This window comes from Schistocerca piceifrons, chromosome 6, assembly GCF_021461385.2.
Source record: "Schistocerca piceifrons isolate TAMUIC-IGC-003096 chromosome 6, iqSchPice1.1, whole genome shotgun sequence".
Lineage (NCBI taxonomy): Eukaryota > Metazoa > Arthropoda > Insecta > Orthoptera > Acrididae > Schistocerca > Schistocerca piceifrons.
The window spans coordinates 312,630,505-313,783,937 of record NC_060143.1 but is presented as its reverse complement, the minus strand read 5'-3'; the positions used below and the strand labels follow the sequence as shown (position 1 = coordinate 313,783,937).

The window sequence follows — 1,153,433 nt, the reverse complement described above, 5'->3', positions numbered from 1 at the left end:
GAGTTGTTCAGTCGGCTTAAAGGGCTCTCGCTATGGAGCTAAGCATTTGCTGCTTTCGCTGTTACAAGTTTTGAGTGGCCACATTCGAGCAAAAACTCTACTCGAATACAAACACAAAGTAGTGTAACAGTGATCTGTATCATTTTCCTCCCGAACCGGTTTGGTAGCAAAACCCTCACAGAAACCTTTCACTCACACACTTAAAACCATGCGGCTCTGTTCTTAATTCTATCGTGATACTCCTTGCAAAATGAGTTCCATATTTCAGGCTATTTCTTCACCTCTTCATTGAACAAATTCCACGTTCAAATCGGCTGCATGCACGGTGGCTCAAGGCGTTGCGAACAAGTGTGCTATGTCGCAGTTGCTTACGACTGCTGATTCGCGGCAGTCGGCGGGTTCGCTGCAATGCAGCAGTTGCTGGCGGGCACAGTCGAACCACTGCCACAGAGTTCGCGGCACTATTGTTTCACATGGACTGCTGAAACCATGGATATGACAGAAGAAGGGAATTGTTATTACGCCAAATTTTAAGCTGACGTCCGCCGTCTTACACTCATGCTCATAAATTAACGATAATGCTGATATATGGTCAAACAAAGCCCCGGTGGGCGGTTTGCGGGTTTAAGTTACCTGGGGTATAACCATGCGGCGCATTTGACCTGCGGTCGTGGCACGGTGGTGCTGGCATCACTCCACATACGCAGAGGTGCGTTGGTGCATGTCAGAGTACGGTGCAGCGAGTAAGTGTGCAGACGTTTTCATATGTGCTAATAGTGACTGTGTGTTGAAAATGGCTCAGAGAACCCTTATTGATGACGTTATGAGGGGTAGAATACTAGGGCGACTGGAGGCTGGTCAAACACAGCAGGTCGTAGTACGGGCCCTCCGTGTGCCACCGAGCGAGGTGGCGCAGTGGTTAGCACACTGGACTCGCATTCAATAGGACGACGGTTCAATCCCGCGTCCGGCCATCCTGATTTAGGTTGTCCGTGATTTCCCTAAATCGCTCCAGACAAATGCTGGGATGGTTCCTTTGAAAGGGCACGGCCGACTTCCTTCCCCATCCTTCCCTAATCCGATGAGACCGATGACCTCGCTGTTTGGTCTCTTCCCCCAAACAATCCAATCCAATCCGTGTTCCACAAAGTGTGATCTCAAGATTATGGCAACGATTCCAGCAGAGAGGAAACGTGTCCAGGCGCTACAGTACGAGACGTCCACAGTGTCTTGTGACAGCCAGAGCGAGAGCACCAGCAGCAGCGAGTACTGTTTGTATAAAGCGTTTATTTTGCATTTTGTTTACGACCTTCCACTAAGGAAGGGATTCTATTTGTGTTTATCTGCTCTGCATAGTAACTAACAGTTCTTGATAAAACTTTACGTAGTTTTCGTGTTACATTTCTTAGTGTTTTCTTGATCGTTTAGAACAGAAAGCGCCCTAAAACAGTCTTTTGTTTGTTTCGCGGCCGTTAGCCACTAGTCACTTGAATCAGCAGTTGTCTTGTGACAGCCAGAGCGAGAGCACCAGCAGCAGCGAGTACTGTTTGTATAAAGCGTTTTTGTACTTATTTGCTGCACTTAGCTTTTAAATAGTTTTTCTGGGAAAACCTAGCGTAGTTTTCGCGTCTCGTATTTCAGTGAGTGTTTCTTGATTATCAGAGTAGCTCATCAGAAGATTATCTTGGGAATTTGTCACCGTATAGAGTAGGGTAAACATAGTCATGTGTAGGGACTGTGGTTGTTGTGAGCGGACGCAAGGAGAATTGGCCACTCTTCGGGGGCAGGTGGAGGCTTTGTCTGTTAGGCTCATCGAGCTCGAGGCGCAGGCGTCGGCTCGTAGTGGCGTTGGGGCAACTGTGGTGAGACCTATGTCTACTTCGGTGGCCTTAGAATCACATGGAACCCCTGATGTCGCTGCGTCTTCCGGCAGTGAGCATCTTACCGGTCAGCCATCACTCCAGGGTGAATGGCGGGCAGTGGTGGGCTCGCGCGTGCCTGGCCGAAAGGCGAAGGTGGGATCTGGCCGCGTGGCAGCTGCCTTACCCCTTTCCAACAGGTACGGGGTGCTTCCTAGTGGTGATGACATCGTTTCCGAGCCACCACAGGATGCCTCGCCTGTTGTGCCAGTGGCCGATTCTCCGGCAAGGTCCCGACAGTCACAGAGGGCGGGCCTATTACTTATAGGGAGCTCCAACGTTAGGCGGGTTATGGAACCCCTCAGGAAAATAGCGGGTAGGTCGGGGAAGAATGCCAGTGTGCACTCGGTGTGCTTGCCGGGGGTCTCGTCCGTAATGTGGAGGAGGCCCTTCCGGCAGCTATTGAACGCACTGGGTGTGACCGGCTGCAGATAGTAGCACATGTCGGAACGAATGACGCCTGCCGCTTGGGTTCTGAGGTCATCCTTGGTTCCTTCCGGCGGCTGGCTGATTTGGTGAAGACAACCAGCATCGCACGCGGAGTGCAAGCTGAGCTTAATATCTGCAGCATAGTGCCCAGAGTCGATCGCGGTCCTCTGGTTTGGAGCCGTGTGGAGGGTCTAAACCAGAGGCTCAGACGACTCTGCGACTATAATGGTTGCAAATTCATCGACCTCCGTTATTGGGTGGAGAACTGTAGGGCCCCCCTAGACAGGTCAGGCGTGCACTACACACCGGAAGCAGCTACTAGGGTAGCAGAGTACGTGTGGCGTGCACACGGGGGTTTTTTAGGTTAGAGGGACCCCCACTTGGGCGAAACGATAAAATACCTGACGGCTTACCAGAGAGGACATTATCATCGTTGATAAAGAACGTCCGTCCTCAGAGACCAAAAACAGGAAAAGTTAACGTAATATTGGTAAACTGCAGGAGTATCCAGGGCAAGGTTCCTGAATTAGTATCTCTTATTGAGGGAAATAGTGCGCATATAGTATTAGGAACGGAAAGTTGGTTAAAACCGGAAGTGAACAGTAACGAAATCCTAGACACAGAATGGAATATATACCGCAAGGATAGGATAAACGCCAATGGTGGAGGAGTATTTATAGCAGTAAAGAATTCAATAATATCCAGTGAAGTTATTAGCGAATGCGAATGTGAAATAATCTGGGTTAAGTATCAAAGGTGGGTCAGATATGATAGTCGGATGCTTCTATAGACCACCTGCATCAGCAACCGTAGTAGTTGAGCGCCTCAGAGAGAACCTGCAGAACGTCGTGAAGAAGTTTCGTGATCATACTATTGTAATAGGGGGAGACTTCAATCTACCAGGTATAGAATGGGATAGTCACACAATCAGAACTGGAGCCAGGGACAGAGACTCTTGTGACATTATCCTGACTGCCTTGTCCGAGAATTACTTCGAGCAGATAGTTAGAGAACCAACTCGTGAAGCTAACGTTTTAGACCTCATAGCAACAAATAGACCGGAACTTTTCGACTCCGTGAATGTAGAAGAGGGTATCAGTGATCATAAGTCAGTGGTTGCATCAATGACTACAAGTGTAATAAGAAATGCCGAGAAAGGAAGGAAAATATATTTGCTTAACAAGAGTGATAGGGCACAAATCGCAGAATATCTGAGTGACCACCATCAAACGCTCATTTCTGAGGAAGAGGATGTGGAACAAAAATGGAAAAAATTCAGAAACATCGTCCAGTACGCCTTAGATAAGTTCGTACCGACTAAGGTCCAAAGCGAGGGGAAAGATCCACCGTGGTATAACAATCATGTACGAAAGGTACTACGGAAACAAAGAAAGCTTCATCATAGGTTTAAGAGTAGTCGAATCATAGCTGATAAGGAAAAGCTGAACGAAGCGAAAAAGAGCGTAAAGAGAGCAATGAGAGAAGCATTCAACGAATTCGAACATAAAACATTGGCAAACAATCTAAACAAGAACCCTAAAAAGTTTTGGTCATATGTAAAATCGGTAAGCGGATCTAAATCCCCTATTCAGTCACTCGTTGACCACGATGGCACCGAAACAGAGGACGACCGAAGAAAGGCAGAAATACTGAATTCAGTGTTCCGAAACTGTTTCACTGCGGAAAATCGTAACACGGCCCCTGACTTCAGCCGTCGCACGGACGCCAAAATGGAAAATATTGAAATAAACGATATCGGAATTGAAAAACAACTGCTATCACTTAGTAGCGGAAAAGCATCCGGACCAGACGAGATACCCTTAAGATTCTACAGTGATTATGCTAAAGAACTTGCCCCCTTTCTATCAGCAATTTATCGTAGATCGCTGGAAGAACGTAAAGTACCTAGCGACTGGAAGAAAGCGCAGGTCGTTCCCATTTTCAAGAAGGGTCATAAATCAGATGCGAATAATTATAGGCCTATTTCGCTTACGTCAATCTGTTGTAGAATAATGGAACATGTTTTGTGTTCTCGTATTATGACGTTCTTAGATAATACAAATCTCCTTCATCATAACCAACATGGATTCCGCAAACAGAGATCATGTGAAACTCAGCTCGCCCTATTTGCCCAAGAAATTCACAGTGCCGTAGACACTGGCGAGCAGATTGATGCCGTATTCCTGGACTTCAGGAAGGCATTTGATACGGTTCCGCACTTACGTTTAGTGAAAAAAATACGAGCTTACGAAATATCGGACCAGGTTTGTGATTGGATTCAGGATTTCCTAGAAGAAAGAACACAACATGTCATTCTTAACGGTTCAAAATCTGCAGATGTAGAGGTAATTTCGGGAGTACCGCAGGGAAGCGTGATAGGACCTTTATTGTTTACAATATACATAAATGACTTAGTTGACAACATCGGTAGCTCCGTGAGGCTATTTGCAGATGACACGGTTGTCTACAAGAAAGTAGCAACATCAGAAGACTCGTACGTACTCCAGGAGGACCTGCAGAGGATTAATGCATGGTGCGACAGCTGGCAGCTTTCCCTAAACGTAGATAAATGTAATATAATGCGCATACATAGGGGCAGAAATCCATTCCAGTACGATTATGCCATAGGTGGTAAATCATTGGAAGCGGTAACGACCGTAAAATACTTAGGAGTTACTATCCGGAGCGATCTGAAGTGGAATGATCACATAAAACAAATAGTGGGAAAAGCAGGCGCCAGGTTGAGATTCATAGGAAGAATTCTAAGAAAATGTGACTCATCGACGAAAGAAGTAGCTTACAAAACGCTTGTTCGTCCGATTCTTGAGTATTGCTCATCAGTATGGGACCCTTACCAGGTTGGATTAATAGAAGAGATAGACATGATCCAGCGAAAAGCAGCGCGATTCGTCATGGGGACATTTAGTCAGCGCGAGAGCGTTACGGAGATGCTGAACAAGCTCCAGTGGCGGACACTTCAAGAAAGGCGTTACGCAATACGGAGAGGTTTATTATCGAAATTACGAGAGAGCACATTCCGGGAAGAGATGGGCAACATATTACTACCGCCCACATAAATCTCGCGTAATGATCACAACGAAAAGATCCGAGAAATTAGAGCAAATACGGAGACTTACAAGCAGTCGTTCTTCCCACGCACAATTCGTGAATGGAACAGGGAAGGGGGGATCAGATAGTGGTACAATAAGTACCCTCCGCCACACACCGTAAGGTGGCTCGCGGAGTATAGATGTAGATGTAGATAGATGTACAACACCACAAGAAGACAGATATCTCACCATGAGTGTTCGCAGACGGCCACGGAGTACTGCAGGTAGCCTTGCTCGGGACCTTACCGCAGCCACTCGAACAATTGTCTCCAGACACACAGTCTACAGATGACTGAACAGACATGGTTTATTCGCCCTGAAAGGTGCATCCCTTGACCCTTGGTCACAGGAGAGCCCGTAAAGCCTGGTGTCATGGTCATTGGAACAGTGGTCTTACGTTATGTTCACGGACGAGTCCACTTCCCACAAGCACAGTTGCCCTTTGCGTGTATTTATGAACTGAGTCACAAAGTGCTCCGTCCAGCAGAAATTCGCCATGATGACGTAGCGTACGTCTAAATGCGCTGGCGTGCAGATGCGGGACATTTAAGTCACGCCTCACCCGCACACCTGCCTTGCTATATGAAGTTGCTTTTGCACGAACATTCTTGAGAACGCTTCTGCGTTGCTCATCCTACATCGTGCGTGCGTGTGTGTGTGTGTGTGTGTGTGTGTGTGTGTGTGTATGTGTGTGTGTGTGTGTGTGTGTGTTTAGAGGGGGGAGGGAGGGGGTGCATAATTTACGGCGCCTTAAATTTCGCCTGCGCCTTGTGACATTCCTCAGGTGACAATATGCGCGGCCCTCCACAGAGAGGATCGGGAATGCGACGGCGCGTCATTCAAGGTCAACAGCTGACCTACGGCCCTCAGTCACCTCTGACCCTGGTCAGGCGACACACATTGCCCTCGGCTGTGGCTGCAAAGCGCGCGACCGGATTTCCAGGAAACAGAATACCGGCCGAAGCGCGAGATTATCGTGATAACGGCGTAGGCAACATAATTTGTCTCCATGACGCCACCTAGCGGTATAACCGTAAATAGCGCTTAAGAACAGCTGATGCAGGTGATAGCCAGAGTAGAAAAGTGTGAAACGAATAGCCCTCTTGATTTTCTTTCTCTTGTTCCTTTACTCGTCGTAATGTTTCTTTTACCCTCTCTTAGATGACTCATTCGCCTCCAGGAAGTACTTGTTTTTTGTAATGATCTGTTCTCGTTACAGTAAACACCACACTTTGCGCAGGCATGTTTCAATCTCTCAAAGTTCCCAATGTAGGACAGGTGCTGCGAACGTAATACAGTGTGTTTCACGTACGGCGCAAACGACGTTTTCGGCACGCGCGGAAACGACACATAAATCGCCGCGGATTTTTATTCAGACTGTGGTGAGTGGCGTATGGGTTTTAGCCTAACAAGACTTTTTATGAGCGTTCTTCTTTAGAAGTCTGAGAAAATGATTCCTCTGTTTAACACTTCAGACTGGGGTCCACGAAATCATAACTTCTGATAGATATGCGAACGATATACTGCAACCTTTTTCAGAGAGCTAACAAAGGTAATTTTATCATCAAAGCCCCATCACAGCACTATCGCACATGCATTGACGATGTGTGCTCCTGCGCCACCCTGCATGAAATAGTAGTTGGTCTATTCGTTAGTCATTTGTTCTCAGGTAAAAGTGTTGCACACCATTCTCTAGTTTTCACATCATACCGTGGCTTTCAATGCAGTTGATGAGGATTTTCAGAACTCCAGCGTCATTGTTCTGCAATTTCAAATACGCCGATAAATGCCGCCGTGCTACATCAGAAAAAAGATTATTTCACTATCAACTTCTCCATCATGTGTAGCCTGCAGAAGCCAGCTGCTGTAGTATTGTCAAGCAACGGCATCCGAATTAGTCAGTCGATGCACTGCCGTTATTTTGTAAAGTTTTGGTTTTCATTTTGTGCACAGCTTTGAGTGCAGAAGGTACTGATAAGTCTGCAGTTCCAAATAGTGCAATGATTTTTTAGGACTTTTTTCGAAGGTCGATACCTACTCCGCTGGTTGGGCTGAAACCGCTAGCCACCTGCCGAAGTCCAAAGAACGACCTGTAGCGTCTGTGCGGTTTGGAGCTACCCTCAGCCGTATTGATTCTCGTCCTGTGCCGAACTCAACGCTACGGCGTACGTGAAGCAACCTGTATTAAAAGCATTCTAATGCTTCTGTACAGAATATAAATGTTGTTTTAGAACATGGCTCAAGTACTCCACTCATGTTTATATCCTTTACTTAAGTCACATTTAGCAAAGTAACCAGTCATTAAAATTTTATCTGTCGCATTTATTCTTCTGCTGGTAACTACATACGACCCAAGTACATCGCTTAGCTTTTAACAAGTGCAAAGAAGCTTGATGGCGCAATGGTTGGCATACCGGTCTGTGTACGGGAGGACGACGGTTCAAACCCGCGTCCGGCCATCCAAATTTACGTTTTCCGAGATTACCCTAAATCGCTTCAGCAAATGCCGGTATGGTTCCTTTGAAAGGGCACGGCCAACTTTCTTCCCCCCATTCTTCCTTAATCCAATAGGACCGATGACCTCGCTGTCTGGTCCGCTCCCCAGATCAACCAACCAACAAGTGCCTTTTCCGAAAACAGGATCATGGTAACACGTCTGTTGTTTTATTTTGACCATCTCACGAATTTACGTATGTCGTCCACTAATTTACATTTATTTTGTGTGTAGCAAACTGGATTTTTCCCTTTTACTTGTAAGCACTTACGTCCATAACATTTTTCATTTTATCCCATCTGGCATTGTGGCAGCAAGTAATTTTCGCACACTGGGTGCGCATGCATTCACGTAATTTTTGACTTAACGTCAATCTGTTGTTCAGCTTTTATCGCTTTGGAACGCCCATCCTTTTAAATGCTGGTGTGCTCCTGAGTTGCTTTACGCCATTTTGGCGCTCTTCAAAGGTGCTGATCGCAATGTTTACTTACCACGAAAGCCAATTTGAAGCAGTTATTGCGGGAATACGCCAACCGATGGGAAAGTCCTCCCCAAATTATCTACACTCCCGCATCCGAGGCGACCGATATAGCGGTCAAGGCTGCAGTCTCTCTCTTCTTCAGCCTGCTGTTCGCATGGTTCCCTTCGCCGATCTGCGGAGTGTTTTATGTCGTCGTGTTGCTGTTTTATGGCACGCGCATTGGTCTACACTTCCCAATAATAAATTGCGGGACGTGAAAGCTCTTCCCTGTGCTTGGACCTCTTCCTCCCGAACTCGTCGTCGGGAGGAGGTAATTTTAACTAGACTCCGGATAGGGCACTGTCTTTTTAGTCATCGACATCTTTTAAGTGGCGAACCTCCCCCGCTTTGTCCCCATTGCTCTCAACTGTGGACGGTGAGACACCTTTACACCGTTACGCGCCCGTCTACAGCTGTCGCCTGATGGCATTTTAGCAGATGACACGCGCTCAGCCTATCGCGCTCTCGAGTTTATTAGTATCGGTGAGATGACGTCAGTAATTTGAAGCTCTTTTTGGGGACAAACAACCCCCCCCCCCTCCTTCTATAGTGGTTCTTTAAGCTTTCCTTCTGTTTTTTAGTTTCCCCACTTTTTTGAGTTTCCGTTATTTGACAGTAGCATATGCATCCAACACTCAAAGCTATTTTTTCAGTTTATAAAAATCTCTGTTCATCCTACAGTTTCGACCTCTGAGGTTCCCCTCAACTGCCACGGAAACTATTACTGCCTTATCATTCTGGTTCAAATGGCTCTGAGCACTATGGGACTTAACATCTGAGGTCATCAGTCCCCTAGACTTAGAACTACTTGTTGTTGTTGTTGTTGTGGTCTTCAGTCCGGAGACTGGTTTGATGCAGCTCTCCATGCTACTCTATCCTGTGCAATCTAGAACTACTTAAACCTGACTAACCTAAGGACATCACACACATCCATGCCCGAGGCAGGATTCGAACCTGCGACCGTAGCAGTCGTGCGGTGCCGCACTGAAGCGCCTAGAACCGCTTGGCCACCGCGGCCGGCCCTTATCATTTTGTTCCTTCTGATTGTCAGCTCATCCCCACATACTCGTTTCCCCGACGACTCCACAGAGAAACTCATTTATTATAGAATGGCGTAATGTATACTGAATAGAAGTGCATTCTGATCGAGTGCTGGAACAGTCGGCTTTGCTTGACGTGTCAGCCCTGTGTGTCGGACGCTAATGCCACTACGCAGAAGGCCGTGTGCGTCTCAAGTTCAGTGTTGCACGATGCCGGTCGCGGTCAGCATTTCGTGGTGCAGCTGCGGCTGTTGTATCGTGAGACGCGAGTATTCTGCGTGTGAAGCAGGAACTTCCCACCGCCTCTGTGGGAGCTACACACAGTACAGACGTTGGCAATATTATTGTGCCTAACTACTTCACACTGTGAGGGAACTTTGGCTGGGCGAGTTATTTCTGATCCAGTAAACTTTCGAATCCGTACTGAGTCTTACTTAGGCTTCCTATTCTTTCTCCTCCCTCTCGTCTTGCGGCGGGGCGGGGTAGGATTGTGGCTAAATTGTTTGATCACTCGTCTCTGGTCGTACTGTGCACTACACAAGTTCCACCTACCTCAGTACGGCGTCTGATCACCAGCCCGTTTCTCTGCATACGTAGATACTGTTCAGACGGCATTAAAAGCAACGTTGAAGAAAAACACCGCCAGTCCGCGTAAACTTTGGTAGCAAACTATCCAGCAATATAGCAATTTTCAGGTGGAGGACGATTGCTTCATCTCTTTAGATAAATGTCAAAATTCTGCAACAAATTCTTTTATCTCTTTAGGTCCAGAATAAAACTTGCCATCAGCTCGTATTTAATTAACGAATAGTATCACTGTCCTCAGGTCACAGTTCAGACAACCCAGTACACACACAAGGAAGCCAGGAATGTACTTAGTCCAACCCGAACTATCACGCGATTTACAGTCATTACTCTGCTACAGTGTAAGAGTTTCAGATTCGGTCTTTTTTCAGTGGATATCTAATAAAGAAATCGCTCGCCAAATATTCCATAGACGAATATAAAACATGCCACGCGGAATTTTACAAAGGCCGACAGTTCACACGCGGTTCTTTCCAACAAAACAATCCAAAAACTTCCAAACTTCACAAAACTGTCCGTAAATGCAACTGCTACTACGGCCACACAATCTGGACGCGAGAAGCCAATTATTTCTACATTTTACACATAATAAAGACGGAAGTGTTCAACATGACCTGCACGTCCGATAGCTGATTAGCGACTACCTAATGCCGTGCCTTCCAGAGTCTGTAACTACTTCCAATGCGCGGGAAATGCTTAACGCTGATTGGTTGTTCAAAATGACGAGCCAATCAATACCATCCTTAGAGACCATTTACGTGCTAAAACTGTCCTACGTCATTCATTATTCACAGATGCATTTACGTCACTTCATCATGCAAATATTAATAAAATGTTCAACAAAACTAAACGAAAAGAAAACTAATCTCGAAATAACTTTCGAAAAACTATTACTCTACAAACGACTATTCTGGCTGCTTTCTTACAGAAGCAAGTACCCTTGGACATACGTCATCAGCAAGGTGGGGAAAACACAGCTTTCCCATGACACAGTTACATCATATAATATTGAATCTTTACGTATGTCCCACATACACACTTCCACTCATTCTCATTTACTCACTCAACAGCATACTAACTAAATAATAATCTTTTCTGAATTTTATATTACGAAAAATGAAAAATAGTTAACGTTTTTAAATTACGAAAATCTAAATAAATTGTTCTGCCATTTTGTGAACTTCGGTAATGATTTAAAATGATACTGAGAGACAAACTGTTATAAATCCTAACTGACTTTAATCTTAAAAGTGTCGGTTTGGGGTGTTTCAGGTAATTTTCCCTAACTCTGAAAGTATGCCAGCTAGAAAGCTGAGATTTTTACACAATCTTCTTGTTAATAACAAAGGGCAGTATATTGACTTTTAACTAAATTGAATAATTAATGTTGTTCATTTAGATTCTTAGGGGCTTGAATATTCTGTCGCTCGAATTGACACAGGTACCGCTTCCCACGGCTAGGCTACCGACAGGTGCGAATGAGTCCTGCTAAGATACAAGCGGCTGTTTCTATCACCTCCAACGGATCCAAAGCTATGAGCCCTACTGCAAAGTAGTTCAATAAATGCTATTTCGTATTGATTTGCGACGTGAAAATCTCTTCGTTTGTTAGCCTTCCTCCTCTGACGTCTTCGTTACTCTCCTTCCTCCACCCTTCTTTCTTTTCCATCTTCATCTTCCTCATTCATCCTCATCTTCACTTATTTTTCCTTCGCACTAATTGGTGACGACAGTCGTGTTGTTGGGAGGCAGCGATAGTGAGAATAGACTTCAGAAGCAGATGATGTTCCATCGTCGTCTAGGGTGTGAGATTTGGAATGTTGTAGCTGCCATGTTTAATTAACGTTTCGCTACTGTCACAGGGCAGAACAGATTGTGCGCTGTTATCAAACCTCCAGACAGATGAAAACTGTGTGCTAATGTGTGTGACTGGCGCATTTGCAATCAATTCTCTCTCTCATTGCCCAGGACGTCTTTAATAGCATCTCATCGAAGAGCGACTGCAGTGGTTTGGGTTTCATAACCGGTAGCACTGACTCAAGTTTTGCTGTATTCTGCTGTATAAAGAGCACAAGCCTTGTCGGCTTTGATCTGGGCACAGAACAGGTCCAACCTGTAGTAACTGATCTCTCTTCACAGACACGCATGTTGACCAGAGGTTCGTGAAACAAAGGTAGTTTCCAAAACTTTGTTATTTGTTTGGGTACAGCCATAAATTCCACTTTTTAAACGGACCTATGTTACGTTTCTTTTTTCTAGAAGATAGATACGTAACAGATAAATTCAAGTAGGTGTGAGAGTAAAATACAATGAGTATGGAAAATTTTGTGGCGTTGTCACCGTCCGAATGGCAAGTCGCCCAGTAGTTTACACGACTGTCCATTAAGAGCAGTGCAAACATCACGTACTGCTCGCCTTGGAAGCGCGTGCAGAGTTGTTTAAATTTCCGGGTTGCACACCATTGAGACTGCTGCAACAGCAGGTCAAACATATTTTTACTCCACAGTTGCATGTTAGTCCCATAAAAGAGTTGTATCACTGAATTTCTGCAATACATGCCTGATGCTCTTACACAAAAATGCGATACTTCTATTTAAAAAGAAAGTTAATGCCTCTGTCTCGGTGGCTAATGAACTTCAGAAAACGGGTCGTTCTTGGTTTCAGGAAAAACTTGGCTTTATTGTTCTAGGTAAAGAGAGATTGTGAATTCTTGTACATGTCACAAGTTACGTACTCTGTATAATTAAAGATAAATTAAGAATAATAACAACAAAATCAACGCAACTTCCTTGTTGCAGTACTTTAATCCGGCTTGGGTCTTTGCGTTTTGGAGGCATCAGTCTTAGTTTACTCCTGGCAGGCGCAGTGCAGCAACTCCGTGCTTTGGACTCAACAAGTCTCGATTACAGTCCACAAATGTTCCATGGGATTCATGTCGGGAGATCAGGGTGGCCAAAACATTCGCTGGGCAAATCAGTAGCTCGAATTGTGCCGAACGTTCTTCAAACCAGTCGCGAACAACTTTGGTCCCTTAACATGGCGCATCATTGTCTGGTAACATCAAATCCATGAATGACCGCAAATGGTCTTCAAGTAGCCAAACTTGACCATTACCGGTCAGTGATCGGTTCAAGACCAGAAGACCCGGTCCATTCCATGTGAACACAGCCAGCACCATTTCGGAGGCGCCACACTTGGATCCTACCGTCAACTCTTACCAACCGAAATCGGAACATCTGACGAGACCATGGTTTTCCAGTCGTCTTAGGGTCCAACCGATATGGTCACGAGCCCGGGAGAGGCGCTGCGGGCGATGTCGTGCTGTTGGTCTGCTGTCATAATCCATTGACGCCAAATTTTGGCGCACTGGCCTCACAGATACGTTCGTCGTACGTCCCACTTTGATTTGTGTGGTCATTTCACGCAGTGTTGCTTGTCTGTTAGCACTGACGACTCCAAGCAAACGCCGCTGCTCTCGCTCGTTAAGTGAAGGCAGTCCGCCTGAAATTTGTTATTCTCGGCACACTCTTTACACTGTGGATCTCGGAATACTGAATTCCTTAACGATTTCCGAACTGGAATGTCTCGCACGTTTGCCTCCAACTGGCATTCCGCGTTCAAAGCCTGTTAATTCCCGTCGTGCGGCCATAATAACCTCGGAAACCTTTTCACACGAATCACCTGAGTACAAATGACAGTTCTGCCAATGCGCTACCCTTTTATACTTCATGAACGCGATACTATCGCAGTCTGTTTATGTGCATATCGCTATCCCATGACTTCTGTCACATTAGATGCCGTGTTTCTTGACTTCCGCAAGGCGTTCGATACAGTTCCCCACAGTCGTTTAATGAACAAAGTAAGAGCATATGGACTATCAGACCAATTGTGTGATTGGATTGAAAAGTTCCTAGATAACCGAATTCAGCATATCATTCTCAATGGAGAGAAGTCTTCCGAAGTAAGAGTGATTTCAGGTGTGCCGCAGGGGAGTGTCGTAGGACCGTTGCTATTCACAATATACATAAATGACGTTGTGGATGACATCGGAAGTTCACTGAGGCTTTTTGCAGATGATGCTGTGGTGTATCGAGAGGTTGTAACAATGGAAAATTGTACTGAAATGCAGGAGGATCTGCAGTGAATTGACGCATGGTGCAGGGAATGGCAATTGAATCTCAATGTAGACAAGTATAATGTGCTGCGAATACATAGAAAGATAGATCCCTTATCATTTAGTTACAAAATAGCAGGTCAGCTACTGGAAGCAGTTAATTCCATAAATTATCTGGGAGTAGGCATTAGGAGTGATTTAAAATGGAATGACCATATAAAATTAATCGTCGGTAAAGCAGATGCCAGACAGATCCATTGGAAGAATCCTAAGGAAATGCAATCCGAAAACAAAGGAAGTAGGTTACAGTACGCTTGTTCGCCCACTGCTTGAATACTGCTCAACAGTGTGGGATCCGTACCAGATAGGGTTGATAGAAGAGATAGAGAAGATCCAACGGAGAGCAGCGCGCTTCGTTACAGGATCATTTAGTAATCGCGAAAGCGTTACGGAGATGATAAATAAACTCCAGTGGAAGACTCTGCAGGAGAGACGCTCAGTAGCTCGGTATGGGCTTTTGTTGAAGTTTCGAGAAGATACCTTCACCGAAGTGTCAAGCCGTATATTGCTCCCTCCTACGTATATCTCGCGAAGAGACCATGAGGATAAAATCAGAGGGATTAGAGCCCACACAGAAGCATACCGACAATCCTTCTTTCCACGAACAATACGAGACTGGAATAGAAGGGCGAACCGATAGAGGTACTCAAGGTACCCTCCGCCACACACCGTCAGGTGGCTTGCGGAGTATGGATGTAGATGTAGATGTAGCTGTTAGTGTATTTATGCCATATGAATGCTTGTAATGAGGGAACGACTTCAGGGACACCCGATATTTACTATTTCTCTTGAAAAACACTTCTCGCTCCCTAGCTTATTGAGGAATGTAGACTAATTTCCCAAACTACAATCGCACGATTCCCGCAACGCGCGACGGACTAGTGTTGCCACGTTGTCCAGAAGTTCAGCTTCGGGGCACAGGTGTGCGCACTATTTTGATAATATCTATAAACGCAGACTTACAGCGGCGGCGACCTGGGGGAAGATCGGGAGAATGGTGGTAATCCCTGGAGGAAACGATTAATGACCGATTCGAGGCGAGCTCCCGCGTGCCTGTTGCAGGGAAGCGCTTTTCATTGGCCGCTCGTGTCGAGACGAGCCGCCCTGCCCTACATGGCGCTCCCCAATCACGGCCAGAATGGCGCCGCCACGTTGATTAATGTTGCCACCGACAGGTGGCCCCGCTGTGGGGAGCGAGCGCAGCTTCTGGCCGCGTCTGTATAGAGGGCGCTGGCCCTTTCTCGGAACTGCGATGGCGCCGTGCGATACCGCCAGCCGTGCAGATCCTTGTCGCGACCTCTCGATCAGCGTTCGGCCCCTGCTAGTAGATAGGAACAATAAAGGGGTCATCGGACTCGATTCCGAAGCCTTCACGAAAGGACTATTGTCAACCGTTTCAGCTTGGTAGCTGTTCGGCTTCAGTAGACTTTCTAAAGGGTGGCGAGAAAGTCCCTTGATACCTGAGCTAAGGGCGTATTTAAAAAGGCGTATTACAGTGTTAGATGGTAAAACATTAAAGACTTGAACCTCCCATCCTGATCATCGATACGATAACAGTTCTCCTAACGTGAATTGACACGTGATTTCCACGTGACTGCCAAGGGAGTGCGGTTCCCGCCCCCGGCTGCAGTGGGGCGCAGATCAAACCACCATTGCGGGCGAATGTTTAAAAGCTGTACATGCAGAGCGTCATAGTTGTGTACTGTCAGAATTATTACCCAAATTTTCGAGCGGGATCGGGTGCTGGGACTGATATCTTGCATGTGCGCTTTTTTCTCATTGGAGTAAGAAGTTACCACTGTTGGTGGTGGTCTCTTGTATTTTAGACGCCGGCCGGGGTGGCCGAGCGGTTGTAGGCGCTACAGTCTGGAACTGCGCGACCGCTACGGCCGCAGGATCGAATCCTACCTCGGGCATGGGTGTGTGTGATGTCCTTAGGTTACTTAGGTTTAAGTAGTTCTAAGTTCTAGGGGACTGATGACCTCAGAAGTTAAGCCACATAGTGCTCAGAGCCAGCCATAATTCAAATGAATAGCTGTCAGACTTCGGGAGTATTCTGATTTCAAGCAATTGCACAATAAATAATAAAACAGCAGAAGTAGTTCATATATTTCATAAAAAAAACTTGTAAGTATCCTACCCGTTTTGAATGCTACAGGACGAGGTCATAGGTTGCAAATCTCTCTCCCGTCACAATGCCTTGAAAGTAAAAACGTTGAGAATCAGAGGCGCCTTGTCGTGAAAAAGAAGAAAAAAAAGCAAGACTACAGTTACTATCAGATGCAGATTCACTGAAGATTGCTCTTACACACCGCTGGAACTTGGGTCTTTGCGACATGAAGACTACGCCTCTCCTCAGAAAAATCAGCTAATTTGCAACGAATACATTCTTGTATGCAGTGACTGAACACCGCCTTTTAAAGTGGTGATCTGTTTGTAAGCCTGTAAAAAGTAACTTGGTTCATGGGAGTGAGCTGTGATACTGCATCATTAGGCTTATACACTGATGCGCCAAAAGTCAGGGAAAACCACCTAATATCATGCCTGACCTCCTTTTGCCCTGTATAATGCAGCAATTCGACGTGGCATGGATTCAAGAAGCCGTTGGAAGTCCCTTGCAGAAATGTTGAGCCATGCTGCCTCTGTACCCGTACCCGTTGTCGGTGCAGGTTTTGGTCCAAGAATTGACCACTCGAGCATGTCCCATGAATATTCGTGGCCATATCACTCACTCGAATTGTCCAGAACGTTCTTCGGACCAATAACGAACCATTGTGATCCTGTTAGGGAAGATGAAGACCATGAATGGCTGCAAATGGTCTCAAAGTAGCTGAACGTAATCAAGAATCTGTTCAGTTAGTCCAGAGGAACCGGTCCATTCAATATAAACGCAGCCCACAGCAGTATCGAACCACCACCAGCTTGCACAGTGCCTTGTCGACAACTTGGATCCATGGCTGCGTGGTGTCAGATCCACACTCGAACCGTATCATCAGTTCTTAGAACTGAATTAGGGACTCATCTGACGTGACCACGGTTTGCCTGTCGTATACGGTACAGCCGATACGGTCACGAGCCCAGGAGAGGCGCTGCAGGTGATGTCGTGCTGTTAGCAAAGGCACCCAGGTCGGTCGCCTGCTGCCGTAGCCCGTTAACTCGAGATTTCTCCGCACTGTCCTAACGGATACGTTCATCGTCCGCCCCACACTGATCTCCGCAATTATTTCATGCAGTGTTGCATGTCTGTCAGCACTGACAATACGCAAACGCCGTTGCTCTCTGTCGTTAAGGGGAGTCTTTTTCTTTGAGAATTTTTTTTCTCGGGATGTGTTACAGATATCAGTGTAAAATGTGGTCAAAATGTTCCTCTACAAATTGGAATTTTTTTGACCGGGAATGTCGAAGAGCAAAGGCGGAAGTTCCGTCGGAACGAAACAAAATTTCGAAGTAGACCTCCTCGCGCGGTATGTCACAGGTCAGCCGGATAGTCTGAAATCAGAATTGTTGACGTTAACGAAGTATATAAGATCTTTAGGAGTTGTACCTAGCTGAAGTTATTTGGACCATAGTAAACAAAATGGCGGCCATTTGAAAAAAGGGTCTTTTCATTGATTTTTCGACTTCGTCGGCCAAGTAAAAACATTTGTAGTTGATGGATTGGAATAAAAGTTGTACAATTCCTAGACAATTTAGTTAGCTTCGTCGGAAACAAAGAATCGTGCCAATCGGCTCAGTAGATTTGAAGTTACCATATCGCGCGATAAAAAAAGTCATTTCGAGAAAAACGCGTTTGAAGTTTTGACTACATATCAATGCAATATTATGAAACTTACGTTCAGTCTGCTATTCCGGGTCCATAAAATAGTCCTTCGTCTTCCTCACAGAGGGCCTTCTGCTCGATCTGGGCCACCCTGCGCTGCTTCAGAGCCGCTCGTACGGCGGTTTTCGGCCGCTTGAATCCGGTGGTGGTCCGAATGCTTGGCGAACTACGTCGAGTAGAGTCCCAGGGTGACGTCCATCGTTGTATGGTCTTCAGAATTGCTGAATATCCTTCGTTGAAGCTGCCCACTGCCAGGAAAGTCGCAATCTCAACAGTCTTCGCACCAGAATGCAAATGCTTGGGGGCTAACTTCCAAACACACGCGTTCAAACGTCCATTTGAATTTTGTGTGTTTCCTCCCAAGCACCGGTACAATAAATCGTCCTCCGAAAGAAAAAAACTGGTGCGTGAAAAAGGCCGATTTCAGGCAGTTGCATTTTTTGATCAACCGCGAGTAACAAACATTCCCGTTCCGTATTCGAAAAACTTTTTCAGTGGTGGATTCTAAACACGTTTATGGACCCAAAACTGCAATTAAAAAAAAATCGAATTTTTTAACCAAAAGATTGTAAACCTCCCCGTACGTGAAGGCTGTCGGCCACTGCGCTGTCTGTGGTGAGAAGTAATACCTGAAATTTGGTATGCTGTCCCCAAAATCGCCTGTCGTACGAAAGTGTTAGGAGGAGTGAATGAAATGACAGTTCATAGAAACTGGTCGTTAGTTAATGTGACACCTGTGTTCCTGCAATCAGAGCGAGAACGCAGAGGAATACATTTCGCGCTGATCATTTTTAATAATACATAACAAAATAATGAGTGAAGTTGGCACACTCCTAAAAGTAAAAGCAGCGGCAGAATAGAAGTGTCCATAGTAGCCGAGTGAAGAGGAGTGGGGGGGGGTTTCAGGCTTTGCGCATGCGCAAGGCGAGGTGGTGTGTTGGCTACAGAACCTTGTCCAGTTCATTATTCGCTTTTGTGTGTTTGATGAAGGAAAATAGCAAATACCAGCGACTTTGAAAGAGAGCTTAGTGACAAGTGTGTGGGTCCATTAACGGAAGCACAAAAACGTAAGTACGACGCTGGTGATGGATAGGTTTCGTGAATGGTTCTGTAAGGAGCCACTAAATCGTCATACGGGAGAAGAACGCCTTTAATATCGGAAGTGTTCACGCCCTCGTAGGTTACAGGTTGAAGAAACTTGATTTGTGGACCACGTGCGTTCAGAAAGCAGGCATAAGATAAGATCGCCACAGACTGGCTTTGCGACTAGAGTGTCGCAATATCAGATCTGTTCACAATTTATGCGATAGAGGTAACTCGCGTGATAACATATGGCGTGAATTTGCGGGGTCAGTATTCTCGTTTGTCCGCTCATGCGACCAGCTGTGCCAATTTTTGCTGTCGGATTCCGTTTAACCGTGATATATGTAGCGTGGCGGTTGTAACCTACACTCGCGTTTGATGGAACTGGTTTCCTTCCTACTGCTTCGTTTTCGACTGCTTCCTAAGCTGTTCAAGGTTAGTACACCATTAAAGCCAGACTAAGATCGCAAATTTAATCTGTCCCATTCGTGATGTCTGGCCCACTTCCAGTCAAATCTGCTGTGCAGAGAGAACTTTTTTCTGACGATGTACTTCGATGCGCGATCCTTTTCGCACAGTATCCCCGTTTGTTGGTGGAGGAATGTAGGGTCTGCCAAGTAAGTCGATAGAAAGGAATTCTTGTTATTCAAATCAGGTACCATTCCATGCAGCACATTACTCTCAGTAATACATCATCTCATTAACGCCAAAGGTGGATATACCAGCTATTGTGTCGGTGGGCATAATAATATGGCTGATAAGTATATATTGGAGAACTCTCACATGAAAACTAAGCACCCAGTGAATCTGCATGTCTGTTATCGTGCCTTATGCGGAGATCTATGAATCTCCATGTCCTTAAGGACGTCTAGTGAAGATACATTTCGAATGACGTGCTCCACACTTTTTCGCAATTCCTCGTTAGTCTTGTACCGCTGTTGAGCTAGACTATACTTGATTATTCCTCGTGATGAGCTGTACGGCGTGATAAGGCCATGTCAGTGGGGCTGGAGGTGTTACTCAACAGCGCGCAATTTCAGAACCGTCTAAATAAAAAAAAATAAAAAAACTCACGCATGTGAATAGCAAGTTGTGCTGGAGCTCCGTGCTGCTGTAACCAAACATGTCCTATGATTCCGTCGTTTTCGAGCTGAACTGTTAACGACGTTTGCAACATGTCCCAATAATCATTTCCTTTCACGTACCTTTAAAATAATGTGGTCCGAACAGAATATCGCGATGACATCCTGGCCCATATCGTAACGTAAGGCGGGTTCATTTGCAATTCTTGCACTCGCAAACATTGGCATAAATCATATCAGTTTTTAAATCTTTTGAGAGTTCCATACATCAGTTTGTAGGAACGGAACCCTTAAGCCTGTAGGGTCACTTTGTTGTTAGTCTCTGTTGTCTGTCCTTCTGTTAAAAAGCCATTTCCTCGGGACTTAACGAGATAAAATGCATGTCACATACTAAAGTCTACCGTCCCATGATGGTGTAACAATTTTGAAGCTTCTAAGTCAATGCAATCAAAATATACGGCCATTTATGTCACCTCACTCTGCAAACCTCTTCAACTTTGTAGTCTTGTCGCCCTCAGTTGCGTCTAATATTACGGTATGTACATCATCCACGGAACCTTTACGAAGAACTTAAAATACTGCTGCGCCATAGAAAAGCCAATCACCAGAACTGTTTATAACCTATATATATACATTCCAGAATGAGATTTTCTGCAGCGGAGTGTGTGGTGATATGAAACTTCCTGGCAGATTAAATCTGTATGCCGGACCGAGACTCGAACTTGGGACCTTTGCCTTTCGCAGATGGCGAAATGCGTTTGGCACGAAAATTGTTTCGTTCAGTTGTAATTAGACGGTCCAAAAGTAAAAGTTATCAACATACCGTAATATATCTCTCAACAAAAGCTACAGAGTATTTTACCGTTGATCTAGAATCATGAAATTAGGTAAGAAGCAATGTTTCACAGTACAAGCAAAGGAAAAGACCCCAGAATTGTTAATTTCTAAGCATATTATACGAAAAATAATTTTTGGTCATTCTCGACAGTCTTGGAATTCCCGGGACCTATTTCTTTAAAGTACCCATAACAGGCAAAACTTGTACATATTGTCGATTCCCAGGATGGGTAAACTATCTGTACGCATAATTAAGTTCGGAAGGAAACCCCGATGCGCGAGTCCTACTCGCATTTACACGGTTTTCTTAAAAGTTGCGTTGTTGACTGCGATACTTGAAGTTCAGCTGCTCTTTTGCGAATCAATACCAATAAAACAGCAGTTCATTTCCCCTTTTTTTATGTCAACAGGGGTCCGGGGACTTATCGGAGTCTGTGTCTGAATACTGATCTGCTGTCAGCTAAAAAGTGCCCTCCCTGTTCTAACAGAAGATTTTTAATCATCAGATGTGTCCCATATGTAATAAGGTGCTGACTGCGTATATGTGCTCTAAACGCAAAAAAAAGCTAATTGGCCGATGCGAAATGAGTAAAATGTATTTGAGCGCTGCTTGAAGCGACTATGCATAGGGCACTATATGTAGCCACTGCTGTTGCAATGCTTTGCCATTTGTTAGTGGTTGCGCAAGTGAATGGCGAGCTCAATAAGAGTCCATCTCGAACTGCGAGAGGTGAAAGGCGCTGTTGACGATGCGGTGCGGCCTCTTCGGTAGTGAGCGTGTCGCTACTTAACCGTACGGTGAAGGGAGGTAGGAAAACTCAGGCCGCCTTCAAACAGGCCCTTCAGAGTTTGTATTGTCATCAGACGGTAGCAGGCAGCTAGCGATGCTGGTGCGGATCGAGAGTCCGGTTCTGTGGACGCCACAGGCTGTAGTGTCTTTCCATCATCATCATCAAAATTAAATCATGGCCGAATGCGCCGCTGAAAAGACGCACGCGGGAAACGAGTAGAATGTCATAAGATCGTTGGCACGAAAGTGTACCCTGTTCAACGACTTGTGGGTCAGTGCTGCCATTATGCCTCCCCACAACATTACACCTGAACCACCAAAACGATCATGTCCGACGAAGTTCCTGGATCTACTACGTGTTCCAGCTCTCACCATGTGAGGGTACGTCCAACACAGTCGAACATGATCGGCCTGGTGGTGCAGGCCTTACGACGATGTGCGGAGGCATAATGTTGCTTGGGCGTACTGGCCACCAAATGAATACGATACACTCAGTGGTCAATGTGATCGTGTCACTGCCCCTTACCCATGTGCATTTTTTCAGGGGTGCATTCTGTACTTACTTAATTTCGATGGACGATAATGCGCGGCCGCATCAAACAGCGTAGGTGGAAGACCTCTTGGAACGAGAACGTATTCGGCGAAAGGACATAGAGCTATCTTACTTCGCAGTGGCACTTCATGCGAAAGTTACTTTCGGCGTTAGGTTTTGCATATTAGTGTACATGTAAAATCGAGGCATACAGTATTAAGGCGTAGACCAGTATGACGCTCGAATTTGCAACCGATATTCGTGATTTTCTTTTCAATAAAAATAACAATCAAATTACAAAACTAACTGTACACCCTTGACCCTGCAGTGGTCGCGCTCTGAAAAGAAACGTAAGTGATGGCATGGTCGACGTATGTAAGCTATTTTCTCAACTAAAAAATAGGCCATCGAATTCTGAAATTTTTTTCGTTGCGTGTTTGATGTGTTGCCCATAGTAATGTTAATTAAAAACTATCAAGAAAAAGTAAACAATTACGTCGTATTTGAAAACGCAACAAACTTTTGATAAGAAGCCACAATTTTAACCAAGGTGACGTCATTGGCTTTGACTTAGTTTGAAGAAATACATACTCGTATAAATACGAATCTTACGTGGCTTTCGGAACTGAGGATCTTGGAATGATAGGACCAAATGAATTTATTACGGGCATTATACTTTTTTTACTTCTATTTCTTGATCATAACGCACAGTAAGAGGCCATCTTCTTGAATTTCTGTATACGACATACAGCATGCACACATCTTACCAACTTGATTTACACCGTTCTTTCTACGGTTCTAGTAATTTGTTATATCCGGTTCCTGTGGAGATCATGTACCGGCCTCCCTCTCGTTAAGAATCAGACAGATGGTCCTGCTCTTCCAGAACATAATATTTTTCGTTCGAACTTCAGCCACGCTAGAATTAGTTCCTTGCCTCTGATCCATAATCAATAATAAATGTTTTCAAACGTATTCCAACAAAGTGTAAAAATGTACTAACGAAAAAACTCTTTCGAAAATACTTATGTAATAGGTCCCACGGATTACAATGGTAGGTGGCAGACTTTGACGAGCCCATGTAACCGGCGCTCGCAGGGAGAGTCCATAGCGATCCATCTTAAAGTACAGAGGGGCTCTTAAGTGTTGTCACGATACAACTTTTTTCAAAATTTTCACATGTGGATCGTATATGTAATCCACGCGACCAGTGCTCGGTTAAGACTATAATACGTGAATTTCCACCCAGAGGACACTACACATGGACGAAAAGCCTGCGTGGAGTGCAAGGGCGGTTGGTGGGGGGGCTCTGAACGCCACAATTTTTAACCTGCAACAAAACTTCAAAAACTAGTTTGCAACTGATTATATTGTCTAACGTAGAACGTAGGAACATTTTTAAAGAATGATTTTTAATAAAATGACGGCACTCTGAAATAAGTCGCTTTCTTCGCTAAAAAAGTCGTGAAAACGTGCCCCATAAATAGAAACTAAAATATCGCAAAATACTACGTACTACAGTTGAAGAAAATCAGATTCAAAAGTTACAAAAAGGTATAGTGTACCTGCATGTATATTTCATGAATTCCAGCTCTGGCCAACTTGAAAAATGTTGTTTTGAAAAACCAATCATTTAAAGTTCAAACTTGTTTTTCAATATTCAAACCTTTAATCCACAATGCCAGCACCGTACATCACAGTACACTTTCATTTCGTCGAAAACAAATAGAATAGCTGGCACGCGTGCGAATGTAAGCGTTTTCTCCACGATTGTGATCACTTATCGAACCTTTTCCATCCATATTGATATGTTTGTCATTTTCAAGCAGTTACGTTTTGCTTCGTATGAGAAACAACCGAAATGACACGTTAGGCAGACTAGAGACAACCCCATGCCTTCAGACCGTTTACCGTCAAGGAATTGTTACGAAGGGAAATCTTGTCGAGAATAGTATTTCAGTTGATACTAAAGTCTCCTGTGATACTGCCCGAAACTAATAGGAAGTGTCCCGTCCATAACTATTACTGTACTATATCGGCTGCATACGAACGCTCGGATGCACACTTCATTAATACGAATCTCAAATAAAATACTCTAAGAAACATTTTAAACAAAAATATTAGGCTCAAAAATTTCTCCCCTGGTCTACCCCCTTCACAGGACATGGATGCACAGTATCTCGTTAAAAATTCCGGTGTACAAGAGTATCATGGACTAGTGCATTGTTTCGTTACGTAGGCTGCCTTAGCAAAATAAGCCGTGACCGTTAGGTGGCGTTAATGCAGACGTTCTATCGAATGTACACTGAAGCGCCAAAGAAACCTGTATAGGCATGCGTATTCAAATACAGAGATACGTAAACAGGCAGAACACGGCGTTGCGGTCCGCAACGCGTATATTAAACAAGTGTCTGGCGCTGTTGTTAGATCGTTTATTGCTGCTACAATGTCAAGTTATCAAGATGTAAGTGAATTTGAACGTGGAGTTTTAGAAGTCCCACGAGCGATGGGACACAGCATCTCCGAGGTAGCGATGAAGTGGCGATTTTCCCGTACGACCATTTCACGAGTGTACCGTGAATATCAGGAATCAGGTAAAACATCAAATCTCCGACATCACTACGGCTGGAAAAAGATCCTGCAAGAACGGGACGAACGACGGCTGAAGAGAATAGTTCAAGATGATAGAAGTGCAACCCTTCCGCTAATTGCCGCAGATTTCCGTGCTGGGCCATCTACAAGTGTCATCAAGCGAACCATTCAACGAAACGGCACCGATATGGGCTTTCGGAGCCGGAGGTCCACTCGTGTACCCTTGCTGACTGCATGACACAAAGCTTTACGCGTCGCCTGGGCCCGTCAACACAGACATTGGACTGTTAATGACTGGAAACATGTTGCCTGGTCGGAGGAGTCTCGTTTCAAACTGTATCGAGCGGATGGACGTGTACGGGTATGGAGACAACCTCATGACTCCACGGACCCTGAATGTCAGCAGGGTACTGTTCAAGCTGATGGAGGTACTGTAATTGTGTGGGGCGTGTACAGTTGGAGTGACATGGGACTCCTTTCAAGTCTAGATACGACTCTGATAGGTGACACGTACTTAAGCATTCTGTCTGATCACCTGCATCCATTCAAGTGTGTGTGTGTGTGTGTGTGTGTGTGTGTGTGTGTGTGTGTGTGTGTGTGTGTGTGTGAAATCTTATGGGACTTAACTGCTAAGGTCGTTAGTCCCAAAGTTCACACTACTTAACTTACATTATCCTAAGGGCAAACACACACACACACACACACACACACACACACACACACACACACACACACACACACACACCCGAGGGAGGACTCGAACCTCCGCCGTGACCAGCCGCACAGTCCATGACTGCAGCGCCTGAGACCGCTCGGCTAATCCCGCGCGGCTGCATCCATTCGTGTTCATTGTGTATTCCGACGGACTTGGGCAATTCCAGCAGGACAATGCGACACCCCACACGTCCAGAATTGGTACAGAGTAGCTATAGGAACACTATTGTGAGTTTAAACACTTCCGCTGGCCACCAAACTCCCCAAACATGAACATTATTGAACATATCTGGGATGCATTGCAACGTGCTGTTCAGAAGAGATTTCCACCGCCTCGTGCTCTTATGGATTTGTAGGCAGTCCTGCAGGATTCGTCATGTCAATTCCCTCCAGCACTACTTCAGATATTAGTCGAGTCCACGCCACGTAGTGTTGCGGCACTTCTGCGTGCTCGCGGGAGCCCTACACGATATTAGACAGGTGTACCAGTTTCTTTGGCTTTTCAGTGAGCACCTAAAAGTTTTAGTGTTATAATGACAGCCATTTTATCGGAAAGTAAATGAATTTTTTGCCATTTATCGAGGAAGTAAAACAGCAGAAGAAACTGGGCTTTCCTCTGGCGGTATGTCCTCATACTGTTGCTTTCGAAGTGGAGTACTGGTCTTCTCACGGTAAAATCATCAGTCGGACTGCCCACGAGGTTGCGTATCTTGGTTCTTTCGCCGAATGTAGTGACTTCGCTATGGTTTCGCGCTTCATCCAATATCTGCTGCAGGCTTACGCAATTAGCCGGTGTGGAGCTGGTGGCGGCGTTGCGTCGGAGAGGGCACTGACATTCGGGCAGGATCTCCGCGGGATGTGGGACAGCCTCCACTGCCCTCAAATCCCCGGGACCGGTTCTCCGGCCCAAACACTCACACATTCCTAGCGCTCATTCATTTTACGGTCCCTACCGTGCCCAAGGCATATTAAACACCGTATCACCAACACAGAATCTTTCTAGCCGAACGACTACTGTCGACGTTTAACATGCGGTCCTAAATACAAGTTATTTTATCCCTGAGCCCATACCTGTTAGAGCTGTGGACTTTCACACCTCCATCAGTGGCCTGGTCTGGCGTAAAATCACGGTAGGAATTCAGAGGAATGCTGTTGGGATCATGTACGAGCTACATTAGTTAGTGTGAGGGTGCTGCGAACTGCTCAAGGGATAGGAATCGTAGAACGAAAGACCATTTCCACCACGTGACTTGCTACTAGGTAAATTTTGCGTCTTATGGTAAGTACTCTGTTCGAACAGGCCTCGAAAGGCCCAACGGTACCGACCGACCGTCGTGTCATCCTCAGACGATAGGCATCACTGGATGCGAATATGGAGGGGCATGTGGTCAGCACACTGCTTTCGTGCCGTTGTCAGTTTTCGTGGCCAGAGCCGCTATTTCTAATTCAGGTAGCTCTTCAGTTGACCTCACAAGGGCTGAGTGCACTCCGCTTGCCAACAGCGAACGGTATAGCCAGACGGTTATCCATCCAAATACTAACAAAGTTCGACAGCGCTTAACTACAGTGATCTGACGGGAAGTGGTATTACCATTGCGACAAGGCCGTTGGCCACGATAAATACTCTTCTACTGTACCTATCGACCCACATTGGTACAGTACGAAGACAGACTCGGTTCATTAAAACTGGAGTGACGAATAAGAAATGTTCACCATATACTGAACATTGACTTAATGCAGTGTTCGGGATGGATATGAGCTTTATACCCACGAACTATTCGTGTGTACGGTGTTGTTAGTTGCCAAACAGCTTAAAAAGTTTTGCATCAACCTCATAATTTGTATAGCTTTCTTTAAATTTATTAGGTCATTCTTTCTTATGAGGAGCAGTTTCGAGCGGTGGGATCGCCGTTTTGAAACAATCTAGAGAAAATTGTTATATATCCGTAACTGGTCACAAAATGTAGGGAAGCAACTCACATGGTATTATTTGCTACGAATCCATATAGCCTCCACAGAAATGGTGATTTCACTCTCCTCAATATGTTTTATTCGCTTGAATTTTCATAATCGTTTTTGAAGATTCGAGGAACAATTCGTAGCAACATTTTATGGGGTTGTATTAATGCACATATAAAACAGATAGTGTTTAGCGCTACCGACGTTAGTCCGATCCGCAACGAGAGAAGTAAGACGACGTTCTCGAATGTGGCACTCGAATGCGCCACCTCTGTTTTCGAGGACGGAAAGTGATTGAGAATTATTGATTTACAATTAAATTTTCCTCGAGACAGTTCAGTCTCATCGCATTATCTGCGACAATGATGGAATCTGAAGAAATGAAGTAAAATTTGTGCTATGGCCGGTACTTGAGCCCCGGTCTTCTTGCTTAGAACTATTCTATCCTCGGACTGCTCACCACATAGCATTCCAAGGTTATTTTGCTGAATGTCACGACTTTGCTGTAGTTTCGCGATGCAAATTCGGATCATATTGACTGAGCAACAAATTGTCGCGCGATGGTGACGAACTTCATATTTTTCAGGTACCTCATTTTTACACTATTCTTTAAAAATTCTGCTGTGTGCTGTTTTATCTTTCCTCTCTCTAAGACAACAAGTAGCGCTTTAACGCTGACATGACTATAGACTGATAGAGCTTTGAAAATATGTAACTTGAGAATATGACTAAACAACGGAGCGTATGTTCCATAAATTAGTGAAATTTCTTTTGCTGACTTACAAGGGAAGGATAGACTTAAAGTTTCACTGATCTTGTTCGTATTTAGTACGTTTGTACGTACACTAATATAACAATTAATGCACATCTAGTATGAAGGCTCTTCGGCAAATTGAGGTTCGAAGTTTTACGAGTGTTGAATAGAGCGATAACATCAGCTGTATAGTAACGGAGTTAGCGAAACCGGCTAAGGTGGTAGATTAGAAGCGGCCTGTACTTCAGAGTTTTGTCATTCCCCCCTCCCCCCCGTCATCCATCAACCACTTTTCTCTCTACGACGAAGCGTGTTTCTTCGAAAACGAACAATAATAGCAATAATCGTAGTGTTACATCCGTGGCGAGATGCAATCTACGTTTAATAAGGAATTTTCATGAAATGAATTTATGGATACATTCATGGGCTTATCGCAAATGCAGCGTACGTTATTCAAAACGGATAAAAGTTTGGTTTGACTTCAATGCGATACAAGCATTAATGTGTCAATAAATAAGGTTTAATTTCACCACGATTTCTTATACTGTACGTAGATTAAATCCCGCCATGGATGTAACCCTATTATTATTATTATTATTATTATTATTATTATTCCTTTCCGAAGAATAATGATTCGTTTTAGCGGCACAAATGTGTGGCGAAATATTAGAAAAGAATATGATGGAACTCGAACCCATTACGCAAAGATTATGTCACAGTTGCCGTCGTGCCTTAATGCTAGCCTCATTCGCTGTCCGAGAGTTTGTTCCCGATAAATGTCGGCGTTCTGGCTGTTATAACCACAAAAGTAGCAGCGACGAGTTGCGCAGCAGAGAGAAAAGTTGGGGCCAACTGGCCAGCGACCTGTGAAAGCCGATGAACCACCTTGCGTAACACTTCTCTTGGCAGGTGAAGCAGACGCGGTTGGAATACAATTCGCTATGGCACACGCGGCCCATCCTCCATCTAGCTCGCTCACGGAAAGTGTGTACTCGGTCTTGACGGCAGCGTCGTGGCTTCAGGAGGAAGCTGTTAATGTTCTCAGGGCAAATATGAAATGGAATTGTAGTATTGAGTTTTTGCTGAACAATTTCTTCTTAAACCCCCTTTCACACGAGCGACTTTGCTTAAGTCGACTACTCGTAGCGAGTGAGCCAATTTAAACGCCGCTATCGTTTTATTGCTGTGGTGAGACTCGTTTGTTACGAGTGCAGTCTTGCTGAGGACTATGGCACCTGAATGGTGAATGTGAGGTTATTCTCTTGCGAAAATGCTAAAACATTAACAACAAAAAGGAATTAATAATGGTGGTAGTTTACTAACTTCAAAAGCACAATTCATAATGGACGTCTTTGACTAATGTCGCATGGTAAATTCTCTGCACTCCTAGGAACTGAAAGTGTAGGAAAAGAGACACACACACATTTTGAAACATCAGTGCTTATATACTCTTGAAAATATATGTGTATACACTTGAATACACTGTTGGGGAAAAATGCGACACCCTCAAGGACAAGTTCATTTTACTGGCAAGTGAGGTGATGGGTAGGAGTACATGATAACAAATTCAGACGAAAGGAAACATACGTCACATTAAAGGGGGTCCAAACTGTCGCATCAGTACACAGAGTCCTCTCACCTTGCAGCAACGCAGGCGTGTATTCGCGCATGCATGGCATCCTGCAATAGGTTGGCTCAATCATCTTGGCATCTTCTGTTGCAACTCAGTCCTGGAGATAGAGTAAGTTCCCACTTCATCGTGCCCCATAGCTGTTCATTTGACGAGAAACATGCTGAACTTGTAAGTCAGGACAGAATGCCACTAAGAGCACCTTGTGTTGCAGCAGCTATGTCTTGAAGTGCATTGTCCTGCTGAAAAAGCACATCGCCTTCCTGTCGAAGAAATGGCAGTAGCGGGGGGATATCTATTTGTACATCGTAGTGAGCACTGGTTACTTTACCCTACAGAAACACCAAATGTGACTGAGAGTTGTAACTGATGCCGCCCCCCCCCCCCAAACACACACACTATGAAGTGTGGCATGGGACCTGTGTGTGGTGAGTGAATCCATCCTGGAATAGGCAGATCACTGGGCCATGTCTATGCACATGTAGACAGAACATACTCTAATCACCGAAGACAACAGAGGACCATTCCCTGCTCCACTCAACTCTTTTACAACACCAGAGAAGCAATGTTTGTTGGTGTCATGGTGTCAGTGATACTCTGACCAGAGGCTCATGTGATATTAGTCCTGATGCAAGCAGACAGTTACCAATGGTCCCTGATGATACAGCAGATGCAACATATGCCCAGATTGCGACCGTGAATGATAGAGTTTACGTGATTTACAGATAAATGAGGTACACGGCATTCCTGTCACTAGATTAATGGTGTAATTTGATAAAATGTTCATTGGAAGTTTTTTTACTTCACCTTAGAAGACTTAAAAATAAATTGTTAATAGTGTACAGCAACCAGCCACAAATTGGTTTTAAGTTACTTTATTCAAAAAGTACCATCACCGGTTTCGAATTTTTTACAATTTGTCATCAAATCGTTTTTTCATGCTTTCATCAATACAGATTATACATTAATTTCTTGTTGCGAGTTGCCTTTCAGTAAAAAAATTTGTTTTTTTATACTATAAATCAAAACATGTGGTGCACATTGCAAATTCATTTTGTGGCCGAACAAAAGTGGTTTACAATGCAGTGCAGTGTTTGTGACTGAAATTACAAACGTTCTTGAGAATATGTTTCACTGCAAGAAAAGTGCTAACACAAATGTGCCAGATGGATATTTCACATAAGTTGGTTCCAACACAAAACCATTTTGGTTACATGTTTTTAGTTGGTAAATTATTGTTTATCCAACTCACAGGAAACCAATGTGTAATCTGTATTGATGAAAGCATGAAAAAACTGTCTGATCATGAACTGTAAAAAATTCAAAACTGGTGACAATACTTTTTTGAATAAAGTAACCCAAAACCAATTTGTGGCTGGTTGCCGTACACAATCAACAATTTATTTTATATCATGGCCACGGTCTCAAACCATGCTATATATGACAAAGTTGCCCAGACTTCAAATATTCTCAATAACCTAAGCAGAAGGTATTTTCAGACATATGTATAAATTCTGGATTGTTCATAAGTACCTGCAGGGTTTCAGAAGATGTGTGTGAAAATTAGAATATACATAGGAAATACATGTGTGTGCAATTCACTGAAGTCTCTTGACACAAACTGCCTGGGAAGGCAGGACAGCAGCTCACTTTTGGAAATCTGTTTGTCTTTTCTACATGTTATGACACATCTCCCCTCCATTGCAACTACACCACAGCAAGTATTATGAATCGAAACTTGGAAAAAATTCTGTGTCTGTGGGGATGAGTTGCATTTCCCTCTGTTATGTAGTTTTTGCACAGTCATTGTCTGATACCACAAAGATGCTTATCAATTACCTTCTACTGGACTTGCAAAATATTTGTCTTTAGTTTTTTTTTGTGCATGATTTAAATGCTTAAGAGTTCTTACTGCAAACTGACACAGCTGAGTAGGAATATGTACTTCAGTTCTTATCATCACTTGAAAATGAATCAAATCATTACTGCCTTCTCTTCTTCCTCATTGTTCTTATCTGTTTCATAGAGTTGGTCCTATACTGCAATTTGTAATGTAAATCATATATTTTTACCGAAACAATGCAATGTACAAAAACTTCCTTTCAGAGTACTGCCTTGAGTATTTTTATTTTAAACTATGTTACAGGACTTCATCTTGGAACACTATAGTGAAGATGGTTGTCAATATGAAGATGCCATTGCAGAATTTATGGACATTCGACAGGTGTGTATGACTTTCCGTTATTATATCTCTGACAAATTTACGTTTATGTTATAATTTTGAATTTTTTCTTTTTTTAATAAATTTTAAGTTGGGAATAAATCGACTGTTATTTTCCTGCAGGCAATGCGGACACCTCTCCGTGACAGCTCTGGTGTAGCTCTTTTATTCCAGTATTACAATCAGCTGTACTTTGTGGAGAGGCGATTCTTCCCACCAGATAGAAGTCTGGGTATATACTTCGAATGGTATAGCTCCCCTTTTATATTGCAATGTAATATACTTGTATTTAGAGAAGTAAGCCTTATTTTACAAATTTCTGTTACATTAACTACTAAAAATAATAAAAGGTGCAGCCATTGTAAGCAAGAATGTTAAATTATTGCCGTATAAACCACTAACGCCAATAGAGGTGGATAAAAAGTGCTATATATGAGGAGAGAAAAGGGTGGATGAATATCTATCTGACAGCAGTATAAAATGAACATTAAATTTGAGTCTTCAGAATCCAACATTTCTGTCATCATGCTAAATGGTGTAAGTATTAGACAGCCACAAAAACAAGAAATGGTATACAATTTTTCATTCAGGTAGTGTACTTCGTATTATTTGCAACACAGATTAGAAAATACGCATTTATATTGTATGTTGTCTTATGTTTGTGGGGTCTGCAGAATGAAATATCATATCCCAGTTCTTGTTTACGTGGCTACATATTATTGAATGCCTTTACTGCAAAGTGAGTTGTTACCTTTAACTCATTCCATTACTCATCCTCGATACAGTATTTTATTAATATTCCTAAGCTAGAATGGTGTCACTAAAAGCAGTGATTGATGCAATAATTATTTTTGTCCAATGAATAGTTGTTTGACTAGATTTTTTCCACATTATTATCTTTTTGAGAGCTACAGAAGACAGCCAGTGTTCAGTTTATTCTTTGAGTACTCTTCTCTGTTTTTAATGATGTAAACCACAGGAACATTTGCATTGGTTTACTTGCATGATAAGCACTGTAAACTGTTGCACATTTGGAACTACCATAGCATCTTTTCAAAATTTTAGAGTAGAGTTTTATCCTTGTAAATACTCACAATTATAGTTTCTAGTCAGACTTTGCTGTGTCATCAAAGTGAACAGTTTCAAGGCTAATTATGTTACACCTCAACTGTTGAGGCAGCATTCACATTTGGCACTCCCCTTTGGAGAGCATGAATATTAACCTTCACTCATTGGTGATACAATTTTTCTGAAGCTTATGTTTATATATTTTATATTAGACAAGCAGTTGTGGATGTTTGTGGTTGATTGTGCAGTAAGTTAATTACATGAATTCTCTGTATAAACACATATGTACTATAATTTAAATGTAACTTCTAATATGTTCACTTCAGGTACGATTCCTTGACGGGAGTGCCCAGCTGCCAGAGGACGGTGGCATTCGAGAAGGCATGTGTACTGTTCAACATTGGGGCTATATATACACAGATAGGTGCCAAGCAGGACAGGCTCACATCCAAAGGCTTAGACAGTGCCGTTGACAGCTTTTTGAGGGCAGCTGGTACATTCCGCTACATCCATGAGAATTTTACTAATGCTCCCAGCATGGATTTGGGTCCCGAAATGCTTGATATGTTGGTACAACTCATGCTGGTAAGTTGATATGTGTACTGTATGAACACTACCTTAGTCTATTTTCGGTATATCTAAACTGAAGTATGAAGTTAAAAGAGGAAAACTGCTGACTGATTACCAACCAATAGTGACCGTAATATAATACGTAGGAATACAGTCAGGCAAATATGTTTAATCTTGAACTCCTAGAATTTACAGTATCTTTCCAAAGCTATAAGAAGATTCAATAGAAATTTTGTCATAGAAACAATTGCAAACAAGAACAACAGGAACAAAACAGAACAGAAATTATATAGCATATAGATCATATTTCATCAGTTGGGTGACAAATGACACAGGAACCAACAACCGTGAGAAATTGTACAAGAATTTTGAAGATTTCTTTAAACATTTGTCTACTTTTGTAGATGAATCGGAAATTTAGATGTTGAGGATGAAAATTCGGACATTCCAGAAGTAATGCAAAGTAAGTTTTCAAAGTTAAGGGTGGATTTTGGGAACTGTCAAGTGGAAGACACAGTTATGGGTGCAGTGAAAATGAAATAGAGAGGGACAGGGCACATAGCCACTCAATGACACTGGAAGATCTGCAAGGGCAACATAATTGCATGTTACTGATTGCTGTAATTTATGGAGAAGAGTAGAGGAAGACTTTATCGAGAAGTGGAAATGAAATAGCTGATGAGGAGACATAACATTTATCTGATTTCTGAATAGTAATTTGAAACTTCCTGGCAGATGAAAACTGAGTCCCAGTCTGGAATACGGTTTTAATATACCAGCAAGTTTCAAATCAATGCACATTCCAAAGTGAAAATTCCTCTTGTAAATGTATTTTGAAGTGTGCATGTAGAAATAAAGAAACGTGTGAACAGCTTATTTTTGTATTGCCTATTTAGTACTAAAATTGCAAGACTTTACAGTGTGGAGCTTTAGTTTTTATGTAGAAAACTGATGTACCAAACAAAATCACGTAGTCTACTGAATATAATACAGTTCATTTTGCATTTAAGATAAGGAAATACCCTAATAGTACCTTATTTCTTTGCTGTTGTGCAATATGCAAGGAAAGTATTCTTGCTGCTAATGGATCAGTGTGCACTTTGTGAATGCATTTATAGTATTGAAATATTTTGTAAAAATAATAAAGTAATGTCATATATATTTATATAATGTAATTAATTTGCAGGCTCAGGCTCGTGAATGCTTATTTGAGAAGCTTGAGCTCCAGTCAAGAGATCGTAGAGATATAGATGTTTGCCTTGACCTCTCCCAAGAAGCAGCACAGGTAAGTTAAAACATGTTTCTAGGTAGGCTTTTATCTGTGACATGTTATCTTGTACAAAGTTATTACCAGGTGTGGATCCAAAGATAGTCATGACCCCCTTCAAAGAACAATTTATATTTTTACATGTATAAATTTCCAACCTTTATAGTAAACTGACGAAGAATAACATGAAAACTAACAGTCTTCAAAATGCAAAGGAAATATACATTCTAATTATTTGCTTGGAATTAGTTAGTGTGGATGGGATTACAGCCTGACCAGTTACAGAAAACATTCCAGCCAGCTGAATGCGCCTGTTCAGACTAACAATATGTGTTGTCTATAACAAATGTAACAGGGCCTTCCTTCCAAGAAACTTGAATAAGCAAAATAGAAAAGCAGAGACATTGTACTAATAAAGAAAAAACATGACAGAAATATGGAGTTGATGGAAACAAAAAGCATTCCACCAGTTACCCTTGTTATATCATGTAATTTAGGACATTTTCAGAGTTGTGAAAGTTTGTTGCTTTAAGAGATCTTAATCAGTTGCAGTGACACAAATATTTCTCAGATTTTGAGATGAATAGTTTCCAAATGATATATTTCTCGGGAATGCAGTTTATTTCAAGTTATGTTATAGCAATTTACTAAGCACTGATATAAGCAAATTAGTAATTTGCTAGTATTATATTAATATATTTTGTTGTTATTGGTACTGTTAAAGTCCTAGGCACTGGTAATACATTCAGATGGGAATAATGCTAAGTGGTATTAGGAGGTGTGGAGGTGGTGGCTGTCACCATTGACATGCATGATCTGCAGTGAAAGTAGCCTACGAAAGAAGAATAATCAAAAAACTGCGGAGTAGGTGTCCCCCCCCCCCCCCCCCCCCTCCAGCAAACATGCCAATAATAAAACTCATTTTGAAAATGGCCTTAAATCAAACTGTGCACATTCAAGAATTGAGCTCTGGATCTGCACCTGATTATCACATCTTTGTAAACATGATACAGTTGAAGTAATGTGTACCATGATTGTGCTCAGAGTTTGTTTATAAATTTTTGTTTTTATATTATTTATTGCTAATAGTATTTCTTGATTCAGTTTCTGTTTGTATCAAATTTGCTGTACTGCTTCCAACAACATACACAGCTTTTCAGTCAGATTCATTTCTTTATTGTACGTGGTCTACTATTAATACTAGATTTTTGTCATTTCAGGTGTCAGATGTCTATGGCAAAGTCCACTCACTGATATCGTGTCCACCTGTTAAGGACTATGTTCCGTACTCCTGGGTCTCACTAATTCTTGTGAAAAGAGAACACTATTGTGCTCTATCACATTTTCATGCAGCAAAAGGCGTCCTGAGCCAGAAACTTGACTCCATAGGTGCTCGCACACGCGAGACTCTCCAGTTTTTGCATGCAGAAGGTGACACGAGGACACAACTAGACATAAGACTTCCACAGGATGATGCAGAAAGAAAACTACTTGGTAAAGACTATTTTATAATCCAACTATTGTTATTGTTTCAATAATATTTGGCAGAAATATTGGGTTCATCAAAGAGGATCACGTTTTGTATTTTATGAAACATAAGTTTCATCCTGGTTTTTGTTGTACTGTTTGGAATGTTTGGTTTTACCATTTGATAAACTAAATAGTGTTCTGAACTGTTTGTTGCTGACGTAGTTTTCGCCTTCAAATGATTATGTAAAAATCAGCAGAGAAATGGCTGACCAATATTCACCTGCAGGAGGTGAAATACCTAGTTCTGAAGCTAGGATAACTGTTTTTTACCTTAAGCATTTCTGTCAGCAAAATTAGGTATTTCACACCCTAAAAGCAATTGGTAGGTAGCCATTCAGGCTCTCTGTTTCTTTAACATTCCTCTCAGTTAAACTTTCCAAATGATATAGTCTTAACAAAATTACATCTTCCATTAAAGCTTTTCAACTTGCCAGTGGTCATGTGATTTAACACTTTTTATTTCATCATAGTTGAACAGTTGCATGATTTTAGTAAGTTTTGAAGTAAATTAAATTTGACACTCAGAAATACTGCAGAAACACTTTCAGTATTGAGTTACACAGTGCTGCTTCTATTTGCCACTATTACCTATGCTTTGCCCCTTTTGCAGAAATGGAGCTTAGAATAATAAGATAAGCAAGTTACATATACATGCATATTCTGCAGATAACTTTGGAGTGTATGGCAGAAGGTAGTTTCCATTGTACCACTTGTGTGGGCTGCTTTCTGTTCCATTCATGTATGGGTTGTAAAGGAATGATTACTTAAATGTCTCTTTGTGTGTCATACTTAGTCTAATTTTTCTTCCTGTTAAGGAATATAAGTTATTGATTTTTCTCATGTTTGAAGCTAGATAATATTATCATAAAATTTGCAAACAGTTTCAACATTTTTATAAGCTGAAAACTGGACAACTCACTGATATTTTTACAGGTCGAGCTCATTTGCGTGAGGCATTACTTCTTCACGAGGAGAGTCAAAGGTTGTTCCGTATGTGCCGAGAGCTACGTGGGAAGGCAGCCCTTTCAGTTGTTCTAAAAATAAGTCACCAGAATGCACTTGAAGCGTACACTACTGCTGAAGAAGAAGATGATTTCCGGGAGCTTCTAGAACCACCTCACATTCTGCGTAAGTTATTGATTTTATGTTAGTGTTTTTCTGTGCACAGAGTAATTGTAATTATTATACTCCTGGAAATTGAAATAAGAACACCGTGAATTCATTGTCCCAGGAAGGGGAAACTTTATTGACACATTCCTGGGGTCAGATACATCACATGATCACACTGACAGAACCACAGGCACATAGACACAGGCAACAGAGCATGCACAATGTCGGCACTAGTACAGTGTATATCCACCTTTCGCAGCAATGCAGGCTGCTATTCTCCCATGGAGACGATCGTAGAGATGCTGGATGTAGTCCTGTGGAACGGCTTGCCATGCCATTTCCACCTGGCGCCTCAGTTGGACCAGCGTTCGTGCTGGACGTGCAGACCGCGTGAGACGACGCTTCATCCAGTCCCAAACATGCTCAATGGGGGACAGATCCGGAGATCTTGCTGGCCAGGGTAGTTGACTTATACCTTCTAGAGCACGTTGGGTGGCACGGGATACATGCGGACGTGCATTGTCCTGTTGGAACAGCAAGTTCCCTTGCCGGTCTAGGAATGGTAGAACGATGGGTTCGATGACGGTTTGGATGTACCGTGCACTATTCAGTGTCCCCTCGACGATCACCAGTGGTGTACGGCCAGTGTAGGAGATCGCTCCCCACACCATGATGCTGGGTGTTGGCCCTGTGTGCCTCGGTCGTATGCAGTCCTGATTGTGGCGCTCACCTGCACGGCGCCAAACACGCATACGACCATCATTGGCACCAAGGCAGAAGCGACTCTCATCGCTGAAGACGACACGTCTCCATTCGTCCCTCCATTCACGCCTGTCGCGACGCCACTGGAGGCGGGCTGCACGATGTTGGGGCGTGAGCGGAAGACGGCCTAACGGTGTGCGGGACCGTAGCCCAGCTTCATGGAGACGGTTGCGAATGGTCCTCGCCGATACCCCAGGAGCAACAGTGTCCCTAATTTGCTGGGAAGTGGTGGTGCGGTCCCCTACAGCACTGCGTAGGATCCTACGGTCTTGGCGTGCATCCGTGCGTCGCTGCGGTCCGGTCCCAGGTCGATGGGCACGTGCACCTTCCGCCGACCACTGGCGACAACATCGATGTACTGTGGAGACCTCACACCCCACGTGTTGAGCAATTCGGTGGTACGTCCACCCGGCCTCCCGCATGCCCACTATACGCCCTCGCTCAAAGTCCGTCAACTGCACATACGGTTCACGTCCACGGTGTCGCGGCATGCTACCAGTGTTAAAGACTGCGATGGAGCTCCGTATGCCACGGCAAACTGGCTGACACTGACGGCGGCGGTGCACAAATGCTGCGCAGCTAGCGCCATTCGACAGCCAACACCGCGGTTCCTGGTGTGTCCGCTGTGCCGTGCGTGTGATCATTGCTTGTACAGCCCTCTCGCAGTGTCCGGAGCAAGTATGGTGGGTCTGACACACCGGTGTCAATGTGTTCTTTTTTCCATTTCCAGGAGTGTATGTCTTGACCAAACAAAATTTTGGTGATGGGGAAATTAACTTTGTTGTAACACTAATTTCTGGTTCTAGCATCTACAAAGTTCCAACTATCCTTGACACCTCCAGACTTCTCGCAACACCGAGTGGAAGACCTGTTCCGTGGTTTGGGTCCTGTTGCCATTTTCTCTGCCAAACATCACTGGACAGCACCACGTTCTGTTCAGTTGCAGAGGCTTGGTGGTGAAGGTTTTGGCTTCAGTGTCAGAGGTGATGGACCAGTCATAATAGCTGGTGTTGACCAAGGCAGTCTAGCTGATGTAAGTGATTGTCATTAAATCTTCAAACTTATATTGCTATGCCTAATCTATGCCTAATGTTCATTCCATACTGTTGCAAAAGAATGAGATGGTTCCAGTTTCTCCAGTTTGTAGAAATTAAAGTATATTTCAGTAGTTTTAAGGATTGTTAATAAGAAACATGCAGAACAACATACTGTCAGTTCACTTTTGATGAAGACCTCAGTTTGCGTAAAACAGCATTGTCACGGCTATTATAAATGCTATGTTACATTACGTATTTCTTGGTGGTGAAATTAATTATGAGGTAGTCCATTGTAGGCAGTAATTATAACTCCTCTTTGGAAAGGCAAGACAACTATCACTACTTTTGTAGATAGTTGATGTGAAGCACAAAGCAGTCACTTAGTGACTGCACTGAGGAAGGCGGAGTTTCCCCCATACCATTTTTTTAAATTTTCAGTCATCTTCTTTCAGTTTCTGTGTGCGAGGCAAAACTTACTTCCTCCAAGCCCTGAGTCAGAATCTGTAAGCACTCAAGATAATGTGAGATCACAGCACTGACTTTTTAATGTAGCAGTAATTAAAAATGGAACCACAAATGTGCAGTGGAGAAAATAGTAGTATGTAGTCTGATGCATGTAGAAAGAAGAATCCTACTGTGGTGAAAAGTCGTGTGACTGGACATTACTGCACATCTTTCCTGATCATGAAATGCACAAGAGGATGAATGTAAATAGTTACAAACCAATATCCCTGATGTCCATCGGTTGAAGGATCTACAAGTTTATTCTAAGCTCGAACACTGTTGTTTTTAGAGTAACAGAAGCGTCTCTCAAAGAATCAACATGGGTTCAATAAAAATCTTTGTGTGAAACACAACTCACTTTTTTCAAATGCAATATCTTGGAAATACTGATGGAGGTGTATATGTAGAGTCAGTTTTCCACATTAGCATTTGAAGAAGAGTTAATGTCCAATAGAAGTAGAATGAAAATGTTCAAAAGAAACAAAAGTAACACTAGGAATAACATGCCAAGACTGACATTGTTCTCAATGTACGTAAAGTATTTATCTGATTAGATTGGTGGTGGTATCAGACTATTCACTGATCATAAGCTGTTGTCTACAGGAATGATTACTGCTGGGTGATGATGATGAATTGCAGTGTGTCTTGAAGAGAACTTTCACTTTTTTATGAAATATAATGAAGGGAAAGAAATGAATAGTATGAAACAACAAGATTAGTGGTAAACGTATAGCACCCCTCCAATCAGTTAAATATCAGGGATAACACTATGAAGCAACATAAAGTGAGATAGTCATGTGACACCTGCAGTAGGGAAGGGAAATGGAAGACATACTTGTTGTCCGTGTTCTGGGAATATGCAGTGCATCTGTAAAGGAAACCTGCATGCAGGATACTAGAATGACCAGTTCTTCTGTACTGCCCTGGGTCTGGGAGTCCTTATCAACTTGACCTGACAGCAGATACTGAATAAATTCAGAGATATTCTGCTAGGATCATACCAGGTTAGCACAGCCCCTAGGGATCTGTAATAGAGATATACAGGGAATTTAAAAGGAAATTATTAGAAGAAAGGTAACACTCCTCTCCAAAAATCCTGCTGGGTAAATTTAGGGAACTAGAATGCCAAGTAGTGCAGGAAAAATTCTGCTGCCTCCATCATGTACCTTCCATAGGGACAGTGAGAATTAGATACGAGTCTTTTCTCTCACTTCATATGGGAATGCATGATGATGATGATGATGATGATGTTTACAGAGAAAGGAAATTTCATACTACGAAGGTATCAATAATTAGTACAAAGGGTTTCTCACAATTCATATTACTGGCTTCTACATGTTGTAAAGGGGACTCAGCAGATAAAGTGGATATAAAATAAAATAAATCGGTCACTTTCAAATCTCCTGCTTCACACTATGCACACAGCAGAGACCTGTGTGCTCTACATGAGCCAATGGTATGGGCATTATTTTGGGTATTCGTTGTCAGGTTCTCTTCTAAGATGTCTTCTAAGGTGTCTTCTAAGTTGACAACACAGCTTGTCCATGGAGCACCACAGTCAACCCCCCTAATAGGGAATGTACCAGTTTATGACAGTGACTCCGATAGTTGAACGAAAATGGTATGTGACATCATAATTAAAACAGGGACTGATGACGGCAACCTTTTCTCATTTTTTGCATACTGTGAAGTGGGAGGTTTCAAAGTGATTTGATCTTGAAATTAATTTTATTATATGACTAATTCCGTTATGTTTAAATTTGTATACATACATACATACATACATACATACATACATACATATGTTGTTTACCAAAATTGTGTTGACATTATAGATACAAATAACATAAAGTAAAACATTTTGAAGACTTAATAATGCTAATAATATTGACTAGCTTCCATAGTGGTAGGTTAATTTACTGGTAATGCTGTTATTTGCTCTGTCCATGTTAACCTACCCTCAGGATAGAGATCCAAAAACTTTACACAAGGTACTTGCTCAAGTTTGTTCTCCTTTATTTTTATCACTATGTCACTGTTATTTTGGTAAGTTGTTTTTAAAGCTCATGATGTGTGGGTAATGGATTTAAAAAAAAATCAATATTGGCATATTACTTCTAAACCAGTTCTCTAGTCTCTAATGTCATACGTCATACACTTTCTTCGGCTGCATTTGTAGATGCTTCTAGATCCACCCCCTTAATTACAATATTTGTGTCATCTGCAAATAGTATGGATTTCTGTTGGATTTCATCAGCAAGGTCATCAGTATATACCAAGAACAGTACAGTGTATAAACTTTTAGATCACAGACCTCTCCCTAGTCCTGAATCGAAACGTCGGGAGGCTTCGGTAGGCACGCAGTTTCGACTGCTGCCAACATTATGTAGCTGACTGTGTTGTACAAGGTAGCCATTGTCGTCTGCTTCGTTATTGTTTTGCACTATACTGTTCTGTGAGTTTTTATTGTGCAGTTGTGCCAAACATTACCAAAATGAGTGAAGAGGCAGTTGCTGGCCCATCTCAGGTTTTTTTTTTTTTTACAAATACGCCCATGGTTTTATATACTTTTTTTAAACACGTTTGCGAAATGTGTTGCGAATAGTGTTAGTAGTGAAGAGATAATAGAACAAAAGTCATGCCTGACGCGGCACTTTTTCATGCATCTTGATGTTTACCACATCATATCTTCTGAATTATATGTCGTAAAGAGACATAAATTTGCCGGCGCATTTACTGATATATGTGGATACTGTATGTGAAATATGTTTCGGTTAGAGTTAATAGTAACGAAATAATACATTAAAACGTCATGCCTACTGCAGCAGATTTATGGTATGTACGGAGAAAATGTAGTAAGCGACAACCTTTTTTCCTTTCATTATTTTTTGGGGGGTGTAAGTGAGAAAAATTTTCGTAAAGGTTTGAAATTGTATGTAACGTTTGTTGCTAGTTGCTAAGTACTCTAATTCTCAAATAGTGGATGCGTAAATCTGGGTATTTTCGTGCGGTGGCATCTCATTGTTTATGACGTCATATCTCCTCAAGAATGTGTCTTATTTATCTTTTTTTTCGGCTAGGAACCTTCGTGGGCATACGGAGAACAAATCACCAAAATTTCATCGCAATCGGATGAATGGTTTGGGAACGCACAGAGGGCAGACATACATACATTCATTTTTATACATAGAGATTGACAGTTACGTTATACTTCATGACCTGTTAAAGTATCTTTAAATTTTATAATCCATAGTTTAACATTGTGGGGAATGAAATAAAATGAAAAAAATTTGCAAGCAGTGGGAATCGAACCCAGATCTGGTGCAGGACAAGCCTTTACCTAACCAATTGCGCTACGCATGCTATAGTGACCTAATTGTTGAAACATTGTCCATTACTCTTTTCGGGTGTTCAGAGAACAACTCACCAAAGTTTCATTGCAATCGGATGAATGGTTTGTGAGCGTATAGTAGACAAACATACATACATACATACATACATACATTCATTTTTATATATATAGATTTTAATGTACGTGACGATTTCAGTTTCGTTTACGAAAAACATTTCAAGTGAGTTTTACTTCCAAGCCTTTCGTCTGCTTTCGTGTAAGCATGACGTGCAATTTGTATTGCCAGCACTGCAACTGGTAGGCGTGCTCCCCCCCCCCCCCAACGGCTCCTCTCCCCTCGCCAGCCAATGCTTGCTTCCTCCTCTCCCTGCACTCCCCTCACAACTCTGCCGTCTTACAGTTAACACACTGTAGTAGCCTTAGGACACTTCCCTCAGGCACACAGTCCAGGATCTTCCCCATGTCTGAATAGTATTTATTACCCTGCTGCTCTGGCATTTCTACTTTTTGATATCTCATTCTAGTATAATACACCTAATTCCTAGTTCTTGATATTTCACCAGCAGTTTATCATAAATATTAGATATTGTGTTCCACTATTTATTGTTTCAGAGGTGCAGTGTATTCCTCTGTTTATAGCATGTTGTTTACTTTGAATTCCGTAGGGTGTACAATGTCTTCACTTCAAAGAATGAAAAAGGTTCGCCTTTGTATGATGTGACATATGGTGTAATGCATGTACTGGCAGTATTGCTAAGAATCCAGAAGTTCCATTTGAAATGAAATGTCTTCATGTAAGATACTCTTATACATAAGAGATCTTATGCTCTTTAACTGAAATCTGAGGATGATACTCAAATTATCAGTATGCAAATGTAGAGTCTTAACTGCTGAAAAGAATGATGGATATTATTGTACATCAGGTTAGGCAGTCGCTCAGTTGCTTCTTTTAAGACAGTGTTACAAATTAACCAAAACTATATTTATGAGAATTTTAATGTCACTTATATGATAACATTATTAGTATGTAATACACCAAAGAAAATGTTGCTCATAATTGTAGGTAGATTTGCATTGCTTGAATGTTTTAGCTTGTAGGTAAAGATTTGTGAATCAATGTGATACACAATGGCCGAAAAATTGTTAAACCATCTTGTGTGCTATGCTTTGACACTTATGACTACCTGCATAATTTAAGCTTACCTTCTATTTGATTTGCAGTTTGGTGGAATGAAGGAAGGTGACTTCATCGTGGCAATTGCTGATCAGGATGTTAAATGGTCCCCGCATGAAGAAGTGGTAAAACTCATAAAGCAGGCTGGTGATACTTTGAGCCTCAAGCTAGTCACACCAATGGACAGAAATTACTTAAAGGTATAATATAATTAATAATAAAAATGTCGCCCAGTCAGACACTTCTCTCCTTCGTATATGTTTTGTGTTGTTGATTGATTGTAAATGTTTGGCCAAAGATAGTCAGTTGTAAAAACATTCTCATCACTAGTTTTGACTAGGAAGGACTTACCAGTGATAGCATGACATTTCTGATCACCAGACCTCATGACAGTGTCATTGAATAAATTTCATAACTTTAGACAATGTCTCTACTACTGCTACTACTACTAGTAGTAGTAGTAGTAGTGGTGGTGGTGGTGGTGGTGGTGGTGGTTTCATGCTCTTCTCTAGCCCATCTCAATTATCAACAATGCAAACTAATTCTACATAGTGCACGGCTCATCAGTAGCACTATACAGTTACACAATTGATAGGGAGGATATAAAAGTTGCTGGTGTTGTGCTCAGTCGAATGGTTTATAGCAGACCACCAGAATTTTTTTGGCAAATGTAAAGAAGAGAGACACAATATGTTACACGTGTATTTACATACGAGGGCCGTTCAGAAAGTAACCTCCGGTTGATTTAAAAAAATACACCAAGTTAAATAAAAATATTTTAATATATACATCTTACAACTACATCTTTGCACTATTTTTCTACATAGTCTCCATAGCGATTGAGGCACTTATCATATCTCTTCACAAGCTTTGAAATTCCTTCTGCATAAAAATCACCCGCTTGTGCCTGGAGCCAGCCTGTGACCGCATCTTTGAGCTCTTCGTCGTCATTAAACCGCTGTGACCCGAGCCATTTCTTCAAATGCATGAAGAGGTGATAATCACTTGGCGCCAGGTCTGGGCTGTAAGGTGGATGGTTGATAACGTCCCACTTGAAGGACTCAAGAAGGGCCGTTGTTCTGCGAGCAGAGTGAGGACGGGCGTTATCGTGCAAAAAAACGATACCGGAAGTCAGCATACCACGGCATTTGTTCTGTATAGCCCGTCGTAACTTTTTTATTGTTTCACAGTACACGTCTTGATTAATGGTCGTACCACGTTCCATGAATTCAACCAACAACACCCCTTTGGCATCCCAAAATACCGTTGCCATCAGTTTTCTGGCAGAAAAATCTTGCGAGGCTTTTCTTGGGTTGGTAGACGAATTTGAATGTGCCCACATCTTTGATTGTTCTTTTGTCTCAGGGTTCACGTACTTAATCCAGGTTTCGTCACCGGTCACGATTCTGTTTAACAATGGTTCTCCTTCGTCCTCATAACGTGAGAGAAAGTCTAATGCAGAGGCCATTCTTTGAGTTTTGTGGTGGTTGGTAAGAATTTTGGGCACACATCGTGCACAGAACTTATGGTAACCCAATCTTGCTGTCACTATCTCGTACAAGAGAGTCTTAGAAATCTGTGGAAAACCAGTAGACAACTCCGACATTGAGAAACGTCGATTTTCACGAACTTTTGCATCAACTGTCTGAACGAGTTCGTCAGTCACCAATGATGGTCTACCACTCCTCTCTTTATCATGAACGTTTTCTCATCCACTTTTAAATAAACGTACCCATTCACGGACAACTCCTTCACTCATAACTCTTGGTCCGTACACGGCGTAAAGCTCACGATGAATAGCTGCTGCAGAATATCCTTTGGCTGTAAAAAACCTTATGACAGCACGCACTTCACATTTGGCGGGGTTTTCTATTGCAGCACACATTTCAAACTGCCACAAAAACTAAACTAGCGCAGGTACGACGTTCACTCGACCACGGCTTGATGCCGACTGACCTGTTGAGTGCGTGAACGCACAGATGGCGTCGCTACTCCCCCCACAACCCGCACTGTGACCAATCGGAGGTTACTTTCTGAATCGCCCTCGTATCTCAGAAATAGTTCATTTTCACATAGTCATATTCGAGTAAATATTTGTTAGTTGCCCTCTACATGCCCCAATGAAGGCAAATTTAATCACTCTAGTTCTCTGTCTCTGTGTGTTATATATATATATATATAATTTAAGGACACTTAATTAGCTACAGGAACAATGTTTTTTGCACCCCATGCCTGAATATTGTTGGCTAGATTAGATCATGGTACATTGCTGAATACTTTGGTGAATTGAGTTTGATTACTAACAATAGCTTGAAACAGGCGTTTTCAGCAGTATATTGTTATGACCAGTGTGGTCGTTTTTGTGTCTCTTGGTATTTCTCTGCCATAGTTGATGTTTTAGAGGACCTCATGCTCCCCGCAGACTTGCTACAATCAAGGCATCCATTTCTCATATGATGATGGAAGACATTTTACACTGCTGTGTCATCACTTTGTGCGTAAAAGTTTTTCTGCGTTTCCTGTGATCGATAATGTTTTTGCGTGTTTGTAACTTTCTCCTCAGGTGGTATCTCTGCTCATATATTATATGCATCTAACACTGGAAGAGGATCAGTTAAATGTCAATAATTTACAATTGTGGATTCTTCATGTTTATCTTTGTAGACTCTCTGAAGAAATGTTAACATTATGATATGAGACATTCTGGTATTTGCTTTCTGATTGCAGCAGCCAAAGGGTGGACCAAAAGGCTCAGTATCAAATAGCAGCTCAAGTTCTGGCGTATCTAGTGGGCAACCTAGTCCTGCAGGAACTGTTGCTGGACACTCTCATAAAAAACTCACGTGGAATCCTTTCAAGAGAGCTTCAGGTCACAGAGACTCAAAGGAGCAGGGTTATGAAGCCAATGTTATTCTCAGATGAATTTAATTACCATTTCAAGATGATCTGATAAATGTTGTAGGGAAGCGAGTAAAGCAAAATCAAGATCTTAAATATGGACATAAAGACACATGTTCAATGTGCTTCTTTTCAATTCTGTAATCCACTTACAAAAGAGAAGGAATGTCGCAGTGCCTATTTTTTAATTAGTTAATTAAACTGATTTTGTGTTTCATCCCTTTTTCTGCATCCTGAGAAAGTGTGTGTGGACTATTTTTGTTTTGTTTTGGGAAGTGCACATGTTGAAACTCTTGTAACCATGCAGGTATTGTGATTTAAATTGCTTACTCAGTTAGTGTAAACCTTCCCAAATTAGTGTAATGCACTCTCAAATATGCAACCTTGCGTAGGTGGTGCAACTTCCCAAAGTTACCGTTTTGAGCTAAGATATTCTAATTGAAAATCATTGTGTTGTTTATCATTGACTAAAGATATTTGTATCTTATAAATATTTAATTGATAAATACTTTTTTTCATTTCAGTGTGAGTAGAAACACTGAACAGTGAAACTCAAATACAAGAATATATTGTGCATGTACAGACTATTAGGACCCAGGCATATTGTAGTTGAAACACTGTTGCTGCAATTTAATGTTGTATATAAGACAACTGACGCAAAAGTCAGTGAATACAAAGACGTTACAGTTGTGAATATAGCTGATGGACTGTACTATAAACAATAATTTCAAGTTGTTGAGATTTTATTGAGTTGCATGTTGCAATACTGTTGTAATGATGTCATATAATTCGATGTTCTGTACATTGCAAGAAGAAGACTGAAGTTGTAAGGATTTACATGTAGAAAGGAAAGCACTGCTGTGCCAAGTGTAAAAATAAATTCTCCCACTTTATACTCTGTTGTATACATATATTTTTCATGTAGTTTTAAAATTCTTACTTGTACTGCTATCTGAAATGTAATTTAAAACTTTTATTAATTAATTTTATTGTTGACAGAAATCTATTATAAAAAATCCGAACATTTAGTGGCAGATATCTGTTGACATGTCAATATCAGTTTTATTTACTATGTATCAGTACAAAAGTTTCAAATTTGAAGATGTTTTATTACCTCTGTTAATGGTAAATACATATGTACAGATGTATTAAATGTGTGTTTTCTTTGTAACATCACAATACAGTGTGAACTATCCTGATTAATCATTCCAAAGTATCCTTTTTTCCTTTTTGACATAATAAGTGCTTCTGAAAAAAAGGACACGATAACATTATCATTATATTAAGTACAGCTCCTTGATGGCCTGTTGGTATGTGTAACTTTTTTCAACCAAATAAAACTGTTCTGTTTTTCTGGGCTGCATGTTCTGATGGTGAAGACTTTGGACAGTATAAGGAAAACACAGGGTTAAAATCACAGTCCTGTCATCCAGATTTAAGTTTCTTGTGGTTTCTCTAAATCACTTCAGATGAATGCCATGTCAGGTTTCCTTCTTTCTTTTTAAATATACTCCACAGCATGTTCTGTTCCCTAACTGTGTAATTGCTCATCTCATTTGAGAGTTCTATCAACAGAATATAACTGTAACCTTCCTTGCATTAATTTCATCCATTATAAATTAATTTTTTTCAAAAGCTTGTTATGAGAAATAGAATATTTTCAGTTTGAAACTCCTGCCACTCTCCCTCTCCCCCCCCCCTTTCCTGCCCGTACCTCTCCCTCCCCCCCCCCCCCCCCTTCCTTCCCTCTGTCCCTCACCCCCAGTTCATCTGACATGCTCTGCCCACCCCCCCACCACCTCTGGCTAGTACAGCTCTTTTTCACAGATTTTATTCTCATTTTCAAGTGCTATGGTAGTGCGTGTGTGTTCACTCAGTGGAATGCATGTTCAATTATAACTGTCTGAATTAAGCCACAAGCTCTATGGCACCTTGTGAAGTGAAGGAAGTGCTTATTAGGGATAATTAAGTTGGTGTCACATTGTTAAACTTGTTTCTTTGCTGCTTCTCACTTCATTCTTCTTCACCTGCTCCACCCAACACACATCCTCCCTCCAGACAATTACTTCTACACCTATTATTTTTAACTGACAGCAAAGTGCAAAATACCTTCATTCTCCGATCTCGTCCATGACAGTGTGACTGTCAGTAAATGTTATTCATTTCATTGTTTATTGGTCACTTGAAGCTAGTTCCCCATTGCTACAGGAGCTGACTGGAAGGTGAGTTTTTTTCCAAATTCATCATTCAGAAAATACAGAATGGTCTTACATTTGTGGATAAAGCTTTGGTTTCTGAGGTTGAGTTTTTTACATTGTATAATAGCTCCGTTTAGAGACACTGTTACATTCACAGATGAAGCTTTGGTAGTTGAGGTGACATCCAGATTTAATTTGACAATTTCAGAAGGTGGGAAGGGTTGCAGTGGCACCAACATGGCTGAGTGTGGGGAGGGTAAGGGCAAACGGGCAGCAAATTTTGTCATGCTGGCAACCATTGCAATGTATTCTGTGTACCTTGCTTGTGAACACCTGCCACTTTTAAACTGCAGTTTGCCTGAATCTGAATGCAATTGATCTGACTTTACGAATGGACAAATACTCAGCAATAGTATACATTTCTACTAGATACAGAAACAAGAGATTCAATAACGGCACTAGACTAGCTCCAGCTCAACAGCACTGTTGATTTTCAAGGTTGGCAACAAATTGTGAAGTACACTGTTAGCCCAAAGTCACACCATTTATGCCGCTTTAGCACTAATGGACCACAGTGAACTCTTGTGATTGATAATGGATGTAAATCACAGCCTTGACTCTGTTGAGAAATGTGGATTTAGAAATTTGCAGTTCACAATTGGTTCATGTGGTCAGTGTGAAACTAAAGTTAATGGTTATTCAGATGCAGAGGTCACAACTGTGCAGCAGGAAGAGTATTTCATGTCACAAAGCAAATGTTCGTAGGTGGTGTCAAATGAAAAATAAATTATTGATTGCCAGTTCTATACGCCAGACTTTCAGGGGACCAAGTATGGCAATGTTTTAGGATTTGACACAGGAGGTTGTTCAGTATGTGCGGCTGAACATGGAGATCAAGAGGGTGGACCTTACATTATGACACGTAACAACACTAGCTCAGTGATTCCCACAGCTTTTGATGAAAAACTACGTACATGAATATCTTTGTCATATGAGGTATTTAAGAAAACATGACTACTGACCATAATAGACATTGTCAACTTTTTAGGCAGATTTTAACATACTTTATATCAATAAAATAGTTTGTAAATTTGATTAGTCAGAATCTGTTAAAAGTAAGAATTTCTCAGCGAGACTGTTCAGAAAAACAGGTCATCTTATTGTCAGGTAAATAGAGTAATTTACTCCGAAGGAAAGTATTTGAGCTCAAACAAACACATTTACACTTAAGTCCCATGAGGGGTCATTTAAAGTTCCTTTAATCCACCAGTGATATTAATTTATCTGCAAACCTCTGCAGTTGGCGAAGAGAGGTAGTGGAATGTGCCATGCTGAATTCGACCTTTGATTCTGCTACATCCTTAAAGACCAGTAGAGATGTTAAAGTGTGTGTGTGAATTTATTCGTGTAGTGAAGTGTCGGATGGGTCAGCAATTCATAATCAACCCTGCTAATGTACTGTGACTGGTTAAGATGAAGTTTTGATTAACTTCTTTGTGAAAATGGTAATGGTGTAGAAGATGAATCATTCACATGTTTTCTGGTATCAATTATGGTGCAAAAATATTATCACTGGTTAGAAAGGCATACTGTTGTAACAAAAGCACATAATTGTGGTGGTGGTGGTGGTGGTGGTGGTGGTGGTGGTGGTGAACACCCCACTAAGCTGTAGTGATATGACAATTTCAAGGAGAGATGACAGAAGCAGTGAAAGTGAATTCCAACCTTCTCATGATAAGAAGTTTAAAGTCGAAAGTGTCTTCATGGTGTTTGATGCAACACACTAGAGGACATATTCAGCGATTATCATGTCAGAGGTTTCAACACATACAATGAACTCCTCAAAAGATACCCTAAAAAGAAGGCTAACAGCAACATTAAACTGCACTAGACTACGCGGCACAGGAAAGAGTAAGCAAAAGAAAATCATATGCTGCAGTTTAATATTATCACGCAGTGTGTAATGATAAAGCTTGACGAAGTGAAGTGCGAGAATACTGTTCTTCTGTTCATTATTGACATTTACAACATTGGACAGCAGACATAGCCAGAAGTGTCAGATGTACAAACTTTACACTATCAATGTGATCTGTTACTAATTTGAAAAAGGAGCTTAGAAAAACGTCATACTGTATATCTATTCTCCAAGTATAAAAAGATAAGGACAGCAAACAAAAGCTGATTCAAAGAGCTCAAACATCTGTTCCTGAAGTCAATGCACATATAATGACATAAAACAACCAAATGGGCTTTGTAAGGAACTGAGATTAGTCAGTTCAGCTATGAGCCTTCCATGAAAGGGGAGAAAAATACTGTCTCAATGTTGCATTCGGTTAACAGTGTAACGTACAGCTACTGTGTAGATGTTGCTATAATGGACGGATGATTAGCAGACACACTATACATACATCCAAGAACCAAATGGACAGTTTGGACCTTGTGTATCAAGGGAAACAGAAAAACTGTGCCCTCTGGTCTTTGTAAATGCAAGTGTTAGCAAGGAAATGATGAAAGAATATCTGAAGACTTTTTCTGTCAATTTTGAATCCACAATGGCCAACAAAATCACTAGCATTTTGTGACTCCTGGTTGGATGTATGTCTTCAGGCAGTATAAAATATATGCCAAGAGAACAACACATTATTAAACTACATTCCAAGAACACTCAAGCAAAAATGTATGATAGATTATTTATCGTGGCAGTACATTATCATTTACAATCAACTATCTGCAGAAGTACATACGCCAGTGCTTCATTACATGTGGCAGAATACTGGATGTCATACTGGTGAACCTGTGGACAACTTCAGGAGTGTCATGCACTGACATTATGCACTGAAGAGCCAAAGAAACTGGTACACCTGCCCAATATTGTGTAGGGCCCCAGCGAGCACGCAGAAGGGCCGCAACACAACGTGGCGTGGACTTGACTAATGTCTGAAGTAGAGGTGGAAAGAATTGACACCATGAATCCTGCAGGGCTGTCCATAAATCTGTAAGAGTATGAGACAGTGGAGATCTCTTCTGAACAGCACGTTGCAAGGCATCCCAGATATTCTCACTAATGTTCATGTCTGGGGGGGTAAGTGGCTAGTAGAAGTGTTTAAATTCAGAAGAGTGTTCCTGGAACTGCTCTGTAACAATTATGGGCATGTGGGGTGTCCTACTGTCCTGCTGGAATTGCCTAAGTCTATTGGAAAGCAGAGTGGATAAGAATACATGCATGTGATCAGACATTATGTACATGTCACCTGTCGGAGCCATACCTAGACATAGCAGGTGTCCCATATCACTCCAATTGCTCACGCCCCACCCATTACAGAGCCTCTACCAGCTTGAACAGTTCCCTGCTAACATGCAGTGTCCATGGATTCATGAGGCTGTCTCCATACCCATACACATCCATCTGCTTGATACAATTTGAAATGAGACTTGTCCGACCAGGCAACATGTTTCCAGTCATCAGCAGTCTAATGTCAGTGTTGAAGGCCTCAGTGAGGCATAAACCTCTGTATCGTGCAGTCACCAAGCTTATACAAATAGGCCTTTGGCTCCAAAAATACCGATATTTTGTTGAATGATCCGACACTTGATGGCCCAGCATTGAAATTTGCAGCAATTTGTGGAAGAGTTGCACTTCTGTCACACTGAACGATTCTCTTACGTTGTTTTCGGTCCCATTCTTGCAGGATCTTTTTCTGACCACATTGATATTGAAAATTTGATGTTTTACCAGATTCCTGATATTCATAGTACACCCATGAAATGGTTGTACGGGAAAATCCCCACTTCATCGCTAGCTCAGAGATGCTGTATCCCATCACTCGTGTGCTGACAATAACATAATGTTCAAACTCACTTAAATCTTAATAAGCTGCCATTGTAGTAGCAGTAACTAATCTAACAACTGTGCCAGACACTTGCTATCTTATATAGATGTTGCTGACCTCAGCGCCATATTGTGCCTGTTTACATATCTCCATATTGGAATACACTTGCCTGTACCAGTTTCTTTGGGGTTTCGGGTGGTGGTGGTGGTTGTTGGGATGTTTAAGGGGGACTAAACAGCTAAGGTCATCAGTCCCCCATTCCAAAAACAAGCGAGACAAAGTCGCAGAGCAGATAAAACCCCAAGGGGAAGGAGACTGCCCCCCCCCCCCACCCCAGGTGCTAAAGAACACAAATTAGGCAACGAACACTACAGAAAAGAAGAGTACAGACAAACACCAGACAGAAAGAAATAGAAGAAAAGAAGATGGCTGGAGACTGGTTGACTGACCACGACAACAAAAAAGGGAAAGAGTCAACCATCCGATGAGACACCAAAACAGCAACAAATATGGAGAGACGCGAGGACAAAAGACACAGAAACGGAAAAGTGCAGGACCCCCCTAAATGGATCCATAAAAAGGACTAGCACGGATAAAATGTAAAACATTGTCAGCCATGGAGGCATCGTCGCATAAAATCAAAGGCAAGGTGCCCGGGAAATTAAAAGACTGCCGAAGGGTGCGCAGTCGGGGACACTCCAATAAAATGTGGGCGACCGTCAGCCGGGACCCACACCGACACGGGGGGATCCTCCTGACGCAAAAGATGGCCGTGCGTCAGGTATGTATGGCCGATGCGGAGCCGACACAGGATAACAGAGTCCCTGCGAGAAGACCGCAGGGAGGAGCGCCACACATCGGTCGTCTCCTTGACAGCCCGCAGTTTATTAGGCATTGTCAAGCCTCGCCACTCAGCAGACCACATCCCAAGCACCTTACGGCGCAACACCAGCTGCTGATCGGGAGCCGTGAGGCCGATCTCCAAAGCAGGGGCGTCGAGCGCCCCTTTGGCCAGCCTGTCAACACGTTCGTTTCCCGGGATGCCAACATGACCTGGCGTCCAAACCAAGACCACCGAACGTCCAGAACGGGCAATGGCGGAAACAGACTCCTGAATAGAGGACACCAGAGGAGAAGAGGGATAGCAGCGGTCGATGGCCTGAAGGCTGCTCAGGGAGTCACTGCAGATGACGATGGACCTACCTGAGCAGAAACGCATATGCTCAAGAGCGCGCAAGATGGCCACCAGCTCTGCAGTAAAAATACTGCAGCCAGCCGGCAAGGAGCGTTGCTCAACATGGGCAGCGTGAGCAAAAGCGTAGGCAGTGCGACCATCAACCAGGGAACCATCAGTGTAGACAGGCTCACAGCCCGGAAATAATTCGAGGAGCGCAAGAAAACGGCGACGGAGGGCCACAGGTGGAACCGAGTCCTTAGGTCCCTGTGCCAAATCCAGACGGACGGACGGCCGGGACAAACACCAGGGAGGCGTAGGTGTACGGACCCGGAAGGGAGGCAGAAGAGGGAATGACCCCAGTTCTGACAGCAGGGACTGGACACGGACAGCTACGGAAAGCTCAGACCTAGGTCGCCGTTCGGGCAGATGGAGGACCATGGCAGGGAAAAGCAGGCGACGATTGGGATGGTCTGGCGAGCAATGCACGTGGACAGCATAGTCGGCGAGCAGTCGATGGCGGCGAATCCGCAGCGGGGGAACCCCGGCCTCCACCAGTAGACTATCTACGGGGCTGGTACGAAAAGCGTCAGTTGCAAGCCGAACCCCACAGTGGTGTATGGGGTCTAAGAACTTCAACACTGAGGGTGATGCAGACCCATAGGCCAGGCACCCATAATCAAGCCGGGACTGCACAAGGGCTCTGTACAATTGCAGCAGCGTGCAGCGATCTGCACCCCAAGACGTGTGGCTAAGGCAGCGGAGGGTGTTGAGGTGCCGCCAGCATTTTTGCTTCAGCTGAGTAACATGAGGAACCCATGTGAGCCGGGCATCAAACACGAGTCCCAAGAAGTGGCAAGTGTCCACCACTTCAAGCAGGTAAAGTTCAGGATGAGGGTGGACCGTCCGACGCCTGCAGAAGTGCATAACTCGAGTCTTGGCTGCAGAGAACTGAAAACCATGAGTCAGAGCCCATGATGCTGACTTGCGAACGGCGACTTGCAGCCTGCGGTCGGCGACTCCCGTAATCGTGGAGCTAAATGAGATGCAGAAGTCGTTGGCATACAAAGAAGGAGACACCGACGACCCCACTGCTGCAGCCAGACCATTAATGGCCACTAGAAATAAGGAGACGCTCAACACTGAGCCCTGCGGGACCCCATTTTCTTGTATATAAGATGAACTAGAGGTGGCACCGACTTGCACCCGGAAAGAGCGGCGCAATAAAAAGCTTTGAAGAAAAGCCGGGAGCCGACCACGAATACCCCACTCATGCAACATGGCGAGGATGTGATGCCGCCATGTGGTATCATACGCCTTCCGCAGATCGAAAAATACAGCAACGAGATGCTGACGTCGGGCAAAGGCCGTACGGACTGCAGATTCCAGCCGCACCAAATTGTCCGTGGCAGACCGGCCCCGACGGAAGCCACCCTGGGATCGAGCGAGGAGACCGCGCGACTCAAGGACCCAACACAAACGCCGCCCCACCATACGTTTGAGCAATTTGCACAAAACGTTGGTGAGGGTAATGGGACGATAGCTGTCCACCGCCAGTGAGTCCGCACCGGGCTTCAAGATGGGGACAATAACACCCTCTCGCCATTGCGACGGGAACACGCCTTCGCTCCAAATGCGATTAAATATCGCGAGAATGTGTCTCTGGCAGTCCCTGGAGAGATGCTTCAGCATCTGCGTGTGGATGCAGTCTGGGCCTGGTGCTGTATCAGGGCAATCGGCGAGGGCAGTGAGGAATTCCCTCTCGCTGAAAGGAGCATTGTATGTTTCAGAACGACGCGTGTGGAATGAGAACGGCGTCCGCTCGGCTCGCTCCTTTAGAGAGCGAAAGGCGGGGGGATAGGATGCAGTCGCAGAGCTCCGAGCAAAGTGCGCGGCAAGCCGTTCAGCAATGGCGGCAGCGTCCGTGCAGACAGCGCCGTCCAAGGGGAGCCCAGGGACACCCATAGGGGTCTGGTATCCGTAAATCCGCCGGATCCGTGACCACACGAGCGAGGGGGAGACATGGGAGCCCAAGGATGAGACATACCTCTCCCAGCACTCCTGCTTACGCCGTGCAATAAGACGATGGGCGAAGGCACGGAGCCTCTTAAAGGTGATGTGGGTCTCAAGAGACGGGTGCCGCCTATGACGCTGGAGAGCCCGCCGACGGTCGCGAATAGCCTCAGCAACCTCCGGCGACCACCAGGGTACTGCCCTCCTCCGAGGGTGGCCAGAAGAACGGGGGATGGCAGCCTCGGCCGCTGAAATGATGGACGTGGTTAAAACACGCACCACCTCGTCAATGTCACCCTGTGGGGGAGACTCAATGGTTGCAGCGGAAGTAAAAGCTGGCCAGTCAGCCCTGTGGAGAGCCCAGCGGGGCAAGCGCCCAGAAGAATGACACTGGGGCAGTGACAAATAGATGGGAAAATGGTCACTACCACACGTCAGGATGCACTCTCCAGTGGAGGGATGGGACAAGTCCAGGGCTGCAAATAGAGAGATTGATGGCCGAGAACGAGCCATGGGCCACACTGAAATGCGTGGGAGCACCGGTGTTCAAGAGGCTAAGGTCGAGCTGAGCCAACACATGCTCCACGGCCCGACTGCGGTCATCGGAGACAGTCCCACCCCATAGAGGGTTGTGGGCATTGAAATCGCCCAGCAGCAAAAAAGGTGGCGGCAGTTGGGCTATCAGAGCAGCCAGGACATGCTGCGCGACAGCACCATCAGGTGGAAGGTAAATACTGCAGACGGTAATAGCCTGTGGCGTCCACACCCGAACAGCGACAGCCTCTAAAGCTGTTTGTAGAGGTACAAACTCGCTGTGAAGAGAGTTAAGGACATATATGCAGACGCCACCAGACACCCTTTCATAAGCTGCCCCGTTCTTAAAATAACCCCGATAGCCACGGAGGGCGGGGGTTCGCATTGCTGGAAACCAAGTTTCCTGCAGAGCAATGCAAAGGAAAGGATGACGGCTGATAAGTTGGCGGAGCTCAGCTAGATGGTGGAAGAAACCGCTGCAGTTCCACTGGAGGATGGTATTAGCCATGGATGAGAAAGGCGTGAAGGGATTGGGGAGGCAGATTACGCCTCCGGGGCCCCTGCTGCTACTGAGTCACCACCTGGACAACAGCTATCTATTGCATCTGAGGGACTGGCGAGATCCATGTCCTCAGTGGACGCCAGAATCTCCACCTCATCCTCAGACGCAGAGCTTGTAGGAAGCGGTGGAATGGGTGCCACCGCAATGTCGGTAGCCTTGGGGAGTTTCTTCTTCTTCTGCTTCTCGCACTGCGCCTTGGGTGGTTCAGGCTGGGAGGGCGTCACTGGGTCAGTCTCAGGGACAGACGATGACCGTGTGTCCCGACGACCAGGGACTGGCGGTTGTTTGAGCCACTTGTGGCTGTCGGCTTTGGAACCGGTCGGAACGTGAGAAGGGAGGTCCCCAAGGGACCCCTTCCTTACGAGAGTAGCCGAAGAAGTCTTACGCTTCTCCGGCTGGGAAGGGGGGACTGATGTCCCTGATGGTTGGGGGGTGTTGCTCCTGAAGTAGATGGAGCAGGAGCAACAGGAGGTTTAGTGCCCCCCACCATCAAGGGGGCAGGTGTGGGACTTCGACTCTGAGAGCTGACTGGAGTGGATGGAATTGTAGAAGGAGTGACAGTTGCGGCATAAGAAGCTGTCATGCGCACTGGATGAAGCCGATCATATTTCCGCTTCGCCTCAGTTTATGTCAGGCGGTCGAGAGTCTTGATTTCCATGATCTTCCGCTCCTTCTGCAGAATCGGACAGTCTGGCGAGCAAGGCGGATGGTGCGCACCACAGTTCACACAGATTGGAGGCGGCGCACAGGGATGATCAGGATGGGAAGGTCGACCGCAATCGCGACAGACGAGGTCGGAAGCACAGCGTGAAGACATGTGGCCGAACTTCCAACACTTGAAGCACCGCATCGGGGGAGGGATATACGGCTTGACATCACAACGGTACACCATCACCTTGACCTTCTCAGGTAACGTGTCACCCTCGAAGGCCAAGATGAAGGCACCGGTGGCAACTTGACGATCCCTCGGACCCCGGTGGACGCGCCGGACGAAATGGACACCTCGGCGCTCCAAGTTGGCACGCAGCTCGTCATCGGACTGTAAAAGGAGATCGCGGTGAAAAATAATTCCCTGGACCATATTTAAGCTGTTATGTGGGGTGATAGTAACAGACACATCCCCCAACTTCGTACAAGCCAGCAAGGCTCGTGACTGGGCAGAGGATGCCGTTTTTATCAACACCGATCCAGACCGCATCTTGGACAAGCCCTCCACCTCCCCGAACTTGTCCTCTAAATGTTCGACAAAGAACTGAGGCTTCACAGACACAAACGAGTCCCCGTCAGCTCTGGTACAGACGAGATACCGGGGCGAGTATCTTTCGCTCTCATTCACAGCCTTTCGTTCCTCCCATGGTGTGGCCAGGGAGGGGAACGATTTGGGGTCATACACATTAGCCTTAAAGTGAGCTTTGGAACGCTTAGAGACTGCTGACGGCTGGCCGCCAGCGATAGATGATGTACCACGCTTCATTGCGGGTCATCCGCCCTGATGCCACCTACTCCGACCAAGGGCCCTCCCCACGGGCGCCACCCAGCCACAGCAAAGGCCACCTGGCAGGATGGCCATTGCCGGGAGTCCCGATGCCCCAGGGCGATGGGCATCTACTCCTTGGCATACGTGGGGAGTTAACGGCGCAGGCATCAGTAGAGCGATCCCTGTGTTGTCAGGGGGCTACAACCAAGAGGGTACATGGCAGCCCCACCACAACGGACTGGCTACCGTGCTGGATCTTAGGTGCAAAAATGGCCAAGGTCATCGTCGCAGTTAAAAGAAACACTGCAGAGTGCAGCGTGGTAATCGCCCAAGAGATCGAAAACGAGCGGGACACCATTGCAACGACGAGAAAGACGGCTAAAGGTCTAATTGCACGACGGATACAATGCACCATGTAAGGCGCCCTTCCCCAAGTGGCTCGCTCTTCGGAATAATTTAGAAAGATGGAGGTCAAACCCGAGAGGGGACCATCACATAAGGCCGAAACATGTGAGACTCCTTTTAGTTGCCTCTTACGACAGGCAGGAATACCGCGGGCCTATTCTAACCCCCGAACCCACAGGGGGCGGGGTTTCGGGTAGAATGTACAGTTATGACGTGTGATAAATGTGCTTTTCTTCACTGTACATTTTGTAGTCATTCATACTGCTTTGAACATTTTTTTGAAAGTCCTCACTTGCATTTATAGTTAAAATATCTGTATTGAGTTTGGCTTCTACAGTGCTGTCTTCAGTAACATCATTAGCAGTCTGCAGAGTCTTGCAGAAAAACAACACTCACCAGCACTCTAGAGGTACGTAACAGTGCTGTAACCAAAATTTCATATAAATATGTTCCTTTGAATGCAAATACTTTCCTTGTCAGTCATAGCATGTATCTGACCCTGAAATGCAGTTTTTCTCAGTCCAAAAGTTCTATTCAAGCCTATGTAACTATAAGGGGCTTTTGGTTTGAATAACCTACACTTTTTCTGTAAGTCTTACATGGGCTCCAGGTACCATCAAGCCAGTCATACAAATTGCAGCTGTAGCACTGAGGCTGTTTTAGAGAAAGCCATTTTGTACAGTGTGGTGACAAATATTTGTTATGAAATGCAATAGGGACTTGCAGATGTTCACCACTGCTGATTTTGGTTATAAATAAATGTAATGTAAATATGGTAATGGTCTTTGGAGAGATATAAGTAATTTAAAGCTTAAAGATAAGAACTTGCTTCATGAAACCTCCTGGCAGATTAAAACTGTGTGCCCAACCGAGACTCGAACTCGGGACCTTTGCCTTTCACGGGCAAGTGCTCTACCAACTGAGCTACCGAAGCACGACTCACGCCCAGTACTCACAGCTTTACTTCTGCCAGTACCTCGTCTCCTACCTTCCAAACTTTACAGAAGCTCTCCTGCGAATCTTGCAGAACTAGCACTCCCGAAAGAAAGGATACTGTGGAGACATGGCTTAGCCACAGACTGGGGGATGTTTCCAGAATGAGATTTTCACTCTGCAGCGGAGTGTGCGCTGATATGAAACTTCCTGGCAGATTAAAACTGTGTGCCCGACCGAGACTCGAACTCGGGACCTTTGCCTTTTGCACTTGCCCGCAAAGGCAAAGGTCCCGAGTTCGAGTCTTGGTCGGGCACACAGTTTTAATCTGCCAGGAAGTTTCATATCAGCGCACACTCCGCTGCAGAGTTAAAATCTCATTCTGGAAACTTGCTTCATGTCTGAATTACTGAGCTGAGATGTTGATAGGTAAATAAACAAGACTGACACTGATGTTAGCTTTCAGATGAAATCTTCTTCAGAGCTACTGAGTACTTGTTTGTGAATGAATATTCCTTAGGATTCTTACAATAAATTTGAATCTGTCATCTCCCTTCCCCACAGCTAAATCTATTGTGTTGTTCCAGTGTAACTCATTCTAGACATCGCCTGAGGACTGTTCAAGCACCCCGAAGCATAATATTCAGCCGTAGAAAGCACTAAACTGAAAGCCAAAGTTCGAAATATATCTGTTGATGCTGTGCATCTAGTACTGCAGAGTTTCTGGGTAAGGTTGTTTAAAGTGCTTAGTGTCCAAGATATTTTTTCTAGATTCTTCCTGAAAGACTGCATCCTATTGCATCATTCCAAGATAACGTGGATGACTCTCATATGAAAGCATTATGTTGTCCATATGGACGTCCAGTTTATAATCTGCTGCTTTGTTGTGTAAGTGGAATGCACATGGAATCAAATTCCATGAGAATCATTTCTGGTTGCATAAGAACTACTCACTTATCCTGGCTTCCAACACTCTACCCCATAGTTCCTCCTCTGCTAAGAAGACAAGAAACTATGCTGAAAAAATATTCCAGAATAGTGAATAATCTTCAACTTCCCACCCATGAAGATATTATTCCTCAGTTGAAAACAAATTAGCTTCATTCCAGAAATCCACCCATGTGGCTGGCCTAGCAGCTTGTTGATAGCAACTTCTCTTTAGACTGTAAATAGCGTGAAATCTCGACTACAAATGCTCCACATAAAATATGATATCTTATTGATCTGCCACAGAGATCCAAGGGCTTTGGACTCCCATGGGACAAGTTGAAGACTATAAATCACATCCAAATAGGACATGGAGTGTTTGCATACAACTTGCAAAGAGGGGGTAAGCAGCCCATCCTAAGCTGCAACTGTGGAGCATGGAACCAGAATGTACTGCACATAGGTGAGGAGCATAGAATGAGAGCTTACCTGGATGACCCAAATGACTTTTCCATGGCCACAGCATCAAGCCTTGACTGTATAAGGAGATTGGACATTAGAATATAACACCAGTATTACCTATATTTATCTCTCTTTATGTGTTTTTATGTATTCTTGACTGTGTCATGTATAGTGCGAAATACTATATAAATAACCTTTACTATGGGAAGACATCTTCCAAGCATTGTTGATAGATTTAATTCCATAAATATGCCTGGGGCTGGTTTAAGGCCCAAGCAACAAGCCATTGCTTGGGCTGACAGGCTGTGCAAAATTTGTGTACAGCTGTATCATAATTAGTAACGAAGACTGACAGGGGTGAAAGTAAATGAGGGTAGGGGGAGGCATCAAATGATATTTCGTCTGTGTGGAAAAATGTCTTGAGTATTTTGTTACAGCATTTGGACTGTTGGTTGTAGAAACTTTACAATTAGTCCCCTGACATATAATTATAGGTATAGAAGGTGCAATACAAACAAGGTACTTTACTCCCTCATCAAAAAAGTAAAAAGTATGAACTATGAACAAAAAATAAGAAACTGAAAGAAAGCGTATACGTAGCACAACTAATTTCTCCAATCATATTTATTTCTGTGACAGAACAATAACAGCATCATTTGGCTATTGAATTGGATGGATGGATGGATTTAAAATTGTTGCACATGTAGCAGTGAGGTGCCCTTTCTCAAGATTCTCTACTGTTTTAGAAGTAGCACTCTTGTTAAAACGAAAAGACAAAATAACTGTAGCCACAGTTACAAAAAAGTGACACACACATTCTCCAGTATATTAGTTCCTACCATTGTCATAAATTAATAGTATTAACAAAATAGTTGATGATTACAAGTAGGGTACAGTTCATAGTATAACTAATAGGATGAACCAGCCACCCGAAAACACACTAAAATCTCCATCCATCTGAATTTTCAGTCCAGCATATCACAATGTGTAATTGAGCAGTGTTTGATAATGTGGCGAGTCCCTTCTTTGGGTTTTGAAAGAAAGTATGCCCTGGTCAAACAGCTGGTTTGACTGACCATAGCCTGTGGTTGGCCACTTCCAGCCACTGTCTTCCCCATTTGGCCATCACCCATGACACAATAGCCAGTGCATTTACTTTAAGGGGAAGTGTGGTGTTTTCCTTGCAGGCTGCTTTAGCTGCTCAGGTAGCTTCCTCGTTCCCCATTGCTCTAGATTCTCAGGTGTCCACATACACAGCAGAAGGCCACTTCTTTTGTCTGGCTTTGTAGGAGGTGTGTAATGCCCTAGACCACCTGATCGGTCCAGTCTTTTGGGCATATTTTCTGAGTAGCCTGCAGAGCATTAAGAGAGTCCATGCAAACAAGAAAATTTCCTCCACCAAGAAACCTTATCTACTCCACATTTAACTATTGGAACTACCACCTGACCACCCGCAGCTCTGCATAGTACACTGAGAACTAGATTTAAGGGATGAGAGAAGATAACAGAGCACCCGACATTTCCCTTTGCTTAGATCCAGTGGTAAAAACCACCATGCGCTTATGGTACTTTAATGAAATGTGGTGAAAAACCACCTTTAAAGCTATAGGCAGAGTGGTGACGCAGCTGCACTCTGTCATGTCCAAGTCGTGTGTAGATTTGGCAATCATTCGAGGGGGGGGGGGGTTATTCACTTATTCACTCAATTCCTGTTTACGAACTGGTACACTAAGTTGCTCCAGATATTCCTTTGCATGGACATAAAAAGGCCTACAAGGGGAGGCCACTATGTGCGGATCATTGATTTCCTTCGAACTCTGTACACTGTACACATTAAGACAACGTATTGTACAAATAGCAAAGTGTACTACTTAGAAAACTTAGAGAAAATTGCAAGAGAAGTTTTATGTGTCGAATGTGTACCGGTACATTGCAACTCTGAGCACGAGGTGACAGCATTCAAGCGGTTAGCATTCAAGCTCCATAATCGGTGGCTCTCTGGACTGAATCACTCATATTTCATGTTTAGTTTTTCAAATGTACATTTTTTTCGATACTGATCATATTGTTTCATATATATGACATTTGAAAGGTAACATAATAAAAAATGTGTACATGAACTGTTATTGAATTTCCATTTTATTTTGGTGGTTTCCTAATTGTTACAGGAAGTATTATATTTATAACTAATAAGTATACAAAGATATGACTGAAGTTTTCATGAGCGTGTATGCCACTCATGATTTGCGAAATCCCTTATACCTGCAATCAGATAAGGTACCCGGAACTGCTTTGCATCTGGACTCTTTGATTTGCAGACACAGAGGCAAACACCATTCAGCAATTAACTTGTATAGCACTGAGACACTGACAATGTAATAAGAACAAATAGTGTACATATGAATTTTTGGAAACTCACAATCACAGAGTATAGTATAAAACTTCATGCAATTCTTTTTTCTTTAATTGTGTTACCTTTCAAATACCATATACAGTATGATTCTTATTAATGCATAAAAAATTCCAAAGCAATATAGATCATGGTGAGACAGGTACTTTAATATAAGACACATGGGGTCACAAGTGTTGGGAAATACCCCAAAGGTGGATGACAACTGCTGAACATGACGTCACAAGATGACATACCTCACTGCATGTGCAGCAGTGGAGCCTATCAGTCTGTCACACCTGATCATCCCGACTCAAGTCAAGTATTCACGTCGGTGTGGCTCCAAACCTACAAGCACAACTTTAGTGCATGGGCCTCTGGGTTCCAGTCTTGGATCTGGCGGACAGTGTCTTTTTGCACGATGTTAAACAATTGTGTGTTTCCATTGAGGTAAGATGTTTCATTTACTGTCTCTCAGTCACTGCAGGTTAATTTACAAAGTACAGTATAACAAGAACCTACTGTATTGTAAGTAAATAAGTATAAGTTTCCGAAATGGGTTGAGGACAATCAATAATTTTGTAACTTCTATGTTTATGATGGATCACATTTACAAAAAAGTTTTTGAAAACAGAGTAGCATAACAGAGTAATGTGTTGCACTGCCCCCTACCAGTGAGGATAAGATCGACAAGACCATTTGCTGCACGTGCGGTGAGGTATGTCATCCGGTTACGTCATGTGTTCAGCATTTGCTATCCATTTTTGGGGTATTTCCCAACATTTGTGACCCCATGTGTGTCATTGAATTACTTGTTTAGCATCATTTACATTGCTGTGGGAGTTTTTAAACATCAGTAAGCATCACCTTCTGCCATGAATCCAAACAATAGCCTTCATACCATATTTTGTTGAAGAGTTGTGGGAGGACTTTTTGTGCCTCCATGTTTAGGTGTCATAGCCTGCTGTATTGAATTCTCTTTGGCCATGGAACAGTATCACTGTTAGTGCAGACTGTAGTTCCCACATAGAGAAGGGGCAGTTATTTTGCCCTGAGTTATTAGACAAGAATCTTATTCTGTGTTTTTCTCCATGTGCTCCCTATGTTGGCAGAACTGATTTATGTAATAGATGAAGGTCAAAACACAAGCGCATGAACTTTTATTTCCTGATATCTTCTCAATTGATTCCCATACCTTTGTTGCTGGTGTGAAGCAGCTTACAGATGTTAAAAACTCTCTCCATGATCTCTGTTTTCTCCCCCTGATGATTCATCAAGTTTTAGCCCTTGCCTTCCGAAAGTCTATAGAGATTGGCTCCATTATGCTTGTTCCTGAACCTAAGTAATGCAGTTCACCTATTTCTAACTGCTAACTGACATTCCTTGTTCCACAAAGGTTTAGCTTTTCTTCTAGCTTGGTTAGAAGACGACCATAGTAAATGACATTTGTGGTGTGATCCACGCGGTCCTTGGTATGGACACAGGGTTGAGATTTTGTGTAACTGTGGAAAAAAAGTGCAGGAGCAAAAAAAATATCTAAATACAAACACAGTGCATTGAGGTGCAATAGACAAACATCTGTTTTAAGAATGCAGTCTATAAAAATGATCACAAGATAATAAAATTACTGAAAATCAATAATTATTTGTGTTATGTTGTTTTTTGAGAATGGGGACAAGCAAATAACCCCCCATTACAGATCCATACAGTTTTTCAAAAAGAAGGAACAATAGAATAGAGACAAATTTTTCTGCCAGTTACACTAGTTTGCAGTGGTTAAAATATAATCAGGACAAGAGTATATTTTAATAACAGTATTTCTCAAAGGCTACATGCAAAGTAAAGCTTCCAAAATGAATTTTTTACTGTGCAGCAGTATATACATTGTTGTGAATATTCCTGCTTGATTTAAATTGTGAGTCTAATTGGTACATGATAAGGAACCTTGCTTTTTCAGGGAAAAGGTTTCATGGGGCAAGGCTGTAGGTGAAGCCAAAAATGCATTCTTCCTAATATCTGAAAACACCGGGAGAGCAAATGTTGTATCAAAAGTGGATCCACTAGCTTAACTTAGGCAGGCATTGCATACTACACCACCAAACATCAGTTTTGGTAACTAATCTGCTAGAGAGATCATAATAATCGTTATGTTGCTGAAAAAATGACCATCTGGCTATGATGGAATTTCTACTGAAGCACAAAAATCCTGTGATGAATAGGTATTGTCCCAATGAGTTACCTGTGTAATCAGTCAATGAGTTAAGAAAGACAGAGACACTGGGTAGAACTACAGGCTCCGGCTGATAGTGATTGAGGGAACTTTGATAGCACAATGGTACAGAATGACCTCCTCAATGCCAACCAGCACGGATTTTGAAAACATCAGTCATTTGAAACCCAATTCACATTTTTCTCTCATGACATACTGAAAGCTTTGGATTTTCTGAAAAGCATTTGACTCATTACCACACCTACACTTACTGTCATACGATCATATGGGGTATCAAATGAAATTTGTGACTGGATTGAGGACTTTTTAGCAGGGAGGACGCAGAATGTTATGTTGGAATGGAGAGTTGTCATTAGATGAAGTAGTTACTTAAGGTATGCCATAGTGAAATGTGTTGGCACCCTTGCCATTCATGTTGTAAATTAATGACCTTGCAGGCAATATTAATAGTAAAATCAGGCTTTTTGCAGGTGATGCAGTTAACTATAATGAAACACAGGCTGAAAGAAGCTGCATAAATATTCATTCAGATCTTGATAAGATTTCAAAGTGGTACAAAGATTGGCAGTGTGCTTTAAATGTTCAGAAATGTAAAATTGTGCACTTCACAAAATGGAAAAAAAGGTTTCTTATGCCTGTAACATCAATGAATCACTGTTGGAATTGGCCAGCTCATACAGATACCTGGGTGTAACAATTTGTAGGGATGTTAGATGGAATGATTACATAGTTTCAGATGTGAGTAAAGCAGGTGGAAGACTTCAGTTTATTGGTAGAATTCTGAAGAAGTGCAATCAATTTGTGTGTGGACCTGTACCAGACAGGACTAGTGGGGGATATTGAATGTATACAGAGAAGGGCAGCAAGAATGGTCACAGGTTTGTTTCATCTTTGGGAGAGTGTCAGAGAGACACTGAAGGAACTGAACTGGAAGACCCTTGAAGGTAGACGTAAACTATCCCAAGAAAGTCTTTGAAGAATTGGCTTTAACTGATAACTCTAAGAATATACAACAACCCCCTGTGTATTGCTCACATAGGGCTCATGAGGATAAGATTACAATAATTACTGCATGCACAGAGGCATTCAAACAATCATTCTTCCCATGCACAATACGTGAATGGAACAGGAAGAAACCCTAATAACTGGTACAATGGGACATACCCTCTGCTATGCACCTCACCGAGATTTGCAGGGTATAGATGTAGATGTAGACATCACAGACATCCTGCATCCTCATGTATTACATCTCATGCGACAGCATCATGGTGCCACTTTTCAGCAGGACAATGTTCGTCCACACTGTCTTCGTGACGCTGAAGCATTCCCATGGCAAGATACCCATATCTGCACCCAGTAGAACAGATATCAGGATATCAACTCCATTCCAGTGCCAGTATTCATAATATCAAGAACCAGTTGGAGCATTAGTAGGCCACTTTACCTCAGGAAAGGATATGATGTTCTCGACACCCTTCCCAGCCAAAACAGGGCATGCATCCAGGGCAGAGGGAGTGCAACATCATACTGATAAGTGGGTACATACTACCAAGTTCATTGTAAATTGGATTCGATTTTGAAACCACTGCCATAGCTTTACATACTCTTTCACCCAATGAAGTTTTATTCCATTTTCTCCTCTCCTTCCAGGTGCTTCACTTATTTTTTAAGGCAGTATACACATAAATGTCTCCACTCACATTAATGTGACCACCTGTCAAAAGCTATAATAAACAGCTTTTGCAGTGTGGACCACTGCAGAATGTGCAGAAAGAGAGTAAATGAGGTTCTGGAAAGTACTGACCCCAGTGCCGTGGCCAGGTGCAGCTGCACTGGTTTTCTTGGTTGAGGATCCATGACATGAACAACCTAATCAAGGTGGTCCACAGATACTTCATTAGGTTTAAATCCAAGGAATGTGTGGACAGGGGAAAATAACAAACTTATCCTGGTGCTCTACAAACCAAACAAATGCACTGCTGGTAGATGCTATCGTGCCAAGTAAAATCAGACTGCATGTAGGGAGGGACATGGTTCCAAAGGATGGATGGATACTTATGTTGATCCACTGTGCCTTCCAGAATGACAAGACCACTCATGAATGCCACAAAAACATTCCCTCACCATAATACGACCTGTCACCTTGATCCTTCTGATGATGGTTGCAGTGTGTTTGGTTTTAGACTTTTCATGCCATACATGCAAATAGCCATCTGTCCAATGGCGCATAAAACATGATTCATCTGAAAAGGTCACCCCTCACCACTCAGTGGACACCCAGTTGTGGTACTGCCAAGCACATTCCAGTTTTCATCACTGATGGATAGCAGTCAGCATGGTTGCATGAACCAGGCATCTGCCATGGAGGCCAATATGCAGCAACATTTGCTGGATCTTCATTAAGGAGACATTGTTGGTAGCCCCTTGGTTCACCTAGGTTATTAGTTACTCAGTGGTTGCATGTCTATTCACCAGTACACATATCCACAGCCGTTGTTCACCTATTTGATCTATGGCCCCTGGTGCACCACAACTGCCTTGGTACCAGTTTCGGATAGTGCCATTTTGCCATGCATGGTGTACTTTAACCATAGCAGGACAGCCACTGACACTTTTACAAACTTAGCTGTTTTGGAAATGCTTCCACCACTGGCCCAAATGACAGTAATCATGCCCTTTTGGACATCAGATAAATTGCTCCTTTTCCGTGTTAAGGCAACAACTGTGCTTTTACTGCATCCTCCTGACATGCATTATATACCCTCCACTGCTAGTGCTACCACTTGCCATCTGTAAGTGGTTACTGCTCACCGACATAAAAAATAGGTGTGGTGGTCACATTTATGCGACAGGATTGTGTATATTCAGAAATTCTTCTACGGTATAGGAGGGGTTGTCAGGCAGGTATGATTTCAGTTTGTGCTTGAAGATGATTTTATCATCAATTAAATCCTTTAAATCAGTGAGTAGGTGGTAAAAGATTTTTATGGTGGAATAGCTTACTATCAACTGTCCATTCGCTGGCAAAGCCAAGTTCTATCGCATACAAGTATTAGTCATGTGGAATGTACATCCTTGAGCCAAAATATTCTAATAAATTGTAAGAGTGGCTAATGAAGCATCCTTTTACTTTGTTTTTGAATATTTAGGCCTTTTAAATTTTCTGGCTGATGCATACCAGCAATCTATAATAGACTTTTGGACCAGACTTTAAAACTCCATTCTAAACCGTTAAGGGGCATACATAATTTATGAGGGTGTGTTGAAAAGTAATGCCTCCAAACGTTTTATGTGAAAGTTTTAAAACTTTTTAAATAAAACAAATGTTGTTAACATTCTGCATTTATAGTCTTCATGTCTACATATTTTTTTCTGAACGTAATCGCCATGGTAACGAACACATTTATCTCGACGAGAAGCCTGTCTGTTGACATTGTCACTGTAGAATGATTAACTTTATTGAAAGAGCCACAACCTCACCTCTGCTTGCACGCTCCATCTGTATCAAAGTGAAGTCCTGGAAGGCGTTTTTTAAGGCTTAGGAACAGATGAAAATGAGATGGGGCCAAGTTGGGTCTATATGGAGGATGATCGATGACAGTGAACCCAAGGTGTCAGACTTTTGCAGATGTCACTGCACTCATGTGTGGTCTAGCATTGTCATGCTGAAAGAGAGGGATGCTCCATATGTAGAGAATCTCTTTGAATTCAAAATTTGATTACAGCACACTGTTTCTCTTGTAATGGCATAGTTACGTTATTCACCACCAGGTTACAGTTCGGAGCACTTTAGTGACAGAAGGCTGCAGATATGTACACATGCAGAATAAAAATGTAAAATGTTAATAATGTTTATTTTATTTTAAAAGCTTTGAGTTTTCACAAAAAAATTGGAGGCATTAGCACACCCTTGTGCATGAAAATTATTTTTCTTCTTATATTATTGTTATGAATTTCAAACTTCATTCTAAATTTATTAATCAACCATAAATCCCATTAGACAGTTTGTGTGTTGACAAGTAAGTGTAAGAATACCTAGGTCTCTCGAGGCTTCTGTAAAATGTTTTGTGTTTGGTTGTCAGTGTTACGCAATATTCTTATTACACATGTTGGTAGAATCAATACTTTTTTGGCTTTAGTTGTATTACCCAGTAGAGTATGCCAGGGAGGATACTGAATGGAAGTATGAAAAGTGCATAAAGTGCGTTAGCAATCCTATCTGCAGATTCACACAGTGAGAGAGATTTCTAAGCAGGCAGAACTGAGCTCTTTCTTTAGTTATCCATGTGCTGGTGCCACCTCCATTTATTATCAATCTACTTCATACAAGTAGCCTCATCCAGTCTGTCTCCTTGAAATTCTACATCTACACTCTCCAAGCTACAGTGAAGTGCTCAGCAGAGGGTACTTCCCATTGTACCACTCATTAGGCTTTTTCCTGTTCCATTTTCTTATGGAGCACAGGAAGACTGATTGCTTAAATGCCTCTGTGCACACTGTAATTGAGAACTGTTTTCACAGAAGTCAACACCTACAATAAATAACATTTTCAGGAAACAGATTTTATTGAATTACTTGAACAGTATACATTGCTGATGTCTTTCAAAATTATATTCTACAAATGAACTCTATGTTCATAATACACCGATTGAAACAAATTTCTATGAGATTGCAGATGCAAATATAAAACTTGCGAGAATGTCTACAGATTATTTATTTTGTAACAGTAATGATCTCTTTTATATTAACCTACTGAACAAACAATAATTTAATAAACTGTTACATTGAGATGATGTGTTTCATTATTTTCATTGTCACATTCATCGAAACACTCTAGGACCTTCCCATAGAACTCTCAGGCTTCTTCTGATTATGTATCAAAAAATCTCTTAGTTTCTTTGCATCACCAGTTTTTTTATACCTACATTGTTTCTGGGTTTTATTATAGCGGACTGAGAAATGTCCTTTGAAACTATACATACTGGCAGAAAATAAATTACAACACTAATTACCAGTTGTGCAACATGAACTGAAGCTGGTAGGCATGTTTCTACATCTGAAAAATAGTATCTATTAAAATTTCCTGCCAGTCACATAAGAGTGATACCAATAGCACCACTATGAGGATGCAAATCGGGCTTGCTTTAAACACATTCTGTAATAGTCATGAGCTTTAGTTATCTTTGAGATTGGACATGGTGAATTGATGTTAATCAAGGTGATGAAGATGCCTTTATCAGCACTTAAGTGTGTTTCAGTGACATTGTGCAATAGGGGTATGAGAAGCTGGATGCTCCTCCTGCAATAATGCAGAAAGACTTGGCAGGAATGTAGCCACTGTACACGACTGCTGACAGCGGGGGATCCCGAGAATGTATGCTCGCAAGAAGATCGGGCTGTGGACGGCCACGTGGCACTACTGAGAGGGAAGGTCATCATGTTTGATGTATGGCTCTGACACATTGTACTGCACCCGCAGCAGCAACTTGAGCAGCAGTTGGCACCACAGTGACACAACTAACTGTTACAAATCAGATGCCTCAAAGACAGCTCCTTGTCAGATACCCCCCACTGACCCCAAACCAGTGCCATTTGCAACTTCAGTAGTGTCAAACAATAGTTCACTGGAGGGTAGGGCAGTGGACTGTTGTGTTTTCTGATGGAAGCTGGTTCTGTCTTGGTGCCAGTGATGGCTGTGTGTTCCTTAGGAAGCCAGTTGAGGGCCCGCAACCAATCTGGCTGTGGGCTAGGCACACAGGACCTACATTTGGAGTTATGGTTTGGGATGTGACTTCATGTGACACCAGGAGCACTCTCATGGTTATCACACACACCCTCATTGCAAATTTGTATGTCGATCTGATGATTTGACCTGTTGTGCTGTCATTCATGAACAGCATTCCAGGCGGAATTTTCCAACACTAGCCCACATACTGCTGTCATAACCCAGCATGTTCTACAGAGTGTTGACATGTTGCCTGGGCCTGATTGATCACCAGATCTTCTACAATTGAGTGCATATGGGCCATCATTGGACAACAACTCCAGCATCATCCACAAACAGCATTAATTGCCCTGCATTGACCGACCAGGTGCAGCAGGCATAGAACTCCACCACGCAAACTAACATCCAGAACCTGTATAACACAATGAATGCACATTTGCATGCCTGCATTCAACATTCTGGCGGTTACATTGGTTATTAATGTACTAGCATTTCACAATTGGAATGGCATATCTCGCACTTACATTAACATGTAACCTTGTAATGTTAATCACTTACATATGTTAACTAGACAAATGTATCCCAGAATTTCATTACTCTGTATTAATTACTTTTTTGTGTTGTGATATTTTTCTGTCTGTGTATGTTGTTTTTACTCTCTTCATCGATGATCAAAGAGGAGAAGTATGGTGTTTCAACCTTGCAAATGGTGCTACATTCATTTTTTTAATTTTTTTTTAAATATAAATAAGAACTCTGGCTTCAGACATTTTGAATGGTAGCTTCTATTTTATTAAACTGTTAGATTTGGTATTGAACTTGTACACATTCCAACACTTTCCCAGAACCACACAGGTACCATAGTTGCTCGCAACACCACGATAGTTTGTTGGTAAGGTAATGGTTTCAATTTTTTGCAGTTCATTATTAATGGTATGAAGTACTCTATTGGGGCATGTAACTGTGCCCCTTGACTGGAAAGAACAGTATTGAGCTACTTTGTTGGAAAACTAATAATAAATGTCTACCACAAGCAGTAGTTGTACACATGAGGTTTTGTATGAGAGGCATTCAATAAGTAACACAACACACTTTTTTTTCTCTGCCAATTTCCATTGAAAAATGAAGTATTTGCTGTGGAATATTCCCACTTCAGTTCTATAGCTACACAAAGTTCCGATAGATGCTGCTGCTATAAGTAGCTCTCAAAATGGTGTCTGCAACAGGGGTGCATTCCAAGCAGAGAGCTGTCATCGATTTTCTTTTTTTGGAAAGCCAGAGCATCACATATTAGGTAGGCACTTGCAGAATATCTAGAGACCTGACAGTGAACAAAAGCACATTGAGTCATTGGGTAAGGTGTCTGTCATCATCGCTACAAGGTGGCACAAATCTGTCAATCTCCTGCATGCTGGCTGGCCATACACAGCTGCCTGCTGAAATGTTGGAACAAGCAGACTCTCTCATCCAAGGTGATCAATGGATTGCAATCAAACACCCTGCTGCACAACTGGATGTCTCTGTTGGTAGTGCTGACACACTTGTCTACTGGTTGGGGGGCCACTGCATTCCTCACCATCTAACAGAAGACAATAAAGAGCAACAAAGGACTGTCTGTACATAATTGCTTATATGTCATGAGGCTGATCATGACAATTTTTTATCAGACATCATCCCATGTGATGAAAAGTAAGTTCATCATATCAAACCAAAAATAAAGTGGCAGTCCTCACCACCTATCCTCGGAAGAAAAAGTTGAAACCTGCACCCTCAGCCAGTAAAGACATGGCAGCACTCCTCTGTGACCCTGAAGAGATTATTCTGTTTGATGTCCTCCCTTAAATTCATTTTTTCAAATTTTGCAGCTGTTGACATTTGTGAGGTTGGCCCGCATTTAGTCTCAATTTGTCCTTACAATCTCTATGGAAGTGATATGTACAGGTTGTAGTATACCAGATGTACAAGTATGGAATGCAGATTTCAGAGCATTAATGGACAGCATCAATTTTTTTGTTTTCGTTTGAAGAAAACTGTTGCTGGATCATACCGATTACTTCGAGAAGTTTATGGGGAACACGCTCCGTCACAAGATATTTGGGAACAATGGTTATGGCATTTGAAAAATGGTGACTGCGATCTTGCAGACAAGGAACGCGGAAATCTGCCAAAAGAATACAAATGTGAGGAATTGGAAGCATTGTTGAATGAAGATGATTCACAAACACATAAACAACTTGCCAAGCAATTGGGGGTTGCTCAACAAGCTGTTTCCAATTCGCTACAAGAGATGGGAAAGGTTGATGAGACTGGTAGATGGGTACCACATTAGTTGAACAACAGGCAAATGGAAAAGTGCAAAAACACGAGAAATTTTGCTCACTTGGTACAAAAGGAAGTCATTTTTGCATTGTATAGTTACAGAGGACGAACTGCTTTGGCAGAGAGATGATTCTCTGTGTTTGGTGGGACCAGAGAGGCATGGTCTATTATGAGCCATTAAAACCTGGGGAAACAGTTAATACGAAATGTTACCAACAACAATTGACAGATTTGAACTGTTTGCTGCTTTGGGGAAAAAAAAAAAAAAAAAAAAAAAAAAAAGGCAACACGCAGTCATTTTCTTCATGACGATACTCCTTTGTGACAGTTGGAAGTACTCAGCTGGGAATTTCTACACCATGCAGCTTACTCACTAGATGGGGTTCTTTATAGGTACCACTTGTTTACGTCAATGGGTCATGCACTTGGTGAGCAGTGCTGTGGTTCATACAGAAATGTGAACAATGGCTCAATGAGTGGTTTGCAACAAAAGGGGAAAATGTTTAATGGCATGGCATTCACAAATTGCCCAAAAGAAGGGGAAAAGGTATAACAAATGATGGAGCATACTTTGAATAAACCACTATTTATCATTCTCCTGAATTTAACATGTTTTTAGACAAAAGAAATCTACATTTCATACTAACAATGGAAACTTCTACATGGAATTTAACCTGTAGTGCACAGGTGTGTGAAACAGAAACATGTAGCAAATAATAGCATTCACACCAGCTTTCAAGCTCTTGCTCATTGTAATAAATGTGCACACATTCACACAGACAGCCAAATGTACAGTTCCACAAGCCACAGCCATGGCCATCTAATACCTATAAAATCATTTTTTATTTGGTCAGAATGAACAATATGATTAATTCATTTACACACAATTTTTTGTAAATCCCATCACAATGGAGAGATTTCAGGGATGCTTAATGAGTCGGATTCTATATTAAGAGGCAGAAGCAACCACTGCTCTTTCCTTCTGTTAAGCCTACTAACAAAAAGTCCTGAATGACACTAATCTAACCAAAGTGATAATTATCATAATTACTTCTATCTTGCTTTATATATCTAAGAGAAAAACAACTACTTCACAAAAGGCCAGTGCTCCTCCTCAACTCAGCTGCTGTTTTACTTTAAACAAAGTCAGGGGTGGCTCCTGTATAGGTTTGCAGGTTTGCGCTACCCCCAAGGAATAATTTTGTTCAACTGTGAGTTGCCTTCTGAGCGTTCTATACTAGTGGAGAAGCAGCGCGCCATTTATCTCTTTTTGAAATGCCCATGCTCCAAACGCCCAACGCAGCAGAGTTGGACGGAATGTGCCGAGGGCGACAATGTGTTGCACTGTGGCTGCAAACATGGACTTAGGTGTCTCAGAGGAGGTGCGGGGTGCGGGATGCAGTGGCAATGCTTGGCATCACTGTACTCGTGTGTGGGCCATGTGTGTATAAACACCTCACTTGGGGGGGCCTGAACTCTTCCGAAGGAAAATGGAACTATCGGATCTTCAAACAAAGTGGGATTTTCGTGCCATCTTACCAGTTCAGGTGTAGCTGCGAGCAAACTATTTCCTGTGCATTGTGTTAGTTATTTTAGCATGTGCTACAGTGAATTTTGAGGCTCAGGTGACAAGTGAATACGTGAAATAATGAATCGGGTAATTTTATTGCTCTCTGAACCCTTCAGTTCACGGAAGTTTGAAGAAAAATTAGAAATCAAGAGGCTAGGTAGGCTGACTCCTGCTTTAACAGTTTCACAGACCGTTAAAACAAAAAGTCACCAATTCAATAGGAAATTGAACTCTGAATTGTACAACAAGCATGAATGGCTGTGTGGCCGTGACATGAAAAATGCCTTATTTTGTTTTCCTTGTTTATTATTTGGAGGAGATCTTTCATGGTCTAAACATGGAGTCTGTGACATTCAACAGCTCCATGACAAAATTAGGAAACATGAACTTTCTTCAGTCCATGTAAATAACGTTTTGAATATATCAAGTCTAGGCAATGTACATACAGCTACCCAATAGGTCCGTGGCATTACACAACCAAAAAGTTACCAATAATAGATACATATTGAATCTAATTATTAACTGTATTTGTTTCTGTGGTGCGTTGGAACTTGCCCTTAGAGGACATAATGAGACTGAATCATCTTCCAAATCTGGTGTTTTTCGTTTCTTGATTAATTTTAGTGTAAAATTAGACTCGGTATTAAAATTGCATTTAGAGAAAGCTACAGTTTTCAAAGGAACCTCAAAAAACATACAGAATGAACTACTCTGGTGCATGCTTCAAGTCTGACAAGAGGAAATTAGAAAGGAAATTAAGGGTGCTGAGTTTTTGGCCGTAGTAGCTGACGAAAGCAGTGACGTAGCCTGTGTTTTCCAGATGGTTATTATAGGTACATCATTAATGGAAAACCAGTTGAAAGATTTTGGGACTTCATAGCACCAGAAAACCATGATGCCCAGTCTTTGGCAATGTCCATCATCGAACAGATAAATAATCATTTGGGGAATTGTCCACATAAGCTAATAGCACAAACATATGATGGTGCAGCAGTCATGAGTGGTTCGTCACGTGGGGTGCAGGCTCTTGTCAGGAAAAGTTTCCCAACGCTTCATACATTCATTGATATGCCCACGAGTTCAATCTCATTATGCTTAAAGCCGCTTCCATTAATAAAAATGTGCGAATATTCTTCACTAAACTTCAGGGACTTTCCAGCTTCTTTTCAGCATCTCCTCAAAGAACAGCAGTTCTCGACAAAATAGTATGAAAACGACTGCCACGTTCAGTGCCTACTTGTTGAAATTTTCAGTCAAGGAGCATCAATACCGTTTTCCAGTATAGGGAAGATATTATCAAGTGCATGAATAATATGAGCCGGAGGGAAAAACTGAAATGAGGACACGATCCTGCAAGCCTGTGGCTTAGTAACAATTTTGGGGGATGAAAAGTTCATTTTTTGGCTTTCATTTTTTCATAAACTCAGGATCCATGTGGATTTTTGTATAACCAGCTACAAAAAAAGGCATATTGACCCAACTTACACACAAAATCAGCTGACAGCTTTTGAGCGTGAAATTGCGAACATTAGGGAAGGAGTAACTGAAAATTCAACAGGTTTACATGAGTACCATAAAAGAGAGAGAACTGAAGATGGCGCAGCGATGTGTAATCTACTGTGGGAGGCAAAAGAAGTATGTGATGTCATAAGTTACGAGGCAAAAGAAAGATTCAAGTTCACTGGTTACCTAGTTGCAGCCTCTCTCTTTCTACAAGAGAAATTCGCTACTTACTCTTCCTGTCTTCCAGAAACTTATTTCCGAGCTGCTATTGAATGCTACGCTTTTTTGGAAGCAAAGAAACTTCGAACAGAACTCTCTGTTATTTATGGAAGAGAGGAGTTCAAAAGCATGTGTGGAGCTTTGAGCTTTCTGGATTACATAACAGACAATAGTCTTTGTGATACACTGAGCGAATCTGTGAAGCTCCTGAAAGGGATAATTGCAATTACAATGACCACATCAGAAGCAGAACGTTGTTTTTCTATGCTGAAATGCATCAAAACCTTCTTGCGGAATACTATGGACCAAGAAAGACTATCAGCACTCGCGATGCTCTCTATTGAATGAGACCTTGTTTTTGGAATTGCAGACTTCAGTTAAAGAGTGATTGAAAGATTTGCACTTATGAAGGGAAGAAGAATAGAGTTCCTGTACAAGTGATCACCACCACATCCAAATTTAGAGATATAATCGAACGGCGTTAACATCAGTCCTGCTGAAAAAGGTTAGTAAGGCATGCCTACCACTTTTTGAGAACATAGAGCTGCAGTTGATTTTAATTCCTTTTATTCTGCAAAAGTAATACTTTTTTCTGTGTACACCTTTTGGTTTTATTATGAGTAGATACAGGAGTGACACGAGTGAATGGTCTGTTTATATCATGTATTACAAAAACATTGAGCAGTGTACTGATTTTCTGTCTTTTGTTGATGTTTTCCTTCTTGAGTAAAGTGCACCACCATCTTCTTTGGTCACGAGCCGCCACTGAACAAAGTATTTCTGTAGTTTTACACAGACCATTATCAGTGGTCTATATCCTGGCAAAGTCAGGACGCATCTAATAAGAAATATTAAACAGTGGAAAGTCAAAGTTGGAATATCGGCAATATAAGGAAAGTGATAGATCGCTACTCACTGTAAAAATGACACATTGAGGTGCACACAGGCACAATGAGAGAGAAAGAGAGAAAACCATACACATTCATTCCCACAAACAAGCACACCTCACACATACAATGACAGCTGTCTCTGGCAGCTTGGACCAGACACAGCTGCTGGAGATGGTGATGACGTGTGTGGGAGGTTTGCTTGTGGCAGCATTATGTAATATGTGTACAGGGAATCCAGCTCCCACAACATTTTTATTTACTTCACTTTTCAGTTCCACAAACACATTGTTTGTACCAGTTCTTTGTACTCCTCCAAAATTAGTATTGGTACTGTCAGAACATAATGCTACACACTTACTTTTACCAATTTTATTATTACAAGGCAGCTTTATTTAGCAGGGAAGTTAATTTACATAATTTCACTTTAACACCAATTTTTGATGTAAAATACTGAATGATTAATAGGAATATTTTCTTGGTTTTGAGAATACTAGTGCCTGTAGCTATCCCAAAATAATGGGCTTTTGGAAGATCATGGCATATTTGTTTGACAATGCCAGGTGTTAACACTGATTTCATACTTTGTTCTGCCCAAAAGCACATTTCTTGCTGCTATGGAATCATTAAAAACTCTGGAGCTTAGCCTAGAAATACAGTCCACTGATTTCAAAGACTTATGATGTTTAACAGTATGATAGTACATTGCTATTTCTGCAACTGTTACTAATTTGCCCTGTTGAATAAATATAAAACAAAATAACTGGCCCTCCATTTTTTTAAGTGCTTGAAGAGTACGTGATTGATTTATGCATTACACTAGCTAAATGATCTTTAATATCTGCTCTTCCCTCATCTACAATGGAAACATAACACTTACAAACTCTACTTCATAGTCACTTCTGCCTCATTTGATGAAGAACCATTCTTCTGAATGTTTTTCTTGGAATGAACACTTCCTCTTTGGCATCTTGAGTTCACTTGAAATGATCACATAAGATTAGTGAAACTTAAGAGTTCAGATTTCTAGGTGTTCAGATAGATAGTAAACTGTCGTGGAAAGCCCACATTCAGGATCTTGTTCAAAGACTTAATTCTCCCATTTTTACTATTCAAATGGTATATAAAGTAAGTGATCATTTGACATGAAAATTAGTCTACTTTGCTTATTTTCATTCACTTTTGCCGTATAGTATTATATTTTGGGGTAACTCTCCCCATTCTCTAAGGGTATTTTTGACTCAGAAATGGACAGTTCGGGCAACAAATGCTGCATGTTCACTAACATCTTGTTGATCCCTATTCACATAGTCTGGGTATTCTGACATTGGGCTCTCAATATATATGTTACTGTAATAGTAAGATAATTGATAAATCCTAGAGTTAACTGGTGAAACCTAAGATTTACCATCACGGTGTGGTAAACCTCCAAAATTTCTCATTAGATACATATATTTCAAACTTTTACCAAGAAAATTTGGTAACTCTTAGGATTTACCAATGCAAACTGGTAAAAGCTGGATTGGAGACTCCCACCTCTGTCGTGCAGGGTTGGGCAAGTTTCATTGTTACTAATTTTGTCTTCAGAAAAGTTTCTTTGTTGGCACTTATGAGTTCTCAGTCTGCTCACCATTGCATAGTTTGTCAGCCTCAAGCATCTTGCATACCATCATCTGTAGCTTTGCATCAGAATGAGTGATGTTATGCATAACAGATTACATGAACTTTTAAGCGAAGCAGTGAATGAGAAGGACAACAGCTTTTATGTAACTGCTGAGCAATATAATGTTCTGTTAAGTGAAGTGAAAAATGCAAACATTGTTTTCAATAAAAAATCTGTTCACTACAGACGTTTGAAGTGATTTGATGTTCTCAACACTGGAGGTGAAGAGAAATTCATAGCACCGGTGTCTGTTGAAAAACAAGAAAGTCATTATTACATTTGTTTTGATGAACTGTTTAACGTACTACATGAGACCCACATTACTATAGGCCATGGCGACTGAACACGGATGGTTATGGAACTGAATCGTAAGTACAAGAATGTGACTGTTGAATCAGTCATTACTTATTTGAGATTACGTGAACCATGTCAGAAAAAGCAAAAAGCATGAAAAGGGGTGTTGTAGTTAAACTTATCATACACAGTGAAATTAATTCATGATGCCAAATTGACTTAATCAACATGCAGGCAAACACAAACAATAAGTAAAGGTTCATATTTGTATACCAAGATCATTTGACAAAATTTATTATCCTCCATGCACTAACTTCAAAAAGGGCTGAATAAGTAGCATATAATCTTTTGGATATTTTTACCACCTTTGGTGCCCTAAGTATCCTTTATTCTGATAATGGTAGAGAATTTTGCAACCAAGTCATTGGATAGAAACAAATGAAACTTCAAAATGGTCTGAAGGGCTGAGGTTTGTGCAAGCAATGAAAAATAGGGCTTATCATGAAAAGATCAGACGTTCTCCATATGAAGCCATGTTTGGGGTTCCAATGAAAATGGGCATTTCGACCTCAGTTGTTCCACGTGGTTTAATCAAAAATATAAACACTGAAGAAGACTTGGAAACAATCTTAAACACCACTTCCACTGACTCACAGGGAATTTAAAATGACAGCCAAGGAATTGATGCCAGTAAATCAAGTACTGGAACAGGAGGAACAGAGGTAGAAAGTGCAGCTGCAGCAGGCGAGGAAGCACCAGAGACACAGGACTTGATGATAGTTAACAACGAGACACCAGCACCAGCTGATCGTTGCGTCAAGGTGCTGACAACGTCCAACAGCGTTAACCCTAGGATGCCCAAGCCTTTTTTTCTAATTTGGATGCCTAAGGGGAGGGCGGGGGGGGGGGGGGGGGTTCGGCGAGCCCACAGGTATTAAATTAGTTTACTGATGAAAAATTACAACTTTCAAAATGGTTTATGTGTTTTAACTAAGGCATCGGTTCATAAATGTTGTTAATTGTTATAAATATTGGATTGAGTGAATAAAAAATTGACATATTAAACAATACAAAATACAGATGTGTTCATATACAATAGATTACTCTGAGTCCTCAACTTCAAGGCAAGAGACACACCTCACAATTTTTTTCTGAATGTGTATTACACACATGTTTATGGCACTGTCTACAATACTGTTTTGGTTTACTTAGATTGTTGTACTTCTGCTTCTTTGTTTTAGCTTCTCTTACACAAATATGGCACCGACCTTTCCCTGCAGGAGGCTGACGTGCTTCTGTTGTCATTTCTTTGATTTTCTTTTGTAGAATAGCCTCCATTGATTGAACAATTTGGTTAGATAACCCTCTTGCATTGGCACTTCTTTCTTCTACCTGCAATTTCACTAGTTCCATCCCAACTTGCAGAAGATAAAGGTTCCGTGTGTTGTGTTCCTTTTCATTCCATCTTGGATGTTGCTGGATGAATATGGTGGTTGCATTGATAGCACAAATGTTGATGAGAGAGTAAAATACAGATAGAGGCCATCTCTTTGTTCCCCTCTTGCAGGTGTACATATGCACCATTTGATCAATGGTATCAATTCCACCTTAAGTGGATTATAATATGCATTTACCTCGGTTTTATTCTTCTCTCCTCCAACAGTGCCTTTATCTTGATGCATTGTTGACAACATCAGTAAGTTTTTATTTGGTTTCATTTTTGCCAAGTAGGACACCAAAGTTACTGGAGGCCTGTTGATGGGTCTGTGAACAAGAACATTGATGAATATAGCTCTCGATTTGATGTGTTCTTCATTATGTCTGGAATATGCTTCCTGTTTGACTGGAGAGTTCCTACTGTAGTAACTTTGTAGTCTTGGTATAACTCTTCTGCCAAATCCACCGATGTGTAGTATCGGTCTGTAGTAATATTTTGACCAGTATTTTTCACAGGTGCTACCAGATGTTTGACGACAGCTGCTGAACCCCATTCTTCTTTAGTCAAATTCTGAACATTACCTGCATAGGGTTCCATATTCAAGACGTATCTGTCAACTGCATCTGACATCATGCATATAAGGATGCCATACTTGCCCGGTTTATCCTTCATAAATACTTTGAAGGGGCAGCGCCCTCTAAACAAGCTGAGCATCTCATCAATGGTGAGGTGGGCCCCTGGTTTATACAGTAGTGGAAACCTATCATTCATTTTGTTGAAAACATCACGGATTGCTGTGAACTTGTCTGCTTCCCTTCTTAACTGGCGGGTACTTTTGTCATCAAACCTTATGACTGCAATAAGTTCCTTGAAAGGTTCTCTTGCCATAATACCCCTGTAAACTGGCCGACCTATTAGGTCTGACCAAAGATCATGTACACTGACAGAATTGTCCTTATTTGCCCCCATAATTATCAGGATTCCTATAAAGGCATACAATTCTTTCTCATTAGTCAAAGTAACATTTCGCCTAACTACCTCTTCATTTGAATGTTTTACTATAACATCCATGATGTCAGGCGTAAGAAGTAACTTCAAGGCTTCTCCAGGTGAATGGCAAACACCAGCTGGAGTTACTCCTGCCTGCTCTCTTACTACATTAGCAACAGACCTCTGAGGAATTCTAGGCTGTGTGGTTACATACCTTCTTCCAGACTTGGCCACAATAACATACTGATGATCACTGCCTGAAGCTGCACTATCTTCATCTTCTCTAACATCCACATTACTTTCCCGATCTGGATCATACTCCATAACACCATTCTCATATTCACTTTCACTCCCCAAGTCAGAATGTTCATCTAAAATTTCATTCAGAACTCTTTCTAAAGACGAGTCACGTATTCTTTTAGTCATTTCTAAGTCTGGGTATGAACAGTAGGGAACTGCACCAACTCACTGCAAGTTTACAAGATAAATAATAGTTGACTGACACCAACAATCACTTCCTCTGAAAGTAAACCGATTGCTGTGAATATAAAGAATACCAGTCAACAAGAAACGTACTTGCATTGTTGTAGGGATGAGAAATACGAAATCCTACTAAGGGAAATTTTCTATAGCATGGAAGCCTAAGGGGGGGGGGGGGGGGGGGGGTTGTTAGCCCCATAAAAACTTTTTTTTTTATTTTTTCTTTCAAAGCAGGAATTTTCTATAAAACATATTGACACTAACATTTCATAAAATTTCATAAAATAGCCAACAAACAATAACTCAAAGGGAATATGTAGTATGAAAGTTACTTGGGCAAAAGCAGGGGACATAAAAAAATTGTGGGTTCAACGAACCCTCCCCTTAGGCGTCATAGGGTTAATGAAGTGAAAGGGATCCAAGAAGCTGCCAAAGAAGGTCTTCAATTGCAGGAAAAGAAAATGAGAGCAGCCTCATGTAAAGAAATTCCAAAACCTTCAGTTGGACAGAATGTGAGAAAATCCCGGATGTAGACAGGGCAAAAACTGATGCAAAATCTATAAAAGCAGTAGTGATAAATATTCATGATGATGAATTTTATCAATTTGGCACCAAAGCTGGTAAACCAAAGTAATTGTACACTAAGAAACAATTTACATAGCGCAAGGAAAATTTTATCTACGTCAAAGAAGTAGCAAGAGAAAAAAATAGTCTATGGGAAGGGGTTGCCAATCAATCTTTTCTTGGAGAATAAGTGGTCAAAAAGTGCAATTACTTACAAAAGTGTTCAACTAAGAAAATGCTTGTGTAAATTGTGTTCCATATTATGTAATTCGAAATGCCACAATAGTCAGCCTTGTTGTATCAAAAATTAACGTTCACAAGGTAACATTTTTTACAACATTTTTCACTAATACGGAATATTGCTCATTATAATCACATTGGAATGCAAGAATGTTTAAAATACATAAATATACAATAAATAAAAACTATTTCAGTAAATTGCTAAGCTAATTTTTTAAATGAATACAGCTTTACCAGTTGGTATGGGTACATCCTAAGATTTACCAATGTCTATTGGTAAAAGTTCAAAATCTATGCATACAATAAGAAATTTTGGACTTTTACCACACCATGATAGTAAGCCTTCGGTTTCACCAGTTAATTGTAGGTCATCTCACTTTTACAGTAAAATATATATTCTTTACTGTCATTTCTTGTTAAAAATATCAGCTTATTCCCAAGAATTAGCAGCTTTCACTCAGTTAATACTTGGCAGAAATCCAGTCTGCATTTGGATCGCACTTCCTTGGCTCTTCTGCAGAAAGGTGTGCAGTATACTGCTACCACAAGAGTTCAAAAATATTAGCAGTAATCGACATGCTTTCAAATCGAAACTGAAGAATTTCCTCATGGGTCACTCCTTCAATTCTACTGAGGAGTTACTTGAAAAATTAAGCTGATTACTGATATACTGTTGGTTGCATTTACTTAAACTTATGGCTGTTCTTTTCTTGGGGCATAAACATTTTATTTTATCTGGCTATTCTTTTCTTGGGTGTATAAACATTTTATTTTATCTGTTATTACTTTTATGTTGTAATTTCATGTACTGACACATTGCGTGGCCTTGGAGATTTACTCCTCAGTTTGGTCCTATGGAATGAGATGTGTAAAATAAAAAAATAAAACTTTAATAACAAATTAACTGTGATGTGACTCAGAAAGAGAAACAGAGAATCACATTGCTGCAAAATTTAAACTGAACTGATGTAAGGGACAATAACAGAAACTCAGCAGTGTTACCACACAGTAATGCTTGTTAATGGAGTAAGTCAGCTGTGATAAAAAACTTTCAGTTTTTAACTTGGCATCTGGAGTTGAAATATAAATCCACATAAGACTCCCGAGAAAAAAATAGATAGTATGAGAATATTTTCTCTGAAATCGGGGACAAATTGCCAAACTGCCATCCTGGAAACTGAGACACTTGGCAGTCCTGTGTGAGACTAATTTTTCTTTTTTGGTGGCTGTTTTTGAAAGTTAAAGTACAAATTTACTCATTCCACATAGCTGAAGGGTGTCCCTCATGACAGTCTTAATGGAACACAGCCTGTGAATGAATAATAAAATGATTCTACTCGTTTTGTCCTTTGAGTGTTTCATTTTGTGATACTCTGGACAAGAGAGTTTCACCTCTTCATTACATTCTGTCCTCTGAAGAAAGTTGAGCCAACGCTTCTGACCAGGTCATAGATTATGCTTTGTTTGCAACAAGTTTCTTTTATGATCTGTGCATTGATGGTCAGCATATTTTGTTGTAAAATGTGCAATGTTTAATGAGAACATTACTGTGGGAAATTATACTAATCTGCACATCAATGGATCTGTGAAAGTAGAAGGGGAAAAGGTACTTATCTGGTTCATTGTTAAAATCATTACTCAAAACATTCACAATTCCTGTAATTTCCAGCTGTGAACATTCACATAAAATTATCTTACGTACACACCAATAACTTTTGCCTGAAAAAGATCATTTTGAAGTTATAAAAATAGGATGATTGTGCACAGAATGCTGCTACCTTACTTCTCATTATTATGAAAATAAGAATAACAAAGATCTTGTGACCTAGACTCACTACAGGAGGGTCTTCTCATCCTGGAGTCTTGGAGTGAACTTCTCCAACTTTTTCTCCAGGGAAGAGACTAATAGGTCTGAAAGATAGAATAGCTAATAGTACTAAAATTTTTGTCTCTTGAAAGTAAGCAACTGTGTGTCATACCTTTATAGTTTTTTAAGTGCATTTTCCTTTCTATACAGTCTTGCATGGGTGGATAGTTTACACAGAAAAAGTAGTTTGGAGTGAAACAAATCAAGATGAAACAAGATTCTGGTTGCATTGTTCCTTCACATAGTTAATAAAGAACTTATAAAAATGACATAAAAAAGTGATTTAAGATTAATGATCAAGATAGACAAACCCAGGCTAGAGAATTTTCATAACTTCCCTCTCATCCTTTCCTGCTGTTATAGTCCTTGAATTTGGTACTTTATTGTCTTATTCTTAAAAAGTGCAAATTATTTCTTCTCTTTTAATTTGATGAAAAATTGGCAAACCTCATGACACCCGCCACTTTCTGCTATAAAATAAATAAACTAAATTTAGGTTGTAATGGCAAGTTAACTGCCTCCCCTCTCAATAAATTACTTTTCTGTAGCCACTAAAGTTGGAAGATTTTGAACTGCTAATATCTATCTGCCAATCTTAGCAATTAAACAGTATTGTGGGCAATAGTGTTGCTCTAGCCATTGTGAATACTGTGTTGTGCTGACTTTAGGGTTAAATGAATGATGAAAGAGGTTTGGGGTCATTGTGACTGGTACATATAACTGTTTCTTAGGAGGGAACTATCACTATCAATAGTTTTTTCCTTATGAAGCATGAAACACAGGCATAGCGACAGCACTATTTGAGGAAAGAGAGTTTGCTCTCTTGTATCTCTCCTCTACCCACAGCAGTCTAAACTTGGGATGGAACTTGCTTCTTCACTACCCATACCTCATTCTATTGGCAGCTGAAAAACTGTGTGCTTGATATGGTAACAATAATTTAGGGCAAAGCATGAGATAACTAAAGTGTGCAACAAATGTGCCCAGGTTTGACAGATGGCACAGTATGGCGAAAGTCTGGACACAGTCAGGCATAGTCGTCAACAGAATGCTGTTGGTAGGCCTTGCACCTCACTGGCCAGCAACCAACAATACATCTGAGGAAAGTGGTCATGTAACTCATTGAGGCCAGCCTTCCAGCAGGTAGATTCAATTCAGCCATGATCTTCTCAGCCACCAGATGCCATTCCAGGTGCCAATAGAGACTGGTGACACCAAGAACCTATCCTCTTCTGTGGGCCATGTGACAAAGTAGTGCCTGTGGTATCCTGGCACCCAGACTGCATTTAGGCCAGCAATCAAGGCACAATCAACAGTTCACCCTGAGTGGGCTTCCTGGGACAGGCAATGAAAGCAGTCACATTCCATCAATCAGGAACTCACTTTGGATCTACCACAATGATAATGCTGTGTTTCACATCAGAGATCAGCTAGTGGACTTGCTAGGTTGCTTGTCTTTTCTTCTGTCTCTGGACTTAACTGTGTTTCATCATAACAGAACTTTGAAACTGAATTGTCCTTCTGGGACTTTAACTCAAAATGTGTCCAAGTGTACAAAACATTAACTTTGGACTGCCCCATCAGGACTTGAACTCTGACTTGTGTAGTGTGTTGTGTATTTAGTAGTTAGTGATATTATCTAGCCTTGAGCCTGTCTGGCGACATGCCACCTCTGGTCTGTAGTGACTGGTGCTCTGTCCAAGGGCTGTTTTCTCATCTCAACTCCCATTTGTAATTCCTGCGCAGCCTCGATGTTGCCTCCATTGTGTTTTCAGAAGCTCAAGTGCTGGATTCTATGCAGTGCTGAGCTGGTATCTAGTGTTATTGTTGATGATATTATCCATGACTTAAATCTCAACAGATTCCTTGATGATGCTGTCCCAGTATCTCAGGACCTATGTCACAATCTTGGTGTCACTGTAGTTCATTGAGTGACTGAGTTTTCGACAGTGCTCCACTACTGCTGATTTGATTGCTTGTCTGTCTGGTATACCTCTGATGTTCATTACACATGATGTCTGCCATCCTGGTCACCTGGCCAATGACACTGGCATGGTATGTTGTGAATAACTGGCTTTCATAGCCCAACAGTGCCTCAAATTTGGGCAATCAGGGCACCAGTGACAAGAGAGGACAACTAGAGTTGCTCCTGGTGGTTGCAGATCATGGACAGAGTGCCTGACATGGTGCAGACCGTAAACGGAGCACCAGATACCAAGCATGACACCACCAGATAGCAAGCATGACACCAGAAGATGGCTAAGCTGGGTGGGGATGGCGGTTGGAGCACCAGTAGCAACAGAAGAAAACCACAGCCACCCATGGCATGGAGCACTTAGCACCAACCAGGCATAAATGCTGGACCTGATCCAGCCAAGGGCCAGTCTTGGGAAGCACCTGAAGAAGACAGCATGCCACAATGTCGAATTACTGTGCAGCAACAATGCAAACAACTGGCAGGAAACCCAGTTATTCCTCTGGCAGAAGGGTTGGAGGGAAAGGAAGAGGGGTGAAGGAAAAGGAGTGGAGAGGTTTATGAAAAGGGGCAGAGTTTGGAAAAGTTACTCAGAAGTCCGGGTCAGTTGAAACTTACTGGGTGGGGTGAGAAGGATTTTTATGTATGTGTTCTAGATTAGATTAGATTAGTTTTTCGTTCCATAGATCCATGTTGAGGAGATCCTCGTGGATGTGGAACATGTCACCTTTTCTTTTTTTTTTTCTTTTTTTTTTTTTTTTTTTTTTTAAAAAAAACTGAATAACAATACTAACAGTATGAATATATACAATACATCATTTGTTTCTATTAAAAAATTCGTCAATTGAGTAGAAGGAGTTGGCCACTAGTAAGTCTTTCAGGCTCCTTTTGAACTGATATTTATTTGTAACTAAATTTTTTATGTTTGCTGGCAAGTTATTGAAGATGAGTGTTCCTGAGTAGTGGACCCCTTTTTGAACTAAAGTAAGTGCTTTAAAGTCCTTGTGCAGATCATTTTTGTTCCTGGTATTGTATGTGTGAACTGAGCTGTTTGTTGGAAAAAGAGATATATTATTTACGACAAATTTCATTACGGAGTAAATATACTGAGAGGAAGTAGTTAGTATACCCAGTTCTTTGAAGAGGTTTCTACAGGACGTCAGTGAATTTACTCCACAAATAATACGTATTACATGCTTTTGGACTCTGAAAACTTTTGTTTGACTTGAAGAGTTACCCCAAAATATTATACCATATGACATTATGGAATGAAAGTAGGCAAAGTATGCAAGCTTTTTTATTTTTATGTCGCCTATGTCTGCTAACACTCGAATTGCAAATACAGATTTGTTAAGGCGTGTCTGCAGTTCTGTGGTGTGCTCCTCCCAACTGAATTTATTATCAAGTTGTAATCCCAGGAATTTAAGACTGTCAACCTCTTCTATCTGCTCTTCTTCATACTTTATGCATATGCTGGGTGGAAACCTCTTACAGGTTCTAAATTGCATATAGTGAGTCTTTTTGAAGTTTAATGTCAGTGAGTTGGCTTTAAACCATTTATTAATATCCATGAAAATATCATTAGCAGATCTTTCTAGAACTACACTCGACATACTATTTATTGCAATACTTGTGTCATCTGCAAATAAAACGAACTCTACTTCTGGCAGTGTAACTGATGAGACATCATTAATGTACACAAGAAAAAGCAATGGCCCTAAGATGGACCCTTGTGGGACACCACATGTAATTTCTTCCCATTCTGATGATGACTGATGACTTAATTCACTAGTCCCTTGCACTGAAACCTTTTGTTTCCTGTTAGCGAGGTATGACTTGAACCATTTTGCAGCACTGCCCGTGACATCATAGAATTCTAATTTATTTAAAAGGATGTTGTGGTTTACACAATCGAATGCCTTTGACAAATCACAGAAAATACCTGCTGCTTGTAACTTGTTATTTAATGAATTAAGTACATTTTCACTGCAGGTGTAAATAGCCTCTTCGATATCAGAACCCTTCGGAAATCCAAACTGTGTTCTTGATAATATGTTATTTGTGGTCAGATGGTTGAGAAACTGCCTGTACATTACTTTTTCTAAAATTTTTGAGAATGCTGGCAAAAGGGAAATCGGTCTGTAGTTTGATGGTATCTCTTTATCCCCTTTCTTGAATAGAGGTTTAACATCTGCATATTTTAGCCAGTCAGGAAATGTCCCAGTCATAATTGACTGGTTACTCAAGTAACTTAGAATTATACTAAACTCACTAGAACATGCCTTAATTAACTTTGTTGATATTTCATCGTAACCACTAGAATGCTTTGTTTTTAAAGATTTTATTATGGAAGTTATTTCTTTTGGTGAAATGAGTAACATATTCGTGTACCTGAAGCTATTTGTAAAGGCTAGTTTCAGATATTCAAGGGCATTATTTACTGATCCTGACAATCCCATTCTATCAGTAACGGATATAAAGTACTTGTTAAATAGATTTGCCACACTATGCCCATCGGTTACAAATGTGTCATCTACCCTCAGTGCTATTTGCTCCTGCCCCGCTTGGTGAGCAGATTTCTTTATGTATCCAATTGCACTATACTGACAAAAATTGATTATTTTACACCGTAATATTGATGTTTATTCATTCTTCCAAGAAGTGACTGATTTTGTTTAGGCATTTTTCCTCCTTAATAATATAACTGATACTTCACTGCTTGAGAAGGGACTTTCTTTACATTGTTACTGTCATATCAAATCAGCCAACACCTGAGATTCTGCTTTTGGCAGGAGGTTCCCACAATGAAGTAATCTAAGGCTGTCAGAAGTACAGCATGTAAACTGAATTGTTACTGTTATGTGTTTTTCCTCAGGTGAGTGGCTGTTGCAAGCATATGCATGATGTGAGTGCTCTGATATCATGGAAACTCGAAGGCCACAAACTATTTCTTATTGAAAGCCCACTGCATTACTTACATATCATTTGCAGGAAACAATTTATTCACAAGATTATACTTGAAATACACTGTATTTCAGATCACTCACTTTAAGTTCACTTTAGAGATATAATCATTTGAATCTCTGTTTTTTTCACTTTTTTCCTGAAGCCGATTTGCATATTCTGGAGAGTCAAAACATTGGTCTTTCATACTCTAACAACAGAGTAATGCATTTGAAGTCATCAGCATGCATGAATAACAGGTTCCTCAGTTGTCTCATCATCACTCCCTTCCCCTACCAAACACACTTTGTTTACTATATCCATACCACCTAGTATCTCAAATACTGTTTCTTAGGCAGTGTTATTTAACCATTCATGATTGTTTTTGCCATCTACTACTTCACAAGCATAAATTTGTATTCTAAATGAAATGGTTGTTCTAAGTTTAACAGGATATTTCAGGCTTCAATTTTCATTTCTCAAAAATCACAAAACTATGTATACATAAACTGCAAACTGGATAATATGCACCCAGATAATAGGGAGCTTGCTGTCTTTAAAACATGATTTCAATTTTTATTTTTCCTTTGTTACGTGCTGATAAATAGACTAGAAAAATCTCATTGTTACTGTGAATATTTAAATGTTTACTGGCAACTGCCTCGATCACAAACAGGAATGTAATCCTTTTCAGAGATTACTAAAACATAAATAAATCCGTCTAGAAACATAGGAATGTAAGAGAATATTAACAACAAATTATTACTTTGATGATTGCTATTAAAAGATATGTTACACTATATTTTCTGCTCAGTGACATTCAGTTCATTATATTCATTTTCTTAGTTGACTACATCCATAGGGCTTTGTTCTAACCACACACTGCACTTACATTAACAAGGAGACTTAGCACTCAGCATTGCACCAGCACAATACTGTGGGAACTGCACACATTTCAACAGGAAGTCTGTGAACGGCTGAAAAAGAGAGGATAAAGTTAGTATAGCTCTCAAGTGTTATACTGATTTGGTCTGCTTGTGGATTATAAGCACAATTGAATATTTATGGAAACATATGTATCTATATCTACAACCACTGTGAAAAACAAGGCAGAGCATGTTTCCCACTACCCAATGTATTAAAGTTTCTTCTTTTTCTATTCATGTATGGAGTGAGGGTAGAACGATTACTTAAATTACTTCATGTGCACTGTAATTAATCTAATCCTGTCTCTGTGGGAGCGATAAATGAGAGGCTTTAGTGTGCTCCTAGATTCCTCACTTGATACTGGTTCTTGAAAGTATGTAAGTAAGCTTTGTAGAATAGTTTGTGTCTATTCAGTCACAGTGTATCTGTTTAACTCAATGTTCGAAGCTCATGCATATTTTTTTTATTATTATTGTATGTACCCAAGTACATGAAAAGTAAAAAAAAAAGTATACTGTTTCAGTGCATATATAATTGTTTCTCAAATTTCAAGAAATAAGAGTTGCTTATTTTTCTGCAAGTGCCATGAAAATAAAATGTCTGTAGCTGCAAACCTATTGGTGCTAGAAAGTTAAAATTAATGTCTTTATGAAGGTCTTGGTTTAAGCTTTGTCTGACAAGTAACATAGTAATGCTATAACATCTGCTTGATTTTACTGCGAACTAAAATAATATATATTTTCAAAATATCTCAGACTCATCTCTTTTGTTTTTTTCTAAGAAGTTATATTTTTTATATTTGTAACTAAAAGCAATGATTTAAATTTCAAGATGGAAAAGCAACTGGCTTACAACATACAAAATGAAGGACACCGCAAGAACAGCAGTTTTCTTCAAAAGCCAAGCTGAGTGTTGGGCTTAGAAGAAACTGAATAACAATACATGTTTATTAATCATATAGTGTAAACTTTACAAGATATTTAAGTAACTAAAGTTACCTGAAATGGAATTAACAACTTGAGAATGGCTTTAATGAATATTGTCTGTATTTTTTTTATAAGGGGTTTAACCAGTCTTTTATTGACAGAGAATAATACTGAACAATATAAAGACGTGCGAAGCAATCACTTGAACAATGCATCTTGGGCTTAACCAATTATGGAATGCAATCAGCTAGGTGGCATGTCCAAGTTTTTAGAGTTTAGATAAGGATGAAAAATGAAGCAGAAGAAGAAGAACACTAACTCTGAATTCCATACACTGATGGTGCTATTCAAAAATGCAAGCAAGCTGAAATGAACTTTGGGAATTGGCACTGCTGGTTAAGGTGTTTGTAAGCAGTCCAGCTTCAGTGTGCTCAATCCTTCTGAGGAAGTATACTGTAGAGCTAAGGTTTGAAAACATGATGTACCATTTGAGGAGTATGGCTTAATTGTAATCTGAAATTAAGACACTGAAATGAGGAAAGGTAGCACGAGTCTCTTGGGAAACTTTCAGGTTACCAAATGCAGGCAATAACCATATTCCCCTGTTTTACATGATTCAAAATGGATGTTGGGAATGATTTCTTGAGCAAAATCATATAAATGCCTTTTGCTCTAGCAGCAAGTCTTGATAGTGCCAACAAATCTGTTGCAAGCTGTGGCAAAATAATTTCATTCTTCAATAATACTGTAACCAGCATTTGAAGCAATAGTTTGAGAATGTTTTTCCTGTTTTTATATTGCGCAGCGCTGCCATCAGAAAAGTAAAATGTCTTTTTTATGCCACTGTGTCTTGTTCTAAGTGGTCAGACATGAAGTTACAATTGAGTTGTCTGCATTATTCTTGTCATAGTACACAAGAAAAGGATGCAGTTTGGTTTGGCTGATGGTCCAGTAGTAGGACTGAATTTCATCTCAAAGCACAAAAGAGTAATTTTCAGCAATGTCACAGATAATGAGGAGATGCACCTGTTGTCAATTATTTTGTGTAAGCAAGAAACTGGTTTGCCTCATTTCATAGACCGAACATGAACTAAAAACAGAATGTGAAGTTGACTAATTTCAAAAGTAGCTTCAGTGATGACTAATTTAGTGTTTCCCATAAGAACCCAAATGAATTAACTCACATTTGAGAGGTTAATAATATCTATCCTACAATGAACATGCAATGAAATAACACTCATGCAATAGTAAAATAAAAAATACAATAGAAATCATGTAATTTGCAATTGTTTGACCATTCTTTGTTATATGTTTTGTGGCGGCGTTCGTAGCGACAAACAATTCGCTGTAGAAACGGCTTACGAAGTCACAGCCACACTTTTAATAGCGGGCCGACCGGTCCGCTGGAACAGTGAACAGAAAGATGAAAACCCAAACACTCTGATTAAATAAAGGTCGGTACTTATCTTTATTAACGAAGATACCGAAACACAGTAGTGAACTCCGTGTCTACAGAAATCTGCCTAGTTCGAGTCGGAGCGGCTAGGTCAACGTCGGCTGACGACAAACAACAACTCTGCTGCGATGAACACACAACTGACTAGCAAGTACACAATTCGGTGGCGAATATACAACTGAGCGGCGAATACAGAACTGTCCTAGCGCTCGCGACTCCAGCGCTTAAGAAACCAGAAGCCAGCGGTGGCGCGCGCAGACTTGCGGCGATTTCCTGTCTCGCTGGCGCTGCTTATGCGGACGGCGTCCGGACTTTGATGCTGCCAACCTTTTGGCAGCAGGCTTGGGTGGCATTACTGGCTAGGATATAACACTCCTCCCCCCCAAATCGCCGCACTGTCGTTGAATAATGACGTGGCGAGCGTCGACGGCGGGGGAGGGGTCTGGCCGCAGGCGTAGCAGAAGAGACCGGGGCGGAGACTGTTGTCGGTGACAGTCCCCGGTCCGCACCCCAGCATTGGCTGTGCGGGGCCTCGGGAAACACCGACCGAAAACCGAGGTCAGGGTGCATGCCTGTGACCACGGGCGCAGCTTCTGGTACTGGACGCGACGGGGCGTCGGGACCCACGAAGAGAGGCAGCGTCTCCTGACGTTGCTTCGACGGCTGCTGAGTGGGCGCCGGACAAGGCGCTGCGGTGTCAGACTCCTTGGGGGTGCCCAAGGAAAGCGGCTGCAGGACAGGCTGCACAGCCATCACTTGGGACGGCGGCCCGGCTGAGGGGTCGACGTCCATCAGCTCCGAAGGTGGTGGTGACTGAAGAGGGACCGCAGGCGCCGGAGTGACCACCTGGGGCACTCCCAGATGAAGCTGCGCGGGAGGCATCAACGGGACGGGCTGTCGGCGTGGTAGCGGCGACGGCTGCTGCTGCTGCCCTGGGGGCGGCAGCGAAGTCGGAAGGCGCGGCTGGAACCCACCGCGGACCAAATCTGTGGACAAAGAACGAGCGGCAGAATCCGGGCGGCCAGTGCGGCGCAACTGGTTCTGATGCCTCCTGTGCACCCCAGTAGCACCTTGAACAGTATAAAAACCGCAACCCTGGACACTTATCACGGTACCACGTTCCCAACGACGGCGACCGTGATAAACTCTGAAAAAAACGGCGTCGTTGCGCTGAAAACACGTGCGATGCTCAGAAGCGGCGGGTCGATCCGGGGGGTGCAACAACCGTAGTAGGGTGCGATGACGATGGCCATGGAGAAGCTCCGCAGGCGAAGGGCCGTCGCGTGGCGTGGTCCGGTACGACGACAGGAACGTGATGAGGGCCTGCTGACAAGAGTGCGTAGCACGAAGGCAGTCCATATGATCCTTGAATGTGCAGACAAAACGTTCCGCTGCACCATTCGATTGAGGGTGGAACGGCGGAGTAAGAACATGGCGAATGCCATTGGCAGAACAAAAACTTTCAAATTCAGCAGAGGTAAATTGTGGACCATTGCCAGACACTAAAAGTTCTGGAAGACCCTCAATACAAAAAATTGAAGTCAACACCTGTATAGTTTGTGCAGACGTTGTAGACTGCATGGGCACAACAAACGGAAAATTACTAAATGCATCTATCACGATGAGCCAATGAGAATTCCAATATGGACCAGCGAAATCAATATGTACTCGCTGCCAGGGACCGGCAGGGCGTGCCCACTCAAAATAGCGTTGAGGCGGAGCAGCTTGGTGTTCGGCACACATCGAACAATCTGTAGACATCTGCGTAATCTGCTTATCAATGCCGATCCATGTACAATGACGGCGGGCAAGCTGCTTGGTGCGGACCACTCCCCAATGACCTTGATGCAACAAGTCGAGGACCTTGGATTGGAGCACTTGGGGAACCACTACACGAAGCTGGTCATTCTCGGTGCGTAACAGAAGAACTCCGTGCGAAACAGACAACAGATGACATTGCGGATAATAGCGACGAACCACAGGATCCGATATGTCCTTTGCCTTGGACGGCCAACCACGTTGAACAAAACGTAATAGTAAACTCAGATGAGGATCCGTAGCTGTCTCACGTGCCACCTGACGATAATCAATCGGAAAATCCCGGAGGGATTGATGCTCATCGGCGTCAATCTGATGGCAAGAGTCGTCAGAGGAATCGAAGACATCATCCGCAGCAATCGGCAATCTAGAAAGCGCGTCAGCGTTTGCATGCTGAGCTGTAGGGCGATACAGTATCTCATACTGGTATTGTAATAACAAAAGAGCCCAACGTTGTAGTCTCTGAGCTGTCCGCTGAGGAACTGGTTTAGACGGATGAAACAGCGACGTCAGGGGCTTGTGATCTGTTACTAAATAGAATGGTCTACCATAGAGGTAGTGATGGAATTTTGTGACACCGAACACAATAGCCAACGCTTCCTTGTCCAATTGGCTATAATTACACTGAGCTTTGTTTAGCAATTTAGATGCGAACGCAATAGGACGTTCGGTGTTACCGACTCGGTGAGACAACACAGCACCGAGGCCGAAAGAAGAGGCATCACAAGCTAACACCAGAGGCTTGTTAAGGTCGTAATGGACCAGACAACGATCATTCAATAAAGCCTCTTTAAGCTGCTGAAAGGCTGATTGGCAATCAGCTGACCACACAAACGGAACATTCTTACGGCGGAGACGATGCAATGGTGCAGCAATCTGTGATGCATTAGGTATAAACCTAATATAATATGTCAATTTGCCAAGAACTGCTTGCAATTCCTGCAGATTGCGAGGGGCGGGCAAATCACGAATAGCTGCTAAATGTGACTGGGAGGGATGAATGCCTTGAGCATTAATAACATGTCCCAGATACTCTAACTCCGTAAGGAAAAATGAACATTTATCGATGTTGCAACGTAGGCCTGCCTGAGACAATACTGTAAACAAACACTCCAAATTACGGAAATGTTCAGCAGGCGTCCGACCGGACACAACAATATTGTCTAAATAGTTGCAACACGATGGCACATTAGCCAGAAGTTGTGACAAAAAACGCTGAAAAACAGCTGGAGCTGACGCACAACCAAAAGGCAAACGCAGAAAACGGAACAACCCCAACGATGTGTTTATGACAAAATACTGTTGTGATTGCTCGTCGAGGGGCAATTGCAAATATGCTTCACGGAGATCAATTTTGGAAAAGAAACGAGCTTCCCCTAACTTATCCATCAGCTCGTCCGGTCTAGGCAAAGGAAAAGAATCAATGACAGTCTGAGGATTAACTGTCGACTTAAAATCAGCACACAAACGTAACTTGCCAGACGGTTTCTTTATAATAACTATGGGAGAAGCCCACTGGCTCGCTGAAACGGGTTGAATAACACCGTTGTTTTGCCAACGACGAAGTTCATCTGCTACAGGTGCCCGGAGGGCGTGAGGCACCGGACGAGCACGAAAAAATCGAGGCTGAGCATTATCTTTTAACGTAATATGAGCGGCAAAGTTCGCAGCACAACCTAGTTCATCTTTAAATATGTCACTGTATTGTTTACACAAATCGGTTATGCTGTCTTGAGGAACAACAACAGAATTAATTTGCAACACATTGTCTTGGATAGACAGGCCAAACAAGTCAAAACAGTCTAATCCGAAAATGTTTACACTGTCTGTAGCGCAGAGCACTGTGAATGAAACTGTTTTTGTATTGCCACGGAATGTGGCTGGCACGCTACATACACCTAACACAGGAATTTGTTCTCCACTATAAGTAGCCAAAGAATGTTTTGCCGCTGAAAGTTTAGGGCGGCCGATAGCCGCATACGTAGCACTATTTATGAGAGTCACAGACGCACCAGTGTCTAATTGAAAATTGAAGGTCTTATCCTGGATGCGTAGCTTCACAAATAGTTTATTACACTGTCTCTGGATCGGTGCAGTAGAGGCGGAAGACACAAAATCAGCGCGTTTAGCGCGTGTTCGCTGCTTACGACAACTCGTGGGTTGGGCGGGTGGAACAACTCCCGCGTCACTTGCAGTCTGTACATTACGTTTTACAGCGTTTGAATTACGCTTGGGTCGCATAGCAGAGGGCTGGGTGGGTGGCTTATTGCGAACAAGTTTATTACCCACACGAACCGTGGAAGAGTCTTTAAACGCGACCTTCTGGGCGGGCTGGCTTTGAAGAACATGAATATCCATGGGCTGGGCAGCACTAGAATTGTTCTTGCGTTTACGCAAACAAACAGTCTGGATGTGTCCTTTCCTTTGACAAAAGTGACAAACCGCGTTTCTTAACGGGCAACGTTCACGAGGATGAGCACGAACACACTTAGGGCAAGACTTAACTCTATCATTTTGCACACGCGGCTGACGAATGTGTTTAACATGACGCGGCCGGCTAGTGTTTACAGTCTGACTCTGCCGGTGGGGCCGCGGGCGTGACATAACTTGCTTAGCACAGGCAATTTGAGAAATACATGGCTGATCTAACTCACACTCAGCATAGTCAAAAGTATCTTGGGCTTCAATGATGTTCATCACAGTCTCTAATGACGGGTCAGGCAACTTTAAGATAGCAGCACGAATACGAGAATCTGCAATGTTTTGAGTAATAGCGTCTCGTAACATGACATCACTGTAGGAAGCTCCACACACACAATTAAATCGGCACTGACGGGTGAGGCCCCGTAAATCTGTTAACCACTGTTTATTAGATTGATGTGGCAGTTTATTTAATCTGAAGAACTTGAATCTGGCTGCTGCCACATGAACTCGCGACTCGAAATACTCAGCAAGCTTGTTAACAAAAGCGTCATAGTCTAAAGCTTCTGGCTTGGATTCCAGGAACAACTTACAAAGTAGTCGATAGACTTCCACGCCTGCAGTGGAAATTAAATAAAGCTGCCGCTCAGTACCCGTGATTTTGTAGACTGTCATGTGCGCCTGCAACTGCGCGAAATATTCTCCCCATTCTTCTCTTGATGCATCAAAAGCACGGAAACGTGGTGCTGCCTGTGCTTGTTCCTTTTGTGTTGGAGGATTAGCCGCTTGTTTGGCAATTGCTTCCACCAAACTTTGTATTTGCTGACTCTGTAACAAGATCAACTGTTGTAATTCGGCAGACATAGTGAACACAAATTAAACCAGCCCTCAAAATTTTATCGCTATAATTAGTATAACCAGAAACAAGTTGAACCAGCCCTGCACACGAGTTCGGAAGCCCTCGTCGCCAGTTTTGTGGCGGCGTTCGTAGCGACAAACAATTCGCTGTAGAAACGGCTTACGAAGTCACCGCCACACTTTTAATAGCGGGCCGACCGGTCCGCTGGAACAGTGAACAGAAAGATGAAAACCCAAACACTCTGATTAAATAAAGGTCGGTACTTATCTTTATTAACGAAGATACCGAAACACAGTAGTGAACTCCGTGTCTACAGAAATCTGTCTAGTTCGAGTCGGAGCGGCTAGGTCAACGTCGGCTGACGACAAACAACAACTCTGCTGCGATGAACACACAACTGACTAGCAAGTACACAATTCGGTGGCGAGTATACAACTGAGAGGCGAATACAGAACTGTCCTAGCGCTCGCGACTCCAGCGCTTAAGAAACCAGAAGCCAGCGGTGGCGCGCGCAGACTTGCGGCGATTTCCTGTCTCGCTGGCGCTGCTTATGCGGACGGCGTCCGGACTTTGATGCTGCCAACCTTTTGGCAGCGGGCTCGGGTGGCATTACTGGCTAGGATATAACAATATGAATCGCCAAGAATAAACTGAATAATAAGCTTAAAATACTATGATTTGGAGCATGGACTGCCAGAAGTTTGAACATGGTAGAGAAGCTAGAAAATCTGAAAAGGGAAATGTGAAGATTAATTCTAGATACAGTGTGGGTCAGTGAAGTGAAATGGAAAGAAGGTAAGGGCTTTTGGCCAGACAAATATGCAGCAATGTCAACAGCTGCAGAAAGTGGTATAATGCAAGGAGGACTCATTATGATTAGGAAAATAGGGCAGAGAATGAGTTACTGCGAACAAGTGTGTGATAGCGTCATTCTCATCATAATTGACAGCGTACTAATGCTAACAATGGTAGCTGAGGTACACTTACCGGCATCACATGAAGAAGATGAAGAGAAAGCGAGAGTACATTGGTGTGCAAAACTTAAGGAGGAAAGGTAGTTTCATACAGTGTGTCACTGCCAAGTAACGTAGCTTGACGAAACTTGGACCATGCATAGAAAGAACTGCTATGGTGTGGTGCAGAAAATAAATGAGGGTAACACACAATAAGACAAACAGAAATGACACTTTTATTCAAAGACAATAATTATACTAAAGTCTTGGTGATTCATGATGGTCCCCTGGACATTACAAAAGGTGGGGCATGGTTCTCAACAGGCTGTGTGATCACCAAGGACAGCAATACATGCACTGCAACATACTTCCCTGCTGGCCACAATGTCGTTAAGGAGTTCTTGTGGTGGACATTCCTTTCCTCCAGCAGCACAGTTGACAACTGCTGGATGGTCTTTGGGGCATGTGGTCATGTTGCACAATGTCTCCCCCAGCATCCCACACATGCTTTATGTGATTTGAGTCAGGGGAATGGCCAGACCAGTCCATTTGCTGAATATCCCCTCATTCCAAGAGCTCCTTGATCACTAGTGTTTGATTTGATCTCAAATTGTCATTCATATAAATTAATGAATTCATGGGGAAGGTGTACAGTGTCATAATAATGACACCAGAGTGTATCATGTTCAATGATTTGGAGGTCATGCAACATAATGCCTCCCCATATCATAACACCTGGACCACCAAAATGATCAGATTCAACAATGTTCCTGTGTTCGTTATGTGTTTCCACTTCTTGCCATATGACTGTACATTCAGCAGTTGTCAACCAAGTCAGGAATGGAATGCCCTACCACAAGAACTCCTTACTATCCTTGTAGCCAGCATGGGAGCACACTGCAGAGCACGTATTGCCAGCTGACATAATCACTCGCGCTATGAAGAACATTACTGCCATCTCATTGCTTATTTCTTTCAATCACCTTCTGTACTATACTGCAGCAGTATATGGCCCAAGTTTCTTTGAGCTATATTACTTGGCTGTGACATACAATGTGAAAGTTACTTTCATCTGTAAGTTTTGCACACCAGGATATATGAGGATTTGAATGGGTAACTGAATGAGTAAAAGGAGATGATAATCTAATAATTATGAGGGATATGAGTGTGATAGTATGTGAAGGACTAGGAGAAAGTGTTTCAGGAAAATATGGGCTTGTAGTAGGAGTGAGAGAGGAGAAAGACTAAATGAGTTGTGCAATAAATTTCAGCTAGTAATAGTGAAAATCAGAAGAGAAGGAGCTATACTTGGAAAAGATCTGGGGATAAGGAAAGATTCCAGCTAGATTACATCATGGACAGAGAGAGATTCTGACATCAAATATAGGATTGTAGCCAGGAGTAGATATAGATTTGGATCACAATTTAGTAATTATGTAGAGTAGGTTAAAGTTTAAGAGAATTGTCTGGAAGAATCAATGAACAAAGTAATACCGAGGAAGGATGAGAGACATTTGAAGTTCTCAAAGGCTATAGATACCACAACAATGAATACCAGAGTAGGCAGTTTAGTTGAAAAGGAATCGACATCTCTAAAAAAGGCAATTAAAGAAGACAGACAAATATAAATACAAGGAAGTAACTATAAAGCTGCCTTGGGTAACAGAAAAATACTTCAAGTCATCGATGAAAGAAGTAAGTACAAAAGTGTTCATGGAAATTCAGGAATACAAAAACATGAGTTACTTAGGAATGAAATAAACAGGTAGTACAAGGAAGTCAGGCAAAATGGCTACAGAAAAAAATGTGAAGAAATAAAAAATGGAATGGTCATTGGAAGACCTGTTTCCGTACATGGAAAAGTCCAAACAACTTCAGTGAAATTAAAAAGAGAAAGGACATCAACATTAATAGTGCAGTGGGAATTCCAGTGCTATGCACTCAGGAAAGAGTGGGTAGGTGGAAAGGCTAGGCTATGTTGAAGGTGTCTGCAAGGGGGAGAATTTGTCTGGAAACATGACTTGGAGAGAAATGGGAGTCAATATGGAATATATAGGGGACCCAATAATCCTTATATTATTGAATCCAGTGTTAGAGTCACAGTTTAATAAGCTTTGGATGACCTGCTGTCAAATGAGACATTAGGGATAGATAACATTCCTTTGGAATGCAGGGAAAAACAGAGATTGGAATACTTTCAAGAAACAACTGGGGACACTGTGTGCAAGAGCTACTCTGAGATGGAGATGTTGGCAAAAGAGAGGAATTCATGATGGGCTGCAACCAGTCAGAAGACTAATGACTAAAAAAACAGTGTGGTTCGTCTTCAAATTTCATCACAGGAAAAGAGAAATATGTAAGAGACATATATTTTTCTGGGAAGAAATAAAAGGGATGTTTTTCAGATCTTTCAAAAGAATTATTTTTGCAAAATTAATTTCACAGTAGTGTTATGTTGCATATCTAATGACAGTGCTCTCCAAGAGTGTTAAAATGATATCAGAGCCATTTCTATAGCTTAAATAATTTTGAAGTTACACTCCAACTTAATCCTCAAAATTTTGTAACATCAGACAATTTTTCATATTTTGAAACCCAACAGCAAAAAAACTGCAACTTCAATACTGTTAGAATTTGCAGTTTCTGCCAAATATTAGAAAAATTAGAGAAATTTGGGACATGGTTCAAAAAGTAACCAAAATTGGTTTATCTGACGTGGACTGACCCATATTTAAGTATCAGACAGTTCAGGATTTTCAGCGTTTCCATGAGGGTCTGCTGTGGATCAAACAAACCTGAGAGCATTTGTGCTGTCCTCCTTTGCATATGCTCAGTACCTCCTTTTATATAAAATATTCTCAGAATTCTTGTGATATCAATTCTGTTTGAAACGCTGAGCTTTTGATGATTGCTACTATCACCTTCATGAGGAGCAGGTGAAGGTCTTGGCTGCTACAATAGTGACCATATATTACCCTTGGACAGCTTCTTCAGCAATTACATTATGTTGCCATAAATGATGTTAACTGTGCTGGACTCGCATTCGGAAGGACGACGGTTCAATCCCGCGTCCGGCCATCCTGATTTAGGTTTTCCGTGATTTCCCTAAATCACTCCTCTGAAAGGGCACGGCCGACTTCCTTCCCCAACCTTCCCTCATCCGATGAGACCGATGACCACGCTGTCTGGTCTCCTTCCCCAAAACCAACCAACCAACCAACCAACTGTGCTGGTGGTACCAGTACTTCAAAAGGAGTGTAAAAAATGTGGTGGCGAATTTCTCTGTTACTTCTCAGTGGCAAGAGTTTGCTTTTTCTCACCATTAAGATTATATCCACTGTTCCAGTTTGAAGTCAGTCTCACACTTTCTAATTTATACTGCCTTTTTAATAACAGAATTCTAGCATGTAGAAGCCTGGGACAAAACTTTTGTTTCATCAAACAATATTTTGTGTTTATTTGTGAGGCTATGTTCAGAAACTGATAACTTTTCAAGATCTCGATTTTTAATGTGCTGTTGGTATTCTGCAAAATGGTTGGAAACACTACAGATGGGCTGACTGATGTACAGGGTGATTATAATTAAAGTTCTAGTTTCAAAGCACTGTAAAAAAAGAACCACTGCTCAGAATGATGCTAAATATGAATGGGATATTACCAAAGAAGGGGCAAAAGTTATGAGAAGAAAAAAAAAAAGAATATTTTACCACTATATGGCACTGAAGAGGCAGATATCCAAAATAAAAGATGTGGGATACATGGCTGTTCCTTACATTGCCTCTGAGACACTCAGCAAGGCTGTGTAATATCACATGCTGCTGGTGAAGCTCTTGTACAAGAACAGTGACTGTGTGCCAGTAGCTCTGCAGAAATTCTGGACACTCAGTGGTATGAGAAAAGTTACTGGTCTAATGTCTGCAAGGGTCTGGAGAAAAGATTACGAAATTCAGAAAGAGAGCTTCTTTTGAAGTGCAACGTGGCAGAGGGAGGAAAGCACTTGATCTGGTGTCAGTAGAAGATTTGAACACAGATTGCAGGAGGTGTTGAAAGGTGGTGTGCAAACATTCAGTGCTTGGGAAACTGCCTGGACTTTGGACATGCCTGTGAGCATGGTGCATAAAATTCTAAAAAACATCCTGCATTGCTATCCACACAAAATTACCCATATCCAAGAGCTGCTTCATGCTGACCTGCCAGCAAGGCAAACATTTGCTCTAGAATATCTTGCTTGCATGATAGTGTAGCGTGAACAGCCATGGAACATTCTGAGGACAGACAAAGCCCATTTTCATCTTCAATGGTATGTCAATATGTAGAACTGCAGAATATTAGCAAAAGAAAATTCACTCACGCATAAACTGCCACTGCTTCATTCTGCAAAAGCAACTGTGTGATGTGGGCTGACAGTATCATTTATCGTAAGGCCATATTTTTTCGAGGGGATGGGTCCTGTGGATTTTGTTACCTGTACCATCACTGGTAAAAGGAATGAGAGTCTTCTGCGCACCAGTGTCTAGTGGTTGTGTGGGTAGGATCATTTTCGTGCAAGATGACACTCCTCCACACATTGCACAGCCAGTGAATCAGCTGTTGCAGAGACATTTTGCAAATGTTAGAATTATCAGCCACCATTTACGTACAGCCTGGCTGTCCAGATCACTGGCACTTAATCCATGTGACTTCTGGCTGTGGGGTTATCTGAAGGATGCCGTGCTCGCTGCTCTGATTCCAAACATAGCTGAACTCAAGGCATAGATTGTGCAACACATTCTGAACATGACCCCTGAGACACTCGTATCTGTTGTGGAACATGCTGTTTCTTGATTTCAACTTATGGCAGAAAATGGTGGACAGCATATTGAACATGTCTTGCACCAGTATCATGACAAAACTCATTTCATTGGTGCTTTTTATGCAGTGTTTGGACTCAGGAAAATTAAGAAATTATGTCAATGTTGATTTTTATGTGGTTTTTGGCCTCAGGACAATTAAATACCAATTTTTCCCATCCACATAGGACCTTGCCATGGTGGATGGGCTTGCACACATAACAGTGCCACAACTGTTGAATGCCAAACTTGTGTGGTCATGCACATTGCACACTATGGTTGGTTTAATGTGAAACCCACATCATAGCCATCACATTGCGATTCATCTGTCAGTTGTATATGAACCACTTATGATGTGATGCTTACTGTGGCATCTACTGGAGAAATTTTCACCTTTTTTGTCTCCATAACATTTCCGCCTTCTTTCATAACACTCCATTCAAATCTGATGTCATTCTGAGTGGTGGTTCTTTTTCTTTACAGCATTTTGAAACTGGAAGTTTGATTATAATCACCCTGTAGTTACTTCTGCACTCACAGGGAATGTTATAAATCCCAGGGACCCTGAGGGGACGACTATCCTCAACTGGGTGCAACATCTTTATCTTCATAGATGGTCAGTAAATAGGTCTTATTCCTTGCCTTCCCAGCACTCTTTCTATTTTCTTCGATGTAGCAGTGCAGAAAGAAAGGAACACAATCAGTGGCTCATCACTTGACTGTTCAGTATTTTCACATTTCCATTTCTTGGAGACCGCTGATTGTATACCACATGAAATGTAGCCCCTCTATTGGAACATGTACTTCAGATGATTAATTGTGAATCTATGTAGTCCTCAGGACCAATTCAGTTCCGAAATTAATCATCTGAAATACACCTTCCAAAACAATGGCTATGGTTCATGTGATATAAATTCAGAACTCTCCAAGAAACGTAAATATGAAAATATTGAACAATCATGAGGTGAGCCACTGAGTTTACTCATTACTTTCTGTGGTGCTACATTTAGCAAACTAAGCAGAGTCTTTGGAAGAAAAGGAATAAGATCTATTTTCCAACCTCCTTAGAAGATAAAGGAGATTGTGCATCTGCTTAGGAACAATCTTGGCCTTGGGATCAATAACATCCCCTGTAAGTCGGAAGCAACTACATCAGTCAGCCTGTCTGACTCGTTTCTGACTGCTATGCATAGCATCAGTGGCATATTAACAGTCGGGAACGTGAGAAATCAGCAGTTGCTGAGCAGAGCCTCACAAATAAACACAAAATACTGTTTGGTGAAACAAAAGTTTTGTCCCATCTTTCTACATACTGGGATTCCACTATTGAAGAGACTGTAGGAACAAGAATGTGTGAAAACAACTTCAGTGGGGACAGCAGATACAATCCTCATGGTGTGAGGAAGCAAGCTATTAACATTGAAAAGAAACAGATAAATTTTCCACGTAGCTGTCTATGGGCTGCATAAGTCTATCACAGCAGCTGCCAAGGCATTCACTTGCTTTTGATGAAGATGATGCTGGAAATCATCAAAAGCTTGAGATTTTAACAAAAACTGACACAGAAATCTAGTTGCTGGTTGTTAGATTTCAGTTTTGACACATACACGATTTTTTATAATATAATAACATTATACCTTCAAATCCTGATACCTCCAGAATTAATTAACTTTAAGTCAAAACAAATTTATCGCAATCCTCCTTGTTGGGTGCAGTAAATCTGTAACAATAAGAATGTGAGATCCTTTGAGATCTTTGTTAATGGATGAATAAAGAGACTGATTGATTGATTGACTGATTTACCAAATGTGGAATTTTATGAATTTTGTACACTTATAGTGCTTTCATGATTCTGTATTTGGGATAACAAGATAGTGAAGGTTATACGTGACGTGTTAATTGGTTGCATTATATGTGCTTTGTTTCAAAGTGGCTTACAAACTGCCAATTGCTGTCTGCAGAAATTTATTCAGGGGAGGGTAAGACTCTAAAATTGCCATTTTTTATATAAATGAGTTAATCAGGTTCTTGATAGGTCATGCCAAAAGAACTAAATTTTGTGTGTGAAACAAAAGATTTAATATATCCCAGAGAACTGGTGGTTATTCACTCATATATGAACAAAAACTGTGACTGCAGATTATAGATAGGGAGGCACGTGCCCCTCCCTTACCCCGCCTTGTGGTCACATGCGCAAGCCACCATATTTGCATACTGAATTTTACCTTTACAGAATGGGATCATATAACAAACATACTGACATTCATACTAACTCTAATATGCAAGGAAGCATGTTTAAGAACTAAGGATCCTGTTTGTACCAACTTATGCAGTCTCAGGCTTATGTGAAATTTATTTAGAAATATGGGAGACTGTATAGGCAATTGAAAGGATGGCAGCAGCAATATTCTCAATGTTCTGCTCTTCCTCTCCCAGTACATGGGAATTACATGAGTAAATCTGACCCTTCAACTTGCCGTGCAGATAAAAAGCTAGTGACTGCTCCCTCCTCTGTTTTAGTGTTTTGACACTATCAGATTCAATTCCCCCTAGCAAAGTACTGCATTTTTCATACTTTTCTGCAGGTTATATTTCACTTGAACTGTATTTTCTGGTGTGTTGGACCAAAGAAAGAGCACTATTTAATGTCCCGCCAAGTGCCTGTTTGCTTGCATATTCTACGTTATCCAATGTGTTATTACCTGTAAGCTGAATGTAGCCATTTGATAATGATGTTAGATTCAGGATGCTCCACAACATGGTTATATCTGCCTTTGCAGAGTATGAATGCATGCAAGTAGTCAGACAAACAGTCTTTGCTCATAATGAACATTCTTTAGTCAATGGACCATGAATACAATCCCGTATTAGAGATTTAAAAGACTGTATGGCAGTGACAACACAGACAACAGTTGCTTATCAAAATATTAAAACTGCAGAAAGAAGCATGCTTGGTTGTGTGCCTGTTCAAGCAGCCTTCATAACTCTTTAATAGCACTATTATATAATTATGTCATAGAAAATAAAATAAAATAAGGATTAGTTGAAAAAATGTTATAGCTTTTTCCCAGGTGCTTGCAGTAGGCTGACCACTAATAAAAAATGAGTAAATTACAAGTCACTGTGAGAACAAGCAAATGTTGATTAAAGGCTGATTTGCACTGAACATGAAGGGAATGGAAGGCCACATCACCATCAAATGGTTGTATTTGCACAATAGACTGAACATCAACAAACCTTTGTCTAGCCCATAAGTGAGCCATGAGAGAGAGGTTATGAGAAAACATGTATATAATATCAGAATATAATATCAGAGTTAAGGAGCTAGGAATGAAAGAATTTGTGGTGATTATTGACAGTTACACCACTGATAATCTCTGGAGCTTTCACCAAATATCTTTGACTGGATCCTAGTCAGCTCCATATTATTCTCATGTACTGTTGTTTTTGTCTCTCGTGTTTAATGAATCATGTAGCAAAACCTCAATCTTACAATCAAGTGGTGAATCATTCTATTCTCTAGTGAGTATATAACTTGATTTCCCGAAGTCATGATTCCAATTTTGCCACCTCACACATTTATTTTTACGCATGATCATGATAAATAATGCTGGACCATGGGTCAGTTTTCTGTGAGTGTTCCATTGCCATCTTTCACTCTGGACATCACCTGCATTTCACAGCCATGTTCATCTGTGCAATTCATCTGTGCAATTACCAACTCAGCATCATCAAGCCCTGTCACAACACAAGTTGGCACACGTGCATAACCTGAGGGGGACAATGCCACCATGGAAAATATTTAATTTTTTAAAATTAGTTGTTTTTATTTAATTTTTTGAAGTATAAATATTAACTTATTTATACTTAATATCTAATGGTACCTGTCATAGGTTATCCATAATGGAAGCTCCTCCCATCCATTACAAAGCTAGTTGTCTTACTGTGTGACCCCCTTGTTTGCACCATGCAACAACTCTTGGATGCATGTATCTTGCATCAATCTAATAGCAAATGGTCATCACCCATCCACCTGGTTCCTAAGAAAGATGGTACCTTTAGGTTGTGCAAAAACTGTTGCAAGCTCAAGCAATGCACGTACTGTTACAGACAAATACTGACTCCCTCACATTCAGGACTTTGCACAGCACCACCTTCACAGAGTGCAGTTCTTTAGTATTATTGACTGTCAAAAAACTTACCACCAGATACTAATGCGCAAGGACGATATTCCAGAAATTGCCATCATCACACCGTTCGGCTTGTTTGATTATTACATTTTGCTGCATAGTCTGAAGAACACTCTCCAAATGTGGCAACTTTTTATTGACTGTTTTCCTTACCTTTTTGCTGCAATTAACCTAAATGATATCCTCATCTTTTTTGTCTCTGCCAAAGTGTATGAGCAGCACTTATGTCAGGTGTTCAGAATTCTCTTAGACAACAGCATAGAGATCAACCACGATGAGTCATAACTTCCTCAACCACACCGTCACTCCAAAAGGAGTCTGTCCACATCCACCTGTATAGCTTTCATTAATGAAGTGTTTCTACCCAAAACCTATCGTGACCTCAGACGATTTCTTGGCATGTGAACTTTTATGGATATCATATTCCTCACTCTGCTTCTCTTCATTCCCCCTGACAGATGCCCTGGTGGGCATAAAAGCCTCTGGCACACATGGCATGCAATGGTTTGAAGGTATGACATGAACTTTGAATGACCTCAAGACAGCTCTTACAAATGCCATCACTCTCATCCACCCAATAGCTGACATTCTCATCTGCATTGCTACAGACTCGAGCAAGTCTTTCATTGGCACTGTTTTTCTACAATGTGTTGGTGACACCTCACAGCCACTATGCTTCTTTTCCAAAAAAAATTCTTCCTTACAACGCAAATGGTTAGCTTTTGAGAGAGAATTGTTAGTGGTCTACTAGGCTGTCCAGTACTTCTATAAGGACATAGAGAGGTGAAACGTCACGGTTTTCACCTATCACTGACCACTTGCAAATGTGGTCTGCAATCCTATGGCTGACCTTCACCCACGCCGATTTTGGCACATGAATCTTATCTGCCAATACACCAGGGATGTCTGCTACGTTAAAGGGTCCAACAATATTGTGGCTGACTATATGTCATCTGCGCATGCTACTTCCTCCCCATTCGACTTAAATGAAGTAGCTCACAAGACACCAATGCCCAAAACTGGTTACATGATACTTCTTCCATTTTGCCTGTACAACAGTGCACCCTCCCTGTTCTTCATTGGTGCTTTTATGCACCACATGTAGAGTTACACCTCAAACTGCAGTTCTCACATCTCTACAGCACAAGGTTTTTTTGGCCATACGTGAGCTTTTACAACCCGGCATCAAGGCTATCATGCACAATGTGACCAAATGTTTTTTCTGGCCAGGAATGAAAAGTGACTGTTGTGCTTAGGCTCATACATGATGTGTTGGCTAGCATGCCTATCCTCCTCTGGGACATTTTGAGATCCCTAAGGTTGGTTATGTCATGTACATCTCAACGTCATAGGCCCACTCCCCCTTCTGATGGTTTTAGATAGATTCTCTCCATGAACGACCGCACCAGCAGATGGGTGGGAACAGTGTCTCTGACTGACATTTCTGCTGACTTAGTTGGGCGAACTTTCATCAAACATGGGTTGTCTTCTTCGGCTGCCCCTCTTCCATGATGACTGACCAGAGTAGCCAATTTGAGTCCCTACACTTTTCAAAGCTGTGTGCCTTGTGCAGTGCCAACAAATTCCACACAATAGCATACCACCCTCAGGGCAATGGGTAGGTCGAGCCTTGGCACTACACTTTGAAAGCAGCCCTGATGTTTCATGGTGGTTCCTGGTCTGAAGCACTATCTTGCTGTTACTTGGTATTCACATTCTGCTTTCAGTGACGTTCTCAACTACTCACTGGTGAGCTCCTGCATAGTGAACCTCTTGTACTTCCAGTTGAGTCTGTCAAGGACACTGCTCCCCATTCTCTGTCTGAGCTCCCAACACTAGTTGAGTATGTCCACTCTTACATTGCCCACATATGCACCCCCCTACACACATTCATTATATACCTTAAGTGTTCCTCCACAATGAACTCGACCAGTGCAGTTTTGTTATGCTTCTTGATGACTCAGTTCAGGCAGCTTTGCAACCCTCTTACTCAGGACTGTGTAGAGTACTTCATCGTACAGACAGTACGATGGACATTTACTTCAATGGCAAGTGCCAACTGTGTCTCTCCACACAGTCAAACTGGCTTGGACAGTCAACAACATCCCCATCTCATCTCAGATTCAGACAACCTTGTTTCTAGTGCCTCCTCCTCTGAATGTCTCAGCCTTGCATCTCACCGAGTATGCCCTTGGATTTGAGTACTGCATGTGACATGTCACCCCTTAATGCTCTTTCTTCCAGATGTCACAGTCCAGATGTTCCCCAGACGCTACTGCCAAGTGTGCCCACAGATATGAGCTCTGCATGTAAAGCACCTTCTCCCCTGGTGCCTTCTTCAACATTGTCATCCCTCCATCCAATGTGTAAACCTTTTGCGTCGATGTTTCATCACACCTCACCCTCCAATTATGTGATGGCACACTCTGTGTATTCTATGTGGCCACCTTCCCAGCACCCCCCCCCCCCCCCCACCCCGTGCTCACTCAATGACCCAACCACCAGCTACATCATGCTCCTCTGTTCTTATCATCTTCCACCAGGTACTGACGATGAGAGCATTTCGGCTCTGATTGACACCAATGGCCACTTTACAGTCATTGTACCCCTCATCCTGTGCCTGCCCTCTACGGCATGTGGCCAAATGTTTCCACTCTTCCTCATGGGCCATCCCGTATATCCACTGTGCTGGCTACACGACTATGTTGTCTTGGCCTTCAGCATTGAATGGCCACCACACTCCATGAGAAATGGTCCAGTCATGTCTCAGTCATGTCTTTCCCCAAGGCCAGCCCCAACATGACTGGTCATGCATATGTTCTGGACTCTGACCAGTCATTGCCTCTCCCTGCCATCCACTGCACCGGTACTCCTTGTCCTTCACCATGCTCCACACTGCTGGGGGCTGGGGGTGTCGAGGGTGGGGGGGTCTGTCGTGCCTATCGATAGTTACACCACCAACAATCGGGCTGCATCTCGTTCTCATGTACTGTTGCTTATGTCACTTGCATTAGTGTGTTGTATAATAAAATCTTGATCTTACAATTAGTGGTGAACGATTCTGTTCTCCAGGCAGTATAGAACCCAATTTCCCACAAATTTGTTAATTGCTGTAACAAAATTTATAACAAATGTTCTTCACACAGCCTGTACGGTAAATTTTTCACACTGCTAAGAAGTGAAAGAATAAGAAAAATATCATACAAATATTTCAGAACATTGACATTTGCTCAGGGAAATAGGTACACTGAAACAAACAATATTTGGATGGCAACACATATAGCACCTCTACCTTACCCATTGTGTTTTCTTTTCCATGTAAGTACCAAATAACTTTGAAAACAACTGTATTTTGCTTGTTCAATAGATCTAACTTTTTCACTTTTAAAAACTGTTATTTAATGAATATTGTTTCCTCTATTTATGTACTTATTTATGCACTGTGCTGGATTTTTCTTTGTCTAGGTATTGTAAAACATAAATAATTTTTCATGTTTACATACAAGTATTTGGCAACTTCCTTTGAAAAACAACCGTTGGAAAAATATACAAGTTCTCATGGAACCTTTTCGAAGTGTCACAAAAACAACCATTAAAATGAAGGATAAGAAGAACTGAAAGCACGATATCCATTATTATAATTTGAGAGAGCATGGTGAGAATAAGTTGACTTCCAATGTTAGTTAAAATGACAGTCTCGTCCTCCTCTCATAATCCTCCCCCACCCCCCCACCCCACCCCGAACAAGGACAACATCAGATGTTTCTTCCCAAGTATCCTTGATATTGATGCCCCATTTCATTGATGATCCATGTGAAAGTTGCAATTTGAAATGAATTGTAGTATGTTTTGACATTCCATTCTGTGGGGTCTTGTGTGAACTGACCTAGAGAGACCTGCGCATAAAATAGCTTAAATAAAAGTATCAGTTACAATTTATGTACATGCAGATTAAACGAGAAAAGAACATGCAATCAAAATGGTGGAAAAACAATTTAGATAATTATGGCTGGTTTGATCATTGACTAAAAGTAACCAAGGTAAGTGACGGAAGGTTGGTGCCAGACACAAAACCTCAAAACCTTTCCCCCACTTGTAAAATTTAAACCTGCTTCATTCTTGGCAGAATATAAAACAAAATGAAGTAAAATGTCGTGCCTAAAGCATTTTACATTCATGGGTCCTCCCACCTGAGGAGGTCCTATGTATCAGATGACACTGTCCTGTTCTCAGTAACGTTAAAGCCACTTATTTCTACATCTCTATCCATAGTCTGCAAACCATTGTGAAGTGAATGGCAGTGGGTACATCCTTTTGTAGTAGTTATTAAGTATCCTTCCTGTGCATTCACATATGGAATACATGACGGATGGTTGCTTAAATGCCTCTGTACATTCTGTAAAATTAATGTTATCTTATTTTCAGGATCTCTACAAGAGTAATACTTATGTAGTTGTAGTATATTTCTAGATTCCTCACTTAAAGTTGGTACTGGAAACTTTGTATGTTGGATTTCTCTATATAGTTTGTGTCTGTCATCAAATGTTTGCCAGTACAGTTTCTTCAGCAGCTCCATGACACTCTACCATGCGTCAGTCCATACTGCCCTTCTTTGTATACATTCAATCTCCCCTGTTAGTTCAAAAATGGCTCTGAGCACTATGGGACTTAACTTATGAGGTCATCAGTCCCCTAGAACTTAGAACTACTTAAACCTAACTAACCTAAGGACATCACACACATCCATGCCCGAGGCATGATTCAAAGCTGCGACCTGAATGGTCGCGTGGTTCCGGACTGTAGCGCCTAGAACCGCTCGTCCACTCCCCTGTTACTCCTATGTGGTATGGGTCCAACACACTTGAGCAATATTCCAGGATGGACTGCATGAGTAATTTGTAAGCTATGTCCTTTGGAGAGTGACTGCATTTCCCTAGTATTCTAACAATGAAGTGAATGTGCTTTACCTTTGACTGAGCCTATGTGATTGTGCCATTTCATATCCCTATGAATTGTTACATCCAGTGTGACTGGGATAACGTTTATATAAAAAAACTGTTGACTTCATGAGCCTTAATTTGTTACTTTATACCTGAAGCTAGTCATTCTTCTACTGAAGCATATTGTCCTTTCCAACAGTGAGGTAATTGCACCAAAAGGGACAGCATCGGATTGCACATTATTTTCATTGCAATCAACCTTTGCTGCCCTATCAGCTTGCTCATTTCTTAGGATTTGCACATGGTACAGTATCCAGTGTAATGAAACTTCTTCCTTCCCTTACCATCACAATATGTGGTGGTTATCTGTGGGCATTTACAGAAATTTTTTGGGGGGGAGAGAGGGGGGGGGGGGGGGTGGAGTGTAAGATCTTAAAATTGTCATTTTTTATGTAAATGAAATGATCAGTTTAGAGATATGTCATACCAGAAGAACAAAATTTTATAGGTGACTCAAAAAAATTATCATACACTAGATAATTAACAGTCATCCACTCGGTATTTAAGTGCCACCTTTCGCTCCACCTGCCCCACTTGTGGATGCAGTATGTTAGTGTCTTGTATGTCTTTGCCTACTGGGTACATTTGCTGAAAAGTCCCGTAGGCACTTTTGGAATAAGAAAGATGAGAAAATTATTCAGTCAATTGCACCTCATCTGTTCCAATGCATTTGATTTGATTTTATATTTGGTCCTGTCCATTTCAGGGATATACTAATAAAATAGGAGATGTCAAGTCAAAGAATACAATGTTACACAGACAGCTTTTGACATGAGTATTTTAGACATCATATAGGAACTATTGTAGCTATTCCCTGCAATTTACTGGCATAAATTTATGTGAGTACTTATAAATAGGGAATAAATAAAACTACACTTTTTTAATCTTCATGACATAAGCAGAAGTTTATTCAGGCTTCCAAATGTTTAAGTAATAAAATGAAGAATAAATTGGATTTTTCATCAGCTGTGTTTGCCTGGTAATCTTCCTCCCATTGTTCCTTTTGTACAACACTTCCAAACAAACTAGAAGATTCAGTATTTATTATTTGAACACTTTTGACTTGGATGTGACCATGTAGTTTTAAGGTTATTATTTGGCCATCACAGTCAGACAGAGAATTTACTACAGCTTGTGTTTTTCCTTCCATGTAACAAGTTGGGTCAAGTAACAGAACAAACAGGCCAATGATGGAAAAACTTTTTTGCTGAAAATACTTTATTCTTATGTTTTTAGGGTGGTAAATCCAAATATGATACTTAAAAAACTCTATCGCCCACCATTTCTTCACATTTTACTATTAAATTTATTAAATTAAGTGATTTTTTAAAGAATTCAACAGCTTTTATATAGTTTAAATAACTTGAAAAGAAGGTGTAATGAATGTAGATAACGTTGGTAGCACTGCTGAAAAACATTTGCTGGCAAAAAAAGGCGATTATATTTTTGTGTTAACAGATGGTGTTTTGGTTACCGTCGACCTAATCTCACTTTCCTGTTTCTTGTACATGTTCTGAGTATGATGTCTAATCGTAGTTGTAAAAACATTGCTGTTATATTTGTGGTGAATCTGTGATTAAAAAATACCAAAGAAACATTGCAGACTTTGTGAAAAAGGTTTACCTATCATACTTCGGATCTAAACTTGGTGATCAAGATAAATCTTGGGCGCCGCATAAGATATGAGATCTGAGAAAATGGTCCAAAAAGGAGAAAAAAGCCTTTAGATTTGCTGTTCCTATAATATGGAGGGAGCCAAGAAATCATTCTGATGATTGCTACTTTTGCAGTGTTGATATTACTAGTCATAATTCGAAAAACAAGAAGGTAATAAGCTACCCTAACCAGTAGGGCATGGTGTAGATTTGCCAGTTCCTGAACTACCAGATGATTTAAATTCTATTCCAACAGAAGTATTTTCTGATGTACAATATGATTTAGATGAATCAGATGATGATGAATTCCACTGTAATACAGAAAGTCTAGAGCCCAAATTGTTTACTCAGACTGAGCTTAACGATTTGGTTAGGGATCTGGGCTTAACAAAAGAAAAAGCTGAATAGCTTGGCTCTAGATTAAAAGAAAAGAACTTTTGGCAGTTGGGAGCAGCATATACATGTATAGGAAGAGAGAGCAGCAAATTTGCAAGTTTTCCAACAAGAAGGTGATTTAGTGTACTGCCCAGACATTCCTGGTCTGATGAATGAGTTTGGTATTTAATACAAAAAAGAAGACTGGAGGCTGTTTGTTGATTCATTCAAAACTAATTTAAAGGCTGTTTTATTACACAACAGTAACATGTATGTATCTCTACCTGTTGGACATTCTGTACATTTGAAAGAAATCTATGAAAACCTAGAAATAGTGCTAAATAAAATAGGCTATTCTGCTCATGGTTGGATGATATGTGGCAATCTTTCATCAGAAAGGTGGCTTTACCAAATTTCCACGTTTCTTGTGTGAATGGGACAGTAGGACTAGGGATCAACACTGGTGCAGAAAGAAGTGGCCTGAAAGGGAGTGTTTAAAACCTGGTGAGTAGAACATTCTACGCAAAAACCTTGTAGATCCAAAAAACGTACTCCTACCACCTCTACATATAAAGTTAGGCCTAATGAAACAGTTTGTAAAGGCTTTGCCTGAAGATGGACCATGTTTTAAGTATCTCTGCCAAAAGTTTCCACACCTTTCAGAAGCTAAAGTGAAAGAAGGCATCTTTGTCGGACCTGACATTGGAAAATTGATGTTTGATGTTAACTTTGAATCCACAATGACCTTAAATGAGAAAGAAGCATGGGTATCATTCAAGCAAGTCATTACAAAGTTCTTAGGACATCAAAAAGACCAAGAATATGTTTCTATTATAGTTACAATGTTAAAGAGGTTTAAAACTTTAGGATGTTTAATGAGCCTGAAAGTTCAGTTTTTGAACAGTCACCTTGATTACTTCCCGGGACAATATGGGAGATGTTAGTGAGAAGCAAGGAGAGCGTTTTCACTGGGACATTAAAGTGATGGAAAACCCTACCAAGGCCGCTGGAACACCGACATGATGGAGGCTACTGTTGGTCATTCGCCGAGGAGTTCAGCAAGCAACTCATCATAGAAAAAGCTACACAAGAAGCTTCAAAGAGAAAAGAGAAAGAAAATGAAAACCAATTCCAGCTCACGAGTGAAACCTCTGTTAACACATATCATTGTTTTAAGTAGTTTACTGTGAATACAAACCGTGCTTATGTTGTAACAGTGTTTCATTAATTTCCCTGTTTACCGTATAGCATAGGGTTTTTATACTATATAATAAAAAGCATATTGCTCGAAAACTATGGGTGATACAAAAAAACCGAGGCTAGATTTGGATTCAGCTCATAAAAATTTATAAAGATCAGCTATTAAAGTAAAAAGAGCTTTTTAAAAAATTTTTTTCGTTGGCCTGTGTTATCAATAGTGGCCTTGCTGGGCCAATTTACTCTTTTTGAGAATGAGATAATGTGGAGTAAGTTGAAAGTGGACAATAATGTTTCCAGCTGCTTATGATTGTTATTTGGAAGAAATTAATGTTATAATTTCCATATACCTTAATCTTACTGTTGTTTTAATAAAGTTTGTAAAAGGAATGTTTGCCAATAGCTCCTCAGTTTTTAAACCAAGTATTATTTATTAAAAAGGATAACACCACTGAAATCATTGAAAAATCTAAAAAAATTACAGATACAGTATTTTAACAGTAAAATTTTGTGAGATGACCAAATAAAAAACTGACATAAAATATCCAATATAGCATGAAAAATACCTTAAAGAAACAAAAACCCCACTACTGTTATTGTTGGCATTTGTATGAATTCCTTATGTAGTAGTCTGTATAACCACCAAATTTCACACGAACGATACATAAAATAGCTGTTTTTTTCATAATGTTAGTAAGTGTTATTTTGCCCCGTCACACAGTTAAAAAATTTCGAAACTTCTGAACTTTAACATGCTATGAAATGAAAACAGGGTCAGATAAAATGCTACAATTAGATATGGTTATCTATATCTCTAAGACGGGCAAATAAACATGTGTCACCAAAATATGAGATGAGGTTAAAAAAAAATACGATCATTTGATGGGGATAATACATAAAATAAAGCAAATGCAATTGTGCACATGTAGCTGAATGATGTGCAGCACATAGAAACACTCAATAAAATATGGAATTTCCACTAACTTCTGAGCTCTTGCTTCTCCTCATGTGCCACACGCCAGTCAGCTATAGGTAAGAGGTTGCCTTTTCTTAATTTTACATATTATTCCATCGAAGAATTTTAATTGTTATACATTTTTGATTGACTTAAAATGAAATCAATATGACACCAGTAATCAACCACTGCAGTATTCTCAAACAAAGTCCCATGCTTTTGGTCCAGTTGTGAAAAGCAGTGTAGTTCACATAGTATCAGGCACAGAAAGCTGGTTCAAAATGACAGCAGTGAGATCTTCAGAGTAACTCTAAGTAAATACTGAAATGGTAGTCTAATAGGAAACGGAAATGGTGTATTTGTCACAGGAGACCAAAAAAAATTGTATGATATTGTTTGGACAACAAACAGTATAAATGGTGGGCGTCTGCTTGTTAATCGATCTTTCTGTCAGTTGCCAGACTCACCCCCAAATGCAACTGGCAAGTTTAGAGAAAATCTCAGTTCTCTAGCAGATGTGTGCCACAGTCATACTGTCATCACTGGTTGAGATTTCAATCATCCAACAGCTCATTCAGATAATTGCAGTTTTTTTAAGTTATGGGAGTGAGAAGACATCCTGAAAAACGCTACTCAATGCCTTCTCAGAAAACTACATAAGATAGTCCGGAAGGCCACTCGTGGTGGAAATATATTACACCTAGTGGCAACAAATAAACCTGAGAACTTTGAGGCTATTGATATTGTAACTGGTGTGAACAACAATAGGGTAGTTGTAACGATGATTATTTAAGTACAAACAAGAGCTAGAACAAGTAGGAAGATTTATATGTTCAGTAAGCTAAAAAAGAAGCATTCATGCCATACCTAAAAGATGAACTTAAAACATTTACCTATGGACAGGAGTACATAAAGAAACTATGTCTCAATTTAGAAGAATAATTGGCCATGCACTGGATAGATATGTAGCTAGTAAAACAGTTTATAATGTGAGGAACCCATCATCATATACAGTCACTGCCAAAAAACTTCTAAAGATACGTATACTATTGCATGAAAGATGTGAAACAAAGCATAAGGATAGAGAGATGTTGAAAGAAACGTGTTTGGCTGTCAAACGGGCAATGTGTGACGTCTTCAATGACCACTATAGCAGCATCTTATCAAAAGATATTCAGAAAATCAAAAGAAATGTGGATCACATGTAATGGCTGTCATGGCATCACAATTGGTATTCAGATGCTAACAGATGACGTAAGAACCGAAAGTGAGGGTAGTAAACATGGGTGACAGCAGAAATTTTCACAAGAGGGAGCAAGAAATTAAAATTACCATTTTTGTTGTAACTGAGTCAGTTAGTTTAAAATCGTGTCATCCTCCAAGAACTAAATCTGAGAAGAATTACATAAAACTTATTGTGTCTCAAGTGATTGATAGTTGTCCCCTTAGGAATCCAGGGTGTTCAACTCATCCCTTTCTGGAGCTCGGTAAGTCTGTCATGGCAGTAGTTGAGAGGAAAGATTGAGGACACTATTTCAACACAGTTTTGTAAAGGTCCACAACAGTTTTGACTGCAGAAGAATATCGAAACTTCTGGTGTACCAAGGATTTGGTTAAATTACCTGTAGTAAAAGAAAAAAAAGAAAGAAAGAGAGAGAGAGAGAGAGAGGAGACATACAATGGCTGCTAATGTCACTGCGTTGCCCATAACACTCAGCAATATTAAATCTAAGTATAGTTGCATTGTGAGAATTTTGTAACAAAATTAAAAAACCAAAAGCTATGCCTGGGTTCAAGGATAGGGGAAGTGATCCCTCTCATGCCGCCCCCCCCCCCCCCCTGCCAAAAAAAAAAAAAAAACGTGGATGCCTATGGTAGCAAAGCAGAATAAAAATTTTGAAGTCCATTTTCAAATGTTCCTTTACTAAGGAAAGTACAGAACTACTGCTCCAGTTTGCTCTTCACACCATTGCAAAGATGAGTGATATAGATGTTAGTGTCAATGTTGCTAACGATTTATAGCCATTTGAATCATGAAACAGATTTGCAAATTTATAAATACGGTACCGCCACAGCTCGAGAATTTACTGGAAACAAATGAAAATTTGTTCCAGACTGGGACCGAACCTAGATTTCCCACTTTATGCAAGCAATCGGTTTAACTGCTTCAGCTATCCGAGCACACTTTCCTGGCAGATCCACACTTCCATATGCTTCCTGCACAGGGACAGACTTACGAGGTGTTTTTTAAGTGAGTACTGTATCGTTTTGAAAAAAATAAAACAAGTAGACTTTTCTTAGCAATTTAATTTTTGAATGAAAGCCAGTACTTTAATGTATTTTTCTACATAATGCTGACCAGTATTAAGGCCCTTATCGTATCGGACTATCGGCTTTTGAATATCACCCTCGTAGAATCCTGCCGCCTGATTAGGCAACAATTGAATAAAGCACACTTCTTGACATTTGAGGAAACTCATTACACGACTCTCTTACCTTTTCATCAACTTTCTGCACCAAATCGTCAGTAATGACTTCGCTCCTCATCATGCATATTCAGGACCGGTTCCAGGACATTTTTTCAACACAAGTGACTTATCATTTGGCACCCCTCCTCTCCCCTTTTCCCTCGTACACTTTCACTTGTCAGTTTTCGCTATTAATCGTGATACGCACCGTATACAAATCATGAACTTGGTCTCTCCCGATGCCCCTCTCGGTGTTGCACCTGTAGCAGAGGCTTGTGTCGCTTGTGCCTTACATCGGCCCTGTGCACAATTGTACGGCAGGTTTAAAAACTTTCACCCATTTCTGTACCATACAATCGCCCATGATCTTGCCATACTGTCGCTCACAATCTTTGCACTGATCCGACGATGAATTTTAGCCACTTTCACGCCTTTAGCACTGAGAAAATGCAATCACAGAGCGTATTTCACAGTCGGTGGGATTCTCAGTCGGAGGAGGCATTTCAAATACTCAGAAACAAACGTAAACGCAGGGAATATTTATAGGAATTATGTAGAAAAGTAGATTAAAGTACAGATTTTAATGTAAAAATAAAATTGCTAAGTGAAGTTCGGTGCAGTGTTCCTATCTCGCCAATCAAAAAAGCCTGCGACTATTCGTGTTACCTTTCTCCTCTTGACAGGATTGGCAGACTGGATAATCATGTCTGATTCATTGTATAAAATATTTTCCAAAAATATTTTTAGCTTTCGAAAGCAACGGTCAGCTTTTGCGACAGCCGTGGGTTCTGATACAGCAGGAAGACTTCAAATAAAGTTTTTATCAACATTATCTATGATAGAAAAAGAGGAGAAATGTCCGGGGAAAATGTAACTGAAATGCTTAAGTATCTGTACCACGTTTCTACGATTTTCGTCGCAGGAGGTACATATGGAAAAAGGAAGGACGAAGATTTGGGTTTAATTTCCCGTCGACACTGAGCTCATTAGAGATGGAGCACAAGTTCGAATTGTTTCAAGGACGATCGGCCGTACCATTTCAAAGGAATCATCAAGGCATTTGCCTGGAGCGATTCAGGGGAATAATGGAAACCCTAAATCTGGATGGCTGGACGTGGACTTGGTCGCGTCCTCCCGAACGAGCTGCGCCACCTCGCTCGGTAGATATGAAAAGCTGTTATATTGCTCGTATGCATCTGTAACTTCATTCCTCAAAATTAGGTATTTATTGCGAATAACTGTTGTCAATCATTGGATGACGAAGTATTACTTAAACCCAGTTACAGGCTCCGTCCGCCTCTATCGCAAAGCTCATTGAAGTGATTCTCTACTGCTTCCCCCTCGTTTGTTAGGCAATTTACACTCAATGGTCCATCTTTCACAGATGCCGAATGTTTCGTCAAGCACTTTGACGCATGATGCTAGCTGTTCCTTAGAGAAGCCGAGCTCAAACATAATGAAGTATCTCGAACAGAATGATCTTCTCTATGCCAAATAACATGGATTCTGAGAACATCGATCATGCGAAACCCAACTCAAACGTTTCTCACATGACATACTAAAAGTGAAATTTGTGGCTGGATTGAGGATTTTTTGGTAGGGAGAACGCAGCTTGTTATCTTGGATGGAGAGTTATCGTTAGATGAAGAACTGCCTTCGGGAGTGCGGCAGGGATGGGTGTTGGGACCCTTGCTGTTCATGTTGTATACTGATGACCTTGCGAACAATATTAGTAGTAACCTAAGACATTTTGCTGGTGATGCAGTTATCTACAATGAAGCACTGTCTGAAGGAAGTAGCATACATATTAACTGTGATCTTGATAAGATTTCAAAGTGGTGCACAGATTGGCTACTTGTTTTTTAATGTTACGAAAGAAGCGTAATAGTCTATGATTATAATATCACAGAGTCACAGTTTGAATCGGCCAACTCATACAAATACCTGGGTGTAACTCTTTGTAGGGATATGAAATGGAATGATCACAAAGACTCAGCCGTGAAAAAAAACAGGTGGTAGACTTCGGTTGATTGGTAAGATACTAGGGAAATACATGAATCTACAAAGGATATTACTCAGAAATCACTCGTGAGACCCATTCTAGAATACTGCTCAAGTGTGTGAAACCCATACAGAGTGGGACTAGCGGGGGATATTGAACATTATGCAGAGAAGCGCAGCACGAGTATTATAGGTTTGCTTGACCCGTCGGAGAGTGTCACAGAGATGCTGAAGAAACTGAACTGAACTGGTAGACTGTTGAAGATAGACGTAAACTACACCGAGAAAGCATACTCAGAAAGTTTCAAGAACCGGCTTTAAATGATGACATTAAGAATATACTACAACTCCTTACGTATCGCTCTGATTATATTAATTACACCAAGCACAGTGGCACTGAAACGATCATTCTTCCCGCGCTCCACACATGAATGGCATGAAAGGAAACCAGAATAACTGGTGCAATGGGACGCACCCTCTGCCATGCACTTCACAGTAGTTTGCAGAGTGTAGACGTGAATGTAGATGTAGACGTAGATATGTCGCAGTGGTAAGACACTGGACTCGCATTCGGGAGGACGGTGATTCGAACCCCCTCAGCCTATAAAAATATAGATTTTGGATGATTTACTCACAAATCGCTTCAGGCATACTTCAGGCATAAGCCGGAATGATTCATTTTAAAAGGATACGACCGATTCCCTTATCTATCCTTCATCGCTCTGTCTCTAATGACCTCGTCATCGACGGGATTTTAAGCCCTAATCTCTCATCTTTCTTTTTGACAGTACCACTCCTAAAAGTCATATCCAGCTTCAACGTTCATACTCTCAGACTGCAAGGCCTTAAGGAATCTATAAGTGCATAGACTGATTTTTACCCGCTAGCCCAACGCTTTTAATTTTATACCATTAGCATTAGCTTGGAGGTGCTCACAGACTAAATTTTTAAATCAGACCACTGTAACGTGTTGTGGCCAAAACAATACGTAGATGTCCGGCGTACAGGACTGTTTCGTGATTAATATATTAGCTGCTACAGAACGTTTAAGAGTTTGTGACTTGATTCTTTTTTTCACGTAACTGTATACGCCTAGTCATAACAATCCTCCGTCATAATGTTGGTAGAAACAGTTGCTCAATCTAACTGATGTTCGTATCCTAATACAGAATGACCTTTGAGTGGTAAAGAAGGTATGCGATTTGCATATCTTTTCGTCAGAATGATTTCCAAAACAATCTTTCATCATTGGAAGACATCTCTTGACTGCTCGATTTTTCCAAATTTTCCTGTTTTCCTTACTATTTAAATTTCATCTCGTTGCTTCCTATTTTTTTTCAGAGGCACTTTGTGCTGGAGATATTGCCTCGGTTGTTCGAGCCTAGTTACACCCCTGCTATTATCGTTTTGGGTAGTTACCTTAAGGGGTTAGCGCGTACAGGTAATTTTTGTCATCGTGTCTGTTTCGCCACGCTGTGGACATACACGTCGGCGGCCGCATGTTACAACATGACAGCAGGGTGACACTTCTGTCAGCCGACACGTGAGCTACGCATAAAAACTATCTGCGCCGCTAGGTTTTGATAGCAGCGAGCGCACAGGTGTCAAAACTGCCACTCTCCGTGCATTCTCTGCTCCATATTTGATTTGCGATTGTCGACGCGGTGACACCCAAATACGTCATCAACGTCTCCGCACAACGTGACTGTGCACGAAGATGATATTGATGACGCTATTCTGTCCCGACGGACCTTGGATTTTTCAGTCTGCGTTTTAACCTAGCTGTCACCTCTCAACAATGTGAGCAGTCTCCAGACAGGGCACGTGGTTCGGCTTCTACGTTAAACTGTGGGTTCCTTTTCTTCGGTTGGAAAATGTGAGATATGTTAGGAGCACGAAAGTCACAGAAGTGGCGTCCATGTGTACCAGGCCAGCGAGGCACACGAAATTGTTATTACTAATTGAATAAGTGGAAGAAAGACCAGTGATTTCGACATAAATTTGAAGTATTATTTAGACATAAACATGAAAAATTAAAGAATAGGAAGAAATCTGTCGAATAATATTTTTAAATGCTTGGGACAACTTCCGTTCAGGAGGAAGAGGAGGAGATTAGTGTTTAACGTCCCGTCGATAACGAGGTCACTAGAGAAAGAGCACATGCTCGGATTAGGGAAGGATCGGGAACGAAATCGGCCGGGGCGCAGCCCCTAATCCTCCCGAAACCAGGTAGGTAAGTAGGTAACAGAACCGAATCCTCCCAAATTGATACATTCTGTGTTGTATTATAGACAATAATACAATTATCTCAGCCATGTTCCTTATCTCCTCCCCCTACCCCTTCCATGTTTTAAACAAAATGTATGATTCACTTGTGCACGCTTTGCGCGTGACCTTGAGCGGGGCTTAGTCGCTGCCGCTTTGCCGGCTGGACTTTACCTCAATAAGATAAAAGATAAAACTTTTGAACATACAATACAAGCGAAAATTTTTTACATCTTCTACTGTAAGTAGAACTGCTTGGAGTATTCATAACGTTTAGAACTGCTAGCTGCTTCAAACGGGAAGATTCGGTCCCATCGTTTTTCAGACCCTTGCGGGCTTGGGAGGATTGGTACCATTTGTCTGACCGCGAGAGGATTCGGGGCTTGCGCCCATCGGCTGTGCCCCTTCGAAGGAATCATCCCGGCATTTGCCTTAAGCGATATAGGAAAACACGAAAAACCTAAATCAGGATGGCTGGACGCGGGTTTGAACCGTAGTCCACCCGAATGCGAGCCCAGTGTGCTAACAACTGCGCCACCTCGCTCGGTAACTACTGTTCAGCTGAGACAGACAATCTCATGTGCAGATTTTTGAATGTTAATACGGGTAAAATGCGAAGAAATTTTTCAAAACTCTCAACACTCATTCGAAAATATTGAAAAAATTTCTTTTGATGTTGTCAAAGCTTATGAAACATTGTGTAAAACTTTCCTCTTGTTAGCCCTCAGAGGGGGTTTACGCACTACTATTTTTTATAATATTTTATTTTACGTCTCATGAGTTCGCTAATAATGACCGTCTTTTCAAAATCAGTGCTGACAAACGACACTTGGATTTCTAAAAAAGTTTAGTGTTATCTTTCGCGAGCGCTTTCCACTTTTATGATGTAACGTGACAGCGACGGAAACATTTTGTCACGGTGACAAAAATCAGGTCTAACTGTGAGGGATCATTTTTCGCATATAGTCATAGAGTAAACAACATTTTGCGACGTGCCGCAGTTCTCAACAATACAGGAGTTTCTGCAGCGACTCACGCCGTTGCCGAGGTAACAGGCGGGCAACATGTATGTATCTGCCCCCAGTCAGCTTAAGCTCAAGAAAACCGTGAAATGCAGAAAGACCACGGAGCAGCCATAGCGGTCAGAAGGTAAGCCTTCAATGAATATCTGGTCTCTGCCAATCCGTGGCACCCAAAACACAAACGTCAAATCGACTGCACCTTTATGCGGATAGTCATGTAAACAGGGTGAGTCAGGAGGAAAGCTGCATACTTTGACGGGTGATAGTGATCCTGAATAAAATACTTCGAATGGATATATGTCCTGTTTCGAATAGTTTTCCATACAGATCATGTATAACGTACATTAATATTTCTTTTCTGTATTACTCAAACATTGTCATTGTTTATAACGTACCACAGTAGTTTAGAGGAAGTTGAAAAGAACAATTTGATACAGGATACTTGTGGTCTATCAAGTCGGGAAACTACCTCAAATTGCCCTACAAAACTAGCTAAGCTACTGCGCATGCGCATCGCGCGAGATTTTTAATATTCTCGCGCTCTCTTCGCGCAAACTATTAGTCCCAGAGAAAAAACAAATATGACCTTTTTTGCAAGAAATTTGATGTAATTTAATTTTGTACTGCGACACATTTTCGGTTGAGGGTGCGAATTTCGAGTTATTCAAGAAAAACGTAGAAAAGTGATATTAAATGTGTTCTATCACGGAAACCATTCGGAACAGGGCGTTTTTTGTTTAGAATCACTAATAATGTCACCCGTCAAAGCATCAAAGGATGTGGCTTTCCTCTTGACTCACCTTGTAATTAATGAAAATGGAGATCTTCGACACTGTAGTTATAATTTCATTTTACCATCCAGTAATCCAGACTGTTGATCAAGTTTGTCTGAGGCAGTTTATGTTGAAGGAGTATGAATTTTACAAATTTTGTAATTACATGACGATCGGAATGTTACAAATTACAGATTCTCCTACAAAGTTTTCGTGCCATGTGATCTCTGTCTTCGCTCGTATAACCAATGTTCGACAAGTCAAGTGTGTCACTGTGGTGTTTTGAAAAAAATACATTTTCCGTGCAAATATCATAAGAAATAATACGTTTCTATAAGAATTTCTAGTGATTATAGAAGAATTTCAAACATTAAACTGTATTTTTTTCAGAAAACAAATTTTCCTTTTAAGTCATAGGTATCTTATAAACGAAATAAAATAAGATTTGGAACTATTGTTTCTGCTTATGCATAATTAAATAACGTGGGTGAGCGTCTGACATTCTACCAGTGCAGTTCGTATCCTCAACTCCAATACAGAACGCCCACATTTTCTTAGCTTTGCGTCTCCCTTGTCGTGAATTGCTTGAGGTCGCTGGAATTCGAGCAGCTAAAATATTGATTCTTATAGCTGCCAATTCTGGCTGTCAAATGACACCGCGCGCAGGTCTCACACTATCGTTGTCATACTTTAAGGTTGTGTTTTATTTTGGAAATAAGTAATTTGTAATAGTATCATTTGTACATGAACTCTTGCGCCATTGTGGACAGCCTTACGTAACACAACAGCTATTAATCGATCACTCTGATGACACTCTTGGAGCAGTGATTGGTGGGAGCTACTGTTTCGATAGAAATCGATAGCCTGTGTATAGGGCCTCACACCTGAGCGACGGATCGCAGCGATCTACCGCAAGCCATATCGTGTGCAATTGGTCGCTCGCTTCGACACACCACACGCGAGCGATTTGCCAAGCAATTTCAATCAGTATTATGAGCGTCATCGTGTCGACAAGTTCTGCTATGGAAAATAAATTGCTGTGTTTCACAAGAGCTGCAGTTAATTTCCCTTATCTCCATGAATTCTGCAAAACACGAATTTAAAATAAACGAGAATTATAATTTATTATACTTGTTTTAAACGCTTTTCTTGGGAATAGTAGATTACTTTACAGAATATTTTACATTTTTCACAGACGCCAAATCGGTTGTATTAGATTAGATTAATACTAGTTCCATGGATCATGAATACGATATTTCGTAATGATGTGGAACGAGTCGAATTTTCCAATACATGACATAAGTAGGTTAATTTAACACCATACTTAAGTTAATATAACAACTTTATTTTTTTGTGTTTTTTTGTTTTTCTTTATTTTTTATTTTTATTTTTATTTTATTTTTTAATATTTTTGTTTTGGTTTTTTTTCTTTTTTTTTCTTAATTTATATCTAAAAATTCCTCTATGGAGTAGAAGGAGTTGTCATTCAGAAATTCTTTTAATTTCTTCTTAAATACTTGTTGGTTATCTGTCAGACTTTTGATATTATTTGGTAAGTGACCAAAGACTTTAGTGCCAGTATAATTCACCCCTTTCTGTGCCAAAGTTAAATTTAATCTTGAATAGTGAAGATCGTCCTTTCTCCTAGTATTGTAGTTATGCACACTGCTATTACTTTTGAATTGGGTTTGGTTGTTAATAACAAATTTCATAAGAGAGTATATATACTGAGAAGCTACTGTGAATATCCCTAGATCCTTAAATAAATGTCTGCAGGATGATCTTGGGTGGACTCCAGCTATTATTCTGATTACACGCTTTTGTGCAGTAAATACTTTCTTCCTCAGTGATGAATTACCCCAAAATATGATGCCATATGAAAGCAATGAGTGAAAATAGGCGTAGTAAGCTAATTTACTAAGATGTTTATCACCAAAATTTGCAATGACCCTTATTGCATAAGTAGCTGAACTCAAACGTTTCAGCAGATAATCAATGTGTTTCTTCCAATTTAATCTCTCATCAATGGACATACCTAAAAATTTGGAATATTCTACCTTAGCTATATGCTTCTGATTAAGGTCTATATTTATTAATGGCGTCATACCATTCACTGTACGGAACTGTATGTACTGTGTCTTATCAAAATTCAGTGAGAGTCCGTTTACAAGGAACCACTTAGTAATTTTCTGAAAGACAGTATTGACAATTTCATCAGTTAATTCTTGTTTGTCAGGTGTGATTACTATACTTGTATCATCAGCAAAGAGAACTAGCTTTGCCTCTTCATGAATATAGAATGGCAAGTCATTAATATATAATAAGAACAACAAAGGACCCAAGACTGACCCTTGTGGAACCCCATTCTTGATAGTTCCCAGTTTGAGGAATGTGCTGATCTTTGCATGTTACGAGAACTACTTATTTCAACTTTCTGCACTCTTCCAGTTCGGTACGAATTAAACCATTTGTGCACTGTCCCACTCATGCCACAATACTTGAGCTTGTCTAGCAGAATTTCATGATTTACACAATCAAAAGCCTTTGAGAGATCACAAAAAATCCCAATGGGTGGTGTTCGGTTATTCAGATCATTCAAAATTTGACTGGTGAAAGCATATATGGCATTTTCTGTTGAAAAACCTTTCTGGAAACCAAACTAACATTTTGTTAGTACTTCATTTTTACAGATATGTGAAGCTACTCTTGAATACATTACTTTCTCAAAAATTTTGGATAAAGCTGTTAGAAGGGAGATTGGACGGTAATTGTTGACATCAGATCTATCCCCCTTTTTATGCAAAGGTATAACAATAGCATATTTCAGTCTATCAGGGAAAATGCCCTGTTCCAGAGAGCTATTACACAGGTGGCTGAGAATCTTACTTATCTGTTGAGAACAAGCTTTTAGTATTTTGCTGGAAATGCCATCAATTCCATGTGAGTTTTTACTTTTAAGCAAGTTTATTATTTTCCTAATTTCAGAGGGAGAAGTGGGTGAGATTTCAATTGTATCAAATTGCATAGGTATGGCCTCTTCCATTAACAGCCTAGCATCTTCTAATGAACACCTGGATCCTACTATATCCACAACATTTAGAAAATGATTATTAAAAATATTTTCAACTTCTGACTTTTTGTTCATAAAGTTCTCATTCAATTTGATGGTAATACTGTCTTCCTCTGCTCTTGGTTGACCTGTTTCTCTTTTAATAATATTCCAAATTGTTTTAATTTTATTATCAGATTTGCTGATTTCAGACATGATACACATACTCCTGGATTTTTTAATAACTTTTCTTAATATAACACAGTAGTTTTTATAATTTTTGATAGTTTCTGGGTCACTACTCTTTCTTGTTGTCAGATACATTTCCCTTTTCCGGTTACAAGATATTTTTATACCCTTAGTAAGCCATGGTTTGTTACAAGGTTTCTTACGAGTATATTTAACTATTTTCTTGGGGAAGCAGTTTTCAAATGCATTTACAAAAATGTCATCCCAGTCTAACTGCTGTAGGCTTTCCCTGAAATTTGCAATTGTTAAATCGTTGACTGAACGTACTACTTTGGAGGACTGTTTAGTATTGCTGAATGGAGCTATGTCATATATTGTAACTAGCTGTGCACCATGATCAGAAAGACCATTCTCAACAGGCTGAGCATTTATCTGGTTAAACTTATCTTGGTCTATAAAGAAGTTATCTATCAGTGAGCTGCTATCCTTTACCACTCGAGTAGGAAAATCAATAATGGTTGTCAAATTGAAAGAACCGAGTAATACTTCAAGGTCATTTTTCCTATTACCCTCTTTCAGAGAATCTACATTGAAGTCCCCACAAATCCCCTGTCTGACAGATAGCACAACAAGGAGTTCAAATTTTTCAGAAATAGATGAAAATTTCCTGATGGGGACCTATATACAGTTACAATTATAAATGTGCCTTTATTTAATTTAAGCTCACAGGCACATGCTTCTATATGTTTCTCTACACAAAACTTTTTTGTTTCTATACTTTTTGCACAATGATAACTTTTTGACATATATGGCAACTCCTCCTTTCTCCATATTTTCTCTCATTACATGTGCAGAGAGCTTATAACCACTTACATTTACCTTATCCAAATAAGTAACAATGTGATGCTCAGACAGGCATAGTATATCTATTTCATTCTCAGCTTCTAAATCTTCTAAACAAACCAGAAGCTCATCTACTTTATTCTTTAAACTCCCAATATTTTGATGAAATATACTTACATTATTTTTAATTATACTTTTATGAGAACCTTTCCTTATTCTAACATTTGCAGTACTCTCCTGTCTGAGTTTCTCATTGTGCTTAGGCCTAGTTCCTATACCAGTGGTTACATGGTGTTCAGAGAGGCAGATTATGTCAACTGGGTTGGGTGACTTTAATTCATCAATGCAATTACCTAGGACTGAGACACAACTTGGTGGAGATAAAATTTCTGGTGATTGAACTGTCCAGTGTAGCAATACAATTCGTTTCACTTTTATTAGTCTTCAATTCCTTTTTTATTCATTAATCCTACAGTTGAACTGCATAGTATTAATACGATTAATTCGATGTGTCTATACAAAGTTGCGAATAACAGCACAACTGATTACTGTAACTCTTGTTATAAATTGTATGAAGGAGGTTATCTGAAACGACAAAGACTTGAGTACAGCCATATAACAGATTTGCTCTGAGCATTTAAATTACAGTATTCTCTTAACATTACAGCAAGTACGAACGTCATTCTATTTAGCAGTTAAAAACTAATAATGTGTATAATTATTTCGTAAATAACTCAAAATCGTAAGATGGAACCCATTTTATCGTGGTTATTACTACGAACTTTCCACCAATTCTACTTCTATGGCACATGTTTAAAAATATCAGTGTGTTTTGTAATACTCCTTGATATAAAAAGCAACCCCGGTTTCCACATCACTTCTCACAAAGGAACCTCCTCATGATGGCACCCCTCCCGCCCCCCCATACACACACACAGATTTAATGGTAAGATGGCCCAGTAGATAGCCCGTCACAAACTGAATACAAATCAAGCATGAAAACAGGAAGAAAGTGAACTGAACTATGAAAAAAGAAGCCAAATAGAAACTGTGCAACATTGAGTTCAGAGTAATAGTCATGGTGTCGTGGTAAGTACGGTGTTCGAGTACTATGCGCGCGAGCCTGGTTGTAACCCCTCGTGCAGTTCATTTTTATTTTTTTCACAACTTTATGAATTGTCCGTTTATGAACTGTCATTGAAATGGTCTCTTTCTGTAGTCTTGGCAGTTGTCATAATATAAATTGGCTATAAAATATAAGTCATGTGGTAAGAATACATTACCGTCGCAAGTAAGTGTGATGAATAGTGAGAGCAGGCGAGATTCCACATAAGACGTCTCACAGAAATGAAAACAACAAATAAACGGGCGTGAATTATGTTAAAACAAAGGAATTCAAGAGTCAAAACTTCCAAAACGGTACGCAATTTCAAAAACGTTAAAAACATGTTTGACGGAGCGCAGAGAAACCGTGTGTCATTGTGGATCTGTTGCGTTCATTTGTTGCAACTTATATGAGAAGCTATTATGTTTTCATCATTTCCTTGGGAGTGATCATATTCACATTCATACGAACATCTAAATCGGGCAAGCAGGCATATCTCACTCACCAGGTGTACAAATTAGGTCCAACCATATGACTCACGTACTGTCACTAATGCCGTATATAACAGACCAGACTTGTTTTCCGGCGGAGGATTCGGTTGACTTGTCGCCTTGTCATCGAAGGTTTGCGGTTCCCCTTTCTTACACCTCTTTGTTGCAAACGGACGTTACGCCACAACACAAAGACATATAAAGGCACGAGGGAGTTTTCAATACTGTCCAATAGCGTGACTACATTGTCACGACGCCGCCGCATCTCGTCTTTGCTCAAAGTTGGACTAGTTCAGCTAGGACAGTTCACTGTTTCTATTTTGCGTTTTTTTTCACAGTTCACTACACCTTCTTCCTGTTTTCATGCTTGATTTGGGTTCGGTTTTTGTAGGGCTGTCCACTGAGTCCTCTTACCACAAAATCTGAGTGGGGTGCGATGTGTGTTTAAATGGTGTAGGGAGTTCAGCGAAAGCAGAGTAGTTCGTGGTCGCCGGCCGGCTGGACGAGCGGTTCTAGGCGCTACAGTCTGGAACCGCGCGATCGCTACGGTCGCAGGTTCGAATCCTGCCTCGGGTATGTATGTGTGTGATGTCCTTAGGTTAGTTAGGTTTAAGTAGTTCTAAGTTCTAGGGGACTGATGACCTCAGAAGTTAAGTCCCATAGTGCTCAGAGCTATTTGAACCAGTTCGTGGTCCCTAGATACCTATAAATTCTAACGTAAACTTATTACTCAATATGTGCAAAGCGAAACGAAACAAAACTTCACAACCATGCTTAATAAATACAGAAAAGAGTCGCAACCACACTATGTGCACGAATCGGATGCCAGCCGTCAGATCGCCAGGAATTTCCGTGCGACCGGCTCCTGAGATTTTCCCACACATGCGATCTACAAAGCGACCGGTCGCCCATTCGACGGATCGCTGAGATCCTTAGCTCTCAGAATTGTGTGCAATCAAGGACATAGCAATAAATTTAAAACATTCTAAATTCAGTTACATATAACATTTCTTTTTTTAACCTTGTGTGTAACGCCTGCTTTCGTTCGCGCGTCCATACGCTCCGAACACAGCATTGTCTGCTAGCTAAAGTTGACTGGATGATTCCATACCTTTACGTCAGAATGATTTCCAAGACCAACTTTCATTATTTTAATATCGGGAAAGACTTCACCTGACTGATCGATTTTAGTAATGTTTTCATTTTAATTTTTCCGCAGCTTTTAGTTTTTGTTTCTTCTTTTAAACTTTTTTTCAGCTCCTGGTGTCCCTCATCCTCGGTTGCCCCAGTGAATTATGCTTGTGCTAAAAACGCTCAAGTTTCTTTACAGAATTTCTTTACAGAATTTGCTGCTGACTTAACGCTGTGCCCAGTTGTTGGAAGACTACATACGTTACGCCCATGTACGAGGCATGTTCGGTAAGAAAGTGTACTGTGACCAGAGCGAACATCACAGTAACACGCGAGTACGTAAACTCAAGTTGTAGTGTCCAGTTGCGTGAAAGAAATCGGTAAGAAATACCGCCAAGTGCGAGCCACGTGTTTCCTACTCGCGAAACCAATAACACCTACCTAATTTTTTTGCGATCAAACCGGTTTACGGCCAAGGTGTTCTGAACAGAACGAGTGTGTTTAAATGGTGTAGGGAGTTCAGCGGAGGCAGAACAAATATTGGTGACGAACAGAGGAGTGGAAGACCTTCCACTTCGACTGAAATTAATGCAAAACATAGAAGAAACCATAAAGAAAGACCGTCGATTAACAGTGAATGAAATTTCTGCGATGTTTCTACAACTCTCCAGAACTCTCTTACACGAGACACTCACAGAAAAGCTGGGATACCGGAACCTGTGGGCAAGATGGATCTCAGAATAACTGACAGAGCAGCACGGAAAAAATCGGGTCAACAGCACCCGCGAGTTCTTGAGCAACTTGAAATGGTTGAGCAACTTGAAATGGAAGATGAGGATTTTTTGAGCTTTATTGTGACTGGAGATGAAACGTGACAGGCTCATTACATGCCGGAGACAAAAAGACAGTCGACACAGTGGCATCACACCAATTCCCCATCTGCCAGAAAATTCAAAACCACAATTTCGAGAGAAACAATCGTAGTCTCAGTGTTTCGGGACTAAAAAGGCATTATTTTGGTCGAATTTCTGCATCCGGGAGAGACCATCAGTATACAACGATGTAGTGAGACCCTTAAAAAGTTCAAAAGAAACATTCAAAACATAATAATGGGCGCTGCGCTTGTTGCACGAAGTCCATCCTCATACAACCTCAGCCTCCAACGCGGTCTTGGAATCACTAGATTGAGATGTTTTTAATCACCTCCAGAATTCCCCTGACTTGACGCCTTCAGATTATAGCCTCTTGCCTTCCTGAAGGCACACATGAGTGAAATTAAAAGTTCAACCCACGAGTAGCTGCAGAAAGAAGTTCTGAAGCGGGGAAGGATCTGGAACGAGAGTTCTTTGAGGAGGGCATAAAGAAGCTAGTTCCTCGGCTCACCACATGCATTGAAAGGAATGGCAATTATTTGGAAAAATAGTCAACAAGTGTGTCAACAATATCCTGTAATTCTTTTTCAAATACGCGTTTTTTTAAAAAAATTAAAAAAAATGTAGTACACTTACTTTTTGAACATGCCTCGTACAAGAAGGGTAACAGAAATCAACAAAACTATATTGCCCAGTGTCATTGACATCCATCTGTTGTAGTATTCTAAAACATACTGTAAGCTCAAAAGTAAAGCGGTATCGTGGACAACGTGACCTCCTCCATGGCAACTAGCGCGGATCTGGAAATATAGATCACGCGAAATCCACTGACGCTTCTCTCCCACGACAGCCTCAGAACGACGAAACAAGGTTATCAGGTAGACTTCTGAAAAGCACTTGTTAAAAAAAAGTACGATTATAGCGGGTGTCAAACAAAAATGAGTCTGGAACCGCGTGACCGCTACGGTCGCAGGTTCGAATCCTGCCTCGGGCATGGATGTGTGTGATGTCCTTAGGTTAGTTAGGTTTAACTAGTTCTAAGTTCTAGGGGACTAATGACCTCAGCAGTTGAGTCCCATAGTGCTCAGAGCCATTTGAACCAAGCCAAACAAAAATGAAGACCACGGCTGTAAGAAATGGTAAGGAATACTCTATGACAAACAGAGTTACTGCATATGAAACATGATAAATGATGTGCTTTATTCATATTAGTGGGTAGCTCCACGATGCACCGAGAAATGACAGCTCTATGTCTAGTCTCAGAATCTCACATTAGCAACTTTTGTCAGGATATGAGCATGTAGACAGTGGTGAGTGCCAAATAACATGGCTGCTGGTATTTGTAACGTGTGCCGTGGTCGCGCGAGAAAAATGCTTGTCAGGGACGATTTGTACAAATGTGGGGATGATGTGAATAACTGCGGCTCAGATAAAGATCCTGAATATGTTCCTGAACGCAAATGCGCTTCAAAAGTTGTTGCTGATCAGGTAAATGTGAATAACTCTTAAAAGAAAGTAAAGAATGTTCTGTCCATTACCACGGTTTACGTGAATTTACGTGACACTATGATGACAGAAATGTTACATCTTTAACAATGTGCTGAATCATAGATTAATTTTTTGATGTTGTTATATTTCATTATTTCAAAAACTGGAAACACAAATCTTAGTATCATAAACTGAAACAAGCGGACCTTTAAATTTGTGTGTTGAGAGTTTCACAATAATGCTTTCTTAACTCGTCCAGCAGGTAAACAGTGGAAAGTCAATAATTGATGTTAAGTGCACCGTTTACAAGTAAACCGTGTTAAGTAACCATTGACGATGTTTTAAAAATAAAATTATGGGTAGAATTTACGATCGTAAAATATGTCGTTACTCTAGAAATATTTGAAAACAATCACTTTTATGAATAAAGAAATCACAATGGAGGTACCTGAAGTATCTTATTTATCAGATTTCATTGAAACTTCCGTGTGTAATTTCTAAAATAAACCAAATCGTTCCTTAGCATTATTTACAACCAATTTTGGACTGGACTGAGGATTTCTTGGTAGTGTGGACGCAGCATATTATCTTGAAGTGTGTCATCGTTACAGGCGCAAGTAATTTCGAGAGTACAAAAGGTGAGTGTGTTGAGTTTGCATGCTACACGAAAGAATAGGAACGAAGAAAAATAAAGAAACAACGATGAAAAAGCGGAAATTACACAGATATTTTAAGAACGATTTTAGTACGAATGGGAGATGCCGCTTCTGCGTAACATTACGAAAGTCCTACAACCGAATTAATTCAGATCAAGATTGGACTACTCGGTAGTCAAAGTGGTTGGTTCCGATTACATGTATCCTGCCTCTGAAACTGTTAGTTTTAACACACAGCTTATTACAAATAGAAATCTGCAATGTGCAGCAAGCAAAAGACAAATTTCAATGACATCAGTTTGTTTTTCAGTGCTCGTTAAACAAGTAACTGTATTATGTAAGGTACATACCTTTATGCAATCACAACATGCCGTAAGCACATAGAAAAAGATGTAAAAAACGGCCGCAATGAATGCTATTTCGAAGGAAAGGCACACGAAAATGATCAACCAAAACAAAAACCATATTGGGTTCCATGCTTTTCCAGCTCCCATCGCGAACGAGAACAAACTAACGTTTTACTTTATTGCTACGTTCGTCGCTTGTTAGAATCGATCTTTGTCAGTTAGTTGGGGAAATGTCAGTTCATTTGTTTTTTGAGCTAATATCGGAGAATAATTTAACAGAGTAGGAAATTCACAGTCTTAACACAACAATCGCGACACTCCCTTTCATTTTTGTTACCCATAGCGACAGCAGCGCCCCAAGCGGCCAGAAAGCGACCCTTCTGAATGCGATATCGGATGAGTGCGAATATTAACGTTTATATTGATTTGTAACTTAGTTTTTACAGTAGGGAGCGTGTGCAGTGTCACAAAAGTCGACAATAACTAAAAATGACACCACATTTGTCGTTATTCAGTTCAGTAAGCACCCTGGGGCACGAAACGGTACATTAGACGTCAGTTTTTATGGTACTCTTGTAATGTACAGACATTTGCTGAGCAACGTCGTTTTCCTTTAATAATAACACATTATTAGTAAATACCAGAAGACCCGACTTTTTGTAGAAAGACGTCATATATTTACCAAACAAAGCAGAGTTTTGTTCGCTACACTTTCAGCCAAATCAGTGAGTATAGAACGAAGGATTCCGGTATGGAATGTAATACCTACGTTATTTTGGCCGGCCGAAGTGGCCGTGCGGTTAAAGGCGCTGCAGTCTGGAACCGCAAGACCGCTACGGTCGCAGGTTCGAATCCTGCCTCGGGCATGGATGTTTGTGATGTCCTTAGGTTAGTTAGGTTTAACTAGTTCTAAGTTCTAGGGGACTAATGACCTCAGCAGTTGAGTCCCATAGTGCTCAGAGCCATTTGAACCTACGTTATTTAACGTACCAAATAAGCCACTACAACTGTAGCTTAAGGGAAAACCACACAGCTGTCATAATAAGTGGTCAAAAGCAATAAAATTGTTTTCGAACACAGAAGAAACAAGTTCCACATTATTGTTGCTAAATCTGAGCCACAAACATCAAGAATCTTCAGCCGGCCGATGTGGCCGAGCAGTTCCGTTTCAGCCGCGCTCGCGAGTGGCAGCTGTTAACTACTGCGCTTAACTTCCGTGTTTACATCGCTGTACTTGGGCTTCGCCGGTCGCTGTCTTCCTTGTGATCTGATTGCTCTTTCTGGTCGTGCTGCTGCTAATTGGAATTTCGGCTGTTTAACCGCAATTGCGTCGCTGGATTAACCATGGCTACAAACCTCAGGAAGAATACTCTGGTATTTGCTTTTGACAAGGAATCCTGTCCTGTTCAGCCGACATCCCTGGAAATAGATGACTGGATTACACAGGTAATTGGTCTCAGTTCTGAAACCATCCATACCTGGCAACTGGATCAGGGAAAATAGTGTGTTTTTGTCAAGTTAATCAGTGCTGCGACTGTTGATAAAGTGTTACGAAAGTGGGGCTATGAAGTAGATTTTGTTCACAGAAATGGTTATAAAAGTAAGGTTTCCATCTATAGAGCGGACATTCATTACAAAACCGTTCGTGTCTTGAATCTTCCCATTGAAATTGAAAATGATAAGATTAAAGAAGCTCTTTCAAACTACGGGGACGTTAAATCAATTGCAAATTAAAGATGGTCGCCTCGCTTTTAAACTGCTGTGTTTCAACGGAGTCCTCTGTGTAGAGATGGACGTTAAGACGAATATTCCGTCTCACATAACTGTTTGTGGGTATAAGGCACAAATTGTTTATACAGATCAGGAAGCTACATGTCATATATTAACGAAACCGGCCACTTCAGACAGGAATGTCCGCGGCGAACTGTTGTTCTTAAAAGCAATTTGATACAGCGTCAGAAGCTAACCTTAAATGATCTGTTACCAAAGAATAGCCCGGATCAACTGGTTGAGGATGTTAACGCAGCGGGCCATGCTGATGTCTCCGTTCACGATAACAGTCAATTTCCGCCGTTAACAACAAAGGGAAACCCTGTTACCACTACTCGTGAAACTGAAATGCAACCGAAAAAACGACCTCTGGAGACAACTGATAGTCGTTCAGAGGACGAGCTGTCCTGTCCCACTCCCTCACTTCGCAAGAAAAAACAGTGCGATGAGGAGGCAGAGGAACCGGAAGGCGAATTGCGAATGGAAATTGATGAACAGAAAGATAATACACATACAGTACCAGAAAATGAAGGGGGTGTAATTAGCATTAATTTGCAAGAAACAACAGGTACAGTAGTCGATTGCAAAGAGCAGCAGCTATCTGTTAATAAACATATTCAGGGAGAGGTTGCAAAACTGCAGTCTCCATTTGTTTCCCTCCATCAGGAAGTAAGTGAAATTAATAAAGAACGAGCAAGTGGTGGCCAAATTGAAATCATGGTCAACACCTCAGGGCAGGCGCCGGCAACCGAAATTGGGAAAGCGTCTGCTGCTGCTCCAAGTAAGCCGCGAAGTAAAATACCGACGCAACCAAATGAGAATGTATCTCGAAACCAAGGGAAGGGAAAATCCGGTAGGGGCGACCCAAGCCCAAAGAATGCTCGGTCCGAAACGATCCTACACGAATCTCTGGAGGAAAAGTCAGAAAGGTCACCAGGAAATCAGTCCGCTTGTGGTACAAGAGAGAACATCAGAAGTAGAAAAAAACGGGACAGTAACTAATAAACTGATTGAAGTGTTATTCCATGTTTAGCCCTACGAGAAAACTGTTACAACTTCACCGAACCCTGAACCACAGGAAACTAAATTAGTTCATCAAAACAAGTGCATAGTGACAGCACAATGTCACAGTCTTATTCTGTACGAATCCGCGTCTGATATTGCCCTGTTACAAGAAGTTCTAATTTCGGATTTAGTAATTCCCGATCTTGTCAGTTACATAAATGTGTCTCCCGAAAGAAGTGTTGGAACAGCTGTTTTGTTGAGGGAAGGGAATACAGTAAGCGAGGTGGAACGACTGGAATCCGGAAGGGGAATAGTACTAAATATCTACGAGGGTCACTCCAAAAGAAATGCACACTAATTTTGCAAAAATTCAATTTTCATTCTGAATGTGTGAAAGTTTTAGAGTGTGTAGATACATCCTTCCCGCTTGTTTTCAAACTTAGTTAAACCTGATCCCGTGAGTGGTGCCGTCACAGCGTGTCTTCATGATGGCTGCTACACTTGACGTTCGTTACAAGCAACGTGCTGTCATAGAATTCCTGTGCTGTGAAAACGAGACAGTGGGGAACATCCACAAGAGGTTCAAAAAGGTGTATGGACATGCTGCTTTCGATCGCAGCACAATTAGTCGCTGGGCAATCAGGTTACGCGATAAAAGGGGGCACGGCAATATTGAGGATTGTCCTCGCAGCAGCAGGCCTCGTACTGCACACACTCCAGACAATGTGCAGAGAGTTAACGAATTGGTGACTGCTGACAGACGCATCACAGTGAAAGAATTGTCACGCTACGTTGGGATAGGGGTAGGAAGTGTTCGCAGAATACTGAAAGTGTTGGCGTTAAAAAAGGTTTGTGCCAGGTGAGTTCCCAGGATGTTGACAGTGGCTCACAAAGAAACAAGAAAAACAGTATGCAGCGAACTTTTGGAACAGTACAAGAATGGTGGAGATGAATTTCTTCGAAGAATTGTGACAGGTGATGAAACATGGCTCCATCATTTTTCACCACAGACGAAGAGGCAATCAATGGAGTGGCATCATGCAAATTCACCCAAGAACAAAAAATTCCAAACCACATCTTCTGCTGGAAAAGTTATGGCTACAGTGTTTCTCGATTCCGAAGGACTCTTGCTTGTGGACATCATGCCAAGTGGAACCACCATAAATTCTGATGCATATGTGATGACACTGAAGAAACTTCAAGCTCGACTGAATCGTGTTCGACCACATCGGCAAAAGCAGGATGTTTCGCTGTTGCACGACAATGCACGGCCACATGTCAGTCAAAAAATCATGGAAGCGATCACAAAACTCGGATGGACAACACTGAAACACCCACCTTACAGTCCTGACCTGGCTCCATGTGACTATCATCTCTTTGGGAAACTGAAAGACTCTCTTAGTGGAACAAGGTTTGAAGATGATGACTCCCTTGTGCACGCTGCCAAACAGTGGCTCCAACAGGTTGGTCCAGAATTTTACCGTGCGGGTATACAGGCGCTGGTTCCAAGATGGCCTAATGCAGTTGAGAGGTATGGAAATTATGTGGAGAAATGAAAATATTGATTCTAAAGGATGTATCTACACACTGTAAGACTTTCAAACATGTAGAATAAAAGATGGATTTTAAAAGAAATAGTGTGCATTTCTTTTGGAGTGACTCTCATATGATGTGACTACCATCAACTTGTACGCCCCTTCAAGAAGTTCTCACCAAGCTGACAGGGCACGATTCTTCTATGATGACCTGATATAAGTGTTAAGGAAAACTCCAAGACAGTTATTACTTGGAGGAGGTGATTTTAATTGCGTTTTAAGTCGAAAAGATCAGTTACCTAATTTTAATTTCTCACGTCAACTAAAACAACTAGATACTGGTTTAGAATTAAAGGATATATGGGAAATCAAATACCCCTCCATTGTTGAGTTCACTTATGCTGCGACAACATCACGTAGTAACATTGATAGATTGTATACTTCTAAAAATCTTGAAACTTCCGTGACGAAAGTAGAAACCATTCCTAAGTACTTTTTAGACAATTCAAGTGTCTTAGCTTGCATAAATCTAACAAGACAGCCGGTTCGCCGATTCAAGAATCAGTTGAATTTGAACACTTCCTTGTTAGTTAAAAAATGGTTCAAATGGCTCTGAGCACTATGGGACTTAACATCTATGGTCATCAGTCCCCTAGAACTTAGAGCTACTTAAACCTAACTAACCTAAGGACAGCATACAACACCCAGTCATCACGAGGCAGAGAAAATCCCTGACCCTGCTGGGAATCGCACCCGAGAACCTGGGCGCGCCTTGTTAGTAAATCATGATTTAGAAGACCTAATTAAAGAAACATAGGCAATATACCTGCGTGCTCGTAGTAGATGTGCCACTGCTATCGACTGGTGGGTTAAAATGGCAAAGCCAAAGTTGAGGAAGGTTCTTATTCGATACAGTGCCCAGGGCGCAAGAGAAATGAAATGCAGTATAGAATATTACTATTCCGTTTTGAGATGTCTATATGATCAAGTCTCAGCAGGTTCCTCACTTCGGATAGCAGACATAAAAAAAGTCAACGTTACTTAATATCAAGAGAAGTCAGATGGAAGGGTTGAAAATAAAATCGAAGGCAAATTCGGTGTCAGAAGATGAAACTACTTCCCTATACGAAAAAAGGGAGAAGGACTTTTATTGATGAAATTCGAACAAAACATGCTACAATTCTCAGAAGGTATCATGGACGAGATTTATCGCTATTATTGCGAGCTATATTCTGTACATCAGAGTAGTGGTGCTTCCTTGGAAGAATTCCTTGACATCCTAGCCCCACAGCTGACAGTAGATGACAACGAAAATTTTCTCGAGGTTGTCAGCGAAGAAGACGAGTATACGAGTGTGCGCCTCACCACCAAAAAAATCCCCAGTACTGGATGGTCTTCCAGCAGAGTTTTACATCCGTTACTGGCCAATAGTAGGTGCGAAAATCACAGACATTGCAAATGAGGTTATTCAGGGTAAAATGATTCCGGCTGAGTTTAAGGACAGTAAAATTGTTCTGGAGCCAAAAAATAATGGAAACAAAGATTTAAATAATTTTCGTCCAATTTCACTGCTGAATTCTGATTATAAATTGATAGTTAGAATAGTAAACAAGAGAATTTCATACCTTACAGATAAAATTATTAGTCAACATCAGAACTGCGCGCAAGACAGAACCATTTTTCAAACTCTGGCAGAATTCAGGGATATTTTAGTGCAATAACTTCTGTAGCAAACATAAAGTGTGCTATATTTTTTTTTTAGATTTTTGTAAAGCGTTCGATGTAGTAAATCATGAATAACTTCTACAGACACTGAAGAAAATAGGTTTCAACGATAGGGTCAGACATTTGATTAAGAACATGGCAACTGGAATAAATGCTAAAATAGCGGTGAATTGTCAACAATCCAGGCCGATGCAAATACAACGAAGTGTTCCTTGAGGAAGTCCTCTGTCCATATCGCTCTTCACCATTTCGCTGGAACCTTTCCTCGGATATGTCCATACCAGATTATAAGGCTTAACATTACCAAGAAATAAAACAGTTATAAGAGCCTATGCTGACGATATAGGGGTCATTATAAGGAATAATGACGAGGTAACCACGCTAGCAACAGTGATTGATTCGTACTGTAGAGCATCTGGAGCCAATGCAAAAAAAAAAAAAAAAAAAAAAAAAAAACAAAAACAGTAAGACGTTAAATCTCAGATGTTTTGATAATATCAGCATCGAGGGGGCAAAATTAGTCCGACAACATAAAACACTTGGGATCACCCTGACGACATGCCCCATGAAAATGACGGCTTTAAATTGGAAAGTTGCAGCAGATAAAGTGCAAGGAGCCATTATAGAGAATTTAACTCGATTTATGAACCAAGTTCAAAGAACAAAGTATATCAACTCATGCATCCTTGCTAAAGCTTATTATACTGCCCAGCTGTTTCCAATAGCGAAAATGATAGCGAGGAGAATAATGTCCAAAATCACCAACTTTTTGTGGAGAGGTGAAGTGTTCAGAGTACCTTCTAAAGTAGCCACTTTAGATCCTAAAAATGGTGGGCTAGGATTCACTGATATAACGGATAAGGCCTCTACACTATTTATCAAAAGGCAAGTTAATTTAATAAGAGACTCGTGAGAAAGCATAACCAGCCAACTTTTCGAGATCATTAAACCTCGAAGCCTGCTTCTCCCGATTGACTTGCAGAATATCAACAGTCGTTTAGAGCATGCAAGGATTTTCTATGTTGAGTTTAGTTATGTAAGTGACGAACTCTGGCAATCACGACACTTAACATCAAGAGCCATAATGCAGGAACGAAAGAAAAGCGAAGGAAGGAACAAAATAGAACGACAGCTTCAAAACATTGAGTGGACTGAGATTTGGAAAAACATTAGTTCTAATGTGCTCACGTCTAATATAAAAAAGTCATGGTACAAGACAATTAACAACATAGTTAGCTCCAATGAAAGACTGCACGCAATCGGACTCTCTGAAACAAATTTATGTAAACAATGCCAACTAGTTGACACAATAATTCATAGATATACTTGCAGTGGTCACATGAATAGTTGGAACTGGATCTTGGAGCAAATAGCTCTGATTACAAGAACATCCCATGAGTATATATCGCTGTCATTGATATACAGAAGCAAAAAGTAATGCTGTGTTCTAGTTTCTGGGAAATTTTGTTAATTACATCCTTAACAAATTAGGATCCGACAACACCATAGAGTTCAAAGTACACATGATGTGTGAATTCCACAAAATTAGAAGGTATTAGAATCACAAGAAAAAGTTTGGTAATATGTTAAAAATTGTATTTGAAAGAATGGGCATTGCTTAATATAAAAAAGAAGACTGTGTTGAAAGTGATGTATTGTAGTTACCGTAAGGATATTATTTAAAAATTTACTGTATATTTTTGGTGTGTGCTTTTTCTACTTCTGAGAGTAGTTTTTGAAATTTATAAGCTAATGTACAGAACTTCTGTGACAGCCAGAGTGTGTGTCTAATAGTGTCAAAACACAAAAAATTAAAGCTGCATTATTGGTTTGTGTTAGAAATCTGGAAATTGACAGTTTTTATCGAAATGTCCTTATCGATTGGTTAAAACCATAGGTGTCTATCTGATATAATGTAATATTAAATGGCTGGCACATTGCCATGTTCATTTTTGCACTGTGATGTGTAAGTCAATTTTGTAGTGAAAGACTTATTATATAGGTCTGGTCACTTCAGATACTTAACATTGAATTAGTGTCCAGAAAGTGTAGTTGGAAGGCTAGTCAACTTTATAATATCTCCTTTCCGCCATTCTCAAGTATTTCAGAAATTGTCTAATATGATTATTAGATTGTTTTATATTTAAAATTATTCCACCAACTTGCCGATATCCTTAATAAAGAGCTATTTATGCTTCTGTAAAGATTGGAGCACATGTAATTCGAAGTGCAGATTTTATTTCTTCATGTTGAAGTTTGAATGTCTTAAAAAAACTTTTCTTGATGTTTAACTTAATTCTTTCTGGTAATTTAGTCAGTAACACAATCTTCTGTTGTCTGTCTTTAACATCAGCATAATTGAAATGATCAAACTGTTTCTGTTTAAATCACTTCATGTATAATATGTTTATATGGTTAGTACATGAACTTAGTATGTTTTTGGAATGTGTAACATTGATTTTTTTAATAAATGTTTTTATAAAAAAAAGCAGTTCTTGGTGCTTCAGTCTGGAACCGCGCGACCGCTACGGTCGCAGGTTCGATCCTTCCTCAGGCATGGATGTGTGTGATGTCCTTAGGTTAGTTAGGTTTAAGCAGTTATAAGTTCTAGGGAACTGATGACCTCAGGTGTTAAGTCCCATATTGCTCAGAGCCATTTGAACCATTTGAAGAATCTTCAACTCATTCACTTTTGAAGCAAGACTGATTACACTTACTAAAATATTCGTGTGTTAGAAAACCAAGTGAATTGTAAGAATGGGCGAATAATTAGACTCCATAAAAATGTTTAAGAGTCAAGGAAAGTGCCTATCGAAATAATAGAAACAGAGAACAACAGGAATACATGCTTCTCATGCATGTAATATGTGTTTATATTCTCTTGCTCTCAATGGAATAAGCTGCAAATATACACGTATTAAAATTTTTTCTTCGTGAACAAGTAGCAGCTTATATCATTGAACCAATGTGATCCAGCTGTTTCTAAATGTATTTCACGACAATTCATGGCTCTTAGTAATTTACTAAAGAATAGAACGCAACAATATAGCAACTATTACATTACATAAGTATAAAATAATAAAAAACGAACATTATCTTTACGACACATGCGCCTGCTCTCTCGCCGCTTGGAGCGCTAGTGTTGCACCACCTGTCTAACAGTAACAATTTCACACCAGAGAGTCTGGTGACTGTATGTATTAGACTGTGGTTGGAATATCTAGAGAGTGAGCATTCAAATACGGAGAAGAGAATTTTTGTTGTCAACACAGCGTGGAACATTGTACACTCGTTTTGTAGGCACCTTAACAGTATGCATTCGACGTCAGGAATAAACTTGATTTAAAACTTCGAAGAGGTGAACGCAAGGGTGATTCCCTTGTTTGCAAGAAGCGGCTCAGATGTCTCTTGTTGTTGCTAGGTTTTGTACTGCAGGGTGGTACTGGATTTTATAGTTTTGCAGCATCTCTGTTTTACTAAGTCACGCTGCAGCAGCAGAAGCATTGAAAACTAGCTTCCTAGTGCATAAAAGTGAAAGTGGCTCCAAAAATTTCGAATGAAGGCGAAAGCTGGGTAAAGTGGCCACCCTAAGAAAAACGTTTTGTTTCATTTACCTTATTTGAGATATAAGCATGTAGAATGTATCTTATTAAGCTATGTACATTGTAGAACCATAAAAAAATTGTATTATTACTCAATACCTTGTTCTGTAGTAGAGAAGTGGGCTTAAATGAATGTCTGCAAAATGTCCACTTTACCCAGTAGGTAGGGCAAAGAGGCCACAGGTGGATAAGTTATGGACACTATGAACAGAAAGGAATTACGAAATGAAGAACGTAGCCTACACAGTTACACAATGAAATTTATTTAAATTTGAGAAAAAATATTCAAACTTATTAACAATTTACCAAATTACACAAAACGTTAATAATTTTACTTTCCAATTTACAGTGCATCATTTGTCATGAGATCAAAGTCAAATTAGGGTCATAAGTCACTTATCTCTACAATATTCACACACGAACACGTCGTCATCTTCATCATATCCGGCGCATTTTTCATGAGCCCACAGCTTGCAATCACAGCATCTTATCCAACCTTCACTGTCTTTAGATTTAGCGAAAGCCTCATTACAATAAAAACATTCAGTGTCCTCATCTTCCTCGCTGTATTCATCTTCATTGTATTCCCCAAAAAGCTGCTTTTTACATTTTACTCCCAGCTTTCCTATTTGCATTTTTGCTTTGTTATTAGGCCTTTTTATTTCAACAGCTGGTTTAGACGTGTTAGTCGCTTCTTCTTTTTCTACAGGGTTTGTTCTTCTTTTCTTGATCTGCTTTTTCTTCTTCGCCTTATCTTCTAACAGCTCGGTTTTTTAAGGGCTAGAGGTTATTATCGTTGCCTGACCCCTTCTTTGCCCTTTCTTTCTTTGTTGTTGCTTCTGGCCTAATTTTAATTTTGGTAAAGGTAGGCCTATAATTTCTTTTGGGCTTACTGCAAAAGATGTTGACTATGTTACCTTCTCATTTGTGTCAGCCATGAAAGTTCCCTCATTATTGTTATTGCCACTCACTTCTCCTTCCTGCACAGCTTCATTTTCATTAGTAGGACTATCAACTGCTTCTTCGCTATTTGCTGCTACAACATCAAATTCATCTTTTTCAATTTGCATAGGCCTCTTAACTACCTCTTTAAAACCTTCACAATTTGCATAGGCCTCTTAACTACCTCTTTAAAACCTTCAGTTCCTTTGTTTGTCTCATTTACTGTGTCCCTTCTATTATCATTTAAATTTTCTCCATAGATTATGCCTATGTCCGATATGCACACGTCTGCAGCAGCGAATTCTGCATCTGGAAATATAGACGGGTCCAAAAGGACAATCTTGCATTTACAAAATCCATTTATCACTATAGACGGTACTGCTGCCAGCAGCAATGCCTCTCCAAGAAGCTTACTGATTTGGAATTGTGTTATTACCCTTCCTGGGTTGTTTCGGAGAAACTTTTCACAAGCTCTGGCATAGAATGTTTTGAAAGGTGCCATGAATGATACATCTAGAGGTTGTAATTTGTGGCTAAAATATGGTGGCAAACACACTACGGTTGTACGATTTTCTCTGGCTCTTCTATGAAGTCCATATTTTTTGTGTGGGTGGCGTGTCCATCCAGAATAAGTAGGGCTGGATCGTCAACCGTAGGTTTTGTGTAATTCAAGAAATGATCAAACCATTTCATGAAAATATCCATCTGAATCCTTCCAGTGTGATGGCAGGCAAATGCGGTTCCTGGAGGAGCACCATCTTGAAGTTCTTCATTCTTTGTCTGGGAAATATCAGAAAGGGTGCAATAAATGTCGGCCGGCCGCGGTGGTCTAGCGGTTCTAGGCGCTCAGTCCGGAACCGCGCGACTGCTACGGTCGCAGGTTCGAATCCTGCCTCGGGCATGGATGTGTGTGATGTTCTTAGGTTAGGTAGGTTTAACTAGTTCTAAGTTCTAGGAGACTGATGACCACAGATGTTAAGTCCCATAGTGCTCAGAGCCATTTGAACCATTTTTGAATAAATGTCCCCCCTGCAGACAAGCGTATGGCTACTGTCGAAAGCAAAGCTTTTTCTGCTGAAGCAATAGCACCAAGTTGGCGTATGCCTTTACAAGAGAAAACTTTGAAATTTTTAGACTGAACTGTCGTTAGACCAGTTTCGTCAGCATTGTAGATTCTATGAGCTGGGTAAAAGTGTTTTTCTTGCACTTCCTGGAGAACGTTGAATAATCTTTGCACATTAGTTTTATTAAGCCCTGGCCATTGAAGTGGATTCTGGTTTCCTAAGGCTTATGTTTGGTTGTCTTTTTCCGAAACTGTGCCACCCAGTCCTTGCCTGCCATCTTTTTTTCTTGATTAAATAGGTGTGGTAGACTATTCCGCTTAGCAAGTTGACACGCCAAGTGTAGCAAATAAGTTACTGATATCCCATAATATCTTCGTTCCATGTCAAAAATATGGCTAACGAGTTCTTCTTCTTGGTTTTCGTTGAAAACACATCTAAAGTTTTCAAGAACCTTCTTATTTTCGATAGCATCACGGTTATTCTTCTGGAATCTTCGTTTAAGTGTGTTTCTTGTAACAATGAACTGTTTGGCTGCTGTTGCAAAGGGCATCTTTTCTTTTCCTACATCTTCCAGTGCCTGTTGCATAGCCTGGGAATCCAACGATTGTTGCAGTGATTTTCTCAAATAATTTGACGGCATCTTAACACATTCGTGTAATAATAGAATATACGTTTCAAAAATCGGTTAATATATTAATGCTATAGTATACCTTCGTATTTTCAGACAGACTATTTTCTTATTATCGATCGGTTGTTTTAAAATAGATAGTCTAAGCAAGTTATTGAGAGCATGTTCGGGCAAAGCGGCCAAGTGGCCGCTTTGCCCTGTCAGACGACTGGCCACTTCGTCCGACTGGACGAAATTACGCTGATTGTTGTCTGAAAACGATAATACGTAACTACCAAATACGTAAATATATAGTTCCCAAGGTTAAAATATAACGTTTTACCAGCACTACTGCAATTAAATGTCGCAGAACATACATTATAAATCCACCAGATGTATAAAAAGCACAAAATATGTCATTGCAGACGACTGCACCCGTCTGTCTCCAAGAGACGCGCTGGAAACACCTTAGAAGTCTCTTTGAATAGTTTTAAGTGTTCTACACTAGGCTGCAACACTCTCGAAGGGAATTAAAGCAAGTGGCTACTTTACCCGCCCTGGCCACTATAGCCGCCCATACCCTATAACTACGCCGTGCTGCGAATTAATTAACACTTGGAAACATTTTTCAGGGACGAAATTATTCCATAATTACTTTTTGGTGCAGCCTTTTTAATCTTCATTCATCTATACTCTCTAAACCACTGTGAAGTGCACGGCAGAGCCTACGTTCCATTGTACCAGTTAGGATTTCTTCCCGTGCCATTAGCGTATGGAGTGCGGGAAGAATAATTGCTGAAGTGCCCCAGTGCGTTCTTTATTTAATATTTAATCTAATCTTATCCTCACGACCCGCCCCCCCCCCTCTCCATGAACCATGGACCTAGCCGTTGGGGGGGGGGGAAGGGAGGGGGGGGGTTGCGTGACTCAGCGATACAGATAGCCGTACTGTACGTGCAACCACAACGGAGGGGTATCTGTTGAGGGGCAGCAGCCTTTTCAGTAGTTGCATGGGCAACAGTCTGGATGATTAACTGATCTGGGCTTGTAACATTAACCAAAATGGCCTTGCTGTGCTGGAACTGAGAACAGCTAAAAGCAGGAGGAAACTACAGCCGTAATTTTTTCCGAGGGCATACAGCTTTACTGTATGCTTAAATGATGATGACGTCCTCTTGGGTAAAATATTCCAGAAAGAAAACTGGCGTTCTATGGGTCGGAGCGTGGAATGTCACATCACTTAACCGGGCAGGTAGGTTAGAAAATTTAAGAAGGGAAATGGATAGGTTAAAGTTAGATATAGTCGGAATTAGTGAAGCTCGATGGCAGGAGGAACAAGACTTCTGGTCAGGTGAATACAGAGTTATAAATACAGAATCAAATAGGGATAATGTAGGAGTAGGTTTAATAATGAATAAAAAATTAGGAATGCGGGTAAGGTATTACAAACAGCATAGTGAACGCATTATTGTGGCCAAGATAGCTACGAAGCCCACGCCCACCACAGTAGTACAAGTTTATATGCCAACTAGCTCTGCAGATGACGAAGAGATTGATGAAATGTATGATGAGATAAAAGAAATTATTCAGATAGTGAGGAGAGACAAAAATTTAATAGTCATGGGTGACTGGAATTCGATACTAGGAAAAGGAAGAGAAGGAAAAGTGGTAAGTGAATATGGAATGGGGAGAAGGAATGAAAGGGGAAGCCGCCTGGTAGAATTTTGCGCAGAGCATAACTTAATCATAGCCAACACTTGGTTCCTGAATCATGAAAGAAAGTTGTATACATGGAAGAGGCCTCAAGACACTGGAAGGTATCAGATACATTATATAACCAGGAACTAGATTTTAAATTGTAAGTCATTTCCAGAGGCAGATGTGGACTCTGACCACAATCTATTGGTTATGAACTGTAGATTAAAACTGAAGAAAGTCCAAAAAGGTGGGAATTTAAGGAGATGGGACCTGGATAAACTGAAAGACCCAGAGGTTGTAAAGAGTTTCACAGAGAGCGTTAGTGAACAATTGATAAGGATGGTGAAAAGAAATACAATAGAAGAAGAATCGGTAACTCTGAGAGATAAAATAGTGAAGGCAGCAGAGGATCAAGTAGGTAAAAAGACGAGAGCTAGTAGCAATCCTTGGGTAACAGAAGAAATATTGAATTTAATTGATGAAAGGAGAAAATATAAAAATGCAGTAAATGTAGCAGGCAAAAAGGAATACAAACGTCTCAAAAATGAGATCGACAGGAAGTGCAAAATGGCTAAGCAGGGATGGCTAGAGGACAAATTTAAGGATGTAGAGGCATATATCGCTAGAGGTAAGATATATACTGCCTACAGGAAAATTAAAGAGGCCTATGGATATCAAGAGCTCAGATGGAAACCCAATTCTAAGCAAGGGAGGGAAAGCAGAAAGATGGAAGGAGTATATAGTGGGTCTATACAAGGGCGATGTACCTTAGGGCAATATTATGGAAATGGAAGAGGATGTAGATGAAGATGAAATGGAAGATATGATACTGCATCACGAGTTTGACAGAGCACTGAAAGACCTGAGTCGAAACAAGGCCCCCGGAGTAGACAACATTCAGTTAGAACTACTGATGGCCTTGGGAGAGCCAGCGCTGACAAAATTCTTCCATCTGGTGAGCAAGATGTATGAGACAGGCGAAGTACACCCAGACATCAAGAAAAATATAATAATTCCAACCCCAAAGAAAGCAAGTGTTGACAGATGTGAAAATTACCGAATTATCAGTTTAATAAGTCATGGCTGCAAAAACTAACACGAATTCTTTAGAGACGAATGAAAAAAACTGGTAGAAGCCGACCTCAGGGAAGATCAGTTTGGATTACATAGAAATGTTGGAACACGTGAGGCAATACTGACCCTACGACTTATCTTGCAGTGTGGGCAGGCCGCTGTCCGCCCTTTGCTGCCACCATCGGGCAGCTGCCTATAGGCGGCGGTCCTAGACAACACAAAAGGGATATTAAGTAGCATAACTCCGCCCAAATTACACAACCTGAGTGCCTCTCTCGCATTCAGCTTCTGTAAATAAACTGTGTTGCACCTGTGTTTTACAAATATTTCAGACCATCTTTCACGCCATTGGCACACATGTCGGAAAAAAACACATCCATTTCACGTTTGACAACAGGAAGTTATAATTCAAGAGAACGTGACTGTTTTGTACGCTATGACAGGGCCCCTTTTACCATTGCGATGCTGTATCATACTAGCATTTACGAAACAAATTGTGTGAGCCTGTCTCGTCCTGTGTAGGTGGGAGAGTGGAATTTCGTTAAAAGATATCGCCAAAACGAAAAAAAAGAAAGAAATACTCGTCAAGAATCATTCCGCGGTGCCCTAGCATCTCTTCCACCCACCAGGCAGCGTCTCGTTGATATCAGTTTGATAGTCTAATTAATTAAAGTGATCATGAAAGTCACTTTGCATGGTGTATAATTTTTTTTTTCAGCAGTCGGATTACACTCACCAGCTAGGGGGTTGGGTTGTTTGGGGAAGGAGACCAGACAGCGAGGTCATCGGTCTCATCGGATTAGGGAAGGATGAGGAAGGAAGTCGGCCGTGCTCTTTCAAGGGAACCATCCCGGCATTTGCCTGGAGCGCTTTAGGGAAATCACGGAAAACCTAAATCAAGATGGCCGGACGCGGGATTGAACCGTCGTCCTCCCGAGCGCGAGTCCAGTGTGCTAACCACTGCGCCACCTCGCTCGGTTCACCAGATAGGACAACTGAAAATCCATGGAGGGAATACTACGTTCCTTTCATGGAACACTATTGAGAAATGACATTTGAAGCTAACCACAGAGGGATTCTACATTCCACAACATGTATTTCGCATAAGAATTGCGCAATTAAAACACGATCGTAACGCCTATGTTACCATCACCCTGCATAAAAAGCGGTCTTGAGTCTACAGGCACACACACGAGTTGCTGATAGTGTTACGTTTTCAGGTAGAAATGCGGTCTGCTATTTGGAATCAAGTCTATCCATTCTACCATGCATGCAAGTTGTATCTTGTAGAGACGTCTTTTAATGGTTACAGCCACTAGTGAATCATATTCGTGCTACTCTAGTATCTCGAAACGAGTAACCTTGTTTTTTTCGAACCTATCTGCTAAGCATCCCGTACACCAAGAAATCTAGCGCTGTTTTTAGACAGTCCCTCTACATCTTGTAACTGCTTCTAGGTCTCTGCTCCGCCCTCCTTGCAGCTTAGTCCATATATCGTCCTAGTTTAAGTCTGATCTGTACGGAAGTCGGAGAGTGCTATACCTAAGACCTTCTGCATCCTGTGGGGAAACAGGACGATCTGAGTTAATGTGACAGGAGCTCGTTTTGACCGCTTGGTGGAAATGGGAACATGATGCTATAGCTCCGTCAACCGTGTACAGTGTGTAAGGCCAGCGCCAAACGAAGCTAACCCCTGCAACATGAGGTACTAGAAGAGATAGTATGAGCAGTTATGGCAGTGTTTCTTGTTGGGAAAATTAGGAGACTACACATCATACTTGGCATGGAGGAAAGACGAAGATTTTGCAACACATTTCCAAACTACATACATGTAGTCTGAAGGAGACCTGTGCCTCTCAGGGTGCATTCATGTCTATCACTTAAATATATTTGGTGATCCTATTAAGTATACAGATGTTTATCCATTGGAGCACGTGGTTCATGACCAATGTCGCTTCCACAGACCGGAGTAAAGTTTCATCACCTGTACTGTAGGATGACCATATTCAACAGACTATCAATCACACGGGAGGGTTCCTGTCTTGCTCCTCCATAAGCAGTTTAACACATTGTTTTTTTCGGTTGTAACACACCGAATCAGTGTACACAGCCATACACGTGTTTCCCCTCAGGAAACTAGACATTGCACGATGTAAATCACATTATGTGATAATCAACAGTGTACCTGGACTGTTGGGATGGAAAAGACACCATCGATGTACTGTAATAATAAGCTTCATAGTTGATACGGTGATCAGTTTTAGTAATTTTATCGTAATTTCAATACCGACCAATGACACAGCAGCAAGTGTACCAATTTCATATCATCGCTAAACAGCCCCCCCACTACTTTGTGAATACCACTGCGAATGTAAGTTGGTGACTGTGCTGTATGTTCATTCATTGTTAATTCTCGAACATATACACCAAAGTATACCAGACAGCGACCTCAATGTCTCTAGCACTTCGATCACAGTGCGTAACTTACGATCTTTCTCTATGCGGATGGGAATCATAGTACATTCTCTCATTCTTAGGATAAAGTTAGAGACCAAAAGATATCCTCACATTGTCTTTGACCAACGCCTCCTGCAGCTGACCAGAAGTAGACTGCTACATCCCACGTTTCGTGTAGGAACAGTGCGAACCGAGTCTGTAACTGATGTCCCGCACCCTTCCAAGAGCACAAGATATCTCCAGAAACGCGAATGTCGAGGAGGTTAGCACCCCTTATCGGTGTACAGTTGATATGAAGCTGTTGTGATGATATAGAAGACGGTTGAGAAGAAAAAAAGGGTGATTTTTATGCATGATGGAGCTAAAGATGGACGGAGTTGGCTGCACTTTACGTAAATCAACTGCGCTAGCAATTCTTAAGTATTGTTCAAGTGTCTGGGGTCATTACGAAGAAAGTATTGGTAAGAGAGGACAGAAACACCTGCACTCCTAAGGCTAAAATGTTCTGCACTTAAAACACGCTATAATGTTACATCGTTGCGATTTCCGACCTATTAGACGTACGGAATGTAACACTGTTACTATCCCAATGTAAGAAATACACTCCTGGAAATGGAAAAAAGAACACATTGACACCGGTGTGTCAGACCCACCATACTTGCTCCGGACACTGCGAGAGGGCTGTACAAGCAATGATCACACGCACGGCACAGCGGACACACCAGGAACCGCGGTGTTGGCCGTCGAATGGCGCTAGCTGCGCAGCATTTGTGCACCGCCGCCGTCAGTGTCAGCCAGTTTGCCGTGGCATACGGAGCTCCATCGCAGTCTTTAACACTGGTAGCATGCCGCGACAGCGTGGACGTGAACCGCATGTGCAGTTGACGGACTTTGAGCGAGGGCGTATAGTGGGCATGCGGGAGGCCGGGTGGACGTACCGCCGAATTGCTCAACACGTGGGGCGTGAGGTCTCCACAGTACATCGATGTTGTCGCCAGTGGTCGGCGGAAGATGCACGTGCCCGTCGACCTGGGACCGGACCGCAACGACGCACGGATGCACGCCAAGACCGTAGGATCCTACGCAGTGCCGTTGGGGACCGCACCGCCACTTCCCAGCAAATTAGGGACACTGTTGCTCCTGGGGTATCGGCGAGGACCATTCGCAACCGTCTCCATGAAGCTGGGCTACGGTCCCGCACACCGTTAGGCCGTCTTCCGCTCACGCCCCAACATCGTGCACCCCTCCTCCAGTGGTGTCGCGACAGGCGTGAATGGAGGGACGAATGGAGACGTGTCGTCTTCAGCGATGAGAGTCGCTTCTGCCTTGGTGCCAATGATGGTCGTATGCGTGTTTGGCGCCGTGCAGGTGAGCGCCACAATCAGGACTGCATACGACCGAGGCACATAGGGCCAACACCCGGCATCATGGTGTGGGGAGCGATCTCCTACACTGGCCGTACACCACTGGTGATCGTCGAGGGGACACTGGATAGTGCACGGTACATCCAAGCCGTCATCGAACCCATCGTTCTACCATTCCTAGACCGGCAAGGGAACTTGCTGTTCCATCAGGACAATGCACGTCCACATGTATCCCGTGCCACCCAACGTGCTCTAGAAGGTGTAAGTCAACTATCCTGGCCAGCAAGATCTCCGGATCTGTCCCCCATTGAGCATGTTTGGGACTGGATGAAGCGTCGTCTCACGCGGTCTGCACGTCCAGCACGAACGCTGGTCCAACTGAGGCGCCAGGTGGAAATGGCATGGCAAGCCGTTCCACAGGACTACATCCAGCATCTCTACGATCGTCTCCATGGGAGAATAGCAGCCTGCATTGCTGCGAAAGGTGGATATACACTGTACTAGTGCCGACATTGTGCATGCTCTGTTGCCTGTGTCTATGTGCCTGTGGTTCTGTCAGTGTGATCATGTGATGTATCTGACCCCAGGAATGTATCAATAAAGTTTCCCCTTCCTGGGACAATGAATTCACGGTGTTCTTATTTCAATTTCCAGGAGTGTATATTTCCAGCACATGAGATACATTCTCCTTGCAGGTTTCTATACCATAAACTATGGCGATAAACTGTAAAATGAAAAACTTCTTTCTTAAAACATCGATTCCTTGTTATACACGTACAATATAGCTTTCCAGAGGTGTATAACTCCACTATTCAAATCCGATTACGGTTCAGAAATTATACTATGCTCGCATCAGTCCTATATAAAATGATCGTTAGTAATGGGGAATGCCTCTTACAAAGAAAGGGACAAACGCAAAGCAGCGGTGTTTGACGTGTGAAATTACTTGTAATGCCAGCACTAACTCCGGAAACAGGACATCTGTCATGCAGATGTATACGTGAGGATTGTAGTACCTCACACACACCTGTCGCTAACTTAGAATCACCGTAGTTATGAAACTGGAGATTCGATTTTATGCACAAGATGCGGCAGGGGGATGAAGTGCCTTGCATACATCTTCGTTCGTCTAGAGGAATGTATCGAAACAGGATGGAAGTCCTTTGGTGACCGAGAGGTTTGCTGCTAACGATCGCAAGTAGACATTGCTCTAAGTCATACACAGAACACGCAGTTGTATGCGAGTCGAATGCAGGTTATGTCACACAACTGATGCATCCCGACAAAACAGAGGAATAGATGGTCAAATGACCTACAGCGACATCTCTCTCTCTCGACTGCATCAACAGTCTACCATTAAATCCTGCCTCGTTACAACTCCATCTCACCTTATCACTCCATCCACTCACTGTCATCCTTTTACGCATATGAAAGTAAGTTTAGAGGCAGAAGTTTCTCTTTTTTCCAGAAAAGTATCAAAGACAGCAGTCAACTCGCGCGCTACGCTATTACCTCAATAGGCATACAGTAGAAAGGTGCATTGGCGAAAAGTAAAAGACTTTATCGCCGGTCCCCGGTGCTTCCGTCTCGCCGCTTTCCCGCATACCTCTTGCTCTCGTATACCCGTTCGCATGTACAAGAATTTTTCTTCGCCAATCCGAAGACATGCGAATACTCCCTAAATTTCCCCGCATTTCGGCGTATTTTCCCTCAATTTATAAGTATTTTTCGCAATTCTATCGACTTTTTTAATGTCACTTCTACCCATGCGATCATGACATAACTTCGTTCCGTGTTCTAAAATTGCTTGTAAATGTAGTACATTTGCCAACACCTAGCGAAAACGCACTATTTTTCTGGTCGGGCGACATTTTATAGCACTGTACTCGAATGCAACCAGTCACCTCCAACCGCATACTCTAGAGTTGCAGTGCGTTTACTCTGTGTTCTGTATGTCTGGGAGCTATCCGCGACAGAAGCATGTACACAGACATATAGAAAACAGAGCAAACGCACTGCAAATGTGGAATATGTGGGTGGAGGCGACTAGATGCAATCGAGTACAGTGCTATACTAAGCCTCCCGATCAGAAAAATGGTGCATTTTCGTTAGGTATTGGGAGCTGTAATACATTTACACTCAATTTTCGAACACGGAACGAGAGGTTATGTCATGATCGCTTGGGTAGAAGTAGTGACGAAGCAAACTGGGATACTTTTTCTTCCCCACTTGTTTAGCCGTCTGCCTCCTTAAAATTCATTTTTGAACTAATTACCCTCAACATACGTGAGTATAATCTGCATTTTCATAGAAGAGAAAGGTTGGCCCTCAGTTTTAAAGAATATAACAGCAGATATAATTTTGCTCATAGTTTTAGGTATGTAATTGATTTTCTAATGTATTTTAACTATGCTTAGTTAGTATTTTTTGTTATAGTGTGAAATCAGTAAATGTTTCGTACCTTCAGTTCTATTGTTGACGTACAAACAAATATAAATTCTGTAATAATGATAAACGTTTGGATGACGAAACATTGGCATTCTTTAAGTATTTATCTGGCTCTATTTTAGATCATGTTAGCAAAGTTAGCCCTTAATTAATACCAAAGTAAATAACAGTTTTGTCAAAAGTATTGTTTGCGTAAAGATATTTGTTAATTTATTGATTCAAACAAATTATTTGGCTTAACCTTGTAGTAGAAGGAAATGTTAAAAATAACCAATTTTTCGATGTATTCAGTTAAATTAATGAGTTATGTTTTAGTTGTAATTTCTGTAAATTAAACTTCGAATAATGTGTTGTTTCAGCACCTATTATTGTGAGAATATATAAGGGCCCGATTTTTCGTCCTGAGTCAGTCAGTCCTCGGCCGAGTTTCAGACGAGAAGCCTGTGCTGGTTAGAGCAACAACAATGCTTCAACTTAATTGTGAAATAAGTTTTACACATTTAAGCCGTGTGTTAAAACAATGACAGTGTCTGCTCCATGCGTACCTTTTTATTCTTCAAGAACTGTGGACTTTGTGGTTAGGTTTTTACTGCATGTAGATATTCAATAGTAACCTATGGTAGCAGTAAGTGGAGGTTTGTCTGAAAACTATTAATGAGGCTTATCGAAAGTTAAACAATAGAGCACTGGCCATATAAATGTGTATTTATGGGGGGGGGGGGGGGGTCAACAGTGAAATTAAAATAATGTGAAATGCAACTGTGCACCTGTCGGCTACGTTATTTACAGTATTCAGCCAGTGTAGCAACGCAGTATGTCGACACTGAGGACAATCAATGAAGAAATCTAGAAGGCAAACCGTCACATATGATGCCCTGACATGAGAAATGTTGTATGTAGCCACAATAAACAAGGACTCGCGAATGTTGAGCAGTGAAATCAAGTGCGGTTTACAGTGCAGTGATGCAACAGCCAATCTGCGCTTGGGTTTCATGGCCACAGTATGGCAGCAGCCAATCAGTGAGCGGGTTGTAAGGAAGCAGCCATTGGGTACAGGAGCAGCCAATCAGCATGGAGGTGGACACAGCTGACCGAGAAATACAAGATGCCTCGCCGAGAGAATTAGAACTTGCAGCAGACGATGAGTCGAGATAACCACAGCAGAGGAGCAGCCGACGAGTGATTAAAAGCAAGGTAATTCATTGCAAAAGCTGTTTTGTATTAAGTGATACATAATGAGTGGCCTTAATGAAAAAGACAGTGTGACTGAGGACAAAGCTGTAGAGATTAAGTTGTTAAATGAAGAGAAGGATGTAAGTGAGACTGGTCCTGTAGATGATAGCGGTTATAAATCAGACATGAATGTTACTTGGAATGATGGGGACGAAAGTCCTATTGTACAGGGAATGATAAAAACGTCAAATGCATTGTAAGGTGATGTGAGCAAAATGGACGAAAACAGTACTGAAGTGGATGAGATCGTTAAGGTTAAGGAGAGGAACACAGTAGCGAAAATCTGCTAGGGAAAAAGTTGATGGCAAATGGAAGAGTGGAAGTGATATTAAGGCAAATTATGATGAGTTGTTTGAGTAATATGAATATGAAAGAAGATATTAATAGGGTGGAAAAAAAATCTGATAGCATGAGCACTGACATGGTTAACTAAAAGATGAACTGAAGAAAGAAATTAAAAAGGAAATTAAGGTAGTTAGCGATAATCTTTCAGAATTAAATAAGACATTTCATGTGGTAGTTAACAATAGTGATAATACCAATGAGAAATTCATATTGAGTCGTAAAAATGTGGAAGAGAGAAAGAAGTCCGTCTGGAGCTCCATCATGCATAAAAATCAACCTTCTCTTGTTCTTAACCGTCTACTATATCATCACAACAGTTTCATATCTACTGTACACTGATAAGGGGTGCTAACCTCTTCAACATTCTCGCATCTGGAGAAATCTTGTGCTCTTGGATGGGTGTGGGTCAGCAGTTACAGCCTCGGTTCGCACTGTTCCTACACGTGACGTGGAATGTAGCAGTCTACTTCTGGTCAGCTGCAGGGCGTGTTGGTCAAAGACAATGCGAGGAGATTTTTTGGCCTCTAACTTTATCTTAAGAATGCCAGAATGCACTGTGATTCCCATCCGCATAGAGGAGGATCGTAAGTTACGCACTATAATCGAAGTGCTAGAGATATCTAGGTCGCTGTCTGGTATACTTTGGTGTATATGTTCAAGAATTAACCACGACTGAGCATACTGCACAGTCATCTTCTTACACTCGGGATGGTATTCACAAAGTAGTGGAGGAGCTGTTTGGCGATGATACAGATACTGGTAAGCATGCTGCCCCCATCATTGGTCGGCGCTGAAAATACAATAAAATTGCTAAAACTGATCGCCCTATCAACTATGATGCTTATTATTGCAGTACGTAGTCTGTTCCATCCCAAGAGTCCAGGTACACTGTTGGTAACCACATAATGTGATATACCGTGCGATGTCTAGTTTCTTGAGGAGGGTCAATGGGCCAAACGTGTTAATGTCAGTTTAGAATCTGACACAGACGTCGAATGTACGGCAGTGTACAAAGCGTGTTACAGGAGAAAAAGCAGTGTATGAAACAAGGAAACAGGGTCCCTCTGCTGCGACTGATAACATGTGGGAGAAGGTTCTCTTACAGTATAGGCGATGAAACGTTACACCGGTCTGTGTAAGTGACGTCGATTTAATTGGATCACCACATATGCTCGATGCCGGCACGTAGGCGGTATTCGTTTTCGATACATCGGAAGAGAGGAATGTAAAAATCTATCAGATGAAATTAACGGAACTTTTATAGTTCGTAATTTTTCTCTGTGGGATGGTACAGAATAACAATGAGAGAATGTTTGGGTGATAGATGTAATGGATGCTGAAGGACGCGCATCTGCTTCGATGTTGAGTTTTCCTAATTTTCCCAGCAAGAGACGCCACCGTAGCTGTTCGTACTATCGTCGTGTTGCAGGAGCAGGCTTTATTTGACACTGAACTTACACATCGAACTCAGATGGCTGAGCTATGACAACATGTTCCTATTTCCACCGAGTGGTAAAAACACGCTCCTATAGCATTAACTCAGCTCACTCTGTTTCTACACAGGTTGCAGATTGTGATGGATATTGCTCTCTCCGGCTTCTGGGTAAAATTGCTAAAATTGATCTCTCAGTCAACAGCAGTGTGTCGTACAGTACATCTCTCCATATCAGTGGTATCTCTCCATTTCCGACCGTCCACTGGGTACGCTGTTTATTATCACGTAATTGTTGACTGACACCTTTCCACTGAGATGGAGGGAACCTTGACGGAACTCTGGATATCTGCTACTTGTCACTGTGGAACATGGTATTAAATGTAGAGGTCATCACCATAAAACAGTTGTTTGGATGCGTTCCTCATTGCTACAGACTCGTCCTATTTCCATATGCTGCAATACATTACACATTCTTTTTTAACTTTTTTTTCTCTCTGAAGACAACAGTACCTCTTCTTATTTGTGCTATCTTACGCGTGTTGCGAACAGCACCTTCTGGCGATGGTCAACACCGGAACCGTAATTGTGTGCATGAGTGCAAAATGAATTAACAATGCTTTTCGAAACGGAGCACTGAGACATCTGCTAACCTTTCGATGGGAAGATGAGATTAACTGTACAGGTAACCACATTCGAATAGTTGTTGGAAGCGCTCTACAATACCACAGTCCCTTCCAGTTTCCATGTGTTGCGATGTCTTCCACATTTTTGTCAACGAGAAACATTGTGTCTGTGTTTTATTTCTACCAGCCTGTGGTGTTGTAGCTGTATAGTTTATGCCATGCGATGTTCAGTTTTCTGTGAGAGCCAAGGGATCGAAACGTGTTAATGTCGGTTTAGCAGCAGCTGACACAGGTCAGCACTATCAATTATGATGACTGCAAAAAGGTGGGAATTTAAGGAGATGGGACCTGGATAAACTAAAAGAACCAGAGGTTGTACAGAGATTCAGGGAGAGCATAAGGGAGCAATTGACAGGAATGGGGGAAATAAATACAGTAGAAGAAGAATGGGTAGCTTTGAGGGATGAAGTAGTGAAGGCAGCAGAGGATCAAGTAGGTAAAAAGACTAGGGCTAGTAGAAATCCTTGGGTAACAGAAGAAATATTGAATTTAATTGATGAAAGGAGAAAATATAAAAATGCAGTAAGTGAAACAGACAAAAAGGAATACAAACGTCTCAAAAATGAGATCGACAGGAAGTGCAAAATGGCTAAGCAGGGATGGCTAGAGGACAAATGTAAGGATGTAGAGGCCTATCTCACTAGGGGTAAGATAGATACCGCCTACAGGAAAATTAAAGAGACCTTTGGAGATAAGAGAACGACTTGTATGAATATCAAGAGCTCAGATGGAAACCCAGTTCTAAGCAAAGAAGGGAAAGCAGAAAGGTGGAAGGAGTATATAGAGGGTCTATACAAGGGCGATGTACTTGAGGACAATACTATGGAAATGGAAGAGGATGTAGATGAAGATGAAATGGGAGATACGATACTGCGTGAAGAGTTTGACAGAGCACTGAAAGACCTGAGTCGAAACAAGGCCCCCGGAGTAGACAATATTCCATTGGAACTACTGACGGCCGTGGGAGAGCCAGTCCTGACAAAACTCTACCATCTGGTGAGCAAGATGTATGAAACAGGCGAAATACCCTCAGACTTCAAGAAGAATATAATAATTCCAATCCCAAAGAAAGCAGGTGTTGACAGATGTGAAAATTACCGAACTATCAGCTTAATAAGTCACAGCTGCAAAATACTAACACGAATTCTTTACAGACGAATGGAAAAACTAGTAGAAGCCAACCTCGGGGAAGATCAGTTTGGATTCCGTAGAAACACTGGAACACGTGAGGCAATACTGACCTTACGACTTATCTTAGAAGAAAGATTAAGGAAAGGCAAACCTACGTTTCTAGCATTTGTAGACTTAGAGAAAGCTTTTGACAATGTTGACTGGAATACTCTCTTTCAAATTCTAAAGGTGGCAGGGGTAAAATACAGGGAGCGAAAGGCTATTTACAATTTGTACAGAAACCAGATGGCAGTTATAAGAGTCGAGGGACATGAAAGGGAAGCAGTGGTTGGGAAGGGAGTAAGACAAGGTTGTAGCCTCTCCCCGATGTTGTTCAATCTGTATATTGAGCAAGCAGTAAAGGAAACAAAAGAAAAATTCGGAGTAGGTATTAAAATTCATGGAGAAGAAATAAAAACTTTGAAGTTCGCCGATGACATTGTAATTCTGTCAGAGACAGCAAAGGACTTGGAAGAGCAGTTGAATGGAATGGACAGTGTCTTGAAAGGTGGATATAAGATTAACATCAACAAAAGCAAAACAAGGATAATGGAATGTAGTCTAATTAAGTCGGGTGATGCTGAGGGAATTAGATTAGGAAATGAGGCACTTAAAGTAGTAAAGGAGTTTTGCTATTTGGGGAGCAAAATAACTGATGATGGTCCAAGTAGAGAGGATATAAAATGTAGGCTGGCAATGGCAAGGAAAGCGTTTCTGAAGAAGAGAAATTTGTTAACATCCAGTATTGATTTAAGTGTCAGGAAGTCATTTCTGAAAGTATTCGTATGGAGGGTAGCCATGTATGGAAGTGAAACATGGACGATAACTAGTTTGGACAAGAAGAGAATAGAAGCTTTGGAAATGTGGTGCTACAGAAGAATGTTGAAGATTAGATGGGTAGATCACATAACTAATGAGGAAGTATTGAATAGGATTGGGGAGAAGAGAAGTTTGTGGCACAACTTGACCAGAAGAAGGGATCGGTTGGTAGGACATGTTCTGAGGCATCAAGGGATCACCAATTTAGTATTGGAGGGCAGCGTGGAGGGTAAAAATCGTAGAGGGAGACCAAGAGATGAATACACTAAGCAGATTCAGAAGGATGTAGGTTGCAGTAGGTACTGGGAGATGAAAAAGCTTGCACAGGATAGAGTAGCATGGAGAGCTGCATCAAACCAGTCTCAGGACTGAAGACCACAACAACAACAACAATATTTTAGTACATCGATGGTGTCTTTTCCAACCCAACAGTCCAGGTACACTGTTGATTATCACATAATGTGATTTACACCGTGCGATATCTAGTTTCCTGGGGTGAAACAAGTGTATGGCAGTGTACACTGATTGGGTGTGTTACAACCGAAAAACCGATGTGTTAAACTGCTTATGGAGGAGCAAGACAGGAACCCTCTTATGTGATTGATACTCTGTTTGATATGGTCATCCTACAGTACATGTGATGAAATTTTACACCGGTCTGTGGAAGCGAATTTGGCCATGAACCACATGCTCCAATGGATAAATATCTGTATATTTAATAGGAGCGCCACATATGTTTGGGTGATAGACATGAATGCACCCTGAGAGACACAGATCTCATTCTGACTACCTGTATGGAGTTTGGAGATGTGTGGCAAATCATTCATCCTTCCTCCATGCAATGAATGATGTGTAGTCTTCCTAATTTTCCCAACAAGAAACACCACCGTAACTGCTCATACTATCTCTTCTAGTGCGTCGTGTTGCAGGGGAGTGCTTCGTTTGACGCTGGTCTTACACAGTGTTCATGGTTGGCGGAACTATGACACCATGTTCCCATTTCTACCAAGTGATCAAAACGCGATCCTGTCGCATTAACTTAGCTCGTCCCCACAGGATGGAGAAGGCCTTACATATATCGCTCTCTGTGTTCCGTACAGGTCAGACTTAAATTGGGACGACCACATGGACTAAGTTGCAAGGAGGGCGGGGCAGAGACCCAGAAGCAGTTACAAGACGCAGAGGGACTGTCTAAAAACAGTGCTGGAATTTTTGAGGTATGGAATCCTTAGCAGATAGGTTCGGAAAAAAAAGGTGACTCGTTTCGAGATACCAGAGTGACACGAACATGATTCGCCAGTGGCTGTAACGATTAAAAGGCATCTCTGCAAGATACAATAGTTTCAAATGTCATTTCTCAATAGTGTTCCTCGCAAGGAACATAGTGGTTCCTCCATGGATTCTCAGTTGTCCTAGCCAGTGAGTGTAAAGCGACTGCTGAAAAAAAAAATTATTCGCCATGCAAAGTGACTCTCATAATCAATTTAATTAATTAGATGACAAAAGTGCACATGCACTGTAGTTCAGAATATATCAGCAAATCGAAATGTACATACAATGAGTAGTAATCATGTTAGAAAATGACAAAAGTGCACAAGCACTGAAATTCAGAATACATCAGCAAATCACAAAATGTATATACAATAAGTAGAAATCATGTTAGAAAAATGAGAAAAGTGCACACGCACTGTAGTTCAGAATATATCAGCAAATCGAAATGTACATACAATGAGTAGTAATCATGTAAGAAAATGACAAAAGTGCACAAGCACTGAAATTCAGAATACATCAACAAATCACAAAATGTATTTACAATAAGTAGAAATCATGTTAGAAAAATGACAAAAGTGCACACGCACTGAAATTCAGAATATATCAGCAAATCGAAATGTACATACAATGAGTAGTAATCATGTTAGAAAAAAACAAAAGTGCACTCGCACTGTAGTTCGAAGAAAAATGTATAGGCCATGAATACAAATGATGTTAGCAAAAAATGATTTTCACTATGTTGCAAGAATTAGGATAGGAAAGGGAAGGATTGTATCATGGTTGTAGCAGTTTAGGTTGCACGCAGCTGCACTGAAAGTCCATATCTTTCCACAGAAGTACAACACCAAGTCAGACAATCTGAAGTTCTTTTCCCAGATGTATTTATCAGCGTACCCAAGACACTGAAATGTCGTAGTAATATTCCATGTTGTCATTTTGGCAGTACATCAGGTACACCAAACAGTGGGACCATAATAACGTCTCCATCGCTCACGGTGGTGGACAGCATGTCGTGTCAACACCACGCTCTTACAAGGCACACCAACGTAGAATTAGTGCAAAAACCAAATAGTGCTCCATGATCAAGAGGATATACAGGACAAATGGATACTACAGTAATTCAGGGTAGTTAGGTCAGAAAGTGAAGGACATTAAGTCACATACTAGTCTTCATTGGGAATTACATTAGTAGTTTGCGGCATTCATAGCCCAGTTATTGAACATTTCTGTACCATGTATGTAGTATTACAGAAAAATGTTCATTAATTGATTTACAGACAACATTGTCATTGGTCATTTCAATACCGTAATCAGTAGCGTTCATTTCCCAGTTAAAAAGCATAATCAGTAGCATTCATTTCCTAGTTACAAAGCATTATTAATCATTGGTCATTTCAATACAGTAATCAGTAGCATTCTTTTCCCAGTTACAAAGCATAATCAGTAGCATTCATGGTCATTTAAATACAGTAATCATCTCAATACAGTAATCAGTAGCATTCTTTTCCCAGTTACAAAGCATAATCAGTAGTATTCATTTCCTTGTTACAAAGCATTATTAGTAGCATTCATTTCCTAGTTACAAAGCATTATTAATCATTGGTCATTTAAATACAGTAATCATCTCAATACAGTAATCAGTAGCATTCTTTTCCCAGTTACAAAGCATAATCAGTAGCATTCATTTCCTTGTTACAAAGCATAATTAGTAGCTTTCATTTCCTAGTTACAAAGCATTATTAGTAGCATTCATTTCCTAGTTACAAAGCATAATCAGTAGCATTCATTTCCTAATTACAAAGCATAATTAGTAGCATTCATTTCCTAGTTACAAAGCATAATTAGTAGCATTCACTTCCTTGTTACAAAGCATTATTAGTAGCATTCATTTCCTAGTTACAAAGCATTATTAATCATTGGTCATTTAAATACAGTAATCATCTCAATACAGTAATCAGTAGCATTCTTTTCCCAGTTACAAAGCATAATTAGTAGCATTCAGTTCCTAGTTACAAAGCATTATTAATTAATCATTGTTCATTTAAATACAGTAATTATCTCAATACAGTAATCAGTAGCATTCTTTTCCCAGTTACAAAGCATAATCAGTAGCACTCATTATTCAAGTGACATATTATTCATAGCTGATCAGCATTACTCAGAACTCTCTTAACTGGTATCATTATTTGGGACTGGTAATACATTTTTTTGTTAGCAATGCATTGCTTTGGGTAATTATAGGGGAAAGCAAAAAAAAAATTGCTTCTGGGTTGTTGCTGTAAATGAGAATGTGTAACGTCATTCGTCATGAGTCCGCTGTTGCAAGATTATGAAACAAGTAGAGTATATGTAATCACATTCATAAATGACATAGATTTAATGAACAACTGCTTATAGCACATTAATTTCATAAATAATTTCTCCCGCAAAATATACAAAAAATGGATTATTAAGCTGAAAGAAGAAATGCATTTTATGCTGAAAAGTAGTGAACTTCGAATTAACAGGTAGTGAAATGTGTATAAAAATGTGTTCCATAGCTGTCCTTTCCAAAACCTTCAGTCATTATACTATGCAATATAACACCAGCTGTCAAAGCGAACTGCAACAAATACTTAAATAACTACATAGCATAAATACATAACTTCAACAATATCCTCATCTGTAAAGAAAAAACTTCATTATCCATCACTTCATTATCATAACTCCATTATTATCATCACCTGTAAAGAAAAACTTCATTATCCATAGTAGCATATTCTTCATCATTATTCATCAGCATTCATTATCATCTGCAAAAAAAAATCATTTCATTACTTATTTCATAACTATTCCTTATCTCTAGCATATTCCATCACTAAAACTAAGATGTGTAGTTCTGTCTGACAGCCTGCATCAATCGCCTTGTATTCTGAAAGAAAAAATTAGTTAAGACTGCTATTCTACGATGTGTATAGTATATTCTTGTTAATGCTTGTTAATCCTGTTCCATTTACTCTTCATCACGAGGTTTGCATCTTCTTTCGTTCATTCCGAAGGTGAAATTCCAATTTCTGTTTAATTTATTTCTTTTACGCATCATTTCTTTCTGAAATTGATGAACAAAGATTAATGTCTTGCATTTACATCATATACTCACTAAATAATGACTGGTTTATGATGACATAATTAAGCATACAGCATACCATGACAGAAAACGCCATATGAAAAAAAGATAGACAGTGTTCAAATGCAAAAATGTACACAGAATATCACAATGCAGCAGCAAAAAATGTAAAATAGTCACGATGTTGTGATATCATAGGGCAAAAATGTCAAAGTTAACTGGTGTGTGTTATATCTTAATTATTTCACAGTGCATATAAACAAAATATGAAAACAATCGTACATACATAAAAAAAATGATGACAAGAAATGTGACCTTCTTTGAGTTCACCTTGTATGTTGTGTAGTTAGTAGAGGCGAGAATTAAAGACTTTAATGGAGAGAGAATTTAATAAAATTAATATATCACTAGATAAAATTGCATAATTATTCATAAGATACGTAAGTTTCTCTGGAAAAAATGTGCACAGTCTGATAGGTAACGACAAGAAGAGCGACCTGCTAACCTTACCTTGCCGGGCACTTGCCAAGAAAAAATACGATAATCATCAATAAGTAGTCACATAAATATAATTGCAGAAATAGTCATAAATGTGTAAATTCATCTGGAAAAATATGCACGGTCTGATGTGTAACGACAAGAAGAGCGACCTGCTAACCTTACCTTGCCGGGCACTTGCCAAGAAAAAATACGATAATCATCAATAATTAGTCATGTGAATATAATTGCATAAGTGATCATAAAAATTAGTAAATGGCATCATAGTATGTTAAATCATAAAGTGTCTTCATTCAATAAAGGGTTTAATATTGGAGACATGGTGGTTGCCTTTACTTTTTCTGGTTCTCAGAGTTTCGACGTGTACAACATCGGGGTGAGGAATGCTGCGAATCCGATATGGACCTGCGTATAGAAGTTCAAATTTACTGCACTTACCTTTTATTCTGCTGGATAAATAGTGTGTACGTACTAATATCTTCTGTCCAATGTGAAAGTCACGGCGTATACAAACTTGTTTTTGCTGTCTTCTCCGGCGCTCTGCTGCACGTTTGATGTTGTTCAGCGCAATGTTAATTATTTCATGGTGTCATAGTCGACGAGATGTAGGAAAGTTTACTAATTCTGTAATTTTGTTAGGTGGTTCAACATTTTTCAGTATAACATACGGAGAGAGCATAGTGGATTCATTTGGTATGGAATTAATTACATCTTGGAATGAGAATATGTGTGTGTCCCAATCAATATGTCTTTGTGGCAGTATATTCTACACAGTTTACCAATTTCTTTCATTAATCGTTCACAAGGGTTCGAAGAAGCATGGTACCTGGATATATAGATCGGAGAAATGTTTCTAGTTCGTAACATACGTGTCCATAGAGCAGAACGAAATTGTGATCCATTGTCAGAAATTACTTTCAACACATGCCCTACATGAAATAGAAAATGCTTTACAAATGCTTTCGAAACGGTTTTAGCAGTAGCTTTGCGTAACGGAGTGAAAGTAACAAATTTTGAAGTGAGCTCAACAGCGACAAAGATGTAGCAAAAACCTCTATTAGTTCTCGGAATTGGACCAAAAATGTCTACAACGTCCATATGTCTCAATTTAACAGGTACAATGGGATATAATGGAGGAATATGTGAAGTTGTGTCTGACTTAGCTTTCTGGCAAATTTTACATGACGCTAAAACTCGTCGTATACGTTTCTCCATGTTCGTAAAATAACAGTTCTGTCTCAGTATAAGAAAACATTTTCTGGCTCCGTAATGTGCATAACTTACATGAGTATACCATATTAATTTGTTAACCAGTTCGTTAGGAATGCATAATAACCAATTGTTGCTGTCAGGATGAGAGCGGCGAAACAGAATGTCATTGTGTACAGTGTAATGGTTTCTAATCGTAACATTATTCTTATCTTTCCAAAGGTGTTTAATTTCTTTCCACACGTTGTCTTTATTCTGCTCTTGTGCTACGTCCTGTAATGACGACGAAATAAAATTTTCCAATGCAATTTGTTGAATGTACATGACGCTGAAATTTGCTTTGCAGAAGTTGGTTGCGATGTCTTGCTGATTGTTGCTGAGAGAACGAGATAGTGCGTCTGCTATAACATTTTTTGTGCTGGAACTGTGAACAATTGTAAAATTAAATTCCTGTAAATAAAGCTTCCATCTACTTAGTCTGTCGTGAGTAAATTTAACTGAAAGTAAAAATTGTATCGCTCTGTGATCTGTGTAAACGGTGGCATGTCTTCCATAAAGAAAGTGCCTAAATTTCGTAAAAGCCCAGACAACACATAACGTTTCCAGGTCTGTAACAGAATAATTTCGTTCAGCAGGTGACAGAATGCGACTTGCAAATGCGATGTTTTTGATTATTGTAGAACCATCTTCTTCAATTTAATGGAAAACATATACGCCTAAAGCGGCGTTAGAACTGTCGGTAGCAATGGAAAAATTTCTGGTAAGATCTGGGTGCGATAAAAGTGGTGCATTCAACAAAGCATGTTTCAAGTTCATAAATTCAGAATGTGCTTGCTAATCCAAGGCCAAATAGTGTCTTTACCCGCAATTGACATAATCTAGGTGTGTCTAAAGCAGAGTGATGAATAAATTTACGAAAAAAGTTAATTAAACCCAAAAACTGCATAGTTGCTTCTTCGTTGTAGGAACAGTAATGTCACGTAAAGCTTGAAGTTTTTCCGGATCAGGCGCAATGCCTTCTGCTGAAATTACATGTCCAAGAAATTTTATAGAAGTTTTACCAAAGTGCGAATTACTAAGATTAACTGTAAGTCCTTGTGCATGAAAAGTTTGTAACATTCGTTCAAGAATCACATTGTGTTCAGACCAGTTAGCTTCTGCAATAAGAATGTCGTCTACGTACGTCGTGATTCTGTCTTTCATGCAAACGTGTGTCGGATGGCGTCAAAACTAATAACATTTTCGTGAACAAGATTCTGAGGGTCAAAAGCATTGCTTGCGTTACTGGAATATGCAACCTGTACTGTATCTAGTCAAATTCTATCTGACGTGTTATTATTTTCAGGAGGATGCTGTGACATTTCGCCTATTTGAACTGTTCTATTATTTCTTCCACACGTATTACGTTCTGGATGATACCTACTGTCTGGTTCATTCACGAGAATATGTTGTTGCTGATCATTTTGTTGCTGGTAAGACCGACTGTTATTAAATGTATGTTGGTAATTATGCTCATTGTTTTTACATCTGTCGTGATAGTCATTCCTATACGGTGCATTGCGATAGGAATTGAAGTACTGTGTTTTCTGCACGTAGTTGTTCCTTTGCTGCCGTGCGTTACTATTTGTTGTACCAGGGACTATACGTCCACGCGGCGAAACATTAAAGATAGGTTGACCTTGCACATTACATTGTTGGTTAGGTATTCTAACCGGCTGGTTTTGATGTTGTTGCGGAGAAAAACGTCTATTGTTACTAAAATGTGGTTGTTCTTGCTGATAATTTTGTCGATACTGATAATCAAAATTTTGTCTGCTACTAAAGTTCTGGTGGTTGTCGTTCCTAAAGCGTCTGTTACCTTTGCTATTGAAATTACGTGGTTGACCGTAATTACTGTAAGTTTGTTGGCCTTGGTTGTTATATAAAAAATTTTTGTTTACGAAGGAATAATCTGATTGCTGCACTTCTAAAAGCTGCAGCAGATCCCTGAATGCCGAAAGATTTTCTTTTTGCTGACCCGTTAAAAGTGACACTCTTAATGATTGTGGTAATTTAGAGATACACAATTGAATAAGTGCAGATTCACTGTAAGGTTCACTTAGGTACTGGTTTCGTTGGACCATGTGCTCAAAAAATTGCGTGACAGTAGAAAAATTTGAGTTCTCATAATTTGGTAAACTAATTAATTGATCTTTAATTCCGCGCTGTGTCGTCGTCGACCAGTACGCTGACAGAAAAGCATTCTGAAATTCTTCTACCAAGTAGCATTGCCTCGCGATCGGTCTCATACGAGTTGCCGGTTCGCCTTCCAAAAAACTGCAAATAAATTCAAGTTTATGCGTTACAGGCCAAGTCGGTGGAAAAGCAAAGCTAAATTGTTGTATCCAATCCAGTGGGTGAATCTATGTTCTGTCATTTTTAAACACTTTAAATTTTCTCACTGACAGAAAATGTTTGTAATCAAAATTATCGTCTCTGTATGATGGAACAGGTTCATGATTGTAAGAGAATCTATTTGTTTGTGTCTCTCTAAGTCACGTACTCTCTGTAGATTACCTAAATTATACGCGCTGCGTGAGTCTGACAAATGTTCGCAAAGTGGCGTCTGCTGTGATGTGTTATTAACTGAAATATTTTTCATCACTGTTGCTTCTTGCTGTAAACATGACAATTTTCTACGTAATGTATTATTAGATGAATCGATCTCATTGATTGTCTGCTGTAAATTTTGGAATTCAGGTGTTTGGTTAAACGAAATCGGTGCAGTATCGTCTGATTTATTGTCATTATTACTTTCAATAACATCAATACGACTGGCCAATTCATCACATTTTTCAGTCAGTATTTTTACCTGATCATCGGTTTTAATGTCAGAGGCATTAATCTGTTTTTGCATTTTACGTGTGCTTTCGTTCAGTTTTTTAACGTCAGCTTTAATGTGATTGGAATCCTGTGTTAGTTCTAATTGTTCGAGTCTGTCGGTCACTGTTTGAAAAACTGTTGTGTATGTGTCTGTTTTCGATTTAAGATCGGAAATTTCGTCACGTAATTCTGTGTTCGACTGTTCGATGGTATTAATTTTGTCTGATACTGTAGCAATATTGTTGTCTACGTATGTTTTTGCCTTTGCAAACATTTTACGTTTATCTTCTTGTCTCTGTGCTGTGATTGTTTCCATTACTTGTCGTTTTACTTTATTTTGATCCTGTATAAATTTGCGGAAACGCGTATCACTGTTTTGTATGTGGTGATTAAAACGTTCGTCAATCTGAGTGTTCTGTTGGTCGAATTTCGCGTCTATCTTTGCGTCCGTTGTGCGCGAAAGTTCTGCTGTCATTAATTTAAATTCGTCGCGTAATTGTGTTGCTTTTTCAGAGCATTGTCTACCGACTGCGCTAATTTCCTCTCTAAGTGTTTCTGTTGTAGCTGTTTGCATATCCCTTAATTCTTGAGCAACAGATCTAATTTCTTCGCTACTTTTCTTTGAACAAGCCTCAATTTCCACCCGTAACTGTTCCTTAGTATCATGACACTGCGCGGCAATGTCTCTAATTTGTTCACTAAGCTGTCTGGAATTGTTGTCTAATTTTTCATTTAACTGTCTGGAACTGTTGTCTAATTTTTCATTAAAGTATTGTTTGAGTTTTTCATTATCTTGTTTGTTATCTTCACTCTGTTGTCTGACCTGTTCACTAAGTTGTTTGACATCTTCTTTGAATTGTTTGTTATCTTCATTAAGGTTGTCTAATTTTTCACTCTGTTGTTTGAAATCTTCCTTAAGTTGTTTGAAATTTTCACTAAATTGTTGTTGTAGCAATCTTGCCATAATTTGTTCAAAGTCAATATTACCGGCTCTATTCTCTGTACTGTTTGTTGGTGTATCTGCAATTGTCGCGTTTTGTATGACCATTTGGTCATTCTGTAATTTACAAAAAGGTTTACCAATTGGATGTACATTGTTACCCACTACACCGGAATTAAACAAATCTGTCGTGCTTTGAGTATTCTGTTCATTTTCATTAGAAAAATTTATCTGTTCGTCACGTAAATTTTCCAAACCGGGTGTGTTAAGCTGGGCAGCGCTCATTACAATAGAGCACCCTGCGTCATCAATTGTCGTCAAATTAACAAAGGAGACAATTGAGTTCGTTTGTTCATCATTAAGATAAAAATCATCATTAGTGGTTGGAACGCACTGATTGTCAGCGAACGCAGGATTGTCATCATTACATTGCGTGTCACAATTACTATCGGTCAAGTTGTTTAATTCGGTCATTTCACTCATTATACCTCGCGATACACCATTCACAGTCTTTCGCGGCATTTTTACAGTAGTCACAGTTATTCACAAATGAAATAAAAACAATGCAAAATCCAACAAATACAAATACTTTGCTATTTGCTACTAACTAGTTACTAACTTATACTTAGAATAGCTGCAATTGTATTGTATAAATGTATGAGATTTTGGCCCACTAATCAATTAAGGTAGTGGGCTACACTGTATAAATATAATGATATAGAAATAAAGTTCTTTTTTTTTTTTTTAAAAAAAAAAAAAGAATACAAATACAACAAAGAGCAACGAATTGCCGATGATCTGAGGAAAGAAAGTCACAAAATTAGTAAAAGCGTTGCGACAAATGCTAATTATATTTTAGTAAATAAGAGAAGATATCTGGCTAAGTTTCAGAAGATTCTCAAAGAAATACGATCCTGGACCGGATGTCGCCAAGTGTAACCTCCCCGCAGAAATAAATGAAAATATTTAAATGTGAATTGGACATCGTGCTAAGTGTAACCTCCCCGCAAAATTTAGAAAATGAAAATATTCAAATGGTATTGCAAATAGTGCCAAATGTTAGCTTCCCACAGTAATAAAAATCAATGATAATAAAAATGTGCAAAAATGTTAAGTCCCCACAAAACTAACGTTAAGATGAACCTGATAAATTTTATAAGGGCAGCTGCGCTGACCTTAGGCCCTGTGCAATAATTAACCTGATAAATTGATTCTGGGAGGAAAAGCATAGGAAATATTGTTTCAATTGGAATGATTCTTTTCTTAAAAAGGATTGCTTTGAAAACAAAATTATTATTGAGGTATTTCTTGAACAAATTAATTACAATTAACATACATTACATTATCAGATGTGCGCAATGCTGCTTCATTGCCTTATTTGACAATATACCTCGTCCCGAACCTTGACCAGAGACCCATGTCGACGCCCGCCGACTCCTCACACACAACTCCGACTCGCAACTTCCAACTCGCTACTACAACATCCTACTCGCAACTGAACTCTCGCGCAGTCAAGCGCAGACTAGCAACGATAAACAACTCTCTGGTCAGAAATTCTGTCATGCCTCGCCATCGCTGGTACATATGAGACGTACGTGTTTCAAGCTTATCAAACTCATATCAATGACGTGCCGCCTGGCGGTTGGAAGAGATGGCTAGGGCACTGTGGAATGATTCTTGACAAGCTTTTCTTTTTTTTCGTTTTTGCGATATCTTTTAACGAAATTTTAATGTCCCAACTACACAGGGCGAGACAGGTTCTCACGATTTGTTTCGTAAATGCTCGTATGACATAGCATCGCACTTGTAAAAGAGGCCCTGTCACAGTGTACGAAACAGCTACATTCTCTTGAATAATAGCTTCTTGTTGTGAAATGTATAATGATTTTTTTTTTCGATATGTGTGCCAATGGTGTGAAAGATTGTCTGAAATGCTTGTAACACACACTTGCATGACAGTTTATTTACAGAGAGAGACGCTCTCAGGTCGTGTTATTTTTTATACAAGCTGGAAGGATTTGCGTAATATAGAGGTTTTTTTCTTTGGAATTAAAATTCTCGCTTTTTCTTTACTCCGAGGATGGTTTCGAAATAACGAAGGCATTCTGTGGTGATCGGTAGTTCTCGCATCAAAATAGTCGAAGTTCTTTTTTTCCTGATTTTACGCAGGGTGGGCATGTCCTGCTGATTATTTGTGATCGGTGGCGATACACTTCGCTGGACGTCATAGAATAATGAGATGCGACTGCAGTGGAATGCAAAAACTATACCGATTTTGTTCATACAACTAAAATAAAACGGACTTTACGTATTTTCGTGGAAAGAGGGCATTTATTATGGTCGTAAATGTGTTGTGCCTTTTTTAATAGATGTTTGATCATAGCTGCGTTGACGTCAAATACAATTGTTCTCCATCACCGAACGGCGCGCTGCTGTGGGTGAGGGGGCGGTGGGGTGGGGGGGGGGGGGCGTGTCTGCTGTCGTGGTCGCCTCGGGGGGGGGGGGGGCATGTGGGGGCTCTGTTGGTATATTTTAGATGAACAAGTTACACTTGAGGCAGCCGTCCTTTTATCTCATATTGTTTAGTTTACTGTACATGCTACTGTGTTGAGCCGGTGGCCAGATGGTGCAAAACCCGAGTGCTGATCTGGACCGCTCTCCGGATGGGCGGGGTTATGCTACTTAATTTCGCTTTTGTGTTGTCTAAGACCGCCGCCGTAAGGCGGCTGCCCGATGGTGGCAGCAAAGGGCAGACAGCGGCCTCCCCACACCGTGATGAGGCAGTCGGCAGAGGAGCTGCCCGTTTGAAGGAGCATGTGTCCCCCCCCCCCCCTCCCCCCAAAGGTGGATGGCAGGAGGGAGGGGTGGAAGGATGGAGGAACGGGCCTCGATTTCCGGTAGTTTGTGGATACCTATCAAGGAGAACGCACATTCAACTACTGCCTCCTCTGTAGTCTTTTAGAATGACGATTTTCCTCATTACATGTGCAGCACTATGACCGGTTCATTACGAGTGCTGGTTTTTTCACGACAGTTTCGAATTAAAACTGTGACGCATTTTTTTCCCAGCAGTTGTGGTAGGGTGTATTGACTTCTATTACCTGGGCTGCAGGATGGTTTTTGAGCAGGCATCTGTAGCGGGCTCGGACGCAAACAGTGATAGATACTGTATGTTTACAGGTAATACACTTTTTAAACTCCTCTCTGCCCGACATCAGCATCTCGTCAGTTGAACGTATTTCCTACCAAAAAGAATAAAGATAATACCTTACACCCCAGCCTTTTCCCCACCTGGTTGCAGGTGTAGAGTAGAGTTTGAGTGTGTCTGTCTCTAGTTTCGAGTGGTACTGCGAAATTTTTTCGCAGCGGGATAACACCATTTGTGTGGTATCGTCAGTTTTTTAGCTGCATTGCAGTTTTTATGCCTTCCTTGTGTAACACTATGTATATGATTGTGTAATTAGGCCCAATCTTTATGATTAATTACATAATTAGGATCGATATTTGCGTAAGCTTCCCGACCAAAATAAATAAAGTGCCTTAACCTTCCTGTCCCGCATCTGGACAGTTTCCATGTGTTAGGGGGTGCACTTGAGCTTTCCATCCAGTAGAATCAGGGTTCAAGTCCCGGAAAGGGCACAGCCATTTTTAATTTCCCATCAGTTCCAGGTGCCTCTGGTGGTTTAATTGCTTTGGGGGTGGGGGTACAATTGGGCTTTCTGTCCAGGAGGACCAGGATACGAGTCCCAGAAAGGGCACCACCAGTTTTAATTTCCCATTAATTCCCGGGTGGGAGGTGCGGTGGGCTGGAATGTCAGCACAGCCCTGGGACAAACAAATTCCCGACAAAATTCGAAATTCCAGCCATAATTCGATATTCCTGCCAATAGGGTAGGTTGGTTGGGAGGGGGGAGGGGGGAGGGGGGAGGGGGAGGAGGGTGCTGGGGCGCACGTGCAGCTGAGAAAAACATATGACGTCATCCGGGCGTGGGAGGGGGGTGGGTGGGTGTGGTTGGGTACGGGAATGGTAAGAGGTGGGGATGATTAATTGATTAATTTAATTAATTTGCATATCAATTTGATATCAAAATTTCACCGAGACAGGGGCTTCATACTACTACTGATAACTGTGAAGAAAGAATGGGTAACAGAAGAAATAATTCAGTTGATCGACGAGAGAAGGAAATACATCTACATCTACATCTACATTTATACTCCGCAAGCCACCCAACAGTGTGTGGCGGAGGGCACTTTACGTGCCACTGTCATTACCTCCCTTTCCTGTTCCAGTCGCGTATGGTTCGCGGGAAGAACGACTGTCTGAAAGCCTCCGTGCGCGCTCTAATCTCTCTAATTTTACATTCGTGATCTCCTCGGGAGGTATAAGTAGGGGGAAGCAATATATTCGATACCTCATCCAGAAACGCACCCTCTGGAAACCTGGCGAGCAAGCTACACCGCGATGCAGAGCGCCTCTCTTGCAGAGTCTGCCACTTGAGTTTATTAAACATCTCCGTAACGCTATCACGGTTGCCAAATAACCCTGTGACGAAACGCGCCGCTCTTCTTTGGATCTTCTCTATCTCCTCCGTCAAACCGATCTGGTACGGATCCCACAATGATGAGCAATACTCAAGTATAGGTCGAACGAGAGTTTTGTAAGCCACCTCCTTTGTTGATGGACTACATTTTCTAAGCACTCTCCCAATGAATCTCAACCTGGTATATGATCATTCCACTTCAAATCGTTCCGCACGCATACTCCCAGATATTTTACAGAAGTAACTGCTACCAGTGTTTGTTCCGCTATCATATAATCATACAATAAAGGATCCTTCTTTCTATGTATTCGCAATACATTACATTTGTCTATGTTAAGGGACAGTTGCCACTCCCTGCACCAAGTGCCTATCCGCTGCAGATCTTCCTGCATTTCGCTACAATTTTCTAATGCTGCAACTTCTCTGTATACTACAGCATCATCCGCGAAAAGTCGCATGGAACTTCCGACACTATCTACTAGGTCATTTATATATATTGTGAAAAGCAATGGTCCCATAACACTCCCCTGTGGCACGCCAGAGGTTACTTTAACGTCTGTAGACGTCTCTCCATTGATAACAACATGCTGTGTTCTGTTTGCCAAAAACTCTTCAATCCAGCCACACAGCTGGTCTGATATTCCGTAGGCTCTTACTTTGTTTATCAGGCGACAGTGCGGAACTGTATCGAACGCCTTCCGGAAGTCAAGAAAAATAGCATCTACCTGGGAGCCTGTATCTAATATTTTCTGGGTCTCCTGAACAAATATAGCGAGTTGGGTCTCACACGATCGCTGTTTCCGGAATCCATGTTGATTCCTACATAGTAGATTATGGGTTTCCAAAAACGACATGATACTCGAGCAAAAAACATGTTCTAAAATTCTACAACAGATCGACGTCAGAGATATAGGTCTATAGTTTTGCGCATCTGCTCGACGACCCTTCTTGAAGACTGGGACTACCTGTGCTCTTTTCCAATCATTTGGAACCCTCCGTTCCTCTAGAGACTTGCGGTACACGGCTGTTAGAAGGGGGGCAAGTTCTTTCGCGTACTCTGTGTAGAATCGAATTGGTATCCCGTCAGGTCCAGTGGACTTTCCTCTATTGAGTGATTCCAGTTGCTTTTCTATTCCTTGGACACTTATTTCGATGTCAGCCATTTTTTCGTTTGTGCGAGGATTTAGAGAAGGAACTGCAGTGCGGTCTTCCTCTGTGAAACAGCTTTGGAAAAAGGTGTTTAGTATTTCAACTTTACGTGTGTCATCCTCTGTTTCAATGCCATCATCATCCCGGAGTGTCTGGATATGCTGTTTCGAGCCACTTACTGATTTAACGTAAGACCAGAACTTCCTAGGATTTTCTGTCAAGTCGGTACATAGAATTTTACTTTCGAATTCACTGAACGCTTCACGCATAGCCCTCCTTACGCTAACTTTGATATCGTTTAGCTTCTGTTTGTCTGAGAGGTTTTGGCTGCGTTTAAACTTGGCGTGAAGCTCTCTTTGCTTTCGCAGTAGTTTCCTAACTTTGTTGTTGTACCACGGTGGGTTTTTCCCGTCCCTCACAGTTTTACTCGGCACGTACCTGTCTAAGACGCATTTTACGATTGCCTTGAACTTTTTCCATAAACACTCAACATTGTCAGTGTCGGAACAGAAATTTTCGTTTTGATCTGTTAGGTAGTCTGAAATCTGCCTTCTATTACTCTTGCTAAACAGATAAACCTTCCTCCCTTTTTTTATATTCCTATTAACTTCCATATTCAGGGATGCTGCAACGGCCTTATGATCACTGATTCCCTGTTCTGCACTTAAAGAGTCGAAAAGTTCGGGTCTGTTTGTTATCAGTAGGTCCAAGATGTTATCTCCACGAGTCGGTTCTCTGTTTAATTGCTCGAGGTAATTTTCGGATAGTGCACTCAGTATAATGTCACTCGATGCTCTGTCCCTACCACCCGTCCTAAACATCTGAGTGTCCCAGTCTATATCTGGTAAATTGAAATCTCCACCTAAGACTATAACATGCTGAGAAAATTTATGTGAAATGTATTCCAAATTTTCTCTCATTTGTTCTGCCACTAATGCTGCTGAGTCGGGAGGTTGGTAAAAGGAGCCAATTATTAACCTAGCTCGGTTGTTGAGTGTAACCTCCACCCATAATAATTCACAGGAACTATCCACTTCTACTTCACTACAGGATAAACTACTACTAACAGCGACGAACACTCCACCACCGGTTGCATGCAATCTATCCTTTCTAAACACCGTCTGTACCTTTGTAAAAATTTCGGCAGAATTTATCTCTGGCTTAAGCCAGCTTTCTGTACCTATAACGATTTCAGCTTCGGTGCTTTCTATCAGCGCTTGAAGTTCTGGTACTTTACCAACGCAGCTTCGACAGTTGACAATTACAATACCGATTGCTGCTTGGTCCCCGCATGTCCTGACTTTGCCCCGCACCCGTTGAGGCTGTTGCCCTTTCTGTACTTGCCCAAGGCCATCTAACCTAAAAAACCGCCCAGCCCACGCCACACAACCCCTGCTACCCGTGTAGCCGCTTGTTGCGTTTAGTGGACTCCTGACCTATCCAGCGGAACCCGAAACCCCACCACCCTATGGCGCAAGTCGAGGAATCTGCAGCCCACACGGTCGCAGAACCGTCTCAGCCTCAGATTCAGACCCTCCACTCGGCTCTGTACCAAAGGTCCGCAGTCAGTCCTGTCGACGATGCTGCAGATGGTGAGCTCTGCTTTCATCCCGCTAGCGAGACTGGCAGTCTTCACCAAATCAGATAGCCGCCGGAAGCCAGAGAGGATTTCCTCCGATCCATAGCGACACACATCATTGGTGCCGACATGAGCGACCACCTGCAGATGGGTGCACCCTGTACCCTTCATGGCATCCGGAAGGACCCTTTCCACAGCTGGAATGACTCCCCCGGTATGCACACGGAGTGCACATTGGTTTTCTTCCCCTCTCTTGCTGCCATTTCCCTAAGGGGCCCCATTACGCGCCTGACGTTGGAGCTCCCAACTACCAGTAAGCCCACCCTCTGCGACCGCCCGGATCTTGCAGACTGAGGGGCAACCTCTGGAACAGGACAAGCAGCCATGTCAGGCCGAAGATCAGTATCAGCCTGAGACAGAGCCTGAAACCGGTTCGTCAGACAAACTGGAGAGGCCTTCCGTTCAGCCCTCCGGAATGTCTTTCGCCCCCTGCCACACCTTGAGACGACCTCACACTCTACCACAGGTGAGAGATCAGCCTTAATACGGGCAGTATCCCGGGCAACCACAGTCGTAGTCCGATCGGGGGATGCGTGAGACGAGCTGGCCGTCCCCGACAAACCCCCATCCGGACCCCCACAGTGATGCCCATTGGCAACAGCCTCAAGCTGTGTGACCGAAGCCAACACTGCCTGAAGCTGGGAGCGAAGGGATGCCAACTCAGCCTGCATCCGAACACAGCAGTTGCAGTCCCTATCCATGCTAAAAACTGTTGTGCAAAGAACGTCTGAACTAATCTACAGAGCGCGCAAACAAATCGACAGAATTTAAACGGTTATTAAAATACAAGATTGCCTAGTAAATGCAGTAATGCTGCTACTTGCGCACTGCTGACACTGCTCGGCGGCGGAAGGAGACTACGCGAATTTACACTATTCAGGTACTAAAACGCGATGCTACAACTCTCAAATACTATAATACGCCCGAAATTTATGAATTAGACAACGCAAATACCAAAAACACGCAAAGAAATTAAGAATTAAACTATGTAACAAATGAGTGAGCTAGGAGTATACGACTTGCTGCTGCAGCTGCTTATCCAACGGCGGCAGGGAGCACACTGACTGTGACCAACCGACACTGGCCGTTCAAAACAAAAACAGAAGACAAACGACTACGCGAATTTACACTATTCAGGTACTAAAACGCGATGCTACAACTCTCAAATACTATATTACGCCAGAAATTTATGAATTAAACAATGCAAGTACCAAAAACACGCAAAGAAATTAAGAATTAAACTCTGTAACAAATGAGTGAGCTAGGAGTATACGACTTGCTGCTGCAGCTGCTTATCCAACGGCGGCAGGGAGCACACTGACTGTGACGAACCGACACTGGCCGTTCAAAACAAAAACAGAAAAATACAAGAATGTTCAGGAAAATTCATGGATACGGAAATACAAGTCACTTAGAAATGAAATAAACAGGAAGTGCAGGGAAGCTAAGGCGAAATGGCTGCAGGAGAAATGTGAAGTAATCGAAAAAGAAATGATCGTCGGGAAGACTGACTCACCATGTTGAAAAGTCAAAACAAAATTAGATGAAATTAAAAGCAAGGGCGATAACATTAAGAGTGCAGTGGGAATTCCTCTGTTAAATGCAGAGGAGAGAACGGTTGGATGGAAATAGTACATTGAAGGTCTATACGAAGGGGAGGACTTGTGTGTTGATGACGTGATAGAGAAAGAAACAGGAGGCGACAGGGAAGAGATAGGGAATCCAGTATCAGAATCAGGATTTAAAATAGCTTTGGAAGACTTAACAACAAATAAGGCAGAGGGGATAGATAATATTCCATTGGAATATCTAAAATAATTGATGGCTGGCTTTGAGCACTATGGGACTTAACTGCTGCGGTCATCAGTCCCCTAGAACTTAGAACTACTTAAACCTAACTAACCTAAGGACATCACACACATCCATGCCCGAGGCAGGATTCGAACCTGCGACCGTAGCAGTCGCGCGGTTCCGGACTGAGCGCCTAGAACCGCGAGACCACCGCGGCCGGCATAATTGATGGAAGCGGCAACAAAACGACTATTCGTGTTGGTGTGTAGAATTTATAAGACTGGCGATATACCCTCAGCCTTTCGGAAAAGCATAATTCACACAGTTCCAAAGATAGCAAGACCCGACAAGTGCGAGAATTATCGCACAATCAGTTTAAGATCTCGTTCAACTAGGTTGCTGACAAGAATAATGTACAGAAGATGGAAAAGAAAATTGAGGCTGTTTTAGATGAAGATGAGCATGGCTTTAGGAAAGGTAAAGGCACTAGAGGGGTAGTTCTGACATTGCGTTTGATGATGGAAACAAGACTGAAGAAAAATCAAGGCACATTCATAGGCTTTGTCGATCTGAAAAAGGCGTTCGACAGTCACATAGTGGAAGTCGTTCGAAATTCTGGGAAAGACAGGTGTGAGCTATAGGGAAAGACGGATAATATACAATATGTACAAGAAACAATGGTGAACAATAAGAATGAGAGACCAAGTGCTCGGATTAAAAAGGGTGTAAGACAGGGATTTAGTCTTTCACTCCTACTGTACAATCTTTACATCGAAGAAGCAATAACAGATATAAAAGAAAGGTTTCGGTGCTGAATTAAAATTCAAGGTGAAAGGATATCAATGATACAATTCGCTGCTGACCTTGCTATCATGAGTGAAAGTGAAGAAGAATTACAGGATCTGTTGAATGGAACGAACAGTCTAATGCGTACAGAATATGCATTATGAGTAAATCGAAAAAAGTAATGAGAAGCAGCATACATGACAACATCTGAATTGGGAATCGTGAAGTAGACGAAGTTAAGCATTTCTGCTACCTAGGCAGCAAAATAACCCACGATGGATGGAGCAAGACGGATGTACTCATAAAAAAAGCAGACTAGAATTAGCAAAAAGGGCATTCCTGGCCAAGAGAACTCTGCTAGTTTTAAACATAGGCCTTAATTTGAGGAAGAAATTTCTGAGGATGTACGTTTGGAGTACAGCACTGTACAGTAGTGAAACGTGAACTGTGGAAAAACCTGAACAGAAGAGAACTGAAGCATTTGAGGCGTGGTGCTACAGAAGAATGTTAAAAATTAGGAGGACTAATGAGGTAAGTAATGAGGATGTTCTCCACAGAATCAGCGAGATAATGAATATATGGAAAACACTGACAAGAAGAAGTAATGGGACATGATGATTGGTGATAATTTCCATGGTAATAGAGGAAACTGTAGAGGGTAAAAGTTGTAGAGAAGACAGAGATTGTAATAAATCGAGCAAATAATTGTGGAAGTGGGTTGCAAGTGCTACTCTGAGACGAAAGGGTTGGCACAGGAGGAAATTCGTGGCAGGCCGCATCAAAGCAGTTAGAAGACTGATGACTAAAAAAGGAAAAGTAGACTCCCTCGGGATAGTTCACGTCCATCTTCAAGAATCTACCAGTTCAGTTTTTCAACATCTCAGTGACACTCTCCCGTGGATCAGACAAACCTGTAACCCATGCTACCAATCTCTGTGTACGTTCAATATCCCCTTTTTGTCCTATCTGGTATGGGTCCCACACACTTGAGCAATACTCTAGGATTGGTTGTACAAGTGATTTATAAGCAATCTCCTTTGTAGGCTGATTGCACTTCCCCAATATTCTATCAATAAACCGAAGTCTATCACCGCTTTACCCACGACTGCACCTACGCTATGTGATCAAAAGTATCCGGACACCCCCCCAAAACATACGTTTTTCATATTAGGTGCATTGTGCTGCCACCTACTGCCAGGTACTGAATGTCAGCGACCTAAGTAGTCATTAGACATCGTGAGTGAGCAGAATGGGGCGCTCCGCGGAACTCAGAGACTTCGAGCGTGGTCAGATGATTGAGTGCCACTTGTGTAATACGTCTGTACACGAGATTCCACACTCCTATACATCCCTGAGTCCACTGTTTCCGATGTGATAGCGAAGTGGAAACGTGAAGGGACACATACAGCACAAAAGCGTACAGGTCGACCTCGTCTGTTGACTGACAGAGACCGCCGGCAGTTGAAGAGGGTCGTAATGTGTAATAGGCACACATCTATCCAGATCATCACACAGGAATTCCAAACGAATCCACTGCAAATACTACGACAGTTAGGCGGGAGTTGAGAAAACTTGGATTTCATGGTCGAGCGGCTGTTCATAAATCATACATCACGCCGGTAAATGACAAACGACGCCTCGCTTGGCGTAAGGAGCGTAAGAGATTGGACGATTGAACAGTGGAAAAACGTTCTGTGGAGTGACGAATCACGGTACACAATGTGGCGATCCGATGGCAGGGTGTGGGTATGGCGAATGCCCAGTGAACGTCATCTGCCAGCGTGTGTAGTGCCAACAGTAGAATGTGGAAGCGATGGTGTTATGGTGTGGTCGTCTATTTCATGAAGGGGGCTTGCACCCCTCGTTGTTTTGCGAGGCACTATCACAGCAGAGGCCTACATTGATGTTTTAAGCAACTTCTTGCTTCCCACTGTTGAAGAGCAGTTCGGGGATGGCGATTGCATCTTTCAACATGATCGAACACCTGTTCATAGTGCACGGCCTATGGTCGAGAAGTTACACGACAATAACGTCCCTGTAATGGACTGGCCTGCACAGAGACCTGGCCTGAATGCTATAGAACACCTTTGTGATGTTTTGGAACGCCGACTTAGTGCCAGGTCTCACCGACCGAAATCGATACCTCTCCTCAGTGCAGCACTCCGTGAAGAATGGGCTACCAATCCCCAAGACACCTTCCAGCTCCTGATTGAACATATGACTGCGAGAGTGGAAACTGTCATCAAGGCTAAGGGCGGGGCAATACTACATTGAATACCGGCATTACCGATGGAGGGCGCCACGAACTTGTAGGTCATTTTCAGCTAGGTGTCCGGATACTTTTGATCACATAGTATGTGTGATCATTCCATTTCACATTCTTACGAAGTATATGAGTTGGCCGATCCAACTGTGACTCATTGATATTGTAGTCATAGGACACGGCATTGTTTTTCGTTTTGTGATGTGCACAGTTTTAAATTTCTGAACATTTAAAGCACGTTAGCAGTCTTTACACGACTTTGAAATCTTATCAATATCTGACAATATTTATACAGCTTCTTTTAAACTGTACTTCATTACACCATCTGCAACAGTTATGAGATTGCTATTAATACCGTCCGCAAGGTCATTAATATACGACATGAAGAGCAAGGTTCCCAACAGACTTCACTGGGACACACCCTATAGCTGGCGATAACTTTTTATCCAAGATAATATGCTGCGTGCTTCCTACCAAAAGATCCTGAAACCAGTCACAAATTTCGCTTGATATCCCAAATGATCGTACTTTTGACAATAAGCGTAGATGTGGTATTGAGTCAAATGTTTTTTCCGGAAATCAAGAAATACTGCATCTACATGATTGCCTTGATTCAAAGCTTTCAGTATGTCATGCGAGAAAATTTTGAGCTGGGTTTCGCATGATCGATGTTTTCGGAATCCATGCTGTTCAGCTTGGAGGAAGTCATTCTGTTCGAGATACCTCACTATGCTTGAGCTCTGAATATGTTCTAAGATTCTACAACAAATTAATGTCAAGGATACTGGACGGCAGTTTTGTGGATCACTTCTACTTTTCTATTTGTAAAGTGGCGTTACCTGTACTTTCTTTAAACTACTGTGCACGGTTTTCTGTTTGAGGGCTCTACGTTAGATTATAATTAAAAGAGAAGCTAGCTTAGTTGCAAATTCCGAATGGAATCTGCTAGGGATCCCATCGCATTCTGGAGCAATGTTCAATTTTAACCATTTCAGCTGTTTCTCAACACTACTGACACTAACACTTACCTGGCTCATGTTTTCAGTGGTGTAAGGATAAACTGGGGGGGTTCTCCTGGGTTTTTATTTGTAAAGGAAGATTCGAAAACAGAGTTATGCATTTCAACTTTTGCTTTACTAACCTTAATTTCAGTTTCTTTCTCATTCGCGAATGACTGGACACTAACTTTGGTGCCACTAACAGCCTTTACATACGACCAGCATTATTTTGGGTTTTGTGAAACATCATTTGACAATATTATGCTACGGTAATCATTGAAGGCTTCACGCATTGCTCTCTTGAGAGTCAACCCGGTCCAGTGAGCATCTATCTACAATCCTATACTTTGTTTTATACCTACTATGGAGGAGCCCCTGTTTCTTTAAATTTCTTGCGGGCCGGAGTTGCCGTGCGATTCTAGGTGCTACAGTATGGAACCGAACGACCGCTATGGTCGCAGGTTCGAATTCAACCTCAGGCATGGATGTGTGTGATGTCCTTAGGTTAGTTAGGTTTAATTAGTTCTAAGTTCTAGGCGACTGATGACCTCAGAAGTTAAGTCGCATAGTGCTCAGAGCCATTTGAACCATTTTTTAAATTTCTTTACAGTGACTGTATACATTGGAGGGTCCCTCCCATTATTAATTGTTCGATATTCCAATATTTCAAGTTCCTCATTGAGATTCTTAGGAAAGTAAAATACTAGTCACACACAACAAGGGAATTAAAATGCTAGTCACACATAACTGTTTTTTACATCAAGGGAGCTGTAGTAGCCCTTCTGTTGTGACTGCTTCAAAATAAAGATAATGGCTTGGAGATGTGCTACTGCTGATTACGAGCTTAAGAAGACTAAAAATCTAAGGAGACCAGTCTCCTATTTACCTCTAGACCAAAGTTCTATGTGCAAATGTGAGGGTTTTCTAAATGTTTGCGTATCGTGTATCTTAGGTGGGACGTAGTTACCTGCCCGGTATTCACATAGTGGGATGTGGAAACCGCCTAAAAACCACATCCAGGCTGACTGAAACACCGGTCCTCGTCGTTAATCTGCCGGGTGGATTCCAATTGGGTTCGGTATATCTCCCTGTCCCGAAAATGGATGCCTTAACGTTTACGGCTGTACAGGCGGGTGCTTGTTAATGTTTATAATCATTTGTCATATGGCTTGGAGATGTTTTTGATCTTCTGACACTTACAAATCTTATCGGCAAGTGAAAACTGCTCGAAATGTGTATACTTTCATCGGACAGACTGGCAGCACACTCCTGTTCTATCGAATTTATCTAGCACTTGTCTCGTATATACCTATGATGGTTTGGTAAGTCTGGTAAATTTCCATGAAAGAATGGAACATTTTTGTTGCGCCTTCATAGTTCATAAGCTTGGTTATTCCAAGGATCGTCTAAGGAATTTCAATAACGTTGTTGACAACCGTCTGAGTTAGTCAGTGTGCCGACTGTGACTGAAAATTGAGAAAACTGAGTTTTTTTGCTGTTATTAAACATTTTCATTTGAAGTGTTGTAGCCGGCCGATGTGGCCGATCGGTTCTAGGCGCTTCAGCCCGGAACCGCGCTGCTGCTACGGTCGTAGGTTCGAATCCTGCCTCGGACATGGATGTATGTGATGTCCTTGGGTCAGTTAAGTTTAAGTATTTCTAAGTCTAGGGGACTGATGATCACAGATGTTAAGACCCATAGTGCTTAGAGCCATTTGAACCATTTTTGAAGTGTTTTACTTCCACACAAATCAAAACAGGAGAGGATGAAGTTCACGTGGACACTGCCCCATCACTGAAGACCATTTACTTTTGGATTAATGGATTTAAACGTGGTCGGACAAGTACCGTAGACGAAGCACGCTCCGGCCGTCGAACTGAGGCTACCACAAACGAGACAACATCCATGATACGGTAATGCAAGACCACTGCCTGAAAATTCTTGAAACTACTGAGAGTGTAGGTATCTCAACTGAGTGACTGTATAGTATCCATCCGGGAGAACTGGCTATGAAGAAGCTGTCTGCGAGGTGGCAGCAGCGATTAGTAACAGTCGACCAAAAGTGCATCCGGCATAACATTTCATCACAATGTCTGGCGATCTTTAATCACAACCCGCAAGACTGTCTGCGCCGATTTGTGACTGTTGATGAAACCTGGGTACCTAACTACACACCAGAGTCAAAACGGCAATCAAAACAATGGACAAAGGCTGGTGGAAGTGGACCGAAGAAGGCAGAAACAATTTTCTCAGCTGTTAAGGTGATGGCCACTGTTTTTTGGGGAGGAATAATCCTCATAGATTACTTGGAATAGAGCAGAACCATGACTGGATACAGTTATACTCCATTGTCGGATAGTTTGACACTTGCGTTGGCTGAAAAATGAACAATATAGTCACACAAAAGGTGCAGTTTCACCAAGATAATGCACCATACCACGCATCAGCGCTAACAATGGCGAAAGGGCATGAAGTGCACTTTGAATTGATTCCTTTTCCACCCAACTCACCAGATTTAGCCCAAAGTCACATCTTTCTGTTCCCTAACTCGAAATGTGAGGCAATACTAACCTTACGACTTATCTTAGAAGAAAGATTAAGAAAAGGCAAACCTACGTTTCTAGCATTTGTAGACTTAGAGAAAGCTTTTGACAACGTTAACTGGAATACTCTCTTTCAAATTCTGAAGGTGGCAGGGGTAAAATACAGGGAGCGAAAGGCTATTTACAATTTGTACAAAAACCAGATGGCAGTTATAAGAGTCGAGGGACATGAAAGGGAAGCAGTGGTTGGGAAGGGAGTAAGACAGGGTTGTAGCCTGTCCCCGATGTTGTTCAATCTGTATATTGAGCAAGCAGTAAAGGAAACAAAAGAAAAATTCGGAGTAGGTATTAAAATTCATGGAGAAGAAGTAAAAACTTTGAGGTTCGCCGATGACATTGTAATTCTGTCAGAGACAGCAAAGGACTTGGAAGAGCAGTTGAACGGAATGGACAGTGTCTTGAAAGGAGGATATAAGATGAACATCAACAAAAGCAAAACGAGGATAATGGAATGTAGTCAAATTAAATCGGGTGATGCTGAGGGGATTAGATTAGGAAATGAGACACTTACAGTAGTAAAGGAGTTTTGCTATTTAGGGAGTAAAATAACTGATGATGGTCGAAGTAGAGAGGATATAAAATGTAGACTGGCAATGGCAAGGAAATCGTTTCTGAAGAAGAGAAATTGGTTAACATCGAGTATAGATTTAAGTGTCAGGAAGTCGTTTCTGAAAGTATTTGTATGGAGTGTAGCCATGTATGGAAGTGAAACATGGACGATAACCAGTATGGACAAGAAGAGAATAGAAGCTTTCGAAATGTGGTGCTACAGAAGAATGCTGAAGATAAGGTGGGTAGATCACGTAACTAATGTGGAGGTATTGAATAGGATTGGGGAGAAGAGAAGTTTGTGGCACAACTTGACTAGAAGAAGGGATCGGTTAGTAGGGCATGTTTTGAGGCATCAAGGGATCACAAATTTAGCATTGGAGGGCAGCGTGGAGGGTAAAAATCGTAGAGGGAGACCAAGAGATGAATACACTAAGCAGATTCAGAAGGATGTAGGTTGCAGTAGGTACTGGGAGATGAAGAAGCTTGCACAGGATAGAGTAGCATGGAGAGCTGCATCAAACCAGTCTCAGGACTGAAGACCACAACAACAACAACTCGAAATGTTGGCATTGTGGGAAGAAATTTTCATCAAATGAGGAAGTATTTTGTAGAGTTTGACAAAACCTATTTTTTCGATACGATGAAAAAGCTGGAGGATCGCTGGATGAAGTATATATCCCTCAAAGGAAGTACGCTGAACTTTTTACGAAATAAGCGTTTTCTCTTGCATTTTTACCAGACTTATCCAACCACCCTCGGATATGGCCATGTAGTCACGTAGATTAGTCCTGCAGTATTAACTCTTTATCATACCGTGTCTCGACATTGTTCAACGCATTTGGCGAGTCTTACTACCTGTAGTCGAGGTTTTCAGCTTGAAGACTGGTTTCATGTAGCTCTCCATCCTAGTCTATCCATTGCCAGCCCCTTCGTCTGTGAATAACTGTGCTGAAACCTACATCCATGTGAATCTTCTGACTATATTCATGCATTAATCTCCATTAATAACTTTTACCCCCCTCCACACTTCCTCTATTACCAAATTATTCCTTCGTGCCTCAGGAAGTGTCCTATCAACCAGTCGGTTCATTATTTTCTAATTGGATTCAGTACCACCTCACTAGTTATTCGAACTACCCACCTAATTTGCAACATTCTTCTACGGCACCATATTTCTACAGCTTCTGTTCTCTTCTTGTCTGGACTTCTTTACCGTCCACGTTTCACTGCCGTACAAGGCTACACTGCAGACAAAAACCTTCAGCATAGACCTCCTAACATTTAAATTAACATTAGATGTTAATAAATTCCTCTTTTCCACACAGCTTTTTTCCTACTGTCAGTCTCTATTTTATATCCTCTCTACTTTCACCATCACCAGTTAATTTACTGCCCAAAGAACAAAACTCATCTACTACGTTTAGTGTCTCATTTGCTAATCAGATTCATCCTATAACCTCTTTTCAAGACGTTATCCATTCCGCTCAACTGCTCTTCCAAGTCATTTACCATCTCTGCCGTACTACAGTGTGATTGGCAAACTTCAAAGTTTTTATTTCTTCTCGATGAACTTTGCAGATTTCTCCGTGGTTTCCTTTACTGATTTTTCAGTGTACAGACTACTGTATAACGGGCAAATAAATATAGGTTCGTCTCAAAAAATGTATTCCAAAAGACACATTCCCCCTTCGTCTTGTTCCAGCCTAAGGATCGAAAACTTCTTCAAGTGGTGCTGTGAATAGTTTTTGTGACATCTGCGTGACTGTAATGTACCTTTGTTGTCATACTTCTCATTTACTAGTATAAACTGTGTTTTTTTCTAGTATAGCTACTAATGTTTTCCACTATTCTTGTTATAGTTATCTGTTAAGTGTCAGTTAATTTATACTTTGTTAGTTTATATCACCGAGTAAGTGATCAAAAATTTTAGTTGCAGCGTAGTGCACGCCCTTTTGTGTTAAAGACAACCATAACGTGGAGTTCTGAATGTCAATGTTTCCTTTTGATTTTGTAATTATGCATGTAATTGTACCTTTTGAACTGCAGTGGATTACTTACAACAAACTTCATGAGGAAATAAACATACTGTGAAGCAGGAGTCAGAATGCGCAACTCCTTAAACTAGTGCCGACACAATGATCATGGGGAGCACCACATATTATTCTTACACGCTTTTTTGAGCAATGAAGATTTTCTTCTTTAAAGATGAGTTTCCGCAGAACATTATTCTATATGACATTACTGAATGAAAATATACAAGATACGTCGACACATCCTGATTTGTCTCTCCCCGAGATTTTCAATGGTTCTAAGCTGTATGTAGCTGATCTAAGAAGTTTTAGGAGTTCCAGAATGTGCTTTCCCAATTTAAGTCTTCATTAATGTGGGCACCTAAGAATTTTAAAGTTTCCACCCTATTTATTAATTCCTCACCATGTGTTACACTTATCGTTAGTGTAGTCCCTCTGGATGTGCAGAACTGAATATGTTGTGTCTTTTTAAAATTGGAGGGTGGGATCATTGACACATTGACGCTAATACTTTGAAGAACTTTGTTTACCATTTCTTCTGTTCCTGTATGTGCACTTGAATTGATTACAGTACTAGTGCCATTTGCAAAAAGAACTAATTCTGCTCGTTGTACATTAGACGAAAGAAGGTTTATATGTATGAGGAACAACAGTGGACCGAAGACTGAGCCACGGGGAATGCAATATGTAACTTCTCTCTAGTCAAAATTACATCCACGGACTACATTGTTTGAACTACTAACTACAACTTTCTGCTTTCTATTGGTTAGATATGACATTATCTATTGGTTGGCTGTACCACCAATCCCATAAAACTTCAATTTATCTAGGAGAATACTGTGATTCACGCGGTAAAATGCTTTAGATATATAACAACCGGCACTATTTTATTTGCTTGTAAAATCTGGTGGTGAACGTGTAAATGGCATTCTCAGTAAGACAACTTTCTGAAATCCAAACTGTGATTTCTCCCAGTTGTTTAGGTGACATACTATTCTGGAATACATCACCTTCTCAAAATTTCCTTAAACTGATGCCAGCAGTGAAGCAGGTCGACAGTTACTAACATTTTTCCTATCAGCTTTCTTGTTGAGGGATTTGACAATGCTATATATCAGTCTTCGTAAAAACGTCTTAAGTTAGTGATGCATTACATATTTCAGATAAGATTTGGCTTATAATTATATTTTAGTACTCTATTGGAAACAATATCAAAACCAGGTGAGCTTTTATTTTTGAGAGAATATGTAATTTTCTTAATTTCGGAAGGGAATAACAGGTACGCTCATATGGCTGAATTTCATGAGAGTTGCTTTTTCAAAAAACTGCTGTGATTTTTCTCTTGAACTTTACTTTCTACGCTTATATTTAAGAAATGATTATTAAATTACGTGTTCACTACCTGTGACTCATCATCTGTAGCTCTTCCATCTGATTCAATATTAATGTTATTCTGATTTGTGGCTGGTTTTCCTGTTCCTCGTTTCACTACATTCCATATGACCTTAATGTTGTTGTCAGAATTATTGATTTCTGACATTATGTGCGTATTCCTTGATTCTTAATAACTTTCCATAGTAATTTTTTTAGTTCAGTCCTATATTAAATGCAACCCTTTTATAATACCTGTGTCGTCGTGAACATAATGCAAAACATGTATAACAGCTGGTCATCATAAATATATCAATAAACAAAAAATATGGAAACTACAGTACTATTTCAACCAGATGACGTTTGACAGCTAGTGGAATGAGCTGTTCGCATCAGCAGTACACCAGTGGGAGCCATGTTTTCGGCTTCATCTGTGTTGTCACTTTCGATGTGCAAAGCACTGAGGCTGCCAATTCTCAAGCAGGAAACTTCACTGGAAGTGAAATCGTCGGCTATGTTAAAGCCCAGGCCTTAATTCAAATTAAGAACTATTTTTGACATGTTTAGTGACATTAAAAAGATCTACATCAGACCTGAATTTCAGAACTTTAAATTTCGTACTTTTTACGTGTTAAATGTTGACAAAATTGGGAAAGAAAGGGGTAACTGCGAGTAGGAGTCGCGCACCGAGGATTCCCTACATACTTAATAATGTACAGGATACATAAAAAAGAATCATCCGATTAAAAAAATCTTAATTATTATGTCATCTGAGATATGTGCGTGATCAACGTACTGTTGGAAAGATCAAACTCTCGAGTTTTACATGGTTCCCGCTAGGTAGTAGCAGTGTGCGGCTACTTCAGTTCTAGTAAAAATGATGTCAGGACAACAGAAAGCATTTTGTGTTCTACGTTTTGCGCAGTGCGGGTCACTAATAACTGTTCAGCGTGACTTTTGTACTAGGTATGGTGCGGATCCTCCTACAGTACGGAGCATTAGACGATGGCATGAACAATTCCGAGAAACAGGTTGTTTGTGTAAAGGCAAATCGCCGGGCCGTCCCTGAGTGTCTGACGCAGACGTCGAACGCATCCGCCATAGCTTCAGCCTTACATTACTGGCCTCCAAGGTCACCGGACCTGACTGTATGTGATTACTTCTTGTGGAGGTTTATAAAAGACCCTGTTTATGTGCCTCCATTACCAACAACAATGAATGAACTGAGGCATCGCATAAGAGCAGCCGTGGAAGCTGTAACTCAATACATGCTCGCAGCAGTGCGGGAAGAATTTGAATACCGCATTGATATATGCTGTGCATCTCAAGGGAGGCATAATGAACACCTATGAAAAGGCATGAAAAAAAAAGAAGTTATTGAGTTTCCCATTCATCAAGAAACATAATTCATTGTATAAGTTCATTAGTTTCAGAATTATAGGCGTGCCAAATCGGATGATTCTTTTTGATATACCCTGTATTATAGACAGCTCATCCATCCCGAGAATCAAGAATCTCGACGATTTTGGCATATAGTCGATATCGATACTGGCAAGATATCAAAGTATGCGACATAAATAGCCGCACCTTTTGCTTACACAATGACTTAGAAACTTTAATTTCAACTTTATACATTATCCGTTCCTGAGAAAACGGATCTTAAAACACGGACAGACAGTCGGATAACACAACAAAAATTTCTTTTCGTGTGATATAATTACAAATTAACAATTTTCGGAATTTTTGCTTTACTTTTATTGTAGAAACTTGCTTCTTGCCAGATTTCATGATTCTCTGTCAATGGGAAGTATACTTTGGGTTTTGACGAGTGAAAAAACGAGTGATAAAATATGTGACACAAATTGTACGTACTTAAATGTTTTACAGCACCAAGGGACCATGGACTTTAAGCATATATGACTATTTTTAACTTGATAAGTTTACCCGTTCCCGAGAAAAAGGTTCTTAACAGTCGGGTACACAGACATGGACAACAAACTAATTCTATATCGTTCCGTTTTTTTCGATTGATGCACGGAACATTAAAAAAGAATTGGCCAGGTACGAGTACGACTGGCACACTGAGTGTGTCGTACAAACTTGATTATGTGTACAGAGACTTCATCCATGCCGGAAATACAGAATCCCTACGATTTTTGCCTATTATCTATATTGATACTGGCAAGATATCAGTCACTTTCGAAATGATTTAATTTTAATTTTGAACTCGGGTAACAATGACAAAAGAAATATTTTTTCATGTCATGTAATCACAAATTAACAATTTTCTTATTTTAGTCCTTTACTTGCACTATGAAACCTTACTTTTTGCCAAGTTTCGTAATTCTAGGCCAACGGGAAGTACCCCATACGCTTTTATGAGTGAGTTAGCGAGTATCAAAATACGGGAAAGAAGTGGCCGTATTGCATTGACTTCGAAGCTTCAATGTTTTACACCGCCAAGGAACGCTAAACCTTAGTATGTGGCATAAATGTTAACTTAGTACGTCTATCCGTTCCCGAGAAAAAGCGGCGTTAACAGTCGGACAGACAGACGCACGGACAACAGAGTCATCCTATAACCGCTCCGTTTTTACCGATTGAGACACGGAACCCTAAAAATCGACGTTTTTTACACAGCAAATGCAATGCATACGAAACTTTGGGAAGATATGTTGCCGAGAAAGTATTTTTAAATAGTAAGGGAAAAATTCAATGAGTTTGGTAGTTTTCGAGATATGACGTGATGTGTTTGAAATTGCTTCCCGGCCAAGTAAAAATTTCATCCCTTTGAAAAAAAAAGAAAGAAACTTTATTCTGAACCAAAATTAAAATTTAAGAACAGATTTTTGACAAGCTTAGAGACACTACTGAGGTCTGTACCACACTTGAATTTCAGATATTTTATGTAATATTTGAAGGAGACAGAGTTTGTAGAGTGATTTTCTATCGCCGGAGAGAACAGTGACTTCTGGTGGCCGCCTAGCACTTGCGAAGACGAAACTTCGGACCTTAAACGTCAGATCGCAACTAATTTAAATTAAATTATAGTAGCAGGACACACCGAATAAATCCCATTCACTGTGGAGACAGGAGTGCCCTCTTTGCAATGCAGCTACTGTGTATGATGCAGTTGCTTGTGAGTATGTTAAGATGTTCGAGAGAACACTGCACAGCACTTTAAAATTTAACGCTTTTCATGTTTACTTTTTCAGTTAATATAACTGCACTGTGGAAAATTGTGCAGGATACCTCGTACTGTTTCTGGTACTAAATACTATATCTTGTAGTATGAACCCTAAAGTGAAGATATTCAGTTAGACTTCTCCAAAGAAATAACGCCTAGTCAACTATTTTCGTCTGCCTCTTTACAGAAACTTTAACGTGTGCCAAAATTTGAAGGCTAGGCTTAAAAAAACTGGTTATCTTGCTACCAGCATTGCCATAAGTTATTGTCAATATCGCAGCCAGTTTAAATATCTCAGCCAGTCTCATTGAATCGTGATTGTTATCGTCACACTAACCAACCAAACAAAAATTTCATTAGTTTTCTAAATACAGGTGATTTATTATTTGTACAACAGCAAATTTATATAGTCGAAAAGTAATTTTTGCTGCTGGAAAAACTAATGCTCAGTTATTTGAATAAAAAAAGGGGAACGTCTAGCAAATAACTTTTTTTTTCAATTGGTGTAAAATTTTACTGTGAACAGATGGTAGTGTTGTTAACAATGAATCAATGACTTTTAAGTGGGGCAAATCTTCATCACCGTCTTGTGGCCGTTGAGCAGAACGATAGATAGTTGCCCATATTGCATCAAGATGTCTCATACGTGCCTACAGGGTTCCTTTCGAAGACTTACTGATAGCGACGAATGGTGTGATAAAATACGTAAAAGACCTTGACATCTGTATATAACTGTTGTCGTTTATGTTATTTTATGCTGGAGAACTGTGTTTAAATTTTGACATGGAGTACCTTTGTAGTCTTTGTATATACATTGCCATACGATGAATAAATACATAAATAGTGGCTTTTTGAAGGGTTAATGAATGTGTTGACATGAATGGAGTCATTGACTGATTGATTTTAAGAGAACACAATATCAAAATTATAAACACCAACGGGTCTACGCTTATCAGTACGAATACCTTAAAAATTTAAAATAAAATAATATGTAACTTAATAATTAGTAAAAGCTTCTACTCACTTCCATACTGGAATTTAGTATAATGCTGCAGGTCTTGTACCTACTGCTTTGAACATAGATAGCAGCATCACTATCAGGTTGTACACTACAGACCATTAAAATTGCTACATCACGAAGATGACGTGCTACAGACGCGAAATTTAACCGACAGGAAGAAGATGCTGTGACATGCCAATGATTAGCTTTTCAGAACATTCACACAAGGTTGGCGCCGGTGGCGACACCTACAACGTGCTGACATGAGGAAAGTTTTCAACCGATTTCTCATACACAAACAGCAGTTGACCGGCGTTGCCTAGTGAAACGTTGTTGTGATGACTCGTCTAAGGAGGAGAAATGAGTACCATTACGTTTCCGACTTTGATAAAGGTCGGTTTGTAGCCTATCGCGATTGCGGTTTATCGTATCGCGACATTGCTGCTCGCGTTGGTCGAGATCTAATGACTGTTAGTAGGATATGGAATCGGTGGGTTCAGGAGGGTAATACGGAACGCCGTGCTGGATCCCAACGGCCTGGTATCACTAGCAGTCGAGATGACTGGCATCTTATCCGCGTGGCTGTAACGGATCGTGCAGCCACGTCTCGATCCCAGAGTCAACAGATGGGGACGTTTGCAAGACAACAACCATCTGCACGAACAGTTCGACGACGTTTGCAGCATCATGGACTATCAGCTCGGAGACCATGGCCGCGGTTACCCTTGACGCTGCATCACAGACAGGAGCGCCTGCGATGGTGTACTCAACGACGAACCTGGGCGCACGAATGGCAAAACATTTTTTCGGATGAGTCCAGGTTCTGTTTACAGCATCATGATGGTCGCATCCGTGTTTGGCGACAGCGCGGTGAATGCACATTGGAAGCGTGTATTCGTCATCGCCATACTGGCGTATCACCCGGCGTGATGGTATGGGGTGCCATTGGTTACACGTCTCGGTCACCTCTTGTTCGCATTGACGGCACTTTGAACAGTGGATGTTACATTTCAGATGTATTACGACTCGTGGCTCTACCTTTCATTCGATCCCTGCGAAACCCTACATTTCAGCAGGATAAAGCACGACCGCATGTTGCAGGTCCTGTACGGGCCTTTCTGGATACACAAAATGTTCGACTGCTGCCCTGGCCAGCAAATTCTCCAGATCTCTCACCAATTGAAAACGTTTGGTCAATGGCGGCCTAGCAACTGGCTCGTCACAATACTTGATGAACTGTGGTATCGTGTTGAAGCTGCATGGGCAGCTGTACCTGTACACTCCATCCAAGCTCTGTTTGACTCAATGCCCAGGCGTATCAAGGCCGTTATTACGGCCAGAGGTGGTTGTTCTGGGTACTGATTTCTCAGGATCTATGTACCCAAATTGCGTGAAAATGTAATCATGCATCAGTTCTGGTATAATATATTTGTCCAATAAATACCAGTTTATCATCTGCATTTCTTCTTGGTGTAGCAGTTTTAATGGCCAGTAGTGTAGCAAAGATAGTTCAGTCCAAAGAGTGAACACCTGAATATCTGTATTTGAAACTAGATAGTAGCATGCAACGTAAGATGAATCAGTGACCTGTTGACAACATGACTGCTCGTTTTCATAAATTTTACTGTGTGCCGTACGCAAGTTAGAAGTTAAAGAGTATGTATCTTTATTTTAAATATGATAAGGTGAACTTAACACGGTGCAAATTTAAGTGGAAGCAGAAAAATTACGGAGCTTGGTTGAATTGTGAGTTTTCTTTGGTTTATGTTGAGATGTTTTTGGAACGAAACTCAAGACTGTGCTGACAGTGTTGTTCATAACCAATACAACACTAGTAATATTCTGATCTCAGAAGCTTGACTGTTTACACAAGGAAACATGAAAGATGTGAAGTAAAACAGAGAGTAGTTAACAAAATTTATTTTCAGTTTTGTACACATATTGATACAAAAATGTATTATTATCTAAATCCTAATTACTACTCATGATACGTAAATTATAACAATCCTCTATCCACAATAATTACATTAATTCATATAAAGTATTGTCAAATCGTCCCACTCCTTTTCTTTCACTCTAGTTTCATATTTCTTAATTGAACCAGACTACATATTTGTAACATGCAACAACACAAATATTTATCAACTATGTTGTAGTACCTTAATGTACAATTTTCTGTGTTTTTTTTCAACATGTTTTCAAACTGGCTCGTTATATTTTTGAAGCGGAACAATGCATGACTTGACTGGGATAACGACAATAAATAGACTCCCCTGCTTATTCTCGTATTAAAAATACTTTTTCCTCTTTCGCAATATCTTTAATGTCGAAAATATCAGATTCTGATCGATGCAAGGATGTTCGTGTACATGCCGACTGAAGACAAGTGGTCGAAATATTTAGGGGGTATAACGAACTGGAATTTCATATTTTGTAAGAACGTAATTTTAAGAGTTTAGTTATTTAGCACACGAATAATTTAGAAAATCGTTTGAAACGTTGTATCATAATGTAGATAATAGCATTCTTTCGCTTTCCCTCTTTTTATGTGTTTGGCGTCAGAGACGGTACCCAAATGAAATAAACAGTGGGCAAGCAGAAGAGAAGTGCTACTGTGATATTAAGATCTGAAATATATTTTATAGCTCCAGAAGATCGGTTTATGTCAAAAATATCAAGATTGTAAAAAGCACATACTTTCATGCTTCTCCAAGAAGTCTTAAAAGTAATTTTGATGGATGTATAACAGCATTCCTTTCTCGACTCCGTTTCCTGCCTGTAGTGGCACATGAAACCATAGCACATCCTTTGGCAAGTATCTTGCGATAGTTGACACTAATACCATCTAGCAGCCAATAATGTCGTGTTTTATGCATTATCTCTTTTTCCTCCTATATCTCGGTCGCTAATTATCATCAGTTTGACGTTAACCTGTGAGAAACTATTTTTTGGTGCGCATTAATATTCTGATCAGTAATGGTCTTATTTCCTATAATGCTTCATATTTAAAGTTCGAGCCGCCAGATGGCACTGGTGACACTATCTGCACATTCAATAGGAATGGAAAGGAGACATCTAAACCTAATGGAGAAGGGTGGAAGATAAAGCATGAAAACCGACATAATAAGGGGGAGACATAAGCGCAACGACAGAGATTTGGTACACTGTGTATAGCTAATACAACACGAACGATCTGGTACGGTCATTGGATCAGATTACCGTTTGCTATTTAGTATTCACGACCATGGTTTACATACTGAATAAGGTAGAAAGAATAGTCCGATAACCAGTCGGCTGGTGTTTTAAAACGCATACTTGTAGCTGATTGTGTGATCTGTGGTCACTAAGTCTTTATTAGTATCAACAGACCAACTTTAGTCTCTCTGTGAAGTAAATAAAACTAAAAAAAAAAAAGATTATTTAAGCAACGCAGTAATGGTTTGTGACAGGAAAGACGTATTTCAACCTTATTCAGTTGTCATGGCAACATCCATCAATGAAATATAATGGCTTGAAAAGCGACATCGAAGCCCAATAACATCATGCTCTCTATGACATCCACTGTGTATGCTTCCAGTTCGTAAGCTGAATGTGGAGGGAGTACCATGCGCTGGTGACCCCGAATTTTGAAACTTACAGGAGGTATTAAATGAATGATCGATGGAAAGAGAGGACAGAGCATCCATTCTAGCATGGTCACAGGATGCCAAATGTAGACAGTATTCATGATCTAACTGAAATGCTAAGATTTATACTCGATCATTTTTTGTTTCCTACGGCTAAGACATATGTTTTACTAATTGGTAAATGAGGAGCAGCGCTTAGAAGAGTGTTGTCAATGAATCTATGTACAGCATGAGTCGAAATGGAGGAAAATTATTTCGAAGACTGCACCCAAGTCAAGAATCATTATCATTTTTCCCCTTATAGACTTGCTGCTCACAAAATAATGGAATAAGTAAACTATTTAATGAGACACTGAAGAGCGTTAAACTTCGGATATATTATTCTACCACAGATGTTTGACACAACACACCAAAGTCCAGATGTTACAAGATGATATTGGAAAGATATGGGAAAAACTCATTTAATTGTGGAGCGCGGGTGATCGTGTAAGAACTTGTGGACCCCATGTTCCGACAGTAAGAAGTGCGTACAGTCTTATGCCATGCGAAGTTGGAGCTATAAGGAGAAAAACCGAGCAAGAGCTGTAGGAAAAATACTGTCAACAGCGAGGGCAAATTTTGCAGTCCAGTTGGTCTTTCTTCCTGGCGCACGGGAACACTCACTTCTCGATTTTATTAAATCTGGTTGCATTGTCACTTAGTGATACAAGGAATTGGAGGACAAAACTTTTGCGTTTGTAACTGAATATGTGGCACTGTGTATGCTTCCAGTTCGTAAGCTGAATGTGGAGGGAGTACCATGCGCTGGTGACCCCGAATTTTGAAACTTACAGGAGGTATTAAATGAATGATCGATGGAAAGAGAGGACAGAGCATCCATTCTAGCATGGTCACTGGATGCCAAATGTAGACAATATTCATGATCTAACTGAAAAGCTAAGATTTATACTCGATCATTTTTTGTTTCCTACGGCTAAGACATATGTTGTACTAATTGGTAAATAAGGAGCAGCGCTTAGAAGAGTGTAACTGAATATGTGGCACTGTGAGCGAAATATTTTGCTCTCTCTGTGTATAAAATTAGATGTATATGTGTATGTTCCAGAACAGCTCTGGAATGCCTGCAGTAATTTTAGTCAAAACTGTTTCTAGATAGTATCGGGCGGTTTTAACTGAAATGGAGCTGCTCACGGAGGTACAGTGTAAGCTGTAATTGTCATATGCAGCGAAACTTGCCAGATATGCTCATATGTTAATGCGGAACCGATTTATGCTGTAAAAAAAATTAATTTCTGTTTTGGTCATCAGGTGCAAATCTGGCGCTGTACAACATTCGTTAATGTCTCTAGTGCTCATATTGAACACATTGTGTAAGTGGCAGTTACTAATAAAATCAACATTGTGCCTTTCTCTCGTTTCACCTTTTCTACCCGTGTCCCATTTCTAATCCATTATATATGAAAAGATTTTTATACGTCTTTCTTGCATTCATGGCGCCAGATTTGCACCTGGTGGACAAAACTGGAACTAATTTTTTCAGCGTAAATCGACTCCGCATCAACATGTTAGAATATCTACCAGACTGCCGTACAATGATTAAGCTTACACTGGACCTCCCGTGTCCCATTTCTAATCCATTACATGTGAAAGGATTTTTATCATCTTTCTTGCACTCATGGCGCCAGATTTGCACCTGGTGGACAAAACTGGAACTAATTTTTCCACGTAAATCGACTCCGCATCAACACGATAGAATATCTACCAAACTTCGCTGCCGTACAATGATTAAGCTTACACTGGACCTCTGTGGGTAGCTGCACTTTAGTTATAAGATTGGGAGAAATAAGTAAATGGGCAATGCGGGGTAGTTAGCGAGTGGACTCAGAGAGCTTGAGATGGAACTGGGCTCGGATGTGGCCTTTGCACAAAGTTTATTATTAATCTTATTCGAAATGTAAATTTAGCGTTATCTCACAAGAAACACAGACTGAATGACAACAACAGTGAAACGTTAGTGCTCTAAGACAAATACTAAATTTACAGAGAAAGGGGACGAAGAAAATTCGGCCCTGTGGTGCGACAGCTGGTTCGTTCACGTCCCTGAGGAAGAGGACATAGGGGAGGGTTAGGTGGAGGAGGAATGACGGTGCGAGAGAAATGACGGATCGCCGTCGTAGGCCTGTGGCGGCTGTGGCCGGCGGCTGGTGCCTTGGTGGCGCCTAGGCGCTGGTGGTGGTGGCAGGGGGCGCCAACACCGCCTCGTCGCTCTCCATCTGCTTCAGCTGCATCACCACCTGCGCGTGCTCCTCCAGCAGCCGTGCGAACTCGCTCTTGCGGCTCTCAGCTTCCACCTGCAACATCAAGACACCACTTTCAGCTTAGCTTTTTTCAATTCTCACAATTTTTACAGTGCTTCCACCCTCCCGCTTCCAGTTTGGTTCTATTCCATGTAAAAATTAACTGTGAAATTTGGGCTCGGAAACATAAAGGGGAGGAGTGGCACTCGGTAAGAATCAAGATTTGGGCTAGTTAGACAAAATGAACCGTTCGATACCACTTTCCGTTTTGATATTTTGACACGATTTTAGTTTTGAATAAAGGATACATGGATACATCGTTTCTGAGCAATCACTCGGTGCATTGGAGCCCTCTCAGCAGTAACATATTTCTTATTTGTTGGTAGTTAATCAGAACACTTTCGTAAGTCGCAACTCATAAAGATAATATTCCAGAGGTTTTTTTATATGTGTGGCGTCTGTTATATTGTACATGTCTGAAATATAAATAATGCGCCTTGACGGCAATTAATTGTCATTTAGTACAGATGCATTCTTTGTCCGCCCTAATGTGAGAATCAGCGGTAGGCTGCAAGCAATGAGGATAATCCAGAATGAGATTTTCACTCTGCAGCAGAGTGTGCGCTGATATGCAACTTCCTGGCAGATTAAAACTGTGTGCTGGGCCGAAACTCGAAATCGGGAACTTTGCCTTTCGCGGGCAAGTGCTCTACCAACTGAGCTACCCAAGCACGACTCACGCCCCGTCCTCACAGCTTTACTTCTGCCAGTATCTCGTCTCCTACCTTCCAAACTTTACAGAAGCTCTCCTGCGACAGGCTGAGAATTTGGGTAGGACGTGAAGTGTTCTTAGACAGCTGAAATGGTTAAGGTGACCTCTCGCATAATGTGGGAAATCTAAATTAGAATCTTGGTTTACTTGAATGCCATATTGCAGGCTAAGTCGGTATTTCAATTTCGCCACGTATACAATGTGATTCAGCTGCCCCTACCGATACGTTTCATGCAACCCACAATGCCTCCAAAAACAACATGCAAGATTTTCATATTTTCTTGCTAACAATACACAAACTGTTAGTCCTAAAAAAATATATATATATAAAATAAAAAGCATCTGGAAACTACGGTCTCTAGTCGAAACATGTCTCCATATAGAATTTAACTACGTTAAATTTCCTACAAAAAGGCCCTGTTCATAATTACTGTAGGACTAACAGTTTGCATGTAGCGAGTAATAGAATATGAAAACGTTGCACACAGTATTTGAAGGCACTGCGGGTTGCATAAAACCCAGCGGTACTAGCTGATGAATCACTGTGTGTATACAGCTGCAGGATCAAAGACAAATGGTGTCTGTTTCTTCTTTCAGTCATGTCCAAAATAAGAGGCACCACACCTATAAATGTATGCACCTTGGCAGCAATTAATCATCATTCAGTGGAGATGCTCTCTATGTCCGACATCTTGTGGGAATGAGCATGAGGCTGTAAGAATGAGGGTAATGGACATGGGTTGCTACTTATGTAGTGTACGACAAGTTGGGAACTTGGGCTGGACGTGAAGCGTGCTCTGATATTCGAAGCGGTTAAGATGACCACTCACGTAAAGAGGGATATCTGGTTAGGAGTCCAACTCTGGAACAAATTTTCGTTTGCCAACATTGAATTTATTTCCACGCCCAATTGTGGCTAATGTTGGAATTTAAATTTGTCATATTCCAGAGAGTTGGTCGTCCAATCAGTTTCACTCTACAGAGCTCACATAAAATAAACTTAGCTTATGCGGAGAAGCCATTCTCCTTCTCGGCCCTGGGCGAGAGCTCACCACTTTGTTCTGAAGGGATGGCCGCCGTTGTTCGATGTCGCTTGCTGTGCTGTGCGCTTCATCTGTCTCAGTCGCTAGTACGCTGATTTTATTATGCGTTCCTCTAGTTAGAGACTAATGATTTGTCGAATTATTGGTCATACTGGCATAAGCTGTCAATACGACCTTTTGCAGACTTGCTAGCTGTACCTTTAAAAGCTCTGCTTGCGACTTGGCTTCAGCTGTTGAACTGCACCTACCCTGCCGGGCGGAGATGCTCTCAGCGGATCTTCCACCACTGCTGTCGTCCCCTCCCCTACCACACCGTCTGTGCAGATACGACCCCAAATATTTTTGTGCGTACTCTATAATTGGTGAGGTCTACATCTACATCTACATCCATACTCCGAAAGCCACCTGACGGTGTGTGGCGGAGGGTACCTTGAGCACCGCTATCAGTTCTCCCTTCTATTACAGTCTCGTATTGTTCGTGGAAAGAAGGATTGTCGGTATGCCTCTGTGTTGGCTCTATCTCTCTGATTTTATCCTCATGGTCTCTTCGCGAGATATATGTAGGAGGGAGCAATATACTGCTTGACTCCTCGGTGAGGGTATGTTCTCGAAACTTTAACAAAAGCCCGTACCGAGCTACTGAGCGTCTCTCTTGCAGAGTCTTCCACTGGAGTTTATCTATCATCTCCGTAACGCTTTCGATTACTAAATGATCCTGTAACGAAGCGCGCTGCTCTCCGTTGGATATTCTCTATCTCTTCTATCAACCCTATCTGGTACGGATCCCACACTGCTGAGCAGTATTCAAGCAGTGAGCGAACCAGCGTACTGTAACCTACTTCCTTTGTTTTCGGATTGCATTTCCTTAGGATTCTTCCGATGAATCTCAGTCTGGCAACTGGTTTACCGACGATCAACTTTATATGATCATTCCATTTTAAATCACTCCTAATGCCTACTCCCAGATAATTTATGAAATTAACTGCTTCCAGTTGCTGACCTGCTATATTGTTGCTAAATGATAAGGGATCTATCTTTCTATGTATTCGCAGCACATTACACTTGTCTACATTGAGATTCAATTGCCATTCCCTGCACCATCGTCAATTTGTTGCAGACCCTCCTGCATTTCAGTACAATTTTCGATTGTTACAACCCCTCGATATACTACAGCATCATCCGCAAAGAGCCTCAGTGATCTTCCAATGTTATCAACAAGGTCATTTATATGTGTTGTGAATAGCAACGGTCCTACAACACTCCCCTGCGGCACACCTGAAATCACTTTTATTTCGGAAGACTTATCTTCATTGAGAATGACATGCTGCGTTCTGTTATCTAGGAACTCTTCAATCCAATCACACAATTGGTCTGATAGTCCATATGCTCTTACTTTGTTCATTAAACGACTGTGGGGAACTGTATCGAACGCCTTGCGGAAGTCGAGAAACACGGCATCTACCTGGTAACCCGTGTCTATGGCCCTCTGAGTCTCGTGGACGAATAGCGCGACCTGGGTTTCACACGATCGTCTTTTCCGAAACCCATGCTGATTCCTACAGAGTAGATTTCTAGTTTCCAGAAAAGTCATTATACTCGAACATAATACGTGTTCCAAAGCTCTGCAACTGATCGACGTTAGAGATAGAGGTCTATAGTTCTGCACATCTGTTCGACGTCCCTTCTTGAAAACGGGGATGACCTGTGCCCTTTTCCAATCCTTTGGAAGGCTACGCTCTTCTAGAGACCTACGGTACACCGCTGCAAGAAGGGGGGCAAGTTCCTTCGCGTGCTCTGCATTGGAACTACAAGGAGAGGCGTACACGTACGACTGAAGGAACGCAAAAGTCTTTGTCGACTGGAGAAAATGAAAAAATCAGTTGCAGCAGAGCATTTTCGTCAGTCATGAAACCATTAAGTAAAGTTTTCTGAAATCAAAATTTTATTTGCAATAACCAACTATTAAACACAATTACGTAGAGATGCCAAGGAAATAAACAAATATAGGGACAGTTTTACAGAAAAGAAGAAGCCACGAAACTTATTTGTTTTAACGTGAGGCAACAAAATATATCGAAAACAAAGCATTGCACAAAAAAAAGTTCTGAATGAAAAGATAATATTAGGAAAGGGGACATGTGTCAGCGCTACAGCTGGCCTCTTTCTAATCACTCCTCCTAGGTGGGTGGGGTCAACTTCTTATTTTAACCCAAAAAATATATACAGTTTACTTTAACCATTGTTTCCCAGTCGTGGTAGAAGGTGAGACCTAACACATTTGGTTCTACATTTCATTTACAATGTGAATGTGAACCTTAGTAGTCTAATGGCTGATACTGATGTTCAAAAGTTACTTAAGGGTTGCGAAAGTGACTGTACAATATAAATAATATGGCTAGAAATCGACATTTCTGACAAATAATGCATTTATATGGTAATTTAGTTTTCTGTTCTATGCGGGGTTAAACTGATAAGTCCCCAAACCATCGGAATGCTCGATTTCGGTGGCCACCCTTGAATCCCACCATCATCATTGCAATGAGGCCAAATGTCCATGAAGTGACAGCGACAGGTGCATCTGCCTTGGGTATTCACTAAAACGGAGCACCTCAGTGGTGAGAGGCATGTGGATGCACCGAAATGAAGCACCTCAATGGTGAGAGGCAAAGGGACTCGCCAAAATCAAGCACCTCGATGGCGAGAGGCAAGGAAACTCACAGAAATCAAGAACCTTAATGGTGACAGGCATGGGGATGCACCGAAATCAAGCACCTCAATGGTGAGAGGCAAGGGGACTCACTGAAATCAAGGATCTTAACGGTGAGAGGCAAGGGGACTCACTGAAATCAAGCATCTTAATGGTGAGAGGCAAGGGGACTCGCCAAAATGAAGCACCTCAATGGTGAGAGGCAAGGGGACTCACCAAAATCAAACACATCAATGGCGAGAGGGAAGGAAACTCACCAAAATGAAGGACCTTAATGGTGAGAGGCTTGGGGATGCACCGAAATCAAGCACCACAATGGTGAGAGGCAAAGGGACTCGCCAAAATCAAGCACCTCGATGGCGAGAGGCAAGGAAACTCACAGAAATCAAGGATCTTAATGGTGACAGGCATGGGGATGCACCGAAATCAAGCGCCTCAATGGTGAGCGGGAAAGGGAGTCACTGAAGTCAAGCATCTTAATGGTTAGAGGCAAGGGGACTCACTGAAATCAAGCATCTTAATGGTGAGAGGCAAGGGGACTCGCCAAAATGAAGCACCTCAATGGTGAGAGGCAAGGGGACTCACCAAAATCAAACACATCAATGGCGAGAGGGAAGGAAACTCACCAAAATGAAGGACCTTAATGGTGAGAGGCTTGGGGATGCACCGAAATCAAGCACCACAATGGTGAGAGGCAAAGGGACTCGCCAAAATCAAGCACCTCGATGGCGAGAGGCAAGGAAACTCACAGAAATCAAGAACCTTAATGGTGACAGGCATGGTGATGCACCGAAATCAAGCACCTCAATGGTGAGAGGGAAAGGGACTCACTGAAGTCAAGCATGTTAATGGTGAGAGACAAGGGGACTCACTGAAATCAAGCATCTTAATGGTGAGAGGCAAGGGGACTCGCCAAAATGAAGCACCTCAATGGTGAGAGGCAAGGGGACTTACCAAAATCAAACACATCAATGGCGAGAGGGAAGGAAACTCACCAAAATGAAGGACCTTAATGGTGAGAGGCTTGGGGATGCACCGAAATCAAGCATCTTAATGGTGAGAGGCAAGGGGACTCGCCAAAATGAAGCACCTCAATGGTGAGAGGCAAGGGGACTCACCAAAATCAAACACATCAATGGCGAGAGGGAAGGAAACTCACCAAAATGAAGGACCTTAATGGTGAGAGGCTTGGGGATGCACCGAAATCAAGCACCACAATGGTGAGAGGCAAAGGGACTCGCCAAAATCAAGCACCTCGATGGCGAGAGGCAAGGAAACTCACAGAAATCAAGAATCTTAATGGTGACAGGCATGGTGATGCACCGAAATCAAGCACCTCAATGGTGAGAGGAAAAGGGACTCACTGAAGTCAAGCAGTTCAATAGTGAGAGGCAAGGGATTCACTGAAATCAAGCATCTTAATGGTGAGAAGCAAGAGGACTTACCATTCTGGAAACATCCCCCAGGCTGTGGCTAAGCCATGTCTCCGCAATATCCTTTCCTTCAGGAGTGCTAGTTCTGCAAGGTTCGCAGGAGAGCTTCTATAAAGTTTCGAAGGTAGGAGGCGAGGTCCTGGCAGAAGTAAAGCTGTGAGGACGGGGCGTGAGTCGTGCTTGAGTAGCTTAGTCGGTAGAGCACTTGCCCGCGAAAGTGAAAGGTCCCGAGTTCGAGTCTCGGTCCGGCACACAGTTGTAATCTGCCAGGAAGTTTCACATCAGCGCACACCCCTCTGCAGAATGAAAATCTCATTCTGGATATAAGGCGGAATTGTTCTGCAAGAGGCAGGCAGGAGGTTGATAGGTACCTGTATCTGGCGGATGCGGGCGTCTGGCGGCTGCTCCTCCGGTGCGGGGGCGTCCTCGCCCTCGGGCGTCTTGGCGCGCGGCTGCGGCTGCGGCTCGAGGCGCTCCTCGGCCTCCAGCTGCAGCTGCTCGTGGCTGCCCGTGTCCACGTCGTCCACCACGACGCTGCAACACACGACACCGGCCGCGTCACAATCGCTGCACTACACTGCCTCCCAGTAAGCACATAAAATGTAACGAGACGTGTTCACGCGAGATATCTGAACAGCCACGGAAATCAATGCGCTGTATACGCCGATAAGTTAAAACATTATCAACTGCCCACCGCGGCGCTGGATGCCGCCTGTTGGCGTTGCGGTCACGTGGCTTGATAACAAAGGGCGCGGGCTGCAAATGGAGAAGTTTACTGAGATAAGCTACTTTGACGAAGGGCAGATCACTATTTCGCAGAGCTTGTGAACGAGTTCCTCGAAAACGGCGAAGCTGGCCTAATGTTCACGTGCTGCTGTCGTTAGCATCTACGGAAAGAGGTAGAAGGACAGTGAAACTATCACTAGGCGCTAGATGGCTGGACGTCCACGATTCTCCACATAACGTGGGGTTCAGAGGCTTGGCTGCTCTGTAAAGTAGGGTTGATGGCGATCTGTGGCGCCTCTGCCGAAATAGCATAATGCTGGTGCACGCACTAGTGTTCCGTAGCACGCCGTTCGTGGTACAGTGCCGAAAATGGAACTCCGCAGCAGAGCACAACTATACGTTCACTAGTTAACCTGTAAGTGGGCTGCTTCTGTGTTGGCAGCGCTGTGTAGCGCTTTGCATTAAATCTCTGACTGCACTTTGTAAGAAACTCTGTGGCTGGTCGGAGTCGTTGTTGGTAGTTAATCGCCAGTAATGCTGGCCAGTTGGAAGTACTGTTGGGCTCTTGGAAGTTAGTCGCCAGCAGTGATCGAAGTACTGTTGGGCAGTTGGAGGTGAACAGCCAGTAGTGGTGGATGTTAGATGTGAGAAGTTAGCATTGATGGAGGGTAGAGGTCTGAAGTGTTAGCGTAGGCTACCGATCTGTACATGTTTGACTTGGAGACTGAATATTATTCGTGATTATATACCTTTGTACTAGATGTCAATGACGATTTATATTCGTGTTTGAACTGGATGTCACATTATTAAGGTAAAAAATACATTATTTGGGTTTCAACAAAATCTTTCCTTTGCTAAACACATGCCTACTAATAGTTAGTGGCTTTAGTACCTAGAATCTTTTATTTAGCTGGCAGTATTGACGCTCGCTGTATTGCAATAGTTCGCGTAATGAAGATTTTTGTGAGGTAAGTGCTTAATGAAATGTATAGGTTATTGTCAGGATTGCTTATTATTCAGGGCCATTCTTTTGTATTAATTATTTCACCTCAGGTTGTAATTTTTTTGAGCAGTTTTATTGCGTTGCGCTAGAATTTTGTGGGTCAGTGTTGAGACGATAAGAAAAAGTAAAGAGAAAGTAGGTTCAGTACGTTCAGTTTTACTCAGCTGTTTCAGAATCAAGTAATGTAGAAGTTTCATCTTCTCAGTCATTCAGCAATTTAAGTACAGATTCACACATATAAATAAAGAAGTTTCAAACCCAACGACATCGTCAGTTACAATTTCAATATTTTGTCATGTAAACATTTTGTCTTTCATAGGTAATTTATAGGTTGCTACAGGCAATGTAATAAGTAGATTTTAATTTTGACCGTATATTCACCATAAAAGTGTCAGACCTATTATCTTTATATATTTCCCTTTAATAATTTTATATGGGTAACTGTATTCGTCTTTTACTGTGTCACATTTGGTTTCTATAACAGTTATCAATATTTAAAAGTCCGCTTCATGCATTTTACCTAACGTGTTTTTATAAGATTATGTTTCTCACGTAAATGATGACTACATCTAAGCCCACAGTAGCGACATCTATGAAGGAAGTAGGCAAACAGATTTCTGGTAGCTACTGAATTTCAGTGCAACGGCCTTGCCTCAGTGGCTACACAGGTTCCCGTGAGATCACCGAAGTTAAGTGCTGTCGGGCGTGGTCGGCGCTTGGATGGGTGACCATCCAGGCCGCCATGCGCTGTTGCCATTTTTCGGGGTGCACTCAGCCTCGTGATGCCAGCTGAGGAGCTACTCGACCGAACAGTAGCGGCTTCGGTCAAGAATACCATCATCACGACCGGGAGAGCGGTGTGCTGACCACACGCCCCTCCTATCCGCATCCTCCATGAGGATGATACGGCGGTCGGATGGCCTGTAGACGGAGTGTTTTTTTTTTTTTTTTTACGGAACTTCAGTAGTCAGTTGCAAAATGACTGTATGGACGATGTGGCCTATTTTACACCATATTTTACATCTAAGTGACGATGTTGTGCTGAGTATTTTTATATGTTTTGACGATCCATTACGTCCTTATCGCATTAGGACATGGTGTAAAACAGGTACGCTTTACCGTATTTTATCTGTACATTTCTCTGGTTATATAACAGTATATTGAAATATGTAATGCTGTATTGTGTTGAAAGACAGACTGCCCACTAGGTATATATATTTTTATATTGTAGATCTGAAGATGGTCATTACTGACTGAAACCGGTCATTGTCAAAGAAATGATATTGTGATCAAAGACTGGAATAAAAACATTTAAAAATTGCAGAAGGGGCAGGACAATCGGTATTCGACCGTCGATTAATGGAAACGTATCGGCTCTTCAGGTGAATCAAATTTTTGTTACGCTAGGTCGTTGGCCGTCTCCACAAATGCCGTCATCGAGTTGAAGGGCGGCTCGAAATGTGCAGCGCGCCACGGAGACGTGCTGGTGTGATCAGTATTGTGCTATGGGATACATTTTGCTTGGCTTGCATGGAACCTGTAGCAGTAATCGAAGACACGCTAACAGCTGCGAACCACGCGTATGCCTTCATGTTTGATGTCTTCCCCGCCGGCGACGTCATCTTTCAACAGTATAATTGTTCGTGTGTCGGAGCCAGAGCCATGCTCCAGTGTTTTGAGGAGCGTAATAGTGAACTCACGTTGATGTCTGGGCGACCAAATTCGCCTGACGTAAATCCTGTGGAACTCAACTGGGTCGCTATCGGGAGCCATCACCGCGTACGCAAATCAGAGGCCCTTTATTTACGCGAATTACACGACCTGTGCGTAGACATCTAACGACACACACCTCCACAAACCTACCAACAAATTGTCGGAGTCCTAATACGCGAAATCAGTGGTGCATTTCGTTTCAAAGACGGACAAACAAGCTATTTAGCAGGTGGTATAATGTTTTGCCTCATCAGTGTACAGGGTATTTGAAACAAAGTGTCACATATTGGTACAGAGACTCTTCAAAACTAGAAGAAAAGTTTCTGTAATTGTAAGAGGCTATCAGATGAGAATATGATCCGGGTAAGTGCGGGTAGAACTCACGCGCCGAGGGTTACGTACAAACTTAATTATGTGTATAGACAATTCATCCATCTGGAGAATTAAAAATTTCGATGATTTTTGCCTAGTATCGATATCGATGCTGGCAAGATATCAAAATGTGCGACATAAAAGCCCGTATCTTTTGATTCCATTGACGCAGAAGCTTAAATTTTTTATACCGCCTATGGACCATAGACTTCAGTATGAGACATAAATTTCAGCTTGATAAGTCTGTCCGCTCCTGAGAAAAAGGGGTCTGAAAGACAGACGGACAGTTGGATAAAACGACAAAAAAATATTTTTTTCTTGTGCTGTGAAACCTTGCTTCTTGCCAAATTTCGTGATTACTGGTCAACGAGAAGTACCATATGGGTTTTGATGAGTGAGTTTGCGAGCGCAAAAATATGTGACATACAAGGGCTATTCCCCCCCCCATGAACCATGGACCTTGCCGTTGGTGGGGAGGCTTGCGTGCCTCAGCGATACAGATAGCCGTACCGTAGGTGCAACCACAACGGAGGGGTATCTGTTGAGAGACCAGACAAACGTGTGGTTCCTGAAGAGGGGCAGCAGCCTTTTCAGTAGCTGCAAGGGCAACAGTCTGGATGATTGACTGATCTGGCCTTGTAACAATAACCAAAACGGCCTTGCTGTGCTGGTACTGCGAACGGCTGAAAGCAAGGGGAAACTACAGCCGTAATTTTTCCCGAGGGCATGCAGCTTTACTGTATGATTACATGATGATGGCGTCCTCTTGGGTAAAATATTCCGGAGGTAAAATAGTCCCCCATTCGGATCTCCGGGCGGGGACTACTCAAGAGGATGTCGTTATCCCTTAATCGGGCAGGTAGGTTAGAAAATTTAAAAAGGGAAATGGATAGGTTGAAGTTAGATATAGTGGGAATTAGTGAAGTTCGGTGGCAGGAGGAACAAGACTTCTGGTCAGGTGACTACAGGGTTATAAACACAAAATCAAATAGGGGTAATGCAGGAGTAGGTTTAATAATGAATAGGAAAATAGGAATGTGGGTAAGCTACTACAAACAGCATAGTGAACGCATTATTGTGGCCAAGATAGATACGAAGCCCACGCCTACTACAGTAGTACAAGTTTATATGCCAACTAGCTCTGCAGATGACGAAGAAATTGAAGAAATGTATGATGAAATAAAAGAAATTATTCAGATTGTGAAGGGAGACGAAAATTTAATAGTCATGGGTGACTGGAATTCGAGTGTAGGAAAAGGGAGAGAAGGAAACATAGTAGGTGACTATGGATTGGGGGACAGAAATGAAAGAGGAAGCCGCCTGGTCGAATTTTGCACAGAGCACAACATAATCATAACTAACACTTGGTTTAAGAATCATGAAAGAAGGTTGTATACATGGAAGAACCCTGGAGATACTAAAAGGTATCAGATAGATTATATAATGGTAAGACAGAGATTTAGGAACCAGGTTTTAAATTGTAAGACATTTCCAGGGGCAGATGTGGACTCTGACCACAATCTATTGGTTATGACCTGTAGATTAAAACTGAAAAAACTGCAAAAAGGTGGGAATTTAAGGAGATGGGACCTGGATAAACTAAAAGAACCAGAGGTTGTACAGAGATTCAGGGAGAGCATAAGGGAGCAATTGACAGGAATGGGGGAAATAAATACAGTAGAAGAAGAATGGGTAGCTTTGAGGAATGAAGTAGTGAAGGCAGCAGAGGATCAAGTAGGTAAAAAGACGAGAGCTAATAGAAATCCTTGGGTAACAGAAGAAATATTGAATTTAATTGATGAAAGGAGAAAATATAAAAATGCAGTAAGTGAAACAGGCAAAAAGGAATACAAACGTCTCAAAAATGAGATCGACAGGAAGTGCAAAATGGCTAAGCAGGGATGGCTAGAGGACAAATGTAAGGATGTAGAGGCCTATCTCACTAGGGGTAAGATAGATACCGCCTACAGGAAAATTAAAGAGACCTTTGGAGATAAGAGAACGTCTTGTATGAATATCAAGAGCTCAGATGGAAACCCAGTTCTAAGCAAAGAAGGGAAAGCAGCAAGGTGGAAGGAGTATATAGAGGGTCTATACAAGAGCAATGTACTTGAGGACAATATTATGGAAATGGAAGAGGATGTAGATGAAGATGAAATGGGAGATATGATACTGCGTGAAGAGTTTGACAGAGCACTGAAAGACCTGAGTCAAAACAAGGCCCCCGGAGTAGACAATATTCCATTGGAACTACTGACGGCCGTGGGAGAGCCAGTCCTGACAAAACTCTACCATCTGGTGAGCAAGATGTATGAAACAGGCGAAATACCCTCAGACTTCAAGAAGAATATAATAATTCCAATCCCAAAGAAAGCAGGTGTTGACAGATGTGAAAATTACCGAACTATCAGCTTTATAAGTCACAGCTGCAAAATACTAACACGAATTCTTTACAGACGAATGGAAAAACTAGTAGAAGCCAACCTCGGGGAAGATCAGTTTGGATTCCGTAGAAACACTGGAACACGTGAGGCAATACTGACCTTACGACTTATCTTAGAAGAAAGATTAAGGAAAGGCAAACCTACGTTTCTAGCATTTGTAGACTTAGAGAAAGCTTTTGACAATGTTGACTGGAATACTCTCTTTCACATTCTAAAGGTGGCAGGGGTAAAATACAGGGAGCGAAAGGCTATTTACAATTTGTACAGAAACCAGATGGCAGTTATAAGAGTCGAGGGACATGGAAGGGAAGCAGTGGTTGGGAAGGGAGTAAGACAGGGTTGTAGCCTCTCCCCGATGTTGTTCAATCTGTATATTGAGCAAGCAGTAAAGGAAACAAAAGAAAAATTCGGAGTAGGTATTAAAATTCATGGAGAAGAAATAAAAACTTTGAGGTTCGCCGATGACATTGTAATTCTGTCAGAGACAGCAAAGGACTTGGAAGAGCAGTTGAATGGAATGGACAGTGTCTTGAAAGGAGGATATAAGATGAACATCAACAAAAGCAGAACAAGGATAATGGAATGTAGTCTAATTAAGTCGGGTGATGCTGAGGGAATTAGATTAGGAAATGAGGCACTTAAAGTAGTAAAGGAGTTTTGCTATTTGGGGAGCAAAATAACTGATGATGGTCGAAGTAGAGAGGATATAAAATGTAGGCTGGCAATGGCAAGGAAAGCGTTTCTGAAGAAGAGAAATTTGTTAACATCCAGTATTGATTTAAGTGTCAGGAAGTCATTTCTGAAAGTATTCGTATGGAGTGTAGCCATGTATGGAAGTGAAACATGGACGATAAATAGTTTGGACAAGAAGAGAATAGAAGCTTTCGAAATGTGGTGCTACAGAAGAATGCTGAAGATTAGATGGGTAGATCACATAACTAATGAGGAAGTATTGAATAGGATTGGGGAGAAGAGAAGTTTGTGGCTCAACTTGACCAGAAGAAGGGATCGGTTGGTAGGACATGTTCTGAGGCATCAAGGGATCACCAATTTAGTATTAGAGGGCAGCGTGGAGGGTAAAAATCGTAGAGGGAGACCAAGAGATGAATACACTAAGCAGGTTCAGAAGGATGTAGGTTGCAGTAGGTACTGGGAGATGAAAAAGCTTGCACAGGATAGAGTAGCATGGAGAGCTGCATCAAACCAGTCTCAGGACTGAAGACCACAACGACAACAACGACAAGGGCTATTTAGAAAGTAAGGTCAGATCTAGCGCGAAATTGAGACCATAGTGAAAATCCGACGCAGTTTGTACAGACGTGTTGGGCAGTGTCTGTAGTAAGCCCGTCGATCGCGTCACGATGATGTTTTCAATTCTGAGAACACAGTGAGCATGTAAAGACGCCAAGAGAATAGTGTTTCCCAATTAGTATAGGTCCGCAGCTCGTGGTCTTGCGGTAGCGTTCTAGCTTCCCGCTCACGGGGTCTTGGGTTCGATTCCCGGCGGAGCCAGGGTTTTCCCTGTCTCGAGATGACAAGGTGGTGTTGTGTCGTCTTCTTCATCATCATCATTCATCCTCATTATGGTCGGAAGAAGACAATGGCAAACTACCTCCGCTAGGACCTTGCCTAGTACGTAGGTGCGGGTCTTCCGCATCGTCCCCTACGCTCCTCTGAGTATGGGACCTCATCGAACATCGATAAGTATAGGTGCCTGCCATGACATTTCATCTGATTCCATGCAACCCATATAGCTGTCAAACATTTCTTTCTTAATGATAAGTCTCGAGCGCTCACTGCAATGGCAACGAAGACGGTCCTGCAGTTTCTCATCGCCCACCATACAGAAAACCAGCAAATTCTGGTCGTATGCAAAAGCGCTAAGCGGGTCTAAGGATTCCGTTCAGTCCCTTGTTGACCAGTCTGGTGTGGCAGGTGAAGATAGCAAAACGAAAGCTGAAGTTTGAAATTTCACGTTCGAGAAATCGTTCAAACAGAAGAATCGTGTTATCACAATGTCATTTGACCATCGGACAGACTCCCGTATGGACGACATAGTAATAAGCATACCTGGCGTAGAGAAAAAACTGAAGAATTTGAAAGCAAATAAATAACCAGGTCCATATGGAATCTCAGTTCTATTTTACAAATAGTACTCTACGGCATTGGCCCCTTACTTAGCTAGCATTTATCGTGAATCTCTCGCCCAGTTCGAAGTACCAAGCGATTAGATAAAAGCTCAGGTGACACCAGTACATCAGAAAAGTAAAAGAACGGATCCGCAATATAGCAGACCAATATCCCTAACTTCTGTTTGCTGCAGAATCCTTCAACATATTCTCAGTTCGAATATACTAAACTTCCTTGAAACTGAGAAGCTTATGTGTACGAACAGCATGATTTTACAAAACATCGCTCATGCGGAACTCAGCTTGCCCTTCTCGCACATGATACAACGAGAACTATGAATGAAGGGCAACAGGCAGATTCCAAATTTCCAAATTTCCGGAAAGCAATTGATTAGGTGCCCCATTCGAAGCTATTAATGAAGGTACGAGCATATGGAATAAGTTCACAGATATGTGTCTCGAAGACTTCTTAAATAATAGAATAAATGTTGTTCTCGACGGCGAGTGTTCACCAGAGACAAGGGTATCGTCAGGAGTGCCCCAGGGAACTGTCATAGGACGCTATTGTTCTCTATATACGTAAATAATTTGGCTGATATGGTGGCAGAAATCTGCGGTTGCTTGCTGATGATGCCGTGGTGTACGGAAGGTGTCGAAACTGAGTGACTGTAGGGAGACACAAGACGACTTAGACAAAAATTCCAATTGGTTTGATGAATGGCAGCTAGCCCTAAATGTGGGAAAATGTGAGTTAATGCTGCTTGACATAGTAAAGTCGTTTAAATATCTAGGCATAACGTTGCAAAGCGGTATGAGATGGAACGAGCGTGTGAGAACTGTGGTAGGGAAGGCAAATGGCCGACTTCGGTATACTGGGATAATTTTAGGAAAGAGTGGTTCACCTGTAAAGGAGACCACATATTGGAAGCTGGTGCGACCTTTTCTTGAGTACTGTTCTAGTGTTTGGGATCCATACAAGGTCGGATTGAAGGAAGACATAAAAGCAAATCAGAGGCGGGCTGCTAGGTTTGTTACTGGTAGGTTCGAGCAACACATAAGTGTTACGGAGTTGCTACGGGAACTCAAATGGGAATTCCTGGAGGGAAGGCTACGTTCTTTTCGAGAAACACAGTTGAGAACATTTAGACAACCGGAATTTGAAGCTGACTGCGGAATGATTCTACTGCCGCCGACATTCATTGCGCGTAAGGACCACGAGGATGAGATACGAGAAATTGGGGCTCATACGGAGGCATACAGAGAGTCGTTTTTCCCTCGCTCTGTTTCCGAGTCGAACACGAAACGAATGAGAAGTAGTGGTACAGAGTATACTCCGCCACGCACCACACGGTAGTTTGCGGAGTATCGATGTAGATATAACCCAGACATGGCTGCCTCTTTGTTTTCATCTCTGCTCACATGAACGGCTGGCTATGAACCCAACATTTTGACACAGACAACGACCTGCAGACCAGCATAGGAAAGTGGCAAAAAGCACAGGCGGCTGCCTTTATGACGAGGGTATTGGAAAGTTGTCTAAATCGGAGTGGCCACTATGTAGAGAAGTGCTTGGAAGGTATAAGTAACTGTTGCACATAAAATAATTTTAGATTTCCGTTTCGCGACCGATCGGAATTTACCTTCCGAACAGCCCTCGTAAATAGCGGTTGCTTTTGATTTCATTGATGAAGAAGCTTAAATGTTTTACATCTCCTGGGACCATATACCATGGCCTGTGAAATAAATTTCAACTTGATACGTATTCCTGGTCCTGAGAAAAAGGGTTTCTAACGTTCGAACAGACAGACAGACACACGGACAACAAATTGATTCTGTAAGGGTTCCGTTTATACCAATTGGGATACGTAACCCTAAAAAAATGTAACTTATTAATTCCCGAATCAAATTTTCGCTCTGCAGCGGAGTGTGCGCTGATAGGAAACATCCTAGCAGATTAAAACTGTGTGGCCGCGCGGGATTAGCGGAGCGGTCTAAGGCGCGGCAGTCATGGACTGTGCGGCTGGTCCCGGCGGAGGTTCGAGTTCTCCCTCGGGCATGGGTGTATGTGTTTGTCCTTAGGATAATTTATGTTAAGTAGTGTGTAAGCTTAGGGACTGATGACCTTAGCAGTTAAGTCCCATAAGATTTCACACACATTTTTTTAAAACTGTGTGCCAGACCGAGACTCGAAGTCGGGACCTTTGCCTTTTGCGGGCCACTGCTCTACAGGCTGAGTCCCACAAGGACGACTCACGACCTGTCCTAACAGCTTTACTTCCGCCAGTTCCTCGTCTCCTACCTTCCGTTTTCAAAATATTTGCAGGTCAGTGATGCAGACATGCTGCCCTCAGTAGTCACAATGATAATTATGTTCGTGTCGCTTGTGTTAGTTCCATTATAATGTTGAGAGATTGGCAGGATGTTTCAGCCTTTTTCGGTCATGGTGTGATACGAACAAACAGAACAGAAATTCCATGAACGCTTTCCGATACCTATTTTAAACAAATTCATTCTGGTTTCCCTAAACAACTTCTACTTCTGTACCCATATAGGCGCTCCGTAAGCCAACATACTTTGCATGGTGGAGCGTTTCTTTCATGTACCTCCACTAGTCATTGTGATTCATGATCCACTCGCAAATGGAGCGAGGGAAAAAACGACTGTCTACATGCCTCCGTACGAGTTTCTCTTATATTGTCTTTTCGGGCATTACGGGAAATGTCAATTGCTTCGATGTCTTCCTTTAAAACAAAGTGGTGCGGATCTATAATTTAATTTGCAAGGTTTTCCTTTGTTGATTAGTAACCTGTCCCCCTCATAGCCAAATGCACTGGTAAATTAACGTTAGTTGTACTGGAAATATACTACTCGCCATTAAAATTGCTACACCAAGAAGAAATGCAGATGATAAACGGGTATTCATTGGACAAACATATTATACTAGAACTGACATGTGATTACATTTTCACGCAATTTGGGTGCATAGATCCTGAGAAATCAGTACCAAGAACAACCACCTCTGGCCGTAATAACGGCCTTGATACGCCTGGGCACTGAGTCAAACAGAGCTTGGATGGCGTGTACAGGTACAGCTACCCATGCTGCTTCAACACGATACCTCAGTTCATCAAGAGTAGTGACTGACGTATTGTGACGAGCCAGTTGCTCGCCCACCATTGACCAGACGTTTTCAGTTGGTGAGACATCTGGAGAATGTGCTGGCCAGGGCAGCAGTCGAACATTTTCTGTCTCCAGAAAGGCCCGTACAGGACCTGCAACATGCGGTCGTGCATTATCCTGATGAAACATAGGGTTTCGCAGGGATCGAATGAAGGGTAGAGCCACGGGTCGTAACACATCTGAAATGTAACGTCCACAGTTCAAAGTGCCGTCAATGCGAACAAGAGGCGACCGAGACGTGTAACCAATGGCACCCCATACCACCACGCCCGGTGATACGCCAGTATGGCGATGACGAATACACGCTTCCAATGTGCGTTCACCGCGATGTCGCCAAACAAGGATGCGACCATCATGATGCTGTAAATAGAACCTGGATTCATCCGAAAAAATGACTTTTGCCATTCGTGCACCCAGGTTCGTCACTGAGTACATCGTCGCAGGCGCTCCTGTCTGTGATGCAGCGTCAAGGGTAACCACAGCCGTAGTCTCCGAGCTGATAATCCATGCTGCTGCAAACGTCGCCGAACTGTTCGTGCAGGTGGTTGTTGTCTTGCAAACGTCCCCATCAGTTGACTCAGGGATCGAGACGTGGCTGCACTATCCGTTACAGCCATGCGGATAAGATGCCTGTCATCTCGACTGCTAGTGATACCAGGCCGTTGGGATCCAGCACGGCGTTCCGTATTACCCTCCTGAACCCACCGATTCCATATTCTGCTAGCAGTCATTGGACCTCGACCAACGCGAGCAGCAATGTCGCGATACGATGAACCGCAATCGCGATAGGCTACAATCCGACCTTTATCAAAGTCGTAAACGTGATGGTACGCATTTCTCCTCCTTAGACGAGGCATCACAACAACGTTTCACCAGGCAACGCCGGTCAACTGCTGTTTGTGTATGAGAAATCGGTTGGAAACTTTCCTGATGTCAGCACGCTGTAGGTGTCGCCACCGGCGTCAACCTTGTGTGAATGCTCTGAAAAGTTAATCATTTGCATATCACAGCATCTTCTTCCTTTCGGTTAAATTTCGCGTCTGTAGCACGTCAACTCCGTGATGTAGCAATTTTAATGGCCAGTAGTGTAATTCTATAGGTTATTACGACAAAGCATTCCGTGACAGAATGTAGGACCCACGCTTTATTCAAGTGAACTGCACGTGGTGCACTGGAAAGTTAACGTTAGTTCTACTGAAAATAATTCTATAGGATATTACGGAAAAAGAAAGTCAGTCGACGTCCCTAATGTGAAATGAACGGCAGAGATACATGACGTAGCAATTGCGACACTTATTACTTTTGGGCAGTAAGTCCGCAGCAGTGGAAATCTGCGACAAACAAGCCCACGCGCTTGATATTGACAGGCACGGAAAGCCGGCGTTGCTAAGGGGGGGATTTCCGTTCTGCGGTCAGCCGGCAGAACGCTTTGCGGTTGGCTGCCGCGTAATTGGATTGCGTCAGGCACATCGTTCGCCGATGGCAGGGAAACAAATGCGAAACTTTCAAGACCGGAAAACGTAATAGAAAAGACGCAGAAATAGTATGTGTATTCTGCCCATACTGAGGTGCATGTTTTCATCTAGAAACTACGCTTTACATGTACATACGTTTTTCGTTGTGCAGCGCTTTGAAGCATTTCTCGAATTTTTAGTCGGTTCTGACATTAAGACAGCCTTCCAGCAATCTTACGTTCGTTTCAGTGACGCTCTACATCTGTATTATCAAGATCACCCGGGCATCTACACTGGTGTCCAAAATTAAAGAAACAAACTCAAATTTTGCAAGGTTGCTTTTATTTTGACACAAAACAGTATAAACAGGTGGCAGTAAAGTAGAAACAATGCAAAGAATTCAGAAAGCAACTACTGTAACAAGCATAACGGTAGACAAATATATTCTTCGTTTTTTCCAACTTAACGGATCTGCACACTGGTTAATGTGCTCAGTGTGGGGTGTGAGCCCATCTGGCAACAATACAGAACTGACAACAATGGGGAATGCTGTGAATGATATAATGGGTTTCATGTTGAGGCAATAACGTAAATTCTTCCTGCAGAGCTGCTCGTAGTCTTGGAGAGTGGTTGGTGGATGTTGACGTGGAAAAAAAAACAAATAAAAATTAAAAAAAATAGAAAACTAAAAAAATGGCTCTGAGCACTATGGGACTTAACTTCTGAGACCATCAGTCCCCTAGAACTTAGAACTACTTAAACCTAACTAACCTAAGGACATCACACGAATCCGTGCCCAAGGCATGATTCGAACCTGCGACCGTAGCAGTCGCGCGGTTCCAGACTGTAGCGCCTAGTTCCGCTCGGCCACACCGGGTCGGCTGACATGGTGCAAGCCAGCTCTCTAGTGCATCCTGGCCATTCTCTATGGGACTGGAATCGGGAGAGCGAGCAAGCCTTACATACAATACCTTCCGTTTCCAAGAAAACATCAACCACCAGGTCGAGCATTATCGTCCAACAATACGAAGTCTGGGCCCACGGCACCTCGCAACAACCGCAAATGAGGTCCCAAGGTCTCGTCACGATACCTGACAGCAGTTAAACCTTGCCGATTCGCCCGTACAATTTCACGAATAGGGGTTCGAGTGGTAAACATAATCCCTGTCCTCAGCATTAGGGATCCTCCTCGATATCGGTCTCTTTCCACAATGTTTGGGTCCCGAAATCGTATTTCACGTTCCCTCCAGATGCGAATCCGTCGAGAATCACTCTCCGGACCAAATCGGGAAAACAACATTGGCTCACTGTTCGATCGCCCAGTTGACATGTTGATGATTCCAATTTAGACGTTCCCTTCTGTTATGACGCTTCAGAGGTAGACACACAACAGGTCTCCGACAATGAAGACCACTCTGTCGAAGACTTCTGCACACCGTTTGCCTCGATACAACACGTCCAGTGGACGCTACGATATTCTGAAACTGGAAAACACTTATATAAAAATGATTATTACAATTTCAACCTGAGCTTCAAGCAAACACATCGGGCATCTGAGGATTTGTCTCTTCCCACAGCCACTGTCTTTCACTGGTTCAATGTTGCCGTGCAATACTAAGGCGGTACTGTCGAATGACGGTCCTCTCTTCTGAAGTCACATGTGGTCGGTCCTGCCCTGGTCTTTGGGATACAGTTTCGATCTCCATCAACTGTCGCCACATCCGAAAAACAACAGGACGATTCACATTAAGCCATCGAACCAAATCAGTTTGCGACTTTCCTGCTTCCTTTCTTTCTACGGCCTTCCACCACAGAGAGTCTGGTAGGCGTCATCTATGTGCAAAAATTCACCGTCTGTGATTGTGTACACAGCGATTGCGCATGTGGGACTATCCAGCAAACACCATCTCGTCTCATATGTGCCCTGACGTCATCAAAAAATGGTTCAAATGGCTCTGAGCACTATGGGACTTAACTTCTTAGGTCATCAGTCCCCTAGAACTTAGAACTACATAAACCTAACTAACCTAAGGACATCACACACATCCACGCCCGAGGCAGGATTCGAACCTGCGACCGTAGCAGTCGCGCGGTTCCGGACTGAATCGCCTAGAACCGCTCGGCCAACCCCGGCCGTCCCCTGACGTCGTCGCTGGCACCGTTGTCCATTGCATGGAATGCCATCTTCAATGCAGAAAAAGATCATACGGACGTCTGGTTGACAGTTTGTATGATTACATCGTGAATTAGACACAGGATGGGGAAATAATGGTCTGTTGTTTTAATTTCGGACACCAATGTATTAATGGGCATTAATATGAAATGTATCCACCCTTCGACTTTATGACGGCTTGAACTCTGGTGGGGACACTTTTAGTGAGATTTCCGTGGAGGAATTGCAGCCCATTCTCGGTCAAGAGCCGGAACGAGAGAACGTTATTAGATGCTGGGGTCCGGACCGAAGTTGACGTTCTAAGTCAACCCAGATGTGTTCTGTAGGGCTCAGGTTGGGACTGCGAGCAGACCACTCTATTTCAGGAATGTAATGACCCATAAATCGCTGCTTCATGACTTGATACAATGTCATCGTCTTCGAACTATTCCTGTTCTCTGCACACTTCACAATTCTGTAAATTTTTCATATCCTTCCGTATTTAGCTTTTTCTTAAGCTCAATAAGGAGACACACTTTAACCACAGGAAACACCCCCATAGTGTGACACTATCTCCTCTTGCCTCATAGCAGGTAATGTTCTCCAGGCAATCGCCAGACCTAAACCCTTCCATTGGAATTCCACAGGGTACAGCGTGATTCGTCCTCCAAATCATTCGTGTCGAGGCATAGACTGTCCAGTTGCGCCACTCTTTGCGCCTCCCAAAGCGTCACTTCGCTTGACTACAGAAATGTATGACTTACTAAGAGCTGCTCTACCACTGTGCCATTCTTTTTAGGCACCTAAGTTCAGTAATTGTGCTAACTGGACTGCTGGTAGCACCTGGAAACTCACGAAGCAGTCCTCCCGCTGATTTCATGCGATTTTCAGAACCAGCCTCCACAATGGTCGGGGATCCCAGTTCATGAGGTCTCCCTGGGCTTGGTTTAACTGTGGTTATTACTTCACCTCTCCACTTCACAATCACGTTCCCAACAGTCGACCAGGGCGGCTTTAAAAGATCTGACATATCCCTGGTGTATTTTCTACTCGGGTAACATGCAATGGCTAGTCTACATTTGAAGTCACTGATCTCGCCTGACTGACGCTTTTATAAAGGCGCGTCCGTCTCTCGTGGCATCCAGTAGTCAGTTCCACATTACTTAGGGCTGTCTGGTTACTTTTGATCAGATAGTGTTTTTTTGCGAAAAATACATAGAATGACCCATCTAGTATTTATAAACAAATAACACTTTCATAAACAGAAGATTATTCGCTACTTCTCGGTAATGATATCACCCATAGCCTTCAGCCTATATCTACTAATCTACTGACCTCGTCTAGAAAATTATGTTCATTCAAAGCAAGCAATAAAATAAATATTAAGAAGACACAAGCACAAAATAAAATGCTATCGCACGAATGAGAATATGTTAATTTCCGATGTTAGCACGTAGCCAGACCCTACTGCCCCCAAAACCCATCTCCCTTAAGGTCGAAAGTTTCATTCCGAGAATCTTTGGGGTTGACGACTGGTTCCGATGACAGTTTGTGTGAATGCGGGCATTTGAAAAACAATGCGGGAAGTTTTGACTTCCGTTCTGTGTCGCCCAGCGTGGACAGACACGAAAACTCGTTCGTTCTGTAGCCTTGAATTAAACTAGACGCAGATCCAAGGGTGGAGGGTATTGGCTTCATGGAATTCGTGGACCCTTACTAAACAACGCTTTAGTAAAGGCATTTTTACTGCCGAGAACACTAATTTTCGCCGGCCGCAGTGGCCGAGCGGTTCTAGGCGCTACAGTCTGGAACCACGCGACCGCTGCTGCCGCAGGTTCGAGTCCTGCCTCAGGCATGGATGTGTGATGTCCTTAGCTTAGTTAGGTTTAATTAGTTCTAAGTTCTAGGCAACTGATGACCACGGCAGTTAAGTCCCATAGTGCTCAGAGCCATTTGAACCATTTTGAACCACTAATTTTCAAATTTTTCATCCAGCTGTTGGAGACTAAATTAGCGAGGGAACTTACGTGGCTTGAATGTAAGGTGTGACAAGTAAATAACGATAAAACGGTACTCATCGCAAACAAAGTTACAACTAACTTTGGTCTCCTTCAACACACTCCCCTCTCCTGTCTATGCACCGCTGCATAAGTGTCTTGCATTGCTCAAAGCAATGCTGTAGGCTATCCTTTGTCATCATCTTCAACAACTCTGTCGTTTTTGTTTTCATATTTTCAACAGACAGAAAATATGTTCCCTTCGATGCACTTTCCACTTTTGTTCAAAATGATTCAAATGACTCTAAGCACTATGGGACTTAACATCTGAGGTCATCAGCCCCCTAGAACTTAGAACTACTTAAACCTAACTAACCTAAGGACATCACACATTTCCATGCCCGAGGCAGGATTCGAACTTGCGACCGTGGCAGCAACGCGGTTCCGGACTGAAGCGGCCGGCTCCACTTTTGTGAATTGATAAAAGTCACAAGGAGCCACATGTGATTAATACAGAGGATTTTCGCGTACAGGAATGCGCTTAACCGCTAGAAACTGTTTCACAGACACGACACTGTGGGCTGGCAGTCATTCTTCCACAAATCCGGTCTTTTCTTCCTTATTCTTTCCCTCAGCTTGATGAGTACTTCGCCGGCCGGAGTGGCCGAGCGGTTCTAGGCGCCTCAGTCTGGAACCGCGCGACCGCTACGGTCGCAGGTTCGAATCCCGCCTCGGGCATGGATGTGTGTGATGCCCTTAGGTTAGTTAGATTTAAGTAGTTCTAAGTTCTAGGGGACTGATGACCTGAGCTGTTAGGTCCCATAGTGCTCAGAGCCATTTGAACCATTTGATGAGAGCTTCTCTGTAGAGTTTCTGTTTAACGATTTAATCCTCAGGCACCTATTCTGTCATAGTACCACCCCAGATATCGAAGAAAGCGATCAGCGTTTCCTTCAGTTTTGACTTGCTCAGTCGTAATTTTTTATTCTTGCCGTTGTGGGAGTCTTCTAGTGCATCGATTGAAGTTTTGTTTCTGGATTGTACTGGAATATTCTTCTTTCATCGCATGTGAAGACACTGTTGAGCAAGTCTGTTTCTTCGTTTCGTCGTTCCTTGACATCAGAGCAAATGAAAACGATGAGAACTTATGTTATTCCGATGGTCTTTTTGTTCCTGACAGACTTTTTCGGAGCCAATTTTGCACAAACTTTTGTCATGTTTAATCCATCATGCCGAATTTGTCCTACTGTCCCTTTGTTCTCGTTCACCATGTCTGCGATCATCCGAATGCTCAGACAACAATCGTTCCGCACAGTTTCATTGATTTTCTGAGCGTTTGGTTCAGTTCTTGAACTCACAGATATACCGGGATGTTCATCACATTCAACTTGTTCCCAACCTTCTGAAGCACAGTGCTCTGAAGGCTAGCTTCTGATTTAGTAGTCGCTATTGACGGAGAACTAGGACTGTTAACACAGTGTTAGTCATAGTGACGATAGCATAGACCACCAAAAGTCGGAAGAATAATTTATACACATGGTGCTGTCATATTAATGTGACCACCGCCTATGTTCGACGTCTACGCTAAATAGCTACTCACAGACGGTAGATAGCAGCATAGCAGTGGGAGGTATATAAAGCGTGTCGCAGGACGTGGAAAACAGCGCACTCCTTGTTGCAGTGCTGAAGCAGAGCGATTTATCTCATGTCCTAAAGGGCATGATCATTGGCTTTTTGGCCAAGGGTCAAAACATTTCCAAAACAGCGAAATCTATGAACTGCTCACGTGCTGCCGCGGTTACAGTGTACCGTGCATGGCAAAATGACTTTATCCCAAATCAGTGCTGAGGCAACTGTGGTACACCACGGGCCATAGATAACAGGGGTAAACAACACCTGTGGATATGTGTACTGGTGAATAATTGTGGAGCAGGCGTCTGGTTCAAGTTGACTGCTGCTCGCGGCGTCGAAGGCTGGGATTAGTACACCAATACAGCAACTGAACGCCGAGTTCGTGGCGTCAGCTGGCCTTTTCAGATGAATCACGTTTTGTGCTCCATCGGGCAGCTGACCTTTGGATCGTCGTAAGGGTCCGTGCCGAAGGAGGAAGTGTTATAGTCTGGGGAATGGTTTCGCGGGATTCCTTGGATGATCTCGTCGTTCTGGAAGGCACAACGGATCAAGACAAGTCAACAGCTATCCTTGGGAACCACGTCTACCCCTATACGCAGTTTAATTTCCAAGGTACGATGGCATCCACCAGCAGGACAATACAACGTGTCACACAGCTTGCAGGGTACGTGCGTGTTTTGAAGAGCACCAGGATGAGATTACCGTACCCCCTCGGCCACCAGACTCCCCGGATTTAAATCCCAATCGAGAATCTGTGGGATCGTCTCGACCGTGTTGTTCGTGCCATGGATCCCCAAACGAGAAATCTAATGCAGCTGGCCACTGCACTGTAGTCGACATGGCTCCACATTCTTGTCAGTGCCTTCCAGAAACTCACTGACATTCTTCCTGCATGTCCGCGCTGCAAAAAGTGGCTATTCAGGCTTTTGACGGGTGATCACCTTAATGTGACTAGACAGTGTACTGTATTTACGTGAAATCATTAAGGAAACTGGCCTTGAAAAGGCTGCTTAGGAAAATAGTTGGTACAAAATGGACACAGCTTTCAGGCTTACAAAAGACATCTGTAACAAACAACGCATTTCAAAATACACCAAACTGACACACTACAAAACAGTAAGCAAACCAAAGCGTATTTATGGGGACCAAACACTTATTTTAAACGGGAGGAGAGACACTGAATCTAAAAGAGAGAACGAAAAGCAATCAGGAATATTTTAGATCCAAATTATGCTGAAGAAGAAATATATGGAGTAAGAGCACATAAAGATATTCAAAAGTATTCCAACATTTATTCTAATATGGAAGAAACAGGCAAAAATTCTATGGATATCTTAAAAGAAATGAAAGAAACCCGTAATAAAGCTAAAATTGAAACACTAAAATGGACGGAAGGTACAAAAGTAGAGCTGACGGAAACAGGAATAACACAACTAGACACACTAGACAGAAATTTTTTTGGACAGAAAATGAACGTGTGTGCAGATGGCCTGGCAGAAAACCCAGGAAGAACGGAACAACTTGATCCGACGAGTGGAGAAGAGCTCATTGTGAGAGAATAAAAGTAATGTGGGCACAAAGGAAAGGTACAACAAAACCCCAAAAATTCGCCTTGTCGTATATCGCGTGGTCTAATAGCGCCCAAATGTGAATAATGATAATTATTATTACTAACTCGGCTATTATCGGTACCACGTTCGGGGCCCCATCTCGTCACAAGTAGTGGGGAAGGAGGACGGGGAGGTAACAGCCTCGTAAAAAGCCCAGGTCCCTCTGCCACCGGACAGTAGCACACAGTAAGTGCCCCTGCCCAGGCTTGCAGATGAAACGTGCCAAATGATCTCAAAGCCGGAAGAGGAACTCGAATTCCTAACAGTAGAGAAAACAGAAGAACCTACTGAAGTAAACAAAGAACAAAAGCCCAAATTTAGGACTAACAGTATGATCTTATCCTGGAATTCAATTTCTTAGTTTGTATTTGATACAGTGCACTGAGCCAAGTGGTAATACGAAAGAAAAATCCACCACTGCGTTATGCAGTGCATTGTGGCAAAAGATTCTGGGGCCGGCCGGTGTGGCCGTGCGGTTCTAGGCACTTCAGTCTGGAACCGCGTGACCACTACGGTCGCAGGTCGAATCCTGCCTTGGGCATGGATGTGTGTGATGTCCTTAGGTTGGTTAGGTTTAAGTAGTTCTAAGTTCTAGGGGACTGATGACCTCAGATGCTAAGTTCCATAGTGCTCAGGGCCATTTGAAAAGATTCTGGAGAGTCCCAGTAACGGCAATCTGATGTTTCAGTCGGAGCTACCCTGGCATCCTTCTAAAATACGGTTTACAAAGGCACTTTAAACGTGAATTCTTCCCTCAAGGCTGTTAAACAAAGAGAACTAGAAATAGTTTTAGAGAAAAATAAAACCATATTCTAGCAGTTCGAGAAACAAGATCATAGAATGAAGTGTACGAGATACTTGTAGCTACAGAAACTTCAAAGCAAACCACCGATCAGAATTATCTGTGGGATACCATTAGTGCGTATAGCTTTCTATTACCATAAAAATATAATAAGGAATGTAACAGAATTTAGTATGCATCCGGAAGAGTCTCTGTCCTATCAATTAAATGTATAAACAAAAATATACACGCTTGTTAATTGTTATAGATAAATGAAGACAACATGAAGAACCGGAAAAAACTGCAGAAGTTTAGAATCTTTTGATGCCGACATGTTCAAAATACCGAAGATGAACACCATATTGCTTTTACATATCTTCATTTCTCAAATATATAGAGAAAACAAACTTAGAAACATAGTAGGACATTACCCACCCCGCAGAAGAACCAGTGCAAATGTTATGGGACTGACCAGTCTATGCCAAAGTTTTAACCTGAAATTAATGTCGACCTCCTTCAGGAAGCTCCCAAGAAAAGCTAAAACATGAGTATCTCCAAACTCAATGTTGGGAGAATTTCAGTTGGTTCATGTAGCTCTTTCTCAAAAAAGTGAGAAGAAAATTATAAATGTGAAAGTAATAAGGAAAAGTAAATTTGATTCTGATCACAACCTCTCGAAATTTAAGGTTAAACTCCTGCCTAATAAAATAAAAAAAAATAAAGCTAATAAAATATAATACAGAGAGACTTACTACAACAAAAGAATAAATTCAAAAACATCAAGACGAAATGAAAATAGCTAAACGTGGCAGCTGGCCAGAATTATCTAAAGAAATTAATAACGTTGCGCAGAAAACATTTGGATTAATGAAAGTATAAAAACAAAAAGTGGAAATGCTCAAGAAGACTGAACACTACAGTCAATTTAAACAACAAAGAAAGGAAACAGCAAGGACAGTTAGAAGGAATAAAGGAGATCTTAAAGAGAGGATACTTTCAGGAATTTAGGAAAACTTTTCAAAACATAGTACCCATGGTTTTTATAAAGGTGTGTTTCATAAATGGATATGGAAAAGTTGGCCCGAGCAGCATTAGAAATTGCGTTTTACTTGCAAAACATTTTGATTAGCTTCTTAACTGTACAGAATCTATCTATAAGCAGGAATTCTCAAACACTCATGAAAATCTAGAAGGAGATTTACCTCTGACTATCATCGAAATCTAAGGAGTAATTAAATCCTTAAAAAATCAGTAAAGCTAGTGAAGAACTTTCGAAATAGTTTCTACTATAAGTAAAAAAATGAGCTAAAGTTAATCTTCGAGGGAAACTGTAAAAAATCCCAGGAGAGTGGAAGGTAGCTTTGATACATCCACTACATAAGAAAGGCAATAAACAAAACATTAACAACTACAGAGGAATTTGTTTCCTACCAGTTGCACATAAAATATTTTCCAGGATTTTAGCATACAGGGTAGAAACAACACCGGACACTCTTGTAGGTGAATGTGAACGTGGTTTTAGGGAGGGCGGATGATGTCCTCAACAAATATTTAATCTTAAATCATTCATTTGTCACAGATTATTGAATCGAAAATGTAGTGTATTAATGTTAGTTGATTTGAAAAAGGCCTTTGATTCCGCTGACAAACAAATTGTGGTTAAAATAATACGAGAATTTGACGTAAAGCCCAACTTCGCAAATCTAATTCACGAAACATTTACAGACACCGTATCTAAAGTAAAATTTTTGGGAGAAATATTTCGGTCGTTCGAATTAAACACAGGCGTACGGCAAAGTGATGATCCATCACTATTTTTTTTAATTTTGTCCTAGAGAAAATAGTGAGGATCTGGAATGAAAAAATGAATGAATGTAGGAATTCGCAGAATAAACAGAAGTATAGGAACAAACTGTCTCGTACTTGCAGATGACACTGCTATACTTTCTGAAAGTGCAACATCTGCTGCAACACAAGCTAATCTTTTAGAAGAAATAGCCAGTAGGACTGGCTTAAGAATTTTCTGCAGAGAAAACCAGATTTTTTTTTACAAAAATTAAAAATGCACCGCCATTTATGAAAGCAGATATAAGGTTAAAAGATTTGAATAACTGGGGCAGATAACATAAGAAAATGATTTGGAAAAGGTTCCTACAGAGGAAAAGGTACATATGGTATAATCAAAGACTTTCATAACAAAAAAATGCCTGTCAAAAAATGAAAAATTAAGGAATTACAATGCAGGAGTGAATTCAGAATGTTTATATGCAAGTGAATGTCTAGCATTAAGCTATAATCTAGATAAATTAGAAAAAAACTAGAAAAGTGTATCATTAGAACAATATTGGGCCACGAAAAACTATGGAGGTTGGAAATTACGTAGCAATGATGAAATTTATCGAAACACAGAAAACATATTAGAAGTAGTGAGAAAATAAAGGTTAGTATTTTTTGGACATTTAACCGAATGCAAGCCAGTAGATTTATCAAATAAATGTTCAAATATTTGTGGCATAAGAAGTCAACAAGAAGCTGGATTCATGAAGTAAAAACAGGATTTAGAAAAAAATAAAGGCGAAGAAACAACTGACAGAAGTGTTTAGTGAAAAAGTACTGAATACGGAAAGATTTCAAGGTAGAAGAGTGAAACAAACTGGTATGAAGTGTTCAGAAGACAAGAAGAAAAAACATAGTGAAGAGATGAAAGAGTGCTGGAAGAAAAGAAGGGAACAACGAATAAGGAATTGAATTTGACACGTGATCCTTAGCTGGTTCTTCTGAGAAGAAAATAATAATAATAATAATTATTATTATTATTAGTTAATAATAAATAAAAATAGTAATTATTATTATTATTATTATTATTATGACATTCTGACTGAAGAAGGTGAAAAGTGCCACTTACTTGGGAACTGTGATAGAGGAAAGTGGAAGAAATGAGAAAGAGATCACTGAACGTGGCAGACAGGCAAGTGCATACCTGTGAAGTGTTGGAGCCTGGTTTCGAACAACGACGTCCCACGAAAAGGCAGAAAAATAATATATAGAAGTTACTGCATCCTAGTATTGACCCGTGCATCTGAAACACGGTTAATGACGAAAAGAGGCGTGTTGGTATGAGGTGCCATTGGTTACAAGTCTAGGTCACTTCTTGTTCGCATTGACGGCACTTTGAACAGTGGACGTTACATTTCAGATGTGTTACGACCCGTGGCTCTACCCTTCATTCGATCCCTGCGAAACCCTATGTTTCAGCAGGATAATGCACGACCGCATGTTGCAGGTCCTGTACAGGTCTTTCTGGACACAGAAAATGTTCGACTGCTGCCCTGGCCAGCACATTCTCCAGATCTCTCACCAACTGAAAACGTCTGGTCAGTGGTGGCCGAGCAACTGGCTCGTCACAATACGCCAGTCACTACTCTTGATGAACTGTGATAACGTGTTGAAGCTGCATGGGCAGCTGTACCTGTACGCTCCATCCAAGCTCTGTTTGACTCAATGCCCAGACTTATCAAGGCCGTTATTACGGCCAGGGGTGGTTGCTCGGGGTACTGATTTGTCAGGATCTATGCACCCAAACTGCGTGAAAATGTAATCACATGTCAGTTCTAGTATAATATATTTGTCCAATGAATACCCGTTGATCAGCTGCATTTCTTCGCGGTGTAGCAATTTTAATGGCCAGTAGCGCAATTAAATTCGTAGGCATGTGTTGTACTCTAAAAGTGAGCGTGACGGTAAGTTACATTTTTTTTTGGTAGGGAGGGGTATTAGAAGGGAGAAGAAGGAGAAAGTAACAAGTGATGACCTCTGCCGCCCCTTCTCCCCCCCCCCCCCCCGCCCCCTCCATTGCCCCTCTAGAACTAAACCCTGGTCGCTCCTGAATTACACTTTGCGACGAGTGAGTCTACAGATTCAGAGGCCGAGTGTGGCGAAGTACCGCTAAGGTTTAACATCGCCTGCCTTGTACGTCATGGGGTCGGGCGGGTTAATACGGTGCTACGGATCCCGGCGCAGCTATTCAGTCTCGGCAAACTGGGGGTGACATTAGCTTATTAGTACTGCAGCGGTTGTGGCTGGCGCTACAGGGCTTCGCGAATCCCAGCGAATGGAGAGGTAGTCGGGGCAGGCGCGGAGATGTCTTTAATTAGGGGAGACGTAATCTCCACGCCGACGACAGGTATAAGCCAACGCCGGGCCGGCTGTGCGACCGACCGGCTGAAGACGCCTTGCAGAGCCGTCTGGCGCCTGCAGTCTGCCCTCCGACAACCGATAAGCTCCTTTGCGCCACAATGCGCTGTCCCTTCCATCCGACACCGACGGGAAATTTCTCGCCGCAGCGACGGGAGGGGGAACGTTTCCAGAAGTCACCGATTCGGAATCGATGAGGAGGGAAAGGTCAATCGTTTGTAGCTCTCGACTGAGATCCGATCAAATTTGACGTCGATGTTCAGACATGGCATGCGTGCATCCAATGGCCCACTGATTTTCCGCAGTTTCCGCACAATTTTAGTATATACCGTGTAGTTATAATTAAAGTGTGCCGGCCGCTGTGACGGAGCGGTTCTAGGCGCTTCAGTCCCGAACCGCGCTGTTACTACGGTCATAGGTTCGAACCCTGCCTCGGGCATGGATGTGTGTGATGTCCTTAGGTTAGTCAGGTTTAAGTAGTTCTAAGTATAGGGGACTGATGACCTCAAAGTCCTGTAGTGTTTAGAGCCATTTGAACCATGTGAATTAAACTGCAGCTGCTCTCGGAGATCCAGTGCGGGACATAATTACCGTATGACAACGAAACCTGGAAGATATGCTGATGCGTTAATGCGGAGCTGATTTATAATGAAAAAAAAATTAGTTCCAATTTTGGCCAACAGGTACAACTCTGGCGCTGTACAGCATCTAGTCGCCATATCCGGTGCTCATATTGAACAAATTGTGTAAGCAGCAGTTACTAATAAAATCAAAATTGTCTCTTTCTCACTTGTTTGTCCTTTTCTGCCCACGTCCCGTTCCTAATGCCTTACATATGGAAACATTTCTATACGTATTTCTTGGATCTTCGGCGTCTGATTTGCACCTGGTGGCCAAAAATGGAACTAATTTTTTTCCAACAAAAATCGACTTCACATTAACGCATTAGGATATCTACCAAGTTTCGTTGCCATACGATAATTATAGCCCACACTGGGCTGCACTTTAATTAGAACCACCCAGTACTTAGATCATGCTCAGATCCATAGGGGGGGGGGGGGGGGCGGTCTGGGGGGTCCTATTCTCCAACAACATGTTAAGAGAATTTCCTTTAAAACTCCACCTCATGCGAAACACAATGTATTTTTTTTCTACTTACGCAGACACATTTTGATGCCTATGTGCCTCCTTCCATGAGTCTCTATTTATTTCTCTAAAATACCATCCAAAGTTCGTGGTTGTTTTTCTGTTTGAAGCCTAAAAACAATAACATGTGCAGTTTTACGTTTGTACCTCAGTCAGTAGAAACGGAATACTTATAGAATCAGTTCGTTGTGAGTCTGTCTGTTAGAACTCATTTTCTCGGGAACGGGTTGACGTATTAAGCTGAAATTCATTTCACCTACTAAGGTCTATGGTCCCATGGCGCTGCAAAACAGTGACGCCTCTCAGTAAATGCAATCATAACATACGGCCATTTACGTCACATATTTTGATACATTCTCACTCATCAAAACCTATAGCTCACTTCTCTATTAACCTAGAGTCATGAACTGAAAATAAGTTTCACAGAAGAAGTAAAGAAAAAAAATCCGAAAATGGTTAATTTGTAATTATACAACAGGAAATACTGGAAAATTCTCTTTCAAATTCTGAAGGTGGCAGGGGTAAAATACAGGGAGCGAAAGGCTATTTACAATTTGTACAGAAGCCAGATGGCAGTTATAAGAGTCGAGGGGCCTGAAAGGGAAGCAGTGGTTGGGAAGGGAGTGAGACAGGGTTGTAGCCTATCCCCGATGTTATTCAATTTGTACATTGAGCAAGCAGTAAATGAAACAAAAGAAAAATTCGAAGTAGGAATTAAAATTCATGGAGAAGAAACAAAAACTTTGAGGTTCGCCGATGACATTGTAATTCTGTCAGAGACAGCAAAGGACTTGGAAGAGCAGTTGAACGGAATGGACAGTGTCTTGAAAGGAGGGTATAAGATGAACATCAACAAAAGCAAAACGAGGATAATGGAATGTAGTAGAATTAAGTCGGGTGATGCTGTGGGAATTAGATTAGGAAATGAGACACTTAAAGTAATAAAGGAGTTTTGTTATTTGGGGAGCAAAATAACTGATGATGGTCGAAGTAGAGAGGATATAAAATGTAGACTGGCTATGGCAAGGAAAGCGTTTCTAAAGAAGAGAACTTTTTTAGCATCGAGTATAGACTTAAGTGTCAGGAAGTCGTTTCTGAAAGTATTTGTATGGAGTGTAGCCATGTATGGAAGTGAAATGTGGATGAGAAATAGTTTAGACAAGAAGAGAATAGAAGCTTTCGAAATGTGGTGCTACAGAAGAATGCTGAAGGTTAAATGGGTACATCACATATCTAATGAGCAGGTATTGAATAGAATTGGAGAGAAGAGAAATTTGTGGCACAATCTGACTAGAAGAAGGAATCGGTTGGTAGGGTATATTCTGAGGCATCAAGGGATCACCAATTTAGTATTGGAGGGCAGCGTGGAGGGTAAAAATCGCAGAGAGAGGCCAAGAGATGAATACACTAAACAGATTCAGAAGGATGTAGGTTGTAGTAGGTACTGGGAGATGAAGAAGCTTACAGAGGATAGAGTAGCATGGAGAGCTGCATCAAACCAGTCTCTGGACTGAAGACCACAACAACAACAACAACAACAACAAAACATCAAACATCACAGCAAAAATATTTTTGTCATATTTTATCTATCTGTATGTCTGTCTGCCCGTCTGTTTTAAGACGCCTTTTTCCCAGGAACTGGGAGACATATCAAGTTCAAATTATCGTCATGTGCTAAGGTCTGTGGTCCCTTGGCTGCGTACAACACATAAACTTCTAATCGTCGCAAGAAAAATATACACCCATTTATATCGCATATTTTGAAGCTTGCGAACTCACTCTTGAAAACCTATAGAGTCCTTCTCTTGACCTAGAATCATGAAATTTGGGAGGAAGCGAGGTTTCACAGTACTAGTCAAAGGAAAAAAACCCGAAAATTGTTAATTTGTAATTATAATACACCCAAGGGATGGTAGAAGTCGGAAAAAAATTGTGAGCAGAATACAAAAGGCCAAAATTGCATTTAATCTGAGGAGGAACTCCAAGGGATGGTAGAAGTCGGAAAAAAATTGTGAGCAGAATACAAAAGGCCAAAATTGCATTTAGTCTGAGGAGGAACTTACTCACCAGTAAGAACATGTCTGAAAATAAGGAAACGTATCATGAAAGCTTTCGTCTGGTGTGTGGCCCTATACGGGTGTGAAACTCGGGCAATGGGAAGAGAAGAGAGAAGACGGCTAGAGGCCATGGAGATGTGGTGTTGTAGAAGGACGATGAAGAACAGCTAGAGAGACAGAGTAACAAATGAAGAGGTGCTTAGATGAGTACAGGAAACCAGATATCTGTGGAGGCACATCCAAACAAGAAGAGAGGAACTTGTAGGGTACATCCTAACACACAACAAAGTCATGGGAACAATAGCAGAAGGAGCTACTGAGGGAAGGAATCGGCGGGGGCGACCAAGGATATACATACAACAGATCATGAATGGTCTTGGATGTAACACGTACGTGGAAAACGAAGAGGAAGGCAGACAAAAGAGATGAAAAAGGTGCTCTGCTGCAAACCAGCCTCAGGGTTGAACACTAAAAGAAGAAGAAGAGATCACGTCCAAAAAATGTTTTTTTATCATTTGTAACCCGACTTCCTGTCTGTCTGTCCGTCTGTTAAGACCCATTTTTCTAATGAACGGATAGACTTACCGAGTTGAAATCGATGTGACATACTTAGATTTATGGTCCCTTTGTGGTATTAAAACAGTTAAGGTTCTGACTCAATGCAGTCAAAAGATACAGCCATTTCTATAACATATTTTGACACTCGCTGATTCACTCATTAAAGCCTATAGGGCACCTCCCGTTGACTTTGAATCGTGAAATCTGGCGAGAAGCAATTTTTCACAGTACAAGTAATGGAAAAAAATCATAAGATTGTTAATTTGTATTTATATCAGACTGAAATTATATTCATTTTGTCATTTGCTATCCAACTTCAAAATTAAAATATTTTTGAAAGTCTAGGAATTCCCGGAGCCGATATCTTGCCAGCTTTAGTGTCGACAACGTGCAAAAATCGTCCAGTTTCTGTATTGCGAGGATGAATGAACTGCCTATGTACATAATTAAGTTTGTGCCGAACCTTCAGAGAGCGAATCCTAACAGCCCCTGGCAAATTTTTTAATTTGTTTTGATAGCTCACCTACAATTACATTACTTGTGAAGATGAGTTGTTTTTATTCCTTTTTATCGTTTACACAACATGTCATGAGCAAAGTGGTCGTAAAATAATTTGTTTATTTTTGAAATACATCCGCGTGAGTAGTGGGTGCGTGTGTACCTGTGCCTATGTCTTTCGTCCAGTTGTGCACCTGTGGTGGGTTTTTTTCCCCACTGCTACTATATGGATTATCTCCACACCATATTTCTATTTTAGTAGAAGCTTTAGTACTTTTTCAGAAGTCAACTTATCATTTTCGAATCTAACTTTCAGAAAACATGGGAACATGAAAGCTAAGTGTCGTTTTAAATTTAGAAGAAATATTTTATTTTTCTAATCTCGCAGACAGCGCTGTGGAGGTAATGGTGGGTTCAAGTATGATTGGTACCGTCATTAACATACATTCAGACAACTTTAATATGCAAAAGGAAAAAACTCTCTTAAGCTAATGTTAGTAAAAACAAAAATAGCGTTAGTATTCGGGTGCCTTAATCCCGTTTTTAAGTTCAGATTTGTACTTCAATGCTGTGACTTCAGATCCATTAAACTGTTAGGGAGACAGATGTATATAAATACAGGACGATTCCATGATGATGCTACGAACTGTCAGAGATGGAGAAGAGTAAATGTATCAATATGAGCTAAGAGACTCTGATCCAGAAACGACCGAGTCGAAAGTTGTAAGTGAAAATCGTTCTGATACCTCGGAGAATGGAATACACGTACTGGTATTATTGTTGCTGAGATTGTGGGGTATGGAAGTTTCAGAAGTGCTAATATGGACCAAAACAAGAAAAAGATGTCCTAGTAAAAGTGGGCTTTAAATGCATGCTGTAAGAGCTCTGAGCACTTGGTCATCTCCGATACTGTGACACACGTCTTCTGTTACAAACTCTTTGGTTTCTATATTTTTAGAGGAGGCAGTATGCATCAAAACAAGGAAACAATGTGCAGTAAATATGGGCTCTAAAATGCCTGCCTTAAGAACTGCGAGCACTTATTCACAGCCGCGCGGGATTAGCCGAGCGGTCCCAGGCGCTACAGTCATGGACTGTGCGGCTGGTCCCGGCGGAGGTTCGAGTCCTCCCTCGGGCATGGATGTGTATGTGTTTGTCCTTAGGATAATTTAGGTTAAGTAGTGTGTAAGCTTAGGGACTGATGACCGTAGCAGTTAAGTCCCACAAGATTTCACACACGTTTTTGAACTTATTCACCTTTGCTGCTGTGAAATTCATTTCATCTATTGAAAAAAGTACCGATAGCTCTTAAGGTATGCATTTTATGAGGTGCATTCAAGTTCTAAGGCCTCCAATTTTTTTCCTAATTAACTACTCACCCGAAATCGATGAAACTGGCGTTACTTCTCGACGTAATCGCCCTGCAGGCATACACATTTTTCACAACGCTGACGCCATGATTCCATGGCAGCGGCGTAGGCTTCTTTAGGAGTCTGTTTTGACCACTGGAAAATCGCTGAGGCAATAGCAGCACGTCTGGTGAATGTGCGGCCACGGAGAGTGTCTTTCATTGTTGGAAAAAGCCAAAAGTCACTAGGAGCCAGGTCAGGTGAGTAGGGAGCATGAGGAATCACTTCAAAGTTGTTATCACGAAGAAACTGTTGCGTAACGTTAGCTCGATGTGCGGGTGCGTTGTCTCGGTGAAACAGCACACGCGCAGCCCTTCCCGGACGTTTTTGTTGCAGTGCAGGAAGGAATTTGTTCTTCAAAACATTTTCGTAGGATGCACCTGTTACCGTAGTGCCATTTGGAACGCAATGGGTAAGGATTACGCCCTCGCTGTCCCAGAACATGGACACCATCATTTTTTCAGCACTGGCGGTTACCCGAAATTTTTTTGGTGGCGGTGAATCTGTGTGCTTCCATTGAGCTGACTGGCGCTTTGTTTCTGGATTGAAAAATGGCATCCACGTCTCATCCATTCTCACAACCGACGAAAAGAAAGTCCCATTCGTGCTGTCGTTGTGTGTCAACATTGCTTGGCAACATGCCACACGGGCAGCCATGTGGTCGTCCGTCAGCATTCGTGGCACCCACCTGGATGACACTTTTCGCATTGTCAGGTCGTCATGCAGGACTGTGTGCACAGAACCCACAGAAATGCCAACTCTGGAGGCGGTCTGTTCAACAGTCATTCGGCGATCCCCCAAAACAATTCTCTCCACTTTCTCGATCGTGTCGTCAGACCGGCTCGTGTGAGCCCGAGGTTGTTTCGGTTTGTTGTCACACGATGTTCTGCCTTCATTAAACTGTTGCACCCACGAACGCACTTTCGACACATCCATAACTCCATCACCACATGTCTCCTTCAACTGTCGATGAATCCAATTGGGTTCACACCACGCAAATTCAGAAAACGAATGATTGTACGCTGTTCAAGTAAGGAAAACGTCGCCATTTTAAGTATTTAAAACAGTTCTCATTCTCGCCGCTGGCGGTAAAATTCCATCCGCCGTACGGTGCTGCCATCTCTTGGACGTATTGTCAATGAACGCGGCCTCATTTTAAAACAATGTGCATGTTTCTATCTCTTTCCAGTCCGGAGAAAAAAAATCGGAGGCCTTAGAACTTGAATGCACCTCGTAGAGCCCATATTATTAGATCGTTTATTCTGTTTTGCTCCGTACTACCACCTCTGAAAGTTATCTACCTTACAATGTTAGCAACAACAGTACTGGTACAAGTATTCCACTTTCAGAGGTATCACAACGATTTTCGGTTATAACTTTCGACTCGAACGTTCCCGGATCAGGGTCCCTTACCTTAAATACACCCCTGAAAGCTTGTAACATCATGACAGAATCACCACGTAAATCTTAGAGGGACGGCAAATGACAGGTCAGGGTGAACTGATGTTGTGGTAGGTCGTGTAGACCTGCAGCACTTTTATTTCTGTGAATTCCAGTTGCGACATTTTCTATGCTTGGGATCGATAAAAAAAATTGTATCCGGAGCCTCCACTCAGTGACGCCACAAATTCAACTTGTAGATTTCACCATCACACTTGCTACTGACCAAGAGGTTACACGCATTCTAGCCCAACCATCGCGCGACGACATTCGACATGCTAGCACAGCCGAAGTCTCCTGGGCTATAATGCATTCCGCTGCTAGGAAAGCCCCTGGTCGTGATGGTATTCAAAACCGTGTCCTCCAGGAGTTCACGGATAAAGCAACTGAGTACCTAACACACATAACGAATGCCATACTAAAACACCAACACTTCCCCGCCTTTTGGAAGACGGCCAAGGTCCTGATGTTCAGGAAGCCGGGGAAAGACCACAGCCTCCCACAAAATTACCGATCCATCAGCCTTCTGAGCTCGCTCAGTAAGATTGTTGAGAAGGTGATTCTCAAACGCATCACTAGGCACTGCATAACAAATGACATCCTGAGACCGGAGCAATTCGGCTTCAGGAATCACCACTCCACAACACAACAACTCCTACGGGTCGTTGAACATATAACACATGGCTTCAACATAAACAAAGCTACAGGGGCAGTGTTCCTGGACATCGAAAAGGCTTTCCACCGTCTATGGCACAACGGCCTCATCCGCAAACTCAGCGACGCGGGATTCCCCGACGGGCTGCTGCGTCTAATACACTCATACCTCACAGACAGGAGTTTCAACACTGACGTGCAGGGAAAACAATCAACACGACACGGTATACACGCGGGAGTACCCCAGGGAAGCATCCTAGGGCCCCTACTGTTTAACCTCTACATAAACGATCTCCCAACCACACACAACACAATGATGGCAATCTACGCGGATGACACAGCCATCCTTGCGCAAGATTGGAAACCATCAAACATTACGTCACGCCTACAGACTGCACTCAGAGTGGCCGAGCCTTGGTTGGAGAAATGGCGTGTTAGAGTAAACGTCGACAAGTGCGAAGCCGTTCTGTTCACTAGAAGACAGAAGCAGCTGCGCAAACACCGCTACTGCAGACCAATAACTCTACATGCACGTCCAATACGTTTCCGCGAGAAAGTCAAATACCTCGGTGTCTGGCTGGACCGGAAATTACTCTGGGGGGACCACATACAACACATGACCAACCGAGTTAGCGCGAGGCTCAAACAACTCTATCCTATGCTCAACAGGCGTAGCACACTGAACAGAAGGGTGTCGAGGTCCATGTACATGACACTTATCCGACCCCTGATGACGTACGCATCTCCTGTCTGCGGATACGCTGCGCCTACACGCCTGCGCCGTCTGCAGCTCATACAAAACAAAGTACTCAAAATCATAAGCAATGCTCCACGATACACACGCATCGCGGACCTTCACCGGGAATACCGACTTGAGACTCTCACGGAGGTAATCCACAAACTCACCACAAGACTATACAGAAACTCCAGACATTCGCAGAACCCGTTTATTCTGAATCTGGGGAACTACGACCACAACAATAGATGGAAACATAAAAGACCAAAAGACATACTTGTAAGGACATAACATCTATGGCCAAGCATACGCAAACATAACGGCACAGGCGAGCCCCTGTTAATCGAACGCCATTACTGTATATCCAGCTGAAATACACTGTCGAATAACTGGCACCACACAGGGAAGCCGTACCGTACACTGCATGCAAACAAGCTCCACACATCCCCCACACAGTGAGATGATCTATGGCCGATCTCCCACTACTGTATAACGATCTTGATTGTTCCAGGAATGTAGCAGCTGCAGCAACTGGGACACATCGCCATCTCTTGTCACGGTAATGATGCATGATACCTATACTAACAAATCCAACCTTGCATGAGCTATCGCAGCTAGTAAGCCACTACTGCTCTTACTACCCATCCCACTGTCGCAGAGGTTTTTTTCCCACGGCACGAGCCATGGCACTTTTTCCCTCTGCTCTTCAAATCGTTACCCTCACTCGCGTTTCGTCCACTACCTATCACCTGATGGACCGTGTTAATGCGTGGCCTTACCCAGACGCACGGACAACATCACAGCCCAGCATCCTGTGATCCACTTACTAGACAACTAACATGTTTACGGAGGTGACAGTAGAACTTTTGGTTTGGTCACCACGTTGGTGCGGGCGTGGAGGGGTCCCATCTCTTTTTTTACCAATGTCATGTGATGAATTAGACTGGTTGCAGTCAATTCCTGGTTTCTAGTCCCACAGCTCAATTGTGCTATGAGGTTTTTCTGTTTCCCGGAGAAACACACATAAGTCAAAATGGTTCAAATGGCTTTGAGCACTATGGGACTTAACATCTATGGTCATCAGTCCCCTAGAACTTAGAACTACTTAAACCTAACTAACCTAAGGACAGCACACAATACCCAGCCATCACGAGGCAGAGAAAATCCCTGACCCCGCCGGGAATCGAACCCGGGAACCCGGGCGTGGGAAGCGAGAACGCTACCGCACGACCACGAGATGCGGGCACATAAGTCAAACCATGTCTTCATAGCACAATATTTATTTCGTAAAGATAGTAAACAATAATTTCACAGGAACAAGAGATGTCGGACATGTTTTCTTACTGTTGCCCGCCAACGTTTGGACGGCATTCACAGAAAGAAAATTACTGTACGTCTATACGAGCTATCACACTTCAATTCACACTGAACTGTCGTTTGGTGTCTCTCTAAAACCTATTTATAGACATCCCTCTCCCCACCATTGAAAGGCATGTGATGTCACAAATACTGATGGTTATAACGAAAGTGTAGCTATTTACAGAGATTCAGGGTGGGCTGTAATTATCGTATGACAGCGAAACTTGGCAGGTATTCCAATACATTAATGAGGAAATGACTTGCACTGGAAAAACATTAGTTCCTACTTTGGCCATCAGATGCAAATCTGGCGCTGTGAATGCAAGGACGACGTATAGAAATTTGCTTATATGTAATGGGTTTGGAACTGGATATCGGCAGAAAAAGTCAAACAAGTGAGAAAGGCATAATGTTGATTTTGTTATTAACGACTAGATTGTTCAATATGAGCACCAGAGACGTCAACGAGATACTGCACAGCGCCAGATTTGCTCTTGGCCTCACTAAGACACTGAACTCATTGGAGGTGGTACAGGTACATTGCATTGTGGTGCATTATTCTCCAAACACTACTGTGGCTCACTCCAGGAATTTGTATGGCAAGTCCACTTGTCGAGATTCCTAGGAGTGTCCGATTGCTTCCAGCAGCAAATCTTCAAGCACAGGTGTAATTCGTGTAGGCCTACCCACTGCCGCAACATGTGCTAAGTTCCCAGTTTCTCGGAGACGCTGACGCACCCTTGTAAACGTTCAACTCTCGGTGTGCCTTCGGGCAAGGCATGTTACTTAGCACAAGCGTGCAGTCTCCCGTGCATTACCATTAGCCCTAGCATAAATGAAATGTCTATCCTCATACTTCTAGTTACTGTCATGTTCCAGGTTACCACCAACCCTCGTACAACAGAACTGACGTCCACAAACAACTGACGTGAGTGGCACTCTCATAGTGTACTGTACTGTCGTATCCATTTTACCACTCCACGTCTCGAAAATGTACACAAACACCACACGACGGACCGGCATGCAGTGTTTACACAGAATTACGTCAGTGGTAGCTTGTAACCACAAAGTCCCAAATAGTTCGTTTCGTGGACTTTCAACTGTACGCGTTCACGCCATTAATTATGATACACCCTGCATAATACTTTAGTGGATGTGGTATTTCATGACACATTTCCACAACTGTGTCTCAGATACTTGAGGTGAAACTGCACTTGTAAATTTCTAGTCTCCAAAAGTAGCAAGTTATCGTAGCGTAATAGATAAGCGCTGGCTTCGTGGAATTGCGTCTGATTGCACTGTTTTGTTTCTTGATCATGGTGACAACTTTTCCAGTAATGTATCAGGTGTTGGACCATTAACGTGTAAAAAGTTAAGGTAACCTTTCTTTTCGTTAAGCGTCAATTCTCTTGAACAAATTTTCGTGAGTGAAACATGCACGAATTTTACACCACGTTCTTCTTTCTTCGGCTTGTTACAAAGTAGAGCAGGTACCACAACGGGAGCGTTTTGATCTTCCAACAAACCGAGCCAGAGTAAATACTGCGCAGTATGAGCCATTTTGACTGAGAAATCTAGGGACAACATCACTAATATTGCAAAATATTACTGAACAATAATATTGACCGTCCAGGAGTCGCTTAACTTTCCATCACACACTCGTATCACTACAACAAAGTATGTTCCTATGGAAACGAATAATAATAATGATTATGGGACATTCATGATAATGTTTAGTAAGGAATCGTAATGAAATGAACATTAGTTTAGTTTTGCGACGCCCTCTACACTAGTTTGCCAAAGATGAACTCTGAAGCAGTGTATCTTGTTAAAATATCGTAAATTGCGGAGCACAACAAAACATGTCTTCCACATAAAGCGGTTAGCAATGAAACGACGTAAAATCGTCGAGTACAGATTTCTGCAGTTTCCTGAATCACTTGTCATACCTGCTGTTTTGAGCAATTAGCAGTGCACGGGGTACGTCTGACATTGGAAGTTTCGCGGGCATAAAACAACATTTTTGTACTTTTTCAATGAGATGCAATAGTACTTTGGATCACGCAGAAAGAGCAGAATAATAAAAGAAGTACTTTACAGCGGCAAATACTTAAAAAAGACTAAATTTTCGAAACAGCGCTGTCCTCGGAGGTATCGTGTTTTGTTAGGCTCGTTGTCCCTGAAAACTGGTGGTGGTGGAGTAGCGTCGCTTTCCGACGCAAAAATCAGTTTCAACTTCAGGATTTTTAACACGAAAATTCCTGTCACACACAGTTACATGGAAAGCTGACACATTAAAAATTCAGCTTTTTATTAGCTGTGAGAAATTTAATTTCGTGAGCTGTTCACAGAGCAGTCTGCGATATATTATTTTATAATGTATTATTTCATCGTCTTCTACGTTGTTAACACTTTTTTCTCTCTTTGTATACTGTTAGAACATAATTTTGGTTAAATATTAACACTGTACCAAAAAAGCAGAAAACTGAAGTCAGGATTAGGAATTCTCAATTTTTCAGTTGCTATTGTCAGTCATCTTCCCCCATGAACCATGGACCTTGCCGTTGGTGGGGAGGCTTGCGTGCCTCAGCGATACAGATGGCCGTACCGTAGGTGCAACCACAACACGGAGGGGTATCTGTTGAGAGGCCAGACAAACATGTGGTTCCTGAAGAGGGGCAGCAGCCTTTTCAGTAGTTGCAGGGGCAACAGTCTGGATGATTGACTGATCTGGCCTTGTAACATTAACCAAAACGGCCTTGCTGTGCTGGTACTGCGAACGGCTGAAAGCAAGGAGAAACTACAGCCGTAATTTTTCCCGAGGACATGCAGCTTTACTGTATGATTAAATGATGATGGCGTCCTCTTGGGTAAAATATTCCGGAGGTAAAATAGTCCCCCATTCGGATCTCCGGGCGGGGACTACTCAAGAGGATGTCGTTATCAGGAGAAAGAAAACTGGCATTCTACGGATCGGAGCGTGGAATGTCAGATCCCTTAATCGGGCAGGTCGGTTAGAAAATTTAAAAAGGGAAATGGATAGGTTAAAGTTAGATATAGTGGGAATTAGTGAAGTTCGGTGGCAGGAGGAACAAGACTTTTGGTCAGGTGATTACAGGGTTATAAATACAAAATCAAATAGGGGTAATGCAGGAGTAGATTTAATAATGAATAAAAAAATAGGAGTGCGGGTTAGCTACTACAAACAGCATAGTGAACGCATTATTGTGGCCAAGATAGACACAAAGCCCATGCCTACTACAGTAGTACAAGTTTATATGCCAACTAGCTCTGCAGATGATGAAGAAATTGATGAAATGTATGACGAGATAAAAGAAATTATTCAGGTAGTGAAGGGAGACGAAAATTTAATAGTCATGGGTGACTGGAATTCGTCAGTAGGAAAAGGGAGAGAAGGAAACATAGTAGGTGAATATGGATTGGGGGGAAGAAATGAAAGAGGAAGCCGCCTTGTAGAATTTTGCACAGAGAATAACTTAATCATAGCTAACACTTGGTTCAAGAATCATAAAAGAAGGTCGTATACCTGGAAGAATCCTGGAGATACTAATAGGTATCAGATAGATTATATAATGGTAAGACAGAGATTTAGGAACCAGGTTTTAAATTGTAAGACATTTCCAGGGGCAGATGTGGATTCTGACCACAATCTATTGGTTATGAACTGCAGATTGAAACTGAAGAAACTGCAAAAAGGTGGGAATTTAAGGAGATGGGACCTGGATAAACTGAAAGAACCAGAGGTTGTAGAGAGTTTCAGGGAGAGCATAAGGGAACAATTGACAGGAATGGGGGAAAGAAATACAGTAGAAGAAGAATGGGTAGCTCTGAGGGATGAAGTAGTGAAGGCAGCAGAGGATCAAGTAGGTAAAAAGACGAGGGCTAATAGAAATCCTTGGGTAACAGAAGAAATATTGAATTTAATTGATGAAAGGAGAAAATATAAAAATGCAGTAAATGAAGCAGGCAAAAGGGAATACAAACGTCTCAAAAATGAGATCGACAGAAAGTGCAAAATGGCTAAGCAGGGATGGCTAGAGGACAAATGTAAGGATGTAGAGGCTTGTCTCACTAGGGGTAAGATAGATACTGCCTACAGGAAAATTAAAGAGACCTTTGGAGAGAAGAGAACCACTTGTATGAATATCAAGAGCTCAGATGGCAACCCAGTTCTAAGCAAAGAAGGGAAGGCAGAAAGGTGGAAGGAGTATATAGAGGGTTTATACAAGGGCGATGTACTTGAGGACAATATTATGGAAATGGAAGAGGATGTAGATGAAGATGAAATGGGAGATACGATACTGCGTGAAGAGTTTGACAGAGCACTGAAAGACCTGAGTCGAAACAAGGCCCCGGGAGTAGACAACATTCCATTAGAACTACTGATGGCCTTGGGAGAGCCAGTCATGACAAAACTCTACCATCTGGTGAGCAAGATGTATGAGACAGGCGAAATACCCACAGACTTCAAGAAGAATATAATAATTCCAATACCAAAGAAAGCAGGTGTTGACAGATGTGAAAATTACCGAACTATCAGTTTAATAAGTCACAGCTGCAAAATACTAACGCGAATTCTTTATAGACGAATGGAAAAACTGGTAGAAGCGGACCTCGGGGAAGATCAGTTTGGATTCCGTAGAAATGTTGGAACACGTGAGGCAATACTAACCTTACGACTTATCTTAGAAGAAAGATTAAGAAAAGGCAAACCTACGTTTCTAGCATTTGTAGACTTAGAGAAAGCTTTTGACAACGTTAACTGGAATACTCTCTTTCAAATTGTGAAGGTGGCAGGGGTAAAATACAGGGAGCGAAAGGCTATTTACAATTTGTACAGAAGCCATATGGCAGTTATAAGAGTCGAGGAGCATGAAAGGGAAGCAGTGGTTGGGAAAGGAGTGAGACAGGGTTGTAGCCTCTCCCCGATGTTATTCAATCTGTATATTGAGCAAGCAGTAAAGGAAACAAAAGAAAAATTCGGAGTAGGTATTAAAATTCATGGAGAAGAAGTAAAAACTTTGAGGTTCGCCGATGACATTGTAATTCTGTCAGAGACAGCAAAGGACTTGGAAGAGCAGTTGAACGGAATGGACAGTGTCTTGAAAGGAGGATATAAGATGAACATCAACAAAAGCAAAACGAGGATAATGGAATGTAGTCAAATTAAATCGGGTGATGCTGAGGGGATTAGATTAGGAAATGAGACACTTAAAGTAGTAAAGGAGTTTTGCTATTTAGGGAGTAAAATAACTGATGATGGTCGAAGTAGAGAGGATATAAAATGTAGACTGGCAATGGCAAGGAAATCGTTTCTGATGCAGAGAAATTTGTTAACATCGAGTATAGATTTAAGTGTCAGGAAGTCGTTTCTGAAAGTATTTGTATGGAGTGTAGCCATGTATGGAAGTGAAACATGGACGATAACCAGTTTGGACAAGAAGAGAATAGAAGCTTTCGAAATGTGGTGCTACAGAAGAATGCTGAAGATAAGGTGGGTAGATCACGTAACTAATGAGGAGGTATTGAATAGGATTGGGGAGAAGTTTGTGGCACAACTTGACTAGAAGAAGGGATCGGTTGGTAGGACATGTTTTGAGGCATCAAGGGATCACAAATTTAGCATTGGAGGGCAGCGTGGAGGGTAAAAATCGTAGAGGGAGACCAAGAGATCAATACACTAAGCAGATTCAGAAGGATGTAGGTTGCAGTAGGTACTGGGAGATGAAGAAGCTTGCACAGGATAGAGTAGCATGGAGAGCTGCATCAAACCAGTCTCAGGACTGAAGACCACAACAACAACATTGTCAGTCATCGGAAGGAAGAGTGGAACTTGACAGTGTGAACCTCACGGCCGTTTTGGGTGCTGCAACATCATATGTTGGCAAAGAATAGGCCGCGACCTTGCAGAACCATTTCGAATTAGCCTCAACTGGCTTATTGGTTCACCTAACTGGGCATGGTCCTTATACGCGATCCAACGCGGACAGGCAGAAGCGACTGCAAAATGATACGTTCCTCACAAAACATTTTATTCCAATGTCTCTGGTCTGCATACACCAGAGATAACAGAAATAAGCCGATCAAACTGTTCAAGACCGAGAGTTGCGAGAGAGTGTGAAGAGAATGGCAGACACCATTTCCTCACGATTGAGCAAGGTGTACAACTTTGCTTCCGCCATTTTTCCCCAACATTTTAAGCTTTAATGAAACAAATTGGTTACACATGTATAATTCAAAGTATTTTCCATTGCTGGCCACTACTTTCTCCCATCTTCCGGGCTGTGTACGAATCCTGCGCCGAAAAAATTGTTCATCCTTTAAAGCGATTCACGAATCTATCCAATTTATGACTTCTCCATGAGATCGGAGGTGTTGGTCAGCCAGGCCATGCGCAATTGATCTAAACAGGTGATAGTCAGAGGGCGCAACGTCTGGAGAATACGGCGGGTGGGGTAGGACTTCCCATTTTAACGTTTTCAAGAACGTTTTGCAACGTGGGGTCGAGCGTTGTCCTGCTGCAAAATCACTTCATCGTGTCTCTCGCTGTATTGCGGCCGTTTGTCTTTTAATTCTCTGCTCAAACGCAATAATTGCGTCCGATAACGAGTACCTGTGATTGTTTCGCTTGGTTTTAACACCTCATAGTACACGACACCGAGCTGGTCCCATCAAATGCAGAGCATGATCTTGGAGCCGTGAATATTCGATTTGGCCGTCGACGTGGAAGCATGGCCGGGATATCCCCATGATTTTTTGCGTTTAGGGTTGTCGTAATGAACCCATTTTTCGTCCCCGGTCACAATGCGATGCAGAAATCCCTTCCGTTTTTGTCTGTGAAGAAACTGTTCACAAACACACAAACGCCGTTCAACGTCTCTTGGTTTCAACTCACATTGGACCCAAGTTCCTTCTTTCTGAATCATGCCCATAGCCTTGAGTCGTTTTGAAATGGCTTGCCGTGTCACTGCCATTAATCGTGCCAATTCTTCTTGAGTTTGACGCGAGTCTTCACTCAAAATGTCTCCAATTCTGCGTCTTCGAAAATATTTTTGTTCCACCACTATGCCGGTCTACAACGTTAAAATCGCCGTACTTGAAGGGTTGAAACCACTCACGACACGTTCTGTCACTAACAGCGTCCTTACCATACGTACTTGAGAGCATTCGATAAGACTCAGCCGCTGTTTTCTTCATATTGAAACAAAACAGTAACACCTCCTGCAGATGACGAGAATTAGGCTCGTAAACTGACATTTTCAAACAAGAACAACTCTATGATGCAGACACAAATCGACTGATGTTTGAATGAGGTTATGTTGACCGAGCTCCAAGCTAACTGCCTGACGTCTGCGATCTGTTTCTTTCGACCGCTACTTACCGTTGTCACCACCTATCGGCAAACGGCGGAAGTAAAGTTGTACACCTTTTACAAAGGATACTTCTGCACAAGACAGGGAAATCCACAAAATAGGCCCAGAGCATACAACGCGAACAGTGCAAATGTTATTGAAAGCGAAAGGGAACGTTGCGTGAGTGATGCCAGCTACAAAGCAATTAATCAAGCACTATGTGAGGCAGACAATACGAGGGGCGCTTCAATAAGTAATGCAATACTTTTTTCTGAAAGCAGGGCGGCTCTATTTAGGATTCCCCACGCTTTTTGCTGCAGAACCCTGTTTTTTAACGTAATCTCCGTTCAATGAGACCTGCTTACCCCGCCTTATTGGGAGGGTCTGTACGCCCGAATGGGCCCAGTCTATTGGTCGGAGCCAACGTCTCGCTGCACCAGTAACTTCCCCATCATACACGAACTGTGGCCGAGCGGTTCTAGGCGCTTCAGTCTGGAACCGCGCTGCTGCTACGGTCGCAGGTTCGAATGCTGCCTCGGGCATGGATGTGTGTGATGTCCTTAGGTTAGTTAGGTTTAAGTGGTTCTAAGCCTAGCGGACTGATGACCTCCCATAATGCTTAGGGCCATTTGAACCATCATCCACGTACTGCTCCTGCGGACTGTGTCCTTCATGGGGCCAGACAGGTGGAAGTCGGAAGGTGCGAGATCCGGGCTGTAGCGTGGACGAGGAAGAACAATGCAATGAAGTTTTGTGAGCTCCTCTCTGGTGCGTAGAGTAGTTTGAGGCCTTGCTTTGCCATGGAGGACGGGAAGTTCATTTACATTTTTTGTCGGAACCAACATGGCAATGTCGTTTCTTCGGTTTCGTAAGGGTAGCATAATAGACTTCAAAGCTGATCGTTGCACCGTGGAGGAGGATGTCAAACAGAATAACCCCTTCAGACTCGCAGCAGATCGTCGCCGTAACTTTGAGGTGCAGCTGATGGTGCGGCTTTGAACTTTTTCTTCGGAGGAGAGGTGGTGTGGCGCCGCTCTGTGGACTGCCGTTTTGTTTCTGGTTCGAGGTAATGAATCCAAGTTTCACCGCCTGTGACGATGTTCGAAAAAAAATTGTCACGATCAGCCTCGTAACGCTCAAGCAATTCCACACAGGTGGTCCTTCGTTGCTCTTAATAGCGAGTAAACCAATGGGCACACATTTGGATACCCCAACAGGTGGACTAGTGTGTCAGCACTAGAAACAGAGACGTCCAGTTGAGCAGTGAGGTGTTTGGCTGTGATCCGTCGGTCACCTCGAGTGAGAGTGTCCGCACGTTCCAACATTGCAGGAGTCGCAGCTGTGTGCAGCTGGCCGGCACGCGGGAAATCGGACTGCTCTGCGCGACCTTGTCGCGATGATGACAGACGCCTCGGCCAACGACTCACAGTGCTTTTGTTCACTGCCAGATCTCAGCACACATTCTGGAAACGCCTGTCAGCACAAGCGATGCTCTGGTTTTCCGCCAAAAGAAACTCAATGACAGCTCTCTGCTTGAAGATACCTCCGTTACAGCCACCGTTCTGAAGGCTACGTTTAGCACCGCGACCTATCGAAAATTCTTGAAACTATACCTGCTGAAGCAAGGGTATTCCACTATTTCCCACAACAAATCCCGCATTTTTAAGCGAAATTTGGTGAGAAACAATGTGTTGTATTACTTATTGAACGCCTCTCTTACACCGGAGCAGACTGCCATCTTTACCTGCGTCACCCACATTGTCGTGACCACCTCCTATGGACACTTAATTTGAACAGGTACAGCCACTGTAGCGGATGGCACATGTATGTCTACCCAAATGTTAAATAATGGTTAAGCAATAGTGTTTTTTAATGTACTAATACAGTGTAATATCGGCGAAGAGCATGTAGCGTTTAGAATCGTACTTTGCCTTAGAAACCATTCGGTAATGCTACCAGTTTTGTGGAATATACCGTTGACAGCAGTTGTTGTTCTGTTGCTTACACTAGCACTAGATTCCTACTGGCATGTGGGCAGGCCTCAGGTCTTTACCAATACATTCACATTACCAGCGGGATCGTGAGGGGAATCTATAGGTTAGAGTATTCTTATTTTGTTATTCATATGGTTCTTTTTTTAATCACGTTTGATTTTTAGTTTTTTATGTTTTGCTAGTAAGTTTTGTAAATAAGAAAAATGAAACAACTTGGAAGGCGACCATATCCTTGGAGACTTCAGATGCCACCTCTCATTCTGTTAATGCATGGACGATCACAATTCTCTATACGTAAATTATTATCTAAATTTGTTCCCGCATTTAGTGCTCTTCTTGATGCAGCTGTTTGATTATAAAAGTCCTGTAAAGAAAACAAGTTGTCCAGAAGAGTATTACCCTCCCCTGAAGATTATGTGAAAGGTGCATTTTTTGCTGCTGTCCATCACTGAGGGCCGTTCAAGTGGTTACAGAATGCGATACAGTTGTACATAAGAGGGGGAAGAGACGGCAAATGAGTGTAGGACTGTAGCAGCAAGAGTAAAGGGATCAACGACGGACAGAGTGAGTGTGTGCAGAAAAACATTGATAAAATTAACATTTGGGATGGAATATCAACAGTGCAACAGGGATGTGAACATGGCAAATAAAATAATGAAACCATTATGTAGAGGGGGATTAAGGTTCCCCTACCTATGGATTATATGCAACCCGTAATGCTTTAAAAAATCACGTACAAGATTTTCATATTCGCTCGCTCGTATGCACAAACTATTTGTCTTACAGAAGAAATGAACGGCACCTTTCTGTACGAAATATAATTAGTTAAATTTTCTATTGGGATATGTTTTCTCCAGAGGCCACGGTTTTCGAGTTATTGAATAAAAACGAGTTTGAAAGTCATTTTCCCTCTGGTGAAAACATATCCCACTACAAAATTTAACTACATTAAATTTCCTACGAAAAAGTCGTGTTAATTTCTTGTTTTGAACTAATAGTTTGCTTGTAGCGAGGAAGAAAATATGAAAATCTTCCTCGCGGTATTTGAAGGCATTGTGGGATGCATGAAATCCGTATTTTGGGGCGGCTGAACCAATATGTGTATATATAAGCGGGTCAGAATGCGACTTCTACATTTGAAATTATAGTTTCTCGAGCATGCAAATTAGGTGCTCTGTTGTACCTTCAAGATGGCGGGGAGTCCTGCTTGAGTGCGTCATTTCTTGCATGTGATATTTTGTGCGGTAACGAATAAATAGAAATCTAAACCCACAATTATTCTTTTCGAGTCGTAGATTGTAACGCTTCATTTTGTTTGTCAGCTTCAAGTATCAATATATTATATAATTAACATATATAATTGTGAGTTTATATAATTTACAACTACAAATGAATAATTTTGTGTTTATGCTTTCGTTTCCCCCACAAAATATCCCATGCGAGGAGTAACACACTCAATCAGAATTCACCGCCATCTTGAAAGTACAGCAGATCAAATAATTGGCATGCTCGGGAAACGATCATTTCAAGCGTAGAAAGCACAGCCTGACACACTTTTGGCGTAAAGTTTATGGCGATCAGTGGACAAATATCAATACAGCGTGTCTCAGTCTCTTTCACTAACATTTCATTTTGCAGGCAGAGTGGATCACACAAAACTAAAATGGCCGCAAAAAAGTAAAAATTAACATTTACAGAGTTGTAAACAATAATAGACAGTTCTTACATGACCAAACATACATTAAAACGGTGTAATTAAATAACTCTACAACAAGTGTCGATTACAAATGCATAAGATTCATGCAGTAATAATACACATGATTCACCATATCATCTAGCTACACAACAGTTGTATTACAAGCGTGTGATGTAAATTTTTCAGAAAAATTGTATAGATTGCAATCTGTTATTAGGTAACAATACAACGAGATTGATAAATTCAGCAATAAATGGATAAGATTCACATACATGGAAAATACAGTCACGCATTCTGAAGCACTTTCTCTACTGGCAAAATAACTTTGTTTATGACTTACGGTCACTACTCACGACTTCAGAAGCGTTAACACCTCCACCTCAGAGGGAAAACAACTTGCCTCCTACACCCAGGAGAACGGTAGGCTGACATGCCACTGTCGGGAGCTCCAAGCAGCTCCATGAAATTAACGTTTAAACCATTAATCCAGTTAGCTTTAGGAGCAGAATGCACGCGTTTTCAAAGGCCAGTCCCTGCTCCCACTAACGACACTTCTGTGGAAGGTGCTGCTCCCTATCAAGTTTATTTATTACCACCAGCTGCTGAAAAACACTTCCTATCATGGGAAAGTGGCTAATCCTTAAGACATCATAATAACCTTCAATAACAAACAACTTGAATGAATTTCGAAGAGACCAGTCTATCACCGCCAGGCTGGAGAAAGCCCACTACCAACGAATGCCGGAAATGGGATGTTACACCACAGTCACTTCAAAGAGAATTTGGTTTAACTTTAAACAGTTGAGAAGTTAATGGCTTCTACAGAGTATCAGAAAAGGAAGGTAAAAATAAATGTCTTTTCACAGTGGATATCGTTTTATTCTTAAGACTGCACTAGTGTGTAACATGAAATTTACATTAAAGCCACACAGGCGTTCGTCTATCCTTGAGGAACTAGATTTTCCTTGGCATGATGGCATCTACCAGCAGGACAACGTAACGTGTCACACAGCTCGCAGCGTATGTGCGTGTTTTGAATAGCAACAGGGTAAGTATAACGCGCACCCGTGGCCATCAAAGTCTCTGGAATTAATTCCGGTAGAGAATCTGTGGGACCACTTCGATCAGGCTGTTTGCCCAGGGATCCTCAGTTGAGAAACGTACTGCAGCTGACCACAGTACTGGAGTCAGCATGGCTTCACATCTCTGCTGGTATCTTCCAGAATCTCACCAACTCTATTCCTGCATATCTCGCACCAGTCTGCACTGCAAAAGGTGATTATTCAGATTTTTTACTGGTGCCCACACTAAGGTGAATGGTTAGTGTATTTGTCCTGTACCGCTCACGCTTGTATCTCATATTGAAGTTCGTTAATGAAAAAATTGCATAATTTCTATTTTTTGCCATGTATTCTACCCATATCCATTTCTTTTAAAGAAGAGCCTTCAATTTTGACATAAAAAGTACGTAACGATACTGTCGGTCTGATACTTTGCTTCCGATATTATCGAGGAGCTGATAATATTTTGTATATTGGTATCGATACCAGATATCGTATCGAATCTGATATCAGAACGCCCCCACGTAAAGCGCCACCTGCCGGCGGCGGAGCGCGGGACTTCCCCGAGCGCCTGCCGCCGCTGCGACTATCGATAGCAACAGGCATCGGCTGGCTGCGGTTTCGACCGGGCGTGACTAACGAAGGACGGCGAGCCGGGCGGGCGTGTGCAACCGCGCGTTACTCCGCCAACTCCGCCGGAACCGCAGCCAATAGCGAACGAGCCCCGTGCCCAACTGCCGCGCTCTGAAACTCGCAAGTTGGCTACGAACAGGGCCCGTAGGCTGGAGCGTGTTCTCTCAGACCGATCCAGAAGATGGGGGAGTATGTTTTCGCTGTAAGTCACTCACTCTCTAGCGGTGTGTGCGCTGTTTTGAAACTTCCTGGCGTATTAAAGCTGTCTGCGTGATTGGGGCTGAACCTTGCCTGGACAATGCTCTTACCGACTGTTTTTATTTCCGAATAGTTCAGCACATATTTTTTTTAAATTTTCGATGATGGATTTTATTGGGTTCCACCAAAGGAACTGATACACCGATGATACAAAATATTACGGATACGTGCTCATTATAGTGTAATGGTCCATCTTTGAAACGCTGTGCACCATGGCTTCGACAAGTCCTTGGTAGGTTTCATGAATAGGGACAGGAGAATTTTGCGAAAACCATTACACGAAAAACAACGCTAAAATAGCGGTTTTTAGCGAAATAACGCGAAATCGGCGTTTGTTTAGAAGCTACCTCGAAATTTGTAATTTTCCCGATAGCAATGTTATAATTCTGAGAATGACGGTTATTTAATATTCCTAGCTGACAGTCACTGAACATTGAAACTACATTTTAACTTCTTATCTCCTAAAGGCTGAGGTTCATAGAGGCTGTAATCTTAAAATGATAGGTTCTTTTCACATGTAGCGAACTTTGATGTGACGGCGGTAATAGCACCAAATTGGCCAACAAACAGCAACGAATTTGGCCAAAAAAACAGCTCCGAATTTGGAAAAAGAACGTTTAATTTGGCAAACACAACTGCGAATTTGGCAAAAGCAAGACCGAAGAATGGCAACAATCAAGGAACTTGAAAAAATGAAAACGTATTTGCAAAAGAAGTAACACCGAATCTGTCAAAAAGAATGTCGAATTAATCGAAAAAGGGCCTACGAATATGGCAACATCAACACATTTGGAAAATAACGCCGAATGAGTTAAAAAATAACACAGAATTTGGCAAAAAATAATACTGAATTCGCAAAAAACGATGACTTTGGCAACAACCGCGGAATTTGAAAAAAAACGAAATTTAGCAAAAAAACCAACACGGATTGTGACAAAAGCCCCAGAATTTGGTAAAAACAGCTCCGACTTTGCCAAAGACAGCACCCAATTTGGCAAAAACAGCATCGAACTGAGCAAATCTCGACACCGAATTTGACAAAAACAACACCAAATTTTACAAGAACAACACATTTGGCAAAAAACACATCGAATTTGCCAAAACCTAATAATTAAATTGGCAAAAAATAACATCGTAATTGGCAAAAAGATGGCACTGATGTTTGGCAAAAATAATATCATATTTAAAAAAAAACTGATATGGCAAGAATAGCAACTAACGTTCGCAAAAACTAACACTGCATATGATAAACCATAACAACAAGTTTGACAAAAAATAACACAGAATTTGGACATAAAATAAAACGATTTTTTTTCTAGTCGCTTTTCGTGAGGTATGTGGCACCAGATGTCAAAGCATATTGTCACCAGTTCTCGTAAATTACGGTGCAATGGTTTGAGGGTGCCGAGCTGGCGCCCCACAGCGTCCCAGAAGTGTTCCGTCGCCTTCAGATTAGGTGGCTTTGGTGACGAAGACATCAACGCGAGTTCACTAAAACGCCCATCAAACCACTGTAGCACAATTCTGGCCATGTGACACGGACAGTAATCCTGCTGGAAGATGTGACCGCTGTCGGAGAAGACATCAAGAGTATGAAGAGATGCTGGTGGTCCACAGCTACCATGCTGTCTTCGATTACTGCCATGGGTATCACGGAAGCTCAGGTGAACGCTCCCCATAGGAAATGAGATGGTGTCTATTGTAATTAAACTGTGTAATGCATGTAAAAACCTTTAGTACTTATCTGATTGTCATAGCATTGAATTCAGGTTTGTATCGTATTAATGCAAACTAATAGAGATCAGCCATTATCTATACCTGAATTTTAAATAACCTGTGATCCAATGATTCAGCACGAATTTGTTTAAGGAAAAAATAGGATTTTACAACCGATTGTTCCTAGTTTAACGAATATTTTATTTATTTGCAACCCCAAAATTGGAAGTTATCTGCAGTCACTCGAACAAAATGAAAATAAATTAGACATACGTAAAAAAAATCAGTGCCGAAAGAGAGAGGATATAAAATGTAGGCTGGCAATGGCAAGAAATGCATTCCTGAAGAAGAGAAATTTGTTGACATCGAATGTAGATTTAAGTGTTAAGAAGTCTTTTCTGAAGGTATTTGTATGGAGTGCAGCCATGTATGGAAGTCACACATAGACGCTAAATAGTTTAGACAAGAAAAGAATTGAAGCTATAGAAGAATGTTACAGAAAAATTTGGAGATTAGATGGGTCACCAGGATGTACGCATACCTGTGTTGATCCTTTGTGCCTTCCACAACGATAAGATCATCTTGCGAATACCACGAAAACATTCCCCAGGCCGTAATTCAGCTCCTCTGGCCTGGACCCTTAAGACGATTGTTGCAGGACCATACACGCCAACGGCCATCTGTCCGATGGAGCATAAAACGTCATTCATCCGAAAAGGGCACCTGTCGCCACTCGGTGAACGGCCAGTTGCAGTACTGGGTTGCAAATTCCAGCCGTCGTCGCCAATGGACAACATTCAGCTTGGATGTACGAAGCAGGTGCCTGTTGCAGAGCTCAATACACAGCTTTGTTCAATGAGCGGTCGTTGAGCAGACACTGTTGGTATCCTCTTGGTTCATCTGCGCCGTCAGCTGCTCCACAGTTACAGGTCTCTGTCTCGTAAACATCTCCGCAGCCGTCGTTCACCCATGTCATCTATGGCCCATGGAGCAACTCACTGCATCGGCGCCGTGTTCGGAAAGCGCCATTTAACCTTGCACGTTGTAGGCTACTTTAACCATGGCAGCACGCGAATACACTACTGACCATTAAAATTGCTACATCACGAAGATGACGTGCTACAGACGCGAAATTTAACCGACAGGAAGAAGATGCTGTGATATGCAAATGATTAGCTTTTCAGAGCATTCACACAAGGTTGGCGCCGGTGGCGACACCTACAATGTGCTGACATGAGGAAAGTTTTCAACGCGATTTCTCATACACAAACAGCAGTTGTCTGGCGTTGCCTGGTGAAACGTTGTTGTGATTCCTCGCGTAAGGAGGAGAAATGCGTACCATCACGTTTCCGACTTTGATAAAGGTCGGTTTGTAGCCTATCGTGATTGCGGTTTATCGTTTCGCGACATTGCTGCTCGCGTTGGTCGAGATCTAATGACTGTTAGTAGGATATGGAATCCGTGGGTTCAGGAGGGTAATACGGAACGCCGTGCTGGATCCCAACGGCCTCGTATCACTAGTAGTCGAGATGACAGGCATCTTATCCGCATGGCCATAACGGATCGTGCAGCCACGTCTCGATCCCTGAGTCAACAGATGGGGACGTTTGCAAGACAACAACCATCTGCACGAACAGTTCGGCGACGTTTGCAGCAGCATGGACTATCAGCTCGGAGACCATGGCTGCGGTTACCCTTGACGCTGCATCACAGACAGGAGCGCCTGCGATGGTGTACTCAACGACGAACCTGGGTGCACAAATGGCAAAACGTCATTTTTTCTGTTTGTTTACAGCATCATGATGGTCGCATCCGTGTTTGGCGACATCGCGGTGAACGTACATTGGAAGCGTGTATTCGCATTGACGGCGCTTTGAACAGTGGACGTTACATTTCAGATGTATTAAGACCCGTGGCTCTACCTCAATTCGATCCCTGCGAAACCCGACATTTCAGCAAGATAATGCACGACCGCATGTTGCAGGTCCTGTGCGGGCCTTTCTGGATACAGAAATTGTTCGACTGCTGCCCTCGCCAGTACATTCTCCAGGTCTCTCGCCAATTGGAAACGTCTGGCCAATGGTGGCCGAGCAACTGGCTCGTCACAATACGCGTCTCTACTCTTGATGAACTGTGGTATCGTGTTGAAGCTGCATGGGCAGCTGTACCTGTACACGCCATCGAAGCTCTGTTTGGCTCAATGCCCAGGCGTATCAAGGCTGTTATTACGGCCAGAGGTGGTTGTTCTGGGTACTGATTTCTCAGGATCTATGCACCGAAATTGGGTGATAATGTAATCACATGTCAGTTCTAGTATAATATATTTGTCCAATGAATACCCTTTTATCACCTGCATTTCTTCTTGGGGTAGCAATTTTAATGGCCAGTAGTTACAGACTTAGCCTTTTTCGGAAAAGCTTCCACCTTTGGCAGACTTTTCAGAAAAGCTTCCACCTTTGGCCCGAAAGCCAAGGATTATATCCTCTCGTACGTTAGATAAATCGCTCCGTTTCCAAATTACGACAACAATGGGACTGTTATTCGCGACTCCCGGAAATGCTTTATATATCAGCCACTGTAAGTGCTGTCTCTTGCTGTCTCTGGGTGGTTATTGCACGTTGACGTCGAATACAGGCGGTGGTCACATTAATGTGACTGGACAGTGAAATTAAGTATGCATGTTTATTATTCGAGATAGGGACTAAAATGAAGTAAAAATAGAAATTTCTTATCATCATCTTCTTCCAAAGACGGCGCCTTGTGTTCGAGCGGATCTAGGCGCTTCAGTCCAGAACTACGCGGCTGCTGCGGTCGCAGGTTCGAATCCTGCCTCGGGCATGGATGTGTGTGATGTCCTTATGTTAGTTAGGTTTAAGTAGTTCTAAGTCTAGATAACTGATCACCTCAGATGTTAAGTCCAATAGTGCTTAGAGCCGTATGAACGACTTGCACTGTGCCTTGTCGCTACAACCATTTTATGTTTTCCTTTTCATTACTTGATAATTTTTGCATTTTCAGTCGTAACGGACTTACGATTATTTTCTTTCTTGGATTACCCTTAGTTTTGTTTTCCAAAATTATTCCTTACCATATTTCTGTTAAAACCTCTATGTGTCTAAATAACGCTCGGAAAAGTGAGGTTTTTTTTTTTTTTTAATATAAGTTATCAGGTTTCTCTAATCGTTGATCTCTTTCAGAACATCTTTATTAGCTTTTCTATTTGTCCAGCTGGTCCTCATTAGCGTTCTCTAAGCAAGTCCGCCGTAGCTGGTTCCAAGCCCGGTTGCAGAAGAAGGAAGGGGAGGAGTAACACCTCGTAGGAAAAAAAAGTCAAGGTGATGGGTTACAGTACTCTATAACGTCTGCTGTCTACAGTTACGTATGAAGGGGACCAAGGCGAACGGAGATGACGATCGTAACATCACAGAAGAATGAAAAGTCCTTCTTGCTGATGGTGGAAGCAGCGCACCTAAGAATAATGCAAAAGGCACGGACTGTCATTCTGCGTTGTGACTGAATATTTACTGTCATGGTCAGGACGGCCTGAATGGCAGTAAAACTGTGATGTGGAAGACAGCCAGATACAGCAGCTTATTTTCTACAGAGGTTGGAAAAAAATAGGAAAAACAAAAAATACAACAGTTTACCGTGTCTAATTTGGTGTGGGAAAGCAGTTGGCAATCAAAAACAGCTTCCAGTCGTCTCGGAGTAGATAAATAAAGGTCCTGTATGGTTTTCAAGATAATATTACACTATTTTTCCGGCCACACTAGTGGACGTTCAGGTAATGATGGTAGAGGTGGATAGTGATTACGCACCTTTCTCTCCAAAGTAGGCCACAAAGCTTCAGTAGTATTGAGATCTGGTCTGCTGACTGTGGTGGTTGGGACAGATGCAATTCCTCCTCATGCTCCCAAATCAGAAAATGGTTCAAATGACTCTGAGCACTATGGGACTTAACATCTGAGGTCATCAATCCCCTAGAACTTAGAACTACTTAAACCTAACTAACCTAAGGGCATCACACGCATCCATGCCCGAGGCAGCATTCGAACCTGCGACCGTAGCGGTCGCGCGGTTCCAGACTGAAGCGCTGGCCCCAGATCAGACCCCCAAATCAGATCCGGACGAAGCGAGCTGTGTGACATGAGCCCTATCGACTTAAAAACTCAGCATCACTTTAAGGAACAAACATTGTGCCATGGAATGGACCTTACCAGACAGAGTGATCACGTAATCCATAGCTGTAATATGACAATGCAGAGAACCGTGGGATACCACGATGTGAGTGCTCATATAATCACCGAACCCCCGCCATGTTTCACTACTGGGATATAAACACAGAGGTTGGAAACAGTGTGAAACCTTGCTTATGGAACTCCATTCGTGTTGTTTTGGTTCAAAAATGGTTCAAATGGCTCTGAGCACTATGGGACTCAACTGCTGAGGTCATTAGTCCCCTAGAACTTAGAACTAGTTAAACATAACTAACCTAAGGACATCACACACATCCATGCCCGAGGCAGGATTCGAACCTGCGTTGTTTTTGGTGTTGAGAGAGTTCGCGAGTGCGGCATTCACTTCTGCAGCAAATTTTGCAGCTGTCGTCCTCTTATTTTTCAGTCTCGGTTCTTTTCAATGGCTCTGTTACGAGCACTCAAAACACACATTCGTCCTCAATGTGACTCAGCAGATAATGTTTTTCCACTTTCCTTGTACGAAGTCTGTTCAAAACATTCCGGAACATTCGTAATTTCGCCCCAATTTTGTGTTGGAGCGAAATGCGATTGGCATCCCTGCACACGGCTTTCTTCAATGTGTAACAGCCGGAAGTTTCATTGTTGTATGTCTTTTAGTTATTGTTCAGTACTGTATCGAGTAGAACGTTGTGTCGCACATTTTGCGAATTTCGCGATGGCAGAGGTAGAGAATAACGCGTCTGAATTAAATTTTGCGTGAAACCCGAGAAAACCTTTACAGAGACGCACCAAATGATTCAGGAAGCGTACGATGATGATTGCTTAATCCGTACTCGATGGTACGAATGGTTCATACTGTTTAGAAATGGCCGGACTGAATTTAAAGATGACCGTCATTCATAACGCCCTTCGTCGTCTATCGACGATGCTCATGTCAGGAACATCAACGAAATTGTGCGTGGCAATCGAAGACTGACAGTTCGAGAGATTGCAGAAGAATGTAACATTTCGCTTGGACCATGTCTTGAAATTCTGACACAGCATCTTGGAACGCATCGTGTTGAGGCCATCTTCGTCCCAAGGCTCAAGAGTCAAGGGCATATCCATCCCAGTTGATGCGTGACTATTGCACAAAAAACGAAACCACTTTTCTGCCTCATCCTTCGTACTCTCCAGACCTGCCCCCTGCGGACATTTTTTTATGTACAAGGTTGGAAACCCCGTCGAAAAGACGAAGATCTGCAAAGATAGTAGAAATAAAAAAATATCCAGCAAAAGCCCTACCAAGACTGCTTCGCCGGCCGGGGTGGCCGAGCGGTTCTAGGCGCTACAGTCTGGAACCGCGCGACCGCTACGGTCGCAGGTTCGAATCCTGCCTCGGGCATGGATGTATGTGATGTCCTTAGGTTAGTTAGGTTTAAGTAGTTCAAAGTTCTAGGGGACTGATGACATCAGAAGTTAAGTCCCATAGTGCTCAGAGCCATTTGAACCATTTGAAGACTGCTTCTGGAAATGGAAACAACGCTGGGAGCAGTGTATAAATTGTGGAGGAGAGTATTTCGAAAGAGACCACGCACAATAAGTAAAAGGGAAGCACAGAAAAATTTTGTGGACAAAGTTCCGGAATTTTATGAACAGACCTTGTATGCAGTACGAATACCAAAAGTTGTCATATGTCCGAATTCACTTAGCTCAGACATAATGCACTCATAGCTGTACAGAACACAGGTCTGACGACGGCTGACACTTGCAACGTATTGAGGACATTGCACAGGTGCCATTCGTGGTGAACGCCTCGGCTTTTTGGCTTGGCTAGCACCCTCATTTATGTTGAAGCATGCATTTCTCGCGGGGTTTCCACGTTGCTATCCAAACCGGTGTAAATACAGCTAGCATGGAGGGTAAATAAAATCTTTTATATGTCTATATCTGCTGTTATACCCGCAAGTCACCCTGCGGTGGGTAGCAGTGGTACGTGTGCTACCACCGTGTTTTACCCCTCCCTGTTCGCCCCGATAGCTGAGTGGTCAGCATGACGGATTGCCATCCTACGGGCCCGGGTTCGATTCCCGGCTGGGTCGAGGATTTTCTCCGCTCAGCGACTGGGTGTTGCGTTGTGTTCATCATTATTTCATCCCCGGACGGCGCGCAGGTCGCCCAATGCGGCGTCGAATGTAATAAGACCTGCACCAAGGCGGCCGGACCTGCCCGTAAGGGGCCTCCCGCCCAATGACACCAAACGCTCATTTCCATTTCCCCTCCCTTGTTCCATTCGCGAATTGCGCGCGGAAAGAATGATTGTCGACAGAACTCCGCATTAGCTCTAATTTCTCTGGTTTTCTCCTTGAGGTCATTTTGAGAGACGTTTATAGGCAGAGTCGGCCTCCATAGCTAACAAGGGAACATTCTCAGTTGTTAATAAACGATCTTAATGGAATTTGGCGGGTATCCAGAGGGGTCAAAATAATGTAATTAAATATGCCTGATACAACTCAAGAAGTTTAGAGGATCGCCCGCAATAATTCGAGACTCCAAGTGAATTTTGTTTTATATAGAGTTGCCCATCGTGGGCATTACGTGAAAAAATTGGTCCATTTTATACGCACGGTGTACAAAAGATGTGTTTGAAGCGTTTCTTTAGAGATGATCATTAGTGTAATGATTCTGTACTATAATAATCAGTTACTGATTTTTTCAGTTGACAAAATACACGTAAGTGGAACGAGAAAGGAATTTAATTTAAAACGTAAAATAACAATTTAAAACATAAAATAAAGTTAATATAGCAAATAATTGGAATAATAATGAACGTTTAGATACTTCAACTAGGTATGCTGAAAATTCTCCGATAGCACAATGTGTACAACTTGTTTTCCAAAAATGGTATTTCAGAAACCAGTTCAATTACACATGGGTACATGTGGCGTGAAAGCTTCTTTAATTTATATTGTAATAAAATTTATTATTTTTAAAAATTAATAGTGATGTAGGGTACCTTGCAAAATTTCGAATTATTACAAAAGATTATTCAGTTTACAAGAACTGCTTTGTTATGAAACACGTCTTTTATATATCACAATTTCTAAGATGTTCCCTCTAAAGCTAATATGCCAAATTACTTTTTGAGGTGTGTCATAACCCTTCAAAGTGAAAGTGAGCAAAAACGGAAAAATTCGTATTGCATTATTTTGACTCCTCTACATATCCGCTAAGTTTCATCAAGATCGTGTGTTTGCGCCTTGGAATGTTCCCCTGTGAGCGGTCAGCGTAGATTCACGACATGCTGAGGAGCTGGATTCAGTTCTCAGTACCGTCAGGGATTTTTCTTAGTGAGGGGACTAGAACGAGACCCAGTAAGGCCCGTGCTGCGAACTGACGAGCTACTTGAATGGTAAGTGGCAGCTGGAAGGCCTGCAAAAGCCGACAGCCACCGGGGGAGCGGTGTCCTGATCCCATGGTCCTCCATATGAATACCACTTCTTAATGGTGCCAGGCTGATGAAAAGTAGTCAAAAATGAATCGAACGAGTATTCTGTAAGCCGCTTATTTCGTGAATGAACTATATTTCCCTAAGATTCTTATCACGAATTACAGCCTGGAATCTGCTTTTCCTATGACTTGTTTCATGCGGGCATTCCACTTAAGGTGCGTGCTATCTATCTGAAGCGATTAAGGCGACCTCTCATGGCAAGCGAGAAATCTGGGTTCGAGTCACGGATCGGCAGAAATTTTCGTTTGTCACAAGTAGCTGACGCTAATAGATATTCACCAGATGTGAACCATGTCATGATTTCCACAGCAGCAAATCGTCAAAGACAATGTCTGTGCATGCATGCGTGTCTGAAGGACATTGTGTTGTAATAAATGCAGTTACCCATCAAACACAGACACTGTCGCCATTGCCGGCCTGGGTGGCCGAGCGGTTCTAGGCGCTACAGTCTGGAACCGCGCGACCGCTACGATCGCAGGTTCGAATCCTGCCTCGGGCATGGATGTGTGTGTGATGCCCTTAGGGTAGTTAGGTTTAAGTAGTTCTAAGTTCTAGGGGACTGATGACCTCAGATGTTAAGTCCCATAGTGCTCAGAGCCATTTGAACCATTTGAACTGTCGCCATTAATGGTAAATGAGAAGCGCTGTAACTTCCGGTATGAAGAGAGAGACCCAACAAATCTTTGCGCACCACGCAGCTGTGTGTGTCATGAAGTCTTTCTTCCAAACTACCTAACAGCTTACATAATAGCGTACATAAGAAATGCATCCATTAATTTATCGTCAAAACAGAGGAACAATTAAGTAGGGGTTTTCGCCACTCTACATGGCTCTTCCGATGCAGCTAGTTTCTTCTTCCACTTAGCTTGTCCATTGTTAGTGTTAGATAGCAAGTTTCAGTAAAAGTGGTAGGTTCGACAAGTGAAGATGGAACCGCATCAGAATCTCTATCATGCTCTGAAAGCTGCTGTCTCGCTTCCCTGTACACCCCTTAAGGTGAGACATATTGTCATGTGAAATTACAATGAAATTAAGACCTGTAGCTGCTTACAGGCGTTGATACTATCAACGGGGACTGTTGAAAATGTGTGCCCCTACCGGGTCTCGAATCCGGGATCTCCTGCTTACATGGCAGACGCTCTGTCTGTCTGAGCCACCGAGGACACAGAGGATAATGCGACTGCAGGGACTTATCTCTGGCACGCTCCCCGTGAGACCCACATTCCCAACTTACTGTCCACACACTACATTTGTAGTGCCGCTGCCCGCTATACTCGTTACTCGTTGCAGTCAATCTACCGATTCCCGTAAGAGTTCGGGCAATGTGAGTGCATCCGCACCAAAGAAGATCATTGGCCGTATAGCCTTATCTATATGAAGATGGTCCGAAAGAATAGATACCATCTTCAAACTGTCATGTCTTCGACGCACTATGGCAGAACTTCCTCGTCTTCGGGAAACTTGCATTCATTTTTTTTGTCTTTGTTTCGGAAAAGAATGATACAACGTTGGAGCTCCTGTGTGTACTATAAACATTTGTTGTAACGTGCAGCTGTCAACGCAACGATTAGAAGAATGTACTTTCGTCTCGAAACAAAGCACTGATTTGTCACGTATTCGTCCTCTCCTGTATAGTTCGCTGAAACGGAACAACACAGATAGGCACGTCTGCTAAAAACTTGCAGGATAGGAGAACAGTAATAGTGGGAATCCTTTTAGCTATGCTGTGTGACGCGGACCAGTAGGAAGGTAGTGGTTGTGGAGTTTACTTCCTTTCTTCCTGTCTGTGTCAAAGAGCAACAAAGAGAAACCGAGTAATACCCAACTGAAGAAAGAGGTTAAAAGTTTCGTGTTCATTGTCTTTCTCCGACATCTTTTATTCTTTAAAGGTATTGAAGTCCAGGAAATTGTTACAGTAAATGAGATGGAATACGCATCTGAAATAAAACCCTAAAGTTTAGAAAGACAAAAAATGTAAAATAATTAAAGAAGAGATGAAATTCTTTGCATGAACTTGTCAGCACGGACGGGAATTTCGTTCTTGTGAAAAACAACTAGCTCCTTATTCGCACGAAGTAATGAGTGCGGCGACAGGGAGCCTGAAATTGATTTCAGAAAGGGTTTCGATACCCTACCTAACAAGCGGTTTTAATAAAACTGCGTGCCTGTAGAGTACCGTATCAGTTGTGTAGCCGGATTCGTCGTGACTTTCTGTCAGAAAATTCGTAGTAACTGACGGAGAGTCATCGAGCGAAACAAAAGCGATACTTGGCGTTCCGCAGGAAATCTATGTAAACATAATCTGAGCACCCCTCTTACACTGCTTGGTCGGTTGGCTGTTTGAGGACCAAACAGCGAAGTCATCGGTCCCGTTGGACTACGAAAGGATGAGGAAGGAAGGCAGCCATGCCGCCCTGTCAAAGGAACCAACCCGACATTTGCCTGAAGCGATTTAGGAAAACCACAGAAAACCTAAATCAGGATGGCCAGACGCGATTTTGAACCGTCGTCCTCCCGAATGCGAGTCCAGTGTGCTAACCACTGCGCGACCTCGCTCGGTATTTGAAGATGATGCTTTCGTTTACCTCTAATAAGTCATCAGAAGATCAAAACGAATTGCATGGTACGAAAAGTGGCAATTGACTCTAAACAATAACAGGTTTGAAGCCCTCCACATGAGTCCAAAAGGAATCCGTTAAATTTCGCTAACACGGTAGGTCACGGAAATTTAAGTGTTGTCAGTTGCGAGCAACTTACACTGGAACCAAAACATAGGAAATGTAGGGAATGTGAACCGAAGACTACGTTTTCTTGACGGAGCACTTAGAAGTTGCAACAGATCTACTTCCTACACTACGCTTATCCGTCCTCTTCTGGAGTACTGCTGCGCGGAATGGGATCGTTACCAGACAGTGTTGACGGAGGACACAGGAAAAGATCAAAGACAGGCAGCTCCTTTTGTAATATCGTGAAATATGGGAGCGGGTGTCACGGATATGATATATCAGTTAAGGTGAGAATCATTAAAACAAAGGTGTTTTCGTAGCGGAGCGGTTTTTTCACGAAATATGAAGCACCAACTTTCTATTACGAATGCGAAAATGGTGTGCTGACGTTCATAAATGTAGGGAGAAATATCCACCATAGTAAAACAAGAGAAACCGGAGCTCGCATGGAAAGATTTGGGTGTTCCTTTGTCCCACATGGCATTCGAGACTGGAACGGAAGAGAAATAATCTGAAAGTGGTTCTACGAACACTCTGCCAAGTCCTTAAATGTTAATTGTGGCATAGTCATGTAGATGTAGATGGACAAAAATTCATTGTAGTTGAAGAATATAGTCGGAGCACGTTTAGCGCTAGTATACAGCAGACAGCCGCCAACTTTCTGTACAGAACACGTCGCAGTGTGAGTCATGTTTATACTTGAAGATGCTGCAGAACAGTTGAAGAAATTAGCTCACAGAGAAGTATGCGTCTTTGACTAGAACAAAAAATACCTTAGTGGCAAGAAACTGTCACCATGCTTTGTTACTCACTCGTCCACCTTTTTGAAGGAAGGGGGGAAGAACAGAGAAATCTCGTTCGACAGAGTCTGGAAATATTACCCGCAACGATTAACAGAGTGAACCGAGAAATTCCATTGCTGTGCAGCAAGCTTTGTCTCTGGTCCACTGAGTGGGCGCAACAGCGTCACACGCACGCTCATCCAATTCCGGTGGCAGGCGCTGCGGCAGAGGCTTCGTGCGTCACGGAGAAGATTACTATCAAACTTCCCAGAGAGAGAGCTCCAAGAACAGTCCAGGAACGTATTATTACTCCTTCTCAAGAATGGTGACGTTGGTAATATCAGAGGGATATGGAGCATTACCAGCAATGTTTCTCCCGTATGCAATTAGTGAACTGAAAAGCAAGGCTCACAAGGGAACCTCCCCATCGCACCCCCCTCAGATTTAGTTATAAGTTGCCACAGTGGATAGGCCTTGAAAAACTGAACACAGATCAATCAAGAAAACAGGAAGAAATTGCGTGGGACTATGAAAAAAATAAGCAAAATATACAAACTGTGTAGCCCGTGTGCAAGATAGGCAACATCAAGGAAAGTGTGAGCTCAGGCGTTCCGTGTTCCCGTGGCCAGCGTGAGCAGCTGCGAAACGAGAGGTCCTTGGTTCAAATCTTTCCTCGAGTGAAAAATTTATTTCCTTTATTTTCGCAAAGTTATGATCTGTCCGTTCATTCATTGACGTCTCTGTTCACTGTAATAAGTTTAGTGTCTGTGTTTTGCGACCGCACCGCAAAACGGTGCGATTAGTAGACGAAAGGACGTGCCTCTCCAATGGGAATCGAAAACATTTCATCGCAAGGTCGTAGGTCAACCGATCCCTCCGCAGGAAAAGACGTCTGATATATTCTATACGACACTGGTGACAGATAATAACTGTTTGAAAATAAAAAATTAAACTTTTCACTCGAGGGAAGACTTGAACCAAGGACCTCCCGTTCCACAGCTGCTCACGCTAACCACGGGACCACGGCGTTCCTGAGCTCACAGCTTCCTTGATGTTACCTATCTGGCACACGGACTACTCAGTTTGCATATTTTGCTTTTTTTTCATAGTTCCACACAACTTCTTCCTGTTTCCTCGATAGATCTGTGTTCAGTTTTTCAAGGCCTATCCACTGTGTCAACTTATAACTAAATCTGAGGGGGGTGCGGTGCGGAGGTTCCCTTGTCAGAATTGATAGTTCGAGGGTTGTCTTTTTAATTTTTACAAAAACAGCGGATGACAAATGTTTTTTGGTACCAATCTTTCTATAGTTTCTAAAAATTTTCCCTTTTAAAACCAATCTTTCTATAGTTTCTAAAAATTTTACCTTTTAAAATGATATATTTTTGCTGGCGAGAATTCTTCCGGGTTATTTGGCCGTGGTCCATGGAACTTTTCTAGCCCTGACGTTTCGTCGAAAACTAACTTGTCTGGTGTGTAGAAGACTCCGTGTACATGTGGCAGCGTCTACATTGGAGCTGTAAAGAGAAGTGTGAATACACGGTTGAAGGAACATAAAAGTCTTTGCCGACTAGGGAAAAGAGACAAGTCAGCCGTGGCGGAACATGCTCTGCCATCGGGTGATCACGTAGTGAAATTTTCGGAAACTGAAGTTTTATGTACCGTGACGAACTATTATCCACGGCTATATAGAGAAGCCATCGAAACATATAAACATGGGGATAATTTTAACAGAAAAGAAGAAGCTATGAAACTCAGCGATATATGGACAGTGGCGCTACAGAATCGGTGAGTATTTTTTAACTTTGATGGACTATGATCGATAGTTATATTTTATCCTTGAAAAGGTTTATCTCTGCTATCACGTGAAATCCAAACCACGCCCACTTTCCACGGTATTTAGGCCGTTCTTCGATGTCCGACTCGTCAGTCGGCAAGACTCAGCACAACCAGAAGCACCTCCGAAGATGTCCAACGTAGCTTTGGACGAATCGTCAGCGATAGAAGAGTTGCATGGACCACGGCCATACAACTCGGAAGAATTCTCGGCAGCTGAAACATCCGGTCGTGAAAGCCTTCATTGTATGATATATTTTTGCATGCGTTCTAATTAAGTCTGGGAACACCAGTAATCCCCACCACCACGATTGAATTATTTGAGTAGACGGAAGTCGGTAAATGTGATGCACATGTACAGACATGCAAATGATTGATATTTCAGAAAAATTGGATGATTTATTCAAGAGAAAGAACTTCCCAAACTGAGCTTGTCAGTAACGCTTGGCCTTGATTGATAGAGCTGTTGGATGTCCTCCTGAGAAATATAGTGGAAGATTCTGTTCAGCTGGCGCGTTAGATCGGCGAAATCCCGAGATGGCTGAAGGAAGGGCCCTCCCTGCCCATAATGTTCCAAAAGTTTTCTTTTACAAAGGGACCCAACGTCCTTGCTGGTCAAGGTAGGGTTTGGTAAGCACGAAGAAAAGCAATAGAAACTCTCGCGGTGTGCGGGCGGGCATTATCTTGCCGAAATGAAAGCCCAGGATGGCTTGCCACGAATGGCAACAAAACGGGGCGTGGAATATCGTCGATGTACCGCTGTGTTGTAAGAGTGCCTCCGATGACAAACAAAGGGCTCCTGCTGTGGAATTAAATGACACCCAAACCAGTAATCCCGGTTGTCGGGCCGGCCGTCGTGGCCGTGCGGTTCTAGGCACTTCAGTCCGGAACTGTTGTGATTTACCAACCTGACTGTCGCACGCCATTAGCACTGGCAACCACGAACAACCTCGGGTGCCATTTCATTTCAGAGCACGACGAAACATTTGCAAGTGGAACAGGAAAAGAGAGAAACAGTAGTAGTACACAAAGTACACTACGAACCCTTACCGGACACGAAAGCGGGTTAATATTGCTTTGTCATCCAGTTCTGAGCTATATTGAAAGGATTCAAGTCTGTAAATCATAGGGAAATTGTAGTGGTAAACAAAGTGCCGTCCGCCACACACCAGACAAGAAAAGGAGTTAACGTCGCATTGTCATCAGGTTCTGTGCTGTGTTGAAATTACATGTCTCCAGCTCATAGGGATGTTAGTTCAAAATCAACTGCAAAATTTGTACCCAACAAACAGACAAGAAAGCGATCTCATAAAAATATGTAACATTCGTGTATACTGTAGCATTGTGTTTGTGTTGTTAGTGATGAACGCAAGGGAAGGAGTGAAATATGGTGCAAGCACATAGCCTACTCATTTCGGGTAACACCAAGGGGAAAGACGAGCTTAAAGACACCATCCAACGGACGGAAAAACGTAAGTTAATGCGGATGAGTAGGGTGAACAAACCTGTAATGTTCGGATACAGTATTACCACATTCAAGCATCAGCGAAACTGATATAGGCATGCGTATTCAAATATAAGGATATATAAACAGGCAAAATACGGCGCTAACCTAAGGACAACCGCACAGTCCATGACTGCAGCGCCCAAGACTCGGCTAATCCAGCGCGGCTGTAACGCAGCACTTTGCCATGCTACTGAAAGACTACTATGTTTCATCGCTGATCTTAGTAGCAGTCGTAAAGAGAGAATCTGAATATATATTATATATAATAAATAATTTATATTAATATGTTACATTTAATTAAATTTAAATACCTATAATGTTATTTTATAATTATTAAATGATTATTTTAATACATTTATTTACCTAGGATTATAGCTACTTATGTTTTTAGCTTAAAATAGGTTATTATATTATAAATTATATAATAATATGTAAATTAATATTAAATATTATTATAATTGGATATAATAAATATAATTAATATTATTAAATATAAAATTTTATATTAATATAAATAATTATATTAATTATAATAATATAATTTATTAAATTATCTATAATTAGATTATTTAACTAATTAATATTTAAGTTAACTCAATATAAAGTTAATTTTATATTAGCTGCGAGCCCTGTTATTGTGACGCCTGGAAAGTCAAGGAAGAGATCGTGTCGCGTGACTGAAACAGGCAACTTTGACGGAAGTGCTATCAGGCAGCATATATGCGCCTACTACAGCAGGAAGGAGTATCCGGCACTTAAAAAGTTGATGGTATCACTGTCGGACAGTGATTTGATCACAGGCAGAACGACATGTCACTCCATAGGTTTTTTTTTTTTTTTTTTTTTTTTTTTTTTTTTTTTTTTTTTAATGGCTTCCGTTGGAAAAAGTTCTCAGGACGAAAGGTGTTAGTGGAACGCGGGGACATTGTAGCATGGAGATGTCGTTTCCTGCGCGAGCTGTTAGCAGTGAATCCGGAAAATGTAATATGGATTGACGAAACATGGGTCAACGTGCGCCATGCACGCGTTCCGTCGCATGGACAGACGACACGCGCCAAGGAACTATGAATGTACCAAGTGGTAAGGGAGGACGACTAGTTACATACAGTTCATGCTGGATCCGTGAACGGTTTTGTGCCCGGTGCTATGATAATGTTTCAGTAAAAAAAGAAAAAAAAAAGAAGAAAAGTCGACTACCACGAGGAGATGAATGCAAATACAATCAGAGACTGATTCGTTACTCGTTTGCTACCAAACGTAAGTTCTGGTAGTGTTTTTGTAATGAACTATTCAGTACCATTAAATAAGACACCAACGGCTGCTGCACGGAGAGACGAAATAGTCAGCTGGTTGAAAGATAATAAAATACGCTCTGAACAGAATATGTGGAAAGCGGAACTTTTGAAATTAGTGAAAAGATACAAGCCACAGAAGACGCTTTATGCGATTGATACATTATCAGAGAACCACGGCCACAACGTTATACGTCTTCCACTGTACCATAGCCATTACAACGTTATTGAACTCATCTGGGCATAAATAAAAGCAGATGTTGCGGAATGAGACAACACCTTTGAGTTGCTAGACACAGAGAGGCTGCCACACGAATAACGCTACAAAACTGGAAGAACGTCGTGAACCCCATCTACATTTTCATGGATACTCTGCAAATCACATTTAAGTGCCTGGCAGAGGGTTCACCGAACCACCTTCGCAGTTCTCTATTATTCCAATCTCGTCGAGCGCGCGGAAAGAACGAACACCTGTATCTTTCCCTTATTTTCTCGTGGCAATCGTTCCTCCCTATGTAGGTCGATGTCAGCAAAATATTTTCGCATTCGGAGGAGAAAGTTGGTGATTGGAATTTCGGGAGAAGACTCCGTCGCAACGAAAAACGCCTTTCTTTTAATGATGTCCGGCCCAAATCCTGTATCATTTCTGTGACACTCTCTCCCATATTTCGCGATAATTCAAAACGTGCTGCCCTTCTTTGAACTTTTTCGTTGTACTCCGTCAGTCCTATCTGGTAAGGATCCCACACCGCGCAACATTATTCTAAAAGCGGACGGACAAGCGTAATGTAGGCAGTCTCCTTAGTAGATCTGTTACATTTTCTAAGTGTCCTGCCAATAAAACGCAGTCTTTAGTTAGTCTTCCCCACAACGGTTACCGAGCGAGGTGGTGCAGTGGTTAGCACACTGGATTCGCATTCGGGAGGACGACGGTTCAATCCCGCGTCCGGCCATCCTGATTTAGGTTTTCCGTGATTTCCCTAAATCACTCCAGGCAAATGCCGGGATGGTTCCTTTGAAAGGGCACAGCCGACTTCCTTCCCCGTCCTTCCCTAATCCGATGAGACCGATGACCTCGCTGTTTGGTCTCTTCCCCCAAACAATCCAATCCAATCCCACAACGGTTTCTATGCGTCAATTCCAATTTAAGTTATTCGTAATTCTAATTCCTAAGTATTTAGTTGCATTTACGGCCTTTAGATTCGACTGATTTATCGTGTTACCGAAGTTTAAGAGTTTTAAATGGTTCAAATGGCTCTGAGCACAATGGGACTCAACATCTTAGGTCATAAGTCCCCTAGAACTTAGAACTACTTAAACCTAACTAACCTAAGGACATCACACACACCCATGCCCGAGGCAGGATTCGAACCTGCGACCGTAGCAGCGCCAGAACCGCACGGCCACCGCGGCCGGCTTAAGAGTTTTAGCACTCATGTGAATGACCTCACATTTTTCATTATTTAGGGTTAACTGCCAATTTCGCACCATTCAAATATCTTTTCTAAATCGTTTTGTAATTTGTTTTTTATCTTCCGATGACTTTATTAGTAGATAAACGACAGCGTCATCTGAAAAGAACCCAAGATGGCTGCTCAGATTGTCTCCCAAATCGTTTATATAGATAAGGAACAGCAGAGGGCCTATAACGCTATCCCCGGGAATGCCAGAAATCACTTCTGTTTTGCTCGATGACTTCCCGTTAATTACTATGACCTCTCTGACAGGAAGTCACAGATCCAGTCACATAACTTGGGCGATATTCCATAAGCACTCAATTTCACTATAAGCCGCTTGTGTGTACAGTGTCAAAAGCCTTCCGCAAATCCAGAAATCCGGAATCGATCTGAAATCCCTTGTCAATAGCAATTAACACTTCATGCGAATAAAGAGCTAGTTGTGTTTCACAAGGACGATGTTTTCTAAACCCATGTTGACTGAGTGTCAATTGACCGTTTTGTTCGAGGTGAGAGATTACAAGGTCTAACATAGAAGGTGTAGGAGAAGAATCCGTTCACAATATTGTAACTTGTTTATCGGACGATGTGGACAGCAGCAGCGAAGATACCGAAGACTAAGTGGTCGTGACGAGAGATGACCAATCAGATGACGATGATCTTGGAGTTTCCGTTCTCCAGCACGAAAAATAGAGGTAACGTCCTCAATCGATACTTTACACGTAATATTTGTGCACTTCGCTTTACCTTGTTAATGTTGAAACTCTGATTGTGTGTAATTTTTATTTTGGCTGGAACCATAGTCATGGTAATTTTATTAACGATATTACCGCCGTTTGACGGTAATAACTTTTATTTTATTGTTATATGATCCAGAGTTCGGCCACTTTCAAGTACAGTAACTTATTTATATGTCATAAGATATGAGACTGGTATGAAATACACCGAAATCTGAACCGTATAACAATACAATAAAAATTGTTGCAGTCACATGGCTGCAACATCATTAAAGAAAATATGTGTGTGTGTTTGTGTAAGGTGACAAACACTGCTAGTGCATCTGAAAAAAATATTCCATCAAGGAACACATCGGTCAGCAGAGTGCTGCCCCTACAGGAATGTTGCAATGAGTGACGCGGCATTGTTAGGTTCTGAAGGAGCCGAGTGTTGCAGCGGGCCGAAGGGCCCCGCCACCCCTGCCGCTGGCTCGCTGCCCGTACGTGTAGAATACTGGCAACTGCGCTGACAGCTGTCAGAGCTCTTCTCTCGACCTACGGAGTATAGTTTGGTTTTTTGAGAAATTCTATGTTTCGAGGTTCGAATTACGAGGGCGTGCTGAAAAACAATGCCTCCGAATTCTTTATCTGTTCAGAATATCGATCGATGAGTTACACGTCTTGCATATTACTCAGTCGACATTGCCGGTTCTACCTCCAGAGAGCTCTGAATTGTAGCGTGTAACATGACGGTGTGTAACGGGCAGTCACATGAAAGAACTAAAGAGGAATAACCCTTATGAGTCATACAGCCAAGAGTTTTGAAAGAATTTTATTAAATCGAATAAGTGAAAAGATAGAAAAGGAGCTGAGTGAAGAACAGCATGGGTTTAGGAAAGGAAGAAGCACGATCGACCTGATATTTTCTGTCCGCCAACTGATGGAAAAAAGTTGGGAGTATAACAAAACGGTGATAATGGTTTTTACAGACATAGAAAATGCATATGACTCAGTTGACAGGGAAAGACTCTGGGAAGAAATGAAGAAGATAGATATAGAAGATGGATACATTAATGTTATAAAGACACTGTACAGAGGACACAATTGTAGAATTAGAACACCATTGGGGAACTCTGAATACTTCGAAATAAGACAAGGACTTAAGCAAGGAAGTATTCTATCTCCTGCACTTTTTAATGTTGTGATGGAGGGAATGAATAGGATAGTTAAAGATACAGTAAAAGAAAAAGACAAAAAGATGATTTTTGCACATGATATGGTAATATGGGGTGATAAAGAGGTAGATGTACAGTTACAGCTTCATGCGTGGAAGGAAATAAAGATAATAGTGAAGTAATGGTATTTGGAAGAGAGAAAGGGATCAACGGAAATATTACCTTGAATGGAGAACCCCTCAAAGTGGTAGAAAGTTTCACTTATTTAGGGAGTGAAATATCTAGGGATGGAAGAATAACTAAAGAAATTAACAGAAGGTTACAGAAGGGAGGCAATTTCTACGAAACAATAAAACACCTGATTTGGAATAATGAAGTTTCAGAAAGAGCAAAACTCCTTATGTATAAGAATTATTACATCCCTATTGTCACCTATGGTGGAGAAACATGGACAATGACAGAAAGGGGCTGGAGCAGACTGCAAGCAGGGGAAATGAAATTTCTCAGAGCAGTTAAGGGAAAAACAAGAATGGACAGAGTAAGGAATGTATAGATTAGAAAGGACCTTAAACAAGAAAGTATGAGAGAAGAAATTGAAAAAAAAGAGATTAAGATGGTATGGGCATGTTAAGAGGATGCAGGCGCAGAGACTCCCCAAAATTATGGAAGAATTAAAGATGGATGGGAAAAGACCTAGAGGGCGCCCAAGAACACGGTGGAGAATGGGAGTGAGAATATCTGTAGAAAGGAGAGGTGTAACCTGGCAGCAAGTGGAGGAAGAAAAGTGGTGGGAGGACCGAGCCAAATGGAGAGGACTCGTCAACACACAGACCCGGCAGTAGCTGGAGCGGGATCCGGATATAGATAGATAGACATTGCCGGTTCTACCTCCAGACAGCTCTGAATTGTAGCGTGTAACATGGCGGTGTGTAACGCGCAGTCACATGAAAACCGAACACCCACCACGACGAGACCATGGAATGGTTCCATTCAAACGTAATCACTGCACGCGCTATGACACTTAGCTCGCTGCGAGACGAGACAATTCCTGTTTCGTGAACGCGGTGCGGGGGCGGGCATTATCGTGCAACAGGATGCTTCCTGTGCTCGCAGAGTCCTCGAGCGTGCAGCCACAATCGATGCTCAGCGCTATTCTGCAGAAACTGCGACGCGCTATAGTGCCAAAATGCCCAGAAATGCTGTCAGATGGAATCACCCTACTGCACATTAATACTCACTCCACTCCGCCAATCAGATGAACACTCCGCTTCAGTGATTTGGTTGGGAACAGTGAAACATTGTCCGTACATCCCAGATATTTCATGTGTAATGTTCTCATCTTTGGCGACCAGAAGAAAGACATGCCCGGACGTCGACATCAGCCGGACGAGGAAGTGCAAGAGTGCGCGAGGTTGTGGCCCTGACAGCGGCCGACCGCTTTCTAGCCGCGCGGAGTGGCCGCGCGGTTTGAGGCGCCATGTCACGGATTGCACGGCCACTCCCGCCGGAGGTTCGAATACTCCCTTGGGCATGGATGTATGTGTTGTTCTTAGCGTAAGTTTGTTTAAGTTAGTTGAAGTAGTCAAGGGGCCGATGACCACAGCAGTTTGGTCCCTTAGGAATTCACACACATTTGAACATTTGACCGCCTTCTTTGCAAGGGGAACTGATAGTCTCGTCTCCCAGTGGGATAAATGTCTTAAGCGTGTCGTGGTTACTTTTGAATGACGGGTGTTCGGTTTTCATTTTACTGGCCCTCATACGTCGATGCGTGAGAAACGGCGTGTCATAATAAAGTTTCTTATGCCAGAAAAGATTGAAGTCCCTCTCCTTCACCATGGCAATACCTTACCACACACAAGCGTTGCGATATCCGCAACAATCGGACGCCTTGAGTTCATTATTATCGATCATTCTCCATGCAATTTCTACTTGGCCCCATCCGATTTTCATTTGCTTCCAAAAGTTAAAGGATCTGTTTCCAAAAGTTAAAGAACACCTTGAGGACTTCACTCTGATAATGACGAAGCGGTACTAGCAGAGGTCAGGTTGTGGCTCCCTCAACAAAGACATTCTGCAGTGACGGTTTCAACAAGCGGGTCTCTCGTTGGGAGAAATGTGTTCGTCGAAAGGTTGACTATGCGAAAAATAAATATGTAGACATGAGCAATAAAGGTGTAGAATGTTAATTAAACTGCGGTGACAGAAGTCGTGTGATAGCTGTATGCGCATATGCAGATGGCGGTAGTATCGCGTACACAAGGTATAAGAAGGCAGTGCATTGACGAAGCTGTCATTTGTACTCAGGTGATTCGTGTGAAACACTTAATTATTTAGCATGATGGGAATTAACAGAGTTTAAACGCGGAGCTAGACGCATGAGACATTGTACTTCGGAAATCGTTAGGGAATTCAGTATTCTGGGATCAACAGCGTTAAGAGTGCGTCGAGAATACTAATTTTCAGGCAACGCAATGGATGACGGTCTTCACTTAACGACCGAGAGCACCGTCGTTTGCTTAGAGTTGTCAGTGCTAACAGACAAGCAACACTGCGTGGAATAACCTCAGAAATCAGTGTGTGACGCACGACGAACGTATTCGTTAGGACGGTGCGGCGAAATATAGCATTAATGGGCTATGGCACCAGACGACCGACGCGAGTGCCTTTGCTAACAGCACGACATCGCCTCTAGAGCCTCCCCTTGGCTGGTCACTATATCGATTGGATCGTAGACGACTGGAAAACCTGACCTGGTCAAATGAGTCCCGATTTCAGTTGCTAAGAGCTGATGGTAGGATTCGAGGGTGGCGCAAGCCTCACGAAGTCATGGACCCAAGTTGTCAAGAAGCCACAGTGCAAGCTGGTGGTGGATCTTTAATGGTGAGGGCTGTGTTTACACGGAATGGACTTGGCCCTCTGCTCCAACTGAACTGATCATGGACTGGAAATGGTTAGTTGGGCTACTTACAAACCATTGCAGCTATTCATGGACTTCATGATCCCAAACAATCATGGAATTTTTATGAATGACAATGCGCTATGTCACTGGGCCACTATTGTTCGCGACTGGTTTGAAGAACATTCTGGACTGTTCAAGAGAATGATTTGAGCGTCCAGGTCGCCCGACGTGAATCCCGTCGAACATTTATGGGTCAAAATGGTTCAAATGGCTCTAAGCACTATGAGAGTTAACATCTGAGGTCATCAGTCCCCTAGACTTAGAACTACTTAAACCTAACTAACCTAAGGACATCACACACGTCCATTCCCGAGGCAGGATTCGAACCTGCGGCCATAGCAGCAGCACGGTTCCGGACTGAAGCGCCTAGAACCGCTCGGCCACAGCGGCCAGCTATTTATGGGTCATAATCGGAAGATCAGTTCGTGTACAAAAACCTACACCGGCAATACTTTTGCAATTATGGACGTCTGTGGAGGCAATATGGCTCAATATTTCTGCGGGGGACTTACATCGACTTATTGTGTCCATGCCAGGTAGAGCTACGCACTACACCAGGTGGAAGGCGATCCGACACAATATTAGGACGTATTCCATTACTTTTGTCATTTGAGTGTAAGTTCGTTTCATTTAAAAAGCTGTAAGAGTTTTAATATAATAAATTCGGAGGGATACTTTTCAGCACGTTATCGTAGCAAGAATCGGCTGTACGCCCAGTATTCTTGCTTGTTTCATGTTAGGAGGTCTCTATCAATCTCGAAGGTCGTTTGCTTTGCTCGTGATGTGACCGACAAAAGCTCGCCCGTGGCAACGTCGCCGCAGCCGGCACGAGGGTGGGTGCGGTCTGGTGTGTTCCGGGCCCTCGGCCTGCGCCAGGGGATTAGATTTGCCGTGGCGCACCCCTCTTCCCCCTCACCCCCAACCTCGTACCCCACTGGGGAACTCGATTTGCTTTTTCCGAGTCGATAGCGCCGGTGGGACGAGGGCCTCGGCGGGCCCAATTGTGCCACTTGTCCGCTGAACTCCGCAATTGGGAGTGCGTCAGCGTGACGTCCGAGCGGCTCCCAGGTTAGGGCGTGCTCTGGCCTCAACTCGCGCGACCCACGCCGAGATTACCATATGTGAGCTACCACATTCGCCTCGTCTTGCTTACCCGTGTCTCATCTACGTCACGAGAACCTCACAGTCGTAGTCGAAGCACGAACAATACAAAAAGAGTGAGTCGGTGTGTGTGTGTGTGTGTGTGTGTGTGTGTGTGTGTGTGTGTGTGTGTGCGTCGTGTTTGCAAAAATCACATAACTATAGTCTGTTCACAATCACTTTAGGATTGACAGTTCGGCAGGAGCACGTGGGAAGCGCGGGGCAGAGTTGCAACGTCCCGCACGGAAGTCTCGCGTTATCTTACATTTCATTCAGCTGGCACAAACTTGCGAACTATTCAGTGTAAACGTATGGAATTAGCATGAATGTGTCCTGGAAGAGCTGCCCTATTCTTTCACGTTAGTTTTATTAGTGGCAACACGTTATTAAGACGGTTTACGGACAATTTACGAAAATGCATATTCTGACGAGGTTACTGAGCCGCCGACATGCGGGAAACTTCTTTGTTACTGAAATTAGAAGGACACATTGAGCGAATGAGACCTGAAGAATACATCAAAATTTCGTATACCCCAAACCGGAACTCTGTCAGAGTTTTTTTAACACGACATAATTTCAGTTAAGGGAGGACGTCCATGAAAAACAAAAACTATTTAAAAGATGCACCAATTTGGAAGGTACCATGCTTTACATAAAATTACTACGTTTAAGTTCCTTCGATTATACATATTTAACTTTAGTATGGAACTTAAAAATTTTGTGCCAGCCGGAGTGGCCGAGCGGTTCTAGACGCTACAGTCTGGAACCGCGCGATCGCTACGGTCGCAGGTTCGAATCCTGCCTCGGGCATGGATGTGTGTGATGTCCTTAGGTTAGTTAGGTTTAAGTAGTTCTAAGTTCTAGGGGACTGATGACCTCAGAAGTTAAGTCCCATAGTTCTTCTAGCCATCTGAACCACTTTTACAAATTTTGTACCTTTCGTTCAAAAACTAGTCACGAAATTTCTACAAAATTTTGTCCGATTGATCTCTTTGCGTATAGTAAGCTTCTCTCAGAAGATTTTTTGAATCTACTGAACAGGAGAATTTTAATTATAATTCTGTAAGTATAATATAAAATTCATGCAATATTCTAAGTACTTTGTCCCATATCTCAGCTTACACTCTGAACTTCAAAATTTACTCCTGAGACAACATTAATTGGGTTTATAGAAAAAAGTGCACAAAATTTCACAAGTCTAATTTTCAGAGATTCGGAAAAAAAGATACATAAACTTTAAAAAAATTCCAGGAAATGCAATTTAAGGTTCAGCCTAATGTTTTTTCTTACGTCACGTCTTCAGATGGACCCAGATTCGTTCTCAGGGTCCTCTTTCTCCCCAAGGCTTAGCTTCTGGGGTTTTCGTCTTCTGCCTTCTTTCCCTTACCATTTATTCAACTGACTTTTCAACTGCCGAGAGGCGCTGTAAATCTATTTTTTCTCAAGATGTCTTGAGTAAAAATTCGTATCTTAAGGCCAGTTCTGCGTAATACCTCCATCCTTCCAACGTTCTAGTTATTAAATACGAGAGCTGCCTGATGAGTTGCAATTTTGACAAATGTGGTTATCACTGTTAGCATTCAACCGCGATACTTATACATATTTTAACAACGCGTTTCGAGAGACAATGCTCTCATCATCAGGTTGTAAAGTCTATGTCATGAAATTAAACGGACTAAAAAGACAAAATACCATCACAAATAGTTGGGAAGTCCATAGAGTAAAACAGAATTAAAAGTATATTGGACTGTGGGTCCTCGTCTTACATTGAAGTTGTTGACACAAGTCAATGGCCGTCCCATAGCTACCAGATATGCTGTCGCACTGCGCCGGCTCGGGAGCTGCTGTGGACTGACGTGCCTAGGTGTTGTGGCGTGGTTGCAGCCGTGTGCTTGACGGTAACGCTATGCTATTGGGCGCCTGATTTCCTTATTGCATTGGTCTGCCATCGTTAGCCTCTCGCAACTCCGTCAGTGACATGCTACAAGTTTAAAGTCTCATACCTGCCCTAAAATAATTCTAAAAACCCGCTAAAAAATCTCATTTCTTTAAAATTATCTTGTGCATTTAGAATATTGCTTTGCTTCTTTTCATGGATAGCTATCTCGAATTCCTCTAGTAAATCAAGTTTCCTCCCTTTCTTTTCTACATGGAATATTTCTACGTTGTCTTCTATGCTATTAAGGGGATGGCCTGTTTCATATTATGGTTCGCAACAGCTGATTTGTCATAATTTCCTAACCTGAACGCATCTTTATGTTCTTTATACCGGATCGCGAATGATCTTCCTGTCTGCCCTATATATTTTGCATCACAAGCTCTGCACTGAATCTTATAAACTCCCGATCTTTCGAAGTTATTTCTCTTCTCGTCAATATCGTGCTTAAGGCTATACCTCACTAGGTTATTAGTCTGAAAAGCTATTTTGACATCCTATGGCTTAAAAATATTTGCTATCTTTTGTGAGACTTTTTCGTAGTATGGCATCGTGATAATTTTCACTTTCTCTCCATCAGGTTTATTCTTTTTGCGCTTATTACTTTTCCGTAACAGTTTTTTAACCATATCTATTCTGTAACCGTTATTCATCGCTGTCTTTTTCACTCATAGGTATATTGACTGCCCTATACACGAGAAAACAAACTACGACTGATGCCGTGATCCCGAATGATTCATGCCATCCGCAGGATTATAAAGAAGCTGCTTTCCGTGCATAGGGCAGTCAATATACCTATGAGTGAAAAAGATATGGAGACTGAAATTAATACCGTTAAGAGAATAGCGATGAATAACGGTTACAGAATAGATATGGTTAAAAAACTGTTACGGAAAAGTAATAAGCGCAAAAAGAATAAACCTGATGGAGAGAAAGTGAAAATTATCACGATGCCATACTACGGAAAAGTCTCACAAAAGATAGCAAATATTTTTAAGCCATAGGATGTCAAAATAGCTTTTCAGACTAATAACCTAGTGAGGTATAGCCTTAAGCACGATATTGACGAGAAGAGAAATAACTTCGAAAGATCGGGAGTTTATAAGATTCAGTGCAGAGCTTGTGATGCAAAATATATAGGGCAGACAGGAAGATCATTCGCGATCCGGTATAAAGAATATAAAGATGCGTTCAGGTTAGTAAATTATGACAAATCAGCTGTTGCGAACCATATATATGAAACAGGCCATCCCCTTAATAGCATAGAAGACAACGTAGAAATATTCCATGTAGAAAAGAAAGGGAGGAAACTTGATTTACTAGAGGAATTCGAGATAGCTATCCATGAAAAGAAGCAAAGCAATATTCTAAATGCACAAGATAATTTTAAAGAAATGAGATTTTTTAGCGGGTTTTTAGAATTATTTTAGGACAGGTATGAGACTTTAAACTTGTAGCATGTCACTGACGGAGTTGCGAGAGGCTAACGATGGCAGACCAATGCAATAAGGAAATCAGGCGCCCAATAGCATACATAGCGTTACCGTCAAGCACACGGCTGCAACCACGCCACAACACCTAGGCACGTCAGTCCACAACAGCTCCCGAGCCGGCGCAGTGCGACAGCATATCTGGTAGCTATGGGACGTCCGTTGACTTGTGTCAACAACTTCAATGTAAGACGAGGACCCACAGTCCAATATACTTTTAATTCTGTTTTACTCTATGGACTTCCCAACTATTTGTGATGGTATTTTGTCTTTTTAGTCCGTTTAATTTCATGACATAGACTTTACAACCTGATGATGAGAGCATTGTCTCTCGAAACGCGTTGTTAAAATATGTATAAGAATCGCGGTTGATGCTAACAGCGATAACCAGTATAACGTCAACTGCAACCTCGACTCCATAATGGATTATATTAAATTTGACAAATGTAGCACGTGAATATGTGGTTTGAGGGGATTGCTTCCTCATAAACAAAGCATCTGGTTTGTTGTTGTTTCTAAGATACGGAACATACTACAGATGATCGAAAAATCAAAACGTATATATCACAACCTTCTATATGTATCCCGTGCAAGTTTCCTCGAAACTAATCGACGGAATCGTTGTCTTCCAATATGGTATTGAAGTCTTGCTTCAAAAAGTGGGCGTGACACGAAGGTCACGTCACACATTCAATTATTTTTCAGGCACTTCAGATGCGATTTCATCATTAAAATTTTGGTAACTTATTGTCGATGAGTTATACTAATAAATAAAAAATAAATTGAAAATTGGCATTTTTGGCCAGTTACATGAACGTCACCTCTTAAGCATGAAGCATAATGCTCGCGCGTTAATTGAAGGGTTGCGGTCGTCCGTTGGATGTTACAGGCTCCTCATATACTGCAAGAAGTTCACACATATTTTGTGCAAAACGAGACACAGGTGCCTATACATAACAAATGCTAGGTATATGATGAAAATGTCTTCTCCAGTTTGTAAATGTTTCATGCAAAAGGTCATAAATTTCTTCATTACTCACTTTGAAACAGATGAATGAATTACTTGAAAGCATGACACAACAGTCACAAAATAAGAGCTACTGTCATGCTGTAAGCAGTATTATTATTATTATTATTATTATTGTTATTATAATGGCCACACACAAAGCATCAATACCCTGAAGTCACTCAGTTTCTGCCAGTGCAGAAGTAAAGAGACCAACAATCAAGTGACTTACAAACAATATAGTGAACACATTTTAATTGGTTGATTTTATATGGAACTGTAGGCCAGCAGTTGCCGCTAGGGAGAGGGGCAGTGCAGAGGAAGCATGTTTTGTAACAAGTGTCTACCCTCACTGTGGTTGATAGCTTTCTTATTCAAGAAGGAGTTATAGTAGCAGTCGCGATGCACCCCGAATTGCTTCACCAGTCATTGCACACACACACACACACACACACACACACACACACACACACGAAAAAGAAATGTGGCATTCCCGATTTATAGATGTGAAAGTAGAGCTTTGACTATGATATCAGTTCAAATAAAAACACGGGACTGAATGGATTTGGAACGTGGTTTATGATCTGTAGTGACTGAGATACACTCAAATATAAAAAAGGTTTTTAGACACAAGTAGTACCACTCGTCTCGTGACTCATTACTCGGTGGCTTAATAAAACGCAAAAGCAAACTATGGTTCAAATGGCTCTGAGCACTATGGAACTTAACGTCTGAGGTCATCAGTCCCCTAGAACTTAAAACTACTTAAACCTAACTAACCTAAGGACATCATACACATCCATGCCCGAGGCAGGATTCGAACCTGCGACCGTAGCGGTCGCGCGGTTCCAGACTGAAGCGCCTAGAACCGCAAAAGCCACTTTAGAAATGAAAGTGCTCAACGAAAATTCCTTTTCTTTCTAAAGTTTAGTTACGCGCTAAAACTGGTCATAAGGTGGAGGGGGGCGGGCGGGTAGTACCTAATATGTTATTGCACTCAGGGCAAATCGTCTATTAAAAGGCTGGGAACAATTGCTCTAATTTTCAACATTCTTCTGTAGCACGACATCTCAAAAGCTTCTGTTCTCTTCTTGTCTGAACTTTTTATCGTCCACGTTTCACTTCCAAGCAAGACAACATTCCATATTCATACTCTGAGACGGCCGAGCGGTTCTAGGAGCTTCAGTCTGCTACGGTCGCAAGTTCGAATCCTGCCTCGGGTATGGATGTGTGTGATGTCCTTAGGTTAGTTAGGTTTAAGTAGTTCTAAGTTCTAGGAGACTGCTGACTTCCGATGTTAAGTTCCATAGTGCTCTGAGCCATTTGAACCATTTTTTTCGTACTTAAATTATTCCAATATCTGACAAACCTGACGTTCACTGGGCATTTATTTTTCCAATTTTCTATAAGAAATGAAAACAAAAATGGAATGTGTTTGCAGTGTAATATCTCGGACAATTTCTGCACGCTGTCTCGTGTGTCTACAACGCAAATTTTAAAACATCTCTATGGCAACGCCTCTTCGTAGCTCTATAGAAGGCTGTCGTTTTCGCCTACAGCTGTTCGCTTCGCAGTTCAAAGCTGTCCAAAGAGCTGCTAGGTATCAGGTAAGTTGACGCGACAGTAAGAGTGTCCCAGTAGTAAAGAAAGAATGTATTAAAGCTTCATGTATCATGCGGCATTTTTTTTCTCGTATCTCAGTTCATGACTAATCTTGAACTGTGTGTCGTACAATGATATATTTGTGTAGGTGGGTCCACTGTTGTGTGCGAATACTATATGCAAAATGCGTTGCGAACGGAGTAACAGGCAAAGAAGTAATAAATTTAAATGTCCTGCACAATGCGGTAGTTTTTATGCAACTCAGTGTTTATGACCTCATATCTCTTGAACTATGTGTGGTACCATGATATAATTTTCTAGGAACATTTAGCGACGTATACGGGTACTGTCCGCGAAATTTATTGCGAATAGAGTTATCAGCACAGAAGAAACAAATTTAAACGTCACGCATGTTGCGCCAGTTTTTCACGCATCTCATTGTCGACGAAGTTATATCTCCTGGGCTAATATAAATAGGCGGATCTTACTCTGACAGCGACTGTTGTCGGACAGTAACGGATATGTGTACCAAGTTTAGCTGAAATCGGTCCAGTGGCTTAGGAGGAGATGTGGAACGAACACACACACACACACACACACACACACACACACACACACACAAATGAAAAAACTACAAAGAACGAAACTTGTCTAGCTTGAAGTGGGAAACCAGATGGCGCTATGGTTCACCCACTAGATGGCGCTGCCATAGGTCAAACGGATATCGACTGCGTTTTTTTAAATAGGAACCCCCATTTTTTATTACATATTAGTGTAGTACGTAAAGAAATATGAATGTTTTAGTTGGACCACTTTTTTCGCTTTGTGACAGATGGCGCTGTAATAGTCACAAACATATGGCTCACAATTTTAGACGAACAGTTGGTAACAGGTAGGTTTTTTAAATTAAAATACAGAACGTAGGTACGTTTGAACATTTTATTTCGGTTGCTCCAATGTGATACATGTACCTTTGTGAACTTATCATTTCTGAGAACGCATGGTGTTACAGCTTGATTACCTGTAAATACCACATTAATGCAATAACTGCTCAAAACGCTGTCCGTCAATCCGTCAACCTCAATCATCATCATCATCATCATCATCATCATCATCATCATTTAAGACTGATTATGCCTTTCAGCGTTCAGTCTGGAACATAGCTCCCCTTATAAAATTCCTCCATGATCCACTATTCAGTGCTAACATTGGTGCCTCTTCTGATGTTAAACCTATTACTTCAAAATCATTCTTAACCGAATCCAGGTACATTCTCCTTGGTCTGCCCCGACTCCTCCTACCCTCTACTGCTGAACCCATGAGTCTCTTGGGTAACCTTGCTTCTTCCATGCGTGTAACATGACCCCACCATCTAAGCCTGTTCGCCCAGACTGCTACATCTATAGAGTTCATTCCCAGTTTTTCTTTGATTTCCTCATTGTGGACACCCTCCTGCCATTGTTCCCATCTACTAGTACCTGCAATCATCCTATCTACTTTCATATCCGTAAACTCAACCTTGCTGATAAGGTAACCTGAATCCACACAGTTTTCACTCCCATACAACAAAGTTAGTCGAAAGATTGAACAGTGCACAGATAACTTAGACTTCGTACTGACTTCCTTCTTGCAGAAGAAAGTAGATCGTAGCTGAGGGCTCACTGCATTAGCTTTGCTGCACCTCGCTTCCAGTTCTTTCACTATGTTGCCATCCTGTGAGAATATGCATCCTAAGTACTTGAAACCGTCCACCTGTTCTAACTTTGTTCCTCCTATTTGGCACTCAATCCGTTTATATTTCTTTCCCACTGACATTACTTTCGTTTTGGAGATGCTAATCTTCATACCATTGTCCTTACATTTCTGATCTAGCTCTGAAATATTACTTTTCAAACTCTCAATCGAATCTGCTTTCACAACTAAGTCATCCGCATATGCAAGACTGCTTATTTTGTGTTCACATATCTTAATCTCACCCAGCCAGTCTATTGTTTTCAACATATGATCCCTAAATAATATGAACAACAGTGGAGACTGGTTGCAGCCTTATCTTAACCCTGAAACAACTCTGAACCATGAACTCAATTTACCGTCAACTCTAACTGCTGCCTGACTATCCATGTAAAGACCTTTAATTGCTTGCAAAAGTTTGCCTCCTATTCCATAATCTCGTAGAACAGACAATAACTTCCACGTAGGAACCCGGTCATATGCCTTTTCTAGATCTATAAAGCATAGATTTATTCCCTGTTCCACTCGTAACACTTCTCCATTATTTGCCGTAAGCTAAAGATCTGGTCCTGACAACCTCTAAGAGGCCTAAACCCACACTGATTTTCATCCAATTGGTCCTCAACTAATACTCGCACTTTCCTTTCAACAATACCTGAGAAGATTTTACCCACAACGCTGATTAAAGAGATACCTCTGTAGTTGTTACAGTCTTTTCTGTTTCCATGTTTAAAGATTGGTGTGATTACTGCTTTTGTCCAGTCTGATGGAACCTGTCCCGACTCCCTGGCCATTTCAATTATCCTGTGTAGCCATTTAAGACCTGACATTCCACTGTATTTGATGAGTTCCGACTTAATTTCATCCACCCCAGCTGCTTTATTGCACTGCAATCTATTGACCATTTTCTCCACTTCCTCAAATGTGATCCTATTTCCATCATCATTCCTATCCCATTCTACCTCGAAATCTGAAATATTACTGCTCGTATTTTCACCTACATTGAGCAACTCTTCAAAATATTCCCCCATCTGCCCAAGGCATCCACAGGATTCACCAGCAGTTTTCTTGACCTGTCCAAAATACTTGTGATTTCCTTCTTACCTCCCTTTCGAAGACTGCTAATTACACTCCAGAACGGTTTTACAGCAGCTTGACCCATAGTCTCCAATCTGTTCCCAAAGTCTTCCCAAGATTTCTTCTTGGATGCTGCAATTATCTGTTTGGCTTTGGTTCTTTCTTCAACATAACTTTCTCTGTCTACCTGAGTTCTAGTATGTAGCCATTTTTGATACGCCTTCTTTTTCCTTTTACAGGCTACCTTGACTGTGTCATTCCACCAACCTGTTTGCTTCATCCTACTTTTACACACTACTGTTCCAAGACATTCTTTAGCCACTTCTAGTACTGTGTCCCTGTACCTTGTCCATTCCTTTTCCAATGACTGTAATTGACTACATTCAACTAACTGGTACCTTTCTGAGATCGCTGTTATGTACTTGTGCCTGATTTCCTGATCCTGAAGTTTCTCCACTCTTATCCTCCTACATATGGACCTGACTTCCTGCACTTTCGGCCTCACAATTCCAATTTCACTGCAGATTAAATAATGATCAGTGTCATCAAAGAATCCCCTGAATACACGTGTGTCCCTCACAGCCTTTCTGAATTCCTGATCTGTTATTATATAGTCAATGACAGATCTGGTTCCCCTGCTTTCCCAAGTATACCGGTGAATGTTCTTATGTTTAAAAAAGGAGTTTGTGATTACTAAGCCCATACTGGCACAGAAATCCAAGAGTTGTTTCCCGTTCCTGTTGGCCTCCATATTCTCTCCAAATTTACCCATAACCTTTTCATACCCTTCTGTTCGATTTCCAATCCTGGCGTTAAAATCACCCATGAGCAGAACACTGTCCTTGTCCTTTACTCTAACAACTACATCACTGAGTGCCTCATAAAAACTATCCATCTTATCTTGATCTGTCCCTTCACAATGCGAATATACTGACACAATCCTAATTTTCTTGCTAGACACTGTCAAATCTATCCACATCAGTCGTTCGTTTACGTACCTTATTGCAACTACGCTGGGTTCCATTTCTTTCCTGATGTAAAGCCCTACACCCCATTGTGCTATTCCTGCTTTGACTCCTGACAGGTAGACCTTGTATTCTCCCACTTCCTCTTCTTTCTCACCCCTTACCCGAATGTCACTAACAGCTAAAACGTCCAGCCCCATCTTACTTGCAGCCTCTGCCAGCTCTACCTTCTTCCCAGAGTAGCCCCCATTGATATTAATAGCTCCTCATCTCATTACCATTTGTTTGCCAACCTCAATGCATTTGGCAATACGTGTAACGACATTCCTCTCAACAGCGAGTAGTTCGCCTTCCGTAACGTTAGCACATGCATTGGCAATGAGCTGACGCATGTTTTCAGGCGTTGTCGGTGGATCACGATAGCAAACATCCTTCAACTTTCCCCACATAAAGAAATCCGGGGACGTCAGATCCGGTGAACGTGCTTCGACGAACAATCGACCTGTCATGAAATATGCTATTCAGTACCGCTTCAACAGCACGCGAGCTATGTGCCGGACATCCGTCATGTTGGAAGTACATCGCCATTCTGTCATGCAGTGAAACATCTTGTAGTAACAGCGGTAGAACATTACGTAGGAAATCAGCATACATGGCACCATTTAATTTGCCATCGGTAAAACGGGGGCCAATTATCCTTCCTCCCATAATACCGCACCATACATTAACCCGCCAAGGGTGCTGATTTTCCACTTGTCGCAGCCATTGTGGATTTTCCGTTGCCCAATAGTGCATATTATACCGGTTTATGTTACCGCTGTTGGTGAATGAAGCTTCGTCGCTAAATAGAACGCGTGCAAAAAATCTGTCATCGTCTCGTAATTTCCCTTGTGCCCAGTGGCAAAACTGTACGCGACGTTCAAAGTCGTCGCCATGCAATTCCTGGTGCATAGAAATATGGAACGGGTGCAATCGATGTTGATGTAACATTCTCAACATCGACGTTTTTGAGATTCCCGATTCTCGCGCAATTTGTCTGCTGCTGATGTGCGGATTAGCCGCGACAGCAGCTAAAAAACCTACTTGGGCATCATCATTTGTTGCAGGTCGTGGTTGACATTTCACATGTGGCTGAACACTTCCTGTTTCCTTAAATAACGTAACTATCCGGCGAACGGTCCGGTCAGTTGGATGATGTCGTCCAGGATACCGAGCAGCATACACAGCACACGCCCGTTGGGCATTTTGGTCACAACAGCCATACATCAACACGATATCGACCTTTTCTGCAATTGGTAAACGGTCCATTTTAACACAGGTAATGTATCACGTAACAAATACCGTCTGCACTGGCGGAATGTTACGTGATACCACGTACTTATACATTTGTGAGTATCACAGCGCCATCTATCACAAAGCGAAAAATGTGGTCCAACTAAAACATTCATATTTCTTTACGTACTACACGAATATGTAATAAAAATGGGGGTTCCTATTTTAAAAAAACGCAGTTGATATCCGTTTGATCTATGGCAGCGCCATCTAGCGGACCAATCATAGCGCCATCTGGTTTCCCCCTTCAATCTAGAGGAGTTTTGTTCTTTGTAGTTTTTTCGTTTGATGCTTATTTCGTGAGATATTTGGCCCGGTCACTATCAATGGACCACCCTGTATATACATCAAATTCCTCTTTTTGTGTTTGAAATACGTTTTAATATCTGCCCCCTAACATTCATCGTGTAACGTCAGCACAATTCGGAATGTTTTGTGTAAACAATGTTCTGTTTACGACTGCTACCAACATTAGCGATCTAACGTAGTGGCTTTTAAGTAGCGCGGACATGTCTTGTGTTATGTGTGTCAACTAAGACGCAGAAACGTAAGAAGTGTGTTTGAAAATGGTAGTACTTTCATAGATCCGACTAATGTTAGATACGAAAAGAGAAGTATACATGTGATGTCATTGCTTTACTTTTATTATAAAAAATAATTTTGGAGGAATGCTATATAGACTTAAAAATAAGGCATAACATAACATTTAATCGAAAAATCGATTATTAGGATACAAATAATGACTATGATTAATATCCTCTCTACTTCGACCATAATCAGTTATTTTGCTGCCCGAATAGCAAAACACATCTAGTATCTTAGCGTCTCATTTCCTAATCTAATTCCCACAGAATATATTGATTTAATTCGATTACATTCCTTTATACTAGTTCAAGAGACTATCCATGTCGTTCAACTGCTCTTCCCAGCATTTTGCTATCTCCGACAGAATAAAAATGCCGTCGACAAACCTCAAAGTATTTGTTACTTCTCTCTTTCCAAATTTCTCCTTGATTTCCTTTCCTGCATGCTAAGTGTACAGAATTAATAAGATGGAGGAAAGGTTACAACCCTGTCTCACGCCATTCTTAATGCTGCTTCCCTTTCATGTCCTCCGACTTTTAAATCTGCAGTCTGGCACCTGAACTCATTCCAAATAGCCTTCCGCTCTCAGTGTTTTATCCTTAGTACCTCCACAGTTTCAAAGAATGTGTAGAAGTTGACACTGACTCCATGGTTTTGCTTTTCTAATTTCTAATGCGAAAGAAAACGAGCACGAAAGTTCGAAAACAATTTGTGTGCTAATTCAGTCCTTGTTACTTGTGAATGTTACAGTAACTATGTTTTCATTTCCTATGTTCAGCGTACCTAATGTACTAGTCTATGATGTGAGATCGAAAAAGATGCATATGTGTTCTGAAAAATTTTCCACGTACTTTTTCATGTAGACAATGCTAAGCTACAAACAGGGATCGTGATACAAGGAAACTATTTCCTACAACTTATCAACAAAATTTTTACCCATATGGCAGATAACGTAGCTAAAAATAAAAAGTTTTTAATATAACACGTTTTTAAAAGGTATAAAATAATTTCTCCGAGCCCCATACTGATTCCTAACCCCTTATAGATAATCCTGAAAATATGTGCTCGTGAATTTTTAATACCTACGAAAATACTTGTAGAATTTAAAACGAAAAACATGGGACGCACGTAAGAGATAATAGTAATGAGGTGAACTATTCATGAATTAATTATTTACTGCATGCACCACACGTGTTTCGTTTTAAATTCTACAAGTATTTTCATAGCTATTAAAAATTTGCAAGCGCAGACTTTAAGGACATCTGTATTTGGTTAAGAATCTGTATGGGGCAAGGAGAAATTATTTTACACTTTTAAGTCCGTTTTAAAAACGTTTTATCTTAAAAAGTCTTATTAAAAAATTACTTTCTACTTTTTCGTATTTTGTGTGTCAAATGTTTCAATCGATTTTAAACACTGCAATGAGATTACAACAGAGACATGTAGTAAGTTTCAATATTATTTCAATTTCTCTTCACTTGCGTCCACCACTTCATTGCTTCCTCCTACGACTATCTCACAAAAAGACCTCGCAGGTAAGAATTAGACAGAATAATGCTCACGCGAGGACTTAACCTTCAACCGTGCTTACGACGAAACATTTGCAAGTGGAACAGGAAAAGAGAGAAACAGTAGTAGTACACAAAGTACACTACGAACCCTTACCGGACACGAAAGCGGGTTAATATTGCTTTGTCATCCAGTTCTGAGCTATATTGAAAGGATTCAAGTCTGTAAATCATATGGAAATTGTAGTGGTAAACAAAGTGCCGTCCGCCACACACCAGACAAGAAAAGGAGTTAATGTCGCATTGGCATCAGGGTCCGTGCTGTGTTGAAAGTACATGTCTCTAGCTCATAGGGATGTTAGTTCAAAATCAACTGCAAAATTTGTACCCAACAAACAACAAGAAAGCGATCTCATAAAAACGTGTTAAAAATATGTAACATTCGTGTATACTGTAGTATTGTGTTTGTGTTGTTAGTGATGAACGCAAGGGAAGGAGTGAAATATGGTGCAAGCACATAGCCTACTCATTTCGGGTAACACCAAGGGGAAAGACGAGCTAAAAGACACCATCCAACGGACAGAAAAACGTAAGTCAATGCGGATGAGTAGGGTGAACAAACCTGTAATGTTCGGATACAGTATTACCACATTCAAGCATCAAAGAAACTGATATAGGCATGCGTATTCAAATATAAGGATATATAAACAGGCAAAATACGACGCTGCGGTCAGCAACGCCTACATACGACAACAAGTGCTTGGCACAGTTGTTAGATCGGTTATTGCTGCTACAATGGCTGGTTATCAAGATTTAAGGGAGTTTGAATGTTGTGTTATAGTCGGCGCACGAGCGATGGGACTCAGCATCTCCGAGGTAGCGGTGAAGTGGGGATTTTCCCGTAGAACCATTTCACGAGGTTACCGCGAATATCACGAATCCGGTAAAACATCAAATATCCGACATCGCCGCGGCTGGGAAAAGATCCTGGAAGAACAGGACCAACGACGACAGAAGAGAATTGTTCAACATGACAGAAGTGCAACCCTTCCGGAAACTGCTGCAGATTTCAATGCTGGGCCATCAACAAGTGTCAGCGTGTGACCATTCAACGAACATCATTGATATGGCCTTTCGGATGACTGCACGACACAAAGCTTTACGCCTCAAATGGTTGAAATGGCTCTGAGCACTATGGGACTTAACATCTAAGGTCATCAGTCCCCTTGAACTTAGAACTACTTAAACCTAACTAACCTAAGGACATCACACACATCCATGCCCGAGGCAGGATTCGAACCTGCGACCGTGGCGGTGACGCGGTTCCAGACTGAAGCGCCTAGAACCTTTCGGCCACTCCCGCCGGCCTTTACGCCTCGCCTTGGCTCGTCAACACGGACATTGGACTGTTGAGGACTGGAAACATGTTGCCTGGTCGGACCACGTTTCAAAGTGTATCGAGCGGATGGACGTGTAAGGGTATGGAGATAACCTCGGGAATCTATGGACCCAGCATGTCAGCAGGGGACTGTTAAGACTGTTGGAGGCTCTGTAATGGTGTGGACCGCGTCTAGTTGGAGTGATATGGGACCCCTGATACGTCTACATACGACTGTGACAAGTGACACGTACATAAGCATCCCGTCTGATCACATGCATCCATTCATGTTCATCATGCATTCGGACGGACTTGGGCAATTCCAGCAAGATAATGCGACACCCCATACGTCCTGAATTGGTACAAAGAGGCCCCAGGAACACTCTTCTGAGTTTATACACTTCCGCTGGCCACCAAATTCCCTAGGCATGAACATTATTGAGCATGTCTGAAATGCCTTGTAAAGTGCTGTTCAGAAAAGATGTCCACCCCCTCGTACGCTTACGGATTTAGGGACAGCCCTCCAGGATTCGTGGTGTCAATTCCCTCCAATACTACTTCAGATATTAGTCGAGTCCTCGCCACGTCGCGTTGCGGCGCTTTTGCGTTCTCGCGGAGGCCGTACACGATTTTACGCAGGTGTACCAGTTTCTTTGGCTCTTCAATGTAGTATCCAGCTTGACACAGTCAAGTCGTTTAACTATCTGGGAGTAACGTTGCGGATGAGTAAGAAGAACAAACCTGTAATGTGCGGATACAGTATTACTAATGTATTGTTCGTCACAGTCAAGTCGTTTAAGTATCTGGGCGTAACGTTGTAAAGCGATATGAAACTGAGCGAGCATGTAAGAACTGTAGTGGGGGAGGAAAATAGTTGACTTAAGGTTGTTGGGAGAATTTTAGGAAAGACTGGTTCACCTGTAAAGGAGACTGGTGCGACCTATTCTTGAGTCTTGCTGGAGTGCCTGGGACCCGTACCAGGTCGGATTGAAGGGAGACATCGAACCAGTTCAGAGACGGACGGCTAGATTTGTTACTGGTAGGTTCGAACAACAAGTGTTACGGATACGCTTCGAGAACTGAAATGGGAATCCCTAGAGGGAACGCGAAGTTCTTTTCGAGAAACACTATTGAGAAACTTTAGAGAACCGGCATTTGAAGCTGCCGCCAACATACTTTGCATGTAAGGACTACGAAGATGAGATACGAGAAATTAGGGCTCATACGGAGGCATATAGACGGTCGTTTTTCGCTCTCTCTATTTGCGAGTGGAACAGGAAAGGAAATGGCTGGTAGTGGTACATGGTAGCTGTCGCCGCGCACCGTATGGTGCCTTGCGGATTGTCCTTGTAGATGTTGATGTACGAGGATTGGAACTTTAATAGTGTCAACTATTTATTTACATCTCGTACAAAATAGATACGTGTTTCAAAGTTTTACTCAAAAATGGTTCAAATGGCTCTAAGCACTATGGGAGTTAACATCATCAGTCCCCTAGACTTAGAACTACTGAAACATAACTAACCTAAGGACATCACACACATCCATGCCCGAGGCAGGATTTGAACCTGCGACCGTAGCAGCAGCGCGGTTCCGGACTGAAGCACCTAGAACCGCTCGCCCACAGTGGCCGGCCAAAGTTTTACTGACCTTCAAAGCAGTCACCAGCATTGTGTATAACCCGTTGCCAGCGATGTGGAAGTCGTAGCATACTCTTAACAGTGCCAGTTGTGATGACGGTTCGAGCGGCGCGGTCTATTGCCCGACGAATTTGTAGCAGCTCTGAAGCGAATGCCGTGAAGTGTTTCCTCCAGTTTAGAAAGCGAGTTGAACTCACGAGGGGGTAAGTTAGGGGAGTGCAGTAGGTGGTACAGTACTTAGCAGCCCCATCAGTCAAACAAATCGGTAACAGCTTGCACTGGACGTGGTTGAGCATTGTGCTGCAAAATGATGGTCAGGTCCTGCAGAAAGTGTCATCACTTTTGTCTCTACGCTGTTTATTTTTGGAATACAACCTACGACCAGCTTAGAGACAGAAGTGGGACACTTTCTGCAGGGCCTGGCCATCATTTTACTAGGAAATCCTCAAGCACGTACAGTCCAATCTGTTACTGATGTGAAACTCCCTGGCAGATTAAAACTGTGTGCCGGATCGAGACTCGAACTCGGGACCCTTGCCTTTCGCGGGCAAGTGGTCATTCTCATTCTGGAAACATCCCCCAGGCTGTGGCTAAGCCATGTCTCCGCAATATCCTTTCTTTCAGGAGTGCTAGTTCTGCAAGGTTCGCAGGAGAGCTTCTGTAAAGTTTGGAAGGTAGGAGACGAGATACTGGCAGAAGTAAAGCTGTGAGGAGGGGGCGTGAGTCGTGCTTGGGTAGCTCAGTGGAGCCGGCACGGTAGCTCAGCGTGTTCGGTCAGAGGGTTAGGTGCCCTCTGTAATAAAAAAAAAACTGAGTGAATAGATCAACAACGAACTTAATTGGATGTCTTACAACGTCCGCCCCAAGCAGATGCACCGACCTAAAGCGAACAAAATGAGATTAAAAAAAAAAGTGGTAGAGCACTTGCCCGCGAAAGGCAAAGGTCCCTTGTTCGAGTCTCGGTCCGGCACACAGTTTTAATCTGCCAGGAAGTTTCATATCAGCGCACACTCCGCTGCAGAGTCAAAATCTCATTCTGGAAACATCCCCCAGGCTGTGGCTAAGCCATGTCTCCGCAATATCCTTTTTTCAGGAGTGCTAATTCTGCAAGGTTCGCAGGAGAGCTTCTGTAAAGTTTGGAAGGTAGGAGACGCGATACTGGCAGAAGTAAAGCTGTGACGACGGGGTGTGAGTCGTGCTTGGGTAGCTCGGATGGTAGAGCACTTGCCCGCGAAAGGCAAAGTTCCCGAGTTCGAGTCTCGATCCGGCTTACGGTTTTAATCTGCCAGGAAGTTTCATATCAGTGCAGACTCCGCTGCAGAGTGAAAATCTCATTCTGTTACTGATGTGTTTGACTGATGGGGCTGCTAAGTGCTATACCACCTACTGCACTCCCCTGACTTAAGCCCTCGTGAGTTCAACTCGATTTCTAAACTGAAGGAAACACTTCACGGCATTCGCTTCAGAGCTGCTACAAATTCGTCGGGCAATAGACCGCGCCCCTCGAACTGTCAACACAACTGGCACTGCTAAGAGTATCCTACGACTTCCACATCGCTGGCAACGGGATATACACAATGCTGGTGACTACTTTGAAGGTCAGTAAAACTTTGAAATACGTATTTATTTTCCATGAGTTGTTTCACAGGCCCTCGCTTCATGAGACATTACGAAGGGGTTGATATTTAATCCCGGAATTTGGGGCAAAGGCTGGTGATCAGAAACTTTACGCCGTCACCTCTCCTCTCCTCTCGGCTAGACACTGCGAGTGAAAATTTTATCTACTCCCAGGAGTCGAACAGGCTTAACTCCGAGTTGGGTGCCACAGCACTGATATGCGTTAGCGACCTCGGCTACGAAGGCGGGTTTTCCGATGTTGGTATACGTGTATAATAAATAGAACAGCTAATTCACCAACTAAGCCTAAAGCCACGTCAGCATACGACGTGGTCGTAGTATACCGGATTAATAGGGCGTCTCCAGATATGGACTACGGTGCGGAATTATTTACGACAGAACACGAATATAAACGCAGGGGACTAATGACCTTTAGGAAACGCAGTCGTCGCCAGAGACACAAAAGATCTCATATTGTTTTCAATAGAAGTGACAGAAATACTGACTGTGACAGCCCGTGCTGAAGGTCGCCCTCCATAAGTGATGAGGCCATTCCGGGGAAGCAAATTACAGAGCGCTCAGCCGCACGAATCAATCTCTCGGGCCAGACGTCACTCGCAATGCTCGGTTACATAAACGGGGGTCGATGCGGACACCGTGCCCTTGGCGTCGCCTCTCCAGGGCGGGGCGCTGCCTGCACTACAGAACAACACCGGGCGAGGACACACTATCTGGAGCTGGCCGAATCTGATAAACAACTGGAATAGTTACGGCAGGGTACGATGTCTGAACGTCGACGGTCGACAATAACTGACCGCAAAATGTCGATGTAAAATGATGAACGTTTAGCAGGGTGTAAAAAGCAGCATGCAAATACACTATTTGATCAAAAGTATCGGGACACCTATTAGTGAAGCTTAATATGGGATGCACCCACTTGTCGCCTGTATGACGATTTGAATTATACTGGGAACACTTTCAATGAAGTGTCGGAATGGGCCGGCCGGAGTGGCCGAGCGGTTCTAGGCGCTTCAGTCTGGAACCGCGTGACCACTACGGTCGCAGGTTCGAATCCTGCCTATGGCACGGATGTGTGTGTTGTCCTTAGGTTAGTTAGGTTTAAGTAGTTCTAAGTTCTAGGGGACTGGTGACCTCAGATATTAAGTCCCATAGTGCTCAGAGCCATTTGAACCATTTTTTGTCGGAATTGCTATGGAGGAATTGCAGCCCATTCTTCCTCAACAGGCGAAACAAGAGAAGGTGCTGATGTTGGACACTCGGGTATACAACAAAATTATAACTCATCCCAAAAGTGTTCCATTGGGTTCAGGTCGAAGCTTTGGGCGTGCTGGTCCATTTCAGGAATTTGTTGTCCACAACAAGTTGCCTCACAGATGCTGCTTAAGGGGGAACGTTGATGAAAAACACACACTATTTCAGAAATGCAGCCACAGTTTTGGAGATATCGCAATGAAATTTTGTTCCACACTTTACATGAAAGTTAAACATTTACATATAAAATCCTTTGATTATATATATTCAACTTTTTTTTAATGAAATTTGAAGTTTTATTTTCAGAAAATAATGTTCCTTTTTCTCTGAAAGTATTCAGCAGATTTCCACGAAAATGTCTCTGTTTCATCTCTCTATATGTTGTAAGCTTCTCTCATGAGGTTTTTGGTATAGGTTCAAAATGGTTCAAATGGCTCTGAGCACTATGGGACTTAACTTCTGAGGTCATCAGTCCCCTAGAACTTAGAACTACTTAAACCTAAGTAACCTAAGGACATCACACACTTCCATGCTCGGGGCAGGATTCTAACCTGCGACGGCAGCGGTCGCGCGGTTCCAGACTGTAGCGCCTAGAACCGCTCGGCCACTCCGGCTGGCAGGAATAGGTCAAATAGGAGAATTTTCATACTTTTCTAATTATAATTCCACATGTGCAAAATTCCAAAATGCGCGGGATTAGCCGAGCGGTGTAAGGCGCTGCAGTTATGGACTATGCAGCTGGTCCCGGCGGAGGTTCGAGTACTCCCTCGGGCATGGGTGTGTGTGTTTGTCCTTAGGATAATTTAGTTTAAGTAGTGTGTAAGTTTAGGGACTGATGACCTTAGCAGTTAAGTCCTATAAGATTTCACACACATTTGAACATTTTTTTGAAAATTCCAATCACTTTGCCCCATATCGCAGCTTGCAATCTGAATTTCAAAATTTTCCCTTGAGACAACGTTTATTAGGTTTACAGAAATATGTGTACAAAATTTCATAATTCTAGCATTCATATAATCTGAGGAAAAGGTACATAAACTTTCAAAAACAAACTTTTCAGGAAACGCAGTTTAAAGTTCAACCTAACTTTTTTCCTTATGTCACTTCTTCAGAAGGCACCACATTTGAACGCTGGGTCGTCTTCTCCTACAAGGCTTCTCTTCTGGTTTCTTGTTGTCTGTCTTATTTCCTTTACCAGGTCTTCAACTCACTTCTCAGCTGCAGAGGCGCGCGGTAAATGTATTTTTCTCAGGATGTCGTGAGTAAAATTGCCTATCTTTAAACCCATTCTTTCTAATACCTTCATCCTCCCGTCCTTCCCATCATTAAATACAATGACTGCATCATAAGCTGTAATTCTGACAACTGTAGCAGATGCAAATATGTTTTTAGGGCATCGTTTCCATATGAGTGAATTTAGAGACTCATTTGGATTTTGGGTTTTGCCATGAACACACTTTTTGGGAAGTGTAGTATCAGCCAAAGATGATCTATAAAACCAAAGAGTATGTATCACGGCCTTCTAAATGTATCCCGCACACGTTTGGTTGAAAGTAATACACAGAATCGTTGATCACTGGGCTGGTATTGAAACGCTGCTTCAAAACGTGGGCGTGGCAGGGAGGCCGCGTCACACTCTTAATTAATTTTCAGGCACTTCGGATGCGATTTCAACATTGAAACTTTGGGAACTCATTGTCCATGAGTTGTACTAACAAATAAAAAATAAATCGAAAATTGACATTTTTGGTCAATTTCATCAACGTCCACCCTCAATGACAGAGTGCTTTATTTGCCGATACAGTAATCAACGTCTCCGAACTTTACATCTGCTATACGTAGTAGACAATGCTGTAAAAGTGTTCATGTTCTCCCGAATTCAGCGTTTTCTTAAGCTCAATAAGGGGACCACACCCTAACCACACAAAAACACCCCCATGCCGTGGCACTACCTCCTCCGTATTTCACTCTTGCCACTGCACACGATGGCATGTAGCGTTCGTCATGCATTTACTAAACCCAAACACCTTCATCGGATTGCCACAGCCCATAGCGTAATTCATGACTCCAGATCACTCGTTTTCAGTCATCCATCCAGTGGCCTCGCTCTTTACACCACCTCGTGCGTCGCTTAGTGTTGACTATAGAAATGCGTGTGTTATGAGGGGCTGTTCGACTCTTGTAGCCTATCATTTTTAACTCCGTGGGCATCCTCGTTGTGCTACCTGGGCTGCTGAAAACGCGAGTGATTCCTGACCTTCAGAAGATGAGGACTGCCTGGTCCTGGTTTTAGCTGTAGTAGTTCACTCGGATTGCTACTTCACAATCACTTCACCATCACTCGACATGGGCAGCTTTGCAAGGGTTGAAATGTCCCTGATGGACTTGTTACTCAGGTGACAGCCAGTCTCTAGTCCACGTTCGATGTCAGTGAGTTCTCTTGAGCAACCCATTCCATTGATACTGCCTCCTCACTAACAACACAGGGGTATTGTCCTTCACAGAGATACAGAGACACTACACACACTAGTTCAATAACAACGAGTTTAATATTACCAGCTTTAAAAACGTCAATTTCTTCTTTTGAGCAGTAATATTATAATATGTGGGTATGTATACGTCTGTGTATATGCGTGTATATACAAGATGGTCAGAGAGAGCCTGAGAAGTTAGTAAGGGTGTTGCAGGGTAGGTTGTGCTGAGAAATAACTGCTGAGAATAAAATTCGATACGTAGTGCCGTTTCCGAGTTAAGGGTAAGGGGTTAGAACAGGATAGAAATTTGTTTTTGATCCTAATTTTTTTATCTGCTTACAATGTTCCTAATAGGGTCTGTTTTTAAGATACATTGATGTAAAGTGTGCCGTAAATGTTAAACTATATGCAAACCGCTACTTAATGCATGGGAGTCTGGCTCATACGAGTGCTTGAACGCAGCCTATGTAATACTATAATAATCGCATTCGGGAGGACGACGGTTCAATCCCGCGTCTGGCCATCCTGATTTAGGTTTTCCGTGATTTCCCTAAATCGCTCCAGGCAAATGCCGGTATGGTTCCTTTGAAAGGGCACGGCCGACTTCCTTCCCTAATCCGATGAGACCGATGACCTCGCTGTCTGGTCTCCTCCCCCCAAAAACAACCCAGCCCCAACTATAATAACCGAAGGAGTTACGACTCCTGTTAGTTTCGGTCAGTATCAGCTAAAATGCCATGCTCCACAGATTTCCCTTCGTAAGAAGATTCGTTTATGGTAAACAGTCTGAAGGCATGTGCTCGTCTCGCAGATTCCTAACTTGTAATTTCGCTTCTTTATCATAGGAAGTAAAACGTGACCGCTTGAAAATGACGAAATTATTTATACGGATAAAACAGGTTTGAAAACTGATTCCAGCCGTGAAAAAAACGTTTCAATTGGTAAGTGCAAGCCAGTTAATTGATAAAATTGCGTCAAAATGAGATTGTTTAGACATCGGCGAGAAAGAGGCCGACTGTACGGTGTTAGCATTGCCGGTTAAGGGTTTGTTCAGTTTCAATACTGAAAACACAAGTTGAAACTTAAAAAGCTTTTTTTTTTGTCTCAACAACATTTTTCAAGTTGGCGGGAACTGTAACTCATGACATAAACATACAATTATATTATATCTTTTTGTAACTTGTGAGTCGGTGTTTTTTCTAGTGTAATACGTCGGATTTTTGCTATATATTTTAATTTAAATTTTTGGTGCATGTTTTTATCACGACTTTTACGTCGAAAAATTGACTTTTATTCCAGAGTGCCGCCATTTTGTTAAAAATCATTTTTTAAATATCCCTACGTGCTGCTTTAGGCAATACCATTAGTATCATTACTCTTTGAAATTTTGTTCTAGACTGAAAATTATGGCGTTCCTAGGTTCCACCAACCGCCCTCGCACTCTGCGAAGGCCTTTCGTCGATGGCGTGTGGTTTGGGTTGGGTTGTTTGGGGGAAGAGACCAAACAGCGAGGTCATCGGTTTCATCGGACTTGGGAAGGACGGGGAAGGAAGTCGGCCGTCCCCTTTGAAAGGAACCATCCCGGCATTTGCCTGGAGCGATTTAGGGAAATCACGGAAAACCTAAATCAGGATGGCCGGACGCGGGACTGAACCGTCGTCCTCCCGAATGCGAGTCCACTGTGCTAACCACTGCGCCACCTCGCTCGGTGGGCGTGCAGTGTCCTCTGGGTGCAATTATTTTACTTAAAAATGTACACCATACAATCTTAAGGGTAAACAACAAAGGTCTAAAGTCAGTTTTGTAAGTTGTTTGCTATTTTATTGAAAAAATCATGAAGATCGGTTCCAAAATCGAGCGTCATCCTGGTCCACCCCCTTAATTAGCACCGTTTCGCGCGAATTCAAGCGACCCACCAGAGACGGTGTAGCGAAACGTATTCTTCGTTTGATTTCCTAGGACAGAATAAGACAGCGATACAAAAATTGGTCATTGGACGGTGGTATGGATCGAACTCGAGACAAAGCCTGAGACATATGGTATCTGGCGGGTCGCTTGAATCTGAGCGCCGAACGGCCTGATTGGCTAACTTCAGTGCTAATTAACAAGGAAACGCCACAGGGTATCAAATGTTTTTCTTAACAATTATTTGTTTGCACAACCTACCCTGCAACACCGTTACAAGCTTTTCAGACTGCTTCTGACCACACTTTGTTGTATGCATGTATTTGTATACAGACTCATTCTTATCTCAATGTAGATTACTCTGAGACAAGTAATTTAATATCAGACACATATTCTCGCAAATGTCGGGAAATACCCCAAAAGTAGATGACAAAATATGTTGAACAGGTAAATGGAAATGAGCGTTTGACGTCATTGGCCCGGAGGCTCCTTACGGGGCAGGTCTGGTCGCCTAGTTGCAGGTCTTATTACATTCGACGCCGCATTGGGCGACCTGTGCGCCGGATGGGGATGAAATGATGATGAAGACAACACAACACCCAGTCCCTTAGCGGAGAAAATCCCTGACCCAGCCGGGAATCGAACCCGGGGCCCATTAGGACGGCAGTCCGTCAAGCTGACCATTCAGCTATCGGGGCGGACTGTTGAACAGGTGACGTCACCAGATGACATTCCTCGCCACACGTTGAGCGGTTGAGCCTATCAGTCTGTCGCACATCATCCCAGCCCAAGTATTCACGTAGATGTGATTCTGAGTTCAGGTGCGCGATTTTCGCGTGTGGGGCTCACGGTTCGCATCTTGCGTCTGGCAGACAGTACTTTTTTGGATCGCTTTACACAATTATGTGTTTACATTGAGGTAAGATTTATTGTTTCGTTTACCGATCCCGTGGTCTTTGCCGGTTTATCGTTAAGTTCAGCACAACAGAAACCTACTGTATTGCGTCACAAGTAACTAAGTGTAAGCCCCCGATTTGCATTGTTACCAGTAAATGACCTACGTTTCCTTTTCCGAATAATTTTTACACAGAAAAAGAAGGAACAAATGGTAAGAAAAAGAAAAGAAGAAAAGAATAACAGATTTTACTGTGGGCAGTGAGAGCAAGAATTTTGTAACTTCTGCTTTTCAGTCAATCATCCCATCAAGCTAAAGCCCAACCGCTGCTTGTCGGCGAGATACGTCATCTGGGTGACGTCACATGTTCAACATTTCTCATCCATTTCACGACATATGCGATGCCATGTGTCTTTTATTAAATTACTTGTCTCGACGTCATCTGCGTCGCTCCGGGGGTTTTTAAACGTTAAGAAGAATCACCCCGTATATGTTTACACGTCTGTATATGTACGAAACTTTTAGGAAGGCTGTTGTTAATTTATTTTAATATTAAGTCCTGCACGTTACATTAGGGGAGAACGAGTTGACGAGTAGGACCGCTGCGCCACAGTTCTCAGACGTGGCATACGCGCGAAACTATGGCGGGAAAAGAGGAAACCGTTCTTACACAGCGGCGCCTTGATTTCCAATGTATGCAACCCTCAGCGTTCGAGTCGTACTCATTCCGTTTATGGTCTCTACTGACCACCAGATACAGAGGTGTTCTTGATTGGTCGGACACAGCTGCAACATTTCACCCATTGCTACACTTAGGCGCAGTCCTTGAGTATCTGGGTGTAGACGGTCGTGGAAGCCGAGCGGTTAAAGGCGCTATAGTCTGGAACCGCACTACCGCTACGGTCGCAGGTTCGAATCCTGCCTCGGGCATGGATGTGTGTGATGTCCTTAGGTTAGTTAGGTTTAATTAGTTCTAAGTTCTAGGCGACTCATGACCTCAGAAGTTAAGTCGCATAGTGCTCAGAGCAATTTGAACCATTTTTTTGAACCCACCGGGCACACACCTTTGAGTAACCCAAGACGTGGAAAAGTACGTCAGCACTACTAACAGAGATGTGCAGTAGAGGAGAGAGGTGTTTGTGATCCGTCGCTCGCTTCGAATCAGAATGTCCACTCTTTCAGTGCAGGAATGACAGCTGTGTGCGGCCGGGAGGGGGCGGGGAATTAGACAGATTAGCGCGACCTCGTTGTAATGATGACAGACGCCTCACCCAACAACTCACCGTGCTTTTGTTCACTGGTAGATCTCGGTAGCCAATGTGCAAGCGCCTATGAATTTCTGCGATGCACTGGTTTTGTGCCAGTGCTCCATTACAGATCCCACTTTGAAGGCTACTTATAGCATCCCAACTTATCGGAAGTTCATGAGACTATAGGGACTGACGCAGGAATGATCCACGATGTCCCGCAACGGATTACGCATTTCTCAATCGAAATTCGCCAGCAAAAGGAATGTGTTCCATTACTTATTGAACGCCCCTCGAAAATAGAGAATAAAAAATTTCGAAAATTACTTATAGCCGACTGCAGCTTTAAGGACCGCTTTAGAGGGATAGACTTCCCGCTGTTTTTTTTTTTTTTTTTTTTTTTTTTCATGAAGACGCATTTCACTGCTCTGTTCAAATTCTTTAGGAGCTGCAGGTGCGGCTCGGAACGTTTTATGGAATAAATGGCTCTCTTCATTCTATTTATTTCAGTGGTCAGATCTTTACCGAGTTGACGTTCATTAGCGTTACAAATTTTCACGCTGTGGCTCGCCTTAAAGCGTCTTCTCCTGTGATGTCGTGCGCGGCAATTGCTTTCGTGCGGGGACTTCATTGTGTATTCGCTTTGTGCGGCGGTGGAGATTTTAGAGGGGACATTTAGTGCTTTGCGTCGCTTCTTCAAAGGCTGCGCATTTCAGGAACAGTTGCAGCCCTTTTGACGGCTAATAAGCCCTCTGGCGTGGTAATGCAGCCTTTCATGTCTATCGCACTTCCGTCAGTGTCCCGGTCAGAAAGGGTTCCGGAAATATGCGTTCGGTTCGCATGCTGTCCCACGGGAAATCCAGCCGCATAGTCAGCACGTGTTAGCCCTTTTCTCCCTGTCGTTCTTCGGCTGTCACGACAAGCCATTCCTGGAAGGTCGGAGAAATAGAACAGCGCGTATCGCTTTTCAAAGAGAATAAAACGAAACATACAGTACATTTTGAAAAAGAAATCGTTCAGATGTTTTGTGAAATAATTTGTCTCGAAGTCAGAAATAAAATAGATCGGAGACGCGTTAGACGCGCCTTTGAATGGTGCTCGAAATAATGTAGAGCAAAGGAGATGAGCCAAATGTTTCTCTAATCTGTTTTGTTTCTTACTTTTAATCAAATCTTTTCAAAAGAATTTTATCGTTTTTTTTTCAAAATGCTTTTTATTTTACAGTTTCATTCAGAAAGGACGAAATATAATATGTTCAAATATCAGTAAGTACGAGGGCTATTCGGAAAGTAAGGAACGATAGGTCGCGAAATGGAAACCACAGTGAAAATCAAAACTGTTTTATTTGCAACAGTTATCTACAACTTCCAGCTCCTTATCTCCATAGTCGCCGATCCGAATTAGACGTTTGTCGTAGCGTTGTACCAACTTTCCAATACCCTCGTTATAGAAGGCAGCCGCCAGTGCTTTCCGCCATTTCTCTACGCCGGCCTACAGCTCGTTGTCTGTGCCAAAATGTTGTCTTCATAGACATCGGTTCATGTGAGAGATGAAACTCAGAGGGAGACAATGACGGGCTGTATTGTGGGTAATCAAACATTTACAATTGAAAATTATGCAGGAACATCTTCACTGCCCCTGAAGAATGCGGCTGAGAATTCTCTTGAAGAAGAAAACGCACGATAGTTATGTAATGTTGGATGCGAAGTTTCTCACCAAGCCCTCGTAGTTGGCGGGAGACATTATTGTTCTAGGTATCTTTATGTGCTCCCTGTGTGCTCAGAACTAAAAAGAACGACGTAACGCGATCGATGGGCATACAAGAGACACTGCCCAACACACCTGTGCAAAACATCATCTTATTTGCAGTGTGATTTCCATTTCGCGACCGATCGTTCCTTACTTTCCGAATAACCCTCGTATTATACACTATAAGACAAAAACGACACACCACGAAGGAGTTATGGGAATTGGGAAAAAAACGGTGCTCATACGGATGTCATCGGAAAATGCAAAATTGTAAACTTTGGCGGCTGATGGATGAATGTGTGACGCCGCAGGACTGTTTCATCTCGCACTGGCAAAGATAGTAAACAGATGAAATGTCGATAACACGGCGTAAAGTCAACGTGAATTTCATTCCCTGTACACAGTTGGACAGTGACTCTGCAGACAGGCGTGTGAACAATATACGCAGATGTTGAGATTTGAAAGAGGGCATTTTTTTTTGCTCAAAGAAACCGTTTGGAGTAATGGCGAATTGATCGACATCTTAATAGAAGTGATACCACAATTCGACTATGTCGGCATGCATGGGTGAACCATCGCCGAACACAGCGTCAACAACCAAGCAGTCGACCCAGAGAGACGACAAAAGGTGAGGACCAAGCAGTCATCAGTGAGGCACTCAGAGCTCCAAAGCCATCAGTATCATCGATCCAACGTGCAACTGGTGCTTCAGTGACCACAGTGACTATTAACAGGCGGAACACAACTGATATGCTCACGACGGCCCTTGCACCGACTGAGCCGGCGGCGGTGGCCGTGCGGTTCTAGGCGCTGCAGTCCGGAACCGCGGGACTGCTACGGTCGCAGGTTAGAATCCTGCCTCGGGCATGGATGTGTGTGATGTCCTTAGGTTGGTTAGGTTTAAGTAGTTCTAAGTTCTAGGGGACTGATGACCTAAGGTGTTAAGTCCCATAGTGCTGAGAGCCATTTTTTTTGCACCGACTGCTACTGACCTCTGTATACCAACAAGCCCGTATTCAGTGGTGACGGGCACATTCGGCCTGAACTCTCACTGACTGTAGTAGAAATGTCTTCAGTGATGAGTCCCGCTTCGAACTGAGCCCCGATGGCCGGACAAGAAGTGTCTGGAGTCGCTCCAGACAGCGGTCGTGTGTCAATCTGAACATCGCCCTCCGTAGGGCCTCACAACGGTGAGTGAAGGTCTGGGGCGCCATTTCTTTTCACAGTAGGACCTCTTTCATTGTCATTCGTGAAACACTTACAGCACAGCGGTTGTTCGACGATATTCTACACCCCGTTTTGTTGCCACCCTGAGCTTACATTTCAGCAAGATAATGCCCACCCGCAGACTACGATGGTTTTCGCTGCATGTCTTCGTGCTTGCCAAACCCTGCTTGGCCAACAAGGTCACCGGATCTACATCTACATCTACATGATTACTCTGCAATTCACATTTAAGTGCTTGGCAGATGGTTCATCGATCCACAATCATACTATCTCCCTACCATTCCACTCCCGAACAGCGCGCGGGAAAAAACGAACACCTAAACCTTTCTGTTCGAGCTCTGATTTATCTTATTTTATTTTGACGATCATTCCTACCTATGTAGGTTGGGCTCAACAAAATATTTTCGCATTCGGAAGAGAAAGTTGGTGATTGAAATTTCGTAAATAGATCTTGCAGCGACGAAAAACGTCTTTGCTTTAATGACTCCCATCCCAATTCGCGTATCATATCTGCCACACTCTCTCCCCTATTACGTGATAATACAAAACGAGCTGCCCTTTTTTGCATCTCCGTCAATCCCACCTGGTAAGGATCCCACACAGCGCAGCAATATTCTAACAGAGGACGAACGAGTGTAGTGTAAGCTGTCTCTTTAGTGGACTTGTTGCATCTTCTAAGTGTCCTGCCAATGAAACGCAACCTTTGGCTCGCCTTCCCCAAAATATTATCTATGTGGTATTTCCAACTGAAGTTGTTCGTAATTGTAACACCCAGGTACTTAGTTGAATTGACAGCCTTGAGAATTGTACTATTTATCGAGTAATCGAATTCCAACGGATTTCTTTTGGAACTCATGTGGATCACCTCACACTTTTCGTTATTTAGCGTCAACTGCCACCTGCCACACCATACAGCAATCTTTTCTAAATCGCTTTGCAACTGATACTGGTCTTCGCATGAGCTTACTAGACGGTAAATTACAGCATCATCTGCGAACAACCTAAGAGAACTGCTCAGATTGTCACCCAGGTCATTTATATAGATCAGGAACAGCAGAGGTCCCAGGACGCTTCCCTGGGGAACACCTGATATCACTTCAGTTTTACTCGATGATTTGCCGTCTATTACTACGAACTGCGACCTTCCTGACAGGAAATAACGAATCCAGTCGCACAACTGAGACGATACCCCGTAGGCCCGCAGCTTGATTAGAAGTCGCTTGTGAGGAACGGTGTCAAAGGCTTTCCGGAAATCTAGAAATACGGAATCAACTTGAGATCCCCTGTCCGTAGCAGCCATTACTTCGTGCGAATAAAGAGCTAGCTGCGTTGCACAAGAACGATGTTTTCTGAAATCATGCTGATTACGTATCAATAGATCGTTCCCCTCCAGGTGTCTCGTAATGTTTGAATACAGTATATGCTCCAAAACCCTATTGAAAACCGACGTCAATGATATAGGTCTGTAGTTCAATGGATTACTCCTACTATACTTCTTAAACACTGGTGCGACCTGCGTAATTTTCCAATCTGTAGGTACAGATCTATCGGTGAGCGAGCGGTTGTATATGATTGCTAAGTAGGGAGCTATTGTATCAGCGTAATCTGAAATGAACGACTGGAGCTTTATGGACATGGCCCTTCAACCATCTCCAGATTTTGACGATTTAGTGCGTCAATTGGACACAATTTGGCACGATATCCCTAAGTAGGACATCCAACAACTATTATTCAATGCCAAGCCGAGTAAAGGATTGCGTAAGGGCCAGAGGTCGACTAACGGGCTATTGACTTCAAATGGTGCAAATGGCCCTGAGCACTATGGTTGGCTCTGAGCGCTATGGGACATAACATCTGAGGTCATCAGTCCCCTATACTTAGAACTACTTAAACCTAACTAACCTAAGGACATCACACACATCCATTCCCGAGGCAGGATTCGAAACTGCGACCGTAGCAGTCCGGCCGTTCCGCTATTCATTTGCTCAATTTGTAAAGCTCTTTCTCTTGAACAAATCATACAATTTTTCTGAGTTTGTAGTCGTTTGTCTGTCTGTACATGTATATCACATTTACCAATTTCCGTCCGATTGGGATAATTCTTTCGACGTGCTTCTTTTTTTGTCTTAGAGTGTATTATTGTAAAGAGTATACAGGGTGAGTCACCTAAGTTACCGCTGGATGTATTTCGTAAACCACATCAAATACTGGCGGACCGATTCCACAGACCGAACGTGAGGAGAGGGGCTAGTGTAATTGTTTAATACAAACCATACAAAAATGCATGTTTTTTAACACAAACCTACGTTTTTTAAATGGAACCACTTTAATTTTGTTAGCACGTCTGAACATATAAACAAATACGTGATCAGTGCCGTTTGTTGCATTGTAAAATGTTAATTACATCCGGAGATATTGTAACCTAAAGTTGACGCTTGAAACCTCCGACGTTCAGTTGCGTGTTGTAACAAACACGGGCCACGGTCGGCGAGCAGCATCTGCAGGGACATGTTTACGATGACGACCGTGTTTACGAGTGTGGCTGTAGTGCACTGTTGTGATTTGGTCTAGCTGTCGCAGTGTCCGCATGTAGCGCTTGCTATTATGCATTCGTCTCCGCACGAAGACCAACTGTAGTACCCCATGTTACCAGACGTCTGTGATAGTGTAGTGTTGTAGGAACTGTGACCATGGTGTATTCGAACTCTGAAAAGGCGGAGATGATACTCATCTATGGCGAGTGTCGACGAAATGCAGCTGAAGCCTCCAGAGTGTATGCAGAACGGTACCCGGACAGAGAGCACCCAACGTGCCGCACATTGCAAAACATCTACCGCCAACTGTATGCAACAGGTATGGTCGTAGCACGCAAACGGGTCCGTAACAGGCCCGTCACAGGAGAAGCGGGTGCAGTTGGTGTGTTAGCTGCTGTTGCCATGAACCCACACATGAGTACACGGGACATTGCGAGAGCCGGTGGACTGAGTCAAAGTAGTCATGCGCATACTGCATCGTCACCGCTTTCACCCGTTTCATGTGTCGCTACATCAGCAATTACATGGTGATGACTTTAATCATCGAGTGCAATTCTGTCAATGGGCATTAACAGAGAATGCGTTGCAGTTCTGCCTGTTTACCGATGAAGCGGGGTTCACAACCACGGGGCAGTGAATCTACGGAATCTACGTGGACAATCCTCGCTGGCTCAGACAGGTAGAGCGACAGCGACCGTGGACTGTAAATGTATGGTGCGGAATCATTGGCGACCACCTCATTGGTCCTCACGTCATTGCAGGGGCCCAAACAGCTGCAACATACATCGCGTTTCTACAGAATGATCTGCCAACGTTGCTCGAAAATGTCCCACTGGAAACGCGTCGACGTATGTGGTACCAACATGATGGTGCACCTGCACATTCCGCAGTTAACACTAGGCTGACCCTTGACAGGATGTTCGACGGGCGTTTCATAGGACGTGGAGGACGCATAAATTGGCCAGCCCGTTCTCCTGATCTTACACCACTGGACTTCTTTCTGTGGGGTACGTTAATGGAGAATGTGTACCGTGATGTGCCTACAACCCCAGAGGATATGAAACAACGTATTGTGGCAGCCTGCGGCGACATTACACCAGATGTACTGCGGCGTGTACGACATTCATTACGCCAGAGATTGCAATTGTGTGCAGCAAATGATGGCCACCACATTGAACATCTATTGGCCTGACATATCGGGACACACTCTATTCCACTCCGTAATTGAAAAATTAAACCACGTGTGTACCTGTACCTCACCCCTCATGGTAATGTACATGTGCGTCAGTGAAACAGACCAATAAAAAGGTGTTAGCATGTGGACGTAATGTGCTGTTCCAGTCTCTTCTGTACCTAAGGTCCATCACCGTTCCCTTTGGATCCCTACGTAATTCGGTGCTCTCCGATACACAAGATCGAACAGCGGAGGAGTGGTACTCAAGCGTCAACTTTAGGTTGCAATATCTCCGGATGTAATTAACATTTTACAATGCAACAAACGGCACTGATTACGTATTTGTTTATATGTTCAGATGTGCTAACAAAACTAACGGGGTTCCATTTTAAAAAACTTAGGTTTGTGTTAAAAAACATACTTCCGTGCATTTTTGTATGGTTTGTATTAACCAATTACACTAGCCCCTCTCCTCACGTTCGGTCTGTGGAATCGATTCGTCAGTATTTGATGTTGTTTACGAAATATATCCAGTGGCAATGTTAGGTGACTCACCCTGTATACAGTGGATCAAGAGAAAACACAGTAATTTCAATATATGTCTCAGTTTGATATTTATGTGATTTTTCAAACATGAAAGAAGGAATTGCACAATCTTTACACAAATGCAACTTTTTATGCGCAATATAGCTAGGCCTTGAAGAGGAGAACTTTATCACACTTTATTTAAAGCAACAGCAGCAGTCCGTGAAATATTTCATATTTCGTGAAACAGATCACTAATTAAGTTTCTTTTAATTGACCTGATTACTATCAAGCAATTAAATTTCTTTCGATAAACTAGAGCTCACGTTGGTCAATTTTTACTCCATTCGTCCATTTCACAATCTTCATTTGGCTACGAGAATTCGGTGAAATATCTATTATTCTTTGCTCCGCTCAAATATTTGACCAAAAATGACATTGACGGCAGTGGAATCTGTTACATCATGAAGCACCCGTCTGATATTTACGGAATTTTGTGAAGATGTTCATCAAATAGTGAGTATTAAATGATTAAACTTTCGTTCCATTCTGAACTAATATCCATGATCAACATTTGTGTGTTCAACCCCCACAGGTACTAATGCACTATTGGATTGGTCCTGGCAAGCAAACAGCTTCCAGTATCATTCTGAGTGCTTTCTTATCATGCCTGACATACAAGCTGTATCAGTCCCTGAAGATTGTCAGCTGGAAATTGGTGTGATAGCCATCATCCAATCGCATCTCAGATATGTCCTATTGGCAACAAACCAGAGGATTTAATAGACGAGTCAGCGACCTGTACATTCCTCGTGGTGTTTGTGGAGAGAGCGGCAATGTGGGATCTTGCATTATCCTGCTGAAATACCCCACGTCTGCTTTTCGTGTACGGTATGGCAACAGTGCTTACCATTCTTGCCGCATACTAGTAAGCATTCAGCATCCCTGCAAAAATTACTAAATCAGAACCCTTGGCATATTTAATAGCTCCCACACCAAGATTCCAGGAGTTGCAGAATTACACGTTATAAAAATCGCTGTATCCTGTTACCATCCAAGAGATCGCCTACTGTTACGTTGGTGTCGATCTGACCTCCACAGATAAAAGCGGGACAGATCGGTGAACACCATAGAACGCCACTCAATGTCCTACTTGACTCTGGCTCCACACCAAACAAGTCTTTGTTGTGTGTGATAGAGAGTCAGCAGTAAACGACAAATGGCAACTCCCGATCCTCAGCTAGGTTCCAGTCATCTGTCTCCAACGATTAGTGGTGACACACTAACTGTAACCCCTGCTTCGATTTTAGCAGTGACATCCGTCTGTGCGTCAAAGCCATTCGAACAAGCCCATCATATTGTTGTCCCACCAGCTGAAAAGTCCCATGAACTTGTCCGCTCACTGTTCTTGCCACACAGTTGTCTCGAGTCCATCTCGTCACCAGATGTTCTGCATTCACTGCACTGATGTCAACCTTCTGTGGGATTTGTCGGTATGATGATCCCCTCTCCCTCAAGCCGATGATTCGATCCTTCTCACAGTCCGAAAGACGGCAATAAGACGTTCGTGCACTTTCTCCGGGCGAGCTGTGTTGCGATTTCCAGCTGAAAGATTCCAGTAAGTTAGACTTACCCAGAAGCTATCACGCACTCATACCGCTATATCTCTGTAGGAATGGATTATTTCTGTACTGAAAAATAATGAAAATAAGCACCGGCTCCACATGAAACAGTAGGTTCCTCTAAAACTGGCTGGGTAAGTCAGTTCAAAAGTCGGAGGAAGGTAAAGGCATACCACCTCCAACAGGACCATGCCTAGAACAGCACTGTAGTGTTCAAAATAATCTTCGGACTGATGGCTGCTTTCCTTTTTAAGATCACAAAACGATGAATTTTAATCAGCATATCCACACCATTTCGTTATTGTGTTCATAAAATAACAATTTTAAATAGTGTTTTCAAAATGATGGAGGACAGCAATCAGTCGTCCTTTCCTTTCAGGCTTTATTAAAGCAAATATAGATTTCGGCTAGTGCCTAGCCATTATCAGCGCACATTTCACAGCTTCAGTATATGTCTAGTACGTTAGGTCAAAATAGTTCAAATGGCTTTGAGCACTATGGGACCTAACATCTGAGGTCATCAGTCCCCTAGAACGTAGAACTACTTAAACCTAACTAACCTGAGGACCTCACACACATCCATGTCCGAGGCAGGATTCGAACCTGCGACCGTAGCGGTCGCGCGGTTCCGGACTGAAGCGCCTAGAACCGCTCGGCCACAGCGGCCGGCTAGTACGTTAGTTCCCTGTTGTTCGGGCTTCTGTCACAGTTCATTCAAGACTAGAAGTAGTGTCCGACCTCAGTTACTTTTAACTGTTTTATGTTATTATGATAATTTGTCAGTAAATAGGTTATTATTAAACATGTTCGTGTTGCACTTCAGTGCAACTACTGCCCTCGTGTTATGTGGGGATTAATAATAAACAGTAGAACATACGGTAATTTTGACTTGCAGTACATACGTATCTCACCTAGTCACAAAATTAATTTACCGTGTCACTATTCCAGTAGGGCCATAATATAGCGTTAATAAAAAATGCTTGTGTTACAAATTATAGTTTGCAGTCTTCATTGCGCATCTACATGTCGATTCAGGTTGAACACCTAAAAGCGCAGGCGGTGTGGTAGTACAAGCGTTGCTTTCGGAGTTCGTTCCCTCCATGCTCCAGTTGCTGCTCGCCTTCTACGGCAGAACCGCAGCTAACAACTCGAAACGCCGAATTACTCAGCGGTTAGCCAGCTGCCAGACCACCTCTAGGATTCACAATATAATATGTTAAACGTCTTTGTTGCTGGAAACACTGCCTTCTTGCACTAGTTGACATTAGCGCGCTTCCTGCATAAACATGACTCGTCGCTGTCCCGGTTTTAACGACAGTTTTAGTGTGTAGCCAACTCTCCGGCTAATCAGAGTCGCCGGCGGTAAAATTTTTGCCGGCATTTGTAACCCTGCCGGCCCGGCTCGTGAATATGCGCCGGCAGAGGTCGACCCTAATTGAAATTCCGCGTCAGGCTGTGGCGGCTGAACGCCGAGGGGCGTTGCCCTGAGCTTGGGTGTGGGGGGGCAGGGGGCGGGGGTAGAAGGGGGTCTAGACAGACAGTAGGGGAAAGGTGCGACAGGTGCTCAGTTTCCGGGCGCAAACTAGGGCACCGGCGTCGGAAACTCTCAGGCGGCGGTCCGGCGCCACATACACTACAGTTGCGAACTCCAGAGATCGCGTTACAGCGTCTCAGATACGACTGTGTCTCTGCCCTCAGTCCTAGAACAGGGACGCGGTTCCGGAGGAATGTACGAACGCACGAGACAATGCTGATCCTAGGAGTTATCTCGGAAGACAGAGTAACGAATGGCCAGGGCCGTTGCATGGTGTTTTGCCGCCCCAAGCGAGATTTGAAAAAATAACGCTCCATCTTTCTTACTACCATCGGTCTCCTCGATATTCCCCTTTCTCGGTCCTCCACCACCACGAACGGCACAACAATACAGGTTCACTATTATACTTTTAATCATTAAACTAAGGTGACCAGAGGCCCGCCCGGTTGGCCGTCTAACGCACACCTTTCCGGGCGGGAAGGAGCGCCTGGTCCCCGGTACGAAACCGCCCGGCGGATTTGTGTCGAGGTCCGGTGAACCGGTTTTTAGGCGGTTTTCCATCTGCCACGGTGAATGCGGGCTGGTTCCCCTTATTCCGCCTCAGTTACACTATGTCGGCGATTGCTGCGCAAACAAGTTCTCCACGTACGCGTACACCACCATTACTCTACCACGCAAACATAGGGATTACACTCGTCTGGTGTGAGACGTTCCCTGGGCGGTTCACCGGGGGCCTTACCGCACAATAACCCTGGGTTCGGTGTGGGACGGCGTAGGGGTGAAGTGGACTGCGGTAGTCGTCGTGGGGTTGTGGACCACTGCGGCTGCGGTGGAGACGGAGCCTCTCCGTCGTTTCTAGGTCCCCGGTTAACATCCAATACAATACAATGCAATACAAGGTGACCAGACGTTCATATTTTCTGGCGACCGTCCCCAATTCTCATGAATTGCCCTCAATTCCTTTCAAATTGATTGAGGACAACAAATGTCCTCAATTTCTTATTTTTTGTCCTCGATTTTTGAAACTTCCCAAAAAATTGAAATAGGAATAATGTGCCGAACACTCTAAACTATAACTCAGCTGAATATATTAGTGCAACCAAATTTGGCATCAATTACTTTAATTTATTTAATTGCATGAGAATGGGCTAGTAGAGGTGAGGAAATAGTTTCTGGCGTGAATAAATTTTTCCTTGAGTTTAGAAATTATGCTATACTAATGGGAGACATGCCGAAGCATCAAACTAGGTCTTTTGGATAATGGTGGTATCATTTCGTTTCTCCTCTAATTGAAATATTTTTTAGAATGAGGAATAAATCTCATCTTTTCAGCATCCACTATCGTCAAAGTAAGTAAAGACTTATTTAATGAATGTTCTGTATGCCTTTGAAAATAATTCGGTGGTTTTTTGAAAATAATTTTTTCTGCCCTTTGCCGCCTCTAAAATTTTGGCGTCCTAGGCGGCCGACTAGTCAAAAAAATGGTTCAAATGGCTCTAAGCGCTATGGGACTTAACTTCTGAGGTCATCAGTCTCCTAGAACTTAGAACTACTTAAACCTAACTAACCTAATGACATCACACACATCCATGCCCGAGGCAGGATTCGAACCTGCGACCGTAGCGGTCGCGCGGTTCTAGACTGTAGCGCCTAGAACCGCTCGGCCACTCCGGCCAGCCACCGACTAGTCTTGCCTAATGGTGGAAACGGCCCTGCCAAAGGCTACGTTTATTGAATTTCAATCGTTTATTTCAGAAACGCGTCAAATTACTTTTTTTCACATAATGGTGTTTTTATGGAATCTAGAACTCATACTGCAAACATACATTTTAGTGCAGAAACCCGTCAGCTCTTATTGCATCTTTTGTTATACAAACCAAAGATTACGTTTACCGCAGAAACTCACTGAGTGGTAAATCTTCTCAGGCTTGAGATCTACTACACGCAATTTAGTCCATTTAGATATCTACTGACATTAGAATTCATGCACGTTTAAACACAAAACAACACCACAGCCAAAACTAACCATTTTAATTACATAAAATGAATACAAATTGTAGATTTACAAGTATTTTTCAAGATATTACACATGTGGAAAAAATTAAAATATACACCATCACAAATGTTCAAAAAAGTTTGACGAGAGACTTAGTTTATCTCTCGCTGTTGTATGTACTATTGAGGTATTTTGATCGCAATTGTTTCCAAAATGAGTGATGAGGCAGTTACGTGACTTGTCGAAACAAACAGCAATCTGCGTTTCGATAACACGAAGTATTTAACTGACCACGTCGTCATACACATTGTTGTTTTGTGGAAGCTCGAAAACAGAGGTTTGTGTTGCCTACTGGAGGCTGAGCTTTTACCCTCGTGCACCGCACATCACACCTCATCTCGCAGCAAATCCTGAGCGCTATTCCCGCTCACCATAACCCCCACTCACAACGTGCCGAGTTCCAGTTCGCTAGTAGTACCCTCATCATGGGTGGGGTAAGGATGTTGCTTGACGCAAGCGTTAAAGGGGATGAAATACAGATGGAGACGAAAGAGCAGGAGACAGTGTTGTCAGCCTACAAATAACGTGCGAAACACTGTCAACAAACTGATACTTTACAGAAACAGCTCATTTGAACAGATTTCGGGCAAACGTTTTGAAAGATCGCCCCCTTAGAGTCATGTCGATCGACCGGTCGAACGCGATCGACGGGTTGAGCATCCCTGCCATAAAGCGTGTTCTTTGCGGTAAAGTTTGACTCCTGCCGTCAACACTGCACTGTTGACGACATTGGCTGTTTTTGTTTTCCCAGTTGCACGAACTGTGTCTTTTGTCGACATTTCTCAGCAACTGTAATTGAGTTGTTGTGTGCAGGTTTCACTGCTGCTGTCTAAATAGCTAGTGTAGTTCTAAATTTGTACTATTTCACAGTCTGTTTATAGTGTCTATTAGTAGCTGTGAAGATGAGCCTCAAACAAAAAGAAAACATGGTATTATTAATGAAGACAATTACAAACGAAATGTTATACGAAATGCAAGAGTCAACGGTGAAAGATACAAGAACTACTGAAGTAAAATTGTGGCAACGAAATCTGTTCCTGATGAAATTATGGGCCAATGTCCACGTAAATGTAGTTTATCCGTTGATGACGAAACAATAAATAAGACTTGGAATCATTTTTATGGATTAAATACTAAAAACGGACAAGATACATATTTTCAAATGTTAATAGAAGTGAAGGACGTACAGCGTAAAATTACAGCAGAAAAAGGCCAAAGTCATATTGATCCTGCTGCAAGTGAAACTTCACGCTCAGATAAAAGCAATAAGTCATGTCAGTACAATAGTGAAATCAATGCAGTCCTTACTCCACTATACAAAAACGTTTTTTACAAATCCATGGAGCACCTCGAGATCGGATCGGAAGACTGGCTAATACAGCAGTTAAAACACCTGTCGATATGAGAAACAAGGACTGCAATGGGAATGCTATTGCAAATACAATACGTGTTCTTGTACATGAACATATCTCTCAGTTTGACGTAAACGGAAGCCATCACGGGGGCAAACCAAGAAAATATCTCACAGCAATGTTAAACAATTCAAAAATGTATAATATGCTTTTAACCAAACACCTTAACATGAAAGGTAAAGTAAAACTTAATTTGTACTACATATAATTAAAAGACAATTTCAGTTTTTCTGTTGGGCAGCCACAAGTTGACGTTTGCAACCAATGTAAATGATTTAAGCGGAAAATTAAGAGACCCTCGTTTAACCGATAACGTCAAGTGTAGTGTCACTGCTGAACAAAGGGTCCACAGGTGCAGGGCTAAGAAGTTTTATTCCAAACATGAAATGAGTGAAGACAAGGATGATGACACAGACGCACTTTGTTTTGATGGTATGTAAAAAGCGGACCTTACCAAAATTAACTGTTCAAGAGGTATTCTACCAGGCGGAAAAATGATGCTGCCGGAGCACAAATAAGACGAATATATTCCTGTTTAAAAGACACTGACAGAAAAGTGGTAATATGGTGGAGGAGCAAATAAAAGTAGTCCGGATGAGTGGATACAACAGTCGTGAATCTGTCGCAGCATTGGCCGGTGTGGCCGAGTTGTTCTAGGAGCCTCAGTCTGGAACCACGAGACCGCTACGGTCGCAGGTTCGAATCCTGCCTCGGGAATTTATGTGTTTGATGTCCTTAGGTTAGTTAGGTTTAAGCAGTTCTAAGTTCTAGGGGACTGATGACCTCCGATGTTAAGTCCCATAGTGCTCAGAGCCATTTGAACTGTTTTTTTTGTGGCAGCATTAACGGAGGAGGAAAACACCTACATTTACTTCCAACAGGATGGAAGAACTGCCCATACAGCCGGCCGAACTTTGGAGCACATTTACACAGTCTTAACGCCTGACGGAGTTGTTAGTAGAGGTCAGTCTGGAAGCCGCCCTAGCTGGCCACCCTGATCTGACAGCGAGCGGTTACTTTGTGTGGGGAGTCCTCAAATCTAAGATGTGTTGCAACAACCCTCATAGTCTTCAAGAACAGCAGCAGTACATTTCGGATGAGACTGCAGCAAATCCAGCAGTCCAGCTTTGATCCGCCTGCAGCAAGTTGCTGACCAGGGCCCAAAAGCGCGAAGGGATGAATGGTGGTCACTTTGAACATATACTATAGTCAGGTTAGTGTTGTATTTACTTTCCTGTGCTGTGTTTTTTGTCTCCTGGAACTCTGTTCTCTCGGCCACGCTGTCTAATTAAGGAATAATTATTATAATTTACTTACAGGTAATATCTACTTCGAAAGCATGCTAAGCACTTCTCTAAATTTTTTGAAACCAAACAGTATACCATTATCAACAACAATATTTCCCTTGTTTTCTCGAAAGTTTCACAAAGTGCACTTAGCGGGTATCTGAAATAAACGATTCATTTGTACACAGCTGGTTAGTAAAACAGCAGCACGAGAAAGGATAGCAAATAACGAAATTTTACGTATTGTGCGTACAAGGTGCGTCTGAGAAATTCGGCGAGTTGTCTCAGAAAATAAAGGAAAAAAGAGTTACAAATAAAATACTTTCACTAGCCTTTAAAGTAATCATCATTGGCTACAACACGCATGTGATATCGGCTTTCAGAATTGTTTGAAACTCTCGGCAAAGGCTTCTTGTCGTAACAACTGCGAAGCGTAAGTCTTTCAGGCCTGTAGGTTGCACTCATTGTGTAGAGACGAAGAGACTTGCACATGACAGATTAGCGTGGACAGGTCCATCAAACGAATCATCTAACTGAACACGACAACAACAACAGTAACATGGATATGATCTCTCCCGAGGTTTAACCGTTGCTCTTATCTCCAGAAGAAGAATGTGGCGAAAGAAGTTTATGGAAGACCTTCACCAGAAGAAGGAATGTTAGAGTTAACATTCCGTCGACGACGAAACCTTTAGAGACGGAGAAAAGCTAAAATTGTAGGGAAGGTGGCCTGTTTTTTAAAGGAAACATCCCGGTCCTCTCATTACTAGAATAAGTGCTGCTTCAGCATTCACGAATAACGAATTTGGCTCCGAAAGGAGGATTTGAGGAGAAAAATGGTACAGATGAAGGAAAACACAGGCTATGCAAACCAAATTACTGAAGATTTTGATGGTGTACAGCCACAAGGTACTATTACGAGTTACGAATTCATACAATTCACAAGTTCTATTGGTTTGTTGGTGAGTTGCTTTAGAATAAACAATAATTCACTCTTAGAAAAATGTGAATAAAGATGGTGCGCTGCAGGTGTATGTTAGAATGAAACTTGCAGAATGTCTGCTTGGAACATTTGTTTTAACTACACACACACACACACACACACACATATCACACAACAATCAAACACACACGTTGGTTTTCATTGTTATAGATTTTCTTTGGGCAGTGGAACAAATTAGCAATGCGAAGTAGGTTTTTACTTGCTTCTGGCGTATGAAAACAGATATAAGAGTGGTTAACAATTACATTAGTTGGTTGGTCGGTTGTTTGGGGAAGGAGACCAGACAGCGTGGTCATCGGTCTCATCGGATTAGGGAAGGATGGGGAAGGAAGTCGACCGTGTCCTTTCAGAGGAACCATCCCGGCGTTTGCCTGGAGTGATTTAGGGAAATCATGGAAAACCTAAATCAGGATGGCCGGACGCGGGATTGAACCGTCGTCCTCCCGAACGCGAGTCCAGTGTCTAACCACTGCGCCACCTCGCTCGGTAATTACATTAGTGTCAGAGCTGTTGCGATATAGTGATATATTACACTACTGGCCATTAAAATTGCTACACCAAGAAGGAATGCAGATGATAAACGGGTATTCATTGGACACATATGGTTTACTAGAACTGACATGTGATTTACATTTTCACGCAATTTGAGTGCATAGATCCGGAGAAATCAGTACGCAGAAGAACCACCTCTGGCCGTAATAACGGCCTTGATGCGCCTGGGCATTGAGTGAAACGGAGCTTGGATGACGCGTACAGGTACAGCCGCCCATGCAGTTTCAACACGATACCACAGTTCATCAAGAGTAGTGACTGGCGTATTGTGACGAGCCAGTTGCTCGGCCACCATTGACCAGACGTTTTCAGTTGGTGAGAGATGTGGTGAATGTGCTGGTCAGGGCAGCAGTCGAACATTTCCTGTATCCAGAAAGGGCCGTACAGGACCTGCAACATGCTGTCGTGCATTATCTTGCTGACATGTAAGGTTTCTCAGGGATCGAATGAAGGGTAGAGCCACGGGTCGTAACACATCTGAAATGTAACGTCCACTGTTCAAAGTGCAGTCAATGCGAACAAGAGGTGACCTAGACGTGTAACCAATGGCACCCCATACCATCACGCTGGGTGATACGCCAGTATGGCGATGACGAATACACGCTTCCAATGTGTGTTCACCGCGATGTCACCAAACACGGATGCGACCATCATGATGCTGTAAACAGAACCTGGATTCATCCGAAAAAAATGACTTTTGCCATTCGTGCACCCAGGTTCGTCGTTAAGTACACCATCGCAGGCGCTCCTATCTGTGATGCAGCGTCAAGGGTAACCGCAACCATGGTCTCCGAGCTGATAGTCCATGCCGCTGCAAACGTCGTCGAACTATTCGTGCAGATGGTTGTTGTCTTGCAAACGTCTCCATCTGTTGACTCAGGGATCGAGACGTGGCTGCACGATCCGTTACAGCCACGCGGATAAGATGCCTGTCATCTCGACTGCTAGTGATACGAGGCCGTTGGGATCCAGCACGGCGTTCCGTATTACCCTCCTGAACCCACCGATACCATATTCTGCTAACAGTCATTGGATCTCGACCAACGCGAGCAGCAATGTCGCGATACGATAAACCGGAATCGCGATAGGCTACAATTCGACCTTTATCAAAGTCGGAAACGTGATGGTACGCATTTCTCCTCCTTACACGGGGCATCACAACGACGTTTCACCAGGCAACGCTGGTCAACTGCTGTTTGTGTATGAGAAATCGGTTGGAAACTTTTCTCATGTCAGCACGTTGTAGGTGTCACCACCGGCGCCAACCTTGTGTGAATGCTCTGAAATGCTAATCATTTGCATATCACAACATATTCTTCCTGTCGATTAAATTTCGCGTCTGTAGTACGCCATCTTCGTGGTGTAGCAATTTTAATGGCCAGTAGTGTAGAAACGTATGTCATTTCAGGACAAGTAGGAGCGTGTTACCGTTATATTAAATTGAAAATGTGTTTTACATTAAATATAAAGCGTTGAATGCAGAGGAATAATTAAAATTCAGTGAATTACAGAATGTGTTTGGTGTAGTAGTTGTGTGGAAATGTAAATATTGAAAAATTAACTCCAGCTTGTATCGGAGATTTACGCAAAGGGTAGCTGCAACCCCTCGGGCACTCCCGGCACGCGGGCAGTCTACATTGCCCCTGCAAGCCTGAGGATCGCTAGCTCTCCGCGTCGCTGTTTCGACTGGACAAAAGCCGGCGGTACGAGCGCTGGCAGAGGTCGCTACTTCCGAGGCATCCATTCGCGTCCGCACAGCGCGTGACAAGAAAATGGTTTAACGGGTATTTTGCCGCCGGCAGCTATAAAGGCCGGTGCAGGGACTACAGCAGCCGGTTCTTCCGGTTTTCAAAGCCTCTCCTGACCTCCACGCGGGTGCTACTCATATCATCATCTCAGAACGCTCCTGAAGCCTATCGTAAGGACCGACGCCACTGCCTTCAGCTTTCATCGTTGTTTCCTCTGTGGACTTACACACTGTTAATGATAGACTTTTCCGTGCCTGTTTTGGGGCTAATCAAGACGGCATTCTCGGGACGTGAATTATTTCCTTCCAAGTGTATTTTCCTACTAAACTCCTAGTGGTCTTACTACACACTAGAAACAATCAAGCGGCTTCAGATAGCAGCTCTGTCAAGACTCTGTAGTGGACTCTGTATTTGGTGTCTTTTGTTCTTACCGTCCAAGCAGACGCATTCCGTTGTCAATGAACTTGTTATAACTTGATCACCGTTGTCCCTGTGTCTCAGTGAGTGGCACTTCACAGACTAACAACAGACAAGATGTGCCACAAGTGGTGTAACGGTTGTAGAGTAGACTAGTCAGAACAAGAATGGGATCATGTAAGGTGCCAGATATCATTACAAGAAGTGTTAAAGCGTGAATAAACAGTACTGAATGATTTCGTGGCATATACACCGTTTCTTCCGTGATCTTAACAGTATCTTTCAGAGACAAAGGAGAAGGGCAAAATTTCTAGCTGGTGTGCTGAATGGCAGCTAGCTCTTAATCTGGAAAAATGTAAGTTGATGTGGATAAGTAGAAGGAACAAAGCTGTAATATTCGGTTACAGTATTACTAGTGTCCTGCTTGACACAGTCAGGTCGTTTAAATATCTGGGCGTAACGCTGCAAAGCGATCTGAAACGGAACGAGCGTATGAGAACTGCGGTAGGGAAGGAGATTGGTCGCCTTCACTTTATTGCGAGAATTTTAGGAAAGAGTGGTTTACCTGTAAAGGAGACCGCATATAGGGCGCTGGTGCGACCTATTCTTCAGTACTGCTCGAGCGTTTGCGTACCTGGTGGGATTGAAGAAAGACATCGAAGCAATTCGGAAGCGGGCTGCTAGATTTGTTACCGGTAGATTCCAACAAAACGTAAGTGTTACGTATATGCTTCGGGAAATCAAATGAGAATCGCTGGAGAGAAAGCGACGTTCTTTTTGAGAAACGCTGTAGAGGTAATTTAGAGAACAGGAATTTGAAGTTGACTGTCCAGCAATTCTACTGCCGCAAGCATAGATCACGCGTAAGGACGATGGAGATAATATACGAGAAATAAGGGCTCATACGGAGGCATATAGAGAGACATTTTTTCCTGGCTCTGTTTGCGAGTGGAGCACGAAAGGGAAATGACTACTAGTGGTTCAGGGTACTTTCCGCCACGCACCGTAAGCTGGCTTCCGGAGTGTCTATGAAAATCCTGAGATAGACGTCTCAGTTTGAGACAAAAATCACTTTTTTTTCCATTGCAGTTTTATTCCATCGCACAAGGGCAAGGTGTCGGCTGTCAGCGGTAAAATATCTCGCTTTTGGATAAAATGAAGTCCGTCTTCATCGTCTGCAGTCATGGAGTAGGTTCGAGGAAGATTCAAATCTGTGCTTGAACTTTTAGGTTGATACGTAGACAAAAACAACCGTTCCCTGTACTTTCGTTTGAACTTAACGCGTACTTGCTGTTATACATTCTCATTTGATTTACCCACCGATTATACTGTACGATGTGACTTCATCTCCTTATCTTTCTATTATGCAATGACGCTGAGAACAATGGTAAAGAAAGTGACATAACTCCATCATATCATCACGTGCACCCGTTTTGTATACAAAGACTCGCCGGAAAGCCTCGTATATATGTTTATAAGTCAACAGGTAGAGGTTCTTGCTCCATATCACAATTCTTATATTTTCCAGTGAACTGGCTAGTGACCTACTAAAACGATGTTGCGCCAACATTGTTCCACAGAGTTTAATAATGCATTAATGCCTTACTCTTTGCTACTACTATGTTTATCACTCTCTAATTATTAATCATAGATCTGCGAATGGACAGTAAGGACAAGGGAATGTTATTCATAGTGCGTATCAAAAAATGCAGTGCGCACGTTTGCTCCCATGTGATTTCAGATCTGGCCACACGTTCTCAGTAGGTTCATGATGTTTTACAAGGCAAGAAGGGAGTATTCGTAAAATGAAAATACTCTCTCCTTGTACATTCATGAAATGTGAATAACAGTACCATGCCCACGTTGTTGTGCGGACGCAGTACCAAGTTTCGGTTCGCTCTGTGAACTTGTCAAATCTGTTCAAACATCATTGCAATCGCTGCCGTGAATAGCCGATCTTTCATTTCTCAAGAAAGAAATAACTCATGACTGCAGGTTAATCCGTTTTGTTCTTTGGAACTGGATATAATCAGGCTAAGAAAGTGCAGAGAATTGAACTTTTTGTCTCTTACCTGAATCCTGCTGGAAGATTCAGCCTAAAGACTGGCTCATTTGTTTCTCCTCCTGAAACAAAAACAAAGACACTTTAGGAGTTAGGGAAGTCTTGTATTGGAACTACATGTAGAGAGACATACCAATGTTATTGTCTACGGTATAGTCCGTTTTCTCCTGCAGTGGCGTTTCACATTTTGCAACATACCTCTTACGGTTTCTTAATATACGCACATAATGGAATGCTGTTACAAAGTCCAAACTGAACTTATGCTCTTATTGTAACCTCGATTTTATACCAAAAGAACATTATAAGTACACGACCGAACTTCACAGTTAAAAAGGATCGAAAATTAGAGTTTAACATTCAATCAAGAAGGAGGCCACTAAGTAGAGAAGGAACGAAGATTAAGGTCAATGTCTTGTCGACGATGAGGTTATTAGAGACACCGCTCAATCTCGAATAGCATATACTCGTACCAAACCATCCCAACGATCAAGTTCATTTGCGTGAAATACATTAAAGCTTCTCATTTATTATTTTTTGATATGTTTTGTAATTTTTATAGTTTTCTTTTTCATTTAAGTGACGTTAACCTAATTATGAATGTAATTATTCGGAATACTTAAAATTCAATTTCCCGTAAACTTTCTTACCATTTCCTTTAATATTTTGCTGAAGTATTATAAACGTAATACTACCCGCAATAATAATAATTCAGTGGAAAATATTGCAAAGTTACCTACTTACAGTCCCTAAAAGTTTACCGGTCTCACTGCTGTAGTTGTATTACTGAAGGTACCATTTCCGACAAAGTATTAATAGAAGAAGGGTGAAACTTGTGATTTGGAAAAATACCTAGGACAAACTCTATTGGAATTTATTTATGATTTTAGAAACAATTTTAAAAATTGTAAATTGCAGCTTTAAATTTTTTTGTGTCTTTAGTGGTATAAAATATTGAAAAACTGGTTTGTTGAATAATGCCAGGAGTGATAAGAAGTTGATCTCAAAGTTTCATTCAATCCCGATGAGTGTGATTTGAGGAAAGTTACGATACATAAGAGTAACCGTAAGTTGTGGGTAAAAACATTTAAAGAAGAGTAGACAAAATTCACATTTTTATCATAAATTCTGAAACGTGCCATATACACAGTTATTTACTGCTTATCCTTTTTCTCGTCCCTTCTACTTCTTTCCCTGCTCTCCACACAGTTATATTCACAATTTCCTTTATTCTCATTGTGGCATCGTCCAGAGGTCGCGCTGCCAAACCAAAGTCGGCAACGTGAAACCACGCCACAGACATTAGCGACAGCTCGCTGCAATCCGCAGCAACCAATGGGGGGCACTCCTCTCTCAGCGTAGCGGCGCCCTCGCGCTGAGGTCAGTTGAGTTTCGAGCATGCAAGAGCTCTGCCCAATTTTCTTTTATTTATTTATTTATTTATTTATTTTTTACCTCAGCTGAAGCAGTCAGCATCATCGTGTAGGACAGTGACAGCTTAAGTTTCTGATGAAATGTACTTTCGTAAATGTTGCATCATAAGTTTTTTCGCACGAGAAAAGCTTGTTGATTTGTGCATTAAGTGGTGCTTTCATAATCAATGACAGTTCTAAATTATCAAGCAGTCAATTGGCAAAGAACTGTGCCAAAGGTCAGTAAGCCTTTTATTCATTTATGTAATAAAGTGAGCTAATATTTCATGTGTTCTAGTTTGAGAACATTCTCCCTGAGAAGTCAAAGAACCCTCAGTTATGAATGGCGACTAGTTTCGTCTGGTCACGACACTCATAGCGTAAAATAACATAATATAAAATTCTGCTTCCACACTAATTTGCAAGGTATATGACCAGCACTGAAAGCGGAAACTGCCCCCAACACAATAATATATACACAATCTTGTTTTAGGGCACCTTTCCCATAAAACTACATTGAGTGATTTGTTTGCACGCTCAACTGAAAGCATTTCACATTGTGAATCCAGAGAAGTATGCAGAGAATCAAAGGTAAAATATTCAATCTCGAAACTAAACGTTATTTACTTCGTACATCCAGAGAAGAATGTTGAGAATATGTTGGGCCCACTGTTATTTCAACGTCAAAATTGAATATGATATATTTCAAACTATATAAGATACTAGCTAAGAAACCCAGCTTGCCCGAGTACTCATTCTGCCTATTTTCTATGAGAAACGAAGAAAGTGAACTGTGTTTCTACTGTAATATTGAAACAATTTCACTTCCATGTATTCGTGAAAACATCTTTGAAATTATGAACAGTTGAACAGTCCATAATGTAGGAATGTATAAGTACAGCTTTTTCGGGTGTGTCCAAAGTAACTTTGTAATCGTCTCTATGGGATCGTCTCTTCATAGGTCTCTAGACGGGTTTCGTTTTCGCCTAAAGCTGTTTGTGCTTTTCACTTGAAAGCTGTCATAAGTGCTGCCAGGTGCCAGGGATTTCTTTAAGTGGGGCCGATTGTAGGATTGTCTTAGTAGTAAAAATGGAAATGTCGTGTGGCTAGGGCCTCCCGTCGGGTAGACCGTTCGCCTGGTGCAGGTCTTTCGATTTGACGCCACTTCGGCGACCTGCGCGTCGATGGGGATAAAATGATGATGATTAGGACAACACAACACCCAGTCCCTGAGCGGAGAAAATCTCCGACTCAGCCGGTAATCGAACCCGGGCCTTTAGAATTGACAGTCTGTCACGCTGACCACTCAGCTTAAAGGTATTAAAATGTCATGCTTGATGCGGCATTCTTTCACGCATCTCAGTGTTTGTGACGCCATATCTCTTTAACTACATGTCGTACAACGCTATATTTGTTTAGCTACAGTCAGCGGCGTGTGTGGCTACTCTCTACGAAATATGTTGCGAATAGAGTTAGTAGCAAAGAAGTAATAAATTTAAACGTCATTCATGACGCGGCAGTTTAGGACGTGTTTATGACATATCTCCTGATCTGTGTGTCATACAAAGATATAATTCTGCATGTACTTTCAGCGGCATATGTGGATACTGACTGCAAATAGAACTGATAGTAAGGAATTAATAAATCGAAACGTCATGCACAATGCGGGAGTTTCTCACGCATCTCATTGTTTATCACGTCATATGTCCTGGGCTTCGTGTGGCACGGCGGTATAATTTTGTAGGTGCATTTAACGGCATACTTGGATACTGTCTGCGAAATTTATTGGGTCTAGAGTTAGTAGCACAGAAGTAATAAATTTAAACGTCATGCATGATGTGACAGTGTTTCACGCATTTCATTGTTTCTGACGTTATGTATCCTGAACTATGATAGGTAAGTGGTTATTAAAAAAGTGGTTCAAATGGCTCTAAGCACTATGGGACTTAACATCTGAGATCATCAGTTCCCTAGACTTAGAACTACTTAAACCTAACTAACCTAAGGACATCACAAAAACCCATGCCCGATGCAGGATTCGAACCTGCGACCGTAGTAGCAACGCGGTTCCTGACTGAAGCGTCTAGAACCGCTCGGTCACAGCGGCCGGCTAAGTGGTTATTACTCTGACAGTGGTTGTTGCCTGACAGTATGGGATGTGTGTACCAAATTTGGTTCAAATCGGTCCAGTGGCTTAGGAGGACATGTGGAACACACACACACACTCATTTTTATAATATGTATGAATATTTGTTTGTAACAAATTTTCTCGCCATCTTTATCGAAAAATGTGAAAAAATTCATTTCGATTTTTTACTATAGACGGCCGGAGTGGCCGAGTGGTTCTAGGCGCTACAGTCTGGAACTGCGCGACCGCTGCGGTCGCAGGTTCGAATCCTGCCTCGGGCATGGATAGTGTGGTGTCCTTAGGTTAGTTAGGTTTAAGTAGTTCTAAGTTCTAGGGGACTGATGACCTCAGAAGTTAAGTCCCATAGCGCTCAGAGCCATTTGAAAATTTTTTTACTATAAACTACATATTAACTCACCTTTAACTTATAACTAATGACGTAATACTTCAAAAACAAAGAAAAGAAAAAGAAATTCAGGAGAGAGAAAACGGAAAACGTTAACGTGACGGCAGTGTGTCTGTGTACCTTGCTACGTATAAGAGAAAGGAAGATGTATCTGCACTGCTTTGCTGTAAGGCAGAACGACAAAATTCCAGCCGTTTGATTCCAGCTAGTAGGAAGCCGGTCTGGACGTACTACCGCATGGAGGCACACAATCCGTCCGACAACAAACGAACGGCCCGGAGCGTTTCGGCCCCAACGTCAGCTGCAACATCAGGAGCAGGCAGCAGTGCTCGTTACGGGGCACGTCGCATCATTAGGCGGCGCATCGGTCGGCTTTCCGGTCAATGACGTCACACGGAAACAGCATCCTGTGCGCTGCCCATGTACCCCCGGTCTGCACGTAGGTTACATCAGCGCTGCGTGCAAAAGCTGCATGGAATTTGCCTTCACACACAATCATTTTCATTCTCTAGTGACGCAAATAGGTTGCACTTCACTTACACCCCGTGATTCCCTAAAAACTTCCACCTCGAATACATATTGGCTGAAATGCTATTTTTTCACAGTGGAAATACACAGGGTCATAAAAAGAAATCTCATATAATCAGTCCAGAAATAACGGGAAAATGTTTAATGGCGTCCCCTGTATATTTCTCAAATAGGTCAATACTTGCTTAGCTTAGAAATTTACTTTTTGAAGTTCCTTCGTACCTTTAGAAACGAAAACTTTACGCGTTTTCTTACTTTACCAGTGGAAATTTTATATCCTCTTTACTTCTGTGGCCATCACTTATTTTGCCACGCAATATCAAAAACCATCTACTACTTCAGCGTTTGATTTCCTAATTTAGTTTCCTCCAGTACCATCTGAGTTATTTCGACTACACTCCATTACCCTTGTTTTACATTTGTTGATGCTCATCCTATAACAACTTTTCAACACAATACACATTCCTCCCACATGATTTCCACAATTCTTTTCCGTCTCTGGCGGAATCACTGGGCTTTACCAGTTGAAAATTCTTTGAGAGAAAATCCTACTTCATTCGTTGCACTAGCTGAATACCACGCTTACCCGGTTACGTATTTATTCCAGTCTTCTATTATCCTTCTCCTCCTTCCTCCTCTCGCTGGACATCTCTTCCTCTTCCCTTTCTGTGTCCATTTCCATCTTCTCCTCTCCCTGTCCATCTCTTCTTCCCCCTCTCTTCCTCCACCTTTCTCTGTTCATGTCCTCCTCACCCCTCTGTCCGTCCGTTTGCCCCTCCCCTCACTCTGTACGCTCCTCCTTCCCCTCTCCCTGTCCATCCCTCCTTCCCCTACTTTGTCTGTCCATTTCCTCCCCCCCCCCTTCTCTTTCCACGATATCACCCGCCATCCCAATAGGAAGTTGGTGTTTCTTACCCCCACAGAATTTCTTTCCAGATCGTAATTAATATCTATAGTAAATTCGGTTAAAATCGTTCCAGGGGTTTAGGATGAGCGTTTTACCCGTGGCTTTCGCCGCATACGCACATGCCAAATGTATTTACATATATTTAACATATTTCTCACGTGTTTGTATACTTATTTCGCGGGTAATTCTAGTGAATTTCACCCTGCAGTTTTATTTTCACGAATCTCATGTTTATAACGTCATATCTCCTGAACTACACACATCAAAAAAGGTTTTGCATCATCTCGGTTCCAAGAGCTCCGGAAGCTGTACAGAAAATTGGAATAGAGTTCATCATAAACATCATTTCCGCCCCTTTTATTGCTCATGAAATCCACACATTCCATGTTGTACCATCAAACAGCGAGACCACAATGTGGTGGTCCACATTGCTGTGCACACTGGTACCTCTAATACCCTGTAGCACGTCTTCTTGCATTGATGCATACTATCCACAAATTCATCAAAGCACTGTTGGTCAAGATTGTCCCACTCCTCAACGTCGATTCGGCATAGATCCCTCGGAGTGGTTGATGGGTCACGTCGTCCTTAAACAGCACTTTTCTCTCTATTCCAGGCACGTTCGATGGGATTCATGTCTGGAGAACATGCTGGACACTCTAGTCCAGCTGTCGTTATCCTGAAGGAAGTCATTCACAAGATGTGCACGATGGGGGCGCAAATCGTCGTCCATGAAGACGAATGCCTCGCCAGTATGCTGCCGGTAAGGTTGCACTATCGGTCGCAGGATAGCATTCACGTATCGCACAGCCGTTACGGTGCCTTCCATGAGCGCCAGCGGCGTACGTCGGCCCCACACAATGCCACCGTGAAACAGCAGGGAACCTTACCTTGCTGCACTCGTTGGACGGTGTGTCTAGGGCGTTCAGCCTGACAGGTTTGCGTCCAAACACGTCTCCGACGATTGCTTGGTTGAAGGCATATGCGACACTGATCGGTGAAGAGAACGTGGTGCCAATCCTGAGCGGTCCATTCGGCATGCTGTTGGTCCCTTCTGTATCGCGCTGCACGGTGTCGTGGTTGCAAAAATGGACGTCGCCATGGACGTTGGGAGTGAAGTTGCCCATCATGCAGCCTATTGCGCACAGTTTGAGTCTTAACACGACTTCCTGTGGCTGCACGAAAAGCATTATTCAACATGGTGGCTTTGCTGTCAAGGTTCCTCCGAGACATAATCCGTAAGTCGTGGTCATCCACTGTAGTAGTAGCCCTTGGGCGGCCTGAGCGAGGCATGTCATCGACAGTTCCTGTCTCTCTGTATCTCCTCCATGTCCGAACAATATCGCTCTGGTTCACTCCGAGACGCCTGGACACCCCTTGTTGAGAGCCCTTCCTGGCACAAAGTAACACTGCGGGCGCGATCTAACTGCGGTATTGACCGTCTAGACATGGTTTAACTACAGACAACAAGAGCCCTGTACCTCCTTCCTGGTGGAATGACTGGAACTGATCGGCTGTCGGACCCCCTCCGTCTAATAGGCGCTGCTCATGTGTAACTGTTTACATCTTTGGGCGGGTTTAGTGACATCTGTGAACAGTCAAAGGGACTGTGTCTGTGATACAATATCCACAATCAAAGTCTATCTTCAGGAGTTCTGGGAACAAGGGTGATGCAAAACATTTTTTGATGTATGTGTGTTTCATACAACGATATAATTTTACAGGCACATTCAGTGGTGTACGTGGCTACTGTCTGCGAAATTTGTTGTGAATAGATTTAGTAGTAAAGAAGTAACAAATTATAACGTCATGGATGATGCGGCAGTTTTTCACGCATCTTAGTAGTTCACGTCATATGTCCTAAAATATGTGTCGTAATATATAATTTTGCAGGTACGTGTACATGGTTGCTGTATGCTAAATGTGTTAGTAGCAATGAAGTTAGTACCAAAGAAGTAAAAGATTTAAACATCTTGCATTATGCGTCAGTTTTTCACGGATCTCAGTGTTGATGACGTCGTATCTCCTGAATTATGAGTCGTACAATGATATAACTTTGCTAGTGCATTCAGTGGTATATGAGACTACTTTCTGGAAAATATGTTGCGAGTACAGTTAGTAACAAAGGAGTATGAAACTGAAACCTCATGCTTCATGCGGCAGTTTTACTACATGAACGGAGGAAAAGTAGTATTCTATCAACTTTGTTCCACTCATCATTTTTTGGAGTTGTCAGCAACAATAAGTTTTCTAAGGCTTTGAAGGTACGAGTAAAGTTTGTGGCAAGTCACTAAGTGCTCTCATTCACAAATAATGGATGAATAAAGTATGGGGAGTCGCGCGTTACGGCTTACACTGCTTTTTCACCCCCGACACCCTGTTTTAGGTAGGTGGTTCTTATACTCACAGCGATTCTTTCCGGACAGTAATGTATCAAGTTTGGGTGAGATCGGTCTAGTTTTGTAGGAGAAGATGTGGAACATATATTCATATATAGATACATACATTTGTTTTTATAATACGGGGTGATCAAAAAGTCAGTATAAATTTGAAAACTGAATAAATCACGGAATAACGTAGATAGAGAGGTACAAATTGACACACATGCTAGGAATGACATAGGGTTTTATTAGAACCAAAAAAATACAAAAGTTCAAAAAATGACCGACAGATGGCGCTTCATCTGATCAGAATAGCAATAATTAGCATAACAAAGTAAGACAAAGCAAAGATGATGCTAAAGAAATTTCCTGGCAGATCAAAACTGTATGCCGACCGAGACTCGAACTCGGGACCTTTGCCTTTCGCGGGCAAGTGCTCTACCATCTGAGCTACCGAAGCACGACTCACGCCCGGTCCTCACAGCTTTACTTCTGCCAGTATCTCGTCCCCTACCTTCCAAACTTTACAGAAGCTCTCCTGCGAACCTTACAGAACTAGCACTCCTGAAAGAAGGGATACTGCGGAGACATGGCTTAGCCACAGCCTGGGGGATGTTTCCAGAATGAGATTTTCACTCTGAAGCGGAGTGTGCGCTGATATGAAACTTCCTGGCAGATCAAAACTGTGTGCCCGACCGAGACTCGAACTCGCTACAGTCTCCATTTCTTCCTGAACTGTCTCAGCAGCATTACGCCTTGTGCTCGGTCGGCCACTATGGGGTCTATCGTCTAAACAACCCGTGGCTTCGAACTTAGAAATCATTCTCGCCACAGCTGCATTTGTCAACGGACCTTTACCCGTTCGAATCCCCTTCCTATGGCGATAGGATCGTACGCTGAACTAGCACATTCCCTATTCTTATAATACAGCTTCACTAAAAGCGCCTTTTCAGGTAACGTCAACATGCTGCGACTGCTGGCGCATCTGATTCTCTCTCTCTTTACAGCTCCTTTTATACACGATTGTCATTCGCAGTCACTGACGTTTTGCTGTCCAGCGCCATCTGTCGAACATTTTGTGAACTTAGTTTTTTTTGTTCTAATAAAACCCCATGTCATTCCAAGCATGTGCGTCGATTTTTACCTCTCTATCTACATTATTCCGTGGTTTATTAAGTTTTCAAATTTATATTGACTTTTTGATCATCCGGTATGTATGGTTTTTAGAAGCTGAATTCGGAAATCGTTACTGGGATAAACGTAAAATCTAGAAATGTTTTATCATCCTTCTTACCGAGAGCAGAGAGATCCGCGCTTATATAACAAGCGTAGTCTCCGTAAAATAATGCCGGCCATCACTTTTTACGACATCGTTACTCTGCTGGTTAATGGCGGCGCGGCGCTTTGATGCCGGTGGATCGTGTTCCCGCCTGCATGCCAGCAACCACGGCCCGCGGCTACGGCTGTCTTCCCGCCGCCTGGACAGGTCGCATCTGGGCCAAGAGCGGGCTTTCTCTCTGACTCACTGCCGTCCCCGCTGTCGTCACCGGAGGTCGCAATGCTGCGCTCTGCCTGCACCCGGCCTAGACCCCGGAGCAACGCGCCGACAAAGGCTGCCTGTGGTCAAGCCTGCGCCAGGGATTCCCACACTTTTACTCTGACCGAACACTTTCAGAATCGCGATAGTTTGATGGAAAACCCTGTTTATTTTGAATGTTAATAAAATTTTTAAAATGTGAAAAACTGGTTTTATTCTGTGATTGCTTCAATTGTAAAACATAACTAGTAATTAGAGTTTCGGTCTACTAAAACTACGGTTCAGTGTTTTTGGTACACAAAATAAATGACGTAGTAAATGTTAGGATTACCGGTAGTACTGGTAGCATTGGTAGGGAAACAAAACATAAATGAACGTATGAGAGAGGAACTGGGAGTCGACGACTACTCTTTGTTTTTTATTTGTTTGGTTGTTTGTTTTTGCACATAATTAGAACTGCACATCAGCCGACCGCTGTGGCCGAGCGGTTCTAGGCGCTTCAGTCCCGAATCGTGCTGCTGCTTCGGTCGCAGGTTCGAATCCTGCCTCGGGCATGGATATGTGTGATGTCCTTAGGTTAGTTAGGTTTAAGTAGTTCTAAGTCTAGGAGACTGATGACCTCAGATGTTAAGTCCCATAGTGCTCAGAGCCATTTGAAGTATAATGGACTAACACTTATATCGGTTTTATTTTGTACGCAATAGAGCATTCTTTATTATGAACAGAGGCAAGAGATTTCTGTTATTATTGATCAGTAGGAAAGCTGTTTAGCAATAACAGAAATACGTTTTATATAAGTTCGACGAAGTATTGAAGCTATATTTGAATCCGCTTTTTTTTTAATTTGTCCTGTTTTTGAGGAAATTGCTTTTCTAGCGCTGTACGATAAATCTGACGTCTTTACTTTTTCATTTTTAGTAAAACATTCCTCTGTTTCACGTTACAAATCAACAGTTTTCAGTAAAACTTGAATTAAGCACTGAAAATTTCAATTTTGCTATAAATGTTGTTTATTTTAAGTAACTATATCGAACAAAAATTACGCTTTATGCAGGTTGTAACAAAAATGTACTGCACGAATTGCAGTACACATTCCTCACACCTAGACGAAGAAATTACATGAACATGGGTCTGGAAAACACTTGTTTCCATGTTACAATTCATTCTTTCCAACTCATTACTCTTGGAAAACATATGAGAACAGAACGTTGGAATCATGGAGAAAACGCACTCTTCGTGACGTGTTTTGTTTTGTTTTACATGTTCCTGTTGCCATGCAACGGTCATCATAGCTTGCTTACAGGTAATACCAACTGTTCCACACCATCGTGTGAAATAGTATGGGTAGATGTTATGCCTGGCAATCGGACTAAACTATTAATTGGATAGTTTTATCGACCCCACCCCCCCGACTCAGAAGATATAGTTGCTGAACAGTTCAAAGAAAACTTGGGTCTCATTTCAACAAGTACCCCGCTCATACAATTATAGTCGGTGGTGACTTCAATCTACCCTCGATATGCTGGAAAAATTATACGCTTAAAGCCGGCGGAAGGCATAAAACGTCGTCCGAAATTGTACTGAATGCTTCTAGGCTGAATACCGTAACACCTACAACCATCAAAAAGAAACGCGAAGTATATCTGTTTAAAAAGCTGATAAAAATGCTCTTAACGCCTTTTTAAGAGACAGTCTTTACTCCTTCCGATCTGATCATGTAAGTGTAGAAAAGTTGTGGAATGTTTTTAAAGAGACAGTATCGACAGCAATTGACAGATATATACCACATAAATTAATAAGTGATGGTACTGATCCCCCATGATACAAAAAACGGGTCAGATCATTGTTGCAGAAGCAACGAAAAAAGCATGCCAAATTTAAAAGAACGGAAAATCCTCAAGATTGGCATAGTTTTACAGAAGTTCGAAATATGGCGCGTACTTCAATGCGAGATGATTTTAATAATTTCCACAACGAAATTCTGTCTCGAAATCTGGCAGAAAACCCAAAGAGATTCTGGTCATACATAAAGCACACCAGTGGCAACACGCAATCAATACCTTCATTGTGCGATAACAACGGTGAAGTCACTGTGCCACTAAAGCAGAGTTATTAAACACTGTTTTCCGAAACTCCTTCACCAAAGAAGACGAAGTAAATATTCCTGAATTCCAATCAAGAACAACTGCTTGGATGAGAAACATAGAAGTAGATATCCTCGGAGTAACGAAGCAGCTTAAATCACTCAATAAACGCAAGGCCTCCGGTCCAGACTGTATACCAGTCAGGTTCCTCTCAGAGTACGCTGATAAAATAGCTCCATATTTAGCAATTATATACAACCACTCGCTCACAGAAGGATCCGTACCTAAAGACTGGAAAATTGCTCAAGTCACACCAATACCCAAAAATGGAAGTAGGAGTAATCCGCTGAATTACAGGCCTATATCACTAACGTCGATTTGTAGTAGGGTTCTGGAAGACATGCAGTATTCGAACATTATGAAATACCTCGAAGAAAACGATTTATTGACACACAGTCAGCACGATTTCAGAAAATATGGTTCTGGTGAAACACAACTAGCTCTTTATATTCATGAAGTAATAAGTGCTATCGACAGGGGATGTCAAATTGATTCCATATTTTTAGCTTCCCAGAAGGCTTTCGATTCTGTTCCTCACAAGCGTCTTCTAACCAAACTGCGTGCCTACGGAATATCGCCTCAGTTGTGGGACTGGATTCGTGATTTCCTGTCAGAAAGGTCACAGTTCGTAGTAATAGAAGGAAAGTCATCCAGTAAAACAGAAATAATATCCGGCGTTCCCCAAGGAAGTGTTATAGGCCCTCTATTGTTCGTGATCTATATTAACGACATAGGAGACAATAGCAGTAGCCGTCTTAGATTGTTTGCAGATGATGCTGTCATTTACCGTCTTGTAAAGTCATCAGATGAGCAAAACGAATTGCAAAATGACCAAAACACAAACAGCGTTGTGGCAAAGTGGGAGCGTCTTATGAATGTTTCCGTTAGCTGAATTTTTACGACCTTCGTTATTGCCTGCATCAACAACAATACTTCGAATCTCTTGGCTCAGCTTTTGGCAATAGTTACATGCTCCCATGGCGTAGATGATTATGGACGAGACTATTCTGACTTTGGCTAGATTTCTAGCCTCACTGCCACCTCACGTGCAATTTTTGTGTCGCTCTCTTCTTCGGTTTTAGGAAACCAAACGAAGGACACGAATGGCGACATCGCCTCTGGAGGGCCGATTGAAATTGCGCGCGCAACCGCCTGATTTGTTTAATGCTATTAACTCGGAAACGGCAAAACGAATCGAATTTTTTCCTTAAGGATGTTTTCTCGAAGCAGCCTACCCTGAAGCACCCTTAGCGCTTTTCACACTCTTTCTCATCACCCCGTAGACACTGAGATGACGGAAGTCATGCGGTAACGATACGCACATATACAGGAATAAAAGGGCAGTGCATTTTCGCGGAGCTGTCATTTGTACTTACGTGATTTATGTCAAAATGTTTCCAATGTGTTTGTGGTCGCACGACGGGAATTAACAAAATTCAACGTGGTATGGTAGTTGGAGCAAGACGCAGGGGACGTTCCATTTCGGAAATCGTTAAGAAACTCAATATTCCGTGATCCATAGAGTCAAGAGTGCGCCGGGAACACCAAATTTCAGGCATTGCCTCTGACCATGAACAACGCAGTGGCCGACGACCCTCACTGAACGACCGATAGCAGCTCCGTTTGCGCAGAGCTGTCAGTGCTAACCGGCCGCGGTGGTCTAGCGGTTAAGGCGCTCAGTCCGGAACCGCGCGACTGCTACGGTCGCAGGTTCGAATCCTGCCTCGGGCATGGATGTGTGTGATGTCCTTAGGTTAGTTAGGTTTAAGTAGTTCTAAGTTCTAGGGGACTGATGACCACAGATGTTAAGTCCTATAGTGCTCAGAGCCATTTTGTCAGTGCTAACAGACAAGCAGCACTGCGTGGAATGACCGCAGACAGCAATGTGAGATGTACGACGAACGGATCTGTTAGGACAGAGCGGCGAAATCTGGCGTTCATGGGCTATGTCAGCAGAGGAGCGACGTGAGTGCCCTTGCCAACAGCATCACGTCGCCTGCGGTGCCTCTTCTGGGCTCGTGACCATATCGGTTGGACCCTACACGACTGGAAAACCGTGGCCAAGTCCCGATTTCAGGTGGTAAGAGTTGATGGTAGGGTTCGAGCGTGCTGGAGATCCACGAAGCCTTGGACCCAGGTTGTCGACAAGACAGTGAGGAAGCTGGTGGTGGCTCCATAGTGGTTCAAATGGCTCTGAGCACTATGGGACTTAACATCTGAGGTCGTCAGTCCCCTAGAACTTAGAACTACTTAAACCTAACTAACCTAAGGACATCACACACATCCATGCCCGAGGCAGGATTCGAACCTGCGACCGTAGCGGTCGCGCGGTTCCAGACTGTAGCGCCTAGAACCGCTCGGCCAGCCCGGCCGGCTCCATAGTGGTGTGGGCTGTGTTTACATAGAGTGGACTAGGTCCTCTTGACCAACTGAACCGATCATTGAAAGGAAATGATTATGTTCGGCTACTTGGAGGCAATTTGCAGTCATTCATGCACTTTATTTCCCAAACAACGATTTCACGTCGCCGAGACACAACTGTTCGAGACTGGCTTGAAGAACATTCTGGAGAATATGACAGAATGAGCCGCTCACGCAGTTTGCTCGAGATGGATTCCATCGAACATTTATGGGACGTAATCGAGAGGTCAGTTCGTGGACAAAATCCTGCATTGGAAGCTCTTTCACAATTATGGATGCTAGACAGGCAGCACGGCTGCATATTCCTGCAAGGGAATTGCAACGACTTGTTGAGACCGGGCCACGTCGAGTTGCTATATTTCGCCGGGCAGAGCGAGGTCCGACATGATACTCGGAGGTATCCCATGATTTTTGTCATCGTAGTGCGTATTTATATTCATAACTTTGCATTGATTGGAACGTGGCTGTATTTTGTGAGCAGAAACTCATAATATTTTGGTCTTTGTACTTATCTGCCCTAACATCCCACAAGATCGGCAACGATTAACATTTTTAATTCAATTTCGCTTTGTTTTATTAGCACTGTTTCTTTTTAAATATGATGAGTTTCTAAAAGTCGACGATGGTCATGACACCATTAGTGTGAGCCGAGATTGTAAAAACACAATAAAGATTTCTGGTAATATTTTTGCCGATGAAATCATTATCTGACATATAGGAAAAAATATAAGGTCTGTCAAAGAATACACGTTAAGGGGCGCATGAGAATTGTGAAGCAGAATAACAGAAAAAAGAATGTGAACCGACAGGATCCTCCGATAGTTCCTTGAAGCAGACGGCTTGAGTCTGTTGCCTGAGTAAGGTGGGGGTGGGGGTGGGGGGGAGGTGTCACGTAGTTTGACGGAACAAAGAACGAAGGGCCAAAGTTATGGAAGTTGCAACGAGTGCATTACTGCGCTGCGAATATCCGGTGGAGCGATGGGCGCCGAAGAGACGTGTCACAAACACGCGGCTACGGTGCAGACACGCGATGCCGCCGTCAAGCCGGATACCATGAACTTGGTGCATACTCCAGATGCGAAAGGAGCGGCAGTTTGAGCTTTAAAGACGTTGGACCTACTTCAGTGAAAACTCAGTTTCAGAGCGAGAAGGTAATTTCATTATAGAACTTTTCTTTCTTGGTTGTTTCTTCGTTCAGTTCGCTTCCACAAGCTGGTCGTCAGCGGTAATACTTACTTTCGCTCTTCAGCCGCTGAGGCTTAAAACACATAAAAGAAATTATGAAAACATTTAGAAGATGTTTAGTTACATATGGTGTGTATAATACAACACTGATGAATTCCTGTGGATGTATCTTAAAAGATAAAAGGCAGTTTTTTCACGAGTACATAAAAAACTGGTATCTTCAGCCGGTGTTTGGCATTATTATTCATTATGGTGTATGAGTTGAGCCTATTAGTGATTAAGGATGGGTGAAAAACAGGACGTGATAATTTGCGAAAGACTTGTAGTTTCACCACCCTTGTCATCATCTTTATGTCGATGCCTTATAGGTTTTCTCCTCACCAAGCTGTGAGCAAATACTCTGCCTGAGCAAAACGCGATGCAAAAATAAAATAAATAAATAAATAAATACAAAATAAAAAAAAAGGCTCTGAGCGCTGTGGGACTTAACTGCTGAGGTCATCAGTCCCCTAGAACTTAGAACTACTTAAACCCAACTAACCTAAGGACATCACACACGTCCATGCCCGAGGCAGCATCCGAACCTGCGAGCGTAGCGGTCGCGCGGTTCCAGACTGTAGCGCCTAGAACCGCTCGGCCACTGAGGGCCGGTAAAACACGACGCACCTAGAAGCCACGGTTGGATGTCAACGTAACGCCAACGGCGGGTATTCAGCGTGGTCAGAAACAGCCTGTGCTGTTGACAAGGGCTTTCAGATTGATTCCGTATTTCTGGATTTCCGGAAGGCTTTTGACTCTGTACCACACAAACTGGTTGTAATGAAATTGCGTGTTGATGGAATATCGTCTCGGTTATGAAACTGGATTAACGATTTGCTGTCAGATACGTCACAGTTCGTAGTAATTGACGAAAAGTCGTCGAGTAAAACAGAAGGGATTTCTGGCGTTCCCCAAGGTAGTGTTGTTATAGGCCCATTGCTGTTCCTTATCTATGGTTCAAATGGCTCTGAGCACCATGCGACTTAACTTCTCAGGTCATCAGTCGCCTAGAACTTAGAACTAATTAAACCCAACTAACCTAAGGACATCACACACGTCCATGCCCGAGGCAGGATCCGAACTTGCGACCGTAGCGGTCGCGCGGTTCCAGACTGTAGCGCCTAGAACCGCTCGGGCACTGCGGCCGGTAAAACACGATGCACCCAGAAGCCACGGTTGGATGACAATGTAATGCCAACGGCGGGTATACAGCTTGGTTAGAAACAGCCTATGCTGTTGACAAGTGCTTTCAGATTCATTCCGCATTTCTGGAAGGCTTTTGGCTCTGTACCACACAAACTGGTTGTAATGAAATTGCGTGTTGATGGAATATCGTCTCGGTTATCAGACTGGATTAATGATTTGCTGTCAGATACGTCACAGTTCGTAGTAATTGACGAAAAGTCGTCGAGTAAAACAGAAGGGATTTCTGGCGTTCCCCAAGGTAGTGTTGTTATAGGCCCTTTGCTGTTCCTTATCTATGTAAACGATTTGGGAGACAATATGAGCAGCCGTCGAAGGTTGTTTGCAAATGATGTTGTCGTTTATCGACTAATAAACTCATCAGAAGATCGAAACAAATTGCAAAACGATTTAGAAAAAATATCTGAATGTGCGAAAATTGGCAATTGACCCTAAATAACGAAAAGTGTGAGGTCATCCACATGAGTGCTAAAAGGAATACGTTAAACTTCGGTTACACGATAAATCAGTCAAATCTAAAGGCCGTAAATTCAACTGAATACCTATTCTTCCTCTTCTTCCGTCATGCATTAGGCTTTCCCTCAGCCTGTTGCAGCTATACCTGGTCCGTCCGTCGTTTTGCAGGTCTTCCAATGCAACTTTTACCTTGCGGAGTATATTGCGAAAAATATAGTGCTAATCTTGATTTGTGTTTTCGTAACAGATGGGATATCCATTTTTGTCGGTATTCGTCAACCTTCGCCCATAGCGCGAACAATAATGATACAGCAACGAAAAGTTGTCCGAGGCAAGTATAGTATTTTGAGGCTAGCTTAATTAGCTGCCCTGCATGACTGTCGATACTTAATTATACGTGTAGCCACAGGTTAAAAATGAGTGAAAGATACCTAAAGATAAATAATATTTAAGACGTGGGAGGATATAGGACAGTGCCCACAAGTACCGCACGCGAAGGCGCTTTACTGTATTTATTTTTTTGTCTTTTACTGGGTGAAAATCTTCCAGCTGTCGTTGGTAGACCGTCGTCATTGGGTAAATACTGAAAATAGGTACTGACGAAGAGGAGGAACCAAAATATTGTTGTTGTTGTGCCGTCTCAGTTGTTTATTAGTAGCTGTTTATGTTCCTCGCTTGTCGTGACTTGGCGTTTATTTCCGCGATAGCGAGAAGCCACGAAGACAGAAGCGTTAGTCGTCACACCTATTGAAATCGTACTAATTCTTTGATATATCCACTGATTACAGTTTTTTCGAATGATTACATTTTCAGTTGAGATGATGCTTCTGATTTCGTGGCTTCCCGGTGTCGCGAAAGTAAACACCAAGTCACGACGAGTGAAGAACTTAAACAGTTACCACAAAACAACCGAGGCGGCACGGCAATCATTATACACTGCCGGAAAAATATTAGTACACCCTTTTAGAAGTTTCCAATTCACTTAAGATTTATTGTTTCAGCATTGCATGTGGAGTTTGTGAAATTATTACAAAAAAATGGTTCAAATGGCTCTAAGCACTATGGGACTTAACATCTGAGGTCATCAGTGCCTTAGACTTAGAACTACTTAAACCTAACTAACCTAAGAACATCACACACATCCATACCCGAGGCAGGATTCGGACCTGCTACCGTAGCAGGCGCGCGATTCTGGACTGAAGCGCCTAGAACCGCTCGGCCGTAGTCCCATAGTGCTAAGAGCCATTTGAAGCATCGGGCGGGCGTCTGTGTTGCGTGGATCTCGTCAACGGATGTGAGAATTTTCACGTGACCACTGATACCAGCATCGTTGCACAGTTGACGCAGCACGTCCAACTTGTGTGGCAGTTTTCCGAAAGGACCATTCTGCCATTCGGAACACCACAAGTGTGGACAGGGAGTGGCAATTGACTCTCAGCGTAAACAAATGTAAAATATTGCGTACACATAGACAGAAAGATCCATAACTGCATGATTACACTACTGCAGAACAATCATTGTAAGCAGTTACTTCCATAAAATATACAGGCATACATGTAAGGAACGATATAAAGTGGAACGTCCACATAAAACAAAGCGCAAGAAAGGCAGGTGCCAGATTGAGACCGGAAGAATCCTCACAACTACTCAGCGAAAAAATGCGATATTGGTAATTTTTACGAGAATTTTGTAAATTTGTGGTAAGATCTTATGGGATGAAACTTCTTAGGTCATCGGTCTCTAACTTTACACACTACTTAATATAACTTAAACTAACTATGCACAACACCGACACCCATCCCGAGGGAGGACTCGAACCTCCGATGGGGGCAACCGCACGGACCATTACATGACGCCCAAGACCGTGCGGCTACCCCGCGCGGCTAATTTTTACGAAATATCACGAAATTTGTAGTTATTACATATAAAAATATTATAAATCTTACGACGGCTGTTTACAAATATTAGGACAGCTATTTGGTAATATTCGTAACTGACAGTTCTTAAATGTGAAAAAAATTCCTCCTTTGACTTCAAATCTCATCAAGGGTGAAGTTTTCGTATAATCTTAAACTGACTGCTCATTTTCCGCGTAATGAACTTTCACGTGACGACAAATGTAGTACCGAAAATAGAAAAAAATACACTGAATAAGGAGAACAAACAACATTGAATTTGGGAAAAAAACCACCTAACTTGGCAAAAAGTAACACTGAATTTCGTAATAAAGGAACACAGAGTTTAGCAAAAAGTAACAGAATTTGGTTAATGAAATGATACCGAATTTGGCACCAAATAATTCCGAAGTTAGCACAAAAAATAGCAACGAATTTGGCACGAAAAAAACTCAACATGGGAAAAAATACTACCGAGATTGAAAAAATACTAACAAATTTAGCAGAAAAGTCAAAAAATAACACCGAATTTGGCAAGAAACTGCGAATTTAGCCAAAAGGTAACAGCAAATTTGGCGAAGGAATAACTCAGAATTTGGCAAAGGAATAAAACTGAATTTCGCAGTCTGGCAAAAAATAACACCGAATCTAGCAGTAAATAACACCAAATTTAGCGAGAAATAGCAGTGGATATTAAAAAAAACACCAAAATTGGCAAAAAAATGTTACATTGTATATGCCAAAAAACAGCACCGACTTCAGTAGAAAATTATACCAAATCTGACAAAAGAGATACCGAATTTGGCAGGAAAATACACCGAATTAGGCAAATAAATAAGATCGAAGTCGGCAAAAGTATTAACTAATTTGTAAAAATAACAAAGCATATGGCAAAAACTAACAAAAAAGGGCTTTTCCGATATGTATTAACGTTCCTACAAAATTTGGGATATTGTTTATGGTACGAACTTCGAATGATTCTTGTCGTAACGCCTGGTTTGGTAAGAAGCGTTCGACTTGAGGGGAACCTCTCAAGAAATCTATCCTTGTTGGCTGTTTGCCCTCTCCACTAACAGCTGACCTGTTGGGCTAGAAAGATTCCGCTAATTGATCATTCGGCTTGAAGTCGATGGCGCTGCAAACGATTTGGCACTTCTTTTTACTAAAATATATTTTGAACGCTGATAGTAAAATGTTTTGATTGTGTAATGATAGCGCAGGATTAAGAGATTCTCCCATATTATTATAAACATGGTCTGAATAATAATAGTTATTGTTAAGAAATGAAAATACGACTTTCTGCGCCCAGAGTAGACTGCAGTCCCTCCATACTTTATGATAGTAGCCAATGAAGAAACAAGTTAGTTCATCTGGCGCAGATTCACACGATAGCCGAACTGTGTACTGGCATCTGTTGTTCCCTCACTCCTGCTTGTGACGTCCTGCATCAGCTACAGTATCTTCGCTCAACGGAGATGTGATACTCGAGAATAAAGAGGCAGAAGTGCTACAATCTATGTGCATCAAGACTGTATTGTTCCATGACACCATAAATTCACCACTGACGGAAGTGCAACAACTATGACATTGTCCAATCCAATTGTAAACATCCCTTTCTAAAGCTGATTTATTACCAAAGAGCTGACCGAAGCTATTCGTAGAATCGTTTACGGATTAGGCCATTACGAATATTACAAAAAAATCATCCTACTCTCACTATAAACAAACCACTTGGCTAATATTTGAGATGTCATTGCTTTAACAGTAATATATGCGAAATTTCAGAACAATAGGGATGTCACGTTTCAGTAGAGGCATCTAACGGACAGTTGTCCTCCCACGGGACATGAAAAAGCAGGTGGACAAGGAGGTGGTGTCGTCATAGCGACGTATTCCACGTTCCAGTACAATGCGGAGCGTGAAATGAAGAATCTGCCATGTCAGATATTTGCCTCGTGGAGAGGTAAGTGGCCAATAAGATGTGACATAGTTTTACGTACAAGCACAACTTAAAGGAACCGCCATGTTGAATAGAGTTAAACAGTGCATCTGGAGGTTTTTTTTGTCATAGAGCACCTCTGTAATAAAAAAACTGAGTTAATCGATCAACAACGAACTTAAACGGATGTCTTACGACGTCCGCCCCGAGCAGATTCAACGAACAAAAGCGAACAAAATGAGATTAAAAAAAAGGGTAGTGTTCTTTGATTCATAATGAAAACGTCTTCGGTCCCGGGTTCGATCCCTGCCACTGCCTAAATTTTGTTGAATAATCAGCATTGGCGGCCGAAGACTTCCGGCATAAGAAGTCAGCCTCATTCTGCCAACGGCCTTGTCAAAGAGGGCGGAGGAGCGGATAGAGGTTCAGGGCACTCTCTTGTCCTAGGGGTGGGAAATTGCCCCTAAAGGCGGAAGAATCAGCAATGATCAACGACATGAGGATGCAGAAGGCAATGGAAACCACTGCATTAAAGACACGTAACGTGTATCCACAGGACATGTGGCCTGTAATTGAAGAAGTGTCATGATGATCTCTCCATTGGCAAAAGATTCCGGAATAGTCCCCCATTCGTATTTCCGGGAGGGGACTGCCAAGGGGGAGGTTACCATGAGAAAAAGACTGAATAATCTACGAAAGGATAACGTTCTACGAGTCGGGGCGTGGAATGTCAGAAGCTTGAACGTGGTAGGGAAACTAGAAAATCTGAAAAGGGAAATGCAAAGGCTCAATCTAGATATAGTAGGGGTCAGTGAAGTGAAGTGGAAGGAAGACAAGGATTTCTGGTCAGATGAGTATCGGGTAATATCAACAGCAGCAGAAAATGGTATAACAGGTGTAGGATTAGTTATGAATAGGAAGGTAGGGCAGAGGGTGTGTTACTGTGAACAGTTCAGTGACCGGGTTGTTCTAATCAGAATCGACAGCAGACCAACACCGACAACGATAGTTCAGGTATACATGCCGACGTCGCAAGCTGAAGATGGACAGATAGAGAAAGTGTATGAGGATATTGAAAGGGTAATGCAGTATGTAAAGGGGGACGAAAATCTAATAGTCATGGGCGACTGGAATGCAGTTGTAGGGGAAGGAGTAGAAGAAAAGGTTACAGGAGAATATGGGTTTGGGACAAGGAATGAAAGAGGAGAAAGACTAATTGAGTTCTGTAACAAGTTTCAGCTAGTAATAGCGAATACCCTGTTCAAGAATCACAAGAGGAGGAGGTATACTTGGAAAAGGCCGGGAGATACGGGAAGATTTCAGTTACATTACATCATGGCCAGACAGAGATTCCGAAATCAGAAATTGGATTGTAAGGCGTACCCAGGAGCAGATATAGACTCAGATCACAATATAGTAGTGATGAAGAGTAGGCTGAAGTTCAAGACATTAGTCAGGAAGAATCAATACGCAAAGAAGTGGGATACGGAAGTACTAGGAAATGACCAGATACGTTTGAAGTTCTCTAACGCTATAGATACAGCAATAAGGAATAGCACAGTAGGCAGTACAGTTGAAGAGGAATGGACATCTCTAAAAAGGGCCATCACAGAAGTTGGGAAGGAAAACATAGGTACAAAGAAGGTAGCTGCGAAGAAACCATGGGTAACAGAAGAAATACTTCAGTTGATTGATGAAAGGAGGAAGTACAAACATGTTCCGGGAAAATGAGGAATACAGAAAAACAAGTCGCTGAGGAATGAAATAAATAGGAAGTGCAGGGAAGCTAAGACGAAATGGCTGCAGGAAAAATGTGAAGACATCGAAAAAGATATGATTGTCGGAAGGACAGACTCAGCATACAGGAAAGTCAAAACAACCTTTGGTGACATTAAAAGCAACGGTGGTAACATTAAGAGTGCAACGGGAATTCCACTGTCAAATGAAGAGGAGAGAGCAGATAGGTGGAAAGAATACATTGAAAGCCTCTATGAGGGTGAAGATTTGTCTGATGTGATACAAGAAGAAACAGGAGTCGATTGAGAAGAGATAGGGGATCCAGTATTAGAATCGGAATTTAAAAGAGCTTTGGAGGACTTACGGTCAAATAAGGCAGAAGGGATAGATAACATTCCATCAGAATTTCTAAAATCATTGGGGGAAGTGGCAACAAAACGACTATTCACGTTGGTGTGTAGAATATATGAGTCTGGCGATATACCATCTGACTTTCGGAAAAGCATCATCCACACAGTTCCGAAGACGGCAAGAGCTGACAAGTGCGAGAATTATCGCACAATCAGCTTAACAGCTCATGTATCGAAGCTGCTTACAAGAATAACATACAGAAGAATGGAAAAGAAAATTGAGAATGCGCTAGGTGACGACCAGTTTGGCTTTAGGAAAAGTAAAGGGACGAGAGAAGCAATTCTGACGTTACGGCTAATAATGGAAGCAAGGCTAAAGAAAAATCAAGACACTTTCATAGGATTTGTCGACCTGGAAAAAGCGTTCGACAATATAAAATGGTGCAAGCTGTTCGAGATTCTGAAAAAAGTAGGGGTAAGCTATAGGGAGAGACGGGTCATATACAATATGTACAACAACCAATAGGGAATAATAAGAGTGGACGATCAAGAACGAAGTGCTCGCATTAAGAAGGGTGTAAGACAAGGCTGTAGCCTTTCGCCCCTACTCTTCAATCTGTACATCGAGGAAGCAATGATGGAAATAAAAGAAAGGTTCAGGAGTGGAATTAAAATACAAGGTGAAAGGATATCAATGATACGATTCGCTGATGACATTGCTATCCTGAGTGAAAGTGAAGAAGAATTAAATGATCTGCTGAACGGAATGAACAGTCTAATGAGTACACAGTACGGTTTGAGAATGAATCGGAGAAAGACGAAGGTAATGAGAAGTAGTAGAAATGAGAACAGCGAGAAACTTAACATCAGGATTGATGGTCACGAAGTCAATGAAGTTAAGGAATTCTGCTACCTAGGCAGTAAAATAACCAATAACGGACGGAGCAAGGAGGACATCAAAAGCAGACTCGCTATGGCAAAAAAGTCATTTCTGGCCAAGAGAAGTCTATAAATATCAAATACCGGCCTTAATTTGAGGAAGAAATTTCTGAGGATGTACGTCTGGAGTACAGCATTGTATGGTAGTGAAACATGGACTGTGGGAAAACCGGAACAGAAGAGAATCGAAGCATTTGAGATGTGGTGCTCTAGACGAATGTTGAAATTTAGGTGGACTGATAAGGTAAGGAATGAGGAGGTTCTACGCAGAATCGGAGAGGAAAGGAATATGTGGAAAACACTGATAGGGAGAAGGGACAGGATGATAGGACATCTGCTAAGACATGAGGGAAGACTTCCATGGTACCAGAGGGAGCTGTAGAGGGCAAAAACTGTAGAGGAAGACAGAGATTGGAATACGTCAAGCAAATAATTGAGGACGTAGGTTGCAAGTGCTACTCTGAGATGAAGAGGTTAGTACAGGAAAGGAGTTTGTGGCGGGCGGGCCGCATCAAACCAGTCAGTAGACTGATGAAAAAAAAAAAAAAAAAAAAAAAAAAGATGTGACATCGTTTTACGTACAAGCAGAACTTACGTGAGCCGCCATGTTGAATTGAGTTAAACAGTGCATCTGGATGGTTTTCTTTCTCATAGAGCACGTAATGTGAATATAAACTGTTTCAAGCCATCAGCAAATTGAGGATCTTTGGAAAAAAATGTTCAAATGTGTGTGAAATCTTATGGGACTTAACTTCCAAGGTCATCAGTCCCTAAGCTCACACACTACTTAACCTAAATTATCCTAAGGACAAACACACACACCCATGCTCGAGGGAGGACCCGAACCTCCACCGGGACCAGGCTCACAGTCCATGACTGCAACGCCTTAGACCGCTCGGCTAATCCCGCGCTGCCCAAAACTAACACCAATTTTGGAAAAAATTAACGCCGATATTGGCAAAAGTAACACCGAATGTGGCAAATAACACTGAATTTGACGATAGAATGAAACGATTCTTTCCCGTTCCTACTTATCAGCGTGGTTGTCAGAATTTTAATCTCCACCGATGCGCGTGGCTTCTGCCGTATCGGATCGGGGCTCGCCGCACGGGGCAGCCGTGCCGGCCTTGTTGTGGAGGCGCCGCCGGCTGAGTCAGCGCGGACAGGCAGTGCCCAGCAGACGGGGCGCCCGCCGCCCACGCTCCACGGCGTCGGGTTGCCTGCGCGTCTAATTTTACGCCGGCGCCGGCACCGCGGCCGGTGACGCAATCTCCGCCGCGTAAAATCCGATTCCCGGCCGCTTCCGCAGCCAGGGAAACGACTCGGCAGAAATCGCAACGGGGCGCCGTGAGAGCGACGCCTCGCCCCGCACCGTGCTTAATGGCGTCGCTCGACGACGACGGTTCCTAACCTCGGACGGCCAGGGCCGTAGCTCGCCGGTACGACGTCCGCCTTTTACGATTTTACGATCTACAGCCGTCCGCACACAGGACGTGTTTCTCATACCGAAGCACGCCAGGCGTGGCGTCTGTTGTGGTTGCTGCAGACTCTGAAACGACCTAATCGTTTCACAGAATGTGCCCCGCATCGTAATTTGCAACATCAGCGCTCTCCAGCGGCAGACTGCGGCATCTGGCTCATAAATCGCACAGTTCCTTTACGAAGATAAACGAGCGTCGAATACAGTGGTGTCCAAAATTAAAGCAACAAACGGTAATTTTTTTAAGGTTGCTCGTATTTTACCACAAAACAGTATAAACAGGCGATAAACACTGTAGAAACACTGTAAACAATACATAACGTAAACACATTCGGACAACTGGTTAATGTCCTCGCTATAGGGTGTAACCACCTATCGCAGCAACACAGGTCTGACAACAACGGGGTATGCTGTGAATGATGTAAAATATCTCGTGCTGACTCAGTAACGCCCATTCTTCCTGCAGAGCTACTCGCAAATCTGGGAGAGTGGTTTGTGGTTGTAACCTGTCCCCTTAGTGCATCCCAACTTGTTCTACGGCATTCAGATCGGAAGAGCGTGCACGCCACGTCATTTGTGCAGTATCTTCTGTCCCCAAGAAAACATCGACCACCTATGCTTGTGAGGGTACTGGTGTGTAGTGTCAGTAAGTGGTTGTTCTTTGGAAGGTGACAATGTCCAGTGGCGCAGAGAGTCGCAAGCAGAGGCAGTTGTTGAGAGGCTGTGGAAGGTGTAGGCTGCGTGAGCCAAAGGCGGTTGCGTAGCGAAGGATTTATCGCTGTGTTCAATAGTAGTGACACACAGTCTGAATAATAGTGTGTTTATGTTTGTGCAGTGTGATAAAGGAAATAAATTAAATTTTATCAGTTCTTAACGCGTCCCCATCAGTTAGTACCACGCCATTGCATTTAACAATGAACGAAGTCTCGATATACACGGTCAACTACAACAAGAGGATTGTAACATAAAAATAAATAATTAACCCATATAATCTCCAAGGAGACAGGAGCTTATATTTGGCGACCGTGACAGGTCTATGAGGTAGAGCATTTTCGTCCATCAATACAAAGTCTGTGCCACAGCAAAAAATGGTTCAAATGGCTCTGAGCACTATGGGACTTAACATCTGTGGTCATCAGTCCCCTAGAACTTAGAACTACTTAAACCTAACTAACGTAAGGACATCACACACATCCATGCCCGAGGCAGGATTCGAACCTGCGACCGTAGCGGTCGCGCGGTTTCAGACTGTAGCGCCTAGAACCGCTCGGCCACCCCGGCCGGCTGCGGGCCACAGCACCTCACTGCAACTGCACATGATGTCCCAAGATCTCGTCACATACCTGACAGCAGTTAAACCTTGCCAGTTCACCTATACAATTTCAAGAAGAGGTGTTCGAGTGGCCAGCACAATCCCTGCCTACACCATTAAACGTCCTCCTTGATATTGGTTTCTTTCCATAACGTTTGGATCCTGAAATCGTGTTCCACGTTCCCTCCAGACGCGAATCGCTCGAGAATTACTCTCCAGACGAAATCGGGACTCATCCGCGAAAGAACATTGGCCCACTGTTCGACTGTCCAGGTGGCATGTTGAGGACTCTACTGTCATCATCATCAGTTATCTGCTATATTAGCAGGTCCTTTGCCTCTCCATTTTCTGCGATCCATTGCTTCCTTCGTAAGGCTACTGTATGTTGTACCATCCATCATGTCATCCAGTGTCTGGAATCTCTTCCTTCCTCGCTTCCTTTTTCCTTCTACATAACCTCCTAAAACTGTTTTTATCAGTCCGTCATTCTTTCTTAATATATGCCCAATCCAATTTCCTTTTCTTCTCTTTATTACATCTAGTAACTGTCTTTTCTCCACTGTAGACGTTTCATCCTGTGAAGACGCGTCAGAGGTAGACATACAGCAGGTCTCCGACAATGAAACCCAGTCTGCTGAAGCCTTCTGTACAACGTTTGCCTCGCTACAACGCCTCCAGTGAATGGCGCGAGGTCAGATGCCAGTTGCTGTGCAGCACTAACGGGGGTACTGTCCTGCCTTTACAGCCAAATAACAGTCCCCTCTTTCTGTGTCACACGTGATCGGCCCTGCCCTGATCTTCGGGATACAGTCTGGGTCTCTACAAACTGTCGCGACACCCGAGAAACAACACAACGATTCACATTAAGCCATCGGGCCACATGAGTTTTCGACTGTCCTGCTTCCATTCCCCTAGGCCCTCCACCACAGAGAGTCTGCCGACCCTGTGACCGAGCGGTTCTAGGCGCTTCAGCCCGGAACCGTACTGTTGCTACGGTCGCAGGTTCGAATCTTGTCTTGGGCATGGATGTGTGTGATTTCCTTACGTTAGTTTTGTTTAAGTAGTTCTAAGTCTAGGGGACTGATGACCTCAGATGTTAAGTCCCATAGTGCTTAGAGCCATTTGAACCACAGAGAGTCTGGCAGGCATCTTCTCTGTGTCATGCTGCACCATCTGTGACTGTGTACACAGTGATTGTGGACATGGGAGAAACCCGCAAGCACCACCCCGTTTGATAGGTGCCCTGACATCGTCGTTGGCGTCTTTGTCCGTTGCCCGAGTGCCATCTTCCGTACAGAACACGATCGTACGGACATCTGTTGACGCTTGTATGATAATACCGTGAGTGAAACACGGGACGAGGAAATAGCAGTTTCTTACTTTAATTTTGGACACCAGTGTAGTTGCCTTAACTTTGGTAGCGACTGTCGTAGAAAAGTGGAGGAATTTGCCAAGAGCACTCTAGACTCGTCGATGGCTTGAAAAACCAATGATGCTTTACATCGACCTGACATACATACCAACAGAAGTTATCCGTTAACTCAACTGAACCTTCATCTCATTTTCCGCTTTAAATTAAATACAGGTATAGTGTCTTGCGCATGCATAGTCTACCCAAGTTCTGCAAGTTTCTCCAGATCGTTGAATGCCATACTATCTGCCTCGCTTTCCGCATCTGCTTACCTTCCCTCACAAGGATCCTTTACCAACTCATCAAATACCCACCTCTCCCCACTCACACTGCACATCTCCGAGTAACCCGCACTATCCGCAAACTCGACTTCAATAATCCTATTTCCCCCCTCTCCTTTCCAGTCCTCGTGTGCTACCGCGCCTCTGACTACACATCCCACCAAACCTCCACCTGCACACCCTCCATGTCCTCTCCCAAAGAAATTTCAACCGGCTCACTCTCCCTGACTACGAACTCTGACCCGATATATACCATTCCTACCAACTCTTAATCCACCTCACCCTATCCAACCCCTCCTCCAAGGGCACCCTCTTCGTCCGCTCCCCATTCCACACCTCCTCCTTTTCCCCTTTCCTGTCGCCCCTTGCTTTTCCTTTCACATATAGATCCAATACCAGCTCTCCCTTTCTCTTTATCCCCCTCAGACACCCCTGTCTCATCACCTCCTGTTATCAGATCTCACTCCTCGTCACCACCATTCTCCTACCTCCCTGCATAGCTACCTCTCTTTCCATCAAGAGTCTGCTATCCCATGGCAGATACTTTTCCAGTTTTAGTGAAAGTGTACTGTACTCCGTTTTTAATGTTGTCTCTCTTCTGTCGTATTCAGTGTTTTTCAAATGTTTTATCAAGTGTTTTTAACTGAGCTGCCTGTCCACATTTTATCACTATTTTAAAACTGGTCATGAAGATAGCATTATTTCTTACATTCTCCCATCATCACCTTTTAATACAATTTTAAATTCATGATAAATATTTCCCCTTGTTTCGTGTTTAGCATATAAGTTAGAGAATAAGGTCTACTGGGTGAAGAGCTGGTTGATTGTACCACTATCATCCAAACCCCCACACCCCCCCCCACACCCTTCCACATGGGGCGAAGGGGGATGAAATAACAATAAAGCGAAAAAAAGCATAGTATCCATATTTTCTATGTTGAATTGACTGTCGTAAGTCTGAAGTAAAGTACTTCATCACGTAAATTTCAAGATAAGTCTGAAGTAAAGTACTTCATCACATAGATTTCAAGATAAGGATTCTTCCTGCAATTTCATTTCAATGAAAGTTTATTACCATCGCTTAAAAAGATCTTTTATGACAAGATACAAACATGAGACAGTACATAAAACCAAGTGATATGTATATGTATTTCACACACAGTTCCATAATACTAAAAGCGTAGGGTGTAACTTGCGTTTACTTTTTGACATAGACTGGCAGTTACGTTTCGATTTATGGCCACAGCGGTAATATGCCAGTCAATGGTCTTTGCAATAAGAATTGCAAGAAAGACATTATTTATAATGAACAGTATTGATTACTGTAGTTAATACTTCTGTAAAAGTAATAAGAAAGACCTAGAACATTTTAGAAAACAAAAGGTTATAAAAAGTGGGAAGGTGGCGGGCGCGAAGTTGCTACCTTTCGCTTCACATCAGCTTAGCTGCAACTTCTACATGGCGGTCAGGCCTCCGTATTGGTATGCACTGTCTAACGACTGTATCTATAAATGTCATTATTTGACTTTCATCTATGAGAAATTTGATCAAAATGGCGCGTTATTGATAAAACACTATTGTGCTGAAGCCGAGACTGTATACTTTCATAGCACACGAGTTATAACAGTAAGAACATCAAATACAGGAAGTCTTTATCTAGCGATAAGTAGTTTCTTGTCATTTTATTATAACAAATCGTAGCTAAAATGATGCGTTTTTGAAAGATCCTCAGTTTGCTGATGGTTTGAAACGGTTTATGCTCACATAAGGTGCTCTATGACAAAAACAACCCTCCAGATGCACTGTTTAACTCTATTCAACATGGCGGTTCATTTAAATTGTGCTTGTACGTAAAACGATGTCACATCTTATTGGCCACTTACCTCTCCACGAGGCAAATATCTGGCATGGCAGATTCTTCATTTCACGCTCCGCATCGTAGTGGAACGTGGAATACGTCACTGTGACAACACCACCTCCTTGTCCACCTGCGCTTTCATGTCCCGAGGGAGGACAACTGTCCGTTAGATGCCTCTACTGAAACGTGACATCCCTATTGTTCTGAAATTTCGCATATATTACTGTTAAAGCAATGACATCTCAAATATTAGCCAAGTGGTTTGCTTATAGTGAGAGTAGGATGATTTTTTGTGATATTCATAATGGCCTAATCCGTAAACGATTCTACGAAACGCTTCGTTCAGCTTTTTGGTAATAAATCAGCTTTAGAAAGGGCGGTTTACAATTGGATTGGACAATGTCATAGTTGTTGCACTTCCGTCAGTGGTGAATTTATGGTGTCATGGAACAATACAGTCTTGATGCACATAGACTGTAGCACTTCTGCCTCTTTATTCTCGAGTATCACATCTCCGTTGAGCGAAGATACTGTAGCTGATGCAGGACGTCACAAGCAGGAGTGAGGGAACAACAGATGCCAGTACACAGTTCGGCTATCGTGTGAATCTGCGCCAGATGAACTAACTTGTTTCTTCATTGGCTACTATCATAAAGTATGGAGGGACTGCAGTCTACTCTGGGCGCAGAAAGTCGTGTTTTCATTTCTTAATAATAACTATTATTATTCAGACTGTGTTTATAATAATATGGGAGAATCTCTTAATCCTGCGCTATCATTACACAATCAAAACATTGCACTATCAACGTTCAGAAGATATTTGAACAAAAAAAAGGTCGAATCGTTTGCAGCGTCATCGGCTTCAAGCCGAATCATCAACTAGCGGGGTCTTTCGAGCCCAACAGGTCAGCTGTTAGTGGAGAGGGAAAACAGTTAACGTGGATAGATTCGATGAGAGGTTCTTACCAAACCAAGCGTTAGGACAAGAATCATACAAAGATTGTTCCATAAACAATATCCCAAATTTTGTAGGAACGTTAACACATATAGGAAAAGCCCTTTTATTGGGTTCAAGTTTGATTTTCTTCTGCACGTCGCTAAGTTTCGAAGAATTTAGACAGATAACAAAGCCTTAGTGAACCATAAACATTGCGTCTACGCAAAGCACTAGTTAGAAGCAACGTTCTGTAACTGATTTCTTGTTTGCGAAAAAGAAACCGTGGTGAACATTTTAAACGTTTGTGTCCAGTGTATAGTAACATTGCACTTGATCGACTCGCAGTTGAGGTACAGGGTCATGCGTCGATATTAAGAAGAATGGCTGAAGTGACAGACAATAAACTGCGTCTAGTGAAATCCACAACGCGGCCGTGGTGTACCATCTTCCATCCACGCATGGGACACAGCCGTATGACGGTGGCTTGTTGCTCAGACGAGAGGTTCGTCCCATATGTGCTGCTTGTGGCGTGCACATCACAGTGCGCGACATTGTATTCCGACGAGAGGTTAGCAGCTCATTTGTCACCCGATTTGACATACCTTAAATGATAATGAAACGAACGTGGCAGGTCTGTTTTAAGTTTTTTGCACTGTTCGACTTGTTCCCCAAAAATTTTGGAGTGATGTTTTTAACCCGTAATCAGGGTGGCTGGCATATTTGTGGTTTCTTATAAGTGATGAACCAGCCACATATTCCTGAGAATCTATTTTATTTTTCGTCTTGTCTTATTTGTAAGGGACAAGACCAAACCTGAAATTTTTCATACAGGAAGAATACGCCGAAAGAAATGCACTGTCAAAATTTTAACTGCTATGGTCCCCTACAAGTATTTTAAAAAATGTTGAAGTTATCCATTTTTGCCGTACGAAGAACCGCTTGTAACAGCGGTTTGTACAACCCTTCATGTTTGACATGAAAATGGACTAATGAGAAGATCCAACCACGACAAAGTAAAAGCAATAATTTTTTGAATAATTTGCAGCTCATAACGCTAGCTAAACGTCTGCAGATATAACTGTTACACAAGTGACTACGGAGTAGAGGAAATCAAGTCAGTGTATGATTTTACGTTACAGAGGAATTCCATCGATTGGAACTTTAATATGTTAACATAAAATACTTTATAATAATTTCTGTAGCACAGCTCTTATGATAATGTTTGAGTAAGGTATATTTTACTAAAAATGAAACAGTTCCATGATTACTTCCAGTAGTCGTCACAAAAGCATGAAGTGTCTTTTGATGACGAAAACATACATATTCTTTACACTCGGCACACCTCACAAAGAAAAAATTATGCATTTAGGCACGTTACAGTAATTACTAGTTTTATTTAGAGAGATGGAGAAAGAAATGGTTGTGGCCGCTGTTGTGCATACCAGTCACACGAGGTCTAATTTTTAAAACCTGGTGGTGCAAGCTGACAGTGCACAAGCGACTGAAACTTAATAACACCATTCCACTGATAAATCTGTGACGAAAAAAAAAATTATCAGAAATTGTGTTGTCTGACAATTTTCTGAAAAATGCACTTTAGTGTTGAAAAATTTCTTTATTGAGATGCTGAATTTTTTCGTCGTTCTCCTAAAGACAGAAGTTATGTCCAGGCGAAGAGTCGAACCAAAGCAATGAATTATTTGCTGCAACTGGTAAGGAGATTTTTTTAAAGGATTTCATCTTGCTTTCAGCTGTTAGAATTTTATTGATCGCATTTTAGCATCTACCATTTTCAAGCATAAGATTTTGAAAGCGAGATGAAATCCTTTAAAAAATTATAGAACTTGTTGACCCATACTACAAGAAAATAATTGGTAAGAAGATTTTTTTGCTGTAATACTGAAAATTATTGTCTTCCATTTCTTCAGTTTTTGCTACGTCGATTACATTATTTTTGCAACCAAACAAATCTTTTTTTTAGATTTTTGGTCCTAATTTGCTTCGAGGTTTCTGAAAGACTTGTGTAAAGCTGTAGAAACAGTAATCCACTGATACCTACCACTGGCATTGTTATATACGAATCTCATAGCATTCATCGAATGCACAAGCGACTTTGTCTTTCTTTCGCTCGAAATGATACAGCACGATTTACACGCAGTTCTTGCACGAAATGTGAGTAGCTGGCTTTATACACAGAATTTTAGGGGATAACAAGAAACTTCGTCTTTACGTCAGCTACGAATTTTTCTGTATTACTACTTATTAATTTCGTCTCCTCTATCAATTTAATTGAAGTAAATTCGTAATTTTGCACCTTCCTTTTCCGTATAAGTTCCTGAATCTGTTTAACTAGGTTGAAGAAACCTGGAAATCAGCAATGTTGATCTCACTTGCAGTTCAGAGGGCCCAGCCAATCAGATCTCCCTCGGTAACAATGCGTTGACTCTCACGAGCAGTTCTAAAACTTACGAGCAGTTTTTTTCACTATCTTGCGCTTTTAATTTTAGCGTGTATTTCGGCCTTCATGTAAATCTTTGCTCCATTTATACAATTCACGTTCAGATTTTACGAAACAGAATTGGCATTGTACACTGCTTAATTGGATTTTTCTCCCTCCTTTGTCTAATCAAAAATTATAGTCTGCTCTTTGACACCGAAAAGTGTTATTGTACATGTTTTCTTCGGCCTAGGGAAATATTGTGTTATAGTTCTGGAGTTTAATTAGCACAACGATCACCGTTCAGACCACAATTCACGGAATCACCCGCAGTTCGTGTTTCTTCTAATTTTTCCATTAATTTCTAACAAAATGTCGCCATCATCCGAATGAATTTCCTGGAAATTAACTAATAAATAACACATATGTAGATGTTCAGGGGAAGTACATCGTTTCATCTGCATACCACATTAATCATATTTCATCTTTGCAAGGTTGAAAACATTATTTGGATTCTACATTACTGTGACACGCTGGAACACGTGCAAAGATGAATGCTATTATCTAGCATATATGAAGAAAACACAAAATTAGTTCAGTTTTATCGGTATTGTTAACTCTTAGCGATACTGCAAAGGCAACTGCTAATTCTTATAGCTATGAAATGAGTTGCACATTCAAGTCAATAGTAAGTTCGAGCAACTGTGTCAGAGAAACTGTCAACGGGAACTGAAATTCGCTTTACAAATTACAGTCGCGTTGTGCCGTGTTATCTGTTTGGGAGATATGTGTTCGTCACCAGGGTGACTACACTGAGAAATAAAAATGTAGATGTGAAAAATAAAGATGTAGAATGTTGATAATTTTTGTTTTAGTTAAAAAGTCTTTTAAAGTTTTCACATAGAAAGCACTTTTCAGCACGCACTCTTACTGTTTACTTCGATAAAAATTATCGATCTCTGCGTCTACGTGTTTCAGACTGTCTCGAAATGCTTGAGCTTTTGTGATATCTGTTCAGTTAAACTTTACAGCCAAATTAGACGTATTTTAAAGGTTGGCTACTCATTCACTTCGTCCTCACACGCGCCTCTAGGCGGGACAAACTAGTTTCTATTCCACCGGCAATCTCGAAACCGACACGGCTTACATCTCTCCAGTAGCTACAAAGTGGTCGCTGAGTTTAAGGCCATTTTACTGTCAATAGTGGCAGAATCACTCCGTTGATGACACTTAGGATTCGTAAAATCCGAGGACACTGTACTTCAGTCCAGTGATCTTAACCTTCACACCGCTAATTCCTCTGTTCTTGTTCATCAAATAACGGAGATGAATGTTACATAGCTGGGCGGGAAGGATGTAACTTTAGTTGAGCCAAATAAAGAGTAACTCACAGAAAATCATCATCATCATCAGGATTTCCTTCCATCCAGCCGGGCACTAACTTTGTGAACAACATGCCTCTACTGATTCCTGTTCTGGTATAGCTTTTCGCTCTCCACAGCATCCCACGTTACTCCTCCCCTCTTGAGGTCTTCCTTAGCCTGGTCAGACCATCTATTCCTAGGTTGCACAATCGGTCTTTTTCCTGGTATATCCATCTCCAAATACAGACGAGGAGTTCGAGTCGAGTGCATTCGCTTCACATGACCTAACCACTTCAGTCTCGCAGCACTCATTCTTACCTCTATAATCAAGGTCACCAGCAGTTCTCTTCTTACATATTCGTTCCTGACTGTCTCTTCTGATTTTTAATAGAGCTGACCTAATGAACATTTCTCATGCTTGTAATTGACTCTCTTCTCTTATTTATAACGTAAGAGTAAGCCCTGTACCTCATGACTGGCAGAAGATAAATGGCACATTCATCTGAAAACCCAACCTTGGCGCGGTTTACTGCATTTGGAAATTGAGTTAAAGTACTGCATGCTAAAACATGCTCATTCCGGTCTGTATCCGATAACTCAACGACGGTCGAAAAGGTCTGAGTTTAAGGTCTTCTTTTATGTGATCTCGCATTGGTGTCCTCGGAATACAGAGTTTCGAAGCGTGTTTAAGTGTCCACTTAACAGGAGATTATTCACTCGGTGCGGAGACTCCGGAAGGTGTCTCCCCTCGTGTCTTCCTCCCTCTATTCCGCGGGTTTTCTTTAACACTGCCAACAGCAAAAGCACGCCTTTCCCATTCCAGCAGAAGCGTTGCTTTTAGCGGTGGAGTTTTGTTAATTTTTTCCGGGAATGCTCCCATAATCTATCTCGTTGACTGTCCTGTGTATTGTACTTCGTGCTCCCAAACACTTGTAACTAAGCGCTCCTCAGTAGTGTAACTACGACCGCTCACATCTGCCACGGCAACAATTTAAAACTCGACTACGATTTCGAACACGACTAAACATGAATTTCAAAATCTGATTCCAACTATTGATAATAGGTGACATAGCTACCGACCTGCATAACAATATTTGATACTCAAGAGGGGTTAGAGGGGTACGAGGACTGCTCGCCCGACGTCGGAATTTCGATCACGCTTTCGCTGATGATGCTCTTTTATACAGGGAAGTCGCAAAACTAGAAAATTGTAGCGGAATGCAGGAAGACGTTAAAGGACTGACGCTTGGTGCAGGGAGCAATTGACCCGCAACATAAATAAATGTAACGAATCGTGAATACATAGACTGAAAGACCCATAATTATATGATTACAAAATAACAGAACACTCACTGGAAGCAGCTACTTCCATAAAAATCTACATCTACATCTACATCCATACTCCGCAAGCCACCTGACGGTGTGTGGTGGAGGGTACCTTGAGTACCTCTATCGGTTCTCCCTTCTATTCCAGTCTCGTATTGTTCGTAGAAAGAAGGATTGTCGGTATGCCTCTGTGTGGGCTCTAATCTCTCTGATTTTATCCTCATGGTCTCTTCGCGAGATATACGCAGGAGGGAGCAATATACTGCTTGACTCTTCGGTGAAGGTATGTTCTCGAAACTTTGACAAAAGCCCGTACCGAGCTACTGAGCGTCTCTCCTGCAGAGTCTTCCACTGGAGTTTATCTATCATCTCCGTAACGCTTTCGCGATTACTAAATGATCCTGTAACGAAGCGCGCTGCTCTCCGTTGGATCTTCTCTATATCTTCTATCAACCCTATCTGGTACGGATCCCACACTGGTGAGCAGTATTCAAGCAGTGGGCGAACAAGCGTACTGTAACCTACTTCCTTTGTTTTCGGATTGCATTTCCTTAGGATTCTTCCAATGAATCTCAGTCTGGCATCTGCTTTACCGATGATCAACATTATATGATCATTCCATTTTAAATCACTCCTAATGCGTACTCCCAGATAATTTATGGTATTAACTGCTTCCAGTTGCTGACCTGCTATTTTGTAGCTAAATGATAAAGGATCTATCTTTCTGTGTATTCGCAGCACATTACACTTGTCTACATTGAGATTCATTTGCCATTCCCTGCACCATGCGTCAATTCGCTGCAGATCCTCCCGGAGTATGCATACGGAGCAATTTGAAGAAGAATGATCACATAAAATTAATTGCGGGTAAGGCAGATGCCAGTCTGAGAGTCATTGAAAAATCCTCTGAAAATCTAGTCCATCTATAAAGGAAGTAGCTTACAAAACATTTGTTCGACCAATATTTGAATACTGCTCGTCAGTATGAGATCCGTACCAAATAGGACTGATAGAGCAAATAGTAATAGCCAAAGAAGAACGGGGCGTTTCGTTACAGGTTCATTTAGTAACCACGCAACCTCACAGAGATGATCAACGAATGCAAGTGGCAGACGCTGCAAGAGAGGCGTTCTGCGTCACGGTATGGTTTAATGTTAAAGTTCTGAGAGAGTACATTCCTGAAAAAGAGACAACAAATATGGTGCTTCCTCTCGCGAACAGACCATGAAGATAAGTATCAGGGAGATTCGAGCTCACATGTAGTCTTATTGGCAGTTGTTGTTCCGCGAATTATTCATGACTGTAACAGGAAAGGGGGTAAGTCACAGTGGTACACAAAGTACCCTCCGCCACTCACCGAAAGGTGACTTGCTGAGTATAGATGTAGATGAAGGTGTTTGCTCTGGAACTGGTTGAGATGGAGCTTCACTCAGTGACAGCTGCAATTCCTGCCGACTTTGACACTGAGCGCTGTCATCGACTAGTCGTGGCACTAGCCTACGGTCCCTGTCGGTGAGCATTTGTCTATGGCCACTATCTTTACGCTTACATTGCTGCGAGCCATCCACTGTTCCTTCCAGACATGATGGACAGTCTGCACTGATATACGAACAAATCTGGCAGCTTCATTGTCGATGTAGTCACAGACATGTCAAAACGCAATAGCTCCTTTCTGATAGTGTCTCGTGTCTACACGTTGATCAATCTTACTGCTGTGCTTCCATACAATTCAAAAACGCGAACGCACGCTGCCACCCACACACACACACACACACACACACACACACACACATACACACACACACTACTTTAAGGACATCACACACATTCATGCCCAAGGCAGGATTCCAACCTGCGACCGTAGCAGTCGCTCGGTTGCGGAGTGAAGCGCCTAGAACCGCTCGGCCACAGCGGCCGGCCAATGATCTCCTTTAACTAATTTGTCTGATGACCTTATGACTGCTGAAGCGATCTAAACAAGTACCTCCTTCCAACTCCTCACCTACCTGAATTCGTAAATAACACTAACTTAAATGCAACACTCCCCTAGAAATCTGGAATCCCTAAATCAACGCCTCTGTAAGTCACTAACTCCCAGAATCTCTCAGTTTTCCGAACTACAAAAAATAACTCAGACGATCACGAAGGATTGTCCTCTTCCACCTTCTGAAATACACTATAACCCTTTCCCAATTTGTAAAATATACAAAAACCCTCTATGGACTTCTGAAATACACTGAAAGTCGCTCCCACCTTCTGAAATATGCTGTGAATCTCTGCTGACTTCTGAAATACACTAAGACATCCACCCGACTTCTTAAACACACTGTGACACTCTCCCGACTTCTGAAATACATCCTCCCGACTTCTTAAACACACTGCGACACTCTCCCGACTTCTGAAATACACTACGACCCTCTCCCACCTTCTGAAATACACGACGAACGTCTCCCGCCTTTTGAAATACACTACAGCACTCTCTTGACTTCTGAAAAACACTACGGCCCTCTTAGTCCAGTCAAATAGCAGATATACCTTGCAAAAGGTGGGGTAGAAGATTTTATTTTTTTAACTCGTTCATATTGTTGGAAAGGTTACAAAACCAAGTTTTGCCAACAAAATTTCTCTTGGGATAACTTTCTGCAGTCAAAAAACTTCGAAAATTTCGGACGTTTTTCAGCTTTTTCAAAATATCTCAGTTTCATGTGCTCCTATCGCTTTAACGTCTATGTTCTTTTTTAAAGAGCACAAAATTCTCTTCAAATTTGATTCTTGCCATTTTTTTCTACTCCCAATATCTAAGGCGTTACAGCGTCTCAAAAAATACCAATTTTTCAAATTTTGAGCATAGTGGCAAGATACCTTATTTTTGAACACTATTTTCTCAGTTTCTGTTTGTGTAGTACAAATACATTATACATCATGTTATATGTTGGAATTTACCACCTCACTTTCAGGTATTCGATTTCTCTGTATGCAACATGAGAATTGCTGGGCACCCAACTATTGTGAGTCTTACATCACTACCTGAAGTTCACTATGGGCCACCTCAGCCCTGGTATTTGTAAAACTATAAATATAGAAATACATCATTAAGAGGCATAGATACACACACACACACACACACACACACACACACACACACACACAAAATAAATTGTCTCAGGAAACTGAACTATTATTAGCTGCAATAGGCAACCTAATTAGGTAGGTAATTTTCTTGTGTACAAAAGTCACACAGTTGACATTAAAAATAAGTAGTTTTATTACAATTAAAATGCATTGTCAGTTACTAAAAAATGTTGACAGTTCTGGGTTTGTAATACTTGTAATATCGCACTTTAGCGCACTCGAGACAGATATGAGCATCACTTCCAACGTTTTGATGGGCCAGGTTCCTCAGTGTCACCAGAAATACCTTGAGTTACGGATTCAGGGTCTGTACATAGAGTTGATCCCAGATTGACCTCTTCTTTAAACAGCGAGGCAGCCTCAGCAAGTTCGTTGATTTCGTCAGCGGTTTCCTCAACATCCTCCATAACATCTTCTTCACTGTCTTCATATAAAATTTTTGGCACGTTTTCATAGTTGACCCCAATACATTTCTTGCAGAAAGCAGGAGCACGCTCCGCCACAGTTCAGCTTGCATGAGCATGAAACAATGTGAAGAAGTGCTTCAGGTGCTGGATCTTGGCTCATTGTAACGGGTATTGGACCGTGGTCACTGTGATTCCAGCCCCATTTCTCATGAGGTTTCCAGTTTCCCATCCATCTTTGGACTTGGTGGTAAGTCCGCAACGAATGATGTGCAGCCTCTTGGGTAGGTGGCAACCGTGCAAGATTCGGTTTGCTTTTTGTGGCATACTTGGCGAATAGCTGGTACCGCAAATGGTCTAGTGTGTGGGAACTGCTGACAGCTCCACTATACAATGCGATAGTAACCTGTTCTCCTGCTGTTATTATTTCTTCACGGGTAGCATGTGGTTCATTGAATGTGCTAAGCGCTGAGGTTAGGTGTTCATTTTTCGCAACAATATTGCAGCCCTTATTTTTTCTTGACCAAAAAAGCGGATGGTGTATCACATCCGCTAAAGGAGTGAGTGAACAGAATATATTCACTGTCAAACTTGTAAGATGCAGTGGAACACCACTTGTCTTCTGCATTTCCTCTTCCTGGCTTTAAGAAAAATAAGTTTTCAATGCCTTGCCCCAAACCGGTCATGAGCAAAAGCAGGTCAACATCTTCTCCTACAATGGCAACACTTCCAAAATCTTTGGTTCTTGAAATGGCAGATGTTACAATCATAACGTCAGAATCTTCTTGTGCCTCGCTTTGAAGCTGTTTCAGCTATCACCACATCGTCACCATATTTCTGGAAAAGGCGAGCCTTGACAGATCGAATATCAGGACGAGGTAATGTGGATATTTGCTCTAACAGATCGTCCATAGAAAACTGACATTCTTCCGTATTGGTTTCCAGGTAGGCAAATATAGCCTCCATGCCTTCATCTACTTGTGTTGCAGGTCGATAACCTCGTTTCTGTCCAGTAGCTGAAACACGGTGAAAGAACTTTCTGTAGCAAAATCTGTGGTATCACCCATCTGCAGCAACCAAATCATTTACATTTTGAATCCGCTCTATCACTTGTTGACCAAATTTGTTATATCCTAGTCAGTAATGCCACCCGAGCCCGCTGCCAAAAGGTTGGCAGTATCAAAGTCCGGACGCCGTCCGCATAAGCAGCGCCAGCGAGACAGGAAATCGCCGCAAGTCTGCGCGCGCCACCGCTGGCTTCTGGGTTCTTAAGCGCTGGAGTCGCGAGCGCTAGGACAGTTCTGTATTCGCCGCTCAGTTGTATACTCGCCACCGAATTGTGTACTTGCTAGTCAGTTGTGTGTTCATCGCAGCAGAGTTGTTGTTTGTCGTCAGCCGACGCTGACCTAGCCGCTCCGACTCGAACTAGACAGATCTCTGTAGACACGGGGTCCACTACTGTGTTTCTGTATCTTCGTTAATAAAGATAAGTACCGACTTTTATTTAATCAGAGTGTTTGGGTTTTCATCTTTCTGTTCACTGTTCCAGCGGACCGGTCGGCCCGCTATTAAAAGTGTGGCGGTGACTTCGTAAGCCGTTTCTACAGCGAATTGCTTGTCGCTACGAACACCGCCACAAAAAAATTCATCGCCATGTCGTTTAGCCTGTTCTAATACTGTCGCTTGCACTTCCAATTTCATTACTTTGTAAACAAAATTTCGTTTGGCATATGGCAATATTAACTGCTTGGTTAAAAAGTCATTAGAATTACCTTTTGCACATAAGAAGCATTTCTCTGTGAAATTGAACTGACCTTTTCCCTGCGACCGACGTAGCACGCCTGTTGGTTCCTAAGGATATCGAAGGCTAGCTGCTATCATTCTCTCATTAATGTACTTCTTGTAGCATGCTTCATGCACCACCACTTCACTGAGCGTTTTCAAAAAACGGGTGTGAGCAGAGTCCCTGCGTTTAGCACTAAAATCGATAGGTGTGCTCAGTCCTTTCATTTTCACATTGCGTCCACCACTCACCACAGTTTTTTCGCAAATGAAACACAAATTCAGGTCAGGCATACTCATTTTCAGTACCACAACATATACTGAATGGAAGCGACTCCAAACTGTAGGACCCTTATTGTTGTGTGCTAATAGCTGTCAGCGCGCTGTGAACAATCACCAGAGATAATCGCCTTCCGCCCGCCAAAGAATAAATACGCTTTTGTCCGCTAAAGAACAATTCCTACATACTTTTCTTATAACTGATCATTAACGTCAATCAACTGTAGAAAATGTACGGCACCTGCATGCAATCGTATTACATATTGTAACACAAATAAACTTCACGCAATCCGACGTGAATGTGTTCGTAGTTACTGAATATGATGCTGTTTGTCCTGGCCTTGCAGCAGAGTGAGATGGTAAATTCCAATGAGTAACATGATGAGTAATATGTTTATATTACACAAATAGAAACTGATATAACACTGTTCAAAAATTAGGTAATTTGCCACTTTGCTCGAAACTTGAAAAATTGGTATTTTTTGACGCGCTGTAGCGCCTTATATACTGGAATCAAATTTGTAGAGAATTTTGTGCTCTTTAAAAAAGAAAATAGACGTCAAAGCGATAGGAGCAAAGGAAACTGAGATATTTTGAAAAAACAGAAAAAGGTCCGAAATATTCGAAGTTTTTTGACTGCAGAAAGTTTTCCCAGGATAAATTTTGTTGGCAAAACTTGGTTTTGTAACCTTTCCAACAATATGAACGAGTTAAAAAAAAAACAAAGCCTTCTACCCCACCTTTTGCAAAGTACAGGCTTTTTTTCTGACATCTCCCGACTTCTGAGATACGCTATGAACCGGTCCCGACTTCTGAAATACACCATAAAAACACTGCCTCCACCGCGGAGGACATTCGACTTCCTCCACCCCACGAGGACTGCCACCCGTTTACTCGATATCTAGAGCTCCGAGCCATTCCGCTACATTATTTAACTTTTAGGTCCTTCAGCCAGTCAGAATCAGGACCAAAATGTTAGCGTTTTCACTGACCATTTCCCGCTCCCGTTTAGCTCGCTGCAGTAAGGTGCAGACTCCCGCGACAACTTTTAGAAGCTTCCCTGCAGTGGATGTCGGAAAAACCGGTCGTCACTGGAAAATTACTAGCTCTTGGAATCAGCCCAGTCGGTCTGACCACCATCCATTTAGGAGGGTTAGGAAGAGACCACCTTATCATCATCTTGAGACTGAATAAAAACCTCATTCCAATTTCAATAGAAAGCTGATCTTTGCGACCACAATAGTACCCAGGACCAGCACGCAGGTACGGCCAGAAAACTATATGTTACAAATGCACAGTTTATCGATGTTAGCATGATCAAGATTTAAATCGTCTGTCTTAAATAGGCAGTAGACATTTCCATGCAGAATAACATATCCTGTCGATCCGTCGTTTGTTTGATTACTTGCATTATATTCCACATTTTACCGTACTTACAGCAGAGGGTAATGAGTTGTTAAATATTGTTGTGTTCTAATCTACAGCAGCTACCAACCAGTACGTTTCTTTAAAAAATCGATTACATGTATAAACAGCGAGAAAAACTTAATGACATCATATCTCATGAACTATGTGTTGAACAACGATATAATTTTGCAAGTACATTAAGTCATAAATGTGGATACTTTCTGCATTATGTGTTGCGGATAGAGTTAGTAGTAAAGATGAAATAAATTAAAAAGTCATGCCCGATGCTGACTTTTTACTGCATGAACAACGAAAATGTAATAACTGATAAACTTTTCTCCTTTCATTATTTCGTTTGAGAAAATGCATCGAAAGGAGTTGAAAGCCTATATCAAGTTTGTTGGAAGTCGCTAAATGCTCTCAGTTATTTTCATGTTCCATGGATCATATGCACAACAGCGGTACGATGTGGGACGGGTTATGTTACATTCACATCGTAAATTAATTGGCAAATATGGCTACATGCTGAACCTTTATGTCTTTTTGTTTTTATTACTACAACAACTAGTACTACTACTATATTATTTATCATTCTTATTAGTTAGAATGTAAGTGTGTAATAAGTGAATTAGTAATTCCCACCAACCAATTTTGACACATTACAATAATTGAAGTTCTTCTATGGAATAGAAGAAGTTGTGAAGGAGAATTTTTTTAGTTTGTTTTATAATTTTAGTCTGCTGTCTGGCACGCATTTTATGTCACTACTTAAATGATCAAAAATTTTAGATGCAGCATTGTGCACCCCTTTCTGTGTTAAAGGCAACCTTAATGCGTAATGAATGTTATTTTTCCTTCTGGTATTGTAATTAAGTGCGTCATTGTTTCTTTAGAACTGCCGTAGACTATTTACAAAAGACTGCATACGGGTATAAATAGAGGGTATATCAGAGTGACGTTAAAAAATTTCAGTACAGGTTCCTTACACCATAACAAGAAAAAAAATATCCAGTAAACATGGACTCTAACAAGCATTCCTTAAGAGACATGACCACTTGTTCATCCTCGATATTGTGAACATCATCTCTTCTACCGCAAGCTCTTTGCTTTCCATATTTTTGGAGGAGTTACTATGGGCCTAAAGCAGAAAAACTGCCCAGTAAAAATGGGCTCTAAAACTCATACGTTAGGAGCTATGAGCACTTGTTCAGTATAAGAGATGTGTTTCGGTGCAGCGGAGATGAACTAGTGCTCATAAGTCTTAAGGTAAACATGTGAGAGTCTGTGTTTACTGGTCTTTTTTTCTTGTTTTGGTCCATACTACCTCCACGCAAAATATGGAGACCAAAGAGTTTGCGGTAGAAGAGATGTGGTTCACAGTATCGAGGATGAACAAGTGCTCATAGCTCTTAAGGAGACCTCACCGTGGTTCAGGTCGAAAAAAACCGATTTTCGGTTTTCATCATATATCGATAGATTAAGGTTTATTTAAGTACTCAGAAAAGATTTTCCTGAAAACATTTTTTACGAGCATTTAAAGAGCATTTTCCTATCACGTGTGTTTATGTGACACGCCCACTATTCTGTCACCCACTTCTCTGCATATATTTTAGATCTTTATAGCCCCTACATTGCACGTTAGGGATTTTTTTTTGCTCCCGAGTGTGTTGGCTATACTTGGAATGCAACGGTCGGTATTCTTTTGTTTCTGCTGTTTGTAAAAAAAAACACGCTTTCAAACACGCCGTTAGTTTTGTTCAGGTGTGATTACGATAGTTGTTGTAGAAAACTTGCGGGTATACTATGGGCAGGCAATTAGGAGAAATAAAGAAAATCTGGAGGCAATGAAGAGAGATGTTTTGGGCCATATTCTTCCATTAAGTCCTCTACTGATGATAAACCACGTCATGTATTGTGTCCATCAGGAGAAAATTCGTGGTGCAAATGCAATAGGAACCAGGCAACTGGAGAATCTTATTCTCATCAGCATTCTCTGCTTGCTGCTGTTATTACATCAATTAAACCTATTTTCAGAGACTTGGCTCATCCCGAACTTCTAAGGAAATGTCTGCATGGGCAGACACAGAACCCAAATGAATGTTTCAACAGCAAAATTTGGAACCGCCTTCCTAAAACTGTATTTGTAGGCATGCATACAATGAAACTAGGAGTTCATGATGCTGTTATTGCATTCATTTGTGGTAATATTCGAAGGGGTAGGGTACTGAAAAAATTGGGAATTAATCCTAGTCAAATATGATCACTGGGCTGCAACATTGCGATGAAATGAAGATAGCCGATGCAGACAGGTCTGCATCTAATATGGCCAAGAAAGCAAGACAAACATCCAGGAAGGTGAAAAAGAACCTGGAAGACTTGCTAGAGGCCAAAGATGGGCCATCATATTCAGCAGGACAGTTTAAATTAACTGTAAGTAACAAATTTCAAAAGTTTTTTCTTTAAAGTCAGTTTCCCGCAAACTGAAATTTTCAGTACATATGTCCCATTATATCAGAAACTATCATAGATAAATGAATAAAATTTTCAGAGCCTCTGCATAACATAAAAATCCACATATGTCACTACATTAATTAAAATTCCCCCATTAGGAAGTTCACAAAAAATATTTTCTGCAGAAAAAACTTAATATTTTTGTTAATAAACTTAAAAAGTATTTCTTAAAAACTATAAAATGCATAAAGTAGATTTTAGTACAGTTGACTCTATTAGCATATGTAACATACAGTAAAAATATTAAGCTTCTCCATGAAATAGTTTTTTTCAGGAATGGTTCAAATACTTGCGTAAATTAACATGGGTTAGATACGCAGGGTGTGGTCCCTTTAAGATATGCATTTTAGAGCACATGTTTATTGGACATTTTTGTCTTGTTTGGTGTAAGGAACCAGTCTCCAAATTTTTTAGACGTCATTTCTGAAACATCCTGTATACTGTGAATCAGTAGTCAGATTGACCAACTCCTTAACCAGTTCACTATAAGATGGTCGTGGGTGAGCACCACACATTTTCAGATACCGGATCAGTATAGTCTGGGTAACTTGCAGGCAGTGGGTTGTTAAACCTTTAACGAAAGACTGTATCTCTTACTGAGTAGTTTATGACAGTACTTTAAATTTTAAAATCGGGTCAGTAATTACATGAAGTACTGAAAATCAAATTTTTGCTGGCCCTAGAAGCCATTAGATAGGCAGTCTTCGGTTGTGACCTGCTGACCACCGCCGTTTAGGAATATAAGATGACCAGTTTAACAATAATGACAGAGAAGCATATAGGCAACACTTCACAGTAGGGAAAGGATTTTTCCGTCACGACTTCTCAGGTAGTGGCAAACGTATTTGCATTCCCACCGCAACGTGAGCAGCTGTTGTAACATTCGCTTTCTGCTGGCTTCGTATTACCCTCACGGTGTAGGGCCAAGGTCGACTCCATCCATTCTCTCTCCACATCGTACATAACAGTAACTACCAGGCGCTTAAGGGGCTCCGGAACGCCCTATACTTGCAATGTTAAAATAACGCTTATAAATTACATCTTTCCTCACAAAGTATTTGAGGTAGGAAGTTGAACTTTTTACAGATTATTTATTGGAATATGGGCTACAACTTAACACAGGGATTTTACAAAATTTTAGTTCAGTTATTTAAGATGATTTTTTCAATTATAATGAAAATTCACAACATTTTTTGCAATTTTTTATTTATATATTCAAAAATATACAGTTTTTTGGAAAAAGGCTGTGTTAAATTATGCAGAAGGTACTGTGTAACATTTACTGAAAGTTTGAAACAAATACACTCCTGGAAATGGAAAAAAGAACACATTGACACCGGCGTGTCAGACCCACCATACTTGCTCCGGACTCTGCGAGAGGGCTGTACAAGCAATGATCACACGCACGGCACAGCGGACACACCAGGAACCCCGGTGTTGGCCGCCGAATGGCACTAGCTGCGCAGCATTTGTGCACCGCCGCCGTCAGTGTCAACCAGTTTGCCGTGGCATACGGAGCTCCATCGCAGTCTTTAACACTGGTAGCATGCCGCGACAGCGTGGACGTGAACCGTATGTGCAGTTGACGGACTTTGAGCGAGGGCGTATAGCGTATAGTGGGCATGCGGGAGGCCGGGTGGACGTACCGCCGAATTGCTCAACACGTGGGGCGTGAGGTCTCCACAGTACATCGATGTTGTCGCCAGTGGTCGGCGGAAGGTGCACGTGCCCGTCGACCTGGGACCGGACCGCAGCGACGCACGGATGCACGCCAAGACCGTAGGATCCTACGCAGTGCCGTAGGGGACCGCACCGCCACTTCCCAGCAAATTAGGGACACTGTTGCTCCTGGGGTATCGGCGAGGACCATTCGCAACCGTCTCCATGAAGCTGGGCTACGGTCCCACACACCGTTAGGCCGTCTTCCGCTCACGCCCCAACATCGTGCAGCCCGCCTCCAGTGGTGTCGCGACAGGCGTGAATGGAGGGACGAATGGAGACGTGTCGTCTTCAGCGATGAGAGTCGCTTCTGCCTTGGTGCCAATGATGGTCGTATGCGTGTTTGGCGCCGTGCAGGTGAGCGCCACAATCAGGACTGCATACGACCGAGGCACACAGGGCCAACACCCGGCATCATGGTGTGGGGAGCGATCTCCTACACTGGCCGTACACCACTGGTGATCGTCGAGGGGACACTGAATAGTGCACGGTACATCCAAACCGTCATCGAACCCATCGTTCTACCATTCCTAGACCGGCAAGGGAACTTGCTGTTCCAACAGGACAATGCACGTCCGCATGTATCCCGTGCCACCCAACGTGCTCTAGAAGGTGTAAGTCAACTACCCTGGCCAGCAAGATCTCCGGATCTGTCCCCCATTGAGCATGTTTGGGACTGGATGAAGCGTCGTCTCACGCGGTCTGCACGTCCAGCACGAACGCTGGTCTAACTGAGGCGCCAGGTGGAAATGGCATGGGAAGCCGTTCCACAGGACTACATCCAGCATCTCTACGATCGTCTCCATGGGAGAATAGCAGCCTGCATTGCTGCGAAAGGTGGATATACACTGTACTAGTGCCGACATTGTGCATGCTCTGTTGCCTGTGTCTATGTGCCTGTGGTTCTGTCAGTGTGATCATGTGATGTATCTGACCCCAGGAATGTGTCAATAAGGTTTCCCCTTCCTGGGACAATGAATTCACGGTGTTCTTATTTCAATTTCCAGGAGTGTATGTTTGGAAGATCCTTAGAAAACATGTAATTAGTATGAGAAAATAAAAGTTTTGGGAATCGAGCGACAAAGATTGGATTAACTTTTTAGTGCATTCCAGGTCCATAGGATGGATTATCTTCATCCTCTGCAAACTCCTCCTCCAGCTTCCTCTTGTTCCTCCCCCTGTTTACTCTTGCTTGTATTTCTAGACTCTTTACAGCCCTGCCTGCAGCCCGAAGGCGTTCCTTGTCTAAAGCAAGCATCGCTCGTTGTTGTGTTCGTAGATTTTGCTACCATTTTCTTCAGTTGCAGTTACTGCAACACTGTTCCAAAAGGTGGTCATGTATGAACACTTATCACATTTCAGTTGTATTTCACTAGCAAGTCCTACGTGCTTTATTATGGAGAGTTCCAGACCAACTTCACTACAATGAATACATCTTACACAGTTTGAAAAATTCCTTTGAGAACCGACATATCAAATATTTCATTCACATCCGATTCGCCCATAAAACATTCATAGTTTTCACTCATTGAACCAAGGTTCTTCTGTGAAGTATTTTCTTTCCCACTTTGACTGCTATGGGCAGGTGTACTTGAGAGGTTAGGTTCACTCACTTGGTTATCGTCTTTATTGTTTACAGTAATAACACATACCTTTGGCTTTCCAACATTTCTCCTTTTCTTAAAAGCCTTCAGAGGATTTCTAATAACTTTACTTTTACTCATTATTATACTTCAACAAAACAGAGACTCAAGAAACAGAATTAATTACGAATATTTTCGAGATAACGACAGAGTAAATAAACATGAAACAATCGACAACCACACCAGCGATATATATTGAACCATCACAGGTTAGCCACAACACATACTTTATCTCACATCACTAAAATGTACCTGATGAACACGGACGTTAATAATAGCACCATTTGACAGCAGTTTAACAGCGCCACAGTGGGTCACGCCCATGTAGAACACATTTCAAAAAAAATTTAAAAATAGTTGTAGTCTTCGGAATTGAATAAATTATGTATCTATTAAAAGGTAATAGTCTGCAGATTCAGAAAACGCAAAAAAGTAAAAATTGAACTTTCATGATTTTGAGCCTTTCCGGAGCCCCTTAACCATCAGAGTGCCGGAATTTTATGGCGGTGCAACTGAGTCACGAAGAGCGGTGAACCATTTTACGCACCAGACAATGAGAATGCGTGGGTACGACTTTCACCGCCATACAGCCAGGCAGTTGGCAACTGACCCGGTATCCCCGTTCGGGGACACAAACCGGTTCTGCCGGCCACTTTTAATCGTAACTGGGCTTGTATCGTTTGAGGTCCTGAGGCCGTGTTTCGTCAGGTGGACGGGGCCTGCTGACAGGCTACCGACAGCGCAAAGACCTGCTGTCTGCGGTTTCTCACAGCAGGCGCGTCTTGAAGCGTGCGGGACGAAGCTCACACTAACAGGCCCGATGCATTACGGACGTTTAGCTGTCACTGCCGCCGCCACGTGTACCATGAAGTGACGTGTAATCAGTCGAAGAAAGGAAATGGAAAACGTTAAAAATGCAATTTTTTTATTGGGTCTACAACTTTGTCTCCTCCGTTTTGCAATAGATGACAGTAGCGGCTAGTGGTGGTGTATGTAGGTGTCTGGTCGTTAAGTGTCATGCAGTAAGCTTAGCCGTTTGTAAACGTAACGCCGTCAAAACACTAGTCAAAGAAATGGCTCTGAGCACTATGGGACTTAACTTCTAAGGTCATCATTCCACCCAGAACTTAGAATTATTTAAACCTAAGGACATCACACACATCCATGCCCGAGGCAGGATTCGAACCTGCGACCGTAGCGGTCGCAGGGCTCCAGACTATAGTGCCTAGAACCGCTCGGCCACTCCGGCCGGCCAAAACATTAGTCGATTTGGTATTGCATCATAAAGTTATTCTCGATTGAATATGTCAACTTACGAGCCCAATTCTCGTCTCTTGCGACAAGTTTTAATTTTCTGCCTTAGCATGAAGAAATCTGCGGCTGAGGCTCATTAAATATTGGTTAAGACCTATGGTGAGGCATCTATTGTGAAAGAACGTGCAGAGAATGGTTTCAACGCTCAAGAACGGTGACTTAACCAGCATAATGGTGGAAGAGAGAAGGTTTTCGAAGCTACTGAAACCGACGGAGACAACCACAGGACGTCGTTATTCGAAAGCATTTGATGCGTTTGAGATGACTACTGAGAGACAAACGGCCACAATACATGTCGCAAAATCCGCCAAACCGTACTTGGAAACTTTGAAATGGAAAGTCCTGCCCGACCCGCCGTATTCTCCAGAAATTGCTCCCTGTGACTTCCACCTTTTTCGATCAATGGCACACGGCCTGGCTGACCAGCACTTCCGGCCATACGAACAACTGCAAAATTGGATCGATTCACAGATCTCCTCAAAAGATGCCCACTTCTTCCGGCGCGGGATTCGTATGCCGCCCGAGAGATGAAGGTAGGTAGTGGCCAGCGATGACTAATACTCTGAATCGTAAATGTTTTGTAAATTTTTCATAATAAAGCCTCGGACTTCGAGAGAAAACGGCGGAAGCAGAGCTGTAGACCTAATACACATCGCCTTTTCACTGCTGTTGTATTCTCTGTACTCTGTTCCATGTCCCAGGACTTGTTCCTAGTGTCTTGTCGTGTAGAGAGTATTTCAAGCACTCATTACTAGATGGCGCGTGGTCTTTGTGCCAAGCAGTACTTTCCAGTGGCGTTCCAAGTGCCATGCGTCAGGTTCTCCTTCATTTAGCTGTAGAGCTGTAGAGCTGTAGACCTAATACACATCGCCTTTTCACTGCTGTTGTATTCTCTGTACTCTGTTCCATGTCCCAGGACTTGTTCCTAGTGTCTTGTCGTGTAGAGAGTATTTCAAGCACTCATTACTAGATGGCGCGTGGTCTTTGTGCCAAGCAGTACTTTCCAGTGGCGTTCCAAGTGCCATGCGTCAGGTTCTCCTTCATTTAGCCTCAGATGGTTTGAAGAGATAGCACACAAGTTTTTGGTGAGTGGGCACAGTTTGTGGAGTTCCGCAGTTGTAGATAAACGAGGTTGCAGAAGAACGAAGGAAAGCAAAAATCAAAGGGGATGGATCATTAATGTTTAAATTAAATACAGAGTTCCAGAAATTAGCTAGAAGAAATAAAAATGTACTCTAAAACGAACAGTGCAAATAAGTTGAAGATAATAACAACAGAATGGGGAAGACAAGGGATCTTTACAAGAAAATTAGAGACATCATAGGAAAATTCCAGGCGTAAATTGGAATGATAAAAGACAGAAATCGGAAAAATCTAACAGAAGCAGAGGACGTTAAGGAAAGGTGGACAAAATACGTAGGAGATCTATATAAGAAAGAACTGCATACTGACGATGCTTACGATGATGAAGTTAATGCTATTTTAGAACTAGAGCCAGATATTTTGGAGAGAAGTCAAATGGACTATCGAAAACCTGGCTAAAAACAAAACTAATGGGCGTGATGGAATTCTAAGAGAACTGTTCAAAGTCATTGGAAGGAATGCATTAAAAATGCTGCACTTGATATGTCAGAAAATATGTAGCACGCAACAGTGGTCAGAACACTGGGAAAGATCAGCATTCATACCGATCCCAAAGAAGGTAATTTCTAAAGAATGCTCAGATCACCGAAACGTAGCACTTATCTCACATGCTAGCAAAGTCATGCTAAAAATCTTACAGAAGTAGACTTCGCCAGTATCTAGAGCAAGAACTACTGGAAGAAAAAGCTGGATTTAATAAATAAAGAGGAACCAGAGATCAAATTGCCAATATTTGTTGGATTTGGTAAAAGCAAGAGACTTCCAGAAAGACGCGTATCTCTGCTTTATTGATTATGCCAAAGCCTTTTGACTGTGTCGATCACAATAAATCATGGGAGGTACTCAAAAATATGGGAGTATCAGATTACCACATTCATCTCGTACGGAGTTGATACTCTGACCAAGAAACCACGGTGAGGGCTCTGTATGGAACAACAGAATGGATCAAGATTCAGAAAGGAGTACGGCAAGGCTGCATATTGTTACCGTATTTATTCAAACTGTATGCAGAGCACGTTATGAGGAATGCCGGGCTAGATGATGAAGAAACCGGGATTAAAATAACTGGGATAAACATAAACAACCTTAGATACGAAGGTGATACTACACTGTTGATAGAAAATGAAGAAGAGATGAAGACTCTCTTGCTGAAGGTGAAGAAGAAAGTGAAAAAGAATGTCTTAGGCTGAATGTTAAGAAAACGAAAATTATGGCAACTAGACCTACCATTTCATGGCATATAGAAGGAGAAAAAATGGAGGTAGTATCTACGCTCAGTTATCTCGGTTCCCAGATTTCTGCTGATCGTGACTGCAGCCACGAAATCAGATGACGCTTGCTGCTTGGTAGAAACGCAATGTCAAACCTTGACAAGGCTTTAAGGAGTAGAGATGTAACTTCAGCAACAAAGATCCGTATTGTAAGGGCTATGGTCTTTCTAAGTGTGATGTATGGACGTAACACACGATACATTAGAAAGGCAGAACGGCGAAAACTTTGAATTGTGGTGTTGGACGGAAGTTCTTGTAGTCCCATGGACTGCAAAAAGAACGAACAGGTCAATATTACAGGGAATAAAACCAGAGAGCTGCCTGGAAGGTTTGATACTAAAACAAAAGCTGATATACTTTGGACTCACGAGGAGACATGTTTCACTGAAAAAAAAATAAAAAAATAAAAAAAAACACTAATGCTGAGGAAGATCGAAGGAAGTAGAAGGAGATGACATCAAGAGGTGAGATGGATCGTTGGAATGTGTTCCAACCTGGAAAGCCTACCGAAGAAAGTGAAGGACAGAAAAATTGGCATCCTTTGGTTCATGGGATCACTGAGATTCAGAATCGACTAAGAGACTAGAAAGAGGGAGAGATAAACGAAGAAATGTAAGACCTTGGCTCCGCAAGATTTACAAAAGATTGTTGAATCAGCTAAAGCTATGAACCCATTCCATGTAATTACAATGTCTACAACTGAGTTCTTTGATTTTAAAATGCTGCCGCAAGGTTGTTGTGAAAGCAGGCGTGTAAGATTTTTAAACACAGTAGTGTCTCATACTCAGCCATCTCAAATAGCAATTAAAAATTCTATCTCTGAAACAGACGACTGGAAAAATGTCAATGCATTCAAAAGAGGAAAGAACACGGCAGATGTATTCCACGCCATTCTTCATGTGGAAAACTAGGCGTGTTTATCAGTTGCAAAATAGAAAGGCCAGTTGACGATGTTGTCATTTCTTCCTCTACTGCACAGAAACTGTTACAGTTAACTTTGCAACATCTAATCCCAGGAATGGTGTTGCGCAAGAAACGATAGTCAATGCTGGGAGATACTTTTTTATTTTGTTTTCGTAAACAGTTTAAAGAAAATGAGTTTTGTTGACTACCGTTCTCAAAAATGGTTCAAATGGCTCTATGTGCTTAACTTCTGTGGTCATCAGTCCCATAGAACTACTTAAACCTAACTAACCTAAGGACATCACACACATCCATGCGCTAGGCAGGATTCGAACCTGCGTGACTACAGTTCTCCTAGTTCAAACATTACTGTTGTTTTCTTCAGGAAATGCGTCAACGACTGCATATTTATTGACTTCCGTGCCTTCTTCGCACAATCAAGAAACCTACGCCGTACCGTTGAATAATCAGTTTCAACCTCCATGAAGGTCCTTACTTGTCTTGTGAGGATGGAGTCTACTTTTTCTGAGAAGAGTTTTGTGAGTTCTAGAGGTGATTTTTCGTTTTCACTCACATCTGCTTTTTCTCTTTGGAGACAGTGAGGCAGTATTACTATATGTCCTAATAAGTGTTGAAACACTAGATTTTCACATACCAACAACAAAGGCAATGTTTGTTATAGTTATACATGCGTGTTCATGAAGAGGAACTATTTATGCCCGCTTCTTATGTAAAATATTCATTTTAATACAAACACAAAGTTCTTCTGTCGAGAAATAGCACTGGCTGTTGTTAAACATACAAGCACTCAGCTGAACTGGAGAGGACATACAATTGTTGTTCATAGTCAACGCAACAATATTCTATCAAGAGTTCAACAGCTGAGTGGATGAAATTGGTTACAGCTAACCAACTTCAATTGCTAGTAAAATATAAACTTGTCCCAATTAATTTGCATACGACTGTACCACGCCGACTTTTCAAATAAGTCCTAGTCCTGCCTGCAGACTCACGATGGACGAATCCGTGTGTGGAGGTCTGAGGAGAATGAACGTTTCTAGATTGTGTTCATTGTTGTTATATGGGAACAGCACGTGGTGTGACGGCGTGAGGTGTCATTGCTTACGAAACATGATTACCACTGGAAGGATAGCCAGTAATTTGCACAGCGGGCATTACTTTCCTGACGTGTTAAGGCCCATTGTTCATCCGTATCGTCGAGGTATCCGTGGCGCTGTATTTCAACAAAATAACGCACGACTGCATGTCGTTCATGCTGTCCTGATTTGACTCGATAGAGAGGGCGTTCGAGTGTTGCCCTGGCCATCACGTTCTCTAGCTCCATCACCCAGCCATTAAGGTTAATGAACTCTGGCCCAAAGTTGAAATAGAATGGATTGACATACCTATAACTGTCGTCCAAGCTCAATTCGACTGGATGCTCAACGGCGTTAGAGCCTCTGTTATTGCCAGAGGTAGCAGCTCTATGTGCTACATTTCACACCCTGTATAGCCCCAAATCAACGACAGATTTAATCATATATTCCTCCTACTACTGGATGTACTTAAATGAGGGATGGTTATTGTCCCCAATGGTACATAAAACAGGTCAGAACACTGATTCAGGCACAAAGAAAAAAGTATGCAAAATTTAAAAGAACCCAAGACTGAGGAAGTTTTACAGAAGCTCGAAATTTATCGGGATCTTGAGTTCGAAAAGCTTTTAATAGTTTCCACAATGAAACTCTGTCTTGAAGTGTGCCAGAAAAGCCAAAGAAATTCTGGTCGTATGTGAAGCACACCAGCGGCAAGACTCAATCAATACCTTCAATGTTCGATAGCAATGGTAATGTTAATTATGACAACGCCACTACAGCAGAGTTACTGAACATGGTTTTCCAAAATTTCTTCATATGCACTGTTCAAATCTAAGATTTTATTTACCGATGAGGCAGGATTTACAAGAGATGGTGTTGTGAATTTGCATAACCTGCGCGTATGGGCAGATGTAAATTCCCAAGCAATTCAGGAAAGAGGGCATCAACACCGATACACCGATTCTCAATCAACATATGGGCACGTGTACTTGGCGATAGATTAAAAGGACCGTACGTGCTACCACACGCTAACTGGGGCGCACTATATGGACTTCCTCATTAATTTATTTCCTGTCTGGCGCTGCAGTCCGGAACCGCAGGACTGCTACGGTCGCAGGTTCGACTCCTGCCTCGGGCATGGGTGTGTGTGATGTCCTTAGGTTAGTTAGGTTTAAGTAGTTCTAAGTTCTAGGGGACTTATGACCTAAGATGTTGAGTCCCATAGTGCTCAGAGCCATTTGAACCATTTTTTTTATTTCCTGCCTTGATGGAGGCTGTGCTATTGCAGCAACGAATACAGATGTGCTCTACGCGTGATGGTGCACCAGCACACTTTCGTCACAATGTGCGCGAACATCTGACTCGGACATCTGAGGGCCACTGGATTGGTCGGAGAGGGTGGGGCACATCTTGGATTGCTCGTACCCCGGACCTCAGTACCCTAGACTTTTGGTTATGTCGACAGTTGAAGGAATTGGCCTATTCCATGTCAATCAACGATGTGCAGACACTACAGGTCGTTTCTTCAATGCGTGCCAGCAGGTACACAAGCAATGAGGTATACTTCGAAGGGTGCGTTATTCATTACGCTTGAAGGCAGAAGGGTGCGTTGCCATGAATGGTCGCCATGTTGAAGACCTTCTGTAGACACGTTTTTATCGCAGAAAGTATGCATTTTCGGACGCATGTTTATTGGAGTTATTTTTTTGTTTCGATTGGTACTACCACCTCTCAAAGTATTCGACACTTTCTTTTGAACATGTTATATACCCTCCATTGCCAGTGCTACCATCTGCCGTCTGCGAGCGGTTACTGCACTTTTACTTGGAACACAGGCGGCGATCACAATAATGTAACTAGAACATGTATATTTATGTTGGCTTGTCTTAGTCTCATCGTATATAAAGACCCGGCGATTCTGACTCTTTAGAAATCCCTAGACCATACAAATTCCTTTAGATTCGCCACGGGAATGTATTTTATAGGCTATGAAACTCTCCGCTGACGCGTACACAGTTGGTAACGTTACAAGAGTACTGCTTAACGCGCCGTCACCGCAAACGGGACGTCTGGTAGCAGCCGCCGACACGTTATAGCAGGCGTCTGTTTGTGGGCACATAAACCACGTATGTGGTAGTAATGTGGGAGGTGGGAGGGGGGTACTGGCAAAGCTGGCGCCAGGGCAGCCCGCAGGCGGCGCGCGACGGGTCCTCAGAGTCGGAAATTAATCGGCCGCGCTCAGACGCAACGCACAAAGAGCGTCACGCGTCACACGTCACGTTCTGCCCCCTGTGAATACGATCCGTGCTGTGCGCTGGAATCGCGCCCACTGCAGCTACCAGAAGTGGCCGGCGCTTCCGAAATAGCCGCCCTCTCTGAGAGGTGGCAACGCTACTGCGAAATTCCCGCCACAATCGTACGCTGTAGAACACAGCGTAACGAGCCAGTTGCACAACTGCTGCACTACACGCTGAAATATTGACCATATACAGGGTCTTTGTTTTAAATTGAGACATCTGAATATCTCGTAAACGGTGTATCGTAGGAAAAACCTGTTCTGCGCGAAAAGTTAATATTAGGAAATGGCACATCTGTCTGTAAATTACAGATTACAGCGATCAGTCGTCCTTTTTAAATTTTGTTGTGAAGATCTAGATTTCGACTAGAAGCTAGCCGTTCCCAATGCACTATTATTTTCGTTCAATGAATGTTGGTCGGGCTTCATCCACAGTTCTATGAATACCATAGGAACAGTGGATGAAGCCTGACAATCAGGAAATAACATGCATTGAGCGAAAATAATAGTGGGTTGAGAATGGCTAGCTTCTAGCCGAAATCTAGATCTGCACAATAAAATTTAAAAATGACGACTGATCGCTGCAATCTATAATTTATAAGTCAATATAACAGTCGCTGAGTGCAACAGCTTTCTGAATGTAAGGTAACCTGACAGCTGTCTGTGTTACAACTGGCCCCCTGCTAACCACCCCTCCTCTGAGGGCGGTGTCAACTTAGTATTTTCAAATGAGAACCTCACATTTTTATTACATATTCGGACTCTACGCCAAAAAATACTGTACGGTTTACTCATACCACTGTTTTCTATTCGTGGTAGATGGCGCCGTAATCCACAATTAGCAAGTGTGCCCGTTTTTGCAATTACGAACCGACCCATTTGACTCTATATTTAATTTACGACCTGAATCTAAACCTCTGTTTTCTGATGGTTCATACTGATGTTCAAAGTTGTTTGAGTGTTTCAAATGTGACTACTGTGACATTTCTGTGAAATGAGCTACTTGTAGGGTAACATAGTTTTCTGTTCCCTACGGCGATGATTGTGGTGAGCCTCCAAACCATCGGAATACTTGGTTTCGGTGGCTGCCCTCGAATCACGGCATCACTGTGACTGATTTCGGTGTTTGTTCCCATCCAACCGCCAGACCCCTCGCGCAGGCAGCTGTGCTGCTACCGACGGAATACAAACCACAACTATTGTAATAAATAAAAATGCCGTGTGAGTAGGGCCTCTCGCCGCGCAGACCGTTCGCCTGATGCAAGTCTGTCGATTTGACGCCACTGCGGCGACTTGCTCGTCGATGGGGATGAAATGATGATGATTAGGACAGCACAACACCCAGTCCGACCCAGCCGGGAATCGAACCCGGGCCCTTAGGATTGACATCCTGTCACGCTGACCACTTTTTTTTTTTTTTGAAAAAAAAAAAAAAATGCTACACTCAGTGAGACTGGAACTGCGAACCGTATCAGACGTTTTTTCACAGGTGAGCAGGTTACCACATTTTTTTCTATTTTTTTTTTTGGTCTCCTTCCTCCCCTTCAACCCGTCCTTTACGCTCGCCAATTTTTGTCTTCTCGGCCCAGCTTCTCCGCCTTTAAAAGAGAGAATGTAACTTGATGATGTGGAAACGCGCTTCTTCTGACCAACAACCTAAGTATGCCCCTTCTGCTGCCTTTGTTTGCAACATGGCTTGAATAAAAATAACTGTAAATTCCATTGAGAAGGCATTCACGTAATTGTTATGGAAACGCAACTGCATCTATAACTTTCTTTCTCCGTGCGTGGAAAAACGGAAAGAAGCAAACTCATTAGTGCTGATAAGTAAAATTCTCTTCTTCAGAAAGGTAATGAATTAAAGTAGGCTTCTGCTGCTTGATTTTACACATAAATAACATAAATATGTCTCCCTGTGAAAAGAAGGAATGAAAGAAAGAAACTAAATAAAGGGTAGATACCAGTTTCATCACTGCGTCGTATGCTTCCCTCAAAACAAAGTGATATATACATATAGGCTTAACTGGTTTATATTTATGATCTTCTCTGATTACTTGCTGTTGGATATTCTCCTCCTGCTACGTGAAGTGCAACCTTGACCACTCAGCTACCGGGGGCGGACAACTATTGTAATAAGGTAAGATGTCCGTCAAGTGATAGCGATAGGGGCACTGCCATGGATACTCACCGAAATCAAGTACCCTATCGGCGAGAGGCAAGAGGACTCACCGAAATCAAGTATCCCGATTGGAACCGAAAACTCTTACATCCACGTCGTTGTTCTTGAATCACGATAAACGTAGTTTCTAACCAGGCACTGAAACGGCTAACCACATTGTACTATACAATAAAATTTGCAATACTAAAGTAACGTTTGAACATCAGTATCGACCGTTAGTACATAAAAATTTACACTTACATTTGTGAATGATATGTAGATATAAATACGTCCGTCTCAATTTCAAAAACAGGCAGTGTTAAAGCGTAAAGTCAAGCGCCGGAACGCCAGTCGGGAACGATAGAGAAGAGATGGCTGTGAGAAGACGTCAGCCAATCGCACGCTGACCGACCCATCTCCAGGACAACAACGCGACAGCTGCAGCCCCTATGTGAAGAGGACATAAGCGACGCGCCCGACTGTTCGCGGCCCGGTTGAATAGTAGCTTCAAGATTAGCCACTTGTATAGCAGCGACTTAATCCGTCGCCACACGGACCGTGCATCCGAACCTTGAGCGTTGTGCGTGAGAGGTGGCATGAGCCCCGTCTCATATTTCTATCTTACGATTTTCGTCTCTAATTGCATGCGGTGAAAAGTTGCTATTCCTTCACACGCGGACTTCCCACGCAGCGTCTCTCGTCACCCGGGTGGTCCGGTGACAGGCGGGCTCTCCTGATCTGGAAAGGGTTAAGCCGACGGGTGTGAGGAAGTCGAGTGAATGCTTTGCAGACGCCGACATTGTCAAATGACACGCCCGGAGGGGTCTGAAATTAGCGGCTGGGCTAGAGGTTCCGTTACTTCGCAGAATCTTAGGGAAAACACTTTCTGGCGGGCTACCAGCGAGGCGTGGGAATGACTTGTGTACCCAGGCAGTTGTGGCGGGAAAATTCCCGCGCTTTCTGCAAAATAGTAACTGTGATTGGCTGGCTCAGGGCATAGCTCCGTGACATAGCAAAATCAGCGCAGAAATTGGCGCCAAGAATCTCCATTGGTGGAATGGTAGTGCTCCGGCAATGGAGTGGAATTTTCTGCCGGTTTTGGTGTTGCTGATTGGAACGTTTAACCACGGCCACTGTCGTGGGGGCGGGAATGTTGTGTTTTCGGCCTGTACGGGTGCTCTAGAGTCGGCTCTCGCCTTTTGGTCGAGGACGTCGAAGCAACCAGCCCTCGCCTCCGGTACGCCAGATCGTGTTCTGGCAGTTAAGAAGACAGTTTGGTAATGTATGTCCGCAGCACCGGCAGATAGGGATTTTCCTAGGTGATAATCAGAGCCCAGCAGAGTGCGCGTGATAATCAGAGCCCAGCAGAGTGCGCCTGTTCGTCTTTTTCTAACTTTGTTCTGTCTTGAGTAGCAGCAATTAATGTTGGGTTAGCTGTGTGTCTCTCTTAAGATTTGAGTGGCAAGGAATTGGCTCCACATACCACTTTGTCATAAACCTCACAATCTAGTTTAGGGACAACTTCACCTTCACAGCGTTTGTTTGTGTATCCAATTTGAGCCAATTTGATGTATTATAAATGTTTCATGTGTTTTTGTTTATTATTTTGTGTTTAGTCTTAATAAATCATATTGTTATTTTGGACAGAACTTTCATTCCGTTAATCGGTAGAGCAACCCATCATTCTCACTACGTTAATGAAACCTTCCTTTATTTAACTTATTTATCAAATTAAATTATTGCAGGTGGCAAACTCTTTTCTACTCCACTTGCAGGGTTGATTACAGTCAGTTCGCGTATATTTTTTAATCCTTGTGCAACAGCAAAAGTCGGAGTTAGAATAGGGGGGGCTTATAGCATCATTTACATGTGTAGATTCTAGAATTTAGTGTTAAATACACTGCTAGCCCCGGCACCTCGCAAGCGTACCGAGTTTCTGACGTCATACCGTGGAATAGCTCGTTCGGGAGTCTTTCCGAACGTGCAGAGCAATATCTGGCATGTCAGATATTCTGAGCGTGCCTCTGAGCGTTGACCAATGAGATGGCACAACGCCACCTACGTCACACGCACGCCGTCTCTCTTCAGTACAGAGTTGTGAGGCGCCATTTTGGCATTCATTTCAAGCCTATACGTATATATGCCGTTTCTGAGCACCAGCAAATTGAGAATCACTGGGAAACCCGTTGTTAACTGTGTGATTCGTTCGAATAAAATAATGAGAATCATCATATTCGTGGCAAAAAAATTATTGTAACTTGCGTGTTATGAGAATAGGCTATTTTAAGGCAGCTACACACTGAGGATCCACCGAAAACGCATTGTTCTTGGTACAATTTGTTATAATTAAATTTCAATTAGTAACATATCTACGATTAAGGCTTCCAGCAAGGAGTAACATACTATCATTAGAAGCAAGGGGTGTGCTGTTGGCTCAGCGTAAGGCCTGGGCATGGTAGCTAAGCGTGCTCGGTCAGAGAGCCGGTTGGCCTCTGTAATAAAAAACTGAGTGGAAGGATCAACAAAACGAACTTGAACGGATGACATATGAAGTCCACAACGACCAAACACAACGAACAAAATGAAAAAAAAGCGTAATGAGTAGAATCACCGTCTTGTAACGAGTCGTACATCGGAGCGATGGCTCGCGTCTTGACACTTCTGATTTTTTTTTCCTAACATTCGCGTTTTTATTAGGTTCTGATACTTTATTATTAGTTTAATATAAGTATATACTTTACTATTTGATGTTACGTGAATATAAGTTCACCTTTTTTTGGGCGGTGACTTTATTCGATTGTCTTAATCTACTACAAAGCTTGCGCTACTTGTATAAAGATATTTTGCTCCTTTTTCTTTTACGCTTCGTAATTCACATTTTGCAAATATTCTGCTACTGGTTAGGAACAGTGATCAAATAAGACTGACCTTGGGGTTTTACTAAAATGTGGGAATGATGAAATAATAAACATTATTTAATATTCTTATGCGGAGAAGTATTCCAATTTGTACCGCACTGTTTGCAATGGAACTTTCATAGGCCTGTGTCCTTATTGATTGGACATGGTACTTTCCTTTTCGTGGACGATGGAGGAAATGTGCGTTTTAATAAAGCTAACGTGGGAATTTTACGCGGGCCCGTTGAGTAAACAGTGTGATTTACGAACTAGAAACATCCCTCAACTGCCGCAGGAGTGCATTGCGATCGCCTATACCACGTTGGGTCCCACGTACCGTATGCACAAGTCGCATCGTTCCTGAGCGTTCAGCAGTACGTTGAACTTGGCACGCTCAACGTTACCGTTCGACAGCACGGTCCGTGTGCCGACGGCTTTAGGATTGTCTATACTGAAGAAACTTGATTATTTCATATGTCGCCCTTTGCTTACGACACATCTGTGTAATCGCAAGGTATTGTCTCTTTTCATTTTGTAATAAAACTCATTAATACGATTTGGTTGAATTGTTAGTCTAGCGAACCGACTACGTAGGGTTCCTCATATTCGACGACTAGCATAGAGACATAAAAGGCACCATTGATAGTAGTTACAAGTTACAGCCCCATTTGGCAAGAATGGAAAACAATGGTTAGAGTAAACCGTGTCCAGTTTTTGGCGTAGAATCCGAATATGCAATAAAATGAGAGGGGAGAGGGTCCCATTTCAAAATACAAAGTTGACCCCACCCGAGCAGGAGGGAGGTTAGGATTAGGAGGTGGACAGGTGAAGCACGGATAAATGTCCCCTTTACTAATACACTCCTGGAAATGGAAAAAAGAACACATTGACACCGGTGTGTCAGACCCACCATACTTGCTCCGGACACTGCGAGAGGGCTGTACAAGCAATGATCACACGCACGGCACAGCGGACACACCAGGAACCGCGATGTTGGCCGTCGAATGGCGCTAGCTGCGCAGCATTTGTGCACCGCCGCCGTCAGTGTCAGCCAGTTTGCCGTGGCATACGGAGCTCCATCGCAGTCTTTAACACTGGTAGCATGCCGCGACAGCGTGGACGTGAACCGTATGTGCAGTTGACGGACTTTGAGCGAGGGCGTATAGTGGGCATGCGGGAGGCCGGGTGGACGTACCGCCGAATTGCTCAACACGTGGGGCGTGAGGTCTCCACAGTACATCGATGTTGTCGCCAGTGGTCGGCGGAAGGTGCACGTGCCCGTCGACCTGGGACCGGACCGCAGCGACGCACGGATGCACGCCAAGACCGTAGGATCCTACGCAGTGCCGTAGGGGACCGCACCGCCACTTCCCAGCAAATTAGGGACACTGTTGCTCCTGGGGTATCGGCGAGGACCATTCGCAACCGTCTCCATGAAGCTGGGCTACGGTCCCGCACACCGTTAGGCCGTCTTCCGCTCACGCCCCAACATCGTGCAGCCCGCCTCCAGTGGTGTCGCGATAGGCGTGAATGGAGGGACGAATGGAGACGTGTCGTCTTCAGCGATGAGAGTCGCTTCTGCCTTGGTGCCAATGATGGTCGTATGCGTGTTTGGCGCCGTGCAGGTGAGCGCCACAATCAGGACTGCATACGACCGAGGCACACAGGGCCAACACCCGGCATCATGGTGTGGGGAGCGATCTCCTACACTGTCCGTACACCACTGGTGATCGTCGAGGGGACACTGAATAGTGCACGGTACATCCAAACCGTCGTCGAACCCATCGTTCTACCATTCCTAGACCGGCAAGGGAACTTGCTGTTCCAACAGGACAATGCACGTCCGCATGTATCCCGTGCCACCCAACGTGCTCTAGAAGGTGTAAGTCAACTACCCTGGCCAGCAAGATCTCCGGATCTGTCCCCCATTGAGCATGTTTGGGACTGGATGAAGCGTCGTCTCACGCGGTCTGCACGTCCAGCACGAACGCTGGTCCAACTGAGGCGCCAGGTGGAAATGGCATGGCAAGCCGTTCCACAGGACTACATCCAGCATCTCTACGATCGTCTCCATGGGAGAATAGCAGCCTGCATTGCTGCGAAAGGTGGATATACACTGTACTAGTGCCGACATTGTGCATGCTCTGTTGCCTGTGTCTATGTGCCTGTGGTTCTGTCAGTGTGATCATGTGATGTATCTGACCCCAGGAATGTGTCAATAAAGTTTCCCCTTCCTGGGACAATGAATTCACGGTGTTCTTATTTCAATTTCCAGGAGTGTATGTAACGTCCCCTTTGAACAATTTTACAGGACTGTGCTTGAACTGACACACAATATTTTGTTAGCGCAACGCAATCTGACTTTTAAAATTCCCTACAAAAGAATGGCCCTGACTAACATTAAACTATACCTTTCACAAATCACTTACCTCACAAAAATCTTCGCTGCTCAAGCTACTGCAATACAGCGAGCGCCACTACTGCCAGCTAAATAAAAGATTCAAACTATGGAAGGTACTAACTACTGATAGGGATAGTTAGCAAATGAAAGATATTAATAGAGAACGAACAATGTATTTACCTTGATATCATCATATATAAATATGGCAGTTCATGACAAATTACAAAACTCCGCCATCTCTCTCCCCACATCCACCACTGCTGGCGGCTCACCTCCAACTGCGCAACGCTACGCGCTGTTCACAGCCAGCTGCCTAACACTACAATGGCGAGTATTACAACAATGCAAAGCAGCCACAGACTGCACACAGCACAGCCAGTGATTTTCATACAGAGGTGGCGTTACCAATAAAAAAACCTAAACAGCCTACTTACATGTATTAACTTCCCACGTAGGCTTTTGTTTCGTATGTTGCGTCCTTTTAGAAATATTTAGTTGTCACAAATAGGAGAAAATATAAAAATGCAGTAAATGAAGCAGGCAAAAAGGAATACAAACGTCTCAAAAATGTTATCGACAGGAAGTGCAAAATGGCTAACCAGGGATGGCTAGAGGACAAATGTAAGGATATAGAGGCGCGTATCACTGGGGGGTAAGATAGATACTGCCTACAGGAAAATTAAAGAGACCTTTGGAGAAAAGAGAACCACTTGCATGAATATCAAGAGCTCAGATGGGAACCCAGTTCTAAGCAAAGAAGGGAAAGCAGAAAGGTGGAAAGAGTATATATAGGGTCTATACAAGGGTGATGTACTTGAGGATAATATTATGGAAATGGAAGAGCATGTAGATGAAGATGAAATAGGAGATATGATACTGCGTGATGAGTTTGACAGAGCGCTAAAAGACCTAAGTCGAAACAAGGCCCCGGGAGTAGACAACATTCCATTAGAACTACTGACAGCCTTGGGAGAGCCAGGCCTAACAAAACTCTACCATCTAGTGAGCAAGATGAATGAGACAGGCGAAATACCCTCAGACTTCAAGAAGAATATAATAAGTCCAATCCCAAAGAAATCAGGTGTTGACAAATGTGAGAATTACCGAACTATCAGTTTAATAAGCCACGGCTGCAAAATGCCAAGACGAATTCTAAACGGACGAATGGAAAAACTGGTAGAAGCCGACCTCGGGGAAGATCAGTTTGGATTCCGTAGAAATGTTGGAACACGTGAGGCAATACTGACCCTACTACTTACCTTAGAAAATAGATTAAGGAAAAGCAAACCTACGTTTCTAGCATTTGTAGACTTAGAGAAAGCTCCCTTTTGACAATGTTGACTGGAATACTCTCTTTCAAATTCTGAAGGTGGCAGGGGTAAAATACATGAAGCGGAAGGCTATTCACAATTTGTACAGAAACCAGATGGTTGTTATAAGAGTCGAGGGGTATGAGAGGGAAGCAGTGGTTGGGAAGGGAGTGAGACAGGGTTGCAGACTATCCCTGATGTTATTCAATCTGCGCATTGAGCAAGTAGTAAAGCAAAAACAAAAGCAAAATTCGTTGTAGGTATTAAAGTCCATGGAGAAGAAATAAAAACGTTGAGGTTCGCCGATGACATTGTAATTCTGTCAGAGACAGCAAAGGACCTGGAATTGACAGTGTCTTGAAAGGAGGATGTAAGATGAACATCAACAAAAGCAAAACGAGGATAATGGAATGTAGTCGAATTAAATCGGGTGATGCTGCAGGCATTAGATTAGGAAATGAGGCACTTATGGAATGTAGTCGAATTAAATCGGGTGATGCTCGGGGCATTAGATTAGGAAATGAGACGCTTAAAGTAGTAGATCTGTTCTGCTATTTGGGGAGTAAAATAACTTATGATGGTCGAAGTGGAGAGGATATAAATTGTAGACTGGCGATGGCAAGGAAAGAGTTTCTGGAGAAGAGAAATTTGTTAACATCGAGTATAGATTAAAGTGTCAGGAGGTCGTTTCTAAAAGTATTTGTATGGAGCGTAGCCATGTATGGACGATAAATTGTTTAGGCAAGAAGAGAATAGAAGCTTTCAAAATGTGGTGCTACAGAAGAATGCTGAAGATTAGATGGGGAGATCACACAACTAATGAGGAGGTATTAAATAGAATTGGAAAGAAGAGAAATTTGTGGCACAACTTGACTAGAAGAAGGAATCGGTTGGTCGGACATGTTCTGAGGCGTCAAGGGATCACCAATTTAGTACTGGAGGACAGTGTGGAGGGTAAAAATCGTAGAGGGAGACCAAGAGATGAATACTCTAAGTTGAGGTCAAAAGTCAACTAGACTTAGAACTTCTTAAGCCTAACTAACCTACGGACATCACACACATCCATGCCCGAGGCAGGATTCGAACCTGCGACCGTAGCGGCGGGGCAGTTCCGGACTGAAGTGCCTAGAGCCGCTCGGCCACCGCAGCCGGCTGTGCTTTTACAGTGCAGTGTGTAATTTCCTGTGGGTTCTCTAGACCGAGACTCGGTACCTGCGTAGAGAATGTCAGTTGTTTGGGTTTTAAAGAGACGCTTGTAATTTGCCGCAGCATTTGCAGACACGCCTCTTTCGATAACTGTATGTGGCGAATTTCCGTGAACTTATCCCATTACTGTGGAGTTTGCGGTCTGGCGGATTCGGTTTCACTGTGGTGGCTTCTCTTCATAGAGGTTACTGAGCCACAAACGTTTATGGGATCGTAAAGAGATAGGCCGACTCGCCGTCAGCTCCGGTCCGGGTTGGACAACAGCCTGTCTTGGCGCGGATACAGTGCGAACACGGAATGTCATAATGCACTCGAGTCACTCTGGGCACAGGTCTGCGGTTCGTATCTGCTCGGTCGTAGTTCTTAATTCTCATACCTCGGTTTTTGATACATATTTCTACAGAACGAAACTTATCGTAATCCATCACAAAACATCGAAAACAATTTTTGTACTTTAAATTCTTCTGCGGTGTTCTGCACGAATGTTTGACAAGGATGGTTTGCGACATCTTCAGGTAACTGCTAAGGGGTGACAAATGGATTTTTTTTCTGTTGCTTCATCCCGCTCGGCTTAGAATGGCGGGGAATAAGCTGTTAGCAGTAACATATTCGCTCTTCAGTCAGACAGATTTAAAGTTATATAAAAGTGATTTAAAAATATTAAAAGTTTAATTTGCCATGAAGTTTCATAGGTAAAGTTTGCGATGGACTTGTTCATCTAAATGTGTAAGAATGTACTGCAAGAGAACAGTTTGTTAATCTGTGCGTGAAATGGTACTTTGTTAGTCAATGACAGTTGTAATTTATCCAGCAAAAAAATGGTTCGAATGGCTCTGAGCACTATGGGACTTAACATCTGAGGTCATCACTGCCCTAGAACTTAGAACTACTTAAACCTAACTAACCTAAGGACATCACACACATCCATGCCCGAGGCAGGATTCGAACCTGCGCGGTTCCAGACTGTAGCGCCTAGAACCGCTCGGCCACCCCGACCGACAATTTATCCAGTATTCCTGTGGCAAAGACGTGAGGAACGTTAAGTAAATATGCCTTTAGGATCAATAAACTCTGTTCAAATGTCAGTGCTTCCTCTCTGAAATGTAAACGACGCATGGGAGACGCTCCTGAAAATCGGTCCGTATTCGCTCTTCGCTCGCGCCGGCGTAATGTAGAGCAGGACTTAAGCGATCCCGGCGGCGTGGCGCCGGGCCTGCGGTCATCGCCCCAGAAGCACCCTCCGCCCCGCGCCGTTACGAGCGGCCGTCGTTCTCTTTACGGGCGGAGCTTTTAGCTACGGCAATCTGGTCACGGCGGCCCCCGCCCTGGTCGCACATGCGAGGGCCCCCCCCCCCCCCTCCCGTCTGCAGCCTCTGGCAGCGGGCTCTGACACCAGCCGGACTCTTCACGTCTCTGCCGCTAGACAGCTCCTCAGAGGGTGCTACACTGCCAACAGTACAAGCGGGCTTCGACGGAACTACTAAATCAATCGCGTTACTCATTAACGTGACCAAAGAACTCGTAGTCTAGCTTTAGCACGGTGTTATAAATCTTCTTTCCAAAATATAGTATGTTTCACGACACAGTGCTATGTCCGGCGCTGCTCGGTAACCAATGGCGTGGAGGCAGACAAGATCCTCTCGTCGCATAAGCTGCGGCTCGTTCTGCGGACTCGGCTGGTGGAGGGAGGGGGCGGGGGGGGGGGGGGGTGTTGGAGTATCGTTTTTAGCGCAACTAGACGAGTTAGGAACGGCCTCAGAATCTACATCTACGTCTGCATCCACATACATACTTCGCAAACCACCGTTTGGTGCATGCCGAAGTGTTCTTTGTACCACTGCCTGTCATTTCCACTCCCGATCCACAACAAGACTGTATTACCCCATGCTATGTTGCAGTAGACCAAAACTTTCTACCACATATTTTGTGTCCACTGTCTCGTAGTTATGGCGGTTACTTTTGAGTTTACTTACTTTTTTTCATCTGTCTCGTTTCCATTTGATTGTGCCTTATAATAATATGCATCTGGCAACTAACAGCTGATAAAACAACGTGAGTAAACGTTAAGAGCTTGTTAAGAGTATAGGTTTCCTGCATATTCACAAACAAAAATATAGACAGTAAAATTTTGATACGTGCTTAATTTTAACTCACATTGATGAATTCTGCTGTGTACTAAGTAAAGTTGGCCACTTACCACAGGGGCAGGGGAGTAAGTTGGGCTGTCACTGCGGAGTCAGAGGATATGAGCGGGGGAATGTTTTATTTTTTGTCTTTCAGTAGTGAAACCTCACGGGTGCGTGCGACTCGCACCGATCAGTTGCTGTGGTATAAATTTCAAACGGAAGTAGTATGAATTTGTGAATGCGCATTATAGGGATCGTCATCTTCATACGCAGTAAATATTTGTAGCAACAAGAGATATCAGGGCTCGCACAGAAAAATTTAAGTGCTCGTTTTTCCCGCGTGCCGTTCGAGAGTGGAACGGAAGAGAGACAGCTTGAAGGTAGTTCATTGAAACCTCTACCAGGCACCTTATTGTGAATAGTAGAGTAATCACGTAGATGTAGATGTAGAAATCATAACTTATTTGTAGCAAACTGACAACTGGCAATATACAGCAAATGAACTTGTAACGCAACGCTTTAATCCATCTGAGAAGAGGATGTAAGGCTTGCAAACGCATGGTGGACGAAAATAAAAGTGACGGAAAGGAATAATTGTTTCCATCAATTTTTGCGTAAAATCTCGATGCGTACCGAGAGAGTTTAAGGAAACTGCGCGGTTGACGAAAACATTGTTGACTGTGTTCTGTAAAGTGCTTTCAGTGGAATGCTTCAGGCAACAGTGGGTGTCTCAGAAGAGGAGGTGCCTGCGACGTGTGTGCTTCGACGTTTTTCATAACCGACGTGGCCTACCTCTGCCGCCAGACTGGCGCCGCCGAGAATCCGTGGCGCCTATTCTGGTCTCCAGGCGACGCTGGAATCCAGCCGCCGCACTCCAGCGCCCTCTTGACTCCGCGGCGCGTGGCGTCCTGCAACTGTTCAAGCTTTCTACAGCTCCCCTTTAGAGGCTGCCAAAAGAGAGCACCATCTCGGGCAATCGACATTTTTAGCTATTTCTCCTCCAGGAGGGTGGACGTACAAGTTAGATATACACTGTTGGGAAAAAATATCGCAACACCAAGAAGGACTTGTGTGAAATAAACGAAAGTTGATAGCCATGTTTCTACGTCTGGAAGATAATGCCTATTGAAATTTCGCGCCATTTCCATACGAGCGGCGCTAGTGCCGCTACTATGAGAATTGAAGTCAGGTTGGACATCGTGAGCTGATGTTAGACAAGAATGCCTTTAAGTGGGGTAGGACGTCGAACGGGCCGACTTGGAGCAGGAGAAGCACCACAGGAGATTTTAATTTACAGTGCCTATACTTTTACAAATAAATTCATAAAAATTTGTCAGTATGACCAGGAAGGATTCAGGATTCACACTCATAGCAGCGGAAGTTCACAAACATAACATAATAAATTTTTTTCACTTACTTTTGGCTGCATTCGTTGCTATAGGTACACTTTTCTTCATAAGTAATACAGACAGTTCGATAAATTTTGCACAGCATACAAACCATACTTACAGGTGTCTGAAAGTCTAGAATCTACTTAACTTATGAAAAAATGAATGAGCTGTTACGTTTTATGCTTTATGTGTAGAAAAAAAATCAAATTTTGTAGTTAATTATCTCTATTTTTACCATAGTTTTTCACAGATTTGGAAAATTCTAGAGTTTCATACACCTGCAAGTATGGTTTGTATGCTGTGCAAAATTCAGCAAAGAATCTCTCTTACTTGTGAAGAAAAATGTACCTATAGCAACAAATGCAGCGAATAGAAAGTGAAAAAATGACGAAATTTCACATGTAAAAAAATTTATTTTGTTATGTTTTTGAACTTCCTCTGCTATGAGTGTGAATCCTGAATCCTTCCTGGTCATACTGACAAAGTTTTATGAATTCATTTGTAAAAGTATAGGCACTGGAAATTAAAATCTTCTGTGGTGCCTCTCCCGCTCCAAGTCGGCCAGTTTGACGTCCTACCCCCCTTAAGGCGACAAAGACGTCATTATCAACACCTCACTGAGTTTGAACGAGGCCTCGAGAAGCTGGATGTTCCTTCTGCGATAGTGCAGAAAAACTTGGCCGAAATGTAGCCACTGCACATGATTGCTGGCATCGGTGGCCACGAGAACGTACGGTCGTATGAAGACCGGGCTCCAGACGGCCACGTGGCACTACCGATAGGGAAGACCATGGCATTTGGCGTACGCTTCTGGCGCGTCATACTGCATCTACAGCGGCAATTTGAGCAGTAGTTGGGACCACAGTGGCACAACCAAACTGTTTCAAACCAAGCCAGACGTCCTGCGTTCCACTGACGCGAATCCACCGCAGTTTGCGACTTCAGTGGTGTCTAGCGGGAGGTCACTGGAGAGCAAGGCGGAGGTCTGTAGTGTTTTCTGATCAGAGCGCGTTCTGCCTCGCCGCCGGTGATGGCTGTGCGTGGCTAGAAGGAGGCCAGCTGACGGCCTGTAATCAAACTGTTTGAGTGCTAGACACACTGGATCTACACCTGCAGTTATGGTCTGGGGCACCCTCGTGGTTATTCCACGTTTGCAAATTTCTGCGTCAGTCTAGTGAGTCGACCTCTTGTGCTGCTATTCGTGAACAGCATTCTAGGAGGTTCTTTCCAATAGGATAATGCTCGCCCACATGCCGTTTTTGTAACCCAACATGCTCTACATAGTGTGGACATGTTGCCTTGGCCTTTTCGATCACCGGATCTGTCTCTAATCGAGCACATATGGGACGTCATCGGATGATGTCCCATATGACTCCAGAGTCATCCAGGTACAGCACAAACTGTCCACGTATTGACCAATCAAGTGCAATGGCAGTGGAATTCCATCCCATTGACTGACATACTACTCCTGTACACCACAATGCATGCAGGTTTGCACGCTTGCATTCAACATTCTGGCGATTACATCGGTTAGTAAAGTACCAGCATTTCACATTTGCAATGGCTTACTTCGCACTTACGTTAACCTGTGATTTGGAACATTAATCACTTACATATGTTACTTAGAAAAACGTATTCCCGAAATTTCATTAGGATCACAATAACAGTTTTATGGTGCTGCGATTTTGTTCCCGTCAGTGCAGTTCTGTTCAATAATGGGAAATTATGAGAAGTGAAATAACCTCCTCCTCCTGTACATGCTCCTCCTCCTCCTCATCATCATCGTCTTCATCAACAACTGTTTTTTAGAATTATCAAAGACTGTTTCAAAGTAAAACCAGTCACGTGTGATTACGTAGGCTTTCCCGGCGTAATAAGTCTTGAAAGTCTCATCGGGTTTGCTGCCGGATCCTAAAATCAACTTGACTCGATATTTCGGCGATCCAGCTGTTCGCCATCTTCAGGAAATGCTGCTTCTGCTGATGAGTCCCGCTGAGAACTGACGCCAGGTTGCAAATCGACGTCCTATATAGGCCACCGTTCAGTACACGGCGCATGCGCCGTCCATCACGGTTTCTGTCTTCCAAAACAGGGAGGTGGCGCCGCCCTTAGTGAAACACTGCTGGCAACGATATATCGCAATCAAGGCCGCACCGAAGAACGTTCAGTTTTGATGCGAGATAATACAGGTTTCCACGTTTTGCTAAGAGGAAACCCATTGTCTCTGTTGATTAAATTATCAGCCAACCTAATTTCAATCGTCTCTTTATGGACACTGTTCCAAAGACCGTAAATGCTGACAACCACAACAGTTTCCTCAAATTTCATTTTGTGTCCCTCATTTAGGCAGTGTTCTGCTACCGCCGGTTTTTCCGGCTGTTGTAGCCTCGTGTGACGGCGATGTTCCACACACCTGTCATGCACTGTGCGAATAGAACGGCCAACGTAAGCTTTCCCACATTGACTCGGGATTTTGTACACCCCGGGTTTCCTAAGTCCCAAATCATCCTTTACAGAGCCGAGCAGAGCCCTAATCTTAGAAGGTGGACGGAACACACTCTTAATATTAAAATTCCTTAAAATTCGTCCAGTCTTAAACAGTAAGCCTCCAGCATAAGGAAGAAAGGCGACAGATCTATGTTCCTCTTCGTACACCTCCGGAGATGGTCCAAACTCCACAGCCCGACGAATCTGTTTCTCGGTGTATCCATTTTCCTTAAAAACAGTCATCAAATGCTGAAGTTCTTGGGTTAAGCTGTCTGCGTGGGAAATGGCATATGCTCTCCGTACCAAAGACCTAAGGCCGCCACTACGTTGGTGTGGTGGATGACAACTCTTAGGATGCAGATACCCATCTGTGTGTGTCGGTTGGCTGATAATTTAATCAACAGAGACAATGGGTTTCCTCTTAGCAAAACGTGGAATCCTGTATTATCTCGCATCAAAACTGAACGTTCTTCGGTGCGGCCTTGATTGCGATATATCGTTGCCAGCAGTGTTTCACTAAGGGCGGCGCCACCTCCCTGTTTTGGAAGGCAGAAACCGTGATGGGCGGCGCACGCGCCGTGTACTGAACGGTGGCCTATATAGGACGTCGATTTGCAACCTGGCGTCAGTTCTCAGCGGGACTCATCAGCAGAAGCAGCATTTCCTGAAGATGGCGAACAGCTGGATCGCCGAAATATCGAGTCAAGTTGATTTTAGGATCCGGCAGCAAACCCGAAGATACTTTCAAAACCAGTCATGTATTAGGTCTTATGCCTATTCAGAATCGTTGAGCGGTGCCTACAAGGCACTACAAGGAGTGATCTATGGTCGTGGGACAGGAGCTCAGCTTGTTGACAATCTGTCCAGTCGTTATTGCCAGTAGGTGAATCCTGATGCTGCTGCTTTTTGATTCAAGTAGCTCCTCATTTGGTCTCACAAGGACTGTGTGAACACCGTACAAAGTAAATCTGAGGAGGTACCACGAATCGAATCCAGGACCTTCCGCACCGGAATGACTCTAAGCATTTTCTTACAGTGTGTCAGCGCTGTATTTTACTAGTAACCAATTTAAAACAGAATACAATCAAATGGGGGATACCCTTCCGGTAATACAGTATAAGAACGGCGACCACTCGAAAACATCAGAAAATAACGCTGCCTGGACCCAACTCTCCACAGTAGGGACGCGGGTACGTCTTCCCGGAATACAGTCTTGTTCAATTGTTCACTTCGAGATTCAGATCAGTGTTCACCAGAATCAACTTCTCTTACCCTATACTACTCAGCTGCGGGTGGATGGGGCGCGGGGGGGGGGGGGCGGAAATCCTTGAATACATTGTTTAAGTATTTCGCAAGAGTTTGACGATATCTGGAATTGTACTGCACTTGATCGTGTCGTTCCTGTATGAAAGTCCAGAAGTTAAGCACATCTTTGAGACCGTCCCAAAAAAATATAGTACACCGAAAGTCGCTTTGATCTAGTTCATGGCGTGTGTCTTTGAGTGGGGAAAGTAAGTCTGAACAGTGTGAAGGAGTATTCCAGACTCGATCGTATGGGGCGGCTCTCGGAGATAGAAAGCAAGCGTCTTCTTAATTAGAAGGTACGCCACTGCGGGAGCTCCACGCTCCAGGCGATGTTTATCCATGTCCATCGCACGACACCGCAGGCACACTAGGGAGTCAGCAGGAGCAATGTTGTGCAACCTACGTCTTGTCGGACACTTTTCGTTCACCGCGAGGTATCATTCGATTACGGATTCAGTCGAAGTAATCTGTAATGAATATACATTTCCAGACAACTAGTATTGGTCAGCCAACCATCTGTAAGTCATAGATTAATGCTGCCTTAAATTTCATGCCGGTTCCCTGGCGTCAAATGTTTAATTGTATTTTAATTGCAACAAGAATGACATACACATGCTTCTATTATCTATACATATTTCTCTTTTTTCCTGGTCTTAAGCTCGTATTTCCATGGGATCGACAAGTTAATTTACGGATTTGAAAATGTTAGTGATAGAGGACAGCCGGGTGCCCTACTTGTCGCCACAAGGAAGTGTTATAGGGCCATTACTATTCAGAATATATACCTTATCTGACTACAAGTGACTGGATGACTCCATGTAATGCGGACCTGATCGCTAGATGTCACGACGGGCGGACCTGCCACCATAAAAAGAGGCAGGAAGTCATCACGTCATCACAGACATAACAAGTTTAAAACTAACCCGGTCGAAACAACTGCAATATACTTCACCAAAAAGCGTCCACAACTAGACAGAAACCGTACTGTCCAGGGGCAGGAGGTACCATGAAGCTCAACTGTCAAGTATTTGGGAGTCACAATGGACCGGCTCCTGACATGGCTGGAGAACTGATGCCACTATTCCGCTGTAGCGACCTCAACATCTTAACAAAAGTTAGGCTCTACAACTCAAATTTGCTACCAAACATCCTTTGTGGGAGCATATCATGGAGCCCTCTGGCAAGATACAAATACAGCACATCCACGTATTACAAAATAAAGTCCTTCGGTAGATACTTAGAGCCTCACGACACACGCGAATCCAGACACTGCATGAAGAGCTCAATATGAAACCGGTCGCAGGAATAATCAAACGCAGGTTCAAAAAATTTCGTGAGAAATTGGACCAATTACGACATATCATACGTCACATCCGAGAAGTAGATACCACCAGAGGAGAATCCTGGCATCGGTACAGAGTCCCCAGGGCTTTAGCTGAGTAGGAAATTAAAAATGAGACACTACACATAAAGATACAACCCTCGGAGGAAAGACTCACGGGATTTGGATCTGTGGCCCTTACAAGTCCTTTCCAGGTGAGATAAAGTGGTGAAAAGTAAACTTTGCTCTGTCACTGGGAAGTGGAGATCGCTAAAGAAGCGATGTGGCATAAAAATTCTGTGTTGTCAGTAGAGAAGCAGTAACAACAGAAATGGGTCGGTCAGGAGAGTTGAGTAGCCTACTTACTGGATGTCGCTCTAGTAACAAATCCGTCAGGTGCGCTTCAGACCTTCTAAAGCACTCTATATCCTGCGAAAATCGGGTGAAAAGTTTGAGTTTGGCGAATACCAGGAGAATGTTAGTTGGCGGGAACAATGAAGAGTACCTAGCGACTGGAGAAAAGTGCAGTTCATTCCTGTTTACATGAAGTGTGGTAGGACAGATGCACATTATTATAGGCTTATATCATTGACGTCAGTATGTTGTAGAATTATGGAACATTTTTTATGCTCAAGAATTATGACGCTTTTGGAAGACGAAAATCTCCTGTGTAGAAATAACATCGATTCAGCAAACAGAGATAATGCGAATATCAGCTCGCTATGTTCCTCCATGAGATGCATAGCGATGTAGACAATGGTGTTCAGGTTGATGCTGTGTTCCTTCAGGAGGTCATTTGACACTTTCGCGCACCGCCGTTTATTGGGGGAGGGGGGAAGGGGGCCGGAGAAAGCCGAGTTCACCGAGTATCGAACTAGACTAGACTTACGACTAGATTCAAGACTTCCTTGCAGACAGAACTCAGCATGACGCTTTTAATGGGAAAAAATAGACACATGAAGTACCCCAAAGGAAGTGTAACGTGACCGTTCCTTATTACTGGTTTAGTGGAAACTGTCGGAAGCTCTTTAAGATTGTTCGCAGATGATGCGGTCGTCTATAAGGAAGTAGCAAATCAGCGTTTGGCGTCATTGGCCGGGAGGCCCCTTACGGGGCAGATCCGGCCGTCTTGGTGCAGGTCTTATTACATTCGACGCCACATTGGGCGACCTGCGCGCCGTATAGGGAGAAATGATGATGAAGACAACACAACACCCAGTCCGTGAGCGGAGAAAATCCCGGATCCAGCCGGGAATCGAAGTCGGGCCCGTAGGACGGCAATCCGTCACGCTGACCACTCAACAATCGGGGCGGACACAGGGTTGGTGAATGGTGCAAATTATGGCAGATGACACGGAACCTCATTAAATATAACATATTACGCATACCTAGGAAAAGAAATCCACTACTGTACAACTGCACTGTTGATGACAAATTGCTGGAAACATTATCTACTGTAAAATTTCTAGGGGTAAATATCCAGAGCGTGGTTAAGTGGAATGACCACATAAAACAAATAGTAGGAAAAGCAGTTGCCAGACAGATTAGTCTGAAGAAACTTAAGGAAATGTAACTCATCCTCGAAAGAAGTGGCTTACAAGGTGCTTGCTCGACTGATTATTGAGTACTGTTCATCAATCTGGGGCCCTTGCTAGGTAGTACTGATAGGAGAGACAGAGAAGATCCAAAGAAAAGCGGCGCGTTTCGTCACGGGATCGTTTGTTCGGCGTTGGACTTCAGTGGCAGATATTACAAGAGAGCTGTTGTGCACCACATAAAGATTTACTACCGAAATTTCAAGAGACTGCTTTCCGAGAAGAGTCGGACAACAGGTTATTTCCTCCCACATACTTGTACATCTCGCGAAATGAACATGAGAAACTAGAATTGATACGGGGGCTTACCGACAATCATTCTTCCCACGTGCCATTCGCGAGTGGAACAGGGAAGGAAGGATCAATTAGTGGTGCCAGAAGTACCCTCCGCCACACACCGTCAAGTCACTTGCGGAGTATTGATGTAGATGTAGCTGTAAATGTAGAACGTTAACTGTCATCATGTGTAGTCTCAACATGAAGTACAGTGGAGGTGTTGTTACGGTACGAGGGTATTTTTCGTTATTAGGGTGAGGTCCCCTTAGAGTTTTTAAGAAAACGCTAAATGTGGATGAGTATGAATCGTTTTACATTACTGTTTACTTGTATTGAGAAAAGTTCGTAAGCAATTGCAATGAACCAATGGAAAACATTTGGGATGAATCAGAATATCGACTTCCTCCAACACCAATATGTTCTCTGGTTCCGGCTCTTGGGAAATAACGGGTTGACATTCGTCCTCAAATTTTCCGACACTTACTTGAAAATATCCAGAGCAGAGTTAATGCCACCATAAAAAATGGTTCAAATGACTCTAAGCACTATGGGACTTAACATCTGAGGTCATCAATCCCCTAGACTTAGAACCACTTAAACCTAACTAATCTAAGGGCATCACACACATCCGTGACCGAGGCAGGATTCTAACCTGCGACCGTAGCAGCAGCGCGGTTCCCGACTGAAGCGCCTACAACCGCTCGGCAACAGCGGCCGGCAATGGCGTCATAAAGGCGAGTAGTGGACACACCCTACACTGATGTCTAATAACAGGTGTCCGGTACTTTTGATTAGATGTAGTTTACTACGACTTCTATTCCGCATGTTCCCCTACAAACATTTTGTTTTTATGGCTCTTTCAGTAATTTCCAATACGAATCTCCTTATTCCTCGCTGAGTGACCCTTAGTTAATGAATGGCTTTAGCGTCGAAAGTCTGACTAACGTTGGTCAAAACTGGCTTGTAGTACTTACTGACTGTATACCTTCCACTTGTGACACATCGCGAGCTTAGTTGGTTACCGACTCCAGGTCATTTTTCCTTTCTTTTGTTTGATTCATTTCTTGCTCTTCCAGTCATTACCTTCGACTGCATTTAATACTACAATGCATCCACAGTTTCTACGAGTTCATTGTTAACTAGTGTCTGCCGGAGTGGCCGAGCGGTCCTAGGCGCTACAATCTGGGACTGCGCGACCGCTACGGTCGCAGGTTGGAATCCTGCCTCGGGCATGGATGTGTGTGATGTCCTTACGTAAGTTAGGTTTAAGTAGTTCTAAGTTCTAGGGGACTGATGACTTAAGAAGTTAAGTCCCATAGTGTTCAGAGCCATTTGAACCATTTTGTTAACTGCTACTATTTACTTTCCATATGTCATTTATACATGTTAGTTTTACTGCAACTGATTTTTAGGTCCATTTTCCTACTTTCTTCCGCGGAGCTGCCCCATTTATTGTTGAACTTCGTCTACACCAGTGGAAAAGAGTACCAAATCAACAGGAAAATGAATATAGTTAGTGTATATTGCCTTAATATGTATTCTTTCCTTTTCGGTATTTATCCCACGATCAGGCCTACAGGACCGCGAGAGGCCGAGGGGCCGCCATGTCATCCTTTGCCAAACTGCGTCATTTGGATGCTGTACGGAGGGGCATGGTGCCAGCTCGGGCCACTGTCAGTTTTCCAGACTTTGGAACCGCTACTTCCCTCTCAAGTTCTCCTCAGTTAGCATCACAAGGCTAAATGCAGTCCGTTCCAGTCCTCCTACCAAGGAAAGGTCGCTAGCAGCACCGGGAATTGAACTTGGTTCCACCAAAAATGGTTCAAATGGCTCTGAGCACTATGGGATTTAACATCTGTGGTCATCAGTTCCCTAGAACATAGAACTACTTAAACCTAACACACCGGCCGGCCTGGTTCCACCACATGGCAGTCAGACGCATTGGCCGATCAGGATGGATACGTTCCTTTCTCTGGTCTAACGATGTGAAAACTTCCTGTAGAGCTCCTGAGAATGTATTTGCTGACATGATACCCCACGGCCTATCTCATGTTTCATTTCTCTCTATACGCCGCATCATTTCGATTGCACTTGTTGATGTAACGTCGCCGTCGTCGACGAGGCGTTAATCCCTGTCCCTTTCCCCTCCCTCAACCGTATTTCTAGATAATGTTTAGAATTTGGACTGTTGTAACCCGAATAAAATTTAATCCATTCCGAAAATGTGAGAGACGCTAAAACATTTTCCTATGTTGCGCAATGAAAGAGCTTTTTGAAGGCTCGAACACAGAGTCTTTGGGTTAAACATATAATAGAATAAAACCTAATAACTTAAGAAGTGAATGAGACATTTATTAATGGTATGCTTCAACAAGTTTCGTAACTCAAAATGTTTTCTACACTCCTAATACACATCGACATGCGCACCAATAGCGACATGACAGATATCTAATCCGCATTCCACTTCTTTCCAAATGGTTTCCAGCACTGCAGGCGCAGCATTTGCGATGACTGCAGGAGTGCGATGGCGCAGATATGGTGGACCGCGAACTGATGTCTGATGTACTTGATTCTTAATGAATCTAAAAGAAAAAGAATGTGGCGTAATGCCTGGGCTTCTAGGGGGCCAGTCAACCGATGGAATTCCTCTCACAATTCAGCAATCTGGGAACCGATCATCCTAGAAATCCCTCAAAATGTTCACAAAATGACATGTTGCAACATCTTGTTGAAAGATCGCATCATGAGGGAGTTGTGGCAAAAAATGTTCAAAAGTGTGTGAAAACTTATGGGACATAACTGCTAAGGTCATCAGTCCCTAAGCTTACACACTACTTAACCTAAATTATCTTAAGGACAAACACACACACCCATGCCCGAGGGAGTACTCGAACCTCCGCCGGTACCAGCCGCACAGTCCATGACTGCAGTGCCTTAGACCGCTCGGCTAATTCCACGCGGCGGAGTTGTGGCACAGAGTACAGCTCCAACATGTCCACGTCCATTGTTGCATTAACGGTAGTCTCTGCGAAGAAGAATGGGCTTATAACCCTGTACGTCAATAATCCAACCCACAGTTTCGCTTTCGGAGAGTCTCGTTCACACTCTCTCACTACGTGCTGGAAGAGGTGTTCACCTCCCCATATGCGGCAGCTATGCGTGTTATCCGTGCCGGTATCCTGGAATGTAGCATCGTCCGAGAAACAGACGACAACGAGGAATGCCTCGTTTTCATCCATTTTTGCCAGAATTGTCTCTGCGAACGTCTTCCGTCGCGACCTGTCCTCAGACTTGATTTCATGACTGTGCAGGTGCACTTTGCAGGTGCCATCTTTAGGGACGATGTCATGTGCTGTCGAACTAGGTAGCTGTAGCCGCCAACTTGGTTGTCGGATTGATTTACGACGGCTCCGCAGGAAAGACGTACGGATTAATTCAACAGTAGTCTCTGAAACTGCGTGCTTGGTGGCCCGACATGGAAAGCAAACTCTCAGTTTCCCAAAGCCGTTTTTAATTTTTCTTGATTTTTGCTTCAGTGGTGTCATCGTCAATTGGTCGCTGTCAATACTCACTCCGAATACGACATCGTACCAGCCACTTTAGCTCTGCGAGAGAGCGCACACGGAACATCTTCTGCCGTGGACTCCATATGGCTACTGACGTCCATTTAGATGAACAAAGCCTTTACACGCATGCGCACGCGGTATCAACTGCTGCAAGGAAACAGAAAACATTTTGAGTTATCATAGGTGTAGAAGTAAACCGCCAATAACTCTCTCAATTACGTCTCAAGTTATTACATTTTATGTTATTATATATTTGATGCGGACACCCTGTGTAAATAAGCAACTCTTGTACGACCTGTTCAGAGATCCCCTCTACCGTCGACAGCAGTAGTGTGTTTCTGTCTCGTTAAACACCGGGCGTATTCTTTACGATGTGCTGAACTTACCAGTTGGCCCGACTCCCAGGCTACGAGGGCGAATTATCGCAGACCGTCACCGTATCTCTCCCCAGCTACAGGTTTATGGGCGCGCATCACTGACACCGCCGTTTGAACTCTCAGCGAAAAGATCGAAATCTGTCCGAGGCGCTCCCTCGGCGCCGCTTCTGAAATAGATGCCGTGTTACGTCTGCCTCCACTCGTGCGCTATCGTTCTCGACCCTGCGTGCGCCGAGTCCACTCTTGCGCTGTAATAATAGGCCAGCGAGGAATCCAGACGCCCGGAGGCATAGCATAGCAGGCGTGGGCGGGGGGAGGGGTGGGGGGAGGGAAGGGATTGGACGGGGGAGGGGGGGGCGGATTAGTGAGAGAAGGGGGCATTGGTGGGGGCGTTGACAAACAGCTGGCACACGCCGCGGGCGCTCCAGTCTGACCTCCAGTGACGTCATCGATAATCGATCTGTGGAAGAACAACGGCGGCTTTTCCACACACCACGTTTGCTTCACCACTTTTGCGAGGTGACGCACAGCTTAAGACAGTGGCCCCTAGCACAGATGGTGAGGGTTTCGAAACCTCCTCCGGCCGTCCTGAATTATCTAGTTCGTAGCTTGTACAGACAGTAAACTGCAGTTGTAAGAGTCGAAGGAGATGAAAAGGAAGCAATGGTTGAGTAGGAATTGAGAAGAGGCTGTAGTGTATCGCAGATGTTACCTAGTCTGTGGTGTAAGCAAGCAGTATAGGAAGCCAAGAAGAAATTTTGAAAGCGAATTAAAGTTCAGCGAGAAGAAATAAAAACTTTGAGGTTTGTCGGTGGTATTGCGACTCTGTCAGAAACGGCATAGAACTTCGAGCAGCAGTTTAATGGAATTAAATATGAGTGCTAAAACAAATCCGTTGAACTTCGGTTACACGATAAATCAACGAAATCTAAAGGTTGTAAATTCAACTAAATACCTAGGAATTACAATTACGAACAACTTAAACTGGAAAAAATGGCTCTGAGCACTATGGGATTTAACTTCTGGGGTCATCAGTTCCCTAGACCTCAGAACTACTTAAACCTAACTAACCTAAGGACATCACACACATCCATGCCCGAGGCAGGACTTAAACTGGAAAGAACACATAGAAAATGATGTGGGGAAGGCTAACTAAAGGCTGCGTTTTTTTTTTGGCGGGACACTTGGAAAACGTATCAGATCTACTAAGAACACTGCCTACACTACGCTTGTCCGTCCTCTTTTAGAATACTGCTGCGCGTCGTGGGATCCTTACCAGATAAGATTGTCGGGGTGCATGGAGAAAGTTCAAAGAAGGGCAGCACATTTTGTATCATCGCGAAATAGGGGAGAGAGCGTCACTGAAATAATACACGATTTTGGATGGATATCATTAAAACAAAGACGGTTTTCGCTGCGGCGGAATCTTCTCGCGAAATTTCAATCACCAACTCTTTCCTCCGAATGCGAAAATATTTTGTTGACGCCGACCTACATCGGGAGAAACGAGAATCAAAGTAAAAGAAAGGGAATTAGAGCTTCCGAAGAAAGATATAGGTGTTCGTTTCTTCCGCGAACTGTACGAGATTACAATATTAGAGTATTATTGTGAAGGTGGTTCGATGAACCCTGTACCAGTCACTTAAATGTGACTTGCAGGGTATCCACGTAGATGTAGATGAGTGCTGTCATGGATAGAGGTTGTAAAACGAATGCTAACAAAAGTAGATCACGCTAATGGGATGAAGTGGATACAGAGGAAATTGGATTACGAAATGAGACACTCAAGACAGTTTATCAGTTTTGTTACTTGGGTAGCAAAATAAATGATGAATGGCGAGTTAGGAAGGATTTAGCATCTATACTAATATATAAGAGGAAAACGTTATTCCCAAAAATCTCGAAAACTGCTTGACCTATTTACATCATTTTTACACTTTAACCTAATAAACCTGCGATGGCAGTGGCCTTCATTTTTTTACGCAATGATGTACAGGTTTTCTGTTAAAACCTACTGTGAGAAAAAAATGCTGTGCTGTGAAAATGTGATATTTAGTTTTCTTCCTTGCATTCGTTTTAACTACGACAGTAAGGCATTTAAATCGTTAGAGAAATTGTTTCTCCCTCATATCTTGCTTCTCCGTATGTACAGTTTTAAACAAAGATTGTATACGCAACAATGTGCTGATTTGTTTTCTTCCTTGCAGTTGGTTTTAACAGAAAACCTATATATTAGGAAAGTTGTAGTGCCGGCTTATGGACAAACGATCAGAGGAGTGCTGCGCAATTTGAACCGTCCGCAACTTTGTAACGCTACCAGTTTCCACATTATAGCTGCACCAATTAATTTCACTGAAGCTACTATCCTCACAGATCCAGCCGATGCAAAGGTCTCTCTCATATCCCATATTCCAAAGGTCCCAACTGAATCACCACACGATTTAAGCGAGTCAAGGTTCAGTTTGCAGTAGCAATAAGGATGACTCGCTGTCGGACATACACATACGTCGGAACTGATTTACCACCAGTGTGTTTGAATGTTTTTATCATGGTCAGTTGTATGCACACTTTCACTAACTCTTATCACGAAGTATCCCAAAAACTAAAACTATGTTTGGAATAGACTATAGTTTTAAACAATAATTGTACACATCATTCGATACGTTGCGTCGTTTCCGAGTTAAGTGGAATTGAAAAAAAAAATGAAATGGGGGTGCTGCATTGTTGGCCGGGAGGCCCCAGCCGCGGAAGTTCGGCCGCCCAGTGCAAGTCTTATTTCAGTCGACGTCACATTGGGCGAATTGCGCGCCGGTGATAGGATGGAATGAGGATGAGGGCAACACAACACCTAGTCCACACGAGCGGAGAAATTCTCCAACTCAGCCGGGAATCGAAAACGAGCCCGCTGCATTTGAGACACGCACGTTGCCACTCAGCTAAGCAGGCGAACTTGGCATTGAAATTAGCTGTGTCTGGAACCGCGTGACCGCTACGGTCGCAGGTTCGAATCCTGCCCCGGGCATGGATGTGTGTGATGCCCTTAGGTTAGTTAGGTTTCAGTAGTTCTAAGTTCTAGGGGACTGATGACCACAGATGTTAAGTCCCATAGTGCTCGGAGCCATTTGAAATTAGTCTAGCACGACGTTGCGCGCAGAAACTCAAGCGACCAGTTACAATTAATGTCAGTTCCTCTCGTAGCGTAGATGATAGCGCTAGAGACAGCTCCAACTTTGGCTCGGATTCGATCCTTACTATCGTCGCAGGTCCGATTTTTGTATCGCTCTCTTGTTCGGTTTTACGAAGAACATGTTTTGCTAGACCGTGTCTGGCTTGAATTTGCAGGCGCAGCTTCAAAGCTAATTAACTCGGAAACGGCGCAACGTACCGAGTTTGTCTCTTAACAGTTATTTCTCTACACAACTTAGCCTGAAACACCCTTACCAGCTTTTCAGACTGTTTCCGACCACATATGTATATTTCCTTATAGTTGGTTTCAACTACGATAGAGGCCATTTAAACACCAAGAAAAATTTTTCGCATGGTCAATTATATGTGTGCTGACTTTCACGAACTGGTAGTTAATATTCTTACCACACAATGTGTAAAAAAAGAAAATTCTTGTATATTCTGAAATTCTGTAATTTTATTTTGCACAGAAAATGTAAGAAAACCTTTATAAACAATAAAAACCAAGAACGAAAGAAAAAGGAGTCATTTTCATTATATTCTACACAAGGTGTAACAAAAAAGTACGGCACAAATTGTAGGACAGAATCCTCACATGTAGACGAAGAAGTTATGTTTCATGAACATGGGTTTGGAAACACTTTGTTTTCATGTTACAACTCATTTTCTCCAACTCATTGAGCCTGGGAAACACGCAAGAACAGAACGTTAGAGTCATGCACTCTTGGTGACGTCAGGTTACGTTGTGCACCGTCATTGATTTGTTTTACATGTCCCTGCTGTCATGCGCCGTACTTGTCTACAGTAACATCAACTGTTCCAGCGATCAGTACAACCGTTGCAAGCATGCAGGTTACTACGTGGAGTTAATCACAGACTTGGCTCGTGCGTGAGTTGCAGATATGACAAATGCTTATTTGATGTACGGATTAGCTGACGGCAATGGCTGTACAGGGAGAGATTTCCAGGACGAAGGTGCCCGACAGGAAAGTGTTTGAACCACTGATTGTCGTCTTACGAAACATGAGTCATTTCTATTCTTCATACAGCTGGCGATGACCCTTGTGTCAAGTGGTTGCAGCACTGAATGTTGACCACAAGACTGTCTGGAGAGTGTTACACGACGACCGGCTGTATCCATACCACTTACAGAGTGGGCAGGCACTAGCAGCAGGTGATTTTCCTGCACGCATGCACTTCTGCGAATAGTTTATTCAACAAAGTGCCAACCCTAATTTTAGTGTAACGATGCTGTTTACAAGATGAGGCGTCGTTTCAACGAGATCAGATTGTAAATTTTCACATTCGTTATGCATGCGCACACGCGCAACTGTTGAACAAGTCATCAACAAAGATTTTCTGTCAGTGTTTGGGGCGGCATTGTTGGTAAGGCTTCACTTTCTTCCACCCAGGCTCAACCTATGAAGTTATTCTAATTTCATAGAGAATTTTGTACCTTATCTCTTAGCAGATGTGCCTTTTGCTGTGTGACAAAACATGTACATCTTGCACGACGGGGCACGTCCTCATTTTAGAGCTGATGTCTGTCGGATTCTAAATAACAGTTTCGTTAACATGTTGATAAGTAGAGATAGACCAGTTGCCTGGCCTCAACGTTCTCCAGACCCAAGCCCACTGGACGTTTATTTGTGGGGGCACTTGAAAGCTCTTACGTATGGTCACCGTGCCCTTAGTATGGAAGGCTGCGAAACCATACGCAGTATTCCCAGAATACATCAGCGCATCCAAGATTCACTGCGAGGCAGGTTTGATGCCTGTATCAATGACCACGGAGGGCATATTAAACATCTCCTGTGAGGAGGAGTTGCATGCGGTATGCTGGTGCGTTCCGTTCGTGTGTGTTTCCAATGATTAATGAGTTGGAGAAAATGAGTTGTAACATGCAAATATAGCGTTTCCATACCGATGTTCATATAACATAATTTCTTTGTCTACGTGTGAGGAATATGTCCTGCTATTTTTGCTGTACATTTCTGATACACACTGTATGATTTATTACATTTCCGAATTCCGTACCTTCAAAGTGGGCGAAGCTACAACGAGATGACGAAATTTGGGTCCCGACACAATTTCTAGAGATTCCCAAGATTAGGACGTATATCGAATTACCATACATATGTAGCAATTCCGAAGCATGGCCTGGTTCGCGAGCCTAACATAATTTTGTATGTTGGGACGTCTTTTCTGAAGGTGTTGGTCCGAGGTGTAGCCTCGTGCAGAAGTGAAAAATGGAGTACAAGCGGTTCATACATACAATCTTTAGAAAGGTGGTGCTATAGAGGTATGGTGAAGATTAAATGGATGGATCGAATAACTAATATAGAGGTAATGAAGATACTTGACGGAAAAAAATTATGGCACAACTCGACTAAAAAAGGAATCAGTTGGTAGGACACATTATGAGACATCAGCGAATAATTTGGTAATTGACGGAAGTGCAAGAGATAAAAATTGTTGAAGAAGACCAAGGATTGAATACAGTTAGCTGTTTCGAATGGATGTAGACTGCAGCAGGCATGAAGAAGTGAAGAGGCTTGCAAAGCTTCCACCAGCATAAAGAAAGCTGCATCAATCACTTCTCGATCTGAAGACAATAACAACGTAGTACGAGAAGATCAAGAGATGGACTTAAGATTACATGCTAAGTGTACCCAGAAAAACAGCGGTTGGCGAAACTGCGAAATTTGTCCAGCTTACCGGATTGACGAATTGTACACAGAGGCGACAAAAGTCATGGGATACCTCCTAAGATCATGACGGACCTTCTTTATCCTGGTGTAGTGCAGCAGCTCGATTTGGCATCGACTCAACAAGTCGTTGGAAGTCCCATGCAGAAATACGGAGCCAAACTGCCTCTATATCCGTCCATAACTGCGAAGGTGTTGCCGGTAGGAGAGGCTGTGCACGAATTGACCTGTCGATTACGTCCCATAAATGTTCGATGGGATTCATACCCGGCGATCTGGGCGGCCTAATCATCAGTTCCAACTGTCGAGAATGTTCGTCAAACCGATCGCGAACAATTGTGGTCCGGTGACATGGCGCGTTGTCATACATAAAAATGCCATCGTAGTTTGGGAGCATGAAGTCCATGAATGGCTGCAAACTGTCTCGAAGCAAACGAACATAACTATTTCCCGTCAATGATCGATTCAGTTGGAACAGAGGACCAGGGCCATTCCATGTAAACACAGCCCACACCATTATGGAGCCACCACCAACTTGCACAGTGCTTGGTAGACAACCTGGATCCATGACTTCGGTGGTCTGCGCCACACTCGAACCCTGTCATCAGCTCGTACCAACTGGGATTCATCTGACCAGGTCAAGGTTTTCCAGTTGTCTAGGGTCCAACTGATATGATCACGAGCCCAGGAGGGGCGCTGCAGGCGATGTCGTGCTGTTAGCAAAGCCACTCGCGTCGGCCGTCAGCTGCCATAGCCCATTAACGTCAAATTTGGCCCCACTGTCCTAGCGCCGTTCGTACTATGTCCCATATTGATTTCTGCGGTTATTTCACGCAGTGTTGCTTGTCTGTTAGCACTGACAATTCTACGCAAATGCCGCTGCTCTCGGTCGTTATGTGAAGGCCGTCGACCACTGCGTTGTGTGCGGTGAGAGGTAATGTCTGAAATGTGGTGTTCTCGGCACACTCTTGACACTGTGGAATTCGGAATATTGAATTCGCTAATGGTTACCGTAATGGAATGTCCTATGAATCTAGCTCCAACTACCATTCCGCTTTCAAAGTCTGTTAATTCATGTCGTGTGGATATAATCCCGTTGGAAACCTTTTCACGTGAATCGCCTGAGTACAAATGACAGGTCCGCCAATGCATTGCCCTTTTATACCTCTTACATGCGGTGCTACCGCCATCTGTATGTGTACACATCGATTTCCCATGGCTTTCGTCACCTCAGCGTATGTGGACGCCCAGAAACAGCGGTCGGCAAAACTGAAAAATTTGTCTGATTTAAAAGATTGACCAACCGTAATAAGCAAGTGCATATTTTTGTTAGCCTTAGCAATGAAAACTCTCGTCAGTGCCACTTCCAAAGATACGTCTGAAATAGGCTGAAAGGAATGAGTAGAATAGTATTCAGCTCTTCTTACCTGTGGCTCAACCAAGAATTGCTACCTCACTTCCGACGGCAGACAGAATCATCAGGAATAATCGCAGTGGTTTTGCTGTGCAGAAACCGGAACTGATGCCATCAAATTCTAGGTCACGTTGAAAGTTTCCCAGTACACTTCAATTACTTACCCGGAAAAAAGAGAAAAACAAAGTAAACACCACGCCAAGTTATACGAGCGCTGCGACTGAATTATTTGAAGAATCAACAGATATTGTCCATCTGGTACTGAATGCCCTGTTAAGCGAAGAAAAAGTTTTCAGCAAGAGCCACTGTGACAAAGCGATCATCATCATCATCATCATCTGATAAAATTTTTCACAGACTTGCCTAAGTGTTTTGTTCAGTCGTTCTACTTGCCTGGGAGCGAAAGGGATAGTCCCTTTTTGAAATACGTTGTGGACTGTAAGATCCTTGGGAACAATGTTACGAGGAATCGATCACTCCTCCCTTTCGCCAACATAATGATATTTTTTATTATTTGTGTGTTCATTTTTTTCAGCTGCTCATTTTTAGAGAAGATACTTGGTTACAGAACATATCGTTACAGAACATATCGTTTCCAACATTGGAAATATAAAAATGTTGACATATAAAAGTCAAAGTTATAGCAATATTGCCGGCCGGAGTGGCCGAGCGGTTCTAGGAGCTACGGTCCAGAACCACGCGACCGGTACGGTCGCAGGTTAGAATCCTGCCTCGGGCATGGATGTGTGTGATGTCCTTAGGTTAGTTCGGTTTAAGTAGTTCTAAGTTCTAGGGGACTGATGACCTCAGAAGGTAAGTCCCATAGTGCTCAGAGCATTTGAACCATTTATAGCAATATTCAACTATCGGTTCTCCTGACATGTCACCCATCGAATATGTCTGGGGTATGGTGGGTCAGTAACTTGTTCGTTCAGGTCCTCCTGCAACCACCGTTGATGCTTTGCGGACTCACCTACAAACCGCTTGGGGCAGAATTCCCCACCAGCATATTCAGGCGCTCTTTGATTCCGTGACACGACGTCTAGAGGCTCTGGCTGCAGCATGTGGTGGCGCTACTCTGTACAAAATATCCGCAGTCACTGCACATGTACAGGTCTGTATTGCTAGTCATTAGCGTAGTGTCATGTCCCTAATCGGTGATATAAATTTCATTATGATCACATCTCTCGGCCTTGGTGTTTTCCTTTTTACAAATTGTTGTGTAGATTCGCACAGATACGTAAATGTAATGTCATATTTATATGTATAGCAGCGACTCGAAAAACTACCTGTCCATATGACGGCATAGTCGCGTTGCCTGTTTCGAATATTTTAATAAAAATTTGTCACAAATGGGGCATACACCATTTAAACGGAGGGCTCTGACTCGTTGCCTACGATTTCTGGCAGCTGAGTGGTCAGCGCGACAGACTGTCAATCCAAAGGGCCCGGGTTCGATTCCCGGCTGGGTCGGAGATTTTCTCCGCTCAGGGACTGGGTGTTGTGTTGTCCTAATCATCATCATTTCATCCCCATCGACGCGCAAGTCGCCGAAGTGGCGTCCAATCGAAAGACTTGCACCAGGAGAACGGTCTACCCGACTGGAGGCCCTCGTCACACGACATTTCATTTCATTTCTGACAGACCTTAGTATTCTAGGCGCGCAAGGCGGGAAGAACCGTTTCCCGTGACACGACGGGAGTCCTGGCGCCAGCCCATCACAGTATTTCATCGTAATTCGGGATAACACAGCCATTGTAATACCGTATATATCTCTGAATTATTCTCTCCTTGACACGCGATGGTGGCGCCATCTGGAGTCGTAAGGGAGGGCGTGCACAGGCAGTGCCAAGTCGAGTCGTTGAGGCCGGTAAGGCAACAAAGTGATGTCACACGAGAAGTGCTGGTTGGTTAAGCTAGCGAATAGCATTGGTTCAAGCTTGGGACTGTGTCAATGCTTACCTGGATTGGTGGCTTACTCTGCATGTCGAGATGTCTTTACGGGAGCAATACCATACTATACTCGTAGCCAGCAAAGTAAGGATGTGATACGTTAACATTAACACTACATCCAGTACTTCTGCTGTGTTGATAAAGCTTAAGTTACTGGTGTATTAGAAGCGCACAACACATCGATGGGCGTGGTGGCATCGCGTAATTGACTGTGTGTGTGTGATATTATTACGTGCCACCTAACATTGTTCTGCTCTCGAGATAGTCTTTTTGAATTTCGCACTATTGCGTATTTTTATTGGTCTGATACGGCATACGCTGTTGTGTGCGAACAGCTGTTGTGAGTCCGAAAGTTTGTACTACTTGTTGGCGTGAGGACACAGAAATTGGTAAAGGATTTAATACTGTGTGTTATGTATGTATGGGCTTACCTAAAGTACTAACATGTGTTGAGTGATCATGAACACCGTCGCGTGGTTACTATGATGAGTGAAATCAAAAATGTGGGAATCCTTGTTAATACCGTCATTGTAATTAGCTTGTAACTTGAAACTTGCGATGGGTATCAGTTTTAAGCTTTTTGCTTTCCAAGTGTTAATTATTGTTCTTGCCAGATTGTGTAAGGAAATGTCTGACTTATAAGGTGTTGATGGGCATTCGAGGTGCAGTAAATGTCTGCCTCTGAAATGATTTCTCTGCTGTCAGCTCGCACCGGCTAGGGAGGCACGGCTGTTAGCAAGACGGGGCCCGCAGTGGACTAGATGATGATGATGATGTTTGCTTTGTGGGGCGTACAGATTCCCAACCTTTGCTCAGCCCAGTCTCGCCACTTTCATGAATGAAGATGAAATGATAAGGACATCACAAACACCCAGTCATCTGGAGGCAGGTGAAAATCCCTGAACCCTCCGGGAATCGAACCCGAGACCCCGTGCTCGGGAAGCGAGAACGCGACCGCGAGACCACGAACTGCGGACGCAGTGGACTAGAGCCGCTTGATTCTATTGACCGAGAATCGGTCGTAGGAAACTACCTTACTTGGTCTTATGAATACAGACGGAAGCGGCGAGCGAAAATTTTTACCAAGGTCGGGAGTCGAACTTGGATCTCCTGCTTACTAGGCAGCTCTTCTATTCTCGGCGCTTCAGTCCATATACAAAAATTACATCTGTATGAGAGCAGCAAAGTCTCTGAATCTGTGACATTTGTATAATTACCTGCTGCTGGGTTTCAGGCTGGATCCCCCATTCACGTTCGAGGCTGAGGTGCTATTCCAGAACATGGAGAACATCGGCAATTCTGTTCATGTGTAAGGGGAAATTTAGAGTAGACTGTGGCGACAATGAGAATTTGGATCGAGGAAGGCGACGAACCGGGGTAATCCGCGCAGTTGTGTGAACTGCTGTGCCAAGGTTACTTAGTGGCTAACGCACCTGGCTAGCAAGCAGGAAACCTGGGTTAGACTCGCGGCCTTGGTACAGATTTTCTCTGGCTACTTCAGTCTACATACATAAAATCATATTTCTGAAGTAAAATCTATGAAACTGTGACATTTCATTTGTACCTTACTATGTCAGAACTTGTATTTTATACGTGGTAAGCAGGAGACCAGAGTTCGATTCCCGGCCTTGGCACAAATTTTCACTCGCCACGTGAGTCTATATACACAATATCAGGTCCGCCTCTGGTCGCTGAGTGGTCAGCGAGGCGGCATGTCATACCTAACGGCCCGGTTTCGATTCCCGGCTAGGTCGGAGATTTTCAGGGACTGGATGTTGTGTTGTCCTTATCATCATCATTTCATCCCCATCGACACGCAAGTCGCCGACGTAGCGTCAACTCGAGAGACTTGCACCAGGCGAATGGTCTACCCGACGGGAGGCCCTAGCCACATGGCATTTCCATGTCTGTGTGGGACCAGTAAAATCTCTGAAACTGTGACACTTCATTTGTACCTTAGTTGGGATCTACTTGTGTTTTATAATAGTTTAAACCATTGTAATTGCATCTGATTGTACAACGGTTATTCGGAAAGTAAGGAACGATCTGCCGCAAAATGTAAATCACAGTGAAAATCTGATGAAGTTTTGCACAGATGTGTTGGGCAGTGTCTCTAGTATGACCGTCGATCGCGTTAGGTCGTTCTTTTCAGTTCTGAGCACACAGGGAGCACATAAAGATACCTAGATCATTAGTATCTCCCTCCAAGTACGAGGGCTTGGTGCGAAATTTCGCCTGAAGCTATGCAACCAACATTACATAACTGTCGTGCGGTTTATTCTTCAAGACAATTCTCAGCCGCATTCTGCAGGGCAATGAAGATGCTCCTGCATCGTTTTCAATTGGAAATGTTAAGTTACCCACAATACATCCCGTAATTGTCTCCCTCTGAGTTTCATCTCTGCTCACATGAACCGCTGGCTATGAAGACAACAGTTTGGCACATCCAACGAGCTGTAGGCCAGCGCAGAGAATTGGCGGAAAGCACTGGCGGTTGCCCTCTATAATGAGGGTATTAGAAAGTTGGTCCAACGCTACGACAACCGTCTAAGTCGGATCGGCGACTATGGCGATAAGCAGCTGGAAGTTGTAGCTAACCGTTGCAAATAAAACACTTTTGATTTTCACTCTGGTTTCCATTTCGAGACATATTGTTCATTATTTTCCGAATAGCCCTCGTATCATAAGTTTTGAATATGTACTTGCTTTCAAGGTGTGTAAATGGTCTCTTAAAAATTTATTGTTTAATATTTATGGATTACTGTTGGAGTCTGTTGAAAAGGTTAGTCTAAGATTCAATGGAGAAAAAGGTGCCTTTACCAGAGTGTCGTAAGAATTTAGAAATTTCACAAGGAGTTATTGTCGTGTAAATCTGTTCTTGTGAACCATTTTTAATGTTATGTTTTATAAATTCGGAGTAATGGTTCTCGCGAAAGATTTTAATTTCCTGATTTTTTTTATTAATTTGTCCGCTTGCACGTAAAAATTTAGAAAAGTGTAATTAAAGTTTACTTTTAATAAATGTTGTACTGTTTGACACACAGTCCTCGCTGCACTGCCAAGCTGGTACGGAGCTCATAGGAGGGTGGGGGTAGGGGGAGTGGACGGGAGGGAGAGTGTGTGGTCTTTGAGACTCTCACGGAGGTAATCCACAAACTCGCCACAAGACTATACAGAAACTCCACGCATTCGCAGAACCCGTTTATTCTGAATCTGAGGAACTACGACCACAACCATAGATGGAAACATAAAAGACCAAAAGACATACTTGTAAGGACCTAACACAACGGTACAGGTGAGCCCCTGTTAAACAGCCACCATCACTGGACATCCAGTTGGAAGACACTTGCCGAATAACTGGCACCACGCAGGGAAGCCGCACCGCACACTACATGCAGACAAGCTCCACTCCCCCCCCCCCCCCCCCCCCCCCCGCCACACACACACAGTTAGATGATCTATGGCCGATCTCCCACTAATCTATAACGATCCTGATTGTTTCAGGAATGCAACAGCTGCAGCAAACTCGGATACATCGCCATCGCCTGCCACGGTAACGATGCATGATACCCATACTAACAAACCCAACCTTGCATGAACTATCGCAGCTAGTAAGCCACTACTGCTCTTACTACCCATCCCACTGTCGCAGAGGTTTTTTTCCTACGGCACGAGCCTCGGCACTTTTTCCCTCTGCTCTTCAAATTGTTACCCTCTGAGCCGTGGCGGCTCATATCGATAGTGCCACTCTGGTGGTTTATCTTTACTGCCATGGTCAGAGCGGTAAGCAGCGCCCTCTGGGGCCTACGCGAGGACTGACGAGGCGAGGTCCTGTGGAGGTGTGCTCCGGGACGTCGTGGACGACGGTTGTCGGGTTGGCGCAGCGAGTGTGGGATCGGACCTATCGCATGGAGATATACAAGTTGGCTCTGAACGGAAGGCGCCGTAGCAAGCAGCGGGAAGCGGGTGTCCTGTAATTTGTGTGAAGGAGTAACGATTTTGCATTGGATGTCCCAGTGGTTCCCGAGAGTTGCGGTGGCTGCTTTCGGAGAAGAGAAATGGTAAGAGCTTGTGTCTACGGTCTTTTCCGTACGATGTTACTGCCTGCCGCTATAAACGGGTGAAATTCAGGCGCTTGTATTGACTATACGGGAACTGATGTAAAATTACGTATGTGATTGAGTCTCACTTGTACTGTGACAATTTAGAGGCGAAAACTGTAATGGTTGCATTACGTCTGGTTCTTTGCTGTGCAACTAAGAGAGTCAGTTATTTGGGGTAACTGAGGGAGCACCATTATGTTGGTCTAAGTGATACGTTCTCCACGTTTTGTCTATGGCTTTGCAAATCGAAGTCGTGGGGGAGTACACGTGTGAGTAATTTGCTATTGTATTGATGGTTATGTTGTAAAGACTGTTCTCTGGTGTGTTAAATCAGGCGCTGATTTGTAGCCAATCTAAGCAGAAGTTACCACTGCTGTTTACTTATGTGCTACTGTCCTAATGATTGGCGATGTTTGTGTTTTGATTGTGGGTGTGCTCACGTTAAAAAAAATATAATTACGGCTATTATTCATAAGGGTTGTCTAGTAAGGAAATTGCTTAAGCTTTTATCATATGCTGGTCTGTTTGCCTATCACATTGGCTTTCTATGCAGTAACTGAAGGAATGTGTATGGTGGTTCAAGATTGTTGGCTGACTAGTATTTGAACTGGTGTTGAGCTTAAGGGCGAGATCAGCATCCCACAAACCCGCACGCTGCGCGTGGTTAAATGTTCCGCTATTGGGGAGCCGGCTCTCTGTTCTTGAATTTTGAAAAGGACACGTGATGAGTGCATCGCTGTAGTTTTTCGCATGCTAAATTGCGGGGTGTCGGTGCCGTCCTAGGGCTAGACTTGTAATGTATGTTATGTTGGAAGGGAATTAACTGTACCAAACTTAGGAGAGCTTTTAGTTTGTTTTAGGTCTGTACATGGAATGATGTTGATATTTTGTCGATTGCGGCAATAACTTCCTGTGTGGGGAGATCCTCTGAGGGACTTGTATTGTACTGTTGCAGTGCAGTGCATCTGAAACGTGCTGCTTAAAACTTGGGACTGCAGCTCTCTGTTGTTATATATTACTGTTTAATCTTAAATGTCTTGGATGTGATATGGTTGTTGAGGATTATGTAATTTTGATCGCTGGTTCCTTAAAGGAAGTATTTCATTTAAAATATGTGCTCGGTCAGAGCCTATTTAAATATGATTTTAACTCATCATTCTAATTATCTAGTCTCGCTTTCTTAAAAGGTTTTCAGTTAAATGATGCTATTTGCCTGTTTAAATGTTTGAGTGACTTAAAGGAAAAGAATATTATTTTGTAATTTGTACTGACTGTTCCTTTTTGGTAATACCTGACTTGTGTGTGCAATAAATGTGTCTAGTCAATGGTGATGCACTGTTCTATTGCTAGCCTACCCCTTCCACTCCACAGCCTATTGAGCTGCTTTGTATCGAAACTGTGTTCAGAACACCCCTCTGACCTGATACCTCACCCTCATTCGCGTTTCGTCCACTATCTACCACCAGATGGACCGTGTTAATGCGTAGTCTTACCCAGACGCACTGATAACATCACAGCCCAGCATCCTGTGATCCACCAGTTAGATAACTAACATGTTGACGGAAGTGACAGTGAAACGTCCCCTTAGAAAAATTATAAATGACTGTGCTTAAACTGTTACACAATATTTTTGGCGCAACGCAATCTGACTTTCAATAAAGAATGGCCCTGACTAACATTAACCTATACGTTTCACAAATCACTTACCTCTCAAAAATCTTCGTTACTCTAACTACTGCAATACAGCGAGCGCCACTACTGCCAGCTAAATAAAAGATTCAAACTACTGAAGGCACTAACTACTGATAGGCATAGTTAGCAAATGAAAGATTTTGATAGAGAACAAACAATGTATTTAACTTAATAGTGTTCAAGAGTCATAATATATACAGGGCTATTACAAATGAGTGAAGCGATTTCATAAATTCACTGTAGCTCCATTCATTGACATATGGTCACGACACACTACAGATACGTAGAAAAACTCATAAAGTTTTGTTCGGCTGAAGCCGCACTTCAGGTTTCTGCCGCCAGAGCGCTCGAGAGCGCAGTGAGACAAAATGGTGACAGGAGCCGAGAAAGCGTATGTCGTGCTTGAAATGCACTCACATCAGTCAGTCATAACAGTGCAACGACACTTCAGGACGAAGTTCAACAAAGATCCACCAACTGCTAACTCCATTCGGCGATGATATGCGCAGTTTAAAGCTTCTGGATGCCTCTGTAAGGGGAAATCAACGGGTCGGCCTGCAGTGAGCGAAGAAACGGTTGAACGCGTGCGGGCAAGTTTCACGCGTAGCCCGCGGAAGTCGACGAATAAAGCAAGCAGGGAGCTAAACGTACCACAGGCGACGGTTTCGAAAATCTTACGGAAAAGGCTAAAGCAGAAGCCTTACCGTTTACAACTGCTACAAGCCCTGACACCCGATGACAAAGTCAAACGCTTTGAATTTTCGGGGCGGTTGCAACAGCTCACGGAAGAGGATGCGTTCAGTGCGAAACTTGTTTTCAGTGATGAAGCAACATTTTTTCTTAATGATGAAGTGAACAGACACAATGTGCGAATCTGGGCGGTAGAGAATCCTCACGCATTCGTGCAGCAAAGTCGCAATTCACCAAAAGGTAACGTGTTTTGTGCAATCTCACGGTTTAAAGTTTACGGCCCCTTTTTCTTCTGCGAAAAAAACGTTACAGGACACGTGTATCTGGACATGCTGGAAAATTGGCTCATGCCACAACTGGAGACCGACAGCGCCGGCTTCATTTTTCAACAGGATGGTGCTCCACCGCACTTCCATCGTGATGTCCGGCATTTCTTAAACAGGAGATTGGAAAACCGATGGATCGGTCGTGGTGGAGATCATGATCTGCAATTCATGTCATGGCCTCCACGCTCTCCCGACTTAACCCCATGCAATTTCTTTCTGTGGGGTTATGTGAAAGATTCAGTGTTTAAATCTCCTCTACCAAGAAACGTGCCAGAACTGCGAGCTCGCATCAACGATGCTTTCGAACTCATTGATGGGGACATGCTGTGCCGAGTGTGGGAGGAACTTGATTATCGGCTTGATGTCTGCCGAATCACTAAAGAGGCACATATCGAACATTTGTGAATGCCTAAAAAAACTTTTTGAGTTTTTGTATGTGTGTGCAAAGCATTGTGAAAATATCTCAAATAATAAAGTTATTGTAGAGCTGCGAAATCGCTTCAATCATTTGTAATAACCCTGTATATATCAGTCCATGATATCCAATATTACAAATTTCCTCTTTCTGATGGACACACGTCAAGATCGTCCGCTCTCAAAATTCCGCCATCTCTTTCCCCACACCCACCACTGCTGGCGGCTCACCTCCAACTGCGCAACGCTACGCGCTGTGAAGATCCAACTGCCCAACACTACAATAGCATATACTCCAACAATGCAAACCAGCCACAGACTGCACACAGCACAGCCAGTGATTTTCATACAGACCGCTACGTGGCGTTACCAATATAAAAACCTAAACAGCCTACTTACAACAGCAGAACTTTTGGTTTGGTCACCACGTTGGTGCGGGCATGGAGGGGCCCCATCTCTCTTTAGCCACGCTCACTCGCAGCTCCCTCACGCCAGGAATTCGGCCTCAGCGCAGCGCGGCGGTGGGGGCGCGTGTCGGTGTAGTGGGGGTGGGGCAGACTGCTCCGCTGGTTGCTGCTGATGGGCGCAACGCAGGGCGGCGTGGAACGCCCCCCATAGCGGAATGCGCCCGCCACTAGAGCCCGCTGGACGCGTTCCGTGTATTTATACACGCGCCGCTGGAATGCAGCTGCTGACAGCGCCGAGGCGCTCCGTGGTAAAGCGCAGTCGCCGGCGATCTTACGTTACACGAGCGCCTTGGTGTGTCTAGCAGAGTGGACAGTCGGCGGAAACATCTGCTGCAGGCGTTACGCGCGGACGAGGCTTGACGTTCTCTAACGTGTTTAGAAAACAAAAGCACGGGCCGGGTCTTTTCATTCAGGCGAAGAGAGACTCTTAGTGGCGTTCTCACACTCGACTAGCTTCTCGTGGCGAAGCACGCCAAACGTGGTTATCGCACGCCCAGAAACGAGCTGGTGCATCTCACGGAAAGCGCTACTCAGAGCTGCGCGTATTTCACTTCTTTTTTCTTTTTTGTTTGGCACGACCGACCACGAATTCCTCTCCTGTGCCAATATTTTCATCTCAGAGTAGCACTTGCAATCTGCATCCTCAATTATTTGCTGGACGTATCCCAATCTCGGTCTTCCTCTATACTTTCTACCTACAGCTCCCACTACTATCACTGAGGTCATTCTCTGATGCCTTAACACACGTCCTATCATCCTGTCCCTTCTTATTGCCAGTATTATCCACATATCACTATCCTCGCCCATTCTGTAGTGAACTTCCTTGTTCCTTTCCTGTCACCCCATGTCAGATGTTTCGGTTCTCTTTTGTTCCGGTTTTCTCACAGTACAAGTTTCACTACTATACAATGCTGTGCCCCAAACGTTCATTCTCGGACATGTCTTCCTCAAATTAAGGCCTATGTTTGATACTAGTAGACTTCTCTTGGGCAGGGATGCCATTTTCACCAATGCTATTCTGCTTATTATTTCCCTCTTGCTCCGTCCGTCATGGATTATTTTGCTGCCTAGGTAGCAGAATTCCTTAACTTCCTATTTGTACAGAAACCAGATGGCAGTTATAAGAGTCGAGGAACATGAAAGGGAAGCAGTGGTTGGGAAGGGAGTGAGACAGGGTTGTAGCCTCTCCCCGATGTTATTCAATCTTTATATTGAGCAAGCAGTAAAGTAAACAAAAGAAAAATTCGGAGAAGGTATTAAAATCCATGGAGAACAAATACAAACTTTGAGGTTCGCCGATGACATTATAAATCTGTGAGAGACAGCAAAGGACTTGGGAGAGCAGTTGAACGGAATGGACAGTGTCTTGAAAGGAGGATATAAGATGAACATCAACAAAAGCAAAACGTAGATAATGGAATGTAGTTGAATGAAGTCGGGTGATGCTGAGGGAATTAGATTAGGAAATGAGACTCTTAAAGTAGTAAAGGAGTTTTGCTTTTTGGGGAGCAAAATAATTGATGATGGTCGAAGTAGAGAGGATATAAAATGTAGGCTGGCAGTGGCAAGGAAAGCGTTTCTGAAGAAGAGAAATTTGTTAACATCCAGTATTGATTTAAGTGTCAGGAAGTCATTTCTGAAAGTATTCGTATGGAGTGTAGCCATGTATGGAAGTGAAACATGGACGATAAATAGTTTAGACAAGAAGGGAATAGAAGCCTTCGAAATGTGGTGCTACACAAGAATGCTGAAGATTAGATGGGTAGATCACATAACTAATGAGGAGGTACTGAATAGAATTGGGGAGAAGAGGAGTTTGTGGCACAACTTGACAAGAAGAAGGGACATGTTCTGAGGCATCAAGGGATCACAAATTTAGCATTGAAGGGCAGCGTGGAGGGTAAAAATCGTAGAGGGAGACCAAGAGATGAATACACTAAGCAGATTCAGAAGGATGGAGGTTGCAGCAAGTACTGGGAGATGAAGTTTGCACAGGATAGAGTAGCATGGAGATTTTGGAGATTTGCATCAAACTAGTCTCAGGACTGAAGACCACAACAACTGCAACATCTACTTCGTGATCACCAACTTAAGATTCTCGCTGTCCTAGTTTCTGCTATATATATATATATATATATATATATATATAGAGAGAGAGAGAGAGAGAGAGAGAGAGAGAGAGGGAGGGAGAGAGAGAGAGAGTTAAGGCTCACCGGCCATTTGACCACCTTCTTTGTGTGGATGCACCGGCCGTGACCATCTTCTTCTGTGCTGATGCACAGACAATGCCCGAACGCTTACGGGAATCGGCAAAAAGCCGCGAGTAATGAGTACAATGGGCACGGGCACTATGAATATAGTGTGTGACAATAAGTTGCGAAAGTGCGTCTCACGGGAGGCGTCCTGAGCTAAGTCCCTGCAGTCGCACTATCCTCTGTGTCCTCAGTGGCTCATATGGATAGAGCGTCTGCCATATAAGTAGGAGATTCTGCGTTCGAGTCCCGGTCGGGGCACACATTTTCGACTGTCCCCATTGTCTTATATCAACGCCTGTGTGCAGCTAGGGGTATTCATTGCATTCTAACGAGCTGCATGGTCACCTATGGTATTTGTTCTTTCGGACATGTCCGAAAGCACAGCTACCATCTTCATATATACTGGATTTTGTGCCTATGGCCTGGGTTAAATTCCGAACGTTGTGTTGTGTCTCGGACGTTTGACATTGCTGATGGTAATCCGTCCGTTGGCGGGGGAGGTCAAGCCCTGCTGCTCCTCGGCTGTATTCTAAAGGAGCAGGCTATGCACCGGCGTCAGGTTCTCCCTCTCTCTCTCGTGTATGATCATACAGAATATCGCGACACGTTTGAACTCAAGCCCACTTGAAAATGGCTCTGTATCCAAAATGTCCCAATCTACATATTTACGAAAGTCATTAAAGTAAAGTCATATGGAATGAATGCCTGGGAGATACCGAGTGACAAGTTCAACCGTCTAATTGGAAAGATTTTCCTATCTTTCACGCCCGCAGGCAGCTTTCCACTGCGAAGTATAACAGGTGCGTCTGTAACCTGTACCTGTTAAGTGTAGGTTGCTATGTGCTGTGTGTAGTGTAGCGCTGTGCTCTTGTTGGAGTTGATGAGAGAAGGGAGAGGGTGAAACCCGGTGCCGGCGCCTACTAGTCTCAAATAGCACCAGGGGGCTCCATTTGACAGGCTGAGTGCCATCGCCAGCGTAGCGTGCCCTCACTTCATGAGACACTGTGGAGACTTTGTACGTACCATCCTTCCACATATCCTCCTCAAACATTGGATCAGTGTCAAACAAACGTCGTACACATGTCACTAACTGTCTATAAAGAAGCTCTATGTGGTGAAAAGGGGGAGGACACAAATTCAAGAAGGTCTGTAGGAATTCCAATCAAACTTGTATATACGTGACTCATTCTTTGTATCACATCTTCAGTAAATGTAGTGTGGCTTTAGTATAGCCCTACCACTCTTCTGCCTCTACATCTATGTACATACTCGCTAGCCACCGCACGGTGCGTGGCGGAGGGTACGCTCTACCACTACTAGTCGTTTCCTGCCTGTTCCACTCGCAGACAGAGCGAGGGAAAAATAACTATCTATATGCCTCCGTATGAGCCCTAATTTCTCGAATCTTTTCTTCGTGGTCCCCACGCGAAGTGTATGTTGGCAGCAGCAGGATCATGAATCTGTGACATGCAAAAATATTCTATACCGATCACTCTTAGGACTAACTCCATAGTTTTCGGTGTGTCTAGATTTACTGATGACAGAGTCGATGCGTTTCACTGCCAGAGGTGAGAAACGGGAGGAGGAATTTGGGTACAACGACAGTGACATGCCAACGCATAGTTGGCAGACGTATCCCTTTCTATCTAAAAAAAAAAAAAAAATTATGGCTCAAAGAGTGGGTGAAATGAAAGCTCGTGTGGCTAGCGCATCCCGTAAGGTAGATCGGTCACCTAGCGCAAGTCTTTTGAGTTGACGCCAGGTAGGGATCAGATGATGATGACTACACAACACCCAGTCCCTGAGTGGAGAAAATCTCTGACTCAGCCGGGAATTGAACCCGGGCCCCTTAGCGGGACGTTCGGTCACGCTGACCACTCAGCTATCGAGGAGGATGAAAGAGGTGGTAGAAAAGGCGACGTAAAAGCATAACTACCCAGGAACTCCTGGAGCAATTTCACCCAAATTTGGTGCATACATGTCTCATTACTTATTTGTAAAAAACTGTGGAGTAAGACACCCCTACTGTCGCTTGTGATGGGAGTGATAATGAGTATGGATGACTGTAAAAATATTCAAAAATCACCTGTTCATATTTATTTCTTGTGTATGCTTTTAAATGACGAAGCGCAATGTTTCTTACTTGTGTTGATCAGTGCGTCAAAAAGGTCGCGAGAACGAGCAATGCTGCTAGACATTAACTCTTGCCAGCGTCGCACGACTGAGCACCGCATACACATTCAAAGTGCTCTCTGGAGTCGCATGGTACAAAACAGTGGAGCATCGCACATTTGATAACGACAGTCCTTTCCTCCAAAACGGTCAGCAGTTGATGTTGGCAATATGCCTCACACGAAACGGAAATCTATGGATCAGATGCGACGGTACGAAAAATCGGAACTATTGCGAAATAGTGAAGCAGATTTCCAGCGACGTCATTTGTAAGTTGAAATAAATGTTGCTTTCCAAACAAACCTGTTTCATTGAAACCGAAACCTTTGCGATAAACAACATGAAAAATAATTACATGAATAAAATTTTTTTTAATACATCACGTGTTTCAAACGAACAAAACGTATAAAATAATTTCTCCTAGCCCCATACAGATTCCTAACTCCATACAGATACTCCAGAAAATTTGTGCTTGTGAATTCCTATTAGCTATGACAATACTTGTAGAATTTAAAACGAATAACATGGAATGCATGCAACAGATAATAAGGAGGTGAACTATTCATGCATCAATTATGCATATCATGCGCCCCACGTTTTCGTTTTAAATTCTACAACTATTTTCATAGCTATTAAAAATTCACAAGCATCAATTTTCAGAACTATTTGTTTAGGGTTAGGAATCTGTCTGGGCCTACGAAAAATTATTTTATACTATTAGTCCGTTTTTAAAAATGTTATACTATAAAAAGATTTTATTTGAATAATTGGTTTCTGCATTTTAGTCTCGTGTGAGTCAAATTTTTCAATCGGTTTCAGACATTTCGATGACATTACAGCAGGGACATGTGGTAAATTTCAGGATTCCACAATGAGATTTTCACTCTGCAGTGGAGTGTGCACTGATATGAAATTTCCTGGCAGATTAAAACACTGTGCCGGACCGAGACTCGAACTCGGGACCTTTGCCTTTCGCTAGCAACTGCTCTACCACTTTTTTTTTTTTTTGCATTTTGTTCATTGTTGATCGATGTGTTTGGTCGTTGCGGACGTCACATGACATCCGGTCAAGTTCGTTTTGTTGATCCTTCCACTCAGTTTTTTATCACAGAGGCCAACCAGCTCTCTGACCGAACACGCTGAGCTACCGTGCCGGCTATCCACTGAGCTACCCAAGCACTACTCACGCCCTCCCCTCACAGATTTACTTCTGCCAGTGGTAGAGCACTTGCCCGCGAAAGGCAAAGGTCCCGAGTTCGAGTCTCGGTCCGGCACACAGTTTTAATCTGCCATGAAGTTCCAAATTTTAGGATTATTTGTCATCGCCTGAGTCAACCAATACAACGTGTCCTCCTACGATTGTCTCACAAAAAGACTTCGAAGGTAAAAATTAGAAAGACTCGACCTCGCACGGGGACTTAGTAGCAACTGTTCTTACCACGAAACATTAGCAAGAGAAACAGAAAAGGGGGAAATAGCAGTGGTACACAAAGTATCCTCCGCCACACACCAGACTCGAAAGCGAGTTAATATTGCATTGTCATCCAGTTCTGAGCTGTGTTGAAAGTTGCAAGTCTCTAGTTCATCGGAGATTTAGTTTAAAATCAATAGTAAAATTTGTATTGAACAAACAGACCAAGACAAGACAGCAACCTAATAAAAAGCTGTCAAAAAGAAGGAATGTGAGTGTGAATGTGAACATATGAAACAAAATACTTACCGTTTTACAAATCTAAGAAAATGTTTGTTCGATTTTCTCACCTACAAAGTTGAACTCTTAGCGTACTTATTACCTCCCCGACTTCCCACTTTGTTCCTCTAAATACAACTCGTATTTCAGAAGTTAGAGAGGTACATGCGACTGCTGTTCGTCCCCCGCGCTGGGGAGTGCCTGTCACCTTCCACGAGCTGCGGCGGAACTGCTACAAATTAGCTCTTCACTCGAGGCGGCGCAGACACAGCGAGCCCGCGCTATCAGCACCGCACACGCGCCGGCAAAGCACCCGGCCGCCACTCACCGCAGCAGCTGTCATCACAAGATTTAGCGCGGTTCCCCCTACCGGTGACATTTCCTTCCTCCACGTCCCGTTCCCCAGCGAGGCCGCTTTCGTTTCTCACTGTCTGCAGCGCTACTTCTGGCGTTCTGAGTTTCTGTTTTTGCACCTGCCACTGCCGTTAGGCTCGAAAAGCAGTCTGTTTCCTAGAATTTCTCAACAGAACGACCCGAGAAATTACATCCTGATGGGAAAGAGGGGGGTGCTATTCCCAAAGCAGACGTGACGGGAGGGACTACCACGGAAACCAGCGTAGTTTTAGCCGATATCAACGTTTGGTTATGAAGCTTCAGCTGCAGCCATGTTTACAAATCATAGGTCCGCCTATTATAAAATAACTGTTCTTTTTACTGTCTAAACACGTTTAAACACCTTTGTGCCATACTTTTATTCACTTCTATAAAATGGATGATGTTTGGTTCGATTCGTGGGGTGCTCAACTGCGCGGTCATCAGCGCCCGTACAAAGTCCCAGTTTTGACACAGTCCAATTTTTACACAATCCAATCTAGCCACTGTCACAAATGATGACGAGGATGATGATGATGATGAAATGATGAGGATAACACAAACACCCAGTCCAGAGAAAATCTCCAACCCGGCCGGGAATCGAACCGGGACCCTGTGATCCAGAGGCAGCACGCTAGCCACTACACCACGAGCTGCGAACTATAAAATGGAAACGAAGTTTCACTTGATAATTATTGGAATGAAGAAGAGATAAATAAGTTGTGGTTATCAATTTATAGACTGTTAGTTCCGTGGTGTAATGCATCGGGAAAGTAGGCAAACCGCTCTTAATGAAGGTATTCGACACTAGGCGTTAAGTTCAGTATCCGATACGTTTATCATTTGAATTTTTATGCTTCGGATTTAACAGAAGCATTTCTTTTGGGAATACTGTTTTGTATAATATGTAACACTTTCCATAAAAGATTCATTGTCTCATCGTAAATTTAAAACAGAATTGCTTTTTAAAACCAAAGATAAAACTTTGTTTAACTGTTTTATACTCTAATTATCTCTTAAACGATCTGTTAGATATGCGGCGGGAAAATTTAGTAGTTGTAAATATTTAAAAAGTAAATATTTATTACCTGAATAAGATACGATAATTGCTTCCTGTGAAGAAGATATTGTTAGCTGAAAAACTTTGGAAAAATCATAATATACACAAACGAAATTTAGAAAATTCTATCTCAAACATCTAATTTATTTAAATAACAATAACTTCTGCATTAAAATATTAAAATTATAGAATTCAGTTGGACGACAACGATATTCAAGTTATGAATATTCAGATTTTATAGTTATTGAATTTGATACTTACATAATACAAGAAAGACATTTAGAAACTGATGGATTTGTTTACAACTGAGGTCTTAATTGAAAAGTATTGTAATTAGGAACGTTGAACATTCGAGAAGTTACTGGCGCGGGTAGGAAACTGTATAAAGACGCAGAATGCGGCAACTGGTCGTCAAATGTTATCTTGCATATCAGAGGTTAAAACAGTTTGTCACCTGTTGTGAATTCTAAACGTGAATTCAGTCTTTTAGAGGTTAAGGGTTCTTGTAGAACAATTGTTAATTACAAAGTTTATTCTCAAGACGTGGCTGTCAACACCTCGTTTTGGAAGAAAATAAATGTCAAAAGAATGTGCAAATGGTGTTTCGATTTGAAATACGGAAACCGACCTGGCAAAGACACTGATGCCAATGGTCATCTACAATTATTGTTCTAGACCATGAGAAAAAAGTAAGCAACTCTGTTCAGGTTTGAAAGTACTGCTTCCCAATGACAACAATATTATGAAATAGTGGTTGTCCAGCAAACCAGAAGTGCACTGATATTGAATCGTAATGTGCGTCATATTTAAAAATATTCAGCTACATATCGATATTCTAAATACTGAAGTACAAAGACTTAATATAGCACATTTGGGATGTAAACTTAAAGTAGGAACTTCCTTACAGTCGTTAGACATCGTAGTTTCGCTGCAGATGTTAAGCTAAATCATAATAATCTAAAGAAGTACCTAACACTTTAGGAAATAAGGTAAGTATCACAACAGATGTTTTTAGACCTATTCTTCTTTGCAATGGTTATTGCATTAAACATTGTTTTGTTAGACAAGATCGAATAAAAGTATGAACTGATGATGGTAAAGGTGCTGAAATACATTCCTGCATTAACAAGAACAGTTGTTTGCATAGTAAACAGACCTGAATTGCCATAAAATAGTGTCATCCCTTTGAAAATCATAAAATAATCGCCGATGCCACCTAAAAATATGTAGTAAGCAAACACGGCGAGTATAAAGGTTTATGGTCATATCCAGCAATTAATTTTATTCGCAAACAATTTGTAAATACCTGTGACTGTGTACGGAACTGGCTGTGAAAAATTTTTATTGAGTGAATGAGTGAGCTTTATGAATGTGTAACTAGAATTTGATTAGAGTGTGAACAGTAATATGGAGTTGATCTTACTTCGTAGTAGCACCATGTATTTCACGTATATCCTTAATGTTTATTCATGTACGTTGCAGAAATTTTCAGAAAAATCAAATGATTTTTTAATTGTTGGATCGTTTTTCTGCAGTTATGACAAAGAATTACTCTCCCTGCATTCAGTACCCAATCGAGTTTATTGCCTTCCATGATGGGGCGCTACCTCTGAGTCTGCAGTACTTTTATAGGGTCTTAGGATTGTGTACAAATGAAACATGGAACAATTAAAATATTGCAATCACGATGTCGGCACGTATTCTTACGGTCGTCGTCAATTTTATTTATACACCCGCAGTAATGAGTGAGAGCAATAGTGGATCTCAAGATGATTTCATAGTTCTAAATTTCCTGAAGGCTTTTGACTCTGTTTCTCATAAGCGTCTTCTAATCAAATTGCGTGCCTATAGAGTATCGACTCACTTCTGAACTGGGTTCGTCATTTCCTCTAAAAAAAGGTGACAGTTCATATTAATTGACGGCAAGCCATCTAGTGAAAATGATATCGGGGATTGTAGACCCTCTGCTGTTCTTAGGAGGCAATCTGTCTTACATTATTTGCAGATAATGTTGTTGATTACCGTCTAGTAAAGCCATCAGAAGATCAAAACGAGATGCAGAGTGTTTTAGGCAAGGCATTTGCGTGGCACGACAGTGGCAATTGAGGCAAAATGTTAAAGAATTTGAGGTCCTCCACATGAGTACTAAAAAAATTCCGTTAAATTTCTGTTACACGACGGATAACGAAAATTTATAGGTTGTAGACTCAACTAAGTATCTAGGGATTAAAGTTACAAACAAATTAAATTCGACCCATCAAACAGAAAATTTTATGTGGGATGCGAACCAAAGACTTCCTTTCATTGGCTTACTGATTTAGAAGATGCAACAAATCTCTTAACGAGACTGCCTACAGTACCACAATGCCTTTCCTTAGTCTTTTGGAGTATTGTGTTCAGTTTGGACTCCTTACCGGATGGGATTGACGGAGGAAGGACAGCTTGTTTTGTATTATCGCGGAAGGGGGAGGGAGTATCACGGATATGATAAATGAGTTGGGGTGGCAGTCATTAAAACAGAGGCGTTTTTCATTGCTGGAAGATCATTTCACGAAAATTCAATCAGCAGTTTTCTCCTCCGAATGATAAATATTTTGTTGACTCCCACCTACAAAGTAAGAAATGCCCATCGTAATAAAATAACCGGAATCTGAGCGCTTAATGAAAGTATTAAGTGTTCATTATCCCACGTACTTAGCGAGAGCGGAGCGATCAAGAAATATTTAAAGATTTTTCTGGTCAAACATACGACGGGCGAAGAACCCGAGACAGAAGCCAGCAGGCAATAGGTCAACAACTGGCCACCAAAGGCTCAATAACTTTGTGGTCGAGAAATAGTCTGAAAATAGTTCTATGAACGCTCTGCCAAACATTTAACTGCGAACTGTAGAGTGATCATATAAACGTCGCTGTAGATGTAGAATTAAAGGGACTCACTACCCACTACCCAAAGCGCGTCAAAGACATAAAAAAACCCTGGATGAACGTTCATCTCCAGTACCAAAATACCGTTTGCTCTCCATTGTGGCAGAAATCTCAAGTGCTTTGCAAGAAAAGTATCTACTTATCTTTAAGATTTTTAACACTTATGTAATACGTAACCAAAATACCTGGCGTTCATTGACTGAAAGCTTAAAGAACAACTCTCTGCTAATTACGTATAGTTTTCAGTATTCGTCGAAGTTTGCTGCAGAATACCAAACATACATAACAATGACTCGGCTGTGTTATCCGTTGTATATCTCTACTGGCACACATGCATTGAAGTTAGAAAGCATACGCCTGCTGATGTGACATCAGAAACGTTAGCGTTTGTCTTTACACAGGCATCCATCCTCTTGACGTCTGTGCTTTGCCTGCTGTTTCGCAGCAGAGAATTCTTCATTCTGTGTTTGTTACCTCTAATCAGCTCCTATCTCTGGACGTCGCCTCCTTGACAGGGACCAACTAACTCAACGCACGAATATTTGAATTTTAAACGCAAGTTTTCGAAACTTTTCGTCATTTCACATCTGTTTAACAAGAGCAAACGTCACCTTACACGAACACGAAGAGACTGATGATAAAAAAATTGTTGCCACTGCCCGCTACGAGCAGGCGCTCGTAAATAAGGCAAACAGAGAAGAATGGAGAATCTATATAGCGATGATACGAGCCATAAATCGTAAAATCCGCTGCCACAAGCGAGTACGACAAAGGGCGGATGGGAACGACTATCTCGGAAACGATGAAGCTGGTCGACTGTTCGTGTGCTACGAAGGTGGTTTGGAAAGTCTGGTAAAGAATGGAATACTTTTGGTGCGCCTCCATGGTTGGTAAGCTTAATTAGGATCGTATAAAGAATTTCAGTAATTTACAGCGTACAGTTCATTGTTGACAGCTGTGCAAATTGATCAGTGTGTCGACTGCGACTGAAAATGGAGAAAACCGAATTTAGTGCAGTTATAAAACATTTTCATTTGAAGGGTTGGGCTGCAGCACAAATCAAAACAGAACTGGACTTTGCAGCATCACTGAAGACCATTTACTTTTGAAATAATGAATTCAAACGTGGTCGGACTAGCACTGAAGACGAAGCGCTCTCCGGCCGTCCTGTTGAGCTTACCATGACGGAAACCATTGACAAAATCCATGATACGGTAATGCAAGGCCGCCGAACAAAAGTTCGTGAGATTACTGAGACAGTAGGCCTCTCTACTGAGCTAGTGCATAATATCCTGCACAGAGAACTGGCTATGAAGAAGCCGTGTGCAACGTGGGTGCCGCGATTGCACACAGTCGACCAAAAGCGAATCACGCACAACATTTCAACACAATGTCTGGCGATGTTTAATCGCAATCTGCAAGTCATTTCCGCCGATTTGTGACTATTGTTGAAACCTGGGCCCATCATTACACACCAGAGTCGAAACGGCAGTCAAAACAGTGGACAAAGGCTCATAGAAATGCACCTGAAGAAGGCAAAGAACATTTTGTCAGCTGAAAAGGTGATGGCCAGTCCTTTTTTGGGATTCCCGAGGAATAACCCTAGTAGATTACTTGGAAAAAGGCAGAAACATAACTGGATATTATTACACTTCATTGTTGGATCTTTTAAAACATGCGTTGGCTGAAAAAGACCAAGGTTGGCATCGAAAAAAGTGCTCTTTCACAAGATAATGCACCATTCCGCTCATCAGCTATAACAATGGCGACAGTGCATCAACTGGGCTCTGTATTGATTCCTCAGCCATCCCATTCACTAGAGTTAGCCCCAGATGGTTTCCTCCTGTTCCGTAACTTGAAATCATGGCTTGCTGGGAAGAAATTCTCATCAAATGAGGAGGTGATAGTCGCAGTCAGAGAGTATTTTGCAGATTTGACAGAATCTGTGCCTCCAGTGGGATGAAAAAGCTGGAGGTTCGCTAGACCAAATGTATGTCTCTGAAAGGAGAGTATGTCGAGAAGGAGGGTGAGTTGTTTAGGAAACATATATTTTTTACCAGACATTTGAGTGCTACTGTCGTGAACATCTTTGGAGAGTTGTTGATAGATAGTGAATCCACAAGTATGCAACAAAGTATTGGACGTCCATGCCTCGTCAGAGAATATGCACTTAGGATTCTTGCCCACTCAGTAAAGTGGGATACAAAGCGATCTGTGGCAGATCTGACAACAGGTTCAAAAATGGCTCTGATCACTATGAGACTTAACTTGTGAGGTCATCAGTCCCCTAGACTTATAACTATTTAAACCTAACTAACCTAAGGACATCACACACATCCATGCCCGAGGCAGGATTCGAACCTGCGACCGTAGTGGTCGCGCGGTTCCAGATTGTAGCACCTAGAACCCGGCCGGCTTCAGACAACAGGGCACAGCGCTGGTCCAACCACACGTGTTCTGGAGCACACCGTTCGGAGAACATTGTTGAACATGGAGCTCCGCAGCAGATGACCTCTACGTGTTCCCATGTTGACCAAACGATGCCGTCAATTATGGTTGCAGTGGGCGTGGGATTATCGTGATTGGACAGTGGGTCAACGTAAATGTGTGGCTGGTCTTATAGATCATGTTTCTTCTCTTACACATCAAGACGGTAAGGGCACGAGAGAGAGAGAATTTTTCAAAGTCCCTACGGTCTGGCATTCCTCAAGCACAGCGAAGCATCAACATGAGCCAGCTGCTAGGCGTAAACATTTCGTCGTGGTTAGTCGGTCACGAAGAGTGCGGCATCAATACTCCTGTGTGTGAGTGCGAGTGAGCTCTGCGGAAAAGCGTAAGACAAATGCAGACCAACTTGCCTCCGTTATTCTTATAACATTACGTAAGAAGCGCCAGATAGGACACAACAAAACCCATCAGGGGTTTGGTGAAGCAGTTAATGATTCATAGCCATGGATAACTACGAACCAGCATCCAGTATTGAAGCCGCCATTCATAGGGTAATCCGTGAGTCTACCAACACCGTTCCAGTTCAGGGCACCAACTGCTTTGAAGTTTCAACAACTTTCAATTCAGATAGCCTGCCGACCAAGCGGGCCAGTATCAGCATTGAACACGACATCACAACATCCGATATCATCATCCATTTGAGGGGACAACACAGGCAGTACTCTCAGGACAGTGTGTGACCCTAAAACACACACACACACACACACACACACACACACACACACACACACACACACAAAGCAGTTACGGCCTTATGCGTAGCAGACCAGCCAACAGGAAGTGTCTACTAGAGATGGGCAAACTCGTTCGTCCTTGGGAACTAGTTCACTGCTGATCGTTCTTTTTTGGGAACCGTTCATTTTTACTCGTTCACCGTTCATTGGTGCTTCGTATATGGTTCTTATGAAAAACTGAAAACTGGTAGTGTAGGTGACTGAAGGATGGAGGGCACCAAGAGGGGGACTTGCCTCCCCCCTGGAGCATAGAGTTTTTATTCATTACAAAATTCTTACACACTTTTAGAAGTAATTTCTGTGATTCTGCAGAACCTCTCGTTTAGCCAACCGCAGCCTTGTGTGGCTGATCGCAGGGAAATAATATAGGGTGGCGCACGGAAAACCGGCCCCGAGTACAGACTGCTCGCCAATTACGGACGATGTGTTGCCCGTTACGAGCAGATACAACAAACAGACAAACATGTAATAATTAGGCAGTGAAGAAATAACAAGCTAATTTAAGCAACAATTGCGAAACAATCGATGACGATGTGTAGAGAGCTGGAGAAGAGAACATGAAAATCTCACGCGACGCGCATGGGCTATAGCTCATGTAGTCTTGTAAATCTGTTGGTGGCTGTTTCTCAACATAATAGACCACAAGTGTCTTGTAAGAAATTCTTCGTTTCGACTTCCACTACATAACTGTGCTAAGTTGTAAACAATAATCATTCACACCCTGTATATACTTCACGTTGTCTCTGAATTCGTAGGTGAATTACAGACTTTATGGAAGTATGAAATAAAATGTGGTTTTCTCATACTTGCGTCACACGCTTAGTAAAAATTAGGTTTTTATGTTGCGTTATCAAAGTTAATGCAGCAATAATAATAATAATAATTAAGTTCGCAGTAATAAAGTTTTTGGTTTGAAAGCCCCTTCTGAACAAATGTTTTTGAGATAATGAGTAAATATGATGTTATGGCAATCGATGTCTTTTCAAATGCAGAGGCACCGCTTTTCCTACTGAGCCAAAATGACCCACAACAAACTTTTCTTTTCTTTTCTTTTCTTTTTTTTAAAGAAACCAAACTAGCAGGTAATGCAAATTGGAAAAAAACCAAACTTAAAAATAATTAGGGCGTTCCTGAATGTAATGTTTTGTATATGAAAGATACACGAAAATCGTTTTATATGAATTTTCTTACACTAAAAATTAAGCAAATTATTGAAAGTTAGCTGCTAAATCAAGTCGATGAAACCAAAAAATATATGAATGACAAAAAAAAAAGACTTGCCTTGTTATAAGTATGTCTTCTGCTGTTCATCAATATAATGAAGTGAGCTGATATGCCCTTTTGTTACCTGAAAAGACGTGCCTATCACATACAACGTAATTTTTATGTAAGCTACGTAACTATAAAATACTTTTTGATTACCGGTCGTGGACGCTGAATAGCCAGAACCAAGTGCAAGAACAGTTTGGAACACATGTAAAATAGGCGAGCACAGTGAACGAAACGAACAACTGGATACTGAACCAACTAGGAGCAGTCGGCAGTGGAACTGAGACAGGTGGTCATGCGAAGAACGACGAGTGCAGCCAAGGGAGACCGAGACTGAGACGAGCACGCGATCGAGGTTGGAACGAGAACTGCCGAAGTGACCGCCGCGATCGAAGTGAACTAGTGAACTATGAACCGATCGTTCCTCGTTCCCGGGAACTATAAGTAGACCGCCGCGACCGAAGTGAACTATGAACCGATCGTTCCTCGTTCCCGGGAACTATAAGTAGACCGCTGCGACCGAAGTGAACTATGAACCGATCGTTCCTTGGAATTCGTTTCTCGGTCCTTTCGTTCATCTTGGTGAACCGTTCCTTTGCACCCGTTCGTTCGCGAACTACCCATCTCTAGTGTCTACCGAACCAACGGGCGGGCAACCCGCCACACTCCCAGTCACCGGTCTACGCTCGGGGCTGACGCAGCCTTGAGTCTGCCTCTCGATTCAACATATTTCACTCCGGCTTACGAATCCAACAGCCGTCGCTGAAGACAGAGCAACTACATGTATTCTGAGGAATAAAAGAAGTAATACTTAATCTTTTTTTTACTGCGTTTGACAACGCCACAGAGGTTCCTTAGCCTCTGTCCTGACGAAAAAGTAGGGGTTTCCAGCCCGGAAGTGGGCGACCCCTACACTTATTACATGATGTCGACGATCATGTCCAGATGCGCCGTCGTCCAGGCTAAAGGCTGACACAGACGCAGGATGGTGGGGTTAGTGCTTTGCCACGAGGGACATTCACTTGGCCTTTGATCAGTCATGAGATAGTAATGCACTATGACAACTGTGGACAATGTGAACATTATTGCAGAACTCCTACACCCACCATGCTTGATGTCTTCCATGACGGCAATTGCATCTTCTAGCCGTATAACTGCCCAGTAGTTTGAGGACCATAGTAGAGAACTCACGTTTTTTTTCTTGGCCACCAAACTCGCCTGATATGAACCCAGTGGTGCAAATCTGGGCAGTGGCGGCTCGTGGAAAATTATGCCAAGGTGCTATAATGTGGTGCTCTGTAGCCTTTTGACTTATACGGGTAATAATCATAATTAAACTGAATATATGAATTTTAGATGTATAAGTTAAACTTTAAATATATTTTGGTTTTATAATTAATAGTTTAACATTCATAGGAATAAAATAAAGCGAAAAAGAGTTACTAACAGCGGTCGTGGAATCAGAGTCAATGAACAGCCGTGCTTTAGACCACTTAGTCATGATATCGTTACAACAACAGGTCCTCAAAAATTCCTCATACTTGATGCTTGCTCAATACGCTACATACAGTTTAAAATAAAAATACTGAGTGGTGCCGTAGCAACGTAGCATTCTTTGGACCGGAAGGGATGACGCTAGATCAGAACATGCACAGTCAAAAACAAACAGTAGTGTCCCTTCTCTGAGTTGATCTTTGTGTGACTGACCATCGTTTCAGCACTCGACATAGAATCCTAGATATCTCGGAGAGAGCGTTACAAAACATGTTTTCGTCCGTTTTATTTGCATACCAGCACCTGTTCGAACAGAAATTGGTAATTTTAGTGCGATTTCCGGCTCACATTCGAAGAAAAATGGCATAATTTTAGTGCGAAATCTGGCTCGTTTTGGAAGCGAATTGACACTCTTAGTGCGATATTTACAGTGTGTTGTAGGACATTAGCATAACCGGCCACGTCAGCATCTAGGCCTGTATTGGGCACCATCTCCGCGCCCAAGAAACCATCGTATCGCAGTTTACGGGAACTGCGTACCTGTGAGTAGCCATCTGGTGTCACTAATCTCAGGAAACTTTCCAGAGACTTGTCGCACCCAGGCCACACAGTATCGATGCTGTATTGCTTTCCAGATGTGAACGAGCAGATGGTTTTAATGTCATGGCACCTCAAATACATACCGTATGAGAACTCGTATTGCATATTTATTCAAATACAACAAGAGTTTGTACAATAGTGGGATTAAATGCTGTGTCCTGTACTTCATGAAACTGCGAAATTACGAGCAGAGGTAAAGTTTGCTGTTGTGGTTAGCTCGAAATTTTATCTCTCATCGCTTGCACTCACGAATCAAAAATGACGTGGTTGTTTGAGCAGCACTTAGTGCCAATTCTCGGGCCCGTTCGACCGCGAGTATCGTTCGTTTTGGGCTATGTAGCAGAGGTGACAAAAAATAAGTTAAATGGAATAAATAACCGATTATTGAGTATTTACACTAATCGAATTAACCGGTTATCAGTATCAGACAGTTATTTCAACAACTGCCGATACTGGACGCCATCCTTTTGGCAATGTACGTATGTCATACAGACATACATTATTATGTCTGTGGTCGTACTCCAGATTATTCTAACCTCCTTTGTCGCACTTCACAACTTGCTTGCCCTATGGTCTCGGTCTGTCTTACCAAGAATAATGAATACATCGACCGTATGATGCTCGTACTACCATGAAAATAACTCGTGAGTAACTACTAATACTGCGAGCCATTTATTTGCCGCTGGATGTACTTCTAATTTGGTCTCGCTCTATCTATCATGGATATATCACAGTGACCTTACAATATTCGTACTTCCATCGAAGTAAGTGACGGAATAACTGGTTAACTCCACAGATATAGAAATACTGGAGGGTAATGGTGATGAAAACTAGATAACTGAAATCCATTCCTGTTTTGTTCATCGAAGACGCTTCAGAGATACAAGTCGTTCACTTTTCCTGAGAAGGATGTACCGAGATTAAAAACCCAGCATAAGCCAGAACTACGCGATCGTCACTTTAATGTGACCATCTCTCAAAAGCCTGAATAACCCCCTTTTTCAGCACGGACTACTGCGAGACGTGCAGGAATAGAGTCGGTGAGGTTCTCCAACGTACCAATAGGGATGCGGAACCATGGCGACTTCAGTGTTGCGTCTAGAAGCGCTAGGTTTCTAGGACGAGGGCCCATGGCGTGAAGAGCCCGACTGAGGTGGTCCCACTGATTCTCGATTGGGTTTAAAGACGGGGAATTTGGTTGGCAGTATGGTAAACTCATCCTGATGCTCTTCGACTCACGCACTTACATTGGGAGCTGCGTGACAAGTTGAACTGACCTGCTGGTAGAGGCCATCGAGCGGAAGAGAAAACAAAAAAACAAATTGCATGCATGGATGGAAATGGTCACCAAGGACAGAAGCATACTTGTGTTGATCCACTGTGGCTTCCAGAATGACGAGATCACCCAGGGAATGCCATGAAAACATTCCCCATAGAATAATGCTCCCTCCTATTAACTGTACCCTTCCGACGATTATTGCAGGTTTTGACGTGTGACTAGGGCCTCCCGTCGGGTAGACCGTCCGCCGGGTGAAACTCTTTCAATATGACGCCACTTCGCGACTTGCGCGTCGTTGGCGATGACATGACGACGATTAGGACAACACGACACCCAGTCCCTGAGCGGAGAAAATCTCCTACCCAGCCGGGAATCGAACCCGGGCCCTTAGGATTGATATGTCAAAAATCGGCCTCAGTTGCGAAATGCTACTGGTCTTCAACGAGGTTTCAGCTAGAGTAATCTAGCCTTCTTCAGAAGCATAAAATAAACTAATACATGCCAGAATAAGGTACGGTCAACATATAAAGCTAAAGTACCGTGGTACCATGTGAAGCTACGTTGCTTAGCTTGACATGGTACCACGATACTTTATGTTGACGTGCCTTATTCTGGCATGTATTAGTTTATTTTATGCTTCTGAAGAAGGCTAGATTACTCTAGCTGAAACCTCGGTAAAGACCAGTAAAATTTCGCAACTGAGGCTGATTTTTGATACATTAATTTATCACAGTTGCTGACAGGGCTGCAACATGTTAAAAATCCTTAGGATTGACATTCTGTCGCGCTGACCACTCAGCTACCGGGAGTGGACACTGCAGGTTGCTTGCTTTCAGATGTTGCACGCCGTACACGTAAATGGTCATCTGTCTAATGAGGCATAAATGTGAGTCATCTGAAAAGGCCACCTGTCGCCACTCAGTGGACGACCAGTTGGAATGTCGGCGTGCAAATTCGAGCCTTCGTCGCATGGATGAGTGGACCAGGCGCCTGCTGCGGAGGCACATAGGCTGAACGGTCTTTGGGGAGACACTGTTGGTAGCCCATTGGTTCATCTGAGTGCACATTTGCTCAACAGTTGTACGTCTATTCACCTGTACAAATCTCCACATCTGTAGTTCTCTCCCGGGTTCGATTCCCGGCGGGGTCAGGGATTTTCTCTGCCTCGTGATGACTGGGTGTTGTGTGATGTCCTTAGGTTAGTTAGGTTTAAGTAGTTCTAAGTTCTAGGGGACTGATGACCATCGATGTTAAGCCCCATAGTGCTCAGAGCCATTTGAACCATTTGCACCACAGTTGCCTCGGCGCCGGATTGGGATAGCGTCATTTTGTCATACACGGTATACTTTAACCACAGAGGTACGCGAACGGTATAGAAACTTAGTCGTTTCGGAACTGGTTCATCCTTGGCCCGAAAGGCAATGATCACGCCCTTTTGGACGTCAGATAAATCGCTCCGTTTCCGCATTATAACGACTGCACCATTTATTCGCGTCCCCCAGCTACGCTTTATGTACCCTCCGCTGCTAGTGCTACCACCTGCCATCTATGAGTGGTTATTGCACGCTGACGTCGAACATAGACGTTGGCCACTTTAATGTGACTGGATCGGGTGTATAGTCAGCTCAACTGGACAGTATAGCCTAGTTCAGCAGACATTGCTGCCAGTTACTAACAACTGTACTTACTGCTGTGTGTAGTGTGACTAGTACACTGCATCCGCAGTAACGCATACCAGTTGCGAAGAGACACTGTTGGTGCTTTTTGTGGTATCAGTAACATATTATGGCAGCTGATTACACTACTGGCCATTAAAATTGCTACACCACGAAGATGACGTGTTACAGACGCGAAATTTAACCGACAGGAAGAAGATGCTCTGATATGCAAATGATTAGCTTTTCAGAGCAACGCCGGTGGCGACACCTACAATGTGCTGACATGAGGAAAGTTTCCAGCCGATTTCTCATACACAAACAGCAGTTGACCGGCGTTGCCTGGTGAAACGTTGTTGTGATGCCTCGTGTAAGAAGGAGAAATGCGTACAAACACGTTTCCGACTTTGATAAAGGTCGGATTGCAGCCTATCGCGATTGCGGTTTATCGTATCGCGACATTGCTGCTCGCGTTGGTCGAGATCCAATTGCTGTTAGCAGAATATGGAACGGGTGGGTTCAGGAGGGTAATACGGAACACCGTGATAGATCCCAACGGCCTCGTATCACTAGCAGTCGAGATGACGGGCATCTTATCCACATGGCTGTAACGGATCGTGCAGCCACGTCTCGATCCCTGAGTCAACAGATGGGGACGTTTGCAAGACAACAACCATCTGCACGAACAGTTCGACGACGTTAGCAGCAGCATGGACTATCAGCTCAGAGACGATGGCTGCGGTTACCCTTGACGCTGTATCACAGACAGGAGCGCCTGCGATGATGAACTCAACGACGAACCTGGGTGCACAAATGGCAAAATGTCATTTTTTCGGATGAATCCAGGTTCTGTTTACAGCATCATGACAGTTGCGTCCGTGTTTGGCGACATCGCGGTGAACGCACATTGGAAGCGTGTATTCGTCATCGCCATACTGGCGTATCACCCAGCGTGATGGTATGGGGTGCCATTGGTTACACGTCTCGGTCACCTCTTGTCCGCATTCACAGCCCTTTGAACAGTGGACGTTACATTTCAGATGTGTTACGACCCGTGGCTCTACCCTTCATTCGATCCCTGCGAAACCCTACATTTCGGCACGATAATGCACGACCGCATGTTGGAGCTCCTTGTATGGGTCTTTCTGGATGCAGAAAATGTTCGACTGCTGCCCTGGCCAGCGCATTCTCCAGATCTCTCAGCAACTGAAAACGTCTGGTCAATGGTGGCCGAGCAACTGGCTCGTCACAATACGCTAGTCATTACTCTTGAAGGACTGTGGTATCGTGTTGAAGCTGCATGGGCAGCTGTGCCTGTACACGCCATCCAAGCTCTGTTTGACTGAATGCGCAGGCGCTTGAATGCCGTTATTACGGCCAGAGGTGGTTGTTCTGGGTGCTGATTGATCAGGATCTATGCACCCAAATTGATGTGAAAATGTAATCACATGTCAGTTCTAGTATAATAATTTGTCCAATGAATACAAATTTATCATCTGCATTTCGTCTTGGTGTAGCAATTTTAATGGCCAGTAGTGTACAACCGTTATAAATAACCGTTAACGAAAAATAAATTAACGACGGTAACTGATATCGGAAACTGTTTAGCGTATCTCTGCTACATAGCGATCTTTGTCGTGGATCTCAGTACGAGTCGGACGGGGATGGACGGAAGCCAGAGCGAAAGAAGTCTGCGGGCACGGCCCCGGCAGCTGCGCTAGCGTCGGTGGCTTAGCCGCTTCGGGTAATTTGCGGCGAAATGGGGCGCTCATCGCGTGTCCACTGGGACCGGCCCAGCCAGAAGTGTGCCAGCGGCGAGCCAGCCGAAGGCTCGGCTGCTGCTCACCTTGCGTCACCAGCTGTCGAGACAGCTCAGTTGCCCTTCCTCGAAAAACGAGAAATAAAATCCGGAGAAAACTTATCCATGCTCTATGGAACTGGGTGAGTCAGCGCCTGTACTATAAATTCATGGAATAATGTCTACTGATTCGTCACTTTTTACTGAAATTTATTAGCTGGGCGCGTTTCGGAGGCATACTGACATCATCAGGTGCATTACTATTACGTTAATCTAAAATATGGTGAGGTTCATTTGCTGGGTGTACCAGCGAGCTTACGCACCTAAATAAAGTCCTGTGCAGAAAGATTAATTTATTTCAGTGTGGCCTTAAAGCCGTCCTCCCACGACACGACGCAGCTAACACTGACGTGGACGCGGAGAGGATGTCCGAACTCACAAAGGATGGCGCCGCCGGCACACGGAACGATCTGATTAACGTGACTTGCGCTCTCAGCGTTTTTCAGCGGCCGTTGTCAGTTTTTATTTGGCTCTCAAACTTCACAGTTTCTTCACGAAAATGCATAGGCATAAAATAATTGTGTTAACTCTGCTAGCGATTGTCGACGAAGAGCTGAGACAATTATTGTGAAGATGATTCTGGACTCGCCGGCAGGAGAGACCGTGCGGTTCTAGGCGCTACAGTCTGGAACCGAGCGACCGCTTAGGTTAGTTAGGTTTAATTAGTTCTAAGTTCTAGGCGACTGATGACCTCAGAAGTTAAGTCGCATAGTGCTCAGAGCCATTTGAACCATTTGATTCTGGACTCGTCAGTGACTTGAAAAGCGAACTGCTGGTAGAGGAACAGTACTTAATACTGTACAACGATCGGAGATGCACATCACCAAAAGTTATTCGTTACTCAATTGAATTTTCATCCCATTTTCGATTTTAAACTAGTTGTAGTTCCCGGAGGGGTCAAGGATTTTCTGTGCCTCGTGATGACTGGGTGTTGTGTGAAGTCCTTAGGTTGGTTAGGTTTAAGTAGTTCTAAGTTCTAGGGGACTGATGACCATAGATGTTAAGTCCCACAGTGCTCAGAGCCATTTGAACCATTTTGAAGTTGTAGTTATTAAGATAGAGACTCTAATGTTAGCTTGTGCTTTATAATATCCATATTCTAGGTGTTGCATAGACTATCTGAAATAACATACTTCATCATACACCTTTCAAGATCGAGATTCGTTTCGTAATTTCATTCGAAAGTTATTTGTCGGCAAGATATAAACATGAGCCACTCCATAAGTTCAGAGATAGATATACGTATTTTACAGAAAGTTTCATACAAGCATCGACTTCCACTGCGTAACTTGGCCCTTATCCCACGTACTTGCACCGCATGTCGCTTCCAGAAAGCAATCGCTGCACATGCAGGGAAATGGGTTCCCCAGAACACTTCCTTTTGAAATGTTTTAGATATAGGCACTCACTTAATAACGTAGAACACGTAATGGAAACAACACTATAAGATGCACTGAGGAACCGAGATACACGAACACAGTTGAACGCAATCGCCAACAACATCTCGAAAGCAGAACGTAACGTACACAAAGAGATTCATCAATACAGAAGGCGCAGACGATGAAGACAGGCTGACATAGGTAGCTTGAGTAGCTCCAGTACTGAGGTATGGTACGAATGACAGCGACAACGCTGACATAACGTAGACACACGAAATATACATAACATAAAACACGTGAAACATGCACAACTACTCGCGTGAACATTAATCACAGATAGCAATTTATATCTTATTATGAGTCAATGTAATTAAAAGTAGGAGTATTTAAAACAGTCCATGGAGAGATATTGTTCTAGAATCTACATTAAACCTATACCCAACATTGTTAAGTAGTTACATAAACTTACCCATCATTGTAAGTGTAATAATATGAGTGTAATATAAATTTAATTATTACACTCATATATATAAGATGATATATGAGGATATAAGATGAACATCAACAAAAGCAAAACGAGCACAATAGAATGTATCCGAATTAAATCGGGTGACGCCGAGGGAATTAGATTAGGAAGTGAGATACTTAAAGTAGTAGATGAGTTTTGCTATTTGGGGATCAAAGTAACTGATGATGGTCGAAGTAGAGAGGCTATAAAATGTAGACTGACAATGGAAAGGAAAGCGCTTCTGAACAAGAGAAATTTGTGAACATCGAGTACAGACTTAAATGTCAGGAAGTCGGTTCTGAAAGTATTTGTGTGTAGTGTAGCCATGTATGGAACTAAAACATGGAACAATAAATAGTTTAGTCAAGAAGAGAATAGAAGCTTTCGAAATGTGGTGCTACAGAAGAATACTGAAGATTAGATGGGTAGACCACATAACTAATGAGGAGGTATTGAACAGAAATGGGGAGAAGAGAAATTCGTGGTACAACTTGACTTGAAGTAGAAATCAGTTGGCCGGACGCGTTCTGAGGCATCAGGGGATCACCAATTTAGTATTGGAGGGCAGTGTGGGGGGTAAAAATCGTAGAGGGAGACCAAGAGATGAATGTAGGTTGCAGTAGGAGCTGGGAGATGAAGAAGCTTGCACAGGATAGAGTAGCATGGAGAGCTGCATCAAACCAGTCTCTGGACTGAAGACCACAACAACAACAACAATAACAACATAAATTTAATATGAAGTAAACAAGCAAAATCAAACAGTGTAAATACACAATAGAAACCGACTATGCATATTAGGCAATTATACAAAATTAATGGGTCCACTACTAAAAAAGTCTACTATTATTCTACAAAAATATATTTACAAGATTAATAATAGGTTAGTGTTGGCCTGTTATTTCTCCTATAGCTATGCAGGAACACTGTATAACTTAATTAGATTACATTGAGGCAGAATATTATTCTAAAGCCATGTAGAATTTGTTTACAAACTCATCTAGTGGTACTGGTTGTTATGTAACGTAACAAACATCAACTCACACAGCACTCTAATAAACAACATCGACACAGATTAGATCCAAATGGACTGAACAAATCGAGCTTTCCTGAAGATGGATGCTCATCTGGCTAATACTAAAACAGGTAACACTATATGTGCACGCTGGGCTTAAACTTCAATTCCCCTTCCCCAGGTGGTGTTGGTGAAGGGGTATCGATATATATACTCTTTCCTGTTTTCTTTTATTCCCTTCTTAAATTATACGATAAATTTATAATTTCCTACTTCCAAATTCCTGTCGTCTTCTTTAGAGGGTAAGTATTTGCTGTAAGTAAATGAAAGATAACACCAAAGTGCAGACGGAAGAACTGTATGGGCAACAGTGCCCGTGGCCTCAACTGCGTAGTACAATTTTGCTGCGCGGTGGTGGTCTTGGGTACTGGTTAAGAGGTTTGTGTGTAGCACTACGGCCTGCATAGAGTACTAAGATGAGAGGCCCTAGTAGTCGCAATGCAGCTTGAAAAGAATGTGGCGCGTGTGACTTGTGTCTACTTTCTGACAGACTGGCAGCCACATTACGATGTAGACCAACTGGGGACACACTTCAGACGTTGGGCTTTGGAATAAGAATTGCAGCAAACACATCATTAACAATAAATAACATCGACTTTTAGGATAATACTTCTGTTAAAAAAATAAGAAACACCCAGAGTCTTTCAGAAAACAAACGATGAAAATAATTATATGAAAGGAAGGAGATGTGAAACTGCTACCTTTGTCTGCAGGGTTCACAACTCACAACGCTATCAGTTGCTCTACGGGGAGTAGCTCACAGTTGGTTCATCTCTTACTTTAACAACAGACAGCAAAAGGTGATTATTCACAGTGTTGAGAGTGGCTGTCATGTGGGGTCTGAGCGGGACTCAGTAAAATGGGGCTGCCCAGGGATCAGTGCTGGGGCAACTCCTTATTTATGTAGATGATATGTCTTGCAGTATGACAGGCTATTCAAAAATGTTTCTGTTTGCTTGGTAGTAAAGGATGTTGTGTGCAACATTGGCGCTGTTTCAAATAATTCAGTTCATGACGTTAGTTCATGGCTTGTAGAAAATAAACTAACGCTAAATCATAGTAAGACTCTGTTATTACAGTTTCTAACACACAATTCAACAAAACCGGACGTTCTAATGCCACAGAGTGGGCGTATGATTACTGAAATTGAATAGTTCAAATTCCCAAGGGTTCAGGTAAATAGTAAACTGTCGTGCAAAGCCCACGTTCAGGATCTTGTTCAAAGACTTGACTTCATGCTGCCGTTTTTACTATTCAAACGGTATCTGAAGTAAGTGAGTTCGACACGAAAAGTAGTCTATTTTGCTTATTTTCATTCGCTTATGACGTATGCTATTATATTTTGGGGTAACTGTTCCCATTCTCAAAGGATGTCTTTCGCTCAGAAACGGGCGGTTCGGACAATAAGTGGTGTAAGTTCGCGAACCTCTTGTCGAGCCCTGTTCATTAGTCTGGATATTCTGACATTGGCCTCTCAATACCTATATTCTTTACTGTCGTTTCTTGTTAACAATAACAGATTATTCCCAAGAATTAGCAGCTTTCACTCATTTAGTACTAGGCAAAAATCAAATCTGCTTCTAAATCGCACTTCCTTGACTCTTGTGCAGAAAGGCGTGCAGTATATTGCAGCATCCGTTTTCAATAAGCAACCAGAAGATTTCAAAGAACTTAGCAGTAATTCTCGTCTTTTCAAATGGAAACTGAAAAGTTTCCTCATGGATCACTCCTTCTGTACTGTCTAGGACTTCCTTTAAAAATTAAGCTGATTCCTGTGTTATTTTGTTAATTGCCTTTTTCATAAACTTATGGCTTGTCTTTTTTTGTTTCATTAACATTTTATATTATCTGTTATTACTTTTATGTTGTAATTTCACGTACTGATACGTCCATGACCTTGGAGATTAGCTCCTCAATTTGGTTCTGTGGAACTAGGCGAGAAAAATAAAATAAAATAAAACAGTTTCGACATAGCTGAAGCTCCCCTTGTATGATATTCACTGTCTAAAAACTGTGTCTACAAATATAATTATTTTATATTTAATATGCAAATTGTCAAAGAAGATGACCTTTTGATACATCATCATTGTACCATAGCACTGAAACTGTATACTTCCGTAGCACACAAGTTATAACACTAAAAGGAAGCCGTTACGCTGCGATATGTTGTTTCCTGTCATTTTATTATAACAAATCGCAGCTAAAACGACGCGTTTTCGAGAGATCCTCCATTTGTTGGTGCTTTGAAACAGCTTATATCCGTACCATGTACTCTATGAGAGAGAAAACCGACCAAATACGATGTTTAACGCCACACGATATGGTGGCTGCTACTTTCTGCTTGTGACGTAAAACGATACCGCCTCTGATTGGCCCCGTTTCTCTCCACGAGACAAAAATTTAACAAGCCAGGTCCTTCACTTCACGCTCCGCGACGTAGTGGAAAGTGAAATTCCACGCTGTTACGCCATCATCTCCTCGTCCACGAACATTTTCACGTCCCGCGAGAGGACGGCTAAAGTGAGTTGTATGTTTATATAATTTCATTGATGTTTTCGCGCACATTTTTGTTGGTGATTTATTTGTCTGGCACATAGAGCACAGAAATAGCCACAGCACAATCAACAGTTAAAACTTCCACATTCAAGTGTTTCCATTCCAAATACTTATTGCTAAGATAAACTTATTTCAGTTGATGAAACAGTATAAACAATGAAAATAATCCTTTTTATACAAGTATACTTATTTCATAGCATATATTAAATTGTATGCTTATATGATATTCCTTGGTTATTCAGTAGCACCATAAAAAGGGTGAATGGAAAAAATGAGGGAAAATAGAACAAAACTTCCAGAAAAGTGCTATGCTGTTGTGACTGATGACAAATTGGATGTCATTCAAAGATTTGTTTGTTGAGGGTCGGTAGTGAGACAGTTTAACAGAGAAATTGTGAGTTTCAAAGTGGGCGACACCGTCAGATGATGTTTTGTTCACTTTATGACAGACATCGAATCTGGTGTCGAATTTGCTCACTTCGAACTGTCTTTGTAAGGACTAGTCTAAATTATGTTATCCCAGTTTAAGTACATGGTAAGCAAATTTGCAATCCGCGTGTCATTAACCAGAAGTTCAGTATACTTACTTCAGTCAGACATATTTTTCTGCTAACTGAAAATTAGGGTTGTGTTTCCGGAATGTATTGGGTGAATACGAGCAGAAACAGTAATCATCAATGTTTCTTCAGAAGGAGACGAATAATTTGACGAAAATGAAGAACCACCCGTCACTGATTTCAACATGGGAGATTATACTATAATTAAAGTATATGAAAAAAAGCAGTCATTTATATTATATGCATGTAAAATTCATTATTTAGAAAGCAAAAGTTACGTTGATGTATGGTTTAAAAAATAAGGCCGTTTAAACCCGTTTACTTTAACATGCAAGAGGTCATTGTTTTGTCACGGAGACGTTGTCTGAAAGTCCTTCGTTACCGCGAGGGGTATGGCTTGTAGATTCAAATACATAATTTTTAAACACGACACCAGTCACTTAATGTATTAAAAGACAAACCAAGTTCATTAATTTAATGTTACAATAATATTATTCGAGATATAATAATATTTTTTTAAAAAAACTGAGTAAAAGACCACAATTCATGCAATATTTTTAGTTTTTGTGCTGAGTAAAATTTTTTTCAACCAGATAAATTGTGGTTCTTATTCGCCTGGATCCAAAACAGATATTCACCTTCCATATTTACCCCAAAAACTAACAAATAAAAAAATAGTGATAAGACTAACACTACTGTCCCTATTTATTCCGTCTGCAGGCTGGATAAAAACACCAAATTTTTTATTATTGTTAAGTTAAAAAATCATGAGCTGCATCCCAAATTTAATTATAATAGCACAGAATACATTAAGTTCAGGTGAGTCACGCCGATGTTCAGTTAAAACTAAATTCGTCTAAACACCACATTCGACTGATGGGGCGGATAACATTGCCACTTAAATGGAAGGCTGCCTCATCACTAAGAATGACACATACAACGAATATTTCTTCCTCTTTGGCTTCCCGAACAGAAGGCATTCTGCTTGTTAGTGTTTAACTGTTGTCTGTTGTCGTTGTGTCGTCATAGTAGAGAGATGATTTCTAGAGATACATTCATTCACCTACATATGCCACATATGCCAACACCACATATGCCAACAACATTCGCAGAAGGCATTGGCAGTTTGAAGAAACCGGAGGTTAGTTAGAATGAAAAGGTACCGATCGGACACGCATATCTGAAAAAAAAATTGAAGAAATTCGCCTTTCGTTCGAATGAGGTGCACGGAATTCGACGTACAAAGCCAGAAGGGAGCTCAAATACCACAAACGTTTGTCGTGTTCTCAAAATGAAGTTAAACATTAAGTCGAACATAATGTCAGTTTTTTTTATATATCATTCTATCCAACCTCCTGTTTCCTCAAACTGCCAATGCCTTCTGCGAATGTTGCTGGCATATGTAGGTGCTTGAATGTATCTCTAGAAATTTTCTCTCTACTGTGATGACACAACGACAGCAGACAACAGTTAAACACTAACAAGCAGAATGCCTTCTATTCGGGACCCGTCATTTTTACTTAAAACATGAAACTTCTCAGTTACGCGTCACCGCGCATGTACCAGTATTCGACTCACTGCGCTTGCGCAGCGATCGAAAATTCTGAACTTTATTTCACTATTTTTATAATACTCTTATCAATGTATTGCTATGCGCGGAATAATTATAGACATTTGTAATCGCTATCCACATTTTCTGTTCCTCTGTAGTCTGAAGCATCCTGAACCATTGAAAGTTTTCAGTTTTTCCTAATTTTCGTGTTCAGTGTTTAACGCATGTAGTTCTTGATTCAGATTTCGTTGAGTTGATGCTTTCTCCGTACCACCAGTGATGCACGTGACCGCTGTGGGAAGGTATTAGGTAGTTGGCAAATGTCGCAATGAAGTGCCGTGACGTTGCGAAATGTTTGGCATCCAAGAGCGGCCGCTTCGTTAACATAGTGCTAATGGAAAAGTAGTTGCGACGAACTTGGTAACTTCACAGCACGTTTCGTGAATAGATCTACCGGATCGGCTGCACCCACTGATTACAATAGTGAAAAACACCTCCTCACACACACACACACACACACACACACACAGAGAGAGAGAGAGAGAGAGAGAGAGAGAGAGAAAGGGGTCCACACACACACCGAGAGAGAGAGATATTTGGGGGGGGGGGGAGAGGAGAGACAAAGAGAGAGAGAGAGAGAGAGAGAGAGAAAGGGGTCCACGTCTACACACACACCGATAGAGAGAGAGAGAGAGAGAGAGAGAGAGAGAGAGAGAGAGAGAAAGAGAGAGAGAGAGAAAGGGGTCCTTACTCTAGAAGACCAGTCACAGGCAGTGTATTTGCTCTGCAGTAACAGAAAAAAGACGAGAATATAACCTACAAACTCACATAGGGTTTAGACAGCATTTAACAATGTGAATACAAATAAAATTTGTACTACGTATAATGGAAAGCAGTGGATAATCCAGAGCAAATTAACAAAGGCCCTAAGAAACCTATACAAAGAATAAGAAATTGTCATACAAGTAGAACTGAATAAATTTTAATAAATAATGGAGCACGACAACAGTGCTCAATATCACCCACTATTTTTAATATTTATTTAAGGGGCAGTCAAATGAAAACGAGACATATGGTAAAAGTGAGAAAATTGTTTATTATTTCAAAAATAATCGCCATAACCGTTAATGAATTTATCTCACTGTGAGATAATACGGTCAATGCCTTCATGGAAAGATGTTTGCCGATGCCTACAGGATCACGATTGTATCCAGACGTGCACTTCTACTTCCGAAGCAAATTGACGGCCACTGATGTTCTCCACGGCTCAAAAAATTTGGAAATCGCTTGGGGAGAGATCGCGACTGTAAGAAGGATGTGTAAGGGCTCCCGAGCGAAACTTTTGCAGTTTAGTCGAAACAAGTTTGGCAACACGTGGGCTGGGAATCCTTTACACATTCTCCATAAAGTCCCCAGCTCTCTCCATGCAATTTCCATATTTTTGGAACCCTGAATAACGACATTCGCGGTCGTCGATTTCCCTGGGACAAAGAGATGCACACCTGGGTACAATTTTTTATGGTTCCTTAGCTAATCACAAATATTTTGCTATGAATGCATGGCCATCTTGCCTCACAGTGGGGTAAATTTATTACCGGTTAAGACGATTACTTTTGAAATAATCGATAGTTTAGTTACTTTTTTCCATTTGTCTAGTTTTCATTTGACTGCCCATTACATTAATGGCATTACCCAAAATCAGAAGTAACACATACAAAAACATATCAAGATCTTACAAGACATCATGTTAAATCTTTTACTTTATGCAGATAATGTTTCATTACTGCAAGAAAAAGAAGGCGACTTACAAAGTGCAGTGAACTACCCGAATTATCTTCGTAAACATCACGATTTTGAGATTTCTAAAACCGAGAGTAAGATGTTTTCCGGTTCAAAGATCCGGTCCGATAGAGAATCATTGTGGATAATGTCATTTTAGGAAAAGAGACGCCCTTCATTTATTTGAGATGTGAAATTGGCTTAGACAGTAATAAAGATCTACATATAAAATTGGCTAGCCTTGGAAATACAGAGTGTATAAAAAAACGACTTTACAACTTTGAAAACTCATATAGATTTATCCATTTAACGTAGAGACATGGCGTTAGTATCATTTTGTAGCGAAATAAATCAAGTTTTTTTACCAGATAACTAAACTGATTGAAAGCGACTTCCATTGGTTATGTGGCACACATTCCGTATGAAGTCGATTTCTTGCCGAGCACGCTGCAGTATGTCTGGCGTGACTTGTTCAGTTGCGAGGCAGCTTCTCGCTTTGAGCTCTGATAGAGAAACTGGTAAGGGTGGAACAGACAAGATACCTTTGCTGATTCTCCAAAAGAAAAAGTCAAGAGGCGTCAGATCCAATGATCGTGTGGACCGTGCACTTGGCACACCCCGATCCGTACGCTTAAGTGGAAAGCGGACATTTAGGAAATCTCGGACGCCTTGTCAAACAGTCAAAACATGACCTATTTTCCTTCAAGATGACATGAAGACTCTCTCTGTAAGTCGTATGAATGAGTTTGTAAGAATTCTCAAAGTCGTAAAGTCCTTTTTTATACACCGAATGAATGTGGCGCCATTCATAATGTATTTAAAAATAAGAGCAGATAAGAAACGAGAGGAATATTTCACGAAACTATGGTTCTCCCAGCAATCCTTCATGGTAGTGAATGGTGGGCACCTAGAAAAAGAATATTAGGTAAAATATATTGCTCATATACGAAATTTCTAGGAAGTACATAAGGCTTTTTGAGAACAGACCACATAAAAAAAAAACGAAGCAGTGCAACAAGAACTTAAAGTGGAGCTAACTGAAAGCAGAATAACGAAATACCACAGTACATTGTACTAACATGTATGAAGAGTAGACAGTAAACGACTTCCCGAACTAGTCTCAGGTTATAAACCGGCAGAAAGAGGAAAATATCGGAAGGTCTAAGAAGAGATGGACAGACAGTTTGTGAAGATGGAAACAGGCTCAATGCCTAATCCATGAAGTGTAGGAGAAGAAGAAGAAAAAGAAGGGGAAGAAACATATGTTTCACACTGGCAGAAAAACAAACCTAAGGGTGTTTCAAAAAGAATCAGCAGGTTTCAGAATACTATGTCTTCTACATAACTGAAGATAGAAATTTGGGGTAAATATTTAGTTACATAGAAGTTTTTACTTTCAGCCAGCGGATTTTACAAGGTTATATCTTTTATGTGCATCCACGTACAACCTTGTGTACTTTTCAGAATTACGTTTAGGGTTAAAGTTTGCATTTCCTTTTAAATATTTCCAATGTTTCCTCTCCCAGAAGAAATGTTCTTACATGCAATTGTAACTAAGTTGCACCAGTCGAAACGGATAGCGCAAAATGTGTCTTGAGGCACTGTTATCGGTAATTTAAAACGGCCTTGGCGCAGTGTTAACACCGGTTCCAGTCAAATCACCGAAGTTAAGCGCTGTTGGGCTTGGCTAGCATTTGGATGGGTGACCAACCGGGTCTACCAAGCGCTGTTGCCAAGCCGGCTGCACGAGGCCTTGTAAGGCCAACTGTGGAGATATTTGACAGCGAAGCAGCGGCTCTGGTCACGGAAACTGACAAAGACCTGGAGAGCGGTATGCTGACTACGTGCCCTTCCATACCCACATCCAGTGACGTCTACCTGCTGAGGACAACATGGCGGTCTGTCGGTACCGTTGGACCTTCCGAGATCGGTTCGAACAGAGTTTATTTTTTAGCTTTAATTATCAGTAACTAGACTCGAGGAACACACACACAAACACACACAAAAGCAGTTGCACACAGATGTGAAAATTACCAAACTGTCAGCTTTTATCCGTCACGCTGCAAGATACTAAGGCGAATTATTTACAGAAGAGTGGAAAAACTGGTAGAAGGGATCTCAGGGATGATCAGTTTGGATTCTGGAGAAATGTAGGTACACGCGAGGCAATACTGACCCACGACTTCTCATAGAAAATAGATTAGGGAGAGGCGAATCTACGTTTATAGCATTTGTAGACTTAGAGAAAGCTTTTGATAATGTTGACTGGAATACTCTCTTTAAAATTCTAAGGGTGGCAGGGGTAAAATACAGTGAGCGAAAGAATATTTACAATTTGCACAGAAACCAGATGGCTGTTGAGGATCACGAAAGGGTAGCAGTGATTGAGATGGGAGTGAGGCAGGATTGTAGCCTATCCCCGATGTTATTCAATCTGTATATTGAGCAAGGAGTAAAGGAAACAAAAGAAAAATTTGAGGCAGCAATTAAAGTCCACAAACGTTTGTCGATGACAATGTAATTCTGTCAGAGATAGCAAAGGACTTGGAAGAGAAGTTGAACGGAATGGACAATATCTTGAAAGGAGGACGTAAGATGAACGTCAATAAAAGCAAAACGAGGATAATGGAATATAGTCGAATTAAATCAGGTGACGCTGAGGGAATTAGATTAGGAAATGAGATATTTAAAGTAGAAGATGAGTTTTGCTATTTGGGAAGCAAAATAACTGTTGTGGTTGAACGAGGGAGCATTCTAAATGTAGACTGGCAATGGCAAGAAAAGCGTTACTGAAGAAGAGAAATTTGTTAACGTCGGGGATAGATTTAGTGTCAGGAAGTCCTTTCTGAAAGGATTTGTATGGAGTGTAGCCATGCGTGGAAGTGAAACATGGACAATAAACAGTTTAGACAAGAAGAGAATAGAAGCTTTTGAAATGTGGTACTACAGAAGAATGCTGAAGATTAGAATGGGTAGATCACATAACTAATGAGGTATTGAATAGGATTGGGGAGAAGAGAAGTCTGTGGCAAAACTTGACTAGAAGAAGGGATCGGTTGGTAGGACACATTATGAGGCATCAAGGGATCACCAATTTACTACTGGAGGGAAGTGTGGGGGGTAAACATCATAGAAGGAGACCAAGAGATGAATACAGTAAGCAGATTCAGAGGGTCGTAGGTTGCAGTAGTTACCCGTAGACGAAGAGGCTGCATGGGTGTTTTCCGTTACAACAGACTGCGAGAGAGGAAATGCTGTACTGTGCTCTGCTGCGGAAATGTGCACACAACAATGGACTATGGTGTCTTCTTCTTCGCAGTCGGTTTTCACAGAAAAAAGGAAATTTGTATTTATAAGTTATCGGCTTATGAGTAAGATACTACTAAAGAATCTGAATTTTCGATAATAATACATAGGGCTCAAGGTCAGGAAGAGAGGGAAGAGGAACTGTACAGAGAGGGGGGAGAAAATAGACATAGAGAGGGGAAGGACAAGATGGACAGAGGGGGGAGGGGGTACAGGAAGTGATGAGCAGAGAGAGGGAGAGAAGGAGATTAGCATTGCATCCAGTTCCCAGCAATTGCGAAGCTTTGCTGGTGCGTTTATAATAATAATAATAATAATAATAATAATTTCGAGCGGGTCAGTCGCCAGGTGCAAGTCTCTTAACTGGATGCCACTACGGCGACTTGCTTGTCCATAAACCACTCCAGTTATCCAACTTGCAAAACGGGACCTACAATTTAACTTGGAATCCGAGCCACGTGTCGTTTCTGAAGACTACTCACATCGTAGCGAGGTCAAGGCTAAGTTGAAAGCAAATTGATAAGTTCTGTGGTTCGAACAGAATTGGATACTACGACCTCTCGGTTCCCAGGCTCGGGCGTTTGTCAGACCACCTACCCCGACGAGATGATAGCTGGCCTGAGTGAGTCCCAATTGGGAATGCTTAAGAAAGGATATGTGGTTTTGTTACTTTCCCTACACCCAAGGAAACCTCCAGCAGACCTTGGTCAGAAACAAGGTATGAAAACTAGTTGGAATTTAATTTTGGGACAATATGTCCCAGGCAAAAAACAATGGAAGTCTAGTGGGAGTGCATTTGTTTATGTGTAGACAGAATAAAGATGATGATCTGCACGGTATGTGCGTTGTACCTATGTAACTGCTAGTCGCAGGCTGAACATCTTGTGAATGGATTCCCTGATCTGTGTACAAGTACTTATTACAACTTAACGTCCCCTCAGAAACCATGTTGCCTCGTTACACAATGCCTGAGCGTAGCAACTGATCCTAATGCATTCGCAAGCCGATCGATCAGGGGTCAGACAAACAACGCTCCTTAACCTCCCCTTCCACCCTCTCCCCACTAACCAATATTGTCCCACTACCCACCTCCTCCCTCCCTCCCACCTACACACACACACACACACACACACACACACACACACACACACGCACGCACGCACGCACGCACACACACATACACACACACACACACACACACACACACACACACACACGCTTTAAGCGTGCAGTATTCTAGTCTCTGTCATGACGGAAAAGAAGGCGTGTGAGCATAAATTGCCTGCTACTCGATAGTCTCGGCGAGCAGTAAAGGTACTTCAGATACGCCATATTCATCTGAAGTTGAATTAAGGTCGGGTAATTTAGCGGATCACTCTAGGTGCGATAGGGTTCTGGAGTGTTTGTTAGACCAGGACTGACACGGCTGTCGCCACCTTGGAAGATGGGAATCCCACAGTGTACTCACCTTCAATATGTTGAAGGAGGGGGAACACAACGTTTAAATAAACGTTCAGTGGGCTAAAACCATAACGACAAGAGTATAGCTATATACACTTGATCATCATGCTCTCAGTCTCACAGTCACAATTTAGAAATACGCTGTAAGAGAGGAGGGAAAAAACACGACGCACTACGAAGGAGTTAACCGAATGGGACGGAAATCGGTAGATGTGACGTACACGCGCAGACGGAGAAATGATTACAATTTAAGAAAAAATGATTCAAATGGCTCTGAGCACTATGGGACTTAACTTCTTAGGTCATCAGTCCCCTAGAACTCAGAACTACTTAAACCTAAGTAAGCTAAGGACATCACACACATCCATGCCCGAGGGAGGATTCGAACCTGCGACCTAGCGGTTGCGCGGTTCCAGGCTGTAGCGCCTAGAACCGCTCGGCCACTTCGGCCGGCACAATTTAAGAAAAATTGGATAATTTAGTCACGAGAAAGACGTTGACGATATTAACGCGTTGGTCGACATATAATTCTTATGCAAGCAGTAATTTGTTTGGCATCGATTCATAGAGTTGCTGGATGTCCTCTTGAACGATATCGTACCACATACTATCCAACTGGCGAGTGGCGAGTTAAATCGTCAAAATCCCGAGCTAGTTCGATAGCCCTGGCCAGAATGCCCAAAACGTCCTCAATTGGGGAGAGATTCGGCGACCTCGCTGGCCAAGGTAGGGTTTGGTAAGCACGAAGAGAAGAAGCACCAACTATCGCCGCGTGCGTGCGGGCATTATCTTGCTGAAATGTAAGCCCAGGATGGCTTGCTATAAAAAGCAACAAAATGGGGCGTAGTACCGGGTGATCAAAAAGTCAGTATAAATTTGAAAACTGAATAAATCACGGAATAATGTAGATAGAGAGGTACAAATTGACACACATGCTTGGAATGACATGGGGTTTTATTAGAACCGAAAAAATACAAAAGTTCAAAAAATGTCCGACAGATGGCGCTACATCTGATCAGAGTAGCAGTAATTAGCATAACAAAGTAAGACAAAGCAAAGATGATGTTCTTTACAGGAAATGCTCAATATGTCCACCATCATCCCTCAACAATAGCTGTAGTCGGGGAATAATGTTGTGAACAGCACTGTAAAGCACGTCCGGAGTTATGGTGAGGCATTGGCGTCGGATGTTATCTTTCAGCATCCCTAGAGATGACGGTCTATCACGATACACTTGCGACTTCAGGTAACCCCAAAGCCAATAATCGCACGAACTGAGGTATTGGGATCTGGGAGGCCAAGCATGACGAAAGTGGCGGCTGAGCACATGATCATCACGCGTCTAGCAATACGGGGTGGTTCTCATAAAACCCCATGTCATTCCAAGCTTGTGTGTCAATTTGTACCTCTCTATCTACATTATTCCGTGGTTTATTAAGTTTTCAAATTTATACTGACTTTTTGATCACCGAGTATATCGTCGACGTATCGCTGTATTGTAAGAATGCCGCGGATGACAACCAAAGGGCTCCTGCTATGAAATGAAATGGTACTCCTGACCATCACTGTTGTTTGTCTGGCCGAATGGCAGGCGACAGTCAGAGTGGTATTCCTCCGCTGCCTGGGGCGTTTCCAGACAGCTCTTCACTGCTCATCGTGGCTCAGTTCGAATCGGGACTCATCACCGAAGTTGCTCTACTCCAGTGAATGAGATTCCAGGCCGAAGACGTGTCTTGAGACGCCCCAGACAGCAGGAGGATACTAACCTCACTACCGGCCACGACACAGCCCAGCAACCAGGAGTGATATAGTACAGACCCCTTTCGTTGTCATTCGCGGCACCCTTACAGCACACCGATGTCTCCGGATCTCTACCCAACTGAGAACGTTTGGAGCATTGTGGGCAGGGCCCTCCAACCATCTCAGGATTCTGAAGATCTAACTAGGCAGTTGGAGAGCATGTGGCACGATGCCCCTACGGAGGACACCCAGAAACTTTATACATCAATACCAAGCCGGATAATTGCTTACATAAGGGCTATAAGGGGACCAATGCGTTATTGACTTCGTCAAGCTGTTTCTCTTGATTCATACGCTTTTCCTGAAACTGTAATAATTTCTTCGTCTGTACGTGTACATCACATCTACCGCTCTGCCTCACATTCGGATAATTCCTTCGTGGTGCATCATTCGATTTCGCCTTGCACTATAGACGTTTGAAAATTGTCATAATTAAACGTACAGGCAAGCGTAGTGCAGTGCAAGTCATAAAGCAAGCAAAATATCTTTCCTAAATCAGTTGTCATTCTCGCAGCAGTAATAATGGTGAAATAATACTAATAACAGCAAAAGTCTAAGAGCAATTAAAGGAATCCAAAAGTACATCATCTATTCGGATACGAAATAATGCAAACCAAAATTTTATGGTTACATTAAAAAATTGAAACCAGCTAGATTAACTAGACATGATGATGATTTCTATAAAAATTCAAATGTAAAAGTAAAACTGAAACAATAAAATGGGCGGCAGCAAAAAAGGACCTGAAAGGAGCAGTGATAATAGATACAAAATAAAAAAGAGAAAGTACTGTAGGTAGAAAATTTACAGCTGGACAATTAGGCAGGCCAAAAAAAAAAAAAAACAGAAATACTGGAACCATTTGGTCCGAGGACAGGAAAATAACCCACTCTGAAAAAATGAAAATAATGTGGGCACAAGGAAACGCTAAAAGAAAATTTCTAAATTCTCTTTTTTGTATATTGCGTGTTTCAGTAGGACTCAAACGGGAATTACTTACTAAAAATATGTAGCAAGCTGTATGAGTAAAGGGACAGATTAACTGTCCAATGCAAAATTATTCCAAGTGTAAGGTACATTATTTTAAGATATTCTGAATCCATCTGTTTCAAATAATCCAACCACTTCCAATCCTTTTTGATGGGAATCGAAAGTGACAGAATTCTGAGATCAGAGAATGAGTTGGTAGAAGAAATGGACAGTATCTCGTGCGATGTGGTGAGGTTGTTGACGGTGTGGAAAGGTGACGAGGACTAGACTAAACTGGAGTTAGGTCGTATGCTTTGCTGCAGAGCACGAATGACATTCAGGTGCACGCGTAACTGAGAAAAAGGGAAAAAGAATAATATTACAAATAAATCATACAAATCTAAAGGCTGTGATTCACTTACTTGGGGATTACAGCTGCAAACAACTGAAATTGGAATGACCACATAGATAATGTTGTGGGGATAGCGAACGAGAGACTGCGATTTATTAGCAGAGCACTTGGAAAATGCAACTGATCCCCTACGCTTTCCCTTCCTCTTCCGGAGTATTGTTGCTCCTTGTTAGACCCGCATCAGATAGGATTGACGGAGGATATCGAAAAAGTCCGAATAAGAGCAGCTCGTTTTGTATTGTCGCGAAATAGGGTAGCAAGTGCCACGGATGTGATACGCGAATTGGAATGGCAGTCATTAATACAAGGGCGTTTTTCGTTGCAGCAGGATCTTCTCAAGAAATTTCAATCACCAACTGTCTCTTCTGAATGCGAAAATTTTTGTTGGCGCCCACCTTCATAGGGAGAAATGATCATAATAATAAAGTAAGAGATACTGGTGCTCGCACAGACGGATTTAAGTGTTCGCTTTCCCCGCGCACTGTTCGACAGGGTAATAACGGTAGAGAAATAGCTTGAAGCTGGTTCTAGAAACCCTCTGCCAGTCACTTAATTGTGAATTGAAGAGTAATCGTGTAGATGTAGATATCGAAACTTTCGCTCCTCTTTGTGGGACCCAAGTAATACGGCTTAATTTTTTGTTGTCGTTTGTTATCCAGTGGTAAGCATTCAAGTTTTAGTGTTGGACGATTAGGGAATTTAGGCTACGAACTTCAGTTTGCTACTATTAAGCCTGATGCACACTGTTCGTATAAAATCGTTTGCTGCTACTGTAATTTTCTTTTCTACCAGCTAAAGTACAAGAATTTCGATTCATCTTCATACCTTTGCATAAAATTTAACATCAAAATATTTACCTGCTGTTTGATTTAAAACACAGGGATGATACTCTCCAGTGAAGGGCGGTTGAAAATAACATTTTTGTTACTACTATGAATGTTTGGGCTCTACTGGACCACATGATGTACAACAAGAAACATTTTCAGAGATTTTCTCTGTGCCTACATCACTTTCATTCTCTAAGAATGGGTTCTGTTACGATCGCCAGACAAAATTGTTCCAGGATTCTTGGTGTTTTTGCCCAGTCGTGAACTTCCTGCTTCAATTTCAATTTTTTTTTTACTGTCTGGCACACCAATTTGTGTTATAACTGATTCTTTCAGAACTCCTTTTACTGCAATAATCCATTTTATTGTTTCAATTTCAGCTTCACTCCAGGTTTCATATAATTCCGCAGCCTGTGTTGTTGACCTAGTTGGCTCCATTATTTTAATGCACACACAGAGTTTTACCCCACTTGTTTTTCATGCCCGAGTAAATATTATTATACATTTTACTTTCCTAATCTGCTCTTAGGCTGAATGTTCCTGCTCCAGCAGGATCTAAAATTTTCTTGGTTCCTTTCAATACTCTCTTCTGTATTTCATCAACATCTCTCTTTCTGTTTAAAATGAGTGTCTGGGCCCATAAAGACACTCTGGTTTGATGACTATGTTGTAGCATCTCAGTCTGGCATATTTTGAGATGTCTTTTTTTTTTTTGTTACAGATGTCTTTTGGAAGCCTGAATGCTGTTTACATTTTGTGACAACGAATTTCGTAGCCACTCATTCCCAGATTAGTTTCCTGAATAGTTTCGCTTTAATATTTGAACCGAGAAACCCTCGCGGTTTTCCCGTATTTTGTTTTTAGAATTTAGGTTCCAGGATTTCTCTAGACGTATTTTTATTCAAATGATACTGGAAACCTACTATTTCTGCTATTCCTTTAAGAACTATTTGTTTTTGTGCTGTTTCAGTAATCTGAAACAGAGTCGCCAGGTCGTCTGCAAAAACCAAGCAGTCTATTCTAATAATGATTCTAAATCTACATCACCATACATACTCCACAAGCCACCTCACAGTGTTTGGCGGAGGGTACCCTCTACCATTACAAGTTATTTCCTTTACTATTCCACTAGGAAACAGAGTATGGGAAAAACGACTATCTATATGCGTCCGTACGATTCCTAATTTGTCTTACCTTCGTGGTCCTTACGCGAAATGGCAGTAGAATCGTTCTGCAGTCAGCTTCAAATGCCGGTGCTCTAAATTTTCTCAGTAGTGTTCTTCGAAGACAACGTCGCCTTCGGTCAAGGGATTCCCATTTGAATTCTCAAAGCATCTCCGCAATACTTTCGTGTCGTTCGAACGTACCGGTAACAAATCTAGCAGTCAGCCTTTGAACTGCTTCGATGTCCTCATGTAAGCCGACCTGGTGCGGATCCCAAACGCTCAAACAGTACTCAAGAATGGAACACACTAGTCTCCTATACGCGGTCCCCTTTACGAATGAACCACACTTTTCTAAAATTCTCCCAATAAAGTGAAGTCGACTATTTGCCTTCCCTGTCACAATCCCCATATGCTCGTTCCATTTCACATCGCTTTGCAACGTGACTGCGTCAAACAACACAATTTTAATGCTATATTTGAACACTCCGTCGTCAGGCCACGAGTGGCCTACCGGGACCATCCGACCGCCGTGTCATCCTCGGAAGAGGATGCGGAGAGGAGGGGCGTGGGGTCAGCACACCGCACTCCCGGTCGTTATGATGGTATTCTTGACCGAGGCCTCTACTATTCGATCGAGTAGCTCCTCAATTGGCATCACGAGGTTGAGTGCACACCGAAAAATGGCAACAGCAGCCTGGATGGTCACTCATCCAAGTGCCGACCCCGACCCCGCGCTTAACTTCGGTGATCTCAAGGGAACCGGTGTAGCCGCCGCGGCAAGGCCGTTGCCCTTTTTGAACACTACGGATTTGTTTTTCCTACTCATCTGCATTAATTTACATTTTTCTACGTTTGTAGCTAGCTGCCATTCATCACACCAACTAAAAATTTTGTTTAAGTCATCTTGTACCGTCCTATAGTCACTCAGCGACGATACCAACCTGTACACCATGGAATCATCAGCAAACAGCCGCTGACAGCTGTTCACCCTTCCGCCAGATCATTTATGTACAGGGTGTTACAAAAAGGTACGGCCAAACGTTCAGGAAACATTCCTCACACGCAAATAAAGAAAAGATTTTATGTGGACATGTGTCCGGAAACGCTTAATTTCCATGTTAGAGCTCATTTTAGTTTCGTCCACCTACGCTCAATGGAGCACGTTATCATGATTTCATACAGGATACTCTACCTGTGCTGCTAGAACATGTGCCTTTACAAGTACGACACAACATGTGGTTCATGCACGATGGAGCTCCTGCACATTTCAGCCGAAGTGTTCGTACGCTTCTCAGCAACAGATTAGGTGACCGATGGATTGGTAGAGGCGGACCAATTCCATGGCCTCCACGCTCTCCTGACCTCAACCCTCTTGACTTTCATTTATGGGGGCATTTGAAAGCTCTCGTCTACGCAACCCCGGTACCAAATGTAGAGACTCTTCGTGCTCGTATTGTGGACGGCTGTGATACAATACGCCATTCTCCAGGGCTGCATCAGCGCATCAGGGATTCCATGCGACGGAGGGTGGATGCATGTATCCTCACTAACGGAGGACATTTTGAACATTTCCTGTAACACAGTGATTGGAGTCACGCTGGTACGTTCTGTTGCTGTGTGTTTCCATTCCATGATTAATGTGATTTGAAGAGAAGTAATAAAATGAACTCTAACATGGAAAGTAAGCGTTTCCGAACACATGTCCACATAACATATTTTCTTTCTTTGTGTGTGAGGAATGTTTCCTGAAAGTTTGGCCGTACCTTTTTGTAACGCCCTGTTTAAGCCGGCACGGTGGCCGAGCGGTTCTAGGCGCTACAGTCTGGAACCGCGCGACCGCTGCGGTCGAAGGTTCGAATCCTGCCTCGGGCATGGATGTGTGTGATGTCCTTAGGTTAGTTAGGTTTAAGTAGCTCTAAGTTCTAGGGGAATGATGACCTCAGATGTTAAGTCCCATATTGCTCAGAGCCATTTGAACGATTTATGTATATAGAGAATAAAAGCGGGCCTATCACCACTTCCCTGGGCCATTCCTACCGGTACCCTAATATCTGATGAACACACGCCGTCGAGGACAACATACTGGGTTCTGTTGCTTAAGATATCCTCGAGTCACACACAAATCTGGGAACATATTCCGCACGCTCATACCTTCGTTAACAGCGTGCAGTGGGGGCACCATGTAAAATGCCTTCTGAAAATCTAGGAATATTGAATCTGCTTGCTGCCTTTCATACATAGTTTGCAGGATATGATATGAGAAAAGTGCAAGCTTAGTTCGCACTAGTAATATTTTTTAAAGCCGTGCTGATTCTTGGTCAGAAGCTTTTTCGTATCAAGGAAACTGGTTATATTCGAGAAGACTACAGTAAACCGATGTCAAGGATATTGGTCTCTAATTTTTCGGGTCCGTTCTATTACCCTTCTTATGTGCAGGAGTTACCTGCACTTTGCCGGCCGCTGTGGCCGTGCGGTTCTAGGCGCTTCAGTCCGTAACCGCGCTGCTGATACGGTCGCGGGTTCGAATCCTGCTTCGACATGGATGTGTGTGATGTCCTTAGGTTAGTTCAAATGATTCAAATGGCCCTGGGCACTGTGGGACTTAACATATGAGGTCATCAGTCCCCTAGAACTTAGAGCTACTTAGACCTTACTAACCTAAGGACATTCCAAACATCCATGCCCGAGGCAGGATTCGAACCTGCAACAGTCGCGGTCGCGCGGTTCCAGACTGAAGCGCCTAGAACCGCTCGGCCTTAGGTCAGTTAGGTTTAAGCAGTTCTAAGTCTAGGGACTGATGACCTCAGATGTTAAGTACCATAGTGCTTAGAGCCATTTGAACCATTTTTACCTGCACTTTTTTCCAGTCGCTTGGGACTTTGCGCTGGATGAGAGATTCGCGATAAATGCAAGCAGGTCAGGGATGTCTGTTATTATGTCCTGCAAATGAGTGTATGTGCAATGGTCAAACGACGGCATCTTGGTTCTTCCTAATTTCATTGGCTCGTCCGTTTTAAGCTCTGATTTTAGTTTGTCACAATTGAAAATTGTGGAAATGTAAATGAGAGTTTGGCGTCATCGGCCGGGAGGTCCCTTTACGGGGCAGGTTCGGCCGTCTATGTGTAGGTCTTATTACATTCGCCGCCACATTGGGCGACCTGCGCGCTGGACGGGGACGAAATGTTGATGAAGACAACAGAACACCCAGTCCGTGAGCATAGAAAAGATACCCGACCCACCCGGGAATCGAACCTGGGCCCCTTATGACGCTAGTCCGTCACGCTGCACATTCAGCTATCGGGGTTGACCGAAGGTAGTGGAGAGAGTGCATCACTTTCTGCCACTAATTTCTACTTTTAGACAATGGCTCTGAGCACTATGGCACTTAACTTCTGAGGTTATCAGTCCCTACTTATAGACAATCATCGCAAACAAAAGATTTAACTTCACACACGTTCAGCGCGTTGCTACGACACGAGAAGAACCGTTACTAACCGGCGACAATTAGTTGCCGAGGTGAGAGACGCGAACTAAATCGAAAGAAAACATCTTGAGGTGCACTAGGTCTTCCGCAGAATCCTCCTTCAAATGCAAAGTGACTTGGCCTCAGCGATGACTTGCAAATAAGCGGGCGTTGGCCTGAGTGTATTTCCATAAAAAAGAAAACGAATGGAAGTGAAGCTTTGTGAAAAGATTGCCACTAGGAGAAAAATTCCTGGCAAACGGAGGTGCCCACGCAACTAACTTCTGTGTTTGTCTTTCCTGCTCGCCTCATTTCAACTTCTGAATCCTACAGCTCAGTCGTCTACTCGAAAGAAATGCTTGTGGTAAAAACACACAAACACACCACACACACACACACACACATACACACACACACTCGAAAAAAGTTAGTCGCTCCAGGACACATCACAGCGCAACACCGAGTAACGTAGCATCTAGCCCTTAGTCTTTATAATGCCGACACGGCAAGGAAAACATTCTACACCAATAGCTGTTGTCAACATAGGTGTAGTTACCCCCTGAGGGGTAAAAATGTAATTTTGTGAGATAAGGCTCTGAGCACTATGGCTCTGAGCACTATGGGACTTAACATCTGAGGTCATCAGTCCCCTAGAACTTAGAACTACTTAAACCTAACTAACTTAAGGACATCACACACAGCCATGCCCGAGGCAGGATTCGAACCTGCGACCGTGTGAGATAATTCAATCATGAAAATAAAATAGTTTTATACACGAAATGTATTCGCAGTTGCGAATACGGGCAACCATCAGCTGTATAATGGAATGACGACAATGAAAATCTATGTCGGACCGGCAATAGAACCCAGATTTCCCGTTTTACGCGAGCCGTCGTTTTAACCGCATTGGCTGTCCGTGTAGGATCCACAGGCAGAGCCGTATGTCGTCGTTCACGCATCGTGCACATTATGTAATTCCCGTACAGGCGGGTGGGACATTTTAATTCAAAGTCACTGCCTGGTATCAGAGTGACTGTGTTGTTGAGAAGTTCGATGCTTTGTTCCTTCGGACATGCATCGTACTTCTTAACAGCACAGGCACACGATATCGTGGATTATATTTATTAGATGATAACTGTTAACACTATTTCATAAAACTGTAATGCTGGTTACAAAAGTTACCAATAATTACATTTTTTCAGACACTAGATTAACGTGTGACACGATGTGGTAGGGATTACAAATGTATGAGTTTCATCATCCTCACGTAGTAAGCCCCCTACACAGATATTAGGGGCAGCCAAATGAAAACGAGACTGACGCAATAAATCCGCATACATGTAAGTAGGACTCGCGCACGGGGGTTCCTTACATACCTAATTACATATATAGACAGTTCATCCATCCCGGGATTCGAGAATCTGGACGATTTTTGCTTGTTATCGATATCGATACTGGTATAATACTGGCCCTGGGAATTCCCAGAGTTTGGAGAATGTGTTAATTTTAAGTTAAGAGTTAAAATTTTTGGTATAATTTCACATTTGCTACTGTAATTCTTCATTTACTTTATTAATTCTGGAGTTGTACTAATATCCTACGCTTACTGTTAATTGGAAATGTGCTGACTTCGTCAGATATTGTCTCTGTTGCCATTACTTGAAAGATTTGACGGAAGTCTTCAGAGATGAAAACGGTACAGCTGCCCATAGGGCTACTGCCGTTATGCAAAAGTCAAATTGTTCTTTGGAATGCTTTAGTGTATATTAAATGGGTACTGGGAACTCATCCCCAGCAATGGATGTGAAATTCTGCATCAATTTCCTTACCCCTGACACCGTTAGATGGAAAAGGCATCATTTTCACAGCTGCAGGGACTTAGTTTCATCGTAAATCAGCCATTCAGCATGAAAGATTTTTAAATTATAGATAAAAACACGTCCTCCGCCCATGGTCTCGCGGTAACGTCCTCGCATGCTGAGCACTGGGTCCCAGGTTCGATTCCCTGCGGGGTCACGAATTTCCACGTACCCGGAGAGGACTGGGTGTTGTTGTGTCGTCTTCATTATCATCATTCATCCCCATTACGGTCGGAGGAAGTCAACGGCAAACCACCTCCATTAGGACCTGCGGGTCTCTCGCATCGTTCCCCTACGCTCTGTCAAGAATCAAATTCAACAATTTTCGGACTTTTCCCTGTGCTTGTACTAGGAAATCTTGTTTCTTGCCAAAGTTCTTGATTCTACGTCAACAGAAAGTGCCCTATATGTTTTGACGAGTGAGTTTGCTAGTACCAAAATATTTTACATAAATGGCCATATCTTTTGATTTCTTTGTTTTAAAAGCTTAAATTATTTACACCGCCAAGGAACCGTAGACCATAATATTTGACATAGATTCAACTTGATATCGCTACCTGATCTTGAGAAAAAGGAATCTCAACAGATGACCGTACCTTTTGATTGCACTGACTTAGAATCTGAAATTGTTTTCACCACCAAGGGACCGTAGACATTACTACGTGACATAAATTTCAATTCGATACGTCTGCCCTTTGGTGAAAAAAAGGAATCTTAACATTCGGACAGACAGATGAACAACAAAGTGATCCTAAAATGATTCTGTTATTATCGATTGGCATACAGAACCCTAAAAAGTAAGTTAAGTGTTTATTATTTCGAAAATAATCGCCATACCTTTTTAATAATTTACTCCACTGTGAGACAAGATCGTCCATGTCTCCATAGAAAAATATTTGCGGTTGCTTTGAGGACCATGAGTGTATCTAGGTGAGCTCTTTTTCGTGCGAAGCAAATCGACGGCCACGAACGCCTATCTTCAGGGATCCAAAAATATGGGAGGAGGAGGAGATTAGTGTTTAACGTCCCGTCGACAACGAGGTCATTAGAGACGGAGCGCAAGCTCGGGTTAGGGAAGGATGGGGAAGGAAATCGGCCGTGCCCTTTCAAAGGAACTATCCCGGCATTTGCCTGAAGCGATTTAGGGAAATCACGGAAAACCTAAATCAGGATGGCCGGAGACGGGATTGAACCGTCGTCCTCCCGAATGCGAGTCCAGTGTGCTAACCACTGCGCCACCTCGCTCGGTCCCAAAAATATGGGAATCCCATGGATATGCAAGGACTGAAACAACCTTGGCAACATGTGGGCGGATCTACATGTTGCCAAGGTTGTTTCTGGCCTTGCGCATCCTCCATGCAGTCCCTTCCCATTACTATTGTTTTATTTTTGTTGAAGTTCATCTTATGATCTTATTTGAAGACGCTATCCACCCCATTCGGATGCTCTTCCAAGCCATTTGGTGTCTCCTGCAGAATTACAGATGGCCTACCGTGGGAAGCTATGAATGGTGAAGAACAGAACACGTCGTTGTTAATTTAAAAAATCGACGGGTGTAAGGGTAATTTCAGGAGTTCCACAATGGAGTTTGAAACGGCCTTTACTCTTTGTAATAGATCAGTGGTATGTGTTGTAGACAGCAATGGCCCTATCAGTCTCCCTTGGAGTAAGCTAATTCTGAAATTGCCCTTATATCTATCGATTGTTTCCCGTTAAGAACGACGTATTGAGTTCTTTGCCATTATTAGACGCGAACAATAATTCCATCTACGTTTTGTTAAAGGAATGGCACAACCTTTGTAGTGCCTCACTTTCCGAAAAAGACTGAAGCTTGAATAGTGATTATGCAATTTGATTTCCTGTAGTTTGCAGGGGGCTTAAAATAAAAATACTCTGGAAAAAATAATTTATTTCCTTCCGGGTAGGCACCACAGCCTCGATAAATTTAAGGAAAGAAATCATTTCGGGATGAGTTTTAAAAATGTGCTTTACTCAGCGCAGCTAGTTTTGTGCATGGCCCACTTTCAAGTGCATCTAAAAACATAATAGCATCTCATAATGCAAAGAAACTTACAACATAAAAGCCATATAGCTACACTGAATGTACTGTTTACGCAATCATAGTAATTACCTACAACAGATGTGCATACATCGTCCTCGTCTTGTTATTCAAAAATTACGTGCCATGTATAATTATGCATAACACAGCCGTAAATGTCGACGATCTAAAATGTAAAGTGTTCGTAATGACAGCAGTTGCGAGAATTGTAGCACTAACACGCTATTAAAGCGACGCGTCGAATCAGTAGCAAGAAGAAGGCAAATCTTGTGATGCATAGCTACGAAACACATCTACACACAGCTGCTTACTAGTACAGTTTTAAAACACAGCCCTGTGGAGTGATACTTTCCTGAAAATCGATTTATCACTGTAGAAATCATAACTGGGATGTCAGAATTTGCACATGTCTGCTTTCAATAATGTTCCGACGCTCTGTGCACCGACAACAAGCACAGAGTAGTAAATGAAAAAACTAAGAGCAAAAGTTTGTCTCAGATTCACACAGCAGTTAATAAATAAACTGCACAGTGCACTAAATTATTGGAAACAAAATTAGAATATTTTCAGTTGCGTTCACTTCGTAAACGAAGCGATGGACTGCTGAGAATAAAATGGAATATATTCTTCAAATACGAGTCGTGTTCCTTATTGATTTACACTTTAATGTTTCCCATGATTCTCGGTACGCCGTTTGACTTATTATAGCTGCGAGTATGGAATACTTTGATCTCACGGTTGGTGACAGGACAACCACTAGAAGCGTAATCCCTGCACAGTACAGTCGATTTTCCCGACAGCTGCCGCGTCGTGAGCAGATGATCTGAAGTTTGAGCATCAGGACTGCGAGGTTTCTGTGGAGGGAGGGTGTAAACACTGCGGATATCCGCAGGCGATTGGTGGCAGTGTGTAGAGAGTGTTCATCGTCACGGAAAGTACTCATGCAACACGACAACGCTCGTCCCCATACGAGTCCGAAAACTACGGTTGCCATCACTCAAAAGCGATTCCAGCTACTGTCACAAGCACCGGATTCTCCTGACGTGGCCCCTTCAACTTCTGTAGGGTCCCCTCGAACCACGTTTCTAGAGTCTGTCGCAGCATAACAGCCGCTCGCAGTTCCCACAAGTCTGTGAAATGGTGTCTATCCGGAGATTTGTTTATAGCCCCGAATAGATGATAATCAGATGGTGCAAGGACAGGAGGATAGAGATGCTGTGGCAGTAACTGGAAGTCCATTTCAGCGATGGCGTCCGGCTCGTATCGGGTCGAGCGTTGTCGTGTTGCAGCACCACATCCTCCAGCGCCGTCCTTAATTGTCACACTCCACGTATTGACAGTTGTTGGGAATATGGGCTGTAGTGTGTAGGGATCTCACTTCTAGTAACTGTACCGTGTGAGGTGGCGCAGTGGTTAGCATACTGGACTAGCATTCGGGATGTTCAATCCCGCGTCCAGCCATCCTGATTTAGGTTTTCCGTGATTTCCCTAAATCTCTTCAGGCAAATGCCGGGATGATTCCTTTGAAAAGCGCGAAGCCGACTTCCTTACCCATCCTTCCCTAATCCGATGAGACTGATGACCTCACAGTTTGGTCTCCTCCACCAAGACAACCCAACCCAACCCAGCCCCAACTCTAGTGACTGTCTTGCCATCTACAGTTAGACCAACGTACTGCGTACTTGCAGTTGCAGTGACGAGTTAAATGGTGCACCATGAATGACGGGAAAAAATAAAATGTAAATCAATACCGAACCTCCCTCATATTTTATAAGGATTGCACCTCATAGAGCTACATTTCCTAAGGTCCTTTAAAATGTGTAAGTTAACTGCAATATCCCTACCTCAGCCTAACTTCAAAAACATCAGTCCAAAATTGATAGCACGCAAAGACTGACTAAATCATTTCATTACTTTCTTGTTCCTGCCATAGAATGGCGGATGATGGACTCAGTACACTGTTCCATGCCTCCACTGGAGACGTACAGTTTTCAGTGTACAGCATTGGTTCAAATGGCTCTGAGTACTATGGCACTTAACATCTGAGGTCATCAGTCCCCTAGAACTTAGAACTACTTAAACCTAACTAACCTAAGGACATCACACACATCCATGCCCGAGGCAGGATTCGAACCTGCGACCGTAGCGGTCACGCGGTTCCAGCCTGAAGTGTCTAGAACCGCACGGCCACACCGGCCGGCTCAGTGTACAGCATTCCCTGGAACTCAGATCTGAGTGGTGGCTCAGAACATTCTTTGCCAATTACATGAAACGAATTTTTCGAAAAATTATTAATAAAAGATATCTTCCTCACTTGTAGCTCTTCTGACATCACTCAGAATCAATATGAAATTAATATTTTCCTAGCTTGTATTTGAAATTAGTATTGCAATGGGGAATTAAAAAATTGTACATATCTGGAACATTACATCTTGTGTAGATATCTGGACTTGTGGTCTTTACGCGGCCAACTCGGCCCCCTCCGGCACGCTGATAAAACCCGGCGTCGCCGAGGCGGCGGTAATTTGCGACGCCGCTGGCAGGGCTGTGACAAGCTCCTCGCGATAGGATTGTGGCGGCTAGGGGCCGAGAGGCCGGGACAAGGGGAGCTATCGATCAGTCGCTGCTCGTCTCCAGCCACGCAGCCGCTCCCACCGAGACCTGCCACAAGGCAGGCGTCGCAGATGTCTGCCCGCCGCTCGCTTACTGGCGGTCGGACAGGGAGCGAGTGTGAGTCCAGTGCTGAGGGTTGCATACATCAGGAGTCACTGCGCGGCTCTTACGTCACTGTTATGCTGGCTGGCTGCCTTCGTCCCAGTAGTAGTAACACGACTGTGACGAATACGAAAACGATGGCGCTAACGTCACTTCCTACTCCTTGACTTGTGACTGAAGCATTCAAGAGTCGTGATCGTGCCACTGAAGTTGAGTGCACGATCTTGCTGTAGTGATTTCACTATAAAAATGACCAACTCCCAAGATCAGATGGCTCTTAACAAAGCTATGTTTTGTGGGACACTGGGGGTTGTAAGATGAAAATTAAGTAATGCAGTGTGTACAAGTGTTAAGTTGATCCATAAGAGGCAGACTGATCTCGTACTACCAGAAAAAAAATTACTAGACCCTTTTAGAGGTTTCCAATTCACTCAAGATTTATTGTTGCAACAGTACATATCAAGTACATGAAATAATTACATTTGCAGATCAAAAGAATAAGTGGTTGTGGGGTACCAGGTGTCGATCCATGCTGAAACACCCATATTAGTACATGGTGTAGATCCCATGGGCGGCAATATAGGCGCTGATTCTGGCATCCAGTCGACCTCACAGGTGGCGAATACTGTCCTGGGATATGTTACACCATGCCTGCTCTATCTTCTCCCGTAGTTTTGTATGAGTTGTTGTAGCACAAGGTTGGAGATAATACTGGCCAGAGAAGGTGCTGCACATCTTTGAAAGCACCTCGAGTTTCGTGGGCACTGTGTGTGCGGGCATGGTCCTCTTGGAACTACGCATTACTTTTCCTGTTGTGAGAAGGGCAAAAGAATGGGTCTAACAGTATTCCTCGCATACTGAGCACTGATTAGCGTTCCCTCCAGAAACACCAAAGGTGAACGAATGTTGAAGCTTATCAAACCCCAGACCCCAAAGCCTCAGTTGGGACCAGTGTGTCTTAGATGAAGGCACTCTACGAGCCAGCGCTCACCAGGTTCACACTGTGCATGCAAACGACCGTTACTTGCCTGCAGACAGAATCAGCTTTCATCACTGAAGACCATGGCGTCCATCCCATCGTCCATCTGATCCACTGACGGCACCTGTCGACCCGGCGTGAGTGGAAGACGGGCTAGAGGTGTGTGCTAATATCCATTTCGCAATAATTCACGTTGACACATCTGGGATCACAAGCCCTCTTACAGATGCTGCGGTAGCTGTACGATCTGCCACTGCTGATCTTACAATACGACGATCATGACAGGCGTCTGTGCTGCGTGGACATCCATAACTTCGGCTATGGGTGTTAGAATTTTCACGCGATCACCGATGCCAGCATCATAGCACAGCTGACGCAGCACGTCTAACTTATCTGGCAATTCTCCGAAAGGACTATCCAGTCAGTGGGAAAGTAACAATGTGAACCCATTTAAACTCACTCGGTTGGTTGTAGGAAGCACTAGTATGTCTCTGTGGCATGGTTGCCTGCTTGCACCACACTGAGCCTCCTGGCTATGAGAATCCCCTATTAAAGGGTAAACACAGCTGGCGCTCTGGTAGCTACGGCACTACGCTGGCCGCGCGGGATTAGCCGAGCGGTCTCAGGCGCTGCAGTCATGGGCTGTGCGGCTGGTCCCGGCGGAGGTTCGAGTCCTCCCTCGAGCATGGGTGTGTGTGTTTGCCCATAGGATAATGTAGGTTAAGTAGTGTGTAAGCTTAGGGACTGATGACCTTAGCAATTAAGTCCCATAAGATTTCACACATTTTTATTTTTTAGCTACACTGTCTAATCGTAGACGGCGTTGAAACCATTATCACTATGTCTACTCTTCCCCAAGTGGCTTATGTCGTCATTAGATCAAAATCGACGTCGTTTTTCCAGGTATACTAACATTTTTTCGGCAATATATATATATATATATATATATATATATATATATATATATATATATATATATATATACTGATTAAAAGTCTTTGCATAAAATGTCTAGTGATGTTTAGGTCGCGTCATGCGGAAAAACTCTGGTCAGAAACAAAAACATCGCTGACACTCCCCATGAACGCTTAGCTTCCTTCTGTATTGGTTATGTGCCTGAGAGGCAGTAGGATCTATGAACTCTTCGGCACGCATATTTTATGTGTGTAGCCTACGATCCAGTCATTTGCTCCGTATGGGATAGACTCAGCAAAATTAATCTTACTGATATATTTATAAAATATCTTTCTTCGCTTACAGACACTAATTACTTCTCTTTCTTCTTGAAAATCACGCTAATAATTCACTGATGTAGGTAGTAGTAAGCACTCCTGGTTAGTAGATCTTAATAGTTTATATATTGGATGGTTCTAATTAAACTGACTGTGTTACAAGTACTTCAATGCGAGCTGTGTACATCGCAGAACACTGAAACATGGTTAATATGTTCATTAATTGGTGTGCTCATAGAACATGCTAAAAAATAATAATAGTTCCACTGCCACTAGGTGAAAATTCTGTGCTGTAAGCAGGCAGAACGTGGTGTGGGTGCTGGGAAAGGGGAAGAACGATCAAACACGTGATAACTGTGGTTCTGATATGTTTATTAGGATATGGTCGCAAGTTACAACGTATGTCCAGTATGGTCTCCTGACTCAGCAACGTACTGTATCAATAACACGGCATGGTCGACAGTAGCTCGCAGCTTATCTGGTGTAATGAAAGTGATATGTTGTCCTGTACCATCCTTCAGATCAGCAGAAGCCCAGATACATCCCTGATAGACACGATCTTTCACATATCCCCACAACCAGAAGTCACATGGATTTAGACAGGGGTATCCGGAAGACCACAGATGTTGAAATTGCCTACAGATGATGCTGTCGTCACCGAAGATTCCTCGAAGCAAATCTTTCCCCTGGCAATCGATATGTAGTGTCTCGCCGTCTTTCATCGGAATGGTAACAGTGGTGTGGACACAGTTGCGTTCTTCCAAAACTGGAATCATGTTGCATAAGGAGGTCCTTATAAAGTGCAGATATTACTGTCCACCTAACAAGCTCGCGAGGTGTCACCTCCTCGAAGAAAAACGGACTGAATATTAAGGAGCTTGCGAAATCACACCACACAACTACATAAGCTGATTGTAATGGCTGTTCCTGCACAACATGCGGCAGAGTAGTTATGTGCATTCACGGCACCATGCAGAGTAAAATGTGCCTCGTCCGACCAAAAAAGATTCTCCGATCATCCATCCATTTACACTACTGGCCATTAAAATTGCTTCGCCAAGAAGAAATGCAGACGACAAACGGGTATTCATTGGACAAATATATTATACTAGAACTGACATGTGATTACTTTTTCACTTAGTTTGGGTGCATAGATCCTGAGAAAACAGTACCCAGAACAACCACCTCTGGCCGTAGTAACGGCCTTGATACGACTGGGCATTGAGTCAAACAGAGCTTGGATGGCGTGTACAGGTACAGCCGCCCATGCAGCTTCAACATGATTCCACAGTTCATCGAGAGTAGTGACTGGCGTATTTTGACGAGCCAGTTGCTCGGCGACCATTGAGCAGACGTTTTCAGTTGGTGAGAGATATGGAGAATGTGCTGGCCAGGGCAGCAGTCGAACATTTTCTGTATCCAGAAAGGCCCGTACAGGAGCTGCAAGGTGCGGTCGTGCATTATCCTGCTCAAATGTAGGGTTTCTCAGGGATCGAATGAACGGTAGAGTCACGGGTCGTAACACACCTGAAATGTAACGTCCACTGTTCAAAGTGCCGTCAATGCGAACAAGAGGTGACCGAGACGTGTAACCAATGGAACCCCATACCATCACGTCGGGTGATACGCCAGTACGGCAATGACGATTACACGCTTCCAATGTGCGTTCATCGCGATGTCGCCAAACACGGATGCGACCATCATGATGCTGTAAACAGAACCTGGATTCATCCGAAAAAATGACATTTGCCATTCGTGCACCCAGGTTCGTCGTTGAGTTCATCATCGCAGACGCTCCTGTCTGTGATGCAGCGTCAAGGGTAACAGCAGCCATGGTCTCTGAGCTGATAGTCCATGCTGCTGCAACCGTCGTCGAACTGTTCGTGCAGATGGTTGTCTTGCTAACGTCCTCATCTGTTGACTCAGGGATCGAGACGTGGCAGCGCAATCCGTTACAGCCATGCGGGTAAGATGCCTGTCATCCCGACTGCTAGTGATACGAGGCCGTTGGGATCCAGCACGGCGTTCCGTATTACCCTCATGAACCCACCGATTCCATATTATGCTAACAGTCATTGGATCTGGACCAACGCGAGCAGCAATGTCGCGATACGCTAAACCGGAATCGCGATAGGGTAAAATCCGACCATTAGCAAAGTCGGAAACGTGATGGTATGCATTTCTCCTCCTTACACGAGGCATCACAACAACATTTCACCAGGCAACGCCGGTCAACTGCTGTTTGTGTATGAGAAATCGGTTGGAAACTTTCCTAATGTCAACACGTTGTAGGTGTCGCCACCGGCGCCAACCTTGTTGGAATGCTCTGAGAAGCTAATCATTTTCATATCACAGCATCTTCTTCCTGTCGGTTAAATTACGTGTCTGTAGCACGTCATCTTCGTGGTGTAGCACTTTTAATGGCCAGTAGAGTATGAGAACCAAAAGACGAAGGGCAAAGTCACGGCATTGTATACTATCTTGGGGCTTCGTTTAGTACACATTCTGTATTTTGTAAGGATACCACCGTAAAATGCGACGCAAAATCTTTTGAAATGTTGCCCAGGGGAGAGAGAATTCCCGTCACACAGCTCCAGCACATGCCGCAGAATTTGAGGCATGTGCTGTACGGTCGGCTATAGCTACAGCAACTTCCTCACCAACTGCCATAAGAAAGTGCCACCTCTCTGTCCCTGCTACAGCACCTAACTGGCGTGTTTTTTCGAATTTATTGGCCATATTCTTTATCCCGTTTATTGAAAGCGGGCCCCTTCTGTTCGCGATATTCCCACAAGGCAGCGTTGCTACTGTATAAAACAACTTTATCAGTAGTGCACGGTCTTGCTTCTCAGTAGCCACTGCGGTTCGTGCGCAAATCTTCAACCTTCTTAGCCGTTTACACCAACAGTCATTCACAACTGAAATAACTACGCGTCGCTAAGTGACAAGCAGCATACTGACGCCAAAACAGGAAACATTTGACATTCTGACTGCTTACAGCGACATATTTTCACCTGGTGGCAGAGAGTGGAACAACTACTTTTTCCAGAACGCTCCACGAGTACACAGATTAATAAACATACCTATGATAGTTCAGTGTCCTGCGATGTTTACATCCCGCGCTGCAACACTCGCAACAGCCTCAGTTTCATTATAATCACCCGGTATGCATATATATTGATCTGTCACAATGTGCAGCGCAGCACTGGACCACCGAATGAAAACAACAGCACGTCCTCCATGAGTCGCTTCGGAGCGCCACTTGTGACTTCAAATGGGCGTGGTGTGGACGACGAATGGACGTGGCGCCGCCACGCCATCTCTGCGTGTATTGCTTCATTTGTTAACATGGCCGGCCGCGGTGGTCTAGCGGTTCAGGCGCTCAGTCCGGAACCGCGCGACTGCTACGGTCGCAGGTTCGAATCCTGCCTCGGGCATGGGTGTGTGTGATGTCCTTAGGTTAGTTAGGTTTAAGTAGTTCTAAGTTCTAGGGGACTGATGACCACAGATGTTAAGTCCCATAGTGCTCGGAGCCATTTGAACCATTTGTTAACATGGAGGTTTGCTCGAAACAGCGCCGACAACGCCACGCCACGCCTCTGTGCGCAGACGATGCTGTTCTCTATACGAAAATTACAACGCTAGAAGCCTGTAGCGAAATTCAGGTGGACGTGCAGAGGATTTAACGCTGAAGGTTAATAAATGGCAAGCAATGGTTCAAAAATGGCTCTGAGCACTATGGGACTTAACATCTATGGTCATCAGTCCCCTACAACTTAGAACTACTTAAACCTAACTAACCTAAGCACATCACACAACACCCAGGCATCAGGAGGCAGAGAAAATCCCTGACCCTGCCGGGAATCGAACCTGGGCGCGGGAAGCGAGAACGCTACCGCACAACCACGCGAATGGCAAGTAATCACTGGAAGCATCAACTGCTGTAAAATACCAGGGTTAACCATCCGGAGCGACTGAGGGTGAAATGGCACATAAAACAAATTGTACGAAGTTCAGATTTAGGGAAATGTAATTAATCCAAAAACGAGGTGACTTTCGGAACACTTATTCTAGTCAGCAATCGTGATAATCTAATATATAAGAAACTATCAGCCTCGATTGCGGTAATGAAACCAACATTTACCTAGGTTTCAGCCCAAATAATTGAGCCTTCTTCAGAAGATATACCTGAATCTATAATCTGTCTAAGAGGGCATGGTCTAGAAATAAAACTAAAACAGCCTGAATAGGCGTAGTCACATTTTAAAAATGCAGTACATAAATACCAAGTCAACACCAAGACTTAACTTAAGCTCTGCCGTGCGCCTCGTCTCCATGGACGCCGTGCAGTGGGCCTCGGGAGCTCACGTGAAACTGAGTATGACTCAGGCTGTTTTAGTTTTATTTCTAGACCATGCCCTCTTTGACAAATTATAGATTCAAGTATATCTTCTGAAGAAGGCTCAATTATTTGGGCTGAAACCTAGGTAAAGGTTTGTTTCATTACCGCAATCGAGGCTGATAGTTTCTTATATACTTATTCTAGTAATTCTTGTGTATCGCTCATCTGTCTGGGAGACACGGAAAAGATAGAGTAGGTCCAATGAAAAGCGACTCATGTTATCGCTTAGTACGTGCGGAGCATTGCGTAGACGATCAACAAACACCACTGGCACACGCTAAAAGAGTGGTGTTGTGCAACACGGGGAGGTTTCCTGTTTAAATAGTGAAAAAGTACATTCCGGGTAGAATCAGGTAACAATTCCAGCGGCCCACAAATGTCTCTAGAGATGGACACAAGGAGAAAATGAGATAAACTAAAACGATCGTGTACCAGCAATAGTTATGGCACCATTTGCGAATGGAAAAATGACGATGATGCTTGGTTCGTGGGTCGCTCAACTGCGCGGTCATCTGCGCCCTTACAAAGGCCCAATTTTTTTCAGACTCCAATTTTTTACGCAGTCCAATCTAGCCACTATCACGAATGATGATGAAATGATGAGGACAATACAAACACACAGTCCCTGGGCAGAGAAAATCCCCAACCCGGTCGGGAATCGAACCCGGGACCCCGTGATCCAGAGGTAGCAACACTAGCTGCGGGCATGGAAAAGGGAACGGGGTGGAAGTCAGTCGTATTAGAAATACCCTCCGCCACGCACCGTAAGGTGTCTTGCGGAGGAGAGATGTAGATGTAGATGTCTTGAGTATTGCACATCGGTCCGTATTGGCAGTTGCAAGCGTTGGTGTATCATATTTGAGTCTGAATGTTTGTTCTGTTCTCTCGAAGCATGCTACAAGGGCATACTGAAAACTAAAGTTTCTGAATTTTGTATGTGGAAACTCTTAAAGCTTTTTAATAAAACAATCTTTATTAACATTTTGCATCCTGATTTTTCATGTCCACATATTTATTTCTCAAGATAGTCACCCTCCTAACAAAAGACCGGTTTGTTGATACCATCACTGGAGAATGTTTGACTTTGTTGAAGGAGCTGCAATCTCATCTCTGTCTGTAACACTTCATTACTATTAAAGAGAAATCCTCGAAGGTGTTCTTTAAGTACTGGAGACAGATGAAAATCGCATGGAGCCAAGTAGGGACTGTATGAAGGACGCTCGATGACAATGAAAGTGTCGCATTGCTGAAGATGTCGCACATTACTGACTTGGACAAAATCGTCACCGTACATAGCTTTTATTCTTCTATGGATTTCAATGGGGAGCGCGTTTTCTGCTGTTGTACACTGGATTACAGAACGTTGTTTCTGGCGTAGTAACATAGTTACCTTACACACTATCCTGTTACACGCTGCAATTCAGAGCCCTCTAGCGGCAGAGGGTTGCAACTTGTGTCAGCGAAACACGAAAGTCGACCGGGTTACATGCATGACAGGTAATACCTCAACCGATATCGAGAAAAGAATAAAAAAATTGGAGCCATTGCTATCCAGCACGCCCTTACTGCAAACACGAATCTATCGCCATTGTTAGGGATAGGTGCAAAACTGACGCTATTAAATTAATTTTAGAAATTGTAGCTGGCTGGAACCGCGTGACCGCTACGGTCGCAGGTTCGAATCCTGCCTCGGGCATTGATGTGTGTGATGTCCTTAGGTTAGTTACGTTTAATTAGTTCTAAGTTCTAGGGGACTGATGACCTCAGAAGTTAAGTCCCATAGTGCTCAGAGCTATTTGAACCATTTTTTTAAAAATTGTATTCCCACTGAGCCACGGACCTACAGTATATGGAAATTAAAATATGAATGTAACAAGAAATGGAGGATGAAGAGAGAAATAATATGCAGAGCCTATGTACCCGCCAGGGTAGCCGAGAGCGTTAATGCGCTGCTTCCTGGACTCGGGTAGGCGCGCCGAATGACGAGATCCGGTAGGCGGTTTTCCAAATCCCACTGAGTGAATACCGGGCTGGTCCCCACGTTCCGCCTCTGTTCCACGACTTGTGGAGGCTTTGGGCAGGGGGGAGGGAGGAAAATTGCCAGATTGTATTCGCCATCATCATTCGGTCCCAGCATTTTGCACGATGGTGTGAAGTTTGACTGGTTGTGGAACACTGTCACCAGTGATTCACACAGCCAGTGCTGTAGTCTTTAGCCAAAGCCTATCTCTGAGACTTTTGTGGTGTTATCTTTCAACAACATAATGTAAGACTGCATGTTGCCCACACTGTTCTGGAATACATCGATACAGAGTATGTTCGAGAGTTGTCCTGGCCAGTGAATTCTCCAAACTTAACACCCAATGGAGACATCAGACCTTGGGTTGCCGAGAGATTGGAACAGCAACTTAGCATTGCCACTGCTACCACTCGCCAGCTACCACAGTTGACGAACTCTGGCGTAAAGTTAAAGCAGTACTGAATGACGTTTGTATACCTGTCATCCAAACTCAGTTACGCTCAATACCCAGCCGTGTTAGAGGCGTTGGTGCTACCATAGGTGTACTAACTTTCGCAACCTGTGTTCATCCAAATTAGTTAAAAATTAGTCATGTTCCAATATCAAAGGCCTTGCTGCATTGGTGACACTGGTTCCCAACAGATCACCAAAGTCAAGCGCTGTCAGTCTTGGCTAGCACTTAGATGGGTAACTAACCAGCCCTGCTGAGCACTATTGGCAAGCGGAGTGCACTCAGCTATTGTGAGGCCAACTGAGGAGGTACTTGATTAAGAAGTTTTTGTTCTGGTCACAAAAGCTGACAACAGCCAGGAGGGCAGTGTACTGACCACTTGCCCCTCCATATCTACATGCAGTGACGACTATCGGCTAAGGATGACAGTGGTTGGTCGGTGCCTTGGTCCTTCTGAGACCTGTTCGGATAGAGTTTATTTGTTTTACTTCATTCCAATAATTGCTCTGCGAAATCACTCACTTAAAGTAACATTTATTTTGCTATCCTTTCCGATGTCTCAATTTTAATGGTTAACCACACCATTTTGCTAAGATACTACAGGCTAGGCGCTCGCCAGGGACACAGTTTAATCAGATGCAAAGGGTCAGCAGTCCTCCTACCTTACAAATACTTTGAATGGCATTTCTAGGGATAGGGGCAAACAGGCGCATGTAATTAACTTTAGAAATTATATTCCCACTGATCCACAGACGTATATGGAAACTAATGTATGAGTGTTAAAATAAATGGTGGATGAAGAGAGAAGTAATGAGCTGAACGATATCGGAACCTGTGTGTCCACACAGTCTGCGTACCTCAGTTGACGACTCTTGCTGTTACGAGATGAGAGTGAACAGAATCTGGACATAAGTGAAACTGCTTTATAGGCTGCACCATTGAAGTGATGCCAGCATGCAACAGACTTCAAACTTACATGAAGTGTTGTGCGTGCTTTAATAGGGAGATGATTACTGTCACTGTAACTGCGTATTGGAGGAAGGGTAATACCACCTACATTTTGAATGTAGGGTGGTTATTCTAAAAGAGGGAAAACTGTAGGATTGACCTCTGGGATGTTAAGAAGCAATATGGACAAATGGCCAAAAAAGCACACCCACTTTAGGGTGGAGATAAAAGATCTTTGACCCTGACACCGGTATCAGCTCTAGGAAAATGGCCCACCAGCACAGGGTAAACCAGACTACCATGTGGAACATTCTCAACAACAATTGCCACTGTCAGTGTCACAATTCGTGCTGGCCTTACAAATTTAATCATATACTGATCCAGTGCCAACAGGCTTGCCGCAATGGTAACGCTGGTTCCCATTATATCACCGAAGTTAAGCACTGTCGGGCTAGACTACCACTTCGGTAAGTGACCGTCCAGCCTGCCGTGCTCCGCCGGGAAGCAGCGTGCACTCAGCCCTAGTGAGGCCAATTGAGGAGCTACTTGACTGAGAAGTAGTTGGTGCGGCCACGAAAACTGACAGTGGTCGGGAAATCAGTGTGCGACCGCATGTCCCTCCGTATCTGTACCCAGTGAAGCCTATCGGCTGAGAGTGACACGGCGGTCGGTCGGTTCGTTTGGGCCTTCTGAGGCCTGTGGGACGGAGTTTGTTTTGTACACTACTGGCCATTAAAATTGCTACACCAAGAAGAAATGCAGATGATAAACGGGTATTCATTGGACAAATATAAAATACTAGAACTGACATGTGATTACATTTTCACGCAATTTGGGTGCATAGATCCTGAGAAATCAGTACCCAGAACAACCACCTCTGGCCGTAATAACGGCCTTGATACGCCTGGGCATTGAGTCAAACAGAGCTTGGATGGCGTGTACAGGTACAGCTGAACATGCAGCTTCAACACGATACCATAGTTCATCAAGAGTAGTGACTGGCGTATTGTGACGAGCCAGTTGCTCGGCCACCATTGAGCAGACGTTTTCAGTTGGTGAGAGATCTGGAGAATGTGCTGGCCAGGGCAGCAGTCGAACATTTTCTGTATCGAGAAAGGCCCGTACAGGACCTGCAACATGCGGTCGTGCATTACCCTGCCGAAATGTAGGGTTTCGCAGGGACCGAATGAAGGGTAGAGCCACGGGTCGTAACACATCTGAAATGTAACGTCCACTGTTCAAAGTTCCATCAATGCGAACAAGAGGTGACCGAACCGTGTAACAAATGGCACGCCATACCATCACGCCGGGCGATACGCCAGTATGGCGATGACGAATACACGCTTCCATAGTGCGTTCACCTCGATGTAGCCAAACACGGATGCGGCCATCATGATGCTGTAAACAGAACCTGGATTCGTCCGAAAAAATGACATTTGCCATTCGTGCATCCAGGTTCGTCGTTGAGTACACCATCGCAGGCGCTCCTGTCTGTGATACAACGTCAAGGGTAACCGCAGCCATGGTCTTCGAGCTGATAGTCCATGCTGCTGCAAACGTCGTCGAACTGTTCGTGCAGGAGGTTGTTGTCTTGCAAACGTCCCCATCTGTTGACTCAGGGATCGAGACGTGGCTGCACGATCCGTTATAGCCACGCGGATAAGATGCCTGTCATCTCGACTGCTAGTGATTCGAGGCCGTTGGGTTCCAAGCACGGCGTTCCGTATTACGCTGATGAACCCACCGATTCCATATTATGCTAACAGTCAATGGATGTCGACCAACGCGAGCGGCAATGTCGCGATAGGATAAACTGCAATCACGACCTTTATCAAAGTCGTAAACGCGATGGTACGCAGTTCTCCTCCTTACACGAGCCATCACAAGAACGTTTCACCAGGCAACGTCGGTGAACTGCTGTTTGTGTATGAGAAGTCGGTTGGAAACTTTCCTCTTGTCAGCAGGTTGTAGGTGTCGCCACCGGCGCCAACCTTGTGTGAATGCTCTGAAAAGCTAATCATTTGCATGTCACAGCATCTTCTTACTGTCGGTTAAATTTCGCGTCTGTAGCACGTCATCTTCGTGGTGTAGCAATTTCAATGGCCAGTAGTGTATTATTCCAGTAATTGCATTCACCTGAAGTAACATTTCGTTTGCTATCCTTTCTGGTGTTTCAGTTTTAATGCCCAGCCGTGCAATTTTGCCGCGATACTTCAGGGTAAGCGGTCGCCAGGGTCACAGTTTAATCGGATGCGAAGGGTCAGCATTCCTGTGGCAGCCCGGCTTGGCACAGGGCGGCAGCAACAGGTGCTCCCTGCCGTTTGTCTTACGGGCAGAACAAAAAGTGCCACCGGCTGTCGGACAAAGCGGGCCCTCTGTGTCCACACAGCCGCTGCCGCGCGCGCCGTGGATCCGGGCGGCTCCGCTCTTTGTGCCGTTTGCGTAATGTCTTCACTACTTTCTTTTTTTCAGCCATTCCTCCTCTTCTACTCGGTAAGGGTCTCCGTGGGGAAAGCGCTCAGCCTTATTGCGGTAAGACTTTTCATCTCACAAAATTGATCAAAAAAAGTTTTGCACCGGGTGTTTATCAGAAAACATGTCTGACAAGGGAACATTCTCAGGTGTAAATAAATGGTTTTGCTGAAGCTTGGTGGGTATGTAGAGCGAGCAAAATAAAGCAACATGTCATTTTACCAAGTTTCACTACTAAGTGCTGAAACACAACCTGAAAGGTAATATCGCATATTAGTTTTAGAGGGCGTATCTTCACCCAAACCATGAAATATAATAAATGTGTTTTATATAAAATCAAAAGAGCTAACGCTCTTGATCACTGTGTAATCAACTTTTGTAACAATCTGAAATTTTGAAAAATACCTCAGCACCATTAAATAATTTTGCAAATGGAAAACTTTTGTTACAACATATATTACAGAAGTTTTCACACCACATCCATTCATGTGTAATAAACCCAGTATCTGCAATGTCACTTTTGGAAAATAAGTAGTACAAAGTGTGCTGTTGGTGTATTTTCGACATGTCTAATTAAAATATCTCTATGTTCATAATTGTTCCAATTATTTATTTAAAATATGTTTGTATCATGTTTTAAATTATTATTTCATGTGTTAAATTCATGTTTTTTTTGTTTTTTAGTTTACCATTTCATATACATATATTTTATTAATTGGAAATAATAAATAACTCATTATTATGATCAATACATAATAATAATAATTTGTAAACAAACGCTTAATACATAATGATTTTTTACATCATGCACATGTAGATAAACAGCTTGTATGTTAGAAAAACTTTATGAGAATATTTTAGATCTATTTCTGCTGAATGACTATGATGTTAGTTTGCCTTTTAGAAACACTCTAAGCAAGCTGCAATCACTAGTTCATAATTATGGTAATATAATCAATTCTCTTCACTGAGCATTTCCAGTGTACTGAAATATGCCTTGAACTATTTAGAGGATCACCCATCACAATCTGAGAATTATTCTGAATTTTATTTTATGTTGTGCTGTCTGTCATGAGTTATGTGAAGAAATTTCATTCATTTAATGTGCATGGTGTAAAAATTTTATGTTAAAATATTTCTTTACAGATATCATTATTGTAATGATGTTGTAACATAATAATGAACTACTTATTATTTTCAATTAACAAAGTACACATATGTGAAATGGTAACTAAAAATAGCAAAATATGAATTTAAAATGCAAAACACAATTTAAAATATAATGCAAAAATAAGTAAAACAGATAATTAGAATAATAATGAACATTTAAATATTAGTTATGTTGAAAATACTCTGACAGCACATTATGTGCATCTTATTTTCCAAAAATGATCTCAGAAAGAAACCAACTTTGTTACACATAGAAGGATGTGGCATGAAAGCTTTTTTAATTTACATTGTAACAAAAGTTTTCCATTTGCAAAATAATTAATGGTGGTAAGCAATTTTCCAAAATTTCAAAATATTACAAAAGTTCATTATACAGTTTTTAAGAAAGTTAATTTCTTTTCAGTTTCTATGTAAAACACATCTTTCATATTTCATGACTCTGAAGATTTTCCATCTAAAAAAAAAAAAGCAAAATTACCTTTCAGGGTTTCTTTTGCCCCTTAAAAGTGACATGAGACGAAAATGAAAAAAGCATTTTGGATTATGCTGGTCCATACACATACCTGGCAAGTTTCATCAAGATCGTTTATCTGCATCACGGAATGTTCCCTTGTGAGTAGAGAATTATGTAAATTACAGAATATTTGGCAACATATGAAGAGGTGTTGAAAATTAAAGAAGAGAAACTGAGGACCAAATAAAATGTAAAGATTAGAAAGAAACGAAAAGCTTCGAAGAAGTAAGAGAAAACATATAACTTACATGTGGAAACTTGAATGAACCAGATGATATGGATGCTGATTTGAAACAAGAAGTTCTTTTGGCATGTGATGAATTTGTAAAAGATAGAGAGGGGTGGTACAGTTGCAAATATTGCATGTAGTCTGTAGGGTCTATTCAGAATTATGTGAATGGAACGGTCCACATAATATCTACATGATATATATTTACACAAACTGCTAAGGTTTCCTTTGAAGTTGTTCAACACTGGACTTAATGTGTTATTTCTATGTTCTACCTTTGGACTAAGCCTAATCTAAATCACTTACCACGCTGAAACAATACTTAATTGTAAAAGAAATTGCAAAAGCAGAAAATTTTGTGTTATTTATCCTCGCCAGATGCAATATTGTCCTGCCATTGCAGGTAAAACAACAGAATGCAAAAATTAGAATATATTTGGTGTCATAAAAATTAATTATGTGGATGTCATATATTACCAGAGCACTCTTTTACGGATACATGGATTGAAGTTTGGAAACATATTCTATAATTTTAAGAATAAAATTTTATGATTAATAGTAAAATCACTTTAACAAACCTATAATAGTATCATTTATTGATTTCAAGAAAGCATTTCATTTGGTAGACAGAGAAACAATAATGCCCATCATTAGACGGTTTGGTGTTAAAGCAAAATTAGCAAACATAATTGACGAAAATGTAACATATACGATAAGTAAAATTTATGGGATAAGTATCTCAGCCATTTGAAATAAAAAGTATTGTTAGTCAAGGGCATGGTTAATGTGTATTTTTGAAATAATAGTAAGTATCTTGAATTTGGAGCTAAGCAATGGCAAAATTGTACCAATAATTCTAGGAAGGAAGACAAATTGAATTAATTTTAACTGCCTGGCTTTTGCAGACGATTTTGCAATACTTTCAGGAAATCTGAAGGACACAATTATTCAAATAAATCTTTTGAAATAAATAACAGACAGAACAGGTCTCAAAACTGCAGCCGAAAAAACAAAATTAGTAAAAAATATAAAAACGCATCAAAATTCATAGGAACACAAACAGATAAAATAGGGGGATTAAGTAAATTTAAATATCTTCAAGAAACTATACAACAGAAAGGATTAGTAAAATTTGCAATAGATGTAAGATTTAACGAAATGGGAGAGCATATGGTTTGACAAAGAATATTTACAAGAAGAAATGCATATCTAGAAAAACAAAACTAAAACACTGTACCACTATGGTATTTGCAGGATATTTATATGGATATGAATGCCTGTCAAAAACAGCTGGACACAACAGAGGTATCTGAAAGATGCGTTACTAGAAGAATAGTGCGTGCAATACAAACTAAAGATGGCTGGAAAACGAGAAGTAGTGAGGAGATATATAAAAATATAGAGAAAACATCAGAAGTAATAGCTAGAAGAAGATTAATCTTTTTTTAACACCCCACTGAATGAATGAGAACAGGGTAACGAGACAAATATTCCTGTGTTTCTGGGCGAAGAAATCGACGATAGCATAGATTACAGAAATAAGGGAAGAACTAGAATGAAACAACATCAACGAATCGAAAACAACCGATAGAAACTTTTTAATGACAAAATACTAAATTTATAAGTATTTCAAAACAGAAGAAACAAGAAATCGGGAACAACATGGAAAGAAAAAAAGGATAAGACAACTTGGGGAGAAGATAGGGAAGTACTGGAAAATTAGGAAACGACTACAAGGGGCCGGCCGGTGTGGCCGAGCGGTTCTAGGCGCTACAGTCTGGAACCGCGCGACCGCTACGGTCGCAGGTTCGAATCCTGCCTCGGGCATGGATGTGTGTGATGTCCTTAGGTTAGTTAGGTTTAAGTAGTTCTAAGTTCTAGGGGATTGATGACCTCAGAAGTTAACTCCTATAGTGCTCAGAGCCATTTGAACCATTTGACTACAAGGGAATAAGAGGGATTGAAGTAGTTATGCGGTCCCAGCTGGTCAGTACGAAGATTAAAAAAAAACAAAAACATAGATGAGCGAAATTCCGCCGTTCTCACCCGCTCGCAGTAGCGCACTTTATGTGTTTTGTATGAACGCGCCAAACGAGTAGAGAATATAACTGTAAACATTCCGCATTATGGAGCTCCCAACATTGGAGCGCCGCACAGTGACGTATCTGCGGGCCCTTGTGGGGCGGGAGAAGCGAAGCGGCCAGGCGAGTGTTTGCTTGCTGGTCTGGCCTCCTCGTCTGAAGAGGCCCTCGTTCCCTGATTTATGGTTAGACGCGCCCACAGTACACAGTTTGGGCCGGAGAGAAACACCAGCAGGCTGAGTGGCTCTGAGAAAGCAAAGCCTGGAAAGTAACAGGCGAGCCACTAGCCACTTACTCAGTCGCGCGTTAAATTCTTCGTACTTTGCACTATGGGTGGACGAAACTGTTAATTGCATGTAATACGTTCCCATTCCAAGCCGGTAATAGATTCCAGAAACTTTATTTGTCATTTACGAGGCGTTTTTTTAAAGTAAGTAGCGTTTTAAAATTAAAAAAAAGACGTGCTAAGATATCTGGATAATTTTATTTTTACATGAAAGCCTGTACCTTAATCTACGCACTGACGCCATTACAGACTGTTTCTTCCTTATTTACGTTGTGTACCGAGTGTTTAAGATGCCTCCGATAATCCCGAGTCCCGCCGATTGTGAATTACGGGCTGTTATAAGATTTCTTAGTGCTAAAGACCTAAAAGCGATCGATATTCATCGAGGAATCTGTGCAGTTTACGGAGAAAACATTATGAATGATGGAATGGTAAGAAAGTGCGTGAGAGCATTTATAGATGGCCGCACAAATGTGCATGATGAACAACGGAGTGGGCGTCCTTCGGTCGTTAATGAAAGTTTGGTGCAGGAAGTGGACAATAAGGTGAGAGAAAACAGACGTTTTACGATTTCCTCCTTGCGGGATGACTTTCCTAAAATTTCTCGTGGTGTTTTGTATGGCACTGTGACCGAGCACTTTAATTACCGAAAATTGTGCGCACGTTCGGTACCGAAAACGTTGACGGATGTGCACAAAACCAGACGTTTAGACAGTGCATTGACTTTCCTTGAGCGGAACCACAACGACGGTGATGATTTCTTAAGCCAAATTGTTACGGGCGATGAAGCATGGGTGGCCTACGTCACACCAGAATCAAAGCAAGTCCATGGAATTTGAACAAGGGCATCGTTTTGCTGCAAGACAATGGCCGTCCGCACGTGGCGAATCAGACCAAAGATCTCATCACATCTTTTCGATGGGAAACTCTAGATCATCCTCCGTACAACCTCGATCTTGTGCCCCGTGACTACCATCTGTTGCTGCACTTGAAGAAACACTGGGCGGTCAGCGTCTTCAAGACGATGACGAAGTGAAAACAGTGGTGATGCAGTGGTTACCAAGTCAGGCGGGAGACTTCTATGAAGAGGGTATTAAAAAACTGGTACAACGTTATGAAAAATGCTCAGTATTGACGGAAATTATGTAGAAAAGTAGATTAAGGTACAGGCTTTCATGTAAAAATAAAATTATTGAAATATCTTAGCACGTCTTTTTTTAATTTCAAAACGGTACTTACTTAAAAAACACACCTCGTATATTGCAATTCTCAGAATGTGAATATATTGGATGTGTCAGGAGGAATGGTACTACTTTGTGAATTGGTAGTACAAACTAATTCGAACAAAATGGCCTTATAGCATGCGTCCGATTTTTTTCGGTACAGAAGACACTTGATAGAATGTAAGGGAGGGAAACATATATTCAAACACGGTTTAAACAAAAGCAAGTGATTAAGATCAAAGTTGACTTTCGTAAATTCCACCTCTGACTTCAAAGCGTTTTCGAATTCTCTTGCCAACAGCACGAGTAGCGCTATGAGGTCGTCTTGGGTTTGTTATACACGATGATTCAGCTGCCCCTGCCAACGTGTTTTATGCTACCCGCAACGCCTTCAAAAGCCAGTGCGAGACTTTGTTTTCCTCTCGCTCGCTACATGAAATGAATCAGTCCTACAGAAAAAAAATCCACTGGACCTTTTTGCAGTAAATTTTATGCAGTTCAATTTTATACACGCAGCAGAAGTGACGAATGAAAATTTCTACCAAGGACAGGATTCAAACCCAGGTCTCGTAATCTCTTGGCAGATGCACTACCGATTGTGTCACTCTGGCACAGTGGCATGCTGGGGTAGTCTGTGCAATTGTGCTAAACCTCTGTGATGAGGTGGTATAGTGGTTAACATACCTGCCTAGTGAGCAGCTGATCCAAGCTTGAATTCTGGCCTGGGTACAAATGTCCATTCATCGCTTCAGGCTGCATATATTCATCATAGATATATGAGACTTGAAAAGATCTCTGAAACCAAATAGTTTCGGTTACAGCACCTATGGCTTGGTTTCATGTAAGATCCCCATGTTTGATGCTGAGGTGCTGTACCAATACATCTGGAGAGCCTCTGTTAAGCTGTTAGAGTTTAGGGGAACACCAAGTGGGCTGAGGCATGAAAGGGAATTTGGAATGAGGAGGGTGGGATACTATGGTAGTACGTGGAGTTCTGCTTAGCCAGTGTGCCGGGGTGGGGTAGTGGTTAGTATATCAGCTTAGTTAGCAGGAGTCCAAGGTTTGAATCCCAGACTTGGTACAAATTTCATTCTCCGCTTTGGTCTGCATATGCACATCATAGATGCCTGAAACTTCAAAAGGTCTTGGGAACCAAACAGCTTCAATAGTTAAGTTTTGTACTGGGATACATATTCGCCATTTTCGAGTTCATAAGAAAAAAGCGTTTGAAGGTAAGTTTTGTATGTTTTTCTTGAATAATTCGAAAAATACAGCCTCTAGCGAAAACGTATCCCAGTCCAAAATTTAACGACATTGAATTTCCTATATAAAGGTCTTGTTTTTTTTCTGTAGGACTAATAGTCTTCGCATAGCAAGTGAGAGATTATAAAATCTTTTGCATAGTATTTGAAAGTACTGTGGGTTGCATAAAACCTGCAGCTGAATCACCCTACATGTGCAGCACTGTTCGTAATCCAAACGAGAAGTTCGTCCCTTGTCTTTACTTTATCTTTGTACACTTCGCCTTTCAACCATCGACAGAGCCACTAATCGAAAAGAGTAAGGGACGTTGGTGGTCAATAAAAACGACCATTCCTGCAGATTTATCTTACACAGCATGTTAAGTTCAGATATATCATCTGACTTCTGGAATATGCAGGGGTCTCGTGACTGTGAAGAAAGTATCCGTATTTGTATTAATTGGCTAAAGGAATTTCTTCCAATAATGCTTGAAGCTCGTTTTCGAGAAAGTCTAGGAATGGGAGACAAGATAGTAACACAACATGGGCACTCAGTTGATTATCTATCATGCCACATCACGAATTTACAGAGAAGTCCTCCTGAAAATGAATCTTCCAAAAGTCATGTTATTTTCGTCTAACAACCATTGTGAGTGTTACTGACACTGTCTCTAGCGAATATGACTTCATTAGCGAACAGTACTATGCAACTAGTCAACGGCAAAACTTTAGTCGTCTCCCTGCAACTACATCAGGATAGAGGCTGCGCAACTCATTACATTGCTGTGTGTGGAAACCCTATACGTGCTTACGAACTTCCAACACGCCGGAGTAGCTTGGGTGAGCAACTTCTGTTAATCAGTATAACGAAAAACCAGCCGAAAGTTGCAAATTTTTGCGTTTTATTAATTCGATGACTAACGTAGTGGAAAACGGCATTTCCGAAGATGTAAAAAAGGTACAATGAACATTTACACTGTATACGAATACCTATTATCTGTATGCATCAATCTTGCAGGATTTCCTATCGATATATCCCGTCTGCTGAATTAGAGAGCACTTGAAAACGTCATCCAGTCCCGCTAAGTTAATTCGTCAGTGGAAGTGATTTGTTCTATTCAAATTTATGTCATGTAATTACAGCATCGAGCTTACATCTGGTATCAATTACTTCAAAAACTATCAGAGTATTATTGCAAGACAAATGGGAGGAAGTTTGTTCGCAGGTGAACGTGATGACAATTTTTTAGAAGTTGTGCATTCCTTTTAAATGCATCTGCGAAATTGGGTTCATAGTATTGCACAAACAAACTCGACTCATAACATTTCAGCATATGGAGAACAATATGAGAAGTTCCAATACGATGATTAATGAAGGTCGTGAATTACATAGAAAGTTACAAGCGTTTTAACGTGATGCTGTAGCAACGATGAAGTGATAAACGACTTTGCTTCGAGCGATGGTTATAAATCGCCAACAGATGTCAGTGGTATAATAACTGAGATTGCTATATGTTAAATTAATGGCAGGGACGGCAGGAAGTTGGTTGAAATTGTGGCTCTGTTATTTTGATTTATGTTACTACAACTTCTCTCGCTCTAAAATTAATACTTATTGAGACACAATGATCTTGCGTATTTTCTCAAAATAAATTATACCCTCAGTTTAATTTTATCATTCTGCTGCTCGAATAAAAATAATAGACTTCTAGATACTCCAGTTCCTTCCATTAAGAGGCTCTTCCATGATCGCAAATTACTGGTGTTAGTCTGCTTTAAGACGCTATTCATACATGTTCATACAGTGCTGTGCAAGGGATAACTGGATCGTGCATGCGAGTTTCTTTTAAATTTCGCAACCTTTCTGATGGATGAAGAGTAAACAGTAAATTTAGTAGAATGATTCTTATCGGGCTCTGATTCTTAATGCTATAGCTCTATTGAATTGTAAACAGTTTCTCACGGGAAGAGCTGTCCAATTTGGTGATGTCTCGTGTTCAACGCCCAAATGTTGCAGTTTTCCTAGTAGCTTTTGTCAGTTAGGATCATATCCGCTTCACGCAGCCGGCCGCGGTGGCCATGCGGTTCTAAGCGCTGCAGTCCGGAACCGCGGGACTGCTACGGTCGCAGGTTTGAATCCTGCCTGGGGCATGGATGTGTGTGATGTCCTTAGGTTAGTTAGGTTTAAGTAGTTCTAAGTTCTAGGGGACTGATGACCTAAGATGTTAAGTCCCATAGTGCTCAGAACCATTTGAACCGCTTTACGCGTCTATTGTTTTTTCTTTTGCTGCCTACCAGGCGTTACCTCATAACGATCGCTTTCTTTACGTATGCAGGCAGTGTCTTACTAAGTTCCCTTAAAAACTGGAAACGGGAAACTGTCTAGAAACCGAGTGAAGATATATAAAGGGCCGTGTAACCTATGGGACATTTTTGTTCGACATTGTTAATTTCCTGTCTGTTACTTGAAAATACATAAAAACGCAATAGTTTTAGTATTTAGAAAATGCAATTTGTATTCCGTAAGGATATGAAATTCACAATTGACTAACACTGAATGATGTGTGATTCCAATAACGTGAAAAAAAGAAACCGAAAAACAAAGAGAAATTGTTGTTTCCAGTTCTCATTTATATTTCTTTTTCCTACCAATGCTACGAATACTACCGGTAATCGTGCTATTCACTACGTCACTGATGTAGTAAACCAGATTATCGAACCATGGTTTTGGTAGTGCGCACATTTCTACTGAGACGTAAGTGCCCCATGATAGGCTATCAGTAAAGCCCGGATTTTAATAGTAAGTCATATTTATTTCCTTAGCTTTAGGGAAAGTTTTACAATAATTTATGCACGAATCCAGGTATTGTAGTGTTAAAAACGTATTTTTATTGAGGATAAAAAGTCATATCAACACCTTAGGTCATATTTCGTCCACTTTTACCATAATAGGTCATATTTCGGCAAACGTTTGTCAAAAATGCATATGTTTGTCACATGTGTAAGGACACAACTACAACACATGAAAATGTTGCTCGTATGGCAATGTTTTAGATGATATTGTCACGAACAAACACAACAATTACTACGAAGCTTTTTTTATCAGCACTATAGTAGACAAGCTGCGTAACACATTAGTCTACTCACTGACGTGAGGCATTGTTGTATGGGATCTACGAAAGGCTCTGAAAGCCAACAAAGGCGTCTTCCCAAGTAACAAACATCCCTCACGTGATCACAGTATTTAGTTCGAATACGAAGTTGTAGTTCAACATGTCAAAGGTAAAGTGCTCCAAAGCTTGGAGCTGCAAGGTTTTTTTCGCAATTTTGGAGAGAAGTTCTCCGGCACTGACGGGAAAACATTATTTTGTAAACTACGTGAAGTTAAAATAGTGCAGAAAAGCGCTTTAATGTGTAACAACACTGTAATACCGCAACACGCAGCAGTTGCGTGAGTAGATGGAGACTAACGCTGTTATTTGAGCAGACAGGACCATCGTCAAACGCGCAATCATTTTCCATGGACTTGTTTGAGATCGGGGTGTCTTGCAACATCGCATTTGAGGAGCTGAAGAATCTACGTTTCAGACAGTTCTTGGAGAAGTATAAGACATCCAGTTACAGGTGAGTCTACATTGAGAAAGAATTTTTTGTATGTATGCTACGAGGAGGTACTCAGCAAAATACGAATTAGTGTTTCTGACAAAAATGTCTTGGTGTCCATACAGGGTGTTACAAAAAGGTACGGTCAAACTTTCAGGAAACATTCCTCATACACAAATAAAGAAAAGATGTTATGTGGACATGTGTCCGGAAACGCTTAATTTCCATGTTAGAGCTCATTTTAGTTTCGTCAGTATGTACTGTACTTCCTCGATTCACCGCCAGTTGGCCCAATTGAAGGAAGGTAATGTTGATTTCGGTGCTTGTGTTGACATGCGAATCATTGCTCTACAGTACTAGCATCAAGCACATCAGTACGTAGCATCAACAGGTTAGTGTTCATCACGAACGTGGTTTTGCAGTCAGTGGAATGTTTACAAATGTGGAGTTGGCAGATGCTCATTTGATGTATGGATTAGCACGGGGCAATAGCCGTGGCCCGGTACGTTTGTATCGAGACAGATTTCCAGAACGAAGGTGTCCCGACAGGAAGACGTTCGAAGCAATTCATCGACGTCTTAGGGAGCACGGAACATTACAGCCTATGACTCGCGACTGGGAAAGACCTAGAACAACGAGGACACCTCCAATGGACGAGGCAATTCTTCGTGCAGTTGACGATAACCTTAATGTCAGCGTCAGAGGAGTTGCTGCTGTACAAGGTAACGTTGACCACGTCACTGTATGGAGAGTGCTACGGGAGAACCAGTTGTTTCCGTACCATGTACAGCGTGTGCAGGCACTTTCAGCAGTTGATTGGCCTCCACGGGTACACTTGTGCGAATGGTTCATCCAACAATGTGTCAATCCTCATTTCAGTGCAAATGTTCTCTTTACTGATGAGGCTTCATTCCAACGCGATCAAATTGTAAATTTTCACAATCAACATGTGTGGGCTGACGAGAATCCGCACGCAATTGTGCAATCACGTCATCAACACAGATTTTCTGTGAACGTTTGGGCAGGCATTGTTGGTGATGTCTTGATTGGGCCCCATGTTCTTCCACCTATGCTCAATGGAGCACGTTATCATGATTTCATTCGGGATACTCTGCCTGTGCTGCTAGAACATGTGCCTTTACAAGTACGACACAACATTTGGTTCATGCTCGATGGAGCTCCTGCACATTTCAGTCGAAGTGTTCGTACGCTTCTCAACAACAGATTCGGTGACCGATGGATTGGTAGAGGAGGACCAATTCCATGGCCTTCACGGTCTCCTGACCTCAACCCTCTTGACTTTCATTTATGGGGGCATTTGAAAGCTCTTGTCTACGCAACCACGGTACCAAATATACAGACTCTTCGTGCTCGTATTGTGGACGGCTGTGATACAATACGCCATTCTCCAGGGCTGCATCAGCGCATCAGGGATTCGATGCGACGGAGGGTGGATGCATGTATCCTCGCTAACGGAGGACATTTTGAACATTTCCTATAACAAAGTGTTTGAAGTCACGCTGGTACGTTCTGTTGCTGTGTGTTTCCATTCCATGATTAATGTGATTTGAAGAGAAGTGATAACATGAGCTCTAACATGGAAAGTAAGCGTTTCCGGACACATGGTCACATAACATTTTCTTCCTTTGTGTGTGAGGAATGTTTCCTGAAAGTTTGGGCGTACCTTTTTGTAACACCCTGTAGATGAAACTACCGATGTGGGTGAGCGAATGTTGTTGTTCTAAAAGTTCTGGTGTTCTGGAGAAATGTTCCTCTTAAAGCGTGAAGCTCTCGAGAGAGTAAACAACTCGACAATTGTCATTTTGTTTGACAACCCTCTGAAGCTACTGTGGCCGCATGGTGTGAACAAATATAACGTTTTGCTGTTTGTAACAGATGGTGCTTCATACATGGCTAAAGCAGCCAAGGAGTTTCAGGTTCGCTACCCTAGTATATTGTACGTCATTTGTCTTGGACATACGTTGTTACACAGAGTCGCAGAAAAGGTGCGATCATATTACTCTGATGTGGACAAATTAGTTCCCTGTGGCAAGAAAGTCTATGTAAAGACTAATAAGTAAAGTCAAGGAACAATTCAAGGAACTGCCCCTCCCAGCTCAGCCTCCTCGTACTTGATGGTATATTTGGCTTAATACTGCTGAATATTTCTGTACCATCTACACCAGAATAAAGAGAGTCTTTTGTGAGCTTGATAACGATGAATGAAATGGTATCAAAACTATAAAAGAAGTCTTTACGGATACCTTGTCTAGACAGTTGGTATCGCCAGCTCTTCAACGGTATCGAAAGGACAGGAAGCTGCTGGCAGTCAACTGTGTGACGCCGCGGATGTTGTGCAACATGTGCACAGTGAATTGAGTCTAGCTCGTAGTCATGTGGCTGACAAAGTGGACAACAAATCGCAAATTGGTAAATGTTCTCCAATCCTGGAATTCTGGAAGCTGACCTGCAGTGACCTCACCACCTTCAGAACGCTCCGGTGACGTCCTGTGATGTGGAGAGGTGCTATCCCAGCCTCAGCGATAACCATAGATCTCTGAAAATGGAAACCCCTGAACTGCACCTTGTGACTCGGTGCAGCTCTGCAGAAACGAAGACAGATGAGACGTTTTAGCTAATTTGGAATACTTTAAACAAGTGGTGTGTAGTAACACTAGAGTGCAATTTTGTCATATGATGACATGTTGGAGACCGTGGCTGTTGTTTGAAGACAAATGTTGATAGTGTTAGGACAGCAACCAGCCACAAATTTACTTTGAGTTCCTTTATTCAAAGGAAACCGTTAGCGGTTGCGAATCGTTGTGATTCATCATCAGACGCTTTACACGCTTTATTTCTGACATTTGGTGTGTTTTTATAGATTAATTGTCCTAAAATATAAATAAAACATAATTATAAACACGCCACACACAGATGATTGCATTACAGATTTTCGTTGCATGTGACTTACGTGAAACGTCGGTTTCGAGTGTTCGTTTTCATAACGTGCGTCCAATCTATGTAAATGCATTCTCACTGCATCCTCGTTGGTGCACACGTAATAGTTCTCACTGTACACTTTAGATTTGTCGCTGAGATCATTTCAACCACGCACCACATGTTTTAATACATACAAAGAGCTTACAAACATATGAGTATCACAGATGCTATGATATATCGTAACATTTGACGATGATGTCCTATGTTTGGAAAGGATCATATATTCATTTACAAAACTGTAATGCCTTTTACATTAGTACAGAGACATAGAATTTTTTTTTAAATCTCATATTGCTAAATGAATTATAATGTTTTTAATATATATTTAGAACTGTATAGGTAAAATAGTATATTATTTTATTACATTTGGCATCAAGAGAATTATAGTAACATATAAATTTGCTACTTGATCTGCAGATAGGTGTATTAATATTATTTGCTTTGGAGGCTGGAAAGTAATTTTTGGAAATTTTTCAGGAAAGGGGTATTAGTTAACTCTGTTTGTTCGTTAAGGATATAGTCTGGGGTGCTGTTTTTGTGTATGTGTATTTCTAATACTTCTAATATATTCATAGTGGCTCCTCTTTCTGTTAGATGCAAAATTTTTAAGTTGTCCTCAATGTTTCCCACTGAATGGTTTTCTTCAGCAATATGGGCTGCAAATGCTGAATTGTTCAAGTTACCAAGTCTTAGAGCATCAATATGTTCTTTGTATCTGATTTCAAAACTTCTGCCTGTCTGTCCAATGTAGATTTTTGGGCATGTATCACATTTGAGTTTGTATATTCCTGATTTACGGTAGGAACTCTTGGAGGTATTTATATCATGGATTATTTTTTGTTGTAATTTATTATTTGTGGAAAAGCTGATTCTGATATTTTTCTTCTTTTTAAATAAGTTTGCTATTTGGTATGAAAGTGGGCCTATGTATGGGAGAGTAGCGTATTTAGGTTTGGCTTCAGTGGCACACTGATTTGGCTTAAAGTGACTGCTGTGAAGTGGGTCTGTGGTTTTTGTCTGCATTTTGTTGTGAAGTTTTTCTATTATTGTGGGTTTATATTCATTATTATGAGCAACTGTTTTAATTATATTGATTTCATTTTGTTGGTCTGTGTCACTCATTGGTACTTTTTTAAATCGGTGTAGCATCGTTCTGAAATATGCCATTTTTTGTTGGCGGGGGTGGCAAGATGAGTTGCTAATACTGACATCTGTGGTGGTAGGTTTTCTGTAAATACTGAATTGATGTTTATTGTTACTATTGCAAATTTTCAGGTCAAGAAAGTTAATGCTTCTATTAGTTTCATGTTCAACTTTGAATTTAATATTTTTGTGCATTTTGTTAAGATCTGCTGCTAATGTATCTATTTCATTGCTTCTACCATCAAAAAGCAGTATTGTATCATCAACATATCTTCTGTAGTATATTATTTTGTTTGAGATGTGCTGGTTGGCAGAGAAGAATTTTTGTTCTATATGGTTGATGTAAATGTCAGCCAATATCCCAGCTAAGCTATTTTCCATTGCCAAACCATCATGTTGTTGGTACAATTTGTTGTTGAAGCTAAAGTAATTATGCTCTAGAATACTAGAGTGGTTTTATTGTGTGGAGAAGTGTTATTGTTTCCACTGAGAGGAACCCCCACTACTTGTGTTTTCCCCTCCCCTGTCGCGCTACAGCGCAGTTAAGAGGCCGAGTTTCCTTGTGCGCATTCTACACGGACCCGCACCGCCTTCGTCAGTCGCCGCCCCGACCTGACTGCTAAGTACGGCCTCGTGGCCGCCGGGACAGGTGTTTAGCAGAAGCTGCCGGTAACCTTGCCCACACGCTATTCCGGGAACCGCGCGTCCATTGTTTCCGTAACGGCGCACGAGTGGGGGATGCCGCAGGCCGGGCAAGGCGGCACCTCTTAATTACGGCGCAGCGCGCAACACAACGGATCCATCTGCGCGGAGGCCGCACGTCAGGTCTGCGGTAAGCAGCGGCGATGGCCGCGCGGAAGTGGAGTGCGTTCGTGGCACGCGCCGACGGCGGAGGTCAAATGGGGCGTCAGAGAGGGCCGGTCGAAAACAGCTGACACGGTAGCAGGTAGAAGTTAGCGCTTGCCGGATGTGGGTTTCCGGGAGCGCAAGGTCAACAGACGCAGCAGAAAGCGGCTGAAGTGGGCAAATCTCCAGAGGAGCGATAGAGCGGAACTCTGCCTATGACCTGCCGCTATACATGACTATAGTCCGATTAAAACTACTTGACAGCAGACACTTCAGGCATTGAGGCTGGTTTCTTTCAATCAGAGCGCTCAACGTCTCATTCGACCGTTCACTGTTGCCAAACGATGCTAATGAAATACACTCGCTTTGTATGCATCACTAACCATAGACTATTGCCAATTGCTGCACAAGGCGCGATTAAGCGTCATATATATATAGTTATCTTAGTCACAGAGCTTGGCTTGCACTACATAAATTCGACATGACATTGTATGAAGCCGAATTTTTAAAGGTTGCATTCAATTTATCGTTGTGACTGGAATAACAGTATTGTAAATAAAACAGCCCTCTGCAACGTAATGGCATAGTGTCGAGGTTAGCGTATAAACCTAATGTATAGAGGCACGCCCGGTTAGCCGAGTGATCTAACGCATGGCTTTCCGGTGTGGGAAGGAGCACCTGGTCCCCAGCACGAATCCGCCCAGCGGACTTGTGTCGAGGTCCGGTGAGCAGGCCAGTCTGTGGATGGTTTTTAGGCGGTTTTCCATCCGACTCAGCGAATGTGGGGTGGTTTCCATTTTTCCACCTCAGCTACACTATATCCGTGATTGCTGGGCCAACAAGTTCTCCAAATACGCGTACACCACCATTACCCTACCATGCAAACATAGGGGTTACACTCGTCTGGTGTGAGATGTTCCCTGGGGGGGGGGGGGGGGGAGGGTTAGGAAAGTATAATCAATTGCAAAATTGTTCATTTATATAGATTAAAAAATTTAATAAAGATTAATATTTTTATACTCCCCATCCATTGTCATCCATTCCTAAATCCATTCCTAATTTTCGTGTTCCACACATTATTCCTCTAACTGCTGTTGCTGCAACTTTTCCACCTAAAGAAGCAGCACTTGCATGCATTCTTTCTTTTGCAACTAACTGAAGTCCTTTCTCAGCTTCATGTCTTTTTTCTAAATCTTTATGATCATGATAAGCAATGTCATGTTGTTTACAAGCTTCATGTAATGGATTTATACCTTTATCTCCTCTTGCTAGTCGTTCTTCAACTTTAGTGAACGGTCCGCAGTAATTAAATCCTGATAGGTGCATCTCAGGCATTGGAACATTATTTAAATCCAATTGACTAATCCTTTACCATGTTTTTCACTCTTCCAAAATGTATGGGGAAGATTATTCAAAATTCTAATTAAGTATGGAATTCCTTTTGGATTGTTGACGACAAAATCACTAAATTTATTTGTCAACATTTGTATTATTCCAACTTTTGCATTGTGATAATTTTTATTTCCAGTTAATTCTTCACTATGAATTACTGCTAATCTATCAATTAATTGTCTAACATCGTTCATCCAAACATATTCAATTAGTTTTTCTGTATATTTTTTAACTAAGCCTTCGCCAGTTTTTTCGTCTAAACATGTATCTAAATCTAATGTAATTTCTTTTTGGAAAGACAAAGTTCAACAATCTCTTTTATCAAATATTTATATTTACTATCTCTACTTGAATTTATTTTATTTGGATTATTGTCAGAATATAATGCTCCTGATTCAATCAATATATCTGCATAATTTTACAGATTGGAACTTGTGAATTGTGTGTTCATATCATCCATAGTTATTTGTGTTTTAGTTAAAAGATTCATTAATCCGTCAGTTCCTTCATATGTTATGTTACTAATTGTTAATTTATCACCTTCAAACTTTACAGGTAATCTACCAACAAATTTAAATGTGCCATCAGGCTTTAATCCAAAGACTTTATCTCGACTATGATTGATGTATTCTAACATTCTTTCACTAATGTTTATTTTTTAACATGTTCTGATGATGGTTTGTCTTTTAACTGTTTTCTTTCAACATCATAATTTTCTAACAACTTAGTTATTTCTGATTCGCTTAATGTGTAATCTCTTTTGATTGCTGGAACATTGTTAAATTCATCAAAATAATAAGGAACCATTTGTTTTTCAACTTCTCTATTTTCTTCAATAGCTTTCAAAACATTGTCACCTAATCCTTCAATTCCTTTTTTTTACATGTTCAATGGCATCGATAACGAGTTGATCTCTATTTTAAAATTTTCATACTCTGTTCTCGGTTGTTTTTTCCTTTTTTTAAATTCTTCTTTTAACTGTTCTTTTACTCTCCTGTTCTGTCTACCTTTTTTTAACGATTTTTCGATCGTATTTTGCAAACATTTATTTAAGCATAAAAACATTAATTTAAATATTTATGTTGTTATGAAATGTTGTATTTTATTTCCAAGCTTACCTTCATTTGGTTTTCTAGGCATATCTATCGTGAAAAATCCAAAGTCATCATTCCAACATTTACAACACAATTCTTTAAAATTATCAAACTTCAAATCTCCACCAACAAACTCATGGTAAATGTGATTTAAATTTGTATCATCTTGTCTAAATATATTTAAAAAATTTAAATTGTCTCTAACTAACTGTTTTAGTATTTTTGAATAAGTTTGAGCTGAGTAAAAACAATCTATACCTTTGTGTCTGCCTCTAGTAAAATAATCTCTAACAATATCTTCAACTCCAGCTTGGTTACAATCTGATCAACGAGAAATAGGATCTCCAGCACTCGATGACAATGTAAAAATAGCTATTAAATATCCTTCCCACATTGTTTCTTTATAATCTTTAAAAAACCCACCAAATAATTATTAAGAATATGACCCTCCATGGTTAACTCATTGGCTATAGTCGAAGTCAATCGAATAAGAGCTGATGAAGAAATAAATGGAAATTCCATTCTACACAAAATATTGTTACCTTTCTTTATGGTGATAACATCGAACAGTTTTGCTACATAATTATCAATTAATTTTTTATTGGATTTTCCATCATAAGTTGGATAATCTGTACCATCAGTACCAATATTACTGAAATTCATGTACAATTGAGCACGATTTGGATGAACCCAACCATCTCCAATATTTATATCAATCTCTGTGTTCTTGTTGGGGAAATTCAAATTATTTTTAGTCTTTTCATTCACAGGGAATGAATAAAACTGATAACATTCGACTTTGTTCATGATTTACTTAAGAATAAAAAATATTAAGAAATTTCTAAAATGACTGTTACACAAGCACCATTTAAGTCAATTAAAGTATCGTTGTCATCAGTTACAGTAATTTATAAGTCTTGAATTGGATCAAAAATTGGAATATTTACAGGATAATTCAGTTCACGAATTATTCATCCACCAAATTCTGCGTTAGGCTTGAATGAGGCAATAATATTAGTTTCTCTATGAAAATGATCAGTATGCTTCACAAAAATTGCATGAGCGAGATTGAAATTTATGTTGATTAATTCAAAAGGAATTATTTTAGGAACACCTTTAGCTGCAACTTTCTCTTTAACTTGAACAACTTGATTACTAAAACCAAGTAAACTTCTAATACTATCTTCTATATCCATATACAATTTTAAATCACTTTCAATAACAATTCCATTTGAAATTTCATCTGCTTTAATGTGAATATTTGGCTTCTTTGAATGAGTAAATTTTTCTAAATTTTTCAAGCTCTACTGACCTACAGGAATTTCTATTGTTTATCCATGACAATCAAGTTTATTATTTTTCGATGTAATATTTGGAGTTAGGAAAGTTGAAAAAAACCTAATGAAACACTACTAAAATTGTCCAGTATTGAAACAGTTAATCATATTCTCAAAACAGATGATTTATCACTTAATTGAAGTAAGCTACTCATTTGCTATTGAAAAGTTTTATTAATAAATGAGCAAAACTGATTGGGATCCAAAAGTAAGAATTCCAGAAAAGACGCCAAAAAACAAACATCTAATCTTTTACCAAATTCTATAATATTTGCAATAATTGGACCAAGTGGATGTGGAAAAACAACATTAGTGATTGATAATTATATTTTGGCTCCAGGATGGCTGAATTGGAATAAAATTAATCATTTGTATATTTATTCAAAATGTTTAGATCAGCCAAAATATCAAGAATTTATAAAAAGATGTCAAAAAATTAAAGATAAGCATAATGAAAAAATAGCTACATTCATTGCAAATAATGAAGAGATTGTTGTATTAGATCAATGGTTAGATAATCCTGTTGTTGTATTTGATGACTTCCAAAAGAGGGAAAACTTGAGCTAGAATCAATGGAAATTCGTGTTCCTGTTGTTAAATTTGAACCAGAATATTCGCTTGAATTAGGACAAGACAGACTTAAAAATCCAAAAATCCCCATATCTTTCTTTGAGTCATAGACTGTAGTGATTGCTGGATTAGATGAAAAGAGAAATTTTGAGTAAGATATTACAAATTTCTATAACTCTGCAGAATATGATATGCCTTATTTCATCTTTGTTATTTTCTGGACAAAGAGGAAAAATAATGTTAGTTGACTCTTCCTTATTCGATCATGTTAAATTACAGTATATCTATGTTAAAAACGGAAGAAACGAGATTTTTCCTCAAGAAATGTGGAATATAGATCTGCCAAATAATTATTTAAAAGCTTATGATGCTTTCCTAGATTTTAAGAGAACTACACAATTGAATGGTGATGTTAATGTGAGTCCATTCAACTTTATCGAAAATTATCCTCTCTATGTTATAAATATGTCTAGAAGAATGAATGTGTTAGCTACACAGAAAACTTCAATGAAGTTGTGTGCAAATTTTAATGATAAAATTCCGAAACATACACTTATGTATGTGGTAATGTATGGTAAAAAGACTTTGACATATGATTCGCAGCGTAGAATTTTAGTTGAAAAATTTTAAAATTTTTTATTGCTTGCATCTGTTTATAAAAAAAATTAGTAAGTAAGTGACTTTTGTGTGCAGCCTACCTGTTTATAAGAAATAACTGTTTATAAGAAAAGGAAGAACATCATTAAGTCATCTGCAACTACGCTCAACATACCGACTTACTACTGTAGTTGCAGCGCCAGTTGTTGAAATATATACAGATACACACTTTGACAATTCTGTCGGTTTTCAATACAGTGATTATACTGTGGATGACGGGTCCTGATCGCTATGAAAGTCTGCAAATGAGTGCACGGTAGCAGTGATCCGGTTTCGCACATCAGTCAGAGAATGAGATCAGAACACACAAAATGGTTGTGTGCATCTATGTTTGAAGTCAAGCACACCCACCGCTGGAGCTCCGGCGTGGAGATGTTTGCATAGCATTCACAGCGGTGTAAGCGTTCGTGGCAGCGCCAGCACGTCGTTGTGGCGGATGTGGGAAACACGGCGATGTGACTGGTGGAGCGCGTGTTTTAAAGTGTGACCGACTGGGTAGCGACTGACCGCATAAAACGAAGTTGACGATTCGTCTTCCCATTCCAATTATGACAGAAATTAAGGCAGGTGATGAGGTTACAAAGCCACATACATGATAACTGTAGAAACGTGCAGATATAAGCAGCTCACTTAACTAGTGGTGTAGCTCTAAAATGGGTGGTAAAGAGCGCTTAAGCTGTTAAGTCGAACGGGGTATTAGAGTGACAGTATTCATTCGGCCAACAGCGGAAAATTATACGCAATAAAAGCTGAAATAAACGAGGGAATGAGGGTTGGCATACACAAATGGTTCAAATGGGTCTGAGCACTAAGGGACTTAACTGCTGAGGTCATCAGTCCCCTAAAACTTAGAACTAATTAAACCTAACTAACCTAAGGACAGCACACACATCTATGCCCGAGGCAGGATTCGAACCTGCGACCGTAGCGGTCGCGCGGTTCCAGACTGTAGCGCCTTGAACCACTCGGCCACTCCGGACGGCTGGCAAAGACAGTTTCCGTCAAACGACGCTAGGATGTCAGCAGAATTTTCATTGTGACTTGAGTGGCTATACACTTGAGTACAAGGTTCAGCATTCCCTAAGCGCCTGAGGCTTCGACACTCATGAACACTGCTTCAATATGGCACGCAGAGTGTGGATCCATGTGGTCCGCAGGCAGATTATAAAATTATGGACAGGACCTCAATACCGTGGGGAGGGGAGGGGGTGACGAGGGGGAAGGGGGCCAGCATTATTTTGCATTTAGTGCCTCTCGTTCGCCTTCATAACATGCATAGAATCAGTAATCATATTATAGTCAAAATTAATCATTCCATATACGAATATCGTTGCTTGCCTCAAAGGTTTGTTAATCCCTAATTACCCCAATTCTGCTGCATGTTTTGTTGCCACCGTTGGAGAATGTGACCTCACAAAACCTTCCCATCTCTCTACAAAACAGTTTCATTTTCTCAGAAAACAAAATCTGCTTAAATCCTATTAAATACAAAGCCATGTTTATACAGCTGTATTACTAAATGGCTAAAAAGGTCACATGGCCAATGGGTTTTAGTTGCAGGTAGCCTCTCCAGTGGCTCCTAGGGGCAAAAAAAAAGTTTCGGTTTCACTATTTCACATAACTACTGACCGAATTTAACATGCTATCAAAATCTGCTCATTCAGGGCTACATTATTACTTTAAGGGTTTAACGCAATAAGTCAAGTATTAAAGTTAGAACAGTGTATATGTTTTGAGGGATAACGACTCACTGCGCGCAGGTTATTCAGTATCTGAGAATGAGAGCACTTAGTGACTTCCACCAAACTTTAAATATAACTTCAAACACTTGCTGAATGGTATTACATGCTTAACGTCAAATATTTAACAGATTAACTCTTTTGTCAAGTAATCAGACATTTGAAGCTACTTTATACATGGGAGTTCGATTCTCTTAAAAAGTCGCGGCCTAGGATTTACTGGAAGTGTTCAGTCGTGCGGAAATCCGTTTTACTGCTATTTAAAATGTACGGCGCGAACCTAAAGTCTATGTACAATTATCAATATTTATTTTACAAAACTATACAACTTACAGATTTGAGGTTTCTGAGAAATGAAAAATAAATCACTAATTTCTTTTTACAAGGTAAGTTAACTTCAAGACGTCCGCCGTTTGTTGTTCTAAGAACGTCTAATAGATATTAGACTTCAGGCTGTAGGTTAGACAACAATCCTTAAGTAAGACCGTAACAGCATCTGTTATCCTTGTTCTTGATGGATACAGATCAGGTACCTGTCTAGCGTAATCCTTGTCCTTTACATAACATCACAAAACAAATTTGAAGGTACTGTATCTGGTGATTTTCAGGCCAGGCAATCCCCCTGTTAGGAAAGGTTTCATTAAGAAAATTTCTAAATGCAATCTCCAATGCGGTGGTACGCCATCTTGTTGGAAAATCACATCGGGCTGCAAGTCTCTCAGTTGCGGTTCCTCAAACTGTTCTAGAATATCCAGATATTAGCTCTTATTGGTTTTTCGACAAAAAAAGGGCTTATGACTCTGTCGTGCATTAAACCCGACTGCACGTTCATTTTAATGGAATCTAATCTGAGGCAACGTATGGACTTTACGAACCCCTTGTCCGCACACTGTACCAATAAACTTTCGCTGATGCATAGAAAGCAGTCGCGTCTGAAAGAGAAATTCGTTCAAGATACTCATTGATGGTGTCCATTCGTGTGAATATATCAGTTGCAGAAGCTGCTCAACAGGTTCCGTCAACTGGTTGTAAGGCATGTCTTATCTGGATCTTATATGCAGGTAGGTGCAATCTTCTGTGTAGGATCCTTCACACTGTCGTCCTAGGAATCCCTAATTCACGAGGTGAGTGTCGAGTGGATTCGGAAGGGCTTCGTAAGAACATCTGTTTCACACCTCCGACACTTTGTTCACTGGCCGAAGGGCGCCCTATTCGCGGAAGATCAAACACACTTCATGTACCATGCGCGAATACTCCTGCTCTTTCATATTTCGAAAATTTCGCTGCACAGTGACTGAAGGCTTTGTCTCGTTATGCCACAGAACACACTGCGCCTTCTCCTAGCATTACTAGCATTACGCCATTTTACAACAGCAATTGTAGTGTTCTCTACTCAGCTTCTACCGGCACAAAAAAAGAAAAAGAGAAAGATGCACAAACAAACTTCATGATTTATTCTTTCATTTGTCATAAACCACAAATTTGTAACGTCTATAGTTTTTGTAAAACAAATATTGATAATTATACAAAGACTTTGTACGTAGGCTGTTTAGGTTTTTATGTTGGTAACGCCACATAGAGCTCTTATGTAAGTAGGCTGTTTAGGTTGGTTGGTTGTTTTGGGGAAGGAGACCAGACATCGAGGTCATCGGTCTCATTGGATTAGGGAAGGATGGGGAAGGAAGTCGGCCGTGCCCTTTGAAAGGAACCATCCCGGCATTTGCCTGAAGCGATTTAGGGAAATCACGGAAAACCTAAATCAGGATGGCCGGATGCGGGATTGAACCGTCGTCCTCCCGAATGCGAGTCCAGTGTCGAACCACTGCGCCACCTCGCTCGGTGGGCTGTTTGGGTTTTTATGTTGGTAACACCACGCTGCACTCTGTATGAAAAACACTGACTGTGCTGTGTGCAGTCTGTGGCTGGTTTGCATTGTTGGAATAGTTGCTATTATAGTGTTGGGCAGTTGGATGTGAACAGTGACTAGCGTTGCACAGTTGGAGGTGAGCCGCCAGCAGTGGTGGATGTGGGGTGAGAGATGGCAGAATTCTGAGAGCGGACGATCTGGACGTGTGTCCATGAGAAAGAGTAAATTTGTAATACAGTATATCATGAACTGATATATATATATGTATATATATATATATATATATATATGATGACTTTTGAATATTATTAAGGTAAATAACTTGTTTGTTCTCTATCAAAATCTTTCATTTGCAAACTATGGCTATCAGTAGTTAGTGCCTTCAGTAGTTAGAATCTTTTATTTATCTGGCAGTACTGGCGCTTGCTGTATTGCAGTAGTTCGAGTAACGAAGATTTTTGTGAGGTAAGTGAGTCATGAAAGGTATAGGTTATTGTTAGTCAGGGCCATTCTTTTGTAGGGATTATTCAAAGTCAGATTGCGTTGCACTTAAAATATTGTGTGCCAGTTTAGTGTTGATCAGAATATGTAAGGAGAGAAATGTCTGAGTTTGTTCACTTCTGCTCAGCTGCTTGAAAATCAAATAACATAAGAGGTTTATCAGCACAGTAATTCACTAATTTTTCTAAGGGGACATTTCATATGGCGACCCTGCCAGGATATGTACCTGGAATCTTCTGATTCGCTGTCAGTTTAGTGTTGATCAGAATAAGTAAAGTGAGAAATGTGTGAGTACGTTCAGTTCTGCTCAGCTGTTTGAAAATCAAATAATGTAAGAGGTTTATCAGCACAGCAATTCACTAATTTTTCGAAGCGGACGTTTCAACTTTAGGCCCACTCTGTATTTCCTAGTGCTGTGTTTGAACATGACTAACTGTTCAAACCATTTACGACCCATTCTGAGAAATGTCGGGTTCTGTTCGATCTTTTGGTCGCTCTGCGCTCTAATAGTCTCTGTTGATTCTGTCACAATGACGTGACAGCGTTTTTAACGTGCTGTAGATTTTAACAACAAAAGTAAGTGTGAAACATGAACTGAAACTTATTATACTGTGTAGGTCATGCATTAGAACGGCTAGCAATAAATAAAAAATTGCAATCATGATTCTGTACAAGTCTCCAGCTTTCGCTCTTTCTGTGATCTAGTGAGGTCTGACGGTAATACCTCAAAGATGGATCTTACCGCTGCAATACATTCTCGTGAGAAAAATTACAGTCACTTTATTATGATACATTTCATTTGTTCGGCATCTAATTCTTGATTAAATATCTTGATTGTTTCATCAGAATGTTGCCGTCTTGTTTTCCAATTGATAACAATCTGGTAATGTTTTTATCTGTTCATCTAATATGTGAACAGGAACTAAATTGCTTATTTGCTAGCAGCTGCCGGCTGTAGTGGCCGAGCGGTTCTAGGCGCTTCAGTCTGGAGCCGCGCGACCGCTATGGTCGCAGGTTCGAATCCTGCCTCGGGCATGGATGTGTGTGATGTTGTAGGTTAGTTACGTTTAAGTAGTTCTAAGTTCTAGGGGACTAATGACCTCAGAAGTTAAGTCCCATAGTGCTCAGAGCCATTTGAACCATTTTGCTACCAGCTTGATAAATCTTTACCGCGTCTCATAAACAGTTAAAATGTTATATTCGGATTAGTAAAGTATTATTTTTCGGAGGAGAACGTTTTCGTATTTGTATGTTACCTTTGCTTAAAAATCGGCATAAATATTTTTTTATCCTCTCATATCGGTAGTCTATGAGACCTCACATTGTAAATTTATATAAGAAAACAGGAGTTTGTGCAAGAGTACGATTTAATAATATTCCCTCCAGTTTTCTCAAAATTGTCAAATTTTATATAGAGCCATAGCTTATTGTTGAGGCTAGTCCGTGGTTTCTTGCGTATCCTTTGCACTCGCGGCGCGCGAGTGAAATATCACCTGACTGTTCGAACAAACTCGATAACGTATGGAACGCTGCAACGTATCGGGAAATCTCGAGCCCGTTCGAACACGAGCATCATTTGCCGAGTCTTAGTATTTCCCTTACACCATTCCATTTTTATCACATACGTATATCGTGAAATATTTCATGCATGGAAAACATTTGACTATCTGTTTCCAAAGAAGTTCGTTTAAAGCAGCGCGGTTCTCGAGCTATACCACGTTATTAAATCAGAAATCTGTCAGACTCCAGCTAATATGGACGGGAGAATACGTAGAATTTTTCCATGTCAGATACTTTGGCTGAGAATGTGGGTAGCTCTCGTAGCATCGTCCGGGCTCAGGCTCTGACGCAGCCGAGACGAAGGCGACGTCGACGCAGCCTGTGCTGAAGAGGTCGGCGGTATATCATCGCAGAGTACTGCAATGGCGCACGTGGAAGATCCGCGTCTGGACAGCACAGCCAAGAATCCGGCACATCGCGTTTCTCATCTCGGACTGACAAATCACAGAATTCTGCCGGACTGGCGGAGACGACGAAGAGAGAGAGAGAGAGAGAGAGAGAGATGAGGCTGGTCTTGAGCTGTGCGGATTGCGAAAGAGCATTCCGACAGTAAGCTCTCGGGAAGAAGGAGCACGCCCGCAACAGCGCACTGTTAGAGGAGCTACGGTTATTTTCTCCTCCTCAGCCCATATCTAGCGTATATGCTATATCCGACTTGAATTTTTTTTGTCTAGCTCTGGGGATAAACTGAAGTCTGCGTGGCTGGTTGTCGCATATATTTTACACCATGTGCTTTCAGTGCATCACTTGCTTTTGTTTCTGCATGTTGCAGATGGCAGCATCTGCTTGAAGAAAGATGTTTATCACAGTGTCAGCGTGACTTCGTGAAATAAAGGTAATGTCTGTTCGTTTTTAGTAATTTTGGACTCTTAACGTGCTTAGAATACGCTTTAATATGCTTCAATACTTTGCGCTATCGAGTAATATCATCAAAACATTGCAGCGATACACTTTTTTCGATGTAGCACTGGGACTTCATTTGGGAACAACCTATACTTTAACATTTCAGTAGGACTGCTTTCATATTTTTTACGTATTTATTACTCAATTTTCTGAATAATGCACATACGTCAATTATTTTCAAACACAAGTAGTATTACTTTAACATGACCTAAATTTTTGTTCAATAACGTCAGTTCTTACGGTTTATTTTCCCCAGAATAATGCGCTGGCCATAGACAGTGTAAGCTTTTCATTCATATAAACGTAGCTCAGGTCTGGGGAGATTATGTGATCAATTATGCCATGGTTCTTGATAGCCAGTGACTGTAAGAACAATGGTTTGTTTTTCTTATAAAATAAGTCTTGCTGCTGCCAATCACGATATTTTGTCTCTGTTTTCTGCGCGACGCGTTTCGGAAAATAGTTTCTGTTATCAGGTGCGTTTTTGGCAATTGTTGAATTTTCAGCGATGTGTGAGCTACTGCATTGTTCTAGCGCGTTTGAAATTTCTTTTTGTCTTCTTCTGTACAAAACCACTCATACGAAGTCTGTTAAAAATTGGAACTTTTTTTCGGAAAAAATTTTGTTTATTTGTTTACATCAATATCATCCACTTCAAAATATTCCCTATTAAATATTGTACACCTGTGCCAGCATTTCTTCAGTTCGCTAAACATTTCTATAACTCGACATTTAAGATAGCTGTTAGCTGTCTCACCGATGCATTTTTTATCTTATCTATGCGTAACGACGACCATTTAAAGTTTTCAGTATTTTTGGGAACAGAAAAAAGTTTCATGGGGCCATGTCTAACGAATATGCACGCTGGGGCATCATTATGACATTGATTTTGGCAAAAAAGAAATTGAGAACACGCAACTAAGCGTGCACAGTTGCGTTATCATGGTGCAAAACCTATGAACTGATTCGCCACGTATCCAGTGTTTTCTTTTTGCTGATTACTTTACGCATACAGCGTTGAATTTTTGTGTACATGATACTCCTTACTGATTACTCGATCTTACGGCAAGAACCGAGATTCTTTGGAAGAATCCTAAGGAAATGCAATCCGATAACAAAGGAAGTAGGTTACAGTACACTTGTTCGCCCACTGCTTGTGGGATCCGTGCCAGATAGGATTGATAGAAGAGATAGAGAAGGTCCAACGGAGAGCAACGCGCTTCGTTACAGAATCATTTAGTAATCGCAAAAGCGTTACGGAGATGATAGATAAACTCCAGTGGAAGACTCTGCAGGAGAGAAGCTCAGTAGCTCGGTACGGGCTTTTGTTGAAGTTTCGAGAACATACCTTCACCGAGGAGTCAAGCAGTATATTGCTCCCTCTTACGTATATCTCGCGAAGAGACCATGAGGATAAAATCAGAGAGATTAGAGCCCACACAGAGGCATACCGACAATCTTTCTTTCCACGAACAATACGAGACTGAAATAGAAGGGAGAACCGATAGAGGTACTCAAGGTACCCTCCACCACACACTGTCAGGTGGCTTGCGGAGTGTGGGTGTAGATGTAGATGAACTGAAGGTGGACTACAACGTAAAACCTGACGAACGCGGCGAACATAGCATTCACATTTGTCCGCATATGCCGAGGTTTCTTCGTTCTTGGCGATCCAGAAAGCGTCCACTGGACGATTGATCTCTAGTTTCGCCTTCATATCCGTACACCCATGATTCGACAGCTGTTAAGACTCGTTTCAGAGTTCTGCATCGTTGTTGACATCATATAGAGACTGCTTATAAACTTGCATTTTCCACTGTTTTTGTTCGAAAATGAACAATTCCGGAACAAAATTTTCTGTAAAATTTTTTATACTAAAGCATCAGAACAAATATTATTGCATGAGCCAATTGATATGCCAATATTAGAAGCGATTTTTCTCATTGTGATTCTGATATCGTTCGTAATTATTTAAATTACTTTTTTTTCCACGATTTCGTCGTTTAAGGATATGCTGGTGTGGCCATGGAATGCTTCATCTTTCACGCCTTCACTGCCTTAGACGAAGCGCTTGTCCCACTCACAAACCATTGATTCACTCATAGCAGACAAACCAGGCGCAATGTTTATCATTTCTAAAACTGCTCTTCTCTTTATTCGTTCCTATGGGAAACTTTACAAAAAATTACCTCATACGTTTTTATGTGTCATTGTTGTTGTCTTCAGTCGAAAGACTGATTTGATGCAGCACTTCACGCTGTTGTAGCCTGTACAAGCCTCTTCATCTCCGTATTACTACTGCAACCTACATCAGTTTTCAACCTGTTTTCTGTATTCATCTCTTGGTGTTCCTCTACAATTTTTACCCGCCCCTCACTTCTTCCAATAATAAATCGATGATGTTTCAGAATGTCTCCTGTCAAACAATAATTTCTTTTAGTCAAGTTGTGCCATAAACTACTTTTCTCCCCAGTTCTGCTCAGTACCTCCTTATTAGTTATGTGATCTACCGACCTAAGCTTTAGTATTCTTCTGTAGCACCACAATTCAAAAGCTTCTGTTCTCTTGTTGTCTGAGCTGCTAATTGTCCATGTGGCACTCCTGCATAAGGCTATACTCCTGACAAAGAACCTCAGAAAAGCCTTCCTTACACATAGATCTATATCCGATGTCAACAAATTTTTCTTCTTCAAAAACTCTTTTCTTGTTTAAACCAGTCTGTATTTTACATCTCCTCTACTTCCACTATCATCAGTTATTTTGCTGTCCAAACAGCAAAACTCATCTACCAGAGTGTGCACAGAATAACGTGGCGCAGTCAGCAGGGCACACATGGCGAGAGTGGTGGTGTGGTGGGAAGGGGGGGTTGTGGGAAGGTGCTGCAGGGGAAATGCCGAGTGCAGGAGGGGAAGTTCAAAATTAAAGCATATGCTCCTATTTTGTCACTGTCCACGCTTCTGTATCTCCACAGTGAATGTACCAATGGGTGCAAACTTAGCTTACCACTTAGTGCGCATATGGACAAAACATCTGAACCGTCTTCTCAAGCCCAGCGTGTTAAACAGACATTCCAAATAAATATGAACTTGGCCCTGTAAGGCAGCTAATATCATGTGCAGATCGTAACAAAAGTCATTAGCAATGCTGCTGTCAAGTAACTAGAATGCATTAATTAATAAAGGTGAAAGTTTGGGGTCTATTCTAGAAAGATAAAACAACTATTCCCTTTTTTATTCTACATATATTTTATTAACTGTGCTTTCAGGGGTCAAGTGATACACAAAAATCATGTTCAATTACTTTTGACACTCAACAACAAAATATTTAACTCTTGGACATATTGAATTGACGATTATTAAAATTGTTATCTCTACACATAAATATTTTTTATCACAGGAAAGAATGATTAAAAATCTTCATCAGCTCAATTACATCTACACTGTCATAGTTGGTCAACACACTGAGTTGGAGGAGAAAAAAATTACTCAGTGTGGGGTAGGTTAGTATTATAGCTTTTGATATTCAATTGGTAATGCGTACGCAAGTTGGAGTGAGCGATTCTAGATGTTGTCTCTGTGCGGGATCTGAAAAGCTAATTCCCTACTCTGGACTTGACTGAATTCACTCAGTCTCAACTTTCCTGTGTTCCGTAGAATGTTAATCTTTCCCTAGGCGAAATAATGGCTATTGCACACTCACTAAGGGTTGGAGCAATATGCACAATTTCTTTGCCTGCAGAAATTCCCACAGGAATCATTAACTACCTATTTGCTATCTGTCACCACAATATGTGAAGCGTATCATCCTCACTTCACAGAAAGCAAAGTTCTCAACGCCCTCGCTATTTTCCACACACTTGTGCAATCTGCTGTGAGATGAGAGAGAGAGAGAGATCTACAAAATTTTAGTTCTCAAAATGCTGTTATATAATGGGGATCTCCCCACTGTGTCGTGTCTGAGTCGCCCAGTATGGCTTCAGCCAATCACCATACTGTTAGAGGTGAATTTTATTTTTCTTGCTGGGTTGCAGCCTAGTCCTGTTAATGCTGTGCAACTACTTACCCTTGGTCCCGGCCGTATTTACGTTAAAAGGAATAATGTATTGTTCTGGCCTTATCCCTTTCTGCGCTGAAGCTTGCCAGTCTCTTGTTAAATGGGGCTTTCCGATGCCATCAACCACCTGCTCAGTTCGTCTCCAAAATGCGTTTCACTGTAACTTGTTTATTCATGCCCCTGTCCATATATTGGTAGATATTGTTTTGTTAGTTTTTGGTACATGAAATTAACTGCAATTGACTTTTGTTGATATAATGTAATTATTATTTTCTGAGGGTCTCATACTGTATCGTACTGTCATTATGGATCAAACTCATGTAAGGTCCCTAAAATCGGGATGCCTTACAATTATTTGTCAATATCATTTGAAGCCCCTCCACACACCAACTTGCATGATGGTCATTTAAAAAGATCTACTGCCAGCTCTGCTTTGATTAGTATCTAAAAGGAATTCTGCTGAAAATGTAACAAGAGCATCGATTTATTTTTCGCCTGCCTTCTTAACCATTTGAAGCTTGTTGAGTAAAACCTACATTTCTCTTGTTGCCATGTTAAAATTTGCTTCTTTTGTGAAAACACAGTGGAGCTTACACAATGTCACCTCACTAACATGTTGTGCAGATGCAATTGCGAGACAACTCTGAAACAGTGGTTTTGTCATGTTTGTTGAGAGAGGAGCTGAGCAAAAATAAGGTTAACAGCTTATAAAAAAGCACATCCTCGGTACAAAAATAAACGTGTAGTGTCTTCATTTACGTAGTTCCAGAACCCAAAGTGTCACTCGTTTCACTAACTATCGACAGCCATTAAAAGTTACATTATTTCTTCAAAAAAGTTTGTAGTTAGTGGAATGACATGATAGATAGTGAAGTTTTGTATAATAACCATATGGAAAAATTCTCTGGTGTTTGGGTGCTGTCATCTGTCAAAATCTCATTTCGATATCTCAAACTGTTTATGAAATATGAGGATTGTTATGGATATTTCATTTTGGTTTTCATCTCTGGTGCATTCAACTGAAATTGAGTGTGCTACATGAGATCAATTTTCTCGAGATTGGTGACAGATAGAGACCTCATCCGAAGTCTAAGGAAAACTTCAGCGTATTTCCCTATTTAATATGCAGCATTATGTTCTGTAATACACATCAAATGCAAAATCATAGCGACCACTATTTTTCATTGCAAACTTTTTCGAATTTCACCCAGTGTCTTACTTAAATGAAAGTATTACAATAACTATGACCACTAACGAAATGATGGGCACGTTATGATGAAGCTGACACATTAAGCTACAAGTAAAGCAAAAATGAAGCTTTTAGCCATGTAGTCCCTGTAAAATAGTTTGAGAAAGACTGCTTGGCGTGCACCTTGATTCTGTCATCCCAGTGCGCCATTGACCAGTCAAAAGTAGGCAAACTATGTTGTCTCCAATGTCCAAAGAAACGAATGAACTCGCCCAGCGCTTTGGACGAAAACTAATCACTGCACATCGGCCACTGTATCCTCAGATACTGTTAAAACACATTTAATCTTTTTGTCATATGGCAGCAGACAATATAACTGATATAACTAATACTGTACAAGTATTTTCCAGACATGTTTACCAACAGAACAATGAAAAAATCGCGGCCATTGGACTAATGCACCAAATGATTATACAAATTTGCTATTACTTTTTGAACAAACTTCTATTAAATATCACTTGGGTATTTGACAGTCCACGGTACATGGTAAAAACAGAAACATTGTATGTTTCTGCTATAAGGTCGATCGTGGACTGTCAACTGTCACTATGAATGAAGACGACTGTTCGCAGTTCATTATGGCGATCAAACGGCCATCACGAGGCTTAAAGAGAATGAAGCACACAAGGGACGAAAACATTTCATGGTGCAGCCATGTACGAAGCAACAGAGACGCCTCAGCAACACCACTGCTATGTAAGAATGAACTCATGGATCACACGGCAATCAGTTAGCACTTGGCAATGACTGAGGAGCACTCGGCCAACATGAGCCAAAAATTTTGACCACTGTCCATTGATTCTGAATGTCTGCTGCTGGCATTGTGCACCCATCACACGGTAAGGGAAGTGTAAGGGGCTGTCAAAAATTTTTATTTGAAGACTGTACAGTCCAGAACAGATACGCCCAATAAAGCAAAATTGTTGTGAGCATTGAGGCTGCTGGCAGTCAGTGAAGATAATCTGCAGAAACTTTGGGGTATATTTAAAGTGGTAGCCAAAAACGTAAATACGGTCACATCCATTAAAAAAATCAAATGTATGGCCGCATCTGTGAAACCAATTACATAGAAACTGGAGATGGATGAAAAAATTATTCAATGAGTAATGACATTTAATTATCTTGGAACTGAACTGTCCAGCAGTGGAAATGTCTAAAAGGAAGTTAGAGAACAAATAGCAAAAGCAAATAAAGTGGCAGGGTGTTTAAAAGATACTATTTGGAAAAATAAGCACACAGAAAAAAGTGCAAAGGCAAGAATGTAACAAAATAATAGTGAGACCAACTATGACATACACAGCTTAGAAAAGACTGATAAGATAAGTAAAATCACGAAAACTTTTGAAAAGCACCGATATGAAAATTCTGTGAAGGGTTCCAGGGAAGACACTGCAAGACAGAGAGAGAATTGAAAGCATTAGAGAAAGATGTAAAGTGGACTCCATTAATAATTGGTATATAAAAGGAAGCATGAATGGAACAAACACATAGACAGGATGGATGAACAGAAGATAGTGAAAAGTATAAGAAGTAAATTACCAGCTGATAAAAGAAGTATTGGCCATCCAAGGAAAAGGTGGATCGAAACCCACATTCAGGGTAGACTGAGGGATGCTGAAGGAAACAGGCTTTCACCTAGGAAGAAATGAAGAAGATCAATAAGAAGAAGAAGAAGAAGAAGATCACACCGATGCACAAGGTTGAAGATATCCATTTGGTAAAGCACTGTGTCCTTCTGCATGAAGAATCCGTAATTGCGTGCTGCACGTCCTCATCTGGCAGGAATCGTTGACCCTTGAAGACGTTTTTTAAGGGATTAAAGGCGTGATTATCGCATGGTGAGAGATGAGATCTATATGGTTGGTACTCAAATGTCTACCATTTGAGTTGACGAAACTTGTGTGTTATGAGATATTTGGGAGACGGAGAGGTGTGTTATCATGAAGCAGCAGCGACCGGTACATAACTTTGGGCACCATTCCATGACAGTGGTTTTCGAAAGATATGCTGCCACATAAACGTTCTTCATTCCCTGATGGATGTCTACCGGCGTTTATCAACCCCCCCCCCCCCCCCCCCACGGTAATGGAGTCTCTCTGTTTCCACAAGTATGGTAAGTTGAAATTGTAATATAAATTGCGTTATATATTGACTACGAGTTGATTACTTATGATTCAGTAGATACTTTTCAACATTTCAGAAGAATTGTGACATAGGGATTTTCATATAAATTTTCGACTGAGTGTGAAAAGGAAATGTAACAACGATTTCAGTGAAACTGCCCCTATGAAAGGAGTAGCATGGAAGATCCTAGATCCACCGACAGGAAAAGTAAACATTGGTGTCGTACAAGCAGTAAACTTTTGTCCCTAGAACACATTATTCAGATGGGTGAAAGGATTTCAGGAATGAAGAAGACGTTAATCTAGGATTGTGTTCTCCAGATATAAAATGTAAGGTAATTATACATTACAACTGAACTTAGGACAATACAAGTGTACTTATTATTTGTGACAATGTGATCATTATGACTGAAAATTACATAACTTTTCAGAACTTTAAGAAAATAAACTACTATGAAGAAATCGAAACTTTCCGTACTAGATGTATGTTGTCTAGCTTCAGTAATAATGTATTCACCAATATTTGGAACAAAAAATATTGTTTTTTAATTTGGCAATATGAAATTAAAAACGGGGTTACACAAACACGTCACAACAAAACGTTACATTAGTAGATTGCAGTAGAGAATGTTTAAAGGTTAAAAAGCACACGTGAGAAAACTGTGGACCGAGCGGTAGGTGGTCTTCCCCCCCCCCCCCCCCTCCCCTCCCTCGGAAGAACACATTGTTTACTTTACTCTTGCTGTTGCGCAAAGGCAAGTCGCCCGTCTAATTGGGGAGACATTTGGCGGATCATCGGACACCGGTGGCTTGTGTTGTGTGGTAAGGGGGGGGGGGGCAGGGGAGGGTGATGGAGCGGAGAAGGGGAAATCTTGCTGGCTAATTGTGCCGCGTGACGCCGCAGTAGCCTGGGCGCGCGCCAGCCAGAAGCACTATTTACCGTCTCACCAACAGCACGAGCAGCGCAGAGCAGCAGGTATAAGAAACACTCTTGGGAAGACGCGCGGTGTTTCGCCAAGCAGCGACCGCTTCGCCAGTCGCGAGGGCTGGTCTTTCTTTTTAATTAAAAAACCTCTGTGCACCTTGAGCCCGTTTTCGTCCACACGGGGACTCTCTGCCGCCGCGGTGGAAATAGAAACAATGGTGGCACCGTCTGAGTCACGTGTCACGTCTGAGATACGCTTGTTCTTAGAGAGAGAGAGAGAGAGAGAGAGAGAGAGAGTGTGTGTGTGTGTGTGTGTGTGTGTGAGCCCATGTTTCGCTGTCCGACCTCAACTTGTTTCCCCTCTCCGCAATCTCTGCACAGTGGTCCACACAAAAACCGGTGAATAACTTCCTGTAATCTGTTTTGCAATTGTTTTCTTGTCTACAGATTTTACTTTCATCATCAAAATTTTTCCGAGAAATAAATTACCTTCTACGCCGATCGCCTGCAAGATGGTGCAAAGAATAAGCTGATGCACAGTGAACAAGATGGTCGAGAGTACTTTGGAGGGTTTCGTTTCCTTTTCTTCTCATCGGACATTTATTTCGTGTCGCTGGTGATCACAATCTAGCTTTGAAAATTTGAAACTCGTTCTACGTTTCTTCAGTTGTTATCTCGACTGGTCTGTGCGTGAAGAAACAGTGAAGGAGTGTTTTTAACCAATGCGCAAAACATTGTCTCCCCAAAATGCTTTCACTGAAGTTATGCCATCGTAAGTATGTTCTGCTATTTCAATAAACTGAAGATGTACATGTTAACTGAAAATAAACCTATTTACAATGTAAATAATAATTTATTCCTTTTACTCCTTGTTGAGTTCCGTCGTTGTAGATTATATTATTTTAAAAAATACAACAACCGGCCACATTTTTATGTAATTTTTAGGAATCCATACTTTCGTCGGTAAAAGCAAAGCACTTATAGGATTACTTTGTTGTCTGTCTGTCGGTCTGTCCAATTGTTAAAATCCCATTTTCTCAGGCATGGGTACAAGAATCAAGTTGAAATCTGAGCCGTGCAGGCTTTCGTCCTATTGATTCTCCTGCTTTCGGCGCTCGTGATGCGGTCGCGAGGTGGCCCGCACGAGAGAGGTGTTCGATCGTGATAACGTGAAATGTGAGGGGCATTAGTAAGAGCGTGTGGTTGGTAGTGGACATGAGAGGCAACCTTGACGATGAACACTGTCACGATGGCGTCGATTCAGGTTGGTGCTGGCTGTACTGAGCGCGTTTTGGGATGGACTGGATAGCGGTCAAGTTTGGTGGTCATTACCCAATACATAATGTTGCCGGTCCTGACTTGTGAACTACCTTCCCGATGGTGTTTGACACGGAATTCAACTGACGTAATAAGGTGATATCATTGCCCTCTGTGTTGCAAGTGTAATGAACCCGAGACAGAGTATGGGCTGATATTAAATCACGAAAATTTGTTCCCAGTTTATATTGTGGTTCACCCCTACGAAACTTGTTGTGCCATTCTGACTGTAGTAATTCGTGTTGGCGTCTGATGGCGTCGATATTCCGGTTTACCATTTAAACCTCGAAGTTTACTGTGTATTATCTCTTAATCTTAGTGCTTAGCCTGTTTCAGGAAGCACTGGGTATTGTTGAACACATCAATGCACGAATGTATGGTCATTCCGCCAGATCTTTCTGCGGAGTCTTGAGTGTTTGTTCAATGAAGGACGCGTAATTATTGTAAGTCTACCTTATCATTTTATGCCCTTCCTTCAAATAGTTTTAGGTTAGAGTGATTTGAATTGCTTGTTTTTAAATACCTAGGGTTTGATTGTAATTCGATTACTACTTGGAGGCAGTGACAATTAGTTTAACGTGTTTTGGTGCTATTTTGATGTTGTTTTATCTAATATTGTTCTATGTGTATTGCCATATGTTCATTAGGGTGGGATTATTTATTTGATGAGTATAAGTTGCAGGATGTTCGTTATCATATTGAGACACATGACTTGTTGGATAATAATTTCTTACGATTCCTTGAACCTCTGAGCCTGGGTCGTGGGTTTGACGTACGCCTTCTGGCCCTTGTGTGACTTTCTTATTTAATAGATTCCAGCGTTCTGTTAATACTCGAGGTACATCGTGTGACAGTCGCCTGTTCTGAAGTTAATATTGTTTGAGGGAATATATGTGAGACAAAATCGGTCTGAGACTTGTATACCTCCCACTATTAGTCGAGCTAACAACTGGTGGTTGAGTGGGACAAATGGCCTTGTCCATCCTGCCCTGTTTTGTACGGCGTTCGTGTTTCTACCTGGTTGGCGGCAGTAGCTCAGATATACACACATCAAAAGAAGTTTTGCATCACTCCCGGAACTCCTGAAGATAGATGTTGACTGTGGATATTGTATCACAGACACAGCCCCTTTGACTGTTCAGAGACGTCACTAAACCCGTCCAAAGATGTAAATTACCATGCATGGGCAGCGCCTATTAGATGAAGGGGGTCCGACAGTCGATCAGTACCAGTCATTCCACCAGGAAAGAGGCACACACCTCGTGTTGTCTCTAGTTCAACCATGCCTAGGTGGTCAATACTGCGGTTCGATCGATCGCGTCCTCATTGTTACTTTGTGCCAGGAAGGGCTCATAACAAGGGAAGTGTCTAGGCATCTCGGAGTGAACCGAAGTGATGTTGTTCATACGTGGAGGGAATACAGAGAGACTGGAACTGTCGGTGTCATGCCTCACTTGCCGGCTGAAGTGGCCGTGCGGTTCTAAGCGCTGCAGTCTGGAACCGCGAGACCGCTACGGTTGCAGGTTCGAATCCTGCCTCAGGTATGGATGTGTGTGATGTCCTTAGGTTACTTAGGCTTAACTAGTTCTAAGTTCTAGGGGACTAATGACCTCAGAAGTTGAGTCCCATAGTGCTCAGAGCCATTTGAATTTGAACATGCCTCACTTAGAACGCCCAAGGGCTACTACTGCAGTGGATGACCACTATCTACGGATTATGGATCGGAGGAACACTGACAGCAACGCCACCATGTTGAATAATGCTTTTGTGCAGCCACAGGACGCCATATTACGACTCAAACTGTGTGCAGTAAGCTGCATGATGGGCAACTTCACTCCTGAAGTCCATGGCGAGGTCAATCTTTGCAACAACGATACCATGCAGGGTGGTAGAGATGGGCCCAACAACATGCTGAATGGACCACTCAGGATTGGCATCACCTTCTCTTCACTGATGAATGTGGCATATGCCTTCAACCAAGCAATCGTCGGAGACGTGTTTGGACGCAAACCGGTCAGGCTAAACGCCATAGACCCACTGTCCAGCGAGTGCAACAAGGTGAAGGTTGCCTGCTGTTTTGGGGTGGCATTATGTGGGGCTGACGTACACCGCTGGAGGTCATGAAAGGCGCCGTAACGGCTGTAAGATACGTGAATGGCATCCTCCGACCGATAGTGCAACCATATCGGCAGCATATTGGCGAGGCATTCTTCATGGCCGACAATACGCGCCCCCATCGTGCTCATCTTGTGAATGACATCCTACAGGATAACAACATCGTTCGACTGGAGTGGCCAGCATGTTCTTCAGACGTGAACGTATCGAACATGCCTGGGATGGATTGAAAAGGACTGCTTATGGACGACGTGACCCACCAACCACTCTGAGCGATCTACGCCGAATCGCCATTGAGGAGTGGGGCAGTCTATACCAACAGGGCCTTGATGAACTTGTAGACAGTATGCCACGACGAATACAGGCATACATGAATGCAAGAGGAATTGCTCCTGGGTATTAGAGGTACCAGTATGTACAGAAATGTGGACCATCACTTCTGAGTCGGCTGGAGTGGCCGAGCGGTTCTAGGCGGTACAGTCTGGAACCTAATGACCGCTACGGTCGCAGGTTCGAATCCTGCCTCGGGCATGGATGTGTGTGATGTCCCTAGCTTAGTTAGGTTTAAGTAGTTCTAAGTTCTAGGGGAGTGATGACCTCAGAAGTTTAGTCCCATGGTGTTCAGAGCCATTACTTCTGAAGGTCTCGCTATATGATGGTACAATGTGCAATGTGTTGTTTTCATGAACAATAAGAAGGGCGGAAATGATGTTTATGTTGATCTCTATTCAAATTTTCTGTAAAGCTTCCGGAACTCTCGGAACTGAGTTGATGCAAAACTTTTTTGTGATGTGTGTATTTATAAGATAAGTGCCGTGTATTTGTCCAAGGTTCACAAATGTAAAAATAATTTCTGTGTATGTAATTATTGCCTGTCCTTTTCAGGCATTAGCTAAGTTGTGTTTCAGATGAAGGACTTGAATGTTTAAAGGTGCTTATTTTATTTACTTAGTTACGAATGCATTTGCCAAGCGTGTCATTTATTGTCTGTCAGACAACTTTGTCACTGTTCAGTTTGTCTTCAGTCTAATCCTCGAGTTTCTTAACACTGAAAGCATTTTATTGTAATCGCATTACTATAATCCCACGAAATTTGCATTAATGTAAATTGGCTTCTGCAGTTTGATATGTAACGATTGATTCCTATCATTCTGCTGTTAATCATGGTACAATAATCCTATGAAAGTTGCATTATCGCTAATCGGCTGCTGCCGTCTGATGTGTAACTAGTAATTTCTGTAAAGACAAACTGTTCAGAGAATTGTTATTTAATTCTACTTTGTTGCTTTTACTGATGGTATCTGTATCAGAATTATTGTCTCAAGGGCAAACTTGTGGCTGTTTAGATATATATGGTAATCACTCATTTGGAAAAAATTTTCATTATTATTATTTGAATTAATCGTTTACATGAATAAAACTTTGTATACAATAAAAGGTGAACAAAGTTTCCCCTCTTCCAAGGTCCAGTCCTTCTACTTAGTCATTGATGGGCGTTTTATGAGGCGCCGATGTATCCCCTTATCAAAATTTATGTCACATACTAAGTCAATGCAATCAAAAGATATGGTCAATTATGTCATATTTTGATACGAGCAGGCTCACTAATCAAAAGTACAGGGTACTTCCTGTTGGTCTAGAATCCTAAAATTTGGCAAGAAGCAAGGTTTCACAGTGCAACTAAAGGAAAAAAAGAAACTTTTTAATTTGTAATTACATACACACGAAAAAAGTATTTCTTTCGTGATGTGTTGTATTACTTCAGAATTAATGTTAAAACATTCTCGAAAGTCTTGGAATTCACGGGATCGTCGATAACAGGAAAAGATTGTCGTCGTTCTCGATTCCCGCGACGGATGAAATGTCCGTATGCATAACTAAGTTAGTACGGAACCCTCAGTGCGCAAGATTCACTCGCACATGGCCATTTTTTTTACTTAAGGCAATACGCGTTTGGGAATTTCACCCATCTTCAATTAGCGTTAAAATGTCGACAGCAAATTAGATACAGCGGCTGCCTTTCTGCCCTGCTTGTTCTTATTCCGATTTTCGCCTTTGTAGATGTGGCACAAACACTTTTCCACTCCTATACTGCCAAAAATAGCCCAGTATCCGCCACGTTGTGCAAAACTGAAGCGGAAAAGTGTCTTGCCACATCTGTAACTGCGCAAATCATAACAGTAACAAGCAGAGTAGAAAGGGAGCTGCAGCATCCAGTTTTCTGTCGATGTTTTAACGATATACTGATTGGAGATAATAATATGTATTACGCTAACTGAAAATGGACGAAAACCGGAAAAGTGCATTAGCTTAAATAAAACTACATAAAAAATTATATGTTTGCTATGTTTCTTAAAAAAATAGAATTTAAATGTTTGGATTTTCAATACCTTTCTTTCTTATGCATGTCATTTCTCTTATAATAAAGAAAAACATCCTACATCAATTTTTTCGCTGTGTATTTCTTATGATATGTAGAATTTGAAAACCCACTGGCGATGACGTGACTCAGCTGAAACTATTTTTGTGAGACAGGAATTTACATCTGAATAGACCAGGAATTTGGTTTTAGTCCGAACAGGCTCAAATTTTCAGTTCGATAATTTCTCCGTAGAGTTATCTTTGACTGTGCTCGCCATCTGCAGTAGTGGTAGGTTTGAACGTCATGATTGCTGAACAGAATATATTACTGGTCATTCTCTTTCTGGTACGATTGCGGATGCACAAAGTGAAGCTTGCTTCCTAGGCTTTCTGGGTTAAATGGGAAATAGTAATGATGTCCACAGTTTGCGGTAGTGTTGACAAGGTCTCCGAATGTTTAACGTCGCATAAAAAATGGCTCTGAGCGCTATGGGACCTAACAACAGGTCATCAGTCCCCTAGAACTTAGAACTACTTAAACCTAACTAACCTAAGGACATCACACACATCGATGCCCGAAGCAGGATTCGAACCTGCGACCGTAGCAGTAGCACGGTTCCGGACTGAAGCGCCTAGAACCGCTCGGCCACAACGGCCGGCAAAGTCGCATAAAGGCATTTTAATTTTTACATTTGCTGATGTATTTGAATGTCACTTCAAAAAGGCCCTATGGCGGAAATTGTACTTAGGAAACTATAGCGCAGTTGGTGAAAACGATAACGTCGTTTAAAGAATTTAATAAGACCTCATACCGAAAAAGAAGTTATTTAAAAAAAACTTCTAAAAATGACTTTCGTGATATACAGTCGACTATGAAATAATTCGTCTCGAATGATTTTCAAGTAGATCATCTGAAGCTCCAAGTCCTGAACCTCGTTTCATTGTGTTTTCTATGTAGCAGGATACGAGAAGGAGGATGGCTTAAGATTACCTGCTTAGTGAGCTATAACAAACAACGTCCAGAGAAATGACGAATTGCAGCGTGCAATGCTTATTTCTTGTTGGAAACATAACCATATCTCATCAGCTGAACAAGCTGGCATCAGTGCCTCTTCCAAATGTATGTTAGAATTTGGCTGAGAGGAATGGGTAGAACAGGATTCAACACTTCTTACCTGTGGCTCAAACAGGAATTCAGTACCGTACTGCGGACGCAAGGCAGAATAAAAGGGACGCAGTGATTTTGTTGTGCAGAAACCGAAACTGATGTCATCAGATTCAGGGTCTCGATGAAACCCTGCCACAGTACTTCACTGACTTACCTGGAAAAAAAGGAAGAGACATCAAGTGAATATTACAGAGACTTAGTTCAACGCTACATAGGAAATAAATGATGGTTTAATGATATCACTGAATTATTTAAAGAATTACAGATGTTACACATCTCTTGTTAAGTATCATATGAGACATTTCAGTAAGAATAGCCACCATCATAATCAAGTAAAGGAAGGAAGGTGGGGAGATTTGGTTGAACTTCCCGTCGACATCGAGATTATTAGAGATGGAGCACAAGCTCGGGCTTTTGCCAAGGATGGGGAAGGAAATCGGCCATGATCTTTTGCCTGGAGAGATTTATGGCAGTCACGGAAAACGAAAATCTGTATGGCCGTACGCCTGTTTCAACCGTCATCTTCCTGAATGTCAATCTAGTGTGCTAACCACTGCGCCACCTAGAACGTATCAAGTAAAAGTTTCCACAGAAATGCGTAAGTGTCTTGTCCAGATATACTACTTGCCTATGTGCGAAGTGCGACATTACTGTCTCTGGGTCTTCCAGTGAAGATTATATTCCAGTTAGGTTCCTTTCAGAGTATGCTGACACAATAGCTCCATACTTAACAATCATATACAACCGTTCGCTCGACAAAAGATCTGTATCTAAAGACTGGAAAATTGCACAGGTCCCAGTAATATTAAAAAAAGGTAGTAGGAGTAATCCACTAAATTACAGACTCATATCATTAACGTCGATATGCAGCAGGATTTTGGAACATACATTGTTTTCGAATAATTTGAATTACCTCGACGAAACGGTCTGTTGACACACAGTCAACACGGATTTAGAAAACATCGTTCTTGTCAAACACAACTAGCTCTTTACTTGCACGAAGTATTGGGTGCTATTGACAAGGGATTTCAAATTCATTCCGTATTTCTGGATTTCCGGAAGGTTTTTGATACTGTACCATACAAGCGGCTTGAAGTGAAATCGCGTGCTTATGGAATATCGTCTCAGTTATGTGACTGGATTCGTGATTTCCTGTCAGAGAGATCACAGTTCGTAGTAATTGACGGAAAGTCATCGAGTAAAACAGAAGTGATTTCTGGCGTTCCACAAGGTAGTGTTACAGGCCCTTTGCTGTTCTTTACCTATAAACACGATTTGGGAGACAATCTGAGCAGCCTTTTTAGACTGTTTGCAGATGACGCTGTCGTTTATCGACTAGTAAAGTCAGCAGAAGCTCAAAACAAATTCCAAACGGTTTATAAAAGATATCTGTATGGTGCGAAAATTGGCAATTGACCCTAAATAATGAAAATTGTGAGGTCATCCAAGTGAATGCTAAAACGAATCCGTTAAACTTCGGTTACATGATAAATCTGTCAAACCTAAAGGTCGTAAATTCAGTTAAATATCTAGGAATTACTATTACGAACAACTTAATTTGGAAAGAACACATGAAAAATGTGTTTTATTGGCAGGACACTTAGAAAATGCAACAGATCTACTAAGGAGACTGCCTATACTACGCTTGTCCGTCCACTTTTTACAGTACTGCTGCGCGCTGTGTGATCCCTACGAGAAATAATTGACGGATTACATCGAAAAAGTTCACAGAAGGGTAGCATGATTTGTATTATTTCGAATTAAGAGAGAGAGTGTCATTAAAATGATACAGGATTTGGGTGGACGTCATTAAAAGAAGGCGTTTTTAGTTGCGACGGAATCCTCTCACGAAATTTCAATCACCAACTTTCTCCTCTGAATGCGAAAATATTTTGTTGGCGCCGAATTATATAGGGAGAAACGATCATCATTTTAAAATAAGAGAAATCAGAGCTCGCACGGAAAGATATAGGTGTTTTTTTCCGCACGCTATACGACGCTGGAATAATAGAGAATGATGCAGGTGCTTGTATGAACCCTCTGCCAGTCACTTAAATGTGATTTGCAGAATACCCATGTAGATGTAGATGTAATCTTACAGCAGCGCTCCATAACGACCTTATTAATCGGCAAGGGTCACTCAATGAGGGTTTTGTGCAGTCGATCATAGTTATCCGAAAAAACAATTTACTGGAAGATGAACATCATCATTGGATCGTGTGTGTTGTAATGAACAGCACACAAACGCCAGTCCACTTGCTTAAGACGTCCAGTCTGTTCCATAGCAACAGTTCCTGTATCATTATACTCCAGTTATGAAACGCTAGTTTGAAACACACGATGCTATGTTATCAATTACATCGTGGTTATGGCACGCATTAAAATTTCTTTTACCAACACATCGCGCTGTCAGTTTAGATTGGTACCAGCAAACAGCTGAAGACGTTTGTTATCTTCAACGGCAAATACGGGCGACTTGACGTGTGTACACCGTAAACAGCATATCTGTGATTACGTCCGACGTTGCAACACAGCTCCGTGAGTCACCAATCGTAGGGGACTGTTTATTTCAAGTCTGAACATTCCTGTTTGTCTGCTACGTAGTATTGACTCATCTCGAAGCTTCCCGATGAACATAAATTTTACGATAGGAAAAGAATAACTTGTAAGGAAAAATGTCTGTTTTGCAACATTTACTCATTCGACGCGTTTTTTATATCCCGTCTAGGAGCAGGACTGCCATCACGGTTGTGAAACGAGTTAAGACGTACGTTAACAACAGAAATGCAGCTCTCATAAATTTGATCTGCAAACGATAAACTGTTAATATATTGCTTCATACAATTCATACTACGCGAGCTAAATGTAAACTACTAAATTAGCAGGAAATCAGCTACTTTGGCAAAAGCTGCTGCTTCAACAATTACCTATATTATAGAGCTGCTATCCCCTACTGGTAGCTTAAAAATTACATGAATAAACTGAAACTATACAATGAAAACGATACCCGCCGTCCTTTGTAACAGCAGCTTCTTTATGATGCACTATACACTGTTGTGCAAAACTGAAGGACGGAAGTATCTTTCGCATTATATGTAATTGCCAAGAAACAAAGCGGGACCAGAAATGCAGCAGTATACACTGAAGTGCTAAACAAACTGGTATAGGCATGCATATTCAAATACAGGGATACGTAAACGCGCAGAATACGGCGCTGCGGTCCGCAACGCATATATAAAACAAGTGTTTGGCACAGTTGTTATATCGTTTATTGTTGCTACAGTGGCAAGTTATCAAGATTTAAGTGAGTTTGAACATGGAGTTTTTGTCGGCGCACGAGCGATGGGACTCAGTATCTCCGAGGTAGCGATGAAGTGGCGATTTTCCCGTACGACCATTCCACGAGTGTACCGTGAATATCAGAAGTCCAGTAAAACATTAAATCTCCGACATCGCTGCGGCTGGAAAAAGATCCTGCAAGAACGGGATGGACGACGACTGAAGAGAATCGTTCAAGGTGATTGAAGAGCAACCCTTCAGCAAATTGCCGCAGGTTTCAGTGTCACCGTGCGAACCATTCAACGAAACATCATCGATATTGACTTTGGAGCCGAAGGCCCACTCGTGTACCGTTGATGACTGCACGACGCAAAGCATTACGCTTCGCCTGGGCCCGTCAACAACGACATTGGACTGTTGATGACCGGAAACACGTTGTCTGGTCGGACGAGACCCGTTTCAAATTGTATCGAGCGGATGGACGTGTACAGGTATGGGGACAACCTCATGAATCCATGTACCCTGCATGTCAGCAGGGGACTGGTGGAGGCTCTGTAATGGTGTGCGGCGTGTGCAGTTGGAGTGACATGAGATCCGTGATACGTCTAGATACAAGTCTGACAGGTGACACGTACGTAAGCATCCTGTCGGTTCACCTGCACCTATTCATGTCCATTGTGCATTCTTGGGCAATTCGAACAGGACCATGTGACACCCCATAGGTCCTGAATTGCTACGGAGTGACTCCAAAACATGTCCATTGTGCATTCTTGGGCAATTCGAACAGGACCATGTGACACCCCATAGGTCCTGAATTGCTACGGAGTGACTCCAAAACAGTCTTCTCAGTTCAAACACATCCGCTGGCCACCGAACTCCCCAGACATGAACATTATTGAGCATATGTGGGATGCCTTGCAACGTGCCGTTCAGAAGAGATCTCCATCTCCTCGTACTCTTCCGGATTTAAGGACAGCCCTGCAGGATTCATGGTATCAATTCCCTCCAGCACTACCTCAGACATTAGTCGAGTCCTTGCCACGTCGTGCTGCGGCACTTTCGCGTGCTCGCGGGGGCGCTACACGGTACGAGGCAGGTGTACCATTTTCATTGGCTCTTCAGTATAGTACAAAAGGTAACTAAAAGAAATACGCAATGAGACGAACAGAAATGACATTTTTATTCAATAGTTACACTGAAGCACCACGATTTATGATGATCCCCTGGACACTACAAACAGCATGACATGGTTGTTAATTATGGTGTGTGATCACCACGTAAGGCAAAGCATACCCTGAAACGCGCTCCCATGCTGACGACAATGTTGGTAAGGAATTCTTGTGGTAGGGGGTTCCGTTCTTCCACAGCCTAGTTGACAGTATTACTGGATGGTCGATGATGCGTGTGGACAAGGTGCAGCACATCCCATACGGGCTCGATGGTATTTAAGTTTGAGGAACGGGCAGCTCAATCCATTCTCCGAATATCCTCACGTTCGAAGAGCTCCTCCATTAGCGCACTCCGGTGCGGTCAGGCATTGTCGGCTATAAACGTGAAGCCAGAGCCGAAAGCACCACTAAAAAGACGCACGTGTGGAAGACGTACAGTATGTAAGTAGGCTGTTTAGGATTTTATGTTGGTAACGCCATGTAGCGCTCTGTATGAAAATCACTGACTGTGCTGTGTGCAGTCTGTGGCTGATTTGCATTGTTGGAATATTTGCTATTGTAGTGTTGGGCAGTTGGATGTGAACAGCGCGTAGCATTGCGCAGTTGGAGGTGAGTCGCCAGCAGTGGTGGATGTGGGGAGAGAGATGGAAGAGTTTTGAGAGCGGACGATCTAGACGTGTGTCCGTCAGAAAAAGGAAATGTGTAAGACTGGATGTCATGAACTCATATATATATATTATGACTTTTGAACACTATTAAGGTAAATAAATTGTTTGTTCCCTATCAAAATCTTTCATTTGCTAACTATGCCTATCAGTAGTTAGTGCCTTCAGTAGTTTGAATCTTTTATTTAGGTGGCCAGTATTGGCGCTCGCTGTATTGCAGTAGTTCGAGTAACGAAGATTTTTGTGAGGTAAGTGATTCATGAAAGGTATAGGTTATTGTTAATCAGGGCCACTCTTTTTAGGGATTATTGAGAGTCAGATTGCGTTGCGCTCAAAATATTGTGTGTCGGTTTATTGATGATTAGAATAAGTAAAGAGAGAAATATCTGAGCACGTTCAGTTTTGCTCAGTTGTTTGAAAATCAAATAACGTAAGAGGTTTACCAGCACTGTCATTTATAATTTTCAAAAGGGGACGTTTCAAGTATCATAATAACGTTGACCGATCAGTATACCGATTTTGCTAGATGTTTTGGTGGTCCAGGTGTTATGGTATGGGCAGCCATAATCTTCCACGGGCATACCCACTCCAGATCTTTGAACAAATGTTGCACGGGCATACCGACTCCAAATCTTTGAACACTCATCAATTCACGCAGCTGCGACCCAGCACTTCCCCACGTGTGTCGTTTCAGGGCTGCAAAAAATTTGTGGTAAGTTTCTATGGGACCACACTGCTGAGGTGATCAGTCCCTACGCTTACTCACTACTTCAAATGGTTAAAATGGCTCTAAACACTATGGGACTTAACATTTGAGGTCATCAGTCCCGTAGACTTAGAAATACTTAAACCTAACGAACCTAAGGACATGGCACACATCCATGCCCGAGGCAGGATTCGAACCTGCGACCGTAGCAGCAGCGCGGTTCCCGACTGAAGCGCCTAGAACCGCTCGTCCACAACGGCTGTCCTTCTCACTACTTAATCTAACTTAAACTAACTTACGCTAAGGATGACACACACCCATGACCGAGGGAGGACTCGAACCTCCGACGAGGGGAGCCGCGCGGACAGCGGCAAGGTGCCTCAGACCGCTCGGCTACCCCACGCGACTGAGGGTTGCATTCTGCCCTAACTGTTTCTTTGGATGACAACGCGCCGCCGCAGCGAACAGTGCACGTGGAGCAGCTCTTAGAACGAGGGGACATTTGGTGAATGGACAGGCCAAACCGTTCTCCCGACTTAAATCCCATCGAGTACGTGCGGGATGTTGTTCATGTGATGCTGGCCGCTGAACCTGAGAAGACGTACCACATACGTTCCGGTTACCTCTTTATCTTGCCCCACTTGCTATTTTATTCAACGCGGTGGCGTACTATATGACGTCAGTTTCGTGCAGGACGATAGGGGATATATAGCAAATTAGCGGCGGTTGATAATTTTTGCGACATATCAAGGCATTTGACTCTGCGAATCACAGTATTCTTCGAGATAAACTGAAATTTTTGGGGTTAATGGTAGATGGTTGGCTCTGAGCACTATGGGACTTAACATCTGTGGTCATCAGTCCCCTAGAACTTAGAACTGCTTAAACCTAACTAACCTAAAGACATCACACACATCCATGCCCGAGGCAGGATTCGAACCTGCGACCGTAGCAGTCGCGCGGTTCCTGACTGAGCGCCTAGAACTGCTAGACCACCGCGGCCGGCTTAATGGTAGAGCCAACCAATGGAAAACGTTATATCTAACCAAAATAATGCAGAAAGTCGTACTTAGTAACTCAGTCAATATAGCCCGGGGACGCCGGCCGCTATGTACGAGCGGTTCTAGGCGCTTCAGTCCGGAACCGCGCTGCTGCTATGGTCGCAGATTCGAATCATGCCTCGGGCATGGATGTGTGTGATGTCCTTAGGTTAGTTAGATTTAAGTAGTTCTAAGTCTAGGGGACTGATAACTTCAGATGTTAAGTCCCATAGTGCTTAGAGCCATTTGAACCATTTGAAGTCCGAGGACGTTTTTCTGACTGGGGAGAAATCATGTACAAAGTTCCCAAGGCTCAATCTTGAGTGCACTATTGATCTTCATACATGTAAACTATATTCCTTCTAATATACAACAAGCAGACTTAGTTATTTTTCTAGATAATATTAATATTTTAATCAATCCAAGCGCACGTACAAAAACAGAAGAAGTGGTAAACAGTGTCCTTAAAAGTATCATGAACTGGTTTTCTGCGAATGGTCTCACTCTCAGTTTTAAAAAGACGCAACATATTCAGATCTGCACGTCTGTGTGTACTACACCAATGACAAATGTAGCACGTGATGAGGAATTATTAAATAGGGCGAAAACTTCAAAATTTTTGGGTTTCCATATTTATGACAATTTAAACTGGAAAAAGCACATTTTTGTAGACCTGAAACAACTTAGTTCAGCCACATTTGCAATCAAAGTCAATGGCAGTGCTGGTGGGAGACAAAATATTTTGCATATTTTCATTCAGTTACGTCATAAACAATAATGTAAAAGGGGAAACTCATCTTTAAGGAAGAAAGTTTCCACTGCTCAAAAACGTGCTTTAAGAATACTACGTGGTGCTTACCCACAATCATCTTGTAGAGATCCTTTTAAGGAATTGGTCATTCTGACTACTGCTCCACGGTATATTTATTCCCTTGTGAAGTTTGTCGTAAATAACCCACTGTAGTTCAAAAGGAACAATGATGTACATAATTACAATAACAGAAAGAAAAATGACATTCGTTGTTCCACATTAAGGTTGTCCTTAGCACTAAATAGGTTGCACAATGTTGAAACTAAAATTTTTGGCAAGTTAGCCGGGGATATAAAATGTCTGACAGAAATCAATAAACAAACTGAAGAAGTTTCTCCTTGACAACACCTTCTACTCCATGGAAGAGTTTCTATGATTTTAATGCGTAAAAGGTTATGGGTAAGAATTACTGACTCACATCTGTACTTCTTTTTCTTAAAGAAAACCTTCTAAATGTTCAGTATTTACCAGGATACGTATACAGCAAGCTGATTCAAAAGGATGTAAGCTGTAGTAGTTATTTGGAAATAATGAAGCTTGTACAATATATAGTAACATGGAGAACTACATTAGACCAGTCTTCCGACTGATGACCGCAACAGCACCTAACTCTTATCGTTGTACTGAACGTGTCTGTGTTTGGTTTCAAACACAGGATAATTGTATATCAAAGTATGGAGTCTAGACTCCTTCTTGTCACTGTCTTGTCTCACGTCTCGCACAATGTAAGCACGCCATTTTCTTGCGCTCTGTAGTCTTATCATTCATTATAGAAGTAATTAACGTGAGCTACTTTTTATATATTAGAAAATACGCCACTATCCCTCACTAATAATATGTAAAGCCCTTTTTGATGTTTCAGTTTCTAGTGACGTTGGGAAGCAATTGATTTGGTGATATGTCTATTGAACTCCATCCAAGCAGCATTGTCAGGAAGTTCGATTACTGTTTTTCTTTGTGTAATGCACATTAATTTTTGTTGCGTTATACATCATATTATGATATTTAATGATAGTTTATTTCACGAAAGTTATGTGCGAAATTTGGAAATTGTTATAAAGGGTGATTCAAAAAGTACTTTACAACTTTGGAATTATATAGAAATGTATTGAGATAAGTTACAGAATCTGTAGATGTGTCATTTTGTAGTAAACGACCTCTAGTTTTACAGAAAAGTGTCAAGTGTCATTTTGGCTCGATATAACTACCATTTGTGATGCGGGGAGCATCCCACCAGTAATCAATTTCGTCGCACGCTCGTTGCAGCAAATTGGGCATAACTTGGGCAACGGCAGCGTAGATTCGATTTTTCAGGTCGGCTAAATTGTTTGGCAACGGAGGAACATACATACGGTCTTTAATTAAGCTCCAGAGAATGAAATCCAGTGGTGTCAAATCTGGAAGGGGGGTGGCCATGTGAGTGGCCCTTCACGGCCATCCCACCGACCTGGGAAGCGAGTATTGAGGAAATAACGACCTTCCGTGAGGAAGTGACGCGGTGCACGTCTTGCTGGTAATAAACAATCCCATATCTGTCATCATCATAGATGAGTGGAATTAAAAAGTTTTCATGAACACACAGCGAGCAGCTCCACACTTGTGAAAGTAACCATTTTTCAATGTGCACTACACTGGCGCTTCTGGTGGCAGAATGTGATACTGATGCACTACGGGAATCAAACTTGAGGCTGTTTGTTACAAAATGAAACATTTACCGATTCTGTAAGTTATTTCAATAAATTTCTATATCATTTCAAAGTTGTAAAGTCCTTTTTGACTCACCCTGTATGTGAAAATATACACTGATGAGACAAAACATTATGACCACATGCTTAATACACTAGTGGCCATTAAAATTGCTACACCACGAAGATGTGTTACAGACGCGAAATTTATCCGACAGGAAGAAGACGCTGTGATATGCAAATGATTAGCTTTTCAGAGCATTCTCACAAGGTTGGCGCCGGTGACGACACCTACAACGTGCTGACATGAGGAAAGTTCCCAACCGATTTCTCATACACAAACAGCAGTTGACCGGCGTTGCCTGAAGAAACGTTGTGATGGCTCGTGTAAGGAGGAGAAAAGCGTACCATCACGTTTCCGACTTTGATAAACGTCGGATTGTAACCTATCGCGATTGCGGTTTATCGTATCGCGACATTGCTGCTCCCGTTGGTCGAGATCCAATGACTGTTAGCAGAATATGGATTCGGTGGGTTCAGGAGGGTAATACGGAACGCCGTGCTGGATCCTAACGGCCTCGTATCACTAGCAGTCGAGATGACAGGCATCTTATCCGCATGGCTGTAACGGATCGTGCAGCCACGTCTCGATCCCTGAGTCAACAGATGGGGACGTTTGCAAGACAACAACCATCTGCACGAACAGTTCGTCGACGTTTGCAGCACGATGGACTATCAGCTCGGAGACCATGGCTGCGGTTACCCTTGACGCTGCATCAGAGACAGGAGCACCTGCGATGGTGTACTGAACGACGAACCTGGGTGCACGAATGGCAAAACGTCATTTTTTCGGAAGAATCCAGGTTCTGTTTCCAGTATCGTGATGGTCGCATCCGTGTTTGGCTACATAGCGGTGAACGCACATTGGAGGCGTGTATTCGTCATGGCCATACTGGCGTTTCACCTGGGTGATGGTATGGGGTGCCATTGGTTACACGTCTCGGTCACCTCTTGTTCGCATTGACGGCACTTTGAACAGTGCATGTTACATTTCAGATGTGTTACGACCCGTGGCTCACCCTTCAAGGTCGGGACACACATGTCCGGACCGTGTCCGTGCCGAGACACGTCCGAGTATCGAAATACATCATTAGAACAAACGTAGCGGGCCCCACTTGACCGGGCCGTGCACGTGACGGACATGGCCTGAAGGTAGAATTGTCTTGTGAGCTGTGCAACTTGGCAAGACTGTTCTGTGTACAAAACATGGATGTGGAACGACTAATAGAAGAAGTTCGTAACGCCCTGACACGGCCCGGACGTGTGTGTCGCGACCTTGTCATTCCATCCCTGCGAAACCCTACATTTCAGCAGGATAATGCACGACCGCGTGTTGCAGGTCCTGTACGGGCCTTTCTGGATAGAGAAAATGTTCGACTGCTGCCCTGCCCAGCACATTCTCCAGATCTCTCACCAATTGAAAACGTCTGGTCAATGGTGGCCGAGCAACTGGCTCGTCACAATACGCCAGTCACTACTCGTGATGAACTGTGGTACCGTGTTGAAGCTGCATGGGCAGCTGTACCTGTACACGCTATCCAAGCTCTGTTTGACTCAATGCCCAGGCGTATCAAGGCCGTTATTACGGCCAGAGGTGGTTGTTGTGGGTACTGATTTCTGAGGATCTGAGCACCCAAATAGCGTGAGAATGTAATCACATGTCAGTTCTAGTATAATATATTTGTCCATTGAATACCCGTTTATCATCTGCATTTCTGCTTGGTGTAGCAATTTTAGTGGCCAGTAGTGTAATAATCTCCCCTTTGTTAAAGTCGCTTATCTGAATGGATTTCCCCATTTCCAACCCATATCTTCGCTAGAATGATCCCCTGTCCTTGTCTGCTGCCCTTACATACTTTAGTTATCGAGACAGATGCCCGTAACGCCACCAGGCGGCTTCCAACGTCGCGGTGGGCAGTGATCATAATGTTTAGACTTATCAGTGTAAACACTTTTACAAAATTTTGTTCCTTTTACTATAGGGGGGCGGGAAAGGGGCTTCGTCAGCACGATATTCCCCTCTCCCTCTTGGATCCACGCCTTGGTATAATGGCTGGTGGTAACCTCTGGCACGTCGTTGAGGCTGACCCTGGCAGGAGTAGCGGGTAGCAGGTAATTATAGCGGCCGCGGATGCAAGCGCCTCGGCCTTCACGGAGAGTGGCCGCCGAGCTGCCACGAACCGGTCCCGCCCGCCTTGTTTCCGACGCTCCGCACTCAAGAGGAGAGGGCTGGCGATAGCGCGGGTAAACAAACTGCCCGGCTCTGTCCATCAGCCGGCGCCGGAGGCTCACCTCGAGCCGACGTGTCGAGGATCAGCGGCTGGGGCAGAGGGGGCTGGCTGGCTTTCTGGAAACCAGCCAAGCCGCGGCACGCCTGCGCTGCCTCAAACCATCCCAAACTCACTTCCGTTCTTCAAGAAACAAGAGATTGCTGGAACACAGAGGTAATGCCAGACTCATGGGAAGTGGCTGTAATAATATCCCATCATGAGAAAGCAAATACACAGGATGTACAAGAACCAAGAGGGAACAATAAGAATTGAAGTCCAAGAGCCGGCCGATGTGGCCGAGCAGTTCTAGGCGCTTCAGTCCGGAGCTGCGCAGCTGCTACGGTCGCAGGTTCGAATCCTGCCTCGGTCATGGATGTGTGTGATGTCCTTAGCTTAGTTAGGTTTAAGTAGTTCTACGTTCTAGGGGACTGATGACCTCAGCTGTTAAGTCCCATAGTGCTCAGAGCCATTTTGAAGTCCAAGAACGAAGTGCTCGGATTGAAAAAGATGTGAGAGAGGAATGCTGTCTTCCGCTCCTAGTGTTCGATTCAGACATCGAAGAGTCAGTGGCGAAAATACGAGGGTGTGCAGGAAAGTAATGCGTCCGAAACTTTTATGTCAAAACTCTTAAAGCTTTTTAAATAAAACAAATGTTATTCTGCATTTTATTCTTCATGTCTGCATATTTATTCCTCAAAACAGTCACTCTGGAACTCGCAACGAGAGACGTTACGAGAAAGTGATTTCATTCTTTATTGTATATTTTATGATAATTATAAACTTAATGAGATGCAGATGGCAATTACTTATTACTTTAAACATTTCCTTGTCCTAACGTGTTTTTCTATACGTTTTGACACTAAACATCGCTAGAGAGCGTGAACCAAATGGTTCAAGGGCTCTAAGCACTATGGGACTTAACATCTGAGGTCATCAGTCCCCTAAACTTCGTACTACTTAAGCCTAACTAACCTACGGACATCACACACATCCTTGTCCGAGGCAGGAGTCGAACCTGCGACCGTAACAACAGCGCGGTTCCGGACTAAAGCGCCTAGAACCGCTCGGTCACAACGGCCGGCTTAAAAATTTGTGGTAAGTTTCTATGGGATCAAAGTGCTGAGGTCATCAGTCCCTACGCTTACTCACTACTTAATCTAATTTAAACTAGCTTACGCTAAGGACGACACACACACCCATGCCCGGGGGAGGGCTCGAACCTCCGACGGGGGCAGCCGCTAGGTAGCTCAGTGTGTTCGGTCAGAGGGTTAGCTGCCCTCTGTAATAACAATAATAATAATAATAAAAACTGGGTTAATCGATCAACAACGAACTTAAACGGATGTATTACGACGTCCGCCCCGAGCAGATGCAACGAACAAAAGCGAACAAAATGAGATTAAAAAAAAAAAAGAAAGAAAAAAAAGAAAATACGGGGGGAGCCGTGCGGACAGCGGCAAGGTGTCAGACTGCTCGGCTACCCCGGGCGGCGAGTGTTTTCAAGTCGCTCGTCTTAATACGGTGATGCTATTGATAAGTCGCCATTGCAGCAGTTTCATATGTATATCGCACGATCATAGAACCTGCCTTGACTTTAGATTTTCATCACGCCATTGGACATTATTTTGAAGAGTCACTTTTCTACAAGGCACTGAAATTCATAATTGTCTTCCCACGATTACACATTACCTTATTAACGAAGGACCGATAACCTGCAGTTACGCCAGTTTTTCCGCCCTCTCAGTCATTCAACTGAATCGGCCGTTTCTCAGTTTACTTACTTTACTCATTACCAACAACATTAAAAAAATGGTTCAAATGGCTCTGAGCACTATGGGACTCAACTTCTGAGGTCATTAGTCCCCTAGAACTTAGAACTAGTTAAACCTAACTAACCTAGGGACATCACACACATCCACGCCCGAGGCAGGATTCGAACCTGCGACCGTAGCGGTCTCGCGGTTCCAGACTGCAGCGCCTAGAACCGCACGGCCACTTCGGCTGGCAACAACATTTAAAAAATCTGTAGAAGGAAGGGTAGATTGCTAACTTGCATTTCTTAGTACGCAATGAGCAGATTAGATGCACGTGTTTCACCATAAAGACTCGGAAATATCAAACATCTAGATGAAAGTTTGCCCGTAGCAGATTCTTTCACTGACATTGCACAACAGTCAGATTATCTCCTTGTGAACAGATACAAAATTCCGTCGGGCAAGGAAACATTTAAAAACTAGCACGTGGAAATTCAAAAAATGCGGTAGTACACTCTGTTTCACACATTACTTCCCGAGCATGGATTTTAAGACAGAAACAGTGTAAACTGAGACTGCCTACACAGTGGCATGACATGAATGGCATTCATTTCTTTAGAATTACAGAAATTTTAACACTAAGGAGAAAAGCATTGTAAGAAAAACTGAATATTTTCCTCACTGCTATTCAATTACAAATTTAACAGGATCCAGCTTAGAAGTATTATTTCATTAATAGGTACAATTCAGTAACGGTATTATATTAGTTACGGTGAACATCGTCCATCCCAAGATGCTGGTAGATACACGTCCCAGTCACATTAATTTGAACAATGCCTACGTTCGACGTCACGTCAACTACCACTCATAAACGACAGGTGGTAGCACTAGCAGTGGAGGGCATACAAAATGTGTCGGGTGGACGCGGAAAGCAGTACAGTCGTTGTCAGAAGGCCCAAAACGGAGCGATTTATCTGACGTCCAAAGGGCCTTTCGGACCAAGGGTGAAGACATTTCCGAAACGGTTAAGTTTGTAAACCGGGGTTCACTCAACCCCAGCCGGCCGGTGTGGCCGAGCGGTTCTAGGCGCTTCTGTCTGGAAAAGCGCGACCGCTACGGTCGCAGGTTCGAATCCTGCCTCGGGCATGGATGTGTGTGATGTCGTTAGATTAGTTAGGTTTAAGTTGTTCTAAGTTCTAGGGGACTGATGACCTCAGAAGCTAACTCCCATAGTGCTCAGAGCCATTGCATTCAACCCTTGTGAGGCAAACTTGATTGAGAAGTAGCGGCTCCATTCGCGGAAACTGACTTACGGCCGTGAGAGCTGTGTGCTGACCGCATGCCCCTCCACATCCGCATCCAGTGACGTCTATGAGCTGAGGATGACAAGGCGGCCGGTCAGTACCGTTGGGCCTATGGCCTGATCGAGTGGTTTTGTTTTTTTCGCGTGCCGCCGTGGTTTAAGTATACCGTACATGGCAAAATGGCGCTGTCCAAAACAGGTGCCGAAGTAGCTGTGGTGACAAGGGTGAACGATGTTTGTCGACGGATGAACAGACGTGCAACTTTTGAATAACTGACCGTCCAGTGGGCTACCAACAGTGTCTCCACAACGATCGTTCACCGACAGCTCCTGCATACTGCTGTTCATCGACAACGAAGGACGGAATTAGGGGGCGAGTACTGCAACTCGATGTCCACTGAGTGCCGACAGGTGACCTTTTCAGACGAATCACGTTTTATGCTCCATAGGATAGATGGCCATTGACATGCACCGCGTGAAACGTCCGAAAGTAAACACCATGCAACAATCGTCATAAGGGTTCAGACCGGATGGCATTCCCTTGGCCATCTCGTCATTCTTGAACGGCGCAATGGATCAACACATGTATATTCCATACCAACACTTATTCTGATTCTTTGGACATCCAGAGATCTACACTACTGGCCATTAAAATTGTTACCCCACGAAGATGACGTACCACAGGCGCGAAATTTAACCGACAGGAAGAAGATGCTGTGATATGCAAATGATTAGCATTTCAGAGCATTCACACAAGATTGGCGCCGGTGGCGATACCTACAACGTGCTGACATGAGGAAAGTTTCCAACCGATTTCTCATACACAAACAGCAGCTGACCGGCGTTGCCTGGTGAAACGTTGTTGTGATGCTTCGTGTAAGGAGGAGAAAAGCGTACCATCACGTTTCCGACTTTGATAAAGGTAGCCTATCGCGATTGCGGTTTATCGTATCGCGACATTGCTGCTCGCGTTGCAGAATATGCAATCGGTGGGTTCAGGAGGGTAATACGGAACGCCGTGCTGGATCCCAACGGCCTCGTATCACTAGCAGTCGAGATGACAGGCATCTTAGCCGAATGGCTGTAACTGATCGTGCAGCCACGTCTCGATCCCTGAGTCAACAGATGGGGACGTTTGCAAGACAACAACCATCTGCACGAACAGTTCGACGACGGTTGCAGCAGCATGGACTATCAGCTCGGAGACCATGGCTACGGTTACCCTTAACGCTGCAACACATACACGAGCGCCTGCGATGATGTACTCAACGACGAACCTGAGTGCACGAATGGCAAAACGTCATTTTTTCGGATGAATCCAGGTTCTGTTTACATCAACATGGTCGCGTCGTTGTTTGGCGACATCGCGGTGAACGCACATTGGAAGCGTGTATTCGTCATCGCCATACAGGCGTATCACCCGGCGTGATGGTATGGGGTGCCATTTGTTACACGTGTCGGTCACCTCTTGTTCGCATTGACGGCACGTTGAACAGTGGACGTTACATTTCAGATGTGTTACGACCCGTGGCTCTACCCTTCATTCCATCCCTGCGAAACCCTACATTTCAGCAGGATAATGCACGACCGGATGTTGCAGGCCCTGTACGGGCCTTTCTGGATACAGAAAATGTTCGATTTCTGCCCTGGCCAGCACATTCTCCAGATTTCTCACAAATTGAAAACGTGTGGTCAATGGTGGCCGAGCAACTGGCCCGTCACAATACGCCAGTCACTACTCTTGATGAACTATGGTATCGTGTTGAAGCTGCATGGGCAGCTGTACCTGTATATGCCATCCCAGCTCTGTTTGACTCAATGCCCAGGCGTATCAAGGCCGTTATTACGGCTAGAGTTGGTTGTTCTGGGTACTGATTTCTCAGGATCTAGGCACCCAAATTGCGTGAAAATGTAATCACATGTCAGTTCTAGTATAATATATTTGTCCAATGAATACCTGTTTAGCATCTCCATTTCTTCTAAGTGTAGCAATTTTAATGGCCAGTAGTGTATGTTTTAATGTTACCAGGATCGACACATGCATGCATCTATCCTTGGGAACTATGTCCACGTACAGCTCGTTTTCTCTTCGGCATTGTTGCATTTACTAGCAGGACAATGCAATGTGTTTCATAGCTAGCAGTGTACGTGCGTGGTTAGAAGAGCACCAATATAAGTTTACCGTACTGTCCTGGCCACAAAAGTAGTCTGATATAAACCCAATCTAGAATCTGTGGGACCACATCGATCGGGCTGTTGGCGCAATGGATCCTCTGCCAAGAAACCTAGAGCTGGACTGCAGTGGCATGGTTTTACCTCCTTGTCGGTACCTTCCAAAACCTCATTGATTCTCTTCCTGCACGTCTGGCACCGGTCCACGCTGCAAAAGGTGACCATTCAGGCTTTTGACAGGTGGTCACGTTAATGTGACTGGAGTGTGTGTGTGTGTGTGTGTGTGTGTGTGTGTGTGTATGTATGAGACAGAAAGTGTGTGAGAGTGAGAGAGATAGTGCGAGTGTGTGTGTGTGTGTGTGTGTGTGTGTGTGTGTGTGCGTGTGTGTGTGTGTGTGTTTGTGTATGTGTGTGTGTGTGTGTGTGTGTGTGTGTGCGTGTGTGTGTGTGTGTGTGAGTGAGTGAGTGAGAGAGAGAGATAGTGTGTGTGTGTGTGAGAGAGAGAGAGAGAGAGAGAGAGAGAGAGAGAGAGAGAGATAGTGTGAGCGCGCGCGCGAGAGAGAGAGAGAGTGAGAGAGAGATGGTGTGAGAGTGTGAGAGAGAGAGAGAAAGTGGGACAGGGAGATAGGGTAGAATGTGTGTGTGTGATAGAAATATATATATATATATATATATATATATATATATATATATATATAGTGTGAGAGTGAGAGGGTGAGAGAGTGAGAGAGAGATAGTGTGAGATTGAGAGAGAGAGAGACCGAGTGGGACGGGGAGATAGGGTAGAATGAAGTGTCTGCGGTTGTCACAGCGTGGGCGTCCGTCGCTGATATTTCAGCTCGCCGCCAGCGCCGACGCCTTCGCAAGTCGTCCCTACTCGCCACCTCCGCTTTTCATTTCCTTCCCACAGAGAGGCGCCAAAGAGTTCCCGCGGGACCGGAGACTGCTGAGATTAATTTCGCTCAGCGCTTCGGTGTACTTCGCCTGTCCCTTCATCACGTCCCTCCCTCGTGGGGCACATCTGTTTCGACGCTTCGTTGCTTTAACTTCTATTGTCAGAGCAACTATTGTAGCGTTCAGCTCTAGAGCAAAATTAAAAACGCAATAAAGAACTCTCCTAAATTAGGTGGCAAGAGGACATGTATCCCTTGTGTCATATAGTGAACTAGTAGTAACCTTGTCGCGTTTACCGCCTGAAGAAAATAAAACCTGTATCCTTAGCACTTCACGACCTCTCGCTAAAAAGAAACACGTCTGCTGGAGAGAGACATCTTTTGGATATTGTAGCTCTTCTTAATTTCCGTGCTTGCAAAGAAAAACTGGAAAAAATTTCGGTCATATCCAAGATACAATGCGTTTCATTTCTACAATTTTGTTCTTGAGGTTGTCCATAGCCTCAATATGCTTTAAGAAAGAAAACATGGTCCAAGCAGGCTGAAATATATTTATTGTCCGTGCTGTTAACTAATTTCGACTGCTGGTTCATTTTCAGGCATCTGAAATATACCTACAAAGTGGTAACTTTGGTTTGTACAGTGTCTGTCTGCATGAAACATCTCGTGTACACATACGTTTCATAAACAAAGTTACTCACATCTCACAAACTTCAAGCTTCATATTGACTAAATAGCCAGTACATATGTAAAGGCCCACAACTCTTTACTTGAGTATTTAATAAGCTGTTTTAGATAATATCTTTTGTTATGCTGGAAAATTTATTTCAACATCATAACTTGTGGATGTTCTATGAATTGGGCTTAAAGCCAATTCAACATAAAAAAACACTTAAAACTAAGTAACACGCCCAAAACGCCTAACGAAGTAACGATTCTCCAATCCGAAAGTAAAGAAAAAAATTCAATAATTTTCGTTGTTTGCAAATGACAGAAGTATAAAAAGAATGCTCTATGTGACACTATCAGCACGAAATAACTGCAAGCGTTGTATAAAGTAATGGAAATGAAGTCCCATGCTGCTTGGTAAAGCGTAGGGATATGATGCGGGAGACCCGCACCGCCGTACTAGGCAAGGACATAATGGAGGTGGTTTGCCATTGCCTTCCTCCGACCGTAATGGGGATGAATGATGATGCTGAAGACGACACAACAACAGCCAGTCATTTCAGGGCAGGTGAAAATCCCTGACCGCGCCGCGAATCGAACCTGGCACGCCGTGCTCGGGAAGCGAGAACGCTACCGCGAGACCACGAGCGGCGGATGTATCAGGTAATAAAACACGATAATTATCCTGGTTTTAAAAACTGGTTTGTACTGCAAATTTTAAATACGACGTAAGTAACTGTGAGACACAGCACATACAAGGGTTTCAGAATTACACCGACAAACTTTTGAAACACCCTGCATAACCGAAAATAACGCGTACTGATTATTTAGGAAATTGTGATATATAGAGAAGATAGCACATTAATTTCTAAAAATATTATGTTGTTGTTGTGGTCTTCAGTCCAAAGACTGCTTTGATGGAGCTATCCACGCTATTCTATCCTGTGCAAGCCACTTCACCTCTGCATAACTACTGCAGCCTACATTCCTTGGTACCTTCTTGATGCATTCATCCGTTGGTCTCCCTCTTCAGCTTTTACCGCCAAAATTTCCTCCATTACCAAAGTGACGATTCCTTGATGCCTCAGCAAGTGTACTATCACAGGGTCCCTTCATGTAAGTCACTTTGTACCATAAATTTCTTTTTTCTCCGATTCAGCTCAATGCCTTCTCATTAGTTACTCAATCTTTGCATCTAATCTTTAGAATTCTTCCGTAGCTTCTGTTTTTTTTCTTCTCTGATCTGTTTGTCCTCAACATTTCGTTTCCTTACAACACTGTTCTCCAGACAAATACCTTCAAAAGAAACTTCCTAACACTTAAATTTGTGTTAGATGTTAACATCCATTTCATGAGAAATGCTTTTCTTGGCATCGCCATCATCAATTATCTGCTGACCAGATAGCGAGATTAATTTCCTACTTTTAGCGTCTCATACTCTTATCTAATTCCTTCAGCATCGTCTGACTTAAACTGCCTAAATTAAGTTACCTTCATATTTTTATGTTTATCGTATTACCTCTTTTCATGACACTATCCATTCCATTCAACTGCTCATTCAAGTCCTTTGCTGTCTCTGCGAGAATTACCGTGTTAGCGGCAAGCCTGAGACTTTATTTCCTTTCCAAACTACTCCTTGATTTGCTTTATTGCATTTTTATTATATCTATTGAATAAATGGAGGATCCTACAATCCTGTCTCACTTCCTTCTCATTCATGTCCTTCGACTCTTGTAATCGGAGTCTGGTTTCGGAACACGTCTAAGCTACATCTCGCTCCCTGTATTTTGTCCTTGCTATCTTCAGAATTTCAAAAAGTGTATTCCAGTTAACATTGTCATTTCTTAAACCTACGAATGCCATAAACGTTGGTTTTGACTTTCCTTAACCTATCTTCTAAGTCAAGACGTGTGGACAGAACTATTACGCGTGTTCCTACGACTCTCCTGAATCCAAACTGATCTTTCCCGAAGTCGGCTTCTACCAGTTTTGCCTTATCGAATTACCGTCAAATTTTCACTGCTGTTTATCTGTTTGTTTTCAAATAGATATTAAGTCGAATCCGTAGAAACCTCTAGCAGATTTTAATTCACATTAAATTTTTAGGCAATATAATGGAAAGAAAACAACTGAAGTCGTGCATAATGTGTGGAAGCATTTACGGGTAAAAGAAAAATTAATCGTGATTTGTATAAGGCAGAAATTCTATAATTACAATGAAATGAACACCCTTAGCTGCTTACAGGCGTTGACATACGTCAGCGGGGACAGATGAAAATGTGTGCCTCGACCGGGACTCGAACCTGGGATCTCCTGCTTACATGGCAGACGTTCTATCGATTTTTTTAATCTCATTTTGTTCGCTAAGACATCCATTGAAGTTCGTTGTTGATCGATTAACTCAGTTTTTTTATTACAGAGGGCACGTAACCCTCTGACCTAACATGCTGAGCTACCGTGCCGGTAACGTATATATTTCTGCTGGAGCCTTTTAACAAGTATCTTCCCACAATTTGCTTGTCCTCTTGTTCTCCCAGTTATAGAAGTCCTCACACCGTTCAAACATTTTTTTGATTACACATTAATCTCAGAAGGGGGATAGAGCAGAATGTACTTTCAGTGTCAACTTATCACCTACGTTCTCTAATCGTCCTCAATGTAAGGAACCTTAGTGTACAAAATTATCCCTACTAATTGAATTATTAATGTTACCGCATTGCCGTTATCTTGTTTTCTCCTCAACAAACACCGCTCTAATTGGTGAGTGGTCCGAAACAACATTTTGGAAGTGTTCGCATCCATTGGCCCTGACAGCACAGGAATTTAGAATGTCCGATACTGAAGGAATATTCAATGTGTTTGATGCTTTATCTACATCTAGTACATCTACATACATACTCTGCAAACCACTGTGATGTGCATGACAGAGTGTACGTCCTATTGTACAAGTTATTAGGGTTTTTTCCTGTTCCATTCACGTATGGAGCGCGGGAAGAATGATAATTTAGATGCCTCCGTGTGTGCTATAATGATCGAATCTCGTCCTAGGGAGCAATATTTAGAGAGCTGTAGTATATTCCTAGAATCATCATTTAAAACCGGTTCTTAAAACTTCATAAGTAGGCTTTCTCGGGGTAGTTTACATCTTCAGCAGTCTGTCAGTTCATTTCCTTCAGCAGCTCTGTGACACCCACGAATCAAACAAACCTATGACCATTCGTGCTGATCTTCTCTGTATACATTCAGTAGCCCATGTTAGTCCTATCTGGTATGGATCCCGCACACTTGAGTAGTGTTCAGTATCCAGTACTCTAGGATGGGCCGCAGGAGTGATTTGTGAGCATCTCATTTGTAAGTTGATAGCGTTTTCTCACTATTCTACCAATAAACCGAAGTCCACCACCTGATTTACCCACAACTGACTCTAAGTAGTCATTACATCCCATAGCTCTGAATAGCGTTACCCCCAGGTATTTCTACGAGTTAGCCGATTCTACTTATGACTCACTGATACTGCAGTCACAGGATACAACTTTCTTCGTTTTGTGAATTGCACAATTTTACATAGCTGAAAATTCGAAATAAGTTGCCAGTGTTGAACCACTGTGAAATCTTATCAAGATCTGACTCAACATTTATGCAGCTTCTTTCAGGCAGCACTTTATAACGGACAAACTGCATCATCTGTAAAAAGTCTGAGGTTACTATTAATATTCTCCGCAACATCATTAATATACAACGTGAACAGTAATGGTCCCAACACACTTCCCTGGGGCACACACGAAGTTACTTCTACATCTGTCGATGACTCTTCTTCAAAGATTACTTATATACCAATAACGCAAAGAAACCCTTGTGAGCTCGTGCAAATATTAATAAAAACATGTTTTCGAAACGGATTTATCTGGAAGAAGACCAAAAGGACGTAGCGAGCCATTTTTCAGCTGAAGGATACGGTGTCAGGAGGAAAGAGGCCAGTTGGAATGGTTCTTCGCATCCCATCATTTATGACTGTAAAGGCCTCCAGTCAAGGGACGTGGAAACGCACGTAGGCCAGAAGCTGGTGACGTCATAGCGTTGAATTCCACTTTCCACTACAATTCAGAGCGTGAAGTAAGGAATCTGGTATATCAGATTTTTGCCTCGTGGAAACGAAAGAAGCCAATGAAATGCGACGTCAGTTTTACGCTACGAGCAGAACATAGAAGACGCCATATTGTATCGCGTTAAACATCGCATTTCGTGCGTTGGTACGTGGTATGAATATAAGCTGTATCAGCGCTTCAGCAAATGGAGGTTCTCTCGAAAGCGCATCGTTTTAGCTACTGTCTGTTATGATAAAATGACAGGAAACTACATATCGGAAGGTAAAGCCTCGCTGTAACTAACGTATTTCGTGTTACAACTTGTGTGCTACAAAATTATATCATTTCAATGCTACGATAAAATGATAAACTATCGAAAGAGCCTCTTTTTGGTGCAATCTGCATATTAAATATCAAACAACATTTGTAGGTACAGTCTTTAGGCAAGTCATACTGTACAAGGGGATCAGAATGCTATTTTGAAACTGTGGCGCACTTGATAGCGTCGTGAGCTCTTGTGTTGTGAAGGGAAGGGTACCAGGTTTGCATCCACCTCCTCCCAAATAATTTTCTCACCTTTTTTTATTTTCTAAAAGATTCTACGTCTTTCTTATTTATTTAATCGAAGTATCATCTGCAAAAGTCGTTGTTTTTTATTATAAATAATGTATTTGCTGTAACTGTTGTTGGAAAGGTGAACGACTGGTATGTTTCCAGAAATCGTAAGGTGACTACCAGTTTATGTAGGAGTAAACAAAACTTACACACTGGAAGTTTTTGCTGTTATGAAATTTTCTGTAAGACATATACACCTACCTCTGGCTTCATAGACTGGCCCAAGTTCGTATCTTTTCGGTAAATATCTTTTTCAGTGATGGTGACCAGCTCCGAAAAAATCTCCTCTCCCAATCGAATGAAATTACGAAACGAATCTCGATCTTCACATCTATTAAATGTTACGAGGAACGTTATTTTAGAATGATGGCAGCCAATGCAATATCGAGAATATGGGTATTATGCATGCCCAAACTGACACCTTAACTACTCGCTTAGTCAGTTTAAAACCTAAAACTGCATGAAAATTCAGTTGAGTTAACGAATAATTTCTACTAGTATGTATCTCACATCGCTGCATAGCACTATGTAGCCATCGACAAGTCCAGAATTTTCTTCGCGATTTTCTCCGCTCTTTTTAGTCAATCGGTAACAGAGTTAATGCAGCTACACTATGTGATCAAAAGTATCCGGACACCTGGCTGAAAATGGCTTACAAGTTCCTGGCGGCCTCCATCGGTAATGCTGGAATTTAATATGGTGTTGGCCCACACCTAACCTTGATGACAGCTTCCACTCTCGCAGGCATACGTTCAATCAGGTGCTGGAAGGTTTCTAGGGTAATGGCAGCCCATTCTTCACGGAGTGCTGCACTGAGGAGAGATATCGATGTCGGTCGGTGAGGCCTGGCACGAAGTCGGCGTTCCAAAACATCCCAAAGGTGTTCTATAGGATTCAGGTCAGGACTCTGTGCAGACCAGTCTATTACAGGGATGTTATTGTCGTGTAACCACTCCGCCGCAGGCCGTGCATTATGAACAGGTACTCGATCGTGTGGAAAGATGCAATCGCCATCCTCGAATTGCTCTTCAACAGTGGGAAGCAAGAAAGTGCTTAAAACATCAATGTAGGCCTGTGCTGTTATAGTGCGACGCAAAACAACAAGGGGTACAAGCACCCTCGATGAAAAACACGACCACACCAGAACACCACCGCATCCGAATTATGCTGTTGGCACTACACACGCTGGCAGATGACGTTCACCGAGCATTCGCCATTCCTACACTCTCCCATCGGATCGCCATATTTTGTATCGTGATTGCCACTCCACACAACGTTTTCCCACTGTTCAATCGTCGAATGTTTACGCTCCTTACACCAAGCGAGGCGTCGTTTGGCATTTACCGGCGTGATGTGTGGCTTATGAGCAGCCGCTCCACCATGAAATCCAAGTTTTCTCACCTCCCGCCTAACTGTGATAGTACTTGCAGTGGATCCTGATGCAGTTCGGACTTCCTGTGTGATGGTCTGTATAGCTGTCTGCCTGTTAGCCTATTACACATTACGACCCTCTTCAACTGTTGGCGGTCGCTGTAAGTCAACAGACGAGGTCGGCCTGTACGCTTTTGTGCTGTACGTGTCCCTTCACGTTTCCACTTCGTTATTACATCGGAAACTTGGGACATAGGAATGTTTAGCAGTGAGGAAATCTCGCGTACAGGCGTATGACACAAGTGACACCCTATAACCTGATCACGTTCGAAGTCCGTGAGTTCCGCGGGGCGCCCCATTCTGCTCTCTCACGATGTCTAATGACCACTGAGGTCGCTGATATGGAGTACGTGGCAGTAGATAGCAGCTCAATGCGCCTAATATGAAAACGTATGTTTTTGATGGTGTCCATATACTTTTGATCACATAGTGTATCTTACTCGCGTCCGTTTTCGTAAATAAACTGTGTGGTTTGCGAGCGAAATAAAGCCGAGAGCGCTGAGACAGTAGATCACGTTAACAATCTCGTCCCATGTGTCGGTGGCTCTGTGTTTAGTCTAGTCGGATACCCTGTCCGCATCCACGTCAACGTCAACTGATTTGTCCCGGGTGAGGACGGCTTAAGGCAACTTTCCGTATCCCTCACCTGATTCCATTTTTGCAATGCATCTCCCGGTCTTGTCATTTTGAGCAACCTACAGTTAAGGATTCAATGAAAAGAATCTTCATTCGGAAATGCAGTCTTTAAAGTTGTATTGAATATCAGACGGGGGAGGCGGATTAACTAGTGAAGATGTTTTGAATCGAAATGGCGAGGAAAAACTTGAACCAGGCCACAGAGCCACACGAAATTATTTATTGTTAACCGCCAAGGACAAAGTAAGCAGCCTTCCTTTGACCCACCTTCCCCCCTTTCTTCATAATGCGTCGTAGCTCTCGGTCGCTGGTTTCCTCATTGGGAAGCTATTAATATCGGTTACACCTGTGATGTATTTCGGTTTGGGCGGAAGGTCGGTGCTGCTAAACCGCCAGGAAATGAAAACAAACGTGGGGCGTGGAGAGCTAGCGTGCGGATACAGTGACGTCAGCGACCGCCCCTACCACTTACCATTCCCCAACCTGCCGGTCCTAGCGCCGAAATCTTACTTCTGCGCATCCTGTTCATCTTGTTGTATGATGGCCGCCTGTTAAGTTTCTACACAAACCATAATATAGACTTATTTCTTCGTTTTCAAATTATTCACCTCCAAAGTTTCTACTCAAGGTAATTGTGGACCAATCGAAGTCCAGCATACACATGAAATATTTCCGTGCGAGCTCTGATTTCTCTTATTTTATTACAATGATCATTACTCACAGATGGAAACCAACAAAAGACGGGATGGTGATAATTAAAGTGCAGCTAAGCACATCGGTCCAGAGTGAACAGATAATTAAAAATACGGCAGCGAAACTTGGTGGAAATTCTAATGCGTTAATGCTGACCGCGCGGGGTAGCCGCGCGGTTTTAGGCGTCTTGTCACGGTCCGCGCGGCTACTCCCGTCGGAGGGTCGAGTCCTCCCTCGGGCGCGCGCGCGCGCGCGTGTGTGTGTGTGTGTGTGTGTGTGTGTGTGTGTGTGTGTGTGTGTGTCGTCCATAGCGTAAGTTAGTTTCAGTTAGGTTAAGTAGTGTGTAAGCTTAGGGACCGATGACCTCAGCAGTTTGGACCCATAAGACCGTACCACACAATTCCGTTAATGCGGAACCGATTTACACTGGGATAAAATTTGTTTCCTATTTGGCCTCCAGGTGCAAATCTGGCGCTGTGAATGCAAGAAAGAAGTACAGAAATGTTATCACATGAATGGATTGGAATGGGATGTGGGCAGAAAAGGTGAAACGGATGAAAATGTTCAGTTGTGTGTGAAATCTTATGGGAGATAACTGCGAAGGTCATCAGTCCCCAAGCTTACATACTACTTAACCTAAATTATGCTAAGGACAAACACACACACCCATGCCCGAGGGAGGATTCGAACCTCTGCCGGGAAACAGATGACAAAGGAGTAATTTTGATACTATTAACTGTCATTCACACAGTTTCTTCAATATGAGAACCGGAGATGTCGACGAAATGTTATGCAGCGCCGGATTTGCACCTGGCGGCCAAAATTGGAACTAAGTTTTTTTCAGCGTAAATCGGTTCCGTGTTTAGGCATTAGAGTTTCTATCGAGTTTCGCTGCCATACAACATTTACAGCCAACTCTGGACCTCTGTTATAGCTCTATTTTAATTCTAACCACCTGATATTTTGAAATTCAGAGGAGGAAGTTGGTGATTGAAATTTCGTAAAAAGATACTGCCGCAAAAAGAAATAGCTTTATTTTAATGATTGCCACCCGAACTCGCGTATTATATCCGTCATACTTTCTCCCCTATTTAGCGACAGTACACAACGAGATGTCCTCCTTTGAACTTTTGAGACATCCTTCGTAAAATATTACCTGATGCGGATCCCACAGAGAGCAACAATACTCCAAAAGAGAGCGGACAAGCGTGGTGTAGACAGTTTCTTTAGTAGACCTGTTGCATATTCTAAACGTTCTGGCAATAAATCGCAGTCTTTGTTTCGCTTTCCCGACAACACTAACTATGTGACCGTGCTAATTTAAATTGACAGCATTTAAATTTGATTCACTTATCGTGTAATCGAAATTTGCCGGATTCCTTTTAGTACTCATGTGGATGACTTCACACACTTCACTATTTAAAGTCAATTCCCATTTGTCGCACCACATAGATATCTTGTCTAAATAATTTTGTGGTTGGTTTTGATCATCTGATGATTTTACAAGACGGTAAATGACAGCATCACCTGCAAACAATCTAAGAGGCGTCTTCTAAATCTTTTACGTAGATCAGGAACAGCAGAGGCCTATAACACGTCCTTGGGGAGCGCCAGATATGAATTCTGTTTTACTCGATGACTTTCAGTCAATTGCTATGAACCGTGCACTTTCTGAAAGGAAATCACGAATCCACTCGCACAACTGAGACGATACTCCATAGGCACCTAATCTGATTAGAAGTCTCTTGTGTGGAAAGATATCAAAAGCCGTCTGGAAATCTATAAATATGGAATCAACTCGATATCTTCTGTCCATAGCACTCATTACTTCTTGCGAAGTTCTTGTTGTGTCTCACAGGATTGCTATTTTCTGAATCCGTGCTGACTGTGTGTCAAAAGACCGTTACCTTCGACGGTGTTCAGAACGTTCGAACACAATATACGTTCCAAAATCCTGCTGCAAATCGACGTTACTGGTATAGATTGATTTTCACGTTTTATTATCACGTATGTGAGCTTTTCCCTTCAGCTACAGTTGCGGTGGCTTATTTGATACGTTAAGTAATGTAGCTATAGCATTCCATGCAAATTTCCTACGTTCAATATTCACTGATTTGATTGGAAGTGTAGTGAAGAAAACTTCACACTGTTGAGTGAATATACTACGTATAAGGCCTTCTGCTGTTTATAAACCATTTTTTAGTTCTAAAAGGAAACGACATTCCTCGACAAATATCTGCGCGTTACAAGCGCATCGTAAATAAACTGTTCTGTGATACACCGTTTCATACCTCTCAGGTTTCTTAGCAAACTAAGGAGAGGCAAATGTGGAGTAATTTGGCCCATTTTTATGGTACTACATACGCTCGCTATTGTAAAAACTATGTTACAAAACAATATAAACGATAACATTCGCACTCATCCGGTATCGTATTCTGAAGTGTCGCTTTCTGTCCACTTGGAGCGCTGATGTCGCAGAGTGTAATACACATGAAAAGGAGTGTCGTGACTGTATGTGTTAAGAGTGTGGGTTTAACACAATAAGCCAAGTATTAGAGTTGGAAACTGTGTATACGACTTGAGGCATCGTTCGCACTCATCCGATATCGTATTCTGAAGTGTCGCCTTCTGTCCACTTGGAGCGCTGATGTCGCAGGATATAATAAAGGTGAAAACGAGTGTCATAACTGTATGTGTTAAGATTGTGAGTTTAACACAATAAGCCAAGAATTTGAGTTGGAAACTGTGCATACGACTTAAGGCATCGTAACTCGCGGCACACACTGCGGTATATTGATGCACTATTTCAGAATGAGAGCACTTTGCGACTTCCAACGAAGTTTACACATTTATCGCTTACCAAATTATCTTTGTTCGTGCAGCAAAATTCAGCATTAGGCACGATGTTTTAATTTATTAGGTCTTTACTAACTCTATGCCCATCACATTTTACAGACAGCATCCACGAATTGCACAAAATGAAACCTCTAGGAGAAAAAAAAAGTCGCTCGAGGCAAATTCTGGGATGGTTCCTTTTAAAGGGAACGGCCGATTCCCTTCCCCGTCCTTGTCACAATCCGAGTCTGTGCTCCGTCTCTAGTGACTTCGATGTCAACGGAACGTTAAACCCAATCTTCCTTCCTTCTCCCTTGTATCAATCAATGCCAATCCCAATAACTGCTTGCGTAGGGGCCACAGGTTGAACAACGCGATATGGACTTGCACAGTTCGTGAAGTTCTTTTTCTTGAATAAATCATCCAATTTGTCTGAAAATCCGATAATTTTTTGTCTGTACACGTACGTCACAGCTACCGTTTTCCATCCCGCCAGGATAAGTCCTCCATGGTGCATCCTTTTTCTTTTTTTTTGTCTTAGAGAGTACCTGCAAGATTAAATCATCGTACAGCGAATAGAACAGGAGACATGACGTCATAAAAATTGAGAATCTTGAAAAACCCGCCATTCTTAAAATGGAGCGCAAACTGCCCAGAGTATACTTTTACAGTGTTAGATGAGGAGAGCAGTTCGCGACTTCCGACAAACTTTAAACATAATTTCAAACCTTTTCTAGAGCTTTCCTAGCTTTAAAAGTTTTTACGTATTTAACTTCAATTAATCAACACATTAAATCATTTGTAATCAGACGTTTGCAGCTGTTTTATATGTGGGACTTCGACTTTTTAACGAATAGGGGAAAAAACGGGGACGTTTACTGTTTGTTGGTGTCTGGTATATTTCATCAGCAGGCGTATAGTGAAAGATTATTTGCCGGCCTGTCGACACCGACGTGTTTGCTACACGCTCAGGCCAGAAGGTCCTCCTCTCCCTGACAGATCACTTTTCTCCGGCCGCCGCCATCTGTCTCGCGGTGTTTATTTCCAGCCACACATGATGAGGAGCACCGCCGTGGCTCAAGGTCTGACGGAGCTGGCACAATAAATACGCACTCCTCGGATATCGTTCCACTGAATGAAGAACCGAAGCTGTCCGCTGCTGCAACACAAACAGATCGCCTTCGTTTCGCGAGTGCGTTTCTAGTCGCCTGACACCACGAGTGAAGCAATCAAACCGAAGGCAAGTCTCAGGAATTGGACTCGAAAGTAAAAGACCAAGATAGTGCTAATATTTGCAGTCATCCATCCTCAGTTTGTTACTTGTGTATATCTTGTTGATATGAATAACTAATACTCTGTTTCTGAATTTTATTTTGTCAAACAAAATACGTTTCACCTAACGTACTCAAAAAATCAGTAACATAAAAAAACAAGGAATTAAAAAGCCTTTAAAATGAAAAACTGGGTTGTTGTGGAAGTCAGCCTTATGCAAACACAATTAGTTTATTTTTATATTTACCCAGACATGTTTCGACACCAATGTGTCATCTTCTGTGGGTTAAATTTTGATTTTCTTAAAATTACATCGCTAATTGAACTGTATTATTACACATCGATTTTAGTGCTCGTTTTCGTCGTTTTTTTTTTATTTTATTTTTTTTTTTTTTTTTTTTTTTTTATTTTTGGAGAGCGTGTCATCCGCAAAATTTTCCGTCCTGTTTCTTGTGCCTGGTTGGTATCTCAATCAGCTACTATTTAGTGCATTGCTTTGCTTTCACTCAGTTATTCATAAATTTCCGCCCACTACTTCACCTCACATGCACTTCCACAAAATGTGGCGAAATGTGATCTGAGCAGACACTTCTGACAATACACTCAGTGAGATGAGTCATGTTACATGAAGAAATTAGTGAAAGCAATGCACTAAGTAGTAGCAGATTGAGACACCAACCGAGTACACGAAACAGGACGGAAAACTTTGCAGATGACATGCAAACAAAAAAAACGACGAAAACGAGCACTAAAATTGATGTATAATAAGACAGTTCAATTAGCGATGTAATTTTAAGAAAATAAAAATTTAACCCACAGAAGATGACACATTGGTGTCGAAACATGTCTGGGGAAATATAAAAATAAACTAATTGTGTTTGCATAAGGCTGATTTCCACAACAACCCAGTTTTTAAATCGCAAACACGGAGGAACGAGAAGAGGAGCTTCAAACCTTAGTAAAATGAGTAACTTTAAAATGAACATATGTTTCATATGGCTCTGAGCATATGGGACTTTACATCAGAGGTCATCAGTCCCCTAGACTTAGAACCACTTAAACCTAACTAACCTAAGGACATCACACACATCCATGCCCGAGGCAGGATTGGAACCTGCGACCGTAGCAGCAGCGCGGTTCCGGACTGAAGTGCCTAGAACCGCTCGATCACAGGGGCCGGCTTAAAATGAACATCACAATCCAAAAGAAACTACAACAGAAAGAGAAAAAGTTATAACTATAACAGTACAGCGATACATGAAATAAAGTGTAATAGCTGGAAGTCTAAATATATGAGAATGACTCAGTAATTTAAGTGTTAGGCACAAAGAGCATACAAGAGCACTGCAGACTGAGTGCACCCATTCGAGATATGCAAAACATCTAAATAAAGGAAAATCACCACCACACTGGATTAAAAATAGAGATGGTAATTCTTTGCACAGAGAACGGAATATGGAACATGCTTACTATCCATAAAAAACGCATCATACAGAGGGCAATAAAGAAAAAAAGAAAAAACACTTAATGATAAACTCTCTCTCTCTACCTCTCTCCTTTTCCTCTCCCTCTCTCCTTCTCTCTCTTTTTCTCTCTCTCTCTCTCTCTCAAACACACACACACACACACACACACACACACACACACACACACACACACACACGCAAACATCAAAAAAGTGCTCAAGTCCCCAGACCAATACACTTACTCCACTACCGCCCTCTGCAGTTGGTAACTTTCCATGATTTCTCAGGTAACAGAGCAGTAAAGTCGAGCTGAGGAACAGCAGTGTTATATGAAATACAGTTATTAACGCAAATTTGTATATAAAGAAGTGATTACAGAAAAGCCAATGGACTTCCATAAACCATAGGAGACGGAAAGTCAAGTGCTCAGTCTGCATCCTCTGCTAATGACTGAAACGTACAGTGTGTTATTCTAAAGGTGTGGCTGTGAAGTACAGTATATACTAAATATACAGAACTCACTTGCAAAAATCAAGTAATAGTTATTCTTATCTACGGCATATGATAAACAGCATAGTACTAACTGCCTTGTTGCGAAGATAACAAGGTATTTCGATCTGTTAAAAAACTTCTACGGGTTTCTTTCAGTACTTCAGGTAATTCTGAATGTCTTGTTAATTACGCGTCGATAAGAGGCGAGACAGCACGGTTTAACAATTGTACTTCAAGTTGTAAACCAAAAAGGCCCGACATGGGAGTACAGTAATTCTCAGTCATTCGACTGATGTGTCGCTGACCCCCACTTTATCTGTCTTGTTTCTGAATAGCTTCTGCGTTCAAAGTCCTAATTCTGGGAAATTTCTGTATACATTCGTGGACTTTCAAATGTGATCGACACCCTTACGAGCTTTTCAGACTGTTTTTGAGCACCCTATATGTATATATTTACTAATCAATCTTCTTCTTATGTCTGTGTCGTGTGTTTTAAAGCAGCCTAACTGAAATGGCCAAAGTTGTTGAATACATTTTTGTTTTTCCGTCCCAGAAGAATAGATAATTATTTATTTTAAATAACGAAGAACTTTTTATTGATTTTGACATAACATTAGCTCTACCTTAGGAAGAAGACTAAGCAATTGAGAAAACTGCGAACTTAGTTGCTATAATAATTGGCAAATTATAAGGCTAGTCATTGATTTTTTTAGTTTAAACCCATTTAACAGTGGTCTCGGAAAAAATCTGACTATAATTCATTATTAATAAAAGACTGAATCTGCCCAACTGGCTCTATTTCTGTTTAAGATAGGTAGTCCAGGCTCTAGGGGACAATGTCCGGCTAAATATAACGATGAGTCCGACTTTCTATTTTTAGACCTGGCAATCCTCTTTCCAGAGGTATGTTCATTAGTAATATTTAGTTGTTTCATCTTCTTCTACTTGCCCCTTTCGTTTGTATCTAATTCTAATTTTATTATAAAAAGTAATGGTCTTATAACAACTCCTTTGGTACATCCGAGGTTAGCTTCACTTTTGAAGATTTCTCTCCGTGAAGAATTACCTGCTACGTTCTGCTTACAAGGAATTCTTCAATTCGGCAACAAAGCTGGCCCGATATTTGATACGCACTAGTATCCGCACGGCGCGGGCTTTTGTCTGCGAAGTGAATACTACTGCGAAAATTGGCTTTCACATAGACTTCATCAAAACACGGACTAGATAGACCATCTGAATACTACATGATGGAACTGCTTTGGCCACCCTGAGCTTATTGCTCGTACGCGTGGAATAGAGCGTACGATGGCAGGGTCGCAAAGCGAAATACGACCCTCCGCGAAGCTCGCCCCAAATCCGTTCCATTCCCCGCATGACGCAGACGCACCGGGTGACTTCCCGCTCCCAGTGGTGCCAACCTGCGCGTGCTCCAAATCCCAGGCCCGCGGGCCCCAGGGCGCAGGTAGGCTTCCGCCAGCGCGCACGCGACGCTTCTCCCCGCGGGAAATGAGCCTGAAGTGCTCGCGGTCAGCCCTCGTGTGCCGCCGCTGCGCTCAACGTGATGCCTCGCCTGGCCCGAGCCGCGTCCTCGGAAATATACGCGGCGTAAGTTTCCACTGCGAGGCCCCCCGCACTTGCCCGCGAAAGTTTGCGCGCAATAACGAAGTTCTCGAAACTCTTGAAGTACCCTCACATGCTGGTTTCCTTGCAAGTTACGATATAAATCAACAGTTTCAACAGTCCCACTCATATCTTAGGACCACTTCACATGTCGAGCAATTCATCTTCTTTACTCTGTACAAATACAGGGTGAAAAGTATTTAAACCGACAAACTCTGGGAGGTTGTAGGGGACATCAAAACAAATATTTCTCCCTAATGTCATTTTTTCCTATGAGGATTATTTAAACCGGTGGAGGCCTTATAACGCTCTCCAGTTGTTATACGCCGTATTACGATCTTCAGTTGTTAGAGGGTGTATTACGCTCTTCAGTTGTAGGCAACTGCTGTCCAGCAGTGTAGTAGTGCATTGTCTCTGTTTACTAAGGGAGCGATACACCTGGAGTGAGTACACTGATATGGTTGGTGCGTACTACGTAGCGCACCACAACGGACGAGCTGCACAGCGGGTTTATCAACAACAATATCCTAATCGCCGTATGCTGCTGTGTACCAACGTCTGCGTGAGACCGGGTCATTTAGCAGATTACCTGGACATGGACGCCGTCGCACGGTAATAACGCTGCAATTTGAGGAAGTTGTCTTGCGGCATGTGGAGCGGGCTCCTTCAATCAGTGCGGTTCTTCGTTAATGTGTGGGTCGGTGTCGTCGAGGACTATTTAATTGGGCCGTATCTGCTATCTAGGCCATTAAATGGCAGGCACTATTACAATTTTCTCGCCAGAGCATTGCCAGAATTGCTGGAAGATGTCCCGCTCCCTACAAGAAAACGGATGTGGTTCCAGCATGACGGGGCGCCGGCACATTTCGGTCGTCGCGTGCGTCGATTCCTGGACCGACGGTTCCCAGAAACGTGGATTGGCAGAGGTGGTGCTGTACCATGGCCTGCTCGATCCCCAGATATGTCCCCTCTGGACTTTTCTGTGTGGGGCTAGATGCGCAACCCTGTTTACGCAACTCCTGTTGCACCAGAAGAGGAATTGAAATTGGGTTGTGTTAATGTGTTCTCATAAAAAGTGGAAAAGTGTTTGTTGGTTTAATTAATTTGCGACCAGAGAAATCCTCCTCTACCGGTTTAAATACTCCTCATAGAAAAAAATGACATTAGGGAAAAATATTTGGTTTGATGTCCGCCACAACCACCCAGAGTTTGTCGGTTTAAATACTTTTCACCCTGCATACACATCGAGGTGACAAAAGCCAATGGGTAGTGATAAGCACATTAGAGATAGCGGTAGTATCGCATACGACAAGGTATATAAGGACAGTACATTGGTGGAGCTCACGTTTGTACTCAAGTGATTTACGTAAAAGGTTTCCAACGTGATTATGGTCACACGACGGGATTTGACAGACTTTCAACTCGTAGCGGTAGTTGGAGCTAGACATCTGGGACATTCCATTTCGGAAATCGTTAAGGAATGCAGTTTTCCGAGATCCACAGTGTCAAGAGTATGCCGAGAATACCAAATTTCAGGCATTATCTCTCACAAGGGACCATCGGTCGAGAGCAGCGCCGTTTGCGTAGATCTACCAGTACTAACAGACAAGCAACGCTGTGGCGTGCAATAAGAACAGAAATCAATCTGGGACATACGACGAACGTGTGTGTTAGGACAGCGCGAAGAAATTTGGACGAACGACTCGAGTTCCTTTGCCAACAACACAGCATCGCCTGTAGCGCCTCTCTTGGGCTCGTGACCCTACTGGTTGGACCCTAGACGACTGAATAACCGTGGACTGCTCAGATGAGTCCCAGATTCAGTTGGTACGAACTGATGGTACGGTTCGAATCTGGTGCAGACCACACAAAGCCATGGATCCAAGTTGTCAACGTGGCACTGTGCAAGCTGATGGTGGTGGCTTCATCATGGTGTGGGCTGTGCTTACATGGAACGGACTGGGTCCTCTGGTCCAGCTCAACCGATCATTGACTGAAAATGGTTATGTTCGGCTACTTGGAGAGCATTTGCAGCCATTCTTGGACGTCAAGTTCGTAGACAACGATAGAATTTTTTTGAAGAACATTCTGGACAATTCGAGCGAACGATTGGGCCACCCATATCGTCCAACATGAGAATCCCGCCGAACATTTTCGGGACGTAATGAAAATCTCGCACTGGCCACACTTTCACAATTATGGACGACTACAGGGAGCGAGCGAGGTGGCGCAGTGGTTAGCACACTGGACTCGCATTCGGGAGGACGACGGTTCAATCCCGTCTCCAGCCATCCTGATTTAGGTTTTCCGTGATTTCCCTAAATCGTTTCAGGCAAATGCCGGGATGGTTCCTTTGAAAGGGCACGGCCGATTTCCTTCCCAATCCTTCCCTAACCCGAGCTTGCGCTCCGTCTCTAATGACCTCGTTGTCGACGGGACGTTAAACACTAATCACCACCACCACCACCGACTACAGGGGCAGCATAGCTCAGTATTTCAGGAGGGGACTTACAGCGACTTTTTGACTTCATGCCATGTCCAGTCTCTGCATTATTCCGGACAAAAGCACTACGTTAAAAGGTACCCCATGACTTTTGTCACCTCAGTGTAAGAACACTGGACTACAGGCAGTAGGACAGATGCTCTGAGGGTTTCATACAAACTTATTTTTGTACATAGATAACAATAATAGGTCTCAATGGCCTGGTGCAAGTCTTTCTATTGGACGCTACTTTGACGACTTGTGTGTCATTAACCTATCCCAATTGTTCAACTGGGGAAAGGGGACCTACAGTTTAATGTGGAATCACCCGCATGTGTTTTTTTCTGGCGGCTCCTCAGGTCTTTGAGAGGTGCAGGCTAGGTTAAAAACGAAGATGAAATATCTGTGGGCCGACAGAGATCAGATACAGCGACCTTTGGTCTGCATGCACGTGCTTTCCCACTAAACCATCAGACACGACATTTGTAGGCAGATCATCTGTACCCTGCAATGAGACAGTTTAAGAGTATCAAAATAGGTGACATAAATGGCCATATCTTTTCACTGTATTGACTTAGAAGCTGAAATGTTTTAAACTGCCAAGGGACCGCAGACGTTAGTGTGTGACATAAATTTCAACTTACTACTCCTACCTGTTCCTGAGAAAAAAGAGGTATTAACGGACAGACAGACAGATAAAAAAAACGACAAAAATATTTTTTATTGTGGTATAATTACAAATTAAAACTTTTTCCTTTGCTTGTATTACGAAACCCTTTTCTTGCCAAATTTCATGATTATAGGTCAACAGGAAGTTACATTTTTAAAGACTTAGATACAGAACCATAAAAAGCATATGGTTCCTTTTAAAAACGATACTTTCTTCCATAACTCGAATGATACAAGAATGAAGATGGTGAAACACGAAACACACGTATGAGGGGTATTTGGAAAGTAAGGTCTGATTGCACATGAGATGGAAACCATAGTAAAAATCTGATGAAACTTTGCACAGATGTATTGGGCAGTCTCTGTAGTACGCCTGCCGATCGCACCACGCTGCTCTTTTCACTTCTGAGCGCACAGTGAGCGCCTAGAAAATAGTGTCCCCTGCCAAGTATTAGAGATTTCGCCTGATGTCATGCAACCCACGTTACATGACTGTCATGCATTTCTTCCTTCATGAGAATTCTTGGCCGCACTCTGAAGGGGCAACGAGGGCGCCGCTGCAGCATTTTCGATGGGAATTGTTTGATCACACAGTTGCCTCTCCCTGAGTTTCATCTCTACTCATACGAACCGCTGGCTATGAAGACAATATTTTGGCACAGATAACGAGCTGTAGACCACCGTGGCATATATGACGAAAGTGTTGGAAAGTTGATACAACGCTACGGTGGATGGCTAAGTCGTAGCGGCGGCTATGTAGAGAAGTAGCTGGAAGATGTAGCTAACCGTTGAAAATAAAACATTTTTGATTTTCACCGTGGTTTACATATCGCGATTGATGGGATCTTACTTTCCAAATAGCCCCCATACTTAAATCATACAATGCAGTACCTGAATTTTAGGTTATTTATGCACTACAGCAAAATTTCGAGCTTAGGCCATTTTCGGGTAAGTTTCCTTGGCTATTTGCTCATCTCAGTTCTGCGATGCCAAATATTGCAATACTTGTGCATTGTATATTTTGCCCGTGAAACGTGCTACGAGTATTTAACCCGCAAAACTCATATGCATGATTAAAACGTTCCAGCTAGCATTATTGTGGTATGTTAGCACTTCACTACGTTTAAATTACGCGCAACGCTGAAATACGTATTTACAGTCGGCGTAGAGACTAAACTGAAAAACAGTTTCATCACTGTGTAAATAACAGTAAAAGCTGGCGTGGAGTCATTTGTGAATTTCGTGGCAACTGTGAATCCCTCTTCAAATTAAATCATTCAAATTCGAGAGATATTCCACCATATGCAAAACACTGTTGGTTTATTATCCTTTACCCAAACATGTTAAAGCCCTTTTTGTGTCGTCATCAGCGGAATTATTTTTACTGTTCGGTCTGAGAACTTTAAAGCCGATCATTTCAAACAACTAAACGGTTTCTGTTCCTCTGTTTTCATCCAATTCAGATCTAAATTCGCTTTATTTAGCATGTAACTTACCATGGTTCGTTCAGTAGTCTTGTTTCCCGTTATTTTTGGTATGTTAAGACCTGCAATAAATGTCCTGAATGCCAGTAGAAAAAATTCTCGCGGCACCCTTTCAAAAGGCACTCAACGAAACAAATGAACACCATTCAGCCGCAGTAACACGCTAGGTAATAACAAACATTTCGTCATTTGTGACAAAATAAATAAAAATGAGTAGGTAACAATCAAAACTTATGTTAACGGAGAAAGTTTCTTAACACACTGAAAATACTGTGAAAGAATGAATTTTCTCCATAGTGGATGCTGTTGAACTCCGTGACTGTTCCTTTATAGGATGTAGAAAAATTTCCGCTACCAGTCACAATAAAAGGTTATTTATTTGTCACACGACCGGTTTCGGGCTTGTGCCCATCATCGGCATTCATCTTTATATAATTAGAGATATATTTTCGCCAAATGCTGCCCTGCCACTTACAATTGTCCCACTTGTATCTGTTGTCACCAGCAAATATTTTTTTTTGTATTTATACAGTGATCTTCAGCAATATAAACATGTACATGAATGTATAAACACCTGAGGACGGGCGCAAGCCTGAAACCGGTCGTGTCACAAATAAATAACCTTTTATTGTGACTAGTAGCGGAAATTTTTCTATACCTTACTGTGAAAGAAGACTACAGAATCAAAAAGCTTAAGTGATATGCTAAATAGTGCGATTTTAGATCTGAAATGGACACCAAACAGAAGACTAGAAACAGTTTTGTTATTTCGTTCTGACGGGCTGTAGAAATATGTGGTAGTCATGAAGCTAGCAGCACAAAGTAACATGTTAGCCTCATGCAAGGTGTACGTAATACTATACAGGGTGGTCTGAAACAGTCGGAAAAGCTTGTAAGTGTGTTGCAGGGTAGGTTCCGCCGAGAAGCAACTGTTAACGAAAAAAAAAAGCCTGATGCGTTGCGCCGTTTATGAATTAATTATTACTGAAGTTAGCCAATCAGGCCGCTGAGCGCGCAAATTCAGGCGGCTCACCAGAGACGGTGTCGCCAAAAGTTTGCTTCCTTTGGTTTCCTAAAACCTAACAAGACAGCGATATAGAAGTCGAACATGCGACGGTTGTAAGGATCGAATCCGAGCCAAAGGCTGAATTGTGTCGTGCGCTGTCATCTACACTACGAGAACAACAACACTAATTGTTCCTGGCACAACCTATCTTGCAACAGCCTTACTAGCGTTTTCAGAATGTTTCTGACCATCCCGTGTAAACACATGTTTTCCAAACTAATGTTCTAGGCCCAATTTTCAGCACAGTTTAAACTTAAAATATTTGCATGTCGTAGTTATGTAACTGTGCAAACCACACAAAAATTTGACACCTTATTATCACACTTTGTATGAATAGCTAGCAAATGTATGTCTTTATCTTCTTCTCCCTCCTGTCTCTGTCCATCATCTCCTATCCCCCCCCCTCTCTCTCCATCTCCTCCTCTCCCCTCTTTCTGCACCTTCTCCTCGTCCCCCTCTTTCCTGTCCATCTCGTTCCTATCCTTCTCTGTGCTGTTTCCTGCTCCCCACCCCCGCTCCCCACTTCTCTGCCTGTCCACCTCATCTTCTCCCCATTCACGAACCTCCACCTTGTTAGTGCAAACGAAACATTGACTGGGAGAAGTCGCTTAAAATGAATGGGTAAATCGGTTCTGATCGTCGGTGCATGGCAAATACAACGATAAATTCCCACTGAGAGGTAAAATCAATTTTTCTGAGGAGTAAAAACAAGACACTTAGACTGAGTTTTGGTGAGTAACCAAAATTATCTTTAAAATATCATTACTGTTATTAGTACTTTGGAATACTGTAATACTGAATATAAAAGTTACCAATAATTTCAATTGTTTCAAATACTGGCATAAACACATGATACAACGTGACAGAGATTACGCCTTGTGAAACGAACATATGAACAACATATTCTTAATACAGTACACCAACTTCAAATATACATGGTAGTAAAAATCTTAAGAAAGGCATCTCAACTTAATATCCTCCATATGTAGGGTTGATGAAGTAAGTTGTGGTGCCTTTCCTAAGGTGTATGAAATATTTCGAGGATCAGTTTTATTTTGTACTATACATTAATGACAGTAAAATTTAGAAATATACGTCACAAATGCTTAAATAACTGATGAAAATCAGTTCTCTAAGTCAGAGGTAGTTTCTGCATTGGACAAAAATTGCTTCATTATTTACAGTTAAAGAGACTAATTGACAGCACAACACAACTGTAACTACACAATGGCTACTAAATTGTTGCAGGGCCCACACAGTATTAGTATTATTATTATTAGTGGTTGTAGTCAGACAAAATACTTTGGCAGCCCTAAATCATTCAATATGTGTCAGTTGAGAGAAGGTTTGCAAACAGTATAGTGCACACATTTTAAACTCGTTGATTTTAAATGCGACTGCACGGTGTGGGTGAAACAAGTATTGCTAGGGAGACGAATGGTGCAGAGAGAGCATGTTTTGTAAGAAGTGTCTACCCTCAATGTGCGAAGTTAGCGCTCTTTCCTGAGAAGACAGGTAGCATTCGCAGTACACTGAGAACTACTTCACATTCCTTAAGAAAAGGTTGTTGGAAATAAACACTACAAATCGTTTCAGTAACTCATTTCTTTTTTGTTAAATAAAAGACCTACAGAAAAATAAATATCGTTTTTGTTAAATAAAAGATCTACAGAAAAATAAATATCATTTATCTACCGATATTTTAAAAATAAAAATGTGCACAGAAAATTCTTTTCCATTCGGAAGTTTAGTCACGTGCTAATGTTGACGGTCGTGGGAGGAAAGGCGGGGTACTAAAAAATTACACTCAGGGGTAATTGTGTCAAAAAGTTTGGAAAACACTGGTATACTGGGTAGGACAGAGACCTCTCCAGTTGCTGGACCTTTGGGGACACTAGCTTCAATGACAGTATTTGACATAGTTTTAAGGTGTGAACGGGTAGGATTACAAAGTTTCGGACGATTCAGGTTCTATAATAGTATTCTAATCGTAAGATGATCAACCATAAATACAACTTCCCTGTTTTTGTGTATACAATTTTTTTAAATGGGAATATTTTTAGGTTAGGCTTTACCGTGACTGTTACTGACATTAAATGAAACAACAAGTTCACTGTTACCAGTCAGTCAACGGCGACTGGTAACAGTGAACTTGTTGTTTCATTTAATATACAATTTTTGTTTAAAATCATACGTGTAGAGAAGGAATAGATACGGGAGAAACAATTTGTCGAATGGTGTAAATACATTGCTACCGTAGTTAAAACGAACTGCAAGAAAGAAAACGAAACTATATATTTACACAGCACAGCATTTCTTTCTCGCAGGATTTTAACAGAAAACGTGTACACTGTTTTTTTTTTTAATATAGACTAAGTCTCTCTGAATGTTTATTAGAGTACTGCTAAATTGGTCAAGAGCTTTCTGAGATTTTTGCTAACATCGTGTCCCTGTTACATATACATGATGTTGAAGATGTAAGTGCGGATATTTCTGTTGATGAGTGAGGAGCACTGAAGAATATCACATGAGTATTTCTTCGTACTCCATTTGCAGGCTAAGAATTGTAGCTATTGCTTGAAGTACCTGTATGTTTTAGGTTGGTTAGTACCTCCAAGGACGAGTGCCACAAGCAGGCCATTACTGTTCATTGAAGTGTTGACGTATGAATGAGAAACTGATAGTTTATATTGACGGGGTCCACTTCCTCGCGCAATTACGAGCGTACAGAAATTATCCCCTTCAGACCTGAATAAATTTCTATATGGAAGATAAAAATAAAAACTCGTGTCGCTTTAGAGGCACCTGAAACACTCAGCAGAATGCAGCACTTGTCAGAAGTGTTGGTAGCTTCACTCAGAATCAGCACCAATCGGCGCTGGCGCTCAAAGAAAGTTAACCTTCCAATTATTAGCACAGCATCGATATGATGCGAATTTACGACATTCGGCATTAAGTGGTTAAGTGATGTATTTCTAGGAAGACTAATAGACGCAGACAAAAAACAAGTGACACACTGAAGTCGGTATATATTAAGGAATCAATTAGCACAATACCTGTACAGATAACCCTAACACCCCGTATATTTATGTACTGTATACAGGGTGTTCGTTTTAACTTCTGACAACTAAATATCTCGGAAACGATACATCGCACGAAAAAAACGATTTAGATGAAAAGTTAATGTCAGTAAAGAGAACATATGTCTGTGCCACAACTGGGCACCTCCTAACCAACCCTTCCGCGTGGCCGCGCGGTGTTGCCGAGCGACCGAGCGAGTGGCGCAATGGTTAGCACACTGGAGTCGAATTCGGGAGGACGACGGTTCGATCCCGCGTCCGGCCATCTTGATTTAGGTTTCCCGTGATTCCCCTAAATTGCTTCAGGTAAATGCTGGGGTGGTTCCTTTGACAGGACGCGGCCGACTTCCTTCCTAATCCGATGGGACCGATGATTTTGTTTGGTCTCTTTCCCCCAAATCAACCCAACCCAACCGTGTTCCCGAGTGGACTGAGGTGCCTTGTCATGGTTCACGCGGCTCCCCCGATCGGAGAGTTGAGTCCTCCCTCGGGCACTGGTGTGTGTGTGTGTGTGTGTGTGTGTGTGTGTGTGTGTGTGTGTGTGTTGTCCTTAGCGTAAGTTAGATAAAGTAGCGTGTAAGCCTGGGGACCGATGACCTCAGCATACAAACTTACCACCACCTGCGTGGCCAGGGTCAGCTTCGTATATCCATGTGGTAACCCCATCTTTATTGCATATTGGGCTGCTACGCCAAAAATTACGTAAGGTTTACTCAACCATTGTTCCCTATTTGTGGCAGGTGGCTCTGTAATCGACAAATATCAAGTGCGCATTGTTCTGTAATTAAGAATTGACTGTACATTTCATTAACGATTTAATGTAAATCGTTGTGTTCTAATGATAGTGATTTCTGATGATACTTGAGTGTTGCAAATGTGACTGTACAGTACAAAAGATATGGCTAGACATTGATATTTCTGGCAAATAAGCTACTTGTATGCTAACGTAGTTTTCTGTTCCATACGGAGTTGATTATGGTGAGTCCCCTAACGATTGCAATGCTTGATTTCGGTGGCCGCCCTCGAACCCCAGGGTGACTGTGTGTTTCCATCCAATCGCCGTAACTCTCGTGCCGGTCCTACGCGGCTACAAACCACAACCATTGTAATAACTAGAGACCAGATTACATGCATCTGCATGTTGCATATGAATTTGCGTATTTGGTTTCCTTTTCACCGGTTATTACATATTTTAACTAAAAACTATTGACGATGCACATTTTCGCTCTATGTTTACAATATTTTAAAAAATTTAGACGGGCGGTGTCTAGCTCGATCTAGTTTTGATGTCTCACATATTGACCGCCACCTACAGCTGCGAGTAATCACTAACCGAGAGGCCACTGCCTTGCGAAATCATTACAGAAGAGCAACAGGAACAGGCAGACAGAGTCAAAGCTCCTGTGCTCCGCCGCCGATTAATCCCTGTCGGCAACAATTAAACTACGAAAACTTCTAGTCGCACGTCCATTGTTTCAGTTTAGCTTACTATTTACTTGTACACAGTCGAACGTGCTTACGGCGTGTAGTGTGTAACGTGTTGTGCGCTATGCCGCCCGAAAACAGAAACGTTGTTTCGTTGATAGCTGACCATCCTGAAACATTTACATATGACGGAATTGTTTTAGATTGTCGAGTTTGTGAGAAAAATGTTTCGTACAAAACAAGTTTCAAGTAGACCAGCATATCAAGACAAGTGTTTATATCGCAAGAATGCAGAAGAAAGGACCACGACATCAACTTCTGACAACAACAAGTTGCAGAAGCAGGGATTTGTCCCAAGGTAGCCAAAAAAATCGGTTTAACATGAATCTATGAAGCATTCGTGGCAAGCACTATTCGTCTTCACAAACTTACAAGTCCTATCCTCAAAGGTTTCCTGCGCAAGTACTGCTTGAATCAAAATACACAAGATGAATCAACATTGCGTAAAAATTACATACCAACAATCTTCGTAAATGTTCTGGAAGAAATACGCAGTGAACTCAAAGACAGCATTATCTGGATTTCAGTTGACGAAACTAGACACATGTGGCCGTTACACTGCTAATTTAATTGTTGGTGTTTCAGAAGAAGAGTCTTCTTCTTCCTATTTAGCGGCCTGCAAGGAACTTGAAAAAGTAAATCATTCTACGGTCGTCAGATTTGTGAATGAGAGTATTTGAAAAATGTTTCCAGAATCTTCTGATGATGAAAGTGTCTTTGTGTTAATTTCAGATGCTGCTCCCTATGTGATCAAAGCAGGAAAAGCCCTCCGAGGATTTTATCCCAGTTTGATTCATGTGACGTGCTTTGCTCATGGAGTAAATCGCCTTGTTGAAGAAGTACGTTCCACATTTGTAAATGTAAATAAACTTATTTCATCCACAAAGAAAGTGTTTCTAAAGGCTCCTGCTCGCATCAAGATCTACAAAGAAAAGTTATCAAATGTGCCTTTACCTCCCGAACCAGTGGTACCTCGATCGTAGAATTACGTAAGCAAATAAGAAATATCATTCTGGTTGAATATGAACCGGTGTTACTAATGGATTAGCAAGTACAAAATTATCTGGATCTCCTAGGAGGTAAGGATTAATTAAGCATAATATAATTAATAATGATGTTATTAATACGAATGTAATAGAAACTTGAAAGTAAACCCGTTGGGGTGCGTGTGTCGAAGCTGCGTTGTTTCACAATGAACATTCAGAGGCTGTTAGAGGGGTAGTAAACGACATCGATAGTGCACAAGCTTTGGCAGTTTGCCAGTGCAAGGAAGCTTTTAATGATTCCAGTGTTAAAAAAGACACTGCCGTGAGTAGCACTCATTTTTCCCTTGTACCTGGAAGCATTAAAACTTGAAACTCAAGGTTTGGCGTTGAATGCATCCTTTCAGTTAACGAACCAAATTATTCTAGTGAACTCCTCATTGTCGCAGGTATTCCCAAGAAAACTTAAAATAGTGTGTGAAAACATTTTAAACAATAACCCAGGCTTTGAACCCTTGTGCCAAATTGATAGTTTTATTAAAGGGACAGGTGAACTTTTACCAGAAACAATAAGTGCCAACATAGCACCCAAATTCAAATACTGCCCAGTTTCCTCGGTTGATGTAGAACAGTCCTTTTCGGCTTACAAAAATGTTTTGAGTGTTGGAAGACGCAACCTTATTACCGAAAATTTGGAACAGTACTTGGTCGTTTATGTATAAAATAGTATAAAAATGTAAAGTAAACTGTAAATGATGCTTTGGTTCAATATAATTAATTAAAAGTTATTGCTGCTCAAAAAAAAATCATGACTGTATGTTATTTTTTAAATAAAATATTACAGAGTTTTTGAGCGTGCCCCTCTGCGTGCGATATATCTCGAAGTTGGTCCTGTACATACCGATTGTTATGCTGCGACTCACTCGCACAGCTTCCGCTTGTTACCGGCAACAATAGGAAAGAAGGAACAATTGTTGAATCACAGCATGCATCCCTATTTTGCAAATTTTTAGAAAATAATCCCAGAAAGGCCCTCTTACTAAACTCTACCAGAAAGTATTTAGAAAATGATATCAGCGTTCTAAATGTGCCGATTTGTCGCGTGGCCGGCGCTTTTCCTCATAATCGATATGCACAAGTTCGACTTTGAGATATAAAGTACGCAGCAAATACTATGTTTTATTATTGTTTGATCTTGCATATTTCGACACTTTTCATGCATTTTTAAGCATTTTTGAAGCATATTTGGATGCATATTTCAAGGTTTTTATTATGCATATAATCCGATCGCTAGTAATAAGGTAAAATGCTCGTGAAATGATAGTCACAGGCGCACCTGCCATGGACACTCTGAGATATCAAGGACGCCAGTGGTGAGAGCCAAGAGACACAAATGATATCAAGCACCCCAGTGGGAACAGAAAATTACACCCACATCGTTCTTCCTCTTTCGTAGTTTCTAATCAGACACTGAAACGGCTAAGATATTGTACTGTACAATCACATTTTCAACACTGAAGTAAATTTCGAACATAAATATCAACTGATAGAACAAAAAGGTTTATATTTATGTATTAAATGAAGTGTAGAATCAAATGCGTTGCTCCTTAATTGCAAAAAGACGCTCACCTCATATTTTTCGATGACAGCCACAAATGGAAAACATTGGTTGAGTAAGCGTTACGTATTTTTTGGCGTGGATTCCGAATGAGCAATACAAATAGGTGTTTCCCACTGTAAAATACAAAGTTGAGCACGCCCACTTAGGAGGGCTAGTTAGGAGATGGCCAGTTGTAGCACAGATGCCCCCTTTTTAATATTAACTATTCGCCTACAAAAATTTTTTCGTATGTTGCATTGTTTTCGAGATATTTAGTTGTCTCAAGTTAAAACAAACAGTCTTTATATTAAACAATATATACCAGATGTCCATCTGAATGTTCATTAGAGCATCGTGTACAAAATTGAAGTGAATCAGTCAAGAACTTTGCGAGATATTTGATAAAAATATTGTACAACGTCTTGTCTTTATATGCTAACATACACTACTGGCCATTAAAATTGCTACACCAAGAAGAAATGCAGATGCTAAACGGGTATTCATTGGACAAATATATTATACTAGAAATGACATGTGATTACGTTTTCTCGCAATTTGGGTGCATAGATCCTGAGAAATCAGTACCCAGAACAACCACCCCTGGCCGTAATAACGGACTTGATACGCCTGGCCATTGAGTTAAACAGAGCTTGGATGGCGTGTACAGGTACAGCTGCCCATGCAGCTTCAAACGATACCACAGTTCATCAAGAGTAGTGACTGGCGCATTGTGACGAGCCATTTGCTCGGCTACCAGTGACCAGACGTTTTCAATTGGTGAGCGATCTGGAGAATGTGCTGGCCAGGACAGCAGTCGAACATTTTCTGTATCCAGAAAGGCACGTACAGGAGCTGCAACATGCGGCCGTGCATTATCCTGCTGAACTGTAGGGTTTCGCAGGGATCGAATGAAGGGTAGAGCCACGGGTCGTAACACATCTGAAATCTAACGTCCACTGTTCAAAGTGCCGTCAATGCAAACAAAGGTGACCGAGACGTGTAACTAATGGCACCCCATACCATCACGCCGGGTGATACGCCAGTATGGCGATGACGAATACACGCTTCCAATGTGCGTTCGCCGGGATGTCGCCTAACACGGATGCGGCCATCATGATGCTGTAAACAGAACCTGGATTCGTCCGAAAAAGTGACATTTTGACATTTGTGCACCCAGGTTCGACGTTGAGTACACCATCGCACGCGCTTCTGTCTGTGATGCACCGTCAAGGGTAACCGCAGCCACGGTGTCCGAGCTGATAGTCCATGCTGCTGCAAACGTCGTCGAACTGTTCGTGCAGATGGTTGTTGCCTTGCAAACGTCCCCATCTGTTGACTCAGGGATCGAGAAGTGGCTGCACGATCCGTTACAGCCATGCGGATAAGATGCCTGTCATCTCGACTGCTAGTGATACGAGGCCGTTGGGATCCAGCACGGCGTTCCGTATTACCCTCCTGAACCCACCGATTCCATATTCTGCTAACAGTCATTGGATCTCGGTCAACGCGAGTAGCAATGTCGCGATACGATAAACCGCAATCGCGATAGGTTACAATCCGACGTTTATCAAAGGAGGAAACGTGATTGTACGCATTTCTCCTCCTTACACGAGTCATCACAACAACGTTTCTTCTGGCAACGTTGGTCAACTGCTGTTTGTGTATGAGAAATCGGTTGGAAACTTTCCTCACGGCAGCACGTTGTAGGCGTCGCCACCGGCGCCAATCTTGTGTGAATGCTCTGAAAAGCTATTCATTTGCATATCACAGCATCTTCTTCCTGGGGGTTAAATTTCGCGGCTGTAGCACGTCATCTTCGTGGTGTAGCGATTTCAAAGGCCAGTAGTGTAGATAAATTTTAAGTCAAATGTTATCTCATCATAATAATCTCCAGAGTGAACAAGAAAATGTGTTGAAGAAACTTGTTTGGGCAAAGAAAAATTGACAAAGAGTGTCTTACATAAGACGGAATATCTATCCAGTGTTCCTCATGAAACACCGAAAGAAAGACTATCAAGAACCACAAGATGATGAAAATAGTTCAACAAACTTGCCCGTCTGCGTACAATCATTTGCCAAAAACCTAGTTTTGGTGTCTTGAACTGTTCACGAAGTAAAAGGGAGGCAAGTTCGAGGTGCCTCGCTCTGTTTATCTCGCCAGGCACGGTGGACTTGCGAGAGTGGCCTCCGCTGCTACCAACAGCAGGACAATTATAATGCGTTATGAGGTGCTGAGCGCTGCGGCCGCAGATCGGCTTGTTTGTGGTGCGCCGGCGCCGCCGCTCTGGGACCTGGGTTCGTACGCAGGGCTGCGTTCGCCGGCAATTAAGGCCGCAACTCCCAGGTGGCCAGTTGCGCGCGCGCTCCGTGCGCCCCGCAAATTGGCTGCCCTGGTCCGCTCTGCAGAGCGGGGCATCCCCGAATCTGCCCCTGGGCGGTTTAAGCAATGGCTGCCAGCCGCTCTATGCCACATTAGCTATTCTCTTGTGCTTCCCAAAGCACGAGAGCCGTTTAAACTGATTACAGAAGGGACAAGAACGATTCTGTGTCTGGGATATTAATACGATCACCTGCAAAGGGCTAAATTACTACCTTTCGCAATGCGGAGCGCTGCGAGACGTACAGAAAGAGTTACTGAGGCTCTAGGACAGGGGTGTTCAACCGGCGGGCCGCTTATGGCCCAGAGCAAATATCTGTACAGTCCCAGCTCAAGCAGTGAGCACATATCACACAATCAGTCAATAACAAACAACCTCCTAAAACTTCGTTTACGTAAAGTAGTTATCGTTAACTGAAACAGAAGTACGTTGCCAGAAGATTTTCTGATGGAATGCGTACAGCTGCACTTTGACATCGAAAATTTTAATCATGTATCTTTGTTGGAGTTTTTCATAAATCATGCCTGCCCAGAGACAAATATGCCTAGCTGCATAGTCATGCATTATATATGACACCTTTGTTAGGAAGAACGTTTGTTTGTGAACAAGAATAAAGCACAGAAAGAGTAAAACTAGAACAAAAAAAAAGTTGAAATGTGTGTGAAATCTTATGGGACTTAACTGCTAAGGTCATCAGTCCCTAAGCTTACACACTACTTAACCTAAATTACCCTACGGACAAACACACACACCCATGCCCGAGGGAGGACTCGAACCTCCGCTGGGACCAGCCGCACAGTCTATGACTGCTCCGCCTTAGTCCCCTCGGCTAATCCCTCGCGGCAAAACGAGAACCAAAATCGCAGATGAACACCCTGAGAAGTGCAACCATTTCGAACGAACCTAATACTGATACATTAGTTTCCCAAATTCAAAATGAAACGTCACATTAATTCTATGACATATATAAAATATTAAATTAATTCCATCTTGCTTTTTTTACATTCTTGTTGTTGTTGTTGTGGTCTTCAGTCCTGAGACTGGTTTGATGCAGCTCTCCATGCTACCCTATCCTGTGCAAGCTTCTTCATCTCCCAGCCTACATCCTTCTGAATCTGCTTAGTGTATTCATCTCTTGGTCTCCCTCTACGATTTTTACTCTCCACCCTGCCCTCCAATACTAAGTTGGTGATCCCTTGATGCCTCAGAACATGTCCTACCAACCGATCCCTTCTTCTAGTCAAATTGTGCCACAAACCCCTCTTCTCGCCAATTCTATTCAATACCTCCTCATTAGTTATGTGATCTACCCATCTAATCTTCAGCATTCTTCTGTAGCACCACTATTCGAAAGCTTCTATTCTCTTCTTGTCCAAACTATTTATCGTCCATGTTTCACTTACATACATGGCTACACTCCATACAAATACTTTCAGAAACGACTTCCTGACACTTAAATCAATACTCGATGTTAACAAATTTCTCTTCTTCAGAAACGCTTTCCTTGCCATTGCCAGTCTACATTTTATATCGTCTCTACTTCGACCATCATCAGTTATTTTGGTCCCCAAATAGCAAAACTCATCTACTACTTTAAGTGTCTCATTTCCTAATCTAATTCCCTCAGCATCACCTGATTTAATTCGACTACACTCCATTATCCTCGTTTTGCTTTTGTTGATGTTCATCTTATATCCTCCTTTCAAGACACTGTCCATTCCGTCCACCTGCTCTTCCAGGTCCTTTGCTGTCTCTGACAGAATTACAATGTCATCGGCGAACCTCAAAGATTTTATTTCTTCTCCATGGATTTTAATACCTACTCCGAACTTTTCTTTTGTTTCCTTTATTGCTTGCTCAATATATAGATTGAATAACATCGGGGAGAGGCTACAACCCTGCCTCACTCCATTCCCAACCACTGCTTCTCTTTCATACCCGTCGTCTCTTATAACTGCCAACTGTACAAATTGTAAACAGCCTTTCGCTCCCTGTATTTGACCCCTGCCACCTTCAGAATTTGAAAGGCAGTATTCCAGTCAACATTGTATAAAAGCTTTCTGTAAGTCTACTAATGCTACAAACGTAGGTTTGCCGCCGGCCTCTGTGGCCGAACGGTTCTAGGCGCTTCAGTCGAGAACCGCACTGCTGCTACGGTTGCAGGTTGTAATCCTGCCTCGGGCATGGATGTGTGTGATGTCCTTAGGTTAGGGCACTGATGTCCTCAGATGTTAAGTCCCATAGTGCTTAGAGCCATTTGAGCCATTTTTTCGTAGGTTTGCCTTTCCTTAATCTATCTTCTAAGATAAGTCGTAGGTCAGTATTGCCTCACGTGTTCCAACACTTCTACGGAATTCAAAGTATCTTCCCCGAGTCCGGCTTCTACCAGTTTTTCCATTCGTCTGTTAAGAATTCATGTTAGTATTTTGCAGCCGTGACTTATTAAACTGATAGTTCGGTCATTTTCACACCTGTCAACACCTGCTTTGTTTGGGATTGGAATTTTTATATTCTTCTTGAAGTCTGAGGGTATTTCATACATGTTGCTCACCAGATGGTAGAGTTGTGTCAGTGCTGGCTCTCGCAAGGCTATCGGTAGTTCTAATGGAATGTTTACTCCCGGGGCCTACGCTTTTTTAGATTAAAGAATCATAAATTTTAAATAAGTTAAATATGTGAACTACATACCTTCGTTCGTCCCCTTTCTTTCTTTTCATTTTTTCTGTTCTTTCTTTCTTTTGCGGCCCAAAAATACTAGTTTGCTTTTAATGCGGCGTAGGAAAGTCAGAAAGTTAGACATCCATGTTCTACGACGTACAGACAAGGATGTGGAGCCATGCCAACTCCAATGCCGTGTCCAGTTGCGCTAGGTCCCTCGGTTGGAGATCCATGGCGCAAAAAGCCCTATCGAGGTCGTCCCATAGATTCTCGATGGAGTTTAAATCCGGGGGTCTGGTGGCCAGGGGAGTACCCTTAAACTGGCTCCGGTGCTCTACGAACCACGAACGTACAGTGCGAGCTCTGTCCTGCTGGTAGTTGCTACTGCGCCGAGGAACAATAAACTGCATGCAGGGGTGCACATGGTCTCCAAGGATAGATGCGTACTTGTGTTGATTCATTGTGCCTTACACAATAACGAGATCACCCAACGAATGTCATGAAAACATTTCCCAGACCATATCATTTGCAGGGTGTGTGCTTGCAGACGATTCACGCCCTATACGCCAATGGCCGTCTGTCAGATGGAACATAAAGCTTGATTCACGCGAAAAGGCCTCCCCCCTCAGTGCACGTCCAGTCGTGGTATTGGCATGGAAATTCCAGCCTTCGTCGACACTGGACAGCAGCCAGCACGGTTGTACGGTTGCACGGAATACCGCTGGCGTCAATATGATCTCAAACTAATTTTCTTTTTGTTTTTTGAACATAACATTTATGAAAATAGTATGATGACTGTTACGTTGAACATTTGTAATGTATGTTTTTATGTTATTTCACTAAAATACAGCCAATTCACCCGTAAAAATTACTTTGACTCTAGGTGACGATCAGTTTGGCTTTAGGAAAAGTAAAGGGACGAGAGAGGCAATTCTGACTTTACGGCTAACAATGGAAGCAAGGCTAAAGAAAAATCAAGACACTTTCATAGGATTTGTCGACTTGGAAAAAGCGTTCGACAATATAAAATGGTACGAGCTGTTCGAGATTCTGAAAAAAGTAGGGGTAAGCTATGGGGAGAGATGGGTCATATACAATATGTACAACAACCAAGAGGGAATAATAAGAGTGCACGATCAAGAACGAAGTGCTCGTATTAAGAAGGGTGTAATACAAGGCTGTAGCCTTTCGCCCCTACTCTTCAATCTGTACATCGAGGAAGCAATGATGGAAATAAAAGAAAGGTTCAGGAGTGGAATTAAAATACAAGGTGAAAGGATATCAATGATACGATTCGCTGACGACATTGCTATCCTGAGTGAAAGTGAAGGAGAATTAAATGATCTGCTGAACGGAATGAACAGTCTAATGAGTACACAGTATGGTTTGAGAGTAAATCGGAGAAAGACGAAGGTAATGAGAAGTAGTAGAAATGAGAACAACGAGAAACTTAACATCAGGATTGATGGTCACGAAGTAAATGAAGTTAAGCAATTCTGCTACCTAGGCAGTAAAATAACCAATGACGGACGGAGCAAGGAGGACATCAAAAGCAGACTCGCTATGGCAAAGAGGGCATTTCTGGCCAAGAGAAGTCTACTAAAATCAAATACCGGCCTTAATTTGACGAAGAAATTTCTGAGGATGTACGTCTGGAGTACAGCAGTGTATGGTAGTGAAACATGGACTGTGGGAAAAGCGGAACAGAAGAGAATCGAAGCATTTGAGATGTGGTGCTATAGACGAATGTTGAAAATTAAGTGGACTGATAAGGTAAAGAATGAGGAGGTTCTACGCAGAACCGGAGAGGAAAGGAATATGTGGAAAATACTGATAAGGAGAAGGGACAGGATGATAGGACATCTGCTAAGACATGAGGGAATGACTTCCATGGTACTAGAGGGACTAGAGGGAGCTGTAGAGCGCAAAAATTGTAGAGGAAGACGGAGATTGGAATACGTCAAGCAAATAATTGAGGACGTAGGTTGCAAGTGCTACTCTGAGATGAAGAGGTTAACACAGGAAAGGAATTCGTGGCGGGCCGCATCAAACCAGTCAGTAGACTGATGAAAAAAAAAAAAAAAAAAAAAAAAAAAAAAAAAAAAAAAAAAAAAAGACTCTTTACGACCTCAGGGGTACCCACCGAAACAAACCTGGTAGTAGGATGGTTAATGGAAAAGACAGAATGAGTTTGATGGAATTTAGCATTTATGTTGTTGCAAGACTTGCGGGCCTGTCGATGCATTCGCCAGCAACAGCGTTCCACATCATCTGTTACAAACTATATGTCGCATTAGCTGCACGGGTAACTGAAATGATGCTGCACAAATCCTGGCAAATGGGAGATTAAGAAACTGTGCACTGAATAGCCCAGTGGGTCAACCCAATCGTAATGAATGGATGAGACACACTTGTGGGGTTGGAATCCACATCAGTAATAACGATAAATGTTACGCAGAGCACCACAACAGTGAACACTCCCTGACTAATGGTTCAAATGGCTCTGAGCACTATGGGACTTAACATCTATGGTCATCAGTCCCCTAGAACCTAGAACTACTTAAACCTAACTAACCTAAGGACATCACACAACACCCAGTCATCACGAGGCAGAGAAAATCCCTGACCCCGCCGGGAATCGAACCGGGGAACCCGGGCGTGGGAAGCGAGAACGCTACCGCACGACCACGAGCTGCGGACTCCTTGACTAATCTGAGATGTCGCTGTGAAATCATATATAATAAAAACACTGAAAACATTTTTTATGAAAATAATTGTACATGTATTAATTTGACACGTACTTGATTGTAAATACACTCTTGTTATTATTGTCTTCTGTCCGAAGATGGTTAATGCAGCTCTCCATGCTACTCTACCTTGTGTAAGCCTCTTCATCTCCAAATAACTACTGCAACCTACATTCTTATGAAACTGCTTACTGTATTCATCTCTTGGTCTCCGTCTACGATTTTTACTTCTCACACGTCCGTCCAATAGTAAATTGGTGATCCTTTGATGTCTCAGAATTTGTGCTGCCAACCGACCCCTTCTTTTAGTGAAGTCTTGCCAGAAATTTCTTGTCTCCTCAGTTCTGTTCAGTACTTCCTCATTAGTTATACCATCTACCTATCTAATCTTGAGTATTCATCTGTAGCATCACACTTCAAAAGCTTCTGTTCTCTTCTTGTCTAAACTGTCTATGTTTTATTTCCATATATAGCTATAATCCACGCAAATAGCTTCACAGAAGACTTGCTAACACTTAGATATACATTCGATGTTAACAATTTTCTCTTCTTCACAAACGTGTCGTTTCCTAATTTGGTTCCCTCCACCTCACCTGATTTACTTCGACTACACTCCATTATCCTTGTTTTGTTTTTGTTGATGTTCATCTTACATCCTCCTTTCAAGACGCTGTTCATTTCTTGCAAATGCTCTTCCGAGTCCTTGCTGTCTTCGACAGAATTACTATGTCATAGTCAAAATTCAAAGTTTTTATTCATCCTCCCTGAACTTTAATTCCGAATCCAAATTTTTCTTTGGTTTCCTTTACTTTTTGCTTAATGTGCGGACTAAATAACATTCGGGACACCCATTAATTGGTGCATATGTTCGTAGCGTTTATCCATAAGTTTAATAAACATGACAGATACACATGCCAGAGACTTTAGTGGACAATAACATATTCTCCTTCACTATTTACAACAGTCTGTCAACGCTGGCGAAACTTAACGATTCCGCAACTTATGAAATCACGTGGTTTTGAGGCGAAGAACGCATTGAGCGATGCCCGTAGCGGATTTTCATTCGGAAAGAATGTTGCCTGAAGAGAGGAGAAGGTGAAAATCTGAGGGCGCAAGACTATGTGAACAAGGTGTGGGCGGAATGACTTCCCAGCTGAAATTCTGTGTCGCGTTTTTTGTCAGTCTAACAGAATGCGAGCTGGCGTAACTGTGGAATAGCATCACAGCAAGCAGTCTTTCTGGTCGATGTCATATTTATTTAGTCATAACATATCGGACAGAACAGAGGGGAAACACTAATTGTACCAAATTAAAGGAGATACTTGGTTGTACGTCCCTATTTAAAAGGAAGAAAGAAGGAATTTTCCCAAGAAGTGTGCTAATTGTACACTGAAGCGTTTCCCAAAAAAAGAGAGCAAGGCGTGAGGTAGGAACTTAATGAGACGGCGTTGTTTTCCTTTTGGCCACTGCGTGCCTGTCTGTTTGTGCTGCTTTGAAAGCGGACGCTTCCGTGGCGTGGGCGCACTGGGATGAGTCAGACGCGGAATGTTGACACAAACCGGCTGGCGCGCGTATCGCAGCCGGCGGTATTTTAATCCGAACGTTTATCGACGCGCCGTTCATAAAACGCTCTGCCACCGCGCGTTCCGCGCATGCGCAGATGTGCCTCCCGATAAGATACTCCGAGGCGCGCGCCTGATTAAGGGCCGAACGCTTGGAAACTTCCGCCGCCGTGGTGACGTCACGGGCAGGAGTGCTCCAGCGGCCGGTTTAATTATCGCAGTATCTCAGACGGACGGCAGATGGCTCGCCGACTGTTATTCGCCACGCCGAATAGTGTGTCATTAAGTATGGGGACACACCCAATGCCTTCACCTGAATGGTGTATTTCGACTGGCAGCTGTTTTTCCACTGTATGCATCAGCTGTTTATCGCGTGACCTACTAGAGGGCTGGTTCCTGAACACATGAGGAAATCTTGAAAAATTTGTCAGTTTTCTGTATAATGTAGCTTAAGGAATAATAGTATAAGCCCATCTACTCTACATGGATACTCCACAAATCAAATTTAAGTGCCTGGCAGAACCACCTTCACCATTCTCTATTATTCGAATCTCATATGTGATTGTGTACCCCTGTCTAGTTCGGCGTCAACAAAATATTTTCGCATTCGGAGGAGAAAGTTGGTGATTGGAACTTCATGAGAAGTATCTGCCGTAACGAAAAACGCCTTTGTTTTAATGATGTCCACTCCAAATCCTGTATCATTTCAGTGACACTTTCTCCCCTATTTCGCGATAATAAAAAACGTGCTGCCCTTCTTTGAACTTTTTCGATGTACTCTTTCAATCCTACCTGGTAAGGATCCCAAACTGCGCAGAGTATTCTAAAAGAGGACAGACAAGCGTAGTGTAGGCAGTCTCCTTAGTAGACCCATGTCATGTTTACTATCTTTTAATATATCTTTTGGGATCCGATTGATGTGTGAACTACAGATTTTGGTCTCTCACTTTTTTCTGAATTTTGTTTTGTGTTGCAAGTGAAATAAAGCATGCTTATTATTTATGCACAGAATAGGTACACATGTCTCTAAATAAAAACAAAGCAGACGCTTGATATTTTCTGAGAGTTATTAAGCTATTATGTTTACTTTCAAAATGATGTTGGTGTCACAAATTATGGTTCAAAAAATTTTTAATCATGACCATAAAAAATTTCAGTAATTAACTCATAGTTCTTCTTTAAAAAATTTTTAATTTTAAGTCATAACAATGGCCTACTTTTTATTTAAGTATGTCTTAAGAGACAATATAAAATGTCAGCCCTCTATCTTTAATAGTTTTTAAACAATGTGTACCAGAAGATGAAACAAGTGAACTTTTGGGCAATTCAAGTCAAAGTTAAAGCTTGCTTTTTCACATACTCTCCATAAAATTAATGCATTCCAAGTCCACGTTCATCTTGTTTTTGCTGTGGTTCTCCCTCCCTTTTCTTTTTCTGACTTCTTAATCTTGCTTCTTTGGTGGCTTCCGACGCTTCGAAGAGTCTCCTGCAGTCAGTGGCAGTTAAAGTCTTTGCACATTTAGTTCTCCAGGCACTTCCATCAATTCCGTAACCACAAACCTTGACACTGCGCCATCAGTGAACCATGGCACAGCATCCAGCACATCTACTTTCAAAGTATTTAGTTCTACCAGAACAGTTTTTGGTATCCGTTCCCACATACAGTTATTAAAACTCTGTCCGCCCCTGGTAGCTGAGTGGTCAGCGAGAAGGAATGCTATCTCTAATGGCCCACGTTCGATACCCGGCTGGGTCGGAGATTTTCTCCGCTTATGAACTGGGTGTTGTGTTGTCCTTATCATCATCATTTCATCCCCATCGACACGCAAGTCGCCGAAGAGGCATCAACACGAAAGACTTGCACCAGGCGAACGGTCTACCCGACGGGAGGTTATAGCCACAAGGCATTAAAACTCTCATTTGAATTTTGAGTCCTACCGTGAAATTACCTCTCAAACGAACTTGCGTCCCTAAAACAGAGACTAAAAAGTCATTAAAAAAAACAAACCAGTTAGAACAAAGTACTGTTCTTAACAGAGCTGTCCTTTTTTTATTAAGAAAACTACACAGAATTTTTTGAGACAAAAATTAAAAATCGATTTTTTGGCTCTTATTGACGTACTAGCCCCTTAATGTCTGCTGGTGTGGGTCTTGAACCTTTTCCGCATCACATACACAACAACTGAACAGTGAAACAAGACAAGAATGAAAACTGCATTCTGACGAAATTCGGCGTTACACCCCCCCCCCCCCCCCACCACCATCTTCCACATCTACGATGATCCTGTCAATCCCTTTAAATCAGTAGTTGTCAAACTGCAGCACGCTGGCGTACAGGGCCCGACGCACTGATCAAGGTTTGGAAAGAACTCACCTATCGACTTGATGTGTGCCGTGTGTCTAAGGGTGCTCACACTGAAAACTTATAAGAAACCGTTTGAGTTCTCTTTCATTTGATGTATAAGTATTATTAACAACTATAAGTTTAATGTAACAAATGCTACAAAGCCTTAAAACCGGTATACTCCTTTTGAAAGACCCTGTATAATAATGTACATGTAGCATTTAACAGCTGAGTCCAAAAACATCAACTAACGTAAGGGCTTGTTTATAGTGTAGCTGCCACGCGGAGTGGGCGCGCGGTTTGAGGCGCCATGTCACGGATTGCGTGGCCCTTCCCACCGGAGGTTCGAGTCCTCACTCGGGCATCGGTGTGTGTGTTGTCCTTAGCGTTAGTTAGTCTAAGTTAGATTAAGTAGTGCGTAAACCTAGGAACCGATGACCTCAGCAGTTTGGTCCCATAGGAACTTACCACAAATTACCACACCCCCGAATACTCCCCTCTTCCAGTCTCCCCTACATCCACTCAAACAACTTCTCAGTTGATACTATGCATCAGACCTCTGTAGCTATACCCACACGCTACTATCATACTAAACACAGCTTGTCCACCCCTCCAGAGTGTTACAAGTTTTTTCAAGTGCAGTGTGATATTACTGGCTGTGGCCGCCAGTATTTTATTTTGCATGAAGCTCGCTTTGATGCAGCTTGATACAGGCGAAGTAGCTTATGGTACATAGGTGGAGTGAGGTACAAGCGACAGATGGTACAGTATGTACTTTTCCCGTGGGAGAGTCCGCCAAATGGACTGAACTTACTTCTGATTGGTCGGCACATTCGGGTGTTAGGTGTCAAAAAACGCCTAACTTCTCTTATTAATTATTTATATATTTTTCATTGTATTTACCCCAGTTTTCAGTACGAAAGTCGCTCATGGATACCCTACGAATCTACCGTTTTTGTTTATTAAATTTCACTAGTTTTGGGAAACATAAGAGTAATGATATTACAATCGAAGTGCTTCGGACACCTTCGGGTCACTGTGGCGCGCCTGGGAGACGAGGTACTTCGGCTGCACTAGTCAGACTGTTTTGGGTGTTCTTCAGAGCCGGAGGTGTATCCTGTTTCGGACGGACATGACGTACTCTGTATCGGAAGTTGTCAGAAAAGTTACCGTACTACTGAGAAAGCTAGGTCGAGTGCTATAGAAGACAGTGTAAAAAGTGATATTTTAAAATATAAACGAACAGGATACATTAATGAGAGGTGTCGCCTACCATCATTGTCACCACTACAGATCTTGCCCTGTGTAGATACAGAGACTAACCTGGGCAAGTGGCATCCCGCAAAAAAAGGCACAAACACAGGTTCAGGTTTGAGTTGACCGCACAGCGGCCTCCGCCGAAGAAGATCCCATGACTGACGACTGTCTTCTGCGCTGGGGACACAACTTCAGAAGACGACAGGTTGGTGGAAAGAACGGTTAGGGACTCTTATCCAATCTCCGTAGATCTCTCCAGCTTCGAGATCTGACTCCCAACACGACAATGTATAATTTTATAGCAGGTCCAACTTTTAATGAAATTACAGCGCTTCTTTACTTTAAGCCCGCTGTTTCCACAGCGTGATTTAAATGATTCTATTGTTTCTATTTTACCTGTCACTTTTTTCGTGTTTTGTTTTTTAAAAAGCGAAGAAAATCAAGTCTTTTTATTTAAAAAAGTGTTATGTTCGTCTTGTGTATGCGCAAACCTTTTGGCTGCAGAGTGGGTTCATTGTACCACTGCACAGCCCAACCCACGCCCATACAGTGTGAGGAGGGCGAAAGAACAATAAAGGGAAAAAAGGACTGCATTAACAGGTCAATCGGCAGCGACAAAGGGCACTCCACATGTCGAACTCGTCAACGACTTTTTTGAGCCTACACATAAACAAATACTCTTTCACATACACTAGACGTTCATATTTTTGTACGGGATGTATTGTCCCAGACTAAATTAAAAGTAGTTTCTATCCACCTTCCTGGCAAATATAAGGAAAATGCTAAAATCTCATTTGACTCTGCAGCGTATCAGCTCTTTTAACAGTGAACTCCACCCTTCATGGTAGAGAATGAAAATATTGATAAAATATTGGATTACCAGGCTAAGCAAATTCACTAGTATTAACATTTCGTTGTGAAATAAGAGTCCCCATTCAGTCTCGAAACAAAAGTAGGATAAATCGTTAATACTCAATGGTCGCAACCCAAATAATGCCAGGAAGAACACGAACGATCTAAAGACCAGCTACCATTCATAATATTCCTTTCATTTCACATCAGTCATTGAAGTTGTTTGACGTCATAAATACGTTTCTATCAATATATCTGAATCACGCCATTACTTGACTGCTTAGAGTGTTTGCTTTAAGTAGCCACTAGCTCTAGTGAAAAAAAATGCAACACTAGTGTTAACGAACTCTGTTAGCACGCGTTACAATCACACAATTTTGTATGGCATTCCGATTCTTTTGTGAAATTAGGAGAATGAAGACCACAGGCTTCATCAGAGTTACTGGAGATGACAGGCATGTTGTTATTGACAGTAATGACACCGAACGGATTCCGAAAGGCCATATCGCTGTAGCCGTGAAATATTGGAATTTATTCGACATTTCGTAATCATTACATTCACTATAGCCATTTATATCTTCGCACTTCAGCAGAGTACCCACTGTCGAATGGTGCTGACATTGGTAGTTGATACTAAAAAACGAAAATTGTGAGGTTATCCACATGAGTGCTAAAAGGAATTCGTTAAACTTCGGTTACACCATAAATCAGTCTAATCTAAAAGCCGTAAATTTAACTAAATACCTAGGTATTACAATTACGAACAACTTAAATTGGAAGGAACACACAGAAAATGTGGGGAAGGCTAACCAAAGACTGCGTTTTATTGGCAGCACACTTGAAAATGTAAAAGATCTACTAAAGAGACTGCCTACTCTACGCGTGTCCGTACTGTTTTAGAATACTGCTGCGTGGTGTGGGATCATTACCAGATAGAGTTGACGGAGTACATCAAAAAAGTCCAAAGAAGGGCAGCACGTTTTGTATTATCGCGAAATATGGGAGAGAGTGTCACAGAAATGATACAGGAGTTGGGCTGAACATCAATAAAAGAAAGGCGTTTTTCGTTGCAACGGAATCTTCTCTCGAAATTCCAATCACCAACTTTCTCCTCCGAATGCGAAAATATTTTGTTGACACCGAACTACATAGGGAGAAACGATCACCACGATAAAATAAGGTAAATCAGAGTTCATACGGAAAGATATAGGTGTTCGTTCTTTCCGCGCGCTATAGGAGATTGGAATAATAGAGAATTGTGAAGGTGGTTCGATGAACCCTCTGCCAGGCACTTAAATGTGATTTGCAGAGTATCCATATAGATATAGATGTAGATGTTCTGAAACTTTCTGAAACATATATTTGCACGAAATTTGTATCATTTACATCGCTGACTTAACTTTTCATTTTATATACAACATTTAAACAGCTGTAGCTCCATATGTGTTTAAAACCTGAGACCAGTTATTGCAGTATGGAGGGTGCTTCGTCGGTAGTACATGGCACTCTGTAGTAAGGCGGTTCCCATCCTTTCTGAGAGCATCACCGTGGATGCAGTCAGGTAAAAGCTAGTACCCCCTCCCTCCCACTACCATTAGTGCCTTGCTCAACATTAGAATGGAAAATAATTGTTTGTGAAAACAAAAAAAGTAATACCTCCGAATTTTTATACAAAAACCCAAAACTTTTTAAATAAAATAAACGTTATTAACATTCTAAATCTTTATTCCTCAACTCTACATACTTATTTCTAAACATAGTCACCCTGGTGACGAGCACATTTCTCCCAAAGATATAGCAACTTGTTAATACCTTCACTGGACAATCTTTGATTTTGTTGACGGAACCACAGACTCACCTCTACCTGCACTGATTTATCTCTGACGAAATGAAGTCCTCGAAGGCGGTCTTGAACTGAATGAATGAATGAAAATCGTATGGGACCAAGTCGGGGCTGTGTGGAGGATGATCGATGACAGTGAACCCAAGGCGTCGGACTGCTGCAGATGTCGCAGGGATCGTGTGTGGTGCGGCATTGTCATGCCGAAAGGAGAGGCTACTGCATGTGTGGACGAACTCTTCGAATTCGAAACGCGATTACAGCCCGCTGTTTCCCACGCATCGTCATGGTTACGCTACACGCCGCCATCGGACACGCAACAATTCGGAGCCCTCTAGAGGCACAGGGCAGCAGATATGCAGACAAGAAGATAAAGATGTAGAATATTAAAAAGTTTGCATTATTTAAAAATCTGTAAGAGCTTTCACGTAAAAGATTTGGAGGTATCACTTTCAAGCATGCCCTTGTATTTACACTGCGCAACAGAATTAAAGAATCACTTTTCGAAACACTGTACGTGTTCCCATTCCGACACATGTTTTAAATTTGGCTCAAAGATGCGTACAACCTTCCTCTTGATGGTGCAAATCGTGTCGCCCTGTGACGTCACCGTCGGGCTCGGCGGCGCTTCAAACAGCAATGTGTTAACATATGCAAAAAATGGTCACAACTCAGAAGCTCAGGTGAGCTGTAAGGTGGCTTAATGATGTCACATTGGTACCACACTTCGCCGTAATTCTGCCCAACCACACCATGCATGTGGCACACGATGGGATGGTCGAACGCCGGCTCTTTCCCACATTAAAAAAAAAAAAAAAGGTGCAAATGGCTCTGAGCACTATGGGACTTAACAGCTGAGGTCATCAGTCCAATAGACTACTTAAACCTAACTAATAGAGATGGGCAAACTGAAACATTTAACTGTTTCGAAACAAATGCAACAATACAATGTAATGTTTCGATACACTGTTTCGAAACAGTGAAACAGTTTGTTTTGTAATCTAATAAACCTACACATTTTATCATCTTGAATATCTATTGTATAAGTATGTCCATATAAACACAAATGAGGTGCGAGAGCGCTAATTATTTCGCAGAAAGTATGAAACTATCACTTGCGCGTCTCGGCAGTTTTGTGTTTCTTGCAGTAAATGCGCTGCTTTCGTGTTATGTGACTTTTCAATTGGCTGAGGACAGCCATAGCTGAAGACAGAAGAACCACCACGAACGGAACTGGAGGTGGGAGCAAACTGCAGAAACAACGGATATGCTACTGGGATTCCAACATTCCGTTAGTATGGGTCATATACCCATCCTGCTAATTTCCATGCACACGAAGGGAATCATTGTGGATAATAGGCACAGTGACTATAGACTCATAAAAAATGCCAAATAATTCGAATAAATAACAAAATATAACAGAAAAAATTTTTATCTTTCAAGGTGTTTCGAACTGTTACCATAAAGTCACCATGCTTCCCAGCCCTTCCTGTTCACAATTACACTATCAGTGGTATGCCAAACAGATTGCTTGCAGTTATACCTAGATCAAATTTATGTATATGTCTAATAACTGTCACTCTACGCCTTTTTTATTCAAAATGTTGTAGGCCTACTTGCGTTTCTTAATACGATTACTGTGTATGAAAAGAGAAGCGTATGTTATAAAAAAAGTGTAATTTAATCGAATGATTTTCACATATTTATTATTTTGAATGTGAATAGTACGTGTTGTTTTATTGTTTTGTTAGTGTTTATAAAGCAGATGTTACGCCATTTCGTAATAGGACAGTCAGTTAGAAACGAAGCTTTATTTTCGGATATCTTAAGCTTCATGCTATTGCTTGTCAAAAAGATTTCGACACTCTTGAAAGTGTTTCATGAAGTGTTATGTTGTGTTTCAGTATCTGTGCCGAGCCCGAATCTCGTACAACACAGAGCGGAATGAAACATCACTGTTTCGATACAATTAGTCCGTTCCAAGAGCAGGTGGACTGAAACAGCCTTATTTTGAAACAGCGATAGAGTTTCTGTGTCTGGCTCGAGATCGAATCTGGTGCGGTTATCCGAGACAGAGGCGGAATGAAACACCACTGTTTGGAAACACTGAACCACAGCCGTTCCGGAACACTGAAACAGTTCCACGTATCGATACACTGTATCGAAACATAGAAACAGTGGCCAAGTCTAACTAACCTAATGACATCACACACATCCATGCCCGGGGCAGGATTCGAACCTGTGACCGTATCGGTCGTGCGGTTCCAGACTGAAGCGCCTAGAACCGCTCGGCCACCATGGCTACCTCCCACATTTCACCCCTTCTCTTTACGTCTCTGCGATAGAGGTCAGAACCTCGACACCCAGCGTTTAAATCACGCGTTTTCTTATGGGTGGCCGAGGAAAGCATTTGAGATACGCCGCCTCTCTTCTGAGGGGATGGCGCAAAGGGCGTCAGTGATGCCACACCTTCGACTAGGCCGTTGATTACCAGACCTTTCACCGTTCAAAATGAAAGTTTGCAATCCTACAAGCAACAGGAAGATGTTGTTTTACAACGTTTGACACTGCTGCCACCCCCTGGGTGTTAAATTCTACTCTAAGAACAGGGGTCTGCAACCCCCATTGACAGTGATCCGAGCGCTCTGGAATGTATTGGGACTGCAGCTTTTGCTTCAGTATACAAGGTGGAACCACTACATACTGTTGAACACCATTCTACGAAATCTGAACGCGATCCAAAGCGTAAATACATTTTTATGCTCTTTCAACACTCCTTTTTCGCGCCCTACTATGGCGTGATCACGGGGCAGTACAACATTAAGATGTGCGTGAATAAAGCGGCAAAAGGTCCCTCTAGGACCCCTAGTTCCGCAACACTCTCGGTACAGCGCACGCACCTGTCAGAAACGTCTGGTGTAGCGCCTAAAGGCAGGGAGACACCAACTGACGGTTGCCGGAAGGGTTGTCTAACCCTCATGCGCTGCACCGGTCACGAGGCTAAACATTTGTCGTACTTTCGGACAGGTGCATTTGTGACGTCCTCAACTAAGGTACCTGCGTGGCACCTACGGTGTTGCCGAAGTACGGGTCCTAAAGGGACTCTTTGGTGTTTTATTCACGCTTATCTTAGTGTTGCACAGCCTCGTGATCACGCCGTAGCAGGGCGTGAAAAAGGAGGGATGAAAAAGCATAAACACGTATTTCTGCTTCGATCACGTTGAGATTTTGCAGAATGGTTTTCAGTGGTCTCTAGTTGTCCCAACCTGTATACCGGAGCAAAATTTTTAGTCCAGTTAATTTGATTATTTTCTGCTGCACATCGATTGTTGGTCTATTATTGCCTGAAATACTGATGCTAATGTCATATCTTTCAACTTACCTCCATCGCCTTCGCCTAATGTAAACAAAGTGTATTTTTGCTTTGTAGCAACTTTCTCAGCCATCATTACATAAGAAAACGTGAAGCGTATCAGAAATCAGAATGTTTGTTGTAAAAGCGATAATGGTGACCCACGGTTCACCCTGCGTTTTCGAGGCAGTGTTTATAAAACTGGGATACGTTCACAACAATATTGCAGCCTCTTACACGGAAAACAATAAAAATGTTAGCCTTCAATGCTATCAAGACACGTTCATTATAAGTACTTGTGCTAAACAGCTATTACACTATGGGACTTAACTGCTAAGGTAATCAGTCCCCTAGAACTTAGAATTACTTAAACCTAACTAACCGAAGGACATCGCACACATCGATGCCCGAGGCAGGATTCGAACCTGCGACCGTAGCGGTTGCGCGGGTCCAGACTGTAGCGCCTAGAACCGCTCGGCCACCCCGGCCGGAGCTATTACACAATTTCCAATTTATATTTATCGTCATTTCATTTATGAATATTTATTAGTTAATGTAATTTAACGATAAGGCGCCATGTGACTAGCAATTCTTCCTGTAATGCATTCATCTAACGGTAAAAGTTCTATGCTGGTAATGGCAAGGGACAATAACTGCGTTAAACAAGAAGTCTTTGAATTGGTGGTTGGTAGTTGTTTTTATAGCACACATTAATCCCGACGTGTTAGCTGTTTTTATAGCATACATAAGCCCGATTTTTTTGTACTTATGATTTGTACTGACAACTTGGTAGCACCCTATTGTATGTCCTTTTGAAGATGACTATTGGCTGAAACGTATAATCATCATCATCATTGTCGTCAGACATTTGTTGACCTAGCCAGCCTCCTCTGTCGTTCGCCATCTGTACCATTTGATTGCACTTACTACAGTTCCATTACACTGATGTCCATATTCTGTGACTGACTCTTGATTTTTTTTCCCAGCATTTTTCCGTGTTAGATGTTTTATAAAGAGGTTGCTATGACGGATTATCTGTCCAATTAATTTAATTTTTCTTCTCTGTATCATTTTATCTTTAATTCCTTTTAGTATTTGTTCGTTAGATTTTATTTCAGTCTAGGATCATTTTGTGACTCTTTCCCACTACCACTGATTCAAATTCTTTTCCTGTTACTTCAGGGTCCTCCCTCTACAACGATAACTTAAAATGCCCACAGAATTTTGTTTCTGTGTTAATGTGGTTGTTTGCTAACAAACGACTTCCACATTTGAAGGCTTGTTTAGTGATTTCAATTCTTCTTTTAATATCGATTGTACTTCCATTGCCATCTTTTATTGTGCTACCCCAGTGCAAAATGGTTCAAATGGTTCTGAGCACTATGGGACTTAACTACTGTGGTCATCAGTCCCCTGGAACTTAGAACTACTTAAACCTAACTAACCTAAGGACATCACACACATCCATGCGCGAGGCAGGATTCGAACCTGCGACCGTAGCAGTCGCGCGGTTCCGGACTGCGCGCCTAGAACCGCTAGACCGCCGCGGCCTGCCCCCAGTGACAAAATTCATTTACTTGCATTAACATTTTTTGGCCTACCTTAATGTTTGCCATTACTTGTCTGTTCCATTCATCTGCTAACATTATTTTAGACTCGTCCTTGTTCATTTTCAATTTTCGATTGTCCAAGGCATCAGAAAAACTTTCTCCACATAGTTCATGTCCTTTTCAGAATCTAGTAAGACTACTACATGATCGGAAAATCGAATCCAATATATTTGTTTATGCATTAATTTAGACCCTTTTCACTCCGCTTTTCATTGGTTGTATTACACTACCTGTAAATAAATAAATATGAAGAGCCTTCTCGTTTTGTTCTGTCCTCTTTCTTCCTGACATTGATTTCTATTTATGTACTCTGTTTTTTGCATTGATTTGAGAATCAATCCTTTACTTCTACAGTCTACTACTATTTTGTTCATTTTTCCAAACAGTGTATTGCAGTTCAGTCTACCAGAGCACGACCGATATCCTTTCATGACGCCTATAACCATCATATTGATGACCAAAAAATGTCTCCCGTGTTTTATTATTTTCTTCACTTTTCCAAATGGTGTATTGCAGTTCACTCTACCAGAGCAACACCTATATCCTTTCATGACGGCTATCACTTTCATACTGAAGACCAAAAAATTCGTCAAATGCGAGTAAGACTCTGTACTGAGGGTTTCGTACGAAGGGGTGTAGAGATCAGCCAGAACATTATGACCACAGACCTATTATCGATATAAAACCGTCCAGGCGACAGCAGCTGACCGGGATTGACTGCTAGTCACACGCATGCACGGCATATGTAGTATCAGTGAGCGTGCTATCCGTGAGTAGAATGGGAAAGGCGGCGGATTGTAATGGCCCGGAGGCTCGGCACGAGCATTTCGGAAACTGCACCACTTGTGGGGTGTCTGAGGAGTGGTGTGGCGAGTGTGTTCGACACGTGGCGAAACCAAGGTGAAACCACGTCCAGACGACGCGGGGGTGGCATTTTTTTTCACGTTTCAGTACACCTTCTTCCTGTGTCCATGCTTCATCTGTGTTCAGGTTTTGACTGAGTCTCCACTGGACCCTCTTACCACTGAATCTGAGGGGAGTGCGATGCGGAGTTTATCTTTTTAGTTGTTGTTGTTGTTGTGGTCTTCAGTCCTGAGGCTGGTTTGATGCAGCTCTCCATGCTACTCTATCCTGTGCCAGCTTTTTCATCTCCCAGTACCTACTGCAACCTACATCCTTCTGAATCTACTTAGTGTATTCATCTCTTGGTCTCCCTCTACGATTTTTACCCTCCACGCTGCCCTCCAATACTAAATTGGTGATCCCTTGATGCCTCAGAACATGTCCTACCAACCGATCCCTTCTTCTGGTCAAGTTGTGCCACAAACTTCTCTTCTCCCCAATCTTATTCAATACTTCCTCATTAGTTATGTGATCTACCCATCTAATCTTCAGCATTCTTCTGTAGCACCACATTTCGAAAGCTTCTATTCTCTTCTTGTCCAAACTATTTATCGTCCATGTTTCACTTCCATACATGGCTACACTCCATACGAATACTTTCAGAAATGACTTCCTGACACTTAAATCAATACTGGATGTTAACAAATTTCTCTTCTTCAGAAACGCTTTCCTTGCCATTGCCAGCCTACATTTTATATCCTCTCTACTTCGACCATCATCAGTTATTTTGCTCCCCAAATAGCAAAACTCCTTTACTACTTTAAGTGCCTCATTTCCTAATCTAATTCCCTCAGCATCATCCGACTTAATTAGACTACATTCCATTATCCTTGTTTTGCTTTTGTTGATGTTCATCTTATATCCTCCTTTCAAGACACTGTCCATTCCATTCAACTGCTCTTGCAAGTCCTTTGCTGTCTCTGACAGAATTACAATGTCATCGGCGAACCTCAAAGTTTTCATTTCTTCTCCATGAACTTTAATACCTACTCCGAATTTTTCTTTTGTTTCCTTTACTGCTTGCTCAATATACAGATTGAACAACATCGGGGAGAGGCTACAACCCTGTCTTACTCCCTTCCCAACCACTGCTTCCCTTTTATGCCCCTCGACTCTTATAACTGCCATCTGGTTTCTGTACAAATTGTAAATAGCCTTTCGCTCCCTGTATTTTACCCCTGCCACCTTCAGAATGTGAAAGAGAGTATTCCAGTCAACATTGTCAAAAGCTTTCTCTAAGTCTACAAATGCTAGAAACGTAGGTTTGCCTTTCCTTAATCTTTCTTCTAAGATAAGTCGTAAGGTCAGTATTGCCTCACGTGTTCCAGTATTTCTACGGAATCCAAACTGATCTTCCCCGAGGTCGGCTTCTACTAGTTTTTCCATTCGTCTGTAAAGAATTCGTGTTAGTCTTTTGCAGCTGTGACTTATTAAGCTGATAGTTCGGTAATTTTCACATCTGTCAACACCTTTTTAGTATGTGACATAAATTTTGAAATAGTTACGCCAAACTTTTCCTCGGAAAAAGGATTTAATCCTAATGTCTCCAAACGTACGTTTCACGTAAGGATCACTAACACAATGGAACAGAAATTAGAATTCGTACAGAGGAATATAGACAGTCGTTTATCTTTCGCTCTATTTGCGAGTGGAACTGATTAGCGGTACAACGTGCCCTGTGCCACACACCATACGGTCGCTCGCTGAGTATGTGTGTAGATGTATAACCGCAAACATTTTCCATGAAGGCATTGACTGTCTAACTTGCAGTGGGCTAAGTGTATCAGCACTTACGGCGACTACTTTTGAAATACGAGGGTGAGTCAAATGGAAACCTTAAAATTGTAATAACAAATCGAAATTTTGCGGCGTTATCCTGTAAGTCCGTAGGCGTGCTACAAACAGGGTGCAGAATGGCCTGTAGGTGGCAGCAGAGTGCAGATACACACATACCGTCGCAGTATCAGTACAAAGATGGCCGCCCCACTTGCGACTTGCACCAGGGAAGAACAGCGTTCTGTTATACGGTTTTTGCGTAGTGAAGGTGTGAAACCTATTGAAATTCATCGACGAATGAAGGTTCCGTACGGTGATCCATGTTTGTCACAGCAGCAAGTCTACGAATGGAGTAGGAAGTTCGCAAATGGTGTGACTTCAGTGGAAGATGCTCCTCGTACAGGTCAGGCACAACGAGTTGTGACTCCACATGACATTGCAGCAGTTGATGCCATAGTGAAGGAAAACCGCCGAGTGACACTGAATTACATTGCAGCATGTTTACAGATTAGTCACGAGTCGGCACACCACACTGTGCATGATGTGCTCCACTTTCACAAAGAGTCTGCAGGATGGGTGCCACGGCAGCTGACTGCTGAAATGAGAGAACGACGTGTCGATCCTTGTGAAGAACTTCTTCGGCGCTTTGAACGAGAAGGTGATGGGTTCCTTGGAAGAATCGTTACTGGGGACGAAACCTGGGTTCACTTCCACCAACTGGAAACGAAGAGTGCGAGCAAGGAATGGCGCCATTCCTCATCACCAAAACCAAAGAAGTTTCGAACAGAACCATCAGCAGGAAAGGTTATGCCGACTCTCTTTTGGGACGAAAAAGGCGTCATTTTGGAACATTACATGCCTAGAGGGACCACTGTCACCAGTGCATCATACACAGATCTCCTAAAAATCATCTGCGGCCTGGAATCAAATCAAAGCGACGTTGACTGCTGTCAGCAGGTGTCCTTTTGCAACACAACAATGCAAGGCCCCACACTGCCCGTACGACAAAAAATGTGTGTGAAATCTTATGGGACTTAACTGCTAAGGTCATCAGTCCCTAAGCTTACACACTACTTAACCTAAATTATCCTAAGGACAAACACACACACCCATTCCCGAGGGAGGACCCGAACCTCCGCCGGGACCAGCAGCACAGTCCATGACTGCAGCGCCCAAGACCGCTCGACTAATCCCGCGCGGCCGTACGACAGTTGCAACAATCAAAGACCTGCATTTTGAGCGTCTTCCTCATCCACCATACTCAGCAGACCTTGCCCAAGTGATTTCCATATGTTTCAACCACTCACAGACGCTATTGGAGGAAAGAAGTACCGTTCTGATGAAGAGGTACGTCACGCGGTGCACTAGTGGTTGCGCGGACTTCCAAAAGAATTTTTTTCTAAAGGAATTGATGCACTTTATAAGCGCTGGAGGACTTGCATTGAGCGTGGGGGAGATTATATTGAAAAGTGATACAGCTTTGTACCACTTCTGCACCATAAATAATATTTAAAAAATATATAAGGTTTTCATTTGACTCTCGTTATTAACATTTACTTACTTTTTTCCAGTTGTCTCGTTTTGGTTTGACTGGGACTTATATTCTGCCCATTCCGTAAATGGAGACCCTCTATTGTTACCCCGCCGTGCTCAGGGCGGCTCACGAGCAGCTGCTTACCTTGATGTGCGGACATTTGCCACGCCGGACATTTGCCACGATTTTACCTGCTCCGAAGGGTTGGGTCTTTTGTCTCCCCCTCCTCCTCCTCCTCCTCATCGCTAACTGAGCCTTTTCGCTGGTTTACTTAACATAGAACCAGAATCTCTTTGTTGCTCCCATGGCGATGGACTGTTTCTATCGCAATCAGTAAGCGTGAAAGGAAATTAAAGTAGGCACAAATGCAGTGATCAAAAAGAAATGATTAGCGTACATTCGCATTCTCTTTACATCGTTCTTTGTTGTTGCTCCCATGGCGATGGACTGTTTCTATCGCAATCAGTAAGCATGAAAGGAAATTAAAGTAGGCACAAATGCAGTGATCAAAAAGAAATGATTAGCGTACATTCGCATTCTCTTTACATCGTTCTTTGTTGTTGCTCCCATGGCGATGGACTGTTTCTATCGCAACCAGTAAGCGTGAAAGGAAATTAAAGTAGGCACAAATGCAGTGATCAAAAAGAAATGATTAGCGTACATTCGCATTCTCTTTACATCGTTCTTTGTTGTTGCTCCCATGGCGATGGACTGTTTCTATCGCAATCAGTAAGCGTGAAAGGAAGCTACCTTACAGACAGATGGTCCTATATTTATACTTGGCAGAACGAATTACATACTGACATAATAGTCGGTATTGCTTTCGTTTCCCAAAAGGTATAAATATTTCGGTAATTTATAAGAATGATTGCCTATCGAAGTCGCCGTGTCCAAACGACGCATATCGAACGTGCGATCGTAAATCGATCATGCGACCTTGGTGGCGGGCGTTATGAGTAAGTTTACAGTGGTCGCTACAGCGTCAATAAAAGAAGAGCGTTACAAAAATACTTGTAATTGCAAACGAGACGACTTACCTTACTCGTCGTCGATGTCATCATGTGAAATTGCATTACTGTGGTCTGAATGGATAATTTGGAAGAGTCGAACCATGCATTCTTCCTGATACTCGTTCGTTTTCCGCACTATCCGCAATGAAATTGGAAACGGTATTTCAGCATAGAAACTGTTCTTACGAAATTTTACACACTTCGCAGCACCACAGTCTACACAGTCTCTTCTTTCCTCGTCTGGTAGTACTCCATATTTGCGACAAAAAGTCGAACAACTTTCTATACTGGATAAAAATGGAATAGATTTTTCCATGTGAGGGAACCCACCCAAGAAACATCAAGAACACCAGACATTCCACTCACTAACGACACAAATCGTTTGGTATTCCCTAGCAACTCACAAATAATTAGCAGAGGTATGTAATTTAGAGCAACTAAGGGAATAATGTTATTTATAATCCGTCTTGATTGCAAATTTTTTATTCATATCACCGGTTTCGGTTCATTCAGAACCATCTTCAGATGTGATATTTCAGTTACAGGAGTAACCCGTCCAAATCCAGCAGCATGTGACGCAGCATGTGAAAGTTGCTGGATTTGGACGGGTTACTCCTGTAACTGAAATATCAGATCTGAAGATGGTTTTGAATGAATCGAAACCGGTCATATGAATATAAAATTTGCAATCAAGACCGATTATAAGTAACATTATAAAATCACTGATTGCTGTTATCCCATCAGACATTATGTCTGTTTTTGCAAAACTAAGGGAATGACGGAAAACACATAAAAATGACGATCACAAGTAATTGATCTCAACGCCCGCCACCAGAGTCACATGATCGAGTTACAATCGCACGTTCGATATGTATAGTTTGGATTCCGCGACTTCGATAGGCAATCATTCTTGGAAATTACCAATATTTCGATTTCGGAAAAGAAGCTCTGTATTTGGCCAAGATGTTGAAGAAGAAGGTCCCTTACGTACTGGTTGTATCGAGTAAGAAGTGGAGACGGCGGTTTGAAAGCGGACAGAAGTAGTACGAGGAAGAGCGTCCCTTACCAGAGGGATCGCTACCTGGCGAAGGGGCAAGTGTGGCAAATGTTCGGCGTGGTAAATGTCCGGCATTCGCTTAGGCCGGTATTACACTATCAAATTTCTTTGTCAAAGATTTGATCAAAGATGTGATCAAATATTCCGTCAGATATATTTGACAAAGATCTTTGACGTAGCGGTAGAAGGGGTATTACACTGTTATCAAATTTTTCTTCAAAGTTCAAGATGGCTGACAACAACTTGCTATTAACCGCAACAGTTGCACGTACCGCAATTGCATTGTGAGCACATGCGGAAAAGAAGTGGGGGAAAAAAAGGAACCATATATACGAGGTTGACAGTCTTAAATTCCTGGGATTACAACTTGATAATAAATTCAGTTGGTAGGAGCACACCACAGAACGGCAGAAACGCCTTAACAAATCTGTATTTTCAATTCGAGTGTTAGCAGACATAGGCAAAATAAAAATGAAAAAGCTTGCATACTTTGCCTACGTTCATTCCATAATGTCATATGGGATAATATTTTGGGGTAAATCTTCAAGTCAATGGAACGAAGAACTAATCTAATCTGGGCGAAGGCGTGGGTTCTACGACGACACGATAAAAGCATTCAACAAAACTTGTTACGTGAGCTTACAGTGGAAGACGTGAAGTCGTACATCAATTAATTAAGAATGGATGAGCATACATTTCTGTATTTGCTCAGTGAAGTGTATCCTCATATCACAAAGTACAATATTCACTCTGATTCCTTGCTACTGGAGAGGGTTATGTTATGTTATGTTATGTTAGGTTAGGTTAGGTTAGGTTAGGTTAGGTCAGGTCAGGTCTCCAATCTTCTTGATCTATTTTTGTATTCAGGGTGCCTCACGTTGTAAAGCGCCTCATCAGCTTCATACATATCTATTAATTTTGTAGTTGTCGGCACACACCAGTTGTATTTAACGGCAATGTTTATAAAAACACTACAGACGACAGAACGCTGCAGCGATGCTAGCGCTCCATGTGGTAACATGTCACATTGCAGTGAACAGAAGACAAACGATTTATTTGATCAAATCTACAGCGAGGCCCTAGATTTGATCGAATAGTGGACGACATTTGACAAAGTCCCTATTACACCATCAAATATCTTTGACATTGGACAAAGAAATTTGATAGTGTAATACCGGCCTTACCTCGGCAGTCGCAGCCTTTCGGCGATTTCCTCGCTAGTGGTGAACTCGTCCCTCCCGGGACATCGGCGCGGCTCCGGCCAGAGGAGTCCCCCTTGACACGGCGAAGCGACCGCGCAGCCGTCTCTCCCGGAATGGAAGCCAGCGGCGCGCGACGCGACCGGCAAACTCGCCGAGCGACCTCGTGCCTTGTATCTCGGCAGAGCCGGTAAAGGGCGGCCGCACGCGCCGCTATGAATTAAGCAACGGCCAGCGCGGTCGCCGCCTTTACGACCACTGCCCGCCTCCTACAGGGCTCCTTCGAATGGTTGCCCGTTACTGCGGAAACCGCCTACAATCGCGCCCCACAAACCGAATGAGTCGCGCATTGTCAAAATCCTTTAACTACGCGCCCTCCCCATAATTCTGATGGCTCTTTCAACTGGCGTATACCGTCTACTCGATGCAGACGTCATTAAAACGAAAATAATTACTCGGCTAGCCATTAAAGTTGCAGTACCGTGGAGGCAGCACATAAAAAAACGTCTAATCGGCACTGAAACGTGCATTTATTCCTTGCCTGGGAGCATCAGTGGTGGCCGCTGCCAGAATCCGTGCATTCTCAAAATGGTTCAAATGGCTCTGAGCACTATGGGCCTTAACATCTGAGATCATCAGTCCCCTACAACTTAGAACTACTCAAACCTAACTAACCTAAGGACATCACACATATCCACGACCGAGGCAGGATTCGAACCGGAGACCGTAGCGGTCGCGCGTTCATTCTCGGCATTCTGTGGCGCGTGACGTAAATTACGCGATACACTGCGTCGGAAACATCTAGTGGCAGCCCCGGAATTAATGGCGTGTATCCCTGCACGTGTAAAATCATTCTAAATATGAGTTTCTAGTCTCGCTTTGATCCTCGATACACGGTCAAATTTACCAGTATTCGAAAGTCAACGGTACAGCCTAGTGTCTGAGACTCTGCGTTGACGATCAACAGCCACATTCAATTTAGAAAGAACTCGAAAACTGCGATTATGGTTCCGCATCATCTGTAGAATGTTTCAGAACAAGTGAAAATTTTTTTGCCGCACCATGACTCGAACCCAGATTTCTCGTTTGTCGTAAACAGTCTCTTGTCCACTTCGGCTATCTGTACACGATTCCAGGAGCGAACAAAATCTTCGTTTGTCCTGATATCTATTCTCCCTTGTGCCGTGATTCGCGCATAGTGTTTGCAACTCTTGTATTTTTTCCTTGTTTGCAGTTAAAATTACTCGATACAGGTTCCGCTTTAGCTTTTTTGCTACCCAAACATGCAACACTTGTCAATCAGTGTATATAAGACAAACATGCAGGAACTTTAAAATAAGATATTCAGAACTCTTCAGAGCCCTAAAAAGTAGCCGACCAGGGTGGCGAGCGGTTCTAGGCGCTACAGCCTGGAGCCGCGCGACCGCTACGGTCGCAGGTTCGAATCCTCCCTCGGGCATGGATGTGTGTGATGTCCTTAGGTTAGTTGGTTTAAGTAGCTCTAAGTTCTAGGGGACTGATGACCTCAGAAGTTAAGTCCCATAGCGCTCAGAGCCATTTTTGAACCTAAAAAGTAACAGTACCCATAGCACATTTGATGACCACCTAATAGCCCATAACCGCCATCCAACTACGATAGCAACATTTTTAAAAATACTGAAATCCAGCCATAGCCTGTACCACAGACTAAAAATAAAAGAAAACCTTCACATAGAGAAGGCAATGGTCCCGGCAGAGGTTCGAGTCCTCCCTCGGGCATGGGTTTGTGTGATTGTCCTTAGGATAATTTAGGTTAAGTAGTGTGTAAGCTTAGGGACTGATGACCTTAGCAGTTAATTCCCATAAGATTTCACACACATCTGAACATTTTTGAAAAGAAGGCAATCGCAGAAGGCAAAGAAGTTCTAAATGAATACACTACAATCTGTAAAGGCACCTTATTTAACACATTGAAGGAACTTTACAGGAAAGGGAACAGAAACAGCTAAAGGAGCTTACGCACACACACACACACACACACACACACACACACACACACACCCGCGCGCGCGCGCGCACAGGGAACAAAATTCAAATTCCGCGCCAAATTTACTCGGGAACAAATGAACGCCAACGGGGTTAGCACATAACAACAACGTGTATACCGCGAAGTGAAAAGGCCTTTGTAAAACCAGAAAGACACAAACGCGAAAGAAGGAGGATCAGTCACAGCAAAACGCAACAAAATATATACGCAAAACATTTTGCCAAGCCGAAAACAAGTTTAAAAAAAAGTCAAGCGCTAGGTTAACTCGCTGATAAAACTCGCATTTACATCGTGTGCTGTGCAGATGACAAGCTGCCGGTGCAGGACACTATACAGATAGTCCTACAAAACCATATGATGTAAAATCAAGGTAAGAACGAAAATTGACAAAAACTATCTTTAGGCCTCATTTTGTTAGAACAGTTACAACCTAAAATATGTTCATTTTTACAGTTGTCCAATGAACAAAAGCCACAGATGATGGTACAGGGAGAATATGGCAGCCAATAGAGGCCCATGTCAGTGACCTCTGGATACCCAAGAGCCAGAATGCGGTCCCCAAAGTGCTCCTCCAGGACATCACTCTCCTGCTTCAGTGGGGTCGAGCTCCGCCTTGAATGAACCACATCTTGTCGAAATCAGGGTCACTTTGGATAATGGGGATGAAATCATGTACCAATACCTTCAAGTACCGTTCGGTAGTCACCGTGTCATAGAGTCAAAATGGTTCAAATGGCTCTGAGCACTATGGGACTTAACATCTGAGGTCATCAGTTCCCTGTAACTTAAAACTACTTAAACCTAACTAACCTAAGGACATCACACACATCCACGCCCGAGGCAGGATTCGAACCTGCGACCGTAACACTTGCGCGGTTCCGAACTGAAGCGCCTAGAACCGCTTGGCCACCGCGGCCGGCTCATCAAGTCATATCACACCGATTATTCCGTGACTGGGAATTACACACCACACAGTCACCCGTTGAGGATGAAGCGACTTCTTGACCTCGAAATGCGGTTTCTCAGTCCCCAGATGCGCCAATTTTGGTTTTTGACGAGCCCATCCAAATGAAAGTAGCCGACAACAAGAAGAAGCGTGCGCATGTGCATACTAATGCACAATGCAGTTTGAACGTCCTAACGCAAACCGTTTAGAAGCTATAACGATTTTATTTCACATATTTCAATAATTGTCACCCTGTATACAGGCCCTGTAACGAACGTGTCACGCCACAATAGTTTGGCTTGTCCGCCTCACTTCGCGAACTCTAGGCTCCGTGCAGTGACAAAAGGAAATCAGTATTTAATTGAAAAGATTGCCATAAAGGTCTTAACTTTGTCGTCTACTATCGAGAGTAATGCGATCTTTCAGAGTAGCCATGGGACCCATGAAACACCATGATATGGGTGACCAAATCATCACTGAACCCCTGCCTCTTGAGGTAACAGTGTAACCAAGTGCCATCCGACCAATTGAGTTTCTTCCATTGGTCGATAATCCGGGTTTTATGGCTTCCTTGGTTATGGAAGAACCCATGATAAATGCACCAACAATTTGCCTGCTTTTGAAGTCACTTAGCTCCAACATAGTGCACTCACAACTACATGCATTTAAACACGCAGTCAAGAATTATTAAACCCGTCTGAAATAGTTACTCGCTCCCGTTCAGAGACGGCTGCTGGCACTCGTAAGATCTGCAGTGTCAGGTGCTATGAGGTACGCGCCACGGCTGTCTGTTCTCGTGGGCCTCGCGCTGCCTTTAATGACGTCACTGGTGCTCGCTCCAGCGCCATATATGGTAATATTTTCGTTACGCAACTGCCGCGTCCGCTTCAACGTTTTGATGGCCGGTCTCCAAGCTATGATTAGCTGCAGGCTTGGTATTCCAGTTACCATTATAAAAATCTTTATCTGATATCAAATAAACTACATTTGTGTGCAAAACTGAAGGATGAAAGTAACTTTGCATGACGTGTCATTGCCAAGTAACATAGCTTGATGAAACTTGGACCGCACATAGAAAGAATATCTACAGCGTAGTACGGAAGGAAACCGAAAGAAATACACAATGAACCGAACAGAAGTGATACTTTTAGGAGAAGACAATAATTACACAGAGGCGGTGTGTTGGTAACCTGAACATTACAAACAGAAGAACATAGTTCTCCAAATCTTTGAGCACGGCACACTCACCGGTCAACATTATTGTGACACTGTACGCGTTTTCCGTCTTTTCGGGGGTGGATTCGGCCATGACTTCATTTTTATGAATGACTACGCGTAACCGCATCGAACAGTGAGATTAGACGATGTCTTGTAACTAGAGGATATTAGGCGAATGGACTGCCATACGCATTCCCCTCTGGCACGGCACGACCGCTACGGTCGCAGGTTCGAATCCTGCCTCGGGCATGTATGTATGGGATGTCCTTAGGTTAGTTAAGTTCAAGTAGTTCTAAGTTCTATGGGACTAATGACCTCAGAAGTTAAGTCCCATAGTGCTCAGAGCCATTTGAACCATTTGAACGCATTCCCCCGACTTAAATCTCATCGAGCACGCGTGGAATGCCTTGAGAAGACGGTTGCAACACGTCAGCCTGCAACACAGAGCATCCAGCAGTTGTCATAATCGCTAGTGGAGTAACAGAACACCGTACAAAGAGAACTTACCAAACTTGTGGCCAGTATGGGAGCACTTTGCAGAGCACCGTTCGTGGTGATCGCACAGCATATTAAGAACAAAATCCTGTCTTTTGTAATGTCCAGGGGACTATCATGAATGGTAATGATTTCAATCCTGAACTATAGTGTAGCAGTTCTTTCTAGAGAGTGTTTCTATAGGAGCGTGAAAAAATGTAATAGGACACAGAGAATGCTCCAATGAACAATTTGAAGTAGGGAACCTGGGGTCGGAGAAGACAGCTTAAAGGAGATACGAAAGTTGTAAGCTTATCAGTCCGTCGCTGACATAGAAGACTGCGAACCTTCTTTCCTTCCCTTCTGGGCACGCTGTGCAGTGACTAGTAGAATACATGTAAAGCTTACTGGGACAGGGTAAATGCTTGCTACAATGAAGTCGATAATTCTATCGAAATATTGGCATTTTAATTTGATATTCCCCACAACTGACAAAATTTAGAAAAAAAAATTGTGAAACACTTTGTCCACCCACACACTCTTGAGAATAGCACATTAACAATTTGCAATTACGCGCCCCTATTACCGGCATCTGCGTTGATAAATACTCGGCACCTCGCAAGGATAACTTCTAGATCGAGAATATTAGGTAAGTTGTTGGAAGTGGTTAGGCTTTGGTGAAATTCTCGCTTCTGAGCACACAAAGAGCTCTAATCGCGGAACTTTGCACGGAACACGAGATGGTGCAATGCTGCGATACAGACCGTATATCTCCCTTCGAAGACGATAGCCTAGACGCCGTCTCCAAGTCCGTACCGCTCGATGGCTGAAGGCGAAGTCCTTCCACAATTCTCTCGTCTCCCACGGTTACGAAAACGCGGCGGAAGAATACCCAGTTTCGGCCAATGTCGAACGCTCAATCATCGCCGAAATCTCTCCACTGAGATCTTCCCAATGATCGAGTAGGTCATAACGCCCCTAGGCAACCGAAATTCCCGTCTTCGCCACGTGTTGCCAAGCACAGGTGGCTCCGGATGCCGGGCTATCCCCAAACGCGCCGTATTGTCCCGCGTTTCCGGTGATCGCTACCTGCCGCCCACGGCGGCCCGGCGAGCTACGGCCATCTGCAGACTTTACATTCCACAATCCTCAACTTCCGACACTTTTCACCAACGCTTTAAGTTAGTGGCTCAATCCTGCAGACATGTAGGGAATACTGCTCGAGAGTGCCTCATATTTATCATAATTAAATAGAGTCATGATCTGATGCCCTGGCCACTCCCTTTATTATTGATACTAATGTTGGTAAGCTAACGTGTAAGTGCCCATGTCCTGGCACCTTACAAAGTAAACATATATATGAAGATGGTATCTGTTCTTTTGGACATGTCCGAAAGAACAGCTACCATCTAAGGCTCACCGGCCATTTGACCATCTTCTTCTGTGCGGACGCACAAACAATGCCCGAACTCTTACGGGAATCGGCAGTAAAGCCGCGAGTAATGAGTATAATGGGCAGGGGCACTATGAATATAGTGCGGGACAATAAGTTACGAATATGGGTCTCACGAGAGGCGTGCCAGAGATAGGTCCCTACAGTCGCACTATCATCTGTGCCCTCGGTGGCTCAGATGCACTGCCGGCACGGTAGCTCAGCGCATTCGGTCAGAGAGCTGCGTGCTCTCTGTAATAAAAAGACTGAGTCAAGGAATCAACGATCAACTTGAACGGATGTCTTGTGACGTCCGCCCTGATCAAACGCAACGAACTATAACGAACAAAAAGAAAAACAAAGATGGATAGAGCGTCTGCCATGTAAGCAGGAGATCCCGGGTTCGAGTCCCGGTCGGGCCATACATTTTCAACTGTCCCCGTTGACTTACATCAACGCCAGTATGGAGCTAGGGGTATTCATTTCATAGAAAGTAAATTTGTCTACCGCTTTGTGTAGAATACTGTTTCCCAGCTTATTTACAACTAACTTTCGTACAAGTTTACAGTACAAGTTTGTTTGTTTACATGTACTTTCTTTATTTCGTGCAAGGAAACTAGGAGGACAAACCTGATTACCATGAAGTCATGATGTAGGTTTTATTTGCCGGCCGGAGTGGCCGTGCGGTTCTAGGTGCTACAGTCTGAAGCCGAGCGACCGCTACGGTCGCAGGTTCGAATCCTGCCTCGGGCATGGATGTGTGTGATGTCCTTCAGTTAGTTACGTTTAATTAGTTCTAAGTTCTAGGCGACTGATGATCTCAGAAGTTAAGTAGCATAGTGCTCAGAGCCATTTGAACCATTTTGCAGGTTTTGTTAGCTTTACTTGTCCATAAGGTGGCTCTGTTGTATCGTATTTACATTGTCCCATGAGAGAACGTGCTATGAATCAACGACAGACCCATTCATTACTCAGTGCTATTCAGAGACGTGCACTACAATACGATGGATCAGCGCCAGTACAGTATTCTGGCTTGGAAAGGGAGGTCTGACCTGAATCCTCTTGGTTAATTCCTAAGGGGATATCTAAAGTCATTTGTATATCAGAGCCGAGTTGATACGGAGCTGGAATTAGTTGCCAGAATTATAGCTGCTTCTGATGTGATTCGAAACACACCAGCGGTACTTGTCAGGGTGCGTCAGAACGTGGTTCGCCCATGTCATACTTGCGTTGAGGTTGAAGGCCGTCAGTTTCAGCACATTTTGAAAGATTCAATACAAATGATACGTTCTTTGTGTCAATGATGGTATTTGGAATTAACTGATGTAAATAAAAAAGTACACAGTAACGTGATTTTATTCCTGCTATTTCCTTAAGCTGGCTTCTCCGACCCCAGGTCCCCTACCTCAAATTGTTCAGTGGAGCATCCTCTTTGTCCTGTTAAATTTTTGCACGTTCTTAAGGAAACACCCTGTATTTGTGGTCCATGTTTCATCGCGCTACGTTACTTGAAACTGACGTCATGCTAAATTTACTTACGTCCTCAAACTTGACACGTCAGAGTAGGTAATGTATTTATTGGACAGGAAGACAGCTCTCGTGTAGTGGAAGTGGCTGGCGCAGGGCACCGCCAGCGCCTCGCGATTGTCTCTGGCCGTGATGCAGTCAGACCTCCGTCTGAAGGAACCGGAGTTGACGTGAAGAAACGAAAGGAAATGGAACTGTCAGACAGTGTGACGTGCGCCCGGAGAACCTGAGCGCCAGAAAGCTGCCGAAGGAAGACCGCCACGCGGTATCGATTCTGCTCCGGACGCCTGACACCAAACGCGCATTATACAAGGCTGCTGCATAAATGATTCACACGCTCCCAGAGAGGAGCCTTTTTCAAAGAACTGTTTATACAATAGTGGCAGAGGCAAGAAAAGCACGGGAAGCTCGCCACTTTTTCATGTGACAGCCAACAGGTTGTAACACCTCCCTTACACTCCCAAATATGAGGGTCGCCCAGAAAGTAATGCACCGCATTTTTTTTTCTTAAACAATTCTTTATCGAACATCATGACAACTGCACACATGAAAGAATGGTGTTTTATCTGAACACCCTATTTTTCCACGTAATCTCCATCCCGTTCTATGGCCTTCCTCCAGCGCGAAACAAGGGCATCTATGCCTTGTTGGTACACACACTTTTGAATATCCAAGAGTACGGATAACTGCATCCACACTTCCTTTGCTGATTGACAGATACAGCGGCAACTGGCGAGTCGTAATGTATCTGTCCTCGCCAATGACAACATCAGCTCGTTGCAACATGTCAGGTGTGACAGCCGTCAATGACCTCCCAGATCGCTGCAAATCGTGGAGCTCCGCCGAACCACCTTCTGATGACCTCACCCTCCGAGCCCAGCGACTACATCTACATCTACATCCATACTCTGCAAGCCACCTGACGGTGTGTGGTGGAGGGTACCTTGAGTACCTCTATTGGTTCTCGCTTCTATTCCAGTCTCGTATTGTTCGTGGAAAGAAAGATTTTCGGTATGTCTCTGTGTGGGCTCTAATCTCTCTGATTTTATCCTCGTGGTCTCTTCGCGAGATATACGTAGGAGGGAGTAATATACTGCTTGACTCCTCGGTGAAGGTATCTTCTCGAAACTTCAACAAAAGCCCGTTCCGAGATACTGAGCGTCTCTCCTGCAGAGTCTTCCACTGGAGTTTATCTATCATCTCCGTAACGCTTTCGCGATTACTAAATGATCCTGTAACGAAGCGCGCTGCTCTCCGTTGGATCTTCTCTCTCTTCTATCAACACTATCTGGTACGGATCGATACCGGTGAGCAATATTCAGCCTACTTCCTTTTTTTTCAGACTGCATTTCCTTAGAATTCTTCCAATGAATCTCAGTCTGGCATCCGCTTTACGGACGATTAATTTTATATGGTAATTTCATTTTAAATCACTCCTAATGCCTACTCCCGTATAATTTATGGAAGTAACTGCTTCCAGTTGCTGACCTGCTATATTGTAGCTCAATGATAAGGGATCTTTCTTTCTATGTATTCGCAGCACATTACACTTGTCTACATTGAGATTCAATTGCCATTCCCTGCACCATGCGTCAATTCGCTGCAGATTCTCCTGCATTTCAGTACAATTTTCCATTGTTACAACCTCTCGATATACTACAGCATCATCCGCAAAAAGCCTCAGTGAACTTCCGATGTTATTTACAAGGTCATTTATATATACTGTGAATAGGAACAGTCCTACGACACTCCCCTGCGGCACACCTGAAGTCATTCTTACTTCGGAAGACTTCTCTCGATTGAGAATTTCATGCTGCGTTCTGTTATCTAGGAGCTCTTCAATTCAATCACACAATTGGTCTGATAGTCCATATGCTCTTACTTTGTTCATTAAACGACTGTGAAGAACTATATCGAACGCCTTGCGAAGTCAAGAAACACGGCATCTATCTGGGAACCCGTGTCTATGGCCGTCTGAGTCTCGTGGACGAATAGCGCGAGCTGGGTTTCACACGATCGTCTTTTTCTAAACCCATGCTGATTCCTACAGAGTAGATTTCTAGTCTCCAGAAAAGTCATTATACTCGAACATAATACGTGTTCCAAAATTTTACAACTGATGGACGTTAGAGATGTAGGTCTATAGTTGTGCACATCTGTTCGACGTCCCTTCTTGAAAACGGGGATGGATGACCTGTGCCCTTTCCCAATCTTTTGGCACGCTACGCTCTTCTAGTGACCTACGGTACACCGCTGCAAGAAGGGGGGCAAGTTCCTTCCTTTACTCTGTGTAAAATAGAACTGGTATCTCATCAGGTCCAGCGGCCTTTCCTCTTTTGAGCGATTTTAATTGTTTCTCTATCCCTCTGTCATCTATTTCGATATCTACCATTTGGTCATCTGTACGACAATCTAGAGAAGGAACTACAGTGCAATCTTCCTCTGTGAAACAGCTATGGAAAAAGACATTTAGTTTTTCGGTCTTTAGTGTATCATCCTCTGTTTCAGTACCATTTTGGTCACAGAGTGTCTGGACATTTTGTTTTGATCCACTTACCGCTTTGACATAAGACCAAAATTTCTTAGGATCTTCTGCAAAATCAGTACATAGACAGACATCCGTCGACAGTGGAATGTTCCACAGACTTTGCACAAGCGTTTGTGAATATTCCCCACAGTTTCTTTCTCCGCAGCGAGAAATTCAATGACGGCACGTTGCTTGTAACGTACATCACCTACAGACGCCATTTTGAAACTGTCCTGCAGCTACGCTATCTGTCGGAAGTGATGGAAACTTGGCGCGCTCAGTCAGGAGACTTCAAATAATACATACGTAACGTTTCGCATTCGTATCATTGTTTTCGGCTGAGAAAAAAAATGCGGTGCATTACTTTCTTAGGCAATCCGTGTGCGTAAAGGATGTCACAGCAAGATTATTTCTAGGTCCGTCACCTGAATTCTGATGTTAATTAATAACACACGCTACCGCATTACAAGTTGACTTGCCGTGTTTATTAGTACTTTTTCGTCACGCAATGCCACACCATTGCTGAAGAGCAATATAATTTTTCTACGAATATGCGCAGGGAGCATGAACCCGGTGATGAAGCTTATAACTAGTACATGCGCATTAAATACATGGACGGAATAAAACCCACTAAGAAGACGCTGTGTGAGATAAACAAATGTTGGTAGGCGAGTTTCTGTATCTGAAAGATGACGTCTACTCAGATTTCGAGCCAGACACGTGAGAGTGGCGCGAGTAGTGCCACTATCAGGCCGAAAATCAGGTATGCTTTAAATACGCGCTGTAACCGTTTCGAGAACCGGTTACATTTGAGATTGGACGTGGTGGGTTGATATTGGTTCAGAATGCCTTTAAGACGACGAAGTCTCTATTATCAACAGCTAACTGAGTTTGAACTGCCGGCCGTTGCGGTCGAGCGGTTCCAGGCGCTTCAGTCCGGAACCGCCTGACCGCTACGGTCGCAGGTTCGAATCCTGCCTCGGGCATGGATGTGTGTGATGTCCTTAGGTTAGTTAGGCTTAAGTAGTTCTAAGTTCTGGGGGACTGATGACCTCAGATGTTAAGTCCCATAGTGCTCAGAGCCATTTGAAGCTTTTTTTTTTTTTTTTTTTTTTTGACTAGGTCGTGTAATAGGGCGACGAGGAGCTGAATATTCCTTCTGCAATATTGGAGAAAGATTTGGAGGGATGTAGTCACTGTAGATGACGGCCGTCAACGGTGGTCACGACAGTGTACCATTCCAAAAGGACCGGACTCGAACGGGCACTGACACTACCAAGAAGGAAGATTTCGTGTTAGGCGTATGGATGTGGATTGCCGTACTGCGTCTGCAGCAATTCGAGCAGCAGTTGGCACCACACTGACACAACGAGCTTTCCCAATGGGTTACTTCAAGGACAGCTCCGTGCGAGACGGGCTTTAGCATGCATTCCACTGATCCCAAATCACCACCGTTAGCGACTTCAGTGGTGTCAAGCGAGAGCTCATTGGACGGCGGAGTGGAGGTCTGTTGCGTTTTCTGATGAAAGCCGGTTCCGTCTCGATACCAGTTCAAATTCAAATGGCTCTGAGCACTATGGGACTTAACATCTCAGGTCATCAGTCCCTAACTAACCTAAAGACATCACACACACAATGCCCGAGGCAGGATTCGAACCTGCGACCGTAGCGGTCGCACGGTTCCAGACTGAAGAGCCCAGAACCGCTCGGCCACCACGGCCAGCTCGATACCAGTGATGGCAATGTGTTGGTTAGGAGGAGGCGATGTGAGCACCTGCAACCGACCTGTCTGCGGGTTAGACACACTGGATCTACACCTGGAGTTGTGGTCTCACGTGCGATTTCGTATGACAGCAGGAACACGCTCATGGATATCCCACACACATTGATTGAAAATTTGTTCGTCAGTCTGATGATTCGACCTTTTGTACTACCATTAATCAACAGCGTTCCCCAGGGTGTTTTCCAACAGGACAACGCTCGCTCACAACCGCTGTTATAATCCAACATGCTCTACAGATTATCGACATGTTGCCTTCGCCTGCTCTATCAGCACACCTGTCTCCAATTCAACACGTATGTGACATCATCGGACGAGAAGCAGCATTAACCATCTCTGTATTGACCCATCAAGTGCAACAGGCGTGAAACTCTATCCCCCAAACTGACATTCGGCACCTGTACGGCATAATGCATGCACGTTTGAATTCCTTCATCCAACATTCTGTCGGTTACACCGGTTATTAACGTACCAGCGTTTCACATTTGCAATGGCTTTTCTCGCGCTTGCGTTAACCTGTGATCTTGCACCGTTAATCTCTTAATATCTTACATAGGCAAACGTATTCCGAAAATTTCATTACTTGACATTAATTATTTCAGGCCTTTTGGATTTTTTTCAGTCAGTGTTCGTCAGTTCTCCGTGGGGCGCTTCCAGTAGAGTATTGCGCTCGAGTTCAGCTCCTCAGCTCTCGTATGAACAAAACGTTAATTTGAATGCAGCTATGAGGACCGTTAGTGGCATAGTTTGGTCTACACCCATATGATGTCTACCAGTATCATCGAACATCTGTCCACCTCAACTCTACATCTACATCAACATATAAAAAAAATCTTTATTGACAACATCTATAATATTTATACAAAATGAACCCACCACCTTAGTGATTAGTGGGTCATAATAATACTACAATGTTATATATTCAGCAGCTATTTTTATTGTTATTACAATGGTACTATGTTTATTGTTGTGAGCTACAGACGGGATATAATACAGGGTAATAGGCAGACTACAGTTATTAATCTACACTACTAGCTAATTGTTACTTTTCTTACCTACTTGTTAATTCCTAGATATAAACCTACTACTTTAGGCCCTGCTCATCGAGCTAATCCCGATGAGCGTGCCCCTGACACTGGGCAGGCCAAAATTGCTTGTCGCTGCAGGTTCCTAACTTTATATCTCTATCTAATGCTACAACTACTGTACTAACCTACGTCAGTTCCGGTGCTTTTGGTCTAGATTAGTGTACCCTGGTCCCCCTAGTCCTGCACGTGGCGGATTGCAACTGAAAGTCGACCTGTCCATGCACAGGCGGTATAGGATCAGGGTAATTGGACGCGTTCAGTATTTGTCTTTAGTCGTGAAAGTCCCTCAAGTATGCTGTCAGTACTTTCCGTGATACCTCGTTTGCCAAACAATTTAGAGTTTCAAAAGTCTCTTCATGTCTTAATAGGTCGTATGTATTGTTATGTGGAAGTTGTTGTCTTAATGTCACTGCTACATCATCGAAAAGGGGGCACTCGTAAACCACATGGTCGGGAGTGCCCTCCGAAGCGCCACAGTCACACTCAGGTGTAGCCCTTTTCCCAAACCGGCACAAGTATGTCGGGTAGGGCCCATGACCAGTGAGAAAGTGTATTAGACCCCGTGTTGGCTCGAAATACTTCATCCCTAACCTTTCTTTTACATTTGGCAGGAACCCAAAGGATCTTCTGCCAGTTTCATCCGTTTCCCAAGACTCCTGCCGTAAGTCCTCACCCCTTCTGCGTATTTCTCCCTTGTCCCTCACCAGAGCTCCCAGGATATTCTCTATTTTCATGTTGTTCCCCTTCTTAACGCAATACCATGCTGTTTGCTCTCGTATTTTTATATCTAAAGGACAGAGCCCCATTATTATTAATAGAGCACTTCCTGGGGATGTTCTGTACGCCCCTATAGATCTTAACAGCATGTTTCTCTGTACTCTTCTCACTGCCATGGCAGGCACCACCCTTGTGAGCCTGTGTGCCCAGACTCCCGATCCGTAACCCACTATTGAAGTTAGTATACTATTGTGATATAGCTTGATTAGGTGTGGTGGAAGGTGGAATCGTTTGTGCCCTATGGAAGTAAGGTTGTTAAGTACTTGTAGTGCTTTTTGGGTTACGGACTCAATGTGCCTTCCAAAGTTCCACCTTTCATCGATGATGACGCCCAAGTAGCGAGTCTCTTGTCGTCTTATAACTGGTGAGCCTCCGATTCTGACTGTAGGGTTCCTTTCTAGCTGTCCCTTCAGCAATAAGTACGTTGATTTTGTTGGTGGGATCGTCATTTTAGTATTTGTACACCACAGTTGTAATTTGGTCATTGCTCTGTATATTTTTGGTTCGATGTCCTCGCGGCTCCGAGCGCCGACCAGCAGAAGGAGGTCATCTGCGTAGGCTATCACCTCTAGCACTTCTTCACTCTGCTGCAAACTATCTAAAAGTGGTTCCATATGGATGTCCCAGAACAGGGGACCTAAGACGGTACCCTGGGGACATCCCTTAGTTATAGTTTTCCCAACTCTGCCGCTAGGGGATGATAGCCAGACCTCCCGCCCTTCACAATAGCTCCTCAGGCAAGCATATAGCGACCCTGGACACTCCTTCTCCCGCAAGCAGGAGAAGACCGAAGGCCACCACAGGTTGTCAAAGGCGCCACTGATGTCAACCATGATGCCAACAACGTACTTGTACGGGGTAGAGCCGCAGACCTCAGCCGCCAGAGCGATCGCTTCGGTTGCCGATCGCCCCGGCCTGAAACCGAGCTGCCTGCCACTCATCCCGCACAGCACTCGGTGTGCAGTCAGTCTGTCAACTAGCAATTTCTCGAGTAATTTCCCAAAGATGTCCAGTAGGCAGATCGGTCTATAGGACTTGACATCCGCTGGGTCCTTGTCGGGTCCCTTTTTGATGATCACAACATTTGCCTCTTTCCAAATTTTTGGGAATTTTTCCTATCTTAGGCACTCATTGTATAGCTGGGTTAGTGGCGCCACCAGTTGGGGCGCCAGGAACTGCACCACCTCCGCCACAATGGGGTCTGGGCCGGGGGCTTTCCCTGTTTATGCTTTGATGTGGCCAGCCACCTCCTCTTCAGAGAAGGGGTAGACTACCCTATCGTTTGCTATTCTGTCTGGATCTTCATTTCGTAGCTGGGACTGGCCTTCAGTGTCGCTAGCCTCATCGTCATCAGGCAGCAGGGACTGGAGAAGGACCTTGGCAGTCTCCTGCCAGGAATCCGCCATCCCATCCCCGTGCCTGACCGTTGATAGCATCATTGGGGATCGGACCTTTTCCCTATCTAATTTGTAGGGTACTCTCCATGGGTCCAAGGCCAACTGGTCCAGTACAAATCCTTCCCAACTTCGTATTCTAACTTTTTTTAGTTCTCTTTGAAATTTCTCTTTTGCCTCCCGGTATTGCAGTAACCATCTTTGCTTTTCCCACCAGACGACACTGCGCTGGTAGTGCCTCCTCAGTCTTCTGACAGACTGACGCATTTCCTCAAGTTCAGCTGACCATGGTGACGGGGAGGCCGCCATGGCCCTCCTCCTGGTTGGAACAGCTGCCTTTACCGCTCTGGTAACTGCACCCACCAGTTCTTCGGCCCACTTGTCTATGTCCAGGTCCTGTTGTGCGTCACCTTCTGGCAACGGAGGAATGTCGCACTCTCTCGCTGGTCTCTCCCAGTCAACTCTCTTGAAATTCAGTTGCAGCTCCCACCCCATGGCCCAGTGGCACCCTCTATTTCCTAGGCTAAAAGTAATAAGATTATGGTCACTTGTTGTAGCGTTCTCTTTAACATCCCAGTTCTGGATGATGTTGGCAGTATTTGGTGTAACTAGCGATACGTCTATGTTGGTGCCAAGGCCCCCTCCCGCCGCATAGGTGGGAGGGTTGCCAGATCTATTTGCCACTACAAGTTGTAACGCCATGATCATATCCTCCACTTCTTCGCCATTTTCATGTCTTGTGCCACTGTACCATAGGGGGGAATTTGCATTTATGTCAGCTGTTATAACGAGTTTGCGTCCCCGCAACGCCGTGGCTACTCTTGTTAGGTGATCTAGATGTTGTTCTATATTGTCTCCATATTGGAAGTACATATTTATGAAGGTTATAATTCCCATGGGAGCCTGTATCTCCACGACGTTGCAGTGACTGGTGGAAAATTGTGCGAGTGTTGTTACACGTAGAGACTGATTCGTAATGACAATTGCCGCTTTGGGGACATCCCCACTACTAGCTATTTGCCATGTAGCGGCTGCAAATGAAAGTTTCCCAGCTTGAGAGTACGGCTCCTGTAGGCAGAGTACGTCAAGCCTCCTCTCCTCCACCTCCCTTCGAAGCTCCTGCATCACAAGTCTGCTGTTATGCGTGTTTAGTCTCGCAGGGCTCCGAAGTCAGTGGGAAGGTTCACTGACTTTAGTTGTATTCTATCTACAGCCTCCATTAGCGAGAAGGTGACCTTTCTTCCATTCTCATGTCCTACCCGGACCACATGTCGTACGGCAGTGGTCAGGATAGTCGGCTGCTCCAATCTTGCCAATTGCATTGTATATTCAATGTTAGGATACACCATAACCGGGTCTACAGGCGGTAGCCTGACTACTGGGGTATCTGCCACGGTTGGATTTGCACTGGTGCTAGTAACTATGCTTTCTTGGAGTAGCTGTCGTTCAGTATGTTTAGGTTCTTGGATAGGGGCCAGGGAGGCCGCCACCACCACAGGATGCTTCTGCCGCTGTAGATCTTTATTCGGCCTCACTCCCCGGTTTTGGGAAGGGGGAGCTGTGATCTTTTCCGAGAAATCAGTTTGTATACATCTGTCCACCATAGGGGGATCTGTTTGAATTTCTTTCTCTACTGTCGTAATTTTTTCGGTGCCCGAAAGCGACCTTAAAAATTCTCTAAATCTATTGGCCCTCACAGCATCCCTCCTCCTTTTACTCGGGGACTTGCGCTTAAGCATCCTGTTAACTGAGCCCTGCTCAGCCATAGTCAGTTCTAGAAATGAGGCGTTGTTCTAGCATCCGGTAAGTGGGGCAGTTCCGTCCCGTGGCACCACACGATTTCTTCCCGCGACTTTTGCACGGAATGCAGACCCCTGTTGCTTTACATTCTTTACGGTTATGTCCACTCTCGCCGCACCTGGAGCAAGCCGACCCCCTGGTGCAGTGCCTCAGAATGTGGCACATATACATATACATATACACTCCACTAGCCACCAAGCGGTATGTGGCGGAGGGCACAATTCGCACCAAAGTCATATTTCCCCCCTCTGTTCCACTCGCGGATTACACGAGGAAAAAACGACTGTCTGAACGCCTCAGTACGAGCTCTAATTTACCTTATCCTTGAATGGTGCCCATTGCGCGATTTGAAAGTTGGTGGTAATAATATATGCTCTACATCCTCGGCGAAGGCCGGATTTCGGAATTTAGTGAGCAGCCCGTTCCGTTTAGCGCGTCGTCTTGTAGGGAAGCAGCCTACTCACGCTGTAGTAAATACACATCAGTTTCCATTGTGTGCCAGCCAGTCTGCTGTAACTAGCTCTGACGTCATAAATGTTGCGCGATACCTTAAAAATCAAGCAAATGAACTAAAACTTTCCTAGCATGTCAGGAATAATACTAAATTAATGTGTGTTACATATCAGTTCGATAACTTCAGCCATTTTCGAAATTTGGACGTTTTTCTGAAAAAATCATTGGCGCAACAGAAAAGAGCTAGAGACTTCAAAATTTATATTTAGATTCATCTTTCATAATGATTTAATAAAAACAGTACTTTGGATATCACATATTAAGATTTTAGTGGAAATTCATGATTTTGTGGTTTTCGTCTCAAAACTGAAGGAAGCAAGATAGATTAAGTAGGCTAGTAAATAAGGCTAGGATGTTTAGATTTAAATAGATTGGAGGTCCGCTATGATTATGAAGATGTGTAAAGTTTCTTTTGAATACCTATAAAATTATAGCGATAGCGGATCTCAAAAGGGCCAGTTCAGAGCTCATCTACTGCGTACAGTGTAATTTAATTAATTCTCTCGCCCAGAATATTTAACTTAGCCACGTCAAAATTTTATTATCAATACTTACCTGCATGCTAAATGCACGTTTAAATTAAGAGCTTCATCGGCCATAAGCAAAAGAAGCTATAAATTATTATGTAACTTGAAGTGGTGCGTTACTAGCCCAGCGGCTAGTCGGGAGAGCCGAAAAGATCAGGCGTTCCCTTAGCCGTCCGCACCGCGGCTTTATATATAAGAACGCTGCCCGAGGAAGAAGGCCTCAGTTCTCTCCAGACGCTGAATGACACGCCATCTGTGTCGGGAGCCACGTCGCATCAGTGTCACTGCTACAAACAGCCTCGGGTGACGTATTAAGTTACTAGAGATACGCGGAACCATGAAAACATTTCATGTGAAGTGTTAATTCTGGAATGATTTTCATTATCTAGCTTCAGTTTGCGTATTGTCGTATTTTCAAGTGCCGTCGCGGGACAGATATTCTACCAAATATTTAGCGTGGCGTTTGATGAAATATTTTCATCAAATTATGGCGAGCATTCTTTTTAACCTTTAATTCGGACATTTATAGTTGCATCAGCGCATTAGACTCTGAACTGCTCTGTTAGTTAGGTTGTAGGGATACTTGTGTTTTTTATCAGTGAATTTCAGAATATACTCAACTATTTTGGAAAACCGTTTTTGATTAGAAATCCCGGACAATCTCCTAATTCCTCAGAGCTATAAGCTGCAGCTATAATAACATTCTCAGATAAAGTGGGCACTAGGATCTCTAATTACTGGTTCCATGTTTTATTAAATCACTTTCTGGGTGCCAAAAAGTAAATAGAGAGCCAGTGTTGAGAACAGCGAAAGACAGCATTAACAACATTCTAAAAGCCAGAAACCGATTCAACATGCAAGCATTTATACAGCAATTTAATAGATTTATTTCAAACTATACCGCCGCCCCACATATGGTGCATCGGCCGGGAAATCAACTAAGTGAAAGTGATTTTTTAACTATTCGGATTCGCGAGTGAAATGCGACACGCAGCTGAGTGATAGAACAGTGAAAGTGTTACGTGTGCATGTGAACAACGCAGTTGGATTAACAACGTCTCTGGATTAACGGAGCTGGCACTGAGTCTAGCGGTGCTGCCGGCATCGCGAGAAGCCAGTCACGCCGCACCGCAGTCGTCCGCTGGAGCAGCCGGCGCAGAGCCTGCAATTGCGGGCCACGCAAACACACAACAGCCGTCGGAGAGCCGTCTGCAGTTCAACGTGCCACGTCGCATCAGGAATCCCGGTACGCCGCGCCGGCAACGCCATACGTCGTGCAGAAGGAACTAAGTTAAGTGAAAAGCTGTTAAAAATTTTACTAACCTGCACTAAAAGACTGTCGGCGATGGAACCGCTGAAAGAAACTGAGGTTAAACTTATATCAGAACCTATGTCTGTTGAGGGAACTGTAAATCCAGACAACGGTTCAAGTGTAAATATGCATGAAAGTAGTAATGTTAAGGTGAAACATGAAGTATTGTCTCCTGACCGTAGTGTAAAATGGGGCAATGATTCAATGATAGAAACCCCTGTAGTAAAGCAGAAAGTAGAAATTGTTAATTTATTGGATGATAGTTTCTCTGATGAGTTAAAAATGAAACAGTCATCAGAGATGGTAGAGTTTAAGAAGGAGCAGTTAGATATGACTAATCAATCAGAAGTTTCATGTAGTTTTGATGATTCTGGTATTGGAGCTAGTTTTTCGTCCCCTGAGTGTGATAAAAAGCCAGCTCGTGAGCAACCCAAAGATGCTGGGGCTGTTGATTTAAATGTTATACTACAAGCAATAGCTGCCAGCAATGCTGAATTAAAGTCTGAAATGGTGGCCAGTCAAACAAATTTTAATAAACGGTTTGAGGCGATGGACGATAAATTAGAATCCAATAATGCTGAATTAAAGTCTGAAATAAGTGAACAGGTCAAAAGCAGTAATGCTGAAATGTCAGCCAGTAATGCTAGAATGAATGCTGAATTAAAATCTAATATAATTGAGATAAATAACAGGATTGTGGCCAGTCAAACTAATTTTAATAAACGATTGGAGGTAATGGACGATACCTTCAAGGCTGGTTGCAATAAGTTGAAAGAGGATCTAGACAGTTTGAATTGTAAAATTGATTGCAATCATGAGGATATTAAGAAAAAGGTTGCTCAACAGTTTTCTGAAATGTATAAAACAGTTAAATCCGAAGTTGCTGAGGTTCGCAAAGACTTCCAAATGGAAGATGCGAAGCTGGAGCACAAGTTAACAGAAAAGATCGAAGCGGAATTTGAACTGTGCTCAGATAGATTTAAAGACGTTAATATTAAAGTAAACATATGTCAAGCAGACGTAGATGCAATCAAAACTGATACTACTCATATTGTACAAAGAGTAGAAAATGTTGAAATGAAAGTAGAAAATATCAGTACTAACATTGCTAACATTGAGAGTAAAGTAGCTTCAGTAACTTCTGGTAATGGTAGTATACAACAAGTTGTAGCTGCAAACGCCACTTTTATCGGGTGTCGGCAGTTCTTGCGGTTCGATCCAGATAAAAATATCCATCCGCTAGATTTCTGGAACGATTTTGAAGATGTGATTCCACCAACTTGGTCTGAACGAGAGAAAATCTCGTTTATTAGAAGCCATTTAGCAGGTGACGCCATGCGTTGGTCAGCTGATGTTATGTTGAAGTGTAAAACATTAGCGAAGTTTAAAACAGCTTTCATTAATGAGTATTGGTCTAGCAATAAGCAAAATGAAGTGTTGAGAGAATTTTGGAGTGGAAAACGCTTCAATGCAGGCAAGGAATCTATTAAAGAATTTGCTAGGTCATGGATTTCACGTTTGTCACATTTGGACGAAAAGCTGAAACCTGAAATGATAATACTGGGTCTTGAATCCAAACTGCCATGGTATTGGCAAACGAGAATTATATCTGCCCCTGGAGACAATCTGGATCGTTTCATTGAGTATTTGTAACGTGTAGAACGTGTTGCTGCCAATGAGGAGCAAGCACGTAATAACCGAAATGCCAATAATAATAATAGTAGTAATTTTAGGAACGAGCAAAATGGTAATGTAAACATCAGAACAGTAGGTGTTCGTCATCCTAAGAGAGGTAGGAATTGGGGAAATAATTATCAGAACAAACAATGGCATCCAAGGGATAATAATTTTGTTCCAAACAGAAATATGCATGTAAACAACAGTACGGAGAGCAATGCTATGCCAGTTAACTATAATGAAAATAAAGGAAACAGCAGTAGGCCGAGGCAGGAAAACTAGTTCCCGTCTATGAGGACACTGGCGCTCACCAGGCGGTTACTTTTCCTATGCCAGTAGTTAAGAGAATTGGAAATACAGATCAGAATACTCAAACTGAACAGGTGGATGAAGTGTCGGTAGCATCTAAGGATACAACAGAAATATTAGATCACTCACAGTATTTGATAGATACCGTGTTAGAGGCGCTTTCTAAGTGGGAAGAGAAAGAGAAGGCGCAGCAGTGTAATGATAGGGAAGAGCTACAAAATATTGAATTGTCAGGTGAAGAAGCAGAAGAAATTCATGCTTATATTTACGATGAAGATGATGTGCTCTTATCTAAAGTGCCTGTGCAGGATGTTGATAATGTACTAATAGATTTAGGACAGGAGGTAAGTGAGAATGTAGAGGGTAGGCTGTTGAGGGTCAATGAACCCAGTAGCTGTGACCAGTTGTCACTTGAGAAGGAAACCGACGATAATGGTGAAAGTGGTTTAGCTGTAACTAATGTTATGCCCGGTCTGGAGGCGCAGAATCGCTCAGACTACAGTAATTTGGGTCATGTTCAGCAAACTAAATGTAATGAAGTCGTGCGGTGTTTCGATTTAAAATTAATAGACCGACTGGAAAAGGCAGCTGAAAATGTAATTCAGGAAACCCCTACACACTGTGACCTAAATGTAATGAAGACAGATGTTGATCACTTTAGTTGGAGACAAATCCAAAAGGAACTACTAGATGAATTTGAGGAACCACCTGTACAACCTAGAATAAGCCACCCTATAATAATAGTGAATATGTTGGGTATCAATGTACGTTGTCTCTTAGACAGTGGAAGTGAAGTGAGTGCGATATCTCAGTCCTTTTTTGAGGCATTACCTGGTAAAGACAAGCTTACAGTAATGAGGGTATCAGGACTAAGAATAATTGGTGCTACTGGCAAGGTGTCAAAAACGGTAAAGGAAGAAGCTTTGCTGCCCTTTAACATTAATGGTAATTTAATTGATCATCCATGTTTAATTGTAAACAGTCTCAGTATTGAGGTTTTAATTGGCATAGATTTCTTGTCAAAATATCAGTGTGTTGTTGACTTTGAAAGAAGCCAGTTAAAAATGGTCTTGCCAATAACCGGAGTAATTACAGTCCCTTTTAGTGATAAACATGTAGTAACTGATGATGGAACTTGGGAGCTGCCTATACGAGTTCTGAAAAATAGGAGGTATTGGGACGAGGATGTTAATCTTAGTACAAGTAAGCTGAACACAGAAGAAGAAGAAGAAGCCATTATTTTGGACAAAATAGAAGCTAAATTGCAGGAAATCGATAAGATTTCAGCCAATCAGAAGGAAGAACTGAGACAGGTTCTAAAAAGGCATCATAAGGTATTTTCAGATCGACGTGGCGTGGTCAAAGGTTATGAATGAATGCTGTAGGGAGGAGGTTGTTCTGTAACCTCTACACAGTGTGGCAGCTGTGCAGTCCCAGCTGTGTGAGATCTTCTTTCCCATTTCAGATCTCACTCATTCTTCCTCTTTCCTGTCCTCAAAAATTTCGACCTTTTCTTCCAAATACTAAAATTTTCCGTTATGACTATCAATACAGCATTAAACCAATGAATGCTGTAGGGAGGAGGTTGTTCTGTAACCTCTACACAGTGTGGCAGCTGTGCAGTCCCAGCTGTGTGAGATCTTCTTTCCCTTTCAGGTCTCACTCATTCTTCATCTTTCCTATCCACAAAAATTTCGACCTCTTCTTTCCAGACATGAAAATTTTCTGTCATGGCTATCAAGCCATGAGTTATCTAACCATTCTATCTACCGATTAGTGAAAAAAAATACCTAATGTGACAAACCTAACAGTGACAAACAATAGAGAAGTACGACGCAATTAAGATATAAAATGTATTTGAGTAACAAGTATGTATAGAACCCAGGTAATATAGTAACTACAAAGTGTTGTTTTATTGGAAATGGTCCACCAACAGTAATTTAAAAGGATATATGAATTCATGTACAAGCAGGATCTGAAGTGGTAGTGAAACCTAGTGTATGCATTAGAGCTAACTAAGAAATAGTAAAAGAGACTGCTTAGTGTTAGGAAAAATATGCAGATAAGTTGTAGATTAAACTCATCTGGTGTAGCAAGGAAAGGCAGTGTAATAGAATTGAGCAGTGTTTGTGGTTGAGACGTGAAGGACACGTCCCTGAAGTATTTATAAGGTTGGAGCTGGCCATTATTTTAGTGTAGTGTGTGACAGGATACAACTACACGTATTGAGGTTATGAGTTGGAGGCGTGAATGCGACCATAGGTACCCTTATGTTAAATGAGACAGAGCAGCTCATGGTGTCCTATAGGCTTAAGGAATTTAGCATTACGCTCGTCCATAATTACTTGATGCACTTTAGTGGTAGGTCTGAGAGAGACTACCTGAGGTTTCAGCGTCCGATCGAGTGGAAATGGATTGCCACGTGATCAAACTAATCAGCTGCAATACACTATGAATATGAAATAAATGTGCCATCCTATGCTTTAAATATTAATAGAGTGAGTGTTAAATAAGTTCATACACTAGCAAAGTAAATAAATAACATACTGACAGACGTGAAACACTATTTTAGCTCAGCATAAATACACTTCGATGAAGTAAGTACACAATTGCAGATGTGGAACTGACACAGCAGCAGAGGACCAATAAGTGGATTTTGTAGTCAACTAAACGTAGTGTGCTTTGAACACTCAGAACTGTACTATTACCAAAAGTTACTCACATGTACAAAGAAGCTGAGAAAACAACCACTAATCATACTCATACTATCTCTAAGAATAAGGTAATCAAAGATGAGTCAGTTAAGTAAATAAAATGCAGATTTGTCAGGAATGTACCGAGCATTGGTTCAGTGTTCCGGCCCGGAAATATTAAATTGATGTTAAATAGGATTTATGATTGTATGCCTTGAGCATAGATTTTCTCTAGTACGTGACTAAAGGCGTTTTGAGCCATTGTTGACCGATTTTATGACAGTTAAGTAACCGTAAGAGTAAAATTGAGAAAGGTTCTGTTAACTTTGTTCCAGCAACATACTGAAGGATAAAATGTATATATCCCCATTTCATTGTGACCCACCCTTAGATATTAAGTGAACAGAGTCTGAGGCACTCTTTTTGTTTGTTCTACAGGACAAACCAGATAATGGCAGCGTGGTAGCTGTGTGAAAGCGTGGAGTGACTTGGACACAACTCACAGTGACCCCTCCCCTTTCCTCCATGTAATTTAGAGAGAACGTGAAGGACACACACCATAGCAACTTTCCCTCCTCTACCCTTGTGAATGGAAGTGTAGGACGCCAGCCAAAGCGGCTACAACCACGTGTGTAAAAATTATTTGTGAACTTTTCTTTCAGGTTTAGAAAAGACTGCTAAGAGATAATCATCTGTTTATGTATCATGTTATTTTCTTTGAATTTGTGTGTGTAAAAATGTATTTAATGTATTTAATGGATCTAAGATTTTCATAATTTTTCAATTTGTATGTGTTTGTTTGTCTAAGGCAATATGTATGCCAAAACATTTCATTGACTTTGCTTAAAATTTTGAGTAATGGCATTGTTTAAAAGGCAGTGAACATGCCTACAATTTAAATAATTAATGTAGGTGATCAGTTTTCTTTAATGTTTCTACATGTTTATATTTCAATTTTGATTTTTCATAGGGAGTTAAACTGTACTCTTGCTTCCCTTTTTGTAATTAAATTTTTTTTTCATTCATTAACATTCATAAACAAAAAATTTAAGTAGAGGGTGATGTAGGGAAGCAGCCTACTCACGCTGTAGTAAATTCACATCAGTTTCCATTGTGTGCCAGCCAGTCTGCTGTAACTAGCTCTGACGTCATAAATGTTGCGCAATACCTTAAAAATCAAGCAAATGAACTAAAACTTTCCTAGCATGTCAGGAATAATACTAAATTAATGTGTGTTAAATATCAGTTTGATAACTTCAGCCATTTTCGAAATTTGGACATTTTTCTGAAAAAATCATTGGCGCAACAGAAAAGAGCTAGAGACTTCAAAATTTATATTTAGATTCATCTTTCATAATGATTTAATAAAAAAAGTACTTTGGATTTCACATATTAAGATTTTAGTGGAAATTCATGATTTTGTGGTTTTCGTCTCAAAACCGAAGGAAGCAAGATAGATTAAGTAGGCTAGTAAATAAGGCTAGGATGTTTAGATTTAAATAGATTGGAGGTCAGCTATGATTATGAAGATGTGTAAAGTTTCTTTTGAATACCTATAAAATTATAGCGATAGCGGATCTCAAAAGGGCCAGTTCAGAGCTCATCTACTGCGTACAGTGTAATTTAATTAATTCTCTCGCCCAGAATATTTAACTTAGCCACGTCAAAACTTTATTATCAATACTTACCTGCGTGCTGAATGCACGTTTAAATTAAGAGCTTCATCGGCCATAAGCAAAAGAAGCTATAAATTATTATGTAACTTGAAGTGGTGCATTACTAGCCCAGCAGCTAGTCGGGAGAGCCGAAAAGATCAGGCGTTCCCTTAGCCGTCCGCACCGCGGCTTTATATATAAGAACGCTGCCCGAGGAAGAAGGCCCCAGTTCTCTCCAGACGCTGAATGACACGCCATCTGTGTCGGGAGCCGCGTCGCATCAGTGTCACTGCTACAAACAGCCTCGGGTGACGTATTAAGTTACTAGAGATACGCGGAACCATGAAAACATTTCATGTGAAGTGTTAATTCTGGAATGATTTTCATTATCTAGCTTCAGTTTGCGTATTGTCGTATTTTCAAGTGCCGTCGCGGGACAGACATTCTACCAAATATTTAGTGTGGCGTTTGATGAAATATTTTCATCAAATTATGGCGAGCATTCTTTTTAACCTTTAATTCGGACATTTATAGTTGCATCAGCGCATTAGACTCTGAACTGCTCTGTTAGTTAGGTTGTAGGGATACTTGTGTTTTTTATCAGTGAATTTCAGAATATACTCAACTATTTTGGAAAACCGTTTTTGATTAGAAATCCCGGACAATCTCCTAATTCCTCAGAGCTATAAGCTGCAGCTATAATAACATTCTCAGATAAAGTGGGCACTAGGATCTCTAATTACTGGTTCCATGTTTTATTTAATCACTTTCTGGGTGCCAAAAAGTAAATAGAGAGCCAGTGTTGAGAACAGCGAAAGACAGCATTAACAACATTCTAAAAGCCAGAAACTGATTCAACATGCAAGCATTTATACAGCAATTTAATAGATTAATTTCAAACTATACCGTCGCCCCACAGTCTATCTTCAAGTGCATCCCTGTCGAAAGGTGGGTTCCTACAACGTTTGCCAGAGAGTTTGTAAAACCGAATCTATCCTTCTTCACGTCAATTTACTCTCGCTGCCTACGAAACACCTCAAATACAGAAGACCAGCACGTGAACTAGAATACCACTAGGTTCAACCGGGACGCTGAATGAAGACATGAGTGGCAAAGCACGAAAACCCAAAACCATGAAATTATTGACAACTTAAGTGTTAATGTTCGAGGCTTTCATAATCGTAGGGAGGTGTGTACAGCCTAAGAGAGGCCGTGCGGGAAAAGCTTCGTGCAAACACAATACATGCAAAAGTTGGGCGTTTGCGCTGACAGTACATGTGACTGTAGTGAGATTCAGACACTGAGTCACATTGTAAATGACTGTCCTAACAGATGCTTCCCCAGTGGTATCAAGAGTCTGCTGGAAGCATCCGACGAGGCACGACATTTGATTGAGGCTTCCGCCATTCGTGTGCAATTTGGTTCAAAAAATGGCTCTGAGCACTATGGTACTTAACTTCTGAGGTCATCAGTCCCTTAGAACTTAGAACTACTTAAACATAACTAACCTAAGGACATCACACACATCCATGCCCGAGGCAGGATTCGAACCTGTAACCGTAGTGGTCGCACGGTTCCAGACTGTAGCGCCTAGAACCGCTCGGCCACTCCGGCCGGCCGCTGCAAGAGAGTCGTGATGCATCGTGAAAAGGTTTACCACTGAAATTACGAGTGAGTACGTTCTGCAAAGAGGCGGCCAATGTATGACTTTCGCCCACATACGTTGACTAAATGACACAAAGATAAATTCGAGAAATAAAAGGTAATACGAAGATTTAGGGAAAATCATTCTTCCTACGCGCCATTCGCGAATGGAACAGGGAAGGAGGGGATCAGATTGTGGAATGAACATTGCCTTGCGGATTATACATGTAAATGCAGATATTATTATTTGTCGTGTGATTTCAACACAATTTCGTTAAAAATTTCAACTTTTTGTTTTTGTGCATTCTCGTATTTTTCTTGAAATCCCCACAGGAGTTAAACTAAACACGTGCCTCTGGGTCCAAATAATCTTAAATTAGGAATATAAGGTCTCTTAACTTAGGTTTACTAATAAACCTGTTGTTTCCTGAAAAACTATTGCTGCCTGAAAACTGTAGCAGCCGAAAATAGCACTGCGTATCACCCAATACATTCGTAGATATCTTGTAAAATGTATGTTTGGAACACGTAAAAGACAAGGAATTATTTTACACGTCATTATAATTCATACGAATGTCGCCATTAATACGATAATTAAAAACGAAGTTTTTAATACCTTTAGTGAAATGATTACACTGATGTCGATTTAAATGCAGAGACTCACCCAACCAGTGTTACGGTATGACCGTGAAGTTCATGACGCATCTGGGACTTACCTGAAACAAAAAAAAAAAAGCCATACAATGAATGAAAAAGCCATGCTAATACGACTGTCTATTTCACTTATGTTTGCGTGTGTTAACAGCTATCTCAGTGACAAAAGTTGCAGCAGTATTTAATGAGTTTACTATCATACATAAAAGCTTGCTCAATCTGTAAAGTGGAATAACTGACATATGATAACGTTATCAGTGTACATGATCGCCGACTTCGAGACATCAGTAGTGTGCGAAGCAGCATCTGAAGCAGTTTCAGCTTCAGTAGCACATAACTATTTTTTTGTTTGACAACTTTAAGGCATTTTGGCGCGAAGAAATTTGGTACTTGATATCTCACTCCCTACGAACTGAGCCCGTAACTCTGTAATATAAGAATGTAGGAGAATCTATATTGCTGAACAGCTAAAATGTCGCCCAGTCACAACTGTAGGGTGGCTTATCTAATGTCTTCCAGGGGCAACACAAAACTGATTGTCTTGTCAAGTGTTTGGACAGAGAGGAAACAATTGGTCAACTGTCTGAACGGAGCTACAACAATACTTCCTATAAAATACAGAGTGGATTTTGCTCCGAATTTTCATAGCCGAACAAAGAGTGTTGACCAGCGTTAGGACTAATTTAGCTTAAGAAAAACTTAATTAGAGGGCTTGGGGAAACGAATATGTAACTGAAGTGTTCAAAGGTTCATCTCTTTAAGGTCTATCTATTTTGTGCATAAAAAGTAACATTGACATATTTAAACCCAAAAAAGGTTTCATTCGAATCAAGAACGAAATTTAGAGTATTTCGGAAACAGGAGACGCTAGGAAGGCAGTTGAGGCGTCAAAAAGTTCATCTCCTCAAGACGTAGCTATTTTTTGAATTAAAAGTTGCGCTGGTGTGATGTTTGACTTTTAAAATGGCTTCCTTCGGTTCAGGTACTGACTTTAGATAATTTCGAGAAAAGCAGATGTTGTGAAGACAAATGTACATGCACATAAAAATTTAGATTAGTGTGATATTTAACTGTCAAAATGAAGTACTAAATTCAGGATATTTCGAGAACAGAAGACGCTAGGAAAGCAAATGAGTTGTCTACAAATCTTACTTTCTGAACAAAATTTGAAAATAAAAAAATAATAATTTTAAACAAAACTCGGTCAAATATTTTGTGAAATGATTCGTCTAAAAGTATGAAGTAAAACAGATTACAGACGTATTTGAAGTGCTTCTGAATGATGCTGAAAGTTACGTGCAGCAAATGAGATTATTTCTTTTAGACAAATCATTTCACAGAACATTTGACCAACTTCTTTAGAAAAGAGTATTTGAATATTTCAAAGAGTTATTGTCCGAATTCACAATTTTAAATGCTGTCACAGTCTACTCATTAAAATGTATAATACTACGTTAAGGATTAAACACAGTTTGAGAAGTACTAAAATTAGAAATTGTGTATACCGTTTATCTTGATTCAGCGTAACTCACGGCGAACAAATTACAAAGACTTTATTCATCCAGTATTTGAAAGCGTCTTCCAACAAACTCTCTTAACTTTTTCGAAACTTTTTCTCGCTGATACTCCACAAAATAATGAAAGGAAGGAATGGTTATCGCTAATGACGTTTTCGTTGTTCATACAGAGAAACTTCATCATCAGTCATGAAGGTTTGATGTATTACTTCTTCATTATTAACTCTATTCAGGACACATTTTGCAGACAGTACCCACATATAGCAATGAATGTACCTGTAAAATTATATCATAGATGAGAAATCTGATGTCATAATCACTTAGATGGGGGAAGAACTGGCATAAACATATTAACTCATTTTTAATCATACTTTCGAAGCTTTTTTATGCATGGGATTTCGATTCTTTAAAAGATGTGGAGCATTGGGAGGGGATTACTGGTGTAGCTACAAATGTGATCAGCCGTCTCAAGACGAACGTAAAACCGGTAATGGCGCTATTTGTTCTTAATAAAAAGCGTTATTTCCAGAATGAAACTTTCACTCTGCAGCGGGGGGGTGCACTGATATGAAACTTCCTGGCAGATTAAAACTGTGTGCACTTGCCCGCGAAAGGCAAAGGTCCCGATCTCGAGTCTCGGTCCCGCACACAGTTTTAATTTTCCTGAAAGTTTCATGAAAGCATTATTACTCAGTGGCTGATTGTTGTTTTTTTTCTCTTTTTTGTGAGAATTGCTCTGAAAGCACAACTTAATTGTAAACCACATGTTAATATTCGATTCTGAAAGCGTGACGACGAAAGAAATTGTTTTCTTCTGGACATTTTCACCATTCAGATCGCAGCAGACGGTACTCAAAACTCTACACTAGTCAAAGCATAAATAAAGTCCAAAGCTATAGCGAACTGTTGTACTTTCCTAAGTTATTTAGCACAAAGTGACTGTGCTCAACTACTATTGCCATGGATGAAATAACGTTATAGTCTCCCCCGTCAACAAATTCTCACATGCATCGGTGTTCCTAATGTACGTGCCTGCTACTATTGTCATCGGTGATCAGCTAAATCTTCTTTCTTTCCCGAAAACAGGTATAGTGACATCCATGTGGAGCGTCGATTTCGATTTAGCATATAAAAAAGAGTAGATGTAAATCATTCTTCAAATGATCACTGTTTTCGGAATAGATACTGGCGCCCCCGAAGAAGCCTTTTGTTCACCAAAAGTAATCATGATTTTGTCTACCGCAACACGGTAAGAAAATAATTCTTCGTGCTGAAATACGTCAAGCGAACGTTCATCATGGATTTGGGTTCATTCGGATAAGAGTATTGCAATGTATGCCAAACACGACAGTGAATTCAGCGGTGTCTGTCAGCTTTTTTCGTGAACGGAAGCCACAGAGCTTGGAAATGACAGAGAGTGGCGTAAGACTTCGAGTGTGCAGACCGTATAAACTGACAGTCGCTACAAGCCACAAGCTTTAATTCCCTCGACAACAGCCGGGTGGGTTTCACAACGACACCTGCGGTCCAAACCTCATCATGTGACGGCCTTGAAGCGATTAACCACGAGTACTCCGTCACCCTGCACCACGAAGCTTGAGGGTCAATCGGAAAGTCAAGACTGAGGTTAATAAAAACGGATTAAATCTTGTTTGTCTCGGCAGAGACGACGCAGCGATACGTGGCACGATGTAGCAACCTCTACTGACGAGGGGAAGTCTCCAGCGAGGGGGAATCGACTTCTTGAAACCACCTACACAGTGGTGAAGGTTAGTCTGGCGTCGCCCGAAGAGTCAGGTCCCATAGCAAAATTGGTACCTCACGACGGAACCACAAGCTAAGGTCAACTGCTGGCAGACGCAGCCACGAATGAGAGACATCGACGAAGAAACGCCCTCAAGAGCTGCTGTACTCCGCCTCTGCTAGAAGTGTACATACGTCAGAGCGCAGCGCTGCTCTCCCCGCTGTTTGACAGCCGAGTCTGATAGCAGCACCATCGTAGGTCAGATCCAGGAGCAAGCTAGTATCATTAGTCAGAACTATGTACCAAAGTTAATAGTTAAATGTAGAGTTTTAATTGATTGTCATTCAGTATCGTCAAATCTATAAACACTGTCCAGTCACATTAATGTGACCACTTGTCAAAAGCCTGAACAACCACATTTCGGAGCACGGTCTACTGCGAGACGCCACTGAGACTCTGGAATGTACCAGTAAGTATGTGCAGTCACGACGACTCCAGTGCTCTGGCAAGCTGCGCTAGATTTCTCGGTTGAGGATCCACGGCGCGAATAGCGCGATGGAGGTGGTCCTGCATATCCTCAATTGGGTTGAAATCTGGGAAGTCTGGTGGCTAGGAGAGTGTGGTAAACTCATCCTGGTGCTCTTCGAACCACGCATGTACACTGTGATCAGAGTGACACGTTGCATTGCCCTGCTGGTAGGTGGCATCGTGTCGAGAAAAACCGAGCTGCATATAGGGACGGACGTGGTTCCAAGGATAGACGCATACTTCAGTATTGGGACAATGTTCGTATCATTCCACTCTGCATTGTTGCCAGATGTATGCAAGATGGCGGCGATGACGTCATCAAAGATGGCTGCGTGTAGACTTGGCAGCAGTGCATGACGTCATCCAAGATGGCAGCTATGACCTCATTCAATATGGCGGAAAGTTTGAATTTTGGCGGGAAAGTGCCACACCCCCTCCTCCAGAAAAATGGCTCGGAAGTTCAAATTCCAACAGGATAATGCATCACACCGTGGTTATCTCTACTAACATAAGAAAATCGCGGGAAGATAGGTCACTTGGGCTACCTCCAAGAAACTAAGTCACCAAATCGCTACTTCCCCCTATGAACTGGCGCCAAGTTTCAATTTTGGTGGGAAGATAGATCACTTGGGTTTTCGCTACCAATATAAGAAAATTATGGGAAGGAAAAGATACTTGTGCTAATATCAGTCGCCCGACCGCCACCTCCTCCTCCTAAGAATTCGTCAGAAAAAAGGACTTGTCTTTATCATTTAAACAATTTCATGCAGATGTGTTCGCCATGAAGTCTGGACTCCAACTGGCTTAGTACACATCGCCACCAGCAGAGGGTGCTCTCATGATGTCAGGTGATGACAAGATGGCGGTATCCAGTGTGTTCACCACGAGGTCCAGACCCCAACTGACTTAGTACATTTCGTCGCCGACAGAGGGCGCTACCATGACGTCCGGTGATGCCGCAAGTTCTGTTATTCAAGATTGGTGCATACATTTTGTTCACCATGTGCTCTAGGACACAGCCACTGCACCATCCCATTATAAACGTGTGAGAGAGAGCAGGCAATCTTTGATTATGTAATGGGATGGTGCAGTGGCTGTTCCTAGAGCACATGGCGAACAAAATGTATGCACCAATCCTGAATAACAGTACTTGCGTCATCAACTGACGTCACACATTAGATACATCTGTCAACAATGCAGAGTGGAATGATACGAACGTTGTCCCAATACTTACTTCTGTTGATCACCTGTGCTTTCGAGAATGATGAGATCACCCAGGGAATCATGAAAATATTTCCCAAGACATAACTGTGATGGATCATAAAACGTGATTCATCCTATTGCAACTCAGTGGAAGATCAGCTGCGGTATTGGCGTGCAAATTGCAGCCTTCGTCGCCGATGATTAGAAGTCAGCAGGGATGTATGAGCCAGGTGTTTCCTGCTGAGATCCATATGCAGCAACATTCGCCGAGCGGCTGTTGAGAAGATGCCATTGGTAGCCCCTTGGTTCATCTAGGTGGTTAGTTGCTCAACATTTCCGCAGCCGTCGTTCACCCCTGTCATCTATACCCCTTAGTGCACCACAGTAGCCTCGGCGCCGGTTTTGGCTAGCGCCATTTTGCCGTTCATAATATACTTTAAGCACTACGGCACTCTAACACTTTACAGACTTTTACCGTTTCGGAAATGCTTTCATCCTTGGCCCAAAATCCAGTGATAATGCCCTTATGGACGTCAGATAAATCGTTCCATTTCCACATTATGACACTGCATCAAGAAAGCACTGTTGCCCGCGTCCCCCCGGCATGCTTTATACACCCTCCACTGTTAGTGCTGCCACCTGCCATCTGTGGGTTGTTATGGCACTTTGACGTCGAACATAGGTGGTGGTTGCATTAAGGTTCCTGGACTGTACGTGTGTTATTATAATCGTTTGACCTTCTCCAGAAGTGAAACTAGTGAACTGTCATCTAGGCTTGCTATGACGTGTATAAAAGTCAAGCTTCCAGGTACCACACCCTGCAGCCATTCAACCTGGGGGCCACAGTCTTGAAAACAACAATAATTTCCAAACGGCGCTCTGGCATTAATTATTTCAGTGTTGTCCTGAAGGTTGTTGGTTAGAATTCTGTTACAAACTACCTAATTTTTTATATCTTCATCGAAACGACTGTGATCTCTGTTTTTAATCAGTTAATTGCTTTAAATGTAATTCTTTTTCCATGTCGCTTTGTATTAACATTTTAACTAACTTTTTTTAAATTTTTTTTTTTACAATCTTATTGACCAACTAGGATCATGTTAACAACTTCAGTTCCTCTTCTTCATTTGCTGTTGTTTCCTATTTTTCCAGTATTCCCTCATTTTATCTCCATGAAGTCTCTTCCTTTCTTCTGTCCATGTTGTTCCCGATTTTTTATTTCTTCTGCTTTGAAAGCCTTCCAAATTTAGTATTTTGTTTTTAAAACGGGTTCTTTCTGCTATTTCTGATTCTTTGATGTTGTTTCTTTCAAGATCTTTTCTTACTTCTGTCATCCATGCTATGGTCGATTTCTTCTTCCAGAAATATAGGAGTATTCGTTTTGTTAGTCTATTTCCATCCATTCGGTAGAGATGTCCAAAAAAAGGTTAATCTTCGTTTAGCCATTACTTCAGATATTTTTTCTCTATATTTTTGTAGATCTCCTCATTACTTCTTATTTTCCAACCATCTGCAGTTTTCTTTGCACCCATTATTTTTCTAATAATCCTTCTTTCCAATACCTCTAGTTTGTCCCTCTTATAGTTCATCGTTAGGCATTCAGATTCATATAAACATTCTGGTCGTACCACTGTGGTGTAGTGTTTTAGTTTTGTTTTTCTAGATATACATTTCTTGTTGTAAATATTTTTGGTCAAATCATATGCTCTTTCCATTTTGTTAATTCTTACATCTATTGCAGATTTTTCTAGTCCATTCTGTTGTATAGTTTCTCCAAGATATTTAAATTTATTTACTCGTTCTATTTTACCTATTTGCGTTTCTATGTATTTTGGTGCATTTTTTATATTTGTCATGAATTTTGTTTTTTCAGCTGAAATTTTGAGACCAGTTCCATTTGCTAATTTTTCCAGATTGTTTATTTGAGTAACTGCTTCTGTCAGTTTTTCTGAAAGTATTGTGAAATCATCCGCAAAAGCCAACCAGTTTACCTTAATTCCATTTGTTTTCCTTCCAAGAGTTATTGGTTCAATTTTGTTATTTTTTAGCTCCCAATTCCAGATCCTTACAATTTTTTCTAGAACACAGTTAAACAGTAAAGGTGATAAACCATCACCTTGTCTAACACCAATTTTTATTTCAAAAGGCTGAGATACGTTTCCCATAAATTTGACTTTAGATACTGTACGTGTTAGTGTTTCACGAATTATGTTTGCTAGTTTTGATTTAACACCAAATTCTCTAATGACCTTATCTATCGTTTCTCTGTCGATACAATCAAATGCTTTCTTGAAATCTATAAATGACACTAGTATTGGTTTGCTGGTTAACATTCTATGGCGAATTATTGACTTTAAGTTAAAAATTTGTTCTGCACAGGATCTTCCCTTTCGAAAACCACCCTGATATGCTCCTAGATGTTTGTCTAAAGTATCTATCTACTAACTTTATATTTATTTATTTTATTCTTTTTTCATTTGGAATATTTTTCCATGTGGTTTTAACTACTTTTATTTATCGGCCGTAATATTTAAAAGTTTCAAAACACCGATCTATCGGCTGAAAACGAAACATGAAATATGTATTCATTTTTGACTTTGCAGTGCATACTTTAACCACTACGGTACTAGAACACTTTACAGACCTAGCTGTTTCGGAAATTCTTTCATCTTTGGCCCAAAATACAATGATAATACCCTTTTGGAAGTCAAATAACCGTTCGAAAAACGTTTTTCTCGTACCATTGACAAAATAATACAAATGAAACTTTAAACGAAAGAAGGCTTCACAAATTAAACGAAATTCTAGAAAAATGAGTAACGGAAATAACAGTTGCAATTACATGAGCAAAAATATCAAATGACGAAACGGAAGTAATTATTTCGAAGTAAATACGTAAAAATAATTAAAAACACATGAGCACAAATGTCAAATAAAAAAAGATGAGCAAACAGAAAAGTTAATACGATGATTAAAGCGATGTGGAAAAGGATTAGAAAAGGAAAAAAATACATTTATTCTGTGTCATTGTTCAGGCTTTCCCGACGATATGTTGACAATTTGGATAAGCAGATCCTCTGCCCGTTGTTCAGAGGACCTGACTATTCAGCGTGTCTAAATTTATATCAATTAACCGGATATAAATAATGACCACAGTCTTTTCAACAAAGAGGTAAAAAGAGTGTGTCTGACAGGATTCGAACCTACAGCCTCCAGCGTACCACCTAAATAATAGAACCTCAATGCTATGCGGCATTTTGATATAAGTTCTATGTGAAATTATTACGTGTCTGTTTGGTGTATGTTCCGTCGAAGTGAATAGACACCATTTTTCAAATGTGTGTGAAATCTTATGGGACTTAATTGCTAAGGTCATCAGTCCCTAAGCTTACACACTACTTAAACTAAATTATCCTAAGGACAAACACACACACACCCCCATGCCCGAGGGAGGACTCGAACCTCCGCCGGGACCAGCCGAGACACCGTTTTTGATAAAGTGGCCACATATACAGGGAGAACATTAATAAAACCGACAAACTGCAGGGACAGATTCACGACTGGAATTTGAGGAAAAAAGGTCCTGTGGGTATGTTTCCGGAAATTCACTGTTGCCACGGTAGATGGCGCTGACGAACAACAGTTCTTCTGATCGCGTGCCGTGTGATCCTTGAGTGTTGCAGGCGGTGTGATGGACGCAGCATACTGTAAGTAGCTGAAAGGTCCGGTGTTCATGTCAGGAACTAACCGAGATGCTGTTTGTCTACGACCAAGCAGCTGGAAACGGTTGAGAGGCAGCACGGCTATACCAAAACAAGTACCCTCACAGACATCACCCGCATCACACAACATTTCAAGCCCTTTTTGTGCATTAGTGTAATCATCGGTCCTTTCAGACATACGAACGTGCAGGGAGCTGGCGCACTGTGCGTACATCAAATTTGGTGGACTAGGTTCCACAGGATATTGACAAGAATCCAGTACAAGCTCCAGGCAAGTGGCCTATAAACACAGTGTAAGCCAAAGTATTCTGCATGACAACCACTACCATCCCTATCACCTGGAACGAGAGTTAGGATTAACAGCAGCGGATTTTCCTCTACAGGAAAGATCTTGTAGAGTTGGATTCAGTTTAGAAAACTGAAAATTTGTGCCAGACCAGGACTCGAAATCGAATTCCTTGCTTTAGACGAGCAGTCGCCTTAACCGTTTAGGGTATCCAAGCACGCTTCCTTCCATCCCATATTCTGAACTTGTCACACACTAAGAGTCCACCGTCTATTAACCTCGTTGCTCGCAGCTATGCCTGATTCCTGTAAGACTTCGGACAGTTTGTATCTTCACTGAAGATATTTCCGTCATGGCGTGTGGTGTCTGTTCGTGGGAGAGAAATGGTTTAAATGGCTCTAAGCACCATGGGACTTACCGTCTGAATTCATCAGTCCCCTAGACTTAGAACTACTTTAACCTAACTAACCTAAGGACATCACACACATCCATGCCGGAGGTAGGATTCGAACCTGCGACCGTAGCAGTCGCACGGTTCCGGACTGAGCGCCTGAACCGCTAGACCACCGCGGCCGGCCGCCTAGAACCGCTCGACCACAGCGGGTGGCTCGTTGGAGAAGTAAACACGTAGTGGGACTAATGGATTTGTCAAGCGTTGCAATGAATTTAGAACTACAATTTCTTTTTATTTACATGAATGCGTCGTGTCCATCCTTTCGGACATATCGGAGAGAATAGACACCATGCATTCATATAGTTGATTCGCCTCGATGGGCGATGAATCCGTAACCTTCAGTGTGGATGCACGTCTACATTCGACCCTTAGTGGGAAATCCAAAATTAACGGGCATGGAAGACATGGATGGGGGCTGTGAATAGGAGGCGCTAAATAATGTGAGTCGGCCAGGGAGCGAGCAGAAGTAATCCGCAGATTTCAGATAACACTGTATCCGCGTAGCGCTTTGGTTAACGCTACTGCCTACTAACCAGGAGATCCCATGTTCGATTCCCGCTATGGCACGCACATTAACCCGTCGCGCTAATTCCACATAAAGTCCCTACGCAGCTGATATAATCAATTATTTCTCTTTCACCAACTTCAAATTATATTATTTTTGTTAGTCTATTTTCATGTTTTCTATGGGGAAAGCGTATACTGCATGCTTGAGATTGACGAAGTATTACGCAGTGATTTACAGTACGTTTTTCTTACCCCGATTTGTGCCCACTCTTTCATATTCTGTGAAAATGAACCAAGTTGTTCATTCCAACATTATTGATGACAAAACGATGATCTTTCTTCTACACCTTCATGACAGTATTTCACTGACAGTCCCGACTTAAAGGATAACAACACCACTGTTTACAGGGCAGCACAAATACGTTCCTTGTCCGCCGAACACTCGGACATTTTATCACACCTGGAAGAAGGAAGTTAGGAAGAATAGACTTTAACGCCACATCGACAGTTAGGTCATGAAAGACGGAGCACAAGCTCGTATAACAGACGGATAGGAAAGAAAATCGGCTGTACCATTTTCGGAGGAACCATCCCGGCATTTGCCTGGAGCGATTCAGGGGAAAAACGGAAAACCGAAATCAGGATGGTTGGATGCGGATTTGAACCTGTTAAACGCAAAGCCAATGCACTGCGCCACCTCTCTCTGAGTGTCACACCTCGAATGGCTCGTTAAACCACTCAGTTTTAATTCCACAGAATATGTGTGGGACTATTTGTAACAGTGGTTGAAGCAACCGCTTCGTAGTTCCACAGGATCTAATCGTCAGTGAATGAGTTGAATACCTGGAGAAATATGCCTTGCCGAACTGAAGCCTTATCAAGGCAAGAGCTGATATTACAAGTTTTAACGCGTAGCTTCTGTGGACGATAAATTTTTATTCCAGTGTGCTTAAAAATTTGGTTTAAACATACTTCATGAAAATAAGTTCAGAAATACTTCGCATATTTGGTATATACGAGGTGTCCCTCCTAAGACCTATCAATCGCATTTTTGTGTTAAGGGGACATCAAATGTCGTACGCCGCCAATGTTAAATTATCGAATTTTGTGACCCATTATCTTGGAAACTTTATAAGACACCAACTTACAATTTTCCACAATTAATGAACGCACCTTTCTAGATACACTGAACTAGAATTATTACTGAAATTATATTGTAGGGTATGTTATCCGTTTTTTTTCAAATACTCAATTTTTTGACAGAATTTTGTAAATAAATGAACTTAAAAACAAAACAACTCTTGATATTTTAATTATTCTAGTTCCATATGTGTTGAATTTCATGTCTCTGCCATCCGTACATTTTAGAAAACGGGTCATTTATTGCAAAAAATGTAGTTCAGAGATATTGAGGTTTAAAACGTTTTTTATTACAAATTCTTATGCAGACTTACATTTCTGCGTCTTTTATGTACTAGAATTGCCCTGGCCTATAGTTTGAGTCTTCTTCATAGTCATAATAGCCCAGTGCTTGCCTCCTCCTTTTCTTTCTTGCTTCCTTTGCCATTTGCTGAGCAGCTAACTCTGCTTCACGTACACGAAGCTCATCCAGTTCCTGTAGTCTTTTAGCTGTATTCTGTCCAAATCTTACCTCTAATTTCTCCAAAACCTTAAGTATTTCATAGTTGCCGCCATTAAAAGTTATTACAGCCTCAGACACTGCTAACTTTGGAGTCATAAGGCATACATTTTTAGGCACATGGCACCACACACCATTATTCTGGGTCTTCCCATGTAAACAGTTCTTTAGTGGCTCAGGATATGCCAAATCTCTGTAAATAGGTTTAACTGCCTCCGTTACAGCCAAAGAAAGAGAATGTTTATGTGAAAATTCATGAAGGGTGCCAGAAAATTCACCTTGCCTATGTTTACACCAAGCGTTTGGTGGAAGTGGACACATGGCGTTTCATCGGTTGATATTCGATGAAAGAAAGTGCTCCACGCAGCTCTTTTCATCTTCTCTAAATTGTCACAGTTATCTCTAATTGCCTTTCCATAATATCCCTGTAATTCAGCATCAATTACTTTGCCCGTTAGTCTTCCAGCACATTTTATTGTCTTGCCATCAGACAGAAATGAACATTAGGACTGATTTGTTTATTCGTAATGCCAACTTCTGAGGCGCAGCAGTAGGCACAAAACATAGCAATTCACAACCTTCTAGACTGTGTAGTTCCCAAGATATGACTGCTCGACTGTGGCAGTATATGTGTAGCCGCGAAATTTGACAGTCACACGTCAACACTCAAAATATTATTTGAAGGACTCCCAATTGTCTGATTTTAATGTATTATATACCAAAATGTTCAGGAAAGTCCAGGGTACATTATGAAGTAGAAAACAGAGGAGCTGACTTTTAAAGCGGAATTTTAAGTGCACGTTCGATAGAGCGGTCCCACATTAGTCTAGTGCGACATTCGTTTTATAGCGGTATTACAACAAGAAGAATTATGTGTACTCCAGCCGCGTCTGAGCAGCGCTGATGCATGACGGCTGCTATCTGATGAAGTGCTGATTATACTTCTTGTTGTAACGTCCCTGTAAAGCGAATGTCGCACTAGATTAATTTGGGGCCACTCTACCCAGAGGGCACGTAACTGCGCTTTAAAAATCATTCCGCCGAGAATGGGCGTCGCATGAGCAATATTTGTTTGCTCTGACTCCAGCCGCACACAGCGAAAAATAAATTTCAAGTAACTGCCTAAACGCCAGAGAAAACGAGCCTGACGAATCTTAGGAGGGACACGCAGTATACTTCCAAGTTAAATTTGGAACATGATAAATGAGGAATATATTTTAGAAGATTTTCTTTTACACAGGTAAATGTTCATTCCAGCACCTAAATATGAAGTCGCAGCACCGTAAACAAGACGAATGTAGGCGAAGGGTTGTCACGTAAACTTAGGCATATTTTAGCGACGACAGACCTGTGGCGAAATCTACGAAGTCGCGAAATAGCCTGGTGTGAAGCAAGACCAGGCTGCGAATACGCAACGCGTTGTACGGGAACCAACACGTGCCGAGCACAACAATGAACGGTTTCAATGGCGGTGGTGACGGTTGAGTGTAAATGTCGGATTACGTACAACTAGATGACGATGTATTCGTGGTCGGTAATGGGAAGAAATATTGTGTTGAACAAGCAGCATCTGCTTGTAGTGTTTACACGCTGAACACGTTGAGCCACAGGTTAATACAGAGGGGTGTTACATTATTATGTGTGTGTGTGCTACCCCACCGTGAACTGAATCCTTGGTAACGAAAATACAGGCTATATCATAACTCATAGCGTAAAGTATGTGGTTGAAAGTAAACATTTCTGGAAGAAAAACTGTCTCAGTAAACACGGGCTCTAAAACATATAACTTAAGAACTATGAGCACCTGTTCATCTCCGTCACTGTCAAACACAGGTCTTCTACTGATCAAGTGCTCATAGCTCGTAAGGTATGCACTTTAGGGCCCATGTTTAGTGGACATGTCTTTCTTGTTTTCGTCCATACCAGCGCCTCCCAAAACATGGAAAGAAAAGAGCTTGCGGTAGAACGTATTTGTTTAACAGTATCGAAGGTGAATAAAAGCTCATAGCTCTTAACGTATCCATACTGAAAGGAACATTGAAACAAATTGAAATATACTGGTATGTTGAAATGCTGGTAAAACTGATTGAGAGTCCAGTTTCCCCCCATTAGCTGTTTTATTGTCCGGCGTTGTCCCATGCAGGCGAATACTTAGTGTATTTCTGCATGAAAATTTTTAAGGAGATTTTTATAAGAGCCGTACTGTTGACCTACTACGTTCAGAATTCTTAATACTAAAAAATTAGCCAGCTGCAAGTAGGGATCGCGCAGTGAGTCACCGTAGAAAGTTTGTTATGTATGTAGACAGTTTATCCATTCCGGGAATCTAGGATACTGGTGATCTCTGCCTCTTATTGACATTGATACGGGCAAGATATTTGTCCCAGGAATTCCAAGACTTTCAGGAATGTTTCACTTTCAACTTTGAAGTTGGATAAAAAATGACCACAGAAATATTTGTTTCGTATGACATAATTAAAAATAAACAATTTCGGATTTTTCGCTTTACTTGCAGTGCGAAACCTCGCTTCTTGCCAAATTTCACAAATCTAGATCAACAAGAAGTACCCTATATTTTTTGATGAGACTTTTCGAGCATAAAAATATTTGACATAAATGACCGTATCTTATGATTGCATTGACTCAGAAGCTTAGAATATTTACATCGCCAAGCGACCATAAACGATAATATGTGACATAAATTTGAACGTGACACGTCTAATCGTTTTTGAGAAAAAGGGTTCTGGACAAACAGACAGACAAACAGACAGACAACAAAGCGATGCTATAGATACACAGATACAAAACTCAACAAGTTCTGTATATTTTTTTACAGACTGAGGAGCGGAACCCTAAAAATTAAAATCGTAGCACACGAATTAATAACAAAAAACGTGAACCGTTATCATAAAATTACTTACACGATCTAATTTCCCATATTATCTAAATGGCTTAATACGTGTCACAAGGTGCACTAAGGAGCACTGACTGACGCAATCGACACCGGTAGTCGCTTTATGAAGACAGCTGTTACTGATAATTTACGTTTGGAGAGCGCCAGACGCCCCTAAAATTAAAATTTGTAGTAGTAATAGTGAGGAACGTCCAGCTGGGGCTGTAAGTAGACCCAAATGAAAGAATAATTAAAACAATACTGCGAACTCAAAAGTGGTAACGTGAAACCGTCTGGACTGCTGAACATCTTAATTCTGAGATGACAGCGATGAATACACCTTAAGCTACCTCTCGCTCTCATTTTGACAATGGTATGCGCTTTAGAGCCCAATTTCACTCATACTTTTTTGCTTCTAGTAACCTGTACTCTCAAAAATGGTTCAAATGGCTCTGAGCACTATGGAACTTAACATCTGAGGTCATCAGTCCCCTAGAACTTAGAACTACTTAAACCTATCCTAAGAACATCACTCACATCCATGCCTGAATCAGGATTCGAACCTGCGACGGCAGCAGCAGCGCGGTTCCTGACTGAAGCGCCTAGAACCGCTCGGCTACAACAGCCCGCCCTGTACTCTCAACTGTATGCGTTTACTCCATTAATTATGACACACCCTGCGTATGGCGGAACTATTTCCTGGGATTATGCAGAGGACTACACGATGCCGACCAACCGCCGTGTCTTCCTATGGAGTCATCTGGATGCCGTGTGGAGGGACGTTTGTCAGTAGACCGCTCTGCAGACCGTTATCAATTTCGCAGACTTTAGAGCAGCTACTTCTCGTTCAAAAAAAAGTGGAGTCTTATTGGACTTAACTGCTAAGGTCATCAGTCCCTAAGCTTACACACTACTTAACCTAAATTATCCTAAGGACAAACACGCACACCCATTCCCGAGGTAGGACTCGAACCTCCGCCGGGATCAGCCGCACAGTCCATGACTGCAGCGCCTGAGACCGCTCGGCTAATCCCGCGCTGCTTCTCGTTCCAGTAGCTCCTCTGTTCGCCTCAAGAGGATATTGCAATCTGTTTCAGTCCTCCCACAAACGAATAACATCTGGCAGTACAGGAAATTGAACATGGGGCCTGCACATGGCGAGCAGATACAGTGACCATTTAGCTACGGAGGCGACCATATTTCCTCTCACATACAAGCTGCTACCCAAAATTTCCGAGAATATTCTCGTGAAAATCAGTGAACTTCTTAATGTACACCGTCAGATTCGGAGTTCTCTCAGGCTTGTATGAAACGCTGGAAGTATGCTGGGTGAATCGGACCCAAAATTAGTTGCCGGCCGCGGTGGTCTAGCGGTTCTAGGCGCTCAGTGCGGAACCGCGCGACTGCTACGGTCGCAGGTTCGAATCCTGCCTCGGGCATGGATGTGTGTGATGTCCTTAGGTTAGTTAGGTTTAAGTAGTTCTAAGTTCTAGGGGACTGATGACCACCGATGTTAAGTCATATAGTGCTCAGAGCCAACCCAAAATTAGTTGCTGTTCCGCTTGAATCTCTTCTACGTAGTCAAAACGCCGTCCTTTCGGGTTCGAGTTCATTTTCGGAAAGAGGAAGAAATCGGAAGGGGCCAGATCTGGCAAGTAGGGCGGGTGCGAGGTAACTGTCAATCTGTATTTTAATCTCTGCTCACTCACCTATCAGGCGGCAGTGTCCAACATCTTCCCTCAACCACCTCATAACATCGCAGTACAGCTTCCCTGTGTCAGTCTGAGCATGTGGAAGACATTCCTTATGGAAAATTAGCAGTGACTTGATGTTGCTGCGAACTTCACCCGATTTTTTGGAACGCAGTTGGTCACTGGTATGATCATTGTTTTGTTTCAGGGTGATAACAGTACACCCATGACTGACAGACAATGTTGTCCGCTGGACAATAAATGTGGAACATCTTTGAATATTGTTTCCAGCTCAGTGCACGACTGAGGCCGATGGACGAAGGATGAAAAAAAAAAAAAAGGTTCAAATGGCTCTGAGCACTATGGGACTTAACTTCTGAGGTCATCAGTCCCCTAGAACTTAGAACTACTTAAACCTAACTAACCTAAGGACATCACACACATCCACGCCCGAGGCAGGATTCGAACCTGCGACCGTAGCGGTAGCGCGGTTCCAGACTGTAGCGCCTAGAACCGCTCGGCCACACCAGCCGGCACGAAGGATGAACTTCGCTTAAAGTCGTCCCACGTTAAATTCATCAGGTAGTATGCGCTGACTTGTCCCTTGTGAAATTTCAACGATTTCACAGACTTCGATAAGGACAGAAGCTGAAGAAATGAATTAAAATTTTTATTCAAGGGCGAGACTTAAAACCGGCTTTCCTGCCTGCTAGACAGATGCGCTATCCACTACATCTCCCTGGCATTGTGGCTCAGACAACTGCACACTTTGCCCTAGTCCAGTGCCCTCCCTAACGCAACAAAATTTGGGGGTGATATTCTAAAATCGGGGAACCTCGGCCATAGTAGCCGGCCGCGGTGGCCGATCGGTTCTAGGCACTTCAGTCCGGAACCGCGCTGCTGCTAAGGTCGCAGGTTCGAATCCTGCCTCGGGCATGGATGTGTGTGATGTCCTTAGGTTAGTTAGGTTTAAGTAGTTCCAAGTCTAGGGGACTGATGACCTCAGATGTCAAGTCCCATAGTGCTTAGAGTCATTTGAACCTCTGCCATATTGATGAGTTAAGAAGGGGGAAAAATTGGCTGAGGGGTCAATAGGAGTTTGAGACAGGTAAGGTATTGGTCTAGTGTAACCCTTGCAGCTGTGTAGTGAACAGCAAATCTACCTAGTAAGCAAGAGACCTGGCTTCACGTCACGGCCTTGGCATTACTTTTAATTCACTTCTTCAGCTTTTATCCTTACCTAAAATACAGTTGAGACTCAGTATGTCTCCAGGAAAATGTAATTCCATCAGATCAGTAGGTTTCACAGACGTTATGGATTGCCTGACTTCTGCCGCTGCGAATCACATCACACACTTCCGCAATAGTTTCCGGAGCCACACACGATGGTGGTCGGCCCGGATGATTGTCGCCCTCCAGAGATTCCCATCCATTTTTAAATCATTTAAACCACTCCGGTGTTCCTGGTTGGCTCAAAGCTTGCTCACCAAAGCCTCCCTTAGCGTGCTGCGATTTTCAGATGCAGTTTTAAAGAGTTTAAACCAAAACTTAATATAGATCCTTTCTTTCCTTCAGGTCAGCCATTTCGAAATTCGCAGACACAAGGAACACGGCTAAAGAAATCAGCAACAACTTTCATTTGCGCTGATGTATCTATTGCATATTGTTTCGCAACGTTCCACAGTGCGGTAATGAATATTTGCTGTATATTTTACGAGGGTTAGGTACTAGCCAGGGTAGCCGAGAGCGCTAATGCGCTGCTTCCTGGACTCGGGTAGGCGCGCCGGCTGCAGATCGATTCCGCCCTGCGGATGAACGACGGCGGCCGGTATGTCGGCCAGCCTGGATGTGGTTTTTAGGCGGTTTTCCACATCCCGATAGGTGAATACTGGGCTGGTCCCCACGTTCCGCCTCAGTTACACGACTCACAGACGTTGGAATACGTTCGATTTCATGGCTTACACTAGACGCAGACAGCTGGGATACACTACTTACGTCCTGCAGGGTTTGGGGTGGAGACAGGAAGGACATCTGGCTACCCTCTGCAACTAACACTGCCAAATCCGTAATAACAAGGCCGACCCCGCACTGGCGCGGGACAAGGCCCATAGAAAGAAAGAAAAATTTTACGAGGGTTAGATAAACAAGAACTTCAAGTGGCCTTACCAATAAAAGTCTAGTGGATTGTGCTCTACAGAATGTTGACTGCAGGGAGACGATCCACTTCCTCTACCCATCTGTCATGATGTCTATTGTTTAGCTGACAGGCATTAGCCGTGAAATGAGGAAGAGCCTTTACAAACACTGCTCATCTACATGATACGCACTCGATACATCATTGGAAGATCGAAGGAAGGCACGGGAAATCATTTCCGCTAGTAGGCTGTTCGAAAGGAGAACTGAATAACTAATCTTTCACATCAATGACTTAGATGAACTCACGAAGCACCATGTAACATTTTTGCACACAATTTGCTAACGCCTAACAGGTGCTACCACGACAACGTTCCTCTTTACAATACTACGTAACCGTCAAGCTGTTGGGTTAATTAGTCACACAGCACTTTAACTTTTGCCTTCAGGGCAAAGTTTTTAGGTTTGCATGTTGATAAAAAGCTTAAAATGGAAAAACAGTCCTGCTAAAACCGTTAGATTTGGCATTTTTTGCCATGCGAATAATTGTCAACTTTGTGTATGAAGAAGTCAGTAAGTTAATTTATTTTGATCATTTTTCTTTCACTGATGTCTTATGGGATAATATTCTGGGGTAACTCTTCATTTAGAGGAAAAGTATTCATTTCACAAAAGAAAGTCATTAGAATTATTTGAGGGCTTCACACATGTACCTTGTAGGCATCTATTTAACCAGCAAGGGAATATTAACTACAGCCTCAAAATTAAATTATAAACTTGAGAAATTTGTTAAAAACAACCAATCTGAGTTTGAGACTAACAGAGATATTCACGAGTACAGCAGTAGAAGGAAAAATGGCCTGCATTACCCTGTAACGGAACGTATTTTAGCACAGAAAGGGGTGAAATACGCAGCTATAAAACTCTTTTACAATCAGCTCCTTCAAATAAAATGCCTGAGGCAGCAGAAGTGTTTTCAAATTTAAATTAATGACGTTTCTCGTTAACAACTGCTATGTTGTTGTTGTTGTGGTCTTCAGTCCTGAGACTGGTTTGATGCAGCTCTCCATGCTACTCTATCCTGTGCAAGCTTCTTCATCTCCCAGTACCTACTGCATCCTACATCCTTCTGAATCTGCTTAGTGTAGTCATCTCTTGGTCTCCCTCTACGATTTTTACCCTCCACGCTGCCCTCCAATACTAAATTGGTGATCCCTCGATGTCTCAGAACATGTCCTACCAACCGATCCCTTCTTCTAGTCAAGCTGTGCCACAAGCTCCTCTTCTCCCCAATTCTATTCAATACCTCCTCATTAGTTATGTGATCTACCCATCTAATCTTCAGCATTCTTCTGTAGCACCACATTTCAGAATCTTCTATTCTCTTTTTGTCTAAACTATTTATCGTCCACGTTTCACGTCCATACATGGCTACACTCCATACAAATACTTTCAGAAACGACTTCCTGACATTTAAATCTATACTTGATGTTAAAAAATTTCTCTTCTTCAGAAACGCTTTCTTTGCCATTGCCAGTCTACATTTTATATCCTCTCTACTTCGACCATCATCAGTTATTTTGCTCCCCAAATAGCAAAACTCCTTTACTACTTTAAGTGTCTCATTTCCTAATCTAATTCCCTCAGCATCACCCAACTTAATTTGACTACATTCCATTATCCTCGTTTTGCTTTTGTTGATGTTCATCTTATATCCTCCTTTCAAGACACTATCCATTCCATTCAACTGCTCTTCCAAGTCCTTTGCTGTCTCTGACAGAATTACAATGTCATCGGCGAAACTCAAAGATTTTATTTCTTCCCCAGGGATTTTAATACCTACTCCGAACTTTTCTTTAGTTTCCTTTATTGCTTGCTCAATATATAGATTGAATAACATCGGGGATAGGCTACAACCCTGTCTCACTCCCTTCCCAGCCACTGCATCCCTTTCATACCCCTCCACTCTAATAACTGCCATCAGCTTTCTGTACAAATTGTAAATAGCCTTTCGCTCCTTGTATTTTACCCCTGCCACCCTGGGAATTTGAAAGAGAGTATCCCAATCAACATTATCAAAAGCTTTCTCTATGTCTACAAATGCTAGAAACGTAGGTTTGCCTTTCCTTAACCTTTCTCCTAAGATAAGTCGCAGGGTCAGTATTGCCTCACGTGTTCCAATATTTCTACGGAATACAAACTGATCTTCCCCAAGGTCGACTTCTATCAGTTTTTCCATTCGTCTTTAAAGAATTCGCGTTAGTATTTTGCAGCTGTGACTTATTAAACTGATAGTTCGGTAATTTTCACATCTGTCAACACCTGCTTTCTTTGGGATTGGAATTATTATATTCTTCTTTAAGTCTGAGGGTATTTCGCCTGTCTCATAAATGTTGCTCACCAGATAGTAGAGTTTAGTAAGGACTGGCTCTCCCAAGGCTGTCAGTAGTTCTAATGGAATGTTGTCTATTCGGGGGCCTTGTTTCGACTCAGGTCCTTCAGTGCTCTGTCAAACTCTTCACGCAGTATCGTATCTCCCATTTCATCTTCATCTACATCCTCTTACATTTCCATAATATTGACCTCAAGTACATCGCCCTTGTATGGACCCTCTATATACTCCTTCCACCTTTCTGCTTTCCCTTCTTTGCTGCTATAACATAGAGCAATTCTTGAACATAAATAATTAGTTTCACAAGGTGCGATATGGCCGCGTATTGAACAGTGAGCCGAAAATAGAATAAATTTCTCTTACTTCACGTCTACGGTCACGTATTTCTATGTGATCAGACTACCCGTTTCGATCTATAATGACTATGTTCAGATCTGCAGCAAAAAATGTGGGAAAAACACAAATACAACTAGCAGATTGTCTACAGTTTAAAACAGCCGTAGTCAGTCTGCTAGGTGTATTTGTGTTTTTCCCATATTTTGCTGCAGATCTGAAGGTGGTCATTATACACTGAAACCGGTAGTCTGATGACATAAAAATTTGTTGCCATAAACGTGAAGTAAAGAAAATTTATAAATAATTAGTCCCTGATGCAAATATAAACCAGTAAATAACCAGATTACAGCCGTAGAAATATTTTCTTCATTCTTTTTTTTTTTTTAAATATACGTATTCTTTTTTTTTTTTACACGTTCCACGCAATAAAGTTTATCGTGAGTTTTACCTATGGAACACTTGGCTAATTAACTAACTACAGGGATGTTTCACTGAAAAAGAATGCATGAGGAGGAGACTACGGAAAATGTCATTCCTAGACAACAGATTAGGAAAATCAGGACATGTAATGAAACAAGAACGATGTAGCAGGAAATGAAATCGGTGTTTCTCAACCAATACTCGATATCTCACTGTTAGCTGCTTTGCCCACTGTGGCGGCACCCATATCGGAAATGTGTCCGCTAAGCGAAAACGGATAATCCATCATTACCCTTCCGCTTAAACGAGATCAGTCCATTAACTCGTTGGGGGCAGTGGACGAAAATTGCCGAGTATAAATGCAGATGCAGAATCAAACCACAATCCGATATAGACCTTATGGTATGAGTACAATTATCATTTGACCTCACTGGAGTTGGCTTCATCGAGTCCGGTCGAACAGCAGGAAGATACAGCCGTACTGCATGCGCCGAGAGGAGTTAACCTACAGCTATCACCGTTCTTTCCAGTTCTTTGATGTGCAAGAAATAGATACGCGCTATACGTAAAGGTGGTTAATATGTAGTGTAAACAAGTACCAAGCCAGGACAATAATAACAGAAGAGCATGAGACGAGTGCTCGAATTAAAAAGAATGGAAGTCAGAAATGTAGTCTTTCTCCTCTTCGATTTCGCCTCTACAGCGAAGAAGTAATGAAAGAAATAGGGGAAACGTTCAATAGTGGCATTAAAATTCAGGGCGGAAGTAACTAGAATTACTCGGAAATAGCAAATACGTTGCAATCGACTTATAATTATTCAAGAACATTACTTATCTTTTTGGATTGATCCGATCGACAATTGTTGATTTGATGCTTTTCGTATTACAACTTGTGTGGTATGAAAGTTTTCCGGTACACGTCACAAGCGCACTGAAGATTTATAAAAAAAATAGCGTCATTTGCATGGTGTGTTACAATTAAATGTCAGTTAATGACATATTGGTGACTGAAACCTCCAGGGCATTATAAGACCAAAGGCATACACACAGTTCTGCAGCATTTAACTCTAGCGCAGTAGACGGTAACGTGCACTGTGATTTGAATCGTAACCAGTCCACGGCATGGTTTCTGCATATATTTTTTAAATTCAACTTTATATTTTCTAAAAGATTTTGGGACTTCTTTATTATTTAACAATGGTATCTTCTGTGCCATTCGATATCATATACGGGATGTTTGAAAACTAGACGGCAAGTCTTTAAGAATGGATTCCTAATAAAAAAGGAAAGAAAAAATATCTAGCAAACATGGGCCCCAAAATGCGCATCGTAAGAGTCATGAGAACTACTTCATCTTCGATAGTGTGAAATAAATCTCTTTTCTTCTAGCTCTTTGCTTTCCATATTTTGTGAGGACGTAGTACGGATAGCACTATTTTTCTCAAATTTTAAAGGAAAACTTTTCTCAGAGAAAAGATAACGGAAAAGCGCCGCTCACGGTTATTCAGTAAGTAGTTCTTAAGAACTATACCGAACTGCTGGATGTTAGGTTTTGTAGTTCCTCAGAAAAGGTTCGAAATAGCCCAAAAAAGTCATTTTACGGCAATTCGCATTTAAAACTTTTATTTCAGTTTCTTAAAATATTACTACACCTCTCGTGACTAATGTTGTCCATATCCATAATTTTTATTCTCTTCCTCGTCTTCCTACAGTCATCACTTTTCCTGTCTTCTTTGCCTAGCCAACTTCTGCATTCTTCTTGTGCTGCCGGTATGGCCGAGCGGTTCTAGGCGCTTCAGTCTGGAACCGTTCGACCGCTACGGTCGCAGGTTCGAATCCTGCCTCGGGCATGGATGTATGTGATGTCCTTAGGTAAGTTAGGTTTAAGTAGTTCTAAGTTCGAGGGGACTGATGACCTTGGATGTTAAGTCCCATAGTGCTCAGAGCCATTTGAACCATTTCTTATGCTGCCTGAGCTTTGTCCAGGCGTGCTTCATCTATGTTTTTGAGTATCTTCAGCGTGAATGGTTTTTGGACAACACGTCCGTATAAGTCGAAGGCCCTTTGACCCACAATTACCACATGCACATGAAAGATTAATATATGGACAAGTACTTCTAAGTCAGTTAACCTAAATCCACTGGAAAACTCGTCTTTGGCACTATACACGGCATCATTAATTCCTTCGCTAGTTTTCTTCTTCGATAAGCTCAGTGACTTTTTTCGAAATTGTTGTTCACACTTAGGAGCAGCATCTGTAACACTGTTATGTAAATTTCCTGTACATTTATGCGTTAGTTTGGCAGTGCGGTTCTAGGCGCTACAGTTTGGAACCGAGCGACCGCTACGGCCGCAGGTTCGAATCCTGCCTCGGGCATGGATGTGTGTGATGTCCTTAGGTTAGTTAGGTTTAAGTAGTTCTAAGTTCTAGGCGACTGATGACCTCAGAAGTTAAGTCGCATAGTGCTCAGAGCCATTTGAACCATTTTATGCGTCAGTTTCGACATTTCCTCACTTTCTTAAATAAGCGTCCCCTGTTACGGCCCGACCCATTTCGAGCAAAACAGGTTGATATATGCAACACTAAAAACTGAAATAAGTTTGTACAACATACTGTTAAAAAACCACGTTGTTGGCTGGTTGGTTGGTTTTGGGGAAGGAGACCAGACAGCGAGGTCATCGGTCTCATCGGATTAGGGAAGGATGGGAAAGGAAGTCGGCCGTGCCCTTTGAAAGGAACCATCCCGGCATTTGCCTGGAGCGATTTAGGGAAATCACGGAAAACCTAAATCAGGATGGCCGGACGCGGGATTGAACCGTCGTCCTCCCGAATGCGAGTCCAGTGTAAAACCACGTTGTAAACAATCGAACAAGCAAAGATAATCTTTCTCTTAGCCTTCTAGACTCATCTGCAGTTAATTTCATTTGTATGAACGAAAAATTAACGCACAAAAATTTTTTGCGTAGAGAAAGTGTGTATCACAGCATAGAGAGAGAGAGAGGGGGGGGGGGGGGGGGAATAGCAGGCGCCGACGCCCAAACAAAGTTTCTGAAAACATATTTCCAGCCAGAATTCGATTTGAAACTTTGCAATGTTATTCTTAAAGAATCAATTTAATAAATTACGCAATTAAAAAAATTTTGCCCTGCATCTGCTCTTTAACAAGTGCTCATAGCTCCTACGGTACGCATGTTGGAGCCCATGTTTACTGGAATTGTTTATGTTGTTTTGGTCCATACTACCTCCTTCCCAAATATGAAAAGCAGAGACCTTGCAGTAGACGAGATTTGTTCCACAGTATTGAAGATGAAGAGGTGCTCATAGTTCTTCAGGTACGCGTTCTCGAGCCCACATTTACTAGACTTAAATCGAGTTTTGAAATACCCTGTATCGAAAGACAGCTCTCCGTTCGATAAGTGAGTTTATTAGACTCTGTGAACCTGCCAGGGAACATGGGCCTGTTGGTTAAAAGACTACGTCACAGGCTGACTTGATCGCAACTCCTTTAACTTCAAGAGAGCGTACTTGAAGTACGAGATTTTACAATGTCTTGTGTCTAAAGCTTCTGCTCTTAAACAGTGGCAGTGATCTAGTAGGAAAGACCTTAGGGTTTTGCCTGGTAAGAACTGCCTTGGGGTTTTACTAGAAAGTGAGGAGAAGTAAATAATTTTTATTTTATGTGGAAGACTGTGCAACGCTTTCGTATGTTTTCTGCCACTGTAAATAATTCACCTTTACTGTACTGAGACAAAGATGAATGAGCGCAAAGTGCGAGTAGTGAATAAGATCCTTGACTCTGTGTTTAATGTGCTCCTTGGTGCACTTCGTCGCCAGTTAGCCGTGCACCGCCGGGATATTCTTATTTGATGGAAAGTAGCGACCAGTTGAGTTTTTAGAGGATATATGATGTTTGTGAATCTGAGAGAAATTATCTAGAACACTTTATTATGGAGGTGAAAACTTGTTTGTAAACTTACGTTATTGATTCTATTAAAGGAGAAGGTTTTTTGGACGAATGCTTAAAGGTAACCAATGCATGTGCAAAAATGAAATGTTTGTTTGTCAGAACTATTAACTGAAGAAAATCTTTGCCTTCAGATAACTAATAATTTGATGTCTTTGTTTTCATTATGTCACAAATAACGCAACTGGTTGGAATGTCTGTAATTCGTGTATTCAGAGAATTTTGTAATTGTTAGGGTCTTGTTATGTTGTACAGTCTTTTTGACAATAATCAGAATTCAATTTTTCAAGAACTACTTTCTTTAAAGCAAAATCCATCTCCTTATGCCAAGCAAACCCACAGACTGTTTATGACAAGCAAGCAAAAATAAATAAATAAATAAAATTTGTAGTGAGCAGTTTATTTATTTTTTAGCTACTGCACCTGCTGATTTCTATTTGTCTTCGAGAACACCATTACACAAGGCATAAAAAGACATGCTGAGCATGAGGTAAGTTACTTTTGTTTAAGAGCGGATCCCACTTTGTATCCTTTTCAGGAAATAGTTCAAATGGTTCAAATGGCTCTGAGCACTATGGGACTCAACTGCTGAGGTCATAAGTTCCCTAGAACTTAGAACTACTTAAACTTAACTAACCTAAGGACAACACACATCCATGCCCGAGGCAGGATTCGAACCTGCGGCCGTAGCGGTCGCGCGGTTCCAGACTGTAGCGCCAGAACCGCTCGGCCACCAGCGGCCGGCAGGAAATAGTTCATTGTCAGAATTATCAGGTATTGTGCTAAACAAGCAGATTAATTTACAGAGAACATTGTAGGTACTCTCAAACAGTCATTTTTCTTCTGAGCAGTATTTTGTTTTTGAGGACATTTCAAGTCAGAAATTGCCCTTCACGTCCCACAACAATCATAACATACTTCAGCGTTGTTTCAGTTAAATAGTTACATTTGGCATTTTATTAGATTCGTATTTATTATTTCAAATTCAGTATTTCACCAAGTTTTGTTTCATGACAATTTGCACATGCGCAACACATGGCGAACTAACAGCAATGCTCTAGCAGAGAACGATCAAGTGTGGTGAACAGCAGAGGGTCTATAACACTTGAGTGGGTAACGACGGATATCACTTCTGTTTTACTTGATGATTTTCCATTGGTTACTACGTATTGTGACCTTTCTGACAGGAAATGACAAATCCAGTCGCACAACTGAAGCGATACTCATAGGCACGCAATTTGATTAGAAGTCTCTTGTGAGGAACGCAATCAAAAGCCTTCTGGAAATCAGGAAATATGGAATCAATTTGAGATCTCCTGTCGATAGCACTCCTTACTTCGTGCGAGTTAAGAGCTAGTCATGTTTCACGAGAACGATATTTTCTGAATCCGTGCTGACTGTGTGTCAATAGACTGTTATCTACCTGTTATTCATTATTTTCGAACAAAATAAATGTTCCAAAATTCTACTGCAAATCGAAGTCAGTGATATAGGTCTGCAATTCATCGGATTATTCCTACTTCCTTTCTTGAGTCTTGGTGTGACCAATACAAGTTCTCAGTCTTTTGGTATGGATCTTTCGTCAAGCGAGCGATTGTATGTGATTGGGGCTAATGTTTCAGCATACGCTGAAAGGCACCTAATTGATCTGGTACCGGGACCGGAAGACTTGCCTTTATTAAGTGCTTTAAGGTGCTTCTCTGCACCAAGAATATCTGTTTCTAAGTTACTCATTTTGACAGTTGCTCTTGTTCTCATCTATGGAGTATTTACTTCGTCTTCTTTGGTGAATGAATTTCGGAAAACTTAGTATTTCCGCTTTAGTGACATCATTGGTATCGCGCAGTGGAGGCATTTCGTATGCCTTGCTGCTGGTTTACTTTGCATATGACCAGAATCTCTTTGGATTTACTGTCATATATGGAGACAGAGTTTCGTTGTGGAAGCTATCAAAAGCATCTCGCAATGAAGTCTGCACTAAGTTTTGAGCTTCAGTAAAAGATCGCCAATCTTGGAGATTTTATGTTGTTTTAAATTTGGCATGAGTTTTTGTTGCTTCTGCAACAGTGTTTTGATTTTTTGATGTACTATGGATGATCACTACTGTTTTATTAATTTATTCGTTGTAAATCTCTCAGTAACGTCAGGTACCACGAGGGCTATTCTGAAAGCAAGGTCCGATAGGGATTGCCACGGAAACCACAGTGAACATCCGATGAAGATTTACACAGATGTGACAGTCTCAGTGTCTCTGGTTGCCCATCGATCACGTCACGTCGCTCTTTTCAGTTCTGAGCGCGTAGTGAAACCTGCACTGGCAACACTTTCGCAATTACGGACGACTATAGAGGCAACATGGCTCAGTATTTCTGCAGGGGACTTCCAACAACTTGTTGAGTCCATGACACATCTAGTTCCTGCCCTATGCCAGGCAAAAGGGGATCCGACACGATTTTACGAGGTGTCCTATGACTTTTCGTTGGTTTAGTTTAGTTTTAGTTATGTCCGTAGATCATTTTCCCGATTATTTTAACGATATGATGTCGAATAAGTCACAGTACAAGATATATACACTACTGGCCATTAAAATTGCTACACCACGAAGATGACGTGCTACAGACGCGAAATTTAACCGACAGGAAGAAGATGCTGTGATATGCAAATGATTAGCTTTTCAGAGCATTCACGCAAGATTGGCGCCGGTGGCGACACCTACAACGTGCTGACATGAAGAAAGTTTCCAACCGATTTCTCATACACAAACAGCAGTTGACCGGCGTTGCCTGAAGAAACGTTGTTGTGATGCCTCGTATAAGGAGGAGAAATGGGTACCATCACGTTTCCGACTCTGATAAAGGTCGGATTGTAGCCTATCGCGATTGCGGCTTATCGAATCGTGACATTGCTGATCGCGTTGGTCGAGATCCAATGACTGTTAGCAGAATATGGGATCGGTGGGTTCAGGAGGGTAATACGGAACGCCGTGCTGGATCCCAACGGCCTCGTATCACTAACATTCGAGATGCAGACATCTTATCCGCATGGCTGTAATGGATCGATTCCTGAGTCAACAGATGGGGACGTTTTCAAGACAACAACCATCTGCACGAACAGTTCGACGACGTTTGCAGCAGCATGGAGTATCAGCTCGGCGACCATGGCTGCGATTACCCTTGACGATGCATCACACACAGGAGCGCCTGCGATGGTGTACTCAACGACGAACCTGGGTGCACGAATGACAAAACGTAATTTTTTCGGATGAATCCAGGTTCTGTTTACAGCATCATGACGGTCGCATCCGTGTTTGGCGACATCGCGGTGAATGCACATTGGAAGCGTGTATTCGTCATCGCCATACTGGCGAATCACCCCGCGTGATGGTATGGGGTGCCATTGGTTACACGTCTCGGTCACCTCTTGGTCGCACTGACGGCACTTTCAACAGTGGACGTTACATTTTAGATGTGTTAAGACCCGTGGCTCTACGCTTCGTTCGATCCCTGCGAAACCCTACATTTCAGCAGAATAATGCACGACCGCATGTTGCAGGTCCTGTACGGGCCTTTTTTGGATACAGAAAATGTTCGACTACTGCCCTGGCCAGCACATTCTCCAGATACCTCACCAATTGAAAACGTCTGGTCAATGGTGGCCGAGCAACTGGCTCGTCACAATACGCCAAACACTACTCTTGATGAACTGTGGTATCGTGTTGAAGCTGCATGGGCAGCTGTACCTGTACACGCCATCCAAGCTCTGTTTGACTCAATGCCTCTAGGCCTCTAGGTTTTCTGTAACCTGGCTATGCTTAGCACTAGGTTTCAGAATGCTTGTGACCTGGTACTCGATTCCTAGCTTATCCTGTAGCAACTGGCCTACCCTTTCCCGTGACTGCTACCTAACAGCAGGACTCTTTTCTTTCTGCTTGACGTTACTCCCGACCAAGCATTGCAATTGTTACTACGAGACTGCTGCACCCTACTTTGCTCAAAAAGCGTTTGAGGCACTTCTACTTCCGGTAACAAATCAAACTGATTGCTCACTGGAATCTGAAAAGTGATTTCTGAGGATTTCTCCTTCTGACTACGACTTGTTACCTGTTCCCAGCTCCCATTGTCTCTTTCCCCATCTACCTGTCTAATTCAAAGTACACCATTTCTAGATCAGCCTGAAGGGCACGAATCTTTTTTCCCTGTTGCACGATTTTCTTGTCGCGGTTACATAATCTAGAACTCCAGTGGCGAGCCTCATCTGGCACTATAACAGCTTCCCCGCTACAATCTCCCCCAGTGAAACACCAACCCACAAACCTGACATTTCGCTCCCGTGCTCACTAATCTACGTCAACATCCACATTTGTCACACGGCAGATTAAACAATACAAATTACACTACAAACAAACAGCACAAATACAAACAATACAAATTACACTACTAAAAATTCCTCTACACCAATTAATAGTTAGCAGAAAGTAACTTAGCTTGCGGTGAGATGAGCAGAGAGCTTTTGGACGTCAGGCGAATGTAGCAGCAGGCGAATGTAAACAGTGCGAAGTTAATTGCTGGCGTAGGTTATAGTGGCGGAAATCACGAAACGAGTAAGAAACTGAAGAGACTCGTTATTTTCTAACGACAAATTTGAACAGGCGCTATCACTGAATTATGTATAAATACTCTAATGGAAACAGAAACACAACGTAACGACTTTACTGCACAATATGGAAAATTAACTGCATGGAAGTACAGAAACACAGAAAACACGAACCGAATGCAAACTATACACGTGCGATACGCTTCATAATAAAGCTACACAGACACTACCCGGAAATTGTTGAATAATCACATAACTTACTGTGGTCAATAAGGAAAACAAACCCACGCCAAAGGCTTGCACTTTAGAACAGTTATCTTTTCACGAAAACTACACAAGTAAAAGCGATACCTTCAATATATAGATCACAATAGATACTAATTTACTTATTTAAGCTACAATATTACCTTAACAAATTGTTTTACCATGAGTAAACACCTATATTTACCAGCGCACTGAGTAAACACACACGGCAACGGTTTGCACATTAGAACAGTTAACTTTTCACGAGAACTACTCAAGTAAAAGCGACACCTTCAATATATAAATCACAATAGATACTAATTTACTTATTTAAGCTACAATATTGCCTTAATAAATTGTTTTTTTACGAGTAAATACCTATATTTACGAGCGCACTGGGTAAACACACACACCTGCTCCAAGAGCACCTCAACTTAAAAACATCGGAAGGCGGAAGTAGGACTCGCGCTCTGAGGTTCCACACAAACTTATTTTGTATGTAGATAATAATTGTCACGGCGTAAAGTCAACCGCCGGCACGCCAGTTGGTAGAGAAGAGATGGCTGTGAGAAGACGTCAGCCAATCGCACACTGACCGACCCCTCTCCAGGACGACAACGCTACAGCAGCGGCCCCTATGAGAAGAGGACATGTGCGCTGCGACCGACTGGCGACGTCCCAGTTGAGTAGCAGCTTGGATAGAAGCGTCAACTCTTGTTACTTCACTTGTACACTCTATGTAGCACAGACTTGAGATTGTTTATACTGAAGAAGATTGCTTATTTTGTATGTCGCACATTGCTTGCGACACATCTGTGCAGTTGTCAAAGGTAAGCACTGTCATTTACTTTTTTGTAATAAAAATCGCCGGCCGCTGTGGCCGAGCGGTTCTAGGCGCCTCAGTCTGGAACCGAGCTGCTGCTACGGTAGCAGTGAGGCGTAGCGCCGTATACCGATCCTGCCTTGGAGGCGGTTATGTAGGAGATGTGTCTCAGAGCTGGATAGTGACAGATGGTGACGCGAGACTGGACGCGCACGTAGTTTATGTATCAGCCGATAGAGGACAATATTAGATAGGGGACTGACTTAGTTTCGATTGTGCCCACTAGAGTGGACTAAAGTAATAGAATGTTTTTCATAAACTATGATAATACTAGAACAGTTTATGAAAAACATTACTATCATAAAGTGTTGTTATGTCTTTACGTGTAGGTAAAATGTTATAAATGTGTTTTAGCAGTATGAATGATGCGCGAGTGTGGTTTAAGGTTAATATGAAGATAATTGTTTAACGAGTTATGTAGTGGGATTTAGTGTGGGAACATTTAGAAGAAGTATGAATGTGGACAAAGAGGATTTTTGTAGAATAGATTTGTAAAGTAAGTTTATGGTAAAGAGAAAGTTAATTCAGTTATAAATAACAATAGTAAATAACTTTATGCATAATAAAACTTCAGCATATTAGGTAATTACGTCGGTAAAAAGTGCAGTCGTTAGATTTATTATTTTGCGATTGGTTATTGATGAAAAGCGCGGACTGCGCGGGAGAATGTTGTTTTGTTATTGGCTGTTGAGTAAACTGACCAAGCAATATTCTTCGAGCGCCTTTCTCGGTTGGTAGAGAAGACTTCTTCTAGAGAGGAGTCGGAGCCTAGCCATGAAACAGTTCGGACGTGTGTAATAGTAGTTCCGATGGAAATGATAAGTTGCCGGATCTAGGAGTGTTTCATACATCACTAGTGTTGTAAAGTGACGCCATAATTATTCCGATGGGCGTGTAGAAATTTCGGAATTTTTAAGTGAATTTTGTGACGAGAAAAGACATAAATTCCCCGTGGCGTATGGAGCAGGTCGGTGGCTAAAAACTTTGACTGCATTAGGTACCGACAGACTTAACATTTGGCGAGCATTCTCAATAAAAAACAATCCGTATTTTTTGTTGCTATTACGTTTTCGGGAAATCCAACACCATAAACTTGCTAACGTGAGTGAAAGGGATCGTGAGTGACTGTGTTAAGACTAGCACGTGCTTGGCAGTGATACTTGTTCAGCTAAGTTTCAGAATATATTAATTAAGGATAAAATTTTCAACCTTTCATTTCGTGTGAAAACTTTCTCCCGAAACGTAGATTAGGGACTTTAATTGCAGCCTGGTTCACGTAGCAGTACAATAGGTTTCGCTCGGCTTTCCTACTGATGATATGCTGAGACAATGTTCACAGGTAGGTGCAGGTTCGTCGTAAAGGGACGGAAAGAACCACGCCGCCGTAGCAGGTTCGAGTCCTGCCTCGGGCATGGATGTGTGTGATGTCCTAAGGTTAGTTAGGTTTAAATAGTTCTAAGCCTAAGGGACTGATGACCTTAAGTCACAGTTTAACATGGAATCCGCCAAACGTGTTTTTTCTGAGACTCGTCACGTCTTTGAGAGGTGAAGGTTAGGTTATAACGAAGATGAAAAATCTGTGGGCAGGTAAAAATTCGATCCAACGACCTCTGGGTCGACGGCACGTTCATTTCCTCTAGACCACCAGACACGACGTTTGTAGATAGATCACCTTCTGTCGCCTGTAATGAGTCAGTTTACGACTGTAAAAATATGTGGCATAAATTGCCATATCTTCTGACTGTATTCACTGAGACTTTGAAGCTTAAATGTTTTAAACTGCCAAGCGACCATAGACCTTAGTATGTGACATAAATTTCAATTTACTACGCGGTCCTGAGAAAAAAGAAGTCTTAACAGATGGACAGACAGACGGATAAAAAAATGACAAATATATTTTTTCCTATGATGTAATTTTAGACTTTTTCTTTTGCTAATGCTATGACATCCTTTTCTTTCCAAATTACAACGGAAGTTACATTTTTACGGGCTGAGGTGCAGAACCCTAAAAAGTATATCGTTCCTTTAAAAAACAGTACTTTCTTCAGTAACCGGAATGATACAAGAATAAAGAAGGATTAAACATGCAACATACGTATGAGGGCTATTTGGAAAGCAACATCCGATTGCGGGCGAAACGGGAAGGACAATGAAAAATCTGATGAAGCTTTGCACTGTTGTGTTGGGCAGGGTCTGTAGCATGCTCATCTAACGCACCACGCCGGCCTTTACAGTTCCGAGCGAACAGCGAGGGCGTAAAGAAGCCTAGAAAATAGTGCCTCCCGCCCTATATGAGGGCCTGGTGAGCGATTTCGCCTGTTGTCGCGGAACTCACATAACTGTCTTGCGTTTCATTCTTCATGTCATTTCTCTGCCGAATTAGTATGCTCCAGCAGTGTTTTCGGTGGGTCACTCATAATACATCCCGTAATTGGCTCGTCCTGAGTTTCATCTCTGCTCCCATTAACCGCTAGCTATGGAAACAACAATTTGGCACTTTGGCACAGAAAACGAGCTGTAGACCAACGTAGAGAATTGGCGGAAAACGCAGGCGGCTGCTTTCTCTGACGAGTGTATTAGAAAGTTGGTACAACTATGTGGAGAAGTAGGTGGAAGATGTAACTACCTGTTGCACATAAAACCGTTATGGTTTTCACAGTGGTTTCACAGTGGTTTCCAATCGGACCTTATTTTCTGAATAGTCCTCGTATTTCTTTGAATTTAACCCACATCTGGTCTAAACTTTCATATTTAGTTCCGAAGGAATGGAGGCTGTCTCATAGCATGACGTCAAGCGGATTCTTTTCTACTTTTTTAAAAATAGGTACATTTTAAATTTACTTTTGGTGGATTTAGACGTGGCGGATGTCTGTCTCACTAATTTCTGTATCCGTCATGATACTATTTCCTCAGGATTTTTGTTGCTAAGACGTAAAGTATGTTTTCACAATCATTTACACATCGAGTGGGCTCCTGAAATAAATTCTCAAAATAAGTTTCGGAGAAAGCATTTAGTACAATTTACGATGATGTTTTATACCTACTGCCGGCGTTGAATACGCATTGTAGCCAACATATCGAGGGTAGATTGAAATCACTACCAACTATAATTATAGGAGTAGACTATCTGTTTGAGATATTACTCAAGTTTTCTTTAAACTGTTCAGTAACTAAATCATCCGATTCGGAGGTTCACTAAAAGGAACCAATTATTAATTATTCTGGTTGTCAAGTATAGCCTCTACGCATACTAACCCACAAAAACTATCTACATCATTTCGCTACAGAATAAATTACTTCCAACAGCAACAAACACCCTGCCACCAATTGTATTTAATCTGCCCTTTCTGAAAACCATTAGGTCGTTTGTAAAAGTTTCGGCTGAACTTATCTCCGGCTTTAGCTGGCTTTCAGTATCGATAACGATTTGTGTTTGAGTGTCGGCTATTGGCAGTTGAAGCTCTGGTTCTTTCCCAAAGCAGCTACGACAATTTGCATTAGCTGCTATTCCTACCCTCTTCTTCCTTTCGTCCTGCACGCTTTGAGAGTCAAGTCCTTTCTGCACTTTCCCGAGACTGTCCGACCTAAAAAACCGCACAGCCAATTCCAAACATCCCCCACTACCCATGTAGCTGTCTCCTATAGTGGATACCCGACTTTTTAACTGGAATCCAAAACCCCTCCACCCTACTGCGCAAGCCGAGAAATCTGTAACCTATACGGTCGCAGAACCATCCGAGTCTCTGAGTCATACCCTTCGTTTCTGTCGGCTATGTTACAATCCTACAGATGGTGAGCTCTGACTACATCTCACAAGCAAGACTGGCATTACTACTTCAGCTAACAGCCCAAAACCAGAGAGAGATTCTCTTTTGATGCAAAGCGACACACATCGTTAGTAGCGACATGAGCCACCACCTGCAGTTGGCTGCACCCTGTGATCTTCATGGTAGCCAGCATCACTCGTTCTACATCTGGTATGACTCTTCCCGGTGTGCACACACAGTGCACACTGGATTTCTCTCCCTCCTTGGCAGCCATATTTCTTGAGCGGCCCATTACGCGTCTGACATTGGATGTTCCAAGTACCAGTAAGCCCACCCCCTTTTACTGCCAGGACCTTGCGGTTTGAGGCTTCTTCTGGGAGAGCGCGAGGGACTGCATTTCGATCAGGATTTCGACCAGTCGCAGATAACACTCGGAACCTGTTCGTCAGACGAACTGGGGAGGCACTTTGATTCGCCACGGAACGTGTTCGTCAGACGAACCAGGAGACACTTCAATCGATCCTAGAGCTTGTTAGTCAAATGAACTGGAGAGGCACTTCGATCGTCTGCCCAGAAAGTCTTTCGCTGCGACCCAAGCCTTGTGACAACCTCCCATTCGACCACAGGTGAGGCGGCCATCCTCAGAGTCAGTTCGGCGAGAATCCCGAGAGCTAAACATCCCTCACAGTACAGCTCAGAAGATGCTGTATAAATTACTTAGCTTGCACGCTTACAAAGTTAAAATTATGCGAGCGCTGAAGCAATACGACTTGCTGCTTCGCCACGATTTTGGTATTATTGAACCGAATGAGGTAGAACACCAATTTTCGAAGGAGAGACCCTGGACTCGCCTCCCGTATGAGCCGAATTCTTAACTTTCTGGAATACAGGACTCTCTGTGAGCAAGTAGGAGAATGAACAGCGGACGCTACTAGCGTGTAGCAAGCTGAGAATTTGGGTCGGACTGGAAGCGTGTGCAGATGGCAGAGGAGGTTAAAGCAACTGCTCACATTAAGCAGGAGATCCGGGTTCGAGTCTCGGTCCGGCACAAATTTTCAACATTCAACATCGAATTATTTCGATGCCCAATTGCGGCTGGAGTCGGTTTCTTATTCGAAAGTTGATATTTACGGCCGCTGTATCGGTCAACAGAGTGATGTCTGTTCTGTCGGACATGATCGACAAAACTAATACCACACCTTTTATACAGTAGACCCCCATCCATCAGGAAAAGCTTCCACACATGCAGGAACGTTAATCGGCACAGCATTCGTAGTACGTTCAGGGTTCGAAAAACACGCACAGTTTTCGGGAACATGTCACAGACAGCGGAAGGTAAACGTGTGGCGTGCGATGATGAAATACGGCACAGTTGTACCATTTTTCTTCTTCAAGCAAACAGGAGCTGTGAATCCGGAAGTGCTTGAGTTATTTGTTGTCCTTTCGTTCCTTCCCCTATAGCCAAATATGACCTTCCAGCTGGATGGTGCGTCACTTCTCTGGAGTTTTCGAGACTGCCTAGACTGGACAGCTCCAAAGCGATGGGTAGGACGTGATGGACTAGGGAAGTTGGCCACCGTGATCTCTGGACATAACCCATCTGGTTTTATTCCCGTGGGTTTGTGCAATAGACACTGTGTATTCCTCGCCTGTACATGACATTGACAATCTCCACAGAAGAAATGTGGATGCAATAGGCTGCATCACCCGGGAGATACTTGTGTGCACATGAACTGGAATGGAGTGTCATCTAGACGTTTTACAGGTTGTGCAAGGAGACCATGTAAAGGCTTATTATTTTTTTGTACGGGGTTGCTTTACGTGATACCGCAAACTGAAGTGTCAACGTCTTTTGGTTTCGTTCTTAAATGCATCTGGAAACCAGACTGGTTTTATGCGGACACCCTGCAGCTCAGGGAGTATCGCGTGTTGACAATTTCCGATTCACCAGCAGAGCGACAGTTGGGGGCGGAAATGGCTACAGCAATCCGACCTTGGAATCGCTGGCCGTCAAAATGCTCCAAGCGGCTATATTTGTGTCGGCGACGACGCGTTACGAAACTCGCCTTCCGCAGTACGTCTGGGCTTATTTCCGGCGGGGCAGGACGTCGACCGCCGCAGAGGGAAAAATGTGCGGACCGAGTGCGGATGCATAATTTAGTGGCTGCACCGTCGGCGCTGGATGCCGGGTATTTCCAGCTCTTACTTACGTAAGGAAGTCACGCGGTACAGGGCGGTCGCCCTCCAGTTGTCCGCTGACCCTGGTTTCCTGTTCCGAGAGCCTCATGAGCGGTCACGTTATTTCTGCGTCCCAATCCTCTTACGTACTGCGCGACCCTACGTAACTCTGATGGGGCACCCAATAGATCCAGAAATATACATTACTGGCCATTAAAATTGCTACACCACGAAGATGACGTGCTACAGACGTGAAATTTAACTGACAGGAAGAAGATGCTGTGACATGCCCCCCGCCACACACCGTTGGGTGGCTTGCGGGTTATGAATGTAGATGTAGATTAGCTTTTCAGAGCATTCACACAAGATTGGCGCCGGTGGCGACACCTACAACGTGCTGACATGAGGAAAGTTTCTAACCGATTTCTCATACACAAACAGCAGTTGACCGGCGTTGCCTGGTGAAACGTTGTTGTGATGCCTCGTATAAGGAGGAGAAATGCGTACCATCACGTTTCTGACTTTGATAAAGGTCGGATTGCGGTTTACCGTATCGCGACATTGCTGCTCGCGTTGGTCGAGATCCAATGACTGTTAGCAGAACATGGAATCGGTGGGTTCAGGAGTGTAATACGGAGCGCCGTACTGGATCCAACGGCCTCGTATCACTAGCAATCGAGATGACAGGTATCTTATCCGCATGGCTGTAACGGATCGTGCAGCCACGCCTCGATCCCTGAGTCAACAGATGGGGACGTTTACAAGACAACAACCATCAGCACGAACAGTTCGACGACGTTTGCAGCAGCATGGACTATCAGCTCGGAGACCATGGCTGCGGTTACCCTTGACCCTGCATCACAGACAGGAGTGCTTGCGATGGTGTACTCAACGACGAACCTGGGTGCACGAATGGCATAACGTCATTTTTCCGGATGAATCCAAGTTCTGTTTACAGCATCATAATGGTCGCATCCGTGTTTGGCGACATCGCGGTGAATGCACATTGGAAGCGTGTATTCGTCATCGCCGTACTGGCGTATCGTCCGGCGTGATGGTATGGGGTGCCATTGATTACACGTCTCGGTCACCTCTTGTTCGCATTGACGGCACTTTGAACAGTAGACGTTACATTTCAGATGTGTTACGACCCGTGGCTCTCCCCTTCACTCGATCCCTGCGAAACCCTACACTTCAGCAGGATAATGCACGACGGCCTGTTGTAGGTCCTGTATGGGCCTTTCTAGATACAGAAAATGTTCGACTGCTGTCCTGGCCAGCACATTCTCCAGATCGCTCTCCAACTGAAAACGTCTGGTCAATGGTGGCCGAGCAACTGGCTCGTCACAATACGCCAAACACTACTCTTGATGAACTGTGGTATCGTGTTGAATCTGCATGGGCAGCTGTAGCTGTACACGCCATCCAAGCTCTGTTTGAGTCAATGCCCAGGCGTATCAAGGCCGTTATTACGGCCAGAGGTGTTTGTTCTGGGTACCGATTTCTCAGGAGCTATGCACCCAAATTGCGTGAAAGTGTAATCACATGTCAGTTCTTGTATAAGATATTTGTCCAATGAATACCCATTTATCATCTGCATTTCTTCTTGGTGTAGCAGTTTTAATGGCCAGTAATGTACTAATTCAAATTGTTAGGTCTTGTTCTACACAATGTAGCGTCAACCAATTTTCGGCGACACTCGCTAATCGCCGACCCAATGTACGAGGGCGTGCCGAAACATAATGCTTCCTAATTTTTTGTGTCAAAAATCCTTAAGCTTTTTAAAGAAAACAAACATTATTAACATTCTACATCTTTTCACTTCATGTCTGTGTATTTGCAATCCTCCACCGCAACAGTGCTCCGAATTGTAGCTCGTAACATGGTGGAGTGCAACGCAAATATGTCGGTGCATGGGAAACAGCATGCTGTTATCGAGTTTCGAATTCGAAGAGAACGTTCACGCACGGAGCACACACTCCTTCAGGATGACAATCGGTCTAAGGCGCTGCAGTCATGGACTGTGCGGCTGGTCCCGGCGGAGGTTCGAGTCTTCCCTCGGACATGGATGTGTGTGTGTGTGTGTGTGTGTGTGTGTGTGTGTGTGTGTTTGTCCATAGGATAATTTAGGTTAAGCGGTGTGTAAGTTTAGGGACTGATGACCTTAGCAGTTAAGTCCCATAAGATTTCACACACATTTTGATTTGAGGATGACAATGCCAGACCTCACGAGTGCCGCGACATCTGCAACAATCCGACGCCTTGAGTTTACTGTCGCCGATCGTCCTCCATACAGTCCCGGCTTGGCTCGATCCGATTTTCATCTGTTGCCAAAACTTAAAACGACCTTCGACGACCTCGCTTTGATGATGAAGCGGTGCAAGCAGAGGTGAGGTTGTGGTTGCGTCAACAAAATCAAACATTCTACAGTGACGGTATCAACAAACTGGTCTCTCGTTAGCACACATGTTTTCGTCGCCAGGGTGACTATGGTGATAAATATGTAGCCATACACGATAAAAATGTGGAATTTTAATAATGCTTGTTTTATTTAAAAAGTTTTAAAAGTTTTCAGATACGATATTAGGAGACATTACTTTTCAGCAGTCCCACGTGTATCGTTCAAATGGCTCTGGGAACTATGGGAGTTAACATCTTAGGTCATCAGTCCCCTAGAACTTAGAACTACTTAAACCTAACTAACCTAAGGACATCACACACATCCCCGCCCGAGGCAGGATTCGAACCTGCGACCGTAGCAGTCACGCGGTTCCGGACTGAAGCGCCTAGAACCGCTCAGCCACCGCGGCCGGCGACAACACGTATACAAGCCGTTTTACAAGCTGTATCAAATGTTACTACAAAAATCTTATTTCTCTTTTGTTATGTAACGACTGATGACGGGGAGAATGTGTGATGCATCTGAAGTCGGACCACGCCATCGAATATCTGGTCACAAGCTGCAACGTGCCGTAGGCCATAGCCCCTCAGAGCAATTTTTTCCCCATTTTTACGGTGGGAATTTTATCATAAATTCGTAGCTTTGTGTTAATGGAACTGGACTGAGCTGAATTCCGTTTATGAGCGAGCCTTGTTCATTCTGATGTATCTTCGTGCGCTAAACTTAAGAACGAAAGTAGCTTTCAGTGGTGTTCCAAAGGTCTAATCAGGAAATATCGCGTTTCTTTACCGCTTGAGCGACACCAGATAAGAAATGTTAATATATATATTTATTTATTTGTAGTATGTTAAGTGGAGACTTGTTATTTAAAAAGATTTTTTTTTCTTTCATGTCGAGCGTGGCAGCAAGATGATCCAGTGGGGACTCCAGACGCGGTGGACGTCGAGAGCTAACCACTATTGCATCGTAGGCGACGACCGGTGGCTGGAAGAACCGTTGAAACATCATGTTGATCATTATTAAAATATGTTTTATGTTTTATTTATAAAAGGAAAAGGAGTTCAATGTTGAAGGTGGAAGGATAAAGTTTGTAATTAGATGTCATTTGGTTATCAACTGTTAAATTAACTTCGAGTTGGAGGTTAGAACAGTAAGTTGACTCTGTTGTTACGACATGCATCGTAAATATTACTTATGTGTGAGATTTGCAAGTTTTATTAAAATTCAGACTTCTTGAAGAGGTTCTGGCAGGGTTTTGTCGAGAGTGTGGATGATCTTCAATGGTTGACTGGTTTGAAGTTTTATTGGTGAGCGGTCGACACGTATTGATATTTTGAAAATAATCGATACTGTGAAGTGTGTTAGGATTCTGTTTAGAAACTTTATTGGTGATTGTGGTCGGGAGGATCGGTTTTAAAGTGGAATATTTCGTTGAATGAGAACAGGATTGATTCTTTAGTGACAGTAATTAACTATTTAAAGAAATATCAGGAGATTTTCATTTTATTCTGGCAAAGATATCAAGGAGTGTCAGACCACACAACGAATATATAGAAACTCTGTGACTTTGTTGAACGGTCAAATTTTTTTTTTTACGATAAAAGTTGTCTACAACAGGGACTGGTGAGTTTTGCTGCGTCTATCCTTATATTCTAGGCTGAATCTGCTACAGCTTAATGTTTTTCTCTATGGATTTTTCAAGTAAGTGGGAAAAGAACTTATAATCTGATCTGCAGCGGACCGTCGATATTGGGTACTCGGTTAGGCTGTTGTGAAGCCTGTTGGTTTGCAGATTGCCTTTCTTTCCCCTGCTGCAGACATCGTTGCTGAGTTGCTGCGACAAGATCGGCGGTTCAGCGCATTTCGCATTATGTCTCACCGCCAAGTAACATAGCTAGCAGTAGAGTGACTCAATACCGTTGACTAGTGAGCATAACGTGTGCAAAGATTTTGAGGTCTGCACGTCCGTGCAAGATTATACCTCCTCACGGCATAACACCTGGACCACCAAAACCCTCGCGTTCGACAGTGCTGGATGTACCCTCATATAGCGAGGGCAGGGAAGACGTAATGAACTTATGAACATTGTCGAAAGTGTTCGTTTTCGTGGTCGAAGTGTTGTGGTGTATAGAGGTATAATAATGCACGGCCATATTGACCTAAAGTCACTGAACAGCGTCACTGACTCACTGTACTCGTTCCCCTAGTAAGTATTTTGAGCGGTGTATTCGGCCACAATCTGATTTCTGTGGATGACAACGCGCAATCGCATCGAACAGTGCAGATACAGGAGTTCTTGGAAAGAGAAGATATTCGGCTGGTCCACTGGCCTCCCCATTCCCCCGACCTCCCACCGAGTACGTGCAGTATGGTTTGGAGAGACGATTGTAGCACGTTCACATGCACTAACGACCATCCAGCAGCTGACAACGGCATTGCTGCAGGAATGAAACGCCATACTACAAGAACTCCTTACCAACCTTCTGGCCAACATGGGAGCATGCTGCAGAACATGCACTCTCATCCATGGTAACCACACACCCTATTAAGAACCATGTTCCTCCTTTTGTAATGTCCAGGAGGCCATCATGCTGCCTTTGAATAAGTGTATCGTTTCTCTTCTTTTCATTTGGTATTTGGTTCAGTACCTTCCGTGTTTCACTACAGCAGTTCTTTCTATGAATGGTCCACGTTTCATCGAGCCACGTTACTTGCCAGTGACACATCATGCAAAGCTACTTTCATTCTTAAGTAGATTAGAAACAGGAGTAAAGTTTTGACCTCGTGCTTCACCAGCATGTTCATCTACACTCTGCTCACTAGTACTATGAAACGCCTGGCAAAGGGTACTTACCGTTCTGCCATGCATTAGGATTCCTTTCCATACCGTTCATATATATTGAGCGTGGGTAGGATGTTAGCCTTTTCTTTCTTTCTTTCTTTTAAGAAAGACTGCCTGTACTCCATACGGGGGCGATACATGGGGGTTTGTAGTTTATTAGTTTTTTCCTAGCTTCTTGACCTAAAGTTAGTTCTTGCAACTTTGTAGGTAGAATTTCTCTGGACGGTTTGCGTCTAACATCAAGTGCCAGGCAGTTCTGTTTTTTCATCGCATCCGTAAGGTTTTCCTTGGGGGGGGGGGGGGGGGGCAAACAAATCTGTGACAATTTGTGCTGCCATTATTATAGTGTAGACACAGGTGTTCCTCGCTTAGAGAAACAACTGAAATCGCTGAAAACAAGTAAGTCGCTAGGTGTAGGTGGAATCCCAGTTTGGTTTTACAGAGAGCAGTGGCAATGGCCCGTTACGTAGCTTGCATTGATAGCTCTCGCAGAACGCAAAGAGCGAGCGACTGGAAACTGCAGAAGAGCGCAGGATGTAGTATCATTGCCACACCACAGATACTACTACAACGCCGCGCCAACACAAGGTTGGCAGCCCGTCGTCTGGTGAGCACAGCGCACTCTAGCGGGCTGTGCAGCTCGACGGAACTGGCGTGTGCCTCGTTCACTTCTTAGCTAGATTTCAACCTAGGCAGACGAACTTTCATAATCGGCCCTCACCCAGTTCTGTTTGCATTGATTCTCTGAGGAGGGCCCATCAGGCTTAGTCCCTGAGAATATGTTGTACTAGTTCATGGTGTTCCATGCTTCGATATTATTAGTTTATAGCCGCAGCTGCAGTCCTACAAACTACTGAAGATAAGTAATTTTCATTGTACTATGCGTTTCTTGAATAATAATCCTTCTCTCTAACAGTGAGCCGTACCGCATGTTATTGCAACCTGGACTCCTTCAGCTCCTATCAACTCGGCCTCCTACTTATTTGCATTTAGTAACGAGCTGAAAACACCCACGCGTTTTGTGCCTCTAAACAGTGAGACACAATACAGGAGACTCCAGTGTGTAAGAAAGATAACAGAACGGACCCGCATAATTACAGACTAGTAACCTTAACATCGATTTGCAGCAGAATTCTTTAACACATTCTGAGTTCGGATATAATAAATCCCCTCGAGACATTAAAGCTTCTCCCCACAAATCAGCAGGGATTTAGAAAGCATCGCTCGTGCGAAACTCAGCCCTTTTCTCTGACGATATCCTACAAATCAATGGATAACAACAGGCAGATTCCATATTCCCAGATTTCCGGAAAGCATTTGACACGGTGCGGCACTGCAGACTGGTTACGAAGGTACAAGCATACGAATTAGGTTCCCAGATATGTGAGTGACACGAAGACTTCTTAAGTTATAGAACGCAGTACTTGTGCTCGACCGCGAGTGTTCATCAGTAGTGACCCAGAGAAGTGTGTCAGCACGCTCTTACTCTCTGTATACGTAAATGATCTGAACGGACAGGGTAAACTGCAATTTACGTCTGTTTGATAATGAGTGGTGTACATTAAGGTTTCGTTGTTGAGTGACTGTACGGGACAGAATTTCTAGTTGCTATGATGAATGGCAGCTTGCTCTAAATTTAGAAAAATCGAAGTTAATGCTAATAAGTAGAAAAATTAGTGTAGTGCTGCTTGACATAGTCATATCGATTGAATATCTAGGCGTAATGTTGCAAAACGGTATGGAATGGAATGAGCACACAGATTGGTAGTTAGGAAGACGAATGCTCGACTTCGTCTTATAGGGGGTGTAGCTCATCTGTAAAGCAGAAAGCGTACAAAACGCCAGTGCAGCCCAATCTTGAGTACTGTCGAGTGTTCGGAATCCGCACAAGGTTGGATTAAAGGAAGACGCGAGATTTGCCGACCTGTTTCGTGAACTCAAATGAGATTCTCCCGAGGGAAGACGACTCACTTTCCGCGAGGCACTACTGTGGGAAGTTCGAGAACCGGCATCTGAGGCCGACTACAGATCGATCTACTGCCGCTAACGTACATTTCGCATAACGACCACGAAGAAAGGATAAGAAAAATAAGTGCTGGTACGGAGGCTTCAAGACAGTCACTCTGTTTGCGAGTGGAACAGGAAAGGAAATGACTAGTAGTGGTACGTCGTATCCTCCCGACATGGACCATAAGGTAGCTTGCGGTGTATGTAAGTAAATGCAGGTGTAAATGTAATTACCCCCTGAAGCGTAAAATGTGATTTTCTGAGGGGGAAAGACAAAAGTGTTCAACTGTATTTCGGTCACAAGACTAAATTATTTTCAATAGATCATTATTGTTGTCACTGTTTTGTAAGGCCATAATACTGATTAGTGGCTACGTAAGTTACCAGTTATTACGTTTTTTCAAATACCAGCATTAATGTGTGCCACGATGTGGTGGACGTTACAGTTTGTGAAACGAATGTATGCTTGTGGTGGGTTGATTATGTGAGGAAGATATTCTTCATACTTCATACCATGCATCTGTGATAGTAAAAGTGTGACAAATAGAAAATTTTGCTACTCGAGCTAGGGATGGCAGTTATCGCTGAAACAATCGGTTTTCGGTTTTATAGGTTTTTTCCTCACTAGTTTAACTGTTGAAACCGCTCAACACAACCAGTTTCTGAAATAACCGATTTTCGATTTTTTTATTCTTACTGTTTTCTGTAATAAACGTAGAAATCGAACAAAGATTGAAAAGTCTTGGTTCTCAGGTTACCTTCATTACGAACGTGGGTACACTCAGTGACTGTAATCTGATTTATAGGTGATAGAGCACAGCAATCAGTCATCCTTTTTTAAGGTTTTGTTTGGAAAATCCAGATTTAGGCTATTGCCTAGACATTATCAACGCACTATTTTCTAGTCTCAATGAATGTCAGTTCCCTGTTATTCTGGCGTCAGTCACAGTTTTTCGAATATACGAAGAACTGTGACAGACGCCCAAACAGCAGGGAACTGACATGCACTAAGACTAGAAATTAGTGCATTGATAATGTGTAGGCACTAGCCTAAATCTGGATTTGCCAAATAAAACCTGCAAAAAAGGACGACTGATTGCTGTGCTCTATCGTTTATAAATTTTAGTTTTTTCAGTTTCAAGATACAAAGACTGAAAATATTAAAGTAAATAGGCAAATACAAGGAAACGTAGTCTGTCCACCGTTCACTGCTTTTTCAGAAAATTGAAACTAGTTGAATACTACAAAAAAGTCACCAGTATTTTCCTACTAGTTCAAACTTTTTGAAACTCTGCGCAAAAACTATGATGTAATCGGGGATCATACCACCATTTGGGTGTTGCGAATAGTCAGTGGTAATGGGTGAAAACTGATGTTAAAGGACTCAGATTTTCGTGTTAATTCGTCCGTTTTCAAGGACTACAAGCAGATAAAGCCGTATTATGTACGCACATGCAGCAGATCACCAACTTCTTATTTTTATCGTTTGCTATCAATGAACTGTTGCGAAGTTTTATAATTTATTACGGTTACTATAATTTCCTTCCTCTTTTATTAATTTGAAGAAATGGCAAACAAATCTTTAATGTTTTAAAGCAACTGAAACATTGTACTTCAATGCTAAGTCACGCCGTAAAGAAAATTTCCGGATTAGGTTTGGTGCCCTTCTGCAAAACGATTGCCCGGCGACCACAATAAGCCCTTGTCCTGTACAATTCAGGCAAGTGTGTACCTTAAATCATGACACACGGTAAAAGGGACATGTTTGTCTCAGCAGTGATGTACCAATTCTTATGCATGTGTTTGTTCCTCTTTTGTGTCTGCATTGTTGTTAAAATATCATTTATTACTTTTCTCATTTTCTATAATAACACAATATTTCAAACCAATCCAAATTTTACGAATAAAAATTATTGCTCTTTTTTAAAAAAAAGGTTTACTTAGAAACGAAAAACCTTAGCACTGCTGCTATGGATAATTGATATTCCGTTTCTTCACTCTTCTGTTAGTAAAAAATAAAAAGTACTTGTTATAACAGAGACACATATCGAAGAATACCGGTTATTCAGAATTAAAATACCGGTATCGGTTTTAGCTGGTCGTTTCTTTCCCATCCCTAACTTGAGCCAGTGTAGAAAGAAAACATTTATCGTATGACCACCCAGCTTTGTAGGGATGAAGGTCAGACTGCACGCTGCGTTATTTGCTTTGTTAGTAGCGTCAGTGTGATGAGTTACTTTTAGGGGCCGGTGTGGGTACGGCGACGTAGTGCTGAAACACAGGCATCAGCGTGCACTGCAGTTGCAGGTGGTCGCCACGTGTCTGGACAAGGTGAGTAGGGGTTTACTCGTCAAGTTGTTTTATCAAAACAGCAACAATGCTGCTGCTCTTCGCGAATGTTGACGCCTTAAAGCACTACGGAGAGGTCCTCTTTTTGCACTGGGGATGAAGAACATGGTTCGTAAGTTCCAATTAACTAGCGATTTGGGAATTTCTCCTCGGTGAGGCCGGGGACGAATTGCGCCACAAATTACTGAAGAAGTTATTGTTGCCATGGTTGATATGCTGGACGCAATACACGATCTTCAAGCAGTGCTCGAACTGTGTTACGACAGCTGAACATTTCATGGTCCACCGTTTGAAAAATGCTGCGAACGATTGTGTAACTGTACCTCTAGTGCGCTTTGAGGTTGTCGTGGATGCAGATGGTCGTCACATTGAGCAACGTTTGTAACCTGAACTTGAACATTGTACGCAAATAACAAATGTTACCTTCTCATGTGGAAATTAAAATGTATTTTTTTCAATGGTTTATTCCTTATTTCTTTTCCGCATGTCCTTACGAATGTTTCTACAAAGCTACATTGATTTACGATTACTTGTTTTCATGGAGGTCCTCCCAAGTACCGAAAATTTAATTATAACTACTTTGTAGATGACATATGCTTAAATACACTCCTGGAAATTGAAATAAGAACACCGTGAATTCATTGTCCCAGGAAGGGGAATCTTTATTGACACATTCCTGGGGTCAGATACATCACATGATCACACTGACAGAACCACAGGCACATAGATACAGGCAACAGAGCATGCACAATGTCGGCACTAGTACAGTGTATATCCACCTTTCGCAGCAATGCAGGCTGCTATTCTCCCATGGAGACGATCGTAGAGATGCTGGATGTAGTCCTGTGGAACGGCTTGCCATGCCATTTCCACCTGGCGCCTCAGTTGGACCAGCGTTCGTGCTGGACGTGCAGACCGCGTGAGACGACGCAACATCCAGTCCCAAACATGCTCAATGGGGGACAGATCCGGAGATCTTGCTGGCCAGGGTAGTTGACTTACACCTTCTAGAGCACGTTGGGTGGCACAGGATACATGCAGACGTGCATTGTCCTGTTGGAACAGCAAGTTCCCTTGCCGGTCTAGGAATGGTAGAACGATGGGTTCGATGACGGTTTGGATGTACCGTGCACTATTCAGTGTCCCCTCGACGATCACCAGTGGTGTACGGCCAGTGTAGGAGATCGCTCCCCACACCATGATGCCGGGTGTTGGCCCTGTGTGCCTCGGTCGTATGCAGTCCTGATTGTGGCGCTCACCTGCACGGCGCCAAACACGCATACGACCATCATTGGCACCAAGGCAGAAGCGACTCTCATCGCTGAAGACGACACGTCTCCATTCGTCCCTCCATTCACGCCTGTCGCGACACCACTGGAGGCGGGCTGCACGATGTTGGGGCGTGAGCGGAAAACGGCCTAACGGTGTGCGGGACCGTAGCCCAGCTTCATGGAGACGGTTGCGAATGGTCCTCGCCGATACCCCAGGAGCAACAGTGTCCCTAATTTGCTGGGAAGTGGCGGTGCGGTCCCCTACGGCACTGCGTAGGATGCTACGGTCTTGGCGTGCATCCGTGCGTCGCTGCGGTCCGGTCCCAGGTCGACGGGCACGTGCACCTTCCGCCGACCACTGGCGACAACATCGATGTACTGTGGAGACCTCACGCCCCACGTGTTGAGCAATTCGGCGGTACGTCCACCCGGCCTCTCGCATGCCCACTATACGCCCTCGCTCAAAGTCCGTCAACTGCACATACGGTTCACGTCCACGCTGTCGCGGCATGCTACCAGTGTTAAAGACTGCGATGGAGCTCCGTATGCCACGGCAAACTGGCTGACACTGACGGCGGCGGTGCACAAATGCTGCGCAGCTAGCGCCATTCGACGGCCAACACCGCGGTTCCTGGTGTGTCCGCTGTGCCGTGCGTGTGGTCATTGATTGTACAGCCCTCTCGCAGTGTCCAGAGCAAGTATGGTGGGTCTGACACACCGGTGTCAATGTGTTCTTTTTTCCATTTCCAGGAGTGTATCTCTTCTCAGTGCCTTCGTGGAGTTGTAGGTAGTTCCCGTAACAGGCCAGACATTGCTTGGCAACAATAAACGAACTAATTCACATCAAAACATAACAGTAACTATTTAACGGCTATTGCACTACAGTAGGGCTCACACTATGTTATTATTATCATTAGCGGCTGTGGTCACACAGAAAGCATTTACAGCCTGAAGTCTTCCAATTTCTATTAGTTCACTGGTAAGGAGCCCACCGACCGAGTCATTTACGAGGTGTGAGGCATAGTCTTTGGCAGAGGACGTAGATGAAAATGAGATGGGTGTTATGATACTGCGAGAAGAATTTGTTAGAGTACTGAAGTAGAAGAAGGGATCAGTTAATAGGACACATTCTGAGACATCAAAGGTTCACCAATTTAGTACTGGAGGAAAGTATGAACGTGTGTGGGGGAGGGGTAAATATCGTAGAGGGAGACCAAGAGATGAATACAGAACGCAGATTCAGAAGGATGCAGGTTGCAAGAGTTATTCGGAGATGAGGAGGCTTGCACAGGGTAGAGTAACATTGAGAGCTGCATCAAACCAGTCTTCGGACTGAAGACCCCAACAACAAGACAAACTGCAGAGATTTTAATTTGACCGATTTTACATGGGGTGCGAGGTGTGAGAGGAGCAAGTGACGCTAGAGAGAGAAGTGGTGCAGAGGGATCGCCTCTTCTAAAAGTCAGACTTGAACTTAGATAGTTAGCGTTCATTTCTGAGGAGCATTTGTAAGTAGCGCTCGTGATACTTTGAGAATTTCTTCATCATTTTATAAGAAAAAGGTTGTTAGAAATAAGCACAGCAACAGTTGTCTCACTGACATGTTAGTTCGTGGCTTAATAATCAGTAAAACACCTACAAGACCTGAATATCATTTACATTTAGTCACTTTAAAAATGAAAGTTTTCAAAAAAATCCTTTTTCAATGTATACTTTAGTTAGGTGCTAATGTTGATGATGGTCGGGCGGTAAGGACGTACGAAATAATATCTACTGTACAAATCATTCAACATTTTCGGATCACCTAAAAGAAGAACACCATAGACCAAGCAATACTGAAAACGATGTGAATACCATAAACATCAGTAAAGACAGACACCTCCTCCCTTTCCAAGGAAATTTCTACATACAAAAAGAATTAAAACAAAATAAACAGTTGCTCAATGACCAGATAAATATTGGAAACCAGACTCTATATAGAATAACTGATGAAATTACATGAAAATCAAAGAGCCTTTTTCATCCTTCACCCCCTCCTACTCACAATTTCATTTCACTTCTCGGTCCTCACCTTCTTCTCCAACTCACTCTCCATCACACTGCTATATACTTATGTGTCCTCATCATGGTTTCCGCCTCCATAAAAAAAATTCTCTCCATTACTATTCCTTCTCTACTCTTACGCAGTACATAAATACACAGAAACATGATTAAATAGAACTACACACATACAATAACCTAATTTAAAAAATGTTGTAGGTCAAAGACATAGTAATGGAAAGGTTATGTTGGCAACACTACAATACATAAACAAAAACACATACTTGAAGTAAAAAAACAAATAGAATACAGTGGCGTGCACAAAAGTGTGCTGTGAGAAATGCATAGTGCTGCAGAACATCTAAAAATCATTATCAGTATCTAACACAGAAAAACAACGATGTGCTAGCAGACGGCATTTCCCGATGTAAGCGATGTAAGCGAGAAATCAGCCGAAAAATCACTGTAAGTACAAATCAACCTCTTCTTAACCAACTGCTTTTCGATCTAAAAATGCCGGAGTGGCCGTGCGGTTCTAGGCGCTACAGTCTGGTGGTGGTGGTGGTTAGTTGTTAACGTCCCGTCGACAACGAGGTCATTAGTACAGTCTGGAGCCGAGCAACCGCTACGGTCGCAGGTCCGAATCCTGCCTCGGGCATGGATGTGTGTGATGTCCTTAGGTTAGTTAGGTTTAATTAGTTCTAAGTTCTAGGCGACTGATGACCTCAGAAGTTAAGTCGCATAGTGCTCAGAGCCATTTGAACCATTTTTGATCTAAAAATCAAATCAAAATGCAAATAACTTAATTGCATACCACTGATGCTGCTTTACCTTAATAAAGCGAAACGCGTCTGGTGAAAAATCACGCATTTTTGTAGTTGCAACGATGGATCAAAAAAACGCTTATCAAGAAATAATATCTGATTGTACTCTGGGGTAATGTCCTCAGAAAGGTTGGGAAGCACTGATGTAGAAACCTGATAATTTTTTTTGAAACGCCCATTATATCGATCCGTGTACAACGCGTATTCCAGAGTTACCATTACGTCATAGGGAGCACTGCGAGCCATTCCACACATATGAACTGGAGACCATGATGGAGCAAAGCTGAATGCCCTGAGGGCGGGTGTTTACGTCCGTCTGCTGCATCAAAGGAGACCCGTGCTGGAATGTTTGGAGCACTGCGTCCATATGCGCCCCCAGATGGTGCGTGATGATACAGCAGCCATCCTTATGTGGACAAACAGGCCGGCAGCACAGTGCGCGCAACGCATTCCTTACTATACACACCGCGCACGTGTGCCTCCCTGGCATTACAGAGACCTCTGTGCTGTGACGACCGAATGATGATCTAAACTACGACCATGAGTAGAGACGCACACTGAGGGAATAAACTCAAACATCTTGTACTAAGGTATGAAGATTAGCATCTCCAAAACGAAAGTAATGTCGGTGGGAAAGAGATATAAACGGATTGAGTGCCAAATAGAACAAAGTTAGAACAGGTGGACAGTTTCAAGTACTTAGGATACATATTCTCACAGGATGGCAACATAGTGAAAGAACTGGAAGCGAGATGTAGCAAAGCTAATGCAGAGAGCGCTCAGCTACGATCTACTGTCTTCTGCACGAAGGAAGTCAGTACTAAGACTAAGTTATCTGTGCACCGTTCAATCTTTCGACCAACTTTGTTGTATGGGAGCGAAAGCTGGGTGGATTCAGGTTACCTTATCAATAAGGTTGAGGTTACGGATATGAAAGTAGCTAGGATGATTGCAGGTACTAGTAGATGGGAACAATGGCAGGAGGGTGTCCACAATGAGGAAATCAAAGAAAAACTGGGAATGAACTCTGTAGAGGTAGCAGTCAGGGCGGACAGGCTTAGATGGTGGGGTCATGTTACACGCATGGGAGAAGCAAGGTTACCCAAGAGACTCATGGGTTCAGCAGTAGAGGGTAGGAGGAGTCGGGGCAGACCAAGGAGAAGGTACCTGGATTCGGTTAAGAATGATTTTGAAGTAATAGGCTTAACATCAAAAGAGGCATCAATGTTAGCACCGAACAGAGGATCATGGAGGAATTTTATAAGGGGGACTATGCTACAGACTGAACGCTGAAAGGCACAATCAGTCTTAAATGATGATGATGATGATGATGATGATGATGATCTTGTACCTTATGCGCAACATTAATTAAATTCATACGACAAAATGCAGAGTTATTTACACTGCCTGACAAAAAACACAAACAGGGAAGAGAAAACGAAATGAAACTTCACAGATTAAGAGAATCTGTGGTTTTTCACTCTAAGATAAAGAAAGACACACCAGTTAGGAATAATCCGAAATTCAAATAGCTCTGAGCACTATGGGACTTAAAACTGAGGTCATCAGTCCCCTAGAACTTAGAACTACTTAAACCTAACTAACCTAAGGACATCACACACATCCATGCCGGCCGGCCACCTGAATAAAATCTTCTCGGTTTTCAAGCCGCAGCAATTCGAATAGATGCTCGAGTTTTCGAAGGCCATCTTCGCCATTGTCGCCTGGAGTAAAACCAGTCACTGATTTTACTCCTGACGACGGTGGCGGAGATGGCCTTCGAAAACTGGAGCATTTATTCGAATTGCTGCGGCTTGAAAACCGAGAAGATTTTATTCAGCTACAGACTATGTCCGCTCTCATTGTTTACATCACCGCGGCCAAGCTACCGGCAGGCGAAGCTGCGTCTCCCCCACCATGTGAAAGCTGCCTTTAGCTTATGCAACAGTAGCCACTGGACAAAGTCATACGCCTCAGGCTCTTGAATTCACCCAACATGACACTGCGCGCGACACTGAATTAATAATGGACGTCAGCGACTCGACTGTGACAACACGACCGAAGCGCCAAGAACAAGAAGCTAATATAACTGATCAGACAGAACAAACCCCAGAATCTACTATAGTTCTTCAGGCAAGGCACACTCCAGAAAACGAGGAAACCAAGTCTCCACATCGCAATGGAAAGGACCGTTCCCAAAAATCAAATGTGGCAGCAAAAAATGCTGAAACCTCCTCAAGAGGCAGCCCTTGAAGAAAGAAAGAGCAGAATGGCTCACAAGGGCTCTGAATCAGCAACGCCTTTGCAAGACAAAGCAAACCAAATTAGCAACAATCTTGATAGGGTACATTACCGCCCGACATTGAAAATCGGTACAACATACTTCATTATTCTTGTCAGAACAACATATTTTTTTGTAAAAATAACTCAATTTCAATTAATACAGCGAAGCCAGATACCAGTGTGGGAAAGAATGACAATTTATTTATTTAGTTGATCACATGTGCACTCCCACAAAATAAATCCGTACATCCAGTTTGGTGAGATCTGTGAAATGAATGAATGTATGGTCGTCTGCTAACCGCAGATAGTGAATGTGAATATATGATCATCTTTGAGACGATCCTTTGGCCACCTTTGGTGGAACCAAAGAGATGAAATTTAGCAGAGCTCTGAGCGCCTGAAATGTGGCTGACCAATGGGTAGCATGGTCTTCCCCCACCTCGACGGAGGTGCGAGATGACCTGAAGAACGGCCATGTTTCAGCACACTGCCGCTGGATCTAGTGTTGGTAAGACCTGTCTTAGTTGTGCTCCGTAAAGACAAAAGAGTGGAGACATGGTATGCATGTGAAATACTTAAGAGTAGTTTGGAATAATAATTTCTCTATTTCAGGAACTTTTGTGGGGAGAATTAAATGTCAGGCAGGTAATGTTAAGGGGATCGTAGTAATCTTCGGAAGTGACCAACGGTCACAATGAAACCACGTGTAGCAATAAGTTGAAATACTTCCAAGTGCTTAAGTTAAGCTGAATTACTAGCGTGTGTACTATAAGTTGGAAATATTTAAGAAATGGCGTGTGCAGGACTTGAAATTAGAGACGAGTAGTTCCACGTGGTGAGTACTGTGTGAGTCTCAATCTGTGTATGAGACAAAGGATAAAGAGAAGTACTCGTCCATCGTATGAGTTGAGGACTCGTGTGTGTGATGAATATGTTCTTAATATTATTTTTGCGTGTTATGTTTTCGTGTGACGCTTGATTCAAACTATAATACTCTGAGAGAGAAGCAAGGTGAGTCAGCCGTCTATCCAGCAACGCCACTTGGCTTGCATTGCACAGGAAGACGTGCATATATCCTCCAGAGTTCATAGTAGGAAAGAAAAATTACGAAGTGGGGCAGTGTCGTGTGAAACTGGGATAAATACTAATTGAAGTGGGAAAGCTGAAAGTGATGTGATTATAACGTTGTGACTATTCTTTGTATTGTATGTTGCCAGTGTGATGTATTTCATGAAATTTAAGTATGTGTGATTGGCGTGGGAGAGTAACAAGATAGTTTCAGAGGCAGTGGGTTATGTATGTTCCTTTTCGTACCGCTCGGTCTGGAGGAAATTTTCGTAATGATGGGTGTGAGAGTCGAAGTGTGAGATATAGAAAAAGATCCACCATCCTGTCCAGAAAGTGCACTGTAGCGTTAAATAATTACGAGACCATAAGATAGAGAATCACCAATGTAAAGCCATGCCCACTGGGCGGAATTTCTCATGTGTTATTGTTGTAGGTTATAGAATTTGTGTGTTTAGGTTATAGAATTTATCGGAATAAATAAGATAGTGAAAAGAAAAAGATTGGTGGCCTTTTCCTTCGAATAGTATGTTGTCACGATACCCAGAATTTATAATGTGTGCGCCATTCATATTCAGTGCGATGGCCACGTGTTGATCAAAGCCGTTAAATAAGAAAGAAAATGTGGTATCGCCAGTGCGTAGTGAACAGTCAGAGTTGTGTAAATTACTAATAGTCAGATGTGCGCTTCCATACCCGTTGCGTAATATTCAAACAGGAGAATAACTTGTAACTTAATTGTGAGTACTAGAGTTCATGTTACTCGATAAATAAGAATGAGTCCACTCGCTTGGCAGACCACTCATCTTGCAGGCCTGACTGCTTGATGCCACAGTATGAGCAAGGCATGTGGGTGCCTCTCAATCTACATGAGGAGCCACCCGGAAATTCGGTGTTGAGTATGCAAGCATCTGACTCAATGAAAACCGAAAGAAGTAAATCACACCCAACGTCAGTAGACCATTTGCCACACGAAAGATCGCAGCCGAGAACCAATTACGACACAGACAAAGTACTTCTTGAGATTAGACATGCAGACAACGACACATAAAAAAGCAACCGACACAAAATCTGGGCAGATCAGTCAGACGGATGTGAAGAAATGGCTGAAGTTGCACGAACGCGGCAGATCTCTGCCCAAGACGATCGAGATGAACCGGACACTATAGACACCATTTTACTAGAACAGACATCTGCAAAAGGATATGTTTCCGACAGCATTTCTTAGGGCGAATATTAACAGCGATAATGAATAAGATCCAATGAACGCAGCACAAGTGATCAAAATCGTCACGCTGAACATTAACAAGCCACGCTTCTCTTAGCATCTACAACACTTACGAGACTTCCTACCTGCAGCCAACGCTGACATACTGCTCTTACACGAAGTAACAGACATTAAATTAGAGAAGATAAATGGGCAGAACACCATAACCTACTCTGGTATCGGTATACAGAAGTGGGAACCGTCTTCCCATTAAAGAAGGCATCCATGTCACACAGAAGAAACTGGCAAATAGCAAGGGAACTGCAACAACTATTAACAACACTAGGGTTATCAACGCTTACGCAACGTCTGGCAATAATAACAGGCGCGCTAGAGCGAAATTAAAAAAAAAAAAATGAGATTATTTCTCTCCTCAGTAATTTCAAGACCACACAATCTTATCCAGCGACTTTAATTATGTTCTCAGTTCAAAAGATCAAACACCGAATTTCAATAAATCTGTAGAATTGGAGCATATAGTCCATATGTCGCAGTTAACCGATACGTGGGAGCATACCCACGATGCAGAGCCTGGCTTCACCCACTGTGTCGTCATTCAGCAAGCAGGCTAGACAGGATCCATGTATCAGCTGATTTAAAGAACCTCGTCCTCCCGTCTGAGGTGTGGTACAATTGTTTCTCAGATGATGCTGTGCAGAACGCTACAATTGAGTTGAGAAAACAAGAGACTTATAGCGCTTGCGGCTTGTGGAAACTAAATACCTCAACTCTACAAGATGAGGTATGTCGCGTGGCATTTATCAATATACAGAAAAAATGTGAAAGCAGAATTTCGTTATATAACTCTACCACAGATTTGTAGCTGCAGTGTGCGAAGCCAAAGGTAAGAAAAACGCTGGTTGAATACTCACGGCACAAAAGTTTTTGGTACAAAAAAAAGACTGAGTTTTATTTTAACTGTTGCAGAAGTTTGTACACATTGGACGGACGAAAATAGAGAAATATACAAGGGTTCATAAAATGAAAGCAAAGATTTTAGCTCAAACAGCAGCAGGCGGCAGGTTTTAACATACGGGCGAGAGTGCAGAATGTGTGAGAATAACAGAGGAGACAAAAAAATATTCAGAGAAATTAAGTTGAATGATGGAACAACTTTTACGAAACAGAATGAAATAAAGGACGTGGTTTATAAATAAATCTCAGAACTAATGTCCAACATACCATTCGACAACGCGTGACAAGAACTCTGTAGGAACATGCAAGGCAGAATTGGTGCAGAGGAAACGGAAAATCTTACAGATGAGTTAGAGGAGACGCGCTTAAAGAAGCAATAGCACGGAGTCCTAAAAATGAATCTCCAGGACCTGATGGCATCCCGTTAGAATTCTACCAGGTTTTTTGGCCTCCAATGAAAAACAAGTTGCTATGCATGTTCGTCTTGCTCATAAACGGAATTTCTGGAAGAATAATAGTCCAGTTAACAAAGGCACAGAAAACTTGCGCCAAATCACATTGCTTAACATCGGTTACAAGACCATGGCCAGCGTTTTAGCAAGAAAGATAAAAATGGTAATGAACTCCATCACCGGTCCCTACTAAACATGTGTAGGAAAAGACAGAAAAATCTACGAGTATATATGCGAATATAAGGACCCGATATCAACCGCAGAAGTCTGCTGCATAAAATGTGCGTTAGTGTCATTAGACTTCGAGAAGGCGTTTGATGGAGCAGGTCATCAGTACCTTCTCTAAATCATGGAAGCAGTGGGATTCCTTCCACTAATCATACGGATTTCTCAACAAATATTAGGAAAGAGCATAGCACGAATAATGATTAAAGGACAGCTAAGAAGGGCGACTGAGATAACATCCGTACGACAGGGCTGCCCCATGTCGGTGGCCCTATTCGCAGTTGCCACAGAACCTCCCATCTCGACATTCACGCATCAACTGCAGGACTGCATATAAATGGCAAGAAAACAGTACACAACACTTAAGCAGACGATGTGGGCGTCTGGTCACAGATGAAGATGAAGTGGCGCAATCTTTTCAGATTGTACATACACTCGAACTTGCATCTGTTGCCAAGCCAAATAAAAGGAAGTCAGGCGTCATGGACGTAAGCAGAGGGACACGCATGCAAAATCAGAGACAGCTAACGGAAGTGCCCAAATTGAAATGTTTAGGTATTGAATTTAAAACCAACATCCGACACAAAATTGTTGCTGATTACAAAATGCTACTTACAAGCATACGAGGGTTTGTACAAGCAAAGCGTTTGAGGCAACTCGATGAGATACAGAAAACTACCCTCGTATACATACATATAACATCTAAATTTAACTATGTTGCACAAGCCTTGACGAAGCCCTCAGAACCAGCAAAAAGTGTTACGTCGCCAAAGCTATATTTTCTAAGTGAAGTTCGACACGCCAACACTCCTCACAACGAATGGAGGATTTAACCTCATCGATGTCAATTACAAGTTACGAGCGTTATACGTGTGTCGAACTCACAAGCAGTGGGAAAAGTCGCCAGACAGCTTGACGGCCCACTTGCCGAGTGGAATTGCTCCTGCTAGCCTGCAACTGTCCACAGGTGTTCACCATATTCCTAACGATCTTTTCATTATAAGAAAAAAAAAAATGTTCTGCAATATCTGCAAGGCACTTGGCAGAATGGAAGGTCCATATTTCTTTGACAGTGCTGTGAATCACATTACATATTTCACCATGTTACTTGACTGGCTTATTTCACATCTGCAAGGGCATAGAATGCTTGGCTGTGTATGGTTCCATCAAGTGGAGCAGCAGTCCATTATGCTATTGCCTTTAGAGAATGTCTCTTATTCAGGTATTTCCTGATAAATGAGTTGGACATGGTTCTGTCTATTTGTCTGCACCTGTGGAGTGGCCACCCCAAAGTCCTGATCTGTCAAAATGAGTGTATGGCATTGGTGGCTGGGAGACCCCTCGCGGGGCGGTTCGGCTGCCGCTCCACAAGTTCTTTAATGCCACTACGGTGACTTGAGAGTGAATGAGGATGAAATAATGATGAGAGACACACAACACCCAGTTATCTCGAGGCAGAGAAAATCCCTGACCCCACCGGGAATCGAACCTAGGACCCCGTGCATGGGAAGCGAGAATGCTACCACAAGACCACGAGCTGTGGACTCCTGATCTGTTATCTTACAACAATGCTTTATAGTTTTCATTAAACGGAAGATTGCTGCGAAACTTTACGGCTGACAAATGTAAGGATGCTGTTAAAAGTGAATTTTCTGCCATCAAGCCAGTAATGTTGAGGAAAATCTCACATTGTACATAGACGATAATCATAATGTGTGTATGTCTGGGATCTCTGTCCAAACCACTGGATCGACTTCAACCAAATATGGCACACAACCAGAAGGCCTCATGAATATCTGTACTTTGGAATTTATAACCTTTTAGCTCCAACAGGACTGAAGATGCAGGCAGAAATGTGTATTCCAGCACCTGGTGTATATAGGCTGCCCTGCATAACAGGCACGTTATTTTGGAACAGTATCGAACTGCCAAATCAACCTTCTTTGCAGGGGAGCCCTAATGTCACAGATTTCCTGGCCATGCCATGTAGGCTGCCCAGTACAAAAGATGTGTTGTGTTGTGTTGTAGTAATATCGGTCTGCTTTGCATGACAGCCTGTATGTCAGGGGCAAATAAATGATTTTCAAGCCCCTGATGTGTAGCCTGTCCTGCATGACGAATATGTTGTGAGAGTAGTATCGACCCACACTATTCAACTGTATTACAGGGGCTATATATGCTGATGAGCACAGCTGGGGACCGGTCGAGATGGATAAACAAGGGGATGAACAGAGTGAGGGGGGGAGGAGGAAATGAACAGAGGGCAGGTATTGGGCGTGTGAAAAAGGGAGAGACAGAGTTGGAAAAATAGAAGGGATGGAAGATATGGTCAAGGGAGAAAGATGCGGTCAGATAGAGGGTAGACAAAATGGAGAAAAAGAGGGGGAGGAGGAGATGAAGAGTCAGAGAGAGTGAGGAGGAGGAGATAGAGGTAGGAGTATGAAGTGGACAGACCTAGAGAGGAAGAGGTCGAAACTGAGAAGGGGTGGAGGATATGAGTTCAATAAATATGTCGAACCCAAATGTTAGCGAAGCTGTGGGGAAAAGGTTAGTAAATAATAAAGAATAGTCATAGTACATTAAAGTTGTCCACTGCCATGATCTCCCATTAATACAATGCGACCATCTATGAATATGTGGACAGGGTAAGGGTGTTTTGCAATTACTCTGTAGCAGAGGTGTCTGTAAGGAAGATAGCTGACTGTGAGAGGACAGCGGCAACGACGAGATGGAAAAACCCCGACAAGAGAAACGGATCAGTGAGAGAGTTGAAGGGCGCTGGGTACTCGGCATTGGGCAGCGGACTTCCCTGGGTCCAAGCGACACGAATGGCAGGCGACGACCCGCGATAGCGGACACAGGTCCCCCGTAGACAATGCACGCAGCGCTCCACAAGGTCGCCGGCTGTCCGCCCGCTACGGACGGCTTTATTTCGCCACGGGTACGCTGCACTCTGCTGAGTCACGGCAGAATGCGTCACGCACTACACCGCTCTCGGACGTTTAGCTGTTCCGTCCGTTTATTTGCAGCCCGGGATAATAACTCACGCTGGCCAGTTGTGTACCAGACATAAAAACATGCCGTCGAGAGCCCGTCCACTGCGGACCGTGTTGTGCCTCCAGTAACAAGCTTGGCGTTCACGTGATTCGCCTTTAAATTTTTACAAAAACGTACCACATTGTGTTCTATTGTATTTTTATTAGTTCTGTTGTCCACAGAAGCAGCTTACACATAAGACAATGGACTAGCCTTTGCATGTACAGGTGAAAATGATTTCTGTGCATACATATTTAAGAGGGGTAGGACGTCAAAAATTAAAAAAAAGAAATCGATTTTCAAAAAGATGCTTATTTTGTAGCGCACGTCTTCCGGAATAATTTGATGTATAAAACATATATATCTGAGGAGTTATACGGTACGTAATTTGGTCGTAAGTGTATGAAGGTGCAGCGCCACGCCCCTTTGCACAGCATTTTTCTGTCATACCTAAGTGTATTTCGCTCTGTAGAATTCGAATGTAAGATTTGTGCCAAAGATATTCATACGTGAAACAAAGGACTATCGATATCGATACTTTCTCTGCTCCTATCAACATGCAAATGCATTGTTTTGATCGCTAGTTTTGTTTCTTCTCTGTCTTGAAAGGCGTGCAGTGGGGTGCTGTCATCTTCGACACAATTTTCATTTTACTGTGTTGTTTTGTGTTCGTTTGGCAATAAAAAGGAACACAGGGGACTTGAAAAATATGAAGCAAGCAGTTTGGGCCTTATACTTCCACAAAATGTCCACAGACAATAACCCTATCCACAACTTATGCCCAAAAGGAAGTGAATCATGATGTGGCTACCAAAGGTCAATTGCTGGTGGTGAAGAATATCATCATAGGAATTCTCTACCAACTGCTGTAATGGAAGACATCAAAACTATATTCAGGGACCTTGCAAATGAAAACTCACTGAAGAAATGCCTTCATGGTGGTACCCAAAACCCAAATGAAAGTTTTAACCAATGTGTATGGGAAAGATTGCCAAAAACCATTTTTGTGGGAAGAAATGCACTTACTATTGGTGTTTATCATGCAGTCTCATGTTTTAATGACGGTGTGCAAAGCAGGAAATATGTATTACAGAAAATGGGAACTAAGCCCGGAGTGAACTCTATCAAAGCTTTGTATGCGATAGACAGAGAGCGTGTAGTGAAAGCAGATAAATCAGTTTTGGACGTCACAAAATCAAGAAGAGTGCATCATAGGAATGTGAAGAGGAAGGAAACTGATATTGAAAACGAAACAGTACCTGCTTATGGTGCTGGACAGTTCTAAAACTATGCCAAATACAAGCAGAAACTTTAACGGCCATTTTCTGCAAAACACAATTTCTGTACTTAGGTACATGTAGCATCCAAAATAAATATCCTACTACTATCAAACTTGGTATGCTTATTAAACACAAACTCCTTAATGCAAAACTCTAGAATTTTCCAAATCTATTAAAAATTGTGGTACAAATTGTGATAATTAACTACAAAATTTGAGTTTTTTCTAAACATGAAGTTTAAAATGTAATAAATCAGTCATTTTTTTATAAATTAAATAAATTCTAGAGTTTCATACTCCTTTAAGTATGATTTGTATGCTGTGGAAAATTCACTGAAGAATCTCTCTTACTTATTAAGAAAGGTGTACCTAAAGCAATTAATGCAGCCAATGGTAACGGAAAAAATGGTCGAATTTCACATATAAAAAAATTGCTTTTGTCATGTTTTTCAACGTCCACTGCTATCAGTGTGAATCCTGAATACTTCTTGGTCATGCTGACAAATTTTTATGAATTTATTTGTAAAAGTATAGACAGTGGAAATTAAAATGTTCTGTGGTGCCTCTCCTGCTATAAGTCGGCCCGTTTGACGTCCTACCCCCTTAAATTAAAAATAAACTGGGCCACAACTTGGTTGTTGATTTTAAAAAATAAAAAATAATAAAAATCATGTTTTAAAAGCATGTAAAGTTCACTTCATAATGTTATACACCATTTACATAACACTGTTAGAATGTATAATTAAAAGTAATTATGAAAAAAATAATTTCAAAAACCTTACACATAGAGTGTTTGAAAAATAATTGCCAGAAACCAGACGACTTGTAAACATATTTAAAACAGCACTGAACAAAACTGGAAAAGGCATTAAAGTAGAAAAAACATATTGTACTTTCAAAGTAAGTACAACACAACATCTTCTATAAGGTTACAGAATTTCTCTGTGTTTTCCTTGCTGAACCAAGAGCCCTGATACAGAATGTTCCTATAGAATTTCCTTCTGACAGTTTGGTTTTATGATGTTTAAAAAAAAGGCTAACTCACTGTTTCGCGGCAGCTTCGTCTTTGAAAGGGTGTTCAATTAGATTTCCCTGCGTCAGTTGCACGGACGTTTTTCACAAGTAATTACGAACAAGCCTGAAGACAGAAGCTTCCATAGCAACGCAGTACAAAACTCTCTCTTCCGCGAGATCTTTACCCAAAACAGTAGGTCTGCGTCTTTTGGTTTTTGCTGTACTTCATGCTTCACAACCTCAGAAGTGTTGTTTTTGGAACATTAAGCTGTTTACTGGCCGAAAGAACAGATGCCAGATATAATTCATTCGAGGACAGCCTATGATCCCTTCAGTGCGGATGTACACAAACTGTTAACGGAATCGGCGAGATGCCGCGAGTAATGACGATAATGGGCAAGCGGCAATACATCATTAGTGTGTGGATTAGGGTAAGTTGAGAATTTGGGTCTGGTGGTAGGGGGAGGGGTGCTAGGGTAGTCCATGCAGTTGCGATGACCACTGTGTCCGGATAGCACAGTGGTCAACGCATCTGCCTGGTAAGCAGGAGATCAAGGTCCGAATCCCAGTCCGACACAAATATTGTACTTTCCTGATTTAAATCAATGCCCTCTAGCAACTAATGTCTGTAATTCCCTTGTGTCTCGATTCATAGTGGCTTAGATAAAAATGGTGTCTGTTCTTGTGGACATGTTCGAAAGATGATCATGAAACTTCGTTCATAAGTGTATGAAGAAAATCGTGTTTAAGGTAGTCTCTTTTCAAAAAAACATTTATTTACTTTTACAGCTACAACATCGTGAGTCTTGAACAGCGTGAAATGAACTTATCTTCAGCCCCGTTACCTAATGTCTTTCCCTGTAGCAACTATATCAGCCAGTGTTATGGTCGACTGCTTTGCAGCACATCCAACTACAGCAGATATTTATCTTTCACCATTTTGACGGCCTTTGTCTGTAACTTTAATGGCGAGGTTTCCGTTGTTAAATGGTGCTGACGTATTAGATTGCAAAACCTGTAGTATCATCTGTATTAGCAAACTATTACTTTAGTTTTTATCCACTAAAAGGAGCTTCGTCTAAACTAGGCACTGACCGCCCGGATAGCCGTGCGGTCTAACTCACGGCTTTCCGGATTGGGAAGGAGCACATGGTCCCCGGCACGAATCCGCCCTGCGGACTTGTGTCGAGGTCTGGTGAGCCGACCAGTCTGTGGATGGTTTTTAGGTGGTTTTCCATCTGCCTCGGCGAATGCGGGCTGGTTGCCCTTATTCCGCCTCAGCTACACTATGTCGGCGATTGCTGCGTAAACAAGTTATCCACGTTCACGTACACCAACATTACTCTACCACGCAAACATAGGGGTTACACTCGTCTGGTGTGAGACGTTCCCTGGGGGGTCCACCGCTCGATCACAACGGCTGGCTTTGTTTCTTCCAGCCATACTGTAGTGTTTTTAATTTGGAAATGAAATTAAAAATTTTCTTCGTTAGGCTATTGTAATTCGTTCGGTAAATATGACAATAAAACTTTAATCTCCTTTTTCTTATTGTTTCTGTGTTTCAGTGTAGACCTTGTTCACTTCTTGTATTCAGTGTTAGGCATTCAGATCCGTGAAATGCTTTCGGTTTAATTGCTGTTGCACAGTGTTTAATTTTTACTTGGAATGATACTGATCTTTTATTATATCGGTTTTAGGTGAGTTTGTATGCTAATTCCATTTTCTTCGATCTTTCCTTATTTGTAGTGTTACCTAAAAGAAAATCATTCCCAAATACTTAAACTTATCAGCTCTTTTGGTGTGTCCATGTTGTGTTGGTACATATTTTTTCTGTTGTATTTATGTTCAATATATTCTGTTCTCTCATATGATATTGAAATGAAATGAAGTCCCATGCATCTTTACAGAGCGTAGGGGAACGATGCGGGAGGCCCTAGTGGAGGTGGTTTGCCATTGCCTTCCTCCGACCGTGATGGGGATGAATGATGATGATGAAGACGACACAACACCCAGTCATCTCGAGGCAGGAAAAATCCCTGACCCCGCCGGGAATCGAACCCGGAACCCCGTGCTCGGGAAGCGAGAACGCTACCGCGAGACCACGAGCAGCGGACCCATATGATATTAGTAATCCGCTTTTAGCTGCAATTTCGTTTTAAGTGTTTCTATCATTATCTTTGGATCTGTTTTGTCCTCAGAAATTACTGCAGTATCGTCAGCGAAAGGGAGACATTCGCTTCAGATCTTCTCCCTCATTGTCCTAAATGGATTCCTTCGATGTTTTTGTCTTGTAGTTCTTTATCCCACTCTCTCATAATCTTGTCTAAGACCAGATTGAAAAGAATCTGTGAGAACCCATCGCCCTGCCGAACACCTGTGTTAGTTCTGAAGGGGTCAGGAACTTCTTCTAGAAATTTAACAATTCGAGTTGTTTATGTGAGGGTGTGTTCGACTAATTGTCTGGTGGTTTTGTCGGTACCTGCTTCTTCCAACTTTGATATATTATGCAACACTTAAATGGTAGAACGCGAAACATTTACAGATGCTACGAGAAACGCAACCTCATGCCTAACAATAAGAACAAAAACGGTAGAAAGTGGCGGAAAATGCTGATGGCGCTCACTAGCGCGCATTTCTTCATATGATTCTAAAATCAGCCACTTTGAAGCACCGACCAAAAAACATGGTGTGTTCCTAAGAACACAACGTCTAAGTACAACACTCTCCTCTACTAATTTCCAACTTTTTCAACCAGTTATCGGAGACAGCATGAACACTGTGGGCTTCGAAAACGACGAGGAACTCTATAAGATTAGAAACAGAACATTGAATAAGAACCAGGATGGGAAAGGTCCTCTACTATGGAAAAATAAGGGTCTGACATTTCCAAATATAGGCGGAAACGACTGAAATGGCGTTCCTCATACACTCACATATCCAAATTCGGCAGACATGTTTTCACAATCATAGTGGTACTTGAAATGCTGATAATGATGAACGCACACTTCGATTTTACACCGCGTAAATTGCAAGTTTTCCAAAGTCCTCAGAGTGTGTTACTGCTATAGTTGTTAAATCGACTGTAGGAGATGTAAATTTCCATTTTTCACATAAATGTTTCAAATGATATATTTCTCTGTTCTGTAATTTCTTGGAAATTACGTTCAAGATATGTCCTAGGCACGGACCTAAACGAGGCATTATTATACTCCAACATTTTGTATATTTTATCACTGTGTTATTAAAATCATAGGCATTTGTATAAATGAAAAGTGAAGGTTGACGGTAGGTTCTTATATTGGGGTAGTTAGTGCCCGTAACAAACAGTGTCCCCCTCCCCAGCCGCCGCATCCCCTGAATAAACCAAACCCTCTGGATCCATGCCTGCTTCTGGTTCAATACGAGTCCAGTGTCTTTAAGTAGTCCGCCAGCTTCGTCCGTATCCCTAGGGCTCTACTTGCCTTTCACTTGACGCCACCGCTCTCTCGCTTTACTCTTCGCATCTAAAATTTGGATCATTTTTTGCACTCACTCCCTATAATCTGTTAAGCTGGGGGAATCGGCGCACAGACGGCAGGAAGAGAAAGCCCTTTTTTGTTACCATTTGTCTTGTTGCTTGTACGATGCTTTCTATTCTTACGATACTCGCTAAAGAAATTGTTAAGTAATTCACTATGCTGGTTTTCGTAATTAAGAAAGAACACGGCAACAGTAATAAAATGAGAAAACATAAAACTAAATTTGAGTATGACGTTTCCGCTGCAGTGCTAAACAAACTTGCGATATGTAAACCAGTGGCATTGCAAGGCAGTGTTCTGTATGTAGTGTATAGCCGACGCTTTTCTAGGATTGGGGGTGGATGTGGGCGTCTGAGAAGGACTACATACAGCCATAAACATATGTGCACGCAAACTAGTTTTCTGGTTTGATGCTGACCGCTATAATTTCCCCTCGTTACAACTGCACCTGCGTCCAGCGTCCTCAATTATTTGTTGTATTTATTCCTGTCTGTGTCTTAACTCACAATTTTTTGCCTGACACGCTTCTCTGTAGGACCATGGAAGATATTCCTTGATATCTTAATACACGTCCTATCATCCTGCCTTTCCGTTTACTTAGTATACAAGTCTTATGGCTAAATCCTAGGGGTTCGGCACATTGACGTACGAATTGTTGATAAGTTAGTCTTCCAGCTTCGAAAGAAAATTTTATATGCAAAAACTGACGAATCCATCTGTATTGCTGGCTCCTGAAGAGAAATAAATAAATTACATAGCGTAAAACAAATACCAAGCTGCGCACGACTCACAGTGACAACCAAATCATGGCCTTGACTCTGAATAGAAGTAAACAAATATACTTTCACATATTTAGGTTCGGATATTATTTGTCTGGGACATACGCTATGTGACCAAATTTAGCTGGACACCTATTGTGGACATTAATATGTGGCGTGTCCAACCTTCGGCTTTATGACGGTTTGAAGTGTGCTGGGGACACTTTCAGCTAAGTGACTGAACGTTTGTGGACAAATGGCGTAAGAGCCAAGACGGAGAGGGTGGTGATGTCGGAGGCTGAGGGCTCAAACGAAGTCGACGTTCTAACTCATCCCAATGTGTTCCATTGGGTTCAGGTTGGGAATCTGGGCAGGCCAGTCCATTTCAAGAATTTTTACTGTACGTATACCACAGATTCTGTTTTATGACAGCGTCAATAGTCATGTTGATGCAAACAACCGTAGTCTCTGAACTGTTCCTCGTACGCAACGCTGTACATTGTATCCAGTCCTTCTGCATTTAGCGTCTTATTACGCGAAATAAGGGGACCATACCGTAATCACGAAAAACATGCCCGTACCGTAACATCATCTAACCATACTTTACTGTCGACACTGCTCATGGTGCATGTAACGTTTCCAGACATTCGCCAAACCCAAACTCTTTCACAGGTTTGTCACAGGGAATTGCGTGACTCATCAGTTCTAACCACTCATTTCCAGTCTTCCACTATCCAGTGCCGTCGCTCTTTGTATCACCTCAAGCGCCACTTAGATTTGTCTTACAGATATGTGTGGCTTGAGGAGTTGTTCGACCGCTTTATTCCGTTATTTTTAACTTCCTACGCCAAATAGAGTAAACTAATCTTGTCAGTAAGTGAACAAAAACGATGGAGAGTACGTATATCTTTGACCTACGTATGTTAAAAACGATTGAACAATGTCGAACATCAATTATTATAAATGGCATGTGAAAACTATGCGGTATCGCTCTGCTCAATATTTGTTATAAGATCTTCTCAAACTGTCTTATAGATCGAATCCAACCGTTGGCAGACACCATTATTGGAGAATATGAAGGAGGAATTCGTCACGGGAGATCTACTATCGACCAATATCCTAGGTGAGATCGTAGAAAAAAGGTGCGACTTTGGCCAAGAGCTGTACATGCTGTTTGTCGACTTCAGAAAAGTAGATGACTGCATTCATCGGGAAAGTATACTGAGCTGCCTGGAAGAGTTCGGTTTTCACAAGAAACTAGTAAGCCTCACGAAGGCCTACCTGATGGATACTACAGCAAAGGTAATAATTGGAAATAAGGTGAGTGAAGGATTCAAAATAAAAACTGGGCTACGACAGGGCGATGGACTATTACCTGTTCTTTTCAATCTCGCGTTATTGAAGGTAATGCGAGAGATGTCATCTAATGAACTCAGAGGAGTCCAGACCGGGGATGTGAACGTCAAATACCTCGGATATGCCGATGATATAATGCTATCTGGATCGCAAGAAGAATTGGGGGAAATGGCTGACATTCTGGGAACAACAGCGAGGAAAATTGTACTTCAAATCAATCGTGACAAAACGGAATACATGGTTCTACACCGTAGACATACTGAAACTCAAGAACCACTTCCACCCTTACAGACAATTGAAGGTTCTTATAGTTAAGTCAGGGAGTTCAAATATCTGGGCGCAGTATTCAGAGATGAACCATCCAGTGAAATGGAAATACAGGCAAGACTACAGGCAGGCAATCACCTTAATGCTCTCCTCAAAACCAGAAGTTTGTAAAGACATTTCAAAAATAAACATCTACAAAACAGTCCTACAGCCAGTAGTACTATATGGATGTGCCACCTGGAGTATAACCAAGCAAGATATGAACAGACTGATGATATTTGAAAGGAAAGTCCTTCGGAAGATTTGTGGACCAGTTTACGATAGTGAGAGCGAAAAATGGAAAGTCACAGTACAGAGTTGTATGATATTTACAAAGAGCCAAACGTCGTGGCTACAATGAAGGCACGACGACTGCAATGGGGAGGGCATGTTGCTGGAATGCAGGACAATCGATGGCCAAAAACTGTACTCAACACCAAGCCAACCGGTCGAAGGCCCGTAGGAAGACCTAGAACACGATGGAATGCGTATCCAAAGACCTCCAGAGAGTGGGACTGCTGGAAGGATGGCAGAAAGAAGCCGAAGACAGGCTGAAGTGGTCCATTGGGTTCAAATGGCTCTGAGCACTATGGGACTTAACATCGGAGGTCAACAGTCCCCTAGACTTAGAACTATGTAAACTTAACTAAGGACATTGCACACATCCATGCCCGAGGCAGGATTCGAACCTGCGACCGTAGCAGTCGCGCGATTCCGGACTGAAGCACCTAGAACCGCTCCGCCACAGCGGCCGGCGCTCCAGTAGGACTGATCGCGTAAAGTAAGTAGTAATTTATTATAAAACAAACGAGACACACTTGGTTTTCTTCTCTGTACCCATTTCTTCTCTTATATAGAGACATGTAAGGTCGGCATTTTATCACTATGTAATTTTAGAATAATAGTGATCATAATTAATTATGAATTTCTTGTTGTCTCATTGTGAAAATACCGTAATCGTTACTAATCATTTATAAAACTGTGTTTTATGTTTCAGAAACTTAATTACGTTAGAAGCGATCAGTTTGAGGATGTGTCGGTCACGCGGCATTATATGCAAACAATGAGGTGGCAAAAGTTATGTGTTAGCTCCTGATATCGGGTCGGACCTCCTTTTCCCCAGCGTAGGGCAGTAACTCGACGTGGCGTGGGATAAACGAGTGATCGACAGTCCCCTGTAGAAAGATTGACCCATGCTGTCTGCATAGCTGTCCATAACTGCAAAAGTGCTACCGGTACAGGATTTTGTGCACGAACTGACCCCTCGATTATGTCCGATGAATGTTCGGCGTCAGTTATGTCGCGCCTTCTGGACGGCTAAATCGTAAGCTCGAACTGTCCAAAATATTTTTCGAACTAACTGCGAACAGTTGTGGCCCGATGACATGGCGCATTGTCATGAAGTCCATGTTTGGCTGTAAATAGTCTCCAAGTAGCCGAAAATAACCGTTTACAGTCAATGATCGGTTCAGTTGGACCAGAGGACCGAATTTATGAGATATAAACACAGCCCACACCATTATTAAACCACCACCAGCTTGCACAGTGTCTTGTTGACAACTTAGGTCCGTGACTTCGTGGGGTCTTCAAATGGTTCAAATGGCTCTGAGCACTATGGGACTTAACATCTGAGGCCATTAGTCCCCTAGAACTTAGAACTACTTAAACCTAACTAACCTAAGGACATCACACGCATCCATGCCCGAGGCAGGATTCGAACCTGCGACCGTAGCGATCATGCGGTTCCAGACTGAAGCGCCTAGAACCGCTCGGCCACTCCAGCCGGCTCTTGTGGTCTCCGAGACACTCAAAACTTTCCATCAGCTCTTACTAACTGAAATCGGGTCTCAGCTGAGCTGGCCAGGGTTTTCCCACTAGTCTAGGGTCCAACCGAAATGGTCACGGACCCGGAAAATGCGCTGTAGGCGATGTCGTGCTGCTAGCAAAGGCACTCGCGTCGATCGTCAGCTGCCATAGTCTATTAACGGATACGTTCTTCGTACGCCCCACACTGATTTCTCCAGTTATTTCACGCAGTGGTGATTGTATCTTAGCACTGACAACTCTACGAAAACGACACTTCTCGGTTTTTAAGTGAAGGTAATGTCTGAAATTTGGTATTCTCTTGACACTGTAGATCACAGAGTACTGAATTCCCTAAGTCTGAAATGAAATGTCCCATGCGCTTAACTTCAGCTACGAGCTCCGCCAATGCACTGCCCTCTTATACCTTGGACACGCGATGTTACTGCCATCTGTATATGCGCAAATCGCTATCCCACGACTTTCGTCGCCTCAGTGTATTTGCACATTTTCAAGTCGAATCTGGAGGCAAAATTGGTTTAAGTACGAAGTTCGTTTGTTCTTGGTCAAATACATTTTACTACTTATTATCAAGGTCCTTCGGCGCCAGAGTTCTCTCCCACGACGATATCTGCGCCTGATATAACCACAAAACACAATATTAAAGGTAAAAGAGCATATGCTGATCCAGTGTGGCGTTTTACTCAAATATGACATAAATTTAAGTTTTTACATGACAGTATTCCACTCTCGCCGTGGCATTTACGATGTATCTCACCTCAAGAACGATTAGTTTTCGGATGCACAGCGCAGTCTCGAATCCTTTTTTTGTTATGCGGTTTGAGGGATACATTACAACTGTCATCATGCTAGCTGAACTTTTGACAGGACTTTGGAACCGAGGAGTTATTCCTACTGCTGATTTCATGCCAATTTTTTCCATCAATCCTCCACAGTGCTCACCAGCCCTGTCCTCTGTGCACGAGTTTTTCCTCGTGTTGGTTTCGATGTGGTTGTCGCTTCGTATTTCCACTTCACAGTCACAACAGTGGACTTGGGCTCCTTAAGAAGGCTGGAAATGCCCCTGGTGGTTTTGTTGCTCTGGTAACATCCGGTGACAGATTTATGTTCGAAGTCACTGATTTCTCCTGAGCGACCCATCCTGCCGGTGTTACTGTTTCTCTCCTGAATCCTTTTACACTGGCGGGTCCGCCTCTCGTGAGATCTAGTGGTGAATTCCGCATTGCATAGGGGAGTCCGGGTACTTTTGATCAGTGTACTGTCCCGGAATTAAACCAATAATGGCCACCATCCCTCGGTTCGGAACATGGTTTTCGGGAGGTTTCCATTGGCTGCAAGATTGTTTCGCAGGAATGGAAATTACCTTTCAAATATCGCAATAGAGACTCACTATGCTCCACTAAGCTCGCCTGGTATTTGGGCTAGAAGCTTCTGGCTCTACCAATCCTAGAGATTGCGAACTAGTAATAAAATTAAAAATTTATTAGGTTTACAACTTTGCTTCCGCCGCTTTGCAATAAACGGAAGTAGCGGCAAGTGCGGTTCAGGTGGTTGGTCATAGGTGTAATACAATAAGCTTAGGCATCTGTAAACATAGTGCCATAAAAATATTAGTCGATTGGTGATTGCATCATAAGGCTGTTCTCGATTAAATATGTCAAATTACGTACCCATTTCTCGCCATTTGCGGGACGTTTTAATTTTCTGCTTTAACATGAAGAAATCTGCGGCTGTGGCTCTTAAAATGCTGGGTAAGACCAACGGCGAGGGAATCATCAATGGAAGAACGTGCAGAGAATCAACGCCTAAAGAACGGTGATTTTGATATCGAAGACCGGCATGGCGGTGGAAGACAGAACGTTTTCGTAGCTATTGAAACAGAAAAAGACAGTTACAGGACATCATTATCGAAAGCAATTGATGCGTTCGAGCCCAGCACTGAAACACAAACGTCCACAATACAGCGATGGACACGTAAAGGTAATTTTGCAGCAGGTCAGTGCTCGTCCCCATGTCGCAAAACCCGTCAAAATATACATGGAAACGTTGAAAGGAGAAGTCCTATCCCTCCCGCCGTATTCTCTCTCTGACTACCACCTTTTTCGGTCAGTGGTATACAGTCTGGCTGACCAGCACGTCCGATCATATGAACAAGTGCAAAATTGAATCGATTCATGGCTCCCCACAAAAGACGCCCAGTTCTTCCACCACGGGATTCGTATGCTATCCGAAAGATGGGAGAATGTTGTGGCCAGCGATGAGCAATACTATGAATCATAATTTTTTTGTAAGTTTTTCACAATAAAGCCGCGAACTTAGAGAAAAAACGGCGGAAGCAAAGTTGTAGATCTAATAGGAAACTGTGAGCAGGTTTCAGCGCACAGGAAACCTCTCTCTCGCCCGCGTGCAATCCAGAAATTTAGAAAATATTTCCGTCTCAAATTAAAGAAAAATCAGTCATCTTTAGACCTGCCAAATATTTACTACTGTCACGTAGCCCAAGAACAACAACAAACAGTGAAAACGCTAAACGATTTGAGGTAGCTGGTAATGGTTGCATAAGAATGTGTGCATTATTGGGTTGTCTAATCACATCAGTCCTTCCTCTGCCCAGTTAGGCTGGTTGCGACCAGATAGCTACGTGATTTTCACACGATCTTTTTACTTCCTAGTTACTGGTGTCCTCACATATCTAAACCTTTCGTCATCTCATTCTCCATTTCATCCATGCGACTATGGAGCAAATTACTATCTAACCTGCGTTTTATCGAAAACCACTCCGCATTTACGATGACAAAGCTTTGTTGTCATTGGCGTACCTTCCCTCTGAAAATAGCCCACCTGTTTTCTATCTATCCAACTGCGGATTAATATCTCTGCCACATTGTAAACTACCACCTTTTGTACGTATCTATTTCTGTACTTTTTCCTTCCATCTCATTCGTTTCTCACTCTTCCTTTGATCAGTAAACTTACCCTCACTGATTCCTTCTGTACTGCTGGCACATTTTTCTGTTCTACGTCTACGTACATACTCCGCTAACCACCGTCTGGTGCATGGCGGAGGGTATCTTGTACCACTATTAGTCATTCCCGTTCCTGCTCCAATCATGAAAACAACGTCGCCTTTCCTCCAGGGTTCCCATTTGGGAATGCTGAAGGACCGATCGAGCCTATCGGTAACAAATCTTGCGGCTTGCCTCTGAATTGTTTCGATGACTTCATTTGATCCGACCTGATGGACATTCCAAACACTCGAGCACTACTCGAAGTTGGGTCACACTAGCGTACTATTTGCCGTCTCCTTTACAGATGAGCTACACTTCCCTAAAAACCTCCCAGTAAACCGAAGTCGACCAATCACCTTCCCTACTACCGGCCTGCCAGTCAAATTTCAAATAACATTCGACAAGAACGTAGTGAGGAAATTGCTTAATGTAAGACCAATATTTCTTAAATTTCTTGCATTTATAACTATATAATTTTAATTTTTATTGTTATAACATGCTCACGTACTACACAATTGTAATGTTGACTCACAAGGACGTCTAGTCAGCTGCAAGAGAGTGCCTTAGCCCCTGCTCTTGCAAGGTGAAATAAATGCATAAATAAATAAAACAATTTCCGATGCTTCAGGTGTACAAAATATTGGTTAATGTCCATGGATTTCCGGCAAGGTGATTTCATTGCAGAACAGCAACTTGGTGTTAACCAGTTCAATATAGAACAGCCAAACTTGCAAGATTCATTTTCTTTATTTAACTGAACATTTTCAAATCATCCTGCAAGATGGAAAGTTAAAATACTAATTTATCCAATAAACTGGTAATAAAAATTGCTGGATGCAATAAGAAGATACTGAACATATCGTGCCAGGATATACGTACCAGCCAGACAGACCAGTATTTTCCGAAATAGCATATAAACCATATCAAGATTATACTTGCATGTATAACAAAGTCAAGTTTAATCGTGTACATTGACAGAACAAACATATTATAACTAAGTCTACTTTCTACTCTGCCACAAGGAAACCTCACCTAAGGGTCGCCCTATCAGGTTGTAAGGAATGTCTTTATTGCAACTTCCAATCATCAAGGATGAAACAATTAGTACGATAAAAATACAAGTCAACTGCAGTAGTTAAGCTCTTCCAACTCTGTAATAAAGACATTCCCTACATCTTGATAGGGCGCCCCCTGCGTGAGGTTTCCTTTTGGCAGCGATGGAAGTCGACTATCAGTTATGTGTTTGTTCTGTCACTGTTCATATTTAAACTTGACTTTGTTGTACATGTATGTATAATCTTGACAGGGTTACATACCATTTCGGAAAATTTTGCTACGTCTGTCTAGTACGTATATCCAGGTACTATACGTTCTCTATCTTCTTACATCCACTCAGTAATTTCTGTAAAAGTTTATTGGATAAACTACAATTTTAACTTTCCACCTTGGAGAAGGAGTTGAAAGAGGGTTCAGGCAACCCGAAATTAGTCATCAATTACATAAAAAAGTAAATCTTGCAACTTTGACTGTTTCTATATCAGATTGGTTAATGTCTGGGTGAATTTACATTTTTGCTGTGTTCTGTGCTTTGTACAGATCTAGACACAGATAGACATTAACTGAATTAAAGAAAATACACATTATTTGTGTTTTTGTACCGGTCTCACTTTCAACCATCAAGCCGACAACGAAAAGTAAACACGTGATCGAAAGGCTGAGTAAATGATGCATGGGAGATCAACGTAGGTCGAGAATAATGAGCTGTTATCCACTCTGCAATCTTGTCAAAGACAGGCAATTAAGGAGCAGGTGACAGGTGTTGGTACTCACCAACAAGCCTGGAGGTAACTGCGGTGTTTCCCTGTGAGGACTCTACCAGCTCCATGGGTGATGTGGGTCTTTGAGTGTGGACGCGCGGGAGTGACCTGACGGTTGCGATGTCGCTACGGGCGGCTAGCTTCTGAGGAAAGGAACAGCACGGCGTCTGTTTCACACGAGCGGCGGGCGTGTACTGACGAGGCGACAGCGTCCCGGCCGTTGTCAGTCGCGACAGGTCGGCGGCGGTGGTGGGGGGTTCACGCGTCATCCGCAGCAGCGCATGCGCAGTACGGCCGCCGCGCGGAAGCTACCGTGCGCCGAAAGAGACTCCGACGGTTCTCGCAGACGGAATGCGATGCACCTGTGTGGAGCGTGTGGGAGGATAACTGGACGGAGATAAACGATCTTCAAGAACACGCAAAGCGTGCGGCGGATGCGCCCAATTAATTAATTCTCCGGACAAATTAGCTAAATTGGCTATGACGAAATACCTGCTATGTGTTTCGACGCTAAAAATTTCCGACAGCCTACGGACTTCACGCATCGGGAACTTTAAGCTGTTGACAAACAATTCGTTCAAAACGCAATGCTGGGTTATCTGAGGTCAAATACAGTTACGAAATTACCGAGACAAGTGTTTGATTGTAATTATGAACTAGTTTGTGCAGTAATCGAACATTATTTCTCATTAGCTACTTTGTCAGCTGATACTACATCTACATGTACACACCACAAACCACTTTACGGTGGTGGTGGAAGGTATATCTGGTACTAGTCTCCCCCCCCTCCTCCCCCACCCTCTTGTTCCATTTGCGAATGGCGCGTTGGGAGAATATTTGTCGATGAAGCTCTATATGCACCCAAATATATATATATATAAACTGAAGTCGCAGTTTCGTGTCCTTCCGTATGTGCAGGCTAATCTCAAGAACTGCTGTAGGGATTATGATTCACTTATATAGGAAGATTGTTGTATATACTTTATAAATGGTTCAAATGACTCTGAGCACTATGGGACTTAACATCTGTGGTCATCAGTCCTCTAGAACTTAGAACTACTTAAACCTGACTAACCTAAGGACATCACACACATCCATGCCCGAGGCAGGATTCGAACCTGCGACCGTAGCGGTTGAGCGGTTCCAGACTGAAGCGCCTAGAACCGCTCGGCTTCTCCGGCCGGCAATTTATAAATATTTCGAACAAATTGTCTGAATTATGATGAAGTAGAGTTTAATTGCGAAAGCAGTGACGCAGCTGCCACCAAGCGAGAAGGTGCTATAATTCGAGAGAGGAGCAGTTACCTGAGACAGTGGAAAGCGTTGCAATGTGTGTTTGGTATGGTGGTATAGTGGCAAAGAGACTAGGTAGGATCGGATCTAGGTTGCCCTCACTTTTTTCTGTTCTGTCTTTTAACGTAGCGTTCACCTCTCGGTCTCGTGGAGACTCTCCGGAAACAAACCGTGGCTCGCATTGCAGTTACACTGTAGCTCCCCTTTTCCCGGTAGCAAAACTGGTTACGGACGTGAAAGTGGCATCCAGTTGATTGAAATCGTTTCGGAACAACTGCACAGCGAAAATAGCATGTGAATCCAATACCTGTAGTTTCTAATTCTCCATGCATAAAGCAAAACGTAGCATGGGATGTAGCTTTATTTCGTTTAAATAAAGAAAGTTTTGCAGCACCGCAGCATATGACTCAACGGTCAGCTATCCGCTTTCCTAGAGGTAAACATACATGTGAAAACGATTCTCTTCGTCGTGGGGAGAAAAGCATTGTTTGTCTGGAAACTTTCTGCAGAAAACTTGCGAACGAGTCTACACAGGCGACGTATTTCGAAATATGACGACGGTTTCAGACAGCCTGTTCCTGCTTCCTTCACTTTAGCAGTCGCAATTCGTACACTTAATTCGCCGTACATCCGTCGAACACTGGGCACTGAGTTACTCAGCTTTCAAGTATTCTAATAAACACGACCAACAAAAAGATTACCACTTCATCACGTGACGTGAGACAATGTGAAATAATCAAATACACTCCTGGAAATTGAAATAAGAACACCGTGAATTCATTGTCCCAGGAAGGGGAAACTTTATTGACACATTCCTGGGGTCAGATACATCACATGATCACACTGACAGAACCACAGGCACATAGACACAGGCAACAGAGCATGCACAATGTCGGCACTAGTACAGTGTATATCCACCTTTCGCAACAATGCAGGCTGCTATTCTCCCATGGAGACGATCGTAGAGATGCTGGATGTAGTCCTATGGAACGGCTTGCCATGCCATTTCCACCTGGCGCCTCAGTTGGACCAGCGTTCGTGCTGGACGTGCAGACCGCGTGAGACGACGCTTCATCCAGTCCCAAACATGCTCAATGGGGGACAGATCCGGAGATCTTGCTGGCCAGGGTAGTTGACTTACACCTTCTAGAGCACGTTGGGTGGCACGGGATACATGCGGGCGTGCATTGTCCTGTTGGAACAGCAAGTTCCCTTGCCGGTCTAGGAATGGTAGAACGATGGGTTCGATGACGGTTTGGATGTACCGTGCACTATTCAGTGTCCCCTCGACGATCACCAGTGGTGTACGGCCAGTGTAGGAGATCGCTCCCCACACCATGATGCCGGGTGTTGGCCCTGTGTGCCTCGGTCGTATGCAGTCCTGATTGTGGCGCTCCCCTCCACGGCGCCAAACACGCATACGACCATCATTGGCACCAAGGCAGAAGCGACTCTCATCGCTGAAGACGACACGTCTCCATTCGTCCCTCCATTCACGCCTGTCGCGACACCACTGGAGGCGGGCTGCACGATGTTGGGGCGTGAGCGGAAGACGGCCTAACGGTGTGCGGGACCGTAGCCCAGCTTCATGGAGACGGTTGCGAATGGTCCTCGCCGATACCCCAGGAGCAACAGTGTCCCTAATTTGCTGGGAAGTGGCGGTGCGGTCCCCTACGGCACTGCGTAGGATCCTACGGTCTTGGCGTGCATCCGTGCGTCGCTGCGGTCCGGTCCCAGGTCGACGGGCACGTGCGCCTTCCGCCGACCACTGGCGACAACATCGATGTACTGTGGAGACCTCACGCCCCACGTGTTGAGCAATTCGGCGGTACGTCCACCCGGCCTCCCGCATGCCCACTATACGCCCTCGCTCAAAGTCCGTCAACTGCACATACGGTTCACGTCCATGCTGTCGCGGCATGCTACCAGTGTTAAAGACTGCGATGGAGCTCCGTATGCCACGGCAAACTGGCTGACACTGACGGCGGCGGTGCACAAATGCTGCGCAGCTAGCGCCATTCGACGGCCAACACCGCGGTTCCTGGTGTGTCCGCTGTGCCGTGCGTGTGATCATTGCTTGTACAGCCCTCTCGCAGTGTCCGGAGCAAGTATGGTGGGTCTGACACACCGGTGTCAATGTGTTCTTTTTTCCATTTCCAGGAGTGTATTTTTAACCAATAGATTCCCTGCATTCATTTGAGAACAACTGCACAGCGAAAAACATGCGAATCCATAATATGTTGTGTTTTATTTTTTATGCTACAAGTAACGTTTTCCGAAAAACTGCTTCAGAAACTTTGCTTCGGTTACACATAGTACGTTCTTCCGGCAGCGCAGGTTATCACTCAACTTTCAGGTTTCTGCTTTCCTTCAACGAAACAGATATGAATATGATTCTTTTCGTGGTAAAGTAAAAAAGATTGTAATAAAGAGTCCTCGACAAAGAATTGCGGCATTGAATTTCAACAACATAGTGCGTACTAAGCTTTACGAGAAGAGTAATTTAACAGGAGCTAAACAAGTACATCATGTGTTTTTTTTTAATTCTTTCTTCTAGTTGTGCCATATTAGCCAGCCTCCGATGTACAGGGTGGTCCATTGATCGTGACCGGGCCAAATATCTGACGAAATAAGCGTCAAACGAAAAAACTGCAAAGAACGAAACTTGTCTAGCTTGAAGGGGGAAACGAGATTGCGCTATGGTTGGCCCGCTAGATGGCGCTGCCATAGGTCAAACGGATACCAACTGCTTTTTTAAAAATAGTAACCCCCATTTTTTGTTACATATTCGTGTATTACGTAAAGAAATATGAATGTTTTAGTTGGACCACTTTTTTCGCTTTGTGATAGATGGCGCTGTAATAGTCACAAACATATGGCTCACAATTTTAGACGAACAGTTGGTAACAGGTAGGTTTTTTAAATTAAAATACAGAACGTAGGTACGTTTGAACATTTTATTTCGGTTGTTCCAATGAGATACATGTACCTCTGTGAACTTATCATTTCTGAAACGCATGCTGTTACAGCGTGATTACCTGTAAGAACCACATTAATGCAATAAATGACCAAATTAATGTCCGTCAACCTCAATGCATTTGGCAATACGTGTGACGACATTTCTCTCAACAGCGAGTAGTTCGCCTTCCGTAATGATCGCACATGCTTTGACAATACGCTGACGCATGTTGTCAGGCGTTGTCGGTGGATCACGATAGCAAATAACCTTCAACTTTCCCCACAAACAGAAATCCGGGGACGTCAGATCCGGTGAACGTGCGGGCCAATCCACCTGTCATTAAATATCCTATTCAATACCGCTTCAACAGCACGCGAGCTATGTGCCGGACATCCATCATGTTGGAAGTACATCGCCATTCTGTCATGCAGTGAAACATCTTGTAGTAACATCGGTAGAACATTACGTAGGAAATCAGCATACATTGCACCATTTAGATTGCCATTTATAAACTGAGGGTCATTTATCCTTCCTCCCATAATGCCGTACCATATATTAACCCGCCAAGGTTCCACTTGTCGCAGCCATCGTGGATTTGCCGTTGCCCAATAGTGCTTATTATGCCGGTTTACGTTACCGCTGTTGGTGAATGACGCTTCGTCGCTAAATAGAACGCGTGCAAAAAATCTGCCGTCGTCCCGTAATTTCTCTTGTGCCCAGTTGCAGAACTGTACACGACGTTCAAAGTAGTCGCCATGCAATTCCTGGTGCATTGAAATATGGTACGGGTGCAATCGATGTTGATGTAGCATTCTCAACACCGACGTTTTTGAGATTCCCGATTCTCGCGCAATTTGTGTGCTACTGACGTGCGGATTAGCCGCGACAGCAGCTAAAACACCTACTTTGGCATCATCATTTGTTCAGGTCGTGATGGACTTTTCACATGTGGCTGAACACTTCCTGTTTCCTTAAATAACGTTACTAACCCGGCGAACGGTCCGGACACTTGGATGATGTCGTCCAGGATACCGAGCAGCATACATAGCACACGTCCGTTGGGCATTTTGATCACAATAGCCATACATCAAAACGATATCGACGTTTTCCGCAATTGGTAAACGGTCCATTTTAACACGGGTAATGTATCACGAAGCAAATACCGTCCGCACTGGTGGAATGTTGCGTGATACCACGTACTTATACGTTGTGACTATTACAGCGCCATCTATCACAAAGCGAAAAAAGTGGTCCAACTAAAACATTCACATTTCTCTAGGTACTACACGAATATGTAATAAAAGATGGGGGTTCTTACTTAAAAAATCGCAGTTGATATCCGTTTGACCTATGGCAGCGCCATCTAGCGGGCCAACCATAGCGCCATCTGGTTTCCCGCTTCAAGCTAGACGAGCTACATTGTTTGTAGTTTTTTCGTTTGATACTTATTTCGTGAGATATTTGGCCCGGTCACTATCAATGGACCTCCCGGTATATTGAATCACCCACACACATACACTCATGATTCGCATACAATATTTACACTGGTTGTAAACACATTGCTTGCGTCACTATGTGCTTCCGTCATTGCCTTGAGGTGCCACTCCAATCGCTAATTCCATATGGAACACACAATATCCACACCTCCAGGCAATTTTTCTGCTGCGTCCCGCTTACGTTGCTAAGTTACATGAAAGTGATGACATTCACTTGCTTAACGTTATTCACTGAATAATTTTACTCGTGACCTACAAATAAAATACGCTACGCCAGTCACGTCGTCTGACCTAGATACTTAATGCTACCTGTACGAAACCGGGCCAGGTCGCTGGTCTTTACATAATTCACCTTGCGTATCTTTGAGTTCGCAAAACTCAAAGCACTTTGTCGCCTGACTTGAAATTTTAACACGACGTTACATTCTGATCGCGTGTGGTTTTATACACCCATGTTTTAATGCATATCATACGCTCTAATAAGGAATCCCTTGAGTGCGACGCCACAAGTTCAGTCTTTAGTAAGACTCATTTGAAAGTGTTGTGTTAACAGTTGTAACAGGAAAAATATTAGTTACTAGGGACTCACCATGTGCATTAGGAGGGCGACAGAAAATGGGTGTCCGGAAGGCGCAGAGATTAGCCTTCTGTGGGATGTATATATTACACTTCGCAAAATGGACATCGTCGACATCCAAGAAATGTTCAAAACAAACCATTAACTTGCACAGTGAACACCGAATGAAAAATGGCGCGCCACAGTGTTCACAAAGTTTCGCATTATCAAGATCGAAGGCGAACTTTTTGGGAGTAACAGAACGTGCAGGACTTCAAGCTAGGTATCCAACCTTAAAGATTGCATACAGAATCATACTGGTCTAACGGGGTGATGAGAACTGATGGAATGTGATGGCACGCAACCGAATGCGAAACACCTGTCCTGGAGCTTATCGTGAAACGACCTATCCTTTAATACGTGGCTACAGATAGTGCCTAATATGTTTTACAGGCACGGAAAAAACGAACATCCAGAGGCTGAATATATTCAGTGTTTCCAGGTGGTGCGCATTCCAGGAAGTACAGATTGCTCTAAAGGAGTATGATTTTTATACGCAGACCAGGAATCACGCAAAAGTAAGTTGTTTTGATCAGCTACTAGCGAAAAGCAGCATTCTCTTATGCCCTCTCTTGCTTACTGTGACGTAAATACCACCCACAGTCCTTGCAGGATCCCGCACACGAGAAGGAATCGTAGGGGGGCAGAGTACCTGCATCTTCTCGCAGTACAATAAATAACGTTCCGGCCAATTTACCATTAAGATTAACAGTCAGCATAATTGTATACGAATGCGTTAAGGCATTGATGTTAGCTGATTTTGGTACAGTTCTATTAGTATCTCTAATTTCCAGTGTTCATTTCATTTGCATTTCCTATATAAATCCCGACTGGTCTGAGTTGAAAACAAATTTCTTACTGAGCAGTGGGAAAAGTTTGTTTATCTCATTTACAAATTTTCTGACCGATTCCACAGTTAGCTGTGCATCGTCACGTTGACGTTTTGTTTGAAATTTTGTTATCTCACACCTTCGAGTTTTGTAGCACTGTCTGAAGTTATGCAATGACCCACTGCTTCCCTTGAAACCACTGTAATCTATGTTGCGTGGAGTTTGATGTGCATAACATAGGTCACATCCCGTAAATTATATCGAGCAAACTTGAAACACGCAAACACCAGTGTTTTTCAGAAGTGCGACTTGTCCTCCCTTGAATATCCGTAGTTTTTCTCACGCACTACACGGTGATATTGCTGCGGACGTATTCGAAAGCTGTTCATAACTGCTTTTGTTCTATGCTGTTGGTGGTCTTCTATGTACATAATTATGTTAAGCTCTCGCACCTTGGACAAAGATTGTCCTTTGCTAAGTTCCACTGGAGACAGGAATTGTGGCTCCCTATCTGACAAGGTTGAAAAACAACATGACACGACACCTGTTTCAGTACCATTTTCATCTCCTAAGCACGTATCGTCATCATTGTACTTCTCATGTACACTATCCGCACATTTAATAATTTTTTACATAATTCCTCTATTCTTCAGCATCCCCCTTCCCTCCCTGCACTTCACTGGATGTATTGTTAACATGCCCATCACCCCCTTCAGGGATTATTGCTAACTACTGATTCAGTAACCCCTTTCCTCCCTCTGAGACATACTACTTTCATGAGGAATCAATATCCCTCTTCATACTTCACCCCCAATTTCTATCATTAACCAAAGGACAAACTGAGTAAGTCTCAATAAAACCTTTTATTTTATTAAATTTATGGAATAAATTTTAGTATCACAACTATTTAATACATGAAATACTAGGATATATGAATCCACACAGAGAATATACTGATACACACATAATCCATACCTTCACTTTGGACACATCACACAATGCCCTAACATATATGCTATATTTGGTCCTAGCTTTAACATTTAAAAGCGTCCATTTACCATAGGTGTAACTTAATTAAAAGAAAAAGTTATTCACTTCACATTTTTAATCTTATTCCTTTATTAGTTACCCTTTTGTCCCCTCGCCACTATAATAGCTGCATCTTCTTTTTATTAGTCCTCCATCCATCCTTCTACACCCCCCCCCCCCCTTGCACTTACACTCCATATGCCTACAGTCTTAAATCAATGATCCATTGTACTCTTGACCTTGTGTTTCTTCTCAAGTCTTTATTAACTCTCTAGGAAGTAACTATGATCAATAATGTTACATTTATCTTTGTTGTTAAGAAATAGGAATCAGCCCACTTGGAGCTTTCATATGTGGTAGCTGATTAAGTTGTTAACATTACTATGTCATCTTTACATCATATAAATAAGATGTCACTACTATAACATGTAAATAAGATTTATAGCACCAAGATTGCAGCCATATGTATCAATACCACGGTTTACTTACGTTTGTAATTGTATCTCATCAGCCATTAACAAATATTAGGATAATTAAATTAAAATTATGTTAAATTTAAATGTACTGTTTAACATGAAATCTTTTGTTTCTTTTATTTGCTTAAATGCTTTTATGTACAAGACATGTTTCACATACCTGTGTTATTTGCACTTATTCCTAATAATGTTCTACCACATATAACAGGATTTACATGCCTGATGATACATACATCATAAATATCCCTTCAAACCTCACTGGTTAAGTAATGAGTGAGTAGAATAAGTAATTGCACCGTATTGTATTAATTCTGAATACAGACAAAATTACACAACTTATAGTTGGCAATGTGTTAATTTCACGTACAAAGCTGGATATTTACCTACTAAAATGTACTTCAAACAACGTCAATGACTAGCTGGACTGCTTTATTTATGGATGCAGCGAATATTATCCAGAGGTTTGTTACTGTTTATGTTTATGAGAAGGCAACTTCATTGTATACTAAGATAAACAGGCACTGAAAAGATGTAACAACTACGAAAGAAAATAAATTACTCCTAACATTTCCTATCCTATCGGACACTGAATCCAAATACGAAAAAAAAGTCACCTGCTTGTAACAAGAATTTCTTTGACCAAGGCAATTTCACACTAAGCCAACTGTCATTCAGTCAAGATGGTGTACTGAATAATGAAACAAAGTAGTAGGCTCTGCCAGAAAATCGACTCTTAGACAATGTGTATAATAGTGTATTTTAATACGACAGTATGCCATCTTAGGCAATTTATAACACTTGTAGGTAAGCATTACAAATATGGATTCTTATATGGTTATATCACTTGTTATGTATTTCACTGTTATTTTCTAACCTGCATTCAGAAAACACTTGATAATAGCACTTTGAAGACGAAATCGTGATTGTACAAGTGTAAATGTAACACAGTAAATAAACAACAGTCTACTGGCGGTCCTGACTTTAAAGGAACTATCCGCATAGTCGAGCGTGTGCGACACGATACATTCCACTGACCCATCTTGCAGAAACGCTAATACGAGTATTTTATCTGCCACTTCTTTCTCTTGTGAAATTCTTTGGGTTCCTTTCTCACTAAATGTCAGCTTCAGGAACTCTTGTTGCAGATCTAATGCAATTTTTGTTCTGTTTGTCGTTGCCATTGCTCTGCTTTGTATCAACACCACTAGCGATGTAGCGCTGTTGTGAGTTATTCGTCGTGTAAGCAACAGCTCATATTGTCGTCACCACTGGATACCTCCAGTCCTCCCCCTCCCCCGCACCCATGTTGCCATTAGGTGCCAATATTGGTAGATAATATGTGGGGCGTCGAATGCCGTCAACATCATTAGCCTTCTGCGACCCCACTCAAGGGTTCCTTGTAGTCCCAATTTGACGGAAATCGGTAGATGTTATGTACATGTACAGACAAACAAATTACTAGAATTCAGAAAAACTCTATGATTTGTTCAAGGGAAAGAGCTTCACAACTTGAGCAAATCAATAACGTGTTGGTCCATCTCCGGTCCTTATCCAAGCAGTTATCCGGTTTGACAGAGTTGTTGGATGTCCTCATGAATGCTATATTCTGTCAAATTGGTGCCTTAGATCAACAATCCCGAGCTGGTTGGAGTGCACTGCCCATACTGCTCCAAACGTTCTCAGTGGGAGAGATCCCGCGACATTTCTGGCCTAGGTCGGGCTTGACAAGCATGATGACAAACAGTCAGGTTGGTATGGCCCAGATGACTGGGGCGTCTCGAGACACGTCTTCGACCTGGAATCACACTGAATGTACAAGGTGTACAACTTTGCTTCCGCCGTTTTCACCCCAACATTTGAGTCTTTGATTAAACAAGCTGGTTACACATGTATCATTCAAAGTATTTTCTATCGCTGGCCACTACTTTCTCCCATGTTTCGGGCAGTGTACGAATCCCACGTCGAAAAAATTGTTCATCTTTTGAAGCGATCCACGAATCGATCCAATTTGTGACTTCTTCATGAGATCGGAAGTGTTGGCCAGCCAGGCTATGCGCCATTGATCTAAACAAGTGATAGACAAAGGGAGCAATGTCTGGAGAATACGGCAGGTGGAGCAGAACTTCCCATTTTAGGTTTCCAAGTACGTTTTGACCTCATTTGCAACGTGGGTCCAGCGTTGTCGTGCTGCAAAATTACTTTATCGTGGCTCTCGCTGTACTGCGGCTTTTTGTCTTTTAATGCTCTGCTCAAACACATTAAGTTCGTTCGATAACAAGCACCTGTGATTGTTTCACTTGGTTTTAACACCTCATAGTACACGACACCGAGCTGGTCCCACCAAATGCAGAGAATGATCTTGGAGCCGTGAATATTCGGTTTGGCCGTCGACGTGGAAGCATGACCGGGATATCCCCATGATTTTTTGCGTTTAGGGTTATCATAAAGAACCCATTTTTCGTCACCGGTCACAATGCGGTGCAGAGATACCTTCCGTTTTTTGCCTCTGAAGCAATTGTTCAGAAACACACAAACACCGTTCAACGTCTCTTGGTTTCATATCAAACGGGACCCAAGTTCCTTCTGTCTGAATCATGCCCATAGCCATGAGACGTTTTGAAATGGCTTGCCTTGTCACTCCCACTAATCGTGCCAATTCTTCTTGAGTTTGACGCGAGTCTTAGCAATGTTTCCAATACTGCATATTCGAAAACATTCTCTCTTCCACCACTATACCGGTCTAGGACGTTAAAATCACGGTTCTTGAAGCGTTGAAACCACTCACGACACGTTCATTCACTAATAGCGTCCTGACCATACGCACTTGAGAGCATTCGATGAGAGTCAGCAGCTGTTTTCATCATATTGAAACAAAACAGTAACACCTCCCGCGAATGACGAGAATTAGGCTCGTAAACTGAGATTTTCAATCAAGAACGACTTTATGATGCAGACACAAATCGACTAATGTTTGAATGAGGTTATGTTGACCGAGGTCTAAGCTAACTGCCTGACGTCTGCTATCTGTTTATTCCGAACGCTACTTACCGATGTCGCCACCTATCGGCAAACGGCGGAAGCCAAGTTGTACACCTTGTAGTAGAATTGTCTTCAGTGATGAGAACCGCTTCGAAAAGAGCCCCGATGACCAACAAAGACGTGTCTGGAGGCGCCCCGGACATGGGCGGGATACCAATCTGACTGTCGCCACCCATACGGCACGACAAATAGGAGTGCTGGTGTGACGTGCCGTTTCGATTCACTGTAGGACCCCTTTGACTGTCATCATTGGCGCCCTTACATGACAGCACGTCGTTGACGATATTCTACGCTTCGTTTTGTTGCCCTTCATGGTAAGCCATCCTCGGATTACATTTCAGCAAGATAATGCACGCCTGCACACGGTGAGAGTTTCTATGCTTGTCTCCGTGCTTGCCAAACCCTACTTTGGCCAGCAAGGTTGCTCTAGATCTCTCCCCAGTTGAGAACCTTTGAAACATTATGGGCAGGTCCCTCTAACCATCTCGGGATTTTTACGCTTTAACGCACCAATTGGACAGAACTTGTCACGACATGTCCCAGGAGGATATCCAACAACTGTACCAATCAGTGCCAAGCCGAATAACTGGTTGCATAAGAGCCAGAGGTCGACGAACGCGTTATTGACCTGCTCAATTTGTGAAGCTCTTTCTCTTGAACAGATGATTTTTTTAAAAAATTATAATCATTTGTGTGTCTGTACAACACATATACCAATTTCCGCCTCATTCGGATAATTCCTTCGTGTTGCGTCGTTTTTTGTCTTAGAGCGTATATAAATAAATATGTACTCTAAGAAAACAAGACCGCCGGCCGGAGTGGCCGAGCGGTTCTAGGTGCTACAGTCTGGAACCGCGCGACCGCTACGTCGCAGGTTCGAATCCTGCCTCGGGCATGGATGTGTGTGATGTCCTTAGGTTAGTTATGTTAAAGTAGTTCTAAGTTCTAGGGGACTGATGACCTCAGAACTTAAGTCCCATGTGCTCAGAGCCATTTGAACCAAAAGAAGGCCAAGATGGCTCGAAGAATGTGAAAAAGATCTTAGGTAGATTGATATCTCAGAGAGAGAAATTCCTGACAGGAACAAATTTAGAAGATTTGTGAACAACTACCAAGGTTTTAAAATGACATCAACGTCGAAAAAACGGAGAAGACCGTTATCTGAAGAGCATAAACAGGCACTTCTTGGTGGGCTCAGAAGATACTGGCAGGAAGTCAAAGCTGAAACAAACATTCAGACAGACATAGATTAAATATTTTTTTCAACAACGAAGTACAGCTTTTTAATTAATATTGATGGCGAGAAAGAAAATGTTCTGAGCGCTATGCTGTAAAAATATGCAGTATTGTTTCCTTTATTGCAGGCAGTTTTAACTACGACAGCGTGCTCTGCTGCCGTAGTCAAACTGTCTGCGATTACACACACACACACACACACATATATATATATATATATATATATATATATATATATATATATATATATATATATATATATAACGTTAGAGAAAAAATATACATGGGAAAGAGATGTAGGTTACGTAGATGTAGATGTGTAGACGTACAATGGACATATAGGTACAATCAAGGGTCAAGATATAATCTCAAGATGCTCTGGAAGTTGTCATTTTCTGCAAGGTCAGGTATCAATGTTCTTCTGTGTCAAAGTACTGAGGCAGTTGTCCTTTAATGCCACTGGTTTATGTCTTCCCTGAGACAGGGCATCTATTGTTCTCTACGTGTCCTCAACTTGGCCTTATCACTTTTATTAATGTCCTATCATGATTTATTATTCGAATAATATAATTAATGACACACAATTTTTATTATCCATGTATAATGATTTATCACTCTAAAAGACTGCAAGAATACACGATCACATGTCACTGTAACTCCGTACACGTACACTCCATCAGTAGATATATGAATGATTGGAGTTGGAATCCTCTGTGATAGGTAGAATTGCCGAAAGTGTCACTGGCGTTGTTCGTGTAACCAGGCCTGGTAGGGTATACAAGGGGCGTGAGCAGTGTCAGATGGTGAATGATCACAGTAAGTACTAGAGTGACACAGACTTATTAGTACCTGACAGAGTGTGAAAGGTGCGTCATTGTGGGGCCAAACTGGCCGGCTGGTCGAATCGTGCAATATCCAGATTTTTTGGACATTGGGCGGTGACAGTGGTCCGATGTTGGACCGTATTGGATCGTAATGTCAGACATACTCGTCGTCGTCAAGGCTCCAGTAGACCACATCTGATTACTGCGAGGGAGGATAGCCATCCTGTGCACGAGCACATCATAACCCCTTCACAAGTGCGCCTGCCATCCGAGAACAAATAATGGACTCCTTACGACATTCTGTGTCATTCTGGACCATTGATTGGAGATTATCAACAGCTGGGCTAGAGAACTGCCGTCGCATGTGTACGCTCCTATTAACAACACAACACTAATGGCTGCATTTGGAGCGGTACCGTGACCGAGAAGCGCCTGATGAATAGCACTGCGTGGTGTTTAGCGATGAATCAGGGTTCTGCACGACCCTCAGTGATTGTCATCGGCGATTATGACGATGACCGGGCGAGAAGTTCTATTCTTCCAATACTCGCGAGAGCCACAACGGTGTTACTGCTGACATTTATATATACACCATGCTCCGCAAGCCACCTACCTGTGTGTGGCGGAGGGTACTTTTGGTACCATTAACTGATCCCCTCCATCCTGCTCCCATCCTGTTCCACTCGCGAATGGGCCGTGGGAGGACGATTGACGGTAAGCCTCTGTATTAACAGTATTAGTTGAAAACAGTCTTGGTTGCAATTTTAGTTCTTTGTATTTTTTAATTACGCGTTTCATCTTATTTAGGCATCTTCAGGCTGATCTTAATTTGATATTTTATTAGTACAATCGTTTAGACAGTGTAGCTAAAGGGCATCGTCGCGTACGTCAGGCCAACATCGCCTTCGTTAACCTCAGTACATACATATGTACTCGACGATGCCCTTTAGCTACACTGTCTAAAGGATGGTACTAATGAAATATCAAATTAAGATCAGCCTGAAGAAGCCTAAATAAGGTGAAACGCGTAATTATTAAATAAAAAGAACTAAAATTGCAACCAAGACTGTTTTCAACTAATACTACTAAACACTGGTTTGCTGATTCATGCCACAGATGAATTGGCAGAATTTCTCTGTATTAGCTGTAATTTCTCGAATTTCCTCTGTGTGATCATTATAGAGACATATCTGGCAGGACGAAACATATTGTCCAACTTTTCTCAGAAAACGCTGTATCGAAATTTCAGCAGTAAACCTCTCCGCAGTGCGCAACGCCTTTTTTGTAACGACCGACACGGGCGTCTATTGAGCATCTCCGTAGCGCTGTCGCGCCGTCTAATTGACCCGGTGACGAAACACGCCTCTCTTAGTTGGATCTTCTACATCTCTTCTATCAGTTATACCTGGTAAGGATCCCAGGCCGATGAAACATTCTCAAGAATCGGTCGAACAAGCGCCTTATAAGTCAATTCCTTCGTGGAAAAGTGACATTTCCTTAAAATTCTTCCTATAAATTTCTGTCTGGCATCTGCTTTTCCTACTACTTGTTTTATTGTGGTCGTCCCACTTAAGACAACTCGCAGATATTTTACGATAGATACGGTTTCCAGCAGTTTGTCATCAGTAGTTCAGTTGTACAGTAGTGGATTTCTTTTTCTATGTATGCGCTATGTTATACGTATTTACGTTCATGCCCAACTGCCATAGCTTGCACCATTCATCAGTCCTCTGCAGGTCATTCTGCATATCGATACTGTCTTCTGTCGCTTTTAATTTCTTATTAACAACCGTATCATCAGCGAACAGTCTTAAAGAGCTTCCGACGCTTTGTACTACATTGTAAACAATAATGGATCTATCACACTTCGTTGGGATACTCCAGTAATTACCGTTACGTTCGTCAATTTTGTTGCGTTAAGAGCGACGTGTTGAGCTCTATCTGCAAGGGAGTCTTGAACCCAGTTTCAACTCTGGTCAGGTACTCGATAACCTCGTATGGTTTTCACTAACCGACAGCGTGTGACGATGTCAAATACCTACATGAAATCAAGGAACACGACATCAACCTGGGCGTCCTACCTACAGTGCTTTGGATCTCATATAGGAACACAGAGAGCTGAGTTTGGAGTGGGGAGCCGTTTGGTATGACTTCATGTCACGAATGGTAGTGAGTGAGGGACTCCGTTGGCACAACAGTACCTCACAGACATCTAGCCTCCTTATGTGTTACCTTTCATGCGAGAGTATAGTTTTACCATTTTTCAACAGGACAACGCTGGTACGCACATGGCACGCGTCTCTATGAACTGTCTGCGTCATGTTCAGGTACCCTGTGGCCAGCAAGATCTGCAGATCTTTTTCCGATAAAAAAAGTTTGGGACCAGTTCGGACGTGATCTCCTTCCTAATGTTAACATACAGGGTATCAACTACCAGCTACAACAGTTGTGCGTCAGCTGCCCTCTGGGGAGGATAAAATGGCTTAATGGCACCCTTCTCAACGTAGTCAGTGTATACACCCAGCATAGAGGGAGGGCAAAGTATGCTGATGACTGGGTTCATACTGGCAAGTGTTTTGTAAATCTGACTCGGTTTTGTAATCACTGCAATCACAACACATACCATCTGAAGCCGCAAAGATTCATTTCGTTTCCTCCTCTCCTTCACCGTGCTTCACTTTTTTGGTCAGTCAGCATATAAAGTCAAAGTTGTGTTCAAGTTTTGCAGAATATTATGAAACGGAACGGAAATTACTCCAAAATAGAATGAGATTTTCACTCTGCAGCGGCGTGTGCGCTGATATGAAACTTCCTGGCAGATTAAAACTGTGTGCCCGACCGAGACTCGAACTCGGGACCTTTGCCTTTCGCGGGCAAGTGCTCTACCATCTGAGCTACCGAAGCACGACGCACGTCCGGTACTCACAGCTTTACTTCTGCCAGTATCCGTCTTCTACCTTCCAAACTTTACAGAAGCTCTCCTGCGAACCTTGCAGAACTAGCACTCCTGAAAGAAAGAGAGCACTTGCCCGCGAAAGGCAAAGGTCCTGACTTCGAGTCTCGGTCGGGCACACAGTTTTAATCTGCCAGGAAGTTTCATACTCCAAAATATCTAATACTCGTCACAGAATGTAACCTGAAGGTTTGCCTTGTAACTAAAAAACCTTGTCTATGGCTACGTCTAGAAAATTCATCTCCTTTATTCTCCCTCTCTCTACGAAGACGTAATGAACAGAAACACAAAAGCCACTCTTTATTAATTGTGCTCTACAACCATGTTTTCAACTGCCTGAGGGTGCTACATGAACTTTCAGCAGTGCTCGCTGTTCGTGGAATTGTAATATAATTCAGTCGAGCTCTATAAACCGAAGGAAAAAAAAATGTAGGTACTGAAAGGCGGCCACTTAAGTTTGAGGTAAGGTGTTACACATATTACATTCCGAACTCCGCTCTTGATTCCCATAAAACACAGTTCCTTCACAGATTTGACAAGAGCAGTTAAATTTATTTATATTCTCCATAACTTTAGGAAGAATGAAAATCTTTTTTAATGGCATCTATTTCTTCTTTTTTAAACGTTTATTGAAGTGACAGAGTTTCGGAGCCCAAGTAATGAATGAAAAGAGTTATTCTGTCGTAATTAAGAGGAGCAGTCGCAGCAATGTTCAGATGACGAGTTTGTCAGGTGGACGTCGTAGGTATCTGGTTGTTAATTCCCAGAAATGCATATAAAGTTGAGATTTTTGCTGTTTTGTAGTGTGTAGGATGACGCATGACGTGGAATATAAGGCTCTTTTTTTTTGACGGTGACGTGCTACGCTAAGAGAGCTCTTTGGTCAACTGTGTACTTCCCTTTTGCAGAACTGAATGAAGTACAGGGATATTAAAATATACAAGAAAGAGGTTTATTTTAGTCTTACAGTTAAATTGGGAAGTGCAAATTTGTCTCGAGAATGTTGATGTGATACAATGTATCTAATGTTTTTATACAACTGACATAGCAATGCCTTTGAAAATGACGGAAAGTCGAATCACGTAAGGTTGATGAAAAATAAAAGCGTGATCAAGACTTGAGTGAATTTATTAAAAGTGCGTCCAGATGGCCCCGTCGTCTCATAACATTTTCAAGAGAAAGAGCTTCAGAAGCAAGTCAGTGAAAATTCCGTGTGGTTAGGGCCTCCCGTCGGGTAGACCGTTCGTCTGTTGCAAGTCTTTCGAGTTGACGCCAATTGGGCGACTTGCGTGTCGATGGGGATGAAATGATGATGATAAGGACAACACAAAACCCAGTCCCTGAGCGGAGAAAATCTCCGACCCAGACAGGACCCGAACCCGGGCTGTTAGGTATGGCAGTTAATCGCACTGACCATTCAGCTACCTGAGGCGGACAGCAAGTCAGTAACACGTTGATACAACTCTGTCAACTATGCAAGCAGTTACTCGGCTTGGGATCGATTGACAGAACTGTTGCATGTCCTTCTAAGGGATATCGTGCCAAATTTTGTCCAACTGGCGGGTTAGGTTGTCAAAATCTCGAGATAGAGGACCCTGGCCATAATGCTCCAAATGTTCTTAATTGGGGAGAGATCCGGCGACCTTTGTGGCCAACGTAGGGTTTGGAAAGTACGAAGACAAGCAGTAGAAACTCTCGCCCTGTGTGGGAGGGCATTATCTTTCTGAAACGTAAGCCTAGGATGGCTTGCCATGAGAGATAACGAAAGAAATCTCGTCGACGTACCATTGTGCTGTAAGTGTGCCGCGGGTCACAACCGAACGCGTCATGCTATGAAAAAAAAAAAAAAAAAAAACATGGCACCGCAGACCATCACTCATGGTTGTATGATGGGTGACAGTCAGGGTGGTATCTCACAGCTGTTCAGGGAGTTTCCAGTGAGGTTTTCGGCCTGGAATCTCATTGACTGGTGTATAATTGTCTTCAGTGATGAGTCCCGCTTCGAAGTTTCGAAATGAGCCCCGATGACCAGCGAAGACACGTCTGGAGACGACCTGGACAGCGGCGGGATACTAACTTGAGTGTCACTAGCCGTACGGCCCGACAACCAGAAGTGATGATCCGGGGTGCTATTTCTTTTCTTAGCAGTACCCCTTTGCTAATCACCCGCGGCACCACCACAAAACGATATTCTACGCCCAGTTTTGTTGGCCCGTCAAGCCGTCCTGGACTTACATTTCAGCAAGGTAATGCCTGTCTGTGCAGGCGATAGTTTCTGCTGCTCCTCTTCGTGTTTGCCAGTCTACCTTAGCTAGCAAATTCACCGGATCTCTCCCAAATTGAGAACATTTGGAGCATTATAGCCAGGGCCCTCCAACCATCTCGACATTTTTACTGCTAACCAGCCAATTGGACAGAACTTGGCACGATATCCATGAGGAAGATATCCAACAACTCTGTCAATCAATGTCAAGCCGAATAACTGGTTGCCTAAGGGTCAGAGGTGCACCAAAGCGTCATTGACTTACTCAAATTATGAAGCTCTTTCTCTTGAATAAACCTAATTTTCTTGAAGTCATACTCATTTATTTGTCTGTACACGCACATCACAGTCACAGATTTCCGTCCCATTCGGATAATTCCTTGGTGATGCCTCGTTTCATTTATCTTAAGGTACTTTTTAGGGCATAGAATGATAAAGTAAAATTGTTAATAGGTTGTCTTCCAAATCTCTTTGGAAACGGAAGAAAAAGGCCGGACAAGACTTACTCCGACGCTCTTCCGATGACGATTTCGAAGAAGCAGACTGGTGACAGCGCGCAGTGCTGGTCATGAGGTGCGCTGGGGTAGTGATGAATGTGACTGTTTTCACATTATATCTCACTGGGCAGCGATGGGACAAGTGCTGCCTGGCAGAGGCTAGCAGAATTACCGCGGATTGTTGAAGACCATGGCAATCCGATTCTACAGAAATCAAGCGTGGAAAGGACAGGCCAGTTTACAGTTTTGTATCTAAATAATAACAACATAGTTATGTTATTGGATTCGTAATTTTCCAGTTAGTGCCTTTCATTACCAAATGTCATTGGGTCAATGAGAAACCCTGCAGTTACACTGGTGTGCGAAATTTGAGGATGAAAGCAACTTTCGCGTGATGTAACGCTGCCAAGTAACATAGTGAACCGTGAATTTACTTTCAAAACCTTTTCTTAAGAATTTACTTTTATTTACTAGCGATTCATCAAGAACATTAAGACATTTAATCACACTATGTGAGGGTGGAAGTAGTTGCCAATGGGTAACTGATGAAAACAAATTAAATTTCTTTCCACAAATGGAAATTTTATTCCTAAGAGCCCCTCCTTTTTCTTTGAACAGATTTAAAATTGTAATCAGAAAGTATCCTCAAAATATCAAGTTACAATTTTATTCAGAGGCAGAAAGAAGAAATATTGACAGTATGAGTTTTCGAGCTGAGAACCTTGGCGCTGCCTTTTGACACGTCCGTGGTCACGACCGCTCACAACAACCTCTGAAAGACTACACTGGTGCAAATCTGCAACACACCCGATTACTTTAAACTAAAAATTTTAGCAACTCACACAAACACATAAACTATGCACCTCGTAGGAGGGATGGAAATGGTACAAAACACTAAGACACTAAGATTAAAACAAATAACTTGCCACCGAAGATGCAACTTGATTAAAAAAAAAAAAAAAAAAAAAAAAAGCTCTTAGGGTGGAACAGTGGCAACTTTATATACTAAAATGACCATTTAAATAAAAACTCATGAAATGCAGTCTTACATAAAATATACAAACATGCTCTACATTACACATATACCGCCTCTCGAGATGATAGGCAAGATAAAAACATATTTCAGGAATTCGGCCGTTACACTTCAAGCAATAAATTAGTAAATTCGTTAACACCGAATCCGACAAGCATGACAGAGGCAGCTATTAACGTACGGCAGACCGACAGACAGACACTAACTGCTTAACAAATGCGGACGGGAGACAGACGAGCAAGCTGGGAACGAGAGACTGACCAAGAAAACAGGTAGAATTTAACAAGTAAATGAAACAACATATCACGAATCACTTAACTTCTAATAAACTGCGATGTCTGGCCAAGACCTGGCGCAGTACCCCCAAAACGCTCTTCCGAATGGTCCGCTGTCAGCCGCTTCAACGGACGCAGGAAGGCGCACCGATCTCCCGTCTCACGGCGTCGCAGCTCGCACCGGCCAAACTGATGTCGTGGGTTGACTCCTGTTCCTCTCGTGTCAGCCGCGAAGCCACTACCCCTCGCTATACGTCGCGGGCCACTGGACTCACGTGGCGACCTCACATGCGGCGAAGCTCAAGACGATCAAGTCATCTTGTGTCCCAATGCGCGACCGACCAACCGATCGATCCAACCGCCAATGACCATTGCCTCAAAAAAGTACAGCAGACTGGCGGCCTAACACATACTAGCACTCCGGACGACAGACAGACACTGACTGCCCACACTGACCCGGCTGACCAACTGACCAGACTCGCCGCCTAGTGAGCTCATAGCGCCCCTTAAATGCACGTGAACAGGCAACCTTTCCCCTTTCCCACCAGAGGGAGACACCAAAGCTGCGACTGCCACAGCGGCGCCACCTCCAGAAACGGAGGGCGACTGCTTCACACTATGCGCTGCGGCGCGCTCTTCAAAACAGCAATTTTTACCACGGCTCACATAGCTCGATTAATACTTGGACCATACATGGAAAGAACTACTACAACGTAGTATGGAAGGTATCTGAAAGAAATACCCAATGAGACAAACAGAAATGGCACTTTTATTCAAAGACAGTAATTACACTGAAGACATCGAGATTCCTAATGTTCACCTGGACGTTACAAAAGGAGGGACGTGGATCTTAATAGGATGTGTGATCACCACGGACGGCGATGTATGCTGAGCAACGCGCACTCATACTGACCGAAGGTTGGTAATGAGTTCTTGTGGTAGGGCGTAGCATTCGCCCAGCTGTGTGGTTAACGACAGCTAAATGGAATTGGGTGCAATACATCTGCAAAACGCGTCCCACAAGTGCTCGATGGAATTTATATCGGGTAAATGGGAAGACCATTCACCGAATATCCTCTCGTCCCAAGAGCTTCTCCACCTGCGCTTTCCGACTTGGTCGCGCATAAAAAATGAAAGCACGATAACGCACGATAACGTTAACGCCTGAGTGTATCGTCATGAAAGTGTTACAGGGAGTTATACACACACAACGTTACGCTTCTTTACTTGAACAGCCAACACGATCACTTTCGACATTGTTCCTGGGCGTATTACGTGTCCCCATCTCTCGCCTCGTATGTGGGTCCATTCACATTCACCTGTCAGCTTTGTTGTGACGTTTGCTCCTTCCCATTGTGCGTCTTTTCAGGTGTACATTCGGCCCCTGCTATATTTTTAAGGATGACAATGCGCGACCGCATCGAGCAGCGCAGGTGGAGGAGATCTTGTAACGAGAGGATATTCGGCGAATTGTTTGGCCTGCCCATTGTTCCCTCTAAGTAAATCCTATAGGGCAACTATACTATGCCTTGGGGAGACGTGTTGCAGCGTGTCCGTCCACATGCACCAACGGCCATCCAGTAATTCTCAATCGCCCTGGTAGAGGAATGGAACGCCCTACCACAAGAAGTCCCTATCAAACTTGTGGCCAACATGGGAGCGCGTTGTAGGGCATGCATCGCTGTTCCTCCTTTTATAATATACATGTACGGCTACATAGCTACTGTATAAATCACACTTAAGTGCTGGGAGAAGGTTCATCAAACCATATCCTCATTAATTCTCTATTATTCCACTCTCGAACAGCAACTCGAAAAAAACGAACTCCTGCTTCTTTCCGTGCGAGCACTGATTTCCCTTAATTTATTATGATGATCGTTTCTCCATATGAAGGTCGACGTCAGTAAAATATTTTGGGATTTGGAGGAGAAACTGGTGATTCAAATTTCGTGAGAAGATACCGGCGCAACATAAAACTCCTTTGTTTTAATGTCATCCCAGATCATGTAACATGTCCGTGATACTCTCTGCCCTATTTCTTGATAATATAAGACGTGCTGCCCTTCTTTGAAATTCCAGCCGGCCGCGGTGGCCGAGCGGTTCTACGCGCTTCAGTCCGGAACCGCGCGCCTGCTACGGTCGCAGGAAAGAAACCTGCCTCGGGCATGGACGTGTGTGATGTCCTTAAGTTAGTTAGGTTTAAGTAGTTCTAAGATATAGGGGACTGATGACCTCAGACGTCAAGTCCCATAGTGCTCAGAACCATTTGAACCATTCTTTTTTCTTTGAAATTTCTCGATGACCTCCCTTAATCATTTCTGGTAAGGATCCCACACCGCGCAGCAGAACTCCAAAAGAGGACAAACAAGCGTAGTTTAGGCAGTCACTTTAGTAGAACTGTAGCATCTTTTAAGTGTTTTGCAAATAAAACGCAGTCCTTGGTTCGCCTTTCCCACAATATTTTCTATGTGTTCTTTCCAATTTTTGTTCGTAATTGTAATTCCTAGGCGTTTACTTGAATTTACGGCCTTTAGATTTGACTGATTTGTCGTGTAACCGAAGTTTAACGGATTCTTTTTAGCACTTACGTAGCAGACATCACACTTTTCGTTATTCAAGGTCTATTGCCAACTTTCGCACCTTGCAGATATCTTATCTAAATCGTTCTGTAATTAGTTTTGATGTTCTGGTAACTTTGCTAGACGATAAACGACAACATCACCTGCAAACACCTAAGGCGGCTGCTCAGCTTGTCTCTAAATCAATTATAAGTACCAGCAGAGGGCCTATAATACCACCTTGGGGAACGCCTGAAATACTTCTGTTTTACTCGACGACTTTCCTTGAATTACTATGAACTGTCACCTCTCGGATAGGAAATCACGAATCCAGTCACGCAACTGAGACAATATTCCATAAGCACGCAATATGATTACATGCCGCTTGTGAGGTACGACGTCAAAAGCCTTCTGGAAATCTAGAAATATGGAATCAATTTGAAACCCCTTGCAGACAGCATTCAACACTTCGTGACATTAAAGAGCTAGTTGTATTTCTCAAGAACGATGTTTTCTAGATCCGCGTTGTGTCAATAGACCGTTCACTTCGAGGTAACTGATAATGTTGTAAAACAATACATACTCCAAAGTCCTGCTGCATATTGATGTTAATGATACGGAGCTGAAATTTTGAGGATTACTTCTATTGTCTTTCTGAAGTATTGAACTATTGCATCAGCATACTCTGAAAGGAATCTAATTAATATACAGTCCGGATCGAAAGACACACATTGCTTCACTACTTTCAGGATATCTACTTCCCGAGTTACTCATGTTAGCAGCTGTTCTTGATTAGAATTCTGGGATATTTATTTCGTATTCCTTCGTGAAAGAATTTCCGAAGGATGTGTTTAGTAACTCTGCTTTAGCAGCACTGTCATCGATAGTATTTCCATTGCAGTCGCACAGAGAGGGCATTGATGGTGTCTTGTGGCTAGCATACTTTACATGCAACCGGAGTGTCTTTGGATTTTCTACCAGGATTCGAGATAAAGTTTCGTTGTCGAAACTGTTATAAGCATCTCGTATTGAAGTCTGCGCTAAATTTCGAGCTTCTGCAAAAGATCGCCAATCATGGGGATTTTGCTTTCGTTTAAATTTGGCATGCTTTTTTCGTTGTTTCTGCAACAATGCTCTGGCCACTTTTGTGTCATTGGGGATCAGCTCCGTCTTTTTTTAATTTATTTCGTATAGAACTTTCACTTGCTGTCGATACTACTTCTATGAATTCGAGCAAGCCAAATCTTGTCTACAATTATATTGTCGATTTGGAAGGAGTGGAGATTTCCCTCAGGAAGGCCTCAAGCGAATTTTTACATGCTTTTTTGAACGGATATATTTTTCGTTTATTTTTGTCGGATTTTGTAGTTTTGGAATTAAGACTCGCTATGACGACCCTGTGTTCACTAATCACTGTATTTGTTCTGATACTCGTTATTAGATCAGTATTATTTGACGCTAAGAGGTCAAGTGCGTTTTCACAACAGTTTACTATTCGAGTGGGCTCATAGACTAATTTATCGAAATAATTTTCAGAGAAAGCGCTTAACACAATGTCGGATGATGTTTTACGCGCACCCTCTGATCATTAACATGTATATTCGCCAACATTTTGAGGATAAATTGAAGTCACCACCAACTAGAATTATAGGGTCGGGTAAGTGTCAAATTAGTCTCAAGGTTTCTTTGAATCTTTCAGCAATTGTATCATCTGAGTTGAGACGTCGGTAAAAGGATCCAATTATTATTTTATTCTGGCTGCTAGGAATTACCTCTACCCATACTAACTCCTCATAACTATCTACTTCAATTTAACTACAAGATAAACTACTTCTAACAATAACAAATACGTCACCGCCAACTTTGTTTAGGTCCTTCACAAAAACTTCGGCTGAACTTATCTCTGGCTTCAGACAGCTTTCAGTGCCTATAACGATTTGGGCATCAGTGCTTTCTAATAGGGCTTGGAGCATCGATAGTTTAGAATTGTTATACCAACAGTTCCTAGATCTACGTTCTTCCTTTGTTCGACTTGCACCCTTTGAGAATGAAGCCCTTTTGGTGTTTCCCCGAGCTAAAAAACCGCCCAGTCAACGCCGCAAAGCCCCTGCTACCCTTGTAGTCGCCTCCTGGGTGTAATGGACTCTTGGCGTATTTAGCGGAACCCGAAACCCCACCACCATATGCAACAAGTCGAGGAATCTGCAGTCTACACCATCGCAGAACCGTCTGAGCCTCCGATTCAGACCCTCCACTCGGCTCTGTATCACAGGTTCGCAATCGGTCATGTCGACTACGCTGCAAATGGTGAGCTCTGCTTTCATCTCGGAAGCATGACTGATAGTCTTCACCTCTTCATATAACCGCTTGAAACCACAGAGAATCCGATCCAAAGCGACACACCTCATTGGAATCACCGTGAGCCACCGCCTGCAGTTGTCCACAGCCTGTGCTCTTCATGGCATCTGGAAGGACCCGTTCCACGTCTGGAATGACTCCACGCGGCATGCACACGGAGTACACATTGGCTTTCCTTCTCTCTTTGGCAACCATGTTCAGGGGGCTATCGTGACTCGCGATGACTTCATTGTAATGAATGTCTTCGAGTCTTATTGCGTATTCGTTTCAGCTGCGTTCTGTATTATACTGTAGCAGTTGTTTCTATGTGTGGTTCAGGTTTCATCGCACTGCGTTTCTTGAGGGACGTCCATTAATTACGTGATCTCAAAATGAAGGGGGGAAAGGAGTCGTCGTGTGAAAATCTCACCAAACCTTCTTTAAAGGATAATGAAAATCTCACATCAACATAGTTATTATAAAGGATAACATTTTGTTTTACACAATGTAAAAGTGCACACAATGTTTATGGCCACTCTAAACTGAACTGAACGCTTCACGTTGTGTGAGTGTCTCTGATTCTGTGATTTGAATCAAGTTCCACACAAGTGTCAGATTACATCCGCAGAGTTTTCACCGCGCCGGTCGAAATCACTGCACTTCAGTGACTTAGTCGGAACATTCTGCAGCTGATATATAGCCGATGTTATTGTCTTCAACATGAATTTGTATCAAAAAATTTACAATGCGTATCATAAACGGAATACCGACAAGTAGAAGACTATGTGCGATCGAGAACTTCAGCACTTGTTGAAGGAAACCAAGCTAGAGTTCACCTACAAGAGTTCCCTTAGTGATCATATAAATCAAAAGAATGGAAATCTGTGCAATCATACGGTTCAAAGGAAAGTACAAACAATGTTGCCCTTCATCTGCAAAGTAAATAAACGGTCAGTGACATTTAATCTATCTATATAAATAAAAATGTAAATGTTCGTTAGCAAAGAAGCATAAACCTCCGAAAGTTCTTCAACCATTGCTTTGAAATTTTGACACAACGTTGCATTTGAATACGCGCGTGTTTTTATATATATATATAAACTGGTATATATATATATATATATATATATATATATAAACTGGTATATAAAAACACGCGCGTATATATATATATATATATATATATATATATATATATATATGTTAATGTTGTACCTGTAGTCTTCAGTCCGAAGACTGGTTTGATGCAGCTCTCCACGCTACTCTACCCTGCGCAAGCCTCTTCGTCTCCGATTAACTACTACAACTTAAATCCTTCTGAATCTGCTTAAAGTATTTATTTCCTGGTCTCCCTCTACGAGTTTTACCTCTCACACTTCCCTTCAATACTAAACTGGTGATCCTTTGATCTCTCAGATTGCATCCTACCAGCCGATCTCTTCTTCTAATCAGGTTGTGACACGAATTTTTTTCCTCCTCAGTTCTATTGAGTATCTACTAGTTAGTTATGTGATATAACCATCTTGAATGCAGCTTTACTGTGTGTTTAAATGATAATGGCGTCCTCTTGGATAAAATATCCCGGTGGTAAAATAGTCCCCCATTCGCACCTCTGGGGGGGGGGGATTAGTCACGAGGACATCGTTATCACGAGAAAGAAAACTGGCTTTCTACGGATCGGAGTGTGGAATGTCAGATCCCTTAATTGGACAGGTACGTTAGAAAATTTAAAAAGGGAAATGGATAGATTAAAGCTAGATATAGTGGGAATTAGTGAAGTTCGGTGGCAGGAGGAACAAGACTTCCGGTCAGGTGAATACAGGGTTATAAACACAAAATCAAATAGGGGTAATGCAGGAGTAGGTTTAATAATAAATAAAAAAATAGGAGTGCCGGTAAGCTACTGCGAACAGCATAGTGAACGCATTATTGTAGCCAAGAGAGACACGAAGCCCACACCTACCACAACAGTACAAGTTTATGTGTCAACTGGCTCCGCAGATGACGAAGACATTGAAGAAGTCTATGATGAGATAAAAGAAATTATTCAGATAGTAATGGGAGACGAAAAGTTAATAGTCATGCGGGACTGGAATTCGATAGTAGGAAAAGGAAGAGAAGGAATAGTAATAGGTGAATACGGACTGGTGGTAAAGAATGAAAGAGGAAGCCGCCTGGTAGCATTTTGCTTAGGGCATATCTCAATCATAGCTAACACTTGGTTCAAGAATCATGAAAGAAAGAGGTATGCATGGAAGAGGCCTGGAGAAACTGTAAGATTTCAGATAGATTATGTAATGGTAAGACAGAGATTTTTTGAACCAGGTTTTAAATTGTAAGAAATTTCCAGGAGCAGATGTGGACACTGACCACAATTTACTGGTTATGAACAGTAGCTTAAAATTGAAGAAACTGAAAAAAGGTTGGAATTTGAAGAGATAGGACCTGGATAAACTGAAAACACCAGAGGTTGTAGAGAGTTTCACAGAGAGCATTAGGGAACGATTGACAAGAACAGGGGAAAGAAATACAGTAGAAGAAGAGTGGGTAACTTTGAGAGACGAAACAGTGAAGGTCGCAAAGGAGCAAGTAGGTAAAGAGATTAAAGAGACCTTTGGAGATAAGGGAACCACCCGTATGAATATCAAGAGTTCAGATAGAAAACCAGTCCTAAGGAAGGACGGGAAAGCTGAAAGATGGAAGAAGTATATACAGGATCTATACAAGGGCGATGTACTTGAGGGAAATATTATAGAAATAGAAAAGGACGTTTATGATGATAAAATGGGAGATATGATACTGCGTGAAGAATTTGACACAACACTGAAAGACTTAAGTCGAAACAAGGCCCCGGGAGTAGACAACATTCCATTGGAGCTACTGATAACCTTGGGAGAGCCAGTCCCGGCAAAACTCTTACCATCTGATGAGCAAGATGTATGAGACAGGCGAAATGCCCCCAGACATCAAGAAAAGCATAATAATTCCAATCCCAAAGAAAGTAGGTGTTGACAGGAGTGAAAACTACCGAACTATCAATTTAATGAGTCATGCTGCAAAATACTAACATGAATTCTGTACAGACGAATGGAAAAAAATGGTAGAAGACGACCTCGGGGAAGATCAATTTGGATTCTGTAGAAATGTTGGAACACGTGAGGCAATACTGACCCTACGACTTATCTTAGAAGATAGATTAAGGAAAGGCAAACCTACGTTTCTAGCATTTGTAGACTTGGAGAAAGGTTTTGAAAATGTTGACTGGAATACACTCTTTAAACTTCTGAAGGCGGCAGGGGTAAAATACAGGGAGCGAAGGGTTATTTACAATTTATACAGTTATAAGAGTAGAGGGACATGAAAAGGAAGCAGTGGTTGAGAAGGGAGTGAGAGAGTTGTAGCCTATCCCCGATGTTATTCAATCTGTATATTGAGCAAGCAGTGGAGGAAACAAAAGATAAATTCGGAGTAGGAATTAAAATCCATGGAGAAGAAATAAAAACTTTGAGGTTCGCCAATGACATTGTAATTCTGTCAGAGACAGCAAAGGACCTGGAAGAACAGTTGAACGGAAAGGATATAAGATGAACATCAACAAAAGCAAAACGAGGATAATGGAATATAGTCGAATGAAGTCAGGTGATACTGAGACGATTAGTTTAGGAAATGAGACACTTAAAGTAGTAGATGAGTTTTGCTATTTGGGGAGCAAAATAACTGATGATGGTCGAAGTACAGACGATATAAAATGTAGACTGCCAATGGCAAGGAAAGCTTTTTCTGAAGAAGAGAAATTTGTTAACACCGAATATAGATTTAAGCGTCAGGAAGTCTTTTCTCAAAGTATTTGTATGGAGTGTAGCCATGTATGGAAGTGAAACATGGACGATAAATACTTTAGATAAGAAGAGAATAGAAAATTTCGAAATGTGGTGCTACAGAAGAATGCTGAAGATTAGATGAGTAGATTATGTAAGTAATGTGGAGGTACTGAATAGATGTGGGTGTAAGAGGAAATTGTACCACAACATGATTAAATGAAGGGACCGGTTAATAAGACACGTTCTGAGGCATCAGGAGATCACCAGTTTAGTACTGGAGGGTATCGTGGAGGATAAAATAGTAGAGGTAGATCAAGAGGTGAATACACTAAGCAGATTCAGAAGGATGCAGGTTGCAGTATTAACTCAGAGATGAAGAAACTTACACAGGATAGAGTAGCATGGTGAGCCGTATCAAACCAATCTCTGGACTGAAGACCACAACGACAACATATCCATCTTATCTTCAGCAACTCTAAACTGATTGTCGTCCATGTTTCACTTTTGTACATGGTTACAATCAGTAGAAATACACTCCTGGAAATGGAAAAAAGAACACATTGACACCGGTGTGTCAGACCTACCATACTTGCTCCGGACACTGCGAGAGGGCTGTACAAGCAATGATCACACGCACGGCACAGCGGACACACCAGGAACCGCGGTGTTGGCCGTCGAATGGCGCTAGCTGCGCAGAATTTGTGCACCGCCGCCGTCAGTGTCAGCCAGTTTGCCGTGGCATACGGAGCTCCATCGCAGTCTTTAACACTGGTAGCATGCCGCGACAGCGTGGACGTGAACCGTATGTGCAGTTGACGGACTTTGAGCGAGGGCGTATAGTGGGCATGCGGGAGGCCGGGTGGACGTACCACCGAATTGCTCAACACGTGGGGCGTGAGGTCTCCACAGTACATCGATGTTGTCGCCAGTGGTCGGCGGAAGGTGCACATGCCCGTCGACCTGGGACCGGACCGCAGCGACGCACGGATGCACGCCAAGACCGTAGGATCCTATGCAGTGCCGTAGGGGACCGCACCGCCACTTCCCAGCAAATTAGGGACACTGTTGCTCCTGGGGTATCGGCGAGGACCATTCGCAACCGTCTCCATGAAGCTGGGCTACGGTCCCGCACACCGTTAGGCGGTGTTCCGCTCACGCCCCAACATCGTGCAGCCCGCCTCCAGTGGTGTCGCGACAGGCGTGAATGGAGGGACGAATGGAGACGTGTCGTCTTCAGCGATGAGAGTCGCTTCTGCTTTGGTGCCAATGATGGTCGTATGCGTGTTTGGCGCCGTGCAGGTGAGCGCCACAATCAGGACTGCATACGACCGAGGCACACAGGGCCAACACCCGGCATCATGGTGTGGGGAGCGATCTCCTACACTGGCCGTACACCACTGGTGATCGTCGAGGGGACACTGAATAGTGCACGGTACATCCAAACCGTCATCGAACCCATCGTTCTACCATTCCTAGACCGGCAAGGGAACTTGCTGTTCCAACAGGACAATGCACGTCCGCATGTATCCCGTGCCACCCAACGTGCTCTAGAAGGTGTAAGTCAACTACCCCGGCCAGCAAGATCTCCGGATCTGTCCCCCATTGAGCATGTTTGGGACTGGATGAAGCGTCGTCTCACGCGGTCTGCACGTCCAGCACGAACGCTGGTCCAACTGAGGCGCCAGGTGGAAATGGCATGGCAAGCCGTTCCACAGGACTACATCCAGCATCTCTACGATCGTCTCCATGGGAGAATAGCAGCCTGCATTGCTGCGAAAGGTGGATATACACTGTACTAGTGCCGACATTGTGCATGCTCTGTTGCCTGTGTCTATGTGCCTGTGGTTCTGTCAGTGTGATCATGTGATGTAACTGACCCCAGGAATGTGTCAATAAAATTTCCCCTTCCTGGGACAATGAATTCACGGTTTTCTTATTTCAATTTCCAGGAGTGCAGTTCCAGAAAAGATTTTCTAACACTTATATCTATATTCGATGTTAACAAATTTCCATTTTTCAGAAACGGTTTTTTTACCATTTCCAGCCTACGTTTTAAATTCTGTGTACTTCGGCCATCGTCATTTATTTTACTCCCCAAACTTCATAATTCGTATACTACTTTAAGTGTGTCATTTTTAATCTAATTTCCTCGGCATCACCTGATTTAATTCGACTGCTATGTGACTGGTAGCAGAAACCTGAAATTAATAATGATCCCACACAGTCACGGTGCACAAACATAGCCATTATGGCTGAAAATAATTATAATTCAACTACATTCCATTATTTTCGTTTTGTGTTCGTTGATGTTCATCTTATATCCTGCTCTTCCGGATCCTTTGCTGTCTCTGACAGAATTACAACGTCATCACAAAACAACAAAATTTTTATTTCTTCTCTCTGAACTTTTATTCCTTTTCCAAATGTTTTCTTTGGTTTCCTTTACTGCTTGATTAATGCACAGACTGGAAAACACTGGGGATAGGCTACAACCCGGTCTTATTCCCCTCTCAATCACTGCTTTCTTTTGATGAACCTCGACTCTTGTTACTGTCGTCTGGTTTCTGTAAATAGCCTTTCGCTCCCTGTATTTGATCCCCGCCACCTTCAGAATTTGAAAGACAGTATTCCAGTCAACATTGTCAAAAGCTTTCTCTAAGTCTACAAGTTCTAGAAACGTAGGTTTGCCTTTCCTTAATCTATTTTCTAAGATAAGGCGTAGGGTTAGTATTCCCTCGCGTGTGCCAACGTTTCTTCAGAATCCAAATTCGTCTTGCCCAAGGTCGGCTTCTACATTTTTCCATTCTTCTGTAAAGAATTACTGTCGGTGTTTTGCAACCATGACCTATTAAAGTGATAGTTTGATTGTATTCAAATCTGTAAGCACCTGCTTCCTTTGGGAATACAAACTGATTTTCCTCGAGGTCGGCTTCTACCAGTTTTTCCACCCTGCTGTAAAGAATTCATGTCAGTATTTCGTAGCTGTGACTTATTAAACTGATAGTTCAGATATACTTACGCCCATAAGCACCTGCTTTCTTTAGAATTGGAATTACTGCATGTTTCTTGATATTGGAAGATATTTCCGCTGTTCTTACATCTTGCCCATCAGATGGAAGACTTTTGTCAAGGCTGGCTCCTCCAAGGCTATCAGTTGGTATGACGGCATGTCGTTAATCCCGAGGTCTTGTTTCGACTTAGGTCTTTCGGTGCTCCGTCAAATTCTTCTCGTAGTATCATGTCTCCCAGCTCCTATTCATCTACATCCTCTACCATTTCTACAACATTGCCGGCAAATTAATCTCCCTTGTACAGACCCTCTACATACTCCTTCCATCTTCCAACATTCTCTTATTTGCTTAGGACTGGGCTGCCATCTGAGCTCTTGAAATTGGTACTGCTGCTTCTCTTTTCACCAGAGGCCTATTTAATTTTCCTGTAGGCGGTAGCTATCTTTCCCTTAGTGATATATGTTCTCCAGCCATTCCTACTTAGTCCTTTTGCACTTCCTGTCGATCTCATTTTTAGACATTTGTATCCCCTTTCTCCTGCTTCATTTGCTGCATTTTTATGTTTTCTCTTTTCAGGAGTTAAATTCAATATCCAATGTATTAACCAAGGATTTCTACCAGGTCTTTCTTTTACTTATTTGATCCTTAGCTGCCTTCACTATTTCATCCATCAAACGTAACTATTCGTCTTCTACTGTAATCCTATCCCCTGTTCTAGTTAATTATTGCCCAATGCTCCCTCTGAAACTTGCAAAAACTTGGTTCTTTCAACTTATCTAAGTCCCATCTCCTTATTTTCCTACCTTTTTGGAATTTCTTTGGTTTCAATCTATAGTTCACAACAAATAAATTGTGGTCAGAGTCCAAATATGCCCCTGGAAATGCCTTACAATTTAAAATCTGTTTTCGAAACCTCTTTCTGACCATTGTATAATCAATCTGAAATCTTATGGTGCCTCCAGGTCTCTTCCATTTGTACAACGTTCTTTCGACATTCTTAAAGCAAGTGTTGACGATGTTTAAAACTACACTCTGTGCAAAATTGTACCAGGCATCTTCCTCTTTCATTCCATTCCCCCAATCCACAGACATTTACAATTTTTCCTTCTCTTCGTTTTCCTGCTATAAAATTCCAGTTGTCCACACAAATATGTAATATATAAAGGGGAAACGTTATTACCTCAAATTTTGCACATTACTCTAATGAAGAAATGTTTGAAACAAATTCAAAAATTTTCATTTATACGTATTTTTGTCCGACCACGGGATAAACTTTACGTGAGGGCTGGCAGTGTGTCGTCATGGGAAAGGTACTTTCATCAAATTTTTCACACCAGTGCGTTACGGAGAGAGAGGTGTACTGTTTCCGAATAGGTCACTAATGTTATTTGCAATAGTAAGTTTTTTGATCATTGAACGCGATAAACAATAAGACCTGCAGTCTTTAATTTGAGAAGGAATCAATATAATTAAAGTATAGCGAGTTAATTAACTGCCGGAAAATTAATCTGGAGGGACTTTTTCATATTTTGTAAATAGTCTCTTTTGTCATTGTTTTGACTAAACTGACATTGTTGTGGCTTGGCATGCAATGTTCCAGCACTGATTTATCTTTCTTGTCACAACACGTTTGCATTGTCGTGTGTGTATTACTTGACTCGCAGTAGTTGCATCACAGATTTAGTACTAGCTCACTTTCCAAATTTGGCCAGTAACGTGTGGTTTTCTTTTTTTTAAATCATAGTAACTTAATTGTGAATTGAAAAGGTAAATATTATCTTTTGACTGTCGAGGCATTGGTGTAATAGTAATCGCCGATTTAAAAGCTTGCCAAGGCACCAATTCTAAATGGCCAGTCGATGAGGTTGTCAGTAGCGTTCTCTCTGGCACAGCTAGGTAATTCGCGAATTCATTACCCAATATGCCTCGAGTCGATATGGCGATGATAAAGCAAGAAATGGCGTCTTGCGTTGTCCTAGACTGACTCTTTCATCAAAGTTGTAGGTTTATTCGAATCTCGGGGCATGATTTTGTTACTATCATTCCATAATCCTTTCCTACAAAGGATGTAATAAACTAACAGAGACATCTATATATTTTGCTTAATGAGCTTCACCTAACTGATCATCAAAGAATCGTAATGGTGAAACAAACCATCATCGAGAAGGAGAGGCGTAATTATGAGTGAAGTGAGCAACGAAGAGGAGCCTCACAAATTGCAACCTTTCCTCTGCTTAGTTGTTTCCAGGACTTTCGTTGCATTGCAAATAACACTCGCTTACAACAACTAAATGCAGCGAATGAAATACGATATGAGGTTGTCTCTTGTGTGAACAAATTATTCAGCTGCAGAATAAAATACTGTGAATGTTCCCATGGAATCTGCTAGTAACGGGTATATGCGTTTTTAGCGAAGATTATATCTAGCTGAGTCATTAAATTTTTTGTTAGCTTAACCGCAAGTCCAATCTGTTTCAAGAGGAGCTTAAGTGGGCCTTTCGAGGGGAGAACAATTATTAGCAATAAGCATTTTCTTATCGGAAGAACTGCGTGTTATCTACAGATATCCATCAGCTGACGCAAATGATAATACAAAGTGAAAAGTAATTACGTTAAGTTTCTTATGTATTTACTGCATGACAATTTATCGTTATGTTGTTATACACAAATCAAAACAATAGTGCGGTACTCTCTCTCTGCCTCATTTTTCATTTTTTGCAGTACTGGTTTTATATTGTACGCCTCATCGATACACTTCAAATATTATGTACTTACAAAATGGGGCAACATGTGGTCTTTAACAATGGTACTATTAAAAACAAACGAAACAACACACAAATATTTTACGCGTATTGCACAATATTTTAAACGAGGAACAGTTCTAATATTAAATTTAACGTCTCAACGTGATCATCAGCATCCGGTGACGGTCTCAGCATCAGAAGGCCTTTGGCCCTCTCGTCGTGACGCGAAGGTACACTTGTGCACGTTGTGCTGAATCGTCGTGAGCATGTCCCCTCAACTGTAAGATGGACTGCGCTTTTTTTTTCAGCTGAAAAGGAAGGCTTAGCGTATCCATGGTTTACGTGGATCATTTTAGCTGTCTTCCACCAGCACTGCAGCAAATCAAAGTCTGATGGTTTAATGTGTGTCTTCGGCTCTCTTGGTGAAGCGCTCTAGGTTCATATTTGCTCCCATTAATGATGTATATCAAATTCTGCATCAAGCAACTCCGAATCAGGTATTATTGGTGTTGTCTGGATTATAAGTTGTCAGATTTGGTACTTGGAAATAATTGCGAATGAGAGGTTAGTTGTTGCTCGGTATCTTCTTATGGTCATGTAAGAAAAGGTCAGGGTCGAGACACATTGTGTAGATTTGGGCGCCAGAAAGTTGGTCAGTTTGTAGACAGCGTCTAATCGTACGCATTGTTATACTGAGTTGTGTGTCGACCTTGATACAAGATGCTATCTGTTGTTACTAGTTTGCTAAATTTTACGTAATTCCCACTGCGCAGTAAGACGAGTGTCTCCAGCAATATGGACAAAAAAACATTACGCTCGTAGAAAACAATGTGAGATTCCTGTGACCCAGAAAGTCTTTTTGTCAGTGAAAAATCACGGATTATGAACGATTACTCTCATTTTCAACAACAAGCGCAATACAATAATGACATGTGGTAGATCATGTTTTTAAAATGCAATACTTGCTTAGTAGTGTCGTAAAGAGTGAAATCTGAAGTACTGCTGTTGTGTGTCTGTCCAAATCTAATTATGAAAAACATTCGGTCTTGCCACAACCACAGTGATATCAAATGGACTCTGATGCTGTGGATCGAACATACATCAGGACTATCTATTGACGAGAGTTAAAATTGCGAAACGTAATTATATAATAATAAATTTCGACTCATTACGCACATCTATTTGTTTCTCATCTTTCACTACTGTCCGAAAATTAGTGCACATAGACATTAGAGGATTTTCAGGTAGTTTGTGCCACTCTTTATGCGATGGGAAAGACCACCATGTAAATCAGGATCAGTCATAGAGCTTTATTTTTTCATCCCTTACGCACTTCGGTGGTTTTCAGTGTCATGCATTGGCAGCCTTTTGCAGCAGCATGCCAAGTGCTTCCATGTAATATGCATGCAGTGGTAGTCCACATAATTATCTCATTGTCCATGGTGTTGCTTATTCTTCTGGTAATAGTGTGAAAGATGAAAAGCATCAGATGAAAGCAAGAGAAGACACCAGTCTGTGATATATAGAATGTCCCTCAAAAGAGTTGTTACGTCCGTCTTGGTAGCCGACAGGTTAGCTGGCACGGTAGCTCAGTGTGTTTGGTCAGAGGATCAGCTGCCCTCTGTAATAATAAAAAAGAAACTGAGTGAATGGATCAGCAATGAATTTCAACGAGTGTCAGGGGACGTCCGCCCAGAACAAATGCAACAAACAAAATGAGATTTAAAAAAAGCGGTTAACGAGACAGATTGCCGACCGAAAGGGCCCGGATTCGATCCCCGGGCGGCTCGGAGAGTTTTTCCTATTGAAGAGTGGTTATCGTGCTGTCCTTGCTTTCCTGTTGTCAAAATTGACATTCCACAGTTGCGATGGCTGTAAGGGCACGTACCAAAGCCAATAAATTAAACAAAAAAGAACCGTCAGGCGCATTTGCTCTGGTGTTTTGATAGATATTTGCAGTTTTGTTTTTGCAATTTGTAGCTGGAGTCAGCACAGACAAATACTGCTCATCACGTCTTTCATGCGTCTCCCAGTGTAGAAGGAAAGCGTCGGTTTGTTTCCCCTTAGAAACAAAATGATTTTTTAAGCGGAATTTTACGTGCCCATTCGATAGAATGATGCCAAATTTCTCTAATGCACTGTTCATTTTTGTCAATATGGATTAAGAGAGGCAGTAAAACACGGAGAATAATCTGTACTCCGGCAGCGATAGCACTGCCCTCGCATGCGCTGACTGCTACCTCCATGAAGCAGCGCTGCTCAGTCACTATTGGAGTACTGGTTACTCTTGGTGGTTTTCTATCACAGCTTATATATATGGATATAACCAGCATCGCAATAGAGAAATCTGTGGCTGTTTTATTGAATGGGCATGTAAAATTTCGCTTTATAAATCACTTTGTTTGAAATGGGAAGTAAACCGACTCTTCCCTTCAACACTGGGCGATGCACAAATGACATGATGAGCAGTATTTGTTGAGGCTGACTTCAGCTATAGATGGCAATAACGAAATTACAAATATCTGCCATAACATCAGAAAAAATATGCCTGACGGCTCTTGGGGGGACAGTCTGCATATACTGAGGTGACAAGTCATGGGATACCTACTAATATCATTTCGGACTGCCGTTTGCCCGACGTAGTGCAGCGACGCGACGTGGCATGGACTCAATAAGGCATTGGAAGTCCCCTGCAGAAATATTGAGACATTCTGCCTCTATAGCCATCCATAATTGCGGAAATGTTGGCGGTGCAGGAGTTTGTGCATGAACTGACATCTTGATTTTGTCCCATTGTATGGTGTCCAGATTTTACGAACCTTACGTGAGCTTGACCCATAACAACAGTATGATACTGTATGAGATCATCAGAAAATAATTATTATATTATATCAACAAAAGGCAATTGCAGTAATCTCATGTAGCAAAAAGTAACTAAACAATATCTACCAATATGGACAGGGGCATGAATAAATAAGTTAAACACATTTTGGAGACGAACCAAGCAGGTGGTTAATGGCATCGGAAAACCCCACTTAACAAGAGAACAGCGAGCTTCAGCGTAGAAACGGATAAGGCCAGAACCATACATTATTCCTTTTAACGTAAATACGGCCAGGACTGAGGGTAAGTGGCTGGATGGCTTTAACAGGGCTAGGCTGCGACCCTGCAGTAAAAATAAAATTCGCCTCTAACGAGACGGCGATTGGCTGAAGCCATATTGGGCAATGCAGGCGCGACATGGTGGGGAGATCCCTATTATAGAAAAGCATTTTCAGAACTAAAATTTCTAGATATTTCTCTCATCTCACAGCGGGCCTCAAAAGTGTGTGGAAAATAGCAAGGGTATTGAGAGCTTTGCTTTCTGCAAAGTGCGGCTAATCCACAACATGTATCATGGTAACAGATAGCAAAGAGGTAGTTAATTATTCCTGCAAGAATTTTTGCGGGCAAAGAAATTGGGCACGTCGCTCCATCCCTTAGCGAGTGTGCAATAGCCATTATTTCGACTAGGGAAGAATTAACGTTCTACGGAACACAGGAAAGTTGAGACAGTGAATTCAGTTAAGGCCAGAATAGGGAATTAGCATTTCAGATCCAACACGGAGACAACACCGTGCAGATGCTGCTTGGTAAAGTACTACTGCGCATTGGGCCACAGTAAATGTTGAGTTGAGATTTTGCTCACTCCAACTTGCGTATCCTTTGACCACTGAACATCAAAGCTAGGCTACTAACCTACCCTCACATTGAGTACATGAGAGTTTTTTCATTGGTTCAAAAAGTAAATTTATTCACCACCAACTCAGTGCACTGACCAGCTATGATAACGCAGATGGAAATGAGTTAATGAAGATTTTTAATCATTCTTTCCTGTGATAAAAATTTTTTCATATGTAGAGATAATGAGTTAAATAATAGTCAATTCAATATGTCCGAGAGTTAAATATTTTATCATTGAGTGTTGAAAGTAATTGAACATGAATGTCGTGTATCACTTGACCCCTGAGAGCACAGTAATAAATTGTATGTAGAATAAAAAAGGAATCTCTGTTTTGTATTTCTAGAATAGACCCCAAACTTTCACTATTATTAATTCATGCATTCTAGTTAAGTGACAGCAGCATTTCTAATGATTTTTGTTATGATCTGCACATGATATTAGCTGACTTACAGGGCCAGGTTCATATTTATATAGAATGTTTGTTTAACACCCTGGGCTTGAGAAGACAGTTCAGATGTTTTGAACATTTGCGTGCTAAGTGGTAAGCTAAGTTTGCACACATTAGTCCACTCACTGTGCAGATACAAAGTGTGGACAATCTCACACCACAAATGTTCTATGGGATTCGTGTCTGTCGATCTTGGTGGCCAGATGATTCTTCGAATTATCCAGAATGTTCTTCAAAACAATCGCCAACAATTGTAGACTGTGATATGGCGCATCGTCAGCCAAAAAATTCCATCGTTGTTTGGGAACATGAAGTCCAGAATGGCTGCAAATGGTCCCCACTTAATGATGTAAACACAGTATGCATCATTATGAAACCTCTATCAGCTTATACAGTGCCTTGTTGAAAACTTGGGTCCATAGTTTCGTGGTGCCTGTGCCACATTCTAACACTGCCATCTGTTCTTACCACCTGAAATCGGGTCTCATCCATTGAGACCACGGTTTTACAGACGTCTAGGGTATGAGGATATTGAAAGGGTAATGCAGTATGGGCGACTGGAATGCAGTTGTAGGGGAAGGAGAATATGGGCTTTGGACAAGGAATGAAAGAGGAGAAAGACTAATTGAGTTCTGTAACAAGTTTCAGCTAGTAATAGCGAATACCCTGTTCAAGAATCACAAGAGGAGGAGGTATACTTGGAAAAGGCCGGGAGATACGGGAAGATTTCAATTAGATTACATCATGGTCAGACAGATATTCCGAAATCAGATACTGGATTGTAAGGCGTACCCAGGAGCAGATATAGACTCAGATCACAATATAGTAGTGATAAAGAGTAGGCTGAAGTTCAAGACATTTGTCAGGAAGAATCAATACGCAAAGAAGTGGGATACGGAAGTACTAAGGAATGACGAGATACGTTTGAAGTTCTCTAACGCTATAGATACAGCAATAAGGAATAGCGCAGTAGCCAGTACACTTGAAGAGGAATGGACATCTCTAAAATGGGCCATCACAGAAGTTGGGAAGGAAAGCATAGGTACAAAGAAGGTAGCTGCGAAGAAACCATGGGTAACAGAAGAAATACTTCAGTTGATTGATGAAAGGAGAAAGTACAAACATGTTCCGGGAAAATCAGGAATACAGAAATACAAGTCGCTGAGGAATGAAATACACTCCTGGAAATTGAAATAAGAACACCGTGAATTCATTGTCCCAGGAAGGGGAAACTTTATTGGCACATTCCTGGGGTCAGATACATCACATGATCACACTGACAGAACCACAGGCACATAGACACAGGCAACAGAGCATGCACAATGTCGGCACTAGTACAGTGTATATCCACCTTTCGCAGCAATGCAGGCTGCTATTCTCCCATGGAGACGATCGTAGAGATGCTGGATGTAGTCCTGTGGAACGGCTTGCCATGCCATTTCCACCTGGCGCCTCAGTTGGACCAGCGTTCGTGCTGGACGTGCAGACCGCGTGAGACGACGCTTCATCCAGTCCCAAACATGCTCAATGGGGGACAGATCCGGAGATCTTGCTGGCCAGGGTAGTTGACTTACATCTTCTAGAGCACGTTGGGTGGCACGGGATATATGCGGACGTGCATTGTCCTGTTGGAACAGCAAGTTCCCTTGCCGGTCTAGGAATGGTAGAACGATGGGTTCGATGACGGTTTGGATGTACCGTGCACTATTCAGTGTCCCCTCGACGATCACCAGTGGTGTACGGCCAGTGTAGGAGATCGCTCCCCACACCATGATGCCGGGTGTTGGCCCTGTGTGCCTCGGTCGTATGCAGTCCTGATTGTGGCGCTCACCTGCACGGCGCCAAACACGCATACGACCATCATTGGCACCAAGGCAGAAGCGACTCTCATCGCTGAAGACGACACGTCTCCATTCGTCCCTCCATTCACGCCTGCCGCGGCACCACTGGAGGCGGGCTCCACGATGTTGGGGCGTGAGCGGAAGACGGCCTAACGGTGTGCGGGACCGTAGCCGAGCTTCATGGAGACGGTTGCGAAATGTCCTCGCCGATACCCCAGGAGCAACAGTGTCCCTAATTTGCTGGGAAGTGGCGGTGCGGTCCCCTACGGCACTGCGTAGGATCCTACGGTCTTGGCGTGCATCCGTGCGTCGCTGCGGTCCGGTCCCAGGTCGACGGGCACGTGCACCTTCCGCCGACCACTGGCGACAACATCGATGTACTGTGGAGACCTCACGCCCCACGTGTTGAGCAATTCGGCGGTACGTCCACCCGGCCTCCCGCATGCCCACTATACGTCCTCGCTCAAAGTCCGTCAACTGCACATACGGTTCACGTCCACGCTGTCGCGGCATGCTACCAGTGTTAAAGACTGCGATGGAGCTTCGTATGGCACGGCAAACTGGCTGACACTGACGGCGGCGGTGCACAAATGCTGCGCAGCTAGCGCCATTCGACGGCCAACACCGCGGTTCCTGGTGTGTCCGCTGTGCCGTGCGTGTGATCATTGCTTGTACAGCCCTCTCGCAGTGTCCGGAGCAAGTATGGTGGGTCTGACACACCGGTGTCAATGTGTTCTTTTTTCCATTTCCAGGAGTGTATATAGGAAGTGCAGGGAAACTAAGACGAAATGGCTGCAGGAAAAATGTGAAGACATCGAAAAAGATATGATTGTCGGAAGGACAGACTCAGCATACAGGAAAGTCAAAACAACCTTTGGTGACATTAAAAGCAACGGTGGTAACATTAAGAGTGCAACGGGAATTCCACTGTTAAATGAAGAGGAGAGAGCAGATAGGTGGAAAGAATACATTGAAAGCCTCTATGAGGGTGAAGATTTGTCTGATGTGATAGAAGAAGAAACAGGAGTCGATTTAGAAGAGATAGGGGATCCAGTATTAGAATCGGAATTTAAAAGAGCTTTGGAGGACTTACGGTCAAATAAGGCAGAAGAGATAGATAACATTCCATCAGAATTTCTAAAATCATTGGGGGAAGTGGCAACAAAACGACTATTCACGCTGGTGTGTAGAATATGTGAGTCTGGCTATATACCATCTGACTTTCGGAAAAGCATCATTCACACAATTCCGAAGACGGCAAGAGCTGACAAGTGCGAGAATTATCGCACAATCAGCTTAACAGCTCATGCATCGAAGCTGCTTACAAGAATAATATACAGAAGAATGGAAAAGAATATTGAGAATGCGCTAGGTGACGATCAGTTTGGCTTTAGGAAAAGCAAAGGGACGAGAGAGGCAATTCTGAAGTTACGGCTAATAATGGAAGCAAGGCTAAAGAAAAATCAAGACACTTTCATAGGATTTGTCGACCTGGAAAAAGCGTTCGACAATATAAAATGGTGCAAGCTGTTCGAGATTCTGAAAAAAGTAGGGGTAAGCTATAAGGAGAGACGGGTCATAAACAATATGTACAACAACCAAGAGGGAATAATAAGAGTGCACGATCAAGAACGAAGTGCTCGTATTAAGAAGGGTCTAAGACAAGGCTGTAGCCTTTCGCCCCTACTCTTCAACCTGTACATCGAGGAAGCAATGATGGAAATAAAAAGAAAGGTTCAGGAGTGGAATTAAAATACAAGGTGAAAGGATATCAATGATACGATTCGCTGATGACATTGCTATCCTGAGTGAAAGTGAAGAAGAATTAAATGACCTGCTGAACGGAGTGGACAGTCTAATGAGTACACAGTATGGTTTGAGAGTAAATTGAAGAAAGACGAAGGTAATGAGAAGTAGTAGAAATGAGAACAGCGAGAAACTTAACATCAGGATTGATGGTCACGAAGTCAATGAAGTTAAGGAATTCTGCTACCTAGGCAGTAAAATAACCAATGACGGACGGAGCAAGGAGGACATCGAAAGCAGACTCGCTATGGCAAAAAAGGCATTTCTGGCCAAGAGAAGTCTACTAATATCAAATACCAGCCTTAATTTGAGGAAGAAATTTCTGAGGATGTACGTCTGGAGTACAGCATTGTATGTTAGTGAAACATGGACTGTGGGAAAACCGGAACAGAAGAGAATCGAAGCATTTGAGATGTGGTGCTATAGACGAATGTTGAAAATTTGGTGGACTGATAAGGTAAGGAATGAAGAGGTTCTACGCAGAATCGGAGAGGAAAGGAATGTGTGGAAAACACTGATAAGGAGAAGGGACAGGATGATAGGACATCTGCTAAGACATGAGGGAATGACTTCCATGGCACTAGAGGGAGCTGTAGAGGGCAAAAACTGTAGAGGAAGACAGAGATTGGAATACGTCAAGCAAATAATTGAGGACGTAGGTTGCAAGTGCTACACTGAGACGATGAGGTTAGCACAGGAAAGGAATTCGTGGCGAGCCGCATCAAACCAGTCAGTAGACTGATGAAAAAAAAAAAAAGAAAAAAGGGTCAAACTGATATGGTCACGGGCCCAGGAGAGGTGCTGCGGTGATGTCGTGCTGTCAACAAAGGCACTCGCGTCGTTCGTGTGCTGCCGTAGCCCATTGGCGCCAAATTTCGCCGCACTGTCCTAACTGATAATTTCGTTGTATGTCCCACATTAATTTCTGCAATTATTCCATGCAGTGTTGCTTGTCCCCTTAGCACCAACAACGCTATGCAAATGTCGCCGCTCTCGGTCGTTGTTCATGGTGAGAAGTAATGCCTAAAATTTAATATTCTTGGCACACTCTTGACACAGTGGATCTCGGAATACTGAATTCCCTAACGACTGCCGAAATAGAATGTTACATGCGTTCTGTTAATTCCCATTGTGCGGCAATAATGACGTCGGATCATTTTCATGTGAATCACCTGAGTTTAAATGACAGCTCCGCCCATGCACTGCTCTTTTATACCTTGTGTACGCGATACTGCCGCCATTTGTGTATGTGCATATCGCTGTCCCATGACTTTTGTCACCTCATTTTATGCCTATTCTGTCCGCCCCGATAGCTGAGTTGTCAGCATGACTTATTGCCGTCATATGGGCCAGGGTTCGATTCCCTGATCGGTCGGAGATTTTCTCCACTTACGGACTGGGTGTTGTGTTGTCTTCATCATCATTTCATCCCCATCCAGCGCGCAGGTCGCCCAATGTGGCGTCGAATGTAATAAGACCTGCACCAAGGCGGCCGCACCTGTCCTGCAACGGGCCTTCCTGCCAATGACGCCAAACGCTCATTTCATTTCATGCCTATTCTGCAACGTTACTCATGTGACATGCTCTTGCACAATTATATAAAAGGCTTGTCTGTATATCATAAAACGTTGAATACATTATTTCTGGCCGCTCCATGGACTCGTCCTCAGACGCCAGAGGCAGTGTCTGGAATACAGTTGAAGGAGGCTCCGTCCAGCCTGGAGATGATTGATCGAATAGCCCGTAACCCTAAGTGCAAATTCTTGTGACCCAATAGGATGACTTATGGGATATTTTCTTTTCCGTAATAGCAGGTATTTTTTCCAGCGCCTGTTGGAAATAAGATTTTGAGAAGTCTTGCCAGTCATCAGAACTTTACAGTCGAGACCTATTAGTGGGAGCAGTAAATGGCGATAAAAGACTCTACCTCTTGTTTAGGACTGAATATTGAAATAGTTTTGCTGAACTGCTTAGAGCTAATATAGTCGTGTACTCTGCTGGCTACCTTCGCTAGTGTAGGAGGCAATTGTGCTCTCTGGGCTGTAGCTTATTTTAAAGTGTTAAACGGCTCCAAAGTTGTGAGTCTGTAATCCATTGTGCTCCATAAAGTTACTTTTCCAGTACGAAAAGCCTACAAGAACTCGAAAGCGCTTTCCCGTTTGCGGACACGGAATTCTGTTCGGCAATTAGCGATTTAGTAGGCGAGTGTTGCCCTTTGTTGGGCGTCTACGGGATCGGCAGGAAGAGGACCCATACCCGAATTTGGACGCTTTACCTGTCTGATGGTTGGTGTTCAATAAATGAGACAGGCTAGGTGTCGTGTAGTTGAAGCCAATAAATTACGTTTCTCTGTATGGAATCTAGACGTGTGATGTTTCATGTATCCCTTTTGAACTGTATTTCTTTTCTCCTTAGTTGACATGATCGCCAGGAGTCGCTAAGAGTCACCTGGGGGTGGTGTGTTAAGTGTCAGCATTGCGCGTTTTCCAGTGTAGTGGCTATACCTCGCAGTATTTCTGAAATTAATCGAATTTGCTGCAGGACATTTATTAGTGGCAACGAAGTAGGATACATAAAGCATGATGGGGTACGAGAAAACAGTGCAGTCATTGTAACGCGGAAACGGAACGATTATCTGACGCCCAAAACGGGATTATGAGTGCCTTTTGGACCAAGGGTGTAAACATTTTCGAAATGCCTAAGTTTGTAAACAGTTCGCATAACGCCATGGTTGAAATATAGCGTGCATGCCAAAATGTCGCTATCCATTAACGGCGAGGAGGCAGCTGTGGTGCATCACGGGCTGTAGATGACAGGTCAACAACGTGCACGGGCGAACTGACATGCAGCTGTTGAGCAAGGGACCGCCCAAATGAACCAAGGAGCTACGAACAGTGTCTCATGGTGCCTGCTCAGCAAACGTTGGTGCGTGTGGGCCTCCACAGCATACCCCTCGTTCATTCTCCCATCTGACTGTTGTTCATCGGCGACGAAGGCTGGAATTTGCACACCAATGGCGCAACTGAACGTCACCTGAATGGCCGCAAGTGGACTTTTCAGAACAGTCACGTATTATGCTCCACAGGAGTGAAACGTCTGAAAGCAAACGCACTGCAGTAATCGATAGGAGACTCTAGGCAGGAATAGAGAGCATTAACGTATGGGGAATGTTTTCATGGCGTTCCGCCGGTGATCTGCTCATTCTAGAAGGCAAAAATATATTAACGTAAGTATGAATGTACCCTTGGGGACCATGTGCAAGCCAGCATGCATCTTGTTTTCCACAACACAGCAGGCAGCTACCAGCAGGAGAATGCACCGCGTGACACAGCTCTCAGTATATGATCGTGGTTCGAAGGGCACAGGATTAATTTAACGCACTCCAGTGATGGCCGACTCCCCAGAGTGCAACCCAGTCTAGAGTCTGTGGGACCCCTTCATCATTCTGTTTACGCAACGGATCCTCAACCGAGAAACATATCGCAGCTGGTCATGGCATTCTGTCAGCGTAGCTTCACATCAGTGTCGGTACCTTCCAGAACCCCACTGACTCCCTTTCTGCACGTCTCATAGCGGCGTGCACTGCAAACGGTGGTTATGCAGGCATTTCACAGTTGATTGGACAGTGTAAATCGAATATTTAGATATTATGTACATAAATGGCACTATTTAACAATATTTAAATTTTATAATTAATTGTTTAACATTGTGAAAATAAAAATGGTAACACCCGGAATTGAACCCGATTCAACACAGTGCTAGTCTGTGTGTTAGACCACTCATTTCTTTTTTTTCTTTGTGCTGTGAGCAATGTAACACTAGTAACGCCGGAAGCGACGACGTCACATCAGAACGTGTGTAGTGGAAAACAGACAGCTGCGTCTCATCTCTGAGGTTGTAAGAAGGCTGTTTAGGTTTTTATGTTGGTAACGCTAAGTAGTGCTCTGTATGAAAATCACTGACTGTTCTGTGTGCAGTCTGTGGCTGGTTGGACTCATTGTTGGAATATTCGCCATTGTAGTGTTGGGCAGTTGGATGCGTACAGCGCGTAGCGTTGGGCAGTTGGAGGTGAGCCGCCAGCAGTGGTGGATGTGGAGAGAGAGAGATGGCAGAGTTTTGAGAGGTCACTATAAGCGGACGATCTGGACGTGTGTCCGTCAGAAAAAGGAAATTTGTAAGACTGGATGTCATACATATATATATATATATATATATATATAATGACTTTTGAACACTATTAAGGTAAATACATTGTTTGTTCTCTACCAAAATCTTTCATTTGCTAACTATGCCTATCAGTAGTTAGTGCCTTCAGTAGTTAGAATCTTTTATTTAGCTGGCAGTATTGGCGCTCGCTGTATTGCAGTAGTTCGAGTAACGAAGATTTTTGTGAGGTAAGTGATTCATGAAAGGTATAGGTTATTGTTAATCAGGGCCATTCTTTTGTAGGGATTATTGAAAGTCAGATTGCATTGCGCTAAAAATGTTGTGTGTCAGTTTAGTGATGATCAGACTAAGTAAAGAGAGAACTGAGTACGTTCAGTTTTACTCAGCTGTCTTTGTATCAAACAACGTAGAAGTTTACCAGCACAGTCATTCATAATTCTTTCTAAGATGACGTTTCAGGTTGACAGCAGCGCAGCTGACCATCATTTCAGCACTCGACATTGTTTTCTAGTTATGGTAGAAAGAATCTTATAAAACATGTTTCAGTCCGTTTTATCTGCATACCAGGTCTCATTTGAAGGGAATTGGCGTAATTTTATTGCAATTTCCGGCTCGCATTCAAAGGGAAATGGCGTAATCTTAGTGTGATTTATGGCTTGCATTCGAAGCGAAATGGCATAATTTTAGTGAGACATTTACAGTGTCCAGTAGCGTAATTTCACACTAAAACCGGCCGCTACCGTTCAAGGCACACAGGAAACACATGGAAGAGAATCATTGTCTCGTTCTTCATGAGGAAAGGGTATGTGCCTACTATTATGATAGATAGAGAGGCTGCTGATAGTGTAGACACTCCACTTGCGTCAAGAGAATTGGGAATTTATTGCATCGAAAGTCGAGTAGGAGGTTATCCTTCATTAAGACGTAAGGAAGTGTGGGAGAGTGTTGTAACTCGGAACAATTTCCCGGTTTTCGCCTCTAAACAGCTCTGTACTAGATTTCTAATACATTTTCTTATTCCATATTAAAAAGATAGGATTCACTTTATATGTGCTGAAGTGTTTTTCTGAAATTACAAAATTTACGCTGGAATATGAAGGTTATGTTGTTTGGAATGTGGAAAACTGCTCCAAAGTAGAACATAGTCATATAACTAGGTACAGATATTCTATTCAAATTTGAAATGTTGTAGTCGAAAACGCCTTGTCAGTACTGTATTTACAATGTGCAGTCACATTAATGGGAGGTTTACTATCTTTTGTTTCAAAAATCGATTTTTTAAAAAAATTGCATTATTTGATCGATAAAAGTGTTTAGAATCCACCCCTGAAACGGTTTTTCCAAATACAGATCGGAAATGTTTGTTATTCGCGGTGGAACAAACAATGCACCTGCCTGAAATCGGCCTTTTTCACGGGTCAGTTTTTTTTCTTTCGGAGGACGAGTTATTATATCGGTGATTGGGAGAAACACACAAAATTCAAATGAAAGTTTGAACGTGCATATTTGGAAGTTAGCCCCCAAGCATTTGCATTCTGGTGCGCGAAGACTGTGGAGATTGCGACTTTCCTGGCAGTGAGCAGCTTCAACGAAGAGTATTCAGCAATTCTCAAGACCGTGACAACGATGGAAGTCATCCTGGACTCTATTCGACGCAGTTAGCCAAGCATTCGGACGACCACCGGATTCAACGGGACGAAAACCGCTTGTCACCGGCCGTACCAGCGACTCTGGAGCAGCACAGGTTGGCCCAGATCGAGCAGAACGCCCTCTATGAGGAAGGACTAGTTTATGGACCCTGTAATGGTACTTGAATTGCGCAACCATTACGGCACCTCAACTCAACCTTTCGATACCAACAATATTCTATTGTGTTTCTGTAAAGTAGTTGGCATATTTCTGAGACAACATTCAGATTTGATTTCATTAATGTAGAGGTACTTTGATGCATCGATATGTTTATGTTGCAATGATATTATTCTTATGTGTATTCTTTCTTTTGTCACTATGATCTTTGACGTACTTGTAACTCTGATTTTTGGGCGCGTAAGCGATTATTAGTTAGTTTTTAGAGAGTCGGACCTTGAGAAAGCCAAGTCTTGGTCGACATGTTGGAAAGACGCATAACGTAGTCAGCTTATATAATGTGAACTTTAACAGTGATTGTGAGGAAGATGTTTTCAAGTATGTTTTGTATTGTGAAGTGATGTTTTGTATGTTACGTGATATTGCAATAAAAACAATTAAAAGGTAGTGTAACTTAAATTCGGAGTGCTGATTATTTTTTTTACATCACTATTGTGCTAACTTTGAAAGGTTTAATCTTCAAGAATGGTTTGTGAAGAGCATCTACAAAACTTTTGAATATAGCAGAATAAAACCTAGGCCTTTTTGCATCCGAGCTTGGAATCATAACCACCTAGATTTTCGACGATTGAGCCATGATTTTACAACGAGACCAGCGTTGGAAACACGAAAAGATGAGTGCCTAGTTTATTCATTATTACAAGAAATGACTTTAATAACTGTGCTCTAATGACACCTGCCACATAATAACTTTGTTGTTGCCCGAAAATGCAGTACTTAGCAGCGTGAGCAACACTACAATCATTATTAAATTTTGACCTTTGTTGTGGTAGGGTTGTTAGAACCCAGAATAGCAGATTGAACGTACGTTGCGTAAATTGCATTTATATGTAGTCAAAACTTCAAACGCGTTTTTCTCGAAATGACTTTTTTTTATCGCGCGGTATGGTAACTTCAAATCTACTGAACCGATTGGCATGATTCTTTGTTTCCGACGAAGCTCACTAAATTGTCTATGAGTTGTACCACTTTTATTCCGATCCATCAACTATAAGTATTTTTACTTGGACGACGAGGACGAAAAATCGATGAAAAAACTATTTTTTTTTCAAGTGGCCATCGTTTCCTATGGTCCAAATAACTTCAGCGAGGTGTAACTCATAAAGAATCTTATATACTTCGCCAACGTCAACTCAATTTTGATATCAGACGAGTCGGCTGACCTGTGACATACCGCGCATAGTGGTCTACATCGAAATTTTGTTTCGTTCCGACGGCACTTCCGCCTTTGGTCTTCGAAATTTCCGGTCGAAAAAATTTCAGTTTGTAAAGGATATATTAATAAACATTTTGACCAAATTTGACATTGATATCTATAAAACATCCCGAGAAAATAATTTTCGAACATCATGCTTTTTTCGGAACAAAGATAGTAAACCCTTAATGTGACTACTTGTCAGAAGTCGGAAACAACTACCTACTACAGTATTGACCACTGTGATACCTTCTGCAGTACTGACAACCGCTAGATGTGCAGGAAGAGAGCCTGAGAGGTTCTGGAAGGTACCGGCAGGGATGTGGAGCCACGTCGACTTCTGTCCCGAGGCCAGCTGCGCCTAGTTTCTCGGTTCAGGACTCAAGGCGCGAACAGTCCGACGAGGTGGTCCGACAGATTCTCGATTGTGTTTATACGAGAAGAGTTTGGTGACCAGGGAATTACGGTAAAATCGTTCTCGGTGCTCGTGGAACTATGTACGTACACTGCGAGCTGTGTGATATTTTGCGTTGTGCCACGGGGAAATGTCGCAGTGGCGAGGAAAAGCAAACCTCACGTAGGGCTTGAATATTTCCCAAGCATAGATGCATACTTGTGTTGAGTCATTGGATTTTCCAGAAAGATCAGATAATCCAGAGAATGATCTTCGACCTAGACCGACTATTGCCGCAGGGTGTCTGCTTTCAGACGTTTCACACCCGTACACGCCATTGGCCATCTACTCAACTGAGCATAAATCATTCATCCAAAAAGGCTGCTTGTCACTCAGTGGACGTCCATTTGCGGTGACTGATTTGGACAAATGATATTCTTCAGTTCCCCACATTTCTTCTTTCCATTAGCATGCCGTCTGCACAAGACATGTTTGGGAGCACTGTTGTGGGGCGGCGGGTGGAATTTTAAATGTTGGTATATAAAATTCTGTAGAATGTAGAAACACTTCCCGGCCGATTAACCATATGTGCGGCGGTGGGTGAAATTATTGTTCTTAAAAATGTTCCTATTATTTAGAATGTTATTTATGCTGTCTTTCGCCGTTCTCAACACTGGCTCTCTAACTACAATATTGGCAACCAGAAAGTGATTAGCAAAACGTGAAGCCTGTAATTAGAATTCCTAGTGCCCACTTCATCTGAGAATACACTTATAGTTACAGCTTATAGCTCTGAGGAATTAGGAGATTGTCCGGGATTTATAATCAAAAACGATTTTCTAAAATAGTTGGGTATATTCTGAAAGTCACAGATGAAAAACAAAAGAATCCACACAACCTAACTAACAGAGCAGTTCAGAGTCTAATGCGCTGATGCAACTATAATTGTCCAAATTGAATATTTAAATGAATGCTCGCCATAATTTGATGATTAGGTTCACCAAACGCCACGCTAAATAATGGTAGAATGTTTGTCCCGCGGCGGCACGTGAAAATACGACAATACGCAAACTGAAGCTAGATAATTAAAATCATCCCAGAATTAACACTTCACTCGAAAATGATTTCACGGTTACGCGTATCCCGAGTAACTTACTACGGCATCCGAGGCCGTTTATAGCTATGATACCGACGCGACGCGACTCCTGACACAGATGGTGTGTTATTCAGCGTCTGGAGAGAACTGGGGCCTTGCTTCCTCGCGCAGCGTTCTTATATATAAAGCCGCGGTGCGGACGGCTAAGGGAACGCCTGATCAAATCGGCTCTCCCGACTAGCCGCTGGGCTAGTAATGCACCACTTTAAGTTACCTAATAAGTCATAGCTTCTCTTGCTGATGGCCGATGAAGCTCTTAATTTACATGTGCATTCAACACACAGGTAAGTATTGATAATAAAATTTTGACGTGGCTAAGTTAAATATTTTGGGCGAGAGAATTAATTTAATTACACTGCACGCAGTAGCCGAGCTCTGAACTGGCCCTTTGGAGATATGCTATCGCTATAGTTTTATAGGTATTCAAATGAAACTTCTCACATCCTTATGGTGATAGCGGATCTCCATTCTACTTAAATATAAACATCCTAGCCTTATTTATTAGCCTACTTAATCTATCTTGCTTCCTTAAGTTTTAAGATGAAAACCAGAAAATCATGAATTTCCGCTAAAATTTTAATTTGTGAAATCCAAAGTACTGTTTTTATTAAATTATTATGAAAGATGAATCTAAATATAAAATTTTAACTTTCTAGCTCTTTTGTGTTGCGCTAATGATTTTTACAGAAAAACGTCCAAATTTCGAAAATGGCTAAAGTTATCGAACTGATATTCAACACATATTAATTTAGTATTACTCCTGACATGCTAGAAACATTTCAGGTTATTTATTTGATTTTTAAAGTATTGCGCAACATTTATGACGTCAGAGCTAGTTACAACGGACTGGCTGGCACACAATGGAAAGACTGCTGTGAATTTACTACAGCGTGAGTAGGCTGCTTCCCTACACTGTCCTGCTGCAGAGCAAACCAACGACCAGTAGGCCTCTTGCCAGATGAAACTACATTGTTGTTCAATATACAACGATATTCTTCCTTCTTTAATGTTCCATTAATTCTCAGTAGGTTACCGACTTTACCATCCACAGAATATCCCCACACCATTACCGACCCTCCATCACGTTAACCGTTGGCGTCACACACTGACTCTTCACACGTTCTCCATAAACGAACATTTCGCTTGTTGTTTGTTGTTGTGGTCTTCAGTCCAGAGACTGGTTTGATGCAGCTCTCCATGCTACTCTATCCTGTGCAAGCTCCTTCATCTCCCAGTACCTACTGCAACCTACATCCATCTGAATCTGCTTAGTTTATTCATGTCTTGATCTTCCTCTACGAGTTTTACCCTCCACGCTACCCTCCAACACTAAATTGGTGATCCCTTGACGCCTCAGCACACGTCCTACCAACCGATCACTTCTTCTAGTCAAGTTGTGCTACAAATTTCTCTTCTCCCCAATTCTATTCAGTACCACCTCATTACTTACGTAGTCTACCCATCAAATCTTAAGCATTCTTCTGTAGCACCACATTTGGAAAGCTTCTATTCTCTTTTTGTCTAAACTATTTATTGTCCACGTTTCACTTTCATACATGGCTACACTCCATACAAATACTTTCAGAAACGACTTCCTGACACTTAAATGTATACTCGATGTTGACAAATTTCTTTTCTTCAGAAACGTTTTCCTCGCCATAGCCAGTCTACATTTTATATACTCTCTACTTCGATCATCATCAGTTACTTTGCTCCCCTAATAGCAAAACTCACCTACTACTTTAAGTGTTTCATTTCCTAATCTAATTCCCTCAGTATCACTCGATTTAATTCGACTACATTCCATTATCCTCGTTTTGATTTTGTTGATGTTCATCTTATATCTTCCTTTCAAGCCACTGTCCATTGCGTTCAACTGCTCTCTTCCAGGTCCTTTGCTGTCTCTGACAGAATTACAATGTCATTGAGAAACCTGAAAGTTTTTATTTCTTCTCCATGGATTTTAATTCCTACTCCGCATTCTTTTGTTTCCTTTCCCGTTGGCTCAATACACAGACTGAATAACATCGGGGATAGACAGCAACCTGGTCTCACTCCCTTCCCAAACAATTGCTTCCCTTTCATACCCCTCGACTCTTAACTGCCAACTGGTTTCCGTACAAATTGCAAATAGTCATTCGCTCCCTGTATTTGACCCCTGCCACCTTTAGAATTTGAAAGAGAGTATTCCAGTCAACATTGTCAAAAGCTTTCTCTAAGCCTACAAATGCTAGAAACATACGTTTGTCTTTCCTTAATCTAAGATATGTCGTAGGGTCAGTATTGCCTCACGTGTTCCAACATTTCTACGGAATCTAAACTGATCTTTTCCGAGGTCGGCTTCTACCAGTTTTTCCTTTCGTCTGTAAAGAATTCGTGTTAGTATTTTGCAGCCGTGACTTATTAAACTGATAGTCGGTAATTTTCACTTCTGTCAACACCACCTTTCTTTGGGATTGGAATTGTTATATTTTTCTTGAAGTCTGAGGGTATTTCGCCTTTCTGATACATCTTGCTCACCAGATGGTAGTGTTTTGTCAGGACTGGCTCTCCCAAGGCTATCAGTAGTTCTAATGGAATGTTGTCAGCTTCTGGGGCTTTGTTTCGACTTAGGTCTTTCAGTGCTCTGTCAACTCTTCACGCAGTGTATCTCCCATTTCATCTTCATCTAATCCCATTTGCATGATATTGTCCTCAAGTACATCGTCCTTGTATTGGACCTCTATATACTCCTTCCATCTTTCTGCTTTCTCTTCTTTGCTTAGAACTGGGTTTCTGTATGAGTACTTGATATTTACGCAAGTGGAACTCTTTTTGCCAAAGGTTTTTTTTTAAATTTTCCTGTAGGCTGTATCTATCTTACCCTTATTAATATATGCCTCTAATTTCCGCTATAGCTTCCAAATACTTCAGACTTAGATTGATCCGTGAATAACACCGTGAGCCATTGCTGCACGCTGCAGTTTTTATGTTGCTGTGCCCACTGCAGTCGCTTCACCTTATTTTGTTTGCCTAATAAAGGTTTCTCGGTCGCTATGCGTCCCTCTAAACCCCCAGCACGAAGAAAGCGTTGCAGTGTCGAGACCGTGCGCCTCGTTAGCTGAGTGGTCAACGCGTCTGACTGCAATGCTGCGGACCCACGTTCCCTTCCGCGCTGGGTCGGATATTTTCTCCGCTCGGGGACTGGGAGTTGTGTTGTGCTCATCGTTTCAACATCATCATTGACAAGCAAGTCGCCCATTGTGGGGTCAACTGAAAAGACTAGCAACTCGGCAGCCGGAACTCCCTAGGTGGATACACCCGGTGTTCAATGCAGAACGATGATTTCATTTCATTTCACTGTTGAGATAAAGACTGGAGATCTCACATGCTATTTACTTCCTCGCTAACTTCAGGTGCAGTACGAGTCCTCTGACGTTAAATCTATAATCATATGAACAGATCTTCCTTTTGTGATGTTACTAGGGGTCTTCCTGATCCAGATATTCTTGCATTGTGCCCAGTTTTCGTGATCCGCTGCTACGCATACACCACTGTAGATCAGGCTACGCCAACTTCTACTGTTATTGTCCAACTAGAATAGCCTTCCTGGTGCGCAACTACAATTACAGTACGTTTTGAATTCCAGTTTCTTACTTATGTCCCATTATGGGGTAATATGGTACAAACCAGATCAGGTAAACAAACACGTTACTAGACGCACACAGTTTTCTGTAAACTAATGCGTACTGATAGCTACACAGGAATGATGCCTATTCGAATGGAACCGTCTTAGACACGTCAATATTGTTGTGAATGCTCGTTAGCGCCCTTCTGCACGAACAATCAGTAAAATACACCACAGAAGCTCTTAGTCTTTACTATCGGACAGACATGTGATAGACAATTCAAAACGAAATCCCGTTTTTGACCACAAATCCATAGTTGCGGTACGGGATCGAAAATTTTAATGGGTAGTGTGTCCTATCTAGTAGAATGTATTCGGACAATAAGCATACGAACGCTATTCGGAAAGTAAGGAATGGTAGGTCGCGAAATGGAAACCACAATGAAAATCAAAACTGTTTTATTTTCAACAGTTAGCTGCAACTTCTAGCTACTTAATTCCATAGTCGCCGATCCAACTTAGACGTTTGTCGTAGCGTTGTACCAACTTTACAATACCCTCGTTATACAAGGCAGCCGCCAGCGCTTTCCGTCAATTCTCTATGCTGGCCTACAGCTCTGTGTATGTGCCAAAGTGTTGTCTTCATAGCCCGTGGTTCATGCGAGCAGAGATGAAAATCGGAGGGCGACAATTACGGGCTGCAGAATGCGGCTGAGAATTGTCTTGAAGAAAACGCACGACAGTTATGTATTGTTGGCTGCATAGATTCAGGCGAAATTTCTCACAGGCCCTCGTACTTGGCGGGAGGCACTATTGTTCTAGGTATCTTTATGTGCTCCCTGTGTGCTCAGAACTATAAAGAACGACGTAACGCGATGGACGGGCTTACTAGAGACACTGCCCAACATACCTGTGCAAAACTTCATCGGATTTTCACTGTGGTTTCCGTTTCGCGACCGATCGTTCCTTACTTTCCGAATAACCCTCATAATTTCATTCTTTGTTATTCTTTCTGAAGCTACGATTTTAATAGTCAGTAGTGTATAATCTTAAACCTACATAACTAGAATGTTTTGAACAGAAAAGGTGCTGATTTGCCGAACAAAGTAATTGAAATGAATTAAGCTGAAAATTGAAATGAATTAATTGAAAATTTTTTGCTGTAAACATCTTTGTGAGTATTACTTGAATGGGGTTCTATATTACGTGTTAATAGTGAAAGTCCTCTCACTGACTCATTGGAGTATCATGAAAAAAATAAAACAATTTTGTTATTGTGAGTTGCTGACGATTATCTGGAGGGGTCATTATGAAGATTATTCTTATCTAATTCGACAACGTGCCAAGTGTGAGAACTCCTTGATATGATACCATCTCATCAGATCAGATCAGATCAGATCACCGTCAGCAACACCTTGAGATTGGACGTGTACAGTTAATCAGTGGAAAGTATTCAGTCTTATACGTAATATTACACCGACGATTCTTTCAAATGACGTCTATATGTGTGCAAACAGGTATGAGGGTCATTCCATAAGTCGTGGCAACTGCGATATATCTTGCGATAATGCAACAACACGAGAATTCCAAGATGTGCATTGAACTGGTACGGCAGTGTGTATCTGAGTGCCAAAATAAAACAAGATTCCAGTACAGGAGGTCACGGGAAAGGTTGAAACGAAACAGATGCATTGGACCTCTGTGTAAATTTATTGTGCGCGGATACAAGTGGAACAAAAATGAATCAAAATCAACTACTGTGCTTTAAAATATTCCCCCACTGCATAGACGTAGCTTTGTCATCGGTGGGGAAGGCGTTGAATGTCGTTGGTGTTGCCATCAATGTATGCTACCTGTCACTGAAATGCCATGCGTTCGGCTCCCACGCAACGGTTTCTACAGTTGTGGAATAAGGTCAAAGCTGTCTGGTGAGTAGGGTGGGTGGAGGAAGATCCATGTTATAGCACGGCCAACCTCACATTGAATGTTTCGGGCACTGGTACCAAGCCATCGTCGAATGCAGTCAAAGTCTGTCGACTGAGTTTGGTAATATTTGCCGCTATCTTTCGAATGCAGCTCTGTGGTTACGGCGATGCCACACGTTCACACGATGTGCCATAGGTGCCATGAAGGATGGAATGATCCTCGTATCTACGATTGTTGTGGAGAATCCTACGCGGGACGAACCAGAACTTTACCTACTGATATTGAAACATCCCCTTACAAAAATTTATGATTGACTGTGCTGATAAACCTCTTACATTATTTGCTTTTCAAACAGCTGAGCAAAACTGAACGTACTCAGTCATTACTCTCTTTACTTATTCTGATAAACACTAAACTGACACATAATATTTTTAGCGCAAAGCAATCTGACTTTTAATAATCCCTACAAAAGAATGGCCCTGACTAACATTAACCTATACCTTTCGCAAATCACTTACCTCACAAAAATCTTCGTTACTCGAACTACTTCAATACAGCGAGCGCCACTACTGCCAGCTAAATAAAAGATTCAAGCTACTGAAGGCACTAACTACTAATAGGCATAGTTAGCAAATGAAAGATTTTGATAGAGAACAAACAATGTATTTACGTTAATAGGGTTCAAAAGTCATAAAATATATATCAGTCCATGATATCCAGTCTTACAAATTTACGTCCAGATCATTCGCTCTCAAAACTCCGCCATCTCTCTCCCCACATCCACCACTGATGGCGGCTCACCTCCAACTGCGCAACGCTACGCGCTGTTCACATCCAGCTACCCAACACTACAATAGCAAACAACAATGCAAACCAGCCACAGACTGCACACAGCACAGCCAGTGATTTTCGTACAGAGCGCTACGTGGCGTTACCAATAAAAAAAACCTAAACAGCCTACTTACAATATCAGCGATGATTCAATGGTTCTTCCGAGTTTTTGGTACAATGGACTGGGTTCCAGTGGATCGATACTGAGTATTTATTTGTTTATTTATCGAATGTCAATATATATACAGAAAGATTAGAAAACTGTTACACGTGAACATTTAAGCACAGCTCTCCAGCGTAAAATAACACATATGACAACAACTGTATATGGATATCAAGGTCTTCTATGTATTTTACGACATCACTCATCGCTGTGATGTAACCATCGCCAGGACCGTTGCGAGCATTTCTATACAACATGAACAACTGTCTGTCGTTCTCCACCGCAGTCGCATGACGGTGACGAAGATTTTCCCCATTTATTGAAAGTGTCTGCACATCGTCCATGGGGACAAAGACTGTTCGCGTCCGTGACGTACCATAAGTCACCCGTGTCCTCTGGGTGGTGCTAAAGAACAGTCACTTCAAGGCAAATATCTAAACTCAAGAAGCAGAGGCAGCCAGATAATCTCACAGATCTCCTGGATGAAATGAATTTGTCACAAGACATGGACTTACACGGTTTTCCTCAGGACCCTCCAGCTATAAACTTTGGTTACCGAGTACTTGCATTCGTTTGATTTTTTATCACAATTTATCTACCTGTCTTTATTTCAATGAAAATATCGGCATAATAACGCAGATGTCAACAGAGTGGGCTGTGTGTCTTGTTTGCTTATTGTTGGCAACAGTAACACTGTCTCCGTTTTTCCCTCAGCAGTGTGAAGTTGAAGGTTGACAGTGGTACACAGCAGTATGGATACATTTACTGACGAAGAGCTGACCGATATGCGCCTCCAGTATGGGTTCACTTATGTAACAGATGATTTCTCGGGATCACCTGTTTGGTAGTCCTGGGAGCTATTGTGGACGCTGGGCAAAATGGCCGGTTTCCGCTTGCAGGAGGAAGATTGTTATTGTCAGTCTGAAAATGATAGACTGTTGTTTCCCTAATCCTTTGAAATGGGTGGTGGTTGGAGCCAGCAAGCACGATTTAAAGGGTGAGTATTTTTTCCATACAGGCTGTTGTTTTCGAACACTTCTAAAGGCTTTCGCAGGAAGGGGCACCTTACAGAAGCACTGTAGCGCCAGCAGCGAATGGCCAATGAAACTATCTTCATGTGGCTATTGAGTAATTGGGTGAATGGCCTTAATTCTTCTTCTCCTCTGTAGGACCACGGGTAGCCCCCTCGTGGACTCATTTTCCTCTTCTTCCCCCTGAACCTCTTCATTTTTTCTCTTCTTCTCTCCCGCTCTTTTTCCGAAATCTTCAGTGTCCTTTTCTCCTGTCGGCTCCACTGGTGACACTAATATTTTCCTGTATTCTTTTCTGTCGTTGATCTCCGGCATATTGGTCGGTGTATATTTGTTACTCCAATTTTCCTTTCCTACGACCTTGATCGCCAATTCCAACCAGCCCTTCTGAAGTTCAGCAACCCACTTGGTTCCTGTCTTTCCCCTTGTCGTCGCCGTTGTTTCCCACACTCTCTTCGTCATTTTTTCCATACTCTTTCTAATTACATGTCTAGCAAACCTTGCCCTTTTGAGTCTGATTTCTCTGGATATTGTTCTCATGTTTCGGTACGATTCTTCCCTAGGTCTTCGCATCCACCTCTCTCCACCTCTGTTGGGACCTAGTATTTTTCTCGGTATTTTTCTCAGTATTTTTCTCTCTTCTTTCTCTAGTTGTTCTGCCCCACTTCTTTTTAGTGTCATCGTCTCAGCAGCATATAATACTGCATTCTCACCATTGCTTTGCAGTGGCTTATCTTTGCCTCTGTGGATATATTCTTTTTATTGTATATCTCTCTCGTCATGCAGAAGGCTGACCTCATCTTCTTTATCCTCTGTTATTCCCTCCTTGCTCCTGTTCCTTCTTCTTATAAATTCTCCCAGGTATTTAAATTTGTCCACCATTTTCACAGTGCCTTCCGTTGTTTCCGAGTCTGCAGTGGTATTTAATGTCTTTGTTTTGTTATACGTGATCCTCAGTCCCACCATTCTGTCTAACTTACTTAAGTTGTCGAGTTGTGTCTTTGAGTCTTCTTCCGTCTTACTATTGCTATGTCGTCTGCAAAGGCTAGGCAGTCCACTTGAGCCCTGCCGTCCTTCTTGTCCCCCACGTGGGTCTTTGATATTCCCATTTCCTCGTTTGTTGCTCTCCACTGCCTGATCACTACGTCCAGTGCTATATTGAACAGCAATGGTGACAATTCATCTCCCCGTTTAACACCAATCTTCATTTCAAATTCTTCTGACAGTGCTTCCCCGAATCTCACCCTTGCTTTTGTATCTGTCAGAATTTCTTTTATGAGTTCTTGTGTAGTTCCATCAAGTCCTCTGTCCTTCAGGATCCTAACACGAGTGTCTGTCGATGGAGTCATATGTCTTTGTGAAGTCCACGAAGGGTATTACAAGCTTTTTGTTTTTTAAGGCCCTATGTTCTATCTGTTGTTTCAGGATAAATCCGAAAGTTCTCCTTCGCACTAACAGCCAGCTCTCCTTTCTGTATCTTATATACCGTTCTCTACCCTTGTATCCAATCGGACTCCTTTTGAATTTCCCGAAAAAGTGTCTGCTGTTGTTTTTCCTGAAGTTGGTCTCAATCTCGTCCAGTTCCTGCTTCATCTTCTGTCTTCTTTTTAGTGTCATCGTCTCAGCGGCATATAATACTGCATTCTTCCCTAGATCTTCGCATCCACCTCTCTCCACCTCTCTCCTCCACATACCGCCTTCCCAGTTCAGGAGATACGGCGTCATAATCTTTCAGACGCGTGAGAAACTAGCTGTTTCATACATGGGAGTTTGATTCTTTTATATATATGACTTGGTACAGTATCACTTGCTGCCTGGAAAGACTCGCTGTGGGATAAGAGCCAACTAACTGTTAAGCACCCACCTGTCACAGGAGTGGGGGTGGAGGTGCAGGTGAAAAAGCAGCCTACCCCATAGCGGGCAAATATCCGTTCTTTATTCATCCAGTACTTGAGAATGAGAGTACTGAGTGACTTGCAACAAACCTTACTCATAATTTCAAACTTCTACGAAACTTTTTCTCGCTGAGAGCAGAGTACCCACGTACACCAGTGAATGTATCTGAATAATTTTATCATTTTAAAACACATAGTTCAGGAGATAGGTCGTCATAAACTTTCAGATGCGTGAGAAACTGGCTGTTTCATACATGGGAGTTTGATTCTTTAAAGAAACGAGGTCGGGTTTACTGGTCAAACAAAATGTAAGACTACTTAGCAGATGGAACTGGGACTAAAGCACAAGTGGATCCATCCTCATTGGTCTTCCGACCTTTATCTGCCCACTGGGAAACCCTTTCCCACTACGAGCGCTAAGCTGCAGACACGTGGCTGGCGCCTCGCATACATACCGCCTTCATGAAGCCTTTTGCGTGCGGTAGTCGATGATATCACTCTTCCGGTGTCTGCGTGAAGGACAACCCATACTGGGACGGGGTCGCAACCCCATTTCTCCTAGTACATGGCGGCAAGTATCTCCCATCGGCACGCTTCAGAGGCTTCTCCTGTCCCTGACTGAAACTTCTGGCTGCCGCGCCAATGACTACGAACTGTCATCACGGTCTTTGAAGAGCAGAACGTATAACATTTGCTCATCCATCAACGACTAAGTTTTACTTATCCACGTCTAATATTCCGAAAGCAAACTTACTGTCCGTTACTGTTTGCGTCTTGTAACAGGTTTCGAAATTTCTGCCTGTTTGACGATACGAAAAGCTTTGCAGTCAGTAGAGCAAATTTTATGTATGACTGCAAATTTGTTGTTAATTTTGATATTATTTACAAATGCCTGACTGTTAAGGGGTCTTGAAAACAATTCTAACATTAAATCTGCGGAACTATGCCCTGACCAAATATGAACCATTACCATAACAGGGTACATGATAAATTTTTAAACTTTGTGCTGGTGAATTTCTGAATTTGTTGGCTGCATACTGAAGAAATTTTGAACGAGTTTTTGTACAGCTTTATTTACTTTACTCTGTCCGCGTGCTTAGCTGAGTACGCCGGCAAGGTAGCGTAGCGTGTTCGGTCAGAGGGTTAGCTACCCTCTGTAATAATAATAATAAAAAAAAAAAAAACTGAGTGAATGGATCAACGAAGAACCAGAACGGGTGTCATCGGACTTCCGCCCCGGACAAATTCAACCAACAATATAGAACAAAAGGAGATTGGAAAAAAAATGTGGTAACGTACTTGCCTCCCATGCAGCGGGCCTGGGTTCGATTCCCGGGCGGATTTGAGATTTTTCTCTGCTCGTGGACTGGGTGTTGTGTTGTCCTCATCATCATTTCATCCTTATCATCGGCGCGCAAGTTGCCTAATGTGGCGTCGACTGAAATAAGACTTGCACTCGGCGGTCGAACTTTCCTAGATGTGCCTCCTGGACAACAATGCACCACGCCCATTTCATTTTTTTTTTACTTTACTCTATTGTCTTGTTCTGATGATGCTTGTTGTCACTTTCTTTTTCTCATAATTTATTCCATTTGTACTTTGCATGGAGGTTCCCCTATCCTACAGGCTCTTCTGTTCCTCGGGTACAGGTGTTCGACCACCCGACTGGCCCGAGGAAAATTGAGTACTTAGAGATGTAGCCATCGACTCAGGAAGAAACCACACAAAACGGAGCTCCAGTAGAAATTACTTAACAATAACAATTTTACAATCGTTAATAAACCCGGAGTTGTCTTACTGAAATGTACGATATTGCAGTGCTTGTGTAGTTTCGAAGTACTATGCAATATTCCTTCGGAAATGTGTGCTTTTCTGAAGGAATACTGCACCGCGCACAGGCGCTGCAACATCGTATTTATCCGCCGGAACCGCGCAAGCGACTTTCAATTAAAATTTCCTGTACGGGAATATACAAAATGAATGTACGAGTACAGGTTGCAGACACATGGTTGACAACATACCGAAGTTTGGGTCTCACCATGATTCGTGCATGTATAGCCTATTGGTAAGACGACCGCTCGCCATAAGCGGAAACTCTGGGCTAGAGTCCCGGTCCGGTGCAAGCTTTCATAGTCTTCATTCCATTATACAGCTGATAGTTATCCATTTTCGCAGTTGCGAATATACTTCCTGCATTACTAAATCTTTCTGATCAGAAGAAGTCGAGGTGAAAAATTGACAACTATGTCAGCACGCGAAAAATCCACGAGTCAGAAAGTAATCATAATGCCACCAAGCAAGTAAACTGTGAATCGCATAAACTGCTCCCAAGAATATTTCTCACTAAGCTTCAAATCACGAAAGCATGTTTTGTAATCACTCAAGAAGAAAAGTGGCCAACGGCCTTGCCACAGTGGTAACACCGGTTCCCGTCAGATCACCGAAGTTAAGCGCTATCGGGCTGGACTAGCACTTGGATGGGTGACCATCCAGTCTGCCGAACGTTGTTCGCAAGCGGGGTGCACTCAGCCCTTGGGAGGCAAACTGAGGAGCTACTTGATTGAGAAGTAGCGGCTCCTGTCTCGGAAACTGACATACGGCCGGGAGAGCGGTATGCTGACCACATGCCCCTCCATATCCACATCCAGTGACGCCTGTGGGCTGAGGATGACACGGTGACCAGTCGGTACCGTTGGGCCTTCATGGCCTGTGCGGGAGGAGTTTAAGAAAAAAGGTAAGGGCCCAATAATCAAACTGACCTAAAAATGTAATGCCCGGGACCTCCCCTTTTTTTTCTTTTTTTCTAGTTCCGCCCACATGCAGTGATTACAGCCCTTCTACTTACTAGCCCAACCAAATGTTGGGTGTTACCAAATAGAATAAGTAAGTCGCCTTTTTCGGCAATCTGTTCTTTTGGCTTTTTCAGATATTTTGTATTATATTTCTTGCCCCCTCTCCTTTGTTTGTTACAGTTTCATACCACTGAAGATGGAGTTTTAAAATCTCGAAACTGGTCCTGGTCTGAATAAATATTAGTACGACTGAAGATGAGCTCTCCAAATTAATTATCATGCCTCTCATTTGCTGATGTCCTGCGTACCAAATCTTGTGCAAAAATAGACTAATTGCTGTACGGCCATTCTTGGGAGGAAGTCCTGGTAACTTGTACACCTGGAAGTACCTTCCGCCATGCAATTCACAGTGTTTTCAGAGTATGAATGTAGAAAGATATTTGGCATTCAAGGCAATAAAACGGCATTCCGCCCCGAATTGGAAATAGTAACGATTTACACAGTAATAATCATTGTTAACTGTCGCTTGTAACGCAAGAAAACAGAAGAAAATCATAACGCTGGTACTGCCCTTCAAATTTTCGTCACACAAGGAATATACACATGATGTAAGTGGATCACAGCGTCAATGCTTTACGAGTGGCAGGTTTATGAATCGCTGGAGTGGATGGAAGCAGAGGAACTCCCGCACCACTGGTGAGTCCACATCTACACTGTCCAGTCACATTAATGTGACTACCTTTCAAAGGCCTAAATAACCACCTTCTGCAGTACTGACCACTGCGAGACGTGAAGGAAGAGTGTCAGTGAAGTTCTCGAAGGTACCGACAAGGACGTGAAGCCACGCCGACCCTTGTGACGTAGCCGGCCGCAGTGGCCGAGCGGTTCTAGGCTCTGCAGTCTGGAACCGAGCGACCGCTACGGTCGCAGGTTCGAATCCTGCCTCGGGCATGGATGTGTGTGCTGTCCTTAGGTTAGTTAGGTTTAAGTAGTTCTAAGTTCTAGGGGACTGATGACCTCAGAAGTTAAGTCGCATAGTGCTCAGAGCCATTTGAACCTTGTGACGTGACCAGCCGCACAAAGTTTCTCGGTTCAGAACGAATGGCACGAACAGCCCGATCGAAGTGGTCCCACAAATTCTCGATTGGGTTTAAACGCTGGAGGTTTAGTGGCCAGGGACTACGGTAGACTCATACTGGTGTTCTTGGAACCAAGCATGTATGTTGCGAGCTGTGTAACACGTTGCGTTGTCCAGCTGGTAGACGCCATCGTACTGAGGAAAAAAACTGCATGTAGGATAGATGAATATTCGTATTCATCCATTGTGCCTTCCAGAATGACGAGATCATCCAGGGAATGCCATGAAAACGTTCCCCAGACCATAATGCTCCTTCTTCCGCATTGGACCCTTCCGACGATTGGTGCAGCGTCTTTGCCTTCAGACGTTTCACGCCCAGCACGCCAATGGCCATCAGTCTGGCGCAGTATAAAACGTGATTCATCTGAAGAGTATACTTGTTGTCAATCAGTGGACGTCCAGTTGTGGTGTGGGCGTGCTAACACCAGCCTTCGTCCACGATGAACAGCAGTCAACAGGGGTGTGTGCTGCAGAGGCGTATACGTAGCAGCGTTCCCTGAATTATCATTGAGGAGACATTGTTCGTAGCCACTTGGTGCATCTGGGCGGTCAGTTGCTCAACAGTTGCCTCTCTGGTCGTCCGTACGTATCTCCTTAGATGTCATCGACCTCTGTCATTTGTGCCTCATGGTGTAGCACAGTTGCCTCAGCGCCGGTTTTGGATAGTTCCAGTTTGCCACATGGAGTATACCTTAAGGGATAACATCACTCTAGCACCCTAAAACAGCGTTTTTTTGGAGGAAGGAAAGGTGATAAAGAAATAACACTTGGGCTAGTTATGGAGCATATATTTAAGAATATTGTGAACAATTTTTATAGGAAAAAATTACAAAGTGGCGACACTGCAGCAGTTTCCTCGAGGCATGATGAATATGAGGCGATCTGCGACACACATTATGACCAGTGGCAGTTTGAATATGGAAAAAAGGAAAAAAAATTATATACTGTACAACAGTGTAGCTAATGAACCAGCCAAGGAATTTTAGAAGTACTGATTCTTGTGTACTTGTCAAGTGTTTCAATAAGGACGTCCAATTTACACCACTAAAAGACAGTCATTTGTTAATTAATATGGTTTCAGTTAGCTATTGGGAAACCTCACAGGTTCTAAACATTCTGCGTGGTGTCTGTTCTATATCGTGTCTCCCTACCACTTTCGCGCAGCGACGCTCTGAGCGTGTTTTTTAGGGAATTGACTAGTTTGAACCTGGGACCTGTTGCTGGTAAGGAGACGTCAGACCGCACATGACATGTAGAATTCAGAAGAGTTCAGTGAGACTAGCGATGATATAACCAAATACTTAATGATATCAGCGTCAGCTCCACTGCACTCCCTGTAAAGGAATCTTAATACCAACTAAATTTAGTGGAAGGGGTTCAAGGCTTTCCTATTTTTAGTTAGCTGGTAAAATAACGTGGAAAAAGCAGTTAAGTTTACCATTGGAAATTTTATTCTACTCACAAAACATCGTTTATAAATTGCACTATTGATAAAAGGAAATGTTTTAATACAGGATGGTAAAAACCAACTGCGTTCAACAAAATGTGAACGAATATTCCCTGAATGGGTTTCCAAGTTCTACAATGGATCGAAGGATGACCTATGTCATATCACATCTATAATGTAGGTTTAAATTAAGTTACACAAGAGAGAAAACTATCAAAATGGTCTACAGTGACCCTCAATTATCTTTAATTACTTATCTAACTTGTCGTAAATTACAGTGGCTGATGTGGCTTCTCAATAACTAGATAACAGAAAAACCATCGAGTTTCAGATTTTTACTTCAAGTGGCAAATGTGAACACCATGAGCTTTAATTGACGACCGACACTAGTATTACGTAAAGGGGATGTAACAGATGAGACTTCTGCAGTTCTGAATGAAGCCTTATGCGCTCAAAAATGCGGCATCGGGTGCGTTCATTACCTTGTCGGTGTTCGTCAGGGGGCGGCGGCCGGCGCAGCTTCGTCCAGCTCGCCCTCTCGGAAGCAACTCCCCTGCAACTCTCTCCTAACTTCTCCTTACTACAATTTACCGAAGTTGGTTTAAAAAAAACTATCTGGCTGTGTTTTCATCTGACCAATCAGGGTCTCAATGTTAACCTTAAGCTCCGCCTACAAAAATTCTGTCTATCCAATGAGAAACGTTATACTTTTCGTGGTGGGGCAATGTTTTTAAAGTTCGCAACGTAACAGAGACGCGAAAAAGTCTCACGCTAAAACTTGCAGCTGGTGTGGTCCTTTTAGCGTTATCATAAGATCTATATTGTTCTTCTGGAGGGCTCTATCTTTTAACATGGGCTGGGGGGTGGTCCTAATGTAACAGAGACGCGAAAAAGTTTCACGCTAAAACTTGCGGGTGGTGTGACCCTTTTTGTGTTATCGTAAGATCTATACTGTTCTTCTGGAGGGCTCCAGCTTTTAACATGGGCTTGTGGGTGGTCCTAACGTAACAGAGACGCGAAAAAGTCTCACGCTAAAAACTTGCGGGTGGTGTCGTCGTAGCGGTTAGCTGGCGACGTGGGTGTCCGTCCCTTATCGTAGGGCCTTCCAGCTTAACACGGTTCTGCTCTCGGCTTCTGTTCTCGTTTCTCCCCTCGGAACTGCGTCTGTCTCACTGTGGGAAGGTATGACATGCATTTAGGCATTCTTGTGTTAGTCTGTGGTATTCCATTTGCTCACTCGTTACTCGTATTACTTTGGTTAATTTAATGTCACGATTTATTCGGGGCTATGTGACATACTACTGGATTTGCTTATCATGTCAGGGTTTCCATGGAAGGTGTTGGATTTGCCTGACACCTTACAAGGTGATTCACTTCGAAGCGTTATTTCAAACTTGTGGTTAAATTTTCAAATAAAAAATCTGAAAATTGTTGGAGTTATGCTGCGCGCCGTTTTGAAAAATAATATTCCGAGGAAAAGCGTTTGAAATTTAGAAATGGAAAACTCTTACAATTACTCTGCTATCTCAATATTGGTCTTTCGCACTATTTCCGTTGCGTTCGAAATCATATCCACTAGTTCATCATAAAACGATTTAAATATCGGTCGTTGCAATTCCATGAACGCATAAAACTTTACAGTTGTGTTTGACTCCAAGGAGGCGCATTGCTAGGACGACTAGAGCGCTGATTTCATATGCGGTGGGTATAAAGTTACTACTTGATATAACAACTTCTGGGCAGTATGGACAAGCAATAATTGTTTTGAAGCCTAAGCCTCGAGGACTTCGTTCTTGCAACGTGATACCTGCATTGCACAGTTTACATTTCATGCATTGAGAAATAACAGAGGAAAAGGTAAGAAAATTTATAATCCTATAGTCCAGTCCGCAGTTCGCATCAAAATCTTGGTCACTATCAATTTCTTAGCACAGTTACTAACACCTTCCGAACTGCTCTGAGTCTCATATCTGTTCTTCGGACGCTTTTGTGACACACTGCTTCGACACCAAGTCGGAAAGAGATTTTCGTACCATTTCCGCCCGTGTACAGTTTTTACCTTGTGGCGGTACAAACACCCGTTACTAGATGAATAGGTTTAGTACGCAAGGATTGCTTTGTGGAGAGCGACATGGTGCGCCATTCACGGAAGCGCGTGGCGGGCCCGCGCCAGATCTGCAAGGTGTCGGTGGGATGCCTCCGTCGCCCGATGGCCACGTGGCCCGTAGCTTGGGACATTGTTTCCTTTTCGCGCATTACACGAAAACTATGTAACTTATGGCGAAGAGCGATGCGGCAGTGGATTGTGGTCAGCATTTGCACTTTCTGAAAGATCGATCTTTAAGTCACGAGACGCAAAAGTTACAGTAACCTCAAAATTGCTTAATATCACGAATACTGAAAAATTAATAAAAATAGTAAATAACAACTTACGGAGATGAGCGAGCGCTCATTAAAAACGTCTCGTCATAGCGGATCGAGTGCCGTAGTCATATGTTAAGATTCATAAATAATTTACACGTAAAGAGCAATAAACAGAGTATAATGGGAAATTGTATGTAAAATTCAATAGAAAATTCATGACGTAAAGAACGGTACTACATAATATTTTAGGTGGCATCATACATATTTTAAACTAGTTAAATTATACTACACACTTAACTTGCACTAGTTTTCATTGTTTGCAAATTATTATTAACGTTTATCGGCCATAATTAATTAATTATTATAGATATGAAGATTTTGAGCAGCACAATGTGTAGATCGCTATAGATTACACCTAAAAACAGTGCTATATGCAGTTCTGTGTTAAAACTTTGCAGCGCAGATGTAAACAAATTTGCGCTAAGTGATGAAATTTGGGAAAAAAATAAAACTTGATTTACGGGCGATAGAATAATCCTAGAAATTAATGTAACATAGTAAATAAGATGTACTTTTTAGCGCAGTTCCGATGGTGTACTTATTTCTGTTGAGGAATGTATGTGTCAAAATTCGTAACCTTAGCTGTTGAGATTGGTACTTGCATAGCCAGGGGGGATAGACATCTGAGCCTATATAAGCGAGCGGCCATCTTGGCCATGAGGTCAAAAAATGGTTCAAATGGCTCTGAGCACTATGGGACTTAACATCTGTGGTCATCAGTCTCCTAGACTTAGAACTACTTAAACCTAACTAACCTAAGGACATCACACACAGCCATGCCCGAGGCAGGACTCGAAACCGCGACCGTAGCAGTCACGCGGCTCCAGACTGAAGCGCCCAGAACCGCGCGGCCACACCGGCCGGCCTGGGAGGTCCAGTCGTTGGGCAGTCGGTGAGCGTGTGGGTGGCGGAGTTGGCCGGTGGGTGGCGAGCGAGCGCCATTTGGGGGTGGCCCATGTGGTTGTTTGAGTAAGAATTTTTCGTGCCAATTTATTTCGACAAAGAGTATTGTTTAATAGTGCAAGTGTGCAAGCATATATTTGGTGAACTGGAAGTGCTAGGATTATTTGTGTGAGTACGAATTACGAGGAATACATCGGCGTAAGTGAACATGTGGCGGTCTGTGATTTCGTGGCAAAACTGCTAGAACAAAGAGAACAGTGGGACTTGTGGTTCTGGTCGAGTTGATTGAGTAACTTTCGTTTATACCAGCCTACATTACTGCTATTGGGGGCTCGGAGCCAAATTATTATTGAAGTAAAAATGTAAACCGTCTCACCAGTGCTAATTTCATTGTGTGAAAGAAAACGACGACGGCAATAAATAGTGATGATAAAAACGAAATTGAAGTGTGTCGTGAAAAATGATTTTGCTATAATAACCGCCTAATTTTTGTTCCCTGGCATAAACTGTACTCACGTCAGAGTGAATTTTAATTCAAAAACTATAACTAATGCGCGGGTGTGGAACAGTGTACTAATGCACCAAGTGTGGAAATCATCCCCTGAGACTTACGTGAGAGCCAAAATTTGCCCTAACATTTTTAACGAATATTTGTATATGCACATTCGTGTGAACTCTTCAACCGCATTTATTTTTCACCCAGTCGCAACCTCTCATACTTGATTCAAAGACAAAACTGTATACTAAAAGAACACAAACTATCAAAAGTGAATACTCCATACGAAAATCAGGATTCAAAGGGAAAGAATTCTCTTTTTCGTGTGTGGCTTTAAGTGATCTTCTGGGCCGATGAAGACCCCACACTCGCTCTGTCCTCCGATTCGCGTCTGTCCAAGTTAACGTGGTATGAAGTGACACGCCGGGCGCATTGAAAGGGTTCCTGCGAAGATGGCATGCCTACATGGAGGTATATCTCCATCACTTACAGAAAGTTTTTCATGGGTACCGCAAGACAGAGCGTCTCAACGGCTGCTCTAGAACGTGGCTAGAAAGATGGTTAGCTTCTGCCCGTGCCCCGATCCACAAAAACAAAAAGTGTCAGTCTTGCTAAGGCTCTGTCGAAACCTTGAAATTTCATTGAGGCAATGGTTGCAATCTTGGCAAAACGTGGATGGATACTGGACGGCGTTTTGAATCATTACCGTCATTGGTCTACGACTTGGAGCATTTCCCAAACTTGAGAGAGAAGTTAGGATGTCTGTTTGGACACTCCGCTTCCTGCCTCTACGAACGACGGTCTTGCTGTCAGCCTCGTAAAGGTGGCGCCCGTGCGCAATCAACTGCTGCTCACTGAGGGCGCGCACGCAGCCTAGTTCTGGAAGATTATTTGGTGAGATTTGGCCAGCAATGTATTTCCGTGGAATAGTTCAGGGGGACAGTTAGTAGTTTTGGTAACTGACCACAGCACTTTGTTTGATTTTCAGGGTGTACTCTGTATCTGTGAACGGTGTTTGTTCTACCAAGTTGACTTTTCATTAGCACCTGTTATGCTCTTCACGTGACCATATTCATTAAGTGCTCCTAAAATTGGTGGCAAGATCGGAATTAAACATAAATGTTCTATACCTTTGCATTCATTGCTATCTTATTGAAAGCTTTCCCAGTTGAATCCACGTTAAGGGAAATAAATAACATCTTTTATAAGCGAGCATTTTCATTCAGTTATTACAAACCTACATTTTAATTGAAATGTAGTGTCGTGTGGTAGTAGGACCAGTGTCTTTCATGCAGGATTATTACCTTTTAAATTGGGTCTTTCCCTGTTAAATTCAGTTTTAATAAGACGTTATCCGTTGTGCGACTTATTTCACTTCCTTTTAATAGTGAATTCGCATGATTGTAAAGGAACTTTCACTCCGTTTTCCTACCATGGGGACTTTAGTTTCGCATCTCAGGGGTATGCACTACTACTACTACTACTACTACTACCACTACTACCACTATTACTACAACTACTCCACATCAAGTATGCGTCTTTTCGTGAGGATCACATCCACCCCTGATAAGCAGATTGTTTCTCTTTGGCATGATGGCTCCTACCAGCAGCACAATCCGTGTCATACGGCTTCCACTGTACATACGTGGTTCATGGAGCACCAGGGTGAGGCTGTCGTACTCCCACGGTCACAATACCTGACTGACTCTGTTTCAGCACATCTTGTAGCAGTTTACGATGCTAAAGGTGGTTATTCAGGTTTTTGACAGGTGGTCACATCAATGTGACCGGGCAGTGTATAATGCTGGTGCATTACGTACGTAGAAAATGCAGTGACAGGTCAAATTATACATCCTAAACTCTCTTCCTGTCTGCATTCTTTGCAGAGCCGCAATTTCTTAAGAGCGTTACATATGACGTGTAACTTAGGTATTTATCGTGGGGTACCTCGTTTAGCACAATACCACGTCGTACGTCGAGTTGAATTTTAGCGTACAGCGTCGTGAGTAGAAATGAACGGGGAACCAGAATCACTTGGCTTTGCATGCTTCTTGGGGACAGCCGAAGGTGCATGTGAACTGATTCGTCTGTATACCGTTATTCTAATGTTATTAAAAGTGTCTATTAAAATGATATCAGAATTGAGTAGAAGATTGCTTGCTATTGAAAGGGAGGGTACTATGATTATCATTGAAATCCGGATTATACACACATCAAAAAAGTTTTGCATCACCTCGGTTCCGAGAGTTCCGGATCCTGTATAGAAAATTGGAATTGAGATCAACATAAACATCATTCCCGCCCTTTTATTGCTCATGAAAACCACTCATTGCATGTTGTACCACTATATAGCGATACCTCCAGAGGTGGTGCTCCAAATTGCGGTACACATTGGCACCTCTAACACCCAGTAGCACGTCCTCTTGCGTTGGTGCATGTCTGTATTCGTCGTGGCATACCATTCACAACTTAATCAAGGCACTGTTCGTCCACTTTGTCCCACTCCGTAACGACGATTCGGCGTAGATCCCTCAGAGTGCATGGTGGGCCAAGTCGTCCATAAACAGCCCTTTTCAACCTATCCCACGCATGTTCGATAGGTTCATGTCTGTTGAATATGCTGGCCACTAGTCGAGCGATGTCGTTATCCTGAAGGAAGTCATTCACAAGATGTGCACGATGGGGGCGCGAATAGTTGTCCATGAAGACTAATGCCTCGCCAATATGCTGCCGATATGGTTGCACTATCGGTCAGAGGATGGCATTCACGTATCGTACAGCCGTTACGGTACCTTTCATGACCACCAGCGGCGTACGTCGGCCCCACATAATGCCACCCCAAATCAGCGGGAAACCTCTACATTGCTGCATTCGCTGGACAGTGTGTCTAAGGCATTTAGCCTAATTGGGTTGCCCCCAAACACGTCTCCGACTATTGTCTGGTTGAAGGCATAAGCAACACTCATCGGTGAAGAGAACGTGATGCTAATCCTGTGCGATCCATTCAGCGTGTTGTTGGACCTATCCGTAATGCGCCGCATGATGTCGTGGTTGCAGAGATGGACCTTGCCTTAGGCGTCGGGATTGAAGTTGCGCATCATGCAGCCTATTGCACACAGAGTCGTAACACGATGTCCTGTGGCTGTACAAAAAGCATTATTTAACATGGTAGCGTTGCTGTAAGGGTTTCTCCGAGCCATAATCCGTAGGTAGCGGTCATCCACTGCAGTAGTAGCCCTTGGGCGGCCTGAGCGAGGCATATCATCGACAGTTCCTGTCTGTCTGTATCTCCTCCATGTCCGAACAACATCGCTTTGGTTCACTCCGAGACTCCTGGACACTTCCCTTGTTGAGAGCCCTTCGTGGTACAAAGTAACAATGCGGACTCGATCGAATCGCGGTATTGACCGTCTAGGTATGGTTGAACTACATACAACAAGAGCCGTGTACCTCGTTCCTGGTGGAATGACGAATTGATCGGCTGTTGGGCCCCCTCCATCTAATAGTCACTGCTCATGCAAGGTTGTTTACGTCTTTGGGTGGGTTTCAAATGGTTCAAATGGCTCTGAGCACTATGTGACTTAACATCTGAGGTCATCAGTCCCCTAGAACGTAGAAATACTTAAACCTAACTAACCTAGGGACACCACACACATCCATGCAGACAGGATTCGAACCTGCGACCGTAGCAGTCGCCCGGTTCCGGACTGAAGCGCCTAGAACCGCTCGGCCACTGCGGCCGGATGGGTGGGTGGGTTTAGTGACATCTCTGAACAATCAAGGGGACTGTGTCTCTGACGCAATATCCAAAGTCAATGTCTATCTTCATGAGTTCTGGGAACCGGGGTGAAGTAAAACTTTTTTCTGATGTGTGTATTTTAACAGAGTAATAAATGAAAATTGGAAATTTGCCGCATTGGCCTGAGGGTAATTCCTTCACCTCCTTTCGCGGCAACTAATCAGACTTGTGGTGGTACATGTTGCTATAAAGCATAGCAACACATCTCACTTTCCTTTCATTAGACGGATGAAAGATGTGCTAGTGAAAAACTTGACTTTCATTAGTAGCAGCTTTAAGAGCATCTGCTGTGCCCGGTTTGTTGAAATTTGTGTGTTGATACGTGAAAGAAAAATGCGGGCATAACGCAGAAAGCGACGTCGGATGTATAATTTGGACTGGCCAGTGAGGGGTCACTTGCACTTTGCAGTCATGCTTTGGGGCGCCGTGGACTCCAAAGAAGAAAGGGGCCTGACGACAATGGTCGAGCATCAATGGAAAATGAATGTTGCTATATATACTCTTAGCTATGCTATCTCGTGTTAATTACGGACTTATGGTTTTGGTCAAGCAATGAATCATCATGTATGAACATGTCTGTTAGTTATCAGATGTTGTGAGTTGAGAACATATTTGAATATAGAAGAACTACGGAAACCGTTTTTTGTGATTTCATAGTACTTGTCTGAATGTAGTTCTCTTATAGCCCTCGCCCTCAGCAATTGAAAAAGAAGTCAGCGGTCATATACGAGGGATTGCATAGAAGAGCCATAACATCAAGAGGAAACAAGACGGTGACCGGTAAATTCGGAAAAGATGGTAACTGTTATTAAATGGAACGAGTAAAGACATGGTATCTTGCAATATATCGATCACTGAATATCAAACCACAACTAGAAAAACACCTCACACTCTACAACTACTAAGATAGTGAAATTTTTCTCGGAAAGTGTACTCTGTCTACCATCCGTTTACTGCATCTCACTACACTTCTTACGTCATATACAGGGCGACAATTATTGAACTACACTCAAGCGCTAAAGAAACTGGTATAGGCATGTGTATTCAAATACAGACATATTTAAACAGGCAAAATACGGCGCTGCGGTCGGCTCCGGCTACATAAGAAAACAAGTATCTGGCGCATTGGTTAGGTCGGGTACTACTGCTACAATGACAGGTTATCAAGATTTAAGTGAGTTTGAACGTGGTGTTATAGTCGGCTCACGAGTGATGGGACGCAGCATCTATCAGGAATCCTGTAAAACATCAAATCTCCGACATCGCTGCGGCTGGAAAATGATCCTTCAAGAACGGGACCAATGACGACTGAAGAGAATCTTTGAAAGTGACAGAAGTGCAGCCCTTCCGCAAATTGCTGCAGATGTCAGTGCTGGGCCATCAAAAAATATCTGCGTGAGAACCATTCAACGAAACATCATCATTATGAACTTTCGGAGCCGAAAGCCCACTCATGTACCCTTGATGACTGCACGACACAAAGCTTTACGCCTCGCCTGGACTCGTCAACACCGACATTGGACTGTTGAAGATTGGAAGCTGGTCGGAGGTGTCTCCTTACCAATTGTATCGAGCTGATGGTAGTGTACGCGTAAGGAGACAACCTCATGAATCCATGGATCCTGCATGCCAGCGGGGGATCGTTCAGGTTGGTGTATGCTCTGTAATGAAATGGGGTGTGAAGTTGGAGTGATATGGGACCCCTTATACGTCTAGCTGCGACTATGACAGGTGACACGTCCGTAAGTATCCTGTCTAAAAAAAAATGGCTCCAAGCAGTATGGGTCTTAACATCTGAGGTCATCAGTCCCCTAGACTTAGAACTAGTTAAACCTAAATAACCTAAGAACATCACAGACAGCCACGCCCGAGGCAGGATTCGAGCCTGCGACCATAGCGGTCGCGCGGTTCCAGACTGTAGCGCCCAGAACCGCTATGGCGGTGAGAACCACTTTCTTACGAAAGGAATTGAGATGCGGATAGAAAGGCAGTGTAGCTCACGACGCTTGAATGCCCACATTTTAATCATCCATTATATCAAAGTGAGATCAGTCAGAGTTGCAACGAACATCATGCATAGTTACTTCAAACCCTTACGGAATTTTTACTCGCTGCAACGCCGACAAAATGATGAAAGGAAAAAAGATTATCCCTTACTACATTTTCGCTGTTCGTGCAGTAAAACTGCCACATGAAGCAGGACTTTTTAATTTATTACTTCTTTACTAATAAATATACTCGCTACACATTTTGCAGACAGTAATCATATATACCACTGAATGTACCAGGACGATTATATCATTGTAATTCAGGAGGTATCACGTCATGAACACTGAGATGCCTGAAAAACTGCCACATCATGCAGGACGTTTAAATGTATAACTTCATTGGTGCTAACTCTATTGCCAACGCGCTTTGCAGACAGAATTCACATGGGCCGCTGAATGTACCTACACAAACATATCACTGTACGACTCGCAGTTCATGAGATATGACGCCAAATACTGAGATGCGTTAAAGACTACCGCATCATACATGACGTTTTTATTTCATAGAACTGTAAGTCTGTTCACAAAACATTTTGCAGACAGTTGTCACATATGCCACTGGATGTAACTGCAAAATTATGTCATTGTACACCGTATCAAGAGATATGTCACAAACATTGATACTCGTGAAAGTGAAACTGCAGGGCGAAATTCTCTAGAGATACAGGTGAAATATGTGTAAAAATAGGTGTGAAGTACGTTAAGTTTATATGAAATATATCTGACATGTGTGTACGCTGGCAGAGCCACGGAGAGAAAGCTAATTTTATATCCCCGGAATGATTTCAACCCAAATTCGTCCACATGGACACAGGGGGAAGGAGAAGATAGATGGAGGAGGAGGAGGAGGAGGAGTAAATGGACAAAGAGAGTGAAGTGGATTAGATGGACAGAGAGAGGACAGGAGGAGAAGGAGAGAGAGGGGAAGTGAGGTAGAGGTGGTGGACAGAGAGAGGCGTGTAGAAGATGGATATAGAGGGGATGAAAGAGGAGATGATGTAGAGGGGGCGAAGGAGAAGAGGGGGATGTTGAAGGTGTACTAATAGAAGATTAGAATAAGTACATGTCCAGGCAACACCTGGTACTTAGCTAGTTATGTATATAGACAATTGATCCATCCTGGGAAACGAGAATCTCAACGATTTTTCCTTGTTATCGATATCGCCGCTGGAAATTCGGTCGCGGGAATTCGAAGGGTTCGAGAATGTTTTAATTTTAATTTTGAAGTTGGATGAAAAAATGACAAAATAAATATTTTTTCGTGTGATGTAATTACAAATTAATAATTTTCTGATTTTTTTTACTTTGTTTGTACTGTGTAACCTTGCTTCTTGCAAATTTCACGATTCTGTCGATGGGAAGTACTGTATAGGTTTTAAAGACTGCGTTTGCGAGTATGACAGTATGTGAGATAAATGGCCGTATCTTTTGATTGCATTGGCTTCGAAGCTTAACCTTTCTACATCACCAAGAGTCCATGGACCTAAGGATGTGACGTAAAGAAAGGCGCCTTAACAGATGGACAGACAGACAGACAGTCTGTAGGTTAACAAAAGGCCATTTGTTTCTTTTTTTGTGTGATATAATTGCAAATTAAGAATTTCGGATTTTTCTATTTACTTTTACTCTGAAGCCCTTTTTCTCGCCAAATGTGATGATTCTATGACAATGGAAGTATCCAGTTGGTTTTGATGAGTGAGTTTGTGAGTATCAAAATATGTGATATAAGTGGCCGTATCTTTGGTTCATGTTCCGTTGACTTAGGAGCTGACATTTATTACACCGCCCTTGGCGCGATAGGCTTCAGTATGTGACATAAATTTCAACTTGACACATCTATCCATTCTGAGAGAAAGGGGGTGTTAACAGACAGGCAGACAAACGGACAACAAAGTGATCCTGTAAGGTTTCTGTTTCCACCGGTACGGAACCCTGAAGCGGTGGATGTAGTGGCTGTAGAATCAATCACTGGCGGCACACCAATGACGCTTGCCAATGGCTAAGCGTGAATCAGCCCGAAATCTCCCCAAATCTCCATATAAATCTGCTATGACACTGGACCCTGGTAGTCAAGACCCTTTGAGGTGGACATCTCTTTGAGGTGATGGCCGTTTTCACTCGTTTTCGATCTTCACTCCGGATTGGGTAAGCTGTGGATCCTCAAAGTGCTGAATGGTAAAGATGTTCCATAGAAAACGCTGTTCCCCTTCGCTGGGCTATTCTCTTGGTGGTTAATCAGTAACTTGCATCCTATCGTTAAACACTGAAAAAAGGCATCTCACTCTATTCCGTGTCACTTTGATGCCAGTGAGGTGGGTCCTCATTTGCACAGTCGAGTTTCTCTGCACAGCCCCTAGTTTATTCATATTAGCCAACCCTTGCAGATCTTATGTAGCGTAAACATTTGGTTTTTGTGAAGTCAACGTCCAGCAGCGTCTCACGCCTTCAAACTACCTCAAAACTGCGGCTTCCAGCTAAATTTTCGAAACAGCATCGATAGCGTCCAGTATTGTCCTGAGAAAATGCAGCTTTCTGGTTTTTGTGGACAATAGTGCCTTCTTGGACTTCGCTAAAACCAATATTGCTTTTCATTCCACTTCTGGGCTGAAAAAGCGGTAGCGGTTTGGGGCCTTACACCACAGGAGATCTTACCTGTGCATTGCAAAAGACTGTCTGATGGCTTGCTAGCCAGAGATCTGCGTACCTCCTGGCTCTCCCTTCCGAGAACTGCTCCAAGGATGGTGGCCTACGTCACCCCACATCTCTGTCGCCTTGTCCCAACCTGCTTTCAATGGCCTGTCATGTATAAAAGGCACGAAAATTAGAATAAAAGAGCGGTTACTTTAACCAGCTACCTACAATCACTAGTATTGTTATATATCAGATTTCTCAGTGTCGCTTAATTATTGCAATCGAATGAGTCTTTGCACTACGATTTTATAAATATTTGCATAACTCTACTCCTAGCCCTACTCCTCCTCCACCTACTACTACTACTACTACTACTACTACTATTGCTACCAATAGTAACAGTTTTATTCATCTGTATATCTCTCTTAGGAGGAAATTTGATGTGTCGTGGTATTAAAGTTTTAGAACAAAAGATCAGAATTCATATATAAAGAAATTTACATAATTACAGATTAGACCGTGCGAGGTGGCGCAGTGGTTAGCACAATGGACTCGTATTCTGGAGAACGAAGGTTCAAATTCACATCCCGGCATACTCATTTAGGTTCTCCGTGATTTCCCTAAACCGCTTCAGGTAAATGCAGGGATGGTTCCTTTGAAAGGGCACGCGACTGCCTTCGCCATCCTTCCCTAATCCGATAGGACCGATGACCTCGCTGTTTAGTGCACTTCCCCTGCTGCTGCTGCTGCTGCTGCTGCAGTTACAGATATAATTTGACGGGGATGGGACGTATGGTTGGCAAAGGACTTACAGTAGGAATCGTAGAGCATGAAGAAACCTAGGGTGACCACAGAAAAGGTAAATGTGGACACGTAATGGTCATTAGAAGCTTCGTTCTCCCGACTACTGGGCCAGTCTGCATGTTACCTAAGGAATCCTCCACTGTGTAGAATATATTGCTTGTACTTAACAGGAGTTTCCTAGCCACCTTTTTAAACACTTTGTTTTATTTTTCTCTTTAACCTCATTGGACAATTTATTTTACAATTTTACAATTTTACATCCTTGTAAAATTACTGTTTTCAGTCTTTTGTTCACTCTTTCTTGGTAATTGCAAATTCAGTCTTGATCTTGTTTCAGCATCATGACTACAGTTATTTGTGCAGTAATCATCAAGATTTTTTGCTCATAATTGCTTGGTGTTCTTAAAATTCTTGATATTGTGAACAGATCCTTACAATGAGCTTGATTACTATGTTCGCTTATTATTATTAAGGCCTTCCCTGTACTTTCAAAAAACTGTTCATATTTTGTGCATTTCATTGTGAGAAACGAAACCTGCCGTTAAAAACTGAGCGTACACACGAATAGTACGTAAATACGACTAAACTGCACTGGATTTTACACAGTGATCACAGAACTTTATGGGCAGAACATGGTGATGACTTTCTGTTTGCTTATGATTTTGTCTGCCCACACAACTTCCACTAACAATTAATATTCATTATATTTACAGAGATCAGACTGCAGTACAACTGTTATTTTCGATATATTATCCCAAGTACAATTTTCATTGGCGGTTAGTATCTTTTTCCACAAGTTCTTTAGTAGCTAAACTGGTGCTGAAGGTATTGTTACAAGACATCATGTCATGATATTCAACAGTTTTTAATTTTCTGCGCTGTCTTATGTGAGCTCTACCCTATGGTAGTGTACGTCATGAGGGCAAGTTTGCTTTGAACGCCTAAATATTGCAGGAATTTTACTGTGTTAGAGCGACACCGCAGTGCGTTTTTCTTGCAGGAAACTCGCCTACTGCTATAAGCTGTACGCAAAGAGGAAAGCTACGCCCTCTCCATTTCCTAGAATTGCAGAATACCTCAGAGCAGACCAAACTCGTGCTACACCTCCCGGCCGTACATCCCCGTTGAAAAGGTCGCTGGTGCGTCAGCGTCCCACGCAGTGCTTTGTGTGGTTTCTGTCAGTATGGGAATCACGTGACGTACATTTTCCCTTTTCCCTGATTTCCTGCAGCGATCGGAGCGGATAGAGGAGAACAATAGTGCTGCACACGCCACTTACTGTCTGTCGATTCGAATATAAATCACCATAAATGTTACGCAACACCAGGTACATTCTCTCTGTCTCAGAATCAGAGGCCAAATTGTACCCTATACTACTAATAACGCATGTCATCGTTTAAGTAATTTCGTTTTTAATTTTTAAGGTTCTGTACCTCAATCGGTAAAAACGTAACCGTTATAGGATCACTTAGTTGTCCTTCCGTCTGTTATGTGCCTCTCAGTCCGACTGTTAAAAACGCTGTTTCTCACGAACACTTAGACGTATAAGACTGAAATTTATGTCGCATATTGAAGTCTATGTTTCCTTGGCTTAGAACATTGAAGCTTCCAAGTCAATGCAGTCAAAGGACACGAACATTTATGTCACATATTTTATATTTTGATACTCGCAAACTAACTCATCAAAATCTGTAATTCACTTTCCGTTCACCTAGAATAATGAAATACGGCTACACACAAGGTTTCAAAGTAAAAGCAAAGGAAAAAATCCTGAAATAATTAATCCGTAATTATATCACACGAAAAAATATTTGTTTTGGCAAATTGCAAAGGTCCCGAGTTAGAGTCTTAGCCCTGCACACAATTTTAATCTACCAGGAAGTTCCATATCAGCGCAGACTCCTATGCAGAGTGAAAATCTCATTCTCCATTTATTTTGTCGTTTGTTATCTGAAATCAAACTTGAAATTAAAACAGTGGTTCTGCATTCACGCTGACTGTCTCACAATGATAAAAGTCAAACATCAGCCAAAGTATTGCTCATATGACGCATTTCGAGATTTATCCGTCATCAGATAACCTGGAGCGATTATTGAACCTAGATGTTGCGTTTCAAGTTTTATGTGAAACAAACATTCGCAGATTAGTCTGCGTCACATTCAACTCGAAACGCCATATCTAAGTGTTGTAGTCACTCCTGCGTATCTGATGATGGATAAATCCCGAAACGCGTTATATGAGTAATAAAGTCATTTCCTGTCTGATGTCTGAGTTTTACCATTGCGTCCCAGTCAGCCTGGAGAAGTACTGACTATTATAATAACGGTCCCCTGTCTCCTGCGTGACTTTGTCACATTTATATTATTGAAATGAAAACATTCTCGAAAATCTTAGAAACCCTTTGACCAATATCTTGCCAGCGTCAGTGTCGGTAACATGTAAAAATGATCGAGATCCTCGCTTCCTCGAATGGATGAACTGTCTATATACATAATTAAATTTGTATGGAACACTCAGTGCACTAGTCCTATTCACACATGGTCAATTTTTTAAAATGACTGAGGTACGAAACGTCTCCTGCTCTTCGCCTTTTTTGCGTCTTGCATCATGTTAGCAAGCCCTTTTCCTTGCTCGTAATGCTGGTATAATGTTACATTAATTAAGCTGGGATAAATTTTATTTCTTACAAAAGGTACACATATCGTCTACTAATAATATGTAAAGCCTGTGGGTATGTACAGCATTTCATGGATTGGTGTGGTGATGTGTCGATTACGCGCCATCCGCGCACCATTATGTGCATATTTGCATTATTCATTAGTCCAATCTTGCAATCTAAATTTCTGATGACGAAGTCCGATTATTGCTTTTGTGTAATGCAAAACAGTCTATTGCGTTAAACATTATATTATCGCAGTCCGCCGTCACCACCTTTTTCGCTCTCCAATGGCGACACTGCACCTGACTCCAAGAAAAAAAATTATCATAGCAGGTAACAGGTTTGTTGGCCAAGGAGGAGGTGTTATATTAATGAATATTAATATTCTAATGGTACGTATCGGTACGTATGCGACAGCATGAGCTACTTCATTGCTTCAAAAGGCCTCGCATAAAAATAGAATTTCTCTGGGGCGTACACCTTGGGCTAGGAATCTTCTGTATATCCAACAGAAGGAACGTCTTACTGTAACTAACCTACAGTAGGCTTTCAGGGTTAAAGTTTGAATATTACACACTTCCTCTAACTTAGGTAAATGGAGTAAATCGATTGGTTCTTTTAGCATAATGTGTGGTTTATCCGTGCCTCAAGGGGCTTTGGAGGCATCATTTAGTTCATGTGCCGTTCCTGAGAGAAATAGAAAATATTTTTTTTTGGCACCAAAACGGAGCCGCTTATTCCAAGACGATTATCCACAGCAAATAGCCGAAATTTTTACGAAATACTTCTAAGACCCAGATCTCGAATAACCTTGAAATTTTCTTAATATCTTTATCCATTTAGAGTTACTCTGCTTCTACACGCATTTAATATCCGGTCTGATGCGAAGTGACGTAGCAGGAAGAAATATGCTGTAAAGGGTCTCCGTTATCATCGAAAGGGTACTGGTAACCCCATGTTCTGGTAATGAAGCACATGCTCGTAAAATCTAATCTAAGGTATAAAATAAGTTTTTCGTTATTTCAGTTCCACGTAAGTAAGCTATTAAAATTTTTCTGACCCATAGAACCAGTGGAAAAATACTAGCAGAGCACAAAAAAGGCTAATATGGTCCTGTTTTAAACGACTGATTGTAAACTGGGGTACCAGGTGCCTCATTCTACCTTCCGCAGCACATTTAAAATGTTACCAGAAATTTATGGCATGCGAACATATTCGCTCTTTTTTATGCCGAGATAGAGAGAGACAGAGAGAAATAGATGGTAAAGCACTAAATAATGGAAGATAGTATGTAAGGTGGCAGAATAAATGAAGGTCAATTTCGCACCTAAGAGTTCATACATCATAATGGGAAGGTGAATATGACACCTAATTTACTTCGGCGGTAATGAGCAGATTTGCCTATAAGTATATAATGCAAAAGGGATGACAATCAATAATATTAACACACCACTCCTATATAATGAATGACAATGAGCAGAAGGTGAAACAAGCAGCGAGAGGAAACGTTTGTGTGGAAGTCAGCATGGGCAGACACAGAGGCCGCACCCCGGAAGGCACTACAGAAAGCCCTTAAGGGTGCGTAGCGAGAGTCAGCGACCGGACAGGTGATGCATACTGCAGGACGAATAATGGGCCACCAGAAGGAGGACAGCAAGAAGCTTTAGAAAACTGTGTTTCAGAATGCCAAAGGCATATGAACAAAACCAGTGACGCATTCGATCATGTGAACTGTAAGTGGTACACACATGATAGACACATGTAACTTTTTAGGCGTATGGAGCAGGCACAAAACGTCCGATCGGTGGAAACGCACTGGGAAGGAGTAAAGTGCCGAGATTTCTACGCAGGTTAATGGTAGGACCCTTGCAATTGGTAGAGAGTGTTTCCATAAAATAAGAGGAATGCTCAGATTGGTCGAAAAAAGCCGTGACATTTAGAACGAAACAACCCAAGTGGGGAGAGAGTTCGGCTACGAGAATGGCGAGAGCGAAATTTTTGTGGACTCTTCTCTGAACTGGCGTCAAGTGCAGAACGGAGCGAGTAATGTTCTGTACGACGCAGAGGAGAAATTTGTGTAAACACTGCATTCACAGTGGCTGACCTCCAGCTAGAAATAAGCTGTAGCTTCGTTGAATTGCAACTGTGGAGAAACGAACCAGCCAGTTAGTTAATTGTTCTTGCGAGAACTGAGAGGGCATTACAATATGCACGCTGCTCCAGCCATGCGCGTGTATATCGCCATAGTCTGAGACTAGGAATGAGTTCATGTTTTCTCGCATATCGAGAAACATAGGAAGAGTTTCTGCTGGAAAATTCGGCAAAAGACTAATTAGATTTTATAGGAACTTCAGTGGGCGAGAGCAGCCATGCAGACGACGTCTCATGGCAACTAAGCTAAATACCGTGTGCAGACGTGTAAACTTGTTGGTTCATCAGCTTGTGTCCACTGTAAACTCGAGCGACCTTGGGTAATCTTTTGTTCGACTTGTCACAAAACTAACCATCCTCCATAGACTTGATTGTCATCCTAAAAATAGTACCAAACTTTGAACCAGAACTGGATGATTTATCATAGTACTAGCTAACATCATAATGTAATAATATGAAGAATTTTGTAAAGAAACTTCAAGTTAAAATTTAATGTCGTGTTTAGGATTATTTAACTTTCTGAGAGTTACAATTTAATACTGTTGTGTGTAGTATTAGTTCACTTTCAGAGGCCGAGACGCGTCATTTTGACAACTGTCTTAACGTTCTCACATTGTAAAGTGTGTAAAAACATGTATTTCCGTGACAAGATTGCAATATTGAACAATGTCATTATAGCTTACACAGTTGTGTTCAGTCATAGAATAAGAAACCACCTAACTATGACCTTACAAGTAGACACTGGCTGTGATATAGAAAGAGCGAAGTAGACAAAGGCAGTGTGAGAGAAAGAGAGGGATGCAGTAGCAGTGGAACATAGTTGATATGGACAGGACTGTGTTAGGAAAAGGGTGAGGGAGACAATACCAGTGGGAGAGGAATAAAGAGAAGGAGGAAGTGTGTGGGTGAGAGCCAGTGATAGCGAGAGTCAGAGTCTATGACAACGGCAACAAGATAGTGACCTTGAAAAGAGACAGTAGCACTGGAATGAAAGGAATGGATGAGATCGTAGCAGTAAGAGAGAGCGAGAGGGAGGGAGACAGTGAGACAGAGGAGACGGTAGTATGACAGAGAGAAGGAGACTGTCGCTGTGAGACAGGAGAGAGTGACATTTAGAGATACACAAAGAGGTGGTGACAATGCGTTGGAGTGAATGAGTGAGAGAGTATGGGCGAGTGTGACTGGATGGGTACGAGTGACTTACAGCAGTGGCCTAGTGGGTCTGAGCGAGTTACAGCTAGGGGAGCTTGTAAGAGTGAGAGGTGAGTTGCTTATTAAAAAGAGCACGAATATAGTTCAAATGGCTCTGAGCACTGTGGGTCTTAACTTCTGATGTCATCAGTCCCATAGAACGTAAAACTACTTAAACCTAACTAACCTAAGGACATCACACACATCGATGCCCGAGGCAAGATTCGAACCTGAGACCGTAGCGGTCGCGCGGTTCCAGACTGTAGCACCTAGAACCCCTCGGCCACCCCTGCCGGCAGCACGAATATGATCGATGCTAAAATATTTGGTAACATTTGTAAGATGCTGGGTAATGTACAACGAGGCAGCTGGTTCTCCACTTTTCAAGTAGAGTCTTTTGAAACAGGAACGAGAATTTTTCTACTAATTTGTTTTTTCCTACTGTGCGCTTTGATGTATCCCGACTCCCAACGATTGTCTTTTCGAGAACGTTAAAACCGCTTTGCAAGTTATCGCCACGCCTGTTTTTAAAAAGTACATGGTTTATCGTCCCATAGTCGATGAAATCGTAAGAGTCGGAGGGCAAGCTTGGAGAGGTCAAGAATGAGGAATGTTGTTTGACGGGTCCTGTGAATCAGTCATAAGTAAGACACACATCGAATCATTGGCAGGAAAATGCAATCTGTCTACAAAGGAGACAGCTTACGAATCACTTGTGCCTCCCATCTCAGAGTACTGTCAAGGGCGTGGGATTCACTGTGTTGTCATTCGAAGGACGGGGTACCATGATGAAGTTGGTTCCTCACGACGTAACCAAAATTAAGCGTAGCAGCTGCCAGATGCATCGACGAATGAGAGACGTCGGCGTACACACGCCCAAGAATTTCTATTCGCTGCTACTGCTGAGGACTGACTTACGTGAGACCGGAGTGCTGCTCATTGTCAGCCTCAGTCAGTAATCATCGCCAGAGAAAACAGCATCATCTCACTACAGCCAGCAAAGCGAAAGTTGTATTAGACAAAACTATGAAGCAAAGTTTATAGTGAATTGTACACTGAGAGAAGGGACTGTTATTGTGTTTTTTCTGAAGTGATGCGTTAGAGTGCAGTGACAATAACAAATAAAGATAGACAGTCCTGTTGACATGCTTCTTGCAAAGTTAAGTGTTTCATCTTGTTCAGGTTATGATAAAATGATCTAATAGTTTGTGCGTTTTGTAGTATCGATGCAGCCATCTCCAGAAGGAAATGTAAGAACCCATCACAGTGCCAACGAGTGTTTTTTCGTCCGGCACAATGCTCATGCCAAATATCAATACCAGGAGATATTGATCGTATACAAAGAAGAGCAGCATGTTTGACTTACGACAGACCGTCATGGGAATCTTGGAAAACATAATTTAGCAGTCTCTTCAAGATAGACGGTAGTTATCCCCCGAAAGCGTGCTTGCCAATTTTCAAGAACCTATATTAAGTGAAGCATCTGAAGAGGTGGTTTTCAAACTTTTGGATTCCACGGCTCGCGTGACCTGAACATAAGCTCCCGTAGTTCTTTTTGCACATGACGGCCGACTTGAAGCGTGTTGTTCATACAACAATACCAGGAACAAAAATGATCTGCACAAAGACTTAAAAGCACTTCCTTTAGTTCAAAAAGGGGTCCACTACTCAGGAACACTCATCTTCAACAATTTGCCAGCAAACATAAAAAATTTAGTTACAAATAAAGATCAGTTTAAAAGGAGCCTGAAAGACTTACTAGTGGCCAACTCCTTCTACTCCATAGACGAATTTCTTAATAGAAACAAGTGATGAATTGTATATACTCATACTATTAGTATTGTTATGTCAGCTAAAAAATACCTGACATGTTCCACATCCACGAGGATCTCCTCAGCACGGGTCTATGGAACGAAAAACTAATCTAATCTAATCCACGCGGGACAACGACCAGCGTTTTTGAAGTCTTTGTTCGTGGTTGGAAATTTAAGTGGTGGCAGGCCTAATCCCAGAAGATAAACAACAAAAACGATCAACACTCGACAAAACTACCTTCAGACTGATTCTTACTGAACAAAAACAAATGATGCACACAGTACGATTAGACCACGATCTACCACACTGCCATAGTAACATCACTTATTTACTGGCCCCACAAAATATCACTATTAGCGCACACGTCATTTCTTTACCCACAAAGCAAATGAACTAAATTATTATTTTTATGTAACTACTGTGACATCCCTGGTGTAAAGCCAATACGCCCCTGGGAGCCACGACGCACAGTTTCAGAACCTCTGACCCAGTGGCGGCCTGTTATCATGTGTCAATGTGCAACAGCACACTGTAAATATCGCACCAAAATTGTACCATTTCTCTTCGAATGTGTGCTGGTATGCAAATAAAATGGACGAAAATGTGTTTTGAACCGCTTTTTTCTGCGATAACTAGATTCTGTTGTCAAGTACTGAAATGACTGTCAACCACGCTATGATCAAATCAGAGAAGCAACACAGCTGTCTGTTTTCTACTGCACATGCTCTGATGTGACGTCATCCTTCCAGCACCACGTTCGCTACTTTTCTCAAAACATCAAGTTAGTGTTTTTCTTTGAAACTGCATGTAGCCTACTGTGCAAGCGTACTGCATGAGGGCTGTTTAAAGCGCTGTTCTTGTGATGTCAGTCTGGGTGAGTGATCTGAAGCAAAGACTCGTAATTTGTAGACACAGGTTCAGTTCTTGCTGATAACCTTTTCTTTAATTTTATGTTATTTGTCAAGCCCGGGGCCTCATTATGCAAGTGATGAGGAAGGAGGAGGGGGAGGAGTAACAACCTCGTTTAAAAAACCAGAGTTCACCTGGCCCGGGTGATAGTACTCTGTCAGGGCTCCTTTGCTAGGGTTACAGCGAAGACCTCAACGGTAGTGAAGGCGGAGAGAACGAATCTCGGTACGGTGGAACTAGCGGAAGAGGCACATAATACAATAAATCCACCTTGCGTCTGACTTGTAACAAGCGGCACTGTGGTCGGCGTCTGTTCACTAGAGGTGCGGCCGTAATACAAATTCTGGAACTAACCACTCCAGTCTTAACCACTGAGCTTTTCTGAGCTCAACCCTTTGATTCTAAGTACTATTATGGAGCGTTTTAGTAATTACAAAATTACCCCAGGTGGTAACAAATCCTCCGCCATCAGTGGCGCAACTAGTCTATCGGATTCTGGGGAGACTAGGCTGAAACGCTATATCCCAAACCAGAGGAAATCGAAGTCTTTTGACCGACTCATGCCCAAGGTCGAAACATTTTTTGGAACTATCAATATTAACTCTCTCTTGACACCAGGAAAACTCTATAAATTAGGAGACACACTAAAAGAACAAAATATCAAAATTTTAGCCCTGCAAGAAACAAGGTTGCCTGATGAGAATACCATGGATTTTGGAAACTACCGATTGTTTAAAAGTAAAACAGACAAAAGAATTCTTAAAAACACTCCGCATCTGGGTGTTGCATTCGCAATTTCGCAAGACATTCTTGGCTCCGTAATCGAAGTAAATCCAGTAAACAACAGACTAATGACAATTTCCATGAAATGTGCAAATAAAATGTACTGTTTAATTAACGCACACATGCCTATCAACCAGGAGAATAAAACAAATCCAGAAAAAGTAAATAAGTCATGGGAAGTGTTAGAGAATACAGTCTCCAATATTCCTCAAAATTATGTAAAGATTTTAATGGGTGATTTTAATGCACAGTTAGGGAAAGAGAGAAAATTTAGAAAAACGGTCGGTGAATTCCCTGCACATAAATGGACCAATCAAAATGGAAAGAGGCTGGTAGAATTTTGCAGAAATTTCAATCTCAAAATTATGTCAAGTCATTTTAAGAAAAAACCTTCAAAACAAAAGACATGGCGATCACCTAACAAGGACATAGGTGAATTCCAAATTGACCATATTGCAATCTCGTATCCATGTCACAAAGAAATTTTAAATGTTCAAGTTCGTAAAGGCGCCAATATTGACTCAGACCATTACTTAACCCGTGTGAAACTAAAGCTAAAACCCCAAAATTTCAACAAAAGGACACCATTAATCCCCAAATTTGACACCAGTAAAATCCAACCATCATTATTAGCAGACGAATTTGACAAAACAAGTGCACAAAATTGGGAACAACTCAAACACAAGATTATCAAAACAGCTCAAGATCAAATTCCTTTACGAAAACACAAGAAACATGCTTGGTGGAATGAAAACTGTGATCATGCAATCAAAGCCAGACAAGAGACATTTAAAGCATGGAATAGCAACAACACAGAAGACACATATGATACATTCCTGACAACTAGAAAAGACACTTCATAACTAATTAGACAAACAAAAAGACAATATGAGAATAGTCAACTCTTAGAAATTGAAGAAGATTTTCAGAAATACAATACCAGAAATTTTTATAAAACTTTTAAAACCAAAATAAAGGGGTACCAACCCCAGAATCTTTGCTTCAAGAAGGAAAATGGACAGTTGGCTCTTAACAACCAAGAAAATTGCAAAGAACTTTCTAAATATTTTAAGAATCTTCTAAATTGCCCCGAGCCCACAGAAAGATTTCCACCAAAAATTCCCCAACAATGCAATCCAGTTTCACTTGCACCAAATGAAGAGGAAATCATTAAAGAAATTCATAGGTTGAAAAACAACAAAGCATCTGGTGAAGATGGAATTGTTGCAGAACTTTTAAAGGCAGCTGGTCCAAAAACCGTTAAAGAAATTACTTCAATCATGCAAAACATTTGGCAAACTGAAAAAATTCCTGATGAATGGAAAACCGCCTTGATTCACCCACTTCATAAGAAGGGAGACAAAACTGATGTTAATAATTACAGAGGAATTTCTCTTCTTCCAGTCACATACAAAATCCTCTCTCAATGTCTTCTGAACCGAGCACAACAACAACTTGAATGGAAAATTGGCGAATATCAAGCAGGTTTCAGGCCAAATAGATCTTGCCCAGAACAGATTTTAGTCCTCAAACTAATTCTCAGACATCAAAAAATTTACAATAAAAAACTAGTTTGTACCTTTGTAGATTTTAGAAAGGCTTATGACTCAGTGGATCGTGAATCTCTTTTCCAAATTGTGAAAGAACAAGGCCTGGATCCTAAAACCACGGCAATTATCAGAGACACGCTAACTGGTACAAAATCAAAAGTAAAGTTCAGAGGAGAAATTTCAGAATCCTTTGAAATAAAAACAGGCGTGAGGCAAGGTGATGGACTCTCTCCGTTGCTATTTAACTGCGTTCTAGAAAAAGTAATACAAGAGTGGCGCGAACGAAAATTGGAGTTCAAAATTGACCAACCAGTGAAATTAGGACGAACAAATATTCGAATAGACTGTTTGGCCTTTGCAGACGACTTGGTTATTCTAACGCAGGACGTCCAAATTGCTCAGAAACAAATAGAAATTCTTAAAGAAACAGCAGAAAGAGTAGGTCTCCAAATCTCATTTGAAAAAACACAGTATATGACTAGCAACAAACTGGCACCCAAACTTTTGGAAACTAAGTATGGAAAAATCAAAAGAGTTTCGCAATTCAAATATTTAGGTGAAACAATCTCAGAGACTGGTCTAGAAAAAATTGGAAATGAAATTCGTTGTCAAAAGATGGAGACAGCTTTTAGACTTACAAAAGACATCTACAACAAAAAATGTCTCTCGAGGTACTCTAAAGTGATACATTACAACACGGTCATAAAACCAGAGTGCCTTTATGGGGCTGAAACGCTAATTTTAAACAGAAAAAAGGACATTCAAGAAATCCAAAAAAGAGAAAGAAAAGTAATCAGAAAAATTCTAGGTCCAAAATATACTGAAGAAGGAACATACAGGCTAAGAGCAAATAGTGAAATTCAACAATACACCAGCATATATTCGGATATGAAAAAGCGCAGATTAAAATTTTATGGGCATATTAAAAGAATGGATGCTACCAGACTAACTAAACAAGTAGTGGAATTCTACGAAAATCGAAGTAAAGCTAAATTTGAGACAATAAAATGGATTGCTGCTATAAAAGAGGACATGAAAGAGGCAGATATAAAACAAGATGAAATTCAAGACAGAAAATTATTTGGGCAAAAAATTCATGACTGGGTAGTTGGTCAAGCTGAAAAACCAAAGAAAACTGGAACCACATGGTCTGATGAAAGGAAAAGAGCTCATTCCGAGAGAATGAAAACAATTTGGGCAGAGAGAAAGTCTAAAAGAAAATAACTGAATGCCCCGTGATTGTACTTCGCGTGGTCCAGTAGGGCCCAAACGTGAATAATAATAATAATAAAGTTTAAAAGCAACCGATCAGTTTGTATATGTAAAATTAATACATTCGATTTAGTTACAATTACTACTCTTGTAAGCCAAGAGACTAAAAGGCTACATGGTGGTAAAAAAGCGAGTATGCAAGTAAACTTTTATTGAAAGCTCGTCTGTAGATGATATACTAAACAAGAGACCATTTCTTAGTAGATATCCGCAGGAGAAAGTGAAATTTAAGGAGTAATGTAGATTTTCTTCAAATGCATATCTAATAACAGAGGCACTGTAAGTTTCGAAATACTTGGAAAATATTTTGGACAGCTTAGCTCGAATACGCCAACACTCGAGAAAATCTTGCTCTGAGCTATTAAAGAGTATTAAGAAGTTGTTAAAACCTTATAAGGCTAGTGAAGAAGCCCCTATTATAGCAGGGCTTTTGAATTAGTCTCTACCAAAAATAAGCTAAACTTAATATTCAAGAAAACTTGGAAAACAGAAAAACTTCCAGGGATTGGAAGGTGGCCTTCATAGAATCACTACATAAGAAAGGCAATAAACAAAATATTAAAAACAGAGGGATTTTTTTGCAACCAGTTGTATATAACATATTTTCCAATGTGGTACTAAACAGAGGATAAACAACACTGGAGAGTGAATTATGTGGATGTCAAGGCAAGGTGGTTTAGGAAGGGTAGATCATGTACTGAACAAATATTTAATCTGAAGTCAATCATTTGCCACAGATTACTGAACCCAGAAAATAAGTATTTTTCTTTCAAATTGCGTGTAGCGTTTTGTGCAAGCGTACAGTATCAAGAGTTTTAAAACAATGTTGACATGACTGCACGGCGGGGCAACGGTCTGAAGTTTAGACTGGAATTTGTGGACCTGAATTTGTTTCCTGCACGTGTCAATGTTTTTTTCATTTTATTTTAAAACCTCGTAATGTTAAACTATTAATATAAAATTTAAATAAATTTAAACAGTTCAGTTTCTATGCATAAAACTAATATATTCAATTAAGATTACTAACTTTGTCTGCCGAAAGGCTATAGGCCACAACATTGTAGCCCATTGGCAAAATTTTGCACGAGCTGCCACTGTTCTGGTCTAATGTTATTGAGCCTCTTACATATTGGTCGTACAGTTTAGTAAGCAATACACACAACAATGAGTTGTACATGAGCGTCATGATATTAGCGTAAGGAACGTGACCGCTAAAAACATTTCATGTGACCCGGCATTCTCGAAGCATTTGTACAGGGTGTCCCACTCAAACCTCCCTGATTTCAAGGGCCCAGGAAAGGAAAACCACAGTAGGTACGACAGTGAAAAACGCACCACATTGTAGAGCATCTCAAAGAATTTATATTCCCGTGTCAGAAGTGCCAAGTATCGTCGCCAGAGCGCAGCATGGTCGCATGAAGCGGAAATTGTGACTCCACAGCAGCGCGCGCAAGCAGGAGTGTGGTTTGCAGAAACAAAATCGCCGATTACCGTGCAAAGAAATTATCGTCGTGTGTATGAATGTGATCCACCTGATGTGAAAACAATTAAGAAATGGCATAGGAAGTTTCTGGCAACTGGAAGTGTTCTGAAACATTCTGCCGGTGCACGTTACGGAGTTTCAGAAGAGACAATGGACATCAGTCAAACGTTTCTCAGAAGCGCACGTAAGTCAATTCGTCAAGCATCTAGGCAACTTCATGTACCTAGATAAACATTGCATCGTATAGTTCACCAGCGTCTTCGTATGTGTGCTTACAAAGTGCAAATTCTACAACATCTGACGCCAAACGACAAACCACGGCCGCGCGGGATTAGCCGAGCGGTCTCAGGCGCTGCAGCCATGAACTGTGGGGCTGGTCCCGGCGGAGGTTCGAGTCCTCCCTCGGGCATGGGTGTGTGTGTTTGTCCTTAGGATAATTTAGGTTAAGTAGTGTGTAAGCTTAGGGACTGATGACCTTAGCAGTTAAGTCCCATAAGATTTCACACACATTTGAACATTTTTGACCAACCACGCCGACAACAATTTTCTGCGGAAATGCTGAATTGATGTGGATGCCAGCTTCTTGGAAAGATGTTATTCTCAGATGAGGCAACCTTTGAGCTATCAGGAAGAGTTAAAGGGCTAATATTCGGATTTGGGGTTCGCAAAATCCGCACGTTGTCACTGAACATGTTCGTGATAGCCCTAAACTAAACGTCTGGTGCGGACTAATGTGCGACGGGATTGTTGGACCGTTCTTCTTTGCGGAACAAACAGTGAATGGGTCAGTGTATCTGGACATGTTGGAGCAGTTTGTACCCTCAGATACAAGACTTGCAACCCAACATAATTTTTCAACAAGATGGAGCTCCGCCGCATTGGTCAACGGCTGTTCGCTAGTTCCTGGATAGGAGATTTCCCCTGTCGTTGGATCGGACACGGAGGACCCATTGCCTGGCCACCACGTTCACCCAACATTACGCCGCTTGGTTTTTTCATGTGGTGATTCGTGAAGGACAGTGTGAATGGACCAAAGTGGACGATGTTCCTAAGTTGCAACATTGTATCACTAATGCGACGCAACAATAACAGAGGCAATGTTACAAAGAACTTGGCAAGAAATTGAATATAGACTCGATATTCTTCGTGCTACATATGGTTTACATGTAGACGTGTATTGATGGTAAATAAATAAATTCCTTGAGATGCTCTACAATGTGGTGCATTTTTCACTGTCGTATCTACTGTGTTTTTTTTCTGGGTCCTTGAAATCAGGGGGGTTTGAGTGGGACACCCTGTATATTTGAAATCTCTATGATGTTTGGCTGTCAAGGTCACTGCTTATATATTCAAGCACCTGGTCGGATGCTGCTTGGGGATAAGTGTACGATATTCCTGTGCATTCTATCTCACAATATCTTGAAGCCAAAGTGCGCATTATTCACAGTCTATACTTATTAAAACTATAATCTAACTATATTACCTACATATATACTCAAAAAAATCATTCTATGTACAAGGGACGTTCCGAAAATAAGTTTCGTCACTGTTGTTGAAAGAGAAGGTGATACAGTAGATAAGACAAACGAATGTCATATGAATCCACACTCGTTGATGGTTCAACAACGGAAGGAACGTCAGCAGAGGAGGAGTGTCGCATGCGCAGAGCACTGAAGAAGAGAGAGTAGCAGCAGATCGGGGAGCCCGGGGTTATTAAAGGACACATCAAGATGGCAGACGAACGTAGACTGGCAATATGGTCGCCAATGAAAATGCGTACTCTTATCTGGCATGAATAGTCAATTGGTACTAGTGTGTCGGTCGTCCGTGGACGAGTACAGACCGTGTATAGTGAAGGTGTCATATGTCGCATATTCAGAGAAGGAAGGCAGATTGTTGAAAACGAAAGTCGAAGTGGGCGTCCCTCCACATCCACAAATGAAAACATTGCTAGAGTACAGAAAATAGCATTAGAGGACAGGTGCGTAGTTCTGTCAGACGTGGCATCCACTCTGCATACTGGCCATGCTGCGGCCCGCTACATTCTGCATTATGTGTAGGCTTACCAAAAGTGGATGTAAGACGGGTGCCGAGAAACCTAACACCGGATCACAACATCGCAAGAATAGGAATAAGCCTCAATCACCTGGTGTGATGCGCGTGGAAGGGAAATGAGTTCTTGTTTAGAATCATCATGTGCGATGAGACATGGGTGCACCAGTTTACCCCAGAATCCAAGGCTGCCACTGTGATGCTTCCCATCCTACCAGCGAGGTAAAAATTTAAAATATCACCCTCCACAAAAATGAGTTCTTGTTTAGAATCATCATGTGCGATGAGACATGGGTGCACCAGTTTACCCCAGAATCCAAGGCTGCCACTGTGATGCTTCCCACCCTACCAGCGAGGTAAAAATTTAAAATATCACCCTCCACAAAAAGGTCATGACCACAGTGTTCTGGGATGTGAAAGGTGTAATTCACCGTCATTTCCTCCAGCAAGGGATCGTCAAAGCGGCACGGTACTGCAGCACTCTCACCAAACTCAGGTCGGCCATTCGATGAAAGAGACCGGAGCTCTTGAGTGATGGTGTTGTGGTGTCTCTTGGACGACAACGCTAAGTCACACACTGCAACGCTCACACAGGATAAGCTCTGCCTCTTCGGATGGGAAATGTTCGATCACTCGTCCTACAGCCCCAATCTAACCCCATCAAACTTTCACCTATTCCCGGCATTGAAAGTCACACTCTAGGGACGTCACCTCCATACCAATGACGAAGTGGAGCTGGCTGTGCGAATGGTTACTTCAGACTGATTTGATGTTATGACAAATGTCTCTATCTCGGTGGCGACTATGTCAAAAAATAGTGCAAGGTGTGTAGTTCCTGGTCCCATGGTGTATTTTATTTTTGGCAACAAAGTTTCCGTGTGAAAAACAATGACGAAACTTACCTTCGGAACGTCCCTCATACGTTCCGTAACTCCTCCTTACTTGGGACACATATTACTTAATATCTGGAAGGAAGCACTGTGGGGATAAGAACCACCTACCTTAAATTGTGGGTGACGTAGAGGCATGACTCAGGAACACCTGGAACAATTTCAGCTACATTTAGTATATACATGACACATTATTTACGTAAGAATGCTGTTGCACTGATACCACTGCAGTCCCTCGCAGTGTGGGTTGAGAGGAAAGTGGTCGACATGTAAAGTGTTATAAAACGTTCTCTTGGTATTTCTTTTCTGTATTTAGCTGATCTGAAATTCTTTAAAAGTATGAACACAGTTGTAGTCTTACTTCTGTTGACCAAGCGTCAACCAGGTCGCGAGAATTAACACTGCAGCGAGCCTATAATGTTTTCAGCGTGCTTAGGAGCTAAAGATAATTGCACATGACTGAATATCGGAGGTAGACATAGCGCCCTGTATGAAGTCGCATGGTGTAAAACGGCGAAAAATTAGAAATATATTCGTGAAATTTATGTGGCAAATGCGAATGCAGGCGGGGAAGCGGGTAAAAAGCCACTGCTCTTTAAAAAGGGCAAATGGGACACCGTCCATAACTTTATAGTCTCATCGGACGTCGCAGTGACATCTGCTGGAGAGATTTACGCCAGACGGCCGTGACTGGAACATGGGTGGAGTGTTTGTTGCGCTTGGTCGGTGCCTAACGTATTGGGGACTGGTCCGCGAACAGACAGGCTCCTGCGACTTTTCAGCGGTATCTGCGCTCTGCCGAACAAAAACTGCCAATGAATAGCGTCTGCTCCCCGACGACAAAACGCCAGGGAGTGGGGGCGGGCAGCATTCACCGCTCACGGTCTACGGCTTCGTCCAGACTGACAAAAGACTCCACGCTCGTTGGCAACGTAAAAATGCGCACAGTGCGACAGAAGAATTTCTTTTCAAGTTTGTTTCGGCTAGTCAGAAGCCATAAAATGTCATCCGAATTTGCTTCCCGTTCACTTTCAGTTACTGTACCACACATTTATTTTTACAAAGCAGAGTAGGTCATGGTTTATGAATATCGAAACGTTCGTAGATACTGGGACTGGCTAAAAAGTTTATGGGAGACGCAACTGAATCGGCTGAGATCGTGTAAGGCCTCAGGCTCTGATGGAATACCAGCTCGGTTTTACAGAATGTGATTTTCGATATCGACTGTACTTATTTCATGTACCTTGCAATGTCCATTTTGAACGTCGTACGCCGCCATACATTTCTTATAAATATACTTTACAGCAGCTTAAAAGATGGTATACCAAAACATAAATACGGCAATCGTTCTATCATTTATGGTTTATAAGAAACGAATTCTCTTGGCTCTAAGAATAATTGTGTATCTGTCATCGTAGTAGGTGTCGTTTTTATTAACTTCGTTGCGTTTTCCTGTAAGCGTGATCTGAAGTTAAGAAATGCCCAACGGAAAAACAACAAAGATTTGTGGGAAATACTATCACCTACATCACAAACTGATGTTTTCAGAACCGTAGATCTGTAGAGCTTTGACGAATACAGGTGTCTTGATTTGTCGCATTTACCAAAGCTGGTCTAAATTCAAAGGAATTCCTAAGGTCTGCCAATAATTATTGGGAATTTTAATAGTTGCTGAATAGTTTCCACGGTTCGATCATTCAATTTTCGTGAGACAAATCATTAATAGTAATTTTTCATGTCTGGTACTATATATGATCATTTTCGAGTATAGCTTTAACTTAATTTTCTTCTACCTTTTCTTAGACCAAATTATTTGGCTTAGTGCCAATTGAATTGAAGTTGAATCGAAATTATATCCTCCAATTACTTGTTTTGGCAAATATACCATTTGTTATCAGGAAAGTCATTTGTGTAATAATGAATGTATTTCTGACCATCACTCTGTTGATTAATTCGTAATCCTATTTCTGTATTACTGCATTTTTCAATTGGGACAGTTCAAAGTTCTTCTTTAAGGTAAGAAGAGATCGTTACGCGTCTGCATTTACTCAAAACTGAGCCATCGCAGTACTCATTATAAATGTTATCTTCGGCAGTATTTACTACGAAGTGAATTTTACGTCCCAAATCATAAGGAAATAACTAGTAATAAAGAACCCACAAGCCAGTACAAATTAAAGCCGATTTATTGCAAGATTCTCTAACTAAATTAAGATTAGGATTTAAGAATCATTATTCGTGACGCTTATTCTGAAGCTGCTGTTAATGAGAGTACTTTCCTATCCAAAATTACGAGAGCTAATGTACATATCGATGCAATTTTCATGTGTGTTCACTACGATCAGAACCACCGACTGAGACATAACAAAATACATTCTTCATTCTTTCTCCAATGAAAGATACACACATAATAGTACACATTAAAGAAATAGTTTTTTTATTTACCCGGCGCTTCCAATCTTCTACTTTTTCTTATGCTTAATGTGATACCTGTGTCATTATGTTCTTTGGTTCAACCTCTATGTGAATAATTGCTTTTACTTTCTGTCAAGTTATCTAACGAAAATCGATTTTTGCATGTATTTTTCGAAACTTTGTTCTGTTAAGATATTTATGTGTCAAATGTGGATGGAAGACCCTCCACTAAAAAAAAAAAAAAAAAAAAAAAAGAAAGACGATAGGCGTGATTGAGAAAGGTTGATTTGGTGGTAGAACTGCAAGGACTCTTCGTGGTTTGGATTTGGAAAGCCAGTGGCTAGCATTCAGACTGTTCACATCTCGTACGCTGAAGAAGGCATGGAAAGCAGCAAGAACGGGCAATAATGCCTCAGATGTGGATGTTTATTGGATAGTAATTCATGGAATTCATTGATTGGCTCTGAATCATAAGAACCCGGTGGCAAGAAGGTAACTTTCAAAGCATTTATACTTCAAGATCGATTATTGCGTATGCCTTTTACTTTATCCATAGAAGATCGCGGCAGCTACCACCTTCCGCTCAAGTAAAAGTTCAGAACTACTGTATATTTATTTACATGGACCTGTAATATGATACCGATGCAAATATAGAGGATTTCGTTTTCAACTTTGTGTTGATAACATTGGTTTGTTCCTTAGTCATTTTATTTGTTCGTTAGTCATTTTACCTAGACAGGATCCTTTTCCTAGTGATGCAATATATCAGAGTGTCCTACATTATTGAACTGCATATTATTTACTGGTTTAACAGTGCTCGTTAACTTTCGTGGAGCAGAAAATTTTTTAAACATTCGATTAGTCTTGTTTCCGAAATACTCCACGTGGTCTTCTGAGGTGAGTAGTTAAAGTTTTTGAAAAGTGTGAATGCAAAGAAAAGAATTAATTACATTGGTTAAGTTTACTCTTGGCCAGAATCTTAGTTCGGTATTAAAAGTAACTGAATACAATAGTGATAATAAAAAGTGATTTCCGGCCATCATAGTTTAAGGGCCATTACGATGAATGCCTGTTTCACAGGTGCGTAAAGATTTTAAAGCTCATGTATTTGTGTTTAAAATTTTATTCGTATTGTATCATGATAGAACATTTGAATTCCGACCCGAATCAATAGATGGAACAGTTTCTGGGTTCCTATGCTACGTGTTGAGCCAGTAATAAGACCACTATTAAATGAAAGTGTTCTTCAAATGCAATAACCATTTTAATAGCTTTGCGTTCTTGAATGATTAACTGGCTACAACTTCTTCAGACCATTATCGATTCAGGGCCCCCATGTTTCACGTATGCTCTACTTAATACAAAGAAGTATACACTCCGAACAAAAATAATTAGTAATCAGATCAGCTAATACAACAGTTTATAGATCGTTTCTATATCAGTGTTTTTCAATAGCATACTGGTACAATCTACTCATGCTCCTCCCTTATTAATTAATTTTGTATAGCTTTCATGTTTTAGATAGAGACAGTGTATATTAGTGAGAGACAGTTTGTTGTAGAACAATTTAAGGTACTGCTCACGTCAAATTACTTTTCGAATACTTGCTAGATTGTGCTACTGTTTCGTGTCCTATCTGCAAAACATCTTTTGGAACCAAGTCAAATCATAAACAGTACTTAATCGTCTTAATAAATATTATAATCATTTGGTACCATTTTGCCTAATTAATCTGGCATTAGTATTTTTTACTTACGTAATTATAGTTTACTTTAAAACTGCCATAACATTCATTCGATTCCCGTCATTTCAGCTACTGCTCCCTATCGTTTGGGCAACGAAACTTAGTCCAGTATCCTTTACATTATTGCACGATCACAGTAAAAACTTGTATTCCTATCAGAGAAGTAATACTATCGGAAAATAACTCACTCACTAATAGCTGATAATAAATGTTCTGCATCATTTGCCCCTTTTTTAGCTTACATTTACCCTGACAAAGCGAAGAGCTCCCCTACCAGACAACCCACCTCCCCCCAAAAAGGTACAGGGTCAATTATCTAAGATATACATCTCTGTGTTTTATTTCGTGAACCGTTCAAGAAATCTAAACGTGGTTTTTGATAAATGGCAGTACGAAGACGGTAGGTAATGTTGTTGCATATTGGGGTAGATGGTATCCCATTTACCTTTACCACTCCACGTCACTTTTTGTCCAGAAGCAAAATTAAGAAAAAGTATCAAGCAAATGTTGCTTAGCTACTAGCTAAACATTAAGCAGCGTGGTTATCTTACTTGTGGATTAGATTGTTACAAAGATATGAACGGCATTATATCTTTCTTAGATCCCACACTCTGTTTTTATGTGGTAATTTATTTCCTCACATCAGTGCCATCAATGTAAACACAACACTCACTGCAATGACAAATAGAAATGCCAATGTTTAATACTGTTCCGTAGTACCGCATTCCATTGTGGGCACAAAAAGGGGTAGAACATTCAAAGGTGCTGAAAGCGATGACCATGGACTGGTCCAAGCACTGGATAAAAGAATTCATCCAAGCTTCTAGTGTTACATGCTGAATTGAATTACAAGCAAGCATGATATGTTCCTCTATGTTATGTGGAGTTGTTGGGGTAAGTAAGTAACATACCTGAACACACATATCTACATGTTACACATTCAGAAAAATGTCTACCAAGAGAGAGATACAGAGATATATTCGTTAGCTTTTGTTATATGAAGCAACAAGATTTACCTCAGATGCAATCACATGTTTTAAAGACTTCACAGTGCAAGTAAGAACCTGTAACAATGTGTTAAGCAGACACAAAGGAACAAGAACCACTGACAACTGGTTAAGAAGTCGGCCACATTCTGTCATAAAGAACAGAGCCTCATGTTATTGCCTCCCACCTGCCTCCCTAAATATCTCAGTTCTCCAGCTCTAAATTCAGTTGGTTTTAGTGTCGAAGGTGTTTGTGTGTTTGTATGGAGACAATCACTACAGTGACATTCACGTATCATATATTCCTGACCTCGTGAACACGCTGCTTGCCGTTCCCAAGATGATAGCATCCAAGTAATCACAACCTGAGACCCGTGGGACTTTGCACTCACTTCTGCCTGCCAGACCGTTGATGAGATCGAGGGTCTTCCGACACCAGTACGTCTCACACTGCTTACTGCACTAGCATCATCATCACTGCTGGGTGAGAGGGCTATACAGTGTTCCTGATCACCATTGCAGGTCTTCCAGGTGCCAAGAGCCTACCTGTCCAGTGCGGTCATGAGCAGCTGACTACACAACTTCTCACAGCACAGTACATCCCGATGGGTTTTCATGGGTCATTACCATCTACTGGAATGTGATCAAGGATGCTCTAAAACAACGTGAGCCCATATGCCAGCCGAGCCGACAACAGGAGGCTGCAGACTTCCACCAAGTCACTGGCACCATGTGTCATCCAAGCTGATCAGAAGACACAGGATTGTAATTCTGTATGAAGAAATGTTAAGTTGCTCCTCATGTTTCATTAGTGCTGAAAGACGCTCTACAGGTTTCACAGTACCCTCCAGACAATGTAGAAGTGTCTCCATTTGGCACACCTGCAATACTGATACCACGTAAGCTACTTCTTAACAATACTTTATTCACAATTTGGGGATGAATTCGTGTGAGCAATTTGGCGTATGTCCTACTGCTTAGATTACAATTGATAAAATGAGGGCCAATAATTGCAGAACCAAGCATCCTACTCCAGACATTAACGCTCCTTTGACACTGATGTTCCACTTACCAAAGCCATCGTGAGTTTTTGCTGGGCCAATAATTCATGATCTTTCTAACTACCTGTCCTTTGTCAGAGAAGGTACATTCATCGGTAAAAATAACATTGTAGAAGAGGTTCTGAGATTGGGGGGGGGGGGGGGAGGGGAGGTGAACCGTGATTTTACTTTATTTACTAGCGATTCATCAAGAACATTAACACATTTAATCGCACTATGTGAGCGTGGAAGTAGTTGCCAGGGAGTAACTGATGAAATCAAAATGAAATTGCTTGTAACAGATGTGAATTTCATTCCTAAAAGCCCTTTTTTTTAAGAAACAGATTTAAAATTATAAGCAGAAAGCACCCTCTAAATATCAAGTTACAATTTATTCAGAAGCAGAAAGAAACAAATTTTTGAGTGTATGAGCTTCCGGGCTGAAAAACTTGCCGCTCCCCTTTGACACGGCCGTAGTCACGACCGCTCACAACAACCTCTGAAACACTACACAGCTGCAAATCTGCAACACACCAGATTACCTTAAAGTAAAAGTTTTAACAATTCACACAAGCACACAAACTATGCACCCCATAAGAGGGATGGGAATGTTACAAAACACTAAAATTAAAAGATTAACTTGCCACCGAAGGTGCAAATTTATTTTAACTTCTAAGAGAAGTCTTACGTTGGAAGGGTGGCAACTTTACATACTAAAATGACCATTTAAATAAAAGCCCATGAAATGCAATCTTACATAAAATTATACAAGGTTGGCCAAACATGCTCTACAGTACTCATACACCGCCTCTCAAGACGATAGGAAAGATAAAAACATATTTCAGGAATTAGGCCGTTACACTTCAAGCAATAAATTCGTTAACACACCGAATCCGACAAACATGACAGAGGCAGCTATTAACGTACGGCAGATTGATAGGGAGATTACCGAACAACCGCAGGTTTCTGTAACCCGTCCCCACTCCACAAGGGAAAAACGGACCACCCAAGTCATAAATAACCACCTTACCGCGGGTGGGCAAACAGAGAAGAATAGTGGGACGACCCCAAAACAAAGCAGCTGGTGACCTTACCAAGAAAACAAGTAGAATTTAACAAGTAAATGAAACAACATATTACCAATCACTTAACTTCTAATAAACTGCTAATTCTGGCGAAGACCTTGCGCAGCACCCCCGAAACGCTCTCCCGAACCGTCCGCTGCCAGCCGCTTCAACGGACGCAGGAAGGCGCACCGATCTCCCGTCTCACGGCGTCGCAGCTCGCACCGGCCAGACTGATGTCGTGGGTTGACTTCTGTTCCTCTCGTGTCGGCCGCGAAGCCACTACCCCTCGCTACACGGCGCGGCCCACTGGACTCAATGTGGCGACCTCACATGCGCCGACGCTCAAGCCGGACAAGTCATCTTGTGTCTCAGTGCGCGACCGACCAACCGATCGATCCAATCGCCAATGACCGTTGGCTGAGCAACTCGAGCAGACTGGCGGCCTAACGCACACACTCAGATGCAGGAACTAAGCCCCCGACCGGGAGACCACTCGTTGAGTTCTCTCACTGCGCCACAAATTCGAACGAGAGACAGACTAGCACGCTGGGGACGAGAGACTGACTCCAGACTGACTCCAGGCTCACCCAGAGTGACCAACTGGCGAGCTCATAGCGCCCCTTAAATGGACGTGAACCGGCAACCTTTCCCCTTTCCCACCAGAGGGAGACACGAAAGCTGCGTTTGTCACAGCGGCGCCACCGCCAGAAACGGAGAGCGACTGCTTCACACAACGCGCTGCGGTGCGCTCTTCAAAACAACAATTTTTACCACGGCTCAGGGAGGATTTGCTGCTGACAGAACTGTACATAATTGTGTTTATCATTCCCACGCAGTTCTCAGTGTAAGTGTGCATGATAAGGATATAACTGGTGATGTGCTAGAAAGCGAATTACACTGGCTTTAGGACTGCCAGTCTCCTGCTGTGTGCTCATGCGTGAATTCAATACAACAGAGGCGAAGAAAGTAATTTCGGCGGCCTTATCTGTGAGAGTTCTACGACAATTGTGTTGCGTTGGGTTGAAACTTCTCCCTTGCTGAAGCGTCACAACAAGGCGAAAAACATTAGCTGGGATGGTGGATTCTTCATCAACGAATTTTTGAAAAAAAAAAATGTCTCTGAGCACTATAGGACTTATCATCTGTGGTCATCAGTCCCCTAGAACTTAGAACTACTTAAACCTAACTAACCTAAGGACATCACACACAACCATGCCCGAGGCAGGATTCGAACCTGCGACCGCAGCGGTCACGCGGTTCCAGACTGAAGCGCCTAGATCCGCACGGCACACCGGCCGGCCCCACGAATTTTTGACTCTGTAGCGGAGTGTGCGTTAAAGTGAAATTTCCTGGCAGATTAAAACTGTGTGTCGAACCGAGAGTCTAACTCGGGACCTTTGCCTCCACCGACTGAGCTACCCAAGAACGACTCACGATCTTTCCTCGTAACTATACCTCCGCCATTATCTCACCTCCTACCTTCCAAGCTCCGAGTTCTACTTTCAGTCCAGCACATGGTTTTAATCTGTTAAGATGTTTCAGGTCCGTTCTTGTCACGAAATACCTAACTGTAGGATTCCTATGCATGAGTAGCACTACACCTGCCTTCAACAGCAATAAAAGTAGTAATAACGATGTAGTTTTTAATCAAGGACTGATTTTACTATATAAAACAAATCTTTTAAAAGTACTTTTGGTACCTGTATTCTAAATAATAAAACTTTATCGCATTTACTGTTCTGCTAGCTTATATTCTCCATAGATGATGAGTAGCATTGCTACCTTCTCTTCGTTGCTGTACATTGTGTTTACATAAACCTTAAATTGGTCAGTGTCCCTCTGATAGCTAAATAACAGTGGCTTGAAACATTTTTATAGAAATAGTAAACATCTAATCAGTTGCAAATCTGCAAGTTTATTAAGACCCCTTTACCATGGATTCAACGTTTATAAAAAGGAAATATAGACAACTTAAGCAAGTAAACTGTGAAAACGTGTTTTGAAAGGAGAGAGGAATGGGGATAGAGCGAGGGAAGAAAAGGGGGGATGAAGACAGATGGTGGTGGTGGGGGAGAAAATAGTTAAACGTGTATAACTCTCAAACACAACATGTTTTTTCTTCTGTAGAAGACGTTTTTAGAAACGCTGAAACCATGGTAAAGGGGTTTCAATAAACCTTGCAATTTGCAACTTATTGGCTGTTTACTATTTCTACAAGAAAGTTCCACTCTACGGTTGTTACTCCAGCCATGTACAAAATTTTAATACATTTTTATTTTGCTTCTGCAAAAGATGTTATTTGGAGTGGTAAAGATAAATGTGACAAATCTCTTAAGAGAATAAATGCGTGAAGCAATTTAGGTACCATATTAGCTTTTGTGGTAGCATTTTCTTTTCTGGGTTCCATACAGACTCACTGAGTGTAAGTGTACATTAAACTAGACTATGTTAATTACTTTACTTGCAAATGTACAAATTATCAGATAGAGGGATTATGGACTATGTACTGCAAGCCTTGTGCCTTGTACCTAATGAGCTGTTTTTGGAGTTGATGAAGACTCAAAAACTAATATTTTTACAGGAAATCTGCAACATACAACAGAGGATTTCGCAGTGACAAGAGAAGAACCCACACTTGGACCCGTTACTGATCCATCTGTCATCCATTATCCGAGTACAGTTTAGTTAAATAATGTGTTATCAATATTAATTGAACTTTCCGTTGACGATTAACAGAACATGATGATAATATTAAAAACTAAACTAGTTCCTAATGGTCTGCAAAATCATATTTATTTGGTCATGAACCGGCTTTCGGCTTCTCTGGTCATCTTCAGGTGACAACTGAATGTCACAAACACATATAATCATGATGTGTGTCATATGCAGGTATGTTTCCCCTTTTTTAGTTTATTTAATTACCTTTATGTGGCAAAATTATGTTTTCGAATGTAAACACTCCATGTCATTTTTGTATCTTCTGTGCAAATAATCTCTGTGTAAGTCTCAAATCATATTTATCTGTGTTTGTGACATTTTGGTGACATCTGAAGAAGACGTGAGAAGCTGAAAGACGATTCCTGACCAAATAAATATAATTTTGCAGAATGTTAGCAAATGTTTCCCTTTTTAATATTAAAGATTTATTACTCAATTCCTACGATTTTCCAAATTTGTCGGTAGGTCCATGTGGACTCATTACATTTCATCTGAATGTTTAAAACTTGTAATGAAATTAATGTCTTGTGTAATTGGGATATCTGAAAGTCAGAAAACACAATTTTTTTGAAGAGACCAAAATTTGTATGGAAGAGCGTAAAAGAACATCTCATGTTGCGATCTAACTGAGTTACTTAGTATAACGCAGAGTAATATCGGCGTGAGTTCGTTGTAATCGTAATCAACATTGCCTCAATATGTTTAATGAATTCTTCATTGCATTGCGAAGTGTCCCCAGTTGAATAGGTGATCAGCTGAAATCTTCATTTGAAGCTGTTGGAACGTCTGGATGGAAAACAGACAAGTATGCAGCGAGGCTTTATAAACTGGAGTAGTGTTAAATTCTACCCAGAAAACATTAAGCTCATGTTTGTTCCGTTTAAGTGAGACGCTGTTATTTGATTCCATTCCGATGAAAAAATGAAACAGTCACATTTCTTGTCACTTGCAGCTTGGATCACTAATCTTCTCGCTCACAGACAATCATAAGAGGGCAAGTCACTTCAGGAAAATGTGACTGACTGAACTATCTCTGCGTTACTGTAATTATTGGCTTTTGGACGTCTGTAGAAATATCGAAAATTGGAGACAGATTATCGTTGCCCGTGGAAATTACTGCAAAAGCTTCTACGTCTCATATTTTCGTTGTTGCCATAGCATTTGTTGGGATTCGAATTGGGAAGATCTTACAGCAGCAAATTTGTTATTATCATTTAAGCTCTTTCCTGGTTAGTATTTTCTCAGACTTTCCTGTTTTCGTAAAATTCTGTATAGTTATAAATTGTGAAAAAGTCATTTTCCAAATTATTGAAAAATTACATTGTCGGCTGTCGTGGTGGTCTTTCGTTCTGGGGCTGTTCCAAGACATTCTTGATGAATGTGCCCTATTGTAACATCATTTTTGCAAAAATGAGAGTGTGTTTAAATACTTTTGCGTTTTTTTTTTCGAATTCGTCATTCTGTCACTGCCCCTCTGCTCTTCTGTCAGTTTCCTCTCAAATATCCTCAGGATATCATCTTTTGTCAGGCTCCAGGTTTGACACACATATGCTACAGTTGGATGAGTATGTGGCTTATAGGTGCGTATTTCATTTTACTGGAAATGTTTTTCATTTTTCAGATATTTGACATTTTATACTAAGTTTAATTGTTTTGAATTACAGTTTTAACTGATTACTTACATTATATGTTGTACTGAAATAACGCAGGTATTTAAATATGTTTACTTGCTCAAATGTTTCTGTTTGACCTTTCAGCGTTGGGTGTATGAATGAGCACAAAACATTTCGTTTCACTGGTATTTAATTACATCGCAGTTCCCTTCAGAGATTCGATTAACTAATAAGTTAGACGCACTATTTCTCATGTATTGTCTTATTAAAAGAACTACGTAAACAAAATAAGTAAATTCTTCGTTTGTGTGGCCATATTTTCCATAGTTGCTTTACAATTCAGAGGGAATTTTTGTTCCGTCGTTACAATAAGAAAAATGCATGTCTTTCCTCACCAGACTCGTTTTGCTGTATTGAAGTAAAGCATCATCAGTGGCCTGCAGTTAAAAATATTTACAATTTGATTTGTTTTCCAGATCTAAAAACAGTTCGTTAACAAATTATTGGTTTTACATACGATAATTTGTTCTTGGTTTTCGCCTACATCGGGAAATGCCGTCTACTAGCATGTCTTTGCTTTCTTTGTTTGCTAGGCACTGATAATTGTGGTCCACTTTTAAGCAGCTTTGTAGAACTCCTCATCCCCTCACCTAATCACCACAAAAAATTAAAACCTCTTAATATTCCTTCATTAGTTTTACACTGTATATAAATACAATAACATAATTGAGTAGACTAAGAGACATGTAATTACCGGTGCCTACAGAGAGAGAAAAGAAAATGGTAGATCGAAGAAAAACTAATGGCAACGTTGCCGACACTAAAAAACACAATACACAGATGTATACAAATAACAGTGAACAGTGGTGTGCGAAATTGTGCTGTGTTAAATGTAAAAAAAATAAGATGTTTTGCAAAGCATCATTTTTAAAGCCAACCAGCGGTGACTGTACTTCATTATCGTATTTATATTTCTTTCCCAACAGAATTCACAAAGTAAATGTATAATTCACAGTCGATTTGCATCTCTTAGAGCTTGTTCTTGTATCATCAAGCGTATTTTCGATGTAGACTGTCGGTGTTGATGCTAAACACTCAGAGCTTGTTCTTGTATCATCAAGCGTATTTTCGATGTAGACTGTCGGTGTTGATGCTAAACACTCAATGGTATCGTGGACTGCTGTGCACAGCAATGCTTAATAGAATATTCCCACTACACAAGAGCTACGTCAACTCTTGATGTAGTTTACGGCTCTCGATGGTCAATTTGACCCTTATTTTGAATGCATACCTCTATTTCACGCGTCTGATAAACTGGGAATAGTTAATTAAGGGCAGGTAGACTTCTCCTGATACACTGCCGGCATGGTACGCTCTAGTTCAGTACCAGATGCTGCGGCAACAGGCTAGCAGAATGCCGAAACGTGAAGTCATTAACTGCCTCGCTGACCTGAGTTAATTCGGCGCGAGAGGAATAAAACGAATCCCAATTTAAAACCGCTAAGCGCGTCCGCCCCAGTGAATATCCGCCGTGAAAACGCGCCTGTTTGTATGCACGCCTCAAGAGGCTTATGGGTCAACTTCTAGCGTTGTCGATGTTGAGGCTGATTACATGTTTATCCATTCTGGAGCAAATAATGTATTCGAAAGTTCGTCTAATACGGGTTCCGCCGTACTCAATATTTAGCAAGTTTATTTCCTTTATCTTTGCTGTAAGGTGCCTTTCCTCTCAACATAGCTGCCAGTGACCTAAGGGAAGGAAATCGATTGTGTTTATGTCTGTGAATTGTATAAATTTTGTTCTGTGCTTGATGGTGTTTTAACTGTTTCAGTTTCGTATTTTCTGGGGTGGAAATTGTGCACAACGTGTCGCCTCTTTATGAACCACTTAGTATCCTAAGAAAGAGTTCCCTTTTTTTAAAGTAATTCCTGGTGTATATCGCGAAAATTAATGTAGCTTACAGTGAAATGATCTATGTACAGTTCAATGTTCATCTAAGAGTAACTATACAGTGAGGAACCAGAGCTCCTGGTTTGTTTCATTTTTCATGTTGTATATAACTTGTTACGACGATGAATCGTTCGTTCATTGGCACTTTTTTCTGATCGACATTACGCATAAACCACATCATTACTAATGAATGTAAGTTTCTTGTTCTGATTGTGGTAACAACAGTAATCAAAAGAGAGTTATTTAAATTTTCTTACGTAATTTTCCACACTTTCATTATCCTAAAGAAATAAAGTTAAATATGGCCACTGTAATTGTACTAGTGTAAGCTAGTGTGGATTCGCGTGTTACAGTTAAATTGTTTTCATCTTTAATAGCATGTGGATCATACCCTTATCCAATTCTCTGAAGTAGACTGTATGATTTATACAACCCCATCAGGATGGGGTCACAACTTGTTCTGTGTGTTTCTACCAAACAAAGTATGAGCTGAAGTCATTTGGTTGACAACTTCATGATATATAAAGTCGGAGATATTCCATTTGTAATGGGATCAGTGATTCTTCACTAGGAGAGTTCACATAACGAGGAGAGGTTTGCTCTAAACTTGGCTCTTCGCGGCCTGGGGGACAATCTGATAGACGTCAGTAGGACACACTTTGCTGGGCAGCGTTTTGAGACGTTGCTGGGAAGGCGTCAGTGAACTGTCTCACTATCAAATTCGAAAGTTCTGATTTCATCACTAGGAATGAGATCTCTTTGTGAGCAGAGATACGAACCTGTGCTTCTCTGTTGACAACTGAACACTTGAGTCAAGTCTCTGACCCTGGCTTATGAGCTATCAGACCTGTTGATTCGTGTCCGGCAGTGTACGGAAGAAGCTCCGACCTTAGTTCATGGACGCTGTTTCACGTCATCTGTGTAATCAGAATTGCCAACTACGCAACGTACTTCGTCTGAAATACCGTCGGCAGCAGTGAGCAAATCACCGCTGCAGAGTTGCTCTTCACAACACTGAATTCATTAATATGCTCTCCATGGCTCGGCAGATAGGGAATCTTCAACAGTGAGTGTGTTAAGTTCCATCTGTTCAGTCGCAAAGGTCTCTACTGTCAGTGTCAGTCAGGATGGAGGCTTTCCTAACGTCGATGCTAATCAGTATCAACCACTCAGTGTTTCTGTCGTATAAGCGAGAGCGCGATTTCGAGTCACGTCATAGACGTTTAGCCAAACTCAAATTTAGATTAATGAGTAGGGGTTAAACGTTGTATGTCTGTACTTATTGCTTTCGCGCTAACAGTGCTGCCAACGATAATTTTCGAGTTCCGTTAACTTTGCTGGAAGCTTCTGTCTCGAATCCGCTGGATCACTGAACTGCAGTGGAAATGACGCTCAGAAGTGGCAAGGCTTCATGAACAATGACGATCATGTTCACATGTGCTACTCACGTGGAGCAGAGAACATGAAATGAAATTCCTTTAGTCACGGACAGCTCGAGGTCAAACAACAAGCAACTATCATAGATAATTTCCTCTCCCAGTTCTTGTTTTCAATAATATTTTATTGACAACAGAAAGGTATGCATTTTCAATAAAATATTATTAAAAAGTGACTGGTAGCGGATGTTATTTATAATTTTTTGATATGCTGTCGTGGTACCTAAACAGGACATAATGGCCAGTAACAGTAACATGCAATTCATTTTCTACGTGCTGTTGCAGAGCCACTCGGAGTTAGGTGCAATAGGTTCGCAATCATTGGGAAAGACACGAAACCAAGTTGTAATCACATACATAGAGCACAAGGCTCAATTTCAACATGGCTGCCATTATAAACGAATAACGTCCATAGGCAAATCAACTGCGAATGAATAGCAGGACACGATCAGATAGCCGCGCGGAGTGGCCGCGCGGTCTAGGGCGCCTTGTCACGGATTGCGCGGCCCTTCGGCCGGAGGTTCGAGTCCTCCCTCGGGCATGGGTGTGTGTGTTGTTCTTAGCATAAGTTAGCTTAAGTTAGTTTAAGTAATGTGTAAATCTAGGAAACCATGACGTCAGCTGTTTGGTTCCTTAGGAATTCACACACATTTGAACATTTTGATCAGTGTGTGATCAGCCACTGCCACACGGACATGCCCCCAAACAGTGGACCACTGCGAAAATAAGTAGCTCGATGACAAGCAGTTAAAAATAACAGGCAGGTGGTATGTGGAAACCGTCCAGAACGCCAAAACTCGATTAGAGATAGTGATCCTTGGAGAATCACTCCACCTCACACCTATTAATGACAGTATACTGCAATGGGATGGCCTGTAACACCGTTAGAGCAGACATCTCAGGAATGTGAAAGAGCAGAAATTTTTTTAAATTTTTTCCATCTAGCAGTATGTCGAGTGAGGGGCCACTGTGACAACAGAATAGCAGTTCAGTGAGTGGCGGATAAAAGCAACTAATAGATGGCATATAGGAGCGGAACACTTTTGGAGAGGGACTGAATTCTCCGTCTACCACCCTATATGAAATCTCTTAAGTTTTTGCTTCTTGGAGTTGGTAGTAGTGGCCCGTTTGCATGGTATTTCCTGTAATGGATTACTGCAGATAATTACAACAGTAGATGGGGTAGCGATCATTTTGGCGTGGGGAGCCGAGCGGCTCCGGAGCAAAACATTGCCAGCTGCAAACTGACTCGTTGGAGCAAGCCTCCAAACGGGCAGCGACCAGCGGCATGTTAGGAGCTGTAAGGCCGCTGACTCGTGACTGCGTAGTAACACAGTGATCGGTCTCTGAAGTTCCAACCCCCAAATAAATACGTTCCTCTCAAAGTGTGTGTGTCGGGTTAACATAACAAGGTGAACAGGAGTGTGTTATGTGTTGTTATTTATGTGAAATATGAGACGGTTTTAACCTCTGTAATACATTCTGTGATTTTGGTTGTCCTACGTACCTACCATTCTCTACCGTATATCAGAGTGTGTTAGACGTGTTTTACTACAAAATTTTAGTAACAGACTGTTACTATGACGCTTGTTTCCAGCAGTGTGTGTATCTCTCGCGTGTTTTACTCACAACGTAGCGAACAGAGTGTTTTCTGTGTTATTGATGATAATGATGAGGTCCCATACTCCGAGGAGTGTAAGGGGACGATGCGGGAGACCCTCATCGCCTACTAGGCAAGGTCCTAGCGGAGGTGGCTTGCCATTGCCTTCCTCCGACCGTAATGGGGATGAATGACTGTTGTCACCCATGTAAAATATTGTACAGTTTTTGGGGAAACATTTTTCTATCCTATCAGTGAGTTTGTCAGTTACTATGATGTGAAATATGACGCATTTTGATTTCAAATTACTAATCATTTTGGAGTAGTTAAACCATGTCTGTTGTATTTACTCAGCCTGCACATTACAGATGGCCAATTTTCGAGGACATTTATTTAAATAGGAAGCAACTGATGGCTGCGATGTTTCATGTACATTTAACCATTGTAGAAGAGCATTTTAGAATCATCATACCACAGTCAACATTATAGAATGGTACTGACATAGAATAATTCGTAATTATTACCTGTAATTAAGTAATGATGAGTATGATATTGCTCCTGATCTCACACAGAGTATTATAAGGCTCAGCTCTGTGCTGGGGAAAGATGGGCAGTGGTGCAGGTGGTGATGGGGAGGGGAAGGGAAGCGGTACATCATTAGCACATAATAATAATAAATAATAATAATAATATAATAATAAATACATAAATACAAATACATCGGCTACACCATTGCAATTTCATAACCACTTCTACAACTCTTTAGATTACATAACATCAACAGATACGAAGAAAGTAAATTGGAAAAAGAAAACACTACATGGCAAGACCCGTATCATCTAACAGCCACACATGGATCAAGACGCATCCAACACATGGCTAAGAAAAGGCAATATATACAGTGAGACGGAAGGATTCATGATTGCAATACAGGATCAAACAATAAACACCAAATATTACAGCAAGCATATTATTAAAGATCCCAATACCACAACAGATAAATGCAGACTTTGCAAACAACAAATAGAAACAGTAGATCACATCACAAGCGGATGTACAATACTAGCAAATACAGAATACCCCAGAAGACATGACAATGTAGCAAAAATAATACATCAACAACTTGCCATACAACATAAACTAATAAAACAACACGTTCCCACATACAAGTATGCACCACAAAATGTGCTGGAGAACGATGAATACAAATTATACTGGAACAGAACCATTATAACAGATAAAACAACACCACATAACAAACCTGACATCATACTCACCAATAAAAAGAAGAAATTAACACAACTAATCGAAATAACCATACCCAATACAACAAATATACAAAAGAAAACAGGAGAAAAAATTGAAAAATACATCCAACTGGCTGAGGAAGTCAAGGACATGTGGCATCAGGATAAAGTTGACATTATACCAATTATACTGTCAACTACAGGAGTCATACCACATAATATCCACCAGTACATCAACGCAATACAGCTACATCCAAACATATATATACAACTACAGAAATCTGTAATTATTGATACATGTTCAATTACCCGAAAGTTCCTAAATGCAATGTAACATACACCGTACAGTTAAAAGGAAGTCACGCTTGATCAAGGTCCGCGTCACTTTCCATTTTAACCAGACATAACGTCTGAGAAAGGAAAGAAAAAATAATAATAATAATAAAAGTAGTTCAGGACATACACTGCCTCCCTATTGATAAATTGTTGAAAACAATATAGACCATAAAATATATAGGAGTGGAGAGCGACCATAAATGGAATGATCACATAAAGCAAATAGTAGGAAAAGCGGAAGACAGACCGAGATCCATCGGAAGAATTTTAAGGAAATGTAACTCGTCCATGAAAGAAATGGCTACCAAGGCGCTTATTCGACGAATGATTGACTAATGTTAATCTTTCTGTGACTCTTGCCAGGCAGGACTGAAGAGACAGAGAAGATCTAACGAAGATAGGTGCGTTTCGTCCCGGGATCGTTTATTCGGCGCGAGAGTGTTAGAGACATTCTCAACAAAATCCAGTGCTAAACTCTACAAGAGAGGCATTGGGCCTCACAGTCACATTTACTACCGAAATTCCGAGACTTTCTGGGAAGAGCCAGACAATATATTACTTCCTCCTACATACATCTCCTGAAATGACCATTATGAAAAAATTCGAAATTATAGCTATCACCGTTACCTACAATCTTTCTTAACATCTGCCACTCGCGAGTTGAGCAGTGGAGGGGGGATCAATTAGTGGTAGCAGAAGTGTCCCCCGCCACACACCATCAGGTGGTTTGTAGAGCATTGATGTAAACGTAGAAAACGGCATGAACCCATAAAACAAATAGTAGGGAAAGTAGATGCCAGGCTGAAATTTATTGGGAAAATCTCGAGACAATATAATTCATCTACGAAGCAAGTGGCTTACAATACCCTCGTTGGACCGATTCTGAACAATTGTTCATGAGTTTGAGAGCCTCATCATGTAGGATTAATAGAAGAGGCAGAGAATATTCAACGAAAAGCGGCGCGTTTCGTCACAGGACCATTTACTAGGCGCGGGAGCGTTACAGAGATGATCAGTAGTGACAGATGCTACAACAGACGGGTCGTGCATCTTGGACAGGTTTACTGTCGAAATTCCTGTAGAGCACATTGCGAGAAGTGTCGGACAACATGTTACTTACTGCCATATATGTCTCGCGAAATGACCACAACGGGAAATCGGAAAAAAATAGATGTCACTCGGAGCACTGCCGACAATCATTCTTCCCACTTGCAATTCGAGAGTGAAACAGGAAACTGGAAAAGATAATGGTGCTATAAATACCCTCCTCCACACACCGTGAGGGGCTTGCACCTTTCTTCAACTGGTACTCGTGTTCATAACTAACAGGTGTATTCTTAGAGCCCTTTCGATATTAAAAAAAACACCTTTAACTTCTTATAGGTCCTTGTTTTGGTGGATTTAAAACAGGCAAAATTCCTTTAACCGCTTTTTTACTGTTAATGATTTGGCCAATTGGCGTGGCAAGCGCTTATGCAGCTGACAAGAGGAATATGAAGCGAGGAAGGGCAGGTTCGAGAGGTAAATGCTGACTTATTCACATCAGCGGTTGTGTGAAAAAAAAAAAAACAACGGTCCCTGGAGATTTACTATGATCGTGAATTTGCAGTCAGACAATGTTTAAAGAAAAACTGCATGAAATAAATTAATATTGCATAAACCCCTTGAAAAGCAAGCCTATGTATGAGAAGTTTCCCAATCCTGTTAAAATTCTGGTAATAAAATCCTTTGATAGTGGAAACCAGTAAAACACTCTGAAGCTTATTTCATAAATAATGACACAGTATACTGTAATTTTGCTTAACAGTAACAGTTAAACCCAGATAAATTTGCATCTAAACATGAATTAAGGGAAATATGACGTTAAGTGACATGTAAACAAACATCGCGTACTTTGACAGCTGTCGGATTCAAAGCTCCTTCAAATACGTGACTTAAACCAACGGCGAGTAAGCTACTTCTTTGTAATTGGTTGGTGTAAATAACTTCAATGGTGGATGCCTCACCTTACACGTCTGGCCACATTTCACAGTACAACACATAAATTCTCCTGTCTAAAATACTGCGTATACACATTGAAGCACACCCTTCCAAAAGACACATACAACGCATGCAACGGCTAGTACAATACACTGAAAAGGAAAAACAAATAAATGATGGTAATACCTACTGTTAGTGGTGGGGTCAACAACCACTGAAGGTGAGCAGTCTTTACAATACACTAGTTCTATTTTCGGAAAGAAACATTAAGAAATAGTCTATTACAAAGCAAAAATAAATTAAATTGCTTACAAATGCGAGTTACTCGAAGAGAAGGATGTTTTGAGTCTTATCTGTTCTGGGTCGGCGTGATGTGGCGACGGCGGTACAAGCAGTTTGAAGTTGCTGATATGAATCCTGTAAATTCATCCAGTCGTGTCCCTGGCATGAATATATCCTCTTTTCCTTACATGCTGTGTCGGCTGGCAGTGGTATTAAGTTGCGTAGCATCCACTGTTTATGCAGCACCTGAGCTCGTATTAGTTCAGCTGCACCTTTCACACACGACAATTTGACATTCCATTTGCTATACTTTGTCAACTGCGAATTTAGACAGTCCATCTGCTGTTAATATTCATGCTTCACAATAACTCTGTTCCCGCGAAAAAAGTCACTTACGTAGCAACACAGTTCACAGTTTCCACATTGGCTGTTGGTGTTTTAGCATACGTCACATATCGTAGTCAAGGAAATGAGCAATATTAAATTCACAGTTTATGCAATGCAATTCAGTCTTAATCCGATGACAATACTGTCTGTTCACGAGTGCACTGTCACTGCCACAAGCACCATTCTGCAAAAACCAACACCGCTCACATAATACAACGTCCGTTTAGAATATCCATCATAAAGTCAAATTTCAAACCATGTGTTACACACGAAAGTCCGGTATTAATATCGCGTTAAACGCACACCATTACTAAACACACTATCTGCTTTCGTACCGCCACGCTCACGCGCCATCCGTGACTGACTGCCACACTGTTCGACCCGACAACTATCGATACCCCTCTCGTTCCAAGGTTCTCACAACACTTCTGCCTTTTGCATTCCATTTCACAGAATACATTTAATAAAGCTATCTGAAAGATCATCAGAAAAAAATCTGAGTCCTTACATAAGGAACTCCTATAGAAAACAGCAAAGTAAACTTAGTCACACTTCATATTCTACAGTATATAACCAAATGAAGAATATTATACATCAGAAATATATCTATGAAGTCCTAGGTAGTAACAGAAAGTAAAAAAAAAGTTGTATCTCGTTATTAGCCATGGCATCAAGCGGTCCACTGAAAAGCTCAGCCCCAGTAAGTCAATCCAATCGGCTAGAGCCTCTGAACTAAATAACATTTTCTGAAAGCCTATCATTTTCCCCCATTACGACGCAGAAGCGTGAAAGTTGGGTGAAAGGAGCCTAAAACCTTCTTCTGTAATGCGCGACCCTTCAAACACATGGGTGTCGAGAAATGAGAAAAAAAATGTCCGAGCTCTGAAGTTCATGTCAAATGTAAGGTGGGTTAATGATGTCATGTTGGCACCAAATTTCACCACAATTCTTCCCAACACTGGTGTGGATGTGTCACATAAAGTACTCCCGCTCGGGGTCGACACGAAAAGGACGCAGGAGGTAGTATAAAGGGCGCCAATGAAACCATCTGTTGCCTTGGTGGGTTTATTTGCATACATTTCGTGGTCTAAAACGACAGTTGCAGTGCGATTGGAAACAAAATGACCTTCCTGACAACATTCAACAATGCGTCCCCTAGACGATTCACCTCTTTCTCTAAGGACACTGTGGAGCTGCAATCCCATTCAACATTGTAATCTGTTTTTACAGGATAGAGCGGATCAGGTTATGGTTGTGGAAAGGGGCCATAATGAGTTACTGTCATTTACACAAACACACAAACTTTTATTTTCCTAAGAACGACTTAATTACACATTGCCTTAAAAGATTAAATTAAAACAATACAGCTGAAGGATAGGTTAATAAAACTTGCGGTACCTCCTGGGCTGAAGGGCCAAAACCACACCAAAAACAAGAATGGCTGAAGGCCTGAACAGAAGTTATTAGTAATTGCTTTAAAGAATACACACGGCTGAAGGCCTTTAAAAGAGAAAATAAATACTTTGCTGAAGGCCATACACAAGACATTGAACAACTCAGAACTTAGGGTCTGGATAACGAGAATTACAGATAAAAATTTTCAAAAAATTAGTTTTAAACAAACCAATTTTCAAATTTTAATTTAAGATGGCTAAAGGCCTTATCTTAAAAGCATTTCACATAAAGGCAAGGCTGAAGGCCACACACTGGAAATTGAACAACTCAGGACTTAGGGCCTGGATAACAAGAATTTCAGAGATACATATTTTTTAAAATTAGTTTTAAACAAATCAATTTTCAAATTTTAATTTAAGAAAGCTGAGGGCCTTATTTTAAAATTAAAAGGAAGTAAATTAGAAGGCCTTATTTCAAAATTAAAACAAAGTAAATTATAGACGGCTGAAGGTCTCACACAGTACTTCAAACTAAAATGAAAATCACAATCTAAAACCAACAGAACAGTGGTCCTCAGAAGTGTTCCAAGGGTCAGCCTGAGGAGGTGGCTCTGACGTAAGGTGAGGTGAGACAGGCAGCCAAAGGTAAGGTTAAACAAGTGGATAGCAACCCGAATCAGGGACGGCTGAAGGACCGACCAACAACCTAATCAATTCCCTTCTGACCGACCAATGGCGCGGCAATGGATAGTATCAGCCGAGGACGAAGATACCTGCAGCACTACGTCTTCAAAATTGGCGTCTAAAAACATCCAAGGCACGATAACCACTCTAAGAAAAAAATATGAAAACAAGCTGTGAGGACGGGGCGTGAGTCATGCTTCAGTTGCTCAGTTAGTAGAGCACTTGATCGCGAAAGGCAAATGTCCCGAGTTCGAGTCCCGGTCCCGCACACAGTTTTAATCTGCCAGGAAGCTTCATATCAGCACACACTCCGCTGCAGAGTGAAAATCTCATTCTGGAAACAACTAAAAGGCTGTCGAACTGCATGCCGTGCCGGACAGCATCAACATGCTGAGGAAAACCACACTGCCAGAAAACCACGCTAACAACCAGGTCAGTAACTGGGCCGTTAATGACCACAAGGGAGAAAATACTGCTGGCACACTATACTGATAAGTAACAATTAATTTAATAGTTATAGACCATACAGGAAGACCGCTGCAAAATTTCACCAGTTCCACCATATGTTGCTGCTAGCTGGAATGACCCAGGAAGCAATGGCCCACAATGAACGAAGAGCCGTCACAGCAGTTGAGGTTTCATAACAGGTTAACTGATCACTCAACTTCAGTGTCCAGGTTCGGTGGGCAACGAACTTTGTAGCTCTCGCGGCTAGCGCCTCACAATCTGACCACGTGTGCACGCCGCCAGCGGTCCCGGCCAGACTGCACGCCACGGAGTCTTCCTTACTGCTCTGTTCCAACCGAACGACTGCCACACACAGCACCACACGGAAATATAGGATCATGCCAAAGATGGTACAGCAGTACTAGTTTCGGTTAGCGCTGCTGCTGCCACTGACGGAGACAAGTCTGCAACTCGTTGTGGTAGTAACTCAGGTAGAAAGAAGACGCCACTCGATTGTGACAAAATGCCAAAGAACAAAAGGCATCAATGAGAGCCGGCCATGGCTCAAACAACCACTTCTGAGCGTAGTACGACTGCAAGTCTTGCTCTGGAATAAAGGCTGGAATCATTAATGACAGTTCAAAATCATTCGATGAAATTTGAACGTGATCCGAAGCAGCAAAAGGTTTTATGCTTTTTGAAATCTCCTGATTCACGCCCTCCCATGGTCTAATCATGGAGGGACGGGGGAGTGGGGGTGCGACATATTGGCACATGCGTGAACAACTGGAAAAGGTCCCTCTAACAACCTTCAGCTCGGAAACAACCTCGGTGGCAACTGTGCACTTTTGTGGAGCTTTACAGAGACATCCCTTGTGCGGTATCTTGACGCCCGAGGGCAGGCAACATCTACACCTAACGGTGTGTGGCGGAGGGCACTTTACGTGCCACTGTCATTACCTCCCTTTTCTGTTCCAGTCGCGTATGGTTCGCGGGAAGAACGACTGCCGGAAAGCCTCCGTGAGCGCTCGAATCTCTTTAATTTTACATTCGTGATCTCCTCGGGAGGTATAAGCAGGGGGAAGCAATATATTCGATACCTCATCCAGAAACGCACCCTCTCGAAACCTGACGAGCAAGCTACACCGCGATGCAGAGCGCCTCTCTTGCAGAGTCTGCCACTTGAGTTTGCTAAACATCTCCGTAACGCTATCACGCTTACCAAATAACCCTGTGACGAAACGCGCCGCCCTACTTTGGATCTTCTCTACCTCCTTCGTCAACCCGATCTGGTACGGATCCCACACTGATGAGCAATACTCAAGTATAGGTCGAACTAGTGTTTTGTAAGCCACCTCCTTTGTTGATGGACTACATTTTCTAAGGACTCTTCCAATGAATCTCAACCTGGTAACCGGCTTACCAACAATTAATTTTATGCGTTCCGCACGCATACTCCCAAATATTTTACAGAAATAACTGCTACCAGTGTTTGTTCCGCTATCATATAATCATACAATAAAGGATCCTTCTTTCTATGTATTCGCAATACATTTCATTTGTCTATGTTAAGGGTCAGTTGCCGCTTAAAGGATCCTTCTTTCTATGTATTCGCAATACATTTCATTTGTCTATGTTAAGGGTCAGTTGCCGCTCCCTGCACCAAGCGCCTATCCGCTGCACATCACCCTGCATTTCGCTACAATATTCTAATGCTGCAACATCTCTGTATACTACAACATCATCCGCGAAAAGCCGCATGGAACTTCCGACATGAACTACTAAGTCATTTATATTGTGAAAACCAATGGTCCCATAACACTCCCCTGTGGCACGCCAGAGGTTACTTTAACGTCTGTAGACGTCTCTCCATTGAGAACAACATGCTACGTTCTGTTTACTAAAAACTCTTCAATCCAGCCACACAGCTGGTCTGATATTCCGTAGGCTCTTACTTTGTTTATCAGGTGACAATACGGAACTGTATCGAATGCCTTCCGGAAGTCAAGGGTTGGGGGGGGGGGGGGGGTGTTTGGGGGAAGAGACTAAACAGTGAGGCCATCGGTCTCATCGGATTAATGAAGGAAGTCGGCCGTGCCATTTCGAAGGAACGATTCCGGCATTTGCCTAGAGCGATTTAAGGAAATCACGGAAAACCTAAATCAGGATGGCCGGACGCGGGATTGAACCGTCGTCCTTCCGAATGCGAGTCCAGTGTGCTAACCACTGCGCCACCTCACTCAAGGAAAATAGCATCTATCTGGGAGCAACCCGTTCGACACCGTACAGCTGAGTGGCTGCTTGCGGGTATCTAGAATCTGAGCGGTATCGACTGCGTTGCTTGGAATCGGTGAAGGATAGCCTAGGAAGCGGTCAAGGGTTGTCTCTCTAGAAGCACACTTTTAAAGTGTTCAACAAAGGTGAATGGGTGACACCGAAAGTGTCGCCGAAATTGGGGCATTTAGAAGGACCATTTTCGGTTTTATTTATATACGTGTCAATTTCGACACTTCCTCTCTCACCCCCTACCCCCCTGCGATAACGCCGCAGATGGGCGCGAAATAGAAAGTCGGGAAAGCATAAACACCCTTTGGTGTTTCGAATCACATTCAAAATTCGTCGAATGAATCTGAATGGTTCCTAGTGGTCCCTCCCGGGATACCACACGAAAAACTGCGGTCGTGCTGCGCTCCAAAGAGTTAGATCATGTTCAGTGGGGTTGCACTGGGATATGTCGATAGCGGCAAAGGTTGTCAAGAACTTGGTTCTGTTGCACATCCCACTGTAACTGTCATTTTCGACAGCGAAATATATGTAAATGAATGACCCAAGGCAAGGGGTGATTTCATTTACGCCCTTGAGGATACCTCGTGAGGCCTCTTCGTGTCGATTCTGACCGTCGGTGTGTCTGGAATGTTTTCATCGGTCACACTGTAAGTAGGCTGTTTATGTTTTCTTTATGTAAGTAGGCTGTTTATGTTTTCTTTATGTAAGTAGGCTGTTTAGGTTCTTATATTGGTAACGCCGCCGCCACGTAGCGCTCTCTGTATGAAAATGAAATCACTGGCTGTGCTGTGTGCAGTCTGTGGCTAGTTTGCATTGTTGTCTGCCATTGTAGAGGGGCAGCTGGATGTGAACAGCGCGTAGCGTTGCGCAGTTGGAGGTGAGCCGCCAGCAGTGGTGGATGTGGGGAGAGAGATGGCGGAGTTTTGAAATTTGTCATGAACTGCTATATTTATATATGATGATATCAAGGTAAATACATTGTTTGTTCTCTATTAATATCTTTGATTTGCTAACTATCCCTATCAGTAGTTAGTGCCTTCCATAGTTTGAATCTTTTATTTAGCTGGCAGTAGTGGCGCTCGCTGTATTGCAGTAGCTTGAGCAGCGAAGATTTTTGTGAGGTAAGTGATTTGTGAAAGGTATAGTTTAATGTTAGTCAGGGCCATTCTTTTGTAGGGAATTTTAAAAGTCAGATTGCGTTGCGCTAACAAAATATTGTGTGTCAGGTTAAGCACAGTCGCGTATAATTTGTTAAAAAGGGGACGTTTCATATGTCGACCCTTAGCCGAGGATACCTCACTGGAATGTTCTGATTTTTTGTTGTAGTTTGTGTAATTAGTGTAGATTTTGTTTATTGCTAGCTCGTAATTGTAGAGAAAATCTCCTTTGTAGTTGCAGTCTTTCATTGTTGTACAGTAAAACACTTGGGGCATGCATGTAGATTTGCACCAAGTATTTCGCAGCTGCAATTAACTAGATATTATTTTCAGTGTTATGTTAATGTGTTCTCTTATTTTTGCTCTTCAAATTGTGCTTTTCTGTGTTGTCGTGTGAAATATTGTGACAATAATGGCGTGTGAAAAACGTAATACTAGGCTCCAAAGTAAACTGAGAAATGACAGTGAAAATGAAAGCAGTGTGTTAGCGCCACCGAGTAATGAATTAACTGATGTTCAAAGTAGTAATTTGGTAATTGTGCATAGGGAAATGGAGCGGGGTGCAAACAATGGTGTAGACAGTGAAACAGGTAGTGAACAGGGAAGCATTATCGATCGATCGGTCGGCAACAGCTCGCCTCTGGAATCCGAAATGACAGGACACAATTTCGCAAATACTGTAGATTCAGGTTTTGGGTTATCACCGTTTTCTCAAATAAGTCAAGACGCATTTTCTGCTTGTCAAAATGTGAATGTTGCCGGTGCAAATGCACTGCCGAAAAGCGTAGAGAAACAGATTCCAGACACTAATACATTATTATTGCAATTAATGCAACAAATGGAACAAAATCAGAGACAAATGGGACAAAATCTTAAAAAGTTAGACACAGTGGAACAAAATCTCAAAAAGTTAGACACAGTGGAACAAAATCTCAAAAAGTTAGACACAGTGGAACAAAATCTCAAAAAGTTAGACACAATGGAACAAAATCTTCAAAAGTTAGACACTACACTTGAACAAACACGTGAAGATTTAACCACTGAGTTACATAACATCGAATCGAAATGTCAAAAAGTCTGTAATGACGTAAAAACACAAATTTGTGAGCATTTCCAACCTATTTTTTCGCGTCATGAAAATGCATTACAGAATCACGAAGCAGCCATAAAAGAACTGCAAACTATTGTTCATGAAAATCATGAGACCTTGCAAGCTAAAATTGACTCAGTTGCATCTACCGATTCGGTTACGCAACTTGCAAGAACTCAGGAAAACTTAAAGGACACAGTAGATACCCTGAAAATTGGTTCAGAAAGACACATGGAGGAAATAAGTACACTATCGGAGAAAGTAGCCGAACTTTCGGATCAGGTCACTAACTTATCTACAAAGGTAGATGATGATCTGAATGACACAAGACCCGTAGCCTTCACTGACACAGAAGAGTATGAACAAATAAGAAAATTCAATCAAAATCAAAATCAAATCAATACACAGTACAAAAGAGAAATCCGGGAAGTACAAGATCAGTTGACGCAGGTAATACAAGAATTACGTATTTCAGAGGACACTCGCGCTCCAATACGGGAAGAGGGACATAGAAATACGGAACAACCACAAAATAATAACACAGGACACTTCGGAAATTATGAAAGAAATTGGCAAGGCGCATTGGATTTTGAGATGGAACCGCCGAAACGAAGTAACAATGACCGACATGCGACTCGCCGACATGACGATTTTGACTATAAGCTGTTCATTACTACACGTAAATTCAAAACATTTAAGAATTCTGGCAACGACATTCATCCACAAGCATGGCTCCATCAATTCTCTCATTGTTTTCCTCCCAACTGGTCGTTAGAACACAGATTAGAATTTATGTGTGGCTACTTAGAGAATGAACCAGCTGTAAGAATGCGATCGGTCATTCACGATTGCCACAGTGAAGGAGAATTTTACCATGCCTTCCTCTCAGCATATTGGTCTCAAGCCACACAAGACCGAATAAAACATGGTATCATAATGATGAAACATTTCGAACAATCTGAATTCTCCAGTCTTGTGAAATATTTTGAAGACATGTTGCACAAGAATCAGTACCTGTCAAACCCATACAGCCCCTCAGAACTCATCCGCATTTGCTTAATCAAATTACCTGAACATTTACGGCATATTATTTTAGCAGGACGTTGCAAAGACGACATTGAAGCTTTTCAGGGACTGTTACAAGAACTAGAAATTGACACTGATAATCGCGGAACGCGAAAACAAGGACACAACAATTACAGGTCACATCCGTCACAATTCCGTGACGACAGAAACAATAACCGGACACGACTGGTCTATTCTTACAACGCAAATCGTGACCAAAATAGACACCACCCGTACGACAACCGTTGGCAGAGTAGTAATAATTACAGGGAAAGATCACCTCTCCGCGGTAGTGACTATCACAGAGACAATCAGAGAAACAGACAATATGGGAACGAAAATAATTATTATTACGGGAGACAGAATAACTTTAGACGCAACGGTTCAGCGCGCAGTTACGATTCAGGGAGAAATTCTCCACCACTTAACCGACAAGAAAGAAACTACAGGAACTACCGACATGACGACAGACGATGTGATCGTAACGACAGACCTGAATTGCATCAGAACTGGCGGGATTCAAACAGAGCAGGGCCTTCTCGTCACGGTGAATTTGTAGAAGTTAGGTCTCCTAATCCCAATAACGGCGCGCGCCAACAAAGAGACAGACAATGACTCGCACAGCAGGCAGCCGCGTGCGCCCGCTGGCTCCGAGAAAAATAACATAAGACGCTAGCCTGGAGAAAAATTTTAGCATTCTTTACCGATGTATACAACACGATAATTGCTTTGAAGTTGAAACTCTGTGCACTAGGAAGAGTAAAGGTTTACACCACATTTCACATGTAAAACCGTTTATTGAAAGATAATCTGCTTTTTAACTTTGTCTTTGACATATAACTTTTCCCTTTACATTACTAGTATGCTCTGTTAGACTTAAGAAACTGTTAACATGCAACAATGTTTGAAGTTAAATATCCAGTGAAGAACCAAGAGAACTTATTGAAACAGAAATGACGAATGCATTGTTATAGTGAACAGACGACACAGTGTTGTATTTGTACACTCTTGCTTGTTAGTTGCACGATTACGTAACGACTATCAGGCTTACATACTTAGGACACATACTGGTACTGCTAATGAGATTTTAATGCAACATTTTGGTTTACTTGAAAATACATTCTGGGTTTAATGTACTTTCTGTGAGATACCAGACGACACAGTGGTTAGTTTAAGTGACAACTACACGGTTTTATCACGACGCTTCTAATGAGTGACAATTTACAATGTTGCTTTTGTAGTGTTTCTGTTTTATTTCTGCACAGTTTTTCTGTTTTATTCTGCAAAGTAAAACATGTTTTAGTAGTAACTTTTGTGGTATAGCTACAATGAGATTGCCTTTTCCGTAGCACAACAATACGTTACAGCACAGTACTTTCTTCATCACGCCAATAAGCATAATAACTAAGACATTTATACGCAAAGCATTTCACTTTTGTGTATTATGAGGTAAGTACATTGACTTCTGCAGAACTTAGCTTTCGGAGGACGATAACTACGACACTTCTACACAGATTATGTTGCAACAAGACGCACATTTAGCGCTACAGTACACGTATTTGAGTGATTAATTTTGTACTTAAAACATTTATTTTTAAAGATTTTTTGAATTACAAAGAAAGTTTTCCGTGATACATTTCATTCCATTGCTGTAATCTGTAACACCTGAGGGTATAATTACATTAATCCTCAGGGGGGTATATGCCTACTTTGTGTACCATGTGTGTGGCAACCACAAGGAACCCTAGCTAATATGGTATTTGCTGATACAACTTTACACATCGGTACCATATTTCTCTAACACACAAATTACACAGCTATCTGATCATTTAACTGAGAGATAAACATTTTTTTATTACATCAGTGACAGATGTTTACGCAATTACACAGTTGGATAACTTCACACTTATGAAATTGTATTTTGTCTGTACTGTGTGAACTGTTCATATTTTTTCGGACCCATTGTGATACTATGAGAGCTTTGAATGATGTATTTGGTAAGGGATCATGATTTTTAAAGTACGTTTGAGGCAGATGACACTTTTGACATGAGCAGAGAATTTTTTTAGGTTTTGACATTATTGCAGAAAGCTACGACGTTTTTGAGATTTGACTGAGGTGTTATGATGTTATTTTTTACGACGACGATGTGTATTATGCTGCTGAGGTATGTTTATGATCAATAAGATGATGCTACCGTATATGAGGAATAAGAAGTATGTTGGAAACCAAGAATCGTACTTTAAGAGTTATGAAATGTGCGTAAATGCGTGACTGTATCACAATGCTGACGAATATTTTATTTGGACACTTATATTTATAGGATTTTGCTTCTACAGATTTGCAACGCTAATTCTTGACCTGTGAAATATTTTTATGTGAGACTGTCACTGTAGCGGAAACTGGTGTCGTAAATATTTCCGTAAGAAAGTTAAGTGACCACCTGCACGTAATGCGTTGTGGGCACGCAGCTGTGTCAAACACCTGGAGAACAAGCCATTAGGGTGTGCCTTTCCGGAAGCACAGGTAGAAAGAAAAAAGGCAGGCCTTTATCCTCGCCATTGACATTCCTTTAGAGAAAATATTGCAAATGCGACACCCTCATTACTTCCATTAACCTTGCTATTGACATTCCTTTGTAGAAAGCATCGCAAATAAGACACGCTCATTACTTGGAAACATATGATTATATTGTGGAGCGACTACTTTCTGCTACTTACTGAAATGCTTATGAATTGATGGGAAATATTCGTACATCTGTACACCTGATTATGACAAGTGTCTTTCTACGAGAGTTGAGAGCTACTGACACCAAATGCCACATAGCTATTGAATGATATTTTTATGCTTTGGTTTGCATAATTGCTTATTTCATTTGACATCTGGTTTCCAGCTGTGCTGCAGCATTGCTTTTATAAAATAAAATGCATTTGCTAATGTGAACACTTTCTGTCAACAGATCTAGTAAATAATTATTTTATGACCCAAATTCTTCGATAAAGGAGCTCTTGGAAAGGAAAGAACAATAAGAAGGTACTAGTAACAGTACCTGGACACATAATTTTCTTTTCAAGTACTTGGTAACTTTTTGGTAGAATAACTTCTTGTGGTGCACCACTTTAATTACTTAGACATTAAGATGTGATTATACATTTCCCTTATCTGCATTGTTTAGTGTACTATTTTTTCTGCTTGAGCTATGTCATGTTTAGATATAAGCTGCTGTTTGCCAGGCATAATGTTACTGAATTTGACTTTGTGTTACTCTGCTAAGCCAGTTTTACTACTCATTTATTTTTGTTGTTGCTGCACATTGGCTCATATTAGTTGTAATGTTGAATTGCTTGGTAATTTAGATTTACTGTAGCTTGCTTTGCGATTTTCCATTTTTTTTTTCATTGCTGTTTATATTAATTGTTTTGTGCTGCGGCATTGCTTCGTCCCTTAGTTTAATATCTGAGCTCAGTAGATTTAAGTTAGCTTAAGAGGGGGTAGACTATATAAGAAACTAACTATGGAGAATAGGGAAAGAATGCTTTGAAAGTTATATGAAAACGATTTGGGCCTAAATGAGTATTGTACAATGAGCCATATTTATTTTGAAAGAAATATGGTTAGAATACAGAAAAGAGGTACAGATAGGACTTTTTGGGAATAATGATGAACAAAGGGAGATCTCCAAGAACAAAAAAGGTTTTGTTCGCAAAATACTGCAGTACCAAAAGTTACACTGAAAACGAACCCTGTCCTTTCCATTGTGTTATCCCACTATATGTTTGTGTACCCTTGTGTATTTGTTTTCTTCCTGTCTCTGTGTAGTTTCATAGAATTTTTTCTTCTTTTAATATTAAGCTACATTCACTATGATGAGGAATACTGTTATCCTCAAATACACTCCTGGAAATGGAAAAAAGAACACATTGACACCGGTGTGCCAGACCCACCATACTTGCTCCGGACACTGCGAGAGGGCTGTACAAGCAATGATCACACGCACGGCACAGCGGACACACCAGGAACCGCGGTGTTGGCCGTCGAATGGCGCTAGCTGCGCAGCATTTGTGCACCGCCGCCGTCAGTGTCAGCCAGTTTGCCGTGGCATACGGAGCTCCATCGCAGTCGTTAACACTGGTAGCATGCCGCGACAGCGTGGACGTGAACCGTATGTGCAGTTGACGGACTTTGAGCGAGGGCGTATAGTGGGTATGCGGGAGGCCGGGTGGACGTACCACCGAATTGCTCAACACGTGGGGCGTGAGGTCTCCACAGTACATCGATGTTGTCGCCAGTGGTCGGCGGAAGGTGCACGTGCCCGTCGACCTGGGACCGGACCGCAGCGACGCACGGATGCACGCCAAGACCGTAGGATCCTACGCACTGCCACTTCCCAGCAAATTAGGGACACTGTTGCTCCTGGGGTATTGGCGAGGACCATTCGCAACCGTCTCCATGAAGCTGGGTTACGGTCCCGCACACCGTTAGGCCGTCTTCCGCTCACGCCCCAACATCGTGCAGCCCGCCTCCAGTGGTGTCGCGACAGGCGTGAATGGAGGGACGAATGGAGACGTGTCGTCTTCAGCGATGAGAGTCACTTCTGCCTTGGTGCCAATGATGGTCGTATGCGTGTTTGGCGCCGTGCAGGTGAGCACCACAATCAGGACTGCATACGACCGAGGCACACAGGGCCAACACCCGGCATCATGGTGTGGGGAGCGATCTCCTACACTGGCCTTACACCACTGGTGATCGTCGAGGGGACACTGAATAGTGCACGGTACATCCAAACCGTCATCGAACCCATCGTTCTACTATTCCTAGACCGGCAAGGGAACTTGCTGTTCCAACAGGACAATGCACATCCGCATGTATCCCGTGCCACCCAACGTGCTCTAGAAGGTGTAAGTCAACTACCCTGGCCAGCAAGATCTCCGGATCTGTCCCCCATTGGGCATGTTTGGGACTGGATGAAGCGTCGTCTCACGCAGTCTGCACGTCCAGCACGAACGCTGGTCCAACTGAGGCGCCAGGTGGAAATGGCATGGCAAGCCGTTCCACAGGGCTACATCCAGCATCTCTACGATCGTTTCCATGGGAGAATAGCAGCCTGCATTGCTGCGAAAGGTGAATATACACTGTACTAGTGCCGACATTGTGCATGCTCTGTTGCCTGTGTCTATGTGCCTGTGGTTCTGTCAGTGTGATCATGTGATGTATCTGACCCCAGGAATGTGTCAATAAAGTTTCCCCTTCCTGGGACAATGAATTCACGGTGTTCTTATTTCAATTTCCAGGAGAGTATAATTGGCATTAATAATATGTTATTTACTTTGTAAAGATGTTAGACATTATTAATTCCGTTCTGTTTAATGCTCATGTGTGAAGCTGATGTTTCGAAAATTATTCCGATCTTTTATGTATGTACTCATGTCATAATTCCTGTAACATTGATGTATATGTTTATTTCTATTCTTTTGTAAAGCCCCTATTAACTACAAATGTTATCTGTATTATTATGTTTCAATGATGTTTTCTGTATCTTTGTAATTGTATTCTCATGTTATAAAATTGTACTTGACACCAGTTCATCAAATTAAGTAACTTGTGAGTTACATTTCACTGCACACGTTTCTGTTGGTCATAGTATCTGGACAATATGTGAGAAGTAGGGACTGTTCGTGTTTGCACGTGTGATAATAATTCAGCAAGGGACTGGATAACAGCATTGCTGGTTCTAAGCACAATTCCAAAAACTTTGTGAGTGCACAAGTGGTGGTTTATGGACTTGCTATATTATCCACAAGACTCTTCAATGGTGATTGTGCACCTGCACAGTCACAACAGATGGCTGCTGGCTATCTCTACAAGGACTACAGTGGGTCTGCATCTTTGATGACTCACCAGTACCATTATTTCCACAAGGACTACAGTGGGTCTACACCTTTGCTGACTCACCAATACCATTATTTCTACAAGGACTGCAGTGGGTCTGCACCTCTAGTGGCCCACCAATACCGTAATCTAGGACAACAGTGGGTCTGCTCTGTGATGACCTACCTACCAATACTCCTCAAAATTTCGACTGACTCTGCTGTGGGTTTGCTCTGTTGTGGACCATTACCTGTATGCATGTCAGGAGTCAGCACTGTCTTTCCGTTGGAAGGACAACACTACTTCTTCAAGACAGCATGGAAATCCACTACTTCTGTGTGCATTTTCTTTTACTGCTCAGACTTTGAGAAAAACACTGCAATTTTACTGTGACGAATGATGAGGACTGTCTTTATGGACTGTGAGAAAAGGTTAGCTTTTGACCAACATTGTATCAATAAGTGTGTGCATTTTATATCTTTGTTACTGTAATTGTGAAAAATTTTTGTCAAATCTGTATTGGCCAGTGCCCAACACCATTTGTAAAATTTTTTTGTGGGGAGCATGGGGGCTATGTAAGTAGGCTGTTTATGTTTTCTTTATGTAAGTAGGCTGTTTAGGTTCTTATATTGGTAACGCCGCCGCCACGTTGCGCTCTCTGTATGAAAATGAAATCACTGGCTGTGCTGTGTGCAGTCTGTGGCTAGTTTGCATTGTTGTCTGCCATTGTAGAGGGGCAGCTGGATGTGAACAGCGCGTAGCGTTGCGCAGTTGGAGGTGAGCCGCCAGCTGTGGTGGATGTGGGGAGAGATGGCGGAGTTTTGAAATTTGTCATGAACTGCTATATTTATATATGATGATATCAAGGTAAATACATTGTTTGTTCTCTATTAATATCTTTGATTTGCTAACTATCCCTATCAGTAGTTAGTGCCTTCCATAGTTTGAATCTTTTATTTAGCTGGCAGTAGTGGCGGCTCGCTGTATTGCAGTAGCTTGAGCAGCGAAGATTTTTGTGAGGTAAGTGATTTGTGAAAGGTATAGTTTAATGTTAGTCAGGGCCATTCTTTTGTAGGGAATTTTAAAAGTCAGATTGCGTTGCGTTAACAAAATATTGTGTGTCAGGTTAAGCACAGTCGTGTATAATTTGTTAAAAAGGGGACGTTTCAACACATACGAAAACCTGGCTATTTCAACGCTGGACGTCACGGCTCTGATATCCATCGTAGAGCCGTCAGGAGAACGGGTGAGAGATGGTGAAAGGTGGGGGGAGTGTGATGACCTTCCAATCGTATGGCACGTCCACGGCTGCGTTGGGCAGAATTCTGGTGCCAGTGTGACATAATTAACCCACTTTAAACTTCAAAAAAATCAAATGGCTCTGAGCACTATGGGACTTAACTTCTGAGGTCATCAGTCCCCTAGGACTTAGAACTGCTTAAACCTAACTAACCTAAGGACATCACACACATCGATGCCCGAGGCAGGATTCGAAACTGCGACTGTAGCGGTCACGCGGTTCCAGAATGTAGCGCCTAGAACCGCTCGGCCACCCCGGCCGGCCTTTAAACTTCACAGAAGCTTCTGAGCTATGGCCTTTTTTCGCATGTGTCGACGCCTTTCTGTCTGAGGCGTCGCCGAGCTCTAAAGTGATGTCGCAGAGTGTCTTGCTTTTGTACCGTACGGGGGAAAGTTGAAGACATCTTTGTGCCAAGTTTCAAACCTCTGCGTCATCGTCGGGAAAAATGATGGAATTGCAACGAAGTGACTATCTAATTCTTTTGCGCAGTTAGTCCTTGCAGACAAATCTTGTATAAGTTTCTGTTAGGCTAACGTATCTTTCCAACATGATGCTCTTGTGGTAAACGATTTTCGGGTAGTTCGCAGGAGAGCTTCTGTAAGGTTTGGAAGGTAGGAGACGAGGTACTGGCAGAAGTAAAGTTGTGAGGACGGGGCGTGAGTCGTGCTTGGGTAGCTCAGTTGGTAGAGCACTTGCCCACGAAAGGCAAAGGTCCCGAGTTCGAGTCTCGGCCCGGCACACAGTTTGAATCTGCCAGGGAGTTTGATTTTCGGGTACGTCTAGCAAAAATGCAAGATGGTCTGTGCCTCCGTGCTGAAACGTGAGAGCAGAGAAATTATAAGGTCACATTTTTCGTATCACTGTGTGCCGCGTCACTTGACGATTGCCGTGCTTTACTTGAAGTGCCGAGTATTAGCCGATGTAAGTCACACTCGAATACCCTGACATTAAATGAAGCTCTGACAGAGATAAGCAGAGGGAGCGTTGACGTCAATGGAAAACTGCAGTCTCATGCTTATTCTAAGCAGGTTAAGAGTAAACGATGGATGCTTTTCGCGGTCAACGGGATGCTGAAACAGCCTTCGTATAAACATGGCCGTGTAACTCTTGATGCGAGAAGCTGTAACATGTCCTATATTTACCTTGTTAAATATTTAAAAAGAGACAAAGGAACGATATTTCACCAAGCAACACATCCTTTTAATAAATATTCCTCATAGCACTTTATGTCTGAAAGCAGTGCCCAGTGAACTGCATCCATCCGGGAAAACACATTTCTGAATAAAATGTGGGCGGTGAGGTATTGCACCGAGTAGATACCACGCACGCGGTATTTCCGGTCAAAGGAAGAGTTTTATCTGCATGAAATATACAGGGGATAATACTCTTGAGTTATTCGCGTGATGGAATATTCAGTGCGGATTATTTGCATATCGCTTAGCGCTGATGTGTTCAGTGTGAGGATGAAAGCCGAGATCCTATCGCGAATCTGAGTGACCTAGATACTAACTACACAACATTTTTCTAAACGCAGAACTACATTCAGTTTTAGTGCGAGAATTTCCGTAATCGAGGGATCATTCGTTCAGTAACGTGTAAGAAGATTGTGTTACTTACAGTAACGTGCAGTCTTCCTCAGGCTCTGCTTAGTTATTGTAATTTTAGTTAAATGAAGACCAGATGAGTATACCTGACCTTGTAATTCTTGATCGTATGCCTCATTAAGAAATGATGAGCTTCTGGTTGATACTAAATTTCACTGAGTGGTCAGCTTTCTCTCTAGAAGTGAATTGCACTAATGTTAGGCATTGGTTACAAACTGCTGCAACTGCCCAGGTAGCTGCTCGTGTTAAAGCTCTGTTCCTGGGAAGGGGAGGTAAGCTGGCCCCCGCCCAGCAGACTGACCAGCCTGGGTGTGGGTTTTAGGCGGTTTCCCACATCCTAATAAGTGAATGCTGGGCTGGTACCTAACTCTTGCCTCAGTAACACGCTTCTCAAACATTTAGAAAAAATTCGCTCACTTTCACATGAATAAGGCTACACGCACACTGTTGGGGTACACATAATCCGTCAAGGAGGGTGTGGGTGGGAGGTGGGGGGAGAACTGGGCGGCGACAGGACGACATCCAGCCATCCCTTCAATTAACAAAATCCGTTCATAACCACGTCGACTCTGCGCCGATGGGAAACACAATGCGAAAGCAAAAGAAGACTGGGAATAATTTGCTGTAAGTTGCTTCTTTCCTCATAGACTGCATATCCTAAGGCCACTTTTGCAGAATTTATATATAAATTCTTTTATCCACGTCGTCCTTTGTAATAACCCCTTTGCAAATGAGTAATTATACTCTTTCCTGATACGTAAATGATATGCAGCTCCCAAATAAAGAACCCTGTAACCTGTTTCTTATTCAATACCAGGCTGCGTTCAGGAGGAGATTGAGACTGCCATCACTGACGTTGCTTTCCTCTGCGTATATCCCATATCCCAGCTGCTTTCTTTCTCTCCAAGGGTGAAGCAGTATCCCTGTACATTACTCTATTATTTCTCGCTGCTCTTCTGACCAGTCAAAACTACTTCTTCATATTTGATTACTCCTGTACTTCTGCCATATATTTCTGTTTTTCTTCATTACCGATTTTTCTGAAACACCGTACACTCGTTACTTGATTTATTATTATTATCATCTGCTGCCCATGTGTTGCGCATGTTATAATGTTAACGTCTAAGAATATCTGGTTAAATCTAAAAGAGGATCTAAAGTGTCTAATCTTGCCAGGCGAAACAAATGCATAAATAAAGATATTTCCTTACTTAGAAAGCACTCTCATCTACTTACATAAATGCTTTGCTCAAAAGAGAACTCTGTGGTAATCAGCAAAATACAGAAGTTTAGAGCATAATTTCATTAATGTGCCTAGGTCTTCGACTTCTTTAGAGTTTATTGAGCACTACAGGAAAGATAATTTTGGCAATAAAACTGTCGTAATGATGACGAGCTGCGCGTATACGTTAACAGCAGAATTATACCACTTTCCAAACTATTTTATATTCCGGGCAGCCGCAGCTGTTGAAAGGCATGACGTTAGGAAGAACTCCGCTAACAGCTGGTAGAACTGTTGTTTATTAAAACACAACCGGTTTCGCTGCCTAAAGTCGCATCTTCAGGTGCAACAACGTTGAAAAGTCATAGACATACCCATCTATCCTAGTCAGAATTTACTAGTCATACTATGGTGAGTGAAAGATAACGAAGACATGCTCCATTCTTTAAAATTTGCCTGCATCGGTGTGACGGTAGTGCAGCTCGGTGCTGTACAGCGTAAGAGCGGCCCGCACGAACGACAAAGAGAGGTTAGCTGGCTGGCGAAACGGAAGCTATCCATGTAGGCAGTGTGACGTCATATGCTCATGACTAGGAGCGAAGGGTCGCTACTTTTACAAGCCAGAATAATACAGACTTTTATTACGTACTAACAGCTTTTTCCTTGTGCCTGAATTTTCTGCCTGGATCTGAAAACGTAAAATACGATAGAATAATGTTTTGGTTTGCCAGTTTTTTTTTCGGATACTGCACCCAGCTATGGTATTTTACAAAATATATAGCGTTCTTTTATGTTCTCGGCTGATCTCAACATTATAAAATTTGCCCCTGATATAACGAAGCGGGTGTATGCTGTAGTACATGCAGTATGTAGTGCAAACCGGTGGGTTCTGAGGCCATACTCAGTTCATAAAGGTGGCTGGCGGAAATGGTGAAGGCTCGCAATTTGCAGCTTTGTGCCCAGACTTAGTAGGGGTCCTTTGGTTTGGAGCCGTGTGGAGTGCCTCAGCCAAAAGCTTCGTCGACTCTGTGGTGTTCTCGGCTGCAGATTTCTGGATCTGCGTTATTAGGTGGGGAATTGTAGGACTTCCCTTGATAAGTGAGGGGTGCACTACACAATGAAAGTAGCTACTAGAATAGCACAGTACTCGTTTCTTTTTTTTTTTTTTTTGGCTCGATTGTAGTATGAAAACTTGTCAGAAGATACGCATATCAGACCGTCCTCAGAGTGAAGGTACTTCCATTCTCAAAATTTTGTCCGTAAATTTTCGAAGTATTCGTAATAAAGTTCCCGAATTTACTGTCCTCCAGGAAAGTTCTCGCACTCTAATTGTTCTTGGTACCGAAGTAGAAAGCTCTGAGGTATGTAGCGAGTCGTGGAATGTATTGTTATATCTGGTGTTATGCACATATGGGAACTCAATTGGTTGGCGGGATCACGGAGCAAAATGTACTATAACATAAAAACAGATATTTATCTTTAAATACAGCGAAAAACCAGTCCAGTTCCAAACTTTACTTTATTTATTTATTCGATGACTAGTTTCGGACCGAGACCCATTTTCAAAACATCGTAACATAGTCAAAAATGGTATTTCCGAAGATGTGAAAACCATGTCAAAAATTTGCAACGAACAGTTAGAGCGCACACAGATGAGCTGTAACTGTTCGTTGCACATTTAAGACACGGTTTCCACATCTTCGGAAATATCATTTTCGACTGTGTTACGATGATTTGAAAATGGATCTCGGCCCATCGAGTGAATAAAAAAAGTAAAACTTGTAACTTTGGACTGATATTTCGTTATACTGATTAACAGAAGTTACTGTCCCACGACTATTCCAGGGTACTGGAAGTTCGTAATTATCTTTTATTCTAAGTACTGATAACATTAAGAAAGGAATGAATACATATATATTTCTGGTACCAGTTCGCTCTACAAGTTCCTTGTTAAGACAAATACACAAGTACATAATTTACCAGACAGGCTTGACGTTGTGAATGGTAATTACAAAGTCTATAAGCAGTGGCTAACAAGTACACGAGAACACTGAATAGTAAGTACAAAACAAGTCGAAAGTGAGCACGAGAGAAGCCTTTTTCGTAACTTAAATACATCCGCCGCTGGACCTCGCAGTCGTGGTTCCTCGAAGATTATTGGCGGAGGCGTAACTGCGTCGAAGCAGCGCCCCTTAGCCAAGGCGGTGGTTGTGTGAAGCGTTGCGGTGACCAGCGCCGCGCGTACTTCAAAGTGCAGTCGACCGACTGTGGTCGATACCGAACATATGTCGTAAAGACAGATTAGATGCTATAGGGGGCGGAGTGTTCGTTGAAATTGGTAAAAATATTCTCTTTCCCAGAGGTATTGAGCTCGATATTGACTATGACAGTGAAGTTATCTGTTTTCGCAAGACAGGTCTACGTGTAAGAAAATTAATTGTTTCAGGTTTTTCAGGTAACCCTATCACGTTGTGACACTTTTAGAGTCATTAAAACGAAGTCTCCCATCAGCAGTGCGTAAGTACCCAGATTATGCAATACTACACTCATGCTCATAAATTAAAGATAATGCTGATTCATGGTGAAACAACGCTCTGGTAGGCTGTTTGCGGGTTTACATCATGTACATCGTGTATCTGACCTGCGGTCATCGCACGGTGGCGCTGGCAGCAGTCCACATACGCAGAGGTGTGTTGGTGCATGTCAGAGTACGATGCAGTGAGTAAGTGTGCAGACGTTTTCAGACGTGCTAATGGTGACTGTGTGTTGAAAGTAGCTCAAAGAACACATATTAATGACGTTATGAGGGGTAGAATACTAGGGCGACTGGAGGCTGGTGAAACACAGCAGGTCGTAGCACGGGCCCTCCGTGTGCACAAAGTGTGATCTCAAGATTATGACAATGATTCCAGCAGACAGGAAACGTGTCCAGGCGCTACAATACGGGACGTCCACAGTGTACAACACCACACCATTAGTGCCCGCAGACGGCCACGGAGTACTGCAGGTAGCCTTGCTCGTGACCTTACCGCAGCCACTGGAACAGTTTCCTCCAGACACACAGGCTACAGACGACTGAACAGACATGGTTTATTCGCCCGGAGACCTGCAAGGTGCATTCCGCTGACCCGTGGTCACAGGAGAGCGCGTAAAGCCTGGTGTCAAGAACACAGTAGATGGTCATTGGGACAGTGGTCACAGGTTATGTTCACGGACGAGTCCGGGTATAGTCTGAACAGTGATTTTCTCGGGGTTTTTATCTGGCGTGAACCAGGTACCAGACACCAACCCCTTAATGTCTTTGAAAGGGACCTGTATGGAGGTCGTGGTTTGATGGTATAGGGTGGGATTATGATTGGTGCACGTACACCCCTGCATGTCTTTGACAGAGGAAATGTAACACGTCAGGTATGTCGGGACGTCATTTTGCACCAGTATGTCCGCCTTTTCAGGGGTGCAGTGGGTCCCACCTTCCTCCTGATGGATGACAACGTACGGCCCCACCGAGCTGCCATCGTGGAGGAGTACCCTGAAACAGAAGATTTCAGGCGGATGGAGTGGCCTGCCTGTTCTCCGGACGTAAACACCATCGAGCACGTCTGGGATGCTCTCGGTTGAAGTACCGCTGCACGTATTCAAACGCCTACGACACTTCAGGAGCTCCGACAGGAACTGGTGCAACAATGGGAAGCTATACCATAGCAGCTGCGTGACCACCTGATCCAGAGTATGCCAACCAGTTGTGCGTCCTGTGTATGTGTGCATGGTGATCATATCCCATACTGATGTCGCGTTCCATGCGCAGGAGACAGTGGCGTTTTGTAGAAAATGTGTTTCGGGACGGTTTTCTCAACTTATCACCAATACCGTGGACTTACATGTCTGTGCCATGTGTGTTTCCTATGTGCCTATGCTATTAGCGCCAGTTTTGTGTAGTGCCACGTTGTTTGGCACCACATTCTGCAGTTATCCTTAATTTATGAGCATGAGTGTAGTTGGAGGCAACTTTAAACCGCCGGTATATGCTGGGAAGTCTATGGATTCATTGCAAGTGGCACAGTCAGTCTCGCGAAGTATTTTCAAACGTTTACCGAAAACTGTCTTGAGCGGCCAGTTCCGCTGCCCACATGCAGTGGAAATATTTTAGAACTTGTAGCTACAGACGGGCCGGACCTTATCGGTGGCTTCAGTATAGAGACAGGGATTGGTGATCATGATGTCATCATAGCGACAATCGTCAGTTGTGGATGCTAGGAGAGTTGTTTGGTAGAAAGAGCAGATAAGCATCAGAGTTAAGACAACGAATGGAGATCATTTAGTTTCACTACGATTGTAGGAGACAAAATATGGGCAAAGTTGAAACAGTCTGAAAATCATACTCTGGAGAGGTGTGTGCCTCGTAATTGGATTAAGGACAGGAAAGACCCACGTTGCTTAACAACAACATTCGGAAAATACTGAGGAAACAAAGCACTCTTGGTTCAAAAGAGAACGTGCAAATGACGACAGTTGAAGGTTAGTAGAAATTCGTGCTTATGTGAAAAAATCCTTTGTGCGAGGCATACCACAACTACCACCGACACAGCTTAGCAAAAGATGTGGCTCAGAAACCGAGAAAATTCTGGTCGTATGTAAAATCGCTAAGTGGGTTAAGGCTTCCCATCCAGTCAATCGCTGACCAGTTTGGTGTGGCAGCAGAAGACAGCGAAAAGTAAGCCGAAGGAAACGCCTGGTTAAATCCGCAGGACAGAACAGGTAGTTGGAATTGTGGAAAGGGGCCAAAAATGAGCGGCTGTCAGTTACACTCGAACACATATAACTTTATTTAGTTGCCGAAACATTACAGCTCAAATTTCCGAGCTTAACTATCGACTGAATATGTCAAACAATCTTATGGCTTAAGGGCAAAACCTCTTTAATATTTAAAACGGCTGAAGGCCCATGATTTAAAACACTGCTACAATAAATTTTGAAAAGGCAGAAAGCGCAAGGTTTTATCCTTAAATAATATTTCAAATGAGGCTGAAGTCCCAAACCATCTAAGACTTAACAAGTAAAGAATTTTAATTTTAAAACGGCTGAAGGCCCATTATTTAAAACCCAACTAAAAGCATACATATTCAAACCATCGGCTATGAGCCATTAAAATACACAATCAAACGCCAATAAGAGAAGGCAGTACAACCAGCAGCACTCAGAATTTTCTGGGGGTCGGTCTGCACTTGAAATATTAACGTTCACTTAGGGAAGACATGTAGTCGGGCCAACTATATCCGATCGGCCGGCAACCCAACCAAGAGACAGTCAACGGACCCACCGACAAGACGACATGCTTTCCACCCAACCACTACACAAGGAACTCCAAAGCCGAAACGTAAAAGGCGTAGCCGCCCACAACCAAGTATACATAAGCTGTGAAAATACACACACGTGTTGGACAGCGACAACACGGTGAGGAAAGGACACTGCCTGAATTTTACGTCAGCGGCGAGGGCAGGTAACCGGAACGCTAACGGCCACAAGTCAGAAAATTCCGCTGGTGCACTAGGACTTCAAATAACCAACATACAATTAAACTCTACCGGATGGTGACCAAACTTTCGCCAACTGGAACACTCGCTGTTGCTCACGGGAATACCCCAACAGCCAACCATGAAAACCAACGGCACAATGTGAACAGTTTGGCTTCGGTAATTGAATCACCACTCAACTTTGATGTCCTGGGTTGGTGAGCCACGTACCTCGTAGCAATCGGAACAGCTCCCACACACTCCGACACTGCGTAGAGACCTCCAGCGGGACCGGCCCACTGTGCAGTGCGGAGATTTCCTGGCTGGTCCACACCAACCGACCGACTGCCGCCCACCGGGTAGCCGGAAACTATAAGCACCAGACCAAAGATAGTGCAAGGTGCGAATATCGATACACACCGCTGCTGCCACACGTAGAAAGAGGAAGAACCACGGCATAATCGAATAACCGCGGGAAACGAAACGCAGAGTAACAGTCGTGGTTTAAACCAACGCATAACCTGGGGAATTGGTTATAAACGCTGTATGCATTTTATCAGTGATGTTCGACTCTTTAATCATCTTTCACCATCATATACACAGCTGTCCTGGCTGTCTGCATGCTGTCTCCTCTACTGCCTTATCAACGTACACTGTCCCTCATATCTCTCCTCGACCTTAACGCTCTTGGCTGAACAACATAGCAGAAACACCCGTTCCCATCAGAGAAAAATCGTTCCTGTCTCACTCCACTTTTCAGCCACTTTCTGGAAGTCCTTCTCACTAGCAGTAGCCCGACTCTGGAATAACCTCCCACATCTGCAGTCTCAGAAGGCAGTTAATGACATAGCTACTGAGGCAACAATAATGATTACCATTGTCACTGTACACACTCGTTACCCTTATACATCCTTTATTCTAACCCGATCTTCCTCATTTCTTACTATTTTTAGCTGATGCGGTCTTCCTAAATTTCATTTACTCAGAATTCGCTATATCAGTAAGCATTTATTTTGTACACCTATAAATTCTTTTTATATTTGCCACCATCACTGTTACGACCATTATTATTTTTATTAGTATTACTGTTGTCATTATTAGTGGCAGCAGCAGCAGTAGCAGTAGCAGTGATGCCAGTGTGAACTTTATTAGTTCATAGTATTATTTACTCACATTGTCACTATCTGTCTCATCATTTTAATATTATTTGCCACATTAAAATTGTTATTTCCTAGGTAACTCTGATGTAAAACAAGTAGTGTATGTGTGAAACCCTGATCTCATGTAACAGAGGGCCTCACATCCTCAATCAGATCAGGTTAAATAAATAAAAATATCTACATCTACATCTACATACATACTGCGCAGTCCACCATACGGTGCTTGGCGGAGGGTACCTCATACCACAACTAGCATCTTCTCTCCCTGTTCCTTTCCCAAACAGAACGAGAGAAAAATGACTGCCTATATGCCTCTGTACGAGCCCTAATCTCTCTTATCTTATCTTTGTGGTCTTTCCGCGAAATATAAGTTGGCGGCAGTAAAATTGTACTGCAGTCAGCCTCAAATGCTGGTTCTCTAAATTTCCTCAGTAGCGATTCACGAAAAGAACGCCTCCTTTCCTCCACAGACTCCCACCCGAGTTCCTGAAGCATTTCCGTAACACTCGCGTGATGATCAAACCTACCAGTAACAAATCTAACAGCCTGCCTCTGAATTGCTTCTATGTCCTCCCTCTATCCGACCTGATAGGGATCCCAAACGCCCGAGCAGTACTCAAGAATAGGTCGTATTAGTGTTTTATAAGCGGTCTCCTTTACAGATGAACCACATCTTCCCAAAATGAAAGGTTAGCATTTACACTGTAACTGTAAGCAACTGGAGACATTTATGTTAATAATTTTTTCACATTTCAGTAACTTCCGTATCTCAAGATGGTTCCTAGTGTCTGCAGCTACATATCCAAAGCACTTTAAGGATTTAACTAAGTACTTATAAGGAAGGTATTAGCAAGAAAGTGTGATTAATAAAATGCAAATGTGCAAACAGACTGTCACATAGGTTGCTTGATGAAATTTTTAGTATCTTATGTTAGAAGCAAGATACTGTGAGGGGTTGCAGGGCACTCTCACTTTTGATATGGTGTCATGCTGCTTAATGTTCATAGCGAAGGTGATATTTATTACTTGGTTGCTATATCTGATACGATCTGACTTCATTCAGATGATGAAATGGTTGGCAGTAGTTAAAACTCTTGCTTGTGTGCTCTAGTGAAGGCATAGCAGCAGGCTTTAACTGCTTTTGAGGGAGGAGGGAGTTACCTGACTGCAGTAAAAAGCGTACGGCAGATGACAGCACAGGGGAGCTTTTTTTCTGCGGAACCTGGTGAAAACGTTTTCCGACAGCCAAGTCCCTCGGTCTCACCGTGCAGACGCACTGGGTGGCGCCCGTCGGTCGGCGGTTGCGTCCAGGTAGGCTGACTAGCGCCGAGGAGTCGCTGCAGCTATGAGCAGTGCAATGTTAGATCTGATGGCCAGCAATAAAGCAGAGTACAGGCCCTTGTTAGGTAGAAAGCGAATGAGATGGCTGAGAGTTTCTGCGAATTCTGTGGGACAGGGCAGTGGCGCCCAGCATCCAGACTCTGCTACACCACATATTTGTGATGGCACGAGGCTTTTAGCGAGCTTATGGCCGTTCTTTGGAAAGTTTGAAATGGACGTAACAGGGGAGATAACGATCTTTTAGCAAAGACACTGTAACTCCCCCTCACTTATCGACCTTAATGACAGTGAAAAATTAAACTGCGTGTACCTAATTGAAATTTGGGAGAAAGCAATCGTCACCGAAGTTAATCTGTCCGTAAAGAGGGAGGAAGGATTACATCTAAATGAAAGGAAAAACGCCAATGAAATTGGTGGAAATTAATTTTGAAAAAGGGTAAAGTTAATAAAGAACGTAAATGTGCCGTCGTTATGTTAACAGTTAATTGGCGTTGATTAGATATTTGAGATTTGGGGAAAATTACGGTCGCCAGTCCTCTGGACAACTACTGTAATAACTGAAAAAGGAAGGTTAATGCACATATAATTAGCACTAAAAGCGTGGCAACTGAGGGTTGATAAGTGTTGTGTGAAAACTGAATGTTTGTCAGAAGTAATAAACTTCGCTACACTCTCACTTAATTTAGCAAAAGAATTAATAAAACCGGAAAATTGAAAGTTAATTTAGTGACTGAAATCAATAGTAAACTTTGTTTCTGAAGCACTACGAAATTAAATTAAATGAGGTTAGTCTTGGGCTACCTCAACAATCATCTCAAAAGCAACTTGGATCTACGCAATTTAGAAATAAAAGAATTAACTTTGAACTTGAATTAAATGATTTGGAACAATTAAAAATAGTAAAATTTAGTACGTACCAAGCTGAGCTGCGACCACAGGTAAGCTAAAATATGGTTACAAAACTCGCACTCTTAATTTGTGCTTGTGTAGTCTAAATATAGTTCTGTTTGGTTATTGTAGGAAGTTATGAATACTTTAACTGAACTTTGAAGTCAAAGCAGTGAAATAGAATGATATTACTTTAATGCTGGCGTTTGAATTTCAACGACACTCGGGTTCATTTCGGAAAAGGCAGGGACCCTGCTTGGTAATGCAATTGGGACAATGAGCAACAAAGGTTCATGCTAAGTTGCTGTATTTTAGTGATGCAAATGGAACAGTTTGACAAGCTGAGGTCTGCCACACAGTTATAAAACTTTACGTGCTTTCAGTCTTCATTGCTGGTTGATTCAAGGTTTGAAGTCGTCGATCGAGGAGGTGGCAACAGTCACTTATTGTCGGGCGTCGCTGTTACAGAAGCTGGATGTTGGCGCGCCTTCTTAAGGACACGGTCATCAGGCGAAACGGGCTCTTGATGTGTGGCAACTAATGTTTCCCGTCGGCGACACCGTGCCAGAAACTATCATAGCAAGTCGAGCGCAATTACATGCTGCCAAACCCCGAAAGCGCGGCAACTCACGGGAGCGTCACTCAACACACCTGCTCCAGCGCTCTACCCCCGCCACTCTCCCCCACCCCGCGCTCCACGCGGCAGTGCTAACACTACCAAAGATCATAAACACTTTGGTTCTCCACACGACTTATCGATGTAGTCGTTCGATAGCAGTGTTTTCCCTAGGCAAGACCCAGCGTAAAAATACAAAGAATATTTACAAAACAAACCAATTATACATAGACATACACAAATTGTAAAACAATTACGGTGTATAAAGACACAGAAATGTCATATCCTCAGGTAACAAAATAAGGAAAAAAATTATAGTACAATAGATGGGAATAGGAGGATATGCATTTCCGGCGTTACAACACGGCGTGAACATGTGGGAAAGAGGGCTCAGAGCCAAATCTTTTTTCCTTTTCTCCCAAGGTTCGCAGGAGAGCTTCTGTAAAGTTTGGAAGGTAGAAGACGAGGTACTGGCAGAAGTAAAGTTGTGAGGACGGGGCGTGAGTCGTGCTTGGGTAGCTGAGTTGGTAGAGCACTTGCCCGCGAAAGGCAAAGGTCCCGAGTTCGAGTCTCGGTCTGGCACACATTTTTAATCTGCCAGGAAGCTTCAATTTTTAAAGTCGCTGGTTGGTCAAATCTGTGTATGCAGAGCAGGGGGGCTGTCTCCCAGCTTCGAATGCCGAGCATCCACTCGTGATTGGCTTGTGCTAAAGTGGGTGTAGTCTACGCATGCAAATGTGCTATGCTACTGAGCTGCGGAGGAAAGCCGTAGAGAAAGAAAAGATCACTCGTGCGCTGGCGCTTCGCTAGTAAAGAATGGCAGGTCTTTGCCTAGACAGTGAGACTTGTGTCCTTTGCTAGTGTGCCACTTAGAGCCTGTGCCAGTCACCATCTGAACCGTTAGAGGTACTGCTTCTTGCATGACTCACACAACGAGTTATGCGTGGGTGTACTTACTTATTTTGAGTCGGCCGTCTAAACATTCGACATATTCCATCACGCATAGTCGTGTCACGGAGTCAAATTGGTTTTGCAGACCAGCAAACGGGTCTACCTGCACACTGGAATCCACCTGGGTTTCAGAGGCTCATAGGGACGTATCTGCGATTCATCCGACCGCTTACTTGCATATTTCCGGCGCGCGCCGTTAATAACAGATTGTCGCTGTCCGTGGTAAAGTAAGGGTAAAGTATTCGCTGCTACGGCGTAGGGCTCCAATACATGCTTCTCAGCACCCTATTCTTTAGAACCATATTTTTCTTTATGGAATAGTAGAGTATAAATGCTTTGTAGTTGTTTAGTTTTTGGGCCATACCACAGATTCAAATTTATGAAGTCACGTAAAAGTTCTGGTTAGGGTGGTGCGCTAATTCCCAGCTGATCACTTTGTTAAATATAGACCGCATATTATTGAAAGCGTTTGTCAGATAAAAATGTTTGTGTGGCATTTCCTTAGCCATCTCTTGTCATGTGAAGTTAAGAAGAAATAAATCAATTGTTATTTAGGCCACAACTCCTCCCGGTGTTCTGATTCACATTACCTTTGCCGTTTTATTAAAGTCTTCGTTTGAATGAGCATCGAAGCTTGCAACTATGATCACAGAAAAAAACATCCTTTTATTCATTTGGGTGTCACATCGGAAACATCTATAACAGGGATGTCCAAGCCGCTGCCCGCAGGCCGCACGCAGCCCAAATCAAGTGTCAATGAGGCACAAAATGTCGGCATCTCTTACAAGATATCAATAAAAAATTGTGTAAAATCTCATTTGTGTAAAGCTATGATAAGTCGAACATTTTCAATTTGAAACTCCCGCCTCATGATGCTGTTCTCTCAGTGTTTTTTTTTTTCTTTTCTTGCTCAGCACTTAGTGTTAAGCACATTATGTGCAGCCCAAAAATACTCGTCCTCTTCCACTGTGGCCCAGCTGAGCTAAAAGATTGGTCATCCTTGCTCTATAATAAAGAGTGTCACATCAGCCATGTAGTTACAGACAACACCAACGTAAGAAACGGGAATGATCGGGTCTTTCGTATCCTTTTTATTTTAATTAGAATAATACATACCTATGCGTAATAGTTTACTTTTAAGAAAATCTATCGTACTGTTCCTTTTTAATAAAAATAAATACAAAGATTGTGCTTGTTCACTCTTTTCCCACCTAACAAAAGGATCATGACTATATCGTGTTTCTAACTTCCCCATTTGGTACTTTGACTTTAAGACACTTTTCTAAGAATCATATTTCTTTTTCTATGGGATTTTTCAATGGATTCGACAAGCACATGTGATATCTATGTTCTTCTATCACCAGTACTGCATTCTATTCAGACCACCTATGTCAACAACAACAACAGCAACAACAAAAGCAGTTTTCACATGCTACACAGCAAACGAACACGAATTGCGTTGTTCGCGTCCCAGAGCAGAGGTTGTGAACTTCCTTTACTGGTTCGCCAAAAACTCGACAACCAGCGCGAAACGAGCGAACACTAGCCCGTGCCAACCGAACACGAGTGAATATTGCTCGCCTGCGCTCGCCTACCGATTACACCAGAGATAAACCTCGTTCCCTCATGCTCGTGTGCTTGTGTTCGATTGCGTAAATCAGGATTAAGAGGCAATTATAACTGCCATTACGCAGTACACCCTCCCATTTCCTGGTGTATCCAGTCGAATATCTCCATTAACCCTGGAAAAGCCCTGGCAATAAACATAAGAAGGTTAATCATGAGAAGAACATCATCTTCCTCACATCTTTTTTTTTTTCTTTTATAGAGGCAGCCGGTTTCGAGATAGTACACAGGCCATCTTCAGATACAAAATCTAGTGCTAGGAAGCACTGTTTTTCAAAATGGTTCAAATGGCTCTGAGCACTATGGGACTTAACATCTGAGGTCATCACTCCCTAGAATTTAGAACTACTTAAACCTAACTAACCTAAGGACATCACACACATCCATGCCCGAGGCAGGAATCGAATCTGCGACCGTAGCGGTCATGCGGTTCCAAACTAAAGGGCCTAGAACCGCTGGGCCACACCAGCCGGCGCTGTTTTTCAATAAGGCAATAACTGCAAAGTTTACTGTAGGATTCTCGTCTTTGTTTTATATGGAGATGACTTATGCACCATCTCGAAACAGTATAAAAATTGTGGCAGGTGACCCAGACTGGGTTCTTTTCACTATACTAATAGCGATTACAGTTTCCGAAAAACGCCATGGGTGAAAGTTAGGAATACAGGATATATTATTGAAACATTTCGTACCCGAGACATCTAATAGTCTGCAACTGACATGTCCATGAAACTAAAGAACTTACAAGTAACACTAGATGAAAAACTAATTTGGAATTCCCGCAAAAGGCCTGAACTACTAAAGCTACTAACGGATCAGTAATAGAGACTAAATCCCACAACCATTACCTAATCTTACGAGATCCAAACTTATTTATGCAAATAGAGAATGGGACTCTGTTCTTGAGAGGTCCTGATCCTTCCAGTTTTTTAAGCAATGTATACAATCTTGCTTACAGCATCCACCCCCTCTACCTATCTCTTGAAGTGTGTGTGTCAAATATACTAACAGGGAAACATCGCAACACCAAGAAGGATTTGTGCGATGTAAACGAAAGTTGGTGGGCGTGTTTCTACACTACTGGCCATTAAAATTGCTACACCACAAAGACGACATGCTACAGACGCCAAATTTAACCGACAGGAAGAATATGCTGTGATACGCAGATGATTAGCTTTTCAGAGCATTCACACAAGGTTGGCGCCGGTGGCGACACCTACAGCATGCTGACGTGAGGAAAGTTTCCAACCGAATTCTCATACACAAACAGCAGTTGACCAGCGTTGCCTGGTGAAACGTTGTTGTGATGCCTCGTGTATGGAGGAGAAATGCGTACCATCACGTTTCCGACTTTGATAAAGATCGGATTGTAGCCTATCGCGATTGCGGTTTATCGTATCGCGACATTGCTGCTCGCGTTGGTCGAGATCCAATGATTGTTAGCAGAGTATGGAATCGGTGGGTTCAGGAGGGTAATACGGAACGCCGTGCTGGATCCCAACGGCCTCGTATCACTAGCAGTCGAGATGACAGGCATCTTATCCTCATGGTTGAAACGGATCGTGCAGCCACGTCTCGATCCCTGTGTCAACAGATGGGGACGTTTGCAAGAGAGCAACCACCTGCACGAGCAGTTCGACGACGTTTGCAGCAGCATGGACTATCAGCAGGGAGACCATGGCTGCGGTTACCCTTGACGCTGCATCACAGACAGCAGCGCCTGGGATGGTGCACTCAACGACGAACCTGGGTGCACGAATGGCAAAACGTCATTTTTTCGGACGAATCTAGGTTCTGTTTACAGCATCATTGTAAGGTGTCAGGCAAATCCAACACCTTCCATGAAAACCCTGACATGATAAGCAAATCCAGTAGTATGTCACATAGCTCCGAATAAATCATGACATTAAATTAACCAAAGTAATACGAGTAACGAGTGAGCAAATGGAATACCACAGACTAACACAAGAATGCCTAAATGCATGTCATACCTTCCCACCGTGAGACAGACGCAGTTCCGAGGGGAGAAACGAGAACAGAAGCCGAGAGCAGAACCGTGTTAAGCCGGAATGCCCTACGATAAGGGACGGACGGACACCCACGTCGCCAGCTAACCGCTAGGACCACACCACCAGCAAGTTTTAGCGTGAGACTTTTTCGCGTCTCTGTTACGTCAGGACCACCCCCAGCCGATGTTAAAAGCTAGAGCCCTCCAGAAGAACAGTATAGATCTTACGATAACACAAAAAGGGCCACACCACCCGCAAGTTTTAGCGTGAGACTTTTTCGCGACTCTGTTACGTTGCAAACTTTAAAAACATTGCCCCACCACGAAAAGTATAACGTTTCTCATTGGATACACAGAATTTTTGTAGGCGGAGCTTAAGGTTAACATTGAGACCCTGATTTGTCAGATGAAAACACAGCCAGATAGTTTTTTTTAAACCAACTTCTGTAAATTGTAGTAAGGAGAAGTTAGGAGGGAGTTGCTTCCGAGACGGCGAGGTGAGAGAAGCTGTGCTGCGCGCCGCCCCCTGCCGAACACCGACAAGGTAATGAACGCGCGCGATGCCGCATTTTTGAGGGCATAAGGCTTCACTCAGAACTGCAGAAGTCTCATCTGTTACATCCCCTTTTTGCGTAATACTAGTGTCGATCGTCAATTAAAGCTCATGGTGTTCACATTCGCCACTTGAAGTAAAAATCTGAAACGCGATGATTTTTCTGCTATATAGTTATTGAGAAGCCACATCAGCCACTGTAATTTACGACAAGTTAGATAAGTAATTAAAGATAATTGAGGGTCACCGTAGACCATTTTGATAGTTTTCTCTTTTGTGAAACTTAATTTAAACCTAGATTATGGAAGTGATATGGCATAGGTCATCCTTCGATCCATTGTAGAACTTGAAAACCCATTCAGGGAATATTCGTTCACATTTTTGTTGAACGCAGTTGGTTTTTACCATCCTGTATTAAAACATTTCCTTTTATCAATAGTGCAATTTATAAACAATGTTTTGTGAGTAGAATAAAATTTCCAATGGTAAACTTAACTGCTTTTTCGACGTTATTTTACCAGCTAACTAAAAATAGGAAAGCGTTGAACCCCTTCCACTAAATTTAGTTAGTATTAAGATTCTTTTACAGGGAGTGCAGTGGAGCTGACGCTGAAATCATTAAGTATTTGGTTATATCATCGCTAGTCTCACTGAACTCTTCTGAATTCTACATGTCATGTTTGGTCTGACGTCTCCTTACCAGCAACAGGTCCCAGGTTCAAACTAGTCAATTCCCTAAAAAACACGCTCAGAGCGTCGTTGTGCGAAAGTGGTAGGGAGACACGATATAGAACAAACAGACACCACGCAGAATGTTAGAAAATGGCGGCCCTGCCAGGATGGTAAAATACCATGATTGAAGGTCAACCACATGCCTAACTAGGTCAGAAAAATATCCTGTTAAAAAATTTTCGTTGTAAAAATTTTTTTTCTTAAAGTTTTACATAGTCGAAAACAGTAGCTGCAGCGATAGTTAGTAAGAAAGTATTCAATAAAAGTGAGAATTCTAGCAGACACAATAGCATAATTAAGTTATGAATTTTAATACTGTTAGAATTAAGTTTTCTCTCCAATGCAAGCGCACAGGTGGCGGATACATCGTTGACAAGTTGGTTCTGACCCAACAAGTAAGTGAATTGATTGTTAAGTCGTGTGTGCAAAAAGTTTATGAAACGCGTGAGATCGTATGAACGCATGTTGACGCGAAGTATCGCGAGAAATAGGATATATAACGCACCATAACGAGGATAATGTACGCCAAGGCATAGAAAACGTAAGTCAGCATACGACAGAGGAGCAGGAAAGTAGAGTGTCAGTCGATGAGGATTCTAACTTGCATCTTGAATACGTAGAACCCATAGTACAAGTAATCAGAGCTCCCTCACCACAGAGTACAAGGAATGCGAGCAGAAACGTGTCACAGCACAGTTCAATGCAATCGGTTGCAAACCAACAATTGGGCGAAAACACAGAGCGTAGGACGTCGGAAGAAAACACAATAGGACCCACCAATCTGGCAGAATTATTACAATTAATGACGGAAACCATGACAAGACAAAATAAAGAAATTGCGAACCAAATTAAAATTCAGAATGCAGAAATGACGAAACAAAATGCAGAAACCACGAGACAAATGCGTGCGATTAAAGAACAAAACAAAAAAATTCAGTTACACCTAAGTCATATTGAAGACGAGGCAAAAGAATCTCGAGAAGTGATAGGAAACTTAATAACAGGTTACAATCAATTGAGAGCAGACATTGACAAAGGTACAAGTGGACGTACAAACATTGCGTAATGACACTCAGGACGAGATCAAAACATTACGTAACAACACCCAGGGAGAAGTCTAGAAACTAGAGAAACAGATAAACGTAATTACTAGACAAGCAGCAGGTACAGCGCGTGAAATTGTTGAAAACAGTGTGTTACACAAACGTATCACAAAAGCAGCGCTGAAAAGATATGATAACCGCATAGTCAAAATAGAAGCGCAAACGAAGCGACAATTTCAGAAATTGCGAACAGATTTGTTGCAAACCATTGAAGAGCGTAGTGAACAGGATTGAACAAGCACTGAGTCTGCAACCACATCCGTATCTGTAACAGCACGGGAAAAACAAGCAATTAACGAAGATATCATGCATTTTCGATTCCAATCACAGGCGGAAAGTAACATACGTGAAATCAGACAGCCTGCACCGCGGGTACGCGAAAGTTGCAGTGGACAATATCCAATGGATCTACCACCACCGGAAAGAACGACGGAAGAAATGATCACAAACAAAAGTGGCGAAGAATCGCGAATTTCATATGGAACTATGACGAAGTACGACAACGATCATTTCCTCACAGTCAGAAAATTTCAACACTTTCGAGAAGGAAACTCATTACATCCACGAACTTTTATTGATCAATTCCGAGTAGGATTACCAGAACACTGGACGCTAGCACACAAATTAGACTTTATATGTGCACACATGTCAGGAACAGTCGCAGAAACCATGCAGAATGTTGCAGCGACATGCCGATCGTACGAAGATTTCAGAGAGAAGTTTCTCTCACGATACTGGTCCAGCGAAGCACAGAACAGAGTGAAGTACGAATTACAGAACCCATATTTTGAAAATTCAGAGAGAAGAGTCCCGGGAAATTTTTCGAATTAATGGCAAAGAAAAATCAATGCTTAGATGTACCATACAGTGACGGAGAGTTGATTAAACCATGCGCGATGAAGCTACCATTGAAATACCAACAATCATTAGTAGGTCGCGAAGGCAATGACGTCGAAGCATTTAAAGGTATTCTAAGGGAACTAAAGTTCATATTTTCGGAAGATGACGCAAGAAAAAGACGAAGCGCACATGAAAACGACAGCAAAAAGCAGTGGAATCCACAAGACACAGTACGAAGAAACAATAATTACGAATCATGTGATAACTTCGCACCAAGAAACGACAATAGATTTCAACAAAGAACCGGTTATGGATTTAGAAGACAATATAGCAATAACTTTAATTCACCCAGGAACGGTAACAACTATTACAGAGGGAATAACGACAATCGGAACGGATACTGGAGAACCAATAGACCGACAAATTATCAACAAAGAAACCACTATCAACAAGCTGAACGAGAAAAGAGAATACAGACAGAAGAGGTGGAGGTAAGACCACCAAACCCCGATAAACGTTCGAATTAACAGCTAAGCGCCCATGCCAAAGAGAATGACGCACCGACCCAGGACAATTGCAGCACCTTGAACAGAGAAGTAAAAATCTTATCACGAGAGGAGAAGAAGGAAGAAACAAATCCGCAGGGACCAGATGAAAACGAAGACAAGAAAATAACAACATCGTGTTGGGACGAAATTAATTGGGAGAATACTGACGAGGAAAATGAATTACCAGAGGCGTGCACAACGAATGTAGGAGGAAATGACGAAGTAATGAGTATTGCAGAGCTATTTGAGATGGAAACCAGGGAAAGCGAATTCAATGAGGATAATGCGCAGTCGACAGAAGTTGAAAATAAGTTACGAGTGGGCACACAGACCAACGTATATAATGAAGGAAGTTATGAAGCGATAATTAGAGCATTTAGATGCGATTATGTGGAAGTAGCGACGAAGAAGGAGAAGATAGACGAGGATGAGGAAAAAGTAGAGGATGCTGAAGAAAGCGTAAATGAGGGAAGAAATAGAGAAGAGGAAATAAAAGAGACAGAAGTAGCAGTCGAAGCTTATCCTACAGAAAGTTCGAATTCACAAGGGAAAGTCCTAAAAAGACTCATGTATGATTCAGTGGAGGATTTGTTGATGCAAGAAGAAGAACAGGACCAACCCTTTCCAATTCAACCAATTGTGAAGGCCATGGTAAAGCATATCCCAGTCAATATGGTAATTGATAGCAGAAGTGAACTGACTGCGATCTCAGATAATTTATTCATGCAGTGTAATGCCAATGAGGAATTGCCAGTTCTGAAAACACATAAGATTAAAGTAAGAGGTCCTATTAGAAACAATGCTGCAGAAATTATGAGACAAACAAGGTTAATTCTTTCATGTCAAAAGATCGAAGCCAACTTCGTGATTATACCTAAACTAACTGTAGATTTGATTATAGATGCAGATTTTTTAAATGAGAGACGAGCGATAATAGATATGGGGAAAGGTAGCATAACATTCGGGAATGTCACACTTCTCTTTTAGCAAAAGCTAGAATTAGAAGACATAACAGTTATAAACAAACAATTAAGAATGACGTGAGATAAAGAGGATGAAGAATTAGGATGGTATGCACAACAGGGGGAATCGCCTCAACTCATGTTAGAAGTCCATAAAGAAATCGACGAAAAATTGCAAGAAGTTCAAGGTATTTCGGAACACAGTAAAAGAGAATTAGAGTGTATTTTACGACATAAAGCAGAGGTATTTTTACCTAAGACTGGCAGTATTAAATACTTTCAGTACAAGTTTGAAGATTAATATTATTACTGGTAAATGATCAGCACAATATTTCAAGATAATGTTGCAGATAAGATCGTCAGGAGAAAGAAGAATGAAGAGAGAGGAAGGTGGGAAAAAGAAAGTAGTTTCAATAAAAACAAAAACAAAAATAACACCCATAGTAAGGTGAAGGGACAAAGTGTAGATAGTCTAAAAGCATGAAATACTAAAATGCTATACACCACGACACTGCACAAAAATAAAAAACGAATTTGAGGATTTTTGTAGAAGTGAAGACTCAAAATATCTTAGAATTGTAACATGGAAAGGGCGCCGAAATTTATAAAGCTTTTTAAGAAGGCATAAAACAATGTAGGTACTAGACATATGTTAGATGATTATAAGTAAAACTTTTTGTAAGAACCATTGTAAAAACTCCATCAAGGACGAGATGCAATGACCCACTAGTTGCAACAAGAGAAGTATCAAGAAATAAAAGGACGTAATTAGCAAGACACGATTCCTACAAGGCAGAAGCGTCGAGAGAAAGGAAAGGACAGTGAGACCAACAGAAGGTCCTTGTATTGAAAGTGGGCAATAAATCTGCCCGCTAGGCGGAACCCTGCTGGGATGGAACACGGAGCCGCACAGTAGCGGAACCCTGCAGGGACACGACGGGATGCCAAACGCCAAAAGGGTCTCCGAGTGTCCCGACTCGGCAGAGCGAGCAAAAAACGGCCCCTGAGAAGACAGCTTTGGCAAGCCACCACTGGCAAAAAAAAATATGCATAAAAGTCACACTACCGCTATTAAACAGCACGCTGATGCACGAACTGAAGAAAACGTCCACAAAGTAGAAATGACATGCCCAAACCATTTATCAAACTGTTACTAGGAGGAGAACTTCAAAGCGACTAATTATCAATAAATATTTTTATATCCTGCCCAGAGAAGAACCAAGAATCAAGTAAGAAGCAGAGAAAAAGCAGGAAGAACAGAAGTAGAAGATTTGCAAGATTGAGACCAAGAAAGAAGATGGGTGAAGAATAGACGACATATCTTCCCAAATCCCTATCCTATTGTAAACTAGTCGTCTGTGAAGTACTACAACGAAAAACGACCACTTTCAGCGACACATAACGATGACTTTCACGCATACAAAGCCAGTAAACCACGAGATTTTGCACTCACAGCTCCATTCCATTATGGGACCTCCACAACAGTAACACACACTTGCAAAGCCAACAAGGAACGATGAACAAAGCTGTACATCAAATACTTGCCCACATCCATCTCGCTCAAGTCCACCACGTTTGTGCAAAAAACATTCGCCAACCTCATGCTTAAACATTCATAGGATAGTGTGAATGTGTGAAATCAAAATACGTGATGTAGGAATTGTGAAAAAGAAAAGTGTGAAAAACTAAATAAGTTAAGCAAATCAGACAGCTAATAAACTACAAAATAATAGACATTGACTATGGACTTAAGTAAAAAATAGACTATCGATAAAAATAAGTCATTAGTTCTGAAATGGACAGTTTATAAAGAACAAAAGTAAGGCATAATAAACACTAAAACTATATGCCACTTATTTTCTCCTCATAATAATAAAAGAATAACTATAATTTACTTATTTTCTTCTTATAAAAACAAAGAATAAAAAATTATCTTGTTGGATGTTTTCCCTTTTTTTTAACATTTGTACCATTTGTTAGGATAATATCACAATACTTGTGCTTTGTCGAAGCAATTCTTGGAAATAATTCTTATTTGTTAGTGTAACAATGTTGAAATGAGTGTCTAGAAACAAAAACATTTTACTTGTATATGATATTTAGAAAATGTGTTAGGAATAGAGTTTACTTAATTACTACATTTATAAAAAAATATATATATATTTCCAAGAAAATCGATGTGAAAGACTCCTCACTTTTGATAACAAACTTCTTAAAAAACAAACTTCACACTTAAATAAAGAAAGAAAATAATTAAAAATTAATAATAGCATAAAAATATTCTTCTCTTGTCATTTTTGAGAATAATGTGGAAGAATATAAAAATATAAATTAGTAATACAAACTAGCATAGATCCAGAATAACGTGGCTGAACAGTAAGCAACAAAATTTAGATAACGGAATAATTTTTGACTGGCTTAGACAACGATTCAATCATTGCCCAACTTCAGTACAAAAATTAAGTTCGAAGGGTGGTGATATGTAAGGTGTCAGGCAAATCCAACACCTTCCATGAAAACCCTGACATGCTAAGCAAATCCAGTAGTATGTCACATAGCTCCGAATAAATCGTGACATTAAATTAACCAAAGTAATACGAGTAACGAGTGAGCAAATGGAATACCACAGACTAACACAAGAATGCCTAAATGCATGTCATACCTTCCCACCGTGAGACAGACGCAGTTCCGAGGGGAGAAACGAGAACAGAAGCCGAGAGCAGAACCGTGTTAAGCTGGAAGGCCTTACAATAAGGGACGGACAGACACCCACATCGCCAGCTAACCGCTAGGACCACACCTCCTGCAAGTTTTAGCGTGAGACTTTTTCACGTCTCTGTTACGTTGCAAACTTTAAAAACATTGCCCCACCACGAAAAGTATAACGTTTCTCATTGGATACACAGAATTTTTGTAGACAGAGCTTAAGGTTAACACTGAGATCCTGATTGGTCAGATGAAAACAGAGCCAGATAGTTTTTTCAAACCAACTTCTGTAAATTGTAGTAAGGAGAAGTTAGGAGAGAGTTGCTTCCGAGATGGTGAGGTGAGCAGAGCTGTGCTGCCCGCCGCCCCCTGCCAAACACCGACAAGGTAATGACCGCACGCGATGCCACATTTTTGAGGGCATAAGGCTTCACTCAGAACTGCAGAAGTCTCATCTGTTACATCCCCTTTTTGCGTAATACTAGTGTCGATCGTCAATTAAAGCTCATGGTGTTCACATTTGCCACTTGAAGTAAAAATCTGAAACGCGATGATTTTTCTGCTATATAGTTATTGAGAAGCCACATCAGCCACTGTACTTTGCGACAAGTTAGATAAGTAATTAAAGATAATTGCAGGTCACCGTAGACCATTTTGATAGTATTCTCTTTTGTGAAACTTAATTTAAACCTAGATTATAGATGTGGTATGGCATAGGTCATCCTTCGATCCATTGTAGAACTTGAAAACCCATTCAGGGAATATTCGTTCACATTTTTGTTGAACGCAGTTGGTTTTTACCATCCTGTATTAAAACATTTCCTTTTATCAATAGTGCAATTTATAAACAATGTTTTGTGAGTAGAATAAAATTTCCAATGGTAAACTTAACTGCTTTTTCGACGTTATTTTACCAGTTAACTAAAAATAGGAAAGCCTTGAACCCCTTCCACTAAATTTAGTTAGTATTAAGATTCTTTTACAGGAAGTGCAGTGGAGCTGACGCTGAAATCATTAAGTATTTGGTTATATCATCACTAGTCTCACTGAACTCTTCTGAATTCTACATGTCATGTGTGGCATGGCGTCTCCTTACCAGCAACAGGTCCCAGGTTCAAACTAGTCAATTCCCTAAAAAACACGCTCAGAGCGTCGTTGTGCGAAAGTGGTAGGGAGACACGATATAGAACAAACAGACACCACGCAGAATGTTAGATCATGATGGTCGCATCCGTGTTTGGCGACATCGCGATGAATTCGTCACCGCCATACTGGCGTGATGGTATGGGGAGCCATTGGTTACACGTCTCGGTCACCTCTTGTTCGCATTGACGGCACTCTGAACAGTGGACGTAACATTTCAGATGTGTTACGACCCGCAGATCTACCCTTCATTCGATCCCTGCGAAACCCTACATTTCAGCAAGATAATGCACGAGCGCGTGATGCAGGTCCCGTACGGGCCTCTCTTGATACAGAAAATGTTCGACTGCTGCCCTGGCCAGCACATTCTCCAGATCTCTCATCAGTCGAAAACGTCTGCTCAATGGTGGCCGAGCAACTGGCTCGTCACAATACGCCAGTTACTACTCTTGATGAACTGTGGTATCGTGTTGAAGCTGTATGGACAACTGTACCTGTACACGCCATTCAAGCTCTGTTTGACTCAATGCACAGGCGTATCAAGGCCGTTATTACGGCCAGAGGTACTGGGTACTGATTTGTCAGGATCTATGCACCCAAACTGCGTGAAAATGTAATCGCATGTTAGTTCTAGTATAATATATTTGTCCAATGAATACCCGTTTATGATCTGCATTTTTTCTTGGTGTAGCAATTTTAATGGCCAGTAGTGTACATCAGAGAGACGGTGTCCATTCAAATTTCGCGCCAGTCACCTAAAAGTGGCGCTAGAGGCGTCACTATGAGGGTGCTTTAAATACATGTGCACGCATGACGGCCGTGACCGTTAATTACTTTTGAGGTTGAACGAGGTGAGTTGATGTTAGTGAACGAGATCGTGTAATAGCGCTACGAAAAACTGGATGCAGAAAGGTTTGGCGGGAACATAGGTACTATACGTGACTGATGGCAGCAGTGGTCTCGAGAATGTACGGTATCAAGAAGACCGGTCTCCGGGCAGCCTCGTGGCACTACCGAGATGGAAGACCATCGTGCTCGGCCTACGGCTCTGGCGCATTGCTCTGTATCTGCATCAGCAACTGGAACAGCAGTTGGCACCGCAGAGACGCAACGAGCTGTTACAAATCGCTTACGTTAAGCACAGCTACGAAACAGGAGCCCTTTAGCGTGCATTTCATTGACACCAAACCACCGCCGTTTGCGACTTCGTTGGTGTCAAGCGAGAGCGCATTGAAGGGCAGGATGGAGGTTTGTCGTGTTTTCTGCTGAAAGCTCATTCTGTCTTGAATCTATATCTACATCTACATCTACATCCATACTCTGCAAGCCACCTGACGGTGTGTGACGGAGGATACCTTGAGTACCTCTATCGGTTCTCCTTTCTATTCTACTCTCGTATTGTTCGTGGAAAGAAAGATTGTCGGTATGCCTCTGTGTGGGCTCTAATCTCTCTGATTTTATCCTCATGGTCTCTACGTAAGATATACGTAGGAGGGGACAATATACTGCTTGACTCCTCGCTGAAGGTATGTTCTTGAAACTTCAACAAAAGCCCGTACCGAGCTACTGAGCGTCTCTCCTGCAGAGTCTTCCACTGGAGTTTATCTATCATCTCCGTAACGCTTTGGCGATTACTAAATGATCCTGTAACGAAGCGCTCTGCTCTCCGCTGGATCTTCTCAGTCTCTTCTACCAACCCTATCTAGTACGGATCCAACACTGGTTGAAATGGCTCTGAGCACTACGGGACTTAACATCTAAGGTCATCAGTCCCCTAGAACCTAGAACTACTTAAATCTAACTAACCTAAGGACTTGACACACATCCATGCCCGGGCCAGGATTCGAACCCGCGACCGGAGCAGTCACTTGGTTCCGGACGGAAGCGCCTAGAACCGCCTGGCCACCGCGGCCGGCTCCAACACTGGTGAGCAGTATTCAACCAGTGGTCGAGCAAGTGTACTGTAAGCTACTTCCTTTGTTTTCGGATTGCATTTCCTTAGGATTCTTCCAATGAATCTCAGTCTGGCATCCGCTCCACCGACGACTAATTTTATATGGTCATTCCATCTTAAATCACTCCTAATGCCTACTCCCAGATAATTTATGTCGGCCGAAGTGGCCGTGCGGTTAAAGGCGCTGCAGTCTGGAACCGCAAGACCGCTACGGTCGCAGGTTCGAATCCTGCCTCGGGCATGGATGTTTGTGATGTCCTTAGGTTAGTTAGGTTTAACTAGTTCTAAGTTCTAGGGGACTAATGACCTCAGCAGTTGAGTCCCATAGTGCTCAGAGCCATTTTTAGATAATTTATGGAATTGACTGCTTCCAGTTGCTGACCTGCTATATTGTAGCTAAATGATAAAGGATCTTTCTTTCTGTGTATTGGCAGCTCATTACACTTGGCTACATTGAGATTCAATTGCCATTCCCTGCACTATGCGTCAATTCGTTGCAGATTCTCCTGCATTTCAGTACAATTTTCCATTGTTACAACCTCTCGATATACTACAGCATCATCCTCAAAAAGCCTCAGTGAACTTCAGATGTTATTCACAAGGTCATTTATATAAACAGCAACGGTCTTAAGACAGTCCCCTGCGGCACACCTGAAATCTCTCACTTCGGAAGACTTCTCTCCATTGAGAATGACATGCTGCATTCTGTTATCTAGGAACTCTTCAATCCAATCACACAATTGGTCTGATAGTCCATATGCTCTTACTCTGTTCTTTAAACGACTGTTGGGAACTGTATCAGACGCCTTGAGGAAGTCAAGAAACACAGCATCTACCTGGGAACCCGTGTATAAGGCCCTCTGAGTCTCGTGGACGAATTACCGTATATTGGTTAGCAGGAGGACATTTGAGGCCCTGCAACCAACCTGTATGCATGACAGACACACTGGACCTACACCTGAACTGATCATCTGGGGTGCTATATGGTACGATAGCACGAGCACTTTCGCGCCTGTCCCGTGTACCTTGACTGCCAATTTTTACATCAATCTGGTGATTTCACCTGCAGAGCTCCCATTCACGAACATCATTCCAGGTGGTGTTCTCCAACAGGATAACTTTCGCCCACCTGCCGCTGTCTCCAGTCGAGCACATGTGGGAAATCATCGGACGACAACTCAAGCGTTATCCAGAAACAGCAATAACGGTCTCTGTACTGACCAACCAAGAGCAAGAGGCATGGAACCCCATCTCACAAACTGACATTCTGCACCTACAGAACACAATATGTGCATGTTTACGTGCTTGCGTTCAACATTCTGTCGGTTACACCGGTTATTAACGTGCCAGCATTTTACATTTGCAATGGCTTACCTCGCACTTACATTAACCTGTGATGTTGAAATGTTAATCACTTAAATATGTTACTAGACAAATGTGTTCCGGAAATTTTATTACTCTACTTATTTTTGATGTAATGATTTTTTTCCAGATCTACTTCAGCAGACTTCGCGTCGCCCGTTTGACCCTAACTACTTTGTCCTCATTATTGTCGTTGCTGCTTTTGTTAGACAGCGCCCCAAGATTTCAGCAGTGTATCCAAACAGTTCGTCTCGATAGTGTCGATCTGCGCGGAGTGGCCGCGAGTTTTGAGGCGCCATGTCACGGATTGCCTCGGGCATGAGTGTATGTGTTGTTCTTAGCATAAGTTAGTTTCAGATAGTTGAAGTGGTGTATAAGTCTAGGGATCGATGACCTCAGCAGTTTGGTTCCTCAGGAATTCACACACAACTGAACATTTGCTAGTGTCGAGTTTTTCGGTTTTGTGCGTCATGAAACGAGTTCCAAAAGTAACATCTTTCTTCTTTACAAAAATAGATGACAACATTGTATGTTTACAATAACATGAGACTATGGCTGGCTCCCTTTGTGTTACATGAACCAGTAGCTTTTTGATCGCTTATTACTTACTTCGGGAACTGAGGTTATTAAAGTAAAATTATTTGATATTATTCAAACTTGTACACCTTCTCACCCATAGTAGGCTATTCTTGACGCTGCGGCTGTAAAGTTAAATTTGAAAGTAGGAGATATTTCTGCGTGAGTCACTTTACTTGTTAGGTAGAAAGTGTTTTGATGGTCACCCACCATCTTCACGTAGTAAATGGACCAATCATTGATCAAGATAAATTATTTCTACTTGTTTAGCTAATGAAAAGTGAGCTCTCATGGGCGGACGTTCTTGTTATTGCAATTAGTCTTCTTGAGCTAATTGTAGCATATCTATCCTTGCGTTTTTGTGAATGGAGATCCGAAATGTGAAATGATTTGGGTGAAGATCACGGTTAAAGCAGGCTCAAACTTGGTAATTGGATGTCTCTATAGGCCCCCTGGCTCAGCAGCTGTTGTGGCTGAGCACCTGAAGGATAATTTGGAAAATATTTCGAGTAGATTTCCCCACCATGTTATAGTTCTGGGTGGAGATTTTAATTTGGCGGATATAGACCGGGAGGTTCAAACGTTCATAACGGGTGGCAGGGACAAAGAATCCAGTGAAATTTTTTAAAGTGCTTTATCTGAAAACTACCTCGAGCAGTTAAACAGAGAACCGACTCGTGGCGATAACATATTAGACCTTTTGGTGACAAACAGACCCGAACTATTTGAAACAGTTAACGCAGAACAGGGAATCAGCGATCATAAAGCGGTTACGGCATCGATGATTTCAGCCGTAAATAGAAATATTAAAAAGGGTAGGAAGATTTTTCTGTTTAGCAAAAGTGACAAAAAGCAGATTTCAGAGTACCTGATGGCTCAACACAATAGTTCTGTCTCAAGTACAGATAGTGTTGAGGATCAGTGGACAAAGTTCAAAACCATCGTACATTATGCGTTAGATGAGTATGTACCAAGCAAGATCGTAAGAGATGGAAAGAGCCACCGTCGTACAACAACCGAGTTAGAAAACTGCTGCGGAAGCAAAGGTAACTTCACAGCAAACATAAACATAGCCAAAACCTTGCAGACAAACAAAAATTACGCGAAGCGAAATGTAGTGTGAGGAGGGCTATGCGAGAGGCGTTCAATGAATTCTAAAGTAAAGTTCTATGTACTGACTTGGCAGAAAATCCTAAGAAATTTTGGTCTTATGTCAAAGCGGTAGGTGGATCAAAACAAAATGTCCAGACACTCTGTGACCAAAATGGTACTGAAACAGAGGATGACAGACTAAAGGCCGAAATACTAAATGTCTTTTTCCACAGTTGTTTCACAGAGGAAGACTGCACTGTAGTTCCTTCTCTAGATTGTTGCACAGATGACAAAACGGTAGATATCGAAATAGAGGACAGAGGGATAGAGAAACAATTAAAATCGCTCAAAAGAGGAAAGACCTCTGGACCTGATGGGATACCAGTTCGATTTTACACAGAGTACGCGAAGGAACTTGCCCCCCTTCTTGCAGCGGTGTACCGTAGGTCTCTAGAAGAGCGTAGCGTTCCAAAGGATTGGAAAGGGGCACAGGTCATCCCCGTTTTCAAGAAGGGACGTCGAACAGATGTGCAGAACTATAGACCTATATCTCTAACGTGGATCAGTTGTAGAATTTTGGAACACGTATTATGTTCGAGTATAATGACTTTTCTGGAGACTAGAAATCTAGTCTGTAGGAATCAGCATGGGTTTCGAAAAAGGCGGTCATGTGAAACCCAGCTCGCGCTATTCGTCCACGAGACTCAGAGGACCATAGACACGGGTTCACAGGTAGATGCCGTGTTTCTTGACTTCCGCAAGGCGTTCGATACAGTTCCCCACAGTCGTTTAATGAACAAAGTAAGAGCATATGAACTATCAGACCAATTGTGTGATTGGATTGAGGAGTTCCTAGATAACAGAACGCAGCATGTCATTCTCAATGGAGAGAAGTCTTCCGAAGTAAGAGTGATTTCAGATGTGCTGCAGGGGAGTGTCTTAGGACCGTTGCTATTCACAATATACATAAATGACCTTGTGGATGACATCGGAAGTTCACTGAGGCTTTTTGCAGATAATGCTGTGGTGTATCGAGAGGTTGTAACAATGGAAAATTATACTGAAATGCAGGAGGATCTGCAGCGTATTGACGCATGGTGCAGTGAATGGCAATTCAATCTCAATGTAGACAAGTGTAATGTGCTGCGAATACATAGAAAGATAGATCCCTTATCATTTAGCTACAAAATAGCAGGTCAGCGACTGGAAGCAGTTAATTCCATAAATTATCTGGGAGTACGCATTAGGAGTGATTTAAAATGGAATGATCATATAAAGTTGATCGTCGGTAAAGCAGATGCCAGACTAAGATTCATTGGAAGAATCCTAAGGAAATGCAATCCGAAAACAAAGGAAGTAGGTTACAGTATGCTTGTTCGCCCACTGCTTGAATACTGCTCAGCAGTGTGGGATCCGTACCAGATAGGGTTGATAGAAGACATAGAGAAGATCCAACGGAGAGCAGCGCGCTTCGTTACAGAATCATTTAGTAATCGCGAAAGCGTTACGGAGATGATAGATAAACTCTAACGCCACGTAGCGCTCTGTGTGAAACTCACTGGCTGTGCTGTGTGCAGTCTGTGGCTGGTTTGCATTGTTGTCTGCCATTGTAGTGTTGGGCAGCGGCAGCTGGATGTGAACAGCGCGTAGCGTTGGGCAGTTGGAGGTGAGCCGCCAGCAGTGGTGGATGCGGGGAGAGAGATGGCGGAGTTCTGTAATTTGTCATGAACTGCTATATATATTATGACTATTAAGGTGAATACATTGTTTGTTCTCTATTAAAATCTTTCATTTGCTAACTATGCTTATGAGTAGTTAGTGCCTTCCGTAGTTTGAATCTTTTATTTAGCTGGCAGTAGTGGCGCTCGCTGTATTGCAGTAGTTCGAGTAACCAAGATTTTTGTGAGGTAAGCGATTTGTGAAATGCATAGGTTAATGTTAGTCAGGGCCATTCTTTTGTAGGGATTTCTGAAAGTCAGATTGCGTTGCGCTAAAAATATTGTGTGTCAGGTTAAGCACAGTCATGTATAATTTTTAAAAAGGGGACGTTTCATACGTGTGAAGTTATCCAACTGTGTAATTGCGTAAACATGTGTCACTGATGTAGTAAAAAAAGTTTCTTTCTCTGTTAAATGATCAGATAGGTGTGTAATTCTGTGTTAGAGAAATATGGTACCGATGTGTAAAGTTGTATAAGCAAATACCATATTAGCTAGGGCTCCTTGTGCTTGCCAAACACTTGGTACACAAAGTAAGCGTATACCCCCTGAGGATTAATGTAATTATACCCTCAGGTGTTACAGATTACAGCAATGGAATGAAATGTATCACGGAAAACCTTTGTATCATTGTACTTCAAATATCTTTAAAAATAAATGTTTTAAGTGCGAAATTAATCACTCAAATACGTGTACTGTAGCGCTAAACTGTGCGTCTTGTTGGAAGATAATCTCTGTGGAAGTGTCGTAGTTATCATCCTCCGAAAGCTAAGTTCTCCAGAAGTCAATCTACTTACCTCATGATATACGAAAGTGAAATGCTTTGCGTATAGATATCTTAGTTATTACGCTTATCTTTCAATAAACGGTTTTACATGTGAAATGTGGTGTAAACCTTTACTCTTCCTAGTATGCAGAGTTCAACTTCAACGCAATTATCATGTTGTATACATCGGTAAAGAATGCTAAAATTTTTCTCAACGCTAGCGTCTTATGTTATTTTTCTCGGAGCCAGCGGGCGCACGTGGCTGCCTGCTGTGCGAGTCATTGTCTGTCTCTTTGTTGGCGCGCGCTGTTATTGGGATTTGGAGACCTAACTTCTACAAATACACCTTGCCGAGAGGGCTCTGCTGTGTTTGAATCCCGCCAGTTCTGATGCAATTCAGGTGTGTCGTTACGATCATATCGTCTGTCGTCATGTCGGTAGATTCCATAGTTTCTTTCTTGTCGGTCACGTGGTGGAGAATTTCTCCCTGAATCGTAACTGCGCCCTGGACCGTTGCATCTGAAGTTATTCTGTCTCCCTTGATAATAATTATTTTGGTTCCCATATTGTCTGTTTCTCTGATTGTCTCTGTGATAGTCATTACCGCGGAGAGGTGATCTTTCCCTGTAATTATTACTACTCTGCCAACGGTTGTCATACGGGTGGTGTCTGTTTCGGTCACGATTTACGTTGAAAGAATAGCCTTGTCGTATATTATTTCTGTCATCGCGGAATTGTGACGGATGTGATCTGTAATTGTTGTGCTCCTGTTTCCGCGTTCCCCGATTGTCAGTGTCAATTTCCAGTTCTTGTAACAGTCCCTGAAAAGCCTCAATGTCTTCTTTGCAACGTCCTGCTAAAATAATATGTCGTAAATGTTCAGGCAATTTCATTAAGCAAATGCGGATGAGTTCTGAGGGGCTGTATGGGTTTGACAGGTACTGATTCTTGTGCAACATGTCTTCAAAATATTTGAGAAGACTGGAAAATTCTGATTGTTCAAAGTGTTTCATCATCATGAAGCCAAGATGGCCGCCGAGTAAGTGACGCCAGAAACCATTTCCAGAAAGTTAAGTTATTTAGACAGGAATATAATTTAGTTTAACGCCGACAACAAATTAAATACGTGCATTAGTGTATCGTTTAGTCTTACCATTAAAGGTTTGACTTTTCTTTGCGTATTTTTTCAGAAAACACGAAAAGATCGTAACTTCGCGAAGTCGCACTTAGGCTTAAATTTTGTAAACGTGTTTGTTTCTTGTTTCACGGTAATTTAACTAGTTTCTCGGTAACAAATAAGTAAACTACCGTAAATAGCGTATAACGTCATTGTTGTAATACAGATTTCAGAAAAACAACGTAACTTTATATCGGAAACTTGCCTATATACATTTGTTTATAGGCCTAATTCTCGTAACGTTTTTGGAGAATCAAAGTTAAAGTATCTCGTTTAATTGTCCTTTTTTTTCATTCCATCGAGTGAAATATATAATAAATAGCGTATACCTTCATTTTTTAAATACAGATCTCAGAAAAACAGCGGAATTTTAAATCAGAAACTTGCTTATATACATTTGTGAATAGGCTCAATTCTTGTAACGTCTTTTTTGATTTTCGGTAATTTAATTGATTTATTCTAGCTAAAGTATTATTTTTGCCATGAGTGAGAAGTGCCTGACTTGCTGTAGAATTGTTAGTTCCGGGGTTTGGTGTGATGGATGTAGTAGTTTTTTTCACTGGGGGGACTGCAGTGGCGTGGGTGTTGGGAAAGTGGATCAGGCTCATCAGTGGTTATGTAGGATTTGCAGCAGAGATAGGAAGATAGTGGAACAGGAGGGGAAAATTGCTGCCCTTCAGGCTGAGCTAGATCAGGCTAGGGAAGATCTGGACAGGTTAAGGAGGGAGAAGGGCAAAGAGAGGTGGGAAGTGGCAACAGGTAGCAGAAGGAACAGGCCTAGAACTAAGTCTGACAGTTTTGTGGTGAATGTCAAAAATAAGTTTGACCTGTTGCTTCAGTTAGAAACTGATGAGCCTCAAGCAGAGGTAGGTGTAGACAGGACACAACAAACTTTCAATAGGAAATTGAAAAAGAATGTAGGAAAGTCATCGAAAAGGAAGAAAGTTTTGTTGTTAGGCAGTTCTCATGCCAGAGGTGTAGGCCAACTTCTGCAGGAGGAATTAGGACCAGAATACCAGGTCACAAATTTTTTCAAACCAAGTGCTAGTCTGGATCAGGTGACAGAGGATTTAGGTTCACTCTGTAAAGGATTTACCAGGGAAGACACCGTGGTTATTGTGGGAGGGCCAGGGAACAGCATCGACAGAGATCCTGGGTACAGTATAGAGTGTGACCTAGTAAAGATTGCGTCGGCATAGAGACACACCAATGTTGAATTTGTATCTGTCCTGAGACGTCATGACCGGCCTCATTTGAACTCTTCTGTTGGGAGAGTTAATTTGGAGTTGGAACGGCTGCTTGGGTCGGGTGCGGGGGCTCATATTGGTGTGGTTCCTGTTGATTATCTCAGTAGGTGGGACTATACCAGGCATGGCCTACATCTCAACAGGAAAGGGAAGGGGAAACTGGCTCGGGTAATAGCAGGAAATTTAAGGGGGGGAGGCACTGCCATGAATGGTAAAATACCAGTGGTTACAGATGTTGGAGCAGCACCTTTTTTAGGATAGGTAAGACAGAAAGATGTCAAGTTCTACGAGAGGTCAGGATTGAAACAAATCTTCAGTTTAGGAAAGAAATTAAACAGCACAATTCTAGCACATTTGATCACCAATCACAGCTATCAATTATAAATTTTCACCAATCACCAGAAATTTTATCTCCACCAAGTTGTATCTCAGTCCTAGGTAATTCCATTGATGAATTAAAGTCACCCAACCCAGTTGACATAATCTGCCTCTCTGAACACCATGTGACCACCATTGGTATAGGAGCTAGGCCTAATCACAATGAGAAACTCAGACAGGAGAGTACTGCAAATGTTAGAATAAGGAAAGGTTCTCATAAAAGTATAATTAAAAATAATGTAAGTATATTTCATCAAAATATTGGGAGTTTAAAGAATAAAGTAGATGAGCTTCTGGTTTGTTTAGAAGATTTAGAAGCTGAGAATGAAATAGATATACTATGCCTGTCTGAGCATCACAATGTTATTGATATGGATAAGGTAAATGTAAGTGGATATAAGCTCTCTGCACATGTAATGAGAGAAAATATGGAGAAAGGAGGAGTTGCCATATATGTCAAAAGTTATCATTGTGCAAAAAGTATAGAAACAAAAAAGTTTTGTGTAGAGAAACATATAGAAGCATGTGCCTGTGAGCTTAAATTAAATAAAGGCACATTTATAATTGTAGCTGTATATAGGTCCCCATCAGGAAATTTTCATCTATTTCTGAAAAATTTGGACTCCTTGTTGTGCTATCTGTCAGACAGGGGGAAGCAAATTATTATTTGTGGGGACTTCAATGTAGATTCTCTGAAAGAGGGTAATAGGAAAAATGACCTTGAAGTATTACTCGGTTCTTTCAATTTGACACCCGTTATTGATTTTCCTACTCGGGTGGTAAAGGATAGCAGCTCACTGATAGATAACGTCTTTATAGACCAAGATAAGTTTAACCAGATAAATGCTCAGCCTGTTGAGAATGGTCTTTCTGATCATGGTGCACAGATAGTTACAATATATGACATAGCTCCATTCAGCAATACTAAACAGTCCTCCAAAGTAGTACGTTCAGTCAACGATTTAACAATTGCAAATTTCAGGGAAAGCCTACAGCAGTTAGACAGGGATGAGGTGTACCGTGAACCTGATGCCAATTTAAAATATAATTTATTTCATGACATTTTTGTAAATGCATTTGAAAACTGCTTCCCCAAGAAAATAGTTAAATATACTCATAAGAAACCTTGTAACAAACCATGGCTTACTAAGGGTATAAAAATATCTTGTAACCGGAAAAGGGAAATGTATCTGACAGCAAGAAAGAGTTGTGACCCAGAAACTATCAAAAATTATAAAAACTACTGTGTTATATTAAGAAAAGTTATTAAAAAATCCAGGAGTATGTGTATCATGTCTGAAATCAGCAACTCTGATAATAAAATTAAAACAATTTGGAATATTATTAAAAGAGAAACAGGTCACCCAAGAGCAGAGGAAGACAGTATTACCATCAAATTGAATGAAAACTTTACGAACAAAAAGTCAGAAGTTGAAAATATTTTTAATAATCATTTTCTAAATGTTGTGGATATAGTAGGATCCAGGTGTTCATTAGAAGATGCTAGGCTGTTAATGGAAGAGGCCATACCTATGCAATTTGATACAATTGAAATCTCACCCACTTCTCCCTCTGAAATTAGGAAAATAATAAACTTGCTTAAAAGCAAAAACTCACATGGAATTGATGGCATTTCCAGCAAAATACTAAAAGCTTGTTCTCAACAGATAAGTAAGATTCTCAGCCACCTGTGTAATAGCTCTCTGGAACAGGGCATTTTCCATGATAGACTGAAATATGCTATTTTTATACCTTTGCATAAAAAGGGGGATAGATCTGATGTCAACAATTACCGTCCAATCTCCCTTCTAACAGCTTTATCCAAAATTTTTGAGAAAGTAATGTATTCAAGAGTAGCTTCACATATCTGTAAAAATGAAGTACTAACAAAATGTCAGTTTGGTTTCCAGAAAGGTTTTTCAACAGAAAATGCCATATATGCTTTCACCAGTCAAATTTTGAATGATCTGAATAACCGAACACCACCCGTTGGGATTTTTTATGATCTCTCAAAGGCTTTTGATTGTGTAAATCATGAAATTCTGCTAGACAAGCTCAAGTATTGTGGCATGAGTGGGACAGTGCACAAATGGTTTAATTCGTACCTAACTGGAGGAGTGCAGAAAGTTGAAATAAGTAGTTCTCGTAACATGCAAAGATCAGCACATTCCTCAAACTGGGGAACTATCAAGAATGGGGTTCCACAAGGGTCAGTCTTGGGTCCTTTGTTGTTCTTATTATATATTAATGACTTGCCATTCTATATTCATGAACAGGCAAAGTTAGTTCTCTTTGCTGATGATACAAGTATAGTAATCACACCTGACAAACAAGAATTAACTGATGAAATTGTCAATACTGTCTGTCAGAAAATTACTAAGTGGTTCCTTGTAAACGGACTCTCACTGAATTTTGACAAGACACAGTACATACAGTTCCGTACAGTGAATGATATGACGCCATTAATAAATATAGACCTTAATCAGAAGCATATAGCTAAGGTAGAATATTCCAAATTTTTAGGTGTGTCCATTGATGAGAGATTAAATTGGAAGAAACACGTTGATGATCTGCTGAAACGTTTGAGTTCAGCTACTTGTGCAATAAGGGTCATTGCAAATTTTGGTGATAAACATCTTAGTAAATTAGCTTACTACGCCTATTTTCACTCATTGCTTTCATATAGCATCATATTTTGGGGGAATTCATCACTGAGGAATAAAGTATTTATTGCACAAAAGCGTGTAATCAAAATAATGGCTGGAGTCCACCCAAGATCATCCAGCAGACATTTATTTAAGGATCTAGGGATATTCACAGTAGCTTCTCAGTATATATACTCTCTTATGAAATTTGTTATTAACAACCAAACCCAGTTCAAAAGTAATAGCAGTGTGCATAACTACAATACTAGGAGAAAGGATGATCTTCACTATTCAAGATTAAATCTAACTTTGGCACAGAAAGGGGTGAATTATACTGGCACTAAAGTCTTTGGTCACTTACCAAATAGTATCAAAAGTCTGACAGATAACCAACAAGTATTTAAGAAGAAATTAAAAGAATTTCTGAATGACAACTCCTTCTACTCCATAGAGGAATTTTTAGATATAAATTAAGAAAAAAAAGAAAAAATATTTAAAAAATAAAAAAATAAAAATAAAAAATAAAGAAAAACAAAAAACACAAAAAAATAAAGTTGTTATGTTAACTTAAGTATGTTGTTAAATTAACCTAATTATGTCATGTATTAGAAAATTGGACTCGTTCCACATCATGACGAAATATCGTATTCATGATCAATGGAACTAGTATTAATCTAATCTAATCTAACCTAATCTAATCTAATCTTTTACTCGGTCTTGTGTAGCTTGAGACCAATATGCTGAGAGGAAGGCATGGTAAAACTCTCCTTTACTGTGGCAATCGTGAATGACCGACAGCATTCTTACAGCTGGTTCATTCTCTAAGTAGCCACACATAAATTCTAATCTGTGTTCTAACGACCAGTTGGGAGGAAAACAATGAGAGAATTGATGCAGCCATGCTTGTGGATGAATGTTGTTGTCAGAATTCTTAAATGTTTTGAATTTGCGTGTAGTAATGAACAGCTTATAGTCAAAATCATCGTGTCGGCGAGTAGCATATCGGTCATTGTTACGTCGTGTCGGCGGTTCCATCTCAAAATTCGGTGCACCTTGTCAATTTCTTTCATAATTTCCGAAATGCCCTGTGTTATTATTTTGCGGCTTTTCCGTATTTCTAAGTCCCTCTTCCCGTGTTGGAGCGCGAGTGTCCTCTGAAATACGTAATTCTTGTATTACCTGTGTCAGCTGATCTTGTACTTCTTGGATTTCTCTTTGGTGTTGTCTATTAATTTGATTCTGATTTTGTTTGAATTTCCTAATTTGTTCGTACTCTTCTGTGTCATTAAAGACTACCGGTCTTGCGACAATCAGATTATCATCTACCTTCGTAGATAAATTAGTGAACTGATCCGAAAGTTCGGCTACTTTCTCCGATAGTGTACTTATTTCCTCAGTGTGTTTTTCTGAACCAAGTGTCAGAGTATCTACTGTGTCCTTTAAGTTTTCCTGAGTTTTTGCAAGTTGCGTAACCGAATCGGCAGATGCAACTGAGTCAAATTTAACTTGCAAGGTCTCATGATTTTCATGAACAATAGTTTGCAGTTCTTTTATGGCTGCTTCGTGATTCTGTAATGCATTTTCATGCCGCGAAAAAATAGGTTGAAAATGCTCACAAATTTGAGTTTTTACGTCATTACAGACTTTTTGACATTTCGATTCAATGTTATGTAGCTCAGTAGTTAAATCTTCACGTGTTTGTTCAAGAGTTTGTTCCAATGAGCTGTTGCTGTGTTTGTCTCTGATTTTGTTCCATTGTGTCTAACTGTTGCTGTGTTTGTCTCTGATTTTGTTTCATTTGCTGCATTAATTGCAATAGTAATGTATTAGTGCCTGGAATCTGTTCCTCTATGCTTTTCGGCAGTGCATTTGCACCGGCAACATTTACATTTTGACGATCAGAAAATGTGTCTTGACTATTTTGAGAAAACGGTGAGGACCCAAAGCCTGAGTCTACAGTAGTTGCAATATTGTGTTCTGTCATTTCGGATTCCTGAGGCGAACTATTGCCGACCGATCGATCGATAATGCTTCCCTGTTCACTACTTGTTTCACTATCTACACCATTATTTGACGCCCGCTCCATTTCCCTATGCACAGTTACCAAATTACTACTTTCAGTGTCTGTTAATTCATTACACAGTGGTGCTGATAAGCTACGCTCGTTGTCACTATTATTTCTCAGTTTACTTTGGAGCCTAGTGTTACGTTTTTCACACGCCATTATTGTCACAATATTTCACACGATAACACAGAAAAGCACAATTTGAAGAGCAAAAATAAGAGAACACATTAACATAACACCGAAAATAATACCTAGTTAATTGCAAGCGCAGCTCCGAAATACTTGGTGCAAATCTACATGCATGCCACAACTGTTTTACTGTACAACAATGAAAGACTGCAACTACAAAGGAGATTTTCTCTACAATTACGCACTAGCAATAAACAAAAGCTACACTAATTACACAAACTACAAGGAAAAAATCAGAAGATTCCAGTGAGGTATCCTTGGCTAAGAGTCGACATATGGCCCTGACTAACATTAACCTATGCATTTCACAAATCGCTTACCTCACAAAAATCTTGGTTACTCGAACTACTGCAATACAGCGAGCGCCACTACTGCCAGCTAAATAAAAGATTCAAACTACGGAAGGCACTAACTACTCATAAGCATAGTTAGCAAATGAAAGATTTTAATAGAGAACAAACAATGTATTTACCTTAATAGTCATAATATATATAGCAGTTCATGACAAATTACAAAACTCCGCCATCTCTCTCCCCACATCCACCACTGCTGGCGGCTCACCTCCAACTGCCCAACGATACGCACTGTTCACATCCAGCTGCCGCTGCCCAACACTACAATGGCAGACAACAATGCAAACCAGCCACAGACTGCACACAGCACAGCCAGTGATTTTCACACAGAGCGCTACGTGGCGTTACCAATAAGAAAACCTAAACAGCCTACTTACATAGTCATTGTCATGAACTGATATATATATATATATATATATATATATATATATATATATATATATATATATATATATATATGTGTGTGTGTATGATATTAAGGTAAATACATTGTTTGTTCTCTATTAATATCTTTTGCATTACTTCACACTTATGAAACTGTATTTTGTCTGTACTTTGTAAACTGTTCATATTTTTTTGGAACCATTGTGATACTATGAGAGCTTTGAATGATGTATTTGGTATGGGATCATGATTTTTAAAGTATGTTTGAGGTAGATGACACTATTGAAATGAGCAGAGAATTTTTTTAGGTTTTGAAATTATTGGAGGAAGCTACGACGATTTTGAGAGTTGACTGAGGTGTTATGATGTTATTATTACGATGACTATGTGTATTATGCTGTTGCGGTATGTTTATGATCAGTAAGCTGATGCTATATGAGTTATTTGATTATGCTACATATCTGTTATGATGAAATACTGAAGAGGTGTCACCAAATAAGGTAAGGAATAATGAGTAGTGGTTAGGGACTCTGACTTGTGAAAAAAAAGGATGTTGGAAACCAAGAATTTTCACAATGCTGGCGAAAATTTTTTGGACACTGTTATATTGATAAGATTTTGTTTCTACACATTTGCAACGCAAATTCTCGACCCGTGAAATTTTGTATATGAGACTGTCACTGTAGCGGAAACTGGTGTCGTAAATATTTCGGTAAGAAAGTTAAGTGACCACCTGCACGTAATGCGTCGTGGGCACCCAGCTGGGCGACAGTCGCCTGAAAAAAAAAAAAGCCATTAGCGTGTGCCTTTCAGAGGTACAGGTGGAGAAAAGGAAGGGAGGCCATTATCCTCGCTATTGACATTCCTTTGTAAAGCATCGCAAATACGACACTCTCATTACTTGGAAACATATCGTACTTTCTGATATTTACTGAAATGCCTAATGAAATGACAAGAAATAGTTTGTCTACACACCTGATTATGACTACTGTCTTTCTAGATGAGAGATTTTTTTTACTACTTATGCAATGCCACATGGCTATTGAACGATATTCTTATGCTTTGCTTTGTACATAGTTGCTTATTTCATTTGATATCTAGTTTCTAGCTGCACTGCAGCATTGGTTAAAATAAAATTTTATAGATGTACTAATATAAATATTTTCTGTCTACAGATCGAGTAAATAATAATTTTTTTCAAAAAAAGGATGGAGCACAAAGAGGCATTTACCTTCACAGGAACTGCATTCATAATTTTATTTTCAAGTACTTGGTAACTTTTTTGGTAGAATAACTTTTTGTGGTGCACCACTTTAATTACTTAGACATTAAGATGTGATTATACATTTCCCTTTTCTGCATTGTTATCTTTAGTGTACTATTTTTTCTGCTTGAGCTATGTCATGTTTAGGTATAAATTATTTCATTTTCTGCTGCTGGTTGCCAGGCATACTGCTACTGAATTTTAATTTGTGTTACTCTGCTAAGCCAGATTTATTTTTCTTGTTTGCTGCGCATTGCCTCATATTAGTTGTAATGTTGAATTGCTTGGTAATTTAGATTTACTGTAGCTTGATTTGCAGTTTTCCATTTTTTTGTCATTGCTGTTTGTGTTAATAGTTTTGTGCTGCTGCATTGCCTCGTCCCTTAGTTTAGCATCTGAGCTCAGTAGATTTAAGTTAGCTTAAGAGGGGGTAGCCTATAAGAGAATGAGTTGCGATGAATTTGAAGAAATGCACTGAGAGGCTATACGAGAAAAGTACAGAAAGCAGGTATAGATAGGACTTTTGGGAATAATGATGAACAAACGGAGATCTCCATGCAAAATACTGCAGTAAAAAACCCTGTCCTTTCCTTTTGTGTCATCCCTCTATATGTTTGTGTACCCTTGTGTATTTGTGTTTTTCCTGTCTATGTGTTTAGCTGATGAGAGCTATGTTGTAGAATTTTTCTAATACTATGTTATTTACTTTGTAAAGATGTTGAGACATTATTTATTCTGTTTTGTTGCTCATATGTGAAGGAGATGTTTCAAAAGTTATTCGGATCTTTATGTATGTACTTATGTCATTATTTTTGTAACACTGATGTATATGTTTATTTCGATTCTTCTGTAAAGTTTGTACTACAAATGTTATCTGTATTATTATGTTTTTAATGATGTTTTCTGTACCTTTGTTATTGTATTCTTATGTTTTAAAATTGTAATTGACACCAGTTCATCAAATTAAGTAACTTGTAAGTTCCATTTCACTGCACACGTTTCTGTTGGCCATAATATATGCACAGTATGTGAGAAGTCGGGACTGTTAGTGTTTGCACGTGTGTTAAAAATTCAGCAAGGGACTGGATAATAGCATTGCTGGTTCTAAGGACATTTAAAAAAAAATTTTTGTGAGTGGACAGGTGGTGGTTTATGGACTTGCTATATTCTCCGCAAGACTCTTCGATGGTGATTGTGCACCTGCACAGTCGCAACAGATGGCTGCTGGCCGTCTCTACATGGACTAGAGTGGGTCTGCATCTTTGATGGCCCACCATTACCATTATTTCTACAAGGACTGCAGTGGGTCTGCACCTCTGGTGGCCCACCAATACCATAATCTCTACCAGGACTACAATGGGTATGCTCTGTGATGTCCTTCCTACCAATATTCTTCAAAACTTCGACTGACTCTGCTGTGGGTTTGCTCTGTTGTGACCCTTTACTTGTCTGCATGTCGAGAGTCAGCACTGTCTTTCTCTTGAAAGGACAACACTACTTCTTCAAAACTGCATGGAAATCCACTACTTCCGTGTGCATTTTCTTCTACTGCTCAGACTTTGACAAAAGAAACGGCAGTTTTACTGTGACGAATGATCAGGACTGTCTTTACGGACTGTGAGAAAATTTTAGCTTTTGACCAACATTGTATCAATAAGTGTGTGCATTTGATATCTTTGTTATTGTAATTATGTAACTTTTATCAAATCATTATTGGCCACTGCCCAAAACAATGTGTAAAATTTTTGTGGGGAGCATGGGGGCTATGTAAGTAGGCTGTTTAGGTTTTCTTATTGGTAACGCCACGTAGCGCTCTGTGTGAAAATCACTGGCTGTGCTGTGTGCAGTCTGTGGCTGGTTTGCATTGTTGTCTGCCATTGTAGTGTTGGGCAGCGGCAGCTGGATGTGAACAGCACGTAGCGTTGGGCAGTTGGAGGTGAGCCGCCAGCAGTGGTGGATGTGGGGAGAGAGATGGCGGAGTTTTGTAATTTGTCATGAACTGCTATATATATTATGACTATTAAGGTGAATACATTGTTTGTTCTCTATTAAAATCTTTCATTTGCTAACTACGCTTATGAGTAGTTAGTGCCTTCTGTAGTTTGAATCTTTTATTTAGCTGGCAGTAGTGGCGCTCGCTGTATTGCAGTAGTTCGAGTAACCAAGATTTTTGTGAGGTACGCGATTTGTGAAATGCATAGGTTAATGTTAGTCAGGGCCATTCTTTTGTAGGGATTTCTGAAAGTCAGATTGCGTTGCGCTAAAAATATTGTGTGTCAGGTTAAGCACAGTCATGTATAATTTTTAAAAAGGGGACGTTTCAGTATATTGCTCCCTCCTACGTATATCTCGCGAAGAGACCATGAGGATAAAATCAGAGATATTAGAGCCCACACAGAGGCATACCGACAATCCTTCTCTCCACGAACAATACTAGACTGGAATAGAAGGGAGAACCGATAGAGGTACTCAAGGTACCCTCCGCCACACACCGTCAGGTGGGTTGCGGAGTATGGATGTAGATGTAGATGTATATGTAGAATGTCTACATGACAGTGTATCGTCTACTGTGACACGTGTATCTGATTTCGTTTGCATTACTGTCATAAATACAGCTGCACATATATGTAAAACAGAAGTATCTTTCTGGGACGTTTCCCTTTTTTTTGATAATTTCCTTTTATTCGATTTGTATGTGAAAATTTTCTGACACACCTGCGTCTTCTTGTTCGTGTTTATGTTCGTACATCTATGCACGTTATGCACATGTCACTGTATAATAGAGCTAGTCTCCTTTTACATTCACATTAATATTTTATCACTTCGATTTTTTCTGTTGTCGTTTCATTCTATGTACGTGTGGGAATGTTGAGAAACCGCACATGACCATTTTATGATAAAACTGAGTTACCTATGATTTTGTACTTTAAACATTTAGGCCTATAATGTGGCATAGGGAAGATTTCAATCCAACACCCACCACTTTCCAATAAGAGGACACTCATTGAGAGATATCAGCATGTTAAAAGGAAATTTAGAAAAGTGAATAAGATAGATTTGCTGAAAGAATGTATGTAATTAATAACAGAATCCAGCACAAAAATGAATTTTGAAGAGAAAATACTAGAAACATAAGAAATGCTAAATTTTAAGGAATGGTGCCAAAGTTCTACCGAAAGAATGCTACTTCTGTTGAAACTCAAGGAAGGACTACACAGATAAATGACAGACCTCATTTTCATATAATGCCATTCATGGTGTTCTGCTGTTTACACGAAAGTCATGGCGTTGCTTAAGTTAGGCCATTCATTGATGGAGCAGAACAACTCATATTCCAGCTGGTTGACCCACCTGTAATTCCACCAAACCCTGTAAGCCAGGCTTATCAAGATCACGTGTCTATAAATGATAAGAAAATGCGTGATCTAATGTGGTTTCTGAAGTGTTGGCAGAAGAGCCAACACCGTGTTGCTAGAGGAGGCTGAAATGCACGCTGTTAAGCTCACACAGATTGGCGTGAGGTCTGGAACAAGGTAAAGTAATTATCCTATAAAGAAAAGAACGTAGTTCTTGGAATACTTAACTTTAATCCACAATTGGAGAACATCTCTGTTGACTGTACATGCTTCAAGATAAGTATCAAATGCTATGGCGCCTTGCTAGGTCGTAGCAAATGACGTAGCTGAAGGCTATGCTAGCTATCGTCTCGGCAAATGAGAGCGTAGTTGTCAGTGTAGCATCGCTAGCAAAGTCGTCTGTACAACTGGGCGAGTGCTAGTAAGTCTCTCTAGACCTGCCGTGTGGCGGCGCTCGGTCTCCTATCACTGACAGTGGCGACACGCGGGTCCGGCGTATACTGATGGACCGCGGCCGATTTAAAGGCTACCACCTAGCAAGTGTGGTGTTTGGCGGTGACACCACGGTTTCTACCATTTCTAGCGAAAGAAGAAATCATCCAGAACTTCTAGTCTGACTACGAATGTAGTGTGTGGACATTAAGTTGGGATGTGGGTCTTATGGGGAGAATGCAAGGGACAAATCCCTGCAATCGCACTATTCTCTGTGCTATCAGTGGTTCAGATGAATAGAGCGTCTACACCGTAAGTATCAAATAATGACCCGTGTATGGAGTATCTCCTGAAAAGTTTAGTTCCTTGGACAAGTGAAGTTTGTCAATATAGTAAGTGTGTGGGTGTTATGTTGGCGAGTTGCGGAGCGGATTGATCTGACAAGTACCCTCTGGCTCCTGCAAAAAGAAATTTCCACCCCACACTACTACAGAAGTACGACAGACGCTCCTAACATACCAAAAATGCCTGACAAATTTTCAGCAATAAATATCTTTTGGAGTCGTCCGCTGTAAGGAAAAGACACAAAAATATTCTATTTTCTTACGTAACTATTTTGATACTTGGGTACTGGAGTATTGCTAGTTAGTGTGAGAAAAACATTAAACAAACGGAAAATATTATTTATCGCAAAATCTGTGAAAATTAAGTGAAACTTTCCTCTTATGGATAGGAATCCTGTTAATGAAATTTATATGCAAAGTGAGGGAAAGCTCTTTGATCCCTTTTCTTTATGAATGTAATTTACTCAGCAGAATGGCAGAGAGCCGTGCCTACTCAACTTGAATAATTATCCGATCGAATTTTTCTAAGTATGGTCGAGGCTGTCATGTGAGAAATGTAGTGGAGTGAAGTGTTATTTCTAATGGAGGAAAGATGGGGATAGCCTACACCGTAGTGCACAATACCGTGAGCTGCGACGACTACTGCCTGCGTCGTTTGCTGCTGAAAAATAACAAAAATCTCTCTTTCTATCTGGATTGACCTTCGCCACTCGAACTCTCACTACGCCTTGATGAAGTCAATGACTCCTATCTGCCCCTAGTCAATTGGTGTGGTACACTGATCAGATAACCAGTCCACCGCGATGCCACAATGTTTGCTCACAGGCGCTAACTAATACTCTGTCTGTGTTCACACCACACATTAATTGTCATGGCCAACACAGTGAACAATGCTTAATCGTGAGCAATTCAATGTAGAGTATCACTCCGATTCGCTAGCGACAGAGGTGCTCTCTCAGTGCAGTACTGAGTAGAGAGATTGTTCCGCGTTTTCTGCGTACATGCACGAGTGCACTCACTCCCGCTACATGTTCCCGCTTCAACAGCGTCACCAGAACGACCCCTCTCCACGCAAAAAGCGAAAGGGTATATCATCTGACGTCTTTGCCTCACTCCTCTGGTTCATTGCATCAGAAATAGTCCACCAATGGCGCTCCGTTTAAGCCAACCAATCCGGAAATATACAGCATCTGCATTAGGCGTTTACTGTCCACCTGTGAGAACTCTGAAACTGCACACTAGGTCCATCAAAAATGTGTATGCTGGGGCTCTCCCAAACAATACAGTGGGTTTTGCTTTTATGGTGAACACTCAGGCCATTATCCCATTTCTATCGCAAAAAACTGTTTTGCTCCCTGGGCGGTCAGCTGGCGCAGCTGCATGTTAACTCACCCTGCTACGGACTTTTCAGCAGGCTGGTTGCCTCCGCCGAACAAGACCCCCTGTGGCCATCGTGTCCTGAATGTTTGTGTATGCCAGCCTCGACTTTTTAATCTCAGTGTACACTTGCTATTTATTTATTAGATATGCATATCGATTAAATGGAAATATGTAGAATTGGCTCTACCCTATCGAGTTTGGGCTCGAATGAAATGTCTTGATATGCAGAATACGATGGTGAGGTCGGAACATGTAAGAAATGAAGGTCAGGAGACCATGCCACCTTACAATATTCCCATTCATTTACATAATTGCCAAAGTTTTAAACATGGCTGCTGACTTCAGTGACTGTTTATAAATTAAAATTGAAACAAATGAGCCCTCAGTCACAATTTTTAGTCTTATTAACCAGGTTCCAACACTTCTAAGAGTGCCTTCATCAGAATTTAAACGTTTAAAGTGGCCTATAACATACTTACAAATTTATGGAAAAATAAAATTTTTATATAAAAGTGTAACTACCGACTAACAATACAAGACAGAGACTGTACTTACATGTCACATATAAAATAAATAACAGGCCAGAAGAGCTTTAGTCACAATTTTTTTTCAACCTGGGGCTGTACACGTATGAGCAGCCCATAGTGTCCCACCTTCATGCATTCTTTTTTTAAAAAAATTTATGACTAAAGCCCTTCTGGCCTGTTATTTATTTTATAAGTGACATGTAAGTACTGTCTCTGTCTTGTATTGTTAGTCAGTTCTTACAATTTTATATAAAAAATTTCTCTCCTCATAAATTTGTAATTATGTTATAGGCCACTTTAAACGTTTAAATTCTGATGAAGGCACTCTTAGAAGTGTTGAAACCTGGTTACTAAGACTACAAATTGTGACCAAGGGCTCATTTGTTTCAATTTTACATAATTACCAGTTTTGGAGTTAGCATTGAGTAACAAAATTAGGTCCAAGTAATTCCCTGGTGTACTATTTATCTTAAATACGGAATTTAAGTAGGCTTTTTTTGCAGAAAGCATAACATTCCCAAAATGTGCTAGGGTTAGAGTAGTTTTTTAATCTCCTCTGAATAAAAAATTTGGTATGCGTCGTTGCTCATTGGCAGTAAAGTCAGGGCATTCGTGTGCTATTATGGTAGTCACTGAAGACTTCACACGTTGCTCTCTTGACAACTAAGCGCGTTTCTTTCACCACCTTTCCCCTATAGCCCTATGCTCCTATTTACACCCGTTACACTCGTGCATAAAGACCTCTAATTTAATAAAATCATATGTTGATTGCTGATGAACTCTGTTCCCACTTATTTCCTACAGAAAAGCAATTTGATTCAAGTTTCAAATAGTTCTTTCTCACATGGAATGCGCACATTAACCTATTTTATGCCCGCTGTGTGATGGCCAGTCCTACGTATTCACAGGAGTGAAGAAACGCATCATCAGTAACCAAATGGGATACGTGTTCGTTACTCTATGCAGCTACCGAAACCTACCGACTTGGCCCGAGTCTGCACGAACAGCATGTGCTGCATCCTTACTCGTTATACACTTGGCCCTCCAAGACGGACTGGTGTGCTAGCCTGGCACGAACTGCGTACGGTGACATGCAAGTTCAAATTGGTTAAAATGGCTCTGAGCACCATGGGACTTAACATCTGAGGTCATCAGTCCCCTAGAGCTTAGAGCTACTTAAACGTAACTAACCTAAGGACATCACACACATCCATGCCCGAGGCAGGATTCGAACCTGCTACCGTAGCGGTCGCGCGGTTCCAGACTGAGGCGCCTAGAACAGCTCGGACACACCGGCGGGCGACATGCAAGTGACCAATGTTTTAGACAATACGGAATCGGTACTTCGAGTCTCGTGGAAAATTCGTTACTCGGTAACGAATACGTGCTATTATGTTCTAGAAGCCAGGTGGTAAGTCATAGCGTGTCGTCAGCGTACAAAACAGAACGCACGAGAATCTTGAGTTCGCATTATACGTGCTGTCTCCCGCCACGTGTCGCTGAATACCTGCAGATTGTCCGCCACCGGGTCGCACGTGTACGACCGCGCAATGCCGCTCTCAGGAACTCATATGCTGCTCCACGTCTTTGTGCGACATCAAAGCGGGTGTCTTATTGTTTCAATGCGCGGAGACTGGAAGCAATATTTCCTGTCGCTGCTCTGCAAGTGCTCTAGTGCTAGCTCAAGATTACTAATGCTGAACGAGTCCTGAAGTCAGACGTAACTGTACACAACAAAAACGACATAGATGTACCGCGAAGTCAGAATGGGGAAGGAAGCTGAGCCGTGAGTATTGAATGTTCGATGAGTCGCATCCGTCAGAGCCCGCTATCAACGGCCTGTCTCTGGACCCATGGCTTTCACGGTCAAGGAAGGGGCACAGTCGTCCCGTCCAAAGCACGGAGTTACATACATACTTCTAGTCACATGTGTAAAATATTTGTTGCGTTAAAATATTTGTTGCGTCTAGCGTAAGTAACAAGCAAATTATTCTTCTGGCTCCATACAAGTTCCTAAAGATTCAGATAAGTCAGAAAAATCTGTGCTTGTGAATTTTTGATAGTTATGAAATCAATTGTAGAATTTAAAACGAAACATGAAGGCGCATGCAATAGGTAGTTCTAAGAAGCTGAACTGTTCATGCATCAGTTACGCATCACATGCACCCCACTTTTTTGGATTTATATTCTACAAGTATTTTCATAGCTATTAAAAATTTACAAGTCCAAATTATCAGGCTATATGTAGGGTTGGGATTCTACACTGACAAGCCAAAACATTATGACCACTGCCCACATCAAAGTTGGATGCAGCCTGGTGCCGTTGTGGGCATTTGACGCGGTAACGAATGTATGTAAGCGAAGCAGACACAGACCGGTGATCACACTAGAGAAGATATAGGCTGCAAACAAGGAAGTCCATTGACATAAGCGACTCTGACAAAGGGCAGATTATTATTACGTACAGCCTGTGAACGAGTATCTCGAAAACGGCGAAGCTGGACGAATGTCCACGTGCTACTGTCGTGAGCGTCTACGGAAAGAAGTAGAAGAACAGTAAAAGTACCGCTAGGAGCTAAATGGTTGGGTGTCCACGACTCTTCACAGAGAGTGCGGTTCGTAGGCTTGTCTGCTCTGTAAAGTAGGGTCGATGGTGATCTGTTGCATCTCTTCCGAAAGAGCACAATGCTGGAGCACCCACAAGTGTTTCAGAGCACGCCGTTGATCGTACATTGTTGAACATGGATCTCCACAACGGTCCACCCCTGCTTGTTCACATGCTGACCGAACGACACAGTCAATTACAATTGCGGTGGCCGCGAGACCATCGGGATTCGAACATTGATCAATGGAAACGTGCCGGCTCTTCGTGTGAATCACATTTTTGTTACATTAGGTCGTTGGTTGTCTCCACAAACGCCGTCATCGCTACACTACTGAGGGTGAGTTGCACAATCCCCGCTTAACAGTCGCTGAAGTTATTTTCTCGGAATAGCTCGAAAACGCTTTGTACGAACACGTAATAACGCCTAACAGGAGAATTAATGCGGGGTAATTAAACCGGTGATTTGGGCATGGTTAGTGAAGTTAACCGGAGAATACGTTTTGACAATGGCAGGAATAATTACAGCACTAGTGATGGCAAGAGCGTTTGTTAGAACGTGGAAGGAGAAAAAACGGGGACATCACACAAACTATGTGGAAGTATATGACGAATCCAAATTTACATAAAAATTTCGTACTACAAATTTTCGATCTCAAGCTTGGGAAACTGGTGCGTATGAATGAAATGTGCAATTATTTCGTAACATACTAGTTTTTGCTTGTAGTAAACTAATAGACGTTTGATATTAGTACGTCGTGAAGTATATTCTGTCGTGTTATTTATGTAAATGAGCCACATACACACGGGTGCTATTTGTATTAACAGCTTTTTCAGTGAAACTTCCTAGCAGATTAAAACTGTGAGGCGGGCCGCGACATTTGCCTTTCGCGGGCAAGTGCTCTACCAACTGAGCTACCCAAGCACGACTCACGCCCCGTCCTCACAGCTTTACTTCTGCCAGTACCTCGTCTCCTACCTTCCAATTCTCATTCAGCTTTTTCAGTATTAGGCAAATAAATTTTGATTTTTATGTAGCATAACATTTGACGAACTTTGATGAGGTAATAGATTCTTTCACAAAAAGGAAAGCAAGCCCGTGTAAAGCTGTAGCAAGATTGGAGAGAAAAAATGTTGGGACCTCAGGACTGAAGAAATATGTACTGTCTGTCTCATGTCTTTACTGGTTTCATGTTTCCAATATTTAATTTAATGTCACAAAAAAGAGAACGTTATTAACTACACTGAAGAGCCAAAGAAACTGGTACACCTGCCGAAAATCGTGTGAGCTCTGCGCGAGCACGCAGAAGTGCCGCAACACTACGTGGCATAAGCTCCACTAACGTCTGAAGTAGTGCTGGAAGGAATTGACACCATGAATCCTGTAGGGCTGTCCATAAATAGAGGAGGTGGAGATCCCTTCTGAACAGCACACTGCAAAGAATCCCAGATGTGCTCAGTAATATTCATGCCTGAGAGTTTGGTGGACAACGACAGTGTTTAAATTCAGAGGAGTGTTCCTGGAGCCACTCTGTAACAATTCTGGACGAGCAGAGTGCCGCATTGTCGTGCTGGAATTGCCCAAGTCTGTCGCAATACACAATGGACATGAATGGTTCAAAATGGTTCAAATGGCTCTAAGCACTATAGGGCTTAACATCTGAGGCCATCAGTCCCCTAGAACTTAAAACTACTTAAACCTAACTAACCCAAGGACATCACAAACATCCATGCCAGAGGCAGGGTTCGAATCTGCGACCGTAGCAGTCGCGCGGTTCCGGACTGAAGCGCCTAGAACCACTCGGCCACTGCGGCCGGCAAAAGAAAACCTTTCTGAAGTACCTTTTTCTTTTCCATTCCATTCACTGTAACTGCAGCAGTGTCGGAGGATATGTTACTTATGAAACGATGTGCCGTAGATAGAAGTGTGAACCCACGAATTACCATCCCGAGGAGGGTGGGCGGGCTCTGGGCTACTACTCGCTGGTAATTAGACTTGTTCCGGAGGCTTGGGTCCTGCTACCCGCTAAGCCTATATGGTTACGGCATGCGTGGGTCCTGCGCCGCGGTATAAAACACATGCGTGCAGGATGCAGATTTGTGAGTCTGACAGGCAACTGAAGAGGACTTGTCGGCGATGGCCGAGTGCGCAGTGAGACAGCTCAGTAAACAGTAACCATGGAGACGGTGCTAGTACGAGGAAGACAGCTGTAAACAGCACTCGAGCAGTTTCTGCGAAGTCAACATGCACACGGCCGGCTAGCTACCCACAGCGTGAAACTGTGGGTACACGGGCCGTGCATTCGAACGTCAACGTTGAGCGTGCAGAATTCACCGCGCCGCTGAACGCTTAGAAACGAAGCGGCTTGTGTACACGGTACGTGTGTCTCAACGTCGTATGGGCGATCGCAGTTGTCGGCCGTATCTGGCTCACAAGTCACACAGTTTGTTTACGAAATGGATGGCCATAAAATTTCTACGTTAGCTTTATTAAAACGCACATTTCCCTCCCATGTCCTCACTCCAGTCATATTACTCAGCCTGTAGTATACATAAATAAAAACTACAGTACCCATGAACATTTTATAAAGCAAAAAGGAAGTTCTGTGTCCAGTCACTAAGGACATCAGCTAGTAAAAATTCCATTAGAAACAGTGTATTACAAATTTATAATAGCCTTCCAGACCAGATAAAAATTGTCTCATCATTCTCACATTTTAGTAAAGCTTGTAGCATTATATGATTGCCCTATCATTTTAAATCATTCAGTAACCGAGCAGTCGCTCGGCAACAGCTACAGTTAACAAATAACGTTGCGAGAATGCAAAAAAAACAACGTCCTGTGACGTGACGTGTTTATTGTAGAAGCGCCGTCAGAGATGCTGTGAGCTATTGAAATTGAAAGCCGCTGCGCGAAATGCGGAAAAAAGAATCTTTTTTATACATTCTTCTGATGTACGAGATATTCTCGATGAACAGTTACTCACTCTTCTGTCTCTTGCAATTTGTGTCGGACACGCATGTCTTACCACAGTATTAGTATTGTTTAAAAAATATTATTTTAGTGTAATGTGAAAGTGCCATACTGCATAGCAGAAGATTTATGTGAGAAGCTATATTGTGCGACGTGTATCTGGAAATGTCGAAAGATGTAAGTTCGTTATCTATTGATTGCCATAAATTCAAAGTTAAATGGAACTTGTGTATGGACTAATTATTTAGTATAGAACCTTTGTCTCACTAGTTTATGGCCATACGCATTTAATTTTCTTCTATGTTTCTGCAAAGTTTGATAGTTCACAGCCACGAATTGTTTCGTCGAAATCGGACGGAAGTTGCATACGGCAAAATATTTTCTACGCACCATATTCTAGTAGTAAATGCATAATAAACTTCGGTCCCTTAGGAAATTCATGTTGAGCTATCCAAAAACAATTATATTTTCAATAGGCATTTACCCTCCACGCAAAGCACCTTCCGACTGATCAGATGATTCAACAAGAAACAGCCGCACACAGTCGGCGTAAAATTTATGAGCAGTAAAGGTATTCAAAACTACTACAATAACTAATTATGTCTATTGGCCTAAAATACAATATATATCATTATGTGCTTTTCTCTGCAAATATATTTACACCGCCGATTATACAGTAGCTGTACGTTAATGCAGAAAAATAAACATATTGTTATAAGCTCTAAGTTCATTATTATTTGATTGCTGATTCTGTTCGGTTGCGGAATCTTTAGAACATGTGAAACGGAAGATTAAACAAGAAAGTGCAAAATATCTTACTGTAAGCAGTGAAAGCTCTCTTGTAGATAATGCCAATCGAACACATACATTTCTGAGAGCGCTCTTATATTTAGGTAGTGCCATCGAATATTATAAGAATATACTTACGTTAAATTAATAACAATCATATTAGAAAACGCGAAGGTGAGTAAAAAAAAAGAAAAAAAGGAAAAAACCTTGAGTATTGTGAGACACAAACCTGCAACACATAACCCCCTCACTTTGCGTCTCTGTAGCTTACGCTACACTGAACTCTTGTAATATGAGACATTTTGTGCTACGTTTTAATCGCAGATATGTTACTAACTGACGTTTAATTATGACAAATCGTACCAAGGAAAAGGTGCTTGTTATGTGTCTTAAATGTGTGTTTGCCTTCAAGCGGTATATTTTCATAATTTGAAAATTCTTAAGCCAGCAATATGAAGTTTCCCGTCATTTTGTCACACACAACAAATCGTACTAATAAACTGCGCGTTTTCGAAAGATCAATTTCCTGCTGCTTCGAAACGGCGCCAAATGTGGGTTTCAAGTGAATGCCAATATGGCGTCTCCCTAACCTGTACTGAAAAGAGATGTCGTGCATGTTGCATAGGTGGCTTCCTTCCATCTCATTGATCTGAGTTCAGACGCGTGTTCAGAATGTCTGTCAGCCGGCTGCTGTGGCGGAGCGATTCTAGGCGCTTCAGTCTGGAACCACGCGACCGCTACGGTCGCAGGTTCGAATCCTGCCCCTGGAATGGATGTGTGTGATGTACTTAGTGTTGTGGCGTAACAAGCTAGTTACGCCACTCTGAGAAGGGAGCCGAAAGGCACGCATACACACATGCCGACTGGCGTCAAGTCTGGAACAGGATACCTTATGACTGCTATCAAGAAAATACGTAGCTTTGGAATATACTTAACTTTTAATCACTCCTTGTGATACATCTCTCTTGACTATACAAATGAGACTCGTAAGATACATGCACTGTTACAATTGGCCCCTTGCTAGGTTGTAACCAGGGACTTAGCAGAAGGCTATTCTAACTGTCTCTCGGCAAATGAGAGGAAGGCTTCGTCCGTATTGTCGCTAGCAATGTCGTCCGTACAACTGGGCGAGTGCTCGTCCGTATCTCGACACCTGCCTTGTGGTGGCGCTCGGTCTGCGATCACACAGTGGCGACACGCGGGTCCGACATGTACTAAATGGACCGCGGCCGATTTAAGCTACCACCTAGCAAGTGTCGGTGACACCACATTCCTCCCCCGCAAATCGGCGAACGGTCGTGAGATAAGGCTTCCGCCCGCCGTGGGGAGGACCCCATGTTGACGGATGCGAAGAGGTGGGGAGCCTAACAACAGGCGAGGCTGTGCCACCCGCACCCGGCCATTCGGTCCGAGGGGAGCTAGGAAATGCCTGAAAACCTAGTCCAGGGTGCACGTCAACATGCGGTGTATGCGCCCGTAAAGAGAAAGGAGGGCCCGAAGGGTCGACCTCCATTGCGTCGGGGTACCCGACGCGCGAAGACGTCACGTGGTCCGGAGCGGGCAAGAGTTCCATGGCGGAGGACAGCTGGTCACGGGAAGCGATCGGCAGCGCGTGACCCAGGGAGGCGCTTGGCGGCTGCAGCGAAGCGTCGAATGCGGGCGGCGCCGGTGGCGGCGGCGGCTGCGGCGGCGCGTCGCCATGGGGCAAAATGGAAGGCATCGTCGGTAACACCTGGGGATGAGGCGAGCCAGTAGATGGGTCCCCAGGGCGCTGACCGGACGGCACTGTCGCTGAAAGCAGACGGGGAGCGGCAGAACCCGTGCGACGACAGAGGCGCAGCTGGTTGAGATGCCGACGCACCTCACCAGAGGCCCCCAAAACCAAATACATCGCGCGGCCGAGGCAGCGAAGAATGCGCCCTGCTAGCCAACGCCGTGAACCTCGATAATTGCGAAAGAATACAACGTCGCCTGGAGCAAAAGCAGGAGTCTGCCGCTGCACAGGAACCTGATGCGGCGGATGCAGCAAAGACATCAAGGTTCGATGAGGACGACCATGGAGCAACTCAGCCGGCGAGCGACCATCTTGGGGCTGAGAGCGATACGAAGACAAAAAGAGCAACAACGCGTCCTCCCGAGAATGCGACTCTTTCAACTTCAACATCTGTGACTTGAAAGTCCGGACCAACCGTTCAGCGGCACCGTTTGACTGAGGCGAAAACGGCGCGGATGTCAGATGTTGAATACCATTGGCCTGGCAGAATGACTGAAATTCTGCGGACATGAATTGTGGGCCATTGTCGGAAACAATAGTCTGTGGAAGACCTTCAATGCAAAAGATAGCAGACAATGCTTGGATGGTGGCAGATGACGTCGTGGAAGACATCCGGACAACAAAATGAAAATTACTGAAGGCATCTACCAGAACCAACCATCGAGCATTCCAGAACGGACCAGCAAAATCAATGTGCAAGCGTTGCCAAGGGGAAGTGGCTTTTGGCCATGCAAAGACTTTCCGCGGTGGTGCGGATTGTTGTTCGGCACACGCCATGCAAGAAGAACACATATTCGTAATCGCAGCATCGATTCCGAACCAAGTACAGTGCTGACGAGCAAGTTGTTTCGTTCGCACTATACCCCAACGTCCTTGGTGAAGAAGACGTAAAACAGAGGACTGTAACGAACGTGGGACCACGACTCTGGACTGATCATTATCAGAACGCAACAACAAAACACCACATCGAACAAAAAGTCTCTCCTTGTGAGCAAAAAATCGGCGAACCAACGGATCCTCGATCCGAGACGTTGACAAAGGCCATTGCGTAGCAACAAAACGCAAAACGGTAGCAAGGACAGGGTCAGCAGCTGTGGCTGTAGCTACACGACGAAAATCAATCGGAAACGATTCGACCACTTCATCGGTTTCCGAATCAATGAACATGCAAGCAACTTCGGAAGAATCGAATGCTTCATCCTCAGCAACAGGCAAACGGGACAACGCATCGGCGTTTCCGTGCTTAGCAGTGGACCGATACAAGATATCGTAGCGGTACTGCGAGAGGAAAATAGACCAGCGAATGAATTTCTGTGCTGTACGGGGAGGTACAGGCTTGTTCGGATGAAAAAGCGACGTCAAAGGTTTGTGGTCTGTGATGATGGTAAAGTGACGACCATACAAGAAATCATGGAACTTAGTAACACCAAACACGAGAGCCAAAGCTTCTTTCCCTCTCTGGGAATAATTTCTTTGCGCAGACGAGAGCAATTTGGACGCAAAGGCAATAGGGCGATCATGCGAGCCAACTTTGTGCGCAAGCACAGCACCGAACCCGAAATCCGATGCATCTACCATCAACAAAAGGGGTTTCTGGGGATCGAAAGGCGTGAGGCAAGTATTTGAAAGCAACGCCGATTTCAACTGGCGAAAGGCGCGTTCGCATTCCGTCGTCCAGACGAACAGAACACCTGTACGGCGTACGCGAGGAAGCGGAGCTGAAAGAGAAAAGGCATTGCGCACATGCACCCACACCTTGTGATTCTAAATCAGTTAATGTTCTTGCGACCTCATCACGCAATGTGTGGGGAACATTGCGCGCTCTGAAAAATTTCGGTTGCGCGTTGACTTGCAGTTCCAAATGTGCTGCATAGTTTTTAGCGCAACCAAGGCCCGATGCAAAAATGTCTGCAAATTCGTCACATAGCCGAGAAACACTGTCTGAAGGCACAGTCTGATTCAATGATAGGACCTGATTTACAATAGACAAGTTAAACAACTGAAATAAATCTAAACCAAACAAGTTCACTGCAGAAGAAGAACGAAGAACGTAAAATGACACAAGTTTCGTTTGTCCCTTGTATGTTGCAAGAAGACTGCACTGTCCTAACACAGGAATTTTCTGTCCTGAATAACTTTTTAACTGAACATTTGCGGCACGCAACGGAGGTGGGCCCAGTTGTTTGTACGTGTCGTGATTGAGCAGTGAAACTGCAGCTCCGGTATCGAGCTGGAATGGTATGGCCTTGCCATTAAAGTACAAATCTACAAAAAGTTTATTGTCCTGCTGACGACAATAGCGACTGTTTTGTGCAATTTGAATGGACACTGGTACAGAATCACTTGCTAAGTGACGTGATTTCCGGCGACGTCGACGCACACGTTGTGTGGGACGAACACAGTCACTGTTAGAGAAAGTGTCACTGGACGAAGCGGAATTAACTACATGAATGTCCATGGACGAAGGTCCACGATCCTGAGTGTCCTTGGTTCGATTCCGGCGCGAGGCAAAGGGCCTGGAATGGTTGTGATTGTCTGATCTGAGCTTTTTCTGGCAAACACTTTGAACATGTCCTTTCCAATTGCAGAAAAAGCAAATAGCTTGGCGTGACGGGCAATGTTCACGCGAATGTCTAGTAGCACACCGCGGGCATGATTTCACTGAATTTGTGGGCTGGCGCGGCACACCTGGTTTAGAGCGCGGCGGCAGCTGCGTCGAAGTGCGCGAGGGCAGGTTACCGGGCCGCGCAGCTCGCCCGGCGGGCCGGTTAATGTTACACACTGCTGGCGAAGTTTCAAAAGATTCCTGAGCACAGTCAAGTGTGTCTTGTCTATCCAATATGTCTATCACTTGTTGAAGGGAGGGATTAACGAGTTTCAAAATTTGCTCCCGTATGCGAACATCAGAAACGTTCTGTGCAATTGCATCACAAACCATTGTATCTGAATAAGAAAGGCCACAGTCACAGTCAAAGGCACAGTCCCTAGTAAGTCCTTGCAATGTTGCTACCCACTCCCTATTAGTTTGACCGGCCGTACGTTTTGTACGAAAGAAAGTGTACCTTTTTGCAACTACATTAACTGTTTCTTTGAAATAGGCATCTAAAGCAGACAAAATTTCTTCGTAGGACAGACTTGCTACGTGGCGTCGGGGAAACAATTTCACTATCACACGGTAGGTGGACACACCGACATAAGAAAGCAAAAACGGCTGCCGCTCATTACCTTGAATTCTGTAGGCAGCTAGATGAAAGCCAAACTGTCGGGACCATTCTGGCCACGATTCTTGCGCTGGATCGTAGTGCCTAAAAGGCGGTGCAACAGCGAGTTGTGGCTGCGGTAGCGGTGAAGCGGCGGCTGCCGCATCGGTTTGAATGGCACGTTGACCCTAGACGAGCTGTCCAAGGGCAGCCAATAACGCCTGCGTCTGCTGCTTCTGCAAGCGATAAAATTCGGACAGTACATCTGGCGAAGCCATGACACAAGTAAATGTAAGCAATCAAAAAGAACACTTCTCTCGTGCCAATCTGTTGTGGCGTAACAAGCTAGTTACGCCACTCTGAGAAGGGAGCCGAAAGGCACGCATACACACACGCCGACTGGCGTCAAGTCTGGAACAGGATACGTTATGACTGCTATCAAGAAAATACGTAGCTTTGGAATATACTTAACTTTTAATCACTCCTTGTGATACATCTCTCTTGACTATACAAATGAGACTCGTAAGATACATGCACTGTTGCAATTGGCGCCTTGCTAGGTCGTAGCCAGGGACTTAGCAGAAGGCTATTCTAACTGTCTCTCGGCAAATGAGAGGAAGGCTTCGTCCGTATTGTCGCTAGCAATGTCGTCCGTACAACTGGGCGAGTGCTCGTCCGTATCTCGACACCTGCCTTGTGGTGGCGCTCGGTCTGCGATCACACAGTGGCGACACGCGGGTCCGACATGTACTAAATGGACCGCGGCCAATTTAAGCTACCACCTAGCAAGTGTGGTGTCTGGCGGTGACACCACACTTAGGTTAGTTAGGTTTAAGCAGTTATATGTTCTAAGGGACTGATTACCACAGACGTTGAGTCCCATAGTGCTCAGAGCCATTTTTCTTGCGGTACTCCGGAAATTACCTTTACATCTCCCGATTTTCTTCCTTTAAGAGCGACGTGTTGAGTTCTGTACGCCAGGAAGTCTTAAGTTCTGTCGAAAATCTGGTCCTATACTCAATAAGCTCGTATATTTTTCACTAAACAGCAATGTGACACTGTGTCGTATTCCTTCCTGAAGGCAAGCAACATGGCACCTACCTGAGTGCCGTTGTCTACAGCACTATGTATCACATGGGGGAACGGAGCGAGCTGAATCTCTGATGTTGTGGTAATGGGTGAAAGAAAACGACTGTATCGTTAAGTCTTAATACTTATGCAAGCGACCACAGGTGTATGAGTAGTGCAAATCCATTGCCAACCAAACTTGATGAGCAGGTATGGAAAAGAATGAAGACTAGGGCATGAGTCAAAGACATACGGCAGGTTAGAACTTTGTAGTGCTGTAGTTTGCCAGGCCCAAAGCGTGCTTTCCTACACCTTTTTTTTTTTATGTTGAGCCGTTTTACCGCGTCCGCCAGCATTCCGCGTTCAGCTCTTGCTTGGTAAGTTAACAGACATGCTGTGTAGGACTGCCTTGTCTAAGTTGTCGTTACTGGTATCAGAATGTGTTACTTCAGAACAGAGTAATGTAATTGTTTGTCTTTCAGCATCGTTTGTGTTAGACAAGCTAGTCGAGGTCTCCAACTTTTAATTATGAAATTTCGCCGCAAGTGATTATCGCCTTGTGCGAGATTGAACCGTCGACATGTGCCCAGTTATCCCATGCTTTAACCATTATGAAATTATAACTTGTTGACATTTGTTGGTAGGTTGGTCACGTAGAAATTCGGATAAAATTTATCTAACTTTCACTATTGTTTCTTTGTGAGTGGTGCGCAGACTTTTGTTCACTACAATAGCAAATGTTTATCGTTTCGTAATTAATCAGATATAGTCCCTTGCATTCTGTAGTCCACCACATTCTGAACAGAATGTTAAATTACGTCCTGCACAAATTGTTAACCGGTGACTGTTTTTTCCATTTTTCTAAACTTCCGTTGATGTTATTCTCTTTGGTTTGTTCGTCACCCAGCACACACCATGTATATTCCTTGAGTTGGCTCGACAGGAAATAAGAAAAAGTTCATGTGAGAGGTTGGACTTTTTTAAATCATGTTTATTTGTGAATATTGCCACGACCTTTGTTCAGCACAACCGCACATGTTCAATGTTTCGCCTGTAATGAGGTATAGTCCCTTGCATTGTCTAGAGCATTAAAATCTATTTCGAAAAACTTCCTAATTGCTCCTCGAGCTATTACCTCGAACGATTTTCTCAACAAATTTAAGCGTTGTGAATGTGCATGTGTCTTTAGTAAGATGAAAATTTTAAACATGGCTGAGGCAGCAACTGTTGAAAATCTTCACGGTAAATGATAGCAGCCAAACAATTGCAGGATAAAGATTTATTGAAATCCTTGACCACAGTTTCGGTAAATCTAAATATACCTTCATCAGAAGCAAAAATACACTAAAATCACATCCTGCAGTGGAGACGCATAAAACAATCGTGCCAAAGGCGTCGTCAGTAGTTAAAATAAATATATCACCTCCATCTGTACAGCATAATTATGAAGAGATGGTCGATGCGAACACGGCATATTATCAGCACTTAGCCTGTACTCTTTAGTAAGAGCTTCTTCCATCATCCGGTGCGTTTGCCCTTCCCGCAGCTTGCTATTAGTAGCCAGTAGTTAGCATAATTGTCCACTATCTATTAACTAATTGAGTGCTTGTGTGATTTGAGCATTAGTATCGTCCACTGCCGATTATTAATATTCAGCCTCTCCGCCGTGATATCTACTTAAGTAATTCCATTTCAGTCGGATATCAAGAGACCGTCGCTCTAATATGATTTCATTAGCCTACTTATGTGCCAACTGTATTAACTGTGTTTCAAATCGTTGTCGCCAACTCTTTGGCTATGTAGATAAATAGTTGCTTTTTTTAGTGAGAAATGAACGTCGTTGGTTATGCACAAGATTTCCCATTATACAGGCACATTGTCCATTACATCCAGATTATTGAATAAAAAAGATTTTGTCATTAATGAGAAATAAAACCCTTTGGTTATGTACATGATTTTCTGTTATCCAAGCCATTGGATACTACATTCAAGTTTCTCACACCAAGACGTCAGTACTGCTGCGATGCCGAGGCTGATAAGAAGTGGAGTAATGGAGAGAAAGAGGACTGTATAATACAATAGAACCTAGAGTGGCTCATGACATGTTACCGTTCCTGACTTGCTCATATCAAATCGCGTTATTTGTTGTGCTTAGAACTAAGGCAATTAATTATTGGGACAGATTGAAGCCATATGAAGACGATCCGTGTAGTCAGCGAATGTCACGTGTTCGGGAACACACTTCCTCGTATACAAAAGAAATTAGAGCCCCTCGTTTAGAAACCGTGCTCAGGAACTTTTCTTTAATCTGTGCGTGAACCATGCAGTAATACAGTAATACACCCCCATTTTCAAGATGTATTCAAACTAATTGCTTGTTAGCGATAATTGAGAGCTATTTGTTTAAAAACTTGACACTTTAATGATTTTCATTGAGTTTTAAGTGTTTAGTATTTTATTGCTTTTAGCTGCTAAAACTATTCACTAATTATCATTACGAATTAGGTATGTAACAAAATCGCTTTCTAAGAATTTTGTATTTTCTAAAGATAATCCATTGTGAATAACCTCACTTATAACTGTGGAAGCTATAAACAAGCATCTAAAGCTTCTTGGAAAATAAAACTGTCTTCTTTAATTTACGTCTGTTGTCACAAACTTTTTGTTAACAGATTACCGGTTTGGTCATTATAGACCGAAACCGGTAATCTGTTAACAAAATGTCTGTGACCATATACGCAAATTAACGGAAACGTATTGTATATACGGGTCACTGTTCTTTCGCGACAATGTCGCAGCTTGTGAAATAAAACTGTATTTCGAGAGAAATGTTATTTTTGGTAAGAAAATCCACCAGCATGCTCCACTTCCTAAATGACCCGTTCTCTACCATCGTTCCTAAAGCGATTTGTGGAAACGGTGGGAGAGCCAAATCTGAACAGCCTGTCTAGTAGGGTGCAGCATTTCATCTTGCTACTGTGCCATCTCGCTTGATCGTGCACGAGAAAAAATAAACACTGCTTCTCTCAATTCAGCGTTTTCATCGACATATAGATCATATTGTAGAATCCATTTAAAGGTGTGTGGTGGAGAGTACTTCTAGACCACGAACCCCGGTTTAGCCGTGCTCCACTCAGGAATGGAGCGTAGGACGAATGATCATCGGCAGGCCTCAGTATTAGCCCCAATATCTCGAATTTTCACGTCGAGGTCATTTCGCGAGATGTATGGATTTGTGGGAGGAAGCAAATGTTGGTAGACTACTGACCGAGCAATGTGGCACAGTTGTTAGTACTCTGACCTCGCATTTGGGAGGACGACTGTTCAAACTGGCGTGCCCCCATCCTGGTTTAGGTTTTCCATGAGTTCCCTAAATCGCCTCAGACAAACACCGGGATGGTTCCTATGAAAGGGCACAGCCGATTTCCTTCCACATCCTTCCGAACTTGTGCTCCGTCTCTAATGACCAAGATGTCGACGGTACGTTAAACACTAATCTCCTCCTCCTCCTCCGAAAAGTACTCTCTCGAATCTGCAACAGTAAATCCCTCCGTGGTGTACAAAGCCTCTCTTGTAACGTCTACCACTGAGGTTTGTCAAGCATCTCAGTAAGACTCTCGCGCCGACTAAACGAAGCTTTCTATTATTCGTACCTGGTAAGGTTCACAGCTTGATGAACAGTACTCAAGAATCAGTCGAACAAGCGGCTTGTATGCCACCTCCTTCGTGGACGAGTACCATCACCTCAAGATTCTCCCAATTCTCAGTTTGGCATCTGTTTGCTTCATATTGTCATTGCACTTAAGATCGCTCTGGAGTGTTTACTCCTAGGTATTTAACGGAGATATTGCTTCCAGCATTTTGTCATCATAGTGTAGATGCACAGTAGTGGATTTCTTTTCCTGTCTATGCGCAATACGTTACATTTATTTACGTTCAGGGTCGACTCTCTTCCGCTGTTGTTCAGTACTTCATCAGTCCACTTAGGTTTCCGTGAAAATTATGTCTACCCCTGCCATCCAGATTTTGGTTTTCCGTGTTTTCTCTGAATCGCTTAAAGCAAACGCCACTTGGTTTCTCTGAAAAGAAGCGGCCGATTTCCTTCCCCGTTCTCCCCCACTCCGGGTTTGTGCTCTGTCTCTAATAACCGTCGTCCGCAGAACGTTAGATCCTAATCTTTCTTTTTCGTTGCAAACAGATAAAAGCACTTTCGTTGAGCTACTGTCGAATTGCAACTATACCGGAAGCTTTCTCCTTTTACGATTGGTGTTGATTGAACGTCCTTCACTTTGCTTTGTTTTGTACCTCTTCCTCAATCTGCTCGTAACATTTTCTATTTCTTATGTCAATTCCAAGTATTGTTATTCCTATCCCCCGCTTCAGTGCATTCTTTCTTTCAATAACTTTACAGGAAAATTTTACGCAGGGTACGCTTATGAGCCAAAACATCATGACTACTCTCTTAACAGAGCGTTGATTCACTTTTGTACAACGACGATTCACCATGGCATGGATTCGACAAACCCTTGGTAGGTTTTTGGATGTATGTCGCACTAGATGGCTACACAAAGGTCAGGGAAGACATCATGCACGAAGGAATGTAGATTGTCCGCAATAAAGTTCGTGGACTCCACAGACTGTCATGCTGCCTTCCATTGTTACTACAGGTCCAAAGAGGTCCAGGTGAATGTCTCCCATAGCATAATACTGCCCCCATTAGCCTTCGTCGGTGGCGGTGTGCACGTTTCGACCAGTCGTTCGCCAGGATGGTGGCGTATCCAGACACGTCCATTGACTTGATGTAAAAGAAAACTTATGTCTTCCGACCACGAGACACTTTTTCATTGATCCATCCCCTCGATGAGAGAGTGCTCCCTGCAGCTGCAATTTGTAATGTCGTCGGGTCAACACAGGAACACGTAGGCGGCATGTGCTGCAGAGCTCCATGTTCAGTACTGTGCTATGAGGGGATGCTCCGAACACTTTTGTTTGCACCAGCATTGTACTCTACCGTCAGATCTGCCACAGATTGCTGGCTATACCGCTCCACAGAGCAGGCAGACCTCCGACCTTTATGTTCTGTGGCGAGAAGTGGACGTCAGACAGCTCGCAATGCCTGTGATGACATCCGAGCCACCACCCACTGCCGCCTCTATAGGAGACAGGCAGGCGGCCGATGAACTGGAGAGACGCAGAGTAAAGCACCTTTCTAAACTAGAGATAAGACTTTCGCATTGTGCCAGAGGAGGGGAACTGATGTGAAATGACACTATGCAGTTTTGGAGGGAAAAGAATGCTTGCAGCGAATACCTTTCAGCGGCTGCGTGTGGTCTCCTGCCGAGAGGAGTGTAGGAAAAATGCACTGAAGTGGAAGGAGATTTTAACAGAGACGGAGGTGATAAAGAGACCCCCACAGTATATTCCTTCCTAAGTGATGACGTGGAACTTGCCCAGTGGAGGAACATAAGCCACAATAAGGTCTGCATGTGGTCCTCCACTCTTACCGTGATAGTTTGGAAATTGTTGCGGTAAGAAAATGTTTAAAAATGATAGATGGATAGATATTCAGCGATCACGCGCCCTGGAGACCACGCGCTGCTTCCACAAACTGCCTCCATTCCTTCCTGCTTTGTGCCCGGTTCCTCCAGGTGTCTTCAATTCCCAGGACTGCTAGGTCCTTCGCCAGGTCGTCCATCCAGCGCTACCTTGGTAGTCCAATGGGGCGTTTGGTGTTTGATTTCCCCGCTAGTGCCATCTTCGCCTGTCCTCCATCTGGCAATCGAGCTACATGGCCCACCCATTGTATTCTTTTGCTCTTTATCTTCTGTAGGATAGTTGGTTGTTGCACCAGAAGGTAGATTTCCTCGTTTTTCCTCCTCCACCACTCTCCGTTATATAAAACTTGTCGCCATATCTTCCCCATTATTCATCTTTCAAATATTTATAGTTTTTTCCTTTCTAGCTTAGTCATGCTCCATGTTTCTAAACCGTACATTACTGCTGGGCATATCACTGTGTTGTAGATTTAAAAATGATGGTGAACAATAATGTGATTTTCCAGAAGACGAATATGGGGCAGCCAATCGAATGTATGGCCTTGCCCAGAGACAGATTTCTGGAGAGCACAGAGAGATCGCCATGGAGGTACGAGGGTCAGCCTGCCAGTTCAGTTTGTCTCATGAAACTTCCTTGCAGATTAAAACTGTGTGCCGGACCGAGACTCGAACTCGGGACCTTTGCCTTTCGCAGGCAAGTGCTCTACCAACGAGCTACCCAAGCACGACTCACGCCGCGTCCTCACAGCTGTACTTCCGCCAGTAATTCGTCTTCATATCAGCGCACACTCCGCTGCAGAGTGAAAATCTCATTCCGGAAACATCCCTTAGGCTGTGGCTAAGCCATGTCTCCGCAATATCCTTTCTTTCAGGAGTGCTAGGTCTGCAGGGTTCGCAGGAGAGCTTCTGTAAAGTTTGGAAGGTAGGAGACGAGGTACTGGCGCAAGTAAAGCTGTGAGGAGGGGGCGTGAGTCGTGCTTGGGTAGCTCGTTGGTAGAGCACTTGCCTGCGAAAGGCAAAGGTTCCGAGTTCGAGTCTCGGTCCGGCACACAGTTTTAATCTGCCAGGAAGTTTCATATCAGCGCACACTCCGCTGCAGAGTGAAAATCTCATTCCAGTTTGTCTCATACTAACCACGATTTAAAGACGCTGGTAACAACCCCAAGAATTTTGCTATTGATAATCGGCAATTTATTATTTCCTTTTGTTATGAATAAATATAATTTGTTAACTTATATGAATAACTGTGCTCCAAAGGCGTTATTCTAAAAACAAATACTTACGACTAATCTCCTTAAATTCTTTCTGCTGCCACTCCTATTAATTTTCATTGAATATGCTAAAGCCGCATTAAAGTGCAATTTTATATACTGTATTATAATGGCCTTAAAATTTCGACCACTACAAGCTAGTCGTTTGTTTGTGGTTTCTCCGTCCTTCAACCACTTTCTAGAGACGCTCACGACAGTAACAATCGAACATCCGATCAGTTTCACCGTTGTGCCCTAACAATATGTCCTTCGTCATAGTTGCTTGTATCAATGGATTTCCCCATTTGTGGCCAGTATCGTCGCTAGAATGATCCCCTATTTGTCTATGCTCCGCTTGTATACTGTCTTTGCCACGTCAAGTGCCGGCAGGTGGCATGAAGCTCGCATTGGCTAGTTACAATGTTTTGGCTCCTCATTGTAAACTAGGCGATTAGCAATGTAGGAAGGGTCAAGCGCAAGGAAGTATGTGATCATTTACATGTGAAGCGTCTTCATTTAAACATTAGTGCAGACAGGACGTTTATAACGAGTCCCAGTCGTGTTGACTCAGACGGTTATGACGAGTCCCTGTGGGACTGACTGACAGCTCCACGGCCTCTGACCGACTTACAGTGCACTCCTTGACAACCTACAGGTACTACACAATGATCACAACTAAAATAAAATTTCGCTCAATATTTCGAAAAATAGCCAGGTAAATGCAGGTTTCCTATGTGAATTAAAGATATGTTATCTCAGTTAATTTCCTTCGCTTCCATTATCTTTTTATTACAGGGTGTTTCAAAAATGACCGGTATATTTGAAACGGTAATGAAAACTAAACGAGCAGCGACAGAAATACACCGTTTGTTGCAACATGCTTGGGACAACAGTACATTTTCAGGCAGACAAACTTTCGAAATTACAGTAGTTACAATTTTCAACAACAGATGGCGCTGCGGTCTGGAAAACTCTATAGTACGATATTTTCCACATATCCACCATGCGTAGCAATAATATGGCGTAGTCTCTCAATGAAATTACCCGAAACCTTTGACAACGTGTCTGGCGGAATGGCTTCACATGCAGATGAGATGTACTGCTTCAGCTGTTCAATTGTTTCTGGATTCTGGCGGTACACCTGGTCTCTCAAGTGTCCCCACAGAAAGAAGTCACAGGGGTTCATGTCTGGCGAATAGGGAGGCCAATCCACGCCGCCTCCTGTATGTTTCGGATAGCCCAAAGCAATCACACGATCATCGAAATATTCATTCAGGAAATTAAAGACGTCGGCCGTGCGGTGTGGCCGGGCACCATCTTGCATAAACCACGAGGTGTTCGCAGTGTCGTCTAAGACAGTTTGTACCGCCACAAATTCACGAAGAATGTCCAGATAGCGTGATGCAGTAATCGTTTCGGATCTGAAAAATGGGCCAATGATTCCTTTGGAAGAAATGGCGGCCCAGACCAGTACTTTTTGAGGATGCAGGGACGATGGGACTGCAACATGGGGCTTTTCGGTTCCCCATATGCGCCAGTTCTGTTTATTGACGAAGCCGTCCAGGTAAAAATAAGCTTCGTCAGTAAACCAAATGCTGCCCCACATGCATATCGCCGTCATCAATCCTGTGCACTATATCGTTAGCGAATGTCTCTCATGCAGCAATGGTAGCGGCGCTGAGGGGTTGCCGCGTTTGAATTTTGTATGGATAGAGGTGTAAACTCTGGTGCATGAGACGATACGTGGACGTTGGCGTCATTTGGACCGCAGCTGCAACACGGCGAATGGAAACCCGAGGCCGCTGTTGGATCACCTGCTGCACTAGCTGCGCATTGCCCTCTGTGGTTGCCGTACGCGGTCGCCCTACCTTTCCAGCACGTTCATCCGTCACGTTCCCAGTCCGTTGAAATTTTTCAAACAGATCTTTTATTGTATCGCTTTTCGGTCCTTTGGTTACGTTAAACCTCCGTTGAAAACTTCGTCTTGTTGCAACAACACTGTGTTCTAGGCGGTGGAATTCCAACACCAGAAAAATCCTCTGTTCTAAGGAATAAACCATGTTGTCTACAGCACACTTGCACGTTGTGAACAGCACACGCTTACAGCAGAAAGACGATGTACAGAATGGCGCACCCACAGACAGCGTTGTCTTCTATATCTTTCACATCACTTACAGCGCCATCTGTTGTTGAAAATTGTAACTACTGTAATTTCGAAAGTTTGTCCGCCTGAAAATGTACTGTTGTCCCAAGCATATTGCAACAGACGGTGTATTTCTATCGCTGCTCGTTTAGTTTTTATTGCCGTTTCAAATATACCGGTCATTTTTGAACCACCCTGTAGCTCTGATCTCTTCCATTCACGATGTGGAATGTCGCAGTAATGATCCGCTACCTGATGCGCTGTGGTGTTCTGATCTCATTCAAACACATTACTAAAGAGAAAGAAAATATTTAGCGTTCGATGAACATTTTGTCATCAGGGATGGTCTCTTACAGTAATCACTATTACAGTGACGACTTATACTATGCACTCAACTACAAAGTTAACTATCTAGTTTCTTTCTATATTTGCTGTGAATGGTGTTTATTTACGCCATTATTGGCCAACTGTGGCTGAAGAGCTGTACAATGAAATGACGACACTGAAAATTTGTGCCGGGTCTGGACTCGAACCCGGATTTCCCGCTCCACGCGAGCAGTCGCTTTAGCCGCTTTGGCTGTCCATGCATTCATCACGACCAGGTCCAAACTTCCGTATGTCGTCATTCATGCGTCTCAACCTGCTCTCGAACACAGTATGTGATTCCCTGGCAAGGGGAACACTATAACTGAAAGTAGCTGCCTGGTATCGGCAGCTAAATGCGATACTGCAACGCCTGTGTAATTATGAAGTACGATGCAATTCTACTTCGGACAAGCATGCACCGATTGGGATTGCACTGTAGATCGTTTACATTTGACAGGAATCGACTGACTTACATGATTAAATATTGATTTCGCAACAACAGCCGCTTCCTTTCAGCATCGATCCGGTTAGTGGCACTGAGAGACACATATTTCTTTCCCATCTGTTAACTGTTGATTATAGTATCTACTGCAGATCGTACCACATGTCCTAAAATATTCTTAGTGATACTGTTCACTGCAGTAAAAGCACAGTTATTATGACAAGCTAAACAGCGGTTTAAAGCACACCAGTTATAAGGAAATTAAAGATAGAAACCACAGGTCTGCTTTCTAAGCTGTGTATTTTCTTTTATTCTGTCGTTTACTCTATAAGTTCATTAACTAAGGTCCTCCGCGACAGTTTCTGTCTTTATGTTCAGAATAATCTGCTGTAGGTATTTTGATATCTCTTTCACTAATAGAGTGATTGATGAGGAAGGATGGTGTGTATAATTTATAAACATTTCTTGCAAGTAGGTTGAACTGTGATGAACTGAAATCCCCCACCGTGTTTTTCTGTGTGTATCTGGAGACTAATCTCATGAAGCAGTGCAAGGATTGTGATATGGTTTTTACTACTAGACAGACTCACTCATAAGACGGTTAGTGTACACAGTTTACGACCTCTACGCCAAGCCAGCCGAGGTGGCCGAGCGGTTCTAGGCGCTACAGTCTGGAGCCGCGCGACCGCTACGGTCGCAGGTTCGAATCCTGCCTCGGGTATGGATGTGTGTGACGTCCTTAGGTTAGTTAGGTTTAAGTAGTTCTCAGTTCTAGGGGACTGAAGACCTCAGAAGTTAAGCCACATAGTGGTTCAAAATGGTTCAAATGGCTCTGAGCACTATGGGACTTAACTACTGTGGTCATCAGTCCCCTAGAACTTAGAACTACTTAAACCTAACTAACCTAAGGACATCACACACATCCATGCCCGAGGCAGGATTCGAACCTGCGGCCGTCGCAGTCGCGCGGTTCCGGACTGCGCGCCTAGAACCGCTAGACCACCGCGGCCGGCAGCCACATAGTGCTCAGAGCCATTTGAACCATTTGAATCTCTACGCCAAACAAGAAATCCGGCTGTAGACACACAGTGCTACCCATGAGAAGCCGATAAGGGCCGCTAGTCTCTACATATGAAAGGCAATATCCCGACTGACTAACTCGCTCACTGACTCATCATGACGCAGCCCAAACCACTAAGGATAGAAACTTGAAATTTGCAGAGGGTGTTGATCTTATACCGTAGGCGTCATTTAAGAAGGGATGTTTTCGAAGTTCCACCCCTAAGAGGGCGAAAAAGGCCATGAAAAGTTTTTTCTAAAATGTGGCTATCAATGCAGTTTTGAAGCCAGAGCTTCGAAAATTATTTGGCGTCCAGATAAGAAATAAAGAAATACGTGTTTCAGCATTTTTGGAAATTTAAGCACTGTGGTGAATTTTTTTGATGAAAACAAATAATTATTGTAGAACTATTAAAGCATTTTTAAAACTGCACCCATGAAAATTGGTGTTTGACTTCCGGGTTAAAAAATAAAAAATACGTCTTTCAATGTCTTTGGAAATTCAACCCTAAGGGGATGAAATAACAGATGAAACGTTTTACGAAAAACATACATCAAAAAAAGTTTTTTATCACATCCGGAACCTGTACAGAAAATTGAAATTGAGATCAACATAAACATCATTTCCGCCCTTTTTATCGCTCATGAAAACCACACACTGCATGTTGTACACCATGCAGCTAGACCTTCAGAGGTGGTGGTCCAGATTGCTGTACACACTAGTACCTCTATACCTAGTAGGACGTCCTCCTGCACTGATGCATGCCTGCATACTATCCACAAGTTCATCAAGGCACTGTTGGTCCAGATTGACCCACTCCTCAACGACGGTTTGGCATAGATCCATCAAAGCGGTTGGTGGGTCACGTCGTCCATAAACAGCCCTTTTCAATATATCCTAGGCATGTTCGATAGGGTTCATGTCTGGAGAACATGCTGGCCACTCTAGTCGAGCGATGTCGTTATTGTGAAGGAAGTCATTCACAAGATGTGCACAATGGCGGCGCGAATTGTCGTCCAAGAAGGCGAATGCTTCGCCGATATGCTGCCGATATGGTTGCACTATCGGACGGAAGATGGCATTTACGTATCGTACAGCCGTTACGGCGCCTTCCATGACCACCAGCGGCATACGTCGGTCCCCCCATAATGCCACCCCAAAACAGCAGGGAACCTCCATCTTGCTACACGTGTTCAGCCTGACCGGGTTGCCTCCAAACACCGACGATTGTCTGGTTGAAGGCATATGCGACACTCATCGGTGAAGAGAACGTGATGCCAATCCTGAGCAGTCCATTCGGCATGTTGTTGGGCCTATCTGTATCACGATGCGTGGTGTCGTGGTTGCAAAGATGGACCTCACCGTGGACGTCGGGAGTGAAGTTGCGCATCATGCAGCCTATTGCGCACAGTTTGAGTCGTAAAAAGACGGTCTGTGGCTGCACGAAAAACATTATTCAACATGGTGACGTTGTTGTCGGGGTTCCTCCGAGCCATAATCCGTAGGTACCGGTCATCCACTGCAGTAGTAGCCCCTGGGCGGCCTGAGCGAGGCATGTCATCGACAGTTCCTGTCTCTCTGTATATCCTCCATGTCCGAAAAAATCGCTTTGGTTCAGTCCCAGACGCCTGGACACTTCCCTTGTTGAGATCCCTTCCTGGCACAAAGTAACAATGCGGATGCGATCGAACCGCAATATTGACCGTCTAGGCATGATTGAACTATAGACAACACGAGCCGTGTAGCTCCTTCCTGGTGGAATGATTGAAAATGATCGGCTGTCGGACCCCCTCCGTTTAATAGGCGCTGCCCATGCATGGTTGTTTAGATCTTTGGGCGGGTTTCGCAACATCTCTGAATAGTCAAAGGCACTGTCTCTGTGGTACTAATCCACAGTCAATGTCGATCTTGAGGAGTTCTGGGAACTAGGGCGATGCAGAACTTTTTTTTATGTGTGTATTTCATTATGAAAGAATTTTTAAAGCTAAGTCTCTGAAAATTTGCATTCGGTTTTTCGTTTCGAAATGAGAAAATAGATGTTTCAGTGTCTTTGGAAATTCAGCCCCTGGGGGATACAAATTTTTAAGAAATTATTTCGATATTTTAAAATTTATTGGCGGTAAATATATGAAGATCGGTGTTTCACTTCCCGGTTAAATATAGGGAAATAAGTGTGAGGGGATGAAAGTTTCTTTGGAATATCACCAGAAGAACGCAAAAGGCATGATTAATAAAAATTTTGGACTCCAGCTACCACAATTGCATTTTTGTCACATTGTACATTGTGCATTTGTACATTCGGTAACGACCATACTTCCGTGGCCTTAATTAGCATGAAAAGTTTAGAAGGTGTTGCAATTTGCGAGAAGCATAAAAATTTGATTAAAGAAAAAAAATTATGCAGACCACGCCGTCTATGCGAGCGAAGCAGCAGGCGCTAAACTAGTTTATATATATAGAGAGAAAAAGTTTAACACGATTTTCAGATGCTTATCACATGTGTTTCCTTTGTGAGAGAGAGTTCTTATTCCAATGTCGGAGACATGTTCTGTGTTTTCTCTCAACTACTTTGTCAAGGCCTTTTGAACTTTGTTCTCTTCTGCAGGTATCTTTCTATCCAGAGACGCTTCAACTTTGCGAACAAATGGAGGTCACTTGGTGAGATATCTGAACCTTGTGAAGGAGTCTCCAAAACTTCCATCCGAAGAGCTGCACAAGTTATTTCTCGCCACATTCAGTTTCTGGAAGGACATGTGCGGGAAACGATTCCCTGAGACATCATTTCCTGCAGTTGGCTCTGAATAGTCCGAAGAAGTTTTTGTACCACCTTATGGCCGTGAGAATATGTAGTAAATTTTCATTGCAAAAGTTCGACCAAAATTAGACCTGTCACATAACAAAATTACTGCTTAAATTAAGGAAGCTATAATGGGCAGCCAGTTCTAAATGTGGAATAATGTAATTTAATACTGAAGAGTAGGGAAAAAATCCTGCAATATGTATAATGTAATGTTCGTTTGTACAAAATCGTAAATCTTCGATAGTTATTCACCGGCTGCTTTGAATGTGATTGTTATTTCGTTTAACATAAGATATTGATGCACACTGACAAAAAAAAATTTAAAAAAATCACAACACAAAAAAGAAAGATTAACTTAGGAAAACCTGGCCAGGTAACATATTTAATTGATTAAAATTGCAAGATCGCAGGTTAATGTGAGCGCGAGATAAGCTATTGCAAATGTGAACTGCTGGTACATTAATAACCGGTGTAACTGCTACAATTTTGAAAGCAAGCATACAAACGTGGAATGGAGTTTCATGCCTGCTGCTCTTGCCTGTTGGGCGGTCAACACAAGATGACGCTGGAGTTGTCATCCGATGACGTCCCATGTGTGCTCCCTTGGAGAAAGATCTGTTGATCGTGCAGGTCAAGGCGACACGTCGGCACTCCGTAGAGCATGTTGGGTTACAGCAGCGGCATGAACGCGAGCTGTAGCCTGTTGGAAAACACCTCTGAGATGCTGCTCATGAATGGCAGCTCAGCGGGTGAAATCATCAGACTGACGTTAAAATTTGCAGTGCGGGTGCATGAGATGACCACGAGAGTGCTCTTGCTGTCATACGAAATCACAACCGAGACGATTATTCGAGATGTGATTTCAATGGTTCTAGCATGCAGACGGGGTGGTTGCAGGACCTCAACTGGGCTGTTACTAACCAACATACGGCCGTCGCTGGCACCAAGGCGGAACGATCTATCTTCAGAAAACAACAGACCTCCACTCAGCCTTCCAGTGAGCTCTCATGACACCACGGAGATCGCAAATGTCGGTGGTTTGGGGTCAGTGGAAAGAATTGTGCAGAGCGTCTGGCTCGGAACTGTCCTTGGCATAAAAGATTTGTAACAGTTCGTTGTGTCACTGTGTTGCCACCTATCGCTCAAATTGCTGCAGATGCATTACGATGCGCCAGAGCCATACGCCGAACACGATGGTCTTCCCTCTCGTTGACACCACGTAGCCATCCAGAGCCCGGTCTTCTAGCGACTGTACATTCCAATGACTGCGGCTGCCAGCAATAATGTACAATGGCTATCACAGAAGAAACATCCAGCTTCTCGCAGCCCTATTACACGACTTCACTGAAACTCAGTGAGGTGCTGAGAATGGCGTCTTTGTCGACTGAAAGGCTTTCTTGACTAACATCGACTTACCACACCCAACCTCAAAGGTAAGTGGGGGTCACAACCGTTATAGCGTGTATTTGAAGCAAATCTGACTTGTACTCTCATAGTGGTGCTACTAGCGCTTCTCTTATGCGACTGGCGTGAAATTTGAATAGACACCATCTTTCTGAGATGAAAACACGGCTGGCGGCCGAGGTGGCCGAGCGGTTCTAGGCGCTACAGTCTGGAACCACGCGACCGCTACGGTCGCAGGTTCGAATCCTGCCTCGGGCATGGGCGTGTGTGATGTCCTTAGGTTAGTTAGGTTTAAGTAGTTCTAAGTTCTAGGGGACTTATGACCTAAGATGTTGAGTCCCATAGTGCACAGAGCCATTTTTTTGAATCCTGCCTCCGGCATGGATGTGTGTGATGTCCTTAGGTTAGTTAGGTTTAAGTAGTTCTAAGTTCTAGGGGACTTATGACCTAAGATGTTGAGTCCCATAGTGCACAGAGCCATTTTTTTGAATCCTGCCTCCGGCATGGATGTGTGTGATGTCCTTAGGTTAGTTAGGTTTAAGTAGTTCCAAGTTCTAGGGGACTGATGACCACAGCAGTTGAGTCCCACAGTGCTCAGAGCCATTTGAACCATTTTTGAAAACACGGCTATCAACTTTCGTTTAGGTCGCACAACTCCTTCTTGATGTTGTGATTCTTTTCCGTCAGTATACACATGCGTTCGAAGACGCAAGTGTTTTTATATACCTACTGAAACGTCACATTATATAAATGGTTCAAATGGCTCTGAGCACTATGGGACTTAACTTCTGAGGTCATCAGTCCCCTAGAACTTAAAACTACTTAAACCTAACTAACCTGAGGACATCACACACATCCATACCCGAGGCAGGATTCGAACCTGCGACCGTAGCAATCGCGCGGTTCCAGACTGAACCGCTCGGACACCGCGGCCGGCTACGGACAGAGGAGTAGGAGGGAATGGACATAGGAAGCGAAAACGAGGAGATGGTCAGAGAGAGGGGACAGGAGGAGATGGAGCGTCAGGTGGACAAGAAGATGAAATAGAAAGGCGAGGGAGGGCAAGAGAGGCAGGAGGGAGAGGGAGGAGATGGACAAAGAGAGAGACGGAGCAAGAAGTGGAGAGAGACAAGGAGGTTAGGACGTATATCCGATTCCGGTATATATCAGAAACCTGTGCTTCCTCTTTGCTTTCTTTTCCATTTAACCAGACTGAGCAACAGCAACGCGTGGCTGGGAGCAACTACTGTTACAATAAACTATTAATAGTGTGCTACTTGACGCGGTTACATATTTTAAGTATCTGGGTGTAACGTTGCAAAGCGACAGGAAATGGAACGAGTACGTAAGGTCAGCTTAAGTTTTATTAGAAAAAATATAGGAAAGTGTAACTCATGTGTGCAGGAGACCGCTTGTAGAACACTTGTGCGACTCATTCTTGAGAAAGCCTACCACTCGAATGTTTGGGATCCCCACCATGTCGGATTAAGGGTAGACATCGAGAGGTGTGCTGCTACGAGTGTTGGAACTTAAATAGTAGTAACTATTTATTTACAACCGATACAAAAGAGTTACATGTTTTCATCTGTTACTGCTCTTCAAAGTAGTCACCAACGTTGTGTACAACCCGTTGCCAGCGATGTGGAAGCGTAGTATACCCTTAGTGGAGACTGTTCTGTTGATGGTGCGAATGGAGCGGTCTGCTGCTTGTCGAATATCTGGAACAGTTCTGAAGCGAATGTCATGAAGTGGCTCTTTCATCTTCGGAGTCAAATCAAAGTCACAAGGACTTAAGCCTGGGGAATATGGTGGATGGTACAGTACTTCCCAACCCCATCGACCGAACAGAGCAGCCACAGCTTGCGCTGCATGCGCCCGCGCATTGCCGTGCAAAATGATGGGTGGGTAGCGCAGAAAGTGTCGCCGCTACTTTCGCAAAACTGGTCGCAGGTGATGCTCCAAAAATGAACAGTAATACTGTGCATTGACGGTCTCCGTTGTCCCTGTTTCGAAAAGATAGTGACACCGTTACGTTAGACCGCTCGCTCACAAGTGACTGTGTTTCCCTCGATTATGGGCATGCCGGTGACGTGGGACGGGCGAGTCCATTTGCTTGGAGGTAAAGTAGGTATGTCAACAAGGTGTACTATCAGCGACAGTAGTAGATTCCATTGCATAGTCTCTCCACAGCAGTTGTGCCACAATTTAAGTTCCAACCTACGTATATTTGTTAGCGGTAAATTCGATCGACTCGCGACCATTACGGAAATGAATCGTGCCTGGAAGAAGACATTCTTTTCTCGAAACACTATTGGCAAAGTTTAGAGATGCGACATTTGGGACAGACTGCGGAACACTCCTACTGCCTCTAAAGTACGTCTTGCGTAAGGCCTGCTATGTAGCCTACTTCTATTTGAAACTTTCACAGAAATAATATTTCAAATTAAATCTGCAAATCAATATTTTTGATGACCATCAAAGTTCAGTTTCTTTCATAACTAAAATTATGGAATTTCATGTAAGGATTCTTTGAAGTATCTCAAGCCAATACCCAAAAATTTTTTACAGCTAACATTTCTGCATTGTAAGACGAAAAATATTGTGTTAATGGAATTGGTAGTGACAAAAACACGAGATGCATGATGACAGCATACAGAAAGTGTATTCGTCCAGACTGGCAGTAAGTACAGCTTCTACAGACGTGTACAAATGTGTAGCTTATAACACATTTCAGTGCTGTAAATAACGTTGCCTCAGCTTGAAACGACACACAGCCGCGTGGGATTAGCCGAGCGGTCTAGGGCGCTGCAGTTATGGACTGTGCGGCTGGTCCCGGCGGAGGTTCGAGTCTTCCCTCGGGCATGGGTGTGTGTGTTTGTCCTTAGGATAATTTAGGTTAAGTAGTGTGTAAGCTTAGGGACTCATGACCTTAGCAGTAAAGTCCCATAAGATTTCACACATTTTTGAAGGACACATAACTTCCTCGCCACATTGCAGTCTTCTAAGTAGACGAAATAAGCTACGCGTATCGACCATTTCGGTGTCGCAATCGAAGACAACAAAAGAAAAGCTGAACATTTGTATTTACGTTTAAAAAATCATTCACGCAGGACGACCGTACAGACATGATATTATTAGACCATCGCACCATATGGACGAAATAGAAAGAGGCATCCATGGCGTTCAGAGACAACTGAAGGAGTTAAAAACGGATACGTCGCTAGGTACAGACAGAGTCCCGGTTCGATTGGACAGAGAGTACTCTTTGGTATTTGCCCTTTGCTTAGCTTGCATTTATCGCGAATCTCTGCAGAATTATTGAGAATCTTCCAAGTTCGAACGTGATATACTTTCTTGAGACAGGAAAGCTTCTGTCCACATATCAGTGTGGATTTAGGAAGCACTGCTCGTGCGAAACTCATGTTGCCCTATTGTCGCATGATATCTTGAAAACCTCGGAAGATGGGCAACAGATTCCATATTCCCAGATTTCTGGAAAGGGTCTGACGCAGTGCCCCACTAAGGACTATTAACAAATGTCCGTGCATAAGTAGTAGGACACAGTACGCTGTCCAGGACCGCGAATGTTTACCGTAGTCTAGTGTATCGTCAGGGTTGCCCCAGGGAAGTGTGATAGGACTGCTATTGTTCTCTATGTACACTGTGATCAAAAGTATCCGGACCCTCCCCCCCCCCCCCCGACCCCCCCAAAAAAACACGTTTTTCGTATTAGGTACATTGTGCTGCCACCTACTGCCAGGTACTCCATATCAGCTACCTCAGTAGTCATTACACATCGTGAGAGAGCAGAATGGGGCGCTCCGCGGAACTCAAGGGCTTCATACGTGGTCAGGTGATTGGGTATGTGACACTCGTCTGTACGCGAGATTTGCACACTCCTAAACATCCCTAGGTCCATTGTTTCCGATGTGATAGTGAAGTGGAAACGTGAAGGATCACGTACAGCACAAAAGTGTACAGGCCGACCTCGTCTGACAGAGACCGCCGACAGTTGAAGAGGCTCGTAATGTATAATAGGCAGACATCTATCCAGACCATCACACAGGAATTCCAAACTGCATCAGGATCCACTGCAGGTACTATGACAGTTGGGCGGGAAGTGAGAAAACTTTGATTTCATGGTCGAGCGGCTACTCATAAGCCACACATCATACCGGTAAATGCCAAACGACGCCTCGCTTGGTGTAAGGAGCTTAAACACTGGACGATTTAACAGTGGAAAAACGTTGTGTGGAGTGACGAATCACGGTACACAATGTGGCGATCCGATGGCAGGGTATGGCATGGCGAATGCCCGGTGAACGTCATCTGCCAGTGTGTGTAGTGCCAACAGTTGATCTGGGAGGCGGTGGTGTTACGGTGTGGTCGTGGAGGGGGCTTGGAGGGGGCTTGCACCCCTTGTTGTTTTGCGTGGCAAAGACCTACATTGATGTTTTAAGCACCTTCTTGCTTTCCACTGTTGAAGAGCAATTCACGGATGGTGATTGCATCTTTCAAGATGATCGTGCACCTGTTCATAATGCATGGTCTATGGCGGAGTGGTCACACGACAATAACATTCCTGTAATGGACTGGCTTGCATAGAGTCCTGACCTGAATCCTACAGAACACCTTTGGGATATTTCGGAACGGTGATTTCGTAACAGGCCTCAAAGACCAACATCGATACCTCTCCTCAGTGCAGCACTCCGTGAAAAATGGGCTGCCATTCCGCAAGAAACCTTGCAGCACCTGATTGAACCTATTCCTGCGAGAATGGAAGCTGTCGTCAAGGCTAATGGAGGACCAAAACCATATTGAATTCCAGCATCACCGATGGAAGGCGCCACGAACTTGTAAGTCACTTTCAGCCAGCTGTCCGGACGCTTTTGATCACATAGTGTACATAAACGATTTGACGGATAGGGTGAGCAGCAATCTGCACGTGTTTAGTGATGACACGGTAGTGTCCGGGAAAGCGTTGTCGTTTGAGGGTAGGGGGGGGGGGACAGGTTGGCTTAGACAGAATTTCTATTAGTTGTTACGAATGGCAGCTGATTCTATATGTAGAAAAATGAAAGCTGATCCAAATGAGTAGGAATGAGTAATGTTCGAATTAGCACAGTGCAATGGTTAGAAAAACATTACTTTTGGTCAAGAGAGTACTTGGTGATAAATACAAAATCAAATACGGGTGATGCAGGACAAGTCATAAAGAACAGAAACCATATTTATAAGTATATGCGCCTTGTAGAGCAGGTGCACTCTTCGTCCGACTTGTTGCGGGAATCAGCGCGAGGCTGCGACCAGTGAGGGCAGTGGGCAGGGGACGCTACGTATGAGGTGTGCGATAAGCTGGCATTTTCGGCTGAACGTGAAGTGTGTTTGGATAGGCGAAGTGATTAAGGCGACAGCTGCTGTGAAGCGGGAAATCCGGGTTCGATTCGCGGCCCAGCACAAATTTTCATCGGTCGCAATTGAATTTATTTCAAAGGTTGATTGCGGCCAATTTTGGAATTTCAACTTCGTCTCTTTATATAGGGCTGTGGGATAAAAAAAAAGTCTGTTCTTCTGGGCATGTCTGAAAGAACAGACACCACACATATAAATACTGTCATACCATTTATGTATTTAGAGAAAGTTTTAGGTAAGATAGACTGAAATACACCCCTTGAAATTCATAAAGCAGCAGCGGTGAAACACAAAGAGCGAAAAGTTATCTGTAAGTTTCACAGTTACCAGACTGCAGTTCTACGAGTCGAAGGATATGGATGAGGGGGGGGGGGGGGGGGAGGCGTGGAGTGGAGAAGGAGGGAGGGGGTGAGGGGGGGCAGTGATACAGGCAGTAGTGAGACAATGTTGTAGCCCCTATCCGGTGTTATTCAGTCTGTAAATTGAGTGTGCAGTAAGGCACCGAAGGAGAAATTTGGAAAGGAAATGGAAGTTAAGAGGGCAGAAGTAAAATTTTGTGGTTTGACGTCGACATTGAAATTCTTCCTCAGAGGCCAAAGGACTTGCAAGAGCAGTTGAACGGAGTGGATAGCGTCTTGAGATTATCAAATTTACAAAAAAAAAAAAAAAAGTAAAACAAGCTTAATGGAATGCAGTCTAATTAAATCAGGCGACGCTGAGGGAATTATACACTACTGAAACATGAAGAAAGTTTCCAACCGATTTCTCTTACACAAGCAGCAGTTGACCGGCGTTGCCTGGTGAAACGTTGTTGTGATGCCTCGTGTAAGGAGGAGAAATGCGTACCATCACGTTTCCGACTTTGATAAAGATCGGATTGTAGCCTATCGCGATTGCGGTTTATCGTATCGCGACATTGCTGCTCGCGTTGGTTTAGATCCAATGACTGTTAGCAGAATATGGAATCGGTGGGTTCAGGAGGGTAATACGGAACACCGTGCTGGATCCCAACGGCCTCGTATCACTAGCAGTCGAGATGACAGGCATCTTATCCGCATGGCTGTAACGGATCGTGCAGCCACGTCTCGATCCCTGAGTCAACAGATGGGGACGTTTGCAAGACAGCAACCACCTGCACGAACAGTTCGTCGACGTTTGCAGCAGCACGGACTATCAGCTCGGAGACCGTGGCTGCGTTTACCCTTGACGCTGCGTCACAGACAGGAGCGCCTACGATGGTGTACTCAACGACGAACCTGGGTGCACGAATGGCAAAACGTCATTTTTCGGATGAATCCAGGTTCTGTTTACAGCATCACGATGGTGGCATCCGTGTTTGGCGACATCGCGGTAAACGCACGTTTGAAGCGTGTATTCGTCATCGCCATACTGGCGTATCACTCGGCGTGATGGTATGGGGTGCCATTGGTTACACGTCTTGGTCACCTCTTGTTCGCATTGACGGCACTTTGAACAGTGGACGTTACATTTCAGATGTGTTACGACCCGTGGCTCAACCCTTCATTCGATCCCTGCGAAACCCTGCATTTCAGCAGGCTAATGCACGACGGCATGTTGCAGGTCCCGTACGGTCCTCACTGGATACAGAAAATGTTCGACTGCTGCCCTGGCCAGCACATTCTCCAGATCTCTCACCAATTGAAAACGTCTGGTCAATGGTGGCCGAGCAACTGGCTCGTCACAATACGCCAGTCACTACTCTTGATGAACTGTGGTATCGTGTTGAAGTTGCATGGGCAGCTGTACCTGTACACGCCATCCAAACTTTGTTTGACTCAATGACCAGGCGTATCAAGGCCGTTATTACGGCCGGAGGTGTAGCAGATGAGTCTTGCTAGTCGAGTAGCAAACAACCTGATCGTAGCGAAGTACGAAAGATGTACAATGAAGACTGACAAAAATGGTTCAAATGGCTCTGAGCACTATGGGACTTAACATCGGAGGTCATCAGTCCCCTAGAACTTAGAACTACTTAAACCTACCTAACCTAAGGACTTCACACACATCCATGCCCGAGACAGGATTCGAACCTGCGCCCGTAGCGGTCGCGCAGTTCCAGACTGTAACGCCTAGAACCGCTCGGCCACCTCGGCCGGCGAAGACTAACAATAGAAAGAAAAACATTTCTGAAAAAAGCAGGATTTTGCTATAATACAAAAAAAATTTTAGGAGGTCATTTCTGAAGGCACTTGTCTGGACTCCAGCTTTTTATGGAAATGAACCGTGAGTAGTAAACAGTCCAGACAAGGAGAGAATAGAAGGCTTTGAAGAGTACTGGCGATGAACACATAGTATAACTAACGAGCAGACACCGAATGGAATAGGAGAAAAAAAGATATTTATGAGACATTTGCCTAAAAGAAGGGCTCAGTCAATAGGATACATTCTGAGACATAAAGAATAGGTTATTTGGTAATGGAGAGAAGTGAGGGAAATAAAAATGGATGTAGGTTGCAGAGATGAAGATGCTTGTACGGGTTGGACTGTCATAGTGATCAGCATTAAACTAGTCTTCGGACTGAGGACCGACATGAAAAGAAACAGAGAATTTTAAATGATTTAATGTTGTATTCGATGTTATGTTACGCAGAGCTAATATGGTTTAAGGGACCGAACAGGTTATAGTGAGAAACATTCGATAAAGTGCTGGTCAAATGCGTGCTATCAATCTTTGAATATTTGCAGTGATGAATTCCTGGGAATTATATCGCAACGGCATGACGTGAAAGTCCAACAGGTTCCATAGTATTCGTGATGACGACATTCAGGCAAATATTATTGTGCAAATAACTCTGATCAGGTGCTCTCATCACTTTGAAGGGAATAAAATATCTCTCGTATGATATGCGTGAAAAGACAGTGACATACAGCTGCATTTGTCCCATAGACGCAAGCTATGACGTAAATTGGCGACGGGTGCAGGCGTCCGAGGTCAGTGGCATGACAACAGCTACAATCACATAGCCGACTCGTGACGCGGTGTCGTGATAACGAAAACAATGGCGCGCATTCACCCTCGACCGATGTCTTCCGCCTCGTTATCTGTCTGCAGCGCTCTGGGTACGTAATATCCAAAAATACTGGCTAGGAGCTTCATGACAGTTTGAAAAAAGTCGCGTTTCAGAGCCATCAAGAGCTGTCCATCAGGTTTCTGCTTCAGGCTGTCTGCAACAACCTATACGGTTACGTTCTGCCTCTAGCGTCAGATGAGTTAAAAGCTACTCTTAATCACTGCTGTCAATGGCAAACTGAACAATGTTGCTGCTGGTATCTTTAGTCCGAAGACTGGATTGATGCAGTTCTTCAAGCTATTGTATCCTGTACAACTCTCTATACTTGGTAGCCCTCTTCAATTTGAATCCCACACACTTCCGTCATTTACCTAATTAATGATACCTTGACATGTTAGGATGTCTTCTAGTTAGGTTATGCCATGAATTCCTTTTTCTCCAGATCAATTTAGTACATCCTTATTGGTTATTTGGTCTACTTGTCGGAACATCAGCATTCGTCTATATCACCACATTTCAAAAGCTACTATTCTCTTGTTGCCTAATAACTTATAATTCACATTTCACTTTCGTACAACGCTATTCTCCAAAAAAGACTTTTTGACATTTCAATTTGTACTGAATTTTATCCAAAATACTTTTCTTGCTATTGCGAGTGTACATTCTATATCTTCTCTGCTTCGACCATCATCAGTTATTTTGCTGCCCAAACAGTAGAACCGATACGTCTCTTTTAGTGCCTCATTTCCTAATCTAATTCCTTCAGCATCGACTGATTTAATGCAATTAAGTTCCATAATTCTCGCGGAGCTTTAGTTGATGACTCTGTTATAACGTCTTCTGCTAAACAGTTACCGCGTGGCCGCTACAGTCGCAGGTTCGAATCCTGCCTCGGGCATGGATGTGTGTGATGTCCTTAGGTTAGTTAGGTTTAAGTAGTTCTAAGTTCTAGGGGACTGATGACCTTAGAAGTTAAGTCCCATAGTGCTCAGAGCCATTTGAACCATTTTGCTAAACAGTTCTGAGTCCTTTTCTGCCTGTGACAAAATTACAATGTCATCAGCAAACTACAATGTTTTTAAATTGTAGTAGTTCAAAAGAAAAAGCCTTTTATACCTTGCACATTAAGTGTTTTTATTTAACTTGTGCACCCAGACGCGTTTCGCCCTATTTATAAAGCATTTTCAGTGAGTACCCTGAAGTATTGAAAGATTTTTTTTCGTTTGTACGTAAGGTTACTGTTTGCACACGTACGACAGGTTATAGATTTGAAACAGTTCATTTAAGTTTTTATAACAAAATTGTAACGTACTTACTAATCAGCCTCTAATTCATTGTTTGTAAGCGGAACAGCTTTCTGTCATTGGCAAACTGGTTGAAAGCTTGCAGTTTCATTGCGGTCGCTGTTTTCGAAATGTAGCACTGTAACTGCTGTTTTCTCTCTAGAGCGTCATTAATTTCTGTGATGCTAAATTTCTCACATTTTGCTTTCTGTTGCTTTTAGTTTGACTATGTCTGTGTTGACGTAAGTTCTGTCTGTCTCTCTCTCTCTCTCTCTCTCTCTCTCTCTCTCTCTCTCTCTCTCTCTGTGTGTGTGTGTGTGTGTGTGTGTGTGTGTGTGTGTGCTTCTTTATTTTTTGTTTTATTGTCTCTTTTCCCTTTTTTATTGTAATTATTTTAGGACACATACTGAAGATGCCTCGTAAATAAGGCGAAACGCGTCTGGGTACACAACTTAAATAAAAAAGTTAATGTGCAGCATGCGAAAGGCGTTTTTCGTTCGATTTTCTGCAATTTGTATATAGCTGCTGCGGAAATGGTCATTACAAGAAAGTTGTTCGAAGTTTTTAATTCTTCTCTCTGAAATTTAATTCCCTTTCCAAATCTCTCCTTCATTTCCACCATTGCTTACTTCAAGTACAGTTCGAATAGCACGATCAATAGGATAGAACCCTGTCTCACTTCCTTCTCTGACTCTTCTAATTGTAGTCTGATTTTCGTAAAAGTTGTAAATAACTTTTGGCCTAGGGTAGTTTAGGCCTGCTACCTTCAGAATTTCAAAGAGTGGATTTCATTAGTAGCAGTTCCGTTTTCTGACCTTAAACGGATCAATCATGTCCGACCGACTGTCGTGTCATCCTCTGGCAATGGCGTCATTGGTGCGATATGGAAGGGCATGTGGTCAGCACATTGCTCTCCCGGTAATTGTCGCGTTTGCTCACCTTGGAACCTGTATTAATCGATCGAGTATCCCCTCATTTGCTCTCATGAGGCTGAGTGCACCCTGTTCTCCCAACACAGTGAATTCCAAGGCAGTACCGGGAATCGAACCCGGGTCTCCCATTTGGCGGTCAACCGCACAACAAACTCACATACGGAGGTGGATTGAATGTTAGTTAACACTGATAAAGCTTTCTCTAAATCTACAAATGCTATAAATGTAGGTTTGACTTTCTACACTCTACCTTCTAAGATATATGCCAGGGTCATCATATTTCTACAATTGTTTGGGACCCAAATTGATCTTCCCTGATGTCAGCTTCCACCAGTTTTCCCAAACTTTCTATAAATAGTACATATCCAAATTTTTCAAGTATAGCATTAAACTGATAGTTCGAGGATATTCATACCTGTCAGTAACGCTCTTTTTCGGAATCTGAATTTTTACATTCTTCTTGAAATCCGAGGGTTCTTCAGCTGTGTCGGGTATCTTCCACAGTAACTCTGATGGAATGTCTTCTACTCCAGCGGCCATGGTCGTATTTACTTGTTAGGTCTTTCAGTGCTGTACCGAGCGAGGTGGCACAGTGGTTAGCACACTGGATTCGCATTCGCGAGGACGACGGTTGAAACCCGCATCCGGCCAGCCTGATTTAGGTTTTCCGTGATTTCTCTAAATCGCTTCAGGCAACTGCCGGGATGGTTCCTTTGAAAGGGCACGGCCGATTTCCTTCCCCATCTTTCCCTAATCCGACCTTGTGCTCAGTCTTTAATGACCTCGTTGTCAATGGGACGTTAAACACTAATCTTTTCCTCCTCCTCTTTTCAGTGCTCTGTCTGATTCTTCACGCCGTATCATACCTCTCATCTCACCTTCATCTACTTAGTCTTCTCTGTCTGTCGTCTTCAAACTCATTTCATAGTCTGTACTAAAATGCCTTGAAATAGATAATTAATCCTCACACTCTGACATAAAGAGGTTCCATTCTTCTGTGTGGAGCACAGTTTCCGTGCAGAGCACTACATCTATTTATCATAGAGTTCGAAGATTATATGAATGGTTCTTGTTGTTGACTATATACTGCATTATACTATTGACCTCAGTCGCGCAGGGCTCTTTTTATTTCATTTGACGCCACACTGGCTATTGTAAATATAAGGGACGATCAAAAACTTTCCGTTCGAAGGCCATTCAGTCCAAAATAGGTATGCCAATTTGGCAAAATCGCCGTGAGCATTGAGACAATCATTTCACCACCGCACCAGGTTGAAGATTTCCTGTTCGTAAAACACTGTGCCCTGCTGCGTGAAGAAATCCATAACTGCGTGCTGCACATCCTCTTCTGACAGGAATCGTCGACCCTTTAAGGTCTTTTTTAAGGGACTTCAGGGCAGGTGCTCGAATGTCTCCCATTTGAGTAGACGTAACTTCTGCATTACGACATGGCGATGTGGCGACGTGACTTATCATGACCTCTTGTCGCAGTTGATTTTCGACATGTATGCTGCCAGACATCCATTTTCGGGTGGATATCCACCAGTGTTTGTGTTAAATCCTACTTAGTCGCCAAGTGTGGGTTGTCTAGGAAGCCTGCTTTCTCGGATCGCTGCACAACATTCAAACAAATCGTATTAATCAGTTTTATCACAAAGAAGTAAATGACAGTACTTAACTTTGAATATTACACAGATGTGTCGCAACCAAAGAGCGACATGCAAAATAATCAATGTCCTTCAGTATAAACAATCGTAATACAAGCGAAGTAATACAATTGACGCTTCTATACAGGTCGCCAGTCTTGAAGCTTCTCTTCGACTGGGCCGCGACCAGTCGAGCGTGGCGCTTTGCATAGAGGCCGCTGCTGTAGCGTTGTCGTCCTGGAGAGGGATCGGTGAGAGTGCGACTGGCTGACGTCTTCTCACAGCCCTCTCTGCCCTTTCGTTCCCGACTGGTGTGCCGGCGCTTGACTGTACGTCGTAACGTTCTGCCCTTCGGGAGCAAGGAAAAGTATAACAGTTCATTGGTAATAACGTCCCAACAGTTCATGTTTCCGCCTTTACCATATGCACTTCGGAAAGAAACGAATGGCACACTAATCCCTTGCGACTCCCTCGTCGGATCCCACTACGACGCATATACGCTGCGCAGCGCCTTCAAAGGAAAACTTTTTGATCGCGCCTTATACTTTTATGATACCTGAAGATGATATAGTTATAGGCAGCTCCTGGTGGTTCCGAAATATGACTTTTGCCCGATACTTAAAAGTTTTGGAAAACTAACTGCTCAAAATGTACAATCAGTTCCACAAGAAAGTGTAGGCCGTTATCTGTATGAAATAAGACACTGTTATAGATATATGTTTACATGTAAATACATGTTATTAGTAATTGCACAATTACCTAACAGTTAATCCAATCGTCGCCATTATCGATTGTGGCTTGCCACGTTTGTGGTATGCTTTTCACGAGATTTTCTGCATATTATCTCGGTAAAGCTCTTCATATGGTCCTGATTTTATATGACAGCTGCTTCAAAGTATATATTGGCTTTCCTATAAGCTTCATCTTAATATACGATCAGACATTTCCGATCGGGATTGCATTCGGATACATTGCAGGCCAATTCATAGTGAACACCTCATTATCTTGTTTCCTCATTGTACTGAGACGGTTGCGGTGTTTCAGATCATTATCCTCTTGAAGCACGCAGTTTGCCTCGTTCGAACCAAATAGCTTCTTAACGGATCTCAGAAGGCAATTTTGATAAATATTGCACTTTTTGCACTGCCTCGTGACGCTTGCATTCATTTTAAGCTGCAATATTTGTTAATGGGTGCAATACCTTCTCAAGAAGACAGTTCTAAAACAGTCGAAACAATGGTCGAGGTATAATAGCGTGTATTTTGCAATCGGTTGGCTGTTATTTTCAATCCATTGAAGCTAAAACTAAATATATATATTGTAATATTTTACAATATGTAAAAAAGGAAGAATTGTACATAAACCTAGACTTTACCTAAGTAGTTGTGTCAGCAGTCTTGCCCACTCAGATTAACATATCAAAGTACTGTTTTGAATCTGCGGTTAATGTTTTAAGTACGTGTATTCTGGAAGTAGGGGAGAGCGGAAATGGAATGAGGGTGATTGGGGAGGAGGAAGAAAGCACAGAGAGGGTGGTGGGGATGTCATGAGTTAAACAAGAGGGGCCTTGTTAACATTATGGAAGGTATAACTAATTAAAAATTCTCGTTAAAATACTAATACTGAGGAACAATGGGTATGTAAAATGTCAACGGCATAACACAGTAAAATTATGAAACGGAGTGGGGCGGAGTGAAAGAGGGGGAAGAAAGCAAGGGATGGAGAAGGAGAGATAGTGACAGGTATGCTATTGGTTTAACAAGAGAAGGTCTTATAACAAAAATTGCAAAAAATCAATTACGTAAAAAATCTTATGTTACAATACCAGAAAGGTAGACTAATGGGCGTGTAAAATTGTAAAAGTGGAAATAAAGTTGCGAAAACTGAATTAATATTTTAAGATATTAAGAGTGTGAAACAATGGCCGTATAAAACCATAGAGTCTTACTCTAAAAGTATAAAAAATAAAATTCTACAAAAATTATATCGTTAAAAAACTGAAAATATAAGCCCATAACAATGCATCTCTAAATAGTGAAATACGTAAAGATCACAAAATTACTGAAGTGTAATTATGTAGAGAACCTAGAACTGCATGAAGTGTCATTAAATTCATTTTTTGAAAAACACTGAAAGTATAAAACTGTAAAAAGTACAAAACTATAGATTATGAAAACGAAGCTTTGTGCAGCAACTGAAGTTACAGCCCGAACAATAAATGAAAATTACCTTAAATTTACTTTCGATGGTAACAAATTTCTCTTTGGATGTTAAGAAATTCCTCTCATGTATGCTTTTCTTGCTACTGACAGTCTGCAGTAACAATTTATACTAGATTTTTTTTAAAAAATTTGAGAAACAAATTTATTGTATTGTCAGCCTGCATTTTGTGCCCTATCCGCTACGACCTTAGTCAGTTACGTTGTTGCTCAAATAACAAAGCTGACAGACTACATTTAATGTCTGTTTTCCTAATCTGAATTTATTAACATCGCCTGATTTAATTCGACTACATTCCATTACCCTTGGCTTACTTTTGTTGATATTTGTCTTACAATCAGTTTTGAAAACGCTGTGCATTCGCTTCGACTACTCTTCGAAGTCCTTTGCCGTCTCTGACACAATTAGAATGTCGTTGGCAAACCGCAAAGTTTTTATTTCTTCTCCTTGACCTTTTAGTCCCTTATGAAATTTCTGCTTGGTTTCCTTTACTGCTTGCTCAATGTCCGATTGAATAACATCACGGAGGAACGAAAACGCTGTCTCACTCCTTTTCCAACTACAGCTTCCGTTTCACTTCCTTCACGTCTTACAAGTCCAGTACTGTTTCTGTACAAATTGTAGATAACTTTTTACTCCTTGTATTTTACCTCCTATAAACTTCAGAATATCGAAGAGAGTATTCCAGCCAACACTATCAAAAGCTTTTTCTAAATCTACAAATGCTATAAACGTAGGTTTGCTTATCTTCAGTTTGTCTTCATATTTCTCAATTACCTGTCCTAATTGTTACAGCAACTAAGAATAGACAAAATAATTAATTTTATGGCTTTCTTGATTGCGAAACACCAGGAAGTGAGTAATATCTCAAAATGTAGGAGAAGCATGCCCTGAAAGCATCATGAGCTAATAAAGTGAAGTCGTACAGGATATAAACTGTCATTCGAGAATTTATCGGGTTTTCGGGTGTAGCCGTTAATCAGTGTGTCATAACGAAGTCTCACGCTGACATGGGGGAGATGGCCAACGATCTCTTCAGTGCAATGACCACTGCGTCCGGATGGCCTAGAGGTCAGAGCATTTGCCTAGTAGCCAGAAGACCTAGGTTCGAATCGCGGTCCTACACAAATCTTACATTTTCTCATTGATTTCACTCAACGCCCTATTGCAGCCAGTGTGTGCAACTCATTTGTGCCTGAGGGTAAGTTTATTCAATACTTCCAGTCCAGCTAATTACACTGCCTGACAGAAGAAGTCAAGCACACGTAAGACATGGTCTACAGCTACAGCTACATCCATCGTCTGCAAACCACCACTGGCTACAAACTCGGACGACACGTCCCTGTGTTCCAGTTTTTAGGATTTCTTCCCGTTCCATTCACGTATGGGGCGCGGGAAGAATAATTGTTTTAATTCCTCTGAGCGTGCTGTAATTATTCTATTCTTGTCCTCGCGATCCCTGTGTGAGTGATACGTAGGAGGCTGTAGTGTATTCCTACAATCATAATTTAAGGCTGGTTCTTAAACTTTGTTAGTAGACTTTTCCCGGGGTACTCTATCTTCAAAAGTCTGCCAGGTAAGTTTCTTCAGCATCTTTGTGACACCCTCCCACAGTTCAAACTGAAACGCCCTGCTAAACTCGCAGGACAGGACAGGTAGTTTAAGTTGCTGAAAGGGGCCAAAATAAGCGGCTGTCAGTTAAACTCGAACATACAACATATTTGATCAAGCATTACAAGAGTCAAGAATTTTTTTTTTTTGGTTCTGAGGAACAAAGTTAGAACAGGTGGACGGTTTCAAGTACTTAGGATGCATATTCTCACAGGATGGCAACATAGTGAAAGAACTGGAAGCGAGGTGTAGCAAGGCTAATGCAGTGAGCGCTCAGCTACCATCTACTCTCTTCTGCAAGAAGGAAGTCAGTACCAAGACTAAGTTATCTGTGCACCGTTCAATCTTTCGACCAACTTTGTTGTATGGGAGCGAAAGCTGGGTGGATTCAGGTTACCTTATCAATAAGGTTGAGGTTACGGATGTGAAAGTAGCTAGGATGATTGCAGGTACTAGTAGATGGGAACAATGGCAGGAGGGTGTCCACAATGAGGAAATCAAAGATAAACTGGGAATGAACTCTATAGATGTAGCAGTCAGGGCGAACAGGCTTAGATGGTGGGGTCATGTTACACGCATGGGAGAAGCAAGGTTACCCAAGAGGCTCATGGGTTCAGCAGTAGAGGGTAGGAGGAGTCGGGGCAGACCAAGGAGAAGGTACCTGGATTCGGTTAAGAATGATTTTGAAGTAATAGGTTTAACATCAGAAGAGGCACCAATGTTAGCACTGAATAGGGAATCATGGAGGAATTTTATAAGGGGGGCTATGCTCCAGACTGAACGCTGAAAGGCATAATCAGTCTTAGATGATGATGATGATGATGAAAAAACACAGCTTTAGTTTTGGAACTTAATTTGTGGCTGAATGCGCCGTAAAATCTCATGCCTTAAGGGCAAAACAACTTTAATTTAAAAACGGCTGAAAGCCAATAACTTAAAGCTCAACCAAAATCAGGAAATTTAAAAGGCAAAGCCTTATCTTAAAACAGTTCCTTCATTAGGCTGAAGGCCCAAATAATCTGACACTTTAAGAGCAAACAACTTGAAGTCAAAATCGGCTGAAGGCCCAACACTTAAAATAACATTAATTTTAAAAATGCCAATGGCTTTACATAAAACCTCAAATTAGGCTGGAGGCCCAAACTATCTGATGCCTTAACGGCAAAACAACCTTAATCTAAAAATCGGCTAGAAGCCATACAAGTACAAACAACAAGAACAAACAAGAAAAGACAGTACACTCAAGGGCGCTCAGAAGTTCTGAGGGTTGGCATGGAATTCAAACACTAACGCTCGCTTAGGTGAGACAGGCAGCCGGCCCCACCATTGTCGATCCGATGACAACCCAACCGACAGACAGTCAACAGACCCACCGACAAGATAACTTCCACTTCACCCGACCAGCACACAATAGGGAGTTCAATGGAACAATGTAGAAGGTACTGGCGCCCACAACCAATTATACATTGAGCTGTCAAACTACACCGTGCTGGACAGCGACAACACGATGAGGAAAGTACACTGCCTGAATTTACGTCAACAGCCAGGGCAGGTAACCGCAACGTTAACAGCCACAAGGCAGAAGATTCCTCAGGCGCACTGCACTTCAAATAACCAAGTACAGTTAAACTTCACCAAAGGGTAGCTAAAATTTGCCAACTTTAAATCACACATTGTTGCTCGCAGGAATATCCCAACAGCCGACAACATACTCCAAACGACACAATGTGAACAGGCATGACTTGTTGGTAGATTCAGTCAAAACTCAACTTTCATGTCCAGGATCAGTGAGCCACGAGCCTCATAGCAATGGAAACAGCACCACAGACTCCGATACAACATAGCAGCGTCGGCCAAACTACACGCCGCGGAGATTTCCTCGCTGCTCCATGCCAACCGACTGACTGCCCAGGTCTGGAAACGGTGAAAGGACCAAATATACGGCGGCGATGAGACGACCAACCGAAAGACAAACCAACTGTTGTCCCGTTCCAATCTCCCTCCGTCGGACAGTTCATGTGTGTCGCCAGCGGTCGGTGAGTACTGGCTGTTGGCGCCTCACCGGCGCTCCGTCCCCGACTTCACTGCAGCTGCATCCCGACTGCACTGCTGGTCCGTCCCGAACTGACTGCCAGACACACGACGACCCGGAAATACTATCGGTCGCTCCAGAGATGGTACAACAGTGCACTTATCGATACGAGCTGCTGCCGCCGCTCACGGGCAAGTAAGGTAGGAAGGTAGTGACACCAGTAAATGGAATGAGAAAACGAGGTGGCAGTACCGTATTGGAAGATGACAAACAATAAATGGGATAAACGCGAGCTGTGCACGGCTCACAAACTTGCAACCATTCATCCTGCCCTTCTTTGGATACATCCTTTTCTCCTGTTAGTCCTATCTGATACGGGTCCCAGACCCTTGAGCAATATTCTAGAATGGGTCGCAGGAGAGTTGTAAGCAGTCTCCTTTGTAGACTGATCACACTTTCCCAGTATCCTATCAGGAAACCGGTTCGATGTCAATATAGCTTTGTATATCCTCACACCATCGGTGTGTATGTAGTACGTGGTTCCAATTGCAGCTCTATGTGACAGATAGAACGGCCACCAGAGTTCATTAGACATGTTCGTGTTTAATGTTGTTACCAAGCCTAGTAGGATATAATAGCTGTAAATAGCGTAACTGGGCAGGAAAGTGGACATGGAGATGTCGCAACTCGTGTGAGAAAGCGTTTTCAGTAGGTGACCGGGTTTGAAATGGACTTAATTATGGCTGTCAATGAGTTGAGTGGACGAGTCGTGCAATATCCATATTTTAGAGGATTCAGATGTGACAATTGCCCGATACTGGACCGATGTGGGACCGTGAGAGCAGGGATACTCGTTGTCAAGGTTCCAGTCGATGACATCTGACCACAACAAGATAAGATCGCCTTGCTATGCACCAGGCACCTCTGCGCCTGCCATCTGAGAACAAGTAATGGACTCGCTGCAACATTATGTGTTGTCACGCACTATTGGATATAGACTAAGAGCAGCCGTGCTAGGGAATTATCGTCCATGCTCAAACTGCTGTTAACACCAGAGGACAAGTGGTTGCGTTTGAAGTGATGCCGTATCCGGAAAGCATGGACGACAGATGGATGGAGTCGCACTGAGTTCAGCGATGAATCGCGGTTCTTCACTACCCTGGATGACCTTCGTCAGTGAGTATGGCGGCGACCTGGGGTGAGGTCCAATGCTTTCACTGGTTTTGAGCAGCACATTGGTGTAATTCATTGTGCGGGGAGCCGTGAGGTCACGGCTCGTAGAGATTGAGGGAACTTTAATGGCACAGTGGTACATCACGGACATCCTACGTCCTAATAAGTTACCTCGCGCACGACTGTATAGTGGTGCCAGTTTCGACAGGGTACTGCTCCAGAATGCGTCTCTATGAACTGTCTGTGTGATGCTGAGGTACACCCGTCAGATCCCCAGATCTGTCCCTGATAGAACTTGTGTGAGACGTCAACTGTGTCCACTTGCAGTATCGAAGATGTCAGGGAGCAGTCACACTAGTTGTGATCCAGTTTGCCTGGCGAGAGGTTCAAAACTGGCTCTAAGCACTATGGGACTTAACATCCGAGGTCATCAGTCCCCTAGACATAGAACTACTTAAACCTAACTAACCTAAGGACATCACACACAACCATGCCCGAGGCGGGATTCGAACCTGATACCCTAGCAGGCGCGCGGTTCTGGACTAAGGCGCCTAGAAGCGCTGGGCCACAGCGGCCGGCCCTGACGAGAGGATGCCACGGCTTTATGACAGCCTTCCGAATCGTATTACTGCATGCATCCAAGCGAGAGAAGGTTCGACGTCATACTCATATATGGGCTGATAATGGAAAGTGACGTTGTCCAGCCACATTAATGTGATCTTCTGTCAAAAGCCTGAACAGCCACCTTTTGAGCGCGGACCGCTTCGAAACGTGCAGGAAGAGAGTCACTTAGATTCTGGAATGTACGGCTGGGCATGTGGAGCCACACCGACTCTAGTACCGTGGCTACCTGCACTAGGTTTCTCGGCTGAGCATCCATGGCGCGTACAGTCCGATCGAGGTGGTCCCAAGATTCTCTATGGGGCTTAAATCCGCGGACGTTTCTGGCCAGGGCAGTATGGGCAACTCAACAAGGTGCTCTTCGAACCACGCAGATACACTGCAAGCTAGACTGAAGAGCCAAGGAAACTGGTATAGGCATGAGTATTCAAATACAGAGATATGTAAAAAGAATACGGGGCTGCGGTCGGGACCCCTATATACTGAAAGACAACAAGTGTCTGGCGCAGTTGTTAGATCGCTTACTGCTGCAACAGTGGCAGGTTATCAAGATTTAAGTGAGTTTGAACGTGGTGTTACAGTCGGCGCACGGACACAGCATCATCAAGGTACCGATGAAGTGGGGACTTCCCGTACGACCATTTCAAAAGTGTACCTTGAATATCAGGAATCCGGTGAAACATCAAATCTCCCACATCGCGGCATCCGGAGAAAGATCCTGTAAACGGGACCAACGACGACTGAGGAGCACCGTTCAACGTGACAGAAGTGCAACCTTTCCGGAAGTTGCTACAGATTTCAACGCTGGGCCATCAACAAATGTCAGCATGCGAATCATTCAACGAAACATAATCTATTTGTGCTTTCGGAGCCGAAGGCCCCCTCGTTTACTCTCGATGGCTACACGACACAAAGCTTTACGCCTCGTCTGGGCCCGTCAACACCGACTTTGGGCTATTGATGACTGGAAACATGTTGCCTGGTCGGACGAGTCTCGTTTCAAATTGTATCGAGCGGATAGACGTGCACGGGTATGGAGACAACCTCATGAATCCATGGCCCCTGCATGTCAGCAGGAGACTTCAAACTGGTGGAGGCTCTGTAATGATGTGGGGCATGTGCCGTTGGAGTGATATGGGACTCCTGATACGTCTAGATACGACTCTGACATGTGGCACGTACATAAGCATCATGTCTGATCACCTGCATCCATTCATGTCCATTGTGCATTCCGACAATTCAAGCAGGACAATGTGACACCCCTCACGTCCAGAACTGCTACAGAGTGGCTACAGTAACACTCTTCTGAGTTCTAACACCTCCGCTGGCCACCGAACTCCCCAGACATGAACACTATTGAGAGTATCTGGGATACCTTGCAACGTGCTGTTCAGAAGACATCTCCACCCCCTCATATTCTTAAAGATTTATGGAAAGCCGTGCAGCCTTCATGGTGTCAGTTCACTCGAGCACTACTTTAAACATTAGTCGAGTCCATGCCACGTCGTGTTGCAGCATTTCTGTGTGTTCGCGGGGGTCCTACACGATATTATGCAGATGTACCAGTTTCTTTAGCTCTTCAGTGTATATGACACGTCGCATTGTCTTGCTGGTAGATGCCATATTGTTGATTCAACTGCTTCCAGTTGCTGACCTGCTATTTTGTAGCTAAATGATAAGGGATCTATCTTTCTATGTATTCGCAGCACATTACACTTGTCTACATTGAGATTCAATTGCCATTCCCTGCACCATGCGTCAATTCGCTGCAGATCCTCCTGTATTTCAGTACAATTTTCCATTGTTACAACCTCTCGATACACCACAGCATCATCTGCAAAAAGCCTCAGTGAACTTCCGATGTCATCCACAAGGTCATTTATGTATATTGTGAATAGCAACGGTCCTACGACACTCCCCTTCGGCACACCTGAAATCACTTTTACTTCGGAGGACTTCTCTCCATTGAGAATGTCACCTGCGAGACGCCAGTGGTTGAGCTCACCTACCTGGAAACGGTTTCTTTCCTTCGCAAAGTGCAAGTGTTTTGTCATTCGTTAGCCTGTTGTAGTATTTCCGCTGCTGCCAGATACTTGGGTGCTGGTGAATGAGGGATGTAGGATAAAACCTTGAAACCGAAGCTACACGATGTATGCAGTGTCTATTTGGAAAATACAGCAGAGGCTGCTTCATGTACAAACACCACTACAATATCTTCAAATGTTCTGGTGTACTCTCGCTTCCATAATCGTCAATACCACATGCCTTCCAACTGCTTGACTTCGATTTTCCTCTCTCTCGCCACCTACCTCTAGTACTGAGCACACTACCCCATCAGTATTCACGAACTACCCATTTGTCTTGTTCTTAATTCTTTGTCTTGTTTTTAATTCCTCCCAGGTTACGATTGCTCCAAAGCACCAGCTAGGTTTACCGAATGTAAGCAGGAGACAGCGATTCTGCGTACCTCCAGGCTGCTCACGACGTCGGACACCTTGGCATGATATTGCCTTACCTGCTGCTCGCTGCCAAACTTATTGCTCTCCAAGTACGACGGTGGCAACTTTTTTATGAATATATGGTCAGGGCGGGCAGTTTAAGCTTGGTTCTTTACAACCAAATACAATATCAGGCATAAACTGCAAAGTGACTGGAAAGAAAAGGGGTACAAAGGTTAAGAAATTAGCACTTAAGGTACTGATGTCGTAATTATCTGCCATTACCTGTGGACTAGCTAAAATATCTGTCGTTTTTCTAAGCTATAATTCATCTGTACAAATATATAGTTATAATTTCAAAATACTTTTAGGTATATTTGATTTTCTACTTTAAATACGCTACACATATTTTGGTTTTGCTAGTGCTACATCTTGAATACGTAGATGAAACTTCAACTTAACAGTAATCATCAAAGAAAAAAATTGAAATGAAATTCTTGAATACAATACGTAAGCAAACACGTAATCTTTACGTTTATATTTCTGTTGGAGCCGGTTTACGTCTAAAGAAACGCACAAAACACAAATCAAAGCAAAATTTTGCATTCTTAGTGGAGTAGAGATTGATGTAAATTGATACATGGAGATATACACAGTCCACCGTCGCATTCACTGGACTCATACGCCCGCATTCATTTCCTCATGAACCTGGAGGAGAATCCTTCACAACAACAAAATATGTAAAAATAATACAATAAATGTATGCAGCAACTCGTCTTTAAAAATATCTAGAAGTATTATAATTTTCAGATGACGTGTAATCTGAAACGTCTTCAGATATTTCGTTTTCATCTTCTTTGTAAATCATTTTCTTTAGACGTCTCAAGGAGGACTCGAACGTCACTTAATGCTTACGAAGCAAGAGACAATTCAAAAATGATGAATTGTGCAAGTGATATCGCTACTGTCATCTAGGTGTCACAGCAGAAACTATGAAGCACAGGTGATAACATGAGCCGTTAAAATGCGCTCGACACAGCGGAATATTTTGCAACTGATGTGACGTAATAGTAAATCTGCCGCACGTTCCCATTTCCTGCAAGCGCCGTAATATTACGTCAGCCTCCGCTAAATATTGCTAGGTGGCACTAATTGATACATTAATTGTGCCTGTAAGACTCAGACTGTAGTTGAATTTCTCGCGTAGTAATTACTAGCAGAACAGGTTCGTTAGAGAAACCAGCGCGAGGTGGAGCAGGAAGCCAAACAGTCACGACCTCGAAAACTTGTTATCAATGAAATCAAGAACAGGTGCGCATACAGGGGTAGGTTCTTTGTGGGGCCAGGGCTGCTTTCTGCTGATGGATTTCTCCGAATAAGTTAAATTAAGTGATATACTAAGCACTGACGTAATAAAATCAGTACTATTACATAAAAATATTATGAGTATCATTCTCATCATCCCTCCACCAACAGACAGGTCGATTTGTAAAGAACTTTTGAAGATCATCCACAATTACGAAGAAACTTCGGTCTCTGCGGCGCTCCATATCCGACAGTAACGGGAAAAAACCCCAGTCTTATTATGCTGTCAAGCTAAGTGCCATCTGCCATGCACTTCACAGAACATGGCGTCCAGCGAAGAAGTGCCTGATTTCGTAATTAAATATCCCGGAAACTAAAGTCGATCGATGAGTGCAACAAAACGGTATGTTTATTGTGAAAGCTGTAAGAATTTTTTGTGAAGCGCCAAAGAAACTGGAATTGGCATGCGTATTCAAATACGGATATGTGTAAACAGGCAGAATACGGTGCAGCGGTTGACAACGCCTGTATAATACAAGTATCTGGCGCTGTTATTAGATAGCTTACAGCTGCTACAATGACAGGTTAACAAGATTTAAGTGACTTTGAACGTGGTGTTATAGTTGGCGTACGAGCGGTGAGACACGGTATCTCCGAGGTAGCGATGAAGTGGGGATTTTCCCACCCAACCATTTCACGAGTGTACCGTGAATATCAGGACTCCTATGAAACATCATATCTCCGACAACGCTGGGGCCGGAAAAGGATTCTGCATGAACGGGACGAACGAAGACTGAAAAGAATCGTTCAACCTGACAGAAGTGCAATCTTTCCGCAAATTGCTGCAGATTTAAATGCTGGGCCATCAACAAGTGTCAGCGTGCGACCCATTCAACGAAACACCATCGATATGGGCTTTCGGAGCCGAAGGCCGAGTCGTGTACCCTTGATGACTGCTCGACACAAAGCTTTACGCCTCGTCTGGGCCCGTCAACACCGACTTTGGACTATTGATGACTGGAAACATGTTGCCTGGTCGGACGAGTTGTAAGTAGGCTGTTTAGGTTTTTATGTAGCGCTCTGTATGAAAATCACTGCGGTGTGCAGTCTGAGGCTGGTTTGCATTGCAGGAGTATTTGTTATTGTGGTGTTGGGCAGTTGGATGTGAACAGCGCGTAGCGTTGCGCGGTTGGAAGTGAGCCGCGAGCAGTGGTGGATGTGGGGATAGAGATGGCAGAGTTTTGAGAGCGGACGATCTGGACGTGTCCCCCCCAGAAAAGGGAAATTTGTAAGACCGGATGTCATGAACTGATATATATATATTATGACTTTTGATCACTATTAAGGTAAATACATTGTTTGTTCTCTATCAAAATCTATCATTTGCTAAGTATGCCTATCAGTAGTTAGTGCCTTCAGTAGTTTGAATCTTTTTTTTAGCTGGCAGTATTGGCGGTTGTTGTATTGCAGTAGTTCGAGTAACGAAGATTTTTGTGAGGTAAGTGATTCATGAAACGTATAGGTTATTTTTAGTCAGGGCTATCCTTTGGTAGAGATTACTGAAAGTCAGATTGCGTTGCGCTAAAAGAAAAAAAAATGTGTGTCGGTTTAGTGTTGATCAGAATAAGTAAAGAGAGAAATGTCTGAGTACGTTCAGTTTTGCTCAGCTGTTTGAAAATCAAATAACGTAGTGGTTTCCCAGCACTGTCATTTATAAATTTTTCTAAGGGGATGTTTCAGAGTCTCGTTTCAAAATGTATCGAGCGGATGAACGTGTACGGGTATGGAGACAACCTCATGAATCCATGGGCCCCGCATGTCAGCAGGGGACTGTTCAAACTGGTGGAGGCTGTGTAATGATGTGGGACGTGTGCAGCTGGAGTGATATGGGACCCCTGACACGTCTAGATACGACTCTGAGACGTGATCATCCTGTCTGATCACCTGCATCCATTCACATCCATTGGGCATTACGATGGACTTCGGCAATTCTGAGTTTAAACACTCTTCTGAGTTTAAATACTTCCGATGGCCATCAAGCTCCTCAGACTGAATATTACTGGGCATATCTGGGATGATTTGCAGTCCGCAGATAGTGGTCGTGAGGTAGTGTTCTCGCTTCCCACGCCCGGGTTCTCGGGTTCGATTCCCGGCGGGGTCAGGGATTTTCTCTGCCTCGTGATGACTGGGTGTTGTGTGATGTCCTTATGTTAGTTAGGTTTAAGTAGTTCTAAGTTCTAGGGGTCTGATGACCATAGATGCTAAGTCCCATAGTGCTCAGAGCCATTTGAACCATTTTGATGATTTGCAACGGGCTGTCCAGAAGAGATCTCCTCCCCCTCGCACTGTTACAGATTCATGAACAGCCCTGCATGAGTCATGGTGTCAGTTCCCTCCACCACTACTTCAGACATTAGTCGAGTCCATGCCACGTCGTGTTGCGGCACTTCTTCGCACTCGCAGAGACCCTACATGATATTGGCTCTTCAGCGCAATTCAAAAAGCTGCTAACAGAGAGGGCTGTAGTGGCAGTACGTAGTGCCCATAAATACCCTGTCGCAGCTCAGAGCGATCAATTCCATTGCTGAAACGTGAATGGAGGCTAGCCTACCGGAGGAAGAGGTTGAATTATGTTTTCCGTTCAACAACGTATTTTTCTTGTACCGGAACACCACAGGGTAGAACACACTCCTAAGACAACAACGTGAAGTTTTCAAACACTATTTAATGTTCAGAACTGACCCAATGCGAAAACTACTCGTAAGGTCTTCGTCAAGTCCTAAAGGACAGGTAGCGCGGCTGATGATCTAGCGGAGACTATCGATCCCAGGCAAACCTTAGTTTACTTCTATGAATGTCTCCAGGTTTTCTTGAATTATTCATCAAGAGCCAAGGAAATCTTGTCGAAAAATGGCAGCAGAAACAGGTTAGAAGCGCTTCAGCACGCAGAAAATACTGAGACAGAGCCTACACATGTTTCCATTCAAAATCCAGAGCCAGCTGTACGAGTTATGACAGAGGGCTGACTCTGCGAATCAGATTCTCACAATGATTGATAATGAAAGAATTGGTGTTGGCTGCATCTGGTTCACAGAAAACCTCCACCTGAATAGAGTCGTGAATAAACAAAACTGGCGAGTTTGGGATTACGAAAATACTCATTGCCGTGAACCGAAACCGCTGTATTCTGTCAAAGTGACAGATTGGAATCCAGTACACAGCATGGGCATTACTGACAATTTTTACGCGATAGACGCTCACCAGTGAGCGCTACGTTACAATTTTGGAACTGTCCGACGCCACACAGCTAGCTTTGGAGGACGGACCAGGCCCAGAGTCGTTCATGCAGGATGGAGTCAGACAACACCGCACCGAAAACATGTTTCGGTTTCTTGATGAATACTTCGAGAATGCAGTCAGTGCGTTGGATTACTGCAGATGTATTGGCGCAAGTATGGACTGGCCTCCATATCCGCCCTCTCTGCTCTTTGTGAATACTTTTTGTCGGGACCATTGAAAGACACTATCTACTGGAACCACCATACGACGCTGAACGAGCTTGAATCGGCGATCTGTGTGGCATCTGAATCCGTTTCCGTTGACACACTGCTGCATGTGAATGCAAATTTCATTGTTTGTTGGTGCTACCTCCGTACTGTGAAAGATGGTCATTTCGAAAAGATTGTGATGTGATTGCAAAGACTGCTTGCAAAAAAAATGAGTTTAATTACGCACTCTGATACTGTAGAAGGTGCACAGTGTACAGCGCCAACTGTTAGTAGGTTTTCGAACTATTTCGAAACTTCTGTATAAAATTCTTACTGCTTTCGCAAAAGAACATACCTTTTGTTGCACTCGTCTAGCGATTTTAGTTTTCGAAATATTTAATTTTGGAATCAGGGACACCTTCGCTTTACGCACTGCAAGTGGATAACGATTTTCCCAGCTCTTCTCCGCTAGAACCAAATTACAGATGCGCGCCAGAGTGGGATCGCTCAGATGTTGGTTATGTTCAACCTCCATGTTCCTGCACCCTGGGAGATGCAAATGAACTTGTAAGCAAGTAAAAATGAAAACAAAATAATACACGATACAGTAAACCCTCAAGAATGTGTGTGACTGTTCATCCGTACACAAATTAAACATACCTGGTCACTTATAAAAGTAATTTTACTAATTCCAGCGTCATAAAAAAAGCTGTGACATAAATTTGGGGCTGTTCTTTATGTTCTGCCCGGTTGTTCCTTGCGCCCGGCCTAGGAGACGACGTCAGTGGCTGCTAATGAGAAGCGGGGAAAGAACCTGATTAGTTTCATTTCCGGGCCTCCGCCTGCCGGTAATCAGTCATTTGTGTGGCCCGCCGTCGGCCTGGGAAGTCCAATTACGACCCATCAATTACTACCCCTTGTCTGGATTGCGTAGGCGTAGGGCGCTGCCGCGAACCGCGTCGCTATTTTGGTTCTTTTTGATGGGGTGGTGGGGGATTCAGAACTATGGCCGGGGAGGAGGGGGGGGGGGTGCCCAAATCACACAAAGCGACCTGATGCCTCATGTTCCAAGGCAAGCACTCAGAGTTCTCTGAAGTTCACTTCTCCTTATGACGTGAACCGTACTTAGTTCTTAGAAGAGAGCTACTTCCAAGCCTGTTTGTGACGCGTACATTTTAGATATGGAGCTATTATTTTATGAACTTTTATTTACTCATGTTAATGATGATTGAGTTTGACTACGGACTGCATTATTTGAAGAAATACAGCAACCAGCGAATTTCTATGAAGTTTTATTTGCAACAGGATGCGTTTTGGGTGATTGGCGCAATACATTTGAAGAGTAGCTATAAAACACATAGTCTACTGGTGAACAAAATTGAATTTTATATGAAATCATGTATTTTCTGAACCGCTCTACACGCTCTTATAATCGAATCCCATCAAAATTTATTTTAGAACATTCTGTTTTCTATAGCAAATGCAAAAAGATAGCTTTTCGTCCTCTAGAAAGAAAGAATGAATGAATCAATGAGTGAATGAATGAATGAACGAATGAATGAATGAATGGAACTGCATAGTCCATAAATTTATCTTATTTTGTTTTATTAAATGACGTTGGGTGCAATGGAAGAGTGATAGATTGACATAGAGCCTTTTAACCGACCAGTTATGATCGATTGGTATTCGTTTCCAGTATTGTAGCATTTTTGTAAATTTTTTTCTCCCCCCATTCACACTCTTACAAATACGGAAGCCAGAAGTAAAAACTTATTTCTGTTAAGATGGAGGGTGTAAGAGAGTGGATGCGTCTTTTTCATTGATTTTTGTCTGTTCTAGTTAGAAGATAATTCAAGCGCACGTGAGTAATGTACTTCTGTCCTTTCCAGTTCGAAGATACTCCTTTTTACCTGCTGACAGAGTTTGGGACAAGTAGAAAAAATGTCATAAAATTTAAGGAATACTGAAGCCAGACACATACGAAGACGGCTTGCCGCGTCGGAAGTTCGAGTCCTCCCTCGGGCATGGGTGTGTGTGTCGTCTTTAGCGTAAATTAGTTTAAGTTAGATCAAGTAATGTGTAAGCTTAGGGATCGATGATCTCAGCAGTTTGGTCCCATAAGACCTTACCACAAATTTCCAATTTACACATACGAAGAAGTTTATGCAGAAATGGGTAACACAAGTATTTTTTTGGAAGATTGGAAAACATTTTGCTTACAAGGAAGTAAGTAAACCTGTAAAAGGAATCAGAGATCTGGAAAGGATTCATTTAAAGAAGTAGGCGACAGGAGGATAATTAACGTGAAAATCAAAACTCACCTCAGATTCTTTTTTGATGAACCTTCAAAGTGTTTTTTTGCCACCAGGCAAACGTAAGTAGAGCTTCAGCAAAGTTGCAGATATATCCACAGTGTCAACTATGAACAGGTTTAATAAATAAATAAATACAATAAAAAATAAAAATAAAAAGAGTACGCTGTCGAAAAACTGCTTAACCACAAATTTTGAAGAAAGGAAGAAAAAAAATAACTGGAGAGAAAATGAAGTACTTAGGTTCTTCACCCAGACTATCAGCCTTTCATGTAACAAACTTATTGCCCAAAATATTGTTTATGATTTTTCAGAAGAGGATTCTGTGCTAGGAAAACTAATGTGAACACTATAATTGGAAATGATGTACATTTATGCATTCGTTTCTGCTTCTGGTGTTAAAGTTTTTCATGGAATATTAAAAAGTGAATTTTCCAAAAATAAAATTTATTTACCTGTTCTATGTTACCGAAAACTAGTCAAAATGCGTTATGCCCATAATAGCTTACATCAAAAGGGAAATATTGTTCAAGAGATCAAAACAAACCACATCACCCAAGTCCTCATACTTTGACGGTAAATCAAAAAATTTGCCATTTAATAAACAGCGACTCTACCTTATTATTTATATACTATTAAAAGAAAATATGTTTATGGTATAAATTTTCGTTTCTCTTCAAAATTTTACTTTCTGTGATATTATGCGTTTTGAAAAGTTGCTCCTCATTTATATGATCATCAGTACAACATTGTTATCGACTGTATTTTGAACGCTGCAGCGGCCTTTTCTTCTGTAATTTTTTTCCACCTTCGTATTCGTAACTTAAATATTTTTAGGATCACTGACAAATTGATGCAAAGTAGCGTTATCTATGTGGCCATAATATGCTGCCTGACAAACAAAAGTGAAGCATTGAGATGGTGAGGAGGAAACGAAATGAAACGTCACAGGTTGAGGAGGTATGTGAAATTATTGCAGTGACTACAAAAACGAAATCTACAAAGAACTTAGCATTACGATCTCACTTATCATCATGATTCTGCTTTACTCAACTGGTCCTTGATATCCTCGATACTTTCACGGGCACCGAGTGAGGTGGCGCGGCGGTTAGCACACTGGATTCACATTTGGGTGGACGACGGTTAAGTCCACGCCTGACCATCCTGATTTAGGTTCCCCGAGATTTCCCTAAATGGCTTCACGCAAATGGCGGGATGGTACCTCTGAAAGGGCACGATCAATTTCCCTCTCCATCCTTACCTAATCCGATGGGACCGATGACCTCGCTGTTTGGTGCCCTCCCCAAATCAACCAACCTACCAACCAACCAACCCAACCCAACCTGGCATGGGGACAGAGCTGATGTCCGAGCTGGTCCCACTCATGTTCTATCAGGAACAGAGCTGGTATCTCGCTAGCATCATGCAAAAAGTTCATAGACACAAGTGGCATGTTTTTACAAGCATTGTCATGTTGGAAAATTGCGCCATGATACTGTCGTATGAGAGGTGACACATACGGACTCAGGATGTCTCTGACGGTCCACTACGTGCTCAGAGTTCCATCAATCACTGCCAGCCATGACCTGAAGTCATAGCTGATGACTTTCTATAGCACGACGTTAGCAATAACACCGATGTGACTCTCCAGAACACTGGAAGAACGGGACCATTCCGCAGGTCGCTGCTACACTCGCCGACGATCGTCATCCGGGCTGGTGAACAACCGCGGTTGAACGCTGAACACAACGCGAAGCCGTTCATCAGCTGTCCATGTTTCCTGGTCACGGCAGGACTCCAAAGGCAACCAGTTGTGTTATGGTGTTAAAAGCAACTTCCACTTGGGACGGTAATTCCCCCATCCGGCTTCTGCTAGTTTCCGACCAATGGTACGAGATGACGCAGAATGTTGGCTGTAGTCCATTATTTGTTATCCGATGGCAGTGCTGATGTGGAGGTGCTATGAAGTACTTCACGCTCAGTAGGGTGATCCTCTCCTGTGGTGGTCAGACGTGGTCGATCAGAACCATGAAGGCAAGTATGCTTGCCCTAATGCTCACATGCAGTTCAGCATTGGACCTCTCTCACACTGCGTGATCACGAGTATCCGGAGACACCCCAAAACATATGTTTTTCATATTAGGTGAATTGTGCTGCCACCTACTGCCAGAAGTTCTATGACAGTTAGGCGGGAGGTGAGAAAACTTTGATTTCATGGTCGAGCGGCTGCTCATAAGCCACACATCATGCCGACAAATGCCAAACGACGCCTCACTTGGTGTAAGGAGCGTAAGCATTGGACGATTGAACAGTGGGAAAACATTGTGTGGAGTGACGAATGACTGTACACAATGTGGCGATCCGATGGCGGGGTGTGGGTATGGGTATGGCGAATGCTCGGTGAACGTCATCTGCCAGCATGTGTAGTACCAATAGTAAACTTCTGAGGCAGTGGTGTTACGGAGTGGTCGCGTTTTTCATGGATGGGTCTTGCACCCGTTGTTGTTTTGCGTGGCACTATCACAGCACAGGGCTACATTGATGTTTTAAGCACCTTCTTGCTTCCCATTGTTGAAGAGCAGTTCGGGGATGACGATTGCATCTTCCAACACGATCGAGCACTTGTTCATAATGCACGGCCTGTGCCGCAATGGTTTCACGACAATAACATCCCTGTAACGGACTGGCCTGCACAGAGTCCTGACCTGAATCCTATAGAACACCGTTGGAATGTTTTGGAGCGGCGACTTCTTGCCAGGACTCACCGACCGATGTCGATACCTCTTCTCAGTGCAGCATTCCGTGAAGAAAGGGGTGCCATTCCCCAAGAAGCCTTCAAGCACCTGATTGAACACATGCCTGCGAGGGTGGAAGCTGTCATCAAGGCTAACGGTGGGCCATCACATATTGAATTCCAGCATTACCGATGGAGGGCGCTACGAACATACATAATTTTCAGCCAGGTGACCGGGTACTTTCGATCACATAGTGTACGAATGAATGCCTCCCAACTCTCGATTTTGCAAAACTCTATCAGTCGGCTGCTGGAGACCCACATGAGGTCCCTTTCATACTTTGTCAGGTACTGATAACTTTGTCTCCCACGAGTACGTGTCATGTCCGTGTCCTTGGAGTGATCACTCAACATCAGAAGCATTAAATGCATTCGCAACTGCGAATAACGACAATCATCAGCTGTAAAATGGAATGCCGACAGTGAAAATGTGCCGGACCGAGACTCGAACCCGGTTTCCCCACATCGCGAACAGTCGCCTTACCATCCGGCTATCCGTGCACGACGCACGATCAGATACAAACTTCCATATGTCGTCAACCACGCGTCTACGACCTGGACTCGTACATCCATTATTTATATTCCCGTACAGGTCAGACATTGTACTTGAAAGTCGCTTGCCCGGTATCGGCAGATAAATACGATATTGCAATGCCTGTGTTATTCGGATCACGAATACGATGTATGCATGTCAAAAGGAACTTCGCATCGTAATCAAAATGACACAGGTACTGCAATATCGTGTCTACCTGCAAGCGACTATCGAGTACAACGTCTGACCTGTGCAGGAATATACATACTGGATGTACGAGTACAGGTCGTACACGCGTGGTTGACGACATATGGAAGTTTGTATCTGATAGTGAGTCGTGCACGGATAGCCAAATGGTAAGACGACCGCTCGCGATAAGCGGGATATCCGGGTTCGAGTCCTGGTCCGGCATATTTTCATTGTCATTCCATTCTAGAGCTGCGGTTGTCCTTATTTGCAATAGCGAATTCATTTAATGTATTTGATAACGACTGTAGTCTCAGCAGTGCCTTTTCCTTTGGACATACATGCATTTCCAAAGGAACTTAGCATCATAGAATATCGCAGGCACTGCAATATCGCAACTTCAGAAGCGGTCGGCGCCCCCTATACGGGGTGTTCCCGTCAGAGCGGGCAAAAATGTAATAGGACATAGAGAACGCTTCACTAAACAATTTGAGGTAGGGAACCTGGGGTGGGAGAAGCCAGCTGAAAGAAACATGGAAGTAAACTTGCCTACCGCTTTGTCTAGCATTACCTTTATCCAGCTTATTTAGAACTAACATGCATACAAGTTTACAATACTGTGCTGTTTGTTTACCCATACATTCTTTATTTCCTGCAAGGAAACAAGGAGGACGAGCATGGTTACCAGGAAGTCATGATGCAGGTTTTGTTTACTTTAGTTGTCCATAAAGTGACACTGTTGTATCGTATTCAGTGTTTCACGACACAAGGTGCTGTGAATCAATGACAAACCCATTCATTACTCAGTGCTATTCAGAGACGTACAGTACAATAAGATGGAGCAGTAGCAGTACAATATTTCCTGGTCGCTGGTTTGGTAGGGGAGCTCCTATTCTGTAGCCCTCGAGGTCACCTGACGTGAATCCCCTCAATTATTTCCTGTGGTGATGTCTAAAAATACTTTTTTATGAGCCGCAGTGGATACTGAGATGAAATTAGTTGCCAGAATTGTAGCTGCCTGTGATGTGATTCGAAACACACCAGCAATATTTGTCAAGGTGCGTCAGACTCTTGTTCGCCGATGTCATGCTTGCATTGAGATTGATGGTCTTCAGTTTCAGCAAATTTTGTAAAATGCAGTACAAATGGTACTTTCATCGTGTCAATGATGGTATTTGCTGTTAAATCATGTAAACAAAATGTACACGGTAACGTGATTTTATTGCTATTGTTTCCTTAAGCTGACTTCTCCGACTCCAGGTTCCGTACCTCAAATTGTTCAGTGGTGCATCCTCTATGTCCCGTAAAATTTTTGCACGCTCTTACGGGAACACCCAGTGGATACTGATATGAAATTAGTTGCCAGAATTGTATATCATAGCAGGCCTGGTAACAATACAAAACACGAACAGCACTGATGCACCCTGGTGTCAGTTCTGTCACAAGAAAGCATTTACGTACCAATGGTTCCGTACATGTACGAAGTTACACTGACCTCTGACCATGTCATCAGCCTGCTTCACTTTTTTTTCAAGGAGCGCATTTCAACAAATGTGACATTTACTGCTGAGAAAGATTACTTTTTACAATTATCTCAAAAGTTTCTTCTTAATTTCAGTTGCGATGTTTTTCTTGAAATGGGTGAAATTTTCGCCTCGCGGCAGACGTGGTAACGAAGTGGGAACTAATAATGCTAGTGTAGCCCGCTTGCTGTCAAACGCCAACTAACTTAAACAGGACTGTTGTCTTCTAACATGTTTTCGTACTATGCAAGATCTGATACAATAATCATCACATAATCACACGCGGCACTTGGAGCGTCTAAATACGGGGTATATGCTCGATCGGCTTGTACTGGAGAAAGCGATTGTGCTTCGCAATAGTTCACGTTTCGTTCTACTATGTGAAAATCCGAGAGGCTCCGTTCTGTTGTTACACTCGTAAGTACTTCGCAATGTGAAACTTTACGTTATCATTTACGAATTTTGCCTGGTTCCACGACCATGTCCCACTTGAGAACAGCTTACTAAAAGACTTAAAGAATAAGTGATTATTAATGCAGAGGTATACCTCTGAACATTCCACTATTCAGCAAAATTATATCCCTAGATTGTTTTTTTTTATCTCTGAAAATGTTTCACTTCGGTGATTAGTCTGAGAATAATGAAGGAGACAGTTTATTTAAAACTAGCTAAGAAACCTGTCATTTCCCGAGTATTCATTTTGCCAATTTTAAATGGAGAAAAAAGAACTATATTTGTAATGTAACACGGAAAAGGTTTCTTTCCGATTTATTCGTGAAACAGTTTTTGTGCGCTGGACGCAGCTTCTTCGTCTGTCTACAACGCGATTATGTAAACGTCCCTGTGCCAACGCATCTTCATACGAGTAGCTGTATAGGCGGTTATTATTTTCGCCTACAGCCGTTTGCGCTTAGCAGTTGAAAAATGTCAAAAGCGCTTCCAGGTGTCAGGCGTTTCCGTAACTTGAGTAGCGTAGAAGTGTGTTGTAGTAAATAGTAAATGCATTATAATTTCATGCATAATGCAGTATTTTTTCACACATCAGAGTGTATACGAAGTGATATGTCGTACAATGATGTATTTCTGTTAATACATTCAGCGGCATATGTGGATACTGTCTGCGAAACATGTGGTGAATAGAGTTCAATACCAAATCAGTAATAAATTTAAACGTCATCCACAATGCGGCAGTTTTTCACGCATCTCAGTGTTTATGACGTCATACCCCCGAATTATGTGCCATTCGATTAAACAATTTTGTAGGTCTGTCTGGCGGCATATGTGGATACTATCTGCGAAATTTGTTGTGAATAGAGTTCGGAGCACAGCAGTAATGTCATGCATGAAGCGGCAGTTCTCATGCATCTCATTGTTTGTGATGTCATATCTCATGAAGTATGATAGGCAGGTGGATCTCATCCGTACATCGATTGTTCCTGACGGTAAGGGACATGTGTACCAAGTTTGGTTGAACACGGTCCCCCGATTTAAGACGAGTTCTGGCCCATACGTACATACAGTACATACACTTTTATAGTATGTATGGGTTAGCGATATTGTCCATTCCACAGCGCATATCATCCATTTTTAAAGCTCTGCATTGACTAAAGCTTACTGTTGTTCAAAGGGAGGCCGTTTTTCAAATAATTCATGCCTTCCAAGTGGTGTAAGTTTGGATCAAAAACATTCAACAAAATTTAGGTTCTACGATGTGCAGGACGCCGCCTGTTTTGAAGTATTCCGGGAGTACTTTCTTCTTGATTCATAGGATGTTAAATTTGTTTCTTCCACGTTGGATAGTGTTGCCCGTTCGGGGTGCTGCTCCCACAATTTGCAGGTCATGAGTGGTTTTAACTGGTTAGAGCTGCTAGCATAGCCTGCTGGTACGCGCTATCAGCCTCGGCATTCCTTACCTGAGTTTGTTAAAATATGAAGTTCAGCCGGTGGCCGCAAAGAGCTGACTACAGACTTTTTTCTCCACTCATGGTAGTGGAATGGACAGTTCCAGATCCAGCCCATTAAGGAGTTTCGGTTCCATTCACCCAGATATCAGAAAAGCTGACGGAACGTCAGATGGGAGATCGCAACTGGGAATAAATGGATAAATGGGAGGGGCTCACCAATTCCGGCATAAGCCTTATAACCAAAGGAAACTTCGCGAGAACCTTGGTCGGAACCGGGGGACTGGACTGGAACAATATTAATTTATTTCTGGGACATCGCCTTTCGTTCTCGACGTTGTCCCAACTAAAATTTAAAACGTTTTGTATTTGTAAAGAGTATGTGTGTTGTATTTGTCTGTACGTGTTGCTCAACGGAGTGAAGTGCTGTGTGTCACTGACCGCCGACTGCTACTAGAGAGCCTATACACCTAAGTCCTGTAACTGTTATGAGCTGCCACTGAGTGGAGAGTCTATGGTGTTAAACATGCAGCACCTTTCAGTTCAGTAGTTTAGAGTTGAAATGCTTCGGTTTTCAATAAGCTACTACATCAACGGCAGTTATCAAATTCAGCACGGCTAGTAAGAAACATTTACATGCAAGAGCACTAAGAAGTATTGAATGGCTTTCCCCAGACATACAACAAAAATGCCTCTTTTTGTAGTTCCTGCTCTGCGTACATTTCCAACTGCTTTTTACACCGTAAGTCTTGAGTCTGCACTGTATCTTATTCTCCGAGGAATTCATCCAATTTCCTGTCATACTGGAGCTGCCTAATTGATATCAATTACTTAGTTATGTAGCAATTCCGCCTTGTTTAGACAACTACGTTCTGCTTCCATTCTTGACTTTATCAAAGGTGTAACTTCTGTTTATTGCGAAATACCACCAACAAAACGGGATAGAGTACGGCTATTGGGGAATTTTCGCATAAAATCTCTGGCATATTAGTGACCTTTGAGAGAGCAGTATTGCCAAGTGACGGAGTATTTTATTATTTCCTTACTCCAGCGAGGCGATTTTCTATTAGCATTTTTTGTTACTCCAGCAAGAATTCTATTTTGGATATCTTAATTTTTTTCTGATTCTAATGATGCCAGGTTTTTATGATATGTGTTATTATTTTCACATTGGGCAAGTAGCTCTGACAGTGCGCGAATGTTACGTTCCTTTAATTTGTTGTTTGCTCTGAGGTGACAATAGTCATAGGATATCTCTGAACGGTAATGTGTAGCAATTCGACGTGGCATGGACACAGCAAATCCTCTGCAAAAATATTGAGCAATGCTGCCTCTACAGACGTCCACAATTGCGAAGGTGTTGCGGAGGTGGATTTTGGTCACGGACTGAGCTCTCGATCATGTCCCATAAATTTTCGGTGGGATTCACGTCGGATGATCTGCGTGGCCAGATCATTCGTTCGATCTGTCCAAAATGTTCTTCAAATCAGTCTCGAACAGGTGAGACCTGGTGACATGTTTGGGAACATGAAATCCGAGAATGGCTGCAAATGGTCTCCAAGTAGCCGAACATAACCATTTCCAGTCAATGATCGATTCAGTTGGACCAGAGGAGCAGTCCATTCCATCTAACCTCAGGCCAAAATATTATGGAGCCACCACCAACCTGCTCAGTGCCTTGTTGACAACCTGGGTCTGCGCCACACTCGAACCTGGACCGAGCGAGGTGGCGCAGTGGTTAGACACTGGACTCGCATTCGGGAGGACGACGGTTCAATCCCGCGTCCGGCCATCCTGATTTAGGTTTTCCGTGATTTCCCTAAATCGCTCCAGGCAAATGCCGGGATGGTTCCTTTGAAAGGGCACGGCCGACTTCCTTCCCCATCCTTCCCTAATCCGATGAGACCGATGACCTCGCTGTCTGGTCTCCTTCCTCAAAACCAACCAACCAACCACACTCGAACCCTGCCATCATCTCTTACCAACTGAAATCGGGACTCCTCTGAGCAGGCCATGCTTTTCCAGTCGTCTAGGATTCATCCGATAAGGCCACGACCCCGGGAGAAGGACTGTAGGAGATGTGCTGTTAGTAAAGGCACTCGCATCGGTCGTCTGCTGCCAAAATTTCACCGCACTGCCCTAACGGTCACTTTCGTCGTACGGCCCACACCGATTTCTGAGGTCATGCCACGCAGTGTTGCTTGTCTGTTAGCACTGACAACTTCACGGAAACGCCGCAGCTCCCGTACGTTGTGTGAAGGCCGTCGGCCCCTGCGTTGTCCGTGGAGAGACGTAATGCCGGAAATTTAGTATTCTCTGCACACTCTTGACACTGTGATCTCGGAACATTGAATTCTCTAGCGATTTCTGAAATGGATTGTCCCAAGCGTCTAGCTGCAACTACTATTCAGCGTTTAAAGTCTGTTAATTCCCATCACCTATAAGCACGTCGGAAAGCTTTTCACACGGATCGCTACCCTATACGTGCGTGTGGCTGTCCCATGACTTCTGTCAGCTCAGTATGATATCCATATTGTGTTTTTTATGTGACCTTCCAAGATGCTACTCCAGGCGGATGTAAAATGAATGTGCGCAAAGGAAAATAATAAACGCTAAATGAAGATTTGGACCTGTCTGACTATCTCCGGAAGCAGATCTTAGGATCTCTTAATTCTATAAATTACAATCTAAACCTAAACGAATAATGAAGTAAACTAATCCTACTAAATGATAAACGTTGGTCCTGCTTATATATTTATTTTAGATTAAAAAACCTTTAGATTACAAAGTTTACATTTCCTAAGTAACATTACTAATCAATTCCCTAACTCTGACCCTTATTATGATTGCGCGGTCTAATATCAATGACGCGAAATGACTGACATTATCTACGTACCAAACACTAGAAAACACTACTTTCAAAGATGATCTACGGTGGTGTGGAACCTCAGTGGAAATAGACTAACGTGATCACAGCTGTTTAGCTTTTATAGCCCTAATAACCCGAAGCAATTTGCGATATCACCGTATGTACTGCGTCCAGTGCGTCGAAGTGATGATTCTCGTACTCGTCTGCGAGGATGGAAGAACTCCAGCTACAAATCAAACTCTGTCAAACACTAGGACGGTCCTCTGACTAATATATTCTAATACTGTCTGTTCCTCTCTGTGTTCTGCAGACGAGAAACGCGAACTCCCAACCACAAGGACGGAGTTCAGATAACGTCTCAACGTAAGTATAGGCAGAGGAAGTGCGCTCAATTACTGAACGCTGAGTACTCAACGACGACTTCCAACCCGGAGCTGAAGTCCAGAATCGATAGGCTCGCAACAGTACAGTTTCTAACTGTTCTAACTATAAACTCTACTGGGAGCAAAGACAGCAAGTCCTGTGTACCAACAGAAGCTGATATCGAACGACCGTCATACACGGGCGCTCACAATAGAAGATCGCGTCTCTCCAGCACTGGCTTCCCACCAAGGCTTGGCTCTCCACCATCGTAATTCCGAAAACGAATCATATTCCAGAAAGCACGGAATATTCTCCCTCTCTACACATTCTTCCGAACGCCGACCAACCATATTTTAGTCTTTTGTCGCCCAGCGCGGAAAGTTTGCGAGGAAAAACCTATACACGAACAATCTTATGTTTCTAAGTAAAAATCCTTGGAAATAACCCAGCCTGTGTGGTTTCCGGGGTGCTGCTTCTTTGTTCCTTTCACCTGCATCCAAGATTTTCGTAGTTTCCGAAGTATAATCCTTCCGGTTTTTCTACAACACTGGCCGGTCGCGAGTCTATTGTGCTTCAGCGCTTAGGTGCTACGACGTCCGTCTTGCTATGTCATATGTTTAAGCAGGACCAACACACCTGTGTGGGCCTTCCACCCAGGTAGTCAGTTCCGACAGCCGTTTCAGTTCCACTGGCGTTCTAACATCTAATAGTATAGGCAATCATTCATTACGCCGTTTTTATAATAAAGACACTCCGTCACCTTTCATGCAATAAGCGTTAACAATTATTTACATTACTTACGTGACAGTGTCAGTTTCCTTTATATATTCATATATACGGTGTACAACCTATCACATAATTCATAATTGTGTTTGTAGATCACGGCAAAGTATGTGGATGAGTGCTTGTAAGGTGCAAAATTATAGCAGGCTTACAACCTTAGTTCTTTTGCCAAGGCTTTTGGTTTGGAAAGAACGTCATCTTCCGGTTGAACTCCAGCTTCCGTGAATGCTTTTAATGTTACATTCATGCGGGTTACTTACGTAACGTTTGCAATTGTGTTGCGTTTTCCAGTTTGCCGCCTAGATGTAGTTTCTGCTAGAATTTTATGGAAAGGACAATCTGAAAATCTGCTGGGAATACTACGTGGTTTCATACCTTTCTTTTCGAAGCATAATTACTATGCGCCTCGGTAAAATGTTGACTTAAATCTACTGATGCATTTCAGTGCTTGGCGTGAAGTACCCACGTACTTCTTAGGTAATTACCAAATGGAAATTCGTGGTGACGTGTGCTACTAGGTTTTCATATTTCATTCTTCCACAACGGCACACAGAAGTAAGACATGTATAAGGAATAATCAGTGAATTGCAGACTTGTATGTCCCCGAAACGTAGTATCAACGTACTTTGTAAGCGTATTATTCAACACTATCAGCAACAAGCACAACAATATTTTCAACATTATAATCTTTCTGTATTACCTACCTTAAAAGATGACGGCAGATAGACAATAATCTTCAAATAGAATGAATCCAGCAAATCAGCTACTATGTATTCACTGTTTACAGTCTACACAAGAACACATGATTTTGACACTAACAATTCCACAATCCAGGAATACCTGGGGAGCCGTCGATGTGTTGCGCCATGTGCGAGAAAAAATTGCAAGGTTCACCGATGTACTCAGCATCACACCATTCTTGAAAGCGCCGACGTTGTTACAGCATACTGGCAGGCTATGGTTCCGGCCAGATACGCTTTGCAGGCTGTGACTGCAGCAGTCAATGGAAAGAGTGGGAAGACGGTCACGGGGTAGAATGTGGACATAGTGTAGGTCCCGGATGGGACGCGCTAAAAGTTCTTTAATTATGTTCTGAATCTGTGTGCCTCAACTGCTGATGCTCAACACGTTCTGGTAACGGAATGGAAAGTGTTAAATGTAAAGCTTCATCAGTCTGTGGTAGAGCACATGTGGAAACACGCACATATAAACGGAGTTAGGTTGGCAGGAGAAGCACTTTTGCTGACAACTTACCGGAGGCATTTTGATAACCATGAAAGCAGAAACGAGGCTCGCCGTTTTTAAGAGAGCATTTCCTCGTTGCTTGACGCCTACTCTGTGCAACGTAGAAGTCACATAACTGAGAAATGACATTCCATTTTTTTACTGCTCATCTGTTCACAGCGACACTGTTGCTTGATGGATTACGCCGACGAGCCAACACATAATGACCACTGCCCACACTGAGACTCAATGCCATTTGGTGGTCTTTCGGGTAAACAGTGTGGTAACGGCTGCCCCTACTGATGTTGTTTCAATCCGCAATGTTATATCTGGCCTTCAAAAACTACGCGTAAGATTTTCATATTCTCTCGCTCACTGCGCACAAACTATTGGTTCTACAGAAAAAAAGAAACAGCCTTTTTATAGGAAATTTAATGTAGTTAAGTTTTGTGCTCCCTCCTACCACTGTACAAAGATTTCCGACAACGCGAACTATTCCCGATATTCGACTTTTTAGGGTCTCTAATGACTGGTCTATTATGTGACGAGGATAGTGAGCCATTTCGTTAAAACGATTAATTTTAATGTGCCCGTGAGGTTAACGAAAAAAATGACTTTTATGAACGTTACTCTAAAACTAATTACGTTGACAATTCGATCCAGACTTAACCCTTACAAGCACAGTAGTTTCGTAGTCAGAAGGCCTGTCGAACACAACGATGTAATAGTTTATTTTATGCTCTTAATATTCAAAAAATTACTGGGTCAAATTTAGACGAACGTCAATTTTACTGTTTGTAAATGCTCGACTAAGCCGGTGCCGCATTACTGCCGGTCAACGATGAGCAAAAAAGGTCGAATGTGCGAAATAATTCGTGCACTCTCAAATTTTTGTACAGTTTTAGAAGGCAGTGCCATGACAATGTACTAGAAATCCTAACCGGTGGGGGCTGAGTGTGGGAGTAGAAGTACGTTTGAAGGTCACTTCTGTACGTTTTTCTTGAAAACCGTGGGCTTTGGTCGCGCCGCTAGCTGGACACCCAGGTCACCAGATCTGTCAGTGTGCGATTATTTTGTGTAGGGACCTCTCGAGTCCAAGTTATATTGTAACAAGAACTACAGCAGAACCGTTTGGGATGCCATTGTAGCAATTCCAACAGTCCACCTTCGTTACGCGTTCAGCAGCCTGCTGACCATGGCCCAAAAGCACCAAGAGGTGAATGGTGGTCACTTTCAACATCTTTTACAAGCAGCTTAGCACTGTACTTCCTTTCCTCCGCTGCGTTTCTTTGTTACCTGGAACTCTGTTCTCTGGGTCACTTTTCGTTGCCCCACCCTGAATCAGGTAGATTGTTATGCCCCAACGACTCGGAAGAAGCATCTCGGAACCGGCGAATTTGATCGACTGTTGGCGTGCTACTGTCGTGAGCAACAATGGGAAGTGGTTGTACGACTGTGAAGCAATGGAGGCAACAAGGTAGTGGATGTCTACGCCTCAACACAGAACGTAAGAGTTGCAGACATACCCTCTTTGGAAAGCAGTTGTAAGTAGGCTGTTTATGTGTTTGTATGTTGGCAGCGCTCTGTATTAATAACTCTGACAGCGCTGTGTGCACTCTTTAAGAGCTCTGTGGCTGGTCGCACTAGCAGTTTGGAAGTTAACAGTCAGCGGTGATGGAAGTTTGAGGTGAACAGCCAGCAGTGATCAAAGCTGGAGTGAGTAGTCAGCAGCGATGGAGGATAGATGTTAATAATTAGCAGTGTTGGAGGTTTGCAGTATTAGCGCGAGCGGACGGCCTGAATGTATTTCCGTCATTGAGATTTGTTACTGATGATTATATCATTTTTGAACTGGTTGTCTGTTGATTGAGGTAAAATTTCGCAAATACATTGTTTACTCTGCAGCAAAATCTTTCCTTTGTTAACCACATGCCTATTAGTAGTTAGAGCCTTATTTAGCTGGCTGTATTGGCGCTTGCTGAATTGCAGTAGTTCGTGTAATGAAGATTTTCGTGAGGTAAGTGACTTGTGAAATGTACAGGTTATTGTGAGGATTTCTTCTATTTCAGGGCCATTCTTTTGTATTAATTATCTGAAGTCAAGTTCACAATTTTAAAGCAGTCAGATCGCGTTATCCTTGAATATTGTGAGTATTTAATTAATAGGAAAATTTGAGTTCTGTTTGCCATGGCAAATTCTGTAGGTCAGTGTTGAAATGATAAAGAATAGTAAAGAGACACTATAGTCAAAACCATTCAGCAGTTTAAGTAAAAACTATTACGTTTCGCATTATAGGTAGGTATGTGGCAGTTCTGGCAACAAAGTACAATTTTGGTTCAGGTATGAGCGTTTCGGAGCACATCGACCTTCTTCATATACATGATTACTCTGCAATTAGCTATTAAGTGCCTGGCAGGGGTTCATCGAACCACCTCCCAGCTACCTCTCCACCGTTCCACTCTCGAACAGAGCGTCTGAAAAAGACACATTTAAATCTTTCTGTGCGAGCTCTGATTTCTTTTATTTTCTTTACGATGATCATTCTTCCGTATGTAGGTGGGCGGCAACAGAATATTTTCGCAATCTGAGGTAAGAGTTGGCGATTGGAATTTCATGAGATCGTGCTGCAACGAAAAACGCCTTTGTTTTAACGATTGTCACCCCAATTCGCATATCATATCCGTGGCACTCTTTCCACTATTGCGCTGTAACGCGAAACGAACTGCCCTTCATTGATCTTTTTCGACGTCTTTTGTCAATCCTATCTGATGAGTACCGTGCAGAAGTACTCCACAAGAGGAATGTGAAGTGTAGTGTAGGTAGTTTCTTTAGTAGACCTGCTACATTTTCTAAGTATTCTTCCAATAAATCTTAGTCTTTGATGCGCTTTCCCGACAACATTATCTATGTCATCATCCCAATTTAAGTTCTTCGTAATTGTAATCCCAATGTATATAGTTGAATTCACAGCCTTTAGATCTGTGACATACATCGTCTAACCAAAATTTGTCGGAAATATTCTAGTATTCATGTGGATGACTCCACATTTTTCATTAATTTGAGTGGACTGCCACATTTCGCACTATACAGATATCTTCTATAATCATTTTGCAATTTATTGTGATCATCTGATGATTTACAAGACAGTAAGTTGTGGCATCATTTGCGAAAAATCTAAGAAGAGTGCCCAGATTCTCCTCTAAATAGTTTATCTAGATCAGGGACAGCAGAGGGCTTATAGCACTTCCTTGGGGAACGCCAGATATTGCTTCTGTTTTACTCGATGACTTTCCGTCGGATAGTTCGAAGTGTGATCTTTCTGACAGGAAATCACGAATCCAGCCGACAACTGAGACGATAATCCATTGGCACACAATTTAATTAGAAGTCGATTGTGAGGAAACGTGTCAAAATGCTTCTGGAAATCTAAAAACCTGGAATCAATTTGACATCCCCCGTCGATAGGACTCATTAGTTCGTGAGACTAAAGAGCTAGCTGCGTTTCAGAAGAACGATATTTTCTGAATACCTGTTGCCAGCTTCTCAATAAATCGTTTTCTTCGAGGTAATTCATAACTTTAGAACACGGTACGTGTTCCGAAATCCTACGCCGAATCGACGTTAGTGATATGGTTTGTAATTCAGCGAATTACTCCTATTTTATTTCTAGCATAATTGTGTGACCCGCACAACTTTCCAGTCTATAGGTATGGATCTCTTGTTGAGTAACCGGTTGTATATGATTGCAAACTATGGAGCTATTGTACCTACATGTTCTAAAAGGAACTAACTGGAATACAATCTCAAGCGGAAGACTTGTTTTTATTTAGTGATTTAAGCTGCTTCGCTTCACCGAGGACATCTGTTTCAAAGTTACTCATGTTGGTAGTTGTTCTTGTTTGTAATATTGAAATATTTGCTTTGTCTTCTTTGGTGAAGGAATTTCGGAAAACTGCTTTTAGTAACTCTGCTTTAGTGGCGTTGCCATCAGTAACATTAGCGTTGGTGTGGCGTAGTGAAAGAATTGATTGCGTCTTGCCACTGGTGCACTTTACATACAACGAGAATGCTTTTGAGTTTTCTGCCAGTTTTCGAGATAGAGTTTCGTCGTGGAAACTATTAAAAGCAAATTTTGAGGGCACATTGTTTAACATGGACCTCTGCAGCTGACAACCATTACATATTCCTCAATGACATCGTCAGTCTGGATTCCAGCGGGCATGGTATCACTAAGATTGGATCATGTATCACCTGGTCGGATGAATCGCATTTGTTGTTACACCAGATCGGCGATCGTGTGTCCTTCCTCTCAGTCGTTAGGTAAAGACTGTCGGCCACTGAGCTGTCCGTCGTGAGAGGTAATGCCTGAAGTGTGGTATTCTCGGCAGAGTCTTAACATTGCAGGTCTCGAAAACTGAATTCCCTTGCGATTTCTGAAATGGAATGTACCATGCGTCTAGCTCCAACCACAATTATGCTTTCAAATTCTGCTAATTCCCGTTGTACTGGAACCATCACTTCGGAAACCTTTTCACACAAATCACGTAAGTAGAAATGACAGCTCCGCAGATGCAATGGCCTTTTATACGTCGTGTAAGCGAGACTACCGCCATCCGTATATGTGCATATTGCTATCACATGGCCTCTGTCACCTCAGTGTAATGCGGCCTAAACCTATCCGTTGATGGGTACATGAAACTTTGTGGCTTTGACATTGAAAGCAATCTGAGAAGAGCAGTACAGTCTACTGGACATAAAAATAACAAAACAGGAAAGAATAAGGGATTTGTTTCCGTAGCGGATACTAGTCATTCGCAACTGTGCAGGACAGATTAAATTAAACTGACAAAAATATATAATTTCCCAAAAAAACTGTGGAGTAAACAACAAAAACTGAAATATGTTTTTAACTATACCAGTGCTGGCTGAATCTCCGTATGGAAGAGACAGATGAAAAATACAGTGGGTATAATATATTTTTTACGTTTAATTTATGATTTTCAACGTTTTTTACAAGCGTATTGTTTCTCTGACAAACGCGGGAACTGGATGTTTCAGTTGCTTCAAAGTCCACTTAGAATGCCACGTTGTTAATCATACAGCAAATATAGCCTAAAAAAAAAAGAAAAAAAATAGTAGCCTACTTCAGCATTGAAAAAATTATAGAACTAAAAATCAAGCATTAATACGCGAATGTAAGCTCAGTAGCAGTCAGTTGTCTGCTTCCGCGCACAGGAAACAATTCGAAATTAAAAATTTTACTAACATTCCTAAGTTAGGAAACGAAATTATGACAGTTGTCTTAGTAACAATGATAACACAGCGTTCATTTTACAGATGGGCGTTATATCCTCTGCCGGGTAACAAGTGCTGAAATTGCCTCTAAAAAAACAAATCGTTTACACAGCTACCAAGCAGATTTTACGAAACAGACCCATCCATATGGGACTTGGGCTCACTCAAGCCCAAATACCAGCGATAACATGTAGAAGAGCAACGCAGATATCAGGGTAATGTCAGAGTAGGAGGTACCCCTGCTGGAGGAATGTTCGCTTCATGCTGAAATTTCTTTCAACAAATGTAGAATGTAGAGCAGAAGATGCAGTAAGCCTATTTCAACAAAATGTCAGGGGAATTAAAGGTGAAGCAGATGAGTTGCTAATAGATCTTGACGCTAACATTATGCGTTTTTCAGAGAATCATTTACGTAGGCAAGGAAACCTAAGCCTTGCTTCCGAAAAGTACTTCTTACCTAGTTATCTGCAATGAGTTAGTTATCACTCGGCCCCCTAGCCACACGACATTTCATTTCATAAGCCTAGTGCTTGAGTCAAAAGCTATGACTTAAAACATTGCAAAGAACAATTATTGTGCAGAAGAGTTTGAATTTTCAACAAAAAACTTTTCATCGCAGGCCTGTTGAGATATCCAGTTCAGACTGCAGGGCTTTCCTCTCCTGATTTGACACTGTGCTAGGCTCGTTTTTTAAGGAAGATATGAAGTTGATTTTGGGTGGGGATTTCAGTATGAATTCATGACTGATTCTTCATAGAAGAGAATGGGAATGAATTTGTTTGAGTCTTATAACCTGATACAGACGGTGTAATTTCGAGCTGGGATTCAGGGAAACAGCAGCACAATCACATTGGTTGTTCTCTAGTTGACGGGCACAGCTGGCCGGGGTGGCCGAGGGAATCTAGGCGCTACAGTCTGGAACCGCGCCACCGCTACGGTCGCAGGTTCGAATCCTGCCTCGGGCATGGATGTGTGTGATGTCCTTAGGTTAGTTAGGTTTAAGTAGTTCTAAGTTCTAGGGGACTGATGACCTCAGAAGTTAAGTCCCATAGTGCTCAGAGCCATTTGATGGGCACAGGGTGAGAAAAACTAGTGAAGGCGTGTCAGACCATGATGTACAAGTAGTACTAATGAAAGGAATCAAAGCAGAATCATATCTCAAGATACTAAAAGAAAAAGATCTAGAGATATGAGTCCACTTGCAACGAAAGCATTGAAAGCCAAATTAGAACCGCTGAATTGGCAAGAAATTTACAATACTGACGACTTGAGCGACAAAAATAATGCATTTCTTCAAACTTTGATCACTTTTTAATAGCCCTATACGACTGACAAGTGCAGGCACATATGCGGTAATAATAAGTAACAGAACTGGGATAACTAATGGCATTAGAATACCGTGTAGGAGGAAATGGGAGCTGTATCACATTGGGGAGGCCAGTCATTGCCAGGTAACAGAATTTTACTACAGACAGTACAGCAGAGAGCTGAAGACTGTCATCAGACAGTCTGAAACAATGTACTACACCGAGAGAATAGAAAGTTCTCAGAACAAAATTTAAACTAGGTGATCAATTATAAAAAGTGATACTCTATCTTGGATGATAATGAAACTGTTAGTAATGCATCAGAGTTGTGAAAAATATTTAATGAACACGTCTTGCCAAAAATCTTCAAATTAAATGAAAATTTTATTATTAGACTTCTTGAAAGCTGGATTTGTGAGACAAGTACATGTCACGCAGCTACAGGAAACAAGTAAAGATGAAAATGAATCAGTTTGTGCATTATTAAACAGTAAATAACCATATGAGTATAAATTTCAACCTAGATCATAAGGATACATTAACTCTATAGTCATTCACCTGGTCAATATGTCTTTTCGGTTTGATCAATATCCTGAGAGACTGAAATCCTCGTTAGTGAAACCACTGTATAAAAAGAGTGAAAGAGACAGTTTAGATAGTTACCGCTCAATTTCTTTGCTACCAGTGTGACGAAAAATTTTTGAGAAAGCAGTGTGTAGGAGAGTACTAGCAGATCTCAGTACACACAGTTTTTTGTCAGAATTGCAGTTTGATTTTAGGAAGGGGTATCCAAAGAAAATGCAATTTATTCATTTTTGAGTGAGTCACTGGCAAGGCTAAGCGAAACGTTGAGGACAATGGGTATTTCCTTTTGTTTCACAAAAGCGTTTGGTTGTGTGAACCATGCAGTAAATCTGGTTAAGTTCAAACATTATGGCATTAGGAAGAAAGTGCAAATTAGTTCATTTCATATCTGGAAAGTGAGAAACAAAAGGTTGCATTCCTGTGTCAATAAACGTCAATAAACAATGAAAAAGTCGGAACTTGAATGGCGTCATGTGAAGTGGGAAAGAGAGGGTGACACAAGGCTGCGTCGTGAGTCTGTTTCTTTTATTTATACACAGGATGTTAGGCGTATAAGTGCAGATATTGTGATCATTGGTACCTAAAATATGTACCCACTTCAGTGTGTTAGTTGTTTTTTCTTTGCGTCTAACTGTCTTCCCTCAAACACGTTACGCGAATGAAGTAAATACTCGTATTAATGGAACGTTATTCAATACATTGACGATGTTCACCAATAAAAATATCTCCACTTATTTCCCTAACACGCTGTATGTCAAAAGTCTCTCACTAAACATAGCCTATTAGGCAAAACTTTTTCTCTCTACAGACGAAATAACTTATACTGTGAAAGACATAGACCACACTGAAAATATTGTAACTAATACGATAGTCATTAACGTCAGCATGTGGCTTTCAGGGAACAGATTACCTCTTACTGCAACAAAACGAAGTGCATACAGCTCGCGACACAGAACAATAGGAATCGAGTTACATAAGAATCATCTGATAATTCTGTTTCCACGTTGTTTTAATTTACTCTGTGAAAGGTGTTCAATTTGGAGCAGACATTGTAGCCTAAATTACCTTTCACAGTTAAGCCACACTGTACTAATGTTACTTTTGAATTGAAAACATTAGTCTCCACACAGTTTTTCCCGTGTGTCTGTGTGGGGAAATATTGTAATGTTATAAGAAAGCAACGTATTTTCTAATTAACTATTATTTGGGGTTGAATTTCAGGAATTTTCCTTTTCGTAACAGCTCTGATACTTATGTTAAGGAATTTTTTTTTATGTAATATAAAAAATTTTCATACATTGTGGAATAGTCATATTAGCAGTACTTGAGATTGTTTGGATTTTCTGAAGTGCTAGTATGCAGGATAACTGAGTGAATAATATAGATGCTTTTAGAGTTACGGTAAATTTAATATTATATTTGTATATTTGAGTTGTATATCTTGTTTCATTTGTCATCCCTAATTCAAATTTGCCAGTAATTTTTCTTTTCTGCTTCATCAGACTATAGGAGCAGTGCTTTCAAAGTTTAGAAGCTGTTTAGTGTGGGATTATTATGTTTCATGAGCCTGCTGATACTACACTGTCTCCGACATTATCCAGTTTTCTCTTTGTTATAAAATTTTGTGTGATTTATTCTTGAAGTATGTGAATGTCTTGAGCTACTTTTTATATTTTTTCTTTTCTCAGGTAAACTATGGGGACAGATAACTTATTTTTCTTTTGGGAATAGCTATTTCATAGTGTGAAGAAGAGCTGTAATGGACTTGGATATTTTTCTTACTTGAAGCTGCTGACTAGAATTTATGAATAACTGCCACTTGTCTTTGAGTGTCACGGTGGTGGATGGAACTATGCCTTGTGTGAATACTTCTTGTGTAGTTTCATGTTGTTGAGCTGCTGTTTATGAATGTGGAGATATGTAGTAGGTACTTTGCGGTAGGTAAATGCGTATGAAATTAGTAGATATCATCAGGCGATTGCTGCATAAACGTATGTCCCGAGTAGAACGAAAATTAGACGAGATAGGTAAAGACGGAGAAGGTTACTGTAGGAATGACCACTATGATTCTGGTCATAAGAATGATTGGGGCTGCAGTTCACATTATTACGTCTCTATGTACGGTCAGAATAATGGCAGGAACATTAAGGACTCTCGCCATGGCAGGAGATGGAAGTGTTTGACTATAATCATTGTCAGTGGGGAAGTTCAAGCTGTGTCACGGATCTTCCACCGGTTTGCATCTGATGGTACGGTTGGAACAGCTTGGTTATTTGTTGCCACTAATGTGGTAAAGTGGCTATCAAATGTATTCCATATCTATGGTTACCTATGAGTGCCCACATTAAGGATGAGACCATTCCCTCACAAGTGTATGACTTACCGAGAGTAAGCGTATTGGTCAGAGGTGGCACAATAGCCCGTGAAACATGACATTTTTAAGCTACAAAATTATAATCTATCATATTTTCCAGTCCTGTCAGAGCCTTTGAGCAGACGATGCAACAGAATAATTTTCTATAGAAAATACGCAGTCCATTGGAAATGATTTGCATCTGTGTGACAAAAAACCAAAGGGTCTATAACATATCCCTGAAAAGACAATGTAGAAGCGTTTAACAGCAATTTTTAGGAATTAGAGTATGATGCACGTGAGAGCTCGTCATGTAACGAATAGTGGGAAAACAGCCAGTATGTTCCATCACCCCACAACAAAGATTGTAGCTGTCTTGGAAATAATAGGCACAAGAGGACGTGCAGGTATGACTGGTTTGAAACCAAAACAACTACGGAAACAATAATTATGGTCAAGACAGGAATCGAAGTAAGAGAAGATAGAGTAGATGGGTTCACAGAAATGATGGTTGGTATGGACAGGAATGAAGACATGATGATAGGGTGATGGCTCCTCCAGGTGTAAACATTCGATCAGGCAATCCATGATATAATCAACCAAATCACAGACCACCTTCACTATACCCAAAAATGACCACTGCAGGAGAAGATTTTTTTTTAGTGACATGGAAGCAGATATGGCTTGGGGAAGGGGGGTAAATTATACCGATCTCTGGGAAGTGAGGGACACACTGTTAGAGCAAAACAATAGACCTCAAAATTCCAGCTGTGAATCATGTGGTAATGATTTCTGTTGGTTCAGTAGCTTTATAGTGAATCTTGGACACCAGGAGTACCTCTCCAAAGCTATTGGAACCACATATCAGAAGTGTGAAGGGGTGGAGGCTTGGGTGACAATGGGGACATACCACTCCCCTCTCGTGATTCTTTCGGCATCATCTTTGGGAACCACTGCCCACACTAAGCTGGAGAAGCGTTCTCCTTCTCCATCACCTAACACTGACAGGCCTTTCTCTCAGGAACCCTCTCCCTGGATATCCATAGATCAGAGACCTGACACCAGTTAGTGGCTGGAGGAACCACATACTGTGGGTCACAGGACCGCCCGCTCTTCTTCCATTCCTGTGAACACAGTAGACGAGCTTTCACATCAAAAGCTGTGAAAAAGAAGAATAAGAAATGTAGGGAGACAGATACTCCAGTGACCCCAGAGGCACTAGATCCCCAACACACTGTCAGCCTCCAAATTGGTGTTTTCTGATTTCGTGTCCCCCCCCTCTCCCGCCCTGGTGACAGTCAGTGATCATGATCTGCCTATCTGATCCCTTTACACCTAGCCAAGAAACCCTCAGCTTGATACTACAATGAAACTAGAGTGGATATTACTGTCATCTGCCAGATGGTTCAAATGGCTCTGAGCACTATGGGACTTACATCTGAGGTCATCAGTCCCCTAGAACGTAGAACTACTTAAACCTAACTAACCTAAGGACATCACACACATCCATGCCGGAGGCAGGATTCGAACCTGCGACCGTAGCGGTCGCGCGGTTCCAGACTGTAGCGCCTAGAACCACTCGGTCACTCCGGCCGGCCATCTGCCAGAGCTACAGCTAATTTCTTCTTGTTCTGTGATCTGTGTTGCTCTCCAAGAAGCATACTTTACTAATGAACACTCCCCAGCTCTTCAAGGCCAATTGGAATTCTGTCAGAACCATACTGGCACCGCGAGTTCATCTGAAAGGGTCGATACCTTTATTCGCACAACCACCGTCGTCGGCGAGGAGATTCCCTGAACCAAGTTGGAAGCAGTAGTAGTGCAAACGTAAACGACCCCAATGACCACCATGTCTAACTTTGATTTACCTCCAGGCAGGACACTTACTTAGGTTCAGATGATCATCTTATTCGAAAACTAATATGAGAAAATACCACTTTCGTGACCAGCTTCATTCCGATCTCGAAAATGATCTTCAAAATGATGGTACTCTTACCCACTTCAGTGATGCGCATGTCACCGTTTCTTCTATCGACATTACATTCTCTTCCCCCAGTGTCGCGTCTTCGCGACAATGGTCGCACGCAACAATCTTTGTGATAGTGGCAACTCCCTTGTAACGCTTCGAGGACCAGTTACCATGACGGCCTCTTTAATGGACCAACTGGCAATTGTACACCTCTGCTATCGCCATCGCTGCAGATTGTTTTAACGAGGCTGTAACAGACGTATTTGCCGCGATCGTTCCAGTCGTTGAAACTTCTGTCTTCTTTTCTACAGGCTCTTCCGCCGCCAGCGGGTGCCATAATGTACCAAAGATATTGTAACAGCAGTTCAGGATCGCTGAAGCGCTCTGCATCGTTTCAAGCGATATCCTTCACGGATCACCCTCCTGACTTTAAGTAGCTTCTTACTGAGGGTTGCTACCTAATTGAACGCAGTAAGAAGGAATGCTGGGAGCACTATATCTCCTCCTTGGGAATATATGCCTCTTTATCACACGTGTAGGTAAAGCTCTGTTGTGTTCTGTTCCGCCAAAGATCGAAAAACTGTTTCTGGTACTCTTCAGGGTGGTATTTCTAACAATTCATTGGTTCTTGCTGAAAACCTCGTGACACGTTTTGCGACAATATCAGTCTCGTCTTTGTACCTGAGTACCTCCCGCTCGTTTTCGTACCTGCCTATCTCCTGAAAGATAAGCGACAGGTTGCAGACATCTCCCTATCCGTAACACCTCTGCCCCTACTCCGAATTATACAATAAACATTTAATTGACTGGGAACTTTTTCAGGTAGTTCACTCGTCACACAGTTCGCCCTGGACCCTGCTTCGAAACATGATCAAATTATCCAACATCTAAATATTACTCAAAGACCCCATCTACTCGAGGTCTTCAAACATATTTGTCTTCCCTTCTCAATGGCGAAATAGTGTGATCGTCCCAATCCTTAAACCAGGCAAGAACCCAACGCCCATCCACAGCCACCGATCGATTAGCCTCACCAATGTGCTCTGTAAATCGCTTGAAAGGATGGTGGCCAAGCGGTCATGCTGGTTATCGAGTTATGGAGCCTTTTTGTCCCAATATCAGTGTGGGTTCTAAGAGAGATGATCCACCACTGACCATCACATTAGGTTGCAAGTATCGACCCAACAGGATTAACACCTCATTGAAATCTTTTTTATCTACATGAGCCATATGACACCACTTGGTGCTATCACATATTACATACCCTCCATGACGGGAGCTTACAAGGCACCCTATCGGCTTCTATTCATCAGTTTTTGTCCCAGAGAAGAAAGGATTCGTTCAGCAGAGACGAGCGTGGAGAGCTGCATCAAACCTGTCTTCGGACTGAAAACAAATACAACAAGAAACATTTTTAACCGCTATCTTCTTAGTAATGTTAATTCCTTCTGTTTACGTTTGCTCGTTGGCACTTTGACCATCCTCTCTACTAATCTCCGAAAAGTGACCTATTTATAAGCCCATGGAAGGCACGACTCATTATCAATTACAGCACCAGTCGTGGTCGGTTTCCTATAAAGGTTAAAATCGTGATTATTACCCTGCCTTTTAATATACCTTGTTTGATCAGTCAACGACACCCTGGAAGCCGGTGGCAAGAGCTGAGAACCGGTTACCCATGCACAGCACTCTATGCCCCTCGCATTTGTACTGCTAATCTTCGACCATTGGGACACCCACTGTACCAAATGGATATGTAGATGGAGGACTGTATGTCAAATAGACAGACCGACAGTTTCAAATATTAAAACTAAACATTCATAAGGTAATCAGAGATTATTAAATTATTAACCATCAAGTACCCTCTTCTAGATTTTATATCCAAGCAGATACATTAAGGAAATGTCAAATTAAAACAATTCACAAAGATCGTGAATTTAATATTACAGCTGGTTCCTTTAAGTTTTCGAGCTTCTTGAAATCCATTGATAAGGAGAATTTAAGATCAACAGTAAACATTTAAACAAACTTTGTTAGTGTAATAAACATCAAGTTCTGTAGCCAATGAGATATTAATTAAATTCAAGAATTTAATAAGAATACTTACACACAACGTGCACGAGAGAAGGCAAATGTTTAAAGTTACCTTACACTCAAGTGACAATGACAATAATTAAAAGCTTTTTATAAAATGCCAAAGACGTAACAGTCATTATTGTAGTATCTTATGACTAGAGCTCAGCCAGCACAATCGAGGTGCCCCAGTCAGCTGCAGAGTCGATAATGTTAATAGCCGTCACTCACCATATGGTGGCAAATGGCGTGGGATTCATTCTACAGACATTTATTGGACGTCCAACTCAGATCCAAGAACGTCATATATCAGACATATTTCTTCACGTAATCCGAAAACAACCATAATAATAACTCCCATAAACCAACACCACTAAAAGATGACAGCCATAGGAAATTACCAAATTGCATCAGTATACAGAGCTTACGCCAAAAGCCATTGGACAGAGGACGTGCTTTTAGCGTACTCAAAGACAAGTTTCTATGCACATCTAAATGTTATCCTTGCCAGTGCAATTCAAACTTTCGGGTTTAAGGCGCTTGTCACACACAAAATACTACAAGTCGTATCAGCCCATCAAGGCGTCGTCTGTGGCATTCATAACACTCATAAAGACTATGGCTTAATACGAAACTGTCAAATCCAGTACTCACCCAATAGTGCTTGCTACTAATGCAGTCAGTTCAGTGGCACAGTACTACCAGACATGCAGACCTTCATTGAACACAGCAGAATTATAGGGCTTAGGAACACTCAAGTTGACGTTCTGTGTCAATCATTTGCTGGATCTAATTCTGTCACCATATTACTCCCGAAAGAAAGTCCAGTAATCTTCATCTCAGGCGAAAGTTATCAACTCCTCGTACAGATGAGGCCGTGTAGTTTGGGTAAGCACTGACGTATCCCAAAACCAAATAAGTGATGTTGGCAGACAAGAAACTTCGAAAACGTCAGCTCTCCGCACACCCAGCGGACACCAACGTTTTGCAGCACTCAGACCCCCCAACTAAGTCTCCCACCATGCTTCTCCGATTTCCGCCAGAGATGGCGCCAACACCCAGTGTCAAGTGTATCACTAATCGGCATACTAGATGGTGTCACTAGCAGGATGTGGATCAGCCGGCAGTGGCAGACATTCCAAGGTTACCATTTCCAAGCGTCGCTACCTGTGTGTTATCATAATCCGTCAACGAAACAGCCGAACAGAATCGTCTGTCAAAATTTTTCCCGCTGTTGCTCTTCTTTTGCTTCACTTTACTCACATTTGTTCGTCCATTGTACATTCTACAGTGACTGTGGTATGGCGATCGGAATTACCGTATTTGACTTCTACATACACTCCTGGAAATGGAAAAAAGAACACATTGACACTGGTGTGTCAGACCCACCATACTTGCTCCGGACACTGCGAGAGGGCTGTACAAGCAATGATCACACGCACGGCACAGCGGACACACCAGGAACCGCGGTGTTGGCCGTCGAATGGCGCTAGCTGCGCAGCATTTGTGCACCGCCGCCGTCAGTGTCAGCCAGTTTGCCGTGGCATACGGAGCTCCATCGCAGTCTTTAACACTGGTAGCATGCCGCGACAGCGTGGACGTGAACCGTATGTGCAGTTGACGGACTTTGAGCGAGGGCGTATAGTGGGCATGCGGGAGGCCGGGTGGACGTACCGCCGAATTGCTCAACACGTGGGGCGTGAGGTCTCCACAGTACATCGATGTTGTCGCCAGTGGTCGGCGGAAGGTGCACGTGCCCGTCGACCTGGGACCGCACCGCAGCGACGCACGGATGCACGCCAAGACCGTAGGATCCTACGCAGTGCCGTAGGGGACCGCACCGCCACTTCCCAGCAAATTAAGGACACTGTTGCTCCTGGGGTATCGGCGAGGACCATTCGCAACCGTCTCCATGAAGCTGGGCTACGGTCCCGCACACCGTTAGGCCGTCTTCCGCTCACGCCCCAACATCGTGCAGCCCGCCTCCAGTGGAGTCGCGACAGGCGTGAATGGAGGGACGAATGGAGACGTGTCGTCTTCAGCGATGAGAGTCGCTTCTGCCTTGGTGCCAATGATGGTCGTATGCGTGTTTGGCGCCGTGCAGGTGAGCGCCACAATCAGGACTGCATACGACCGAGGCACACAGGGCCAACACCCGCCATCATGGTGTGGGGAGCGATTTCCTACACTGGCCGTACACCACTGATGATCGTCGAGGGGACACTGAATAGTGCACGGTACATCCAAACCGTCATCGAACTCATCGTTCTACCATTCCTAGACCGGCAAGGGAACTTGCTGTTCCAACAGGACAATGCACGTCCGCATGTATCCCGTGCCACCCAACGTGCTCTAGAAGGTGTAAGTCAACTACCCTGGCCAGCAAGATCTCCGGATCTGTCCCCCATTGAGCATGTTTGGGACTGGATGAAGCGTCGTCTCACGCGGTCTTCACGTCCAGCACGAACGCTGGTCCAACTGAGGCGCCAGGTGGAAATGGCATGGCAAGCCGTTCCACAGGACTACATCCAGCATCTCTACGATCGTCTCCATGGGAGAATAGCAGCCTGCATTGCTGCGAAAGGTGGATATACACTGTACTAGTGCCGACATTGTGCATGCTCTTTTGCCTGTGTCTATGTGCCTGTGGTTCTGTCAGTGTGATCATGTGATGTATCTGACCCCAGGAATTTGTCAATAAAGTTTCCCCTTCCTGGGACAATGAATTCACGGTGTTCTTATTTCAATTTCCAGGAGTGTATTACTACCCGGGGGGTCAGTTACTCTTATGGCGTTCTGGTTCACAATGACTATTTTCTAGCGGCGTTTCGCGTTGTCACAGTCTTAATACTGGGGCTGACATTTCCTACGTTAAAGTACTAGGGCCTAAAGGGGTACGCCAAGTCTTTAAAGAGCTAACGAAAAGGTGAACTAAATCATGCAAAGAGCCTACACCAATCAATGCAATAAAACCACGCGCAAATAGAATCGACCACAAATTAAATCGCATCACTAGCCCGTTTATAATGACATAGTGACATTTTTGTCGATAGAGGGCAGCTTTGCTACAAGTATAACATTTGCTTTGCAATTAACTAGACCTGCATGTACTATGTATTTATGAAGGTTGAATTTTAATTACTGCATTGTTTTGTGAGCTGACATGTCTGGTATTATAGTAAAATTATATGTGGAAGAATTAGTAAAAAAACTAAGATTGTTTGAGGGCTTTTCAGTAACTGAACATGATGTACCAGTGACTTCTGCTGTAATGCATCTCCGTCTACGTCAGTTGTTCCCAAACTTTCTAAGACCATTACTCCTGAATGAAATTAGATATTAGATAGCACCAACCTCCCCAACCCCCCCCCCCCTTGTCCCCCCCCCAAAAAAAAACCATTAACGTCTAACAAAACTAGAGCAGAAAAGAATTTCCTTTGTACACTTTCACTTTTAAATTGAAAGAAATATTTTGTAGATGTTTTATTGAGCCACGAACTAATGAATGACACACTTAGTATTGCTAATTTCTAATATTTTTTATAGAATGATGAAGCAGTTCTCAGTGCATCACGAGTGCTACCTACAACTCAGAGAGGACAGCTGATTATCCACAGTGGGGTCACCACTCCTCCCTTAGCAGCACTTCCTTCACTCACATCCTGCACCCCCATTTTGAAACAACCAGATTATAGTGTGCATATTATTCTTAGGTGTACTGTTTGTAAATCACTTGATTACTGCACTCTTTACTTCTGAACTGGCAGAAATTAGAAGATCACAGGCTGCCAATGCTTTGTGTCTGACCACCATCACCACCTATATAATAATAATAATAATAATAATAATAAAGGTCCAAGAGCAGTGCAGAGGCCATTATATAGTGACTGTTGTGCTATGCTCTCAGTTCATTTATTGTTATTCTTTGAATAATGAACCATATTCTTGTTTGTGATAGGAATTCACTATAACTCAGAAACCACATTTTTCGCGAGATGTTTTAGAATATGTGATTTATATGTCTCAGTTTTACTGTCCTACATGCATAGCATAAATTATGTGTGTGAGGAGTGAACTATGTGAAGAAGACGTTGTTCATACATTCGTTCCATAAGCTGTTGTCTCCACCACATTGTCTCAAGTGATAACGCTAGTATTTGGAAAAAATAGCAATTATTGTCGGTCAGTATTATAGTCTTACGAAATGGTGATGATAGTTATGATCTATTAAAAATAATTTAGTCTCCTGGCTGCAACACAATTGAACCCTTTCGTTTTTGTCCCTCACAGAATTACGAATTACATTTTACCCTTCGGAGGGGGGGGGGGGATTAAATCCAGGTTAGGAACCACTGCTCTATCAAAATCTCTCTGCAATACTAATTACACTACCGGGAATTAAAATTGCAGTTCCAGGACGTATAGAAAACAACGAAAGTTTAATTGTTGTGCGTGTACCATGCAGTAGGAGAATACAAGATTTAATATATAGTTATTTTGAGCACATGGAACTGCCTCCTCAGGCACCAACAACCGCTCTATCCTTGGCTGGTCATCAAGTCAAACTGTGCCTAATGACAGATACGGGTACGTAATTTGAGGATACATCAACTCTCCGCCAGCGATCAGCAGCTGTAGTCGCCAGTGAGTGGTACCATGCCAGCCTCTTAGCACTCATGACCAGAGGTTTTTAATTAGTAGGAGATCTGGACAACGTGCTGGTAAGGCAACAGTTGAACATCCTCTATATCGAGGCAGGTCAGTACAGGTGCTATACCGGTATGACGATGAAGAATCAGTACATACGAGGTCTGTTAGAACAGTATCTGATATCAGACTTTTGCCTGGGAAAAAAACCTGGCTTACCGGGAGCGTTGGACATCCTCAAAGAAGTTCCGTTGGGACACCCACACTTCTCCCAGTCGTACCGCCATTGTTGGAAGCATACCGAAAAAGCTTCTTTCAGAACTGAGTTTCGCTCGGCTGTCGTTGCTACCATAATGTCCTCTCCTGTCTAATATTCATTTCAATGGCCACTAGTTATTATGGTGTTCGCGAAGACGGGCTCACTGTTTGTGGAGTCCAGCACGTGCTGTGAGGCTTCAACACAAAATTACTTTTGCTGCAGTGTCAGCAGCTTCGGCACGAATTTCGCCGACAATCTTGTCACTCTAGCAGAGTGCATGCGGGTGTTATCGTGGATTTGCATCACTTCACCAGTCTTCCTGGACCTTCTTCTTGGACTGCGTCTGCAAGATATCTCTGTTGTTAACAATAAATGTCAGTATTGATGGTTACATCTTGGGGAAGCAATTTGTAGTACACTACACCGTCTGTCTTCCAGCAGATGCATAACCTTAACTTTTGTGGATGCGCTCAGGTCTTTGTGTGGTGAGTTGCTGCTTTGTTTGGACTCAGCAGTTCCTTTCTTTCTCGTCATCAATGACGATACGGGGTAGGAATGGTCTGTGTTATTCACGAGTCAGTTGATGACGAGGAAGTGGAGATCCATACATGGCCATTCACTGATTTTTGTAATTTTGGCTTGTAATTGTACTTTCGATTTTTGATTCTTCCCTATTACATGCAGATGTTGCAAGATGGTGGAAATATCGGAGCTCGTCACATTTTTGCCAGTTCTTGAGAACACTCACGTAGATAATTGTGGATTAACGCGTTTAAACTATCTTCAACAAACTCCAAAGATCTTGGAGGGCCACTAATGCCAAAATGATCCTCTTTCAAACGAGGAAACAATTTTTTTCTGTGCTCTGTCCAATGGCATTAACCCCATACACGGCGAAAATGTTTATGGCTGCCTCCGCTGCTCTCAACCTTCCATTGAACTCAAAAAGAAGAATATGTCGAAAATATTTCAATATCACTTCTTGGCACTCCATTTTCTAGCATCCATGGCTCCACTCACTATTCCCAAATGGCAAAAAGACGATATGAAAGCTCAAATAGCAACAGTGAACTACAAATAAAAAAAGGGCAATCGATAAATAAACACATAGCAACAGGAATACCGATGTGCAAAGCAAAAGATCTACGAACACCAATCTACACTACTGGCCATTAAAATTGCTACACCAAGAAGAAATGCAGATGATAAACGGGTATCCATAGCACAAATATATTATACTAGAACTGACATGTGATTGCATTTTCACCAAGTTTGGGTGCATAGATCCTGAGAAATCAGTACCCAGAAAAACCATCGCTGGCTGTAATAACGGCCTTGATACGCCTGGGCATTGAGTCAAATAGAACTTGGATGGCGTGAACAGGTACAGCTGCCCATGCAGCTTCAACACGATACCACAGTTCATCAAGAGTAATGACTGGCGTATTGTGACGAACCAGTTGCTCGGCCACCATAGACCAAACGTTTTCAGTTGGTGAGAGATCTGGAGAATGTACGTCTTCGTGGTGTAGCAATTTTAATGGCCAGTAGTGTAATTAATGGTTCAAATGGCTATGAGCACTATGGGACTTAGTATCTGAGGTCATCAGTTCCCTAGAACGTAGAAATACTTAAACCTAACTAACACACCCATGCACGAGGCAGGATTCGAACCTGCGAGTAGTGTAATATTGTGTATCTCACATCACATTCCAGGTTCATGACTACAGTAGACGAGGTGCCTCCTGCCGTTGAAGTCGGGAAGGAATCAAAGCTCTGCCGTGCCGAGACCAACGAGCGCACAGCCAGTTCGCACTGAGCACGCCTGCAGCGGCCGATGGACAGTCGACGTTAATGCGATTAGCGTCGGCGACAGTGGGCGCGGTATCTCGCAAACGCCGACGCTTACCAGATTACCGCCGCCGCAATGTCGTTACCAGCTGACGTCCCCTCCCCCCTTCCCTCTCCGGACTTCAGCTGTCACGTTGGTAATTACAGCAGAGCGAGGGCCAGCCCCGGCAACGCTTTTGCACATTCGCCAGGCATCCGCTCTGAGCGCGCGGGCGGAGAATTTCGCCTGCAAACGTCAACCTCTCACAGGACGGCCGCCGCTTTCCAGCTGGCCTTTCAGCTTAGGCCACCGTAAATAGAGCCGAATTTCGAGAACGCCCCCACTTTCCAACTCCAGTTGCCTCAAACGTTTCATTTCTTTTCTAGTTTAAACTTCCTCCTCTTGGTGCTGTTTATAACGTCGTCTCTCATTCAACCTAAAGCCACCGACGACGCAGTATACTGCCTGAAATAAACAAAATTTATGTTTTTCTTCCCAGAACCCTACGCGTTAAGTGACTTGCGGCACTTAGGACGTTACTGCAGTTGCGCAGTCAGTGATAAACACTATCAGATCAATTGTATTTGGGTACTCCCACATAATGTGGAGTTGTCCTTAAATGCCATGAGAGGCCAGTATAACAGAAGGCGAGGTGCATTGTGTTGTAGGTAGAGAAGCGATAACCGCAGTATGTGCCTGTCGGATGATGGATGATGAATTTGATGATGATGTTTGTTTTGTGGGATGCTCAATTGCGCGGTCATCAGCTGCCGTACAAAGTCAAAATTTTTTCACAGTCCAATTTTTTACACAGTCCAATCCGGTCACTGTCACTAATGATGATGATGAAGCCGCCGGCCGCTGTGGCCGAGCGGTTCTAGGTGCTTCAGTTTGGCCGCTACGGTCGCAGGTTCGAATCCTGCCTCGGGAATGGATGTGTGTGATGTCCTTAGCTTAGTTAGGTTTAAGTAGTTCTAAGTTCTAGGTGACTGATGACCTCAGATGCTAAGTCCCATAGTGCTCAGAGCCATTTTGATGAAGCCAACACAAGCACTCAGTCCCCGGGCAGAGAAAATCCCCAACCCAGCTGGGAATCGAACCTGGAACCCCGTGATCCAGAGGCAGCAACGTTAGCCACTAGGCCACGGGCTGCGGACTGTGTCTGTCATGAATGCGTATTGACTTTGGACGTAGACTGGTCATTTGATGTCACATGAGTAACAAATCCATCAGGAACGTTTTAACCCTTCTAAAGCCCAAGTCCACGGATGGTGACCTGACTATGAAGTGGAAATGCGGAGGAATGACCGTAGATAAACAAAGACGAGACACACCTCACGTACAGTCAACAGCCGTGCACGATTCTCGCTATTTAAATACTCACTAACCTTATTTTTATGTGTTATGGAACTCTGTTTGTAGTTAGAACTATAAATACACGGTCCAGTCTTATTAACGTGACCACCATCTATATTCGACGTCAACGTGCAACCACTCGTAGACAGTCAATGGCAGCACTAGCAGTGGAGTGTATATAAAGCGATTCGGGAAGACGGGAAAAAGAGTGCAGTCATTGTCGTAATGTGGGAACGGAGCGGTTTATCTATCGTCTGAAAGGGCATGATCATTGGCTTTTGGACGCCATAGCTGGGTGGTCAGCGTGACGGACTGCCGTCCTACGGGCCTGGGTTCGATTCCTGGCTGGGTCGGAGATTTGTCTCCGCTCAGGGACTGGTTGTTGTGTTGTCTTCATCCCCACCTCGCGAGCAGGTCGCCCAATATGGCGTTGAATGTAATAAGACCTTGTAATGGTTCTCTATTTATGTGACTATTACGGCACTCCAACCCCAGTTCTCGATATCAGTAATATCGTACTACTTTTCTGCGAAGTAACAGACATATTTTTGTGACAAAATTTACATTTTTTTGGTTTTATTAATGTATAGGTACTCCGATGTATCGATATATTATAGTGATATGGTTCTTGTGTGTATTCATTTCTGTGAGACTGTCATGATCTTTGACTTACTTGTAACCGTTTTGGTGCGAATGCTTGTTTCACCTTGGAGAAGTTATGTTGTTATTTCGCTTTGTAAAAGAACAGTCAAGTCTTGTGTTTAGTTAAAGTGGAAATTAAATATATGAAGACTGATATAAAACTGTTTTCTTGATGATGTGGCAATTAAGAAGAAGTGTATGTGAATTTACAAGAAGTTTAATAAAAATGTGGATCGTGAACACCAAGTCAAAAATTACTTCTACCATACCATTGTTCTCATCTGAGATTGTTTGACCATTAAGAATTTCCTGAAAAACGCATTTGTTAGGTCTTCAAATACTGCTAAAATACAGATCCGGACCTTCTAGCAGGTGGAATCACCCTAGAATCAACAAGATGAGCCATAGCGACTTCGACGAAATCTACGTGGGAATCCATTCAAGATAAGTGCCAAATTAATGATTTTTTTTTACATTGACTTCATTATTTCCATTCTGACGATACCATCCACAGTTAGTAACTTTGTTGTTGCCCGATAAAGCGAACATATGCTGCGTGAGCAACATTATTAATCTGATTTCTAATCTACTTTGCAAGTGGTGGTATTGTTAGAATCTGCACCGAGGCGGCCAGATCTGCCCCGCAAGGGGCCTCCCGGCCTATGACGCCAAATATTGATTTGCATTTTCCATTGGCTTTTGGACCAAGGATGGAAGCACGCGTGCCGTCGTGGGTAAAGTATATTGTGTATGGTAAAAGGGCATTATCCAAAAGTGACGTCGAGATAACTGTGATGTACCACGGGCCATAGATGACAGGAGTGAACAACAGTTGCGGAGGTGTGTTTCGGTGAATAGACTAGCAACTGTTGAACCAATGGGCTGTGAGCAGTGTCTCTTCAACGACTGTTCAGTGAATGTTGCTGCGTATGGGCGTCTGCAGCAGAAGCCTGGTTCATGCACTCATGCTGATTGCAATTCATCGACGACGAAGGCTGGAATTTGCACTCCACTACGATAACTGGACGTCTACTGATTGGCGATAGGTGGCCTTTTCAGATGAATCATGTTTTATACTCCATAGGAAAGGCGACTCTTAGCGTCAACAGCGTCAAACTTCTGAAAGCAAACACACTTCAATAATCATCAGAAGGCACAGACTGGAGGAGAGAGCGTTGTGGTCTGTGGTATGTTTTCGTGTCATACCTTGGGTGATCTTGGCATTCTGGTAGGACGATGGATCACCACAAGAATGCATGGCACAGTGGATCAGTGTATCTATCCTTCGGGACAATGTCCACCCCTTCACGCAGTTCGTTCCTTCTCAGTATGATGGCAGCTACCAGCAGGACAATGCAGCGTGTCACACAGCTTCCAGTGTACGTGTATGAGTCGAAGATCGTTAAGATGAGTTGCCGTACTCCCCTGGGCGTTAGATTTAAATCTAATCGAGAAAACGTGGGACCATATCGATCGGGTTGTTCGTGCCTTGAGAAACTTAGCACAGCTGGCCGCGGCATTGTCAATACCTTCCAGAACCCCTATGACTCTCTTTCTGCACATCTCGCAACGCTACAAAATATGTTTATTCAGGTTTTTGACAGTTGGTCACTTTAATGTGAATGGACAGTCTAAAAAATAAAAATAAAATATATGATGTGGCCCTCAGCTACGCACCCTCTGACTCAGTGTTGAAATATTAAAAGTTCTAGCTAGTTTCGTTGTCTGGGGGCTGGGATACGTAGTTGCCATACTACAAGCCAAATACTGCTGAGTCAACAGTATACGATAAGAATACACACATGAATCGAATGGTCGAAGGTTCCAATCACTTGGCAATTGCAAATGCAACGTAGAAATTTTGCAATTAAATAAAATCTGCAGGTACTATCTTAACAACTTTAAATGATGAGTACAATAGTAGAAGTACTTTTGAGAATGCGGTATATTTCCTCAAACAGTTATTGGTGTCTATGGTCCAGCAATTAAATAAAACATGAGTTGAATGACAGGGAAACAATCGATTCCTACTTCACGTAATCAGTTGTGAGCAACAACATGTCTTGCGAGATGTTCACTTCTAAACGCATACTACGTCTTCACTGTAGAAACCACCGAAATCTGACAAGTGCCCAAGTCGGCACTCCGAAGTATTTCTACCATCCGCGACCACGCGCAAACAGCTTCACACTCTCCAAGTCTCTCTCGCGACTGTGCGTCCGTCGCGCCGTCAAATCCAGCACGCCCCGTGTCGTCTCCCGTACTCTCCCGTATTGTCCGTGTCTCCATTCACGAGCACTGTGATTGGCTAGAGTGCACGCGCCTTGTCTTCAAGCCAATGCACCCACACAAACAATAAAACCCTTTCGAGATACTGGATTTACATTTAAATGTCTTGAAAGTAAATAAATAGTCCTATGGTTGGACGATAAACACGCTCTAACACACATTATTAAATACGTAAACAAATTAAATAAACGTATATTAAAGGAACAGCAACAAAAGGTGGGCCAAGAGCCTAATGTCTATGTGCTTTCTAAAACACGCAGTAAATATTTAACCTATTTCTTCATGAATAGTATATATCGGATAGAAACAAAGACATAGATGAATAAATTATTTATAAGCATGCTGCTAGCGTTTTTTCGTGTAACTGTGGAGTACTTATGGCCTGACGTGATCGATAATAATCGGCCACTTTGACCTGCAATAACTCATATACTATTCAAGTTACAGGCCTGTAATTCATATCAATTTAGGTTTACAATAATAGCTTTCTAAAGACATGTTGATCGACGAAATCTGATTAACCGTTTAGATTTTGGAAATTCGTTGCTGGGTGTTACCTGTACAATTTACTGTCAGATACTAAATTTTAAACTAGTAAAAGTACTGAAAATATGATTACACCATCAGAATCGTCGTGCAAATAATGGTAATGTACATGTTGATTTTTAAGGTGCCATGCTTCCTCTGCCTATTATTAATTTCTACAGGAACTGTGAAATGTCTGCCATGATGGTTTCCAAAGTCCGCCATCTTTGGCACTCTCGGCATACAAGTCTCTTTCATTGAGACAGCGTCACCAAGGAATTCCCAGCCACGTCCTCGGCTGGACCATACGCCTTGCTCTGCTAACAGTTGCCACCACATGTTTGCTGCCGGGCTGCAGCCCACTGAGAGGCCTCCGCGTGGCCACGCCATCTCCGAACTTAGCATATTTTCAGGGCGCCACACTCGCCGGTTACCTCACACTGTTGACAGCTTTCCCTTTACCTTTATGGCAGAGGGGACAGGAGGGATGGTGACGTCAAACCCCTGATCACCAGTCTTTCTGCCAATGTCCTCCTTACATGCCAAACATCTCCTCGTTGTCTCATTAAGTGATAGCTATCCGTCTGTCGGATGCAGAATTTAAGTCTGATGGCCTCCTTGTTGCTAATCAAGAGGAGTAGGCTACGTGCCAGCACCGGGTTTTCCTCTCTCCCTTCTCCCATCGTCTCCAACACGAAAAAAGACATTACACTCCACACACGCACATTACAGTCACTTCCCAGATACACTTCCGCACACGCCTCTCATACACAGAAGCACCAAAGAAACAGGGGTGCGTATTCAAATACAGAGATATGTAAACAGGTACAACACAGCCTGCGGTCGGCGAAGCCTATACAAGACAATAAGTGTCTGGTACAGTTGTTAGACCTGTTACTGCTGCTACAGGGGTAGGTTATCAAGTTTTAAGTGTGTTTGAACGTGGTGTTATAGTCGGCGCACGAGCGATGGGACACAGCGCTTCCGAGATAGCGATGAAGCAGTGATTTTCCCGTATGACGATTTTACGAGTGTACCGTGAACATCAGGAATCCGGTAAAACATCAAATCATCGACATCGCCACGGCCTGGAAAAGATCCTGCAACAACGGGTCCAACGACGACTGAAGAGAATCGTTCAACGTGACAGAAGTGCAATCCTTCTGCAAATTACTGCAGAATTCAATGCTGGCCATCAACAAGAGTCAGCGTGCGAACCATACAACATCCTATGAAACATCATCGATAAGGGCTTTTGGAGCCGAAGGCCCAGTCGTGTACCTTTAATGACTGCACGACACAAAGCTTGGACCCATCAATGCCGACACTGGACTGTGATGACTGGAAACATGATGCCTGGTCGGAAGAGTCTTGTTTCAAATTTTATCGAGCGGATGGACGTGTACGGTTATGGAGACAACCTCATGAATTCATGGACCAGCAAGGGACTGTTCAAGCTGCTGGAGGCTCTGTAATGGCGCGGGGCGTGTGCAGTTGAAGTGATATGGGACTCGTGATACTTCTACATCCGGCTCTGATAGGTCACACGTACGTAACGTAAGCATCCAGTCTGATCACCTGCATGCATTCATTTCCATTGTGCATTCCGACGGACTTGGGCAATTCCAGCACGACAATGCGACATCCCACACACCCAGAATTGATACAGAGTGGCTCCAGGAACACTCCTTTGAATTTAAACACTTCCACTAGCCATCAAACCCCTCGGACACGAACATTATTGAGCATATCTGGGATGCCTTGCAACGTGCTGTTCAGAAGAGATCTCCACCCCCTCATACTCTCAACGATTTATGGACAGCGCTGCAGGAGTCATGGCGTCAATTCCATCCAGCACTACTTCTGACGTAAGTCGAGTCAATTCCATGTCGTGTTGCGGCACTTCTTTGTGCTCGCGGAGGCCCTACTCGATATTAGGCAGACGTACCAATTTCTTTGGCTCTTCGGTGTACTTGGCGAAGTAGAGGTGAGAGGTGACTGCAAGTGTAAAGGTTAGGAAAAGCCTTTCCAATTAGGCGACTGAACCTACCCTTCACGATTACCTGGCTATACTTGCTGTACGACTTTACTTTACCTTACTTTTTACCTCAAGCACGGACGGACAGAGACCATCTAGAACTGTGAAGGGTGGTTGTAAAAGATCGCATGGAGTCAGCGGAAGGATTCACTCGTGTGTTGAAAAATTTTACCAACAGTCCATCTAGCACAATGTCTATTTGTAGGGAGTTAAACGAATGGTGCACAATGCTTAAGCAGCTCCTGATGAGCATCACTTCTGCACTCAAGTGACACTTAAGATGGAGTAAAAAGTGACTTCACTGAACAGTGGATGACTGGAAACGAGCGATTTTGAGTAATGAAGCACGCCATACCGTGTAGCAATCCGATGGAAGGGTCTGGGTTTCGCGAATGCCTGGAGAACGGTGCCATCATTTGTAGTGTCAACAGTGAAGTTCGGAGGAGGAGGTACTGTTAGGGATGGGGCGTCTTTTATAGTAAGGGTATGGTGCCTTTATTAGACTTAAGAAAACGCTGATTTCGGAAGGGAATGAACGCATTATACATCAACGATGAGTGTTTATAATTTCATGACAATGCAGCCTATCATTAAGAGTGTCAATTATTCAATTTATCAACCGTCACAGGCAGGGTGACGACTCCAGCGAATTGCCCTGAAGATCACTCCATCGCCGGTTGAAACCGGTTGGCGACAAAATAAATAATGCGATTGTGACTGTCATTTTGAATAATTGATTGTAAGTAAATCAATTGCTGTTACCTCCACACAACTATGTTGTCTAAAAATTCATTAAGAGTGTCTTTGTGGCAATGATTTGTGGGCAATAACATTCCTGAAACTGAGTGGCCAGCTCAGTCCCGACATGAACCCATTGGAACAGGGTTTGGATGAGTTAAAACGTCGATTTCGCTGCAGATCCCTTTGTCCTACAAGAGTACCTTCTCTGATTTTGGCTCTTGAGGAAGAATGGGCTGCCACTGTTCCACAGACTACAATCGCCTATGTTCGACATCAACGAGCAGTAACCAGTTGTAGGCGCCCCGGTGGTCCCGGTCGCCTACGGTGGACTGGGTGGCCGAGCGGTGACCTCTCCAGTTGTCAGGATGCTAGGAAATGGCTGTGGAAGCGTCAGAAACGCCAAAGAAACATTATTAATTCGTAACACCTTTATTCCTGCCGAGTACAATGTAGCTTGGTGATATCAACGACCTTCCCCGAGTCCTCGCTGACTCGTAGCGATGACACCAGATCCGGGCCGCGCAGTCTTGCTAGCGCAGCGCCGGCTGGCGGCGCTCGGCTGGCCGGCCGGCTGCGGACAGCAAGCTGCTGTGTGTGGAGGCTCTGGGTTGGAACCCCGACGCTGTCGGCACAAGAGGCTTTCTCGTAGTGCGGAGTGTACTCTATCCCACCCCGTCTTCTTCCCTGCTCCTCCTGGTGGCTCGCCGCGGTGGACGGGCGGAACGGGCTACAGTCCTCCAGCGTCGTCGGCTCACCCGGTTGTGACGGCGGATGCACAGGGCCTAGGCCCCGCACGACCTCGACAACGACTCACTGATGTGGTTAGCATTGGCGGCGAGCGAGTCTGCCGCGATGTCTGCTAATCCTGGGTTGATGATTGACAGCGGCAGCAGAGAGGACCAGAGCTGGTACTGTCCCCTCACGTCTGCTGCTGGATGGGCCGCCCTTACTGCAACATCTCCCTAATAAAGATTAACATGTCGATCACCGAGCCGAGCGCTACGCAGCGACCCAGTACACATCTAACTGCAAGTCTAACTGCAAGCGCGAGTTCCTTGTTGCTATCAAAGCTGGCGTATTTAAAGGAAGCACGAGCGACGTCCTGACGTCATGCTCGTTTGTAATGAACGCATTCGTTCCGCTTATACTGCTGACTTATCTGTCGTACTCGCCCCTTAGGTTTTCTTGCGACAGAGTTACGTGTTGTTGCGGCAGACTTGCGCGAAGTTGTGAAATGCAGTACAGCTGATGCTATAGTTCTGTCTTGCACTCTACGAAAGTCTCCGTCTAACACAAACCCGCGTGCTAAGCAATTCTCTCTCGCCTGTTGTGTGTAACCAGGCCATTGCCCCTGCGTGACGATATATGTGCAATCTTCTTAGCTTTTGACTAACTTACTGCCTCTGGCTCTCGGCATAGGCAACGAAACTTTGACAATATTCCACGTTTCCAACTCTTTACTATTCCGCGACACTACACAGTCACAGTTGGCAATTGGAAGAAATAGCGGTGGAGGTTATGTAAAGCATGCTTGGGGAGGGGAGGGGGAAGGGGGGGGGGGGTAGAAGAGAACACTGCAGTCGTTGTCGTAATGCGGAAACGAAAGGATTTATCTGATGTCCAAAACGTTTTCTTGGGCCCGGCGCCGAAGGCTGGAACTGGCAATCTAATACCACAACTGGACGTCCACTGAGTGGTGTCAGATGGCCTTTTCAGATGTATCACGTTTTATGCCCCATCAGACAGATGGACATTGATATGTACAGTGTGAAATGTCTGAACCCAAAGCGTCCAGCACAGATGAGAGAGCGTTAAGGTCTGGAGAATTCCCTGGGTGAACGCGTCGCTCTGAAAGGCACAACGCATCAACAGAAGTACCCATCAGTCATAGTGGACAGTGTACCCTTCTATGTCCAGTTTCCTTAATCCCGGCAATGCAACGTGTCACATAGCTCGCAATCTACGTGCGTCTTTCGAAGAGCACCAGGATGTGTCCGGCTTGAGTGGCCGAGCGGTTCTAGGCGCTACAGTCTGGAACCGCGCGACCGCTACGGTCGCTGGTTCGAATCCTGCCTCGGGCATGGATGTGTGTGGTGCCCTTAGGTTAGTTAGGTTTATGTAGTTCTAAGTTCTAGGGGACTGATCACCTTAGAACTTAAGTCCCATAGTGCTCAGAGCCATTTGAACCAATTTTTTTTTTTTGAACCAGGATGTGTTTACCGTACTCCCCTAGTCACCTAACTCCTTGGGTTTATATCCAATCTAGAATCTGCGGGACCACCATGATCGGCTTTTCACGCCGTGGATCCTCCGCCGTGAAATATAGCAAATGGTTCAAATGGCTCTGAGCACTATGGGACTTAACTTCTGAGGTCATCAGTCCCCTAGAACTTAGGACTACTTAAACCTAACTAACCTAAGGACATCACACACATCCATGCCCGAGGCAGGATTCGAACCTGCGACCGTAGCGGTCGCGCGGTTCCAGACTGTAGCGCCTAGAACCGCTCGGCCACTCCGGCCGGCCCAGCTGGCCAGTGCACTGGAGTTGCCATGGTTCCACATCCCTCTAATACATTAAAGAACTTCACTGACCCACTTCCAGCACGTCTCGCAGTGATTGGCGCCATTAAAGAGGGTTATTCAGTCTTTTGACAGACAGTCACATTAACGTGACTAGACATTGTATTATCCTACCTGGTAAAGATTCAGGGTTAGTCAATACGCCAAACGAGTGTTTACGAACCGTGCACCGGCTCATGTCTATGAGTTTCCAATCTGAGCAGAGACGTTTCATCGCTGGGTGACGAATTTCACTGCGTTAACATAGAGAGAACGCGAGGGGCAGGGAAGAAACTTTGGCGCCGGACGCACCTGCGCTATTCTTATACTTACATGGATATGGTTTAGAACGAAATTAGAATTACATATTGATACCTTCAGCTGCTAACGGGCGTTGATATATATCAGCGGAGACAGGTGAAAAAGTGTACCCCGACCGGGACTCGAACCCGGGATCTCTTGCTTACATGGTAGACGTTCTATCCATCTGAGCCACCGAGGGCACAGAGGATAGTGTGACTGCAGGGACTATATCGCGCACACCTCCCGCAAGACCAACATTCCCACCTTATATGTCCACACACTGCATACGTAGTGTCCCCACCCAACACACTCAATTCTCGTGGAAGTCATTCTTACCAAGTCCTGTAAGAGTTTGGGTAATACGTATGCATCCGCACAGAAGAAGTAGGTCATGGCGGATATTGCCAGAACTATATACTTATATGCATATGGTGTCTGTTCATTGGGACATGTCCATATAAGTATATAGCTCTCGCAATATCCGCCATGACCTTCTTCTTCTGTGCGGATGCACAGATATTACCCGAACTCTTACAGGACTTGGTAAGAATGTCCTCCACGAGAATTGAGTGTGTTGGGTAGGGACACTACGAATGTAGTGTGTGGACATACAAGATGAGAATGTGGGTCTCCCGGGAGGCGTGCGCGATATAGTCCCTGCAGTCACCCTATCCTCTGTGCCCTCGGTGGCTCAATGGATAGAGCGTCTCCCATGTTAGCAGGAGATCCCGGTCGGGGCACACATTTTCACCTGTCCCCCTTGATATATATCAACGCCCGTCAGCAGCTGAATGTATCAATATGTAATTCTAATTTTGCGCTATCATTGTCTGGCTCGCTGACGGCCTGGTGTTGATGGCGCCTCAGTGTTGAAGTGGTGTGCTGCACGGATCGTATCCAGTTTTTATACCCCCATGTGGCGTACCACGAGGAAATGTGCAGTTCAGATGTAATCACCCCTGTGTGCGGTGCGTCGCAATGGACGGAAAATTACCGGTGGGCAGTCAAACTCTTCGCTGCAGGTTACCGCGGCGGCTTTAACTGGAGATGTACTTGAATGGCATCTCAGCAAGTGGACTATACTGAATCTGGTGAGCCTTCGTTTCTTAAACCTGAAGTAATGATTTTTGTCATTTGAGACCCATTCAATTGCAATGTCCCTGTCCAAGATCTGGCGAAATAAAGAGAAAGAATGTCAGAGACTATTAGCGGGTGGCGAGGATTTGTATTTGGTTACTTCTCGAGAGACACTTTACTTTTAAGGTCACGCAACTAGTCTTGACTGTGGTATTACTTGAACTTTTCTTGTATACAGAAATTAGCAATACATTTATATCATCATTTTCCGGTGCAATAGTGTGACGATATTGCTTAGCCCAGAACAGCTACTACAAAACTTTACCAGTATGCTACAAAGTGGTGGCCGACAGTCTTTTGACTTGGAAGAGTAATAATCGTAACCAAACTGGATATATTAATTTTACATGTATAAGCCGAACTGGTTAAACATATTTAAATTTTATAATTAATAGTTTAAAATCTAAGAGATAAAAAAATGATGGTAGTGTAGGGAATCGAACCTGTGCTGACGAATGGTTGTTGTGTGCAGCTGATCACTGTGCGACTGAGCCAGTACAAGAACTGATGCTGTAAAGTCCCTTACAATCTATGCACAAGTCTTTAGCGAGCATTTTGCCTTTTCCTATGGCTCACTAAGGCGAAATATTCTAGGAACTTGAAAGGGACATCTACCTGCTTCTACTCACATAGTTTCATCCGAATTGGAGAGCCTCATCCCATGCCCTCCTTTTGTTAGATTTACATTCGGAGTAGATCCACCAAACTCTTAAAAATCTCACTCTCCTACAGAGATCTACTGGAAATGGGACTCTTTGGCAGATAATGTGAAGATCATCTACAAAAAAACTTTCATACTATATTTCCTTTTTTTTTTACCACGATCTATAGCCATTACACTGTTACTTCAACTGATTCTCAAAAGCCCCTCATACACTGCGCTTGCACAACACGTTACAAGCCCATTCAAAGAAAAATACTGACGTGGTGCTGTGAGAAACGTAGCACTCATAATGCTGGAACGGATGACGTTACATCAAAGCATGGACAGTCGAAAATAGATAGCTGTGTCTCTTCGCTGAGCTGACTGTAGTGTGGCTCTGGACACTGGTTTCTAGCGACCGCGGAGAGAGCGCAACTAAACCTGTTTTTGTTCGTTTTATTTGCATACCAGCACATACTCGAAGGGAAATGGCGTGAATTTAGTGCGATTCCTGCCTCGAATTCGAAAAGAAATGGCATAATTTAGCGCGATATTTACAGTGTATGTAACAAATTATCTGATGATAACTGGCCGCCACAGGCTTAGTCTGCAATTATTTGCAGCATGGATCACGTTCCATTGCACGTTGATTGCATGTATTTCGCTATTCAATATAGCGCGCGCGTATCTGCACTCTCTCTGCCTCCCTCTCCCTCCCCCCTCCTCTCTCTCTCTCTCTCTCTCTCTCTCTCTCTCTCTCTCTCTCTCTTTCCCTATACACCAGTGGTTCTCAAAGTGTCCGCCAGGGCGCACGAGTGCGCCCTAGGACATTTATGGGTGCGCCCTGTAATATTTTAGGAAAACATATGGCCAAATATAAAAGAACATACAAGGTGCGGCTAGAAAAAAACCGGACTGATGCTGGAAAAAACATTTAATTACAATTATTTACAATTTCATGTTATCTCCTTCAATGTACTCTCCTCCCCCGCGCCCGCATCTCGTGGTCGTGCGGTAGCGTTCTCGCTTCCCACGCCCGGGTTCCCGGGTTCGATTCCCGGCGGGGTCAGGGATTTTTCTCTGCCTCGTGATGGCTGGGTGTTGTGTGCTGTGCTTAGGTTAGTTAGGTTTAAGTAGTTCTAAGTTCTAGGGGATGACCATAGATGTTAAGTCCCATAGTGCTCAGAGCCAGAGTCTCCTCCTCGGTCTCTACGCCGCCCCATACGAATTTTCCACTGTTCATAGCAATGCTGCAGATCATTTTCGGTAAGTCCATACATTACTTCCGTCGCTTTTTCTTTTACTGCTTCAACAGTCTCAAATCTAGTTCCTTTCAAAGCTGACTTGACTTTAGGGAAAAGAAAAAAGTCACAGGGGGCCAAAATCAGGTGAGTAGGGTGGATGATCTAAGATGGGAATGTTGTGTTTTGCCAAAAACGTCTTCACTGACAACGCACTGTGAGCTGGGGCATTGTCTTGGTGAAGGATCCATGACTTTTTTCTCCACAAATCGTTCCGTTTTCTCCGTACTCGCTCACGTAGGGTAGCCAGGACGCTAATGTAGTAATGCTGATTCACTGTTTGTCCCTCTGGTACCCAATCAATGTGTACGATCCCTTTGATGTCAAAAAAAAACAATCATAATTGCCTTGAATTTCGGTTTTGACATTCGTGCTTTTTTTTGTCGTGGAGAACCAGGAGTTTTCCAATGCATCGATTGGCGTTTAGTTTCGGGATCGTAAGTAAAAAACCACGATTCATCGCAAGTAATAACATTTTGTAAGAAGGTGGGATCACTTTCAGTGTTTTCCAGGATGTCAGAACAAATCATTCTTCGGCGTTCCTTCTGTTCAATTGTGAGACACTTTGGAACCATTTTTGAACGCACTTTGTTCATGTTGAAACTTTCATGAAGAATCTGCCTAACACTTTCCTTGTCAACTCCTGTTAACTCAGACACTGCTCTGATTGTTAAACGGCGATCTTGTCGAACAAGTTTACCGATTTTTTCAATGTTTGCATCAGTTTCTGCTGACAATGGTCTGCCAGTGCGAGTGTCATCACTGGTGTCTTCGCGGCCATCTTTAAATCGTTTAAACCACTCAAACACTTGTGTTCGCGATAAACAATCATCGCCGTACACTTGTTGTAACATTACAAACGTTTCACTTGCAGATTTTCCTAGTTTGAAACAAAATTTGATGTTAACACGCTGTTCTTTCTGTACACTCAACATTTTCCGACTCACAGACAAAACGTCAACTACTTAAAACAGACTCCACGGGCAGACTGAGTGCAAGAGGCAGATGAAACTCGAGCAGTAGGCGGAGCGAGAGTCACATGACAGGCCACGCGACTTTCAGCCTCATTGCATTCGTTTTATTGTTTCACCAGTACTAGTCCGGTTTTTTCTAGCCGCACCTCGTATAGCTACTCAATTTTATCCATTTCACGGCAGATATAATACGGAAATAGTCCTTAAGTTTTGTCCAATAGTTCAGTTTGATTAAGGAAAGAAGGTGGCTTATTCTCGTTGTAGTGTCGATAGTATTCGGAACGTTTCATGCCGACCATCTTCTCTCCTCCATTGGTGCAAATCTTAGCAATCTAATACTAGCGGCTGTTTGGGAACTGGGCAAATATATTTCAGAATAATGAGTGACGATAAAGCCATTGCTGGCCCATCGAGGTCATTCCTTACAAGTGTAAGGAATTCTAGGGAAAGCGTAATTCGCAGTGGGGCGAGAAAAATAATAATTCGGAAGGCAGAATGCTGCTGTCAGGAGAAACAGAATGGTCATTACAATATTCAGTGGTGGGAGTGATTAATAATGCATTTAATAATGAATGTAACTGTATTCGTAAATGTAACACTTTATCCGTGGTAAAGTTTGGTGTGGCCAACACAGTAACCTATTTGATTGGTTGTAAAAGACTTGCTCTCCTAGACTGCAACCATGGACTGCAAGTTTCTTACAACATAATGGTCCATGGTCATTCGTAATTAATAAATGCTTCAAATGCCATTTCCTTCAACTCCTTGCACTAGAGCTGCATTACAACAGCCTTACCTTAATTTCACAATCTTTGATAGAAATAATGCGCTTTTTGGCGAACCATTTTTACTTTTGTGTGTAAAATGTAGCTACCTTAGTCGCTGGTCCGTACCAGGCACACAGGCACCCGTGGGTGACTAGCACTGGTCGTGAAATTTTCCTAACCATCCCCCCCCCTCTTACCGTCCTTCGCCCTGTAGGCGCTGTGCAAATTATTTTCGCACGTGCAGTCATGGACTGTGCGGTTGGTCCCGGCGGAGGTTCGAGTCTTCCCTCGGGCGTGGGTGTGTGTGTTTGTCCTTACGATAATTTAGGTTAAGTAGTGTGTAAGCTTAGGGACTGATGACCTAAGCAGTTAAGTCCCATAAGATTTCACACACATTTGGACATTTTTTTTATTTTTGCACGCCTCGTTCCGTGCCTTCTTTCCGTAAGCAAACGCACCGACACACGTGTCGCCCTTAAAGTTTGTAAATAAACATTGAGTTAATCCACAGTGTTGTCAAGCGTTAATGGATTTCTGGTCAGATCCAAACGTTCAGAATCAGGAGAAAACGGTGAAAAAATATTTGACGACTGACGGATTTTTCCGACGGAAACCCTTACGGATATTACCTGATCGTTCAAAATGTTCAAATGGGTGTGAATTCTTAAGGGACCAAGCTGCTGAGTTCATCGGTCCCTAGACTTACACATTACTTAAACTTACTTAAGCTAACTTATGTTAAGAACAACACACTCACCCATGCCAGAGGGAGGACTCGAACCTCCGGCGGGAGGGGCCGCGCAATCCGTGACATGGCGTCTCAAACCGAGCTGCCACTCCCCGTGGCTATCTGATCGTGTCCTGCTTTTGATTCGCAGTTGGTTTGCCTATGGACGTTATTCTATTATGATAGCTGCCATGCTGAAATTGAGCCTTGTGCGCTATGTATGTGATCACAACTTTTTTCGTTGTTGTTGTTGTTGTTGTTGTTTTGGGGAAGGAGACCAGACAGCAAGGTCATCGGTCTCATCGGATTAGGGAAGGATGGGGAAGGAAATCGGCCGTGCCCTTTCAAAGGAACCCGGCATTTGTCTGGAGCGATTTAGGGAAATCACGGAAAACCTAAATCAGGATGGCCGGACGCGGGATTGAACCGTCGTCCTCCCGAATGCGAGTCCAGTGTCTAACCACTGTGCCACCTCGCTCGGTACTTTTTTTTCCGTGTCGTTCCCAATGATTGCGAACCTATTCCACCTAACTCCGAGTGGCGCTGTAACAGCACGTAGGAATAGAATTGCATGTTGTTATTATTGGCCGTTATGACCTCTTTAGGTACCGAGACAGTGTGTCAAAAAATTATAAATAACATTCGCTACCAGTCACTTTTTAATAATATTTTACTGAAAATGCATATCTTTCTGTTGTCAATAAAATTTTACTAAAAAGAGAAACTGGGAAATTATCTATGAGAGCTGCTTATTGTTTGACCTCGAGCTGTCCGTGACTAGAAGAATTTCATTTCATGTCCTCTACTACAGGTGAGTAGCCCATGTGAACATGATCGCCATTGCTCATGAAGCCTTGTTACTTCTGAGCGTCATTTCCACTGAAGTTTAGTGATCCAGCGGATTCATGACAGAAGCTTCCAGCAAAGTTAACGGTACTCGAAAATTACCGTTGGCAGTACTGTTAACACATGGAGGCACAAGCATCCAGGCCCAGAAGGAAAACGCGTTTCCATTGATGTGCGCTTGACGTTATTGTCGAGCTTTCAGGTGATATTTCAGTAAGATGTTGTTAGCGTTCGTTGGGCTTGCATTTTGTGTACAGCGCACTGCTTATTTTCAAAGCGCTAGAAATGAATCATGTATGCGAAATACAATCGAGTAGATTGGACAGATTCTGAAAAACAAGCATGCCGTCGAAGAATCCTATTCTAGAAGCGAAAAAACGCCAAGTGCAAATAAAAAAGGCAAAACAACGGTCTACTCGTAAGTACAATGAAAACTACTTAAGCTATGGTTTTGCTTGGATTGGGAGTGAAGATTATCCTTTCCTGCTATTCTTAGTACGTGGGTAAATGAATATCTGTTTCTTAGTAAACTGAGCAAACATTTAAAACATTGTATTCACATTTGCAAGATAAACAGTAAGCTATTTCAAGAGATTGTCTGAACAGCATACAAGGGCAGCAAATTCTTTAAAAGTGTAATGTCTGTTTTTGACAAAGCTCTGATCGCTTCCCACCAAGTCTCTGAACTAATAGCAAAGAGTATTACAGCTCATGCTATAGGGGAGTCACTTATTTTGCCTGCTTGCAAAAAAAATGGTCATGACGATGCTAGGAAATGAAGCAGCTATGAAAATAAGCAAGATTCCTTTGTCGAATGATACACTTCACAGGCATATTATAGAAATGGCTACTGATATTGCGAGAAATGTATGCAGTAATAAATTCAAGCACTCAATCTGCATTGCAAGTTGTTGAATCAACAGATACTATCAACCAGTCCCAACTCTTAGCATTTGTCAGTTTCATCAATCAAGATTAAATAGTAAATCAGTTTCTTGAATGAGATTTTCCCCCAGGCTGTAACTAAGCCATGTCTCCGCAATATTCTTTCTTTCAGGAGTGCTAGTTCTGCAAGGTTCGCAGGAGAGCTTCTGTAAATTTTGGAAGGTAGGAGACGAGGTACTGGCAGAAGTATAGTTGTGAGGGCGTGCCGTGAGTCGTGCTTGGGTAGCTCTGTTGGTAGAGCACTTTCCCACGAAAGGCAAAGGTCCCGAGTTCGAGTCTCGGTCCGGCACAAAGTTTCAGTCTGCCAGGAACTTTCAATCAGTTTCTTTTTGCAAAGAATTAAGTGTGTCTGCCAAAGGTGAGGATGCTTTCGACATTTTAAATGACTATCTTAATAAGTGGCAATTAACATGGAAGTCGTGTGTAGGCATTTGTACAGATGGAACCTATCCAATAGTAGCCTGTGTTAAGGTCATTATTTTGTAAAAAAAAAAAAAAAAAGTAGCTGTTATCGTAACTCACTGCTTTCTTCGCAAGGGGGGGGGGGGGGGCATAATAGCAAAAACACTGGGAGAAAAATTGAAAGAAATCTTAGAGTAAGTTGACAAACAGTAAATTTTGTTAAAACAAGACCTGTCAAAATCAGTTTATTCTAAAAACTTTATCGATGTGGAGTAAGGACGCAGACGGTTGCTTTTGCACATGGAAGTCAGGTGGTTGTCGAGGGGGAAAGTACTTACCCGTGTATATGAGCTACGACAAGAACGTCTCCTGCTTTCGAATAAATGAAACCTTTACATTTTTGCAACCTCATTCGGAGTGAATTTTGGCCGATGTATTTCAGCAGTTCAATATTTTGAACACTAGCATGCAAGGGAAAGAAGAAAATATCCTCACATCCAATGACAAAATAAAGCGTTTCACAGAAAACTACAAAAATGGAAAAGAAAAGCTGTTCAAGGTAACTTGGAGATATTCCCGTTGGTAAGGAGCACGTGCATAAACGAAATACTTCCAGTACTAGTGGATCATTTAATAAGTTTAGAAGAGAAACTGAGTTCATATTTTCCATCCCTCGACACTGAACGGTACGAGTGGATTCGAAACCCATGTATGCAAACTTCAGAATAAGAAGAAGAAGAAGAACTGACAGCTATATCTACTGATCGTGGACTGATGATTCAGCATAAGGAATTCTTTCTTGATGCCTTCCGGATTTCTATAAAAGAAGAATATGTGTCGATATCTAAAAAGGCTTTGAACATTTTACTTCAATTTTCGATGTCATATTTATGCGAATTAGGATTTTCTGCCCTCACCACAATTAAATGTAAAAAGAGAGGAACTTTCAATGTATTGACGGGGGAATGAGAGTTTGTCTTTCAAATATATCTCCAAACATCGAAGAAATCGTGAGTACACATCAGGCTCATGTTTTTGATAAACACTAGAAATAGTAGACGTAAGGTCCGTTTCATTTTTATTGCATGACTTTTTCTCTATAATTTGAATTAATCGTTAGTTCTATTGCGTTATTTCATTTCAGTACGTGTCACTTAACAGTTTCTCTTGTCTTTCGTCTTGGCGGGGTAGGAGGCAACACGGCGGTCGGCCAACGCATTTGAGTGACAGTCGTACATCATGAATCTCTCACATTTTTTATACAAAAATTACTTGTTGATACTGTGATGATGTATGTTTTTATTAATGTAAGTTGTATTTTCTGTAGTCTGGGCGCGAAATTTAAAATAAAATGACTAAATTGTTATTTTATCACAGTATACATTTCCCGTATTGACTGTTGCAAAATTTTCCTCAGAATTGTGAGTGTAATGCGCCCACAATTATTTTCGGCCTTTCAAATGCGCCCGGAGCTCAAAAAGTTTGAGAACCACTGCTCTACACACACACACTCATATACAGGGCTTATCGAAAAGAATGATCCGATTAAAAAAAAATCGCAACTATTATCTTATTTGTGATACGTGCTTGAATAACGTACTGTTGGGAAGAGCGAACTCTCGATTTTTACATGGTTTCCGCTACGTACCTGCAGTGTGTGCCCACTTCACTCCAAGTAAAAATGGTGTTGGGATAACAGAAAGCGTTCACCGTTATATTACTGGCCTCCAAGGTCGCCGGACCTGAATGTACGTCATTATTTCTTGTGGAGTTTTTAAAGAACTCTGTTTATGTGCCTCCGTTACGAACAACAATGAATGAACTGAGACATCGCATAGAAGCAGCGGTGGAAGCTGTAACTCAAGGTCTGTTCGCTGCAAGTTGGGAATAATTTGAATACCGCATTGACATATGCCGCGCATCTCAAGGGGGGCATATTGAACACCTATGAAAAGGTATGAAAAAAAGTGTTTGATTTTCCCATTCATCAAAAAACAAAATTCATTGTATATGTTTATTAATTTCAGAGACATAAACGCGCAAAATCGGGTGATTGTTTTTGATACACCCTGCATAGTGATGACTCAGTGAGTCATATATGACTCATAATCGCCCTGGACAAACCTTAAGGATAGAAGCTTGAAATTTGCAGAGTGTGTTGATCGTGTTACTACAGGCGACGGTTAAGAAGGGATATTTTGGAAATTGCGCTGCTAAGGGTGTGCAATAGGGATGAAAAGTTCTAAGAAAATATTTGGTTAAACTAAAAACTTTTTGACGCTGAACCTTTAAAAACTGATATTTCTCGCTTATATATAAAGAAATATGTGTTAGGGGATGAAAATTTCTATTGATATATCACCACAAGAATGCAGAAGGCATGACAAACAATTATACTGGATTCCAGATCCCAGAATCGCTTTTAGTCGGAAGTAAATTCGGAAAAGACCATGCTTCTTTGGCCTTTATTAGCGTGAAAAGCTTAGAACATGTTGCAATTTGTAAACAACATAAAAATTCGAATAAAGAAAAAGCAGACCATACAGTCCACGCGAGCGAAGCTGTGGGCTCTAAAGTAGTTGCATATATATGGTATGTGTGTAACTCTGTTCTTATGTTGTAGTAAAGTGGCCGATATCCGTAACACCGTCATCACCCGTAAGAAGCCGACATTGATCGATGTGTTGAATCAGCGCCCTAATACAGAGAAACCGATTATAATTCAGTTATTACTTTTAATTGTTGAAGTTTGATTCTCACTGTTGATAATGCAAATCGTAAAGGATCTCTGCTACTCAGCTGAAAATTGCTTCCTCTCAGAATGTGTTAAATTTCCTTGAAGACTGATTTTGTAATTTAGTAAGGTGACTGAAGGTTCTTTGCCTGAATTCCTGTAACTGTGGTAAGTTTATTCAGCCTTGCTTGCAATTTATGGTTATTAACTGGTGTTGAAGTTTACTTGAAGCTTGTCTTTTGAATTGTGCCTAATTCCCTCTGTGGACACCTCTGGTTAACTTTTTTTTTCTGTAAAAGCTTCACATTCTGGATCTCAAGTACCTTACAGCTCCCTAGTTCACGCACTGCTAAACCCTTCCAGCTTATCATGGATGAATTATGTTTCAGAAGGATTCTTTCTATGGCTTTCACCTGGCATTCGCTTTTCCAAGACCTAGTTTAATGAGGTCATTCTTCTTCGGGTCGAGCTGAGCGATAACTTCCTCATATTTTATGGTTGCTACCTCTCCCAGTATTTGTCACCACCAGATTTGAATTTTTCAGCATTTTTTTTTTTTTTAAATACGCTACAGTCATTTACATTACGCACCAGCTGCCCCCTAAAGGCTTGCTGCTTTCACTACAGTTTGTTGGCGTTGCAGCATGAGACGACAGATTCGTCCACGAACAGCCTAGAGGAACTTCCGACGTTATCATCTGGAGCACAGTGGGTGCCAGAGGTGTAAGTGCAGATATTGTGATTATTGGTACCTTAATTTGTACCCACTTCAGTGTCTTAGTTGTTTTCTTTTTTTCACCTACCAGACTTTCCGCAAAAACGTCACATTTTTTACTACTTGACGTTTTATGAAGTGTCGTAACTGCACCACTAAGTGGACCACAACTCTCAGTATAGACTAACCGTTTTGCATCCACGTGTCCACACTTCGACATTTGACCTGCTGCCCAGGGGAACACAAGCATTAATGGCTTGCTCTTGCCACTTATACTTGGAAGTACTAACCAACATAAAAACGTACTACTTCTAATAGCTACAATTATTAATCTGCAAATGAAGTAATTACTGATGTAATGTTGCCCAGTACACTGTCATTAGTCACCAATAAAAATATCTTCACTTACATCTCTAGCACCCCGTATATATAAATTTGAGTGGAGACAGTGTAGGGTCATGCAAAGCATTGTGCCGAGTCGTGTCTTCTGTGAAATCATACCTCCTCCTGTAGGTGTAAAGATTTCATCTAAATGTTTGAAATGTGCAACTCTGATTAACTTGTATTTTGTATCAAATTTTTGTGTGTTTAAGAATTCAGACTCCTGGAAAATGATTTGCAGGCCAACTTCTTGAGGTAGGCTATATCTATTTATTTGCTTGCTGTAGCTTCGTTATCTGAGAGTATGGCCATACTGTCTGCAAAAGTTAGGTTTGAGATTTCCCCCAGTACTATCTGTTGTTTAGATTATGCAATTTTCCTGGTTGGGCTAGTGTGTTTATGTCGAAAGTTCGAAAGAATTTGGAAGTTTTGTCTGGAAGTTAGTCAAAGAACTCTAAGTCCAACATCCACAGATGAGAGTTCTTAGTTGCTGTATATTGACAGGCGGACTACTCGTCATCCAGGATATTGTTATTCCTCGCACCACTCACGGTTGTGTGTAATTTTCTCCATTGTTTCCATTGGGAAATTGGAACCAGGAGTTCTGGAGTATTCACGCTGTGGGTGGACATATGTTGACCAGGATGCCGTTTCTCTGGATACCGTCACACCGGGATTTGCTGTATCATTTTTTGATCCACTCCTAGTTTATTATTTTCTTGGTACCCATTACATCTAAAAAGCATTCCCCCATTCTCCACCTGGATAGGCTCCTGTTATAGGAATAGAAACCCACCAGTATATAATATACAGCGTGTTTCAAATTCTTCCCATTAAATGCCTATTGTTGATAGACAAATTTGTTTGTTGACTCTTCCCAGCCATTCCAGGGATCTTTAATTATTGATTATGTCCTGGAGAGGCAACACGGAGTAGGCAGGCTGCGACACATATATGCAATGTGTGTTGCCTGTATTCCAGTCATCTACTTTACGTGAAAAGCAGTACCCCAAGTCAATTGAAGATCCTTATTGCTTCTAAATAACTTTTTCCACTTAGAGACACTCATTCTTAAGGTTTTCTGGGGCAGGTAGTTTGAGCACACCTGTTCAGAATACCCGGCTAGTTCAACCATATCTCTTCGTTTCAGAGCAGATGAATAGTGAAGGAGGCCTATCATCGTTGGGAAGCATCAGCGAATAATTTTGTCTCTAACAAAAGTTGTTCGCCATGACGTGATTATCAACTCTGGACGTTGGTCCAAAGATCCAACATCCTTTATATACGAGGGCGTGCTCAAAAGTAATGTCTCCGAATTTTTCATGTGACAACTCTAAAAGCATTTTAAATAAAACAAAAGTCGTTAACATGTGCATCTTTATTCTTCATGTCAGCATATTCGCAGCCCTCTGTCGCTTCAGGGCCCCGAGTTGTAGCGTGTAACATTGTGGTGTGTAACGCACTTATGTTGGCGAGTGATAAACAGCGTACTGTAGTGGAGTTCAGATTTCTACAGGGTGGCGCACGAAATGTGTTACCATTTTGTTTTTGGATATAAACTTTATTGTCAATACAATCTGAAAGGAACGTATACTACAATGAAGAGCCGTCCACGGAGATTTGTTCTAACTCAGCACATGATCAATCCATCTCGTTTCCTAACTTCCTTCAAACAAACACTGAAGTTACCCTACGGCACATGTCTTCCGTAACTTCACTGCAAGCTTGAAGAATAAGTCCTCTGAGCTCCATTAAATGACGTGGACGTTTCGGGAAAATTATTTCCTTTAGGTACCCCCAAAGAAAAAAGTCACATGGATTGAGGTCTGGACTATTGGGGGGCCAATTTTGGCCGTCATTGAAGGGACCTTGAAACCTGAGTGAAATGATCCGCATGTCGAAATGCTCGTGTAAAAACTCCAATACAGTGTTAGCAGTATGCGGCCTTGCTCCATCTTGCATGAACCACTGCGTGTTGAAGGGCAAGGCAGTTACAAGAAACTGTGGAATGAAGCTATTGCGAAGCATGCTGAAATAACGCTCGCTGTTCACAGTTTCTTCAAACAAAAAAGGTCCATTAAGTCCGTGACTGGAAATTGCTGCCCACGCTGTTATCCTTGGAGCATAATGTTGTCGTTCATGAAGCACTTGTGGGTTTTCAGTGGCCCAAAAGCGTACATTTTGTTTGTTAACCAAACCGTCTAAATGAAAATGCGCCCTGCCTGAATACCAAACGTTGTTGAGAGTTTCTTCCCTATCCTTCTCCCACTGAGCAAACAGTAGTCTCTGCTGCTTGTGTCCTTCAGTGAGCTTCTGTGCACAGCTCATCTTGTTTGGGTACATATGGAGGTCACTTTTAAGAATGCGTTGAACGGAGCGTCTGGATATCCCAGTTGCACTGCTGCCTTTCTACATGATTTCCCGGGACTTCTCTGTACAGCAACTCGTACCGCTTCAGTATTCTCCGGCGAACAAACAGGCTTAGGCCGAGGTCGCTTCGCTTCCAATACTGTTCCTTCCTGTACAAATTTATCGTACAACCTGTGGATGGTCTTCTTGCAAGGGACCCATCGTGTGTTAAACTGTTGTCGAAAACGCCTCTGAGTCACAACAAGGCTTTTCGTTTCATGAAAAAGTAACACAATTGCCGATCGTTGCTGTGTCGTCAGTCTTCCATTGTCAGCCATTGCTGCTTACTAGTCTCCTAGCGGCAGTATCGTGAATTATACGTCATTTCGTAACTCATTTGTTTTTCCAAGCTCTGCTGGTACGCTGTAGAGATCCCAGCGGGATATCTTATGTGCGTCGTAAATTGTAAAAGAAACAATTGGTAACACATTTCGTGCGCCACGCTGTAGAATTCGTCCACACATGGAAAGTGTCCCCTTCAGCATAATAATGCCAGACCACACACGAGCACTGCGACTTCTGCAGCAATCCGACACCTTTGGTTTACTGTCATCGATCGTCCTCCATACAATCCCGACTCGCTCTCATCTAATGTTTATCTGTTTCCAAAACCTGAACAGCTCCGAGACTTCACTTCGATAATGATGAAGCTGTACAAGTAGAGGTGAGGTTGTAGTTCCTCCGACAAACATTCTACAGTGAGGGTAGAAACGTGTTCGTCGGCCATGGTGACTATGTTGAGAAATACGTATGTAGACATGAATAAATATGTAAATCTTTAACAATGTTTGTCATATTTAAAAAGCTTTAAGGGCTTTTATATAAAAAGTTGGGAGGCATTACTTTTGTGTGTGTGTGTGTGTGTGTGTGTGTGTGTGTGTGGTTTGAGGTTTTCGGGCGCTAAACAGCGTGGTCATCAGCGCCCAACATTACTTTTCAGCACGCCCCCGTGTATACAGGGTGGCCAGAAACAATCTTAAAAGGTAGTAACGGTGTTGCAGGGTAGGCTGTGCTGAGAAGTAATTGTTAATTATCAAATTCGATACGTTGCGCCGTTTCCGAGTAAAATTAGCATGGAAGTTGGCCAATTAGGCCGTTGCTCACGCACCTTCAAGCGGCCCACCAGATACAAATAGTGTCAGTTGTTCTCATAGCGTAGGCGAAAGCGCACGAGACTGCTCAGCCCTCGACCCTTACTACCGTCATGTCCAATTTTTGTAAAGCCCTCTTGTTCGGTTTTAGGAAAGCAAACGAAGAAAACGTTAGGCGACACCGTCTCTGGCGGGCCGTTCCTGATTGGGTATCTTCAATGGTAATTAACTCGGAAACGGTGCAACGTATCGAATTTTTTCTTGACAAATCTTAGTCATCATAACATGCCCTGTCATCCCCTTACAGGTTTTTCAGACTGTTTCTGACCACCCTGTATACACACTGTAATATTCACTTGAGTTACCCAAACAAATACAGACTGTCGATTTCGTCCCTTCAAAACCGTTAGGTTTCATCAAAAGGGCGCAAGGAAAGTACATTTAGAGTACTCACTTTCGCTAGCACGCTTGCGCTTGATATGCGTTTTCCTCTTTTAGTGTTCAACCCTGAGGTTGGTTTGCACCGGAGGACCATTCCTCTCCTCTGTCTGCCTTCCTCTTCATTTCCACCTACGTGTTACATCCAACATCATTCATGATATGTTGTTTGTATGATATCTTTGGTTGCCCCCGCCAATTCCTTCTCTCAATAGCTCCGTCTTCTATTGTTCCAATTACATCGTAACAGCATGTTTCTTTCTTCTCCGTTTTTTTAGTTTCCGGATACACATACCTAATTCTTGAGGTTTACTTCTTAGCATAGTAACATCCTATTTCTTTCTTCACAATTTCTTCAGTTACGTGGTACACGTACCTAAGCCTTGAGGTTTTCGTCTTATTCGAAACGGGCCTATATCCGTCGTCATCGTATCCATTCGTGTTATTTCTCCAGATAAAACACCAGCATTGTAGCTTCATTTTGTGTCTTCAAAAATTCTGAGACCAGACTAAGAACAGTTTTCAGATCACGGTTAAGCATCACAAAAATTGGTTACAATAAATGGTACCCTTAAGAAGTAGTATAAAAGAGAGGTTTCATACGACCATTGACTAACCCGCCACGGGTTTTCCGGTGCATTAAATTTTCTTCTCAATTATCATGAACTTGTATATCTGTATTGCCCAGGTACATAAATACTTCTGACCAAAAGCGTACCCCATTCGAAGACATCGTATATCTTACTTTAGATATATTCATTGCAAGAGTTAGACACGAACCACATCTGACTGTCATCGAAGATTCATTTCGAAATCTTCGAAATGGAATATGTACATGAGTGAACAATCTGTATAATTCTATGTTTGCTACCTGTTTACATGAATGTTATAAATATAATGTTACTATCATTCTATTTATTTGAGATTTAGTGCTGTAATATGATTTCGAACACGAATACGAACTAAATGTAGTGTTCTGTATGGAGCTCTTATAACACTCAGAGGTTTTTACCATTGTATCACACAATTTTAGTGCACAACGTTTTTATTTTATTTTAGCACCTGGGTAGCTCACTTTGTAGTTATCGGTTAAAATAACTAAATATGTTACTGTGGTGTGCGTACTGTAAGACCTTCAATACACACACCATCAGATTATTTGACTTGTCGCTCTAACGAAGTAGGCGAGTGTCAGAAATGTGTCTCGTGGTCTTATCGTGGCGTGTTTATCTTCTGCCGTTAGGTCAGACGATAGAAATGCCAATTGCATGCTTAGAGTAGCAGATTGACGGTGACCAACTGTAAACAGAACTTGATTACTTTTCACACACATTTATTAAAATAACAAGCACAAAAATTACTTAAATTGGTTCTGGATGCTATTTACAATTGACAATCCGAAGTTCCCTTGGTATTGGTACGTTAATCTTATTCTCACGTATCTCTGATATTTGACAAAAGTGTCTATACATTTATCTTCATGGCTATGTACAGGATTATGGTAATCTTATCAGGTGCAGACTGAAACTTGACTATAGACTGGTACAGACAAATGTAGATCTCGTACAGACTGGTACAGACTAATGCAGACTGACTAATCGGAGGTCTGTACACTAGTTATAATACCTCGCGCGTTCATGTATCACTGCGCAAGTGTGATCCGCGAGGAGAAAAGGTTCTATGTTAGCAGCAATCTCATTGGCTGCGTTAAATATTAATACGTGGATCGTCGGAAGCAGAATTTGGTCCGTCTCTATGGCAGTGCCATCTCGTAGTGCGGAGACGGACGAGCGCTGCGCCTGCGCTGTTGTGCCTAGCGGGGTGCGCTGTAGTGGGAAAGTTATGTACGCACTTACTACATGGAACTATGTACACAACAGTTACTTCATCTGAAATAATTGAAGTTCAAAAACAGAAACTGAGAATGGGAGAAAAAGAACAAGAAGGGCACGAGAGAAGTAGTTTGCAGCATATACAGGGCTTTATGAATCCACGACACCTTCAAATAGCACGCCGCACGATTTTCAAATTATCTCCCTCACTACGCGCAAACAATTAGTCCTACAACGCAAATGAACAGGACCTTGTTGTAGGAAATTTAATTTAGTTAAATTTCGTAGTGGGATGTATTTTCGCCAGAGGCCGTAGCTTTCGAAAACCGTGGCCTGCAGCGAAAGTGTGGCGCACAACAAAATTTAACAATATTAAATATCCTACAAAAAGATCTTGTTCAATTTGCCATAGGACTAACACTTTGTGCATAGCGAGCGAGAGAATATGAAAATCTGACGCGTGGTTTTTGAAGATGTTGCTGATGCATGAAACCCATAGGCAGCGGCAGCTGAATCATACTTCATGTTTACACGTACCATTTAGCGCTCAGCAGTAGTCCATGGCGATGTGCAAGACTCCTAAACTCGCTACCCCTACTATGATGATGCATGTTGCACCGAGTACAAGGTGAGTCATACCGTGTGTGGAAGTGGACCTGCCTAGCGCTTCGCAGCTCCCGTGGTGCGCAGACAAAGTGATTTCAGAAAGAATGAAGATACCATATGGCGTCTTGTGCGAAGAACACACGAGTGATCTAGTTGAACAACATTAACTAAACTCATGTCTTTTTGAAATCTTAAAGTTTATCACAACTGGAAAAATAGGTGTTGCAGTATTAAAAGAAATGTGATGTACGTTAAAATAGTGTAGACGGCAGGCATAAGTGAAGTAAATTAAAAAGAAAGTTAAACTCTGTTTCAAAATACTGCCAAAAACAGACATGCCATTATAGACCTCGAGGAATAGTAATGCTGGTAGTGAGAAAGCTTGTGTATCAAAAGTGTCGACGAAAGATCCGTACTCAAAAACTGGAAAGTTGCACAGGACACACCAGCAGTCAAGAAACGAAATAGCAGTAATTCACTAAATTACAGACCCATACGACTAAGTCGACCTACAGCAGGATTTTGGAACGCGTAGTGCGTTCGAGCATTGTGAATTACATCGAAGATAACAAGGTATTGTCAAATAGCCTACATGGACCCAGAAAATACGTTCTTATCTAACATGACTAGTTATTTATTTACATGAAGTAATGAGTGCTATGGACTGGGGACCTCAGACTGATTCCACATTTTTAGACTTCCAGAAGACTTTTCACACCCTTCCTCACAAGTGCCTTCTAACCAATTTGCGTGTCTACGGACTATCGTCTCAGCTCCGCGACTGGATTCGTGGTTCACAGTTCGTAATAACTGACAAAGTCATCGAGTAAAACAGAAGTGAAACATGGGGTTCCCCAAAAAAGTGTTACAGACACTCTGCTGTTCCTGATCTATACAAACGATCTAAGAGAGAATTTAAGCAGCCCCCTTAGATTGTTTACAGATGATGCTGTCATTTACAGTCTCAAAGTCATCAGATAATCGACATCAACTGCCAAATGATTTACCCTCCAAATAATGAAAAATGCGAAGTTGACCACATTTCTGTTACACGATAAATCATGGAAATCTAAAGACTCTGAATTCAGCTAAATACCTAGGGATTACAATTACTACTGACTTAAATTGTAATGATCACACACATAATGTTGCGGGGTAGGCTAATCAAAGATTGCGTTTGGGTGACAGAACAGTTAGAAAATAACACAGGTCTCCTAAAGAGAATATCTACATTACGCTTGTCTGTCGTCTTCTGGAGTACTGTTGGGCGGTGTAGGATCTGCTTCACTGCTTCAGATGGAATTGGCGGAGGTCATTGAAAAAGTTCAAAGAAGGGCAGCTCGTTTTGTACTATCGCAAAACAGAGGAGAGAACGCCACGGATATGATACGTGAATTAGGGAGGCAATAAATAAAACAAAGGCGGTTTCCGTTGGGGCAGGATCTTGTCATAAAATGTCGATCACCTACTTTCTCTTCTGAATGAGGAAAGATCTTTTTGGCTCCCCCCTACATAGGTGGTAAGTTCCCATGGAACCAAACTGCTGAGGTCATCGCTCCCTAGTCTTACACAGTATTTAATCTAACTTAAACTAACTTACGCTAAGGACGACAAACACATCCACGCCCGAGGGAGGACTCGAACCTCCGCCGGGGGAGCTGCGCTAATCGTGGCAAGGCGCCTGAGACCGCGCGGCTACCCCCCCGCGGCCCTACAAAGGAAGAAGGGATCATCGTAATAAAATAAGAGAAATACGATTTGAGTGGTCGGTTTTCCTGTGCGCTGCTCGAGGGTGGAACGGTAGAGAAGCAGCCGAAGGTGTACGATGAACCCTCGACCGGGCTCGTAATTGTGAATTGCAGAGTAACCATGTCGATGTAAATATAGAAGTATAATTTCCTGATTCAGTTCTACTTACAAAAAGCTAGAGGTAATTGCTTTTCTCATCGCAGTGCGTTGCTGCATTAATTTCTGTTTCACGAGGTCCAGGAATCGATAAATATCCTTGCTCACCCTCAATTTCGGAACGAATATTCATCCTTTAAAAGAAGTTATTTTGGGAGAAACGTCAAGCTTCCCCTCTCTTCCCACCTGGTCACCCATTTTCTTCTCCAATACGACGGAATCCTCTTTTTCGTATTGTTCACTGCTGCAGTATATAACGCAACAGTCGCAGAGAAAACAAGAATTACTGACTTCTTTTAAGCACTGGACACCATGACAGCTTGCTCTCTGCAGATACTGCTGGACGTGCATGTGGTGCGTCTGACCACATGCTTAGGGTCTCCTGAACGTGGCGGGTCTGACAACACGCGACTTCTCCCTTTGCATGAGTGCAGCTTTGTTTGCTCTTTAAAAAAAGTATAAGTTGTCCTAATATCAGTTTCTGATGGTTATCAGTTTTAGATGGGCGCAAGGAATCGAACTCAGACTGTGCTTATAACTACCTAGTCGAACAACTGAGGTACATATAGAGTTGCTAATGTCGTCAATCTTCAGTTGCGGTCAACTGTGGAACTTGCACAAGTTAGCAATACCAACCACTGTACCACGGATAGGACCTTCATTAAGTGATCGTAGGCTGGAGTATCTTCTTTGTACTCAAGATTTACATCCATATACATACTCCTCACTTCCTCATAGACTGCCACATAAGGTAGCCAGACGGTTTGGGTGTTTCAATGATCCACAGAGCTACGTGGACGGATGCTATGCTCCTGGTAGAGCGACCCATACCAAATTGGTTTGCTGATCACAGATCAGGGAAAGAGCAGATCTCCTAGGGGGCTTCCTTCTTGGGAATATGTGGGTGGCAACAACATGGGCCCTTATGTAAGTCTGAAATTGCAGCATCTACGTCTATACTCGAGAAGTCACCTTACAATGCGTGGAGGAGTGTAATTTGTGTACCACTGACATTTTCCCCTTTTCCTGCTGCAGTCGTGTATAGTTTGCAGGAAGAATGATAGCTGGTAAGCCTCTGGGTGGGCTCGAATCTCTAATTTTATCTCCGTTGTCTTTTCGCGAGAAATGCGCAGGAGGAAGAAATAGACTGGTTTACTCCTCTAGGAACGTACATTTCCAGAACATTAATAGTAGGCCATAACGTGATGGGAACGCCTCTTCGGTAGTGTTGCCATTGGAGTTGGCTGATCACCACCATCATGAAACTTCCTGGCAGATTAAAACTGTGTGCCGGACCGAGACTCGAACTCAGGACCTTTGCCTTTCGCGGGCAAGTGCTTTACCCAGCACGACTCACGCCCCGTCCTCACAGCTTTACTTCCGCCAGTACCTCGTCTCCTACATTCCAAACTTTACAGAAGCTCCCCTGCAAACCATGCAGGACTAGCACTCCTGAAAGAAAGGAGACATGGCTTAGCCACAGCCTAGGAGCTGTTTCCAGAGTGAGATTTTCACCCTGCAGCGGAGTGTGCGCTGATATGAAACTCCCTGGCAGATTAAAACTGTGTGCCGGACCGAGACTCGAACCCGGGACCTTTGCCTTTCGCGGGCAAGTGCTATGTCTCCGCAATATCCTTTCTTTCAGGAATGCTAGTTCTGCATGGTTCGCAGGAGAGCTTCTGTAAAGTTTGGAAGGCAGGAGACGAGGTACTGGCGGAAGTAAAGATGTGAGGACGGGGCGGGAGTCGAGCCTGGGTAGCTCAAATGTTTTTTATGGTTTTAGGGCGTAAAACTGCTACGGTCATTAGCGCCAGGTCTGTGACTTAGGAAATGGTATAAAAACGAAACTGGAAACCAGCAGCAATGTGAACGAAACTCAAAAAATTGGAGAAATTAAAAACAGAAGGAAAGCTTAAAAAACCACTATAGAAGGGGTTTGGTTGTCCCCAAAAAGAGCTTCAAATGACTGACGTCATCTCATTGGCACTAATAAACTCGAGAACGCGATCGGCTAAGCGCGTGTCATCTGCTAAAATGGACGACAGCTGTAGACGGGCGCGTAACGGAGTAAAATAGGGGCACTCAAGTAAAAGGTGTCTTACCGTCCACAGCTGAGGGCAGTGGGGACAGAGTGGGGGAGGATCGCCACTTAAAAGATATCGATGGCTAAAAAGACAGTGCCCTATCCGGAGTCTCGTTAAGATTACCTCCTCCCGACGACGCGTTAGGGAGGAAGAGGTCCAAGCACAGGGAAGAGCTTTCACGTCCCGCAATTTATTATTGGGAAGTGTCGACCAATGTGCGTGCCACAAAAGAGCAACACGACGACATGAAACACTCCGTAGATCGGCGAAGCGAATCATGCGAATAGCTGGCTGAAGAAGAGAGACTGCAGCCTTGGCCGCTATATCGGCCGCCTCATTTCCACAGATACCAACGTGTCCTGGGATCCAGAGGAACGCCACAGAGACGCCCCCCAAGTGGAGCAAGTGGAGGCAGTCCTGGATCCGGTGGACCAGAGGGTGGACAGGGTAGAGAGCTTGGAGACTGAGGAGAGAGCTGAGAGAATCTGAACAGATAACATACTGTTCCCGGTGATGGCGACGGATGTATTGGACAGCGTAAAGCTCCGCAGTATAAACCGAACACTGGTCGGGAAGCCGATATCGATTTGGGGTGTCGACAACAATATAGGCACTCCCTACACCAAAAGATGTTTTTGAGCCATCAGTGTAAATAAATGTGGCTTCCTTCATTTGTGCACATAGATCAGCAAATGTCCGACGATAAATAAGTGAAGGGGTACCAACCTCGGAAAACTGACAAAGGTCACGGAGCAGGCAGGTCCGGGGACGGAGCCAAGGCGGTGCTGTACCCCAAGTTGTCAGGAAAGTTTCAGGAAAGCGGAAGGAAAGAGAATGGAGCAGTTGACGGAAGCGGGATCCCGGTGGTAGTAGGGAGGATGGGCGGCCTGCATACCCTAAATCCAAGGAGGCGTCGAAAAAAATGTCATGGTCCGGATTAGCAGGCATAGAAGACAGATGGCTAGCATAACGACTCAGTAGGACAGCTCGCCGATTGGAGAGCGGAGGTTCAGCAGTCTCAGCATAAAGGCTTTCCACAGGGCTGGTGTATAAAGCTCCAGACACTAAACGTAATCCACGGTGGTGGATAGAGTCGAGACGCCGAAGAATAGACGGCGGAGCAGAGGGGTAAACTATGCTTCCATAGTCCAATTTCTAGCGCATTAAGGCGCGATAGAGGCGGAAAAGGACCAGCCGGTCCGCTCCCCAGGAGGTACCGTTCAGGACACGGAGGGTGTTGAGGAATCGCAGACAGCGAACCGAAAGATAGGAAACGTGGGAGGACCAGCGTAGTTTTCTGTCAAACATAAGACCCAAGAATTTAGCGACGTCCGAATACGGAAGGTTGACAGATCCAAGATGTAAGGAAGGTGGAAGAAACTCCGTACGACGCCAAAAATTAACGCAAACGGTCTTACTGGGAGAAAAACGGAAGCCTGTTTCGATGCTCCAAGAGTGGAGGCGATCGAGACATCCTTGAAGACGTCGTTCAAGAAGGCTGGTCCGTTGAGAGCTGTAGTAGATCGCAAAATCGTCCACAAAGAGGGAGCCCAAGACATCAGGAAGTAGACAATCCCTAATTGGATTTATAACAATGGCAAACAGTACAACACTTAGCACGGTGTCCTGGGTTACCCCGTTTTCTTGGGAGAAAGTACGGGAGAGAGTAGATTCACCCGCACTCTAAATGTGCTCTCTGCCATAATTTCGCGAAGAAAAAGGGGCAGCCGACCTCGAAAGCCCCAAGAGAACAGTGTGCGGAGGATGCCTGTCCTCCAAAAGGTATCGTATGCTTTCTCCAGATCAAAAAATATTGCTACTGTTTGGCGTTTCCGCAGAAAATTGTTCAGGATATAAGTGGAGAGAGCAACAAGATGGTCAACTGCAAAATGATGCTTTCGGAAACTGCATTGGGCAGGTGTTAAAAGACTGCGGGACTCCAGCCACCAAGCTAAACGGCAATTCACCATACGCTCCAAAACCTTACATACACTGCTCGTGAGAGAAATGGGGCGATAGCTAGAAGGGAGATGTTTGTCCTTTCCAGGTTTCGGAACAGGAACGACGATAGCTTCCCGCCATCGTCTGGGAAAAGTGCTGTCGGTCCAAATTCGATTATAAAGGCGAAGGAGGTAACGCAGACTATGGTATGATAAATGTAGCAACATTTGGATGTGGATACCATCCGATCCTGGGGTGGAGGAGCGAGAAGAAGAATGTCATGTTGGAGTTCCCGTATGGAGAAAACAGTATTATAGCTTTCGCGATTTTGAGAGGAGAAAGCAAGAGGTTGCACTTCCGCTGCTAGTTTCTTCGGGAGAAACGCTGGCGGGTAATTTGAAGAGCTCGAAATCTCTGCAAAGCGTTGACCCAATGAGTTAGAAATTGCGACGGGGTCCACTGATGTATCATGCGCGACAGTGAGCCCAGAGACCGGGGAGAAACTAGGCGCGCCAATTAACCGCCGAATCCGACTCCAAACTTTCGTGGAGGGAGTGAAGATGTTAAATGAGCTAGTAAAGAATTCCCAGCTTGCTTTCTTGCTATCGCGGATGACGGGCCGACACCGCGCACGGAACTGCTTATAGCGGATACAGTTGGCCAAAGTAGGATGGTGTCTGAAAACGCGAAGAGCACGTCACCGCTCACGTATTGCGTCACGGCATGCCTCGTTCCACCAAGGAACTGGGAGGCGCTGGGACAATTCGGAGGTGCGAGGTATTGAACGTTCCGCAGCTGTAAGAATAACGTCTGTAATATGAGTGACCTCATCGTCGACGCTAGGAAAGTGACGGTCATCGAATGTCGCTAGAGACGAAAAAAGTGTCCAATCGGCTTGGGCAAACTTCCAGTGTCGCGGGCGCCTATATGTCAGTTGTGGCTGCAATCGAAGGACACATGAAAAGTAGTCACTCGAGTGTGTATCAACAAGAGCGAACCATTCGAAGCGCCGAGCTAGCGGAACAGTACCGACCGAAAGGTCCAAATGAGAGAAATTTGTCGTGGAGGCAGACAAAAATGTAGGGTCCCCAGTGTTGAGGCAAACAAGATCCACTTGGTGGAAGACGTCTATCAATAGTGAGCCACGCGGACAAGGATGTGGAGACCCCCAATCAGCAAATAGGGGGGTGGAAGCTGACCAAGAAGATGAAGGAGATCAGCTCGTGCCATTGGTGTGGACGATGGAATGTATACAGTACAAAAAGAGAAGGTGTATCCAGAAAGGGAAAGACAGACAGCGACTGCTTGGAAGAAAGTGTTTAAGGGGATTGGGTGATAATGGAGAGTATCATGGAGATGAATCATGAGTCCTCATTGTGCTGGAGTGCCTTCAACAAAGTTGAGATGAAATCGGACTGACTAAAAAAGGGGGAAAACAAAGCGGTCGTGGGGACGCAGCTTTGTTTCCTGAAGACAGAAGATGACCGGCGAGTAGGATCGTAAGAGGATCGACAATTCATCCCGACTGGATCGAATTCCGCGGATATTCCAATGGATAATGGACATAGGGTAGACAGAAAATAGAAGAATGTGACCAAGGTTGCAGTCAACTCAACGACTGCTCAGAGCTTGCGACCGACAGCATGGAACGGCACTCAGCCGAAGGCAGAAGATCCTGATCCATAGGTTGTTCAGGAGCAGCTCCTGCCACCAGCGATCGGCCGGTTGATCAGCCATCAGCAGTGCGCCTCAGCGACACAGAAGACGGCCAAGGGCGGTTACCTCCAGGTGGTGCTGTAGATGAGACACGCCGTGGTGGAGAAGGAGAGGAACTGGGTTTCTTATTAGCCTTCTTGGAAACAGGATGTTAAAAAAAATCTTCACGAGTAGGCTCTTTTTTGGAAATCTGGGTGTCTGACTTTTGGGCTCGAGATTTAGCAGAACCCGATGAAGGATGAGCCATAGAGTGAGCAGGCGAAAGTGGTGAGGTCGAACGGGTGATCTTTGCGCTGGCCGATCTGACGACCGTGGCACTAAAGGTGAGATCACAAGTCTGCGTGGTCGCCTCCTTTGATGGCTGAGGAGAGGCAAGGACAATGCTGTATTTACCTGTCTGAGGGACAGTGGGCTTTCGACTGGCGAATAATTTTCGAGCAGCAAAAGTCGACACCTTTTCCTTCACTCTGATTTCCTAAATGAGCTTTCCGTCTTTAAAAATGGGGCAATCTCTAGAGGAAGCAGCGTGGTCACCCATACACTTGATGCAACGAGGGGATGGAGGTGGACAAGCACCCTCATCGGCATCCTTGCCACACGTAACACATTTGGGCAGATTGGAACAGGACTGACTGGTATGATTGAACCGCTGACACCGATGGTAATGCGTAGGGTTTGGGATGTAAGGGCGAACGGAAATTATCTCACGCCCGCTTTTATGTTCGATGGGAGTTGAACTCTGTCAAATGTCAAGAAGACAGTACGGGTTGGAATGATGTTCGTGTCAACCCTTTACAGACAGGTCAGACAGGTAGTGTTGAATTTCCTCGTCGGACAATCCGTCGAGGGAGCGTGTATAAACGACCCCACGTGAGGAATTTAAAGTGCGGTGCGCTTCCACCCGGACAGGAAAGGTGTGTAGCAGTGAAGTACGCAGCAATTTTTGTGCCTGGAGGGCACTGACTGTTTCTAACAACAAGGTGCCATTTCGTAATCTGGAACAATACTTTACAGGACCTGCAATTGTGTCGACATCTTTCTGAATAATGAAAGGGTTGACCGTGGAGAAGTCATGACCTCCATCAGACCAAAATACAACAAGGAACTGTGGCAAAGATGGAAGAACTGTCTGTGGCTGAGACTCATTGAACTTACGCTTGTGAGCAGACATAGTAGAAGATTAGGAAATCATTGCGGAAGTATCCCCCATGATTACCCGTATCTCCTATGGCGCGCTCCTCCCTTGTGGGGGCCCTCTCTGAGTGCACTCCCGCCTTAGGTATTTGTTCACACCTCAGGTCACAACTCCCGAGAAACGGATGGAGGGACCAATCGGCACTTTCGGAAGGTATTAGCTAGGGTAATCACCCCTCCCTGGGCCTGGCCGTTACCAGGGGGTACGTACGTGTCCTACCTGTCTACCCGGGGTGGGGAATTATGCGTTACCCCGTCACCGGCTATGCATGAAAATGCGTGGGTCGGCCTTTAGACACGCACAGGGAGGAAAAAAGAGAAAGGGAAAAACAAAGAAAGGGAAACGAAAGAAGAGAGGTCTCAAACGCCGCAGCGGAGAAAAGGGTAAGGAGAAGAGGTAAGGAAAAGAGAAGGACAAAGGAAGGATGAAGACTTGCAAGCAGAGAAAGTGAAGAATGTGTTACATTTTCGAGCGTCCGTCTCCAGACGTAGGCACAAAACATACTCCCAGAGGGGGAGAAAGGGAAGGAAAGAAGTGGAGGTGAGGGGGGGTGAAGATGGTGGATGGGGAAGGATGTGAAAAAGGAAGGTGTGCAGCTCGGAAGGGAAGGAGGGCCGCATTAGCTCGGGGTCCCGTGCTCGCTACACACGTATCCACAAAAGAGTTGTGGACCTCCTGGGGGGGTAGCTCGGATGGTAGAGCACTTGCCTGCGAGAGGCAAAGGTCCCGAGTTCGAGTCTCGGTCCGGCACACAGCTTTAATCTGCCAGGAAGTTTCATATCAGCGCAGACTCCGCTGCAGAGTGAAAATCTCACCATGATGGTTTCGCGCTTACTAAATGAACTTGTCACGAAACGTGCTGCTCTTCTTTGCATCTTCTCTATCAGTCCTATCTCTTACGGATCTCATACTGACAGGCAATATTCAAGTATTGGTCTAACGAGTATTTTGTAAGCTGCTTGATTCGTTGATAGATTACGTTTTCTGAGGACTCTTCCAGTGAGTCTCAGTCTAGTATCTGCCTTACCCGCGATTAATTTTATGTTATTGTTCCACCTCATATCGTTCCCAACGCATACTCTTAGGCATTTTATGGAAGTAACTGCTTCCACTGATTGTTCTGTAATTTTTTATCATACAATAAAGACTCGTTCTATGTATTTGCAATACGTTACGTTTGTTTATATTGAGGGTCAATTGACACTCCCTGCAGCAGGCGCCGATCCTCCACTTCACTACGGTTTCATAGCGTCGCGACTTCTTTGTATACAACTACAACAGCATCATCGGCGAAAAGCCTGAAGGAACTTCCGTCGTTTTCTACTAGATCATTTATGTATAGTGTGAAAATTGATGGCCCTATAGCTCTGTCGTACGACACGCCCGTAATTGCTTTTGCGCCTGAAGACTTCCCTGCGTTCAGAATGACACGCTGCGTTCTGTTTGCTACGAACTGTTCAGTCCAGTCACACAGTTGGTATGATGTACCATACGCTCGTATTTTGTTCATTATGCGGCAATGCGGAGCAGCGTCAAGTCTTTTCTGAAGTCAAAGAAGACGGTATCTATATGGGTGCCTGTATCTTCTGGTTTCTGTGTTTCGTGGCGGAACACAGCGAGCTAGGTTCCAGACGATCATTGTTTTCGGAACCTATGTTGGTTTCTACAGAAATGTTTTACTTGGGTGACACTTGTTCTGTTTCCTTTTCTGTCGGTCTCTCTTAGTCAGTTCTTGCTTTCTTGACCCTGGCGGTCTGGAGGTGGGACTATACGACAAGGCCGGTAACGTATCCATTAAAAAACCCTTACACTCACAAGCCTCAAAATAAGCCTCGAATAAAAACCGAGAATCATGGATCACGACCAAGCAAAGAATGGGCTAAAAATTACGGAACAAAAGACATACCAATTTCCGCCATATGAGACGTAGACGGTCTGGGGACAGTTGAGACCGAGCTTAACAGAATATTAAAAAATTACAATATCAGTACAGCAATGATTACAGAAACGCGAAAGAAACTGAAAGATATTTAGAGGATTACCTTATGTTATACACTGAATAGCTCCTGAGTAAAGAGCTTGTAATGGAGTGATAGAGCTGATAGACAAAAAATGGGAAGACAACATATGGAAGTACGTCCTAGCAAACGGAAAGGTTATCATAGTGAGACGGAAATTTCATAAAGGACTTCTAGAAGTTATAGGAAGCTACGCACCAGAGGAATGAAAGGAGGAAACGAATCTGCACTACGAAGAATTGCAGAAAAATCTGAATAATATAAGCTAGACTGACCGTATCATCTTGGTAGGAGACCTAAATAAAAGGTAAATAATCCATTCAAAAGTTGATCTATACGATTTTTAAAGAGAAAGATACATAAAAATACACATGCTCGAAACCACGACCCTCTCATCATTATTCTCTGCTTCAAGTGTAATACATACGAAAGTATATACGGGGAGAAATGTCAGTGCGGACCATTATCTTCTTAAACCAGAGATCCAGACGTGGGAAGGACAGAAAAAAAGAGAGCAACAGAAAAAATGAAAGAAACCGAAACAAAGCTTTTAAGGTGCATTTGATACAAGAAGAGAGTTAAAACAAAATTATATTACTGCAGGTTAAATAAATTACTCCAATAAATGTCACCAACTGAGATCTGACTGAAAAAAAAGGACAAACATTAACATGTCGTAATAAAGGTCAGTAAAGAAGTAGGAGGTGAGAAACCCAAAACGAATCGAAAGAGAGGGCTAAAAAATTGGAATGAAGAGATACAACAAGCTAAAGGAAATAAAAGTTGAGCATTTGGGAAGTTCCTACAGAAACATACTGAGAAAGCTGAAGAAAAATTTAATGAAATCACATATGAAATCAAAAAAATCTTAAGATCAGCACATACGATACATTTATAAGCAGAGCTAACATTCACAGTAGACAGGAAATAGCATATAAACTGATCACATAGCTAAAGAGAACAATCAAAGACACATCAAATATAATTCATATTCCTTTAGAAGACTGGATAAATCACTATAAAAAAACTGTGGTATATTTTGGTTGCAGAAGAGCCAACGGATGGAAAAACAGAGGAAGGGACAGATCTATTACATTTGACAGAATTAAAAAGAGGCATTCGAGAAAGCAAAAATTAGCAGATCTGGGTTAGATGGAATTAACTCAGAACTGATGAGGTATGGTGGAATATCTCTGTAATTCTGAAAGTTCCATCTCTATAAGGCTAGTTAGTGTACAAGCGAAATACCAGAAGACGGGTAAGCGCTATAGTTACGGAACTGTCTGAAAAGAGAGACAGAAGTAACAACTAATTATTGGGGAACCAAATGAAAGTGCCAGGTAAATGCAAAATAACATTAATCTTTTATTGCTAGTGTTGTGCGTGTGTCTTTGCTTAGAACAAGAATAAATGGATGTAAATGGTGTAATTCTTTGTGGCTCAGTCGGTAGGTGTAATCATAGTGAAAGTATGTGACATTATACGACACATACTATCACTCCTTGTAATCGTAGATTTAAATGTAACCACATTAAACGATGGTGTCAAAATCAGTGTGACTAATAGTGACTGTTAGACCTTATCCTTGGTGGAGCTGGTGATTTGGCCATGACTCAGTTTTAGTTTTGCTAGAAAATGGGTCCTTAATTATTAGCTACTTCCGTGTGATCCCGAACAAGTAAAATACAAATCGTGGTAAACAGAGCCAAAGATAACATTCTTAAGCAATATTGTGATGTTTAATAATGGCAAAATTGTGCATAAATTTTGTAGATGTGTAACGGTGTGTTGTCACTTTAAAGAAAAACTTCGACCTTTCAAGAGTAATAGACACAATAGCACACAGACAGGACTGCCAATTAATCAAGGAATAGATAATCAGAAGTAAATTTATTACAACATACTGGACGAATGCAGTAACACATAGTCATTTGCAATATCGAGTAACTGAATAATAATACCTCATTTCAATCGACATTCAAACATACAGACTATTTAGGGTATTATAAGAAAGTACAAGAAGAAATGAAACTGAAATCTACATTGGACAACGATCATAAAGAGAAATAGAGATGAAAAACTGCAGAGTTTTGTCTGACGGAAATTAGAAGATTAGACTGTGGATCCGATTCTGCGGTTATTAAAATTCTCAACGATTATCCAGAGGTATTCTTCCAAATTAATACCAGCTTCTGTGAGCGCGCCAAGATTAATATATTCGTATTTGTGAACGAGGGATATTTCTGTGATTCCGAAAATGTCAGGTTTGTTATGTAGCTGTCTGACTTTCTCACAAGCGCTTCAGTGTTTTTGTAGTATTTCAGTACTTCAGAACAGACTCACAAAGACAACGTAACATACCAGGATGAAAGATAGTAATAACAGTTATTCCTAGAACAACGGAATTTACATTCTTATATATCATCAACGGCGGAATTATAGCCTCATTTACGTTTTGATATTTAACAAAATTTTGGATATTCAGTATAATGTGATAGGCGGCTTGCGACTTTCAGAATGGACTTTCCACCATTTTCTGAATATTTCTAATAAAATCTACAGCAAAATAATTAATGAAAGGCTTCGAAACATCTCCGATTCAGTAGCAAGCGGACTTCCTTGAGGAAAGATCATATGCTGACGATGTTTTCATGTTGAGACATGTTCTAAAGAAAGGCCGGAATTCAGTTTGAAAACATACCTAGCATTTACCGATTACAAAAAGCATTAGACTGCATCTACAGAAAAAGGAGCTCTGTTCAGAAATGGATAGAAGAGGTTTACACCGTAAAAATTATGTCAAGGTTTACATTATTATTATTATTATTATTATTATTATTATTATTATTATTATTATTATTGCTGGGTGTACTCCAGTCTGTGTCTTCCCCAAGAGTTTCCACCATCTACGGCTCCCTCTATGGCCATGGAAGTTATTCTCTGATATCGAAACAGATGCCCTATAATCCTGTCCCTTCTTGTGCTTTCCATATAGTCTTTCCCACGCCGATTCTGCAGGGAACCGCCTTATTCCTTACGTTATCAGTCTACCTAATTTTTAAACATTCTACTGTAGCACCACATATCAAATGCTTCGAGTCTCTTCTGTTCCGATTTTCCCACAGTCCATATTTTACTACCGTACAATTATGTGCTCCAAACACACATTCTCAGAAATTTTTTCCTCGAATTAAGGCCTGTGTTCGTTACTAGTAGACTTCTTTTGGCCCAGAACGCCCTTTCTAGCATGATACTTGCTTTTTATGTCCTCTTTGCGCCGTCCGTCGCGGGTTATTTTGCTGCATAGACGTCAGACTTCCTTAAATTCATCTACTTCGTGACCACCAATTCTGATGTTAAATTTCTCGCTGTTCTCATTTATGCTACTTCGTGCTACTTGTCTCTCTTCGATTTACTCTCACTCCATATTCTACACTCATTACAATATTCATTCCATTGGACACATCCTGTAATTCTTCCTCACTGCCCGCATCTCGTGGTCGTGCGGTAGAGTTCTCGCTTCCCACGCCCGGGTTCCCGGATTCGATTCCCGGCGGTGTCATGGATTTTCTCTGCCTCGTGATGGCTGGGTGTTGTGTGCTGTCCTTAGGTTAGTTAGGTTTAAGTAGTTCTAAGTTCTAGGGGACTGATGGCCATCGATGTTAAGTCCCATAGTGCTCAGAGCCATTTGAACCATTTTGAATCTTCCTCACTTTCACTAAGGATAGCAATGACATCAGCGATTCCTATCATTGATATCCCTTCACCTTGAACCTTTCTTTTATTTCCGTCACTGCTTCTTAGATGTATAGAGACACCTCTTAATTCCGAGCACTTCGCTCTTGACCTTCTACTCTTATTTTTCCCTCTTTGTTCTTGAACATATTGTTATGTTACTCGTCTTTCCCTGTAGCTTACCCTTATTTTTCTCATAATTTCGGGTGTCTTGCATCATTTTACATCGCATAACGCTTTTTTCAGGTCGACAAATCCTATGAAAGTGCCTTGGTTTTTCTGCAGTCTTGCTTCCATTATCAACCGGAAAGTCAGAACTGCCTCTCTGGTGTCCTCACCTTTCCTAAAGCTGAAATGGTCGTCATCAAACAGATCATCCATTTTCTTTTGTATTTTTCTGTGTGTTATTCTTGTCAGCCGCTTGCTGCATGAGCTGTTGAGCTCATTGTGCGATAATTCTCTCACTTGTCGGCTCTTGCAATCTTCAGGATTGTGTGGATAATGTTTTCCCGAAAGTCTGGTGATATATCGGCAGTCTCACACATTGTACATACCAACGTGAATAGTCGTTTTGTTGCCACTTCCCCCAGTGATTATAGAAATAACTATGGAATGTTTTCTATCCCCTCTAACTTATCTGATTTTAAGTCTCCCAAAGCTCTTCTAAATCCTCATTCTAATAGCGGACCCCGTATCTCTTCCCTGTCGACTCCTGTTTCTTCTTCTATCACGTCATCAGACAAGTCGTCCTCCTCACAGAGGCCTTCATTGTACTCTTTCCACCTATATGCTCTCTCCTCTGCATTGAACAGTGGAATTCCTTTTGCACTCCTAATGTTACCGAATGTTGTTTGAACTTTTCTATATGCAGAGCCAGTCCTTCTGGCAATCATTTCTATTTCGATTTCTTCGCATTTTTCATGCAGCCACTTCACATTAGCTCCTCCCCTGCACTTCCTTTTTATTCTTTTCCGAAGCGACTTGAACTTTTTTATTGTTGAATTTTCCTAAAAATCTTTGTACTTCCTTCTTTCGGTGACCAACTAAAGTTACCCATGGATTCTTCGTCATTACGTTTCATGTACCTAGGTTTTTCTTTCCAACTTCTGTGATTGTCCTTTTTAGAGATGTACATTATCTTTCAACTCAATTGAGCTATTCGCAATCGCAGTATCTATAGCTTCAGAGAAATTCACGTGTATCTCTTCATTCCTTAGTATTTCTGTGTACCACTTCTTTGCGCATTGTTTTTTCCTGACTAGGCTCTTAAACTTCATCCTGCTCTTCGTCATTACTAAATTGTGAACTGAGTCTATATCTGCTCCTGGCTACGTCTAACAATCCAGCCCAATATCTGATTTCGGAATCTCTGGCTTCCCATGATGTAATCTAACTGAAATCTTCCCTTATCTCCCCGTCTTTTCCAAGTATACTTCTTCCTCTTGTGATCTTGAGCAGAGTACTCGCTAGTACCATCGGAAATTTACTGCAGAGCTCAATATATGTTGCTCCTCTCTCTTTCCTGCTACAAGCCCATATTCTTCCGTAACCCTTTCTTCTACCCCTTCCCATACAACCGCATTTCAATCCCACGACTCTTAGATTGTCGTCTCCCTTTAGGTACTGCATTACCCGTTGAATACCCTCATGTACTTTGTCTATCTCTTCCGCTTTTGCTAGCGTCATCGGAATGTCGCTTAAGAGGATGAAATAGGGCCAGACAGATTCACTGACTCGTCATCGCCCAGCCCAAACGGCTAAGGATAGAAACTTGAAACTTGGAGAGGGTGTGGATCTTATACTGTACACATCGTTCAAGAAGGTATTTGTCGATATTCCACTTCTAAGGGGGTGAAATAGCTTTTTGAATATGTGTCGCTATTAAGGCAATTTTTAAGGTATAGCTACGAAATTTGGTATCTGGTATCTCAGTCAGAAACTGAAAAAAGTATGTGGCAGCGTTCTTTGAAATTCAGCCACTAAAGGTGTAAAAGAGTGAAAAAGGTTTTTAGAATGAATTATTATTAAAGAACTACTACAATATTTTGTAGTTGCGTATATGAAAATTGGTATTTGACTACTCCGTTAGAAATTAAAAAATGTGTGTTTCAGTGTTTTTGGAAATTTATCCACATAAGGAAGTGAAATAGAGGATGAAACGTTTAATGAAAGTTTTTCATTATGAAAGCGCTTTCGAAGCTATATTATGAAAATTATTATTTCACTTCTCAGTTAGGTGTAAAGAGATATGTGTTACGGATGAAAGGTTCTATGGGAATAGCACCACAAGAAAGCAAAAGGCATGATTAACAAAACCGTGGACTTCAACTACCGGAATCACGTTTTGACCAGGAGCACATTCGGGAAATACCATACCTGTATGGCCTTAATTAGCGTGAAAAGTAAGATGTTACATTCTGTGAACAAGAAAACTGCATTAAAGAAACACACACACACACACACACACACACACACACACACACACACACACACACAAATATAGGTTGTTTTCGTAAGAGCGTGTGAAAATTTAACAGAACATAGAGGATGCACCACTGAACAATTTGAGGTAGGGAACCTGGGGTCGGAGACACACACACACACACACACACACAAATATAGGTTGTTTTCGTAAGAGCGTGTGAAAATTTAACAGAACATAGAGGATGCACCACTGAACAATTTGAGGTAGGGAACCTGGGGTCGGAGAAGACAGCTTATGAAGATAATAGGAATAAAATCACATTACTTTGTACATCTTTTTATATTAGTTACAGTTAACTGCTAATACCATCATTTATTCAATGAACGTACCATTTGTACTGTATCTTACAAAATTTGCTGAAAGTGACGGCCATCAACTTCATGTAAGCATGACATCGACGAACAAGATTCTGACGCACCCTGAGAAATATCCCTTGTGTGTTTCGAATCACATCACAGGCAGTTATAATTCTGGTAACTAATTCCATCTCGGTATCCACTGGGGTCTCATACACAAGTAACTTTCGATATCCCCATATCAAGGGGATTCAGGTTATGTGACATCGCAGACCATGGAAATACAGCACAGAGATGGTTGCGGATATCCACACCGAAGTGAGGCTGTGCACCGTTATGTTGTATCCATATCCTCTCACGAACAGCCAAGGCTATGTTCTCCGACAACTCAGAACTCTTTGCATATACCTCAAGTACAGGTGGCCATTCAGACAGCCAGGTAGAAGATATGGCCGAATGAGATTGTCGCCCACAATGTCGGCCCAGATATTCGCAGCAACACGAACTTAATGGTGTGACTAGGACAGCGTGAAGGTTTTCCTCATCCCACACAAGGCTGTTCCTGCCGTTCGAAATATCAACACGAGCATATGAGGCACCGTCAGTAAACAGCACGATTTGGAGGAAATCTGGTCTATCAATACATTGTTGCAGGAATCACTCACACATCGTTGCTGCAAAGTCAGTCACAAGCATTGAATGGACTCGTCGTGGGTGATACGGGTGCAATTGTTGTGAAATTTAAAAATTTGCCGGCGAATTAAATGTTCGAAGAAATTTCGGGATTGCAGCCGGTCGTCATAAGTTTCAGTCCTCGATATTTCAGCGGGTCACCTGCCATTCATCTTCAGGTGAGCCATCGAAGACCGGCTGAAATATCGTGGAATGAAGTGTACGGCGACCGGCTGCAATCCCGAAATCTCTTAGAACATGGGTGCAATCGTTGTTCATGCAGCCACAGCCTAGTATACAAGGACCTTAGTCCGCTACAACACGTCCAGGTGTGCGAGTGGTCCCCATATTGCCAGGTCTTTCGTTTCTTCTTTCCAACGAATCATTCTCCGGCATTCGTTGATCGGTAGTAATCAGGCTCCTTCTTTCCTTGGAGGAAATAAAGAAAGTACATGTAAATAAACAGAAAATTACGTGTAAACTTGTACGCATGTTAGTTGTAAATTAGCTGGAAAACAGTTATGCTAGACAAAGTGGTAGACAAGTTTACCTCCGTATCTACTTAAGTTGCATGACAGATAATAAAATTTTGTTTTTGGACCCCCCGTCGCATTAGCCTACAGCTGTTGGAGATCAGGATTTGTAACGTAACTGAAAGTTATCAATGTGGATCACACTAGGAAAGTCAACTGTGAATCAGAGGTTTACTCTGCTGGCAGTAGTAAAAAAATACGAACGAATTTAATGTTCGTGTGCACCATCTTTTCATTGATTTCAAATCTGCAGATGACACAATAAATTGGGCTAAACTTTATGAGGAAATATGAGAATTTCGGGTGCTTGAGGAGTTGGTGCGTTTGATAGAGGTTACCCTAAGGCACGCCCGTGTACCGTGCGAGTGCATTGTAGGCTGTCACCTCAGTTTCCCACACGAACTGAGCTAAGACACTCGAAAAAGTGGTGCGTCAATCGGGTATACAGACAAGAGGTACTATCTACTATGAGTCCGTACAACTGTCGGCTATGCAGATGATTTGAACCTAATGAGTAGAGCATTTAGAGATCTGCAAAGGGCCTTCTCAGCTCTTAAAACTAAGGGCGGAGAAGATGGGCCTGAAAATTAATGAAGGGAAGACAAAGTATTGTATAATCGTACTAATCAACCTTTACGGCACACAGTAACACTTGATGGAATTTATGGAATGACTTTTGCCCGACTGAACTGTTTCACTTATCTAGGAGCAAAGATAGAAGCAAATGGCAGCATTTAGACTGAAATTACGGCCCGCGTAAGTGCTTCTGATGGATGTTATTTTGGAATGCTGCCACATTTCAAATCCAGACTTCTATGACAAAAGACTGAGTGCCGACTCTATAAAATCTGATACACTCAGTAGTTACGTATGGCTCAGAAATATGGATAACAAAAGCAGGGTGAAAGAAGACTGAGATCATACGAAAGGGTTATATCGAGAAGATTCTCTGGACCTGTGTATGAAAGTGAGATATGGAGAAGGCGAAGGAATGACGAGGTTTATGACTGCTATAAGGAGGATGATGTGGTCAAGTTCATAAAGTTGTGTAGATTGAGATGGGCTGGACATATAACACGATTCGATGAGACAGATCCTGCAAGGAGAGCCTTCTGCATTGAACATGGAGGAAGAAGAAGAAGAGGACGACCGGTGTTGAGATGGAGTGATGAGGCCGGACAAGACACTGCCCGAGTTGGTATAATATTATTGGTATTAAAAAAATTTAATGTAATATCATATTTATCGCTTTTGCTGGTGGCAAAGCTTCTGAAATGGTAAAATGATGCATAGAAAATTTTTACTTGTTGGTAATGGAATTATATATTCCGACAAACAGCATCAGATTCCCATCAGACCGACGAAAACATTGATCGACGGAATTGTTTAGAGGCCAGTGACCGATCTCAAAATTACGCATTTTGCGTAATCACATTACTCGGATAGTGATAGAAAAGACCGGTAAAAGAGATCTCAGGCACGCTGAAATAAAAGTTTGATAAAGTAATAGCCGGTTGAACACTAGTAGCGCTCGGTTGTAGCCAGCAAACAATTCATCGGCGGCTTTCCTTCTCTGCAGCCTGAAAAAGTTCTAAAATGCAGCGTAATAATTTGATATATAGAATTAACGGAAAAGGAAAGTAGATTGTTAATTCAAACATGGATATTGTAATTAAATTAGCGTAACTTATTAATCAAAAGTTATAGATACGAGAGCGACTCTTACATTTTGTGAAACAGCCATGGGAACAAACGAGAGAGAGAGAGAGAGAGAGAGAGAGAGAGAGAGAGAGAGAGAGAGCTCAAAGCTCCTGCTTTTATATAATCCAAAAACAAATTACGGCGACTGCCTTCAACTTGCTTTACAGATTCGATACATAAACATTTCTCTGGAGCATTCCTTATCGGAACAGCAAAAAAATACATTCCTTACATTAAATCGTGATCTTTTCTCCTTACCTTACAAGTTTATTTACACAGTAAAAATTAATTCTTAAAGTATTTTAGTCTTAATTAAATGATTGGGGCATATTCTATTTATTATTCAAAAAGCAACATTGGTTGTCGTAATTGGAGGCCTACAACGAAGTCCAGAGAGGAATCGTGGAAAATTATCAGAAGGAGTCCCTTCCTCGGATGTAGCGCCAATGGAAGAAGGAGATTTGTAACGATAGTCAACATTATCTAGCTTTACTGGTATTGTAAACAGCTAAAATCATGGGCGAACTACAACTGTTATTTTTACTCAGAGTATCCAACTCTGTTCTATGGCTTCATAACGATGGCATTCTCTTGGGTAAAGTATTCTTGAGGTAAAATTATTCCTCCCATTCAGATCTCCTGATGGGGATTACTAAGGAGAATGTCGTTAGCAGTGAAATAAAACTGGCATTCTACAGATCGGAACGTGGAATATTAGAACCCTTAATCGAGTATGGAGGTTAAGAATGTAAAATGATAAACGGATAGTATGAAGTTAGATTTAGTAGGAAGTAGCGAAGTGTGGTGTCAGGAAGAGCGGAACTACTGGTCAAATCACTGAAGTGTTGTAACTACAAAGTCAGGTAGAGGAAATGTAGGAGCAAGTCTAATGTTGAACAAGAAAATAGAAATGCGGAGAAGTTACTATGGACAACATAGTGAATGCATTATCGTAATCAAGCTAGACACGAAGCCGACACCTATCACAACAGTACAAGTCTACTAGCCTACTAGCTCCGTAGATAATGAAAAGACTGAAAATATATTTGACAATATTAAAGAAATTGAAACTTCCTGGCAGATTAAAACTGTGTGCCCGATCGAGACTCGAACTCGGGACCTTTGCCTTTCGCGGGCAAGTGCTCTATCATCTGAGCTACCGAATCACGACTCACGCCCGGTACTCACAGCTTTACTTCTGCCAGTATCTCGTCTCCTACCTTCGCAGGAGAGCTTCTGTAAAGTTTGGAAGGTAGGAGACGAGATACTGGCAGAAGTAAAGCTGTGAGTACCGGGCGTGAGTCGTGCTTCGGTAGCTCAGATGGTCATCAGTCTACCCCCGGTAGCTGAGTGGCAGTCTGCGTTCGGCAGGGCAGCAGTGCGCACCGCGCTCGGCCGTCCACGCCGCTGCGCGCGCGGAGTGTTTTGTTTACTTCTTCGCCACAGCGCTTCTCAGTCGAACAAGCTGTAATGGCCAACTCTTACAGGAAGAACACTCTTAAGTTCACCTTCTCAAACGAATACGCACGACCCAAAGCACTGGCCGTCGAACGCTTCCTACGCGAAGACGTGAAGATCCCGCGTGACGAACTCATCGGCATACACCTATCGATCATTAGCAGCGTCGTTTATGTTAAGATGACTTCCGACGCTGCCTGCAACGAGATCATTCAAAGGATGCGACATGGACTAAAATTTCGGCACTCCGACGGAAACGTCGGGCCTGTGGATGTCGACCATGCAGGACTTGGCCTTCGGACGATCCGTGTATTCGAACTGCCTTTCGAGGTGACTGAAGATGCAATCATCGCGGCGCTAAGTCCGTTCGGAAAAGTCCAGAGCCACGTAGCCGAGACATGGGCACAGTTTACGACGTATCCGGTGCTTAATGGTGTGAGACAAGTCCGAATCGATCTCAAACGGCACGTTCCATCGTACATTTCTATCGGCGGCTACCGTGCGGTGGTCATTTACGACGGACAACCTCGAACATGTCCCGGTTGTGGCCAAGAAGGCCACGTCCGTAATGAATGCCTGCAACGCCGCATCACACAACTAAGGCCCGACGATACGAACACCGACAGAACCGTGACCACCCTTCCAGTCACCTATGCGGCGACACTGCGCGTCCAGCCCTCACAAGGCGCCGTTCACGAGCGTCTCTCTGGTCCGATACACCCGGAGGCGTCCCAGCACCTTGACACCGGCGATGACGCCCGTGAACATGTCCAACAGCCGGACACACCCACGCTAGAAGATCACAAGGATACCAATGAGAGTGTTCTGGAGAATGAAGACCGCATCATAGCACCCGCGGCTTTTGTACCGGAACGACGTGAATCTCTTCCTTCCTCAGACACCGAAACTCATTGCCGAAAGCAGAAGTCGCCCAAACGACGAAAAAACGCCGCAAGACATCAGACTCGACCATTGAGCTCCCTCCGCAGGACGAAGAGATGCCACATCACTCCGAGGGAGAACACGATAACACCTTCTCCTCTGCCACGGAGACACGTCATCCACAAGACGGTGAACCGTCCAACGGAGATCGTGCGCAAGCCCCGCGCCCAGAAGCCATGGAACATAGCACGCCTGTTGTCACCGACGCCATTGAGCCGACTCGGCCAGCGCTGCCACCTCTCGCCGATGTCAAACCTGTCGGACACCTTTCATGGGCGGATGACACGGATTTCCCACCTCCATCTGATGCGGAAATGAGATCTGTTTCTCCGTTAGACCAAAACTAAAATGGGGGAAGTTTCTACGGCGAATCCTGCGACTTCTATGGACTTCCAGCATCCACAACAACAATCTTCACCAGCTACGACCCTATCAACAGCACGGATCTCCCATCAGGCGTACCGAATCGCTACTGTCAATACTAATAATATCGGCTCCCATGCTAAACTTCAACTGCTCCGTGACACGCTAAGAGCAGCGGACATCGACATCGCCCTATTACAAGAACTGAGGACAGCGACTTGGACTGGGTGTTATGGATATGAGACGTACGCCGCCCCTGCAGCTATGGAACACACAGGCGCAGCCATCCTCCTCCGAGAAGGAATTGCAGTTTCCGATGTCGCGTACCTCCCAACAGCACGAGGGGTGGCCATAACAGTTGAAGGACTCAAAATCATAAATCTCTACGCCCCATCGGGCACTGATAAACGGAGGGATCGCTCCCAGTTCTACGCAGAAGATATCACGCCTTTATTCCTCGGTCGATACGATCATCTCATCGTAGGTGGAGATTTCAACTGTGTTCTCGAGCGCACAGACCAATACCCTCATTTCAACACATGTCCCGAACTTCGCTTCCTCGTCCGCCGCCTTCGTCTCCTCGACACTTGGCGAGTGATACACGGCGACCGCCCGGGGTATACACACATCACGAGCCACTCCGCCAGCCGACTTGATAGAATATACATCTCTAACGCTCTAAAATCAGTTCTCCTCGACGCGGAACGTTGGCCGTCTGCCTTTTCGGATCATGACATCTATATCTGTACCATGAACCTACGTCGACAATCTATATGGCGCAGTGCAGGACCCTGGAAACTCAATGTAGCGCTACTGCGGGACCCTGAATGTCGACAACAGGTCACCGACACGTGGCACACCTGTGTTCAACGCATTATGCGTTACGAGACCACACTGCAGTGGTGGTTGCTGTGCGCCAAACCGGCCATCCGACGCACATTGACACACTATGGCAGAGCAAAAGCCAGGTGGAATCACCATACAACTGATTTCTACTATAGCGCTCTACGTGAACTCATGGATCATCCTCCATCCCCGGATCGCCTCAAAGAAGCTCAACGCATCAAGGCAAAGATTCTATCCTTGACCAGATGCCGTCTAGAGGGAGCCATTGTACGAGCCCGCAGCCAAGACAGGATTAATGGTGAAGAACCTTCTATGCATCATATTGTTCAAAATATTCGTCGACGCCGACAGGCTTTAATGACTACTTTAGACTTACCTGATGGACGACGGCTGACTTCGCAAGCTACCATTGCGGATGCATTCACAACGCACTATAGACTTTTCTATCAAGAAGTACCTGCCGGTGCAGAGGCCATTGCTGAGGTTGCCCATGAGACACTTGGTACTACACAGCAGCTGCAACCCTCCTGACTGCTGAAGTGACCACCGACGACGTCCAAGGCGCTGTGGCCAAGGGGTCTCTGAATCGATCTCCCGGCCCGGATGGTTTACCTCTCGAATTTTACAGAACCTTCCAAGATTTGATGATGCCACGATGGAGGGATATGTACTGGGAACTTTTGTCCGGCGCGGCGAACCCGCCACCAATGTTCATGGAAGGCTTACTTGTACCAGTCCCGAAACCCGCAGGAGGAACACGACTCGACAGTTATCGGCCGATCACGTTACTCAATTCGGACTTCAAGATTTTCACACGCCTTCTGGCAGTGCGACTCAAACATGTATTACGGGACATTGTCTCCCACGAACAAACATCCTTAGGCGGCGATCGTAATATACAGACGGCCCTCAGTGAATATCGAGATGTGATCGCTGTGGCAACACACTCGCGACTGCCAGGCGCTTTAATCTCCATCGACTTCAAACAAGCGTTTGACCGCGTCAATCATGCATTCCTCAACGCAGTGATGGACCGAATGGCAATTCCCCCGACGTTCACGCACGTGATTATGCGGCTCCTTCTTGGAGCAACGTCCAGACTTCTCGTCAACGGCAGACTTACAGAACCTATACGGATTGAACGCTCAGTACGGCAGGGTTGCCCTTTGTCGACGGTACTTTATGCCATTGCGATGGAACCACTCATTTGCGGATTACGGCGCCGTTTGACAGGTATTCCACTCCGGGATCATATGTTCCGCTGCCGAGCTTACGCGGACGACTTGGCCCTCGTCGTACGTTCAGCGGCTGAAGTACAAGCTGCGATGCAGTGGATTACCCGTTACAGTGCAGGGGCAGGGAGCGCTATGAATGTGGCAAAATCATGCGCCATGAAGATCGGCCGCGGCCTTCCCGCAGACAGCGTAGTTCCATTTCAACTGGTAGACACCATTCGTTGTCTCGGATTGGTGTACACGCGAGACATTCGCCGCACCTCGGCGATCAATTTTCGTGCGCTGCTGCAACGCATCCGGGCCAACATACAAAATCACATACTACGCCCGCTGAATATGTGCCAGAGAGTCACCTTCGTCAATACCCATCTGGCAGCTCGGATACCCCATATAGCGCAGATTCTGCCCATCACTGCGACAATGGCGGCCAGGTTACAGGCGGCATTCGGCTATTTCATTTGTTCTGGACACATCTTCAAAGTCCAGTATGAAGCTCTCACCTTACCGAAGCGGGACGGTGGCCTCGATCTGGTTAATGTGAAAGCCAGGACAACGGCACTTTACACCAATACTATGCTCCGGTTATGGAAAAGCCAAAATGCTAGTTTTACTGGAATGTTGACCACCGAGCTCGCGCCTGTTTCGAGACGCCCACCGACGTCTTTGGCACACATCCCACCTCCGATGTCACATATCGGCCGTTTCTTTTTGGAGTACAGCTACATATGCACCGAGCTCCCCAGGACCAGGAAGACGACCACCCGCGACATCTACCGCCTTCTCCGAAAGTCTCCACCCCGCAACCCCGTCGAAACACGTCACCCCCAGGTTTCATGGTCTACAGTTTGGAAAACGATCCACCAACCATATCACACCACTGACACCATCTCTATGTGGTACCTTCTCGTCAACGGCAAGTATAATACAAGACAGAAACTGCATCGCATCGCACTGGTGGACTCACCCCTGTGCCTCAAGTGCAATGTCGAAGATACAGATTTACATCGTTTTGAGTGTGGGCCAGCAGCAGCTGTCTGGACCCTCGTACAGAAGATTGTGGCTTTCTACCTCCGAGTACCACCACATCACGTTTCTCCCACTATGATGATATATCCCGACACGACCTACTTTCCATCGGCTAAGTGGCACGCCATCACATGGATCAGTGGCATGGCTGTCGACTACCTCTTCCGAGACGACATCGTCGATCCGGCGGACTTTTGGACACGCCTCCAAGTGTATCACCACACCCTTCGCCGGCATCGACACTATAGGGCCACTTTCGCGAACTATTTACAGAGCATTTTCACCAACCCGCCTCAAAGCTGGAATCTCAACGAACCGTGCCAGCCAAGACTGGACGATTCCACGTTCCCCTTCAATGGTCAATGATAGAATACATTTTGTTCTGCTGGCGCGCCAAAGTGGAGCATGGAGCGGGAAGTATTCCTATTTTATTTCAGTTCTCTTTTCTCCTCCTCTTCTAAGTTTTTTTTTTCTCCTTACACATGTTTATCCCTTTCACACATAGCTCTCTATCTGCAGCCTATTTGTTTTCTTTCTCTTCTGCTCAAAAAAAAAAAAAAAAAAAAAAAAAAAGCTGATGGTGAGACTGTACACTCATTTACGTTACCAAAAAACATACAAATACAAATGAAGACCGTTGCGGAAATATAGCTACCTTTTATGTTTTACGTTTTCAAAGGATGTTGTGTTATTTATGAAGAACGTCGTCTTTTATTTTCATACCCAAGAGGTTTTTATTTGTTTTCTTCAAAACAATTAGAAGAGCACATAAAAAAATTAAAAAAAAAAACAAAAACAAAAAAAGAATAAAAAATAGAAAAAAAGGAAAAATAAAAAAAGGCGGTAGAAAAAAAAAGTGGTCAGCGCGACGTTAAAAAAAAAAAAAAAAGATGGTAGAGCACTTGCCCGCGAAAGGCAAAGGTCCCGAGTTCGAGTCTCCGTCGGGCACACAGTTTTAATCTGCCAGGAAGTTTCATATCAGCGCACACTCCTCTGCAGAGTGAAAATCTCATTCTGGATTAAAGAAATTACTTGGGTAGTTAAGGGAGACGAAAATTTATTTGTGGTGGGGGACTGGAGCTATATAGTAGCAGAAGTAGGAGAAGGAAAAATAGTAAAATAACATTGTCTGGGAGAAAGAAATCGTCAGAAGTAAGAATCACGTAAGAAGATTGTACACTCGGAAGAGAGTTGGAGACACTGTGAGGTTTCTTATTTCGTGGGATCCGCGCTAGATATGATTGGGAGAGGAAATGGAGACGCGATCCAAAGAAGAACAGCACGGTTCGTTACAGCCTCATTTGGTATTCGCAAAGGCGTCACTGAGATGCTCAGTCAACTCCTGTGGCAGACGCTGCGAGCGAGGCGCTCTGCATCTACTGTTAAAATTCCGAGAGTGTGCGCTCGCAGAAGAGTTTACCAACATATTGCTTCCTTCCACATATATCTCGCGAGAAGTCTATGGAGATAAAATTAGAGGATTCGAGCCAACACGGAAGCTTACCAACAGTCGTTCTTCCTGTGAACCATACGCGAGCGGAACAAGAGAGGTGGAAAGTGACAGTGGTAGACAAAGTAGACTCCGCCACACACCGCCTTGCGGAGATATAGATGTAGATACATGACAATAAGTTGAAGATTTTGAATCCAGAGTTTAAACTGTAAGACATTTCCGGGATCATATATGGACTGGCATCTGAGGAGATGAGACCTGGATGAGTTGAGGGAACGAGAGGTTATTGAGAGTTTCAAAGGGAGCAATGACCTAACGTTTGACTCAAACAGCAGAAAGGGATACAATAAAAGACGAATGGGTAGCTTTGAGACATGAAAGAACGAAGGCAGCAGAGAATCTTACAGGTAAGAGAGCGATGCGACATAGGAAGTCGTTGGATTGTACGCGAGAAGTTAAATTTAACTGACAAAGGGAGAAAATAGAAAAACGCAGTAAATGAAGCAGGCAATAGGAAATACGGACGCTTAAACAGTGAGACACTAAATGGCTAAGTAAGAATGGCTAGAGGACACATGCAGGGATGTAGAAGCTAGTTGCAACAGTGAGCTCTCGATTTGTAGCAGAGGAGGGTGCAGGTTGGGGGGAGGGGGGGGGGAGGGGGATGTCGTACCGTTGAGAGATTTTTATAAGTTAACTTTCTGCAATTAATTATACTGATACGGCTTGCCATAGTGTTTCGCAGGCGAGAAAGCAAAGTTGTGAGTTCGTTACATTTTACCATCCCAACGCAAAACTATGCCTACTGGACGTAACTAAATCCGGTCATCGGAAGAGATTATTTGCGTCTCTCTCCGATGTAACTCAGGTATAAATGGAATAAAACTGGTTCCTGTCACCCGTATTTGGCGTGCGTTGTGTGTTCCGTCCAGTGTTTTAATGAAATAATGGACGAGTGCTGTATTTACGAATAAATTCATTTCCGCCAGGCGGGCAAGGCTGTTTTCCGGCAGATTACAGTCCGGGGTAAAACTATAGTTGGGTTAATATCGTAAGCTAATTTGGCTCAAACCTGAGACCGAACAAATAACCAACAATAGACTGATGGTAGCTCTCGAAAGGTTGTCTGAAACAAATAATGAATGATTTTCGCTTTCTTACAAGAGCTAAACAGAAGAATGCTAAAATAAGTGGTGTAATTATATGATGAATAACCCGAAAAGTTGTCGCTTAGAAATTAAAAGTGACATATTACTCGACAGCAGGCTGTGAAGTATTCGCTGTCATCCGTATTCATTTCATGTACAATGTGAACAATATATTGCTACCTAGTTTCACAGAACTAACAAGTAACTAAAAGACCTAAGGTTATTTCATACAAGGACAATGTCGGAGCACGGATCGCCCCTGTATCTGTGATAGTACGACGAAAACGGTTCCGATCATCAAAAACATCAGAAAAAATCCCATGATTCCATTCCCGTGTCGTAGCGATATTCATAGATGATTAAGAAGCTGGAAGAATGCTGGTCAGTGGTCCCGTGTCCATGACAGAATGGTTTGAACTATTTGCTTTGTCGCTAAATGGTACACTAAACAGTAACAACAGTACATGTTGCGTAATCTTTCAGTTTTCTTACAGTAATCATTATTTTCAGTTACGTTTTCTAATCTCGTAAACTACCCCACACCCTCTCCCGCATTTAGGTATTTTATGTTACTCAGAAAGGTTGCCTTCTCTGAAGGCTGGAATTCTTGTTACAGTGTCTCCCTATCGTTTTAGCATTTGTCGGACGTTAACGGGACACCGACCTCCAGCAACACTGCCGTGCTACCGTTTTTGTTATTCTTCATTCCTGTATGGCATCTTTTATTATTGCTCGTGGAACTCTTACTTGGTACCATCTTTCGATATTGACTGTTCCCGTATATTCTAAATGTCATGAACTTGGTCTAAGACTTCAACGTTCTGAAGCAGTTTTCTGGTATGTTGATTAAACAACTCACGTATCATTACTATGTTAAGATTATTACGCAGGTTTCTGATTCTAGTCCATCGGATTGCTTTTAGAATAAGTCTACTACTCCAGGCGGGTGTAAAATGAATGTGCGCAACGGAAAATAATAGACGCTAAAATGATAATTTTTCCCTGTCTGACTACCCACTGAAGCTCTTAATGCTCTTTTTAACATATAAATCACAATCTAAACATAAATGAATGATGAAGGCAAATGATAAACGTTATTGTTCAATACATATTTATTATAGATTAAAATCAATCCTTTAAGTGCAATTGTCTATATTTCCTAACTGAAATTATTAATCAATTGCCCAAGTCTGCCGCTTATTATGACTGCGCGTGTAAAATACATAACGTGAAATGACTGACATCTACGTACCAAACACCAGAAGACACTACTTTCGAAGATGATCTACGTTGGTGTGGAACCTCAGTGGAAGTAAACTAACATGATCACAGCTGTTTAGCTTTATAGTCCTAATAAGCCGAAGCAATGTGCGATATCACTGTATGTACTGTGTCCGGTGCATCGAAGTGATGGTTCTCGTACTCATCTGCGACGATGGAACAACATATACTCTTTCGAACAATAGGACGGCAGAATGCGGTCCTCTGACTAAATACTCAAATATAACGTCACCATGTAAGTATAGGCAGAAGTGCTCTCAATTACTGAACGCTGTGTATTCAACGACGACTTCCAACCCGGAGGTGAAGTCCAGAATCGTATAGGTTCGCAACAGTACAGTGCCTAACTGTTCTAACTGGAAACTCTCCTGAGAGCAAAGACAGCAAGTCCGTCTGTACCAACAAAGCTGATACCGAGCGACCGTCACACACGGGCGCTTACAGTGGAAGACTTCGCCTCTCCACTGTTGGCTTCCCAGCGGGGCTCGGCTCCCCATCCTCGTAATCCCGAAAACTAATCTTATTCCCGAAACCGCGGAATATTCTCCCTCTCTACAGATTCATCCGAACACTGACCAACCATATTTTGGTCTTTTGTCATCCAGCGCGGAAAGTTTGCGAGGAAAAACCTATACTCGTACAATGGTACGCTTCTGAGTAAAAATCCTTGGAAATAACCCAGCCTGCATGGTTTCCGAGGTGTCGCTTCTTCGTTTCTCTCACCTGCGTCCAAGATTTTCAGAGTTCCCGGTTATCCTTCTGGTCCTGCTACAATAGCGGCCGGCCGTCACCCTATTGTGCTCCAGAGCTCAAGTGCCACAACGTCCGTCTGGCTACTTCCTGTTTACCCTTTATTTGGCAGTGTTGCTCTCAAGCAACATCAAATTTTCGTTGGCCTTATGGGACAACAAACACTTCCCAGTGCCTTTTACTGGCATTATTGCCTCCAGGCAACGTTCCTTTACACACTGCGAATGCCAGTTGTTGTAATAGTTCAAGGTTTTCCACACGAGATGGCAGTTTGTGCAGTGGTGTTACAGAGATCTCCTCCTGTGAGCAACAGGGGTGTCTTATTTTGGTTCTCAAAGAGTGGATTTCAATAAATTGGCAGTAATCTTAGCAGATTTTCTTCAAGAAATACCCAGAGGTGAGTTTACAGCACAAATATTTCAATCTAATATTGTTTTGAATTACGTAAATAGTATAAAACTTTTATGTTGCCTGTGAGCAACATTGCCCATAGTTGGGACATGTGCCATTCGTATATTACATATGCTTACGGCGGATATTCAAAACAATAAAATCGTGACACTTCTGTGGTGTCCAACCACTCTCATCAGTAAAATGATGGGACAGCAATGAAAAAAGAAGAATTGATCTGCCCTGTCCCAGTATTGTACGTCAGTACAGGCATATGAGAGGAGTTGATCTTGCTGGTATGCTGACAGAGCTCTACAGAGTACCAATGAAAACTAGGTGTTAGTACATGAGATTGTTTGGATTTATGCTACATCTGAGTGTTGTAAATGCCTGGGTGGTGTTTCGAAGAGAATCTCTGGACAAGAAGACCTCACTGATGTCATTCAGGGCAGATATTGCCAATGGTTTGATGTTTTCAGGGAAAAGGAAAGTAGGAAGGCCCTCAATAGACATAACACCACCACAAAAGAAGAAGAGGAATCCAACAGCTCCGACTGTTACACAAGATGTCCGATTTGATAATATGGAGCATTAGCCTGTATACGGTCCCAAAGGTCGTTGTCATTATTGTCCATCTGGATTTTCTACAGCCATGTGTTCAAAATGCAATCTAGTATTGTGCTTCGTTCCAAAGAGGAACTGTTTCAAAAAATTACATTGAAAGAAGAACTAGAAGGCAAAATGAAACAGTTCTATTACACAGCAGGAATACATAAATGTGTTTATAAATTAAATTATTCATGTACAAGAAACCTTTTGCTTGAGGTTATTGGCAAACACTTTTTTTCTGTAACATGTATAAATGTGGTCTACTGTTGGCAATGTTGCTTGTAAGCAACATTTCATAATTTTCATAATTTGTCAGAAATTTCTAAAACTGACAATTTTATTTCTTTAAGCACAATAAATAAATATAAGCACTGAAAAAAATTTTTGTTTTTATTTTCACCATTTGCCAAATAAAGGGTTAAGCAGGACCAACACCTGTGCGGGCCTTCCACCCAGAGCTTGAGTTCTGCCTGCCGTTTCATCCGCACTGGCATTCCAACTTCTACTAGTATAGGCAATCATTAATTACGCTGTTCTGTTAATAAAGACACTGCGTCACCTTTCATGCAATAAGCGTTAACAATGATTTACAAGGCGTACGTGACAATGTCAGTCTCCTTTAAATTACATGTATACGATGTACAACCTATCAAATGATACCTAATTGTGGTTGTAGTTCACGACAAAGTATGTGGATGAGTGCATGTAAGGTACGAAATTATAGCCCCTTACATTGTATCACGTGAAGAGCTTTTATATTTATCTGGCACGCTGTGCCCCAGAAAAAAAAATTCCGTAAGCTGGAAACATTAGTACCTTATAAACACTTACTTTTGTGTTGACGTTCTTGCTTTCGCCTCCAGAGCATGAATTAGTCTGATCATCATCTGTTTCGTCGCTTGTATGTGAGACCTGAACATAAGTTTACTGTCTAGTAAGACACCTAGATATCTGACCTGGCTGGTCCACTGGATTTCTGTTTTACTGATTCGCAGTCTGTCTGTCAGACCTGTTCTCATGGTAGACATGACTGCTCGTGTCTCACCTGCGTTTAATCGTATCATGTTACACTTTGCCTATTGCTGTGTGGCAATTAGTTGCCTCTGCAGTTGGATTATCGCTGCTTTCACAAGGCAGTTGCTGGTGAGGAGCGTAGTGTCGTCCGAAAATTGTGCGACTATTATTGGTGGCAGAATGGGCAGGTCATTGACATATACAGTAAAATGAACGGGGCGGGTGATAGAACAGAGTGTTGTTGAGTTCCTTGATGAAGGTATTTCGTAAGTGACCTTTGGCTATCGATCTTCACAAAAAGCCTTCTGTCCGAAAAGGAATTGTCTGTCAGTTTGATTAAGTAATCTGAGATTACACCAAGGACTGCCATTTTTGATACTTCGAGGATTACCCAGAAAAAAACGCATCGCCTTTTTTTCTTCAACGGTTCTTTATTAAACATAATGAGAATTACACACACGAAAGAATGGTGTTTTATCTACACACCGTATTTATTCACGTAATCTCCATCATGTTCTATGGCCTACATCCAGTGAGAAACAAGGGCGTGTATGCCCTATCGGTACCAATCCTCGTCCTTGTGGCGGAGACAGTGGTTCAATGTGTGAACTTCCTTCGCTGATTGACAGATGCAGCACGAACTGCCGAGTCGTAATGCGTCTGTCCTCGCGAATGACAGCATCAGCTCGGTGCCACTTGTCAGATGTAACAGCAGTGGATGGTCTCACCGACAGCTGCAAATCGTGGAGCTCCGCTGAACCGCTTTCTGATGACCTCACCCTTCGTGCCCAGCGACAAATTGTACTTCTGTCGACAGCAGATGCTCCATAGACTTTGCACAAGTGTTTGTGAATATTCCATACAGTTTCTTTCTCTGCAGTGAGAAACTCAATGACGGCACGTTGCCTGTAACGTACATAAAGAAACTGTCCTGCAGCTACGCTATCTGTCGGAAGTGACGGAAACTTGACGCACTCATTCAGACTTCTAATAATACATACGTAACGTTTCGCATTCATAGCACTTTTTTCGGCTTAGAAAAAATGCGGTGTATACTTTCTGGACAACCATCGTAGTCTGGCCTTTAACACTTTGTCGTATACTTTCTCCACATCAAAAAATACTACTGCAATGTGGCAGACACGTTTCATATTACACGCTATGTATTCTGCCACTCTCAGTAGTTGTAGATCCTAGGACAAGTGAATTTGGAATGCGAATTGTATTACGGTGTCATTTTCCGCAAGTGGCTGCCTTCATCTGTATGGTATTATCCTTTCAAAGATCTTTGACAGTGTTGGCAGGAGACTGATCGGTCTTTTGTTTACTGACTGTCTAGGGTCTATCTCTGGTTTGGTATTTGGTGTCACCCTTGCTATCTCCCAAGCATTAGGAAAATGTTCAGGAAGCAGCTGCTGAATATCCCCGTCAATAATACGAGGTGATCCTCGGAGCTCCTCTTTAGTTATTCCGCCAGGAACTGGAGCTGAATTTAATCCCACGTTGTTTTCGCACCTTTGCTGGCGTTATTAGTAAACGACTGGGGTTGCTGGGTATCTGTGTGATGCGTTGTTCCTCTTCAGTAACTCGATGTATTTCTTCGTCCTTGATACAGAAGTCTTAGGGATTAATCGTGCTTTGTGCAAAGTGTCAAAGGTTAGGCGTGCAGCGCCTAATAAGGCTGTTTTTGGAGGCTTTCGTATCCCTTAAAGTCTCCACGCGGTTCTCCCAAATTTCCTTCCTCCACTCGGTTTCCTGTCTCTGAAATTCCCTAATGTGACATTTTAGTTACCTTTTTGTCTTGTGGCTTCCTGAGCTGTAACCACCACCTGTGAGCTCTATTTTTCAGAGTTTTAAATCTTGTGGCAAAGGAGAAAATTCCTTTCAGTATTGTGACTCAAAAGATGTGGTTACCGTCGTCAGTCGATTTCTCCTGTCGGTTCGCTTTCTTGATTTTCTCGATTAATCAACTGATTGCTAGATCAATGTTGTCTTTGTGCCAATATCGACTGTAGGCCTGGCATTGTTGTTTAGATACGTTTCAGAGAGCTGCCAGTTGTGACTGTTTTATTCGGGGAAAGCGGTGGTTCCACTTCATTCGTTATTCGACCGGTCACCGGGCAATGGTCGGGTGTCAAGTCATTCATCGTCCTAAGCCGCAGTTGAAACCTCAGGTTCTTTAGAACTGTAATGTCTAGGGCATCTGGTCTCTCATCCCTGTTATGCAGTATGTGTGTTGGTTCCTCTGGGCCAGATGTAATTATACGAGGTCTCTCTTCTAAGGCATGCAATTTCGCCCCTTTCAGGTAGTTCTGTTTAGAATTCCAGACGAAATTTCTTGCATTGAAGTCCCCATAGAGAAGCACTTTTTCGAATCTGTCAAAGATCGCAGTTAGATCGTTCTCGTCTAGACGATCGTTTGGCCATAAATACGGTGCAACTAGGCTGATTTTACCACATGCAGTGGACACTGTAGCTGCCGATACCTCCAGAGTTGTCAGTGAAGGCGAATTTTCGAGTGAGTGCGTCAGTGTGTTTTTCAGAAAAATAACTGTGCTACACCTCTTCTGTTTAATCGATCCGGAATGCTTGTGTTTCTGTTAAAAGCAGTATGTTCACATTAAATTTAGTGAGGTGTTAAGAGAGTTCCACTTTCTTATTTGTTACTCATTATTCGTTAAAATTCTAAAATGTTAGGTTAGTAGTCTTTGGGACTCTGAACACCATTACGGTTGGAACACCTTCGTTACTCACTCGACGAGGACCATAATTTTTGAAATCATGTCAGGTGATTAACTGAAGTTTCGTGTAGTGTCTTTTATAAATGTAAAAATGTTTTTCTGGTTAAGATATGAGATGAACGTATTAATATCAGCAATCAGCTTTAGAATTTCCGATGTGTTAGACGTTGTCTGGTATAGTCCTGGTTTGTTTCTGCTGCAGCTTGGCACTGACTGCTTTGCGTTTCTCCAAGCTTGTTTTGATCTTAGTTTGGGTAATTCTTTTGTATTGTTTATTTTTATTGTCGGTCCTGGGGTCGTTTTACAGCGAATAACTACTTGTGCATTATATGTTCATATTGCTTTCTGGAAGTTGGGGCAGCCTAGCCATGATGTTGCGTGGTCTGTGGCAGAGTTGGCACGTGTAGATTTCTACCCCTCGGTTTCTCGCATTCTTTTGTACAGTTTTACTCGGTACATGTAACACATCTGGCATGCAGTGCACAATTAGTATCTGTATGGAAGAAACTCCTTTTCTCCATCCGTATTAAACCTATTTGCTACGACAACCAGCTGCGATAGCCAATTCTCCACATTCAAACAATATTTGGTCATTTTTGTGGCAATAAATGTTGGTTTGCTTTTTCTTTGAAGTTGCTGAATCACGTGTCACTAACGTACATAACAGGAATGCTACAGTTTACGGGGTGTAGAAATTCCAACGTCTTTCTTTTCTCGGCGTAAACAATACTTACACATTGTAATATCCGCTATCTCTTTGGCTTTCTGCTCCAAAAAGGGTGCAATTAAATCTTTTTGCAGAGTTGCTAGATCATGACATACTGAAAAGCTGAAAAATCCTAAATACAAAAAAGAAAAAAAAACAGAAAAATCACAAGATTCGAGGTTCTACGTTAATACTTCGCTACTTTCATTTGTAATACACTAAAGAAATTGATTGCTCTTTAGTTTCTAGGTACATCTTGGATTTCTTTCTCCTGTAAGAAAAGTCATTTGGATTATAAAAATGAGACACTGACGGAAGAAAATCGCAACAACAAAAAATAATGTAGAATAATGAAATTTCGGGAATACATTTGTCTAACATATTTAAAGAGATTAACGTGATCAGCATCGCAAGACCACAGTTTAATGTATGTGCAAGACAAGCCATTGGAAGCTGAAATGCTGATACATTAATAAAAGCTAGAATGTTGAATGCAGGCATGTAAACGAGGGTGCATTGTGATGCACAGGTGTCGGATGTCAGTTTGTGGTATGGAGTTCCATGCCTGTCGCAGTTAGTCGGTGAATATGAAGACGGTTATGCTGGTTGTGGATGACATCGGAGTTGTCATCGGCTGATGTCCCACATGTGCTCGACTGGAGACATCAGGCGATCGAGCAGGCCTAGGTAACATGTTGACACCATTCTGGACTTCGACAGCGGTACCTGGGCGAGCATTCTCCTGTTGGAAAAGATCCCCTGGAATGCTGTTCGTGAAAGGCAGCGCCGGCCATTGTGGTCGAGTGGTTTTAGGCGCTTCAGTCTGGAACCGCGCTGCTGCTATGGTCGCAGGTTCGAATCCTGCGTCTGGCATGGATGCGTGTGATGTCCTTAGGTTAGTTAGGTTTAAGTAGTTCCAAGTCTAGGGGACTGATGACCTCAGATGTTAAATCCAATAGTGCTCAGAGCCATTTGAACCATTTTTTAAGGGCACCGCAACAGGTCGAATCTCCAGAGTGACGTACAGTTTTGGAATTAGGGTTCGTGGAGTAACCACGAAAGTGCTCCTGCTGTCACACGAAACTGAGCTCCGGATTAGGTCCAGAGTTACTAGCACGCAGGACAGGTTGGTTGTAGGCGATTAACTGGCCTCCTCCGATCCAACACATGGTCATCAACGGAACTGGTGCAGAACCAGCTTTCATCAGAAAACACAACAGACCGCCCAATGAGCTCTCGCTTGGCACCACTTAAATGGCAAATGGCTGCGGTTTGGGGTTAGTGGAGCGCAAGGTTCAGGGAGTCTGGCTCGGAGCTGTCCTCGAAGTAACCGATTTGTAACAGTTCGTTGCGTCACTGTAATGTCAACTGCTGCTCAAATTTCTGCTGCAAATTCAGTGCGATGCGCCAGACCCATACGCCGAACACGATTGCCTTCTCTCTTGGTCGACGTCCAGAACCCGCTCTTTTTGAGACCATACAACCTCGTGGCCACCGCTGCAAACAGTCATGTACAGTGGCTACGTTCCTGCCAAGTCTTTCTGCAGTAGCGCAGAAGCAACATCTTGTAGCCCTACTACATGACCCCGTTAAAACTCAGTGTATTGTTGATAATGGCGTCGTTGTTGCCTTAAAGTCATTCTTGACCAATATCAACTCAAAGATAACTAACGCTCACGGCCGTTACAGCATTTATTTAAATCAAACTTGATTTACATCCTCATAGTGGCGCTACTAGTGTGGTTTGAAGAGCACCAGGATGAGTTTAGTGTACTCCTATGGTCACCAGACTCCGCGGATTTGAACCCAACCGAGAATCTGTGGGACTACCTCGACCGGCTCTTTGCACCATGGATCTTCAACGAGAAAGCATGCACAGCTGGTCACAGCACTAGAGTCGGCATGGCTCCACATCCCTCTCTGTGCCTTCGGGAACCTCATTGACTCTCCTCCTGCACGCCTCGCATTGGTCTTCGTTGCAAAAGGTGGTTATTCAGACTTTTGACTTGTGGTCACATTAACGTGACTGGACAGTGTTCTAATGAGAAGTGATAGTATGTCAGTGCACTTGGAGAAAATGATGGATTTGGAGGTGGTTACTTCATTACGGGATATAAGAAGAATCTGTTAATAAATTTCCATTCCCAGTAGGCTCGGCATAAAACAAGGTTGGTTATATTGTATCAACATGTGCTGAACTGGAGATTGAGCGTCCTGTTAATCCACAGTTCGTGTGGGAAAAGTATCATTACCTCTTACTGTTCCCATAACTAATGTTACTCCGCTGGTATTAAGAAAAACTAGCAATGCATCGAACGGGCTTAAGTTGGTTTCTTTTAAACAAATTACTCCTTTAAGTGCAGATAACGTGGAAAACTGGAAACGGACGTGATCGATATCAAGAAACGAGAACTGGGATATTTGGCAAAAACTGTTGCCATGAAGGGACACTACAGCTGTTACTCGATTGCGTGCAAGCAAGATTTACAAATTACTTTACACACAGTATATGGAAAAAAAATCAGAGTCGAGAGGTAGCAACGCTAGCCACTGGACCACGAGCTGCGGACAAATGCAGGGAAGCGAGCGTCTTTACTACATTAGAGGATTGTAGAAAAAGAAATCTGCTTATATATCTCCATTTCCAGTTTCATCTGCTTAAAAATGCAGGAAATAAAAAGCAAAGCTAAAATTCTCGAATCCTCTCGGTTACTGCCAGGTATGACGTATGCAGTCTCATTAGTACGTTTGTTACATCTTTTAAGTGCCCCGCTAATAAAATTACATTACTACTGTGACATACAGCAACACACATTAGTTTACATGAAGCATGAGCAACCTTTGGTGACCTGAGGGCATGATTCGCATTCTTACGTAATCTCACGTGTTGCATGATCACGGAATATGACGACAGCGCATCTAGCAAACCTGTAGCATCTGTGATGTTAATGTTTTTGAGGAAAAGCACCGATATGAATGGCACCTCTTTCCTGACATTCCAGTCCAGCAAATTATCCTTCGTTACGTGCGTTTCTGACAGTGCATTCTTTTTGTTGACCCTACGCATCTTCAATGTTACCGTAGAAATTTAAATGCCTGTAAAAGCAACTGTTAGCAGCTAATTCATCACAAATCACCTTCATTTCCAACAGCGGCAAAGGTCTAGTACATCCATGCACGAATTTCTTCCGTAGGCCGCATTGAAAACAATTGTGGGCCGCATCCAGCCCGTGGGCTGCCGGTTACCCACCTGTGGTTTACATAACATTTCGGATATGAGAGAGATGGAAGATATTTAGATGAATAGCCTGCTTCTGAAACCGTGACTTCCCCGATTTCGCTGTCACATGGCTTAATCGATCGGTGTGTGGGGAAGTTGCATACTCAATGACTGGTTTTCTTGAAAACTTGCTACAAAGCGTTGATAAAGTATAGGGACATGACATGCCAAAATTGCAAGCACTACGGGAAAACCTCTAAGCATGTGGGCTGATAGTATACAGTAACGACCACACAATCACTGAATCACATCCATACTGTGACGAAGCAAGCTGGGATCTCTTTACTTCCTTTCTTGTTTTGCCATCTGCCTCCTTAAATTCGTTTTATTTTCATTTTTATCTAATTACCATTAACATACATGAGTATAACCTGCATTCCCATGAAAGAGAAATGTTGGCCCTCAGTCTTAAAGAATACAGCACCAGGTCTAGGTGCTTAGTTTTGTGTAGGTAATTAATTTCCTAATTTATTGAGACTATTTCTAGTCAATATCTATTATTGTAGGGTGCAATCAGTAATTGTTTCGTGACTTAAATGCTATTGTTGACCTATAAACAAATGTAAATTCTGCACTAATTATAAACATTTGGAAGAAGAACTACTATGACTCAAAGCATCTACTTGGCTCTGTTCGAATACATATTAGCAAAGCCAACCCTTAATTAATTCCAAAATAATTACCAGTTTGGTCAAAAGCATTGTTTGTATAACTATATCTGTCAATTTCAAAAACAAATAATTCGGCCTAGCCTTTGTGATAGAACAAACTGTTAAAAAGGAGGAATTATTCGATAGATTCAGTTAACTGAATGAGCTGCGTGTTATTTGTAATTTCTGTAACTTAAACATCGAACAATGTATAGTTTCAGTATCTATCATTGTGAGGGTACATAAAGGCCCGATTTTTTGATCCCGAGACGGACAGTCCACAGTCGATTTTCAGACGGGAAATCTGTATCAGCTAGAGTAACAATAATGCATTGGAATTAGTGTAACACCAATAGGCTGTGTGTTAAATAAATGACTGTCTTTTTAATTTATTTGAGAAATAGTGAACCGTGTGGTTAGGTTTCTACTGCTCGTAGATGTTCAACAGCAAACTATTTTAGCAGTATGCTGATGTTTGCTTGCAAGCTATTAATGAGGCTTATCTAAATTTACGAATAGTGAACTGGCCATATAACTGTGTAATATTGTAGGTTGTGAACTGAAAGTAAAAAAACTGTGAAACAAAACTGTGCAACTGCGGGCCACATCATTTACAGTAGTCAGTGCTTAACTTTCACCCCAATTTTTCAGCCATATAACAATGCAATATGTCAACACGGAGGACTATCAACGAAGAAATAAAGCAGGCAAACATTGCAACACCTAAACTGTGTTGCACCTTTAAATCACAGAAATTAAATTTGTGCTTTAAAAATTTTGTCCTTATACCGGGTAGCTTCTCTATGAGTTTATCGAGTTTATCCAATGTGTCCAATTTATGACAACCTCGCCCAGCTAGGTCCTTCTAGAGACTTCAGGGCATTATTTGCTGGATGAATGTCATTTACTTTCACAGATAATTACAGCTTTCGAGCATGCTTTAATTCAGCATTACTAGCGACGGCACTTGACAATAATACCATTTTTAGTTAGGTTTAAGTAGTTCTAAGTTCTAGGGGACTGATGACCACAGCAGTTAAGTCCCATAGTGCTCAGAGTCAATAATACCATTTATAGCACTATAGCACAGAACACTTTTATAAGAATCATCCTTCAACATCCCACATTGTTCACCCTGTTTGCTATTGTTTATCGTGCCCCAGGCAGTGTACATTACACAACTGCATTCTTTTAAAGTACTGAATGAAATTGCCTCAAACGTCTGCTGAATGCCGGAGTCAAATACATAGGGCATCCTAACAACTTTGATGCAACAGCACCTGGAAATAAAGAGGCAAGTAAGAAGCTGATCTGGATGTTCTTCCTGCTGCAATTGGGTTATTGGAGTTTATCATAAATTAGTACTGGATCACTGGATATTTCTGGAGAATCCTGCTGATTTTGGCAGAGACAGGAATCCAGCATTTGAGCTTGTGAAAACTTAACGCAGGACACTCCGGGATTCTTGAAGAAATACACTCCTGGAAATTGAAATAAGAACACCGTGAATTCATTGTCCCAGGAAGGGGAAACTTTATTGACACATTCCTGGGGTCAGATACATCACATGATTACACTGACAGAACCACAGGCACATAGACACAGGCAGCAGAGCATGCACAATGTCGGCACTAGTACAGTGTATATCGACCTTTCGCGGCAATGCAGGCTGCTATTCTCCCATGGAGACGATCGTAGAGATGCTGGATGTAGTCCTGTGGAACGGCTTGCCATGCCATTTCCACCTGGCGCCTCAGTTGGACCAGCGTTCGTGCTGGACGTGCAGACCGCGTGAGGCGACGCTTCATCCAGTCCCAAACATGCTCAATGGGGGACAGATCCGTAGATCTTGCTGGCCAGGGTAGTTGACTTACACCTTCTAGAGCACGTTGGGTGGCACGGGATACATGCGGACGTGCATTGTCCTGTTGGAACAGCAAGTTCCCTTGCCGGTCTAGGAATGGTAGAACGATGGGTTCGATGACGGTTTGGATGTACCGTGCACTATTCAGTGTCCCCTCGACGATCACCAGTGGTGTACGGCCAGTGTAGGAGATCGCTCCCCACACCATGATGCCGGGTGTTGGCCCTGTGTGCCTCGGTCGTATGCAGTCCTGATTGTGGCGCTCACCTGCACGGCGCCAAACACGCATACGACCATCATTGGCACCAAGGCAGAAGCGACTCTCATCGCTGAAGACGACACGTCTCCATTCGTCCCTCCATTCACGCCTGTCACGACACCACTGGAGGCGGAGGCGGAAGACGGCCTAACGGTGTGCGGGACCGTAGCCCAGCTTCATGGAGACGGTTGCGAATGGTCCTCGCCGATACCCCAGGAGCAACAGTGTCCCTAATTTGCTGGGAAGTGGCGGTGCGGTCCCCTACGGCACTGCATAGGATCCTACGGTCTTGGCGTGCATCCGTGCGTCGCTGCGGTCCGGTCCCAGGTCGACGGGCACGTGCACCTTCCGCCGACCACTGGCGACAACATCGGTGTACTGTGGAGACCTCACGCCCCACGTGTTGAGCAATCCGGCGGTACGTCCACCCGGCCTCCCGCATGCCCACTATACGCCCTCGCTCAAAGTCCGCCAACTGCACATACGGTTCACGTCCACGCTGTCGCGGCATGCTACCAGTGTTAAAGACTGCGATGGAGCTCCGTATGCCACGGCAAACTGGCTGACACTGACGGCGGCGGTGCACAAATGCTGCGCAGCTAGCGCCATTCGACGGCCAACACCGCGGTTCCTGGTGTGTCCGCTGTGCCGTGCGTGTGATCATTGCTTGTACAGCCCTCCCGCAGTGTCCGGAGCAAGTATGGTGGGTCTGACACACCGGTGTCAATGTGTTCTTTTTTCCATTTCCAGGAGTGTAGAAGTGGAGATCGAGAGAACAGTCGTGAGACAAGGTGTCTGACATTAGATACCAGATTTGACACACTCCAGATCATGAACTCGACTTCAGAAGACGGCCAGACCGGGCGCGGACGGCGGTCGGAAAGCCCGCGACCAGAGAGGGCCAATGTAGCCGAGTCTGGCGGGCGCAGATCACAGACGGAACACTCGACTCGACGCGGACCGATTAGGGAACGCCCAGCTCCTTCCAGCGATAAATATTGGACTCGATCGACCAAAGGACCAGGACCCAACATCTATGGTCAAGTACACGCAAACACAACTGTACAGGTGAGCCCCTGTTAATCAGACGCCATTACTGGATATTCAGCTGGAACACACTTGCCAAATAACTGGCACCACGCAGGGAAACTGTACCGTACACTGCATGCAGACAAGCTCCACCCCCCCCCCCCCCACACACACACAGTGAGATGATGTATGCCAGGTCTCCCACTACTGTATAACGATCTTGATTGTTCCAGGAATGTAGCGGCTGCTGCAACTGTGATACATCGCCATCGCTTGCCACAGTAATGATGCATGATACCCATACTAACAAATCCAACCTTGCATGAACTATCGCAGCTAGTAAGCCACTACTGCTCTTACTACCCATACCACTGTCGCAGAGGTTTTTTCCCATGGAACGAGCCTTGGCACTTTTTTCCCTCTGCTCTTCAACTTGCTACCCTCACTCGCGTTTCGTCCACTATCTGTCACCTGATGGACCGTGTTAATGCGTAGTCTTACCCAGACGCACGGATAACGTCACAGCCCAGCATCCTGTGATCCACTTACTAGATAACTAACATGTAGACGGAGGTGACAGTAGCACCTGAAGAAGACTGCGAGGGAAGCTGTTGAAATATCGTGCGAGAACGACGTGAACATCCGGCTGGATTCCCGAATATCCAAGATGTCAACAGATCGCCGGGAAAGCATGAAGAATTACAAATTTTTCCCTAACTCAGAAGATTTTATTCAGCGACTGTCGACTTTGCATCTCGAACCAGCTGACGTATTAGTCAGATTCGATGTGGTCTCTTTGTTCACACAAGTACATCTGGTGGATACATTACAACATATAGGAGCTAAATTGGAGGACATTTTACATCTATTCAAACATGTGGTTATCTTCACTTACTTTTTATTTAATGAACAATATTTTGAGCGCACATATATATTGAAACGTCCCCTTTGAAGAATTATACATGACTGTGCTTAAACTGACACACAATATTTTTTTTAGCGCAACGCAATCTCACTTTCAATAATCCCTACAAAAGAATGGCCCTGACTAAGATTAACCTACACCTTTCACAAATCACTTACCTCACAAAATCTTCGTTACTCTAACTACTGCAATACAGCGAGCGCTACTACTGCCAGCTAAATAAAAGATTCAAACTACGGAAGGCACTAACTACTGATAGGCATAGTTAGCAAATGAAAGATTTTAATAGAGAACAAACAATGTATTTACCTTAACAGTGTTGAGAAATCATAATGTACATAGCATTTCATGACATCCAGTCTTACAAATTTCAAAACTCCGCCATTTCTCTCCCCACATCCACCACTGCTAGTGGCTCACCTCCAACTGCGCAACGCTACGCGCTGTTCACATCCAGCTGCCCAACACTACAATGGCAGACAACAATGAAAACTAGCCACAGACTGCACACAGCACAGCCAGTGATTTTCATACAGAGCGCTACGTAACGTTGCCAATAAGAAAACATAAACAGGCTACTTACATAGCCCCCATGCTCCCCACAAAAAATTTTACAAATTGTTTTGGGCAGTGGCCAATAGGATTTGATAAAATTTTTCGTAATTACAATAACAAATATATCAAATGCACACACTTATTGATACAATGTTGGTCAAAAGCTAAAATTTTCTCACAGTCCATAAATCCAGTCCTGATCATTCATCACAGTATAATTTCATTGCACAAAGTCTGATCAGTAAAAGAAAATGCACTTGGAAGTAGTGATTTTCCATGCTGCCTTGAAGTAGTGGTGTTGTCCTTCCAACGGAAAGACAGTGCTGACTCTTGACATGCAGACAGGTAATGGGCCATAACAGAGCAAACCCACAGCAGAGTCAGTCGAAGTTTTGAAGAATATTAGTAGGTAGGTCATCACAGAGTAGACCCACTGTAGTCCTGGTAGAGATTATGTTATTGGTGGGCCACCAGAGGTGCAGACCCACTGCAGTCCTTGTAGAAATAATGGTATTGGTGAGTAAGCAAAGGTTTAGACCCACTGTAGTCCTTGTAGAAATGGCCAGCAGCCATCTGTTGTGACTGTGCAGGTGCGCAATCACCATCGAAGAGTCTTGCGGACAATATAGCAAGTCCATAAACCACCACTTGTGCACACTCAATTTTTTTTTAATTGTCCTTAGAACCAGCAATGCTGTTATCCAGTCCCTTGCTGAATTATTAACACACATGCAAACACTATGAGTCCCTACTTCTCACATATTGTCCATATGCCATGACCAACAGAAATGTGTGCAGTGAAATGGAACTTACATGTTAATAATATGATGAACTGGTGTCAATTACAATTTTATAACATAAGAATACAATTACAAAGGTACAAAATACATCATTAAAAACATAATAATACAGATAACATTTGTAGTAATAGGGGCTTTACAAAAGAATGGAAATAAACATATACATCAGTGTTACAGCAATTATGACATAAGTAAATACATAAAAGATCAGAATAATTATTGAAACATCAACTTCACATATGAGCATTCAAACAGAACAGAATAAATAATGTCTAGCATCTTTACAAAGTAAATAACACATTATTAATGCAAATTATATTTGAGGGTAACAGTATTCCTCATCATAGTAAATGTAGCTTAGTACTAGAAAAATTCTACAACATAAATCTTATTAACTAAACACATAAAGACAGGAAAAACACAAAAACGCAAGAGTACACAAACACATAGCAGAATAACACAGGGGGAAAGGACAGGGTTTGTTTTCAGTGTAACATTTGGTACTGCAGTATTTTGCAAACAAAACCTTTTTTTTCTTGGAGATCTCCCTTCGTTCATCATTACTCCCAAAAGGTCCTATCTATACCTGCTTTCTGTACTTTTTTCGTATAACTTCTCAATGCATTTCTTCCAATTCATCGCAACTCATTCTCTTATATAGTCTACCCCTCTTAAGCTAACTTAAATATACTGAGCTCAGATGCTAAACTAAGCGACGAGGCAATGCAGCAGCACAAAACAATTAACACAAACAGCAATGACAAAATATTCAAATTGGCCAAGCAAGCAGCAATATTACAACTAATATAACGCAATGAGCAGCAAACAAGAAAAATAAATCAGTAGTAAAACTGGCTTAACAGAGTAATGTAAAGTGAAATTTAGTAGCACTATGCCTGGCAAACAGCAGCAGCAAATGCAATAAATTATATCTAAACATGACAAAGCTCAAGCAGAAAAATATTACAGTAAAGACAACAATGCAGATAAGGGAAATGTCTATTCACATCTTAATATCTATGTAATTAAAGTGGTGCACCACAACTTATTCTACAAAATAAATTACCAAGTACTTGAAAAGAAAATTATGAATGCAGTTCCTGTGAAGGTAAATGTCTTCTTATGCTCCCTCATTTTTTTTGAAAAAAATTATTATTTACTCGATCTGTAGACAGAAAATATTTATATTAGTACATCTATAAATTTTATTTTAACCAATGCTGCAGTGCAGCTAGAAACTAGATATTAAACAAATTGAGTAAATAAATACATAAAGCAAGCCATATGGCATTTCTCTCAACTAGCAAGACAATAGCCGTGAAATGTTTCTCATCATTTCATTAGGCAATTTAGCAAATATCATAAATTAAGAGCTCCACAATGTAATCATATGTTTTCAATTTCGACCTTGTCGTTTTTGCGATGCTTTCTACGAAGGAATGTCAATAGCGAGGATAATGGCCTCTTTTTTTTCTCCACCTGTGCCTCTGAAAGGCACTCACTAATGACTTCTTTCCAGGCGACTGTCGCCCATCTGGGTGCCCACGACGCATTACGTGAAGGTCACTTAACTTTCTTACCGAAATATTTACGACACCAGTTTGCACAACAGTGGCAGTCTCACATAAAAAATTTCACAGGTCGAGAATTTGCGTTGCAAATGTGTAGAAACAAAATCCTATGAATATAACAGTGTCCAAAAAATTTTCAGTGGCATTGTGATACATTCACACATGTACACACATTTCATAATTCTAAAGTACGATTCTTCGTTTCCAACATCCTTTTCTACAAATCAGAGTCCTTAACCACTACTCATTATTCCTTACCTCATTATACATATTCATCGACACTTCTTCAATATTTCATCATGAGAAATACGTAGCATAATAACCATTCCTCAACAACATAATACACATCGTCGTCGTAATAATAATAACATCATAACACCTCAGTTAAATCTCAAAAACGTTGTAGCTCTCTGCAATAATTTCAAACCCTAAAAAATATTCTCTGCTCATTTCAATAGTGTCATCTACCTCAAATGTACCTTAAAAATCATGGTCTCATACCAAATACATCATTCAAAGCTCTCATAGTATCACAATGGTTCTGAAAAAATATGAAGAGTTCACAAAGTACAGACAAAATACAATTTCGTAAGTGTGAAGTTATCCAACTGTGTAATTACGTAAACATCTGTCACTGACATAGTAAAAAAAAAATGTTTCTCTCTCTGTTAAATGATCTGATAGCTGTGTAATTTATGTGTTAGAGAAATATGGTACCGATGTGTAAAGTTGTATAAGCAAATACCATATTAGCTAGGGCTCCTTGTGCTTGCGAAACACATGGTACACAAAGTAAGTGTGCACCCCCTGAGGATTAATGTAATTATACCCTCAGGTGTTACAGATTACAGCAATGGAATGAAATGTATCACAGAAAACCTTTGTATCATTGTACTTCAAAAATCTTTAAAAATAAATGTTTTAAGTAAAAAATTAATCACTCAAATACGTGTACTGTAGCGCTAAACTGTTCGTCTTGTTGTAAGATAATCTCTGTGGAAGTGTCGTAGTTATCGTCCTCCGAAAGCTAATTTCTGCAGAAGTCAATGTACTTACCTTGTGATAAACAAAAGTCAAATGCTTTGCGTATAGATATCTTAGTTATTACGCTTATTGCCGTGATGAAGAAAGTACTGTGCTGTAACGTATTGTTGTGCTATGGAAAAGGCTGTCTCATTGTAGCTATACCACAAAGTTACTACTAAAACATGTTTTACTTTCCAGAATAATACAGAAAAACTGTGCAGATTTAAAACAGAAACACTGCAAAAGCAACATTGTAAATTGTGTCACATATTAATAGCATTGTGATATAATCGTGTAGCTATCAAGGAAACCAAATGCCAAGTCATCTTTAATCTCACCGAATGTACTTCAAATAAAGAGTATCTTTTCAAGTAAACCAAAATGTTGCATTAATATCTCATTAGCAGTATAAGTTCTAAGTATGTAAGCCTTATAGTCGTTACGTAATCGTGCAATTAACAAGCAAGAATATACAAATAACAACAGTGTGTCGTCTGTTCACTATAACAATGCATTGGCAATTACTGTTTCAAAATGTTCCTTAGGTTCTAGACTGGATAGTTAACTTCAAAACATTGTTGCATGTTAACAGGTTCTCAGTGTGACAAATTGTAATAATAGCGTGAAGTGAAAGTTTTATGGCAAAGACTAAGTTAAAAAACAGATTATCTTTCAATAAACGGTTTTACATGTGAAATGTGGTGTAAACCTGTACTCTTCCTAGTATGCAGAATTTCAACTTCAAATCAATTATCATGTGGTATACGTCGGTAAGGAATGCCAAAATTTTTCTCAAGGTTAGCGTCTATGTTATTTTTCTCTGAGCCAGCCGGCGCTCGTGGCTTCCTGCGGTGCAAGTCTGTCTCTTTGTTGGCGCGCGCCGTTATTGGGATTAGGAGACCTAACTTCTACAAATTCACCTTGACGAGAAGGTCCTGCCCTGTTTGGAGCTCGCCAGTTCTGATGGAATTCAGATCTGCCGTTTTGTCAGTAGTTTACATAGTTTCTTGTTTGTCGGTCATGTGGTGGAGAATTTCTCCCGGAATCGTAACTGCGTGGTGGACCGTTGCGTCTGACGTTATTCTGTCTCCTGTGATAATAATTGTTTTTGTTCCCATATTGTCTGTTTCTATGGTTATCTCTGTCATATTCATTACTACGGAAATGCGATCTTTCTCTGTAAATATTACTCTGCCAGTGGTTGTCATATGGGTGGTGTCTGTTTTGTTCACGATTTGCGTTGTAAGAATAGCCTTGTTGTGTCCAGTTATTATTTCTGTCGTCACGGAATTGTGACGGATGTGACCTGTAGTGATTGTTTTCCTGTTTTCGCATCCCGCGACTGTCAGTGTCAATTTCCAATTCTTGTAAGAGTCCCTGAAAAGCTTCAATGTCGTCTTTGCAACGTCCTGTCAAAATAATATGTCGTAAATGTTCAGGTAATTTGATTAAGCAAATGCGGATGAGTTCTGAGGGGCTGTATGGATTTGAAAGATGCTGATTCTTGTGCAACATGTCTTCAAAATATTTCACAAGACTGGAAAATTCAGATTGTTCGAAATGTTTCATCATTATGGTGCTATGTTTTACTCGGTCTTGTGTAGCTTGAGACCAATATGCCGAGAGGAAGGCATGATAAAATTCTCCTTCACTGTGACAATCGTGAATGACCGATCGCATTCTTACAGCTGGTTCATTCTCTAAGTAGCCACACATAAATTCTAATCTGTGTTCTAATGACCAGTTGGGAGGAAAACAATGAGAGAATTGATGGAGCCACGCTTGTGGATGAAAGTCGTTGCCAGAATTCTTAAATGTTTTAAATTTACGTGTAGTAATGAACAGCTTATAGTCAAAATCATCATGTCAGCGAGTCTCATATCGATCATTGTTACGTCGTTTCGGCGGTTCCATTTCAAAATTCGCTGCACCTTGCCAATTTCTTTCATAATTTCCGAAATGCGCTGTGTTATTATTTTGTGGTTGTTCCGTATTTCTATGTCCCTCTTCCCGTACTGGAGCGCGAGTGTCCTCTGAAATATGTAATTCTTGTATTTCTTGTGCCAACTGATCTTGTACTTCCCGGATTTCTCTTTTGTACTGTGTATTGATTTGATTTTGATTTTGTTTGAATTTTCTAATTTGTTCATACTCTTCAGTGTCCGTGAAGGCTACAGGTCTTGAGTCATCATCTACCTTTGTAGATAAGTTAGTGAACTGATCTGAAAGTTCGGCTACTTTATCCGATAGTGAAATTATTTCCTCTGTGTGTTTTTCTGAACGAAGTTTCAGAGTGTCCATTTGTGTTGAAATCGTATCTACTGTGTCCTTTAAGTTTTCCTGAGTTTTTGCAAGTTGCGTAACCGAATCGGTAGATGCAACTGAGTCAATTTTAGCTTGCAATGTGTCGTGATTTTCATGAACAATAGTTTGCAGTTCTTTTATGGCTGCTTCATGATTCCGTAATGCATTTTCATGACGCGAAAAGATAGGTTGGAAATGCTCACAAATTTGTGCTTTTACGTCATTGCAGACTTTTTGACATTTCGATTCGATGTTATGTAACTCAGTAGTTAAATCTTCACGTGTTTGTTCAAGCATGGTGCCTAGCTTTTGAAGATTTTGTTCCATTGTGTCTAACTGTTGCTGTGTTTGTCTCTGATTTTGTTTCATTTGTTGCATTAATTGCAATAATAATGTATTGGTCTCTAGAATCTGTTCCTCTATGCTTTTCGGCAGTGAATTTGCACTGGCAACATTCACATTTTGACAAGCGGAAAATGTGTCTGGACTCATTTGAGAAAACGGTGAGAACCAAAAACCTGAGTCTACAGTATTTGCAATATTGTGTTCTTTCATTCCCAATTCTTGAGGCGAGCTGTTGCTGACCGATCGATCGATAATGCTTCCCTGTTCACTACCTGTATCACTGTCTACACCATTATTTGACGCCCGCTCCATTTCCCTATGCACAGTTACCAAATTACTACTTTGAATGTCTGTTAATTCATTACACAGTGGTGCTGGTAAGCTACGCTCGTCGTCACTATTATTTCTCAGTTTACTTTGGAGCCTAGTGTTACGTTTTTCACACGCCATTATTGTCACAATATTTCACACGATAACACAGAAAAGCACAATTTGAAGAGCAAAAATAAGAAAACACATTAACATAGCACTGAAAATAATATCTAGTTAATTGCAAGCGCAGCTGCGAAATACTTGGTGCAAATTTACATGCGCGCCACACCTGTTTTACTGTACGACAATGAAAGACTGCAACTACAAAGGAGATTCTCCCTACAATTACGCGCTAGCAATAAACAAAATCTACACTAATCACACAAACTACAAGAAAAAATCAGAAGATTCCAGTGAGGTATCCTCGGCTAAGGGTCGACATATGAAACGTCCCCTTTGAACTATTATACATGACTGTGCTTAAACTGACACACAATATTTTTTTTAGCGCAACGCAGTCTGACTTTCAATAATCCCTACAAAAGAATGGCCCTGACTAACATTAACCTATACCTTTCACAAATCACTTACCTCACAAAATCTTCGTTACTCGAACTACTGCAATACAGCGAGTGCCACTACTGCCAGCTAAATAAAAGATTCAAACTACGGAAGGCACTAACTACTGATAGGCATAGTTAGCAAATGAAAGATTTTAATAGAGAACAAACAATGTATTTACCTTAACAGTGTTGAAAAATCCTAATGTACATAGCATTTCATGATATCCAGTCTTACAAATTTCAAAACTCCGCCATTTCTCTCTCCACATCCACCACTGCTGGCGGCTCACCTCCAACTGCGCAACGCTACGCGCTGTTCACATCCAGCTGCCCAACACTACAATGGCAGACAACAATCCAAACTAGCCACAGACTGCACACAGCACAGCCAGTGATTTTCATACAGAGCGCTACGTAACGTTGCCAATAACAAAACATAAACATTCTACTTACAATATAATGTATATAATGTGTGTGTGTGTGTGTGTGTGTGTGTGTGTGTGTGTGTGTGTGTGAGTATCATGTATATTAAATAAATACGCAGCATTTATCTGTCAGAACTGTCATTAGACTAGTGGATAAATATTTGATATGTTTCTGCTTACAACGTTCCCAGTCATATACGATGTTTTTATATACTATATGTATTAAAATATGTAGTTCATTTGTTTCCTAACGTTTATTAGAGTATGGTATAAAATTTGAAGCAAATTTTTTCGAAGTTTTTGGTACCAACATTAAACGACGATCTAGAATAGGATTAGATAAAAAATCCAGGAAATGCTAATTTTCGTAATTTTTTGGAGATTATGAAAAACGTGTAATCTCGTTAGAGATTAAGCGTGGTAGTTTTAAAACCAAGAGTTATAATCGACGCTTACAAGCAATTACATTTGTTTGTTACTTCGAATTTCGAAGTTTTGTTCATTTGTTCGAAGGGACTCCGCGTAACGACGCAGCCATCAGATGCTGACATGTAGAGCCCCAGTAACTTGTTTGTGCTGATAAAAATGGTTTTCGCAAGGTATTTTTAGTCAGGTACATGAAATGTGATGGTTTACACGAACAGTGATTTAGGCACACTTGTAATTCTTTCCGAACATTTGTGCTTGAGATCATGGCTATCTGTTCCATTCCGATAGCCTTAGGCAACTGCCATAGCATGCTATGCGAACAGTACCATAGTGGTCACCCGAAAGAGACTTAAAATGAAGAAATGCTACAGACAAAAGAGAGAAGAAAGTAGAAGTTATTACTTGAGCCAAAGAGAACCGTAAAGAAAGTCTCTCTCAGACAGAGGCACGTCCTTCCTACACAACGCAGAAATCCCACTGACGGCGTCCACAGCAGCGGGAAAGCCGAAGCGACGCCGCCTCGGGCTGACGTCAGAGCGGCGCCATGACGTCACGGACCAGGGGCTGTCGGGAAAGGGGGCGACTGGGAGGGGTGGAGACACGCGAGAGTCGCACAGCCGACGCCGGACACGGGAGGGGAGGAGCAGCGGCGAGTGTGCTGAACGCCACTCGATCCGCTTGCCTAGGTTCCTGTGACTCACCTACGTCTGTACCGACAGCTGAAAATGCAGCACCTTAGGTGCGCCCACAAGGGGCTATAGTTAACGTCTTTGTGACTTGAATAATTCAAGCAACCTCGGAAGGGCAGGAATCTTTAGTGACTGGGGCGAAATCAGAAAGGGAGCCCCACAGGTTTCTATTTTGGTCCGCTTCTATTCATGAATGACTAGCATTCAACAAGGAGAAGCGGTACTTTTTCAGACGATACCACTGTTATGATAAATCTCATTAGAGAGAAAGCAACAGAAGAGATGGTAAATGATATTCTCCAAAGAATTATGAAGTGGTTCTCAGAAAAATGGACTCTGCCAAAATTCTGAAGAAACACACTACATGCACGACAAATAGGGTCATGCCAATAGCTGATGTAGCACATGAGCACGAGTCAAACAGAGCACGTTTCTCTAAATTTTTGGGTGTATATTGATGAAAACTGAATTGAACTTCTCGAACGATGAAGTTCAGCTACTTTTGCTCTTTGTGTAATTGCTAATCTTGGAAAGAAACGAATCAACCTTGTGACATATTTTGCACGTTTCCACTCGATTATGCCTTATGGAATAATTTTCTCTGCAGCTCATCACATAGTAAGAAAGTACTGAGTGCACAAAAGCGAGCCAGTAAGAATAATATGTGGTGTTTGCCCACGGACGGCATGTAGGTACCTCTTCAAGGAGCTAGGCTTTTTAACAGCGCCGTCACGATACCTATAACGGCTAACGAAATTCGTCATAAACAATCCATCGCCGGCCGCGGTGGTCTAGTGGTTCTAGGCGCTCAGTCCGGAACCGCGCGACTGCTACGGTCGCAGGTTCGAATCCTGCCTCGAGCATGGATGTGTGTGATGTCCTTAGGTTAGTTAGGTTTAAGTAGTTGTAAGTTCTAGGGGACTGATGACCACAGATGTTAAGTCCCATAGTGCTCAGAGCCATAGACAATCCATCACATTTTGGGAAGAATAGTGATGTCCATATCTACAACACAAGAGGGAAAAAGATCATTATTAATTATTATTAAAGCTGTCAGTAGCTCAGAAAGGAGCATGCAGCAACAAAACTCTATGGTCACTTCTCCAGTAACATAAAACCACTTCTCCGAGATAATTCCTTCTCTTCCATTGACGAATTACTACTTCGAAACTGGTAGTTAGTACAAAAATGTAGCTGCATCATTAGCATTAAAATAATTGTTAATTAATGTTAACAATGATCATTTATGCATATGCGTTAAACTAACCCTTTCCACAACATTTCGATAAAAGGATCGTTCAAATGATCTACCGAGCATGTAACTAACTAAGTAGCAGTAGTGTTGCCGTAAAACTACTGCGAAAGTGGCTGCAAGGCACGGCAACATTGCGATATACCCGAGCAGTATTGCTGGTGGATCGGGTAATTGCATAAGGTTGCCATAGCATGGCCTAGGTGCTGCCGTTATTGTCCACCAAGTGTGAATAACAGTGTGTATGACATGTCGTATTTACCTCTTTCCTTGTATGTAAATGCTTAACATATGACTCTCAACCTTGCTTCCTCTTCTCACGTCACCAATTCTGGGTAATTTACAAGAAGTCTTGCGTATCCAAATCGTGCTGTCACTCAAAGCGATTTACATCGAACACCCGACTGTCAATACGTTGACAATATAGATGACAAAAAACAAAGGTATTTGAAACTGAATGTAATTAGTAATGAAAAAGTATCTTCATTTATTGCACTTAAAGCACTGTAGTGAACAGAATAATAATTTCACTTACTTACTCTTCAGCAACATCCTCAGCTTGGACAATGTCGTATACAGTATGGGCACCCGGGACCACTGCTCTTCTTCCGTACCCTGGATAAAATCGTGAAATGTCCCTCAGAAATGTGGGGAGAGAGTCACGCCGAAAATATTTCCCTGAGAAGCGTAATTTATGGAAAGATTTATAATTGGAAGATATGTAGTTCATCTCTTTCCCCCCTGTAAACCCCCTCTCTTAAGCGGTGATTTCAGTCTTTCCACAACAGCTCAACGTTTTGGGTGTACGCAGATGGGTCGTCGGAAGATACAAACTCTACAGCGTGGTTGACAAATCTGTCGTCGATGCATTTTTTTAAAAAATTTCGATAAGATTTCCAGCATTATATAATCACTTTGGTACCTTTATTAGGGACAGTATAGTTGTCTTACCCTAAGAGTGCTCTTAAATTATGAATCAATTCCTCGTTTCACTTTCAATGTCAGCAAAAACCCATTCTTAAGGAGACGTCCTGTACCGTACAGACGAGTGGAAACGTGCAAATCGTCAGTTTCTACAATCTTGTTATCACCAATAGAGACGCTTTCGTTTGTCATCAGACATAACAGACCTCACTACAAAACCCATAACATTCGCACGAGGTATTCATTGAGATTTCACTTTCTGATGCAGTCGCTTGTCATGTGGAATCTTTTACCCAGCACGAAACGATAATTATACTCTTTTCAATGCTCAGTTTCACGCTGTCAAATCAAGAGCTTTTTTTTCTTATCGAAATGTTTTTCTTGCACTTTGAACAGTAATGTTCGAAGGGGAAGTCTGCACCAGCGGTCTTCCTGCACAGTTTTCCACACGCTACACCATAAAAGTCTACGCCATATTCCCAACGCAACTCTAAGCATCTCTCTATAGGCCGTACTAAGTAATCGAGGAATTAAACCACCGCCACATAAGAGCATTTGAGCTCAATGTTACAACGGATTCACTCATGACTATAAGCAAAGTTATACCGCATTCCCTTGTCAACGCACAAAACAACATCTAAACTCGCCATCTATGCAATCGGGCGTTCGTTGTACATCGCTCGCAGTGTGGAGCGACTTCGATATCCAACGCATCTTGGAAACTGCCCAGCACTGCAATGCCAAGTCACGCAATGTGATCAGCGAAACAATGTTATTTTGGTACGGAGACTACGGACCAGTTATCCAAAATACTTAATTTATTTAGCACAAAGTGTTTCGGATCTACATTTCCCCATTACCAAATTCTACAAGAAAAACGCAAATAATTACGTCGCCTTACACCTTTACCTAACATACATGTAAAGGATATCCGTCTATATTGTCATGTAATACTACGTACCTTAAAAATAATATGCTTTTAGGCACAAACAAAAAATCTTAAGTAGCAAACATAAATTGTCAAACATAAACGATTCCTTTAACATCACATGGTATAACGTTCGTAATTACTGGTGGCGCATTACACACTCACAGAGCTCTGTCTACTATCGACAGTCATTTGCCAATCCCTATCTCATGGTATGCAATTTTGTTACGTACATGTCCAAAGAGGCAAAAAAAGAGATGGCGTCAGTGGAGGTGAAAAAAGGGAAGGAGATGCCAATTTAGACTTACGCTGTACGCTGTTTAGAACCCAGAGTAGGCGGGGCTTGCCACAGTCTTAAACAGCTTAAAACGTTAATAGAGCACTGTTTAAAATGTTTCTCGGTCATTATTTCTGTCGTGTGCACGCAACAACTGTTTTAAGTACTAAAAGTTACTTTGTTTACATTAATAACCGTGTCACGAAGAAAATTTCAAACGTTTTTCTGTTATTAAATGGGTATTTTCTCTAGTAATACGAAACATTTGGTTTCGTTAATGTAACCGTTTTTTGTTAATACATTTTGAATAACGAAGAAGAGAAGAATGTGACGTGTAAAGAATGGTTTCTTAATCCAATTAATTACATTTTTGCTGTATTTGCATCGATAGCAGGCAGGCAGGTGGCAGTTGACGCTAAATAACGGTAGGCAGATGGCAGTTGACGCTAAATAACGAAAAGTGTGAGGTGATCCACGTGAGTACCAAAAGAAATCCATTGGAATTCGATTACTCGATAAATAGTACAATTCTCAAGGCTGTCAATTCAAGTAAGTACCTGGGTGTAAAAATTACGAACAACTTCAGTTGGAAAGACTATATAGATAATATTGTGGGGAAGGCGAGCCAAAGGTTGCGTTTCATTGTCAGGACACTTAGAAGATGCAACAAGTCCACTAAAGAGACAGCTTACACTACACTCGTTCGTCGTCTGTTAGAATATTGCTGCGCGGTGTGGGATCCTTACCAGGTGGGATTGATGGAGGACATCGAAAGGGTGCAAAAAAGAGCAGCTCGTTTTGTATTATCACGTAGCAGGGGAGCGAGTGTGGCAGATATGATACGCGAATTGGGATGGAAGTCATTAAAGCAAAGACGTTTTCCGTCGCGGCGAGATCTATTTACGAAATTTCAGCCACCAACTTTCTCTTCCGAATGCGAAAATATTTTGTTGAGCCCAACCTACATAGGTAGGAATGATCATCAAAATAAAATGAGAGAAATCAGAGCTCGAACAGAAAGGTTTAGGTGTTCGTTTTTCCCGCGCGCTGTTCGGGAGTGGAGTGGTAGAGAGATAGTATGATTGTGGTTCGATGAACCCTCTGCCAAGCACTTAAATGTGAATTGCAGAGTAGTCATGTAGATGTAGATGTAGATAGCAAATGAAGCTGGAACTCCGAAACCAATGCTTGTTTACTTACTGGTACCGGTACTGCTTCTTTTTCATTACATTTTCAGCTTTCAACTCGTATGCACAACATTATTAATGTTCAAGTGTGCAAAAAACTTACCTACGTGTTCTTTGCTAGCCCGTAAACTTATTCAGTGAGAAAAAATGCAGGTCATGTTACAATATCTTGTGCATATCGACAAACTGAACAGTATAGCGGCATACCTATGTGCAGAATACAGTTCTTGTTCTAAAGATTGTCACTGCATTAGTTTCACTGTAGTTTACACATATTCTCACTTTGAAATATTAGCTCTGATGCGTCATTGTATGTGTGGCCAATAATAACAATGTACAAGGTAAAAGAAGATTTTTTAACCATTTTCGAGCATTATGGAATACTATAAATGCAAATAAGGGAATGGTCTCAAACCCTTAGGCCCCGTAAAACGGATATTTTTCTTTAACATGAATGTAACTCATGACAGCCTAACCAGTGTAACACACAGGCCTACCCTTCCAAATGGCGCCTATTTCTTTCTATTCCTGAAACATTTCTCACCATTAACTCTGTCAGCTTTTCAGGAATAACTAAACACATCACAGTTGGCAACTACGTCTACCTTGATCATCTGCTTCATTTTACTTTTGCATTTCATTTCGAGGTTTTCAAACTATGTAAGTCCTTACCATGCTTTGTGATATACCAATAGTTAGTTTCACGATCCATGGGTCATTTTCACGATAGATCGTAATGATGTGAAACGAGTCATTTTATGTTTACAGCAATTTTTTAAAAATATGCCTCCATGCTGATTATTTTTTAGTTTCCTTTATTATTTAATTAAAGGCAGTTAGATGTTCGTCAGTAAACCCTACCCCATTACAGTAAATAGCCTTCTGCCGAATAGGATGAGTTGTCAATGCTAAACGTCTGCAGTTGACTGTGTAATTTTACTTTGCTGTCTGTCAGGCATTTTTGTCACTGGTTAGTGATCAAAACTTTTGATTACAGCACTGTGATTCCTTGTTTGTGCCACAGACAGCTTTAATGTGGCGTAATGAATGTCACTTTTTCTGATATTGTAATTACGTACATCATTGTCCCTGCTGAAGTGCAATGGATTATTCACAACAAACTTGATGAGGGGGTAACTACGCTGTGAAGCGGGTAGATTGTTACTTACATGCCGAGCAGGAGGCAGGCACGACGAAAGGAGTGTTCACATACGTTTTCGGCACACACACACACACACACACACACACACACACACACACACACACACACACACACACACACACCATACACGCTAAACTCACACACACACACACACACACACACACACACACACACACACACACACACACACACATATCATACACGTTAAAATCACACACACATGATCTCTATACCATGCTGTTCTAACCAGAATCTTTTTTAAATAGGAGGGAAATGTGAAAAATGAATAACTATCGGTGAGAAGAATTTAGAGGCTAAGATGATGCACCAACTGTCAGCGCCGTGAATTAGCCGTGTGTCGTGCCGGGACGAGACCGTTGATACAATACGGCTCGGACCCTGGAGCGTTTGCTGTTTGAAAGGCTATGAAAAATACTGTAAAGAATGTAAGTAAACAGCGCTACCATTATTCATGAATACAAAAGAAAATATTGCTTGAACGGCTCCACTTACGAATGAAATGTGATTCCTTTAAACTTTAGATTACGATCGGATTTATTAGTACACTCATAAACGAAGCGAGAAGGCATTTTGACGAAACAACAACGTCTCTACAAAATCAAAGCGCCACAGAAGTCGATAGATACCACAAACGGTCGAAACTAAGTACGGGCACGTCAGAATGACGTCATGGGGAAGTATCACAGTGGTGAATCATGAAGTATAAATGCGGGGAACCTAAGGTTTTGGGCTATGTGAGACGGCGGACGACGACGTCAAGTTTCTGACGTAATGAAAACTCCCTTCTTTTACCTCCATTAACGTGTCATAAACACCAAAGATGCTGCTAACGACGATAAAATCTCTGAACGACTATGTATCATATCACAGCAAATCCTAAAAACTATCGTACACCTATGTTACAATGTTAGGTTGCATTGAGAATTAAGAGAACATAATATTCTCTTATATATTATCTTCCCAGATACACAACCCTTGCCAATCAATCGAAACTCATGAATAAGGTTTAATGGACATTTGGAAAATGTTCGTTACGTACATTGTAAATTAAAAACAAGAAACATTAAAACTTAATGACCACGTTCACCTCTTCGCAAAATACTTGTATTTTCCCTAAATTTGACAGCAACCAACCTTTTTCCTCTAAATGCAAATATTTAAGTGGTCCATGATGCTTGGTAATGAATGCTGCTCATTCTTTAGGTTCTCCGCTACCAGTTATGAACCATTCTTTTTATTGTGTTCTTTGATCCTTATTTTAAAGTTTCTTGCTGTCTGACATACGTTTCGTCTCAAAATCTTCACATTTCATTTCACATACGCCCACTTTTCCCATTCAGTTTCACCTGTACTCATTTTTCATTCTTTGCTCCAGTTTGCTATCCGTCCGGTATGCTATTTTATGTTTTTTTGTTATTGAATAGCCCCGCCAGTTTACAAGGAATGATTTCCCAATATATTATGACTGTGTATATCTGCGGATTTATCTGTATTTTCTTTTCTTTCCCGTCTCCCACCGTTGCATTAATCGTGTCTATTAAACCTACGTCATAACCATTTTCCATTGATGTGTGACAAAAAGTTTTCATTTCTTAATCTTCGTTCTTGTGGCTTAATGGGATGGTGTTAGCCTTATACACTACGCTTTTGCGGTGATCAGTGTTATGTTTATAGGCGTGGCAGGAATTACTGCACCTGTGAATGTGGCTTTCCTATATATTCTTATGTTTTATTTGGTATTCCTGCTCTCGATCATCAAATCAAGATAATTTAAAATTCAATGTTGCTCATGTTCTATTGTAAACACAATATTCTTATGCATTTCATTAAGGTCTTCACCAATTCATTTATTTCATTCTCGAATCCTGGAACACTACAAGTACACCACTAGGTAAAATTATTGGACACGCATTAATAGACAATAATATGGGGATGAGTCCATTCTTCGCCTTTGTGACGGCTTGCATTGTGCTGTGCACACTTCCAATGAGGTGTCAAAGTCTGTGGGGAAGTGTCAGCCCATTCTTCGTCAAGATGTTGGACACTGGGATCTGGAGAGAAGTCGACATTCTCACTCTTCCCAAACGTGTAGCACTATGTCCAGGTCGGGACGCTGGGCAAGCCAGTCTGTTGCAGGAATGTTACTGTCCACAAGCCGTGGTCTCACAGATGCCACTTTATGACAGGATGCAATCATGCTGAACTCTTCCTCTACTCTATCCAGTACACAATGCAGCAAAATGTGTTCATAGCTTTTTCTTAAGAGCAAGAGTAGGACCACACCCCAACCACACAGAACACTCCCATACCCTTAAATCACCTCGTCCATACTTCACTGTGCGAATGATGGCAGGTAATGCTCTCCAGGCATTCATCATCAAAAACCCATTCTATTGGACTGCCATAGCCTACAGCGTAATTTACCACCCAACATTACTCGTTTCTTGAAATCCGCTGTCCAGTGGCGTCGCATACACGTTCTAAGGAGCACTGCAACGCTCACCTTAACAACAGAGGCACTGCAGTATCATGTTTATACGCCGATAGCGGACAGCGACGTTCAATTACAAATATTCTCCCCTTTACGTGAATTACAGAATGTGTGTACAACGGCATATGGAAGGTTGGGTCTGGCCGTGAGTCGTGCACAGATAGCTAAAGCGGGAAATCAGGGTTCGAATCCAAGTCCGACACAGATTTTCACTGTCGCCATTCTCTTATTAAGCTAACAGTTGTTCGTATTCTCAACTACGTCTATAATTCATGTAGCGAAAAACAGTTTGTCACCAAAATGCATCGACTTCAAAAATCACGTGACTATAATATGCTGAGGCGCAAAGTTTAACCGTAAGAGCTATCAATTTTTTTTAAATTCGACAATGCTGGATGTACCCTCATACGCTGAGAGATGGCGACACGTAATGCACGCAGGAACATTGGGCTAAATTCGAGCAGCGGCACAACAGTCGGGAATGAGAGACCAGTGAGGGCTGTGACAAGACGTCAGCCAATTGCACGCTGACTGACACCTCTCCAGGACGACAACGCAACAGCACCAGCCTCTACACGAAGAGAACATAAGCTCCGCGCCCGACTGGCCGTCGTCCAGTTCTGCAGAAGCTTCACGGCTAAAGACCTGAGTAGAAGAGTCAACTGTATTACTTCATTTGTGTTAGGAATTGTATATATTGAAGAACACTGATTATTTTATATATAGTTCTTTGCTTGTGGCACTTCTGTGTTGTTTTCAAAGTTACGTAGCGTCAATGTTCATTTCATAATAAAACTCATTAATACAATTTGTCTGAATGTTGTCTAGCGATCCGAGAAGGCAGGCTTCTTAGATCACATGTAATTGACGTCAAGGCAGGATTTAACAAAATTAACTGAATAAGTCTACTGATTTTAATTGATCTATTGGAGAATAACAATCGAGGAACAAAAAAGAAAAAATGTTCAAATGGCTCTAAGAACTATGGGACTTAACATCTGAGGTCATCAGTCCCCGAGACTTAGAACTACTTAAACCTAACTAACCTAAGGACATCACACACATCCATGCCCGAGGCAGGATTCGAACCTGCGATCGGAGCAGCAGCGCGGTTCTGGACTGAAGGGCCTAGAACTGCTCGGCCACATCGGCCGGCAATCGAGGAACAGAGTTGGAGGCAAGAGATGGAGTGATGTAGCACTGTAGCCAATACTGAATGTGGCTGTCACAAAGCGTTGTAGTGGTCTTCGTTCTGGAGGCTGGTTCTATGTAGCCCGCGGCAATAGTCTGTCCTGTGCAAGCCTGTTCGTCTCTGCTCGCTACTGAAATAGCCACCCACTTGAACTTGACTACTACGTTCAATCCTTGAACTCACTCTACAATTTTAAACTCTTCATTCTTCCTTCCTTTACAAGTTAACTATTCTTCGATGCCTCAGGATCTGTCATGGCAACCTGTCCATCTTTTCACGTGTTATGGAAGAAAAGTAGTGGCAACACTGCTATATTTTCATACCAGACTTTATTGACAAACGTTCATCGTCTTATATGCTATTAGTATATTCTCGATTACCTTCCCGTAAGGCATTGTACACCTTCAGCGCGTCCACATCTGTCGATATCTTGCAAGGACCGCCCTGCGACGCGGATAATGTCTTCTGTTGTGTTATAGCACGTGCCACGAAGAGGTTCCTTCATTTTAGCGAACAGGTAGTAATCGCACGGACTAATATCGGGTGAATACGGTGGATGCTCCAGTATCTGCCAACCCCACCTACGCACGAGATCCTGCATGGGGGCTCCGTGTGGATCGTGCATGAAGGATGGAGGGATGCAGTGACAGAAAGTGCTATCGCTTTCTTGTCAGTGCAGGATGAAGGTGATGTCACGAGAAATTGCATTTACAGGTTGCAGTGACCGTTTGTCCCAGCGGTATACTGTGATGTAGGATTAACCCACGGATCTCGTAAGCCACAATGACCATCACTTCCGTACAAGATGGTTCACGGTGGACATTCTGTGGGCGAGAAGAACTAGAGTGCTTCCATTCGTTGGACTGACACTTTAATCATCGTTCGTATGACCGAACCCAGATTTCGTCCGTAGTGACGATCCTTCCAAGGAAGTGTGCACCCTCCCTCCGGTAGTGTGCAAGTACATAATGATGCCACTCTTTCACTTCGGTCATTGCATGCGGCACACAACAAACTGCAGTTTTGCAGAACCCGAGAATATCGTGCAAAATGTGGAAGAGTGTTCTGTGGCATACGCCTACTTACGTGCGTCCATCGGCGATTCACGTCCAGGAGGGTGTCAAGGAGCTCGGCTGTCATGTCAACCGTGGGCGTCGTCCCCAACGGTGCCGATATTGATTGACATCGCTGCCATCCTGAAATACCTTCGCCCGTCTTGCCATCGTACGATATGGCAATGCTGCATCATCACACGCCTGATGCAGTCGCTAAAAACAGTGTTGTGCCTTCAGACAACGTGCCACATCAATCTCGATCCACGCACGTTCTTCCTGTTTCCTGAACATAGAGATGGGGCGCTTAAACTGACCTCCCACACTTCCAGGCAGTACACACTACAACTGACTCAAACGCAGCCGTCGCCGCTGACTACCCTACTTCAACTGACGTCCTGTTATCAGGTGCATAGAGTGCACATGCCATTTGACACACATCCTTCACGGTACAGCAGTGTTTCCACTACTTTCTATCCAACACTTTTAGTCAAGATGCACCATAATGCTCTTTCCCCCGAGTCGATTCACTGTCTCTTCATTGGATACCTGACCTACTTGTCTAATCATAAGAATTTTTCTGAAGCACCAGAAGGAAGCGTAACTGGGTCGATAACGCTGTCGACAAGAAAAAATAGAAATGAGCGTTTGGCGCCATTGGCCTGGAGGCCTCTTGCGGGGCAGGTCCGGTCGCCTTGGTGCTCGTCTTATTACATTCGACGCCTCATTGGGCGACCTGCGCGCCGGATGGGGATGAAATGATGGTGAAGACAGCACAAAACCCAGTACCTGAGCGGAGAAAAATCACTGACCCTGCCAGGAATCGAACCCGGGCCCATAGGACGTCAATCCGTCAAGCTGACCACTTTTTTCTTTTTAATTTTGTTCGGTATTGTTCGTTGCGTTTGGTCTGGGCGGACGTCACAAGACATCCGGTCAAGTTGATCGTTCAATCCTTTATTCAGTTTTTTTATTACAGAGAGCGAGCAGTCCTTTGACCGAACACGTTGAGCTACCGTACCGGCGTACTCAGCAATCGGGGCGGACACTGACAAGATAAATGATTTAATACGTAGGCCCACCTGTGTTCAAATTCTTCGCTGGTGATGTCTACGGAAACGTATCGTTGCTGGATTTTTTTTCTTTTTCTTCGGCATTTATCCCGTACCTACACAGGGTCGGCCTTTTAAATCTTGATACATCATCTTAGTGGTACAGGGTGGCCGGAAGCCCTTCCGTCGCCAGAAGCTTGAAATTTTGGTCAAAGGTGGCTACACTCTTCCTGGGCAATTGTTCAAATGCGTGGCGTCCTGCAACATCACCCTTGGGCTCGGCGACGCTCCAAACAGCAAGGTGTTGCCACGTGTAAAAGAAGAGACCAGAGTTCATGTGAGGCATCATTTTGGTTAGAAATGACACATTTGTATGGTTAGTCGAGAAAAACATTTCAGTCACGCCGCCGCTTAGAAGCGACACAAGAAGACCAGAGAGGGTGATATAAATGGTGTCAATGAAATCATCCCTTCCCTTGGGCCGCAGATTCCCACATATTTAGCTTTCGAAACCGGCAGTTCGCAGTGTACTGAGCAAAAGGACGACGTTCTCGACTACTCTGAATTGCTGAACCCTCCCCTCCCCCTTCCGGACTATTCAACCTTTACCTAAGGACATCTTGGATGGACGTGCTCGCACCTTTTTGGAGTGTAACGGTCCCGCAATTTTTTCTTTGGTGTACTGGGTGGAACGACTAGGGACCGTTCAAAACCATTCAACGAAATATGAACGTTATCCGCAGCGGCAATGCTTTTTCAAAAATGGTTCAAATGGCTTTAAGCACTATGGGGCAACATCTGAGGTCATCAGTCCCCTAGACTTAGAACTATTTAAACCTAAGGACACAACATACATCCATGCCCGAGGCAGAATTCGAACCTGCAACTGTAGCAGCAGGGCGGTTCCGGACTGAAGCGCCTAGAACCGCTCCGTCATAACGGCCGGCGAATGTTGTTTCAGCTCTCCTGCTACGAGCCCTCTTGTGGTGCTATCATGGTGGCAAGGGGGTGGGGGTGCGACTTTGACATTGCCATGAACAAAACGCCAGACTGTCTTTCTCAGACCCTCCAGTTTTGCAACACACTCTGTGGCACCGATACGCCTTTGTGAGCACTTTAAAAATGTACCTGCTCAGAAACAGTCAGTCGCTGATTACTGGGCGCCTACGTGTCATGCATCCCTTTCGACACCCCTCGAATTCGCATGCAGTCAGCAGGCGCTAGTTCAGCGACGTAGCGCCATTCAGGTCAGCGGCGTCGAAATGGTTGCCTGTCAGACTGGCGCCTAGTAATCAGTGGCTGGCCGTCTCAGTAGATGTACAGTTTTGAAGTGCCAAACTGGCGGGTTTTGGAGGGGGGAATGTTGTCATTTTGTTCATGCCAGCGTCAAAGTCGCACTACCTCCCCTCTGTCCCTGTGCTCACACAGGCGGGCACGAAGCAGGAGAGCTGAAAAAGCGTAAACACTCTTTGCTGGTGCGTATCATGTTCACATTCACATTTCGTCTAATGGTTTCGAAAGTCCCCTAGTCATTCCACGCAGTACACCAGAGCAAACACTGTTGGCCTTCTAGAATCCAAAGGGGGTGCGACCACATTCATTGTGCTCGCAACCCATTATGTCTTTAGAGAAGGTTTTAATCGTCGGTGGTAGTGGTGGTGGGGGGGGGGGGGGGGGGTCAGCAGTACAGAGTAGTCGTGAACGTCGTCCTATAACTCAGTGCACTGCGAACTGTCGTTTTCGACCGCGAAATATGCAGCATCCAACACTCCAACGGATCAGATGGTTTCACTGACGCCTTTATGTCACGGTGTGTCTGAAATATTTTTCTCGGCCAACCATACAAAATCCGCTGTATTTCAAAGCTGGGTATTGCTGTTCTGACTTCCATTTCCGAGGCGTCAAAAGAATGGGTAAAATTTGGGTGAGAGAGAGTGACAACATTACAATCGTACGATACATACATGGTGTTGTTTGACAGAATTGTGATGAAATTGCACCATTAACCCACCTGACACTTCACATAAGCTTTTTTTACACGTGTCGGCTCCTAGCTATTTGAAGTCTTGTGGAGCCCGAGGGTGACGTCACAGAGCTCTTTGCTCTGGCACAATAACAGGTTGCACACGCCTTTGAGCCAAATGTCAAACTCCTACGTCGCAATGGAAGACGGTTACGGCTTTTCGAAAAAGTCATCCTTTAACTGTGTTGCGCAGTGTACTTGCAGTGAAAATTTTCCATCTGCAGAATTCGAACTGGCTTACCTGCGATTCGAGTGCCCCTGTACAGGGGCGCTGCCAGCATGAGTTCACACGAAAATGGTTTGTAAATTTCTTTCTTGTTATAGTATCTGATGTCTAGTGATCGTATGACATTACGCCTTTAGACTGCAATATGGCAGGCTGTTGTATGTTGATATATTCCGCTCTTGTGTGAGGTCCATGACATGCTTGACAAATGGACAGTGCAGCATTATATTTTGAGTAATTTTGCTTAATAATGCCAAAGGGGGCGAAATTAGCTAATTGCGAATGAAATAAAGCGAACGTTTCATTAAAAATAAGTCTTTGTACAAGGCTACAAGATAAAAGAACGCAAATTCCACAGAATAGGATTCACACACACACACACACACACACACACACACACACACACACACACACACACATTCTCGCGGCATTCAACATAAACAACATAGCGTGACAGTTAAACGTCTGTCAACAACTAATATTGATGTCAGTGAAAGTGTTTTATCCATGGCATTCACGGGAGCTGAAAGTCAAACAGTAGACATGAGCACACCAAACAAGTACGTTCCATCCTGTTTTGCACGTTTAGCGTTACTGATAATTACGAACTGGTGTAAAATGCAAATAAGTTATAGCCACACGCAACCACTGGGAATTGACTGACTGAGGTTTTAGGCACAAAGATGAGGTTTCCAAAGCAGTCATCCAATAATTCGAGGTCAACATGTGAACAAGACATCTTTTTCTTTGTAAGGTGCACAAATTTGTCGTAACACAACCATAAGCTCACGTTTTACAATATTCACTTTATTCAAGTTCAGAAGTAAATTATATTTGAAAAGCACAGTATTGTCTGTGTACTACAGTATTAATTTACTTTGTTAACCAGTTTACGGTTTACAAGGCCATCGTCAGTCTTTAATTGACTGTCACCATTAAATAGGATAAATATTCAAGAACAACATCTAATAAGGTGTTACAGTTCGAGACCGAGGTACGAACACAGAGGAACTATTAACTATCGCGTGACCCACGTTTTTGTTTATAATCTTTCAGTCTAAGCTTTAAACCGCACTACATTAAAAAAATATTTAAATAATTTTTTTCTGCTATTTATTTTTGTGAATGTGAAATTTCTCAATAGATTTCGAGAATTTTGATGAGAGATTTTTTACTAGCTGTACCCGGGCACGCTATGCTGTGGCTCAGTATGTTTAAATGCAAAGAAAGAAAAGAGTAAGCACACGTTTGTATTATGTATGGGAATTAGATATACGTCCTAATCTCCTCCTCTGCTCTGTCTCTGTCCGTCTCCCAATCCCTCTTTTGTGTCCATATTCTCCTCCTCCATTCCGCCTCTCTCTATCACCTCCCCCCCCTCCCACCAATGCCTGTCCATCTTCTCCTCTCCCTTCTCTCCATCTCCTCCTGCCTCTTCTTCTGTCCATCTCCTTCTTCCCGTTTTCTATGTCCATTTCATCCAACTTCTACATCCCTCTCTTCTTCCCCCTCTACCTGATCTTCAGCCTAGTTTATTGTCATTGCAAATTCAGATTATGTAGTAAAAGTAGTAGTAGTAGTAGTAGTAGTAGTAGTAGTAGTAGTAGTAGTAGTATAATCACAAACCAGTAAGTCATAAATATAACTTTCCTGTTTGCTAAAAACGTTTCACTATTCTATATTTTATAACATTTCCGTGTTATTCAGTTTGTATAGATTTATCTATTACATACATTTGAAAATAGGCAAATAAAAACACGCGTGTATACCAGTGGAAGAATGTGTCAAAATTTCAAATCAATCACTCAAGAACCTTCAGAGACAAAAAGTTTGGACCAAACCAAAGTTTACTTTTTGATACCATTTCCCCTTTTTTTTACTCATATATACAAGATAGCAGTAGGCATGTAAAACACCTGAGTATTGGAATGCAATGTTGTGCCAAAATTTCAAACCAATTCGTGAAAAAGTTGCAGAGATTTGAGATATTCAAGAAACAAACATCTGCATTTGTACTCATGTAGAAACTGTAAATGTTCCTAATCTCAAATCGCTGAACATTTTTGACCGAATGGTTTGAAAATTTGACACAAAATTGCATTGGAATACGCTTTTGTTTTGATGTGCAGTACTTTTATCATATGTAATATATGATTTTTTATACATTTAATAACAGGTAAACGTTGTTACAAAAATCTCAGATTATATACACTCCTGGAAATGGAAAAAAGAACACATTGACACCGGTGTGTCAGACCCACCATACTTGCTCCGGACACTGCGAGAGGGCTGTACAAGCAATGATTACACGCACGACACAGCGGACGCACCAGGAACCGCGGTGTTGGCCGTCGAATGGCGCTAGCTGCGCAGCATTTGTGCACCGCCGCCGTCAGTGTCAGCCAGTTTGCCGTGGCATAAGGAGCTCCATCGCAGTCTTTAACACTGGTAGCATGCCGCGACAGCGTGGACGTGAACCGTATGTGCAGTTGACGGACTTTGAGCGAGGGCGTATAGTGGGCATGCGGGAGGCTGGGTGGACGTACCGCCGAATTGCTCAACACGTGGGGCGTGAGGTCTCCACAGTACATCGATGTTGTCGCCAGTGGTCGGCGGAAGGTGCACGTGCCCGTCGACCTGGGACCGGACCGCAGCGACGCACGGATGCACGCCAAGACCGTAGGATCCTACGCAGTGCCGTAGGGGACCGCACCGTCACTTCCCAGCAAATTAGGGACACTGTTGCTCCTGGGGTATCGGCGAGGACCATTCGCAACCGTCTCCATGAAGCTGGGCTACGGTCCCGCACACCGTTAGGCAGTCTTCCGCTCACGCCCCAACATCGTGCAGCCCGCCTCCATTGGTGCCGCGACAGGAGTGAATGGAGGGACGAATGGAGACGTGTCGTCTTCAGCGATGAGAGTCGTTTCTGCCTTGGTGCCAATGATGGTCGTATGCGTGTTTGGCGCCGTGCAGGTGAGCGCCACAATCAGGACTGCATACGACTGAGGCACACAGGGCCAACACCCGGCATCATGGTGTGGGGAGCGATCTCCTACACTGGCCGTACACCACTGGTGATCGTCGAGGGGACACTGAATAGTGCACGGTACATCCAAACCGTCATCGAACCCATCGTTCTACCATTCCTAGACCGGCAAGGGAACTTGCTGTTCCAACAGGACAATGCACGTCCGCATGTATCCCGTGCCACCCAACGTGCTCCAGAAGGTGTAAGTCAACTACCCTGGCCAGCAAGATCTCCGGATCCGTCCCCCATTGAGCATGTTTGGGACTGGATGAAGCGTCGTCTCACGCGGTGTGCACGTTCAGCACGAACGCTGGTCCAACTGAGGCGCCAGGTTTAAATGGCATGGCAAGCCGTTCCACAGGACTACATCCAGCATCTCTACGATCGTCTCCATGGGAGAATAGCAGCCTGCATTGCTGCGAAAGGTGGATATGCACTGTACTAGTGCCGACATTGTGCATGCTCTGTTGCCTGTGTCTATGTGCCTGTGGGTCTGTCAGTGTGATCATGTGATGTATCTGACCCCAGGAATGTGTCAATAAAGTTTCCCCTTCCTGGGACAATGAATTCACGGTGTTCTTATTTCAATTTCCAGGAGTGTATATTACACAGGGTGTTACAAAAAGGTACGGCCAAACTTTCAGGAAACATTCCTCACACATAAATAAAGAAACGATGTTATGTGGACATGTGTCCGGAAACGCTTAATTTCCATGTTAGAGCTCATTTTAGTTTCGTCAGTATGTACTGTACTTCCTCGATTCACCGCCAGTTGGCCCAATTGAAGGAAGGTAATGTTGACTTCGGTGCTTGTGTTGACATGCGACTCATTGCTCTACAGTACTAGCATCAAGCACATCAGTACGTAGCATCAACAGGTTAGTGTTCATCACGAACGTGGTTTTGCAGTCAGTGCAATGTTTACAAATGCGGAGTTGGCAGATGCCCATTTGATGTATGGATTAGCACGGGGCAATAGCCGTGGCGCGGTACGTTTGTATCTAGACAGTTTTCCAGAACGAAAGTGTTCCGACAGGAAGACGTTCGAAGCAATTGATCGGCGCCTTAGGGAGCACGGAACATTCCAGCCTATGACTCGCGACTGGGGAAGACCTAGAACGACGAGGACACCTGCAATGGACGAGGCAATTCTTCGTGCAGTTGACGATAGCCCTAATGTCAGCGTCAGAGAAGTTGCTGCTGTAGAAGGTAACGTTGACCACGTCACTGTATGGAGAGTGCTACGGGAGAACCAGTTGTTTCCGTACCATGTACAGCGTGCGCAGGCTCTATCAGCAGCTGATTGGCCTCCACGGGTACACTTCTGCGAATGGTTCATCCAACAATTTGTCAATCCTCATTTCAGTGCAAATGTTCTCTTTACAGATGAGGCTTCATTCCAACGTGATCAAATTGTAAATTTTCACAATCAACATGTGTGGGCTGACGAGAATCCGCACGCAATTGTGCAATCACGTCATCAACACAGATTTTCTGTGAACGTTTGGGCAGGCATTGTTGGTGATGTCTTGATTGGGCCCCATGTTCTTCCACCTACGCTCAATGGAGCACAGTATCATGATTTCATACGGGATACTCTACCTGCGCTGCTAGGACACGTGCCTTTACAAGTGCGACACAACATGTGGTTCATGCACGATGGAGCTCCTGCACATTTCAGTCGAAGTGTTCGTACGCTTCTCAACAACAGATTCGGTGACCGATGGATTGGTAGAGGCGGACCAATTCCATGACCTCCACGCTTTCCTGACCTCAACCCTCTTGACTTTCATTTATGGGGGCATTTGAAAGATCTTGTCTACGCAACCCCGGTACCAAATGTAGAGACTCTTCGTGTTCGTATTGTGGACGGCTGTGATACAATACGCCATTCTCCAGGGCTGCATCAGCGCATCAGGGATTCCATGCGACGGAGGGTGGATGCATGTATCCTCGCTAACGGAGGACATTTTGAACATTTCCTGTAACAAAGTGTTTGAAGTCACGCTGGTACGTTCTGTTGCTGTGTGTTTCCATTCCATGATTAATGTGATTTGAAGAGAAGTGATAAAATGAGCTCTAACATGGAAAGTAAGCGTTTCCGGACACATGTCCACATAACATTTTCTTTCTTTGTGTGTGAGGAATGTTTCCTGAAAGTTTGGCCGTACCTTTTTGTAACACTCTGTATATATATTCACACAGGGTGGTCCATTAATAGTGAACGGGTCAAATATCTTACGAAATAAGCATCAAACGAAAAAACTCGTCTAGCTTGAAGGGGGAAACCAGATGGCGTTATGGTTGGCCCGCTAGATGGCGCTGCCATAGGTCAAACGGATATCAACTGCGTCTTTTTAAATAGGAACCCCCATTTTTTATTACATATTCGTGTAGTACGTAAAGAAATATGAATGTTTTAGTTGGACCACTATTTTCGCTTTGTGATAGATGGCGCTGTAATAGTCACAAACATTCCGCCAGTGCGGACGGTCTTTGCTTCGTGATACATTACCCGTGTTAAAATGGACCGTTTACCAATAGCGTAATAGGTCGATATCATGTTGATGTATGGCTATTGTGATCAAAATGCCCAACGGGCGTGTCCTATGTATGGTGCTCGGTATCCTGGACGACATCATCCAAGTGTCCGGACCGTTCGCCGGATAGTTACGTTATTTAAGAAAACAGAAAGTGTTCAGCCACATATGAAACGTCAGCTACGACCTGCTACAAATGATGATGCCCAAGCAGGTGTTTTAACTGCTGTCGCGGTTAATCCGCACATCAGTAGGAGAAAAATTGCGCGAGAATCGGGAATCTCAAAAACGTCGGTGTTGAGAATGCTACATTTTAAAATCGATTTCATCCGTACCATATTTCTATGCACCAGGAAGTGCATGGCGACGGCTTTGAACGTCGTGTACAGTTCTGCCACTGGGCGCAAGAGATATTACGGGACGATGAAAGATTTTTTGCACGCGTTCTATTTAGCGACGAAGCGTCATTCACCATCATCGGTAACGTAAACCGAATGGGCAACGGATAACCCACGATGGCTGCGACAAGTGGAACATGTGTAAGACGAAATCTGTAAGGTGATAAAGTTTCGTACTCTAATTCATTAACACAATAATTTGCAAATATGTGTAATAATATTATAAACAAATTTGGAAAAGAGTATAAATTCATAAGTACTCCAGGTGAAACCGTACATATATAAATACCAGTAATTTCGTACTATATGACCGAAATCTGAATATACATTGCCCGAAACGAGATGGAATCGCAACTTCAGTAAATTCAAGATGTAAACGGAAATATCGACTGATTTCGAAACCCCATAATCTTAGTTTGTTACCAAAATATTCTCGCACGCAAAATTAAGTGAAATAATCAGTTTATGGGATCCCGAACCGTATCCCTAACCTAAACGAGGCTGAAGTAGAATGAATTACACTCCTCTGCAAGCTAAACCATTACATTCGTTCAGCTTTGACTCTGCTCTCAACCTTCGTTCTTTGCTAAGCCCCGCAACAAGCTTAGTGTGCCTACAGAAGCAGTAGAATTACCGAAGCACACATATTCACACTTTCTCATGAGCGCTTATAGGATACATGGTAACTGGAAAGGCTTGTAACATCCCCTTAGAAAAATTTATGAATTACTGTGCTCGTAAACCTATTACGTTATTTGATTTTCAAACAGATGAGCAAAATTGAACGTACTTAGACACATCTCTCTTTACTTATTCGGATCATCACTAAACTGACACACACTATTTTTAGCGCAACGCAATCTGATTTTCAATAATCCCTACAAAAGTATGGCCCTGACTAACAATAACCTATACCTTTCATGGATCACTTACCTCACAAAAATATTCGCTACTTAAACTACTGCAATACAGCGAGCGCCAATATTACCAGCTAAATAAAAGATTCTAACTACTGAAGGCACTAACTACTGATAGGCATAATTAGCAAATGAAAGATTTTGATGGAGGTCAAACAATGTATTTACCTTAATAGTGTTCGAAAGTCATATATATATAATCACATCATGACATCCAGTCTTACAAATTTCCTTTTTCTGACGGACACACGTCCAGATCGTCCGCTCTCACAACTCTGCCATCTCCCTCCCCACATCCACCGTTGCTGGCGGCTCACCTCCAACTGCGCAACGCTACGCGCTGTTAACATCCAACTGCCCAACACTACAATAGCAAATATTCCAATAATGCAAATCAGCCACAGACGTCACACAGCACAGTCAGTGATTTTCATACAGAGCGCTACGTGGCGTTACCAACATAAAAACCTAAACAGCCTACTTGCAGGCTATGTATAACCGAAATAAGCAAACCGGCTCATCTCCTCTCCAGAGGCTGCTGGCAAACTGAACAGACTAGGGTGCATCTAGAAAATCAGCACCGCAAGTACGCAAGATGTGTTAAAATACGAGGTTAATGAAACTACTCTTGCTGATCCGTTTCATCATAGCCCACCAGACTTCTAGCCTCGGGAACACTCAGCAGCTCGATCCCACTTCACCAAAGGAGAAGTAGTAACAGCCGGCCCCGGCCCAACAAAACGCCGCACAGGCGACAATTGTTGATATTATTTAAATCAAAAAACCCTCCTTCGTGGCGACGTACGAAAGGGACAAGCACACTTCGATTAGTTCCGTGATGCTGTCGGAAATCGATCACCCCGTATTGCCATCTTTCCCCATCTCAGAAGAACGTGGAGAAGAAAGAACATAGCTTATAAAACCCTGTGTTTTTCTGAACACGCAGTTCTCTCAGTGCCAATAACAGGAGCGCCAACCATTGTTCGTTGATTTTCAAACACTGATGTAAACTTTCCGTTTTGTGCGTCTCGCCTCTCTGCATTTAGCACCAGTAGGGCTTACCTCTCTCAGGGCTCGGATTTTTGTGCAGTCGCCCTGCACCACTTAGGTACTTCTTGTATGCTACGCGGAACAATCACCACGGCCTATGTACCGCGTAAAGGTGCAACAACTACACAGTCGGTAAGTGACAGTGGAGGGTATATAAAGTGTGTCGGTGGGACGCGCATAACATTGTTGTTTTTATCGTAAAGCGGAAATGGAACGAATATCTGACGTCGAAAAAGACATGATCATTGTCTTTCGAGCCAAGGGAGGAAGCAGTTCCTAAACGCCTATTTTTGTAAGCAGTCGCGTGTTGCTGTGATTAAAGTATTCCGTTCAAATGGCTCTAAGCGCTATGGGACTTAACATCTGAGGTCATCAGTCCCCTAGAACTTAGAACTACTTAAACCTAACTAACCTAAGGACAGCACGCACATCCATGCCCGAGGCAGGATTCGGACCTGCGACCGTAGCAGCAGCGCGGTTCCGGTCTAAAGCGCCTAGAACCGCTCGTCCACAGCGGACGGCGAAAGTATTCCGTGGATGGAAAAATGGCGCTATCTAAAATCACTGCCGAGGCAACTGTGGTTCATCACAGGGCTGGGATGACAGGGGCGAACGATGGCTACGGAGAAGTGTACGGGAGAATAGACGTGCAGCTGCTGAGCAACTGACCGACCAGAACAACCGAGGAGCTGCCAACAGTGTCTCCTCAACGAGCGTTCAGCGAACGTTGCTGCGTATGGGCCTCTACAGCAGGCGCCTAGCTCATACACCCATGCTGACTGCTGTTGATCAGCGACAAACGCAACTGGACGTCCACTAAATGCCGACAGGTGGCATTTGCAGATGAAACATGTTTTGTGCTCCATTGGACAAATGGCTGTTGCCGCTTACTGCCACAGCAATCGTCGGAAGGGTACAGGCCGCATGAGCGAGCGTAATTGTCTGAGGAATATTTTCGTGGAATCCCTCGGTGATCTCGTCATTCTGGAAGGCACAATGGATTAACACAAATATTCAAATATTATGGTATCATGTCCACCCCTCCAATAAGTTAGTTTTTCCTCTGTACAATGGCACCTACAATCAGAACAACGTGCAGTGTCACACAGCTTGCTGTGAACCTGTGAGATTAGAAGAGCGCCAGGATGAATTACCGTACTTCCGTACCCTCCTTTCAAGACACAGTCCATTCTGTTCAACTGCTCTTCCAAGTCCTTTGCTGTTTGACAGAATTACAATGTCATCGGTGAACCTCAAAGTTTTTATTTCTTCTCCATGGATTTTAATACCTACTCCGAACTTTTATTTTGTTTCCTTTACTGCTTGCTCAATATACAGATTGAATAACATCGGGGATAGCTACAACCCTGTCTCACTCCAACCACTGCTTCCCTTTCATACCCCTCGACTCTTGTAACTGCCATCTGCTCTTTGTACAAATTGTAAATAGCCCTGTATTTTACCCCTACCATCATCAGAATTTGAAACAGTATTCCAATCAACATTGTCAAAAGCTTTCTCGAAGCCTACAAATGCTAGAAACGTAGGTTTGCCTTTCCTTAATCTCTCTTCTAAGATAAGTCGTAGGGTCAGTATTGCCTCACGTGTTCCAACATTCCTACGGAATCCAAACTGATCTTCCCCAAGATCGGCTTCTGCCAGTTTTTCCATTCGTCTGTAAATAATTCGCGTTAGTATTTTGCATCTGTGACTTATTAAACTGATAGTTCGGTAATTTTCACATCTGTCAACACTTGATTTCTTTGGGATTGGAATTACTATATTCTTCTTGAAGTCTGAGGGTATTTCGCCTGTCTCGTATATCTTGCTCACCAGATGGTAGAGTTCTGTCAGGACTGGTTCTCCCAAGGCCGTCAGTAGTTATAATGGGATTTTGTTTCGACTCGGGTCTTTCAGTGAGCTGTTTTTTTTTGTTTTTTTTTTGGGGTTTAAGGGAGCTCAACTACTGAGGTCATTAGCGCCCAGTCACAATTGTTAGAGCACATAGAATCTAGTAAAACTCAAGGGGCGGGGGGGGGGGGGGGGGACACCAGAAAGTTCTTACAAAGATGCAGAGAAAGTAAGTGAAAGAGTTAGATGTCCTTGGACAAGCCAGTCAAAGTAATGAAACGAAGAACACGAGCAGCTGCTCGAGCGTCATCAGCTAAAATATCCTGTAAAGTAGATGGCAGAGACAGGACAACACGAGATTGACTAAAACGGGGACATGACAATAAAACATGGCGCACTGTTAATGCATGACCACAAGGGCACTGCGGGGCTGGGTCACCGGAGAGCAGGTAGCGGTGGCTAAACCGGCAATGCCCAATCCGCAACCTGGTCAGAAGGACCTCTTCTCGCCGAAATGGTCGGGAGGAGGTTGTCCAAGCACTTGGGAACGGTTTTACTGCCCGGAGCTTGTTTCCTTGAAGTGATGACCAAGTATCCCACCATAACGACACAAGCCTCTTACAAACAATCCCACTAACGTCAGATGACGGGACACAATGGAAGGCTGGCCGAGGCAGGAGGACTACAGCCTTGGCTGCAGCATCAGCAGCCTCATTCCCAGGCACTCCTACATGGCTGGGAACCCACAGAAAGCTGACAGGAGAGCTATCATCAGCAAAAGAATGGAGGGACTGCTGGATCCGTTGCACCAAGGGATGGACCGGATATGGAGCTCCAAGGCTCTGAAGAGCACTGAGTGAATCAGAGCAGAGTACATACGATGAATGGCGGTGGCGGCAGGCATACTGAACGGCCTGATGGAGAGCAAAGAGCTCGGCCGTAAAGCTGGAACACTGGTCAAGGAGCCGGTATTTAAAGGTGACGGCTCTGACGACAAAGGCACAGCCGACACCATCGTCAGTTTTGGAGCCATCAGTGTAAATAAAGGTGTGACTGGCAAGTCGCGCACGAAGTTCGACAAACCGTGAGCAATACACTGCAGCCGGAGTACCCTCCTTCGGGAGAGAGCTGAGGTGGAAATAAATATGAACCGGAGCCTGGAGCCAAGGTGGTGTCGGGCTCTCACCCTCTCTGAAGGTGGTAGGGAGGGCAAAATCCAATTGTCGAAGCAGGCGACGAAAGCGGACTCCATGGGGCAGCAGGGCAGACACATACAACCCATACTGACGGTCGAGAGAATCGGCGAAGAAGGACTGATAAGAGGGGTGGTCGGGCATTGACAACAGCCGGCAGGCATACCGACAAAGCAGTACGTCGCGCCGGTAGGTCAATGGTAATTCGGCAGCTTCAGCATAAAGACTCTCGACGGGACTAGTGTAGAATGCTCCGGTCGCAAGACGTAACCCCCTATGGTGGATGGAGTTGAGACGGCGTAAGAGGGACGGCCGAGCAGACGAGTAGACGAGGCTCCCATAATCCAGCTTTGATCGGACTATGGACCGATACAAGCGAAGCAGGACAGTGCAATCTGCTCCCCAAGATGAACCACTAAGAACTCTGAGGACATTAAAGGAGCGCATACAACGGGCAGCCAAATAAGAGACGTGCAGAGACCAACAAAGTTTCCTGTCCAGTGTGAGTCCTAGAAACTTAGTTGTTTCCACGAATGGGAGAACAACGGGACAGAGATGTTAGGATGGCGGAAGGAACGCTTTATATCGCCAAAAGTTGATGCAAACCGTCGTCTCTTTAGAGAACCGGAAGCCATTTGCCACACTCCACGAGTATAGGCTGTCTAGACAACGCTGAAGGCAGCGCTCCAGGAGGCTATGGCAAAAAGGGCTACGCTCAAGACGGAGCCCTGAGGCACTCTGTTCTCCTGGAGGAAGACGTCGGGCAATACAGAACCCACACGTACCCTAAACTTTCGATCTGTTAAAAAGGAATCAATAAAAAGTGGCAGGCGACCGCGTAGACCCCACCGGTGCATAGTGCTGAGGATACCTCCTCTCCAACAGGTATCATAAGCCTTCTCCAGATCGAAGAACACAGCTACCATTTGGCGCTTTCGCCAAAAGTTGGTCATGATGAATGTCGACGAGGTCACAAGGTGGTCAACAGCGGAGCGGCGGCGTCGAAAGCCGCATTGAACATTGGTAATTATCTGTCGAGATTCAAGAATCCAAACTAACTGAGCGTTAACCATGCGCTCCGTCACCTTACAGACACAGCTTGTAAGAGAAATGAGGCGGAAACTAGAAGGAAGGTGTCTGTCCTTCCCGGGTTTGGGTATAGGAACAACGACGGCGTCACGCCAACGCATGGGGACTTGACCTTCGGTCCAGACGCGATTGTAGGTATGAAGAAGGAAGCTTTTGCCTGCCGGAGAAAGGTGTGCCAGCATCTGAACGTGAATGGCATCTGGCCCCGGAGCAGAGGACCAGAACAGTGCAAGTGCACGTTCGAGTTCCCGCATAGTAAAGGGGGCATTATAATTTTCCAGATTCAGCGAGTGGAAGGAAGGTCGCCGAGTCTCTTCTGCCTCTTTCCTGCGAAGGAAAGCAGGGTGGTAATGGACGGAGCTTGAAACCTCCGCGAAATAGCGGCCGAAGGCGTTGGAGACATCCACAGGATCAACAAGGACCTTATTACCTGAAGTCGGGCCAGGTACCGAGGAGTGGGCCTTAATGCCCGACAGCCGGCGCAGGCCACCCCAGACGACAGAAGAGGGAGTAAAACTGTTAAAGGAGCTGGTGAAAGAGGCCCAACAAGCTTTTTGCTGTCTTTGATGACTCTACGGCATTGCGCTCAGAGTCGTTTGTATCCAATACAATTCGCCAACGTAGGATGGCGGCGAAAGGTGCGTAAAGCACGTCGTCGAGCACGGATAGCGTCTCTACAAGCCTCATTCCACCAGGGGACGGAAACGCGACGTGAAGAAGAGGTAGCACGAGGAATGGAACGTTCGGCAGCATTGATAACAGCCGTGAGGTATTCGACCTGACTGTCACAACTGAGAAAATCGTGGTCCGTAAAGGTCGCCAAGGAAGAGTAAAGTCCCCAGTCAGCTTTCGGTATGTTCCAGCTCGAAGGACGTGGGGATGGGGTGTGGTGCAGGAGACGAACGACACAGGGGAAGTGGTCGCTCGAATAGGTGTCAGAAAGGACATACCACTCGAACCTATGGGCAAGAGTGGTAGAACAGATCGAGAGGTCCAAGTGGGAGTAGAGTCCGAGAGGAAAGTCGGGGCGCCAGTACCGAGGCAGACAAGATTGAGATGGTTGAAGACATCTGCCAAGAGGGAGCCTCTCTGACAGGATGCAGGAGAGCCCCAAAGGGGATGATGGGCATTGAAGTGGCCAAACAATGAAAACGGCGGGGGAAGCTGAACAATCAGGTGCATCAAGTCAGCCCAACGAACTGCGGATGACAATGGAGTGTAGACGGTACAAACAGAAAAAGTAAAGGCAGAAAAATACGGACAGCTATGGCTTGGAGTGGGGTGGTCAATGGGATGGGATGGTAATAGACATCGTCCCACGAGCAACATGACCCCACCATGAGCTGGAATACCGTCCACAGGGGTGAGGTCAGACCGCTCCGAGATATAGTGGGTAAAAGCAATACGGTCAGTTGGGCGCAGCTTGGTTTCCTGGAGACCAAGGACGAGCAGACAGTGCAGGCAGAGGAGCAGTTCTAATTCCTCCCGATTAGATCGAATACCTCTTATGTTCCAATGTAACAAAGCCATCGCTAGTCAGAAAAAAGGGGGAACGAAACGGGGGAAGAGCTGGTCACCTCGACGGCCGCAGAGGGCCAGGTTTCGAGGGAACAACGCTACAACCGGCGGGAGGCGGATCCTGTTCCATCGAGTCGTCGCCAGCGGCGGCCGCTTTCCCGGGTTGCGTAGGAGGGGCAGCATCATTCGCCGACGAGAGGCCAGCTGAGCGCCTGGTAACAGAGCGTCCCGGCGAAACTGAGGACGGCCGGGAGCAGCGACTCACGGATGGAGCGTCAGACGAAACGCGCCGGGGTGGAGAGGGGGATAGAGACTTCTTCTTGGAGGCCTTCTTGGAAGTCCGATGAGGCATGGGGATGGTGGGCTGGACCCGAAGAAGGGCCTCGCGCGCAGGGTCCATTTTGGAATGCTGGACCTCGGAAGCCGGGATCCGGAACGTTTCCCCGATGGATGCCTGAGAAGAGGATCGTTTCTCAGGCGGTGGAGAAGGAAGGAGGAGGAAGAGTGGCCCCTGGGGCAGAGGGGGCAGGGGCCGCGAGGGAGGAGGATTTGGAAGGGAAGGATTTGAGAGGCGGAGGCATAGACCCCGGATGGGGTGAGGAGGTGGAGGGGGGACAGGATAGGGGGGAGGATACTGTGGAAGGAGTGGACACGACTGAGGCAAACGAAGTTGTCAACGTCACAGGATGGAGGCGGTCATACTTCTTCCTGGTCTCGGAATAAGAGAGACGATCCAAAGTTTGTAATTCTTGAATCTTCTTCTCCATCTGATACGCGGGGCAGTCTGAGGATCTAGGCGAGTGGATGCCAGGACAATTAACGCACCGAGGTGGTGGGTTGCATGTATGTTCCTCACGAAGAGGACGTCCACAATCGCCACAAAGGGGCTCAGCCTCACACCGTGACGACATGTGCCCAAAGTGCAAACACCGAAAGCAGTGCATAGGAGGCGGGACGTAAGGTCGCACGTCGCATCGGTAGCACATCACCTTTACCTTCTCCGGGAGAACGTCCCCCTCGAAGGCGAGGATAAAGGCCCCGGTGTCGATGCGACGGTCTTTGGGGCCGTGCTGGACTCGCCGGACGAAATGCACGCCTCGGCGCTCCAGGTTGGCCCTGAGCTCCTCATCAGAATGCAGCAGAAGGTCCCGATGAAAAATAATCCCCTGCGTCCTATTCAGGGCCAGATGCGGGACAATGGACACTGGGATGTTCCCTAGTCGGTCGCACACCTGAAGCGCCGCCGACTGTGTGGCGGAGGTGGTCTTTATAAGAACGGACCCCGAACGCATTTTACTGAGAGCCTCGATTTCCCCGAAGATGTCCTCGATGTGCTGGAGAAAGAACATGGGCTTGGAGGTGGTGAACGTCCCCCCATCAGTCTGAGAACAGACTAGCGGGGGAAGTACTTCGCCCCAAGCCGGCGGGCCTGTCCTTCCTCCCAGGGAGTGGCCAAGGGGGAAAGGGCAGCAGAACCAGAACCAGAGACAGTACCTTTCTTTTTAAAAGACTCAGCCGCAGATCGACCTGATACATATTGACGTTTCATCTGCGAAACGTCCGCCCCGATACCACCCACTCCGACCTGGGGCTCTCCCCATGGGTGCCACCCAGCCTCAGTAAGGGCCACCTGGCAGGATGACCATTGCCGGGAGTCCTGATGCCCCAAGGAGACGGGCATCTACTCCTTGGCCGACGTGGGGAGGGTGCAGCTCAGGTATCGGCAGTACGATCCCTGTGTTGTCAGGGGGCTACAACCTAGAGGGTACATGACGACCCCACCACAACGGGCTGCCTACCGTACTGGATTTCGGGTGCCATGGAAAGTCCATCATGATCATAGGTGCAGATGGGGATGCACTATGGGCGTAACTTGTGCAACCCATCAGGCGTTTAGGCCCAATTTGAGGAATAGTGGGTGTGGTTACAACGCCGTTACAATGCTGAGTGCCAAGGTCTTAGTGCACTGAGGACCAGTGATACACCACGTAAGGCGTCCTTCCCCAAAAGGCTTGTACTTCTGTAGAATTTTGAAAAATGGAGGTCGAACCCCAAGGGGGACCTACTACTAGGAGGCCAAAACGGTTGAAACTCCTTTTAGTCGCCTCTTACGACAGGCAGGAATACCTCGGGCCTATTCTTACCCATGACTCGCAGGGCGATTAGTGAGCTGTGAAACTCTTCACGCAGTATCGTATCTCCCATTTCATCTTCATCTACATTCTCTTCCATTTCTATAATATTGTCCTCAAGAACATCGCCCTTCTATAGACCCTCTATATACTCCTTCCAATTTTCTGCTTTCCCTTCTTTCCTTAGAACTGGGTTTCCATTGGAGCTTTTGATATTCGTACAAGTGGCTCTCTTCTCTCCAAATGTCTCTCTAACTTTCCTGTAGGCGGTATCTATCATACCCCTAGTGAGATAAGTCTCTACATCCTTACATTTGTCCTCTAGCCATCCCTGCTTAGCCATTTTGCACTTCCTCTCGAACTCGTTTTTGAGACGTTTGTATTCCTTTTTGCCTGCTTCATTTACTACATTTTTATATTTTCTCCTTTCGTCAATTAAGTTCAATATTGGTTCTGTTACCCAAGAAGTTCTACTAGCCCTCGTCTTTTTACCTACGTGATCCTCTGCTGCCTTCGCTACTTCATCCCTCAGAGCTACCCATTCTTCTACTGAACTTCTTTCCCCCATTCCTGTCAATTGTTCCCTTATGCTCTCCCTGAAACTCTGTACAATCGCTGGTTCTTTCAGTTTATCCAGGTCCCATCTCCTTAAATTCCCACCTTTTCGCAGTTTCTTCAGTTTTAATCTACGGTTCATAACCAGTAGATTGTGGTCAGAGTCCACATCTGCCCCTGGAAATGTCTTACAATTTAAAACCTGGTTCCTAAATCTCTCTTACCATTATATAATCTATCTGATACCTACTAGTATCTCCAGGATTCTTCCATGTATACAACCTTCTTTTATGATTCTTGAACCAAGTCTTAGCTATGATTAAGTTATGCTCTGCACAAAATTCTACCAGGCGGCCTCCTCTTTCATTTCGTAGCCCCAATCCATATTCACCTACTATGTTTCCTTCTCTCCCTTTTCCTACTCTCGAATTCCAGTCACCCATGACTATTAAATTTTCGTCTCCCTTCACTACCTGAATAATTTATTTTATTTCATCATACACTTCATCAATTTCTTCGTCATCTGCAGAGCTAGTTGGCATATAAACTTGTACTACTGTAGTAGGCGTGGGCTTCGTGTCTATCTTGGCCACAATAATGCGTTCACTATGCTGTTTGTAGTAGTTTACCCGCACTCCTATTTTCCTATTCATTATTAAACCTACTCCTGCATTACCCCTATTTGATTTTGTGTTTATAACCCTGTATTCGCCTGACCAGAAGTTTTGTCCCTCCTGCCACCGAACTTCACTAATTCCCACTATATCTAACTTTAACCTATCCATTTCCCTTTTTAAATTTTCTAATCTACCTGCCCGATTAAGGGATCTGACATTCCACGCTCCGATCCGTAGAACGCCAGTTTTCTTTCTCCTGATAACGACGCCCTCTTGAGTAGTCCCCGCCCGGAGATCCGAATGGGGGACTATTTTACATCCGGAATATTTTACCCAAGATGACGCCATCAATATTTAATCATACAGTAAAGCTGCATGCCCTCGGGAAAAATTACGGCTGTAGCTTCCCCTTGCTTTCAGCCGTTCGCAGTACCACAACAGCAAGGCCGTTTTGGTTAGTGTTACAAGGCCAGATCAGTCAATCATCCAGACTGTTGCCTTGCAACTACTGAAAAGGCTGCTGCCCCTCTTCGGGAACCACACGTTTGTCTGGCCTCTCAACAGATACCCCTCCGTTGTGGTTGCACATACGGTAAGGCTATCTGTATCGTTGAGGCACATGGTTCATGGGGGGAGGACTGAAAAGATCTACATATATATAACTGAAAAGATACGGCCATTTATGTCACACGTATTGACGCAAATACGCTCATTAAAACGTGTTGGGTACTTTCCCGTTGACCAAGAATCATAAAATTTGGCGTGAAGCAAGGTTCCGCAGTATAAGTAAGGAGGAAAAATCGTAAAATTGTTAATTTGTTATTATGTAAACGAAGACAATATTTTTTGTCATTCGTTATCGGTCTGTCTGTCTGCACGTCTGCTAAGACTACTTTATCTGAAGAATTAAAATAGCAAATGCGAAATTACATGAAAAATTAGAACTTCATACGTTACTCAGAGTCTGGAAGTTCCCGAGACCGATATCCTGATAATATCGACATCGGTAATAAGCAAAAATCACGATATTCTAGATTCAAAATGGTTCAAATGACTAAGCACTATGGGACTTAACATCTGAGGTCATCTGTCCCCTAGACATAGAACTACTTAAACCTAACTAACCTAGGGACATCACACACATCCATGCCTGAGGCAGGATTCGAACCTGCGACCTTAGCAACAGCGCGGTTCCGGACTGAAGCGCCTAGAACCGCTCGGCCACGGATGCCGGCTATTCTAGATTCAAAGGATGAATTAATGTATGTACTGAATCCTCAGAGTCCTATTATTCGCACTTGGACAGTTTGTTTTAACACACCTCGTATACGAACAGAGGACTGTCCGCGAGCTGACCAGGGGGAAGAGGAATTACGGTCTTGTGGCGCCGCGGCGCGGTGCGTGGCGCATGGAGCACACGAGCATCGGATGGCGGTGGGCGGTGCGTCAGCGGAGCGGCCGTTGCTAGGAGACGGGGCCACCGGGACAGCGGGGTCGCGCCGCCGCCCTGACCCACCGCCGCATCTTGCGCTGCGCGCCTGACGCAGTCAACGCTCGCCTACAGGTCTGCGTGCATATAAATGATTCACTAGTTTCCGAAGTTTCACATTTTCCACAGTATTACATGCACAAAATGGGGAGTGGTTATAATTTAAGCGCAACTACTAACGGAGGTCCAACGTCGGCTGTAACTACAGTACGACAGCGAAATTTGGTATATATTCTAATGCATTAATGCGGAATCGATCTGCTCTGGAAAAAAGTTAATTACAGTTTTTCCCGGCAGGTGGAAATCTGGCGCTGTGTATGCAAGGAAGACGTATAGGAATGTTTCCATATGTAATGGATCAGGAACGGGTAGTTGGCAGAAAAGGTTAAACAAGTGAGAAAGGCATAATTCTGATTTCATTATTTATAGCAGCTTACACAAGTTGTTCAATATGAACGCCGGAGACGTCGAGAGATGCTGCATCCGTAAAACGACGTGATGAACAGCTTCTCGTATAAATTCCGATGGAATCAGAGTGTTCCTTTTTACTAGCCTTCAGATTAGCGACGGGAAAAACCGACTAGTTACAATCGATACCGCGACGTTAGGTATGAATGACAGGAATTTTTCGATATTTGTGTGCCCTAGGTTACAACAGCTTTCTAAAAAATTTTTGTTAATAAACGTCTACAAATCCGAAATATCAGCCATAGCAGCAGTGCTAAAATTATAAATACTTCTTTCAAGTAACACTTTTTAAAAGAATGAGCAATTTTTATTCGTAATTGCTTTGAAATATTACGTTATAATAGAAAATGGGAAAAGCGGTCAGTGCTGTTTTAATCACAATGCAGACACAAAGAGCAATGGACATATGGCATAAGAATTCGCACAGCGTTGCTGAGACATGTGGCATGATCTGTTAGATGGTAAACGCGTACATGAAGTGTGCAAGACTTACCCCATCACGTCTGTTTGATACTTTCTCGCTGACGTCGTCGGACATGTTGTATTACAGAATGGCACCATCCGTAGTCCAGAAATATTTTACGAAATGCGGTATCAATGAAGTACAATGTCCCATCTGCCTTAAAAGATAAAGAAAAAAAAATAAAAATAAAAACACCGCGAGAGACACACAACAAACTTAAAGCTTAAGAATTCGTTCATAGTTGACGTTAGAAATAGGAAGTAGGCAATCTGCTGCCTGAGTCTACTTAATATGTCTTTACCCACCTGTACCCCTTGAAAGTGGACAAATTAACACAAAAAATAGTTTTTCAACCTCAGTTTTCACCCACTGGCGCTAACTGTTGATAAATCCGAAATAGTGGCATGATACTCGATTGCAACATGATTTTTGAGCAGAGTTTCAAAAAATTCGAATCAGTGTGAGAATGCAGCTGATTTTTTGTAGTATTCGACCATTTATCACCTTTCGAGAAAAGCAGCGAACGGTGGACGGACTAAGTCTTTTTATTTGCGTATTTAGTTTAATACTTTGATACCATGTATTTTGAAAGCGACGGTGTATACATTTTGCAATCTTTGTTCGATTTCTATATTTATTACAGTAAATAACAGGAATAAAAATCGGAAAGTCAGTTATTTCAATAACCGGTTGTTTTGAGCAGTTGTAAAAGTCAGATTGAATTGGCGCTGAAAAAAAGAAAACCGATATAATCGCCAAACTTACTTCAGATGATGTAGAGACCGGACGTGTACCTGGTCAAGGCGTTGCCTCAGGAATCTCCAGAGCCAGAAGCCTCATGGGTTCTAATAAGGCGCACTTGCAAGCCAGGCGTCTGGAAAGCCTCTGGAGATAGAACGTTCGTGAAAGGTTGCATTAGGAAATCTTCCACTGCGTGAGCGACGTGAGGTGTTGCCCCATTCGGTTCCCACACAGCTGCGCTCTTTCTTAGCAGGAATGTCCGCCCCTTTGGCTGAATGATCAGCGTGACGGATTGCCCTCCTATGGGCCCGGGTTCGATTCCCGGCTGGGTCGGGGATTTTCTCCGCTCGGGGACTGGGTATTGTGCTGTCTTCATCATCATTTCATCCGAATCCGGCGTGCAGGTCGCCCAATGTGGCATCGAATGTAATAAAACCTGAACCAAGGCGGTCGTACCTGCCCCGCAAAGGGCAGGAGTAATCTCATGTTGCACAAAGAAGTCCGAAGATCAAATTCAGGAGGTTGCTGCGGATCATGAGGTTTCAGTTGCTGCATCATCTGGATCTCGTACGTGTAGCAGTGTTAAACAGACTGCAAAACTTCCCGTACTTTTGATCACGATATGGACAATTCTCTGACACTACACAATCACTAGCACTACCTAGGCTATTTGCTGCCTGGTCAGCTACAGTAACAGAGACCTTGTCAAAAACTTCTACTGGATAGGACGCCTTCCTGTTCCAGGTGCTACACCAAGCTCACCCGTGTGAAAGTGATCTCACGAGAAACTTTCTGGCAAACTAGAATGGGTGCTGGATCGATACTACTTCGGGACCTTTGCCTTAGGGTCCGGCGCACAGTTTTAATCTGTCAGGAAGCTTCATATCAGTGCATACTTCACTGAAAAGTGAAAATTTAATTCTGGAACTTTCCATTTATATGGAAAGGTTAATAGCCATAATGTTAGTGTGTGCACTGACAATCCTCATGAAACTGTGATGCATGGACGGGATTCGGTGAAGGTTAATGTTTTCTGTGGTGCTTCACAAACGAAGCTGTCGTCTTTCTTCTGTGAGAAGACTTTGAGGATACTTCTCATCTTTATGTATTGCAGTTGTGGTTCTTTCCACGCCTGACAGCTTATTCCGAGAAATTTGTCTGTAACACTGGAGCACCAATGTTCGTTGCTACCTAAACAACGAACTTCCTCATCGCGGGATTGGGCGTAGTGGTGAAGATGGTTTCGCTCTTTTCCCTTGACCTACCCCCATCCTACCCCAGGTCGCATGACCTAAACAACTTGTGACTTTTCCTCTTGGAAGTTCATTAAGGACTGCGTTTTCATATCCCCATTGCCAAGAACAGCTCAGAGAAGGCATCAATACTATTGTGATAACCATTGAACGGATATTGCTACATAAGGTCTCGAACGAACTTGACTACAACTTGCACGTGTGTCTCATGACCAGAGGGGCTCTCACGGATCATTTTTCGAGTGCAAATTGAAAACTTGGTGAATTCATGAACTATGCATGGACAGATCAGTAACTCTAAAGGGAAAAAAAGACACGCGACCAAGGAATTTTCGGAATGGGACGGAAATTCGTAGACGTGATGTGCATGTACAGACAAATAAATACTTACAATTTCAGAAATACTGGATGATTTATTCACGAGAAAGCGCTTCACAAACTGCGCTAGTCAATAATGGCTTTGTAGTGATTCACAGAGTTGTTGGATGTCCACCTGAGGTATGACGTGTCAAATGCTGTCCAATTGGCTCTTTAGATTTTCAAAATTCAGAGCCAGTTGGAGGGCCCTACCCACAATGCTCCAAATGTTCTCAACTGCGAAGAGATCCTGTTACGTTGCAGGCCAAGGTAGGGTTTCGCAAGGACGACGACAAGCAGTAGAAACTCTCGTCGTCTGCGGGCGATCATTAAAGATAACGTAAGCCGAGTATGGCTTGCCATGTAGGGCAGCAAAATGAATCCGATAATATCATCGACATACGGCTGTGCTGTAAGAGTGGCGCGGATGACATCCAAAAGAGTCCTGCTATGAAGTGAAATTGCACCCCAGACAATCACTCTTGGCTGGCGCGTGACGGTCAGATTGGTACCCCACAACTGTCCGCAGCGTCTATAAACATTACTTCGCTGGTTATCGGGGGTGAGTTCCAAGCGGGACTCATCACTGAAGACAGTTCTACTCCATTCAGTGAGGTTCCTGCCTCCAATACAATGGACACCTCATCATAGAATAACTTAAGATATCTTTCCCCATTCACTGTGCCTTCCAAACAAAGAGGGCTGCCGGCCGCTGTGGTCGAGCGGTTCTAGGCGCTTCAGTCTGGGAGCGCGCGGCTTCTACTTTCGCAGGTTCCAATCCTGCCTCGAGCATGGATGTGTATGATGTCCTTAGGTTAGATAGGTTTAAGCAGTTCTAAGTCTAGGGGACTGATGACCTCAGATGTTAAGTCTCATAGTGCTCAGAGCCATTTGAACAAATCAAGAGGGCCGATTAGTTTCCTGCGCGAAACGTTAACAGACCAAGAACGCTGACAATCAACCTCGCGTATCTAGTGCGGGTGCTCCACACTCCAATAATGCATGTTATGCCGATTAACTTCCCCATGATTCATAAATATTGATTCGTCGGAGAACATTACAAGAGACAAATTGCGATCGTCTTTGCAATTGCATGGGTGCCCAGCAGTAAAACCGCATCCGATTCTGAAAATCGTTCTCACAAAGTTCTTGATGCGTTGAGAGGTGGTAGGAATGGTATTTTTGACAGTGTAAAATCGTCCAAATACTTGTCTGAGCAACTGCAGACTGCTACAATATGTGCTGGGTACTTGCATGTGGATTACAAGCCACTGCAATTTCATTTTTTTTATGTTCCATGTTACAGTCCTTTCTCCAGGCGTCGCACTTCCTTTAATAGTAAATTATTGTACAACATGATGAATGGCTCAACAGTACCGTGGCCTAGCAGAAAAACTTTCGACATAAAGAACAACAGCAGCGTCGAACTTTCTGGCAGCCTCACCATAAATTAAAATTCTTTCGATCTTCTCTGCAGCAGAAACAACATCCACTACGCCAGCTGTGCCAGAGCAGGCTCCAGAGAGGAATGGTGTCGATACGGTCGGTGTTGGTGCTTATAAAGGTCCCACCGCTGCAGTGGGACGTGCCGTGTGGAGGGGCACAGAACGATGGAACGACCTTGTGGGTTTATACACGATACGTGTGTGTCCATGACAGGCGCGCTGTAACTAGGATGTTTAGGTTTTTATGTTGGTAACGCCACGTAGCGCTCTGTATCAAAATCACTGACTGTGCTGTGGGCAGTCTGTGGCTGATTTGCATTGTTGGAATATTTGCTATTGTAGTGTTGGGCAGTTGGATGTGAACAGTGCGTAGCGTTGGGCAGTTGGACGTGAGCCGCCAGCATTGGTGGATGTGGGGAGAGAGATGGCAGAGTTTTGAGAGCGGACGATCTGGACGTGTGTCCGTCAGAAAAAGGAAATTTGTAAGACTGGATGTCATGAAGTGATTATATATATATATGACTTTTGAACACTATTTAGGTAAATACATTGTTTGACCTCCATCAAAATCTTTCATTTGCTAATTATGCCCATCAGTAGTTAGTGCCAACAGTAGTTAGAATCTTTTATTAAGCTGGCAGTATTGGCGCTCGCTGTATTGCAGTAATTCGAGTAACGAAGATTTTTGTGACGTAAGTGATTCATGAAAGGCATAGGTTATTGTTAGTCAGGGCCATTCTTTTGTAGGGATTATTGAAAGTCAGATTGCGTTGCGCTAATATACATATATTGTGAGTTAGTTTACTGTTGATCAGAATAAGTAAAGAGAGAAATGTTTGACTATGTTCAGTTTTGCTTAGCTGTTTGAAAATCAAATAACGTAAGAGGTTTACCAACACAGTCATTTATGAGTTTACAAAGGGGACGTTTCAGGGCCTGTCGCTATTACTTCATGGACATTTTACTTTACTACAAAGGTCTGGTTCGAACTCCACCGGTAGCCACGTAGTGGCCAGCGAGAAAGTCACAGCGGTTGTATGGAAACACACCGCTATCAGTCAATCTAAGAGAGAGGTTTGAGGGTGACCACAGAAATAAAGCATTCTGATAGTTCAAAAATGGTTCAGATGGCTCTGAGCACTATGGGACTTAACTTCTGAGGTCATTAGTCCCCTAGGTCTTAGAACTAGTTAAACCTAACTAACCTAAGGACATCACACACATCCATGCCCGCGGCAGGATTCGAACCTGCGACCGTAGCAGTCGCGCAGTTCCAGACTCAAGCGCCTAGAACCGCTCGGCCGCTTCGGCCGGCTATTCTGATGGTCTGGAGACTCACCACAATCAACCCCGCAGCGCATTTTCGGGAAATGTCAATGTCTAGCCTTTTATTTGAACTATACAGTGACATTTGCAACACTGAGGTAACCTTTGACCATCAGTATCATCCGTTAGGACACAAATGTTTCGATTTACATCTTTAATGAAATGTAGAATGGAATGCGTTGGTTCTCAATTGGATAAAAAAGGTGGCGGCACACTTGTTATTTGTCGATTACAGTGCTATACTTCACAAATGATAAACTACATGTATTTTTTGGCGTAGCATACGAATATGCAATAAAATGGGGGGGGGGGGGGGGGGTTCTGGTTTTAAACACAAACTTGTCCCGCCCATGCAGGAGGGACCATTAGGAGGTGGCCGATTGTAGCAGACAGATTTTCCCTTTTAATAATATTAACTTTTCACCTAGAACGTTTGTTTCGTACGATACGTCGTTTTCGAGACCTCTAGCTGTCTTAAAACAACACCCTGTATACAGCGTGTAAATTTTAAGTTAACAAACCAGAATAACTTGAAAAATAAGCTTCACAGGAAAAGATGTGTAGAATCCAAAGTTGATTATTTTCGAGGAGGCTGGTGCTAAAATTAGTCTGTCACGCCAGCCCCATAGGGGTGGGGCGGGTGGCAACTTTAAAATTTCAGATGGGAACCCCAATTTTTTATTGCAGAATCAAATTCTACATAAAAAAACTACGTACATTTTGTCCTAAACAATTGTTTTGATCCTTGGTAGTTGGCGCTGTAATTCAAGAAAATCCACGTTCTCATTTTTGGGTGCAATATAGTTACAGATAAATAAAAAATACTTATTTACTTCGTAAATTTTGATTGGGTAAAACTAATATTGGGTTAGTTAGTTAGGTAGTCAGATGATTTGTTTGATAATTAAAAGTTGTGTGCGCTCATGACCACGAAACAAAACCTGCGGAAAAAATATTTGGGTCGAAATTTGTAAAACTCTAATTCCTCTCTTTCAAGCCCCACACTACGGGAAGAGAGAGAGGAGAGAGGAGAGAGGAGAGAGGAGAGAGGAGAGAGGAGAGAGAGAGAGAGAGAGAGAGAGAGAGAGAGTTTTAGTTTTAGCGAATCAAAATTTGCCAAGTAATAAGTATTTTTTATTTATCCGCAACTATTTTCCACGCAAAAATGAGAACATGGATTTTCTTGAATTACAGCGCCAACTACCAAGATGCAAAACAAATATTTAAGACAAAATGCACGTAGTTTTTAATGTAGAATCTGATTCTGCATTTAAAAAATGGGGGTTCCCATTTGAAATTTTAAAGTTGTCTCCCGCCCCACCCCCAGGGGGCTGGGGTGGCTGACTAATTTTAGCACCAGACCCCTCGAAAATAATCAACTTTGGATTCTAGTTATTCTGGTTTGTCAAAATTTACACCCTGTATATGTATAGAGCGTCTCTCCTAAGAGTCGTCAGTTGCATTTTCTCTGGTGTTTCCTCGGATATTTACAATTTCGTTTCTGCAAAATACAGCTGGAACCAGTCCACATAAACACTGTACTGCATATCACGTCTTAAATGCGACACCCAGCCCAGACGTAAGGGGGCGGTTTGTTTCCCGTTAGAAACAAAATGATTTTTAAAGTGAAATTTTACGTGCCCATCCCGCAGTTAGTCTATTACGACACTCGTTTTAACGATGTGTGTTAACTGGAACAGTGAAACACAGAGGGTGATCACTGCCAACTAGGGACAGCACCGCCCTGGCCCTCGCTGACTCCTACCGCACACAGAAGTGCTGCTCAGTCGCTTCTTTCTCTTTTTTCTTGCATTTTGTTCGTTGTATTTGGTCGTAGTTGGACGTCACTTGACATCTACTGAAGTTCGTTGTTGATCCTTTCACTCAGGATTTTTTTATTTTTTTTATGTTTTTTTTTCTTTATTACTGAGACTAGTCAGGTCTCTGACCAAACACGCTGAGCTACCATGCTGGCTAGCTGAAGCACTGGTTATTCTTCGTATTTTGCTGTCCCTGTTAATACATACCGATAAAATGAATAACATATTAGACTAACTTGCGACCACCGTATCGAATAGGTACGTAAAACCAGGTTTTAAAAATCTTACACTCCTGGAAATGGAAAAAAGAACACACTGACACCGGTGTGTCAGACCCACCATACTTGCTCCGGACACTGCGAGAGGGCTGTACAAGCAATGATCACACGCACGGCACAGCGGACACACCAGGAACCGCGGTGTTGGCCGTCGAATGGCGCTAGCTGCGCAGCATTTGTGCACCGCCGCCGTCAGTGTTAGCCAGTTTGCCGTGGCATACGGAGCTCCATCGCAGTCTTTAACACTGGTAGCATGCCGCGACAGCGTGGATGTGAACCGTATGTGCAGTTGACGGACTTTGAGCGAGGGCGTATAGTGGGCATGCGGGAGGCCGGGTGGACGTACCGCCGAATTGCTCAACACGTGGGGCGTGAGGTCTCCACAGTACATCGATGTTGTCGCCAGTGGTCGGCGGAAGGTGCACGTGCCCGTCGACCTGGGACCGGACCGCAGCGACGCACGGATGCACGCCAAGACCGTAGGATCCTACGCAGTGCCGTAGGGGACCGCACCGCCACTTCCCAGCAAATTAGGGACACTGTTGCTCCTGGGGTATCGGCGAGGACCATTCGCAACCGTCTCCATGAAGCTGGGCTATGGTCCCGCACACCGTTAGGCCGTCTTCCGCTCACGCCCCAACATCGTGCAGCCCGCCTCCAGTGGTGTCGCGACAGGCGTGAATGGAGGGACGAATGGAGACGTGTCGTCTTCAGCGATGAGAGTCGCTTCTGCCTTGGTGCCAATGATGGTCGTATGCGTGTTTGGCACCGTGCAGGTGAGCGCCACAATCAGGACTGCATACGACCGAGGCACACAGGGCCAACACCCGGCATCATGGTGTGGGGAGCGATCTCCTACACTGGCCGTACACCACTGGTGATCGTCGAGGGGACACTGAATAGTGCACGGTACATCCAAACCGTCATCGAACCCATCGTTCTACCATTCCTAGACCGGCAAGGGAACTTGCTGTTCCAACAGGACAATGCACGTCCGCATGTATCCCGTGCCACCCAACGTGCTCTAGAAGGTGTAAGTCAACAACCCTGGCCAGCAAGATCTCCGGATCTGTCCCCCATTGAGCATGTTTGGGACTGGATGAAGCGTCGTCTCACGCGGTCTGCACGTCCAGCACGAACGCTGGTCCAACTGAGGCGCCAGGTGGAAATGGCATGGCAAGCCGTTCCACAGGACTACATCCAGCATCTCTACGATCGTCTCCATGGGAGAATAGCAGCCTGCATTGCTGCGAAAGGTGGATATACACTGTACTAGTGCCGACATTGTGCATGCTCTGTTGCCTGTGTCTATGTGCCTGTGGTTCTGTCAGTGTGATCATGTGATGTATCTGACCCCAGGAATGTGTCAATAAAGTTTCCCCTTCCTGGGACAATGAATTCACGGTGTTCTTATTTCAATTTCCAGGAGTGTATTATTTGTAATGGGAAACGAACCAAATCTTTCCGTCGCATGAAAGACTTGATGAACAGGATTTGTTTGGGCTGGCCGGCCGAAGTGGCCGTGCGGTTAAAGGCGCTGCAGTCTGGAACCGCAAGACCGCTACGGTCGCAGGTTCGAATCCTGCCTCGGGCATGGATGTTTGTGATGTCCTTAGGTTAGTTAGGTTTAACTAGTTCTAAGTTCTAGGGGACTAATGGCCCCAGAAGTTGAGTCCCATAGTGCTCAGAGCCATTTGTTTGGGCTGACTCTGGCTACAACCTGCATGAACGAAATTGCAAACATATGCCGAAGCACTAGAGGAAATGCGCTTGACAACCAATGAGGGAGGCACCCAGTGGGATCAGAAACAATCTGAAAACTTGTAAGAGTGTTGCACGGTAGGTTTGGCTGAGAAATGATTGCTGAGGAAAATTTCGATACGTTGCACCGTTCCTGAGTTAATTGACATTGAAGCTAACCAATCAGGCTGTCGCGTGTGCAAATTCAAGCAACCTGACAGACGTAGTGTTTCCCAGTCTGTTCCCTGTTTTGTTAGCTGTAACTTGAATTTGCAGCCGCGTCTACCTCGTTGACTAACTTCAACGCTGATTAACTCGCAAACGAATCGAAGTGTCACATTTTCTTTAAAAAATTTGTTGATCAGCACCATTACAAGTTTTTTGACTGTTTCTGACCACAGCGTACCTACACAGTGTGTGAGCCGTATAAATGCAGATATCGTGATAATTAGTACCTAAATACACTACTGGTCATTAAAATTGCTACACCACGATGACGTGCTACAGGCGTGACATTTAACCGACAGGAAGAAGATGCTGTTATATGCAAATGATTAGCTTTTCAGAGCATTCACACAAGGTTGGCGCCGGTGGCGACACATAAAACATGCTGACATGAGGAAAGTTTCCAACCGATCTCTCATAAACAGCAGTTGACCGGCGGTGCCTGGTGAAACGTTGCTGCGATGCATCGTGTAAGGAGGAGAAATGCGTACCATCACGTTTCCGACTTTGATATAGGTCGTATTGTAGCCTATCGCGATTGCGGTTTATCGTATCGCGACATTGCTGCTCGCGTTGGTCGAGATCAATGACTGTTAGCAGAATATGAAATCGGTGGGTTCAGGAGGGTAATACGGAACGCCGTGCTGGATCCCAACGGCCTAGTATCACTAGCAGTCGAGATGACAGGCATCTTATCCGCATGGCTATAACGGATCGTGCAGCCACGTCTCGATCCCTGAGTCAACAGATGGGGACGTTTGCAAGACAACAACCATTTACACGAACAGTCTAACAGTTCGACGACGTCTGGAGCAACATGGACTATCAGCTGTGAGACCATGGCTGCGGTTACCCTTGACGCTGCATCACAGACGGGAACGTCTGCGATGGTGTACTCAACGACGAACCTGGGTGCACGAATAGCAAAACGTCATTTATTCGAATGAATCCAGGTTCTGTTTACAGCATCATGATGGTCGCATCCGTGTTTGGCGACATCGCGGTGAACGCACATTGGAAGCGTGTATTCGTCATCGTCATACTGGCGTATCACCCGACGTGATGGTATGGGGTGCCATTGGTTACCCGTCTCGGTCACCTCTTGTTCGCACTGACCGCACTGTGAACAGTGGACTTTACATTTCAGATGTGTTACGACGCGTGGCTCTACCCTTCATTCGATCCCTGCGAAACCCTAAATTTCAGCAGGATAATGCATGACCGCATGTTGCAGGTCCTGTACGGGCCTTTCTGGATACAGAAAATGCTCGACTGCTGCCCTGGCCAGCACATTCTCCAGATCTCTCACCAATTGAAAACGTCTGGTCAATGGTGGCCGAGCAACTGGCTCGTCACAATACGCCACTCACTACTCTTGATGAACTGTGGTATAGTGTTGAAGCTGCATGGGCAGTTATACCTGTACACGCCATTCAAGCTCTGTTCGACTCAATGCCCAGGCGTCTCAAGGCCGTTATTACGGCCAGAGGTGGTTGTTCTGGGTACTGATTTCTTAGGATCTATGCACCCAAATTACGTGAAAATGTAATCACATGTCAGTTCTAGTATAATATATTTGTCCAATGAATACCCGTTTATCATCTGCATTTCTTCTTGGTTTATCAATTTTAATGGCCAGTAGTGTATGTGCACACTTCAGCGTTTTAGTTGCTTGTTCTCTGGGTTTAATAGTCTTCCCCATAAATACGTCACATAATTTACTACCTGATATTTTTTGCACGGTCGTAACTGTACCACCAAGTGGAGTAAACCCACCAGTGTAGGTTACCCATTTTGCAGCCACACTTCCAACACCTGACCTACTGCGAAGGGGAAAATAAGCATTGATGACTTGCTGTTGCCACATGTACTTGAGGTACTAACCAACCTAAAGATGTACTACTCCTAATAGCTATAGCAATTACTCTGCAAATGAAGTAAATGCTGTGATGCTTCTGTTTGTCCCGGCGTATTTCTTGCTCGAACAGTCCACGGGTGTACTGCCGGTCCATAGTGTCCAACGGGCACAATATTTCGGCGATCAGACATGTCGCCAGCGCACCTGACGATGGCAACATGTCTGATCGCCGAAATATTGTGCCTGATGGTCACTATGGACCGGCAGTACACCTGTGGACTGTTCGAGGGGAAGTGTATGCTGATGTAATGTTGTTCACTATCTGTTATCAAAATTTAGTCATTGAGATAAGTGCTCATAAGTAGTTCCTGCTACAGCTGTGTACGTCATATACAGGGTGAACCAAAACTCCACTGACACGTTTCGCAGGTCGTTCGGGGATATTTTCGTACCAGCGGAAAAATGCTCCTGTCAGAGCTCGAAAAGGCGAATATGCTCCTCTTTAATAGACTATGACCAGCTCCCTCAATCTCCATTCTGCCTTCCTCAGCAAGAATTTTGTCATGTGAACATACTCTTACTCTTTTTACACAGAACATTCTAAATCCTTTTACCCCTCTCTCCGTGTAGCTCTCCCTTCATACACAGCATCTCCCTCTAATTGCCACTATCTACATAAGTCGCTCCCCAAGTGTTTCCTTTCTCTCTGATTGATTTACAGTGTACCCCTTTGTTATTCTCCTTTCTTACTTACACTGTCTCTTTTGGTCTCTCTCTCTCACCGCCACTGTTTCACCATTCCTTGACAGATAAAAAACATTATTGGCAGTCCAACTTTTCTCCCTCCCTACAGCCATGTGTACAAAATTTTGCTCCAAAATACTTCCTCCCGTCTTCGGTAACATGATAGCAGTTACCAACTATGTCGCAAAGGAATGAAGGTCAGTAACTCACAATCAGAAGAATAACTACGTGTTATTTTCCCACTTTTTTGGTTCGATGATAGTTCGTGTTATATCCTTGAATACTGGCCATTCCTCCTTGGAAACTTATGTGTACAGGGTGCTAGGGGTCTGAGAGCAGATATTTTTATTGGTAATTGAGGACAGTGTGATTCATAAACCGCAAGTCTTCAAATCTAAGCTGGAAGATTTCCTTTTAGGCACACTTCTATTCTGTACAAAAATTCTTCATACTAGATGAGATCTGTAATGTGCTATTCATTGGTATACTCTTTCACAGTTTTTCGTATTTTATGATTTCCATAATACTTTGTTTATAAATTTTCTACCCTGCATCTGAAATCTATGTTTGGTTCGTATGGTCCCATGAAACCAGAAAGTGATATTTGGACTGCAGAAGGAAAGAATATCGTAGTCTAACGTTCCATCGACTATGATATCATTCGTGATACCGTATACATTCGGTAGGAGGAGGCATGGTGAGCTGAGCCAATTTACATACAGTTTCCACTTTTCATTACACATTTATTTTCCTGTAACCTGAAGACGATTTTGCTTAATAAATTTTTGCTCTGTGAACATCTCAGTCCAATCATTTAACTGGTAAGCAACACCCAGAAGATTTAACATCTGCACAATTAAAATCAACTGCGTTCCAAAACACAAGTTCATTTAAGCATAATACCGGTTAACATGTAATAATTTGGACGCTTGGCACAATAACCAACAATTCTGCAAAATATCTTGTTAAATACAATTACAGAAATCTTTGAAATCTCACGTTCCTGCAGGAAATCAGGTAATTCGAAAAATGCCAGACATGCTTAATCTTCACTGTGGTCTCCCTGTAAACGAATATGAACAAATTTTGACTGCTTCCGTATACGGTTTACTGCCAAAGACACTGATGAAACCTTCAATAGTATTCAGATTCCTTATTCTAATTAGGTTAGTACTTCGTCTCTAAGAAAGGCAGGGCGGTTTAACATTTAGATGGCAGTCTGAAACTAAACTAGCATTAATACTATACAGCCCTAATATACTTTTATTATTCCTGTTAAGTCTCACACCGGTTACAAAAAATTACAGAGGTCGGGTGAGTGGTGTGCTGACCACATGTCCATATCCGCATCTGGTGACGCCTAAGGACTGAGAATGACTCAGCGGCCGGTCTGTACCATAGAGGGATCAAGACTTGTTCGGACAGTGTCTGTTAAGTCTCAAACAAGGTGACCTGTAGTCTACATGGATGATGATTCTTTAGCATTTCAACCACGAAGAACTTATTATTTAAACTTCACTTAACATGACAGACTATATGTTGTTGTTGTTGTTGTTGTTGTTGTGGTCTTCAGTCCTGAGACTGGTTTGATGCAGCTTTACATGCTACCCTATCCTGTGCAACCTTCTTCATCTCCCAGTACTTACTGCAACCTACATCCTTCTGAATCTGCTTAGTGTATTCATCTCTTGATCTCCCTCTACGATTTTTACCCTCCACGCTGCCCTCGAAAGCTAAATTTGTGATCCCTTGATGCCTCAGAACATGTCCTACCAACCGGTCCCTTCTTCTCGTCAAGTTGTGCCACAAACTCCTCTTCTCCCCAATTCTATACAATACTTCCTCATTAGTTATGTGATCTACCCATCTAATCTTCAGCATTCTTCTGTAGCACCACATTTCGAAAGCTCCAATTCTCTTCTTGTCCAAACTACTTATCGTCCATGTTTCACTTCCATACATGGCTACACTCCATACAAATACTTTCAGAAACGACTACCTGACACTCAAATCTATACTCGATGTTACAAATTTCTCTTCTTCAGAAACGCTTTCCTTGCCATTCCTAGTCTACATTTTATATCTTCTCTACTTCGACCATCAGCAGTTATTTTGCTCCCCAAATACCAAAACTCCTTTACTACTTTAAGTGTCTCATTTCCTAATCTAAATCCCTCAGCATCACCCGACTTAATTCGACTACATTCTATTATCCTCGTTTTGCTTTTGTTGATGTTCATCTTATATCCTCCTTTCAAGACACTGTCCATTCCGTTCAGCTGCTCTTCCAAGTCCTTTGTTGTCTCTGATAGAACTACAATGTCACCGGCGAACCTCGAAGTTTTTATTTCTTCTCCATGGATTTTAATAGCTACTCCGAATTTTTCTTTTGTTTCCTTTACTGCTTGCTCAATATACAGATTGAATAACATCGGGGAGAGGCTACAACCCTGTCTCACTCCCTTCCCAACCACTGCTTCCCTTTCATGCTCCTCGACTCTTGTAACTGCCATCTCGTTTCTGTACAAATTATAAATAGCCTTTCGCTCCCTGTATTTTACCCCTGCCATCTTTAGAATTTGAAAGAGTATTCCAGTCAACATTGTCAAAAGCTTTCTCTAAGTCTACAAATGCTAGAAACGTAGGTTTGCCTTTCCTTAATCTTTCTTCTAAGATAAGGCGTAAAATCAGTATTACCTCACGTGTTCCAACATTTCTACGGAATCCAAACTGATCTTCCCCGAGGTCGACTTCTACCAGTTTTTCCATTCGTCTACAAAGAATTCGTGTTAGTATTTTGCAACTGTGACTTATTAAACTGATAGTTCGGTAATTTTCACATCTGTCAATACCTGCTTTCTTTGGGATTGGAATTATTATATTCTTCTTGAAGTCTGAGGGTATTTCGCCTGTCTCATACATCTTGCTCACCAGATGGTAGAGTTTTGTCACGACTGGCTCTGCCAAGGCCGTCAGTAGTTCTAATGGAATGTTGTCTACTCCTGGGGCCTTGTTTCTGCTTTCCCTTCTTTGCTTAGAACTGGGTTTCCATCGGATCTCTTGATATTCATACAAATGGTTCTCTTTTCTCCAAAGGTCTCTTTAATTTTCCTGTAGCCAGTATCTTACCCGCAGTGAGATAAGCCTCTACATCCTTACATTTGTCCTCTAGCTATCGCTGCTTAGCTATTTTGCACTTCCTGTCGATCTCATTTTTGAGTCGTCTGTATTCCTTTTTGCATGCTTCATTTACTGCATTTTTATATTTTCTCCTTTCGTCAATTGAATTCAATATTTCTTCTGTTACCCAAGGAGTTCTACTATCCCTCGTCTTTTTACCTACTTGATCCTCTGCTGCTTTCACTACTTCATCCCTCAGAGCTACCCATTCTTCTTCTACTGTACTTCTTTCCCACATTCCTGTCAATTGTTCCCTTATGCTCTCCCTGAAACTCTCTACAACCTCTGGTTCTTTCAGTTTATCCAGGTCCCATCTCCGTAGATTCCCACCTTTTTGCATTTTCTTCAGTTTTAATCTACATTTCATAACCAATAGATTGTGGTCAGAGTCCACATCTGCCCCTGGAAATGTCTTACAATTTAAAAACTGGTTCCTAAATCTCTGTCTTTCCATTCTATAATCTATCTGATACCTTTTAGTATCTCCAGGATTCTTCCATGTATACAGCCTTCTTTCATGATTCTTGAACCAAGTGTTAGCTATGATTAAGTTATGTTGTGCACAAAATTCTACCAGGCAGCTTCCTCTTTCATTTCTTAGCCCCAATCCATATTCACCTACTATGTTTCCTTCTCTCCCTTTTGCTATTCTCGAATTACAGTCGCCCATGACTATTAAATTTTCGTCTCCCTTCACTACCTGAATAATTTCTTTTATCTCATCATACATTTCTTCAATTTCTTCGTCATCTGCAGAGCTAGTTGGCATATAAACGTGTACTACTGTAGTAGGCGTGGGCTTCGTGTCTATCTTGGCCACAATAATGCGTTCACTATGCTGTTTGTAGTAGCTTACCCGCACTCCTATTTTTTTATTCATTATTAAACCTACTCCTGCATTACCCCTATTTGATTTTGTATTTATAACCCTGTATTCACCTGACCAGAAGTCTTGTTCCTCCTGCCACTGAACGTCACTAATTCCCACTATATCTAACTTTAATCTATCAATTTCCCTTTTTAAATTTTCTAATCTACCTGCCCGATTAAGGGATCTGACATTCTACACTCTGATCCGTAGAACACCAGTTTTCTTTTTCCTGATAACGACGTCCTTTTGAGGAGCTCCCACCCGAAGATCCGAATGGGGGACTATTTTACCTCCGGAATATTTTACCTCCGGAATATTTTGCCCAAGAGGACGCCATCATCCTTTATCCACACAGTGAAGCTGCATGCCCTTGGGAAAAATTACGGCTATAGTTTCCCCTTGCTTTCAGCCGTTCACAGCACCAGCACAGCAAGGCCGGTTTGGTTAATGTTGCAAGGCCAGGTCAGTCAATCATCCAGACTGTTGCCCCTGCAACTACTGAAAAGGCTGCTGCCCCTCCTCAGGAACCACTCGTTTGTCTGGCCTCTCAACAGATACCCCTCCGCTGTGGTTGCACCTACGGTACAGCCATCTATATCGCTGAGGCATGCAAGTCTCCCCACCAATGGCAAGGTCCATGGTTCATGGGGAAGGACAGATTATATACTACAGTAGAAAGTGCCTACTTATATACTATCCTGGACAGTTTTTTTAAGGTACAATTTGTTAATAACCAGTGCACCCACATGTGGCTAATGCCAAACAACTACATATACTGTTCAGAACATGGTCAAGGGTAAACGCAATCTGTAAACTGGGGAGGACATCATAACCTTCCAATAAGAGGATGCTATGTAAAATTACAACAATGGACAAGTCACTCCTGCGGCTCAAGATATGTCCCAAAAACAGTTAACAGGCTACAGCATACACCAAGTCTCTAATACATCTCAACACCAGTATTATGGATACATCAAATTCCATTATTCAGAGGTGATGGTATGTATACCTGAAACAGCTGACACCAAGGAATCTGCAGTCAGCGAATTAATTTCCAAGTATTTCCCACAGTTGTCGATCAACAGTGTCTGTTCTTTTAAATGTTGTGTGGCAGCTCTTCCTCAGAAATTTCACACAATATATTTAATTTGATATATATCTCTCTCTCTTGGCCAATGTAGTCAATCTCTTATACTGAATCCTAACTGCAGACAGTAGTAGTGCAGCTAGGCAGTTTCTGGAACAGCTTGCATTATTGCCAAATTTATTCAAGATAGAGGAACTCAGAAGGCGGCTATAGATGTGGCAGCATGACACTGGCATCATGGTGGGAAATTCAAATTTTGGCAGGAAATAGGGCAATTGGGATACCTCCTCTAACCAAACTTCCCTCTCCTCTCCCCCACTCCTATGATGTCAACCAACATCCCTACCACAATGGAAAAGGTGGGAATTTAAAAAGTAGCAGGAATTTCAAATTTTGTGTGTTTACCTTAAGGTTTGGAAACAAATTGATCCAGTTCACAATCTACCACCAGACATTGCTGTCAGCCCACTCCACTCCTCCCCTCCTCCCCTCCTCCCCTCCCCCACTCCCCCTCTTCTCATCCCCTTGTGAGGAAGCTTCAGTCTGTACTGTGCAGCCAGTTAGGATGGACGTAAGTCTTTACTTTATTGTATGCATAATGTTGTACAAGAAGATTTCAATAGCTATATTAGTTGTAATCATACAGCTGAGGTCTGTGTCCATAGCTCCCTGCACAATGTTTGGAAAACAGAGATATTGGATGAGTGTCAGAATAAGAATATGTTTCATCAAATACAGTGGGATGGACTGAAGTCACATTTTTCAACTTATGCTGATCGATGCTTGTGCTAGAAATGTAAACCTTTCATGAAAGTCTAGCTAGTCTTCCAAAGTGCAAGAGGTGAGACACTCATTCACACCAGTGTGGGCATCTTGTCCTGAATGTGTTCAATTGAGGAGATGCTGGTGACGAGCAGGGAGGATTTTAGTAAGTATACTACATGTGAACACAGAATTGAGGACTGCATCTGTAGTTACCTACACAAGGATTGGAAACAAAAGATAATTGACGAGTGTAAGAAGAATACCTTTCAGTAAATAATGGTGATGCATCATGATAGGTTGAAGATGCATTTCGCAACTTATGCAGATTGCTACTTATGCTATAACTGTCTACCTTTTCTGAAGTGCCTCACCAATAACTCTAATAGACGAATGTGTGTTCTTCACTAACAATCCCAGTCTGACTGAGCTAGTTCACAAAACTGCTACAGTGGGTGCTTTAAGTTGGATTTGCTCCCACCCTACTTCCTCTCAGATAACTAATAGAAACACAGTGTTCCCCTTTTCCAGCTGAAAACTGGTGGGGGCCAATAGGAATGGAGGAACGCTACATCAGGTCACATGATTGTGACAGCAGGGGTGATATAAAGTGAACATTGCAGTCCACCAGTCTCAGTGTTGAACATTAGTAACCAACCACAAAGTGTCAACAGCAGCCATATATCCTCATCCACCTCTGTCTCGCAGAAGAAGGTAAGAGTAAGTGCTCATTACATGTATTTGCCACTATTACAGCACCTAACGGTTCTTTGTTCAACTCCATTTCAGTCTGTGGATGCTTACAGGTTATTCTGCTTATTTATTCAGTGGGTTCCTGTATGTCCAGGCCAACAGCAATACCCACTGGGTTGTCAGAAACTGCAGTGACCTCTGCCATGTCCAGACCAACAGCATTGGCAGCCATCAGGTTTTTTGTTGTTTTTTTTTGTTTTCGTTTTAGGGCGCAAAACTGCTATGGTCATTAGCACCTGGTCTGTGACTTATGAAAAGGTAAAAAACGAAAATGGAAACCAGCAGCAATGGGAGCGAAACTCAAAAAATTGGAGAAACTAAAAGAAGATGGAAAGCTTAAAAAACCACTACAGAAAGGGGTTGGTTGTCACCAAAAAGAGCTTCAAATGACTGAAGTCATCTCACTGGCACTAATAAACTCGAGAACGCGATCGGCTGAGCGCGAGTCATCTGCTAAAATGGACGACAGCTGTAGACGGGCGCGTAACGGAGTAAATTAGGGCCACTCAAGTAGAAGGTGTCTTACCGTCCACAGCTGAGAGTAGTGGGGACAAAGTGGGGGAGGATCGCCGCTTAAAAGATGTCGATGGCTAAAAAGACAGTGCCCTATCCGGAGTCTAGTTAAAATTTCCTCCTCCCGACGACGCGTTCGGGAGGAAGAGGTCCAAGCACAGGGAAGAGCTTTCACGTCCCGCAATTTATTATGGGGAAGTGTCGACCAACGTGAATCCCATAAAAGAACAACACGACGACATAAAACACTCCGTAAGATCGGCGAAGGGAATCGGGCGAATAGCTGGCCGTAGAAGAGAGGCTGCAGCCTTGGCCACTATATCGGCCGCCTCATTTCCACAGATACCAACGTGTCCTGGGATCCAGAGGAACGTCACCGAGACGCCCCCCAAAGTGGAGCAAGTGGAGGCAGTCCTGAATTCGATGGACCAGGGGGTGGACAGGGTAGAGAGCTTGGAGACTGAGGAGAGAGCTGAGAGAATCTGAACAGATAACACTGTATCCGCGTGTGGCGACGGATGTATTGGACAGCCTGGAGAACAGCGTAAAGCTCCGCAGTATAAACCGAACACTGGTCGGGAAGCCGAAATCGATTTGGGGTGTCGCCAACAATATAGGCACTCCCGACACCAAACGATGTTTTTGGGCCGTCAGTGTAAATAAATGTGGCTTCCTTCATTTGTGCACAGAGAGCAGAAAATGCCCGATGATAAACAAGTGAAGGGGTACCATCCTTGGGAAACTGACAAAGGTCACGGAGCAGGCAGGTCCGGTGACGGAGCCAAGGCCGTGCTGTACCCCAAGTTGTCAAGAAAGTTTTAGGAAAGCGGAAGGAAAGAGAATGGAACAGTTGACGGAAGCGGACTCCCGGTGGTAGTAGGGAGGAAGGGCGGCCTGCATACCCTAAATCTAAGGAGGCGTCGAAAAAAATGTCATGGGCCGGATTAGCAGGCATGGGAGACAAATGGCTAGCATGACGACTTAGAAAGACAGCTCGCCGATTGGACAGCGGAGGTTCAGCAGTCTCAGCATAAAGGCTTTCCACAGGGCTGGTGCAAAAAGCTCCAGACACTAAACGTAATCCACAGTGGTGGATAGAGTCGAGACGCCGAAGAATAGACGGCCGAGCAGAGGAGTAAACTATGCTTCCATAGTCCAATTTCGAGCGCACTAAGGCGCGATAGAGGCGGAGAAGGACCACTCGGTCCGCTCCCCAGGAGGTACCATTCAGGACACGGAGGGTGTTGAGGGATCGCAGACAGCGAGCCGAAAGATAGGAAACGTGGGAGGACCAGCACAGTTTTCTGTCAAACATAAGACCCAAGAATTTAGCGACGTCCGAAAACGGAAGGTTGACAGGTCCTAGATGTAAGGAAGGTGGAAGAAACTCCATACGACGCCAAAAATTAACACAAACGGTCTTACTGGGAGAAAAGCGGAAGCCTGTTTCGATGCTCCAAGAGTGGAGGCGATCGAGACAGCCTTGAAGACACCGTTCGAGAAGGCTGGTCCGTTGAGAGCTGTAGTAGATCGCAAAATCGTCCACAAAGAGGGAGCCCGAGACATCAGAAAGGAGACAATCCATAATTGGATTTATGGCAATGGCAAACAGTACAGCACTTAGCACGGAGCCCTGGGGTACCCCGTTTTCTTGGGAGAAAGTACGGGAGAGAGTAGTGTTCACCCGCACTTTAAATGTGCGCTCTGCCATAAATTCGCGAAGAAAAAGGGGCAACCGACCGCGAAAGCCCCAAGAGAACAGTGTGCGGAGGATGCCTGTCCTCCAACAGGTATCGTATGCTCTCTCCAGATCAAAAAATATTGCTACTGTTTGGTGTTTCCGGAGAAAATTGTTCATGATGTAAGTGTAGAGAGCTACAAGATGGTCAACTGCAGAACGATGCTTTCGGAAACCTCATTGGGCAGGTATTAAAAGACTGCAGGACTCCAGCCACCAAGCTAAACGGCAATTCACCATACGCTCCAAAACCTTACATACACTACTCGTGAGAGAAATGGGGCGATAGCTAGAGGGGAGATGTTTGTCCTTTCCAGGTTTCGGAACAGGAACGACGATAGCTTCCCGCCATTGTCTGGGAAAAGTACTGTCGGTCCAAATTCGATTATAAAGGCGAAGGAGGTAACGCAGAATATGGTATGATAAATGCAGCAACATTTGGATGTGGATACCATCCGGTCCTGGGGCGGAGGAGCGAGAAGAAGAGAGTGCATGTTGGACTTCCCGCATGGAGAAAACAGTATTGTAGCTTTCGCGATTTTGAGAGGAGAAAGCAAGAGGTCGCACTTCCGCTGCACGTTTCTTCGGGAGAAACGCTGGCGGGTAATTTGAAGAGCTCGAAATCTCAGCAAAGTGTTGACCCAATGAGTTAGAAATTGCGACGGGGTCCACTAATGTATCATGCGCGACAGTGAGCCCAGAGACCGGGAGAAACTAGGCGCGTCTGATAACCGTCGAATCCGACTCCAAACTTCCGAGAGGGAGTGAAGATGTTAAATGAGCTAGTAAAGAAGTCCCAGCTTGCCTTCTTGCTATCGCGGATGACGCGGCGACACCGCGCACGGAACTGCTTATAGCGGATACAGTTGGCCAAAGTAGGACGGTGTCTGAAAACGCGATGAGCACGTCGCCGCTCACGTGTTGCATCACGGCATGCTTCGTTCCACCAAGGAACTGGGGGGCGCCGGGGCAATTCGGAGGTGCGAGGTATTCAACGTTCCGCAGCTTTAAGAATAACGTCTGTAATATGAGTGACCTCATCGTCGACGCTAGGAAAGTGACGGTCATCGAATGTCGCTAGAGACGAAAAAAGTGTCCAATCGGCTTGGGCAAACTTCCAGCGTCTCGGGCCCATATATGGCAGTTGTTGCTGCAATCGAAGGACACATGGAAAGTGGTCACTCGAGTGTGTATCAGCAAGGGTGAACCATTCGAAGCGCCGAGCTGGCGGAACAGTACCGACCGAAAGGTCCAAAGGAGAGAAATTTCTCGTGGAGGCAGACAAAAATGTAGGGTCCCCAGTGTTGAGGCAGACAAGATCCGCTTGGTGGAAGACGTCTAGCAATATTGAGCCACGCGGACAAGGATGTGGAGATCCCCAAAGTGGGTGGTGGGCATTGAAGTCCCCCACCAGCAAATAGGGGCGTGGAAGCTGACCAAGAAGATGAAGGAGATCAGCTCGTGCCATTGATGTGGACGATGGAATGTATACAGTACAAAGAGAGAAGGTGTATCCAGAAAGGGAAAGGCGGACAGCGACTGTTTGGAAGGAAGTGTTTAAGGGGATTGGGTGATAATGTAGAGTATTATGTAGAAGAATCATTAGTCCTCCATATGCTGGAGTGCCTTCAACAGAGGGGAGATCAAATCGGACTGACTGAAAATGGCGGAAGACAAAGCGGTCGTGGGGATGCAGCTTTGTTTCCTGAAGACAGAAAATGACCGGCGAGTAGGATCGTAAGAGGATCGTCAATTCATCCTGATTGGCTCGAATTCCGCGGATATTCCAATGGATAATGGTCATACGGTGGGAAGAAAATGGAAGAATGTGACCAAGGTTGCCATCAACTCAACGACTGGTCAGAGCTTGCGACCGACAGCATGGAACGGCACTCAGCCGAAGGCAGAAGATCCTGATCCATAGGTTGTTCAGGAGCAGCTCCTGCCACCAGCGATCGGCCGGTTGATCGGCCATCAGCAGTGCGCCTCAGCGACACAGAAGACGGCCAAGGGCGGTTAACTCCAGGTGGTGCTGTAGATGAGACACGCCGTGGTGGAGAAGGAGAGGAACTGGGTTTCTTATTAGCCTTCTTGGAAACATGATGTTAAAAAAAATCTTCACGAGTATGCTCTTTTTTGGAAGTCCGGGTGTCTGACTTTTGGGATCGAGATTTAGCAGAACCCAATGAAGGGTGAGTCATAGATTGAGCAGGCGAAAGTGGGGAGGTTGAATGGGCGATCTTTGCGCTGGCCGATCTGACGACCGTGTCACTAAAGTGAGATCACAAGTCTGCGTGGCCGCCTCCTTTGTTGGCCGAGGAGAGGCAAGGACAGTGCTGTATTTTCCTGTCTGAGGCACAGTGGGCTTTCGACTGGCGAATAATTTTCGAGTAGCAAAGGTCGACACCTTTTCCATCACTCTGATTTCCTGAATGAGCTTTTTGTCTTTAAAAATGGGGCAATCTCGAGAGGAAGCAGCATGGTCACCCATACAGTTGATGCAACAAGGGGATGGAGGTGGACAAGCACCCTCGTGGGCATCCTTGCCACACTTAACACATTTGGCCAGGTTGGAACAGGACTGGCTGGTATGACCCGCTGGCACTGATAGCAACGTGTAGGGTTTGGGACGTAGGGGCAAACGGAAATCATCTCATAGCCCACTTTTATTTTCGATGGGAGTTGAACTCTGTCAAATGTCAAGAAGACAGTACAGGTTGGAACGATGTTCGTGTCAACCCTTTTCATAACTCTATGAACAGCCGTTACGCCCTGGTCAGACAGGTAGTGTTGAATTTCCTCGTCAGACAATCCGTCGAGGGAGCGTGTATAAACGACTCCACATAAGGAATTTAAAGTGCGGTGCGCTTCCACCCGGACAGGGAAGGTGTGGAGCAGTGAAGTACGCAACAATTTTTGTGCCTGGAGGGCACTGACTATTTCTAACAACAAGGTGCCATTCTGTAATTTGGAACAAGACTTTACAGGACCTGCAATTGTGCCGACACCTTTCTGAATAATGAAAGGGTTGACCGTGGAGAAGTCGTGACCTTCGTCAGACCGAGAAACAACAAGGAACTGTGGCAACGATGGAAGAACTGTCTGTGGTTGAGACTGAGTGAACTTACACTTGTGAGCAGACATAGTGGAAGATGAGGAAACCATTGCGGGAATCCCCCATGATTACCGGCGTCTCCGATGGTGCGCTCCTCCCTTGTGGGGGCCCTCTCTGAGGGCACTCCCGCCTTAGGTGATTGTTCACACCTCAGGTCACACTTCCCAAGAAATGGACGGAGGGACCAATCGGCACTTTCGGAAGGTATTAGCTAGGGTAATCACCCCTCCCTGGGCCTGGCCGTTACCAGGGGGTACGTACATATCCTACCTGACTACCCGGGGCGGGGAATTACGCGTTACCCCGTCACCGGCTACGCATGAAAATGCGTGGGTCAGCCTTCAGACATGCACAGGGAGGAAGAAAGAGAAAGGGAAAATCAAAGAAAGGGAAAGGAAAGAAGAGAGGTCTCAAACGCCGCAGCAGAGAAAAGGGTAAAGAGAAGAGGTAAGGAAAAGAGAAGGACAAAGGAAGGAAGAAGACATGCAAGCAGAGAAGGCGAAGAATGTGTTACATATACGAGCGTCCATCTCCAGATGTAGGCACAAACCATACTATCAGAGGGGGGAAAAAGGGAAGGAAAGAGCCAGAGGGGAGGGGAGGGGAGGGGGGGCGAAGATGGGGGATAGGGAAGGATGCGGAGAAGGAAGGTATGCGGCCCGGAAAGGAAGGAGGGCCACATTAGCTTGAGGTCCCGTGCTCGCTACACACGTATCCACAAAAGAGTTGTGGACCCCCTGGTGGGAGCCATCAGCTTGTCAGGACCTGCAGTGACATCAGGTCTGTCGGGATCTGCAGCACTTAGGGACTCTGTAGCACACCTGACTAGCATGTTGATGCAGGCAAACGAGTTGCTGTTATCCATCCCACTCAACAATTTGCTTAAACAAGACACCCAGCCAGTCCCCGGACCTCTAAAGAAGTGTGTTGGTTGTCATACTCCACACAGTGGAGGTCAATACTGGTCTCCAACATATGTATCGTCCCAGAGTATTCTGGTGTTACTGCAAAGACACGGTATAGATATGCTGAACGAGAAACTGACAATCTACCCCCCCCCCCCCCACCCCCCGTGGTCTAATGCTATTCAGGTCACATTATATTATAACACCCTGTGCCTCAATGTGCTTAAATATTGGTGTAGAAGCATCAGTGGACAGTGTCTGGAGCGATGTGTTAGACATTTAGAATGCTCTGAGAGGTGTTAAAGAGAGGTTTACAGAGTTTGAATGGGATGAACTATGTAATGCACCACCCTACATCAATCAATAGGTGACCACAGAGTATGATACATCTCACTCTCCACTGGAGATTTGCTGTGCCAGCCTTACGCTATCCATAACATCATTGTACAACAGCACTGCAGTCATGCCAAGACTGGGTGGACAGCCCATTTATTTAGCAAATTTACCCAGTCTACAGGAGGTACAATCCATATTATTGGAAAAATTGAACAGATGATTTCCTTATGTTCAAAGTGCATATAAAGACATTTTGAACTATCTCAATACATACAGTATGTATCTAGATGATTTAGAACAGTGTATCTACACGAGACCAAAAGAAGACCATAAAGAAATACCCATCACTTTGAGGAAAATATACACTGAATTCTGCGTATACAAGAGTCAGTTATTTGCTAAATACTGTACTGGTGTGAAGAAAAACAGTTGATTTGTTGATGTACTGCATCATAGGTGCGATTACTGAAGTGTAGATAAAATATAGTATCATAAACCTTTTGATTTTGTCGCTCCATAACCTTGTCATTGTAGCTTAGTTGCTACGGTGCTGATTGCGCTTTAGTGGCTACATGTATTATTACAAGTGTTATTCCATAAAAACCCATTGCATGCCAATACCTGATGTAGCCAGTTAATGGCAGTGTGGGTGAAACATCAGAACTTTGTTGTAAGGGACTGACCCTGTGTGGAAGAAGACTAGAAGAAGCAGAAGAAGAATGAGATACTACTTCCTGATAATTGTAAGTCCATCCAGTTTTGTCAAGACAAATGTTCTCATGTGGCTGTTAACATACGTTTATGTATACGTATTTTCGAAAACACTGTTTCAGCGCAGGTACCAATTGCTACAGAACGTACTAGAAGATGTTGATGGTGTAATGTACTTAACATTCAGTCGAAGCAGTGAAATTAATCCACCAGAAACAGTAAAACCAAACACTGTGTTCATATTTGTTGACGTTGTTGTGGAAAACCAGGATCAAATTCTATGTATGAGCGATGACATGCTTTATTTGAGTCAGACATATACCACAGTCCCAAAACAGTTGGTGAGGGATAATGCAAACCTTATTACAACTTTCAAACAAGAGAATCTGAATTTAAAGAACATTTACCAAATGCATGTAGGAACTGATATGTCATTCAGTGAATTTGTAAAGATATGTGGAGATTTCTGGCATTATACTTTAGTATACATCACACCATGGACATGTTTGCGCACATGCCTAGGACTTTACCTGAGAGGAAGGGTATACATAGACAGAGAATTCATCTATATCTAGATGAAACTAAAGATTTATGCCCAGGCCTTTCTCAGGCTGATCAACAACTTAGATGCTAGGGTTACAGATTTAACTGTTAAGGTTAATGGAACTCAGAAGAAAGTATATGACTTAACTGTAACGGATGATAGAATTGGGCGAAATTTATATAAGATACAACCTATGAAGCAGTCTGCTTAGCATATAACAACTGTAAGGTCACCACTGCACAGAAGGCAGGTCAAAAGAAGTTACAGCTTGATAAGGCTGGGGCAAATGGGTGGAGAGCCTATACTGACAGAAACCTTCAAACCAGTTACAGAATCTTTCCATGAACTATCAGCAAAATTGACGAAGTTGCCGATTACATTAACAAAAATGGCTCTAATGGCTCTCAGCACTATGGGACTTAACATCTGAGGTCACCAGTCCCCTAGAACTTAGAACTACACTCCCGGAAATGGAAAAAAGAACACATTGACACCGGTGTGTCAGACCCACCATACTTGCTCCGGACACTGCGAGAGGGCTGTACAAGCAATGATCACACGCACGGCACAGCGGACACACCAGGAACCGCGGTGTTGGCCGTCGAATGGCGCTAGCTGCGCAGCATTTGTGCACCTCCGCCGTCAGTGTCAGCCAGTTTGCCGTGGCATACGGAGCTCCATCGCAGTCTTTAACACTGGTAGCATGCCGCGACAGCGTGGACGTGAACCGTATGTGCAGTTGACGGACTTTGAGCGAGGGCGTATAGTGGGCATGCGGGAGGCCGGGTGGACGTACCACCGAATTGCTCAACACGTGGGGCGTGAGGTCTCCACAGTACATCGATGTTGTCGCCAGTGGTCGGCGGAAGGTGCACGTGCCCGTCGACCTGGGACCGGACCGCAGCGACGCACGGATGCACGCCAAGACCGTAGGATCCTACGCAGTGCCGTAGGGGACCGCACCGCCACTTCCCAGCAAATTAGGGACACTGTTGCTCCTGGGGTATCGGCGAGGACCATTCGCAACCGTTTCCATGAAGCTGAGCTACGGTCCCGCACACCGTTAGGCCGTCTTCCGCTCACGCCCCAACATCGTGCAGCCCGCCTCCAGTGGTGTCGCGACAGGCGTGAATGGAGGGACGAATGGAGACGTGTCGTCTTCAGCGATGAGAGTCGCTTCTGCCTTAGTGCCAATGATGGTCGTATGCGTGTTTGGCGCCGTGCAGGTGAGCGCCACAATCAGGACTGCATACGACCGAGGCACACAGGGCCAACACCCGGCATCATGGTGTGGGGAGCGATCTCCTACACTGGCCGTACACCACTGGTGATCGTCGAGGGGACACTGAATAGTGCACGGTACATCCAAACCGTCATCGAACCCATCGTTCTACCATTCCTAGACCGGCAAGGGAACTTGATGTTCCAACAGGACAATGCACGTCCGCTTGTATCCCGTGCCACCCAACGTGCTCTAGAAGGTGTAAGTCAACTACCCTGGCCAGCAAGATCTCCGGATCTGTCCCCCATTGAGCATGTTTGGGACTGGATGAAGCGTCGTCTCATGCGGTCTGCACGTCCAGCACGAACGCTGGTCCAACTGAGGCGCCAGGTGGAAATGGCATGGCAAGCCGTTCCACAGGACTACATCCAGCATCTCTACGATCGTCTCCATGGGAGAATAGCAGCCTGCATTGCTGCGAAAGGTCGATATACACTGTACTGGTGCCGACATTGTGCATGCTCTGTTGCCTGTGTCTATGTGCCTGTGGTTCTGTCAGTGTGATCATGTGATGTATCTGACCCCAGGAATGTGTCAATAAAGTTTCCCCTTCCTGGGACAATGAATTCACGGTGTTCTTATTTCAATTTCCAGGAGTGTACTTAAACCTAAGTAACCTAATGACATCACACACATCCATGCCCGAGGCAGGATTCGAACCTGCGACTGTAGCGGTCGCACGGTTCCAGACTGAAGTGCCTAGAACCGCTCAGCCACCACAGCCGGCTTGGAAATCGCCCCCCCACAGTATATATACTACGATGATTCCAATGAGCTAATAGATCGACTACAACCGCTCATGGCATCAGCTGCTACCGGTAATACTACTCATTTCAATAATTTCTGAGGTAGAGGTATAATCGGATAAGAATGGAAACAGTGGTTTGACAGCTGCTCGAACCAGCAAGTAAAACATACCCTCACAGACATGTTATGATTAAAGGTCTCGATGATTTATGGCAGCCTAATCTTTTAGGTATGAGGGCATATGCGGATGCCAATAATGGTGTCAAATATATTTTAATCATTATTGATAAATACTCTAAATTTATCGGGGCATTACCTGTTAAGGCAAAGAGAGAGAGGGATCTTTCACTGGTGTTTGGGCATTTGTTGCCGACAGGTATGAATCGATGTCTGGAAAACATTCAGACCAATCATAGTGGAGCATTTTAAAATAGGTAGGATGCAGCAGTACGGAATACACCACTACTCCATGTTCACCCACCTGAAGGCGACTCTCATGGAATACCTGAACAGAATAATAAAAGGTCGAATGTGGATGTGTTTTAATCTTTGTGGCTCACAGAAATGGGCAGATATCCTCCTTAAATAACTGCACAGTATAATCGAATCAAACATAACAAAAATGAGATCAATCTATGTTCATGATAATGGATTCATGGATACAGTGAACTATCGTATTGAAATGCTGGATCCACGTAAACAGAGATTTCGTCTGAGTGATTTGGTATGTATCTCAAAACACAAGACAGCATTTGAGATGTCATGGAGTGCACAGAGCACAACTAGCTCAGGAGTGTAACATGCATGATGGGATACACATTACAGGAGGTGGTAGTATTGTTGTAGTCAATCTACACAGTCTAGGGTATAACTGCTGTAGCCCTGGTACAAAGTTTCAAAAACTTTGGCTTGTGGTGATAAGGGGATTAACTTGCTCTATGAGGTGTGTTTGGAAAACGACATTGAATATGAAGAACATAAAGATGTCCCAGGTCGCACGCTGCAGATCGAGTTTTAGCTGATAAAGCCAAGGAAATACATGCAAGAAGGTATATTGGTAAAAGGCAGTTCATTACAGCATTTGTAGTTTATGAGACGAAGGATAAAGCAATGAAGAAGAAGAAGAAGACGGAGGAGGGGTGCCTCAAAACCATCCTAACAGCGATCTATGCAGCGGAAAACACTCTGAAGCATAAAGGACCAATTAACCCCCTCGGATTCCACCAATACCCAAGACATTGGGTGAAGTTATTCCCTTCCTCATTCCTGTCCTTGCGGTCTCTTGGTTCGCTGGCTGATGGTGCTGCAGCTATTACCAGACGAGTCACGAATGCACATAACTCACAGAAATAGCCAGATGATGCAAGGAGACATGATGGAAGCAACAGCCACTGGAAAAGGACTAGACCTGAGGCCATACAAGAAAGGACTAGCCCTGTTCATACATAAAAGAAACTCTTAGCTATCCTATCGGATAGACCACTTACAAATACAGATCTGCTCTAGTTTTGTTGGAAAACATTCAGTATTCCAAGATTCCATGGTGTGTTTATGTGGGATGCATTACTGAAGGCTATGTCAAAAGACAGAAAATGTGGAGTTGTGAATTTAGATGGTGCTGGAGGACCAGGAATCAAGTGGTTGGCGTAATTTAAGAAAAATACAAATAAAGTCTACTACTTCGACTCACTTGGAGACTTGCAGCCACCAGAAGAGTTACAACGAAATCCACCAACAAAATTCTCGTCACTACCAAGACTTTAAAACCTACTTATGTGGGCATCTGTGCATCATATTCCTCCTAACGGTTGTGAAGAAGGATATATATGGAAGCGCATTAAGCATCCACTCATCAGTTGAGGTTCAGATACAATATTGCATACTTTGACTTTAAAGCAACGATCGTCAGTATTATGTGCAAATTACATCCCACCAGTTGATTTAAGCAATGGGGAGTGGAATATTGCGTTGATTGGACTGGAGACGTGCAACAGCACTCAGAATATCACAGAAGCTAACAATAAACATCTGAAAATAAGTGGCTGAAAAGAAATTGTGGACATATGGTGCATACAATATTGATGACTGAAACAAAGTTTTAAGACAGTCTGAAGAAGGGATTGTGCTACGTGCAAACATCAATACTCTTAAATCTGAAAGAAAGACAGCGAATGCATTGATTCACTTTAACAAAAGAGGTTCAATTGTACGACTACTGCGTTTCACAACACAAGTTTTTAAGAAGGATTCTAATGAATTTTACAGATCTGATCAGTCGGACATACAACTTCTGTGGTGAGGAAATCATTCTGCGATTACATCTAAATGGGAGCCACAGTGACGTCGAATGTGCAGAGACCAGCAGCGACCTTCAACTGCTCAGGACTTGCAGTGGACCCTCGTTGAGTTTGCTGGGAAACCCAGTAGAAGCTTCAGTTGTACACAGGGCATTGAGCGAGCCACACCACCACCCCAACACAATGTGTCACCTCGCAGGTAGCATTAAATACGCCATTATGAGCATCGTGTGTAGCAGTTTTAACCCCTGCTGCGCTATCGCCCAGTAATTTATTAACCTTTTTCATGTTATTTCTATTCCACAGCATATGGCAGAGATTTACTGATGAAGTGGTGTTACTGTATGTGGAGTTATTTTTAACAGTCCTATTATCAATAGCAGGGTTGTGTAGCCCAATTTTTTACATCACTGGAGTTCCCCTTTTAAATTCTATATGAATTCTATGCACATACCGGTTTAGGGGGTGTTTCAGTTATAATTTTGGAGGAAGTCTTTTCTGCCAATTCACAAGTGGAGTAAAAAGATTTATCTCCAATAGTAGGTGGAGGGAGCATTCTATGTATTTATTTGGAATCTTCTTGCTACTAGTTTCGAGTGGTGCTGTGAATTTTTTCCGACAATGTAACACTAGTTTTGTGGCATTGTAAATTTTGAGCCATATTGCGATTTTAGCCACTTGTTGTATAGAACTGTGCATATAGCCATGTAATTGGGATCGATCTTTATTTCAGTTTCCCATCAAAAATAAAGTAGACTAACCTAACCTTACCTTCCCTTCCCTTCCAGGAACTTGACAAAGACTAACCATTTCCCGCCATTTCCAGGGGCAGAGTAGTGGTGGGTGTGGGTGTCCTCACAGGAGTGAGGGGAAGACTGGGGGAGTTAGGTTAGTGTAGCTACCCAACCTCCCTATTTTGCACCATGACATCAGTGCCATGTTGCGTCACCTACAGCCACCATCTTGGATCTGCCACCTTGAATAAATTTGGCAACAACGCAAACTGTCCCAGAAACCACCTAGCTCCACTACTGACAATGTTCAGTACCACCAGGGACTGCACAGGTAACTGCTTCTTCTCTTCCATTCTTTTATTACACGAGGACCTTGTATTTTTCTGCAGAGTTAAAAGCTTCTCAGCTAACTGGTCTGATACAGAAGTTTACTTTAAAAGGTCAAGGAGACGCCATAAACATGTTCAGATCTGAGAACCGACTTCAGCGTAGGTAGCAGAAAATTGAGTTCATTTCACCCCCCCCCCCCCCTAATCTGAGCAGTATGGAGGACCACCTATCTGCCAGAAAACCTGCCATAGAAGAACGTTTGTTTCAAATCCTTGCAACATTCTCTCTCACTGGTTCATAGTAAATTTTTGTAAAACATGTACTTTCTCATACATATCTATGTGCAAAGTCTGTGTGTTTTCCAGTTGCAAAATCATACCATGTAGTGGGAGCAGTTTTCTACCAATCTCCTTACATCACAGCACTATTGGTTAGTTATAGTAAAATGCATAGGTGTAGAAGTTTTTTAACTTATTTAAAAAATTACTGCTGGATAGAAATTGGAATGTCTGCTGTTATTGCCGAGCGAGATTCCTACTGTGGCAGAAACAGCCAAGTTTCAGAGCATTAAGGCAGAACACTTGGGGACAGACGACCAAAGAGAATACTTGCCGCTAGGGGATCGAATAGCAAAGTCTTGTGGGCCAACTAGTGGGGGCAAATACTTGCTGCCAGATGAGGTTTCATGTTGTATAGAATGATGTCTCCATTTTAATGTTGAGTACAGACGCCAAGCTGGACTAGAATCTTTGCATGTTACAATTGCTAACTTCCACCTTCACACTGTATGAGTGTGGTAAGAATAGGGCCAGCGTTACAGTCACCGATTTGATAGACTATACAGTTTTAAAGTTTCACAGACAGCTAATTACTTCCATCATACACTTTGGGGATCTTACTGATGTTCATATTTACTTTTCCGTGTTCTTTCTCCAATCCACTAATCACTGTTGCTGACATTGGCCACATCTGCGAATTATGTATACAACTATGCGTTTATTGTGCTCACCTAGTTGTGCCAAGGCTACATTTCGTAATTATAAACACTTATTCATTCATTAAATATTCGTTTGTTTATCTTAATGGGTAATTTCTCTGTTGATGGTTTGCGGTAATAAACCTGATTGTTACAGTCACTACTTCTTTTGTTGCAGATAGATGATCCTTCCTCTCATTACTATATCCCTGTGTGTTGTGGTACTCATATTTTGATGCTTGTTTGGGCTCTATTAATTATAATTTAATAAAACATTGCCATTTGCACGATACTATAATTTCCTTAAAATTTGCATGATCTTAACAGGAACTTTCCTTCTCTGTAGGTCACCAGAAATCAGACTCACAACATTCTCGGAGTACGCTAAACAGCTCATGCCAGTATCAAAAGCGTAGTCAGGCAAACAGCGACAGTAAAATTAGTCCCGATTCCCCATAGTCTCATTCTCCCTGGTGCGGAAATTTAACTAATGCTGTGAACATTAGGTTATGAATTAAGTGGCGTAAGATATAGGGATTTAGACAGTGTGACACACGGAGGTTTGTGATGGTCTGGGAAGCGTGCATAGACAGCCGAAATGATTAGCGAAACTGGTTGCAATAAGCGAGGAATCTAGGTTCGAGTCCCAGTCTGGTAAAAATTTTCGTATATATTATCAGGCAGTAGGCCTATGGCTAACACAGCTGATGCCAAGTTATTCCCACTCAGTGAACTACTTTCGAAAGTCTCAGAAAGATTAGGAACCATTGGAATAACGTGTGTGTGAGACGGGGAGTGGATACCAGCCCAATATGTACCTAGTGAGATATGGGATAAAACGAAAAAACCCCAGCCATGCTGGCCGAGTCGTCGTCAATTCACGAAGTGGATTCGATCCTAGTCATCCTCGCCTCCCCGTGCCCGGAAGCGCTGCGTTGACGTCCTCAGTTATATGAGTGGGCACAGCTGTCACAGGCCAGATAAGAGCAGCAAATTTTAAAACAGGCTGGTTCATTATGCGTTAAAGCATCACGTAGACGCCCTTCCGACTCCTTTGGAAAACGCCACAATATAGGCGATATGCACCAGAGTGTGATTTACTGTTAAAATTCCGAGAGCACCAGTTCCTAGAAGAGACAACCAATATCCAAAAAGCCTTCCTCTCACGCAACATCCACTACTGGAAATGGAAAGGAAGGGAGTGAAAGTGGAACACAAAAAACCCTCCTTCTGAAAGAAATAATCCTCGCTGGTTGTAGAATACTTTCGTTAAAAGTCGCGACCGGTTTCGCGCCACTAGAAGATGCATCTTCAGGTACCTGCACAGTTCAACCACCTTCCCGTTTGTTTCTCGGTTCTGCTATCCACTTCGTCTTAAATATGGACTACTGCTTTTAGCGCTATTTGTTTAGAACTTGACTTGAACGATTGGGAGTGGCTCTAAGGCAGTTACCTTTCGGCGATGACTTGTTGAAAAGAAACTTTATCACCTGAGGATGCATCTTCTGGTGGAGCGAAAAGTATTCTACAGTCAGTGCGAATTGTTTGCTTTCAAAATGTGGAAATTTGGCTGTGGTTGCCCGCAATTTCAAATATCATGCTAAAGTAGCCTTCGCCACACACCATATGATGGCTTCGAATTATGGAATTGGATGTAAATTTGTCGTTTAAGGATTATAAAACTTTCTATAGACGTGCTGAAAAAACAAACAGTAACGATACGATTTATTCAGCAGCGTAACAGTCGCCATGGAAGGAGGAGGCGAAATGCATCTCTCTTTTGCTCTCGCGCATGCCTGGTTGGTAGGGCAGCGTACTGGCTGTCGTGTTGCCTCGCTGTGAGTGGGCGGTGCTGACAACTTGTCGGCACGTGGGTGGAATTTCAAAAGCAGCATGTAGCGAGTGACCCGTTCAATTTTTAATTCTCTTCCTATAGCACTGCCGAGGTCTCCAAGTTTGCTGCTTGTTTGCCTTCTGCAAACGATGTTGCAGTTAGATCACGGCGTCATATCTCGACGTAGCTAGTTTCCAGTCGTGCATACCATTAAAGGGAAATGAAATCTACTCTATCCTGTGATCTTTCCGATCTCCTGTCCTCACTAAAAAAGGGAGTTTTACAATATCCAAAAAGTATGTTCAACACTTGTCTGAAACCTTTTCTATAACATTTTCTGTATGTCGTAGAATAAATGTATGCATCTCATACTACGGGAGGTCGTAAAATATCGTTCATCAGAGGCACATCATGATAGATTCCAGATTTGGCACTCATCGTGGCTTCAAAATTCCTAGTGTTAAACAACGTATCCATTACAAATTAGCCGGCCGCTATGGCCAAACGGTTCTAGGCGCTTCAGTCCGGAACCGCGCCACTGCTGCGGTCGCACGTTCGAATCCTGCCTCGGGCATGGATGTGTGTGACGTTCTTAGGTTAGTTAGGTTTAAGTAGTTCTAAGTTATAGGGGACTGATGACCTCAGAAGTTAAGTCCCACAGTGCTCAGAGCCATTTGAACCATTACAAACATATATAAGTCCACATAGAGTAGATCTCAAAAGTTCTTTCCACGATGCAGGTGATGGGTAAATATGTAGCATTATATGTGGTACACCGTTACAACCAAAGACTGGACAATTTTAGTACGATGTTGGCCCAGCAATAACAAGCAAAATCACATACGCGCATTACCTGTAGTATAACCCAGATACATTGCGAAAACCGCTGGGTTTGATTAAGATTATACAAAGAAATGAAAGTGAGCGAGCCATCGGGCTAGCTATAGTTTCTTCCGCCACTGCAGGAGGAGGGGAAGAAGCGTATGGTCCATTGCCTCAGCCGCCTGTTACCCACGGCAGGCCGAGTGGATGTGGGGCCGTCCTGGAGGAACTAGTACGAGAAAAAAATCGCCCTATCCGGGATTGAATGTAGGACCAGGGGCCAAGTGTCCTACCCGCTTCTTTTTCTACCCGGTAGACCACAACGGCCACAAATTATCAAACTATTTATAAATGTTTAGTACCCTGCTTACAGGAAAGTGTTAGTATATCCACACATATTGTAAAAATGTAAGTGTGAATTATGTTTCACATCTCCTCCTAAACCACTGGACCGATTTCAACACAACTTGGTACACACATTACTTACTGTCTGGAAAGAATCGTTGTCGGGGTAAGAACTAATTGCCCATGAAAGGGGTCGGGGTGGGCACGAGAAAGAAGTGCAGCCCATGACGCGCGAATATCTAAAATTTATTCATCCACTATTTCAAGCTGAAAACACTTAGCGACTTGCAACAAACATAATACATAATTTTAAACCTTCACGAAACTTTTTCTCGTTGAAAACCCACACAAAATGATGAAAGGAAAAAAATTCTCGCTTACAACTTTTCGCTGCAGTAAAACTTGAGCATGAGGGATGGCGTTTTAATGTCTTACTTCTTTACTACCAACATTCAGTGTTGTATGTTATACACGGTATTAAGATACAACACTGAATGTACCTGCCCAATTAGATCACTCTATGGCATGCATATCAGGAGATATGGAGTCATAAACACTGAGTTGCGTGAAACACTGTCGCCTCTTGCATGTCCTTTAAAATTTACTTCTTTGTTTCTAACTCTATTCGTCACGCATTTCGCTGAGAGTATCAACACATGACTGTACCTGCGAAACTATATCATTATACACTACATAGTTCAGGAGATATGTCAAGAGCACTGCGTTGGGTGAAAACGAAACTACAGGCCGAAGTTCACTAAGAAAAAGAGATGCAGGTGCGTAATGTGTGTACACGTACTATCAGGAAAGAAATACTTCGGGGTAAGAACTAGTAACCTTTTATTGGGATGAGGGTGGGAGTAGGGGCCATAACGTGGAGAAATACTGGGAGGGGGGGGGGGCGGGTGAGAGGTTGGAAGAAATGGAGAAAGATGGCGAAGGAGAAGATGAGCACAGATATGGAGAGGAGGAGATGGAAAGAGAGAGGGGAGGAGGTGGAAACGGAAAGAGGATTTAGTGGACAGAGGAAGGAAAGATGAAATTGGCAGGGAGAGAGGGGAGGAGTAAATGGGCTGAGAGAGGGGGAAAGAATAAATGGGCAGAGACAAGGAGGAAGAAATAAACGGAGAAAGGGACAGAAAGGGGAGGAGGTGATGGACTGAGAGAGGAGGAGGAGATGGGCAGAAAGGGGGGCAGGGAGAGATGGACAGAGATGAGGCTGGAGGAGAATGACAGAGAGCGTGGGAATTCGAATAAATACGTAGCTGGGCAACGCCAGGTACTGAGCTTGTCGTATTACAATGAAAAAAAAACTGGGGTATTTGGTTCAGCACTTGACACATATATTACTATTAGGAGGGTATTTTCAATATAGTAGTTAGTGTGTAGTTCGTACTGAAAGTAATTCATTATTACAACAGAAAACGGCACTGATGTCATCTGTGTTAGCTGCTTGCTGAAACTCGTTTCCTCATATACTAGTGGAATTATCAGAAGCACTTCACATCATTTAAATACTTAAGAGGTAATTTACACTATTTCAAATTCGAAAAAAAAACAAAAAAAGGAGTGAAAGGGCATCTATAACTCGTACAGAAACCGAACTTATGTTACAAGGGTCGAAGCGCATAAAAATGAAGCAGTAGTCAAGAATAAAGGTGTGACAGCGTTATCACTTATGACTGATATTGTTCAGTCTGTAATTTCAGGGAGGAATAACGGAAAGCAAAGAGAAAATGTAATTGGTGGAAGAAGAGAGAATATAAAATACAGACTGACAATAGGAGAACATCAAGGAAAGTGTTTCTGAAACAGAGTTATTTATTGACATTTAATAGAAATTTAAATCTCACAAACGCTTTTCTGTAAGTGCAACCTTGTACGGAAGTGAAACGAGGAGGACAAACGGTTCGGACAAGAGGAGAAAAGATGTTATTGAAATGAGGTGCTACGGACGGTGCTGAATATCAGGTCGGTGTGAAGGATAACTAACAAGGAAGTCCTCTATCTAATTGGTGAGAGAAGAAATTTATGGCACAACTTGACTAAAAGCACGTGATGGTGTCTGGGACACACCCTGAGCCATCAGGGGATGGTTAATTTGATAATGGAGGAAAGTTGGGGAGGGGTGGTCGTGGATGAACAGTGTACGCAGGAGCTGGCGTTCACTACGGTAAGCAGGTTCAAATGAGGAAAGGTTACAGTAGTTACAGACCAGTGCAGAAATGTTCCTGTCAGAGCAGAAAAGAGGTGAATATGCTCCTGTTTATTAAAAGATTCTGACTGATAAGTAGAATCCCAGCTGCCTCATTCTGCCTTCCTCAGCACCTTTAATAGTATTCCCAGAAACTTTGGCATCAGGGCCCATTCGCTATCTCTTTAACTTACAGCTCACCTCTCGCTCCTACAAGCTCCCATAACTGTAACTCGCTCATAACGACTAGTCCATCACTGTTAAGTCGCTGATGCCCATCCACGCCCAACTGCTCTTTCTCAGTCACTCATTTAGCCCAACTGATCGTCATTATATCTCTGTGTCTCTGTAATCGTCACTCTCCTGTCTGACGGCCAGTCTCCTTCGTTCTGTCCTACTACCACTATCTCCTCTCATTGCCTCCTCCTTGCTCTCTCTTACTGCTACTTATTCATTCCTTCCCACTGCTGCTGTGTTTTCTTACTCTCCCTCCCTGTCAGTGTTATATACTCTGTCTCGTATCATCACCAGCTCTCACCCACTTCCACTTTCTCCTTCTCCTTCTTTCTCTTTATTCCTCTCCCATTGGGACTGTATCCTTCACTCATTTCCTAACACCGTCGCTGTCAATTATGTTCAACTGCCTCTCTCTCTCTCTCTCTCTCTCTCTCTCTCTCTCTCTCTCTCTCTGACCTTATCACTGTTTCTTCGTGTTGCTTCGCTCTTTCTGTATCACAACCACTGTCTACTGTCTTCCAGTACTTACCACTTCTCCATCTCTTGCCCATTACCACTCTCCTCTCTCAGCACAAGAGAGCACGAATATGTTAGCATGCTGAAATATTTGGGAAAATTCTTTAAAGGTGCTTAGAAAGGTAGTATGAGGTAGTTGGTACCTCAATTATCAGTCAGAGTCTTTTAATGAATAGAAGATATTCGCCTTTTAGCTACAGCAGGGCATAGCACTAATAAGAAAAGCAGTTTATGGACCAGTACAATTTTAATAGATTACTTACGTGAAATTGCAATGGTGCAAAACCACAGAATTTTACACCTCATACAGGATTTTAGGTACACAAAAATTTTCCATGTGCTTCGGTAATGAGACATGGGGGTCCCAACACCATTATGATGATAACGGAGACACTTTACAGCATATTTTTCTGCGTTACGTCACTTTATGAACTACATTTTCGCCTCACACCTGATTTTATGGCTGTATTTTACACGTACGAGTAAGGCAAATTTGAACATGTGTCTCGGAAATGGATGGAGAGAGAGAGAGAGAGAGAGAGAGAGAGAGAGAGAGATTTTCAAGGTACTTCGAGATCGAGAGCTTAGGAATATATATCTTACAAACTTCAGCCATTTTCTGTCCATAGCCGTCTTCAAATCCACGGCTCAGTTTTGGTACCAGAACCAATGTTTCTCGCGTTTTCTCAGGAACCGCCCATGAACTAAATGGTGCCTCTGTAAATACCGCAAGGCGCACGATATACCAAATATAAGGCAGAAAGAACCAAATGATTTGCTCCATTGCCTAAGCTGCAGGGATATTTAAGCTCTGACGACCACTGTAGGACAGTTACAGTAAAACAATGCTTTTTTGGATATATAAATGGTCTTTATCCCAAGGGCTATCCAAAACGCTCGACTCTACATTTCTACCTCTAACAGAACCCCAGATATGAGACCCGGAAATATCTCGTTTTTATGCGCACATCGGCAGATCAGCATAGAGAGCAGCATCGGAGTAGCCTTCGGACTGAACACCACAACACCACCACACAAGAAGCTATGTGAAACGCGATAATATCGTAAAATCAGCATTAGGGAAGGCGAGTGGAGGACTTAGATTTCTGGGATGTATTCAGGCAATGCGTGGTACATCAGTAAATGAATTCCGTACAAGCCGCTAGAGCGATCACTCTAAAGTTATTGGAGACTTTATCCAGTAGGCATGCCAGCAGACATCTAACGAATTCAGCGACATGCTGCCAGTATCCCAACAGGTCGGTGTAACACGTGCAAAAACGTAATAGACATGCCACGGGACTTACGTGGGAGACGCTGCAAAAAATGGGACGCTTTTGTCGCCAAACTATGTTGAGCAAAATACCGTAACAACCATCCTATGCTTCTTTTAGGTGCCATGACAATAATAGAAGAGAGACTAGGGCGCTTACAGAGGCACAGAGTGTCATTTTTTATTCTCTCAACACGCTAGCTGTTAGACAGAAATTCGATTTTATAGAAAGGAAGTTTCATCTAACAAATGGTACAATGACTTGCTTTTCTGTGAGTCTTCAACATGCTGTGACACATAAAATGCAATACTAAAAGCAATTACTTTCTTGCAGCTTCTTTTATAGCTTCCAACAGAATCAATCCGGAATTAACAATGAAAAGTGACACGGTTGAAAGGATATAACTACAGAAGCGAAAACAGTGCAGTAAATACAGGTCCGCAAAGAAGCCGTTTGTGAGATAATAGCGAATGTATAGCTACTTACCGCCTCAGAGTTGAAGTGGATGTAAGAGAGTTGGACAAAAATGTGGAAATAGCGCGATAAATGCATGCTGGAACATAAATGCAGCTGCTAACCAAACCTGCAGGCTGCGCTGTTGTATCTGACCACGAACGGCACGTGTGCAATGTCCTCAATACGTTGCACGTGTCCGTCGTGATTAGAACAGCGTGCCGTGTAGTTGCGAGGGCATTATATCGGAGCTAAGTGGAATCGAATGTGGGAAAATTGTTGGTGCTCGTATCGTGGTGTTTTCGTAAAACCAAGGGAGCCGAGGTGTTTGGTTTTTCAAAAGGCAACGCATCGAAGATTAATACCGTATACAGAGAAAGGAGAAAAGCATCATCGGCTATGTCACAACACGGACGAAAGTGTGTGTTGATTGATCGTGATAAACGGTCATCGAGGAGGATTGTGACGAAAAACGAGAGGACGACAGCAGAAAAATTCAGTGCATAACTTAATGTCGCTTTTGCGAACCCTGTCAGCACCAAATCAACACGAAGAGAGCTCCATAATCTGGGAATTACAGGTGGAGGAAGAGGAGCAAAAAATGGTTCAAATGGCTCTGAGCACTATGGGACTTAACTTCAGAGGTCATTAGTCCCCTAGAACTTAGAACTACTTAAACCTAGCTAACCTAAGGACATTACACACATCCATGCCCGAGGCAGGATTCGAACCTCCGACCGTAGCGATCGCGGGGTTCCATACTGTAGCGCCTAGAACCGCTCGGCCACCCCGGACGGCGAAGGGGAGCAGGAATCCCAAAATCACTCGTCAGTTATGGAAATGTCTTGAACAGGAAAATGTTGTACCGAAACCATAGAACCTCGCCTTTGGAGAATGGAAGAAACTCATTTAGTCGAATGAGTCTTGTTTCACACTACATCCATCTTCTGACCGACTTTACGTCTCAAGAGTGATCTTCCCTGGCCACCATTCACCAGATCTCAATATTATTGAACCCTTGTGATCCACTTGGGAGAAAAACGTGCGTGATCGCTGTCCACCTCCATCGTCACTACCGTAACGTACGCTATTTTGCAGGAAGAACGGCATTAGATCACCTTGAAAACCGCTGTTTCCTATACCGTATTAGGCATGGTAATGTGTTTTTTAAATTGTTTTCATAGTTTTATCCAGCCCCTGTATTGTCCTAGTTATTATAAATTTATCCGAACTGTAGACTTTTCGATTACGTTCTTATATAACTGCGCTCAAATTTCATCCACGGCCCGTCATTCTGTAATCTTGTAGATGTCTGATGGGAATTCGGCACATTCTGTTGCTGATGTAAGACGACATCCAGCAAGCCCATATGGTCCAAGACGAGTACGTCGAGAAGGGCCTGTACCTTGGCGTCCAAGATAACCTGACCTCAATCATCTACATTTCTCTGTCTTCGGTTATCTCGAAAGTGTAGTGTACAACACTCCCGCTGATGATGCTGCAGAACTACAGCGCCGAATTTTACAGTCGTGACAAGATTTCCAAAATGGTCCAGGGGAGTTTGAAAGAACTGGTAACTCAAATCCGTTACACGCCATTGATAGACGTGGGTATAAAATAAATAGTAATATGTAACGTGCTGCAGGAGTACTGTATTTCTTGTCAGAATAGGTCGTGGTAGTATAGATGGTTCGGTAACGGGACCAAGTGGATAGGCAAGCCACACTGTCGGTGTAACTGTATTTAGCACCCCCGTCTCAACGAATGTCCCAGTTTTTGTTCCTTCCTCTTATGAGCTGCAGCAGTCTGGTGAAGAGCAGAAAATTGCCTTGTGTTTGTTTCCGAAAAGATACAACAAATCAAAAAGAAATCGAGAAAGATTCCAGTACCTTAGATGTAAAATGTGGCTTCACGACAATTATGCCACAAGTAACATTTTTTACATGAGTAAATTGTAACTCGGGTAATGATAGTGAATAGCTAACAATAAAACACAATAGCTTATACTTCAGGTATTTCGTTTCCCACGAAGTGGTGGCAGACGATGCTGTGGCGTTTTCGAAGCGCGAGTTTCTCCAGTGCTAGCTATCTCAGACATCAGCTGAGCGAACTTCCATAGTATGTTGGTAGCACTTCGTCGCCTTGCCTGTTATGCTGTGTAGCAGACATTAAAGCCGTGCGGATCAGCATAAAGAAACGGCGAAGGGTCTCGCTCGTTTTGTCCACGACAACATAGCTCGCGAGATACTCACTTCTAAACGCATACTTCGTCTTCACTGTAGAAACCACGGAAATGTCACAATTTGGCCCTCTGAAGTATATTCTACCTCCCGTGATCACGTGCAAACCGCTCCACACTCCAAGTGTCTCTCGCGACCGTGCATCCCTCGCGCTGTCGCGTCCAGCACTTCTCGTGTCCTGTGTCTTACTCCCCAGAACTCTCCCGAACTCGCTTCCATCCAGTCTCCCCATTCACGAGCGCTGCGATTGGCTAGAGCACTCGCGCCGTGTCTTCAATCCAACGCACTGACACAAACATATGAAACACATTCGAAGTACTAGATTTACATTTAAATAACTTGAAATTAAATAAATATTCCTAAGGCTGGACCATAAACACGCTATAACACACATTATTAGTAGTTGTTCTTGTTGTGGTCTTCAGTCGTAAGACTGGTTTCATGCAGCTCTCCATGCTACTCTATCCTGTGCAAGCTTCATCTCCCAGTAACTACTGCAACCTGCATCCTTCTGAATCTGCTTAGTGTATTCATCTCTTGGTCTAACCTCTACGAGTTTTACCTTCCACGCTGCCCTCCAATACTAAATTGGTGATCCCTTGATGCCTCAGAACATGTACTACCAACCGATCCCTGCTTCTGGTCAGGTTGTACCATAAATCTCTCTTCTCTCCAATTCCATTCAATGCCTCCTCATTAGTTATGTGATCTATCCATCTAATATTCACCATTCTTCTGTAGCACCACATTTCGAAAGCCTCTATTCTCTTCTTGTCTAAACTATTTATCGTCCACGCTTCACTTCCACACATGGCTACACTCCATACAAATACTTTGAGAAACGACTTCCTGACACTTAAAACAATACTCGATGTTAACAAATTTCTCTTCTTCAGAAACGCTTTCCTTGCCATTCCCAGGGTACATTTTATATCCTCTCTACTTCGACCATCATCAGTTATTTTGCTCCCCAAATAGCAAAACTCCTTTACTACTTTAAGCGTATCATTTCCTAATCTAATACCCTCAGCATCTCCCGTATTAATTCGACTACATTCCATTATCCTCGTTTTGCTTTTTTTGATGTTCACCTTATATCCTCCTTTCAAGACACTATCCATTCCGTTCAACTGATCTTCCAAGTCCTTTGCTGTCTCTGACAGAATTACAGTATCATCAGCGGACCTCAAAGTTTTTATTTCTTCTCCATGGATTTTAATACCTACTCCGAATTTTTCTTTTGTTTTCTTCACTACTTGCTCAATATACAGATTGAATAACATCGGGGAGAGGCTATAACCTTGTCTCACTCCCTTCCCCACCACTGCTTCTCTTTCGTGTCCCTCGACTCTTATAACTGCCATCTGGTTTCTGCACAACTTGTAAATAGCCTTTCGCTCCCTGTATTTTACCCCTGCCACCTTCAGAATTTGAAAAAGAGTATGTCAGTCAACGTTGTCAAAAGCTTTCTCTAGGTCTACGAATGCTAGAAACGTAGGTTTGCCTATTCCCGATGTTATTCAATCTGTATATTGAGCAAGCAGTAAAGGAAACAAAAGAAAAATTTGGAGTAGGTATTGAAATCCATGGAGAAGAAATAAAAACTTTGAGGTTCGCCGATGACATTGTAATTCTGTCAGAGACAGCAAAGGACTTGGAAGAGCAGTTGAACGGAATGGACAGTGTCTTGAAAGGAGGATATAAGATGAACATCAACAAAAGCAAAACGAGGATAATGGAATGTAGTCGAATTAAGTCGGGTGATGCTGAGGGAATTAGATTAGGAAATGAGACACTTAAAGTAGTAAAGGAGTTTTGGTATTTGGGGAGCAAAATAACTGAAGATGGTCGAAGTAGAGGAGATATAAAATGTAGACTGGGAATGGCAAGGAAAGCATTCCTGAAGAAGAGAAATTTGTTAACATCGAGTATAGATTTAAGTGTCAGGAAGTCGTTTCTGAAAGTATTTGTATGGAGTGTAGCCATGTATGGAAGTGAAACATGGACGATAAATAGTTTGGACAAGAAGAGAATAGAAGCTTTCGAAATGTGGTGCTACAGAAGAATGCTGAAGATTAGATGGGTAGATCACATAACTAATGAGGAGGTATTGAATAGAATTGGGGAGGAGAGAAGTTTGTGGCACAACTTGACTAGAAGAAGGGATCGGTTGGTAGGACATGTTCTGAGGCATCAAGGGATCACAAATTTAGCATTGGAGGGCAGCGTGGAGGGTAAAACTCGTAGAGGGAGACCAAGAGATGAATACACTAAGCAGATTCAGAAGGATGTGGGTTGCAGTAAGTACTGGGAGATGAAGAAGCTTGCACAGGATAGAGTAGCATGGAGAGCTGCATCAAACCAGTCTCAGGACTGAAGACCGCAACAACAACAACTTCACTGAGTTTCACGTTGCATATAGATATCAACGTACGAAACAGTGGATGTCACTACTTGCCTTTGCAGCAATATACGACTATATTGTTAAATATGTAAATCTTGGAGCGTAAGAAATCAGTAACGTTCGACTGACTGACATTTTTAGCTCTTGCAGTAAATAATGGTGTATTGTCAGCATGACAAAATATCGCCTAACCGAAATGAATTAGAAGAACTAAGTAATATGTCTGATAGGGGGAGTATATTTCAGAAAAGGAAAACCACAATAGTGAAGATAGCATTCACCTTGCGTCAGAATGGGAAGATTGTGCTGCAGACAATGAGATGAGTACCTATAATTTGCAACTGTTGCAGTAGTTCAGTCGAAAGATACGAGTCTCAAATGGAGATTTGTTCCCTTTCCTCATCATGGAAGGGCATCTAGTGGAAACATAATGCAAGAAACGTCCAGATATGCTACGTCCAGAGTAAATTATACCAGATCTCTTTTTCTAGCAGTTATGAACAAAACGGTCTGCAGTATTATGTAGCAAATACTAATATTGAGGGCCGAAGAGCGTACGTGACAAATGGGAAGATTTAGAAGAAATTAAATTGGAAGGATATACCGGTGCGTTATTTCTTGCTGGTGTTTATATATTGTATGGTGCATCAACAAGCAGTTTATAGGATCCGAATCAGATGGATCAATTTGTCCTCTGTAGTGTTACTAAAGATTCTTTCACGTCTCTGTAGTGTTACGTTATAATAAGTTTTATAGATGGATGCTAAGAGCAAACAACAAACTATCACCTATACGGATGTTACTGGAACAGTGGGAAATACTAGCTAAATTGTATGATTCTGGATCAAATGTAATGTTGATGAGCAACTGGTGGGTCTTAGAGGTCGCAGTCCATTCGAACAATATATTCCAAGCAAACCCACCAAGCATGTGATAAAGATAGGAACAGTGTGCGCCAGTGCCAGTTCGTATGCTCCGAATACAAGTGCATACGGGAAAGCTAACTGGCGTTGTTTGCGGGCTGTCATGGATCTGACATATGAGCTAAGGGGACAGAATTTGATCATTTCTTTTACATCCGCTATGTTGGATAATGCACTTCTCAAAAGAAAAATTACAATCTTAGGTACAACTGGAAAAAACAAAACATAACTGCCTAAGTTATCATGCAAAGATGTCCACAGTTCAGAATTCTATTTCACGAAAAATACCACAGTAATATTCTACAATCCAAAGAAAAACTATAACATGCTACTGATGAGCACAATGCATAATAATAAGGAAATAAGCAACAGAGATGATAAAAAGTCATTAATGATAGTAGACTACAGTTCCACGACTGATGCATCTGACACACTTTAACAGCTTATTGTCACATACACGTGCAAGAGAAAGGCCAGTCGTTACCCTTTAACTGCATTTGCTTGACGCTACTGCGTACAGTGCTTTTGGACTACGGAAAGAAATCAGTCCAGAGTGGAAAAGGAATGTTCCTAACAAAAGAATATCCCTCAAGGGACTAGGAAGACTTCTTGCTACTTTGTACATAGAAGCTAGGAAACAGTTTCCACTAAGTGCAACGTCAACTGTTATTGTGATAAGATACTAATACAGGACCAGTCCAGATCAGGCTCTGTACCAAGCTGTAGCAGGTCCAAGAAAATCTGTAAACGTTACAGATGTAAATTTTGTCCTTCTAGTTGTGGCAATAAGACTCGTACTATGTGTTCAAAATGTGATAAAAATGTTTGTAAAGGTCATGTTCCATGTTGTTGCCCCGGCAGTAAGAAGTAATGTGTTATCAGGGTTCTGCACTCAGAAGTAATGTGTTATCAGTGTTGTGTGTCCAAACCTAGCATGTCCACTATTATTTACTTGTATTTTGATGAAAGATTTGCAATGAACAAACATTTTGCTAGAGGTACAAAGACACATTATATGTAGTATGTTCTGAACAGTACTGTGTTCAAAATCGATCTAGTCATTGTTATTTCCCTGTATTTTCTTCAATGTTTCGTGTTCCAACGAAGTTTGCCTATTGTTACTTTTTTGCATTTTGCTCAGTAAAATAAATATCAAAAGATCAAAAGAAATAAATCTGTCGTCATTTAGTTAGAGTTTGATATTCTTTGTTCAAAAAAAATTTATGCGTTATTAAAAATTTGTAAATTTGTGGTAAGGACTATGGGCCCAAACTACTGAGATGATCGGTCCCTAGGCTTATGCACTACTTAATCTAACTTTAACTAACTTACGCTAAGGACAATACAAACACACATGCCCGAAGGAGGACTCTAACCTCCGACGGGGGGATCCGCGCGAACCTTGACAAGACGCCTCAGACCGCACAGCGACCCCGGGCGGCTATGCATTATTATTTTATTGTATTTTGAACTATGCTATAAAGAAAAGAATACATTGACATTTGATTATATTTTTGCGAAATATTCTTTGTTTTAATAAGAGAGTCATCTATGGTTCTTTGCTTGAATTCTGATCAATATTACATTACATGTACTTGACTCAAACTAGAATTAAATTACATTGAATTTCATGCGATAATATTTCCTTAACGCAGTCTCTTAGAGTTTTTAGAGTTACAGTTGCCAGAGATTATACTGTTTTTAAGGAGAGCAGTACGTTGAATCTGCGATGGTTTCCGTGAGACTTTATGATCTTCGGAAGGTTAAATTTCCTACTTGCAGTTAGTTCTAACAGCTCATTATATGCAACTACATTAGAGTGCCAACTTTCCATGTCAGGGGTATTCAAAATTTAATTGCAGAGTAATTTGTAAATCATGTAAACTGCGCGTTATGCATGGAATATTTGGTTGCGCTAGACTGTTAACACGGGTAAGAGGCACTGGTTAATTTGTGCATTGAATTTCACATCGTCTACAGCTAGCTGCCTCGACCTCAAAGTTCTTCACGAGGTAAACCTAACTGAACGCCGTCAAGTATCCTAAAGTGTGAGATAACGGCTGCTGAAATTGAAGGAAACCACAGAAGCACAGCTTCATCGGTCCTGGAAGCTGGGTAGTTGCTTCGTTGCAGGCATCAATCAACGTACTCAGCCGGCCGCGCGGTAACTGTACCTGCAGCTGTGAACACTTCTATCCAACGGCACGCTTCTGACGTCACTGCATGAGGGGGAGGGAGGACGCAGAGGAGGGGGGGGACCCCTCCGCGGCTCATCCTGCTATTTGCGGCGCATTCTTGCTTCTCTTCAGCGAAGTCTTGTCGTGCGATGGTGGTGTAATGGTCAGCATAGTTGCCTTCCAAGCAGTTGATCCGGGTTCGATTCCCGGCCATCGCATGTATTTTTAATTTTACCACAGTAATAGATGTTTCCAATATATTGTACACAGCACGAAACTAACAGTTCCATCGAGTTACTGCTGCAGCTAACAATATACTAACTACATCTTCTTCTTGAGTACTGTTTCAGAGTTCCTAAAGTTAAAACGCTCGAGTAACGTTTTACTTTATATTTTCGACTTCATCTTCTAAATTTTCGCGATGCACTTCGGAGGCTAATCTCCATCGATAGATGAAAAGAGAGAAAAGCTGTGAAGCTATGTAATCAACATAGCGGCCATTTTCGTTGCAACTGGTGTTTTTCAGGTGAAAAGGGGATTCTGTGACATATTAAACAAACAATCAAATGAGGTAAACATTGGTGCCTTTCACTGGAGAATAATCTTATTCAATCTCGAGTTACGTCGCGTTCTGCACAGAACAAGACAAATACTGGCAATAACATGACAAGGCTATGGCATGTACTAACTTAGTATCCAGTACGTTGTAAGATGCTCTGAACAATTATAGTATCTCTGTAGCAAATAAATTTTTACAAAAAAAAGGTAATTCCAGGGTTTAAACTTGCCAATAAGGTTGCAGGAGATAGGTATAAAAAAAAGTCTGGATAGCTGACATCCAATGCAAGGATCTACATTTCTCCTTACCACGACTTAGAACACAGTTGATTTTAACTAACACTTCAAGTATTTTATTGAAAAAATAAGAAGGTCCCCATCACCATTGTCCTGAATTTTCCCTTTGACTGATCCTCTTGTTCGTTAGCAGAATTGTGATCACTAGCTATTGCAAAATCGTAGCATTTTTCGTCTATTTCTTGGTATACATCACTGCCATTTTCTTGCACACAACGACTAGTAATTTCATCAAAATTAGGATCTTTAAAATTGATAGGTTCCTGCGAATAAAATTTGTATGCTGAAGAAAACAGATACGCAGTTCACGAAGTGCTTTCTAAGAAACCCCAACATGTTTCAACAACACGCGTCAACAACAAAGATGGTAACTCAACCGACAGTAAAACGTTGTAGTTTTGTCGATTTAAGGAGGGTAGAGGTGATATGGAAGATGAACTTTGAGAGCGGGTTCGAAAATTTTCACGAGGTCTCAAAGGCCGCACCTCGTAAGGATTAGTTTGAGTGACTTTGACGACATGAAACACATTCAGTAGCGAAACTAAAAGTGTGTTTAGAAAGTCATCAAAAAATATGCAGCTGGCACTGTATGACGGGATAAGTGCTAGAAATGAGAAAATCTTGTTGTCTTTTATATTTTAAATACTTCGTCTTGTTGTTCATTCATAAGATTTGTTTGATGCAGCTCTCCATTCTACCCTATCCTGAACAAGCCTTTTCATCTCTACATAAGTTTTGCAGCCTTACAGCCATTTGAACATGCTCATCGAATTCATGCCTGTCTCCATCTACATAATTTTACCCGTTACACTTCCCTTCGTATCCAAACTCACAATTTCTTTAAGCCTCCTGAATAGTCCTACCAACAGATCCCTACATTTAGTCAAGTTGTGCCGTAAATTTAATTTTTCATCAGTTCGCTTCTGTGCCTCCGCTTTAGTTATTCTATCTACCAATTAATCTTCAGCATTCTTATGTAGCACTATATTTCAAAACCTTGACTTCTTGTCTGAACTGTTTATGGTCTACATTTCAGTTCTGCACAAGGCTATGCTCTAGACAAATCCTTTTAGAAGAGATTTCCTAACCAATTTATATTCGACGTTTATAACTCTTTTTCATATTCTTCTTGATATCTGAGAGTATTCCGTCAATCTCAAGAAAGAGACGCTTGTGATAGTATCACGCTGTTGTATTTTCGTCGCCTGGAATACCGTTCATTTTAAATTCTTTATATTGTACGTAAACCTGCATATAATAATGAAGTGGCATCATAATTTTTCCGTGTCCGTAACAAGATATTACGTCAAAATGATGCACCAGTCAGTTACCAAGGCAAGATTTGTGTGCTTCAGCAAACACTCAATTCTAATGGCGCTTCAGAATAGTGCAAACATCTACGTAACACCTATATGCAGAGTAATGAAGTAGCATCCTAATTTTCCTTTCTGCGTAAAAAGACGTCTGTGCCAAGACGGAAGCGTCGATCAATTAACAACGCAAGATTTGTTTTTGGAGTGCGTCTGCCATGAGCAACACACAATGTAATATTTTCCTTTTTATTCCACAGACATGTTTCTCTGAAGTTTCAGCATCATCAGTGGTTTTTTGTTATCTTCTATAAATTTGAGTTTTTAAAGACAGTATTTACATATTTGAAAAAAAGCAGACTTTTTGTAAATATATCTTGTTACCAAACGCTGTGGGTTTCCTGGATTTTACGTGATTTAATGCAGTTGTTTTGTTTCTCAGCTTGGCATCTGTAGCCGTATAGAACTTAATGTAGAACAGTTATTAACTTCGAAAATTTGTGACTGGGCAAGTTGCGTATCATGAACTAAAACAACATGGAAGACTGCGTGCGTGCGTGTGTGTGTGTGTGTGTGTGTGTGTGTGTGTGTGTGTGTGTGTGTGTGTGATAAGAAGGACAATAAAAAATTGTGTTTTTCTTATGACGGACCCTCTGCAAAAACAAATCTTGTAAGCAAACACGGACAGAAGAGCTTCAACGTCAAGGTGGTTAAGACAAGATTCACAAGTTTCAGAAAACCCTGTATTCTAATGATCTACCTAGTGACAGTTTAAGGGGGAACGACAGGGTGACTGTCGAACAAACTTTTCTTTTTACCACGGAATTAGACTGTATATACATTGAAGAATTAATCCCCAAAATATTATGTGAGCGTTTGAATGGGAGTGTGCACGGCACGCGTTGGCCTTAGAGAACCGGTTCCGCACTCACGTACCCTTCGCCGAGTCCGTGAGATGTTTAGGGCTGATTGTGATGGTGCAAATGTTTACCAGTGTCTGGAACACACAGTAAACTTTCACTTTTCTAGTGTTGGCCCCCTGGCAGACGCTCAGTCAGCTGTTTCAAGGCTAAGCTAGCGTCAGTCGACGTCATTCAGAGTTATTGTTCCGTGCAAAGTGAAAAATCAATTTTGTTCGTTATTTTTTTATATTTAATGCACGTGGCAAATGCCCTTGAAACCAAAATCGGGGATGAAATGCGCCGATTCTGTGAAGACAGAGACGTCAGCGGCGGTGTGCTCAGTGACGAAAAGGGCTTTGAGGACGAAAATGAGGGCTAATCAGGTCAAAGTAGCAGACAGCGGACATCCACTAGCCGGATGTATAGTTATTATGGACCAAGCATCGATGACATCCCGTAATTTCAAGCTTTGTTCCTTTCTTATGTGATAAATACCATGTTCTGCGGCATGGTTGCGTCGCTCACGATTTTAAAGTTTTTTGGTCTCCCTCAAAGCAAATTGAATTCTCTTCAGTTCAGCGTAGCCGATTTTTTTATTGATATTAAGTATTTTTCGGCCAAAAAAAGCGGTCCAAAAAGCTACAATTTTGACAAAAAAAATTTTTGCAAATCCTTCGATGAACTAAAATTACATCTGTAAGGATCAGGGTGATATGTTAATTTCATATTTCAGATAACCACAACCGGAGTTACAGCGACAACCGTCGATCTATCTCTTTTCAGAGCTGCCTCGGGAAAATCCTAATCACGCAGTGAAGATAATATTTTTCAATAAAAAACCAACAAAAACTTCAATGTATGCTTTATTCACTGCAGCAAAGCCCAGTTGTCTACTACATACCAATACGGAGAAAAAAAAATCCTGAATTTGAGCAATATTTTCTCCCGTCAGCATGTCTTTCCGCCTTAACAGACAGTATTTCGTCCTCGTCGACCGCACAGCAAAAAATGTTACGGAACGGAGAACGCACGGTAACGTCGATAAGATAAACCCGCCAGCCCACACGCTCTTGTACGCCGTCCAGTCTAGCTGCGATTACGTTCAACTTATTGCAATCGAAATAACATTCTACGCTGCTGTCCATCATTGGCTCACGTGGAAAGAGATACAAAGCATTCCAGTCGCAAATTGAACTGTGAATTCATAACATTTGATACACAGATAGCCTCCGCTTGTCGGAAGCAAGGAATCTAAACTGTCTTGTCCTCTTCATAGCATCGTTTCCTTGGGTGTAAGGGGAAGTCCTTTGGCAACAGAAAGAGAGTATTAATTTGGGTACCTTGAGCTTGGGGATATTAACAGCAACTTATTTATACAATGTAGCTGAAGCTGGCGACTGAGCAAGGTGGTGCAGTTGTTAGCACACTGGATTCGCATTCGGGAGGACGACGGTTCAAACTCGCGTGCAGCCATCCTGACATAAGCTATCCGTGATTCCCCTGAATCACTTCAGGCAAATGCCGGGATGGTTCCTTTGAAATGGCACGGCCGACTTCCTTCCCCATCCTTCCCTAACCCGATGGGGCCGATGACATCGCTGTTTAGTTTCCTCCCACCCAAAATCAATCAAACAAGCTGACGGAATAGATTGCGGGCATGCTAATAATGATATCTTTCTGGAACTTGGCTGAATTACTCCTCGGGCATATCTGCAGTAATTCATGGGCTAACTTTTTATTTTTATTTATTGATTATTTACTGCAAAATATCCCAGAGATTCAGATTTTTCCGGTTAAGATTTATAGACTGCAGCACTTCAGTCATTGACACAGCTCATTTTAGAGAGAAAAAGTAAGTTCTTAGATGAGGAGTTAGTGATGACCGAATTTCCTTAAAAAATCAATCAAAAAATGTTGTCCAAGAATCAATAAACAACTTGCAAAAAATTTTGCGTTAATAGTTTCATTAGTTTCAAAGAATCGTAAAAATTATGTATATTATAGGGTGACTGAGGAGTGTGAACACTTAAGTACACGAATATGATCAGAAAGGAGGGCGAGGCGACGAATATCTGGGTAACATTAAGAAAAGGAATGGACAAGATGATGAGGCAAGTGTGAAACCTTCCCATCTCCTCTATATCTCTTTTGTTCCCTTCTACAATAAGCTATGAAACATTTCCTTAGAATTTCTATCTCTTGCTTAATAATAACAAATGAAACCTTCCCTTTGAAATTAATTCTCTTTCTCAACCTTCACGTACAAATTTAAATGCTACTTATTAAAAGTTATTTTCTGATTACTTCGACGAAACATAGAATGTGTCGTCGTCGTGGCCCTCAGTCGTTACCTGCAATAATCCAAAACTGTTGCCGGCCGAAGTGGCCGCGCGGTTCTGGCGCTGCAGTCTGGAACCGCGAGACCGCTACGGTCGCAGGTTCGAATCCTGCCTCGGGCATGGATGTGTGTGATGTCCTTAGGTTAGTTAGGTTTAACTAGTTCTAAGTTCTAGGGGACTAATGACATCAGCAGTTGAGTCCCATAGTGCTCAGAGCCATTTTGACCAAAACTGTTCCTTACCTTTTTTTACTGTTACTGGATCGCCTTCTCACCGCTACATCGAACTGCGACATGAATATACTTACTCTGGTTTACTATACTCTGTTAACTGCTGGTGGGCTGTCATAATAAGTGGCTGTATTTATTACCAAAGTTGACATTCTTTAATAGCAAAGCTGACGTTATTCTTTAATTAATTTGACTGAAGTTACGTAATTCATAGTTACACTTTTTCTTAACAATAAAATTTTTGCAAAGTTTTACGTCGATGGCTTTTGGGATGGATTATAATCAGTAATGCAAGATTGCTGGCAAAAATCAAATATATTCTGAAAATGTTTCTTCAAATATTTACTGCTGGTAATGAAATGATTTTACAAACGTTCAAATGGAATTTAGTTTTTACAATAATCTTACAACTAGCATTGCGCGAACATACCTTCAGTAGTCTTGAGTTTCGCAAAGAAAGGAATTCCATAATATTAGTTCCTCTTATGATAATAGTTAGCTGATGTCTCTGTACATCCGTTTATAATCTCTTGTAAATCATAGCTGGTGGCTGGCAGGCACACCGCTCCTCTCAACCTCTCGCTCACTTCTCGCTTACTACTGACTTCCTACGAACGCAGAAGTGCGGTCTCTCCTGCCAACAATGCTTTCTGGGGCAGACAATCCCTGCTACCATTACAAAACGTATCAACGCGCGGTCCTTCCCGCTCTTTTCTTAAAATGTATCCATACGCTGTCTCTCCCGCCCTTTTTAAAATTATATCAATGTGCGGTCTCTCTTGCCAACAATAGGTTGGTGCAGACATTCCCTGCTACCACAATTATTTCCAACATGACAAATATTAATTATTTCTACTTAATCCTATTAAAAAATATAAACATCTTTCAGAAATTGTGGTTTGACAATAGACAATAGAAATATACAGATCTTACAAATGAAAGATTGCAATTAAATAAAATCTGCAGGTACTATCTTAACGACTTTAAATGATAAGTATGATAGCAGAAGTACTTATGAGACTGCGGTATATTTCTCCAAAACACTTATTGGTGTCGATGGTCCAGCAATTAAATAAAATATAGGTAGAATAACAGGGAAACAGATTCCTACAGCACGTAATTAGTTATGAACAACAACACAGCTCTAAACACACTTCTAAACGCACACTACGTCTTCACTGTAGAAGCGACGGAAATCTCGTAAGTGTAGAAGTGGCCACTCCAAAGTATTTCTATCTGTCGCGACCACGCGCAAACCGCTCCACACTCTCCAAGTCACTCTGCCGCGACCGAGCGTCCGTCGCGCCGTCACGTCCAGCACTTCACGTGTCGTGTCTCGTACTCCCCCGTGTTCTCTCTTGAAACGATGCTCCTCCGCCCTTCCATACAGTCTCACCAGTAGCGAGCGCTGTGATTGGCTAGACCACTCCCTCCGTGTCTCAAATCCAACGTACACTCACAAACGTTCAAATAACATCCGGGAATTCAGCTAGGTAACACTTTCAGCGACCGCCGATATTTCGGCGGGAGAACACGCCGCCATTTTCAAGGCAAACTGCAACGGACAGGCGGCGTACATGCAAACTTAAAACCTCGGTCCTCGGACTGAAGCAGGAAAGATAACACACACACTGAACACTAGTGCCACCAAAGATGACCAAAGTCAGAGCTATCGATAGTGAGACTATGAATTCGCAGGTGAGGTAGCATTGACTCTGTCCCTCTGTTTTTTGACAAGGGAGAGAGCCGGATTCCAAACAGAGTTTAAACAGAAACCTCCATCCCTGTTAACGAGGTTGCTCGCTAATTTAATCTCAACTGCCTCCTTAATAACACTGTCCCAATAGCTGGACGTGCATTCCAATATCTCGGTGTTATTATATAACATGGGGTGACCAGTATCCAAGCAATGTTCGGCAATAGCAGATCTACTTGGCTGCTGTCATCGTGTGTGCCGCTTATGCTCAGTACATCGGTCCTCCACGGTCCTGTTAGTTTGACCAATATATGCCATGCCGCAGCTACAAGGAATACAATATACACCCGCCATGATAAATAAACAGATACATAAACAAATTAAATAAACATGTATCAAAGGAATAGAACAAAAGGTAGGCCAGTAGCCTAATGACTCTGTGCTTTCTAAAACACAGTATATATTTAATCAGTTTCTTAATGAATAGTATATA

At 42.7% G+C, this 1,153,433-nt stretch overlaps 2 protein-coding genes and 2 non-coding genes across 6 annotated transcripts in view; 3 read left to right on the top strand and 1 right to left on the bottom strand.

Moving 5' to 3' along the window:
- The window catches only part of LOC124802563 (rhophilin-2), a 492,713-nt gene extending 444,999 nt beyond the window's left edge, over positions 1–47,714 (top strand). For all 3 annotated transcript variants that reach the window (XM_047263432.1, XM_047263431.1, XM_047263433.1), the window contains 9 exons: positions 32,211–32,288; positions 32,409–32,533; positions 33,680–33,938; positions 35,110–35,208; positions 36,411–36,684; positions 37,654–37,848; positions 39,399–39,625; positions 44,707–44,859; positions 47,387–47,714. In XM_047263432.1, coding sequence (XP_047119388.1) covers positions 32,211–32,288; positions 32,409–32,533; positions 33,680–33,938; positions 35,110–35,208; positions 36,411–36,684; positions 37,654–37,848; positions 39,399–39,625; positions 44,707–44,859; positions 47,387–47,581 — 1,605 coding nt within the window. In that variant the 3' untranslated portion in view covers positions 47,582–47,714. The remainder of the gene's footprint in view (positions 1–32,210; positions 32,289–32,408; positions 32,534–33,679; positions 33,939–35,109; positions 35,209–36,410; positions 36,685–37,653; positions 37,849–39,398; positions 39,626–44,706; positions 44,860–47,386) is intronic.
- A 152,594-nt stretch (positions 47,715–200,308) lies between these two features.
- Positions 200,309–712,114, bottom strand: LOC124802426. Its single transcript, XM_047263195.1, has 4 exons — positions 711,946–712,114; positions 330,110–330,161; positions 210,653–210,815; positions 200,309–204,380 (listed from the first exon to the last, which is right to left on the bottom strand). Exons 1-4 carry the CDS (start codon positions 711,998–712,000, stop codon positions 204,249–204,251), a joined length of 402 nt encoding a protein of 133 aa, XP_047119151.1. The 5' UTR covers positions 712,001–712,114; the 3' UTR covers positions 200,309–204,248.
- A 133,152-nt stretch (positions 712,115–845,266) lies between these two features.
- On the top strand, positions 845,267–845,341 carry Trnas-cga. Its single transcript has one exon. It is a non-coding gene; the product is annotated as a tRNA-Ser (tRNA).
- Positions 845,342–1,145,754: 300,413 nt separating this feature from the next.
- On the top strand, positions 1,145,755–1,145,826 carry Trnag-ucc. The gene has a single exon. It is a non-coding gene; the product is annotated as a tRNA-Gly (tRNA).
- The last annotated feature ends 7,607 nt before the right edge of the window (positions 1,145,827–1,153,433 follow it).

Coding starts and splice junctions, on each gene's coding strand:
- LOC124802426 (XM_047263195.1), bottom strand. CDS start 712,000: ATGGAGCTGGTAGAGTCCTCACAGGGAAACACCGCAGTTACCTCCAGG. Junction 330,162..711,945: donor AGTTACCTCCAGGCTTGTTG/GTGAGTACCAAC, acceptor TTTTTGTTTCAG/GAGGAGAAACAAATGAGCCA. Junction 210,816..330,109: donor AATCTTCCAGCAGGATTCAG/GTAAGAGACAAA, acceptor CGTGTGTTGCAG/CGTCGTGGTGGACGACGTGG.